Source organism: Bombus fervidus, chromosome 2 (assembly GCF_041682495.2).
Source record: "Bombus fervidus isolate BK054 chromosome 2, iyBomFerv1, whole genome shotgun sequence".
Lineage (NCBI taxonomy): Eukaryota > Metazoa > Arthropoda > Insecta > Hymenoptera > Apidae > Bombus > Bombus fervidus.
Genome location: NC_091518.1, coordinates 20,820,832 through 21,628,818, shown reverse-complemented (window position 1 = coordinate 21,628,818; position 807,987 = coordinate 20,820,832). Strand labels below are relative to the sequence as shown.

General features: G+C 36.0%; 35 protein-coding genes and 5 long non-coding RNA genes across 101 annotated transcripts; 19 read left to right on the top strand and 21 right to left on the bottom strand.

Annotated features, from left to right (window-relative positions):
* Positions 1 to 1,224: 1,224 nt before the first annotated feature.
* On the bottom strand, positions 1,225 to 211,970 carry LOC139997825 (uncharacterized). Of its 8 annotated transcripts, none has more exons than XM_072021818.1 (7): positions 173,998 to 174,352; positions 170,789 to 170,976; positions 113,965 to 114,055; positions 74,843 to 75,124; positions 12,408 to 12,520; positions 3,373 to 3,608; positions 1,225 to 2,670 (listed from the first exon to the last, which is right to left on the bottom strand). In XM_072021818.1, the coding sequence occupies exons 3-7, from the start codon at positions 114,047 to 114,049 to the stop codon at positions 2,553 to 2,555; spliced, it is 834 nt and encodes a 277-aa protein (XP_071877919.1). In that variant the 5' UTR covers positions 114,050 to 114,055; positions 170,789 to 170,976; positions 173,998 to 174,352; the 3' UTR covers positions 1,225 to 2,552. The 8 variants fall into 8 exon arrangements, with proteins under 8 accessions (XP_071877919.1, XP_071877918.1, XP_071877920.1 ...); XM_072021817.1 differs by having other exon boundaries at positions 170,789 to 170,999; positions 174,038 to 174,352; XM_072021819.1 differs by having other exon boundaries at positions 174,038 to 174,352.
* LOC139997893 (uncharacterized) lies at positions 81,008 to 84,042 on the top strand. Its single transcript, XM_072021940.1, has 4 exons — positions 81,008 to 81,879; positions 82,284 to 82,451; positions 82,520 to 82,852; positions 83,683 to 84,042. Exons 1-4 carry the CDS (start codon positions 81,008 to 81,010, stop codon positions 83,999 to 84,001), a joined length of 1,692 nt encoding a protein of 563 aa, XP_071878041.1. The 3' UTR covers positions 84,002 to 84,042.
* On the top strand, positions 198,939 to 434,483 carry LOC139997821 (dipeptidase 1). 3 transcript variants are annotated; one of them, XM_072021800.1, is made up of 8 exons: positions 198,939 to 199,451; positions 409,038 to 409,367; positions 421,945 to 422,077; positions 422,350 to 422,538; positions 423,592 to 423,794; positions 428,820 to 428,980; positions 431,893 to 432,022; positions 432,374 to 434,483. In XM_072021800.1, the coding sequence occupies exons 1-8, from the start codon at positions 199,446 to 199,448 to the stop codon at positions 432,503 to 432,505; spliced, it is 1,284 nt and encodes a 427-aa protein (XP_071877901.1). In that variant the 5' UTR covers positions 198,939 to 199,445; the 3' UTR covers positions 432,506 to 434,483. The 3 variants fall into 3 exon arrangements, with proteins under 3 accessions (XP_071877901.1, XP_071877900.1, XP_071877899.1); XM_072021799.1 differs by lacking the exon at positions 198,939 to 199,451 and adding an exon at positions 403,168 to 403,439 and having other exon boundaries at positions 423,595 to 423,794; XM_072021798.1 differs by lacking the exon at positions 198,939 to 199,451 and adding an exon at positions 403,173 to 403,439.
* LOC139997864 (uncharacterized) lies at positions 239,848 to 267,483 on the top strand. The gene is made up of 3 exons (XR_011803133.1): positions 239,848 to 240,408; positions 266,691 to 267,075; positions 267,146 to 267,483. It is a non-coding gene; the product is annotated as an uncharacterized lncRNA (long non-coding RNA).
* A 195-nt stretch (positions 434,484 to 434,678) lies between the features above and the next one.
* Positions 434,679 to 438,639, bottom strand: Ida (anaphase promoting complex subunit 5 ida). Its single transcript, XM_072021794.1, has 11 exons — positions 438,501 to 438,639; positions 438,352 to 438,401; positions 437,792 to 438,171; positions 437,555 to 437,708; positions 437,266 to 437,447; positions 437,079 to 437,192; positions 436,885 to 437,014; positions 436,502 to 436,804; positions 435,611 to 435,732; positions 435,270 to 435,537; positions 434,679 to 435,154 (listed from the first exon to the last, which is right to left on the bottom strand). Exons 1-11 carry the CDS (start codon positions 438,637 to 438,639, stop codon positions 434,786 to 434,788), a joined length of 2,211 nt encoding a protein of 736 aa, XP_071877895.1. The 3' UTR covers positions 434,679 to 434,785.
* Positions 438,640 to 438,767: 128 nt separating this feature from the next.
* On the top strand, positions 438,768 to 441,389 carry LOC139997824 (three-prime repair exonuclease 1). 4 transcript variants are annotated; one of them, XM_072021809.1, is made up of 5 exons: positions 438,913 to 439,030; positions 439,107 to 439,360; positions 439,442 to 439,726; positions 439,830 to 439,996; positions 440,065 to 441,389. In XM_072021809.1, exons 3-5 carry the CDS (start codon positions 439,519 to 439,521, stop codon positions 440,668 to 440,670), a joined length of 981 nt encoding a protein of 326 aa, XP_071877910.1. In that variant the 5' UTR covers positions 438,913 to 439,030; positions 439,107 to 439,360; positions 439,442 to 439,518; the 3' UTR covers positions 440,671 to 441,389. The 4 variants fall into 4 exon arrangements, with proteins under 4 accessions (XP_071877911.1, XP_071877910.1, XP_071877909.1 ...); XM_072021811.1 differs by lacking the exon at positions 438,913 to 439,030 and having other exon boundaries at positions 439,335 to 439,360; positions 440,065 to 440,193; positions 440,440 to 441,389; XM_072021810.1 differs by lacking the exons at positions 438,913 to 439,030; positions 439,107 to 439,360 and adding an exon at positions 438,768 to 438,887 and having other exon boundaries at positions 439,469 to 439,726.
* A 146-nt stretch (positions 441,390 to 441,535) lies between these two features.
* Cglr1 (cGAS-like receptor 1) lies at positions 441,536 to 444,901 on the bottom strand. Of its 5 annotated transcripts, none has more exons than XM_072021801.1 (11): positions 444,590 to 444,901; positions 443,827 to 443,927; positions 443,623 to 443,742; positions 443,313 to 443,483; positions 443,129 to 443,229; positions 442,747 to 443,044; positions 442,513 to 442,677; positions 442,322 to 442,447; positions 442,055 to 442,238; positions 441,757 to 441,804; positions 441,536 to 441,675 (listed from the first exon to the last, which is right to left on the bottom strand). In XM_072021801.1, the coding sequence occupies exons 3-11, from the start codon at positions 443,740 to 443,742 to the stop codon at positions 441,602 to 441,604; spliced, it is 1,287 nt and encodes a 428-aa protein (XP_071877902.1). In that variant the 5' UTR covers positions 443,827 to 443,927; positions 444,590 to 444,901; the 3' UTR covers positions 441,536 to 441,601. The 5 variants fall into 5 exon arrangements, with proteins under 5 accessions (XP_071877902.1, XP_071877904.1, XP_071877905.1 ...); XM_072021803.1 differs by lacking the exon at positions 444,590 to 444,901 and adding an exon at positions 444,046 to 444,183; XM_072021804.1 differs by lacking the exon at positions 444,590 to 444,901 and adding an exon at positions 444,031 to 444,182.
* Positions 444,902 to 445,608: 707 nt separating this feature from the next.
* Positions 445,609 to 466,068, bottom strand: LOC139997828 (FIGNL1-interacting regulator of recombination and mitosis). Its single transcript, XM_072021826.1, has 14 exons — positions 464,404 to 466,068; positions 454,994 to 455,171; positions 453,083 to 453,224; positions 452,835 to 452,981; positions 452,290 to 452,510; positions 451,673 to 451,830; positions 451,088 to 451,281; positions 450,382 to 450,527; positions 450,165 to 450,291; positions 449,926 to 450,091; positions 449,011 to 449,242; positions 447,930 to 448,257; positions 447,625 to 447,825; positions 445,609 to 446,460 (listed from the first exon to the last, which is right to left on the bottom strand). The coding sequence occupies exons 3-14, from the start codon at positions 453,170 to 453,172 to the stop codon at positions 445,840 to 445,842; spliced, it is 2,631 nt and encodes an 876-aa protein (XP_071877927.1). The 5' UTR covers positions 453,173 to 453,224; positions 454,994 to 455,171; positions 464,404 to 466,068; the 3' UTR covers positions 445,609 to 445,839.
* Positions 457,251 to 469,486, top strand: LOC139997817 (uncharacterized). Of its 4 annotated transcripts, none has more exons than XM_072021792.1 (9): positions 457,251 to 458,102; positions 458,265 to 458,483; positions 460,097 to 460,690; positions 460,841 to 461,755; positions 462,065 to 462,401; positions 466,066 to 466,393; positions 468,225 to 468,348; positions 468,426 to 468,586; positions 468,843 to 469,486. In XM_072021792.1, exons 2-9 carry the CDS (start codon positions 458,298 to 458,300, stop codon positions 468,901 to 468,903), a joined length of 2,706 nt encoding a protein of 901 aa, XP_071877893.1. In that variant the 5' UTR covers positions 457,251 to 458,102; positions 458,265 to 458,297; the 3' UTR covers positions 468,904 to 469,486. The 4 variants fall into 4 exon arrangements, with proteins under 4 accessions (XP_071877893.1, XP_071877894.1, XP_071877891.1 ...); XM_072021793.1 differs by having other exon boundaries at positions 457,253 to 458,102; positions 468,420 to 468,594; XM_072021790.1 differs by having other exon boundaries at positions 457,271 to 458,102; positions 468,420 to 468,586; positions 468,843 to 469,197.
* Positions 469,487 to 469,817: 331 nt separating this feature from the next.
* On the top strand, positions 469,818 to 474,263 carry LOC139997820 (E3 ubiquitin-protein ligase LRSAM1). 2 transcript variants are annotated; one of them, XM_072021795.1, is made up of 13 exons: positions 469,820 to 470,063; positions 470,384 to 470,626; positions 470,700 to 471,110; positions 471,190 to 471,219; positions 471,486 to 471,587; positions 471,661 to 471,769; positions 471,896 to 472,057; positions 472,136 to 472,235; positions 472,304 to 472,547; positions 472,633 to 472,758; positions 472,830 to 473,024; positions 473,100 to 473,303; positions 473,386 to 474,263. In XM_072021795.1, exons 1-13 carry the CDS (start codon positions 469,992 to 469,994, stop codon positions 473,509 to 473,511), a joined length of 2,124 nt encoding a protein of 707 aa, XP_071877896.1. In that variant the 5' UTR covers positions 469,820 to 469,991; the 3' UTR covers positions 473,512 to 474,263. The 2 variants fall into 2 exon arrangements, with proteins under 2 accessions (XP_071877898.1, XP_071877896.1); XM_072021797.1 differs by lacking the exon at positions 471,190 to 471,219 and having other exon boundaries at positions 469,818 to 470,063.
* Positions 474,264 to 474,378: 115 nt separating this feature from the next.
* Chrac-14 (DNA polymerase epsilon subunit 3 Chrac-14) lies at positions 474,379 to 475,412 on the bottom strand. Of its 2 annotated transcripts, none has more exons than XM_072021822.1 (2): positions 475,096 to 475,412; positions 474,379 to 474,908 (listed from the first exon to the last, which is right to left on the bottom strand). In XM_072021822.1, the coding sequence occupies exon 2, from the start codon at positions 474,906 to 474,908 to the stop codon at positions 474,519 to 474,521; it is 390 nt and encodes a 129-aa protein (XP_071877923.1). In that variant the 5' UTR covers positions 475,096 to 475,412; the 3' UTR covers positions 474,379 to 474,518. The 2 variants fall into 2 exon arrangements, with proteins under 2 accessions (XP_071877923.1, XP_071877922.1); XM_072021821.1 differs by having other exon boundaries at positions 474,379 to 474,930; positions 475,096 to 475,409.
* A 542-nt stretch (positions 475,413 to 475,954) lies between these two features.
* On the top strand, positions 475,955 to 478,109 carry LOC139997823 (gamma-soluble NSF attachment protein-like). The gene is made up of 8 exons (XM_072021807.1): positions 475,955 to 476,296; positions 476,474 to 476,541; positions 476,619 to 476,703; positions 476,816 to 476,833; positions 476,905 to 477,112; positions 477,186 to 477,434; positions 477,513 to 477,755; positions 477,863 to 478,109. Exons 1-8 carry the CDS (start codon positions 476,247 to 476,249, stop codon positions 478,001 to 478,003), a joined length of 1,062 nt encoding a protein of 353 aa, XP_071877908.1. The 5' UTR covers positions 475,955 to 476,246; the 3' UTR covers positions 478,004 to 478,109.
* Positions 478,110 to 479,581: 1,472 nt separating this feature from the next.
* LOC139996622 (syntaxin-6-like) lies at positions 479,582 to 486,455 on the top strand. 2 transcript variants are annotated; one of them, XM_072021128.1, is made up of 7 exons: positions 479,585 to 479,894; positions 480,930 to 481,126; positions 481,362 to 481,456; positions 482,138 to 482,197; positions 482,894 to 483,126; positions 483,218 to 483,312; positions 486,234 to 486,455. In XM_072021128.1, exons 1-7 carry the CDS (start codon positions 479,860 to 479,862, stop codon positions 486,308 to 486,310), a joined length of 792 nt encoding a protein of 263 aa, XP_071877229.1. In that variant the 5' UTR covers positions 479,585 to 479,859; the 3' UTR covers positions 486,311 to 486,455. The 2 variants fall into 2 exon arrangements, with proteins under 2 accessions (XP_071877220.1, XP_071877229.1); XM_072021119.1 differs by lacking the exon at positions 486,234 to 486,455 and having other exon boundaries at positions 479,582 to 479,894; positions 483,218 to 486,015.
* A 194-nt stretch (positions 486,456 to 486,649) lies between these two features.
* On the bottom strand, positions 486,650 to 499,972 carry Lanb2 (laminin subunit gamma-1). 2 transcript variants are annotated; one of them, XM_072020593.1, is made up of 26 exons: positions 499,815 to 499,972; positions 498,602 to 498,967; positions 497,366 to 497,624; positions 495,719 to 496,020; positions 495,327 to 495,532; positions 494,907 to 495,010; positions 493,062 to 493,250; positions 492,660 to 492,885; positions 492,310 to 492,566; positions 491,994 to 492,166; positions 491,800 to 491,932; positions 491,503 to 491,727; positions 491,235 to 491,423; positions 490,738 to 490,923; positions 490,458 to 490,660; positions 490,163 to 490,378; positions 489,811 to 490,081; positions 489,567 to 489,745; positions 489,361 to 489,491; positions 489,185 to 489,295; positions 488,859 to 489,057; positions 488,549 to 488,786; positions 488,279 to 488,454; positions 488,021 to 488,203; positions 487,819 to 487,936; positions 486,650 to 487,703 (listed from the first exon to the last, which is right to left on the bottom strand). In XM_072020593.1, the coding sequence occupies exons 2-26, from the start codon at positions 498,752 to 498,754 to the stop codon at positions 487,468 to 487,470; spliced, it is 4,863 nt and encodes a 1,620-aa protein (XP_071876694.1). In that variant the 5' UTR covers positions 498,755 to 498,967; positions 499,815 to 499,972; the 3' UTR covers positions 486,650 to 487,467. The 2 variants fall into 2 exon arrangements, with proteins under 2 accessions (XP_071876694.1, XP_071876700.1); XM_072020599.1 differs by lacking the exons at positions 494,907 to 495,010; positions 495,327 to 495,532; positions 495,719 to 496,020; ... (1 more) ...; positions 498,602 to 498,967; positions 499,815 to 499,972 and adding an exon at positions 493,428 to 494,005.
* On the top strand, positions 492,444 to 493,240 carry LOC139996724 (uncharacterized). Its single transcript, XR_011802326.1, has 2 exons — positions 492,444 to 492,584; positions 492,696 to 493,240. It is a non-coding gene; the product is annotated as an uncharacterized lncRNA (long non-coding RNA).
* A 603-nt stretch (positions 499,973 to 500,575) lies between the features above and the next one.
* On the bottom strand, positions 500,576 to 503,463 carry LOC139996646 (rhythmically expressed gene 2 protein). The gene is made up of 2 exons (XM_072021166.1): positions 502,364 to 503,463; positions 500,576 to 501,885 (listed from the first exon to the last, which is right to left on the bottom strand). The coding sequence occupies exons 1-2, from the start codon at positions 502,643 to 502,645 to the stop codon at positions 501,415 to 501,417; spliced, it is 753 nt and encodes a 250-aa protein (XP_071877267.1). The 5' UTR covers positions 502,646 to 503,463; the 3' UTR covers positions 500,576 to 501,414.
* A 1,962-nt stretch (positions 503,464 to 505,425) lies between these two features.
* LOC139996551 (SIN3-HDAC complex-associated factor) lies at positions 505,426 to 519,193 on the bottom strand. Of its 8 annotated transcripts, none has more exons than XM_072020989.1 (8): positions 519,056 to 519,148; positions 514,034 to 514,340; positions 513,821 to 513,948; positions 513,643 to 513,741; positions 513,381 to 513,534; positions 513,102 to 513,279; positions 512,835 to 513,000; positions 505,426 to 512,678 (listed from the first exon to the last, which is right to left on the bottom strand). In XM_072020989.1, exons 4-8 carry the CDS (start codon positions 513,714 to 513,716, stop codon positions 512,057 to 512,059), a joined length of 1,194 nt encoding a protein of 397 aa, XP_071877090.1. In that variant the 5' UTR covers positions 513,717 to 513,741; positions 513,821 to 513,948; positions 514,034 to 514,340; positions 519,056 to 519,148; the 3' UTR covers positions 505,426 to 512,056. The 8 variants fall into 8 exon arrangements, with proteins under 8 accessions (XP_071877090.1, XP_071877105.1, XP_071877089.1 ...); XM_072021004.1 differs by having other exon boundaries at positions 518,955 to 519,060; XM_072020988.1 differs by lacking the exon at positions 519,056 to 519,148 and having other exon boundaries at positions 514,034 to 515,850.
* Positions 519,194 to 520,317: 1,124 nt separating this feature from the next.
* Positions 520,318 to 521,909, top strand: Rab21 (RAS oncogene family member Rab21). Its single transcript, XM_072021229.1, has 4 exons — positions 520,318 to 520,628; positions 520,806 to 520,973; positions 521,038 to 521,156; positions 521,227 to 521,909. Exons 1-4 carry the CDS (start codon positions 520,479 to 520,481, stop codon positions 521,465 to 521,467), a joined length of 678 nt encoding a protein of 225 aa, XP_071877330.1. The 5' UTR covers positions 520,318 to 520,478; the 3' UTR covers positions 521,468 to 521,909.
* A 1,730-nt stretch (positions 521,910 to 523,639) lies between these two features.
* On the bottom strand, positions 523,640 to 527,125 carry Rhogap68f (Rho GTPase activating protein at 68F). The gene is made up of 10 exons (XM_072020828.1): positions 526,873 to 527,125; positions 526,104 to 526,211; positions 525,726 to 525,869; positions 525,279 to 525,459; positions 524,945 to 525,163; positions 524,768 to 524,866; positions 524,509 to 524,696; positions 524,227 to 524,427; positions 524,041 to 524,147; positions 523,640 to 523,953 (listed from the first exon to the last, which is right to left on the bottom strand). Exons 1-10 carry the CDS (start codon positions 526,919 to 526,921, stop codon positions 523,780 to 523,782), a joined length of 1,470 nt encoding a protein of 489 aa, XP_071876929.1. The 5' UTR covers positions 526,922 to 527,125; the 3' UTR covers positions 523,640 to 523,779.
* A 1,906-nt stretch (positions 527,126 to 529,031) lies between these two features.
* On the bottom strand, positions 529,032 to 637,434 carry Mical (Molecule interacting with CasL). 6 transcript variants are annotated; one of them, XM_072020512.1, is made up of 27 exons: positions 637,058 to 637,434; positions 549,347 to 549,634; positions 548,257 to 548,581; positions 547,150 to 547,508; positions 546,774 to 547,031; positions 546,352 to 546,554; positions 546,117 to 546,250; positions 545,789 to 546,036; positions 545,581 to 545,703; positions 544,769 to 544,996; positions 543,426 to 543,665; positions 542,607 to 542,748; positions 542,384 to 542,505; positions 542,111 to 542,335; positions 541,488 to 541,647; positions 541,247 to 541,410; positions 540,966 to 541,168; positions 540,708 to 540,889; positions 540,498 to 540,622; positions 533,138 to 536,686; positions 532,997 to 533,026; positions 532,177 to 532,321; positions 531,943 to 532,090; positions 531,759 to 531,868; positions 531,517 to 531,690; positions 531,274 to 531,388; positions 529,032 to 530,077 (listed from the first exon to the last, which is right to left on the bottom strand). In XM_072020512.1, exons 2-27 carry the CDS (start codon positions 549,629 to 549,631, stop codon positions 529,981 to 529,983), a joined length of 8,094 nt encoding a protein of 2,697 aa, XP_071876613.1. In that variant the 5' UTR covers positions 549,632 to 549,634; positions 637,058 to 637,434; the 3' UTR covers positions 529,032 to 529,980. The 6 variants fall into 6 exon arrangements, 5 of the variants coding, with proteins under 5 accessions (XP_071876613.1, XP_071876588.1, XP_071876598.1 ...); XM_072020487.1 differs by lacking the exon at positions 637,058 to 637,434 and adding an exon at positions 605,974 to 606,078; XM_072020497.1 differs by lacking the exon at positions 637,058 to 637,434 and adding an exon at positions 605,974 to 606,078 and having other exon boundaries at positions 542,111 to 542,314.
* A 102-nt stretch (positions 637,435 to 637,536) lies between these two features.
* LOC139996706 (STING ER exit protein) lies at positions 637,537 to 639,088 on the top strand. The gene is made up of 4 exons (XM_072021237.1): positions 637,537 to 637,885; positions 637,975 to 638,131; positions 638,297 to 638,525; positions 638,848 to 639,088. Exons 1-4 carry the CDS (start codon positions 637,765 to 637,767, stop codon positions 638,992 to 638,994), a joined length of 654 nt encoding a protein of 217 aa, XP_071877338.1. The 5' UTR covers positions 637,537 to 637,764; the 3' UTR covers positions 638,995 to 639,088.
* Positions 639,089 to 639,450: 362 nt separating this feature from the next.
* LOC139996274 (uncharacterized) lies at positions 639,451 to 650,007 on the bottom strand. Of its 6 annotated transcripts, XM_072020561.1 has the most exons (11): positions 649,517 to 649,762; positions 648,781 to 649,290; positions 648,448 to 648,672; positions 647,781 to 647,978; positions 646,946 to 647,071; positions 643,001 to 646,740; positions 642,502 to 642,917; positions 642,233 to 642,424; positions 641,613 to 642,149; positions 641,276 to 641,533; positions 639,451 to 641,151 (listed from the first exon to the last, which is right to left on the bottom strand). In XM_072020561.1, the coding sequence occupies exons 3-11, from the start codon at positions 648,639 to 648,641 to the stop codon at positions 640,078 to 640,080; spliced, it is 6,735 nt and encodes a 2,244-aa protein (XP_071876662.1). In that variant the 5' UTR covers positions 648,642 to 648,672; positions 648,781 to 649,290; positions 649,517 to 649,762; the 3' UTR covers positions 639,451 to 640,077. The 6 variants fall into 6 exon arrangements, with proteins under 6 accessions (XP_071876662.1, XP_071876632.1, XP_071876672.1 ...); XM_072020531.1 differs by lacking the exons at positions 648,781 to 649,290; positions 649,517 to 649,762 and adding an exon at positions 649,769 to 650,007; XM_072020571.1 differs by lacking the exons at positions 648,781 to 649,290; positions 649,517 to 649,762 and adding an exon at positions 649,769 to 650,007 and having other exon boundaries at positions 642,502 to 642,914.
* A 53-nt stretch (positions 650,008 to 650,060) lies between these two features.
* Positions 650,061 to 652,863, top strand: Cdk9 (Cyclin-dependent kinase 9). Of its 2 annotated transcripts, XR_011802307.1 has the most exons (8): positions 650,061 to 650,248; positions 650,325 to 650,409; positions 650,993 to 651,083; positions 651,155 to 651,321; positions 651,411 to 651,652; positions 651,729 to 651,876; positions 651,957 to 652,430; positions 652,587 to 652,863. XR_011802307.1 is itself a non-coding variant. In XM_072021042.1 (7 exons), exons 1-7 carry the CDS (start codon positions 650,142 to 650,144, stop codon positions 652,263 to 652,265), a joined length of 1,149 nt encoding a protein of 382 aa, XP_071877143.1. In that variant the 5' UTR covers positions 650,061 to 650,141; the 3' UTR covers positions 652,266 to 652,863. The 2 variants fall into 2 exon arrangements, 1 of the variants encoding a protein (XP_071877143.1); XM_072021042.1 differs by having other exon boundaries at positions 651,957 to 652,863.
* Positions 652,864 to 652,918: 55 nt separating this feature from the next.
* On the bottom strand, positions 652,919 to 686,065 carry Magu (SPARC related modular calcium binding-like protein magu). 2 transcript variants are annotated; one of them, XM_072020784.1, is made up of 10 exons: positions 685,406 to 686,065; positions 665,111 to 665,270; positions 663,439 to 663,813; positions 662,641 to 662,865; positions 657,389 to 657,469; positions 655,778 to 655,858; positions 654,255 to 654,488; positions 653,995 to 654,167; positions 653,720 to 653,885; positions 652,919 to 653,606 (listed from the first exon to the last, which is right to left on the bottom strand). In XM_072020784.1, exons 1-10 carry the CDS (start codon positions 685,490 to 685,492, stop codon positions 653,518 to 653,520), a joined length of 1,671 nt encoding a protein of 556 aa, XP_071876885.1. In that variant the 5' UTR covers positions 685,493 to 686,065; the 3' UTR covers positions 652,919 to 653,517. The 2 variants fall into 2 exon arrangements, with proteins under 2 accessions (XP_071876885.1, XP_071876890.1); XM_072020789.1 differs by having other exon boundaries at positions 657,389 to 657,439; positions 685,406 to 686,063.
* On the top strand, positions 683,338 to 685,847 carry LOC139996764 (uncharacterized). The gene is made up of 2 exons (XR_011802349.1): positions 683,338 to 684,779; positions 685,355 to 685,847. It is a non-coding gene; the product is annotated as an uncharacterized lncRNA (long non-coding RNA).
* A 5,235-nt stretch (positions 686,066 to 691,300) lies between the features above and the next one.
* Positions 691,301 to 698,170, bottom strand: LOC139996656 (uncharacterized). Of its 5 annotated transcripts, none has more exons than XM_072021183.1 (5): positions 698,090 to 698,170; positions 697,433 to 697,636; positions 695,991 to 696,121; positions 692,068 to 692,275; positions 691,301 to 691,688 (listed from the first exon to the last, which is right to left on the bottom strand). In XM_072021183.1, exons 2-5 carry the CDS (start codon positions 697,508 to 697,510, stop codon positions 691,455 to 691,457), a joined length of 651 nt encoding a protein of 216 aa, XP_071877284.1. In that variant the 5' UTR covers positions 697,511 to 697,636; positions 698,090 to 698,170; the 3' UTR covers positions 691,301 to 691,454. The 5 variants fall into 5 exon arrangements, with proteins under 5 accessions (XP_071877284.1, XP_071877291.1, XP_071877304.1 ...); XM_072021190.1 differs by having other exon boundaries at positions 697,992 to 698,123; XM_072021203.1 differs by having other exon boundaries at positions 697,433 to 697,603; positions 698,090 to 698,106.
* On the top strand, positions 694,725 to 697,066 carry LOC139996750 (uncharacterized). Its single transcript, XR_011802336.1, has 4 exons — positions 694,725 to 695,246; positions 695,279 to 695,478; positions 695,561 to 695,811; positions 695,931 to 697,066. It is a non-coding gene; the product is annotated as an uncharacterized lncRNA (long non-coding RNA).
* Positions 698,171 to 699,509: 1,339 nt separating the features above from the next.
* On the top strand, positions 699,510 to 705,584 carry Med23 (mediator complex subunit 23). Its single transcript, XM_072020610.1, has 11 exons — positions 699,510 to 699,933; positions 700,281 to 700,525; positions 700,598 to 700,730; positions 700,802 to 700,984; positions 701,070 to 701,354; positions 701,430 to 703,572; positions 703,659 to 703,898; positions 703,957 to 704,116; positions 704,182 to 704,469; positions 704,543 to 704,749; positions 704,849 to 705,584. The coding sequence occupies exons 1-11, from the start codon at positions 699,889 to 699,891 to the stop codon at positions 704,985 to 704,987; spliced, it is 4,068 nt and encodes a 1,355-aa protein (XP_071876711.1). The 5' UTR covers positions 699,510 to 699,888; the 3' UTR covers positions 704,988 to 705,584.
* On the bottom strand, positions 705,335 to 707,522 carry LOC139996680 (pyrimidodiazepine synthase). The gene is made up of 6 exons (XM_072021209.1): positions 707,200 to 707,522; positions 706,623 to 706,780; positions 706,370 to 706,534; positions 706,113 to 706,245; positions 705,925 to 706,040; positions 705,335 to 705,852 (listed from the first exon to the last, which is right to left on the bottom strand). The coding sequence occupies exons 1-6, from the start codon at positions 707,222 to 707,224 to the stop codon at positions 705,730 to 705,732; spliced, it is 720 nt and encodes a 239-aa protein (XP_071877310.1). The 5' UTR covers positions 707,225 to 707,522; the 3' UTR covers positions 705,335 to 705,729.
* Positions 707,523 to 707,733: 211 nt separating this feature from the next.
* On the bottom strand, positions 707,734 to 726,017 carry Rhogap15b (RhoGAP_ARAP and RA_ARAPs domain-containing protein RhoGAP15B). Of its 3 annotated transcripts, XM_072020623.1 has the most exons (15): positions 725,424 to 726,017; positions 723,047 to 723,246; positions 722,003 to 722,279; positions 719,925 to 720,708; positions 717,982 to 718,798; positions 715,829 to 716,309; positions 714,764 to 714,953; positions 714,125 to 714,257; positions 713,218 to 713,457; positions 712,045 to 712,257; positions 709,593 to 710,014; positions 708,969 to 709,208; positions 708,532 to 708,734; positions 708,407 to 708,448; positions 707,734 to 708,284 (listed from the first exon to the last, which is right to left on the bottom strand). In XM_072020623.1, exons 3-15 carry the CDS (start codon positions 722,092 to 722,094, stop codon positions 708,146 to 708,148), a joined length of 3,996 nt encoding a protein of 1,331 aa, XP_071876724.1. In that variant the 5' UTR covers positions 722,095 to 722,279; positions 723,047 to 723,246; positions 725,424 to 726,017; the 3' UTR covers positions 707,734 to 708,145. The 3 variants fall into 3 exon arrangements, with proteins under 3 accessions (XP_071876724.1, XP_071876733.1, XP_071876742.1); XM_072020632.1 differs by lacking the exon at positions 722,003 to 722,279 and having other exon boundaries at positions 725,424 to 726,016; XM_072020641.1 differs by lacking the exons at positions 722,003 to 722,279; positions 723,047 to 723,246 and having other exon boundaries at positions 725,424 to 726,016.
* On the top strand, positions 715,796 to 758,994 carry LOC139996607 (polyisoprenoid diphosphate/phosphate phosphohydrolase PLPP6). Of its 4 annotated transcripts, none has more exons than XM_072021106.1 (4): positions 715,796 to 715,802; positions 757,649 to 757,777; positions 757,887 to 757,986; positions 758,080 to 758,994. In XM_072021106.1, the coding sequence occupies exons 2-4, from the start codon at positions 757,667 to 757,669 to the stop codon at positions 758,472 to 758,474; spliced, it is 606 nt and encodes a 201-aa protein (XP_071877207.1). In that variant the 5' UTR covers positions 715,796 to 715,802; positions 757,649 to 757,666; the 3' UTR covers positions 758,475 to 758,994. The 4 variants fall into 4 exon arrangements, with proteins under 4 accessions (XP_071877207.1, XP_071877197.1, XP_071877177.1 ...); XM_072021096.1 differs by lacking the exon at positions 715,796 to 715,802 and adding an exon at positions 754,446 to 754,571 and having other exon boundaries at positions 757,643 to 757,777; XM_072021076.1 differs by lacking the exon at positions 715,796 to 715,802 and adding an exon at positions 755,637 to 755,681 and having other exon boundaries at positions 757,643 to 757,777.
* Positions 738,110 to 755,587, bottom strand: LOC139996524 (uncharacterized). 5 transcript variants are annotated; one of them, XM_072020884.1, is made up of 7 exons: positions 755,455 to 755,587; positions 748,221 to 748,529; positions 743,747 to 743,890; positions 742,796 to 742,956; positions 741,449 to 741,736; positions 740,510 to 740,750; positions 738,110 to 739,364 (listed from the first exon to the last, which is right to left on the bottom strand). In XM_072020884.1, exons 1-7 carry the CDS (start codon positions 755,470 to 755,472, stop codon positions 739,119 to 739,121), a joined length of 1,407 nt encoding a protein of 468 aa, XP_071876985.1. In that variant the 5' UTR covers positions 755,473 to 755,587; the 3' UTR covers positions 738,110 to 739,118. The 5 variants fall into 5 exon arrangements, with proteins under 5 accessions (XP_071876985.1, XP_071876997.1, XP_071877007.1 ...); XM_072020896.1 differs by having other exon boundaries at positions 741,455 to 741,736; XM_072020906.1 differs by lacking the exon at positions 755,455 to 755,587 and adding an exon at positions 755,070 to 755,150.
* LOC139996631 (uncharacterized) lies at positions 755,801 to 757,359 on the bottom strand. Its single transcript, XM_072021141.1, has 5 exons — positions 757,156 to 757,359; positions 756,978 to 757,102; positions 756,562 to 756,900; positions 756,210 to 756,477; positions 755,801 to 756,130 (listed from the first exon to the last, which is right to left on the bottom strand). The coding sequence occupies exons 1-5, from the start codon at positions 757,200 to 757,202 to the stop codon at positions 756,064 to 756,066; spliced, it is 846 nt and encodes a 281-aa protein (XP_071877242.1). The 5' UTR covers positions 757,203 to 757,359; the 3' UTR covers positions 755,801 to 756,063.
* Positions 758,831 to 786,344, bottom strand: LOC139996598 (alpha-tubulin N-acetyltransferase). Of its 2 annotated transcripts, none has more exons than XM_072021055.1 (8): positions 785,374 to 786,344; positions 773,890 to 774,039; positions 770,764 to 770,935; positions 764,442 to 764,583; positions 762,433 to 762,538; positions 762,095 to 762,182; positions 760,532 to 760,626; positions 758,831 to 760,143 (listed from the first exon to the last, which is right to left on the bottom strand). In XM_072021055.1, the coding sequence occupies exons 1-8, from the start codon at positions 785,475 to 785,477 to the stop codon at positions 759,861 to 759,863; spliced, it is 1,140 nt and encodes a 379-aa protein (XP_071877156.1). In that variant the 5' UTR covers positions 785,478 to 786,344; the 3' UTR covers positions 758,831 to 759,860. The 2 variants fall into 2 exon arrangements, with proteins under 2 accessions (XP_071877156.1, XP_071877165.1); XM_072021064.1 differs by lacking the exon at positions 760,532 to 760,626 and adding an exon at positions 761,682 to 761,728 and having other exon boundaries at positions 785,374 to 786,343.
* Positions 786,345 to 788,425: 2,081 nt separating this feature from the next.
* Cyp4aa1 (Probable cytochrome P450 4aa1) lies at positions 788,426 to 795,534 on the top strand. Of its 2 annotated transcripts, none has more exons than XM_072020818.1 (10): positions 788,426 to 788,544; positions 790,570 to 790,738; positions 790,895 to 791,272; positions 792,368 to 792,425; positions 792,541 to 793,076; positions 793,880 to 794,059; positions 794,140 to 794,978; positions 795,095 to 795,151; positions 795,257 to 795,331; positions 795,413 to 795,534. In XM_072020818.1, the coding sequence occupies exons 1-7, from the start codon at positions 788,530 to 788,532 to the stop codon at positions 794,322 to 794,324; spliced, it is 1,521 nt and encodes a 506-aa protein (XP_071876919.1). In that variant the 5' UTR covers positions 788,426 to 788,529; the 3' UTR covers positions 794,325 to 794,978; positions 795,095 to 795,151; positions 795,257 to 795,331; positions 795,413 to 795,534. The 2 variants fall into 2 exon arrangements, with proteins under 2 accessions (XP_071876919.1, XP_071876910.1); XM_072020809.1 differs by lacking the exon at positions 788,426 to 788,544 and adding an exon at positions 789,116 to 789,371.
* On the bottom strand, positions 792,680 to 793,839 carry LOC139996716 (uncharacterized). The gene is made up of 2 exons (XR_011802325.1): positions 793,310 to 793,839; positions 792,680 to 792,973 (listed from the first exon to the last, which is right to left on the bottom strand). It is a non-coding gene; the product is annotated as an uncharacterized lncRNA (long non-coding RNA).
* On the bottom strand, positions 795,485 to 800,198 carry Hbs1 (translation elongation factor EF-1alpha (GTPase) HBS1). 2 transcript variants are annotated; one of them, XM_072020692.1, is made up of 10 exons: positions 800,058 to 800,198; positions 799,888 to 799,953; positions 799,508 to 799,807; positions 799,395 to 799,436; positions 799,201 to 799,278; positions 797,349 to 797,901; positions 797,051 to 797,280; positions 796,786 to 796,981; positions 796,491 to 796,696; positions 795,485 to 796,416 (listed from the first exon to the last, which is right to left on the bottom strand). In XM_072020692.1, exons 1-10 carry the CDS (start codon positions 800,098 to 800,100, stop codon positions 795,962 to 795,964), a joined length of 2,169 nt encoding a protein of 722 aa, XP_071876793.1. In that variant the 5' UTR covers positions 800,101 to 800,198; the 3' UTR covers positions 795,485 to 795,961. The 2 variants fall into 2 exon arrangements, with proteins under 2 accessions (XP_071876793.1, XP_071876801.1); XM_072020700.1 differs by lacking the exon at positions 799,201 to 799,278.
* A 716-nt stretch (positions 800,199 to 800,914) lies between these two features.
* Positions 800,915 to 803,006, top strand: Cndp2 (Cytosolic non-specific dipeptidase 2). Its single transcript, XM_072020860.1, has 5 exons — positions 800,915 to 801,045; positions 801,113 to 801,563; positions 801,697 to 802,122; positions 802,210 to 802,683; positions 802,763 to 803,006. The coding sequence occupies exons 1-5, from the start codon at positions 801,005 to 801,007 to the stop codon at positions 802,805 to 802,807; spliced, it is 1,437 nt and encodes a 478-aa protein (XP_071876961.1). The 5' UTR covers positions 800,915 to 801,004; the 3' UTR covers positions 802,808 to 803,006.
* Fuca (alpha-L-fucosidase) lies at positions 802,844 to 805,532 on the bottom strand. Of its 3 annotated transcripts, none has more exons than XM_072020876.1 (7): positions 805,401 to 805,532; positions 804,620 to 804,920; positions 804,237 to 804,488; positions 803,810 to 804,172; positions 803,509 to 803,727; positions 803,208 to 803,431; positions 802,844 to 803,108 (listed from the first exon to the last, which is right to left on the bottom strand). In XM_072020876.1, the coding sequence occupies exons 2-7, from the start codon at positions 804,891 to 804,893 to the stop codon at positions 803,016 to 803,018; spliced, it is 1,425 nt and encodes a 474-aa protein (XP_071876977.1). In that variant the 5' UTR covers positions 804,894 to 804,920; positions 805,401 to 805,532; the 3' UTR covers positions 802,844 to 803,015. The 3 variants fall into 3 exon arrangements, with proteins under 3 accessions (XP_071876977.1, XP_071876975.1, XP_071876972.1); XM_072020874.1 differs by lacking the exon at positions 805,401 to 805,532 and adding an exon at positions 805,195 to 805,303; XM_072020871.1 differs by lacking the exon at positions 805,401 to 805,532 and adding an exon at positions 804,998 to 805,146.
* Positions 805,533 to 805,534: 2 nt separating this feature from the next.
* On the top strand, positions 805,535 to 807,109 carry Uch (Ubiquitin carboxyl-terminal hydrolase). Of its 2 annotated transcripts, XM_072021215.1 has the most exons (8): positions 805,535 to 805,635; positions 805,731 to 805,783; positions 805,872 to 805,883; positions 806,083 to 806,211; positions 806,286 to 806,437; positions 806,523 to 806,664; positions 806,727 to 806,802; positions 806,914 to 807,109. In XM_072021215.1, the coding sequence occupies exons 2-8, from the start codon at positions 805,748 to 805,750 to the stop codon at positions 807,069 to 807,071; spliced, it is 705 nt and encodes a 234-aa protein (XP_071877316.1). In that variant the 5' UTR covers positions 805,535 to 805,635; positions 805,731 to 805,747; the 3' UTR covers positions 807,072 to 807,109. The 2 variants fall into 2 exon arrangements, with proteins under 2 accessions (XP_071877316.1, XP_071877321.1); XM_072021220.1 differs by lacking the exon at positions 805,872 to 805,883.
* Positions 807,110 to 807,987: the final 878 nt, after the last annotated feature.

Sequence of the window (807,987 nt, the reverse complement as noted above, 5' to 3'; positions counted from 1 at the left end):
TTTTTTGTTTTTTGTTTTCCTTTTTTCACCAGCTCACTACCTCTTTCCGGAGTATTGTTGCCCTCCCCCCGAAACGGCGAAAAATCGACGGAACCACTAATTGGTTCTGTCAATCCTGTAGAGGGGACTCGCACGTTGATGGGTTGTGTCGGCTAAAAAGGAAAGGGGAGGGGCAGCAACGATGGAAGAACGTTGAAACGACGAAGCACGGGCCACGTCGACCGGAAAGATTCGTTACGGGAATACAACGTTCCGGGAGAGCAACTTTCATTACAGTTGCGTGCTTTTTTCTGATCGGTTCGTTCGTTCGTTTTACCTTTTTTTTTTCCTTTCTCTTCTGCCTTTTTTCCCTCGTTTTATCATCGGTTTTTCTGTCCTTTTCAATAAGCTCGGCTCCCGTGCTTGTTCACAATATTCGAACGCGTTTGGACGCTTCGACGCCGCGACGCGACGTCAGCCGCGAACAACAAACCGACATCCATCCCGGTACGAAACGCGAGATCCTGTTTCCACTCGCTGAAACGTGCAATCGGAGAACGATCAGCCACCGACTAAACCGCGACTTGTTTTTATCTACGGTCCTGTTCGTTCACTACACGGGATGTTTGACAGTTCAGCCATTTTGTGTATAGTAGCGACATTTCAAATTTTATTAAACCCATCATGTCAAGCTTAGAGTCTTTTTTCTGCGTATCTTGCTTATCCTTTCGTATGTTTTCTTATTCTTTGAATTTTGTTTTTTTTTTCTTTTTTTTTTTTTAGTGGAAACAGATGCTCGTGTTATGACTCTTTTACGAGAATCATAAAGAACGTAGAAGTGGATGCACAAGTTTTATTGTACGGACTGAGAGGGAACTAAAACTACGAACTATGAATTATTTTATGCGCAGTTGGTAATGTAAAAGGTTTTATAAATAGTTAAAGATATCTGGCTTCGGTCGATAGTTAGGTTTTCAGTTGATAAAATTCTATCATTCTGTAAGATAGCAAAGAAGCGAAAGAAAAGAGTATGTGAAATTGCAAACGAATTTAAAAGTACCATTGAACGAGTCATAGAACGAATAACTTTTTCTTGATTCGAATTAACAAGTGTGTAATTACGAACGCGTATGACGATTGACGACGAATTTTACGATTTACGTGTCTTTTATTTTAACCAAAACGATTAAAGTGATTTTATTTTGGCATTTGGAGAATGACGAGGGAAAAAAATATCACGGTGTATTAATAATGTAACTTGGGTTTTATTGCATACCGCTAAATGATGTCATGTACAGCGTCGTTTCCGACGTCGAAGATTTCCACTTCAACGCCCAATGAACTCGTGAAAAATAAAATCATGGAAGTTCGCGCAGAATTCCGATTTTTCGAATTCTGCTCGTCGCTTACATTAAATTGATCGCTAATAATTTTCGACCATCGATGTAGAATTTATTTCTTTATTTCTTTCGTTATTTAATTCAGATATTAATTAGAAAATAGAAGCTTACATTATTCTGTTAAATCGTCGTTAATCGACACGCCCACATTAAAGTCTTTTGATTTCTCCTCTCGACATTTTTAACATTAGCAACAAGCTTTTGGTAATGAAACCGGAAGAAAAAGAGGAAATATCTTAGGATTAGAAACCAGAAATTTTGCAAATCTATGGAATTCGAAATGCTTTTCGTATCGAACAACCGTGATTCCATCGATTGGCAAAATTTGAAAATTCCCTGACTTTCCGCCTGGTTACCAACAACGGTCGCATTTTTGTTGGAGCTTTCGTCAACGACGCAACTATAATTCTACGTCTCTATCATCGAAGAAAAAGTAGCACACAAGCTCCAGCTTATCCATTTTCCAAAAAAAGTATCCATTATCCGAACACAGGCTTCTTTGCGTTAACGACAAACGACTAATATATTATCGCTAACATCCACGTTAAAACTTACGAGTCCTTACTTCGTAATTGCTAAATTTAATAAGCAAATAGTATCATACAACGTGAACGTTAGTAGGCCACTAAAATAATCATTTTAAACCATTCTTTCGTCAGTTCTTATCCACCAGTAAAGAAAATTCTCATCGTTTCTACTTACTATAAAAATATTCTACGAACAAGTAGAACTAGTGCTTTTTACAGTAGCAGAAATAAGGCATATTTGCTGTAACGAAACCGCGATTTTCAGATAAAAATCCAAGCATAGGCTTCAGGCCATTCCACAAAAATTTGCTTCACAGAAACATCTCTGTATCCTAATCATCGTGTTCGCCATCTGTTTCTTTACGTTCGGCATCCATTTGCCCGCGATCCATCGATCCGCAAGGCGCGTTTAAAACGCTCGTCTACGTGGAATACACGCACTTACACACACACACACATGCACGCGCACACACAGAAAAAGTCACTTTTTCTATTTTGTTTCGAGGTCCCGGAGGAAAAACGAAGTCGACGAGGCAATAGCTGGCAGGATGACTCGATAGGTAAGTCGATGTATCGTGAATCGAATCCCGTGTATCGATGACTTTCAGATCCTGTTTTTCGTCAATCCTGTTGGCCGATCGATCGATCACTGCACCTCGCACACGAAGAACGTCTCGAAGCTGCACGGGCTGTCGTTCCACTTCAGCCCTTTACCATCCCTGTTCCACAGCTCCAGGCAGTGCTCCTCTTCGCCGTTCTCGTATCTGCAACGAAATGCATCGAATTTATGCTGTCCTTTTTCTGCTTTGTCTCTTATTAGGCACGTATTGAAGAAGATCTTATCAAACGGTTTCAATTAGCTTTCAGAACAATGAAAAGCGGAGTAATGCTTCTTGTTATGTCTTCCTCGGAGAGGTGAAGTCGATGCGATAGAAACTCCACTCTATCCGCCGAGTATGCTAATATCTGAACATTCTAGTATGAACCGAATATTCCATTCTGCGAACAGAACGTCTGCTAGTAACAAGTATTTTCCTCTGTTAGAAATACCATTATTCCACGTATTGCATTACATTATTACAGCATGAACAGCAATTAAAGATCACGAAGATGGCCTGTCTCGCTTTGGAAATATTATGAACAACAATTTCTATTTTATATTATTTTATTGAATTAGGTACGATCCATTTCGTTCTATTTCTATTATTACGTTCGTGCATAATTCAATAAACTAATATAAAACCAAAAACATTGTGCGTCTATCATTTCCTTATAAGACGAAAGAAACTTTTCGGACAACCTAATATATATACATAGTTTAAATATAAAGTTCTTAGATATTAAGAAAAGAATTGTAATTTCTTTGATCCTCGTTTAAACGAATGGAATTTAATATCCGAAAAATGTTTGTTCTATTATACGAATATTCTTGTGTCCTTCTTAGTTTGGATATCGCAGGCTCATACCTGAAATTATTCGGCTCGCCGACGTTCCAATTTTCGAACGTGATTGGCCTGCCGTTCGCCATCCAGAAGAAAGTGCCTTCCTCAGCCTGATCGGTACCAGAGGTCCAAAAATGCTCGTGTCCAAGGCCGAAGTCCTTAATATGTTTCTCCAGCCTGTCGTTTTCCTCCTGCGACGCTATACTCGCCAGATGCATTCCGTGATATCGACAATACTGCGACGCCCTGTACCAGTTGGCCTGTAACGAAATTAAAAAATGAAATCTACGATACAAACGGATAGAATGAAATCTCGTTGAAGCAGAATTAAACGCCACCCTCAAATTCATTACTGTTTTTCTTCCAATTTATTTTTCGCCTCTCCACTGTTCCGTCGTTGAAGTGAACGACAAAACGATGGGTTCGACTTTATTTATAAACATACAGGCAGGTTGTCGCGCTTTGTTACGCCCCGAGGTTTACTATAGGCCGTGTTCCTAACCGTCTCCCTTGGTAATACAGAGTCGCAGACAGATCGTCTTACACGACCGTCGAGATACACACAATGTAGCGATAAGCGCATAGTTGTGTCAAGCAGCGAGTTCTAGAAACATCGATTCGCCTTCGGTCCGTTATTTTATCTACGCAAAAAAGGTGGCATACGTGACCATAGGCGCGAACGGTTGCGAGGTCCGAGCGTGGTGGGGGTCGTCTCCCAGAGAAGACAAAGGACGAAATCGAAGGGCAGTCAGTGGCATATGAGAATTCAAACCGAATACATCGAGAAATATTATAAAGTTGGGTCGAATTACAGTAACAAACTAATTGTATCGTCGTTAAATCATTCGTGACGTGTTCGTTATAATCATTTGAACTACCTCTGTTATCCTAATCGAAACAGAGGAACGACTGGTTCGCGGCGTCGACTATCAGAATCCTAACGAGAATTTACGCCTCTCGCTGATGCGTTTCCTCGCGATCGCGTCTCTCCGCGAACGGTAGTAACACGCTTTATCCGAGGAATTCGCTGGTCGTTTATCAACACGAATAAAATAAAACAGAGTAGAATATTTAAAAATGTATTTCAATCGTTCGAAGAAACTAGTCTAATCGAAAGTTTTCCTTACGTACGATCAACGTTGCTCGAGAAAATAGAGTGAGAAATGAAATATATTGCGCGATCGCGTATGATAAAATATTAGGTGAATGACGAGTGTCGACTTTTAGGTGAATAACATGCGTATGCACCGATTCGAATTGTAATTAAACATTGTCATTGTGGAACAGGATTCGAGATAATTAAAAGAGACACTGGTTTGGACATTAACAATAATTGTTCGTTAAATTATGGACTGTGATATAATGGTAGTCTTTATACATTTAAACAGCAGAGACAGTTATATGCTGTATTGTATCATGACAGAATTAATGCACCGCGTTCATATAATTAGATTAATTGAAATTCTTTTAAACTTGAAATGATCATATCATATTGTGGGATAATGGCAGAATCTAATTAAGGTTGTAACAGGCCTTAAAATATTTTCCACGTTAAATCCACTATTTTACCGATTAGTACGCTACTATACAAAAGTGTTTGGACACGATCGTTCGCTTTTAGTACGATATATAATTTCATTTAAAAAATGCTCATCGAAAGACCCATAATACTTTTTACTCATCGTTAGGATTACAATGACGACAGAACGAAACTGTTGTAGGTCAATTGGTACAGAGCGTGCAAATAATTTTCGATTAAACATTGCAGTCGATACATTTTTTAAAACAAATCAATCCTTTCGAATGACGATGAAACTCGACTGATAATTCTCAACTGACTCGCTAGCAATTTATTACGACGTTTCGTGTGACTGTAAACGTTCAACGAAACAAGACTCGCTTCTCAGATCGGAAATAAAATAATCTCATCGAACGTTTCTTTGCATTCGCTAACATCCATAATGTCCGAACGTTCCACGCGAAGTGGAATTTTTTCGATTCTGGGAGTATCCTTCGCCCTGTTAGCGTAGTATACGTCGGCGTCGATATTTTTCGGCGACAAGCATGCCAAAGACACGTCGTGTCATAAATTCGCGAGCGACGCCACAGCCTGGCCGAATGCGATTTTCGTGTCGATGCGGAGGAATGTTTTGTCGAGGTTGCCGGACCGGAGAACACGTTTCACCTCCGTTACACGAAGGGAAACAGGAAAAGAGGGGAACGGAGAAACGCGAAAAATCGCGTGTAACCAGGCCGGAATGCAAATAAAGAGCGATAAATAGGAGCGCCTTTGCGATTGCTTCGACGTCGAGTCGTTCAAAATCTCTTCCTTCTCTTCCTCCGTATCTTAGTTGGATGAAACTATCATCTCGTTTCTATTTTACAGTTTACGAAATCGAATACTTTCGATATGCGATTTTGTTGCTTATTTTCATCTTCTTCCGTATAAGTTACATTTTTACTTGGTTTCGTTATCGAACGAACGATCAATGCGTATTCTTCGACTTTAGTTTTATCGAGTCTCGTCCTATTTGAAAAGTCGAGAGGATTTTATCATTGAAAATAAAATATATAAAATTATCTGTCATTTAACGGGCTGAAGATCATAGTAGCGCGAATGAAAATTTTGAAGAATTTGCATTTAGTTGTGTACTTCGATTCTTGAATCTTCCTTAGTTTCGTAATTAATTCAGTTTACGCTTTCTTCTTCGCCGCGATACCTTTTCGCGATTTGGAAAAGTATGACGAATATTTTGTACAGCAACAAACGCAGAACATTATTTCATGAAAAAGTAGCAGTGGTTCGACTTACACCACCGTGATTATCAGCCCTCCCTTCATTTTAGTGTCGTAAATTCTTCAATTTTCTTTTATCACATTTTCCCTGCTTCCTTTAAATCTCGTTTGAAACAGATTTAGTGGTATTTTTCTTTCCAGTCGACTTTTTATTACAATATATATCCTCCAATCTTTGGAATATACATATATTATCGTGAGAAAGATACGTGAACTTATTTATAAGTATTTCTTTTTCTTCTATAATCTACCTAATCCGTTATTATAGTTCGATTATAATTTATTTCATTGAAATTACAATTTTATAATCACTTTTTCTAATAAATATATCCACTTGAAAGCCTGCAGTGTTCTTTGTTTTTGAAACGAGACAAATAAATTTCTTCGCATGTTTTTCTAAGAAATAAGAATATTATAACCATAAGCGTCATTTTTAAATATAATAAATTATCATTTCAATACCACGTAATAGTAATGTAATAAATAAAATATTTATTTACTTAAAGAAGCCAGTATTTCTTTTATCCTAACGCGTTTAAACTTCCGAGCGGAAGTGTACATAAAACGGATATACAAATCTACAAAGTATCATAGTTAGCTTAAATTAATCGACAATCGACGTTCGAGTAAATGCTTTATCTTCGAGTCGTGGTGTCATTCGTAATTCGTAGCTACCTAATTCCATTCTTTCCTTAGAAACAATGGCAATGAAGATTTCGAAGAATGACAAGTGTCTTCCTAATCGTTCATACCTTAACACGCAATCGAATTTATTCAAAATTACCATTTCGTACGGATATCGATGAAAATATCGTTACTTTATGGTTGGAGAAGACAACGCAGACACTCGTTCCGTGCAGCAAATTGCCCATGGCAATCGATGAACGTGAAAAGAATTATTCGCGATCGCGTATACCGAGGCAGCGTGTTTTCTCCTTTAATTGGTCTTTTACTTTGTCCACCGCGGTTAAAAGAACGAATGCGCATTAAGTCTATTTAAATGCTCTCGATCGTGCTCCTCGCGACTCGTTTCTCCTCGTTCTCGTTCCACCTGCTACAATTGCCAAGCTATTTCTACATTTGTCGAAGCTCGTTTCGTGTTTATTTTATAATGAACTTTTTAAACGCGTACGTAAGAAGTAATGTTTTTTTTTAGACACATAAAATGTGAAGGAGAAAATAATACGATCAGACAATCATTACGAAATATTTAACAGTACCGTGAAATAATAATTACGATTTTAAATTGATCTCTAGCAGCATTTTTACGATCTTTTAAATTATTTGCCTAGTATACGTTTTATATTCAGAAGGGTATTTCAATTCGATCGAATCTTTCTAATTAACTTTTTAAAACTTGAAATATTCAAAAATGAAATATACCGCTTCTTCATATCTGAAAGAACATTATTGCATCTGATAAAAAAAAAAGGAATGAAAAATAATATTAAGAATTAAACATAACGATACGTTTGCCAATAAAATTTTAATCATATTTAATTCTATTCCAAAATTCGAATTTCATTTCACGCCAAAGCGTCAACGAAATATATATTTTTCCTTCAAACGTTTCATCGAATTTCAATTTAAAACCACTTTATATTATGCCGAAATTTGTTGAAAAATTGTCTTGCCGGATTTTCGTCGTAATTCGTCACTGGTGGGCCTTCCTGTGCGAGTTTCGGTGTACCACCGAGAGGAGAACCACCGGAGCGGCACGCTTCAACGCGAAAGTACGAGCTCAAAAAACGCGAGTGTAAAGTCGCATAAATTTCGCCAGCCGGCTCCATTACGCCTGGCAAATGACCGCGCAACAAGCATTCTCGTATTTTACGCCCGATAGGGGAAACGCAAAGAAACACGGATCCGCGACATTTGCATATTTCGTTTCCATTGAAATATCTCTAATATTACGCGTGTCCTATTCAAGTCCGGTGAAATGGCTACTTTGTGTTCCACATTTTGGAAGAAATTCACGTATTAAACATCAGTTTGTCCGCCACTGATTTGGTGATCAAAGATGACCAAGGAGAAAGTTATAAATTATTTCGTCGTAAAAATTTTTACTATTACACGAGGTACCTACTTATAATCAAAGTAGTATGGTGAAAATAATAAAATGGTAATCGGTAGAAGCATACGTAATAAAATAGTAATAATTATCTAAAAGAAAATATAAGTAAACAAATATAATGATGTATCGGTTTGATGAGGATTTATTATAAATTAATTGCAGAAAGAGGTACTTGAAACTTGTCAAAATTCTAATTATTAAGGAAATTAGAGAGACGTCGCGTTCATGAATTTCTGTAATTTGCAATCGCGTTTGGAATTTTTAATGCGAGTGGCAATAAGTTTGTAAAAAGATTCATCGTGTGATTTAACATAAAATTATTTCGAAAGTGAAATGAAAATGTCTGGAACTTATCTTTCCTTAGTGAACATTAAGTGCAGTATACGTATATTCTAGAAGTGTGTTTAAGTACATTCTTCTGAATCCTTACGTAATCGAATGTCATTATTTCTTCGATGATTTCGATAATTTGTAGACTGTAATTTTACATTCTCGTAATTTATTCCGTTTTATATTATTTTCACAATCTTCGAAATTCTTTCCAACATTTGTAAGATTCTTACAGTTTCGTAAGATTCGTACAATTTGTAAAAATACTTGTGGTTCGCCTCTATAACGTAATGTTATTTTCAAAAATTAAATAGACGAATTGCTTAAAAAATTCAGTCATAGCTAGAAAATCATACCACGAGCGTCGCGACAGGTCAAACGAATCCCAAAGCGAATTCCGATAACCACTAAAAAGCAAATACTCCACGGTGACAGGTAAAACGATAAAATAATAACCAAGACCATATTTCGACTAATGGTGTAACCAAAGATTTACTCGAGCAACAAACGAACAGACACCATCACAGCCCTCATTGTTTGCTGGCGAAACAAAAGGTGAACGGGTGCAGAAGGACGTTCGTGCCGGTTAATCCGATTACAGGGAGGATCGAGCAGCGCTCCTTTACGTCGTTGCGAAACGCCGTCATTTATCGCCGAAGAAACGCTTTACGTCACTTCCACCCACCGTTTCAGAGAGATCGTTGCAAGGCCACGGACCGGACACGCCGTCGCCATTACAAAATCTGTCTTAATAATGCGGTTCCGTTTGCACGCGAGCCAAGGAAAGTAGGTGACTCGACTTGTGGAGCAACAACGGTCAAAGAGAGAGAAAGAGAAAGAGAGAGTGAAAGAGAGAGAAAAAAGTGATAGAGAGAGTTGTTCGATCGGTCGATTCATCTGGTTGCGTGAATCTCCATTTTCGGCTGGTTAACAATTTGAAAATGCCGTGCCACTTAACCGATTGAGTGGCCTCGACTCACCACTCTGTATAATCGGCAATTATTTAAAGATTCTGGATGTTTCTGGAAATATATGTTTTTATAGAAGTAACCAATTAAATGGGATTCAAATAGAGATTCATTTCGCCTACAAAATATTGTGACGACTACTTTGGTTTGCATATTTTCTGTATTTTTGTGTATTGCGTCTACTCTAGATAGTTTTGTATTTTTAAACCCCTAAAAAGATGCAATTTAATATAAAAATGTTGTGATGGCTACTTTGGTTTGCATATTTTCTGTATTTTTGTGTATTGCGTCTACTCTAGATAGTTTTGTGTTTTTAAACCCATAAGAAGATGCAGTTTAATATAAAAATGTTGTGATGGCTACTTTGGTTTGCATATTTTCTGTATTTTTGTGTATTGCGTCTACTCTAGATAGTTTTGTATTTTTAAACCCAGAAGAAGATGCAGTTTAATATAAAAATGTTGTGATGGCTACTTTGGTTTGCATATTTTCTGTATTTTTGTGTATTGCGTCTACTCTAGATAGTTTTGTATTTTTAAACCCCTAAAAAGATGCAATTTAATATAAAAATGTTGTGACGGCTACTTTGGTTTGCATATTTTCTGTATTTTTGTGTATTGCGTCTACTCTAGATAGTTTTGTATTTTTAAACCCATAAAAAGATGCAGTCTATTTGTAGTTTGCTTTTAAAAGGATCAATCGGATTATTTTGACATGTTAGTCGACGAAAATTGTCGATCTCTCTAGACGAATATAATTATTAATAAACTCCTGACTTCTATCTTGTTTAAAATAATAGCAAACTATTTTTTGGGGATTACTTTTAAACAATTTAAGTAATAGAACGATTCATCCTTAAGTAAGCGACCAAAATACTCCAAATATCCAACAGGTATATGTATAAGTAAAGTTGATACGTTAATATTTAGAACTACCGCATACATTTTTACGTAGGATTATCCGAAGAATAAGAATTTGAAGCGCGATATATTTTGTAGCACTTTCACGAAAAAATAGAAAGTTTGCTGCAAGGAATATATATATGTAATATCAGAAAAAAGAAACTGTATTATCTGTAATGATAAATAACAATAACAATAATATGAAATTTTAATTAACGTTGTTTAAAATCGAAATGATAATTAACGAGCGCATGTACAACGGCCACAGTAAGTATCGGCGCACGATATTGTATTTTCTATAGTACTTGTTAATTAATCAACTTTAAATAAATTAAATTTCATACCACTGAATAATATTTTAGCACAGCAAACGTATCATTCTGAACGAATAAATTCGCTTTTAAGTTATAGCGATAATTTTTTCTAGCAGATATATTCGCCCATAGTTCTGCGAGTTCTTAAGCGACACTTGGACGATTTTACTTTCCAGGGAATTCGCGGTCGTCAACTGGGAGTCCTACAAGGGGTCTAGGTTAGAGGGAAAAGCGTGATAAAGTGGGTGACGGGTTTAAACTAGACACGAATACGTAATAAATGGGTTAATGGCACTTCTAGGCATCGGTCGTCGACGAGACGACGCTGTTCCTGTTTTAAGGAGATGGAACGGAGGTGAAATTGTGTGTCAAGCGGTGGGGAATGGGTCGTTGGAGATTTGAATGTGCAGTGGAATCGAGTTAAAGCGAGATCGCGTGTCTGATACTGACGTAAAGTGGCCTCGATGCGAAAATATGCGTGGGAATAGCGAATGGAAGTGTAAAATTGTTTGTAGTATAATTACAATACAGTTTAAATATTTTATACTTCAAGTTAAAGAATATTCGTGTATACTTAAGAATCGGTATTTGTCCTGCTGTTAGGACATTTTTCGAGAACTTGAAATTATCAAGATTCCATTCCAATCTTTCGCGCATACGGTGGACTTTCTCTTAAATGGTATTTGTGGAATTAAATCACTACCTGATTAAGCGAACAGCCGATTAAGTCGAATATGATACGTACAAATATCATACGTATATTATAAGTAGCTACAAAAGAAATATGTTTGTACGTATGCGTAAATATGCACTGTATAAAATAAATATATTTACGCACGTGTATTTGAAAATTTAATTCAACACTATTTAATTCAATACTCATCCGACTATTTTTCTCTACAAAGATCTTACATACTCTGAGAAAACGTTTCCTATCTTGAACATATACGTAATGTATTTATATATAGACTCATACTATTTAAAGTATCCTTTTCTATCCTCCTTTGTTTTTCTTTCAATTACACCACGATATCACCTTTCTGTTACATCGAAGTTCCTTTTACGACAAATATTCTGGTCCACCAATAAGCTTAACGTCGCATGAAACGTATCGGTGAATTTTCTCTCAAAGAAGTTAGATGTATTCGGTTAAAAGCTCAAATAAGAGGAAGCGCACTGTACCTGCAAATCACGATTTCGTAAAACGTCGGTTCTCCAAAAATAATCGAAGATTCTCAACTAACAGGTATCGATAGAATACTTCCGCATTCTAGAAATATAAACGTCCACCTGTTCCTCTTAAGGAACACCTTTTTCTCCCTCGTTTGACGAACGTGTGTCTATCAAACCGTTGTCTTCGACCAACCCGACAGAGACCTCTCTTGCGTCAACGCAATCTGCTTGACAGAGGAATCGTTACGAGTCCACGAGGACAGTGATCAACAAGATCAATTTTCCGCGTTCTTTGCCGCGTGATACAAAGCATACATATAGGGGATGGTCGCGTTCAGGTGAACAGATCGATAACAAGCCCGGTCTGGCGTTCGATGCACCGTAAAGCGCCAGTGAGACGGCAAGCGGGAAAGTTACGGGCACGGAAATAATTCGATAATGTCCGGTAGGCCGCGTCCGCCACAGCAACTAGATAAATCAAAGTGACTGGAAGCCGCGATACCTTGAAGAAGATCCCCAGGTAGTATCTTTTCTCGCCGAGCTTCAACAGCGGCATCGTCCATCTTGATGCGGCCAGGTTGCTGCTGTGCTCGTCCACGCAGTTTGGGCAGTCGTCTGTGGAAACAATGAAAATGTAAGCGTGAATCTGGTAGAAATCCCTGGCAAATTAATTGCACGCAAATCTCGACTAAAGATCAACGACACATTTTGGTTGAAATTGAATTAACAGGGAAGTATGGTTTGACAGTCTGTGTCGATTGGTTTCGTTACACACGAATTATATAATAATATTTGCAGATATTTCGTAAAAAGGCGATGTAGTGCCGAATACAAGAAATACGTAAAATGCGTTGAAACTTATGGAACAGCGTAGCTTAAGAGCGCTTTCTCTGAATGTGCTAACCGTGCTTCAGACCCTTATTCAAGGTTTTCATTCGGTTGTCTTTATTATTTCGTGCTAAGTTGCAGTTTGTACAATGAATAAGAGATAAAGTTCCTAAAGTAAGTATTTAAAGTATTAAACATCGAATTTAACAGCGTATTTAACACCGAACTTGTTAAAATAACAGATTTTATTCCTTTTTCTTTTTATAATTACCAGGAAAATATAAACGCTTTTGAATACAATTTGTGTTAACTTTTATTAGAATCGAAACATTGGGTTATTCAGAAACAACACTTTCGATTCATAAGATGATGATAGATGAACAACAATTGCTGTTTTATATTATTTTATTGAATTACGTATGAGTTCTATTTCTCTTATTGTGTTCGCGCATAATTCAATAAACTAATATAAAACAAAAAACATTGCGCGTCTATTATTTCCTTATAAAACGAAAGAAACTTTTCGGACAACCTAATACTTTGTTCCATTTTTTACATTGTATATTCGAAAACGATTCAAAAGTATTATTTGTTGCTTCTAATTGGATATCAAACGTATCAATTAAAGAGATCAAATGCATAAAATTTGACACCTTACGTTGCTCTTTTTCGATCGAAATAATCCACGCGAAGAGGCAGAAATAAACAGATATCCCTCCACCGCAACGGTATCGTTAATAATCGTGTTTGCCACTGTTTACCTCCGCTAACTGAAGGTTTCTTTCCGACGTTCCTCTTAATTCACGTAATAGATTTCTCTGTTGAATACTGGTTGCGAGAAAACGGAATTACAAGCGTTCACGGGGGGTCAGAGCGACTTGTTACGTAATGCGGAAGAGTCGATGCTCTGGTGGCTCGAGACGCGTAACGGTTCGGGGAAAAGCCGACGAGTGAAAATTCCATTATTAAAGGCACGATCGCCCACCTCTTTTGGCCGTGCTTTAACGAACCATTATATCGCGGCATAATTCTCGCCGAGGGCGAAAGTTTTAATGTTCCCGGCGATAAAACACGCCTATGGAAATAAGGAACTTAACGAGAACTTTCGGATAATATAGACTGTAAAATGAACGTGATTCCGAGTGCTCGGCTCGCCGCATAAATAATATCGCTATGAACCTTCGCGACTCAATCGAATACAGTGTTGGGAAAATAATCGGAGAAAATAGTATCATAAAATTTTGTTAGCTTTTGTTTAACGAGATACTTCTCCAGATTCTTTTTCTTACCTTTTTGCTGGTTATTGAAAGAATTTTATGTAAACTCAGGATAACGAGTTGTCTTTTTATTCTCGTCTGGCAGCATCGCGCCATTGGTAGTTAAGAAAGCTCAAGTTAGTCTCGTGTTAAGTTACTCACATTATTCGTGGCGTAAAAAAGTGACAAATAAAGTGACGGATTAGTTGAGGATTCAGGTAAAATGACACGCGAGGTAATTACTTGTTAACCGACGAAGTTTTTTTGTATTTTTCATTTTGTAACGAGACTCTCCTGCACATTAATTTAGTTATTATTAATTTAGTTGTATTAGTAACTAGTTCGTCGTGGGTAATTCAGATTGTAGCAGGACGCGTGGTACGATTATACATGTGGTGTATAAAATAAACTGAAGAAACATAATCTGGTTTAAAGATTCGTTTTCGAGAAAATCGAGTTTGAAGCTTAGAAGGTATACGCTTTTAATTGCGGGAAAGAAATTTGAATAATTCTAGATGCATAAAGAAATGTGAAATACGAAGATATAAAAATTTATAGAGTTTAATCTTAATTTATATTCTACACTTTGTGGCACAAATGTAAATTTTGCTCTAAAATTATATAACTTGATCGAGACTGTTGCAAATTTTGATAGTGATATATTTTTTCTAAGGAACAATATTTATCGTCGTTTTTTAATTCGTTTAGTATCTTACAATTTTCGAGGGATACAAAGAAATTATTTATATCAGTCCGATGTTTCTTTTGAAGGAAACTGGTCTTAAGGGCGGTCCCGTTAACAAAGGAGGCGAACTTCTTAATTAACACGAAGAAACGAAGTTAATTAGTCTAGGCAGTTGGGATAAGGTAAAAACGCCGAATGTACTTTCCATAAGATGTCTTCTTTAGAGTTTTAAATGGTGCTGTTACGGTAATAAGGGAAAATAATTATACGACGAGAAAGATTTGTTCGTTACGAAAAATAAAGAAAGATAATTCTACCGGTAAGAATTCATGTAGGACGTGCAAAGAGAGAAAGAGAGAGAGAGAAGTTACATTCTTCGTCTTACGTAATTTCGTCGACAATTTTTCGGCGGCAGATGTAATCGATCAAGGTAAATTTCTCTTCGATTCATTGCACCACCTGGTGTCGTTTTATTAACGTTTAATGTTATGTAAATAACATGGAGACGTTGTAGTTTCACTTCGTTTTCATCTTGTTCTTTATGCGCTTCGAACGAGTGCACATGACAAAGTTATTGCAACAAGCTTTTAAATAAAAGCCCATCCAGTCTTGTAAATAAGAAAGAAAAATAAAAGGGAGTGAGACCGTCATATTATACAACGAGTGGAAATAAATTCTCATATAATTATAGGAGGGACTGTTAACCATTTAAGAGTATAATTTTATTAAACTTTGAAATTTTGTAACGCTATTTACACTACGCAATATTCTTTGAGATGGCTAACCATTTCTCTGCAAATTAACTAACGATATGGTTAACTAACAATGTAGAGTATAACACTATGCTAATATAATAATATGCTATAGATAATGTAATGTATAATACTGTTATCAATAATACTATCACAAATATAAGAATTTTGATTCCTACTAGACACAACTTTTAAAAACGTCACATGAAAATTCACATCTGGACATATCTGATACCAGCAAGTCGTTAAGCATGATTACAAAAAGTACAACAAACATTATTGCAAAAAAAAAGCATTGCTATGTGACTGATCTCTTTTCCTTCCACGGAAGAACAGCGACAAAACACTCCTGTCAAGTTAACGAACGCGCTACTCAATCTAACAGTTCATTAGCAAACCCAATAAACTTCCAAAACGTTCAAATATTTCACAAACCTCCTGGAAACGATCTCCAAGCACGCAAAATCACAAAAAAAGCGCGTGTCGTGCCACAGCGTCATAAACGAAACATCCAATTTCCGTAACACGACCACGACGGTATCCATCGACCTAATGAATTCACTGTGGCGAGCGGACGTTTCCAAATTCCCAAAGAGAGGGAGGGGGGCAGATCTCCTGGTTCCGTAAGACAATTTCTCAACGAGAAGGGGGCCATGCATTTTAACAAGATCTCGGCTCGGTTCCGCCGCCGGTTGTACACGATCGAGTCACTCATTAACCTTTCAATTATCCTTTACCCAGCCAACCGCCGCGATTAATCCATCCAACAGGAACTACTTGGAAATTCCGAAATTCTCATCCTCGTCGGCGTCTCAAGGCGTCGCTCTCCGTCTACTTTAATAAGATTTAGAAACGAAAGCGTAAACGGATATTCTTTCGCCGTTTGGTGATCGTTCGTGCAATCAAAAATCGAACATCCGAACGTTCTGAGAATATTCCAAGAATGCTTTTACTTATTGGAAATTTGACGCAGTTTGAAAGACCGAATAAAACTGGCGACATGCGATTTCTCAATTACTTTTTGTGAAAAACGAAACGCATCATTTCGCATGATTTAACAAAGTGAGAAGAAAAAAGAAAGAGGAAGAGGAAGACGTTGATGGGAAATCTGTTAAAAAGAAGAAAAGGAAATAGTACGCGGTATTCATATTTTGATATATTAGGTTGTCCGAAAAGTTTCTTTCGTTTTATAAGGAAATAATAGACGTACAATGTTTTTTGTTTTATATTATTTTATTGAATTATGCACGAACGTAATAATAGAAATATAACGAAATGGATCGTACCTAATTCAATAAAATAATATAAAACAGAAATTGCTGTTCGTCTATTATCACCTTATGAAGCTGTTGAAATGGTCACCACTTCTAAAAAAATTCTGGTCTTTTAGTTTTCTCAAGCACTGAAGCCACCGACAGCATATAGATAAGACTGGGTCGAAGGCAGATCATAAACAGTAGACAGGTGACGATGGCTTCAGAGTTTTCAGTCATAGGGTAACACTGCTACCGTGCGGATCTGGACCAGCTGAATTATATTCCGATTTGTATTTACACTTCTGTATTTAAAATATATTTTCTACCTTACAATCTATCCACGCGTTCCTTTCTTCACATCTACGTCTAATAACCTCAACAGAAACGAAAGAAACTTTTCGGGCAACCTAATACACCAACATTACACTTATATTCTTTCTAATGTTCAATGGAGAACTTACTTTTGTCTATCAAATTTTTGCTAGTTGTTGAAAATAATATACAGTCAGCAGACTGCAGATGTTTACGCAATTATAAATTTTACAAACACGACCAAACAAATAGATTTTGTCTCACTTACTGAATGTTACAAAGATTGTTACGCTGCAGATATTTTAGGTATACTATAATTATCAGACCCGACAATTGCCTCCTCTTCTCTCCAGCGAGGTCTCGACTCTATGGAAGAGTGGTTCCACAAATGGCGCTTCAAAGTCAACGAAAAAAATCCACTCACATAACTTTCACGCTACGAAAACAAACTTGCCCACAGGTGACGATAAACAATATACCTATTCCAGATAAAGAATCAGTCAGATATCTGGGCATGATCCTGGACAGAAGATTGACATGCAAACAACATATCTTAGATAAAACCAAACAAGTCAAAGCAAAATTTAAGAAATTCTACTGGCTCATCGGCCGACGTTCCAACTTAAACACGCAAAGTAAAATTACACTGTACAAGGCCATATTAAAACCTGTTTGGACCTATGGAATCCAACTATGGGGAACAGCGAGTAATTCCAACATAGAAATTCTCCAACGATTCCAATCGAAAACCCTAAGATCCCTGATAGACGCACCTTGGTACGTCACCAACGAAACGATACATCACGACATCAAGACACCCACAGTCAAAGAAGAATTATCCAAATTCAGCAATAGACACAGCACAAGAGTTAACAACGACCAAAACCCTCTAATTACTCAACTACTCGACGCGTCGGAACAGATTCGCAGGCAAAAGACATTACACCTTAGACCTAAGCACTAGATTCAAATAGAATCAAACATACTATAAACACCTATTAATCGTGTCATAGTACCATGGCAGATAAATTTACTTAAAATCCTCTAACGAGAATTGATTGTAAATTAAACGCAAATATTAAAAAAAAAAAAAACTATATATGTATACTATATGCATTCTGTGTATTTCTGCACCTTTTAATTTCTCATGAATGCATAAAGATTCGCAGTTTAATAAACTAAAGCGAATTAAATTATCTTTACGCGAATGAACGTAATCTTCATTATAAAAAATAGCATTCGTTAACTTGATCTAAACACACGAGCACAAGACTAACGAGACAGCCGGTTCGAGTAATCGGGCGAGATAATGGAAGAAAATCGGCCGACGATAAGAAAGTCAACCCCTCGAAAACTTAGACGAGTGTGGTGTTCTTTGGTTCTTGCCACGAAGAAAAGGCACACAGCTACGATAGTGGACGAGCAAAAGCCCTTCTCGGTTTCGTCGACGGACTAATTAGGACGAGCGTTCTGCATATTTTAATAATCGCTTCGTTAATCGTCGCGCACCGGTCCATGACGTCCTGGAATACGTCTCGTGGCATTAATATTCAACGGATCTCTTAATAGACACCAGCCATCTCCTATTCTCCGTCCTATTCTTCTTTCGTTCTTTTTTCATCCTGGATTCGCGCGAAAACATCCCTCCGGGGACTAGTCTACTTGCGTAGAGTTCCCATAAAAATATGTAGCAAAGATGAAGTTGGTAAAGGAATGTTATTAGCGAGACAGTCTTTTTAAGCGAGGTCAGAGGTCGTGGGTCGTTAACGGTTGCATTCTAAAACGATTTCCTAGGAATTCTCGGGCGACGAATAGTTGGTCGATGTTTGACTAGTATTAACACGCTCGCTGTTGATGATATAAGATATTTTCAGATATTTTGATCAAGAATCTTTATCGTATCTTGTGCGCCAATGTTATATAATAAATAGTTTATGTATTTATGAGATATTTACATAAATGTAGCGGAATGTGCGAAATGTGTACAATATGGGAAAATGTATAGAATATTCAGAATAAGTATTATATTCAGGCGATGATAATAGGCGTTACAATATTATTTAGGTAAACTCAAATTTGAAATAGCTCGAGAGCTGAAGTAGCAGATAGCTTGGGAGAAGAATTTGTCGATTTACAAAACTCTTGCGATTAGCGAAGAATAGGGAACGAGTCAGATAATCTCGATGAAAAATTGTGAAAGTTTAGATGTCAGCAACTGAGAGAATGCTAGGAAATTTGCCATCAGTACACGCGTGAAATTCTATTTACAGCCATAGCCTCTTGTTTCACGATGAAAAGGGGTCGGACGGGAAAATAGATATTTAGTTGTTCTCGAAATTTCATTTGGGAGATTGATTGGTTTTAGAAATAGCGTTACGAGACAATTTCACATGCATTGTCTCCGCAAAGGTACAAAGAGTCCATAGTAAATCTATTTATAAGTATTTGATTAAATCGTGTATATTATACGTGTAAATATTTTTGCTATTTATCAGATCACGGTCTAGGAAAGTGAAGATCGTATAAGTGTGTGTCCGATTTTCTAAAGATTCAAATTAAAAAATTTCAAACGGTAAATTCGATAGTTTCATGCGTCATTTTTTAAATATCTGATTTTTAATTAAATTTTCTATAAGAAAATTATTTTCAGAAATTATTCTAGTGCTTTGTTGATACGATATTCGATGAAATTCCACTCTATAAAACACGTGTGTGTATCAAAGAAACAGAGAAATAGGTGGGCACGTTTTTAAGGCGTCCCAGAAAATGAATTCAGACCTTGAATACCTCGTACGGTCATTTTTGGAGAAATCGTGGTTCTGTCCACGTTTCGCGTGTCCAATACACGATTCGCCTGTTCGATACAAAGCCAAGTACGTGATATGAAACATGCTTTGCGTTCCTCGCCACTTTGTGATCTTTTCCAGTGGCGCATAATAGAACCGAAACTTCGATCGGTGAAAATATTCAATACGCGTTAGGTGAGGGAAAAGTACCATCGTGAAGTGACGTAACGGAAAAACGAGTAAAAGTGAGAGGAGCCAAGGATGACTGCGTGATAGTCCAGGAAGATCGACTTCGGGAAAAAGAAAGTTTACGAAGGAAACAAATGATCGCACTAAAAATAACTTCAGAAAATTCCTATTATGTAAATATGCTAACACGTAATAACAATGTGAATTTATTTTTCAAAGTTTTATATCCAAAATGGCTATAAATAAATCTTTATGTTGAAAAATTACAAACGTTTAAATCGAAATTCTATTTAGAAGAATAAATCATGGATGTCAGTCTCGTTAAAATTTTATTCTTATCAGAATAAAAATAACGTCAACGTTGTGTTATAAAATAGAGCAGATAAAAAATATAATAATATAACACGTATAATATATTACAATATATCGGTTACATTAATTAGGTAGTACATTACCTCGATTACGTCGATAATAAAACATATAACATATGTGATACGTGAAACATATTTCCTCGTGAATAAGATTCCGAAGAAGATTACATTTTTAAACACGGGAAATATTTACCGAGAAAACCATAAACTTAACGATATTACACAACAACCTATCTCATATTTCATATTTCCCCACGAACAAGATTCTACTTACGTATCTACGTATTTATCGAGGAAACCTTAAAATTGAGATACTACGAAGAAATATTTTTCCAAATTAATTATTTTTCCAATCAAACTGTTATCTGTTTGAAATTATCGATCTAATCCCACCATTCCAACGATTTACCTGCATCATCTACCAAGATTTTCGATTTAAATCAGATACGAGACCTAATCGATTCGAGCAAGACCTGCTTAGCTTCTCTGGTCATGTTGCGTGATAACGCGATGCTTTGAAATGACCGATATCGGCAAGTAACAAATCGCCAGATTTTCTGGCCGGTCACGTTGTTTCGTACAATACGAAATTCATAATGTGCTGAGCCAAAATCCATCGCGTGAATTTACAAATTCACGGCAGGCCATTAACGGCCTTTAAAACGGCGTTCATTTGTCGATCGGGATTAGGAGCCAAATCCACGGCAACGAAACATATTATATATACTATAATACTTATTGATCATAGATCGAACGTATCGCTTCCTAATTCGCTTCTTTCTGTACCCGAAGAATAAGAAAGGAAAAGAATTAGCTACGGACATTGAGAATTGCAGCGTAAATTCTCGTATAAACACCTCTTGGACACTCATGAATTCTTTAAGAGAATTTTAACGTTAAAAGGAACTTTAATGTGAATTGAATTTTAGTCGATTGAATTTTAATGTTAACAACTACGCGGTGAAGTGAAAGTTGCATAAATTGAGAAGTTAGAGTAGAATAATTTACATATTGATTTGCGAAGGCACAAAAAATACATTAAAATAATAGATATTTCAAAGAAGCGGAATTCCATTACGCGGAGCAAAAATATAAAAAGTTTCTATGTAGTTGGAAAATGAAAATAGTTTATCTCTATCATAGTACTTTGATACTTGGATTTCTCAAAAACTTTATAGAATAGGATTTAGGTTGAAGAAGCAATACCGTTGAAAAAATATTCAGAGAATTTGTTTAATTCCATTTCTTATCTATAAAATATCATTTTTTTATAAAATTACCTTTCATTGCAGCGTGATATAAACTTGAGAATATTTTAATATAATATACCTAATAACTGTTAGAAATATAACAAATCGGCCAGCGACGAACGAATTTATTCACTTCTCTATAAAACTGCTGTTTATAAGTATGTAATTTAATAATGTAATTTATTCAAATGCGAATCACGTCCAGACGACGGTTTATGTTAATTAGAGCGGTTGCTCGATTATCGAGCACCTGTTTGTTGTTAAACGTCAGTATCTTCGTATATAACGTGATCATTAACGTGTTAATACGCTTGAATCTCCGAATAATTGTCGTAATTAATGTGCGCGTTACAAAAGTTGGCGTGCCTCGGCATCGAAACGATCGCCGATCGTCCAGCGGATTCAACTTGCACACCAGCTATTTTGGAACGCGTCCAATCGGTCAGCCTGTAATTTTATGAGCAATAATTAACCTAATTTACCGTTGATTACAACGAAACGCCACCCTTCTCTTCCCGCAAAACCTGTGCACGATAATTGGTCGCATTAAAAATTTCGATCACGTCAATCGCCTATTAGCGAAAGGTAATTCTCAAAATAAATGTGTTCATAATAATTAATCAACAATATATGCTTCGAAGCTATTACGTAAATAGACATTTGTTTATTTTTTTCATCTCAGCCTTACAAAGTAATTAATCGACTCTGAATAATAATAATAAATCACGCTAAATCATGGAATTCAAAATTAATAAAAATAAATCAATTCCGATTAGGTGGGTCTCAGTTCTTGCAAGTATAGATATTAGGTTGTCCGAGAAGTATCTTTCTTTCGCAAACGTGTGTTTTACAACTGTGCATCTTCGTACAAACGTGAAACCAAGTCCGTGTAATGTCGCTGTGTTTATTTCAACAGAACAAAATGGATCGTACGTAATTCGACAAAATAATATGAAACAAAGAACGTTGCGTGTCTATTATTTCCTCATAAAACGAAAGAAACTTTTCGGACAACCTACTATGATGTAATTTATTTATCTAATTGATAGAAATGAAACGACACGTACAAAATGTGGGATTCCTAAGCAACGATACTTGTTGCATCTAAGTCTAAAAGATCGACAAATCAAAGGATAATTCAGTTCGTCGTCACGGGTTAATAGGTTGATAATTCACAACGATAGTACTCGCGTATTGTCAGTTTAACGAGTTTATCTAATTATAAGTGTATAATATAGATACTTAATAATAGTTGTGCCACAAGTTTTAATTAGAGTTGGGGAATCTTGTTAGAGATAGTACTCGGTGCTTGATAATAATTAAACAACCCTGCTAATGATTAAACCATGATCAGAAGCGATGATTATGAAACATAACAGTAACGAAACGAAGTGTGTAGCGAGTATAGTAAAGCGTAGTAAGTTGGTATAATTGGAAAAAAAAAAATTATTTGCAAGTATCACTTGATTATTTCATTTCTAAATTAACTCCCTTGAAATGTAAGGGTTTGAAACTTGGGTGATTTGCAGATTTCCAATTTATCGAGTTCGACAAACGCTAAGAAACTTTCAAACTGTAGAACTCTATGACTTTGTAGATTTAGAATTTCTGGAATTCGAGAAATTCTGGCAAAGTTGCGAACTTTGGAACCTTGGAGATTTGTAGACTCAAAGGTCCTTACATTCCACAAATCTTGACAAATGTTACGCGTCAAGAATTTAAAGCAAAAATATCAAGGTAAATCTTTCGATGATCGAAACACATTTTCTCGTCTCTGTTATTTGGAGTATGTTTATCGCATGAAAGAACATTGATAGAAGTTCGCTGTAATGCAACTTGTAGCTTGTTGCAGGAGCTTCGTATCGCGTAGAGTGATCGAAGACATCCCGAAACGAAACAATTCTGCCGAATTGAACCGGTGAACAAGAGAAAGCCGTAGGATCGCTTCATGGGAATGGAAAAGGCAGGTTTCCATCTGACGTTAAAAGAGCCGGAATTGAGTTACGGAATTGAGACTCGGAGAAACGTACGTAAGCTGTGCCACGTCCGTGTTCGGGTGTGTGCATGTGCATGTGCCCAATCGCAAGACTTGAAAATCAAAATCTAGTTACAATTGTTGGATCAAGTAATCGTATATATTTGTAAATTATATATATATATATATATTTATCATGACACAAAACAATTTCTGTGAATAAATTCTTCGAAGAGTTTTGTAGAAAAATTTAAATATAATATTAATTTTATATAAATCGTAAAAATAAGGAGAAACGTTCTTCCGTGTTTAAATATTATATATTAACAATTAATTCAAGCAAATGTAAGTAACTATACATATATAAAATACTTCGATTCAAATACGACACGATACGTTAAAGAACAAAAAATACTTAGGAAAATGAATCGTTCAGGTGACGAGCTAATTCATTCTCCCATTAACAGGTTAAAAATAACTCATTACTGACATACACAAAAGACAATGAAACACAGATTATTTCGAGACACGAATATAAAGACTTAACGAAGAAACTTCTTAAGAAATTAAATAGCGTTGGATTACGCGACGTTAAACGCAGGCCTCGATACACCATGATTACGTTAAAGCTAAGTCCACACTGACAGACAATTGTCCGTAAACACGTGTCGTGGCGAATCAACAGTCTGCGATGGGAAACTCGCAGAAAGACAGATGTTGATTGGCTGCGACACGTGTCCACGTACAATCGTCTGTCGGTGTGGACTTAGCTTAACTCAACCGCAAACTCAATTTTCTTTTCCGTTCCATTAACTTTCGCAGAATGCTTCGTTCTAGCTACAACATTCTCAAAAATCCAACCTAACAATGAACACGCAACGTATTTTCTTTTCCTATCTCGTTATTATAATACTCTTATAGAATTAAACGTCTTATGAATTATAAAAGGAAGTTGACTTTAATAAACATTGTATAATTGTGAATAAGAAGATTTCACCATTGAAACGCATTTATCATGATCGTACTTCTTTCATTTCCGTCGAAGGCAACGATTACGTAACAATGCAGCGAATCTGCCTCTATCTTGATGAATAGTCGCGATGAGAATGGTTCGTTCTAAACTGGTAAGGCTATTGGATATTAGAAACTTCTCAACTTTATAGCAAGGTAACTTAATTGGTAAAAGCCGAGTTCGCCACGGAGGTATTTATCCAGCTATTTATCTTAATTCTTCGCGAAGCTGGCGCGTCGGAGGTGAGCGCATCCCAGAAGACGCATGCAGTGGAAAATTGAATCTGACTAACACACCGGAAACATTCTGGCACGATAGCAGCGGGGATGCTTGAAAGGTGGCGCGGCCGTTTTAAAGGCAACTCGAAAATTCTTTCGACAAGCGGAAGATTATTCGAGAAACTCGAAAAACGAAGTTGAAAGTTTCGCCTAAGTGGGTCGGTCCTGGTCTTCCCAAAAACGTCTCTATTGGAAACCTGTCTTATATCATTTGGGGCGCTGCATAAGTTTGCCAGAGTGGCGGAAAATGGCGAGGGGATATTGAAAGAACTTGGTGCCTCGTATACAGAGTGTTGTAGTTGCAGTTTACGAAACGTTGTAGATAAAGAACAAGTTACACGACGTGGTAACGCTTTTTGAAATTTTTGTCCCCGCTATAGTCGTAACATTTTTATGTCTCGTTTTAATAAACGATAAGACGGTTACATTTAATGTTTTAACAGAATCTTCATCGAAAAATTAGAACGAAAAATCACGCATATCGGTAACAGTTAATTGCATTTTTCCTGAAACTTGTAAAATTTGTTAAATACGATAGAAAGTACGATTAGGTCGAAAATGATTCACAGAACGCGGCAGAATCGCATTTCGAATACGCTCAACAACAAATATACGTGCATTGACGTTTACTAAAAATTCGACATGTACAGGGTGTACCAAATGGTCGGGGAAATACTTTTGATACTCATCAAAACAAGCAGAAAAGTTTTAATAAACACCAAAACCATTAATAGTAGACAAAACCATTAGTTTCGAGGTTATCAGATGTTCAATATACCCCCGTTCGTTTCAACACGCAATTCGCCACGTTTTTCCATAGAATCACGCGCCCGTTTAAAGATCTTTATGTCTCGTTTTAATAAACGATAAGACAGTTACATTTAATGTTTTAACAGAATCTTCATCGAAAAATTAGAACGAAAAATCACGCATATCGGTAACAATTAATTGCATTTTTCCTGAAACTTGTAAAATTTGTTAAATACGATAGAAAGTACGATTAGGTCGAAAATGATTCACAGAACGCGGCAGAGTCGCATTTCGAATACGCTCAACAATAAATATACGTGCATTGACGTTTACTAAAAATTCGACATGTACAGGGTGTACCAAATGGTCGGGGAAATACTTTAAGAGCATATGATACTCATCAAAACAAGCAGAAAAGTTTTAATAAACACCAAAACCATTAGTAGTAGACAAAACCATTAGTCGAAAAACCATTAGTTTCGAGGTTATGAGATGTTCAATATACCCCCCGTTCGTTTCAACACGTAATTCGCCACGTTTTTCCATAGAATCACGCGCGCGTTCAAAGATTATTTCTTGGTAACAGTTTTCGATTCGTTATGTCCAGTTACCGAATTCTATAATTCAGTTACCAAAGCGATTGATCTATTACACACTGTACCTTTTAAATGTACCCGTAGATAAAAGCCCACCGGATATAGATCGGGTGAACGAGTCGGCCATGTCATAGATCTAGCACGTCCAATCCATCTTCCGAAAAACGTTAGGGTCTGTTATTCCATTCCAGGTTTATAGTAGGAAACATAACTCCAAAGCTAATGGTTTCTGAATCCATGTTTATTAAGACCATTTTGTTTGTTCCGATGAATACTACGTTCTCCTAAAATTTTTCCCGAAATTTTCGTACGTCCTGTATAAGTATAATTACTGTACGATACCCTGTATTATACCCTGTATAAACGTAACCTCTAGAATATAACACAGTCTTCAAAGATCTAAGTGAAAAATTAGTTTCGCACTCTACTCGTACTTTAAACAGATTACATACGATAAAGTGTCGTACATAATTGCTTTATCTCACTTGTCAGAGTAAATCGAGGAACGAAACGGTTGGGATAATCGAGTAGTTGCGATAAATAATCGCCACTCTTTCCGGCTTTCCTTAGTAGCTTGGATAATAGGAGCTGGACCTTCTTGTACGACTGAACTAACATCATTAGTGAAACTTTACAAGTCACGGGCTACAAATTATCTGTTAGGTTACCAACATTAATGAATACTCTTGCACAACAGTAACCAATTCGATAACAAAACAGACGAGACTTTTATGAGACGAATCACGAGTTTACGAATAACGTATGGAATTTATTCAAGGTAAAATCATCGTACATGTTTGTTACAAAAATATACGTAGAAGCAAGTCGTTACATGTATTTGGTATAAAAATATATGTTCGTATAATTGAAGATACACTCTGTCATAGTTGGGATAATAGAGGTTCAGAGAGGCTTAGAGCGAGTTCGTATATAGTTTAGCATTAAACTTGTTGGTACAAACGTGGTTCTACTGTGTATCCACGCACTTAAGAAATATCTGCAATTACCGAACTATTCGAGGCACGCGGTATTATTACGCGCAAAGGCAGTAGTTTCGATGTGTTAACAAGCGTTTATTTTTATCCTCGATCTTTTATGAACGGCAGTCAAAGACGTTGTTTTTCTTGCATTTCTTTTATGTGGCGGGCGATTGTCAGCTTGTTCCCAAAAGGAAGTTTAATTATCCTGTCTGGCGCGAAAGGTCATCGCGGTTTGACGCGTAGAGCCGCCTGCTTCGAAGGAAAGGTGACAGAGAAAGTTTCAAAACCGGTTAGCTCTACTCCTCTCGAAAAAGGATACCGTTACGCGAAAAAATAAAAGGGAATCGCTCGTGTCGACTGTGCCCGATTACTTCAAGTACTTCGAAGAATCTGCACACTCTTACGTAATCGCATCACGTCTACCTTCCTTTTTTAGTATCGCGATAAAGAAATGTTGGCGAAGAAGATGACATTGAAAGAGGTAATTCTTATATATCTTAGATGTCTTGTATATAGAATAAAATTTCAATAAACGACGTGTTCTGATGAAAGAACTCACGTACTTTAGTTGAAAAGCAGGGATTTTAATCTTACGAAATCGGGAAAGTATGGAATAACTGAAATAAAAATTATTAGAATTCATAAAATCGTGCCAATTCTTTACTCAGATTTACTTTCTTCCATTTAGCAATTCCCTATCTTTTTACGTGCCCTTACTTCGTGTCATATTTAAAAAGAAAATGGTACAATTAAATAATAAACAGAACTGAAACCGAATTAGCAACTTAACCAAATTAATTTATTTATTTAACTCTTATAATTTTTATTGACTTCTAATTCTATAATCCGAAGATTAACCGGATAATAGATTAATGTGATGTTTACCGTCTAAAAGAATTTTAAACTTTCGTTATTCTCGCTCTTTTCGTTTTAATTAAAATAAAATACTTTGTTTACGACATTTAGGTATTTCTATTCCAGCAATGGAAAGCTTGTTTACAAGCTGAGAAACAAGCTGAATATTTGGAACGGTACACTCAGTATCCGTAGAAATCAGAAGTGTTTCCTTTTCGACGTGCTCTGTCATTGTTCTCCGGATATTGCTTTACCACCGAGAACGTATTTCAGGTTATTATACTTGCAGCAACGCGTAACAACCAAACTCTGGGTTAGAACAGGGGTTCTCGTATTCGCCGTTTCGATAACTACCCTTCCTTGCAAAAGCTCGCGGCCTACGTTATTATTAACGGATAATAATGGCACAAAGTGTTAATTATATTGTTACCAAGTAATTAGTTTGCGTTTCCTCTCGAGTGTCGAGCTACTTTAGAATTTTCATTCTAGAAATTCTTTGTTACGTCAAAAAGATTATACGCTTCTGAAAATTAACTTAAAATCTACGAAAAATACCGAAATAACCATGAAATAATTTCTAATAGAACATGACAAATTTTAGATAAAGGATCCAAATCTAGATAACATTCAAATTGTACAATAAAAAAACGAGGAATTGTTATCATCATCGCTTTTGACGATCATATACAGTCAACTTTCATATATAATCGATCATTTTACATATTTTCCAGTCAAGTTACGTCACAGAACAAACTTCCACCTATTAACGAATATTAAATTGATAATGGAATGTTAGGTGGACAAAATAATGATCGCGGGAATCAGTCGTCGGTACCTACTCCAGACATTCATTACGTCAAACAAACACTTAACTATCCAGCTCACAAAGTATTAGTTCGCTTTCCAGTCAATACACGTTCGCAAAAGTCTAACTTCGCTAAAACAACTGCCACTAACTCTCGCGTTCGTCATTCCAAATCAGTTCGTACAATATGACTTTACCATGCAAAATGAAGCACCTAACTACTTTGCCAGCGCACATGTGCGCAGCCATCGTAACATCCATTTCTCCCTCGGAGCCAGCGGAACAAACACATAAAAAACCATCAAACTATATTTTTTGCTCCAACCTTTCCCGGTGGTCGCGCGTTATTTATTTTCCATTAAACCGTCCGTCCGCTTTCACCATCGAAAAAAAGAAAAAAAAAAAGAAGGAAAAAAGGAAAAGGAGAAAAAGCCGAGGGAATCGTAATTCATCAGCGAGTGCAGAGGCCAGGTAGGCAGTTTCTTTCCCTGACCGGTCGATTTATTTCCCGTAGCCGCGTAAATTCCAACGTGACCCAAGATATTATCGACGAACGGTGGCGAGCAGAAGTCACGTGTTTATCGAGAACTCGATCCGTTCGAATTGTATCTCGAATTCGATATCATTTTCACGGGTTCTCGTGGGCGTCCCCGGGGACTGGAGCGTTTCCATTCTGGCATCCAGTATTCCTCGTGCGCTCCGCCGAGCGGAATGTCGCGCCTTGCACGGTGAACGTCACGAAAAACGCGTCGCTACGTCGACGAGGAACGTTGGAAAACGAGCAGAGATAGAAAAAGGAAGAATCCCGGTGAAATACCGCGGCATCGAGCGAAATCGATTCACAGAAGTGTTGTATGGAAATTGTTACGCTGGAGATTCATTTGGAAGATTCGTATATTTCGAATGAACTCTTTAACGATCTCTTTCGACTTGACCGGTGAAATACGCACAATTTCTTACTTTTTAGCGGAATTGTTTCTTGGTTATATCATAATGCTGTATCTCGCGTTTTTAGTACGACGGAGGTGCGAAGAAAATATAATTTGTAAGTAGAATGGGACGAGAACTGTATATCAACGACGGGAAATGATAATTAGCATGCAGCGCGAAATAATCAGAATGCAACGTAGAGATATAGCATATGAATATTTTGAATATCATGTGCATAATTTGAATGATGATAAATAAATAAAATTTTTAACCAGATATTCTTACATTTTTATATTAATTAGTTGATTATTAATTTAAAAACACTGAAACGTAACAAAATCACTGAAACGCTGTGTTATAATATACGCACTACCTACATTCTAGATTGTCCTATAAAAACTTATCGAAGTTCCTGCATTTGATCTTCTACTGCACCTACTTCTCACTTAGATGAGCGATGAAGTGACATTTTCAATGTTGAAACATTATAAAACGCGAGAGGGTGATGCATCCGTAAAACAACGAAGAAAAAGAAACAAAGTGAATGGAACACACGTGGATGTCCACGTGAAAGCATTACACACGACGAACAAACGCAAAGGTAAAACAATTTGATCTTTTATCTCGCTATTTCTGCAACACTTTGTTCTTATTCCCGTTTCTTGTTTAATATTTGAGAAGGCTTCGCGAAATCACTTGAAAAGTTGTCAGAACGTGAACAAAGCTGCACGAAGACTTGTCGAAACGCAAGATATCGGACTTCGATAACCATTGCTCGTGTAAAATTTCATGGAACAGGATAATTGCCTGATTACAAGAAACGATTAAAAAATAGCTAAAGTAATTTTTTAAACGTATCCTATAGACCTACGAATATCCTAGAATAATGAAATTTGAAGAAAGAGAAAATTTAAGAAGAAACATATTCGCGTATAATGTTAATAATAAATTAATATATTAAAAATACCAAATATCGAATAATATCAAGAAGATTACCACGATGAGACTGTTAGAAATTCTTCGATAGTAGATCATTCGATACGAGCACAGACGCGTGAACTGTTATCTCCAATTTTTCAGTAGAATAAGTCGACCGTAGTAGAATAAGTAGATCGTGCAGTGCACACAGACGCTGCATTCTCAAGAATAATTCAGTGTCTTCCCCAACCAATAATTTCACTTCATATATCAAACAATTAATTCTTATATATCAAATAAAAATTCGTAGATTATATCAAATTTCTCCAATTTTTCAGTATAAGTCGACCGTAGTAGAATGAGTAAATCATAGTGGTGCACACAGACGCTGCATTCTGACGAATAATTCAATTTCCCCTCCAATCAACAATTTCACTTCGCATACTAAATAATGAATTCTTCGTATATTAATTAATTAATTCTCAGATTATAATAATTACTTGAGAACAATGGAAGAACGGAAGGAATTCTAAGCCAAAGGAATGCACATGAATCAACGCAAATGGAATTCAATAAGAAAGTTCAAAGAGTCGTATAATCAGAGATTACGATATTTCCATCGGAAATAAGCGTACACAATCATGCGCACGTGCCTCGAACTTTCCCTCGGGCATGAAATTCCAGTTGCGAAGGTTGGTTCACAACTTTTCTTCCTCCAAGCTTGCGATCATCCTGCGAAAGTGATTTATCGACATCGTGGGAGCGGCATAGATCCCCGTTACCTTCCAATCGAATATTTTAAAACCATATTTACTCGACGATTACTTATCTTCGATGTAAATCACCTATTTAAAAAACCATAATTTTTCCAACCAAGTCGAAAAGATATTTCGGATATACGTAAATAACAAAAGCATATGAAAAACGAGTAGTTTGGATGAATGATTTAGGGACACAGTCCACGAAGAATCGTCGTTCGTTTCAAATCGAAATTAAGATTTTGACAACATTTCTATGTTGGATTTGTTATAATTTATAGAGAGAGATATATTATTTTGCAGAGTGATAGAGGGAGAGAAGGCTACAGTTCGAAGAAATTAAAATATATTGTGTATAATATATATTTTAATGTACAGTGTTGTTATTTAACAAAATATATATGTTTCTTAATTTGCATTGTGTATTTATATTTGTATGTACATTAGTAAAGTATAAAGAACCTACTTTTATCGTTGCAAGCCAGCAGATGGACCATTCGTTTATAAACTATTTTTATTTGATTTTCTTATCATATTCGTATCGCAAATATTTTACTGCTATTCGTAGTTATTACTTTCCTTTATATTTCGACAAATTAGTATTACCGTAAAGTATTTTAGAAATTCTGCTATACGTTCAATAAGTCAAGTGATTATTGTATGCTTTGTAGAATATTTAATTTTGTTTCTTATGCAATATTGACTTTATAATAACGTTCGACATTTTTATTACTTCATCGTGTTGTTGAATTTGATTTGACAGGAATACCTAATTACTATTATTGAAATCAGAATACATTGTACGCAGCAGGTGTGCTCGTCAGCTTCGTTTAGCTTCGAGCTACGACTAGTATCACAAATGAGATACGACACGATACAAAATGCTTAACTGACAGGTTAATCCTCGAACAGTATCTCGTAGTAAAAAATCATCGTTTCTAACTATGGTCCATTGGTTTCAGGAGAACAAGCGTTTATAACGATGCAACAAGAAATGATATAATAAAAATATTTCAACCAAACGGAGAAGAAATTAATTGACCGAAAATTTGAATACGTCATGAAAATGGAACACGATCCTTAAAATAATTTTTTCTCAGTCGAGTATTAGCGTAAATACACGTAGCGATGAGTTTATATTTATCGTTAAAGTCTCAAGCATATAGTTACGAAAGAATGTTACTAATGCATTACATTATCGCTAAAAACCGAGCAGATTTAACGATGCAAAGCATCATGCGATTAACGCGAATTCTGGGTCAGCAAAGATGAAAGTGAGTCTTGTTTCTTCCTTTTCTACCGTAGCGTCGACTCGCGTCTCAAACTTTTACGTATTTTTAAAACTTTCGAGTTACATTTGCTAAGATTATTTGAACAAGAACGAAATTTCGTTCGATAACTTACGAAGAATAATAAATTTAGACGTACGGAATTAAATGTCTGGTAGATGCCTCGACCGAATTTTTAAGGCGTAAAGAAAGCAGTTAGTGCCGTTTAATCGAAATTGTTGGGAAGCCAAAAATATTTACTCTTTACGTACGTTCCCGCAGGATAAAATATTGATAAACTTTTGAGAGGAAGTTTAAAGCAAAGTTTGAAATTATTAGCGTGGAAAATGCAGGAGCCCGGAATTCCTATCTTCTATGCTAACGTGTATACAAGATTTGAAGAAGAAGAAAACATAAAATATTCCACGTTCGCTACATACAAATTCCATATACGTCGGTTGTTATCTTTTAGCACTTAAAATTCGTATCCGTCGAAAGTGTAAGAAGTTCTTTCTCGATACATTTATTCCAGCTATTCCACCTTCGCGTTGTGGCTCAGATCCGGATCATTAAGAAATTACTCTTCTGGAGCGTAACGCGGGCAAGGTGTTTCGCAAGAAAACATTCTACCATGTAACTGGTTAATACACGATCGCGTTAGACGATAATTAAGATGAGAATGATTAAACAGACGGAGGATCAATCCTCCATTAACGTTCCATAAGATGCAATCAATCAAGTTTACAAGTATGCAAGAAGAAAATTCAGAAGAATATAAGCGTGGTTTCTCTAATGTATATTTACTCTATACGGGTAGACAGAATTATAAAAATATTATATAGAATTATTCGAAATACTTGCGCGAGATGTCGAAGTATGAAAAATGAAAATGAAATATAACAGTGTTGAAATATAGTTGTATCGTCGATAACTTCTGAATCGCTTCTTCTCCATTAGGTTAATAGCAGCGACATAAACTATAACTGGCCCTTTCCACGTACGTTCGCTTCTGCCTTCTGAGTACCTTTTCTCTTCTTTGTGCCTCTTTTCTTTTTATTATTATTCTTCTATAGAATTATTTACGTTTCGTTAGCTTTATATTTCACGATTATAATAATCTGCGGAACATCCGTGAAAAATTTATGTAATAATAAAATGTCTAAAGCTATCGAATCTTCAAAAATTCCAATTATAAAATTTGCCATACGTTTTTATATACTACCTTGATACAGCAAATCGTTTACGCTGCGTTAATTATATATCACCATAATTATAAACATCATTTGCGAAAAATCTGTAAAAAAACCTATAACGTTAATTTAAAAATCCCAGTTACAAAATTTCTAGTTCACTTTTCTACACTTCCTAGGTACGTCCAGTTCCTTCCAAAAAAGCAACGTTCTTACTGTTTCTAATTCATCAGCTACCGAAAGAAACCATCGAAGTTTCTTCCATATCGAACCACAGTCGATTTTCGATCGGCATTAAAGCGGAACGGTGATCGCGGAAGAATTCGATCCAGTAGTGTCAACTCGCTGTTTACCGCGGTTCGGTTTGTAAATTAACCTTTTGGAGCGTGTCGGGCGTTCACCGGGACTCTAGCATGTGATCGAGCCAAAGGATAACTACAGAGGCGAAGGAAAAAGTAGTAAACGAAGGAGAAACGAAAATAAAACCGTTGAGAACATAGAGATAAAATGGAAAGAGCAAAACAGGAGAATACGGCGGTTTTACCGACGACGACAGAGGAAGGAGCGTACAGGATTTCCGCCTCGCGAGTTAAATCGTGTGCTTAAAGCGCTATGCAATGATTATCACCTGCGTAATCTCGCGTAATCCGGAAAGTTATGAAATTCGATGACGTAAAGTTACATTGGCACGAATTTCGAGCTGCGCTTATCGGCGCGTAGAGCAAAGAGACACAATTAGAAGTAATACAGTCGAAATTCGTATAAAGCCACGAGAGAATTGTTACTGCGTCTTCGTATAACGTGATTGCAAAATTGTTAAAAAGTTTCTAAAAAGTGTCGTAGATGAAAGTATACCGGGCCTTCCCTTCGAAATTCCTAGGAATATCCGTAACACTTTAATCTTATAAGCAACCCGATTATTGCAGTCCGAGATTTGCGATAGTGAGTTTGGGCTAGTCGCCCAAAGTAGCCGCGGTCATGGGATCAACGTTTTACCTAACAGAAATATAGAATTGCATAGCTCTTCTTAAAAAGAAACATATATATATATATATGTCGGGTTATCATTGGAGTTAGGGGCGTCTAACGAATCTTCACGTGCATTGGCCATCGTTCTTGTATACTATAGATGATATTTATTGATGCGAATGTGAGTATTACAGGGTGTAACAAGTAATAGCGGCGATGGATAATCGAGAAGTCGATGACAATGAGTTTAGGTTCGATAACGAATCCACGGTCAACGGGATGACGAATGTGATTCGATACAAGATTCTGGTGTTACTCAACGTACTTGTTTACTGGAGTAGTCGAACTTATCGGACTGAACCTCGGACCAAGTGGAACCTTATATACTCCACTTCGTACCTCTCTGTACCCCTCGGGTCGATCTTTGTTTTTAAGGAGAGCTATTTAATTACTCCATACCTCTGTTAGGTACACGTCCCTCCCGCGACCGTGGCTACGTTCAGCGACACGTTATGTCACTTCGAGCCCAAGTCCACTGACATAAATCTCGGGCAAACATAATTGGATTAAATCATAAACAGCTACTTCTCAGTTTTATTATTTAAGTACAGCTATAATAAACAGTCCAGACTAAAGTATCGGGGAACTTGTCAAACATTCCAAAAGAAAGGCCCCGATGTTCTTTCATCTCCGACATATATATAGCCTGTGTAAATCGAATCTTCGTTCGTTAAACCTCTTTTAATCGAAAATATCGATAGATCAAAATCTCGGTAAAGCGAAACCTCGATAACTCAGAAATTAAAAATCTTCTCTTGAGATTCGAGTTATCGTGGTTCTATTATATATCCGAATACATCCTTTATCCAGCGTCTCCGTAATAATGCAACGATCAGGAGACGAAACGCATTGCGCGCGACGATTGAATCGCAGTTTGCTACGGCCGATTCAGAGACTAACGACGTTACGCTCGAAAAGTTGACGCCGTCGTCGAGTCGTTGCTCCCGAGCATAATTCTATTGTGCGTCGAATCGAAACCGCGGAGTTCACCCGATGGTAATTCCTCCTCCTTCTTCTCCTCCTTTGCCTACCCATGCCAGTTTCCTAATACCGTCAAACTAGTGTTCTTTGCTCACAATGGCTTCATTAATCTTTTTCAGTGTCCCGCTATCGCGACCCGTGATTTATGCCCTCCTCCTGTGTGCTGGCGCGCAAACGCGTCCCTCCGAAGCTCCGAACGAGTGCACCGGAAGAGACCCTGTTTCGTAATCGTTCGAGAACCGGCGGAAGTAAACGAGCGAGAAAACGGGAAAGGAAATGGGCAGAAGAAACCGAAGCGAGTGGCTCGACTCGGCGAATCGATCGAGAACTCGATTTCGAATGCATCCGGTGGTTTCGTTTGTTCCTCGCGAGCGTGCTCCGCGACCGGAAGAAATACGTTAATTGAACCTTCCTAGGATATTTTATTCCGTTGAACGAATGTCTCGAAAATGTTAGAGCGTATGCAGCGATGTGAAAGGTTTAGTAGCGGATTTATCGAATGATTTCTTCTTATATTTAATTGTACAGTGTACTGATAAACTGATTCGTTTAATTAGTATAATATGTCGTCAAGTGACTATTATTTATTAGAATTATATTTAGTTATTATTTAATAGTTTGGTAATAAATAATGTTTATTCAACGAAATAAACGCGAAAATGCTAATTCGCGGAAAATTGCTATATAATATTGGGCAATAATTCCTAATTCTAATCTTCCTATTAGTATTAATCGTGTATGAATAATTGATTAAATTCCAATAATCTATTTAATATCTGGTTGATATAAAATTGTCTGATGTCTTGAAACTCAGAATGTGATACGTTTAAGCTTTGTATATTTAATTTGTGCAACTTTTTATGCACGTAATATCAAAAATATAAAATGCAAAAGTATAATAAGAAGATATAAAAATGCAAAATATTCAAAGAAGCTTTCTTTCTTCCATTGTTCTAATTATTCACAAAGACAGGAATTTACGCAGATAACTAGCACAGCTTGGAATACTTCGTACGTACGTTACAAAATCAAACATGTGCTACTTCTGTCAAAGTAACTGGGGCAAGTTAGTATTGCATAGAGAAAATAGGGGCCAAAACTTATCTTAGAATTCGAAGGTCATCTTAAATTGAATAGTGATAGAAGATATAAAAAATAGCGTATTATCGAAATGATTCTGAATCATCTGGCATATTCTTCCAATCGAGAGACGGAGATCGAGATCGATATCAACGACATGAAATCGCCTGGATAACCCGATAGATGTTGGAAACAAGATCGAAGGAAAGGAATTCACCTCGGGCTACGTCCACGATCCATATAGTCGTTCAATGAACATAGCTTTCAAGGTCGGTGAAGTGTTAGCGATCATGGTCAGCGAAAGGTGTCCAAAGTGATCGAATCGGGATCTCTGAAGGACTAAAATAATTTCGGGGGCAAGGTTCGATGAAATACCAGCCGAAAATAAAGCAAGGCGTTGATTATCGGAATTTATCGTGACACCCGCTGCACGAACAATCGAATAACTTTGTTTTCCTGCGAGAGGAAATTATTTATTTTGAATTATTTTACGAATATCAATATCGAACAGAGACGAAAATTTTGGAATAAAAATTTAATAAAATCACTCTCTTTAATAAATTCTGCAATTTTTCTTCCAAGGAATTTATCGCTAAAATTTCCAAAAGAGAAATTTCATTCATTCGTTTGCTAAGTAATAAATAAATTTTCAGAAAAAATCTATTCCATATTAAAATAAGTAATCGACTATTTTATCAATTGGTATTCTAAGAATCAAGATTCTATCATTGGTATTAAATTAGAAAACTCGCGATTATTGTTATTACTATTTGGAAACTGGAGCGTGAAAATCTCGCCATATGTGAAATTTACGAAATTTATCTGTTTTGTACGGGAATAACGACTAGAACGTAAGTTACGACCCAGAGAACGGGGAAAATGTGTCACGAACTACGGCAAAAGTTTAATCGGTTATCGGTAGAGTAGTGGAGCGAATTTTTCATCGAGAATGCTACAAGCAATCTTTCTGATTCAAATCAGCAGTTGTTTGGAAACAACAAACTGCCTGGTGAAATATCACGATCGATCAAGGGAAACTGATCTCGATAATAGCGGTTTCGTTACATCGATCATGACGTTGCGATGAAATGTTTCGATCATTCATGGTATTATCGCCATTCGTATTGCATAGACAGCCCGTAAATACGTTGTTCTCTCATCGTCTTATTGATTTACAAAATAACTTGACGTACATAGAGAATATCAGAAACTGTTCCTTTGAAAGAGAAATTTCTACAGGGCAGAAAAATTAACGTATAATATTATAAAAATAAATGGAATAAAATCCAATTTGCAAATTCTGTCAATAATTGTTTCTGGTTCCGAATTACGAATATAATTAAGAGTCTAAAAAACGGTATATTTAAACGATAACCGCGATAATACTTGACCATTTTCAAATTATTATCATTGCTAATTTAAAGATGTCTATTAAAATCGCACCAACTTTCTCTTTCGAGACTTTACATAAAAATCCAAATACCCAAATGTCGAGCATGTTTAACAGAGAGCATTGCAAGTCCTACAGGATATTTCCAAACCAGATGACTAAACGCTACAACGCTATTCCCCGCTTAAGAGTAAAAAGAAGTTACATAAATACGAATCTAGAAACTATACTCTTTGTCTCTATTCGAAACTCCAAACAAAAACTACAGTAATATCCATTTTCTATCCTAACTTGAGGTACTGAGAGCAAAAATGGATCAAACTACGTCTGTCCTGAGAGCAATTTTAACGCGTGCACTGTTCAAATTCAGCATTAATAACTAAATCGAACATAACACAACGAAATCACTGTAACCATTTTTGCACTGAATATTTTATGCTATTGTATTATAATAATCTACGATACCGAATTATTTAATTGGCTGAATACACAAAGATCAGTTCACGTTTGCTCTCAATGTTAGGATTCAAAAAACGCAAAACCGTAAGAAAATAGTTGAGAAAGCCTATACGAAGAATCACTTTAACTTTCTCCTTGCGAATCAAACATCAAGAAGCCAAATACTTTCGACTTTCTGCAAACGGGATACACTGTACAAAATCACTTGATAACGAGAAAACACCAGATATACACGACGGGGCACTTGCATATCACGATCGCGAAATTAGTCACGGAAATAGGTCGAGCTTATCTCCAGTCGGAGACACGTACCGTTTAGTCTCCCAGGAACAGCTTCCAAGGATCCCAGGAGCAGTGAAACAAGCAGGAACAGCCACGACATCATGTCCTCGATCTCTTCGACTCGTCGCTCCAGCTAGATCTACCCCCGTACGACCATAAGTTCCGATCCAACAGTCTTCCGGTCGCTTCTGAACAAGAGGGCCACATGTAATCGCTCGATCCCTCTGTCTGGGAGTCTCGCGATCGCGCGCGTGTTCCACACGATCGAGGATCGACGACGATGCTGCGGGTCTCGCTGCCAGAAAGTGAATGGAGAACTCGCACGTGCGTCCTGTTCTCCACCGAGTATAGCAGTTACCACGAACGGATTGTAGCGTAGAATGTCGCGGAGATCGGCGATCGGCCGAGCCGATTTTCCTTCGTTCCGCGCGTGCCGGCTTCTCGACGCTCGAAAACTCGACAGCTATTCGACGGACGCCAAGAGCTTTGCAGTCACGGAGTTACAGGATATCGATGACCGGTAGATCTCGATCTGTGCCGGGAGAAATTCGTGGATCGAAGCGATTACTGGTGAGTCATGTAGAAATAGAGGTTACTAGATGTTAGTCATGTGTTGGTATCTATAGTTTGCTGGTATTATTGTGAATAGAGCAATAATTTTCTATTGGAGATGTGGAAATTGATACTGGTCAAAAGTCTGAGGTTTATTTGCGGTTTTCGGTGAGTCGTGGAATTAGGTGTTAATAGAGCTATGCGATATAGAGGAGCACGTTGCGAAATGTGGAGAAATTGCAGAACTTTTTCCTAATTTTGTAAGGTAGGAGGGATACGGTATTGAGTAAAAGCGGTGAGTCACAGAAATAGATAGGCTAGAAGTCGATAGAGTTTGATGACGTAGGTGGGGAATTTTATTGAGAAACATGAAGAAATTGAAGAGGTCTTTTTGGAACGCAGAAATGTACAGGAGATACAATACCCTTAGGTAGGAGTCTTAGGCTATTTTTGCTTTCTATCGAGTCATAGAATTAGGTATTATTCGAATTTGATAACATTGCAGTAAATGGCAAAATTCTAAAAAAAAAAAAAATTATTATAAAATTGTGGTTACGAAGTTTCTACTGTAAATAGTCTAAGATCTTTGCCAGCACTGTATCCTTTATTACGATTATTTTAAATGTTAGAAATTGATACGAAGAATGGGATGCTGTATTTTAGCAGTTTGGATTCTAACGAAATTGTATTATATTAGCCGGTCTGCAGAAGTTAGGAATTCGAGATATCGAGTTATGCTGACTCAATGTATAGAATTCGATGAGAATCAATTGGCAAATTATGGTAATAGAAGCAGAACGGGGAAGCCCTTAAGCTCCGAAGCTTACAATTTGTCCGAAATCAATTGGCCGTCGAGGAGTATTGAACACTGATCCTCGCTATTCAATTACATTGTCGCTTCATCTCTTGACTTTTCACTCTATTGTTTCGGCCCAAAGACGCTACTGGCCAATGAATTTCGAACCATCATTAGATTAACCGGTAATCCGGCTCGAAGAATACCAAGTACTCCAACGTGTCATAAAGTAATGTTCGTGATAAAATCTAATAAATCTTTAGCTTGACTAGATCCTTCCGAAAAAATACTCAAAAATTAATTTACACAATAACTTGACTTTTTACCTTTCGATAGATCCCATAGAGATATCATTAAAGAATTCTTTAAAAAAACAGGGAACACAGGAGCCTATACTGCTACCACATAGCATTTTCCCTTAACCCTTTACGCTCTAATAGCTTCCATAGAGACATAACTGAAAAGAATCTTCAAAAACGCAAAAGCTTATAACGTTACCGTGTTCCCAATGCAAATAGCCTGTTACTCTAACCCGTTACACTCGAATAGCTGCCATAGAGAACCCGCGAAAAACTTTCTAACAAGCACAAACGCCTATAATGTTACCATGTAACATTTAATACAGCATCTTTCCTCAAAGAAACGCCTCTGATAGATAATATCTCGAATGACGTCCGAAAACTTCACCTCACCTCACAGAAAGTTAGCGTTATTTTTGCAAGAGTCATTGCAGAAGCTAGTTACAAAATTGAGTAGCGAGCGATATGAAAGCAAGTGATCGTCGCTTATGGACAATGAGAGTGGAACGACAGGATTTTCGGGTACCTGAGTCAGCAGGAGCAGGAGCAGGCACAGGAGCCGGCTGTGGTAAAGCCCGTTGGGCAAACAACGACGAACTGAACGGCAACTGGCGGCTACGTTCGCTTTTCAATCGGATTCCACGACAAACGGCCTTCACCGGTTCCCGCTGGTCTCAGATGCGAGACCACCACCACGGATTACCATAGGACTGGTCCGCGTGCCCGAGGATGGTACGTGTCGTAAAACGACGACTCGTGTTTCGGCGAGGACCCTTGAGCCTCGAGGAATTTCAAAGCAGCCACGTCCGTCGTCCAAGAAATTCGAGGACGAAAGGACCAAAGTTGTCTGCGAACAATGGCGTCCGAGCATCGTTCCATCCGTTCTCCAAATAGGCCGTTCGCGGAGACGTAAAAACGGATCGAGGTGAAAGGAGCATTTGCGTCAGCGAATATCGACGCGATAACGGAACGATCTGGATCCGAGAATAATTTCGAAATCGTTGGATCCTATTGTTTTTACGGCAATTTTTAGGGCCAGTTGGAATTTTTGGCCATCTTCCTGGCGTTTCTTCGCGAGATTGCGAATTCTTCGTGGCATTATACACGCGTTGTACAATTTGGAATCTTTCATGCGACAACTTCTTTCTTCTGGATAGAATTCAAGAAAATCCTCGCATTGCATTGCGCAATAACAGGTTTGATCGAGTCTCCAAGAAAATCTATGAATCGCAAGACGGATAGGCAGATTTGAAACGAGAAAAACATCTGTTTACCATGACATTCCAACGCACATTCCTCACATTTTACATAATAACCATCCACAATTTTTTAGAGTTGGTAAATTGGTGTTATTTTTTCACCAAGGCTATCAATATCCTCCGTAAAAAGATACCTTTCCCAAATCCAACAATTCCAAACTCCCCGGCACTTCTTCCATTCCTGAATCCCAAAATGTCACAAATCGTTCGTACGAACCTAATGCGCGATATTGCGTCTCCTCTATCACAGTTTCGGTATATTCGCCGGAAGATCCTTGGCTAACGTCTACGACGAAGTTCGGGGAAATCTACAGCTACGTGAATCCGAGTCAGTTCTCTTGGCGTTCGTTGCTACCGCGTCTCGAATTTGCTCGTTCGCGCGCAATCGCTCGAGCGCGAATGATTTCGCGGTTCGCGGAAGGATTGACGACTGATATTACAATATATTAAAGTGCCTAGAGGGTCTTCCTCTCCCTCTCTCTCTCTCTCTCTCTTTCTCTCGTTAATTCTGGCGTGTAACGACAGTGGAAATCCGTGGCGTGAGGCGTGCGTACAACTTTGGAAATTGCTCGACAAACCATCCCTGCTGTTCTCAAGTTCAACTTCGAGCCGAAGAACTTTGAACGCGGCTAAGCCGAACGAATGTTGGAGACAGGCTCTGCTGTTCCATCTCGTAATTCACCGACCAACGACTCGAAGAACCGTAGACAACGTCCGTTGATCGATTGTTCTCAGAATGGAGTTCCTTTGTTCTAGGGAGTGGTTTCAGATAGACGAAGGAGCGATTGTTTGAACCTTGGTTTATGATTTTTGGTTGGTGGATGTGTTAACCTTTGATTCGAGAGTGCTAAGTAAAGAACGGTGTATCACGAGAGAGAGAGAGAGAGAGAGAGAGAGAGAGAGAGAGAGGTATCGATTGCGAAGGTTATTCTTTATTTGGTATCTGAAATTTTGTGCTGTTATATGTAATGGATTATTACTAGAATTATCATTATTTAAACGAAGTAGTTTTCATACTTGATATTGCAAGTGCACAAAATTTTGACGATAAAGGAAAAGATATTGGCGAAAAGACGTTATGTGAAATAATCGCGTTGGAATGTGCGAGCATGAATGTAAATATCACAGCATAAAATCTCTTTAATATATTCTTAAATTTTCGTGTAATTATTAGTCTATTCGTTTCTGTTTTAATCCTATAGATTGGAATTAAAGCTGTGTTCGAGATTAATTTAATAGCAATTTAAGGCATTGTGCTATAGTTCAGAAGGCTTTAATCGACGTAAATATTTGTAATATCTTAGACATTTCATTTTTTCATATTTTCATTGTACGTATAGCGTTCGAAAAGAAGGCTATAGAAAAATCTTGTTAGAAATATTGTGATTTCGCTGTAGAATATAAATTAAGGTGTCCTTTCTCTTTTTCGAGAAACATTGAATTTTAAATGAGTATAGCGTTGTGTCACATAAAATTATATTGTACAATATGTTGGAGTGACACGAAGAAATACGAAGATCTTTAAACACAGCGAGAAGTAAAAAGACACGGAAAAATATCTTATGTGGTATGTTTTACAAGAAAAGTTATAGGTGTTAAAAGTTGGGGATTAAAATACTTTCGACGAACTATGACGATTCAAATACTTAAATATTAAAATATCGTTTACACCGTTAGGAAAGTAAGCGCTGTATATTATGACCGCAGCTTATTAAAATATTTGGCACATCTATATGCGTACATGGTCGTGCAAGTCGCCGAGCTGCGCTACGAGCTTTCCAACTTAAATTTTTTAATAAAAGCGTCTGTCTCATAAACGAAAGAAAACAAGCCTAGCTTTTTATACTCAACTCGTTATGGTACATATATGTGTAACCAACAGAAGGCCGAATATGAAACCTTCTAAAACAACGTAAAACAAGTATCAAACGGTCATAAAAAACAGACTAAAGAGCAACCGAAATTCACAGAAAGGAAAAAGCGACTAGGAAATTTCATAAAAAAAAAAAAAACAAAGAAGAATTCTTTCACCGCTACAAACATAAAACCAAATATTTCTTTAAAACCTGCTAAAAACGTTCCATTTTTATGGTTTTTCAAAGAATTCCTTTGTAGTTTAAGAACTCTTAAAAGCTAATATTTCTTCGCTTAAAACGTTTAAAATATACAAGGAGCTTTTACTCTAAATCTTGCTGCAGCTTAAGGAACTGGCAAAAAGACAAAATTTTCAGCACTTACGCTCAAAATGCTTAAAATATACGATTTTTTATACTTCAAGCATTACATCATACATTTCTGTAGAAAAAAAAAAGAAAGCAAAATTTGACCATCTCCTTGAAACTAACATCTCTTACACCAGATTAAAAACCGTGCAAAGGCTGCAACGTTCGTTTAACCATAGGAGAGTACAATGGATAAATTTCGATAAAAACCTCATGAATTTTATTCGAATACTATATTACTGTAACAGAACTATTGCGGTGTGATTATTTGCGATCGTCTTCTTACTCTTCGACATTTACCTACTTTTGAACTTTATATCATTTTCATCTAGCGTGGAATAACGATAGAACGCTTCGTTCCATCTGTTTTACCTCATTAGCTTTTACATTTAAGGAACAGGTGCTGCAACAATTCAAAAGTGAAAGCTTTTAAGGATTAAAATCCAATTCCCCCACGCTTGAAATATTTTCCTCATCCGTCGGAAGGTTTTCTTACAAGGGAAACACCCTCCGCGATTCATTTTTTCAAGATTCGCCCGCGTTATCGGTTGATCGATCTCTTTTTCCCAAGGTACGCGATAGGAATATCAGAAATGGAAGTTCGTGCACCCGAAGCGATGAACTTCTCGTTTGAAAATGGAGTGGATGTCAGGACCGGGCGGAGGGCGGGAATCCGTCGCGACGACGATATTTACAAAGGCGATCGTTTCGAATCACGTGTGCGACGACAGAACGCGGCGGGCAAATACGCAAGTATCGACAACTCTGGCGCGAATTATTCATGAGAGAGATTTCTAGCGAGATTATTCGACGACGTTCAGTGTGACGCGGCGCGATTGAGAATCCAATTCCCTGTACTTTCGATCAGGACACGATGAGGCGTCGCCGTGCCGATAAATCACCCCGCCAATAGCACAGAAACGTCGAAATAAAATACGAGAAGCCCGGCAAAACTGATGCACATTGTTCGACTTCGAAGCGCCGGATCGATTGACAATGCGCGCCTGAGCGTTGTAACGCGCGAAATTCTTGTTCCAGTATCGTTCACGCGAGCAAAAGAACTATTTGTGGGGGTGCTTTTAGCTGCAAGTGCATTGTTTCAACTGCCATGAGTGGAATAAATAACCGGTTGATTGCGATTGCTATCTTTTGTTGTGCCCGAATCGTTAAGATTTGTTGCATGACCGGTGATTGCGACGGATCAGAGAAAGCAATTGCTTGTTTTTCTTGAGAATTAAATTATACGTATACGTGACCGTCTAATATTTCTTTATTTTTTAGAGCATTCGTATCGAACGAAAACCGATACTGTTGTAGTAATAATTCTGAAAGGGCGATGAGTAATTTTTAGAAATTTTTTAAACTAAATGTTAACTATATCTTCTCGATTATTAATACTAGAAACACATCTTTTCGAACGTTTCTGCAGAAAAGACTATACGCGTTTTGTAAGAACAATTTTATCGAAATTAAATATACTCGTAGATTAATTAGTTGATAATTTGTTGAAGTATTATGCCGCGTATACGCAACATCAAGCAATTGATATGTGAGATATTTCTTGGCAATAAAATTTAGCAACTTGTCATTTACGAGTCAACAAGAATATACTTCAAATATGTTTCTACATACAAAACTACATTATGAATCAGATCTGCTTTAAAGGAACGGTAAGTTACCAGTCGTGAATTGACTATGTATTTACATTGTCCAAAGAAATTCATTCTCAGCAAAGAATTTCCACTTGTTCTACTTCCTCTTCTAATCAAATCGTTTCACAGGAATTGTTTATGACAGACTATAGCGTAGGATATCGTGATGTCGTCAGAACGGAAACTATGTACGAGATAATCGAGGAACCTGAGAAAGGCGCGACTACATTAGGCAACAAATGTTTAGCCGTTAGCAAATCGACAGACATAGACACTGACAAATGAAAGCACGTTATTGAATGTTACTGTCCAAATGGAAAAGCAAAACATCGAACATTATTTCTCGATGATCTGTCCAAGTTCTATTTTCCTTGCCGATGCTATTGTAATTACATGCACTAGATTTATATACTTGTGCAACGGCACGAGTATCGTCCCAGATGAAAAACTATACAATAAAACACTCGCAACTTCTGAGTAATCGTTCATTTTGCAAAAATGAAAATTAAACCACGTCACGAACGCAACTGCCGTTTCGTTTCGAACAAAACTTGAAATCACGAGGCAATAAATTAACTTTATTTTTCCTTCATTTCATAATCAGGATTGTTTCTCCAACTCGGTATCTCTCCAAACTTCCATTTAAGCGACTGTTTCAAATGTAAAAAGCGTAATTTTCATTGTAGTACGACTTTCTCGGTATTAATACGTCCTTCATAGATAAAGGATGGCTTACAAAGTTTTACAGAAGCGAAATTTTCACCGAGAAAGCGAAGATTCTTTATTATTCGTTCTTTATTATACCTATTATTCGAGTAAATCATCGTAAATGCAAGAAAGTATTAAGATATTGAAAGTTCGTAATAATATTTTTATGCTTTCCAGATTTTCAAGTTTAAGATTTCATGAAAACGTTTACCTTTCATTTTTATCGATGTTAAAACTTTCATCGAAGGAACAAAGATATTATTCACTATACTGTCTCTTTGATAAAGAAAACGAAAATATTGAATATTCATGAGTAGACATTAAAGATACAAAAATCCGGAGAATGCACAGAATATACTATGCAGAAATATATAAAATATCCAGTCGAGTATTCATCGTAATTTCTAGTAGGCGAAACAAATTACTATGTAACGTGGGTTTCATTTCTTCAGTTTTCTGCTTCATAAAAATATGAAATTGCATAAAAATCCGCGGTCTATTTATAACTGTATTAGATTGCAACACACGCCGTTTGTTTGTAATTAAATATTTAACGCAACTTTTCCAGTAAAATTTAAAAATTTACTAAAATTCCTACCTACTTTTCTCTTCTCACAGGAATTATATCGTATCAAGATTTCGGTGCATGTGAATGAATTTGATTGCCTGACTATCCATGACTAATTGAGAGCTCAATATTTTTTATGGCTTTCCTCGTAAATCTTCATACGTTGACGAAAACTATTAACATGACAAGCTAAAAAAAGAGGGTTCTCCTCTTTCTTCGATTTCGACATACTAATTTCTACGGCCATTATAAATTTTACGAAATAATTGCCTCCTGTAGTTTTTATAGTCATAATCGACGTCAATGCGATGTACGAATATTATTATGTGATTTATGTCGAATATAGCAATCGTGAAACGAAGCGGCTGGATTCTTTCGCAATGCCGTTTACCAGTGAACACACGTTCCAAGAATGTAGGCCTCGGTCAGACTGTCAGGATCAGGTCAGCGTAGTTTGAAAATAGATTTCAGAGGACAGATGGAAGCAGCGATGAAAAGAGAAGAATGGACCGACTTTTTTTTACAAAATATAAATTCAATTTGAAATTTTGTGTTTCTTTTTTCTTCGAGAAGAGGAAGATTCTTTGGATGCAAATTTACATTTCGACTAATTTACGTTATCGTATTATGATCTTAAGAAACTGATAGATGAAATCTTGGATTTATGAGATCGTTGTTAATCTTGGAGCAATTTATTCGAGATAAAATATCACGATTAAAACGTATCTCGCACTCGTTAAACAAATTTTAAAATATTCCTGGAACAATTAATTCGAGGAAAATTATTGGCGTATATATCATGCGTTATAATTACAAAGTTACAATGAAATATCACGACTGAAATGAATCTCGCATTTATTGCACAATTTTTAAAACGTTCCTCATTGGCAAAAAGAAAAGTACACCGCGTTGGTGGAAGATAAAATAAGTATGCGTTTGATATGCTTGAGCATGCTGAAAGAGAAAATAAAGAAGAAATCGTCTCAAACGCTTGCACCAACTTTGCCCTCTAATTTCCCTCGTTATCTCCATACGTGATAATTTAACATTTGCTAATATCACCTCCAACCACCATTTCCATCCAATTTCACCACCAACACCTCATAAATCGTCATGTAATTTACTTGCTTAAATGCCAACGTCAAATCTGTTCAACTATAACATTCTCATACTACTACCGTAATGCACGATTACATCAAAATTAATGGTTTTCATAGAGAAGTTACAATTTCATTAAATGTTAGATACAGCGATATACACGTATTAACTTTCTTGAAACTCGGATCGTGTTTTAAGGAAAATACGACAAGTTTTGCGGGTTCGAGAAAGTTATGAATTAAGATAGTAGAATAGAATGTAAGTTAGTTGCAGCAGATATTTACGCTTACTTAGAACAGAATGACGCGAAGTTCATGGATTTAATCCAGCGATTCTCGTTCTCACGTTGTATAAACAATGGCGTTATGCAGAAGTTACTGTAATAGAGAGCTGAGAGAGTCAAAGGGATACGGGTTTGATTGGTTCTTGTTATTTTTCGCATTTCACATAAACGAGTAAGACAATGTATTTAGCAACGCGTGACGGATGAGTAATAGAGAGCACTACATCCTGCGCGTTTAAGAGAAAATGGCCAGGCAGAGGAACGCGGGTCTGGCTGATTATTTCTAATGGATGCAATAAAATCGTGTAGATAGAGAATTTTTATTGACGATGAAAATGATGAAATTACGTGAGATAACCATCAGTCACAAATAGCGTTCTGACAATAAGTTTGAAAGATTTCAAAAATTCCGACGAGCAAATTCGAAAGATCTCAAAAAGCAGCGTAGTTATAACCACTTTGCCCTGTGAACAGCTCGTATAAATAAGATCGCACAAGGGAGTGGTTCTTCTGCTGCTGTACCATCGCACTACTATACTCGTCGGCGCTAGAATCCACTGTACGGGAGAGCAACCCTGTAATAGACAACATTCCAATAGCGCATTTACAGAAGGCAGAAGAAAAAAGGAAAAGATTCGCTGACCCAGATCGAAAGCTCGTCTCTCGAGTAGACTCTTATTTACTCCTCCTTAACGGTTGTGTTTATGCGCTAGACACGCGTAGACACACGCTCATACACGTGCACTGACAACGCGTGTCACGTGCAACAGCATGCGCCAAGCACGTCGCGGGGAGATACGAGCGTAGAAAATGAAAGTTAAAGATTCCACGGTGGCTCGTTTCGTAATCAGGGTCACGCTTAGAAAGGCACAGAGGCGTTCAGCCCATCGCTGTTTACAAACTCCAAAATGGTACGTGGCCAACGACAAAGAAGATGTTACTTCGGAAAAGGATCAGTTTATATCGGATAAACTTACAATTCACGGTGGAACGATATTTTACAAACATTCGAGAGTTGTGAAAGTGACGTTACAATGGATGAGTCTGTCTTCTTCTTATTGTATTATAAATCGATGGACTGCGGCGGATATTTTATTTTGATTTATGAACCAATTAATTTTTTAATGTTAGTTATTGATGGTATCGCAGGTATAGCGACACTTGGAAGATCAAAAGCATTTACGGTTGCTATAAAAGGTACTCGAGCACTGTTCTATTTCTTGCTTGTACCATTTATGTTCTAATTAATTAGGTCAATGTGATATTAAATTTCGTGTTACTCGGCAACACTTTCATGCGACTACGAAGATCGAATATTATGGAAATGTAAAATCCGACGAAAGAATGGCGCGTTCTAAATACTTTTTGTATTTTATGGTTATCGATGTGTTTGTTCTACTAGATGGATAAAATATCAAATAAAATAATTATTACATTTATTAGCAACGATAAACCGACGATGATGATTTGGTTGAATCTCGTGCTGTGTCCGATTAAGATCTTTATCAAACTCTCTCTCAAAACTCTCACTCTCGCCTGCCCGCTTTCAACTGCTAGCGAATGCATTTTCCTCGACCATTTTATTCATGCATATGCACATAGTGCCTCTGTTTTCTCTACCTGTTCTGCTCGATACAGACATTCTTGGAATATATTCAAACACGTACATCTAGATCTTGATACTTTATTGCGGAGACACTCCTCACCAAATACAAAATGATTTATAGATAACAACTATTAACAACTGTGTACCATATATTTTCTGATCATCCTGTTTGTTCGTATTTTTGGAAAAAACCAAAGAACTTTTAATATTTATTCCGCAAGTTGATTATTTTACATAGGACGTGGCTCGATCTTCGCTCAGACACTTGGTCTGCGTGTCTAATCGTAAAACACGGGTTTGTTAAAAAGCCTTTCTAAGGAGTTCATTAGTAGGTCTTAGACGAAACTCATCTTCCCTCTCTTTTCCTCTATCTTTCATTACACCTGATAGGTCTGCAGAATTGGTGAAATAGATTACGAAAATGACGAATGCGATTCTTTTTTTAAAGGAGGATATAACTTGTATGTAATAGCTTTTACATTGTAAGAGGAAACAGATAATTTGCTGGAAATTACCGTCTTACCAAATCCTGTAAGAAAGTTGCTGAGAAATTATGCCCTGTCGTCATACTTTACGAAGAAACGATATCAGATATCCGTACACGATTTACTTTATATCTCTTTACTTTCATATGTCAAATTGAAACGAGAAATTATGCATACCAATAACGAATTTCTCATATCTTGTTCGAACAGTGCCTGAAAATATTTTTCAACGTTAGAAAAACAATCAAAAAATGTAATAATCTTCCTTTCAACAAAATCGTTCCAGAAAACCTAAATTTCTGTCACGATTTTCACTTGGACCGATCTATACGTTTCGCACGAAACGTTCGAGAAGCTGTCGAATTTCTTGAATGGTTTTATCCAGCGTATCCGGAAGATCTGTTTGAGATCTTTCTACCATCGAGCGGAAACTGGCTTTCCGCGTTCCGTCGACTCGATCGGAAAATCCTCCGGCCGAGGATCCGCGGGATCACGAGCGCGCGATCTTGACAAGGACGAAGCGTCGCAGTCGAAACGGTGTATGGTACCACGCTCACCGATTCAAGGTTGTCTAACTCGATCGGCCGTGGCGAGTGACACCGTGGAAATTTCAATCGTTTCGCCGTTTAAATGTGAAATGAAAGTCGTCCGAGGGCCGACCAGTTTTCTGGTGACACGGCGGCTGTTCGCTCGAAATCGCTCTGAAAACGGGATCGAGCGGAATAATTGAAGTGTGACAAAATCGTGTCTGGCTCGAACTGTATCGAACTTGTGCAGCATTCGGTTTACGAGTGGTGCAACGGACCGAGTATGGAGAGGAGAAGGTTTCGCAGAGAAAGAGAGAGGCTCTGGTTGGATAACCAGATCGACTGTTTTGTTGCACCTTGACGTACAGTACGCTGCGAAAATATTTGTCACGCGTGTTTCATAATTTTAGGAGGATTTAAAAATTGTACGTGAATGTTTATAACGTTTCAACGTTTGTCACAGCATCTTATTATCATTTTCTAACGTATGGAACATCTGATTTTATAAATTGCTCTTCTTAAACACATTTTTATTGTGCAAGATGTTCATTAAGGGTTAACAGGTTATGTACTGAATATCTTCTTTTTATTTTTGGTAAATGATTAGCTACGATCATCTCTTTGGGAGTAACATTTTGTGTACTGTGCAAGATATGAACATCAGATGTTATATATTTAAGCTGTTAGTTTAACTCTCTACTACGTAAAATTATATCGAGCGAATAAAATGTTACTTTTTATTATAAACGTGGCTAACTTGTTATTTACATACATATCAATCATGTATCCTTAATTATTATTTTTATATACACTGTCTATTAATTGAAAGATCAATAATGGAATATATACCTCCCTTGAGAATTTTTATTACACGAAACAAATATTAATCTTATAATATCAACATCCGAATTTGTCTTTTTGAATTTTTCCATTTTTATTTGCAATTCAAAGTCGAAATGCACGGACATTTGATCGATATAGACCGTCTGTTGATTTTAGAAACCACAGGAAATTCTACCGGATTTACGTTCTATTTGAAACTGTACTATTAGTGTTGCTAAAACTTTCGGTTTAACGAAAGATTCATTTTACAACGTATTACGCACAAAGTTTCACAACGTAGAAAATAAACAATCGCAAGAATATTCATAAATATCGACCAAAATCGTATCGTGAAATTTATCGATGACCGCGTTCTTGAGTTCTCGTTTCTGGGCGGGTAAATACATCGTTATTACCGTAATGATTAATTTATTGTTTCCACTCGTTGTTTCGTAACAATAATAATTGAACGTTTTAACGATGTTCAGACGGTGAAAAGGTAGAAGTAGGGCATTTACGAAGACCGTGATGTACCGAGTTGCAATTGAACGCAACACGGTGCTTACATCATTTCTAACAATTAGCGCTTCTTCGTTAAATTCAAGCGTCTCTTAGATCTTTCGGGCGAAGACAAACGGGCCGCTTCTCGAAACAAATGAAAATACACAGAACGTAATTCACCTGGCTCAAGCACTGCCCCATTGTTCTATGCAAAAACTTGTTTAAAGAACTATTATACGTGCGCGTACAGCTGAATGGGTGTAGTGCAATAAAAAAAGAGATATCGCGTAATATTTAAACGCAAGAATTTAGATGCTAGACAACAAGTATTTTCACGGCAAATTTACGGATATCTTTTATTAAGCTAGGAATACCGAAACGCAACTTGTAACATTTGTAACAGTTCTTTTTCCTAATTTCTTTGCGATTCACGAGTCTTACGCAATTGAAAAGAAGAAGGCAAGATTCTAATTTCTTTTAATTCGCAGAATTTTAAATACTCCGTTCGTATCTAACGCTATATAATTTTTAATAATTCTTCCACGTAACGAAAGCTTTCGTTGGAAAGCATTCAATAAACGTATCGATGTTTATTAACACATTGATGTTAATCGAATGCTTTCAAAAACGTGTTCATGTCTATCGAAACGCTTTTTGAATGAAAACATATTGATGTTTATTAAATATTATCACATTTGTTTCGATTAATTTTAATCCAATTGATTTTAAAGTAACTGTTATATATCAAATATTAGCGACTCTAATTTCTTTTATTTCGGCAGACTTTGAATGTTCTATACATAATTAACGTACGTGTAATTTCTAAGAATTTTCCTATGTAAAATATATTTCTCTGCTATGTCGCATCTATGAAATATCAAATTACGTTAGAGAAATTATATAAGACAAAATGCCTATCGACCTTACTTCTCTTAGAACGTTTATCGACACAGAGTGCTGGTCTGCTCTGTCCTTTCCGAAAATTAGGGTCAATCGATTCCTAATTAAAATTATTGACGTCCCGTGTCACGGGTTCCATGTACCCGGAAGCGAAAATATCGATATTCAATTTAATAATCGATCCATTAATGAACCGTGCCTCGCTTCTTGTTATCGTCGATCAAATTTCGCAACGACGACCGGCTATTGACAGTTAATTAACCGATTCGTATCAAGAGTTTCACGATCTTTGGTAACGTAAAAGACGCGATCTTTGATAATAATCTGGAAACGTCATTTAAGTCGATCTTGGATGTCCTTTTCATTTTCACCTCAAAGACAGACGTCGATAGATAGCAACCTGATTACTGTTTTCAAATGTTAATTGCGCGTTACAAACGAATGATATATTACATCTTTCGTCAATTGAAAAGTCTTCTACGTCTGTTTGGTTCACGAAAGTATTCTTACAAACTTTTTACGTATATATTGTATAAAACATTTTGAAATTTCACTAACGTCGTTTAGAGACACGACTATCGTGATTATATTTGTAAACGTTGAAATAGATCTGAAAATGTGTATAAAAGTTACAAGATATTTATTGGAAGGATTTACTTGATAAAAGTCAACGAAGTGAAAGAATGACATCGTAAAATGTCAATGTCACTGTCGCTGCTTGCAAAACCTTGTTTATAGCTAATTACGCTATTACGCCGTAAACGCCAGAGTAACAGTCTGTTTTCATTTTTTTGCGAATATGGTTTGCTTTTGAAATGCGGTTCTTTCGAAACGTAAGCTTGTAGATGAAATTGGCAATTACACGTACGTGAACGTTTACCTTGAAATAACTTTGCTAGATAAAAGATCGTTCCACGGGTGTTCGTAATCCTATAAAGCGAATTTCGGCCATTGAATTTTCAAAATTAAGGTCAATCTTTGAACTTTCTAATTACGAGGAGTTGAACGTTTAATTCTCTGTACAAAATTATAACCGAGTACGATATTTTATTTCGTTGCAAAGTCTAAATGATCAATATCAAATTATAAACAAACCTAAAATTTACTCTAACTATTAATAAATATTACTTAAGTTTAATAAATTCTAACAACACTCCATTATACGACATTAATTCTAATTATATCATTCGTTGCATGAAATCGTTAGAAATTCTCATATACACATATACCAAAATCACCATGCTGACATAAACAAAGCCATACTCAAATCTATTCCATCAAACAGATTATCTTCGTTCTCAATTGCAAAATCAATCTTAAAATGAAGAGTAAAAGCCTTGAGAATTTATCGGTATTTACACGGTATTTACACGAAAGTTAAAGCAAGAGTGATATCGCGTGAACAGCATGGTCTACCAACTATCGAACACAGTACTAGTCACGAAGTTACTTACTTTCTCCAAAGAGGTCCGGCCTTGGCAGAGCCAACTGGATACACTTGGCGATACATTTCTCTCGATCGAACGCGTGTACATACTGCGGACCCGTAACCATTTAGTTTCAGCGAAGCTTGTCGTCTTACGTAAATGTTCGTTGCGACCTATAACGCTTTCACGATCGATCGAAAATTCCTATGGCGACTGAAAGGACCAGCACGATTTTCAGCGGCTCGTTACTCAGGGATCTCGACCCGGCGCCAATTAAGTCGAGCATAATTAATTAAAGAACGCGAAACTGCTGCCGGTATTGGCAAACTTTTTGCTGTCGCGATAATTCGATTCTGATTCCACTTGGATTTCGTCGTATCGACTTCTCGTGCGTTTCTCAAGATACGTATCCACTCCGTGTATCTGCTTTTTAGCGTGTTACTAAATTTGCATTTTTACAGCCGCACGTAACAAGCAACGTTACAAATTTTCTAATAACAATTATCTTTGTCGGTAGACGCGTTAATACTTGAAACTAGTCTCCTAACACTGGAAATACCACAGAAATCAAAATGATTGGTTCCGCACTTTTATAAACGTGCCAATCCTCGTTTACAGTTGTAAAAATGTACTACATAACGTGGAATTGTTTGTGTAAGAAAGTAATAAATCAATAAATATAGAAATATTCTATTATTAGGTATGTTTTAAATACCAGTCATTTTCACTGGTTTTGGTAGAAACAGCTTCGCGTTAACTATCGGTAGTTTTAGTGTTAATATCTATCGAGTGTAGAGAATATGATAGAAATCTACAAGTTTCGTATTACGCAATTGAATCGTTTTATTCTGACGCACATACACACACAAACGTGATACAATTTCTGTTGTAATTATGTAGCCTATGGCGGTAAATGGTGTAATAAATAGTCGATGATTTCAGACGTTGTTTAATCGTTGAAGAAAGTTTCAATAAATGTATTAGATGGTTGAGCCTTTGAATTAGGTCAATGGCGATTTAGATTCTTAGAAAGACGATTCTCGAGAGGTTTCGACAGAGTTCGACGAGAGAGTAAGGTTGTAAAAAACGTATATCGATAAAAATGGAGGAGGAACCGTGAAAGAACGTGTGAAAGGCAGTCTATGGAAATTTGGAAGTACAACGAGGAAGCACTGTTGTGGTAGCGAAGACATTTTCTATCGACTTCTTCCGACAGGACAAAATCTATCTCGAACTTTATAACTTGAACAATTCTTGCTATAGATAACTCCGAGATTCTACTACACATAATTTTCGATCCATTAAGTTCAATGTATACGAAGATTTCAACGCATGTTTGTAGCTTTGACTTCCATCTGCTCTGAAAGAAAAATTTTTTAAAACAATTTCAATACAACAACGAACCATCTTTGCAACATTTAACGAGGTGTTACGGTCTTTGTATTTTAAGTCGTTTATCATCTTCTAACGTTTCTTCGATTCTTTATATTTTTAAACTATTTCCACCGAAATTATTAGAAATTTTATAATTCCGGTATTTTTAATTTCTTACGTCTGTTCCAAAGCTGGAATTTAAATCTCTCTATTTTTAAATCCTCGAAATCACCAATTACTTGGATTCGCAAAAACCGTCAAGTCACCCTCGGATTTTCTTTCATCGAATCAACTCTGCTAAATTGACCAAGACTTTACGATCTTTTCAATTCGACTCAACTATCATCCGTCGGTGTTACTTTGATTTTTCTATATTTTTGGACTATTTCCATCGAAATTATTTAAAATTCTTCTTCCGTACTTTTGGTCCCTTGTTACCCTTCTAAGCTAGAGTTTTCATCTTTCTATTTCTGGCTTCTCAAAATAGCAATTCGTGCAGATTCGTGTCAATCTTTCTATTTTTAGTTGTTCTACACCGCAATTCGTAAAATCTAATAGAATCCCTGGAATGATGGTAGAATCCCCTTTAATCAAATCAACTTGCAAAATCTCTCTGGGATTTATCAAAGTTTCGCAAGTATATTCGCATTTTTATCCACTAAAATTTCGCTCATTCCCCAAAGCTTCATTTCCACTTCGACCCCCTGGAAGAAAGTTTGTCGACGAGCCTCAAACACAACGAACGTTTAATTAAGGGGCAGAATTCGAGACAACGAAGTAGACTCGAAGCTCTGTTCCAAGCATAATACCGACCCTTCCTTGAACGGTGACTTGCACGCGAGAAAGCCACCTCGAGAAGGAGGCTCGATCCAGGCTTGCGGACTTGGAAACGATAACGCAATAATGCCTCGTTCTCTCTGCAGCTGCTTATCAACGTCGCGCAGATACTCATAACCTTCGAGGCCTTGTAAGAGCGTCGGCTTTCCTCGAAAACCGTGTAATAGCTCGTGCCTAACGGAGATGTTGGCTGTTCTCGCGCGAACAAATAGCCAACGGAGCCTCTATTGACATCCACGATGTTTGTGAAGACAATTGTTTGAAAAACAATTACTCGCAACGCGAATATATTAACAATGTTTGCTGACAATGGTGCAATCTCACGGTGTAAAGAAAGTTCAAAGTTGTAATTTGCTATCGCGCGTGTCCGATATTTACCTGAGTTGTATTCAACGAACTTGTATTTTAAGATGTGATAAAAAATCACTGAAATATTTTTCCTTTTGTACCTAGACACGTTGTTATATAAATATTTTTCTAATAACGAAACCGTTCGAAACCTGGTGTTTCTGTAATCTGTCGCTCATGTACCAAAAGAGGTGTTTCATTTTGTTATATTTTGCTTCGCCTTTAAATATTTGTTAATGTTAGAAAAGTACGATTGGGTCAAGGATGACGAAAAAAACGCCATAAAATTAGCACATTCCCTGTTCTTGGTGTATACGATGCACCGGTGCAATTATCCGACGATAAATGATGCGTCTATTACTTTTCTGCCTGTTGACAAAATTCGTTATATAATTATCGAGATATGTATAATTTTGTGTGCTAGACTATAAGTATGTGTGTGCACGGTGTCTCGGAAAACAGACGAATGTAACTGTCCCGTTGGCAGTGTGGTATGGAAGATGACGAGACAAAGAAAGTGCCGAGACGCGTGCTAATTTATATCGACGAAGATCTTGGAAATCGTTTATCAAACAAATCTAAAACTATTTTAATATGAATTCTAAGTGTAACCTTAGCGTTCCTTTACTTTTATTTCGGCAATTAAGATCCACAATTCTCAACAATAATTAAACAAAGCAGTAGTCCATCTATATTAAGATGGTTAGTAGATATTTACAGTAAAGTTCCTTCTGATGAGAAACATGCGCTATTCAAGGGCCGGCATATTGTAGTAGCAGAAAATGGATTAAACACCGTTCTAAGCATTTAAACGTCAATTAGGTATTCGATTGCATTTTCGATTGCAAAATGACGTAATAAAACGAAAAGGAAAGAATCCTCGAGAACAGGAAGCACTGCCGTACTGTAAAGTTTGCGAGTTGCGAGGCTGATCCGAACGGTCTTATTCTACTTCGTGGCTGGGTTACGTGTTTGCTTATCTTCGCGAACGAAGGTAAAATTTTTTTAAGCGTGTCAGTTGGTTTTCGTTGGCTTTTTCACGGGGAACAGCTGGACAAACGTTGAACGTGGCAGGTTTCAGTCAGCATCGGTGAAAGCGAACGCTTTTTGCGATTTTTCAGCGATCAACTCGAGCTTGGACGTTGTTTTTTTTAGCGACGCTGATTTCACTTGCAGAGAGGCGCAGCTACGAAAGCAAACAACGACGATTGTAAATTTAATCGCGTGATTAGGCAGTTACGCGTTAATTACTGGCTCGATCGATTTCTTCGATTTGTTTAAATTAATTGCGACGCGTTATTAGCTGTAATATTCATAAATCTGAAAGACTGATAAAGCATCGCTAATGGGAATTATAGTTTGATCGTTAAAACCGAATAAATTTGTTGAATATTACAACACCAAAAGATAATAAATCATGAAGTAACTTTATTACTGGAGCAATACTCCTTTAGAATTAATATTTACACAGACTGTAGGAAAAAGTTGGAAGGAACGAATTAAAATTTCGCAAAAATGTCAAATTAGCATTAGTACTAGTAAGTATATAAAGTTGAGTAAAAAGAAGTTTGATCAAAATGATTTTCTTAAGCTTATCGTACTAGCGATAACTGACACTGTAAATAGAAATTAGGTAAATAAGACGAGTGCTATTTTTGCGAATGTTTTCGATGCATAAATAAAATAAAAATTTTTTAGAAGAAAAATATCAATAACGAAGGGTATCATGATATCACTCGATATCATTCAGAATTGCAAAATATTCGGTCAAAGTGGTAGCCAAATGGTCCCTGGACGACCGACGTCAAAATGGTAGAAGTTGAAATATATTCAGGAAAAAGAAGAAGAGACAACCGGAGGATGCCGTGTTACCCTAAACAAACTCAAGGCACGTTGCGTAACAAAATTTCCATAGTTTGGTTACACTTCAACCGGGAGAAAGGCAAGGAAGTAGCTGGGCCACGAAGGTACGTGAAAAACTTTCCGAGCTATGGAAATATCGGAAATATCTTTACACGAATAAACAGCCAAACGAAATCGGCAAAGTACGAATCTTGGCGAAAGAAAGAATCACTTTAATACGTTTCAACAAACAGATTTATCGAAAATGTTTCGTTTGCCTCTCGGTCACTGCACTTTTATATTTGAAAATGGAGCGTATACCGAAAATTGTACGCTATTTTATCTTCATATCACGAAAGTTTGCTGTTCGAGTTAACGAAACTTCGCATAACCATCGGAGCAGCGTTTAGTAAAGCGAGATAAAGAAGTTTGAAGAAAAGTAATCGAAAATTTCTTTAAATTTAATCTCTGCTGTTAGCCAAAGTTTTTATTCGGCCAACTCTGCGGAGAGGCAAAAATAGAGAACCTTGAAAGAAATAAAAAGTTCGCAACGATTGTTGCTTTACTCGGTATTGTACATTTTTCCAGTGGCAGTGAAAATTGTACGTAATTACACTTGGATATCTGGAATCTTGGATTAGAATTAAAGTGGCATACCTGTTTTACACTTGACACTCGTAATTAAACCTTTCCTATTATGCATTGAGATCACATATATTCAGATTCAGCTGTTCAAAAAAAAAGAAAAAAATTGACTTATTTTTATAAATTTAATTATCAGAAGAAATGAAATAAATAGTAATACATTCCGAGGTAAATTCTAAAGAATAATATTTCCAACGTGGTTGCTTTTTTCTATTACCCAATTTACGGAATTGATCAATGTTTCTCTAGTTGTAAACGGCTCGGCTGTCTCCTACGTTCTTCTCAAATTATTCATACACCGTTTAATATTCCGCTTAATAATTCTTCCTCTAATCTTTTTCATAATTACAGTATCTTACTTTTAAGAGACAAAAGTTAGAAAAGAGATGAAATTATATCGCTTTAACGTTTTCTAATCAACCTGCGACCGACGTATACGTAACACTTTCGTTAATTATTCGAGCAAAGGTGGAGCAGCCAATCGAGAGAGAAATCCAGCAAACGTTAAGTACACTTATGCCGAGGAGCGAGTGCTAATGCAACCAGTAGAAATCACTGCGCAACATCGTGCACCGGTGTGTTTTAGCATGAATTATCACAGCGAAACGCAGAGAGCTCGACGTCTTTGCCACGACGCCTTCGACGAAGACTGCAAACAGTCGAATTATGCTTCCTGCTGCATAGATGCGCGAGCAAAAAGCGTAATTAAGAACGGATCTGGTTCTCGTGTTCTTCGTTTTGCCGTCTGACGCTCGTAAAACCGGAGTTAACTGCGAAACGTAAATACCAGTGGCTATAAATCGCAACCCGCAACTACAATCGCCGATAGAGAAACATCGAACCTCTGGACGAAACGAGGATGCGATTCTTGTCGTTTCAACGAGACGCTCGATTCTATTTCGTGCTCTTCTGGCTGTTCGTTACCTTCAATGGGATCTTTTGTTTGGCGAAATAGCTCTCCAGTTTCCTAAAGGAGCAAGGAAGCTGTGAATTTGATAGATCGTTCGCAGATCGTTTGGTAAATCTGTACTCCGAAAGGTGTAAATTTGGTTTGTTTAAGACCAAGTTTTAGACTAATTTAATTGGCCCTTGGAAATATTTGGTTGTTAGAATTATCAGAAGATCGTTAAAATTAATTTCTACGTTTCAGATAATAGAAGATTGTTTAAATAATTGTGAGAATTATACTATTAGTCGAGCAAAATGTGTATCATTAACGTGTAATATTAGTCTGACTAAAACTTTCAGATTCTATTTCTACTATGAGTTAAAGTGTAGTTAGAACGAATATATTGTACGAATACGAAACTGAAATTATGGTACTTTGCAAGCTTGAGAGAATATGCATTAATTCGATAAGATTTGTTTCATTTTCTTCGAAACATAAAAATGCAAACTACTTCAGTTTTCAATATTCATTACCAGCACCGAATAATGTATACATATTGTATAATTAGAAGAAGTATAAAAGAAATATAAAACTAAAGATATTAAAGTATGTACTAGTAGAAGATCATTTAATTAAAACGAACTCCAGAGATAAATTAAAAAAGTTCAAATCTTTTGTAACGAGCCCAACAGAACTCCACATAAAGCGAAAGATAGCCAGAAGGGATAGCCTCGATACTTTCAAAAAGCTAGAAAATTACAAAAATGACCTCTGAAAAAGCTAACTCTTCCCAGAGTTTGTGTATGCATATGTTGATATACATGGTGTTTCTTTTATCTCAGATTGGTTAATATCTTAGTTATTTTTATCCATACAAAAAGTTATGTCAGGACAAAATTGGTTGGATCAGAACGACGAATATCGTGGTTTACGATTTTTCCTCTTAAAGGTAAATTTTTTCCAATTTTCTAGGCCATTGGCGGTTTTTTAAAAAACTCGTAAAGATATTTTGACTTTAATTTTATTGGACTTACCTGTGAAGGACAAGAAGAAGATAAAAATTGTGTCGAGAGGAAAGATCGCGAATCATCGATCGAGTTTGTTGTTCCGAACCAAGAAAAATAAAAACTGGCTGTAATTGCCATTTAAAGAAATCTTTAAAAAGGTTATTTATATCAATGCCAATATCAATAAATATGGAGGGAAATGTTATCGTAATAATTCATATAGTTTTTAGCATTTCGTGTTCTTCATTTTTTTAAATTAGACTGTAACTGCTATGAGCCAGTTGCTCTCAGCCTTGAACGTGGATAGATAAATTATTCCATCAAATAAAAAAATGGTACTTATGAGCTTTTTAAAGAAACTACGTAATCAACTTGGATCCTTTTCTAAAATATAAAATTCCTTTTGTTGTTAGTTAAATGATCTTTAAACTATTAAAATGGAAACATCGTGAAGTTATACAAAATAATACAGCAGGTGTACTAAATCAATTTTGTTATATTTTGCTAATAAATAACGTTTCGGTAATCGAAACAGCCTCGTTTGCTTCGATTCTTCGACTGTAAGATATCAAGAAATCCGAGATAAGAGGACCACCCTGTACATTTTGCCAGACAACGACTTTGTAGCGCAACGTCGTCGCTAATACGAAGTGTCGTAATTTTAATAACGGTGCCCTCGACGGGTCGCGTTAGTCCCGCGAGCCTTTGTACCTGCGACGTCAGCCGCGCTAATTTCGACAGGCAAAACTGTGTAACCCTAATTAAACCGTCAGCGTTTAAATCCTGTGATTGCGGCGAAAAGCGACAAGGCTGCGCCACACGCGCGAGAACACGATGCATCCTAGCCGGCGAAACGGCTTAATTAGCGTTTATAGCGGCCCACGGAAACTCCAATTCCCGCGAAATCATGTAAACTGATTAAAAGTTCGAAACAGCTTCAGTTGGATTTCAAGAACCGCCTCCTTCATGGGTGGACGCTCGTCGACTGGCAATGAGTAATCGAATCGTTATCCGCTTTGTAACTGCGCGCGTGATTCAAGTTTCGCGAGTTATACGAGTTCTGTACTTTCGAAAGTGATTGGTCGGAAAACTTCAAATTCTAAACGTATCAAACGTTATTTGTTTAAAACTACGAAAGAAATAATTGTAAAAAGTTGGTTACCGAGCATATAGCCTAGAGAAGAACGTGACAAATTTCGAATATATACTGCAGGTCATAAATGTTAGAATATCGTCGTATTTATCGGAGAATTCTGATAAACTTTATTTAGATTATAAGACACGCACGAGACGATATAACAGAATAATAGATTTGTAATGAAATAATTAGAAGATAGAAGCACGTAACTTACACTTGTTGAAGTGGTCACCGCTTCTAAGAAAACTTTACATCTGGTTTTTTAGTTTTCTCAAGCACCGAAGCCATCGACAGCCTATAAACGAAAGACTGCGTCGAAGGCAAACCATAAACTGTACACAGGCAACGTTGGCTTCAGAGTTTTTAGCTCAAATTATATTCCGAACTTTGTATTTACACTTTAATATTCAAAATATATATTTCCTACCTTACAATTTATCCACGCGTTCCTTTGTATTCACATACATCTGATAACCTCAACAACACTAAATAACGTTACGCGAACAAATTATAAAACTATAGATACACACGCGTACGATAAAATCAGAAATTATTATAAGAATTTCAAGTCGCGCGTTTAATTGAAAGACGAAGGTGCGAGGTGAAAGAAATTCAGCTGAAGAATTCTGGCCCTCGGAAAGTGTAATCTTCTCTCCGACGCAAGAGTCTCTTAAAACCGAGTTGAACGTGATTTTGTCCACGACAAAGTGCGCCATAGGAACATTTTCCGGTGGATGGCTTCTAAAAGTCAACAGGGTTTCGAGCGGAAGGTAAAAAGTTTTTCCAGAAAGGTTCACGAGAAGTCTAAGATCGGCCAAGGTTTCCAAAATACTTGCTACGGATCTGGAAGTTGAAAAAGGTTTCTCGAGCTCGAGCAAACGAACAAAGGGTCCGAGCTCGAGATTTAGACGGTGGAAAAAAGAGGGACGAGGAGAAAGAGAAAGGAAAAGAGGCGAAGTGAAATCCGTTGGCCGCCTGTTTACACGCTTTTGCGTGCGATATTGGGATAGAGATCTCGCGTTTGTCGTTCTTATTCGCGAACTTCCTGATGAAAGCGTCGTGTCGCGGCCACATAGATTTGCGACTTGTATTTCCAATCGAATTACATCGACTCTCGCGAAACCCATGACAGCCGATTATTTATCCAAACACGACCCAATGAAATTCGTTTACTCGCATTCCGATCGTTCGTTCGATCGGGTTTCTATTTCCTCCTACTAATCCCTGGGAGATCGTAAACATCGCGGCATCGGTTCGAATTATTTAGTGCAAACGGTGTGTCGTCAACCAACTTATAGATGAATCGATTGGAAATGTACGCGCCAAGTTTCTGTTGCGCACCGAACGTTCGCCGAATTAAAGTTTATACAAATTTATTGAATAAGCAACGATGTAGGTATTAGGTTGTCCGATAAGTTTCTTTCGTTTCATAAGGTGATAATAGATGAACGACAATTTCCGTTTTATATTATTTTATTGAATTACCTATGATCCATTTCGTTATATTTCTGTTATTATAATAGTATAATTCGATAAATTAATATAAAACAAAAAACATTGTGCGTCTATCATTTCCTTACAAAACGAAAGAAACTTTTCGGACAACCTAATACAATTAGATAGATAGGTAGGTTTTTTTTTATTGACTATTTGTTTAAATTTTACAATTTGTCCAGAAGGACATTTGGTAAAATATTATAGCTTAAAGAATAAAAATATAGCATGTGGATGGTTACCCCCAGCGGAGTTCCATCTTCCAGGTTGCCTATTGCATCTCTATTGCGAGGTCTGCGGGATGCTTCCTCTTCAGTCTTCTTTCTATTTTGGTTTTATTTGTTTCAGCAACCAGCTGGTTTGGGTGTGCTGCAAGTCTTTCTTTGTACTTTTTTGCGCATCTAGCGATTTCCTAGGTAGGTAGGTTGTAAGTATCGTAAGTTAACGAAGAATTTCTTGACGCATTAGGATACTCAGTCTTTACAGTTGCATATCTTCCTTCGTTGGAAATGTTTTCTTTTGGATAATCTTGCCGCAGCATTTAGTTGCAAGCTTATCATCTTTTTATGTTCTTCCGATCGAACGACAAATATTGAACGATTAAAACGCATAATACCAGGGAAGCAATAGTTGCGTTAACGGCAATGCATATTGAGTGTTGAATGATCAAAACGAAAGTACAAATATTAACACGTGTTGTGTAATATACTTGGTGTTACATAAGACAGAAGCGGTATAGAAGTTGATAAAAGAATAGTTTAAGGTACTCGAGAAGATCAATATTGAAAATATATTTCTTGTAAATACAAGTATACTTCGTACGTACACTTTGTACTGTGAAAATTAATAATAAATTAGAGCTAAATGTTGCTACGAATAATCAACGAGAAAAATAAATAATTTTCCTTTCCCCAAACGCATGAGAAAATCAAACGATATTCGTATGAGTAGTTTGAAAAGCAGTTTAGTATAAAGTGATCGAGTTCGCAAAGGAGTTAAGCAGATTCTAACGAAACATCACGCGCGCAAAATGTCAAACAAAATAACGCTGTTCGGCCACATAAATTTCTTCGAAGCGATAATTAAATACGCGATAGAGGGCGTTGTCGTCGGAATATTTGAAAATAAATCGAAACAGACGGTGAACGGTATACTGGAATAACAGAAAATAGCTATTATCTGGGACAGAGGAATGGTGAACGAGCATCGGAGCGCATTATGCGCGTGGATGGACAATTATTAATTCCTGCCAAATGTCGAAGAAACGACGGAACGATATGATAGGTCTAACAGCTGACAGGTGATGAACAGATATCGGCTCTATTCGAAATTTCATCGCTATTTTGCGCGATCTGACTGCTCCTGGCGTGTGCGTACGCGTCCACGGTTATACGCAATTCGACCAACCTCGCGATATTGCACCGTAGCTTCGCAAATGCCCGCCACAGTTATGGGAATATATCTTCTATGAAATTATTTACTTGGTGTATTTCGAGGAGCGCGTTCTACGCAGGGATAAATAAATAGCGGCGTATGAAACGGTAATGTAGTATAAAAATAGCGAAGAAATATTGCCAGAAACGGAATATTATACGTTTTGAAAGCAACGCGCGCGATCGGACGGTTTGGCAAAATACGCGTCGTATTCTTTCTGCTCGCGTACTCTCTGGTAAACGTAAATTTCATTTTGTTGGACGCAAAATGCCTTTGAAATTTGCGATATTAATTTTCATAATCGTGAGAGATGTAAATTAAAAATAACACTTTGATGTCATATAAAGTTTCATTAAACGTTGAGGTAGATATTTGGAGAAATATTCTCATGGATATATATTATTCGAAAAGAGAAGAAAATGAAGCGAAACAAGAAAATTAAACGGTATGAGAATAATAACATGTTATAGCAAAAGATTCGGATTATATAGTTTAGAGATTCTATTCCTAAACTATGTTCCAAAACCGTACTAATTCTATCGTATACGACACGTAAAGACTCCAATGTCGTAAATTCTGGAAATTATAACTTTACGAAATACCATATTTCTTTCGAGCTTGCGTTCTCAATCGAGTGATACGCGATCGAATGCATCGACGAAGTAGGACAATGGAAACACATTTAGTTCGTGCGTCGATCGAGATGAAGGTTCGTAACGATAACGGATAATTAGTTTCGCATTTATTTGAGCAGAATACATTTTCGATATGTTAATTTCAGGCTGCATTATGCAACATATTGTCTCACATATAATAAACAGTGAAATGTCATTTTATAAATATGCAATTTCCACGATGCTCTGGCGTATATGTAATTAATGTGACACGATAACGCAATAAATACCAGCGTTCCGTTAAATGACAGCGAATATCTTCCACGTGTTTATCAAGTTAGCTATTCTAAAGATGCTGACAACCGATTAGATTAATCGTCAAATATTAACACACAACAATTTGTTCTTAAACACGAATTTATCGATGATTCGATTAAAATTTCCTCGATGCACGAATAAACACAGCAAAATGTAATGTTTGAATGAAATATTGGCGTTTTGTTTAATCCTGTTTAATAGAGAAGCAATCGATTCATAAATATTTTTGTTAATACAGGAAATACACACGTTTCATTAACGATCATCTTTCTTATATCGAAGTTTGCCCATAATGTAAAGAATCGTAGAATTATTATTAATTTCGCCATGTAGTTATGTTTACCACACGACATTTAAATTAATTCGGAAAAGAATTAATTCGCTCGTACGAGCAAAGAACTCTTTTTAATTCGGAAAAATGCCTGCGATGTTAAGCCTCGAGTAAAAAATATCCGTATGTTCTCAAATGTTACGAAATCGTTATATGTAAAAGAGCGATTAAAATTTTAAATAAATACGATGTCGTGTACGTATCATTTTCTGTATTTCTCGTATCTTGTTTTCTAAAGGAAGAATTCCTTGTATAGCTTTCTCACTGTTCTGGGAATCGAACCAGTAACGAGTAATGATTAATATGCAAGCGTATTAAGATCGGAAATCCATAAGTACTATGCGAGGACTATCTGCACTCTTACGTGTATTTACGTACATTGTTAAAGAATAATCGACTCGAGTACGGAGGTATTTCAAAGCGTCTGTTCAACGACGAGCGTTCCTTCAAATAAAACCATCGATCGAGTTTTAATTAATTCGTACGCTGATTTCACTGTTAGACGAGTGTCTGAACTGACAATCGCGTTAGTAGCTATCCGATAGGACATTAGTAGCGTTAAATTAGAAATCTAACGATGCCAACTTTAAACAGAATGTAGTTAAAGTATCAAGTTGTCGATGCGAAACTTCGATACGATATACGAGAACCGTACACGCATAATACGATCGGTAACATCGATTACGAAAGTTTACCGAGGAGTTTGCCAAGCTTTATCGGAAAAATGTAAACTGCTAAGCACAAATTAATGTACATTAGCATTAAAAGTCGATCAACGCGAAATTCAACTACTATTAATTCGTAAAGATATTTTATCAAAATTCTGAAATTGTAAATTGTTAAAGCCACGAGCAGTAAATCCTTGGTCTAATTATTCTCTTGCCAAGAATAAGAGTTCTTTCTTTTAATTTCATCCTTCAAAATTATGAAAAGAATTTTATGAATTTGAAATACAACGTGCTTTTAGTCGAAACAGGAAGATATAAATTGAATTTATATCAGCCGAGTTGAAAGCGTAGGATCCTTCCAATCATTCCCAAAAGTAGAAGAGAAACGGTCTTTGAAAGTTCGTGCTTCTTCCGCGTGTTTCATCGCGACTTTTACCCGCTTCGCAAACACGCCTACATATCTGTTAATTTCCGAGCCGCCGCGGGCCAAAGGAAACTTTCAAGCGATGGAGAACGAAATACTGCAAACACTTTTGACACAGTTCCTTTGCACGGTGCCGAGAAACGAATTTGCAATCCGCCATGAATTTCTACCGTTCTCTTATTCTTTGCGCACAATACTATTGCCTTCGTCTGGTTAAAATTATATTTCCGCCACTTCCAACGATGAAATCAAATTTGACGTAGTAATGGAATCGGAAGGAAGACAGAATTTATTTCATATACTACGAAATTCTAATTTAATAATTACACAGAACAAACTTTAAAAAGATCAGGAGAAGTTTCGTTGAGTTATTTGATACACGATGCTTCTTCTTTTTGGCAATTCACAAACAGTAATACAAAAAAGAAAAGATGATCGATATATTCAATTTCGTCTCTAAACGAAGAAACAGTTATATTATTTAAGAAAGATAATTATCTAATGTCTGAATTAACGTAAGGAAATTAAAATATATGTTTATTTAAATTGTAGATTAAAATCAATATGTAAGTACATCGTTGTTTAAAACTCTACCTGCACCTAATGCAAAAGTTCGCAAGTTGGTGCAAACACGAAAGAGGAAGACTATGTAAAACTAAATAAAATATACAATAATATAATTTATATAATTACATTATATTATACAATCTATATAATCCTCATATATATATATTTACACGTATAAGAAACCAAACTAACAACATTTCTTTCATCGCGCACATAAAGGTACTGCTGATTTACTTTTCGTTGCTTCACTTTCATATAAAAGAATTCAACGGTTTTAACATTATACAAGTCATAGTCCTGCTAAACTCTATAAATTGGGTTGCATCGTGCACGAACCCAGCGCAAGGTAATCTTACGTCCGATCGACGAATTCGCGAATACTATCACAAAGCGTGTTTCAGGCCGTGTTACCGAACATTAACAAACACCGGTGTAATTAAACGATTTGCCATGGAACGGGCACGTTAAGCTGGAAAGAGAAATCGCTGCACGATGGTTTACGGGTGGGAAACAGGCCGCGAACATTTAATTGGATGAACGTCGAATCTAGCCCGATTGGAAGACAGGGGACAAAGGAAAGGGGAAGCGTGGACCGGTTGACGAGCAACAAATAAAACTTATCAACAAGTCGGCCCTGGCTGTCGTTGCATCGTCGATGCAATCGACGACCCGTGACCATTCGATTGGATGGCTCACTCGATTGCATATTGCATCGCACGAATATCGAAATCCCTTGCGCTCAATTAAAAGCACGACAAGGCTCTCGGCTGAAATATCGAACACACGGACTTTAAATCGTTCGGCAGGAGTTGAGGGTGAGGGGTGGCCGTAGAGAAACGTTTTCGTTAATAGAAAAATAAAACGAGAAAAAATAGAGAAAAGGTCCAATATGTCACGTTTGCATACGTGTCAATCTGTCGTAGAATTCATGTTTCCGTTCTGTTTCTGTACACCGGTCATTCGATCGAGCTTCAGCTTTTCGGTACACGAAGGAAAGCAGATTTTGTTAAAAATTTTGCTTTTGAAAGTTCTACAATCCCTATCTAGCGAATTTGGCTCGTTAAAAATTTTCGACAGTTCCCGCTATTTTAGCGAAACTGAGAGACGCGAGAGAATTTTAAAAGCAAAATTTAGAAACTTCTAATATGTTATTAATATGTAACTTAATATATATATATGTAATTAGACTGTAACCGTAATCGTACACGTGTTGATAATTAGACCGCGAATTTTCATGCAAATTCATATTTTCGAGAATATAATTTAAAAAGTAGGCCCTGGTATAACAACAGCCCTGGTTGATAGGTTTTATTTATTATAGAAAGCAGGATATTTTGGATATTTTTACGTATCATGTAAATTTTGTCTCGATTTTAAATCATCCCAACTCTGACATTCTCCATATATCTTCATTCTCCTTATTAATTTGTCAAACATCCGGAATTTTTGTTTTCAAAATAAAAACGCGAAGATCCTACGATTAGAGACGAGGAAACACGCGACTTGAACAAGCTCCATATATTTTCGATAATATTAAAACCGAACCAATTGCCCGAATATGAAATCGAGATATTTTTCCGTAAAAATTAGTTCGACGTTATAACGTGATAATGTCTGGTAAATTAATTGCTATACCCATGAATATATGCGTCGAAGGTGGTATTTAAAGGAAGAAAAAATTTAATGAAATGATCTCACAAATTATGTTTTGTTATATCGTAATCCGTTGGAAAGGCAACGATCTTCGTTTATCAACTTCGAAGAGAAATTTTTATAATATTTATACAATTTTATATTATTCGATGTAAGAATTATTATACGAAGGAATGGAGGGAGTAAAATTTCAAGTTCTGCGAGATTCAAGACACGACGCGAATTTCGACGTAAGACTTAGCACGACGTCGCAAACTTTCTCGAGAGTCTGAAATTTGAAAGACAAAGAGAAAGTTTCAATTCTCATTTTTCCATGATGAAGTGCACCGTTTGTCTCGTCAGCAACTACAAAGGAACTTTATGAAAATTGAATGCGAATTGTGGCAACCAGCGAGTACGAAATGCTGCCGGAATTAGTTGCACGAAATTTCCTACAACTACTTTGATGAAAATGGAAAATAAACTAAACGTGTAGAATTGAAAGATACAGTAAATAGTGTCGGCTCGTTAGAATGCGTAATTAAAACTCTGTAGAATTTGTTAATTCAGTTTATAAACGACGATAGAGCCGCGTTTGAAATTATACAATTTTGCTTCTAACCCGCGTAAAGTGTGAAATGGCATTTTAAACGTTTCTGCAAATTGCAATTTACCACTTGGAAATGGAATGCAAATTAAAGGGTCAGTCGATTAACTTCACGGTGTGTCACATTATAGTATTACATATAAACACGATCTGTACGTGTTCTATTATTATTATTATTATTGTTGTTATCACTGTTTACTATGATACCGTGCGTAGTCGTGTGCAATATACACTTATTACCATTCCGCTATCGCAATTAATTTACGACATAAAATTACTACTAAAAAATACGACAGACGCATCGTTGAAAACATATCTACCATTCAGAATTAATAGAACGAAAGAAAAGAATTTAATAATAAAAATACAACGGTACAATCTTCTTAGCTTCATTGTCCGTGCACGAAATAAATTTACTAAAAAATATATAATAAAAATGGCAAAAATGAAGAGATTTATTATTTACTACAATTTTTTTGATAATAAAAATCAAGAAAGAAGTGGTTACGTTCCTACATTCCTCGTTTTCGTGAATTTTGGACCATGTTCTTCGATTTCCTATATATCTGGAGAAATTCGAGAAATTCTTGAAGTAGAATTTCAATCTCAATGCAGGTCGACGCGAGGTGTGTTAGAAAATCCAAACTACTCAAGAAATACACGTTAAGGCGCGAAGAACAGGCGGTATTTGCGATGGACGAAAGCATTCTCGCACCGGGTTGAGAGATGCGAGAGATCTGAAGCGTGCAGCCAGCAAGGCAGACGTGTTCTACCGTCGAACGATTCGACACGATCAGAACGGTTCCCAACAGAGACGTGTGGCATTGTGACGTCAATGCACGCTCCTCTACACCCTTGTCATCGCATTACACACGGCAGGTGAGTAATTTCGAGACGGTGGACAGCGATGACCTCGCTTCCTTCTTGCGAAGCGTCGCCGAAATTCCGCGCTAACCGAAAGCAGGAGATTCCAGATCTTTGATTGTGGAATTTTTAGTGATAACTGGTGATCGAATATAAGAAATTTGTATACGTAGAATTCGTTGCAGACAATTAAAAGATAAGAGATAATATTTGCCTTCTATACGAAAATTCCTTTTTCTTTTTTATATCCGATAAAATACGGCGAAGCAAGCGCCAAGAACGGGAAAAATAAGATGCAGCACAAAATATATTTGATTTTTAAATAACGATTTTCACATCGTTACTTTTACAATGTCTTTCGAGGTATGAATATATCGTTAATATATGTTGAAGTGGTCACCACTTCTAAGAAAACTCTACATCTAGTCTTTTTAGTTTTCTCAAGCACCGAAGCCATCGACAGCGTATAGACAATAAACTGGGACGAAGGCAGACCATAGACAGTAGACAGGCGACGATGGCTTCGGAGCTTTCAGTCATAGGGTAACACTGTTAGCGTGCGGATCCGGATCAGCTCAAATTATATTCCTACTTGTACTTACATTTCCGTATTAAAATATATTTTCTACTTTACAATCTATCCACGCGTTGCTCTGTTCATACATCTAACAACCCCAACAATTCCAAAGTACACGGACCTCTGTTATCGGTGGACGGCAGATTTGTACATGTTTGTGAAAAATTTCAAGATGAAAAAATACGCAAGAAAGCACGTAATATACAAAAATATATGAAGCGTGCAAAGTACAGTATTTGTTGCAATACTATTTAATACGTAAAACAATTTTTTACCTACAAATGAGCTCCATTCTTTTAATCATCTGCATATGAATATGAATTTTCATAAATAATCGTCTAATTATCAACATCGAGACGCTGTTACTCTAATGTCTCAGTACGTGTACGATGAGTCTGTGAACAGCTAAACACGAAGCACCTACGATTTTAAGTAGATTTCGAATCGGTAATACCACGCTGACATAAGCACGATACAACTAGGAATAAATCGAGTCGCAGGAACGCTGGCCAAAAATCGACCAGGACTCTTTACAATCTATCCACGCGTTCCTCCGTTCATACATCTAATAACCTCAACGATATAAAAAGACTTTAAAAGTGATACATCGAAAAGATACATCACTCGCAAGAAGAACGAGACGAAAACCCACACAGTGACACTTAGAGTTAGAGCCACACAGAACAAACATTCGAACATTTTAGCACCTCGCAAAACCATACTATATGACGCGCGATAGTGATCAATCTTTTCCATTTGCAAATAGAGAAATTTCCGTTCCACTTCCAATTTGCAACATTATTTTACAAATCCAAATAGACAAGCTAACTGTATAACAGAATAATTCCATTGAGGAACAGAGCAAACGAATATAGATGACCGGCCAACGAACAATTTCAAATCGTTTGAAACGGAAACGATCAGTCAGGCCAGTGATCAGAAAGCGTTATTCGGGTGCTGATAACAGGCCTGCTCGAATATCCAGATATTAATAGTAGCAATGTCTGCGTCGTTGGATAGGTATCGCCCGTTATCTTCGATTGTCCGATTAGCCGTCGTTTTATTTGATTATCCGTGCTGCATAGCTACACACGGGTTCGCTCGATAATCCGTTCATCCTTGTATTTTACGTGTAATAACAGGAATGGCTGGCTAAATAACGGTATAACCGGATTAAACGTGGTAATTGCAGAAGAGTAATCACGTAGCCATGCACGGGCTTCAAACTTGGCGTCAATGCGTAAATGAATCCGCGATAACTTCAAGTAACGTGGCAAGCATGGCATTTATCGACACGGACTCGTAAGCAAACTATAAGCGGTGAATATGAATCTCATCGCTATTGTTTCTAAGCTGATAGACGATATGTAATCATTAGACTGTAATTATTTATCAAATTTCATATTTGAACGCAGGTAAGGAAATGGAAACCTGATAGAGATTTGCTTCGTCTACTAAGTAAAAACTATAACGAGCATTCTGTTTTGATTATTTTGTACTATATTTTTGCATGTCGTATGCGTTCTATGAATATTTAAATGCATAATGTGCATAAATGTGTGGCAATTCGTAGTCTGATAATTATAATATTTATGCGAATAAGGTAAATAACGATGTGAAATCAATTTTGCTATAACGCGACAGTTGAATTCATAAAAAATTTGGCGAAGAAAAATACTGCTGATTACGAGTAATGTTATATACATGGTAAATAAATAAAAAGAGTCAAAGACCAGTTTCTTTCGGAGTTTCTTACATTTACTGATTCGCGAATGGACCCTTAGTAATTACAAGGAACGGTTAGTAATTAGTCGCTACGAGGCTAACTTTCTGTCCGAAATTCCACATCCTCGTGCAACTTCACTTTCTTCTCATCCGAGTGCTAATGCGATTATCCCCCTTCAACTATGTGCTGCAACGTAGGAAAGTAACGTATTTTAAACCTACAGTCTTAATTCTCATTTCTAACACGTGTTCTGTAAACCGTTAGCACTACAATTATCGACTTGTATTATACTCCTAAATATACTCTATATAGTTGATTATAATTAAATTAATAATAACACAGATCAATAGATATACGTAATTAATTTTATATCCGAATAAAAATCGGCATTAATTTTACCAAAAGTCGCTGCATATTTTCAATGATCGGGCAAGCACGAAAACGTCGTTGTTTTTCAATTCATCCAACGGGAAATCCTTAAATAAATTTATCGACCTATTAAATTAAAATACTGATCGAACATCGAGATATAGTAGACGTATTCTCGTCTATAATTCCCTTTCACCGAAGACCATTACAGAAGCTTATCCGAAGATCATAAAATACTCGAGTGATAAAATACCAAGACACGAAATGATCCGAAAAATGGAATATGAGCGGGGCTCAAGGATTTACCGGCGAAGAGATCGAATCTGGTCCTGCTCCTCTCACTGTCCTCGAAACCCTCAAGGTCGTCCTCGTAATCCTCGTAATCCTCCACGCGTTCCCTCCTCTCTTTCTCGCTGACATTCCTCGGCAACGCATTGCTGGTAGTCCTTTGAGCATGTCTCATTCTGGCCTGGTTATTGCTACTGAAGAGGACAGCTGGCGGCGGCGGCGTCGACAGCTGCGACCCCTGAAGACGCCTCTGAAGATATCTGGCCAAGATCGCCTGTACCGCGTCTGTCTCCGCGCCGCCTGCAAGACAGAAATCATGTTGCTCTCGTAATCAGGCCAATTACCTTGCGTTTGTGTGTGTGTTTCTTTTTTTTTTTTATTTCGTTTTGTTTTTTTAAATTCATTTATTTCATTTTTATTCCGTTTCGTTCTCTTTCGATACATTTTTATATTGTACGCCGACGCTCTCGGTCACCAGACAGATATATACACCGAAGGCAATTCTCGCAAACGCTTCTCCTACATTCTCTGACTCGAGTCCGTTATCTCAGCATCCAAGATACGGATCTGTTAGGTTATTTCGTCGACGAGTCCACCGACTGTTCGACAAAACTCATCGTCCCTTCCTTTTCTTCCTTTTCCCTTTGTCCTTTCTTTCCTTTCTTACTGTGTCACGCCACAGTTACGCTCCTACTTCGTCGAACTTAATTTTAAAGACACTTCAAGGTGTGTCCGATACGTTCCAACGAAGTATTTTTCGTTTGAACTAAAACTCGATATATCTGTCGTAACGTGGAACGAAACTTTATGTACACCGTGTACGTAGTTCGTGTATGTAGTTTTGTATTATCCTTTCATGTTTCATGCATTCCTATCCATCCGTTATACTTGCATAGTGTCATTCTAAAAAAGTGCAATTTTACCGAACGACAAGTGACGACTTATGAAAGCAATAATATACGTTATATCATCTTTTGTTCCAATATCTACGTGTTCCTTCTTTATTTCTCTTCCTCTCTCTCTCTCTCTCTCTCTCTCTCTCTCTCTCTGCCGCTCTCTCAACTATTCCAATACGTCTCCTCTCTCTTTTTCTCTCTCGCTGTTCTTTTGCCTTAATTCCAAATATGTCGTGGAACACCGTGCATCTAAAGTTTCTCGTACATTCGTATGCATGAAACTTTTCGTACGACTCGCTAAGAGCTCCTAAGAGGGCCACGGAACCGGAGTAATACACTGCTCCGCGTCTCTGTCTTCCTTTCTTCTATTCCGGGTTTTTGACCAGCTGTGGGAAACATTCTGTGAAAATGTCGTCACTTAGGGAACGCTTTCCCCCCGTTCGTCGTTACGCTGATATCTATTTCTCTTGCTTTCTCGGTGTCTTTAATACATTTCTCCTCATCCTTTGGTATAACCCGCGTGAAAATTGTTCGTTATCGTCGTGCGACGATGGAGAATGTACAGTGGCGATGCAGGATGATCGTGACTAGTTTCGTGGCGTTAGATTTCCTTTAGTAAAGTCGTAACGGAGCAAGTATCGTGGTTTATCAATTTTCTATTTTCTTATTTCTGAATTTGTACGGTTGCAAATATCGAATTTATCGATATCGATGTTCGTCGTTGCGTGATCATCTTTCTGCTGCAGTATGGCTGTCGTTCAGCTTGAAACAATAATGCACCTTCTTGCGAATGGAAACGAATAGAAGCTTACAGAAGTCTCGATATTCACGTAAGAAGCTTACGCAAGTAACAACCATTTCTATGGTAAGGGAAGAGAACGTTGTTTGGTAGAAAATAAAGCTCTTTAAAAATATCCGTAGTTGGCTATGCTAGAGGTTTAAGGCATGGAGAAACGATGTCTGACTTAATATTTTGACAGATCCATTTGTCATTTTTAATGCAGTATTTTTAACGTTGACCTAGTGCCACCCATTGCAAAGCTAACTGTACTCGACGTAGCTTTGTTATGATAATTACACGATTTCTATTTATAGGATCTGAATAATTTATCAGATCTATCGAAGGAAAGCATAATTCCTATCGTAGGAGGTACTTCAAATCACTATTGATCAATACACATGTCAATCATGAATAATTACGAAGATATTCGCGACTTATATAAGAACACTTTGTTTAATCCCCTTTCTTACACAGCATCTCAAGATCTTCGCGTTCAAATACGAAATTACGGTACAACTTTCACCAAATTCCCCGTACAGGACATCGTCGAAATCCAGCAATTTATGATTCCATCTCGATTCCAATTGCAATCGTATATTCGATTTTTTTCGGTCAACAGAGTAACTTCATTTTCATACGAGGATAGATTATTTTGAATTACTTCGTAAGTATACGCGTTAACATTAAGTAGGGACTTGCGAATAAAAATAATTTCTTTTAGTTTCTATTCTTTCCTGCTGATCACTCTTGTAAGAGATCATTTTCAAATGTTTCGTTAATCCGTGTTTTCATAATCGACTATTACGTTATGTACGCCGTAATTCGATTCTTTCTACAAAAATATATATTACGTAGTATTCCTGGATTCTTTCTACGAGAGCGTATACTATAACTAGACCGTACGTTGTTATACATTTATGAGATATTTAAAAATGTGAAAATTTGTCAAATGTACGTCTAAAGTCAGTGAAATATCCCAAATAGAATATTCCTTGTAACATTTAATACCTGGAACAAATGTCAGCTTGGATTCCATCTCTTTGATTTTCTTCGCAAAAGTACAAATCTGCATCGGTATTTGCGTTTCAATCCTAATCTTTGATATGCCAAACAAATCTGTCTTTGAATTACATTCACAAAACTAAATTGTACGGACGTGCGTAAATTCGCGTGAACATTCGCAGTCTACTAATTGCAGGCGTCACGAACGTAGATCTTGCGAAGCCTAATAGCAGTGAGATCGACGGGCAACGGAGCATAAAATCGTTGGTCACTTTATTTATAGAGGATCACGAGGATGAACGTGACACGAAGCGGTAACTTACGACATGTTGCAGGGAGAGATTGGTCGAAACGTAGTAGCCGACTAACCGAGAATCAGGATCACGTGATTAAAGCATCGACGTTATGCCGAGTGTGTAACTGCGTTTGCTCGTAAAGGTAAATGATATGCAACGGAGCCACTCGACCTGGCAGGACACTCCATTAGAGAGTCCTCGCAACGTGGGCATGCGTTTGACGTTCAACGGCGTCCTCGAATCGTCAACGTCACGTATACGTGCCATGCGTACGAATTAAAGGGTGCACCGGATACTCGATACACCACTCGTGGATAGGAAGTGGTGAAAAACCAATGCTCGATACCGCTGGGCACCGTTTCATTCGAATAATACTCGTCGACGAGAAAGAAACGAGGACGTTTGATCGATGAACGTGATACGATGCGATCCCGATTCGCCTTTAATCCCTTGATAGATACATTATCTTTATTTGCAGGCGAAATATCGCGATTGAAACGGTTATTATGGACAGATTTCGTTCAACTTTCTCACATTTTCATGTTGAGTGGTTTAAAGAAACGTTCGATTTTTGGAAGATATAATTTTGTATGGATCTCGTCGAGTTTATTAATGGAAATAACGTCACAGGAATTTAGTTTTTGATACGATTCCGATCGATTTCGATAATATCTGGAATGTTTCTGTCGAATTATAGGCGATTCGTGGCAATTTAGGGAACTTTGTAAATTTGATATCCATAAATTATAGGGAACTTAGATCAAGTAATAATTAATTAAGAACACACGATACTCGATATCGTTGTTGCTATTTGACGCGTTGATCTAGAAATCTAAAACTTTATGCAACTAGTAAATTATTAATGACTATTGGATAATGGATCAATAGAATAGGTACCCTTTTTCTTACTATTACGATCACGTTCAATGAAATTGAGAAAATTTGTGTTAAATCGCGGAGAACTTAAACTGACGATAAAAATATCGGAAGAAATGTCAATGATTTCCAAGGAGCTGAATCAATAGTTTATTCAATTCTACTTTGTTGCTCAAAGTATCAACGTAACGTAAAATGTGTTGACATGTAATTTTACGATTTACGATACAGTAGGCTGACACGATATTTACTATACGATGTCTACTATCTAAAAATTATTAAATTGCAATTATTAAATACTAGAAGCTATTAGTTTTCAGAAACGAAATTCACAAGATACGAAACTTTAAGAGTCCGCGTTCTTCGTATCGAGTTCCGGTAACATAACGCCGTTCTCATTACGTTTCGTGGCCTCGAACTTCGTGACATTGAGTCTTTAAACATGTAGTTGACAGTTGTCGGTAATGGATCGGGTTTGTCACGATCCGATCGTATCTGCCGTAAAATCACCGTGACACGACATATTAAATTCCACGATGCCATACATATTAACATCGAGCACATTTGCAATTCTAGAGGCTGGATCGTTTAATATCTGAGGCGAAATATTGTTTGCATAAAATTGTATCTTCCAATTTATTGAACGTGTTCGAAATTCGTCTTCCTTGATGCACCGCGACCGGTTTAATTCCCACGCATTTGAATATTCGCGTTCATATTCGTCGGCGAAAAATATTTGCACCGAAAATGCATTTAGAGCGGTTCCGGGAAATTAATTCCAAACTACGCCACGGTCGAGCCATGTTTCAAATTACAAATGCTATACTTACTCCACTTTTACATTGTTCCCGACTGTGCCGCTCTCCCGGAAGTCACGCGCGCACAATGAAAGGGATGAAAAACAAAAAAAAAAAAGAAAAATACCAAACGATCAAAAAGTTGGAAACGAACAAACTTCGCGTAGGTATATCTAAACCGGAACATTGCGGGATAAAGCAAAAAACAATCGCAAATCGCTTGGTCGCAACCGCAAAATTCGGATCTTTCGGTAACCTAAATCTCTCGTGGAAAGAAAATTGCTTGAATTTCATTCGGAAAAGGATTAACGTAACAAAAAGGGAACAATCGTAAAGATGCGCGAGTGAGAACGTGCCAGGATAACATGCACAAATTCTCGTTTTCGTGATCGTGTTACCTGCGTAATTCTGCTACTATGCGAATGTCAAGTATCCTGGGATACGAGAGCTCGATATTACCACTAATCTGCGTCTGTTCGCTCGCTGTCCTCGCGTGGAACGTTTTGCTCGTCGTGTCGAGCGTCCGGAGGTTGTTATCGATCTACGAGGCGAACAAGTCGAGAAGAAGGTGGAAGGAATCGACGTCGGATCATCTGGTACCGGGAAGCGTCTCGTGGCGCGAAGGAAATCAATTATTGACCAGGTCTCCTGTCGAGAACCAGCGTAATTACGTCGATTTTGTCGCGCAAGCCCGTTCGTACGCGTGGCTACCTCGTAATTGAATTTAATTGATTGTATCGCGCCCATTGCGCTCCCGACCCACCCCCTGTTATTTTCCGATGAATTTTCGTACGCGGAATCCGTTACTTCCGCGGCCATGGTAAAAAGTAATTAAATCGCGGCCCGTCAAATCGAATAATCACGAAAAGGTTGATCGATTCGATTCAATTTCCAAGTTGACGCTGACTTTCGTTCTACGTGCAACGAATATCGCGTACGGTCGATGAGTAATCGCTTTGTCGGGCAATCCGATAGGCGTTGCTGACTTCCAGATTGTTGCATACTTGTCTTCTCGCTCGATGGTTTTTATCATACGAGAGAATACTCGCGTGTTTCTATCGGTGTATAGAAACTCGTTAGTATTCATAAGGATGGATTAGACGATCGTTGAATAATGTAAGAGAATTCTTGAATTCGTTATCGATTAATTTAAATAGTTAAATAGTTTGATAAGAACCATATGTTCGAATCTATCTATTTTGTTATTAATTTAACAGTTCGTTAATCTCTTAAAGAATAGATTCGATGATTTTTATACTGTATCATAAGTACAAACGAATACTCTTGTTCTTTCCTCTTATTATTTTGAAAGACGGTTAACTTCGATAAGAATCGACTAATTTCCTCAGAGATATGCTTTCAGCGTGCATAGGCGTGCGGAGTTCGAGCCTTGCACAGTCAAACGTCTACTCGAGATTTTTCAAGATATTCGTGCATCCTTCTGGAAGAATTTAAAAAGTCATTTGGAAAAGCGAAAGAAGCGTCGTTATGATTCCATCTCGATAGAAATCACCGGGACGAATATTAGAAACGATATGGACGTTTATTTAGATAAAAGCTCGAACGACGACGTCACCCTCGAAAGGAATTTCGATGCAGCAGCCGATAAATTAAAAAACGTAGAACCGTCGACGAGCGAGGGAAAGAATTCACAGTACGATGCAACGTTTGAAGAAAGCTGCGCAACATCCTCGTCGAAATTTATAGATTGGTCCGATGGCAAACTCACCGACTACGATACGATGAAAAACGTTGCCGTGGTTCCAGGAGTGGAAAGATATGCAGAGGACGCGTTTGCTCGTGAAAACGAGAATACGTGCCCGAACAACAACGAGGTTCGTTCGTCGTATAAATTCGAGGCGCATTTAGAAATTGGAAGGGACGGCGGACATTCGCAGCAACGTTTGGCAAATTTCGAGATGAGAAATGAAAAACCTTCGGAGACGACGGTGAGTCGTTGCCTGGCGGAGAAGTTTCTAGTTTCGATCTTGCAAGAGGACGTCGCGTTCATGAAAAATTCGCTGCAACTTGCGAACGAAAAGGTAGTTGATTTCGAGATGGATGCATCGGAAGAAACTGCTGGTGCATCGAAAGGATCCGTGGAGATGGAACAAAAAGAAAATGAAGATCCTGCAAAGGTAGCTGATACGTTCGAGGAATTTTCGTTTTGCGAGGCAACGGATAAGGATGACGATGCGCGTACGCGGAAGGACGATTATTTCGACGAACAGTTTGGAATAGACCCAAGAAACGAGGCAAATTGTACGGAAGAAAAATCTGCGTTTCATTGGAGCAAGAGTGCGATATCTCGAAGCAAAGATGGAGAGGAAGACGTTGGATCGTCTCCAAAGAAGAATTCGACGAGGAACGATAGAAGAACGGAATCTACGATTTTCTTTAGCCGATCGTAAGTCAATTAGAACGAAAATACTCGATGTGTTTTTACGATTGTACGATACTCGTTGTCGATACTCGCGACTGAAATTTCAATCGAAACGACACGATTGAAATTTTAACTACAGTTTCATCCTTTCCACGATTTCAACCGAAATTATCACGAACGCGAAATTGTCATCGCTCTGTCCTCGTATATTATTTAACGCTTTCTAATCTGTCGGATTGATTTGGATCGGGTAGTAATTCAGTAATCCCGTGTTTTCTCGAAAGGGAAAAGCAAATTGCAGAAATGTCATCGACCCGTGGCATTAAATTTCTAAAAACACTACGCTTTCGTTCCTTCCTTATACCGTATAATTACACACATCATAAAACGATGCACACGTGAAAGTTGTTGGAAAAAATACTCGACAGACGCGCCACCAGTTCCGGCAAAGAGGAGGAGGAATTGAACGTTATCGTTCGACGTATGATCGTCATGGAGTTGAAGAGGCATCGAAAGAAAGAGCAGGCGATGTTGAAGAAGTCTCATTCCGATACGGAGAACGTACTCGCAAGAAAAAGGCGCAACAACGGAAACAGGTATGTTCGATGTTTGTTCCTTTTGTTTCTTCGAATGGTTGCTCGGTAGACACGCGCAATTGTTTCAGAACAGGTCTGTTCGGCGTCAAAGGCCAAACGTTTTTCCGAGATTTGCTGGAGCTGGAGGAAAACCTGGAGAATAGTATCGACAACGCGTCAGGCAGCCAATCCGCCATAGTCGACGAAAGGATCGCGAAACGCCAAGATCACGCGGAACAAGATGGAAATCGTTCAAAGAACGACGTACAGAACGACGCGACGTTGGTCGATCGTGCACGCGACTCGATAAATTCGATGGCAACCAGCACCTGCAAGATCCACTCGAATATTCAGCTGGAAAGAAAAGTCAATGCGCCTTGCCTGAGGGACGCCGTGGCGGAACGATCGATCGGACCTAGAAAGTACGTTGTTCGACGAATTATTTAACGGCCCGTTGGAATTTGCCAACCAGCGTCACACCCAGGGAGCCTTAAATTACGCTCGGAAACGTATTCAGGCGCGAGTTTGATGTCGCGCGCGGAACATAGGGAAAACATCGTCGATTCGCGACGCTGCTTTCATTATTCAGAGACTTCTGACACGCCTGCAGACAGTCGACACTCTGACAAAATTTCTATGCTTTATGCCGGTTCTCTCGCGTTAACGCGATTCTCTTTGTCCTTTAAAAATTTCATTCCGGCCAAATCGCAGATAAAGCGACGATTATTCGATTCGCGTATTCTTCAGAATGGAAAATTCAATTTAAATTAAATTAGACGATTTTAAACTAAATTACACGGTTACAATTGGTTGCGAATGTTTCGGAAAAATTGTGTATCTAGTGGATCTGTAATTTTCTAATGTTGGAACTCGAATAAACGTCGCTTTGGTTTGTAATTAGACCGCGAATGTTTATGCACTTCTGGGAGATTTAAATTTCAACAGATTGTCGAGAGAAAAGTGTTTTCAGCGAATATTTGTATATACTTTTTTTTTTCCCAGTCGAGAGATCTTTATCAGCTTCTGCGTTTCACTTTCATTGTACGTGTAACATTTTTCTAATCGTATGAAAATTCTATCAAGCGACAAAGAATTTAGCTTGGATTTAAATGCTATAACAAATGCAATGGTATTGAAATACTTTTCGTGGGTACTATATGTGTATAAACATCTACAGTTTAATTATAATTCTCAACGTATTGTTTAACGCTTTACTCAAATCTTTTCTAAGAATACCATTTATGCTGTCTAGAATGTTGACGACCGATCAGCAGAACCAGGTGAGCAAATCAACGCAGACAGAATACGTCTACGTAATACGAGCAGTGAGAAGTTGTCCCGTTCGAAGGAGGCGACTTCCACTGCACTTGCAGCTACATCGAGTGGTATCGGGTCGCGATGCAGTTTATTCTAAAACGGCTTACGCGAGTTTGGATTTGTCGACGTACATCTTTCGAAAAGCTTCGGATAATCTCATTTACGAAAAGGGAAAAGCTAGTCGCAGTCCTAGCTATATTCCTAGCCCAGAAAGACATCGATGGAAATATGTGACGCCAAGCAAAATCAAATGAAATAATAACAACGAAATCGAAATTAATTAAAATAAGTTGACAATATATAACACCATGTAACATTTAATTTTTGCAAAATATTATATTGTATTTGTGATTCTTTTTCTCGACAATATTGCCTAGTTTATTCACGTTGTTGACAATTTTTTTGTCCATCCGATTGATTGTAATAATTCTAAAAAAATTTAGTAACATGGATCACCGATGACTACCACGACACTCAACGTGTTAACACTTTATCGACTCTCCAATATCATTTTTTCGTTCATTGCGAACGGTACGTTCCTAAAATTGGTATCAAACTGTGGAAGATTACGAAGCAACGCAGCTGACGCAACCGAGCAAGGTACCTTAGTACTAATTAACAAATTACTGCCCAAATAACGAGAAAGATTGTCGGCGACAAAAAGCCGACTAATCGGCTATGGGTCGGTAAAGTGTTAAATAGTACAATCTCCTATCTATACGCTAGTCGTTTAGTCGACCATTCGCGGAGAGACGCGATCACGAGAAAGCACGTCAACGGGAGTCCTAAATTCCTGTTACGATTAGATAATCGACACTACGAACTGATCTATCCCCTTATTTCTATTACGATAATAGGGGTGGTTTAATTGAGTTTACACTGAATTAACACGTATAAAATAATGTTTATTCCAACAACTTTGTAAAAGAGGATAGTTACGCTGGTGCGTAGGTACAAGTTAAGTAAGCGATTGATTTAAGGGTAGAGATCCGGTACAGACACGTTGACTATTCTAACCATGAAGAATAAGTAAAGTTTAGTGACGATGCTGTGTCGAAGGAAAGCTAGCGATGGGTGTGTCTAGCGCACGGGACCATCGGATTTGTTGATGACAATTTTAGTTAGGAAAGCGAGGGCAGTAGACGTTGCTTCTGATTGGATAATAAGAAGGTTGGTGAACTAGGAAGGGTCTTAGCCGCCCTCGATAGAAAGTTGATAGTGGGAAGCATCGTACGTGAGAAAAACTAACTTTCCCGTGTCTTCTCGTAGTAAACGATAAACCTTAAAAAACGCTTTAGTAAAAAGATCTTTGTTCGGTCTGAAGGTCTTTAGCTAGAAAATTCCTGAGTTTTATGGTCGCTCCTTAAGACTATCGAGGGTACGCAATAAGGATGTGTGGACATCTGAATGCCGCCTTGCTCGCGGTGAGTGGCCTGGGTTAGGTAGAGAGTCGGCCGACGTAACACTAGTGTTGGATGTTAAAATTATACTTATCGTCAATTGTACATCGTAAGAGAGATATCGCGTTGAAATATTCGTCGGTGAAACAAAATGACCAATGTCCAGAATATCCTTGACGAATATGGTATGAACGACATTCGAACTTTCATTTAATCCGAAGCTTTCCAAGCTTGGTGACAGCAAGGGTCACCTACGTTCTGAGCGGAAATCAAACGAGCCGCAACGAACACTTCCTGTTCTCCACGGATCTAAATTTACACGGTCACAGCCTGAAGTCCGTGGCACTCTAATTAGAAACTGGGCGTCGTTGTCGTTTGGCCACGCGTCGACGGGAGTCGCGACCTTTTAATTACCAACTCCATTTACTCGTGAAAGTCCAATCGATCTCACCTTCCAATACAAACCATCTCTGCGCTCTATTCGTTCGTTTTTCTTTCTTCGCAACGTACAAACATGTCAGAAACTTTTACGTCAGGATACAAAGTGTTGCTCGACTAAATCATTAAATCACTCACATGTGTATTTGTTTTCCAAGTTGCGAAGTAAGCGCCGTTGTATTTCATATAGTCTTCCGTACCAGAAGTATTTTTTCAAGGCAACGCGATCACAGAACCGAAGAGTCTCGTCGTACCTAAACTCTATAATCCTAAAATTCTAGACGATCGCACTCTCTTACACAGTTTGAAGGCTCGTTTGAAGATACGTCTAAAGTCTGTGCAAGGATTCAGGATACCTGCCATTATAATATACAGCTTATAATAATAATAATACACAGTTTATAATAAACAGCTATAAACAAATGTTCGCGTGCTGAAGCACGCGCGAGAGGCAGCAGGTCTAATTATTGACCGATCACCAAGCGCTCAGGAATTTCTCAGTCTCCAAAATTCGTAGTCAGTTCGCATGGAAAGTGGTAAGTACGATATTTAAGAACTACGACAATGCCCCTGTCTTATTCAAATACCGTCACGTGCATATGTTTATAGCTGGCATCTGGACTCGTTGAACGGACTATAGTAATTTAGTCGAATGACTCGTAACCACTTATCGCTAAGCGATTTGCCTAGTACATAGAAAGTTAGTTACATGTATAGCGTTAAGTAACACATAATATTGAGTTATAAATTTAATTTGTTAGCAGCAAATGGTAAATTACTAAATTACACACCGCTTCGCTGAATCGATGGATACATCAGTACGAGCCTTAAGTATCGACCATAAATTTTCCTGAAGTTAAATAACGTCAGACTAACGGAACTAAAACTAAAATACACCGTTGCTAGCAAACAAGAGGCGACACATAGCGTGCACGTAGTAACGGGGAACGGTTCTTTCAGAAACGACAAGCTTTTTGGGATAAACTCCGAAGACATCGAGTGAACGACAGTCGATCGAAGTTTGGTTGACAAGCTTCCGACTGTTTTCACCGCAAAAATGTGAGACGACCCGCGCAAGATTCATACCGTACGAGCAAATACGGCCAGGCTCCAGAGCAAACTTACGGTACACGCAGCCTGTCGTACGTGACGAGCGGCTTGAGTAATTGTAAACAGAAGACGCTAAAGGCAGCAAGAAAGTTGCGCGACACTTGCCTCGGGCATCTCTCAGCTATCAGTCTCTATAGTCAACTCATAAACGTCTTGGAAAAAATTGATCCAAAAATAAATTCGTCGATATCTCGTAGAAAAATCGTATTCGATTCGGTAAATTTCGAATAACCGACGGATGTCGCTCTTGTGGTTGCACGATAGTGAGTTTGTCGTCGTTTCGGACAACTAGAAAGTTATTGACGAATTAATGTGACGTAGCTCTTTGGCGGATGAACGATACCTGGAAGCTGATTATCTACGATGATTAGATTTTTAAGAAAGAAGAGTTAGGAAAGCAGTCTTGTTAAAATGAATGACGATGGCAGTTTTGAATCGCGTATATGTGCACGCCTGAGGTTATCTTGTGTAGTTAATTTTACTTGGACAAAGTACTTCATTAGTATTTTATATCTTCGATAACGCTATGACGATAATCTTTCGTTACAAAGTAAAATTTCTAAAAGACTGTAATGCGATGTAACATCGTTGTAATTTTTTTTTATTTGCGTTTATTTTACAATCAATTCTCGTTAGAGAATTTTAAGTAAATTTACCTGGCGTGGTACTGTGACACGATTAATAAGTGTTTATAGTATGTTTGATTCTATTTGAATCTAGTGCTCAGGTCTAAGGTGCAATGTCTTTTTAGCCTGCGGATCTGTTCCGACGCGTCGAGTAGTTGAGTAATTAGAGGGTTTTGGTGGTTGTTAACTCTTGTGCTGTGTCTATTACTGAATTTGGATAATTCTTCTTTGACTGTGGGTATCTCGAGGTCGTGATGTATCGTTTCGTTGGTGACGTACCAAGGTGCGTCTATTAGGGATCTTAAGGTTTTCGATTGGAATCGTCGAAGAATCGTTGCAATAAAACGAAGAATTGTAGTATCGTGGACAAAAGGCCTAAAAAATATCGGGTAAACCATAAACATTGTCGCGAGCCGAGGTGCCGACAGGCCCATCAATGTGTCGTCGGTTCTTTAGTCGAAGAGTTTCGTGGAAAAAAGGCCTAGGTGACTCTGGCCACGAGCGGTTGCGTAACACGTGCGTAGTGAGATTAAGGCAAAGGGACAAAAGGGATGCTAAGGCTGAGAGACAAATTGACAATCAGTGTCAGTGGAGAAGTCAAAGAGTGTGAATCGAGAAGTTAGAGAGTGCGAGTTGCGTTGTCGAGATAATGTTGCTAACGTTGTCAAGAGAGTATGGTCCGCGTGAGAGAAAGAGAGAGCGTTGGATCCGTTGTGATGAGAGTTGCAAATTAATTACTGAGTTGTCTAAAGTGTAGCACGTTATTGCGATTAGTTCATGTTAAATAACCATCGTTTCCTGTCTAATCAACATCTGTATCAATCCATATATTCTTTGTAAATAAACCATCATTTTATTATTAAGTAATATTTTCCGATACTACAGAATATATTTCTAAAATGGAATACGAATAATGTTGAAGCAATGGACGAACCTTTAATCGAACAATCACACGAAGGTACGGTGTAACGTTACACAATGTGTTGGTAATTCTGTTATTTAAGGTTTTGTTAAATTTACTTAATAACAGAAAAATGAACTGCACTGCAGCTTGCAGCGAAATATTATGTAATTAAGACCTTTAATTCGTTTTTGCACGGTCCAGGCTCGTTAGTCTTTTCAGCACGTAAGAAGTCGGGAAACAGCTCGCCGAATTTTTGCAGTCACGCTCGAGCTGTTGCGCAACTTCTTTTCGCTGAACGGAAGATAAACGAATGAAACGGATGACATCGCGAAACAAGCAAACACTATCTCTTTTTCGCGGAATAATTGCTCAGCAAGAAATTGGACGCGTCTCGTTTGACGCTGCTTTCGTACGAAACTTTTTATTTCACCGATAATGGCTTGGAATTCCCGTTGTGTCTACACGCTCGTTATTACGCATTTCAAGATCGGTGTCGAGCGTTTAACAACGCCAGTTGAGAGAAATTTAATATGAAAATATTCTAAGTGGAACGACGACAAGTCACTGACCACTCGAGTATTTATTAACTTTCTCCTAATTGCGAATTTCATTTTTCCAGGTATCGTCGCGTATAACGGAACTTCTAATCGACAAATGTCAAAAGTCCACAGCGTACGATTTCTTTTTCTTCGAACGAAAAATAGATGAAATAAGTCGAATCGAACGAAACAAGTATAAGTTACGAAAATGGATTTCTTCTCGTATCGCATTTTCTGCTTGTGTAGAATCGCGTTTTAAGTTATTCGAAATAACAAGAAAATATAATATGTAATATGTAATGTAATATACCATATTATAATATATAATGTAACGTGATATGTAAATAATAAAATCGATAATCGTCTCGTCAATTGCGACGTTATCAGCGACGCAAGCGGATATACGAGATATTAATTAAATATGATACGTAAACTAGAAATTCTTTTCTTATTCTTTGGTCAAGCGTACTTAGGACAATGGAATCAAGCATATTTCGTACCCACGCGCTCTTCACTGCCATTAAATCAATTTAATCCTACCGTTCAATTAGTTTCTTCATAAATCCTACTTCATATTCGCCGTTCGATGTTATCGACACTTCAAGGCCCATTTCCATAAATTACCAGTCTGAATTATGGTGTCGAACGAAAAAGGTCGCCTCATCGAACTCCGATCTCGGAGATGTAACGTTAGCCTCTAACGCAACGATCGTTCCATTAATGTCCTGCTGTGGGAAACCAGTCTCGTCTACCCATATTCAAGGTATGCGAGTACAGTGTCTGAAAAGAGTACTCGCGCAGAAATGTACACGACGTAAGTGTATGTCTGGACCTGCGCTATAAACATTATATTTAATCTAATTAATTTAACGTAACAGCTGCTTTCTATCGATAAGCTTAATTACGCGTCTATTTTAGAAAGGAGATTTCGTAAACGAGACATCGTCTAGACGATGAAGATACTATCGCCGTATTATAATTAAGTTTAATCAATATGTACGATAGCTATGGTTAACTCGATCATTCAAAATTTCAATAGTTTAATAACCAGATTTATCGTCGAATTAAGAGGAGGTGGAACGTAGAAATTGTACGCAGGGAAGTTTCAAGGCAAGCATCAGCTCGTTTCTGCTTGAACCCTGAAATCAACAGAAATAGAGGTTTCTCCTCGCTATCTTTCTTCCCTCCATTCCTTGTTTTCCTTGATTTTCCTTTCTTCCTCCCTTCTCTTTCATTCCTTTCTCAATTCCTCTTTATCTTATCTTACTTTTTCTCCCTTTCTCTCTTCCTTCTTCTCCTTCCGCACATTTTTCTCCCTTACATTTTGCTTCCGATAAAAGAAGATAAATCGTGGATAGAGAGCAAGATTTAAAAATTTTGCACAGCTTCGCAACCTAGTCTTATGCATACGAACGAAGAAACAGACTCGCTGTTCTTCCCTGTTTTAATAAAACTGCAAAGCGTGAATTTCGACTCTGCGCAGAATTTCTCTCGCGCCCTGACTAATGTCAAGGGATTAAACGGGAAATTCGCTAAAACAGACACGTTTCGAGGTGTTGGTATTTCAGCAGAACGCAATCAGCTGTAATTACAAACGTAAATTCATATACATATTATCGTCTGCGACGATCGATAGCGTTTCCAATGCGCATCATTGAGTCGATACACAATGCATCGTACTGTGTCCATGATCGGGCTATTTTCACCGCCGCGTACAGATGCAGCTGCAGTTCGAAATGCGAATTATTTGATAATAGACAAACAATGGAATCTACGATCTGCAGAATCAACCTGTCGTTTTAGCGACCCTGCCCGTCGTTTGCGTGGAAGTCTATTTCAATATGTTGTGATGACGCGTCAGCGCATATTTGAGACGATCTGACGAATGTTACTGGACGATGGGTCGGATGTCAAAAGCAACGCGCCCGTTCATCGTCGATTTTGCGTTTGTGCCTGACGGCGCTTACAGACCCGTTTCGGATCATCTAGCACCGTACGATACATTTTAGTCGCAACACTCGCAACTTATATTTGACATATTTGTTTCGGGAAAAATAATTTATGCGTTTAAATTATAGAGCTAGAAACGTGTCATCTATTTTTCTTTGGCGTTCGATGGTTAATTTGAACAATTTCAACAGGATGAATTTCTCATGATTTTTAGAAACAGAACAGGGTACTGTTTCAAGGTATCGAGTTAATTGATAAATTAAGTGGAACTTTTAGAGATACGATTAAATCTTCGATAATTTGTTTGTTAAAGGAATCGAGATTTTGGTAGCGAAATTTGTGAAATTAACGTCAAAATACCTGGATACTTAGTCGCTTTAACGTGGTACGATATAATTTAATAAAACAATGTATATATTAATCATCGTCTAAAAGGATTATAATTAATATCGCGATAATTTCGATCGCGATAATAACGCGATCGACATGTTTTAATAGGCGACGAAGAAATTTTCTAATGGGCGTGAGAACACCGAAGATTAAGTTACTCGGAAAATTGTTGTTTGATACTGTTAAACAGCTGGAAAATTACGCGCCTGAGTAACTAAAGTAAACGACGCTGTCACGAAACGCTTAATAACTGTAACTGCGTATTTCGTTGTACCGCTTCTACCATTTAACGAGTTCCTTCATTAATAGTACGATACATACATATGCATGTCGCGTTTCGCAGTGTTTCAATGCTGCTTTTTCCACCTGCGAAGTTAAAAAAGGAATCAGATCGAAACGTATCTTCTCGTTAATTCTTTTTCTCTCGAAAATAGTATTTTGTCGTCGACTGTTTTAATTAGCTCGTTCGTTACGCAATTCCACCGAGTTTCTCATGTCCGAATATCTTTTCGACTGTAGTGAAATTTTTTCTAATTATTTACAATGGGAAAGCATTTTGGTATACTTATGTATAAAAGACGCAATGAACAACAGGCCAACTTTACCGAAAAGAGATACATCTGTCGTTTGATTAATTGATAACTTCGTCGCGTATACGCAACATCGAGCACGAAAGAGTCATTATACGCTATCTGAATAAAAAATAGCTCGATCTGTCCGTTATGAACATTTTTTAGTTTAAAAACCAATGAATATTCTACGTACCAAGAGCCAACAGTTTAGAGCCATCGCGTAGTATTAAGTTGTCCGGAAAGTTTCTTTCGTTTTATAAGGAAATAATAGACGCACAATGTTTTTCGCTTTATATCAGTTTATTGAATTATGCACGAACATAATAATAGAAATAGAACGAAATGGATCGTATCTAATTCAATAAAATAATATAAAACAGAAATTGTTGCTCATCTATCGCCTTATGAAACGAAAGAAACTTTTCGGACAACCTAATACATAGAATTCAACGATTATAAACAAAAACTTACAACGTTGCTGTCACAGAAACCTCTGGCGAATAATTTCATCGACACGAAGAACATTGTTATTGCATATTTACGGTATTTATATCGAATCAGTAAGAAAATTATATTCGATATAGGCGATTCTAAACTTTTAATATATAGATATATTTTATTTTATGAGGCCAATATACGTAATCGCGAACGCTTCTCGTTAATTTGCCTGGTCGGACCAGCGAAAAAGTCTAAAATGTAGGGGATGAAAAGGGCAAGAGAAGGATAAAGAGGTAAAGGGGGACTCGTTCAAACGCAAATTATCGCCGGCTCCATTTCCATTTTACGAACAATGCACAATGAACCGCGCCGGAAATAAGAACGAGCTTTCGCCCATTCATGCGTATGTACCACCCTTCCCCGTCTTCTCCATCTTTCCCTTGCTTCCTTGCTTCTTCTTCTTCTTTTTTTTTTTTCTTTCTTCTCTCGTTTCTCCCTCACGATCAGAAGCACTTACTGGTCTACGAGGAGAATCGGGTTTCCTTGATGACAGAGAATTGTCTTGCACTTTGCGCGCACTCTTCGCCTTCAGGATGCTCCTGAGATTCTCCAGAAGCCCATTTACGAATGCATTCGAAGAATAACTCCCCTCCTACGACTCTTTTCTTGGAGAGTATTGCGTTCGCATTGTACGGTAATACCGGCCAGCAGTTTGTATTCTTGTAGCTAATATCTGCGTCTTTTGTAGGGAAGTAATGTAGCGCAGGGATATCCTGTAGTTATTTCTATTCTTTATTACGTTCAAACAAGAAAATTTATTAAGTTTGTTGTAAGAAAGTAGACGCTGTAACACCGGAGCGTTGATCGTTACGATAACAAACAGAGCGATAAAATATATTTGTATAATTAAGGTAATCTTAATTGCTAGTCGTTTTGTTCGTCGCATGGTCGTGACTCGTGAATAATATCGACGTTATGCTTCCTAACGCGACACGGTCCGATTCTCTTCGCGAGTACCAAAATCATCCGTTTACTAATAAACGTCGCTGCTAATTACTAGCAGGGACGTTTAATTATTAACGATATCAATGATAGCGAATGGCGAAAGCAGAGACTGTGTGGACAACTTGATACCTGATATTTTCAAACAGATGTAAGTTCGTTTAAGTTTTCTCAGATATACGGGGGAAACTGTATTCTTTTGGCAAGTGCAAAGGGAAGGAAAGTTATGTTTTCGAAGGTGTATAGTAGAATGAACTCTTAATTTTTCTTAATGAATTTGTTTCGTACGTATATGTATCTGCTTGCTCGAGGTACTAAATTAAGTATATAAATTTCTATTACGATTCCTTCTGCGGTAAAATATTCTATTTAATATATCGAAAATAATGCTCGAATCTAAGTGATTAATAGTTTCGTCGCTACGGATATTTATTACGGCTCTGGACAGAGAAAGCGTTCTTTAATTCCCACACACACATTATCCGTTAAGGTATTTTTTATTATCACAAATTCGTTGCACGAAAGGAAATAATTAATTTCCACGTCGCGTATCAAAAGATTCGGAACGACAGCGAAAAATTTTCGCCCGTCGACCAGCCATGAGCGATATCTTCCCAAGTCGTAAGTTCTCTTGGCAGTCGCCCGATCTGAAATTGCGCGGCTGTCTTTCCCATTCTTCGCAGAAAAGAAGATCCATCGAGAAAACACAAGCCAGACGATGGCTCCCACGATTTCTACGCACTGATAGATCAAGTCGAGAATCGTTTCATCGAGATATAATCGCGGTTAATACGTATTCTGTCAAAAATTGCGTTTCCCGTGTGTATTCGTTCGTGTATTATTCCATCGGTTCATCGTCGAACATTTTTGGCAATTTTCCGATCTTGCTTCCTTCGCAGAATCCTATCCCTTGCTTTTCCTTCGCGAACGAACAGGGCGAAGGGGATAAAAAAAGAAAAGAGAACTGGTAGAGAACTTCTTCTCGTCTTCATCCCTGCATCCGCCGTTTTTGTCCCCGATCCGTCTCCTCTCGCTCTCTTGCAAGCGTCCTCCGCTTCTTCCATTCCACGTTTCTTTCTGATTCCGTTTCCTTCCCGAATTTCGTATACAGAGTCACAAAACACGTAGAGAATATCTCTCTATGGTCGCCCGAGGCTTATTTTTCAAGTCGAACAATTTTATATCGCGCAGGAAGTGTACTAACATCGATAAAGACTTCGTGTTTTTCATTCCAACGCGAAGGAACGAAACTACGTAGATATTACGTTGAGTGATAACAGTTTCTTCAAGCATATCTCAAAAGAATACAAGTATTGATATTTTTATATAAGATCTACTTAATCAGGAGCATCTCGTTCGTCTGAATTTTCCATAAATGTATATCTTCTGTAAATAATATTCACAGTATTGTTCGAAATATACGAACAGTCGAAATTCTACTCTCTTCTTTCGTTCGGTTCGCGGATCTCAGAGAGCGAGAAACACAAAGTACGAATGATATACAGAGAAAGATTCGTCAGCTGACTCATCGACATCGGTATATTTCGTAAAGTATTTCGAGCGTAAAATGAAATTGTTCGTAAGTTGCGATATGAGCCTCGAACGATATTTTTGCGCAGAAACCTCTTTCACTGTTTCGATACCTACGACTAACCCCGTAAAAATATTCTCTACATATTTTGCGACACCCTGCATGGATAACATTCTCGTTTCTCTTACTCGATGAAATCCGACGTACGCAACTTTTTCAGTTTCCCCACAACCCGTTGTATTCGTCTCGTTCTACCTCGCGCGTTTTCTCTTTCCACCGTCAAATTTCTTCCCTTTGTTCGTTTTCCTTTTCTAGCTTCTTGGCTTCGGCCAATATAGAGAACACGCGTCCCTTCCTTCCATAATGAAATTCGACTTCCTTTCAAGCTTACCCTCTCTGTTGTCTCCTCTTCTACTTCTTCTTCCTCTTCTTCTTCTTCTATACTCGTTCGACGATACGATGGAAGACCAGGCAAATAACCCGAGCTTCGACAAAGCTTACTCGCGGAGGAACACCGTCCCAGGAGATATCGTCTCGTCCTTAGATCAACGTCGTCGAAGGAATTGTTACTGACAATAAGAAGATCACGAGAACGAGTCTCCTTCTTCTGACGAGCCGAATTCGCGAAATTTGCACGAGCTCCATCTCGCGACTCTTTACTGCGGTAGCATTACGAGCTTTGATATGTTTGGTATAAGAAGATACTTGAAAAATTGCAAAGTTCGATAACAATGAGCGTGATCGATACCGTCTTCTGAAATTTCTTTTCTTCTTCTTAGAAATCGCGATAATCAGGAAATAATTGAAACAGAATTACTTATCTGTCTGTTTCGTGCCAAATTATAAAAATGTCAAGTAAATATTGTTTATGTTTAAACATTCTTCAGGCGATACTTGAAAAATTGCAAAGTTCGATAACAATGAGCGTGATCGATATCGTCTTCTGAGATTTCTTTTCTTCTTTTTAGAAATTGCGATAATCAGGAAATAATTGAAACAGAATTACTTATCTGTCTGTTTCGTGTCAAATTATAGAAATGTCAAGTAAATATTGTTTATGTTTAAACATTCTTGAGGCGATACTTGAAAAATTGCAAAGTTCGATAACAATGAGCGTGATCGATATCGTCTTCTGAAATTCCTTTTCTTCTTTTTAGAAATCACGATAATCAGAAAATAATTGAAACAGAATTACTTATCTGTCTGTTTCGTGTCAAATTATAGAAATGTCAAGTAAATATTGTTTATGTTTAAACATTCTTCAGGCGATACTTGAAAAATTGCAAAGTTCGATAACAATGAGCGTGATCGATATCGTCTTCTGAGATTTCTTTTCTTCTTTTTAGAAATTGCGATAATCAGGAAATAATTGAAACAGAATTACTTATCTGTCTGTTTCGTGTCAAATTATAGAAATGTCAAGTAAATATTGTTTATGTTTAAACATTCTTGAGGCGATACTTGAAAAATTGCAAAGTTCGATAACAATGAGCGTGATCGATATCGTCTTCTCAAATTCCTTTTCTTCTTTTTAGAAGTTGCGATAATCAGGAAATAATTGAAACAGAATTACTTATCTGTCTGTTTCGTGTCAAATTATAGAAATGTCAAGTAAATATTGTTTATGTTTAAACATTCTTACCAGTATTTTACGACGTTAATATTCCACAGACCCAGTGTCAATTTACTTTCAAACCGTAATTAGAAATATTAAAATACTTGTAAACTATAAAATATGGTAAACGTGCGACGCGACATAATACAACACGATACATCACGAAAGAATAGAATTCGATAACTACCATTCAAGAACTAACTCAGCCTCACGCTACGCATTCTAACGAAGGAAAGACGACGTGCAATCACGTCTCCTTGGATGCTCGCGCAATCGTCTTTTGTACCGTAATTTCACTCGGAGCTCGATCATCCTCAATCAAATCTCAATCGCCGACAAAAAGATCACCGATAATTCCCATTGCCACGTTACGTATTACAACTTTAAAACGTATTAATATTCCTGAATATAAAATACGACCGAATTATAAGAGTCGTCAAACACAGAAGTAAATTTTGATATACTCTTGAAACGAAAAAATAGCGAATCGATAGATGAATCGATTAATTACTGCTATCAATCGCTCGTTACGTGCAAGCGCTTCCTCTTAATGCCGTGAAGTGTACACACTTGAATCAACGGAAGCGTCCCTCCGTTTCCGGCCGAGAAGTATCTTGCATCCTCTCGATTCCATCGATGGAGCAATTAAATTCACGCTGTAAATCATTGCTTCCAACAATCGTCCCTTTTTCGTTCCAGATCCAACGATTTTGCGTAAACACGGCAATTCCGGCGAGGTCATTCGAGCGTGAAACGCGAATCGCGTTCCCTAATTGGCAGCTTTTTTTCGTGGTAATTGGAAGCAGCGGTGAAGCATCCTCGGAAGGATCTCGAATCGAAAAAGACGCGGCCAAGGGAACTTGTACGAAAACGGCGAGAGGTAACAAAACGGAACGACTTTTTATTGCTGGAATTGGAAACGGTGGAGAGGATTCTGTCGATTTGACGGCGAGCCATTTTCCAGATTTCGATCGGACTACGAAACGGTAAACTAGCAAAGGGAAACTTTGTAACGATGTTAATACCGAAGGTTTAACGCTGGATCAAACCAGTTACCCAGATAGTTTTTATGAAGACTGGAACAGAATTATACATAGGATGTTCTAGTTCTTTTTGATCGAACTTGCACGGTTCCTACACCCGGAAAAGTATTTTTTAAGGACCTTGAAGTTTCGTTAAGAGGTGTAATAAAAATACAAAACACGAACAGAACTACGTCTTAGCCTGTAGGAAATCCGGTTCGTCGAAACTGAACAAAGTAGAATTTCAAGCGACCTTCGTAAAGTAATAAATTTTTCACTGCCATTAGTGTTACAACTACTATTACGTTAGGTATATCGATTTTCAACACATTCTCCACTTCTATAGAGTCGCTGTTACTTTTGGCCTATCTTGGCATATTAATATTTTCCACGTGAATATCGCGCAAAATCGAAATTCCATGGAATTCAAAACAACAAACAACGAAATTATTTCTCGAACGAATCGTAGTACTTGCGCTACGCTGTTCCACCAAATGACTTCTTTCATTTCATTTACAATAGTTAGAAAGGTTCTCAAGGATTTCCTTTGATCTAGCCAGAACGATAGAGCTTAACTCCTTTGTTGTCCAGATTTTCAACAATTCGACAGCGCGTTCTATTGCGAGGCAATTGGAAACGTTTTTATCAGAAATCCCCGATAAGAGGAAAAGAGGTTTTGGGTACTAGAGGATCGAATCGCCGTAGTTTCTTCGCCCCGCAGCTGAGCTCGGTCATGTAACTGGGATCATTCCCATTTAACGACCGGCCGTTTCAAGATTGCAAAATGTCGCGGACAGTTCTGCTCTTCTACCGTATTTATACGAGATTTCACACGCTATTAACCAGATCGACAAGACTGCGAAAGACCGTAGCGAAAAGACTGAGCGGAGATTCGTCCACGTGATTCGATCGAACGTTCGAAAAGCCCGCCCTTTCTCGATCGCTGACTCGATTCAATTAAACCTCTTTATTGGAACGACACGTATTTTAGAAGATAATGTATGTTGGGTCGATACGTATGGAACATCGTTTCTTTCGAAATGAAATTTTAATTGGGCGTAGTTCTTTCGAAACGTATTAAACGTCGAAGTAATTTCCGCGTGATTCAACGTACTCCTCGGGTGACTAACTGTATAGTTTTATTATTTAAAATTTATAAGAAAGGTCAAATCTATGATTAAAGAATTCTTGGAACGAAGTAATATTAGCGTTCCTTGATTTATCGCTTCTGTTAGAATAATTTATGCGTTAAGCGGTTGTCTAGGTAAAATAGACGATAAATATCAAAATTTATGTTTTCAGTGTCTTTCGTGGTTCTTATACCAATTTTAAATTTACATGGAGAAGTCACAGGGATATTCTAATTATTCTAATAATATTTTGACATTTATTTTTATAAATTTCTTTGATATTGAATATACGATACGCGAGTTATAAGGAATACCTGCTTTTTTAGTTTGATTTGATATTGTATCGTATAAAATTGAAATTTTGAAGAAGGTTTCATATACACAAAGCTAATATATCTGTAAAACCTTGTCGTGTTATCTGTAATTCTTATTTGATTGAGTAGTACTTTAATTCTCTTTATAATTCCCCGCGAACAATTGACTTTTTCTGACGGCAATATGCGAATTAACTTTTCAACTTTCTGCATTAAATTACAGCTGAACATTTTTCGTTACGGGAAATAGCTTTGTACGAACTTCAAACGCTCGATACAAAGGCGAACGTAAAACATAATTACATCAGGCACTCTGCGATGAGAATACTCGCGCAAATGGTTCTAGTCCGGTCTGACAGAATCGATTCGAAAATTAATTATTCGCAGAGTCGAACAAAGAGAGATGATTTATCATAAAGATAATATTGCCTTTCGCTTCAAATAGATTTTTATTCTCATCGCTGAAGAACATAAGCATAATCACATCTATATAGTCTTCTTCATGCAACGTACAATTATTACTGCATTATTAGCGTATCTATTCGAGCCAAAGAATATAAAATGGAAATACCAACGTAGTATGTGTATCGTCAGAAAGAAATTGCAAGCGACAAGTAAGAAGGCAAGAACAAGAGTCGGCTGTATGTGCGTTCGATGCTTTAGGCTGACGATAGAACAACTCCAAAAGGATTTAAGTGCATGGCCCTTCGTTTTCGAGAAATTAATCGAGAAATTGCATTCGTGCTGCAGTAATTCTTATGTTTTAAATGACTGCCTTTACTATTTCCGCCGATAGAATTCTACAAATATGCATATAAATAATCGAAAATTGATCAAAATAAATGATAGAAAATTAATATTAAAGCAAACATAACGATAATATTAAAAGAATTCATGAAGAAGGATGTAAGAGAAACTTATTAATTTCTCGACAATAAAGGGCTGTACACTCCAATACTCTTGGGGTTTTTTATCGTCAACCTAAAACATCGAACGCACATACAGCCAACTGATTCGAGATTTCGCATTTCTTGCCACGTGTTCGCGAGTAAAAATCTAATCTTCAAGTGCTTAAAAAGTTGGTGAAAATTGTATAAAATTCTAATTCAAAATTTTTAATATGCCAATAAATAACACTGCTTAGAAGAAATCACAAGACTACTTCGAAGTTACAAGATTACGAAGAATTTATAAAAGCATTTAAAAGTAGTCGAGATTTCTACGGATTCTAGTAGTATGGGATTTCGAAAGTCAGACAACCCTGCTGTTGCGCAAGCTTGGGATCATCGCGAAAACTTTCATCGCTACAAGATGTTAGGGCTTCGACTGCAGAGCTTCGCTTTGATCGCTTTCGGCCACGGTGTACAGGGCTCTGAATCAAAAACGTGGAATGTGATCAAGCCATCCAAGAATCTTTATGCACAGGTTCCTTAATACTAACATAGGAGCCAAAAAAAAGATAACGATCAGAGTCACTAAGGTCAGCAAATATAATAGCTTACGATTTTCAATGGTCACCGAGTCATTGTCCAACGATCTGGAACAAGTTTCAATCTCTGTCCAAAGATTCGAATCTCCTTCTTTTCTTCGATGCGAAATCTGACGTCTATCGAGTCCTCGAGCAACGACGTTCGATGTCTGGAGTTAACCAACTGGATATTTTATTATTTGTAAACTTTCAAACAAAACTGCGTCGATTCTTAAGTTGTCTCGAAGAAAATCTGTGGCGACGCAAAAACTTAAGCTGCGATATTACGTCCTTATAACTTTTTACGTAGTACATCAAACGCGATTACACGTAGCTCTAGCGATCATTTTTCTTGGACGTAAACTGTCACATTCAAGAAAGTCAGGAAATGCAACAAGAAATTTGGGAACCGCGCCGTTACGATCACTTTGCCATTTGTCTTTGCCAAACAATTCAAGGTTTTTCCGATGGTCAGCAACGGAAGGACGATCTTCATAAAGTTGTGCACGCTTGTTGACAACCGCGACAAATTCCAGTTACCATTTTTACCCCATGGCTTGTCAGTTTTCTTGCAAAGTCTCTTTCTCGAAACTGCCCAACCATGCGAGTCCAGCGCTTAATGCGACGCATAACGCGGATATACAAATCGTATTAAGCTTTAAAAACGTGACGAAGTCAAATAATTGAACGTTGTCTAAAACGATTATTCAAAGCGACATTTCGCTTAAATATACAAAATATATAATTGAAATAGAAAGAAAAGAAGCTTTTTTTCGTCCATAAGCCTGTGCTAACCATAGCTTTATAATTTTTGGCAAAGATCGACTTGTTCTAAACATATATTTTAAGTATATCGTTTACCATTTCGAGAAGGTTAAACCAGTTTGTGAATTGTGACATTCCGCTTATATTAAGTGGACTAATTTTATTAGATAAAATAATAAAATACCACCACCCTAAAAAATAATTCATTCTTCCACTTAATCCTTGCGAGTATCTCAAAATCGATCCTCTGTGACACGCGTCACTGCCCTGGAAACTGACGTTTGATGAAACGAGTCGATTGGCAAAAAGAAACGACGCTGGAAGGCGAGGGAAAATCGCGACTACGAGAATCACACGATTACTATTTCCACGAGGCGAAACTTTTCTTCAATTCTCCTAGCAATTATCTAAAGTTCCGTTGGTCGATGCTTCTCATTCTTATTCGCAGATATTTCCTAGGTTAAACTTTTCTCTGTACAATGATCGCCGGCGACCTCGTTTCGTTTATTGCTCGCATCGCAAATCGACGGGGCGGAGTTCGCGAAACTTTCATTTAAACCGCCGGCCTTTACCCCGAATACACCGCGATACGGAACGAACAATGTCCATTCTGTCTTCGAGGCGAACGATAATAAATTACGAGCTTCAGGCCGAAATCATCGTCCGTTCCGACCGAATGAATCGGTGAAATCAATTCCATTCTGTGGGCTCCGTTTCTCTACGACTCGATCGATCTATAAAGTTTATACACTAAGACATATCGCCTCTTAAAGCGCAATAGGAACTTTGTTTTAATACCAAATCCCATTCTACGATATTTAAGTAGGATCCTTTATAGTTCGTTTATTAGGTAGCGGATATTCCGCTCGCGTAAGGTTCTCCTCGTTTTGTGTAATTTTAACGAACGTTACTGGCAAATATTATTTCATCGAGATACGCTTAATTATTTGTGAATTTTTTAGTTGCGCGATTCACTAGCTAATTTTACAACGTTAAGAATCAATAATTTTCAAGAATCGCTGTTTCCATACCACGAAATATACTTTGCACAAAGGGAAATAAAGTCAGCGTAGACGAAATTCGTCTGTGGCAATCGTACGATTGAAAACAGGTCTCCTGATGAAAATCGAGGCTTCGAAACGAACATAATACGCGAAATGACTACAAAAGCGATACACCGTAATGTATTGTATAATCGAAGACCATAGAGGAGACACGATAAATCACGTTATTTCGTTGTTCATACAAGAGCAATTATAAAATCCACTACTCCGTCAAGCAATAAACTATTACTAAATTATCAAGTTGTTAGGAGGATGATACATTTACGCTGTACATGTGAATGTGTGTGTAAGCGTCAGAGGGCGTCCAGGCCTTAGTTGGGACAAAAGACGATTGACAGTCGTCTAGAAGTATCGGTTGAGAACAAGCGTGCGTGCGAGTGGCTTTGCGAGGTCTTCAGTGAATAAATTATATGTATAACTGTTGTGTGCTCAATAAAGGAATTATTTGTATTTCCGAATCCCTCGTATATCTTTACACAAGTATTTCCATAATACACGAATTTATCGTCTATCGACCAACGATTAAACGATAACATATTTTTCTACAGGTTGTTCCTCCTTTCAACTATGTTATATCAAAATATACATGCTTTCAGCTACTAAGTAACGAGTTTGACGAAATATCACGAGAATTAGAAAATCAGAAACATAGTACGTACCATATTTTTCCCGTGTAACCTTCGAATGAAACGGACAAACGAAGCACATTTCAGGACGAGTAAGTCATCGGACACCATCTCCGTGTTTTTCGCGCGACTCTAATTGCACGATCAACGTGAAAGAAGTGGAACATGACAGAGGATACGTAGCGGGAGGGGAAACCGAGATATCGCTGCGTCGCTCGGTATTTGCATACAATGCACCGCGATGCGTTGGCCAGACAATGCTGGATCGGCCCTTCTTTTTTTTTTTTTTTTTTCCTCTCGTTCGAACGAGAACAAGGCAGGTAGAGAGGACAGCGGCGTGTTCGTGGTGGCGTAACGTAAATCATATCTCTAAATAGATTCGGATCGAATGGTGGAGTCGGGACTACCATAAACAGCAGAACGGATCCAATCTGACCTGGAATCGTATCCGAATCAGTCACGGGATCGCGTGTACCGAGCTGGCCAATTTTGTAACATAATTACTCCAGTCTCTCGTCTGTATCGGTTCTTTCCGAAGGCCATTTGATTTGTGATCGCTCCTGTTCCCTGTTTCGCCTTAATCCGCGCAGCTATGATCGCGATTCCTCTTTGACTTTTACTCAAATATAAAGCGCTCAAACCTATCGTCTTAAACTTCAAACTGGAATTTATTGCTCGAATTATAGAGATACCGTAATGGTAGCATGCAAATGACTGTTCTTTATTCAGAATGAAAACCATACTGCTGAGAATAAAGCTACTTTATTATTTTAACTCTTTGCGATCAACGGTATTTTCCAACCTTCGTCCTACTACGGACCGCGCTGATTTCAGCAGTCACTGTCGCCAAAATAGAATCGTGTGATGTTTCGCTATTTCGATATTTTAACAACGAAATGATAGAATAAAATATTTATAAAATATATATTATGTTATATTAAAATCAATATTATTATTTATTTACAACGAACTTTATTAAGTTCGTTTGTTCAAGGCACGTGGGCTCAAGAAAAAAAGGAGAATTCCGGAAACAACTGTCTGCCCTCGAATACTTAATCGATATGACAGATATCGTCGAGGATCGTCTTCTTGATTTTCTACCGCGACGCATGCACGCTTTAACGTTTCATACTGTAATCGTCAGAAACTCGACAATATACATTATTATGTCTCCATGTAAGAAAAGAGGCGCCGAACCACAATAGGACCGCAAAGGTTTAAAACAATCTTCAGTTCGTTCGTATTAAAATTTTGCGACACAAACACCCTGGACAATTACTTCAGCAATTTCCCTCGGATTACGACTGAATATCGTGGAACGATTTAATCAACCGAGAATGTCCAATCTTCGATTTCCGTTGACGTTCGCGTAAATTCGATGTTTACGAGGATGGCGATAGAATCGCGGAATTTGCAGTCGGACTGGAACGTAGACGAACGGTAGGAAAAGCGATAGAAATAGAAAGTAAAAGGGACAGTCGGCGGGCGGCGGATAAATTTTATTCGAACAAAAAGCTTAATCGACGCGTGCAGGATGGCCCAATAAAATCGCAATCACGGCGCACCGTTCGTTCGCTGGGAACGCTTGGTAATCATTGCAATTGCGATTCGTTTGTTAAACGAATTTGGAAAGAGAATACGGGGGGACCAATTGTTCGCCGCTGCTCACGTTAAATACGCCAGCTAATTACCAATTAAGCGCTGTACACAAAGCTGGGTGGCGCGCGGCAGATGTTGCTGTTTCCAGGACCGATTCATTTACTCTGTATGCGCATAAATTACGGAAAAACGTAATTCGCGATGCCGCGACAGCGTGAGTCGTCTCCCGATCCTTTTGCCAGTCGATAAAAACCAGCCGAACCTGGAATCTAGTTGCGTATCCAAGGGATTTCGCTCGATCGCAAATGCTTACTCGATAATGCTCTTTTCATACTTATCTCGAGAATCGTTCGAATTTTCTGTGCCGCGTGCTCGGTGGTTCGTTATGCAAATCGCCGCGCTCGTGCAACGTTCGCGTAGAATTTCAATAAATCCGATAGCGAGAAACATCGAAATTTAAATGTTTTTTGAAATCAAATTTGAGATCCGTCGCAGCCGACCGTTAAATCCTATGGTTTTACGATAATGACTGTGAATCGCGTTCGATATAATATTTAATTAATCTTTTGCGATTAATCCCCAATACCTTGCACGCGTTAGCAATACTAAAGATACGCGAGACGATTAAGTGAAATTTATAAGCATTTAAACGTGTATAATAATTTAAAATCTAAGACTACTTGCGTGAGTTCGTATCGATACGAGTTACCAATATTGAGAAATCTTTTTTCAATGCTTTTAGCAACAGAAGTAAAATGAGGAATCGAATTAAGAAACAATCGAGACTGTAATCAAAAGTTGATGCAATTAAAGAATCAAATATTTAATCCACCTTTAATTTCAGAAGTGCTTCAGAATCAAATGCTTAAGGCTGCGAGAACAATGAAATATTTAGTACATCCCACGGGTCTGGAAAATTTTAAGACCTCGGGATATCTCAGAGGCTACGAATGTCTTTGGAATCCAACTATCTTGGACGTCTAGTGGATTCTAGATGATCTCAAGAATTTGGCCAATGTCAGGAGGCCTGGAAGATTCCGAGGATCTTTGCGATCCTGATGACCCCAGATATCTCTGGGAACAGTACGATCTTGAGGTTTGAGGGTTTCTTGGGTTTCCACGCGGTTATCGGATTTTGAGCAGTCTAGATAGAACCGAAGTTATCTACATCGGATTACACGAGCTTGCAAGCATTTATATCGTACACCATGTGTCGGAAATCTCCTACGTCGAACTACACAAATCTCGCAACTGTAGTAACAACTGCGTTACCTCGTATGATATTGAAAATAACTGAAACGTCTATCTAAACTCAGGATTATTATGTATCGTTAAAATAAACGTAAATATAAATAATTTAAGTACGTAATACAAACAAATGTAAGTAAAATAAATAGAAAAAGAACTAATATTCGTTGTTACGTATAGGTTAGACACGTGATGGACGATGAGACGTGTTGTTGATTAAAGTATAATAAGGAGACGAGTTAATTCAATTAACTATATTTACAGATATTATGAAATGTAGAATACAAAGTTAATTGCAAGCGTTGACGATACTCGTTATAAGATTGCGCGATACTGCGGCACTGATGCTAATTGTTATGCTGATTCGTTAGACAGATTTGTTATACTTATTCGCTCCATTGACTGACTGACTCGATACTGATATTCATTTGTGCGACTGACTGACTAACTGACTGACTGACTAACTGACTGACTGACTGACTGACTGACTGATTGACTGACTGACTGACTGATATTGTCGCGTGACTGACTGACTGACTGACTGACTAACTGACTGATATTGTCGCGCGACTGACTGATTGACTGACTGATTGACTGACTGATTGACTGACTGATTGACTGACTGATTGACTGACTGAATGACTGACTGATATCGTCGCACGACTGATTGACTGACTGAATGACTGACTGATATCGTCGCACGACTGATTGACTGACTGATATTGTCGCGCGACTGACTGATTGACTGACTGAATGACTGACTGATATTGTCGCACGACTGATTGACTGACTGATATCGTCGCACGACTGATTGACTGACTAATATTGTCGCGTAACTGACTGACTGACTGACTGACTAACTGACTGATATTGTCGCGTGACTGACTGACTGGCTGACAGATATTGAACCCTGTTTATTTTCGTATGATAATCATAAATAGATAAGTCAACCGAGGTATATACTTGTTAAAATATATAAATTTTACTTGATCACGCAACCTACAATGTCCAAATATTTATATTTCCCTTGCCTTCGTAATAAGTTCGTCGAGCCAAATCGATCGTGCTTCCAATCTATTCGATGTTAAAAATCTAATATAATTTTTATCAAGGGCATATAATCATATAATAAGTTAAAATAACGATAATAATTTCAAATAATATCTTCTATATCCATGTAAAATTATATTTTTACGATACCAAGAAATATATTGAAGATACCAACAGGCTGTACTCATAACGCATTTTCCCGCGAACTGCCATGAATTACCATTCATAGCTTTCTCCTTGCGCCAGGGAAACGCGATTTAAGATCGAGAAAAATTTCTCGTTGGACTTGAAAGAGAACGTAGTCAGAGATGCGTTCGCAGTGGCTCCAAGTCTCGATGGAACCCGTTTACGAAACGTTTATGGGATTTCACCAGCATGCAGAGTGACAAATACTTACGAGTTAAAACGACAGCCTAAATCTTTTTCGGGAATTGAATTTTACAAAAGTGCGTGACCCATCCACAGCTGCAACCGTAACAATTTCAAGGAAAACAAGTTTCAAGATATTTTTACGAGTCTCTTCGACTGTGAAACTCTCAGAAATTCTTTCGTTACGATTTAACGCACAGCTAACGTCACTGAACTTTCTTTTTTTTCATCGTATAAATGCACGAGCAGAAAATTTATCGGAACCAATAAATAATCTACTAAAAATAAAAAAAATATAATGTTGTTGGTTCGATGATATTTCTAATATTTACCGTTTATTGTTTGTACATAGGCGTATTATCTAAATATGGTGATACATGGAACTAAATAAAATTTGCTTCGTTAGTTCGAATTATGACTTTAATGGCGCCTATTAAAATATTTTACAGATAGTACGGGTCATCGTTTTATTATTTCTGTCAGCGGGTAATAAAATTTCATGGAGCTTATGGCAAATTACCTTAATGGCCGTAATTTCGATCATCCACGACAGAAACCATACCGCATAAAACCTTCTTTAACGTGAACGAAACCGTACGTGTTCCCCGATAGATCGCATAAAATATGCAAAGGGAAAACCGATGAAGGGACACTCGCAATTATGCTTCAATTAGTTTCAGTAGCTACACGCGTATGCATTTCATAAATGCAAAATTCCTCGATGCTCCACTTTCACGTCGTATGCAGGAAATTTGCAAATTTCTTTAATTAGGATTCCAAGCATCAAAATGACGGCGTAAAAGAGCCACAAACGCGAATATTACAAATTCATGCGCGTAATCAGAGACGCGTCTCTGATTGCTGCAAAATGTGACGCATATGTTGCGTCGTCTTAATTATTTCGAATTTCACTACTGGACTCCCATAATCAGTAATAACTCCTGGTATCATTTTTTACTTTATATTTTTGTATGTTTTGACAGACGAATTTAGAAAAATAAACAAAATGAAGTTATCAATTAAAATAAAGATAGATGTTTCTATCGAAGAAAAAGGAATAATTTAAAGCTGTTTTAGCTGTTAAGCTATAGTCTACTTTTAATCCATATCGATTCAATTTCAAACATGACAAACAAGACTTTGACCGAATTATATAAATATAAATCCATATATCGAAAATTATTTTAGAAGATCAAAGGTAACCAGATCTCGTTATCAATCCTTTTTTACGTAACGATTCCGCAAAGCGGCTGATAATGTTATTGGCCGTTCAACAAACAAAGTAACGCGACATTAAACAGTAAAAGTAATACGATTATTCCATGTCTGGCCAGGCCACAAAAGACATCGAACGCACCAGCAGGTATTTTCATTTCGATAGAAGGATTATGTGGTCGCATCGCTATGTAAATAAATAGCCCGATCCTCCGAAGGATCGTTTTTATCGGTTCGTCCGACAAAATTGTATTTCAATTGGAAACATTTTCGACTCTCGTCTATGAAATATCAATTAAGTCGACCGTTTTCATGAAACGAATCGACGATAGCTAACTGTATCTGCAACTTTTATATTTCAATCCCCATCTTATTATCCTGAATTCATTATTACACCTGAAATATAAATACATATTTTTTATTATTTCTCGAAATATTTAACACAAGGCGAGAAACCACGCATACGAATTTGTGATTATTTCTGATGTTAAAAAAAAAAAAAAAAAAAAAATGTAATTAGATCGAAAATGACGGAAAGGACGTAGTAGGGTTAAAAAGAAACAACTTTGAATCTACTTTGTTATTTCTTCCTCTGATTACCTATAATATGGCTTTGGAACAAATTCTAGAAGATTATTTAGAGAGAAAATACTTCTTTCCGGATCGAAATGAGTTTGTTCTGCTTGACTGGAAAAAAAAAAGTTGATATCGGAAAAGGAATTTCCTTGAGAAGTTTGCACTTTGATCGATACCTTCTTTGAAGAAGAAAATATGTTGCTGTATTCTGTCTGGTTCTTTGAACCTGATGATATTTTAAGATGTTGAGATTTCTTTTCTTCAGCTGATACTTTGATAATTATTTTAGAAATAATAATATACAATAATAATATGTAAATAATAATGAATAACATTTGGATTATAATTTATACAGTAATATATAACGTTAAACTTTTGAAAATTTTGCTGATAAGAGGAAAATGTTTACTTATCTGAAAATAAAGTTAATTTAGCTTAGACCGATTACTTGATCGATTAAAACCCAGGTAAGTTTCGATAATTACGATTAATATTTCATTGCCAATGATTCGATACTGCTCGGGAGTTTCTCCTTCTTTCGCTTGTTCTTAGTATTAAACTTCAAAATCTGAAACGCAAAGACTTGGAACTATAACAACGATTGACACGAAAAAGAACAATTTCTAACTTCGTATCAAATCACATAATAATGTGATATAATAATTTTCCTAATTGTCCCTTGGTGACGAACAGGCACGATAATAAAAACACAATGTAGGGAAAAGAGAAATTTTTAAATAAGAAAACAGATGAAATTTCTACACATTCGGACACAAACTAATTTGTATCATCCCTAAATAGTACGAGAATATGCAAGACACGCTGCTGCATAGTTCGCATTTACCAAATAAGCAAGGGATATGTAAGCAATAATTATTCCACAGTTCCGTAATCTCTAAAAACCAAATCCAAATTATTCCCTTCTTTCGCATCTCGAAAAATTCCCATCGAAACGATAGATTTTCACATTCCGAACAAATGTTGACCCTTTTCTAATTTAACGTTCTACCCGGCACGGATCGAAGAGGATAATCTATCGCGGTGCCTAGCGCCGACCGGCTGTCATCCCGGCTCGATATTTTAAAAGTTGAAAAACAGTGTCAAAAATAGAAGATAGGAGAGCAAAGGGAGTAAAAAGGGAGGGAAAAATAGAGACTCGCTTTGAGGGCGACGGGCTGGTTTTTCCGCTTACGTGGGCGCGCTTAATTTGCCCTTTTTACTATCCGACCGTCTTGTCCGCGGTAAAAGCCGCCATGGGAATCGGGAGTGAACTTTTCAATCTCGTGGCGGATTCTTGGCTTCCAATCTGTTCCCAATATCACCGGGTATTCGTCGAGCTTTTGAGTTCCGCCGAGTGAATTCCAAAGCTCCCTCTTCACCCCTTGATTTCGATGCGTCGAGTTTATCGAGCGGATAGAGAATCTCGTTCGTGCCACGTCCCATATGCGCCTCTCCTCCCTCTCTCTCCCTCTTTCTCCACATACGCATTCGTGTATTAGTACATACTCGTTCATAAGTATACGAAAACTTTGACTGATTTCATATCAACGATACACGAAAGTTGCTAATATATATAAATTAAATGGCAAGCTAACGATCTAAAGCGATATTTCTCGTAGAACGTTAACGTTACGTATGTATGTGTCGTATGAAACGTGAATTATTCCTTGAAGCGGTAGCTGATTATTTAAATGGTTTCTTAATTCTCGCAAATACCAATTTTTCCTCTGCACATACTGAATTTTAAAGATAAATTTCAACCTGCCATAACATTCTACGATAGCGCCGCTAAAAGATAAAAGAGTTCTCGTCGGTCTTCCTTTTCTCAATTTTCTAACTAAATGATACTTCTTCGGAGATAAACGAGCGTACGCATATACTTTTGAACCGTAGTGTACATCCGAATGTAACGTACGTTGCATCGAGGTCTTATCGCGGACTATCGACACACGAAAATTTCATAGCGAAACTTTGTTCGTCGGCCATTCGATCATACGACGGTTGTAAATTCATTTATATACCTTGGTCGAGCAGTCGAGAAAGGATAACTTTGTGGCGATGCATTGTGATTGGCAAGCATGAACGTACGTGCTATAGAGCCGCGGTGATTTTCACGAGCTTTTTTCAGAACGTTCGGTTCCAACGGATTTATAGTTATAGCATACACGATGTGGATATGGTATCTTCCCTTTTTGACTTTTTTTTTTCTTTTTTTTTTTTTTTGCTGGTTTTAATAGCGCAAGAGAATATGTTTCAGAAAAAGAAATACGATATCGGAGCTTTTCCTACAAATTTTTTCATTGCTATGATGAGCGTTAATGGTATTTTGTATGATTTTAGTTATGACATCGGATTGGTATCGTTGGATCCTAGGTAACTAGAATAATTTGACTTTAGCTGCTCGACTTCGCAGTATTTTTAATTTCAATTTATTTTAATTTCGAAGTATTCGATTCTACTTTGTATTTTATATTTTACACGATACAAATTATCGATCTCTTCTATCGCGTATAATATAGACCAGAAATTAAGATTAATCATCGACCTAAATTATTATGGTTAGCCATGAACTCGTTCCTTCTTGTCGAATAATATTAGCAAGGTACGACGTTAGAATATTCTAGAAAATATATAGGAATTTTCGAAATATTCGTGTTGTAAAATGCTCAGGTAACTAGATTCCTCAAACAATTCCCTTTCGTCTCGTGGCTAATACTTTCGCAAAATTTCAATCGTTTCTAAGATACTTGTATCTCGCGTTTCGTTAAAAAACATTTTCCCTTTCCTTAAAAAGCAATTCCCTTTCGTCTCGTGGCTAATACTTTTGAAAAATTTCAATCGTTTTTAAGATACTTGTATCTCGCGGTTCGTTAAAAAACATTTTCCCTTTCCTTAAAAAGCAATTCCCTTTCGTCTCGTGGCTAATACTTTTGCAAAATTGCACTCGTTTCTAAGATACTTGTATCTCGAGTTTCGTTAAAAAACACTTTCCCTTTCCTTAAAAAAAATTCCCTTTCGTCTCGTGGCTAATACTTTCGCAAAATTTCAATCGTTTCTAAGATACTTGTATCTCGCGTTTCGTTAAAAAACATTTTCCCTTTCCTTAAAAAACAATTCCCTTTCGTCTCGTGGCTAATACTTTTGCAAAATTGCAATCGTTTCTAAGGTACTTGCATCTCACGGTTCGTTAAAAAACATTTTCCCTTTCCTTAAAAAGCAATTCCCTTTCGTCTCGTGGCTAACACTTTTACAAAATTGCAATCGTTTCTAAGGTACTTGCATCTCGCGTTTCGTTAAAAAACATTTTCCATTTCCTTAAAAAGCAATTCCCTTTCGTCTCGTGGTTAATACTTTTGCAAAATTTCAATCGTTTCTAAAGTACTTGTATCTCGCGTTTCGTTAAAAAACATTTTCCATTTCCTTAAAAAGCAATTCCCTTTCGTCTCGTGGTTAATACTTTTGCAAAATTTCAATCGTTTCTAAAGTACTTGTATCTCGCGTTTCGTTAAAAAACATTTTCCATTTCCTTAAAAAGCAATTCCCTTTCGTCTCGTGGCTAATACTTTTGCAAAATTGCAATCGTTTTTAAGATACTTGTATCTCGAGTTTCATTAAAAAACATTTTCCCTTTCCTTAAAAAGCAATACCCTTTCGTCTCGTGGCTAATACTTTTGCAAAATTGCAATCGTTTCTAAGATACTTGCATCTCACGGTTCGTTAAAAAACACATCAGTTACATATGAACGATGAATAATTGACAGGACGAGATATAACTTTCGAAAGCCTTGCGGTACCAAATAAAAATTATAATTAGGAAACTTTATTAATACCCGGATGAACGTGGTAGGGACAAACTGATTCGCGAGAAGCGATCGCACGACGAACGAAAGATTGAGAACGGCGCTGACTAACGAGATTAAGAATTGAATTCGCCGATCCCGATCTAACCTAATTTTGCGCAACGACTCAACCGTAAGAAGCTTCCCTCGATGAGAGCACGAAAGACGACACACAGGGAATGTTGTAATTCTTATTGGCGGAAAGACACGTGGTTCTAATTAACTTCGTGTCGTCGCCAGGGATTTAATCCCGTGGAGAACCGTTTCACCGACCGAGCAGTAGAAAATGGGAAGACTCTGCATCTTTCGTAATGTCGTGGAACCGCCCATGAACAGAATCGAAGCGCTTCGAAACGAATTATTCCTCGGAAATCTTCCTTCTGTTATACATACAGTGACTATAAAAAAATATTTCTACACTTTTGTACTTATTATGACGTTTATGTATTAATTAACCGTTTAATTAAGCAACGCGATCGCGCTCTTTAGATTTTGCGTCGAAAAGTCCCAGTACGTTTGAACGCTACGAACGACCGACTGTATTTTGTATTTCATTGTTATCTTCCGAATAATTTTTATTGTACAAAACTTGAAATATTTAAAAACTAATAGTACGCATATACGATAATACAGGTATAGTGTATTTCATAAAGTAACAAATATAACGAGCGCTATTGTACCGCTTGTTTCTCTTCGCAATCGATTAAGACAAGGGATTTTTCGACCCCGCTTTTTCAATGACTCAAACGGTTAATTAGGTACAAGTATATCGCTTATCGATGTCAAACGATGCGTTATTTAGCAGTACTTTCGTACAACTAGAAAAATTGAATACTGTGAAAATAAAATATAGAAATCGATAAAAAAGAAAGGATGCGTCCAATACTTTTTATAGGCACTGTACGCGAATTTTTTCTCCGAGTTTGCTTTAAACCGTACTGCTTCGTAATCTATACTGCGTAATTTTTTATTTTTATCGTGCAGATAACCATTCAAAAAATTTGTTACGACACGATCACTAGCAGCTGATATTAACACGTCCATTGGTCATTGGATATTTATTACGTTCAATGTTATATGATAATGAATAACATTTATATAAATTTATTTATAGTATAAAAACTTAAACATATGCTTCACACGTACCGTTATCACGAAAGTCTTCTAAAAGATTTGTCACTTTCAATTTGCATTTTGTATGTACATATCGTAGAGTGTTAAACGTCTCGATAATCTTGCTCATGAATTATTTATTTTTTTATTTCATTTTCTGCACCTTTTGTATCGTGTTACCTCCGTATGATTTTATTATTTATCGCCTTGACAGCTTTTTGGACAGACAATTTGAGGACGTAAATGTGAACGTAGGCGATTTCCAACGTGTTAATTAAACGAAGTAATAAATGATATCACTCACTGATGTTCTTTTCCCTGTACTGTTGCAATGCGTCGCTGGTGAGGCAGGCGAGGACCAACCACACGACGAAGCCGCACCTTCTCATTTCGACCTGCAAGGTAACGCATGAATTAATTATAACGTGTTTGAGAACATTCGGAAACCGCAGCAGTTCTCTAACCCGTGCGATTGTCTCGCTGTTCACACGATAAAATACGTGTACGCTCGGCGAACTTTCTGAATGGCAAATGCTTACTAAAATTCTATCAGTTTGAATTATTGAAATTAACGCGATGGACTATAAGCTGAAAATATGACTAATAAATAATTTGAACCGAGTAATTTATTTCTTACCGAAAAGTATACTATTCGTAAAATTTTACAATCGTTTTATAATAATTTCTATAGCTGATCTACTTCCAACGCGCGAAGAACAAATTTTATTACTGTAAATTCATTCAGCGTGGAACGAGTGCAAAAAGTCTGGTTTAAAACTCAGCTTTCTCTTATCCCACACACGCCGCTCCTACGTTCGACTCTTTTCACGAGATTCATACCACCGAAGCGTCGGCTTCTACGTAATTTACGGATTAAATTTAACTACATATTACCCGACTCACGCTTCGACCAAAAACTTTCGAAATCACAGAATTGGAAGGTAGTAAGAGTAACACGGCTTCGATTTTAGTCCTTGGAAAGGTAAATGCGATCTGATTCGTCTATGACAGAATCGAAACAATACTCGCGAAGAAACAAATAATTGCTAAATAAAACAATTACGACGTATAACAGTTTGTCGATGAAGTATCGAGCGAGTCGATATTTGCTAGTTAACGTAATAGATTAAAATCTTGCCAAAGAAGATAAAGCTACGTGGCAGCGAACGAACGATGCAGCCAGGTTTCCCGATCATCCACGATCAATCTCTCGCAATCTGCCATAGTCTATTTCGTCATAACGTCGGTCGTGAACCTCTTTCGACAATGGAACAATGGCGAGGCACACGCGCGGCTGCCACTATCTACACCTCGACAATGTCGTGAAACTGGTAAACTCTCGACTGCGCGAACAAAAGGGTCCTACAATTTGACTTTGCACGATCAGATCGCCACGAACAGATGTTAGTATTAACAGGCTGTATACGAAATGGACGGAGATCATCGACGCCGCTGCCGTACGGTAATCGATCGCCGTAATGCTTTCACGTCACTGACAACTGTCGTGCGGTTCGAAGGGGTCCCAGTGGCAGTCTGGCCTGTCACGAATCAAAAGCGAGCCGGTACGATGAGATCCTGTCTGCCAATTGTCGGCGTCGATTGCCCGCTCATTAACGCATAGTCTGCACCCTGTCATACCTATCTGCGTCTCCTAGTCGATATCTCGTTAATAGTCAACATTGTACGTGAGTATGAGTCGTAAAACGTCAGACTGCCATCTCTGGAACCAAGTTCGATCGTTTAAACTAATTAACGAGATTCTCGGCGGACAATTACGTTGCTGGATTCATAAACCACGAGAACCTAGACTCTAGAGTCTAGACCCTTGTCAAACGGAATGGCAGAAGCGTTTACATGCGTCGGATTACAATGCTCTATTTGTCGGAGGTTCGAAAGTTTACATCGTCCGGAAAACTTTTGGACAGCTTGGAGTTTCGAGAATTTAGGCTTTCCGCGATGCTTTATTCTAATTTACTATTCAGAGGTTTTAGAAAGCGAAGAGTTCTTTTTCATCTTCTGTTCTGTTTGATTTACATTAGTGTTCAAAAGCATACATATCGTATCAACTATTCTTCACAGGTACTTTAAGAGTGAAATTGAACCGCGATCGTAATTGTACTTATCCACGAAGGACTAAATTATAACATACAAATAAGGTAGATTTATTAATCAATTACCAATTAAGGTAGATAAGATAATATTTTAATTTTTAAGATAATATTTCTTTCTTTATCGTTAAACAAAATTAGCTGAGCTACAAGTAATAAAGAAATGTCAGAAAATCACTGTGTAGTTAACCAAAATCACCTGCAACTTTAACCCAATCCACATCGTACGCTACCCAAGCAAATCTGCATAAAGGTCGAACTCCACCGATTACGCAACACCGATAACAATTTAGCACGCTGTTTCGGCCAACGTCGTTCGCTGAACGGCAACGTTTCGTGAAATCGCGGAGGCGGGCCAACGCTAGCCAGAATCTCGTTAATTTCGCGGATAAAGAGCCGTCGTTGCGCGGATGGAAGTTTCTACTTTGCGCCGCCGATCATATTCATGGGAAAAGGTCATGGCGCAAAGGTCTTGAACGTTGTATACGTGGAACTCGGCCTGGCGCCGAACAAAACATTTTCTACCATCCCGATCGCGTTTCCAAATCCTCAAAGAAATATATCTCTGCATAAATATATAGATATTTCATAGGATCACGTATCGTTCTCCCTACAACTACAGATATGCCGTAATATCTCGCTTATCCTCTCATCGACGATGCTGTAACTGTTGCGTTGTTTTATTATCTCGAACTTCATCAATCGCTTTGTGTTACAACGACGTTGTACCAAAACATGTTCGCGTATATAGAGCTTTTAATATTCTAAGTTTCGCATATTTTCATTTTTGCTAGAACTTCTATGAGACTGTTAGCAAAGTGTTGTTTTCCATACACACATACGCGTACAAGAGGTTAATTCCAGGTATTCTTGTTGAAGTGGTCACCACTTCTAAGAAAACTCTACATCTGGTTTTTTTAGTTTTCTCAAGCACCGAAGGCAGACCATAAACAGTAGACAGGCGACGATGACTTAGGGGCTTGCAGTCATAGGGTAACACTGTTAGCGTGCGGATCCGGATCAGCTCAAATTATATTCCTACTTGTACTTACATTTCCGTATTAAAATATATTTTCTATTTTACAATTTATCCACGCGTTGCTCTGTTCATACATCTAACAACCCCAACAATTCCAAAGTACACGGACCTCTGTTATCGGTGGATGGCAGATTTGTACATGTTTGTGAAAAATCTGAAGATGAGAAAATACGCAAGAAAGCACGTAATATACAAAAATATATGAAGCGTGCAAAGTACAGTATTTGTTGCAATACTATTTAATACGTAAAACAATTTTTTACCTACAAATGAGCTCCATTCTTTTAATCATCTGCATATGAATATGAATTTTCATAAATAATCGTCTAATTATCAACATCGAGACGCTGTTACTCTAATGTCTCAGTACGTGTACGATGAGTCTGTGAACAGCTAAATACGAAGCACCTACGATTTTAAGTAGATTTCGAATCGGTAATACCACGCTGACATAAGCACGATACAACTAGGAATAAATCGAGTCGCAGAGACGCTGGCCAAAAATCGACCAGGACTCGGAACCGCGGATCCTTCGGTCGCGAATCCGAGCTCGAGACAGCCGAGTCAGCAGCGCGACTTTCCATCGTCTTATGATTGAATCGTCCGACCGCTGAATTCTTCGTTCGTGATCATTCGCGATATTTACTTGCGCGGTTCCTTTGAGAATCGTCGAGTACAAACTGTTGTCCTTATCCGTTAGCTGCCCGGTCGCCAGCTATTTGTATAAATATTTTCGACAGCCCGGTCAACCATTTGCATGTAAACGTTGAACAAAAAGCATCTTTTTCTCTTTGTGTATCTACCGGTGTATCCTATACGTGTTCAAGAATTTGTTCGAATTTGGTAAAAATTGTTTCTGCTTGAATGGCTTATGGGATGTAGGATTAGGTGAGAATGGGTGCTTACGAGACCTCGTGGCATAATTTTCTCGATATGCGGGTGCCGTGGATTTCTCGGAATGGATTTCAGATGTTTCAAAAATTTGTACGTAGATATATCGCTTATGAGGATACGTCGTTTAATTTTAAAATACGTTATCGTACACAGAGATTTATCAAACGCGTGTATTATTACAGAGAATGAAATACAATCGAAAGAACGAACGATTCTAGCATATTTGGTATATTGTTCTAAATTATTCCTTCTTACTTGACACTTACCAAATTTGCGGCAAGAATCGCACGGTTAATCATCGTCTAGACGAGGAAACGAATTTTTCCCACGTATATACGCGGAAATTTATTGAAAAGTCTGTCGAAATTTACGTGACTTGATACTTTACGTTATAAAGCAAAACGCACTGGTTCAATGTACACCAACCATTCGACACGTCCAATTTATAGCAAACATTTCATTTCATTCAATCACTGTAAATGTCCCGATATTTACCGCCGTCCATGCGCGAGGATACGAGTCGTTAGTTAAAATCACCGAAAATCCTGATACAAAGAGTTCTAACGGAAACGAAAATCTCCCTATAGCTGCAGCAAATCAACCCGTCTCAAGTATCCAAGCCGCTCTATACCTTCGAGAACGAAACCATCTAAAGAAGAGACCGAATGAAACCCATAAAATAGCAGAGATAAAAAGGGATGGACAATGTCGTGCTCCATATCCGTCACGGTTCGTTCGCGCTTATTTCGCGAGCGAACGAGCCAGGGCTTTGATCCTGTCCAAAGAATGGACGACTCCGTCAGCAGTAGCCTATATTTCTCGGCGGGGCTTATCCCTTTCCTTCTACCAGACTATTCCCGGCAAATCCTCCAACGAGTAGCGTGGAAGTTTCTATTTTTCCCAAAGGGAAAACATCGCCGGTGGAAGCTACCTAGAGTTCTCACCGAAAGTAGGAGAGGATGCAGCGTGTGCCTGGCGCGAACACACGTAAACCCTCGTGGACCAAACGCGGCTCTGTGTCTCGAGACGACGACGACGAGCTGCACGCTGGAACCGGAACAGCGCCTTCGAGCATCCTTTCGTACGGTTCATCGATCGCTGAAGCGAGGCTGGCCAGGCGTGAGCCCACGCTACTTGCACGTATCTCGTTTCACGGTTAGCCGGATCTAAAATATTCCCTAGCCCTTTTCATCGGGGACGGCCTCGGCAAGTCCTCTATGGAGGACCTTGATCCGCCCGCGTGAATAAACCGGCGGCGTACCCGCGCCGTGAAGGCAAACAGGATGCATTTCGATTTCGGGGTCGATCGATACGCGGATATAGCTGTAGCCGCTCTTTCCGTCCGTAGTTCCGACTAACGTTGCATTATGAACCTTGCCCCGACGAAAGAGCGCTTAAACAGCAGGGTTGAAAGGATCCTGCAATAGGGAAAATTGATTCCGAGATAGCGGGCTCTATCTGCCGTGTACTAAGCGTAAGGAACGAAGAAAGGGGAATCGTCCGCTGCGTGCTATATAGTAACGATGACTTTATTGCAGTCGGGAGTAAAATATGGATAATTAAGTAGGAAGTTAAAAGGAGAGAAAACGATTGTATCGAAGAGGTGGAACGAGGAATAGGAAAAGAAGTTGAGGCGGTACATTGGTCGTAAAACGTGAGATTTGGCAGGCAAAGAATCTTCTTTTCTATGAATTGAATATAAGTAAAAATTGTTAAGATTATTCGATGTATGTGAATACAAAGGAACGCGTGCATAAATTGTAAGGTAGAAAAAATATATATATATTTGAATATTAAAGTGTAACTACAAAGTTTGGAATACAATACGAGCTGGTCCAGATCCGCACGCTAGCAGCGTTACCCTATGACTGAAAAATCCTGAAACCGTTGCATGTGTATCGTTTATGGTTTGCCTTCGACGCAGTCTTTTGTCTATGCGTTGTCGATGGCTTCAGTGTTTGAGAAAACTAAAGACCAGATGTGGAGTTTTTTTAGAAGTGGTGACCACTTCAACAAAAATAATACATATTATGAATAACGAGATCTTAAGCGATACGTTTTTATCTATAATCGTTACGTTTTCTGTGCAATTAAGAATAATAACTCTGAATTATCTCAAAATTCCAGATGCTGGATAACCAAACTAGAACTATGTAATTCTCTGTTGATACTTCCACCTACCCTAGACGGCGATACAGGCTAGCTTAACCTACAACCTGGATAATTCAGCCAAAACCTTCCAAGTATTTAGCGAACCCGTTACATCCTTACACCCTGTTGAATGATCTCTTCAGAAAATTCATCCTCCGCTCTCCGAATTATCCACATCTTGCTATACTCGTTTGTCTTCCTTAATCCCGAGGATTCCTCCGCTCTAAATTAAACGAGTCCAAAAATTTTACAAAAAAAAGAGAAACAATTATTCCGGATCCCGCTCACATCCTTCAACGCGCACGGTTAGCCCCGTTAAGCCAGAAATCTTGAGATTATCGAAGCGAGAACGGTCGGTGGTTTTTGCACGCGCTAGATGTACGTTCATTTCTCAAATGTCGTCGCGAGAAAGACGCAGACGTTGACCAGGGAAGAAAGACGAAGGCCGAAAAACATCCAGGGAGCATCGCAGGGGCTTCTCCGCGCTCGCGTTGAATCCGGAGGAAAAATGAGCAGGGGCCTTGGCGAGAATAGAAGGATTTGCGAGGGAATTTCTGACGGCGTTCTGGCCACATCCGACCGAGTGATAATTAGGGCTGTTCGTCACGGAACTGGCAAGGCAAGAAGGGCCAGGGCAAGGTTCCCGCAAGAAAAGCCGCTGATCGAACAAACTTCCTCGCTAAGTAGCTCTCCAGAGATTAAACCGGCGCGGCGGCTCTATTCACCAGCCTGAAATTCACTTCCCGTCGCGGCGGCAAACTTTCTCAACTCTGTTAATGATATTTGTATAAAAGCGATCGCTGTTGATCTCGGGATCGTTCCACCGGCAATATCGAATTTACGAATTCTATTCAAAAGGGGTTGAGGTTTTGTGGTAGCGATTCGTATAAATTGTTTCGCGTAACACGTTGGCCACGGCCCGGATTTCGATTTTATACGATGCTGTATGCTATAACAAAACATTTTCATACAGTATCGCGTACTATGTATCTCTACATCCCGATACTTTACATACGCGTGTGTTTTATATACGAATTGCTATGGAATACTTTTTCATAATTTTGGGAATTGTAGTTCGCGTGTGGTGTTTAAATCGGTACCGTACAGAGTCTAAAAATACGCGTGGAACGCAATGAACGCGTCGAGGAGATTCTATCTTAACGATAAATATCGTATTTTTTAATTCTATTTCATTTCTCGAATTTTTTATTCTTCTCTTTATCGTTTAACGATGTTTCTTCTCACTTTTTTTATCAATTTAAATCAATAATATTTCCTTTCTTATCTCGATAGAGAAATGCAATTGAAATTACAATATGAAAGTGGCTAATTAATCGAAACTCAAATTAAAAGTGAAATCACAGCTAACGAACGTTAGCTCTCTGTAGAATCTTTGGAACTGATATTATATTACTACAATGGAAGCTTTACTCGAGACTGTCGAAGAAGAAACATAATACTTGCATGTTATGCTAGTTGTCGATACGATTAAGCAGCAAGGTATTGTCCTCGTGTATTGTCCCCTTAACCAACGCTCAGAATTACGTTTAACTTGCTACACGCTAATGAAATTACATTAGAAAGTTTCAGTCTTTGATGGGTGCATATCCATGAACTTTGCTAATTGTGTTATATTAGCATACAAGTATTCCAGTCACGTTAGTCTCGCCTCGCTATAAACGGTTTCCAAAACATTTCAAACTGATTTCTGCCACATTAGGAAAGACTTTATTTTAATCTCGTGATCGTATCTAATTTGATATTCATTGCCTAATCGCTTAACCAATTAAGCTACCATCTAAAAAAAAAAAAAAAAATGCAATCGTTAAGAAGTAAATGAAATTATCCAACCACTGAGCAAACAATCGACCATAATAAAATATGATTCTACGAGCCAGACTTCCTGCACAAAGTTAACATTTACGCAATTACGTACGACTTAAACATCGTTCCTGCGTACGTTCGATCTTAATCGATAAATCGAGCCAGCACCCGATATATTAATTTGCATAACATTTCGAAAGATCGACGAAATTGCGAAAGAACTCGGCGATCTCGTAGCCGCGAATCCGTAGTCGCAACGAAATAGAACTCAGGGGAAATTACTTGGCTGGCGATGGAAACCTCGTGGTCGAATGAAAATCTAAGAATTTCGCGATCAACGTTCCGTCGAAAGACTCTCGTCTGCAGCGAGGTCTCGCGTCCCTACCACCACCATCTAGTGTCGTCTCGTTTCGGGGCCGAACGATGAACCGAATAATGAAAGCAATCCGGCAAGCTCCGACCTGAAATTGCCTCTGAAATTTCTGACACAGGTCTCCTCGACGATTTATTCTCTCGCTTACGCTCCTTTATAACCGTAATTCTCCTCGACAAGTCGAGGAGAGCAACCAGTCGTTAAGAGAGATCGAAGCGTGGCTTCGAACCAAACAGACGAAGAAAATGAGAAACGAGAGAAAAAAGAGGGAAAAAGGTACGGTTAATCCGACGATATTATAAGGTCGCGAATAAACAGAAATAAGTTTTCAGGGTTAGCAACGATACCAGACGTTATTAATAGCAGGTTGAGCGTCTCTCGTTTCACCTCGTCCTCTGGCAGGCTCGGGCGAGAATTAAAGAGAACGGTTGGAAGAGGCAACGAAAGGAGGCCGGAGAATAAAGCCGGAAGACGATGAAAGTTTAACTCGTCCCCCTGGCCGGAATCACCGAGATGAAGCACCTGAACGTTGCGTCGCTTCGTTTTCCGCAATACGTTTCGAGTCTTAATATTGCTTCGCCGCTCTTATTGCTATCGTCGACGGCACACCCCCGTGGCCTCTTTGTCGTCCTATTGTGGTCTGGCGTGGCGCACGCGAAAAGCAATAAAGCAAGCGACGCGGCGTTCCGCTGATAAAGGAAACGAACGCCACGCTCGCACAGCGGAGAAACGCGAAACGAATGAGAAATTCCGACCACGACACGTATTTTGTTACTTTAATCGTGTTATCGTTACGTGCGGCTATACACCGCCAGGTTTAACCAGAGCTTCGGTTCGAGATTAAGAACAAAAAGCGATTCCTGTCTCGTACCACGTGTTACTCTCGTTCTGTTCGCTAACCGTGGCGTTTTAGACTGCCGTTTAGAATGGAAACGCACGTTCCAAATAATCAAACGGTCGTCCAAATATTTTCAATGAGAATAACATCCAGGGAATATACAGGAATTGTAAAGGACTTGGTTCAGTTAGAATTTATTATTATTGTCTTTTATCCATAATTTTTTCATACTTATAATCTTACGATCGTTTCTGAGTTAGCTAGCCAAAGGATTGAGATTGCAATGTCTCTCTTGTCAGAACAACTGATAATTCTCTGGAATTCTTCTTTTCCAATTTTCAAACGAACTTGCAACTCTGCTCAATCTTGTTCCTCCGAAAGGGTTTCTTTATACGTAGTACACATAAACGCGTATTTTCTTTCTCTGACCACGTGTACTTCTAATTCCTAATCTTATTCCTTAAATCGTTCTTTGCTTTCCATCAAGGAAAATATTTACACAATTTCCGATCTCTTATTAATCGCAAGAATTCTCGCTCGCCACATTGCGTTCAAGATTTAAGAACAATACGAAAGAAAAGAAGAAAAGCGCTAAACGAATGGAAGCGTTCTCAAGTTACTTCTAAGCATACAACGCCAGGAAACTATCGTATGTACCAGTTTCTCTAAATTTCTACAACGAGTTGCGTATTCCCACTTCTTGCTACGAAAGCAACAAATTATGCTATTGTGTATCTACAAAACGCTGGCAAAAATACCTTCTCTTGATAAAAACATTTCACTTTCCTCAAGATCGTGTTGCTGCTGCTTAACCTAGATTGCTCGCCCTTAAGAGGATTCTGTTTGACATACATAGACGGTAATTATAATTCAACAGTTCCGTCGTCTACTCGCACTGTTCCCTTTTCTCACGGAAACTCAGTCGTTTCTAAACCAATTATCGCTTTATCTTGTACCGTAGTAATCAGAAAACCAGAGTGTATTTGCTATTTACGACTAACAGGATTAAACTCTCTTCTTCGAATAAAGATCCTACGAAAACGTAGCAAGTCTGCGAAGACTGATTAAACGAATACCAGAGTATCTTTGAAGCGAGCAAGTGAAGAACTAAATGAAAAGCTTTTCAAGTTGTACCTACGACAAACAGAGGACAAAGAAGCTTCGATAGAAACACGTGTACATATTTACAGGACAAGCTGGTCCCTTATTTACCAAACGACACTGCGATGAGATTGCTATACTACGGAGGGAAGTCTAGGGGGTAGGAGGATGAACGCAAAAGATCGAGTCGAACGAGGAGCCGGTATCCTTAGCTTGTCGTCCAATCATTTTCGCTCTCGGAGCTACGTCTTTCCGGGCGATATTCCTTATTTGTTCCAGATGCCCGGTAGTAGCTCCACTGAAAGAGGCCGCATCGACATGTACTTAAGACACCCATGGGGATGAAGGTATGGGATAATGGAAAGAGGGATGAAAGGCGAAAGTCAGCGAGGCGAGGCGAACGTAAAAAGAAGCAGAAACGGCTTCGACGTGGTCGAGCAACCTCGATATTTTATCCATTTTCTGTTTTCCTTCACAAATAGACCGCGAACACGGCCCGGTGTTCCCTGACGTGGTAAGATTCGAACGTGACTGGGAAAACAGGGTAACAGTGCGTGTATATAGGCGCATATCGGCGCGCTTATTTTTGTTCTCAGTCGCTGACGTTGCGGTTGAAGTCTGTTCCGTCGATAGGAAATAGGCGACGATCGTTGCTTTTCGTTCGTCGAGCGTAACTGACCGAACGAAGCTGCCTCGCGTGCTGCTACACTCACCAGGGTGAGAAAACTTGCTTTTCAATTTCTCGAGAATCACGCGAGTGACTTATCACCGCGCAACAATTCGCGTCTTTTTCTCGTCTACTTCGATGCCCGTTTCGTAGAAAATTCGAGGAAGCGTCTGCAAAGATCGTGGAGAACAATTGTGAAAAATTGCGTAGATACTTATCCCTCTGTAGAGTTTGTAATAGTTGAAATATTATGGACAATTATAGCCGTTTATGCTCCTGATTATTATTATTAATAACATTACCAATTTTGCTGAAAATGACAACGTGAGTTCGCGCTCGCCATCCATCTGCAGATGCGCTAATTACAGTAAATAGTAACTTTTCTTTTTATCCCTAGTCCATGTAAGAAAGTGCAATAAAGGTTTTTCGGCTCAGAACGGTGCGATAGATTTATCCAAAGAATAAAATAATAGCTATTGTGATCCTACTTCTAAATACAGAAATGACAACAAATCTCTTCACCTTCTTTGCTTCTTTGGCTTCTTAAAAAATTGTACGATATTCTGAGACGCTCGTTAGCACATTGCGTACGGAGCTCTGCGCGCTCAACGCGCTCCCAGGACCCGCACATTTTTGATCGGCACAGATCTACCGATGTACTGGCTATGCTGACTGATTGTTTTTACGTGCTTGGAATGTCAACGTTCGGTTGCTTTGCTAATTATTTGTCACGAGAATGCGCAAGCTTCATTACCCTGGTAACGTAACAAAAACATTTGTCTCTGGTTTGTCTTGGTAAGTCATCGATCCGGACGAAAAAACATGAAAACGAGATATCTCGTGACCTGGTCACAACGTTCGGCTTGCTAAAAACGAGATATTTCGTGACCCGTACGAAATGTGTTAACTGAGACTTTATTGTATCGTAGAATCGTTCGTGCAGGGAACCGTTTAATACCTTGCTCGATAAAAATCAAAATTCCGAGAGAAGAAATTTCAGCGTGAAATTTTATTTGCATAGGTAAATCTTGCATTTACGTGGAATATACATTAGCATCGGTACATATCATCAATAAGCGTTAATTAAGCTCATCGAACGTTCATCCATAAGTCGAATGATAGAAATTTGATTAGCTTCTCGAATTATTGTTAGCTAGTCGAATTTGGAAGAAACTTTCGTCTCCCTGAAAGACACCAGACTACCTTGATATTCGGTGTCAGAAATAGTTTAATAATCTTGCAGGTGAAGGATCGATCGTTATTCGCGAAAAGGTAGGAACAATCGGTTTTCCTGCACGAACGATATCCGAACAGCTTCGAAGTTTCGACAATCGTTTCAACGATGCCCGCATGACTTCCCGTCCAAGTTTTCATAATTGCCCCTACTACTGGCCGAACTTTAATCGAATTACGTTCAATTATTCCGCTTCTGTCAATAAGCCGAACGAATAATTACTCGTGAAAACGACGAGACGGACGGGATTCGACATTTTCCAATCGATTCCGCATATTAAATCCGAGTTTGTTGTTATCTGCCTGCCACACATTCTGTATTATTATCGTAATATTTTACGAAAGAAGACAAGCTACTGAAATAAAGCTACCGCGTTCACGGCCGTGTCGAATTAATTTGGATCGAATTTAAAATGTCGTTATGTCTCCGGCTATGCATTTCTGCTTAATATACAATAGCACCGTTAACTTCGCGTCGTATCGTAGCGGCAGCCAATTGTACGGTATGGGGGCACATGGAAAACTGTTTTGAATTTTGTAACAGGAACCATTATCTATCCTTTGATCGGAGCTAACGAGGAAATTTTAGAGTTTATTAACCGGAACTGCTGCACACTTTGATCGTGCTCTAAATACATTTTATTATAGCGTACGATCGGCTTGTATTATGGAAATAGTGGGGCGATATTAATACGATAGCATGAATTATTATTAATTATTAATTATTGACGAGAGATTGGTAAATTTACGAAACGAAAAGATGGCTGGTTGGTTTTAAGGAAAAGAATATTTTGATATATGAGAAACGATTACCATTAGTTTGTGAGATAAATGGAAGAGTAAGTTGATCGGTAACATCGATCTACTCGATTAATTCATACAGGAGGAACGTTCGTTCATTTTAATTAAGTCGATTTTGAAATAAATTGATAATATTATTACGTACGCGTGTAAACCATCTATTGATCTAGTTTTTACAAATTATGACAGAGAATAATATATCAACTAAAAAACGTTGAAGCGCCTAATTCCTCTATTTCTATTCTGCTACGTCGATCTCTAAATATAACTTGAGATAAAAACTGGTATATTTTCTTAGCCTTATTATATTTACTCGTCATGCAGTAACTTTGTTACTCGTAATTTATAATTATAATATTTAAAAATCCTTATAATATTATAATATTTATAATATTAAAAAATAAGTAAAAAATTATAATTTTTTAATTTATAATCATCGCTATATAATTGTATCAACACTTTGACTGCCACGTCGAAATCACATGTTTCGTTCAGGACGCCACGAGAGTATTTTTATTATTCAAAGCATATAATGGCAAGATAATAATAAATTGACGATGTAAGACAACATTCTTCCTCGATGGACCGTTTATCTTATTGGTGATCACGGGTGACCATCGTGGCGCCTTGGTAACAGTTGATAGCGACGTATTACAACGAGGCTTCGTTTGTTTCAACGAACCATTCGCGTTCGTTGTTTCGTCGCAAGCAAAACGTGCAGAATATATCGTTGAAACGTGTAGAAGATATTAGTAAACGGTATTTGCTCGTTGTATATATAATGGTAAGGTATGTGCGCACTTCTAACTTCAATTATATGATTATAAAGCAGCATTTACGATTATTTTCTAAGCTGTGTTTATAATAGTATTCGTAGATTACCTCTCAAAGATACTAATGCAAACACAGTGCAGAGTTAAATGCAAGACTCGTTCTCATTTTTTTTATCGATGTTCTAATAAAAATGTTTAACTGTTCAATGGGGCACTTTTCATTTCAAAGTATCTTCTATTTATCGGTTATATTCAAAATGCCCTAATTGTCAATTTTCATACAATTTTTACAACTGTAAGAAGTTCATGCGCTCCGATCACGAACGAGTGTGGCAGTAAAAGTGTTACTACCGGAAACATTCCATTCGTATTAATTATTGATTTCTAAACTCCAAGGACCTTTCGAACGATTCAACCGATATCGTTACAAGACATGTTGCAAGAGTTACCAGTGCTAATAAATCCTGCCGTAATAAGATTACAAAATAACGCAAGAAAATTACAAAACAGTAATAAAATAAACGGAATTTTAGAAATTGAAATATCATTCGACTATGCCACTTCGACGTAAAATTACAAGATTGTAAAAGAGAAGTCTATAATCTGTAACTTCTATCTAATCGATTCACTAATATTACTGGATTAATTAGTTTTGGTAGATCATTATACAAGAGAATGCAGATAAGCCGAAGGAACAGAGATAACAAAACTTCCTCGTAGCCAAATCAAAGTCCGAGGATCATTGAGGATCAACGTGCCAGGCTGCAATCGTCAAAAGAATAAAAGAGTCGAACGTGTGCAACGAAGGAGAGAGAAATCGTTAGAATCTCGGCTGACACTGTACAATTTGCCGGCAGCAAACAAACCTTTTAACATTCCCTGCGAGCGGTGAGAACGAAATTTGTAGTGTGTCGAGATTAGCATACAAAGGAAAAGTTCTCTTCGTGCATTAAAACTACCGTGGAAGGCGCGAAGCGAACGTCGCAGCGCCGCGTTTCCTCGTGCCCAATTCGGATCCATTCTGCGTGCGGACGATTTCGTTGAGATTGTGAAATTTTAATCGACGTAAACGAACGTAAAGCCAGTTCGAAAAGTAAATTAGCAAAGGCGACCGGCGAATACATAGTTGCGGCGGTAACTGGCTCGCAACAAGCAAACTACGGATGCCTTCCGTACGAGACGTGCGCGGAAACAATTATATTCCAGCGTGGTTTTCATGCGAGGCATACCTTGAAACAATTAACCGCTCTTCCACAACAAGGATTAAGTTTTCCTTTACGCGACACCAACGTAGAAATGCCCGACTCAGCCGGCGAAACTGTTTCCCATTCGTAAAAACTGCCGGCCTGCATAAACGGATTACGCGAACCGTAATTCCACTGTGAAAATGTTGCTGGATCTTATGTCGCAACGATTAAGTATTGCGTGGCGAAGTTCACGTTCATTCAAGAGTTTCTCGTAATATTTTCCCAGTTTGGGTTAATACGGGTAATTGTTTCCGACTGAATAGAAACGTGAGAATAATTTGAGCCGAGTGATTCGGATAGAAACGTTCTCGAAAAAATTTTATCGATCTTCTATTAATCTTTCTATCGCGATTCTGCGTATCCATGGTGTTTCAAATACGTATTTGGATTAATAGTTTGTTTTTATTAATTATTATTTTTGTTAAATACATAATTATATAGAAATAACACATAAGTACGATGCCACGTACTTTCTGGAGTATCGCAAGTGTGCGCGTTCTTGTAAGAATCGAAACGTTTTTAACGATTATATACCGCGATGTGATAATTCCTCGTAGAGCACGAGTGGTGTTCTCCATAGATAACGTAAGTTTTAATTTCCTTTAATATATGCGTTAGCGTTAAGCCATTAAGTCAGATTTCTTAAATTATCTGTCTGTTACGACCGTTCGCGGAGAGACGCGGTCGCGAGGAAAACGCGTCAGCGAGAGGCGTAAATTCTCGCTACGATTAGGCTAATCGACGCCGCGAAGTAGTCGTTCCCCGTGTTTCGGTTAGGATAACAGGGGTGGTTAATTGAAATTAACACTGTGTTAACAGGTTAATGTGATATATTCAACGATGGATTACAATATTATGAGCGTTACAGGTATTTGACGATGAGTATAGATTATGCGTTACAGAGATAGGACCCGATTTGACGATATGTCTCGATGCGATAGTTAGACTTTGCAAATGAATTGATTGGGGTTAGGTAGAACCGTGGTAGATTTACTGACTGTTCGGACGATGAAAACGGACTACATCTAGAGTGACGATGCTGTATCAGAGGAGAGCTAGGAAAGGGTGTGTCTAACGCATGGGATCATCGGATTCGTTAATAACAGTTTTTTGGTCAGGAAAGTGAGGGAAATAGACGTTGTTTCTATTGGCTATTACGATTGTTGGTGGACCAGGAGGGGTCTTAGCCGCCCTCGATAGAAGGTTGGTAGTGGGAAGCATCGCATGTGTGCAAATAACTAATTTTAAGTGTTTTCCGGACACAAACCAGAGATCTTAGAAATTACTTTCGTTGAAAAGATCCTTGTTTGACCTGAGAAACTTTGTTGAGATTTTTCTAAGATTTATGGTCGGTCCCTGAGATTCTTTAGAGTATGCCGTAAGGAGGTGCAGACACATGGTTGCCATGTGTGATGCAAGGCCCCGTCCAGGTAGAGAGTCGGCCGACGTAACACTGTCTATAAATTGTGCATCTTCTTTATCAGTATATTTCAAGGGATACGTGTGTGGCATATTTTGCATTCGTAATAATTGTATTACCTTGCAACATATTATAAAATTATATTACAGCAACCACACGATCTTGCATCGTACAATTCTTAATTTCACACTGAACTCGTCAAACAGCTACGTAATTATTTCCAAAAATATCTGCAAATAGGATAAAAATAGAGATACAAGCTGCAGAAATCGTAAAAAGGGAGCCAGATCGAAAGGTGGAAACCCCAGAAACCGCGACGATTCTCCACGATGCATCGAGACAGAAATTCAACGAGGGAAAAAAGCTCGGCTTCTCGAAAACGTTGGGGAACACGAGCTCGGAAAGATCCTTCGTTAGGAACGATGGCCGTACGAGTGTCGAGCTTAAAAGCCACCTGTTGATCGATGAAAATACCGATTCCGCTCTCATCCGAAGAGTTTTAGGTTCGCGGTCGAAACCGCGGGGGCAAGCGACCGGTCGAGGATAACAGGATATCAGCCGATTCCTGGAGGAACCGCAGGGCAGCCTACCAGGCATTTAATTAACCGACTGATCGATACACCTGTCCCGGGGGCTCACCTGGACCCGGATTTCTCTAGGGGCAGCTTTATGGTAAGCATAAGCAGACTGTGCGTACATTAGTCCGGGATTACAATTAACCTCGAAGCTTGTGGAATTTAATTAATTCTCATGGTTAGGAGGTAATGGAGTAGGGAAGCTTTTGCCGTCTTTGATCGATGAAACGCGTGATTGGAAATTGAACAAGAGTGGGAGAGCGGTTTTGTCGTTACGTGTTCGTAACTAGATCTCGGCTTTAAGATGTAGGAGATCCATGCGGTTAAATCCGCTGCGATTAAATCTGCTCTGAGTTATGAGGTCTCGTTGACCTCGATCCTGGAGTGCGTGGAGAGTGAAATCCGATGGAAAACGCTTTTACCGTGACACGGTTTTAGCTTGCTTTCGTTCACCTATTTCCGATGTATGGTTATAAATCGTGTTACGCTATGACGAGTTATCTGGGAATATTCGATTTAAACGCGCAGTTTGTTTATTTTATACAAATTCGTATGGAAAGTTCTAAAAACTCTTGCAACATGATTCTAACTGTCTATTATAAATTCAAGAATAGTCACTTTTCTAAGTACAGACTTTGCTTCTGTTCATTCCACGCTAGACCTTTCCGTCTTACGTCGTCCCTTTTCCACGAACTTCTATATGCAAGAATCAAATACAGAGAATAAGAATATTATAGAATATATTTATATATAAATATGTAACATGTAATATTTATTATGTAAATTAGTATATAATATATTCTAGAATATATACATAGATTCTAAAACAAAAAGTAGAAATTTTCGTTGCAAATCTTCCGTCTTTTGAGCATTTTTATGTAAAAAATAAAATTTGCTGAAACATTCGATAGCTTTGATTTAATTACACGTGGATAACGTTAGCTAAGTAAAACAACTAGTCCAGAGTTGGGATAAGATAAACCAGTGACACGGTTGTCTTTTATTCGGACATTACGCGTCACTGCCAAATTCGTAATTTGATAAAAATCATAAATATTTCATACATATTTATACCAGTTACCCAGAAACATAGAGATTTCGTTCGGGTGAAAATCATCCATAGATATTTTATGCAACGTTGTTTAACGTTCCATGGAATAATCGCAGACTGTGGAGAGAGAGAACGTTGCGGGGCATGCGAGCGTTCGTGGAACGTCAGGTTTTTTACTCAACTCGAGGGATTACTTTCTCGTTCTCATGATATCCTCTTATGCGCCGAGTGTCGCACGCTACCGCGACCTTGTTACGTCATCGAGGGACGAACGAAAGGAAACGTTGTAACGGTTAAACGACAATCTGATTGACGTAATCCGTACTAAGGAAACTCTACACCGAAGTGGCGATAAATTTTCCAACAACGAAGAACGTGCTTAGCCTGTCGAGAATATAACTCGCGTTATACATATACATCGAACGATTTACAAAGATCATATGGAAATTTCAGGTAATAGAATTTCGTTAATTGATTTTACATCGTATTTCGTTAAAAATATCGTTTCGCCAAACGTATTCCCAACCGAGCAGCTTTACCGAATTAACGAAAGTTTAAAAATAACGCAGTACGGTTGAAATAACAAAGAACATCGTAAACGGGGTTCACTCGCAGTGTAAACATCGTGCTCTAAATATTACCAAACTTTCACCTAGTAAATCCTCGATAAATAATATACAATTGGTCCTAATTCTTTGCCGGTAAATCGCCGGTCCGTGTTCATTTTCATTCAACTGAAGCTCGTTTCCAAAGAAGTTAACTTCGACAACGTGGAAATACCAAAACGGAGAAAAGGAAACGCGGAGTTTATTCCGCCAAACATCGCGTGACATCCGAATCTACTGTCCCAGTCGCTCCACCAAATCCAGCGAATACAGCCGACAAGGATCAGACACGAGCACTCCTCCTGCGAAACTTTACTCGTCCAATCCATTCGGGCAAGATACCGCGAAAACGAACAACAATCCCGAAAGAAAGACGCAGGAAGGCGAAGTTACGAACACCTCCGGATATTGATAGTGCCTTGGTCATCGATCGCCACCAGTCCACCTTTCCAGATGATAATTAATTGGTCACCAGTGGCTTGTCTTTGTCGCGACTACTCGACCAGCAGGATCAACGACCCGATTCGTCCCCGGGCTGGACCGTAGGATGGCGCGCGACCATGACAAGGGGAAATGACGACAGGAAGGAGGAATGCCGCGCGAAAGCAGCGCGGTTCGCGTCTGTTTCGTGTCTGGGTGCGAAGAGCTTCGACGCGTTTCTACTCGCCGGTTAACACGATTCCAATAACCAGCAACTCTGCGCACGTCGATCGTGGCAACGTGCTGCGTTTTGCACCTGCGTGAGAGCTTCTGACACCACGCCAGAGCCTTTCGAGATTATTACGCAGGCGTCCGCCGGGAACCCACGACCGCGGATGAATATTAATCGATGCCGGATGACTGCCCTCGCTATACAACCAGAACAACGCCAATTGTTTCGCGTACCGAGGGCCAGGAAAATTAGGAGTAGCTTTGGTTGTAGGGAAAATAGTGTCGTCATTGAAATTCAGTGACTATGATGGATAGGAGGTGTATGGAATTTGGTACGACAGTATCGTGTTTGAAATTGAGAGAAGCTGCAGGATCGCGATGAAATTTTCGTAGGATTTAAACACGATCTGTTTTTGTAGAATTAGTACCTATCCGTTAAAGAGCGCGAGTATAAGAGATACGCGCAGTCTTTCCTTTCTTTAATTACTTTTTGCTATTTAACGGAGAAGTTTCTGATAATTTTGCAGAAACATCGTTTTTAATAAGTCAAACTCTTGTGATTCTCTGTAAGATAAAGCCGATAAAGGTCAAACACGTTATTTCCATTGAGATACGTACTTATAGTTGCAACAGACGAAAATGAAGATTGTTTCTATAATAACGAGGAAATCGTTTAAGAAGAAGCAAAGCGTAACAGTCCGTGTCATAACCAACGCTACAAGCGACAACAGTAATAACAAGCAACAAAAGTACACAAAAGATAGAACTAAACCTAATACGCTACATATATAGATGACTGGATCTCTTAATTTTGAATTGGTCCTAAATTTTATTTCACAAAAAAATAGTCTATTTCGGCCTCTTGGAACCAACTGGCAGTTACTTTAAAAAAGCAACTATCCAGAATCCTTCTCAAAAGAGTGTCAAAAAAATGGCTGCAATATGGCAATAAGTGAATTATGCAAAGAGAAATTCGACGGTTACAGTAGTCTAGACCTGAATCGACTATCGCATAGACTAATGACCGAGATACACGAAGTTCGATGGCTAAAATATGAGAGATTTGGGTCCATGAATATCATTGGTGGAGATGTACCATCCAGTTCTGAGTTGATATCGATAACCGCGAGGAATGATGAACAGTGTTGGTCGAACAACGACGTTACACACGACTGTTCTCGGTATCGATGCAACGGTGCAACCTGCGCCTGCATTCAACCCGATTCCTCGATCTGCTGTTCGCCTGGGAATCAGAGGTGCAGCCTTTTACCTGGCCCAACGCCCACACCTCCCACCTTATCTTCAAAGGTTCAGTCTGTACCTTCTCCCTCCACATTTCCCCTCCCATGTCGTTATTCAAATTATTAGGTCGTCCGTAAAGCTTCTTTCGTTTTATAAGGAAATAATGGACGCACAACGTTTTTCGTTTTATATTATTTTATCGAATTACGTATGATACATTTTGTTCTATCAAGATAAATATCACAACGTTCGATAGCTTAGGTTTCATGTTTGTATATAGATGCATCGCTGTAAAAGACGTGTCTGTAAAAGAAAGGCACTTTTCGGACAACCTGATACAAAGTCCCTCGGAGCACACGAGTACCATGCTTCATTTCCATCGTCCTGTAATATGGTGTTTATAGGCAATTGAAATGAGCCGAAGGATGTAACATACCGTAGAGTATGTATAACTCGATGTCTCGAAGTTATCCTAATATGGCAAAAATGTTTCGTCCTTTAAATACCACGTACTCTAGTTCGAGTATCTTGTATATTCTGGCACATTTACATTTTTCATAGGTACATAAACACACGTCCTGTATATAAATAATTATACAAATAATAAACAAACGTCGATTCGTATTTCACCTGAAATATGCAAAGACCTACCCAAATAAACTCCATAAAAATTCATCGCTCTCTATGCGTAACTCTTCTCGCCAAACTTCTCTCCCTCTGAACAACTCAATCCTCAACAACAATCGGTACCATGTAATACGAGCGAGCTTATTAACCAATAACGTCCATCATTCCCAGCAAGGAAACGTCCAATCGATATCTACATATATATACATATATAACTCGTTTCACAGCTCTACTACTTCCAAGCCTTCCCATAGTCGAGTAACATTTCCCTAAGAGTCGCGTCAGGCGAACCTACTATCCGAACGAGCGCATTAGAGCGGAATGATTATGCGATGGGTCACGGGAAAGTTGGCCGGGTATACCGGTACTCGACCGTGAAGACGCAATGTCTAGATGATTTTCAGGAGTCGGCAAGACCAGGCGATCAGACGAGCGAACAGGTTGAACCAGAGAACGTCGATGTTCTCTGGAATGTGTTGCACGCTGCACGAGACGAAAGCGCGACAAAGACGCGGGAAGGCGGTGATGCGCGCGAGCAGGTAAAGAAACCTCGGATTTCCTTTTCAGGTGAATTCCACGAGCGTGGGCGAATAGGATAGCAGACACGGAAGGATGTTACACCTTTGGCGAAGGTGTAAGGTCACAGCTCCCCATCCCCACTCTTCCTTTTCTCCTGTACCCCTTCCTTCCTTCGTTCTCCTCTTGTCGCTTATTCCGAACGATCCACGTTCATGGTAGGGGTAAACCGCACGAGAAGGTAACAGGTTAACAACAAATCGCTGCACGTCGACCGTGTGTTACCTGACATTTTGCCTTCTTACTCGTGGGGAATCCTGTGTACACCGAACGCTCGCGTATGGGTGTGACACGCGGTACATGCGGAGGTGTATGTAGGTAATTTAGGTGGCGAGCAAGTTTGGCTTGTAAACTTTGAGAGACGAATTTGCACTACGAGCGAAATAATGGCAGAGAGCGCTTTGATGCTTAGTTGTTTGCTGTTGGCTGGGATGAAGCATTGATTTATGCGTATCTGTTTCGGCCAGTACCGTGCAAGATTTATTCGCGATGCTGCAACTAATCTCGTATTTTTCGCTTCTGTGATTATTAAAAACACGCAGCTATTTTTGGCAAAATTAATATTCATTCTTTTTTCATCGTCGCATTATTAAAATCGACGATATCACGTGTATCTACTAGATACTCGATACGTCGATATTCCACGAATATTACAGATGAATAGATATATTTACGTCTATATTGAAACTTGATAGTATTCCAGTATAGAATATTCCAATTAACCAGGTTTAGTTCCAAAAGAATATTCCAGGGATTATTAAAGGATTGTTCTTGCTTCGTATTATTTCACAAGTCACGTAAAAGATGATAATCTATAGCTGGGATACGGTGAATAAGGAGAACCTTCTGTCCTAAAATTACGAACGTGTGTCGTGATTAAAGCAGCGTGTGGTCTTGCAAGCACAGTACGACAGATTTTTACTTCCATACACGCCGCAACTAATAGCTGTCATATCATATTTAACGCTAAAATAATTTATACAGTACGATTTATCCTAAAAGTAAATAAATGACAGAACCTTTCTACGTAAATGAATCTTAGTTAAAGTATTAGGTTGTCCCAAAAATGTCTTTCGCTATCTGCACGCAGTTGCTTTATCTGGTTACGTTGGCGCAAACGTAAAACCTAATCTGTCAAATGTTGTGGTCTTTATGTTCGATCGTCTTCTAGCTGTCGTGGGACACGTTTCGTTTGCATTAAAACAATAAATATTGTGCATCTATTATTTTCTTGTAAAACGAAAGAAACTTTTAGGACAACCTAATATCGCTTAACGAGTAATACCTTCTTTTCACGATTTGTTCTGGCCGAGGTACCCAGTTCTCTGTCAAGTAACACGAAAAGATTATGTCACTTATTCGACAGTTTACAACAGAACGGTAAATACAAAAGCACCGGTACAGAGTAACAAAACCAAAAAGACAGACGAGGAAGAAGGAAAAGATGATAGACATCGAGAACACGGGGAGCTGTTAAAGCTTCTGTTTCCATCACACTCGTCGATACCCGAACGAGGACGCGTTCATTGACAGAAAATCAATAACTAGCGTAGGTATTATTTAACGAACCAACGATATTCGTCCACACGAGTGGATCGTTGCACTTGCTATTCTATAAACGTATTAAAACGCTCCATACAAATGCTTTCATATACGAGAATTTTACAATCGACGAACACGATAATAAGAAACGCAAGCAGGATAACGAAGGTGCGAACAAAGTTCTAACACGATTCTGTCAATTCTAACGATATAATTGCGTTTTATCAACCGGCCGACTCTTAGTAAAATGTCATGGAACCGAGGATCTTGGGACCCTGGAATATTCGTCAGAGTTACGATCAAACGTCGCGATTCTGAATATCGTGGGTAGCTCCACTATTTCGCCATTTATTTCTGGATTAACGAACCTGATTCGTCATTTTCGCGTGCTATAAAAATGGGACGAACGCAAATTTCCCGAAACTTCAGTTATTCGCAAACCGTGTTCGACACGAGCGCCCATTTAGGTTTAGTCACACGAGTGTACTCCATTTTTTCGACGAGTGTTACGTTCGAACTGTGAAACTACTTTTTGAATTGATACGAGAATCCTTAAACGACGAGCTGTTAACGCGGCTACGTGAGCGCAATGTAATTTCGAGGAAAATGTTAGAGGCACGTGTACGTATCTAGCGATGTGTTTTAAACAGCTTTTACGCGACTTTTGTTGGCCGTTTCCCCCGTTACGATTTCACGCGATCGATGTAAATTCTGTAACAGAATTTCTGCTTCTTCTGGATAAACATTCGCAGTGTTGCGAGATTTTTTTTTTTTTTTATATATATTTGTCAACGATCGTGTGGAATATTGGAACAGCGAATGTTAATGAAAGAATTAAAAGATGTATGCACGAGCGAAACCACGGCTAAGGTTATCATGGAACTATTACTAAGAAGTTTAGAGTGAAACGCGTTATTTAAAATAAATTACAAAATATTAGGTTGTCCGAAAAGTTTCTTTCGTTTCATAAAGTGATAATAGACGAACAACAATTTCTGTTTTATATTATTTCATTAAATTAGGTATGATCCATTTCGTTCTATTTCTATTATTATGTTCGTGCATAATTCGATAAACTAATATAAAACAAATAACATTCTGCGTCTATTATTTCCTTGTAAAACGAAAGAAACTTTTCGGGCAACCTAATACGTAAGAGAGCTGTTCTTAATGTACTCTTATATGTATAATTAAAAATTGTATGAAACTTTACGTGTAATTTTATAATGTTATTTATGGGATGATATGAAAGAATGTTGTATCCCAGTTTCGTGGAATAAGAATTACAACGTTATTACTAACTGTTTCGTTCACTCGCGAAAAGACGCGATCACGAGGAAGCACGTCAACGGGAATCGTAAATTCCCGTTACGATTAGACAATCGACACCGTGAAATGATCGATCCCCTATTTCGGTTAGGATGATAGATGTAGTTAAATTACATATGACACTGACATAACAAGTTATAAATTACAGTTTATTCCAACAACTTTGTAATGACGATATGTGGAGGCACTCGACACTAACTAGTGTCCGACAACGGCAGCGCAGTGATTAGCGCCTTGGGTTACGAACGTTCGGGACCCGGGTTTCAAATCCCGGCGTCCGATATTTCTTCCGCGGCATCAAAAATGAGAAGAAAGATGCAGCAGTACCTCGGCACAGCGACACCGGCGACCCGCAGCAGGAACCTGTCTGACTCTACACACGAGCAGTAGCAACGGACTATCACCACAACTATCCCGGCAAGCGGCTACTACAAACAAATAATACTACCTCGGATAGTTACGCTGATGCGTATGTATAAGTTAAATAGGTGACTGATCTAAGGGTGGAAACCCGGTCAAAAGGTGTTGACTGTTCGAAAGATGGAAAGTCAGTGCAGTTCGGTGACGATGCTGTGTCGGAGGAAAGCTAGCGATGGGTGTGTCTAGCGCACGGGACCACCGGATTTGTTGATGACAATTTTGGCTAGGAAAGTGAGGGCAATAGACCTTGCTTCTGATTGGATAATAAGAAGGTTGGTGGATTAGGAAGGGTCTTAGCCGCTATCGAAAGAAAGTTGCTAACGGAAGATGATCGAACGTGAGAAAAACCTACTTTCTTTCCCGTATCTTCCCGTAGTAGAAGATGCTAATGATACGACTCCATCCACTCTTAGAGGATCTAAAAACATTGCCAGATCACCAATTCAGTTTCCGAAAGCAACATTCTACGATAGAGCAAATTCATCGTATAACTCACAAAATCATCCAAGACTTAGAAGAGAAAAAACATTACACTGCGGTATTTCTAGACATTCAACAGGCATTCGACAAAGTATGGCACGAAGGACTATTGTTCAAACTAAAGAAAACCCTACCACACACCTACTATTCCATCCTAAAATCCTACATAACCAATAGATAATTTATGGTAAAACACTTAGACGCTATAACCTCAACATTTCCAATAGAAGCTAACATACCCCAAGGCAGTGTCCTCGGACCCCTGCTGTTCAACGTCTACACTGCCGATTTACCAACTTTAACAGAGATAACCACAGCGACATTTGCTGACGATACACAACCTTATTAATATAATACAATTTTGCCTCCTTTACTCTTCAGCGAGGCATCGACTCTATGGAAGAGTGGTGTTCCACAAATGGCGTTTCAAAGTCAACGAAATCAAATCTAGCCACATAACTTTCACGCTACGAAAACAAACTTGCCCACAGGTGACGATAAAAACATACCTAACCCAGATAAAGAGTCAGTCAGATATCTGGGCATGACTCTGGACAGAAGATTGACATGAAAACAACATGTCTTAGATAAAACCAAACAACTCGAAGCAAAATTTAAAGAATTCTACTGGCTCATCGGCCGACGTTCCAACTTAAACACGCAAAGTAAAATTACACTATACAAGGCCATATTAAAACCTGTTTGGACCTATGGAATCCAACTATGGGGAACAGCGAGTAATTCCAACATAGAAATTCTCCAACGATTCCGATCGAAAACCCTAAGTTCCCTGATAGATGCACCTTGGTACGTCACCAACGAAACGATACATCACGGCCTCGAGATACCCACAGTCAAAGAAGAATTATCCAAATTCGGCAATAGACACAGCACAAGAGTTGACAACCACCAAAATCCTCTAATTACTCAACTACTCGACGCGTTGGAACAGATCCGCAGGCTAAAAAGACATTACACCTTAGACCTAAGCACTAGATTCAAGTAGAATTAAACATACTATAAACACTTATTAATCGTGTCATAGTACCACGTCAGATAAATTTACTTAAAATTCTCTAACGAGAATTGATTGTAAAATAAACGCAATTAAAATAAAAAAAAAAAAATCTTCCCGTAGTAGACAATAAATGTAAGGAACACTTGAAATAAAAGATACTTGTTTGGTCTGAAGGATCTTAACTATGAAAATGCCAAGACTTATGGCGAGTCTTTGAGGCTATCGAGGGTATGCAGTAAGGATGTGTAGACATCTGGCTGCCATCTTGTCCGCGGTGTGTGGCCAGTTTTGGGTAGAGAGTCGGCCGACGTAACACTAACAGAGAGAAGTGTAGCGGCACATAAGCTAGTAATAGTGGTAACACCAACGTGCAAAAAGTGAAGAAAGATAATGGCAAATACTAATGAGGCTGCAAATAGCAAAACCATAGCCGTCAAGTAGTCGGCATGCCTCCACTGCAGCCCCCTAACATCACGGCATGGTTCGCCTTATTGGAGGCGCAATTCGAGGCAGTGGACATTACGAACGACAAAATAAAGTTCGTGATCCTCGCCAAATGTCCCGACAGTCGGCACCTACAGCAAGTCGAGGACATAATGAACAATCCCCCAGCCACTGAACGATACGAGAAACTAAAAAGTGAGCTTACTCGCATACTGACCGATTCTCTGCAGAAGGAATGATGCGATTGACGCGCAAGAGAAAATTAATTGACAGCCAGTAGAATCGCTTCTTTTTTTTTTTTTTTGCATCACATTAGACGTTTAATAATGTACGTTGAGATATAATTCGCTATTTTTTGAAGTATTACACATGTATAGTATTATTTGGCAATTTTTATGCTTGATAAATTCCTTGTACTCCGATGTAATGTGATAGGCGTTTAATTTCCTATTTTCTAATGTTTAATTAAGCTTGTAAGCGTAATCGTATGTATCGTATTAAAAGTGTAATAAGGTATCGTATTTGTAATAATTTTGTTTCTCTACAGAGTGTTATTTTCTGAAGCCAAAGGCTATTATTATAAAGGAATTATAAAGATATTATTATAAACTCTAGCATTTTAGATTTAGCTTCGTTTCCAAGAAAACAAATAGGGAATCGTCTTTGTTATTCAACTTTTTTATCAAAACCTTCACACGAGATACCGGAATTGAATGCAACAGACATAAATATCAGGCCGTTCCACTATTTAAATACAGAGCTCGGGACGTAAATATTGTGTTAAGTAACAAAAACAGATAAAAAGAAGAATTTAATTACCATCATAAAACACATGGCAATCGATCATGTATTTCAATCCGAGGAATTTTTTCAAGTCTGTTAATACCTACCGAAGCGTATATTATAAATTGAGCGAAACGTATCTTTAACCCCTTAATCTAATTAAACCTAATGAAGTAAATGATATTTAAGTAAACCAAATCTTAATTCTCTCCAAATTAAACCCGAACGTTTGGGAGCCAAAAAGGACAAACTTTGTCGATATTTATTAAACAAATTCTTTGAAAAAGCTAAATGTTAAATATATACGGAGCATTGGAAGTGTCAAAAATCGAAGATAAAATTACTTAAAGTAAAAGTTAGAAATCTCGGATAAAAAATAAGTTTCCATCTTTGTCGTCTTTTAAGAGCTTTCTTTTTTATTTCTCGTGAAATGGCAGCAATTAGTCGATGGTATGTCCTTCGTTCGATTTCACTCGATCTCAAACTACGCAAATGACAAAACCAGAACGACGAATGACCGAGGTATACATACTGCCCTAGTCCGAGATGCACTACAACGATATTCACAGCGTCGAGTGCACTAAGACACGTTGCACGCTGCACTCGCCTCAGGTGGAACGCAATCGACGTTCTACCTGTACATCTTCCACTTGCTGCTCTCCTGACATTTGGGATCGGCGGATATACCTGAATTGATGACCAACGACCGAACGATTTAAACGTTAAAAGCGTGCAGTTCATACAACAAATCGAGCATATTATATTCGAAGGAAAACCTAATGAATCTCGCGCAACTGTCGTGCACATTAAAACCGTAAATTACCAAATGTTTGATTAACGATTTAGAAATAAGGCTACGAACGGCTGTACGCCGTTACTGACGACCTTCGATTTCGAAGCAACCTTGAAACGAAATAAAAGAAAATCGTCAAAAATCAAGGTCGCTAGTACTTCACTCGGTCGTTGGAATTTTTTCTTCGTTGATTCGAACTATTAATATTAGGTTGTCCGAAAAGTTTCTTTCGTTTTGTAAGGAAATAATAGACGCACAATGTTTTTTGTTTTATATTAGTTTATCGAATTATGCACGAATATAACAATAAAAATAGAACGAAATGGATCGTACCTAATCCAATAAAATAATATAAAACAGAAATTGTTGTTCGTCTATTATCAACCTTATGAAACGAAAGAAACTTCTCGGACAATCTAATACCTTTGCCTCGATGAGAATTTCCGGCAAATCTATACGTCGATTTTGTAAATCAGCAAAATTATGGAAGGTAGTTTGAAGAGAATCGCGATTCAATCGCGAGGGTGTACTTTGATTGAAATGAAAAGAGCTTAGTTTTAAAAGAATTTTTGGTCTCGTTTTCATAGCTTGAGGTGATATGTTTGATTAAGAAATTGAAATTTAATTTTGAATATTAGCTTGATTAAAGATTGACATAAAATGGCCGTTTATAGATTACAAGCGATAGGATTTAATTAGACCGTGATAAAAAGTAATTGGAAACTCATACTGTCTCGTATTTAAACGTATGAACACGATGATATCGCTTAAATACGATTTTGTGATCTATTAGGAATGAAAATATATATTACAATTATATAAAAACAAAATGTAAAAATAAAATAGATTCCTTTCGTTAAATTTAGCTTCCCATAAAATACGAATCAGGTTTATATCTTTCGTACATCTCACCGAATAACTTCGGTCAAAAAAAAAAAAAAAAAAAATAGTTGTTAATGAATATAATTAATGAATAAGGACGGTATGTGTATATATAGGAATAATATGCAAATGAAGATCTTGATCAAGCTGAAAGCTGATGTCGTAACATAAATCATCAAGAAACTAAAATATATTCCTTCTTTCTGTTTACAAATTTTATTACCGGCCATTAACCTAGTAATTTGAATATCTGTGCGAACAAAGTCGTATGCTAATTGATACCAAAGCTACCCAATTGCAAATCCCTCCTAATTCAGCCAGCCAGATTAGGCAACGTATTTAATTTAATTCGTAAAATATTTAATTCACCTTATCCGAGAAATATTTCTATATAAATCAGAAAATCTCGGTATATCGATGCCTACTCCGAATATATATTATTATATATTTCCACATATATCCATAGAGCAATTCCTAAAGCAAAAAATCAAGCAAGCCTTCGTGTCTTTACAACGTGACACGTTTTTTTTCTCAGACATAAATTTTCATTCGTCGAAGAATATTCTTCGCTTCGATAAATCAGTGAAACGAAAATTAATTCTCGAAGAGAGAAATGGAGAAAGCAAGTACGATTTGTACAGCTGGTTTTAATTTAAAGAAGATGCTACACTCGCTCGGAGTGGTCTCGCTTAGAAGGGGACGTCATAGGTTTGAAATGGTTAAAACAAAACGACAGTTCTTTTACCAGAGCGGTAAAGATCGCAAGGAGGACTTTCGAGTGGCCGTATGCGCAGATAAATTCACGTTCCAGGTGATTCAGGTGCGCGAACAGGTGTTCAATATCAGGACAACAAGCGAGAAGGAGGATTGCGAACGTTCCTGTTACTTTTCTTCTGTCGGACCGGCGATTCCCACTCCAATCGCGATTTTCGCTTTCGTCTTTCTCCTATCGCGTTCCTCGTTCTCCTTCCGATGCAACGACGTATTCCTATTACGGTGAAAATATTTTCAAGTAACACGCCAATATATTTTGTACGAATTAATTTCAAGATTTTTCCTTTCGTTTCTTTTTCATGGAGATTTGCACTCCGTTAAAAGACTTCGTTATGAATATTACAATCAGTGATACAAAAGTTTCCTCCACTTTATAAATTACATCAAAAGAAGCGATACAGTATACATTCCATGGTATTGTGCATAAATTGTTCTGTACTGCCATCGTAATAGCGATTATGGAATATTATAACGGACAAAAGGAATCATAAATCTGGGATAAAATTCCAGAATGTATAATTTATTACGTGCCGGTGTAATTTTACTTCCAACAAAGCCATTTTCCAGGGAATACCAAGATCTTTAATTATCGTACTTATATTTAAACGGATAATCTGTGAATCGTGTTACGTAACATCTCAAAATGTACAAATAATTGGATATTTTTATAGTGAACAATCCTCGACGTACACTTTGGATAAAATTCGGCTGTTGTTTTTCCGTGTTAAAGAGAAACGGTTACTTTTAACAGGCTTAATTTCGACTAACGGTACGAAAGCGAATAAATTCTTAGCTATCTCAATAGAGAAACGAATTTCCTATGATGACAGGCAATTTCTAGTCGACGATGAAGCTAGTCAAGTTCGGCGAGCAAGACTACGTAGAAGGATCGTAACACCGCGGCTGAAGTTCATTTACCTGTCACACCTTGTCTTCGAATTTATAAGTCAAAAATTTGATAACGGTGATCTCGAGATACGAATAATCCGCGGAATTACAAAGGAACTACCTGCGAGAGTCTCGCAATCGGTTTACCCCATCAGTCTCGTTCATCAAATTCGATTTAATCTCGATCAATTACGCTTGGATGATCCTTTGAGCCTTAAACGACGTCAACCACGCTATTCGCGAGGTATCGAACAATCGACCATATCTGGTGGTCTTAATAAATTCGCTTAATAATTTCTGTTCAAACGTTTTTAGCATGCGTCAGTGATCTGTCAGAGAACGGATGTCAGTTAGAAACGGCGAGGAAGATAAAAATAGTTTTGGTACAAAAGCTACCAAAATTCATCGTGTCTCGATTTTAAGTCATTCTTTTATCCACCACCCTATACATTTTCAAATCTCCAGATGCGAAGACTGCATCTAATCGAAGAGTCTATTCTGCTACGCTTAGAATGACCAGCCGATCGAGTATAAGGTACCTATCGTGCACCTGAGATTCCAGTAAGCGTAGAACCGGTTCGAAACACAACGCAACCTAGCCGATCTCTCGCGTAACCTGATCCCCTGGTCGAATGCACCTGTTTGCTCACCTGAAGCCAGGATTTACCTTTTCCAGGGCGTCACCGGTCGGCGCTGAAAAGTCAATCAACTTGGGCAAAAGATCAATGGACATGGAGAGTGGGCAGCGACGAGTAAAGAGAATTTGAAAATGCCTGAACGCAGGTAAAACGAGTTACCTGCGTCAGCTCCTGCGTCAGCTGATCGCCTGTTCGGCTCGCGGGTCAATACCTCGATCTCTCGAGCTAACGATCTACACCTCGATCGTTTCACTTCGTAACGGGACGATCGGTAAGTCTATCGAAAGTAGGTCGCGACATTTAAGGAGAAAATGAATGGATGAACGTCGATGGATTCCTTTGACGAATCCAAGATTCAGTTCTAGACTTTTCAGTCGCTAGATGTATAAGGTACGTTTTGCTTCTACTCTAGTTAAATTTCGTCACTATGTTCCGCGAATGTGAATAAGAACGAGCGTCGTACGGTAGAACTCCGTTTACTTGAGTTTCCTTTAACAGAACAAAATTTTAGTTAATGCTTAACGATTAACTCGATTGTTCCTGCTTAAGTTCACTTGTCCGAGCGTGAGCATCTTTTATGCGATCGAAAAATAACAGTGGAAGTTTGGAAGTGGAAGAATAGTGGAACAGTTTGTCTCCCGACAAGTTTCGATATCTTAATTTCCACTATATATAAATAGCTCGAAACTCTATTAATAAGTTATAAGGCAAACGCTAAATATAAAGGAATCAATGTCAGACTTTCGGCTACTGCGATAGAAGACAAAAATGGTATGTATGATTACACCATCTAAAAGCTCTAAAAGCTTCACCAACGATATACATTGACAGTGATGAGAAATTGAATTTACGACTCCATGAAGCTCGTTTTAATTTTGCAATGGTATGTTCTGTTTTAACGAATCAATCGCGAGTATTAATTTTCCTTTGGCGTAGTTTGGGACAGTCTTGCGAGCTGCAACAACATCCCCTCGGTATTTCATTAATTTTGTTGTATTTTTTCAACAACTTGTCAACGACCTCCGTTTCTGTCTTGCTTATACTGGTTGCAGGATGTACCGGAACAATTTTTACACGGAAAGATAACCAGATATCAATCTTTTCTTTTTAATGGAAATTATTCTTGCTGGAAAGTTTTCCAATCCCTGCATTAACATTTTTCCTGCTCTAACATCAGATGTAAGATGAGTTCATTTTGACAAGTGAGAAGTTTCTGGGAGGCAAATTTGCTGCGTAGATTCGGGATCGAAGAAGCGAGAAATTTGTAAACTTAAAGTCATTTATTCCGTAGATTTCATTCGTCGGATAGAAACTTCTTACTTCCCTTCGGGGCGAACAGCCTTCTTTGTTAAGGGTTAAAACTTTCTGTTTGTACTTTTCTTTCTACCGGTTCAAGTACAAAATTGGTTTGTTCTGACGAGAAAATCCATTTCAACTTAATTTATGATACAATTGAAAAGAGATCCAACCGATAATAATCTGATAAGCCCGGGATGGCTTATGCTACAACTTTTGCTGACTATTCAACGGTAATTTTTCGATAAGATATTTCTATTAAAAGAAGCGAAGTGAATCTTCCCTGGAAACAAATTTAATATACAAACTTAGCGTAAAACGTAGGAAAATTTCACGCTACAGAGAAATTCGAGAAATTGAAGCGCGCGAATCTGTGACAAATTAATGCAGCCGTTTTAATGAAGCAAGTTTGCATTCGCGAAGGGGACGACCATTTGTCACGCGGAATCCGATGAACGGATGAAACGCTCATTAGTCGAAAGAGGATTCAATGGGGAACGAAGGACTTTTTGTGCACGACCACGTCAAACGAGATCATCGCGTAAACCAAATTTTCCACGAACAATCGCTAATTTGCTTCGTTGTTACGACGAAACCGATAATGTAACAAACGAGCAGCTAATAAAGTTTCCATCTTCGATAAGCGTTTCAGCGAGTTTCTAAGATGAAACTCCTTTATCGTTTCTCGTTTTCGCTATTTCTACGTTTACAAAAAGTTTTCAAACGAATCTCACTTTCGACGATCTTTCACGTAAAAGTACTAGAAATCTTCAAAAAATAATCCCCTTCTTCCATTATCGATGACTATCGCTTTTTCATCTTCGGTTGCACAGTTTTATGGACGTTTTATTCGCTTCGTATCGAGTAAATCATTAAACAGCAAACAAGCGATCACATATAATGCGAAATATCGAAATATCAACTCGCATTTCTTCGAATTTAATTTAATTACATCTAACGAATTATTCATTGAACTCATAATAAAATGTTAATGAATTACCAATAATAATAATAAACAGTAATCACCGTCAATATTCCTACACTGTTCTCTTCTCTAACGTACAATTTTGTCAATTACTTTTCTTGAAACAGGAAACACGAAAGTAGAGACGATCGGATGCTTCGTTTACAATCGCGCGTTTTACAATAGTAATCAGGACGAAAAATACGACAATGTCGATAAATCTCATCGAAGATCAAGTCACTTTTACCGCCTCGACGTTCATTTGCCGGAATAAAAAGCGCTAATTTCATGGCGGCTGCGAAACGCAATTACCACGATGACTTTGAAATTGAACGCTAACGAAGTCGCCGCTCATTCTGTCTCGAATTTCTGTTTCTCGGATTTTCTTCTATTCGCCGTCTCGGAATAAAATCGCGAACCACCGACTGCAATATACATATTTTGGTTGCAAACAGCGGAGCAATTTCCAGCGGATGCTCTCCGACAAATCTAACGCTCTCCGTTCCCGGAACGTTCCGTATCTCGTCGCTCGTGACCACGTTTCCCTCTGAATAAGCAATTGAAATTATATGCGAGAATTTTTCTTCTAATTAACTCGCTGTTTGGAAAACTTGCGCGGAGATAGGTCTGATTTGTATCGAACAGACTCTTGTAGACTTTTCTCCGACATAGGTATTGGGTTGGCAACTAAGCGATTGCAGATTTTGTCATTAGGTGATATTGACAAGATCCGCAATCACTTAGTTGCCAACCCAATATATCTGACCAAAATATTTTGCGAAACAAGGAAATGACCCGTGTTTCGCTTCTTTCGTCTTCTTCTAGGAAGAACCAAATTTCGGATTATTATATTATTCGAGGTAATTTCTTTAAAATACTATATAGAATATAGATATGATACTCGACATATGAATTTTGATACCTATTAGGTTGTCCGAAAAGTGTCTTTCTTTCGCAAACGTGTTTCTTACAACAGTGTACCTTCGTACAAACGTGAAACCAAGTCTGTGAAATGTCGCGGTTTATCTCAATAGAATAAAATCGATCGTACGTAATTCGACAAAATAATATAAAACAAAAAAGGTCGTGCGTCTATTATTTCCTCATAAAACGAAAGAAACTTTTCGGACAACCTAATATATACGTTCAAGATACGTACATATTTTTTTTTATTTGCGTTTATTTTACAATCAATTCTCGTTAGAGAATTTTAAGTAAATTTATCTGACGTGGAACTATAACACGATTAATAAGTGTTTATAGTACGTTTGATTCTACTTGAATCTAGTGCTTAGGTCTAAGGTGTAATGTCTTTTTAGCCTGCGGATCTGTTCCGACGCGTCGAGTAGTTGAGTAATTAAAGGGTTTTGGTGGTTGTTAACTCTTGTGCTGTGTTTATTGCTGAATTTGGATAATTCTTCTTTGACTGTGGGTGTCTTGATGTCGTGATGTATCGTCTCATTGGTGACGTACCAAGGTGCGTCTATCAGGGATCTTAGGGTTTTCGATCGGAATCGTTGAAGAATTTCTATGTTGGAATTACTCGCTGTTCCCCATAGTTGGATTCCATAGGTCCAAACAGGTTTTAATATGGCCTTGTATAGTGTAATTTTACTTTGCGTGTTTAAGTTGGAACGTCGGCCGATGAGCCAGTAGAATTTCTTAAATTTTGCTTCGAGTTGTTTGGTTTTATCTAAGATATGTTGTTTCCATGTCAATCTTCTGTCCAGAGTCATGCCCAGATATTTGACTGACTCTTTATCTGGAATAGGTATATTGTTTATCGTCACCTGTGGGCAAGTTTGTTTTCGTAGCGTGAAAGTTATGTGACTGACGTACATATGTTGCAGGGAAAATCGAAATAATAAGACATCGTTAACACACATAGGATATACGACTTTAAATAAAGAAAAACTTGGTTGAACGTAATTTGAACCTTTTCACAATGAATAAATGGTTTTTATTTTTCTACAAAATATATACAGGTACACGTACCTATATAGCCAATGAATGTTACGAATATTTGTTTAGAATAAAATTCATTGTAATCAATCTTGTCCTCGTTTTAGTAAATAAAAAGAATTTGTAATATTTCAAGAAGATATTTAACGTATCATTAAAACGAGAAATCACGTATCAACAATGAGACCTCTTACATATTCTATTCAAGCTACGTTAGAAAACTATAATTGCGTCGAAAAATAACCGTGTCCGGAATTTTGAGTGGCCGTCCGTTTATGGCACGGACAGGCCCCATTCCCTCCTTAGGAAATTCCGAATTACATGTCCTCCCCGAACTGTAAACCTAACGACTCCGAGATCAGGTAAAAATCCCCTGGAGAGGAGTAGCCGGAAGGGCACGATGGACAGACGAAACCCAACGGCTGGTAAGGAGAATCAGCAACGTAGAAGGACGATTCGTCATCAGACATCGTACCGTACGGATGGAATACTTCAACTCCCAAGATGATCTTACCCACCGCCGTGCATCACATCACACGTTACGTTTCTACAAGTTCAACACAGTGCTGGATTACTCTAACACTCGATATATTAAAAAACCTCCTCCACCTTGAGCATTAATTCATTCGATATCTACCGATGATGAGTCTTTAGTCGATAATTCGCAACAAACCGAAAGGACACGTTCGGCGGACCGTACGTTACCATAATATTTTATATCTCATCGTTGCTGTACTTTATTCTTTTTATATGAGGTGTGCTATAGTTATGGTGATAGTGATACTGCTGGTGTAGAAGCCGAGATGGGTTCTATATTGCGGGTGTAGATGTCGCTTGATGGGGTACTGCTGCATTTTCTTCTCATTTTGGAAAGAAAAGTCGCGGACTACGGTCGCCGGGATTTGAACCCGGGTCCCGAACGTTCGTAACCTAAGGCGCTAACCACTGCGCTGCCGTCGTCCGACGCTAATTGCTGTCGAGTGCCGCTATATATACATATTTTGCAATCAAAACTATCGTATATAAGCACCGCTCTACAGCGATTTAAATCCGCTAAATAACGCTAAAAAAAAATGTAATTCCAACACACATAATATTGTACGGCTATGTCGTACCGTCACGTATCGGTACTTTTACCTAAACCACCCCACAACCGAAATTCATTGTTCATTGTGAATAATATACACATGTAATACTCTTGGACAATAAACGTTCTAAAAAAAAAAAAATACTTTGTCATTTCTTTATAGTAAGTCATAATCTCGATCCTACATAACGTTTCTTGGAAATTCCGGTGATTTAAAATTCGTTGCATAAAAGAAAACCCGATAACGGTCTGTTGTATCGTAAAATAGCGGCGCGTGTACCTCGAGTAACAGCGTTTACAACACGCTATATGTATATTGTCAAACATACACGATGTTGCGTAAGCATTAATGCGATACGCATTAAATCGAAATACGGAACTCATTGCGGTCGTCAGACAGGACGGTTTAAGTAAGGCCGCTTTGTATCGCGACATGTCGGCTTCCTTGGCTTCCGCATCGTTGCGATAGCTCTTCGCTGTCTCGTAACCAGGATAGGTTTTATCGCAGCCGCGTATAGCAGAGCCGTTCTCGCCAAGAGGAGAACTTTCTCTGCCGGCCGTTTAAAAAGAATAACGCCGTGCGTAAACTTTCATTGCCGCTCGAGTTTAATAAAGTCTGCGAGCCAAACCCGGCAGCCCGTGCGTTTCAATTACTCGCGAATTACTCGAGACTCGTCCGACCAAACGGTTCTCGATACATACACAGGCAAAAACGAGGGAACCGCGTTAAACGAATTCCGGCAATTAATGGCTCGACGGTGCAAAGAAAAGAACAACCGTTGGATTTGTTCGACTGTGCGGTTCTGTCGTCTGAAATCTGAAAGAGATTGAAAAAAGAATTTATACGCAACTTTATTTTCCAAGGAAGCGCTCTTTTATCAGGTCCGCGTTTCGTTCTATTAGGTTGTCCTAAAAGTTTCTTTCGTTTTATAAGGAAATAATAGACGCATAATGCTTTTTTGTTTTATATTAGTTTATCGAATTATGCACGAACGTAATAATAGAAATAGAACGAAATGGATCGTACCTAATTCAATAAAATAATATAGAACAGAAATTGTTGTTCGTCTATTATCATCTTATGAAACTGTCGAGGTTATTAGATGTATGAACAAAGGAACGCGTGGATAAATTGTAAGATAGAAAATACATTTTAATACAGAGGCGTAAATACAAAAAGGAATACAATTTGAGCTGGTCCAGATCCGCACGCTAGTATCACGGTGGTCTCGGAATACAGCGATAGGATAATCATATTTTTCATACCATAGCCATCAAAACAATAACTAAACAGTAACAGCATACCTATGTGACCGGCATCCAGCGATAATCCTTCCACAGGAACTAAATCCTTGATATAAAAACCCTCCCAAGTCGGTACTCGACATTCTATTCTGTTCTGTTCTAACATTCTGTATCGTTACTCTGTCAGTTTATAATAAATTTTGCAATAACTATCATAATTGGAGTACGAATCTCTCATCTTACGCGCGGAACGTGAAATAATCTCGAATCGACGCGACACTAGCAGCGTTACCCTATGACTGAAAGCCCTGAAGCCTTCGTCGCCTGTCTTTTGTCTATACGCTGTCGATGGCTTCGGTGCTTGAGAAAACTAAAAGACCAGATGTAGAGTTTTCTTAGAAGCGGTGACCACTTCAACAGAAACGAAAGAAACTTTTCGGACGACCTAATAGTAGCATCAAAATGTGGTCGCCGTATGAAGGAAACCAAAGTAACGAGAGTCACCGAATAATATGAAATTTACTATACTCGGTGTTGAGTAATTAGCATATAAACGCTATAATAAGTACAACGGAGATGCTTTTTGTAGCCGCTGTATTCCTTTTCTGTTTCTGGAATGATCGTTTAATACGGAAAGTTGCGAAAAAGGCTCTCAAACTTCGGCATATGCTATTCATCGAGAGAAACAAAAATTTATTGGTTAAAATCTAAAAGACGTCTTGCGATGTTACGATCAGATATTATAGACTGTAAACCTGCGGATTATACCTGAAAAAGAAAGCTGAAAAGGTTGGAAAATGTTCGAAAATAGCGAAAGAATCGATTAGACAGACGTAAAGGTAGATATAACTGACGGTATTGGAAAGGACTCGAATTGTCTGACCAAATTACTAGACAATCAAAATTCAACGGACAAAGCGAAACGTCAATAAAATTACTTAAACACGATCAAAGTTAGTCCAATCAGGTAGAATACAGTTGGAACACCTCGATTGAACACAATCGCTTCTACTTGATTGGAATACGCAACAAATTATCGAATACGCTATTGTAGCGATAGGAAGCTTTGTCGATTATTACACTTGTTTACATATTACGACAAACCATTATCTAACACGTTCGAACAATACGAAGATTTATCAAATAACGACGAGTGAAACAAATCTTTAACGAATCGAACGAAACATGATCAAAACATCGTTAAACTGAGTCTTTTCTTCAGCAAAAATATTTATAATTACAAATTCAAAATAAATATAATAATACTGAAGATAAATCAGTTTTAATTACGCTCGTTTGTAAATAAAAATAACTTACAATTAATAGAATTCCAAAGAAGTACAACGACATGTAAACAATTAAACGCTAGAGGTAGAACAGAATTAAATATTGTCAATGACAGATCAATCTTAATTACAAATTCGTTCGTTTACAAATGCAATGCACGCTACCTGCATAAATTATTTTCAGAAGAGATAGAACGAGATGTGATAGAACGAGAAGCTCTAAATAAAAAATGTATTACGTCTAAGAGGATAATACCGCTTGTACGACTTCCTCGCTTTGCAGGTTAAAAGATGATGGTTAGGGGACGATTAAAAATAAGCAACAAAGTTCCGGAAGACTATAGTTCGCTTGCGGCGCTTTACCAGAATCTGGATATCTACGGGAATCCTATCGTGTCCACTACGGTCTAACAAACTTCTACACGTCCTTAAATGGGTTCCATCGTGATCGTTGTTGAAGTTTCACCATCGTCTCGGATGGTACAGTCCTGCTCAGATGCTTTCAAACGTATCTACGACGTTTGACGATCTTCCCTGAAATTCCATCGCAGACTTGTTCGTCACAACCAGACGACTAGCTTCTACCCGCATCCTCAGTCGATCTACTAAGTGTTACAGGATGGCAAAATTTGTTATATTAACGAGATTTGCGATATTACGCGCTGTACAGACCTGTATAGAAATCGTCTGCGGGAAATGCAATATATAATACATATGTCGGGTTGTCATTAGAGTTCGGGGCGTATAACGAATCTTCGTGCGAATTGGACATCGTTGTTGCATACTATAGATGATATTTATTGATGCGAATGTGAGTATTACAGAGTGTAACAAGTAATAGCGGCGATTGGATAATCGAGAAGTCGATGACAATGAGTTTAGGTTCGATAACGAGTCCACGGTCGATGGGATGACGAATGTGATTTGATACAAGATTCTAGTCGAACTTATCGGACTGAAGCTCAGTCCAAGAGGAACTGCCCTTATATACTCCTCTTCGTACCACTTTGTACCCCTCGGGTCGATCTTTGTTTTTAAGAAGAGCTATTTAATTACTCTATGCCTCTGTTAGGTACACGTCTCTCCCGTGACCGTGGCTACGTTCAGCGACCCGTTATGTCACTTCGAGCCTGTTGAGGTTATTAGATGTATGTGAACAAAGGAACGCGTGGATAAATTGTAAGGTAGAAAATATATTTTGATGCAGAAGTGTAAATACAAATCGGAATATAATTTGAGCTGGTCCAGATCCGCACGCTAGCAGTGTTACTGTATGACTGAAAGCCCTGAAGCCATCGTCGCCTGTGTACTGTTTATGGTCTGCCTTCGTCCTAGTCTTTTGTCTATAGGTTGTCGATGGCTTCAGTGCTTGAGAAAACTAAAAGATCAGATGTAGAGTTTTCTCAGAAGTGACGACTTCAACAGAGCCTAAGTCCACTGTCATTAGTCTCGGGCAACCATACTCAGATTCAATCATAAACAACTATTTCTCAGTTTTATTATTTAAATACAGCTATAATAAAAAGTCTGGACTAAAGTATCGGGAACCTTCCTAAACATTCCGGAAGAAAGATCCCGATGTCCTTTCATCTCCGACATATATATAGATATATATTGAATCCAGTTGAATAACATGCATTTTTACATCGAATAACATTTAATTATCGCATGTATATTTATTTATCATTTAATTATCATTTGTCGATTATTTACTCTTGTCCAGTTCGGAATTAAACGTGTTCTAGCACCTGTACTTGATCAATTTTCAAACTGCATTTTCTCGAAAACAAAGTATCGTATGAAAGAGATGTTGTTCTTATTGTTTCACGAGGAATACGATACGTGGGAGTGATATAGTACGATCGTAAAATAAGTTCACGATTCTTGACGACAGCAACGAGTAACTAGATATCGAGTATTGGTAGTCGTAAGGAGCTAGAGCTTCGTTCAAGGCCGTATAATATTAATTCAGAACCAGTCCTTCCTTTGCATTAATAATAATTAATTAATTCCTAAACATTCTAAAAGATCTAATTTTAAAATTCATCGTCGAATTGCTAACGACTGTCCGTTCCTGTATCGTCTCGAAGCATTTCCTCCCAATTCTGCGCAATAGCTGAACCAGAGGTGTAACGTTCATTTAAAATTATTCGTCACTCGACAGGCATTTAGAACACGCTCGCAATTTAGTTTATGTCTCACCTTAGACAGGTTTCAAACAGTTATTTGTAACGAACGAGTCACTTCACTGATCTTTCCTTTCTCATCGTGATTTATAGAAACGCAGTCTGCATTCCCGCCGACTGAAATCATATCTGCTCTGAATCGCATTACCGTTAACGATGCCCCGATGGTTTCTGGCTTCTTGCCCGCATGATTCGAACGCGAAACAACTCGTTTTTCCGCTGCCAATTGCCGTGCGATTAATTAAGCCGTTTCTTGTCCGAAAGTCCAAGATATCGACGATCTAAACGAGTTTCCAGCCATTACTCTGACTCTGAGCTCAACCGCGATATCCGATACCAGCGAAAGCATAATTAAACACAGCGAAAAATATTCGACAACAATTAATTTTCAGAAGAGGGAGAATGGGGAGGAAATTTTGTACAAACTTCATACGCGGCTCTATTTTTTCTTCCAGTGGAAATATGATAGAAGAGGCGTATTCGTTGAAAAATGAATCCCTGGAATCTTAATAGAAATATCAAATCAATCTAACGAATACATTAATTATCTCGAATACCACATTGACAAATTGATCGTTATGGAACTTTATGTCAATCGATCGTTGGTAATTGCATTTGAACAACATACATTTATTTCACGACAAGTAACGATCTTTCAAAGTGATTTATTATAACAGCGATACGTAATTGATACTTCCGAAAATTGATTTTTTCTCGATAAATGTATTTTCCCAGGTAAATTTCCATGATTTAAAATCGTGATTTAGTTAAGCGTTTGTTATTTATTTCCGTGAAGCGAAGCAACGAAAATTTCTACGTTATATCACCATGGAACACCGTACGACGTCTGTTTACGTTGCACACACCTTACAAACGGCGAATTCCATGCGTCGCGTAGGAAAATAAATCGTCAAGGTATTTGCTTCTTGCGTCAGCCATGCATTTTCACCGCGATCACACAAAAGGAAGTACACAAACCATTATACCTTCGACGACGGAACAATAAACCCACCTGGTTGCATTCACTGTCACATAGTGACCTTACATAATTGTTTCGTAACTTCGCGCAACCAGGTTAACGTTAAACGGCACCCTAGTTGAAATAGGATATCGTTCGGTCACGCATCGACCATTCCAATAGAATTTTACAATTCGCGTAATCGCTGTATCTGGTTCGCCGTTGTCAATTAGGAAACAAATTTACAGAAATTTTAATAAACGAAGAATAATATTCACAAGATGATCATATATATCGGCGCACTTCCAAAGCAAAGAGTTTAAATTTTGAAAAATTTCGAACATTATCTGTAAATTATTACGCAATGTTTGAACTTAACGTGATAACATAAACGCCTATAGCTTCTAAATTTGAGTCGAACGCGGGAATTAAATTTTTCGAAATTTAAATTTCGCGCTAACAAATTTAAATAATCCAGATTTTGAAATCTCGCATTACGGAAATTCAAATCTTTCGAGCTAAAAACTTTTCTGCAGAGTTAAAACTTCGAAATTCTTTCGCAATAATGTTCCGCCACTCGGAAGGAAACAACGTGCAAGAAGCAGAAAGCCAATTAGCGGGGTAAAAATTCGTTCGTGTCAAAAGGCAACGACCGCGGCCCAGAAAAATTTCAAACTATCTTTTTTTCTTTTTTTCTTTTTTTTTTTTCGTTCGTTGTCTAGCTTGCTATTCCCCTCGTTCGTCACTTTGGTGGCTCCGCTCTCGAGGTTAATTACGCGAAATGAAATTCGTTCCACGGTGTTTTCGTAAACACCCTCCAATTTGGGTTAACATTTTTGCGACGTCTCGCGTTCCGAAACAAAGCCGTTGCGACGAAATTATTCCACCGGTGTGTGAGTGGGAAGCCGGTTAACGCGATCTCTGCTTTCCATTGAAAATATACCGGGTGACCCGAATTCCCTCTACATTCCTCTTGGAATGTTCCGGTTTCTGTCGCGAGCGGAAAATCCGCGCGCTTATCTCGCGTATCGCGGATAATCGACGTTGCAAAATCGCGAAACGCCTCGAGATCGAGCGTGCAATTTTTGCTTCGCTTCGTGTGCATTTAGAACAAAAGGACACGTGCATCCGGTTGACAGGCATTAGAAAGCATTACCGTTCGAGATATCGAGACGGTTGCATCGCCCCTGTAATTAGGTCTCGAATCCACGCGTTTCCACGATATCATTGGGCGACGTAGAAAAAGATAGTCGGACGGTGAACGTTCCTCTACGCTCTAGACACGTGGTAAGCTTTGTTACGATATTTCTGTATCCGTATTGGTGAAACGCGTTGTTATAAGTAGATGGTAAAATATGTTATGGGATTACAGGACTTGCGTATCAAGAGCAATTTAATTATTTCAAACTTTAAACTTTCACGACTGTCCGATGACACATTTGCGGTTATTCGGGTTTCAAACGTGTTATCAGCGCGTTGCGCTTTGCTCCGACGTTTCGTAAGCATAGTGGATTCTAACTTATCAAAGATTTATCGAACTGGGATGTTCGCGGAACGTTGGAACAAAGCGCGACGTACTAATAATACGATCGAAACCTAGAGAATCGCAGATATGTTAATTTAATTACCGTTTATTATATCGTTTAATATTGTCGTTGACTGATTGTTCATTGGTGGTCCGCAAAAGGGAGATTGCATTTTGCTGAACGAATTTCTTTACCATTTAAATTCGTTTCATTGCTAAATAGTAGTTTGTTGAAAATTTTGCGAAAACTTTGGATATTAACGTAGTTACGCCTCTCTTTTCATCGGTTGTTCCTTTATACAAACGATGGTCGTTGAACGTACTGGGACGTTCGTTACAAAAATTTGTCCAATATTACGTTTTATCAAGTCTTTTACGATGTGATAAAACGGTGAACAGACAAATAATACATTCTTATGGTTTGGGCAATTTATTCAACAAAAGAAATGGAATTTTCGTTATAGCAGAATTCCGTTTATATGAAATTATTGGAGCATCGCACGATCGAAGTTGAGCGACTTTTCCCGCAAGCTATGATGTTTTCGTTTCTGCGATTTCATCCCTGTAAGTATGTTTAATCGACGAAACACTTAATCAAGCGCTAACTTAAATTTCCTTCAAACAAATGGCCTTTCTATGCACTGAACAAGTATATAACTAACGATCAATAATAAATAAAATGCCACAAATGTATCCTACATTTACATAGTACAATCACACGGAAAATAAGTAAAATTCCGTTCGAACAAATTCCACTGTACGCGCTAAACAAACATCAACAAACAAGTAAACACGTAATTACCTTCCAATAAAGAGAACCACTAATTTAGCCATACTACTGCAAAATTCCACAGTCTTTCATTCGATCGTTACCATGTAAACGCAACAAGGAGAACATGATCGAACGTTTCGATCAACTCATAATATCAATATATCTAAATATAAAACGTATACATATAATTTTTTTGTGATTTATGTATGCGCGATCTTCGGACGTTTCATTTATCAGAAAGACCAGTTTGTCCCAATACGTATCCACTTTAACCATAGTGTAACTATTGAGATATGTGTAATTTTGTGTACACAAGATTAGCCATGTAATAGTGACACACACACACGTATATGAGTATGAGCGTGTGAGAGTTTGTGCGCGCACAGTGTGTCGTAAACCAGATGAATGCAACTGTTCCGTTGGTAGTGTCACGTAAAATAAAAAAGGGAATCGAAGATGTAACTAAAAGATAAAAATAAAAAAAAAAGAGAATTTATTTCTTAACACTCGTTTTTCACTAGCTACAATTTACTTCCAAACTCTAGGCGCGATTTTTCAAGACCGAAGCTCTTACAACTTGACTTTCGGCGGAATCTGATTCTTTTTCTTCGTCATCCCTCGATATCCCTACTATCCACGCGTTTGTTACGCGTTCTCGAACATTCGGCGAAAGGACCGTTGGGATATCGAGGGTTCGTTAGGCACTTCGCTTCGGCGACATACATCGTCGCCGAGTGCCACCAGATCTTTATTTCCGTCATCATCCCATCGGTTCCGAAGCGCGGCCTGGTCTCTCATGTGGTTGGCATCACAGTAGCGTGGTATAGAAGACGATGAGACAAAGAGAGTGCTGCGACGCGTGCAAATGCAATCGACGAATATCTTGAAAATCACGTATTAAATAAAGCCGAAACTATTTTGATATCAATCCCAAGTGTAATCTAACTGTTCTTGTATATTTATTTCGGCGATTAAAATCCACAATTGCCAACAGTAACACGACGCAGAAATGACATAAAAAGAAGGACGAAGAGAGAAATTATCGTACACCGTTCGCGTGACAGGGATGAAGAAAATAGCGAGCGTGGCTCGACAGCGAGCATTAGAAGATATTAGCGATTGAATATATCGCCGTGGTTCGTAACGTAGGTAGGCGCAATTAAACGTGGCAATCGGCATATACGCGAAGCAATTATCGCACGGCACTCGTTGTTTCTACAATCGACGCAACGACACCTTCATCGTCCGACCGCGTCGCTGGAAATTTTTATTCTGACCACAGAGTCGGGCCGTGAATTTTTAAACGGTCCACGCCTGCACGTCGATTCGGCCGCCTCACCGTGTCCAGAATAAATTTGAATTTATTCCGACAGCTTTCGATCGGTTACGTATCGCATTGATAAAATGCCTCCGACGGGGCGGTGGGTTAAACGACTTTTAAACATCGTTGTTAATTATCGCGTTATTTATCAAATGAGCCGCGAGCTTTGGTTTCTGCTAAATATTTCGAATTTTGATACGAAACGCGAAGAAAAAGTTAATGATAATGAGAATTTAATTACCGCATGTTTATCATACGCAACGTAAAATAATACGTGTTTTAATATTCGCAGGAAAATAATATTCGGTGGTAATTATTGGATACTTTCTTGTTAAATATTACAATTTTCCTTGTTGTTTCTATACTGATGTTACGATATTGACAGATTTGGTACGAAAAACGTTCTGCTCATTTTTTAATAGCGAGTAACATTCGTGGATACTTTACGAAACATCCTGAAGGATATTACATCTGTTGAGAATTTTGGATCTTAATTGCCGAAATAATGGTATAGGAACACTAAATTTACACTTAGAATTTATATTAGAATAGTTATATATTTATTTGATAAACGATTTCAAAGATATTCATCGATACACGCTTGCACGTGTCTCACCTTCTTCCATACCAGACTGTTAACTCAACAGTTTACATTCCTTTGTTTTCGAGGCGCCGCTACTACGCGGTCAATCTAGTCTAGCACATAAAATTATACATATCTCAATAATATCGTAAGAGGAAGACGATTTGTTCACTGCTAAATAGTCGAATCGTCGATAATTTCTTACTTCGAGTTTTCCGTTTCAAATTTTGTTTCCAGAGAAATTTATTTTTGCGTTTCGCTCTTCCAGAAAACCGACGCGACGCGGTGATATAGAAAGTACGAATTAAAATCGACGATTATTCGATTAATCGACCGAGAGCCTGAATAAACATAGAAGTCGCTATGACTGTGATTACTTTTGAAAAGACTTCGACGTAACATCGTTTGGATAATCTGACCATAGTCAAGCATGAATTTTTAAGCGATCAACACGCCGACGTGGAATCGATTATCATGAAAATCGACTGGAATTTATCGTGGAACTTTGCGATTGACTTTCCCGTGCAGAAATAAAATGGTCAGTGTTTTAATTACTTTGTCCATTATATTGTTTAACATATTTGAGAAGCGTCCAGTACGGTTGCTTCTTTTTTGTTCGCGATGATTTTGCTCAAAATTTCAATTTATAACGGATCGGTGAATTTTACAGCATTTTTAAAAGGTCCTTTGAATATTCAAACGAATCCCCGTTTCCGTCCAAAAACGTTGACGAAAGTTACGTTAAACGCTCGATAAAAAATGTTCAACTCGCTCGGTGGGGCGTTTTCTTTGGCGAAAATAATCGTCAATTTTCGAGTTTTATTTTTTACCTGAAGCATTTTCACCCGAATAAATCCAGTTAAGACGGAAACTTTGTTCACCTTCGCCGAGCTGTTCCTTAAATAAAATATCAATCTCGATCTCCGTGTGACTATGAATTTCATTATTTATTATCTACACTGTCCTTTATTCGCCTATTAATTAATTTAAAATAAAGAAAAAATATATTTATCTTTTCGTTAAAATTCGATTAAACTTCAGTACCTTTCGATTAAAAGACCACTCTACTCTAAACAAATTTTATAAGCCCAGAATATTAAAAAAAAGTTATGCTGTGATTCGCAATGATAACGATATAATTACGACTTATTTACTTCCTCGCCGTAAAATTTCTCGTAGTCCTCGGAAACCCTTATTCTTCGTACTTCTTCCATCTTCCAGCGCCACTGCGATATTTCCTCTTTAACGTTTAGTCGACAAATACGACGAGCGCTTCACTGACCCTATATATTATACAAGGAAACACAGAAGTTCCGTATCGACTTAAAAGTGGAGGAAAGAGGGTTTCCGTTAGAAATGGACAGCATCTGCGTCCTCGAATAGATTGCAGAGCGGGGAAATAACGTTCTACATTTAGGAATGCCTCGAAAATTTATGCTCGAATCTCGAGAACCCTTCTGGTGTCGCTTTATTAAAGACGAGTCGCGAGAAACGATAATGGACGTGACGAAGGATAAATCAGAAGGGGCAGAGAAAAGAGTGGAAAGAGACGACGATGGCGTGGAGAAAATGACAGGATCCGCTGTGCCCGCGAAATAACGTGGAACGCGATATAATGACGGGTTCGATGACAAGCGCGAAACCGCAATGACAATTATTTCGCGACGTTTCGCGGTTTAACGCACGACCTCCACTTCCTCAGTCGTTTCGACTGCTTCCGTTTCAAACTGTTTGCTGTCGCACTTGCGGCGTCGGAAATGGGACGAGTATCGCGGTAACGAGAATTATAGTATTTGTTGCGTCAGATTGGCTGACATAAGACGCTATGCAAATAAGGATACTGAGATTACGGGAATTCCGATCCAACTTCGGCGACGTGTTCTGCGATTCGCGAGTAAAATCCTTCGCGATTCGTGATTAGCGGAACGTTAATTGGTCGGACAATTAGATATAAATCTTTCCTCGCGTGTTAACCGAGTGCTGTCTTGACTATAATTTTTTATAATCGCGGAATACGAAGTTAATAAAAATAGATCCATCTTGGCGGTTTCGGTTCTTACGAATAGCAATATGATGTACGCGATTCATTTGTAAGAGAAATAAAACGACACGTACGAAAGTGAGGAATGTTCAACTTGAGGAATTATCGTATTACGTCGAAGAGATTGACCGGCGGTTAACAGAACTTAAATACGTGGATGAAACTTTAATATCCTAATGTTTATTCGATATTTGATACAAGATTAATGAAACTTGGTGTTAGATTTATTGGTTGATAGAATCTTAAAGGAATAAGTTAACGATAACGCAGACAAGACGGATTATCGTATAAATAATTGGGAGTAATCGAACCAGCACTCGACGTTTAATCGAATCAAATATCCAATAATCGATATTTGAACAACTGGCATTCCACTCTATCGAGCAACTTATTTGAACCAATTCAGCCCTACGGATCTATCCATTGCGAACGAGATGCAATATAAATTCACACGTCAAATCGATCACCGTTCAACGAACATCGAAATCAAGTATCTGACAAGAGTAACCGCGATATTGCGAAATTAACGAAATGTTCCCAAATAATGGCGATCGATACAACCCTTCGCTTCTTTACGTTTTTACGCAGCGAATATGCCGAATCGGAGATTACGAATGTCGATACGTTGATAATTTGTAAAAAAAAACGGCGGTGCACCGGTTAGTCAGTTGCGATAAAATTTATGCAATTTTGATGAACGTACGTTCGCCGATTTTGTTTGCTTGGGAACAAATTGCAGGAAAAAATACACACAGCACGCGCGTCGGGACTTTGTAAATATTTAACAACGGGGGAAACAATCGGAATCGAGATTCAATTTATTACATCGATGCAGAGAAAAGCATGCGATGCAATATGCACAGCGACATAAATACCGGTATTTCGTTGCTAACCGAATTGCGATCTAATTTCAGAATGTTTCACTTTTACGCTAATTATTATTGCCATGCAAATGTCGCGTAAATTATATTTAAATATTATTATACACCGTTCGATCTCTATCGGTCAAGTGTTAAATCGTTTAATTACATCGGTAAGCTTTTTTCGCTCAAAGAAAATTACTCTCCACCTTTTTATCTCTGCAATATTATTACTATTATATATTATTCTCAGCTTATTAATGGATATTACAACGAGATACGTACTGTGCTATATGGTGAACCATAAGTCGTTTGCCAATTCAAATATCGAATTTATTTATCTTGTGCATAATCGAATTTCGTATTTAGTATTTTTTATTTAGCATGGTACATTTCAATTTTTTAAATAGAAATACCATTGTATTTTACGATTATTAATTTATCTTCCTATTAACTATATAATTCCTCGCTGTTCATCGATAACGTGACTTAAAGAAACAATTAATTAGCAACATTGAGCGATTTGAAAAGAAATAAAGATTTTTCGATTTGACATAACAAATTGTTTAAAAATGAAAATGCTTGTGACTTAGGCTTGACAAATATTCAACTATCCATAATGTACATTTCCACAGTTCGACTCTGTGTTATTACCGTTGAGATTATTAGATGTATGCGAATACAAAGAAACGCGTGGATAAATTGTAAGGTAGAAAATATATATTTTAAATACTGAAGTGTATACTAATACTAGTATAACTATACTAAATACTAGCAGTGTTACCCTATGACTGAAAACTTTGAAGCCAACGTTGCCTGTGTACAGTTTATGGTTTGCCTTCGATCCAGTCTTTCGTCTATACGCTGTCGATGATTTCGGTGTTTGAGAAAACTAAAAGACCAGATGTAGAGTTTTCTTAGAAGTGACGACCACTTCGACAATTACAAAATTTAAAGTTAAACTACTCGATTCGCTGGTCACTACGCTACAAAGTCGCGAGCGTTCTCTTAATTTCGTTTCGGACCTAGTCCAACGAAGTTCCGGCAGCGAAGAAAACAAAACACGAGATTCGCGACCGCAGTTAAACTACAAGTTAACTTCGTTCCCAAGCGGAGGCTGTTTAAATCTGTAGCGAAGCTACGAGCGCGAGCCAAGGCCATTAAGACGTCAGAGAACTCTAAAGTCCGTTTCGAGGTATCAAGAGATTGGGTGCAATTTGCACCCAAGGATAATCGCGATACGACGTTCAAGCCGGAAATTAACAATCGTGGCGGACTGTCGCTCGAAACTCGACCCAGAAATCTCTGATATTTATGTCCCGTTAAATATTATTCCGGAATTCGCGATAAAATGCTAGAGCTAATCGCTATAATCGTCGGACACGACGCTATGTTGATATCAATTTGAAATCAACATGATATTCGAAATGGTTTCTGCGTCGCGCAGGGAAACCTAACAGGAACTACAAATCTTAATCATAAACTAAGCGACTTAATTAATCACCATATGATTGATTACGCTACTATGATTTCACTTCCACTCCAGATTTCACTCGACGATTACTCCGCGGCTGGCAAGTATCTTGGAATTACATGGCGCATATGCTTTTCAAAACTTCCGAAAGGATAACGTCGGAAAGACTTTCTCCCCTATTTTCGCTTAGCGAAAAGCTCTTAACACGATAGCGAACACTAATGCAATTCTAGCGAGCAATTCTTGATAGAATTAGGCGTTCGATGATCGATTTCTGACAATCCAACGCTCAGCGTACCGTCCGTTCTAAGCTTTCTCTTCCACTACGTTCTTTTTTTTTCTCTCTGACTCTTCTTTTAGATTATGTTAGCTGCCATGACGTTTACTTTCCATTTTCGTACCTAAACTCACACGTACTCTGTCCTTATGGGATGAAGTTATCCCGACAGTTCGCTAACTTTTGTCTGTCTGGGAAAGTAACATATTTCATAAATTCTTGGAAACGAACCCTACCAAACGACAAGTTGCTTCTACTGTGCGTAATCGAATACAACGAATCGCAGAGGTATTTTTCGTACCCTTTTAATTATTGCACGCGAGTAATTAATATTTATATGGAGCCTCGTATAATTACTCGTTAAAATATTATTCAAAAATGTTTATCAACAGGAACATATAGTATGATAAATAATCTCGCGATTGATATATTATTTACTCAAAAATAATAATTTATCGCAATATACGTGGAAAGGTAAATAAACCGTCAGCCATTCACCGACAAACTTTAGATTCCCTGCATCCGATTTAAATAAAGTATAATCTCTAGAACGAAAATATTTTCCCTTAAAATATCGTAAAACGGAAATCCTCTGCATATTGTAAACGACGATGTTATTATCAAGATCTTATATTTCACAAAAACCTTCAAACTGCCTGAATCGATACCAAAGAAACTATCGTATAAAGCCAATTCCGAATTCTTTCTTAATTTCGCGGAACCTGTTACATCGAGGATGTGAAACGGGAAAATGTTAACCTCGGGGATAGGCTAAGCGGCGCAATTTGCACTCGGCGATAATCGCGGCGCATTTGCACGTTACCGTGTACCCGATAACGTTAACGAGGTTGTCGCAGGTTCACGCACGTCGTGCCTAAGTAAATTGGCGGGCAAACGTTCGGCAAGCCCCGGCAAACCGGCCAATTCGATTGCGGGACACGTAACGGAGAGTTCGAGGGGATGCGGAATCGATAATCGAGTCGAGCCATGGCATTTCGTTGCACCCTATTCCCGATTTTTTTCTACCTCGGACCACCCCATTCACGATTTTCACCCCTTGAATGAAAATTTAGTTCATCCGCGTAACCGATGTAAATCGCGATACTCGTCCGCTGAATGACGATCGGCAGTATTAAGTTCGGTTAATTTAAAGCTACGTTCGCTAGTGATATTTCAGATATTTTCTCTATTAAACGATTACGTACTGAATAAATTTAAATTGTTACACGACGAACCCGAAAACGATCGTTTCGCGCGATTCGTATTATTCTTCCGATCGTAATAATCATACTTTTCATCCTGTATGGAGTATAAATTAAATAAATTGATTATATCGTTGTATAGCTATTTGTGCTTTTATCGTTCGAATCGTACATCGTTATGGAAAAGTGAAAAATATAGCAAATACACGAGAATGGATTAGAAACGAGTAAGAATTTCCTTTGTTTTTGCGGGACATGAAATTGCAGTAGCCAATTTTCATACACATTCTTGTATATACACCACTTTCTATGTACATATAATAAAGTTTGTACGTACAAAGTTGAGATTTTCTCGCAACTGGCCATCAACCAGTTGCAATTAAGTTCCTACTCGCTGTCTTAAGTCGTCTTCCTTTTTTACGTAAATAGAAGGTAACGTTATATGACTGTTGCTGTTCGTACTGATCTAACCCGTTCAATATGATTTCGCGTAGGCAGAACACGCTCTATCCGCGAGGAGAGACGATATCAAGACCAGTTGGAATTCAAGTTCTTTCAGCGTGTACGTCGATCCATTTGCCAAGCGTCGCTCAAACAGGAGACAAAATATTGCCACCGAGTGAAAGTGATCAAACTAGAGGAACAGGCATCTTTGTCGGTATCAAATATTCGACTGCAAACAAACAGAAGGCGAGAACGCATGTAATTAAACGCGATAAATACCGGCAATTTGTTTGTTGTTAAAAATCGTTCAAATTAATCCGATTAAAGGGCTTGTTTCCGCTTAAACGTGGCGTCGAGCGGAAGAGCTCGAAATGGGGTAACGATGGTTCGTAAAACACAACGAACAACATAGAGCACGCGGTCGTAGAAGTTAAATTGCGATCGCACCTAGAGAAAGAGTTCGCGAAATCACATTGACCCAGTTCCTTTCTTTCTCACCCTTTTGTTCGTGGTCGAGCCGCGCATACCGGCCACGCGACTGACGTACGTACGAAACTTGGCCGTATACACACGCATAGACGCGTGCACACGTGTATATACACGGAGGATAGGAGAGGTACTATTAGCCGCACAGGTACGTAGCCGCACATTCCTGCGGTTCCAACAACATAACCGGATTACACGGCTTGCATAGGTGAATTAGCAGGCAAATGTTCGGTAAATTCGTTCATTGGCGTCTGGCCTCGTCGATTCGCGCCCCGTATCCCGCTTCCGGTTTATATTCGTCATGATTAGACCGTGAATTTTTATGCATTTACGGGAAATCTAACAGTTGGAGAAAGGAAGCTGCGCGGCATACGAGTAATATACGAAGATACATGAAGTATCCAAAGAAAATTGAAAGAAATTTCTGCCTGGGTTCTACGTTTCATTCGACTCTTATATATTCGAAGGAAAGTTTGGAAACGCGAAGCTGCGCAGAACACGCGTAACACGTGGAAATACATAAAATATTCAAATTAGAGCGAAACGCGTTTCCGCTTGGTTTCTAGGTTTTTGATGTGTCGGCAAAAATGCGAAGTAAACCGGGATCGCTCTCTAGAAAAGTACGATTGTAACTGATCGATCTATTATCACATTTTTCATTCGCTTGTTCAAACTTTTCGCCTCGGCACCCACTCGACATGCACAATTTTTTCGTACTCGTCGCTACTAAAATACGATTCATATTTTAGCGAACACGACTGAAAAATAGGGCTCGGACAAAGATTTGTTTGGATCAGGTTTTTAAATTACGAAGGGTACTTGAGAACTTTAGCGGTAAAAATGTGGATTAATTATGCTAACGCGAAGCATCTCTGTACAAGGTTTTTCTCAGTATGCGATCCACTTCTTCGGTGGAAATGAAAACGCAAATAAAAGCAGTTCGTACGTTCGAGTGTCTTTTATTACACGGACTTCTCTCGGTTATGGTTCGAGTAAATAAGTATCGGGTTAGTCCATAAGTGAATTTTGTTTGTTCGTTTTCGTGGAAAACGCGTGATTTATTAAAATCGTTTACGAAGATGAAAATGGCAAACTGTTATCAAAATGGCAAGAAATTGTACAAGATAATGTTAACTAAGTTTTAAACTCGGATAAACCTTCGCTTCGTATTTCCTTTCGTATTTTATTATGCATATTATGTAACTATAGAACGTTGTCAATTATTCGCGGATTTTGTCATTAGGTGGTAATGCCGAAATTCGCGATCACTTAGTCGCCAACCCAATAGAATAACAAGTAATATTGTAACTTTGAAACGTATAGTAAAAAGGTCTTTCGACTCTTAGTCTATGAGGAAATAAAATTCTAAATGAAATAAATACTATTAATACTTGTTGCTACGACTGACAGCTAACTTTTATCATATAGGATTTCATTCGAGCGCAAACGTATGTGCAAACACGTGCGTTCATTTGTTTCTCAGATTTATTCTTCGAGAACGGGGACACCACCCAATGAAAATTTATCGTGTCGCGTCGCTTTAGCTTGACAAAAGGAACCATCTTCTTTCTTGTTACGCGACGCACCGGTGTTGTCTCAACGTACACACGCAAGAAGCAGTATCAAGGAAGAGTAACTTTATACATTTGAAATATTCCTGCTATTACGGATACTATATGAAATCATAATTTCAACGGAAACTGCATAGCTCCCGAGAGTACCTTTACGTGATGGAAGCAATAACTTGTTCGCGAGGAAAAGCGTAAAAATTTCAATATTTCCGACAACATTTTGGAACAAGCGTTAGATTGTAAACTAGTCTTACAGGAGGAATAAGCGAAACGTGTTTGGCGAGTAACCTGTGACTAGCTAGAAATGAAATATTAAAATAAATTAACGGGCCTTATATAAGAAAGTACAACTTACTTTCTGGAATTATTCTGGTATTAATGAACCAAACGCGAAATTCAATTTCTCCTGTTATGGATAAACTGTTAAAAATGGTTCAAACGTACGAGCGAATTAAATAAAGTTCCAAAACGTAATTACGTTTGTAAATTTCCGTCAAGCTACTTCGAAACGAAACGAAACTCCACGTATTATATATCACCAGGTTTCCAGCGCCCCTTATTAATTTTCCACCTCGTACGGTTCGTATATCAAAATTATCAACTACAGTTCCACTGCCGCAGAAAGTTACTTTCCAGCGAACGGAAATAATTCTCTGCTTATTTAATTACTTGTCGGTTGTCTGCTCCACTGCTTATCGTTTTCCATTATCGAGAAAAACTTGTACTTACGATTACCTATTTGTAACTGGTCGATTTAGTCATTCGAGTAATATAAAATTCAAACTAAACGACTCTATCCGAATCGATCGTTTGGTTCCTAAAGAATATATTCCTGCCATAACGAATGAACGATAAAATTAAGATTGTACGCGAGAACGGATGCATTGGATCGTTTATTTAACGTAGAAACGTTTGTATTCACTTTCGTATATTTTTTATTAAGAAAAGCTTGTCCATAGTTTAGTACGGAAGTTAAATAAAATTAATTGTTTTCGTAATTTTTGTATTATTCAACGGTAACTTTACCTTGGACTTTGATTATTATTTTGATATCATTGTTTATATTCTATTCTTCCCATTATACTTGGTATTTCGAACGAATTATTTCTACGCGATTATTATTATCGAGAACGAATTATTATACGTAATTATATATTCCGATGTATGTTAATATGAACAGACACTGTAACGAAAGAGAAAGAATCAATTATGTATTATCTGCGACAGTTATTTCTATACAACATTAGGTACGTTAATTCAAAGAATTTATTTCGGTATCCGCGTTATGGCCTATAACCCGGAATTCGTATATAACGCGAAACGTAAAAATAAACTTGCGCGTTATAGGAGGTCCCAGTATATATTCCGTTTTAAAACTTAAATCCGCTATACGGTGACAGTAAAGCTAATACTTTTTCACGATACGAAACTGACCGGTGTAGCTCGTTCGTCGACCATCCATCATCATCGTTCCGCGGATTTTTATACATTTATAGGAAATTTAAAAATACAAAATTGTATATAACATGATAAATATATAAAATATCCAGAGTACAGCGTTGTGTATAATACATGATAGATAAAACAATTTTCTGCCGAGAGTTTATCATTTTAATAATATTCTCGAACATACAGATTTGCATAAAAGTCTAATCGCGATAACGAAACTGATAGACGATAAAGGATTCGGTGACGTCACGAAACTACCATCTCGAAAACTATAACAGCACTTGCAGTACGGTCGTGCATCAAAAGTTCCGGTTGCAAGAGCCATTAAACTTTATCATGCTGTTTGACTCACCGTTTCTTCGAGCTGGCTAAAGGAGTTCCTCCCCCCGGCGTTCTCCTCCGCTCCCTTTCTCTCTCTCTCTCTCTCTCTCTTTCTCAACCGTTTCGCTTGCACAGCATGTAACACATAAGATTGTTTTGCACCTGCGGCACTGGAAACGCCACTTAAAATTTGTCGACTTCGTGCAACACTTCTTTCAGCTGGAACACACCGAAACGACACACTGAAAACACGGAACGATTCGAAAGATTCGCTGGCAAACGCCGTTGACACGCGACTGGAAGCTTCGATCGAGGCGTACGCGATTCCAACGAGCGAACAAAGACGCTCGAGGTCATAGGATATTCGTGCGACGATTTGGAAACATTTCGACGTTTCGTGTTAGAAAGTAAGGCGTAGAAATGTTGACGTAGAAATGTTTTCGAGAACACGCGACGACTGACAACAAGCGATCTAACGCCGTGCAATCGATGATCGAAACGACCTCTAGGGGACGCGCTTGGGTTAACGCGCCGTCAAAATTCGGTTAGAACGCACGTAGCGTCGTGTTTCCTGTAATACGATACACCTATGATATCTTTTGTGTATTTTATACGAACAGTCGTTTGAAAATTCGCGAGTATGGAGTATTTTTAACGTTACGTATCGTTGTATAGTAGTATAATAATAAGCTGTACGATAACTGTACATAAAAATGTGTATTGTATCACATTTTCATGATATTTTGATGCATTGTATTTTACATCAAAAGGAATATATGAAAGATTACGTGAAACGCATATAGAAGAGAACAAATAGAATTCGAGATAATTTTCAAGATATATTTGCAGAATACAAACGAACTTGGATACGTCGGAAAAGAGTGACCGGAAGAAGCTTCGAGATTGAAATTTTCAACTATCTATCAAGTGATATAGTATATTTTCCATAAAAGAGTATGGAAGATTCACAATGGAGTAAACAAGTAGAGTTTAACGAAACTTTGAAAATAGAAAATCTACAGAATAGAAAATAATTCTTTGAAATAATACTTTGAAAAATTCAATGACCAGAAGAAGAAGCATTCTAGGATTGTGGATTCAACACGTATATATCGCGATAAAATATTATATAATTTGCGCAACAAGAAATAAGAGTAACGTAAAATTCGTAAGGTATTACGCAACCTGCGTGAAACGAAGTAAAAATACACGAATAAAATGCAATTAAACTTGAGAAAAATGCTCACTGCGTAAAAATATCCTATTTTAAGATGCTCGGATACCTCGATATCGCAAGAGAAACCTAAAATCGCACGATCGGAACGTGTTGTCCTTTGCTCCGAAAGGAATTGCCGGAGAAGATTTCCGCGAATTTAAACCGTACGCAAGAGTGGATTTGCAAACGGAGGGGAAATCCCAGTATCAAAGAGGAATCGGAGTCTCCTTCGTCCCACGAAGATTTCCGCCTCTTTCGTGCTTCTCGCGATACGTTACGTCGTGTAACATCGTGCAGCCACTCCTGTCACGAGCCGACAAAGTCCCCGATTTTTGCCGGCCCAGATCTTAAAGGTGAGCGCGAAAACTGGTAGCCAGCGACTCGATCTGGAAACGAACAACTGGCGCGAATGTTCTTGCACAACCTTTCTCGGATTTATCGAAGAAAATCGCGTCAGTTTCCCGCTCCGGAGCATGTTTTATCGTATCGTAATCCGAACGAACGATTTATTCGAAATTTTATTCTTTATACGTATCGATATAATATGCTTCGTGTACGTTTCGTTTATTACAATTACTTCGAGTATGATTTTATCGGAAATTACGTTAATTAGTTGCTAAAGAAAAAATCAACGCCGATTGCACCGGAATGAAATTCGCAACATTGTGTTGCGATACGAAGGCGTAATTAAAGACACGATTAGCAGACAAGCAAAACAACATCGATCGATTATCCAACGGTTAAACGCTGATTTAAAGGGATTTAATTACGAAGATTTCATCTGTCGCGATAAAATATTCGTTTTTCGCGATCAAACAACGTGGCCAATTTTTGCCAAGCAACATCGTTCGCCTTCCATCGAACCGCACGATGGAAATCACGGTCGAACGATTAACAACGATAACCAGCCTAATTCCTCCGCGTGGCCTGTAAACCAATCGATCATCTGCAGCCAATCAGATTTCGCGTAACTGGTGCTTGACCAAACAAATTATTTCCCCCCGATTACAGCTACGTACATCGCGCCCCCGCAACGATCATCCGGCGCGTCTAATTCAGTCGAATCGTTCGATTAAATTGCACGCAAATCGCGAACCGCGGTCGAGATTTTCAGCCCACCGTCATTTCGAACAATTTCCTTCGTGGTCGCGTTACGCTGCGATCCAACGGCCGAGTCCGTGGTGTTGATGCAGTGTCATCAGGATAGCGGGCAAAGAGTTATGCCTCGTTTAACATCCAACGAACTGACTATTAGCGGCACAATGCTCGTCATCAATTGGTCGTGACGGCCTACGTTCAGCATCGCGCGTCTTTCTCGCCGTTTAATCGCCGTTGGTTTAAAGTTGGTCGAAAGATCATCGAGAAAAGTGTCGAAGAACAGGTGGTTTACGTGCTTCGGTTTACGTTTTACAATAACGATGGGCAATTTATGGTTAAACAAAGTGTAGAACGATAGAAAATTTACGATCGCACAAAGGATGAAACAGTTGGCACGATAAGCGGATGATGTTATGCATCGAACGAAATAAATCTTTTAAGAGAGTATTCATTGAGTCTTTGTTCTCAAAGAGGAAGTAAATTTGAAATATTCCCATGATTTTCAAAGAAATGCTCCTCGTGACGCTTACATACATCGATTTCGATCTTACGTGTGTACTATGTGTTTAAACTCGTTCAAGATGCAATATCATTTTTAATTGCAAAGACAAGAACATCGTAGAACATCGTAGCATCGACGTCGATCGTACTTGAGCGTACACGCACACGCACGCGCACACACGCGCCAATAATGATATTTATTTATCCGAGAATTTGAAAAAACAATTTCTTTGAAAAAAAAGAAAGAGAAAAGAAAAACAAATCACCGCACGAAAAAGCGATCACGTCCTACCAACTATCCAATCGAGTACCACTTTTCTGACAATCACCTATCCAAACTCCTCTTCAAAAATCACAAGACGCGCTCCGCGTGAGTCGAACGATCGAAGCTGCGCTGCCGGAATTCTCTCATTACAGCTATTTACATTTCGACGCCGTTCCTCTAAATCTTCGCGTCGCACATACCACTGGCAGGATGTTTCTCGTGGCAAGATTTCCGGACTACGGTGAAACGTTGGCGGTGCGAGGCAATCGAATCGCCGTGCAGGCAAATCGAATCGGAAACACGCGGGACCGGAAGACGTCGCAGACGGCGACTCAGGCTACGATCACCGTGATTTCTCGTCTACCTTCGGGATTCCCAGTGTCATCGGCACCGTGTTTCCGTTTCGGTATCCGACAAGCGTACGTTCAACGTCACACGTGACACTGAATGACACGCGAACGAACACGGCCGATCGTTTCCTGTACAGAGCTTGGCTCCAGATGGAGGTCTACCGAGACACTGACGACTGCTCTCGCCACGAGGACATTCCCCGATTCTCAGGTGAACCGACGAGAGAGAAACCAGAAGACAGAGGGAGAAGGAGAGAAGAAAGAAAGGATCGCCGTTCCCGATCGTACCTTCCACTCTTTCTCGGACGCACCTTCTGTCCCGCACGTACGTCCGTCTCTCTTTCACTCGCGCGAGATTTTCACGATTTTCTCCTTTCTCCGTTCCGCTGTTACGGTCCCATGCCACGAACACACGTGGGAGAGGGAGAGAGCGAGAGGTTACCGTGAATGATTCCGCGGAGGCTTGGCTGCCGCTGTTGCTTCGTGCACGCGTAAAATTTGTATCGGGGAATAATTGCCGGTTTTAACGGTGACGCGATGATCTTCGCGATTGCGAAGGTTGCGCGTGCAGTTCTGGTCGTTGATTCGTTTCGTGTGGGTGACGTGTGTGCGAGAGAAAATCGTAACGCTTAAGGTCCTCTGTTTTCGATATATGGTGGCAAAGCGGACGGAAGAGTAATAAGGTAAACGAGGATTATTACGATTTCTCTTTTTATTAATCGATTGATTGTACGGTTTACTTGTCGCGTATATCTCTACGTATATCGTGGCAAATGCGCGACGAACTTCCTTCCTCGGCCATCACTTGCTGGCAAAATTTCGAATTGCCCGTTCGTGCGTTCAGACGCGTGCTATCGCACATGGTATGTACTAACTATGTGCAAAATTTGAACTAAATAGCCGACTCAAGCATGCGCTCTTCTCGCAGAATCCTAGCATTCCATTTTCCAGTGTATAATGCTAATAATGACAATCACGTTTTACGTACGTTCGTAACATCTAGCGAGGATCGTAAAGAAATTCATTGGACTGGTTTCAAAGCCACCATTGGATAGGGATTAGAAAACCAATATGATATATCCAGGTTCTCAAAATTTCATCTTACGAAAATACGTATCGCGTGTTCCGTCTTCCATCGGTGTTTCTAATTTCAAGTTTGTTCTACGACGAATCTCTCCTTGTCGGGACACCGTGATCGCACGAACAGACGATTTCACGAGGCAACCGAATCGTTGCCTTTGAAAATATTGATTTTGGCGTTGATAACGAACGAAGGCACACGTGGATGAACCAAACGACCGATCGTGAAGCGAATCAGATATACAACGCTAGCTGATTGCCATAGCATAATTTACGATTTGCGAAACAATCCTGGCAACATTCTGAATCTATCGATTGATAGATATGCGTGGAACGAACGATTCGAACAATTCTAAACATTCGACAAATATGTTGCGTTCGATGCACGTAGATTCAAACGATGTTTATCTACGTACGTTTCTTAAGGTCGCTTAAAACGCGAATTAATAAATTCCGACAAGGAGCTCGTTACACGATCGTTCGGAATTAATGGTCGTTAAGGCGGTACAAATAAGCGTGTTCGTAGAAAACACGAAGGCGACCTTTGCCGTTAATTTCGTTTGCACAATTGCGATTCGCCAAAGGGAGTAGGCTCCTTTTTCCGATGCAACAACATTCTTATTGCGAGATGACCTGAAATACCGTACCTTCGCTGGAATCCACCTCGCGTGGCATTACGTCGTACGGTTGCATTCTTAGCGGAATGCTCTTTGGAAATCGTATTCGAACGTAGATCCACGATCTAGCACGATTTTTAAAATTAGTCAAAGAATCGGAAATGTCAAGATGCAGATTGTCCGAAGTGTTTGTAATTGCTCGAATGGTGTTTCAACGTTTCACGTTTTACGCTATTGTCGTTTTCGTTTCATTTGATTTGAAATTCGAGTGTAACCGGTTAAGAACGCCTCGTCATGCGCGTACTTATACACGACTCGTTGCAACATTTTTGCGAAATTTACGATCTATGATCTACGGTATGACTACTCGCGGAGAAACTTCGCGAAAGATTATCTAGATTACTTCGGTTCTTACTATAAAACATATCTAGAAACTCGAGCACTTTCAACGGCAGAATAGCGTAGAAGGTTCGTAACTGTAAAACCAATGATTCGAATTAGGTCCTGGACTGTGTTACGTTTCTGCATTTTACGAGTCTTTTGTCTACGAACGAGTCTACGACGAATCCCAAATGCAAGACCGTATCTTAATTAACGTACATTTTAGCACAAGACTCTGAGATTGAAGTATAAAATAGCGGAATATACGCAGGAAAAAGTAATCAGAAAATCTACTGTTTCAAATTAACCATCCACGATAAAATCCTTCAAAAATATGCCTACTCGTTTTGTAGCTTATCTAAATTTCGGCTACTGTTTACCAAACTCGTTTCAATTCGCGATAAAGCTGAACATAAATTTGATTCTTAATGGAACATCGATAAGGACTCGGAACGGATATTCGGATAAAATCAACCGCGTGGTCGGAACGGTACGATCCCTAATAAAGCCAAAGAAATTTATTCGACAATTTCTGTCGTAACATAGGACCTTGATACAAAATTCAACGCGAACTTCGCCGTACAGACGATGGACTCGAACGCGCAAAAAATTGCAGTCGCTTAGATAAGCGACTCGGTTAATTAAATCGGGCACCTCCGGACCGGTTTCCCTTTCGAGAAATCAAGATCACGCTTTCTTCGCGCGGGAGCGGCTACTAACCTTGGCGTATCCGTTTCCTGGACGAAAGTTCCGACGCGGAGAGTATCGCTTCTTCGACGGCCGGATGCAGTTGCAAAGTATAAATTGCGAAGCGGCTGCGACAATTAACGAGGCAAGACAACCACGACGGTAGTTACACCGGCGAGCCTATTAACGCGACACTGTACCTTCGACCCACCTGGAGCCGTTCTCTTCGAGTCGGCGTACAATCGCCGCACCTGAGATCACCATTAACTTCGAGAATGACTATACCGGTGCTTAGGCTCCTTTTAAAAACGACATAAGTACGTAACAAAGTATCGCAAGTAGCGAAATGTAAATAAGTAAGGAGAATGCGAATAGACGCGAGAAAAATGCGTTTACGCGCTATATATAAAGTGGAGAGTTTCAGAAGTTCGCTGGTTTCCTCGTTATCGATTTTCTATGAAGCATCGTTTCTTATTTGTTAGAAACGCGTTGTCTCGTAGTTGAGAATTTTATGGAATAACAGATTGCGGATTTTCATGCCAAATCGCACTTTTTCGAACAAAATTACAGGAATATTAAAGAATACATTAAAATGGAGATTTACGTATCTCATTCCTCCAGCGTACATTGCTCTGGATATTTTGTATATTTCTACGTACTACGATGCGCGTACGCTCTATACGTTTGCCAAGCCGAGCCTGTCTATTTTATAAGGATGTTAGTGACAACTGAAAAATCAAATTCTCTATGAATTTTGTAAATAAACAAGACAAAAACAGTACCCAGAGATATTAAATCGCTTTGTTCGCTAGCACGAAATATAAAGACACGAAAGTTACATTCGACGACTAAGAAACATTAAGAAAAATAAAAAAAAATAACAATGCGGTAGAAACTACGTCGAAAACTATCTATTGACCAACGACGAATCTCTTCGATTCGATTAATCTCAAATATCTGAAACCGTGTTCTGTTCGAAGACACTCGTGCACACTCGTTTACGATGACAAAGCGAACAAATTGAGTCTGTTTATTTTATAAAGACGTTAGTGGCAATTGGAAAATCAAATTCTCTATGAATTTTGTAAATAAACAAGACAAAAACAGTACCCAGAAATATTAAATAGCTTTGTTCGCTAGCACGAAATATAAAGACACGAAAGTTACATTCGACGACTAAGAAACATTAAGAAAAATAAAAAAAAAAATAACAAGGCGGTAGAAAGTACGTCGAAAACTATCTATTGACCAACGACGAATCTCTTCGATTCGATTAATCTCAAATATCTGAAACCGTGTTCTGTTCGAAGACACTCGTGCACACTCGTTTACGATGACAAAACGAACAAACCGATCGACAAGTTTAATCCCAGCAACACGAGCAACGGGTAGGTATGCATACAATAAAATCGTAAAATCGATCGTGCATTTAACAGTAGAGATACTGGTCTAGGTATCGTGGAGTCGTCGTTTCTTGCAGAAGAAGGACGTCTCGCTTTACCGGGAAGTAATTCGAACGGCGAGGTCGCATGATTGAATTCGTAGCAGGGGTTTGGGATCGTTCGCGATTACTCTGCAGGATTCGACAGAGAGTGGTCGATCGAGTGCGAGGCATTTAAATAATTCCCTAAAGTTTTATCGGGCGATGAAGGTCGGGCGGCGAGTTGGGCTGGATGGAGAAGGATAGAGGCGGATTTAGTTCCCCTGGTCGAAGATACTCGGACGGAAAGTTGGGCAAAGCGACGATAATTGAGAATCGGGAAGGGTATTCGATGTTAACACCCTCTTCGCGAATTTACCATCGGTTCTGTCTCGAATAATAAGAGTAGCTCTGGCATTCGACTTCGGAAATCAATAAACACCGACGTGGCCGTGCGAAGCTTTTAGATTGCAGCGGACGAAGCGAAATAGCTCGAGTAGATTAAACAATCGAAAAACTGATTCGGAAACGTCCAGCTGACCAATAGAGCATGACCATCCACGTTCCGATAAATCCCTTTATCATCTCCCGTTTTTGGGCCTATTTCCATCGACGAAACGGTATCTCTCTTTCTCTCTCTATATATATATGTATACATATGTATATGTTTTTTTTTATTTTTTTTTTTTTTTTCATTCTTTGGCTTTTCCTTTCCCATTTTTTAATATTCGGTTCACGTAAAATAGATAAAATGGTCGGATGAAATTCACCGTTTTGTCGCATATTTTTACAAAACACCGCATCGCTCCCCGATAGTTTGTTGGTGTATCGATGCGTGTAACATACGCGGATAAATATATTCCGCAAAGAGAACTCTACTCTATACGTTTCATCGTTCTATTAACTGGCGTCAGGGATGATCCGACCAAAATGAGAAATATCAAAGAGCGAATTATCGGTCAATTTTTTGAGTAACGTTCTATCGTACTCGATGTGATTCGAATTTAGAATGATTAGTGAAACTTGACAGAGAGTCGATTAGCACTGATCGTAAAAATGTAGCTTTATCGATGGTATCGTTGAATAAATAAACGCGAGCCCGAGGAAAGTTCTCCGAGTAAACTAATCGTACATAATTCAACGTGATTCGTTTCAGGCGTCGTTGAATATTTAAAATCTGCGATACGTCTGAGAAGCATCGTTCCGTCTATCGCGGCTGAGAAAAATGGCACGATGCGAACGAGATTCTCCTTCTTCTGGAAATCTACGAATATTTTTGCTCGCGAGATTCGTTTAACGCGTGAAATATGTTTTTCCACCGAAGGAAAATGGCGGAGGGAGACTGTTTTTCAAGGCGCGTTCGGATTCGCCTGCCACGAAGCGGAAGAAAAAATAATGAAACCAGGTCGCACGACGTACAGAAACGGAAAGAATTTCAAAACGCGATGCGTCACACCCCGTGACACGTAATAGACGCAAAAGAAATGAAGCTGCACGCTAGAGTAACGCGAGAGTGGAGCATTCGGGCAAAAAGAATTCATAGGTTCGCGAGAAATGTCCCATTACCGTTCTTTCTCGCCTTTTCCTTTTTTTATTGTTCGTTCGCTTGGTTCTCTCAATCATTGCCTTGACTGTTCATTAACCCTTTGTGCCGCGAAACCAACGACATATGTAGGACTTTTAATTTCTTTTCCAACCCCTCACCTCTCTCTCTCTCTCTCTCGCTCTCTTTCTCTCTTCTTCGTCAATTCTTTGCCCCACACCGTTGGACACAGGCTGTCCTGTTACTTCTGCCCCCGGAAAATAACCCGGGCTTTGTGCGGCTGACGTTTCTGCAATTTTTCAGTTGCATTCTCCGACTGGACGCTAACTCCCGACGACAAATAAGGCGTCGAGAATGTAAAAATGTAGGATATCAGATGGTCAAACAGGACGGAAAAAATTGCGAGACGCGACGGAGAAGCTTTCTACAAATTGGCACGCGAACTGAGAGATTCGTTGCATGTTTTTGTCTCGCATCTGTTCTTAAATTTACTATACACAATTCTTTTCGAAGCAAATCTTCGTGTTTATATTGTTTTCGGTGCCAGTTGTTTACTCTTGCTTTTAGCCGATGAAGTATGTTTTGTCATTTCAGGAACAAGTATATCCAATAGATATAACGTAATAATAGTTGTATGTTTTCGTTAATTATTCATTCGCACGCGTATTTTACAACTGGTTATTGAAAGTAATTGAATTCGATTTAGAGGAATGGTAACGATCAAGCAAATAAAAAGAAAATTCAAGCGTTAATACGATACGATAAAGGAAGAATGAAAAATGAAATAATTTGATAATACGGAGAGTAATGACACAGCTAAACAAGAATGTGTATGTGTGTGTTGACAGTTTATTATCAATTCCATTGAGATGTTCTCGTTTCTTTGCAAATATTCCGATATCATCGTACATCGAACGCTTGATCAAGTTGAAATTTTAATAAAAATTCGATGATCGAATAAATTTTCAAAGCTAAGGTTACTCGCGAGCTGCTTGAAAACACATATTTTCGAGCAACAGCTCGTTTATGGCATCGGCGAAGGCTGCGTTTTTAAGAGGAGGAAGGAAAACATAGTTTTTAATATCGTATTCCCAAATGAAACGTTAAAGATCGAATTTTTAAAGCGATGCCAACGAGAAAAGCGTGTTCTGTCTGATACAGATACTTTTGCGCAACCAACACCACAGGCTTTTATAATGGAATAAATAAGTAACCGGAGTTTCTGTTTCCGCGTCAGACTGGCATTTTAATTTCCTCGAGAGATATTTCATCTTTCTGCTCTTCCTTCTATTTGCCACCTAACCGTTCGCCTTTCTGCGTTTCTAAGATTTTCCTGTCTTCGTGTTTTTCTCGTCACAGCACGAACTTGCCCCGCGGCGTTATTTCGAAAGAAGTACCATTTCACCTTCCCGTTTAATTACACGTAATTTCGTGCTCCAATCAAAATAAAATTAAGAAACAAAAAGAGGAAAAAAGAAAATCGGTTTCTTATACGAATTACGTAATTATAGGATAAAATTGATACGAGAATATCGAATAAAGCGGTATTGCTACACTATTTAATTCTGAGAAACCTTTTACCCGGTTTCATTATGCAAATTAAGTGCACAGCAGTCGAGCGAACGTTGCACCGCCGTCAATATTAGTTCAGTGTCGAACAACATCGTAAACCAAAGTTCTATGTTGATTGGAAACTGATACAAAACAAATTAAACGGGCTAATCTATTATCATCGTCAACAGACACTGTGTGTTCATATCGAAATCAAAACGATAGCGTATCGCTTCTCTTCTCTCGATTTTGAAAACTTCAAAATGTCGGTATTCGGAAACTGTTCGCGCTTCGCGCGATAAATCGCCAAGTGGACTTCGAATTTTTATAGGAAACTCGAAGGTGCAAATAGTGCACGCGGTGCGTGTAATACGCGATTTCTATTTAGATTTTATTTCTTTGCGTATGTTACGACCGTTCGCGGAGAGACGCGATCGCGAGAGAAACGCGATGGCGAGAGGCGTAAATTCTCGCTACGATTCTGATAATCGACGCCGCGAATCAGTCGTTCCCCTGTTTCGATTAGGATAACAGAGGTAGTTCAAGTGATTATAACGAACACGTCACGAATGATTTACCGACGATACAATTAGTTTGTTACTGTAATTCGACCCAACTGTATAATATTTCTCGATGTATTCGGTTTGAATCCTCATATGCCACTGACTGCCCTTCGATTTCGTCCTTTGTCTTCTCTGGGAGACGACCCCCACCACGCTCGTGTCTCGCAAACGTTCGCGCCTATGGTCACGTATGCCACCTTTTTTGCTTAGATAAAATAACGGACCGAAGGCGAATCGATGTTTCTAGAACTCGCTGCTTGACGACAACTACGCGTTTATCGCTACTTTGTGTATATCTCGACGGTCGTGTAAGACGATCTGTCCGCGGCATGGTAGTACCAGGCGAGACGGTTAGGGACACGGCCTATAGTAACAACATACGTTCGTGAAAATATAAAAACGTATAAAAATCCACGGTTTATCGATAAAATTTTATCGGAATTAAATTTTAAAAGCGAACGATACGCCTTAGACGTTCGAATAATGGACCAGTTAGTTGCTACGAGAGTAAATTTCGGGTGATTTCGCGTGAAACGAGTGGCAGTCGTATTTGAAACCGCAATCTTGTTGGAAGTCTGGAAAAAGGAAACTCTCTTGCCCACTGCCCTCGTTTCTTTGTCTCCGGGGTTAGGTTCGCGGAGAAATTACAGGAATCACGAGATTTCTACGGATACTCGTAAGATTCAAAAGGGAACGTCGCTTCTTCGCTATTGAAATAACTTCTCGCGAGAACGTCTCGGTGGTTACGCGACACTCGGTTCCTGAAAGTCGCGTATCCTTTCTTCCATATTGCTTCCGAATATTAAACTGGTTATGAAAAATGTCTGTACATAAATACGAAACTTTCACGATTTATTACCGTGGTATTAGTAAAACATATATCTTAACATCGCCACTATCATTCTGCGATTTCATCGATATTTAATTTCTCACTTAAGAAAAACAGATTATTCCGTCGTCTAAGATAATTATATTTAGGATGTGCTCATTTACTTATCCAAGTATCCATTTCTGTAACAGATCATTAAACACGAATTAATCTTCGGCTGATGCCACCGAGTTATAAACGATAATAGCAATTTGGAGTAAATTTAATAAGACGTCAGAATTTCCTAGTGACCCTAAAGATACCTAATTTTTTGTAATCGTTTTAGTTCGTATCTACTTGGTTGCTGAAGTTTAATTAAAATTGATCTGCTACGACGGAAAAATATTAGCTGAGGATTAAAAGTACATTATCGTATTCATTCGCTCATAGCGCGGTATCGTTCGTCTTTGTAAGCTCTTGATCCTTTGTTAAAGTAAATTTCTGACGAACGATCGAAAATTGTCGATCACGCGATAACCTATAAATAAAGTAGAAATTTCTCTATAGACGATAGATATTCGATCGTACTGCGAAATTTTACTCGTATCTCTGTAAACGTGATACGAAAAATATTTGGTGCGCGAGTGTCAGAATAAAAATCGTTGCATACCGCGGAGTGAAACGGAAATATTATTACATGTAAATTTATACCGAATTAATCGCTACACGGTCGTCCTGGTCCAGACTCCATTTTCCCTTTTCCGACACAATTCGTCCCCTATATGCATATATGCATGTTATATGAATAACGAATAATACGAAGATATTTATCACCTAGCGGTGAGATGATTCCAATGCTGCGGCATTTATTCAAGCAGGCCAATACGAGGCAGGCTAGAGGGCTGATTAATTAACGACTCCTGCGCATTCATGCTGTGACATTTCGTTATGCGAACGCGCTTTGTTACGCGGTTATTGCAGCACGCTAATTCATCTGATCAGCCATTTATTAGGTGTACATGCGGATAACGTAATTCTCGTGGGGTATAGTGACGTAAGCAAACACAGACAGCCCTTTGCTACCGTCAAAACGTCGTTTATCGGTTAGCTTAATGAGAGATTCTTCGAAGGTTTCCATATACGCGACGCGTGAATTTCGTATGCGAACGACAGTTGCTCGATAACGTGACGTTTTCGGGTAAATAGAATTTACCTGCTGACTGACGAATTTCGTCGTGTAATAATTCTGTACTACGAAGTTTCATCGGTTTGAACTTATTTTTTTTTTTAATTTTCATACGGAATACAGTGCGTACAAAACCCCTTTATCGAAATTAACTTTGTTATTAGTAAAGGAAATTGCGCGAACCAAATTGTATCTATCAGATTCTTTCGTAACGAACAAAAATAAGAGGAACAGAAGTAAAAAATTCTATTTTAGTATTTAAAATAGCAAGAAGGCGAAACCTCGATTTTTCCCTACCTTTCCTGGTAGAGTGGGGAAAACTACAAAATACCTGATCCAATTTAACAAAGATAGAATCGAAAACGATCAAGTTCTTCTGTTCTGATGTATCCAAGCTTCTTGCAAGAAGCCCGCACCATATTTTTCCTGGTAATATACGCAAATATCATTTTTCTTCGACAATTTTTATTTTTTTATAAAATAAAATGTCGCGGATTGTTATAACTTCGAAGTATGGTTGTCTTTCTTTCCGCTCTGAAAGTGGCGAGTAATTCATTTTTATATTCAAGGGATGCCGGTTTTCCCAGTCACGTAACTTTTTGTTTATAACTAGATGCGAAGACGACAATGACAGGGAAAAATTTTTCAGATACAACGTGATTAGAAGCTGTTAATAAAAATTGTCATATAACTTAGCTACCGATTATCAAAATATGGTAGTACAGCTTCAAAAGCGATCGAACACAAGATAGAAACACTTGGAAATACGATAAATTCCAAAAACTACAATAAAATGCGATAAGTCGATGATTCATTAAGACTTATGTCGTTTACAGCAAAACGCTGTCGATGCAAACTTCAATACAACAGAGAACAATTGCAAAATGATCGTAGGACTTTTTGAATTAATTGCGAAAATATTAATTATGATATAGTGTTTTACCTAAGTATACGGTTTTGCATAGGTTTCCCCTGCATGTAGTATTTTGACATCCATTTTATTTTATTAGAAAATAATTAAAAGTTATTTACATAATATATATATATATATAATTTGACAAATAAAAAAGATTTATCGATGTAAATTACCTTCAGAATGTTCTCTTTCGAAGTTAATGTCAGGCAAAGCCAAGTAAAAACTGAAGAAAGTGTTTGAAATCTCAAATTTAATTAAAACATATTAATTTGTGAAAATTAAAATTGTCCGTTCATAATTGCCAACTCATCAGTTTCTAAAAATCCGAACACGTAACAAACGCTAAAACCAAATATAAAAATGATTAATAAAAGCCACGTGAGAATTAAATAATATTTTCTTCTAAGCAACACAACGCAGAAAGGACAGAAAATAATAGAAAATCATTTTATTCGACTATCACGTGTCTCCTGTTGATCTTGTCTTTGTACGTTCTTTTAGAAAATAGTTTTATCGACACAGTTCTTGTCTCATACTTGCATAACGTTCAAGATTACTCAGTAATCTAATCAAGTCTACTCAGCTCTTAGGTCAAGCAACGACAATCACCGCGAGGATAGTAACCATTTTAGGGGAAAGTTTAAAATGCAATGTAATCCTCGAAAGACGCGTACTCGGACGAAATTGACTGTTACACCGAACGCTTAAGAGACGAGCTTGTAAAACAGTAACTACATTCGTATTTATATACGAATCTAGTGGAACCAGATTAGTTAATGGCGACTGTAAAACAGGAGATAAAATCCCGTTGTTGGAGACTCTCCTTTGAAGATTTATTTTCTACTCGAAGGTAGACTGTGTATATATATATATGTGCTTTTAACATTTCGCCATTTCGGGTAGATTTCACGGTTCTGTGATTTTCAAAAAATCGAAATTTCAAATACATACCGCGTCCCACGTATGAAAATGATGTATTTTATGTAGACAATCTTTGTTGCTGAAAATAAATTTAAAAGATACAAATGAAATACTAGAGTTCAGAATGTAAAATACATAGGTACGAACATCATCGTTTTCATATTTACATTTTATTTATAGTATCGGCATGAAATTAAATTTACGATATTTGACTAGCAAATAAATGCAACGAAAATTTGTGATTCTCGATGTAATATATAGATTTTAAAATAATTTAATTTACCAATTAATTTTATTTATCGATGCGGTAAATTTCGATTTTAATCTTTAACTCGACCACTTTATCGGACGATACAATCATCCGCAAGAAATTCTTGCAAATGGGAAAAGTATCTAAAGTTCAGTCAGCGATGCTCAATTTTCATTGTGCGAATAGATTCGATTTCGATCGATCAATAAGTTTCGTCTTCGCTCAACGACTTAATCTCCTGTCGCGTATTTCTTGGACATTGTGGTTCTGGGAAAAGCACAACCGAAAGATCCATCTCTCTATCGTGAAATTCCCCAAGTTCACCGATCAGTCTGTTAACGACCAGGTCTTATAACGTAACGACTTATCTTGCGGTTGATCTCTCTTAAAAATAATACGAATTGAGAAAATATATAAAAAATTTCGAAACCTAATTAAAGAGCTTTCTGGAAAAGGGTTTACGACAGGAAATCGTTAATTGCGCAAAGCGAGCCGGAAATTTTAATTCTACCTTTTTAACGATAGCTACGTTCGAATTGATAATTACAACGGCACCGAAGGAACTTTATTCTTTCTTACATTTATAATATAAATACAAACTTTCTCGTACAACTTTAAGTTAGAATTTCAAATACGATTCTGCCATTCGTTATTGCGTAAGTAGCTACTATCGCGTTCAATTTATACAAAAAAAAAAACACAATCTTCGTTTCAACGTAACTGTAATTAAAAAAGTAACGATTTCAAGAACATAATTACACCCTACTGTTCGTATTTCACGTTTTGATGCTTTCAGTTCGTTATACAGACATAAAGCCAACATTGAACGTTGTCTCGCGTTTTCCGCCTGGAGCGCAGTAACAAAATCTCAAAGAAAATTTCTCCCTTAGAAAACGTCGTTTCATCTTCCACGCATCTCGGTATTTCTCGATGAACTCTGACGCGATACGAGAAGCACTCGTCGAATTCGATTTCCAAACGAAACATTAAGCATCGATATTCGATCCGTAAGTTCGTCATATTCTCCGCATACGCTAAAACATTATATATATGTCGGGTTCGCATTAGGGTCAGGGGCGTGTAACGAATCTTTCTTTGGATTAGACATTGTTGTTATGCAAGAGCGAAGATATTTACTAGTACAATTATGATTATGACAGAATTTGATAAGTAACCGTGGTAATTAGATACTCGGGATGTGAATGGCAATGATCTTAGACTCGATAACGAATCCACGGTCAACGGGATGACGAATGCGATTTCTTCCACAGTCTAAGTCGAACTTAATTCACTGATCCACGACTCGGGTGTGACTCAACGTACTTGTCCACGGTACAAGTAGAACTTGTCTGACTGAATCTCAGTCCAAGTGGAACTGCCCTTATATACTCCTCTCCGTACCTCTTTGTACCCCTCGGGTCGATCTTTGTTTTTAAGAAGAGCTATTTAATTACTCTATGCCTCTGTTAGGTACACGTCTCTCCCGTGACCGTGGCTACGTTCAACGACCCTTTATGTCACTTCGAGCCCAAGCCCACTGTCATAAATCTCGGGCAAACATGATTGGATTAAATCATAAACAGCTATTTCTCAGTTTTATTATTTAAATACAGCTATAATAAAAAGTCTAGACTAAAGTATTGGGGATTTTCCCAAAAATTACAAAGGAAAAGCCCCGATGTTCTTTCATCTCCGACATATATGTCGGGTTATCGTTGGAGTTCGGGGCGTGTAACGAATCTTCGTGCGAGTTGGCCATCGTTGTTGTATACTATAGATGATATTTATTGATGCGAATGTGAGTATTGCAGGGTGTAACAAGTAATAGCGGCGATTGGATAATCGAGAAGTCAATGACAATGAGTTTAGGTTCGATAACGAGTCCACGGTCGATGGGATGACGAATGTGATTTGATACAAGATTCTAGTCGAACTTATCGGACTGAAGCTCAGTCCAAGAGGAACTGCCCTTATATACTCCTCTCCATACCTCTTTGTACCCCTCGGGTCGATCTTTGTTTTTAAGAAGAGCTATTTAATTACTCTATGCCTCTGTTAGGTACACGTCCCACCCGCGACCGTGGCTACGTTCAGCGACCCGTTATGTTACTTCGAGCCTGTTGAGGTTATTAGATGTATGTGAACAAAGGAACGCGTGGATAAATTGTAAGGTAGAAAATATATTTTGATGCAGAAGTGTAAATACAAATGGGAATATAATTTGAGCTGGTCCAGATCCGCACGCTAGCAATGTTACTCTGTGACTGAAAGCCTTGAAGCCATCGTCGCTTGTGTACTGTTTATGGTCTGCCTTCGTCCAAGTCTTTTGTCTATAGGCTGTCGATGGCTTCAGTGCTTGAGAAAACTGAAAGATCAGATGTAGAGTTTTCTCAGAAGTGGTGACGACTTCAACAGAGCCTAAGTCCACTGTCATTAGTCTCGGGCAACCATACTCAGATTCAATCATAAACAACTATTTCTCAGTTTTATTATTTAAATACAGCTATAATAAAAAGTCTGGACTAAAGTATCGGGGACCTTGCCAAACATTCCGAAAGAAAGGCTCCGATGTCTTTTCATCTCCGACATATATATATTATATATATTTTCTATATGTATAGATATATTATATATAGAAAAAGAGAGAGAGAGAGAGTCACGATACCACAAGCCGGTGTATTTGATGGATGGGGATGTTTATGGGGACCCAGGCGCACGAAATAAGAGTAATCGATGAAAATTGACGATCAGGGTAGGAGGTGAAAAGCCGTAAGAGATCTCGCCTCCTCTTCTGCACCCTCTTTCGCAGTCATCCCTTACAACATCGCTGGCTCTTCCATATCTCTGAGATTGCACGAATAAAAGGATCTCGATTCCGCGTCACGTGGCATTATCTTGGAATTCTTTTTTCTTCGAGAGAAGGAATCGTCTTCGAAGGAGAAAATCACGTGTCGCGGAACATATCGGGCTCCTGCACCGATGGTAATTGTCGTTTTGATTAAATCGGTCTCCTTCCGCCAGGAAATCGACCTTTTATTTCGAACAGTCGATAAGGTGGTTTCGATACGTATAGCTCAACAGCTGTCGTCACTTTCTTCCGACGAGTTTAAAGATATTTCTCTTTTTCTTGTTTTTTCTTGGTTCTTTTTTCGACAGGACAGTTAAAACGTAAGTGTCGCGGGAAACATAGACGATATTTGTTTTATGGGGATTTGTCGAAGTCAATTTCAATTTATAAATAAATCAGAAAGGTAGATAAGATTTAGAAGATCGTTAAAGTCTCCTTCTCTTTAAGAACGCATCTCTTTAATAATAACAATATTCTCCAATTCAAATTCATTTCCTGTAGCGTTGAAATTCTTAATGCAACTTTTCATTTCTCAACTCTCAACATCTTCAAACTCCAATTTCCGATGATCTTGTATTCTCCATGAAATTCCTAATGCTCTAACTGTTAGATAATTTATCTTAGCTTTTCAGGACTAGCACTAGATAGAACTATGATCGTAAAACGTTAACTAAATCGTCAGACAAATAAAATTAATTAATTCAATGTGCGTTTCTTCACCATCTATTTTCCACCTGAATTTGTAAAGGTGGTGAGCCTTGAAGACTCACAGCCTTCGAGTGATAAACGACGTAAACGTTGAAATTAACAGAAACGTGTTTCTTGTTTCTATTGGAAATCACTACTGACATTTACATCGTTTATCTTCACGATTTTTATTATGCGATAGACTGAGAATCATAATGGTACAAGCCTGCGGTAATTAAAGGAAGAAAGAGGAAAGAAAAGAAAGTATTCATTGGGGATACGCTAATGGGCTCATCAGTAAGACCATCTAGCAGGATAGTAGAAGCCAGGACAAAGGACGAACTTTGAATGAATTAGAAAAGTGTGTTTAAGCGTATATTTTCCTAATAGCGAATACAGAAACGTTGCTACAGGTGAAAATTTCGAGCAAGTTGGTTTACGTATATCTCAACTTCCAAACGTTTGACTAAAATCCACGTAGCTGCATAGTCGACTAAGTTGCAACTTCTTTCCTCTGCCAAGACATATTTTCGTAACTTTAATAAACAGACAAAATTCGTTGTAACGATAAATGCAAAACTTTATCTCAAGTAAAGTAACACGGAGCGCTGACTTGTACCGCCATAATTTCTAGAAAGCATATTTATCTATTCCGTTAATTACATGAAATAAAATACGTACATATCAATAAGAAAAATACATAAAACATGGAAATCTAATTAAATCGGTTTACTCTTTCGATCGAATAAACGCGATTACGATTAGCTTACGACGACACAAAATTATTTCACCTATGATCCACGATGAAATAAAAGAAAGAACAAATAAGACGTAGCTTAAAAATATCCCGCTTATACGCCAAAATAACACCAACTCCGAAATGAAATTATGTTTGCACGTGATATTTCCAGCGGCGAAGTTCTTCATACCATAAGTCCATTACAGCAAAGCCAGCACGAGAAAAAGAACGATATCCCGCAGAGTCTCTCCTCTTTTTCTGGCGATTCGAAGAGAAAACGAGTACCATTAATCGTACGGATGGAAAAAAAGGCGCGGAAGGGCAGGGGAGTTGCTCTTACCGTCCCGCAAGCGGCAAAACCTTGCCACGAAGGGACAGAATGGTACGAAATGACACCAAGATCCTGAAAAGCATCGAAAAAGTGGATAGAACAAGAGAACTGTGTGGCGCGTTGTCACGGCACCATCGAGGTCACCGCAGACAAATAGGCTTGCGTCACTTTTAAAATGTCCTTCCGGCTTGACAGACGCGAACAGAGGGTGGAATGCACGGTGCACCGCAGCCACCCTTCGAATCACGCTCGAATCTCTTCCACCTTCGCTTCCGGAGAAGCGTCTTTCTCTCGTTCCCCGGACAGATAAACGAATAGCAGAGACCAGAGTGCTTGTGAATCATCCTAATTTTCCGTCTTGTGAACCTACTCGGTCACGCATACGAGGATCACACGGAGTTGATGTAGTAGTATGTGAAATATGGCGATCCGGATGGCACCCGGAAAGTAGGAAAAATGAGCCGAGATCAATCGCGATAAAATAGAGTAATGCGCGTTTCGTTCCGTTGCTTGATAGGTGTAAAAATTGCTGCAAGAAAGAATCGGATAAAAATGTTTGTATATCGATCTGCGGGAAATTTGGCATTTCTTTTAATGAAAATTATGGATGCGGTGTATCTATGTTAGAAAACGAATGGCAATACATTTAGAAGAGTTTTAGTAAGAACGGTTCTCGCTGGTCATATTTGACAATAATCGAGATCGATTTCTACATTACGAGATGCTATGATCTCAAAATAGCAACGATACAGTTCTAACATACAATAAGAAAGTTTCGAATTCATATATTTGTTGAGAATTGTGAATCTTAATTGCCGAAATAAAAGTAAAGGAACACTAAGGTTACACTTAGAATTCATATTAAAATAGATTTAGATTTATTTAATAAACGATCTCCAGGATCTTCGTCGATATACATTTGCAAGCGTTTCAGCACTCTCTTTGTAGCACCATCTTCCATACCACACTGTCAACGAAACAGTTACATTCGTCTGTTTTTCCAAACTTGCCCACAGGCGACGATAAACAGTATACCTATTCCAGATAAAGAGTCAGTCAGATATCGGGGCATGACTCTGGACAGAAGATTGACATGGAAACAACATATCTTAGATAAAACCAAACAACTCAAAGCAAAATTTAACGACGTTCCAACTTAAACACGCAAAGTAAAATTACACTATACAGAGCCATATTAAAACCTGTTTGGACCTATGGAATCCAACTATGGGAAACAGCCAGTAATTCCAACATAGAGATTCTTCAACGATTCCAATCGAAAACCTTAAGATCCCTGATAGATGCACCTTGGTACGTCACCAACGAAACGATACATCACGACATCAAGACACCCACAGTCAAAGAAGAATTATCCAAATTCAGCAATAGACACAGCAGAAGAGTTAACAACCACCAAAACCCTCTAATTACTCAACTACTCGACGCGTCGGAACAGATTCGCAGGCTAAAAAGACATTACACCTTAGACCTAGGCACTAGATTCAAATAGAATCAAACATACTATAAACACTTATTAATCATGTCATAGTACCACGTCAGATAAATTTACTTAAAATTCTCTAACGAGAATTGATTGTAAAATAAACGCAAATAAAAAAAAAAAAATCTGTTTTTCAAGATGACGCGCACACACATAGTTCCACACTCATATTCACATACGTGTGTCACTACTACGCGACCAATCTAGTCTAGTACACAAAATTATACATATCTCAATAATACTGTTTATAATTGTATATCAGCAATATCGATTGTTGTGCTAAAGATTTATCTAGAGTGCGTGTAGTATATTGTTACAAACACCAAATGGATTTCCTGGAAAATGTAGAAGAAACTTAGTCTCCTCTGAACAAAGATATCAACCAGACAGTTCATCGTGAGATTTTATGATGTACAGATGTATGTACCGAATAATTACGTAATTTTTAAACTTTTGAATGTTCTTCTACTCGTTATATGATGTTTAGTCATTGGCATAATGTTTTAGTTATTTTCCATGATAAGAATAACAGAAAGGAAGTGGCAACGATTGATCTTTTCCATTTTCTAGATAGATGGATAAATGGGTATTCTCGAATATTCTCTGGTCCTCGATCATCGCCATCGCCGATCTGCCAAGACGGCGGATAAAGGAAAATGGAGTTTAGGAAACTATCGTCCGGATGAGATAGAGACTAAATCATGCTATCACACAAACCACAACCATTTGTCATTAAAAGAAATTCGAACAACGATCTTTGCTGCAACTTCGGACATCTCGTGATTACGCTTCGATCGTTTAATAACGAAAGAAAAGGATTTCATCGCTGTCTGCCATATTTTCATGTATTTTCGATTACTGGACGGATAACGAGGGAACAACAATGTTACTAATTTTCCATGGTTATTAGCAATCCTCCAAGAAGGTTGGACCCTTCGTCCTACGTGAATCGATGCATCACACTAACCTTAATGAAATAAAATTTCCTCGATAAAATCTCAAACGTACAGAATCCTAAATATCGAATTCGAAATCATTGTGACGTTGCGGAAATATAAGATACTGGATATGAAAATTCAAACGTAGAATTTGGAAACGGAGAGTTCGAAAGTAGAAAAACGTAATGGCACTGGACCAAAGTAGCGTGACTCAAAAATTATGAAAACTCAGATTGCATGATCGCGGAGTCGTCCAATTCAAATATGAATAACTACTATGAAGTCGTAGGACACGAACCAACGTAATACGGCGGTCATGGATCATGATCATGCTACGAACCACTCCGAGGATATTGGACCCACCGACAGAACCGCGAAGAAACTAGAACAACGACTTGAAGCGTAACGGGGTCATTATACATATGCAAGAAAAATATCAGTTCCCTGGACCACGCCTAGCAAAGCCATGGTGTAGTTGGATCTTTCCCAGCAGTACATCCGCATTACTGAAGTACTCTCGAAATTTTTGGACCGCTCATGATGCAGAAACACGCGATCGTATGAAACGGGTAATGACTACGCACAATGGGATCCTAAGATCACTGATTATTAAACCATATAGTAAAGACATAGCACTACGTACGATCGAATTCATAGACCATTGATTATTAGACCATGAATGAGATAGGAACATATGACCGCGTGAAATAAGTACGACTACATACGGTCGTTCACACGAAGTCATTCATTATTGGACCACGCGCGAAACAGAGACGTATGATCACACGGAACGCATAAAGATCCCTAAGACACTGATTATTGATATTGGACCATACGCGAAATAGAAACACACGACTATATGAACCACGTAAGACTACAGACACTAGGATTATTAGATCATCGATCAGCGGATCACACGTAAGGAGACACAAAAGATTACACGCAACAGTCCTGAGATCTATAATAGGATTCTAACTACTGATGTATGATATGATTCCGAGGTTGCTAAGGCATGTCTAGTAGCAGCAAGAAAGATAAACCACCAATCTACCGAAAGCCTAAGCTTTAAAGCCGAAGAGCTGCCAGCACCCGACCCGAAGACGTGATCCAACAACCGCGTAATCCTAATAGACTCGGTCCTGCGACACCATGATCCTGCAAGGCGTGACCTTACTATCCCATGACCCTGATAGACGTAGTCTAACGATTCTGTAATCCCGATAGGTGTGATCCAATGTCTCTGTGATTATACTGACACGAAAAGATCGAAGTGCTGCTAGCAATGAATCTAGAAACGCTGTGACTACTCTTAGACCGCAAAGTTTTACCGAGATTGCGGTGAAAAGACGTAATTCAGCGATTCTGTGAATTCGTAATACTGGATATAATTTAGTAACCACGAGGTTTGAGTAGGAACGACGTTATCACGCTAGGGTCCTTCCTACTGAGAATATAACCTAACAATCACGAGGACCCATTACGTATGATTCTATGACTCGACGATTCTACTATGAGTGGTTAGCTGATAATATGACGTAGTAACCAGGAGATGTTCCGGCTCTGGAGTTCTACTAATTGTAAGCGTGGTCCAACGACTCTCAATTTCTACCAACTATGATTCAAATAGTGCTTGATTTTCTTGGATATCAAGAAGCGTAAGAAAAGCTAAAAGGTGTAAAAGGATCATTAGAGATCACGTGTCTGATATCACTGTAGCGCCCATATTATTCCACGTTGAGCATTTGGGAAGCTATACCGACCGCAATTTAAATAATATCGATCTACTTCAGAAAATAATAGCGTGGCATATTTTATCGATAGCTTTTTATGCGGCACGTCTCAACGCAAACGAGTAACGTGCGCAACTAATAAAAAGAGATCGAGGTTAGTCGTGGCAACTGCAAAATTCCATCGTTATTTGGGTTACCGCTTCGATGTGTAAACGGCGTATCGATCGAGTATGTGTGCGCACTTTTTGAGAAGAGAGAATTGAAACGCATGCAGGGATTTCGGATTGAACGAGGCGCATAAAGAAGATATTTGAAAAAGCAAATGGCGCTTGTTGCGAGCTCGTTCCATCCAGTTAGGCGGTTATCGATTGGAACCTTGAACGTTCGATCTCCCGATTTTTTAACGTTCCCTTTCGAATGACCAGAAATAAATTTGTTTACGTATGGCTGGTTTACACATCTATTTTCTCCGTTTAATTTCTTTGCTCAATTCGTATTCACGATTTTTCACTTGATTCGAGATGTTCGTGTAAATTCACATTTTTATGAACACAACTGAAAATATTTAATATAATAACATAATTTTATTCTCTAAATATAACAACTAATACTTCATGTTGCATATTTCGTATGTTACGTTCTATATAACTTTGCACATTTTCCAGAAATACACGAACGTTCACAGTCTAATTCCAGGATATGTTATTTCAAGGTAAAATTTATTTTACTCTCCAGATATACAATTCCGTTACATTTCGGCGCATTAAAATTTTCCGTAAGTCCGTAGACGTACACTATGTACGGATTGTCGGTCATTCATAATTTTTTATTTTATTAAGTTTCACTCACGCTATCACGATATTCTAGAGTTGCAAATTCCGAAGTATGAGAAAAGACACACGATAGCTATATCACGCTATTTTATTGAAAGTTACACGTATTCCGTTAGCTAACGTTTCAACATCCACCCTCGATATGTAATTTTAGCCTGACGAACATCTTTAATTATCAACATACAAGAGATTGCTTATCAAGCAACCGAGGCTTGAACTCCTCTGGTGTCCCAAACGTCGTTCAATCACCCCAGATCCGCACTACCTCGCTGTTAAATATTAAATAGCAGCGAGATGCAGACACAATGAAAGCACGCTCATCTACCAAAGCAGTCGCGCGGAATTAGTCATTAGACGGGATAGACGCAAAATCTGAAGACAGAGATCTCCTCGTTGTCGACGTGTACTCAATTTGGTATCACCCGAGACAACGAAATTCGTGTTTCGAACGAAATTAATTAAATCTTGCAAATTGGTCCAAGAGACTTCTTCGCGTGCAATTAGGCGTGATGTAGACAAACGACGTAACGTCATTACGATTTCAGGTGGCACTCTGTAAATTGGCAGATTTATATTTCTCAAAATAAATCATAGTCGTAGTTTCGCTAGCGTGAAATCGCAGTAACGTCACATAATACGTTTGTACCGAGCCTAATATCTCCAACGAAATCATAACGAATATGAATAATATCTAATGAAATCGTCGTTCGTGATATACTGGATTGGAAACTAAGTGATTGCGGATTTTATCATTAGGTGTTATTGAACAAATCCGCGATCATTGCCAACTCAATAGATCGATGCACTGTATTATTGAAAATGTAAACTTGCTCAGTCGCATAAAGTTACCAATCGTCGTTTGTTTAATTCACAAAATTCATCGATAAATATTTGGCGTTTGAAACGTGTATCGACGAGGCTATTTTTTCGTTTTTGTGATAATTATAACATCGAAAAGAATTTTATTAATGAAGAAAAAGAAACGTTTCGGAATATATTATATCTGTTATAAAACGACGATTTTCTTTTCTTTCGAAGCAGCGTAGTATCGTATTGTTGATCGAAGTATAGAATCTCGAAAGACTATTGCACACAGCGATGGCTATTGGCGTGGTGACATACGTACATGCGTTCGATGCATCATTAGAAACGTAAACTTGGCCAATCGTACAACTTCACCAATGCGAAACTGCGACAACGTCGGATCATTTGTCTGTACCGAACTTTAAAGCTTCTTGCGGTCAATTATCGAACAATAATTGTTCTTGACTAACCACAAACTCATCGTTCGAGCTTACATTCGAGTCGAGTCGAGTCGTGATAAAAATTTTACGAATCGAAAGCAACGACGAGCAGTTAGTTGTACTCTGGTATTACGGATTAAGTTGATTCAGCGTAGATATTTAGTATCTACAAAGGAGTGACGAAACTTTTAATAGTTATTATAAATAGCGCTCTAGCGCGATTTAATACGTCAAAGGAGTCATACGTGACTGGATCCCCGGAATTATGTAATGATTCGCGGAGAACAGTGAATTTTCGTGAGGGTAGATTCACGTGAAACGCGTTTCTATGAAATTTAGAGAGAATGTTGAACGTAATACTGTAAGACGTTTAATATAGATAAACACATAACTTAATTTACTTTTACTTGTAATTAAAAAAGATTTTATATTAAATTTAATTTAAGTGTTGCCAGACGTTATCAACAGCAAAAAAAGAAAAAAGTTTAAACGAGATCGCGACGCGTAAATGACGAAGCCAAGTGTCGCTCGTAATTACGCGAGATTCACGTACAAGTCGTCCGACGTGTACGCTCGAGACTTAATAATATACAGCATAATGAGAATTTCAAGCGAACGCATCTCGCCAAAGAAGTAATAATTAACGCGCGGTTGATATAATCTTGGCATTTGAAGATCATGGTCCATTTCGTGTTAAAAGAGATTTCAAATGAAACGCGATCGTTAGATGTAATTCAAATCCTCTAACGTTTGAAACTCTACAAATATAAATGCTGAAATTTATGCGCCATTTAAACCATAAATTAATTGCTACGATTCAATTGCCAGATTATATTAAGTCTAATTCGAAGGGTAGAAATGATCGCAGCGTGAAAAATAGATGCTAAAAGTGCTACTGAAAGCGCGTTTTTATTCAAACTGAAACGCAACCGTATGCATTGATCGAAGCGGTACTTCCGCTTACTCGACTCGAGTACTTATGCAAGATGTGCCCGCTAAAACACGTTAAAGTCACGTCGCGGTTATTCGAAGCGAGTTGTTTAGCTTAATCGGCGGTTTCTCTGTACATCGGCCAACTTTCTTCTTTCCTCTGCCACCCTTTCGATCGCACCCGCGTTTAAAAGTATCCTCGTCGTTCTATTCGACCGCGAGAAAAGCTTATTGGTAATCCGCACTCGCAATGGTCAATTAGCAGGAAATCTGTGTGTTTTTCTTTTAGGCTACGTATCTCGTCGTATGCCACGCGTGTATTTTACAAAACAAACGCCATAATTGCGAGTACAAGGCGGAAAGAACGAAATCGCGAACACGAAAATAGAGACAAAGGGAAGCAGGAGACACGCGTATACCGTAAAAACTGTCGTACGTTTCATAATCTTTAGAGACGTCCTATTTTCAAACCATGTTTCAAAGCAGATGTCAAAAAAGAGAAACGCGTTTCACGACCATCAAATAATAACGTCCTTCTTCTTCTGTCTCATTTTTTTCCGCTCGCCAAAACATATCCCCTGCACAGAGGCGCATAACCAGGGACGTTTCTTAGCATTTTCAAAGCTGACGAATGCTTCGTTTCACCTGTGCCTTCCAAATCTAATTTCACAGATGGATCAAAGCGCTTTGTAAATCTTCTAAACGCGCGAGAACGTTTCTTAATTAACCGACGTCCGCGTTCTATCTGTGAAACAGCATACTCAAAGAGCCAATGCCTAGCAAAGGTTCGGGTTAATCCACACAGATGTTGGAACAGATAGAAGCGGAGACAAAGGGTGAACGGTCTGTCGGCGTAACAAAAACTCATTGTGAACGCGGCCAAGTGGCAATGGAGGTTAGAAGCGAGTGTAACGGAGGGCGCAGCAGCATTTTTCGCGGTGACACGCCGAAGAAATTCAGGGGCATCGGGAGCCTCACATGGGAGGGTTTTGGAGGCTGAGTAGGGAGCTTGCGCCTAGCCAGGCCGACTGGTTCGAGCTTGCGAGCTTGCGAGCATTCGAGCAGCAGCCAGTCGCCGGCTGCCGGGCCACGACCTCGCATCTCGTCTGGCTCCTACTACCTCTCATATCGAGAAGTCGCGAACCACGCTTCTTCCATTCTTCTCGTATTTTATCTTCCAGTGTTTCATCGTACAGCCTTAACCACACGAGTTCAAACGTCGACGCAGTTCGCCCTATCGTCGCGTATCAGTTTTTCCTTCTTTTTCCTTTCCTCGTTGCGTCCAACGTTCCAATGTGACGAACTTTCGACAAAAGTTTTTTCCAATCACGAAACAAAATATTTCGCCTAACAGTGTGAAAGTGAAACTCGCAATCTCGGACTGAGTGAAGAAGAGGGTCGTTTCGGTCCAAGTGTCGATCGGTTCACGGAAATTCTTCGTTGAGGACCAATCGTTGTTTCGGCATGGCGAATGGGTGACAAGCACGAGACTCGTGATCCGCCGCGGGTTGTAGGTGTTTTTCAGCAACGGGGGAACCATGTGAGGCTACGACCATGAGGGTGAGCATCCTTGTACCGATATTTATAAACTTTACGTTACACGGGTTAAATTTTACCTTTGAAATTTGAACTTATTCTTCGACATTAGACTATGAACGAATGGTCGCAGAATTCTTGTATCATAATTTTTGATCGAGAGTTTAAGTAACCGAATGATGCTTTCCCGAAAGTTTAAAGGTTCTTGAAACCGAAGCAAAATTTCGTACCATGATATATACATACGCGCTACCTGGACGTGTTTTCGGCTTAAACGAGATGTAAATAAATAAAAGGGAAACGATCGAGTTACACGAAAGGTGGACGGAATGTCAGCACGAATTTTCTGTATTACCGCGTTTACTCTGTACGTAACCGTTTAAGCCCACCCGTTGCGCGCGCTGATTTATCGCGCGCTGAACGAGCCACGCAGCTTTGAGCTGTAATTATTTTCACGTGACTGCTGTCAGGATTAAACTCTCGCCCCCGATAGGACGTGTTTTTGCGTTACCTCGTGTTCCTCGCGTATTAGTTTGACCATCAATTTATGTTCTATATTCTTTCCTTTTTTAACGTTGCACGAAGTCTCGGAGGTTGAAGGAGCTTCGCTGGTTTCTGGGTTATTTGGGTCCTATTTTTTAAAGTATAGTCGAATCCACAGGCGTCGAGGAGTATTTCGTACGTGTTCGAAATTATATTGTCAATCGATAGTTGCAGGATCGTTCGACCGTGTTGTATCGCGGTTTACTCGGAATTTATTTAACGCGCTTCTCTTCGAAATTAGACTGGCAACAAACGATAGCAGAATTCTTAGATCGTCTTACGATGTTTGGTTCAGAATTTGTTGAAATTTCTTAGTAAGAATTTAACTAATAGAGCGTTGTTCTCGTGAAAGTTTATACGTTCTTCTTCGAAATTGGACTGTAACTAAATAGTTGGGGAATTCTTAGGTCGCCTTACACTGTAATATTTGCACGAGGATTTATTTAGTCGAGTCATGTTCTTGAAAGTATATACGGTCTTCTTATTCTTCGTGTCACTCACGTCGCGATTTTTAATCCTAAAAGTCGTAGAATCTTGATAAGCATTTCGAAAGTAAGGAAGCTTTCGAAGGCTCGGAAATTAGTTCGTTACATCGGGATCATAAATTGAACACGTTGGACATCCTTACGCTGTATTTTCCCAAACTTCGTTAAAGGTTCTTCGTTTTCCAGACGTCGCGACCTTACGTCGGAGATTTTAAAAATAAATTTCAGAAGGCAAAAGCTACGAAACATACCGTTTCAAAGAATCATATTTCACGGAAATAGAATAGAATTATTAACACGTAATATTTATATTTGAACTACGCTTTACGCAAAACTTTATCGATAAAGATGAGTTACAGTCGCAACGATATTTAAATCGTTTATACGCAGAAGATAGTGTGGATTATAGATGAAACATAGTAAATTTGTAGTAAAGACGTATTTCATTATTACACGGTCTAATGTAAACTCTGCTAGAACGTATTCAAAACACTTTCCTGCTATAATCTCACAGTATTACTAACATTCCTTGTTTCTGCATGCACGTATAAAGTTTATTATGCATTTATCCATTTATCATAACAACGGTTTTCGGACAAGTGAACAAATAAATTTCATTATTTCAGCCATTTTCAATGTCGGTCATTTCTTGAATCTTTCTAGTTCTACTTTTTCTACGGCAACTACAATTACGTAATTTCTTTGTTTACAATTCATTAGCAAGATATTACTCGAAATTCCTAAATTTATTTCAACCGTGGGAAATATTAATCGGCGTTTTGTATAATAATCACATTGTTATTAAACATGTTATTAAACTTCGTATTCTAAATAACACACTCGTCGAATCTTGTTTCTCTATCGGTAAACTATTACATTAAAAATTAGTCTACTCGATGAAGCTCGTTTTCAAACAATTTCTTATCTTTTTCCAATCTTACCGATAATGAGCGAAGCCCTTCTAATGTGTGCTTAAATTTCCATACGAATATCTCGATCGATTTAAAAACCGTAACAATCTGAAGAGGACTATTGCCTTTTTTTCTCATCGTTTAAGACTCAGGATCCGATAACAAGTGGCTTGTCACAGTGGAAGTTTGATAAACGGTACATCAAAGATGAAACTTTAATATGAAACCTTGATCAAACACCTTCATTTTGAGATCAGAGAAAATTGCGCGTTTGCAATATATAAGATGAAAGCGATGATATTAGGGAGAATCAAATCCTCGTTGCGTATTTGCCAGGCAAACGAAATTTTGCTGGATCGATTAAACCTATCATGAGATAGCGGCCGCTTAATTGGTGTTTTCCCAAGGAAAATACAGGAATCAATTGGGGGGTATCGAGGCGCGCGAGGGAAACGGCTCTACTAATTTTCACGTAGTCACGATTTCCGAGTAGAGCCGCTCCAGGTTTATTGTCTTCGTCGAAGGGAGTCGGTGTGCGAGCGGCACGACTGGCAAATTAATCCTTGTTATCGATCAACTAGACGCGATCCGTCTGCGGCTTTGTTTCGGCTGGAAAGTCGTCTACTGGAGATGAGAAAGTGTCCGAAATCTTGCTCGTTGCGATACCGTAGCGTCCGTGGTAATTTCGCGAGTCGACGAATAATCTCGCAAAAACTTTTCTCCTTGTCAGCCTCGAGGTAACCAAGTAACTCGAAAAATTAGCGATAAGCTAGGGAAATTTAAACGAGCAATTTGTACATCTGCAGGCAAGAAGATTCCACGTGTACGTTATTATTAAGTTCTTAATGATATATTTACGAAGCTTATTCCGCAACTGTAAATATACTTACAAGTTAATATGTATTTGGAAGAATTACAGGCTCTCATTGTACAATAATATTTTAATATTAAAAGTTCTTACAACTTTGTAATTTGTAAAATTTGCTTCGCTTTATGACTGTTATAGCAGGGAATTTGTTAATATGAAAAAGCCGATGTTACTTCAAAGGGATGCATGTAATATTCATACGCCTATGAAAAATTATAGGTATAGTTGTGTATTATCATGAGCTTAACGTTAGCATATGTACGTTATCTTTTTCCTCCGAGGTGTATATTTCAGCACGTTATTTATAATCGTGCTATAAATGTTATTAAATTTGTACATTTTATTGTTATACAACATAAATTATATATATAACATTATTCGTAAGAATCGTTCATAAAAAATTAGGAGCGAGTGTCGAAGAACAAAAACAGAGAAATATTCGTCAGAAAGCAGTCGAATATCTGCCCTTTATACGTACGTTTAATTAAATGACGAATGCATTAGCATGTTTAATTATGATAAAGCAATTAGTACCATTCTATATACTATGTTCTGTACACTGACTTCTGTATATTACAATGCGTTCATATCCAACATAATCTTTCCTGTTAATTCCTTTCTGTTCTACTTATCTACCTGTTAACACTTTTTCCTATTACTTGGAGAACATATTTGCAAATAAAACTTTTCCGTTAAATGCTAGATGAAAAAACCCCTTAATTAAAATTCCTGTAAATTCCAAAACGATAAGAAAATTTCACAAAAGGCTTCACGAAAACTTCCACCATCTTCTTCGCGATATTACAATTACCTATTCACCGTGTACTAGTAAGTATAGCATAGAAAACACTTAAAGAGGCTGCAACTTATCGTTACAAAATTTCGTCGATAGACAAAACCGTGCCCCGGTGCACTGTCTTCTGTCTTGGTTCGCTAACTCGAGCCACGAGGTCGAAGTTTTCGCCAACCCTCTTCGAGACAAGTTCTTTCCCCAGTTTCGTTTACCGAGGAAACTCGCAGAGATTCGATTAACAATCATCTCGGCTCCCACTAGGCGAGCTTTTAATTGAAAGATTGCATAGTTAACGTCAGGGAATATTCTCTATCGACAATTCGGTTTACTCGAAAGTTTCCAAAAGACTCGATTAACTCCGACGATAGTTGGAAACCGAGAGATCGGTCGATCTGTGAAATCCGGATGGATTTTTCGATCGAGTATCGTCAAAGCGATGCTTCCGCTTCGGAAAATCGCGTGGCAGATAAAATAGCAGGGAGAGAGGAACAGAGGAAAAAGAAAAACGATACAACGAAGGTTGGCCGTGAACGCGAAACAGAGGCGAAAGAACGGTAACCTTGCCCTAAACACGACCAAGAAATTCCGCGATGACAGCCGTGTTATTTCTCATTTACGAAACGAGCTAAGGCTCTCCTGCAAGTCATTTCAAACAATTTTCTTGCACGCCGGTAAACTTGGTTGGCTACAGGCAAACCGTAAATATTCTCAGATACGGTTTCCGTGAAAATACAGTGAAGGGAAGCACTCGCGTTCCAGGGCAAACAATTCTCTCCCTTGTACTTCCTTTGATCTGTACGTCGATACTGGAATCTACGAATGCGACCTGGTATTCGTTTACCTTTTGACAATCCCTCTCGCTCGTTTTCAATAGCCGAGATCGCGAAATTAATTAATCGTAGCAGCCATTGTGTTTTAACATTATATCACAGGTAACAAATAACGTGAAATTGTCGTAATAATATTGTATTATATTATTATTATTATTATTAATACATCGTAATATTATTATGCCGTGTTATTAATTGTCATTGTGTGTCTTCTGAATCGTCAACTGCTACAGTGATATAATAGCTTGATAAATTATGATTATACATTGTGAGTAAAAATATTATAACTAATACATTATTAGTATTATATTTTTAATATATTTTTAATATTTGCTTCTGTATATTTTTACACGTTTAATCTCTCGATAATGCAAAGACTCAATTTAATCGAAGATTACTATATTTAACGTACGTTATTTTAAAATAGAATTGTAAGAACATTTGTAACGTCCGAGGTACTTAAAGATCCCTAGTAGTATTAGGTTGTCCGAAAAGTTTCTTTCGTTTTATAAGGAAATAATAGACGCACAATTTTATATTTTTGTTTTATATCAGTTTATTGAATTGTGTACGAATATAATAATAGACATAGAACGAAGTGGATCGTACCTAATTCGATGAAATAACGTAAAAGAGAAATTGTTGTTCGTTTGTTATCAGCTTATAAAACGAAAGAAATTTTTTGGACAACTTAATACCTAAGAGACGACGCAACTTTGCTAAACATACGTAATAGTTGGAGCATCCTTTGTCACCCATAATACGTATTTTTTTTTTTTAGATGTAAACTTTCTTACTTGAAATATCCAAAATGTTTTCAGAAGTTGTATCATTTTGTAGACAGCCTCGTACGATAATGATAATACTATCACTTTGTTAAACGAGATTAATAAGATTAATAAGACACATTTTCTTTAATAAAGGGATACAGCCACTTCGAAGATCATTATCATAACCTGCGATACCGAACGCTTCGAGATAGTAAAAAGATCAAATAAATAAGTTGAATGAAACACCCTTTATACTTTATTTTATTCCTTTCTTTATTAAGAATTTAATTAAATATTCGCACAGAGTAATTTAAAAGAGGGAGAGAGAGAGAGAGAGAGAGAGATCCGCATTATTGTCCTTGCCTTGATTATTCTTATTCCATTATGAATTCACGATACTGAATTAGAGAATTTGCGAAAGTATGACGAGAGAAATTCTTCAAGCAACGATATTTCGTTTCCATGAAACGAAAATTGCGTCCGCATTTTCCTTTGTACCGGCTTTTGTGACATTTCTATTGAACAGGACGTCTGGATTTGAATGAAAGAATTGCATCATTTTCTTTCCTTTGTACCTTGTTCCCTGTCATCAGGAAACAATTCGTCAATTATTTATACGACGTAAAATCGACTGTTCGAATTTATCGCCTTCTAGCAGAACTGGCCCATGAAATTTTAATTTCAGAATTGTTAATATGTATTCGTAGATACAGCCGTTTACGTCGATATGAAAGTAAACGTTTGTTCCACCGATGATGTACATATATCGGGACAATCTTCGTGATAATCTTCGTACTTTAATCGCTTGCCTTTAATCGATACTGCGAAGAATTATAATCGTTTCTCTTATATTGCGACGTCATCGAAACTTCGAAATACGATATTCACGAAATACGATGTATGGTAAATTAATAATTTGAAAAACGGAAAGAAATAATTCTTTCGCCAGGGAACTTTTAACGATTTGACGAAATTATTTGCGGGGGGAACAAAGCGTGAAATGTATTTTCACAGCCAAGCAGTACGGATTTATTCAGTTTCCCGGCGTCAACGTTTACGATAGTTCGTTTGCACGTCGATCGCATGCAGCACCGTTATAATAAATTTCGTCCGACGCGTCACACAAATTTCGCGTTTCCCTTCGCGACAGAACTTGATTTCCGGTTCTTGTTCAACCCTGTGTTTGCATCCGGGGCTACGAACGACGATCAATCATTGTGATAATTAATGATGCCCATTTCTAATTATCCGTGTCCTTGTTACTGTTGATCAATATTCGTGCTTTCCATTCGATCGAGCCGATTCGACGTTGTAGATGGAATACCGTTCAGGAAGCATCTTGTATCGATTGTGCTTGTGCAATAAGTGCCGACCAGTTATCGATAAGCTTCGTAACGCTTCCTTGGTTGAAGCTAAATTACTAGATCATCCGCTATGGATAGCCAGAATATTTTCCTTAGATGCATCTATTTACCTATTTTCAATGCTACGTGTCATATAGGAAAATGAAATATATTTTGAAGAAAAAGTAACGTGACGCGTACAGTTAACCCCTTTTTTTTATATTCTGTACATGAATTATGATATTTGTAATTTTGTTTGTAAAGTAGTTTGAAATGTAAAAACGAAACAAAGCAAAATATTTGCGTTAGAATGAATATTTTACTGCACGTATAATTTGTTAAATTCCTACGAGATTCTTACAAAATTTTAACGCCTATATACACGATACTTATTAGCGAAGAGATTCAAAAAAGTATTGGCGAGCATAAGGTAAAAAATACTGTAAAAAGGTAAAAATTGAAAGCAGCTTGTATGTACCGAGGGACGATGACGTCTCGTACGTGCATATTAATAGATACAACAATTGTAAATGTACCGACGATTCGCCGTGGTGCACAATATACTGAGATTCGAGCATAAAAATGTGTTTCTCACAGTATTGGAAAAATGTATATAGCGGACGAAACGATTCGATGGAAAAGGGAAATAATTCTCGCGAGACGATCGTTAGAGGTACGTTATTTTTTTCTTTTTTTTTTTTTTTTTCATTTGGAATTCGGTATGACCATGCACGAGCAAAAAAAACATCCCTAATGGTACGGGGAATCACGGAAATTTGAATTTCAAGCGCAGATACGAGGGAATACGTTAATGCGCGCGTGTTATAAATAACGCTGCGCCATAAGCATTTGCATTTTTATTGTAATAGTTGGAAAATTCGTTCGTCGTTCCGACTTGGAACTTTTCCGGCGTTCATTGATATTTAAAGCAACAGAGAATAAACGAGGTTCGAGAAACGACCGTCCTTATATACGTTTCGAAAATTTATTCGGTCTAAACCCCTCTCAAATTACGCGAACTTGTTTTTTGTAAATTCTGTTCATTTGAAACTATCGAATAAACGTAGTATACATAGGGATAAATTATTTCCCTTTCATTCAAAATACTTATTTTGGAATTTTATCGCACTTCATATTCATATTTAATGTTTTTTTTTTTTTTTATTCGCTTCTCTGATCCAAAATGATCCGCTTCTCTCATTTAAAACACAGCCCACCTCTCGGTAGAGTTCTGAATATTTCATAATATTTTCATAATATTATTTAATATATGGCATCGCTCTAAGTTTTCCAATTTAAAATCTAATATATTCAGTATATTCGCTGTTGCTTTTAATTAATTTTAAATAAATTTATGAAACTCACCTTGCCACGAATGCTCTTGGTTCGAACTTTCGAAATTGGCAGCTATTAAAAATTAAATACTAGGTCATGAATACAGAAAGCTAAAAAAATAATATCGCGTCGATAGATCGGGAACGATAATTCGTAAAAGTCGAATAATGAAAAAGTCGACGGAATTTACGAAACGATCTAATAAAAACTTCTATAATCCCTGAATCTTTTTCGATAAAAATCTACTGTATTTTTGAAATCAACGACACGGCGTTGATTTCTCCGTGATATTCGCAAGCTATGATTAAACGATTGTTTAATAATACTTTCCTGAGAGTATCGACTGCGGCGAAAATCGCGGCGGAAAATTCGTGCACTGGCCACGTTTTCATAATCCTCTTACATTTTCAGTTAACTGGGTCGATGGAAATTATACGTCGTTGTGTTTGCACCTGTTATGGCGAACGGAAAAATAAATCGAAACCCTCTGACAAACATTGACGAAACTGGTGGTAGATAAATAACAATTATCCGCTTATGGAAAGTACCAACACTCACTCTCTCTCTCTCTCTCTCTCTCTCTCTCTTACTCTCTCTTCATTTTATACGTTAAAACGCGTTGCACGATATCGAGTGTACATTGTACATACATACATATTAGCGTGAACATTGCTCGTTGTTAATAACGTTAGGGCACTTTGGTGAATAACGTTTATTCATTCAACTCATTGTTAACTAACAGCGAATATACGCGCCGAAGATTATTGTTCCCGAACAATTATTTGAAAATCTCGATGTTTATTAAAACCACTGCGATGCATTAAAAATTCTGCGACGTAATGTTTATCCGTTGTATATTAAAGAGGAGGCTCGCGAAGTAAAATCTTGGGAATTTCAAGTAAATTCTCCTACTTACTTGTAAGTAATTTATACTTATTAAGATATGTATAAGTTTGTGTACTAGATTAGGTTAGATGCGTAATAACACTACTTGTATATGAGAATCAGTGTGTGGACGCGTGTATGTGCGCGGCGTCTCGAAAACAGATGAATGTAAAATGTTCAGTCGGTTAACAGTCGGGTATGGAAGAAAGTGGTGAGACGCGTGCAGGTGTGTATCGATGAATATCATTGGAATCATTTGTAAGATAAACATGTAACTATTCTAATATAAATTCCAAGTGTAAATTTAGTGTTCATACACCATTATCTCGGCTATTAGGATCCGAAATTCTCAACAATACTGATATTATTATTCAGTGATTGGAAAATTGCAAAACTTTTTTTCTGAGTATCAATTTCTGCTAACTTCTCTGTATCTATCTTTTCATATGAATGCAGGGCATAAATGGTATTCCAAATGTACAGTTTATTTGTATCTTCGTTCAAACAATTTTCAAGGAAACAAGTTTCGTTGAATGTAAATGACGAGAAAAAGATTCAAAGGTGTTATTCGAAATAATCGTCCTTTGCCTTCGTATTACGCTCGAAAACGATATAAGTCGCCTAATTACTTCCCACGTATTGTCACCATATATGTAATTACTTCCACGAGTTATTCAAATTTCCACGAAAAATTCTACAGGTTGCATTTCTTAACTTTACCTTCAATTGCTAAGACTTCGTTATAACATCTTCGATACTTTCATTGGTTTTTCTCGAAATATTAAAAGTGTAAATACAAAACGTATGCCGACCTGATTCGGATTAGTAAAATTAATTATATTTAGATTATTTGAATCTTTGTTCCACGTTGCATCATCGAACGAACGACTCGAAGAAATTTCCAACGCGATCTTAATCAATGTCTAACTGAGCTTGATGTTCGATAATTTTAATGGAACACGCGTTGACGGGGTTATCCTATAGAAAATTCTATCGAATTATCGAGAGAAGGGTTATCCCTGGTGATCCGAAGCACGAACGATCACCTCTGACGGATTTGCATATTTAATGCAATCATGCTAATCGATGAAAAAGTTTCCGCGGAACAAGAAAGGGACGAGGTAGGTGGAACGAGGGAAGAACGAAGGGAAAAGGATTATAAGAAGGACGCGGACGGGCTTTTTCGAGGGTGGTAAGCATCCTGTAACCGGGTGGAACGTCGGAGCGCGCGAAAACTTTTCAGAATATTTGCGTTACAGCGGGGGCTTGTGCGCCGGCTGTGGCAACGAGCAATATTTAAATTCATGGCAATCAGATCCGATTGAAAAGTTCAACGTGACCCCGAACTTTGCCGTAGTTATCGTCATGGGACGTGAAAGAAATGAAGAAGAACCATAGAAACTTGTGGTTTACCGTGTATCAGCGACGCGATAAAGGTTCGATTTAAAGCATCGTACGACAAAGGATCCACTCGATTTTTCTTGAGTTGCAACGGCTTCTTGCCGCTACTCGATTACTCGGTAACCTTCTTGAATTTTGTAAAAAATTCTTGTAAAAAAGAGAATTCGTTTCCTTGTTATTTGATGATTTGTAAAGGTGAAAATGAGGGCTATTAAAAATGTATAACATATACAATATTATTTTATTCGTGAACATTCTTCTAACTCTACCATTTTCAAATTTCTGTGAATTTTTTATGGGCAAGACATTTTTTTAATAAAAGAAAAATACGTACAGAATTAATAACTTTTCCAATTTTTAACGAAATCAATGCAACTTTGCGGAACGAACATCATTGCAAATATCAGGAATCGAATTTAATAGTTGAATTTACATCAAACTATTTCGTATTTGATCGTCTATCGGTAAAGCTATTAAATGAATATTTATTTCAGCAATCGTTCGAGATACTCGTACAAGTTTCTAAACCAAATTAATGTAATAATTCATGATATTGATTGGAGCGTCTATAAACACGGTTGCACATTTTAAAATCATATTAGGGAACTGCTACATTAATATTTGTATCAATGTGATCGTCGTTCATACCGTGATAATTCCTTCCGCATTTTAAATTCACCTACGCTTTCGATGTAATCGATGTTACTCGCCCAAAAGCTAGCGAAATCGTATTACCAAGCAAAAGGTGAAATCGAATTTAAGACGAGATGATTGAAATCGGACGAGAACGATTCATCCAAGTATACTGGAATCCAATCCTCTTAATGGAAATAGATTTAAAAACTAGCATTGAAAGCAAATTTCCATACGTAGATCCAAAACATTATCCATTTACGCATTAATTCTATGAATAATATTCGCCAGAAAACTCTGGTTTGGTACGATTTATACGTTCTATATTCTAAAAAAGAATCGCTTTTAAAGTAAAACTAAAAAGAGATAGAATTTAAAGTTGTACCAAAATGATTATTCTTTCTTAAAAAAATAATTTTCTTCCTACGTTTTCCTCTTAGGAGAACGAAGCGAATCAATGTCAATATGGAAAATTTTGTATTATGTCTATATCTATATGTGTTATATCTAATAAATTAGCAAATTAATAAGTTTAAGAAGTAATCATATTTTTCTAGTATGTCAGAAAATTGTAAACCTCGAAGTTTAAAATGACACACGGTATTTTAATTTTGCCAAAATATCGCAATATCGTATTAAACAATATCCTGATATCCAAAATTTTCACCAACGAAAGGCTTAATTGCACGTGATTATACCAGCAACGAAAATATTTTTACGTTTGGTGAGCGGCGAAAGCGAATGAAGTAGAGCCTAACGTCATCGGGATGAGAATATAAGAGAGAAAATGTAATATCCACGGTGAAGTTCTAGTTTTAATTTTACGGCAGAGAAACTGGATTGAAAAATCTCGGATCCTCGATTGGAGAGCCAGATTCATGATTCTAGCGAGAAATATAACGAAGAGTAATAATGAGAAATAAAAGAGATGATCCGTCGTTGGTGCGGTTTTAGCGCTGAGAACGAAATAATAGCATGTACGAGCCGGGATATACACGTTGGCCAAATGAATAATACCCAAATCAGCAGAGCTTGAGAAGTATCAGAGAAAGCCATTATCGAATACGCTGAGTTTGTTAACAAGCACGGTGTAAGGTTCATCTTTTGTTCTCCTTTTTCGTGGAATCGATCGCGCAACACCTCGATGAAAAACGACCAGACTAATTAAAATACTCGATAAGAGGATCCCGAGTAAAATTACACTCGTTGAAGTGCACATAATTTCAATTCATCCCAAGAATCGTATGCACTTATAGATTTTATGTTAAAAATTGCCCACGAAGTATAAATAGTCAATTATTTCATAATTATTTGGTTGATCGGTACTTTCTTGAATAATAAAAGTAATACATTATTATATAGGTTAAGTTATAGGTTATCAGAGCAAATACATTTTCTTACATGGTAGTAAGAAGTACGCAATAGAGCTCCATAACCTATACTTGTCACTTGTCAATTCATTATTATCGGCTAGTAAATCATTGCACCAGATTTTCCAACTTACCACATACGCTAGCAGAGGTTTACAATTTGTCGTAAAGATATTGTATTCCTGCATAGATTCCAAAAATGAAAGGAGCTTGTCGTTGAACATTCTCTCTGATCACTCACACTCTCACAAAACAATCCAAGAACACAACATTCACCACGCGCAGTCTACGCTACGAGAAGAATAAAGTATAGTAAGTAAAATCTCCAATACGTCGATTCAGCGGAAAATTAGATAACAAAACCACGACAGAATCAATTCAAATTCACCAGGTTTGTGTCTCATTGATGCAGTCAAAGCGCGGTTACATATACTAAACTTAACCTCAGCCACAAACAACCTCAAAGTCAACTGAGAAAGTTAATTTGTCGCGTAAGCTGTATACACAGTCCGCCTGAAACATACACACATGTAACAACAAAGTAAATTTAAAACAGGCAAACAGGTACGGATTAAGCGGTAGCTATGGGGGAATACAGCCTCGGGTCTTGTTATTCAAGAGGAATACATTTTATTTTACGACTATAATGAGTAATTCGTTTATCTTCGGACAGATTAAAAAAAGAACAATTGTTTTCTAAAAGTGCATACTATAAAATTGTAAATGTAACTTATTACAAAATAAATTTGATATCATATTTACTAATATAATATAACTCATAATTGAATTATATTATAATACAAATAATATAAATTTATTTCGTTTTAACTCTCTGTCTTTTTTCTCCAAAGAATGCCTCTGTCGAGTCAACAGTCCCAGGCTTTAAAAATTTTAATTCGTTCCTGTAGCCAAAAATATTAACCGCCATTTGACTTCGCGTTAATTTATCAGAGTGAAGTTAACGCACATACAGCGCGAGAATCGAATTCGAAGCCGAATGAAATTCGAGCCAAGCCACCAGTCGAAATTCGTTCGGTCCAACGGTCAAACCGCGAGAAATTCGTTAGCAGTGAAATACGAGCGGTTTGCACGGAAAAGCGTGAGAAATACGTGCCGCCTTTTCGTAGAGTATCGAAAGAGAGTACCTGAAGCGTCTGCCAGGAAGAAACAGTAGTAGAAGTAAGTGGCGAGTTAAATAAAAGCGTGGAAAAAAGAGGTTGGTCGCTGGTGAAACGTGGTGTTTGCATAATATATGAAAATTTCGAAGACACCCTCTCAAGGAATCATAAGATCGTGAAAAAGAGTGAAGAAAGGAGACTGTAGCAGGCAGCGAGGAAAAAACGGAACGATGAGCGGGATTGGAAGGTAAGAGGAGTGTTTCACCCCGGAACAGGTTGAATGCGGGTCGAAAGAATAAAGAGGGCTGGCTCGTGAGAGAGGCGACCGGAGTTAGTGGAATTTCTGGAATCGTTGGGACGGGTCACACGGTGCTTCGTAGCCTTCAGTCAACTTGTTTCGAAAGTTGTTTCTTATTTATTCATGAATCGCGGCCGTGTAGCTGCAGCCGGAATATACGTAGCAGGGGAAAGATTTTCGTCGCGTTGCATCATTATGGAAATCCATTACAACTGTAACGTCGAATTTCACGGATTTCCGCGGTAGAATTTCACGCCAATCTAAACGCCTCGCCCCCTTACCATCGGAAAATTCAATTTCCCTCTGGAATCGTCGTGTACCAGCTCTTCGTTAGAAACGCGCTTATTTCCCTTTATTTTATTTTTTTGTTTCGCTTTTTTCTTTTTTTTTTTTTTTTTTTGGTAATGCCGATTTTATTTTATTATATTCGAACGAAGGAAAACGGTGACAAAAATGGCGGCTCGAAAGAAATCGACCGAAATTATCGATTTTCTGGTTGAAAAATCGTAACGCTCTGATCGATTAATATTGGAAAATTAAAAAATCGTTGGTTTTATAGTGAAAATTTTATTGGAATATATTTTTGGACATATCGTAATGCGTATATTATATACTTTCGGTTACGGATAAATATGTAAGACGTAATTCTGTGAAAATTCAGTAAATCTGGTAAGAAAGCATATTTCTGTTTAATGTGTGAGAGTTTAATTATTTAGTAGAGAGTGTTAGTGACACGTAATTACAGAGGATTATTTAGAATCCTCTGCGAGATAATGAAGTATTCTCTAAGTTGTTGTCTAACTCAATTAGCCTCGTTATCTCGTTTCATTTTGGGCTCAAAATTCAGAGTAATATTAAACGTGGTAATAGATGTGAAATATGTGGATATATTCGGCAGAATATTCTGTAGGAAGCTAGTCGTAATATATTATATGATAATTATCAGTTTTAATTTTGTTACTTATTATTATACGATTATAACAAAAATTAATGAAAAATTCAATAGCGATAGAATAAACTAATTATTGCTATATTACTGAAATACAACGAGTATTATACTTAACTATTAATGGATAAAAATTTCACTTAAAACGATCGATTTTTTTTTTTTTTTTTTGTTCGATGAGCGAAAACGACAAAATTTTCCGATTAACCCGAAGGAGGAAAAAAAGTAAGAAATTACTAGCGTTCGCGATTTTCTACGCTCGAGACGATCAAAGTAAAATTAATCCCGACTTGCTGTAGCTCGTGTCCCCAAAACAGAAATTCGGGTCGTCGGGAAGGGTATGCAAACGCGACGAAAAGCCAAGTCAAGACCCATCAAGATGCGCGTCACGTCGAAGGGCTTAATTTCGCGAAACGCTCGAAAAGTCGGTAAGTATGAATAATCGTGATGTCAGGGCCGTTGGTTGTCGGCCACGGCGACTTTGCGTTGGCCACGAGGAAACCCGAAACCAGGTAAACCATCCATTACGGATCATTATCGAGTCTTGATTTATAATCCCCTTCGAGCGACTAGGATCCTAGATCAGCTTTCGCTGCTTTATCACGAAACCTGTAAATCCGTCTGCTTAACGTCCTGGCGCGCGACATACAAGCGGATCCTTGGATTGTCGATAGTTTCGGTCTCAACCTCGCATTTTCCAAAGGTTTACATAGAATTACGTAACGATACGCGTTTCTACTTTCAACCTTGGATATTTAGCTTTTCGTTTAGTTCCTTTTCTACGCCGCTGCTCGTAATACGATGGTGTTCTGTATAGGTTGAGTTACGTAGTTTTAACGAGTTGCAACTGCCGACTGGTTAAAAATGGAGAAACAATAGAACAACAGAGGGAGGGTTTAACGATATAATAAACTTTATCTTTCCGCAAGTTGTACTCTTTTTTCTTTCGTTGGTACGACGATGAGCTTGCAAAGTGAAAACACCGCTCGTCGAAACTGCATATTCTTTCGAGTAAGTTGCGATACGAGCGAAAATGCAAAATGTACGAGTTTTCCAGAAGCCTAGTATTTCGTGCTGCGTTCAAAGTGCGCCGGTTTTAATATCGCTGACACGTTTCGTGGAAACGAATAAAACGGTGAATGCGTTTGTTTATTTAGATGAAAATTGTTTCTTTCAAAAGTTCATACACCGAGACTTTAGAATAAGAAAAAATTTCCTGATTTATATTCTCGGGTCCTCCGTTATACGAGATTAATAATCCTTTGCGAACAGACTATAGCGCCAGCGTGGCCGTAATCATTTGTCAACACATCAATTAATCACTTTCTGAAAATAGATTAATTTATTATGTTTCTAATGCCGCGGAATCATCCATTATAATTTATTACTCGATCGAGACACAATCATCCCCCTGGATCCGATCCTCCAAATTCTATATTTAACGAACGGACAGACCAGCTACGAAATCAATTTGTACGCGGATCAACGATGGCTCGACTGGAAACAAACTTGATATCCAATAAACAACCTCGACAATATCGTGTTAAAATTATTCAAATTTATCTGAAATTAGATAATGAACTTTTTCATTTCCCGCGACTGGATAATGATCGATAATAAAATGCATAAGCGAACATATCGTATAATTTACATTTTTGAACGATTATATTTCGCACATATCATTCAATCTCATACACACACGCACATATAAATGTAATTGCAATCCAATGATCTTTCGTTAATTTTTGAGGTTGTTTACTCTGTATTCCGAGTCCTGACGTTTTCAGATTAATCAATTTTTTTAATGTTTTGGTTATTATGATTCTTGCTGCAGATATTTCATTTAGTGACAAAAAGTTACTAAATTATACAAATTATGCATAGAAAATCAGGCCAGAAAACAGAGATTTTGTGACGATTAATATAATTTACTGTTCATGTCGGGGAACAATTTTTACGTAAAATCAACACCATACTATTGGCTGGTAGATATTTCGCAAACTTTCGGTACAAAAGCTATACTTTTCCATGATACGAGAAACACTAAAGATAATTTAGAAAATTTCTATCCTAACAACACGACAAACGACGATACATTTCAATCTGGTGCAAATTTAAAAGAAAATCGTTTAACTCGGATCGATGAATAGAATAAGAAGTTAAAGTTGGATCAATGCAATATCGAAGTTACAGTTGTTTCATCGATCATCCGATAAATTGATCCTCTTACGTTACAAAATTGAACCCGTGAAAACATTTACCTTGCTTCTGTGTAACTCGGTCGGTGCACGATGTAATAAATCGTGGATGCAATACTCGTTCTTGACAGAGGAATTTCGTCGTTCTTGGAAATTACTGCGGCGTCCAAACGAATCCGACGTTCCGTCCTATTATGAACGTTTTGACGATTCCGGTTCGTTTAACCGAGTACGTCGTCCAAAAGGAGATGTTTCTTCGAGCTTCTTATATTTAAGAATATTTATTGTAATCTCGTGCGGTCATCTGATATGAAAATTTTGTGAATATTTCGAATAATAATAGATGCCACGTTCCACAGCGTTCAGTGTTATTCAAGCAAGGAATGGAGCAATAGAAATTTTGAATTTTATTCGGTTATCTTTATAATTATTTTAATTTCATATGAAATTATTTATTAGATGAAAGTACAATACATTGTACTCGAGTTATACTGTGCTATTGTAACAACGTAAATTGTACAACAAATATCGATCATATACCAGATGAAGATCTTATTTCCTGTTATTTTCACCGCACACAGTAGAATAGAGACAAAATAGAAGGACCAGTAGGTGGATTTTACGCTCCTAAATGAGACAAAGTTAGAGGAATGCGAATATAGAATCTTATAATTTTACTAAACACAAATTCATGCGATTTGCATATTATGGAAAAGTTTCAACGGAACTCGACGATATTGCGATCAGTCAGTTCCTCTCGATCTTCCGACAAGTTACTCAAGTTCACTCTTCCGTGCGTTCTAATAAATCATAAATCCTCCGGTTACACAATAGCAACCGAATTATACAAACGATCAGTTTCAAACCCCCGTAAACACAGGAATTGTACATCGAGTTTGCATGCAGTTTGGTTTCCTCTGTAAACTATTTGCTCGAGGCGAATTCTTCACGTTGATCCTAGACTGCTTGCGCAGGTTCACGAAGGTCCTCAGGAAGCGACCTGGGCATTCCATTGTTCGACTAAGTGTCCCAAACGTTTACAGAATGTCCACGAGATGCCCTATTGTCCGTCTAACCGTCCAGGATGTCTATATGATGTTTCTCGAACGGTATTATGTTGCCCGGGGACACTGCATTACCTCTGTTTATTACGTAACTCTGAAACGCTAAGCTTCATTTAAATACATATGCATATACGCCAGTAGCCGAAGAACATCTACAATATCCGTTTCAATAGAGTCGCACAATAAACGGAGATGTAATTTATCGGCCTAACTGATACAATGGTACACGAAGGGACAAGTCGCTGATTCATTTCGAATGTGCCTGCTATCATATATTTCTGATGTTACGTATATATATATATATATATATATATATATATATATATATATATATATATATGTCGGAGTAGAATTGTTTGAGTTTTGATTATGGGCATGTAAAGAATCTTCGCCTGGATTGTTCATTGTAGTTTCACAAACAAGATAACGTTTATTAACACAAATTCAGAAGAAATAGGTTTGAACAATAACAATAGTAACTAAACGCTGATAGCAATGATCTTAGATTCGATATAGCGAATCCACGGTCCACGGGCTCACTTTTATTAAACTCAGAATAGAATTTCTACACACAAAAGTATCGCTCACAATGACGCTCTTTATATTGCTCTCTAGACGATGTGTCACTCACCAAGGAGATCTCAAGAATAACTGAGTAAAGGAAACTTTCTTTTCCTTACGGTTGCGTTGGCTTTGTTTAACGTTGGCCTGGGATACCAACAAACTGTTACCGTTGCTAGGCAGACTCGCATAACTGCGACATTGCTCTTGCCCAGGGTTTGATTGTTAATACAACGTGTGTCTCACAATATTGGTACTTTTCTGTTAGATGAAACATTCATCCCGTGACCGCGGCTACGCTCGGCGACCGGTTGTCGCCTCGAGCCCAAGCTCATTGTCTCAAGTTTCGAATGACTGTGTCTGGGTTATTTCGTGAATGATATTGAGGCTTTTCCAAGCAATTCCAACGGGTGACCCCGTTGTCCTTTCATCTCCGACATATATATATGTATTCTGGTTTATCACGAGATAGAAGCATTAAATAATTTCCTAAATAATCGTTAAAACAAGAAAGACGTAAACGAAACTCGACGTTGACGTGGAAGGAATATGAGACTGGATCTCGCAGAGTTGATCTTTCGTAGGCAAATTACCTTTTTATCTACTTTACAAATTGGATATATGTTTTTGCCTTTCTCTTGAATCAAAAGTTCAAAAGTTCTTCGTGAATTGTCACCTACTTTTTAAATGTTATATCTTTCCACGCAACAAACTGTTATGATGACTCGATATCTGTACTTTGTTCGAATATCGCGTAGTGATTTATGCGCCCTCCTTTGCATTTCTATAATAATTTAGAGACGAACGAACTTATCTAGCTACAGAATTTTTAATAGCCAATTAAATTTCAATTTCGTAATATACCAACGATGAATCCGTTCTATTCGTGTCATAAACGTGAAGAGGTATACGATTGAAAAATTAAGTTCAGTACGTTGTTCTGATGCAAATACGCACCCACTCGTAGTCTCTATACGGAGTTTGAATATGATTCACCCGTTAGAGCCTCGGATTTGCATGTTAAATCATAATTTACCATAGAAGTGATTATATGCATATTCTATTAATTATTAGTCTGCGAATGTTTACTCGCTCGTGGTATAATTTAAATATGCGAAACTGTATAACATACAGTGTCCATAATGTACAAAAAGTTTCTTTCTTTGCGATGAGAAAAATTTATCTTTAAAATTTGTCATAAAAATTGCAAAGTATCTTTATGATTATGAAATTATAATTTTACCATAAAATTAATTATATACGCGCACCAATTAGTTCGTAGACTGTAACGTATCAAGATTATATTCGTACTGTAATGCAAATGCATTTTTAGAGCAGCTTATCCTAAACAAAAGCCCAATTCTTTCTCATAATCCCACATGCTCGTTTCATAGCTGTATCGTTAACCGAAAGCTGGATCGTCCTCTGACAAAAATACCAACATTCCATGACCGCTGACATAGAATAACTTGGGTATTACATACCGGAAATCCACTCCTACATGTGTCGTTTCACGGATTTAATTCCTGCTCTTTCATTTCGCGGGAAACCCGCGCGATATGAAGTTCTTGTTCTATATTCCATTGCGAACCTTTGGCAAAAATTCCAGAAAATCTCGAGGTCTTCGTTTATTCCGCTCACCCACGAAACATTGTAAATTTATGCGTGCGTCGTTTTTTCGCTGTTCTTTACGGCACGAAAGTATTGGTTTTTCATGCTAATTTTTCTTTGATGTGTTTTCGTTTAAAGGATTTCCTGAATCGCGGCCTTTTTGTTGCTACGTGGTTAAAACTCCGTATAATTATACTGAATATCAAAGAGTAATTAAAGCGTGTACATTATAGGAAAATCTTGACGTTCTTTCATATAAATTTCGTCAACAGCTTTTAATCCAATCATGAAGAGGATTTGATGAGAGTGGACGATTTCTAGAGGATTTTAAATATTAAAATTAAACATAAACTTTGTTTATTAAATTTTTCGTAAATATCAAATATTTACTATTTCCTCGTCGAATATTTCAATTAAAATTAGGTTTTAAAAGTAAGCTACAATTTTTGTAAATATATTTATGATAGAATTCGCGATCTTTCGTGTTAATTATTCCAGCAAAACGTTGAAAAGGTTGAGATAAGACGAGTATGTTGAAGTTTGTTTCATTTGTATCATTCTGTCACGATGAAAAATGTAGTTGAACCAGCTTTTTATCGATATGCAATACGAAATATCGGATTTAAATAATATTCTCCTTTATATACTGGAAATTTCGTACATCCTGTTGAAAGTTCGAAAAATTGGGAGCAGGAGAACAGGCTGAAATAGAAAATTTAGGGCAAGTTGGTCGAAACGTGGCTCTGTTTGTCAAGATTTTGTCAGCGTTTATCCCTGCGTCGTTGGAACTCGTTTAATTAAGCAGAAATTAAGGGAATGACCTTTAAACATTCCTCACGGCGATTTGAGCTTCGTTCCATATGCATAGAGCTTCGTTGCGCTCTTGAAAAATTCATAAGAACTCCACGCGGCCAAAATTATTCTATGCTATAAATTCCGCGCGTTTTAATTTTACGACTACGGCACGTAAACGGTTTCAATTTCTTCCTTTTGTTTCCATTCATGTCGATCGTGCAAAAGATAAACAATTTCTGGAAATTGTTTATGCAAATATATCTACGTGGAAATCTAAGATTCCATAGATTTAGCTGCAGCAATTTCATTCGTGTCGATACAGTACGTATAATTACACAATTAAAAGATACGCGTTAATCGCACGATACCGCGTTCGGAAAACTTTTATTTTGTTGAGAAAATGTGAAACTGCTTGTTAAACTACCGATTATTACACAATCTACGCCGTTCACAAACTCGAAGGATCATCAAATTAATATTTGAAAAGTGAGTTTAACTTTTGATCTGAAAAATAATTGCTTTAGCGACCTTTTTAAACTTAATTCTTCGAAAGTTTAATCGTTTTGGTTATTTTAACAATTCCAAGTTCCTTTTTCTTTCATTCGACAAATCGTACGTAAACTCTCTTATCCTCTTGAAGCCAATATTACTTTTTTAATGGAAATAAGCGGGAATAGGAATAACTGATTTTTCTTTCCTCTAATAATTTCTGTAATTACCACGAAGCGTTGGTTAAACGAGCAATTCATTCTAATCTGCATCAGCAACTCAATTTCAAAAAGTCGCCAGAGATCGCATTGCTCGCGATTTCTATTATCCGTAACCCGGTTGAATTTAGATTAGTCGCTAATCAAATTCATTTCCGAAAATTTCGTTTCATCCGTGGAATAATCTGCCCGCCTACACGTTCGATTTTCCAATTCGGTTGTGATACTTGCGAATAGAGGAAACTGTAATTGCTTTTCTTCGAAAGGAAACCTTTCTGGTTTTTCAGCGTTTTATTTTACACGCTTGAACGTGACTTCATTCCCCGATGAATGATTTACTTTTAAAAACAAATCGTTAGTTTTCTACCATCGGAATTCTTTAGATTTTTTACGTCAAGTGCAAACAAAAACGTGCTTTCCGTTTTCACCGCTAAACGAATTTTAATAATTTTTTCTTTTTTCTTTAATCGATGACGAAATATAATATTTACGGTTATTGATTTCAAAGTTGTTAGCCACGCAACGAATCGCGAAACGAGACGAGAGCGTAATACGAACTATGGTGGAAATTATCGCGAGCAGAGAAAACTCAGACACCTCGATACTCCTTCGTTGGTGAATTTCAGAGGCAGAAAACGAGAGATTGAATTAATGAAATTACTTGGAGGAGAAACGGTCAAACTGCGATACCATTTCTTTGCTTCTAATTTCTTCAAAATATTCATTTCTTAATGAAACCATTAATTAATTTCGACCAACCGCTCGGAAAACTTTGATGCTTTTTTTATTGGAAAATTACTCGACTAAATTAAAGATAAGACCGCGCAAAAACTCGCAACATTTTAACCCGTGTATAGAGAGTCGTTTTGCAATTGATGGAGCAGCTCGAATAAAAATGCATCGGATCGTAAACCGTGATTACGTCCTTTCTGTTTATATTTTATATTTAAAAGAAAGGTATCCGCTTGGCAACTTAGGTAAAAATGGCTCGGTGTGTTCGTTTGATATTTCACTGTAAATTGTTATTGCCTTCGCGTAACATTAAAAGTTTCCCGTTATTCTACAATTTTATTCTATTGTTGAGATACAACGAATTTCTGAAAATAGAAATCTGTTGCGCGAGTCTGGTTTTATATCGTAGCTCGTAAAAGCAATATTATTAAATTTATTTGTAATGAAGATTATTCATTCGAATTCAAATTGGAGAACAGATTAGCCAGAAAAGAAGATTAAAAAGAGAGAAAGTGTGAGAGGAACAATATTTTGAAAAGATACTGATGAATAAAACTGTCCAATTTGATTATTATTATTCACGAGTAACGAAGAGGAATATTTCTTTTCCTTTCTTCTAAGAATGGCTGACCGATGAAATGTTCAGAATTCAGGTCGTGCAACTATTTACGAGAATTCTTGTCCACTTAACATTTATCGCGCAAAGTGTCGAAAGGACGAATATCCGGGAAAGAGATTCGCCTCGATTCTCTTAGGAATCAATTATCCGTGACATTTATTTCTAAAAACTTTCGTCCGGATCGACGCTCTCGAGCGTTCGTAAATTCCTATCGAAATTAAAATCAAAAGAAAAAATTAAAATCTGTCGTGCGCGACGGAAAGCAGCTGCCTGTAATTTCATATTTAATCGCCGCGGCTAGAAATGCAATATTCCTTTAATTGAAAACAGAGCGCGCATTGTAAAACCCGGTTTCCCGATCTTCTGTACGCCGAGGCAAAAGAGATGAAAATTCTGTCAGTCGAACAAAATCGCGTTCTCTTTTTCCATGGATGCTTGATAATCTTGTATCTCTTATTCTTAGTTATTAATCGTACTGTCGTTAATGAAGCGTACTATGATTCTCAATTAAAGATATCGAAGGCAGTTTCGATTAAATCGTTTATGCGTTTCAATCGTTACGTTTAATCGGTGAAATTGCTACGTTATTACCTTTCGTTGCTTCCATAATAATTTTAATATCTCTGAAAATATCAGTCGAAGATACATTTTATACAGCAATTTATAAATGAAAGTTACAAGTATTTTATTATTTACGCAATGAAAAATATCTGTTTCGTAGGAAGAAATATGAAATGCGCAGGATAGAGAAATATCTCTACGTTTTGATATTTTTCAAACATGTCTGTAACTCGAAAGATAAAGGTTTCACGGACGAAGGCAAAATTATTCCGGATGAAAGAAGGGGGCCGTTCGATATCGGAGTCACGTTGAATCACGATTTCTTAAGACGCGATCAACGTGGAGGGTGTGTGCAGGAAACGATAACGGCAAGGCTACGTACGATAAATCAGGAATACGAGGCGAGGCGAAAGGACGTCTCTAATTTACAGACTAACTTGTACGTGTCGTAGAGTCAGTGGCGGGGCATTATCCGACATTATTAGGGACGAGATAGTAATTACGACACTGCGTGATGCTGCTGCTACTGTGTGGTTGCTATACGACATAATTAAATTACCGATAAACCGATGGAGAAAGCATGTAGAGACGTACATAGCTTCAGCACTCTGCCGACGACGTGTCACGAAATGCATGCGAATCCACGTTGAATCCATTAGTTGAAAACCATCGACCTAAAGAGAAGGAGAAAGAGAGAGAGAGAGAGAGAGAGAGTGACAGAGTAAGAGAGAGGAAGAGAGAAAGGAATCACCAGATACTATCGTCGAGCACACGTCTATTAACGAACTGGAAATTCGCGAAATTATCACCTATAATACCTTAGGAATTCCGAGGATGTTCAGTGTGCGTGGAAACCTCGTACACCTCTCCGCCAAATGGAAGTTTATATCGGCTGTAAACGACACGACCTTCGTTTGGTCGGTACTCCAATAGGCTAACAGCCTCTAGCGTCCTCGTTTCTAAGCAAATGACGCCTGTTAAGGGTTGATTTATAGGTACATTTTAGTCAGACTACGGTCACGGTTCGATCACGGACCATTCGCCACAAATCTTGGTCGTCCCGGTAACGATATCGGATCGTTTTGGGTTTTGTCATGGCGGTTGATTCGTGTTTAGAAACTGCAATTAATAATCTTAGTTGCCGGACTAGAATAGATGGAAGAATCCGTTTGTATCTGAAATCCTATACGTATCGTAACAGCTGATAATTACAGCGAATTTGAGTTACAGGATATTCTGTATTTTTTGTCATCGTACACAATGTAGTTTATAATGGTGTTAATATGATATTTGTACTTTTGATAAAAGGTTTTTGCAATGGTTTTGAATAGCGATGATGGGAATTTGCGAAACATTTTATTTCTCAAGTATCAATTCGATAGAACACTACGCGTTTCGATAATAGAAAATTCCAGGGCACAAAATCACTCTACGACAGATTGCTTTCACTCTCAAATAACTGTTACTCTCAGTTCCATTCATGAAACTGAATTCCGATCCATGAAACTTTCCACGCAATATACACTTCGTACTCCTTTTTCCTTTATTTTATAATCCTTGTCGCTCAATTCGGATTAAATATACCCAAATTTTTCACCGGCCATACATTAATCTCAATGTACCTAAGCAATTACATATTCGATTTTTCCTTACATTTCTGGTACTGTACTATTAATCGCTCGCAGTAAACGTTTATACCAATTTCTTGTTTCTATAATTTTAAAAAAAACGTCATTCGATATCACGTAGCTCCAAAATTTTGAACTTACCGAATCTTGAGACTTTGCACCAAGTCGCAATCTTGGTGCAAGAGATAAACGTTTAGATACGACATAACTATAGAATTTAGATCTTGTTGAATCTCGAGTCTTCGAAGTCCAAACTTTCAAATCTTCTACATTTTTAAACGAAGTCGTTGAAATTCCTGCGCCATTGATATCGAAGTTCTCATACTTCAAATTCGACGAAGCAACAAATAATTGCCTGAAAATGTCAAGCGTCTGCAAAATCGTATCAGCAGAGTCTCTGGATAAATCGTAGAACCTCAGCAAAAAAAAGATTAACATTTCCTCGATATTCCAAAGCCTTTGTAAATTGGAGAAGTCTAGCGCGAAAGTTTCATCGCGTTTTCATAAATCACTCCCATGATTACGACAAAATTTCCGTAATACCAACGACATACGCGCGCAAGCTATTAATTGTAATCGTTACGAAAGTATCGCGATTTGGCCCTGTGATTTATGACAATTTATAATCCGATATCGCTGTTCAAAGTTATCGCGGAATTCAATTTTTCCGTGGCGCAATAAAATACAGCTTCATAACTCGTGCTGCGCAACGAAAATAGATTATCCGTATACACTGTGTCGCGATACACTGGAAAATTTAAAACACGGGCGCCGTGCACCTAGGGAAAACATGGCGCGTGTAATTTTGAACATTAAATGCAATTTAATTTAGTATATGTTGTAATCTTAATTTAACGAAGAACGAAAAATATTTCAATTTGAACGTTGAGTCGTGAAATCGGTTCTCAGATGATCTTGAGCTAGGGAATCAAAGAGTACGTGGAATGATGTGTTATAACTGCTATTTCGTTTTGTCGGAAGCTGAGAAATATTCATTATGCATTTAACTTGATAGTTTGTACGATAATGAAAGTATATACTGTTAAAATGTATAAACGATGAAAAAGATGTCGTAATATACGTAATCTATACAAGGTATCAAAGATTTGTTACTAATAACGGATGTCCTAAGACTTTCGAGCCGGAATGTGTATGTTGTGACACGCAGTATGATGCAACGTGAAAGAGAAGGTGCAACAAGAAATTCCATTCAAATTTAGAAGTGGACGGAATTAAAGGTCGAGAAGAAGCAAAAAAAGAGACACCGTACGCATCGTTTTAATCTGTCGATTCGTCGGTACCACAATTCTGTTATCCTGTAGCTTATGCTTGGCAAGTAAATCTAGTTTACGAAAGAAATATTTTCCAGTGATTAACCACGAGACGGTGCGTACGTCGCAATAACGACGCAAGATAATGTACTTTAGCTACTTCGATTAGCGCGTAACTGTTATCAAATAACTTGCAAGTAAAACCGAGTGACACGGGGAAAGGAACAGTAGCTCGTAATAAATAGGTTATTCTCTCCGCAAGTATTCGAGAATGGATTTTTCTCCCTTAAAATACCAAGAATCGGCGATCAAAAGCCAGCGTAAAAAGCCAGACTGTATTCTGTATAAAACATCTCCGAAATAACAAAACCGATAGAGGCGCAAGCGAGGCGCTATGAAAAGCAGAATCGCTTAAAACTCGATCATAAAAAGGAAGCTAGATAATTCCTACTCGCTGTTTGAAACTTTACGACCGGTATTTAGAACTCTCGCTGATTAAGGTAGAAAAGAGCGCGGCCACTGAAAGGCCGGAAGGAAGAGGTGGCTGTGTAACGTGAAATAACGTTAACGACAGAGGTGACTTTACGGCCATTGTAATTTTTAGAAGATATAAAACAGAGAGTAAAGGTCGCGAGAGAAAAGTCGCGGGACCAAGAGACAACGGATGGAATAGCGCCTTTATTACGTTTCGCGAATTCTAAGAACCCTCGATGTCTTCCACGCTATTCGGTCGGCCATAACACGAAAAGGCGCTTTCGCAGGGAAAATGGCGCGCGTCGCACGATGGTTACGAGGAAATATGCCGGAATATTCAAAAGTCGGGACGCGACGTTTTCCCTTCTCGTGATAGCGATAATCTTGAAATTTCTCGCGAAATTCTATGGCCCAAAGGGGACACGAGCACTGAATAAACAACGGGTCGATGTTACGCGAATGCAACCCTTGGCACGCTTATTTTTACCGAGAAAAGCCACGAGTGAAATTGGGTGGTGTATTCTAGACGATGAACGTTTTACACAAAATTCCATTCTCTCCCTCTCTCTCTCTCTCTCTCTCTCTCTCTCTCTCGCTCTCTCTACTGTGAAAATAGGTTGGAATATCGAATGACCGCAGGAGAGCTCTCGAGAAAGTCGAACGTGGTTCCCTTCGGAGAACTTTCAGAGTCGAACACGCACATGATACTCCGCGCTTGGTTTACGCGGTTTATCGAAGGAACTGACCGTTTCATAGCTGAATTATCTTTATTAAAAAGAGAGAGTATTTGCAGTTGGGTTAGGAGAGGGACGCCTTTGTTTCTGTGGATTTCGTTGGATGAATTTGTTTGAATGAACTTTGGAAACGTTTTGAGTTATAAGTATTATTTACGGTCGAGATGTGAAGAGATTTTGGAGAAGCGGAGAACTCTCACCGAGTTTGAGTGTTTCTCTTTTTTTTTTTTTTTTCCACTTTGATTACTCGCTGTAGTTGAACGAATTCAAAGCAATATTTGATATTAAATGTGTGTTTTTCTCCGTAATATTCAGTGTTCTTTGAAACATAACGATTCAAAATTTGTTTTAGATCGGTATTTATACAATATTTTGATATCACTTCCATTTTATCGCAGCTCCAAAAGATCAAAAACTATTTCTTGGCAAAAGATTGTACAAAAAGAAAATTTTACAAAAAATTGCTAAACAAAATTAGAAACAACTGTACAAGGAATTTACCGTCGACTAATAGCCGGAAATAAAAAAGTTTCTTTAATTACAGCTTTTCTAAAAGAAAGAGATACTTATACTACATACTTACAATTAGCGAATAACTTAATAAATTTGACTATTTTCCCTGAATTTCCACGCCGCTTAAATTCGCAGAATTTCAGAAATTCTGATTCCAACATTCACTTAAAAGATACCATTTAAATATTCTAGCCCCACTTGCAACCATTTCACACTTCCGCGAACTAAATTCTTCAAACCCACACGATCTATCGAACCCATTTCCAATTAAATCGCTCGCACTGCTCGATATGTTTCGTGACGATTTCGCGATTTAGGAAAAACTGGAGAGAAGTCAAATGCAGTTTGTTCATTTAATTATCACTCGTAGCCATGGACTTTTCACAAAAGCTTTTTATTCAAACCGGTTTAACGGTTGAGAGAGTTTCCACCTGAAGTTTCGGCCAGGTCTCTATGAATATACATTATACATACATGTACGTACGCGCAGGCGAAAACACAGCGCGAGGCAATGCATCGCTGAAAGCCGATGAAGTCGCGAACACGATTAAAAAGTAATTGGACGTAATTCGATTTGCGTCTCCGCGCTTGGAATTCGCTTGAGCGCGACATCGGATTAGAGGGTGCACACGCGTGAAAGCAAACCCGTGCCGATGTTTCATCAGAAATAACTGACATACAGCGAATATCATAACGAGTGCTTCAAATTCCGACCGTGGAATTTTCTTTGAAAATATGCTTATCTGAGAAATTTGATAAAATTTGGCATAACCTGAGCCGAAATAATCGTAATAGTTAATAATATTCCATCGTATACGAGGTATTAGATATATTCGGTGTATACAATATATGGTGACTATAAAAGCGTATAAATAAATGTATGTTACATTAACGAGCGAAAATATTTTGACGAATTTGAGAATTCTAGGAGAGAAGCTGATTCGCATCGATACTTTCGTTCATCGCGTCATGTTCAAAAATAACTTTAGGTATCAAATGGATAATAAATATCGCATACAGCGTAAAAATTGCTTCGCAATGGTAAAACGATATAGCAAGGCAACTTTACTCTGTATCGTTTAAACAATTATGAACGGTGCTGTTTACCTGTACGAATATTATGTTACCGGCTACATTTTTATTAAATATTATTTTACCTTATTGTCGAAATATAGCATATAAAATATAAAGTACGAATTAAATATAAACATAAACGTTGAACGCAAAAATGAAGTATATACCATATTACTTATTATTTCGTTTACAATTTCCTACGGTTTCGTTTACTTTGCAATCGTTTCCGCGGCTCGTTTCATCGTACTAACAGTTTTACGTTATAAGAGAAAATGAAAATCAATTCAATTCGTAGTTTATCAAAATATTACATTCGAAGATTATCTTTTAATAAGATTTTACTACCTGATAACTGTTCGACGTACTAAATCTCGAGGAAGAACCCCGTGATAGGATGCTGTTGAAACGTCTGACGAATATTAGAGGATAATTTACAGCAGGCATCGGTAGTTTTCAATGCCGGTGTCATCACGAGCCACGCGGAATTGCAGTCGCACAATACAAATCGTATCGCTAGACTGCACGTGTGCATCGGTGCAAGCGACGATGTGCCGCAACATTATCGCGTCGAGTCTATTGTACACTGCACGCTCGTTTGCCAGCGTCATCCTAAAAACTACCCCCGTTCGACGTTACTTGAGGAGAAACAACGTGCCGTTACCACGTAAAACGTGGTAATTTCACTTTTTACGATCCTAATAAAAAGATCTTATCTCTCTTCACGTACGTAGAGCTTAGGATTCGTGAAAACAAATAGGATTTCATAAATTTTCGCTTCGAAAGACGAATAAAGTTTTGACGCGAGTTAAGTACACGAGGAACGAGATAATTGATACAAAGCGATATTTCTGATCGATTTTAATAATTTCCTCTTTGATTAGCAAACCATGAATTGCGTATTCACGCTAATGTGCACCAACGTGCATTATTGCGACAACATTCGCTGTGCATTCTCTTGGATAGAGTCCAGTCATTGAAGATAGCGATGCTAGAAAATGGATGAGGTAGCGGTGACTCGACGCGATTAAGCGGAAACTATTGCTCAAATCGCGTTGTTTATTACTGACTAAGAAGCAAAACTCTCGGAGTAATCCTTTATACGCGCAATGCAAGTTTATTCGCAGTTCTTCCACACGATGATTTAACATCCACGTCATTTTACATTTGATCGTTCACCGATTAATTCGAAAAATATTATACGTACACAGAATCGTGAAATATTTGAACTTGTACTATATACTTATATGTATAACTATAATCTATATAACTTATACTATATCACTAAGTAAAAGGTCTTGCATCTCCGTTGAGTCTGCATCGAGACAAGATTATCATCATAAGATAAAATTACTAAGGTATCTTGAAACGTACATAGAAATTACAAGACGTATGTCGTAAATTTCATAGAAGTAAGAAAAATATTTAATATAGCATGAATAGTCGTCTCGAACATGTAATTAGTGTTAAAAGCATGGTCGCTAAGTATATCGAGGTTTATGAACGTAAGTAACTGGCGAATTGCGATAAACATCACGTACTTTTACATTTTGCAGTTTATTCCCAGCCTTGCCAATATAATCGTGATAATCGTGTCTCGTTATTGCTACCGAACTTTCCATAAAAGAGAGTTCCCATAGCGCGTGTTCGAACGCTTTTCTAGATCACCGTATCTACTCTCTTTAAGAAGTTTGTAACTTAAAAACTTTCGTAAATTCAATTTTTCAAGTTTCTTTCAAATCTGGTAACTGGGATATTGGAAACGTACAAAAAGAAGAAGATTCGACGATAGAAGCTAGAATTATTTAAATTTCCTATAAGAGAGACGTAGATCGTTTAAAGCGATACAGTTCCACTGAACAAATAAAAGAAACAATTCGTTGTTGGCTGCTGCAGATCGACGCATATCGATGCTTAGTGGAGTGTGCGTGTATAAATTCGTAGCAGCGCTAGCCGGGATATTGCAAATTCGATGGTCATTAATTTGTTCCGTAACCAGGTACCCGCGAAAACCTGCATCCGGAGACCTGATGGATGGGCAAACCTAATGGCATGGATCTAGCGCCTCGGTTAACCCGGATTATTCAAAAGCGTTTTAATCAACGGTACTCGTTAAAAATCGTTTGGATTGTTCCGGTGACCAATTAGTGGCGATTGTCAAAGTATCGACCTGCACACGAACGACCTGCCGACGTGGATTAATTCTCATTTAGACAAATATTCCTAATTTTCCGAGCGATTGAGTTTCGGCAATTTCGCTGAAACGAATTGTGCTGCAAGCGTATATTATAAAAAAAAAAAGTACGTTCAACGTTCTGGCAACGCGGTAATTTTGTAATATTTTTAATTACCACGGAGCAAGCCGTTATCGTATTTTCTATATTTCAATATTTGTCGAATCAACAGAGAGATATTACCGGTCCTATATAATTATTTTATCAAATTCTCCACCAGAAAAGAGTATCCTGAACGAGAAGTAACGTTTACACGGTGTGTTAAATAGAACAGTTAAATAATTAGGTACTTTCAGCTGGAAGCTTGAAACCTTCTTTAAAATATAATTACGCGTGTGTTAATTATTTACTGATTACAGTAATTTTTAAGTTAGAACATTTAACTCTGCTTTATGTTTTATATTTAAGCGGCAAAAATCGTTAATCGTGTAAAATATAGAATATTTTATTTTGAAGTCTGGAATTGTAATAATAAATAAATATAATATTGTAGTATCGTGGACGAATGGCCTACGAAATATCGGGTGAACCATAAACAATGTCGCGAGAAAGTCTAAGTGCTGACAGGCCCATCAATGTGTCGTCTGTCCTTCGGTCGAATAGTTCCGCGGAAAATGATTACAATCGCGGACGGTTACGGAACACGTACGTGGTGGAGCTATGAGAAAAGACAAAGGGATGCTAAGGGAGAAAGACGAATTAACAATTAGCGTGAGTTGAGAAGTCAGAGAGTGTCGTCCGCGTGAAAGGGAGCGATGGAACCATAGTGACGAGAGTTGCAAATTATTATTTAGTTGTCTTAGTTATAGCACATTATTCGCGTTAAATAACTATCGTTTCCTGTTTAACCAACACCCGTTTAATAAATAAAATCCTACAATATATAAACGAGCGAACGAAGGCAAACAACGAAATTCAAAGAAACAGCGTAAAAGTAAAAATAAATTTATTATAAAAATAAAAAAAAATATTCGCGTAACTGAACTTCTTATAGTTGGCTATATACCGCGTCATAGGAAATCGTGACGTAAATTGCATTTCCCTCGTGAATGCAACGATTCTACGAATTACGCTAATCTATGCGAAATAGAATGTTTGTGGAAATACGACTGGATTGTTACAGTTTCATAGAATGTATCGTTGACACAGATTCTCAAGAGTCTCGCGTGTTCCGACAAATTCTCGATTCGGCGGAACGGTGTACTCGCTTCATACAATTCAAATCGAGTCCTCCCAAAATTCAACGTGATTTTGGTATTTCATATGTTTCACTGGCAGCTGCGACTGAACATTTTCCTTCCGTGAAATTCTGACGTCGGCCAGAATTCTATATTACATATCCGAAACGTAAACTTGCTTTACTAGCATGTTAGTGGACTTTTACTTGGACGCAAAACAAATATGTAAAGTGTGTAGAATATTTTAATTCTCTAGTTTGTGAACTTTTAGTTTTTGATTTTTCACTAATTATACGCTTCTTAATAAAATCATCTCTTTTTGTAATGGTTGACTAGCCATGAGTTAACAGAGATAGTTGTCTTCTCGTTGCTATAAAATTTTAAAGCGCAGAGTTTCTTAATTTCAAAATACATCGTATTTGTTTAATAATTTTCGTTTCGTATTATTGAACTTGAAGGATCTTGTCGCGATCCTTAAGCTTAATCCTTTTGAATTTTAATCATAATCTAGACTGCGGTCGTCTATTAAGAAAGATCTATTAAGGAGAGGAGAATTTTGCACGTGAACTCGAAGGAGATCAATTACTACCTCGAAGCTATAAGTGGCTATCGTAATCGAAAGTTAATTTAACCGATTTCATAAAATCCCCTGTCGAGGTACGCTACAAACGACCCTTGGGAGACCATGAAAGACACTCGGATAGAAAATTCACCGAGGATATCTATGACCTGAGAGGGTGCTATCAACCGAAAGAAAATGGTTCTTCTGCTCGAGCAGCAAATCCTTGCTGCTCGCAAAGGCATTCTTTAAGATAGAATCGCGTACCTTCGCGTTTCTGAGATCTCTACCCGGGTTCACCGCGAAAAAGAAAACGTTGACCGACGACTGGATCGTGAAATATCTTATGAATTGCGACAACGAACTTAAAATCATCGAGTTTTATCGTACACGTGTTTGAATATCTCAAGGATTCGAATCGATCCTGGTCATCCGGACGACGATTAGCTTCAAGTTAGACCGTGCATGTGTATTCGTTTATGAAACGTCTAAAGATGCAAATATATGTAAAAACGAGTATAACTATAACGAATATAAGTATAACATAGAAATATCAAAAAATATAATACACGTAATTTAATGTAAATATAATACAAGGTAAAAAAACATTTGGGAAATACGATATTATTTAGTGAGAAATTTATGGATAAAGTATTCTGTTGCCAGGATGATGTTAATAGGATTCCGGATAGATGTAATATTACATGGTTAAATCTGAATTAAATCTCGTTCGTTTACACGTAACTACATTAGTTTGTATTACGTTTAAACTGGATTAATGAAAACAGATCTTCACCGACAATTAATGACCCTTATCGCATAAAATACAGAATTCAGAATGAAATCAAGCGTCCTGAAATTAAGCAACCACCTAACCTAAATCATTAAGCATAACTTAGCCCATAGTACCGGTTGAGGATGAAACTTTGCAAAATTTAATATACTTACGTTCTACCGAATTCGATACTTTCCAACTACGATATAAACTTCGATAATGACGAAAATTCAATGCACGAACGTAGTAAAGGTTTCATAAGGTCGGGCACAAGTTAACGAACTTTATACCATTCGTTTGACGTGTCCGACTTCACAGCCGGTATCAATTTCCATTTTTAAGTGACACCGTAAATTTCACCGGCTCCCACGTGAATTTCTATCGCGCAACTGATTTCAAAGTGTCCGCGTTAGTTTCCCAAGGGTGCCACAGAAAACATTCACCGTCTGAAAAGCACCGTTCGACTCGGCGAATGCATCGCGAGGCCCCGAACTTGCCCGCAATTCATCGCTCTTCGCCCTTTCCTCGGCAACGATTCATCCCTTCGATTTTACGCAGAACGAAACGAAAGTTCTTCCAGCACCTTCGTCGGAAATGGCTGTTTTTTTCATTTTGCCTCGCTCGTTTCCACGCTCGTGCAACTGTTAATTTCGCTGGAACAGGGAACACGCGCTATTTATCAAGCGGCTGCGTCCTCGCGAAACTTGTAATTTTCGTCTAGCTCGATTTATCAAACGACGTCCGCAACGTTTCCCTGCCGGGCTGAACGCGAAACAACACGGAGAAAACAAGGCGAAACTGCCCGTTCGGACACAGTTGAGTTATAGTTTCCTGGTCGAGGGATGAAAGAACGAACGGCGACTCTGGGGAACGGCCGGTATGAAAGCTTCTTTACGGACGACGTCGTCGACGCCAGACTCGATATAAGAACTCGCGCAATTCCCACGCGAGGCATTTACCTGCGTTACACGTGTACGTACACGACCCATCCCGGATCGAGTCCCGAGAGAACGCCGTATCCTGGCTCGCTACTTCGTCCTGCGAGACAAATTTTTCAACGATATCAGGCGAAGCTTTCTTAAATCGTCGGGAAATACAAATGTCGCATCGTACGTGGATATTATTTTTATTTCGCATTCTCGTTTTAATTGCGCTCTTCTGTCGTCCAAAATCGCCCTAACCCACCTATGCTTTCCCGATCATCTTCGGTCGAATTGTATCGTTGGAAAACTTCTTTAGCTGGAGCAAGGTGAGAAAAAATTGTTATTCGTAGCTGTGCGTGTTTTCTCGCTTCAGATTTATGGTACAGATATTCTTAGAACATAAAAAGTCTCGTAAAAAGGTCGGGAATCGCAGCAGTATTAAATTTAAGGACGGCATGAAAGAATCATTCTTCGTGTGTACGACTTCTTCTGTCGATACTCTTCTTGCTTGTTGATATAAAAATTTTGGGATCGTAGCTGTATCCCTAGATAAAAATTCTAGATATTGAAATAACGATGTCTTTTCGTTCTTTGGGGCACAGAATTTTAAGACAAGGAAAGATCCTAAATTACGATTACTCTGGATGGGCTATGAACACGTAACGGGCAAATTAGTACGTGTTTTTACCGTACGTCTGTTAAACGCGTGTTAGTCGTATCTGTAACAGAACGAAATCACTGGGATATGTCGCTGTGCTTCGAGTTATCCTAATACGTCAAGATAGGTTGAAAAATATTTCGCTATGTATATAGAAACTAAATAAAACTATTTTATTAAAATTATGTACATTTTGTAGTCCACTATGCACCAGAAAGTTAAGGGATAACTCGCGACGGTTTTAATATAAACGCGGGAGAAACCTTTGTATAGGAAATTCCATTTAGCCGTGCTATCGATTGTGAAATTATACGAAATGAAAACTTCGCGAGAGCAAAGATTCTTTCCGTGATAATACAGTTTCAGTTTCTTCTAACTTTTCTCAACGTTTATCTAGCAAAACCACACCCACTCGTGGAAGAAAGATTTGGTGTAGCGGAGGGAGGAAAAATATGATCAGGCTCGATCAAACTTCTTTAGTCCATTAAACAGATAAATCGTTCGCCTATAGGTTCGTCGAGTATTCCGATTCTTCGTGGATATACAAGACAGTATTTGCGTAATAGCGGAATCGTATTATAGATAGATACTCGAGACGATTTAAACGAGTCGGTGAAACGATGTTTATCCGATTTACTCAACGCAAAAACTATTTTCCTGTAATTGCAAATTTACGCAAAGAGAGTCTGCGCGTGAAACGTTTTACACTTCGTCGTTGTTCGATGTCTGATTAATTGCCTCGTTAAACGGAAACTAACACCAGAGTTATCTTACACAGTAATACACTAATTGATAATATCCTAGTAAGACGATAAGCGACAAACATATCTTTATACAAAACGACAAACTGCATCTACATTTTCACGATTTTACAGCTTACGTCGTACTCAGGTAAGCTGCGAAATTTACTTATAGAATTTTACTTGTTTTACTATCTACTATTATGCAAAAAAAAAAAAAACTCACTGTCTTTGTTAACTTCCAACTTTTGGCTTGTAAAATTTCGCTACTTAGAGAAGAAATTAGAGATAAAGCTAACTTGCACGCAGCATATACAACTTGCATACTCAACAACTCGATAAACGAAATTGCAAATATATTTGCGAGCTTGAAAACATCGACACATGAGATTTCGATGGTTCGTGATACACGACTCCAGTTTATGAGTTCAGCTATCTATTTTCTTTCAAATATCCGATCAGATTCCTGTTACATATGCATGAATATAGCTGTAACCAATACCGCGGCAGAATTGGATGAGATGTTCGTCATACATATGTAATGCATGGAATCGTGCAGGACATGCGAATGATGCTGACGCGTGTATGTCTTCTTCGCGTATCCTTAGCTTCGCTAGCTGGCAGATCGTTATGTCTGTCCTCGAGTTTTCGAGGTCGGCGCCGACCCGCTTAGCCGTGTGCTTTCCAAGAATCGATCCGAACAGTCGAGCTTCGGTTACTTTTGTCGCAATCCCGTCGAGAATCGCGATTGTTTCCGATTTTTCGGAAATTACAACGAAGACATCTCTGAGTAAAGACGTAGAATCAAGAATCAGCTATTCTAGCCAAATTGATCGGAGAACTTGTTACCGAACCCTTCTAAGATTTCAAGTTTATGAGAATCCTAAGTACGCTGGTTTTTGAATCTGATACTATTAGGTCGTCCGAAAAGTTTCTTTCGTTTCATAAGAAAATAATAGACGCACAACATTTTTCGTTGTATATTACGTATGATCCATTTTGTTCTATCAGGATAAAGATCACAACGTTCGACGGATTAGGTTTCATGTTTCTTTAAAGATGCGTCGTTGTAAAAGACGTGTCTGTAAAAGAAGGACACTTTTCGGACAACCTGATACATAGAATACATATATTTTTTATCTATTCTTCCTTCAGAAGTTCATTTTCCTTTCTTTTATCGATGAAGTCTCGAACGAAATCACCACTTTGTTAACCCTTTGACGGAGTAATAAAACAGCGAAAAATTGAGAATTCGTTTTTTTCCTTATCGTCGAGGCTATTTACGTTTTTCGCGTCAGATAGGAAAAATGCAGACTTGTAACTTTTTACAGGAAATAGCTATTAAGAATTCCATTACATATGACGACACTTGAGACGTGAAATTTATAGTACTGTGTATATCGAATAGCTTTCTCGAATTTGCACTGGTCTATACCGTAAAAGGCTAAATCTTTGACAATAATTATAAAAATATAAAAACGCTTGGACGTTCAATGGTGAATTAGATCAGTGCATTAAATATCCATTAAACGTCTTTAGCCAGAGACTGGAAATAGTATCTTCGATACTTCAGCTTCCCAACAGTCGTAAAGCAATCTTGAAGCAATTGCCGTAATAAATTCGACGACCATAAATTCGTACCGACAAACGTGTTTCTACTTTCGTTGATTGCACATTATCCTTGACAATTAAAGTGAAATATCCATGGAAATCCATTTACATTAACTTCGTGCAACTGTTGAGAAAAGCGTGGTCGGTCCGTATTTTGTTCAACTCCTATGTTACTATACCCCATCAAAATTAACATCGGTGAGCTGGAATTGGTCGAGCAGTGGATTTACGTTTCAAACTTTCCCCTACTCCAAATAAAACTTCCAGCTAAATACGTGTTCGAGTGCTGTGAACGATCGAGAGATTACCCGAAGCGAGACGGTGGAACCGACCTACGGTTCAATCTGATTTGGCTAAGCAAATCCATAGATTCTCGTCGCCCTGGGTTTACAAATTTTCATCACGGTTTCGAAGATTCGATTAAGAATTCTTCCTTATTACTTCTTTCACGATGGAAACTTTGATCGTAAACCAACTTCCCACTCGAATATTTCAATAAGTTATTGCATTGAAATCCATGCTTTATGGCAGTCCGGAGAGTGCTCCCTTGAAGAATTTGCGCTTTACATTGCTGGAATTTTCCGTATAAGTAAAAGTAGAGTTTGTCATTGGGCGATAGAACGCAAAACACGAATTTTTGTAACTAGATGGCAAGGTGTTTTACAGAGTGTACTAATTCGGTAAATTGGCTTCGATTATTAATTCACTGATTGTTTAGTAAATGAATACATTTACGAGAAATAGCAGATACTTCTTACATAATATTTTTTTACGGTCTTGTCTTGTTATTGTCTCGGATACTCAGGACTATTGCACTCATTTTCATATTTATTTTTAGTAGATGCTTTTGCCAAAGGAGTGCAGTGAAACTATAAAAATTTTAAACGATAAAAATGTATAGGTCCGTATGTTAGACCTAGTTCCGAAGATAACGTTATAATTGAAATGTCGAAATACAACGATATTACACGCATAGGCACACAAATACCTTTACACGGACACCCATACAGGCATTTGAACAGGACACTTACACAGGTCATACTCGTTACCGTATAGAGAGTGGGGTTCAAAATATTTAAGGGATCGTGGGTCACTACCTACGTCTAGTCTGAGAGTAACTGGCCAACTGTCAACAATCTCCATACGTTGTTAATTATATCACTCGCTTATATACAATTTGTTCTGTAGTTCTGTTTAATAAATATCACTGAATATTATTTTAACGTAAACATCGTGTCTTCCACAGATTATTAATCTTAACTTCAAGATTAAATTCTAACATAAAACATAATTATCGAGATTGCGTATGTAAAACTTCAAGCGAATAACGCTTATAAAAGCTGCGAGACATTCGAAAGAAAAACGTGTACGCGTACATTTATTAAATTTTACACGTGCGTTGCAACAAATCTACGTTTCACACAGAACATTGGTAAGACGAGAAGGAAATTTTGTTCGCTTTAAAATCCACCAATTTTCGACCTTTCATTAGCTGATCCTTTTAACGAGCCCATAAGTTCCCCTGGTAAGTCTTCGAAAAGCCGTAGGATCATTTTTATCCTGAGCATTAGTCGCGCACTGAACTTTAAGGAGGTGGTGTTGAAGCTGAAAAAGCTTGATCAAAGGAGGCGAAAGGAGGAGAATGCTCGTCGAACTGAGACGTCCTTTGTTTCCTTGTGAAGTGCCCTTAAGTACCCGTCGCGACACTGTCACGCGTAAAGAGCAATACGCTGCCGCCCCGCGCCGATCGGTTATACACTTAAAGCGACGTCGAGACCCGATCGAAGGAGGCAAGCTCCGACGATCCCGAAGGAAATGGCCTTTTGATCCTGTCGCGAGCAACGAGCTTCGCTCCTCGAGTAGCTGTTTAAGAGCTGACATTGTGACAGCCCCGTAGATTGTTTCCGTCTTTGTGTTTTGAGACTCTCGTTGCACAAAGAACAACCATCTCGTGGATACATATCGCAAACATAAATAAGTTGCAGTTTCAGTTCCGTGTGAAACGAGATACGGTATGCTCCACGAACGTAACGTATTAATGTATAGGAACAGAAAGTTTCTTCGTTATCGTGTTTCGATAAATTTATTCATCGCAACGATACGACGTAAGGAATCGCAAAGTGTAAAATAAATTTTGTTAAATTGTTTGCGACGCTCCATCATAATTTTCTTCGACGAATGTTTTAAACAACGATAAGACTAAAGAGCGGATTAAAGACGAAAGGACTATGAACGTAGTTCATAGGTTTTAGCCTCGTACTGAAACAACGATCAGACCACGGAAGCTTTTTTTATGTAACTCCTATCCATTTCTGCCACGTTTATTTCACGTTATTCGTTATGGTATTACCATCGTTTTCTACGAACATATTTCAATTTTAGTGTTTTAATATCCTATAATTAATGTACCTTGTGGCACGAAGAAAAATTGCAATGCCGCGTCGTTCATAAAACGTTCGATTAATCCAGGCTCAACGGTTTTTAATTTTGACGCATGCCGCGAGCTTTATCATTCTAAACGCGATCGGGTTCGAATCCCGTCAAATGATCCGTGGATAAGCCGCGTTCGACTAAGACTGACGCTGTACAGGCGAACGATTGCATCAATCTCAATTAACATTGAACATACTGCACTCGACCGCGGTAGAATTAATCAGCCGAATATGTGCATGTATGTATCTATTTAACGAGTCAGTTCGAAACAAATCGCCGCTTGGTTACAACGTGTAAATTGTTTGCTAACGAGCACGAAGAACCGCGTAATTTATAACCGGAACGATATTGGTTACACCCGAATGGCGTATACGATAGCTTAAAATTAAGTGGATTATATATGGTTCGCCCTTTAACGATGAAACAGTTTCGACAGCAAACGCGTTGTGCGAACAAATGAGTTTTAAATGTGAAAATTATTCCTCAACCGTGGAATTACATCTAAATGTCGAAGAACCAACTTTTAGACGAAAATGCGTACGAAATAAAAGCTAAACGAATATCGTGTGAAATTAAAAAGGTCGCTTGCCGCGCCTGTATAAATATTTGATAGTTGTTGGAAAATTATTTGCAAAATATTTGTAAGTACACTCGAGATACGATACGCGTTACGTACGTACTTTAAACGACGTGCGAGGAAATCGTATCGCCAATATGCGTCAGTCGTTGCTGAAGTAACTTCAAAGTGTGCAAATATATATTTGAGAGAAGCAGCTTGCACATAATGGGAAAAGAAACGAAGGTAGTAATATTTTATGGATTTATTCGCTTCGTTTGAGACGATTGAATTTCAACTTAATTGCTTAAATTAATACCGTAACACTCCTCTAGAAATATTAAATAATTATAGTTAAATAAATTGTTTCTTCCTTTTTCCAATCGACGATCTTCGATGCAAAAATATATCTTTTGAGAGGATGAAAATTGTGCACGATAGATCAAACGACAAAGTTTGCGCTTCGAACTGAGAGAACTAGTTGTCGTAACTGCTCGACGATGCCTAAAATCACGCGTTACATATTCCGAAAAACATGTACAATTAGGAGATCGAAGGATCTAATTTACTCGTACAGGAAGTTCCTAAAAAACTCTTTGGATACCTTAGTGTTCGATTAGTCATGCAAATCGTAGATAACAGTATCTTCTCGCATAAACTGAAAAAATCACAAACTTACGGTCTACCGTACTTTACGTCGGAACACCGTGAACCGCGGAAGGTCATGAACAAAAAGAGGAACGTAATTACACCGTGGCGAATACCAAGCGCGCGTTTCGCCTGAAATATTAACTTACTGTTTAGGAAAAGAAACGAATGGCCGCGCGCTGCCATGCCACGCCACTGTGGACGTAATTTAGACGGGCGTTTGTGAAAGTAAAGGTCATCAAGGGAATATGACCGTCGAGCGTAGTATCAGGCAAACTCCCTCCACGAAATTGCACCACTAAAAACGAACGTACACGCGAGCTATTCCCATCGAGATAATAATTATCCCGTACACACTTACACCTGCAACGCGTCTTATTTTATCTCGTCTTGTTACGAGACTCGCACGAGCGAGACTAGCCGTTTCTCTTTCGTTATTATTTTACTGGCGCGTCTCTCTTTCTTTCTCTCTATGCGATGATGCCACCGGTTTATAGGAAATCGATCGGATAAAGATATTCTTTTATTTTTCATATCGGTAGGATCGTTTTGTTCCTCGATACGGCACATCTTGTTGGTCGGAACTTTAATGGTCTGTGCAAAAGCGATGAGCTTTCAAATGTATTGTTACGAATAGAACAGTTGTAATTTGTTGATTATACTCCATATTGGAATTTTTGTATGACATTTTAGATTTTAATGTAGAATTCAGCAATGTTAAATAGCATTAGCATCGTTCTTCGCTTCTCTTCTCCCTTTTATCATACGTATATTCATCTTGTGTATTGGTTGATTAATTTGGGAAGAATATATGACGCTGTGTGTGTTAGAATATGATTTACATTTTGATAGGTCGACAAAGAAACGTTCTGAACAGATAAATAAAGAGAGACGTGTATAACGCGCGTCTATTAAAGCCAAGTGCCTGACCAGTTACGGCACTGTCTACTTAAATCGCGCATATTCTCCTACTCATAGAGTACGTTTAATAATTCTAAGGGAGCTTTCATTTCTTGCGGCTCTTATTTATGTATTAAATATTTATTTATTTAGACTTTTATCTGTACATGCCATTATATTTATATTCGTCTTAATTTAAAATATAATTCAATATCCTTCATCGTTCCATAATTTGATGTCCTTCGTAACTTTTATAGATAATTAGCAGGAACGTTCGCTCAGTTTTCTATCGCTCATCATCCACGTGTATTATTTCACATTCTCCTACGCTGCCATCATATTATCGGTATTATACACGTGCGTATATTTCTTATATAAGTAGGATATACAACAAAAATAACACAATATTGCAAAGAAGTAGATACAACTTGAAACGAATAAATAAACAAACAAGCGAATAATACACGGTCTCCAAAGTATTCTGTAAATTCAACGATCGCGTGTGGCTAATGATACCTCACGGAAAAATAGCTTTCGTCGAGGATCCACGAGATACAGCAACCAGCCGATGTCAGGGTATGAAAACAGCGAGAACGGTGGCGATTCAGATAAGCATTCGCGAACCGGAAGATCACCAGGGGAGTTGTATCGGGGCTGGTCACGGGGCTAAAAAGCGCCCACGCGAAATTCACGGCGCGATAAGCATCGTTACGCATCCGGCTTACGTGCAGGGTTGAAATTGTAAAATGAATTCTCGGCTGCGCGAACTTCCGATTAACCGACGTTCCGGGAATTCCCTGTTGGATCGCGAATTACATACACCGCGACCATTCTACGTGGGAATTCGTAATATTCGACGTAGACATTTTTTTTCCCTCCGCCACGCTGTTACGTCGTGCGCATATTTCTAACAGCGACGCGTCAAAAAATTCGTACTACACCGCTCTTTGTTAGCACGAGATGCGACTGAGGCTCCGTGCTGCAACTAAATATTTTAACTCCAGCGAACACATTTTCGGAGATTATTACATGCAAATACTATTAATCGGTCGGGTCGCAGAGCAAACATAGCGTCAACCTGTGTAAATTTGTTGTAACTATGCAAACGTTGCGTACATTAATCGTACAAACACGCAACGATATTAGCGTCTCCCGAGGTTCCATCGTACGAATACGCGTTTCTATCGGAAATGTTTCAACGTGAAACCACGAAAGGATCCCGAATCCCTTTGTTTTCTAGTAATTGGTAATGTTTGATTAATTTTGAATAATATAATTATTGTGGGAATTGGAACATTACAATTATTTGAACATTGGAACGTCTTGGATGGTGTAATAATTTGGATAATCTGTATTCTGTTACTCTGAGATAATTCTATTCTGGTTTGAACAATTTGGGAATCGTCAAGCGTATGAACTTTTGATTTCTATTTCTTATCTAGCCGATACGCTTGAATTAACTGTGTTGCGTTCTTCGACATATTTTTCACACGTTTGTATATCCTTTTCATTAAAAGATTCTCCAAGTTGAAGAAAGTACGAAATCATTCGTACCAAAGTCTTCCTCAAAATATTAAAAATCGTTTTGCATAGAAGTAAGATTCGATGGACCGTAATAAGATTAGGTACTAACAGCATACGCAATTTATGACTTTTTTACATTTCCTCGTTAAAAAGAGAGGAACATTTTCGTTCATATTACTCGAAACAAACTATCTTCGTTTTAGCAGAAACATCGTTTCGTTTAACAAATGATAAAATTGACACGGGATACGAGCGCGGTCTGAGAAACTGGATGAGAACGAAATGGATCATAAAAGATCTGATTCGGTTAAATAAATCGATACCTTTCATCCACACGTTTGCAATATGAATATTCGGAAAATACTGAAAATCGTGTTAAACGAATTAACGTACTAATTATTCATAAATTTTGACGAGGAAGATGAATAGACAGGAACTGTATTGTAATAGCAGGCTCGAATAGCATCAATTTCCGGGACAATTAATCGTCTTCTGTTACGATAATCGATCACGGCTCGACACAGTGCAACGATTTATCGCTGACGTTTTTCATTTCAATCTCGAGTGTCCGCATACGAGAGTAATCGGACAAGAGGACCGATTCTTCGTCGTTTCGAAACGAAAGACCGCAATCTAACACTGTCAAGCTTCTGAAATTTCAGTCACTGTTTTATGACGCGAATGAATCTTTTTACATTTTAGACAAAAATGTAAAAAAAACACGAGCTTGTGAAAAACGTTTACGATCGTAATTGATAACCTTTCCGCTACAAACAGAGTGCATACACGCTCTTCCAAATGAATTAAATATTTTCTACGAGCAAACGTAGATGCGATACTTGTTGAAATTCTTCAGCCCGGTTGTGCTACGCAGGCATTTTTTCAGAATAATCGTCGGTTTTAATTACGCGTTTATAAAAAATATCCATTTGTAGCGGCTCATGAACGTAGAAAAAGTTGAAAACTGAGAGATCCATAATGTTGTACCTTGGAACACTAACAGTGTTTTCGGTTACAAGGACTAGTTTGTTATTGCCGTTTCTTGTAATCTTCAGCTAGAGTTATATAATCAGCTAGAGAATATAAATGTACGAACGTGCTCCCTATGAGATTAGTATCCTTTCTTTGATTGCTATAGTAGCATTGAGCGAACGACGATTAAACCGGTAAAGTTTGTGTACTTGTACCTGTACTTATTTTAATACATCTTGTTGAGGTTAGATGTATGTGAATGATAAATTGTAAGGTAGAAAATATATATTTTAAATACTGAAGTGTAAATAAAAATCGGAATATAATTGAGCTGATCCAGATTCGCACGCTAGTAGCCTAGTAGCTTACCCTATGACTAAAAACCCTGAAGCCAACGTCGCCTATCTACCGTTTATGGTTTGCCTTCGATGCAGTCTTTTGTCTATACGCTGTCGATGACTTCGGTGCTTGAGAAAACTAAAAGACCAGATGTAGAGTTTTCTTAGAAATGATGACCACTTTAATACATCTGACTATTACAAATTCATCTACTCGTTACTTTATTAACACGTTCATCGTCCAGCGTAATTCGGCTGTTTCCTGCGGAACTCAAATCCGACCGCCGGTACGCAGAATGTAAATAGAGCGACAAGCAGGAATTCATCGTTTATCGCCTTCGATTCATTGTAAAGAAAAGATTATTTATTTCTGAAATGGAGAAAGCGATAAGCTTTCCAGTTAGAGTATTCCGAGGGATTTCATGGCAGATATCTCGGATCTTTCGTTTAGTCGAGAAGCATACTTGTGAGACGTATTTTTTCATCCTCATACTTGTGAGTCAGTGATTTTTTCATCCTCAAAATGTTCGGTAAACAGCGTGAAAATATATTTGAAAGTGAGGAGAGTAGCGATGACGGAGTCTATAACTATCGTTCGAAGTGCCTAAAATCACCCCAAATGTGTTTGGAATGTTTTAACGAATACCATGCGATATAGAATAACGTAATATATTATCCAGAATATAAATTAATAAAAAGTATGGTACAACGTGTTTTTAATATTATTATGTTGTATATCCTATATATAATATTTAATTAACTCGAACAAGAACGAGGCCCCCACGGAAGTATACCCGTCGCATAGATATGTGCGACATGGTGACGAACGTGTTAAATAAGCCTACACCTTAACCACCCACCTCATATTCACAAAGGTATTATCGATCAAACGTGCAAACACCGACAAATTATTGCCCAAACGCTTACCTGTTTTGAAATGTATAATAAATTGGCGATAATAAAAATACATGGCTCGATTAAAATAAGAATATATCGATATTGAAACTTTTTTTTAAACCGCACATTTCATTAGCTTTTCTACATCGTACGAAACTATTTTTATATGGAAAATATAACACGAACGTAGAATTACAAATAGTACAGTCGAGCAGTTTGTCTGGTACATGCTTTCAATTTTAAGGATACCATGATCAAAGCTTCGAAGTAAAAACATATTCCTGCGAGAAAATTAAAAGAGAATATTGGTGTTCGTAACGTTCTCATACACGTACAGCGTGTGTGATATCAATAGCTCAATTTGTGTAACGATTATTAAGAGTTACTTAAAACTTAAAAAATAAGAAATATTCGGCTGTCTACGAGTTGTATAAAGATCCTAATGAATAATTAAACCGCCTAAATGATATTCCTTTTCGAACGAAAAATGTCTCAACTGGAGAATGAATGGAAAATTTCAAAATTGAAGGATATTCCATCTTATAAACGAAACAAGATAATATATATATCTATGATCTATAGAAGAGCTCTGGTTCTTAAGTTTTCGTACGTGGATCATTGGATCTGTAAGAAATGTTAATATTAACGCAATTAAATGTTAATTTTAAGAGCTTATCTATTCGGAAAGCATGCGTAATCGGATTAAGAAAGATCGCCTGGCGTAATTACCAACGGTAGTGTAATGGTAATAAATCTCCTTAGCAGTCTTGGAATTCTAATGAATCACTCGATCGCATTAGTCGTTGCCACGACTGTAACGAAATAATTATTCCACAATATCCTGGGCTTCTACGAATCACGGCAATGCTCGCATAAATTTCCCACCTTCGATATCGGAATCGATTTTTCCTTCAGTCACGTCCATCTGACTTCGAATTGTTAGCTTAAAGCCTTGAAAATTCGCTTCCTACAGTATTAAGGTATTACGTTATCAAGACATGGAATTACAATCTTAATTATCGGTATAATGTACAGCTCGGTATTGTCTTCGTTAAAATTTTACTTTCCTTCTGACTTAATACGACGGGTATTCTTTAAACGCAACAATCGTTGCTGTAAATGAGAACGTTTCGAATTAAGATTCTATAGGCAAAATTAGTTTTTATATTCTGTAGTTTTCTTATCGGTCCAAGTTATAAAAATACAAAGGGGAAAAAATGGAAAAATTCCGAGATACCAATGTTTTCATTATATTGTACAATCAAATTATAAGAATAGAGCGCAGAAATATATAAGGATGTGTACAAATATAAAACTATATAAAATATCGAAATATATTTAGAAACAAAAGTTAGTTAGTTAAGTGAAACAAAATAAGCGATTATTCTAATAGCCATAAAAAAATATCCAAAAATTCGCTCGTCAACCGTTTGCAAATTCACATATGAAATCCAATGAAAACACAGGAATCCACGTACGAAACTAAATTCATATAAATCAGACGATCCTCTCCGTATCTTCGAACAAACTCTCATAAACGTCAAAATTCAATACACTTCGAGGTAGCCATAAAACTGACCTCCCGAAATCGTTCTCACTTATCCACCGAAATGGGCCTCATCAACCATCGCTTATTCCCAAGATAGGTTCCAAACGACCCATAACAGGTGCCCCTAAAATAAACATTCACCAACCATCCACGAGCTCCTCTTATATCGTACAAGTTTGCCAACGTGTCATCGTTCAATGCCATCCAGTGGAGTCGAAGGGCCGTTAAATAAATAATTTGCCCGAAACCTAAGGTGTTGCGACCTTCTCTCGTTGGTTCTGGCTGCGTTGCAAAATCCAGTATTTTCTCTCCTTTCTCTCTCTCTCTCTCTCTCTTTTTCTTCCGTTGTTCTTTCAACGTTTCTGCAGTCGCGGTGCGTCACCTGCATTGCCGCAGACCGGGCCAGGATTTTACGTCGCCCCGACGGCTTCCTACAGGAAGATTGTCACGGCGGCGACGACGATGAAGAAACCTTCGGCTCGTAAATACGCAAGATATGCCATAAAGTTTAACGATTGAAGTTCCAGCCTGAGGCTCGCCATTCCTCCTTCCTCCACTGTCTTCTATCTACAGTCGATGGCTTCTCCGACGGTTTCTCTGTCTTTTGATGGCGAAGGATGGAGAGAGGTAGCAGGTGTCGAAAGTGTCATAAACCCTCGGTCGAAATGACGGCGATCTTAGATATGGGTCGATAAATTCGACTCGCGAGCAGATAGTGTAGCACGCGACTAATAATCGCTTTCGAGTCAGTAAATTCGCGCCAGAATATCTCACGCGTCCCCGGATCCAATTTGTTACGCTCGAACTTGGAACTCGATGGCTCCCACGCTATTTCATCGGTTCGTTCGTAATATTCTGAACGCGATGTATTTTGGAGAGGCTGAGTCGAGGAGAGTGTATTAGTTGGTCTATTTAGAACGCTTGTGCCGAGCATAGAAAAAGGATTATTAACCTTGGTCTTATGATTTGTTTCATGATTATGTAGCTTGTTCGAGTTAACTATCATGAGTATAGGAGGCAGATACGTAATCTGGTCTGGAACATTGTTGTAATATCTGTTCTAGCATATATATATATTCAAATATTTATGTCTACGTATTTAAGGAAATGCTGTTTCAGACTTAGAAGCGAAATTAGCATTTTTTGCGGATGACACAAAAGTAATGTTAATTTAATTCGTTTAACTTTTTGCAGTAAAAAGCAATCATTCTTCGAAGGTACACTCGCAAAACAGACGAACTGTGATATTTTAACGTCCATTTTATTACGATATTTTTAGTTTATCGATAGAATCCATCGTGTTATCATTCGTTGTATAATCAATCGGTGTATTTTAATAGTTAGAAAGTAAGGGATTTTATAAAGTATCGATTGTATTGTAACAACCCAGATTTAAAATAAACAGGTTTATTTGTCCAGCATATGTTGATTCAAGGAATCTACTGGTAACAGTATTTGAAGGATTGTATTCTTCAAAATACTTTTTCAATTTCATCTTCCTGCGACGTTAAACTAAATAAAGGTGTTACCTCGCTTTTGAATAAAATAGAATCTCTGGTATCAAAAATGACCGAGCCTCACATGTGGTACATCACACGTAGAACGTAAAATCGATTTCGATACGATCTATTCTACGCTATCGTATCTGGCTAGCGATCAACTTTTTTGCACTTTTCGTATAGTACGCTCGACTTTTACGCAAATATAAACTACAATTTCGCCATGGGATTAGTGGCTCTCGCTTAGTGCGACAGTTCGTTACAATATTCTATTTTCTCCATTCTGAATCACACTTCACTTAGCTGACAGATTATTTAGGTTGAACTAATTGGGGAAGAGCTGTCATTTAATGGCGACACGTCTCAGGAGCCACCCAAACGGCAGAAATATCTTTTCCGGTATTTTCGTTACCGTTTCTATGCGGAAAATCAATGGTGACGAAAGGCGAATGAATGCTGTGCTAATTTCCATGCTAAGAGTTCTTCCGATCAAACTTGGAATTGTTTTCTCGGTGATCGCGTCACCATCGACCTTTAAGCGTCTCTCTCTTTAGTTCAAAGTTCAACTTGCTCTGAGATACTAATTATAATATCGACAGAAGAAAATATCTCCGATTTTCCGGCTGTGTGTTGGATATTTTTCATCGCTTCGATGCACAGAGGGTACCTGCTTTATTCTTATTCCGCGCGATAATGCTTCGTAGCTACGTTGCAACGAGAGTACGAACGAAATCTATAAGCTCTTCTTCTCTTCAAATTTCTCCTACTTATCGGAAGTAGAATATTTGGTTTCTTAAATTAATTCAGTGTTTTTAGATGTCTCTGGATGTCTGCAGATGTAGTGATTTCTATTTTAAATCCAAACTGTCGCCTTACGTTTTAAAGAAATTTTTAAGAAATACCATTTGCATTTATAGAACTTTGCAGGACCTAAAACCTCTTGGTTCAATACTGGATATTCTTTCTGAATTATGGGTTATCGTTTGTCGAAGGTTTTGTTTATTTTTGCAAGTGATATCTTCTCGCGTACAAATTTTATAAATGTCATAAGCGAATATTATCACGTACGTGTCCATTTACTCTTTATCGGCGAATCGCTTCGAACAGGGTTACTATTCACCGAATGGATCCCTTGGGTGACGACTTTTAAGAAACTCGACTTATAAAGAGAGAATATCCCGCCATTGATCAATGTCAGCTCTACCGAGAGAATTAATCCTTCGAGCTTGGTACGAGTGTACAAAAGCTTCAGCCACTCCGACTTTTCCCATTTTTGTCCACACTTTTCGGATAAAATATGACATCGATCGATTTCACGTCGATTCTTCGAGGAATTCGCACGTATTCAGTCTGACATTTTCAGAGTAACTTAAAGAGAATAGAACGAGTAGATTGGCATCGATACGCTGCAACGATTGCGCGACCTGACAACGTTCTCGGCATGTAAACCTTTGGTCCTTCAAAGAAGATTCTGAATAATAATTAGAAAATTACACCTTTCATAGATATGATGAAAATTTTCAAACTTGCCAAATTATTCTTAAATTGTATTATTAAAAAGAAATGTATCTCTTTATCGAGATATGTATAATTTTGCGTGCCAGACTAGATTGACCGCGTAATAGTGACACACTTATGTGAATATGAGTGTGTGGAAGTATGTGTGTGCGCGGCGTCTCGAAAAACAGACGAATGTAACTGTTTCCTTGGCAGTGTGGTAAGGAAGATGATGAGACGCGTGCAAATGGGTATCGACGAAGATCCTGGAAATCGTTTATTACATAAATCTACAACTACTTTAATATGAATTCTGAATGTAATCTAACTGTTCTTATATATTTATTTCGGCGATTAAAATCCACAATTCTCAACACCCTTTTCCTTTCTCTGCAATGAATCGCATTATTAAAAAGAAATATATCTGTTCTCCTTTTTCTGCAATGAATCTGCATCGAGCACTGTAGTCATTATCCCGAATGGTTGTAATTAAACTCACCAACGTCGACAGACTCGCTAGATGTTCGGCAATTCTAAACGCTAACTTTGTTCAAGGTAGCTTAACTTCCGTAATTAGACGCCGATGCTTTCTGCGCGCCAAACCATTACACCGATGCTGTCCCTCACTGCAGCAACTTCTCTTCTCTGTTATCAGTCGTTGTGACCATAGGCTATAAAAACCCTGAAAATAGCTGTTAATAACCATTATATAAAAGTCCTGACTGAAACAGTTACGAAACGTCATAACTGCCATAGGTGAAAAAAGGTTTTCACCGATATCGATTCCGGTTACGGTTCCACAATCTGTTACATCAATTCTAAAATGACTCTGTATTGGTACTGAAAGAGGTCTAGTAGGGATGTTGCCAAATGGCAGTGTTACGCATTTGAGGGTTTAGGATATATAAAAAAGAGTGAGTGTTATTCCTGGATTATTATTAGTATTTTATTAATTATTATTATTATAGTATTGCTTATTATTATTAGCATCGTAATGGCCCATGGCCGTAGGAAAAATCCAAACCAGGGAGTGATGCATATTATTGTGTATATTAAATATTAACGTTGTTTTGGGTTACAAGGTCTAGAAACAAGAGAACTATAAGTAGATCGTTAATACCGTTTCTTGTGATCTTCCGCTACAGTTACGCAAGAAGGTTAACTTTTTGTGGTAGCTTCGTTGCTATGAATGGTATGAACGTGCTCACTATGAGACTATTGTTCTTCTTTTGGTATTGTAGCATTGAGAGAGCGACGATCTGAATCGGCATACACTATCTCTATACTTATATTTATTTCAATATATTTTTCTATTACAAATTCATCCACTCGTTCCTTTATCAAACAAACGTACGCGTTATCCACCTCAGTATCATCGCTATGGATTATTAGTATTGTTGAAGTAATTACTTCAAGAAAAACTCTACACCTTTTCTTTTGTATATCCGTGACCTGGAGACCTCTGTTACGAAGAGAATAGAATTTAGTGAAAAAAATTGAAAACAAGGAGAGGTCCATATTATCGTGCTCTTGAATATAAATCTTCTTTTGGGTTACAAGGTCTAGAAACAAAAGAGCTACAAGCAGATTTCTATTGCTGTTTCTTGTAGCCTTCAGCTAAAGCTACAAACCAAGGTTAACTTTTTGGTAATGTCTTTTCTCATAAATATATGAACGTGCTTCCTATCATACTCCTATTGTAACGCTGAAAGAGTGAGGATCAGGATCAGCATACACTACACCTGTACTTATCTTACCTTTACTTATTTCAAATCTATTTCTATCGATCAACCTCAACAAGTATTATACGGGATTTCTTTGATATTAGAACGACCAGCCTCTAACGAGTATCTAAATGTTAAATTACATATAAATAATTATAATTAACGTCGCACAGTGAAAATCAAATATTTCTTAATGAAAGTTAACATTAACTTCGCCAATGGTATCTACATACTCGTACCAATTACATACACGTTCGCACTCACGTTCAGATGCGCATTCGTACAACTTAGAGAAAAAGAAAAAAGGAGGAAAGTGAAACCTGTCGTTTCGACGTGTTCGGTAGCTCTAGTGTAACGTCACCCAAAAGCCAGGCATCTGTAACATCAACCACATCTCAGTCCGTATCGGGGACCAGGCCGCGCTTCGGAGCCGATGGGTTGATAACGGAAATAAAGATGTGGCGGCACTCGGAGACAATGTATGTCGCCGGAGCGAGGTGCCTAATGAACCCTCGATATCCCAACGGTCCTTTTGCCAAATGTTCGAGAACGCCTAACGCGTGGATGGTGGGGATATTAAGAGATGACGAAGAAAAAGAATCAGTAAGAGCTTCAGTCTTGAGAAGTCGGGTCTGGAGTTCAGAAATGAATTGTAAACCAAGTGCTAAGAAATAAATTCTCTCTTCTTATTTCTTTATCTCCTTTTTATTTTTTTTACATGACACTAGCATTAGCATTACGGTTAAAGCGTTAACATCCTCAGCTGTCGCTACGATCGTAGATAGAAACGCGCACAAATAGCCGTTTGATAGGTTCCAGGACGAATATAAATATATTCGAAAGAATTATCACGAGACCGTGTAACGTCGAAGTATTTCCGAGATTTAAATCGGCGCGGGACAATCTGTCGGCGAAACACAGTTGCCCGAGTTGCAGCGTGAAAACAGCCGGCAGGGCGATCGTTCATTTAATTCGGGATAAATAATCGGACTACGTCGGAACTGGTTTTAACGATTCGATATAAAACAGTCGATTTTATGGCCTGGCGGGGGAACGCAAGGGAATTTTTTAGTATTTAAATAACAGAGCAGTCGGAGCAGCAAATCCGTGGCTTAAACCGACATTATTTCGGCGGACAGACGCTTGTAACGCGTTTCGTACCGAGTCTATAACACGCTCCATGTATTTTACAAAATTTTTCGCTGCCTCTGTTTCATCCGTGGACACACGACGAAAATGTCATCGATCCACGCTGCCGTAACAATTTGACGGTACCGTCCGACGTAAATTTATGGACGAAACGTGACAGCCGAACGTATATTTTACAGTCGCTGCGAAAAAACATCCATTTTCAGTGGGACAGAAGGACGTTAGCGCGATGACCACGTGTACATTAACGTTTCGAGTATCCAGATCTAGGTACCGAGTACGGGAAAACTGTGAAAATTGCGTGAACTTGAATAAACATGGTTTTTTAAGGGCTTCGCGCGGCAGGTTTGTGATACGGGCTTCTAACGCAACAGACTAACTTTACATTTTCACGAAAACATGCGTGCACGCTTTCACGTTTGTACACTGGTAAGTCAGCGGCTGTTCGTGTAATTTTATATTTATTGTTTTTCTGCATAAATACAACCGTTTCAAAAGAAAATCGTTCAGTACAATATAGCGACTCTATCGAGTAGAATCGAATATACATTACATGGAACGACAACGTAATTCGCGATCGATAATTCTATAAAAGCCTTAAAATAGAAAGCCAGAAATTTTCCTGGCTAGGACAAACGCAAAAACTTCCTTTCGAATATCCAGCTTCGTGTCGTTCGTTACCAAAATGACTAAAGAATAAATCGTTTCGCGATATTGTAACGAACAGAAATTACAACGTGCTAATACAACCGCTATAGCTATTCCTATTATTATTATTACCAAGTATCCTTTCTCAAATCAGCATTAAAATCTATATTAAATATAAAATACTCCCTTCCATTTTCAAATTCAATTCTAACGTAACGAAAAGTCCATATAATCTAATTTTAATACGATTTCAATCTCTGGGTAAAAAGAACGATAAAATCATGAGAAAAGAAAAGAACACCGTGAGATCGCGAAAAATTTCATTTATAGACCGACGGAAGCATTATGACGCTGGTTTGATAATCGAGGACGATTAATTAAACCACGCAACAATGCGAGGCTTTTTTCCCCGCGACACGAACGGCGAATGGGGCGGACGCGAGTACCACTTCCGGGGCGCGACCACTTTCAACGTCCGGTTATTCGTCCTGCAAAGTTATTAATGGCCGACACGCGGCCCCGAGTTGCTAACGGCCTTTATTCAGTCGCAATAATAACGGTCGCATGAGAAATGATACATCCGCCCTTGCGACAAGCGCGATAAGGGAAGGCATCGGTTTCCAATGTTTGTTTAAACGGAAATGCTCCTTCCCGCGCTCGTCTTTCCACCGTTCGAAATAGAATTTTTCACTGATTATCGATATCAATTTTCTATACTGTTAACACTAGAACTACCACACAAGTTAAATTGAATGGTTTTACAATTTTATTTTTAAATTTCCGCAATGATGTAATGACTTTCGCAACGCTAATTAAAAGAATAATATAACGAATTTTATTTTATTTTTTATGTATTCAAACTGAAAATAATTTTGTATCAAGGCTACTTATACCGATATCAGACAAAATGACCGATACTTGTCAAAGTGTAAAAACGTCCTGCAATGTGTTAATTCAAACCCCAATTAACCAGTTTCCTCGTTTTGTACAGCTTGCCACGCGTTTTTAAAATTTTATTATTATTTTATTTATTATTATTATTTTATTCATTCGATACGATGATATCAGTTATCAGGAAAATTCCAGATCGATCGCTAGAGCGTTAGATGCTAACAGTAGAAATGCCATACCAGCCAAAATGACTTGTTCTACGATATAATAAATGTGTCAATGCTCGTTTAGGGATCCCAGATGGATTAATAATACCAAAAATGTACTACATAACATTGAATTTCTTCTGTAAGAAAGTAATAAATCGATAAATATAAAGATATTCTATTATTACGTATATTTTAAAGACCAATCATTTTCACTGGTTTTGGTAGAAATAGCTTCGTGTTAACTATCGGTAGTTCTAGCGTTAATCCTTTCCGATCCTGTGATCCCAGATGGAATCTACTAATGGAACCTATTAATCGTTGCTATTTATAATTCATAGTTAATTGCAATCAGTCGATGCTGGAATCATTTTTAACAGCTCTTAGCCTGAGATGTTTTCTCGTAAAGAATTTTTAAATTGCTCGTCGTGTTTTTTTCTACGATTTTCGATTTCCAATTCGATACAACCGAAACTAATTGGTCAAACGGCAATTTGTTGTTCCATAAATGTCGTTCTATGTTCGTTCAATTCGTTGCACTGTTTTCGTGTTTGATCTTCATTTCGTATTTGTTACATCGTATTGTGGAAGTAGTATTTGTTTTCAAACGACTATTTGTATTTTCTATATCGATTTAAATTGTTTCGTCGAGGGGAAACGTTCAATTCTGACCATATTTTGATAGCTGAAAAATCCATTGAAATCTTATCTGCTAAAATGTCCAATAATTATTTTAGCTATTTTATTTAAACTATTTTAGCTTAACAAAAATACTATCTACCGATATTCTTGATATATTTTCGATCTTCGTACTTTTACCTCGAAAAACCACTGAGTTTGCATCTTTTAAATATAATAAATTCAATTAAACGAAGAATTTCACTTTCCCTTTCAATCTATATTTTTTCAGTATAACGATCTAAATGTGATTACGAACGTAATTTGTAATCTTTCCTATCATCAACCACCTTTACAAATGAGTTACATTGTCCAGCTTCCTTTGTCCCAATTTCTTATCCTGCCGAACAAAGAGAGAAGCATATTCCACATTGGATAAAAAGCTGAAAGGAGATCGTATAAGTGATCCTTTGAGGACGGATACACGCGATACCATTTTTTCTTCTCTCTCTCTCTTTCTTATTTTCTTATCCTCTTGCCATTTTAAATAAAATCACGAGAATAATTTTCGGTTCGTTAAATGTATAACGGGAGACGTACTTCCGCCAGAATATAAATTATTTTTAGAGAATAGAAGTCGGTCTTGACCGCGCGGCACCAGAGAAAAATGAATATTTGAACGCGGCACAAGCGTCCCAGTTTTCTGTATTCCGTTTGTTCGCTCGGCTAAAAGGAATTCCTCCGGGCTTATTGCTACCGCCCTTTCCCTTGATGCGCATAATTACGAGCAAAACAAAAAGGCTACGTGCCTCCTTTGGAAAACATCCAGTTAAGCCCCGAGATTCATGCTATTAACATCGCCGATAGCGAGAGTTTGTGTTTTCCCCTTGGAATATCCGCGCGATAGCCGTGCTGCAATTTTTCACAGGATTTCAACGAGATAGGTAGCGCGAGTCACACGCGTTTCAACGAACGTTCCCTTCCGAAAGTTTTACCATTTTTATTTCTTGATTCTTCAAAGATACATTTTTTAATTTAATTCTTGGCGTTAGAGCGTTTGATATCGAAGTCAGACCGGAAAGCCGGAGAAACGAAATGTTTTCAACGTTGAAGTTTTGCGTATTCTTGCGTCTTGGTATCGACATTCTTGCGTCTCAATTTAATTAATAATTTCGGTGAAGTTCCATGAGTTATAAAATAATTGCATTAATAAACGCTTTTTGTGCGATAATAATAATAGTTTTGCCAAAGTAACGCTAAAAAATATCCGTTTCGTGGAAAAGTAAGATCGCTCTATAACGTATATAAATACGATTTATGTCAGTTTATTAATATTATCGTAGTATCGTGGATAAATGGCCCAAGAAATATCTGGCGAATCATAAACAACATGCGGGAAGGCCTAAGTGCCGATAGGCCAAGAAGGGCCTGGCGGTTTTATCGGGGAGTCGAGTAGGGAGCAGTCGAGTAGAAGAGTCACGAGTCGAGAGTCGAGATGTGAGGAATCGAGTAGCGTGAGTTGAGAGTCGAGTTGTGAGTTGACGGTCGAGTGGTGAAAAGTCGAGTTGCGAGGAGTTGAATTACCGAGTTGTTACGAGTTGTAAACTATTAGTTGTGAGTTGTGAATTAACTATTTAGTTCTAGCACATTACCGTATTTAGTTCACGTTAAGTAACCGTCGTTTCCTGTCTAATCCACTGTAAGTAAATCTATCGATCAATAAACTTATTATATAGGATAACTAAAAAGAATTCCTATATTATCATAGCTGATAAATTATTATGCGATAGAACTCTGATTATTTTTTAAATTGTCTAAAATTTGTTACGTTCATAGTTCAAGAAGACACGTGTATTCGGTTTAATAATTATTCGCAGCATTGTCTCTCATACGAAATTGCTCGTTTATGTTCCCTTCGTACTTGGAAATATCTCGTCCCTGATGTTCCATTCCAAATGTCTATTAACCATTGTAATACAAACTCGAAGGAGTCGTATACGATGGATTAACGAGGACCATCAGCCAGCTGCGCGTATACTTCATGAAGCTATAAACACGAATCTTACCACGAAGATTAATCCGCACAACCCTGAATACCCATTATTCCAAAATTCGTAATTTCGCTATCTATTAGTTTATTACGCATTCAATACGACAATTTTCTTTTAATACTTTTATGACTCTTATCCGTAACTCGACGACTATAATTTGATACCTATCACTTAGTAACTTGTGTCACAACCTTCCGCCTTTTACCATTTTATAATAAATTCGTTATATCACCGATAGAAAGTGCGAGAATTCTTTAAATTTTCAATAATTACTCTCTTCTTAAGTTTGCTGATTTTCATCTACAATAGGAAACAACCACCTAAATACATCCATCGACATCCAAACAGATCCATCGGCAATAATTAATTCGCTAACTGCGTGATTATCCTTTTAAGCAACCGAATCTTGTCATCAACGTTCAGAATTTGTATGTTATAAAATTTTCTTCTTACGATCTAACTATTCGATAGTTAAATAAAACGAACAACTCTCAAATCTCGTACTTTAACATCTTTTTTTCTGGAAATTATATAAATGTTCCTGTTAGTGCGATGTAACTATTCAACACGGCACGAAACGATGTAGCATATGCGATACTTGATCAATTAAATGTTAAAATACCCGAATAATTAGAGATGGGAATACCTGAAGAGTAGAATATTTGAATAATCAAATAACGATATAGTTATGCAAAATTAATGCAATGCAAATTTAAAATTAAACTTGATGAAGTTCTACCAATAAAGATGAAACTCTAAAAAATTCAAGAACCTTCTCGCTTCAAATTGGCGGTTATTATGCATGCGATCGACGATGTCGTCTACAGGATAAAAGAAAATTGAGTTGAGAAGAGAACGAGACACTGTACGAGCCATAGAGTTGTACGAGTAAACCGCGGGGACAAATGTTTCGTCTCAAAAGACTATCGACAGAAGTCTCGCGGTCGCAATGGCTTCGTCAACGACTGCGATCAGAAACTTGAAAACGAGAATGTTCAATGGAACGTGATGCAGTAGCATAATATTCGAGTGCTTTCTTCGGCTTTTATTCGAACAGTGGCGACGAGAAATTTTTCAACCATGTTCTCGTATATCGTACGCGATTAAGCGACGAATAAAGGGCGCGATTCGCAGACTTTTCGTTTACCGCACGCCTATCCAGAGATTGATTACCAGGCTAAGTGTAATTAACGCTATTACGATGTTCGACTACGCGAGAAAAATCTCCGAAGCAATAACGAACGTGGTAATTTGGTCGGTAAATTACATTCGGAAGAAGAGAAGTATGTAGCGTTTGAAGAATATCGAACGATCAGTTTTAACGAATTAAAATTTCTATGTAATTCCGTGGTGTTTAATTGGTTTTTAATAAATTCATGGTCGAAGTACGTTTCTGAACTGTTTTGAATGTATTATATACTCTTTCGATTTAACTTTTAACGCTCGATCGAACACTGCAATTTTCTGGGTTCTGTGAAATTTACACAAATCTTCGTTTAGGACTCTCAAATAAACATTTTTGCATCCGATGGATTAATAAGAGGTGGAATAAAAAAAGGTGAATATGTTTCTTCGTAAATATCATCGTTAAAATCATACACCGATATATGTTTCACGTAAAGTACAGCTTTTAATTATTTTCAAATGTCTTCAAAGGTTTCACGAATTATCCTTAAGTGCAGTGTATCGAGTAATGTAATTCTTCTTCTTCTCGTATCAACGATATCAACGGTACTCTAATATTTAACGTCAAACGTACCATATCATAATTTCTGAGAAAACTAAATACGTTTACGAAACTTAGCCACGAGACACTAGATCGAGATTAAATTAAAAATCTACATAAAATTCAGCATATAAAATACTACATCGTGAAAACAGCTGGAAACTCGAGTAGCACGATACAACTCCGTATCACTTTTTCACCTGCGCAAATTCTTATTCGAGAATCACGACGTAACAGTCCATTTACCTTGACGTAAGCATCGCGTCTCTTCCCATTTCTATAGAAAATTTTCGGTCCTAGCGTATTCCGTTTGAGCTGGAAAAAACCATTTCGGGGGAACACACGCCTATCCGGTAGAATACATATAGAAGAGTGGAAGGGCTGAGTGGAAAAGGGAAGAAGAAGAAGAAGCTGATACACAGAGTTTCGCGGAGGATGGCCAAAAGAGACTGCATAATGTTTCGTAATTTCTCAGGGCCCGTTCCTTTATGAAACTCGTTTATGCACGCCGCTGAAGCCTGCTGTACGTGACGTCGCGTATGAAAATTTAACAAGCTCGCGAAAGAATGAAATTAAATAGTTAGCGAGCTTCTTTACGAGGCGTGCAAAGGTAACGGTTCGCTGAATATTTACCATACTCTTTTTTTTTTCTCCGTGTTCGGTGAGCCCTAAGATTTCAACGAGCTACAGAAGTATGCCGCTTCGGCTAATGAAAAATTCTTTACCTGCAAGTTATCACGGTTAACGCTTCGTATAAAACAGACGTCAGATGCTCGCTCGTTTAATTACGTCCCATCGGAACACACGCGTTCGTTACAGTTGATTCTAAATTGCACGACGTCCGTGGCTTTACGAGTCGCTAGTCCGAGAAACGAGAAAGGCCGTGCTATCTAAAGTATAACGAAACCGGCGTTATGTTACGTGTAGCATACGTAGGATAGCTAGCAGGTGTTAAAAAATAAGCATCCACAACTTCGGTAGCTTGCGGTAGATGTTTAGTTGGCGAAGCAAAAAGTGCTTAATCAACAGAGAGCGTAAAGTCAACCGTTTTAAAGTAAAACCTTGTGTCTACGAAAGTATTCCGACACTTCTGCAAACATGTATATACTATACGAAACATTTTGAAATTTCACTGGCATCGTAACGAGACACGACGACTATCGTTATTACATGCTGTATTGGTAAAATTTCGAACGGATCTGAAAATGTATATATAAGTTGCAAATATATTTGTCGGAAGCATAAAATATTTGAACAGCCTCTCATTCGCTATATTACGAAGTTGTAATATTTAATGAGACCATCTTTAGCGTTAATTGTATGCTTGAGATAAATATTTATACTGCATAGCAATTTACCGCCAGAGGTGTATGTTTGCATCGAGTATCTTGTAACTTCTATATACATTTTCCGATTGATTTCAAACTTTATCGACATAATCACGGTAGTCGTGTTTCGTTACAACGCTACTGAAATTTCAAGAACTTTCGTATAACGCGTACGATGTATTCATAAAAAAAAAAAAGTTCTGCGATACGCGTTGCAGTACGTTGATGAACCACTGCACTGTTGATTAGACAGAAATACACGAATGAAAGAAACCTACTCAATAGGATAAAATAACAGTTTTGTACGATCATATGAATACGAACTAAAATTAAACTCGTAACTAGACACTGAACTAGGTTTCTATATAGCTCCCATCGTGGAGTATATTGCTCTTCTAGTCGGACAATATGATCGGTTTCGCGTATCATACGTGTATGGAAACTAAACGAACTGCTGTGAATTGCATTGACAGCGTTAGATCGCTACATATTATATTCACGGACATTTTCAAATCACGAGAGTTCGAGATACGTCAATAGCCTACAGCACAGATATCTATAATTAGAATTCGTTATTTTACCGTTAACACCACAACTACCAAAATTCTCGGTTTCTCACTGGTATCCAATTTGTTGTTCTTTCGATCGCTAAAAACACGCAAGTGCTTTTTTCTCGAGACAAAAACACGATTACGTATACTTATTTGTTTTTGTCACATTGTTTAAGTGTAATTAGTCGAAAGGTCAAAAGTCGAAAGACCAGCGTCGAGTAACATGCAATAATATTTTAAAATTCTAAGGAAATCTTGTAATAATCATTATCGTTCACAGTTTATCTTAGAAAGTACGCTCCAAAGATCAAGACCATCTCCTACAAACGGAACATGTTTCTCTTGAACGAATGCGATCAGCAAAGCTGCTCTCAATCTCGAAGCTTCATCCTGTATATACGGAAATATAAACTGCAGGAAAGCTCTCGTCGTGGAATCGAGGAAGGAAACGTTTCCTCGAACGAAACAGCGACCAATCTGAACTAGAGGTCGTATGCAGAGTTTTTGACGAAGAAAGAAGCGGAGATCGATCTTGTAGGGTTCGGGTTTCCTTTTAGCAGCCATCAACGAAACCTTTGATCACTCATCGGATCCCCAGCTGGCTGTTCGAATAAAAGGGAATCGTGGGTGGTAAGAACGAGATGATCGTCTACGAACCGGGGTCTTTAATAAAACTTGTCGAACCGCTTAGTATCAAAGGCGCGATCCTTTGCACAGGCTTTGCACTAATTTCAGGTCGATATGAACGGTATAACGTCGTATAATCTCGATGGAAAACGTTTACTTGTCTTACGCGAATGCATAAATGTGGATATTGTTGAGAATTGTGGATTTTAATTGCCGAAATAAAAGTAAAGGAACACTAAGGTTACACTTAGAATTCATATTAAAATAGTTTTAGATTTATTTCATAAACGATTTCCAGGATCTTCGTCGATATACATTTGCACGTGTCTCAGCACTTTCTTTGTCTCGCCATCTTCTATACCGAACTGCCAACGGAACAGTTACATTCGTCTGTTTTTCGAGACGCCGCGCACACACAGCACTACTCGGCCAATCTAGTCCAGCACACAAAATTATACATATTTCAATAGTTACAAAAAGATATTCCTATATAGGTACGCTTATTTTCCAACAAAGTGTCTTTTAATCAGATTCCACGTTTCGTTTCTGTACTATGTACTCTCTATACAAAAATATTAAGATACTTTTACGTGTGAAAACATTTAGTCCGAAAGATATGTTTACTTTACTTTCGTAAAACGGCGTATGAAAAATAAGAAAACACACAAAACAGAACTTGTGTATTTACATGTCGGAGATGAAAGGACACCGGGTCTTTCCTTTGGAACTCTTTAGAAAATTCCCAATATTTTAATCTCTATAAGTTAACCCGATTATAATTGTACGAGATTTGCGATAATGAGCTTGGGCTCGAGGCGACAACCAGTCGTCGAACGTCGCCGCGATCACGGGATGAACGTTTTTACCTAATAGAAGTATAGAATAATTGTATAGCTCTCCTTAAAAGAATAATTGTAGCACCATTAGACAGTAAACATTCTAATGGTTTCTGCCCCGTGGCTCGCCACACACAGACCCTATTCTTCGGGCAAGATGATCGTCAGATGTCGATGCATCATTCACAGTATATGTTCAGCTAGCCTGAGGACCCTCTATAAATCTTAGGATTTAGTTAACTAAGGTCCTTCAAATGGACAAACAGTCTTTGTCCTAACAATCCGTAAATCTATCACCTACTACGGGAAGATACGGGAGATCTGCTTTCCTCACGAACGACGCTTCCCGCTAGCAACTTTCTCTCAAGGGCGGCTAGCATCCTTTTCTAACCACCGACATAGAAATTAAACAATTAACAGCAACGTCCATTTCCCTCACTTTCTGAACGAGGGTTGTCCTCGACGAATCCGATGATCTCGTGCCCTGAGACACACCCCATCATAGTTTTCCTCTGCAGCATCACCGTGACGGAGAGGTACATTCTCGTGCGATCTCGCCAGCGGATACTTCACGTTTGTAACCACGAGTCCAACTTAGACTTTGGAAGAAAACATATTCGTTATCCCGTTGACCGCGGACTCGTTATCGAACCTAAGACCATTGTCATTAGCGTCTAATCACCGCGGTTACTTGTCGATTCTGTAATACTCACACTTGCGTTAATCAACATTACCTCGTTTGTATAACAACGATGACCAATTCCAGTGAAGATTCGTTACACGCCCCTACTCTTAATCATAACGTTAATCCGACATACATATATGTATTTTCCAATCGTCACTGAATTTGACAAAACGAATATTTTAATGTACAAACTCGTTGGAATATCTCTTCCATCGAATGCCCATTCGTCCTTCGTTCAATTTCCTTCGATTGACAAATGTAAATTTGACCATTTCATTTATTAGCGAAGATACGTGTGTCCTAGTTTTTAAATTGTATCACAGACGGTGGTCCTATTACTCTATAAACCAATCAGAGCTGCATTCTTTCCTCTAGCCTACTTTCCAACCACGAACGGTACGCGGACGGTTCAGCTGCTGCCAGTCCATCGATGGCATGTTAAATTACTCACAAGTTGCGCGTGATTGCGATCACGTTCAATGTATTGTAACGTTATTATGTGGTGCCGTACAACGAGGTTCCCGAGTGTATCGAACGCGGTCACGTGGTCGCTGAACGTGCATAGAATTATCGCGAAAAATGACAACAAACTGGGTAAATTGTCAGATGGAACGAATAGGAGTTTCCGTTGAATTATGCCGAGTTTTTACTGAAACAAATACATCACGTAGCTCGCGATCGATTGGCAGATAATTCTGTGAAATATGTATATCTGTGTGTATGCGTGTGTGTTTGTGTTTGTCGATGACAAACTGTGTTACTTGTGTAACTGTTGCGATTAATTCATTCACAATTTTATAGAATACTTAGAACTCTTAAAAAAGATATAAAATCTGAGAAAATGATAGACACAGTTATTGGTTTCTCCTATGGCTGACGCGTAAGTAGAAACGGTTTGCGTATCGTCAGACATCGAGTCGTACGGTTCTTAGAGAAACTATAAATCAGAAAAAATGAATTTTGAAAGTCTGCTGTTAGAACAGCTTAATAACAGACGAAAGATAGAGGTTTACTTAAAAAGAATTTTGTGAAACGATATATGAAAATATTATTTACATTTCATCATAAATGTAGAGCGATAGAGCGATATCGTTTTACCTATCTTATCAATCTTATCTGATACAATCTCTTCGGTTCGATGATTATTGCACAATGCTAAAATAAATTATATTTCGTTTTTTATAATCGTAATGCATCGAAGATATTTCCCTTTTTGTAACGATAATAGAGGGAATGAAAAGGCAGAAGAAAAATAACGAAGAGGAAAAGATTATTTTTCTCCGACATACATATACCTACCGATGGAACGTTTACCTGCGAATTTTCAACAATTTTATTCGTGTGAATTTTTTCGACAACGAACGTAGGAAGACCGTCGCATTAACGAAAATCATATAAATAATTATTCGAAATCAACAGATTTTTGTTACATGTACAAATAATCCGACGTTTTGCGAGAAAATATTTAAATTATTATTATAAATATTTAAATTAAAACGCGGCAAGTTCTACGCATCGAAAAAGAAGCGTGTGCCGTATAATTTATTGGCTGGAATGTTTCTGCTGAAATCACGAGCATCGATTTAGTCGGGGCTCGTTCCTGGTGCGTGAACTGTTGCGAGCCTGTACATAATTGGGGTGTTAATCAGGATGTTTCTGCATACGTACGTTAAGTGCATACAGCTATGCATCTCGTCAGAATGACCAGTTCGTCGATAGGATATGCCATTGAACGCGATCCATGAATTGGACGCGAAAACGGAACGTGTACGGATTGCCGTTAAAAACGTCAACGAACCGTCAAAATTGCAACGATCATTAAAACGGTTTGCCTACTTTTACGCGTCGAACGAGAAACGGTATAAAAAAATAATATTTATTCGTTTTCGTTCCTTTTTCATCTCTGAATCCAAATAAAATTAAGCGACACTTTTGGCTCTATCGAGCCGATTCCTAATAATCTTTTGCGGTAATTTTTCTCTCCTTCTCCCTCTTTTTTTTTTTTTTTTTTTGGTTTTATTAAATATATATGTCGGAGATGAAAGGACAACGGGGTCACCCGTTGGAATTGCTTGGAAAAGCCTCAATAGCATTCACGAAATAACCCAGACACAGTCATTCGAAACTTGAGACAATGAGTTTAGGCTCGAGGCGACAACCGGTCGCCGAGCGTAGCCGCGGTCACGGGATGAACGTTTCACCTAACAGAAAAGTATCAATATTGTGAGACACACGTTGTATTAACAATCAAACCCTGGGCAAGAGCAATGTCGCAGTTATGCGAGTCTGCCTAGCAACGGTAACAGTTTGTTGGTATCCCAGGCCAACGTTAAACAAAGCCAACGCAACCGTAAGGAAAAGAAAGTTTCCATTACTCAGTTATTCTTGTGATCTCCTTGGTGAGTGACACATCGTCTAGAGAGCAATATAAAGAGCGTCATTGTGAGCGATACTTTTGAGTATAGAAATTCTATTCTGAGTTTAATAAAAGTGAGCCCGTGGACCGTGGATTCGCTATATCGAATCTAAGGTCATTGCCATCAGCGTTTAGTTACCATTGTTATTGTTCAAACTTATTTCTTCTGTATTTGTGTTAATAAACGTTATCTTGATTGTGAAACTACAATGAACAATCCAGGCGAAGATTCTTTACACGCCCATAATCAAAATTCAAACAACTCTACTCCGACATATATATATATTTTATAGGGGAGTTATAAAATAAACGTCAAACTTCATTAGGAAGATGTAAAAGGTTAGTTATGGCAAATTGTTTCTACGCAGTTCCTTAATAAAGAAATAAAGATAAAAATGTACAGGCTAAGGCATACGCAGCTGACAAGTAGAATAAGATTTCGCGCGGTCAGACAAGCTTCAAGTCACTTGCAGGTGAATTATATAAACCTTTTCACAGGCATTTAATCTTAAAACTTGTTTACAATCTTATTAATTGCAATATAAAAAATTACTCGCAATAAAATAGTATCACGATTGTTCGTCTTCTACTTTTCTATACCTATATTTACTTACCTTATCGGGGAAAAAATATTCTTACACGTTTCGTTTACTAATTATATATCTTAATGAAATCAAATGCTTTTAAACGTGAAAGATCTTTACAAAAATTACCACCAGTTTTAAATTGCCGTATCTCTCAGATACGTCACAATTCGATAAAAAGTTTGCAGGACGGCGACTTCTACAGCATTAATTTCGTATCCCCATGTTCTTTCTTATCTTGGCTCGTGAAATTAGAAACGGCAAGCTCGCTCCGTAGAATTCTCTCTAGAATTTGACGAACCTGGAAAGAAAGTCATGCGACGGCTGTAGATATCGTAAACGCGTATGGCGTATCGAATTACTCGGCAGAAACGTACTTTGGCTTTGCGTACGCGTCGACCGTACGTAACGATATTAATATTATCGAGTTATTCCAACCTCCCGTGTGTATTAAATGCGATCCATAAATATAGGATCCGTATATGGGAGTGTTAGAGGCGTGGAATTATCGTCAAAAATGTAACCAAATCGGCCGTATTATCGGTTACGCATTAAACGAGCTTGAAATATTGTAATCGCGCATCGTTCGTCGCAACTTTGCTCTTCGTATCAATTTTCCCGGAAATTGCTCGGATTATACGTAATGGAAATATGATTCGGTTAGATCGGGATCCGGTGTAATTGATATCGTCAATTATCCAGCGAGCATACCCGACTCCTGCAGAAATCTGAGCCATCCTGCGAGTTAAGAAAGTACCGGAAAAGAGAACGACGGTGTATGGGATTTTCAACGAAGAATTCGAGGACGAGAGATACGTGCGAAATTGTCTTTTTAGTTTGTGCGCTTTATCTGAGGAAATATTATTTTAAAAGGAAATATTATCGTAGGTAAAGGATCAAGGAACAGAGGAGCATGCGAGAGATAAAAGGAGTATATGAAAGATATTTTTAGAATATGCCGAAGGAAAAGGAAATTTTCTGTGTGAAGTGGTATCATATTTTTTGTTAAAACGTCGAAGAGAGTTATATCAGTATCGTAAAATGCGAAGGTAGTTTTTTAGAGACTAAGAAAAAAAAAAAAATAATTCGTTGCGTGGAAAGGTTTCGTACTTTTTTCAGGAAAGATGATCTCGGAAGAGACGAAGTATACGAATGCTAGAAAACGTGAAAGAAGTTTTCAGAGTATAGGAAGAGGAAGCGGAGAAAAACGAGAAGAAAGTAAAGTATGTAACTATCGAAAAATATGGAAGGAATTTTAAGAATATAAATAGAGCAAATACGATCGAACGAACAAGAAGGTTTCGCGTTTTTCTACCGGAAGAACGTAGCAAATAACGAATTAGTTTGTTATTTGTATAAATGTGGCTCGACAAAAGCTCGCAAATATTACGACGATGATTTATATTTATGGAATATTTCTTGCCGAAATAATTTACCAAATTTTTCGTGAAACGTGTCGTGACGCCATTGAAACGATAAGTATAAAGCATAAAGTATATATTTTCGATGATATCGATATTCCTTTGTTTCTGCTAACGTTAATGCTGATACCTTTCTCTCGCTTTCAAACGCGACGATCTTGGTTGTTTCTAGCAACGTATCGCGCGTTACAAGTCGTTAATAATATAATAGCGCGAGCGTGACGCTGCTGCGACTTGGTAGTTGCATTAAGACGAACATAGAGGCGGAGAACCGCAGACAGAAAGCTCGAAGACGTGGAAACTACTGCGAAACGTTCTAGCATTATCTCTGGCATCAACGTCGCGAGATCTATTTATCTTCCAAAAAGTACCATCTCCAAGACATTCAGGGGCGACACTGCGTCAATATTATTTTATAAAGTTACAGATTCCGTGGAAATCCTCGTCCTGGATTCGTTCCAGACACGATCTGACATCGTTCGGTAGAACCGTGGCATTTATGTTGAACCAACTTTCAAAGCAACCTCTTTATGTACAGACCCTGGCTTGTTAAACGAAAAGTAACATTTATTTTCTCACAGATTATCTTGGTGATAAGAAGACCGGTAATTTGAAATTGTACTAATTCATGAAGGTAGTTCTCAGTGTAGTTTAACAGAGATTTAATGCAAGTTAATTCTACAGAGTTTTTTCCATTGAATAATATTTGGAAATTTATTGTTGAGGGATCTTGAAGGGCCAAAAGTTGGACATTTCAACTCACTTATGTATTTATTATTTATTTATTTATTCGTTGTCGTCTCGACTAGTAGTCGTTGGCAATCATAATTACGCTTTTGCATTTAAATGGACCGAGAGATCGACTAGGAATGGAAACTTTAAATTAATAGAAAGTCACGATCTTATCATTTTTTCTTAATAGTTCAATCCTACGAGAAAAATTAAAGTATTCGCCGAAACACGTATTCTTCGTAGCAGAAGAATTCCAGCAAGTGGAATAGAAAATAATTTGTCGCGTCTGTACGAATCTATCGAACGTTGTTTCGCCTCTTCCTTCAACGATCGATATATGATATAAGAGAAAATACTTTCGGAATTATAAATAATTTTAATTACGAACAAATAGTTTCAACGAATGAAACAAAATAAATTTTCAGACGCTTTATATTAAATTAGTCGGGAAAATTTGAAAATTTAATATCTCCGAAGAGATGAAGCGTGTCGGAGCAAATTATGGGAAGGAACAGGATTAACGGTTAATCTATTAAAGCGACAGCAGGCAGGCACGCGAGTCGTTCTTCAAGATGCTGCGCTGTCGCGTACGTAAACGGTTCGAAGTTTGCACGCGACGGGAAGTTTATTGTTTATCGAATTCGGCCAAGGAAGTTTCTGGCTGAAAGTTACGAGCTCTGTTGCCCCGTTCTGCATCCTGCAGTCTTAAGACGCCAGGTTTCTCTCGTTCTCTCGTAATCTAATGCGAACGAACTTCCAAGACGCGTGTACTTCATGACGTATTAAGTACCTTAAGGTAGTTATGTGAATTTTATTGTTGAATGATACGGTGAGTGGTACTTAGTTTTCATAGTATATATACCGGAAATGGTAACAAATATAGATTTACGTTTATTTATTTGCAAATGCACGAAGCGAACGAAATAAACAATAGGCAGATTAAAATAATGAATATACAGATGAAACAATTAATATAATTGGAATTTACGACTGAATTTATACATTTGAATTTATAATCCTGAACTAAATTCGTAAAGTTATCATTCATAAAGTATTGATAAAATTCATAAAGTTAGGTAGAATGTGGTGATCGTATGTGTTACGTCGGCCGACTCTCTACCTAACCCAGGCCACTCACTGCGGGCAAGACGGCATCCAGATGCCCACACATCCTTATTGCGTACCCTCGATAGTCTTAAGGACCGACCATAAATCTCAGGAATTTTCTCGCTAAAATCCTTCACACCGAACAAAGATCTTTTTACTAAAGCGTTTTCTAAGGTTTCTTGTTTACTACGAGAAGACACGGGAAAGTTAGTTTTTCTCACGTACGATGCTTCCCACTATCAACCTTCTATCGAGGGTGGCTAAGATCCTTCCTAGTCCACCAACCTTCTTATTATCCAATCAGAAGCAATGTCTATTGCCCTCGCTTTCCTAACCAAAATTGTCATCAACAAATCCGATGGTCCCGTGCGCTAGACACACCCATCGCTAGCTTTCCTCCGACACAGCATCGTCACTAAACTTCACTTATTCTTCACGGTTAGAGTAGTCAACGTGTCTGTACCGGATCTCTACCCTTAAATCAGTCGCTTACTTAACTTGTACCTACGCACTAGCGTAACTATCCTCTTTTACAAAGTTGTTGGAATAAACATTATTTTATACGTGTTAATTCAGTGTAAACTCAATTGGACCACCCCTATTATCCTAATAGAAATAAGGGGATAGATCAGTTCGTGGTGTCGAGTATCTAATCGTAACGGGAATTTACGACTCCCGTTGATGTGCTTCCTCGCGATCGCGTCTCTCCGCGAATAGTCGATTAAACAGTATGGAAATATATATTTGTGCCGTTTCTCGATCGTATTTTAAAAGATGTGTTGAGGTTATTAGATGTGTGAACAAAGAAACGTGTGGATAGATTGTAAGGTAGAAAATATAATTTAATACAGAAGCGTAAATACAAGTAGGAATATATATGTAAGCTGGTCCAGATCCGCACGCTAGCAGTGTTACCCTATGACTAAAGGAACGCCGAAAAAAGACGTCGCACGTATGCCGCTTATCGTCTGTCGTCGACGCATTCTTTTGTCTATGCGCTATCGACGACATCGGCGCCTTGTGAAAGCCGAAGACCAGATGTAGAGTTTCCTCAGAAGTATCGATCACTTCAACAAGATGTATTAATTAGAACGAGATAAAATTTTAGTTACGTTAAATTGAAGTTAATAGCGCCAAGATTACGTACGATACGTAATATATAAATTCTGTCGTGTTTTCTTTCTTTTTATTGGAAGAAACTCATAGTAACTTATACGAACGATATAAAATAACCCTCGTTTCTATAATCAAAGCATTCAGCACACAGTGTACAGACGAATTGCATTCAATTCCATGTTGTTTCGTTTACACGTGTTTTGCCAAAACAAAGCTATTACTTATAATGTTTTATACGCGCCGTAAAAACACTGCGTTTGTTAACACATTTGTTCCATTAACAAAACCCACAGAATCTCGTTTGAAAGTTAAAATACGGCATTGATGAAAACGAACTCGGTCCACGGCACACTTTTATCCATCTTTGTCTGAAAAAACCACCGAGTTCTCTTAACGTTTTCATTGTTCTCAAGAACAATTCCATTTTACACGCGATTCCGATGCAGTGGCATTGTGGCCCCAGTAACCTAAGTTCGCATGTAAACCGAATGGAATCTCGTCGCGCTATGAACGCGTTCGCCCCGATCGACGAACGGCGAATGAAAATCGAGAGGATCAAGAGGCAATAGTTAAATTTTTCATTGAGACCGCGTCAGTAAAACTAAAAAGGAAATAAATTTTTCAAACCGCATCTTGCTCCTTTTTTACGACCGTATAACTCGGCTTCGTACATTCGCATCGATTGCGTGGGCATCACGCAATTCACGCACACCGAGTAACACTGTGGTGGAAGTGTGTGTTCAGTAGTAAAAGCCAGCGTATGATCAGACCTCGTAGAATCGAGTAGATTCTCTCTTCCCTGTCTGCTTTCATTCGTCTTTTTCAACGGTGTTCTCACAAACATTTTCATCGTGCTTGATTGTCCATGATCTTCCATCTCGTTGAAGTACGAAATACAGTACGAGATGGGAATGCGAGAAACAAAGTTTCAGAAACGCGAGAGAGTGAAACTGCGATCGCGGCGGATTAATTGTTCTCGATCACGTTAAGGAAATTAAAATAAAATCCTCGTCGACTGCGCAGGCAAGTTTCGAGTGGCGAAAGTTCTAATTGTACTTCAAAAATCTACTTCCACGCGCACTCCGGCTTTGTGAAACGGGTATTTCCCGGATAAACCGCCAGTTTCGCTTCCGATGGCTGGATTGAAACACGTTCCAGATATTTTCTTAACGTTCGTTAAATTGCGTTGACAGTACTCGTTTCTTCTGAGAAATCAAATACTATCGAATGGAATAATAGAACGTCGAATAGAATAATTCGGATGCTGAGTGATTACAATACCACCATATCACGATCAAAATCCTCGTGGGTTTGTGAACAGTTTTGCGTCTTGTTTCAAACTGCTCGCTGTTACGATCGATGAGTTTTCGTCCATACGATACGAGGATAGATAAATACTAATTTCTTAGGCACACGACATTCAGAGATTGGTCCGTGTCATTTAAAAATCGTTAAAACTTATTTACAGTTACTTAAATCGAAGTTAGTTCGAATTGAGTTCCAAGTCGTTCGAAGGTAACAAAGAAATTCGCAGTTATTTGCGGCACATTTTACGACGACTCTCAGAGAAATTCAAGAGTGCTTGGCGACGTTTACGCAATCAAGTATACGTATTCTCTTTAAAAAATATCATATCGCATATTCCACAAAGTTCACGATTAACCGTCATAATTATACGAAAGGTAGCTGTAATAACGTAACACTTTAATACGGTAATTAAATCTGTTCTTTAAAGAAAATACCGCATTGCATCGTCAATTCAACAAAACCAATATAGTATCACGATGATTATACGAAATACATGTACAATAACGTAACACGTTCATATGGTAATCGAGTCTCTTCTTTAAAGAGAGAACCACATTACATTCCCGACTCAACAAAATCAATATAACAGCACGATGATTATATAAAATACACGTATAATAACGTAACACTTTGATACGGTAATCATATCTCTCCTTTAATTAAAGAAAGAACCACGTTATATTCGCAATTCAACAAGATCGACACAATACCACGATGATTATGCGAAATACGCGTATAATAACGTGACACTCTGATACGGCAATCGACTCTTTTCTGTGCAGAAAAAAAGAAAGAGGAAGAATAAACGTTATATCCCAAATTGAACAACATCTAAATATATATTAACACGATAATTATATAAAATACTCGTATATATGATAACGTAATGGGGTAATACAGCAACTGAGTCTTTTCTTAAAAAAAAAAAAAATAAAAAATAAAAAGAAAAGAAAAGCAATTCAACGAAATCTAGATAACGACTCTGTAAATATACTAATACATGCTTATAATAACGTAACACTTTAACAGAGTAAATATCTTTGCCACGTTAATTTCGCATTTACCGAATGCGCACAGATGAAACCATCGTCAATATGGCTTTAATACAGAGAAACGTTATAGGAGTACGTTATATCCTATCACAGAGCATCCCCAAAGATAAATGTATCCCGGTGTAGACCATCAGATGCGGTGTCCATTATCGATGTTTGACCTTGTCCGCGTATCGGCTAACCCGAAGAAGATAAAGGGTGGCTATCGTGGCTACCGTAAACAGAGACGATGCGGTAAAAAACCACCCCTGTCGCCGACAGGGATTACGGCCGACACTGCGAAATGAGCAAGTGGGAAACGTCTGTAGGTAATTCAGGACTCCTTTACAGGCGTCAAAAACTCGAAACGAGGGGATATCGCCTGGGGGTCTGAACCAGATTCAACGATATCTGGTCGGTGTACATCCCAAACTCGGCTACAGAGCCGTATTCGATGCGTGTGCACAGTAGATGCGGAGCATTTCGACGTTGTTATACAAATATCTGTTGCCTAAGAGGGATTAACCGCGACAGTTGAAAGGTATACAGAATTAATATCGCACGACTCGTTCGATACTGGCACATCCAACGTTATATGAACAGAGCTATACCCCATACGCTTGTGTATTCATACTCGCTTGAATAAGAGATATTTGTGTAGTATAGTGTAGTATCGTGGACGGATTGCCTGGCAGATATCGGGTGTGTGTTGTCAGCGTTGTTCAGGAGCGTTATCAGCGTTGCCAAGGAGCGTTGTCAGCGTTGCCAAGGAGTGTTCTCAGTGTTGTCAAGGAGCGTTGTCAGCGTTGTCAACGTTGTCAAGGAGCGTTGTCAGCGTTGTCAAAGAGTGTTGTCAGCGTTGCCAAGGAGCGTTGTTAGCGTTGTCAAGGAGTGTTGTCAGCGTTGCCAAGGAGCGTTGTTAGCGTTGTCAAGGAGCGTTGTTAGCGTTGTCAAGGAGTGTTGTCAGCCTTGTTCAGGAGTGTTGTCAGCGTTGTCAAGGAGCGTTGTCAGCGTTGTACACGAGTGTTGTCAGCGTTGTCAAGAAATGTTGTCAGCGTTGTCAAGGAGCGTTGTCAACGTTGTCAAGGAGCGTTGTCAACGTTGTCAAGGAGCGTTGTCAGCGTATAAAAAGAGAACCGTTGTAACGAGAGTAGTGAGTGACGAATGGTGACTGCGTGCATATAGACTGACGGAGCATCATACTTGATTTTGTGTTGGCGTGAACGATATTGTAACAAATCATACCGTTACCAAACCTACTAGCGCTATATTATTTCCTACATTTGTATCCTCGATGTTGTTTACATCGAACGAAGTTTGTTTACGATTCGGTACTTAATGTCTTTGTTAAACCGTGTTAGATTCGTATCGTGGCGCTTACGATACACCTCTTCCAAGAAACCCGTGTGTTCTTCGATGTCTTCTCAAAGATCGTTGAGAAAGTTCGCATCGTTAGATGGTTGATCGTTGACGTGCTATTCTACTTTTTTATGATCGGATGCGCACAGTGTCCCTCCATTTGGAGGCTCGTAAACGATAGTTTGCTTTTATAGCTACATTATTCTTACAATATTATTTGCTTTTAAAGCTCTGGTAATCTTGCGGCAACAAACGTGGCTCAGTTTTCGAAACGTTCGAAATTGAGTTCGTCGCGGTAGATCCAAGCAGCCGATTGATCTTTACAAAACGCTATTACCGAAACGATTTTTTCACCTCTCCTATCTCATTCAACGGGAGACAGGCGAGACAAATAAATCTATCTACTTACCTCTTCCATCTACCTACGTAGGCATAACCAACATTCCTCGTGAGGTGTTTTCCGCGTGCAGAAGGTTACAGTTTTAATTCCTGCGGATGAAGTTTCATAATTCTAAGCTTCAACTTGTCGTGATTCGCGAGATCTTGCTAAGCTAAAACACGCTAAAAAACTCAAGGATCGCAGAGAAAACATGTATGGGAAGAAGATAAAATTAATTTTTCTCGGAAAGCTCGGGGTCAAAAGGCTCTAGGCGAGGTCGTCTAGACGTTATTACGTCGGCGTCGCTTATCCAAACATATGCTGGAACCCAAGCTGGCTCGCAACTTCCATGTTCCACTTTGTTTCTCCAGCACACGGCGTTCGACGAAAATATCGCTCGAATCTCGTCACTGGTGGGCGCGACTTTCCAGTTTCTCTTATCCAATTGTAATTTGAATATCACGTAACCGTGTGGCCCCCGATAATCAAAATATTTTCAGTGTGCTTCTAGGTAGAAAATGTAAAAAAATGAAAGAAAAAAGAGGAAAGAAATAATAAGAAGGAAAGGGAGAACGGAGCAAAAAAATACAGAGAAATTGGTTCGTCAGAGGAGCAAATATTGACAAGACTGGTAGAATTGGGTTAAGAAAATGTTTGGAGTTGAAAGAGTAATGCGCTCGACGCGTTCTTGTCCGTATCAAAAGTTTCAACGATATCCATTTTATTATTCAACGACGTTGCACGCCGAAACCCAGCTGGAAATCTTCCGCTCTCCGGTAGCACAGCGACGGATATCGACGTTTCGACGTTATTACGTCAATATTGATTATTTAAACAGGGCGAAGCACGAACTTGGCGCAAGGGGTGCGGAGAAGCGAGTAATTACATTCTCACGTACAGAGCGCAGTGAAAAGTTGCAATTTATTGGTTTCAATGCCTCGTCTTGTTACGAAAAAATTTTTCCCACCTTTCCAGACTCGTGAGAATTTTATTGAATTCGTATTGTATGCAATACGTATCGCCATAATCGGATTGTGCATTAAAATTTCGTGCATCGTATTACTCGTATATCGTTTCGTATATCGCAGGATATTGATGTGATTGCCTGCTAACGTGGAATTTCTTTAATAATTAAAAGTTATTTTGCAACGTTTAAGTGGGTGTATATGCAAGTCTTTTCGAAGGTTCAATTTTACAAATCGGTATCTTATCTTATCATCAAGCGTTAGTCGCGTTAAAAAGCTTGTACGAAATTACGTACGTTCAATGTTAAGAAGATTTATGACGAAACCGAACCTCGTTACTCCGACCTTCGATAATCAGAATATTCGCGCTATTTTCTCGCATAAATCTAAATTTGAACGAAACAATACGGAGAATACTGTAAACGAATTTAACAGTTCAGGAAGATTGACGTATTTATTCCAAATAAACATTTTACAATTCTAACGAATCGTTGCGCAAGAAACTGTAAATAATAAAACAGTTCCGTTCTAAGAATCTTCAAATTTTACAACGGGTAATTCTCATAAATGCGAAAAATTGAACATACACGCCAATCTGATATTTATACATGGATTCCACGAATCTTAGTAAATTCTCATTTGAGGAAATCGCCTTTTGTATGAAACTTTTAGTTCCGATTTCTATCTACCCCAATCTCCACACAAAAATAGATACTCGGTGTACACACGTACAAAATAGATACGCGGTAGCGAAGCAGGAATCCCATTTTACGATATCGAAACTCCAGCCTGAATTCGGTAACGTCCATCTTACCTCTAATCCGAAAGCAGCGTAAGGCTCCATAAAATCAGGATCTGATGCGCGGGAAGTACATACTTTTCCCGAAATTCCCAGGCTCTAATCTCCTGTTGCACGTCGTGGACCAGGGATCTCGGTTCGAATGGCAAAGACGAACTTCCTTTCCCTTCCGATTCCCCGAGGGAGCCGTTTCTGTTCGTTTACCACTTCCCTATCCTTCGCCTGTTCTTTCACCCACCGTCTGTAATTCATTTCCTTGGCACCGCTCATGATTCCTACCGGAGATCTGACGATGTCTCCTTCCGGCACGTTCGCCATTTTATCTAGATTTTATACTTTGTTTCCTTTCGTGGCAACGCGTTTGCTTGAAAGAAAAAGCAAAAGAACAGAAACTTCCGCACGCTGCACGTTAATCTTCCATTATCTTGTCGAGAACCAACAATCGAGCGAAGTTTCAAGATTCTGGATGAGAGGATCTTTCGTTATTTCGTTTGCAGAACGATTCAATCGCAACGTGATTTATCGTCATAGAAACAAGTGTCTGTTTCTTGAACCGCTTTGTTGGGTGCGTTGACCGCGAACGTTGTTAGCTTTCTTATTTTGTTTATACGCACGGTAGATGTCTATGTGTCCGAACACGTCGACGGACGAGCATTTCGTTTCAATTTAGATACAGTTTATATACAGTTGACCGCTCTATTATCCGAACTATGATCGAGTAGACCTTTGTAACACGCCTGTACAAACGCTTATTCTTAAGGCTGGTTCACACATGGTCGATAGTTTAGAGAAATAGCGAACGAAGCCGAATCTTCGCTGTTCTCTTTGGAGGACCACGAGGATGAAAGCGATGTTTCTCGACGAATTTAATGGTGTAAATTCGGCTTTACTTGCTACTTGACCAAACTACCGGTCGTGTACGAGACAACCTTTATAACTGTTGAAAATTGTGGATCTTTGAAGCCGAAATAACGTTATAGGAACGCTAAATTTATATTGAGGATTAATATTAAAATAATAATATATTTATTTCATGGACGATTTCTCATATATTCGTCGATACACGCTTGCACGAGTCTCAGCACTTTCTTCTATACCCGACCGTTAACCGACTGACCAGTTTACATTCCTTTGTTTTCGAGACGCTGCGCACACACACACATACTGATGTTCACATACGAGTATCTCTACTACGCATTTAACCCAATCCAGCACAGAAAATGATACATATCTCAACAATAACGATTATAGCGATGTATAGGGTCATTTATTTTTATTCAAAGTTATCTGTACGTGTAAAAGTAGACAGAGTTCGACTTGTTCTGTACTGTAGCAAGAATTGGCACACTTTTTCGCTACTTCTTATTTTTCGTTCACTTAATAGGAATTCGCGTTCAGACAAATGGATTCAATCGGTAGAAGCTCGGTTAATCGGGCAGTAACTAAAATTTCGTTAAAATAAATGGAGTTCAGATAAATGGAGTTCTACTGTACTCTCCCCTACTACAGCAGCGATTTTATTAAATCCGTTACGGTGACTCTATTAATCCAGTAAATGTACTTATACGTATGGTTACTAGTCAATGCGTACGCATATATATTCAATTCGATGAATAAACGTATTCGCAAACAATAAAGTCGAAACCTTTACTATTCAAAGTATAAATTAAATACGAAAATTTGTATATTTTGAAAGACTATGCAAATTTAGTAACGTTATGTACATGTACGTACAAATAACTTTCCTTGCGACATATCGCTTTGAACAGAAGCAGCAACAGACTTTCAAGATCCATCGCTTCCTGTTTCTACGATCGCCTTCGACGCACAACAGAAGGCATAAACTCGAGAAATATTACTGGAATAAAAATTGTAACCTATCCGACCAAAGCTTTCCCAACCCTTCAAGAAACACACCCTCGTACCATCGTCGTTCCAGAACCCCGAACGGCTATGCCAAATTGTCTTCATAAATCATTCGAACAAGCTACACGTGACGCGCTTCGCCCTTTCCCATAAGAAAATACTCGCTGATGGACGGTCGAAAGCGGTGGTAGTTAAAGTGTAACCGTAAAGCCTCGCGGTAAATGTGCAAAGGGATAGGGAAGAATAGAAAGAGTCGGTGAAAAATTAACAAAGACAAAGAGGGGGAACGATTTCGTCTTAATGGCCGTTGCAATATTCATCGGTCGAACGAGGCGCAGCCCCTTCTTCGGCCTCGTCACCAGCCACCCATCGCGATCAGACGCAGCAGCTGGATTTTTCTCGGTTCTTTGGCTGCTTCCTTGGCTGCTTCCTTGGCCAGGATACGAAGAGAGAAAGAGAGAGAGAGAAATCTCGGCGAACGTAGGAATTTCTCGCGGCTGGGATTCGAGAGGTTGGCGGGACGAGACTCGTTTTTATTCTTAGGATATTCTTTCGCCACGGGGAGACAGAAGTAATATTTCATAGTCAACGGCGTAAATAGAGGAAAGGAAGGAGATGGAAGGGATTGGGCGAGTTCTCGGTGGAGCAACGAAATTGAAGGCGGCCTATAACTCAGCCGCGACGCCTTTTACGCCGGATGCGATGCAAAGTGCTTTTAAACGCGGCCAACCCAGCCTCGCACCGGCCGCCCTTGATGAAAAATCTCGTGTCATCGATGATAGAGGTCTAGTGTTTCGCGATTGAAACCGATCCGACGCGTTGTACCAATTTCCCTTGGTAAGAGAGAAAGATCCACGGAATCGTGGAAAAGTCGAATGGATCGCGATGCGATTCGTATTATACGTCATGACGAGATACGTGTTTCTTGGGTCTTGATTTATGTGCAATACGGTTCGCGAATATTTTACTGACAACTGTTCGATTTTGCCTGTAACGTTCCACCGATTTTATCGAGGATCGAACGAAGGGCAAAGTAATAAGTCAAAATTGTGTAACGCGTTATCATCGAAAGAGACTCGAGGAAGCATGCTTTTATAGCACGTTGTCTTGTCAAAATATAATTCAGTTGCTCGAAATTAATTTGTACGTCGTCATCGGTGTTCGCGGCGGACCGAGCACCGATGATCTAAAAGTTCCCCGACATTGGAACCATCGATGATCGGTTTTAGTCAGTCGCCGAGCAAATGTCGAAAGGGCCAGATCGAAGACTTCGGTCGCCTTCGTCACATTAAAAAATGTAAATGAACGTGACTCGTTTCTTCTCTTTTTTCTTTTTTCTTTTGATGTCGTTAATCCCGTAACAAAGTTTCCATTGTAAAATTAATTAGTGTTTATATTTGAAAAAATTGTAGTGCTTATATTTGTATATGTACATGCATAACGTATGTTTGTATATGTATAACTTACATTTGTAAGAAATTTAGGAAGCACGTTATGAGTCAAATCTGATGTTTTTAATTTTTGTTGCAGGTAAGGATCGATTCATAGCGCAAAGGACTGCTCTTATTTCTTTTCCGTGCAGAGGTACGCATATCGTAAAGATAAAATTCTGCCTTTGATCAGCGTTGGTATATACTTTAACGATATTGATCGGTATTGTAAAATAATATATCCTTACTGCTTTCGCTCTTATGAACTGGTTTATCAGAGCATTACAAAATTAAACTCACTTTTCAATAATTAATCTCGATATCTATCCGCTTTCTTTCTCTGACACGGCCATTAACAAATTTAATTTATCACTGTACTACCGTTTGTTAAACCCTGTTCGTGATAATTGAAACACGTGTGTGATCAAAAGGACACGAAAGTTTAAAACAGATATCAAGGATATAAAATTGTTTACGAATATTTCACGAATTATTGCATCCACTTTAGCGATCGATAATTTTAAACACAAATTGTACATAAACGTAGTAAAATTTTCAATCTTCGAAAATTGTTCGATTTGCGTAATAAACGAAATGGTAAAAATATTTAAACGTCTACTTTTAACAACTAACTGCTAAAAGGTAGAAATCAACCGAGTTTCAGGACGATTTAAAAACTCAAACCCATCGAATTATTTATCTGTTTATTCGTAAAAACACAAAGATCAACGAAACTGACTAACAAAATTTTAACAATTTTAAAGTTAGGAAGCAGCAGGATATTCGTGCATCTGCTATCGATATCCACGTTTTAACGCTCGTAAAATAAACCGAGAATTATTTGAAAGTGACAAAGCGAGAAACAATGGTTTTTCGTCGGTGGTATCTTGTCAGCCAAACGAAACATGGGTTAAGACGAAGTTCGGCTCGTTAACGATGGCAGAATCGTAAGAACAAGTATAAAACACGGTGGAACAGGCGCGACAGACGCGTATCTACACGCTGCCGGCGTATTTCTTCCCCGTCGATTATCTTCTATCGTATTTCTTGTAGCTGGCTGTCACCGCCGCCCGTTCTGACCGTTTACGGCCGAAACAACCGTGAAAAATATTATCGGCCATTCGTTTCATCGTACCTCGTAAAAGTTGCTCAAAAAGTGTTATGAATCTCGCGCGCACGCGAGCCCACGGCAAAAAAGAAGGAAAGAAAAAATCAGATGGAAAAGTGGAAATTGCGAGATAGGGTTGCGCCGTTGGATCAGGCCAGATTGAAAATTCTTTTATTTACAGTCGACGATCGACGATCGATCCTTCGACGACAAAGATAAAACGCAAACGCGTGGATTTTGGATTTTTTAACAGGCGGATCTGTGTTTGTAAAATAGCTTTAACTCGGTACAAACGACGAAACCAATTTAATTCGTTCGATCTTTGATTGCCTGTCTTTGCGGTAAAAAGCATTTTCGTGTTTTCGTATCGAAGGCTTGCTTTTTTAAGCTTCGTTAAAAATTTATTCCATCGTTCGACGCGAATAAACGCTCATTTGTACATTTAACTCGGTGTTTGTTTTTTACACGAGCAATTTGAGGAGAGGTTTTCTGTCGTCTTTGTTTCGAATTATCTTTAAGGAGAGGTTTTCCAACGCGGAGTGAATTTTATTTATTTAGAGCAACCCGTGAGTTACGTTTATACCGTGTTTTGTTTATATCTTTCCTTTTCAAAGAGGGAAATAAAGAAGCTCATCAATCGGGGAATGGCCAGACATAGCAATTCACCGAAAGGAAATTAAATATTTAAACGATAGAAGCATGATCCCTCGTGAAAATGGAGCAAAGTGTGTTCGAAAATCATTCCACATTTTCGACTTATTTCCCAATGGTGCCATCGTTTTGAATATCCCCTATATCAGCCCCTTTCTACCTCCACGACCATCGTGAAAGCAAACAACCCTGTGTTATTTAACAGTCCCAAAAGAAATTCAGCAAAAATTCTAACCTTTCATTTTAATTAGTAATTATTCAATTTACACCATTTACATTCAATTTCGATCTCTTCTATTTACATACTTCGAAAAACCACCCTTCGATCCTTATATATAATCCATTTATTATTCCAATTGAATGTTTTATTCGCCCATTTTAATAATTTACATTTCCGCTAATGTGAATACGTTCAGGTACATAATACAATAGCGTAATAATATAAACAAGACACGTAATTATTGCCGATCTACATGATAATCGATGTAAATTTAGATAGGAAAATTCGCCTGGGTTCAAGCCGAGTGAAGATGAAATCTCCTTAAAAGTTAAAATTCAAAATTAAAAAGCAGTCTGTCGTGAAAGTAAACAACCGAACGTTACTGTACCCGTGATCAATATCTTTCCGAAAGAGACTGGCCAGAAATCCTAATTGTTTTTAATTGGCTAATTATCCAATTTACATCGTTCGTGTCCAATTTCCAGCTCTTTCGTGGAAATTTCGATAAATCAACGTCCTTCCAAAGGATATTCATGAAAAATCCCAAGCATTCCTTCTAATCAACTAATTATCCGATTTATCTTATTCACGCTCGATTTCAATCTCTCGTAGATAACTTGGAGAAATCATCTACCCCCTTCGACCCTCTGAAAGGAAAAAACGTCTCCCCTTTTAGCAGCTCGCGCTAAAAAACCGCCCTCTCCCCTTCGCTGTTCATAGCCACGAAAACTGGTGCACGCGGAGATTAAACCAGAACGGAGGCACTCTGTTTCTCGACCTTATCCCGGATAACGCGACTCCCGGCATAAATCAGCGGAACGATGACGCGTCCATTACACGGCCGCTTCAACGTTTCCCCGTCGCCAATTCATTTGGAGGCGGCCGCGTGCATACCGTACCTACGGAAGAATATCAAAATCGATACCGGCATTCAGCCAGCACAGCGGCAGGCGCGCGAATCCCGGAAGTAATGAGAAAAATGCACCAACCAAGCCTCTCTTATCCGTGCCACCCTCTCCTCCGACGAGTCTGACCTTTTCGCGAGCGCATGGTCTTCTAACGAGTTGAAAGGACATTGTTCTGCCTTGTCGTCCCGTCGAAAACGACGTCGCGGATGTACGCCTCCGTCGTTTTCCATGAGCGCGTATCTACAGGGTGTATCAGAGAGTCGGCGTCGAGCTTTAGGCGTAGGTAGTAATCGTCGAAATTAACGAAAGTCTCTACAAATATGCGTTTACATATTCTTAGTTTCGCTTTCGTAAGATGTTTTCGACCATCGAGCACGTTTAACGTAGCCTAAGAGATTTTGCCACGCGTCTGTTTCGCGGCTTATCGAATTAGTACACGGTTGCGGTGGATGCGCGTTTTGAACTCAATGTGTCAAGGCAGTGAAATGCGTAGGTTCGCAAGTGCACGCACTTGGAACGTTTTGTTCGTCGGAGCATGCGTTGAATCGTATCACCTTGTTGTTGGATCGAGTATAACGAACGCAATACGTAATAATTATACTCGTGTGGTTTAACAAGAGTAACGGCAAGAGACGCGGCTTTAGTGTCACAGCGTGCACGCATGCACGGTTGTTCCACTGCGTACTTTTCGCATTATTATTTCAACGATGGTTCTATGAAAAAACATACCGACAACGTTTCCATTAAGATCTTTCTCGAGTTCTACGTGCTCCTAAACCAGCTTTGACTTTAACTTTCCGGAGCACCCTGTATAGAATACGAAGCGGAAAATGGTTAGACAGGTCGAAGGTAGCCAAAAGGGTCGGGAAAAGGGGACGTGAGTCGCATAGAGACGAAACGAAAGACGATTGCACGCGTCATTTCGCGAGTTACATGGTAGAACAGGGTAGTTTGCCGAGCATTGTCCGATTTGCGTGGAGGTGGCGCATACGGGTCGAGCGTGACGCGTGACTGGTCTGCGGCCAACGGGAGCTTGAATCGCGACCCGAGTGCCGGATTGATTCTTCCTTTGGTGAGACTTTAAAAACACGCTTCCTGTTCGCTATCGAGCATCATTCATTTTACTGATTTGTCTCTGTTAATTGCTTTATTCTTCTTATCTTGTATCGGTTCTAGCCTACTAACGAACAGCGTTCGTAAACGTATAATCAGCGTTAAGGAGGATCTCGATCTAAATATCGTTACTTATTAACCCTGTGCACTCCTATGTAGAGTGACTCGACATCAGTTTTTGTCTCAGGAAAGCAGGATTGCATCCTGGAAATTGTTTCAAGATATATCATACACTTAAAAATACAACAGTAGTGCGAATAAAACATTTAAGTGAATTTGTTTCTTCCTTTATTTGTTTGAATTGTCTTATTTTTTAGTTAAAGTAAATTTCAAATAAAACACTTAAAAGCGTTGGCAGCTGCTAGTAACGAAATTGAAATAAAATTCCAAGTGCAAAGGTTGATATACCTGATCGATAATTGACCGTTCAATTCTCTATATCCGCGATGCTATTTTAATTTCTCTAATTTGTTAAGATCGATAAGAATTACCTCAATATCAACGTTATAAACGACAGTAGGATGATACAAGACTCGAGACTACGCTAGATAGCTATCACGTTTCACGTAATATTTCTACTAGTTGTACCGATTACCATACGAGAAAACTTCGATGGTTAACGTTTATTCGATGAATATTCCTTCTAATTCTATCAATTTATACCGTTAAGCGATACAGCTAGGCCTATAAATATCGTAGGCCGGTAGAAAATAGCGTGGAATCGTTTAAAACTAACTTGAAGAGACAGACGGAAGCAACTGAAAGATAATGAAACCGAGCGAGAAAAGAACTCTGAATATAAACATCGACCGAATAGTATCTTCGGTTGCTTTTATTACACATTCAACGCCGAACCTTTGTACCTTTTGCTATTTCCTCGCGCAACTCCTCCGATACTCGAACCTCCTAACCTTTCCCCTCGGCCTAAAAGCTTTTCCGTTTCCCTTCACGTCCGCGGAATTTTAGCTGCTGCTCTGTTATTTCGCGCGAATAAAGACCTCGAACGAGGTTAAAGGGCGAAGACAAGGACGCTGAAAGAGGGGCCGAGTAATTTTACCAGCTACTCGTCGTTTCTGTCCTTCGGATCACCGTTTCTTTCCATCTTCTTGCCTGTCTTCCACTCGCCGATATAACGTCCTCGTCTAGCAAAGACGCGAAACGAAATTTCCTTATTCGTTTCATTACCTCTTATCGCGCATTCCTAGGCGAAAATGTACTGACTGTAACCATTCTCCGGGAATGTCAATTACGAGGTTCTCCAAGGGCTGATAGCTTGCAGCGCGAAAAGTAATATCCACGACAATCTTGCCGTTCTCGCGACCATTACAGGCAACCTTCGTAGAGCGTGTCGCTTGTATCTCTGATACTCCTTGGCAGATAATAGTCGGCGACAATGAAGAAACGTGTATTAAGACATTAATAGATGTTGTAGAGAATGAAGGTTAATGGATTTCGGCGAGAATATCTTTGCAACGCTTTCATAATTTACAAGTCTTAAGCAGCGCGTGAACCAGAAAGTCCAATATTTTATCTTCTCCTTGTTTTATATCGAATTTTTAAGTTGTTGCCGTTTCTTATCGATATTCATTTATTATACCCTTCTTAATATTCGGTAGGTCTTGTAATCAACCGTTGGAAAAGCAATGAATAAATCAAACAGAATTATTGGATACGTTAAGTAATATTATTTTCACAGCTCCGAATTCCCTTTGGATGATAACAGAGGAATAAAATTGGATACGAATAACGTTCCCTTTCAAGCCCGGAAGATGCGTAATTCGGAAAGATGGAACAATTATCAACGCTATAATTTGTCTCTAGATACTCGCTGGGTTACGTTTGGATCTTTTAATAATTTATAATTTTGCGAAATATTACAAGTATACGTTCAAGAAGAGCTACGTAGACAGATCGCGCAATGTCCTCGACCTCCGAAATAAACTAGTCGCCATGCAATATACGTAGAAGTAGATCAAATGCTTCGCGCGAAGAAAATTGTTAGTCTCCTAGGAAGATTTCCCGATTTCAGATATTTCAATAAATTTGAAAATACTCCGCATTTCGTTCGCTCTGTTATTCCCCGTCCAGGAAACATGCGCCGAACAATACGATAGAATGAAAAGCGGACATCTCGTTATCGATATGACCGAACTAATCTTCTGAAAAGTCAGAAATTAAAAAGAAACAAAAGGAACGTGTGTAATCTCTCGATCCTTAAATCTCGTCGAGGATAAAACTCGCTGATATTCCATACGAAACACGAAGTGTATTCACGACAAAGACAGATTCTCTATGATCTTCTCATCAGCGTATACGACACTGTACATTGTAAAATCTGTTGCTTTCTTCTCGTATCTCTCGTATCTCTTTAAAATATCTCTGTTGCCGAAGCCACGTTCTCGACTGGACGAAATTATAACTTGCGGATAAGGGGAGAAAGTTGGAGTTGGGTTGCTATTAGGTCGAAGATTCGGTGCAAGTGGTCAAACTTGGCCAAGTTCCCCGCTGCTTGTATTTGTACGTACGTGTACGTGTGTGTATGGTTAAACGGATCGACCTGAAATTTAGGATGATCGAGTTTCGAGTTTTTAAGTGGAAAGGAAACTGCGAAGATTTACGTTCTTAGCGCGTTATCCGGATTACTTTGCCCGATAGTTTCTAAACTAAGGTTTATTGTAATTTTGGAGGTGGAGCGTTAGGTCTACCGGGTCATCGAACTTCGTGATCCACAATTGAGTTTTATAGTTGGAAAGTTTCCAATGAAATCCCATTATATGTCATTATTGCAACGTTACACAATTCTGTTGTCTGTTGTCCCATCTCAATAGCACCGTGTCTCGTGATTTTCAGATTTAAAACGTTCGTCATGATTAGACGGCGTATTTGCGATTTGTCGAGTTTCAGTTGGATTTTTATTATTATGTTTCGCGCGTAGATTTTCAGGTAGCGCATCGTACTAATAAAAGCACGATCGAAACCCGTAGAACCACAATTATATCAGTTACGTTGTTGTTCCACGGATTAAAATTTCTCAACTTTCGAACAGGAATTTTATACGTATAAAATAATAAAACATTGAATTTTCTAAATTATATTGTTGAAGTATCAAAATTTAAAAAATTCTACTGGCTCGTCGGCCGACGTTCCAACTTAAACACACAAAGTAAAATTACATTATACAAGGCCATATTAAAACCTGTTTGGACCTATGGAATCCAACTATAGGGAACAGCGAGTAATTCCAACATAGAAATCCTTCAACGATTCCAATCGAAAACCTTAAGATCCCTGATAGACACACCTTGGTACGTCACCAACGAAACGATACATCACAACCTCGAGATACCCACAGTCAAAGAAGAATTATCCAAATTCAGTAATAGACACAGCACAAGAGTTAACAACCACCAAAACCCACTAATTACTCAACTACTCGACGCGTCGGAACAGATTCGCAGGCTAAAAAGACATTACACCTTAGAACTAAGCACTAGATTCAAATAGAATGAAACATATTATAAACACCTATTAATCGTGTCATAGTACCACGTCAGATAAATTTACTTAAAATTCTCTAACGAGAATTGATTGCAAAATAAACGCAAATAAAAAAAAAATATTGTTGAAGTTATCATCACTTCTAAGAAAACTCTACATCTGGTCTTTTAGTTTTCTCAAGCACCGAAGCCATCGACAGCGTATAGACGAAAGACTGCGTCGAAAGCAAACCATAAACTGTACACAGGCAACGTTGGCTTCAGGGGATCTGGATCAGCTCAATTATATTTCGAACATTGTATTTATACTTTAGTTTTAGGATATATATTTTCTACCTTACAATTTATCCACGCGTTCACATACATCTAATAACCTCGACATATATCGTTACGATACTATCTTCGCGCGAGTAAAGATAGCATTCGGTGTCTGGTATTCGGTGCTCGTCATTATCCCACGATACTATATACCCTATTACCCGTTACTGTTGACCCCATTACTATACAATTCTATACTACTGTTAATATGGTGTCCTATAATCTGATAGGTACATCTGTAATGCACTTCGCAACTACACCTCTACTACAATAGCCATATATATTCGCTAATACCAACCTACATGAACTAAATAGTTGTAACGATCGAAGTAATAACAGAAGCTTTCTGGAATTAATGAGAACAGATAATTAGTCTTCCGCTGGTGATATTATCTTCCGAATATCTAAAAAAAAAAGTACTATTTTTCAACGTTCTAGAAATATTACTTCTCGACTTTCGCGCGAATTAAATCTACTCGCCAAGTACTATTTCTTACGCGTCTTCGCCCCATTGTGTCTCAAATTTACATGACACTCTACCTAATTATCATTTTTCTAAAAATATTTTCTCGATATTGAAAATACTATTTTTCAAACATTCAAAAATATTCCCCTTACCGAGCTTCATATGAATTAAACGCAGTTATCACAAGGTATCGACCGATTTTCCACTCTATCGCGTACTTCGCTCCATTTAATTATATAATGTAAAACTCACTTCGATAATATCCAAAAATTGCTTTTCAAATTCACTGAAATATAACTTTCCAACTTTCTGACAAAGTATCATTTCTCAGACTTCGCATAAATGAAATGCGCGTAATTATACGTATTCGTGAGGCATCAATCGTTATCTTTTCCCAACTCTATCGGGCATCAGACTTACGTGGCACTCAGTGTCAGACGCAGCCGAACGATTGCCATTAACGGGAGATTCACAATGCCGGCAGTAGCCGTCTCATGGATGATAAATGCTCAAACGTATTTAACCTCATTACTGGCAATTTGTTACCTCACGCATTGCCGTACCAGTGAACTAGCATCCAGCTTGCACGTCGACGTAGTCGACCTCGAATTTCGGCTTCTTGTTACACCGCAAAAATTCGACCACTTAACGAGCACATATGTACCCGACTGTTCGTTCGACTTCATTCGATGTTAGTTTCCTCTTAAGTTTCTTTACTTGCGGTTGTATCGTATGAAAAACGCAACATAGTCTTCCTGGTAGAGTATTATACGCTTTAATCAATTTTAGGAAAAATTTCATGTTTCAGTTTAAATTCTCTGTACGTGTGTAACCTTTTAACGTTAATATTAAATCTGTGTTCTTGTAAACGTTGATTTGTAACTGTTGTATCGTATCGGATTATGTCAGAATTGTTGTTTTGAATGTAGAATGTAGAAGTGTGTTCGTAATTAAAACAATATTGCTCGTGACAATATTAAAATATTATTTTCTTTTTTATTATTTAATTTGTACTTTACAATTTGTCCAGCTGGACACTCGGTAAATTTTTCTAGCTAAAATATTATTTGTCTTAACAATTATACCTTTGATTTCTACAAAACTTCATAAATTATATTCGTTACACCGAACAGATTCCTTTCATGTTATTTAGCTACGTTTCTTACCATGAAATATTCCTTTATTTTAATTGTCAGTAAAACAAACAGCTAATGAAAAACGTAATCGCGTCTTTTTCCTATATAATCTTCGTTTTACTTTGAAATCATTTGATATCCTTAATTCCTCGTTCCTGCAACGCTTCCGCTGGAAAAAATTCTCAGAACGCTTTCATAGATAATCGATTTTCGATAATCTTCCAATAATTTCCTATAATGAATACTTTCTAACTATGCCGGTGAATACTCGAACAGTGAAAAATAAAACTAGAAAATGGAGGAATCGGGTGCCATTGCCTGTAGCAGTTACGCGATTCCACTTTATATACATGTAAATTCAAAGTTTGATTCGAGTGAAATCGTAGAACGGAAATCGAGCGACAGCCTTGGCTTGCGACAGTTAGTTCCAGTTACGAGGCACGTTAGCGGACGAGCTACGAAGTCACCGCCGCTACACGTGCAACGCATTTAGCCACGGCTGCTCGATCCGAGATTATGATGTACAGTCTGCACCGTAATACCGGATTAAAACGTAACACGTTACCGTGAAAGCATATACGGGAATTTCGACTGCGTGCGAGCGGCTATCTTCTCTATTATAGAGCTCGGTTATTCGTCGCGTAAATAGCTGCTCTCTCATTATCGAACCGATCGATTCGAGAAAGCCAATTTTTCCAATTGTCGGTGCTCTCTCAAATTGTCGTTATTAACTGAGTTGTATTTCGAAGATTTAGCGTCGAGGTTATTGGGTGTATGAACAAAGGAACGCGTGGATAAATTGCAAAGTAGAAAATATATTTTAATACAGAAGTGTAAATACGAGTAGGAATATAATTTGAGCAGTGTTACCCTGAAGCCTTCGTCGCTTGTCTTCTGTCTATACGCTGTCGATGGCTTCAGTGCTTGAGAAAACTAAAAAGACCAGATGTAGAGTTTTCTTAGAAGGGATGATCACTTCAACATTTAGAATTTGTTTTTTTTTTGTATTTTTTTATTTTCGTTTTTGGAAAATAACGTTTGGGTGATTAGGAGAAGAATTGTTTTTCGTTGGATCGAAATTTAATTCTCGAGGAATATGCAACATTTTTGTCAAATGAATCCAACATCTTGTTGTGCCTAAAAGTACGCGGCAAAGAGGCGAGATTTTTATTAGCGAGACTCTAAGCAACATGTTGACTCTGCGTTCATATTTTGTTTATTACGTAAAATCATGAAATGCCTGGACTGGTACAACGTTATCTGACTCCATATCCGGGGAACGTTGTTTGCTTGCAACCAGCGGCAAATGTGACTGGTCTGTAGAAAGTAAAACCTTCTTACGCGAACTTAAAAACAGATTATCTGTAATGTAGCGTACGGCTTTTACGACATCTTAATCCGTTAAAGTTTTACAGATGTGTAGAGTTGAGTTTTTTCAGTGAAAAATAAACTTTGGTCCTTAACAGGTAGCCACTTTCATATTTGTAAAATGATTTTTCGAATATCGAAGATAATCTATTTTTGTTTAAGTGCGCGTAAATATTGTTTACCTTTTACATTGCAGTCACATTTATCGCTAGGTGCAAGCAAGCAACGTTCCGCTGGATATGGAGCAGATAATATCGTACCATTTCGCCATTTTATAATTTTATGCGATAAAAAAATTATGAACACGGAGTGAATTCATTTATAATTGCAAACAGATGTTTCGTTTATTCAGCATCCGATGGATTTAATACATATTTAGTGATATGAATACGTTCGAATATATTATCGTTAAATATATTTATCGAAAAAATACATTATCATTATCAACCTGGACGATCGATGAGATTTTAAATAACGAAATTTGATTAGATGCAACTCTGAAACAAACGGCCATCGAATATATTATAAAAAGAGAAATAAAAGAAACGAAAGCTATGTGTGTAATATGATAAAACATAGACACATCAGCAAACATCAACTGCACCCGTGGTAACGTGAAATTATATTGCAGCTCGTTCAAATTTCAAATCGCCTCGCATGGAAATGTTAACATATGGTTCTCTTACGTGTTCCTACGATAACAGTAGCGCGTCTCATCCTCCTGCCCCTTAATCACCAAACAGCCGGCAACATTTCACGAATGGTATTACCATAGAGAACGGGAAAACATAGACTCTCGCGGAAGCGAAGGAGTAGGATTACAAACGAGTGTACAACCTCTGCCAACGCGATCGCAATTTAACTTCGGAGCGCTGGCTCGCAAAAACATATCTAAACCAACCCGCTAAAAACGTAAAATTCTACACGACCCACATTCTGCTCTGCCATTTTCCCAAGCACACGTTCCCCCTAATCTAATTTTCCCCTCTGTCTCCCGTTCCAATCAAATATCTCGTAGCTTGCCCTGCGTCCGATTACTTCGAACCACTCTGTTCGTTCTTCGCATTTTTAAACTGGATCCCAGCCAGTAAGCCAGGAACGCGGTTTCGAAAGGTTCGTCTAGCGATATTAGTCGGCAGTCGGCAGCCTTTGACGTTACTCGCCAGCTCTTTTCATTGTTCTTTTTCTTTCTTCTTTTTTTCTTCTTTCGTTGCCTTAATTCGAAGAGAAAATCGGTAAGCGTCGATTCCATCGACTTCCGGCGTGGCTTTGTGTACCGCCATCGCGTCGTCAAAGAACCAGGAGACGTCGTTAAAGTTCGCCCATGTCGTTTTACGACGGAGCACGCTTCGCGTTCCTGTCGCCTATGAATATTTATCGGGAGATTGTCGCGGCCATTTCTGCGCGGTTCGTTCACGGTACCACGAATTCGGTATTGTTGGTCGCGGCGTGGCGGAGGAAGGGTCGACTTCGAGAATAAAAGCGACCAAGTCCTCGGGATTACGTGACATTCGGGCAAACGGAGGGTGATAATCGTTTCACGGTGAATTAAGTCCCTTGAGACTTTGAGCCTCGAATTATTTGAAGCACCCTTTCAACGATCGCTACCGTGCTCGATCGTATTTGATTTTTATTTTTTACATTCCAGACAGATTCGACGGTATCATTGATTTTATTCGTGCGCACTTTCGTTCTAGTCGGTGTGCGTGGTCTGTCGCTCTCCGTTGAAACGTGTAAATCCCTGTTGAAACATCTCGGAACAGTTTAAGAGAGAAATGAAATAACATCTTTGTTGAGAATTGTGGACCTTAATTGCCGAAATAAAAGTAAAGGAACACTAAGGTTACACTTAGAATTCATATTAAGATAGTTTGAAATTTATTTAATAAACGATTTCCATGATCTTCGTCGATATACATTTGCACGCGCCTCGGCACTCTCTTTGTTTTTCGAGACGCCGCGCAGACATATACTTCCATACACTCAAATTTACACACGCGTGTCACTACTACGCGGCCAATCTAGTCTAGCACACAAAATTATACTTATTTCAATAATCTTTTAGAAATTACGAGATAAGAAAGCGTCGTTTCGATTAAAGTTTTATACCAAGGTATCATATAGAACCTAAGAACGTCAATGTATCAACGATTTTATTAGATGAAAATAAAAATCATTTGGACGTCGTTAAAAATAGTTGCAAGCTGTTGAGCTGTTGCAATTTGTCCCATGTCGTCCACGATAATTTGAAGATTATACGAGCTGGATCAAGATCATTCAAATACTGTCATAGGCTTTTTTGGAGTCGCGTGAAGATCATTATAAGTTCTTTGGTATCGTACGAAGATCATTATTAAAGTTTTTGCCTTACAGATTATTTAAAATCGCCTAGAATCTAAGATCTCGTTTCAGCTTATGTGAAAATCTGTCAAGATCGTCCAAAAGCTGTTCGATGATATTTTCTCAAGAATTACGTGCACAGATATATCGTTAAACGATCAACTTCGAAAAATAAGGTAAAGAAAGAAGGAAATATTTATCTTAAAATAATAACTCGAACTCGTCGTCGTTAGCATGGTCCATAACCCAACACGTAAATTCATTTCCTGGCGACACAGAGGTTTTCGTGGCCGGTGCAGCGCGTCCAACGGTACAGGGTGCAGGCTAAAATCGCTGGGCGTCATCGTCGTTATTAACTTTAATCAAGTTTAGAGTTATCTGCTGTTCAACGTACGTGAATAATTCATGGTACCGCCCGTGGACATTAATTACTACTTGATAACCGTATTTCGGTTCTTAACCAGCCTGCCGATAGCCGACGTGCTTTTAAACAATTAACAGGAACCGTTGAAAACCTTAAAAAAGCTTCGCACAACGAGGATCATCGGCGTTATCGCTATTTTCGTCCGCTAGAAAATTATTCAGTTGGAAGAAACATAAAGAGATCGGTCGAAGTTGAACAAAAACATACACCACCCTTTTCGATGAGGATGATATGAAGAAATTTCCAAAGTCATGGTACTGTACTGTTAGAATTTAATCTTAAAGTTAAGATTAATAATCTGTGGAAGACACGATGTTTACGTTAAAATAATATTCAGTGATATTTATTAAGCAGAACTGCAGAACCAAATGTATATAAGCGAGTGATATGGTATAATTAACAAAGTATGCAGGTAAAGAATTTATGGATTGTTGACAATTGGCCAGTTACTCTCAGACTAGACGTAGGTAGTGACCCATGATCCCTTAAATACTTTGAACCCCACTCTCTATACAGTAACGAGTATGACCTGTGTAAGCGTCCTGTTCAAATGCCTGTGTAATATCGTTGTATTGCAACACGTACAATCGCGGAAAACAATGGATACCATGTAATTGATTAAGTAAAATAAAAATTAGACTGCGAATATTTGTACATTTATAGAAAGCTTAAGTGTAAAAGTGCAAAAGATACGTACAAATTTAGCCCGTAAGTGTGTAAAAATGTATAAAATATTCCAATTGAAACGCTCGCTGTGATATTTATTCCGTGGACCGAACTTGTATTTAGATTCAATTTATTTCGTCGCGCTATTCATCAAAATTACACGAAGTTACGCGAACGTTCCCAGTGCAGCTGTAATATTAATAAATAAACTGATTTTCGTATTACCATAATCCAGAAAACCGACGTTATTTCCCTACCAATTCGATACGTAGAAAGAAAGAACAAGACGAAAGAATTTAAAGGAAATTCTGGCGAGATTGAAAAATCGAAGCAAGATCTCTAGCAGTTGTTGGCCTTGAATTTGCCTGATGTACCGGAACAGTTCACTCGAACCGTGAAGGATCTATGTCATCAATCCTCTTGCCGCGGGTCAGATCGATACGCTGGTTTCGAGTTTGGAGTAATAGAGACAGGTTTGTCACTGTCTTGACACTTTGGCTGAATTTAATCGCCGGAACGACCACAGCTCCCTTCATTTGTTTCCTTTAATCGACACGCTTCTAGTGTGATTTTTCCTATTTTTTCGTTGTTCCTACAACATGGTGTTTGTTAATGAGTTCGTCGGAACGATGAAGTTAGTCGGATGAAATGGATCGGTTCTCTGTGAATATTCTAATCGAGGTTCTTCTACCGATAGATCACTGGTACGCTGATACGTTGGCTGTGTGCTTTCAGGACTGCAGTCAATATCGATAAGAAAAGAAAATGATGAAATTTTGTGGAAACCTTCCATAGAAATGTGGCTGAAGTATTTTTCTATATTTGAATCTTTCATAAGATTCTTCGCCTCTTTCATAGGAAAGAATCGCCCGTTTTTATTTCAAGCATTCATGTATGTAAATTTTTGCGATATAACGGAAAATAAATTTTCCGTAGAAAGTATTTTCTAGGATACGACGTAAAGTAACGAAAAATTACTTTAGATACCGTGGAAAGTTTTTACGTAAAAGCTTCGGATTGAAGGGAGAAAATTAAAGATTGAAATTTTTAATTCCTCGAAGCTCCTTTCGCGAGTTGAAAATTACATTTTCGATGTAACGCGAGATACATTTTCTGGTTATAAATAGAGAAAACTCCTTCCCTTCGATACAAAGTTGCTCGCCGTTTACCTTAATGTATCATCAACATCTCATCAGTGCCTGAAAAGACGTCTCTTTCCAACGAGATAACCTGAACTATCTTAAAAACCTTCGTTAACTTAATCTTACTTAACGTCAAAAAGATAACATTAATAACAAACATGCTACGTGCCCGAGCTGAAATTGAAAATCGACCTACGCTTCAAACTTTCGCTTGGTATTAGTAATTTCGCTAGCGATCAAACGGTATACCAACGATAATTATCGTCGCAATTATAAATGTATAGGCAACGATTTGATCGACTTTTTAATTTTCCAGGTTTAGGAATCGTTCTTTTTAACGTCGACTTCATAACGATTATCATTGGAATTAAATAGCAGTGGTACAGTCCCTGGAAGCGCACTTCTTTGTCTATCAATATTCAAGATTTTACAAAGAATAATTAATTTTTGGCAAACATGGCAAAACTTTGAACTTCTATATATCAAACTTTCAAACTTTCAAACTTACATAAATAGTGGTAAGCACGGTGATAAATCCAGCAAACGGGAGAACTGACTCATTAATCTTTGAAACTTTGCGAATTTTGTCTCTTTATCCTATTTCAAAGCTGAACGTTATAAAAATCTCTATCACTGAAATCCTAAAATTTACGTCATCCTCTAAATTAACAAGAAGACCTATATCCCTGCAAACGTTAAAACACATTACCGTACTATAGATAATCGTAAAGATTTATAAAAATTCATAAAATCCTCCGCATAAATACCGATTATACACCGATTACGTATTATCTTCAATCGTTGATCGAATTAATCTAAATTTTTAGCAACGATACGCTTCCGTTACACTTTCATCGAGTTGCTCGTATATTTCTGCTCTTTGAAAATTATTATATAAAACAATTTAATGATATTCCAAGGGGTTTAAAGCTGTCGGCGTAAGAATAAGTAGCCATCTTGAAAGAGAAAAAAAAAGAGTGAAAAGAAAGCTTTCAAGGGTTCCTACAGGATTAACACGTTAAGGTCGAGGGCATTTCTCGAAGAGGCTTTCAATTTTCAATATCTGGAGTATCGGCGATGTTTGATAGAAGACCGCGCGGAAAGCCCTTGCAGCATCCATTCTATTAGGCGGGTCGAGGTCGACCCTAATCTTCTCCACCGCGAGGTCGAACTACAAGAACTCTATATTATCGTAATGGAAGGTTGTAGACTGGCGAAGTGGGTGACGAAGGGGCGAAAAAAAGCGAGAGGCAGGCAACAGGATGTCGGTTAATGGACTTTCCACTTCACGAACCGCTCACTTGCAGCAGTTGCTGATTCAGCGGTGAAATTACGGCAGGATCCATCGCTGCAAAGGACACTCGCACGTGTCGCAATCCTTCCTCGGTTCTGATTCCTGCTTATTTACAGTCGGTCGCCTACGAGTTTGATCTTCTCCGGTTGTTTGCAAAACGCGTTCAATTACCTTTGCGTAATGCGAGCCTCGATTTTTTTTTAACGTATCGTTTTCTAATTTGATGCATTGTAAGCAGATCGTGCATACTCATGCGAGTTCAATTTTTTATAAGTGTAACGAGTGTTTTTAAATGCGACGGAAACAACGCGAAATTGTATCTTTCGTGATCTTTAATTTTTTCTCGGCCTCTTTGTTTGAAATTCTAACCTCCGACGTTTATCGAATGTTTTCTATATTTATGAAAGAAATGAAATTATGAAAAATATATCGGTTAAATTATTCGCGTACGTAATTTTAGAAAGGGAACAAAGAAATAGCCGTTTGAAAGGTATAGAGATGTTATTTTTACAACAGTGAGGAAAATCGGAAGCTTGCCAATACCAAGGAAAAAGCAAGTACATAAATGAAGAAAGATCTGTGAAAAGATGAAATACATCAAGCGAAGAACTCTCGACCAACCAGGATCGATGGTCAGGCTGATTGACAAATAGCTCTCCGTGTTCGAAATCATCGTGTCGATTCTATTCTCGTATTTCAGTCTCGTTCGTCTATTTCTCCACCCATCTTCCGATACATAAATTTTCCGTGAAAACCTAGCAATTTATTTCGTTAACAAAATAGACCACGCGAAACCAATTCTCGACAACTTCGCTGATTGCGAGAAATTATTATCTTCGTATAAAATTAACCGGCATTCTCTCGTTTGTAAAAACAACACTCATTTGTAAAGGAATAAACTTGTGAAAACGAATAGCAGGGATAGCTTTAGCAATTACAGCTTGAATATTCGTATTCCGCGCGAAATTTACATTCTTTCCCACTGCAAAGATCTCCTTTTTCACTTTTTTTTTTTTTTTCGTACTATTTCAACTCCTCGATCGAGAAACTTTCCGCGAAAAGGCTGACAAGTTAAAATGTTGAATTCGATAAATTAAATCGAAAGTTTCAATTCCACTTCTTTAATATTGGCTACCTGTGAATTCATAATTCTTGCGGTTCTTAAAAATCTTCTTTCCTTTTATATTTTTACGAAATAAATACAAATTTCATAGAGAAACTCGACTATTTCACCATAGAACACTCGATATTTTACTCTATATACATATTTACCGTAGGGCCATAGGTTTTTATATCAGGAAGTTCCACGATATCGCGGAAACATCAATCTCCTACGAATTTTTACGAACGACTGACAAAGAATTTCATCTGTGAGAAAGCAAGTTGCGTCTTTATTTGAAACGCTACTCGATATTAAATAGAAAAATTGTTTAACCGAATTTGCCAGACTATTTTTATTCGAAAACGAAATAATCGTCGTTCGATGAAAGGTATATATATCGAAACGATCTCTGCTCGATCGAACGAATACGGTCGATTAAAGCGTGCCAATAAAGTAACGATGATTTTTCTGGCCACTTCAAAGAGCGGTTTTTGCTTGGCGAAAATTGCTCGCAACCCCTCGGGGACGATTTAAAGCGAGTCGTGCCGAAAAGGGAAGTTTGTTCCGGAATTCGATTTCACTGGCTCGCCTTATTCTCCCCCTGCCTCCCTCTTTCTTCCTTCACCTTCTTTTACCACCTTCCCCTTTCATCCCGCACGGAGCGCCGTGTGTGTTATTTTCACAAACAACAAACGTGGCTTCGGCAGCGAAGATGAATGCTCGGAAAATGGAGGAACAGGAAATAGAAGGAGCCAAAAACAACGAGCAGCTAAATCTCCCGCGTGATAGCCCCGACCGATCGATTTAACGAGCTATAGCTGGCTGCGCGGACAAAATGTCTCGATCTGACCGATGACGGTTCTAATTAAAATCGTGCCACGAATCGTAAAACCATAGAATTACGATCAGATAATTTTCAGACGACGCGTGGAAAATTTATCAATGACGACAAAGATATGATAAATATTTATTTTCTTTGTTCTCTGTTTTCTCGTATTCTCAATCGGAATTTTTACTTCTCCGAAATTATTTTCATCCAGGAAGAAGATTGTTAGCCTTTGGGAAACACGGTGTTAGTAATCGTCGATACTATTTCCGGGATTCTTTCCTGAGCGGTTAGATTCGAACTTGGCTGATTGAATTCTTACACGATAGTACCAACTGACGTCGAACGAGGGTCTAAAAGGCACTTTCCTAATCCCCGAATTTCGTCGAATACTACGAGCTAGCTACCCACATTCGTGTCGATTGATTCTTTACGACGTCTTGTTATACTTACATTTGTACGGTCACTGCCTATTCTGCCACCACAGGTCTACGATACGGCCACGCTTTCTCGCCAGTGGTCGCCCCGACTACCCATTTCGATAAATACAACTTCCAATATGACCTCTCCTATCTCGATGTCTAAGCCACGATCTTGCTAGGTAACCGTATCGACGAGTGGTCCAGCAGGTGCCCGATGAAACGCTCTTCCCTTCCTTTTCCCAATCCATACACTTTCAGTCCTACGGATTAATCGATCTAGCTCATTGCATTTTACCTTTGATTTGTCCGGAACGCTTAATATAAAATTAGTCGATATTTATATTGAAATATATGTAATTTTGTGTGCTACATCGGATCAGCCGCGCAATAGTGATACACATATATGAGTGTGAGTATGTGTGGGAGTATATGTGCGTGCGCAGCGTCTCGTAAAACAGAAGAATGTCACTGTTCCGTACGCGTGGTAGAAGAAATGACGAGAAACGCGTGCGATGGGTATCTATGAACATCTTGCAGATCACATATTAAATAAATACAAAATTATTTTATTATCATCTGTACGTGTAATATAATTGTTCCTACATATTTATTTCGGCGATTACGATCCACAATTCTCGACAATTTAATATTAAAATAGTCAAGAAACGGATAACGTGTTACGTAGCGAATGTGAGAACGTACCACGATAGAGAAGTAATTTACACGTAAGTCAAATTATTACATCCATCTACTTTTCCTAATAACAACGATTACTTACTTCTCGTTGTTCTTTTACTCACACAGTTTACGAAGTAGAAGATAGATCGATGTTTGAAAAATTTTCTATATTTTCTTCGTCACGCAAAGAATTAATATCGTAACATCGAAGGCCTTCAAAAATGATGGATCCCGATTGTTTATATCGTAGAACCGGTGTTCAAATATCCGAACTTCATAGCAGCCCACGAATATCTAGGAAACTCTGCCCCGGGAAACAGTTACATAAAGTTGAATAAAACATTAAGGAGCAGTCCGGATAAAACAATTGTACAAGCTTTGCGTAAAAACTAATTAAACGGTGCATTAAGAAAGATGAGTTCCCATCTGGCCGGAGGAAGAATAATTATCCTCGGTGTTGGTCTTTTTTTCTCTTTGCCGGTGTTTTTGTTTAAAGTGAGCTTGAAGATTCAATAAGAAACGATTCCCCTGGCAAACTTTAATTGTAAATTCTTCTTCTGTAGCGTCGAGTTCGTTGAGGCTTATAAAGATCGTTTGATAAAGCAGTTCTTTCGAGAAAAAGGAAATTCGACGGAGGAGAATTTTTTATTTCTTTATTTTATGTCGCGTCAGCTTTTAAAGTTATTAGCGACCACTATTACAGAAGGAGAACTTTCTTGGTACCTTAAAGAGAGTTTTCTTTTCATGGATAAGGATTCCCGAACATTTCGATGAACCAAGCTTTTCGTATCGTCTATTAATATCGAGGAAATGTATGGATAACTTATTTTTCTTCGAAGCATTTCTTTATTACAATTTATTCATTTTTTAAATAATTTTTTAATAATTCACTTTGTGAATCTTAGACATCCGATTCTTTCTTCGTTCGTCCTTTATTTATTGAATTATACAATATACTTTAGAGCTCCTTTTTTTAAATCCTTAACGATCCTTTAATGATTTACTTTACGAATTCTTTCAAACGTACGCGTTATAATGCGATTTTCGTTTCCAATTTGGAAGTTTCAAAGCCTTTGAGAGGAAGTCTCGAATATATCTCATTGATCGAATTAATAGATTTCAAGGATATTACAAATATTCCAACTAAATTCCTAAAAGCATCGAAGTTGCAGTAAACACTCTCGAGTTACGATTCTGGTTGATATGAAACAAAACTCCGACATAAAACAAGTAAGTGAGCTTAATTATCACTTATTCTTCTTCGAAACATTTCTTTATTACAATTTATTCATTTTTTAAATAATTTTTTAATAATTCACTTTGTGAATCTTAGACATCCGATTCTTTCTTCGTTCGTCCTTTATTTATTGAATTATACAATATACTTTAGAGCTCCTTTTTTTAAATCCTTAACGATCCTTTAATGATTTACTTTACGAATTCTTTCAAACGTACGCGTTATAATGCGATTTTCGTTTCCAATTTGGAAGTTTCAAAGCCTTTGAGAGGAAGTCTCGAATATATTTCATTGATCGAATTAATAGATTTCAAGGATATTACAAATATTCCAACCAAATTCCTAAAAGCATCGAAGTTGCAGTAAACACTCTCGAGTTACGATTCTGGTTGATATGAAACAAAACTCCCACATAAAACAAGTGAGTTTAATTATCAAGCGCATCACGCGACTGTTTCATCGTCTTGAATTACATGTTAACGAATTTTCACAGAAATTTAGACAGAAGATTATAACGATACGTCGACAGTCTTTGATAGGTTAACGTCAAAAACGTCAAGAAACATCTCGTATATTGTCACTTTCGTGACGATTGAACGAACAAACAAATTTGTAGAAAATGTTCTTGTTGTTAGCATTGTTTCAAAGATTCTACAGAAACATATTCATGTTTCTATACATATAAAACAACTATTGTACTTCCGAGGGAATTATCTTAATTCTTAAAAATATGATTCACGAAAGCTATCGTGATTATAATTTCGTTATTTTTATACATACCGTGTATCAATTATCTTTGTCTCTAAAAAACGAAATGAAATCTCAAACTTCACTGATGTGACGCTATCTATTTTAATGTACGAAACTCTCCAAGTAACGCGTGGTTTCTTTATTTTTCCAATTTTTCACACGAAGCTCGCTAAATGAAGAAACATGTTCTCCCTCAATTTCTGAGAAGTAAATGCCTGGGAAATACGTTTCGTTGTCCTTCTATATGCGAGATAAGATTTGTCTGAAACATCCCGGAGATGGAAGCACTTCACATCAGGAATATACGTTGCATCAAGCGCGGATGTTTCCGCAACTATCTCGTCGATCCTCTCGCGAACATTTGGATAGAATTTCACGTGGCCTCGTTCATGCGAGGGACTTACGTAGGGCCATGGTAAACGGCGATGCAAAGTTACGTGGATGTTGCTGCTGAAGGGTGGCCGATAAACACCCAACAGCGTTTTGCGCATTCCTCCATCCCCCGTAATATCCAGGATATCCTTCTCTGTACGGAATTAGGATTAGAAATTATCAATAGTTAGAACTTAATTATTACGTATAATGATTAGGTATAATAATTTCTTTATTTATAGATGCGTGGTTTGATTAATTGTTTTATTTTTCTCTTTTCTCTCCCTACAAATTGTACCGATTAACTGCTTAAAATTCAGGAGATATTATTTACAAGAAGAAATTAATTATCGCGTTGATCTGAGATATCAAGATAATTTGATTCTGTTAGCGAATTATAATTTCGTTTCTCTGCTACGTTATAGAATTATAATTAAACTTGTAACTTAACTGTTGGGAATATCGATCTTCCATGTAATGTAATTATCTTGATATACCTTGTTAGAACCTCAAAATCTAGCGGATAGAATTATACCAATAACTTACTGTAGATAGTAGTTCTGAGTTCTAACTTTACTCTGATTTGTCGATATACATTCGTGGAATCAAAATCGAACAACCTACAATTTGAATTTAAATACATTTTGAATTTAAATGCGACCATTCTTTGGTATCGATAAGAGATTTGTCAGAAAGGACAATATAATAAGATCGTTGTTAACGTAAATAACGTTTGTTCGAGCGTTAAAGATTTTCTTCGAAACGTTAAAAATCTTGTTTATTGAAACAACAAACCGATCGGGACAGAAAAAATTAGAATACTATAGCAGAGTTAAAAATCATTAATCCGTTAACCGATTCATGTCCGAATCAAAAGATTCTACGATCGTGTACCGAATTAAAAGATCGATGAAAACAAATCAATCTCGATCAAGTTAATTTTAGTGCAAACGTAGAAATATAACGCGGTATAATAAAAAGAAAAAAATAGAATATTTTAAAAATAAAATAGATAAAGAAATGATGATTTACAGGCATTTGAGTTTGCAAGATTCGATCGATGTTTCTTTCTACGAAAACAAATGTACCTTAAGTAATATGATCTTTGAATATGAAGTAAATATCAAAATTTTCATCGATGTTTTATAGCCCCATAGTTTAACATTTCTCCAATTTTAACAAGTATACGCGTGTACGCGGATTAAAAACTAAAAACGATATTTTTTTTAAATATCCAAATACCCAAATTGCTATGAATAGCACGGTACGAAAAGAAGCTACCAAATTCAAAGGTTTTGTCGAGAGGGAGGGAAAAAATCTACCGAGTTCATCGATATCAAAAAATAAAAAGAGCTACGAAATTCAAAGATATCCGAGTCACTCGGAGCCACAAAATCGAGGTACGAAATGGAAACGTACGTGTGTAGTTACAGTACATGAAATCCTCCGGTAATCTGCCCGTCGTTAATCCGCTCCTCCGTAACTGCTCGTCGGACAGCATGTCGCGATTGAAAAGCTCCAACTCGGACAGCGCCCAGATAACCGCGACATTAACGAACGTGTGAATGTCCGTATCGATTTTCACGTCCATCAGTGTCAAGGTGACCTGCTCGTAGATCGCTCGAAGGACTACATAACTGATTGTACCTTGCAACTGATTTTCAGACAGCTGCTGCAGCGATCGAGAAGCCTGCTTCTTCGACTTCTCGAATATTTTTGTCGATTCCATCCCTCTTCGTTTCCGACACCATTCTATGTACGCGGCTTTCAAATTAAATCTACCCGCTAGGACCTTCCTACGATGTCATAACAACGATTAAAAGTCGTTGGTGATCGTATACTGGGTTGGCAATTGTTGAGGTTATTAGATGTGCGAACAGAGGAACGCGTGGATAAATTGTAAAGTAGAAAATCTATTTTAATACAGAAGTGTAAATACAAATAGGAATATAATTTGAGCTGGTCCAGATCCGCACGCTAGCAGTGAACGATGTCGAACTGTACGATGTGTGAACTGTACGATGTCGATGGCTTCGGTGCAACTAAAAAGACCAGATGTAGAGTTTTCTTAGAAGTGGTGACCACTTCAACAGCAACTAAGTGATTGCGGATTTTGTCAATACCACCTAACGACAAAATCCGCCATCACTTAGTTGCCAACCCAATATATGATCACCAACGACTTTTAATCGTTGACAATTTTTGGATTTTAGGTGCTATGGACAAAATTCGCAATCACTTAGTTGTCAACCCATAGAAAACGATAGTAGAAAATGGTACACCTGTACATCTGTCGATGTCAACGTTTTGAATAACTGTGAACCGTCTTTAATTTCCCAGGATACATATAGATACGAGATGGAAGTATCTTTTCGAATTTATATTAGGCTTTGGTTAGGCAATAGATTAAAAAAATAATTACAATTCATATGGAATTTCATATGGAAAATTTTCAGTCACGATATCGAAAAATGCAAATACGAGGCAGTGGTGCTCCGGTTGGCGATGAAACCAAAATTCGAATTCAAACGAAAATCGATGAGATGCGATCTTTATTATATAAGTTACCATTATGGTACCATTTGCTATATTGTTGTAAAATTTCCTTATCATCGGACTTACTTTCTTTAATTTCACACCTAACCCAAACTGAAAATCAAAGCGGAATGCATCCCTGAAAAGTACGATATGCAGATAGTACCAAAAATATTGTTATGTATATTTGAGAGACTAAAGGCGAACAGAGGTTATATGTTTAAGTGAAATTATTTAGAACACTGACATTGATAATATTATAGGGAGGTCGATGCGGTCGATGAAATGTACCTTTTTCTATATAATTATTAAAAGCTGTATCGTGCTAATTGTAACGAAGAATAGAATGAAAAAGTGGAAGAGTCTTGGATCGGCTCGTTCGGTAATGAATCGCACCTTGAGTTCCTGCGACGCTTAAAAAATTTATGAGTCTTGCTTTTCACTCGGAGAGAAGAAGAAAAAGGAAGAAACGTTGGAGAGGAAAGACGGCGAGCGAGAAATTTGAATAATTTATTTCCTTGGTTCTCGGTTCTTCCGAGGATATCCTCGAAATAAATTCTGGTTAATTTTGCGAATTCAAGGAACACCGTAAAATGAACCAAGAGACGCGTAATGTACATAAGTGTTTATGATCTTGGTTTTGATTAGCCGCAGTTTTTCGAAATACAGTTGTTCTAAAATAGACGCGAACAAAAAGAAATAGTTGTAAATTTAACAGTAGAACTACCAAACTTGTCAAAATGATGCATCTCGATTTTCTCTTTTTTTTTTTTTCTTTTTTCTTGCGGTTAATAAAAACGTGCAGACGTTGCTGGAAGAATTAACGTTGACTTTTATACAGATCAAAGTATCGTCATACTTATTTTACTAGTGTTACATCATTTCGTTACGATTACTTGTATGTAGTATATTTAGGTACACATTGCAGGCTAGTTATTGCAGTATTGGAATTTTACACCGAAGGAAAATGTTTCTTTAGGTTTCTTATTCAAATTACAAGGTTGGAATAATTAGGTGAAATATTATTACAAGGTTGGAACAAAGAGTACATTTTGATAGAAAATACAAACCTGACAGGTGATCGTGGTCTTCTGTTTAATCTTTCAGTGGCAGAGAGAATATCGTCGCTAGTCTTTTGGAAATATCGCGCTCGTGGTATTTGTTTGTATGGTAAATACCTAAAAATTCGAGTAGAAGATAAATAAAAAATCCTTCTCGCAGTTTATTCAAATAGAAACTGTATTTTGTAATCAACGTTTAAAAAGTATACGCGAACAAAAATAGAGAGTAAATAGGTAGAGCTGTCTGACCCATTGTCTTCCTATTCTACTACATATTATGAAACAAGAATACGTCTAATTTATTTATCGACTAGAAAACTATATATAAAAAAAAAAAAAATGATTTTGATAGTAACGATAATTCTAATAAATTTCAATAGACTTCGATAACTCATAATTGATTCTTAAACGATAAATACAAACATTAGTTATAATCGATCTTCCGATAGATTTCGACAGGTTTTAGCAAACTTAAACAAGTTCATAAGCTTGATTAACCGAGTCATGACTCGGTAACGTATGTAATTCATATTTTACAGCCATTAGTCCTATAATTTCTTTGGTTCCTCAATCCCTTCTTTCTACTCAATCTGTTATTTTTTGCGCTTTAAAGTCTACGTGTCGTCTGCCTTGTGTTTTCTTAAATTTAGAATTTCAATCTTAAACCTCGAAAAGCCGGTGCCACGACAAGACAGCGCGAATCACACGAATCGACTTCTTTCAAGTTTCACTGTACTCGAAGAGGAAAAATTTACCAAATGTCCAGCTGGACAAATTGTAAAGTACAAATTAAATAATAAAAAAAAAGTTCCACAACGAAGCAACCCCTCCTAGCATCCTCCAGATTCGATATCAGACCTCGTCGCTATTATTTCTTAGGAGTATCCCGATCCTCGGAGCAACTCGCACGAAGCTGTTAGAGTTACTCTTCTAGCAATTTCCGTCGAATCACCAGGTAGCAAAAGCGCCGGGAAACCCCGTGAAGAGGGTAAAGCCGCATCGTCTCTGCGAATGGTCAACCGGCAACGTAATTGACCGAGGTCATCGGCAGTTACGTTTGCCGCAATTTCCGTCTAGCCGTCGTCGCCTAGCTGGAAAAAGTGAGCAAACGCGTGGCAAAACGTGGCCTTCCTTTCGAGCCGTCCAACGTTAAACGGACAGAACGGAAGCCGGTATACGCTGGAGATTCTCGTTTAGAGATAACCAGACGTCTATTCGTGGCTTCCGTGGTGCACAACAGGACCGGGAAACTCGTTTCACGCGGGTAAATAACGGTTCGAATTACCGGGCTTGGAATCCTGCTAAATAACCGACGCTCTCTCACCCTTTCCGTTCGATTGTTTAGAATTTACTTTCGAGAATTAATATTGACTTTATTCCGCCACGGCTACGACGATTAGCCTCGCTTGAATCTATCGTGCAGGATTTTGTTGTCGTTCGACGTTTGCCGATTGTTGGCCGAGTCGATGGAACTAGTAAGTCGATCGATGTTCGATGAAGATTTTTATGAATATATTGCGCGCATTATGCGAAGCTTTGTAGAATTCGATTAGCTGTGATTACGCTGGTATTTGGAAGCAAATCGAGAAATACAAAATATTTGTGGAATATCGTAGAATAAAATAAAATGGAAGTTACGAGATGTTTATCGTCGACGTAGGTACATTTAATAAAATATTAAATAAAATAAGTCTCGCAAATTATCGTGGATAATTGATATAATTGACTGTTCAAGCAGTTTGGCAATTTTTGCAAAGTATGCTTAGAATAGATGTCTTGTAATTTCTATACGTAGTTTAAGATTCGTTTACAATTTTATCAACATAATCGCGATAATCGTGTCTCGTTACAATTCAAACAGAATTCCAAAATGTATGATACGTATAATATATTCGTACTCGGACAAAGTCACCATGAATATAAAAGCACCCGCTTTTGTAAGCTATTTTAGATATAGGAGATGTTTATGAGAATTCGGTGTCTTTGTAAATTCAATCGCGATGATACGGCGATCTTAGAAGCGAAAACACTTTGATATTCAGGTTCACGGAGATGCGATACGAAGACTACACAGGAAGAACGTAATAAATCACATTTCCTATCTTTCACAGAGAAGCAGTTTTAATATTCGTATTACCAAAATTGTACTTTTCAAGAGATTGTATTTTGCTAAACTGCACAGGATGGACGTTAAAAATTGAACCAATTGACTTATCGTAATTAGTCATTTTGGAGCTTCATCTAAATTTTTAGGATAAATCACTGAATATATACATTAAAAATAATGAAATCCTTAAATGACCTCTCGCAATATACAAATATATTTTACAACGCGTTTAATATTATCTTTATCACCTTCTCATTTCCAGCGAATTTCACGATCAAGAAAGAAATAAAGGCATTTAACATAGAAAAACATTTTTTTATCTCTCGCCGCTTGGAAAGACATTTTTTAATTTATCCGCTAAATTCTCCGCTCTTCTTACGCATAAAAGAACGTTTAATTAATTAAGCCGGGGATATTTCAAACGACCGCGCAAGTCCGTTTTATTTTCTTTCCTTCGAATCTCCTTTTTCCAACTCTGTTGAATAACCATTTTGATACTCTGGTTTTCAAATATACGAGCGGAGGACGATAAACCAGGCTGGGGAATTATGAATTCGACGGATGACTCGGGGATGTATTGCCACGTGGCGAGTAACACACCGCGAAGCGTGTGTATATAGCCGCGTAAAATATTACCCATCAAATGTTTGCGAACAGGTTCGCGACGTATCTCGCAATGAAACTGCTGGTTGTATCGTTATAAAGAGTGTTGGAATGTTAAAAGAGAAAAACACGTGATACGTGTTTGGAGTTTGAAACCGTTCGAAAATATTGCATTCGCCGATTAAAGGGCCGAGAAAGCAAATACTTACACGTTCACCATTGCTATTTTTGGAATTAATATTTATATTTACTTAAACAATGTATCTTCCTTATTTTTCATGCATATTTCTTCCCCCCTTGTTTTTTATTCTTTATTATCCGTTCTAAAAATATCAGAAAATATCTACGATATGTATTTTTATAAATACCGTTTGCGCTTTCTACGCTCGCTGTAGCTATAATGGTTTCATACGATTAAGAGTTTGCTTCTTCTCTAGTTTCTTTCTGTCACTCGAGTTATAACAACCGATACGTGATCGCATCTCTGTCAAGAAAAATATAAATATTACGTCTTTCAAAAACAAATTTTTCTCTTTTATCATGAGAAAATAATTTTATTCTTTCCTTGATTCCACATTTACATTCTGCATACATCGAATTCGCAATGTCTAAGCTTCACGTATTAAACTATTTACTACATGTACATATATCAAACTGTAATAGGGGGCAAAATACAAAAATGAAGAAGACAGCCAAAAACAGTAGAACCTAAAAGTCACTGACGCAAGAAATATACCTGAAAATTATTGAACATCTTTCATTCGTCAGCTGTAAAACTACAATAATAAGCAGCCATATAACAGAAACAGTTTTGTGCGACCGATACTCATAACTTTTACTTTAGCGTAGACTCGCGCTATATAAAATCACATACATCCAAATAACCATAAATACTCACAATTCGTGAGACATATACGGATCCGTGGTATCCGGAAAATCCTCTTCAACGTCACTAGCTGCATCCAAATCTTTGCACATGTGTAACCATGGGAACAGAAATTTTTCCCTTCGTTTTTTCTCCTCCTCCAATTCTTCCTCGTCGTCGACAAGCTCATCCAAGCTCTCATAATCGTCGTCGTCGTGATATTCGAAAACCTCGAAGAACTGGTCGTCCGTGATTTCCGCCGCGCGGACTGGAAGCAAAAACGAAAGTCAGTCGCGCGCACGTGAAAATCGAATACGACGTTTTGTTTTCCTCGACCGGGAAGAACACGATCGTGTTCACTTACCGAGCACCGAGCGATTTAAACAATTCAAAGCGAGTCCCTTCGAGGCGATCAGTGCCATCCAATCGAGCACAAAGAATGGTGTTTCGATTGGAAGACGCTAGAAAATTGCGTCTGCTGTCGTCGTACTTTCAAAGACAGAAGTAGCGGAGAAATTGGACTGTGTGTTAAGCTGGACGAAGCAACAAAATTTAAAAAAGCAGTTCGGTTATCGTTAATAACTGTGGATATTTCGTGAATTTATGCGAAGTTTAAAGACGCGGAAATGCACACGATATGCAAATGTATATAAAGTGTGTAAATTGAAGTGATCGTTATAATATTTAATGCGTAAAGTAAATCACTGATTTCAGAGATTTCGTAATTGTGTTTATCGAAATGTAAATTTGCGTAAAAATCCGCAGTCTATTTATTATATTTTACAACTTTCCAAATATTGTTCGACGCTTTCCATCATCATTTGCGATGGATGACTATTGTTTTGAAGATTAACTAGCAGTCGATACATAAATTTAATCGACTGGTTCGTAACGAGAGATTCGTGTATGTGTGCACTAGACATTTGTAGGTGAATGTTGGATGTCAGATAATCGAATTGGTCTCTGTTTCTGTTCGAATCGTAGGGATGCAATCATGAAAAAGGGTTTCCATCGGCGTTGCTGAAGCTGACACGCTCAGCTGGAAGACATTAATCTTAATGACTCCTAAGTTGCCTAAATCAATAGCGCTGACACTCAGCCCACGGGAATTAATTTCAAAATCCACAATGACGATTCTTGACTGCTAGAAACTGAAATTGATGACCGGTCGTCCACGTCAATCTTGATATCCGTATCTCGAAGATCAACCTCCATAATCCTCGGCAAATTCCAACCTATTTTTCACGATGCGACTTTTCAACCCAATATTATTATCTCGTAACTAAAAACCAATTTCATTCTTGTTATTCGTAATCACGATTTATTGTGTCTGTAATATTAATTTTTGCGAAACAAAAACGATACGACTGCGTAACAAATATTGAAAAAAATAAAATAAAATGAAAGTTTAATGTCGTTGAATTGCGTGAAATTTAAGGTTTTTAGATTGAAAAAAAAATATATATATATATATGTCAGAGATGAAAGAACATCGGGGCCTTTCCTTTGTAATTTTTGGGAAAATCCCCAATACTTTATTCTAGACTTTTTATTACAGCTGTATTTAAATAATAAAAATTAGAAGTAGTTGTTTATAATTTAATTCGATTATGTATGCCCGAGATTTATGGCAGTAAGCTTGGGCTCGAAGTGACGCATCTGGTCGCTGAACGTAGCCGCGGTCACGGGATGGACGTTTTTACTTAACAGAGGTATGGAGTAATTGCATAGCTCTCCTTAAAAAGATAGTTGACTCAAGGGGTACAGAGATGTAGATGGAAAGTACATAAGTTCAGTTTAACTTGGACTCTGGACAAGTAAAGAAGCGCATTTGCTATCCTGTTGACCGTGTATTCGTTACTGATCCTAAGATTATTGTCATTAGCATCTAATCGTCACGGTTAATTGTCAAACTCAGTAATAGTCATCTAATCATCTTGTGAATTTATTATTATATTCATTTACTGACCAAGTTCGTTAAACGCCCCTAACCCCAACATTTACTCGACATATATATTTTTTCGTTTGTAAATATACACTGTGAAAGAAAAATAGGAAGTAAATGATTAGTTTTAACATAACGCGATAAAAATTCTCGATCGATGGATTTATAAGCCGACGATAGTATCCATCGCAAATAATAATACTGTATTGAAGGAGGAAAAACATCTGACAATATTTATAGAGCTATTCCGATAGACGACTCATTTCAGATGCATAGCGAGTAGAGCATCTTTTTCTTCTTTTGCTCTCTGATATCTTCTCCTGATCCTCAACGATGTAGGCGTAGAGAGATTCACTGTATCATATACATATCAGCTACTCTTTATTGGCAAGCTCTACGAGATCTCTATTTAAAAGCACTGGCAAAAGTATTTCCGATGCAATCTAGTAGATCGGTCATAACTCTCACAAGGTAAAAAATTTCATTATTTTTTAGAAATAACGACCAACGATATTCGACGATTAAACTGCGGAAGAAACTAGAAATATTTCTTTCTTCAACGTTATCGACAGAAAAATTAATTAATCGAAGAGTTCAGCGAAGAAACGGTACGAATATATTTTTCCCAAAAACGAGATAAATACAGGAAACGACGTATGAGCCGTTTAAAAGCCACGACGCTAATCAACATCGTAAAACGATGATATTTAAAAATATTCCTTAAATTTATCTGTGAAGTTATTTGTACGTGTCCTTTGTGATAAATGAACTTGTGAAAGTAACGTTAATTGCATATCTGGGTGAGAAAATGAAGAAATTCACAGAAGCTGAAGCTGAAGCTGATGGTTTTAGCTTTTGAAATTTTTATGCAGTATCTATACGTACATAGAATAAAAGAAAAATGGCACAAATATTCTTTCGCGATAGTTTCGCGATAACAATGACACCTGACGTTTCAGTATTTGAGAACGTACGGAGATCTTTCTATTAAACTTAATCTCTACGGAAAATTGTTTCGCTTGTTTCCGCGTTTCTTTCAAGCTTCTCAATTACCAGAACCACCAACCACACAGCTCGAACCATTTTAGATGTTCTCTTCACTTGCCAAACAACCGCTGCCCGTATCACCGATAAAATTTTTCTCTTTCTGTCTTGAAAAAAAGTTCACACAGTCCAGCATATTCCATTCTCGAAAATGTGATTCGATTTTCAGCCACTTGCCAACGACACGAAGGTATCCGGACGGCGAATGGAAATTTTCATGCGCGGATAGCGCGCGAGAAAATAAAATCGTACGAAGGAAAAGGACTGAAAGAACGAAACGGTTTAGAAAAAGAATTGACATTGGCGAGAAATCGATACGAAACGGTTGGTCGGTAACTATCGACGGGTAGGGCGTTTATGGATCGATACGCGAATCATCGTCACCGACGAAATGCTCGAATTCAGGCCATTTAATCCTCCGACGATCGACGTGCGCGTCGACTCTCAAAAAATCGCGTCAAACATGATCGATGTTGCGTCAATGAATGACGATTGATGATCCGACGCCGTTTCTATGAAATAAACGCAGCTCTTGCTTTCTGGAATCGACGCTGCGTTAACCAAATTCCGACGACGCGTTAATTTTTCGCAACATTAGCGCCGTGTTATTCCATTTGTCATCGAATGTTACTTTTTGATGTATTTTTCATGCGTAATTATGGCGTGCGTGTGTTGAGCACAGATGGCTATGAAGATTGATGGTTTCTATATTGACTTTGCGCTTTTCTTTTGAATATTTGCTGGATATGGATATCCGAGTTTAAAGTTGGTAAATTATAGGTATGATTGTTGCTTATGTGTAAATTTGTTGCAAATATTTGCGCAATGTGTTGAAAATGTTGCTTCTTATATTTAGAGGAAAATTATTTTTTTACTTTCAAACGATACTGTAGAGAGTACTAATTCGGTGTTTTTTTGAATAAAATCGAAATTTTATTTATAGATCGTATAACATAATCAAACGTAAATAGTTTCGATCGTACTTTTAAAAAGAATATTCAAATTGAACGTAAAATCATTACCAGAATAATCTACAGGCACGAAATCCAACCACGCGTACTATTCAATTTTCATCTTTCAGGATTTGAACATTTTCCTATGGGTATTGAAATAGTAAACGATAAATAGCAAAATAAATAAATAATAACAATAATAAAATAGTAAAGTATATTCACGAAGAGGACAAAGCAAAGAAGGAATCAATGAAAGTAAATACATGGACGCGAATCGATCGAAACTTTTCAATCGCAAATGAATTCGCATTCACCGTGTACACAAATATACGATAGATAAAAATAATCCTGACACAGTAACGAAATATCTCAGCTTTCTAAATCATATTTACAGCAGCACAACACAACAAATACATATGTAAAGAATTACAAGCGATTCGGTACGAACATAGCAAATATCAATCGAAACTTTTCAATCGCGGATCAACTCAAATTTCCAATATATACGATAGATAACCTAAAATAAACAGTACTCACTCGATTCTTCGTGCAGGCTCTCGCGTAAATCCTCGCACGTCAATTCGATCTTTCTGCAGTCGTCCGTACAGGAAACCGATGGTTTTTCTTCGGCATCTTCAAGTTGAAGACTGGGCGGTCGAAAACAATCGTGTCTACATACGGTGACGGGTGACGTGTCAGGTTTGGACGTTACTTCTGGAAACGCGTCGGATTTGCTCGGTAAACGTTCTAATTTTTCGTCTTCCACAAGCTCGGAAAGTTTCTTTTGCACGAAAGGTGGGAAAAGTTCAAATTTGCTAAACCGCCACGTTTTATGGTCCGATAGCCTATCCATGCTGGGACTCCATGTAATCACAAATGTTGGCTTTTCCATGTCGCTACACTTTGCATAAATAATTTACCATAAAATACACGTTACACCGTAAAAATACTGTCACGATACCGTTTCAATTTAATTTCGGATTTTCCGTTCTTGGTTACATTGCGCACGTTACATTTCGATTTCGCGACGAAAAATAACAAAAAACTGACGATGGAATTGATCTGTAAACGAACTGCATTCTTGGTTGGTCGATAATCTCGATTCGTAGGTCTGTTATCGTCGTTGCCATTGTCGATATTACCATTGCTTGCTGTATCGAGTAGATAAACTATCGTACGACGAAGATGGAAGCTAAAAGATAAAAGCATAAAAATGGAGCTACCGTAAATGGCGAATGAATAAAAGAAGTAAGAAACAGGTAAAAGTTGCGTATAAAAGGAAATTTTTAGTTCGACTTGCAATTTAAAATTTTAACATAGAAGGTACGCCAAAAGATATGTAAAAGTGCATCTAACTTTTTATAACTTTTTTTATCCCTTTCTTCTTTATTCTTTCGAACTTCACGACGTTTTCATGAAATTTAAATAACCGAAAGTAAAAACGATTTTTGGGAAATGTAAATAAGTCGAGGTGGAACTGATTTTCGGAAAATGTTTAGCTACGTAATATTCTTCGCGAGGTCCAGCGATATTCGAGGAACTCTTAAATTCGATAACTCTTGGATCATAGAAATCCAATAGGAATGACTGTCGCTGGTAGAAAGCAATCTCGACAGCCTCGGCTTCACGGAGAAGCCAATTTCAACGACCTGGAGGTCGTACAACTCCATAGCGACGACCCTTCGGCTATGGGAATCCGCAATGATGACATTGTATTATAGATATCGATCTTAATGACGCCAAAAGTAGTGAAACCACCGATATCGACGGCTTCCAAGTGCTTGACACCGATTTCGCTAAGCTTCTAGTTGTGAAAAATCATAGCGATGATTTTCGAGCTGCTAAGAGTGACCATTCTCGATTGGCAATATCGAATTCGATGATATTCGGATCGGAAACGATCTTCGGTTCACGGGTGTTCACGGATGTACTCACGAAAGTATTGGAACGCTTATTATCTTTACATTTTATTATAGAAGTAAATCCTACGTTCGGACTGCGCCAAGAAATGTATACGCGCTTCAACGAAAAAAATAAATTCAACTTCGAAAAAGTCTATAAGACGCGCATACACTTTTTGCCCTCCTCTGTATATATTTATTTGCGCGTGTTGTATGAAACATTTTGAAATTCAACAATTTAATAAATAAACCAATTTGTAAATACATTTAGAAGTTACGAGATATTTACTGCAAAGATATATTTAATAAAAAATTGATACACAGAATGAACAGCCACGCATATGATAGATGTTAAGGACAGTCCTGTTGAATGTTGAGACTTGGCCTTGTATAACGAATAATTGATTTGTTGAAATATTCTTGGGATCTCTACGAAATATATACTCGCATCGAAATTTCTTCAATCTCTGCATACATTTTCAGACGTGTTTCAAACTTTATCGACATAATCATAATGATCGAGTTCCACAACAGCGACGATGAAATTCTAAAACGTTCGGTATAACACACACACACACGGTTTGTTCACGGAAGGTTGTTACAATTGTGGGAATACTTTTGCGAGACGTTGAGAATCAGTCAGCCCGCTGTTTACGAAAAATTATTTAAACGCAGTCGCTCCATCGCTCTCTCGTTCCATAGAAAACATCGTCATTCGTCGATCATAGTCGATACGAACGAGAACGCGACACTGACGAAACCTAACCGAAATCGAGCAGTTGCCAGAATCAGACCGAACAGAGGAATCGGTATTGCGTCGTCGGCACGGCCGATCGAAGCGAATTGTTCGATAATTAAGACACGGCGATGCGTGCGTGGAATTTCATCGATTTCACGGATTCGCACACGTGCGACCGCGTCTCGACGATCAGCGAGACACGATCGAACATCGACGTTGCCTGCAACTTGTCCTCGTGAATACTTCTTGCGTGAATACCGGATGCGGTCGAATTGTTTAACAGGACACACGAAGACCATTAATTAACGGTTGTCCTATTAGGGAGGCTGTCGGACGTGGACAATACACGCATTACTAGTCGGCGATAACGGGTAAATCGTAATTAAATGGTCCAATTAGGCACGGCGACCACTCAAAGTCTGGAACAGCGAGCCGAGCAAAACCGGCGTGTCTTCGTTCTTGTTCTTCGTCGAGGAGAATCGTTCGGAACGTGACATGGGTATGAAATTCTGCTGTTTTTGCGATTAAAGATTTTTACGGCTCGTTAACCAGATTACTCCGAATGATCGTAACTTGAAATTTCAGAGAAATTTATCTTCTCGAGGCTCTTTGGTAATTGATGTACGTATTAGGTTGTCCGAAAAGTGTCTTTCTTTCGCAATCGTGTTTTTTACAACAGTGCACCTTCGTATAAACGTGAAATCAAGTCTGTAAAATGTCGCGGTGTTTATCTCGACGGAACAAAATGAATCGTAACCGTATCGCAAACCGATTAAAGTTTCTGAAAAGCCAATGATCGCCAACAGATTTAATTAATTTATACATGGAAATATAAAAAAATCAGATTATGCTTTATATTACGTACGAGAAAAATTACATTAATATTTATTTCATACATTGGAAAAGTGAATTAATCGCAAAAAGTAGTTGAGAATCCAAATTAGAAATCTATCACAAGCTCGTAACTCGAAAAAGTCGTCGAAAATTCTTTAAAGAGACACCCTTCAGCCTTCTACCACTTTGTCACTACAAAATTAAATAGTCTTTCTGTGTCCAAACTAAAATTTCATACGACAATTAACACGCGTCTCCTCTTTTAACAGTAACTTACGATCTTTAATAACTTATTAGGTTGTCCGAAAAGTGCCTTTCTTTCGCAAACGTGTTTTTTACAACAGTGCACCTTTATACAAACGTGAGACCAAGTCTGTAAAATGTCGCGATGTTTATCTCAATAGAATAAAATGGATCGTACGTAATTCGATAAAATAATATAAAATAAAAAACGTCGTGCGTTTATTATTTCTTGATAAAACGAAAGAAACTTTTCGGACAACCTAATATTTTGTCGTAGGTTTCGGTAAGATTCGATAAGATCGAAAACAATCAGTTTATTATAAATTTTACCAAATAACGAGGATCGGAGAAATTCTGCGTCTACTTGAAAGAAACAACAGCGTGTAAATTCTGTGAATATATTTTTCACCTAAATAACATTTTCAGCCTACGTTATACGCGAGACTACGAGTATAAAGTTTCGCTAAATATTTTTTTTATTATTTAATTTGTACTTTACAATTTGTCCAGCTGGATAACTTAATTACTAAATAACATGTGGACGGCTACCCCCAACGGGATACCATCTTCGAGTTTGACTATTCTATTGCTTTAGTGAGGTCAGTGGGGTGTTTCCTTTTTGGTCTTCTTTCTATGAGAGTTTTATATAAAGCCATATTAAAACCTGTTTGGACCTATAAGATCTAACTATGGGGAACTCTAAGATCTTTAATAGATGCACCTTAGTATGTTACCAACGAAACGATACATCGTGACCTTAAGATACCAACAATTAAAGAAGAAATATCCAAATTCAGTAATAGATATGACATAAAAATTAACAACCTCCAAACCCACTAGTTACTCAATTAATTGACACGACGGATCAGATCCGCAGGCTAAAGAGACTATTACCCTCTAGATTTAAACATTATATTCAGCTAGAATCAAACATACGATAAACACTTATTATTCACGTTATAGTACCACGGCAGAATAATTTACTTATAATTCTTAATGAGAATTGATTGTAAAATTCTTCCAAATAAAAAAAAAAAAAAAATATTGAGAGTTTTGCTCGCTTCAGCAGCCAGCTGATTTGGATGTGTTGCCGTTCTTTCCTTATACTTTTCTGCGTACCTGCCGATTTCTTCTTTGTCCTTTGGTATTTTTAAGTCTTCGCGTGTATCCTCGTTTCTGACATACCATGGAGCTGTCACGTAATTTTTAAAGTGAAAGCACAAGATTCAGTATGAAATCAAGTTTATTTTTCACAGTTAGGTTTTTTGTTACAAAAAGATCGGAAGAAGAACTGTTCGGACCTGGCTCGTACCATCAAGGAAGAAAGCTCGGTGTGGGTGTGCCCTTTAGAACTCAGAACGCGGATTCGTCGTCCGCACTTTTCGGTAGAAAAGTGAGGGTAATGATCCGCGATGCCCATTGGTTAATGAATGAAGTTATTTCGACAAAGAAAACCAGATATGGGCATCCTTGTTCATGGGAAAAGTCTGTTATCTCGCCAGATACCCGCTTTCTCCGTAATAGTTAAGAGCGTGCAACAAACATGAGGACCATCTGTAAACCGAAAATGTTTATGCGAAGAGAAATGAAACTGAACAGATTCGGTTTACGGTGTCTCCTTAGGCCTGTTGCGGTTTAGTGTTAACAATGGATAGCTCTTAACGCCCAGACTATGAGGAATCTCGCAAGGACCATCGCATCTGGCGTAGCATGTGCTAAACAGAAATTTGATCCGTGACAGGGCGTTGGATATTGTTCTCAGTATCTTCGATTGTATCTAGTTTGTTTATGTGACTCATCGCTAAATATTCACAAACATACCGTAACTATCGAAAGCTTGCTTCGAAAGAGCAGCTCGTTACACGTTCCCCTTCGTACTATTTAGTTCGTAGGTCCATTTTTAGGGATCTTGTTATTTCAACGATATTTACCGCGACGCTGAGAAAAGCTTATTATCGAGATATGTATAATTTTGTATGCTAGTGTCACGGTGATCTTGGAATAATCATATTTTGCATACCAGTTCGCATACCATAGCCATCAAAATTACAATTAAGCAGTAACAACATATCCACGTGCCGGCATCCAGCGATAACCCCTCCACAGGAGCCAAAACCTTGATATAAAAATCCTCTCAAATCAGCATTCGACATTCCTATATTTTTGTTCTGTTACTGTGACATTTTGTACCGTTACTCTGCCAGTTTTATAATAAATTGTGAAACAACTATCAATTGTTATTGATTGGAGTACGAATCTCTCACCTTACGCGCGGAACGTGAAATAATCTCGAACCGACGTGACACTAGACTAGATTGGCCGTGTAGCAGTGACACACTAATGTGAATATGAGTGTGTGGAAGTATGTGCGTGCGCGGCGTCTCGCAAAACAGACGAATGTAACTGGCAGTGTGATATGGAAGATGGTGAGACAAAGAGAGTGCCGAGACGCGTGCAAATGTATATCGACGAAGATCCTGGAAATCGTTTATTAAATAAATCTAAAACTATTTTAATATGAATTCTAAGTGTAACCTTAGCGTTTCTTTGTTTTTATTTCGGCAATTAAGGTCCACAATTCTCAACACTTATAACCGTACTTTTAACGATATTAATCAAATATGATAACTTTCTTGAAAGGCGAAGAAAAATCGTGCTCGGCATTGGACTCGAGAGGGTTTTCATTCAACGTACAGATTTTATACCCGTCAACTATAAAACGTGCCAGCTAGTTCATTAGTCGACGTTACGTACAATCGTTCTTTATCGAAAAGATGCCACCGTTTGTAATTTTTGCGATTCGCAAACCGCGTTGCGAGATCGTAAATATGGTCGGGACAAAGGTACGATTAAAAACTGGCCGGTGAAGAGACAAAAAGGAGAACAAAAACGAAGCGGGGAAAAATCTAGAAAGAATTGAAAATACGCGTCACTGCTAATTGGCCTGTGTGCCGATTCGATCGACTTGTACAAAGAGAGGAAAAATCAAGACCGAGTCTGTTCGCATCGTTCGAATAGCCAAACGTTGAAGTTTGATTTATCTCATTAAGGAGAGAATCGAGCTTAATTTGCTCCATCAAAAATGGAATTAAGCTTAATCTATAGCGCACGGCCTGGAGCAAATGCAATTAATTAGCCGAAAAAACGAAAACAAATTTCAGCGAGCGTCACGAACGGCGTTCAGTTCGTTCGACGATGAACGCTTGTTTTTCGAGGATCGCGCGTCGAATCAATTGACAGAGAACTGCGAATAAACCGACAGAAATTCTGCTCGATGTTCTTTAGCGGTCTTTCACTTGCGATTCAATTTGAAAAGGAAACACGAATAATTGGACGATACGTCTAAATCGAGGAGAGAAGGATTTATATGAAATTTTTATAAAATCGAGAGCAGAAGGAAACGTCAAATAAATCAGCGAAAAAATCGGTAGATAGACCGGTGTTGATTTAGCGAATGATAATCGGGTTAGCAGCAGCCTCTGTCTGGCGCAAAAATATTTGCCAGAGATCTCAAAAAAGCTTCGACGTTTTCAATCGTGTTCACTTTTCATCCAGTCCGTTTATTTTCTTTTTGTTTTATTTCTCTTCGTTTCTATTTGGTCTCGTTGTTTTGCCATGAAATTAAAGAAAATCGAAGTTTAAACGAAACTGACAGTCGAATAGAGATTCGGCAGCGAGGGGAGACGGATGAAGCTTTGATAGCGTCAAACGGGATATCTTCCATGAACAGAGCGAGAAATATTTGCCCGAGCATTTGAAATTCTCAAGCTACCTTTTCTCGAAAGACGAGATTCCTTTGAATAACTGAAAAGCGAATAAACGGAAAATTATCCAGATACCAATTTAAATCATTCCACCGTTAATTATAAAATCTAGACTAAACGCGGCAAAACGTTCCTAAAGAAATAGAAACATAATTTATACATAAATACAATAATTAATTAGACTTATACGTACCTCGATCGTTCCTCGATACAACAATTAAAAAATTAAATACTTCGTTCCTAAAACTATGAAACTTATTCCGTACACAAACGATATACACGACGATGTGCGCGAATGAAAGGATCGATGTAACGATCGATCAAATGGAACGACTGAAAAATTAAATACATTCAAGCATGCGACCATATCAGACCCTGTAAAATATTTGTGCGTTTATGAACGAGATTTCATCGCAAAGATCGTGCCATCGAGATCGAAACACGTTCAGCAAGTTGATATTACGAAAGGTGGAAAGTTCGAGCTGGCAGAGAGGTTCTTTGGATTCTGGCGGGATTTCAAATTTTCTTACAATTTAGCGAGTTCCTCGTGCTTCTATCGACCGGCTTACGAGGCAATTTAAGTCGCCCGATGGGATTCGCGACATTTTCGGCGGATTTGCAAGCTTGTTAGCCGAGTTTCCTGCGATATAATGCGGTCCTACTAACTCGACTCGTTCCAGTTCCAAGGACGCAGCTATTCCTTTTAAAATTACGCTTGTCGATGTTGGCGTAAGTTTGGTCGCGCGCGTTCATTGGCTGGCGGAAATAGTTGCAGCGGGAACTACACTGTTCGTCGCTCAAGTTATTTCCGTGAAGTTTGCGTTTCATTTCTCGGCTTGGTTGCATTAATAAAGGAGAAGCATCCTCGGTCGGAGCTTGAACAGAATAATTATTGTGGCTCGTTGAGTTGTTAATGTCGCTATACTTGCGATAATTAAGAACGGTGGCGATGTTATTCTCCTTCGATCGTTGCAACGCGACGATTCGCTGAAGTAATTCTCTTGGAATAAAACATATTACCGTAAAAGTTGCAATATCGTTGGAGTAAGACACGTAGTTGTAGCTTTGGTACGACGAAACAATGCTCATTCAATTAGATCAAGTTTCCTCGTTCAAATCATCATCGTGTTGTTCGCCTAAAGAGTAATACTCTTAAAACAACCTCTTTATCTATAGAAGGAACTTTCTTCGACCGTGTTGAAATTATTCTTACTGCAAACGTAGGTAATTTAACAATTAACGTACAAAGAATTTCTTTCGTCGGTTAAAAATCCTTCGAATCGCTAACAATTTTCATGCACTGTGCGATGCTAGACCACTTAACTCGATGTAGGGTACTTTATATTTCGATTTCATTCGTTTCTTTCTTTCAAAATTCTCTGTAAGGAGTTACTACACTATACGTCACTAACGATTTGATTTCCTCAGGAAGGAACTGACGGAGTATCCGTGTTCCAAGTATTGAAGTTAATCGGCCGATTTCACCTGACTTTACAGTTTCTTCTGTGTGTACGAGATCGTTATTGGTTTTACGACTAAATTTCATCCGTCGGGAAATCCCGAGCTCCATTTCGTCAATAACAAAGGTCTTTGATTCGATTGGCCCGATCGATGGACCGGTGTGCAACAAGCTCGCAGTTCCTTCCACGACAAAGCAACTCTCATAGCTATACGCGCTACACGTTCGCGTATTTACGTGGCATCCTTGAAGAAAAATGTCTTTCCTTCGCGTTTACTCAAACTGCGACCGTCAGCTCTCATTTAATTATCCTTGATCGATCATCGATATATTATTGATATTAAAAGTTGGAAATTGACTTGCAGAAAGATCAATACGCAAAGTTATCTTATCTGGTAGTTACTTTTTAATTCTATTCTGAATAGTTTCGACTCGACTTTTATAGAACTCTATGGTCTCAAAGTGATACCAAGAACGTTCGACAATCCCAAGATAGAAACGGATGAGTTTGAAAGTGTTGTTAATAAACTTTTGTATAGACGTCAAAATATACAAAATGCACGAAGTAAGATACTCGTTGCAGTTATATCGTATTGCGTTCATAATGTTGAAGTGATCGATACTTCTGAGAAAACTCTACATCTGGTCTTCGGCTTTCACAAGGCGCCGATGTCGTCTATAGCGCATAGACAAAAGAATGCGTCGACGACAGACGATAAGCGGCACACGTGCGACGTTTTTTTTCGGCGTTCCTTTAGTCATAGGGTAACACTGCTAGCGTGCGGATCTGGACCAGCTTACATATATATTCCTACTTGTATTTACACTTCTATATTAAATTATATTTTCTACCTTACAATCTATCCACACGTTTCTTTGTTCACACATCTAATAACCTCAACACATAAAAACATGAATCGAGCACATTTATGAATTTATTACATGGCAGATAATCCAAGTACACGATAAGGAACCGTAGACTAAAATACAGTTTAAATACAGTCGCATCCAAGGATGGAAGAGGTAGGATCTGTTGAATATACAGTACATTTGTATTGTACGCGCAAGAGTGAGGGAACGTAGAGCAAAAACACACACAAGTATGTATCTCCTCCATAGTATGTATGCGAGCGTCGCATGATCATCTAGGACTCCACTGAGAAAAAAGAGAGAAGAGCAGTGTGAAATCTCGTGTCCTAGGCCTCAGTGTCACGTCGGAGATACGGAAAGTGGTGAAATTAACACTTTGACTGCTACGCCGAAATCGCGTGTTTCGCTGAGGACGCCACGGGAGTATTTTTATTATTCAAAGCATATAATGGCGAGATAATAATAAATTGACGATCTAAGACAACATTCTTCCCCGATGGACCGTTTATCTTGTTGGTGGTCACGGGTGACCACCGTGACGCCTTGGTAACAGTTGATAGCGACGTATTATAACGAGACTTCGTTTGTTTCAACAAACCATTCGCATTCGTTGTTTCGTCGCAAACAAAACGTGCAGAATATATCGTTGAAACGTGTAGAAGATATTAGTAAACGGTATTTGCTCGTTGTATATATAATGGTAAGGTATGTGCACACTTTTAACTTCAATTATATGATTACAAAGCAGCATTTACGATTATTTTCTAAGCTGTGTTTATAATAATGTTCGTAGATTGCCCCTCAAAGATATGGATGCAAACACAGTGCACCGTTAGATGCAAGATTTATTCTCATTTTTTTATCGATGTTCTAATAAAAATGTTAATCGTTCAATGGGGCACGTTTTACTTCAAAGTATCTTCTATTTATCGGTTATATTCAAAATCCCCTACTGTCAATTTTCATACAATTTTTACAATTGTAGAAAGTTCAAGCCCTCCGGTCACCAATGACCACCGTGGCGTCACAGGAGAAAACGTGGCCGGTCATATATAACCAACGTGGCAGTCAAAGTGTTAAGAAAACCACTGGTCGTTTCCTCGCGTCGCAGTTCGAACGTTTCACAAATAAAGTAAAAACTTGAACTTTAGATGTATTTAGTAGTAAAATTTATTGTACGAATCCAACAGAGTGACGGTTCAGAGTGTTGTAACAGAGAATGTCGAGAACTGATTTTAGGAAGATTTATATATTATTTTATCGAATTACATTTTGCTCTATCAAAATAAAGATCATAACGCTCGACAGATTAGGTTTCATGTTTGTATAAAGATGCATCGTTGTAGAAGACGTGTCTGTAAAAGAAAGACACTTTTCGGACAACCTAATACTATGGGTTTGGCTCCTATGGAGGAGATGTCGCCAGGTCCCAGACCAGAGATGGCCATGCTGTTTGTTACTATTTTCTGACACTGAAACACTCTCTAAATTGTTGTTTCGATGGTCTGCGTGATGTTCGTTAGACCCCCCTCTATCGCTAATTTATGGCTCTGTGACACGAGCAAAGTTATGCGAATATTAGAATAAAGTCCTTTGTAATACCTCTTCAAAGTCCTCTCCATAGCATTTAGCAGGATCCATCAGTGTACGGCAATAAAATTCATCGATCTCGTTCCTAGCCGAGGTTGTCCTGAATTCTGACTAGACGAGCACCTCGACTCGAAGATGGTTCCAGGCAGATGTCTTAGCTGAAGAATAACGTTAGCCGAGTCGCACAACTTCGAAGTAGCGTTAACCACGACTCGGTGGTAGCAGCAACCGAAATCCACGACACCATGGTGCCACCAGCAGAATCCCACGTCCTCGAAAACAATTCCTCTCTTGAGCGAACCTCTTGTAAATGAAACAGGATAGGAATAAATGGACCGATGGAAATTTAAAGGAGAACTCGTATCTAAAGTCGCGCAGCGATACGCGTAATTTGAACGAATTGGAATAGAGCAGAGACTATTGATTCGAACACGACAGAATGGAATAAAGATAATGGATAGGTGTTGAATTAGGAAAATTGTTTAATGATTATTTTACAGCGTTGTCATATTCTAAGAAACAAAATGAAATTCTTCAATTTTGTCGTCATTTCGATTCTCTCGTCAATTAGCTCTTGTTACAGTTTCACAATTCACGGTTACGACAAACAAGAGAACGTAGGATCGTTGATGTTTGAGAAGGTGGAGCACAGAAAGTTTCGCGTCGCAGCTACCAGCATATCTTCTTTAATCGCAGCTCGTAACATAGGGGAGAATAAACGTAGAAACAGACGAAGTATGAGCAATAGTTGGACGAGTGGAGAAAGTTCGAGCATTGACATAGAAGACACTCGTATCTTCTAACAAGTTTTTATAGTTTACTGGACTGCGAATTTTTACGCAACTTTGTGTTTTTATGAACGCGACAAAGGAAATGGGGTCTATATAAAAATACACCCATAAAACAAGACACGTTAAGTTTACGTAATTTTAACGCAAGTTTAATTACTAAGAATTACTTTCAAAGGGAAATAACTTTATTTTCAGTATTTTTTATATTTTCATTTGTATATTATACGATACACGAATATTCAAACTCGCAACACCAAACATAATACAACAAATTTAGCAGGAAAAATTTAATTTTCATCGTGTTTTACTCGATCTGATAGCTTCTTGATAACGAATCTTATTATTAACGAAGTTGCATTAACAAAGGCCAAAGTTCGCACAGCGTTCCTTTAATAATCCGTACGCGCGTGTTTATCATTTAATTAACGAGATACAAACACATCTTGTTTTACGATCTAATAAGAAGCCGTAAAGTTTGCCGGTTACCTTTGAAACAAACGCATACGGGTAACTCCAACATCGGCTTGATAAACTTTATAATTTCGCATTGTGCTTGTTAATCCGGTTCTCGCGAAGCTTTCGCGCACTATCGATCCGAGTACCTACATTGAATTTTCTTGACTTCGAGGATGAACTCGAATGACCTGGCCAATCTATCCGATAAGATTTCAGCTATTACGAGTGCACGTACGACGTGATTTTCTGTAACTTGCGTGGTCGTCGTTTATTTTTTAATCGGTGGAATTTGTGATACGTTTAAGAGCTCGTTGTTAAGACAAGATTAAGAGATTAGGAAACGAAGAGAGTGAAATGAAATTAGAAAATAATTCATGGAAACTGATATATTGAAGCTAACATTAAGATAAAAGATTTGCATAGAAAGCAGATGGTCGACAATAATTAAACCGTTTGTATACAAAGATAAGATAAATGGCACGTTCCATACTAAATGTTAAATGTAAATCTTTTATATTAAAAAAATCGTTTTGAGATTTAAATTGTAATATGTAAATAGGCGATGAAGTGATCGGTACAATAAAAGATTTAATAAATAAGGAACTTTTAATCAATCTGAAATGGTACAGAATACGATAAGTAGGAAAAGAAGGTACGCGATGCTTCCTGATAAATTAGAAAGCTAACGATACAGAGACTGTTATAATATTAAAGAGATTTGTAGCGATACCTACTTACATACATATAGCGAGCAAATTATCATAGAAACGAGAACGCGAAAATCTACCGCTCGTTAGAATAATAACGCAGTTGCTGTACATATTATTATTATTATCCTTTCGATAATACTATTTCAAACCTTTACATATTTTATTCCTTTTATACCAGCTAATCTATTAATACCAGCTTCCTAATTACAATTTCCATTATACAATCTGTTATAATCTATTATAATCTATTACTATAGCTTTTCTAATTAATCCACCAACACAACATCTGCAATATCGAATATCGAAAATTACTGTTCACGCGAGAAACGAAGAAAGCTACATAAAAAGCGATAAAAAAAAATACACGCGGACTATTAACGATGCTTGAAGTATGCGTTATCGCTTTTAATATTATCGAATACAAAACCCTCTACTTGTGTAGTGTTAAAGAGAAGGAAAAAAAAGGAGGAAAAAGGAGAAAATGGTTGCAATTTCCCATCGGACAATCGAAACGGTCTATGACGACGACGTTCATCGAAAACACGTTTCCAACTCGTCACCGCCAGTTCGTTTCGACGAAGAAGCGTCGACGACGGAACCACCGGCATTTTCATTATCGGACATCGGTCGCGAAATCGAAGCGGCGACAATTTCGAGCGCAAGCGGCGCAAAGTTTGCCGCGCGAACGGCTGCCACAAGCCCTTTCCCTGCTTCCTCTGTGGCGTGCAATTAAAAAGCCCTCCACGCAAAACACCGTCCTCGCTAAGAACTCCTTCACTGTTTTGTCCTCTATCGGCGCTCCTCTATTTTCCGCGCGGTCCCTTTGCCGCGCTTTCCCTCGCACTTCCGCTCCGCTTCCGGAAACGCGTGTTACCAGCGCGAATCCGTGCCGCGTGAATTGCCACGAAAGTGCCGTTCAAAAAGATTCCAGGGAAATTTCGATGGTACGTTTCCACGAAAATGTGAGACTTTAGATTCGTATTCGTGCAATTCTTAATTGGTAATTCTTGTTTGTTCTGGTGAAATGAAACTGTGAAGGTAATTACGGAGAAAGCAAATAATTGCCTGTTTTGAACTGGTCGCGTTGTAATTAAACATGCATACAAGCTCACGGAAGTATTCGAACACTCGTTGGAACTTATTTTGAATATACTATATTATACTGTATAATATACCTGCTATATGGAATGGAAATTTTGTATCTTGCGAAAAATATTTCAGAAGAATGGGAAAGTTGTTTAAACGATCGATCATCCGTATTTTATCCATAAACTTTATTTAATCTATGTCATTTTGTAATCATCTATAGCGTTAGTTGTATGTTTCAGACAACTAGTCATACTGTATGTCAATTTTTTATTAGGTGTTATAAAACTTATCACTTGTAAATATTATAGATTTGCAGATCGATTTCAAGCTTTATCGTTATGATTGTAACGACCGTGCTAATGAAATTTAAAAAAGTTTTGTATAAACGAAATATATATGTAAATTTGGTAGTATGTAGAATTTGGAGAAAACAAGAATTTTGTTTCAAAAAGATTTATTTATGAAGTAGTACTTTGCTTTTCCGTGTTTAGTGTTCCATTTATTTTCATATTATTAGCGCCATGGCGATGTAATTTATATAAATTACCATGAACGAGTTCGGAAAGATTGCAGGAAAATATCAGCGATATTATTTTTTACGGAAGTCTGAATTTTGCCCGAATTGAAATTTAAATAACGCAAAATTAATCATTTTTCTTGCTAAAATCTGTATTCTTGCGGTATGGCAATTGCAGATGTAATTACGCCGCCAGCTATTAAAAATAATAATAAACGAACAGTACATAAATTTTGAAGCACGATGAAAACGAATGTTGTCAGATCGTCATATACTGTTCGGTCCAATTCGAATGCTACTCGTTCGTTTCCCCATTGGCTGATAACGTTGAATAACAGAATGCTAGTATCGGTGGAATAAAATGAAATTGACTAAATTTCGACTAATTTTACACGCTTGTAAAATCATCTATTTCACGACTAGCAACAACCTAACAACTCCATTACATTACACCGAACCAGCTTTACATACCCAATCAAGCAACCTCGTTTGAAAATCACTCCGTTTGATCAATCGAGAGTCAATATTCGCTGTCGACGTTAACTTGTCGGCGAACGCAGGTTTGCCACGCACACGATGGAGAACATATCAACGAACATACATCCCAGAACGAGAACGTAGCTTAGGGCGAAGCTGCTGATCCGTTAGTGGCCAGCTTAAATGACATTCGAAGCTGAAGGCTAACTAATCCAAGTTTTGGCCTGCACACGTAGAAGCAACCTGCAAAGTGGAAACTCGAGACGAAGAGAAAGAGAGAGGAGAGAGAGAAGCTTCCTATGGCCGAAAGCAAGCGGACCAGGTCTACGAACGCCGAACAAAATTGCACCTGAGTAATTGACTGGGAGCACTTAAGGTACGAGCCGTAGTGCCCGTCGAACTCGTGAAGGTGTGACGTGGTCGATTATCGAGCGCACCTGCTACGCTTCGATCGATCTGCTTCCGACCAATCCTCCTCTTCCTCTTCCCGTCCTTGTCGTCGGGAGTTTCAAACTGCTTTAAATTTCCTACGAAAATGTTTATTGGATCACCGCGTCGAAAGTGTCGGACGATGAGTAACACTCGTCCTAGAGTTTAGATCTACTTAGTAGGGCGATGGGATTAATCGAAAGGACTCTTCCAACTACTTCGTATTTCCGAGAAAATCAATTTAGTAGCCAATTTTATCGAATATCGCGTGGGAGCAATGACATTTACGTGGAGTGATACAAGAAGGGCCGAAGAAGACACGAGTTCTGAGGATTGGAAGCACGCAAGAGCGTTTAGATCGCGTGTGTTTCACACGATCGTGTGAACGAGGAACGTACGACTGACCAGAATTTTACGTAGATCTGTTTTTATCTATTTGTACGAGGAACTTTTCTGTTAATACAAGGAAAAGTACCGCGACTTGTTAAAAGATGCAATCAGAGTTGCTCGAGTATTTAGCTGTATCGAGTTTTGCGTCGATCATAATCGCTGTATACCCACTAACATTCGTCGCCGTGTTATTTGTTATAATAAACACTTCCATATATGTATATACATGTAATCGTATATTTCAAGAGTATAAATATAGACAGGACAATTAAGAATTAGATGAGTGAACGGTAAGCAGAAGTACAAGAATGGGTGTAAAAAATGCCTTGTATTATACGCAAAAATATTTATTCAACATTACATTAAAAATATCTACGTCTGTTTACTATGATGAAATTGATAATGCGAAGAACAGCCTTGACTATTTATAACATCTCACATGGAATACACTATCTGTGACTAAAGTTCGTGATAAAATCAAAATCTCTATATGTGCTGGTAAAGATCATCGAACAAAAGTAAATTAAAACCGTTTCAAAAATATTCTCTTTAAAAGCATCTATCAGATTCTGCGTTGAAATTATTCCACCATAGACGAGATTCGTCTTAAAACCTAGATTGAATTATAATTATAAAATTAATCACAGAATGTCTTTCCGCCTGTTCTAGATTAAGGTTTTCGCTCTACGTATTCTTTTCTCTTTCCCTCGTTTCCTTTTTATTCCGTAGTTCTCTTGGCTCGACCACGATCGTATCTTTTCGCAAAATGAAATTTTTCGCCCGATGTTAATCGTCGGTCGAGCAGAGCTGATCCTCGATATCTGCCGCGAGAAGTTTCGCGCGCTTTTTTCCCCTCGACTTTTACTCGCCCAGTACGTGGCCCAATTTAACGAGAGCTTCGGCGCACGAGCGAAGCAATCCTCCCTCGACAATTTCGAGGATACGCCGTAGAACTTGCGGGTATTACGTGAATCGTTGGGAAGAAGTTGGAAAAACGTAGACGAAGTTCGCGGTTCGAAATTGCCTCGTGATTATCGGGAAATGAAAAGGTAGATATCAATTTATTTCAACCAATAGCAGCAAAATTGATTGACTTCAGGTAATATTAAATATCTGTAGCAATAGCTACAGGTTGTTTTGATGATACATAACGTAATTTTAAGAATAGTTATATATATAACTATGCATATTATTAATTTATTTCGCTTGATCATTGTTTATTATATACCTGGCTCTGTATAACTTTGTTGTGGTTTTTGAATTATGTTCAATTTCGCTCTGGTTTCGACGAATAATTTTAGGGCAAGTTTTAATATGAAATAAAAAGAAGGAGATTTTTTGTACAACCAATCGATCGTTCTTTCATCTTTTCGTCAAACTTAAGAAATTTCTTAACGACAGAAGAACGCAATTGATAAATTTATATTTACATTGTAATTTACAATATTTTTATTCCGTTGAAATCGTTGCATTTCATTTTATACCAGACAGATATTTTTACAACAATGTGAATGTTTTAAACGTTGCGTGCGTCATCGAAACGGATTGTTAAGAAGAGAGAATACGAACATTTTCGTGTTCCTTTTCTTATCGAGAAATTAATTGTATCGTTTAAACAAATACTGACAGCTATAGCGCCGCTACTGCGAAATAAAGAAGCGACGTATCTGGTTGATTTATGCGAAAACTTCAAAATTCCCGCAAGCTACTCGATGCTCGTTCGAAGCACAAATCAAATGGAATAATGGAATAGCACGAGAAGTTTACTCCGAGCCACGGATTACTTTTTCAGAACAATATTTTACGGATTAACCGACTGTAAAATAGATATTAAAACTTCTTTTAATTAACCTTTCAATTTAAACTTTCGTTCAACGTTACGAATATGAATTACATTTATTATAATTCAAGACCTTCGTTCCAACTTTTAACTTCAACATCATCAAGTTTTTGCGTTTCATTTCAAAGCAACTTGTCCACGATTTACGCTCATCCTCTTCGTCTATGAAAAATGTACGAATACTTTTAGAACCTTGGATTTAAATTTCAAGTTGATTTATCGCGTAGGTATCTTTCACGATTTTTCGCTACATGTACGACTGTGCGGAACATTTTCATTCCTACGCGTTTTCGGCGACTATACGATGCAAACTGGTCGACTGTTTCTATTTTAACATCGTTTCAACGTCTCCTACTCGCAAATTTTTGACCCTACTCCCTCTTTGATCATTTCTGTCATTCCCTTTTGACACACCGTGCATTTTTCCCGAATATTTCGCGATATTTTTGGTCGCTTACACGTCGTTAAAAAACTGCCAACGGCCAGCCGAATCGCGATTAATGTTCTAACAGTTCGAATAAACGTATGCGCATCAGTTATTTTATAAAAATACCAACGAAACGTGAATGACGAATCCAATCTACGACCAATTAAAAGAACATAAAACTTCGTCCTTCTTGTTACCGACAGCAGCAATTTTTATATTTGAAACAATATGTCGAAAAATTGATAAAAAGAGCCCGCGCATTTTCATATAATAAAATATTTTAAAGAACCGTCGGTACAGATCACGGTGTTATTACCAGAAATAAAATTTTATTACCAGAATTAAAATTTTATACGTTAATCTAGTTTTTTCAAATAAAATAATTGAAATAATTATTTCGTAAAAACGTCGGCAAAACGTGCATGACGAATCGAACTTCTGCGACTAGTTAAAACAACGTAATTTCTCTGTTCTTTTTACCGATATCGACGATTTTAATATTCGAAAGATATGTTTTAATGTTGCTTGTAAGTGTCCCTACGTATACGTACGAAATATTTTAAAGAATCGTAAATACGGTTCGCGATATTATCTGTTGAGATTATTCGATATATGTGGATACAAAGAAACGCGTGGATAAATTGTTAGGTAGAAAAAAAAATATATATATTGTGAATATTAAAGTACAATGTGTGGAATACAATGTGAGCTGGTGCAGATCCGCACGCTAGCAGTGTTACCCTAAGACTGAAAAAATCCTGAAGCCAACGTTGCGTATGTACCGCTTATGGTTTGTCTTCGACGCGATCTTTTGTCTATGCGCTGTCGATGGCTTCAGTGCTTGAGAAGTGGCGACCACTTCAACATTATCAACAAAGACAATTAAATTAAAATTAATTATCTTACTTGAACAAATACCGATAAAAATAGTTGAATCGATAACGATTTAGTTTTGAGATAGGATAATTAAAATGATAGAAATTTTAACTTGAAAACAAAACGAGGAATGAAATGTTTATAAGAATCTTGTTTCGTGCGTTTTACTATTTATGCGCGCTGGTTTGTGAAGCATCCGGTATATTTAAATTATTGAAAGCTCCAGCATCCTGAAACTCGTAAACGACGCGGCGCAGCACGCTCCTCTCTATCTCTCTCTCTCTTTCTGTAGACGCTTGTACACGTCGTCCTCGCTTATATGATTTAATTACGCGCCAGTAAATTGCTATAAATTGCTGCCCAAACAAATTGCTGTCATCCGTGAAGGAGCAACGATCATTCCGCAAGGAATCTATTCCGTTAAAATGTAATCGCTGCTCCAACGATAAAATAATCATGCCGTTCGCTTTAAGACAGCTTATTTCGGTAAAATATGTATGAGAAGATAATTTAAAAAGTATAAATTTAGGAGGATCCAGAAAATATCCAAATTATAGTCGTTGAATAAAAAATTACGTATAATTATACGTGGTACGTTAACTTTTTCACTGCCGAGTTAATTAAGAGCTACAAATATTTGTAACTTTTTTACTTACGAGAAAGACGAGAGACTGCATATTTTATATGTTACAACCGATGGAAAACTACCGGCATTAATGAAGCAGTACAGCTTGATAACTGATAATGTGTGTAATCTATACAGGCGAATTTACAGGAAAATACATAATTACATATTTCACGATAAAAATGAAACGAAACTAATAATAATTTTCTATATATTATCTAAACAAACAAACTTTATCCAAATCTGCTTACGCAGTCAAACTCGTTGTTCAAAGAACGCAAAATCTTTAAAAGCTTGAAGGTAATTTTCGCTCCTCCGCCAAAACTGTCGATAAGGAAAAATTGTCGACGAGGAGAAATGTCTGACGAGTGACACGTATCAAATCGTTGATTTGGACGGTTCTCCGTAAGTGAAACGCTCAATTATATTTCTGGAATACTTTTAACGGGCTCATCTGTCACTCGAGTTCTTCCTTTCTTTCTTTCATGTACGCGAAAATATCAAGACAGTCTCGTTAAATTATTTCTCACTGGTCAGGTCTCCGCTGGATCTTCCGTGATCGTTATTCTTTCCACTTTCCATCTCGCCCTTTTCTCTGTAGTTCTCGCCGCTCCCAAACCCGTCCTTCCTTTCTTCGTTTCTCATTTTCATTATTCTTTATAACTAACAAGCTTCCAGCTGGTCCTTTTGAATTTTGATTTCTTTTCATGTAAAATTCTCTTTCCCCGCCCACTTCTGCCCTGTTCCACCGCTTTCTCTCGGTCCATCCCATCGTCGTTCACACACGATTCCCTGCCCCGGTCTCTCCGTTGTCCTTTCAACGTCTCATCCCCGGCCCCTCGACATCCGCCTCTCGGCACAGTCTCTTTGTCTTCCTCTTTGCACGGTCGCAGCCGCGATTACGTTTGTTCGCGGTGGTCCGCGAAATTTTACCAAAGCTCCCTCTATACAGCCGTGGCCTGACCATTTTCAGGACTGCCACCCTCGAATAATACGCTGTTTCGGTGAACTCGTCGTCGTTAAATCGTTGGAGAGAAAACGTACGCAAGTACAAAAGTCAGGGGTGGAATGGTTTGGTAAACGAGTCGATGGTTGAGAGCACGCGAGACGCGGCCTATTGTAATCAAACGTGTAATCGACACTTTTATCGCTGAGATTCGTCAAACAATTATCTACTTTATTTTGTGTTTCATTACCGTCGTTATATTTTTATTGCGCGTTTGTATGTCTTTGTTGTACGAGCAGTCACGGCACGATCTTACGGTGGAATTTTTGGAAACCACGGGTTTTCACTCGAAGAGAAAACAATTATAAACGTTGGTGATTTCGCTCGATGCGAGGCGATTCGAGAAACATTTCTCGTATTACCAATGTTGCTGCAACAACGTTAATGGAGTAGAAGAAACGAATGTTCATAGCCGTTTGTTAAAACGTAAATTGGAATTAATTGAATCGTAGGAACAACTATGGTAAATGATAGATGACAATTATAATTTATTAAACAAATTTTCTTTTTCTATCTTCTTTAAGTCGATCGGCATGTTGAAGATCCTTCCGTAGAGATTCTTCGTTGTTTCCTTAGAAAACTGTATCCCCCTTTTGTCGTCTAAAGCAAAGAATTTTACCTTTTGCTTAGAAATTCTGAATATTATGCAGAATATTGTACATCAAATTTTTACGACGTGTTAACCAGGTCCTTAAACCTTTCGCTTCGAGCGCCGCTTCTAGGAGGCGTCCACGAGATGATTCCTGGTTCCGGTACACCATTTATCCGGCATCCAAATGATGCATCTACAAGTGCTATCTGTAGTCAATAATATATTTTTTCGTTATCGGTAGAACATCTTCTGTTGATTTTATTGAATTAATCGCTTCTTAAAGTTACTCATTGTAGAAACAACGTCAAAACGTTTCAATATATTTAAACATCCGAACGATCGTATACTGTTTCATGCTAAAAAATCTATTAGATCCATTGACAGTGAAACGATATTTCTCATATACGATTCTTAGAAGAATTATCGTTATTTAAGACTTAGGAAAACGTATATACAGCAACCAGGCACACTGTGCGTATTTCTGGCTCGCGTTTCCGTTCAGTGACGGTACTTCAACCGACTGGGCTGCCGAAGCGAAAGGGTTAATCACTTCTTAAGTGTTGTTTGTAGTAAAAACGATAAAAGATCCGAATGACGAAATGAGTGTAAAGATTGCAATGTTGGCTTATGTATAGATCCTTGTTTCAAAACAGAATCACATTACTAATCTTCGCATATTAATATATTAACTAATTTGCGTTTCATAATTAATTACATTAAACATTTTATCGTAAAGTCTTGTAAATATATGTAGGAATGTTGGTTCGTTCATTCGCGGAGAGACGCGATCGCGAGGAAGCACGTCAACGGGTGTCGCGAATTCCCGTTAAGATTAGACAATCGACGCCGCGAAATGATCGATACCCTATTTCGGTTCGGATAATAGAGCTAATTAAATTGAATATGACGCTAATATAACAAATTATAAGTTACAGTTTACTCCAACAACTTTGTAATGAATATAGTTACACTGGTGCGTATGTATAAGTAAAGTAGGTGACTGATCTAAAGGTGGAAATCCGGTCAAAGGTGTTGACCGTTCGAAAGATGCAAAATCAGTGCCGTTCGGTGACGATGCTGTGGCGGAGGAAAGCTGAGGATGGGTGTGTCTCGCGCACTGAACCATCGGATTTGTTGATGACAATTTTGGCTAGAAAAGTGAGTGTAATAGACGTTGCTTCTGATTGGATAATAGGAAGATGGACTAGGAAGGGTCTTAGCCGCCCTCGAGAGAAAATCGCTAACGGAAGATACTGAACGCGAGAGAAATCAACTTTCCCGTATCTTCCCGTTGTAGACAATAAACTATTCGGTGAAAGAATATTTGGTCGGTCTGAGGGACCTTAAATAGAAAATGCCTGCGATTTATGGAGGGTATTTGAGAATATCGAGGGTACGCGGTAAAGATGCGAAGACATCTGGTTCCGATCCAGACAGAGAGTCGCCCGACGTAACAAATGTTGTATAGCATAGTATCGTGAACGGATCGCCTGGGAGATATTCAGTATGTGTTGTCAAGGAGTGTTGTTAGCGTATTAAAAGAAAAGAACCATTGTAACGAGAGTAATTAGTGACGAATAGTGACTGCGCAAACATAAATTGACGGAGTATCAAACGATATTGTAACAATCATAACCGTTGCCAAACCTACTAGCACTATACTATGTAAAAGTGCCTTTTGTAAGACTTTTCATATTAAAGATGTAAATTATACTTATCATATTGGAACGTAGATTGTTTTATTCGGCTCTCAGTTGTTAAGTACTGCCCAGTAGAAAATGGGTTAAAAGTCTTAAAAACTTTCAAAGTTGAAAGTACTAGCTATATTGGTTGTAGGAAGTACCAAGCATATTATATTTCAATTTATTTATTACAGTTATGATTTGGAATAATGTAGCATCGTCCACCGATAAGGAATATCGATATTAAGAGATAAATTATAGATTACAAATTGATCAATTTCTGCAATATAAAAATCTAAAAAGTTAACGACTAGTAACTCGTAGAAGATACTCTTCGATTTGAACTCGTATAGAAGAATAGGATTGCAGAAAAGTACAAAAGTGCCTTGAATCGATATCGATCGATAATTAAAAGGATTCGATACCGAATATTTAATTCCATAGCGCCTTAGCGAATCAGATTCACGTAGACAGAACCTGGATAGCGCTTCGCGTAAGAGTGTTCTTTTTCGCGAATCGAATCATTTCGCTTCAACGTTTCCTAACTGTCGAGAATCCCTCTTAGCTTTCGAGCTAGGAAGAATCTACCCTCGGAGAAGGTAATTAGCGAGTCGACGATCGTCAGTGTAACAGAGCGAACTGTGCCAGGTCCATTTTTCTACGGGCATTCAGGAACGTGGAACGTTGAAAGACGAGCCTGAGAACTTCGCAAGAATTGCCTCGTTTGTTCCCTGTTCGAAATATACTTTTCGATTATGGCGTATCAGCAGACAAGTACAATTTCGGTTATGCTTGCGTAACATAATATAGTAATATGCTATATTACTTGAAGTACCTAAATTATAGGATTTTTTACATTATTTTTTGTTATCTCATATATTTATATAATTTAGCTTTATTTGAATTTTATTTATTTATATAATTTATAAGGAATTATAGAATTTAACTGATGGAATTTAATATTACGTAAAGATAATTTTCGACTAACGAAATGAAATATCTTATTAAATATTGAATTCGGAGTAAATAATTATTTGTTCTACTGCATTTCAAACTTTATTTTCTGAAAACAGTTTTACATACGAATAATAATACAGATAAATATGGTAAAGCGATTCTTAATATGACGACGCGATTTTCACGGAAAAAATGGTACAATTATGTTAAAGTAATTACTTCGAGAAAAACTCTTCTCTTTTGTATATCCGTGACCTGCAGACCACTGCTACAGAGAAAATAGAATTTAGCGAAAAAATTCGAAATAAGGAGAGGTCCGTATTAATGTGTCCTTGAATATAAATTTTCCTTTGGGTTACAAAGTCTAGAAATAAAAGAGCTGCAAGTAGATTTCTATCGCTGTTTCTTGTAACCTTCAGCTAGAGCTGAATAATCCAAGGTTAACTTTTCGGTAATGTCCTTTGCCATAAATATATGAACGTGCTCCCTATCATACTCCTATTGTATTGTAACACTGAAAGAGTGAGGATCTGAATCAGCATACACTATACCTGTACTTGTACTTATTTCAATATACTTTTTTATTACGAATTCATCCATTCGTTCCTCCATCGGTTAACCTCGACAAATTAAATTCACCACATTGTACTTTATTAATTATTCGACATTCGTGTGAAACGAATTATCGCTAGCAGTAAAATCACTTGCCAATCGTATAAATAATATGTATGTAAACTCCCTAGGGTTCACGTGGGATAGGAACTCTTTTTGTTTTACGGGTAGTTCTTTGTTTCGCGAACAGAGCGACCCTCTTACGTTTTACGGACAACCATTTTTGAGAGGCACGCATTTTTCCAAACGGACGGACAGAGAGTAACATTAGAGGCAGACAAGATTACAGAATAGTTATTTAAAATTTTGAAGACTGACGGAGAAAGATCGGTAGCTCAGGACGTTGAAAATCGATTCTCGATTTTCAGGTAAACATTGTACAAAACTTGTTATTTCTCGTTTATGTAATTTATTGTTATAGACGGATATCAATTGTTGTTTATTTTTGTATTTTATCTAATTACGTTCATAATAAAAAAAACTCGATTTTCAGACTTCAGAATCGATCCCTGAATTATCCCAAGATTTACGATATTACATGTATATTCTATATGTTCTGTTACGCTATACCTTCCCGTGAACTATACATGATTCTTCGATAGAACCATCTTTCCACCAAAATCTGATGAAACAGTCGTTTAATTCTTTAGGTTGACCATCTCGCTCCGCACAAACACTCGTATAGAAACAGCGTACTTTGAACAGGTACTTCGTTGGCGAACATGTCAGCAAACGAAACTTACGAGGTATTTTATACTAGAGAAACGATAGGAAAATGCATTTACGTACATATTACAGTACATATTACGTAAATATTAGCAGAAAATCAGATGGAACGGGTGCAGTTGCTAAGTTGTCGCGTGTCACTCGTATACGATACACAACACGCCCGAACAAACTTCACGCACGAACCAAACACGATGAAATCTCCTACTCCGGATGAAAATTTACGACGAAAGTTACGACTTGTACGTATCGTAGATTAAAAACAAGCGGACACGGGAACCGTAGCAAAACTATAGAATCTGCCGGATGCCAAAGAAGTTTAGGGATCGGAAGCGGAAATTGTTGGAACCCATGACTCGATTTGCCGGTCAGTATCGAGCGCGTAGCGCATTGGTTGTGGATGGTTCGCGCGCAAATAGTGCGCACGCTTGTTCGTGGATGCGGTGGCGAGCAAAACCACGATGCAGCCGGCAGACCGAACGACTTGGCCGAAGTTGCAAACTACGGATTGCATCGCCGTTGCGGTCGCCGCCACCTATACCAATTTAATTGCGAGTAACGCCCCGCGTTCACCCCCGTTTCACCGCCGGAAATTTAATAGCTGTATCGCTCGGCCGATTGCGCGCGAGAATCACTACGATGCCCTGTTTTCCCGCGGATCGCTACGAGGCTGTTCGACGCGCTTTTTAACGAGTTGATTACCCAGCTCGATAGATTTCCACGTCTTTCTTTTTTCGCTCCACCGTTCCGCTCGTTCCTTCTTCCTCCTGTCCCGCTTTAATCGCCGTTTTATCGCTTTATTTTTAATAGTCCCTTGTCGGGCACAATGTTTTTAACGCGTTTCGCCTCGAACTGGTTGGATGGAAGGGAGTTTAAAATAATTTCGATTCGTCGTAAGTGGGATTTGATACAGTTGTCCGAGCACAGGGAAAGAAATGAAACTTAAACGGAGATTCGTTTCGCCGTTTGAATATTGGAAGGTAGACACCTTTTCTCCAATGTCGTGGCAAACGATTTTTAATGTTTAATTTATGGATATTATTAGCATTACATATTTTGAAATTCCTATCGGCGTACAGATAAATCAGCGTAGTTGTAAGTATTAAAATTTTTTGAAGAAATCGATTATTGTTATGAATATTGCACGGATATTGATACAAGGTAAATGTAAAGGGATTTTTAAGAACTCAAAATTAAGAGAATTTAATTGGAAATAAATAAAAGTACGTTTGTTAATGTATCGCCTTTTTCTTGTCTGTTTCGTCTCTCTTATCTCTGTCTTATTATCAGTCTTGATTAAACAGTATAGTGAAAAATAGCTTGTTTCGTCCACCAGAGTTGTAGTTGTGTCAACTATGATAAAAACGAATTTGGTTTTTTACCGAATTAGGTATACTTTATATATGACGAAGATAGTAAAGAAATTAAAAATATAATAAACGAATAATAATTCTCTAGATATGAAAAATTGTTTTTCTAAGATATTGAAACAAGGTATCTACCCTATCTCTTCTTAAGTTTCCTTCTCGTAACAGCTAGATGAAGGTTCTTGAAAGCCTCGAAAGTAAAATTAATCAAGAATAAAGAAAATTTACTTCTTTTAAAGCATGCTTTTTAATGTTCTTCTCATAAATATTATATTTGGAGTTTCTTCACGATGGTTTCTAATATTTTGCGTTTTTTCTTCACCGATGACCATCCAATTTCTTTTGAATTATCTTTAGATCAATTGTTATACTCTGGAAATAGTATCACCGTCGTCTTCTTTTTTTTCTTTTTTTTTTTCTTTTTTTTTTTTTAGTAACAGGTTTTCGTTTCATTTCGCTATGTCCACTTTCATTTCCAACCTTTCCTCGCTCTTGTCCCGTTTACTCTTACTCCATGAGAAAGAACGTCGCCGAGGGAAAAAAAGCTAGGTCACCGTTTAAGGAATTGGTTTTCAAGCTCGTTTAAAATTCTTCTCGAGGAAGTACGGAATTAAGGGTCATGGAGTAATTTAACGAACACGTTGATCGATATAGTCACTTATTTAACGCGAAGCTCATCGTGGAAGGATAAGGATCGCCCTATATCTGCTGTCTTATACTTTCTATGCCATTTTTGATAAGATCGCATTATTCTTTAGTTTAAAAAATACCACTTCAAATTAGAAATTCAAGATTTGAAAATTAAACTTTGAAACGTTTGAGAATTGAAAAATTCACGATTTGACAAATTCAAACATTCAAACATTCAAATTTTCAAAGATTCAAAGATTCAAAGATTCAAAGATTTAAGGATTCAAATATTCAGAGATTCAAAGTTTCAAATATTCAAAGATTCAAATATTGAAATATTTTAAGGTTCAAATATTCAAAGATTCAAAAATTCAAAGATTCAAATATTCAAATGTTCAAAAATTCAAAGATTCAAAAATTCAAAGATTCAAAGATTCAAATATTCAAAATTTTAAATATTCAAATATTCAAAGATTCAAATATTCAAAGATTCAAATATTCAAATATTCAAATGTTCAAAGATTCGAATATTCAAATTTTCAAAGATTCAAATATTCAAATGTTCAAAAATTCAAAGATTCCAAAATTCAAAGATTCAAAGATTCAAAATTTTAAATATTCAAATATTCAAAGATTCAAATATTTAAAGATTCAAATATTCAAATATTCAAATGATCAAAAATTCAAAGATTCAAAAATTCAAAGATTCAAAGATTCAAAGATTCAAAGTTTCAAATATTCAAAATTTCAAAGATTCGAATATTCAAATTTTCAAAGATTCAAAGATTCAAATGTTCAAAAATTCAAAGATTCAAATATTCAAAGATTCAAATGTTCAAATATTGAAATATTTTGAGGTTCAAATATTCAAAGATTCAATGATTCAGAGAGTCATAAGTAAAAAAGGAAATTCAGAGAGTTGAAAATTGTGAAATTCGGCAATTCGGGATCGTTCTTCTTCCAAATAACCGTCGGTAACCGTACGAAATACTTCACAGTGCAGGGATCCAGATGGAACTTGCATAAATACGCAGAAACAATGTTCGGGAAATTATTCGACCGATCTCGAGCCACGGACGGCGCGCAATCTCGATTGCAGATCCTTAAGATGCAGCCCAATAGGGAGCTGTATCGCGTTCCAATGGTCCGGGTTTCGGCGTTTCTGGGTTACAGTGTCATGGCCCGGAGGATCTGGCAATTGCTAATTTTCGATTGCCCGATTCCACACCGATATACACCATCCGTGCATTCCATTATCGCGTAACAACGCGGTTCGCAAACGCTAGTTTCTGTTTGTCTCTCTGTGTACGTAACTGCTCGTTCGTATATACGTAGATGCGAATATGAACTATATACGTATTGAACGCCAAATACCGGCATAAACCCGATTTCTCTGCCGGCCAGGCTTAGCTCGCGACGTCGACAAATTGAATTATCGCAAGATCCTGTCGAAGATAAGTCGCGTTCGTTGTTGACGATGACGAATATGGAGCAGCAGTGACGTAGATCAACGATAAATCCGGCGTGCGCGCTTTATGTCAAGGGTCTGTCTCTTGTCTCGCGATTCTTCTTCATTGTGTAAGAGATTAGTTGTATGAGTGTATATAATGGTATTTATCGAGCGTATAGCAGTATTTTAACGTATCGTTTGTTAGAAAAAAGAAAAACATTGACACTTCGATAAGAAGGCGTATATTTTCGTTGGATCATCGCTTGGTCTGGATATTGATCTGCTCTGTATTAATCGAAGTGTTGTACTTTAATAGTTATAGTTTTCTATTAAAGATTATATTTTACACTGCCAGCAGGAAGGTTGCAAGCAATTATATTATATTATATTGGATATTACAGATTGTGTCGACAGTATACGACACTATAGTTTGGAAGTAGTAATCCAATTACCGTGTATGTATGCGTGTATAACTACTGATCATTTATATGGAATATCGCGGTGTTTATATGTATTTATATTTTTCTCATGCAAAGTAATTACAATTTTATTGCAATTACACGATAATTAAACAAATTGCTATTTTTTACAACTACATTCTTTGTCATTTAATTTTCAATTATCAAATTTAAAACAAACTTAATTCCTGGATCTTCAAATTTTTCAATTTCAAATTTCAATTTGTTAATTATTGATCCTAATTTATATCGTAAATTACTTATATCGTCCTTATACTTACGCTTATAATGTATATATCAACTATTTATTATTCTATTTGTCCGTGGCAAAACATTGACGTAAAATACACAAAATTGCGTCGAATAACCGATAAACCTTGTGTTAAAATACATCGCCTACCGTTTACATCATCGCTCCTGCCGACATTTTCGGCAAATCTCTCGATACGATATTTATTTATAGTTTCCACCGACCAATGTTTCTTTCCATTTTGAATTACACATTCGGCGCAACTCTTTAAATTATTAGAAATAAAATTTGTATCTCGTAGCTATACGAGCAAAACTATCGCGCGACTTAAAATTGATACGACGTATGCGCGCGTTCATGCATACAGCAGGAAAATAGAAGTGCTGATAAATTGTCTAGAAGAGAATTGGGAATGGTTGAACGTTGCTACGTGACACAGGTATCCAGAAATTTATTCAAATCTGATAAAACACCGAGCCCATAAACTTGAATCGGACCAATTACCTGATATCCGGCAGCTACGTTAGCCACCCAGTCTGAAATTAATTTACAGGCTCGACTGAATTTTGTTCTTCGATCGTATCTCGTTTACCGAAGCTAAATCATCTTTCAGAAAGGAATAACAGAACAGACACAAGAAACTTACGAGATAGGGGGAACGAAAGCGTAGCGTGCATTTTGAATTTGAATAATTTGAATTTTTTTAAATACACATATATGGACTGTTAGTTTGCGTTAAGCAAAAGTTAAATTGTTTGTCTTGAGGTTGTTACGTTCAAACATATTTAACATGGAACGAATACTTCATGGAATATGTATAACTAAAGCGATGTATATCCAAAGCCTCGATCAGATTAGTCGACTTGCTTAACTTCAGACGCACGTTTAATGGAAAGAGAATATTTAAAACGCCGTATGAACGCTTAGAGTCTCATTCAGGTTAGTTGAGTTACTCGATTTCAAGCAGATGTTTAATGAAATCTGCATATCTGAGATGTCTCGGTACGTGTGGATTATAGTGGATCGTGTAAATGACTGTTATTCCTCTAAAATCAAGAAACAGTTAAAAGAACCTCGACTCTAACTCTATTCGAAACACGAAAAAATATTTCAAATCAGAGAAAGACGACAAACATACAGTATCTGATCACATCGGTACGATAATTTGAAGCCACTTAACATTTAACGCCACAGCGAGCTATACGTTTCCACCGCGCATTTTTCAAAGTATCGAGGACTAATGTTCACTGCTTAAAAAATAATCCCAAAATTATTTAAGCGGTCAATTATATTTTGCGATAATGATTTTATTTAACGATTTCACATATTATTTATACAAAACATCAAATTAAAGGTATAAGAAAATATAGGTAAAATTAAAAACATCGAAGGCGACTAAAGATAAATAACACGACTCGAACGTGAAATTAAAAATTCACGATGCATTTTAGTATTTTTTTACGGTGTGGTATCGTTCGATTGTAACTTCATTTAGTCATAAATGATAGTGTGACTTTTTAATTAATTTTAACACCACTAGATTGGTGTATTTTATTATATACTGTACTTTATAAAAGCAGAAAAAGTGGCGCAATTAATTGGGAACAATTCCAAATAAACGATTACCGATAATAATAACCAAAAAAAAAAAAAAAAAAAGAAAAAGCGCGTTATTAAAGTGAAAAAGGCAGATCTCCCCGTTCGGTCACGCAGCGATGTTCTTCACTGAGGGGAGATATTCCTCTTCGGTTGACTAAGTGTTAATTGCACGCATCTTAAAAACGAATGACTAACCCAATAAAGACAAACATACGAAGGATAAAACATCGAGAGGATATTTCAAACGACAGGTTCACTTCGATGAACTGGCTTCAACCGGCTCGAGTCGAGGCAACTCGGTCAACCCGGACGAGGCTCGAAGCGAAACAGAGTGGCCAAAGAAGCGAGGGAAAATATCTCCATCTAACTCGATATTTAGAAATTATCGGACTGGAATTATAGAGACTGTACCAAAAGAAACATTGCGGGGTTTCGACGAAACGTTAAACCATAACGTTTAACGGCGGCCTTTACACCAATAGGTGGCGTGTACCGTTGCGAAAGTATCGAATTCGCGATAAAAGTGTGAACGCTTCAAAGGGTACTTTATTTCGCGGCGAAACTCAATAGCGACCTACATTTTATCCGTAACATTCCTTTTCCCCTCTTTTTGCTGTTTTTCTCCTTCCTTTTTTATTTTGTTTTTTTTATCCTTCTTTCCCCTCCTTCCTATCGGATAGATTTTTTATCCGCAAACGGGTGCCGGCAACTCGTAGTTGGGGGGGGGAAAAAATTCATAGATTTTTATCAACGTGACTATTGATTCGAACGATGGACGTGGAACGAACGAATGCCCGCATCGGCCGTGTCGTTTTTCTCTGACAACGAGTCCCGCGCACTGGCGGTCGATGGAAAATCAACGTGGAAAGGATCAAAGAGCTGGAACGAAGGAGCCGGACCGTGTTTGATCGTTGTTTGAATTAAAGATGACCAGCGCTACCCCCCTGCGGTTAGTTAAAGTACGCCGCACGTATCGACCGATTGGAATCTTTCGCCTTCGCCACGCGGAACCCTTCGATCCTGCTAATCAATACTCCTAGTGTGAATATATCTTTTACTGAATAGTTTACTATCGGGTCGTAAAATTGGGCTGGTGTTACTGTTGTCTCGACGTAGTACAGTGTTGTAAAACTAGACGAGTCTCAAGGTTTTTGCGCTTCGGATTCTTGGTGGGAGAATTGATAGAAATTTAAGGAAACGAGTATTTGGCTTGCAGAAAACTAGGACGTTAGATCTTTTCTTGTAATGCTACCTGAAGCTGTAGATGACAGTGCATCAATCGGTAAAGTTAGTATATTACGTGCACTATAACATTGTAGCATTTGATGACTTTCAATGTTTTCTTGTTTATACGTTTGAGCGCTCGATAGAAAGAAATTAGGGATTTAGGTTTTTCCTGATTGGAAAGCTTAGAACGATACACAGGGTACTAAATGACAACGCGACAGCGTTCTTTGCAACAATTCTTCATATTTGAATCTGTTTTCTATTATATTAGAATATCGTAAATAACGTCTGTGAATTTTTAGAGAATTGACAGGATCTTGTAAAGCTAAATATACGCAGAAGGGCAGGCTTTCGATTGATTTTAAATGAACACGATTTTAAATGACAGTGCATCAATGCTTCGATCTACTACATTAAATTATAATCCATTACAATATGTTATAATAGACGACAGCGCGTGAGTCGTTGAAGTTACTCGATGCTTTAATCTATTATATTATATTATAATCTATTACGGTGTGATAAATTTGCACGGCGCCATGAATTTTCAATGGTTTTTAAATTCGATAATAATTCATAACTTGTGAATTATATATTGCCACGCGTTTATACTTTTTCAGATACAAATTTAAGTATTACAAATGTCACGCGCTTCTAACTTTTTCCACTGTAACACACGTGTTATAAATTTTCATACGTTTGTCCGTTTTTACTCTAATTTCTTTAATTTTTATTCCGTGTAATTACGTTGCATCGAAATAAAAAGTTTATTTATTCGTACATAGTTTTTAGCTTCTATTTCGTATATCTAGTACAAAGTATTACGGTTAATAAAAATCTTTATATCGTTGTATTATAAAATCATTTCTATCGTACGAGATAAGTTTCATTCAACAGAGAAAAGAAACGAAATAAAACTAAGAAACGTCCTACATACGGCGAATATTCCAGCGTAACGTTTTACCAAATGAATATATTTTATTAATCCATTCATACTTTTCCATTAAATGTATCAACCTCCGTTTGTTTTTACACCGAATGTCGTTTCAATTGTCTTCTTCTAACTTCTTCTTGTTTAACTTCGCTACTCTTCGAGCGAGTTTATTAAATAAAAAATGACAATAGTTCTTGACCATCAAGTACGTTCTGTTCTTATTTCGCTCGATTCGATTCGAAGTTTATCTCGAACGACTTCTACGACGATCTTTTACGAATAAATAGAAAATCCTTCAAGATGGATCCACGCCAAACTCGATGTTGAATCGCTTCAATCCAAAGACCGTAGTTAGGAGACTTTACGGTACTTCTCGCCAAGTTGGACGCCGAGTTCTTCGAGATCTTCGACTTCGTAGTTATATATGTGCGAATTCTATCTGAGTGCTACTCTTCCCCCCCCCCCCTGTTTGTATCTGCGAATCGTTTCTTAAAGATATATATTTTTGCTAGCTGGATGTTCGAGACGATAAGATTTTTAATTTGTAAAAAGGAGATTCTAATTATTAGGTTGTCCGAAAAGTTTCTTTCGTTTCATAAGCGAAATGATAGATGCACGACATTTTTTATTTTATATTATTTTGTGGATTTTTATGGATACATTTTGTAGTAATAGAATAAAATGGATCGAACGTAATTCAATAAAATAATATAAAACAAAAAATATTGTGCATCTACTACTTCCTTATAAAACGAATGGAACTTTTGGGACAACCTAATCTTTAGCTAGTAGAGCGATCAAAATGATCAGGTGGTAATTTTTAATAGACATTCTATGTATGCAAATTTTGGTATTAAAATTTAATAGATTGTGATGTAAATTAAACTACGCGATAAAAATACGTAATTTTACATACGTATATGTTTTCGTCGTATATTCGCGTAAACGTCTTTAGTTTACAATGAACTCAAATTTTTGTATTATCAGTGTAACCTCAGCTTAGTATAAATATACGATATTTAGGTCATAGGACTCGTTACAGACAATTTTAAACCGACGAAGCTAACGCCAACAACATTGACTCGAATCGTCGCAAATTTTAAACATTTACATTATGGGATACTATCTTTTTAAATAAATAATACGATCATTCGTTAATACGACTGAATCATTTTTTAAAATAGATAACACATCGAATAGTTTTTTTAAATAATTAATACTATTGAGATATGTATAATTTTATGTGCTGGACTAGATTAGCAGTGAAGTAGTGACACACGTATGTGAATATGTGTGTGCGCGGCGTCTCGAAAAACAGACGAATGTAACTGTTCCGTTGGTAGTGTGGTATGGAAGATGGTGAGACAAAAAGAGTGCCGAGACGCATGCAAATGTGTATCGACGAAGATCCTGGGAATCGTTTATTACATAAATCCAAAACTATTTTAATATGAATTCTAAGTGTAACTTTAGTGTTCCTTTACTTTTATTTCGGCAATTAAGATCCACAATTCTCAGCAAATACGATCGAATAAACAATTCTAATTACGTATCATACGTAATGTTACGTCGGGCGACTCTCTGTCTGGATCGGAACCAGATGTCTTCGCATCTTTACCGCGTACCCTCGATATTCTCAAATACCCTCCATAAATCGCAGGCATTTTCTATTTAAGGTCCTTCAGACCGACCAAATATTCTTTCACCGAATAGTTTATTGTCTACAACGGGAAGATACGGGAAAGTTGATTTCTCTCGCGTTCAGTATCTTCCGTTAGCGATTTTCTCTCGAGGGCGGCTAAGACCCTTCCTAGTCCATCTTCCTATTATCCAATCAGAAGCAATGTCTATTACCCTCACTTTTCTAGCCAAAATTGTCATCAACAAATCCGATGGTTCCGTGCGCGAGACACACCCATCCTCAGCTTTCCTCCGCCACAGCATCGTCACCGAACGGCAATGATTTTGCATCTTTCGAACGATCAACACCTTTGACCGGATTTCCACCTTTAGATCAGTCACCTACTTTACTTATACATACGCACCAGTGTAACTATATTCATTACAAAGTTGTTGGAGTAAACTGTAACTTATAATTTGTTATATCAGCGTCATATTCAATTTAATTAGCTCTATTATCCTAACCGAAATAGGGTATCGATCATTTCGCGGCGTCGATTGTCTAATCTTAACGGGAATTTGCGACTCCCGTTGACGTGCTTCCTCGCGATCGCGTCTCTCCGCGAATGAACGAAACGCGTAATAAATATATAAATTGGCAAACTCGAAAAGCTTCTCGCAACATTATTTCCGCTAGTCACCGACCCAAGTACGGTGAATCAGAACGTTTGTGAAATTTCCTTAAAACGTGACGGGATGCTATCCTAAATAACACGGGCGTGCTTGAAGGCATACTGAAAACTTCATTCTCATGGAAAATATTTCGACGCACGTTTCCTGATTTAAAAGGAGGAAGAGAGAAGAAAGAAGGAAAGTAGAACAGTCTAGTCCTGCGTGTATTATTCACGAGGATATTCGATCTTCTTCTATCCCCGCAGCCGTTCGTCAGCCAGAGCCTCCAGGATGCAAACATTCTCACAGCCACGCACTAAGGGTGTACGGCGAGATTTATGAACGTGGAAGGTCCTTAAGAGAATTACCTTTGCAGGTGGCATGGTCGGGAAGTGGGCACTTCCTTTTAAAAGACCCCGATGCGAACCACGAAGAAAGATTCCTTGACAAACTCGCTAAAAAGGATTACCTTCTCTCCTCTGAAAGAGCTCTATACAAAACTGCGCCGTTAAGCCACTCGAATCGACATCCTCTCTCCTTGATAAACGATCTCTGATTCGTGTCACACACGAACATTAGCGAGATGCTTTCACAATACAATGATTAATCTCTGATTTTTGTTTGTCGTTTTTCGTACGTTTCTTCTTCATTTTATATATATTCTTTTTAGCATTATTACATTAAATTATATCTTATATTTATTTTTATATTAATTTATCGGCAATTGTCGGTAGTATTTTAATGTGAATAACGAAACTTTTAGTTGTCAGGATATTTCGCAGAATTTGCAACGTGATTTATGTATACGTGTAATGTACATAAATTATCGTTGCAAGGTGGTGTATCGAATCGTAACTGAACAAATTTTGTTAGCTCGATGTTAGAGTCCTGACAAACGCTCGACAATTTGTTAAGTAATGCGACTTTGTGGGATGTAGTTTATGGCTGGATGAAACGCGCTACGTTTCATTCCTATCAGAAATAAATTATATCTTTGAATGTTTTTAGAATCTTTAATTAATATCTCCCTAGTTAATAGCAGCATGAAACTCGTATCAAAGATAATAAATATTCAAAACGATCCATTTATCCATATACTTTTGTAGCGGCACACGAGTCAACGGAACATTTGAATTGGAAGAGATTCGTGTTATTGTGCCTTGGAATACCAACGTTGTTTTGGTTTGCTAGGTTCAAAGGTTAACAAACTCAGGACAAAACATTGTCGTCGTTATTTATAATCGTCAACCGGAGTTACATATGAACTTCTTATAATAACACCGATCGATACAAATAGACAAACGTCCTTTGTAGGACAGTCGTAGCGAGTTATACAGCCGAATACTTAAACAGTAGCATTGAGCGAGCAACGATTCGGTTGGCAGCTACGTGCCTGCGGATTTTGTCAACATGTGGTCTTCGCACATTTTTTTGTTTCGCCAACGTATTCGAAGCACCTAACTTATATTGTTTTCTTGTTGCTTAGACTTTTACCTTTAATTTAGTAAGAAAATTGTATCGATTAGTTATTTAATTCAATTTATATTTCTATGTCAATTTAAAAATGGAAATAGAAGACGACCATTTGAGACATGTTTTATTGTATTATTACCGAAAAGGCAAGAACGCTTCGGAAGCACGGAGGAAGTTATGTGCCATATACGGGCAACAAATTTTGAAAGAAAGGCAGTGTCAAAGATGGTTTAAGAAATTTAATGCTGGTAATTTTTCACTGAAAGGTGTTCAGCTACCTAGATCCCCGGTTGAAGTTGATGGCATCGTTATCAAGACCATTATCGAAAGAAATCCTCAGTGCACAGTGCATACTATTGCAGAGAAGCTCAATTTATCGTATTCATGCGTTGTAGAAAAATTAAAAGAGCTTAATTATTGCAAGAGACAGGGTTTATGGACCCATTGTGAGCTGAAGGAAGTTCATTTGACGCAACGCGTTAGCATCTGCGATTCGCTTCTGAAACGCAACGAAATTGATCCATTTCTGAAACGACTGATTATTGGTGACGAAAAGTGGATAATTTATAACAACATTGATCGGAAAAAATTGTGGATAAAGCAAGAAGAAGAAACGGCTATACTGTTAATTTGGTGGGATTATAAAGGAATTCTATACTTTGAACTTTTACCAGGAAACAAAGCGATCACTCCAGGCATGTACGTTCAACAACTCGACAAACTGAACGATGCGGTTCAAAAAAAGAGGCCAGAATTGGCAAATAGTAAGAGTATCGTTTTCCAGCATGATAATCCAAAGCTCCATGCATCTTTGGTCACTCGCCAAAAATTATTGGAACTAGGTTGGGACGTGTTGTCACATCCACCAAATAGCCCTGACCTTGCGCCTTCGAATTTCCATTTATTTCATTCCTTGCAGGACTCCTTAAATGATAATATTTGTAATGACGTTCGTGATGTAAAATCGCATTTAACTCGGTATTTTGATGACAAAACTCAGGAGTTTTATGAACATGGAATTATGACACTGTCCGAAAGATGGCAAAAGGTTATCGACAAAAAGGGACAATACCTAACTGAATAAAGTTATATTTCTAAGCGAAAATTTTGAATTTTCCTTATTATTCAAAGCGATCTTAATATAATTGACTATTACAATTTTATGACTCGTCTCCTTCGATAAAGCAACCAACGCGTTTAATAAACCACCTCATTTTGACAAAAATAGTACAAGACCCGGGAAATAAGCTCTGACAAAAGTATACATAAAATATCTACTAAAAATGGCCACCTGATCATTTACTAGTTAAATAATTAATTAATCTTGTCTCTACGAATCTACAAATGAAAAATCTCATCGGCGGGAAGATTCTTCGACTCTCAAAATACTCAGCGAATTTCCATCGCTGAAAATACCTAGCCCACTTATAGAAGCAGGATCTTCCAACAGACAGTTTTCGTTTAGCCAGGAACAAAGTCTTTGTACCCACGTTGTGCTCCGAAGTTTGCCAGCTGTCGTCTGTTCGGATCGTTCTACCTTATTTATAAGAGATCCGTGCCACTTTCGTTGCGACGAGAAAACCTCGAAGAGGAGACTGAGGACAAATCCAGTCTGATTACGAATTGAAGATGCACTAGCGACCGAGAGGAGAGGTTTACCCAAGCTCTTTCGTTCCGTCAACGGAATCACCCCTCGGGCGAATACGGTTCGCAATCGGCTGAATGGCCAACAAAAAGATCTTGAAGGGATGATCGACAGTTAGAATCGGTCTAGCTATCCTGTTTGTCTCGTATTCGATAAGTCTCTTTGAATTCTCAACAGCCTGCTGAGAAGTAAACTTGGTTAAATCGAGACGATGCGATAAAGTTGTTGATGCAAAGAATCCAAGTACGTGGTTAATCGACTTACTAACAAATATTATAAAATAATAATGTAGTGAATGTTAATAAATATAATTAATAAAATATAATATTGCAATATTGTATTATCATGAAAACTATTGGTTCGCTGGAAGATAGAAGAGCGACGCAGTTAGGAAAAATAAGTTTGAAATATGAAATTGTTGATAACTGGATCGTACGTTCGCAGTAAAAAAAACCTCATGTCTTTCGTAATTTAGGTAATAGTCTTTGGAGTCAAAGGATCGGAAATAGTATCATTAAATGATAGGATAATATTCGCGTATATTTTGTCTGTTATTAAGAAAAGGGTTGAAAGAGTAGTGGGATTATAACATCTCTCATAAATCAGTTCGCTTTCAGAGTTAATTTTTGGGTCTGAATTTTTGGGTGATGCTACAAGTTTGTCAATAAGATGTCCAGTGTTGGGTTGTAAATAGATAAAGCTACGATTGGCTTAAATAGAATTATCACGAAACGATGAAAAAAGTGTAATCTGAAGTTGCTAATCTTATAATCAACTTGCGAACTAACTTAACGAGGGTTGGTAACTTAGTTCGAAAGTTAATAATAATTTTTAACACTTCGCAAATAAGCATCTTCCTGTCTTACGTAGACCGATCTAATTATCATCTAACTACCCTTGCACGATAATTTACCAACTAATAATACGAAGCAATTAGAGAACATTACGAACGATATCACAAACTTCTGCTGTAATTTCTACGATTTTACAATTTCGTGCCGAGTAAAACAATCGGCTAACTTTTAATTCGTAAAATTCACTTCCGAAACTATACTCATTTTATCGCTGATATCCTATTTTATTATTAATATAGTACCGATAGTACGTAACTTTCGAGTCGCAAAATTTCCTTAATTGCACGCCAGAGTCCTGTTTCACTAAATTACCAGCTAACCTAATGCATCCGCCGACTGTTAGCACCACCGAGGCCAACAACCGCAACGCTTATTCCAGACTAAAGAACATAAATCCGAGAGCAAGAACGCGTGTGCTTCACCTTGAGAACGCTCTCTAACCCGAAAGGAAGACAAGGAAAGACGCAAACGTATGTTCGTCCGCCCAAGTTTCCAAGCGGAGAACCACTTCTGAAGGATTTCGCGAGAAAGGAGGCGAGCCTAGTTATCCGTTGATGGCCGTGCGGCGATTAAATATGCATGACCGACCACCAGTGGACCGAAGGAAGCGGAGAATTGTAAATCAGCAGAGGGTCGATGTGCAACTTCCTGGGAAAAGTAACTGAAAACAAATAGACCTCGAAGGTCTCTGTCTCCGTGTTGGTATCCGTAACCGGAGTATCCGTGACCAAAGTATTAGAACGTAGACTAGTCGTGTGCTCGCGCGCGCGCGCACCCCTGTTTGCATGGGAGTCGTTGCTCAGGGTTGGTAGCACCGGGAACACACCAACTGCGACACTTCCGTGAAACTTTCTAACGAACCGACGACCGAGAGTTTGCAGCGCTATCGATGTAAATCAGGGTCGACGTTATAATTTAATCCGGCGAGACGCGACGATGGCCTCGTCTATCGGTGTCGAAGCGGAAATTCCATGGCAAAGCCCCGTCGTCGTAGTCAGCTGTCCCCCGTGGACATTACGTTCGACGCGATCTCGTGCGTCGTTGACATATTAAAAATTATAATCATTAACAGAACTTCCTGTTTAATCCCGCGCCTTTTGGAATTATGTATCAAACGAGGTAAGCGCGATTGGAAATGATGGCACATAACGCGTTCACACGCCACGCGAGATTCATACGTTCTGCCTTGGAAATCAATTAGATCGAAATACGTATATTACGAACGACCGATGTCATTTTTCGCGTCATTTTTCATGCATCGTTGACAAATTAAAAATTGCAATCTTTCGCGATTTAAAATTTCGCCTTTAATCTCGTGTCTTTTGAAATTATATATTGCACGAGGTAGATGTATGGGATTCGAGTGGGTAAACGAGCGATGGCACGAAGTAATGTTAACGAGATAGGAAGTAAGGAAAGACATTGGTAGGAAATAGGAAACGATAGGATGAAAAGGAAAGATTTGAGCGATTGGGAGGAGCGAAAAATTAGTAGAGAATTGTAAGCCGAGGATTTTCTAAGCCAAGTTGATTTTTTAGCCTTGAGGCCAAGCACGAAGAATGTTATTATTATTATTGTATTAAACGAAGTAACTATAGTGGAAGAGGATGGAAAAAATATTATTTGAATATTATTTGAATGTTGTTTAAACGTTTTACACGTATGGTTTTTCTTCGAGTGCCGCAATAGATCGAAATACACTTACACGTTTAGCGTTTAATTTTTGCAATATAGTATTGCATTGTATTTGCATGCTTTTTCTCTCTTATCTAAGTCATTCACGTTGTCGATCATTTTTTAATCCATGGAATTCCGATAACTAACGTGGCAGCTAACGCGTTAATGAACAGATTTTATTAAATGGAGTTAAAAATAAATAGAATTTGCACATAAATGTTATATTACAAAAAAAAAAAAAATAAATAGATAATAAAAGCAAGCAGAACGTTATAAAAATTTTGTGAATACACGACTGGTGGACAACGAGGTGAATGAATTTTACATTTTTCAAACTTTGTTACGCTTTATTGAAAAACAGAATGAAATGGGCTATTTTATGAAAAGTCCATTTTTCATCGTTTGTTACTTTCCGACGACGTAAGCAGAAATTGAAAGATTCGAATTTAAGCAATTTATTTATTTGTTTATTTCTCCGAATGTCTTAACCCACTGGATAAAGAAAAGCTCATCGTGATACGATATAAATTCGATGTACGTTGTTTCGGTAGCTCGATATTAACGCGGTGTTCTCCTCGTAATGTTCGGTTATCGGAAGACGTAAATCGATATTTCCGGTTCTGAAAACGTTAATCGCCTCGTGCGATGGAATTTGAATCGCGATGCTTCCTGTGTCGTCGATGACTCGTTAAACGCGGCTGCGGAAGTTTGTCCACGCTTCGATGGATTTTCGAACGAAGCTTTCGCAGAAATTCTGATTGATCGAACGACCAGGTTGACCATTGTTTTTGGTGCAACGTAGTTGATAGCATTTGTAATGCAAATTTAAAGCTTGACCAATAACAAGTAATATGTTCGCCAAAATATACGCAAGAAATTTCGCTCGAAAATTGACTACGCTACATCAAAATACGCCTTTCTAACTATCAAATAACATTAAAATAGCATAATAACAAAAGTGGATTTATACTCTTCTCATATATTCCTACATATATCTCGTATCTCTTGCAAAACAGAAAGCAATTCGATCCAAATATTATAGTATTCGTGTTGCAACCACGTTTAAACGCTTCGATATTCCCTGTGTTTATTCGTGTCCACAGTTATTAACGCGTGACAATATTGTTCCAACCGTATAATATCATACGTTTTTATTTGAATCCACATTTATTAACACGCAACGTTATTGTTTCAAATGCATCGTATTATACGTTACAGAGGTGGACATTTCAAATTGATGATCGCAATAACCGTGATACGATAAGACGATATATGCGAATAATATGGGGTAGAACAATGGCCAGCTGTGTAGAGGAAAGGGAGAAAAGGAAAACGGAAAAGAAATAATATTCTAGAATCGGATATATCTCGAAATATCTTCCCTCTGATTCTGGATAGCAGGAAATTTTCTAACGGGCAGATGTTCGATCTCAGAGAGCCATCCTCGAATTCTTTCAACCCTTCCGTGCAACAAAGTCTGCGGCCAAAACCACGAAAGTACCGGAGATAAACGATTTTTACGTATTTCCGGTGAGCGATTGTTTTTCGGTTTCGCCTTTGTTCCCGGTGGGAAACGTATATGAAACGCGCGTGTGCATATTGGATAATATTGCGTTCCGTTGGTCCGACGGAACGTGAAAATTAAACTTTAGGGATAAACTGGAAACTTGGCGTTGAACGTGGGAAATGACCACATGGCAAATATTTTTATTTCATATTTTTGTTACGTACATTTTCCAATTGTGTTTGACCACTCGTCGTTGAGTTTCAATTGGTATTCATTGCGTGTACTATTGTTTAAATACTATAATAAAACAAAATGATGGAAAGACCGATAATGGATCGTAACATTTTCAATTCTCTGTTCAAATTTGTAGATAATATGATTAAAAGATTCGATGGAAAAATGATACAAGTGCGTGTTTACAAAAAAAAAAAAAAAAAAAAAAACACAGGGAAGGATACGTCTCTTTATTATCCATTTTTTCATCCGCATGAGAAGCTGTACATATTTGTTTTACTTCATATTAATACCTTTTGAATATTTGGAAATACGTAGATTTTTCTATTAAAATTTAAATTTATCTCCAGTTTTCGCAAATTAAGGATTTTATACCATTTATCTGTATCACTTTTCTCTCCTAATTAATACTCGTGTCATATAGACATTGATAATAACATAAAACAATATTAAGAAAAGTTTACGCAGAAGTCGTAGAAACGAATGAGTGTTACCACGATCTATCTTATCCTACTATGAAATACACTTACCTTTGCTAACGCATACGAGACACGTTCCTATTCTACTTGTCGCATCAGGCGCAGTTCCGTTCCAGTTGGCTGGCTAAAGGCGTGCCTTTACTCCACTAATGTAAATACAACCTCTACTTGATACACATATAGAAACGGTTTCTATTTTACTAACCCGATCAGGTACAACTTCCATCACAGTCAGTGTCAGTTAATACCTCGCAGTGTCACGTTTGTCTGACCAAGCAGGGATTCTACTACTTACACCTGTAAATTTAATTTCATACATTGGAAAGGTCTCTATCTTACAGATGTCTTCTCTTCGACGATGTTAACATCTCGACTGAAACATCGAGAAAAGGGATGCATCTTTAATATAAAATTACGATATTTTTATTTAACGCTCTTTTACTTAGATTATTCCCATTATTTAGTTACGCGTTCAGAAAAATTGTTTTCGTATATTCTTTAACAAACGCGCAACCCTCTTCATAAAATTACAATAAACAATAGAATTTCACGTATATTCACTCAGGTTTGTGAAATTTTCACAAAGTTGTCGAATTTATCCATTAGGTTGTCCGAAAAGTTTCTTTCGTTTTATAAAGAAAACAATAATGTTTTTTGTTTTATATTAGTTTATTGAACTGTGCACGAACATAATAATAGAAATATAACGAAATAGATCATACCTAATTCAATAAAATAATATAAAACAGAAATTGTTGTTCATCTATTGTCATCTTCTGAAACAAAAGAAACTTTTCGTACAATCTAATACGATCGCGATTTAGTTTCACAAACTTTTCTAAATCGTATACAGTCTATCGCTGATTTATTTACTTCTTTCGCCGTATATATGTAAACTCCCTAGAGTTCACGTGCGATAGGGGCTGTCTCTCTGTTTACGGATAGCACGACTTTCTTTGTTTCACGGACAGAACGACATTCTTTTGTTTTACGGACAACCATTTTGAGAGACACTCATTTGCCAAACGGACGGACAGAGAGCAACGTCAGAGGTAGACAAGATCACGGAATAATTATTTAAAATATTGAAGATTGACGGAGAAAGATCGGTAGCTCAGGACGTTGAAAATCGATTTCCGATTTTCAGGTAGACATTGCACACAACTTGTTATTTATTGTTTACTGTTATAGATTGATATTAATTGTATTTTATTTAAGTATTTTCACGATAAACTCGATTTTCAGGTAGACATTGCGCACAACTTGTTATTTATTGTTTACTGTTATAGATTGATATTAATTGTATTGTATTTAAGTATTTTTACAATAAATAATTTTCAGACTTCAGAATCGATCACCCGAATTATCCCGAGATTTACGACATTACATATATATCGCTCTTCGATTAGCATTAAAAAAGGGGAATAACAAAGGAGGGAAGAAAGTGTCCCTTTATTGAACGTTGAAACGAATATGATCGAAATTGTAAGCTATCAAAGGCTCGCAAAGGGGATTCATGCAAAACAATGCGAGGCTACTGGACGGCTGAACCTTGTTTAAATATTGAAATACGGCCAAGGGTCAAGAATTATTGAAGTTTTTGCAGTCATTTTATGGTCAAGGGGGAGAAAAGAAGTTTCCTTCACGGTATCTCGGACAGAGTGGCTTTCAAGATCGGCTTTGCGAACGGGACCTCGCAACCCCTTTAAAACTTCTCCACTTCGAAGATTTCGACCCTCCGCCACGCCGTCTCTATTTTCTTTCTCGACATCACCGTCACGTGTTCTTAACTTTTGCGAAACGTTTTGCCTTTCGTTCCCTCCGCGCCCAGTTTTTCGATCGACCACCGCGAAAATTTCTAATTGGAATCGTCTTAATTCGAGAAAATCCTTATTGCGTTTTCCAAACTAATAAAATTTAGGAATACTTGGAACATAGTTTCTTAATTTTCACGTGAAGTTGACAAAAAGTTAATTTCGCAGAAGGGTAAATAGACACGGCTGTAAAATTACTTGCAACCAAATAAAATTGTAATTAAGCGTGTAAACCAGTTCTTTGCATCATTTTAAATTCAATAATCGTGTCCTTTTATTCGTAACTTTCTTAAATTTAAGAATCTTGCAACGTATGAAAGAATCGTCGTTGCATATGACGAAGTATTATTTTTTAAAATATCGACGGAATTCTTATCTGTTAAAGCAACAGCGAAATTGGCGCGCAAAATCAACGAATTAAGAATAGTTCCAAACGTAGAGCACGCGTGAAGTAAAATAGAATTGCTCAAAAGTAAATTCAATGCTATTCAGCAATTAATTCAAGCGCGATATATCTCTTCTTTATTTTACAGTCTCTTTCACTCGCCCCAAGAAAGCTACGGAAATATACCTAAGACATATCCAGTCGCGTCTATCCAAGATATTTCATAGTCATGGGCTCCTCGTTCACGCGAATCTCATTGTCAGTCATTCGCAGCAAATAACCACTCGGAATTCTCGAAAATTCTCAACGTATTCCACTCTACGTACGAATGTTTCGAGAAAGCTATAGCCGTGCGTTCCAATTTCTTCTTCCTATTTCACTTAGGTATGATCATTTTCCAAGGTCTGCAGAGGAGATTCTCAGGAGAGAAGGTACAATAAAACAATCGAGAAAGAGCAATTAAAGCTGGTCGAAGAAAGGTTCGTTCCACTTCTTTCCTCCGTGAAATCATCGGTGAACTCGTAAAAGCAGAAAGAACGTGGCACTCGTTATTAGAAAATCGTCCTCCGTTAACATGGACACCCGATCTGTGAAGTCTAGCACGGCGACGGTTAATCGCCTCGTTTCTAGTCGATGCTGCCAACTCTCACCCTCTCGAATTCGCGTTTTCCATCTATTTCTTCGCCTTCTTCCTCGTTATTATCTTCGTATTCTCTTTTTCTCTTCCTTTCCTTTCCATTTTACTTTTATTCCTTTTGCTTCCCTCCCTTTTATCGATCCTCGATGTTTCTCATTATCTTCTTTACACAGCGATACTATCCGTATTTCATTCTTCTTACTCTCTTTTTCTTCCCATCGGTTCTGTGCGCCCTCTTTTTACATTGTTTCTTTGAATGCATCTCAATCTTCTTAATATGTTTCTTATCGAAACCATAATTCTCTATGCTATCCTCTGATCCTTCACTTTTGCCGCTATTTATACCAATTTGTTTTCTCTTATTCCTTAATATCTTCTCTATTTCTTGCTGTTTCCTCTTACTCTTCTTACTCTTTCCTCTTATTTCGTGAATTTATTTTACCCTGTCTTCTATACGTTCTTTTACTTCGTGCGATAGATTATTCCATGCAACGTATTCTACCATTTATTTTGCTACTATTAATTCTGTTTTAATTTCTGTTCGAATTCTTATTCGTATTATCAGGTGAATATTTCACACGATCCTTCCACCTACAAAAACCATAATTTACACGATAACATTTCTACGAAATTAAAAATTAAATCATCAATCTCCTTACATCATCCACCACACATACTCTTCTCCGTACCTCTCGGGTCAACTATATTTTTAAAGAGAGCTATACAATTACTCCATAGCTCTGTTAGGTAAAAATGTCCATCCCGTGATCGTGGCTACGTTCAGCGACCCGTTCTGTCACTTCAAGCCCAAGCCTATTGTCATAAATCTCGGGCACACATAATCGAATTAAATCGTAAACAAATACTTCTAAGTTTTATTATTAAATACCGCTATAATGAAAAGTCCAGACTAAAGTAGCGGGGGTCTTCCCAAAAATTCCAAAAGAAAGTCCCCGATGTCCGCTCATCTCCGACACGTAAATAAAGATGTAGAGTTTTTCGTGAAGTAGTTACTTCAACGTATACAAATTAAGCTGCCTATTAAATTACCAGCAAACCCACGAATCGACACTTTCCCTTCATTCGCGCCATTCTTTCCGAACTTTTTTCACTTCCTTTGCATTGCTCGGCCCGCCGTCGCTTCCACTCGCACAACCGCTTTCTCGATCCCGCGCAACTTTTATTTCCGCCTCTATTAACCCGAACACCTTTGCCCGATTCTTCCCGCCGCTGGCAGCCTCCGCGAGCCGATTGAATAATTAAGTTCCGCCGCTTAATTCGAACCAACTGCCGCGCGAATCCGACAGATCGATCGCCGCCTGTTAACCAGGCGTTTTCAAGGAACTGCCTCGCGGGAACTTGGGCTCCATTTGTTCCACGATAACGAGAAACGCTGGAAATACCGGACGTAACGAGTGGCGGAACGACCGGTTCAACAGAGAAATTTTACAGAACGCGGATTAGAAACGGTAGCCGATCGTTCCCGCGAATGGGACGATAATGGCCATCGAGCGACAGATGTTCCCCGGTTATCCGCTTTCCTTTCGCGATTGCTTTCCATGGGATACGAAAAGATCGATCAATTTGTCTTTTTAAAATATCGGAATCTGAATTTACCGAATTGCGGCGTATAAAATTCCGCACTACCGAGGTAAGTAAAACTTCAATCCCATGCAATTTGTTTAAAATATCGTACACGCTGTTGTAAGAATGTCTTAGGTTGGTTACTAAACGGAATTTTGTTGTTTTCATCGTCGAATATAAAGAAATGTATTATTAAAGACGCGAGAGTTTCATCGAGGAATTATTGGCAATTTGTTTAGAAAACGTCAATTAGTTTGAAGTAATTAATATTTTTGTTCTTCCAGTAGCGAGAATTCTCTTTGGTAAGCGCGTCAAACAATTTTTCCATCGACCTGTCCTTCCGTTTCTCCGTACCTCAAACAATGCACTTACGTTTTTCATATTCTCTCCCCTCGTAGCTCGTTTTAAACCGTTCTACGTATAACATTGAACGCTTCAGACTCTACTGGTTGAAGTATTTTCGTTTTAAATTGCGAACCGGCAAAAGCTAGAAACACGAGAAAGATATTTAAAGATTCGTTTCTATGTAACATCATGTACAAATATTAATATTAATATTGATACGAATACGAGTATCTTCTAGAAATATGATCGATCGTCATTACGAGATCGCTATCGTAGATCTTTGCGCGATTTTGCAGGGAGAACGATGAAGAGGAAGATGGAGGAATTGATTTGCGAGCGGCTCGAGAGACATTGGAAATTTTAATGATCCTCGAGTTCGAGGAGAGAATCTTGTTGAAACTTTCCTTTGTTCGCGGAGCATCTTCGTGTTAATTAATCTCTGTGCGATAATTGTACGCTTTAAGGAAGTCCCTTTTGACGGATTTTGGGGAAAGAAATAGCCACTCGCCTGCATTTCTCGATCGTTGTTATCGCTTGTCTTTGGCTGGTTCTACTTTCGAGTCTTCGTTGTTTCAATTGTCAGTGACAATGAAAGGTTAAAAATAGGGCGATGAAAGACGAGGGAAAAGAGATGAAATGGAAAAGGAGGCGAGAATGGACGAAACGCTTAGACGACAATAATATTAGAAAACAGTAAGAGAGTACAGATAAAAAGAAAAAGAAAAGACAGGAGAGGGGGAAATAGGGCAAGGTAGAAGGGGAAGATAAAAAGCCACGCCTGTCCCAGTTTTTGAAAGCTCGCGTTGTCTGCTTTCTATCGCCTTATCTTCTGCTTTCTTCTTCTCAACTTTTCTAATGTACAAGGCTCGTACATCGCGTTGCTTCTCTATCGCGCGTTTACAGCTTAAAGAAATTATGTAACCAAAACACGCATCTGTCTTTTTACACCTATATCACCTATATTACCATCTTTTAAAAGTATTTGCGATAAAAACTTGCGATTAAATTAAACTTCGGCGAGAAGAAACGTTTTTGTCCACCCTATATTTCATAACTCGAAAATCTTCTAATATCTTAACCACGTTAGAATAATCTACTTTTTTATTCTAATCAGAATTGATTTATTGTTGTAATAATAATAGCTCGTTAATGTTGTACAAGCATATAATTGTTCGTTACCTTTTTGTTTTTTGACGAGGACAAACGTCTTTCTGTGTTTTGTTTAAAACGGTAACACATTATTTTTCAATCTCCTTTTTCGAATATAACAAAGATAAAAACATGGACAAATAGGCATCTTAGAAATAAGAAACTCTGGTGTTTTTAATGTCAAATCCTCGATAAATGGACGATCTATTTGCACGATCTAAATGTTTAACCTTCGTCTCGTGACGACTATTTTAATGCAATTCGAATAGAATATTCAAGCATATTGAGAATTGTGGATCTTAACCCCTTGTCCTACACGCTATCGCGCGAGCTATAGTAAACAAGAAGTTCGGTCGCGAATTGTGAAATAATAAACAACGTTTGAGGATAAATAGTGTTTTTAAGACGTCTAGGGAGTAATCATGATCAATTGCTCAGTTAATAAAATTTATTATTTCAAAGTGGATAACGAATCACCAGTAATTTGTAAATTACCACGAGTCAGACTCGTGGGTTCCGCGATGATTAGACGCTGATGACAATGGACTTAGGTTCGATAACGAATCCGCGATCAACGGGATAACGAATATACTTTCTTCCAAAGTCTAAGTCGGACTCGCGGTTAAAAACGTGAAGTATTCGCTGGCGAGATCGCACGAGAATGTACCTCTCCGTCACGGTGATGCTGCAGAGGAAAACTATGATGGAGTGTGTCTCAGGGCACGAGATCATCGGATTCGTCGAGGACAACCCTCGTTCAAAAAGTGAGGGAAATAGACGTTGCTGTTAATTGGTTAATTTCTATGTCGGTGGTTAGAAAAGGATGCTAGTCGCCCTTGAGAGAAAGTTGCTAGCGGGAAGCGTCGTTCGTGAGGAAAGCAGATCTCCCGTATCTTCCAGTAGTAGGTGATAGATTTACGGATTGTTAGGACAAAGACTGTTTGTCCATTTGAAGGACCTTAGTTAACTAAATCCTAAGATTTATAGAGGGTCCTCAGGCTAGCTGAACATATACTGTGAATGATGCATCGACATCTGACGATCATCTTACCCGAAGAATAGGGTCTGTGTGTAGCGAGCCACGGGGCAGAAACCATTAGAATGTTTACTGTCTAGTGGCGCTACAATTATTCTTTTAAGGAGAGCTATACAATTATTCTATACTTCTATTAGGTAAAAACGTTCATCCCGTGACCGCGGCTACGTTCGGCGGCTAGTTGTCTCCTCGAGCCCAAGCTCATTACCGCAAATCTTGGACAATTATAATCGGGTTGCTTATAAGATTAAAGTGTTACGGATATTCCTAAGAATTCCGAAGGGAAGACCCGGTGTACTTTCATCTCCGACATATATTTATCAATATAAACCGTATTCATATTCGATACGAAACCAGAGGAATTCGCTTTAAATTCAGACAATATAACGAAATTAGTTATAGCGGCGAACATTTTACGCCGAAATCTATTTCAGATTGCGAATTACTCCGGTTGTTGAATATCGATGTTAGTCGGCTTTTGCTCTCATACGTTCATTTAAATAACTTCGTTATCGATTCAGAAACAGTATACAAAAGTTTTCCATAGAATTAGCTCGCCTATACATCGTCAAAAACTGGCGGAGCGCGAATTGCAGGGCGGCGCGAGTTGAATTGGTTTGGACGACCGCGTTTTCCAGCTAACAGGAATTACAAGCCCGCGTCATTAAAAATAGCTATTATCGTCGTCTGGTGCGCATTCGACCTAATGCAGCATGATATAGACGCTAGATCGCGTTCGTTCCCGTCTACCGGTCGTTTTCGTTTCATACTAGCATTAGCGCTGCTATCCCCGTGTAAGTTTTGCTAAATTGCCGTATTTTCCGGCTCGTTGTTGCGAACGGCTCGTTATCTGTTAATGCCGTCGTCGACGAAGAAGAACAACGATCGCGAAATGCGACGCTTACGTCCGCGTTCGCGAATTCCTACAGTTGAATCGTAGAAAATCAAGTTTCCAGTATCGTACGAAATGGCTGGCTTCCGAAAACGATGTGATCGCGCTTCTAACGTTCGCGTATTTATCTAGCAATTTTCGTGCAGCTCTGGCGGGCCGAATAAGTTCTTGAATTATTCATTGTAATTGCGAATGGAATATTCGCATAGAAAGAACGGTACAATTTACCATACGGTCTCTTATACTCCTATGCTCTTATACTGCAGTCAATAGTGTTTTTAGATATATAAGAATTGTGTATATTGAGATACGTATAATTTTATGTGCTGGACTAGATTAGCAGTGAAGTAGTGACACACGTATGTGAATATGTGTGTGCACAGCGTCTCGAAAAACAGATGAATGTAACTGTTCCGTTAGCGGTCTGATATAAAAGATGGTGAGACAAAGAGAGTGCCGAGACGCGTGCAAATGTATATCGACGAGAATCCTGTAAATCGTTTATTAAATAAATTTTAAACTATTTTAATATGAATTCTAAGCGTAACCTCGGTGTTCCTTTACTTTTATTTCGGCGATTAAGATCCACAATTCTCAACAGTGTATTTTAATATTTCTTATCCATAGTACGAGGGTGCTTCTTCCATATGATATCGCACTGTTTTGTTATGAACAAGTTCGTTTTAATTAACAAAATGAAATTATCATTCTCAGTATCATAGCCCCTTGTAATCTTCCATTAAGTATCAACGATACGACATCGACGAATCTCGTGATCTTCGAATAACTTTAAGCGCCGATGACACCATGACCACTCGATGTCCATCTACCGATCAATTTAATCTGTCATGCTAATTGTACGATTTTAATTCCAGTGATTTTAAACATCAACGTTGTAACTTTGAGAGTGACTATGATCTCGTCAGTTGGCGCGTATCTCAGAAAAATTGTCCTTCGTATTTCTATAGCATGCACTTTTCGTAATATTACGTCGTTGTAATTTTTCTATTCGATGATAGCAAAACTCTGTCACATAACTTGCTCTGTTACGTAACTTTGTCACCTTTTTACAACGAATCTCCAAGCCAATAACTGAACCCGGTAACCGAACGCCAACTCCCTGCTCGAGAGTTAGCAAATTCAAAATTAGTCAGACGAGAAATTGCGCATGATCGTTACTCGTGTACAATTTCGTATAATACATCGACGTGAGTCGCGTTCGTTAAAAGCGTTGTATTTAGCACGTGCGAAGCATCCAGCTCGTCGATCCTTTCATCTAGCAACTTGTTAGAGTTCTACTTTCGCCAACGAGTCTCACAATGACGATTTATTCGCGCGCAGATGAGACGCGTGCGATCACTGTTAGCAACAACGGTGAAGGTAAGCTCTTTCCTATGGAAAGTAAGCTCTTTCGAAGGAAGGAGCAGATCTGTCCAGCGTGACCGGAATTCGTAGACGGAAGAGGAGGCGCGACCTCGTTCTTGCCGCGGATGGGATATCGGTGGCCCAGACCGCGGAAAAAGCACGTAGGATACTACTTGGTGAAATATTGCTGCGAAGGCGGAATACACAATGGGCCGGCATCGTGCACACTGTGCACGAATGTTTTTCTTTCCACCCAGACACACCACCTCTCTACCCTTAACCAGCCACCTAATACGATTCGGATTCCCTCGATGCCACAGCACGTTCTTCCTGATGAGTGGCACATCGACTAGTACTTTCTCAACCTACGATAAAACTACCATCTACTCTGCAAAATAAGGTGTACGATTGTTTCAGAAATATTTTCCAGCATTTTCATTAATTGTTTATAAGTTGAAGACTGTAAGAAATTAGGTGATAAAAAGGGATTATTTTTGTTGAACTTTCGATTTTATTATCGCCCTATGATTAAGTAGGATTTTAACATTATAAACAATAATTGAAAATAGAAACTACATGTTTCATCCAAAGACCATTCTGTGGAACAATGTGTGCAATTGTTCGAGACACGTTTCCGTGAACTTTGACTAATTGTTTATAAACTGAGAATTGTAGAAAGTCAGGCGATAAAAAGGGTTTATTTTATTGATCTTCCGATTTTAATATCGCTTTATGATTAAGTAGATTTTTAATATGATGAACAATAATTGAAGGAGCAATGTGTGCAGTTGTTCGAGACATGTTTCCGTGAACATTGACTAATTGTTTATAAATTGAGGATTATAGCAAACTACGTGACAAAAAGGCATTATTCTTATTGATCTCCCGATCTCAATATCGTCTTGTGATTAAATAGGATTTTGATATGATGAACAATAATTGAAGGAACAATGTATGCAATTTCTCGAGACATGTTTCCGTGAACATTGACTAATTGTTTATAAATTGAGGATTATAGCAAACTACGTGACAAAAAGGCATTATTTTTATTGATCTTTCGATTTTAATATCGCTTTATGATTAAGTAGATTTTTAATATGATGAACAATAATTGAAGGAGCAATGTGTGCAGTTGTTCGAGACATGTTTCCGTGAACTTTGACTAATTGTTTATAAACTGAGGATTGTAGCAAACTACGTGACAAAAAGGCATTATTTTTATTGATCTTCCGATCTCAATATCGTCTTGTGATTAAATAGGATTTTGATATGATGAACAATAATTGAAGGAACAATGTATGCAATTTCTCGAGACATGTTTCCGTGAACATTGACTAATTGTTTATAAATTGAGGATTATAGCAAACTACGTGACAAAAAGGCATTATTTTTATTGATCTTTCGATTTTAATATCGCTTTATGATTAAGTAGATTTTTAATATGATGGACAATAATTGAAGGAGCAATGTGTGCAATTTCTCGAGACATGTTTCCGTGAACATTAACTAATTCTTTATAAATTGAGGATTATAGCAAACTACGTGACAAAAAGGCATTATTCTTATTGATCTTCCGATCTCAATATCGTCTTATGATTAAATAGGATTTTGATATGATAAACAATAACTGAAGGAACAATGTGTGCAGTTGTTCGAGACATGTTTCCGTGAACTTTGACTAATTGTTTATAAACTGAGAATTGTAGAAAGTCAGGCGATAAAAAGGGTTTATTTTATTGATCTTCCGATTTTAATATCGCTTTATGATTAAGTAGATTTTTAATATGATGAACAATAATTGAAGGAGCAATGTGTGCAGTTGTTCGAGACATGTTTCCGTGAACTTTGACTAATTGTTTATAAACTGAGGATTGTAGCAAACTATGTGACAAAAAGGCATTATTTTTATTGATCTTTCGACTTTAATATCGCTTTATGATTAAGTAGGTTTTTAATATGATGAACAATAATTGAAGAAACAATGTGTGCAGTTGTTCGAGACATGTTTCCGTGAACATTGACTAATTGTTTATAAACTGAGGATTGTAGCAAACTATGTGACAAAAAGGGATTATTTTTATTGATCTTCCGATCTCAATATCGCTTTATGATTAAGTAGGTTTTTAATATGATGAACAATAATTGAAGGAGCAATGTGTGCAGTTGTTCGAGACATGTTTCCGTGAACTTTAACTAATCGTTTATACACTGAGGTTTGTAGAAAATCAGGTGATAAAAAGGGATTATTTTTATTGATCTTCCAACTTGAATATCACTGTATGATTCAGTAGGATTTTAATACGATAAACAATAATTAAAAGTAGAAACAACATATTACATCCAAAGAGCATTCTACGGAACTGTGTGTGCAATTTTCTGAGACACGTTTTGATGAGTTTTGATTATTTGTTTCCAAATCATAGATCGTATAATAAAAGAAAAACATGTCAACCGACCTTCTGATTGTAAATTTTAGATATTAAATTATTTTTGGTATATCTATGTTCGTTAGATTTTATCAAATAATTTTCTAGATAACGAGAATCTTGTTATATGCTATACATAAGAAAAGAGCAGATTCATTGTTAATGAAACAACAGTTGAAAGTTTATGCGAGATTCTCGTTGGAAGCTGGAATATTCGAATAATTTACCAACGCTAAAATATTACGTGCACCGAAATATCTGGAACTGAACATAAACAGTCGGCAGGTAACGGAATTCCAATGCAAATAAAGCAAGAACTAGACTTAAGTACGAGTAGAGGTATCTCGATTGTTGCTCGAAAATGTTTGTTGTTCCAATTCATGATACAATTGAAATAACGATAATCAACGGTAAGGGAAATACAAAGGTTCGTGGTATATGACGGAAATGCAAACGAAGGAAATTGTTATAGAAGTTGATATTGTTATGTAACTTAATGCAAAACTGAAGAGGCTTACGTATACGTACGTACATTGTCCTCTTTTTATCAAATATCATAAATATTTCGTGAGAGATATTTTCGTAGGATTGCATTGTGTGGCGAACCGCTCATTGACAGATTTAACACCGGTGAACGTGATCGAATTGAACAAAATCAAGTGGAATGTTATATTTAAACTATTAAACTCGTCTGTATATTTTACTGAAAATTATTTTGTTACTCTGTTGGAAGTTTTTAACAAGGCTATTAAAAATTTAATTAGATGATACGATTAGAGTCAGACACTGACGTACAAAATAATTTATTTAACTTTTAATTATGGATCGCTCATCTCTGAAAAGAATTCGAATTTTTGGAGATGCTGCGAAGTAGCCTCGGATGTAAAAAATTAATTTAAACAAACAGATGTATATCATTAGAAAAAAGAAAGATAATTGCGTCAGATCAATTTTTATAATACAGTGAGTAAATAACGACTACTATTAATTTATTTAATCAACGTTGATCAAACAAGTTAAAATGTATATGTGGCCTAGATAAATTAAACAAACGGTAAGAATATTTGTTATTAAGAAAAAGAGATGCAATTCTGCTTCAGTGTAATTACAAAACATTGTTCTTAATAAATCTCGACATTCACTCAGATTACTTCGATCATTGGATCGCGCGTATCGTACAGGTTTTATCATAATAAAATTAAACGCTAATATTATAGAAATATCAAAATATTTAACACGGTCCGATACATCCATGAAAATCAGTTATAAATAAATAACTATGGAAATAAATAATAGGAAACGCGTACTATGAAAGACTCTATTGCCTCGTTTACGAACGTAAAGACCGCGGTTATCTAAAAAAGTTGAATCGTTTAATGGAAAGAAACGAAACGTAAAACGAAAAAAAAAAAAAAGAAACTTTCGATTCATTTCGAGCTCATTTAAATTCGACGCTCTTTTCAGCTTTCATCGAATACGATCAAGTGATCGGTGCCGAATTACGTTCCCGTTTCTGTGAAGCATTTCTGCCATAGGAATCTACTTCGGAAAGGAATCTAAAACCATCGGTTGGGATTTAATTAAATCGGTCGATGTAATGGTTTCATGTGCTTTGAAGCGATCCCAGCTACAACATCAAAGAACCAAATCAATATGTTTGCCGTTAAACGTTCATTTTACCGAAGCTATGTGTACACGTAGTTTGTACGACAATTTCCAATTCGATAATATCGTCTGTTTTTGAGTAAGCGAAACAGAGAGCGCGATGAATCCGTGGAACAATTCATGGAAAGCGATTCTCCAAGTTGCATCAGTTTGTGCAAGAAATCTCTAACCGAAAATTTAGTTAGCTTCAACAAATAATCAAGTTACGACTATGCTGTCTGCATATTGAAACAGGATGGGGAATTCAATCGAATGTTTCGACGAACTTTCGATTTTCATTGTTGTTCCACGCTTGGGAATAATTTCTGAATTATCCTCCTGCTTTTGCCTGTTTCCTGTGGAAGACGCGATAACATTAACACGCGCTACTTTCAACTTACTTTAATATATCGCGAAGTTGAAAATGTAAAACAAATGTAAAAACGTGGAAGTAATTTTCTGAGCTAATCGCTTTTAACGTATATATGCGTGAAAATATTTATACTTTTTACAAAAGACCAAGATTACGGATGTTCAAGTAAATTCATATTTGCATGAACGCAACTAAAGTCTAACGAAATTTGTTACACCTTCTAAACGTCGCGAAATTTTTATATCCAAAATGTTTGACGCTTCGTCGAAAAACGTTCAAATTTTGCAAAAGAAATTGTTACAGAAAATTACGAATTATTCGTTTTAAACATACTGCTAGTTCATTGACGAAGTTAACATTTCACTGACAAAGCTCCTATACCGTCATGATTACCACATGGAACGAAACACAGCTACAAAATTCTATTCTCCGTTTCAACCATATTTATCTACTCGTTCCACTGTTTCGTCACTTCCCTCCACAATTTCAATCTTCGTTCAACTTCGTCCAACCAAGAAAACTACCAACAAGACACGATTTCGATTTTAATATATCGCAAAGTTGAAAACAGTAACAAATGTAAAACCGTGGGAGTAATTTTCTGAGCTAATCGCTTTTAACTTTTCTAAAGTCTAACGAAATTTGTTACACCTTCTAAACGTCGCGAAATTTTTATATCCAAAATGTTTGACGCTTCGTCGAAAAACGTTCAACTTTTGCAAAAGAAATTGTTACAGAAAATTACGAATTATTCGTTTTAAACATACTGCTAGTTCATTGACGAAGTTAACATTTCACTGACAAAGCTCCTATACCGTCATGATTACCACATGGAACGAAACACAGCTACGAATTTCTATTCTCCGTTTCAACCATATTTATCTACTCGTTCCACTGTTTCGTCACTTCCCTCGACAATTTCAATCTTCGTTCAACTTCGTTTAACCAAGAAAAATACCAACAAGACAAGATTTCGTCAGCGGCACAATCAGATTTTCCGGGTCAGCAATCGTTCGCAATATCAGATACACCTTGCGGTTTATCATGACGTACGGTCAAATTACCATCAACAGATGGACATTTCCTTGCGTTAGCTTAGTTTACGATTACGATCGCCACGCTACGTTCTTAACTTGGCTCGGTGGCAAAATTTCTCGTTAGCAGTCACGGTAACGAGCTAGAAGATCCGGCCGGAGGCAGCGACTCTGCCTGGTGTTCCGTGAATCTCGGTCGTCATTTTTCGTCTAGCTCGATGTTTGCCAGAGTATCGTTGCAAAAATTACCCTGAAATTACCGTGCGTAAGTATTTCGATTTTCTAAAGTGATTAATATTCTGTGAATTTTCATGCAAATTCGCTTTTTTTTTTTTTTTTAGAATACGTTTAAAAGAAATAGAAATAGCGTAATACGCGATATATTTTAGATACGAATATTTTTACGTATCGGGCGCATTCTGCGCGATTTTGCTAAAATTTTTGTAAAAATCTAGTTGTTCGAGAAAATCGTTGTTGCACTGTGCAAATTACTATTCGTACAACAATGGCAAAGTAAGACTCTATTTACCTGAACCACTTTCTGTCGGTAGTTAACAGTTCGAATACAGTGGAATCTCGTTTATTAGAACAGATTAGGAGACGAGGCATTTCGGATAATCGAGCGATTGCGAAAATAGGTTCGTCGAATTGCTACCCTCTCCGGCTCTTCTTATTAGCAAAAATATTGGGATTTAAGTATTACGATTGGCATCGTCCAGTTTCTTCTTTCTTCTTTTTTTTTTTTTTTCATATTCCATAGAATTTTTTCGATGAAATTTATTCTGTGCAAAGAGGCAAACGATTGCGTATTTGAATATACTTATTGTAAGAACAAGCGTTTATAGGTATTGCGAAATTATGCGGGATCGTGGTTCGAATAATAGACGCTGGGCATTAACTTGTTCGCATAAACGAGGTGCGGATAAACGACGTTCTACTATAATAGTTCACTGATTCTTCCCTCGTCTAGGATTTCTCGTTCAAATAATAGGGTTTCACATTCGGATAAGTGGATTGAATTGCAGGGAATTCAGTTAAGCGGACATTAACTAAAACGTGGTTCCAATAAGTGGAGTTCAGATAAATGAAGTTTTACTGGTAATGTCGAAAAATCTAAAAGTTTTATCTCTTTATAGAGGATCGGGACAATGGTCTTGGCAGAATCGCGTAGCTTTATAATCTGTGATAATAGCGCAGTATTATCGGTATTACTAGATAGCGCATATTCGTGCATTTCAGGGAATTTTAAACGCGCAAAATTCCACGATACGTATATTAGGTTGTCGTATATGAAAAATTTCTTTCATTTTATAAGGAAATAATAGACGCACAATTTTATATTTTTCTTTTATATTAGTTTATCGAATTGTGCGCGAATATAATAATAGAAATAGAACGAAATGGATCGTACCCGATTCAATAAAATAATATAAAACAGAAATTGCTGTTCTTCGTCTATTATCAGCTTATGAAACGAAAGAAACTTCTCGGATAAGCTAATAAAAATTTGAAATATATAAAACATTGAAAGTAGAGCGTTCGTAATATTCGTTCGTAATAATTTTCCACGCGTTGTTTCGTTAATGCTAAGACTGGAATGAGCAATATTTATTAGAATCGAGATCAACCTACCTGAAAATGATTTGCCTTTGTTAATTTTGCATTCAATGGCTATAGAAATTTCTGGCTGAAACATAACTCGTCTAATATAAAAGAATTCAAGTGTTATTATATATTTCTATCGTCACATAAAGTAAGGAAAAAGGGATAAGAAAGAAAGGGGAGAGAGAACGTGCTAAGGTGAACCAGAGTGAAATAAAAAACGGAAAATGAAAAGTAGAAGAAGTATAAGACGCAGGCATAAATAGCATGACTTGTTAGAAGTGGCCAACGAAGCAAGGGAAAGAATAATAATGTGTGTGACCTAAAAAAAAAATAATAATAAAAGTTAAATACGAGGTGAAGGAAACTAAAATAAAGGAAGTAGAGCACGGTAAGAGTAAGAAAGTAAAAATGGATAAAAAGATAGGAAAAGGAAAAATATGGAAAATGTCCCGTCAAAGAAAAGAGGAAATGACGCTATTGAAACGAAAAGATAGAGAGGGACGGAGGATGAAATAAGAGAATTTTTCTCGCGCATATTGGCTGCTTGAAGAAGAGTACGATTTGAAACTCAAGAAAATTCTGTTCTTGAAGTTCCATGTTGGTAAACGCTGAAAGTGAAAGAAAACGAAACCGAGCAAATTTATTTGCCCTTAATTACCAATATTTGAGAAACATTCTAGAAAAGGTAGGAATATTTTCCCTTGCATTTACCGAACCGTTGATGAAAAATTCGCTCGTAAACAACTTCGTCCTGCGAGATAGCCGACCACGTCGAAGCGCGTATCTACGTCCATTTCTAGATGTCGAGAGTTTATATTCGTCACGGTAGAAATTTCGAAAGTTTCTCCCTTCGTGAAACTGGAAACTCGCGATCCTTTGCATCGATTACGGCGATGGAAGGTTTGGTCGTCGTCGCGAACGAAAATCGAAATTCCATGAAATTTCGTTTGCAAAACAAAAAAGTAAAAATTTTCAAACTTTCGAAAACATAAATTATCGACTCTCTGAAAATCTCCCTTTTCCGTAGAAGAGAACGAAAGGGAGAATAAGAGAACTCTTTCACCGACTGAACATTCAATTCTATCATCGTTTTTCTGGATGGCTATTCTGCGAGTTCGTCGCGGCAACTTCCGCTAATGGAATACGTTATGAAAGCTAGGCGGCAGTCTTCCCATTTATAGAATATTCTATTATCGTCTTTATTACCCGACCCGTAAATAAAAGTTTCGTACGCGACCTGCAGCCACACGTTACGCCGCGTTTGCCCTGAGAAAGAAACTTTTCCATTACGAACCGAGGAAGCAACACGGATGCTTTGAGCCACGATGAATAATTAGCTTTCGCGACCTTATCAAAATATCGAACGGTGTTGCGACCATAACTATTCCCTAACAGCTATATTCCACCTACGTGACATATATCGTGCGTGGATTAAGCTTAACTTTTTTATCTGATTTTTTTAAGTCGTAGTTTGGTATTTTAATTCCTCGAGTTTTCTCGTATATTGAATTTTAGTCGAGAGCTTTTTTAGTACAGGAAAAGACAAGAGCTAGAGGGTGTAAATTATAAATGGGACTATTTAATTGGTGTATTCGCTACGAATTTTTAAATTTTGCATATATCTGTGAAAAGAAGAAATTTTATGTGAATATTTTTTATAAATATGAAATAAAGTAAGTAAAAAATGAAGAATAAAAAGTCTTCTGATCTGATCTAGCAATCCGATCAATTTAACATTCGAATTTCGTGGAAAGGAATCTATATATCGTTTACTGCTTCGGCTTGAATCTTACTACTGAAACTTGAATTTCAAATAATAGAATTTCATTCGTCGCATTACGCGATCAAATAGCTTTTTATTTCACCATAACAACTGAACCTAATTTACCTTACAATATATTAGCTTGTCCGAAAAGTGTCTTTCTCTTATAGACCCGTCTTTTACAACGATGCATCTTTATACAAACATGAAACCTAATCTATCGAACGTTCTGATCTTTATTTCGATAGAAGAGAATAAATCATACGTAATTCCACAAAATAATATAAAACGGAAAATGTCGTGCATCCATTATTTTCTTATAAAACGAAAGAAACTTCTCGGACGACTTAATACATTATAAAAAGACAATGTAATTTTATAAAATGGATTTATACTTAATAAGACAATGAATAAACACAATATTATACATACGACAATTACGTTACTTGTACAATTACATTATTATCGATATGATAAATAATTTTTAATACAGAGGCGTATCAAATGTAAACATTCCTTTATCCGCCACTGTATTTTCAACGTAATCCTAATCGTTCAAACCCGAATATTAACGATGACAGAACCATAGAAATATCAGAATCATAACGAACGATCGATTCTCAATAGTCAAAGCTGTTTCTATCCTGACGCGATTTTGCCAGGTTCTTTCACTTCAAAATCGAATTCAACGTTCGCTGTGGAGGGTAGACTGTAAAGAAAAGAGAGGATAGAATGGGCGGACAGTAACATAGGTGGTTTGTTATTTCAGCTTTCACGTTATTCCAGCACGGAAGGGATTCCAGCGCTGTTCTCTGCCAACTTTGCGTTCAGAGTTATGTCCTCGCGGGCAAATGCTGTGCATAACTTTGGTACGAGCGGCCGGCCTAGCGAGCATCCTCCTACCGATGCCAGATAATGTTAAGTAAAATTTAAGACCGGCTATAGTTGCCTTCCGCGGAGCCGGATAATTCTTCCACAAAAACAAGTTACGCTTCGGATCGCTGTAATTCTACTTGACGTCGCGAAACCGCGAAATTTCCACACTTCCGGTTGGATTCTACGGTTTTCCTTTAACCGGAGACACAGGTAGTTTGAGCGCGACGATAGTCCGAAGTTGGTTCAATTGATAGAAACTTTGATGAAAGTAGCGAAATTATTAAGCAACCAGCTGGATATACCCGGTCTTTGCCTCGGACTTTGTCTAATCTTTTTTAATAACATGGCTGACGATTTTGTGAATTTCTATCGACTCGTTAACACTTTGACCGCTACGTTAGTTATGTATGACCGGTCACGGTTTCTCCTGTGACGCCACGGTGGTCATTGGTGACCGGAGCGCTTGAACTTTTATTAATTATTATTATTTATACAATAAATTATAATATATATAATATTATATTATACAATTATTAATCGTAAAAATTGTATGAAAATTTACAGTTGGGGGATTTCGAATATAACCGATAAATAGAGGATACTTTGAAATAAAGAGTGCCCCATTGAACGATTAAACGTTTTTATTAGAACATCGATAAAAAAATGAGAATCTTGCATCTAACGGTGCGCTGTGTTTGCATCCATATCTTTCGGGGGTAATCTACGAACATTATTATAAACACAGCTCAGAAAATAATCGTAAATGCTGCTTTGTAATCATATAATTGAAGTTAGAAGTTACTTTACCATTATATATACGACGAGCAAATACCGTTTACTAATATCTTCTACATGTTTCAACGATAAATTCTGGACGTTTTGCTTGCGACGAAACAACGAATGCGAATGGTTTGTTGAAATAAACGAAGCCTCGTTGTAATACGTCGCTATCAACTGTTACCAAGGCGCCACGGTGGTCACACGTAACCACCAATAGGATAAACGGTCCATCGAGGAAAAATGTTGTCTTACATCGTCAATTTATTATTATTTTGCCATTATATGCTTTGGATAATAAAAATATTCCCGTGGCGTCCTGAGGGAAACATGTGATTTCGGCGTGGCATTTAAAGTGTTTAACGTTCCGTAGCTCATGAAGCAACTTCGATTGCCATGCAGAGAAGTCGTGAAGCTTCTGACGTACCGCGCGCGAAAAAGGGAGACGTCGGTCGTGGCAGTGATTCTGAACAAAACACGATCACAGCGAAGAAAATCGCTGTTACGTTACGAAAATCCGTAAATTGTTTCTGGTTCATATCTTCCACTTCTACTTCCTTTTGCCATAAGTTAACGTTCCACGTACGTAAACCTTACTCGAGGAACGTTCTTTAAAATGGTGAAAACCGCGTGAAAATTCGTCCAGCGATTCTCGAGACTTGGTAACACACACAGACGTCTACTAGGAAGTTTATTTTATATTATGCATAGGTGGATATCTTTTGTATCTCTAGCGAACTAAATAATTGAACAATTAATAAGATGCTTTGATTTAATGCTTCGTTTTAGATGCTTCCTTTAAGATACGTTAAAGAATAATTTTTATTACTGTCCTGTTTCTTTACTAAATTTTTAGTAATTTCAAAGAGACTACGTTCTAATATTTGCAAGCAAATAGAAGATCGTCAATGCGGAAGAATAAAATTACACTCAAATACAATACGATAAACTTGATCTTACGAATCTCTGGCTTACTAGAATTTATGTAAACTTGTCAGTATTTTTGTAATCTCCTTGTGTGTTTTCAAAAATGTACAATTAATCCAATACACAAATCTATAGAGGCTTACTAGAATTTACGTAAACTTAGTATTTTCGTAAAAGGATCAAATTTGCTATATATCTTCAAAAATATCTTCAAATAATCTCATAAATAAATGTGTGGAACAGTTGGAAGAAAATTTTCTTCCTTTTCTTGGAATTTACATTTGAATATAAGTTCGCGATATTAGATTGCTCTGTGAAATTCAATTGCTCGTAGACTTGCAAAAATATATTTATATCCGAGCGAATTTAAATCTGTGAATAAAAAAGCGTACGTTACAGATAGGAGGAAGGAGACGAGCAATAGTTCCGTTCTAACAATTGTTACATTCATCATTGACCATCTTCGTTCATTATTACCGTTCAGGTAGCGCAAGAAACGCTTTCAAAATTGAAATGCATTATTGAAAGCACAATGAAACGTTCAATTTAAATTCTGCAGATTGATCCTCTGGTCCGCACAGGAGCGTTAATTAAGGTTTCAATATTAACCAGGACGTGCATGCATCTTTGAACGGATCACGCGAGCCTACGTTCAAAGTGTTTGCGTTTTGGGACCTGTGACGCTCTTTCATCCTTCCACTTCACTTTCCAAGACACCCTTCTGCTTTCTACCACCTGCTTTGTCACTACAAAATTAAATAGTCTTTCTGTGTCCAAACTAAAATTTCATACGACATTTAACACGCGTCTCCTCTTTTAACAGTAACTTACGATCTTTAATAACTTATTAGGCTGTCCGAAAAGTGTCTTTCTTCCGCAAACGTGTTTTTTACAACAGTACACCTTTGTACAAACGTGAAACCAAGTCTGTGAAACGTCACGGTGTTTATCTCAACGGAACAAAGTGGATCGTACCAGTATCGCAAACCGATTAAAGTTTCTGAAAAGCCAATGACCGCCAACAGATTTAATTAATTTATACATCGAAATATAAAAAAATCAGATTATACTTTATATTACGTACGAGAAAAATTACATTAATATTTATTCCATGCATTGGAAAAGTGAATTAATCGCAAAAAGTAATTGAGAATCCAAATTAGAAATCTATCACAAGCTCGTAACCCGAAAAAGTCGTCGAAAATTCTTTAAAGAGACACCCTTCTGCCTTGTACCACTTTGTCACTACAAAATTAAATAGTCTTTCTGTGTCCAAACTAAAATTTCATACGACATTTAACACGCGTCTCCTCTTTTAACAGTAACTTACGATCTTTAATAACTTATTAGGTTGTCCGAAAAGTGTCTTTCTTTCGCAAACGTGTTTTTTACAACAGTACACCTTTGTACAAACGTGAAACCAAGTCTGTGAAACGTCGCGATGTTTATCTCAACGGAACAAAGTGGATCACACGTAATTCGACAAAATAATATAAAAGGAAAAACGTTGTTCTATTATTTCCTCATAAAACGAAAGAAGCTTCTCGGACAACCTAATAAACACGAGATTATTAAAAATTTTGTATCGTAGATTTGCTTCCTTTAGTTTATTTCTTTGTTACAATATTCACGAATTTTATTCATCTTCGAATTCACATCGTACTTCGTATCGTTTTTCGTGTACGAATTAACAGACTTCAATTAGTCGATTCCATCTTACCACTGTTTCGACGCGTGAAATCGAAAGAAACGGTCTACGTTTCTCAAAATTTCTATTCTTACTTTCTTTAAAATTCCTAGCTTTCCTTTTTATTTAATCCATAAAACGGACCACGAAGAATAACCTGGAACTACAATCAGTCGTTGGAGATTCTCGTTTTTAAGTGGTACTGGTCTCAGAGAAACGGATAAGGAAGGGACTGGCAAATGAATGATAAAAGGAACGAGCCTCCGGCAAAATCTTATCAGTTTTTCCGCCTTACTGGTTAGCCAGGATACTTCTGGGCTGTACTCTACGAATTTATCGGAAATCAAATTCCCCTAGCCTGCGGCCACTCGTCCAACTTTGGTTCGCTGAATACGTACAACGAAGATGCAGTTTGCCAAGCTCCGTTTCAAACTCCTCCTAACGCACTGTCGAACGGACCGTAATCTGTGTTCCCGAGACAAAACCTATAATCGACGTTCCCAACTAGTCGAAAGGAACAAGTTCTTATCGATGAAAATATAGAACGAATAACAAATTCGTAGAAAAATAGTTTTCCACTTGTTCCTTTCGTTCGTTCATTTTTTTGGGGGTACTTTTCATGAAACCGAGTAATTACGGAAAATAGTTCGTTTGGAAGTTCTTCGAAACTTTTTGGAGGATTATCCGAGACATCGTCATTGATTTTTTTTATTATTATTATTTAATTTGTACTTTACAATTTGTCCAGCTGGGCATTTGGTAAATTTTCTAACTTAATTGCTAAATAACATTTGGACGGCTATCCCCAGCGGCTACCATCTTCAAGTTTGACTATTTTATTTCTCTAGTGAGGTCAGTGTGGTGGGGTATATTGAGATATGTGTAATTTTGTGTACTACACTGGATTAGCCGCGTAGTAGTGACACACATATATGAATATGAGTGTGTGTGTGGGAGTACGTGCGCGCGCAGCGTCTAACAGCGTAAAACAGAAGAATGCAATTGTTCCGTACGCATGGTTGAAAATAGATGGTGAGACGCGTGCAATGCGTATCTACGAATATCTTGTACATCGCGTATTAAATAAATCTGAAACTATTTTAATATCATTTCTACGTCTAACGTGAGTGTTCCTACACATTTATTTCGGCGACTAAGATCCACAATTCTCAACAGGGTAACGGTGTATTTTTGTTATTTTGTTTTACCGATGGGTGGGAAATTATTGGGGTTCAAAGCGAAAATGAATCATTTTTTATAGTTTAAAAGAAGATGATTTCGAGATGAATTATATTTATATATATAGTAATATTCTTCTACCTGTATCAACACTGTAAAAATAACGTTGAAACAACTTTTTGAAAATGACATAAGAAAGTAATTGTACGTTCGTATCCGTCAAAAAAAATTGGAACTAGTTTTAAAAGAAATTCTCCTCCACCTATTCGGTGATAAATCATTTTCAGTCTCGCACGAATCTCAATAATTCTCGTTAATTCTTCCTCGACTGTGATTAAGATATCTCGCGTGTCTTTTTAAAAATAGAATTATATTATTTATTACCAATCTATATCTTCTATATTATTTATCATTTTTAAAAGCAAACCGTTTTGCTTTTCCTTTCGTTCGCATGGAACGACATTCAATCGCACGTATGAAAAAACAGACGCAAAAGATGTCTCTGATTCGTCGTACGAATGATACGAAATCGCTGGATACCCGATCCGTGAATACAAACGGGTTAAAGTAAATGCGATCGATTAACTTTAATCCTTGGAATTTGCCGCATTTCAAATATTTAATTCCAACATTTAACGTTTGATTGGAACGAGCTGGAACAAAGAGCGATCGATAACGAAAAACAAAAGACACGAGCGGTGCTTCTCGTGCAACAGGGGTCCCTCTGTATCGAGAGGTTGAACACGTTTCCAGTACTTTTATTCGCGATATTGCATCAAAGGATCCGAATGAACGCGGAATCGTGTTTGAGAAGATACGGAAAGCAGTCACGGAATCGAGTAATTCTTGCTTGCAAGTAACCGTCCAGCCAGCCAGCACAAATATTTCCTTTCGAGTAATAATATAGTAACGTTTTCTCTTCTCTTTTTTCTTCTTTCCTATTCTTCGTTTATGTCGTCGTGTAGATCCGTCAATTCGCCGATAGCAAGAAGAAAGGAAGCTTGATCGAGAAAATTCACGATTTAACTGCAAACAGAGCTGGAATTTCAGTAGAACGAAGTTGAAGCTCTGGGTTAAACCGATTTCAAGGTTCTTTGCTTCGTCGTGCGTCGTACATTGGAAAAGTTCATTTTTTATTGGCTCCCCTTCCGTTTGCTAAATTTCCTCGACGTTTTTCCAATCTCCATTACATATAGTTTCCGTGTTATTCGATCTAATCTGCGTCACGGTATCGTGTAATCTACTTTGTTAATTAATAAAGTTATTTGATCTACGCTGTGGTTTATAGAGTTTATCGATCAATTATTAACCTAACCCTCGAGTAATAATATCGGATCATCGATGACCAGTAAACTTAGAGTGCTTAATTCTATCTTCTACACAATTCTATTTGTAAAACGAGAAACAGAAAGTAAGATTACGATTATCAATGGCTAACTATCGAACCAGACAAAACGTATTAGACTTTGTTGTTTTCGCGATTAGAAACGCGCAAGTGTTTTTCATCGAAGACAAAAACATGAAACGTGATTTTCATTTTCGTCTTATCGTTCAAGTCTGATTAAGAATACGTAACATATTTAGTGGTACGTATTAGAGGCTCGATAGAGAGAATGAGCCGTGACCCAACGATACAAATTGCAAATTAGGTAGAAAAATTTACCGAATGTTCAGCTGGACAAATTGTAAAGTAGAAATTAAATAAATGAAAAGAAGAGAAAAAAAATTGGAAGTTAAATTATACAACGATCGTTAGTCTCTCTGTTTTTCGAAATATCGCAGCTTCGTTTGAATAAATTTTACTTTTAATTAGTATTCGTCGTTTGGCCATTCTAAGTCCTACGAGAGTTCTCGAAAAGTACGAATAAATCGTAATTGAACGAGAATCTCTTCCACGGTACAGACCTCTAAACGAAATACAAAATTCAAAACTAAACGAATGATTTATCGCTCTCTCCGCTTCGATATCCAATTCTAAAGCCCCATACGCGCGTCCAGCAGAAAAGTTTCGATCGGTTGATTTACGATGAAATACGTACGCGCGTAAAGCATCGGAATCCAGCAGGCAGACCGGTTCTTCTTCTTTCAGCGAGAGAAAGGAAGAAAGAAAAAAAAAAGGACGGGGCAGGCGTCCACGAAATATTTCCAATCTCGAAGTTTCACGCGGAAAGTTGGCCGGTGTCGAGGCATCTTGCCTGTTCACCGTCACCCTCCTTGCTACTTACTACGTATGAATCTTCCTCCGACCAGTGGAATAACAAAGTTCTCGGCTCGCCTGGAAACTTTGCAACAGTTTTATCATTTTTCCCCAAACTTGCCTTGCCCCATTGTTTCTCTCTCTTTCTCTTTCTCTTTCTCGCGTTTCTTCTCCGTCCCTTTTTCTAGTCTCTTGCTCCTCTTCCGTTTCTCGTGCTCCATTTCGTTTGCTCGTTCGAAGCAGCAGAAAGAGAAGCAGGAAGAAAGGAAGGAAGGAAGGAAGGAAGAGATCGCGTGATTCAACAATGAGCAGGGGCGCCGCGGAATTGTTTCACGAGAGAAAAACAGAGACGAAATAAAAAGGTCTCGAGGGAAGCCGATGGACGGTGGCGGCGGGAAGTTCGTGCTTGCCAATGCTTTTTATTTTCCTCGCGCTACCTACAGTCGAAAATTAAACGAACGCGTTGTTTCTTTCCTTTGCCAACCTTTTTCTTCTTGCCTTTTTCCTTTCTCTTTTTGTTCTTTTTCTTTTTTTCGTTTATGTCAGTGTCGCGTTCCTTTTTTCGGGACACTCGCTGCTTTCTCTCTCTCTCTCTCGTTCTCCTGTTGTTCGCGCCCGTTGACTTTCGCCTGGCTTTTTTTCCCCTCGGTTTTGTGTTTCGGGACGCGCATCGCCTACCAACTCTCGTTACGAGACGCGCCAACATTTTTCCGCGGCAGAGAGAAACCGCGAACGACGGCTGTCCACATTGAAAACCCGCGCTGTATCGTTGGATATCGCTCCATCCGACGACGTAATTATCGTTCCAGGGAAAGTTTCATTATTTGCGAATGGATATACTTGTATTTGAGAGAAATGGACGTGGAACGCAATCACGAAATTTTTGGTACAGCGATTGGAACAGCTATTTTGAAATAAATTCTTGGAATCTACTGTCGTGATATTTTATATCGTTGGACCTTGCGAGCAGCACTTTGTCGTAGTGAAAGAAGAAAATCTCACGATGCAGAGACGTCAAAGCCTACGTGCACGCGGTGGAAGATCGAGAAGATCGGCCGAGATATTGATCAAGTACAAGAGGATCGAGAAAACGTATCCGCCAACTGAATAATCGTGCTCCTAGATAATTATGTTATTAGAAAACCGATAGTGCCTGCACGGCGCAATTGTGGTAGGTAGAAATTTCAGAAGCAAAGGAATAATCGAAAACGTAAGATCATAGAGTAGATGCTGTGGTAGGATACAGAACAATAGGATTTTCCTGGTGTTAAAAATATTTACCAAAGCAATAAGTCGCCCGATGAAACGTATATGTTCTAGAATATCAGAGACGTGAGAGAAAATTGTCCGAATATTTCGCGAATCAGAATTGCTTTTAAACGAGAAACGCATCGCTCAAAGTTTTAGGTGGACGTATCCAAAAATCTTCTAAAAATGGCTGGTTCAGACGAAAGAAGAGAAAAACAAAGGAAACGAATATATGCGTGTGAAAGTTGATCGCGGGTTACTTCGCAAGCAAATATTCGTAGAATATTCGTAGAAACGAAACGGTTGAAAATAAGGAATTGGAAGAAAGAGAAGAGACGGACGAAAGGAAGAATTAAAACGTGTTTTGTAAAATACGTGATTATCGTAAAAGTTTAAACAAATACATCGAAAAGATTATGGGATCGTTATTACCAATAATTTTATCGCATCGACCAAGCAAACAGAAGCAAAGAATGCTATAAGCTCGATAGATGACCACGTTGTTCGTACGATACTATGATACTTAGTACAATAGCACTCGAAGATCGTCAAAGCCTACCATGTTTTACAAACAGCTGCCCGTGTATCGATTTAAAAAAAAAAAAAAAAAGAAAAAGTTGCAGCTGCTGCGCACTGACTGGCAAAAATCGAAACAAGGGATCGTGTTCTCGCGTCCAGTTCGAAAAATGGTGAAACTATGAAAAAAAAAGAAGCAAAAGGCGCAAACAAAAGAGAAACAAGGGAATGATAGCACAAGCGGTTTTCTTCTATTCGTTGGCAGCGTTGTTCCTCGCGATGCTATCTCGCGAAACGAGACCCAATGCCATCGATACTTTTTTCGGATCGCACACCAGCCAGTTCTGTTTGCCTCCCTTCTGTTTGTTTCAACAGGATCACTTGGCGGGAATAGCGTGAAAAATGAACGCTTACCAACGTTTTTTTTTCTTCCCTGTTAGGGCAGAGAAATCGAGCTTTTTCGATATTTGCATCGAACTTTGATCGAATAGTTTTGGCTATTTTAATTAAACGAATAGAAAGAATTTAATTGGATTTGTCGAAACAAGAAAATAAAACGGTTGTATCGTATTTGATCTAGACGTATGCGGTGTATTTGGTAATAGTTCAAAATTGCTCTAAGAAGTTTAAAACTTGAATTTAGTAAGTGGGATATGTTTTAAATTCTGTTCGATATTCGGTTGTTGGAAGTCGTGTTAGAGGAGGAGAAATTTTCTGTCGTACGTTAGTGTCACACACTCAAGAAAACTGCTCAGTAACCAGATAGACCGAACATGCCGCATCTGTTGAAACAATTAACTAAAGAGACCCCCTCCAAAGGGACTAGATCCTCCATAGAGGGACCTTCCCAAACCAGCGCTAAAACAGTCTGTCGTAGCATCTCGAAGCTATCTGTTGTAACATTCCAAATCACGCTGTTGTAACCGTCACTCTGTTGGATTTCTGCAATAAATCTCATTTTTGCATATCAAGTTCTATTTCCCTTCACCCTATTCGTGAAAGAATCATTTCGTTGGTGCCGCGGCGCGAGGACATCACCGGCGATCCGTTAATTTTGCGATCTTTTGTGTCTCCGACGTGACATTGGATCGATTATTTGCAAGTGACAAAGTTACATAATTTTAGATACGAAATAATAAATAGAGAGACATTTAAATAACTTTTTAGTGAGTTTATATTTGTTAAAATGTATCAAAGTAGCTTCTAGAGGTGTACGTTTAATATTCGAAAAAGATTATATGGTTGTTAGAATAGTCTACGATTGATTAACAGAGTCCAAGATTGATATTCTTTGGTTAAAAAATAAATTGGTCAAAAAACATGTTGTTGACGATAAAATTGTATGAAATATTATTTAAAATAGCTTAATAAAATAAGACAGGAAATAATATTTCAGGTGAAATTAATTTTAAACCATTCCACGATGTATCACGTGCGATCATAAAAGCGTTGAAGATTATGCACTCGAAGCACTTAAAGGATTAAACGCGCTGAATGGAATGGTTAAATTATTTGAAGCGAATATCACTGTGTAAACAATCGTAGAAGTTTTCATATTTACTCTTTCAATATTTGCTGTTCAACGTAGAAATTACAAATGAGAGGAAAATCGAAATCGTTCATAAAACACGATAGACGCGCGAAAGTTTGACATTTATAAATAAAAATAATCGTACTTATAATCGCGAAGTTTGAGTATTTCACGTTTTCCAAATAACACGGTATTCTCATCCGACGAACAATGTTTGCGTATTTTATGAAAATCCAATTTCATATCAAAATATACGTTCGATATTTTTCACATCCTGTGTTAACAAAGAAGTAACAAAAAGATTGTCTTTTTTTTGGCAGTAACATATAATTTTTCCTAACAAAACACACACGATAGCGTACAATTATTTTAAATCTCCTGAAATCGCAACGTCGATACGATGATATCGCGGAAACCTCGAAAAAGAAATATTCGAAAAACACAAAATGGTTGAAACGAGAACAGCGAAAAAATAGCGGAAGAAAAATAAATTCAAGGGCGGATCGAATATGGAAATAGGGATATTTTCGGTCGAGCAATAAACGAACGAATGCCTGGTATTTCATGACAATGGCCGACAAATTCATAATGGCACAACGTTGAAATCTATCTCGGACTGAAGGTCGGATTGAATTCTCAACGAGACCTTCTAACAAAAGAGAACACGAACGAAAGAATATCGTCGAAATCCATGAATTTTTTTCCCCTTGCCGTTTTGTGAATATTCTTTGTTCATCGTCAGAACATGGAAATTTCGTTTGGATCAGAATTTGAAAAGTACGGACGCGATGATACGACAGAAATCGCTACGTTGTTCGTTGAAATCGAAGCTTGAGACCTGCATTTTTCGATGATCTCGCGGCGAGTCCATTGATCCACCGCGTATCACGATTTGTTATTTCATCTCGTCGCGGCATTTGAACGAGAATTGGGGACAAAGATCGAAAGACGCTTAATTTCTTTGTGCAACTCCGCACGGTGACGTTTAAGTAGATAACGTCGATGGTTGGAGGAACAATCTCTCCAATTTTTCGTAAGTATCATTGTTACGCCACGAGGCTTAGTATAGGCCGTAGTAATAACTAACCGTCGCTCGCGGTCCTACAGCGTCGCAGACAGACCGTCTTATCTGCCCAACGAAAAATATACAATGTGGCGGCAAGCGCATATTTGTCATCAAGCGTCGAGCTCTAGAAACGTCGATTTCGGTCCGTCGTTTCATCCACACAAAGAAGGTGGCATACGCGATCATAGGCGCGAACGGGGTGGCGTGATCCGAGCGTGGTGAGGGTCGTCTCCCCGAGAAGACAAAGAAATGATCGAAGGGCAATCAGTCTCTTTCGAAGATTCTAACTGCGTACATCCAGAGGTCTGACGAATAAAGTCGCTAAGTCTAACGAATATATCGAGATATATCGCAAAGTCGAGTCGAATTTCTGCAACACATTAACTGTATTCATCGCTAAATAATTTGTGACATTTTTATTATTATATAATTTATTGTTAAATACACAAGCTATATTAACCTGTTAACGTTAAGTGTTGAATTCATTGAACTACCTCTGTTATCTTAACCGAAACAGGGGAACGACTAATTCGCGGCGTCGATTATACGAATCGTAGTGAGAATTTACGCCTGTCGCTGACGCGTTTTCTTCGCGACCGCGTCTCTCCGCGAACGGTCGTAACAATCATTTTTCGTAAGAAATCATTTGTCCTTCCTTGCGTTTCGTCAGACATCGCGCTGACATTTAGCAAAGAACAGCGTTCTCATGTAACTTCTAACATTTTCTCGGAATATAAGTGTGATAAACAATCCATTTTTCAACGGAGTCGCAATTACGAATTGATTTCGTTGAAGAGATGAGATAAAAGGATTTTTTAATATTATTTAATTTGTACTTTACAAGTTGTCCAGCTGGACGTTTGATAAATTTCTCTAACTTAATTGCTAAATAACATGTGGATGGCTACCCCCAGCAGGATACTATCTTCGAGTTTGACTATTTTATTCCTTTGGTGAGGTAAGTGGAGTGTTTTCTTTTTAGTCTTCTTTCTATCAGAGTTTTACTCGCTTCAGCAGCCAGCTGGTTTGGATGTGTCGTCGTTCTTTCCTTGTATTTTTCTGCGTATCTGCCGATTTCTTCTTTGACCATTGGTATAAGATAAAAGGTGAGAGAAGAGGAAGAGAAAAGTACATGCAGTGTAGCAGTTTGCAGAAGAAGCTTCTTGACACGAAACAATCGAAATCACAGGCTGATTCGAACCGTCCCTTTAAATTGCTCTCTAAAGAAAAGAAATAAACTTACTATTAAAAGTTAAAATGGTACGTGTCCTCGCTCAAATTCTCCGCATTCGAAGCGTAACAAACTCTATTTCGCAAGAATCGACAAACAGGAACGAATAAGTGAACTAATTCTCGAATGGTTAGATTTTGATGTGCGAACAACTTTTGTTAATTCCTCGTCGATTTTTTAAGGAATTATTATTTACATTTATATTGCCTACTTACAGACTGTTGAGGTTATTAGATGTACAAACAAAGGAACGCGTGGATAAATTGCAAAGTAGAAAATATATTTTAATATAAAAATGTAAATTCAAGTAGGAATATAATTTGAGCTGATCCCGATCCGCACGCTAGCAGTGTTACCCTATGACTGAAAGCCCTGAAGCCATCGCCGCCTGTTTACCGTTTATAGTACTGTTTATATATTGTTTTATACTGTCGATGGCTTCAGTGCTTGAGAAAACTAAAAAGACCAGATGTAGAGTTTTCTTAGAAGCGGTGACCACTTCAATACAGACTAATGATATTACAGCACAATGAATTACATGACGACAACAATAATGATTATTTCGATCTTTGTCCACTGCGTATGGCACTGTGACGTTTCAAGACGATGTGATACTGAATTTTATTTCGTCCGATCGTATTCGATATTCGTCCATTACCCGCGTCATTTTCGCAGATTTTGGTTTCACAGTTGGTGAAGTCAATGAAATGTATGATTGATATTGATATCTGTATGATATTTTTTATACGATAATAATTCCGATAATCGGAATTTCACTCTTTGTATTCTTCATCTTTTAGATTATCATCATTATATCACACATCGGTAAAAAGGAATATTTAACAGGAAGTTGTATGTGATTGCTCGTAACAAAGTGGAAGAAAATTCAGCAAAGTTGTTTAAAGAAGATACATTAAAAATAATATGATCATTTATGATAGAAAAAAGAACACCGTGCAAGAACACGCGTACCATATAGTAAAACTAAAAGTTGCAGGAGAAGAAGATTCTAATTCTATCTGATCCCTTCAAACTTTCTCTAAGAACGTTCAATCGCATCAAAAGTACGCTCGATGGCCGATGAGTGGGCAAAAATATTCTCTCAAAAGACAAAGTCACTTACGAAAGCGCTTAGTCGCTAATTAAAAACCTGTAAAATTTCATTTTCTTTAGATGTACACGTTCATAAGAATTCTTCGTTAGGAGCCGGAGATTACGGACGAGATTAAAAATCTCCACACGCTGTTGTAAATATTCATAAGAAATTCATTCTTTCTATTCTGGTGTTTCAACCGGTGCTCCGACTTCTACTTTTGCAAATCCTAACACGAAACACGTTGTCGACGTTCTCAGAGATGGTCCCTCCGGCATCTACGTACCTCATCGTAGAAAATTTGTCCACCGGGCAAGACGGATCGTGATGTTTCGGGGACACACGTACAATCATCTTTGGACCTGGCGTCTTCGTCCTGGCTGCGCATCCGGGTCTCTGGAGAAATTTCCATGAAATACTGTGTAGACGGTCACGTAACGCGAATTGCGATCGGAGAAATTTCCAATTCGTTTCCCTTATGCGCAGGCATTTACTCTTAGATTTCCACTTACTTGCATCCACTTTATCGAGCAGCTCGGCACGTGATTTGGTAATTCGAAAATATTGCTGGAAAAGATTCAAGTCTGTAAAGAATGCAGAGTAGCATGCTATTATAAAAAACATATTATTGTTATTGATATTATTCGTATTATCGATTGTTGAAGTGGTCACCACTTCTAAGAAAACTCTACATCTTAGGTTTCTCAAACACTGAAGCCATCGACAGCGTATAAGACTGGGACGAAGGCAGACCATAAACAGTTAGACAGGCGACGATGGCTTTTTAGGGCTTTCAGTCATAGGGTAACATTGCTAGTGTCACGTCGGGGATACAAGAAATCACGAAATCGATAGATCGCGGGTAATCTCCTCGCGTCGCAGTTGGAACGTTTCACAAATTTTTTTTTTTTTTATTTGCGTTTAATTTACAATCAATTCTCGTAGAGAATTTTATGTAAATTTATCTGGCGTGGTACTGCGACACGATTAATAAGTGTTTATAGTATGTTTGATTCTACTTGAATCTAGTGCTTAGGTCTAAGGTGTAATGTCTTTTTAGCCTGCGAATCTGTTCCGATGCATCGAGTAGTTCAGTAATTAGAGGGTTTTGGTGGTTGTTAACTCTTGTGCTGTGTCTATTACTGAATTTGGATAATTCTTCTTTGACTGTGGGTGTCTTGATGTCGTGATGTATCGTCTCGTTGGTGACGTACCAAGGTGCATCTATTAGGGATCTTAAGGTTTTCGATTGGAATCGATGGAGAATTTCTATGTTGGAATTACTCGCTGTACCCCATAGTTGAATTCCATAGGTCCAAACAGGTTTTAATATGCCCTTGTATAATGTAATTTTACTTTGCGTGTTTAAGTTGGAACGTCAGCCGATGAGGTTTCACGAATAAGGTGAAGAAATTGAACTTCGTATACGATAATGGAATTTATTATGTAAATCCAACAGAGTGACGGTTCAAAGTGTTACAACAGAATAATGTGTCGAGAGCTAATTTAAAAGGGTTTTTATATCGAGGTTTTTATCCCTTTGAAGGGGTTATCGTCGGATGTGTATCAGAGGCGGCTTTTTCGTTATTGTTTCGATAGCTGTAGTATGCAGGATGCTTCTTCTACCTGATTAGTGAGCGAGTGGCCTTCTTGAGCGTGTGACACTAGCGTGCGGATCTGGACCAGCTCAAATTATATTCCTACTTGAATGTACACTTCTATATTAAAATATATTTTCTACTTTGCAATTTATCCACGCGTTCCTTTGTTCACACATCTAATAACCTCAACATCGATATTATCGATAAACGTATTATTATTGTTATTGACATGTCAATTTTATACGATCGTGATTGTCTCGACGAATTTTTCGTTAAATATTGACCAATCTTTTTAGAATTGAACGTTTCACTCAGTTAAGGTCTGGTTGTTTTCTTTGCCGATCGGCCAACTGAAAATCATAGTGATGTAATTCGACCCATTGTCAGTTTTTACAAAACAGTGTTCTCTGGGTTTTTAGAAAAAATACAATATATTTTTTAAATCACAAAAACCTATTGTATTGTACAAATAAAGTTATCAATCGATTGATAAAACCAGAGGAACGATACATTTCTGTATTAATAACTATGATTTCTATACGCGTTTTTGGATTAATTTCACAGATCGATATGCGTGATCACGCCAGCCGTGACTCCTAACAGTGCTAATTTTTTTTTCTTTTTATCATTTAATTTGTACTTTACAATCTGTCCAGATGAACATTTGCTAAATTACAGTGCTAACGAAATTTCAAAACGTTTTACTTAACGCGCGCATATAAAAGCTTTCTATACGGCGAATACTCAGATACTTCGAATGATACGAATGTAAATTCCTCGGTAATAGAAACAGTGTGATGGTTTACGATTTTGAAAACTTGCCTCGAATCCGTTGTACTTTTTCCCTTCGAAGCGGACCGACTTTCGAAACGGACGCAGAGAGCCACGCGGTAAATTACGCTTTTACTTGTGAAGTTCGACGGAACAAATGCTGGTAAAATAAGAAGGGAAAAAAGTCGGTTAAAAATAAGATCGCCCTTTAAAGATTTTTTTACGGTCGCCAGCCGTAGCAATCGTGCAATTTCGAACGTTACGAGGCTATTTCGTAACAAAGCGCTTAAGTTTCTCGTATTCTGTCTTCGCTGTTCCGCTTTCTCTGTTACGATGCTCGTTACTGTCGGTGAAACGTGCAGAAATAGGCAAAGATTACGCGTCTACGCGCAAACGACTGTTTCACTTTCTTCTCGAGTGGAACGCTGTTAAAAAGATCGTAGAATAATTCTTCTGGGTCGTTGATCGGTGACCTTGGAGAAATGAAATGAAACGAAATGGAATGGAACAGGTATTATAAGAAGGAAAAAGCTATTCTACGCTCGACCAAGCGTACCGCCCTACCTTGAGCGTTCTATGGTTATTATCTGTGCAATATGCACGTATTAATTGAACTTAATTACACTTCGTTCCTGTTTCAAAGATACTGCGATTATATTAAATTTGATTCTCCTCTTTCGTATCGGAGGTAATTAATTTTGGAAGGCAATCGAAGGTAATTGATTTTATTATAATAGCTTCCGAGAATGTTTTCATTAAAGATTTCTTATAGGTCAGATATTTGGTGATCTTAAAAGAATATTCTTGCCACAATAAATGCTACTTGATCTCTGGATAAGAGAATCTTGTTTGCGTTCGTTGTTTTTGAAGCAAACAATCGGTTGAACCGATTTCGAGGAAAGCACAGTCGGGAAAGTGATGGAAGTGGCAATTTTTACAATAAATCAAAAAAAAATAGATTAAAATTGGTGCTGCGCATAGGGAAATAAATTAAAATTCACACCGACTGCAGGGAAATAATCTATTACAAAATTGGATACCGGTAACGCAAACCGATTAAAGTTTCTGAAAAGCCAATGATCGCCAACAGATTTAATTAATTTGTACATCGAAATACAAAAAATCAGATTATACCTTATATTACGTACGAGACAAATTACATTAATATTTATTCCATACATTGAAAAAGTGGATTAATCGCAAAAAGTAATTGAGAATCCAAATTAGAAATCTATCACAAGCTCGTAACTCGAAAACATCGTCGAAAATTCTTTAAAGAGACAACGAATTCGATTAACTGTTACATCGAACCACAGACAAATTAATTAAAGCTTACGTTATATATAGATAAACGAATTACACGCGGAAAAATAATTTCAAACTCGATATTAATTCGGTCGAATAATTTCAAAAATATTCCAGAAATCATCAAGAGTTTGCAGCTACTGACAAATCCTATTGACTTTTGCCGAACCATCGAACGACAGATTACAGTCTACGCTATACACTGGCAGACAAATTAAATGCAAAAACAGCAATTTAAAATTTACACTACTATCAGGTCGATGAATCAATCACGAAAAGATAATAATCTTAAATTCGCATAAAATTAGATGTCACGGTCCTAATCACAACTTTCGAAGCAAAGTTTCGCTTGGAAAAGCATTTGGCGACAAAACCATAGCCCCATAGATCTCGATGGGGGAGCTCGTTTCGTTTGTTTTGCCCTCGTTTCACGGTCGAGGCTTTTCGTACAATCGAGGCTTTGCCTCGATCCGCAAAATTGCTTCGTCAATTATGAAACGAACAATACTCGTGGCTCGTAGAACGGTCGGATCGAAACGCTCTATAAACGTGACCGGTGACCTGTACGTTTGCCTCTGAACGAAATAAACGGGTCTGCGTTCTTGGATTTCGAGTCGGAGGAAATCGCGAGGCTAATAAAGCCGAGGCTTCGGGCGTTATTTTCGTTCGGAAGAGTCGCAATTTCCACGCGATAATTCGATGCCTGGCCGGCCGGCCGTTAAAACGTCGATTAAACGAGATAAACGTTGTTTAAACCCGATAACCGACATCGCCAAGTTTACGAGTTTCCCTGCAGCTTTCTGTCGAGCTATCGATAAAACCGCGTCAAAGTGAAAACGTATTGCCTTTCCGCCAGTTCGCAAAGCTTGCGTCGAATTTACGAAAGCGAATTCGTTTCGATGGAACCGAGGAAATTTCGATAATAGAGCATCGTTCGCTAAGTTATTTGGCGTGCTTTCGATAATTTCTGTTCGCGTTTCAGCTTTCTTTTTTTTTTTTTTAGCGCCAACTTTTCCTGCCGAGAGTTTGCCATCTGAACGCCGCAGAAAATGTTGCTATGCTATAATAGCATACATATAGCAACAAATATATATATTTTTTAATGGACCATGTTAGTACGTACTTGATGAATATTTTGCGCAGAGAATGTTGCTGAAATAGAATGAAAATTAAGATGTACTATCGCGCACTGGATACGTGTACGCAATGTGCAATAAACAGATTTTACTAAAATAAAACAAGTATTAAAATATGGCATTATACGCGCGGCGGATATATGCATTTAACGAATAATTACATAGAAAGCTTCGTTAGAATAAAACGAAGATTAAAATATGCTATTGGGCGGCGGATACGCGTGCTTAATGAATAAAATATAGAAAATTTTGCTGGAATAAAATGGAGGCTACAATATGCTATTATACGTGTTTAGTTGAGAGCGATACTCCTTTTATTCCAGAAACGTTACATTCAAATAAGGAATTTTTCACGTGTACAGAAATATAGAAAAATATACACGCCATTGGCTATTGTGTGGTTTCGTACAACGAATTTATACAAATTTGATGTATCACACGTGTAAAAGCTACTCTTTGTGGAAAGCTTTAAAACGTGTTGTTACAAGCCCATTTGCAATGATTATTTATATTAAAATGTTATCATGAAGATGACAAAGAATCGTAAATAATAATTCCAAATTTTTTAAACAATAACACAAGCTTCATACCTTTGGTTTTTGTTATAACTAAACTAATGCAGAAACTCGTAAAACAATCTGATGATCTTTCTAACAAATATTTCTAGGACACTGAAATTTATGAATTAATTTGATATTCTTCCTAACGGATGTTTCATATTGTTACGTTATGCCATACTTCATATTTTTAGCTTGTAATTAAACAGACGCAGAAATTTATGAACTAATTTGACATTCTTCCTGACAGGTGTTTCGTGTTATTACGTTACGACATACATCATATATTTATCTTACAATACAGGCCGATATAATCAAACAGACGCAGAAATTTATAAACTAATTTGATATTCCTCCTAACAAATATTTCGTATTATTACATTACGTTACGCTTCGTATTTTCACGTTATAATCAAACAAACACAGCTCCTAATTTGATATTCTTCCTAACAGGTGTTTCATGTTATTACGTTACGTCATACTTCATATTTTTATCTTGCAATACAAGCTGGTATAATCAAACAGACGCAGGAATTTATGAGCTAATTCGATATTCTTCCTAACAAATACTTTCCATTATCACGTTACATTTTTATAATTTTGATAATCAAACAAACACAACTAATTTGATATTCTTCCTAACAAATACTTCCTATTACTACGTTACATTTTTATAATTCTTATAATCAAACAAACTACTAATTTGTTATTTTTCCTAACAAATACTTCCTATTATCACGTTACATTTTTACAATTTTTATAATCAAAACAAAACTACTAATTTGAAATGCCTCCTAACAAATACTTCCTATTATCACATTACATTTTTATAATTTTGATAATGAAACAAATACAACAACTAATTTGATATTCCTCCTAACAAATACTTCCTATTACTACGTTACATTTTTATAATTCTTATAATCAAACAAACTACTAATTTGATATTCTTCCTAACAAATATTTCCTATTATTACTTTACATTTTTATAATTCTTATAATCAAACAAACTATTAATTTGATATTTTTCCTGACAAATACTTTCTATTATTACTTTACATTTTTATAATTCTTATAATCAAACAAACTACTAATTTGTTATTTTTCCTAACAAATACTTTCTATTATTACTTTACATTTTTATAATTCTTATAATCAAACAAACAACTAATTTGATATTTTTCCTAACAAGTACTTCCTGTTATCACGTTACATTTTTATAATTCTTATAATCAAACAGACTACTAATTTGATATTTTTCCTAACAAATACTTCCTATTATCACGTTACATTTTTATAATTCTTATAATCCAACAAACTACTAATTTGATATTCTTCCTAACAAATACTTCCTATTATCACGTTAAATTTTTATAATTCTTATAATCAACCGAACGCAACAATAATTTCACCTTCTTCCTGACAAATACTTCGTACGACTGCGTTATTTTGCGTTTCATATTTTTACATTCTAGTCGGACACGCAAACTAAAGAACTAGTTTGACATTACCCTTACGAAATAGAGGAATCTCGGGCAAACTATCGAGTTTCCTAATTAATGGTTAGAGGAAAACAAACACCGTTAAGACGTCTCTCGCAATTCCTTCGATTTGGAATCGCAACACCGAGATTCCTCTTCGTTCGAGCAACAAACCTTTGCATCACGCGCAAAAGCGATATAAGCAGGAAGCATCCATTCCAAAATCCACGACTTATCAAAATTCCAAAGGTACGCGACACCGCTGCCGCGTACAGGCCACGCATAAAGCATAAAAGCCCGCCACGCTGGCGAAGGAAACGGGTTAAAACAAAAATACCTCGCCTCTGTGGCTTCAGAAATATATTTCTCCGGCGTGTGCTTGTCTCCCGTTGTGCAGTCTCGAAGTAGCTGTCTCGGCCAGCAAAGTGATAAATTCGTAGAACGCATTAAATTTCGGCTTGTACGTTCGAGGTAACGATATATAAGCGATTCGAGGGAAACGATCGAAATACAGTATCGAAGAAGGAGAAGAAACAGAGGAGAAATAAATAGCGAAGAATAGAGGAGCGGAGAAAAAGAAAAGGGAAATCGTTGGCTGACTTTTCGGACCGTTGTAACTACCTCATTGTGGTTTCACGGAATCTCGTCTCGATGCCGGTCATCGATACGAACGTAGATCGATCGAGATCGTTCTTTGTTCGCAGAAACGTCCCTGACTTTCTTCGAGCATATTCGCTTAATACCACCTTTTATTACGCTCGATATTTGGATGCTGGCCAATCCTCAATGTCCATCAACGATAGAGATGGAATTTTCTTCTGGTTCCTTTGATTTCGTGCGCCTTCTCGTTTCATTCGCGTAGCAAACTGTTAGAATTTAATCTTAAAGTTAAGATTAATAATCTGTGGAAGACACGATGTTTATGTTGAAATGATATTCGGTGATGTTTATTGAACAAAACTACAGAACCAGATGTATATAAGCGAGTGATATAATTAACAACGTATGCAGATTATTGACAGTTAGCCAGTTACTCTCAGACTAGACGTAGGTAGTGACCCATGATCCCTTAAATACTTTGAACCCCACTCTCTATACAGTAACGAGTATGACCTGTGTAAGTGTCCTGTTCAAATGCCTGTGTAGGTGTCTGTGTAAGAGTATTTGTGCCTATGCGTGTAATATCGTTGTATTCCAACGCGAACTTCCAAACAGTAGACTGCGTATTTGTATGTTAATTTGTATTTCCCGTGGACGCGACGAAGAAAACAGGAACTGAGCAAATAATCGCTGTATCCGTTAATATCGTTTTAAGCAGAATCGTAAAATTAAAATTAAAATCAAACTGTAGAAAATTATTAATCACTATTAATTACTGTTGATTATTAATGATAATAGATACGATCGAATTTAATATGATTCAAGGAACGCAATTTTTCGAAGAATTAACAAGTAAGACGATTTCGTAAGATTATTACGTGTACAGATTTTCTTGCTGCGTTAGCTTTGGAAAATGAATTTCCTCGCGTCGTATATTACGAGTTCTGATTTTTGATAATTCACGTTTAATACTATTCGATCTCTTGTAATTACGAAGTCTCTTTGCTTTAGATTGTAATCAAAGTCTGTGAATCGTGGATATTGGAATCTCCGTTCTTTCAATGCTATACCTTTGAATTTTTTGATCTGCGGAGTCTCCATATGAACGAATGCTTTAACACGCGGTCAAGGAATAAAATCGTTCGACCTTTTTATCCCTGAAATTAGTCATCAAGTTACATTTTACCAAAATTAAAAAAGATATCTGAATACTTTTAGACGGTGGCATACCTGCAGAATGTTCGTTTGATAAGATCGCGTCCAATTACCACGAAAACTACGTGTTTCAGGAAAAAGTAATTTTGCTTCTTCTCCTTTGAACGTAACAAAAAGTGAACTAACTTTTTATTTCAAAAAATATCTATCAAAATGAAGCCTGATAAAAAATGTTTTCCGTAAAAGTTTCTTCCTTTTAATCGTGGAATAAAAATCTGTAAAGTAAACGTATAAAAAAAAAAGATTAATAAATAAAACCTTCGAATAATTTTCCGCTCGAAACCGCGAAACTATCCAGATAATCGGATGTGAGGTTTTCAAACGAACACCCTGTACATCGGCGAAATTAACGAATGGAGAAAGCTGCACGAAGGTCTTTTACGATCTTTTAATAAAAACGTCCGGTGGATGTAAATCGCGAGACGATTCCGTATCGATGCCAAATCGTGAAAGATTTTTCGACGTTCGACGACATGTAGTCGTCGTAGAAGCTGGCCGATATTGGAATTTTTACGAGGGGGTGTTAATCGGGAATGGAGAAGGCGGATCGAGAGGAGGATCTTGTCCCGAATGGAATTCATTTTCGAGGATTCGGCGTTACCACCTGGGGACTTTGATTAAATTTTATTTATGTTTTATGCACGCTTGCCGACCGGTTTTTCGACGTTTCTATCGGTCTTCGTTCTGCCTGAGCCGAAAGAAGGCGGAGTGATTTCCTGTTAGACAAATTTAATTCGTGAGAAAGCGATAGAATTGCTTTTATCAGCATGTTGGAAGAAAACGAGAATAAAATGATACAATCGCGAGATCTGAATTCTTAATTTATTAAATTTAAGAAGCTTCTTTTAATAACGTTAAACTTACTTTTAATAGTTTTGCCTTTTCACTCCTTAAATCGCCGATGTTTGAATTTTCTTCCTGCGTTATTAATATTCTTGATTTTTAGGATCCTTGAAAAACTATTTCCGTTAACTCTTCTGTTATGTAAAATACATGGTATTGGTAAATTATATGGTATATAAAATACAATATTTATTATAATATTATTTCATATTTATTTTATATTTATTAGAATCGATTAGATTATTTTATATATTTATTAGGATTAATTAGATCATTTAGGATTAACATTCTTGATTTTTGGGGTCCTTTAAAACCTATCTCTGTTAACTGTTCAGTTATATAAAATAATATTATAATAAATATTACAATATTATTACAATATTTATTATAATATTATTAATATTCTTGATCTTTAGAGTCTTTCAAAACCTATCTCTATTAACTGTTCAGTTATATAAAATAATATTATAATAAATATTACAGTACTATTACAATATTTATTATAATATTATTAATATTCTTGATTTTTAGGGTCCTTTAAAACCTATCTCTGTTAACTGTTCAGTTATATAAAATAATATTATAATAAATATTACAATATTTATTATAATATTATTAATATTCTTGATTTTTAGAGTTTTTCAAAACCTATCTCTGTTAACTGTTCAATTATATAAAATAATATTATAATAAGTATTACAATACTATTACAATATTTATTATAATATTATTAATATTCTTGATTTTTAGAGTTTTTCAAAACCTATCTCTGTTAACTGTTCAGTTATATAAAATAATATTGTAATAAATATTACAATACTATTACAATATTTATTATAATATTATTAATATTCTTGATTTTTAGGGTCCTTTAGAACCTATCTCTGTTAACTGTTCAATTATATAAAATAATATTATAATAAGTATTACAGTACTATTACAATATTTATTATAATATTATTAATATTCTTGATTTTTAGGGTCTTTCAAAACCTATCTCTGTTAACTGTTCAGTTATATAAAATAATATTATAATAAGTATTACAGTACTATTACAATATTTATTATAATATTATTAATATTCTTGATTTTTAGGGTCTTTCAAACCCTATCTCTGTTAACTGTTCAGTTATATAAAATAATATTATAATAAATATTGTAATATTATATATATATATATAATGCTCATTGCAATAAAAAAATTGCATCTACTGAAGAATTAAACAAAGCACAATCTAAGTTTAGGCGATTCGGTATTGGATAAAGATCTATGTTAACAGATTCACTGTCGAGAATAGAAGAGAAAATGTCTTCTCAAACAGCGAAGACAATTCGAAATTTTATATCTTACCCATATTCCCATAAGAGCGCAGGAAATTCGGAGGATCGCTCTCTCAGGCTTGCAACTTAGGAGCTAGTAGAAAAGCGTATGTTATATCAGACGCAACAATGTTACCGCAGTCTGGCGAGTAAGTAGCGCAAGTTCCCGTTTGGTCAGATACTAGATACCACTGAACGACGTTGTTCAGCACTCCAGTGTTTCTCCTTCTTTCGTGTATGGTATCTAACCGTGTTAATCCCTCTAGTGTATAAAACGACTAGTGTACTCAACGCTCTGTATTCTGTTCGGATTTTACCCTTACTATTTTTATATTCTACTATTTTATCGTTACCAGTTTACTATTGCTATCACTAGTCGACCTATATAACACTTCTTCTTCATCCAGTATCCATTCTTCGAACGATCTACGAATAATTGTACGTATAATTTATATTAATTAAATAATCCAGTGACTTCGAAGATTGATTCAGATATAGAAAAGAGATATTTTTTACTTTAATATCGTATTAATTTGATATTTTTAAAAATATGAGGAATATGTATAAAGATAATTATTTGAAGAAATATCGAATAAAATATTTGGAATTGCTGATAGATTGCCATTGTAGATATCGTTTCATATTTGTACAATAATTATAAGAATAAATATTGTACAATAATTTCATATTTTAATCTTCTTCGTTTTATTTTATTAATTTGCCATTATCCTTAGTAATTATTATATCGTTAATTCGAGCACGTGATTCTTATAATCTTGTGTTTTTCTAAATGAAATTTATGGTGAAAAAGTGTGAGATTGCGAGATAAAAAATTTCCCTCGCGCGTTATTAATTCGAAAGTTTTTAAATAACAATCCTCGGAATAAATATTATTTAATAAATTTTCTTTCTACCAATAAGATATCAGTTTTCAGTATTTTCTACGATGCAACGCAATTTTTCCTGGATTTACGTTCTCCACAATTCGGTGTAGCGAAGCTTCATCCTATCGAGAGAAGAAAGCTGAGAGCACTGTTGGAAAAATCTGTTAATGGAGGTTTACGTGTGTGTAACTATGAGACCTTCCTCTCGGTGTTCGAATTACTATTTCTCCTTTGTCGATTCCATGCGGTCTCAACTTGGGATGCATTAAAAATGGAAGTTTGTCCTCCACGTAAACGAATTCGGACAGGTGATCTTCCTTTTTAATCAAACTACTTCGATCGATCATTCTGTTGGCAAGAGGCAATTCGTCATTTCTTTGACGAATTGCCAGAGGTGACATGATCTTGTTTGACGAACAACGATGCGAAAATCAACCATATACTCTGCTCCCGCGTTTAATGTGCAAGCACGTATCGTAAATTAATTCACAATTATGTTCGAACGTGTCCTGAAATTTTTAGATCCAATCGAGTGGACAGATTTTTTTTAACCTTTTATACTTATTTTATCGAAATATATTGTAGGATCTTTATTTATTAATTTATTTAAAATGGAGTAAACAGGTGTTGGTTAAACAGGAAACGATGGTTATTTGACGTGAACTAAATGCACTAACGTACTGTAATTAAGACAATTAAATAGTTAATTTACAACTCTCGTCACCACGGTCCCAACGCTCTCTCTCGCGTGGACCACACTAGTGTCGACAACGCTAGTGTCACTTAAGATAATAAAAAAAGGGAAATGGAAGATGAAAAATAATAATAAAAAAAAAAGAGAATTTATTTCTTAACGCTTGGTTTATACTAATTACAGTTTACTTCCGAACTCCAGCCGCGACTTTTCAAGACTGAAGCTCTTACAACTTGACTTTCGGCGGAATCCCATTCTTTTTCTTTGTCATCCCTCAATATTCCCACTATCCACGCGTTTGTTAGGTGTCCGCAACCTTTGCCACGCACGTCTTTGTCACGTAAAATAAAAAAGAGAAGTCGAAGATGAAAAATAAAAGATAAAAACAAAGAAATAAAAAGAGAGAATTTATTTCTTAACACTTGATTTACACTAATTACGATTCGCTTCTGAACTTCAGCTGCGACTTTTCAAGTCTGAAGCTCTTACAACTACTTGACTTTCGGCGGAATCCCATTTTTCTTCTTTGTCACCCCTCAATATCATCCCAGCCATCTAGGCGTTTGTTAAGCGTCCGTGACCTTTGCCACGTAAAATAAAAAAGAAAAATCGAACATGAAAAATAAAAGATAAAAACAAAGAAATAAAAAGAGAGAATTTATTTCTTAACACTTGATTTACACTAATTACGATTCGCTTCTGAACTTCAGCTGCGACTTTTCAAGTCTGAAGCTCTTACAACTACTTGACTTTCGGCGGAATCCCATTTTTCTTCTTTGTCACCCCTCGATATCATCCCCACCATCTAGGCGTTTGTTAAGCGTCCGCGACCTTTGCCACGTAAAATAAAAAAGAAAAATCGAAGATGAAAAATAAAAGATAAAAACAAAGAAATAAAAAGAGAGAATTTATTTCTTAGCACTTGGTTTACACTAATTACGATTCGCTTCTGAACTTCAGCTGCGACTTTTCAAGACTGAAGTTCTTACAACTTGACTTTCGGCGGAATCCCATTCTTTTTCTTTGTCATCCCTCAATATTCCCATTATCCACGCGTTTGTTAGGTGTCCGCAACCTTTGCCACGCACGTCTTTGTCACGTAAAATAAAAAAGAGAAATCGAAGATGAAAAATAAAAGATAAAAACAAAGAAATAAAAAGAGAGAATTTATTTCTTAACACTTGATTTACACTAATTACGATTCGCTTCTGAACTTCAGCTGCGACTTTTCAAGTCTGAAGCTCTTACAACTACTTGACTTTCGGCGGAATCCCATTTTTCTTCTTTGTCACCCCTCAATATCATCCCCACCATCTAGGCGTTTGTTAGGCGTCCGCGACCTTTGCCACGTAAAATAAAAAAGAAAAATCGAAGATGAAAAATAAAAGATAAAAACAAAGAAATAAAAAGAGAGAATTTATTTCTTAACACTTGATTTACACTAATTACGATTCGCTTCTGAACTTGAGCCGCGACTTTTCAAGTCTGAAGCTCTTACAACTACTTGACTTTCGGCGGAATCCCATTCTTCTTCTTTCAGGATGTCCTGGTCAATTAAAAATATCTACGTTATCGAAAAAATAATGAAATAGAATTACAGAATTACTAACACGATGGAATTAATAATAGTCGCTGCAACTCTATTTCGCTTGATTCTGAATAGCGAATATAATATAATTAAATAATCATTGGTAATCGCGGATGATAATAATCGTCGCAATTGTATTGCTCTCGTTTCGCCGTAACAAATAAAATTAAACAAACGCGAATACTCTAAAGATAATAATCATCGTTATAATTTTATTCCTCTCGGTTCTCAATAACAAATATGATAAAATTACACAACTACTAACAAACTAATCATATCGAAACATCGTTATAATTTAATCATCCTCGTTGATAATCATTACGATTCTATTCCTCTCAATTGTCGATAACAATTGGGATAAAATTAAACCATCGCCGTTAAACTGAAATCAATAATAATCGTTACAACTGCGTTTCTCTCGATTCTAAATAATTCCATGAAAAAAAAAAACAGAATTTCCCTGTGTTCGATCGAGGACCGGACAGAGGGCAGAATAATTGGAAAGGAAAGATAAAGCGATCCCTTTTTCTCCATCGTGCATTCTGACGTGCTTTGAAAAGCTCGTACCTTGAACAGACGTTCCGCGAAAAGGAATTCGTGCCCCTTTGACGAGGATCATAAACTATTCAGCTCCTGCAGCATCGCGATGACAGTTCACCGTGTCCCTGGGAATATTTGCAACTCACAGGATGAAACAGTAAATTATTTCTGGACGAAAACATCAAAGCTTTCTCCGGTCCTCTTCAGCTACCATTGCTCACCTTCAGCTCTTTGGATATCGCGTTCCTTTTCTCTCTTTAGAGAATCCCTGGCTGAGAGTGCGCACGACATCCTCAGTTGGATTACGTTTTACATCCAGTTGGATTATATCGGCGAGGTACATTTCCGGCCGCTATTATAAAATCTCTGTATTCAAATGGAAAGTAACGATCGAAGCAATTTTATTGTCGCTCGAGATATCTTTGAACGTGACGTACGGATTCGTTCGTTGAACTGCCATAATTTAGACTCGGCATTAAATAACATCAAATCGACGCCCTCGACATCTTCTCGACATCGAAAAATCGATTACTACAAAAGAAATATTCTGTTGCGAATTATCGACTAAAGAGCAACCGGACAGATCAAACGATATCGCGTACCTTAAACGAACTAACGCTCAAGGTGGAGAAGGTTTAATACATCGAGTGTTAGAGTAATCCAGCACTGTGCTGAACTTGTATAAACGTAACGTGTGATGTGATGCACGGCGGTGGTAAGATCTTGTTAGCAGTGAAGTCTTTCACACCTATGATACGATGTCTGATGATGAATCGTCCTTCTACGTTGCTGATTCTCCTTACCAGCCGTTGGGTTTCGTCTGTCCATTGTCACGTCGGAGACACAAGAAATCACGAAATCGATAGATCGCCGGTAATCTCCTCGCGTCGCAGTTCGAACGTTTCACGAATTTTTTTTTTTTTTTTATTTGCGTTTAATTTACAATCAATTCTCGTAGAGAATTTTAAGTAAATTTATCTGGCGTGGTACTGCGACACGATTAATAAGTGTTTATAGTATATTTGATTCTATTTGAATCTAGTGCTTAGGTCTAAGGTGTAATGTCTTTCCAGCCTGCGGATCTATTCCGACGCGTCGAGTAGTTGAGTAATTAGAGGATTTTGGTGGTTGTCAACTCTTGTGCTGTGTCTATTGCTGAATTTGGATATTTCTTCTTTGATTGTGGGTATCTTAAGGTCACAATGTATAGTTTCCTTGGTAACGTACCAAGGTGCATCTATTAAGGATCTTAGAGTTTTCGATTGGAATCGATGGAGAATTTCTATGTCGGAATTACTCGCTGTTCCCCATAGTTGGATTCCATAGGTCCAAACAGGTTTTAATATGGCCTTGTATAATGTAACTTTACTTTGCGTGTTTAAGTTGGAACGTCGGCCGATGAGGTTTCACGAATAAGGTGAAGAAATTGAACTTCGTATACGATAATGGAATTTATTATATAAATCCAACAGAGTAACGGTTCAAAGTGTTACAACAGAATAATGTGTCGAGAGCTAATTTAGAAGGGTTTTTATATCGAGGTTTTTATCCCTTTGGAGGGGTTATCGTCAGGTGTGTATCAGAGGCGACTTTTTCGTTATTATTTCGATAGCTGTGGTAGACAGGATGTTTCGTCTACCTGATTAGTGAGCGGGTGGCTTTCTTGAACGTGTGACTCCATCGTGCCCTTCCGGCTGGTCCTTTCCAGGGCTTTTTACAAACCTCGGAGTCGTTAGGTTTCCAGCTCAGGGAGGACATGCGATTCGAAATTTCCTAAAGAAGGGAATGAGTCTGTCCGTGCCATAAACGGACGGCCACTCAAAATTCCGAACATATTCAAATTGAGCGTTGAAGTGATTGCCACTTCTAAGAAAACTCTACATCTGGTCTTCGGTTTTCTCAAGCGCTGAGATCATCGATAGCGCATAGACAAAGGAATGCGTCGATGATAGACCCTAAGCGGTACACGTGCGACGTTGACTTCGGCGTTCTTTTAGTCTCAGGGTAACATTGCTAGCGTGTGGATCTGGACCAGCTTACATTGTATTCTACAAATTGTATTTTATATTCACAATACATATATACTTTCAATACCTTACAGTTTAGCCACGCATTTCTTTAATTCCACATACATCGAATAATCTTAACATTGAGAAACTTTCACGATCGCAAATTTTAATCTACGACTTATCGTCGATATATGATTATTGGAAAGAAAAATACACGTTGTTAAAACATTTATCGCATGTTTCGATAAGGTAGCAGAAAGAGTTGGATAGACATTCGCGAATATCGGCGTGCACTCTGGGATTTCATTTTCGGTTTGACCGCCATAACTGCGAATTTAGCTGGTCAATCGCTTGATTGAACCATAGTCTGGATTTAGCTGAGGTTACGACCGAGAAAGATCTTCGATAACCGAATCTCAGGATCGATGAAGCTCTAATCAAGCTGATTCTCGGGTAATGGAACGGAACGGAGTTTGGCAGTAATTGGGCAGAAGTGAAATTAATTAGGACACGTTTATAGAAGCGTATTCAGGCGTATTTTTGATGATATCTGGTGCGTACTGTTAGGGTTTTCAGCGATAACGTTATTCGTTTCGTTTCTTCGGATTGTGTTTTTCATCGATAAGCATTAGATATGTATTTGAACAATTCTTTCGACAAGAAATTAATTATTATAAATTTATTAAATCGTTCATTTGCGAATTAAGTTTGTCTGTTAAATTATAAAATTTCTTTAATTATTTGTTTTAATTCATTTTGTATTAACAGACCTTTAAACGACAAATATTTCAATGTTATCAATTTAATTGAAGAAATTTAATAAACTATATCTCTGATACATCATTTTTTCACGTTCTTCGTAACAAATCGTCCAAGCCAAAATGAGAAAAGTTTATTTGCCAACGTCAGAGGAATTAAGTAAAAAACTTATTCTCAACTTGGTATTTATGGCTCGTACGATTAGCTACAGAACCGTCCCTAATGGCAGTCATAAAACCATGATCCGCCAGTAAATTATTAGAATCATATGGCCCAAGTTTGCCTGGAAGGATCCCAAAACGTAATTTCACCTCGCTACTGGAAAAGACGTCGAGGGGGTAAATTCTTCGTAACTAATGGAATTTAAATTATGTGTATGTGTCTACATAGCTATATATGTACTCGTTCATTCGGTAACTGGGAAACTTTCAGCCTCCGTAACTTCGAAAATATTCACATTTTTCACACGCGTTATATACACACATATGTAAGAAACGTGATATCAATAAGTATGTCGTTTAATCTTCTTCTTCAATTTCTACTACGTGATTTAATCAAATACCTTCGATATAAAGGTTTTTAATATCTTTAGATTTGCAAAAATTCTATATCTTTAAACCTATATTTTCATATATTGTATTTAACAGTTTTCCATGTATCTGAAATTTTCAATCTTCAAAAATTGTATTTTTTTTTTCTTCAGCCTTTGCAATATTCTTCTTAACATCATCTCCAATTATTTTTGACGTTCGGATTGTTTCAGTATTATTTATTCACTGTGAATGTTTATGCGAGTTCAGGTTTCCCTATGTACGACTAAAGAGATAGAATTTAAATAAATATTTCTTTCATTTTTAAGTACTATAATGTATATATTTATTAAGGGCAGAAAGCGTAATAGTTTTAATTGGCCACGTTTCGCTCTTTTGCTATTGTATTTGTTATTCTATTACATCGTATGTGTTCCATTTAATGATTTTCTTAAAAAATACAACTTGCAGATAGCATAGAAAAGTATACATTTGTTCTTTCAACTTCTTTAAATTTTATAAAAATTGTCAAAAATACAGTTCAACGATCAATGGAACAACGACAAATATTTGTTCAATTTTTAAATATTATAATATACATGTCGCGATGTCCTTTGAAAACGGGGCGTGTAACGAGTCTTGCTGCGAGTTGTCCATAGTTGTCTTATACCAGATGAATTTTATTTATGGCAATGTGTTACATAAGTTAACAAATGATACCGATGACTACGTGATCGTGATATCTACGACGATGAATTTAGGTTCGATAACGAATGCACGGTCAACGGGATGACGATTGCGATCAGCAACTCGATGTACGTGTTCACTGGGCTAGTCGAACTTGTCGAATTGAACCTCGTCCAAGTGGAACTGCCCTTATATACTCCTCTCCGTATTCCTCGGGTCAATCCCTGTTTTTAAGGAGAGTTATTTAATTACTTTATATCTTTGTTAGGTACACGTCCCTCCCGTGCCCGTGGCCACGTTCAGTGACCCGTTATGTCACTTCGAGCCCAAGCCCACTGTCATAAATCTCGGATAATCATAATTGTCTTGACTCGTAAACAGCTATTTCTCAGTTTTATTCTTTAAGTACGACTATAGCAAAAAGTCTGGATTAAAGTATTGGGGACGTTTCCAAACATTCCGAAAGAAAGGTTCCGGCGTCCCTTCATCTCCGACTTATAATTTTGTGTGATAAACTAGATTGGCAGCGTATAATGACACACGTATGTGAATATGAGTGTGTTGAAGAAATATGTGTGCGCGGCGTCTCGAAAAACAGACGAACGTAACTGTTCCGTTGGCAGTGTGGGGTGGAAGATGGTGAGACAAAGAGACGCGTGCAAATGTATATCGACGAAGATCCTGGAAATCGTTTATTTAATAAATCTAAAACTATTTTAATATGAATTCTAAGTGTAACCTTAATGTTCCTTTACTTTTATTTCGGCAATTAACCCAAGAAAGAAAGGCTCCGGTGTCCTTTCATCTCCGACATACATATATACATATATATATTCATTTATTTATTTATTTATTTATTTATCGACTTCACAGCCTAGAAAAAGGACTTGGCTTACATATTTCCGACTCTCACTCGTTCTCATAATTTAATTGGAGCATCCAAAGACCCACGCTTATCCAAACTGCCATCCCAAACACACGTATCTCATCTTATATCTAATACTAACGCTTAAACATATATATCTTCGTTTCTCTGTACATTATACATATACGTTACTTAATCTATACACTGCCGCATAGCTATATTTCGCTTAGTTCGATACTTATAATACTACAAACGATACAAAACACAATAAAATTTGCTTTACATTCTTACGTATTTAAGTCGCAGCCTATAAATGCACAAACATCTGTCGTTGCGAATTTTCATGCATTTACGAGAAACTTAAAGGTGAAGAAATAGAGTGCATACGATGTATTAGGTCGTCCGAAAAGTTTCTTTCGTTTTATAAGGAAATAATAGACGCACAACAGTTTTCGTTTTATATTATTTTACCGAATTACGTATGATAAAGATAAAGATCACAACGTTCGACAGATTAGTTCTCACGTTTGTATAAAGATGCGTTGTTGTATAAAACGTGTCTGTAAAAGAGAAACACTTCTCGGACAACCTAATATAAAAATGTATAACGCATCCAAAGTTACGATATTTTACAGCTGACACAAATTCCTTTTTCACAGCTTAAATTCTCAATTTCTAATCGTACTGAAAAAAACATACGAATTTCTATAGATTATTCGCGATCTATTAATCATCCGACACCAAAAGCTCCAACATTCCTCTGACCGGGAATGAATCAAACATTCAAATATTTTCCTCCGTCCACGGAATTCCACAACCTCCGAGCTAACTTACTATTATCGCAGTTGTTGGAACGTTCTTCGATAATTGCCGACTAACCACCGATAATCGAACCGGTGTTCCAGTGTGGCGGTCAGAGCGGTGTCTGGACAGCAAGCGTGATCATACTGTCAATCGGAAGCTGGGTCGGGAAAGTTGGCCCACGACCAGCCGATGGCGAGACTGCACACCTGACATCGCCCAAGGAAAGGTTGGAGACCGTGCGGCAGGTTCTTTCCGAGGTGCCTTTGATCGACGGCCACAATGATCTGCCCTGGAACATTAGAAACTTCGTTCACAACCAACTGGCCGAATTCGATTTCGACAAAGATCTACGACAGGTCGCGCCTTGGAGCAAGAGCGCCTGGAGTCAAACTGACTTGGTTAGGCTACGTCAAGGCATGGTCGGCGGTCAGGTAATTATCTTAATTACAAATAGCCCGATTATCCATCGACGGTGGTTAATAATTACGATGATGTTAATAATGGCTACGAAAGATATTTGCACACCATTGCGTCTATTATGGCGTTCGAAGAACAGACCTAATTGATTAGGTCCAAGCACGTTGAATTTTGTATCGTTTTGTAGCAGTCTCGTGTGACTATCGAAAATTTCATACTGTGAAAATGAAACGTAGAACCTGATTAAAATACGCTTAGTTGGAAAATTAAGTTCGATAATTTCGTAGCCACTGTGATATTACGTTAGGTATTTAATTTTGAGCGTTTCAGGGACCGAACTGTTCGTGTCTCTTGCCTGCTCCATTCTGCGTATATTATCTGCTTCGGTTTGGTGTATTTTTGAAACAATTTGATTAAACGAAGCGACTGTTATTGACACAATGAAAGAATCCGATTCGTAACATATCGACGCATTAACACATCGATTTAACGCGTGATTCGTGAAAGTTGATCGAAATAATTTTACGCGGCTGAAATTAAAGAGACGCGTGATAAGGATGATGTTAGTCTTTGCGGATCCGCTCAAACGTTCGTTTCTGTTCACTTCTTTCGAGTGAATTATCTGGAAAAAAAAAGATTCGAGAATTAAACTCTCGAAGCGGTAAATAAATAAATATGTAAACAAATAAATATCAACAAACATACCAATAAACGAATAGGGAAGAGAATTTAAGTTTAAAGTTCGACTCTTCTATTACCCGATCAACCAGTTCCCTTGCTCCATACTTAAAAATATCAAAGCTTAAAAATAGCAAGGTGTCTGAAGAATAAATCGGTGTTTACCATATAGTTAAACACAGGGGTTACTTCGGGTTACTCGTCTGGGACGAGTTGAATGCATCGATTAACGTCACAAAGCCTTGGAAACTCGTCACGCTCGACCATGGTGCACAAACACGCGTACACGTTGTGTACAAGCGTACAGATTTACCCAGCAACATGCTTTCAGCCACGTAACCAAGGAATTAAGGAAAATTAAAGGAGAAATATTTTCGCAGCACGTTCGCGCATATTTCTCTGTGAACTGGAAAACTTACGTGAAACGTAGGCAAAAGAAGGGAATAATAAAACAAGTCGGCCAGCCACCCCATGAAATTCGTTTAGTTGTTTATTTGGACAACTAGAAGGAACGTTGTAATTAATCAGCAGTCTCTTTGCAGGGCCGATCTGGCTCGGTGCAGAACAGTTTTTCCAAACTTCCTCCATCTCACGCGAACGATTTTGCTTGCACACAGTTTCGATAGTAGTTGAACGCTTACCATGCAAAACTTTTACGTTCATATCGTACGTGCTGTATAAAACGTTTAAAAATTTTATTAGCATTGTAACGAGACAGGTAATCGCGATTATACTGGAATATTTATAATCTGAAAATGTATATAGAAATTAGAAAAGATATTTGTTGCAAACGAATGCGTACACTTTGGTACTTGATTTATACCGACTGTATGTTAAATGTGATTAAAGTTCAGCTAAAGTAACCATTTAACGATGAATTAATAATTAAAGATTGTAGTTACTATCTTCTTATGAAACCAGAAGACTATAAATTTAAATATTTTAATTACGCTGCTTGTATTACACGTTGGAAGTCTTTCTATCGGAATAGGAGAATCTCCTTCGTTCAATTGATAATTGAGAAATGAGAAGCTTGTCGAGTAAGAAAGCGTTGCTAGAAAATTTGACGATTACACGCGCCAGTTTTATCGACTTGTCCGTATCTGTTCGAAAATGTTACCCATGTACCCTTCGTACTAGTTTTATCATTCAACGACATTTATCGTGTCTTTGCAAACATCAAATTTCCTTTGTGTACGTATCTCGCGTTGTACGAAACGAATTCTATGGAAATGAGACGTTAGACAGAAATATCTCCTGCTATCGACTAGTAAAATTACGAGAAATTGAAACTTTTATGTAACATTTGTGTACCACATATTTATGTATCGAATTCTGAAGCGGTTTAAGAGAAACGTATCGATAATGTTTAACACTAGAACTACTAGAACCAACCAAAATGGGTGGCTTTAAAAAATACGTAATAAAAGAATATTTTTATATTTATTGATTTATTACTTTCTTACAGAAGCAATTCCACGTTATGTGGTACATTTTTGGTATTGTTAATACATCTGGGACCATGATCCCTAAACGAGGATCGACACATTTATAAAATTGTAGAACCAGTGATTTTGACTTGTACGGTATTGCTAGTGTTAGCATCTAGCGATCGATCGGGAATTTAAAAAATTGTAAAAACGTGTGGCAAGTTGTAGAAAACGAGGAAACTGGTTAATTGGAATTCGATAAACAGATTGCAGGACCCTTCTACACTTTGGTAAGTTGTTAGAATTTAATCTTAAAGTTAAGATTAGTAATCTGTGGGAGACACAATGTTTATGTTTATGTCCTAAGTATCGTTCGTATCGATAGTATCGAATATTGATAATTAATGGCAAACTAATTAGAGATTAAGTATCTACTACTTCCTTCGGGTTTCTCTGAAATAACAAACAAATATATCATATAGTATATGTATCTGTAGGACGCGATATGAAATTTAATTAGAATTAATCAGAGGAACGTTTTGTATGTTTCTGCGTAGTTTGACGTTCGAACGAGTCGAGAACAACGTATTCCTTAAATGGTAATGCTCTTTGTTACATAATGAGGTTTAAAAATAAATAAACTTTATCGCGACATAAATATTGTACGACAGCTAACAAGAATAAGAAGAACGTCCGAGTCTCCTAGTTTATAATTTTGCGAACGAATTATACTCTATCATAAATAAACAAGCGTTTGCATTTACTTTAGAGCCGTGATATACAGGTATTTCTCAAGAAATTTTAAAAGAAACCGTACAATTGTCCGTTTTTATTCGTTCTTCTTTGTTAGAATTTAATCTTAAAGTTAAGATTAATAATCTGTGGAAGACACGATGTTTATGTTGAAATAATATTCGGTGATATTTATTAAACAGAACTACAGAACCAAATGTATATAAGCGAGTGATATAATTAACAACGTATGCAGATTGTTGACAGTTGGCCAGTTACTCTCAGACTAGACTTAGGTAGTGACCTATGATCCCTTAAATATTTTGAGCCCCACTCTCTATACAGTAACGAGTATGATCTATGTAAGTGTCCTGTTCAAATGCCTGTGCGAGTGTCTATTCAGGAGTATTTCAGGAGTATTTCAGGAGTGCGTGTAATATCGTTGTATTGCAACATTCTTTCGTAATTAAATTTTTGTTTTGTCGGTTTACGAAAGATGTTGAAAAATGAAGGTACTTGGTATGTTACAAATAATCGTATTCACAGAAATATGTAAAAATGTGTGTCGATATATCCTGTGTATATTTCCTTTTATTAATAGTGAAAGACGAACCAAAGAAAATTTGTGTCTTAGAGGAAACTGGATATTTGGAGAAAATATCTTTTTCTGTTATCGATGCGATCCAGCTGAAAGTTTCCTTTCTTTTTGTGTAATACAGCAATATTCTCGAGATAGCTTTTATTATACCTGGTAGTAATTACTGAAAGCGTTACTTTTTATTTTCGTACAGCTTTTAAGCTCTGAAAGGTTTTAAAGCGTAGGCAAACGAGACTGGAAAAGATTTCACGGTAATCCAATGGTAAGCAGGGTATAGAAGTTATTCTCTTCAATCGACATGGAATGTTATTTGCAACGCTGTTTCATCGTAATGGTTCCTCTGTTAGAGCGAAATTAGTCCAATGGGATTTAATGAAGTGGACATACAGATTCTGGTAAACGGTTTTGCAATTAAGTATTCCGGATGCGGTTTTTTTCATTGTTCTTTTCAGTGTTCCTCTATTCATTATGAATTTTCCGATATAGTGTACGTTAACATTTCATCGACAACTTTCCCTTTGACGTTATACGTGTCAGTAGCGTTTTATTCAATATTTTAAATATTCATTTTGCAAATTTTAATCATCCATTGAGCACAGAAAGAGTAATTATTTTAATTGGCAGAGTAATTTTACATACAGAGAAAATCTACTTTAGTTCTGAGATCAATATTTTCTAAGAAAAGGGCACATATTGTAATAAATAAATATATGGTACCAAACATATGGCACGTGGCACAATTTCTCTAAATTTTGCTTTTTTGTTATTGTATTTTTGTATTGTATTGTATTTGTATCCATCCAAGGATATTATTTAAAAAACACTACTAGCATATAAAGATATACATTTATTCTTTCAACTGTTGTAAATTACATAAAAACTGTTAAACCTCATCAACGACAAATAGAATGTTTTTATATAACTGGCAAGATTTAATGACAATTCCTCCTCTATAAGTGATTTAGTGCAGCATCCGTACGTTCCAATGTTTTTAGATATAACACATATAAATAATTCCTCCTAAATAAAAGATAACTCAAATTTAAACAAATATCAAACTGTCAAAATTTTATATCAATATTTTATATTATAATAGATTGTCCGGAAAATGTCTTTCTTTCGCAAACGTATTTTTTACAACAGTGCACGTTCGTACAAAATTGAAACCAAGTCTATAAAATGTCGCGGTGTTTATCTGAACAGAACAAAATTGACTGTAATCATAATTCGACGAAATAATATAAAACAAGAACCGTCGTGTGTCTATTATTTCCTCATAAAGCGAAAGAAACTTCTGGCACAACCTAATATATATATAAAAATCTTATATCCCTTTATTTTATATTTTATAACGTACCAATCCAACATATGCTGTCACAAAATTTATTTACGATTAGAAAACGATCAAACGACTAACGATAAACGCCGCACGATTGCAAATTTTCGTGCCACGGTGTATACGAACCACCTGTTCTCTTCAACTACGAAACGTTCCGTTTCCAATCGCAATTTCGTACGAATAAGTTGAACACGCGAAAGGTCGAACGTCCTGCTGCCTGCACCGCAAGTCACGATCGAGCTTATAAACGTGCTTCAAGCGCTTCAGATTCAACGACTGATCGATACGTTAAATCTGTTTGGTTCGCCATATCTTTGATATTCTGTCCCGATAAATCGCCTCGATACCAAAGGATTATGCTTGTTTTACGGAACCACATCCTCGGCGCAAATAATCCGATCAGAATTTTTGTTTGACGCCGGTGATCCCTGTTCAGAGGATCAGCCAACTCGAGGGGGAAAAAACGTTGAAGCTATCGCGAGATATAGGGGAGATATCGGCGATAATAAGCTACAGTTTGCCAAAAGAGGGTTGTTTTATAGGGTGGATTAAGGTCTGGGGATAAACTTCTTGTACGATTACGTATTTTACTAATCTTCTTCGCGAATCTTATTTTTCCCCATTTATGTGCGTATCGAAGATGAGAATTAACACTAGAATTACAACACCAGTGAAATTGACTGGTTTTACAATTTTATTACAATATCCCTACTTCGTGTTATATTTTCTTTCCGCAATGATGTAATGACTTTCGCAACGATAACTAAAAGAATAACATAACGAGTTTTATTTTGTTTTTATGTATTCAAACTGAAAATAACTTTGTATCAAGGCTACTTATACCAATACCAGTCAAAATAATTGGTACTTGTGTTGGAATACAACGATATTACACGCATAGGCACAAATACTCTTACACAGACACCTACACAGGCATTTGAACAGGACGCTTACACAGGTCATACTCGTTACTTTATAGAGAGTGGGGCTCAAAATATTTAAGGGATCATAGGTCACTACCTAAGTCTAGTCTGAGAGTAACTGGCCAACTGTCAACAATCTGCATACGTTGTTAATTATATCACTCGCTTATATACATTTGGTTCTGTAGTTCTGTTTAATAAATATCACCGAATATTATTTCAACATAAACATCGTGTCTTCCACAGATTATTAATCTTAACTTTAAAATTAAATTCTAACAAAGAAGAACGAATAAAACCGGACAATTGTACGGTTTCTTTTAAAATTTCTTGAAAAATACCTGTATATCACGGCTCTAAAGTAAATGCAAACGCTTGTTTATTTATGATAGAGTATAATTCGTTCGCAAAATTATAAACCAGGAGACTCGGACGTTCTTCTTATTCTTGTTAGCTGTCGTACAATATTTATGTCGCGATAAAGTTTATTTATTTTTAAACCTCATTATGTAACAAAGAGCATTACCATTTAAGAAATACGTTGTTCTCGACTCGTTCGAACGTCAAACTACGCAGAAACATACAAAACGTTCCTCTGATTAATTCTAATTAAATTTCATATCGCGTCCTACAGATACATATACTATATGATATATTTGTTTGTTATTTCAGAGAAACCCGAAGGAAGTAGTAGATACTTAATCTCTAATTAGTTTGCCATTAATTATCAATATTCGATACTATCGATACGAACGATACTTAGGAACGTCGGTGTGCATAGAAAACGCTCGCAGTTTCAGAGTACGCGGAAGATGAAAATCGGAAATCGCTTCTACCCATTTACTTCTCCATTAATTAATAACATTTGGTATCGCTCGTACAAACCCAGGAAATTATGGCCGCGCGATGTTTACGAACGACAGAGTACGTTAGCATAGAACGTTTGGAATTTCGCGCGAGATAGCGTGCAAAGGGCAGAAATCGGAAAGACGGTCGACGCAATATTCGTCGTTCGGTGAGAGCCGTTTGAAATCCGGCAAGCAACGTTTCAGCGCAGCGAGCCGGATATCCCCGGGAGCGGCAATATTAAGAAAGACAAGGCTGCCGCGAGATGACACAGAAAACGTTGCTTTCTTCGCCAAGGTAACCGTGTAACGCGACACACATAATGAAACACACGGCAACGATAGTGTGCGCTAGCTGGCGAAACAGAAAACGGCCCGATATTACGTTGCACAAACACGAGCAAGCCCGATATCATCCCTCTCTGCGGGTTGCGCCAGCGTTTTCCACCGCAAGCTCGTTACCGGTTCTCCAGGTTTTCTGACTGCTTCTTTTTACGTAGCAGCTACCTAGCCGGTTGGCTTTCTTCTTGCTCGGCTGTTTCTCGTTTTTCCTCTTCTCCTTTTGCCACGTTCGCTCTGGATATGCCATTACCGCGCCACCCAGCCGAGCATTCGTCGCAGCAACCAACGATCCTGAGAATCGTCAGCGGAATCGCGACGCGTGTCCCCACCTACGAAACCTACGATGGAATTTAGAGAACGAGATTGTACGATGTTTCGCGGTTTAGTTTTCCACTCGGTTGAAGATAGTTCGCGTTTTAGGAGACAACACGAACGACCAACTGTCGAGAATAATAACGTTAGGATAAAGCAGGTTTGCTGGAGTCTGACAAACTGCAATATTAGTATCTTTACTACAATTAGTTTATTTGCAATAAATGGATTAAATAGATATTAGATAAACGGGAAACGATGGCTATTTAACGCGAACTAATCACGATAACGTATTATAATTAAGACAACTAGATAGTTAATTTGCAACTCTCGTCACCACGGATTCAACGCTCTCTCTTACGCGGACCACATTCTCTCGACAACTGTTCTAGCAACACTATCTCCCTGACTTCTCGATTCACACTCTCTGGCTTCTCAACTCGCACTCTTTGACTTTTTAACTGACACTCTCCGACTTCTCAACTAACACTGTTAATTCGTCTTTCTCCCTTAGCATCCCTTTGTCTTTTGCTTAGCCCCACCACGCGCGTGTTCCGCAACCGCTCGTGGCCAGGCTCACGCAGGGAAACTACTCAGTTGAAGGACCGACGATACATCGTTGGGCCTGTTGGGTCTGTCAACGGGAAAGCACTTTGGCTTTCTCGCGATATTGTTTATAGTTCGCTCGATATCCTTTAAGCTTAGAAAGTGTCTTTCTTTTACAGACACGTCTTTTACGATACAAGCAATACAAATTTTAATACAAACATGAAATCTAATCTGTCGAACGTTGTAATTTTTATCTTGATAGAACAAAATGGATCATACGTAATTCGATAAAATAATATAAAACGGAAAATGTTGTGCGTCCATTATTTTCTTATAGGACGAAAGAAACTTTTCGGACGACCTAATATCTTTTAATTCAACTTTGCACACCGAGTAGTCAAAGTTGTACGTGACTATATCATTAGTCCGTAATATCAGAATAAAACTCGATTTATCTGAATTTGTCGACGGGCAAGTAATTTATGTAATTGGAGTTCGTTTAATAAGAGATCACCGATTTTCCTCGTTACCCATTATTTTTCCTTCGCATAATAGGGGCTCGCGTTCAGACAAGTGAATCGACCCGGCAAAAGTTCGGCTGATCGGACATTAACTGGAATTTCGTTCGAATAAATGGAGTCCAGATGAACGTGGTTCTACCGTAATAACGAACGAATTGAAAAGTATCGTGCACTTTAGATCTAACGAGATTAAAAAGTAGAAGTAAAGCCTAAGAATTGGAAAATACTATTGTCCATTTTAGGTCCAACCACTATGGGGAACAGCGAGTAGTTTCAACATAAAAATTCTCCAACGATTCCAATCGAAAACTCTAAGATCCCTAATAGATGCACCTTGGTACGTTACCAACGAAACGATATATCGTGACCTCAAGATACCCACAGTCAAAGAAGAAATATCCAAATTCAGCAATAGACACATCACAAGACTTGACAACCACCAAAACCCACTAATTACTCAACTACTCGACGCGTCGGAATAGATCCGCAGGCTAAAAAGACATTACACCTTAGACCTAAGCGCTAGATTCAAGTAGAATCAAACATACTATAAACACTTATTAATCGCGTCATAGTACCACGCCAGATAAATTTACTTAAAATTCTCTACGAGAATTGATTGTAAATTAAACGCAAAGAAAAAAAAAAAAATTCGTGAAACGTTTGAACTGCGACGCGAGGAGATTACCGGCGACGTATCGATTTCGTGATTTCTTGCGTCTCCTATGTGACACGGCATATGCGTCTTAGGACGTCGCGATACGCAGATGCCTCGCATAGTTGTTTTGCCACAGAGGATTAACACTGTACGACGCACATAATGTAATAAACAAACTCTGGACAAAGCAATTTCGCTGCTACGTGCAACCTACAACCTGCGACAAGTTCAAACCTTTCGGTACCCCTCTCGACCAGCATAAATAGACGACCAAGTTCTCCACGAATAATGCTATATAAAGCCATATTAAAACCTGTTTGGACCTATAGGATCTAACTATGGGGAACAGCGAGCAACTCCAACATAGAAATTCTCCAACGATTCCAATCGAAAACTCTAAGATCCTTAATAGACGCACCTTGGTATATCACCAAGGAAACGATACACCGCGACCTTAAGATACCCACGGTCAAAGAAGAAATATCCAAATTCAGTAACAGATATAATACAAGAGTTAACAACCACCAAAACGCATTAGTTATCCAATTACTTGGCACGACGGATCAGATCCGCAGACTAAAAAGACAATATCCTTTAGATTGAAGCATTAGATTCGAGTTAGTTCACCCAGAAGAAAAATATATAATAATTTAATCCTTTTTTGGTTTTTTGTATCAGTCAAGAATTACGAGGTGGATCTTTCCCGCCGATCGAAGACTGCATCCCATGAAATAGGCTTAGAAATCTGTTATAGTTTCTTTTTTTCTTTAAAAAAAATTGTCTTGTATTCGTTAAATGTATATAAAACCATACCTCAAAATTCAAGAACTTCGTATCTTCCTTTCCTTCTAAAAAAAAATCACAAAAAAACGCTGTTTTAGAACATTCTATTTCAGAACATCCTCTTAACATCGCTGAACGAATTTTTTATTTTCTTACGAGTCCATCTATGCTGATAGAAGAGTATTACGAAAATTGAATCAGAAAATAAGTTTCAACGAACGTGTAATTCATTCGTTTCCGGTTGCACTTGTTTTTCCCTAAGGAAAACAGAAGTTCGCCACAAGGAACCATAAAGGAAACCAATCTCCGCTCCCAGGCGAAGACTATATACGTAAGAGAAAACGGAAAATGAAAAAATGTTCTATGTTCTAGTACATCATCTTCCGTATATCGCGTAACCACAGCGCAACAATTTTCTTTTTTCGATGTTCCTCCTTTCAGCTTTGCATTTTCCGTCTTACAGGACAACCTCTCGTCTTCAATTTTCTGCAAATTCAATTTATTCTGTCGCGAAAAATAATTTCCTACTTTCCCGGACGAGACGAGTTTCGATTGCGAATAATCAAAATGAAAATAAAAGTAAAAATAAATAGAGGCGAAGATAAATTATCGAACTGCTTTTTAACTTCGATATGCGTGTCAAAAGTTTCGATTCGATTCGTTTAATTATTTAACGAAAGCAACAGAGTTTCACCTGCTATTTATTTATTATTTATTATTTATAATCCGAAGCTCCCGCTCGTCGATAAAAATTCATTACTCGTTGCGTTGTTCGAAAACAACGAAAATATCAAACCTGAGAGGAAATCGATATTTCGGAGAACGCGTGAAAAACGTTCTATCGCGCATTGTTCAACCTTATTATAGAAATGAATCTAAAAATTGTGAAACCAATAAAACTGCAAATAATCGATCGCTACTTTCAAAGTTTCACAGTCACTGAAATTTCAGGCTTAGGAAGTTGCGTCGTATATTATTAAAAATTCTTTGATATTCGCTAGGATTCATCGACTGGTTTCGTTACGTTCAAAGAATTCTGAAAATTAATTATAAATTTGAAATCGAATTAAATTAGAAAATAGATACGACGAGAGACAAAGGGAAATTCACATATTGGTATTTTCATTTTTATTCGAAATTGAACCTCGCCAGTTGCCATAACTATATCGTTGCAATCTTTGTGGTCCGATTAACCGCAAGTTACAACGAATTTTCATGCAGACGATTATTTATGGACGCTACGTGATACCATATTTGCGGTACGATGAATCACGAGCGTAGAACCACCCTCATAAAATTTGTCACAGTTTCGCAGGATAAAGTAATACGTAATAAATTGGAGTACAATAATGGACAACGATCTTATTAAACTGCAATAATGAACCAAAATTCGAGCAACGTTCCCCATCGATCATCAGACGTTTTAGTTGAATGTGTTGCGAACTCTGTTCACCCAACTTTCTCAGCTGACTGATATAATGGATTACGTGATAAAAGAGGCAACGTATGGAATATAGGTAATTCAAAAATTTATCAAAATATTCTCGATCTTGCGAGTTAGTCATCGAACGATATAAAAATCGATATAAAAATGTAAATCGCTTTTTAAACGACTAAATCAAGGGAGAACGAAGAAAATTAAAAAGTATATGGTATCGAGAAGCCAAAGAAACGTGATACGTTAAAATGTAAGGTATAGTGGAAAACAGTTGAATTAAAATATTTCTAAAATATTAAAATATTAATGAAATAAAAGACCTGTGGCGGAACTCGACAACAAATACCGCCACTAGACATTAACTAGAACCGGACGACTATAGTGTCGCGTAATTTTTAAGTGATTACAAAAGATTCAGTAGAAAATTGAGTTTATTTGTCACAGTTAGGTTTTTTATTACAAAAGATCACAAGAAGAACTCCGGACCTGGAGGAAAGCTCGGTGTGGGTGTGCCCTTTTGAACTCAGAACGCGGATTCGTCGTCCACACTTTTCGCTAGAAAAGCGAAGGTAATGATCCGCGATGCCCATTATAATAAATGAAGTTGTAAAGACAAAGAAAACCAGATATGGCTCGTGGGCATCCTTGTTCATGGGAAAAGTCTGTTATCTCGCCAGACACCCGCTTTCTCCGTAATAGGTAAGAGCGTGCAACAAACATAAGGATCATCCGTAAACCGAAAATGTTTATGCGAAGAGAAATGAAACTGAACAGATTCGGTTTATGGTATCTCCTTAGGCCTGTTGCGGGTCAGTGTAACAATGGGTAGGTCTTGGCGCCCAGACCAGGAGAAATCTCGCAAGGACCATCGCATCTGGTGTAACACGTGCTAAAAAAGAAATTCGATCCGTGACAATAGCGCAGTGATTAGCGCCTTTGGTTACGAACGTTCAGGACTCAGGTTCGAATCCCGGTGCCCGTAGTCCGATATTTTTCTTCTTCCACGACACAATAATTAGGAAGTAAATACAATAGACCCCCAGAAGCGACATCTATAGTCAACTTGCAACAACTATCACGGGCCTAGTCCGCCCACAGACCTTAAAATATGAAAATCGAAATACTGAGAGAGTAACAGCGAAATTGCTGAGATATTACATCCAAAAATAGGAAAATAATAGCGACATCATACATCAACGTCAGCCACTACGTGCCTTTCAAACAACGAATTACTTTGTTCTAAAAACGTGCGAAGAAACGAAATTAGAAATATCGTGTCGAAAATACGCAGTTTTGACTTTCTCAAACGAGAAAAGTTTCGTTCGTTTTTCGCATACCTACGTTCCTTGCAAAAGTGTATTTAGCCTCGATGATATTTCTCCCTCTCTTTCTCTGCTGTTCCTAATTAACCAAAGAATAATCCGGCTCGTACCTTGTTCACAGTTTTGGGCTGCTTACGTGCCGTGCGAGTCGCAGCATCTCAACGCGGTCCAGCTGACTCTGGAGCAGGTGGACCTCATTAAGAGGCTCATAGAGAAGTACTCGCAACACATGCAGTTCGCTGCATCTTCAACGGGTGAGTATCTTTCACGATTATCCGAAACAGCCAGAAATCCGAACTCTACCGCTCCCTCGCTACCCTCTGTTTCTTAAGCACACGAATCGTTAGAAAGGAAGAAAAATATAATAGGCGTGATAAGCGCGAAACTAAAGAAAAAAACGAAATAGCGAAGATAATTACGATGATTAGCAAGAAAGATTTGTCTTTACACTTGGCCTCGCATTATGTATTTTTATTTTTATTTATTTTTTATTTTATTTTTATTTTATCACTGACTTAATTTTCAGAGATTCTAGATGCTCACGAAAGAGGCAGGATAGCTTCATTGATCGGGGTGGAAGGTGGACATAGCCTAGGAAGTAGTTTAGCTGTTTTAAGAACGCTGTATCAATTGGGTGTACGGTATCTCACACTCACGCACACTTGTAACACACCGTGGGCGAAAAGTTCGTCGGTAGAAGACGAAGAGGAGGATGGTGAGTAGTATAGATAAACTGTGAATATTTAAGTAAATTCATCTTTTTAAGAACCTAATTTAAAAAAAAAAAAAGTGAGAAATGAACAGAAATTTGCTTTACCTAATAAATGTTATTACGAGTACTATAGTTGGAGCGTTTTATATACTTCTGTACTTTACACGCGTTCTCTGCCTTGAAATTTCTCATAAGTATATAACAATCTAGATACAAAAATATTTGCAATGGAACTTTATTTTGTATCGAGGTTGACTGGTAGAATATAACTTAACTGGTAAGAACACATAGAATATACAGTTAAAGGCAATATGATTTGCAAGTGATTTTAGCGATAATTCGTTTCACACGAATGTCGAATAATTAATAAAGTACAATATGGTGAATTTAATTTGTTGAGATCGACCGATAAAGGAACTAGTGGATGAATTTGTAATAGAAAAGTATATTGGAATAAGTATAAGTACAGGTATAGCGTATGCTGATTCAGATCCTCGTTCTTTCAGTGTTACAATAGAAGAAGGATGATAGGGAGCACGTGCATATATTTATGGCAAAGGGCATTACCAAAAAGTTAACTTTGGTGTGTAGCTTTGGCTGAAGGCTACAAGAAACGGCGATAGAAATCTACCTATAACACTTTTGTTTCTAGACCTTGTAACCCAAAAGAAAATTTATATTCAAGGACACGATAATATGCACCTCTTCTTATTTCGAGTTTTTTCGCTAAATTCTATTCCCTTCGTAACAGCGTATTCTCCAGGTCACGGATATACAAAAGAAAAGGTGTAGAGTTTTTCTTGAAACAATTACTTCAACGTTTTTCACACTGAAATGACAATGAAATTAAAAATATTCAACGAAACATAGTATATTATGTAATCTTTATTATACTCACTACTATATTATCGTACTATATTATGTAAGCTATAAAAAATATAGTAATAGCATAACACGATCGAAAAATGAAAAATTCCAAGTATCGTTGTGTCAGGGAGATAAATGTTTCGACTGTAAGTAGACAGAGGGACAAAGTTAAGTTCTCGTTTGTTTTAGGAGGCGGTCTAACGGCGTTCGGGAAAACAGTAGTTCAGGAAATGAATAGGCTGGGAATGCTGATAGACCTTAGTCATACAGCGAGGGCAACCATGAGGGACGCTTTAAGAGCCAGCAAAGCACCCGTCATTTTTTCTCACTCCTCGGCCTTCGCCATTTGTAATTCCTCGAGGAACGTTCCCGACGACATTTTAAGGCAGCTGGTAAGCAGAAGCCACGTTATTCGACCGTTTTCCCGTTTAATTAAATTTAATCTAAGATAAAAATTTTGTTGGAAAAGATTAATACGTCGGAATGAGTAAAAAAATTAACCTAATTATATTCGAATTATTAAAATTACCGATCCTCCCTCGAGAAGGGAAAAATATAACGGAAAGATACATTCTCAGGAGCAGAACGAAAATTAAATTCAAATTTCGTAAGGGAAAGATACGCGGGAGCTTTGGTATTAAATTTAAAGAAAAGACAGCCGACAAATAATAAAAATTCTGAAAATCTTCTAAAAGGTATCTCCAACTAAATTATCATCTTCGTTGTTGGAGAAAAAATACAGACATATGTATACAGTGCAATGAATAATTATAAACTCAAAGCTTATTTTTAGATTTGTCATAACGTTGGAAGAAACATCGACGAAATTGTCTGTATAATTTCATGTTACGATACAAAACAAAACTGACGATGCAACAAACAACAATTGTCTTCTTTCGATGTCTGAAAAATATTAAACTTTCTCTTAAAATTGTGTTTTCTACAACTACAAAAAAGATATAAAGTCAATGTCAGTCAAAGTGTAGATTTCGTTAAATATTTCGTGTATTTTCCTTTGCTTCTTGTTGTTTCTACTAATCTGTTAGGTATACTATCCACTAACTTACTTAAAGTTTCGTTTTGAATATCCACTCCCTACGGATTTCATTCTTTATTCAAGTTCAACCATATTTTCTATAGGTGACTTCTCCTGCTCGTAAACTTTTCTTCGTAGAATTCCCAGCAGGTCTCGATCGGGTTCAGATCAGGACTCACGCTGGCCATGGTAATAATTCTATTGCGAAATCCTGGAACCACGGCTTCCTAACAGCGACTCTGCGAATAGCAACATTGTCTTGTTGAAAAACTGGCTTTCTGTCTTCTATTTCATTTACGAAGGACGACAATTCTCCGTGTAACATCTCCTGATATCCTGCAGCGTTCGATTTATCCTTTACAAAAGCAATTTCGCTTATCCAGACACGATCAGCGATTTCTTGGAAATATCGAATAAAATAATGTGGTGGACGGTGTGACGCGTTGTTGCTTAAATCAATAATCAGACGAGTTAATTTAATTAACTATATTTACAGATAATTTAAAGCGTAGAATACAAAGTTAATCGCAAGCGTTGTTCGCTTCATGATATTCGTTATAAGATTGATTCGTTATGCTAGTTCGCTCGACTGACTGATTTACTGACTCGATATTTATATTCATTCGCACTACTACTGACTCGTGGAGAACTTTTTTTTTTTTTTTATTTGGTAGACTTCTTGCAAATCAATTCTCATTGATAATTATAAGTAAATTATCTTGGCGTGGTACTGTAACTTGGATTATAAGAGTTTATAGTATGATTGATTATAGTTGAATCTAATGCTTAAATCTAAAGGATATTGTCTTTTTAGTCTGCGGATCTGATCCGTCGTGCCAAGTAATTGGATAACTAATGCGTTTTGGTGGTTGTTAACTCTTGTATTATATCTGTTACTGAATTTGGATATTTCTTCTTTGACCGTGGATATCTTAAGGTCGCGGTGTATCGTTTCCTTGGTAATATACCAAGGTGCATCCATTAAGGATCTTAGAGTTTTCGATTGGAATCGTTGGAGAATTTCTATGTTGGAGTTGCTCGCTGTTCCCCATAGTTAGATCCTATAGGTCCAAACAGGTTTTAATATGGCTTTATATAGCATTATTCGTGGAGAACTTGTTCGTCTATTTATGCTGGTCGAGAGGGGTACCGAAAGGTTTGAACTTGTCGCAGGTTGTAGGTTGCACGTAGCAGCGAAATTGCTTTGTCCAGAGTTTGTTTATTACATTATGTGCGTCGTACAGTGTTAATCCTCCGTGGCAAAACAACTATACGAGGTATCTGCGTATCGCGACGTCCTAAGACGCATATGCCGTGTCACATAGGAGACGCAAGAAATCACGAAATCGATACGTCGCCGGTAATCTCCTCGCGTCGCAGTTCGGACGTTTCACGAATTTTTTTTTTTTTTATTTGCGTTTAATTTACAATCAATTCTCGTAGAGAATTTTAAGTAAATTTATCTGGCGTGGTACTGTGACGCGATTAATAAGTGTTTATAGTATGTTTGATTCTACTTGAATCTAGTGCTTAGGTCTAAGGTGTAATGTCTTTTCAGTCTGCGAATCTGTTCCGACGCGTCGAGTAGTTGAGTAATTAGAGGGTTTTGGTGGTTGTTAACTCTTGTGCTGTGTCTATTGCTGAATTTGGATATTTCTTCTTTGACTGTGGGTATCTCGAGGTCGTGATGTATCGTTTCGTTGGTGACGTACCAAGGTGCATCTATTAGGGATCTTAAGGTTTTCGATTGGAATCGATGGAGAATTTCTATGTCGGAATTACTCGCTGTTCCCCATAGTTGGATCCCATAGGTCCAAACAGGTTTTAATATGGCCTTGTATAATGTAACTTTACTTTGCGTGTTTAAGTTGGAACGTCAGCCGATGAGGTTTCACGAATAAGATGAAGAGATTGCACTTCGTATACGATAATGGAATTTATTATATAAATCCAACAGAGTAACGATTCATAGTGTTACCACAGAATAATGTGTCGTGCGCTAATTTAGGAGGGTTTTTATATCGAGGTTTTAATTCCTTTGAAGGTGTTATCGTCGGGTGTGTATCAGAGGCGGCTTTTTCGTTATTGTTTCGATAGCTGTGGTATGCAGGATGCTTCTTCTACCTGATTAATGAGCGGGTGGCCTTCTTGAGCGTGTGACAGCCGCTACAATAATATAAGAAAATATGTTCGAGTTTATAATTGTTCGTAGCGCTGTACATAGCTGCAAAATATTCTCTGCTATACGATAGCTTGTAAAACGTTTGTCAAATAAAAGTCCTGTTCGAGGATCTGTTAACGATGTACGTAGATTTGTTGCGAAATAAGTTTCGTCGAATCGAAAAGAAAAGTGACGGTTTTCGCGTTTTCTCTCGCACCAGATCGTTCTTCTTCCTCTCCAGAGGATAGACGATTATCTGTGCAGCTGGTCTCCCAGTGACACGAAACATTTACCACCGGCTATTCGTTTCTATTGTCGGGGTTTTCTGCTCCATTATAGGAAACCTCTTCGCGTTCCCTCGTTAAACGACAAATTAGTAGGGCGAGAAATTAACGGATTTATCTGTTCCCCTGTTCCTCGTTGGCTTCGTATCTTTCCACAAACCGCAATTTTCTTCCTCGAATCCCCTCGAGTGGCAGATTTTTCCTCGTCTCGTTATAATTCTACGCTGCGTTTCGTAACTGTAAAACCACCCGAAGGAACTTTTAATTCTTACGTATACATCATCAACTTGATAACTACGCCGTGTTTGACATTTTTTTTTTTTTTTTTTTCAAGACAATCTATCCTTTCCTCTCCCGTAGAGGGAAAATCGTATTCTCGTTTTTTCATAGATACACGCGGAATCAGCGTAGGAGAATGCTTCATTTTACAAAAACTGAACTCCGAATACAGCAAGATGAAATTGTAACGACAATTCTTCTAAATTTAACTGTTCCATTCCACTACGTGTTTCCAATCGGATTTCGTTGCCTCGTACTTTGTAACTCGTACCTGGAAAAGAATAGAAAATTTAATTTTGTAGTTTTTAAAACACATACCTATACGCGTTCATGAAACATAAACGTACATAGACTAATAGACACGGTATATGTTCGATATAAAATGAAATAATGAAAATAATATATAATAATAATAATAATAATGGAAATCAAGTAAAAGTTATTTTACGATAAACGAGATGAACTTTTTAAATATTCCAAAAAATTACACAGTGAACATTATTAAGCGATATTTCGACATAGAAACCTGTGTAAACGTATTGTTTTTAGCCTAACAAGGGAGTTATCTCGTTACGACGAAGCTTGAAACTGTCCGAGATCGGAAGTTCACAAGTGCTCTTCCGTTACTCGATGGTCACAAAAGGATCTTCGATTCTCTTAAAAGTCAATAATATCCTTTGCAATTTTCTGATCAAGGGGAATAAGCATTACATAGCTAAATCTGCAGAAAATATCAGAGAAGAAGAATTTACGATTTATTCGAGTCGTCGATCCTTATAAGGTTTCCGAATCGTGGAAAGAAATTTTAGAAAAGAATCCATTATAGAATCTCTTAAGTTCGACTTTGCTACATTTACTTTACGATGTTAAACAATATCGTCGATAAATTCTTTCCTCTCGAATAAAACAACGTTCGTTCGTTATCTATTCGAAAATAAGAAAGATCGTTCTTTACAATAAGATTCGTAACATTCTGGATCAACGTTTAGGTTGGTTCGCGACAGGTTTCTAGGGTACAGTACAGTTGACCAAAACACAGGAAACACAGGTACGTACGATGGAGACGAAATGCGGTTACGCGAGAACATTGCGGTAGATTTGATGGAGGAACGCGTGACGATAGTTGCGGTCAGAATCTGCGGTTAATATAAGGCACGATCAAGATTTCAGACTTCGAGCAGAATAATAGAATTTTTCGTCGATGCGAAAGCTATTTCTTATTTGTTTCAGGTGAAAGATTCCAGTCGCCAGTTCTTCAAATTTTCAAGTTTTCAATTTTCCAAGTACTCGAATCTTCGATGCCTGAAAAATTCACCGAACGCGTCAAATCTTTAGGTTTCTAAGTTTTCAAACGCTCGAATCTTCGAACATTGAAATTTGTAAACATCCAGCCACCTAAATTTGCTTAAAGTTTAAACTTTCGAACGTTCAGGTATTGAAATTTCCAAACACTCGAGTCTCCAAATTTTTTAATCTTACGAACCTTCGACACGCGATCTTTCGAACTTTTCAATTTCCAAGTTCCATTTTAAATTTTTGGATGAAGATACACGAACGTGTGGAATTAAAGCTCGGATAAGTTTTTTATAAGAAGTACGATCGAAACTTCGAGCGATTTTATCGAACGATGCGATATAAAATGGAATTTCATTTGTAGGCTGCTAACGGTGGATTAGTGATGGTGACGTTTTATAATTACTTCGTGAAATGTGGCTCTCAGGCGACCGTCTCCGACGTCGCCGAGCACATTTACTACATTAAAAACCTAATTGGCGTGGACCACATCGGTGTCGGTGGCGACTTCGATGGTATCAACAAGTAGGTACATTTTTTTCTTTAACACGTTCTATCGCGCAAATCCATATCCGTATGCACGATAGAATACACAATAGCAAATAAATAAACCTTCCGAAACTTTCCAATTTCTGCAGTTGTTACTTGGAACTTTTACGTATTAGCCTTGTTCGATGATAATAGCGTTTTCTAAAACAGTACACGTATGTTAGATATAATACACGTAGGAGTCTCAGATGGTAATAAACGAATTGTCATTAAATATACGATATATACAATTTCTGCAGTTATTACTTGGAACTTTTACGTATTAGCCTTGTTCGATGATAATAGCGTTTTCTAAAACAGTACACATATGTTAGATATAATACACGTAGGAGCCTCAGATGGTAATAAACGAATTGTCATTAAATATATGATATATACAATTTCTGCAGTTTTATTACTTGGAATTTTTACGTATTAGCCTTTTTCAATGATAATAGCGTTTCCTAAAACAGTACACGTATGTTAGATATAATACACGTAGGAGCCTCAGATGGTAATAAACGAATTGTCATTAAATATACGATATATACAATTTCTGCATTTTTATTACTTGGAACTTTTATGTATTAGCCGCGTTCGATGATAATATCGTTTCCTAAAACAGTACACGTATGTTAGATATAATACACGTAGGAGCCTCAGATGGTAATAAACGAATTGTCATTAAATATACGATGTATACAATTTCTGCAGTTATTACTTGGAACTTTTACGTATTAGCCTTGTTCGATGATAATAGCGTTTTCTAAAACAGTACACGTATGTTAGACATAATACACGTAGTAGCCTCAGATGGTAATAAACGAATAATTGTCATTAAATATACGATATATACAATTTCTGCATTTTTATTACTTGGAACTTTTACGTATTAGCCTTGTTCGATGAGAATAACGCTTCCTAAAATAATACACACATGTTAGATATAATACACGTGTAGAAGCCTCAGATGGTAATAAACGAATAATTGTCATTAAATATATGACGTATACAATATACAAAAGTCGTTTTCGTTATAAGCAACCGGTGGATCTTTGCGGATGTAAATGTACAAAAATACGCAGAATGTTCGTAACACGCAAATATACATAGAATACTCAAAGTCTAGCACCTGGCGTAGCTCAATAGGTAAAACGAGTTTCTCCTTACTTTCTGTTCCATTATTTTTACCTTTACAAAAATACGAATCTCTCGTATAAAGAGAAAACACCTCACTGATGTCATTAAAGAAATAAAATAAACAAACTCGAAGATTGTATCTCGCTGGGGGTAGCCATCCACATGTTATTTAGTAATAAAGCTAGACAAATTTACCGAATGTCCATCTAGATAAATTTTAAAGTACAAATTGAATAATAAAAAAAAAACAAAAAAAGAAAAATACGAATCTGCGCGAATATCCGTTGTTCGGTTATGAGCCATTTTTACGAATGGACACCGAAGTCGGTGCAATATCCGAATAGGAAACATCGTGAATCGTGGGTCCAATTTGATATTCCATAAGTTTAATCAAGGGAGTACGCACAGGTCTAATTAAGCTTTTCGATGCGGCGGCGTTGGTCGAAAAGATTTATAGTCACAAGGGTGCGGCGGCGTAAACCTTCCTGTGAACACATTTACCGGCTCGTGTCGGGTAATTCATCGTGTTTGTGCAAGTTATCGTAAACCGATGAACGGAGAATTAATGGCACTGTAAATCTAATTACAAGACCATAGACTTCCCTTTTTTTTTTTTTTCCTTTCGATATTCTGTTATGCGATGGATGCTTGGTGGTCCGTTACAACGGGTTATCGATCATCGAAAAAAGAAAAATAAAAAGGAAAAATACAGAGAGCAGGAGGATGGAGTTTGAGGTACACGTTGGAAAGAATTACGGGTTGTTTAACTCATTTGGATTCATGGTGGGAAAGATAAGCTGTAATTTAATGCGTTTGAATGTAAATCTTCGTGATTAATGTCTGTTATTACTGGATATAAACTGATAGAACGAACGTGGGACAACAGTGCTTGGACAAATGTTCCTTTTATTTATACACTGGCATCGATTTAGTAACTCTTGATGTTAATTAGAACGGAGATTATCCACGAGAGAAGTAGAGTCGTTTGAATAATTATCTAATGGAATAGATTGTACGTATACAAACGGGTATATCCAATGATCAAAGTTTCACTCTGAGATGGAATTGGATGTAAGTGTCCCAAGAAACACTCTTGATGTTCAACGAAAAGGGTTTATTAAACAATTAACAGTCAACGATTAACGATCAACAATTAACAATCACGCTTCTCGAATGTGTTTACTTCGCTGTTACGCTAGACCCTCCGCACTTCGTTGTTCGAAACGGAATGAATCTTTTTCTTTCTTTTTGTCGCCCCTCAATATCCCCACTATCCACGCGTTTGTTAAGCATTCGCGACCGTGTTGCCACGTATTCCTTCTTCTCGAATATTCGGCGGAGGACCGTTGGGATATTGATGGCTCATTAGACACTTCGCTTCAGCGAAATACATTGTTGCCGAATGTCGCGAAACCGTCGGAAAGTTCCGTCGTCGCGTGCCGCCACAACTCAAAGTTTATAAATTTTGTAAAACGAGCAGATGCATCTTATACGAATTCCTCGTCTCTTCGAATTATTAGAGTCCTCGTGTATCTAAAAATCCATCAGTTGATAACCGTAAAAAAATTACGATATAAAAATTGCCATTCCTCTCTATTCGTTTTCATCTCTATAATTATTGTACGTTACTTGAAATAAATTGGACATTTTGATACGCGCATTGTAAAATAGGAAAAGTCGCAAAGAACAACGCTGCAACTATCCATTTCCAGTTTGATCGTAATCAAACTCGGACACGACTTGTTACAAAGAATTGATTCTGTTGACAGGACACCCAGAGGACTGGAGGATGTCTCCAAGTATCCGGAACTGTTCGCCGAACTTCTTCGAAGTGGGAACTGGAACGTGTACGACTTGAAGAAAGTCGCCGGACTGAACCTGCTGAGAGTCCTTCAAAAGGTTGGAACGCGTTCAAATCTAAATTCGAATCTTTCTGCCAGGTTGTTACACCGCGATCCTTATACGACACGAAAATAAAAACAGTGTAGTAGTCTGTTGTTTAATTCTTTGATTCTAAAAATCGAATAAATTTTAAGCAAGACGATTCCACGTGTGTTTCAATTAACTTTCGCACGATCGATTATTAAACGAAGGATATAAACGAGATAAAGGAATTGAACGGGGAAATATTTTTTTTTTTTTTTTCGAAAACTTAGAACAAAAATAGAACTTTTTTATGAGAATGATATCTTGCGTAGACTAGCGATTTTTTTAAAAGAGAAAACTGTACGTGCGTATTATTCGTTTCAGGTGGAAAAAGTGAGGGACGACATGAGAACAGCCGGTATGACGCCTTCCGAAGAATACCTTCAGGATTCTCCCGACACAACCGGCAGTTGTGCGCTCGATATCAACTCCGTGCAAACGGTCATGGAGATTTGATCGTTCTATCGTGTCCTTCTATAGTTTCCGGATGGTGTGCAAATTACTTCTCCACGAGCACCCTGCCGTCCTATGCTCGACAAAACGAGCTGAGTCGCGTCGAAACCGGAGAAGTCCTAGCAGAACGAGCGATCCAAGAGAGAGAAAGAGAGAGAGCTTCTCACTGCTTGATTCTTGCCCGCCTACAAAATCTGTCCCTTTTTAGATGCTCAATCAGGATAACAATTGAACGAGAGAAAAAAAGAAAGAATGAAGAACCTACCTCGAACGAAATACACAGCTTCGAACGTCTAATTTGCTGGGCTGTAGGTTTCTTTTGCTTGAAAGCACAAACACGGAACATTATTATTTTTCAACGAGCCTCTCCAAAACTGTTAATTCGCCATATTTATAATTATTCGAACGATTAAGAAAATACGACGATCGTGTTTTTATCATAACATTTATTTTATTATTATTATTAACGTTAAAATAACCATTAAGCATTACGAAATTCACGTTCTAAATTACCAATGTATCTGTCAACAATAATTTAAGGCTTAAGTTTTAAGTAGAGGAAAACTGATTATAAAATTGTCTGTATTTTAAACATTTATAACAACCATATTTTGGTATCTCGTACATATATTTCAGAACAGACATGTACAAGGTAACAGTGCTATTTTTCATAGGAGTAATAGCAACGCATTGTAAAATTTATTATAAAAAGAAATACGTGTATTCTAATATGCAATCTTTGAATAAAGTGTAAACAGATTTTTCTCCACTTTATATTTTTACGATACAAAAGCTGTTAATTCGAAGAATTGTGTACATCACTGGGAGAATTTAGAATTTTCATTGTCGTTCGAAGAGTTATAGAGCGCTGTGTTCTTCAAGAAAGTAAGTTTTGTCGAAAACCAGGCTAAATCCTACAATTTGATATTGTATACGTGCGAGTATATATACATATATACCTCCGACGGATGTTTAAAAACACCACTAAATAATTTAATGAAAAAGAATTTAGTTTCAAATTGGTCAATTATAATTAAAAACATCATACATTTTAAATAATGTTTTTGATGTACTAGAAGTACCAGATTGCATGAAATTCTTGTAAAAAATGATTTTTGAAATGCCAAGCAAAACGATCAATTATACGTAAATCGGTACGCCGAAGTAAATAAAGAGAACATACTGTGACAATATAGAAATCTTCTAAACTATGTCACTCTCGTACTGTAAAAGAAAAAAATATTATGTGTGAACCCGGCTGTGTATCTTCATATGTCTTCCCCCCTTCGTTGCACCAAAAATACGTGCACTTTAGCGTTAATAATTTGAGGAATTAAAATGAGCAAACCCATATCTGAAAGAATCACGGGTTTATTTGAAAAACATTATTATAGTCGTTGAAATGAAAAAGGTTTCAGAAGGAAAACATATCTGTTTTAACAAAATGACGCTAAGAAAAAGCATATTCGCAAAGTGAATCTTGCTGTTAGTATTATAGAGAGGAGAATATCGTTATACAAAACAAAATGCTTTCAAAAAATAAGAGATACTTGGATAAGGTAAAAATTGCTCACAAGAACTATTGTCGATAGAATTCAAACGTGTGTGAGTGTTTCTCAACGTGTTATATCGGATGTAATCTATCACTTATACACATCCAAATTTTCCTCGACAAAAGCATCATCTAATATCTTCGACGACTCGCTGGAAGTTTCTGGGGTTTTGATAAAAATTCACCCCTGCGATTTTCATGTGTCACCATTCACCTATTTGTGTCCTGTGTGCACTTACTATGTGATTCATGCGAGTTGATTCTTAAAAAAAAAAATTGCTATCGGATAACAAACAGAATGAAGATAACTCGTATGGATTATACCTAACTCCTACACGAGGAGTAGGTAAGAAACTTTAGAATATCAAAAATTCCGTTGTAGCTTCGCAGCGGATTCTATAAATAAATGTTTCTATTGTATACTTGTCATTGTTCGACTATTCATTTCCCCTTATCCTTATTTTACAACATATTTCCATATCTTCAGAACATTTCACGTAAATTGTATTTTACAAAATGTAATTGTATGAATCTAATTATAAGAATTTTATTAGTATCAATACCTTAATATTTTTTTCAATTATTACCTAATACACATACCTAATAATAAATAATAATGCAGGATTTTTAGGAAAATACTGTATATTTGAATGTTTCGTTTTTTAATACAAATGAAGAAGTTTTCCAATTCTACATATTTGTTCTTGTCTTCTTTTTCTGCATTTTGGTTTTCAATATAAAGACAAATTATCTAATTTTGTAAGAAGCTGTTGATCTAGTTGGCGAAATTCAAAAGCACATTGATTTCGTTCAGTTTTAAGATCGATCTCGTGACATAGTAAAGATTCTAAACACAATGTAATTCTTAGTCTTCCATATGCTTCGACTTTTGTAAAATAATTTTTCGCCTTTGAAAGTGCTTTAATAGCTTTTAAGATTACTTCCTTTCGCATCTTGTCACATGTTGGAGCAGTAGCAACTAAACATTTCGTATATAAAACAAACGCTCTACCTTGATCGTAATATCCTCCATGCGCTAAAATTTGTGTAATTGCTTCTTCTACTAAGTTTAGTGCTAAAGTTGGCATACCCATTATTAACTGGAAAGTTAATAAAAGATAATATAATACTCATAATATCTATAATATTTATAATGTAATCAATATCCTCAATATCTTTAAATTAATGAAAAAATGTAATAATTAATCTAATTACCTGAATGTTTGCAAGATGCATTTTTATTAATGCTTTATAATAAGATAAATGATTTTTTACTGCAAGTTCTAGAGCTGTATTTAGAAGTACTAAAGAATTCACTCCTACAATCCCACTCTCTGGTGAAACAGAAGCGCACATTATTTGACTTAATAAAATCATAGTTCTTATTTTATTTTGAGGTGTTAATTGCTCTTCTTTGCCAATTCTATCGATAAATTCTAAACCTTTTGGATAATCCCCTTTTTCCAAACAAACTTCCGCTAACCTAAACATTCAAATTTTTAAAGATAGTACAGACCCTGCATAATAAAATGACATATTTTAACATATCGCCATACCTAAATTTAGATTCCAAAGGATCTAAACTTGAAATATTTGACGCTATTACTTCAGCCTCACTCCACTTTTCTTGTCTCATTAATTGCATAAACACATAAAGTTGCTCACTTAACTTCCATATCTATGAAACAAATAACATTTAAACTTCGTTATATGATTCATTCGCTTAAGTACAATATTAACCCTTTGCGGACGAGTGTCGGCAAATAGCCGTCCAGTCTTTTCACCGTTGCGGACACGTGTCAACATATAGCCGCTCGAATTTATTCACAGTTCCGGACAGTTATCTTGAAGTGGCTGGCGTACGTCTATTTTTCTAAACGATAATCTTATGCGTATTTACACATGGGTATAGTAAACTAAACAGTAGTATTATGTTTCTGATGAAAGAAAATTGTAGATCTTTAGAAATCATATTTTCCGCTTAACGTAAACTCGCGATGCAGGATGATGGTCGAGTCAGAACGAATTTCAATCTTTCAATGGCATTGCTAGATGAATCAGAAAGCTTTTTATATATTTTATATATTTTTTATAATATCTTATACACGATGTCTAAAAGTTCCAGAAAGAATATGTTCGATAGTGATAGTAGTGATGACGAACATTATTTTGAATCTGACAAGATAGAAGACGACGACAGTGCTTCAGACAGTAGAAACGAACTCTGTTCAACAATGAATCGGCTCAGACGTTTCAATATTTCTAGTAATAGTGATAATGATGATGATGAATTAAATATTGATGAAAATAATACAAGCCTCGACAATGAATAACGCAAACGTTCAACGTGTATATTTTCTCAACTGCACGCGCCAATATCTCTCGTCCACAGCGACGCTCGCTCGTCGAGCGGCTTCGTCCGCAAAGGGTCAATTTTTAAATGGTACCTTATTACACGGTTCATTAGGAAACCTCTCCTTAGCATGAGCAAGTACGGTGTCAACCAAAAAATATTCTCCAAATTCTACTAAGATATTCGCGATATTAATGACAGCCTGGCAAGTAGATGGTCCATTAAACATATGCTGTTTTTTATCTCCTGTATTATGTAAAAGTAATAACTGAGCACAGACTGAAGACATCTCAGTTTTACCATAGTATGCCCATAAAGCAGATTTTTCGGCATATGTCATTGACATTAAATCTACCATAGAATGTTGACAATTTAAGACATCGGATTTCATCAGAGTCTGCAATTAAATATTAAGAACAATTTAATCTTGCATAAGCATTAAAACACACATTGAATACAACTGAATTAAAGAAATACCTCAAACACTTGTGATGGACTTTTAGCTTCTAAAGCAGAATTATGAGCATAGGCAATAAGACCTAATCCAGTTGTGTGAGTTATTCCTAACATACTTGCCTTGCCAACTGACCTTTCTATCAATGGTCCCCTAAATTATATTACAAATATAGTGATAAATATATATCAATGCAAGTTAAGAGATTTTAACTTACTTTTGTTTGATAGTTAAATGATACATCCAAGCATGTGCTAATTGTAAACAGACATTGTCTCCAGCTTCTTGAGCCATCATGACAGCTTCTTTCAAAGCAGCTTGTGCTACTTCCCTTAAATGAGAATGAAATCACAACGTGAATTGCATACAAAATTCATAATTTTAAAATTTATATAAAAACGCACTTATGATTAAATTGAGCATGTAAAACTGCTAGATTTAGAGCTGCATATCTGAAAATGCGAGATTTATCTTCAGGTGCAGAACGGTTTTCCAAAGGTGCTAATCTATCAAAACAGTGATAAAGACTATCTATAGCTCCGCAGTATTCATTGACCCTTAAACAGTTTAAATAACTTAAATAATGCTGAAACATATTAAAGATTATGAGAAAGTAAGAAATACAAAAAGATATTCAACTGCATCTTTTAAAATATATATAAATAAAATATGTTCTTACTACAAGATACTCACAGCTTCTGCATAATAAGGACTACAACTTAAAAGTTCTCGTACAAGAACTTGTAGTTCTGCAGGAGACATCGCTTTATGTTCATCTGTTTGTATAGTATGTGCTTGTTGTGCAACAAGTAATTCAGCTTGTCTTCCACCCCAAGTTGTTTTAATTCTTTCAAAATACAAAAAAATTATAACAAAATACATATGTATAACATAACAAAATTACAGTTTATGAATATAATGAACACATACTCATTTATATATGAATCTTCTGTCTTAGAAGCTGTAGATATATCAGAACCATCAAACGTATTAATTCTTTTATCCAAGTATTTTTTCAAAGCTTCATAAAGAGCTACAACTTGATCAAAAGGTAATTTTTCAAAAAAAATTATAATTCTTCTTATATATAGTCCAAGCACAGAATTTTTATTTAGGGCAGGTAAAGAAAGAGAATGATCCAATGATGGTTTCGTAAGACGTCCAACATTATCAAATAAATCTAATAATCCTTCAACCCCTTTTCCTCTTAACATATTCAATTGCACTTCCATATGATGTGCAAACCGATGTAAAATATATTCAGGGGAATGCAATATATTCAGAAGTGTATTAAGATCCATGTCAGGGGACTAATAAAAAAGATAAAAACATTTATTATTTAATATACTCCAATAAAATTAAATATTAACTCTTTATAATAGTATACATATGAATGTGTGTGTGTGCGTGTGTGTGTTTTTTAACTTTACATTTTACTTTATTTAGTGTACAAAAAATATATTAAATAAAATCATTTTATTAATGCTTACTTGAATCAATTTCAAAGCGACTAAACAAAAATCGCGTCTTTCCACAATTGCTGGAACAAAATATTAATATTAATAGTAACATTAATAATATAGTATTACAATATTTATAATAAATTTAGATTATGATGTCTATAAAGATAATAAATTACCTTTTGTTGTTTCATTGCAATATTCTTTAATCAAAATGACAGTTGCTATTTTGTATGGTGTCAAAGTTTCTTTTTGCACTCTTTTTATATTGCCATCGATGTTCATTAAATCCGTAGACATCGTGATCAACGGTATCATAGCACGTATTTCAACTAACTATATACTTTCCATTTTAAACGAAAAGAAGATTTTATATGTATGCTAATTTATACATCTAAAATTAGCAATGGTAAATGAATTTATACTTATTGTTATCGTATACTAGGATTAGTTTGATATTATCACGGTGAGGGAGCTTTAACTCTCATATGTTTTATCCAACATCGCATCCTCTCTACATGTACATACATATATTATGTAATAAAAAAATACCTATATTACAAAAAGTACGAATTTTTTATTTTACTTCAAATATATGTAAGAAAAGTAACATATATAAACAACATAATATTATAGCTTCTACATGTAACTCATTCTTATGAACATGAAAAAATACTAAGTTCATATACACAGTAAACGCTTAAGAAAAGTACACATATGCATTTGATAAACAACATAATAATGTTGAAAATTGAACTTATTTAATAATAACAATTAATTTCCAGACAATATGATAACAGATAATAATAGACATGAGTAAATATCCTAACATTTTATATACTAATTTATAGACTAAATATATTACTATTATTATACTACTATTATTATTATATTATATTACTACTATATTACTATTATTATACTACTACACGTTATACTATTGGGATGGCAACTAAGTGATTGCGAGTTTTGTCATTACCACTTAATGACAGAATCCGTAATCACTTAGTTGGCAACCCAATACTTAGCATGGTTATGTGTATTTTAATGCATGTTGTGATTTATAAGGTTATTGCAAAAATAACATTACAAGTTAGTGAATTAATTATTAATTTTCTAGTTAATATAAATTTTATTTCCAAAATAGGAATCCAATTGCACGTCTACTTTAATTGATCTTATTAAAGCTTTTTAAAAATGATAAAAACATTTATATTTCTTGATTTGGAAACAACTGGATTAATTACGAAGAATTATATGCCAAAAATCACAGAAATGTCATTAATTGCAGTATCAAGAACTGCTATATGCGATACTACAGATATTTCACCAAGAATTTTACAGAAACTTGTTTTACCGATATATCCAGATGTACCTATTTCAAATAATATTCAAAAATTGACAGGTATCTAACATTTAATTATTTTTAGCAAACAATTTTTATTTTACCTTTAAACGAACTGCTGTATCTTTCAATTTCTATATAAATAAAACTTACATTATTATAGGCTTATCCAATGAAAATTTAAAAGAATTTCCATGTTTTAACTGTGACATATATAACTTGGTAGTGAATTTTATAAATCGATTAGCAGCACCAACTTGTTTTATAGCTTATAATGGAATTAATTATGACTATCCAATATTTTTATCAGAATTCAAAAATATTGAGAAGGTATATGTAGTATTATATTGTAATATAATTTTACAAATTCATGAATAATCTAATTTGTTTCTTTAAAGAATTTCAGTGAAAATGTTTTAAGCATTGACATGATGCACCTAGTCAAAGAATTCTTCTCCCGTAAACAAAATCCAATAAAAGAAATGGATATTGTACAACCTACTGCTAGTATTTCCAATTGTACTGACGTTAGTATTTTATTGAATGATGGTTATGATAAGATTTTATCTGATGCATTAGATTGTATTATGGATGCAACTCTTAATGATCATAACAAAAATAACACTCCAACTAAGATTAACGAAACAACAGTTCATTTGGATAGTGTATTTAACACTCCACGAACTAGTTATTGTAAAAAGATACAAAAAATCAATGAAAAGACACCTGAGAATCAAATTATAAAATTACAACACTGTGATGAAAATTTTCAGGACAGAAGAGGAAGTAATGTAAGAAGACAATTAGATTTTACAAATAGTCGGCCCATTAATTTTAAATTGGGTAGTGTTTATAAACATATTTTTGGTAATAACCCTGAAGATGCACATAGTGCAGAAGGTGATTGTCTTACTATGATTCGCTGTGCTATCAAATTAGGAAATTTCTTCGTAGAATGGACAGATTGCAATGCAGTACCTTTAACTAATTATACTAGCAAATAAAACATATTTGTTGAAAGAGTAACATTTTTTTTTTTTTTTGATAGTATTCTGTTTATGATTCCACTTAAGGAAATATATCTATTAAATGTGTACATATATTGGATTATATCAAAATCTATTTTATCTTCTGAAAATAGTTCATAATATGAATTTTAGTAAATATATTACAAATTGTGAAAGTGATAAATGTAACTGTAAATTTAGAAGTTTATTTTATAATGTGTACATAAGAATTTATAAAACGTCTAAAAATTCTTTTATAATAGTAGAATATGCATATGTATATAAATATAATAATAATAATACCTTATCATATATCACAGTTTGTTTATTACAAAGAGGTTTTTTCACACTACAGACACTGATTTCTTTAGTATATATTTTCTTAATTTAGGGATAGTTATTTTAGTTGAATATCTACGTGAAAAAATAAGTCGAATTAGATAGGATAAAATTTTTTCATATGACACTTTGTCTCTGAGAAAATCGAAATTGAAAATTTGTGAAGTATATTTTAACTTGGCTAAGTACTCACTAGGTATGAACAAACAATCAATGAAAGTTTATTATACATGCGAAAATAAGTCAAAAATGTAAAATAAACTTCTTTCATTTAAGACTTCATTTTTAAGAAAACAAAGTGTAAACATGTTTAATTACGAACTGGTCTGATAAACGCGCAGGATACATTTTCAAATTTGCTTTTTTCGAAAATGAAGCATCTTATGAAAAAATTTTACTCTACATTTTTGTCTTATTTTCGAATGTAGTTTAAACCACTGTCAATTATTTACTTTTGATCAATCCGGAATATATATATATATATATATATATACACCTAATAATAAAATTATAACAACTATACTTTAACTTAGCTAATTCCGGAATATATATATGTAATATTTTATTACAACAAATTTAGGCAATAAAATTAGAGGATTACACAATTGCCGCTATTTGTTTGGTCTGTATTATTGTTTCCCTCATCATGTGGAATTATGTTGCCTATAATACATATATAATGACGTAACTAGTACAGTGTGTAATTATTGTAATTATTGTTTTATTATGATAACTAATATTTACCATGTTTATTTATGTTATCCTTTAGTGACAACAATTCCTCCGTTTTTACTGTAATGTAAAAAATAATAGCTTTAGATTTGATACAGACTAGCAGAATGTTATCATTATGAATAATCATTACCTATTTCTCTAAACGCTATGTTTATAAATGTTTTAGCAAAGAATTTGCAAAGAAAATGTTTTACATATTCATGTGGGACAAAATCCACTTATTTGTATCGAGTTTTACACTAGGAAGTCGCATAAAACGAATACCTATTTTAATATAATTTAACACATTTTAAACAACATAACTTACGAATATATTTGGCCAATATATATTTATCCGTTGCATTCTTTTCAATATCTTTAATAATGTTTTTTAAACGTTGAGTTATGTTATACATTTCCACCTTGCCAATTCTAGATAATAAATTGTACTCCTTATTCCAATAATAGTCTAGCTTCCCTTGTTCACAAACATGTTGTAATTCTTTAAGCATCTAAAAACAGCAATAATTTATATGGAAACATGTAATACTTTATAAATTTTATGTGTATATTGATTCAATATGGTTTATATTACTTCAAAAAACAAATATGTCAAAGATATTTTATCGATGCTCATATCTATTTCTGTCAGTTTGTTTAAACATGTAGTTTCTATGTAATAGCTTGCTATACTGTTCAGGTTTTGTGTATTTCTTAATTTCTAAAAAATACAATGATGTCAGAAATATTGTAATCATACTAAGATTAAATACTTTGTTAAGCAACCTTCAGTAAACGTATAACTTGTTTTACACGACCATATCTTGCAAGGACTTCATTTTCTTGAAGACTAAAAGCAGTTCTCCAATAAAGGGATGCCAAACTAGAATCGCTATTATTACAATCAGTACGTACTGGTACTGGAATTGCAAACCATTTTTTATATCGACACTAAAAACAAAAAATGTTTATGATATAAGTGCCTTTATTTAAATAAAATACTGTGATAAATACACAAACCCTTTCAAGTTCATAAAATTTTGGAATATATCTTTGAATGACATATATATCAAAAGGTAAAGATGGTGCTAAATCAATATGTATATCCTCAGTTTTATATGGAATATTCACTATTAATGTGATTGCAGGCCCACTTTCACTTTTTCTAATGTATGCTCTATAAAAATTATTTGTTAGTAATCTGTATCTATTTTCAACAGTCTGTAGCTTATTCATAACTCTGTCTATAATTCCTTTAATCCAGAAACGAAATGTATTTGGATTCACAAAATTATTATGTATTAATTTGTTAAGTTGTCTAGAAAACAATAATATTTTACATAAAAGTGTAATAAAATTCTTCATATACTTTATACTTAATAATTATAGTTTATTTTGTAACCTTATTTCTTTATTTGTAAGATTTTTATATATATATGTATTACGTGCTTGCACATTATCTTCTATAGATATTTTTACAAAACCTGCCTGATTTGAGGAACACTAAATAGTAGAAGGAAAATATATATCAATATAAAACTAAACATAATTTAATATCCATCTTAACTAACTGAAAACATCCTTACATTTATGTAATTATAGTTGATAGGGAGCTTTAAAGTGATATTGAGATCAAATTCATTTGGTGCTTCTATTTTTGTACCTTTATAGAAGCTACCACAGAAAATAATTTCTTGGTACATTTTTTTAAACAGTGAATCCTCTGATTTCATATGATTTATCAGCATTTCAATTACCTATTTATTAAATTAAATTAGAATAATACATATGAATATAAATAGAAAATTTAAGTCATTATTACGTTTTTAAATATTTGATATAATCTCATTATGAACAATATATTTAATTATATAGTTTCTTTGCAGGAAAACGTACCGGTAGTAACTGCTCGTTAACTTTCTTTACCTCATTAATTTGTAGCGATATAAACATGCTATTTATTTTATTCACTATTTCATCACTTTGAAGATACTTCTTCATTTCCATGTTTTGCATCTGTATATACGAATAAAAATATTTTAATATTTATTTTAATAAATAAAACATTCTCAATCTATGTAAGATTATAATAAAAAAGACCTTAAAGATATATTAATGCGTTTTTCTTTTTGGAAAAAGAAACAATGGAAATATATAACGCGTTTGATTTGTAATATGTAAATCACTCCTTTTGAATATTACTGCAACAAAATCATAAATTATATAAGCTTTGGAAGAAACAGTTACATGGCATAAATCGAAAGAAATCGACATTATACGACTTAAAAAATATAATTATTATACCTGTTAGGTACACACTTAATAATAAAATACATATCACTATTGAAATATGGAGCAAATTCACGAATAGCGTTCTAAACACGTATTGTTATAAACCTAATCGTTTTGAATTCGGAACTGATGAATTCACTACGGAAGTTTAGCTTTACTTCGCAATTTATACGCTGTTATCGGCAAGCCAATGAGATTGAAAGACGATTCGAAGGATAGAGATATACACTCTTTTTTAATAAGACAATAGATATCAGTTGAAATTCACTTTTTAATAATATCGTAGTCCTTAACTGATTCGGGTGTCTAGATCACTTTGCTAATTTCAAATAGAATATCATCATATGTAAGATGATGATCATATGTAAGAAATAAACATATGCTATAATTACATGCATAATTACATATAAATATATGTTTTGTTTATTTACGTCACACGTTATAGACTTGTATACTTATTCACATCAAACTTAATGCAACAGTTACATAATATGAAAACAATTTCATAGACATTTCCGTAATATCGGAACTTGCTATTTAACCACTTATGCTAGAAAGACGTACCAGGCACGACGAGATGCTTATGTTTTAAAATCGCCAGCGACATGTATACCACGTCGATGGGCATTTGTCGCAGAAATAAAAATGACATACGCTGCATGCCGGCTAGGGAGTGCAAGGAATGCCTTGTGGTATTACATATTTCAAAATATTTTGAAATCTACCATACAGTAGTAGATTATTAATAAATAAAATGCTATTGTTGCCGTGAGTATTTATTCATATCCGTGTAAAACTCTTCATATAAGACCCTACCAACGCGTATTATATTGTAGCGCACAGCATACACAACCGTGAGTTTATTGGTAGTGCAAGTGGTTAATATATAATAAATTGTAATATACGTAAAAAATAAAGTGGACCAATAATTTCTTATAATAATTTCATATATCTGTATATACATACATTTAACCTTTTGCGGACGAGTGTTTTTGCCCAAGTCTTTTCACCGTTGCGAACACGTGTCGACATATAGCCGCCCGAATCTGTTCCGGACAGATATCTTGAAGCAGCTGGCGTACGTCTATTTTTCTAAACGATAATCTTATGCGTATTTACGCATGGGAATAGTAAACTAAACAATAGCATTATGTTTATAATGAAAGAAAATTGTAGATCTTTAGAAATCATATTTTCCGCTTAACGTAAACTCGCGATGCAGGATGATGGTCGAGTCAGAACGAATTTCAATCTTTCAATGGCATTGCCAGATGAATCAGAAAGCTTTTTATATATTTTATATATTTTTTATAATATCTTATACACGATGTCTAAAAGTTCCAGAAAGAATATGTTCGATAGTGATAGTAGTGATGACGAACATTATTTTGAATCTGACAAGATAGAAGACGACGACAGTGCTTCAGACAGTAGAAACGAACTCTGTTCAACAATGAATCGGCTCAGACGTTTCAATATTTCTAGTAATAGTGACAATGATGATGATGAATTAAATATTGATGAAAATAATACAAGCCTCGACAATGAATAACGCAAACGTTCAACTGCACGCGCCAATACCTCTCGTCCACAGCGACGATCGCTCGCTTAACATTAAATAAAATGATCTTAGGCCTAATTTTTCTACAATATAAGTATTATTAAGAAGATTTATTTAAATTGTTCTTATTCTTTGCACAATTATGAAGGATTCTTAATGAAAATAAAAGGAGTATTTATATTTATTTGTTCGATCATTTCGCGCGCTTATTCTTACGACATAAAAAATTACAAATTATACAAAATGTATTCGAATAAGACTTATTTGGATTCAGTCAGATCCAAAATTTTCATGCAAATTAACCGTAGTTTTCGCATCACGTGATTTGCGATATCATTACTTTTTTTTAAAATATCATTCAATTCGTCACATATTTCGCTTACGTGTTCATCGAGGTTATTTAAAGGCGTGTTTTCATCGAAACTTTCGATAGATTCGTTTTCCAATTTAGCGAGTTTTTGGTCCCTTTGACAATCCTCGTAATTGTTACAAACATGGTAAACATTTTGCGAATGTTTCGCCATATGTTTCAAATAATCTCGAATATTTGAAAAATCTTGAAGCTCGTAATAAATTGTGCCGGAAAGATAAGCAGGCAAAGAATCTCTCAACGACGACTTTCTTGTAACAGCGGCTGCCATTTTAGTCACAAGATCCTCGTTCGGACACATGTGAGCTACATAATCAAACGATTCGAAAGCTTCCTGTCGTACCCATGGATTTTCATCTTCCAAAAGTCTACAATTGAGCTCCGCTAATGCATTAACCGTTTTAATTCCACAGTTATCAAAGGAATCGATACTGTTTCTCAAGTAATACGATGCTATTGCCTTTACGCGTGGCGGGAAACATAACAGCGACGTTAAAACTGCTTCTAGAATCTGAAATCATTAAACACGATTATTTATAATATCGGTGAACGATAACAATTAAAGCATAGATTGTGACTTGTTATGAGGTTCACGTGATTTATCGATAAAACAAACTTTCGTAAAGTAATTTCATCGATGATACGAATTCTATCAATTACGTAATAAATGAAACATGTAAAAGTATTTGATCAGTCTGGACTACGCGAATCGCAGAAAATATAACCTTAAATTTATATAAAACGTTAAGATTTATAAAGTACGCGTAGAATAATTTTCGAAATTTGTCTACGTTGACGATTGTACAAAAAATGCTGGAAAGTTTAATCTATAGCATCTCGAACGTCTTCGCTTTTTTTTCGGATTATTTATTTTAGAGAGTGACGGAAGCCAGGCAATCGTTCCACGCGTTCGAAGTTTCACGTTTTCTTACGAGATAAATAATATTCCATCGAAAATTTTTCATTGAAAAATAAATAAAAAATAACGAGTTCAAAATAATTCATTGGAACCATAATTGCAATTAAATTAAAAATATAATTTTCTGTAGTATGTTTTGTAACGTGATATGTATTTCCTGTTTTGTTTCTCATCGTCGTCGATCATTTATTTTTTATTTATAAACAGCAGTCAAACGAGTTTAATGGCTCGGTGCACAACTTCATAGGCGGAATTCACTGTAGTGGTATTGGCCGGTACATACACCGACGCTTGCGTACTTGTCTAATAACGCATGCATATCCGTACTTCACACTATATTGTATGATGTATGAGTCACACGCTCAGAAACGGTGATAGGCTGGATAAAATATCCTATATGTCACAGCTATCGAAACAATAATCAGATAGTAACAGGATAGTCGTGTCTGATATATACCCGATCTCCAGAGAGACCAAACCTTAGTATAATAACCCTCCCAAATCAGCACTCAACACTTTTTTTTTTATAACACTCTGATCCGTTACTCTGTTGGATTCGTACAATAAATTTTACTATCATATCTAAAGTCCGAATTTTTACTTTACTTGTGAAACCTTGAGCGAAACTATGACTCGAGGAGATCACCGGTTCTTATTGGACCGGACAACGTGCATGTGTCAAGACACGGGCTGATCGTTTAAAAAATTAATTATACAGCAAAAAAAAAAAAAAAAAACGAAGAAAAATGTACATACCGAGAAGAAAGTATCGTCTTGAATTTTTTCAGGCTGCATAGCACTCAACAGTTTCGACGTAAATTCCGATAACATATCCAACTGTTTGCCTTCGAAAATTTCGATCGTGCTTGCGATCGAGTTCCATATTTGGGATAGGATATTAATGGTATTTTTCTCCTCCGTGTAGTTGAGTTTTCCGATCAGCGACACCAGGATTGTCTTTTAACGAGGAAAATGGTTATTAAAATTTTCGTAAGATCGAGATCGAAAATTGATCAAATCTTTTTATTATGTAATCTATCCTTGAACATAAGATAACATACGATACGATTCCAATTCTGTACAGTAGGCTGTCGCTGTAATTCGTTGAATGAGCGCGGTATCTCGTTTAATACGCATGCTAATCGATTCTGCAAGAACGCTTTTGTTTTCGGGGGCAAAAATCGTGCGACGGCCAGCCAGCATGGATTTTCCAGATCATCGAGCTCCGTTATAACGGTGTGCTTCGTTTCCTCCGGGAGCAAATTGTACAATCTTCCAATCAAGTTCTCCAACATAACGATCTCGAGACTGTTACTACGTCTCATTAAAACAGCATAAACGTTCAAGAGATATTTCACGTGACTGGCGCAAAGTTCTAAAGAACCAATACTGAAAAACAGGGTGTTGAAGAAACAAGCAATGTTCAGAAAATTCGTTTGCGTTTACATCGAAGAAACGATCGGTTTTAACTCGATGAAATACAATTCCTTATCATCGAATTACGACCATCCAAAATTTCTCACGTTTCTTAGTTTTCTAACAAAATTGAAAGATTTGGCCGAATCTTATACGCGACGATAACATTTATTAATTGCTAAAATGTTATACCTATTCGTTTTAATAACTTTTGTTTCACATTTACGCGAATTTTTCTCTTTATATTATACTGTATCGTACTGTTTGGTCCATGTCCTCGTTAGTTTACCACATCTTTTGAATGTTTTTCTTTTTTTCAAATCGAGTAACGTAATGATCAGAGACGAGTGATTTCAACAGATTCTAAATATTTTTCATGGCACGCAAGTCGAACAAATTTGCTTATTGTTCGCTATAACAATACGAGTGTTCTCTTCGATGAACGAATTTAGGTTTATATTGCGTAATAATCTTGATAACCGAAGACAATTTACTATTTATAACATAGTCTTGCGTAGTTAAAAGCGCGAAATTTTTGTACGTGGTCTTAATTCGACGGCTAGGGATTGTAATATCATAGAATTTTCTAAATGATTACTTTTTGATTACAAGATAAACTATATCGAAAACTAGATCGTATTTGGTATAGCGTTTTACTTCAAAAGCGAAGAACCAACGACCGAAACTTAACATCAACTGTGAAAATTTATCGATCGATTTACGAACCGGCCGATGAAGCACCAAATATCCGAACTAAGTAAAGAACTCCAAAGTTGATTGCTTAATAAATGCTTTAATAAAATCAACTCGACAGCCTGAAATCCGTCTGCAGGAATTTGACTGATCAGTCCACAAATTGGTACTATCGTGGCTTCGTATATCGAGGCGGATCTCGATCTTTCTCCAATATCGTGTACACCTGGTAATCTCACCTGACCCACGCAAATCTCCTCCTGCACTGTTTAACGGTACAAATATAAAATAATTTTCCAGATTATTAGAAATTATCAGAATTCTTTATGCGTAACGTCAGCTTTCTCTTATTCTTTAAAATCTGTTTCTCAAAGTTTATGTTATAAGATCAAGTAAGTTAATAAGATCTATTTCGTTGAAAATTCTATAATGAAAAATTTGCTTGAATTTGATAGATACCAAAGATAGGATGTTATAAGATCAGTAAGTTAATAAGATTTATTTCGTTGAAAATTCTATAACGAAAAATTTGCTCGAATTTGATAGATACCAAAGATAGGATGTTATAAGATCAAGTAAGTTAATAAGATTTATTTCGTTGAAAATTCTACAACGAAAAATTTGCTCGAATTTGATAGATACCAAAGATAGGATGTTATAAAATCAAGTAAGTTAATAAGATTTATTTCGTTGAAAATTCTATAAGGAAAAATTTGCTCGAATTTGATAGATACCAAAGATAGGATGTTATAAGATCAAGTAAGTTAATAAGATTTATTTCGTTGAAAATTCTATAAGGAAAAATTTGCTCGAATTTGATAGATACCAAAGATAGGATGTTATAAGATCAAGTAAGTTAATAAGATTTATTTCGTTGAAAATTCTATAACGAAAAATTTGCTCGAATTTGATAGATATTAAAGATAGGATTCGAAACGTAGTACTCACAGTGATTAATGTTGCTTAACGTGACATCGATGATCGATTCAGCGCCTAGTGTCCATTTGCAATGTTGCTCGTATGGCATGTAAATTAATTTTTTCATGATATTAACCGTTAACAGATGGTAGCCTAAATTATCGATATTTGCCTGATTTCTATAATCGAAGAACGCCTAAAATATTTCAGGGATATCGAATAAGATGCGATCGTTAAACTGATCTGTTAATTGGATTTTGTCGACGAACCTGTTTAAAATCGGGTGATTTGAAAACGGTATTCAAAAGTGGTTCGGATCCCTTCGAGATTTGAATGTTTATTACATTGATCAGTTTGCTATCAATTTGCGAGTTTTGTAAACACAGCGGAGAACACCTGATTGCAAAGAGCGACGTAAAAACCTTTAATCGATCGTGAGATACAAAAATCGAGAAATCAAATAAAAAAAAAAAAAAAGAAATATACCTGTGCATCTTTAGCAAAAGTTCGATCACAAACGGAAGGATTTCGTTATTTATGTGCGAAGAATAGGCTGCAAACAGTCTGTCCAAAATTTTTAACGAATGTCCAATAACTTTTATTGTTCTTTCTTCTACTCGATCGCTTGAATCCTACGTAAAGGTGATTATACAACAAACTTGGAAAAAAGCAAATGTTTGTATAGATCTATGGAGTTCAGCATTTTGTGTTTAGTTTAAACAGTCGTTTCGTATTTAGCTTGTTCCTCGAGATATTTGTTATCTGAGACAACGGAAAAAGGCGTTATTGCGAATTATCTAAGATTGTTAAAATACACAATACACAACCACAAATAGAATATCTGCTAACGAAAAAAAAAAAAAGAGAAAATTTTAAGACCACTGATCAAGTAGCAAATAATTTTATACAAATAAATATCAGATACGATCTATATTGTTAAGCAATCAACAAATGGATAGATATGATTAATATGACGTATCATGTATCTGTATAAGTTTTTAAACATAATCTAATCTCCGTTTCTCTTTCTTTTTAAATTCTTTAAGTGTTAGAAAACGAAGTTTTACAAATTTCAATAGACGTTCGGATCAAACTTTTGTTCGTTTCAACGATTTTATTATATCAACTTTGTAACGATAGAAAGTAAAATAATTTGTTCGTCTAACTGTAGAATTTTAGTCTTAAAACGTACCTGGCAAAATACGAGCATCGAGGATACATCCTTTGTGAATTGGGTAAGCTGCAAAGTGACGTTCATAACGTTTGTTCGTTTCACATGATGTTGATTCGTAATCGCCAATTTACCGAATATTTTCGACGTTTCCACGAACGTTTTCAAATCCAGTTCGCGCGAGATGGTAACGAACGATCCGATCGAATCGATTACTGTTTTTAATAGAAGACACACGAAGAATAAAAAGCATCGAGTTTAATTAGAACAATCAATTGGGAAGAATTAATAACGCTGAGATATGTACATACGTGAAATGATTAAACCGTTAAGGACCAAACGTTGAAATAACATACAACAAATACGTAAATACAACATTATTGAACGATACAAATCTGAAAATCTACAAATCTAATGATCCAAAAATCTAAAAATATGAGAACCTGGTAACTTGAAAATTTGAAAATGGAATACTTCGTTAAAGCAACGTTGGCCATTAATGGATTAAACGGAGCAACGGTATCTTCTTTCCTCTACTTGACGTACTCGATAAAGATAAAGATGGTTCGGGTTAAAGAATCGTTAAGACGTAATAGGATCGCTCACCTTTTACCAATAGTTCCGTTTCCGATTCCGTATCCGTGTCGAAGACTATTACGTTCTCTAAAGTGGCCAGGAATAGATTCAAGATCGTTTTCGCCTTGCGAAATAGATTCGTTAATTCCTGCGATACGTCCTCGAATAAAGTACCGTACAATTTTTTACTGTAAAAGTCGATACGTTTTCAAATGAAAAAATATCATTCGTATTTACCAGCTGTTATTATTTAGTCAAGAATGATATTATTAAACAATATTTGAACTATGGATATTTATGCAAATTCATATTTTCATGAATACGATTAAAGAGATGGAACGTAAGCAGAGATTTCTTTTATCTCACATATTATTCGCTCGAATATTACTAACAAGCAATAACAATAATATTAATAATAAGCATAAAAATCTATAGTTCAGCAACGTTATTTAAGTTACACTCGAAGATGGTACCCAGCTGGGGATAGCCATCCAGATGTTATGTAGCAATTAAGCCAGAAAAATTTACCGAATGTCTAACTGGACAAATTGTAAAGTACGAATTAAATAAAAAAATTTAAGTTATTGATATAACAGCATTATAAAAAAGGAAAGATAACTGAGAATGTCCCTGAACATACAACTCACCTTGCTCTACAATGTTCGAATATTAGTCGAATCGTAAGAAGCACGTTCTCCACTATGCATTTAAGACCGATGGCAGATGGTTTACAAAGTTTCGAAACGCGTTCCATAAATTTCTCCCACACACTTAGTAATTCGCGACACACGATCAATTGTCGTTTCACATCTTCCACCGTGTGTCCATCCGCGTTTTTATTTATCGTTCCGTCAATTTTCTTCAGAGCCTTCGAACAAGAACAAACTTAAAAGATGCAACGCTTGGTCGAACCAAATATCCATCGATGTTCGTATCTCTTGAGATTCTTAATTAATCCTGCCGCGTTCTTTGAACTATTCTTGCTAGAATTTACGTAACGATATTTTTAAAACGTTTCTTAAGTTTGGAGAAATCGCAAGATAATCACTATCGATACGCATAATTTTTAATTTCGATTTCATGCTAAGAATCTTCTTCTGTCATTGAAAGTGTTCGTTCTTATCGAGATACATAAATTCGTAGATTGCAACGGAATTAATATCAGTTTCTAAGGTAATATCATTCACTTTACCTCGGATAAAAGATAATAGGCGAAGGGAAGTATTTCGTCGAAGATTCTCTCGGCGAGCAAATTATCCGAACACGAGGATAAAGATTGTTGCAGAGCCTGTTGCAACAACTCCGTGTCGTATCTCTCGATCAGGTTCTCCAAAGCATCGTGATCATGGTTGCGTCAAGGATAATTAGTAGAAATAAATCGTTCTGTATCATCAGAGTGTAAATAGTAACGCGAGAATATAACATTATTCGAAAGGATATTTTTAAATTAGACGAATAATCCTCGGTACTTTTGTCATTATCCGAAAACGAATCCTCTAATAAAGCGGTGAAAGAAGTCTCGCTCGCCATTTTCTTGAAATATATAAATTCTATGTTCAATTCTGATGTTGCGTTTCGATACCTGCGTGGAAAATCATGTTTGTAATATATAAGAGCATATAATAACATTGTAAAGTACAAATTAAATAATAATAAAAAAAATTTTAATTATTGATATAACAGCATTATAAAAAAGGAAAGATAACCGAGAATGTCCCTGAACATTCACCTCACCTTGCTCTGCTCTACAATGTTCGAATATTAGTCGAATCGTAAGAAGCACGTTCTCCACTATGCGTTTAAGACCGATGGCAGATGGTTTAATAAAATAGCATAATAAAGCGCGTATAATACATATAATTTCGTTATTAACAATCGACTGAGAATAAATAATAACAATTGTTCATAGAATAATTCGAATAATCGAAATCATTCTACTTTTTATACGAAGGTAGTCACTTCCTTTTTTCTGATTAATTGCCGCTGTTAAAGCAACCGCGTCCCTTTCATTTGCCTTCGACTTGCCAAACGATTAGAAGATAACATTTCTCTGGATATACGTAAATCATGTCTTGACTGTACAAGGCAATGGTTGGCGAAATAATTTATAATTCCGTTTCTCGTGTCGCGGGCAAATCAAGCGTCCATCAATCGCGGTGAGACGGCTCGATCGTGAAACGGGGCCTCGAAAATTTCTTGGCAAGCCTCGCAAGTCGAACTTTCCAGTCCCGATCGAGCACGATAGACAGTCGTTTCTCCAGGAACCGGAACAGGGATGGACAAACTCGATTCGTAGAATCGTAAAAACCGAATCATTTTACCAAAAAAGAACCGCATAGAATGATATTTAATATGGTTCTGGTAAAATTACCATTAACTTAATTTAAATTACATAATTAATCGTAAAGCAAGTGAAATTATATTCGTCAAGGCCGACTATTGCGCTACCTTATGATAACGAGACGTTGAGAGAGAAAGTAAACTAAGCGCGAGTTCGTGGCATTAATTTATTTCAGTAAGCTGCATAAAACGACGAAGAAGTTCATTATTTGCAAATCAAATCAGGATATCACAATGTAACCAATCGTTGCATCGAATATTTCGTGCTTTTAGTCTGAATGTCTGAAATGTATCGTAATATCGATAACTGGACGGAACAATGTTGGCATTCAACGAATAGAAAGCTTGATATCTATAATGAAAAACTAAACTAAACTACAATAAGTAGATCATTATAATATACACCGTGAATTTTAAAATATTTTATACTAAAAATCTTTCACCATATGGTTGACGATGGTCTGTTCCATGGTAATTATTATACTTGTTCATTGTTCTTGTTAAATGTAAATTCACTTCTTAAAATTACGACGTCTTTCTATATTTCTTATTTTATAAACTCTCGTTCGTCTCTTTCGTCAACAATAACCACGTGAAAATTAAGCAACTATTGTACGATTATAATTAAAATAACAATTGCAGTAACTTAACTAAGAATCGGAAATAGAAACAAAGAAACGATGAGACAGATTCCGATGGACGAGTTATCCATCGGTGTTGCCCATCCCTGGCCTCAACACGTCGAAGTCGCTGATAAGAGGGGCAATTAGGGTTGCAAGCGCTAATGGCTGGGCTCTCTTAATTTTCGGCGATTCGACGTGGCCGAGTTCCACGGCGAAAGTTTCTCGTTTAAATGCTCGCCCGGTGAAGGTTCCGGTGAAGTGTGATTTCGCGAAGGGGCGAGAAAGAAAGAGACGAACGAGAGGAAAACGAATTCGAATGATCGCCGATGCCATGGTAACACCGGACAACAAGCTGTCAGATGATAGGTAAAGTTTTGATCAATAATACCTGGTGACTGCTGCTTGAAATTCGAGTTCGCCGCTCGTATGACACGTTTCAGCGAGATTGAGCCTTTCGATGGAACTCGAACACGATCGCAATAACTTTGACGAACAATATCGAGTCGCTGGCTCTCCTTCGGTAGAGGGAGACGCGTGCTCGATTTGATGCAACAATCCGAAGAAACCTAGAATATAGAATTCACATATTTCAGCAAAAAGAACTTTAACGTGAAAGCGTTTCTAGAATGAAGCGACGTTTCACACGGGCTTTAATTCATTTTTTTTATCAGAAAATAATTTCAAAAGCATCGGCGTAAGAAATAAAAGTAATGCTTCGTACGATCATTGTTATTCTTCTCTGTGAAATTCATGGTATTATTATTAGAATTCGTGGCATCGTTTAGGAGACAATTTTATAAAAATGTTTTATATTTGTTGACACTTGATGTTTCATATTGTTGATTATAAAGAGAACATGCAAAGTAGTGGTAAATTATCGCTATATCAAAAGATGGTTCAAATAGAAGGAAACGAATGGTTCCAAGGGGGACATTATTTGGTGTAAATTAATTTTTCTGCGGATAGCCGAGCAGAGATCATATGAAAACGAAGCGAATTTTTTTTATGGAATCATATATTTTTAAATACAGTAATCGATTTGCCTTGACATTGCCTACAAAAAGGTACCTGTTTATGTGGAAAGATCGTTAGTTTGGAAGATATTTTGATCTCGATATCGCAAAATGATACTAAATAGTAAGTACACTTGCCTGTAACTTTCCTGAAATTACAGCGGGCGTATTTCCTACAATGTGATAGGAGATAGATGAGAGAACGTCAATTAATATAGTTACAAATATTATTTTGTTAAATGTTCAGAGATACCTTGATTTTCAATGTGTAAAGGCATCGCTATTACCATCACTTTGCAATACTTAATGAGATTAAAACATCTTCTAAACCAATGATTTTTCGCCATAAATAGGTCAACACTTTTTTGTAGGAAATGCCAAGACGGATCGATTATTGTATTTAAAACCGTATGACTCCGTTTAGAGAAACGTACGTCAATTTCGTATGACCTCTACCCGGCCATCTACACAAAAGCTAATTACACCAAATTACGTCCTCCTCAAAGCCATTCGTTTCTTGTATGAACCATTGTTTTTTCACAGTGAATAATTTACCAGTAATTTGCATGTTATGTTTATAATCGTATATTTATTTCTAAAGCGAACTTCACGCATTAAATGCTATTTAAATGCAAGAAAACTGACAGAGTTTCGTGTGGGAAAATTTTTCCGAGTCTTAACTCTTTGACGGTGAAAGGTGAAAGAAAATAGCGAGGCTACATATGAGTGCTATACGTTTCACGTGATCAATGTCATTGTACGTGATACAATTATTAATCATCGGTTAACGAAACAACGTGAACCATTCGCACCCTAAAGAAGATTTCGCTCGCGAATTTTCTCGGAACGAATTTCTACTTTTTCTGAAAAATTCCTTCGAAACGTTTGTTACAAAGATCGATCGTATAACACAATAGGAATTTCAGCAAGTGTTCCTGAATTTTGTAGACCTTTTGAAAGTCTTCTCTACGAAGCCAGCTTCTCTACGATTATTCATTTGCCAGAAAAAATTGAAAGTATGTACTTTTTGTATCTGATACCAGGAGTGCAAAAAGCTTTGACGATAAGGAAATAATTATTTTCTAAATTGTTTATCGTCAATTAGTCGTTTTGTTACACGCCATCGAACGGTTAACGGAGAACGCGATTGTGAAATACAGGTTTCTTAATGTTCATCTTGGAAGAAACGTTGTTCGATATTTTGAGATTCGAATTATGGGAGAGGTACTTCGTAAGTAACATTGGAAGAAATATAAATCTAATCAGAGCGTTTTTATTGTTAAATTGCGTATTATTCTAAGATTATTATTATTAAACATTTGTTCATGTTCGTGTTACAAAAAATCAGCAAATGTTTACGCGATGTATATGTAATACCCAAATAATTGTTATTACTCGTATTGCACACAATATTGAACATACTATTTATATTATTAAGCAATTACAACAACAGAGTTTAAGCGCGTACAGTTACATACCTACAATTAGCTTAAATCTTAACTACAAATTGTAAAGTCGCGAGTCGTAAATAATATCGAACAATTATTATATTGCTTGATTGTAAGATATTAAATCGTATTTTTAATCGATAAAAACTTAATTAAAATGGCCACCTATTTGGTATTTTTTTATTTACGAAATACGTCGATATGTTTATTATCGTTACCATTATTCACGAGATAAGCGTTTTAGTGGGAAAAAAGATACGATGTAAAGAAAGGATATACATATATGTCGTTATATTTGACACACCACGTGTTTTCCACCTTTCAAGTAAAGTTATACAACTAAGTATTTTTAATTGAACGAAGAAGGGCAAAAACGCCACAAAGAGGCAATAAAACTTCGTTCTTCTCGAGTATTTCAAAATGAATGGGTAGGACATTTTGTCCAACGATCGACCAAAGGCAGCAAAGGTATCAATTAAACGCAAACGTCTCTAAACCTTTCCCCCCCTAAAAAAAAAACTCCTAAACTCTCAAAATCGAATATTTCTCTGAAACAAAATAAAACAAATAATTGAAAAAGCGCAACCATCGCTACCCTCGGGGTGTTGAGCGTCTCGCGTTACGCCACTGATCGCGAATCAGAGGGCAATGCATGTCGAGTTAGCGTACGTGAGCGAGTTCGACCACCCTAACATTCCTCCCTAACACAGTGTGGCTGTGATTAAAGTATAGGTGTGGTAGTGTCGGGCGTCGTTCGAATTAAACGGAGCAATACATCGTTCAACCACCCCTTCACTGGCAAGCGGGTGGAAACGGCAACGTGTTAGTGACTCTGTGGGTGTACACGGGCACCGATTGCTGGTGGTAGGCAGGTAACACGAAGGTAAATCGGTGAAATGGCAGTGGTGGTGAACGATCGTGTCAGAGGGCAATGGATGAAGTTAGTCAGTCGGCGTTTGCTCGCGCCGCCACCACGATGGAAGTTCATCCATCGCGCTTACGTTTCGATCTTTCGTATGAATCGTAAACGGGTCGAGTGAGTAGCGATTTACTAACCGATTTATTATGCTTTGAATGTATTTTTTTAAATTATCGATAACGTTGATAATATTTAATAAAGTTGCTTCGTTTGTTTATTTCTTTTTTTTTTTTTTGTTTGTTTAGTATATGGTAGAAAGCTAATGTAAAGTTATCGTAGAATGTAGTCTCAGCGGCGATTGCCAGCATCGGAATGTCAGGGTTCGAAAAACCGATCAGACCGATCAGACAATTGTCCTTGCAACCACCTGCGCCTCGTCGTCAACAAATTAGGCGACAAAGATCCGCGGAGGATGACAAATCGTTGCAAATCTGCGCGAGTCCCTTCGCACGTGGCAAGCGTGGAACGAGCGGTAAACCCGGCTCTGAGAGACCTAAGGTATCCTCGATTTCTTTGACGATATTTATTGTTATCTGTTATTTTTATATTTGATATATTATATTTATTATATTTTTTATACTGTACGACTAGTACCGTTAAATTGTACATGATCATTGGACCGTGGACTTTTATTCAAATGTATATTTTATGGATACAACTAAAGAAATATCAATACGTAGATAGAAATTTGTTTTATCTATTAGAAATTACCAAGTATACTCTACTTTGGATGTAAAAGAATACTTTGGATATAAGAGAATATTTGGATATTATAGAAATATGAATACTCACATAGAAATTTGTTTTGCCTATTAGAAATTACAAAGTATACTCTACTTTGGATGTAAAAGAATACTTTGGATATAAAAGAATACTTTGGATATAAAAGAATACTTTGGATATAAGAGAATATTTGGATATTATAGAAATATGAATACGTAGATAGAAATTTGTTTTGCCTATTAGAAATTACAAAGTATACTCTACTTTGGATGTAAAAGAATACTTTGGATATAAAAGAATACTTTGGATATAAAAGAATACTTTGGATATAAAAGAATATTTGGATACTAAAGAGATATGAATACGTAAATAGAAATTTGTTTTACCTATTAGAAATTATAAAGTACACTCTACTTTGGATGTAAAAGAATACTTTGGATATAAAAGAATACTTTGTATATAAGAGAATATTTGGATACTAAAGAAATATGAATACGTAAATAGAAATTTGTTTTATCTATTAGAAATTACAAAGTACACTCCACTTTGGATATAAAAGAATACTTTGGATATAAAAGAATACTTTGTATATAAGAGAATATTTGGATACTAAAGAAATATGAATACGTAAATAGAAATTTGTTTTATCTATTAGAAATTACAAAGTACACTCCACTTTGGATGTAAAAGAATACTTTGGATATAAAAGAATATTTGGATACTAAAGAGATATGAATTCGTAAATAGAAATTTGTTTTACCTATTAGAAATTACAAAGTACACTCCACTTTGGATGTAAAAGAATACTTTGGATATAAAAGAATATTTGGATACTAAAGAAATATGAATACGCAAATAGAAATTTGTTTTACCTATTAGAAATTACAAAGTACACTCTACTTTGGATGTAAAAGAATACTTTGGATATAAAAGAATATTTGGATACTAAAGAACTATGAATACGTAGATAGAAATTTGTTTTACCTATTAGAAATTACAAAGGATACTTTACTTTGGATATCTCTATTCTATATATTACATGCATGTGTAATTTGCATAATTTGGATATTTTTATACGTTATACAAAATTGAGCATTCTTTCGTCTTTACATTTTCCATAGGTTCATAAATATCCATAGACCCAGTGACTATATATCGAATTAGATTTGAGTCGAATTATTTAACTTTGGAGTAGACGCGATATTAATTTATACTTGAAATTCTAACAAACATCATTGATGGTCTATACGTCTTTTTAAAATACAAAGTTATAAATTAAAACGATGCATTTCGAAATTAGGTAACTCGGTTCAAACCGTTGTAGATCATCTACGACCCGATGATACTAACTGAGAATTAATTCTATGATAGTGGCCGACGAATTTCAGGTTCGCGTTGCCTGGAAGGAAAACCGCCAAAAGAATGACGAAGTACTTGGGCAAGTTGAAGTGGTGGCTCGTCAAATTCCTGGACGATCCAAATCGATCACTGGAAGGTCAAGGGGTTTCGTCGGAATCGACAAACCAACGATCCTTTATTCGAGATTAGAACTGGCCGAGAGGCTGAGGCTTGCTTGGAAAAATCGCGAGAAGAATAAAGCCAACATTAACATTTTTCTTGCCCGTGAAACTGTGGACGAAAGATGCGAGTCTGAAATGTCCAATCATTCTACGACCAGTGTCCCATCGTCTCCTGTACGAGAAAGCAACGAGGCTAAAATCGAAATACCTCTTAATGACTATAAAATGCTGGACGAGAAAGAAGAAAAAGAAGAGGAGAAACTTATTACTAATAAATTAACGAGACTTTTATCAGAGGACGACGATACGATTACTTCAAGGAAAAGCGACAGAGAATTGTCGCTTCTATCTCTACAATACTCGACTGAAACGAAGCAGGTTCTAGAAGAAAGCAAGGTTTCTATAAATATGAAGAATAAGGAACGAGAAAAGGCTGACGTAGAAAAGGAACAATTGAACGAGGTATAATTGGATATTAACGTAGATCTAGGTTCTGTAAAACTGATAGACAAAAAATATTATTCATATACTAATACGATACAAGTGGATTATCTTCTTTCAAGCAATTATTCCCTCGTTTTTTCCTCTATTGGGATTATTTTCTATTTCAAGGAAACATCGAGGGACTCGAACATCGACGATACCAATACGAAGAAAAAGTCGTCGGCAAATATCGACTGTTCGCATTATCGCGTTGCAAGTACAACGTTACCGTCGATCAAAGTCGAAAACTCGACCTTGGCAGTTACGAAAGTGTCGAAGGAGGATTTTTCATCGGCGAAGCAAAAGCGTGCGAGCTTTCACAGCGGTACCAACCGAGCCTTCCTCGACCCAATTAGATCGCCAACGGAGTTCAAATGGAATTCTATGTCGGATAAAAACGTACCACAAAAATCGTCGATCGATGATCGTACCGCTACAGAAAAAGATACTTCAGCTCGAGCGATCGTACAGAGCAAAGAGAATGTTACGAACAAAAGGGGCGCGTCGGAGGAAAACCCGATCGAGTTTCGCTGTGATTTGGCCAGCGAGAAGAGCGTAACGCAAAAGATGGCTGCAAATAATAAATTGATTCGCGTAACTGAGAAAAACGCGCGGGTTAAAGCGATGATCGAGAGCAGAGACGCTTCGGTAGACGATAAAACAATGACGATCCAGAGAACAAAGGAGGCGGATCGATTTAATTTGATTAAAAAAACTCTATCGACTAGCACCGTAACCGAGGACAAAGATAGTTCTACGATCGACAAAGCTACGTTCTCGAGAAATTCGTCGGAAGTGAGATGTAGCTCGGTGAACGAAAGGAATCCACCTTCGAGGAAGACGATGGAAAACCAGAAGATCGATCGAAAATCGAGAAGGACCAGTTCTGCGCCTCCGCAACGACGTTTCGAATCAACTTCGGCGAATAATCGCGTTCAGGTTAACATAGTGATTGATTCATCGGGGAAGAACAAGAATCAGGGCAAGCAAGATGTGGAGTGTAAAGATAACGCGATGGAAAAAATAGATATGACTTTGACGAAGGTATATTTTATTTTCTTTTCTTATATACGTAGCTTTTTCTAAGTGAAAACTTTCCATGAAACGTGACATCATTGCGATAAAAGAAAGGCAAAACGGAGGTGATAAAAATTAGAAAAACATTTTATCTTCACCATGAAAACTATTCCATTTGTGAAATTTTTGTAATATTTCTTCTATCTTGCGTGGATGCGATCGTTCAAGATACTTGATTTATTATTACGTAACTTGTTCGATGCTAGCGATCATACTAAATTGAAGAAAAGTTTCTTTCTTATATGTTTAACATAAATTACGTAATTAACACGTTAGATATCGTCAAATCGAGCGGTGAGATCGGCGCCATCGAAGAGGCGATCCAGAAGCGCGAAAAGACGCTTTTGGGGAGGAAGTAACTCGAAACACGAAGAAGATGGAAAATCACGGAATAAATCGGCTGGCCGTGTAAGGAATTCGATCGATTCCAGAACGATGGACATCGTTACAATGGTATCCCTTGTTAGCTCTGCAGACAGCGATAGCGATACCGAGAATTCACCCAGGGAAGATAAGTTGATCGACGAGCTACGCAGCAAACTACCTACTACATCAATTATTAAAACTTCGATTAATTCGGCTTTGAGTAGTACAGGAAAACCTATCAAATCAGGTAGATAGCGAACATTGAACGCTTTTTAGTTAAAAAAAAAAATTAGTTTGCTCGAAATTAATTGATCACTCGCTATGGACGATTACATAAGTTGAGTTTATCTTCTAGTTCGGAATTTTATTTCTTCGGTAGCTACTTTGCCGTAGATCACTCGTAGACTTTGTAGAAATACACACAAGCATATATGAGCCTGTCTTATATTTTAACGGGTTTTTTTTTTTTTTTAATTTTAAAATCATCTCTTTTAATTTTTAGACAGTTAGAGCTTTGTATTTTAATCTACTTACAAATGTTATCTTCCTTATGATAAACGATTTACGACAAGAGAGTATCGAGATATTTTTGATCTGAATATCATTAGCAACAAAATATCTTTGATTTCAATGTCATTTCTAGATTATGAATTTTTAATGGATTTAAATTTAAAATTGTAAAAATACATAGAATGCGCGTAGTACGTGAAAATATACAAAGTAGAGGTTTGCAATGCTTGGTATACGAAAGAAATTTCTGCTTGCAAATTCGCAATCTAGTTATCAGTAACGATATCAAAACATCTTGTAAAAAAATGAAAAAGACCACTTCTTTGTTACTTCCGTAACATTTTATATATAACTCGTATATCATATATATATATATCGTTCTATATCAGCTAATAAAAGCTGCAAAACGTAAATTTATCGATACAACGTGGCTTAACTGTTTTTCTCCAACATTTATCTAAACTTTCTGAGATCATCCACATTGTGTTAAGCACGATTAGATTAACGCATTGAGACAAGTTGCGAATGACAATATCCTCGTGCTTACGAAGGAATATCGTGCAAGAATTTAATAACACACGTGCACGTGTAAGGACGACCGTGGAATGATAATTGAACGAGTTAATTAGAAGCGACGCAAGACACGCGAGCTGCGCATGCCGCGAATTATTTCGAAATGTCCATCTTCGTTTACCGGTCCTGTCTTCAAGTACAAAGAAAAGAACACGTACGAAACGCGTTGTTAACCGTTCGTTCATTATCCGCACGAATCTCTACGAGATCTTCCGCAAACTTTTAAAGGTTCCCTCACACGGAAGATTCCCAGTCTCGTATATGGTCGAACGATACCGTTTTGAAAAGAACGTGTTGTGACAAGATTTTATTTTTTCGTTCGTAAAAAAAAATTGAAGAGCTCGTAACGATAACAACGAACGCTCATGCTTGTACATACTTTTCTACAGGAGAGAAACATACTCTTCTTGAAGCATCTTTAATATTTGTACAATACGTTTCATCGTTTTTTTTTTTTTTTTTTTTTTTTTTTTAAACAAAACGTTCATCATATTATACCACTGACACGAGTGTATCTGCAACTATATCGCAAAAAAAAAAATGATGTCTGATCAAATTATGAAATCGTGGATCTCATGTCAATGGTTACTTTCGTAGAAACGATCAATTTTCGTTCGAAGATAAATCGAACGTGTCTTCGTATCATAGATCATTTGTTAAAAAGTCAGACGAATTTGAGTAAAGAAAAGAAACGACCAATGTGTCTAAAATAATAAATTCTCTCAAAGTTAATCCACGATGAATACCATTTTGAAAAAGGTTGTCGATTATTCATCGTAACAAGTAACCTAAATCTAAGTTTCGACACTTTAAAATGAAATTCTTCGAAATTACAAAGGAATTCTATGTATAGAATTCTCCACGCTGTATTATTCACGTATAGTATCCACACATCGTATATAAAATACATATCAAACGAACGAATAATAATAACGCAACATGAAATATCAATATCCTACAGATTCATTTATGTTATATATATATAAAATATTTTTATACAAATTTCAAATTCTTAATCGTTTCACATGAAACTTAAAACTTACCTTTAACCTACTAGAAGAATACTAACGTACTTCAATTGATTCGTGAAAGTTCACTTTTACGTAAACGAAATTTACCAAACCTACGTTTGCATACCGATTGTTTGCAGCTTGCACATACATTACCCTTAATCTCTTATCACGAGAAATTCTTCTTGCAAGAAATTTAAGGTACGAGCAGAGGTTAGAAATTCCTTAGGGTACGTTTCGCTCTCGAATCGTTCTAACACTTGACTTGGTTCCTTTAATACGTATATCGTCGCTAATTAAAGGGAACTTCTATCGTGCAACGACATGAAACCCGTGAAGACAATAAGAGGATCGAACACGTTAAATCGACCAAACTTCTTCTCTATTACGCCACTGACCCTGAAGCGAAATATTCCATTGAAACTCGCCACGTAATCGGGTTTTAATAATTGCACTTCTATCGATGGCTGTTCGGTCAGGGTAAACGCCGATGCGATTTAACGATGAAGTTTCTAAGAACGATTATTCGTAAAGTATGTATACGCTTTCGAGGATCGTGAGAAGTGTCGATGAATCAAAACGTCAACAATAGAAGACCCTATCGAACCAATTAAAATGACTGGTATTATAATTTTTATTTTTAGAATTACTAAACATATGCAAATGTTTTTCATGACATTATGTTTACCTTTATCGAGACAGAAACGTAATTACCAATTACCTTTGGTTTTTTAAATTACGTATTCGTATTGGTTTAATTCCATTGGTCTATTGGGTTGGTAACTAGGTGATTGCGGATTTTGTCATTAGGTGGTATTGACAAAATCCGCGATCACTTAGTTGCCAACCCAATAATTCTATATATATATATATATATTATAATTTAATATATAATATATGATATATACATATATATATTACAAATAACGCATTTAGGTAGATAAAATCAAAATTTGGTGAGAAGAAGAAAGAGAAGTTCGAATAACATTTGGACCAGCAATAAGAGAATAGATTGAAATATACAGACGAATTTTTTTTTTTTCATCTTCTACATGTATAATATAGTTTTTTATTACGAAAAGATTGAGCAATAAAAATGTTCTAAAGTCTTCCGCAATTTTCTTCTTCCAATCGTCTTTAAGACCGGAATATATCGTCGTAGAGTTGGTAAAAGACGATTGGTAACGAAAAGGCATGAAGGAAAAAAATAGAGACAGAATACGATTCGTGGAAAAATATTGGATAGCTCATTTAGTCTCTGTAAAACCGAATCGATGACACGAGATATCGTTTGGCCCAGTTTTCGGTAAACGGCAAAGTGTTGCGAATACCCATTAAATCAGGTTACTTGGTAAACATACTTATCGTGACTATAAAATTCGGCTCGATATTACCTTGATTAAATTGAACAGACGAGAAAATCTTGGCAGTAGCCAAATAAAAACGCGATCGAACGAATTTATTCAAATGGAATCGATTAAATAAATACAATCATTACGAACATATCGTGACTATCGTCGTTCGTGAACAAATATAGTTTCGATTTATTCGAATAAAATTAGAAAACTATCTTCTGTATGCATAGGTATTTAAACATTAACGTTGCCTTGATGTTAGCTTAAACGGCTAGTTTAAATAGTATTTGAAATATTTTAAATATCTTTAGAAACAGAATAGAAATAAATAGAAACTCTTTATATAGATCTCTTTCAAAATAGCTTAAATATTATTTACATGTGTTTTTAAACTGGATTAAATCTACAAAATTTTCGTGTCATCGAGAATGAGTTCATCAACAAAATCGAAGTCGTTGCTCAGTTTCCTTTCAGAATTCCTTCGACGAGGATGCTTCTCCGAAAGAGCAACAACTGTCGTCGAGGGAGGAGAAAAAAACGACACAACCGAGGCTGGCGATCGTTAACCAACGTGGAAACGGAACGACTTCGTCGAGCGAGGAAACGATGTCCTGGAGAACGGACGTTACCGGCGGTTTAGCTCTGCCTATTCTGGCATTGATTCACGACGTCGAGGAGCCGCTCGACGTTCCGTTGACTGATCGTGAAAAGAGATGCCTGGCCGTGCCTATTGGTGATCTACACGATAAAAAACGGAAATTACTAAAAACTCGTAGCACGCCATCACGATCGTGAGTATAAAAATCAAATAGAATTTCATGATTCTTTAATAGCACCTTGGTGAAGAGCATAATACAAATCGTATAAACTGTATCATGTAAAATTAGGTCGATGGTTTTTTAAATGAAATACGTACATGCAATTTGCTAAATATCACAGATATGGCAAAATTTTTTATTAAAAAATTGCCTGGTTCGATGAAGAAAGTTTAATAAAATATCTGAATCTGTAAAAAGATATATCACAACAGGCACTTCTAAAATTTCCCTAAAATTCTTTAACCTATCTCTTTTTCATAATTATGATTTATTTTATATGTTTACTATATGTTGTATAGCTTTCATCAAGGAAAAGATTTTCAATTAATGAAGTAACGGATATTCGTCTTCGAACGTTTTCACACTCATTTTCTCATTACTAAGGAATTGGCTACATTTTAACGCGAACGAAAATAAATCGCACAGATATACTCGTTATATAAGCTTATTTTATCACACGTGCTATGCATTTAAAAAGTTTTTGCATATTATTGCATATTCAATATCATCAGCACGCTTTTGCATATCCAATATATTAGATAATGTAGCAAAAGTTTTCTAAACAAGAAACGAAGAATTTTCAATAATGTAACAAGTATTATTATTATATTATATAAGTGTGTCAAGTTTACGTACAAACAAAAAAATGATTTGTAACGACATATTTCTTTATCCAATTTTATTGTGACATGCATTCACGAAGGGGAATTTAATCGCGACATCTGAGACGATAGCAATTTTTATTCCGACAATGCTTGAACATCGCTGCACGATTCCGATCGTTTGAGAATTTATACGATATCGATGAAAGGGAGAAATGGAACGATAAGAAGCCTACCATAATCGATATAGAAAGGATAGCGAACGAGCTGTATTAATAGTTCTTATAATACGTTTCCTCTTTATTCCAGGGTAACAAAATCACGTGAACGATAGATTTTTCGATGAGTTTACTAAAGTATCCAACGGACGTACATTTCACTTTAATATCTTTTTCCTTCCTTTCTTTCACAATCCTTCCATCGGGTTGAGTAATAAGTTCGTTCGTAATAAGTTTCTCACTAGCGTATACGTATATATATTTCATAGAATATTACAAAAATCGTGTAAAGAATGTATTTCGAGCAATATATAAAAAGCGTATTCGTAAATTTATGGAAAAATAGAATAGATAAGTTACTCTTTGATTATATAGAGTAAAACAAAAAAAGGATTCGTAACTTTTAGAGTAGATAGTACTTACCAAATGATAAAAGTTCATTCTAATAAAGACGTTATAAACATCTTTGCACTTTGGTTGAAGCGAATAACTTTCTCGATTCGAAAACTGTCGTACCGTATTGAAATGACGGATCATCCGCCTTTATATAGTTACAGAATACGTTCAGGAATTTTTGAAAGAGTTCGCAATTGTCTGATACGAATGAACTAAATGTGTGCGAAAATGGAAGGAGGTTATGTAGAAAATCTTTTGTAACAAGGAAAAGAAGAAATGATACGTTAGCTTCCGAAGCGAAAAAGTTACTCGCTTCAACCGGAATAAAAATTGTTTAAAACTCTATTATTAATTAATATTTTTACCACTAATTTTTCAACCCATGTTTATTAAGACCCTATTTCATTATTTACCCTTTTTTGTTTCATCCTGTACACATTTTACACATTTTATACGAAAGTAATAACACTTAATGTTTTTCTTTAAAAGTGAATAAATTTATTATTCCTAATATAATTTCACCATTACCTAAAACGATGGGTCATGTCTGTCTAAGAGCAGCATACATTAGAATAAATTGTTTTGCAGTGGAATAGAGAGACAAACGACATCCCTAAAAATAAAAATGCACGAGTCGCCGAGGTTAATCCCACAGAAAATGGAGATTCCCGCGCGACAAATTAAAACATCCATAAATAATTCCACCGCGAATGTAAGGCAAATATTTCATTGCGTTACGTACAATGGGCTTATTTTTAATTATTAAGAAGCAATTTATAAAAGTTGCAGGTAAAATCTGCACTCGCACCACCTCCAAAGGAAACTCTTCAACATGTGCAATCTATGTCTACAGAACCACACTTTCAAACCAATAAAGAAAAAGAATGTTGGCATCTTTATAAGAAAATGTGCGACAAAGGCGTTTGCGTTTCTTTTGATACGGTTTTAAGGTTTGAATGTGAATAATTTTAAATAATCTAAATAAAATGTTCTTTTACTATAGTTTTAACATTGGAAATATAATATTATAATGATAGTTTGATGTTTTGGCATTGATTTGTGTTTGCTTAAAATATTGTACACAGATAATAACAATGATTTAATTAATTTCTGGTATCGACCTAGATTTCTTTTAAACATTGTGCATAGAATTATTATAATTAGAATAAATTAATTAAGTTTATTAAGAAAGAAATTATTTTTCAGGGGCATGCTTACACCAACAGAATATCGATTAAGACAGAAAAAAGTTTCACAAAATTTGTAACAGCATCATCGATAGCAAGATTCTTTTTTTATAAACTGTTGTAGTACTTTTGTATGAAATCACCTAACCGTTTATTATTTTTATCTAAAACATGGATCTAAGAAAAGTAGCATTGATACACGTTAAAACAAGACGATCAAAATCGTATAGCGATCTGACCTCGTAGTTGATAATATACTGTATTTTTAGAGTTTAGATACGAGTCGAATAAAGTGTAATTAAATTACATCTCGTAAATTTACGAGAGATATTCACCTATCTAATAAATAAAATGTTTGAATTGGTTCTGTTGAATTTTAGATGTATATGCATATCAACTGCCTATTTTTTTAGAGTATTTATCGACATATATAAATACACAACAATGTTTCAGGAAATAAATTAAGATGAAAAAAAGAGATTTATAAAGCGAAGTTAAAGATTACAAATATAGTAAAAAGTCACGTCACTGCTATTGATTATTATAGGAATTAAAATACATAAGAACTCACAAACTCAAAACAAAGTTGATTATTTTGTATAATATTTATAACTTGTTTCTTTGTATGAAAATGTATAGCTCAATAAAATGTATAGATAAATTGTCTTAATCATTTAAAACGAAGTTAATTCTTAGACTCTTGTATTAAATGTTTTGTACCATATTTATAATTTGTTCCTTTATATAATAATATATAAATCAATAAAGTACTTAAATTGTTGTACAGTAACATATTTTTCGTATAATCATATTTATAAACACGTAAAAAATAAAATTCGTAAATATCTGGAACTTCACTTCTAATGATAATAAAAATCGCATATTTTTCTACTATTCTGATGAAAATAAACAAATTAAAATTTAATTAATAACGACATCAATGAAAAATATATATTTTTTTAAACTAATCTTGCATATTTCTAGGGACTTAAAATATTAAGGTACGTTACTGTTTTATGCGTTTTACCACACAACTGTCAAATTGACAAAATCAGTTAGCGTTTTATAAAGTATGTACGCGAAATCACATGTGGGTGGTTGAAGGGAAACCAATAGCAGGATGACCTGCACTCGTAATGTTCATTTATTGCCATGACATATACGATTAATGATGTCTCTACCGCATGGGAGCAAGGTTAATGTCGATTACAAAGCACGACTAGAACACAAGTTATACCTGGTATGTCATAATGAATGAAGGTTAATCATTTCATATAATAAGTAACCTTGATTCTATAGCTAACTTTTGATATATACATGATAATCCCAATATAATATAATATAATATTGTTTCAAATATACTATTATTTTTCAATGACACGTACAAATAAGAAAACCACTAGAATTTAATATACTTCTTGTGTATTTAATATTGATTTAGTTATTTCATTAATGAAAAATGTTCAATTTCTTCTAATAATAAGAACAAAATATTACTAATATTTATTATTTAACTAAAATATTGCTAATTATATCACAGATGTTATTATTATTTAATAGGCTAGAGAAAACCCAGAACCAATATTCGATGTGTCTGAATGTGCTTTAAAACATGTACCCTCTGGTATTTATTCGCTGTGTAGAGTATTCAGAAAGAAGGTGCTATGGATGTATAGTAACAAGCTGACTTCACTTTCGGGTGGAGGTGCCTTAAGCGATTTATCATTACTCGTTGTATTAGATATTCGTGATAATGAATTTACTCATTTACCATCAGACATAATGTGTCTTGCTTCTCTCAAGGTATTATTATTGAAATTGAGGAAATGAAATTATTTGAGATTTCTAAATTATTTTTTAATTGTATATATTCCAGGAACTTTATTTACAAGACAACAATATTCGGAAACTGCCAAACGAAATAGTACAATTAAGTAAATTAAACATTTTGAATGTGGCAAAAAACAAATTGAAACAATTGCCAGAGGCAATGGGAAATTTAAAGCAGCTTAGCATGTTAGATATTAGTCATAATAAACTTCATAAACTCCCTAAATCTTTGGGTTATGCACAACAATTAGCAGAGTTAAATATTGATGGGTTAAACTTATTGTATCCACCTCAAGATATTTTAAATGGAGGCACAAAAGTAATTATAGCATTTCTAGCAAATGAAAGTGGCATTAAATATTCACCAGAAGAGCCTGATTCTGAAACAGATATATCAAGAAATATAAGTTTTGAAGATATGCAAGGGGTATATCAGAATAAAAATAATGATGTACAGGTATTATATAATATAGGATTATGAACTTTGATGTTGCACTTACACAGTGTGTCTTAAATGTTTTGATTTTTACTTTTAGGCTGCATTACAGAAGCTAGAAAAAATGAAGGCATGTGGATGCTTCTTTTATTTTAGTATGCTTTCAAATATATCTTGCACATTTGCTACTGTTTATTGTGAGACTTAATTTTTATTTATAAAATACTTATTATATGTTTATAAAAGTAAAAATTTATATATTTGTATTGTAATATTTCTAAACTATGCTTCATTCTGCTTATTTTTAATTCTGATTATTTTGAAACAGCTGTTTCTATGATATTTTAGTAAATAAAGAAAATAATTTGCAATTTGAAGATTTATTTTTTCTTGCAGGAGCATCGCCAAAATGCATTATTAGAAGTTGAAAAGAACATCAAGCAGCAACAAGAATATGAAATGGAGATGCAGACAATGTTAAAAAAACACAGAAAGAAGGTAACTAAAATTAGAATTACTTATTTACAATTAATGCTTTTAATATATTGCATTAAAATATCTCTATTTCTAGCTTTTGCAAGATCTTGCTTTACAGCAAACTCAGTTACAACATGAATTACAAAAAGTACAACAAGAAAGAGATTCTAACAGAGCACGCTTACTTTCTTATATTTATAATGGTATAAATAAAATATTTCTATATTATATTTATTTTATTCAAAAATAAAAAGAAATATCTCCTAATAAAATTGAAAAAAGTTTTTTTTCAAAATTACAACTGCTAACATATCAATAATTTCCTTTAGCTGAAAAAGAAGCAGATAATGTTATTAAAGAATTTCTAAGAAACAGTGAAGAAGAAAGGCAAACTCAAGCTGAATTATTAGAAAAGGAAAAACAAGAAGAAATGCAACTATTATCTTCTTGTCACAAAGAACAATTCATGTTCCGTACCAAGGATACTCTTCGTTAGTATTAAATATTTAGAACAATATATAACTCATTATATAATTATAATCTTATATTTATGTATGTGATTTTAATAGTTTCTATGGAGAAATTACTTGAAGAAGAACTTCACAGAACTAGAAAGTTAGAAGAACACAGTAAATATAGAGATTGTGCTGCACAATCTTTACTCACACTGTTAGTAACATACTGATAATATTTTACATAAAAGTAAAAATATGTTTAACATTTAATAAATATTTCAGAGAAGTAAGAAATAATGATCATTTAGCACAAATAATGCAGGATCAAGCGGATAAAAGACAAGATTTAATTGATACATTAAGACAAGATGAAGTTTTGCAAAAGGCTGCTGTTGCAGCACTATTAGAACGTAGCGATGCACGTTGTTGGAGTATCGTGCAACAAGTCAATTTGGTACAATCGCAATTAGCTGCACTTACGAACATTGAACTAGAGAAGCGAAAATTAGAAATTAACCAGCAACTTGTATGTAGTATCCATAACTATTTAATTTTTTTACATACACTTAGATTTCTATATTATGAAGATATTTTATTATTTTATTAAATAGAATGAAATAGCTGAGAAAAGAGTAGCCTTGAGTGCTATTCTAATGAACTTATTAGAACAGCAGAAAAGCAGAAGAGATCAGCTTCTGGAAACAATTAATAGCATAGAACAACAACGTTGTATTACTGTAAGTATAGATTTATATGCTATTGTCTTTCTTATTATAATTTCAATAAAATTATTATTCTATCTTTTAAGAATTCTAGAAGGCAAAGTCAATTTTGGTTAATGCAATATCAGTCTTTAATGGAAACACGTCCTCAGGGTTTATTGGAAATGTTAGAGCCAATGTTAGTGCGACATGTTGCAATAGCGGGTGCATTACATTGTTTGCCATTTCTAGCTTCTTTGCCATCATTACTTCCAGATCTTAGTGATGAACAATTGAAAGCTGTATGTGAAGTATTAATTCATTTTTACCATTCGTTATCATTCAATTCACAAGTTATAACATATTTCATATTCTAGATTGGAATACACTGTGAAAATGATCGCACTGCTATAAGACTTGCAGTTGAAAATTACTTGGCAGAATTAAAACTCAACGAATCTAGAACACCCATAATACCTTCTGCACCATCAGAAGAAGCTTGTACAAGTTCTAATTATCAAGAATACAATACTACTCAAAGCATGAATACTGCCGAATGTGTAATTTGCCTTGATTTACAAGTAAGCAAAATGTTTATTCTATTTAAAAAATCTTCGCAATAAAATTCGCAATATAATTTTTATGATTTCATTTTTCTTATAGTGTGAAGTAATTTTTCTACCATGTGGGCACCTTTGTTGCTGTTCAGGTTGTGCAAATATGATTTCGTCAAATTGTCCAATGTGTAGAAGTGTGATAGACCATAAAATTCACATTGTAAAGCCTTAAAATTTGAATATTTTTTGTAAACAATTCCATTTAGATATTATTTGTTTATTAATTTAATGGTATATCAACAAATTACTATTTAAAATTTTATATGGAAGAATGTAATAACGTATATAATACGTATTATATATAATACGTATGTAATACTTTAAATATTTCCATTTACAAAAAATAATATCTCATAAAGCTATAAAATTTATCCAATAAATTTTTTTTAATTATATATCTCTTCCAATTAGTAATTTAATTTAGTATGTTATAGTTTCAGTCTTTTGTTAAATTATGATTATTATTGAAATAGAATTTTAGGCAACAAAATTCAGTTGTGTATATGAACTCTTTAATATAATAATGATACTTTATAGAGATGAGATCATGTATAATAATTATATTTAAGATAGATTAAAATTACCTAACTTTTTTATCATTATCTACAATAAAAATAAGAAAATATTTTAAATATTTGAAAATAAAGAAATAGAATGAGTTGCATTTATTAACACTTGACTACAAACGTCAACTTTTATATAAAATCATCACTGACATATTTGTAAATACAATAGCCTTACGAGTACTGCGAAAATCACAATTTTAATCTATTATGGTGGTTAAGAGTTAATAATGCAAAAATACCAAAAATAATAAACAAGCTTTTATAAATGATAATTTATATAAAAAAAACTTTTTTATAAAATCTCATTTCTTAAGTGCAGTATCTTAAAAGCATTCATTAATAAAATATTGACATTTTACCAATGTATATATACTCTTTAAACAAATATTGTTAAGCTTAAAAATTCATGAATAAAAAACATTAAAAAAGACAATTTGTTTTGAAGAGTTTTAGAAAATTAAAGGAAATTTGAATTAAGAACTTTTTATACGAATATATTTTACCTTTTATTATAGAATAATAAATAGAAGCATTTAACATGTTTGGTAGACTTATACAATAATTTTGTAAAATATATACTTATTTTTATCATAACTTATTTGCTTAATACATATCAAAAAACCATAACTTCTCTTCCTCCATCCTCCTCTTCTATAACATCATCTTCATCCTTTTTCTGTTGTTTTTTTTTAGATGTTGCATCTTTCTTTTCTTTTTGTGCTTTACGGAAATTCTCTAATGATTCCTGTAGTGGGTCAACAAACTGCTCAAACTCAATATCATTCATTGCTTGAATAACGTCCTGACCGCTTATCGTTTTACGATTTCCTTTCTTAGCTATTATATTTGCAGATGATGTCAAATACAATATAAAAATTGAAGATGCTTTTGCCACTGCAGTTCTAGCATCTTTAGCAATTGTAACTCCTTCTGGTAATGCTTCTTTTATAATTCTTGTTACAACTGCATTTGGTAAATTAAGATCTTCAAGCCTTTCTGCCATCTGATGTTTTTATTTAATTGTTCTATATAAATATAATATTTGAGAGGGGGGCGGGGTGGTAGTACAATATTAAAAAAGATAAAAATCTTAATTGTTTATAATAAACTACGTTATGCTTTTAAGGTTATGATGCAGTATGAAAGAAAAATATTAAATGAAATGCAATAAAAATTATGAATTAAATTACCTTGTTTTAAAGATGTTATCACACTCAAGCTATCTTTTAATTAACTTATACTAAAATTATATCGGAATAAAAACACAGTTTCTTCTTATTTCCCGCCAATGTGTCAATTGCACATATATTTAAAATAAATATTGAAAATAACACATATAAGGAAAAGAAGGATAAGTTATCACAGGCATATGAAATTTTCCAACATTTGTATTATTAGATTTAAATAAATAATGTCAACAATCATACTTCTGTTCTCAAGTGGTATAAGTCAAGTTCTCAATGAGTATGTGGTGAAATAGTATATAACACAAACATCAGGTTAAGATTAAAATTCATACCGCCATCTATATAAAATAAATGGCGCGATTTCGAAATTTATAAGCACATATAGTATTATTTATTTGAATGTTACGTCAAAAGAAAAATGATCTATGCTGTGTGAGGTTTTACCAATTTTTACCAAAGATAATAGTTATTAAAATATAACAGTCGTGTATATTTTATTTTATAAATATAAAATCATATTGATAGGAAATCTTTATAAACAAATGTTTCAAATAATGATAATATTTTCGCTATAATTTTCAATTATGGTATTGATGAAGTTGGAAATGATATGAAAATGGTAAGACTCCAATAGCTCCCAAAATTTTTTCACATACAATCGTAGAATGACATATACAGTTTAGTTGCCAGACAAAATCTCTCACGAGAAATAACATGACGTCACATTACCTCCACTGGCACTCTACAGCTACTTCGCTTGTGTCACGTGATATGAATTTCGTCCAATGACAACTATTATTCGTTTCCCTACCTCCACTTGTCTACAGTATGAGTCACAACGTCACTAGTCCACTAACTATACTACTTTCACCACTACCATTAGATCTTCTCCCCTTTTTCCCTCGATCTAGTAAGTAGCAACTAACAACCCTGAAACTGACAGACTAGTCCAACAATATTTAGTTCGTATCACGGTCGTATGTCGCATGTATCGTGGTCCGTAGTCCGTGGTTTGTATAAAGCAGAGAATCTGTCGTCTGTACGGTGGTTTGACAAGAGCCATTCGGTACCAAAATTAATTCCGAAACTGACAGTTTCATCATTGCAATCACCAACTAAAACGAAAATCGAAACAAGGCACCATTCGGAGAAAAATGTCAAAAATCGAAGAAGGAAATGCTCATATACGACAAGCTGAGAAAAGGTATTGTCAATATAAAAGATACTGTCAATGCAGAATTGCAAGTAATTATGCCAACAATTAATCTGACTTTCGTCAATTTTTTTTGCATGAAATCGATAATACATACTTTTTCATAGCGTAAAAATAATTTCATTTTTATTGATCCACTTATTCAAATACGGTAAATCTATGTTATAGCTTAAAAACATCACTGTTAAAATGGAGACCTGATTTCGAAGTTGCGGCCGATGAATATACAAGTGCAGGTAAAATATATACATAGAAATCATTGACATAACAATATCACACAATTAATAATCACGTTTTCTGTTATTTATTTTAGCAACTTGCTTTAAAATAGCAAAATCTTATCAACAATGTAAAGAATGCTTAATGAAATCTGCTGATTGTTATAAAGAAAATAGATCGTATCCTTTTAAATTGATATAGTTTTTATATATATTGAGATAGAGTATGATTTTAAGTTTCTTTTATACAATTTAGAAGTAATTTTATTCCTTAACATTAATTCTACAAAAGATGGTTTCATGCTGCAAAGTAAGTTCTTTAGATCCTTAATAATATACTATGAGAAATATTATCATTTGCTATAATATATTCGATTGTAGGAGTATTGAACATGCTGTTTTAATTTGCAAAGAAATGGGAAATCTTGCAGAAGCACCAAAATTAGCACATAGTGCTTGTTCTTTGTATCAAATGCATGGGTCACCTGATGCAGGTGCAGCTGTACTTGATAAAGCAGGCAAAATGATAGAAGCTACTCAACCACAAGAAGCACTAGAATTATTTAAACGAGCTGCTAATATTGTTATGGTTAGATATAATTCACTTTTGTAATTAGTGATAATGTTATTGAAAGTCATATAATATGTACTTTTCAATGAAGGCTGAAGATAGTCCACGTCAGGCTGCAGAATACATGAGCAAAGTGGCAAGATTATTAGTAAAACTACAAATGTATGATGAAGCAGCAGATGCAATTCGGAGAGAAATTGGAATGCATCAACAGATAGATCATGCACCCTCTGTTGGTAGATTAACAGTAGCATTAGTGCTAGTACAGTTAGCTCGAGCTGATCAGGTAGCAGCTGAGAAAGCTTTCAAAGAATGGGGAAATTACTGTGAAGCTCCTGAGGTTTGAACCATTTAAAAATTTAAGACTTTGTAACTAAAAACATTGTATTTATCTTCATTTGTTCTTACTTATCATCAGGTTAATACATTAGAAATGTTATTACAAGCATACGATAATGAAGATGCAGATGCTGCAAGAGCAGCATTAAATAATCCTTTCATTAAACACATGGATGTTGAATATGCTAAACTCGCTAGAAGTATACCTCTACCACAGCAACAATATGCAATACCTCCTCCAGGAATAAGAGCAAATGCAGCAGAATCATATACATCTCCTAATGCCTCAAAATTGGTGGAAGAAACTACAACTGAAGTTCAAGTAAGCAATAAATTTGTTTATTTAATAAAGCTATATATATAATATATATTATATAATACATGTAAAAAGACCTATAAAAATTTTCTTCAATTTATATCACTTTTCAGAACATGAGTATTAAAGAATCTAAAGATACTACTACAACGTCATCTGAAGACACTATTGAGAAAGAAGAGGCACAAGCAGCACCTTCGAAAAACATAGGAAATGAAGAAGAAGATGACGAAGAATATGAAGGATTATGTTGATTATATATTATTATTATTAAGATTAACTATTTATATCTAGAAGTATAAACAAATTTTATTTTATAAAAGATATTATATTGTGTTAATTCAGATATATATATATATATATATTTAACGCCTAAAAATATTCTTTACAGGCATACTAATCATATATATATATACACACACACACACACATATACATATATATATATATATGTATATACATAAATCTTAAATCTTGTTAAATTCTTTAATGCACTTTTACTAAGCATTAATTAATGGTTAGTAAAACTTTAGTAAAAAATACTTCGAAAAATATTCTTAAAAATACTTTCAGAAATACATTGCTTACAAGAAAATTTTTCTTATTTAAAATAACAGTTACATAAAATATTTGAGATATAATTCCTTATACATGCTGCTAGTAATCCTATGACAAGAAGTAAATATGTAATATATATGCATTTATGTTGAATATAACAATGTTTAAGAATATAATCTTTAAAAAATACTGTTCTCATGTTGACATCTGCTTCATAAGTATTATATTTTTTTTGTTCTTATAGAATATATTCCGATGATTGCAGATCTTATGTCAATAAAGATGTATAAACACAAATATATTTTAATAATCTAATTTCATGTTTACGAACTGTAAAAATATATATAGAAAAATAAATTGTTACTGCGAACGCTTAAACACGTGTTGATTCCCTTGATATTGTGTACAAGTTAAAGGAAATGAGGTTATGAATAAATTGAACTCTCTATACATATATACTCACAAATTTTGTCTTCCAAAATTACGGACTATCTTTTTCTATGGCATGTCCTCAAAAAGATAAGAGATTTTAACACAATACTTTTCACTTATTCACAAAATTTTAAATACAACTTTTCACTTGTCGGTTTTGAAAGATTGCCGCGAAATGACGTATCAACTACTCAAAAACATAAATCACTAAGGATAGACAAATTAAAAGGAAGCTTACATATACGTGATTATCTAAAAGTGTTTCATATATAAATACATAGTAAAAAAATTATTTATATTATTAACTAAATAAAACGATAGTCTTTAATGTATTAAAATTTTATAGTTGGAAATTCACGCATTTTTTTTCACTTATTTCGCTAATTCAAGTTATTTTAGAAATATAGTATGTACAATTTTCTCAATTTATTTCTGTAACAAATTAAAAACTAAAATTGTACAATTTATTATGTAATTACAAACAAATTATAATAAATCTCATATTGTACTGAAACTAAAATTGAATTCAAATATAACAACAAATGTCAAGTTTATACAACACGATATTTTCGAAAAATTAGCGCGAAATAAGTCTGCGCAAGCTTCAATCTGTGGATATAGATGAGCAAATATCATCATGTAATAAAACGCTTTTAAACGAACAAGGAACATGAAACTCCTATATATTGTTACGAAACTAAATAAATAATATAATGAAACATTAAATTTTACTATTTATCATCCATATTTTATCGCTACTTCGATTATTAATCAGTCTTCTATCGAATGACTGTGAACTTCACTTTAGGAGTTTCAACACGAAATCAATATTACAGTGGCTGTTAGAGAGGCGTGTTTGCGCACGAACGTTAAAATCGAATAAATAGTCGTCTGCAGGAAGACTGAAAGCAGACGTCACAATACACGACGACGTCGTGGTATCATAACACTAGAGCGCGAGCAAGTGTCAATTTTGATTATTGTCATCGTTCATCCGAGTATCGATAGTTCTGTCAAGATCGTTTGGAATTTCCACCGATGATCGGCAAATCGCGTATACGTATTTCTGTGGGTGCCGTGAGGCGGCGAGAAAGGCCACCTCTTTAAATTAAAAGAAGGAATGACGCTGGAGAATCCGTTCTTTGTCGTCAAGGAGTAAGTAAAAAAATGATCTCCCTGTTGTATGAATTTTTAACGAATATTCTTCAAGTTTCAGAATTATCCATAAAAATGTCGATATCAATATCAGTGAAGTTTATGCAGTTGTCAAGCTTTTGAATTTTTGTTGCTCCTTTTGTGACATTGATATCGTATATATACATCAACCCTTTAAGAATAGTCGCAAACGAAATTACAAAGAAACTTTACTTTTGGTGTTTCGAAATAATTTCTAGTTGTTATAACTTTCGTTGAGAATGTTTTACGATAATCCATTTATTCTGCATCTTATCTTAATATACATATACATACGTTATAAACACCTCCCTATAATCTGAACTTTTTATATGTATTATTTTGTTCGCTGAATTTGTTCAACATTTGACTCGTTATTTTTATCGGGAATAGCGTTGAATCTTTTTTCGCAATAATTTTAGATTAAATTTATTGCATTTTATGTTTTTATAATACGCAGAAAAGTATATTAAATTTGCAACATTCTATTAAATGTATCAATAGACATTTTTTTTATTTTTTAATATTTTTATTGAGAAGTAATTGAATTATTATTATACAATGTTTTATTACTAGATATGAATTACTAGAAAGAAACTTTTATGTATATTTATTACAACTAATTAAAATTTCTCATGCATAAAATTTTACTAGTTTTTTAAGTATTAAAAACAAATTTCCTGATATTTAAAGTACTTGTTACGATTATATAACACTTGTTAAGTCAAATTGCTTATATTTATATAACATATTTATAATCAAGCATTAATTACTAACGACGTTGAAGTGAAAAAATTTATCCTTTCCTTCTCAAATATGAAATAATTTTATTCATTTTATTCCTTACAAACAATAATAGTTTATGTTGTTTATTTACATGTATTATATTATTCTATATTATGTATTCTTATATTTTAATGTACAATTTATTTATACTACTGATATAAAATTTAATTAATGTACTCGTTATAATTTTTTAATTTCTAATATAAATAATATCGCTTATTTGTTTTGTAGCGAAGTTTGCAAGGCCTTAAATAAAAACCGCGGTTTATACGGGCGCTGGACGGAATTGCAGGATGTTATTGTCACGAGCTCTACCGTGAGTGGGGGAATCCCAATCTCACGTGACGAATTGGAGTGGACTACTACCGAATTACGGAAAGCCTTACGCTCAATAGAATGGGATCTCGATGATCTAGAAGACACGATCTATATCCTTTGATATACATCTATACATTACGAAATATATGATATTAATTCTTTCAGTATTAAAATTTAATACTAAAATGGAGTACTTGAATAGATAACATGTACATTTTTTCTTAAAAATCGTCATTTATTTATTGAAATTTATATAAAATTAATTGAAAAATGTTCTTTTTAAAATTTTGAATTTTTATATCCATATGCTATATTTCCCTTAATGCACTATATGTGTGATTATACGTATTGTAGAAAAAAATCCGACAAAGTTTAAGATAGATAACAAGGAATTAACGGTTCAACGAAGTTTTATCGAACAAACGCGAGAAGAAGTTAAGGTAATACTTCATAGATAACATTCAATGTTTATATTAATTATTAGTTTAATTTAATATTTTCGGAAATGTACAGGATCCGACTGAATAACGTGTAAAAACGAGCATGATGTAACTGTTTGTGGAAAAATAAGAAAATGATATAGAATACAATTTTTTCATTCTCAGATTAGTTTTCGAGAAAATCGAGTTTCAAAATTTACTCGATATACTTGAACTTGGCTAATTACCGACTAGATATATCTGAGCGATCAATAAAATGTTATTCTAGATGCAAAAGTAAGCAAAAAATGTAAAATAAAATTGTTCCATTCAAAGTTTAGTTTTTAAGAAAATAGAGTTTGAATATGTTTAATTAAGAATCGGTCTAGTAGTACATACGTGTGATAAATTATTAAATTTATTTTTCTCGAAAATAAGACATCTTATGAAATAATGTTATTCTATATTTTCACACATGAAACGACGTCCAGTCCGGAATTAGTTCTATTTAAGTATACTTGATAAATTCTCAAACTCTATTTCCTCGAAAATTATGTCGAGAATGAAAATATTTTATTTTATACTTTTTTTCTTATTTTTCCACAAGAAATCATGTCATGCAGGCTTTTAAATATTATTCGGCCGGAATCTATATATATATATATATATATATATATCGATCATATTACTAATTTGTTGCAGACTATGAAGGATAAAATGAATTTAAGTAGGGGTCGAGATCGCGATAATACAGCTAGACAGGTTTGTCGGATTTACATACTATTTATATATATTTGATTATCTTTATAGTTTTTGTTATCTATTATCGTCTTAATTGTTTTCAATGAAAGTACCAATTATAGTTTAAAAAACATTACGAAAAATGTATGACATACATACATGTTCCTATTATGTTTTATAATTATATAACTACATAATTATAATTATGTTTATCATTGTTCAAATAAAAATAATTTATATTATCGTATTTTATATTTAGAGTTTGTAACACAACATATTAATTTCATAGATGGAATTGAAAGTAATAAGTCATTTAAATGTATTTTCTTTTATACGTTTAAATTTCGCTCGCAAATTACTATCGTATACATTGCGACACCTATATGAAGCTGTCAAATTCACCGATAATGTTGATAGTGATTATCAAATTTGCTGGTTTGTTTCTTAACGATACAACTTTTCTATTAATTTACAAATAAGATACTAGCAATCGAAATTACTGAAATAAGAAAATGGTTTATGCGGTAAATCAATATTTGATATAATGAGTATAATTCATAAGATAAGATTTTTGTACTATATTAGTATAATTTAAATGTACTTGTCAAATGATTATTAAATATCTTTACATCAATGTGTACATATTTATAGCTAATATATATGTACTATATTTTTGATTTAACAATTTGTATATTCATATTTTTTTATTTATCGCAGCCACTCTTAGATAATAGTCCTGCTCGAGTTCCTGTCAATCATGGTACAACAAAGTACAGTAAATTGGAAAATGAAATTGATAGTCCAAATAGGCAGTTTTTGGGAGACACGTTACAACAACAAAATGACATGATGAGGCAACAAGATGAACAATTAGATATGATAGGTGAAAGCATTGGAACGCTTAAAACAGTATCCAGACAAATTAATACTGAATTAGATGAACAAGCAGTGTAAGTTTCTAATCAGTACTATTTAAATTTATTGTTGTTGATAATATTACTTTTTAGTTGGTTTTTGAATATATGTTTTCAATTGTTTCAGTATGCTAGATGAATTCGGTAATGAGCTGGAGGTGACTGACTCTAAACTTGATGCAACAATGAAAAAAATGGCCAAAGTTCTTCATATGAGTAATGGTAATTATAATAATTACATTCCTGCTCCTACTACTGCAACATCTAGTGTTTCTGATCTTGCCTCTAAACCTTCTTCTCTATCATCCTTATCAAATACAATAACTAATTGTTTCTTGTGTTCTGGAGATTAAATAGATATTTTTATTATAATTTTACCATAATTATTCAGTAATATTCATAAACCACGTATTCTTTTTGCTTGAGCATTTTCTTTTGTTCAAATTTATTTACAATATTTGGCTTTGTTAATGATGCCTAATTTTTATGTGATACAAAATTAATAATTTTAAACATTTACTGAAAAATTATGGAATTGTGTAATGAATTTAATAATTCATTTTGTCTTTACAATAACATTGCATATTGTGATTATCCATGAAGAAGTCATTTCCCATTCATTCTCTTCATTAATTTAAGCTAATTTTTAGCACTATTGCACTTATTTTTAATGATTTGATTTTTCTATTAAATATATATAGAATTATACTGCTATGTGATTATTTAGAATGAGAAATTTATTGGAGAGTAGAAGTCTCACTAAATTGAAGTTACTTTTAAAGCAAAAAATTAATAAAATAAATAGCATTTATAATTCACATATTTCATATAATGAAATAACCATTTTAGTTTCTTTAGTTTTTTATTATTATATTAAGTATTAAATTGACAAATTATTTATTATTTATCAAATGATTAAAGTTTTAGTAAAACGATAATAATGAGTTAAAACATGTTATAAACATGAAATAAAAGTAAAAATTGATCCATATACTTAGTAGGATCTCCTACTTAAATTATAAAAGATCTTTCTGTTATTTTATTCATCATTTCTATTATAATAATATAAAAGGAAAAATTGAAAAATTTATATTTTAATACTCATCTTTCCATAACGTTCATGCTTTTCTTACACAATATATTCAAACATAAGATCTTATAAATGTTATGTTAACTTTTATTCTTATCATAACAAAAATAATCAAAAACAAAGATTAAATTTTTAATGTAAACAGTTGTTGAAAATCCATGTATATAAAATAATTAGTATATAAATTTATAGTTTTTAAAAAAGTTATATATATTTAAATTTAGTAAATGCTCTCTAAAAGTGTAGTATTAAAATGGACCAGTTGTAGTTTCAGAACGATAGTTAATTTTAAAACAATACAGTTCAAGTATTTATTTACATAGCACGATAGGGACTAAATGGTAATATGAAATTCAATAGCAACATCAGAAAATTAAAGAAAGTTAACATATATCAACAAAATATAGATAAATAAACAAATTGTATATAAATACCTCAGTATATAGGGATTTACAAAAGTAGTTTAGATGAGTAGAGAAATGTTAACGTATTGTCAAATATTTCAAAACATGTACCAAAGCAGGAAAAGGTAGCACAAGTAATTTGTGCCTGAGAAAATTTTAATGTCATAAATTTATAGACAAATATATATAGTATACATATATACATATATACTACTAGAAAAACATTTTCAATAAATTTGGAAACTTCTGATACTTCTACTTCCAATGTACACAACATGTGATATTAATATATTGATTAAAGCGTAGACAAAAATAGTTTAGGACCTGGTAGTGTGAAATATTCATACGATATTGTGAAAGTACCAGTCAGTTTATGTGTGTAATGAATGTAAATGAAAATATATAGTTTGAAAGAAAAGTGTTGAAGAGAAAGAAGAGAAAAATGTGAAAACAATTATTTGTACGTATGGTGATTGTTGATTGATTGTTTCTCAATGTGAATGAGATTGTTCATAAGTACTATAAAATTTAGTGACTCCAGGTAATCTGAAGTTCTCTCTCCATTTTAAGAAAGTAAAACATAATAAAATGAGTTAAAAATTAGAAACTGACATGTTTATTCATTGTTAGAAGAGTGTTGATAGTATAATGTTGTGAATTCATACGTAAAAGAGAAATTGTTTATTCTAGTTGTATTTAAAAATTAAAAGAAAAAATTATATCTTATTATTTCACATAAATGACCAATTGTGAAGACATACTGATAAATAAAATTTGAGACTTTATTTATACTGTACATGTTACTGTAAAGTACCACAAACTCCTACCCACTGAAACTATTCAAATAATAATTACAACAATATTATATATGTATAAGAACTCGTTATATATTGAATTCTGTGTTTGAGAGATAATAATGAATATATTTTTTCATTAAATTTTTGTTAAAACTAATTTTCAGCACTTTACTTTGTTTACTGCATTCAGTTTCTCTAATACTCATATAAGTAAGCAATATAAAATCTCTCAATCATGGAATATGATCTTTTTCACTTAAAACATGTTTATAAATGTGTCTTATAGGTATGTCATTTTTTCCTCATTTTTTGCTTTTATATGTTTATGCGAAAATAATTTTTATTCATGCGTTTATGCAATTTCTAAAAAGTGAATATATATAAAAATTATTATTTTGATGCTTCTGTAATTTAATAAATGTTACAATTACTGCTTGTTATGTATAAACAACTCAAACTAAAAATATAATTTTAAAAGGTATTTGAATTAGTTTATAATATTGATTCTTTGCACTTTTAAAGCATTGAATGGATATAGCAAACATCTTTCAAAATATGTAAAAGATTAAATCTTAATAACTAATTTATAGCTTAATATTTAAGTGCAGAGTATCAATGTAGAAAATCTAGTGTTGTTATAAAATGTTTGTTGAAGAATGCATGTTGAAAATAATATATAATATTTACTGTTTGAAGAAGGGCCAAATATATAAATATTAATTTTTCTTATATAGTATGCCACATATGACTTGTTTAATTTTACCGTTGTTCAATGAATGACGATAAAATCTCTTGATTCTGACCAGTTTTTTTATAAGTGACGCATGTGATGTTACTTTCCGTTTGTTTTAGATCGGAGACAATGGGTAGCCATTGGAGTGTTGACCGCTATATTGGTGTTTCTAATAATTTTATTTATAATTAAGTGAATCTCGTTTAATTTCCTAGTTTCCTTAAGAATTTATTGGTTCTTCTTCATAGCATTTAGACGAATGTGTTAAATTCTGTTTTAATAATGAATTATTGATAGCGATATTCTATGATCCATTATAATAAATATTTACAGTTATTACATTTTTGACAGGATAATTATGAATTCCCTTTCCCAATTGCAGGTAATAACTAGATTGAAATATCCAAGTATTTTATATATATTATATTGATTTCAACATTTCACAATATTTTAATCTATCTTGTAGGTTTTGATAGATGATATATTAATCTTGATATATTAATATTTGGTTAATAATTAATAACATCATATTACATACTCTCCGACGTATTGTTTATTTTGTATTCATATTAAATATGTATCAATATTTTTATAAAAATGTTATATTGTACACATATAAAATGCTGCATAATGATACATATTATAAAATACATTTCAGTTTCCGTTTTCCTGTCGATTTTAAAAATGTTCTCCCAATCTTTAATATTTCATAAATAAGTCATACAGTGTATTACATTCAATTTTGTATATTAGAAATTAAAACAATTACCTTTTTTCGGAGGAACTTTTGAAACTTTCTTAGGACTTAAAAGGAGACTAAAAAATATGGCAATTACAATAAAATGATTGTATATAGATACTATATACATGTTTGTACATACGTACAAATAAGTTGTATTACAAAAATGTTGAATAAATTGAATAATGTAAATGGCCTGGTAATGATAACGGAAAGATATGTCTACTATATGAAATCTTTGGTATGATGATCATTATTTTAATCGCTCGTATATATAAGCACATGGTATTAATTTTCAAGAAGAAATGCAAGATCACATTATAAATGATGTGTTAAATAAAATGATTTAAGTGTAAATATACAAATATCATCCTGCTTCTGTGACGATTCACTAGTATAATATTAATTTTATCATAAGTCTGTAATCAAAATATGGTTTATAATTTTTTAAGATAGTTATAATGTATAGTATACATTCTTATTTCAGAAGGATATATAACTAATTTTGCAGTTATTATTTTGAACATATTTTTATGCTTATTTTTTCCTTTAGTGCATGTAAGGCACCTCTAACGCTATGAAATAAACTTTTAGGTATAACTCTATATTGTGGTTTAGGGTTCGAGTCGTACACGATTGTTACAGATGGCAGGCAAAACTTTTCTTATATCATCAATGTTTTCAACTTCCATTCTTAGCCTACTGACCTCATCTTCATAATTCTTTACCCACTGTGTTTGCAAATTTTTTGCATCCGTTAAATTACGAATTCTTTGATCTAGACTTGCAGCTACAATTTCCTTTTCAGCTGCAGCTAAACGTTCTTCTAACGGATTCAAATCAGTATTATCTAAAATAAAGAAATTCAAATGTATAGATACTAAAATGTGTAGTTTTAAATAATGAATTTAATCTAAAAAAGGTACAGATAAATTAAAAAATTATGATACAAAACAATAACGTACCAATTTCCGGTAAATTTTCAAGTTCTTTTATTATTTCAGCTACCTCGGCTAGAGCTTTATCGAGTTGTTGCGATGCTAACGTTACATTAATCTTAGCTAGACTAACTTTATGATTTGCCTAAAAATGATTGAATAACATTGTAATTATATTATCGTATAGTATAGTTATTACAATAAATAGTATGTGCAACTAATTCCTTACTTCGGTTGTAATATTTGTATCTTGCCCACTTCGTTTCTCGTATTCCTTCATCATGGAATCTGTAATATCAACTCTTTGATGTAATTTTTCAGCTTCGTTTCCTACACGAAGTGCTTCTATTTTAGTTTTATTTGCTTCTGTTCTAATAGTGTTCGCTTTTGCACTAGCTTCCTCTGCATGCGTCTAATATAAACATATTTCGTTTTCAGCGTATAATAAATTATATTATATATGACGTATGGGATTAACTGTACTAACCTGAGCATCTTGTGCTATCTCACGCGCACTTTCGGCTTTATATTCAGAACCATTTAATATCTTTTCAGCTTGTGAAGCTTTCTCCTTGGCATCCATGATTAATGATTCAATATTTTTTATATCTTTTAAAGCATCTTGGGCTTTAACACGCTCTTTCTCTACTTCAGCATGAAATTCTAAAAATAATATTATAATTGAGAAATACATTTATTTCTGCCCCTTTAAAGAAAAAATATTATCATTAGTAAAAATACTTGATATGATATATACCACCCAATTTCTGTAATGTTTCCTGAGCTTCTTTTAAAGTCTGATCTCCTCGTTTGACAGCATCATCTACTTTTTCATTTGCTTTATCTAATTCGGCTACAAGTTCGGCAGTAGCCGCTTGCTGATCTTGTACTAACTCTATTAACTCCTCGCTCTTTCTTACCTTCTCTACCATTTCATTTATAAGATTTTCGTTTTGATCTAACAGCAATTGTGCTTCTTCTTTCAGTCGTAATCCCTGTAATGTATTTCATTGTCAATATTTAAATTATTTTCGGTAACAATAATAGTCGTCATAGTTTAAATTTACCTCATTATTTACGTCTTCAACTTGATTTCTCAATTGCTCGATGTCAACAGGTGGAAGAGCTAAGTCGAGAATCAGTAAATCTATTGCTTCTTGCGAAACTGCGGATGATTTAGTGGCTGCTATGCTGGTAAGATTTTTCACCTCGCTCATACGATGCTCTAGTAACTCTAATTTATTTTCTAATCCTCTAATATCATCACTAAATACAAAATAAATTTTTAGAAGAAATATAATACAGATAAGATGATTTTGAAAACCATTAGTATAGATATTGGTAATAATTACGTTATTACCAATATTCTAAGATAAAGTAAATAAGTACATACGTCATGTTAGAATATTTTGCTATAGTTTTTTTTGCGAGACTATAAGCTTCCATCGTTGTATTTCGCGCCTGTTCTGCCAGTGCATGAATCTTTTTCGCTTCATTAACATTTCTGTAAAGTTTGGGCAATATTGATTATGAAGAAATACTAAAGGTTTATAAAATTATATTACTTACAATTCGGCAAAGAGACGCGCGTCTTGCGCGATTGAAGTCATTTGTATATTCTGTTGACCAACTTGATCCGCACGTGATTTCGCTTTTGATAATGCAGTTGCTCCATCTGTGGCTAAATAATCTTCTGTATCCTAGCATGTTTAAAATCTGAGTTGAACATCCAATTTTATAAATTTCACATAATATCATATCAATATTATTCTTACGGTTAATTGAGCATGTATTTTATCAAGCACTTTTTCTGCTTCATCAATGTTCATTAAACCTTCCAAAGTAGTTCTATGTGCATCGAAAGCAGTCAGGTTCACAGTTTGTGCAATTTCTTCAATTTCATTCAGCTGATCACGTAATTCATCAAGTTGTTCCACCAACGTTTTATTTTCACCTAAAATATTTTGTAAATATAATTTCATTTAAAAAGGTATGAATTATTGAATAAATTATACTTACTACCAGATCCTTGTTTAGCAATTTGTAGAAGATTCTTTACTTTATTCTGAACGTTTTTCAATTCTTTTTCAAAGTCCGAATCTTTTATAACTGTCGGACTGCTGTTAATCTTTTTGAGCGTATTTTCTAATTCAGCTAAGCGTTCTCTATGACTATTCACTGCAGCTTGAACAAGATTGTAACAATCAGGACAATCGACGCATCCATTTTGTCTGTTATGTTTGTTCTCTTTACAACGATCACAACGTCTTCCTTCTACATTAGGGAAGCACTATAATACAGGATTAATTATTCTAATAAATGCATACAAATTAAACTTTCCATTGTATAGTGTAACATTTTATAAACTTACTGGACATTGTCCACTAGCATCACATTGCAGGTCTTGAGAACCGATATTATCACAATCACAAGGCTTGCAACCTTCTCTACTGAATCCATATTGATAAGAAACACATGCATCACAATGTTGTCCAGTAATACCAGGTCTACATTCACATTGACCAGTAACGGCATTGCAAGTACGATTGTAAGATCCTTCAGCATCGCAATTGCAAGGTGTACATCCCTAAAAAATATGTGATTATTTAACTTAGGCAAACTTAGTAATTATCATACATTATGAAACGATTAGTGGATTGAAATACCTCTCCACTTAGAATATGATAATATCCTTCTTCACATTTATCACAATTTCGGCCGGTTACATGTGGCTTGCAAGTACAATGACCTGTTAATTGTTCACAAGGTGCTACTCTACCATCGCTGAGTTCGACTGTGCCTGGCGGGAAACATTGGCATAGCTTACATCCATCTTCTTTACGATCAGACAATGCGTCTCCGTAATATCCTGTTAAATGTTATAAACATCGTTATTTATAATTTCAAAAAAGTACATGAAATATATAACAGTTACATTTTATTTACCTGAAAGACATTCTTCACAATGGAAACCAGCTGTATTATTTACGCATTTCAAACATTCACCAGTTTCGTGGTTACAATTTCTTACAGCGTTCAAGTCGATATTGTTGTTACAATCGCAAGGCCTGCAAGCTATACCCTTTTCAGGATTTCCGAAGTATCCATCCGAACATGTTTCACATCTAGGTCCTAAAACAAAAAATTATATAAATAATGAAACTATTTAAATAGTTGAATATCTTTAATCTTTTATCTAATCTTTAAATAGTTTCATTATTTATAAGACATTGTAGGACTACTCCATACGTTTGCCACTAGAGGTCCACTGACGCTAATGCTTTCTCGCAATCGGTTGTTCTGATTAGTTTCTGATAAATACGTTTTTCAACACGACTTCTATCCCTGTGTCTAAGGCAAGGGCCTGTTAGCTCATCTTATTAACGAATCCACTAACAAGCCCGAGACGAAACACTTTTTCCTTTAAAGAGATTAATTCTTACCTGTTCTACCCAGAGGACATTCAGAACAAATTGGATCAGGATTATTGCCAAGTAATATACAAGGCCCATTGTCAGGACACGGACATGGTTTACAATCATCAGGTGTACCCTTTAATGGGTGACCGTAATATCCACGTTTACATAATTCACAATTGCTACCAGCCGTATTATGTTCACAGATACACTGCCCTAAAATAAATCAAAAGATATAAATTCTCTAGAATAAATTTCTACATTAATCTTCGTTATAAATTCACTAAAAAAGTACCAGTTTCAGCTTCACAAATATCTGCATGATTATTGCAATTGCAAGGGACACAAAGTGCAAAAGGACCACCATTAGGCGGATCATGATGGAATCCAGGTGCACAGGATTCACAAAATTGGCCTACGTAACCATGGGGACATTGACAATGCTCCACCCAATCAGCGGTTTCACCTGCAGCTCCACGGAGTGCCGTCTCCAACTTAACATCATCTAAAAATCCTCGACCTGTAGAAAGAAAATTAAATGCATCAGTAACTTCATAAACACAATTTTATCTACGAATCTTAATTAAGATACCTTGATGCGTATAGGTGCCACGAATTTTAATAGCCGTTAAGTTCGATAAAATAGACATGAAAGCTCGAGAGGAAAGGCGAGGTTCCCAACCATAACTAGGATGTTCATGCAATTTGAAGCGATATTCATGTGGCTGAAATAATTTTTTAATAATTAATAAGCCATTGATATGATTACTTCACTATCTTACTTACTGTCACTGAAGGTAAATAATTCTTTTGTCCAAAAATTGGTTGTGTAATTTGTTCTCCATTTCCTCCCTCGAGGATTATATCACGGACAGTGGGTGCTGGACCAGCTTCCCCAATTCTTAGTGTAAATAATAAGTCTTGGTTATAAGATGCACGTTGATCCCCGAGGAATCTATCTGCATTTTTCATCAATAAACAGTATGATATTTATTTGTATAAATGAAATATAAAGCATTATTGTGCTTATATTTTCTAAAAATTTTATTCTTTATAGTTTTTATCAAAAAATGCAAAGGGTTTATTATGTATTTGTTTTTACCAGGAGCAATAAAATATGCATTGTCTCGGTCCAATGCCGTGGCATATATCGTTTGAGTAAGAGGATCGTAATGAAGTGGTATCGGGTTACCAGCCACGGTAGCTTTCCATCGTTCAGTTCCTCTCACAAACATACTCTCAATTACAACTTTAGAATACCCAGTCGCTGGTCTGCACACTGAGGAATGTCCGTAACAGAAACATGGTGTACAACCAAATTCATTATCCATTGCAAGATTGAAAAATCCCGGCTTACATCTATTTATGATAGAAACGGTATTATTACTTAGTTTTTCATCTTTATTATACACGTTATGCTGTTAAAAATATTAACGATATAAATTTACTAACACTCGACATCGCTTCCCTTCAACATTTTCTTTACAGATACAAACACCGTTAGTAGGATCACAAGTTGGTGCATTCGCAAGGGAACCGGCTGCGTTACATTCGCAAGAGGTGCAACCGTATGATCCAAAGTTATAATAATTTGCTGCGCAACGATCGCATTTGTCACCTGTTACACCAGGTTTGCACTGACATTTTCCTTCGCTGTTACATTGTAAACTTCTCGAACCTGTAAAATGGCATCGAATATTTATTCATTTCTTATTTTTAGTAAATATAAAAGGTTTGAATTATTTTAAATATTTTAATTGATTTTTTATAACTTTTTTAAAAATATATTTCAAATCAATTAATAAATAATAAAAAACTGTCAAGATCGCGATGGCGAAGAATGCAACAATTTACCAATTTCATTGCAGTTACAAGCGACGCAATAACTGTCTTCTGGACGCTGATAGAAATTCTCCCTACAATGTTCGCAATTCGCGCCATCACGATTAGCTCGACAATCCAGGCAGTGACCACCGTGACCAGAAGCCTTGTATAGTTCCTTATCGAAGAAGCATCTCTCTGAATAACCATTGCAGTTACAAGCTGAAAAATAAGGTCACGATATAGATTAAAATAAAATTTAAACAATAATGAATCGCTTGTATATGTATAATAATAAATAATGATAGATTAATATAATGATAAATAATATTATAAAAAATAATTTTGATAGTGTATTATTTGTTTTAATATGAATAATAACATTATCTAGATATTTACTGGATCCTGAATACCACGGAAGAATTCCATCCCACCGTGATGAAGTACTAATCATCACATTCACAAGTAATAAACATCCGATTAATTTCATTTTAGACGACCAGTTCATTACACAATTTATAAACAAAAAAAAAAAAACGAATAATTTTTCTTAATTATTACCACTATTCGTCAAAATTTGAAATTCATTTTGAGAATTAAAAATTGAATAAATGTTCATATATATTTTTAGTAAATGATCTACAAAAATATAAAATATATAAAAAGTTGTTTAACTTGGTACAACATAGTTGCAATAATTTATAATATATGCATGTTTAAACACTGACAAATATAAATTTTTTTAACAATAAACACTGTTTGTTTACATTGATCCTTCTATAAGAAATCGTTTACTATAATTGCTAATGACATTTAACGATGCAATAATGACGTTTTGTTAATAATAAGTAATATATTTGATTGCACTGAATAAAATCAAGACCATCTTGATTTCTTGTTTGAAAAATTCGCGTCGATACACGATCTAATCAACGCGATGTAATAAATATCTGCTTGTATCGTAATATCTTGAGCACTGAGCTCGCGATCTACAGAAAAGCTGCATTGTGTGCTCCTGTATTGCCAACAGTCCCCACTTCAGAACAAGCAATGAACGTAAAAGGTAAAGCTGGTTAGGTAATGCCAACGTGATCGTGAACGCGAACTCTCTTCGACTGCTTGGAAAGGTGATATTCGCAATACCGAAGAAATTGTTCTCCCTTGTATAAAATACATTCACATTCGATATAACAATATATGCCAATATATTAGATTTATAGCACGCTATTCTATGTCGATCCGTGTTACAAACAAATAAATAATTATCAGTGATATCGATATTAGAGCTAATACGAGATATATCTATATATCATAGAAAAATTAAAAAATTTTAACAACAATAGAAGTTCTATTTTACGTTAATTTTACGTTTTGTTGACTTTTTTCAATAAACAACTGATGCACTTAATAATAATCTTTTTTTTCTTATTATCTTCTTTTTTCGTAATAAGCAATTGCTTCTTTTATTAATGAGATGACATTGACATTGACAACATATGAATTCTTTGATTACATTCTTTTTCTAGACTTTAATAAGAGATGAAAAAAATGGGGCATAATAATAGATTTAAATAGAAACTAAATAATAATATGATTATCATTTATAACAACATATTATCACACGAGTATGTTCTAGTCACCGAATATAGTACCTGAAAACCCACCGTTTGAAGAGCAGGTTTGTCAAGGCCCACCTACACACTGACCAGGATACTGACCCTTTATAGAAGATATTCTCTTTTCATTTATACCCATGATATGCGTGTGTGGGTGTGTACGTGTGAATAGTTACACACATGTATCTTCTTACTTTCTGCTAATTCATTTCTGAACGATATTTCGCAAAATTACGTTATATAAAGCTATTAAAATACATACGTTTACATTCGTGCGCATCTTTAGTAGTGGCACGTCCCCACGGTGCATCGTTATAAAAGGGCAAACACTCGTTGCAATCTGGGCCAGCAGTGTTATGCTCGCATCTGTGAATAATTAAATTTTGTCTCTTTGAAATTTGTAGTTAAAAATCATAATATAGATATAATAGGTGGAGGAAATTAATGAAAAACCTGAGGTAGCCGCATTTGAATATTGTCTTAAAATCTTAGGTATATGAAATGACACGAAAACTATTTTATTTTCCATATATGTACGTATTTCCCAATTATTAAGCGAAAATTTACAAAATTACGAAGACGTTTTACGTGATATTTTATATCCCAGATATTATTCATATTTAATCATGTTTAATCAGTAATAGTATATTGCAAGAATATGTATCTCCATACATTATCTTACCTACATACTCTGCGAGTTTTTCCATCCACGCTGGTACTGTTTACGCATTCTCCAGCGTGGCCATTGCAAGCGCAACGTGCTCCAACGGCGACGTCAGCGATCGCATAGTAGTAGGACTTTAATACATGATCATCGCCAAAAACTTCGTCTCCAAAAGTGTTTAATCTATCCAGAGTGATCCTCAAATCCGTTGCTTGTACCCATTCCTTAAAACGAGGATAGCGTTCGTCATTTACTCATTCTAAGATATATTATTTATAAATCATTTTATTATATAGATTTATATAAATCAAAAGTGAAATCTTTATATGATCCTTATTAAGCAGAGTCACTGTTAATAAAGAAACGCGATTTTAGCGAGGAATTATGAAATGATAAAATGAAAACTGTACCTGCAATGATGGATTAGTTTCGAAGTTATATGCCGAAGGTCGACCTTCTAGAGTGGAAAATGCAACAGTACCCTTGGTCAAAGGCGATATATCGGAATAGTCGGAAGTACATAATACTCTGGTATCATCTCCCCGTACAGTTTCCTTTAAATCTGGTAAGTCATAAGTATCTCTGCAGGTTGCAGAATAGAATTGAAAAGGTTCCCATGGCGACTTTTCGTTCTTCCTCTTGTAAATACCCCAGCTTTCTGGACGCGGCGACTCGAAAAGTGCTCTAACATAGGTTATGTCGAACGTTTTGCCTATAATTATTTAAAAACACTACGTGTGAGAAAACAAGGAAAAATGTAAAAAATACACATAAATATTTATTATTATTATTATTAGTAGTACATAATATCAATATCAAATAATAAATATTTATATATATATATAATAACTGAATATTTTTTGAAAAACATGTTTTCAATTATTTGAATGATCGTTTGAACAATATCGAAATTATTAGGAAATAAAGGGATTCTACGCCATTGTAATTCTTCACTGTAAAGCCAGCGGGGTGCAAGTGGCTGATTCTTTCCTAAATGAACACATGGTACACAGACAGAGATTCTATGTCCTTCACGTGTTGAAGGAACTTCCACTATTATTCGGATTCTCGAGACACGATGTTAAAACTAGTTTACACGCGTATGGTAAAACTATTTCACGATAAGGATCGTTTCAAAATATATAACACTATCAATTTTCAATAGAGGAAAATATCAGCGTTGTAGAAGTACGAAAAGGTATCTTCCAGCGGCATGTACAATTAGCAGATGCTAAAGACGCAACGTTAGCATTTTAATTGAAACAGAAGTTTGCATATGTTATCTCTAACTTTAACAATAAATATTTGAATAATGTGTTCCCTGTTTACACAAGAAAATAACTTCAATTTCGCGTTAAATTTCGATAGCAACTTTCACAACTATTTTTAAAGAAAAGTTACAAAATATTATAACGGTATGTAACGATTGTTAAAGAGAAAAGCTTACAAAATAAAATATTAATACAAGAATGAAGGCTCGCTTACATGTATATTTCTCCATCAGTTCGTGGTTCCGAGAATTATCTCATCGCACACGCATCCTCATAGATAAGGATGTGAAATAAAAAAAAATTAAAAAGGGAGAAATAGAGAGCGACAATCATTATTGGGGACGTGTTAAAAGTTCATCGCGAATACCGATGAATGAACTGTCTTCCTCTATCTATAGTATAAGATTCATCGACATTATCTACTATAATTCCGCAACGAATGATCTCAATTAAAGCGATCCAAACCACAGCCACATTCGAATTAAACCACGATACTTGATACATCGCGGGCAAATTTTAATACATTGAAACGAACGTTTTATTATGATATCATACATAACGAAACTCGTTTATTTCGAACTCCATTTATTGGGAAAAAATTTTTTGGTTAATGCCCGTTCACACGAAATCCTGTCCATTGAATTCACTTATCTGAGCGTAAATTTCCATTATATGAACGGGAAAATCATAAATAGCGGAGAAAGCCATATATATGAACTGATAGTTTCGCAGAATTTAGATAAACAGAGCTATACTATAATTAATGTAGCATCTAGTATGTCATACCTAAATGTAGCGTGAGATTAACTTGATTTGGATATTCGATACCCTCGAACATTGTTTCCGACTGCCACCAAGTTGCATTGTCGTTATTGTCGTGATCGGTAAGGTATAAAGCCTGATGATCTCCGTACTGACATATCTCGCAAGATTTCTTTTGGACCCCAGTCTGTTTACAAAATTCTGTTGGCCGATCTTGACCACACGTGTTCGTTGCTTCCATAAGTACGTTAAATGCCGCATTCTCAAAAGGTGGTATACACCTCTATAACACAGGGCATGTAAAATCATTTGAAAATCAGTTTAAAAGAAGCGCAAATTTTTATTGAAATGTTAAAAAAATTTCTTTGTTTTATAATTTATATCTTTTTTACTGCATTGGTTTCTTATTATTATTTTCTTATCCTCGTGTTCCCAAAAATAAAATTTGGACATTTTTTTTTTTGCTGAAAAAGAAATTTCAAATTTTTTTCCTTGAAAAAGAATTTTTGAATTTCTTAATGTTCTAATTCTAAATGCTAATGTACTATAGTAGCTCGCACAAATGTTGCTAGGCCACCTACGATTCTAATATTCACATTTCCGTCGCAAGTCGTTCCTACAAAATTATATTTCCTACAGAATTCTTGCAAGGATATATTATCGAAAGAATCTGACTACGTAAATATTGAATTGTACTACGCAAATATTAAATTTTAACACCCCTAACAACAAATACAATAGAATGACGTAAAAAATAGAATGAAATATACAGAGAATTAGTATTTCAGAACTTTTTCGTTCCTTGATACTTAGAGGATCTATTTAGTTTTATCTCTCCAGCTATCACCGAAAGTTGATGTAACTTCGAACCTTTACTGTGATAACCTAATGTAGTAATATCGAAAAAAGAAACCGAAATTCTGATGACTAAGAATAAACAGCAGACTGCTCGTATTTATGTTCCTGGAGTAGTATAACTATGGAGAGTGATAAACGCTTACAAAAGAAATCTCGAAAAATTCAGATCACTATATTGTATGGAACGTATAAAAAATGTATTATAAATTAATATCGAACTATTTAAGTATATAACAATCGAATATAACGTCATTTAACGTGCATTACAAATTATTTTTGTTTTACATCAAAATTTTTCAAAATTATGTTTAACAATCATAAATTTTAATAAAAAATTTATATTCACTGTCATTTTTCTTTCACAAATATAATAAATAATATATTAACAAAAGGTGCACGAACCTGTGGCTTTCCACTGTCATCGTAGCATTTATCTTCGTCTCGATATTTTGGAAATCCACGGTATAATTCGTCTGTGGGGTCAGGTTCTGCAAATACTGCCACCAAGAGGATTGGAATTAACATTAACATCTTCTTATGTCTTCCTCTAGTCATGTTTGAACCTTTTTCGATGAGTCTTCTTTGTCGTAATTTCGATCCACTTTTATTCGGCAGAGGTAAATCCGTCAGATTCCCACTTTTTTGAATTTTTTTGAAGATTAGAGCGAGCACTGATTTTCGATCGGGCCCATCGACAAGAACACCCCCAACAATAATTTTTTATTTTTTACTGCTGAGACCGCATTCCGCGAATCGCCTCTTATCTACCTAATGTTCATTAATCTTTGTATTAGCTCACAGATTCGTTATTCATTCTCAGTATATTGAACTTGATATAAAAAAAGTTATATATAACTTTTATAAAAGTTAAAGGCTGTTGTCATATTTATAATTTATATTTTTAAATTATGAAATTTTAATAATTAAATTTTTACAATTTAAGTAACATATTCTATGTACTATATTCTATTCTATATTTATACGTTTTTCTATTAAGAATTAATCACTAAATAAAAACTTGAAAAGAATGGTGAATAAAAATCGCTCAACATAAAATTACCACGTAAAATAAAGACGTTATTAAAATTGTGTACGACAATTTTATAGACTATAATGTTATAAGTAATAAAATCGTCTAAATAATTTTTAATTCAAATTAAAATACTTGTATAATATCACACAGGTGGCGACTGTTTGAATAAAATTGAACACCACTTTTCACTTTTTTAAAAAATCTTAAAAATTAAAATATTATATTTAACGATACTTCGTTTGAAAAATCTAGAAGATAAATATGCATATATTCTCTACGAATACAAGTTTCAGATCATGAATCATGAACTGCAATTTGAGTAAACATTTGTAAAGTTATAATTTAAAAAGTTAAATTGTCGATTCATATATTTGCACAACTCTATTAAGTATAAAAGTAAAACTTTAACAAAAAAAAATTATCTGTCTTTAATAATCTTTTACTAAAGTAGCAGTAAAATTTCGATATTCACAATCGCATAAATCACAAATTTGCCGCGAAGTGTTCACTAGTACTTTGGTCAACAGAATTCACACAAGCATCGCGAATTTTGAAAACAGAGAAATGAATTCTTATTCTAACCTCTTCGACCGACGGAGAATTGGAAAACCATGAAGAAAGCCTCTCTTCATGCAACAGCTTAGTGAGAAACTGAACGGGAGTGAGTCCGTGAGTGAGGCTGTGGGAAGTCGAATGTGTCGATGCCAATGTTTGTGGTGGTAATGTGCCGCCACTCCTGGTAGAAAGTATAGGCCAAGAGAAATGAAACGACCAAATCGTTAGGGTTACATTTCGCATTTTATTATTACCAATATTGTATGCAAATATACAATAACAAATAAGGCAATAACATCTTTCTAAATTTTAATTTTTGAATAAGAAAAATTCGTTTAAGAGTTTGAAAAAAATATATTATCTTTATATATATATATATATATATATATATATATATATATATATATATATATATATATATATATAGATTTATATTAATTTAGAATGTTTGGTTAAGAATATGATTTATAAGAGATTTTTATTTTTGTTAGTTGAAATGAAAATTAGAGATTATTTGTTAGAGCTCGTGACCAGTATATCTTGCTAGAACGGAAGTGAAAAAGAGATTACTCAGGAAATGATGACTTCTTTCTACCATTATCAATATTGTACTATAATATACTTCAATTTGTTGTTTTTAATTTCTTTAAATAGGATATGTGGAAAAGTAGAGTTTTATTAAAAACATTATTATAAAAATTTGTAAATAATATTGTGTTAATGAGAATGAATGATTGAGGATAACGATGAAAAGAGACGAATACTAAATTGATAACAAATACGATGTGTATTGACAAACTGTTTTATGTATAAAAAAATTGTACAATATTTATAATTCGATGTTTATCACTTAGAAAATACTGACAATTTAGACTATTATCTTTTTACCAGGAAATGGGAAGTGATAACGCAAGTCCACCCGTGCGTTTATATAGTTGTTTAATCAGTAATCGTTTCACTATCATTAATATGATTTGATTCACAATTGATAAAAAGTTTAGTTAATTTATAAATGAATACAAGCATGTAAGTTTAATATGTTGAATGAAAGTAATAAAGAACTGTAGAAGCAATAGAAAATTATATTTGTATAAAAATATAAATTTATGATAAGATATGTTTTTTCTTCAAGATAGTCTTTTACTACATTTGCTAGTAGTGATACTAGCATATTATTAAATGTTGCTGAGTTCAGATAGTATGAAGAAGTACATAAGTTATTATAAACATTTATATATACATAAAACAAAACTATATGTATGTATGGCATTAGTTATCATCTGAATTATATTTCCGTAACTGCTATTATGATCTTACATATTCATTGAGTATAACTTAAATATACGTTATATTCATAAAAAATTACATTATATATATAAGCGTATGAGATATTCCTCGATTTTATCTTATAATTTAACAATAAACGCTGTCATATTCGTAAAATACGATATAGAAAATTCTATTCCTAACAATCAATTTTTTCAACATGAAATAAACATTAATAATATTTATCAACGCTATTATTTGTTTTGTCATAGACAAATGTGTCTTCTTTTGATGAAATAACGTCTGAATTTTTTGACGATTAAAATATTAGTTTCAAATTCATTTCGTTAAATCGCGTGCACTACATGCCCCCATCTAAAAGTGTAGAAAGGTGTACCCTCAAATCTCGAAGATTTCTAAACACGTCCTCCGCAGGGATTTCTTTTTGGTTCCCATCATTATCATGTTGAATAAGAATTGCATTCCATTTTGCGTCTTTAGCACCAATGTAGTCATTATTTACAGAATCGCCAATATGTATCGCTTGTTGGGGACTTATGTCGATACTATGTCGTTTCTTTGTTAACCTGAGCGCCTCGTCAAATATCAAAGTATCTGGTTTCTCCACGCCGAAATCGTAGGATGTTAAGACAAAAGAAAAATAAGAACGTATCCTTATATCCTCGAGTATCGCTTCCAATCTCTCATCGAAATTCGATATTACTCCCAAAATCAGTTCTTTTTTTCTAAGATAGTCCAGTAACTCGATAGTGCCTGGATACTTGTGCCAGCACATACTCGTGCCATAGCATCTTATCAAACTGTTAGCAACCTATGGGTCATAACGATAAAAAGGGTCATCGATAGTAGGTATGAGTTTGGGTTAAGTTCTTTCGGTAATCATTTTTCTCTTTCTTTTTGATAGTACTTCCTTCATCTTATAATATATATATTTTTAATAATCACGGAAATCCAAAACTAAAGTTAATAAGAATTAAAATATATTCCTCAGATATAAAATTAGTAATAAAATAAGCAGCAGATAATAAAGAAATATAAATGATTTGTATTCATTTAAAAGGTTCAATTTTTTAAAACGGTTTTTAAGTTTAATTCATCCTTAAAAGTATTAATTTCATTTATAATAAATAACACCTTTAAGCCATATCTAGATATGATTAATACTTTCGCAGAACTGTATATAAATGATCGTTTGTTAAAAATTAAATGTGAAAAAATCAAATAGAATATTTGTTTTATTTGTCTCATAGTAAAATATAAATTTCCGACATCGTGATGGTTTTTATCACCTTATCTAAAGTAGCATCCGAGATGTAATTGTGTTGGTCCTTAAAAACACTATGAACTAGTTGCCTCCACCAATTTTCCCATCCGATGCCTGTGTGTTTCCCATAAACAGGATGTTCTAGACTAAGCCTATGAAAGGTATTTTTGAAGCTTCGCGCCAATTTGCGTCGATCAAGTGACAAGCCGTGCTGAGAACCAATTTCGACGTAATCTTCCAATTTCGTCATCAGCAACGTACCAGTGACATCGAAGGTTATTAATCGCGGTCGGATGATCTTTATCATTTTAAAATTTTATCTATAAAGGGAGATACACCAAATATCTAGCACATTGCTCCTGTGACAACAGTATGCAACCAAAAAAATAAACACTTGTTTTACGTCACGAACAGTATTACCAATCTCAACTTCGCGTAACAGAACTTTTTTAACATTTCCAACGCAACCGGACGTTAACAATAAAGTCTTTCGAATTTACATATTTTTAATGTATTTAACGTATGAAAACATTGTTTTGATATTACTTCCAATGATCTGATCTTTTTATATGCATTTTGTATGTATTGCTTTATCGTTGTAATATGTTGCTTTACATTATATTATGTGATATTTAAAAATCTATTTATATTATAAGAACTTAAATTCTATGTATAATTATATAAAGAAATTGTATCATAGTAGTTTTTTGTTTGTAATATTATAATTATAAAATATTAATAAATTCTTATTCATGAAATTTATAAAAATGGTTTGACAAAAATTGTAAGTTATTTAAAAAATAAGTTGAAAATATACTCACGTATGAAATAACAATATTGTGAAGAAACTGTACAGTAGGTGCATTAGCAAAGCTCATGCACTTCGTGCAGAAACCAGAATAGGTATGACGACTATTCTCACGCCGTTTATCCCTTAGCACGTGACATATTGCTGAAGAAAACATGATACGGATAATAATTAAAAATACGCACCTATGATATATTTCTACTATAAATTTTAAATTAAAATTAAGTGAAATTAGAATAATTTTAATATATTGAAGCATAATATTCTTTTGAATCATTAGAATAGTGTATATGTGTACATGCACTTGTAGTAATCATTTTTGTATAATATTTATAGTGTTTATGCTTTAAAACACGGTCATACAAATAGGTCTAGACACTAGCTAGAAAACCCCGTCCATCTTTTAAATCGAAAAAGATCAAGATTTCCTTCGGAAAGACAGAGATGAGTAGAGTGTTTCTGTCTTTGTCTGAGATATTCATAGCATATCACGCATGCGCAGAACGAGACTTCTTGTCTTCCATGTTGATCTCTCACGACTCAATTTTTCAACGATTCCTTCTATGTTTTCGGTATATGAATGTCAAGACCTGTTTATATGACCCTGCTAAAAGATGACTTATGTATTATATTCGTCTTGAATACTTAATAACTGGAATACTTGAGTAATTGAATAATTATAATTTGTTAAAACAAAGGCAATTATGGAGATATAAATTTCGAAATACGTAATAGGTATTATACAGAAATTGGCAGATTTGTATAAACCTCGATGTTAATTCTTTAATGTTTAAATCTTTTTGTATGAATTCATATCCCCAGGATATATTTCATATTTTCTGCTTTTTTGGCCGAGTATGGAATAGAAAGATTTACATACCTGATTGTGCAAAAGAATATAAGTGTATAACAATTAATAATGGCAAAAACAATAACAGAAACAATAAAAACAAAATAAAATTCAAAGTTGTCGGAAAGAAATAGCTATATAGAAACGAAATTTCTGAACGCTACCTGATTATAGACTAAAAGAATAGATGCGAGAAGCCAGCACAAAAAGCTGCTAAAATTATCATCGTTTATTCACCAAATATACAACAGACAGCGTTAGGAAGGCAATATATATATATATTCTTAACATAAGATATCATACTTAAAGTCATAGATAGCACTGGATAAAGAAAACAAGCTGTCAGAAAACAAAATTAAACCGATATAAATTTTATCGAAAATGCATATTTTATACGATGCAATGATTCATGAAAAGATGCATGAATTTTATATATAATATTTTAATCAATATTTAACAATTGGAATAAGTACATAATACTTCTCGCGTGATTTTGTTTATCACGCAATAGATAAAAATGTTCATTTAGTATGCAATGTACACAAGCATTATTTTATAAGATGCATGTAAATATATTATATATATATATATATCAGATCGTAGATATAACGTAAAAAACTTCCATTATTTCTATGTACAGTTTTACGTATTTATGTATTATATATAGATGTGTAAAGATATATATAAATTACAAAACATTACTATTTAGTATCTCTAAGAGTAATGACAATAATATGTGCTCCTTATATTCTCTATTGGTACGTATGGAAAATTGTAAGATCTTATTGCGGTCACTTACAGTTATTTTGTATTGGGAAAAGAAATATCCGGGGGAAGTTTGGCCATTTAACGATCTTTACGCTAATAAAATCTAATTATTGCGCGCGTATAGTTTTTTAGTCGCCTTATCATATACGCATTTGTTTGGCTTTGATTCCGTGATTTAAAAACTTACTTTTTATCACTCTAATTACGTGAAAATTATGAAAATATCCCATTATTATTGCTAATTGTTTCGTATAAAAAATAAAAAATTAATGCTTTGAGAATGATGTCTTAAAACTTAAGAAGAATGGTTTAGAACTTAATTCGTAGAGCAGGGTTTCTCAAACTTTCTGATACCGTACCTAACGTCATGAATATTTACGTATGCATTTGTTCGATTAAATTTTGTTTCTGCTCCTTTGTATTTTGCTTCAAATTAGAAATTTTTGTTCTTATATTTTTCTTTTTTTTTTTTTTTTATTATTAAGTAAGACACGAATACAAAGAATTTCTACAAAAAACTATCAATATGGATTCATATATAATATTTTGAGTAAGCATTTTGCACTTTCATTCGATATTCAATTTTTGTTTCTTTCCTAGAACTCTCTTGGTCTTAAGGAAATATATTTTTCACCACAGTGATTTAATTGCACTTTTACAATTTTCATTTCTTTTTTTTTTTTTTTTTTGTAAATATGTACGATAAGGTACAGAACTTCATAATTTTTCAGTCAAATATATTTTAATTCTATAAGCTTATTCTACATAGAAACATTTCATGGAGGGTTAAAAAAGCTGCTCGATTTAATCTCTCATGATCACCGTCCAGTAAAATACTTGTGACATTCAAATGCAAAATGCTTCGATATCTTAATCTTCTACCTTTTACGAGTTCTCAATTTTCAATCACGTTTTGTGAACTTTAACTCGTTCGATCTACTTTTGAGAATCCCCGCAATAGCGAACTCTCAGTTACAATCGTTCGAACAGCTTGCTGATGCATTTTATAAAAAAACAGTTTAAATACGTCGTACTGACTAATCATCACAGCGTAACAGTAAAGACGCAAATAATAGTAGTATTAATAATAATAATAGCAGTAGTAGTAGAAGTAGTAGTAGTAGTAGTAGTAGTAGTAGTAGTAGCAGTAGTAGTAGTAGTAGTAGTAGTAGTAGTAGTAGTAGTAGTAGTAGTAGTAGTAGTAATAGTAGTAATAGTAGTAGTAGTAATAGTAGTACTAATGATAATAATAATAATAATAATAATAATAATAATAATAATAATAATAATAATAGATTCTTTTTTCGTATATCTGTATAAACCAAAAACATAAAAGTAAGAGATACATTTCTTAATATATTGCGCATCCCTTTTAAGTATGTCCTATATTTATATATATATATATATACGATTTATATTATTTATTTATCTATCAAAATTTGGTATCTCACAGACTTTTCTATATGTGTATATGTATATGTATATAATATATAATATGTAATAGAAGTACATATCATTTTTGTTTTTCTTTCATGATATTGATATAATACAAATTCATTGATTCACGATTGGTGTTGATTTGTCGAGTTTGCTTTGCTCTTTCTAACGTCATGTCGACGACACATATCGTAAAAAATAAAAAAGAAATAAAGAAAGATATACAATACGTATAAATACAATCTATATTCAAGCTATAAATTTTTCTACAAAAAAAAAAAAAAAAAAGAAAAGAAAGAAGAATCAATCAAGATAAAATATAATTATATGTGCTTCGGACTACGTTAAGAATCACCATGACAATTTCATGGTGTACAATCGTTATCATTTTACAATTTGCATGACTGATGGATTCCTTAAAAGTAAAATCGTTTTATTACAAAGTTGTACATAGCGAAAGGTGGTATACTTTGCTTTTTTTTTTTTTTTCAATCGTAATAATCGACCGTCCCATTAGTCGCGCTGTGTTTTAAAAGGAAACAAACCATGGGATAATCGACCAACGATTTAATACTTCCATGATCATTGTACAATGATTGGAATTGGACATGTTAGTCTAAAATTAATATATATATATATACATATATATATGAATATGTATACATGTATATATATATATGTATGTATGTACAAATGTTCCATACCGTATGTATATAATAATCATTGCGATAACGAGATATATTTGTTGCGGCAGTCATCGTTTCTTATTATTATCGTTAGAATTTCATTAATAATATATGCACGAATAGTACAATATATTCTCGCCTATCTCTAATAGTTGTATGTAAATAAAAGTTATCTTCTAAATACATCGATCAGTCTCACAATCGTTATATCTTTAATAAATTGATGTAAAAGTTTTTTTTCTCTGTTTCTGCTGCAGCACAATCACGATGGTCAATTCATTATCATTCATCATCATCATCATCATCATCATCATCATCATCACCATTATCACCATACAGCTAAAACGTTCTTGCGAGATCGATCTTCTTATAAAACACATACACAGGACACATAAAGTATTCAAATGATGGTATATTTACAATCGAACTAGACACAGATCCTATAATATAGTAGATATTTTGAAATTGGATCATTTATTATGTATGGAGAACATGTATATAAATTTCATTGATTTCTATTTCAAAATATGTATGTATTATCTATTCTGTAGGATCTGTATCTATTTCAATTATATATATGTATATATGTATATACATCATCGTTCGAATAATTTCGTGAGCTTGTGTACATCACAATTATATATGTTTTTCCATGCTATATCATGCTTCGAAATTGTCATTCCTTTTTAATCTGTCTGTCTCTTTCTCTCTCGATGTATGTGAATTTAAAACAAAAAGAAGTCTAATGCGATACATCAGTACTTATACATGAAACTTATTTAATTAAAAATAAAAAAAAAAAAAAATAAAAAAAGGAAAAAGAAGAAAAAGACGAATAAGAACAAGAAAAAAAAAAGAAAAAGAAATGAAAAGGAACAAACTATAGACAGGGAGAAACACCGGCTTGTAATTTATAAAAATAAAAATGCACGAAAAATACTCAAAATTTTCAGACTAAGAATCGCACCATAATTTCTTTTAGCATATGCATATAAATAGACGCAGCTATATAAATTATCGTGCTTCGATAGATTACTTAAAATTACCGAACGTAAAGAATCACTGTAAAAAAAAAGAAAAAAAAAAAAATAAAGAAAAGAAAAGAAAAAGAAAATGACCAGACAAATTTTTATGTACGGATCGTAAGATTGATTTTAGAATTTTTTTGTGTCGCCTACGATCCTCTGTTTTTCGCTTTTTTCTTTTTCTAAATAATTTCTGTTGTACAAAAGATCGATATAGAAAAGAAGCTTGCACAGTATATTCTTTCGGGAAGAATCATTCTTACGTTTCTCATCGCAAAATATTTTAATATCGGAATCTGCCAGGTCACTGTAGTAAAATACTTGCACCATTTTTTTAAATTGTTTTGTATCTCTCTCGCTCACGCGCTCTTACTCTCTCTCTCCCTCTCGCTCAATTAATCAATTAGCAGTTCTTGTTTTTCAAGGGACATTTTTGTGAAATACGATCGTGAAAAGAAGTAATGCAATTCGACAATAACGATCTGCCAAAGTCACGCAGTTCTTTCGTCAAAATCACATGTTTTTTCGAATATCATAGATCATAATAGTTTCTTCTTATTTTGTTACAGGTTTTGAGTACATTTTCCAACGTTAACGTACACGATGTATTCAAACTATGCGAATGTATATATGTGTAATAAAATCTTCATATAAAAATCAGTAATTTATGTCAATTTTCTCTCACGGTTTGATTTTTTATTCTTTATTCTTCCAAAAGCCTTTTCCCATTATGTACTTTTGCACAACAGAAGAAAATTGACATATTATAAATTTCGAGCGATGTACATTAAAGAGACTTGCGTGATGCCTTCGTTCTCTTGAAAAATAACTATGATTTGTAAGATTTATTGAAATGATAAAGAAATCAATCTCGAGAAAAATGGTCAACAATTTTTGAGTTTGTAATTATCAGAATGAATAGTTTACCAGTAGTTTTAATAGTAGACAATAATTTATAATTATTTGTAATTAAAAAAAAAAAAAAATCGCTTAGGAAGACGAATAAAATTTTTAAGTACATCATTTTCGAATTCTTGCAACATATTCACAAGACGTTCTAATAAATCTCACAAACTATACCGTTTAAAAATTTCCTCGAGATATGCTTTAAATCAAAACATATTAAATGTATTTCAATTACTATATTTCTCTGTACCAAGGGACATCAAATTCAAATTACATGATAGCAATGCATAGAAATTTCGAGTGTTTTTCCTTTCACTTAGTTTTATTTTCAAGAGACATCTGAATAATTGGAAATTAAACTTTCTAAAATTTTTAATGCAACATCACTGTGCTACGTAACATAATTGATGTTTTTCTGCAGCTATTTAAAACAGATAGAATGTAATATTATCTTTAATAGCTGCTTGTATAATATATCATATATACTCTTTGTAATGAATAAAGTTTTAATTTATCATTCACATTTTCACTAAAAAACACACAATTATTTTTATTCCTTATGTATCACGTAATTATGTTACTTTAAACAAGAGACCATTTTTGTATTCGTTACAAAATTTTCTTATGTAAGCTTATTTTATAATGTTTTCCTAATGTTTAATCAATCTGTGGGCACCATTTATAATTTCCTTCTCTTAAGATGTAAATAACTCAATAATAGATTAATATATATTATATATATGTATATATATGTAAGCTAATTGAAAATAAATAGTTCATTGAATATTGCCAGCAGATTGACCTGGAATCAAATGTTCCTCTTTGTGTCCCTCTTTTCTGGCAGTGCTACAGAAAGTTTATTCCATAAAAAGCAGAGATTAATTTGTATAAAAATATATATAAATTTATATAGAAAAAAGGAATAGCATATATTGCAAGTAAATAAACTTACAAAATAAATAAATTAAACAAGTATTTCTTATTTGTTTTAAGGAAGGATCATAGAAAGTTTATAAAGATCACTTTAAAAAATTATATGTTATAAGTTGAACGAGTATATTATAGAAATCTTAATTGTAATACGAGCTCTTTTAAGTTCTAAAATTTATTCTCACTTTTTAAAAATTCAATATATACTATTAATTACATATGATTTATTAACCTATGATCCAACCTTTATTTGTGACATATATTAATTATTATATAAATCATAACGTGTGAGTTACAACAAAAACATAATTATTAATATTCACAGTAAAGAGATCATAAAGTCTCCTAGTCCAAAGAAATGTACAATTAAAATTTGTAAAAGGACAAAGTCATCAACGTTGTCCTTATACAAATCATAGTTTCGATGTTTGATTCAATATGAAAAACTGTTATTGTTTCCTTGTTAAATAACGATTGTCAATGAGCTTAAGCCAGATGGGCAGCAAAAACGCGGCATTTAAAAATTTTAAACCAAATGCTTGTGTGAGAGAAATATTATAAAAATTGCTACTATCCCAGAAGTAGATTATTATTAAAATTTAATTGATTATAAAAAACTTTGTATCATGCATAATGTTACATAAAAACAATTGCTATGTATTGCACATGTGTAATTTTAATTCTGATTCTACAGTCAATTAATATATTCAAATAAAAATTTATATTATTCATCGGGTTATCTGTCCCAAATATAAAATAAATACATATCTTTCACACATCTTTGGTTTCATGATTATTTTAACTTGAAATGAAGAATTGCTACTTTCTTTTTGTAATATTGAGTTTACACGTTATTTTAGATGTATCTTATAAAATATGTTTCTAAAAAAATCGTAATAACTCCTGGGTTAAATATATATATATAAATAAATATATATATATATCTCGATTTGAATAATCATTGTGCGTATAAGATTATCTATTGATCAAAAAAAGGAGAAAGAAGAAAAAGAAAAAAAAAAATCGAAAACAATTGTTTCAATAATCACAGAAATCTGTTTTCAACAGGTACTTTTATGTGCTTTTGTTCGGTTATGTGCCCATCTTTGAAAACTAGGAACTAACAGTTTTCACTTACTTAGCATTACTCTTACTCATATGTCGTTACTCTGGTATTAATCAATTGTTTTTATATTAATGCTGCAGTCACCCTGAAATATTATAACAAAGTTTTGCTGGTCCAGTTTGCCAATCTGATTGCCATATTCTTATTCAATTTCTCTCTCTAATAATACTGCCTAAATATATCATCATATTGATATGATGCTATTCAACAGACTTCATTTATTTTATTATAAAGTTACTCTTCATATTATTGCTATTAGTGGGTCAGGATTCACAGTACCTGAACACATTCGTTTTTTAAGTTGAATTACTTAATTTTAACGTCATGGACCTTTATATGGATCATATCAAATGCATCTGGTACAATGTAGCTATCATGACCCTAAGTGAATTCTTTTTTAAAATTTTTGGACCCAAATGTTTGAAACGTGATTGGCATCTTGGAACTTCTACACAAATATTCACATATACAATTGCAATGATAGATAACCCAGAAAACAAAAAGCTATGGATAAGAAAACTTGTATACCATAGAGTACATTAACTAATGCTTAGGACGAAGATAGTATAAACTGCCACTTGTTGAATAATTATCTTATATCTCACATTACATTACAATGTCATCACAGTATTTTGATGTACGTAGCTAATTATTAAACTTATAAAATAATTGATAACTTTCCACATTTGCGAGTCATTTGTGGAGAGTTAGCAATTAATGCATGGCAGTTTATGAGGATTTTATATATGCTACAAACGGTATTCAGTAGAAACATTGTGCTCTTCTTCAACTATCATTCTTAAAAATCATCTAACAGACGTGGAATACAATTTAAGAATTCACGTCCATAAAGACAATATCATATATATAATTATATATTTATATATATATATTTTTTAATAACCAACGATCAAGGACATGAATCCTACGCAACCATCCCTAAGAGCACTATCTATCTACTGTACATCATAACAGTTATTCTAATTACAAGAATTCATTTTTGTCACCATTTATAACATTATAAACTCTTTGTGCTCGATATGATAAAACTTAAACAATCTTATCCAGAGCCTTTGTAACCTGGGATGGTAATAATAGCATACATAACACACAATTTTCCATCGTAGCATATATCTAACTATATAAGAAAAAAATAAATTAAAATTCTATAAGAGACTGACATTAATTAGAGACTGATTGCCTGGAGGAGGCTGCGTGCATGGCAAAATCGACAAGTGGATTACTTGGGACGGTAACGATGGAGTGTGAAGTACTACTGCTTAAAGTAACATTAGCAGAAGAAACTAAAGACAATGGCTTACAAGATAATTGATCGATTTGTTTTATAGGTACCAACTTAATTGGCACATCTGTTTTTAACCTGACAGCTTCCGATACTGGTATAGCTTTTAGTTGAACACTTTTCAATGGTTGTATTTTAACTGCTGGTTTTACAGTAGCACTTGCATTCTGAATAATTTTGGTAATTTTACTCTCACCAACTCCTTGGTTGGAAGATTCATCGTAGCCGGAATCAGATGATGAGTCACTAAACGTTTTGCTTGTTTGCTTAGAGACTGTTGCCTCTGTACCAGACTCTACGCTATGAGCAGGACTAGCAGATGCAGAACTGTGAACAGGACTGGCAGATGCAGAACTATGTACAGGACTGCAACTTAATGATTTCGCTTGCTGTTGTCGTTGTTGTCTAGCTATACAACCAATACAAGGCTTTATCAATGAAGGATCCACTATTACTTCTCCATATGGACCTTTGAATATTGTTCCACAGCAAATGATTTCCCTAAAATAATATAGCTGTATAATCTTTTATGAAGAGCTTTTTTTGAACTTAATAAATAAAAAAGTATACATATTTTAAATACCAAAGAAAAAATCTATCAAGTTCTGTTTATAAATTATTAAAAACTTTTTAACTCTTTAATAATGAAAGACTAACCTTTTGAAATATGTTAAATCAATAAAACCATTGACAGTTATATCATCCTTTGATTCTGCATCATCTTGAATATCTAATTGTTTTTCAGTTACTGGAATATCATCACTATCTATAGGACTACCAACTCGACTTGAACCTTTACTACCATCTCCATTCAAATAATCTTCTAAAAAAGAACAAAGCAAAAAATAATCGTAAAATTATAGTTTGTTAAACACCTTGTTAAACATTATAACTTTATAACATTATAACTTGTTAAACACCAACCTGTTAAATCATCACTCATTGCTGGGCTTTGTTCTCGATCTCTGTCTGCTTTCAAATACATGTGTTTCTTTTTTATGATCTTTTCAAACTTTTCTGGTATATCTTTTATTTTCTTTTTATTTTTTGATTTAAATTTTGTCAACGATTTGATACCAGGTCCTGCACGTGCATCTACAACCTGTAAAGTACAAAAAATTGATTTGTACATAATCGTATTTAATTTGTGTGAGAATAAATGTGTATAATCAACTAACGCAATTGATATTTATTAAAACTTACATGTCTCCAATTACGATTGCTTCCTGCAGGTAATTTTTTCCACCTTTTCACTAAAAGTACACATGCATTACAAATTTCTCCAGTTCTTCTTTCCTCAAGTTGAAAGCATTCCATAAAGTCATCTTCATATTTTTTACTATCTGTAAACCTTGAGCTGTAAATAAAACAAGAAAATGTTAGATTGTTATTACAATAATTTAATTTGTAAAACAATACATTATATATAAGACTGTATTTATTAAAATTATGTTATGTTGCTTACCTGCTGGATTTGGCTTTGCAAATGCAGCATCCAGTACTAGATCGATACACCTTTGGCTTATGAAAACTAAACATTTTGCACGTTATTTTCAAACTGCTTCTGAAAAAAGTTGAAACATTAAATAACATTTTTTAAATCAACATATAATCAATCAGATTAAAATCTTGTAGAATCTTACATAAAGAAAGTATATCACATGATAACAAATTCATAAAAAACCAATAAAAGTTTATCCCAACCAAATTCATTCCAATATATTTTTTCACAATTTATTATCGGTTTATGTTTATTATTGTAAGTAATTACCTACAAAGAAGAATTGCATATAGGAACATACATGTATAACATAATCGTGAACCGTACGTTTAAACGCGTCCTGAAAATAATGTACCTTTACTGAAAACAGCATGTTTCGATGATCGTGACAGTAGATCAAAATTAGCTCCGTTTCTGTCCGTACAGTATGTAAAAATCATGTAAAAAGTTCATTCGCGATAATTTGTCACGAAGAAAAAACCACTGATCGTCACCATCTTTATTATACTTGTTTACATCGATTTGTTGCCAGTCTGTAACTAACACCGCGATTTCGGCTTGACAGTGTATACGTGCAAGACGCTACGTTCTCTGACGCACGCATGCTACTAGGGGGCGTCCATAATCTCACGAATCCCCACTTTATATTATACACGATAAAACTGCAAAGAAAAACAACGTGCTAAAGGAAATCGACACTTTACAAACACTTTTTTTCTATGTAGAATCACCAAAGTCACTTGTTTCATATTATACTACACTATTGTTAATAACTATGTTAAACGTTATTGGATAAAATGTGCTGAATCAAAGGTACGATGTATTAGAACACAAATGTATATCTTCTTCCCATGAAATTATTACTTTTCATTATACTAATATCCATCATTGTTAAACTAATTATAGAATCGTTAGAGCGTGAAGATTTGTATCATTTTGAGAGAGATTAATAAAGAAAATATAATTTCATTTAACTATTATATATAATTTTATCTATTATTATAGACATTAAAACTTTTAAATTATTCTAAACAGAAATATGCTTTGCATTTATTAATAAAAAGATATAATAGTTAAGATTATCATTTTGTGACTATTCAGTCAAGATTAATCACTTTGGGAGGAAAAGAAAAGAAATAGAGAAAATTATGGTATATCGATAAAACTGGTATCTAAAAATAGGAACCGTGAAACCATAACAAAATAATGTGTAAATATGATGAACATGGAATGTCTCAAAATATTATTTTTTGTTTTCCCTACAAACTCTTGAAATGCTTCTACCTTATCATGATATTTAAGAATGTATATAAATATTGTTTCTTTTATTATTTACTGTATGTATATTGAACATGTATAATGAAAAATATCAAAATCTTCATCAACATGATTTGGTTTTCATAAATATCTCTTCTCGAATCTTTTGATTACAGAATATTTTATTGCATCTGTTCATTCACATTGTATGCCATATGGCTTTTGTCTTAATTCAATCTCAAAAGCAGGTCAGTGATGTGAGGCGCATTACAGGTAACATTCAATAAAATTTTACAATCTAGAGGAGTGTACTTTATTTCGGCAACTTTATTACGTACTTAGAAATGCGTTCACATTTCACAAACTGGCATTCATTCGACAAGTATCGTAATAAGTACTACGTGAAGGCAAACCAGTTTTCCTTCGATATGCCGAATTTGCTCTGTACGTTACCCATCCGTCCTTGTTTTTTCTCAAGGATGATATTGTTCAGGAGCGTAACAAAATGTTCAATGATTCGAACTGAGGTATCGTTGATAATGTATGCACTTTTGAATTCCATCCAATGGACGATATCCTACTATTATAATCTACAAAAATATATCCTCTTTGCATAAGCATAAAATTCTTTCTATACATGTTAAAACATGTTAAAATCATAAAATTAGAATAATTTAATTCGGAGAAATATATAAAAATTTCATAAAAATTAAGCTTAAACAATTCTGATTAAACCATTAAGCACCAAGCAATAAAATAATGTGTAAATGTGTGCATAAATGTATTATTAGAAAAAAATGTAAACAAGGTAAAATACTGTTCTGCCAAAGTACCAAAGATGTATTAGAATAATAGATATTGTAAAAGTTCGTTATAAATAGAGGACACGAAAAGAAATGTTGTAATTTAAAGAAAAAAAAGAATTATCATAATGTTATAAAATACTCCATTTTTTCAAACTTAATAAAGTTGCAAAATTTCGATAGAATATCGAGTAAATTCTTGGAATTTCTTTTCTTAATCACAATACTCACAACATATATATTCAATAATAATAATAATGTGAATCGATTAAAAAGAAATTACAAATATAAGGTTGCGTTAATATAGTCTTTAGTAGGTTAACATAATGGAGAAACTAAGATATGGAATAAAATTCAATCTAAAAACATAAAACATGACGAAGAACCCCCGTGATGTATTATCTACGATCCTGAATATGAACTTATAAATCTTTCTTAGTTTTCTTTCAATATACAACATATGTATGTATTTTTTTACTGATTCTGGGAGTGGCGCCATCGGTAGTTGAAACCTCAAAGCAAGAATGTTGCAACGTACTGTACGCAAAAAAATGTAAATGTGCTTTCGCCTCGATGCAGTCGATGATTATAGTGGGAGACGATGTAAGGGACATCAAGCAACAGGAAAGGGGAAAAAAGAGGAGGGTATAGCGATGTTGCCACGTGGTTTGTTGATCGGTTGCCTCTTCATCCCGATACGACTCGGATCTCTGACCTGGCTGCACGCATATTAAACATTACCTATATTTCATTTGTATTTGTTTACAAACCGAATGTCAAGACCGCCTCCTATCATAAAAACCAATAACAAATTCGCGACATCTATGATCGAACTATTCAACTGTATTGTGTGAGATATTTCCTGTATATAATTAACCATATTAATCAATTCTCTATTTCTTGTAGTAAAATACTTGTATGATAAAAAATAGAAAAATAAACTTTGAGTATACTAATGAGATACTTTTTCCACATTTTACATATTACATATTATATGATCATATTACGTTATCATATTAATCAATTTTCTATTTTTTTGTAGCAAAATATGATAAAAAGCAAAATAGTAGATTTTGAATATATTAATGAGATAGTTTTTGCATTTTCTATATATTGTTATTAACCATTAACTACATGTATTAATTACGGTGTATATAAATATTACATATCAGGTAGCCGTTATATGAATTATGTTTACAATTACGAATATAATTGTAATCTTGTTACAAATATGACACCAAACATTTTCGAACGGGCGAATGAATCAAAGATAAAAAGTGCACAATATCCGAATAACGTGGCCCTGACATGCTAACTCTCAGTAGTTCAACTTTCGTTCTCACTTTTACAGTTGTCTACGGTTTTAAAAATAGAGGAAGGTACCAGCCCTCGATGTAAATACATGTCACCAAATTATGTATATACGTTCTTGCAGAAATAAGCATAGATGTATTTTCTCTATACGTACAATAGCAGAAGAATGAATAAAATCGTAATCAATAATACAAATAACTGCAGTCTGAGAAACTTCGATTTCGTTGAAACGATGTTTAACGATGTCGCAAGTATTTGATCGAGATGACCTACATTATGATAAAACAGGTTCCGGTATTTTGGTCAGAATAAAAACATGGAGACATATTTCTCTACCTTAGCATTTGAAAATTATAATCAAATTGTTACTATCTTTCGATATTCGATTATTTTTGAAACATAATTTTAAACCCTTCAGCTATCAAATATTAATAATTGATTGACATTTGTAAATATTTTTAATCATAAGTGATAAAACATGCTGCATGATGTATGATAAATTGACAATATTTACGAGAGAATAATAGCTTTAAATTTGATAATTACAAAAATGTTGTATCCATATGAATAGCAGCTTTCAAAGAACAATCATTATACATAATAAATAAAAATGTAAATATGATAATGCAAATCATTCCATAAATAAATGATAAAAATCTCATTGTTATACTTATGTAAACGGTTATAATTTTGATACTAACGTAGAACGAAATTGTCCCTAATTCAACACTATCGCCGAATACTTTTACAAAATTAATTTTTCGGATTGAAAGCACCTTTTCAATATTATACAAAGATTAATATTAATATTGTAAAATAAAATAAACAAAAAAGAAGATCAAGATAGTTATGTCGATAGAGGTTTTCATAAGAAGAGAAGATACTTAGCATGCACTGGTATAACAGTGCATAAACTCAAAGACCGCGATTCCGTCTAAAAATGTCTCGACTCAATTTTTTTTTTATTTTGTCGGAGGTAAAAAGACTGATCAATTTTCAAAGCATATATAACATGAAGGATAGAGCTACGAGGATTCTTTTACAAGTATGTGAATCCCTACTGAAGTTCATTTGTGACAGATCGTGTGCCATTTTCACAAAGGCAAAAAAAGAAATCTACAGACAAACGTAGTGCACTGAACGAAGGACGTGCGCGAGCAAGAGACCGACATGGCGCGTGGCACGGTACAGTCCGCCGCCATCGTCGATTCCTTCCCTTCCCACCGTTCTAACCAACCCCGTCCTAACGAATACACAGTATGTTTATTCGAAATATTAGATAAATATGATATTCTCTTCGATCAGTCTCTCAAAAATTATTTGAACGACTCCTCTCGAGTAACGTATGCGACGATAGCAACTGACATATATCTTGAGCTTACAACAATTGGAAAAGTCAATGATATGATACCCGCCACAAGCGGGTACGCCATGACAGATGATACAGCACGCACAAACAAACAAGTCTACTTGCCAAGTGGAATACCGCGCAGGTAAAACGCGGGAATCATCGTTGGTCTGAAAGATGAATAACACGTAACAACCGGTAGATTTCCAAGAAGTTATATGAACGGTACTTTCTGCACGTTATTCACTGTCCTGTCAATGGAATGACGAGTGCCGACAACGAAAAATCCATGAAGGTACACGGTACCTACGATCTGGTGAAAGTTTCTCGTTACACTTGACATAAACCACTGAAATTTCAACGATTGTAATAACGTGTATCAAAGACGGATTAAAAGAATAAGAGATAAAGAGACGAGAATGAAAAATAAATGTCAAATGTATCGATGATGATACAGCAGCCTGGCAGATTCAGAGCCCGGAGCCGAAGACGCTGACATCTCCGAACATATTTATCATAAACGCATGAGTAATTTCGTATGACAATCCACAAACCTGCTGACAATATGTCGCGTTATCAATACGTCGTATTCTTCTCACACGTGTTCGCGAAATTCATATTAAGATGTTGAGATTAATGACAGCAGAGTACTTACCTTTTCAATACAGGTGACGGCCAGATTTGAGAGCTCCTTTGCGCAGGCTCACGGCGCTGGGTCTGTTGCATACCCTAGTCAGACAAGCGTCCATATGCACCAAATAAGAAATTGTAATTTTTACGTTGTCGTTGCTCGTTATTTACGTCTAGTTGATATATTTTTTATAAAAAAATTTGTTATATATTATATTTGATGTGTACTGATAATGTACGGAATTTAAATTTTAAACTTGTTCTTACTTGTATAAATTTGATTTCCGGTGAAGGATTTGATTTTTGTCGGAGATCAGTTCGATAAAGTACCACCAGGGTTCTAGAACAGTAAAAATTACGGTTTTTTAAGATACAAATAGAATTTAATCAATTATTTTAGTTAAATTTTAGCACAGAAGTTTATATATAAACGATAAATTTGACGATACACATAGGAAAATGTGTTTTGTCAGAATAATTTGAATAAAATTGCGGTAGCTTAGTAACAGTGATATTAGCGCCATCTTCGTAGATAACGAACATGATGAAAAAGAAATTATACGTAACATAAATCTTTTTTAATTTTATAAACCAAAGATAAACTTTATCAGCATTCAGCATGTAGAATTTTTCCTTTTTCGAGTAACGTTGAAATTATTGAATATGAATTATTTATAATTCTTCGACTTGTAAGACATTCATAGTAGAAGTCCAATAATATCAGAATAATGTTTTGAACTTCGAGACATGAAACATGAAGACTTAATAAATACTTATAATTTGCCATCTACCGGCGATACATTAGAAGCAATAATAAAAGATGCTTACATTATTTACTTGGTAAATAGTTATTTAAATGAAAATAGCTAATTATTTTTATTTTCATGTTATTCAGTAGAGATACTACTATCATTGCTACCACAAGTTCATGGCAATCCTAAATCGCTGTTATTCAAACTTTAATAAGAAGCCTATGATACGAATAAGATGCATTTCCCCCACTTTGTTTTTGTCGTCAAGGAAACCAAGACGCTTGTTATGTTGTATGAGTCCAGTGTGGATCCGCACGAGCTTCGTGCTCCTAATATGGAGAAATTAATATAGAATTTTCTATTATTTTCAAAACAGTAAAATAAGATGATTATTTATGATTGCTCTTACTTAATGGAAATATTGTAAGAATGCAGATATAGTTCATTTCATACACATGAATTGAGTATGAATTGAGAAAATATGTGACTGCGAAATGTATAGAAGGAGAAGCGTAAGCTGCCCCACTGCTTAGAGAATTAGCGTAGAGGGGGACAAAGCCGCATGAGGGGCCCCACCCGTGGATATCACATCGTTATGATCGTCAGTCGTCAATACACTCTATAAATTGTTCTATCAACGATTATTCTGCGCAATTACGACTGTCATATTGTTTTCTAAGTGTATATATTAGTTATATGCAAATTATGGCCACTCCAATTAGTAGTACTGGTAATGGTTATAATTTCAAAGTCGTGTTACTCGGCGAAGGATGTGTCGGAAAAACCTCTGTTGCATTACGATACGTTGAAAACAAATTTAACGATAGACATATCAGTACATTACAGGTAAAAAGTGGTTAATGTTCCGTATCGTTATTTCGAACTTTAATCTACATTTGGAATTTATATTTCTTTGTTTTTTTTTTGTTCATGTACAAATAATATAATAATGTAATGTTCTCATGGTTGGTAAATTATCAGTCGTGATAAATATTGAAATGTTCTGAACTTTTATACTTTCAGGCTTCTTTTTTAAATAAAAAGTTGACTGTACACGGAAAAAAAGTAAACCTGGCGATATGGGATACAGCTGGTCAAGAAAAATTTCATGCATTGGGACCAATTTATTACAGAATGTCAAATGGTGCCATTATAGTTTACGATGTTACTGATTACGATACATTTCAGAGGGTAAAGATTTAAAGAAAAATATTATTTTACTTTCTTATATCCTATATTAACGTTCATTTCACAGGTAATAAATTGGGTTACAGAGCTTAGGAAAATGTTAGGCAGTGGAATCTGTTTAGCAATTGCTGGAAATAAAATAGATCTTGAAAAGGATAGACGTGTTTGTACCGAAGAAGCAGAAGAGTAAGTTTCTTTTAATTTTTTATTTTTTCTTCTTTTTCAAATTTGTTTTAATGTAAAATTTGATTATTAGGTTTGCTAATAAAACTGGAGCTATGCACTTTCATATTTCTGCCAAACTAAGTGAAAATATTGAAGAAATGTTTTTTCAATTAACGCTGCGCATGATAGAACATGCAGATCTGATGGTACAAAAGTCTACATTAACAAGAACAAGTAGTACACGTCGCAATGTTGTTGTAGTTGAAGATGAAGCTGAAGAAACTGAACCAACTAAGAGTTCCTGTTGTAGTGGTTCTTCGCATGCATCTTAATTCCAAATACCTGTATTACAATTGGTTCTAATTTTGAACAAGTCTTATATATAAAAGTGTATGTAGATATACATGCATGTATGTATATGTACATACACATATTGATAAACCACACATATATATATCACAAAATTTTTAATATTTTATTTTTTAAGGAACAAAAAATAAAATAGATATAAACTACTAAGCCTAAGTAATTTAACTGAGTGTAAGGTAAGAAATATTGATTATATTTTGGGAGTTGATTTTTTATGTATTTCGATATTCAATTACATTGATAGAGCCTCAGTTGACTCATGAACCAAATATCTTGTTATCCACATATATCATATAGCTAGAAGATTTATTACAATTATTAGATGTATGTATTTCTGTCATATAAATGTATATATATTTAAATACTATTATGTTTTAATAAAAAGTTAATTAACATATACACGTATTTAATACGATGTTATTTCTTGGGAATGTTTTGTAATTTGTAATTCAGATTAGGTTGTAATTAGTTACAAAGTAAAGAATTTACTAATTACATGCACAGTATTTGTGAGTCTAAAGTACAATATTCTATTCTATCACAGGTACATACATGGATTATAAACATCCACAAATCGATCTATAGTAGCAATATAATCGTTAATTCGTTAAATGATTCATTTCTTCATAACAATTTTAAATAACTAAGTGTAAATATATAGATGTAAATATACGAATGGACTACTTATATTCGTAAATAAGAAAGAAATTTAAAACATTAGAAAGAATGATTAGAAAATTATACATTATATAATATACAAATTATGACATATCCTAATATTTTTATATAAATAATTATATATTTTAATACAATATATCTTCATTCTATTAATAACAAGGAATGTAATTGAATTGTGTCAGTTCTATATAGGTCTGGGTTAGTCTTTTTCCATAACAGAGAACATATTAGGCAATGAGCCCCTATTTTATCCCAGAAACCCATAATGGCAGGACTATTTAAGAAAATGTACAAAGATATATATATATATATGACAGTAGAAAGATTACTGTAAGTATTTCATCTTTCAAATGATAACAGACAGTAATGCTAAACATTATATTACATGGTACCCTGACAATGATTTTAGTCTAATTGTTAAATTACCGTAATAACGAATATTAATTTCGATCATTTGTTACTATTTTAAATTAACATAAATTCATGTAAGTTATTCTCTTGCTTTTTGAACTTGTTATAGTTTTTCTTCGTATGAAAGTTACAGACCAAGTATTACATAAACACGTTCTAATCACATCAGTAACTTAATGCTTATTTACTGAAAAATGAGAAATTTTATTGTTACTTTAAATTTAATTTAAATATGATTTTAACAATGCACCGAAAGATTCTTTATATTTATATGTATTATTAAAAGAACAATCTCATTTAATCAGACTAAAATTGTATACAGTGCTATTAATTTCTGTGTATATATATATATATATTGTATATATATTGGATATATATATATACATAATGTTAATACAAAGGATGCCATATACTATTAATAGTTACTAATTTATTACTACTTTTCGCTTTGGCTATATTAATCAACTATGTATAATAACATGTAGTTTTCATGACTTTTACGATGTTTGCCATTTTAATCCTTACGTTAATAAAATTATGCGAGCAAGGTATCCTGTACATCATCGTAATTTGCTCGTCTAGTTTTACTATATTATGCTATCTTTAAATAATCCTACATTTTATAATTTCATGATATTTTCATATATCTTTGGTATACCATTAATTTTTATATAACTTTGCACACTTTTGAATTATGTAGCAACCAGACCATTTACATTACTTTTAACGTCCCTTATGTTAATCCTGAAATTATGATACCAATTTACTAGAAAAAAAATTTTGTGCAAGCTGTATAATTAAACGCTGTTTGTGACATTAGGTATGCAAGTATTTCTCTATCTGTATATTTGAATATAAAAATATTTTAATCAACAAAGTACGAATGTTATAATTAAATATGAATATTATACACGAATTGTTACGTTCGCTTCGAATTCCAACAAGTTTGATATGACTTCGAAGATTCTAAAAGAGATTCTCGCTTTTACATTCTAAAATGAAAGTCTCAGGAACTTTTCATACTTTTCAATAAAAATCCTATAAAATTTTCTTCGAAGTTGTATTATGTAAATTTTATACAATATCAAACATGGCAGCCGAATTTATAGGATTTCTGTTCTATAACATACATAAAATATTAATTTCGTTTCAAATTAGGCCTTTAGCGTTCGATTTTATATTTTCTTTATATAATAAATATTTTATCCTGATGAGTAAATAAAAAGTCTATGAATTGATTAATGGGACCTATCGCGGAGAGTGACATTCCACGTGATGGTGGTGCTCTGACAAGATTTGGACCAAATACGACGGCGAGATTACTTGATGTCATTTTGTTTAAATCACACCTATCCATTACCTGTTATAAATATAGATATATTTTAGCATAAAATTATAGATAAGAAGGAAAATAGTAAATCACGTAATCATTAAAGTAATAGCTTACCCTTGATAAAAATTGTACGATATATTTTAAGAGTTGGTAATTATCTTCTGGAAGTTTTTCAAGTACTAATATTTTAACTCTTCTTGGACGTTCATCTTTCGATAGAGCTAAAATGAGAATATGAAAATATTTGTATTATTTTATATCCAATATCAATAAATAATAAAATTATGTATTAATATTTACCTTGAAATTGTGTTATTTCATCATATAATTCATACGTCATAAGAGGTTCATCTAATTCTCGAAGAAACGTTTTAAGAAGAACAGCTGCTATATGTGGGTCTCCTTGGAAATCAACAGGCAATCCCTGATTGCAACGATTCTGAAGTTCCTTAACTACTGCTACATTAGCAGATCTTCTAAATATTCCTTCTGTTTCTAATGCTACAAGTGTGATAATATTATTATCATAGCATTTTTAAAGAAAGATACTGAATTATACAAATTACATAATTATAAGCATACCATCTGGTGTATCAAGAAATTCAATGCATTGTCGCACTATTGGTGGTATAGGATCGCCATTATTATTTTCTTTAATAAAAATAAGGCTTGCTCCAAATTGAGTGGTACCAACTGGTGTTGTCACCGCACTCTGAGGTGGACTAGTTGGTAAATTCTTTTTGTTCTTTAACATTAGCTGTTCATTGTGTCTACAAATGAATGTAATCAATTAATATTGATATAAATCTAAAAGTTTTATAATTACAAAAGAAACACTTACTCTATTACTTGAGGAGGTATAATAAGTTGATCAAGATTAATATATTGTGCCAGTTCTTCCAAATAATTAACATACATCATTTTCCGACCAAACTTTGCACTAAAGAAATAACAATAATATCAAGATTAATATAGTAACTGAAAGAAAATATTCATTAACTGAGTAAGAAATAATTACCTAATAGCTGGTTTAAATATTTGCCATACAATTCTAATAAAATTAGTTGGATGTACTAGATATAAAGCCTTCAAATTTTTTTTATACTTTCTGTCGAAAGCTTTATATGCTTGCCATAACCAGGATAATGGTGGTTTATTTTTTGAAGTAAGACCATAGTGAAAATAAATTAAACTATAATCTTGTTCTACAAATGTGTCTAAAGTATGTGTGAGATACCTGTTAAATAAATGTATTTATGTATAAAAATAATGAAATAAATCTTAGAAAAGATATGTATATATATATATATATATATATCTTTATCTTATACTCATATATTTATGTCACAAACCTGAGAAGTTTAGCATGATTAAATGTTTCTTTCCCAACAGGAGGTAATTTACATGCAGATACTACTATTATTTTACGACCAGCACTATCATCACCAACCACTTCTACAATGCCATATCTTGATATATCAAGATAATCTTCTTCATCCGCAAGTTCACCATCCAATGCAGCAAGATCCTCTGCTACTCAGCATGAAAGAATATATTCATAATAATTTTTTATTTCTACATTAAATTTCCTTTTGGTTTCCCTTTGACTCTTTTTGCAAAATAAATACCCAAAATAATGAATGAATTGCAGATCAAGTAAAAGAGTCATTTAACCTTTGCTTTTGTGCATTTTTATACCATGCAATAATAAACTGTACAATGATCTACATAATTCACCTGCTAAGCCCCAAATGCCATGACATTTAGTGGCTACTAACAGAAGATAAAAGGTCACACACCGGATTCGATAACTGGAGCATCTACCAAAGCTTCTTCAAAGTTTTCTTCAATTGTCCCATCGCTTACTGGACTCTCCAAATAATCTATCCCAGTACCAGCACCACTGCTAATTATGTCCAATTTTTCTTCTAAAAGTTGTACAGCTATAAAATCATTACATCAATTATGTTATAAGATAATTATTTGTGTGAAACCCTATTTGAATTTAATGTAAGAATTTACAAGAGAAATATAATAATAACACAAGTAATTAACTTAAATTTCTTAAAAGAATAACTCACATAGATAATATTCTACATATTTACACTATTACATAAAATTACTTTTAACTTTCTACACTTAGTAATCTGAATTTCTTTTATATTGAAATGTCTTACCATTATTTGAAGTGGTCTGTAACTCAGTATCATCGAACTCTAAGTTGGGCTCATAATCATGATAATCTGACAAACTTGGGTATGGATCTTCGACGTCATTAGCTATTGCTATCATACAAACAGAAGTATGCGCATTATTGTCTACACCAAATATGTATCAATGAATCACAAAACACTACATCAGCCATTGTCAATTATTTATTCAATCAGTGGTTTTGTATTATAAATAGGTACTTAAAAGATGTTAAGTAATATAAAAAAAAAAAAGAAAAGAAAAAGAAACATCTTTGCAAAACAAGTATCATAATAAATTGATGACTAGTATACATCTCGCGGTTTCTCGTTATATATCAATTTTCCTCCGATCACATTACACGGTATATATGATCTCCAATAAATATTTTGATGGTTTTTCATCCATGTTTACAAACCACTACGATTGTGGAACTTAAAAGGAAACGGATTTTCTACTGATACGTTTATGTATATTTGAACGAAAGACTGGAACTATGTCAAGTTATGATCAAATCTGAAATTTTTTTAATACGCACTATCGTGTCATATACGCGAATTATTCGTCACTTATCGATGTGCTTTTCCACATAGGAGACTGAGATCCATCGTGAAATGTTTTCTCGCTAGAACGAACAGAAAAACGTCGATGCCAGATGAACTTTTTTACAATCACGATTTTCGGCGATATTGTACTTTGGTGTGACGTTTATTTGACACCTAAAGCAACGTCAACAATCGCGACGGATAAGCTCACCTGTCAAAGTTCGCGTTGGGCTTAGCGTCGGTTGATAGTCTGCTTCCATTTTCTGGCAACTGTGCGATAAAACAGTGCCTCGATTAAATTACGGGGCTTTTCACGTAGCCTGCTTTACAAACGAACAACGTTTTTCTTCTCGAACGACATTATCCCGACGTGGTATGGCAAACCAGCGTATTCACGTCACGCTTTCATTTGTTGTGTCGCTAATTGTAATTCGTAGTCACTCGTCACTCCCTTTCCCCACTGCTCGATTAACGAATATTTTCATACTTATTCCTATTGGCTAGTTGTATACTTTCGCGATATAGATACGATGCGCGCTAAAAATATGAAAATCACGTGATACGTTCAAACGTTAAATTAAGGTGGAGAATAAATAAATAAATAAGTATCTATCTTATATAGAAATATCTATGTATGTAATAAAAAAATAAATATAGATTACGTCTGGATATCAATCGATTGACTTTTTGATTCCAATATAATCTTAAAAATGATATCTATTAAATATTTTAAATAAATAAGTTAATACGTTTGAGAATTTTGAATTTGAAATATTCAAATATCTCTTTCTTATGTTATTTATATCTAGAAATTTTTTCAGGCAGTTATAATTACTTATAAATTAATTTTTAAATCACTGCTTAATAATATAACATAATAATAGTAATTAATAGAAAATTCAGTTGAATTTTTTTAAGTAATGAAGACAAATACTTATCTAAAAAAGAAAAAGAATTATATCAAGAAAGATACTTGAGAATTTATAAACAGATAAATTATTTTGTGATTATTGTAAAAAACATTTAATATTTATAAAGATTATGATAATATTAAACAATATATATATACTTCTTATATCTTTTATCTAATTCAAAGATTTTCTTAATAAAGTAGAAAATATCATTTTTTTGTTAATAGAAGTTATATTTACATATTGTGAGTACATTCTGTAATTTATTATTCTGTAATTTACTGTATAGAAAAAATGTAATTCTTGATACAAAGCTATGATGACGTAAATAAAGTAAATGATAATATGTGATTTTGTGCAATATATCATTTGAAATAAAATCAAATGTTTTTGCGATGATTTAAATTATATTTTAATAAATATGTTGCATGAATCACATTATTGTTCATTCTCCTTTATAAAAGACTAGTTTTATACACATTTATTTCTTCACAAATGTTGAACATAAATTCTCAGTTTACTATTTATATGATTTCTTTTCAATTACATACATGTTGTACAATTCCACCTTCTAGGCACCCATGATTGCTATGAACATTGTAAAACTTTCTCAAATGAGCTGAATTTCATAATTAATTAATATAAGTCTAGGCAATTAATGTATTATTATAAGACGTGCTGTAAAAAATAACCTATTTTTATTGATAAAGGTTAAAAAGCTTCAATTTTTTCATATTGAACATTTTTAACAAAGAAGTTTAGAAGAACTAATATTGAATATTAAAATATTAAATGTAAATATGCAAAGAAACAGAAAATATTGTTTATGGACTTTTAATTTAGTAATTTTTAATGTAGTTCATTAATTAAATGTATAAAGACTAAGTGATACTGAATCATATAGCATTTAGTATCTTTTTGCCTTCATGATAATCTGTTATTTGTAATAGTCTAATTTTTAAAAATGCTTACTTTCTACATCTTTATATTGTTTTCTTTAATTTTATTACCTTCTATATATTTATATGTAGTATAATATAAAGTATATATGATATATACTTTATTAATACATTTATAATGGCATTTAGGTCTCTTATAATATACAAAAATATTTTTGTATAGTATAGTAGCAACTTAAATAAAGCATTAAAAATATTGATTAACATTCATTTGCTCGTTAATTCATATGAATGGCAATAATGATTTGAATGATACTACATTCCCTACCTACATTTTGAAATTTAGTGTGTAATGATTTGTATTCAATTACTTTATATTTTTATTTATATTAGGATTATTATTATATTTTTACATTTTAAGTTACTGTTTAAATGTTTAACATTTGAGGCTGAAAAATTGGCAGCTTGTTTCGATATTTGTAACTGACATTATTATTGTACGAGTTAAATATGTATCAAGGAAACAGGCTGATTTCAACATTATTTTCTAATAGTAAATATATGTTCATTTTTCCAATTGTATTTCATATAAAACTTTACATGTTTGCGGGTTATTAAAATCCTACAATTGTTTATACATTCCATTTACCAGTCTCTTTGTAAACATAAAAATAGATTTATACATCTTATTTAATTGTATAATGTACATATCGTGTGTCTGTGTATGTTGCAATGCACATTATTGTAGTGCAAAAGGTATTTACTATATCACTTCTTGTTTAGTTACTATATCAAATCGCAAAATACAACATTTTGTGTCTGCAAATAATCAAATCTATGCATATGTATAATGATTATATTTTGATTGATTTACATGTAAAGGCAGAATTTTTTGTGTTTGCAATGATAAAATATATGTATGTATTCATAAAATTTGTTTCAAATCCATATATGTCATATTGAGTTTTCCTATACAGATTGCACATTTTTTTCTGCAAATGTGCACTAAAGTTTATGTTTTTGCTTGATCTTATGTTATCTTACCTTAAATCTTAAGCAATGAGGACTAAGAAATTCATTTATAATACAATTCCACTTGGTGTTCAGACGATTTGAAAACATATGATGTACAGTAGATAAAAAGTATACTACAAATAAATCGAATTCCTTAAAATTATATACATATGATGTGTACAGCTTAAAATAGGTGTCATAGTAAACAATCTGTAAAAATTGCAGATGAAAAATAAAATAATTGGTCCATGTTTTTGTTTTAAAAGAGGATGAATATATGAAATTTGCATATTTGCATTTTTGTGTTAAAAGACTTGCAACTGAATTAAAATTTCAACATACAAAAGAGTTAACAACAATTAAGTTTTGATCTTTGTAAGACATTTCATCCTTGTAAGATCTTTTTCTTATTTACAACATAATTAAATTACTTATTTGTTAGAATTTGTGAATGGAAATATAGAATGGAGTATATGTACAATAATGTGATTCCTATTAAACCGAATACTTAGGACCACATTTTTTTATTGGTGTTAATCTGAGGCCTTTAGCCAACATTTGAGCTTCAAGGTCACGATCTTCATCTTGATACCTAAAAGAAAAGTATGCTTCCATTAACTAAATACAATAGTCAGGATTGAAATATGCAATGATAACGTCTTTATTTCGTGCAAATGGAACATACTAATAATTAATATAAAGCAACCAAATATGTTAAAATATTTTTGTATGTCAATGGATTTATTATGCGTTATGAAATATTTGTTTAAAAATTTATGGGATGAAATTAACGGAAATTTTTTCTTAAAATATATAATATACTTCCATTCTTATACAAAAATCTATTTAATTAACAATTATTGCTTAAAAACTTTGCCTATAAGGTCTTTTAACAGTGATATGTGTTTAGAAAATAATTACCATAAACACATATAGTAACATATTTTATTTTTTTCGAAGTATCCATCAAAGGATACTTTAAAACCTAACAACAATTACATTTCTATAATTTTAACAATGCTATGTTTTTAACCCTGTACATGATCAAATATAATTTTAAATACAATTAAAATATTTTCATTCTCTCAACAGCACTACAATACAGTCAAATATACGAATACATCCCTTTATTACGATGCAAAAAAATACTTACAGTAAAAAAAAAACAAAAAAAATGTGTATATGAACAACATGCGTAACTGAATTACAATAAAAATTTAAAAATTGTAAAAGAAGAATGTAAAAAATAACTCTCCTAATCTGCTCTTCTGCATGCAATGTAAAATTACAAGTGAATGGAAAAAACTGTATACTGTGATCACTAGTTAATATAGTAGTCTTTGTAAAATAAATATATAATACTCTATAAAAAAAAAAGGTTTTAACAAAATGCACTGAGCTATAATGTGAACAATTCATAGCTTTTATATGTAATCGTACATACGATTATGTATAAAATTAATGAAATAGAAATGCTGTAAAAGAGCTTAAGAACTTTTTAATATTTGTAATATATAAATAAAAATAGAGAAATTTAAATATCATTTATGTAATTAAGGAAATTTAAAAAAGTATGAAGAGTTGAAAAGCGTTAGCGGTTCATTGTAAAAGTTAATGAATAATTCTATTAAGTTAGTCAAAAACACATACATGATTAAAATGACTATTAAAGTGAGCACAGAAGATGTATCGCTCAAATCAGGAGAAAAGAAACTAGATACGTGCGAAAAACAGGCAACTGTATGTGTAGGAAAGGAAGTTAATGTTTGGCATGTAGATTTACACCACCTTTGTCGCTCTTCTTCTAAAAGAGCAATGAGCGAGTCCCGCTTTGCAACTATTTCCAACATTTCTGTTAAAATCTCTCCTTCTTTTTTCACATCAGCGCTGGTCTTTTTATCATCTGTAAAATGTTAATATATCCTATTCCTCCTAATATTCTTTTGTAAATGTATTATAAAATATAACTTATATTACTATTATATCATTAAATCATTAATAAACATTGAAATATTGTAAGAAAATACCAACCATCGTCAGCTAAGCGTTCACGTAATTCCTGTTGCAATCTTTCATGACGATCTTCAAGTTGAACTTCTTGAGCTCGTACCAAAAGTTCCTTTTCGTATCTCCGTAATTCCGTGCGTTCTTTCATAAGATCGAACCACTCTCTGAGTAAATCCGCTTCTTCCCGATCAGAGCATTCTAAATATTATAAATACTTTTTATTTTAAGCGTCTACAATGAAATTTTTTATAGCGATAGATTTTTACCGCCTTCTCCACGAAGAGCTTTTTCAACGCTAACACCTCTGCTTTCCAATTCTCTTTGTTTAACTTCTGTTTCTTCTAGCTTTCTCTGTATCTCTTGAGCCATACGCAACCTTTGGAATATTTATAAGAGAATTATTGAAATGATTGAATTACTACAAGAGTATAAAATAGCTTTGTTACATACCTCTTTAATTGTGCTTGTCTAGCTATTCGTTTTGTAGTTTTTGTTTTGCGTGAAATGCTATTGCAAGAACCTTCTGTTACTGTAGCCTTGTGCATGCATGATGCTGACACTGCTGTTGTTTTTGTATCATCATCTGATAAACTATCATCTGTTAAACAAACAATGGATATAAAATATAAGAAATAAAGTTTTCTTATGTTCACATAGTTGTAGTACTCAATGTCTTATTCATACCTGAAACTTGTGTAGTAGGAATGGTGTAAGTAAGGGGTGGTGGTGGAATTGGCGGCGGGTTTTCATTTAGGAAATTTCTTGTGAGCATACCCTCGCACATACTTTTTGGTCTAGTGTTAGTCTTTGGCGATAAGACTTTATCAAGCTGAAAAAAGATATAATATAACATTGGTTTCTTGTTATTGCTTTGATAAATATAAAAAGAATTAGTTTAATTCTGATAATTAATGTAAACAATTTTAATATTGGAAGTAAAAATTATAATAAACTTCACTATTGGAGTACATTGAACAAGCTTTCAAAATTTCATGATATGAAAATGCAGTTACAAAATACAAATATAGATATCTGCACACTACATAATTTAGCAACTTAATTTGATAAATTAATTAATAAAGAAATAGTCTACTCTGTATATAGTAGGAATATAGTAGAGAATATAGTAACTATCAAATAAACTACCCAGCCACCTGTTTTTCAATAGTATTTTCTTAATACCTATATGTTAGATACAACTTGATTAAAGCACACTAAAAAAGAAAAACGAACATACTGAAATGGCAATTTATGTGTGTGATAAAAGTTACCATGCTTATTTATAGGGCAGATTATTACTACGAGGATTCAACAACAGTACAATATAAAACAATTCCATGTAGCTTATGCCAATCAATATGTTACCCCTTCAAAGCAGACGAGAAAATGCGGCAAACGAAAATAAAATCATAGTACCTGCACGATATACAATAGCGAATACAAATAGTGGCATAAGAAAGCTAATACTGGAAAAATTAGTATCAATGACTTATGAGTTGCTTACATCTGACCCTTCCGAATACGATTTATATAACTGAAACATTTCAGAATCCAATTAGTCAAGAGATACTGGAGAATACGTACACTCTATACAATAGAAGGAATATAGAGAGACTAGTACGAAGAAGAAATAGGATATACATACTTTGCCTTTTGTTTTTGACGTCAGACGGAACATAGATAATTTGTCTTTTTGATTGGACGGCGAAGGAGAAGATTCTTTCTTGAAGAAGAAATCTGACACTGCTTGGATGATACTCTTTCTTCTTTCTGGATCTTTCGTCTTTTGCTTCTTATCTCTTTTTACAACAGCAACAGAATTATTTGACTTTGGAAAATCAGCGTGTAACAGTTCATCCATTGATTTTGCATTGGCAGCAGATAAGCTAGTAAAATTTATTGCCTCTGTTACAGCCTTCATATTGTCTGTACTCTTGCTCGTTTGCAATTTTAATCCAGTCTTGTTTGCTCCAGAACTGTAGAGTCTCATGCGAGGTTCATGTATTTCTTCTTTAGTTTTTTTCTCTTCCATGGAAAGTTGTCTTCGTGCGACTTTCATTCTCAGCTCTTTAATTTTATCTTCTGGACTGAGACCTAGATCTTCGTCACTCTTTAATCTGGCTCTTTCCCTTGCATCTTGCCTTGCCTTCTCTGCTGTTCTCTTTGCTTCCTCGTGTTTCAATCTTGGAGGTGCGACCGGAGTTCTAAAGTTTTCTTTCTCATTACCTATTTTAGTTAATGTGGTATTTTCAGAGGATTGAATATCATTCTTATTAGTTTCTTCATTCGTAGTTTTTCCTATCTCTGTTTTCCAAGGCAATTGCTGTGACTCATAAGATGTTTCACTTTCTACAGACTTTTTAATTTCAGCAGAAGTAGTATGCAAGGGACTATTTTCAGGTGTTACTATAGATGTAGGCACGAATTTATTAATTAGTGAAACATTAGGAATGGATGGTCTTATCGGCGATAAAGTTGGAGTCGAATTGAACGACGAAGCTCTAGCAGCTCTTCTTGCTTTCTTTTCTGCAGACTTTTGCTTATGAGCTTCCACTTTATCCATTAGTAAATCTTGTATTACATTCTTTTGCTTGGATCTTTCTCTGGTAATTTCTTCCAATTTCCTGGAGGTAGCTGGTGAATTAAAGCTGTTATTTATCGTCGTTTCTTGATTCTTGATTTCTTCTGCTATCATCTCAGCGGCACGAGATTGCAGAGAGCTTTTAGAGTTCTTTCTCTTCGATTTTCTGACATCTATAGAGTCTTTGGCGTTGCTAAATTCTGCGATTCTAGATTGTAAACGTTTCACATATTCCAGATAGTCAGGATTGCTTGAATCAGCTGTTATTTTAGTTTCTTCTTCTTGCTCAGGTTCCTTTTGAGTTTGACTCGGAACTATTGAAACTTGTGGATTCACGGGACTAGCAAGAATAGTGACTACTTCACTGGTAGTGGTATCTTCAGCTGGTTCAACGATAAGCAAACTATCTTCCTCCATTGATTGAAACAATTCTTTATTTATTGCTTCCGTGATAGATTGATCTTCTTGAACGGAATTTGATTTTGTTCCTATGTTTGATTTAGTATTATTCTCGGATTTATTTATAGTACCGTTTAGCTTATTCATAACATCATCCATGGTAACTGGATTTATTTCTATCACGTTTCTGTCGTTATAAGCTTCTTCCTCTGAGCACGAATCGTTCTCTACTTCTAATTTTGCGATAGGAGCGTCGGTAATTAATTTATCTCGCGAACTTGTAAGCGTTGGTGAGCTCTTAATGTTTACGAATTCTATATATCCTCTATTCTTGAGCATAATAGTATTAGAAGCATCTTGCAAACTATCATCCAGGAGTGATTCGTTATCTGTGTCCATAAAATCTATATTTTCACCGTTAGCTAAAAGTTTCGAGGTATTATTAATAGGAACATCTATCTGTTTGTCAAGCTTCGAAAAATCCAAGTCCATATCTGTTAAATCTTCTTGTTTAGCTATCGTAATTGGAGTATGACCTGCCTTCGAAGCATCTGATAATGTAGGTTTCCGCCTTGTGGTTATAAATTCTGGATTAATATTGAACTCAACATCTCGTAGATCATCTGAGACAATGACCTCACCATCACGAGCCCATTCTGAAAATTCTGTTTCCGTAAGGGCAGCTGTGGTAATGTCATTTTCTTCAGAATCATCATGTTTATTGGAAATTGCAGAAGTTATCGATGTAGGAGTACTGCAATTGCTAATGCTTTTCTTCCCATCATCTTGCAGTTCTAACTGCTCAATCTCATTCTTTACTATCTCTAGCTCCATTGAAGTTTTATTTATGGAAGATATTGGAGCAGGAATTGCAGTATTCATCTTAGTATTCAACTCTTTGTCGCGTAAAAATGAACACTCTATGGAATCTGGTTCGAATGACTGGCCATCATCAAAGTCTTTACATTTGTTAGCTTCCTCGTCCAGCAACAGATCTCCATCTGTACTGTGAATTTGTAAACGCGGCGGAGACAAATTTACAGCAGGTGATTGTTCCTGTGGTTCATCTTCCGCTTCACCATCGCCAGAAGATAAAGAATCGCTGTCTATATCTGAATCTCCAGTACTGGCAGTCTCTTTCGTTTCTTCCTTGTTTTTACTCCAATCGACTTGGGGTACTATGATAGAGGTCTCGTGCAAGGGACTTCGTGGTCGGAAACCATTATTTTCATCTGTGGTTACAGTAAAATTGCTCTCTGTATTTTGAGAGTTTCGCGCATTTTCTAATATTTGTGAACTCTTAACTGTATGCAATTGACTAGATGCTACTTGTTCTTTCATAAGTTCTTTGTTCTCTATGTCCTTGGATTCACCACAGACAATGTTAGGTGAAGTTTTTGATTTTAATATACTAGATTCTTTTACCAAATCTGGTAAGTGGGTTTTTGATATTTCAGGCAAAATTGTTGCTTTATAAATAGGACTATCGTTGTTTAATAAGTTCTGAGGGGAACGATTGGCATTGTATGGTTTTATCGGAGATGAAGAGAATATAGCTGTAGGTGATATAGGAGAAAGTTGAGTATTATTCGATCGTAATTTGCTCGTCCCCTGTAAGAATGCTTGCATCGTTGGACTTGGTTCTGGAGCGGGATTTAAGAGCTTTTGATGCTGAGAAATAGCGTCTGTGAAATTTCTTAACTGAGTATCTACATTCGAAGCTGATCCTGACTTCATGACAGAACTACCAAAGGCTGTACCACCGAGTAAATATTTCTTTTTTAGCTCCAAAGATAATTTAGATGCAATACCTTCGGTAGAATGAGTGCGATTCAATAAATAATCTCCTTTGCGTGGATTTATTAATGGAGCTACATTCGTATTATTGAATCCTAATAAATTCAGCTTACTCTCTTTCCCAAGATGAGAAGGATTTATATTATGATCCGTTTTTAATTGCGACTTCGCCACTTCTAAGTCTTTATCTTGTTTGATATTCCCATTAATTGATGAAATAACTTTGCTTTTTACTTGAACTTTCTTAGGCTCGACATAATTTCCCCTGGTTTTGCGGACATATGAATCGTTGATCGTAATTTCTGGAATCTCATGTTGTGTGGGAGTTGCACCATCGTGTTCGAATTCAGAGTCCGTCGATATTTCTGTAGCTGAATTTTCTTCGCTCTCTTCTGATGTACCTTCATTGGAGGCAACCTGTGAGATTACACATAGATTAATAGAATAGACGAATAGAAATATTATGAACGTTAAATGTTATCAAAAAGAAAAAAAGATTTGTTTAGTGTATTAGTGAAACAATTAGTGGCAAGGAACATGATGCATTTGGTCAAATGAGTGTTTTGTAGTATTAATAATATTAAGCTTGTTAATTACTTTCATTACTAGAGTCCAATAAGAAATACTCTGGCGTCTTACAAATGTATATAAAAATATATGATGTTCCTAAGATATTAGTTACTAATACTCGCCCAATGTTTATCGTGAAACTGATCATGATAACCATATGAATTTGTCTAAAATGAGACAGTGAGATTTTTAATAAAGTATTGGCTGGTGGTAATTTCAAAATTAATACAAATTGGTAAGAGAGTTACATTGCCAGTTTTAGCATGAACACTAAATCAAACACAAACAATTAATCAACTTGAGTCACGGTTAATTTAAAATTAGTTCAATAGGTCACTCCATTCGTACATAAAGATGCTTTACCTTTTCTTCAACGGCTTTGGGTATTTTAATAAGATATACCATCAGCCAAGTATAAGTAATATCTTTTTTTCTTTACTTTATTAACATATCTCACACAATTTCCCTAAATGTAAATCATAAAATTGAAAAACATATTGAAAACATACAGTAATCGTGTTTGAAGATTTGTTCATCATATGCACTCATATATGTGGTTTAAATATTAATATATATGCTAAGACACTATACATTTATCTTTCTTTGTTCTATCATTTTTAGGAGGTATAGATTTCATAGATTCACGCTTGTCAGAGTTTATTAACGGAGGAGACTTTGTGTATTGAGAATGTTTATGTTCATCGCTAGTATTTCCTAATGTACTTATTGTTTTACTTATTTCACTATTACGATTTGCTGTTTCAGACGAATGTTTTAACTTATTAGTCCCTATATTTATCGCATTATTATGTTCATTAGTATTAATATCTGATTCAACCAATCTCTCATTAATTGTAGTGGAACTTGATTTACAGATAGAGTTACAGGTAGACTCTTCTAAAGAAGGTGGAACATTAGACTTTTGTTTCGAAGTTCTTCTTCTTATTGGAACATCAGGAGTAAATTGTGCATCGGATATGTCAAGCCTTATTGAAGAACTGAGTTCATGATGTCCATGTTTTCTATCTGGCCTTTTTGGAACTTCATCTGTTAGATTTGGTAGTATTGTATTACTATTTGAATTCATATTCTTTACACGTTTTGGTACTTCAATGTTTTGTTCAACAATCTTAACTTTAGTAACTTGCTCGTGTTCGACAGGCAAGGCTGTTAATTCAAAAGAAGATTTGGAATTTTTATATAACGTATCATTTCTATTAGTAATTTCTTTCCTTCTATTTAGAGTATTATCGCTTCTATGTACACTATCGTGCTTATTATTTCTAATATTATTAAATTGTGTCGTCGATACTATCTGTTTTACATCAGGCTTTGTATTACTAGCAGAATGAGTTGCGTCATCTATTTTCTGTTCGTGTAATTTGGTTCCTAAGATATCATAATTTAAACGTGGAACCGACATTGTTTGTTGTACATTTTTGGGACCAAACTGCTTATTTGTCTCTTTTTCATAGAATTTGATTACGAAAATATTGTTGAGTTGTGGAGTTATTTGTTCTGTACGAAGATCAGTTGTTACTTCTTTTCTTCTTTCATCCAATTTAGACATGAACGTGTTACTGTTGGATTCTAATATTGCTTGTTCTGTATTTGTTTCCTGTATTTTGTGAGAACTAGTTGCCATACATTCATGTGACGTGTTCTTTAAAATATCACTTATTAGTGGTGAGACCAATATTTTTTCTCCTGCATTGATCGCATTATTAGAAGGATTAATTATTATATTTTCATATGATTTAGCATCTAAGATGTTATTGACTTGTTGTGAAGGCAAAGGTGTTTGTTCTGAATTGATTTCATTCGCAGGATGATCAATGACGATACTCTGCTTTTCTTTAAGCACTTCAGTTTGTACACTGTTATTTAAAGTCGTATTTTTTCCATTAGAAGGTAGCTCACGTTCTTCCGCTACATTTACATTATTTGTTACGTTTGATTGTTCATTTGTGTCTTCTAAATGCAATTTCGTAGATAGAGTATCCAAATGCAATTTAGATTCAATATCTTCAGTGTCAATCGAAGACATTTCCTCGTTTTGTCGCTCTATCTCCTCAAATTCCTTAACAATAGCGTCAACATCAATTTCATTTAATTCGTCATGATTTATATTGCTATTATTTTTTGGACTTTCGGGTCTTCTATAGTTTAATTCTTCAGAAGATTCTTGCTTCGTTTTTTGGAAATATTTCATTATATCTTTCGTTTCAACTTTCGCAGATAGCTTCGGTTTAATATCTAATTCGACAACTTCAATATCAGGCGATTTTTCGTTTTGAATACACGTATTTTGATCTTTTATTTTTTGTTTTCTTACGTCCGTGAAATATTTATTAATTTTTCTTCGGGCATTTTCAGTGGATAATGGTCGAAGTTCACCCACTGACATTTTATTCCTTGCTTTCCTTTGTCTTAAATCACGTTTTAATTTATCGAATGAACTATTTCCGTCAGGTTGAACCGCCTGATTGTTAGTTTTATTGGGCACTGTTAATTTGGCACTTTCAACAGATGTTTCTTCTAACGACTTTTCATTTGTCGGAGATGGCGAAGTAATAGTCACGATAGGAATTTGTTTAGGATTCTTTATGGATAATTTTAATTTATTATCTTTTGGAATATCGTCTGTCGATTTTATGTAGTTTCGTGTACTCTCTGAATCGCAAGTTTCTGTATCTTCTGCGGTCATTTTGTCCTGACTATCGGACATTAATAATTCATCATACAATGTTTCAGTTGATTTGTACATTTCATACGAGGAGGATGGCGACGAATCTCTATTACGGTTTGGAGAAGAAGTTATTAGATCCGGTAGTCTTTCCTTGAGGCTTAAAACTTCTTCGGTGTTAGGCTGGATTGTATTATTGTAACTAGTCTGACTAAATGGAATAGCATCTGGAAGCATAATTTCTGCAAACACTGTTTGCAGTTTTATGTTTGATGTACTAATTGCTTCAGATGTTTCGGGTGTAATATCCAGGACAGGCATTACTTTATTACTTATTTCATTATGACTAGAAACTATTGTCTGGGTTAATTCGCTACTAATACTTCCTATTTTGTCCAAATTTTCGTTAACAGAAATTACTTCATTATTTAATTCATTACTATCAATATCAGTAAGCTTAGAAATAACTTTATCACTTTCATTTGACGATTCACTTTGGATCGCTTGACCGTTATCTAAATTTAAAACACAACTTTCGTCTACTAAACTTTCATATTCTGAAATGCACTCATCCACGTTATGTATATTGGAATTATTCTGTTCTACCGGATTAGAAACAATTAGAGACGAATTTAAATTTACAGTATCATTTTCCCTATTATCTGATAATGAATTACAAGAGGAATCAGGCAAACGAATTAAGCTTCCAGATGCTTTGCTTTGAGATGTGTTCTCTTCACTATCAAACTTTACATCGTTTACTATTGGTTGATCTGTGTTTCCTATTAACGTATTAATTGTCAGTGTCTTTTTATCAGGCGATTTTTCAATATCTTCTGTACCGATTATATCTTGATCAACTTCACTATTATTCACGTCTATCTCTTGGGGCGATATAAAATTATGAGTTTGTATAGGAAGTATAAGAGATTCTTGAGTTATATTATCTATAGAATCTTGAGAAATTTTCACCTCCGTTTCCGAACCGGTGTCCGTATCGGAGCTACGGGTAGGATTCTTCAGCCAAAATTCCTGTCTTCTAAGCTCTCGAGCGCGTATATCGTCTTCATCCTCCGTAGCTGTTGTACTTTCATCGTCTGAATAAAAATACAAATGAAGAAAGATAGTTATTTTCATAGCGATAAAGAGCGGAAGCAATCTAACGAAGAATCAAAGCTGTACCTTCGTTCGTGTATTCATCGCTAGAATCTTCATATTCATTGCTTCCAGTATCAGACTGTCCCATTGCAGCATGTGGATGAGAGTATCGTAGTGTCCAATTTTTGGCAAGTTCAAGAGTTCCTTCGGTTGTTAAGGGCTGATCTATTGCTTCTTCGTATACTTCGTTATCGTCATCCGAATCGCTGGTGAAACATAAATAAACCGTTTGAAAATCTGTTATCATGTTTTTTAATTATACTTATCGGTAAAATATCTCACCTCATGTCTGAAATGTCATCGCTAGAACCCATTTCTGCAGTGGAAGCACCGAAATTTCTATCCGTCCATTCGTCTTCATCCATCTGACTTTGGGGTTCTTCGGCGTCTGATATTCCTGCTAAGTTTTCAAATTCTATTCTCTCAGGTGTTTGTCCGCGATCAAGTAAATCAAGACCAACAACGCCTTCTAAAGGTATTTTTGCCTAAAAGCAATATACGTTATTTGCATTCTTAATTTAAAAAGAGAATCGTATACGATAAGGTTAAAGTTGAAATCATACCTTCTCTGGTGTCTTTAGATGTACCGGTGTGGCAGGTATGTTTTCCTTGTTCAACACTGCAATTCTCTTCTTATCTGCGCGTGCTTTTAATGCTCCTAAGAAACCGAAATGTTGTGTACAGTAGAATCGTCCTCCACTCTTGTCCCGATCAAACGTATGGTTTCCTATCATTGAAGAGTTATTATTGATAAAAATTCTCTGCCCATTGATTTTCAAAAGAGATTGAGAATAAAAATTGAACCTATTCTCAAAGAGGTAGAACAATATTCGCAACGGAAACAGCCTCGATGGAAAAACTTCCCTTCGGCACTGAGTCTCTCCATTAAATAAACTCTCTTATTGCAAAAATGACACATCTCCGAACCTCCTTGAGCGGGTAACGCTATTGTGGGCTTGGCATTCTGCAAGGAAAGTACGAGGAAACAAAGTAGTAATTATTAACTTCAAATGTTTAGTACAAAAGAATCTTAGTCAGCGCTTTTCAATCGAATTACAATGTTTTTAACAATGAGTAATTGCATATTAGGTGTTACAATTAGACAATACACGTATCAACATAAATTCCATTAGGATCACAAATATTTTAATTCGGTTAGATCAGTTAATTAACTTAGGGAGAAAAATCTCAAATGTAAAATGATGTTTTAGTGTTATGCACTATACATATATATATATCATATAAAAATATATTCCGTATATCCTGTAAGAAACAATAAATTTACAGATACATTGGTACATGTGACGATTCTATTCTCTTGGGAGCAATTATTGTGAAAAATACAAAGTACAATAGACGTCACAAAGACTCCGGATATCCTGCTGACTATATCCTCCAGTACTGAGATTTTGCAATATCGTATTTACCGATTTGTACACCTTGGGCTCCGCGTCTTGACTTTTATTCGAAAACTGTTCGGCCATAGCCGAAACTTTATTGTACCCGAGGACATTACCCTCTTTGATCTTCCTGTCAATATTCTTCAGGGTATTGTCAATATCAGCGTACTTACTATCTGTCTCCTTTTGATCCCGTCCCTTCTTCTCCATCTTGATTTGTCGAGCTAAAAACTGAATGAAGCATATACACATCTGAAAAACATTGATTATCGAGTACTGTTTAATCACTCGCATGCCAACCTGTTCTCGACTCCACTTCGGCACTCGTTCTACTTTGTCGTGTCGGACAGTACGGCCCATTTTATTCTCCTCGATTTTCTTCTCGATTTCCTTCACGTTCCAATCGGTCTTCTCGATTTTACCTTTATACATATATGATATTATAAGAAATTTTAATACGGAAAAGGAAAGTCTTATATAACGAAATAGTACAATAATAAGAAAAATATAAGATAACACAAACCAATGGCACGTAGAAGATCTCTGGGCTTCTTTTCAGCTGGTGCTGATCCTTTCAATTTGTCTTCGATGCTCTTTATTCGGCCAGAGAACTCCTCGTCTATGTTGTTTCTCTGATGACCAGCGTGAATCTTGGGTTCTCTATCCTAAAAAACAGAATGTCATGAAATAAATTTCAGTATGCGAGCTATGAAGTAGACGACCACAGAATAAGACTCGTGAAAGAACCCTCTTTAATCACAGTACAAGTATAAAAAGAAAACTAAAAGAACAAAAAAGAAAAAAAAAAATATTTGAAACTAAAAAATTTATTAATATACATATGTATGTGAAAAATAAATTAGCGTGTCATAATTTATTTCCTTTGCACTGTGTAATGTTAGTGTTACAGTTTCTTAAAGATATATAAGCACTCGCAACCGATGTTATAAACGTCCCTTCTGTTTGAAAATAGTTAGTAGTGCAATTTAGAGCCTTTACATCCTCCAATATTATCGATGCATAAATATCATGCACACCATTTAGAATTATATATTGCTATTACATAGTTAGTTTATGCACGTTTATAGCTATAATTTTTCGTTTTTTTTAAACAAAAAGTTATCGAATAATTAGTATGTAATCGTTCTCGTTTAAACGTTATTTGCATACGTTTGCACATGTTAAATGTTTATTGTTATCAATGCCATTATTGAAGAAATATATAAAAATAATATTTTCTTAAGGACTTGTTTAATCGTTTGTTAAAATCCAAAAAAAAAAGAAGTGATAAAAAAGATATAAAACAATATGCACTCCCAAAATCATTCACTTTCCAGCTTACTGGATATAATATTTTCTGCTCTAGATATTTCACTCTATCCTTGAAATCCGGCGCAGTTTGACGGTATAAGAATATCGAATAATCTTCGAACGGCTCGTCTTTCTCGCGTTTAGCGTTCGCTTGCAGCATCTGCATACTTTTGTAGAATTGCTGCGTCGCCATGTTTCGCAAATATTGTCGCCTTCTCATACGTTCGGCGCGATTTTTCTCTATATCTGCGAGTCTCTTCTGCCTTTCCTCCTTTACATCCACCGTAAAATCGTACAGTGACATTAATTTAACATATCCATATAGTTACAATGATTGTTTTCTTTATAATCAGCTTAATTTTCATTTCTCAATTATTCACACAATTTGCACAACTTATGTTACGTGGTATTCATCTATTAAGTTCGCAACGATCACAATGGTTGAATGCGATACAAAAGAGGATAAAAAGAGATCGAGGGTTCTTTAACTCGAGTTTAGCGTCGCTAACATTATTTGTTCTTTAAGAAGAAGAAGAAGAAGAAAAAAAAAAAGAAGAACGAAGATACAGGAATGTCAATGGTTGTTTCTATTTCTTGAGATCTAGATTATTTTATTATTCTCTAATTCTACGGGGCACTAGCCGTGACTATTAGGAAATAATTCTATATAATCTACTTTTTCTCAACAATCGTTTAGTAAAATAGGACAAATACAAAAGCTGACGTAGCAAATATATTATATAATATATAACATAAACATAAATATCATAGAAAATGTTTACAACATAACCGAGAGGTTTTGTAATGTCCCACTGATACTTTGGTCGACTATACGAAGCGATTAGAATGTAACGACTTCCTTCCGCACCATGGTAATGGTAACTCCAATAATTAAGAGGATTAACAACGATACGATTATCCCACGATACATAAGTGCTTGAATCTTCTGCCACCGTGACTATAGGATATAAGCATTGTAAGTTTTGTGGGTATGAATGTTAGTGTTCGATTTTTAACCCCTTATGGAATATGTTTAGGTAATAAATATTATTTAAATGAAATTAAAGAAACCATTCCATAAAGCGTTGAGTACGTGATCCAATCCTTTGCGATTAATTTTTTAAACGTTTCTTTCAAATATAATGTTTAAATATTCTCGGAATTCTCAAGTTACGAATGCAAAGGATCGATTTAGATATTAAAATAAAAAAAAAAAAGAATGCTTTTTTTATCCTTGGACGATCTGCTAACTAGAAGCTTTGAAAAACATACGATTAAAAATTTAAATAAAGAAAAATATTCTGTATTTTTTAAAGATGTTACACGTCGACGGATGATACTATACGATTTGGTGAAATAGAAAAGAAAACTTACCACTGTCGCGCCCATCTTCTCCGTGCTTCGTCTCTTTCGAGAACGTCGACTAATCGTGTCTCCCTTCTTATCCGCGGGGTTTAAATTTTCGTTATGTCGCGATCGTGAGTGTCTCGTTCTTGTCGCACTATCTTGTCTGACGATACGGTCAATTAACTGAACTTTTTGGTCAGGTGTTAATTGGCTCAATTGTTTACTATGTGCAGGCCTTTCTTCGTTTTCAGGTTCCTTTATAAAAGACGATCAAATGCAATCGTTATACAATTATACGAAAAGAAAAGTCAACAGAATCGCTACTGTGACGAAGATTAGACTAATCTATGGAAAACGATTTATGGCTTATGGTAATTTCTCGTTAACTTTACTATTATCCGAACGACAACACTCGTGATCCCTATTGAAATGACTTGGTGGTACGAATATTTTCTTCAATGATGATGCAACTATATTCTTTTGAAGTTTATTTCTTATCCAGCTTATCGTAAATCTGTCATCCACTTCTGTAACGTTTTCACTTAACGATATTTTGTTATTATTGTGGTCTAATGATTCGACGGCGGTTTGTTGTGAAAATGTCGTAGGATTGGGATATGACAATGACTCTGCTCTTCGATCGTAAACGACCAACGACTGACTATGACTTCTATGGGACGTAGGATCGGGTGTTCGTGGACGAGGATGGATCTTGCTTGTTAAAAGGTGTTGTGACGACTGTAAACATGCGGTCCTTGATATCGGACATGATACTGAATACTATAAAATACCAGTTAAAAATCTTCCGACTTCGTTCTACATCGTACGAATTTACTTACTAATTTTGGATGTTTAATGTACGGGATTTCACCGCGGAAAACTTCGTATATCTGTGTGAGATAAGAAAACATGGCGAGTTTATCGGGGACGTCGCATTGAGCCATTTCCTCTCCTGTCATTATCTAGAAAAATTCACAATCAGAATATAGAATATTGTTCTTCCTTTTATTTTTTTACATCAGCAAGTTAAACCGAAATATAGCTTACTGGAGGTATGCTCAGTTCTTTTTCTAAGATATCAAAGGCCAGCTGATTGTTTGTAACCGCATCGTCCGGATTCAAATTATGGAAGTCTATCAGATTCGGTCGATATCTGTGAATTATCGCACAAATAGCCAGACCATTCTTGAACGAGGCACCCATATCTTTTATTTGGACCGAGTCGTACAGGGCAACTTGTTTTTGCAACCAGCGAAGCAGCATGTCTGGATGCACTTGCGAATCTCCACGTAAATCTATATACCACGATCGATAACATTAATAACCTTTATAATATTTTAATGTAACTACGGTCAAAGTACATTCGCGATTCTACCTCGGCGACGTCGTTTCTTAGGAATATCGATCTCGGACTGTACAGGAGGCTGTTTGATGCTGTCAGGGTCATCTGTGTCGATTAAACCTCGCACTTGTATTGGCGTTACAGAGGATACGTTCAAATTGGGGTATCTTAAAACGAATGAAAATTTGTTATTAGTAAATAAACAGCAAATGAAATTATATTAGGCAGATAATTTTATTTTATAGCAATAATAATATAGCTATTGTACCTGGTATGAGGGTCCAGTGTATATGCAGCGTAATCCCTGTTCAAATTTTCAGGCGTGGTCTGCCCGAGTAGCCTGTAAATAGATTCGCGTTCTGCAATTACTTCTAACGGCGATACATTTGCACCCCAGCTTTTGATCGCCCAGCAGGCATCCAAGGAGCTTAAAAATCCTCTCGCACAACCGGATCCCGTTGGCCAGAATGGCTATAAAAATTATACCATGTAAATTACACCATATGTGTATACATATACGTATATATTACAGCGACAACAGAGAAGACTCGGAATAACAAAGAAGATCATTACTATCATCCAACAAGTACAGCAGCATTGTACGACAGTTGATAAAATTAATTGAAAAATGTCACTTTGATAAATCGTTAGAATTAAAGTGTAGGATAATAGAGACGTCAGGCGATATACCTCGAGCAGACTATCGCCGACGAGGATCATAAGCAGTCTATGACCCCGACGTTCCAAAATCCGGCTAGCATTCTCCGCCGCATACATAGACGTGAAATCGAACATAGCCACGTCTGGCTGACCATAATGGTTCACTGCAAATTCCATACCAATCATTTGGTATTCCGTAGAGAATTCAGCAGCTTCACGGGCGTAAAGCATCAATGCTTCGCGATCCACGTTTTCCTTCGCGAGCAACTTCGCTGTATCTGGATAGTCCTGAAATATATTCCGATCAATTAACATCACGCTTATAATTAGCCGGAATCGTTATACAGTTATAACATATAGTATATAGTATAGACAAAGGTATAATTATTTTTATACTATGACGTACCTGCAGAATTACTCCCTTGTCTATAAGGCTGTGCTTTTTGGCAGTCATAACGAAGTAATGAGTATCATCTTTATAATATACAATATTCTCTAGATCTATACCAGTCTCTTGGTACAGTTCTTTGAAAAATTTCTGGTTGAAGATGAAGGCCACTCCGCTGATTTCTTCTACCCGTGCCTCCGCTTCAGTTCGTTTGTTTATAAAATTGGCCGTTATCGCTATAGCCAATTTACCCCGAAATTCTTTCCGCTTGAAACCCTCCAACGTGTTTCTTTTGCCATCGGCGCCGATTAGCACGTCGAACTCGTATTGACAGACTGGATGATCAGCGGGGGTGGTTTTCGCTCTCCAACCGATCTCTGAAAGAATTACAAGTTTATGTTAATCAAACTATAATAATGGAGAAGAGAAGGGCGATACAAGACGGGGAGGAACGACGATAAGGAAGCACAGCAAGGAGGCAAAAGCATAAAAGTTGCCATAGTTTTACAGACAGAATATATAACGGAGTGCGATATAACAGAGCGGATAAGAGAGGAGGTAGATATATATAAGAAAAGGGAGATAGACGAGGCAAAGAGTTTGGATAGATATAAGGGAGGAGGCAATAAGGTGATAACGCCATAAGACCGATAGAATGTAAAAAGCGTGATAGGTAAACGAGATGTAAAACCGAAAGCTCGTCCATGTAATATATAAAGGCGAAAGGCACGGACTACTTAGTAATATAATAATAATATAGGAATATTTTATGGCAAACGGTTGCATAAAAGATTCGTAAGATTTCTTGCAGCGCAGAAACAAAGCTCCGATACTTCATCTCCAATGCGATTTCAAGCAGAGATTTCTTTCCTATTGTATTTATTTTGAACTTTACGTTACACGTGCTCTGTTTTGTATACTTTTTACCTTAGAATTTCTTCTACCAATTATCAACAGTTTTTGTCAAAAAAAAAGAAAAAAAAAAGAAAAAAAAAAAGGAAACGAAACCGGTAGGATAAATAGAAGCCTGAACATTTTACAGGTCGATAAACTTTCACGTGTCGAAAGGGTCGATTATTGGATGAAAAGGGGTCGATTGAGCGTTAGAAAGACTAGATTACTTACTGCCCTCTTCCTGATTCTCCGGTGGCGGTATCAAAGAATCGAAGCTGACACTTTCGTGGAACTCGACACCGAGGATCAATGCGACTTTCAGCAAGATACACTGAAGTTGGCGGATACTGATGTGATCTATAGATCCAGCGCAGAATTTTCCAAAGAATTTCTTTGCTCCTAGGCCACGAAGATCTTGAATAACAAAGGGCCAAAGGTGAAGGACGTTGTTTCTGGACATCCGGTCTCTTTTTTCCACAACGACAACCTTGGCACCTAACAGCTGGGCTTCTATCGCCGAACGAAGTCCACACGGACCTCCTCCGATGATCAAAACCTGAACAATTAAACGTCCTTTGTTATTCCAATTTCCTCAAAGTAAAACATCCAGCAAAATATCGAAAGACACTGCGCAAAGTTTTTCTTCCTCTTTTCAAACGGAGATTATCGTAATTATTTCTCTTTAAAATGGTTGAAATTTCTTTTTTAATGGCTTGAAAATTATGCTGGTTTTTAATCTCTAAATTAAGATTCTGAGAACCCGAATTTAGTCGTGTATTTCAATTCTTACAAGTATATCGTTCCTTTTGTTTCATAGTTAATTAAATCATCAGCTTTATCTTCTCTCATGATACGTTTCTATCACTTGAAAAACTATAATAGATTTCTTACGATAGTAAACGCAGAAGAGTGTTTTACATTCTTAGTAGAAATATCAGCCTAAATCAATTTAAAGTTGTACAATTTTTTAAATTTGTTTACCTCTTCTCGTGTATCAAAGTACGTTAAACAAAGTTCATTACCGAGCTATCGATAGCGTTTCGTATCACGAACGCACGTAGTAATTTGAAAAGCATCGACAAGTTGAATTATTTGGAAATTATTATTTAAATCGATCCAATAAATATACAAACATACTTGGATCGTTCGATCCTTTGTCATCTTAAATTAGCTCGATAGATATCATTTCAGGTGAACGAAGTTTCTCCAAAAAAAAAAAAATCGTCACGCCATAATATTAAAAACAGCAAGATACAACCAAAAATTAAGGAGAGAAACAGACGATTCACGAAATCGCATAAAATATTCTTGGTATACTTACTCTTGTATTCGGGCATGCTTTGCCACGATTGTAACATTTGTGATTGGCCCTCTGATCGAATTTTTTCCATAGAGCTTGCGCCTTCCACGATCGCAACTTGAGTCTCAATTTTGGATAAAATTGATTGATCGTATTTGGTCTGATTTTGAGCAATTCGCAGAGATGCCGAAAATGCCCAAGAATAGATTTCAATGTAGTGGCATTACAAAACAAATCGAACTCTTCGTTGGCTCTCGCCACCTCTGCCGAGTTCATTGTTTGCTTTCGACCCTGCTGATGCTCCATTACCTGTAACAAATCGATACTTGTTATAAATCTTTTTATGCGACCAGCGTAAGCAGAAGCGTCGTAAACACTGCAACTATTAATACAAGTTGCCTCGTGTATCAGGTAAATTAACCTTCTCGTATCTACGGATAAGATAACTCTGGCGGCGCAATGTCGTCCATAGATTCGGGAAAAATCGATCTGCAAGATAATCTCTCTTTGGCTAAATCTAAGAGACGCGTATTTAACTTTCGCTAAATATTAACATTATACATTTTAAAAATATATTTGTTTTAAATGTCAGTTTGAAAGTTATCTTTGAATAAATCTAAGGACACGTCCGAGATTACAAAGCAACTTGATAATTTCAAAATTCATTTTTCGAAATGCGTTTTCTTCTTTCGATGAACGTTATAATAAGAATTACCTTTGGATAAGTTTTATTAGTAAGGTATATCGAAATACAAAGGTATCTGCAAATTTCTGTCGCTTTGTTTGCTCAGGTCTATCGTATAATTTTCATAGACATCATAGAGACATCGTTGTGCTCGCCAAAATTTCATTCGAAGTCTCAACGACGCAGCGAAACTATCAAAGACGAGTCTTTCCCATTGAAACGTTTATTAGACTGTCCGAGAAGTTTCTCTCGTTTTATGAGGAAATAATAGACGCACAAGGTTTCTCGTTCTATATTATTTTGTCGAATTACGTACGACCGATTTTCTTCCGTCGAGACAAACCGCGACATTTCACAGACTTGCTTTCGCGTTTGTACGACGGTGGATCGTTGGGAAAAACACGTTCGAGAAAGAAAGACACTTTCCGGACAACCTAATATAAGCTTCTATTTACAGTTCTTGTCAACATTTAATATTTCTCTATTACAGTGGAAACTAACAATTATCTTGGCGTTAACTTTTCTGGCGATCCTATTGGGTTGGCAACTAAGTGACCGCGGATTTTGTCAAGACCACCTAATGACAAAATCCGCAATCACTTAGTTGCCAGCTCAATATTCGAACGAGGCAAATTCCACCCGACTAACAAAACAACATAAATTACCAATTTTTAGAATGTTGTATGACGTTACCGTGGGGAGAGAACTCGTAACACGACTACGTACCGTTTCGAACTATTCGTCCCGACGTTATTTCCACGACTTTAAAGGAACAGAGGCTAATTTAGCCAGAAAAACTGCATCCTTCGATGACTAACGCTAAGAGAAACTGATACAAAGTTAATACGCAATAATTTCGATCGAATAATTGCACACCACCAGCTACTCGCTTGCGATCGAGATTTATCGCCGATCGTTGGCGGTGGAAGGGAAAAGGAGCACGCAGAAATTCATCGAATTCGCGATATAAATTACCTGGCACGTTGCTTCGTAATTAAATTCGTACAACGATAATTTACAGATTGGCCTGGATGGTAAAACGGAACGAACGCTGATTAACGATAAACAACGTGGATATTAAATAAATTTGCGAAACGAGCGTACATGAAGTAACGATACGTAAAATTTCACGCGCAACGTTAATGTGGCACAGAGAACGTTTCTTACGATCGGTATAAATTCACCTAAATACCAGTGCATCTGTCGATCGTATTTATCCCGTTCGATAGCTCATTGCGGTTTCTTCTTCTACGTCTCGTGATCCTTTTCCGTTCCTTTTTCCCCCGACACACCACGAATTTATCCTGGAATTTTTCACCGCAGACGCGTTTTATTTTCGTATCGAATATTTCTGTCTCTCGAGCGTGGAGAAACGAAACGTCGCGTCGTTTAAAGGGAACAATGCTACACGCTGATTTCCTTCGTCCTGGGTTCAGGCGCTCGATGAAAGCGTTAAACACGCTCGACTCGTCGCACTTCCACAAATTTTGCACGTACTCACGTTGGAATCTTTTTAACTATCAGAGATATGAGAAAAGTTCTAATACATTTGTAGGAAATCGTTCGATTTCACAGAGACGATCGAATAGAGTATCTCGATTACTTGTAAACTGCTTTTCACGGACATTTCAATATCTTTCGCTATCTTCTCCAAGAATAATTTTCAATATTTCTTTTTTTTTTTTCCCGGAATAATTTACGATATTTTGTTTCTTCGATTCTCGAAGGCTAACTTGAGCGAAATTTTACTTTATTCGAATTTCGTTCGAACGTTACCGTTTGCAATAATATTATCGCGCTGTTATTTACCTGTTAATTACTGTAACCATGGGAAATAATAAATTTTCTATTTTCAGCCGACTACCCACAGAATATTAAATCGCCTTATTTATCCTCTTTATTGATTATTGCAATTTCATTCACAATAGCGCAAACGTGATTTCCTTCGACAACAACGTTCAAAGATCAACGACATCGCATTACATCTCTACACCGTCGTCGATTCGATCGCGCATCTCGATACACGTTCGGACGATGTTTACGAAGCGGAATTTTAATTTCTCCTACTTTTTATCCAATTTACAATAACGTGCAATCTGCGTCTCGCGTTCGAGTCGATACTTTTCGTAAAAACGCGTACTCGTTTTAATCGATAACGTTAGATATCGGTGGAAATATCGGCGCGATGTATGCTGTACACACGATGACCGATGACACGGTGCTTTGAATTGATTCGAGATAAAAACGATTACGTAACACGATTTTCTCGTACGTAAGGACGTAAATTGTAGATCTCGTTACATTTAGCAGGTTATCAGGAAGAGGATGGTTATTTCTAGGCTCGTTTCTAGGTACTCGCCGATAGGCTTAGCCTATGCGAGATAATAGAAAATCGATAGGAGCATGTTTGCAGTTGCACGAGGCGGACGAAAGTAGCGTCACGTGCTTTGCGAACGAACGTTATGGAATTACGAATGATTTTTGACGTATCGATCATCGAATAATCCAATTGACGTAAAAGCTGAGTTATGCGCGCCCCTGCGATATGGCTATCACTTGAAGTAAAACACGACGCGTATCTTTGCCAAGAAAACCCTATCGTATCTTTAGCCGAACAAATTACTTGTTTGTCGGTATAATAATCGTTTATTCAATTAATCAGAAGATACGTAGGTATTAATTATAAATTATAACAGTCGGTTGTTCGAACAAATACTATACTCAACATTCAAGGAATTTCGCTGTTAAATAACGAAGATGAAAGGTCTAAACTAACGAACTATTTATTTATTGATTTCGGTCAACTGTTTGAATAAATTCGTACATTATTCGTTGTTGGAAGAGTGTTATTAATAAATAAAGAAAATTGATAAAATCCGAAGTAACAAGCTATTCAATTTCTGCTATTTAATGTACGTTCATATTCCTCGCCTTTTGTTCGAAGAATTTCATAATTTCGTAATTCGCAATAGAAGAAGATGAAGCGGATAATATCATCGAATCACGGGTGACCGGAAGAGTTTACGATTCGAATTTTAGGCCGTGCAATTTCAATTTGCATCGTGTATCATATCGTACCACTGTCGCATGAAACTTGGAACACACGATGCAAGCCAGGTACGCCTCCACCTTTTTTCCTATCTTTTTCCAATTGAATAGTTCTAACCACATCCACGCGAAAGGGTAACGGATACAAAGACTAGTTTACGATCGTCCCTTTGGAAGGACAATAGGCAATATTTCTATGTAAATATGCATACTCCGAAATTAAGGGACCTTCTATAAATTTCCTAAATCATTTACAAGCCTAACTGTACAAACTTAATCTAAGGATTAGAACAACGCAGAAGCATTTCACGTAAGAAAACTCCGCTTCTAATGGTAAACATCATCGAGGTTGGTAATCGAAACAAAGAGAGAGAAAGAGAGAGAAGAGACGATGAGAGGCGAGTAGGCAGATCTAGGCGAGGTGGTCGCCCCGGACCATCCTCGAGCCACTCGAAATGTCACGAGGTGCTGGCCGACATGCCTTCTGCGTGCCTTTCGACTCGACCATACAGATCATCGGTGCTCGTCTTCCGATAAGTGCGAGCTAAATACAGCGGGATGCCGAGAATCGTGGCGATGCGCTGGCGCCCGTATCAGCCACGGACTATGGCTGAAGAGAAAGAGGTGGTGAACGAGGAACAGGAGGAGAGATATTCGGTCACGCTCCGGTATTGATTTACGAATCAATTTAGAAACGACTTCCGCGATACGAGTCCCATAATTCATGCGGATTAGTCGGCTACGCCGTACAGTTTCCAATGCACTGCTGAAGGCGCTGCAAATGGCCTACTAGCGTCAGTGTTCCTCTAACTAAACTGTTTGAAGTAGTAACTAAAAACCGAGCAATAAAGCAATTAGAAGCGCCGCTATGCGCATACTCTTTGATGTATCGCGTCATAGCGTGTTGTCTTTACGACGATCGTGTTAAACGATCCGCAAGAAAGAATTGAACGGTTTAAAAGTATAAACGACATCGTTCGGGTTAGGTATAGTATCGATCATTGACACGGAAGGTTGGGACGAAAGGAGGTTCTACCGTTCTTCCATGTTTTTATCGATTGGCCTATGTTGTATATCTATTTGAAGTTGGGTATTTGTCCGAATGTATCGAATGGGATTAAAGCCATCCGTCATCCACCGTCTAATTGACAAACGCCTCGCTATTGTTGCTAACACTAAAGCTACCACAGCGGTCGAAATGGTTGGGTCTACAATTTTATAACTCTGTCAATCCTCGTTTAGGGATTATGGTTCCAGATGGATTAATAATATCAGAAATGCACAGAGTAACACGAGAGAATTCTTTTTGTAAGAAAGTAATAAATTAACAAATATATAAATGTTCTATCAGACGTATAGTTTGATATTGTTGCTAACACTAGAGCTATCACAGCGCTCGTTTAGGGATTATGGTTTCAGATGAATTAATAATATCAGAAATACACAGAGTAACACGAGGAAATTCTTTTTGTAAGAAAGTAATAAATTAACAAATATACAAATGTTCTATAAGACGTATGGTTTGATATTGTTGCTAACACTAGAGCTACCACAGCGGTCGAAATGGTTGGGTCTACAATTTTATAATCCTGTCGATCCTCGTTTAGGGATTATGGTTCCAGATGAATTAATAATATCAAAAATACACAGAGTAACACGAGGGAATTCTTTTTGTAAGAAAGTAACAAATTAACAAATATACAAATGTTCTACCACGATGTATATTTTTAAAAGCAATCATTTTGTCTTAACTGTCGGTAGTTCTAGCGCTGATATTGTTAGTTCATACACGTTCAACATTTCGATTAGACCGACGTTAACTTGAATTATAACGATTATATATATAAATGTAAGTAGTTTAACTAAAGTTACGATTATATGATGATCTGTTATGTATGCGTTTCTGTCTTTCGACGAGTTTACGTCTACCGTTCTGGTTTAGCGTGTATGTGGTCTTGTTTACGCGTAAGTTTTACGGTTACTGTTCTGTCTTATTTTGCGCGTGCAACTGAAAGTCACCGCGAAGCTGGGAGGCAAATGGAAATAAAGAATTTAGTCATATAACGAACGTGTATCATATATGTGCTTATGTTCTCTCCTACGAAAAATAGTATACAATGTGAAATACAAGTACAAATAGAAAAATAAGATATTCCTTCAAAAGCAGCTCTAGCGGGTGTATCAAATTAATGGCATACGTATATGGCTTCAAAGAAACTTATTACGATTCGTCAGGCGGTTGTGAAGAAAAATTGATTTATTGCATCATATACCACTTTTATGCTACTGCTTCTTCCGTGTGTTACGTACATGGTATTCAAAATATCAATGTTACTGTACGATTCCTACTGCCATATACCCTCAAACACACGCACAAATCAATAAAAAGTACAATTTCCCTGCTCCAATATCCATAAAGAACACTACATACACATTTCCGAAACGTTTTTGTTGAACCAAAAAAAAAAAAAAGAAAAGAGAAACGCAATTTTACCACGCAATTTAAAACGCTCGATAGAAAGAACGCATCGGGTATATTACCTTACCTGCGCAACAAATCTAAACTACAAATACAGAAATCGAAAAGCGTAATCCTCTCACATTTCCCATCGTCTCTATCGGGTTAAAAGAAGAAAGACACCTCCGAGGATCTTTCGCGCGAAGAAGGAAAGTCTCCTGTATCTTTTCGCGGGTCAGCCGATAATTACGAGTTCGAGACGTGGAATTTTATCTCTGTAGGCGGCAGCCAGCGTTAATTTCTCCACGGTGCCGTACAATGACTCGTTATGCACGGTCACGTCCTCGCGAACGATCGTAATATCGTGTGCCGCACCGTAGTCGATACACCCGATGCTCTTCCACACGGTTCTTTGAACTTACGACCTGATAACTTGCTGCTCCTGCCGCCAATGCCTTTGCTTCGTCGTCGTCGTCCTCGTGCCACCGGGTATTCCGCATACGACAAACGGAAGCACGAGAACTTTCCCCTATGGACGTTCTGCGGAGATCAAAGCGAAGCTCTCGTCGTGATATCGACCGTCTCTAAAGCGATGCTTCGCTTCCTTTTTTTCTCTCTTCTTCTTGCTCCTTCTTTTTTCTTTTTTCGTAACGCACTTTGACGGTGGAAATAATTATTAAGGCTGTTTATTCGTGCTCGAACCTCGTTTCCTGAGGAAGGGGGAAGGAAAGGTATAATTAATGTGGAAGGTGAACGAACGTAAAGTGTACGTTCGATGAGATGTTATACTTCGTTCGAAATAAATGGCACGAATAATAGTTGTTTGGGATGCTTCTAATTGAACGAATTTTGACGAGTCGACGACGTTTGCGGAGTTTATCGAGAAGTGGATATTCTCTGGAGATTAGGATGATGGAAGATCGAGATTTGTGAGAAATTTGAACGGATAGAAATGTACGCGGTGTACATAACACGTGAAAATGTATATAATATATATAATAAAACATAAAATATATGCTTCGTGTATTTGTGGGAAATTTAAATGGACAGAAAGAATACGGAAAAATGCGTAAACTAAAGTAGTCGCTGTAATATTTCGGGAGTGAAACAAATTTCCATGTACAGCTATCTCTATGTACTTTTTTTAGTTTTCATAAAAATGGATAGATTCGTATAAACATTCGGCGGTCTATCGATGAGATTTTCAACTAACGCGTTGAAAATATAGTCGGCGTATTGAATCTTGTCGAAATATTGTTTCAACGAAACGAGTAATCGACGAAAAAATTAAACGAATGTAAATAATAATAATAATAATAAAGATATTCGCGAACCATAAACGTTGTAGATGGACGATTCTATCCGCACAATTCCGTGAACTTTCTTTGTCTTTCGAAGTTTAAAGCAAATTAAAAGTCTAAAGAGTTTATCGAGAAGCGAATGCCTTCTGAAAATTAGAAAATTAATTAGCTTGTTAACGAGAACGTTGAAAATAGTTAAGAACGTGTTGACTGAATGTTGCTTCTGGGAAAACTACGATCAGTACGAATGTAGATAAATTACAAAAATGTTCAACGAACTACAAGCGTCGAAGATTTTTATCTTACATGATTTTATCGACAATTTTATCCGAATAATTTCTTTATAATTCTGCGAATTTTTCTCATTTTCTCCGGTAAATCATCGTACGGAAGATTAGATGAAAGTACGTTCGCGAGATCAAAGTATCGGTAAGTGGTCTGCCGTGTTATTGGCTGCTCTTTATAGCAACAGCAAAGCATTTTTTTTTTAATCATCGTCGACGATGAAAATAGTCGTCGCGGCTATTTATTTTTTATCGGACGTCGCTTCCGGGAAAAGTGTAAGTAATAACACGAGGGTTGACGAACGTTTATTATAAAACTTACGTTACCTAACAAGTTCTTGAAAATCTCGATGCGAGTTAATTTTACGTCGTTTGAAGAATTAGCGCGCGGAGAAACAGCAAATTACGGAATATTCGCGTTACGATCGACGTAATCCAATTCTCGAATTTTTCCTCGACGAAACTAACGATGACGTTAGCTATTATAACTTTCTAAATTACATAAAGTCTATTAATTTAACATAATTTTTATTATACGAATTTCTTCCTTCCTTTCTTCCTTTCTCAAATAGACGAAAGAGTCGAATCGAAGGTGATCGAGGATGATCCACGCCGCGCTCTTGTAACACAACTAAACGTTAATTTATGACGACCACGCACGCGACAATATTTTACGAAAACATCTACAATTTCGCAGATAATAACACAACGTCGAATATAACGCCGTTGGCGAATTTGACAGTTCCTTGGTCCGTGCAACATGTAACTAAAAAGCAAGATGTAAATACACTTCCATCAGAGTCGCAAGAGGAAGCAGTGATAACTCAAGAAAATGTAGTTGAACCACCTTCTAATGGTTGTTCCAAGACGCACGAAAGAGAGGTACGTGATTTGAACACGATGTAACATCCTCTACATTTCCAAGTACGAGCTATCCTGTTGTTCCACGGCCAAACTTGTTCCTTAAATTCTAAATGTCGCATAAACAAAGATCGTTTGAAGTTTTATTAAAAAGTTATATATAATAGGAATACGAAATATCGCCTCCAATTTCAAGTCGATTTGTACGTGAACAGTTTAAAAAAAAGTGAGATACGAAAAGTTGGTCAGTCCAGGATCAGTTCAGCGAGACGAAGCAAGATCGAAACGAGCTTGATGGGATGATAAATCCAATTGTTTATCGCTGTTAGTTTCGTAAGGAGAGGAACGAAGAAAATATCGAAATGGAATAATTAACAGCTAATGATAATCGCAAGTTTATTGCTGTTTCCTATCCTACTTCGCATTTTTATCCTAACTGTTTAATAAATGACTTATATTTATATAATATTTTTTGTTGATTGTTAAATCCACGGATACCCTGTACTATATAACTATACGATTAAAGAAATATAAAAAAAGATGTATCCTTTGGAAAAAAAACTTTGATTTCTCCATATGGGTGGGACGATGTGGAACGCGTTAATAAGACGTTGTATCATACGTGCAAGTTTTGCCAACGGCGATGCGTTAATAGAACTAATTTGCAAGGTATCCAGTTGCAAGAGAAATTTTCGTCTTTCATTCGAATCGTGTTACATTAATACAGACGAGTAGCAACTCTAGCAACTGGGATGATGCAAAAGTAATTAACGCGTGCGCGGTTCGTTCACCGGCGATGTCTCTTTCACATCGTTAAAATCTGCTGTGCATTACACGAAGCAGAAAAGCGTTTGAGTTCATTAACGATTCCGCAGAGTTTTATTTCGAAATTGGACGTGTTTTCTAGACGCGTTTCCTTGGTTTAGCTGTTCGTTAAGAAGCCTCGTTGACCGAATGATTTTCAAGATCCGTATCTTTCCTAATGCATCTGACATAGTAACTTAAAAACGGAAATTACTCGGACGTTTCTTTTCCGGATACACCGAATCATTAAGATACGAGTCCGTGTTAGAACTCGGCTTGTGTTTCGTAAAAGGATTCTACACGCATCTCCGTTAGAATTAACGCGAGCATCTGGTCATTTTCAAGTTACATAATAATTTCGTTAGAATTTTAAATTCACGATTATCAGTTACAATCGGATTATGAATTAATCAAGAATCATTTTCGTAAAGAAATAGACCGTGACAATTTATTTAAGACACTCGGTTCTACAGCCAACTTGTATAGTAATTTCATTCGAACTGTAAGTTCAGAATTATTAGTTATATGTACATTTCATGAAATTCATGGCAAAACGTTAATTATAACTAAACAAGAATGTTTTTCATTGAAAAAAAGAAAAAAGAGAGAAAAGAAGGAGCGAAACAATTTATCAAAGAATCTGATATTCTGTTAACTTTATACAAAAATTATGGAAACTACACCATAGAAAATTGTTCACCTCGTCGCTCTAATGTGACACTATTATCGTGTTTATATTGCTATTTGAAACCAATTCGAAAACGTATGTATATAGAAGTTAGAACACATTTACTGTAAACACATATTGAATAAAAAATTAGTATACAGCATGAGTAACCTAAAGTCTTAAGCATACGAGAAACGTTAAATGTCCCCATTGGACAGCGAGGTTCATTAAAATGATGAATAATTCACTGTTCAAATATTTTGGTATAATTTTTGCCAAACGTATGTTTGTAGCTTCTATACACGCGTGAATACATTTTCGGATTGGTTCAATTTTACTGATACGTATAACGATATTCATATTCGTTGCAATGTTAATTTTTGGAATTTATTAATAATCGTCGGAATTTCAAAATTTATTTTACACAATATGATATATATATATATATATATATATATATATATATATATACGTGATACGTTCGTAAAAAGTTTCTGCAATTGTACAGTGAGCAAGCGGAAGATCAACGTCGAGGCTATTCGTGGTCAATGCGAAGAAAACGGATATAACGTGATAATCACGAACTTTGATGATCGAACACACGGTATAAATTGAGATATACGCGGTTTCACGCCGGCAGAGGAGGAATCGTTTCTCGTAGTGAGCACACGATCAGCTGTTCCGGTCATTATCGCAAATTGTCCGGGCAAACGAGCGTCATCCGACGTCCACATTATACCTACGCTCTCATACTTTTCGCTTCTTCCACCTTTGTTCTCTCGAGAGGTTCTCGTCGTTTCGAGAAACAACGAAACTCCAGCCTCTGGCCGAATTTTTAACCATTTCGTTGCAATTGTTTCGAGACAGAAACTTCTAAAATCTATATTCCACGCGAATTATATTATACATAGAAAATCGATATCGTTTTCTCTCTTCAGTTAAATCTGTGAGTTGATCGTAGACGAAAGAATGTATTGGTCTGGCAACTAAGCGATTGCGGATTTTGTCATTAGGTGGTATCGACAAGATCCGCGATCACTTAGTTGCCAGCCCAATAGTAGAAAGAAAGATAATGAAAATTTAAAGAAATGAAAGTGCAAATGATTTGAATCTAAGAGACAAAAGGTACAAAATTATCAAGTAGAAGAACGTATAAAATCGAAGAGATTCAGAAATATTATAGTAATTACGTAATCGTACAATGTATCGTATTATGATGATCGAGTAATGTAAAAGACATTGGAATCTTTAAGCATTCAAGAGCATAGCGTTAGCAATAGCGTTGGAAACGCTATTAAAAAAAAAAAAAAAAAAAAAAAAATGATGGCTAGAGCAGAGTTATCAGCGCAGCGGTATAAATTTAACGACAAGGTGGTGGCACGCTGTCCAATAAATTCGTTCCAAGGCAAATTGCGTAGGTTCTGCCAGCGAGATACCTGCCGGGAACCACTTGCAGTTTTTCAAAGATTTTATGGTTTCTATTAAAATAGTAACGTTAGATATTTTCCCTTTATACGTGCTACTAGAAAGACGTATAATAATATTGACAGCTTACACCTAACTTGTTACAAATTGCACAGAAACTGTTGAACCGAGCTTCTCAATGAAAAAAAGTACCTCAGAAGTATCTCGTCACCGATCTCTATTTTAACCCACAGCGACGTAACTATAACTACCCGTCAATAAAAATCATCATTACTCACTCAACCACGTAGATCCTCGAACCAACCTTCTCTTTTAGCAATAAATTAACAAACACCTCGGAAATATCGCATTTCCGATTTTTGTCTCAATCCGCATCAACGTATACATCGCACCTCCGCCAAATACAATTCATCGCTACATGCTTCTGACTGAATCATACGGATTTCTAGATTCTACAACCGATTCTTCTCGATAAATTAGAAAATATCGAAGAAGTATCTCGTCACCGATCTCTATTTTAACTTACATCAATGTATGCATCGTTGGATATCTGTCTATGAAGTAGATTCGCGCAGTTGTCTCAGCCAACCTTAAACGCATTTATAATATTGACAGCGTACAGTTAACTTGTTACAAATTGCACAGAAACTGTTGAACCGAGCTTCTCAATGAAAAACAGCACCTCAGAAGTATCTCGTCACCGATCTCTATTTTAACCCACAGCGACGTAACTATAACTACCCGCCAATAAAAATCATCATTACTCACTCAACCACGTAGATCCTCGAACCAACCTTCTCTTCTAACAACAAATTAACAAACACCTCGGAAATATCGCATCACCGATTTTTGTCTCAATCCGCATCAACGTATACATCGCACCTCTGCCAAATACAATTCATCGCTACATGCTTCTGACTGAACCATACGAATTTCTAGATTCTCCAACCGATTCTTCTCGATAAATTAGAAAATATCGAAGAAATATCGCGTCACCGATCTCTACCTTAACTTACGTCAACGTATACATCGTCGGATATCTGTCTATGAAGTAGATTCGCGCAGTTGTCTCAGCCAAGCTTAAACGCATTTATAATATTGACAGCGTACAGTTAACTTGTTACAAATTGCACAGAAACTGTTGAACCGAGCTTCTCAATGAAAAACAGTACCTCAGAAGTATCTCGTCACCGATCTTTATTTTAACCCACAGCGACATTAACTATCCGCCAATGAATTATTACTATTATTATTATTATTATTACTATAATGCCCATTATTACTCACTTAATCACGTAGATCCTGGAACCAACCTTCTCTTTTAACAATAAATTAACAAACACCTCGGAAATATCGCATCACCGATCTTTTTCTCGATCCGCATCAACGTATACATCGCATCTCTGCCAAATACAATTCATCGCTACATGCTTCTGACTGAATCATACGGATTTCTAGATTCTCCAACCGATTCTTCTCGATAAATTAGAAAATATCGAAGAAATATCGCGTCACCGATCTCTACCTTAATTTACGTCAACGTATGCATCGTCGGATATCTGTGTATGAAGTAGATTCGCGCAGTTATCTCAGCCAACCTTAACGCGTTTCTTCGCAATAAATTCGTATATCCGACGACTGCCACCAAAGATTTATTTGCCATCGAAGGGAACGACTATCACGTGCATCGGTATCGGCCTATTGAAAACAGCGTACAGAAATTTACCGTAAGACTCGTACCACCTGCGACGCTTGATCGGGCAAGTGACCCGAATGTTAAACGTTGAACGCGGTTTAAAGAACGAGCGCAACCGGGCAAACGGTTCACTGGGTTATCTATTAGAAGTCTAGCAACGCTATTGAGCAACGGACCACGGCTACAGTAGCAAAGTTTCGTCGTGCCACGTTTTGGTGGAACTTGGAACCAAGCCACTATCGTTCCCTTGGTTTCTTCTACGTCCAGAGATAGAGGCAGATTACTAAGAACAATCGAGCGCTCCAGATTTAAGAAACAGCGCGAACAATGCGTGGCTCGTTCACGCGATTACAGGACGATGTAGATCTTTATCGTTACATCGCCAAACGTTTTGTATTTACAAGTCTTTAAGATCGTACGGTTGAAGATGTTCCTTCGACGAATATAGGCCTCTTTAATACGATCGACGACCGAGTCGATTTTTGAATGACGACGATACTAATGCCAACGTCGTATTATACGCTTTCATGCCACTTTGAGCGAGCTATATTTATGGGGAAAATTATAACGTCTAAACGTAATAATTTTATGGTTTATGAAAGTATACTTAATTCTGGGTCGTTTTGCGTTACATCGATTAGTCTCGAGCGTCTCGCTCTATAATTTAGTAACAATGATGCTAGCAAATTGACAAATTACGAGTTGCACGTTGGGGATTTCTATTGTACAGACTTTACTGTTTCGTAATTTTGTTAAATAGGATGATCGTAATTTATAAAATTTACCTGCAATTACGTGCCTGTAGCCTGTTATACGTATAACAGAACTTTGCCACGTTTTAATGCCAAACTTATTAATACCTACTCGTAATTTATAGCTCCGTGATTCGTCAGATTCCATTAGTAAAATTAATTCAATAGCACAAGAATTTTACCACGAGGCGGACATTTTTAAAATAATTTTCGACAACAATCGATAACGCGGTGGCGAGCGAAAGACATTTTCAAGGGTAAGAGGAGCGAGAGACACCATAATCCTGCAAAATGGAGTTATAATTGACAAGATGAGTGAACAGTTATGACGTATACCCTAAAATAGATGACTTATCAAGACGGTAAAAAGGTCTACTATAAAAGATACCAATACTCGTACACACAGACGCAAGTCCCAATTCTAAACTCTTTTGTACCGTAACGAATTTCGAGCAAACAGTATACAACTTGGTCCGTCTCTGCGATCAATCAAGATAATACGTTCCATTCGTACGACCGAATCAATTTATCAAAATTTCGCGCGAATCGGAACAAGAGTCGGAATACTCTACAAGTATAACAAAAGATAAAGCTGAAAGGAGAAAAATGAGAAGAATAGAACGAAAAAAAAAAAAAAAAAAAAAAAAAAGAGAAGGTGGCTGGCGAAAGAAACGTTCGGTAGCCAGATTCGTATGGATCTTATCCATCCACGTTTTATCTTTGGGTATCTCACGTGCAGGAAAAAGGAGCGGCGTATCATTGGTAGAATACCTGTTCCCTGTGGAACAGAGTAACGGCGGCCTTTATACATAAATGATCAGAAACAAGGAGGACAAGCAGTCTATAAATACAACGAATGAGACGGTTTCAGCTTCGTGCTTCGGTAAAAAAAAGTCTGTCTGGCGAAATGGGACGACATATTTCCGTGGAAGAATTTCAACCAGCCACACTCTCGCCGTTTAAAACGCAACCAGTCCGATTTCATGCTACTTCTTGCTGGACAAATTTTTCGCGACTCGAGCAAAGTCTAAAAAATGCATCGAACACCTAGTTTGCCGTTTGCGAATTGTTTTACATTCGTTCGACCTTCTTTTAGAAAATCGTTCCTCCTCGCCTCGCCCTGTTTAAGTTCGGAATGTTAATCATAGTACGTGACATAGTACTACATTATGTTATAAATGAATTATTTACGATTTATCAGTTTCTCTTTTGTACGCGTTCTTACTACGCGCCAAATATACTTGTAAATTATTACTGTAACAAATTATTTGCGAGATCTGGCGTATCTACGTGCACGAAGAGAAACCTAATTCGTAAATCGTGTTCGAGTATGTTAAATAATTACGCTAACGTGTTTGGACATTTACCAGAGAAAAGTTTGACGCCTGTATTGTATGCGCTGCGCATTTTGAAGCTTTATCAGCACCGTAACGTGATTTAACGACACGAGTGTCGCGATTATGTTGGTAAAATTTGAAAGCAATCTGCGTATGTATATAGAAATTACACTATATCGTGACTAAGTTAGGATATAGAAGATACAGAAGATATTCATGGGAAATATATATTTAGTAAAAAAAATTAGTATACAGCATGATTAGCCATCTCAAGCGTAGCGTCGAAGTTTATTAACATTTTGACTGCCACGGTGGTCATTGGTGACCGGAGCGCTTCAACTTCTTACAATTGTAAAAATTGTATGAAAATTGACAATTAGGGCATTTTGAATATAACCGATAAATAGAAGATACTTTGAAATAAAAAGTGCCCCATTGAACGATTAACATTTTTATTAGAACATCTATAAAAAAAATGAGAACAAATCTTGCATCTAAAGGTGCACTGTGTTTGCATCCATATGTTTCAGGGGCAATCTACGAATATTATTATAAACACGGCTTAGAAAATAATCGTAAATGCTGCTTTGTAATCATATAATTGAAGTTAGAAATGCGCACATACCTTGCCGTTATATAAACAACGACCAAATACCGTATATTGATATCTTCTACACGTTTCAGCGATAAATTCTGGACGTTTTGCTTGCGACGAGACAACGAATGCGAATGGTTTGTTGAAATAAACGAAGCCTCGTTATAATACGTCGCTATCAACTGTTAGCAGGGCGCCACGATGGTCACCCGTGACCATTAATAAGATAAACGGTCCATCGGGGAAGAATGTTCTCTTAAATCGTCAATTTATTATTATTTTTCCATTGTATGCTTTGAATAATAAAAATACTGCCGTGACGTCCTCAGCGAAACGTGTGATTTCAGCGTGGCAGTCAAAGTGTTGGTATCGTCTGTTCGAATGGTCGTGTGATCTCTGCGACGTCTATACTTGTATCAAATATCCTGTAATTTCTATGTACATTTTCACATTTGTTTCAAGTTTTGCCAATATACCCATGACAGTAAAGCCTCCTGGTAATGCCAATGAAATTTCTAAATGTTTTCTATAACTCTCATTATACGTTCGTAAAAGATATCCATAAACGTTCCAGCATCATAGAGTCTACGTGTATGGTCGCTTGAATATTATTAATCTAGCGTTTCATCGAGGATAATTGCCATTTACATACGTCTATGTGGAATATGAGTGATTAATGAATTTTTTTTTTCCAGACAACCAGATCGATCGAAAATCGTGAATAGGTTCCAAGTGGTTCGGTGGAAGGAGCGAGGATGAAAGAAAACAGTTCGAACGTCTGGGAGTGTCATGGTTGGAAAGGAGGTCTGAATGAAATTCAGCGTGATCCGTGACCGGTAAACGTGACAAGAAGCTCTCGTACCTGTCGAATTCCGTTCAATGAAGCTACACTTGCGGCTGCTAAAAGTAAAAGTTTCGTATCAAATATACGGAGGACTCGTGGACGCCGCCTAAAAATCAATAACCATTTTCAGCCAGCGCACTCACTCTTCTCTCCTCCCTCTGTTCACGCTTACACGGTTTTTCTTTGACCCAGAATCCTTTGCGCGTTACACCTCTAAACACATATATGCGGAACGATGGAAAAAGTGGGTGTAGAAACGACGATAGACGCAAGAGTCTCGTGTATTGGTCGCTTTGCGGGAAAAATTCTAAAATCTAGGCGGCAGCATATTTTGGAAGACGATTTCGATCTAATTAATGGCGCTATTTTTTAATTGCTTTGACCAGTCGACGCAGAAATAACGATAAACGTAAGAGTTCTTCTCTCTTTTTTTTTGCGTGAATAATAATTTGAATTTAATTGTTACTTGACCAGCGCAGAGATTATGACAAATGTAAAATCGCGTAATTCGTCGCTTTGCGTGAGAAATTCTAAAATCTAGGCGACAGCATATTTTGGAAGACGATTTCGATCTAATTAATGGCACTATTTTTTAATTACATTGATAAGTCGACGCAGAAATAACGATAAATGAAAGAGTTCTTCTCTCTTTTTTTTGCGTGAATAATAATTTGAATTTAATTGTTACTTGACCAGCGCAGAGATTATGACAAATGTAAAATCGTGTAATTCGTCGCTTTGCGGGAAAAATTCTAAAATCTAGGCGGCAGCATATTTTGGAAGACGATTTCGATCTAATTAATGGCACTATTTTTTAATTGCTTTGACCAGTCGACGCAGAAATAACGATAAACGTAAGAGTTCTTCTCTCTTTTTTTTTGCGTGAATAATAATTTGAATTTAATTGTTACTTGACCAGCGCAGAGATTATGACAAATGTAAAATCGTGTAATTCGTTGCTTTGCGTGAGAAATTCTAAATTCTTGACGATGCAGAAAAATGGAAATATTTCGTACGATAACGTGAATTTCATTGGGCGATACTATTACTTGACTGTTATCGTTCTATTTAGAAAATGTTGGTCATATTATTTCTAGGTGGTTTTATTGTTAACGGGATTGGAGAAGTTGAAACGAACGTAGTTATCGTTGTAATAAATGAATAGAAATAAGAGATAAATATGAATAGAAAGAAGGAGATTAATTATCATCTTTCGACTGGATACTCGGATAGAATTGAAACAAATCAGCGACGTGAAGAATATTTAAGGAACGTTTTCTATCATTATCAACGTTAAGCGTGGAAAATATTTAGAGTGAATTAAGCATACAGTGCAATTAAAAGAGACACGGCCGAATAACTCTGTAAATTTCGTTCAAAAGAGAAACCAGCCTTAATCCTCCTTTAGTACGTTTCGTTGCACAGAGAAAAATAAATCTTTTTGACAAAAGCATTCGTTTCGTGTAACAAAAATTTACACGTAAGAATTTTTAATTAGAGAAAGCTAAGCAAAGTATTCGAAGACGATAATATTTCGGGTGTAAAGATACAATAAGATACGTCATATTTGTTGCTGTACATGGGGATGCAATTTTAAAATACATTGCCTTGCCAAACAGTTTACTAGAACTGTCTTTTTATTTTTGCTTGTGGAGTTCTGTATGTACAATTCTCTTAAAAAGATTATAGACATAGATTTAAAAAAATCTAGATTGATTATTATATTTTGAGTATTAGGTATGTCCTTGATATTTTTCCACAAATTCTTCATCGATCTGTTATCTACTGCTAAAAGGCTTGTATCTTTGAACCAAACAGATTGCTCCTCTTTCTAATTATATCAAAGTGTACGTAATACCGAATAACATAAAAATTAGAAAATCAGCAAAAGTTATGTTTATCATTTCGCTCTGATATCTTTATCAATGTGCAAGCAAGGAATATCTCTGTCTAACCAAAATTATTTAGCAGATTATAACAATTCGTGAGTCATCGATAATTCCGTTAATCCAACTTTAAGCTTACGATTATAAAAGTACGTCTTTTTAATCACTAAATAGTATCATAAAATCAGACTATCAACAGCATTGTATCGTATTATTAGTAATCTTGCTCCATACGAGGCAAACGCTATCTTTGCCTAATCAAAATCCTCTTTTAATCGAGCACCGTGAACTATCGATAGTTTTACGAGCATCACGAACGAGACGGGAGAAGGAATAATGGAAGTGAAAACAATAATGCAGAAGAGATGGGCAATACAAGACGACGATAAGGAAGCACAGCAAGGAGGCAAAAGCCCAAAAGTTGCCATAGTTTTAGAGACAAAATATATATAACGGAGTGCGATATAACAGAGTGGATAAGAGGGGAGGTAGATATATAAGGCAATAAGGTGATAACGCCATAAGAATGAGAAAATGTAAAAAGCGTGATAGGTAAAAAAGATGTAAAACCGAAAGCTCGTCCAAAGCCGAAAGGCACGAACCAAGTACAAATAAAAATAAATAAAAATGAACATCGCGATGGGTCCGGAATTTTCCTGATAATCGACATCATCGTATCGAACGATACACGGTAAAAATTCTAAAAACGCGTTGGAAGTTGTAGAAAACGAGGAAACTGGATAAACAGATTTTACGGTTTGACAAGTACCAGTTATTTAGACTAGTATTGGTACAAGTAGCCAGGACACAAAATTACTTTGATTTTGAATAAATACAAAAAATAATTTTCCTGATAATCGACATCATCGTATCGAATGATACACGGAAAAAGTTCTAAAAACGCGTTGGAAGTTGTAGAAAACGAGGAAACTGGATAAACAGATTTTACGGTTTGACAAGTACCAGTTATTTAGACTGGTGTCGGTACAAGTAGCCAGGACACAAAATTACATTGATTTTGAATGAATACAAAAAATAATTTTCCTGATAATCAACATCATCGTATCGAACGATACACGGTAAAAATTCTAAAAACGCGTTGGAAGTTGTAGAAAACGAGGAAACTGGATAAACAGATTGTAGGACCCTTTTACGCCTTGACAAGCATCAGTTATTTAGACTGGTGTCGGCACAAGTAGCCAGGACACAAAATTACTTTGATTTTGAATAAATACAAAAAATAAAATTCATTATATCGTTCCTTTAGTCGTCGCACCATTGCAGAAAAATATGTAGCACGAAGTAGGAATTTAAAAATAAAATCGCAAAACCAATAATTTTGACTGCTGTGCTGGTTCTAGCGTTAATCGAACTCTAAGCTTACGCGACCCAGCTGATCGCCAATTATCACAGTCAAGTTCGAACAGCTATCGGACAATCGTCTTTCAAAACGCTGGAATATCGTGGTTGGATTATCTTCTCGCTGGGAAATAACAAACGAGTGAAACAACACGTACAGTCAGCAAGAGAAGAGAAGGTGAGTGTGTCTCTATAAATACGATGGCCGAGGTGGGCGAACGAGAGATGCAATCCTGCGGAACTAGAGCGTCCAAGCTGGCCAATTTTACAGCGATCGTGGGCGTCGATGAAGAAGCTACCGGTGACACTGCACGCGTGTGCACAAGTGTCACTGTGTTACAGCGACGGACAAACCAAACGAACAGATTGAATTTTCGTTCGTTCTGTGTCCCATTGCGGGCAACTTTATTGCCGCAGGGAATGCAGCAGATTAAGGGGATGACGTAGGTCGAATGTGATCGGATACTATACATCGAGAAGACCGCTATAGATCGATGATAATTACCCTTCGATATTTGGCCAGAATTTAATACTACATTCTACGTGAAACAGATGGAAAATATTTAAACTAGAGCGACGGATGTGCAAACGACAGGTGGATCGTGGATATTTGTGGAAATTTTTAACTCGATATTTTTACGAACGCAACCGAAGAAACGGCAACTAAAGAAGGAAACTTTATTAACCGCGCATTAACTGTTTTATGCATTTTAAATGAATTTTAAATTTCAAAATGCAAAAGCGTAGAGGAAAATTCGTTTAATAGCAAAATTATACAGAATATCTAAAGTAAAGTATTTGCTGTAATAATCGATAGCTGAGACAAGTCGCTACTTAGATTCAAATTTTTTAATTACTACAACAACTATCCGCAGTCTAATTACAGAGAATACTTTCGATATTCCGTATAATTTTCTATGCTTGGCGAATTTTCTGCACGTTCGCGCCTTTCAATTTCTCACAAACGCACCAACATCCGCGTTCCAACGACGAATACTTACACAGCGTGGACAATCACAGATGTCGAAGGAGCAGATGTTTCTGAATAATGCTCGAGGTTCTCGAAGATCACGAATCCTTACACTTAACACTGGCGATTGAAGAAACTTGCACTGTCCAACAAATGTACCATTTACTTATTAAAAGACACAATTCTAAGAGTAAAGCGTGGAACACGTTAGAGCAGTCCGGTGACCGTAGGAAAACTGATTTGAAACCAAACTTTCCCATTTCCTTATATACCTTAAAAGCTACGATTTTGATAACGGTTTGACAGATTGATGATTCAGAAAAATCTTCCAAGTCAACGATTAACGGAGAAAAGTAACAAAAGAAAATTGTGACTCAAAGGGTCTTACGATTAGATTTGGATATCTATTGTTGTCACCTTTCAGGCTTTTATGTTTAACTGCCCGTATCTTTTTCAGGATTTACAATGTTGGGACAATGTTGCAACGTAGGAAATTGTGTTTCCGAAATAATAAACAACTAGAAAGAATGCGTTGTGGGATTGCCTAGGTAATTAGCGAAGGGTTAAAGAACGAGATTTAGACTCAACTCAATGAGATTTAGATTTAAGAAACAAACAGAATCGAAAGTGGCGTTGTTTCATTAAATTATTCTTCTTACCATTTCCATATTAAATAGTTTTATCATATCAAATTGTTAGAATTTAACCTTGAAGTTAAGATTAATAATCTGTGGAAGACACGATGTTTACGTTGAAATAATATTCAGTGATGTTTATTAAACACAACTACAGAACCTGATGTATATAAACGAGTGATATAATTAACAACGTATGGAATAATTGTCGATTATTGACCGGTTACTTTCAGACTAGACTTAGGTAGTGACCTATGATCCCTTAAATATTTTGTATCCCATTTTCTATACCGTAATGAGTATGACCTGTGTAAGCGTCCTGTTCAAATACCTGTGTGGGTGCCGTGTAAGGGTATTTATGCCTATGCGTGAAATATCGTTGTATTCCAACAAATACACTTTCGCAAACAGCCACAACAATAATCTGCAAATCGTTATACCCACAATTTGTGGGACATGCACTTATTATCAGAGTCATTCATGGGGATGCAGTTCGTTTTAAATTCGAGACAATGATTCGGACGATCTAATACATAAAAATCCGGAATCTACATGTAACGAAGAATTTATAAACACATAGATAAGTTCTTTTATTTATAAACATAATAGATAAGTTCTTTTCGCATCTTTAGCTTGCGAGCGTAACACGCAACTCGTGCAGAGCGTAAAGCATCTAAAAGAAACTCTCGTGTAAAATACTGTTAGAATTTAATCTTGAAGTTAAGATTAATAATCTGTGGAAGACACGATGTTTATGTTGAAATAATATTCAGTGATGTTTATTAAACACAACTACAGAACCTGGTGTATATAAACGAGTGATATAATTAGCAACGTATAGAAGAATTGTCGATTATTGACCGGTTACTTTCAGACTAGACTTAGGTAGTGACCCATGATCCCTTAAATATTTTGTATCCCATTTTCTATACCGTAATGAGTATGACCTGTGTAAGCGTCCTGTTCAAATACCTGTGTGAGTGTCCGTGTAAGAGGATTTGTGCCTATGCGTGAAATATCGTTATTCAAACACAAATTGCAAATATTTACGCATTTACGAGAATCCTAAAGACAGACGGAACGCGCCTAATCTGCAAGGATGTGCGAAACGTTAAAAGTAAAATATACATCGTAGTATTTATCGGATGAAAACATTTCTGCTCGTAAAACTCCGTTTCTTAATTTTCGTCCGTGAAAATACGAATTTCCATCCTCGTTCTAGTTATTATCGTTTTATCGGAGGTTTCTCGAATCGAAAACTCGTAATTGAATATTCCGACGATATAAAATAGACTGCCCTGGGTGTTCCGTTTTACATATCGAGAAACTGATCGATGGTAATCGGCAATTTCCGCCGATCGAAGAATCAATTCTCCGAAATCTTATTGCTTTGCGATTGAGTTTGAACGCGAAGAGCTGAGAAGGGTAGAAAATTATGATCAACGAACGTCGTAGCCAGATGACCCCCATAAACAAGAATTTTCCTCCCTGCGATGTGACCTCGTGGTAAGAGGATAAAAACGAAGACTTTCTCGATTCATGTAGATAGAAAGCGAGTAGTAAGATCTTAAGAGAATTTGTTATTTAAATCGGTCGTCGTTCTTTGTACATTCTATACGCATCCTCCGGCATTGAAAATTCTTACAGGATAAGGTGCGCGAGTAAGCATTCAACATGTACATTTGATTTGATCGCAAAACTTGGCGTCGAGGAACTGGAGAAAAAATCCATTAGAGAAGATTAGAAGAAAGAGACGGACAATGGACACGTTATATGGTACAATGATTTCCAAACTAATCTACAATTTGTCTCGCATAGGTAAATCGATAGTTTAAATACATCGAATATATTCAAGCAGATATATTAGAAACAGATTGTTCTAGATACAGATACATTTAATATGTATAACAATGTTAAAATCATTTATGAAGATGATTACAAGTAAAGGAAAGCCGCGACGAGCTCTCGGGAAACATTCTGCGATTCCTTTGACGTCACAACCCAGAGGACAACAATCCCGAAAGAGGAAAGGAAATCCGTGCGCAATATGCAATTGAATCGCTACAAAACGAAGGAAGACCATTAACGAACAAAAGCAACATCGTATCGGGCATGCGTTACCTTTTTACTATTCTTCGTTCGAATACCAGAATGCAAGAAATACATAAAAAAGTATGAAAGCATTTAAGACGAGAAGCGATTAGTTTGAGAGGCATCTTATCCAAAACTGAAAGAATAGTGCGTTACATTCTTAGAATATCGACCACCCTGTATAGTATATAATCTTGTATAATATTGTATACCATAACATATTGTATAATGTTGTCATAACGATAACACGTCATTGTGATAACGATAACATCTTGTATAATATTGTCAAAGATTCTTTAAAAATGTAAATATAAATTGTGAATGTAAAGTGAAAAATTCATACTAATTCAGAACAGGTAGGTACACAGGGATCATCGAGAGGTTCAAATATAAAATTCCTGTCGTCTTAAATTATTCAAGGCTTTGAACAAACAATTTCCCCTAACTTTGACAAATGTTTTTAAAATATAAAACTCACCGAGCAAAACAGCTACGCGAATGTTATTCGGAGATTCAGATACACGATATCTTTTTCCTCTTAAAGTCTTCGTTTTCGAACGAATAATTTCCCTTAACTCTGATAAACGTTTTTAAAACGTGAAATACAAAATCTATTCGACCAGAACACAGGTACACGATAGCGTTAAAGCGTGGACGTGCGACGATGCTTAAACGAGGTCTCTGTATTCGTCTTTGATCTTCACCGACTCGATAATAGAAACGTACCCTTTGACGTCGTTCTATCCTCTTTCTTATTCTTCTTCTGTTGCAAGGGTCGTAAATTTATAGCAATTAACGCGTATCGGCGTCGCTAGACGACCACCAGACGAGTCTCTCGCAGGTTGTGGACCTCGTGCTATTAGCAGTCGTGCAACGACATTACGAGCCACTCTGCCATGTGCAGAATAATATGCACGTCGTTGTTAAAACACGTGGGCGCATCTTCTCTCTTTTTCTGCCTTTCGGTCAATCACGGACACGTACCAGTCTCGTCTCATCGATTTTATTGGTCAAACGTGTGTTCCATGCACATGCCGATATCGTTGCACCACCGGCGGTCGTTCGTCCGTTGTTATATCGCACCGTCGTCTCAAGAGCCTTCGTTCGATTAATAAAGGTAGAAACAAAAACGGCGGAAGTAATCGTGCAGATGGAAGTTGAATTGTTTATCGAGTTTATTTTTAGTTATCGAAGTGCGTTGGGTCGATGGTACGACGTTCGATGAAAATACATCGTCGTGTGGTTGGTTGACTGGTCGATGAGCGTCGTTCACCGTGAAAGAGAAAATTTCGAGGAGCAGCAAGAGATGGTGAAACTGCGATGAATTTCGAAGCTCGTTGCCTTCTTCTTATTATTACGTTACGTTGCTATTAATCGTTTTATCCAAGGTTTTATCGTTATTAACCCTTTGCGCTCCAATGTCGAGTCTCGACTTTCATGTCCACCTTTTCTCTGAAACGTGCGAAAGAAAAGCAGGATCGCATCCTGGAAATTGTTTCGCGATATATCGTCCACTTAAAAATGCAACAATAGTGCGAATAAGACTGGTATTTAAGTGAATTTGTTTTCTTTATTTAAATTGTCTTATTTTTTAGTTAAAGTAAATTCCAAGTAAAACGCTTAATAAAAGCGTCGAAATTCAAATAAAATTCCCAGTGCAAAGGGTTAAAATTATGTACAGATATTGTTGGAACCAGATTCGAGTTTATAAGAGTCAAGGAATATTGTTCGTTCGAAGTCCAAGAATTTGAGAGAAAATAAACCTTGCGTCTGAATCTTCCAGTGATCGATACTGTTCCCTTAAAAATCTGCATAAAAGCTTGGTATATGTACCAGCGACAATTGTTTCTCCAGATCAGATCAGGTGAATTTATGTGTATTAGTAAAACATAACATCGATGGATTCGAATTAAAATTAAGGGGTGTCCATGTGGAATATTTTAAAGGTAATCATCGGAAGATAAACACGCTATTCCGCGAAAGTACATCTCGTCTCGTAGATCTCGCGAAGATATTGCAAAAATATTCACGATCTATTCATCCGTCACAATAAGCGCGATCACGACTCGCATTCTTAAGTACATAAATGAAACGTCGTGGCTGAAATATCCACTTACCACTTATCCACAAATACACCGAGCTATATTATCTTAATTTTTAAGAAACTTCCGTGCCATCAATCTTCTGAATTCTAAACATCGTAGGCGTGAAAACCGTTAAAGCGAATCATCTGAAACATTCCTAAACGCCCAAACAAATAAGAATACGTGTCTTTATTTCTGTTTCGAGAACTATATCGTCGAGTGTGTGCAACTCGCGAATTTAAGAATTGATTTTCGCCAGGCGAATGCAAGCGAAGCATCGACGCGACGTAGAAAGTGAAAAGTGAAAAAAATTCGTCGGCGTTGTAATTAGCGAGGCTCCTTAAATACCCTTGGACAATTAGCGAGTTCGTCAACGACGCCAGACAACCCTCAGACGAAATAAACACAGAGTGCTGTTCCGAGTTTATCAACTCGTGCCTCAGCCACTTGGTCGATATGTCAAAACCACTCGAAAATACACGGACACTTTTTTTTTTTTTTTTTTTGGTAGAATATAAGTGGGTTACAAGATTCAGAGTTGTTCTAGCCTTCGTTAGACCTGTTGTAAGATATTATGCTACGATAACATTTATTTTTGAAGCTTAACGCGCAATAAGAAGATATGGTTTCTATAAGAGTCGAGCCTCGTTCTTTAACACTAGAACTACCGATCGATTTAATACGAAGCCAGTCAACACGAGCGATCTTTAAAAAATACTTTCTTACAGAAGAAATTCCATGTTATGTAGTAGATTTTTGGTATTATTAATCCATCTGGAATCCCTAAACGAGAGTCGACACATTTATAAAATTGTAGAACCAATCGTTTCGATTGGTGTGGTATTTCTAGTGTTAACATCTAGCGATCGATCCGGAATTTTCTTCATAACTAATATCATCATATCGACTGATACGCGGTAAAAATTTTGAAAACGCGTGGCAAGTTGTAGAAAACGAGGAAACTGGTTAATTGGAGTTCGATAAACAGATTGCAGGACCCTCTTACATTTTGACTGGTGTTCATATAAGAAGCCTTGATACAAGATTATTTTGAGTTTGAATACATAAAAAAAACAAACTAAAACTCATTATAATATTCTCTTAGTTATCGTTGCGAAAGTCATTACATCATTGCGGAAAACAAATACAACACAAAATAGGAATTCTAAGATAAAATTGTAAAACCAGTGAATTTCACTGGTGTGGTAGTTCTAGCGTTAAGCGTCGAACGTGTTTTGTTATCCTCGTTTCGTTGACAAGCTATCAATCGGATAACGAAGGTACTTTCAAATCGATAGAGCATAGATTCGCAAGGTGTGGAATGCGTAAAATATTCAAATATCAGGGTGATTTACGTGCTCGTCAAGAGAGTTTGTCACATCGAGTAAAAGTTGGAGAAGTCCTGTAACAGGACTGATAAATTAAAATTGTATATCCAATTTTATCGATAAAGTTCTAAATAAACGATTTAAGTTTCATCTATTCTCATCATTCTGTCGATATTCGTGACATTGGACGATGAGATTTCATAAATTAAAACTCGCTGTCAATTCATATATTTTAGTACCATTAAACGATCAATACAATTTGCGTATTCCGAATACAAATCAACTGTGCCTATATACGTACGAACGACGATGTATATGATCGTATGTGTGCAATTGTGCACACAAAGGCAAGTTACACGCATTCACGGACAAAAGAAAGTACACACATGGACGCGTTGTACTTTTGTGGAACGGCTCTCCGTTAGAAAATTTTTGTTGCATTATTTATCGTATCCCGCTTTTGTTGCGTTAATTACTGTACAATTACCAGGTACGTTATATTTATTATCCGCGATGATTCATTTGCCGCAAATACGCGCTTCGTTAAAAGATTTCGATTAATATTTTGCTCGAATTAGAAAGGTAGAGCTAACAAGGATACGAGTTTGTAAAAGACAGATCGCTAGGACAGCGTGGATACCGTTAATTGGTTTACAAGGAGAACGAGATAACATCTGAAACTTTGGTTTTTGATACTCTTCTTAGCAAAGTAGATTCTTCGTGTAGATTCATTGTATACAGAACTTTTAATTGAACTAATTAAATTAAATGCCTTTTGTTTTATTCTTATATTATTATGAAATCTCCGTTATCTAAAATATTTATGTTCTCCGGTCTTAAGAGTGCGGTGAAATATCTACGATCGATGGGTATTCCTTCTTTGTCGAAGACGTGTCCGACACGTTATTGTTCATCTTGGCATAGAAAACACACGATGCACGAAACGACGTTCGATGCCAAGAGGCTAAGAACGAAAAATGATATTCCTGACAGTTGTAAAATTTCCTCTTAACAAAAGACGCATATCGTTGATTAAAACGATGTCCTGGATATCTTCGAAGACGAAGAAGATCCTCGCGATATTCTATCCATCTCAACGTGTTCTACGCAAGAACATTTATATTGTACATGGTAGAAACGAATGAATCATTCTATACGTTTATTCGTTCTTAGCTTATTAATTCACGCAGGAAAATACGTACGTGGAAAAAGCGAAATAATACCGCGATACTATTCGGACGAATTGTTTCTCGAGAAGAAAAAGCAAACTTAATACGGCAACTACCTCGTTCAGAAAAATACCTACGATAAAAGGCAAAACTGATTCAGGCAAATCGCTATTTCTAGATAAGCAAAATAGGAACTATTAATAGTAAACTATTCGACTATTTCGCTAAATTCATTCAGAAAGCGACAGAATGACAACGCATAGTACGAGACTGAGAATAAACGAATACTATTGACCGAAAGAGTCGAACGATAAAAAAGAATGATAAAATTCGAACGAGACTATCCGAAAGTTCGACAAACTACCGATAGCTGCTACTATTTTCCTACTTCATTCAGCAGATCACGTACACAATGACGATTCGGATGAATTACTATTTTTAGAGAACGATAAAATGCAAATAGCAACTACCACCGACTTGTCGCCATTTCACTAACGAGACAGCTAACGAGAGAACGTGGTTGCGAATTTTACAACCGAGCGACGTATATTCGCGTGAACGCGATTTCGTAGCCAGACACTCTGACAATGCAAAGGCATCGGCGACGATCTATTTGCCTGCGTGGAATCCTCGAGCGAATTCGAAGAGCGTTGGCGTTACACAACGTGAAAAGACGCGTCTTGACGAATGATACGCGTTGTACTCGCGCACAGGTCACTGGCTACGCGTTAAAAAAAGAAACTAAATGAAGTCTTTGGATAAATCGACGACGAACTAGGGCAAACGTGGCAGCCGGGGTCTGACCTCGTGCCATCTCCCAGGCTCGTTCAATACCGAAAGCACGAGGAGAACAGGCGTCGATGACGTTGTAAAGACTCTGTCGAAATTCTGAGGGCCATTGCAAATGCAAATTCGTTGTAACAAAACCCTCGTTACGTTCCCGAGAACTCTTCATATCAGAGTACTAACACGAGATACTTATTTCACTGACATACGATATTTTACGACATATTTATTTATTTATATCATATAGTAATTTCTCATTAAATATTTCTTGAAATTACGAAGCCAAGCGTATATCGTGCAATGTTAAACGAAGTTTGAAAGTCGTAACTGCGTTTCGTATTCGAGTAGCAGGATTATGTCAAATGCAAATTCGTTCTAGCGATAATACGTACGCTGACTACGTTCGGCGAAGTTGCTATAATAATAGAAGAGATTTCATTCACAAATGATATTTTGTCGAATACTTTACGCTATGCTTATTTATATCGTGTTATATCGTATTCGTCTTATGAGAGAAATTATTGCGAAGTGCAGTTTATATTTGAATCGGATCATATGGAACAGAATTCTTCAAATTCTGTTTAAACTTATCGTAATAATATGTTGAGCATGTTGTTTAAATTGGTATAATAACGCGGGCAATTTCATTGACGCGTGAAATTTTCTTATATCTATTTATATGTACAAGATATCAATTAATCGCCATAATTAATGGAAAATTTTAAATATATATATATATATCGAAATTTAATATATAAATTTAATTTATATAAGAATTAATAATTTAATATATATATATTTAAAATTTAAATTGAAAGAAAATACTTTATATATAATTAAATAATTAATAATAATAATAATTTATTTTAAATAAAATTATTTTATAATCTTGAGATATATATACATATTATAATATAATTTATTTATATAATATAACATAAATATATACATATTTTTAATACATGAATATATATATATATTTATATATTTATTATATATTTATTATATATTTATATATTTATATATTTATTATATATATACGTATAGAAATTTTCCAATATCGCGGCAGCAGAATGTGAAGATTGTAAGCTTGTTTTATATTTAACATTTCGTATGGATGATTTATATTTATATTTAATATTTATGTTAATACGGAAACGTTCATAAACATGTCGTTGAGAGACATCGATATAATTATCGAGCAGCCTGATCCGACATTTATGACGAATTACGTTGCAAGAACAGCGGAGAAAGTTCGATCCTTTCGGTTACCTGTTCCAACATATTATTATCATTTTTCCTAGGTCGTAGAAAACGAACGGAGTTGGAATTATTACCGTAGATCGAAATCGTCAACCGCGATGATATAATAAGCGATCGGACGAGAATACAAGGTTCGTTGGATGGCGCCGCGGCTGCCAAGAAACGAAAATAGGGTTAAAACTCAATTCGAGGGGAGAAATTCGATACGATGGATAATGTTCTTCGCGGCGGAAGAATTAATCTTCCTACGATTAACACCGATCCTCCGCGTTCACCCATCTCGGCTGAGTTCACGTTTATTTTTAACAGCGTACTATATTTTAAAACATCCTGGCAAATCTACGAACCTCTCAGCGTTCACCGATACAACGAAATATGACACGAAACAATGTACCTACCTACGTACGTACTTTGTTTTAACTCCAGTTAATTATATTCGTTGAAAATATATCGGATTCTTCGAGCATCTGATATCGACATTCGAAAGAAACGCAGTTCTCTCAACAGCTTCCTATCTCTCGTCTTCTTAGCTTTCACGAACTTCGAGCTTCGAAAAATATTCGATCTTTCGTCGCCGAGAAAGTTTGCTAAAAATTGCAGCAGACCAAGTTAAAGGGTCTGTTGCGGATATTCCGTTTGAATTTATAACTCGATAGAAGTTCGTGACAAATAATTCTCTTGCAATTTCTCTCAGCTCAATTTGATATCGACTATTGGAAGAGTTTAGAGTGTCGGGGTTTATCAAACAGGCCGATACGGAAATGTGTTTCATGTGTATTTTAGTTTTATCTTGCAACCGTCTTTTGTTTTAAGGCAAAAAATACGCTTGCCATTACCTGCTGACATATTTATTTTAACGTTTGCAAGCTTTGCAAATATACAGCGACGAAGTAGAAAGTTTTCTACGGCTTTGATATTCTTCTAAAAATAATCAACAAACTAGAAAGCACTTGATTGTTTCTCTGAATCATTGGCGATTGGAAAGATCAATATCGTTTTCGCTTATCGGGAATAAGGAGCTCGTGAAAATTGCAGTGGGATAATTGAACTTGGATCGAACGTGAACGATATCTCTGGTATTTTCCATTAACGAGATTGTTATTGTCTTGGTAACTAAGTGATTGCGGATTTTGTCATTGCCATGGAATAACAAAATCCGCAATCACTTAGTTGCCAACCCAATAGAATAAAGAAACGCGTCAGCTATGACCGCGAGAGAGGGAAATTTTCACGTCCAAGAAAGTTCTGCGAATCGAGCTGCGTCGATTAACAGGAAGAAGAGAGAAACGACGTTGACGTAGGTCACGAGGATCGGTTAGAGTGCAACTTTTGTCGCGATTAATCGTTTCCGATCTGTACGAAATTTTTGATTATCAACGTTGTTTTCTCACCAGTTTTATTTCCTACTAAAACAGAAGGATGTAAGAAAGGCGAAACCGAATGGGAAAGGAGAATAAAACAGATATGAAGAAATCGAGGGAGGAAAAGAATTCACAAACTTTCGTGTGAACAGAAAGTTTCTATACGACGAGTGTTGCAATATCGCGATTATTTCATGTACCTGGCATGTAAATCACGATTCAATCCAGTTGTTAGATTCAGTAAGTGGTACAGAACAAAACTAGCTATGATTTGTACGTCCTCTGAATGGGAACACATTCTCAGAAATTATTCTACTTGTTTCTATGTGCCTTCTTGTTCAAAGATGCGAATGTTGCCAGTTAACGCAACAAGCTAACTGGAATATTGTCGATCTTCGGGCTAATTAGCCTATCGTCGTTATTTGCCAACGCGACGATGATTTCTCCTCTCGTTACGATCTTCAACTAACTTTCTGCCCATGGTATATTTGTAATTTTATATTTATTCCTAAAATAATGTCGTCATCGTATTACTTTCTCTGAAATGAATTATTAAAAATTCGACGACTTCGCCTGTAACGAGGCACCTACTTTTCGTCGGTAAAATGAGTCACAAAGTTTCAACGAACTCGTTTCAAATTCACCGACTACTGCCTTCTTTCCACACGAAAACACGAGATAGGAGGAAGGAAACGAGTTATCGTGGTATAAATGCAAATCGGACGAACGAGGGGCCAGAGTTTTGATCGATCGAACTGCTCGATCATCGAATCACCCGATCACGCGAACCTACCCTTAATTTATGCAACCACCGATGGATTAGAAATAGAAATACTCGGTTTTATATTCGTAGGATCGAACTTCGATTTAATTCTACGTAACCAGCGCTTAAGTATCGAGACATTTGGTACGATTCGATGGAGAGATTGGCATTTTTGTGTTGTAATTTCCACGTTACGACGGAGGAACGTTTCTTTGTCTTTTGCCAAGAGACTCGGATGATCACACGTTTTGTTAAAATTCGTACTAAAACAAAAATTGCATATTTTCGTAAAATTTCACGAAATCTACAGCGGTGGACGAAAGAATGTTTATAAAATAAGAGATAGGAGAAGATACGATAATTTAATAAAATGAATTTAAACTTGATAGCAGCAACAACAATTATAATATATAACAGAGAGCAGATGATCGTTAGCGATTTTTAACATAAAAGTTACTGAAATTCATGATGTATCGATCGTAAACTTTTCTTCAACCGCCACTGTGTATAAACTTTTAGAACGCGCAGCGGAAGCGAAGTCTGTGTAAACTTCGGAATCTGAAACATCTGAACGTCGAAGGAAAAACTTAAAGCCGATTTTGTCTACGTACAATCGCTTTTCGTTCATTTCCCATTATTCTTCTTTTATTTATACGAAATAATATAAATTGTTATCTTCATCGATCTCGCTATATATCGTTCAAATGAAATAGCAAAATTGAATGGAAGTATTGAATTCGTAGAATCGTTTCTGAATTCCACACGCGAAAACGATGAAACATTAACAAACAGTGTGCGTATCTTCGCGAGATGCGTTCAAAATGATCTGCTTGCGTACGAACAAAAGATTGTACACGTTTTATCACTGATTCCAGTTGTTTACAAGAATATACCATACAAGATCCGACGCGAAGTATAGTTTGTAAATATGCGAATTCGTTAAAACACTTTGACTGCCACCTTGATTATTGTATCACCGGCCAGGTTTCTTCTGTGACGCCACTGAGGTCATTGGTGACCGGAGCGCTTCAACTTCTTTAAATTGTAATAATTACCTGCAACATCTGGCGTATCTACGTGCACGAAGAGAAACCTAATTCGTAAATCGTGTTCGAGCATGTTAAATAATTACGCCAACGTGCTTGGACATTTACCAGAGAAAAGTTTGACGCGTGTATTGTATGCGCTGCGCATTTTGAAACTTTATCAGCACCGTAACGTGATTTAACGACACGACTGTCGCGATTATGTTGGTAAAATTTGAAAGCAATCTGCGTATGTATATAGAAATTACACTATATCGTGACTAAGTTAGGATATAGAAGATACAGAAGATATTCATGGGAAATATATATTTAGTAAAAAAAATTAGTATACAGCATGATTAGCCATCTCAAGCGTAGCGTCGAAGTTTATTAACATTTTGACTGCCACGGTGGTCATTGGTGACCGGAGCGCTTCAATTTCTTACAATTGTAAAAATTGTATGAAAATTGACAGTTAGGGCATTTTGAATATAACCGATAAATAGAAGATACTTTGAAATAAAAAGTGCCCCATTGAACGATTAACATTTTTATTAGAACATCTATAAAAAAAATGAGAACAAATCTTGCATCTAAAGGTGCACTGTGTTTGCATCCATATGTTTCAGGGGCAATCTACGAATATTATTATAAACACGGCTTAGAAAATAATCGTAAATGCTGCTTTGTAATCATATAATTGAAGTTAGAAGTGCGCACATACCTTGCCGTTATATAAACAACGACCAAATACCGTATATTGATATCTTCTACACGTTTCAGCGATAAATTCTGGACGTTTTGCTTGCTACGAAACAACGAATGCGAATGGTTTGTTGAAATAAACGAAGCCTCGTTATAATACGTCGCTATCAACTGTTAGCAGGGCGCCACGATGGTCACCCGTGACCATCAATAAGATAAACGGTCCATCGGGGAAGAATGTTGTCTTAAATCGTCAATTTATTATTATTTTTCTATTATATGCTTTGAATAATAAAAATACTCCCGTGGCTTCCTGAGCGAAACATGTGATTTCGGCGGTCAAAGTGTTAATTCGACAATTTCCATCTTTCGATAGAATCGTCGCAACATAAAACACGTTATAAATTGGAAAACAGAAGGAAAAGCAGACTGTACGTTCGTACAGACTCTTTTCTCCTTCTTCCACGCGCAAAATCTATCATCGAAGAACGGTTCTCCGATACTGTGGTACACCCCATATATAATACACACATATATAATATACGTTTATAAATTTCAAGGCATTTGCAAAAAGTTGGAAGTATCGAGATACTGGAATACTCGCAGTAGCGTTTATCGACAGTCGTGCATTAAGGAATACGACGGCAGAAACGAATCTTGCGAACGTTACGCTCGGAAGAGCAACTTTTACCGATCCTTCTAGATCCGTAATCGACGATAATAAAGAGATTTACGAGAGATCGCGCTCTCGCGATAAACATCCAGATATACAATCGGCTGGTTTCGCGGTAAATTAACGATGCAGAAAGTCGAGAAGAAAGAGAGAAAATGGCGAATAAACGACACGTTATATGCAACCTTCCCTCGGACAACGATCGAGTTGGGCTTTATCCTTGAAGAAGCTCGTGGCAACCAGGAGCATCGGTGGACCTAACTCGAAGCTGGATCGGCAAGACGGAAAGTCGAAAAACTAGTTTGATAAGCAATTAACGCTGCGAGATTACCCCGTACAGTATGCTGGAATGTGGTATGTACCTGCTGTTGAACAGAAGATATTTCTCTTACCGTGGAAGCTTCGGAGAAGGGCGAGCAGCCGCGAGTCCTGATAAAACTGTCTCAAGCTGTTGGTACTTCCCTGTTTGCAGCGCGAACCGAACAGAGACAAGGGCTAATTCGAAATGAACGATAAGACTGGGATTTGGTGTGGCTGGTTCGCTCTGATTACGCGAGGAAAACACACCGGATAAGTAGGATGAGCGATAACGCTTATCACATTGCGGTTTTACGTCTCTGTTTGTCGTGGGAAAGCCGCGATCTCCGTTGTCGCGATGACGATCGATCGAATGATTCATAATCCTCTGTCTGCAATAGCTTCTCTTAATTACCATTGCTTTTACCACTTTCTTCGCTCAGAAGCATACGTGTACTTATTTGGAAAGCGGATGAATTGACCGATAAGGATGGAGAAATCTGGAAAATTTGCGATATCGTAATTGCGAATAATGAGAATGTTTGTCTGCGAGAAAAAGCAGTTCTTGTGAGCATGACGAATATGTCTTCTGCATTATTAGTGCAAACGAATATCGCGATACGCCGAAATATTCTTTTTCGTTCATTTCGATGATTCCAAGGTTTGAACGATCTCGACGACTTGAAAATTACGCAATACGTCGAATAATTGTTTGAACGTTACTACCGATCCTCCGTAGACAAATGTATCAAGGTACGCCAAGTTTCGCTCTTAAATTCCTTTCCTTGAAATGTTTTTTCAAACAGTTAGCTCAACGAGTAGCTACGTTAATATCTATTCATCGTATCTATTAATATCTGTTGATGGTACGAGTATCTGATAATAATTTTTCAATCTTTTGAAAGCCTAGAATAGTAAGACAAATTGTACATAAATGGACATAAACGTTGCAGAATTGCCGATAATCTTTCGATACTGATATTTTCAGTTCGCAGTAACAGAAGATAATGAAGAAATAACGATCGACGAATAATTTCGTAAAGTCTCGTTCGACTTGCCGATCGATATCGAAATATGAAAAGATACGGTTTAATAATCTCTGCATGAACCGATAGCAAGATTATTAGAACAATGGAAAATAACTAAAAGAATAACATTCCAAAAATAGTTTCGTGCACTTTGGTCAATCAACCGGTACGATTTGTCGCAACCTCGTACAACCGACGAATTATCGCCATCGTTCGTAGCGATGCTCGTTACTCATCGTTTCGTGCAACTCTCGGAGACAAGTATGATGAAGCGAAACAAGTTGATGTCTCGTTATAATCAGCTTTTTCACGATTTAGGATCCGTCAGAGGACGTCATCCGATCTAAAAATAACGCGAAACCATCTTGTTTCGTGTGATATCATCCCCTAGGTTCGCGGTCCACTTTGCATAAGCGATGAGTTTCAATTAACCGTTGATCTCGACGGGCGTTGTTCGTTATTCTCGACATCGACCGAGCGATTATAGTCATCGATGCGACATGATTTCAGCTACCTGTATACTTGTTCGCTAACGACTGAAACTAATCGTCGAGTTGGGTGGATTGCTGGTTGAAGCTAATAGATTTTAACGAGTCGGGATTAGGCGAAGCGTGGAAAGACTAATGTCGCAGGTACGTACCTGCGGGGCAAAGTTAGGCGATCGAGTCATCTAGATTTTCTCGGATAATGATTCATTAGCTAATAATATTCGTGAACTAGTACGAGCAGCTTGTTTTACCATCGACCGATTCGTATAATTAAAGAAATTACCATCGACGATGATAAATTGGAATTTGTGACTTGTGAAACTTTGCTAGTACACGTTGAATTGCGTAAGAAGATGTAAAGAAGTGGTACATTTTCGACTATTTTCCGCGCGATCGTTGGATTCTAAATTTACGGGTCATCGACCATCAGCCTAGCTGCACGCGAAGAGAATGATTTTGCAACCCTCGAAGACTCGTTCTGACTCTTTGTGGCGGCACTCGACAGCAAAATACCACTATTCGACATTAAGTAGCGTCGGACGACGGCAGCGTAGTGGTTAACGCCTTAAATTACGAACGTTCGGAATCCGGGTTCAAATCCCAGCGACCGGAATCCTATTTTTCTTCCGCGGCATCAAAAATGAAAAGAAAAATGTAGCAGATACCCCAGCAGCGACACCGGCGACCCGGCAGCAGGGAACCTGTATCACTCTACACACGAGCAATAACGCACTATCACCGCAACTATCCCGGCAAGCGGGATACTACGAATAATAATACCCATCTCTCTTTCCATCTTTTACGAATATGGTAAAATAACGTAAATGAATTGAAAATGAACAATCGAGGAAATATAATTATTATCTCGTTGTGCTGGAGGTTTCTTGCGTTCCTGGTATCGAACACAGAAATATTATATATCTTCGATTTCCTAATCGAAAGTACCTAAGACATATGATAATTAATTGTACGATATTTAAAATCTTTATTGTATTATGGGTTCTACTGTTTAACTCTTCTATACCGTTTATTGAGTTGGCAACTAAGTGATCGCGGATTTTGTCGATACAACCTAATGATAAAATCCGTAATCACTTAGTTGCCAACCCAACAGACGGTATATTCGACGATTCGACTTTCTCTGGGACTGCGTGGTTAAAGGGTTAAAACATCTCTGAAAGGAGATGATATAAGCCGCTAATAGCACTAATTAATTAACAAGGAAGCTAATTACACTTACATACAGTGAGTTCGTTCCACTCATATAATAAACTAGGTTAATACTCGTATAAACTATACAAAAAGACTGACACGTAGCAATTTGTAGAGGATCTTCGATAATTTATTCGATAATACGTACCGACCTACATGAGCCTCTTATTACAAGCCGGATATCTAAAATATTATACTCGAGTAGTTCGTTAACCTTTTCCAACGTCGCGTGATTGAAAAGCTACGTACAATCCTATTTTATTTATCACCGTGCTGTTCTACTTTATTTCTATATCATTGCACCAGCATCGAGTAGTCTGTCCTAATTCCTGCAGCGAATTGGAAATTTTGTGTTTATAAGCATAAACATCGTTTTACTACGTAAAATTGCTATTATATTGGGTTGGCAACCAAGTGATTGCGGATTTTGTCATTAGACGGTATTGATAAATCCGCAATCACTTAGTTGTCAACAGAATAAATAGAAGACCAGAGGATTTCCATTGTAAAAAAAGAAAAAAGAAATGATCTGTAGAATTTTACCTAATAAAACTTCACTTAATACCATCGTTACTTGTTACTTTTCATCGTCGAAGACAGGCAGCGCTTACTCTAATACTTAAATTGTTATTGTTAAATTTTATTTTATTGTTATTGTTATTGTTAAATGTTACACTTGTACGTAAATTCAATCTAAACACATAGTTGTTTTGACGTAGTTCGAACGAATCGATGTATAGCAGCTATGAACATTAAAACATTTACGTATCTTGCCGAAATTCGCGATAATTTAATTGGAATCATTAGTGAAACGATTAATTAGTCAGAATTTTGTATTCAAGTCGGATTAAAATTCGGTGCGTTCGATAGAAATTTGTAAAACCTACACGTGATAATTTATAGAGAAACAACGAATAAACAACCGTGTCCCATCTTACGATTCTTAATCTAAACCTCGTGGAAAAATACAGCAACTAGACAGCATATTCTAACGAGTACAACGAATCAAACAGCAATAATAATACCACGAATCTGACGATATGAATATTAAAATTGTTTAAAGTACTAATTGAGCGTCTCGGTGAATGAACGTAAACTGTGAATGAATGTAAATGAATATGAATATAGTTCAAGAAAATAGGTCGTAGCTATGAATATAGCACAAGGACAACGTAAACATAAGAACACCTCTTTACCACCATCCTTGTTTTTCATACGTTAAATTTCGCAAATTAAAATTGCAATAATACTTTATCGGTTAATATTGCAATTTTAATTTTTCCTGGGCGAAGTGCAGCTGAATGGAGTAGTGTGTTAAAAAGTATTTAATTCATTGAAACTTGTTTCTGAAATATTTTCTAACATTATCAAAAGCAGGACACTCTATGTATAGATTTCTTGCGGTTCAAACTTCCAAACGGGGTAATCGAACAATTCTTAAATAATTCTTGTGTGCCTTCAAATTTGAAATAATACTTTATCGGCTAATATTGTAACTTATTTTTCCTAGGCGATATGCAGCTAAATCGAGTAGTGTGTTAAAAAGAATGTATAATATATATATAAATATAAAAGAATATTTTCTAACATTATCAAAGTCAAGAAACTATATGTATAAATTTCTTGCGGTTAAAATTTCCAAACGGGGCAATTCTTAAAGAATCGAACAATTCTTAAATAATTCTTATGTGCCTTAAAAGTTGAAATAACACCTCATTGATTAATATTGCAATTTTAATTTTTTCTGGGCGAAGTAGTGCGTTAAAAAGTATTTAATCTATTTAAGCTTGTTCCTGAAATATTTTCTAACATTATCAAAAGCAGGACACTCTATGTATAGATTTCTTGCGGTTCAAACCTCCAAACGGGGTAATTCTTAAAGAATCGAACAGTTCTTAAATAATTATTATGTGCCTTGAAATTTGAAATAACACATCATTGATTAACATTGCAATTTTAATTTTTCCTCGGCGAAGTAGTGCGTTAAAAAGTATTTAATCTATTTAAGCTTGTTCCTGAAATATTTTCTAACATTATCAAAAGCAGGACACTCTATGTGTAGATTTCTTGCGGTTCAAACTTCCAAACGGGGCAATTCTTAAAGAATCGAACAATTCTTAAATAATTCTTATGTGCCTTAAAAGTTGAAATAACACCTCATTGATTAATATTGCAATTTTAATTTTTCCTCGGCGAAATAGTGCGTTAAAAAGTATTTAATCTATTTAAGCTTGTTCCTGAAATATTTTCTAACATTATCAAAAGCAAGACACTCTATGTATAGATTTCTTCCAATTCAAACCTCCAAATGGGGTAATTCTTAAAGAATCGAACAGTTCTTAAATAATTATCATGTGCCTTGAAATTTGAAATAACACATCATTGATTAACATTGCAATTTTAATTTTTCCTGGGCGAAGTGCAGCTGAATGGAGTAGTGTGTTAGAAAGTATTTAATTCATTGAAACTTGTTTCTGAAATAATTTCTAACATTATCAAAAGCAAGACACTCTATGTATAGATTTCTTGCGGTTCAAACTTCCAAACGGAGTAATCGAACAATTCTCAAATAATTCTTATATGCCTTGAAATTTGAAATAACACCTCATTGATTAATACTGCAATTTTAATTTTCCCTGAGCGAAGTGCAGCTGAATAGAGTAGTGTGTTAAAAAGTATTTAATTCACTGAAACTTGTTCCTGAAATAATTTCTAACATTATCAAAAGCAAGACACTCTATGTATAGATTTCTTGCGGTTCAAACTTCCAAACGGGGTAATCGAACAATTCTTAAATAATTCTTGTGTGCCTTCCAATTTCAAATAACACCTCATTGATTAATACTGCAATTTTAATTTTCCCTGGGCGAAGTGCAGCTGAATGGAGTAGTGCGTTAGAAAGAATGTAATTCCATTTAAACTTGTTCCTAAAATACTTTCTAACATTATCAAAAGCAAGACACTATATATATATATATTTCTTGCGGTTCAAATTTCCAAACGGGGCAATTCTTAAAGAATCGAACAATTGTCAAATAATTCTTACGTGTCTTATTGTTCGCAAGTGTGCCGATACTTGCGAACGAGGGTGTACGAGAGTCGAATCCGATGGAAACGAAATGACGTAAATCGCGAGAGGTTGCGTCGACAGGGAACAATGCGGATCGTTGTTGATCGAAACGAGTCGACTAGAATCGCGAAACCTAGTCGAGGTAGAACGATAGTCTTTCGAAAAATAATAAACCACTCGTCGATGCACCGTTAGTAAAACGTCGTAAATGTCCAAATGTAGAGGCAAGGTTTTATAGAACGATTTAGCATATAAAAGAACGCGAAACGGGGAAAAGAAAACCGGATCTCACGGACTTTGATGCGAACGGCATCGACAACAAAAAGGCCGGAATAAAGCGTCGTTTAAACGCGTGTATACGGATATGAGAGTAACGCGTTGTGTTCTCTGGTAACTGCGGATAATTGCCACGGTGAAAATTTCACGCGATCATCCGTAGGGAATGTACGAGGTTCCACGAAGGCCTAACGATGCCACCGTAATTAGAACGGGTCGTAGTAACGCAAACTATCGCGTTAAATTGCTGGTAAGACGCGCAAGGACGCGGGAAAACGAGTCGTTTAGCATACAATGATAAAAATTCCGATCGACCGCCAGGTAATTAGATAAGAATCTTTCTCCGTCTGATTGGACGATGTCGATGACGAAGCCACGTTTAACTCGGCTAACAGGCGAATTAAATAATTTAATCCGACTATCGCGCGTTAACGTACGTGGAGAAGCTAATCGTCGCTTTGACTCGAACCGAATCGAACTGGATCAAAAGTTGCTCCGTGACACAGGGTTCAAGCGTACCGAGCTAACCGAGAAATGCTTTCCATACCGAGAACTTGCCTCCACGTAGAGCAATTTCTTCTGCGGAGAAAATTCAAGCTGAAAGGATGTGATCGACGTTTCGAAGTTCTTGCGTTCGTTCAACGTCGAATGGCAAGAATCGATTCTCACATTCTGCATCGACATACGTATAGTTTGAATTAATTTATAATAATCGTTACAAATTAATTGTTTGCTTTTTCGTGTGTCAGCGTTTAACGATTTCGTCGAGAAACTCTTGCTTCGTCTATTCTCTTGATTTGCGAACACATATTCGTGAGTATTGGAAAAAATTCCATCAATGACGCACGAGTGTGTGCGTTTTCCTCGTGTACGTTCGAGAAATTCAAAATACCTTTCGACAAAAACGCGTGCTTCTAATGTTGACAGTTTTTCTTCCCGTTGTTCGTTCGCGATCTTCCTTAAAAGATCAACAGCCACGAACCACTTTGTTCGTTCCGATCTGTGCGCTATTTTTACGTTTTTATCATCGTATAATTAAAGCAGTTTAATAATAAAAAAATTCTTAAACGTCGAGAAGAATGGAAAACAGAAGGAACGTCGAAGCGAAAATTTTCGAGCGCAAGGGAAGCTTCCGTCGTAAATTAAACGCGTTTTGGTGGAACGTGGAACGTGTACAGATAAGAACAAGCGAGAATTACGTATCTTCGGTTTTATGATAGGGAAGCCAACGCGGGTTAACGCGATCCTACCAGACGCATTAGTCTAACTGCTAAGCACTGGGCGTAATAAATGTCTTAAAAACGTTTATCTAGATAGCAGAGTTCGCAGTTTGGTGAATCAGACTCGGGGTGGGTTTTCCAGATTTTGTCCCGATGAGTAATCCACCGTTTCCAAAGACCCCCTTTGCTATCCAACTAACCGTTAACGCTTGCATAAATAAAACACCAAAGTTCGAAGCAACGGCTACCGCTTTCCATCGAATAGGTGGTTAACATTCGCCAAAGATGTACAGTAAATCATTCAAATATTCGTATTCCCCTTAATCTATTAATCCTTTTTCTATGACACAAGTGCGAAGAATCCTTTCTTCAACGAGGTTTATATCGATCGAAAGCTTTGTCATTGCGATACGTATTCTCGTTGGTAAGAATTTTGATGTTCGTATCGTAAAAAATATCAACTGTTTAAAATTAAGGGACTTTCTGTCATTACCTGTGTTTATTGCACTATTCGTACAATTTCGATGTTTAACGCGATACAACGATGAAATTAGGAAGGAAAGGATCCGTAAAAATGTTATTCCTTGTAATTAATAATTGTCAGCGTGGAATATGGTAAGATGATAAAAGTAGGTTTTAAAAGTTAATGGCAAGATCGACGTTGGTAATTATATACCTGCTGTCAAATTACACGAAATTGCTGCCTTATCTTTAAGTTATTTCATTTGTAAATTACGAGTCGTATAAAGAAGCCTGTTTCATCAATTGGAACGGTAATACGCGCGTAGGGCGGATAATTTAAGCTTATATTCCGTTGATTCCATAAAAGGACAATAAATAGCGCTTTTAATCGCCAATTAAACGTTTGATAAAACTGAAACGTTGTTAACGCAAGTCGATCAGAATGCGAAACAAAATTCCAGCTCCTTTCCGTTCGTATTCGTTTCATTGGACAGTAGGAATTACCAACCGATACGCAAGATATAATATTCTGGTGACGACATGTTGCGAAGGTATCTTGGTCGCAAGATATTATTATCGTTGATTACGAAATGTTATTATGCTTCGCGTCGCTTGACAATCGTCGTTTTACGTTACCGTACGACGATAGGTAAGAAGAAAGAGGAAAAAGATAGCAAGGTAAAAAATATGCATCGCGAGTAACAAATAATAAACAAAGAAGTTAATAATAGACGGCAAAATACACGACGATATATGGAAACTTGGGTAATCAGGATTTGATCCTGGAGAATCCTGATGGTTAATCAGGATCTTTCGTTTCAAACCGATCCACGTGTATCAAACCTACCAAATTGAAACGCAGACGTTCTTTCTGCGCTAAAAAACCTACCCCCTACCTCGGAACCCCACTCAGAAACTTAATTCCAATCGCCAGTACTAATCTTTTCAATTTCAAAACCATCTGCGCACATATCAAAGCCCTCGAGTTAAAACCAAATACTCGTTCCTCTTCAAAAACCTACCCGTTTCCTCAGAATCAGAATTACCAGACCAAAGATACGCGCAAAGATTTCTTTCCAACTACCAACGATCGTTTCTATAATTTTCCAACCTACGTATATCGAAGCTTCTTCGAGTGTTCGAACCAAAACGTCCATCTTCCTGTACAAACCTACCCTCGTCTCTCGCAGAGGATCTCGCTGCCCTAGGAACGGGCCAAAAGATCGTTAATATTTTACCAATAAGCAAGGATTCGATGGATTCGAGGCGATTATATTTGTACGTTTCGTTAGACAGAAGAGAAATTCTGTCCTTGGCTGGTACGTCTCCCTAATGTTCCCTCCGCCGAATGCGAGTCGTGTTCGTGCGCTTATATGGGGTGGTGCGATTTCTGCTGCTGACGTCACTCCTTTCCCAGGACAAAGCTCCTGCCGAGACGAGGGTGCGTTTATATGTCCGAGAACATAGACAGACAAACAGAGAGAGAGACAGACGGTGCCGTTGAACGGCGCCAGGCGTCGAGACGCTTCCCAAACTCTCGCAACACAAAACGTTCGTCAGCCCCCGTATAACGCTACAACTTTGGCTTCCTTTCGCCAACAACTCCTTTCTCTATCTTCCTCCTTCCTTCCTATCCTCCCCTTCTCCTTCCGATTCTTTCTTCCTCCTTTTTCCTCCCTTCAAAACGTCTCGTATCCACCTATCCTATTTTGCCCTTTATTTTCCATCGATCCACCCCTCTCCCTTTCTTTCGCCCATTCTCCTCTTCTTTTCGTTTGTCTATCCCCGTTTCGTAATCCCCGTGGAGCCTCTGTTCATCTTCCTCATCCGACAAGCAGACTTTTTCCCTTTTTTCTTTTCGTTTCGTGCGTTTGTTTTTCGCTTGTCCTCGCGTGAACTTTCGCCGTGCGTGAGAATTCGTGAGACGTTAGCCGGCTGCGTCGCAACGCGTCGATCGAATGCGACTTTCTGTAAGAGTTGGCGCTTGTAGAGGGATGCTGGAGTTGCTACATGGGCGAATCCGAAGATTCGTAGAGTTGTTCGCTGCTTTTTCTACGCTATTCCGATGTAACGGGAGTAACGAGGCTTTGTAGTTCCTTCCAATTCAGATGTTTTTTTTTCTTTCTTTCTTTCTTTTTAAAGATAATCAGACGAAATTCGATGTTATATTTTCATCTTGGATCCCATCCTACAAGATGTTTTTGAAACTGGGATTCCGTGGATAATACGGTGAGATCGAATGTTAGAATAACATGGTGCGAAATGTATGTACACGAGGAGTTCTTATGAAACCGAAATTTAACAAATACATAGCGAGATGAAATTCGATGAATATTGCATTTTCATTTTGCACTCCATCGTACAAGATGTTTTCGAAACTGGGATTCCGTGGATAATACGGTGAGATCGAATGTTGGAATCGCATGGTGCGAAATGAACGTACACGAGGAGTTCCTGCGAAGCCGAAATTTAACAAATACATAGCGAGATGAAATTCGATGAATATTGCATTTTCATTTTGCACTCCATCGTACAAGATGTTTTCGAAACTGGGATTCCGTGGATAATACGGTGAGATCGAATGTTAGAATAACATGGTGCGAAATGTATGTACACGAGGAGTTCTTATGAAACCGAAATTTAACAAATACATAGCGAGATGAAATTCGATGAATATTGCATTTTCATTTTGCACTCCATCGTACAAGATGTTTTTGAAACTGGGATTCCGTGGATAATACGGTGAGATCGAATGTTGGAATCGCATGGTGCGAAATGAACGTACACGAGGAGTTCCTGCGAAGCCGAAATTTAACAAATACATAGCGAGATGAAATTCGATGAATATTGCATTTTCATTTTGCACTCCATCGTACAAGATGTTTTCGAAACTGGGATTCCGTGGATAATACGGTGAGATCGAATGTTGGAATCGCATGGTGCGAAATGAACGTACACGAGGAGTTCCTGCGAAGCCGAAATTTAACAAATACATAGCGAGATGAAATTCGATGAATATTGCATTTTCATTTTGCACTCCATCGTACAAGATGTTTTCGAAACTGGGATTCCGTGGATAATACGGTGAGATCGAATGTTAGAATAACATGGTGCGAAATGTATGTACACGAGGAGTTCTTATGAAACCGAAATTTAACAAATACATAAAATTCGATGGGTATTGGATTTTCATGTTGCATTAAATTATACGAGATATCGCTTGCAAACAGAATTTATAGAAATTTATGTTTCTATGGGCGTAACCGAAGGAATGTAATACAAAAAGAAGATTCTTTTTACCTACTAAATATATAACGTAAGGAATATTTTTCTTTGAACACTTTATATACATATATTTGCATACTACGTATACTTTTAGCATCTTTAAATTTCCCACGAATGCACAAAGATTCGCGGTTTACATATTCATAAATATCTCCTCGTTCATTTTAAAAACAAGTTCTTTATTACGATCCAATCTGCGATTCCTTAACCGAGAAGTTTTCTTTCAGTTTGCCAGTGAAGATCATTACGTAAATTTGTTTATAATAAAAAAAAAAAAAAACAAGAACTAACGACGAAAGTGGCTGTATATTGTAGTATAAGACGTATAACTTAAATTTGTAATAAATCAATGGCCAAATGGCACGAGCATCGACTATACTAAATACCACAGTATTTCTATCGATTAAATATTAAAAAGTAAATTTGTTACGATACCAAATTATCGCAAAGAAGAATCACTTCTTTCCTAATTGTCACGTCTCTCGATAAATATATAAAATAGCTCGGCAAGCGTTAACGATCGATAATTATACTCGCGGAAAATAGCTTAGGAGACGATTCTGTACCATCAAACAAAGCACATTATTTCGCATAAAAGAAGAAATAATGTTGGAATATAACGATATTTCACGCATAGGCACAATACCTTTACATAAACACCTACACAGGCATTTGAACAGGACACTTACACAGGTCATACTCATAGAGAGTGGGGTTCAAAATATTTAAGGGATCGTGGGTCACTATCTACGTCTGGTCTGAGACTAAAGATATACATTTGGTTCTGTAGTTCTGTTTAATAAATATCACCGAATATTATTTCAATATAAACATCGTGTCTTCCACAGGTTATTAATCTTAACTTTAAGATTAAATTCTAACAAATAATCCTACCGAATGCATACAATTTTAATATCTAGCCCGATATCCAATCAAAAATAACTTCAACGTCCACGTTACGACCAAAGTATCGTATTAAAACAGTCTCGTTCATAGTTTACAGAAAGCATCGAGTTCGATGTAAAGAAGAGTCAGCTTCGCTTATTACAGCTGCAAACTATTGATCAGAACATCCAGCTTCCACCATCTGTCGTTCCACGTAGCCGATATTAAATACTCGTATTATATATCCATACGAATCACCAGCTGCGAGATTTTCTTCCCAATAAAGAAGACATCTCGTAGATATAGACGATGGAAAATCCATCGAATTCGAGAACGTCTCGTCGAACTGGATGCAATCGTTGGGGGTTGGTTTTTATCCTAGCAACACGCGAGGGAGCCGACTGGCGTTGGCGAGCGTCGAGACGCTTTTCAGACTGTCGCGGTAAAACGTCCGCCAGCCCCTATCTAATATAACCATCCAGTCGTTCCCCAGGATTCGCTATATTTGCATGAGAACGCCATTTGCCGCGTAGGTTGTCCATCGACGAGCGTCATCCGCGTAAAAATACATTTTTCTTCGAATCTCAAACCCTTTCTTTCTTGTATTCTTTCCTTGTTTCGGGAACTCTGATCAAATCATCGAAACACTGCGAATTACTCGAAATTTTTTAAATAAATTTGAGAAAATCGTTGGATTAATTCGTCGAGGACCCGTGTCACGTTAATGAATTTTAGCTGCAGAGACGGTTAATTATCTGTTTACCACTATTTCTCCTTCCGCTTAGATCGCAGAATTTTATAGTTTTTCAAAAGTTTCGAGAAGTCGGAGTATTTATAACAATGTGACACGCCATCCTTTTTTAAATCATGCACATTTTTCCAGTCCTCCGTGTTTTATCTCGACAATAAAATACAAGTAAGCTACTTTATATACATTTTTCAACGATGTCGCAGCCGTACAATTTACGTGTTACTTCGCTGCTCGATCTTTCGCGATTCTTAACTCCAAATCCACTCGAGAGTATCACAAACGACGAACGTAGAGAATAGAAGAAGCTCGTGACGCTACTCGATTTGAATTTGATTTTACAAAGATGCTGCGTTATCGCACGATTATTATTAAACGCGATACCGTGACGGTCGATCGGGAAAATCTACGCCAACGTATCTACGAAATACGTACTTTGAAAACGTCAGGCAATTTCAACGAAAGCGTATGTGTAATTCAGCTTCGATCGGAATCTGAAAGGCAAAGAAGCTGCCTGTGTAGCGGCCGAGCTATGGACGACGTTCCGACCGATCGATTTGCGTGCTTCGAAAATGGTAATTACAAGAGGATCGTGAGCATAAACGTAAGCGTAACCATAACCCATTTACCCACTTGGAACTGGCATCGGGAAAAATTCGCGCGTAAAACCGTACTATATAAGAAGCATGGTCGAATAACAGCAATAATGTTCGCAGCTAACGCAGTCTTACGCCAGTTAAGCGGTCGTAAATAAACGATAGAAGTATTTTGCATCGCGTCAATTTGAATATAATAATGGAATCGGACAACGCGCACCTTTGAACGAGGTCGGATTACGATCGCGCGATAAAACGGCGGCGTTTATCGCTCGAAGGCTTGCAAGAACGTTGAACGACCTCGTAAAACGCGTGGTACCGGGTTTTCAACGACGAAAAACGAGGCTTTCCCGCGAGTTTCCGTCACTGGCTTTTCCATAGACTTTCTCCCGACGCTTCTTCAGACTACCTTCTTTCTCCTCGTTTTTTTTTTTCTGTCCTCGTTAGACGTACACGCGTCGCGAACACGAACGGTATAAGAGAGGGAGAGAGAGGGAGCAAGACCTCTCCCGCGTGCGTTGCACCGAGTTTTCAGGGTTTGTTGCTCCGTTAATTAGATCGTCCGCAACGAGACCACCGCAGTGGCGAGGCGTTGAACTAGTCTTAACGATTCCTGTGTACAGACGCTGGCCCGATGGAAACTTTAATTCGTCGAGTCGACGAACTCGGAGTTTCGTACGTCGCAACGTGCGCAACCCACTCGAGTGGTGGACAAGAAACGAAAAAAAAAAAAAAAAAAAAAAAAAAAGAAAAGAGGAAAAAGAAAGAAGAGAAAAATGTTGGTACGAAGGTGCGTGCCATCTGACCTTCTTTCGAATTTATGGCCATTCTTGCGTTTCAATAATTCGCCACTGCTTACCTTCGTACAAGGTGCTCGAAATGGCTATGCTTCTCGACTTGCGTTAACCGAAAGATCGCGAAATTCTTCGATACGGCGACTGCGAGCCTGCGTACGAACCGAGGATAGCAATTTCGAGCACCTTTTACGAAGGTAAGCGGTCGTTGATCATTGGGTGGCAGGAATGGGTGTAATTTTGAAACAAGGTCAGACAGACAGGACACGCGCGCGTTCCTACCAACGTTTTTCATTGTTTTTGCGTTACTCTGTTTTAGGATTAATCGATTTGTCCTCCTCGCACGAAAGAAGGATAATTACGGGCAGATAATATTAGACGAGTTCTTTCTTTACGCACCACGTTCAAGTTTAATTCGCAGCTGTGTACGCACGCGAGTTTCACATCGATTAGAAACTCGTTATCGCGGTAACGACGAAATTGACGCGATGTAAATTGTACGAAATAAAAATCGTAAGCAGTAGCTTTAATAGCCGATTTAACGAAGGTTCGGTGAACTTGAGTACGAAAGGCAAAGAAAACAGCCTAAGACAGTCTCCACGCGTTTTCTTATTTCCATTTCCGCCGCTGCGTGGAATAATTGAAATCTTCTGGCGCGATAGCGATAAATAACGATAAACGTAAGATTGAATGAAACTAGAAGATGAAAACTCGAAGGACGATATATGTACGTAAAAATCTGTAATCGCGCGAAAGATAAGGAATACAGCTGAACGACTGTTGTACAGTCTAGGAGCAAAGCAGCGACGTATATAAATTTCAATTCGTCGAGTCGATGAACCTACAGCTTCGAGTCGCATTGCCTCGTTCCGGGCAGGATTGATCGAAGGCTGGATGAAGCAGGTAAGGAGATATAGCATGATTAAGAGTACGAGAGTGGAAGGAGCAAGGCGAGTTTAGAATGCACGAGGAAAATTGCGAGTGGCGCTTAGTAGCTGGATCGATAGAGATATAAATTCCACGCGTCGAAATTGCAAATTTTATCGATTACGGACTAATCGATGGTAGTTTGTCGTTCGCTGATGATAAACTTGATGTAAAGTATAAGAAGAAGAGTTACAAAGGATCGCTGATAGCTGAATTAACGTCGATCCAACGCCAAAGCTACCGGTCTGTTTCTTAAAATTACTAAAAATTTATGGATACTCTTGGGTAGAACGAACGTTGACTTTTATCGAGATAGAAATATGAATGTATGTGCGTGCGTGTCTGTCTGTCTGTGCCTGTTTGTCTGTGTGTGTGTGTCTGTATTTGTCTGTGCCTGTGTCTGTCAGTCTCTCTCTGAGTATGTGCCTGTCTGTGTGTATACGTGTGTGCCTGTGTGTGTCTGTCTGTGCCTGTTTGTCTATGTGTGTGTCTGTATTTGTCTGTGCCTGTGTCTGTTAGTCTCTCTCTGAGTATGTGTCTGTCTGTGTGTATACATGTGTGCCTGTGTGTCTGTGTCTGTTGTGCCTGTTTGTCTGTGTGTGTGTCTGTATTTGTCTGTGTCTGTGTCTGTCAGTCTCTCTCTGAGTATGTGTCTGTCTGTGTGTATACGTGTGTGCCTGTGTGTGTCTGTGTTTGTCTGTGCCTATGTCTGTCAGTCTCTCTCTGTGTATGTGTCTGTCTGTGTGTATACGTGTGTGCGTGTGTGTGTCTGTCTGTATGTGTACGTATGTGCCTGTGTGTGTCTGTCTGTGTGTGTACGTGTGTGCTGTATGTGTCTGCTGTGTGTGTACGTGTGTGCTGTATGTGTCTGTCTGTGTGTGTACGTGTGTGCCTGTGTGTGTGTCTGCTGTGTGTGCGCGCGCGCGCGTCTATTTGTCTCTCTTTGTGTATGTGTCTATCTGTGTGCGCGTGTGTGTCTGCCTTAGTCTGTCTGTCTCTCACTGTGTATGTGTCTGTGTGTGTATCTGTGTCTGTCTGTGTGTATCCCTCTGTCTGTCAGTCTCTCTCTGTGTATGTGGCTATCTGTCTGTGCTTTTTTGCGTGTATATGAATTCTATAGAATTCAAACTATCCACCAACCGACGTTTTTACTTTGGCTTTGTTTTACCGGCAATCGATTCTCGATTTTCCAAAATTGATCGTCTGATTTACCCAAAGGGTTTACGTTATTACATATACATTTATATATTTTATTTCAAGCACGTCGTGTTAATTATAATTATTTACATCAGAACATCTAGGTACGCGCGTTAAGAAAGATCGGGTTGTTCTAGAATTTAAATGGCCGTGTAAATGAATGTCGGTTTTTAGAACATCGCACGGCGACGATGAAACGGATAAAAGCGGCGGAATGCATAGAAACAGAGATTTTCAATGGCGTGAAAAGCAACGAATAGAAACGTAAATTCGCCATGTCGATGAACTATGCTCGAGCTGTGGAAATCGTGCTATTTTCATCGGCGATTAACCGAAGGCTGGATAAAAGGAGGTAAAACGGATAGAGGATAATTGGGAGTAGCGAAGTGAAATACGCTGAACAAGCTTAAAACGCGCGAAGAAAATTACGAGTGGCGTTTAGCGGCTGAATAGATGAAATATTAAATTCCTCGCACTGATAAGATTAAAGTTCGAACTTGTAAACCTAATCGTCTTGTTATTAATCGACGATTTCTTGTTCCATGATAACGCGATTAATGCAACATACGCGTAAACTGGTTATACCGTTATGTTCTATAATTACAATTATATAAAGAGAGAAACGACGAATCACTGTTAATAGTAGCATTAACGCGGGTTTTAAGTTACCGCGTCGATGAACTCCGGGTTTGGAACTGCGTTGATTAAAAAATAATCGAAGACTCGCGCTGTGTCGCAACGATGAACGCGATTTAAAGGAAATAGAAGACGGAAGACGTGAAACGCGTGGAAATAAAAATTGTTAAATAGCATCAAAGGTAGAGAGAGAGAGAGAGAATTTTAACGATCGCTTGCAAATAGACGAGCGTACAACAGCGGATATTCTTATACGAAATTCAATTTAATTTAGTTCGCGATCGTTGCATGCTGCGCGGTATCGATGAACGTCGTGCAATGGAAAGAGAACGTAGAAGAGTAGCGTGCAACGTACGTAAATAAAAGTTCTTAATAGCACGTAAGATAGAAAAGGAAACTCGAAATTTACATGAAATTTCAATTATAGAAAAATTTACATGTCGCGCTAAATTTATCACTCCTTTAAAGTATAAAAATGTACTTTTAAAATCCATTTTATGCAAAAAGAAAATGGAAATAAAACGTAGTTACCTCGCACAGTCGGTTAAATTCACGCGTTAGCATTTTCTGCTTTACACGATCAATATTTACTATAACGAAATGAATGAAGTTTGAAATTGCATCGTGATAAAGCGAAACGTAGCTGCTTAGTTGCGATAAAGATGATATAATTTCATGGAAAGTAGCGACGTAGAAAATGCAAAACGAGCGTAGGATACGAATGACTTTTATTGAATCGATAAGAATTTAGATATCGTTGCTGGTCCACCTACGATCGTTCACGACGAAATTTTAAAGATCGTTGATACGACATAACATAAAAATCTAGGAAAGATAGGAAATGTAATCGAAATATAGGACGTTAGAAATTATTACTACGCCAACGTAGGCAGATAAAAAAAGATAACCGCTTGGACGACTGCCATCGTTTGGTAAATTTGTAAAATTGTGAAAGACTGAGTTTGTTTATTATCTTTGGCGAACCGTGATTTGACAGCGAATTTCATCGAAAACGTAGAAATTACGCGAGACGTTCGAGCTTTTACGCGAATCCAACAACATCTATACAAACAGTTCTTTCTTTAATATCAACCGAGTACTCTGGAATAATAATATTTCTATGGTTTGGTCGAATATTAATTAAAAAATAGATCGACGTTAATGATATTAACGCCCAAAAATTACGAGGCAATTGATTTCTATGGTTTGATCAAATAGTAATTAAAAAATAGATCGATGCTAATGATATTAACGCCCAAAAATTACGAAGCAAAAGATTTCTATGGTTTGATCGAATAGTAATTAAAGAATAGATCGATGCTAATGATATTAACGCCCAAAAATTACGAAGCAAAAGATTTCTATGATTTGATCGAATAGTAATTAAAAAATAGATCGACGTTAATGATATTAACGCACAAAAATTACGAAGCAAAAGATTTCTATGGTTTGATCGAATAGTAATTAAAAAATAGATCGATGCTAATGATATTAACGCCCAAAAATTACGAAGCAAAGATTTCTATGGTTTGATCCAATATTAATTAAAGAATAGACCGACGTTAATGACATTAACGCACAAAAATTACGAAGCAAAAGATTTCTATGGTTTGATCGAATAGTAATTAAAAAATAGATCGATGCTAATGATATTAACGCCCAAAAATGACAATGCAAAAGATTTCTATGGTTTGATCGAATAGTAATTAAAAAATAGATCGATGCTAATGATATTAACGCCCAAAAATTACGAAGCAAAGATTTCTATGGTTTGATCGAATATTAATTAAAAAATAGATCGACGTTAATGATATTAACGCCCAAAAATTACGAAGCAAAAGATTTCTATGGTTTGATCGAATAGTAATTAAAAAATAGATCGATGCTAATGATATTAACGCCCAAAAATTACGAAGCAAAGATTTCTATGGTTTGATCGAATATTAATTAAAAAATAGATCGAGGTTAATGATATTAACGCCCAAAAATGACAATGCAAAAGGTTTCTATGGTTTGATCGAATATTAATTAAAGAATAGACCGACGTTAATGACATTAACGCCCAAAAATTACGAAGCAAAAGATTTCTATGGTTTGATCGAATATTAATTAAAAAATAGATCGAGGTTAATGATATTAACGCCCAAAAATGACAATGCAAAAGGCTTCTATGATTTGATCGAATGTTAATTAAAGAATAGATTGACATTAATTATATTAACGCCCAAAAATTACAGAGCAAAAGATAAAAAAAGAAGGAGAGAAATAATTCGTTTCATATTTCGATAAACGAAGAAGGAAACATATATTCGTATTTAAGGTCGTTACACTTTGCAACAATTAACACGTTACAAGGTGTTTCGATGTTATCTATCATCGTATGGTAAAAAACCATTTGACGAAAGATATTATCAATCTACGAATGAAACGCTTAACCTCGACAAGCTTATCCTTCGAAAACCATCTATCTTCCTTAAACATGTTTTTCTTGTTATACAAACCTAGTATGTACCGAGTATAGAAAATTTTCGTTCTTTCACAAACATATTTGGTTCAAAAGACTGGTGCGCTGTTTGCTTTCTGGACAAAGCAAATGTTTTTCTTACGTCTTTCTGAGACACAATAACGTTACAATTAATATGCAGCTTCTACTTTTTAGTACAACTGATTATCAGGCTGTTGATATTCACGGAAATTCATATTCTTCTGAATCTAATTTCCAACTAATGAATTTGTAATTAACGAAACCGAAGTTATAGATTATAGATAGAAAATTGTTTTATTGGATTGTCCGAAAAGTGTCTTTCTTTTACAGACACGTCTTTTACAACGACGCATCTTTATACAAACATGAAACTTAATTTGTCGAACGTTGTAATTTTTATCTTGATAGAACAAAATGTATCAGATGTATAAAACGAAAAATATTGTGCATCCGTTATTTCCTTACAAAACGAAAGAAACTTTTCGGACGACCTAATAAATATCGCAAGCAGTGCTTTCGATATTTTTGTGTATATTTTCGTGCACTCTGTCTGTCGTGTTTGCGTCTCCAAATCTCCTACAAACGTAGAAAATCCCACGCTTAATCACAGTTTCAATAATACGCGAGAATAACGTTTACAAATAGTCGTTGTTATTTCTTTATGAAGTTTTACCACGCGTCAAACTTTTCAGCAAAAGCGTACATTTTTCAACTTATCAAACTTAATCTTCTTTATTATCGCGCTACGAAATTGTATCTACGTTTCTTCTTTTTTCTTTTTTTTTTTCTTTTTTTTTTACGATAAAAGATACGAACCAAGAACATGTTACGTATGATAATGATAATGATTTAGCGTTTAATAAACGATAAGGCGACACTCGATGGAATAATTAAACGCGATATTCGCACGGTCGATAGTCATCCAGATTTTTAAACACGTTCATTGAACAAATATTTTCTTATCTTCGAACGTACGCTTAACTCGAGTAAACCTTGCTCGTTTATTTTGATAGCTACGCTGTCCGTACGACAAATCTACAAACACACGCTCCGCCTTATTAAAATCTCTACGATATATCTAACTTAGCGAATATACGAATGTGCGCATACGTGTATAAACAATTGTTCTATGGAAACAAGACTTCTTCTTATTGAACGTTCTCTATCGTGAACTTTGTCGACAAATGCTATTTTTAATCTGCTCCGCGATCATTTATTTCGACGAATGATTCATATCGATAGTTGGCATTGCTGTGCATCGCTTCTTGTACGCGTAATAGAAACATTATGATGTTAAAAGACGGGATTGTTTCGAATAGAAGAATATTTGCGAGTAGATTCCTGTGTGCTTATATAACGGTACAAAGATAGGAAAATATGTACGCAGTGGACACGGAACTGAAAAGATTTCGATAAATTGTTGCATGCAGCGTGTTTGAAAAATATTCCCTGTTATTCGATTTCATTTTTCTTTTCAGAATATTTGCAAGTACGTTGCTGAGTTCCGAAACGCCACCGAAAGAACAGCGGAATATGCATGTAGCTATTGTACGAGTCTGGATCGATTTCCATAAAGGAGTTTATGTATAAAAATGCTCCATATAAAAGGAATAAAATTTCCATGCAGAATTTATATTTTTAAAGGTTACCAAACGTAGTAAGCATCGTCGAAAATCCTATCAAAAATTCCATATCTCGTCTAAAATATGCTCTACTTTTGAAATCCTCTTTGCACATTTATAAAAAAAGTTTATTAAAAAAGCCATTCGATATGACACCAAAGTGCAAACGTAGTGATCGCACGAACATGGGACGATTTTTACAAAAAAATTCTTTAACGTGTATGGTAAAGATATTGGCTTGGCAACCAGGTGATCGCGGATTTTGTGATTAGGTGGTATTGACACAATCCGCGATCATTTAATTGCCAAGCCAATATTAATTGCATCGGTTAAAAATCAAGCCATGCGAAAGCATTGAAAATTTTCTATTCTTCCAAAGAATCTATTTCTTTTTTCTAATCCATTAGTATCTCATTAGCGATTCGTCTATCGTTCTCTTTCTGCTAATAAGATTCTTTTGCGCGTTGGTTGAAAAAGACTCGAAGCTATTCAATTTCCAACGAAATCCAAATGGACGAACGAAGGGAAAAAAGACGAAAGAACGGAAAAAGAAATGAGAACCTACCCGTTTATCAACAGGTATTTCACCGCAAAGAGAAGCCTTCTCGGTCGCAAATTCTCGAGTTCGATGCTGACGACGAAACGGTTGTTGCATCAAATGGAACTACCACTCCACGCCATGCGACGTCAGAAATACGAGACCTTTCGGCTGGTAAAAATAGAACCGAAACACGTTAGTCTTCTTTCCGTCTTTTCCGGACTCTCGATGCGTTGAAGTTACATCTAAACGTAGCTCGCACCGTTCGCGCTCGAGTCAATTAAATGCGGAACATGATTCACTGGACGATCTACGAGAGATCGTGATGCAACGATCCTTTCGATATCGATCACCGTGCCTCGAGCGAATCTATATTTTCTCGTTGGAAGAATCGGCGAACGCTGGGCGTCGATTAGTTTCGAAATTTCGACCAGTTAACATTTTCGGAAGCAGACGTTACAAAATATCAGAAGTAAAATTAAGATTTCTATGAATTGAAAATTCGAATTTAAAAGGAAATTTCTATCAGCTCGTACTAGCAGTTTCTACGAATATCGATTAATTTTAAATCTCTGTCACTCGGATTATCGAAAGCGAATTGAAAGTCAAAGTAAAACTAACATTTCTTGTCGATGTAAAATAGAAATGAAAATCTCGAATCTTTTCGTTAAATCGATAGCTTCTAATATTCCTTCCAATCATTTTTATACAATTCCGTACGATCGATGGAAATACGTCTTTAAGGTATCGGATACGTTTATATTTTTTAATTCAAGAAATTCCTCTTTTGGGCATCACAGTTTTCAAATTTATACAAATACTTTCTATCGTCTTCGAACGAAGAATATGTCGATCAGTGCATCATCAGTAAATAACGACACATCGAGATTTCGTTATTTGTTTAATAAACCGGTTCTTTGCAAAATTAGCTCGCTTTTTCTTTTTTTAACAAAGAGCTCGTTCACCGATGGTACGCAGAAATTTGATCGTAAAATGAGTCACTGGACATCCCGAAAAAGCGTAGCACGAGGAAGAAGCGATTCCGCGGGATAAGATAAATCGAAAGTCTAAAACAAACGTGTTTTAAAAGAGATTTCTTATTTCCGAAAACAGGTCAACTTTGGAAGTAAATCAGGCGCGTGTACGTTTGTTTAAATGTTCCAGGTTTTCGATAATTCCCGAGAATTAAGAATTTTCGTAACGTCGATCTAGGGATCGCGAAATACTTTGTTTCTAAATAAACTTAAAAAGAAGATAGAAGATATTTCGTTAATTAATTTGTTGCGTACATCAGCTCGTCTATTCGTTTCATACGTTACGTAAAAACAATGAAATTCTAGTAATCAAAGTAATTAGTTGCCAGATGCAACGCGTGTCGATGAAGAAAATCGCATAAAAATTGCGAATGGATTTCAATGTTGAAGCGTAACTGTCATTTGCATTCGTAGAGTTCTATTCGCGATTGCTATTTCTGTCGCAACGTACACCGCTGATAAAACGTATGAAAAGTGAATTATTTTCGTAATAAAATAGAAATTACCGTTGATATGCCATTGATAAACAATCCAAGCTTATTATCGATATTTAATATCGCTGCGAAATGTTTTAATACAACGAGAGGAAATTATATTTAATTAGCGGAGAATACGAGCCGAGTAAATTAGTGACTTTCGTAACCGCGGTCGAAATTAGTAACCTCGTTCGATATTACTATTATTGCATCGTAACGTATAGACGAATTGCTGCATCACAAATTACACCGCACAAGCTTATTTCTACCTTCTTACAAGATTTCCACGGATCGCGTTACGTAATGCTTGGTCATCGTTTAAAACTCAATCTCAATCTTTGCAATTTCCTTTTCCTCTTGCAATAACATCGTACTAAGGAATTCGAACTTTTTTCATCGAAAAAGTATCCTCCGTCGAATTTGTCTGAAAATTTTCTCGATCTTCGTTTCGCACATATATTGTACACGCTCGTACATATTGTACACACTACGAATTCGGTAGTTTAGAGTTTAGACTCGTTGAGAAACTTTGTTAGGAAACATTCGACGATTGCGTTTTCGTTATTTTCATTTAGAACGTGAAGTACAATTTTTTACATCATCATCAGTCTGTTAGTCATGGTACGATATCGATAAATAGAAATTTCGTAAAAATAACAAAATAAATTCCGATCTTGGATATTATCGGATATTTTTCAAATTAAAAAGATCTAAGAATTTAATTCACATTAGGAAAATATGTACAGATATGATATTTAACATACTTTACGTACGTACGTTTACATACTTTAATCAATTCCATCAAAGGGCCATTAAAATCTACAAAATTGTATTATAGAACACAGTCGATAGATTAATATTTTTTAAGAAATATTTAGTGTAAAAAAGACCAGCTATTCTTCTCGTTCTTTCATAAAATGAGTCAAACACATATAAGCGGAAACCTATATTCTGAATATAAAATAAAAGAGCCATTAAAATCTACAAAATTATATTATAAAACAAAGTCGATAGATTAATATTTTTTAAGAAATATTTAGTGTAAAAAAGACCAGCCATTCTTCTCGTTGTTCTTTCATAAAATGAGTCAAACACATATACGCGAAACGTATATTCTGAATATAAAATAAAAGAGCTATTAAAATTTACAGAATTATATTATAGAACAAAGTCGATAGATTAATATTTTTTAAGAAATATTTAGTATAAAAAAGACCAGCCATTATACTCGTTGTTCTTTCATAAAATGAGTCAAACATATATAAGCGAAAACCTATATTCTGAATATAAAATAAAAGAGCCATTAAAATCTACAGAATTATATTATAGAACACAATCGATAGATTAATATTTTTTAAGAAATATTTAGTGTAAAAAAAATACAGCCATTCTTCTCGTTGTTCTTTCATAAAATGAGTCAAACATATATAAGCGAAACGTATATTCTGAATATAAAATAAAGGAACCATTAAAATCTACAGAATTATATTATAGAACAAAGTCGATAGATTAATATTTTTTAAGAAATATTTAGTGTAAAAAAAGACCAGCCATTCTTCTCGTTGTTCTTTCGTAAAATGAGTCAAACACATATAAGCGAAAAGTATATTCTGAATATAAACCATATTCTGAATATAAAATAAAAGAGCCATTAAAATTTACAGAATTATATTATAGAACAAAGTCGATAGATTAATATTTTTAAGAAATATTTAGTGTAAAAAAAACCATCCATTCTTCTCGTTGTTCTTTCATAAAATGAGTCAAACACATATAAGCGAAACCCTATATTCTGGATATCTTTTTTAAATATAGAAAGAACATCGTTCGCAATTACAATAATAAATCGAGTTTCCGCTTAATCTCAAACTTTCGTGCGATTGAAAAAGTTTCAGTGGAAACAACCGAAGCAATCGCGCACACATTGGCTCGCCAAGCTTCCTTCGTCCATCGATCTGTTTGCGATCATTAAATTTTCCATTCGCCCACATGATCGATTATACGATAAAAGAACGACTTGGAAGGAAAGCGTGGGTGTTACCGATTTTAAAACGTGGGTGCGAAACACATCGATCGTCGATGTTTTTAATAATACATTTGCTCGATCATCGTTTCATTTGTAATATCGCTCGGATTCGCAAGAAGAAAAATTAAAAGGCCATTTTCTCGATCGCATATATTTCTCGCTGGCAACTCGTGCATCGTTCTCACTCTCGATTGTTAGACCACTTACAATTAACGTTTTCACGGAGACTGGCACAGTAGCAAGACAAAAAGATTCCGTGACTCAAGGTAAAGATAATGCGCTCGAGACTTGGTACTCTTGGTAGTCATTAGTCATTACACGTTCTGTTGCATGTCTCGACTGTCTCGACTAACGTCCAACGATCGTCCAACAACGAATCGAACGAGTTTCCTTATGACTGTTAAATGAATCTGGGCAAACAAGGTTGCTGCGAGCTACTTTGTCCTGCTTTTGTTAAAAGCAATGTCTCAATCGAAGAATTTTGATCTGCGAAAAAGCGTAGAAATAAATTGAATTTTTATTTTTTTTTTTTATTTTTCTTTCTTCTCTTTTAACTTCTTTCTATCCTTGCATTTTTTACATCTTTTAGAATTTGCAAGCTATAGCAATCGTAACATGTTTTTAATCAAAATGTATTTCCGTTCGGGTAAAGAGTTCTTCGAACGAATATGACATCCGTCGTAGCTTATAAAATACATCGTTCATGAACATTTGATTTTATTAACGTAATTCTTATGTCGAACATCTTATGCGTCTTAACAATTTTACGATTATATTTAATCATTTATACCTTGTTTACCTGTCTTATGTAACCAACTGCAATGTTATCTTCCTTCTGTGTTTTACATGTTAATTCTAACGCACGTTCAAAGATCACAACAGAAGAACATAATCATGTTCTTATCATAAATAAACGTAAATCATTTCCTATTTATACGATTAACTCTATCCTACGTTATCAAAATCGCCTTTCGGCTCGATTTCTTTCCAAAATATTACTCGTCACGACACTTAAACGTCTGGAGACTATTCAAACGTTGCTCGTCACGATATTTGAATTTTCAGCCTATCCAAATATTCTTCGCCTTAACGATTGCCTACACCTTTAACTTTCACGAAACTTCTTCAACTTATCGGCTACTATCAAAAGGCTTATCGTTAAATATCTCCGAGTCTAACAGGTCCTTTTCATTTACAACTATCACACTGAAATATTCCCTTTTATTCGAAGGATAAAGAAATCAACAAAGGCAAGCATACGAGACTTTGCTGCTGTGACTGCGATCTTCAATTTCCAATTACGCTACTTGCGCTTCTCCTATTTAACCATAAAATGATATGCAAATTACACGAGTAATAACGACGTACTCGTTGCGTCTCTGTGCCGTCATCTTAGCGCACGTACGCGAAAAATGCCCAATAAAATAATATCAATTTAATTTTCACACGTAACAATTATCCATATGTTCCTTCGTCTCTGTGTTTCGTTTCTTTTTCCAATTACGTTTTCTATAACGTTACGCGCTCACCGTACAATATATTTATTAGCGAAACAGAAAGCGTTATCAAGATCGTCGTCACGTTAGTAAAACTTTATCGGCGATTTCTATTCGCGAAACACGATAACGCCGACAAAGGTAATCCGGATGATGGAGGAGCGCGAGAAAAATATTTTCCATCGGTTATTCTAGAAGTTACATTTTTGCTCGGCTACGTGGGAGGCGTATACCAAGAATAGAGATTAGAACGGTATTCCGATGTTCCAAGCGACGCCACTAACGCGATAATTTCTAGCATTCTCGTTTTTCAACCTGACCCACGATCTCTCGTGTTTTCTCGTTCATTTGTTGCTACGCCAGGTATAATATTAGACATTTTATTCGTACGTAGCTTGATCATCGCCTGACGCTCGAAATCTAAATTGTTATATACGTGTGTACGTGTGTGCGCGAACGTGTCCTTTGTATTTTCATTTCTGTCTTGAAACTGTAATTAACTGACATGCGTGAAATGTCTCGGATAAAAATAACGTTATGTTTTATGCATATAGTTGATGATTTCGCAACACCATCTAACAATAAGTAAATTTCTCTCGCTTTACGGACTTTTAAGTGTGTCACGACGAATAATTGATGGTATTGCGGAGAAGTGCTACGAGCGTAATTTCTTTCCAGAAACAAGCTAAATATATAGAAGAGTGGATGGGAATTTCTTGTACGTTTTTCTGCAGATTTTATGCATCGGTGTAACGATGTATTGCAACGAAGCATACAGATCTTTTCATCAAAGTCGAAGTTTAATCACATTTTTCTTGGATTAAACATTTAATCATATTACTTTCCTCTTGAGGAAATAATTTGCTAATACCGTTTACCAATATCATTTGCTACTTTAACGTATTATGATCCTGATCGATCGATCGAGCAATATTTGCACGATTTTTCTCGTACAGCTTTAAACTAGCTGCTGTTATACAAAAACAATTATTAATACGTACTGGTAAGTATATGCGTACGTACTCGTGTATACGTACGTTAATACGTAGTTGCGACTTGTAAGATTTCACTAATAATATTAACTGAATTGTGTAAGAGGGCTGAGAAATTATTCTCACGGTGTTTCGTTAAACCTCAGAAATAACAGCTCCTGAGAACAATAAGAACCACGATATTCCAGAAACAATTGGCATAATTGAGCTGCGATTAAAATTGTCCAATGGAGAAGCGCAGCGACTTAGAACTTATGTTCGCCTCGTATCGCTGAACTTTTCCATCGCGTCGCGTGAACTGAAATCATTCCACCGACAACGAGAATCAAACAAACGTTAAAATCGCGCGACGGCCAGGAAACAAACTAACTAGACGAGAAAGCAAACGAGAGTTTAAACGGAAACGGAGCTTCCTTCTGTGTAATTCCGGCAACTAGCTAGGAAAAGTTGGCGACTGCGTCGAGTCTCGTTTCGAAAAGAATAAAAAAGAAGAAAACGAAAGGAGCGCGACTGGTGATGGAAGAAGTTTGCGTCGATTTCGTCTTGGAACGACGACGTTTCGGTTTCAGCATGCAAGTACACCGAGGAAACTCGTGATCCCTGTGGCGCATGATCGTTATACCTACTTGCGGTGGAACGTTATCGTCCTGTGAGTCAACCACGCAGACGAATATCGATTATCCGCGATCGGGACTGCCGGTCACGTTTCAATGACGATACGAAAATGGAACGATCGTTCAATAAGGGCCCGTCCACCGTTCTATCGCGAGCTTTGATCGCCGTACGTTTGTCTCTTATGCGACACACGCGTCACGTGCCGTGGTGAATCGTTCGCGTGCGAATCGCGAACCAGATTGCACGAGCCAACTTAACGTGATCTATTTTTACATTCGTCGAAGATTCTTACCATTGTTAAACTCTTTGACAGTCACGATCATCATCGGTGATCTACTTTTGCCGTCAGATTTTTCAGAATGATTAACGAGACTCTGCTCTTTTGGAACTTGTCTAGCGACAAAGCCAAGCGATTCTGATGAATTTCTTTTAGGATAGCTGTTAATTACACGTATGACAAGACCCTTTTGGGATGTAAATACAGTCTTCGAAGTACATGTTGAGGTTATTAGATGTATGCGAATACAAAGAAACGCGTGGATAAATTGTAAGGTAGAAAATGTATATTTTAAAATTAAAGTGTAAATACAAAGTTCAGAATATAAAATTTTTTTTTTTTACAATCAATTCTCGTTAGAGAATTTTAAGTAAATTTATCTGACGTGGTACTATGAGATGATTAACAAGTGTTTATAGTATGTTTGATTCTATTTGAATCTAGTGCTCAGGTCTAAGGTGTAATGTCTTTGTACAGAATATAATATGAGCTGATCCAGATCCGCACGCTAGCAGTGTTACCCTATGACTGAAAGCCTTGAAGCCAACGTCGCCTATCTACTGTTTATGGTTTGCCTTTGACCCAGTCTTTTGTCTATACGCTGTCGATGGCTTGAGAAAACTAAAAGATCAGACGCGGAGTTTTCTTAGAAACGGTGACCACTTCAACAGTACCAATGTAATTTTTTTTATTTTGATTCTTTTTATCGTTCGTTCGGCAACTAGCCATATTCGAGTAAATTTTAACTCGATAAATTTTCAAACACGATTTTCTCGAAACCTAAACCTTAAATCAAAAGATTGTAATGCTTATTTCGTTCTTGTTTCCCTTGTACGTGTTATTCGGCCACGTCCTGTATACGTATGTGTGCGTATTTTAGAATCATTTTAATTGCGAAAATATAGAAAAGAATTTAGTCCTGTCGTACGTGTATTTGTCTCTACGTAATTCCACGGAATTGGTATTTTTAGGCGATAGTTTCGAGAACTACATATTGCATTTCGAAAGTTTCCTTTCAGTTAATAGAACCGGAACACCCGACGTAGATGTTGAAAACCAGGTCGAAAACTTCCATCCCAATAGCCAATTACAGAAAACTAACAACCGTGTTCTAACTTCATCCCTATGCTCTCTTTCTCTCTCTCCGTTTCAACGTTGAAGCAAAGTACATCTCTGACCACTTAATGAAAGCGTACCCTTTCATCGAATGCTATAGATCACTGTTATTAAAAGCTATCCCAATATCGAACCTTTGGCCAAACAACGTTTTCGATCTAACCACTTCATCACCGACTTCTTACGTGATTTTTCCAGTGTTTGTGAAAATGTCAGGGTATATGTTTTCATCTAAAATTTCTAGTACTTTTACTTAGGAGAACAGATTTAAAAGGAGATAAATCTTTGCAGCATCGGAGCAAATTTTGGACGCGAACACGAAATCTCGTTTCAGTACGCTCGATTTTACAAATTAGTTAGAAGATTCTCGATAAGAATTAGTAAAATTAGAATTTCCTCGATAAGATATTTCACGCGATAAGCTCCGATACGGGTGAACTGATAAAGAATAGGTGCGCGTGACTTTCAAGCGCACAAAAATTTCTATTTTTGCTTAAAACTTTTCCAGTTATCGTTCATCACGAGAGACCAATCCAAGTCCAAGGTGCAGTTAATATTTTTATTATTATTACTATTATTTTTCTTAACACGAAACACATCGGATACACGAAAGAAAATTGAAACGTGTTTTTTCTTTCTTGTATCATCTATAAAATCTTCTAGCTCCAGGTAAAACGATATTTGCAAACAAAGTAGTAGCATTCGTTTAACACGTTACATAGTCTTCGATGCAGTAATCGTTAATGTCTAATGTAATAAACGTTGATTAACGTTTCTTTAGTCCCTTCTCGCCCCTTTGCACGCTGCACCAAGCGTACGATCTTACGAATTTACCCTCCAAATCGTCCGTTTTCTTCCCCCAATACAATTTATCGCTCGCTCAGGACGCGAGATTTGTCCTCATTTTCTTTCTATCGATGTTCTAATAAAAATGTTTAATTATTCAATGGGGCACCTTTTATTTCAAAGTATCTTCTATTTATCGGTTACATTCAAAATCCCCTAACTGTCCATTTTCGTACAATTTTTACAATTGTAAGAAGTTGAAGCGCTCCGAGCACCAATGACCACCGTGGCAGTCAAAATGTTAAAACAACTTGGACTTGGCATGCGATAGAAATTCTATCAGTTAACGACGAACAAATACGACGCGTCGACGACAGCTCGAATCTACGTTTTATACGCGCGCAAAGGTTTTCGCGTTGGTTTTTCCGGCGAGTAGGCGGAATGCGTACAAGCATCGTTGCCCGTCATCGTTGTAATTATTATCGCGATGATCGCGAGAACAGCATCGGCCTCGTAACCGGTCTCGCGTGTACACACATACAGAGAGGTAACTAGCCTAAGCTACAGGCGTGGAAAAAAATAATTAGGGTCATGCCGCATAATTCCGTGGTACGCGAAACCTTCCTCCTTGCAATTCGATGCAATAAATTTATGCGCGCCGCGCGAGCTTTCCGCGCCAGCGAGCATCCGGCCAGAAATTTCGTGAACCTCGCGAAACCGGAGCTCGAAACCAGGTTTAGCAGTTCAAAGCACATCAAACGGTATTTTACGACGAAAAATCAACGGGGAAATGAGCGGATCGTGTTCGCTTCCTAATGACTCGACGTTTCAAGAGAGACATATGTAGTCCTCTGGTTGATGGGATTTTTTGCTGCATAAATTCTACGGTTGTTTCTTTTTATTTCCGCTGTGAACGTTTTATGGTTCAAGAAGCGTTTCGCAATTAGTTTCGTTTAATTCGTACTCGGTAGGATGCTTGCAAAAGCTGCATGGAATATCGATATATTAGCTTGTCCGAAAAGTTTCTTTCGTTTCATAAGCTGATAATAGACGAAGAACAACAATTTCTCTTTTATATTATTTTATCGAATTAGGTATGATCCATTTCGTTATGTTTCTATTATTACGTTCCTGCATAATTCGATAAACTAATATAAAACAAAAAACATTGTGTCTATTATTTCCTTACAAAACGAAGGAAACTTTTCGGACAATCCGATACATACGCTTCGATCCTTTGCAATCTAACAAATTGTTAATCTCAGCTAATAGGTAATGCTGTTTGAGATATAAATACAGATATATTTGTGAGAAGAATTTATTATAATCTGTGTTTCTATTTGTCGTAATTAATTGAAATCGATAATGTTGAAATAAATCGTATTTATCGTAAGCAATGATCTATCTACGTTCACGTACGATATAAAAGAAGAATTATAATATTTGAAGGGGATAAAACTGAGCAAAGTAGAGTGTCGCGTGTAGCTCGAGGTAAGCAAAATGCGGATTGGTAACTTATCCTTTTAATCTCTTGTATCCTCTTAATTTCTTCTATTTAAATCGAACATGGTTTCTCAAGATACGCGCAAAGTTAAGACGATCATACGAGTACCACTCGTGTTTTTCAAACGTTTCGGAATATTTTCTACATTTTCTATGTATCGTACAATCTCTGAAGTTAATACTCTATCGCAATTGTTTCAAATTAACGTATAATATTTGTCCATTGCATGTATAATTAATAACTTGAATTAATATAAATATTTGTGGAAGGGCAGAAAAATATTAGCAAGATTCAGATGTGGAAACGAGACGAAAGCAAGGGAATACCGGAAAGAAGAGGGAGAAAAAGGATGCAGGCTATGTAAAAGGAAAGAAGAGGACCTGAGACACGTAATTGAAGAATGCGAAATAACGGGAGGACCAAAGGACGCAGAAAAATACTAAACAAGACTGGAGAAGGACTAATGGAATCGAAAACAATAATAGAGAAGAGAAGGGCGATACAAGACGGGGAGGAACGACGATCAGGAGGCACAGCAAGGAGACAAAAGCCCAAAGGTTGCCATAGTTTTACAGAGAAAATATATAACGAAGTGCGATATAGCAGAGTGGACAAGAGGGGAGGTAGATACATAAGAAAAGAGAGATAGACAAGGAAAAGAGTTTAGATAGATATAAGGAAGGAGGCAATAAGATGATAACGCCATAAGACTGAAAAAATATAAAAAGCGTGATACGTAAACGAGATGTAGAACCGAAAACTCGTCCAAAGCCGAAAGGCAGGGACTAAGTAAAAATAAATGAAATAATATAAATATTTATTAATAACTCGATGTTATTTTACTTCGTTTTACATTTGCTGAAACTGTGACTTGAATTGTACTTCAGCTACCAGCTGATTCTAAATTTTCAATTTCCTTGTACGATTAAGAAATTATCTACTTAAGAATTACCATTATCGAGAAAGTAACGCGACAAATACCTATAATTTGCCTGTAATATCCTGCAATTTTACATGAATTCCTGTTTCATTTGTTTTACTTGTGAAGAGAATCGTAACAAGAGATAGTTTAATGCTACAGTCTGGTTGAAAGCAATTGTGTGTTCCAAGGCTACTCATGCGTAACTCCCTACCGCTCAAACTTGCTATTCTCTTACCTGTGTCTCTTATCTCAGTACATCGTATTCAATTTTTCTTATCGCTTGCTTCGAGGATAGATAATTCAGACTTCTTCATTTCCTATATGTTTAAACGCCTTTTTAACGTTAAATCAGCTTGCTCGAAACCTCGAACTAATACTTGACCATGCAAGATATTGGAAAACGTGGATTTAAAACTCTAAAGCATTTACAGAGGAAATGAGAGAGAAATGTTTAATTAACATAGAACTTAAAACTGAATGTTTCAAACATTTTCAGAGCGTATCTCTGTTAGCAACTCGTTAAATATAAATAAAGAATTAAGAAAAGACGTCGTTACCGCGATAAACGATTATCATTGATGTTGGAAGAATTACAGTCACAGCAAGCTATAAGTTTCCATTTCTTTTTACGAAAGATATTTTTCCTTCCAATTTGGACGCGTATGTACGTAAAACATTTACAAGCCGCGTCTAAATCACGAACATCGTCATCTTCGTTCGTGCATATTACGCGCACCTTCCACTTGTTATTATAATTTAACTGCGTTCTTTACGATGGACGAACAAGTGAAACTCGTTTATCAACGAGATGCAAAATTGCGCTCACCGATGAGAAACATCGATTCCGAGATCAAATTCGAATATCAGATTCTCTCTTCGAGAGATACCTTTCGCGAGTAAAATTCGAGCTGGTTAATTCCGAGCGATAATTAATTTTGGAAAAGTAGCTGAACGTCGATAATCACGCTGGGATATTAAAAAGCGCAAACTTCTACGAAATTGCTCACCTTACGAAACGAAACTCTATTCTTTCACCCAACTTTCTAATATTACTTTACAATATAAAAAGAAGCGGCCACGTCGTTTTACTTTCTAACGATACCGAATATTAGAGGGTGGAACGAGATCGTCTGCTCTTCAATGAGTTTCTTCTTTTTAATTTCACAGAAGCGGGTTATCACGCTCGTGCACGTGCACCAGAACCTTTTAGACTTTCGTTTTCACCGATTCCACCACTTTCTATCGTGTATACCCATAATTAGAAGTATTTCGATTTCAGCTGGCGAATATCGACCGAACCACCGAACCATCTTTTTCTTTCCACGGTGTAGAAAGCGTAAAAAGCTTGCAAGAAATTCGACCAGCTATAGTATAGAAACTCGCGATCGTCCTCACTGCGCATACCAGGGACAAATTCGATGCAACAATTGGATCGTGGCTTCCATTATCGTCGTTCTAGTTTCCAATGAAAATGTCTCTTTGTCTTTACTTTCTCGCAATTTTCGTCTCGCCCTAGATCATACCGAGACGTATAATGATCTGTGACCAGCTAACAAGGGATGCATCGAGTATGACACTCGCTGATTTCGATGAAATTTAGCTCGGCAATTGGCTTTTCCGTGCTTCGTAAACCTAATCGTAATTTTAACACATTACACCACAGTATGGGTGACGCTCTTCTTGTTCGAGTTAATTAAATATAGGACATTATATGTAGGATATATAACATAAAAATATTAAAAACATGTTATACCATACTTTTTATTAATTTATATTACATTATGCTATATCGCATGATATTTGTTAAAACATTCCAAACACATTTGGGGTGATTTTAGGCGCTTCGAACGATAGTCGTAGACTTCGTCATCGCTACTTTCCTCGCTTTCAAATATATTTTCACGCTGTTTACCGAACATTTTGAGGATGAAAAATCACTGACATACGTCTCACAAGTATGCTCCTCGACTAAATGAAAGATCTGAGATATCTGCAATGAGATCCCTCGGAATACTCTAGCTGGAAAGCTCATCGCTTTCTCCGTTTCAGAACTAAATAATCTTTTTTTTACAATGAATCGAAGGCGATAGACAACGAATCCCCGCTTGTCGCTCTATTTACGTTCTGCGTACCGCCGGTCGGATTTGGAACTCGCAGGAAACTTGACAAACATGTTAACTGCAGATGGCCAGCCAATTATGAGAAAAACACATTTGAAATTTGGAAAAATCACGCGGTAATTTTGTAATGACAGAACCAAATGGATCACAATTATGGTAATTCAATAAAATAACGTAAAACAAAAAATGTTGAGCATCTACTATTTCCTTACAAAAGGGAAGAAACTTTTGGAACAAACTTACTCGACATTCGCTGCTGTTACGTAGCTGTGAGTACCAAGAATTTTCAATCTTTCATTCTGGAATTTCAAAGAAAGTTTACGTATTTCTCTATAAATTTTCCTTTTCTCTTTTTTATTTGTTTTTGATGAAACAGTTTCACGAAAAGTAGCTTTTCATCGAACAACGTTCCAATCTTTTCTATTGTTTCCTGGATACTTTACAATTTATTTTGGCGAATATTTGATAAATTGTTACGTCATTTAGGATATAGCACGCTAACAACGATTGATTATATCTCAGTACTTGTACGGTATCCTGACACCGATAGCATTAAGCGAGTTTTCCAAAGTCCAAATGCGTTCTTCTTACGGTATCGTTGGTCGACTGAGGCTAAAATTACGCGTTTAATCAACACGTAGTTTAATCAACTATCGTCGTATCAATTTTCCGGCGTATCCCATGCGAGAGGGTTACCTCCTACGCGCTGACAATCAGCCAAGACAATGCGTTTGTAAACACCGAAACCCTTGCTGGGATACTATCGGTAAATGTAGGTACTGCAGCGTGAGTGAAACACGTGTGAACCTTAACACTAGAACTACCACACCAGTGAAATTAACTGGTTTTACAATTTTATTTTTAAATTCCTACTTCGTGTTATATATTTTTCCGCAATGATGTAATGACTTTCGCAACGATAACTAAAAGAATAATATAATGAATTTAATTTTGTTTATGTATTCAGGCTCAAAGTAATTTGTACCAAGGCTACTTATACCAATAGCAGTCAAAATGAATGGTCTTGTTAAAGCGTAAAAGTGTAATCCGTTTATCGAACCCCAATTAATCAACTTCCTCGTTTCGTATTAGGCGTATTTTTCGTTACTAGGATTAACGTGTAGGATGTTTTATTATGAGGATGTACAATGGAATAATATATGGTATACTGACGTGAGATGGCCGATTCTTAAAAGCTAAGCTGCAATTACAAGATTAACACTAGAACTACCACACCAGTGAAACTGACTGGTTTTACAATTTTATTTTTAAATTCCTACTTTTTTTATTTTGTTTTTTATGCATTCGAACTGAAAATAATTTTGTATCAAGGCTACTTATACCAACACCAGTCAAAATGGATGGTATTTTTCAAAGTGTAAAAGGGTCCTGCAATCTGTTTATCGAACTCCAATTAACCAGTTTCCTCGTTTTCTACAACTTGCCACACGTTTTTACAATTTTTACCGCGTATCATTCGATATGATGATATCAGTTATCGGGAGAATTCCGGATCGATCGCTAGATGCTAACACTGGCAATACCACAGGTTCTACGATTTTATAAATTTGCCAACCCTCGTTTAGGGATTATAATCCCAGATGGATTAACGATACCAAAAATGTACTGCATAACGTGGAATTGTTTCTGTAAGAAAGTAATAAATCAATAAATATACAAATATTCTATTATTACGTATTTTTCAAAGACCAGTAACTTTCACTGGTTTTGATAGAAATAGCTTTGTGTTAACTATCGGTAGTTCTAGTGTTAATTACGTGTTAATATTTCACGGAAGAGATATTAGGTCGTCCGAAAAGTTTCTTTCGTTTTGTAAGGAAATAATGGATGCACAACATTTTCCGTTTCATATTATTTTATCGAATTACGTATGATCCATTTTGTTCTATCAAAATAAAGATCGCAACGTTCGACAGATTAGGTTTCGTGTTTGTATAAAGATGCATCGTTGTAAAAGACGTGTCTGTAAGAGAAAGACACTTTCCGGACATCTTAATATTAACGGAGGAAGATGTGTTTTGTTCTACGAGAAGAATATTTCGAGGGTGAAATGTTCGTTTGTCAGAGTATGGGACACTGTGTTGAACGTGGGACAAGTTTGTTTTATTTATAACAATACGTGGTTTTTAAAGGTTCGTATAAAATGTAGTTTCGAAATCGAGCGAAACGAAGCTCGCAAGGAATAAGAATAAATTAAATAGCATTTAATCGTACGGCTAAAATACTAAATATTTTACTAATTTCGTTATTCTATCGAAAATTGATAAATAAATATCACGAGCAATTTTTTCAGATAATTGCGAAATAAATAAATAAAACACACGGCGAAGAAACTACAATATGCGTTTTCCTATCTCCTCGTTCTATTCGTTAAAAGCAAAATTTGGTTTACTTGGCGCTACCTGTTTAAGCGATAAAAACCTAAATTACACGCATAATTTTCATAATTTTTTATTCGAGAATGATATGTTTGCCGTACAGTGTACTTATAGAGCTTAATACTTGCTTAAAACACCGAGGAAAGTCATTAAAAACCACGATGCATTCTGCTCGTTCCTCTTGAAAGCAAATTTTTATTCTCATCACGTTCCGAGATGGGCCAAGAAAAAGTCAGCTTCCTCGCTTCCAGAGAGACGACGTTCTCGCAAGCGACTTTATCCAAGAATAAAACGACCGTCTCTACGGCGAACCATGCAGAACGCGTCGAGATTGAGTTTCGTTCTTTGAAAACACATCACGATAACGTATCAACCATGGTGTACCGTATACTTTTCTCGCGAAGCGCACTTGTGCCTCGCGCAAGTCGGAGAGTTAAATTCAGAAGAAGAAAAAAAAAAGAAAAAGGTAGTAAAAAGAATCTCGACGAAAGGAAGACGACCGTAAGATCTTCACTTTGCCACTCACGCAATTATTTTACTACAACACCGTATTGCATTTTTCAAAGAAATTATACGAGTGGTAATTTTATTCCACGTAAATCTTCGTTCCTAAGTTCTTATTACGAGCATATTGCATTCGTAAATTAAGAGATATAAAAAGACAGAGTAATTTTATAAAATGGATTTATATCTAACAAGACCTAAAAACCAATTACGATTAATTGATAAGAGCAATGGTGAAAAATAGTTAGCACGAAGATTATTAAACTTCAAAGTATATCAGTCCCCAAAACGAATATGTTTTAAAAAACACACGTACAACGAGTAGTGTGTATTAAGTGGTCCCAAAAGTTCCTTACATTTTTTATAGGAAAATGATAGATGCACAATGTATTGTGTTGTACTAACTAACTTAGTTGCCAACACAATACATTGTGCATTTCCCTATAACAAATACAAGAAACTTTTGGGACCACCTAATACACATCACTTGTATCTATTGTTGCGTTTATTTGCTTGTTCAAAAGATTCCTCTCATTTTAGAAGGAAATAATAGACGCGCAACATTTCTTCTTTTGTATTATTTCGTTGAACTGTGCACGATTCATTTCGTTCTTTTTACTATTGGGTTGGCAACTAAATGATTGCGGATTTTGTCATTACCTAATTACTTAATGACAAAGTCCATCCACAAACACAATACATTGTGCATCTATCATTTCCCTATAAAAAATGTAAGAAACTTTTAGGAACACTTAATACACACTACTCGTTGTACGTGTGTATTTTAAAACATTTTTGTTTTGGAGAATGATATTGTCATTACCATCTAATGACAAAGTCCGCAATCAGTTGCCAACACAATACATTGTGCATCTATCATTTCCCTATAAAAAATATAAGAAACTTTTGGGAACACTTAATACACACTACTAGTTGTACGTGTGTTTTTTAAAACATTTTTGTTTTGGGGATTGATATTGTCATTACCATCTAATGACAAAGTCCGTAATCACTTAGTTGCCAACACAATACATTGTGCATCTATCATTTCCCTATAAAAAATATAAGAAACTTTTGGGAACACTTAATACACACTACTACACACTAATACACTAATACACACTAAACATTTCTTGTATTTGTTATAGGGAAATGCACAATGTATTGCGTTGGCAACTAAGTTAGTTAGTACAACACGATACATTGTGCATCTATCATTTTTGTCATTACCACCTAATGACAAAATGCACGATCACTTAATTGCCAGGCCAATAGTAAATAGAACAAAATGGATCGTACACGGTTCAATGAAATAACACAAAAGAAGAAATTATTTATAATTTAATAATTATTTAATTTGTTAATTATTTCCTTATAAAACGAGTGGAACTTTCTGAACAACCAAATAGAATCTGTACGCTGGCATTTTACAGAAACAAACGATCCAAGCGAAACGAGCGATGTCCCTTCTCTAGAAGCGTGTGATACGCAAGTACCACGGACGTAGTACTGTGCCACGTCGTTGATTCTCGTACGGATCGATAAACTCATAAATCCCTCGGCCGAAACGCAGCGCAGCCAGCTTCAACTATGTACAGCGAAACATTGAAATGTTATGTTTCGACGAGGCAGCGCCAAGAATAGAGGAGGAAGCCACTCGAATGCGAATTCCAATCTCTGGAATCGATTTCGAAGGGATCCCCATTGAGAGATCAGGTCGGCCGAGGACAGGAATTGAAGTTGAAACTTTGAACTTTCGCAGAGAACTTCGTTTCAGCTTCTTCGTCCACGTTCTCGAGAGCCTCCAGATGAAAAGAGAATTTTTCGCAACTGCTTGGAAACCGGGTATTATCCGAGGGGAGAGACTCGCGTGTTTCGAGCTGCTTAAATATCGTTTCTTTAAAAAAGATCGTCAATATTTTGGATACACGGAACGGAGGAATTTTAGCGTGCTTCGCTGCAAGATATTTATAGTTTCGTTGATAATCTATTCGCAAGAGATTTCGAAGAGGAATAAATTTGTATCGCGATCGTGAAGTGGGAAGAAATTTATCGTCGCGTTACTCGCAATGTTTCGAGCGAACTTTCAGTCGAGTTTAACGCTGTTGCATTTTATTGAAATAACGCGTGCATCGTTTCTTCGCATCGTAGCTTGGATTTCTATGTTATTGTACGTCGAATTTCTTCGGCTGTAGCAGTATTGGCCAGACATACTTTTGGAATTCAATTCTATATAGAATACGACCAGGTATAAAAATATAAGCATGCTTCACCAAAATCTTCGAACTGGATTTTCTCGAAGACGAAGCTCTTGACGGCTCGAGTTTCGCCTTATTCGAGCAAACTTTCAGTCTAATTTAATGCTGTTGCATTTTATTGAAATAACGCGGGCATCGTTTCTTCCGGTAGCTTGGATTTCTATGTTACCGTACTTGGATCTTTTTCTTTTTGCTGCAATTAAAATCAAAGACTTTCTATAGACCTTCGTACAATCCTTGGGATCTTTGTGAGAAACTTTGAAATAGAAATTTTAGCTGGAACATTCTCCAAATCGAAGTACTTCTCAAATTTCTTCGAATCATATTCTATATAGAATTACCAAGTATAAAAATATAAGCATGTTTCACCAAGGTCTTCGCCAACTCGATTTTCTCGAAAACGAAGCTCTCCACTTTGCTATTCTTCGGTTTCGCCTCATTTTTAGACGTACAATCTCCTTTGCCTTACCTTTGCCGACTATTTTCACATATAGAATAGCATCTTGCTAATTATCTATTCTTTGAATTAATTAAATTCGAAGGGAATTAAGGAAATTTGCAATAGAATATTTTACAAGCTTCCAAATTCTCGATTTTCTCGAAAACGAAGCTCTCCACTTTGCTATTCTTCGGCTTCGCCTCATTTTTAGACGTACAATCTCCTTTGCCTTACCTTTGCCGACTATTTTCACATATAGAATAGCATCTTGCTAATTATCTATTCTTTGAATTAATTAAATTCGAAGGGAATTAAGGAAATTTGCAATAGAATATTTTACAAGCTTCCAAATTCTCAATTTTCTCGAAAACGAAGCTCTCCACTTTGCTATTCTTCGGTTTCGCCTCATTTTTAGACGTACAATCTCCTTTACCTTACCTTTGCCGACTATTTTCACATATAGAATAGCATCTTGCTAATTATTTATTCTCTGAATTAATTAAATTCGAAGGGAATTAAGGAAATTCGCTAAGTATATTTGACAAGCTTCCAAATTCTCGATTTTCTCAAAGACGAAGTCTCTGATGCAATCTTGTTACTCTTCAGTTTTGTCTTATTTCGAGACGCAGAATCTCCTCGTTTATAACGCAATTTCCAAGACACGTTGTGTACCGGTACACGCTATATAACAACGTAAATAAGCACGTTTCCTTCGTCCTACATTGGGCAATTTTTCCTCTTCACCCTTGAATCTTCTCGAAGAATCCCTCGCCTTTTCAAAGAACATCCAAGGCATTGACGATCGTTTTTCTACCTGCCGCGACATCTTTCAATCACATTTTTCCGAATAACAATACGCGATTTATCGTAGCACCGTTCGTTTCCTGTACCGGAACAGGAGCCGTGCAACGCTGCAGCCTCGAGCAGTCCATCGGTTTTACCATTTACCATTTGTCGTTTCGCTTTTGCCTCGTAAAAATTATGATTACTGTTGTATACGAAGCAAAAAACCTTGGAATCCCGCGGTGCTCGACACGTTGAGGAATTGGTCAACTTTTTTCCCAATCTCGTTATATACGGGGCGAATTTACGATCGAATATTCCGCGACTTGCATACATTGGAAAATTACGCGAGGAAAGACGCAAAAATACAAACATGCAAACTCGATTTTATTTCTAACAGTTTTAATATTTTCAACGTTTTCAAACGATTCGTTGAATCTAAAATTATTCGTATTGGAACATCTATCGTTCATCGAGTCTCTGTAAACTATCAATACGCCTTTAAATTTCGATCAGTAAGCGATACTAAGAAATAACAATAAATCTTAAACGACATAAATAAATAGAAAACGCTGTAACATGAGAGATTCTACGATTAACAACCTTTATCGTAATGATTTCATTAATTAGCATAAATCGTAAACAAAACGTGTAAATCTCGTGCGAAGAACAACGCGTTGTCGGATCGAAAACTTTCTTTTTTACCTTCTCCACGTTATTTCGTACAGACGGAATAATTTCGCTTCTGCTCATCGAGAAATGAAAACAAATTCACGCGTATTTTGAATCTTGAGAAACGCGACTTTCTCGAAAATGAAGTCCGTAACGCGGTTATCATTTTTTCCACTTCTTTTTTTTTTTTTTTTTTTTTTCATTTTCAGTCATAGTAACTTGCCCTAACGTTGCTTAAGCCGCGACTTTCCACAGGCAGGTAGCGTGTACGCGTTTTCTCGCGTTTATTTTTCAAAATGGCATAGAAGAAGCGAACGGCGATGGCACAGCTGCGAGGCGAAGCATCGTAAATACGTTTCACGGTTTGTTCGACTTAATGCTCGATTCAGCTGTAATTGCACCTACGATTGCTTCTAGTTCGATCGACGCTTTCTTCGTGTCAGAAATGGCAATTTGCCGCCGTTTACAACCAGGATATTTCATTTCCATACGACAAATAATCGTTTCAATTCACTCGCTCGGCAACTCGTCTTTCTTTTTCCTACTTTTCCTCCGTCGTTTTCTTCGGGTTACGATCCAGTCGAAGCGGCACACGACGTACGATAGCATTTGTCATGGGACGAACATTTTACGTTTGTTGGATCTCCATCTATCTAAACTCTATACACCGCAATGAAATTCCTCTTATCGTCGGATTAAACGAGTCGTCGATTAGATCCGACGTTCGACTCGATTGTTCGCTATACGTTCTTTTATTCGGTTGCCTGGAGAGTGTCTTTCTTTTGCTAAGGTGTTTTTTCCAACAGTGCACCTTCGTACAAACGTGAAACCAAGTCTGTGAATGAATCAAGGTGTTTATCTCAACGGAAGAAAATGGATCGTACGTAATTCGACGAAGTAATATAAAACGAAAAACCTTGTGCGTCTATTATTTCTTCATAAAAGGAAAGGAACTTTACGGACAACCTAAGATTCTTCTTCAACGAATTATTAACTCTTAATTATTGCCAGGGGTGAAAATTTAGCTCGTTAAAAGCGAAACAAATTCGAGACCATATTTCCAAGTTTAATTCTTCTCTCACGTCTTTTGTTTCTATATCGTTTTATTAATTAAATGAAATATAGGAACGGGCGAGAGTAAAAAATATATTACAAGCCAAAAGTCCTTTCTCTGGGTCTTTGTCAAGTCGACGAATAAATAGGATGATACGACGTTGTTTAAATTTTCCTGTAAAATCGATAAGAGCAGAGTATTTCCAACGACTCGAAAATAATCTTCCGTCGATTAAATCCACTTTACGCGATCGGGAATTTTCATTATTAAAGTGAAAGATCATAAGCAGAGAATCATAAACGACAAACTAAGCTGAAATTATGCGAATTTCGGTTATTAGAACTCCGATTATCCGAACTTTTATGCAACTTTTTCACTGCATCTTCTTCGCTACCTTTAATTTCTTATCGAAACGATTTTTTACGAAATTGATGTTCGATCAAGCGAATGCGATCGGCAGAATTTTAATTCTCTTTATAATTTAATTAGGTAAAATATTGTTGCAACAAATGGAGTCGCATCGTGCACACAGGGGCTCGCGAAAGAGTATACGAAATGAAAATAAATTATTCGACCATTCTGGATTTTTATCATTGTCCGCGAGAGAACTTACTCGTTTTATTATTTTCTTCTCGAACACGCTCATCGTTCCTGGAGGAAAGCGCATTTTCGATTGGACAGGAGATGAAATTTCTTTGATGTTCGCGAAGGATATTTTCAACGAGTCTAGTCGTCGCGAACGAATCACCGATAGAAAATGAACAATTCGATATTCAGATCGCGTCACCGATAGTTTAATGAAACTTTTCTACGTATCGTTTGCTGTTGAACTATAGCGTCCAAGTAGCGATAGAATGAGTTGTCCTGCTGGAAAATAACCACTCGCGTTACGAGCATCGTCATAATAATTTATTACTCGCGTCTTCGCAATTTCTTCCGATTTATTTCCGATTTATTTCTTCTGGGTTGGCAACTAAGTGATCGTGGATTTTGCCATTACCACCTAATGAAAAAATTAAATTTAGAAAAAAAATGTAATAAGGATAAATTTGGTGCCAGCAATAGCGGTTATACTAAATTTATAAATTGATTTGATTAATTAGTATTTATATTGATATTTATTTGGTAAATCTAATTAAATTTATGAATTTTAGGTGAAATTTAATTAACAAATATAATAAGATAGATTAATAAGCTAGAATTATGTACCCTATTATAAATAAATAATAAAATTTAATTTATAAATAAATGTTGAATCATTAGAATTAAATTATATGGTGGCTTTTCATTCTTATTAGAAAAATTTGTAATTTAATTTGATAGTCCATTACCATCTAATAAAACTGTTAAATTTAAACAAAATGTAATAAAAATAAATTTGGTGCCAGCAATAGCGTTTATACTAAATTTATAAATTAGTTTGATTAATTAGTATTGATATTGATATTTATTTTACAAATTTCATTAAATTCATGAATTTTAGGTGAAATTTAATTTAAAAATATATTAAATTTAATATTTATAAATATAGTAAGATAGACTAATAAGCTAGAATTAGATACCCTATTATAAATAAATAATAAAATTTAATTTATAAATAAATGTTGAATCATTAGAATTAAATTATATGGCGGCTTTTCATTCTTGTTAGAGAAATTTGTAATTTAATTTGATAGTCCATTAACACCTAATAAAACTGTTAAATTTAAACAAAATGTAATAAAAATAAATTTGGTGCCAGCAATAGCGTTTATACTAAATTTATAAATTAGTTTGATTAATTAGTATTGATATTGATATTTATTTTACAAATTTGATTAAATTCATGAATTTTAGGTGAAATTTAATTTCAAAATATATTAAATTTAATATTTATAAATATAATAAGATAGATTAATAAACTAGAATTAGGTACCCTATTATAAATAAATAATAAAATTTAATTTATAAATAAATGTTGAATCATTAGAATTAAATTATATGGCGACTTCTCATTCTTGTTAGAGAAATTTGTAATTTAATTTGATAGTCCATTACCATCTAATAAAACTGTTAAATTTTTAAAAAATGTAATAAAAATAAATTAATTTGATTAATTAATATTTATATTGATATTTATTTTACAAATTTGATTAAATTCATGAATTTTAGGTGAAATTTAATTTAAAAATATATTAAATTTAATATTTATAAATATAATAAAATAGATTAATAAACTAGAATTAGGTACCCTATTATAAATAAATAATAAAATTTAATTTATAAATAAATGTGAATCATTAGAATTAAATTATATGGCGACTTCTCATTCTTGTTAGAGAAATTTGTAATTTAATTTGATAGTCCACCTTTGATAGTCCATTACCATCTAATGACAAAATCCGCAATCACTTAATTGCCAACTCAGAAGAAAAATTGATCCACTGTGGAGGATGATTAGTCGTGTGAATAAATACTAGCGAAAAGAATATAACGAGTCTACTTTTGATTTTCCGATGTTCACGCTACTTGTTATCAATGAAGGACCAACAATTTCTATCGTTATAGTATTTTTTAAAACCAAATAATTTTTGTACGATAATAAACGATCGTGTATTGCATTCTAGAGTTATCTCTTGTAAAAAATCGAGAGACGTAACTTGTCTTTATCTCGTGCCGTTTTCATACCCGTTTCCATGCGATCTATCATCTCGCTCGACGTCGTCTTTTATCGTGTCACAAACGTATTCAAGATGGAAAGGAAAGATTTAAAAATGTAGAAAAAAAAGGGAAAAGAGAAAGAATCCAAAAGGCAGACTAATAAAAGGAGAAAAACATAAAACGGAAGAGAAAAAAAATCATTCGGGACGGGGACATTCGGGAATTTTGTCATTACCACCTAATGGCGAAATCTGCAATCTGTTTATAGAAACCCAATAGAAAACGAGTTTGTAGATTTTGTCTTTTTCAACATTGGGAAGATATTTATTTTCGAAAGGGACGACGAGATTTTCAGAATGTTCAGAGACGAGTATCTAATATCGTCAATGAGTCTCCTTGAAATTCCTAACTCCCCTAAATTGCAATGGAAGTATGTACGTTAATTAATGTAATTAATAATATAATTGAATAATATCATATAATTTGCCAAGGTTCTGAGATACTCTGCTGCAAAATTTCTCTCTGAATCTACGCGAGTTACAATTAGACGGCTCGATAATAAGTTAGAATTATAAGGCTAATTGAAAATCGGTGAAAATGAGACGTTCGTGTTATTTATCGACATACGTAAACTCAGAGGAAAATTAAGGAAAATGTTGTTTGTAATATCCGAGAGATACTGGGACTGCATAGTAATAATTAAAGGTTGAATGGAAAGGTTAATTCGAATATTGGGAAGAAATATGTAAATTTCGTTGTACATGAAATTTTCTATTGTTATTTTATAGCATTAGCTCGATATTGGAATTCCTTTATCGATACAGATGTAAATTTAAACAATAACGAAATGTTAAAGCTATCTTTAAAATTTAATTAAAAGATAAGACTTAAGCAATCGGATATTTTTTCTAAAAAGTGAAACTTAACGCGAAGAATATTTATGGATTTTAGCCGATCATTAAGATCAGAGTATATTAAGATACAAGATCAGGCCGAAATCATTACATGGTAAAAGTATGCGATCATCGAGCACGACCATTTAATCGGTAATTATTACTTTCACTTTTACTCGAATAAAACGATTCCATGTGCTTGAGTCCGATATCAGAAAGCTCGAAAATTTCGTCGCTTAATTCCCATTCCCATTCCCACGTGTTATTTTTCAAAAACGAAATTCACGCGAGAAATAAATCGTTTTCCCTTTGCTCGTTTCGTTCCGCAGAATGGCAAAGTTTCTAATTCCTTCGATAAAATTGAATTTCAGAAACTTGTGAAAGATTCCAAACGATAAATTTTCCATAAACTTCAACCTTTAACTTTGATGTTTCTCTTGACAGAACAGGTTTCTAAAAACAGAATTTTAATAAGCATCTTATAATCGATATTTACTTTTCCATAAATAAAAATCTTCAAAGTATCTACCATAGTATCGCGAAATTATCTGCCTTTTCTGTGATAATTTCGATAAGATTCGATCGATATAGATTCTCAAATTGTTCCAAATAATCGTACAATGATTCTTAGAAATTTGATCGTCCGGTAAAGATCACCCGATATTTCGATCGTTTTACCGAACTAAACCGAACACGTTAGTCCGACGTGCGGTTAAAACGTAACAGCATCGCTTCAAACATTTATGGTACTTGTGCTTTCCGAGGAAATTTCTTCCATTCGTGAAACTTTTATTGTACGCGATGGAACGTATAAAAGAAGCAAGAACGTGAAACAGATAAATTCTTTTGCTCGCTGAATTAATTATATCGACCTAGATAACTCCAAGTACATAAAAGTTACGAGACAAAGATATAAATATAAAAATTGTATTTGTCGTGAATATTTAATACAAACATAATGCATCAAGAATAACCGTCTTAATCGATAAACAGCTGCTAACAAACGCTTATTTAACACGACGAACAATCGATTGTTTAAATACTCGTACGATCTTTACCAAATATACGCTAAATATCTTCTCCAAATTCTACGTACATTTTCTTTCGTTTCATTCTACCGATACAATCGCGATAATCGTGTCTCGCTACGGTGTTAATGAAATTTCCACGTGTAACGTACACAGCATATTCGCAAAATGTATGTACAAGCGATGTACCGATACCAAGTACGTGTTATCCGTATGAATTTAACCCTTTGCACTTGGAATTTTATTTCAATTTCGTTACCAGCAAAGCTGCCAAATGCTTTTAAAAATTTTATTTGAAATTTACTTTAACAGAAAAATAAGACAATTCAAATAAATAAAGGAAGAAACAAATTCACCTAACATTAGAACTACCACATCAGTGAAATTAACTGGTTTTACAATTTTATTTTTAAATTTCTACTTCGTGTTATATATTTTTCCGCGATGATGTGATGACTTTCGCAACGATAACTAAAAGAATAATATAATGAATTTAATTTTGTTTATGTATTCAGGCTCAAAGTAATTTTGTACCAAGGCTACTTATACCAATAGCAGTCAAAATGAATGGTCTTGTTAAAGCGTAAAAGTGTAATCCGTTTATCGAACCTCAATTAATCAGCTACCTCGTTTCGTATTAGGCGTATTTTTCGTTACTAGGATTAACGTGTAACATGTTTCATTATGAGGATGTACAATGGAATAATATATGGTATAATGACGTGAGATGACTGATTCTTAAAAACTAAGCTGCAATTACAAGATTAACACTAGAACTACCACACCAGTGAAACTGACTGATTTTACAATTTTATTTTTAAATTCCTACTTTTTTTATTTTGTTTTTTATGCATTCGAACTGAAAATAATTTTGTATCAAGGCTACTTATACCAACACCAGTCAAAATGGATGGTATTTTTCAAAGTGTAAAAGGGTCCTGCAATCTGTTTATCGAACTCCAATTAACCAGTTTCCTCGTTTTCTACAACTTGCCACACGTTTTTACAATTTTTACCGCGTATCATTCGATATGACGATATCAGTTATCGGGAGAATTCCGGATCGATCGCTAGATGCTAACACTGGCAATACCACAGGTTCTACGATTTTATAAATTTGCCAACCCTCGTTTAGGGATCATAATCCCAGATGGATTAACAATACCAAAAATGTACTACATAACGTGGAATTGTTTCTGTAAGAAAGTAATAAATCAATAAATATACAAATATTCTATTATTACGTATATTTCAAAGACCAGTAACTTTCACTGGTTTTGGTAGAAATAGCTTCGTCTTAACCATCGATGGTTCTAGTATTGAATACCAGTCTTATTCACACTATTGTTGTATTTTGTAATTTTTAAGTGTATGGTATATCTAGAAACAATTTCCAGGATGCAATCCTCCTTTTCTAGGACATTTATCGATTTGAACATGAAAGAATGCCGAGTGGGTCTGGTAAAACTGAAGTGCAAAGGATTAAAGGAATCGTAAAAGAAAATTTTTAACGTGACAAAACGAAATCACGTGGATCGAGATAGAAGAAGAGACAGGAACGACGAGCCTGCTGCTTTCTACTATTCACGTTATAGTACCACGCCAGAATAATTTACGTATAATTCTCAATGAGAATTGATTGTAAACTATTTCCAAATAAAAAAAAAAAAAAAATTTGATTTCTACTGAATCGTAACGGAAGTTTCGTCGAATTACTCTAATCCGATAGGAACTGCAGGTTCCTCGTCTATTCCCTAAAGAGGAGCGAGTCCAAACGATATTTACGCGCGTGGACGACGAGGCTTGAATTTTGTCGACCACGCGAAAAAGGACAAAGAGAGAGGAAGAGAGAGGCTTTTTATCTACGACAAAGCGGTACGCGCGACCCACACACGATACCGCGTAAGCTACCTACGTTACACAAATATAAAAATTGTTCGCACGAACGCGACAAGCAGCGTATGCCAATTCATAGGCTGCGCACATGCTGGCTTATAAGGTCTGCTTTAACCCCGCACGTTCTTCCAATTTTCATATTTCAATCTTGTTTTTGTGTCTCGATAAACGAAAAGAACGGGAAGAATACCGAGAAACTGCTGTGGCTATAATATCTTTTGTATCTTTTTAATCTTTCCTTTCGAATAGCAAAATAAATTTTAATGCTTTAAAACAATTTTCCATGTAAGATTTTTAACGTAACGAGATATCATGCGTACCAATAACGATCCTTCTTTCGTATTTTTCTCCAACTCTGGGAATTTTTTAACGACAGAGAATACTGAAAATCCAAAAGGGTTAAGAATATCGAGAATGTTGTTATTTCTATATTCAGAGGTAGGATCACAATAGCTATTATTTTATTCTTTGAATAAATCACACCGTTCTGAGCCGACAAACCTTTATCGCGCGTTCTTACATGGACTAGGGATAAAAACAAAGGAACATCTTAAACCTATCGATTAAATCTATCGATTGTATCTAGAACTATTTTCTAGTTACTATTTAGTGTAACTAGCGCATCTACATATGAATGGCGAGCACGAACTCACGTTGTCATTTTCAACGGAGAATATTCTATTTTAAGAGCATAGAGTCAGAATTGGAACGAGAAGTAAATAATAATAATTATTAATAACATTTGCTTCGACTTGTTGCCAAACATTTGAACAAACTTGTGATATCTTTTTAACGTTAGAAAGATGGATCTTTAATATTCCATTGGATGGAGGATGACCGAAAGAAATGAGACAATTTGCTTGATCGAACGTTAGAGACGACATTTTTGTGACTCTGTGCTGTATAAACTGTATGGATCGAGGAACGAAATAAGATTTCATCTATGAATTTCTCTTCCTTTTATTTTTATTGGTGAACGTATCAAAGATTTGTAAGATTGTACAACGTAGCAGAGTACATTCATAAGTATCATAGATATTCAGATTTTTTTTTTAAGTCTACAACTGCAGGCTAGACTTAACAAATGTCTAAAATCTTTTAAAAATAAAGAAAATAGGCTTAAATCTAAGGTATCATTAAGAAATACGAGGAAATATATTTCTATTTACCTACTGAAGAATATATGTTTGCCTGTCGTGTTCCAAAAATTATTATAATATGGTCGACAGCTAATCCTCTGTACTACTCTGTTACAGTGAAACTGTTTGAAATAAAGAAAGAAAAGAAAAAAGTTATGATTTATCGCTATACGATGTAATAAAAACTTTTATAAAAAAAAAAAAGAGTATCTCAAAATGTCAGCCACAATGAAAACGGAAAATTGGGTAACGCTATATGGAAATATTAGCAAACAATTGCAATTGTACAATTGCTGTTTTACAAGATACGGCAAACAGTACGTTGCTGTGGGATGAAAGATAAAACCAAGGTTTGTTCAGTTAGGCTAGTTTAGCTAAGCAGAAGTTCTTTCACTCTGGTCGCTGTCCTTCGAAGACAGTCAATACCGATAGATCGAGTGTCTTGATCATTGTGCGCAAGACGTGTGAATGCACTTTGTATTACATGCAAAAATAAATACAGCTTCGCTCTTAACTGTATTTTCATGAAAATCAAGCATATTTCGTGCCGTTTATGTAAAATCCTTAATATCGCATTATTTGAATCGAATTATTAGCTTAGAAATGAATTCATTATAAATGAATTCTGTGGTTGACACTTTTTCCAGTTACGAATAAAGATCGTTACGTAAGATTGAATCGGATTTGACGATTATTTCTTTCCTTTAAACTATTACAAATCACTATAAATTATCTAATCAAAGCATTATGTGTTATTACGTGCCCATATTTGTGGATAAATATATATAATAATATACTACATGCATATAAGCACTATGATACATGTATAACTATATCTATAATAAAGTTATTGTAGAATAGAATATATGATTTTAAGTTGATATAACACAGTAAATATATATATAGTTAACATAAACTAATTATGACTATTTATATATAAATGTACATATATAACTTGCGTCAACTATACAGTTACGTTACATTAACTCAAAACTATATAAACGTGTTAACGTTACATTAACACACTGTATAGTTGTTGCTGAATAATTTTCTACAATCTATTCGTATGATTATTTTTAACTTTACGTCACTTTAATTCGTATTACTAACTGTAACTCGTATAACAATTACTATAAACAAAATTTTATTTCACATCTAACACGTAAAGTTATCATAGAGTATCATAAAAAATGATTAAATTGACATATCGAGATGGAGCAAGTTTTACTCACGATTTCACTGCAAAACGCGAAATTCGTCCTCGCTGTTCGATATCCGATGTTGCGAGAAAATAACGAAGGAAAAGATTCAAAACTTCCATGACAGATACATACAGAAATGATTGCCAGTAACTACGACATGGCTGACTTGTCGTCAGCTGACAGATAAGCGATTACAAGATTTCCGACGCGATTCGATATTTGTCATAATCTAAGATATCTATCCTATCGTAGCTAATTTCATTCTACAGAATCTCCTACAAGAATCTATTCTTATATCACAAAAAGATCTCAAATTGTATCATTGATAACGCATTACGTGTACTTTTAGGTTCTGCGTCGAGTGGCGTTACAAGGTAAACAAAGAAAGCGGCGTTCGATTCAGCGAAATTTACCGCTCGTACCAATTGAACATTTCGCAAATTACGAAAGTCGATTCATAAAAATTCACTGGCTCGCAAAGCATTTACATATTAATACATAATACCGTGTGTATCGCGATATCCTCTCTTCTTTCTCTCTCGTTTACATTCTCCGCTACAAGTCGGTTTAATCTTCTCTCTGTAAATTCGATTGCGAGATACAAGAAAGAAATCGAAGTCCACCAATGGGAGCCGGTACGTATACAAAGCAGCTATCTATTTCTAACAAGTTGCGAAGGGGGCGCGGTCATAAATCTCATGTAAAATGAGGGGAAAAAAGTGCAAGTACGTGCAAGCTACTGCAGGAATGCAGAGAGAAAGAGAGAAAGAGGAGAGAGAGATGATGAGAAAGAGTTGTCGTATGAGGCTTTTGTGTATACGGGCGTGTGTATATACGTACATATGTATGTATACGAAGGGCCGCTCTCTGCGTGCACCGCCAATCAAATCTAGAGTCACTGCACTTTTTTCCTTCGTAGCCTTTTCTTTCTCTGCTCTTTGTTCACATTACCGCGCGCGTACTGCTAATTGAAGATTTCGATTGCAGCTTGATCGTTCACCATATCACGCCGATTTCTCACTATGTATTCACATTATACATACTCGTTTTACTTGACGAACGTCGCGCGATTCACTGTCTACATTGGCATCTTGCGCTCGCTTTGACTGGCCTCCTTCGACTGCGCGTCGAACACCGTACTACGATCGCGACCGAATACGGAGTGTGGAGTGAAATTCTCGATCACAGGAGTGGAGGCACTGGAAAATCCTCTTAGCTCATCCTGTGTGGTACACGATTTTCGCCGTCAGGTGTCACTAGTCTCACGCATAGCACCATCTTAAGGTTTCGAACAAAATGAAGTTATAGCACAGTTACAGTTGTTTTGGTAACTAAACTGATCGTGTTGTTTTTCGAGGTCGGTGTAAATAATAAATACATTGACTGTTGCACTTAATTACCAGTGAATATAATTACGTTCTACATTCATATATTCTATCGATAATGTTGAAAGTTTCAAACTGATCCAAACATTAACAAGAGTTTAGTCAGAAATTGTCAATATCAAATGCTGAACCTATGAGTCGAACTTATAATTTCAAGTGAAAATGCCGAAAGTAGTTTCAAGAAGTATAATATGTTCCGATACAAAAGATCAAGAAGAATATAGCGAAGAAAAACCGTTACATATTTATTATTGTTTATGTGGGCAGATGACATTGATTTTAGGTTATGTTCATTTTGTTTATTAAATACATTATTCTTTATTTTGTTAAAAACCATAAGTACATAATAGATATTTTTACATATCTTTGCAGATTGTGCCATAGAAAAATTACCTTTGAGGAAAAGGGATGGTGCACGAGTTATCGATGGAAGTAAACATGCTCACAAGATGACTTGCGAGCAAGATGAAATTGTATATTTAAAACGTTCTGAAGGAATTGAAAAACAATATCGACAAAAATGTAAAAAGTATGGCATAGTTCGTTTTACTTCCAAACTATATTTTTCATTCTCTTTTTATCAAAAACTTAGGAACCATTTCGAAAATTAAAGAGTTAAATCACTGATATTTACATTATATGTTATTTTTATAAATTACGATGTTAATTTTAATATATGTATGTATCTTTACAGATGTGGTCTTTTTCTGTATTATAAATATGACCAAGCAACAAATGTTGTATTTATTGTAAAAGGTGCAGTAATCAAAAGTTCTGGTGAAGGTCCAATGACGGATATATATAATCAGGTAGCCATTGAAAAACCCAAGAAAATAATGGTAACAAAACACACGAAGAATATGGGAAAATTCAGTTCTGTTACTGTTTCTACAATTGACGAAGAAGAAGATGAAATTGAAGCAGTAAGTTACAGATTTTCTTACTATACATCTTTAGTCTTTACGTATAAATTGTTCTGCTAGAAAAAGACTATCGTTATTTGCAAAAAATTACTATTTAGGTAAAAATGTTTCTAAAGTTCACTAAATAAATTGGAAGAAATTATAAAATGCTATAAAAAATGATTATGTTAGATTCTAATATTGTGCAGAACGAAAATACGCAATGCTACGCTATAAATCTAATATTTAGGGATAAAAAATCTATTAAAAATTCTACATATAAATTTGTACTCTTCTTTCGTAAAAAGCAGTTATATTCAAAACATATATTTTATATTTGCAGAGAGAAGTTGCTGATTCATATGCTAATAATGCACGAATAATAGAAAAACAATTAGAAAGGAAAGGAATGAATAAACGAAAAGCTATGCCACCCCCTGAAGCAGACCCGAAAAGAACGAGACCACGGGGAACATTGTTAGATGTGTAAAACCTATTTATATTATTGTCATGTATATTTAGAGTTAAATATAAATATGTATAAAAAAAAGTCAGAGTAGAATGTGGGAGAGATTGTATAAAAATTTTAATGTCTTATTTTTACTATTATACTAAATTTTATAAAAAATAATGATTCAAAAAATTAAACGATTCTTTAACATTATATCGAGTTATTTATTAACATTACATAAAAGTAAATATTTAAAATATATAAATGACTAGATATAAATATTGCATAGAAATGTACATTGCAAAATAGAGATATAAATTTAATAAATAAATACAATAACTACATATAATTCATTAATAAGGATCGTTGGAGGGTAAACGGAGTTCTACTTACAATAAGAATTAGTTGGTACGATGGCAACATTAAATGGTAAGAAAGAATTACTTTACATATATACTGCAACTAGTCAAATTAGTAAATAATTCTACAAAACAATTTTGGATAATATGGCTCTTTAATGTGGAAGAAAGAAAGGTCTATCTAAATATATTGTATAACTGGCCATGATACGTCTACATTCTATGAATATGCAGTGTGTAATACTATGACATATTAATGCGTACATTGGTTGAAAATCGGGTGGGACATTTAAGCTAGCTGCATTTATGATCGAAAGTGATATTGATTACCAATATTCTCTAGTTGCGTAATATTTTAATTGAATTTGAAAGACACTGAAAATTCTCTAAAACTCATATTTCCACACTGTCAGAGATCAAGATAATTGAAAAGACGAAATATAATAATTTTTTAACTTGCATATTCCTAGTGCCATATTTCATTTTACAGTTACCTTCAACATTACAACAAAATCATAGCACTTTTCTATATACCTAATAAATGCATTTTAAATATATTTCTTTTGATAATTAATGTCAACTGCAACTTGCTTTAAATTAAAATTATATATAACTCTATTTTTTTTTTTTTTTTTACACATAATACGATTTCGCGGTTGGAGTTATCACGTTTGCGATTAAAGACGATAGTTTTATATGTATAATCATTAAACTATGGGCGCTATGTACGTATAAAAACTTACATAGCAACCAATTCATAAATTTAAGTGTTAATTTGAGAAGATTTAATATCTGCCTTCTTAAGGATCGTGGGTTCATCTTTTAAAAACGTTCCCGATCTAGAACCTACGGTTGGTTGTTTTGGAACTTCCCCATTATGGCACTTATTTTTAACTTTCTCATCAGAAGAGGTCTTTGTAGTAGTTGTCCTTTTATTAGTGACCGTAGGCTTATTTATCTTACTAGTGCCACATGATTTAGGGGAAGATCTTTTGCTAGGGCTCTCGGAGCTTTGTTGAGTCGGCACTCCTTCCTTTTTCTCTCTCATTATATTAGGATGATTAACTGTCGATTGTGTAATCGATCGCATGGTTACCGTTTTACACGATACATTATTTAATGACTTACTTGGAATATCTGGAGTTTTTGCAGCGTCTAGAAGATTTCTTCGCAGATGGTAAGCACTAATAGCAGCTGCCCGGCTTCTACTAGCTGCGGTCGAACTCTCTAATGATCTTCGTGGTCTTCTTGTCGCTGTAAGAAGATTTTTTTGCTGCATCGGTGGTGAGCTTTTCTTCGCTGTTTTATCATAAGATTGTGCTTTATTTATTGTTTTCCCTAAAGTCGGTGAAAGTTTATTTGATGTGTTTGATTTGGGCGTTGTTGTTATTTCAGTCATAAGACTATCCGTGGACATCGAAGTGTCCATTTTAGTAGCCTTCTTCTTTACAGTTGTTGGCTTGTTCTTCGATTCTGCTAAAGAATCTACAGATAAGCCTATCTCCGTATTCTTTTGTTTAAAAGACGGAGATTCTGGACGCGTAATACCGCAACTTTTACTGATCGAATCATTTTTCGTATTAGTTCTGCTGGCGTTCGACTCTGTTAAACTATCAGAAGAAAGTGCCTTTACATCTTTCTTTATAGGTAACTTTATCTTAGCTAATGGTTTTTTGTCGGTAGCCCGTTTCATTGCCGGACTAGATGTGCGAGATGAATCTGAAGATGAAATCATTATTTTTCGTCGTTGCTGTACCATGACCTTTTCTTGATGTACTGGCTGCGTAGTTTCTTTTGGGACTGATTTGTTCCGAGGTTCCAAATATCTCGATTTTACCTAAAAGTTAACGTATGAATGATTTCGGAAAACATGAAATTTTTACAATTTTCTTAATCTGTTTACAAAATTATGTTTGAAATAAATTGTTTACCGTGATAGTATTCAAGTGATAGAAAATTACCTCTAATTTGTTAGGCCATGATTTTGGCCGACTATTTGTTGTATCTGTAGTGGCTTGTTTATCATTTTGCATTTTACGTTCCAATGGATCGCTTTTTGGTTTATTAAAAACTTTCTTCGGCTGTTGTTGTTGCTGTTGTTGAGCTACTGCCATTTGTTTTAGAGTTTTATGATTATGTTCAGATATAGCCATCTTCACACGCTTCAAATCCAAGCTTCTGTTAGTAATAGTTGAGCGGCTCGATGCTGGCCTAGGTTCCTGTAAGGATAAATACATTTAAAAAAAAGAAAACTTTTTTAACAGTAAAAAGCGTTTAATTATAATTTGTATTATGTACTTTTATAAAGTTAGAGTGCCTTGACTGACGTTTTGATGTTTCGTGAGGTAAAATTACAAGACAAGCTAATTTTTGAATTCTGCGCCGAAGCTCCAAGTCCATCTTTAACCATGTAGTAGTTCTAGCGGCTCGCGCCGCATCTCTAACCAAGCATTTCTCTACTCGACTTTGAATTTTTTTCAAAAAATCAACAAACATAGGTCCCCACTTGATTTTGTCTTGAACCTCATCTTGTTGTGCTGAGGTTAACATTTTATTCAATTTTGAATAACTTTTACATGCTTGTTCAGGAGGTAAACGTTCGGCAGCTGCTAAGAAATTATCCTCAAGTCGACTGATATTCCATGTTAACTCTCGGCCAAGAGATTGGAAGTTTTCGTTTCCCAAAACTCCTGAGAAATTATCCGACAGAAACTTCACTGAAGTTTCCAGCAAGTTTGAAACCATTCTAAACACAGGTTCAGCCCAACGAACATTTGGCAAAGTTGCGAGTAGTTTATCACAATCCATCATAGTTTGAAGCACGTTATCCGTGGACTGTTATTTACGATAAATACAGAAAAGACAATTATTTAGATTTCAGAATAAATTACATGTCAAATAATCGATATAATACATACCATATGTACAATATGTTGATGATAACATTTTGCCATAAGTTCTTTCGGAAGCGTTGCAAATGCTTTACATGGCCATATCCGTACGAAATGTCTCGTAACCCAACGAAGAGATTTTCGATACACTTCGTCGAGGCCATAAGCTGCTGCCAGAGGCATACATTCTAATACTCCAACAGCACATATTTGACAAGGCTGTAGATTAATATGAACGATCAACAAACAATTGCTAGTCGGGAATTTTGTTATGAAAGCAGACCTTATGAGCTTACCTTATGAAATAGATGGCAATATTTAACTTTAAGCGTATATCCAATAATTTCTTTAAGACCTTCCAAGCATAACATATCAGCTAACGTAGCTAACTCAACAATACTTATGGAATCAGGTATGTTGCTTTCTCCGCTGTATATGTGGCACAATGCAAAATGTACCGCATCGTAAGAGTATCCTTGCAGAGAAATAACATTTCCTGCATTTTCGATCCACCCACCACTAAGGATCGCCGCAAAATATTGACATCGAGAACTCAATATACATTTGTGAGCTCTTATACGACGTCCAGCTACGTCAATCGTAACATCTGGATTGATTTCTTCTAAGAACATTCTTAATAAATCTTCTCCCAATCTATTGTACGGTCTACTTCCTGCCAAACTAGACGTTTCAGTTTCTTCTGTACTTCCTTCTAAAAATGAAGTAACAATTAATACTTCAACGGTTCGTAATCACTTTGATCGCACCTATGTTTTAATATAATAAATTACATACCAGCACCAGAACGACCCATGCTACTCTGCATACTACTCAGATCAGATTCTGATATAATTCCTTCTCCATCATACTCCCCTGTTAAGTCCTCAAGCGGAGATTTCTGTTTAGATGGAAGGGAAGTACTCATGATCGAAGTAAATTTTCTAGGAAGTGGTCTAACGGATCCGTTAGTTCTAGACATTACTAATTTACTTTCGATCCAGGAAGTTTCTGGAATACTGTTGCACATACGATAGGTACTTCTATCTTCTTTTACAGTCAACATATCCGTAGAATGAGAAACCACGGGTGTTTTATCCAAATCAGACAATCGAACGAAGTTGGAAGTTGTTGTTTTCGTACTGTGTGCTGTAGTCCTTTCATTCTTCTTTGATGTTACGTTATGATTATCATATTCTGTCTCTGGTTTCACATAATCTGAACTTTTCAATTCGCTTTCAATCTTTTTGATCGTTTCATTTAAAGACTTATGCGTTTCTGATATTTTACTACCTACAGCAGGAACTACTTGTGGTCGATTTATGTTTGGCACTTCCCCGTTCAATAGTTCTGATAATTCATAGTCATGATTATCACTATCAGGGGATGGACCACTACCGCTACTAATATCAAATGTTTCACTTTTGCGTGTTTGTCCCTCGGTACTCTCTGTACATGTTTTCTCCCAAGCCGATGTTTCCGAATATTCATCCTCGTATGTCTTAGCATCGGTAGCATTAAGATTTTCCGTGATTCTTTCTGTTTTTAATTCCGTGTACTCATGTTCTTTCACGCTAACACGAAGTTCTTCGTTGATCACTTCAACGTGAGAGTTCGGAGGTGTGTCTCTCACATCAAACTCAAAAACATCTTCTGAAGATGTGTCCATATTACTTGGACCGTTAGTACCTTCTTGAAGAAGTTTAGAATTTTTCTGGGTAACAGATTCTTGTTTTGCTGTGTCACTTAAAGAGTGACTCGAAGAACTGGGCTTTGCTCGTAACTTCTTTAAGTCTCCCCGATCTACGGACAGACTGTGTGCACGTTTGTGTTCTTTTCTAAACATTAGTTCTTTCGCAACATGCCCATTGTTGTTAACGCTTTGCGTTTTATCAACATTCCAGGAATGTCGTTTAAACGCCGGTCGTGATGAGGACAAAGTTCTTCTTCTAACCACAGGAGAATCAGATTCTATATACATGAAGACGCTCGGTTTCGCTTTTTCTCTGACACATTTCTGTTCGCTCGATGATTGATCTTCTCTCGTCGTGATACTATTTTCGCTAGAATTAGTATCATCCAACTTTGTTTCTATCTGTTTGTCAGAGAATGCGGAAAAGCTTCTCCTATGTGAAGGTGGTACAATATTTTCTCTGTTCTTTGGTGGATCGCTTAAATCAATGAACATAGAAAAAATGTTCTTCTTGTCGCCGCTTTCATTAAACTTTTCAGGTTTGACAGTAGGTTCTTCTACTTCTATTTTCTTATTTTTTGGTGCGTTACCTGTACCAGATATATCAACGTAAAATTCACAATAAGATTTACTACATCCATTCTGTTCTTTCTTATCCGTTGAATAACTTTGCTGCTGCGAAATAGGTTTGCGATCCATATCTTTCAAATTAACGAAAAATCCTAAGCTGCCATGCTTTTCGTGACCACTTGTCTTCCTTACCGGTTTCTTTATGCATTCTGAATTTGAAAAACTTTGAGACATTCCTGCATGAGAATTGTTCAATAGTTTGGATTCATTTTTGTTACAGTCACTCATATCAACCACCCATGCGGTCATAGACGAAGACATTCTCGTGGGTCTCATCTTCACCTCGGGTTCGTTCATAATAACAGAGCCACCAGAAACTATCGGTGTCGATTCTGTTTTTCGGCGCACAGTGGGGCTATCAGTAGGCTTAGAATAGTCCGAAGTGCTAACTCCACCGGAAATAATAGGCATAGTTTCGTCACACTTGGTCTTTTTTATCGTATCTGTTCTGCTATCTTTTTCTAGAATGCAACTTAATGTAACAGGTAAACTGCTACTACAATTGCTTGAATCATTATCCAATTCTGCGTGATAATCCATAACTACTTCATCACTAGCACTTTTGGTTACCGGATAAATTACGTTAGTTTTACTTTGCAAAGAATTATTATTTTCTGATGGTGTCTGATTACTTTCATATTTTCCATTGTCTCGTGGAAGATACGGTATTGTATGATACTGACTACTAGTTGGAATTTGAACATCAATTGGAAACTTATTTAATACGTTGCTTATCGGAATTGAAGGTTCGTCCGGTGGATTAAAACATGAATCGCCATCAACACGATGACCTGAATATTGAGGTATAGCATTCTGGAATACGAGATTACCTTGTCGTCGTTCGTATTCCTGTCGTAGCACTGAAAGCTTTTCGTCGTTTGAGTCCAGCTCAAACGTATTCCTTCTAATAAGCGAAGGTCGTCGTGTATCATCCGTTTTATTTGTGTTTTTATCGTTCGTTTCTTCGATTGTTTCTTTTTTAGCCACTATTATCGCATTTGCGTTATCGTTATCGTTACTTATTCGTGTTACGACGTGTCGATCGTTATTTATATTTTTATTATTGTCGGGACAAGGAGAAGGATGCGCGCTTTCACCACTGTCCGCCTCCTTAATTTCTACGGCTAAAGATTCTTTATTTGTTTCAACGTTAATTTTGTCTTCTGACGCAGAATCGGTTCTCCTTATTCTTCGCGTGTCCGTAAGTGGTTCTAGATATTCTGTAAGTTTCAACTCTTTTTCAAACTCCGCTATTCGTTCGTGTCCAGTTTGCAAATTAGTTGTCTTAAGAGGTGTGAACTTGTAATATTGTTCGTCGGCGAGATCATTAGATGTACTTGCAATATATTTAGAAGAATAAGAAACATATGGATGTGACTTTTCATTGTATTTCGTTTTTACTACATTGGAAGTTGGAACTTCTATTTCATCATTGAGGGTTGATGCATCAATAAAGTAATAATTACTTGTATTACAGGAACTTTTTTGGTCGCGTGTATCGTGTGATACTTCGTGATTTGCATTTTCTGATGGAACATTTTCAGCTTGCGAATAACTGGAATGACACATTTTCTCGTCTTCCAATTTTTCCGTAGGTTCTTCCTTCACGCAACTCTGTTCTACGTTGGTATTTAGAGAAGACGCATTACCAACATTAATAAATTCAAACGATTCGTTTTCATCACTTCCACAGTCTGACTCGTAAAATGGATCGCTAAGTACTTGGTTTTCATATTGAAAAATTTCATCAGTATTTGACTTCGCTTTTTGAGCATTATCTGTAGATGAACTGGACGAATCTAATTGTGGTTGTTCTGCATCAAAAGAACAACTTGTTGCACTATTATCATTTGAACCACATTCCATTAATCCTGATTCTACCAGATTTTTTATATGGCTGTTATAATTGTTAGTCAAATTATAGCGTTCATTTTTTGAAACTACTTTTTGATCTTTGTTGTGTACGCGTCTACTGGCGCGTATCTTATCCAAATCATCATTCCCAGAAGCATATTCTGTGACTTGTAGTTCCTCAAAATCAGTACTCGAATTTTCAGATGTAGTATTTTCGTGTGGACTTACAAAACCTGTTTCTAATCCAGAATCAGCCATATCGGATACAGTGGGACTTATATCCACAGTAGCATATTCTCTTACATTTCTTATACTTTCAATGCTTTTTGAATGACAGTCTGGTGTCGTGCAATCCACATATCTTTGACATAAAGATAAATATTTATAAATATAATTACATATATAATAAATATATAAATAAATATATATATATGCTTTTATCATTATTGAAATATAATTATTAAAAATAGTAGCTTCTATTGTATATTAAAGTAAAAAATACACACACACACATATATATATATATAACATTAAAACTTTAAAATACTATAATTATAAATTGTAACCTTTTATTGATGTCTAAAACTTTATTATCAGACGGTGCATTCACAAGATTTGAGGTATAAGTACGCAAAATATGTTCTACCAATAATCGTTCTTCTTTCGAAAAGTTTGAATTGCTGTATAAAAGCCTGAAAATGTATAAAGCAGTATTAACAAATATACAATACATATGGAAAGAGAGAAAGACATATCTAATATACATTGTTCTATCGTGTGCATTCTATGACATTTATTTCGAAAGTGAGAAATTAAGTGTTACATGCTGATTGTCATAACATATACCATTAAATAGTGTAATATATGTTTTACTGTACAGGTAGAGTAATATTTAAAGACACTAGATGTGTATAGAAATAAAAACACAAGAAAATAAAGAGAATAACTTATTGTACAAATTTTATAGCATTATTAATAATGATTATCTATAACTTTTTAAATCATTGATTAAAGGAAACTTCTATTCAACTGCAGTATTACGAGATTACATCTAGATAACAATATATATAAAACACAATTTCTTAATGACATTTTATTAAAGAAATATTTTTAATACATAATTTACACAAAATGCATGCAAATAAACATTTTGTAATTTATATAAAAGAATACATGGAACTTTGAAAATGTTAATTCAGGAAAACTTGCATTTGTTTGAGTGATAAAAAAAATATCTTAATTATTGCACATATTTAAAAATCTTAATGAATGTAATTTTCACAAATGTTCCTGAATTAAACAAGAGTCCATATTGTAGGTATAGCCTGCAATATGTAAATAATAAATATATAGTTCTCATAGATACTGCTTCTATGTAAGTGATTAGAGATATGGCAGTACCTCACAAAGCCTTCTATATGATGAAAAATTTCCACTTTATCAATGATGCAATCAATATGATTGTTAATGTATATAAAATAAGGCTTGAGAACCTTGTAAAAGTGTGGAGCTCTTGTTTTAACAATACATTGGTTTATTCGTATTATATTATGTCCATGTAATATGTTAAGATCACAATACAAAGAGTCCGTAAATATGCTACAATAAAACACTCTATTCAGTTTATGTACTTATGAGCTTATATTTTGTACACATAAATTGCTTTATACAAATACATTCTCTTTGGTTACAATTCAATAATAAATTATACAGACAGTTTTTATACAGATGCAACAAATATGATATAATAAAATAAAGCTTGCTAAAAGTAATTTCTAAATTAGAATTTTCAAATGTTCCATAATTTTGTACAATTTACTAGTTGTTCCAATACTCGATATTATACATATCAATTACACAAATTAAAGTATATAGTACAAATTAATTCACTGTAACTGCTCAATTATACCATGCAAGGGCTTTTATGAAGATATTTATATTTGTTATCTCATGTATTATATGAAAACATTAACAAATAATATTAGCATTATTTTAAATCAATTATTCGTTAAATTATTTTTTGACTTAATTAATAATCTGTGAATTAAATAGGAAACTATTCATTTACCTCAAAATATTATCTTGCAGATCATTAAGACTTTTTGCAACAATTCGGCTCTTTTCTATATGTTGATGTTTTTTAAATGTTTCACTGGAAGGAGGTTCAGGCTTGACAGAAGCATAAAGTTGATGGCAACATAGCCATTGATGTATTCTGTCTAAATTTCCACTTTGACTGTTGTTGCCCCTGCCTCCAGCCATGGGACATGTTTAATCTTTCATACTTGTTCACCTTTAATCCATTAATGTTTTATGTAAAAAAGGTCAAACAAAGAAGCAAAGTAAATATAAACATAGACATTATTTGAAGTAGAAGTTGTATGTAAGAAAAAAATATTACATTAATATATCATATTTAATATTTTTATAGATTATGCTTTCTGTGTACAAAAATTTATTGTTTCTGTGTAATTTTTGTTATGATATTTGGCATTTTTTCAAATAATAAAATTCAAAGTAAACAGGATAAAAGAAGTCTGCAAACAAAAAGGACATTAAATACTCTTCCCTTAATGTATGTATTGCTGACAAAGTACACAACAATTTCAAGGTCAATACAATGGATACTCTTTGCATAGCAATTACTAATCCTTTTACGGTATCTTCAATATTTAAATACTGGTTCTATTTCATTACATATGCTGTATATGATACTTTAAAATTTATTGCGTATTCGATAATAAATTATTATATAACTTTCTGTCGGAAATATCTTTAAAACTGTGTGTATAACATTTAGTAAAACATGTATCTCATAGTTAATTCTGTTTAACCTTAAATTTAATATGTAATCACATATGGGTTGGTGAATGAAATATTTCGCTAAATATTTGAAACGCGAACCTAGTACCTGAAATAAAATTAAAATGTGAAAGCCAAAAATAAACGTGTAATCCTAGTACAGTTCAAAAGTAGAAATCCAAACATTCAAGTGAAAAAAATTACGTTAGGAAGTGGAATGCCGCATAATCGATTAATTAATGAGAACACATATAACAATTGATAAGATAAAATAGAAAACGTGTCATTGAGAAACGATATGTTTTAAATTTTTGTAAAACATTGATCGAACACACCTTGTTAACTGTCATTTAGCTCATCTTCGTATGTACCCTAAGTACGACTTACTTTTAGATATTAAGAGTAACATACACTTGGTTAGCAAATATGTTTGTATGCAACATATGTATTTAAAGAAACTTTGAAATATATGAAAATGTTTTAAATCAAGTGTCTTTTAAACTTGAAGTATTATATCAAATATGTATTCTAGACAAGACTTTCTCAATAATTTATTGATCGTACTTTGTACATACATATGTACGTACCTCGCATTATTTCGGTTCCCGAACACCGGTCAGGATATATCATGATTACGCGATATTACGAGTCGTAATCTTCTCGCGCATTTTGTCCAACGCGTCCGCTGCGAAATTCGGCGGAGATCAACGATGCGATACTAACAAACGTTCGATTGTTTGTTGTTCAAAAGGCATAAATATGCGACGACCGTTCTTACTACGAAAGCGTGAAACTATCTGCCGCTAGTTCCGCCAGGTAGCGCGCGGATCGAGATCAATTTTTCTACTTTGATGTTAGGCATACTAATATTTTGACAAATATTTTGTGACTAATCGCGTTCTTCCTTACGATGTCATTTTGTTACCAAAGTTTAACGTGTTTACTACCTGAACATTGAAGATGAATACAAAAGAAAAAGAAAAGTACATCGAAGAATTTGATTTTCCTCATTGCGACGAATCTTCAAAATATGAAAAAGTTGCGAAAATTGGCCAGGGCACCTTCGGGTAAAATTTATAGAAAATTTTAGGTTATAATCGTATACACGTGGAAAGTGTTTATTTTTTCATGACTGTTTTGTAGGGAGGTGTTCAAAGCTAGGGATAAAAATTGTACTAAAAAGTTCGTAGCTATGAAAAAAGTGTTGATGGACAATGAAAAAGAAGGGGTATGTACATGTTCAAATATTTGATCGTTTAACGTACATCTTTCTATTTTTTTTTCCATTTCGTCTATTTACACAAGTATATTAAATATTATACGGAACAATATTCTATTATTATAGTATAAAAACAATATTTTATTATAATTTTACTTCATTTTCTATAAGGAATTTTATTAACACATTAATGACCAAGCAGTATAACTTATCATAATGTTATAAATACTTAAATTTCTTTAAATTTTATAATATTCTACAATCTACATGACAAAGAAATAGAAGAAATAATGACGAAAAAATATATTAAGTGAATCTTTGAAATTCCCTTTTATAGATATATCAAATACTAATGTTAAAAAATAAAGATTCATAGTAAAAATGGATCGAAAAAAGTTTCTAATGACACATTACATTATCCCAATATTGGTCCTTGATGGGTTAAATTAAAATATGTAGTATATACCTTAATGAAAATTAATGAAACATGTGCAAATAAACAATCTAAGAAGTCGTTTCAATTCTTTTCACATAAGTATAATAACATTAGTAATGAAACATTAATCATTCTTTTTTTTCTTTTTGTTTATAGTTTCCTATAACTGCCTTAAGAGAGATAAGGATACTACAGTTATTAAAACATGAAAATGTAGTGAATTTAATAGAAATATGTAGGACAAGAGGTAGATATTTGATATTATTGCGTAATATAGATAATATATAACTAAATAATTCTGTGAAAATTTTCTTTTAGCAACTCAATATAATCGTTATCGTTCTACGTTCTATCTTGTATTTGACTTTTGCGAACATGACTTGGCTGGATTACTGTCAAACGTGAATGTTAAATTTAGTTTAGGAGAAATTAAAAAAGTTATGCAACAGTTGTTAAATGGTCTTTATTATATTCATAGTAATAAGGTAAGCATATTTAAATTGTATAATTAGTGAAAAAAAGATTCTATATTGTAAGTAACAACTATATATTAATTTCTATATTCTTTTAATAGATTTTACATAGAGATATGAAGGCTGCAAATGTTTTAATTACCAAAAATGGTATATTGAAATTAGCTGACTTTGGTTTAGCTCGTGCATTTAGTGCAAATAAAAATGGTCAACCAAACCGTTATACAAACAGAGTTGTTACTCTTTGGTATAGACCACCTGAACTTTTGCTTGGCGATAGAAACTACGGTCCCCCTGTAGATTTATGGGGTGCAGGGTGCATTATGGCTGAAATGTGGACTAGGTTTGCATTTTTAAACGTTACTTCTACTAATATTTATTAGTCTGTCGGCATCCTTTCACGTTATTTAATTTTGTAGGTCGCCTATAATGCAGGGAAATACAGAGCAACAACAGCTCATATTAATTTCACAGTTGTGTGGTTCTATTACAACAGAAGTATGGCCTGGAGTAGAAAATTTAGAATTATTTAATAAAATGGACTTACCCAAAGGCCAAAAACGGAAGGTAATTACTACTTTCATTTTAAGTAAAATATATAACAAGTATCTATAAACAGTGCATTCAAAATGAACATTTCTGTACAGGTCAAGGACAGATTAAAACCATATTTAAAGGATCCTTATGCCTGTGACTTGTTAGATAGACTTTTAATTCTTGATCCATCTAAAAGATTCGATTCCGATTCTGCGTTGAATCATGACTTTTTCTGGACCGATCCGATGCCTTGTGATCTCAGCAAAATGTTAGCGCAACATACGCAGAGCATGTTCGAGTACCTAGCACCACCAAGACGTCCTGGTCATATACGTCATCCTCATCATCAAGTACCTGGTGGACCAGCTAAACCTAGTTCTAGTATGGCCGATAGTGGTTACCAAGATCGTGTATTCTAGGATATATTTTGTTTATATAAACGTAGACTGCTGTTTACAGTTCATGTTTTCTCATCTTTCAGAATGTTTTAATCCACATGATACTTGACTTTGAACTTCATCGATAATTATAAGATTTTAAGTTAAAATTGGGACTTTAATTTATGCAAACTATTGGAATAAGATGTAAGATTTTCTTATATTTATACACACACACATATATATGTATATATACATACTTATATATATATATTTATATATACATTTATATATACATATATACATACATATAAATTTTGTACAAATGGAAACAGTCTTCTGATTTAAGCCTTATATTTTCAGAACTGACAGCTTTCCTTCTGTTCAATTATTTATGTATTATATTTTAATCGATCCTTGATATTTATGAAGGAAAAGACGAAATTTTGTATATATTCCTTATTTTAATTTTACAAATGAGGTCCATAATTGACAAGTGGAGTAAGACTTAATTCTTTTGACATCTAAGGGATTCAAAAGTTATTATATATTGGAATCTTTTAATATCCTTATTTAAATTTCACACGAATACAATACAAAACAACAAAAAGGTAGTAATTACTGCCAGTAAATTATAGATTTACTAAAAATATTTTTTGGACTAAAAACAACTATTAATTGCTACTTTTGAAGCATATCTTGTTAAAACAAAATTTATTTCAGTGAACAATTTTTAACTTTACAATGATTTATGAATCGATAGTGTCATATAGTTCATAATTATGATGGGAATCTTAAAAGATGTACGAATTAAATTTAATTAAACCTAAATTAAACAATTGTTTGTAGTACTCATGGAACAAAGAGCGAGACATTTAACGAGTTTAATAACACATTCGGCAATTGTACATTTAATTTTACGTGTCTGCATTTATCTTTGTCATGAGAAAGCGGTACATAGCACTAACAAGAAAAAAATTTTTTTAAATATGTACACGACTGTATGCCCGTAATACTTTGTTACTTTTTATTCTTACAACTATATATATCATCATTATGCTAAACTACACTATCGAATTATCAATATCTGTGAGGTACAGAAATATGATTCATATTAAAAATAAAATGATACGAGTGGTATTTTATCACCGGATATAAAAATACAAATAAAATTTTTTTAACACAGTAATTGGCTTTCTTTCGAAAGTTCCGTCGTTACGATCCACATGTTAGATGAACGATCACTACAACATATGGATAAAATGACGAACACACATTTATATCACATATACTTCTAATCATCGTCGTTTTTAAGAAATTGATCCAACGGATTTGGGCCCATTCTCTTCGGTTTACTCGTTGATGATTTTTCCGTACTTTCGGCTGAAATAATTTTAATATTCACGAATTTAAGGGAAGAATAACTCCGATTGTTGTAAAATTATACATTCTCAAGCGAACCAAATATACGTGGTATTTGTAATGAAAATAATTACGTGTCGTAGGTCGTTGAGCATTTAGACAACTGAACCATTCTGTCATGCTGATTTTTCTATCGTTGTTGATATCACAGTATCTAGGAAGCCTTTTTCCGCATCTTTGAAGCTGCCTGTTATTCGCTACCATCGTGCGGAAACTTTTCCATTCTTTCCTCTCTAGAACCTAAGAGAAGAAACACGATAAATGGAATACCTCGTTTTATCAAATTGACCAGCGTAAGTTTATATAAATATTTAAGAATTTCATTGTCAAAAACATCTTCTATCCTTACCTTATTTTTGTTTTTATCAAGCATGACAAAATGCCAAGTTGCTATTTGCTCCTCTTTCGAAGCTTGCCACTTGGCTGTCGTTTCATCCGAATCTGTACCGGAGGCTTTCATCTTTTTGTGCATTAAATCCATTAAATCTCGTAGAAACAATTGTTTCTTTTGTTCAGGACAACCTAATGCCGAAATTAGGAATATTTGATCAGACGTATTTTTATTGCAGTAAACAAATAAAACGAGATAGAACAACGAGATTCAGTTACCTTTCATAGGTCTGCTAGGAATAGGTACTGGATTACAATTTGGGGTACGGTCTTTGGAAGATGTCCCGGGTATCGGTTTGCCAGTATCTTGGTATACGCACCAACAATAACCAGAATAACACTGCACTCGATGATACCTTCCGTCAGGTGTACATTCAGGTACATAAAATTTCTCTTGAGAATGTTGCCTTTCGTCTTCTAATACGGATCGTCTGTCCGTTAAACAATCGTTTGCTGTAAATTACATATCGGTATTTTATTAATTTAATAGTTCCTCCAAAATACATAGGTTCGTATTTCTAACAATTAAAAATAAAATAACAATGAAAACTTTACACTTATAGGAGCTATTTTGTCTTATTATTAATATTGTAGTATCATGGACAAATGGCTTAAAAAATATCATAAAACCATAAGGAATACCATAGAACAATAAACAATATTGCGAAAAAGCCTAAGTGCTGTTAAGTCAAAAGGGTCCGGAAACTTCAATGGGCCGAGCGGCCCATCAATGTGTCGTCGGTCCTTCGGTCGAATAGTTACGCGGAAAAAAAGGTCTATGTGACCATGTCCGAAGACAATTGCGGGACATGTACGTGTTAGGGCTATGAGAAAAGACAAAGGGACTCTTAAGGAGAAGGAATTTACGGACAGTCGCTACCTGGGAGTCGTTACTTGGGAGTCGTTACCTGGCAGTCGTTATCTGAAGGGTCAAGTTGCGAAGAATCGAGTGTTAGGGGAGTCGTGAGTTGGGAGTCAAGTTATGAGGCCTTCCGTTTATGGCTCGGAGAGTACCTCTCCCTTTTTTGGGAAATTCTGAATTACCTGTCCTCCTCGAGCTGTAAACCTGACGAGTCAGATGTTAGGGAAAAATCCAGGGAAAACCGACGATCGGGAAGACACGATGGACGGATGAGACTCAACGGCTGATGAGGAGTATCAACGACATACTAGGACACTCATCAACAGAGCGTCGTACCGTACGGGTGAGATACTGGAGTCTCAACAAGATCTTACAACCGTCGTGTTCAGAACATCAAATTTTGCTTGTAAAATTATAAAATTTTGTAAAAAAAAAAAAAAAAAATAAAATTTTGCAAATAAAATGCCAAATTACAGTGATACTCGACTTATTAAACCTCCTCCACCTTGAGCATTAAATTCATTCAAGGTCCGCGATATCGACCGATCGCTCTTTAGTTGATAATTCGCAACAAGCTACGAGTTGTGCATTGTGAATTGCCCATTTAGTCGTTTTAGTATTTAATTCGCGTTAAATAATCATCGTTTCCTGTTTAATCCATGGTAGATCTATCTATCAATAAAATTATCATATAGGATAGAAATCATTGGAAAGCCTAATTTCTAATATTTCTAAATAAATAAAAAATCCTATAATATGATCGTTAAGGTTGTAGAAACTATTATGCATTATTTAAGATATAATTACGATTGTTTAAATCAAGAAATTGAAAAGATCAGATCAGATACTAGGAATTTTAAAAATTTTACAAAAATCTCACCGTCACTGTCCTCTTTCGTATCGGTTGGATCATCTTTGAACGTTGGTCGAGAATGCGCTGCAGCAGGATTGCCTTTCAATACTGTGAAAAACGGAAAATATGTAGTATGTATTCTCGTCGAATCTTTATTCTTTCCACTGAATCAACAAAGTAATGGTAATAATCAGCCCATTCACCGAAATCGCGAGATTAATGTTAATTGTTATATACAAGGATAGCGTTTCTCTCTTTTTTTTCTTTTTTTTTTTCTTTAACTATAACATGTTTTTTACTTCTATATCATTGTACACTGAAAATTTTACATTTCTGTGTACAATGCGCGATAGTTTCGCACGATTTGTTAATGCAGCGGATAATTTAGAAAAAGAGACTCGTATTTACATTCGTTGATTATCACGACGTCGCACAATTGCTCTTTAGAATAATTTCGAAAAGACCGTCACCACCCAACAAACAATAAGATTCACACACAGACGCATACACGTTTTCCTTTTTACATTCTCTTTTTTTTTTTTTTTTTTTTTTATACAGCACATGCATGATATTAGAATAAATGCGAATTGTAAGTTCGGTATACGTTGGCTGCCTCTTCCCGTTCTCAAATCTTTACAAAAATTCTTTACAAAATCCTATCGATTTAGATGAATGAATGGGTGGTGACGCGCGATTTTAAGAAAATAATTACAGAAAGATTTTTTTTTTTTTTTTATTAATTAGATAGATTCGAACGTACTTATAGAATAGAATCGTTTTGAACGAGTTTATCGTTCCCTGAAACTGTACGAATAAATTGAAGTCGTTTGTCACGAAGGAAATTGATATTTTCTTCTGAAATATAAATATACATGTTTTTAGCTATATAGAGAATATTAGAAATGAAAAGAACAGTTTTTGGAGTAAGCCTGCTACGGGGATTCCTGCGCATTTTTCCACGTCTGCATATTAATACAATATCTTGCGATATTTCTCACTTTGTACATTTCTATTTATTATATATCCGTCGTTAAAAATTCTAGAAAATATCGTGAGATAGAAATATCTTTGCGATTGATGTTTTTCATTATCGCGCGCATAGTTTATAGAGCGATCAACTTGGCTGAATAGACGGACAATTATTTGGCGATATCTCGCGTAGCAAAGCGATCGTTTAAAAACTTATAAAAACAATTAGGTTACGATGTTTTTCTCTCGTAAATCTCTTTCACTCCATGTATATCATGGGCAACTTTCTCAAAGCAAAAACAACTTTTTAATCAAGTTAGCCAAGAACGTCTGTCTGTATCGTATATTCAAAATCATGTGTTCGTTATTAATTAGTACGTTAACAGAATAAAACATAGAGATAACGATAAAGAGTGAAAAGTACAACGAGTATTTCGAAACGAATGAAAGAGATACGTCGAATCGATGTATGTTCGATCAGAAAATTTCCCAAGCTTTACACGCGTATGTTCAACGAGCGCTGTGTTTGTTGTTAACGTGGTAAAAGAATTCACGAGGATCCCCGTGACAAGCGAACGGATAATGACGATAAGCGATAGATTCGAGAGAAAGAAATAACGTAGAGATGACGCGACAATGGTGTGTTTGATGTGCAGAACTAGGACTTACCTTGGTCCATGACCCGGGTCCTCTGGGCCTCAGGGACCTCGGGGCGCTCGTCTGCGGGGTTCAGCGACAAGAACAAACGTACTAAATGATAACAATGATGTCACTCAGCCGACCGGCCTTACCTATATGTACAATGTTTTTTTGTCATTCGCGCATCGCAGGTTTTGCTAGCAGAGCAGCGAGCGGTGGCGAACATCGAATAGTAGGGTTGGTCACTAAGAATTCTCAGGCAGGACTCCCTTCTTTCTCTCTCTCTCTCTCTCTCTCTCTCATTCTCTCTTTGGCACGTACCCCAAACAATTTCCAGCGTTCTTACGTGTAACAGAACTCTACATATACGAGTAGTAATTTTGTTCTTTCTAAATGGCGGAGTATCCTGTTTAGTTTGTTCACCGGTAGGTAAGTTTGTCAAAAGGATTCGGATCAACTTCATGCGCTGACTTGGTCAGTGAAGACCATGCGACGTACACGTTAAGGGGATACGCGTTCGGAGAAAATGGTTGAGACTGTTCGTTAGCGACAGAGGTATTTTCACGCAGAATATCTTTCTACTCGAGATCTTTGGAACTTTACAAATTGAAAATACGGGAACTCGAGGATCTTGGAACTGCGGAAACGCGAGAATTGCGGGACTCTGAAAGACGAAAGCGCGAACCGTCTGGAATCGTCTGAAAATTTTCTCCGAACGCGGTTCTCAAGTTTCCGCTGTCTACGCGCTTCGATCGGAGATCTTAGCTCGGGGAGTCAACAAAGTGCATGCTCGTCCGTGCATAAAGTGTTATTTCACAGTGTACTACAAGAGCTTAGACGATCGTTTTATCTTTACTCTACGTTCTCTATGAAGACATTGCGAGCAAAGTGAAGTGAATTCTACGAAGAATCGAGGCAAGTGGGAGAATCGCGGTTGCATAAAGTTGTCAATAGCCGATAACTGCAAGTTACTCGCGGGTCACGCAAGTCGATACCAGAGAATCCTAGATCGAACGTGATTACTTAACATGCAATTGACTACGATACTACGTATCAACCAATCTACTTGTTCTCCAATACTTTTATACTTTTTATGCAAACTACCTGTTTGGAAGACAGAAAGAAGCACGGGGTTAAAGCAGCGTTCTACGATAGATCGATACACGACGGTACTTCTCGAACAACGTCTACTCCTTTGTCCTCGAAATACATGAATTACCCTAACTTCTAACGTGTTCTCGATATTACGGTAAATTTGAAAACGTACGTAGATATACCGCGTGACTTGCGTATCAAACAAAAAGACGAATCTAACTCACGAGACGAATAAAAAGATACCAGAGAATAGCACCTGCTGTTTGTCTCAACTTCGGTGAGAATTACGTGTGTTGTACGAATGAAAAGGACAGATCGCATCCACATATATACGAATCTTGTACTTGTATAATTTCTACGACAGAAGAGAAAGGCTCTTAATCTAAAAGTTGAAAATAATCGATTAAAAATGGGTTGTCTCGATGAAGCTATTATCTCACGACGTTGCTTACCGTTTCCTCTTTATCGTTCGCATTGCCTCGACAAGAATGTGGATAACGTTGAGGAAATAGCGGTCACAACTAGTTGGGAGTTCTCGGATCCGGCAATAAATAAAACCGTTGCAAAGCGTGTCAGTTATAGCGCGTCGTTGGAGGATAATACCGGAAGATCGTCGTCGCGGTCGTCGTCTCGGCGTCTAAATCGTGGTATAAATTACAAACGGTGGCCGGGACAGGATGTCGCGCACGCCAAGGGCCGTCTTCTATAGTCGACCCGCTTAACATTCGTGAATCCTGCCGGAAGTTTGCCCACACTGCGACCGGCTACCGTGGAATTGAAGCAATTGACCTCGTGTACATGCGGTACTCGCGGTTAGCCTACGAGAATGACCGCCCGCGCGACGCGTCGCTTCGTAAATCCGCGCCTACGCCAACCACGATGATCGCTGTTTCAAACTATCTGCCGGGGTTATCGCGCGACTGCTCCCCAAAAAGAGGTTCCAACCGAACGTCATTGTTTGCTGGTTCACGGTGAAACGTCGAGCGTTCTATTATCCGGATTCTCTTGCACGATAATTTAAGCTTCCTCGTTAGCGAGTTGACAAATTTACCTTCAAGATTTAACGTCGAATAAGAGAATCGATCGATTTCTACAATTTGCTTGCAAACGTTTGAGCCTTTCAGGTCGAAGCTGTGTTCCAGAAGAGAATCGCTTCCTCGTGCGTTTTGCCAGCCTCGTAATTGACTTTGTCGAAGGTTTAAAGACGCACAGGCGTTGGTACATCGCGGCAAAGTATCGAGAAGTAATTTCTCTAGTTAGGATATGACTTTAACCCGAGAGCCTCGGACAACGTTGACGAACCAGACTGTAAAAGCCTCGAGATCATTCGCTCGTGAGTCTTTGCTGCAATTGCAAACTTGTTAGAAGTAAATTTTCTTATACGAGAGAATAGAGTCTGGTAATTCTGGTCGCTTGTAATTTTTCGTTAGCGAATTTACAAATCTACATTCAAGATTTAACGTCGAATAAGAGAATCGATCGATTTCTACAATTTGCTTGTAAACGTTTGACCCTTTCAGGTCGAAGCTGTGTTCCAGAAGAGAATCGCTTCCTCGTGCGTTTCGCCAGCCTCGTAATTGACTTTGTCGAAGGTTTAAAGACGCACAGACGTTGGTACATCGCGGCAAAGTATCGAGAAGTAATTTCTCTAGTTAGGATATGACTTTAACCCGAGAGCCTCGGACAACGTTGACGAACCAGACTGTAAAAGCCTCGAGATTATTCGCTCGTGAGTCTTTGCTCCAATTGCAAACTTGCTACAAGTAAATTTTCTTATACGAGAGAATCGAGTCTGGTAATTCTGGTCGCTTGTAATTTTTCGTTAGTACGTACATTACGACGTAATGGTAATTGGATCACGCAAGAGGCTTTCGGACCAATTTGTCGTACCATCGATTATTCGAATACAAATTTTCTGGATCTACTTGACACGATGAAACAAAGAGACAGAGTTCGATGAATCTAATACTAGAACTATACACCTAACGCTATCAGTACCTATGTGGATGTATATACGTACATAGACGATGAGAATTACAGTGGTATGATAAAAATGAATGACTATATACATATGTACAGGCGCGCGATACAAATTTTCGAACTCGATTCTATAGGAAACGAAGCTTCAAACGTGTCATTAGAAGCGGACTTTCCTTGTTTCTTTTCTTTTTTTTTTTTTTTTTCTTCTTACTCCTCGTGTTTCCTTCTGTCAATGAATAATGGATGAATCGAAACGTGATTGAATTAGAAAGTTTGCACTAGTTTTGCCGATCAGACTTTAATCGATCGTGCTTTTCCGGCTGAATTTTAATTTCGCAGGATATTAGACCTCTAGATTCCACGAATTTTGGAGAAGGTACCATTTTATGATTTTAATTTTAATTTGACGTATAACAGAAAGACAAAGAACGAACGAAACTTTGGAATATTTTGTTAGCGCAATGTAGTTGGCTTTACTAATAACTTTTATAAATATCAAAAAATAATCGCGGAATGTTGAAACTAGGCGAACGTAAGCAAACATTCTGGAAAATAGACAAACGTAAAACTGACAGTGTCGCAACAGAGTGCCTAAACGAAACACTACGCGTCGGTTAAAATTAATTCCATATACAATGAAGATAAAAACACAACGAAGGATGCTATATTATTCAAACATTTGCGATCGTTGTATCATCGAACGACGACGTTAAAATGCCATACGATCGGCAAATGGAAAAAAGATAGAAAAAAATGAATTTTCATTTCGAAAGGCGAACGTTTATACGTAAATGGAGGTCGTTAAAACGTCGAACAAAACGATGGAACTATGCGAAGAATGTTGTGTCGCGTTACTTCGTCACGATCGAATAAATTACGCTTCTTTTGCAAGAGATATATCGCTTTGTCCGTTTGTCGGATAAATAATAAATTGTGCGCATTTCCTACATGCTTGTAATTTAATCACCGACGATTACAGGTTCGACAAATTTGCATTTAATTGAAACTGCTACGTTCTTTTCTCTCTTCGTTTTTTTTTTCTTTTTTTTTTTTTTTAACGTGATGTTGTTACATCAACGAAAGGGAAAGGCTTAGAATTTGATGGTGATTCGTGGGTTATAACAAATACATGTACACGTTCAAAAGCGACCCAGCGAGGCAACCTCACCCAGGAAACGAGAAAAGAGGAGCACCATGCACAGTAATTGCTCGATTGCAATGCCACGCGAGTAGATTAGCGCATGTTAGGCAGCGTTAAGTACAAATGGTGATGTTAATCCCGATTTACGATCGCCATAAAAGCTGTATCCACGAATTTATTCCGTCCGCGATATCAGTTTACTGTTTTACAATGGACGAAGAATTTATTTACTACGATAACTTTCGTTATTCGTCGTGGATCACAGTGGCGTATGGTACGTTGGAATTAACATTATGGTGTTTTATTCTTGCACGAAAACGATCTTGGATCCCTTCTTACGTTCCTTCTCCGATTACATAAGAGACGCATCGGGATTTCGAATTTCATTAACGAAAGGAATTTTTACTTCGTGTACGATGTCGTATGCGAGATCTTGCAGGATGATTCAGAAAATCCGGATAACTCGTAATTCTCTCTGAAACCAACGTGGGAGGAAAGAAACGAATTTTAACATATACCTTGAACGAGATCGTTTAGACGAGATCGTTTACTAGAAAAATTTTCTACCGACCCCTTTTTATATTTGTCTATAAAAAAGAGTTACGATACTTGTGATAGTTTCTTTTTTGAATCAGCCTGTATATCAAAATGACGATCCTAGAGGAGACGATGTTTCGTGGCGCAACAGCGTGGCGCCGCTTCGCAAATATCAACGTGTTCAAAACTGATTTATGCACTCAACAACCTCGGCTCTGACCTTGAGAACTCTCGCCTACCAGGAAAGCGGTGTTAGCAAGTGTTTGCAGCTCGAATTGATGATCCCGGGTGCAACGATACCGTTCTCGATGAAGATCTCTTTGAAACCGTAATAAAAGCAACGAAATATATCGTATCCTATCGAAATATATCGAGATAGACGGACTGGTTGGGTCTAGGCAATCGTTTAAGTTCGAAGAAGGGAAGAAAAATCGTTGGTCCGTGCAAGTATGGTCCAAGAGGCCGAAAAAGGTCCTCGAGATTTTGCCTTTATGATGTGAGATGCACGTGCACCACGTGTTAAACTTACGAGTGAAGTCGTTCGCAAGGCAGGCACCCCATTCTTGCCTAGAGAGTTTCAAATCCCGATTTAGGTCGCACGTGCGGGCGAACGTGCGAGCACATTTCTTCGGCCTTACCGCCTTCTTCGCAAGCCTCCTCAATTCCTTGTACTCTGCCCTATCCAGATATCCATCCCCATTTTTGTCCAGCGTCACAAATTTCCACGACAATACTCTCTCTACATTTTTGTCGCCTGTTTAAAAAGAACGAATAAAAGTTAATAGCGAGGACATATAACGTCTCGTGTATTTCTTACATATTTCTATTTCTATCGCCTCGAATATTATCGAGCAGAGATACTTTTTTAAATTATATTTTTAGACATCTCGATTTAATTCTAGTACAAGCAACCGCGAAAAAATATACAAATATTTCAAGATCAAGCTTCCACTTATCCTCCTAATTTATATGATACATAATTCATTGGAGGAAAGAGGAAAGAAATAGATTTTACATATATTTTGAAGAATTTTACAAATCATAGGATCACTGTCGTGGTCATACGCTATATTTAACAATTAGCTTAGCGTTTCTTTTCGATTCGGATAACAGTTAGTCGTTCAAGACGCCGAAGGGAGAAGATATAGACTCTACGTGTATATATTTTTAGCAATTCCGTACCTTGCAATTTCATATTTCTTTTCAAATAAGACAACGATCAGAAACAAAAGGAATCGCTAAGATATTTTCAAAAATCTTCCTAACGACTCTCTCGTCGACCAGCTTAAAGAATACGGCGTCACGATGTTTCCTCGTGAATCCTCACCATCGGCAGAGATGTTCGTCCGCCTGTACTCGATCTTGAAGTTTTCGATCAGGTTGCCGTTGAACTTGGACTTTTCCGCTCGATCACACGTATTCCTATGCTTACTGCTATACTGCCTTCGCTGCTTCCAGTTCGGCGAGCGCCTCCTTTGGCCGCTCCTGGTGGAAGCAGTAGATCTGGGACCAGGTTTTTTCACACATCTTGGTCTTTCGTTTCTTACCGAGGTGTCGGGCAGTGGTCTGCCCTGCGGCGTCACGCACCAACAGTACCCGGTTTCCTCGTGACATTGCACCGGTGCGTAAGTGCCATCCGAACGACAGACTGGTCGTGCACCCGGCCTGGCAGTCAGTTTTGCGGAGAAGCATGCTGGTGTCTCTAGATGGACAAGTTCGATCATATCGTTCTTTGTTAGATATCGTTATTTTCGTAAATGTACGCGTATCTTTCAGCATGCACGATTGTCTCGCTAATTATATTTATCTTTCTGTACCTAGTCCGTGTATTTGCAAAAATCTGATGATAAAATCGTATTTTAGATCTTATGCTATTTTACCATCGTTAGGTTCAGCTAGAATCAAACATGCGATAATCGCTTATTATTCGTGTTATAGTACCACGCCAGAATAATTTACTTGTAATTCTCAATGAGAATTGTTTGCAAACTACTTCCAAATAAAAAAAGAAATTTACCATCAGTTTGTCATGTATTTTGTAATTCTAATATATCTGTATATATACTACGTATTTAAAAAATGTATTGCTTTTATAGTTACAACATTGATATATCGATTTATCTATTATCGATTATCGTAACTATCGAAATAATAAATAAGCAAATAATTTTATTAAGCGATAAATCGATATAAATATGTACGGTGATATAAATAAGCTGATAGAACCAATTGAAAGTGCAACGATAAATTTCTTATCAGGTATAGCGAGTTATGGCACGGAGTCCTGACGCAGGAACGACAGATAGCTAGTTCCATCCTAGCGAAAGGATCGAGATAAGGATAAGGGAAGGAGTAAGCGCTTGGAACGTTTTACGCGTAATTATGATTAAATTTAAGATCTACCCATTAGGATGAATTACATTTCTTATGAATTATTTAAAGGAAAACTCACGAAATAAGAGATTCGAAAGATAATCATTCTCTTCGTCTAGTTATTTAATTATCCTTAGAATCTCTTCGTCTAGTTATTTGATTATCCTTAGAATCTCTTCTCCCGAGTATAAGATTTTATTTATAAACATTTCTTTTTCTTTTTTTTATTTGGAAGAATTTTACAATTTTCATTGAGAATTATAAGTAAATTATTTTAGCGTGGTACTATGTCGTGTTTAATAAGTGTTTATCGTATGTTTGATTCTAGTGGAATCTAAAGGGTGTCTCTTTAGCCTGCGGATCCGATCCGTCGTGTCAACCAATTGAGTAACTAGTGGATTTCGTTAACTCTTATGTTATATCTATTACTGAATTTGGATATTTCTTCTTTAACTCTGGCTATCTTAAGGTCGCGATTTGTTAAAAGTTAACGATAAAATGAAATCGAATGGAATTTTAGTTTCTGATAATGATTATTCCTTTAACGAAGTTATTCTAATGCGACTACATGGCGAAGGTACAGTAATAATCACTAACACTATTACGAGAAGAATGCATCACCCTACCTGGACAAGGGCCAGTGTGTTTGATAAGAATAGACATGCCTTGACACTGCTTCGAGATGACCCGACACTGACTCGAATACGTAACACTGTCGCTCCCACATACCGGTGTATTTGCACCGTCACTCATTGTACATTCGGCTATCCTTTTTCTGCACTCCTCCTAAAACACACGACCCATACACGATACACAATTATGTATGTTAAACGTTCATCTTACTAGTACAATCGTATAAAACATGTAACCAGCTTTTTCTCCATTTTTTATTAGGATATCGTTTAAAAATCATTTATTTCTCCAAATTAAATCAAACAAATTTAAAGAACAAAGTGTAGGAAATAACTATGTAATATGTATATATATATATATGTAAACTCCCTAGAGTTCACGTGGAATAGGGACTCTTTTTGTTTTACGGGTAGCACGACTTTCTTTGTGTCACGGACAGAGCGACCCTCTTATGTTTTACGGACAACCATTTTTGAGAGACAGAGAGCAACATCGTAGATAGACAAGATCACAGAATAATTATTTAAAATTTTGAAGACTGACGGAGAAAGATCGGTAGCTCAGGACGTTGAAAATCGATTCTTGATTTTCAGGTAAACATTGTACAGAACTTGTTATTTCTCGTTTATGTAATTTATCGTTATTTATCGTTATAGATGGATATCAATTGTTGTTTATTTTTGTATTTTATCCAATTACTCTCACAATAAAACTCGATTTTCAGACTTCAGAATCGATCACCTGAATTATCCCAAGATTTACGATCTTACATATATATTTTTTAATTTATAACTTCATAGTACGGAACATCTGATTATTTGCTATGAATTTTTCCTATACCACGTATCAAATATCTCTTGATGACGACTTCCATTAAAAACAGCAATGTGTAAAGTTAATTTAACTTTTTTATAATTATAATACGCTTTTTCTATATCTGTATAATTAGATAATGTCGTTAGAAAATTAACTACATTATTATCTGTAAATCTGCAAGTTCCTACCGTGAGTAATGTCAGTCGACTATGATGATTAATCATTGTGAATCACTTTACAGAAGCACTTAAATGTAGTCAAGTGTTTGGCATTTTGACGACTTTAAACGGACATGGCAGAGGAAGGATGAAAATGAAAACTGATCGAACATTTCGTTGGCTGACTAATTCTTTCGTGATTTTCCTTGAATCCACCAACATCGTTTGATGTTCCAGGAAGATCGCTGACGCGTATATGTTATCTTTCGTGACCTCTTACGCGTGACTGCGAATCGCATTTCTTACAACCATAACTGGCCACAGGGATCGTTTTCCTACCTTCGAGAGGAAAATCAAATTTACCAGAGAACTTTTGTTTCGAGCTTCCGTAAATGACGTTAAACCTCCGTAACTGTCTCAATCAAATCCGTAGATATATAACTTTCAAATTACGATAAAACTCGAAGCGAACGTAAGCGTTCATAATGTAATTCTTAATTCGTATCTTTACATACGTTCTGTAATTTCTAAAATATATGATGCGTTATCTTATCGCTACAAAACTAGGAATACGAATAGTAACGCTGTACGCTATCTTGTACTAAGAACTATTTGTAAGAAGAACTAACACGTAAGAAGTATTTTATATCGATGAGAACCGTGATAAGTTTAAACGATTTACGATAACAAAAAAGGGGAAAAGAATAAAATAGATATTTTCAACGATAATCGTATAAATGGGTATCAAAGGTAACGAAGAAAATATTATAAAGCGTACGACTATAGCCGTTAAAACGAGAAAATAGTCGTAATAACAGGACGAAAAATTGGAATTAAAATACGCGCGTCGTTGTTCGAACAGGCAACATGTTCAATGATCTACATGCAAAGATAGGTGTTTAACATTTCTATAAATAAAATGTATATTCTACAGAGTACTAATGTAAGCATGTTTTCGATGAGTAGGCTGATCACTCGCCAACTGTCACACAGGCGACAGCGTAGACACGTACAGAACGTGCGATTTATTTTAATTAATTTTAAACGACACGACTCGATGCAAATATCTACACGAAAATTCCTGAATCGAAATCCTCTGTACTACAGGAATGATTCACTGGTAATAGCCTGGAACAGAGGCGTCTTTAACACGGAGGAGGCGCCTCTGTACAGTAAAGAAGGCGCCTCGAATCCATCAGAAGAGGCGCCTGGATCATTACGTCATGCATTTGCATTGCACGGAATGTAAAACCCGATTTACGATCTTGAACGTACGACCGTGTCAGTAATTACGCTCGTTGAAATGATTGAATGTATCGTCGAGAAATACGCTGCTAATTACCGTCGGTGAAATATCGTCGTCGTCGTTGCCTCGTTGTCGTTTCCTACGTGCCTTTCCTGCATAACGCTTTTATTTGAATAAACATAATCGTCCGATATGTGAAACGATGCGACTGCTGAAACGACACGATCGTATAAATCATTCTGAGTACCTTTTAATTCAATTAACTTCGACAGTTTTACGATAGTAGATATACATTCTACGACGATCGACGTAGTAAGGAAGAGAGGAGAGAAGTTAGAGATAGGCTCGAAGGAGGAAAATAATCGCTAGCGCGAGATCGCTTTGCCTGGCGATTTTGCAAATTTGATATTTCCATCTTTTATTAGAAACTCCTGTCGAACAACGAAGAATCTTAAGCTTCGACGAGCACTTATTTCTAATTGGATGGAAGAAATCTTTTGAAACCGGAAACAATTAACAAGAATAGGATGTCGTTTTCCAAACAGGGCCACTTCGTACGTTAAAATCCTTTTAATGGCAGGAAACGTCGTGCATTAGAACTTCTAATGTAGTTACCTAAGTCACTCGAGTTATAGATCCAATCGATAAATTCCCTTAAGACGTTCGTATAATCCTAAGTATCATTTGTAGATTCCATCTTTTACATAAATATTATTAAAAACACACACTTATTACGTTTTATGCTATGTACTTTAAAATATACACGAAGGATTTTCTATAGAATTTAGTCTGACGCCGTTTCCACTCTTAAGAGGCAAACCAAGAAAGCAACTTTTATACAATTTTCACGATAATTCTTAAAACCAACGACGCGTTAATTTCCAACGGAGGTGTACGTGTACGTGTGTACACGCTCCGAAAAAATACATTCGATTTAGCCTGTCTCCGCTGTGACTTCTAAGAACGACAACCAAGAAACCGAGCTTCTCACGATCTTCGAGGAATATAATTCATCGTCGATACCACGAACGTATTAAACGTTATTACTTATCGGCAGAGGTAGACATATGGTCCATTAAAAATACGTTTCCGACTGCCGTAAGAAGCTATAAAATCAAAAATCGATGTTCACGAGCGGGCGGCGTGTTCGATAAGCAAATAAAAGGTAAACGATCGAGAAGCGAGATATAACGGTGTCAAAAGGAGCCCGATCGAGGGCCGCCGGTTTGTAATAACGGAATTCCCTCGAAACGAAGACTCTCGGACCGATCCATCCAGCGGATAATCGTAACCGGAGGTGGCGCCCGATTGGTAGCACGCACCCTCGTTCCTCGAGAATGCGTTACACCGCGTGCACGCAACGCGATGCAATATATGTACGCATAATAGGCAGAGTGCAACGCGGTGTAGCGTAGAATAATCGGGGTTACGCGTTGAATGCTAACACGAACGAGGAACGTGCGCTCGACGATTGCACGCTTGGCGCCACCGTGGACGCGATTCAAGAAAACGACGCACGCGACCGTCAAATTGTGCTGTAATCACATTCGATTGCATCCAATCGTATCTCTCCCGCTCTTTCCTTCTTCTTTTTTCTTCCCTTTTTACAACGAGAGGAATTACTCGTGAGTTTTTCTTCGCTTCTAAACGACTCTATTCTTTTTTTATGCGCGTTTCTTTCGCTGTTATTAATCGTAGGAATTAAAGTTACAAGAGTCGAAGCAAGTGGCTGCAACGGAGGAAAAAAGAAAGAAGTAAATTCTGGCCTCTTGAGAATTGTGTCGTGATGAAACTTAACGTTGAACGGCGATTAACGTGTTTGTCGTCGATTGAATTTTTATTTTCTCTGCTTTACGGCATCGTGTAGCGTATCTATATTAATCTAAAAAAAAAAAAGAAAAAAAAAGTTCGTCTATTTAAGAAATTGAACGTCGTCTTTGTTATAGTACAAATAACAGACGTTGTAAGAAACGTTTTAGGACTTTTCCTTCACTTTTTTCAAATACTTGTCATTTACGAGAAATCACTGGTCTACGATACCGTGTACACCCAGTATACTCTTTAAATCCATCGCTATAGAAGATTTCTTTCACAATTGGAATTTTTCCCTTGCGTCATTCGTATTTGTTTACTATGTCGTAAAATTATGCGACCACGTGTACTCTTCCCTTTGCCGTAATTTCTTCTCCGATCTGTTCCTCTTCGATCGAATTCTATTTTCCAAAGGATGGAGTAACTTTAATTAAACTTAATCAATTAATATTTTGTTCTATGTTTCAATATAGTTTTTGTATAACGTATGTATAGATCGTTCGGACGAACTAATACATATGTATAACGGCGATGACATAACATGATTAGTAATTATCTACGCTAGTTAAGTGGCGCCGTAGTGACCTGTTGTCTCATGTACACGCGGTTCTCTTCCTTCTATATCGTCGAAACGTATATTACTGTAATATATGGCGCGATAAAGGAGAAAAAGAATCCGAGACTTCAAGAACTTATAATTCATATAAAAAAAAAGTAAATATTTAGTCGATATAGATTCCAAAATCAAAGGATTTTATTTGTGGCACATTAAATTCATGACACGCTAAATGTATTCTAAATTTGCCACGTCATTTTGAAGGCATTGGTGTACTTCTTAATGGATTAATTATTTCGTGTATGGATAGCACCAAAAGAAAAGAATAGAAGGTAAATTTCTATTCTCTTTCTACGACCATAGAGATACTTCTATCTTCCTTGTAATATAGGAAAACAAGAATGATAAACGAGTGAAACCATTCTTTGAAGAAAAGAGGAAGGAACAAGATCAATCTGCAATCCAAAATTTTCATAATACACCTGTCTCGTACTTTGAAATGGAAAGGATAACGCATCAAATATTTCTTGCAGAATAAACTTTCACTTTTCCTCGTAAAATGGTAAAAATCATTGAAATTTTAGATCAATCAAATTTTTTATCACTCTGTGTAATAGAAACGCGATGGTTTCTCAAGTGTGCTAACGGTAACAAACGCAAATGTTCGTTTGATAGGTTGCATAAGTCTTTATAAAAAGCGCATAACTTCTCCGAACAATTTTTCTGAATAGTACGCTCGCTTATGGCAAGAATAAAGACACGTTCCAAGGCACGCAAGTAAGTACGTAAACCTAATGACGGGTTCTCGAAGAAGTTGCCGCTTTTTTTTTTCTGTAGAACAGATAACGAACGAAACACAATGATTTGTCAGTGCCTTTGATTATAAGGATCGCTAAGATAGTTGCCTGAAAATGGTGATTAAAGAACGAACGTTTACGCGTAGCCACCTTACACGGAGCTCGTTATTAGCAACAGAGTTGTATTTTACGCTTTGATCTAACATCAAAGTTGCTTTTGTTTATCGACGTGGTTCTATTTTATGTCGTACATTTAGTTCAGGGCAAACTGATTTATTGAATATCATCTAGCTTTAGAATGCGACGTTTGCTTTTGATAGATATCGTATTAATAGTATCTATTTGACAAGACGATAACGATTATTAAATTGTCAAATATTTTGGCAAATTTTGTATCGACGATACTTGGTAAAACGACGACGATTATTATTAAATTGTTTTTTAATTTTGCATTTTAATATTTTCTAATTTTAGAACGTTATTTCAGCTTTTGGCAAATATCGTATCAACGGTACTTGGTAAGATAATTACTCAATTATTAAATATTATAGTATTACGTTACAGGTAGAGCGAGTATCCTGCTAGTAATATTTGTTAAGAAATTAAAAATATTTACGAACTTTCAGGAATGTCACTGTTAAATCCGATATTTAAAGAAAAGACAACGAGATAGGATATTCAGGTTTCTGGGCAAATATTTCGAGTTTTAATGGAGTTTTGCGTTTCCAAAGAAGATGAAAAATTTGAGGCAACACGATAATCAAAAACATTACCATAAAGCGAAGATGTGCGAATCGTTGAAATCCTCGCGAAGGATACACGCCAGTAAATGATCCTTTAACATTCAGACGGTGTTCCTGGCCGATTGGAAGCGATAATCGACTTCGAATATTTAAGCAATCACGAGAACCTGGACTCCTGCGTTACGTCAACAACGTGCGCAAGTATTCAGATAACTATATGCGTAAGTACTTGAATACGAATTGATAATCAACGCTATTATTGTTGTTCGAAGATGTTGATTCCTACTTTCTCCTTATCTATCGGCTGAATAGGAAATAGCTGAGACGTTGCCTGTAGAATCTTTAATACTTTTCAATTCCAAAATTTTCTTTTCATCTCGATTAATGAATTTTACACGTTATTTTCGATTGTCCAATTTGAATTTTGGTAAAAATAGTAATCTTTTACCGATCACGAGAATACTTTGTTACTACGCTCGAGAAGATGCTTAGCTATTCTCAAAAAATAAACTTTTATAACGTGTTAAGTATATTTCTATTAACAACTACCACATGTAGTATTTTTTTTTCTTTTTTCATAGCGTTTATTGACCCGGAAGATTATTATTACACGTATATATTGTTCATAATAAACAATGAATTCCGGTTGTGGGGTGGATCAGGCGAAAGGTACGACATAGCCATACAATATTATGCGTGTCGAAATTATATTTGTTTTGGCATTATAAATTATAATTTGGACTTCAGTCGCTGTAGAACGGTGCTTGTATATGATATCGTTTTTTTCTTTCTATCTCTGTCCTGAAAACCTGGTCGCAAAAACAGGACAGTTCGGTAGTCTGCTTTTGGTTTCGGTGGTTTGGTTTCGGGAGTGGGACGACATGCGGTATACAACAACGATAGATGATTTCGATCGATTTAATGAAATATAATCTTCGTAGAAGCAGCCTGTCGCAGGTAATGCAGGAAAAATGAATCAATATCCAAAAGTCTGTCTTCTTTTATCTTCACAGCTATTTATGCAAATATTACATTATCGTACCTGTGTAAACCGGTGTTTTGACGAAGGAAATGTCCTATTAGCAATTGTGATATATACACTGTTAAAATATTCAAAGTGCAAATGTTTTCAAGAAACTGGTTCTCTCCCGTAATTATGCCAATTCGCGAAATAATAACACCTACTTATAAAACTTATAAAACAATGAGATATATAGGTAGAGAGCCTTATCGTTATCTAAGTTGTGTAGAAACGAACGAGCCAATAAAAGTCAACGTTTCAAGGAACGAACGTGGAGAATCCCAGTCACGGAATCCATTAGCAGGAAAATAATGATAGAAGCGGCGTTCGCTGTTGAAATTCTACGGTAGCGATCTCGTGCAATTGCATTCTCGCGTCTAATTTGTTTATCGATAAACCAACGAACCGTTTCCGTGCGTGCCATTATCGATCGTAAAGTAGATTCGTCCACGATTTACGAGGAAATTAATTAACCGGTGAGGATCTCGCGTTTAATTGTTGCCAATAGCAGGATTTCATCGTGTGTCGCTTGTCTCGTTAACGAGCGCATTTCGAGCACGTAACATTAAAAAGATCGAGAAGGTAGGAAGAAAAAGAAACGGGGAAAATCGATAGCATAATTTGGTGCGTGCGGACGAAACGGGTTTTTCGGCGCGTAATCGCGCGAGCAAAAGCGTTTCCTTTCTGGCAGAAAATAAATCTCAACGAGAACGCTTCGAAAACTCGTGCTCCAACGATCTCATCGACGTTCAACGAAAACGATATTAAAACGATTCGCGACTTTGCTTCAAATGATAACCGTCGAGTTGTTCGTTATTTATCAGCAGACGAGATTTTATAGCGGAGATAAAGGAGGAATAAAATAAAATAAATGTAGATGCAAATATACAAAGTTCCTACGAGAGTCGATTTCTGTTGATTTTCTGATTTTCACGTTACTTAGTGAAAGCAACATTGTGAAGAGGAAGATTTTAATATGAAATGGTCGAGAGAGGGAAGCGATAAATCCACGGTGTTTAATGAGAAACAAATAATATTTGTTTAGTTATTACGTTAGTTTAAATTCACGACTATTAATCTGTATATAACCAGTGTCATTCGTATTTTTTAAATATTTCATCGGATGAAAAGACGTTAATCTTTTAGACCCTAATCTAATATAGCATAAAAGTTATTTTGTGCTATGTTTACATCGTCTTTGATGGATTAAAACTACGACTAACGAAACGATCAAAATTTCTGCTATTTGATTTTTCATTAGAATTTTCATTAGGCTTTTCGCTAGATCCACTTTCGTGTAATTTGTTTGTTAGAAACACGCGAGCCCTGTTGACGATATTAATATTTACGTTTACGTGTCGAGACACAAAACACAATTGCATATGAGTTTATTTACTTCTACCAATCTATTTGTTACTGATTTATTTATTTACATTTATTGCTTTAATTCCATTGAACTACGTAGAATATATTATTTAGCTGCGTGTCAAGGATCGGAGGTTCCACTGTCGAAACGATTCGATAAGCGAATTTTAAATTGATACGATCAATGAGCTTCAAACGTATCCAATGAGTTCATCAAACGAATTAGATATAACCAGTTTAAATTATTATGCAGAAACGTACGGTCCATATGAGATACGAGGAGCAACGCGTTAAGGGTTTCAACAATCAGTCGATTACTATAGATACCAGGCCATAGTGACATCCTGTGGCTAATTAGAATTCGCGGAAAGAGAACAGGTCATGTGTATTCAGCGCTAGACGACACGCAAATGCAAATTTCTACAAACAAGAGTCGACCAGCGTGATTACTTGTTGCACCTGTCTGTCGCTGGTCGCCTACGTTCAAGCGTATTTAAAGTTCCATACGTTTCGTGCTTGATAGCGATCACGTGGACAGCAGTGTATCGAGCTAATTCAAATCGATCCTGTTCCAGAGTAGCCGGTTTATCAGCGAAAAGCGAAAAATTCCCGTAGAACATTCATCACGCTGTGTTTGACCATTTCTATTAATATCGTTCCGCCGTGGTAATATGTATCGAATTATGTGTAGGTATATTAGGTCGTTGAGAAATTGGTCGCAGAGAAATTGTAGGATTTAGAGGCATGTTCTCATGGAATTAGTAGTTTATCAAGTAATATATGCAGCGTTTCTTTTGGTGGTCGTTGCTATGTTTGTAATTAGGAGTATTCTCTGATCTTTTTGGAAAAATAATTAACATCTTCAAACTCTTACATTTGCAACTCTTCCAAGTCACGAAACTTCAAGCTCCTGAACTTCTAAACTTTTACATCTTCGATGATTCGAACTGTCGAACACCGGAGTTCGTAAATTCGTAGATTTCAAACGTTTAATTTTTCCAATTTTCAAACTTTCAAACTTCCAATCGTCCAAACTTTCTCATTGCACTGATAATTTCTCCGTTCTAAAGACACGGTATAATATTCTTTTCAAACGAGGCAAAGTGCTCGCGAGAAGTACGAAAATGAGAGTAAATGACGAGGAACGTCGAGGAATAGTATTCGTAAAAAGAAATGGAGCTTTAAGCGTCGTTTAGAACGATGTTAAAGATATTTATGACACGTATTTATATGGACGTTGATTCGGAGAAGAAATACGCAGCTGAATTATTCCTCGTTGTTAGATGCCAAGATTTCGAGGTCACATTCATTTCCTTTTTAATATAATCGTGAATTTTTATTGACCACGAACTGTACGTCCATAATTGATATTTTCATCGAGATACTATATAATACATCGTACATTCAACGTTTATCCCATGTCAATCGAGTAACAACAAATACTTCTCAACTATGAAAAAAGACAAGAAACGACAAAAGAGTAAAACGAGTGTTTTTATATCTTTGAACGTTTTGCATCGTGTGGTTCGATGGAAAAAAAGGAATAAAATAGAACATTCCGCTGAGAAAGTCAATGACAAACTTACTAAAATAAGCTGTAAATTTAATTTATAAGAATTATACTGAAACCGCCTTACTTCATAACTGTAGAAAATTAGTAAAACATATTCTTACTGAAAAGAGAAAACTATTAAAAAATTGCCTCTAGGCTCGAATTTCTCCACAACTACGCAACCAAATCATACAACTTGTATCTGCAGCTCTCTACGAGCTCCGTATCGCTGCGTATAAGCGAAACATAGCGCACGATCCGCTAAATCACCAGGCGATTCAGTCAAATTCGATAAACGTTCTCCTTAATTGCACCTAATCCAAAAAGCAGAGCGATCGTCGAAGGCAGAAAAACGGATAAAAGTGAATAATGATTCGCGAAGAAGAAGGAGGCACCGTTTCCATCTATCGAGCGTGGAAGGATGGTTATTAATTAGGCGAACGTGAGACTCTCTTTTTGAATTCTTAGCAGACGGGAACGAGTTGCGTTTAACGGGACGAGTGTTAATTACCGACGAACGTCTCGACGACGAGGCGTCGTCGTCATTGACACGCGCGCCAATTATCGGACTACATTTTCCGCGGTAGTTACCATTAATTGTAGCTTCGTGAGCGAATGTCACGAACGATATAACGACTCGTCAAGAATCTGTCATCCTTCTTTTTCCCTCTTTAGCTTCCATAGGATTTGCTAACAATTTCGTCTGGAGAATTATTACAGGCGCCAAGGAAGTGTGTCAGAGAAAAAGGAGAAGTAGAAAAAGAAATAACAGGACCAACGATCTGCTGGAGTAGGAAGAAAAATATTCTCTGTCACGAGAGAGGATAAAAATCGTACGAAGAAATTTATACCCGTAGAAACTCGTAAGCGTGTAGTAACATCGTGGTTCAAAAGTATGCGGATTTGCTTGTCTTTAACAGGATGTAATTTAATTACTAAATTACGGATGAAGAAATATGCAATGATTCATCTGGCACTTTGTGTTATATGTACGTATAATAGCTACAAAAAGTACTTACACGTACCCTCCTTTCCCAATGAAGCGTTTTTTCTATTAAATTACACGTTTACATTTTTATTGCATCGAATTTTTCCGGACGCGCTAAAGTGCCATTAAATGATACGAAATTTAGTATATTTATATACTCCGAATATTTAAGATATTTATTAATTAATAAGTGCGTCGACACTTTCTGTGCCACCTATGTACGCAAGAATATGTTTAATTTTCTAAATTCTGAATCAAAGAAAAAAGATCTTCTACGATCCGACAGAAAAATGATTAAATTATTTCAAACAGTGACGTCTAATATCGGTACGTTACATCGATTTTTCTGCATTCACAGAAAGTTTAAAGGTGCGAAACGCACCGAACGCGCATAATACGCAAAGCTGTATAAAATATCCAAAGGTATGAAACATATGTCTGCTCAAGTTCTTCTTTTTCCATTCGGTTGCTGCGTACATAAAAATATGAATATGCATAAACACGCGCAAATGATCAATAACTTAAACGTATAGTTTGTCAACTCCAAAAACAGATAATAAGTACTTCTACTCGTTAGTTTCGTACAAATTCATACAACGTTACGACATAAATTCAGGAAAAGTGTTGGACCAGTTAGGACCAGTTAGTATGTGCGAATAAGCAGAAAGAGAAGAAAAAGGAAAAGAAGAAAAAGGGAAGTGTTCGAGTAGATTGGCGCCATGCGGCACCGAATTGCCCCCGTAGTTGACACGACGAGAAAATTGATTATAGAGTAGCGACGGCGGCGCGGCAGATCGATTTGAGTCACGATAAAACTCGATATTATAGCAACCGATCAACGATCAAGGTCCTGGGCCGGCACGCTTGATACACCGATCGTAAAATTACTATGAGTTTAATTGCTTTTCGAATAGCTCGTTACCAACTCGGTAACTGCTATTTAGATCGGATCCGATTGGAATCCGCCGCGGAAAAGGTTAACCTTATTCGCGTTCTTGCAGGAAACTCGTTAAAAATCCCATTGGTAATGATACGATATGAATGTGGATCGGGAGGAGGCGAAAAACAGCCGAGTCAACGATGAAATATCGCTTTTGTGCAGTAGCGAAATAGCTGAGTAACGACCGTTGATAGAACTGCTGTGAACGTGGCTTAAGACTTTGAGGATCGTATGCTCCGACAAGCATATAGCCTGAATTCCCGCGTATTTTTGGACCGATCGAACAGATTCAAAGATTTGATGATTTTGTGTATATTTTGCTATATTTCCCTATAGTTCCGCTCGTTTATCGATGTTTTACTCTTCTTCGATATACTTTGCTGTCCCGGTGAAGGAAGAAACATTAGAAGTAAAATTTAACTTTCCAATTTCAATTAAAGTTTGCCTCGTTAATTATACCTACTCTTTGATGGACTTTGTTTTACTATACTTTGAAGTAAAATTTCATTTTCAAGCTTGAATTTAACGTCGGTATATCATACTTATATATATATATATATTGCTATAATGTATTTAGATTACATCGAGCGATAAATTTCAAATGTTGTTATCGATTTTATTAATTTTGGATCAAACACACGATCCAAACGACATACGTCGAAAGGATACAGTTGGCTGGAAAATAATTCAAAGAACGTTTTTATTATCGAATTATGTGCATATCGTCTCCCTCTTTTCGTACCATTTTTAGAGTGCTCTTCCACAGACTATTTATTATTTCTACTTCTTTGATATAGTTTTTATCGGACACGTTCTTCGCTTATCACGATGCACTTTAACTTATGGAATCAGTGGAATAAATCAATGTCTCTTCGACGATTTTGATAAAGAATTAAATCGATCAAAATATTAGGTTGTCCCAAAGGTTTCTTCCGCTTTATCAATAAATAACAGATGCACGATATTTTGTGTTTTATCGTGTTATTCAGTTAGTACGTGATAGATGCAATTTTTTCGAAACTCGTAGGATTTGCTAGAAAAATATTTACTAATGTAGTCAACATAAATATCGCGTCCTAGGTGCATTTTTGTGTCATTCGTTGAATCGAATCTTTTACCACGAAGAGAAGTTTTCAACGAAAGGAACAAATAATAATCACACGGGGCAATAGGCGAGGAGTATGGAGAAAATGCACCTAAGAAAAATATCCGCCAGCAGAGCTCGGAAGTTTTGGAAAAATGGCATTACATCGTCCCTGAAGAGACGATAAGGAAGGTAACAGACCAGAGTCGATCCCACGTAATTCGATAAGACGACATAAAACACAAAATATCGTACACAGATTATTTATCAACAGCAATATATTTTCTCTCCTAGATGTTAAAATTGTTTTCGATGCTCGTAAATCGCTATAGTTAAGCTTCGACATTCTGCAGCTCTTCTTCCATTTCTTCTATCGAAATTTCATTGGAACTTTGCAAAACTGAATTTTTTCGTATTACGAGAAGACCAACGTTAATCGGCTTGGATAATCAGTCGGACGAGGAACGTTCGAGAGAGGCTAATAGCCGAAACGATGAGGAGTTGGCCGGCTAACGATGCAGAAGGTGAAACGATGCACAAAAGGCAGAAAGGGGAATATCTGCCAACACCTGAGCATTCGGGGGAAGCTTTGCGTGTCGCAATGCACACGAGAAGGTGCACATGTGTGTTCCTGGTACGGCGAGAGGAGAGGAGAGAAAGAGGTAAAGAGGAGAGGACCTCGTAAGATATTGGCTCTCCCCAAACAGGTTTCTTAGACACATTCTTTCGCGGCTTGATGCTCGCCATTCGTGCAACCAGCTTCTTATTAATTATTGCTCGTCTTCGGATGGATTAAGACACGAAATTCAAGACGTCTTCTTCGCGGCGCTGAAAAAATCCTATTAAGTATTGTATTTCGAACAAGACGCGATTCATCGGCTGCTTGTCGAAGACACACGCGTCCCGTCAATTTCTCTCTTTCTCGAAACGATACGCTTTCAGCTTTCGTTTCTGCTTACTCGGTGCGTCAGTAACACGTGCAAAATACTTAAAAAAATTTCGTCTAATGGCGTACGTGTGTAATTATGCGATAAAAGCGTTTATCCGTTTTCTTCTGCTTGCCATGTTCTTGTAGCCAATGTTGGTTAAAGTTCTATAGAAAATGCTACACGCGTATTAATATGTCGTAATTATAAAACCGTACAAGAACTTTCGATCTTGAAATGTTAATGTTACGAGGAACTTGAAATCGGGTCGAGCAATCGTTTATTCTTTTCTATCCCCAGAAGGAATAAATTGTAATAATAACTTATAATAAATATCTTATATCTCTTGCATCTCTAGCGATTCCGTCTTCTTTTATTTACCGTGCTTTTATAAACAATATCAATCGAAATCTTCTTAAATACTTTTTAAATACGCTTTTTAAATGCGAGAACAATTAATCGCAAAGCGAAAAATCTATTCGACTGAAGATTTTCGCATACTACTGTACCTCGGCAAACCTTTTTGCACACGTACATATTACACGTATCTATGTAACGGTTATTTGTAAAATGAACACGTCGATGGGAAGCATGCAAATCGAAATATCGTCGTGGGATTCTTTGTGCAAAGATCAAACATCTTGAAACACTTGGCGCTGAAGAGCCATAATATTTGCAATAGTCTCATCTAAGGAAATAAAGGGTACGATTTTCGATGAAAATCGAACAAGACTGGACGAGATACGATCGCCATCTAATGCGTACTTGGAAGCAAGCTGTTTCTTTTTTCCAGGTACAAGCAGAGCTAAACGTTGCACGTGTGCACCTTTGGACGAGTTCGAGCTTGGCCGTCTGGATCGGTTGGACCGTACGGATCGTTTTATCTCTTCTCGCCGGCTATGAGAAAGTTGAGATTACACGGAAATAAGGCTCGTGGTTGTCGCCTCTCGGTGAGAAGAATTCGTCTCCAGCGATTTGCATACGTTCAATGTTAACGAACGAAATTCCTGGCTAGGTACGAGCATGGGAAGAAAGAAACAACCGTGGAACGTGTTCGGTTCGTGTTATACTGACATCGTTTGTTCGCTACGTTATGGACGAAGGTACTCGAAGATGCTTATAGCTTTGAATCGTCAAATAGATTATTTTTCTTTTTTTTTTTTTAAGAAATACGATCGGTTATCGTACTGATGGATAGTAAACCGGACGCTCGCTCGAGAGTACTTTGAGGCAACTCGATGTTGCTGCGTTCGTGCGATTAACGTCATACGATGGTGGCGATGTTGTTGAAATTAATAATATTGGTAGCGTTATCGATGACGATATCGTTATATTTAATTCTAGAGAAATAATGCTTAGGATCAGTGGATATTGATACCTTGCGTTTTAAAATATTTTTACGATTCTTCTGCTATGCTACTGTATCTTTGGCAAATAGGAGAAATGAAAATCAGATTCCTTCGATATCTTGTTAAGGACTCGCGTCGCATCTTATCGAGCTGACAATAACCGAAATGATAAGTTGTAAAACTAGTTCTAATTCTAGCGTTATGTGTTTTCTACAAAAATATAAAGAACACTGTCGAAACACTGTTGTTAATAATTAATAAAGGATACGTTTCTCTTAGGTACTTTAAGTTTTAAGTATTTGATACTCATAAAAGAACACATCGTCGTCCTCCTTTACCTATCGATGCGTTATAAGTGGCAAAAATTATGTCGCAGAGAAACGTTCTGCCCTAATTACCAAAAGTATAATTTGCATTAAAATCTCCTTTATATCGAAAACTTTCCCTTACTCTGAATATCGTTTCCTTCGTCTCTACTATGTTCCATCGATCATCACGCTGATGCAACAATATCGACTCGACATTTTTTATAACGAAAATTAATTTATATTGAAAGTGCTCCTTTCTCTGAATATCGTCTCTCGGATCTACACGCGATACTACGCTATACACAACAAGCTTGTACTAAAAAAAAGACATTCTACGAGTGGGAAAAGGATGTCAGAAATTTCACGGCCAACGAGACATTAAAAGTTGAAGCGTAAAAGTTTGCGATCCCCGGCGAAAAGAATGCGAAGATCGGAAGGACGCGCGATCGAGAGATTAACGCGTGGAATTTCCGAATGAACGGCATTTTATTGCACGCGAGTGAAATTTGCGTGCCACAAATATTGCTGATCGATGATACGCGCAAGTACGTGTGTCCTTTTTTGCGAAGGTCGATCGGAAAGGCGAAATGCGCTGGAAAAAAGCAACATACGGTTTATACGTGTTTGTCTGTGTGACGGGATCGTGTAAAATCGAAACTGAGAGAGGCGAGAAAAAAGCGAAAAAAAGAAACGTTGTTCGGATGCCAAGTGTGCCCACGTATGAATTCCTTTCGATGGCAAATCTGTGCCTACGTAAGTGGTCTCGACAGGGGGGCATGAAAAGAAATTTAACAGATTCTTCGGATGCGCCTTTTTCGGCAGAGAGTCGATGCTTCTTTCGAGCTCGTTTCGCCTTTTCCATCCAACTCGCCAAGTTACATTTTCTCATCGATTTTCATTAGCTTTGGGCTGCGAGTTTTTATGCAATTTCATATTTTTATTAACGCGACGATGAAATCGAAATAGAGATCCGTTTCGTTTATTAAATACTACAACGTTCTGTTCTACGTTGCGCTTTCAAATATCCCACAAATACAGAAATATCCGCAGTCTAATTATCATTTTCCTTGATTTAAGGAAACAGATTACCCAATAGCTTTCGCTATTAAGTTGAAATTTAGATCGAATCGAAGATTAGAAAATCCATTAATCGAACTAATTTGCTAACGACGGAACTTTATCTTCCCTAACGAGAATTACTCTTCTCTTTACTTTCCTTTACTTTCTTCGTAATAATCGCCAAAACCGTTAGATGCACGATACGCTACTCGAATAGTTCAAATTAAAACGTAATACCTAAACGTACCTGAATAACTAATAAATTATCGTTAGAAATTTCTACCCTTCGCAATCGGCCAAAGCTAGAAACGATTAAATTGCAAAATGCATTGCCACGCGAAAAGAGAATATAACGGATCAGCAAATGCGAGAATCGTTTCTCGCGAAGAGGATAAGCGTTTTCCCGATATATCGAGAGACCAGCGGCCGAGGAGCAGCCGAAGGAAAACAGAGCAACAGAATCATCAAGCATAAATCTACTATCCACCGACGTAATATTCGCGATTTATTAACATCGTTAATTCGCTATGCCAGCAAAGATTTTCGGGTCAGAAAATACGTGTGCAACGCTCTTAATTCTAGAACATGTTCCTGGAAACTGTTCGTGATTTTATCGGCGTTGTCGCGAAGGAGCGTTATTTCGTCGCGTTTACGCGTTCCATTTAACCGTCCAGAGTATATAATTGAAAGCGAGTATCGTTATCCCGACGTCGAAATGAAAAATCGTGCTATCTGCAACGAAGCTTGTCCCTCGTAACTACTTCTTTACGATTTGTGCACGAAGAAAACGTGGTAGTTTACAAACAAACGGTGAAATACGAAGAAAGAACAATGTTGTTGGAGACGCACGGCTGCTTTTATCGTAATTAATTCGATAAGGAGGAAACGAACGACCGCGACATAAATAAATACAATTTTCTCTTTGGCGTCTGTCATCGTGGATCGCCCATGTGCCTCTATCGCGGAAATTGATTAGACGCCGTGGTTTCTATTCTGGGGGAATACTGGTGATATTCCGAGATATTTGGCATTGTATCAGGTCAGTTGAAACGTCCACACCTTTTCGATTCGTACGTTCGTTCGATCGTATATCCGAGACTTCACTGGTGGATTTTTCATAAAACGCAGGTGGTTGAAATGTATGTACATTTCAATGTGAAATTTAATTTACATTTCAATCTGAAATTCTATTTGCGTTTCAAGTCGAGTCTCTGGAATCTAATTCACGCTTCGAATCTGAAAATTTAATCTAGGAGAAAAGACGGTGAAAAAATCGATCGCTGATAACAATAATTGTCATTCTTTACGAGGATCGGATAAAACATCTCCTACGGAGACAATTTTCCACAGTTTTTGATATTTCGTTTTAGATATTTCTAAAGCTATTTGATACAAAGAATGTTCGATACTTGGAAACAGGTCGTAGGGACGCGAGAATATTTTAATAAAATGTTTAGATAAAACAGGAAAACTTGACGAAGTAAACGAAGTAAACGAAAGGCGGCTATAAGTAACGATAAATGTTACGTTGAAAGTTCATTATAAGAAGAAAAACTTTCCGACGAACCTAGTTGTAACTCTCAATGCCATAAATAGATTATAGGCGTTTATACGCTTAAAGCTGCAAAAATATACAGAATCAAGCATCTAGTATGCAGAAATATGTACATACAAAATATCCAGTGTGAAGTCTTCGTTATAATATCTAACGCTTGGAAGAAAATCTCTGTTTAGCTTCCGACTACTTTAGTTGTACGTTCAAAAATGTGAATTTCAACGAACATTCACGGCATAGCCATAAGACCACCTACACGAATTTTTTTTTAACCCCTTGTCTCATAGTATCGAGTCAGATTCATCAGACTGGTATGGATTATGGATCAAATAGAACGGAGTCAGACTTGTATCAAAGTTCAATTTTAACTCTGGCTTTACTTCCATATTATATGGACCGTAGATTACTGAATACAAATCGTGTATAATATTTCAACGTTTTGCCTCGGACATAGCGTTAAAGCAGTCGCTAGTTAACGCAGATGTATATAGTCGCGGAAAAGATCAGAAGGCGAGGGGTTAAGAAGAGACTCGGTTCTCACTATCGAATATTACAAAGTGTTGCAATAGCGTTGCCTTGTGCGATCGTGGGCGTAGATTAAATTAACGATGAATCATATTTTTATGAAATACGAAAATTTCACCATAACACACGGCGATCGAACACGTCACGATGCGTTGATAAGAATCGCTACTATTTCACGGAAGAATCGTTCGTTTCGACATGTTTCTTGGAAGACCGAGAAAGAGGAAAAATGAGAAAGAGAACGAGTATAATGCAATAAAATTTCGTAACGAGAAATCAAAATTATCTTTCCACCCAGTGTAAAAGCAGTAAGTTATCGGGTGCTCCATATAATTAACTTAACAACGAGCATAGCGTTGAATTTCTCGATTAATCATTAGCGCAAAGAGGGAGCGAAACAGGGACAGAGAAAGAGGCACGATATCTCGCGTATTTATAATTATATTGAAAAAAAGAAGAAAGAAAAGTTACGGATCTCTAATCGAGACTCAGATATTACCGCTATTTACCTTTCTTCTTTGCCTGGTGCAAACAAAAGACTATTTGTATCGTACGGCGGGATACTTAAAAGGCCGTGAAACGATTGTACAACGCGTACGCCAAGTGCTAATAATTTTTCTGTCACGCAACTATTATAAAAAAACGTTTCTTTCGTTAGTCGAAACCGTTCTCCTCGTTCGCGCTTATCGTACTGGCGAACCGTGTCTAATTAACCAACAACCAGCTATTGTCGCACGAATACCTTTTAACTACACAACCGACTACTAGCTATTTAACCGGCTAACGCTTCTAGTAGAGTATAGTTGCACCTGTACGCTGCACAGTGCATGGCAGATATTACCTACAGTGATTACGAGATCACGTAAGTTGGATCGCAAAGAAACGTTTGACCCGGTTGTGCCTTCTGTAATCTCTTCTTTTTCTGATAATACAAGTTATACCTGACGAGTGACAAAAGAGTCTTGTTTCCTCCTTCAAAGAGTTATGACTCTATCGATCACGGTCGATGTTACAAGACAATAGATTAAGATAACATCATTATTCGTGAAATATACATATATCAACGACATTACTATTAATATCGATCGGATGTACGTTAATAGTACTGCTATTGATAAACATTAAATATACAACATTGCTGTTAGCGATATCTTACAAACCGTGTCATAAATCATATCCCCTGATTAAACGGTTCCCTAATTTCTTCAAACATTGTATTCTAAAATATATCGGCTCTGTCGAAGATAAAATTCGTCTGTATCGTACTATGAGACATAGCTTTGTACCTCTGTTTCACAGAATCTTTGCCTTTTTCAACAAGAATTTCCAATTTTCAAGCGTTTCACGCTATTCGGTGAAAACGATCACCTTTGACTAAACTAAAACTCTACCCTATCCGTGATACGGTGCAACGTACATCAATTTTCGATTTTCTAGGGAACCTTGAAAACCTTCTCCAAATGAGACAACGTTCGATTACATACTCACCTTAGCCATAGTGATAGTGTTGGTGGCGGCATTGAGATGAACGAAGACGGACAGGAGGATGGCAGTTTGTATCATCGAGATCATCATCGTGTCCTCGGCTGGTGGTACGTCCTCGAGGGTCGAAGGACCGAAGCCACTGGGCCGACACGCACGTAACACGCACGCCACTCACACGCACTCACTGTTCCTAACACATGGCATCCTCCTTTTCATGATCCCTCTCTCTCTCTCTCTCTCTCTCTCTCTTTCTCTCTATCTCCTTTTCCTCTCGTTTGCCGTTTCTTTCTTCCTTCGAAATGCTTCCACGATTTCGGTTTTTCGTCACTTTCTTTCACGGTGATTACTTTCGTCCCTCGAACTTCCTTTCAAAGAACCGCGACGGGGGTAAGTCGCATGTGAACGAAGACCTCGACGAAAGGACGCGAATGTATGTCCAGCCGTGGCAACTGCCGCCGAGCAACTGGCACTTGCTCGCCTGCTGGAGCAGCCTGTCTCGGCCCGATGGCAGACTCCCCGTTGCAGTCCTGTGTGTTACGCTCCTCTTCGTCGCTATCGGAGAATTTCGATGGTTAAAAAAGTGACGAGGACTTCGTGCCCGAGCTTCGTTACTCGCTCGCTATTTCGAGGAATCGCAGGATCGCTCGTATCCATCGTTATACGGTTTGATTATATCGTCTGAAATTGTACTCGATTAAGTTTCCAAAAGATAAACTCCGTTAAAGAGACGTATTATTTGAAGGATTATTGCAGCGAGATTTATGAACAACAAACAAGTCTAATGCTTTTATAACGTATCGTTTACGATGTATGGTAGAGCGGTGTCGCTTTGATCGTTCAACTGTGACTTTTTCATCGCTTTCGATAAAATAATATAATTATGTAGAAAGTTTTGATAATATATGTTGAAAATCGTGCGAAAAACTTGTTGATCCAAGGATATTTGCATACAAATTTTTATCCGCCGCTCAAGTTCTTTAACAAAAATTGATCAAACGAAACGATTAAACCTCCGATGCTGAATATTCAAAAAACTCATTTATGCAACATTTATTTTTATCTCGCTTCGTTATCGCGTCATAATCGCATCAGCAGCTTTTCGTATCGGTACCTGATGTTCTTCTTGATGCTGTTGCTTCGTCTGATACAGATAACAGCAAAAATAAACTAATTTCGTATGATATCTCGTTTACAATGTTACCAAAACACCCGATGTGCGCGTATAAGAGCGACAAGAGTTGAAACTATCTATCTATCCATAGATTATCCGTTTAAAGTGAGTTTCGGTTTCTTTGGAAAAGCGATTTCCCCTGTCAGAGGAACAACGTACCGTAACACGATACATCTGACCACGTTGTACGTTCTCGTCGATACGAATAAAGCAAATTCGATGTTCATTTCGCTTTCTTCGATACATACTTCTAGGCATACGTGTAGTCCCGTGCGATCGAAGATTCATGAGCCATCGAGAATTCGAAACCGATTCAGAACTGGTTGTTTGGCCGATGGAATGTAGCTTTTAACAGCGACCGACCAGTTGGTAAAGGGGTGTGAGAGGGTGCAGGAGGATCGTACGTTTAGAAATGGACGCACACCTGTGGCCATCCAGGTTCCTCGTTAAATTTCAATCGGAGACCTGATTTATTCTTTTCGTGTCCGTAGTTCGCGCTTTCATCACCCTCCGATCGATTGTCCTCTGCAGTTCCGCAAAGAACATCTGGAATTAGAAAACAATGTTGCCGTAACCTTTCGATAGAATAATAGAACGTATTGTTCTTCTATCCTGTTTATGTCATCGGTAGATCACTGCGAATGTTTATGCAATTTTACGTCTTTATCCGCGTAACTAAAGATATAAAACCTAAATAGAAATTTATTTCATCTTGTAAATGTTACAGGAAGTACCTTAACTCTCCTTTGCATATTTTTGCATATCGTACGCATTCTCTACGCTTTTGCATTTTTTACTTTTCCAAAAATGCAGAAATATCCGATCTTATCGGATCTCTCCTCGATGCAACTCGATACGTTACAATTTTTCTTAACTGTGAGTACTTGGTATCGATTTCGATAGATTCTACAAATAAGAAAAAGATACCGGTTAATTCTTTTAATTTAAGAGGGAACGCGATAGCGAACGAAGTATAAAATCGACAATTGGTTCTGTTTGAAAATTCTAATTTCGAAATATCTATCGAACAAGTTCTCGGAGACGATTCGTTCGATAAATATTTAATGCCGCGTACCCGATGACGATTCCGTTATGGAACCAACGAATACGTGGTTTATACAGTTATCATTTGTGATTTATAACGCAGAACGACGCGCAAATACCATATTTCACTTTACGCTCGTAGACACGACATAAAGTTAGATATAAGGTAGGTCGTGAGATTAAGCTCCAAGTCAGATTTAAACCTGGCCGTACGTTTGTACGCCGGTCGTTCTATCAATAATTCCTAAGGTTGTCGCGTGCAAGCAATATCTATCTTCGAGACACCTGCTCGAGACAAGAAAACACAATGATGGTTAATCGGCCAGAACGATCGAACTCTTCGATCGAACTCGTTCCACTGGTAGGCGTAGCGAGCGAGATAATAACGCGCTATTGCTCAGCTACCTACGTATCCGTGGGTGTAATTCACTCGTAGGGTTGGCTATTAACCACCTTTAAACAACTTTACTCTAGCTGCTTCGTACTCCATTTGTCTTCCTCTTCTTGACGAATAACCGACAAGAAAAATAATCCTCGTCGTTTCGCCCTTTATTCTTAATTCTTATTAGAATCTCCTTTTAACTTCTTTCTATCGATCGTACATTGACAATTTATCTACTATGACGGTTATAACGATGTAAATACTAATTTGAAATAGAAATGATTGGAATAAATTATGATAATGAAGTAGAGTTTGTTATTAGGAAAGATCATAAATATTCATAGACAGAAGCAAGTTTAGTTTGAGACATCGGCAGAAGAAAGAAAAAAAAAAGATGCAGTTAGTCACTGAGTCCGTGGATGCATTTAAAGTAGCTGTTGGTATTTGAATGCGCTCGGTCCAGCGGAGAAAGTGGCGAGGATCGTGAGTGCAATTATACCGCCGTGTCTGAGGTAACCAGGGAGACAAAAGTCATTCTACATTTACAATCTGCTCTTCGGATATTGCTTGTCACTCGTAGTTCAAATAAATCACTCGGACTTTTTAGACACGACTGACTGTCAATTTCGAATATGAATAATCGAGGACAATAACTATAAATCTTTACGAGCCTCTCGCGCTTAATTTTCTTTAACAAATGAAAACTTCTCGATAAGATCTGTGTACTCAGATTTAAAATATGCCGTTTACAATAAGACATTTCGATTACTTTACAACGAATTCTTGTACATGTAAATTTAAGAACAATCCTAAAAATCTCAAAATCTTAATTATCATTAACATAATTCATATCGAAGAAAACGAAGAACGAAGCGTTCAACGAATGACATTAATCTTGCGCATTTGCGGGACTCTACGATCTCTGACGGGAGACGTTCGATTTAAAGCGATAGCCGGTTGTTAAAACAGTCCCAAGCGATTTCAGACGGATTTTACTTTCCTCGGTGGAATTCCAATCGGTCGCGAATTCTAAAATCGGCGAAGTGATTGCGTCCCTGCTCTTCGTGCACGAAGGGACTTAACAGGCTGCTCGTTGGCCAAGCCGCCGTCGGCTGGACAGCAACTCACTCGTCGTCCACTCCGGCACACCTGTTCACTCAGGTATGCGATCTTCCCTCTCGCTTTTTCTCCCTCCCTTTTTCCCATCTTTCTTCCTCTCCCTCTTTCTTCTCGTTACTCGTCCCTTCTCTGCCGTCTCTTTTGTCTCTTTCTTGCTCCTCATCACGACAACAGACCAACGACGGTGGTTTACCGTTGTCTCGCTGATCCTGAACCCACCAAGAGCCGGTTCATTCGCGACGTGTAAACTTCTGCTAGTATAAGTCACCCTGCAATTTTCTGCTCCGTAATTATCCTCCTCTTCATCTCCTTCGCTCTCTTTCTTTCTCTTTCTTTCCACGTACATGTGTATATATCTTCGTGTTCGATCCATCTGTAATTGATTAGCCCTACCGGATTCTTTCGGTCGCTTTCGACGAAATCGTATTTTTCTGTCGTTAGAAAATTAAAGTGGCTGCTGTAACAAGGAGGCAGCTCCATTTTCCAATAATTCGAGTAGATCAACAAAAAATCCATTAAGATGCGGATCGCTTTTGTCTCCTTATTGCTGCAAAACCTTTCTTAAATTTGATCTGAAAATCATGAAAGAATCATTACTAATATGTATCTCAAAATTCCAAGACCGCACCAGGATCGTAATTAATTATAGATATAGTTAGTTACGATCTTAGTTATGATACATCGACTTCTATTTATTCGATGATATTAGTCTGTCTCCTTGTCCGTGTATCGTCGGCTGGAAAAAAAAATGCGTCTTTCTTGTGACATTTTCCCGTTCACGGTGACTTTACGGTACCTCCAAGTTTCCATTTATTACCTCGCTGCGAGAAGCCCACGGCTGGTCCATAGTCCTGTCAGTTTCAGATTGTTTCGGACCGATCGGAACAAGTGATCGGTTCAGTCTATAAGGGGGCTCTTCCCGAGAAGGGCTCTCGACCTGATCGAGCAGAAGAACCAGACAATAGGACGCCAACATCCAACCCCCCCCCCTGCACTTGTCTTTTTCACCGTGTTACCGTCGTTTGTTATAGCGTTTCTATGCCTTGAAGAATAACGACAATAAAAAAAGTCGTTCGTCAGTTTATAATTAGACTCTGTTAGTTCTTCTTTCGTTTTTACATTTTCTCGTATCCATGACAGTGTTGAGAAAATTATTACAGTATACACTATCGCCAATAAGTATTTCCACACAGTGGTACAATCCGAAGAAGTTGATATTTCTATTACATTTCCAAAATGACGATCGAAAAACGTGTTGATTCTATGTCATCAAATACTTTGGTAAATTTAAACCAATAAAGAAATTAACATATCAGCATCGCCGTGACTTCGCATCAATTTTTGTAATAGATAACTGACACCGTATAAAACCTACATAAACTCTTAGAACGCGATTGGAAACATATTTCAATCGCTGTAACATTGTAACGTTGAACAGACGCACCTAAATCAAGTATTTCCACAGGATCGATTTTTATACGCTTTCGACAATTGCTCTTTTAATTACATTAATTAAATATTAACTATCGATTACATCGATATCTACTAATTATATATATATATATATATATATATGATTATATTTTATATATTTGCATTAATTTGAACGTGTTCTAATATGTACTTATGGACGACAGTGTATCTATTGTAATGTAAAAACATGAATATGGAAGGTAGTTTAATAGACAGGTTTTAAGGTGAAGCAGAGTGACGCTGGTTATAGCACTGTGCGTCTTCTATGCAAATGTAATTCTCCGTTGAACCTCTTCGAGTCTAATTTGCCGTAGGTATACAGAAATGAAACGAGCCGCTGCGCTGCCTGCAAGCGGTCTTGGAGCTTCAACGCATTTCAAGGACGGTGTTAGATTTTTAGAGTGTCGCGCGAACGGAGCTTGGTGCGTTAACTATCGACTTCGTTGCTTTCTTGCAACATTTCGCTCGTAGGGAGTATCACTGAATATTTGTGGAGTATCGTTTTACTGTTATAGCATAATAATACTTTTTAAATTACGGTGAATGTATTTCATCAAATATACATGATTAGAAAAGTTGAAATTATGTTACGTTGAAATATCGATTGTCCGACTAATAAATAAATTGTAAATCAACTGTTAATTATTTAAATAAAGCTTTCGCAATGTAACGTTGTAGAATGTAAGTAAAATATCAAATGCGAATCAAATAATACAGAAATACAATTTATCGTTTCAATGTATCAGACCAATCAAAATCCTACTATATTATTATATTATGTAAAATACTCTGCTTAAATACGTATTCTGCTCGGTATTCTTAGTATTCTTAAAATTAATTGACAGTAATGCCAAAATGAATTTCTAAAATTCTTCCCTCGTAGCTTCGTACAGAACTTCTTTCAACACTCTCGTTCCATCTTCGAGTTTACAGTATTTATAAGTTGGACATTGTTCAGTGGGAGCTTCCTGCATGTATTTTTGCAGCAATACTGTATTAGTCTCCTTTTCGTCTGATATACTCCAAATGTTGATGAAGTATATCGTGTACGGGCAAATGTCTTGCAACGCGGAGGAGGACCAGGCGCACACATGTACCTGAAGCAAAGGCAGACAAATGTTTCTTAACAATTTCTCCGTTCCTTTCCGGTATAGTTTGTTTCCCAAATATTTGTTTCATCGAGTTACACAACCGGCCATAAGTATTAAATGCATTTCAGTGTTTCTAGTTCCTAGTTATTCCATTACAAATCTGTTATCTCACTCGCATCATATGCGTTTTATACTGCAATTTTTAACAGATGTAATTTTCAATAAAATTTCCAAAAAAAAATCTAATTACATTCTTATACAATTTACAAAAAAAGGAAATTCCAATGAAGCTTCCAGCAAGCGTAATCCTCGATAAAATTTCCAATAAAAGTAACTAGTAGATGTCTTAATACTTCTAGCCAGCAAACCGTATATCGTTACTTACGTTGGTTTTCAGGATTTGCGCGCAAGAATTCATCGTGTTGAGAATCAAAGAACACGTTCTGGCAGTGTGTACATCTTGCAACACCTCACTTTCTTTATAGCTACTGGTATAGGCGTCGAAGTCGTCGATCAAGAGCACAGAAGGCAAAGTGGCGAAGGTGTGTAGCTGGACGAGCAGCTTCGCGAGAGCCTCATAGTTCTCCAAGTACCTAGGGTATTGATTTCTTCGTGATCGTTTTGCGTTCGATTTCATAATCGAAAGCGGATTCACTACGCGCGCGTAATGCAACCTTATTACAGAATGATCGCAGTTCGTTCAAAGCAGATGTGATCCACTTGGATTTTCTTACATTATCTTACCAAATCGTATTTACCGTACCTTCTTAACATACATAATATCGTTATTATGTTGTTGTAATAATAATTTATTACCGTGCTACTCTATTTCATTATAATTATTATCAATTTAAGCAGTGAACATCTATCAGCAGGTTTTGCGCCTTGTTTTCAGTTAATCACATGAATTCTACAACGTATTATACTATTATTATACCGTTATAATAAAAAGTAATAAAATGATGGTATTACAATTATAGTATTAAAATGATACTATTATATTACGCAATCTTAATTAAAATACTACGTTTTATGAATATATTTTTATACATGTTATTTGTGACTACTGTATGTCGTAGTATATTTAATGTATGTATATGTATAAACCACATTTTTCCTTACGCTATTCTTTTGTATTCTTTGAGCAAGAAATTATATCTAGAGAATATTATTTTAAAGCTTTTTTCTTGAAATTTAAGAGACAGTAATGCGTCCTTTTGTATCTCGTAACTTGTAACATAAATGATAGATATATATCTGGAAAGAAAATCTGAAACGTTTAACTGATTACCAAGACCACCTGAATATAATAATTTATTAAAAAAATTCGGCATCGAGAATGATTGGTAACCGCAAAATAAACAAACGGCGCAAGGATCCCGCGAGCAATATAGCTTAAGTAAATGGATGCCGTAATAAACGTAAAATAGCGTTTCGTTTATTGCCTTCGTGTAAACCTGTTCCAAAATCAATAAACTTCGTTTCCAAAAGTGAAAGCGTTATAGCATTTGTAAATCTAATATATAATCAGTCAGTTCTTCTAAATTCAATAGAATGTCTAAATCCGCGCAGTCCAACCAAGAGTGAATCAAAGTTACATAACACTACTCGAATAGATCTATAGCGAATCATATCTCTGTCCAAATTTAAATTTTATTTATAATTAAATAAACGAATCTAAATATATATTACGTTATCGGCGATTCATCATTGGTTGATACGAATTATTACACTAAAATATCGAATTTTTCTAACTCTAATGATTTTATTCTCTACCGTTAGCATAACTATATATAATGGAATATCATAACCTCATTGCATCGACTCCTAAAAACCCGTATGCAATAACAAAATCGTTGTTTGTAACTCGACATCGTATAGAATCTTGCAAATTTTTGCTCTGATTTAACGTTCTTTTTCATCTACAGATTCGTTAATTGTTTAATTACAAGTAGTAGATTTAAGAGTTTAATTTAAGTGTTAAGAAGTAGATTTAAGTGTTTCTTTTAAATTATAAGATTGTTTTACTTCTTTAAAATTATAGAATCTAAATTAATAGAAAGATTTCTAACTCCAACATCAACACAAATAGTGATATTTAAATAATAAATGTATATATATATATATATTCAATATATATATATTGAATAGGTACTTAAATATATAATTTCTTGATTCAATGAGAACGCAGTAAGCGTCGTTGCTTACTATTAATTTGATTAAATTGATTTTAAAATTTGAATAGAAGCCTGAACTAGATTAAAATTCGTATAGATATTGCTGTCGCATTTCGACCAACGTTTCTGCATTCTTAGAAACTATACTATATATAGGTATGCGTCTCGTGTATACATAAACGGTAGAACTAAGAAGCGAGATAATTAGAGAAATGAACTGGAACCTACATATGTAAAAAAAGCAAAGTAAAGTGAACAGACGCAGTTAGAGAAGAGAATTTTCCTCTTTCGCCAGAAGGCACGGTTCGACGAATCCTCAAGCGTGGACAGATAAAATCTCAACTTTGAAAAATAAACCGTAGAAGAAGGAAGCAGCTGATTTGCGACGACCCCGGTTCGACCGTTTATTTTACTCTTGCTTCTGGTGCTACGATGAATCGCGTATAAAAATTGCGGACTACGTTGTTTATCTAACCGAAAGAATAAACGTTTCGAAACTGCCTCGTTTTATCCGCGAAGGATTAGCTTCGTAAGCGTTCGCGTAGTTAAAATTGACTTGGAAAAAAATGAAAACGATATCGATCATTTTTCACACGTTTGATCTCCACCTTGTTGTTGGTATTAATTCTCCGTGTGGATACGTATATACGATTGACCGAGGTATAATTAAGAATTTTCTCTTGAATTTCTTATTTGCAATGAAGCGTCATTTTTTCGAGGAAAAATCGGCCAAGAATAGAGTTTTGGAACATAATTTACACAAATCGTTTCTGTAAAGTTGTTTCAAGTATCATTCGTTAAATAACTAATAGAACGTTAAAATCGAAGATAACTTCGAACGATTAACGATAAAGAAAGTGTAAGTTTTATGCGTATATATACGTACATACGTAAAAATAGTCCTTCTTTTTTCAATTCTTTATGAAGCGTTTAATTTATGTATTGTTACATTTATACCACGCTATATTTGCAAATTGTAACGATCGGTTCAAGCAAATTTATTCAACGATGAATCAAAGTTCTTTGTGCGGTACTATACTGCGTATTTCATTGTAGTTCGCTACATAAAGCAGCTGAGAATGAGTAACCTCTCTGGCGTGATCTATGTGCAGTTAACGCAGCCTCTTCTGAAAATACGATCGCTTCTAAACAACGCATATGTTTATGCACGTAGAATGTCAATACCTGTCGCGTGTGACGTGTAAAGTAACTAATGTTCCTTGATCTATCGCTTCCGGTACGTTGAACAAACTTCTCGAATTCGAAACCGTTCTACATATTATTATTCTATGGCGTAACGCTGCGATCCTCCACTATGATTCCATCGGTTAATATACAGTAGTTGACGAAAGTATTTGAATGCTTATAGAAATTTTTTATATTGTCTGTGTTATACGAAACATTTCGAGATTCCGTTAGCATTATCACGAGATACGAATGATTATATTGGTAAAGTTTGAAATAAATCTAAAAATACATATAGTGATTACAAAATATTTAGTGTAAATATATATTTCACAGAAGTCATAGAAGTATATTAAGCAACCAATTATTCGTTACATTAATAAGTCTTAATATTTAGTGAAAAAATCATCTTTAACATTTATTATATGCTTAAGGTGACTCTTCGTGCTGTATTCTAATTTTTTACTAAATATATATTTACAGCAGATGTCTTGTAATTTTTGTTTACATTCTCAGATTGATTTCAAATTTAACCAGTATATTCAGGACAATTACGCCTCACTACGATAAAGACGAAATGCAATTTCTAAATGTTTTATACAATACACGTAACATATACACGAAGGTTTTCTGTGATAAAAAAAAAAAAAGTCTTATAGCTACTATATGACTCAAAACGACCATGAACGAGTTTTGGAAAAACAACACGATCTTTCTTCTTAGAAGATCAAAAAGAACTAATAAATTCTTCTGCGTCTTAGAACGAAGTGAGTAATTCCGCAATATATTAACCGACATTCGAGATTCAAAATTCAAGTGAAACAAACGATTTCAAAATAAGCGATTTAGTTTAGTTAAATGGATATAAATCTGGCGCTCTTTTGAGAAACGAATCCCGAAGGCCGATGCACGTGCAGAAGCGCCGCAAGAAAAGTGTTCCGCTTACATAAATCTCATCAGCTTGAAAGCCGCGGGTGCTGGATTACTTCTATCGTGACAGGCTGCCGGCAGTCTCTCCAACGGAGTTGTTGTAATGTAAACGACGCGGCGTCCTTCTTCGGCCCAGTAAATTGCTACCTACGAAGGAAAACTCGATTCCGGAAATGTCCATACCATTTTTAACAAAACAGTTCCATAACGAGCACCGACCGTGCAATAATGTTGACTTTTAATGCTAATATTTAGAATGCTTTTGAGATTTGGAAACAACCTATCAATCTCATCATGTTTCTGTATGTTTTCATATATTGTAGGCGCTATATATTGTATACAGCACTGCCTTGCTAACTGACGGAAACCCTGCATTGCTAACTGACCATTAATATCCCCACCACTCCTTGTACGTCTTCGTGAGGTGGAGGAAATATTTCAAATGTGCTTCGATACTTAGAAAGACTTATCTCATTACGGGTCAACGTTTCGCATTTGTAATTTTTTAAAGTATGTTATCAAATTCTGTTTATTAACTTTCGGGCTACGCAAGGGAATTCCAAGGACTCGTTTAATATTTTTTTCGTCGCTATTTCCTGCATGTTGATTCTACAGTTCTATGAAATTTAAAGAAGTTGAAATATTTATAATATTATAAGAAATTATACATGTATGTTACTTTGTCTTCAATGCATTGAAACTCTTGATAGGTCTTGAGTTTTTAAAATTTTGATAAATTCTGAAATTGCTGATATATTTCAGTTTTGAAACCTTGATAGGTATTAAACATGTAAGATATTAAAGATAAATTAATAGATTTCTTTATTTTAAGATATGAAGGACGAAACAACATATCAGGAGAATAAGGAATTACCATTAAACTTTTAAGATTTTGAAATCTATCTAGATTTTTTTAAAAATTCATGACTTATAGAAATTTTAAAGGCTAAAAATCTGTGAAGGTTTAAAATTCAAGAGTTATCAAGTCTTTAAAAAATTTCAGATATCGAGTCATATTCGATGTAATCCGAATTCTTTGATACATATAAATACGTATGTAATTTCACGCCAAAGAAAAATATCTGTTCTAAACCTTGTCTTGCTAATTGGTCATATTTGATCCTTCCTTGCGACCAGTAACAAAGCACAACTGTACATCAATATCGTATCGACACGAATATTTGAGTTTGAAATACATTTTTGCAATTATACATTGTTTCATGTAAACGTTTAAACAATTACTGTTTATATTTTTTAATAACTCATTAAGTATCTCTAATCTATTTAAATTTTGATCTGTTTGGAAAAAGAAATTAAGAAATCTTATTCTATATTGTATCCAGTTCGCGTAAATTTCTCTATCACTGTGCAATCCTAATTCCACTATTTATTTCAAATTACTGAACTACGTTTGTATGTACAAAATATTATAATGTTTATATTCTTTGATTCATTTACCTCGAACATAAAAGATCGACTCAACTCTGCTGGTCCACAAAGCAACGTCGATTTCACATTAGACTTTACAGAGAACATACTTTGCTTCAATCTTCCAATTATATATGTAGGTTATATAATTATCGCAGTCGGAGATACGACTGATTTCTTTCTTTCCTTCAGTAATTAGATCTATCCCAAATATAGAAAGTATTTGTAACGAATCTTTTAACATAAAAATCTTATTAAAAAGCGTTTTTCATAGGTTGTCATAAACACTAAGAACCAAAGATTTGAACGAAACGTTCGCCGCTGTGGCGGTACACGGCAGTAAGAACTCGCGTCATCTACAATCTACTTTATCGGTTTAGTATGAAGAAAAATATATTCATGACTGCTCAATATTTTTATTTCCTTTTTCACAGATTCTTCCATAAAAATATAAAGATAATGTACGCGAGTCATATGTTACCGTGGATGCAATATAGGAATAGGAATAGAACGCTGCATAGAGGCGCTTTCTATCCTTTTCTAATGAGGCATGTGTCTAACGCCGCTTGTTGATCGGTGTTGTACTTACATATTTACTATACGAATATGCAGCGAATATGCACGAATAGGTCTCTATACAGCATTCTCTTCCTATTCCTATATCGCTTTTTCAGCTCGCTCACGCACTCTATCTTTATGTCCCTGTGGATTTTTCTTTACAACACCACGGTGTAAACCAGAGAAGAAGGAGTCTCTTTCTTTTTATATAAAAGTTTGCTTTGATTTCGTGGAGAGGCGCTGAGATCGTCCAATCAGAACGCTCTTTCTCGATAGCGAAATGAACCTTTTTGCTTCTGCTTTTAAGAAAACGTGTATGCAAGTGTATATTTTGTGTGTAAATAGTTGTTTCTACCAGATTGTTCCCGATTCCCTGGCAAATTTCAAACAAGGAATATTCGATTCCTGCGGTAAATCGCGGACGCAGGATTACGATAGAATGAATACGCATAATCTACAGAAATGGAGGCGTAAGTCCTCTGCCATATTGGACAGATTTTCTAAATATCCAAGGCCGATACAATGACACGATTCGCTTGTACCGTCGCAAACTTGTCAGGGACTCCAGGTTAAGCGAGCTGAAAACTGGAGAAATGCAGCCCACAGAACAACAGCGAAGTCAAAGTAAATCCTGAGAATTTCCGTGCTATAATCTGTATAGCGCACAATCGTACATACAGATCTAAGAACTTTCGTAGTGGGGGTAAGGCTCTTAATGCTGAGAGTTGTACTTTACTAACCATGGCGCTACTATAGAGCCTCGATTTATTTGTTAGGATTTTGCATTTAGCGCCATCCTGCTCTAAAGACAATAACTGCGTACAATAAAGCTGAAGAATATAAGGTAACCTAAACTACTTTTCATCATTTTTCACAATTTATTTAAAATAAATACATGTACAATATTTCATCTGGTACAGAAAAAAAGGTTGTTTAAATAGACATTAATTATGTGATTCATTAATAAATTCTATTATTTTTAATGAAAAAGCATAATTTCCAAATCAAATGTATTTTTAATACTTTTATAGTATGTACATACATGTATTAGACGCATCTATTAGAGGATCATAACGAAAAATAAATTTGTTTTTAATTTTTTTTTTTTTTTTTGATTCATTAAAAAGATTTTATAACTTTATACTATACTATTTAATGTTCTTCAAAATATTTTTCATATATTCCCTAACCTGATCCCTAACGCCCTATCTAATCAATGTTGTCCATTTTCCACGAAGGCACAATACATGATCATTATATATTGGATTGAAGTACATTATTATCAAATAGCTATGATTATAATAATATGCATTGTAATTATAATTATATTGTATTGTTGCAACACTTGCGTACTACGTAATGTTTAAAGTAAAGCTTCTATTTAAAAAAAAGCATCGCTTCAAACCGACTTTTATTTTTGCGCGAGATTCTTTACCAACCGAGCGTATATGCATGGATTTACCGCCATAATACAGAAGTATTGCAGGTTGCAGACACAAGATTGCGTTGTGCAACAAATCCTTCCAAATAGATCCAGTTATCTTGCGGACAGCAAGACATCGTCCGGTCATTGTGCCTTATCCCTCCATAGGAGTTTCCAGATCTGTATACAACCGTGCTGTATATTCCTAATCGTAGGTTCCTATATCTATACATACTACATACTTACTGTTAGTATAAGCTCTATGCGCGTGTGAGACAGTGCATACCACGAGTTCATATTACCGATACTGATCATACTTTTTCATTCAAATGCAAATTTAGGTTATGCAAACGTAAACAGAATATGAATTGTGTTTACAAATCAGTGTTATTGGACGTTGACTGTGAATATTGAAAAAAATAATGAAAAAACTAAATGGAACATAAATTATTATACGGTGATTTATAGATTTTATTCCATTGCGCATTAGATTTTTAACCAAAAGATGACGAGTGAAATTCAAATCACTACCATTGTTAATGATATTTTAGTAAGTATACATTATGTCTACATTAACTAATGAATCTATCTTATGTTTATCTGTTTATCTGTTTAATTACATATTATTGTTGTTTTATAATAATTTAAAAATACAGATTAAGGTTAAGATTCAATTTTTTGCAGCTATATAATTAAAATTATTTCAGATTAAATAAACATCTATTTAATATAGATATTTACACACTTGTTTCTAAATAGTTTTTTTATCGAAGATGGTATTAATGAAAATAATAGTCATATTATTTCTATATTTTTCCCTCTCAGTTTTGTTGCAATCTAAGATTATATTTTTATTTCAATAATAATTATCTTTATCACTTTATAAAACTACTATAGAAAGTGGAAGCTATAGAAGAAGCTTTTAGTTGTGTTCTGGTGCATCACCCAAATAGTGAAAGCGAGAAAATAACAACATGGCAAACAGAATTATCATCTGCTATGTCAAATTTATCCAAAGAACAGCAAGAGAATGCAGTAAGACAATTTTTATCTATGGCAGCAGCAATGACTAATCATAGGAGATTGCAATTATTATTGTCATTGCTTGAAAACTTAGTTGCGTCTAGTGTTTTGCCAGCAAGGTAGGTCAATTTGAAAATAAGGTATCATTTATCAAATATTATGTTTATCAAATAAAATATATATAATTTCAGACTTGTGTGTGAATGTATATTAAATTGTGATAAACTTCAATATCAGTTAGAAGATTTTTGGGTTGAATGTTTTGTTCTTATTCGACACATTATTGGAGGAGTTGATTACAAGGGTGTCAGAGAAATAATGAAGGTAAGAGTCAGCAAAATTAATTTCAAAGTGATACAAGTTCAGATTAATGAATGCTGATTATATGCTTATAGGGATGCAAAGAAAAAGCACAAACAATTCCATCGAGACTAGATGCATCTATTCAGCCTCAGTTGAAAGCTTTAGAAAATGTAATTGAATATATTTTTGATAGAAATGCTTGTTTGTTACCAGGATATTTTATTGTAACTGAAATTCAAAAGGCTTATCCTGATGGTAAAAATTGGCCACACTGGGTATGTTACTTTGTTCAAAGATAAAACTTATCATACTTTGTTAAATTTAATAACATCTAATATAATCTGTTTTTTTTTTTTTTAGAAATTAGCAAAATTGCTTTCAAACTTTGTTGAAAGTTTTCGTAATACTGCACAAATGGTATCTATAGTTGGACATTCAAAAATGTTACCAGTAGTGGAGCATACTGGATATGCTGATTTAATCAATCCTTGGGTACTCGATACCACAACATTAAAATTTTCATTAAAAGGAAATTTGCCTTATGATGAGGATTTACTCAAACCACAAACTGAATTACTGAGATATGTATTAGAACAACCTTATAGTAGGGATATGGTGTGTTCGATGCTTGGTTTACAAAAACAGGTGTGCTTATAATAATAAAATAATAGTAATATGGTAATATAAATATATAATAATTTTATGTTGTTTCTATTACAGCAAAAACAACGATGTATAGCTTTGGAAGAGCAATTGGTAGAACTTGTAATTCTTGCTATGGAACGTGCAGAAAATGAAACGTTACCGGCAGAAGGAACTGATGGAACTGTTGCAAATCATTATGTATGGTTGCATCTCTCATCACAGCTTATATACTTTGTACTTTTTTCGTACGCTTGTTTCCCGAGTATCGTAATGGCAATACACGATAAATTAGCAGGAAGAGACTTAAGGAAAGGGAGAGATCACTTAATGTGGGTCTTGCTGCAATTCATTTCTGGAAGTATTCAGCGAAACCCACTATCAAACTTTTTACCAGTATTAAAACTATACGACCTTCTATATCCAGAAAAGGAACCGTTACCGGTACCGGATTATACTCAAGCATTATGCACACATCAAATGGCTATCACATGTATATGGATACATTTGCTAAAAAAAGCTCAGTCAGAACATTCCAATATTCACAGACCAATACCACACACTTTGAAACTTCACCATGAATTTTTACAACATTTAGTTATGCCTAACACTTCTCTTTGTATGGGATCTGATTACCGCATTGCTTTGCTATGTAATGCATATTCTACAAACCAAGAGTATTTTGGTAGACCAATGGCAGCTTTAGTAGATACTATACTTGGTACTCAAAAAGGCCAGCAACAGCAGCCGATGCAGACGTTACAAAATAACGCAGCCCTCGCAAGTGGACCAACGACGCCATTGTCGATGTCAATTTTGGATTCATTGACCGTCCACTCTAAAATGAGCCTAATACATAGCATCGTTACTCACGTTATCAAATCGGCACAATCTAAGAGCAATATGGCATTGGCACCAGCACTGGTTGAAACTTATAGTAGATTACTAGTTTACACTGAGATTGAAAGTCTTGGCATCAAAGGTTTCATCAGCCAGTTGCTTCCAACAGTTTTCAAGTCTCATGCATGGGGAACATTATATACTCTTTTGGAAATGTTTAGTTATAGGATGCATCATATACAACCGCATTACAGAGTGCAACTTTTGTCTCATTTACATAGCCTTGCAGCTGTGCCACAAACTAATCAAACGCAACTTCATTTATGCGTGGAAAGCACTGCTCTTCGTTTAATTACTGGATTGGGATCAGCTGAAGTGCAACCACAATTATCTCGATTTTTATCAGAACCTAAAACTCTTGTGTCAGCAGAATCTGAGGAGTTGAATAGAGCTTTAGTATTAACGCTGGCACGTTCTATGCACGTTACAGGAACTGGATCAGATAGTCACAGTGGAACTTGGTGCAAGGAATTGTTGAACACAATTATGCAGAATACCCCACACTCGTGGGCTAATCACACTCTTCAATGTTTTCCACCGGTGTTGAGCGAATTTTTTCAGCAAAATAGCGTACCAAAAGAAAACAAACAACAGATTAAGAAAGCGGTGGAAGAAGAATATCGAAATTGGGCTTCTATGAGTAATGAAAATGATATAATAGCACACTTTTCTGTACCTGGTACACCACCTCTATTTTTATGCCTTTTATGGAAAATCATTTTCGAAACTGATCGAATTAGTCCGATTGCGTATAAGATCTTAGAAAGAATTGGAGCTCGAGCTTTGTCGGCGCATCTTCGAAAATTCTGTGATTATCTTGTATTTGAATTTGCTAATAGCGTGGGTGGACAACATGTAAATAAATGTGTAGATACAGTTAACGATATGATATGGAAATACAATATTGTAACTATTGATAGATTAATTCTTTGCCTGGTACTGAGGACTCACGAAGGCAGTGACGCGCAAGTATGCTTTTTTATAATTCAACTATTGTTATTAAAAGCTATTGAATTGAGAAACAGAACCCAAGAGTTTGTGAAAGAAAATTCTCCGGAGCATTGGAAACAATCGAATTGGCATGAAAAACATCTTGCATTTCATAGAAAATTCCCAGAGAAATTTGCTCCAGAAGGTATTATGGAACAAACTAGCGGAGGACCTAGTCAATATCAAAGTTTGCCTGTTTATTTTGGAAATGTATGCTTACGATTTTTGCCTGTTTTCGATATCGTTGTACATAGGTATTTGGAAATACCAGCCGTGTCGAAAAGTTTAGAAACATTGCTAGAACATTTAGGATGTTTATATAAATTCCATGGTTCGTATACACTTCTCTATTAACGATAACAATACAATCCTTATATTTGAATTAATCTCTGATTCGTTTTGTTCCATTTTTTTTAGATCGACCTGTTACGTACCTTTATAATACTTTACATTATTATGAACGTAAATTAAGAGACAGACCACCTTTGAAACGACGATTAGTGGCAGCTGTTTTAGGTTCTTTAAAAGAAATTAGGGCACCAGGATGGGCACTCTCGGAAGCTTATCAAATGTACATGACTCGATCTACTGATGATGTTGTCACATGGATGCCAGAATTAGATTATTATATCCGCTTAGTACGAAGAATTGTGGAAAGTAAGTAATTTTATTAAATAGTATTTTTTAAGTTATAATCGCCTGTCGAAATTTTCAGCAATGTCAGGCACAGCTCATTTTCCTGCTACTGATTGGAGATTTAATGAATTTCCCAATCCTGCTGCACATGCATTGTATGTTACATGCGTCGAACTTATGGCTGTCCCTGTTGCTCCAAATATAGTTGCCAATTCATTATTAGATGTAGTTGCGAAAGGGTAAGATGCAATGAGATATTATTATATACTTAGGTTCTTCAGCTTTCTAACTTCGAGTTTATTAGGTACACAGTGATACCGTCAGATGAAATTCATTTATGGATAAATTGCGTGGGTTTGTTATTGGCTGCTCTACCAGAGTGTTATTGGTCAGCCCTTCATGATCGATTAGTAGCAACTATTAGCAGTCCAGGTCTAGCTAATTGGAATTACAGTAATTTAACTCCATTTCAAATATTTAATTTCAATAACACGCATAATAGTTTATTAGAAAATAAATTCAGTTATATGCTGGCATTGGCACATTCTGTGTGGCATCATGCCGGTGTTGGACAAATAACTACTATGCCTCAGTAAGTTTAAATTTTGAATACTATATATTTTTAGTAATTATAATATAACCTACTAAAATCCAATTTTATTTAGATTTATTAAAGAGAAACTTCAACCAGTTGTAAATAGCGAAGAACAATTGATATATGCGTGTCATTTAATTGGACCTACTTTAGCAAGATTTAATGCTGAAAGGCCGAATTGTGTCGTGGAATTAACAGTTCGTCTATATGAAATGCTTGAACAAGTCGATCGAGTTCAAACTCATCTAAAATACATGGATCCAGTTTGTGATTTACTGTATGTTTTTTTTATCAACTTATTTTGATGTAACTATCTGACAAAATATTTCTATTATTTTTATTCTGAGTATATTAACCTTAATATTAACTACAATAGGTACCATATAAAGTACATGTTCGTCGGGGATATGATGAAGAACGAAGTGGAATGTATTATACGAAGACTAAGACCTGCTTTGCAAATGAGGCTACGATTTATTGCTCACATAAATATAGACGAAATTCAGTCTTCCTGAGACGTCCCTAGTACTAGCAATGCTGAAGTGAATACATGATAATATTGAATACCTCAATATTGTACATATTGTCTTTATAATAATATATTTCTTACATACACAGAGTATGAAGAATATACTGAAATTAACATTTGAATCTCAAAGTATTTCTATATTTTCTATATTTCATTTCTATATTTCTATATAATATAAATATATGCAAAAGTGCATTTTTCAGGTATAAAAACATATAAATATGTAAAATGCTGTATAAGGAATGACTTGATCTTCGTGTTATAAAGTGAAATAATACATACAAACATAAAATAGAAGTATTTCAGCAAAGTATTATAGACAACAAATTTAAGTTGCTTTGTCAAAACAGTGTATTTATGATATTTATCACATGTTTTTCACAGCATATCTGACTAAGCAGTATTGATACTTTAAACAGGTTCATAAATGTATATTGTCATAGTCGAAGGCATGAGTTACGAAGCTCAAAGTTCCATACTTATTTATGTAGTAATTGCTCCTATTTATAAACAAACACTACTCTATATATTTTGATATTAATCATGATAAATTTAATGAAATAACTACTATGATACCTTATAAGCTTGGGTATAATTATTTCCAAAACCTAAATTATTGCGCGTCAACATATACATACATGTGCATATTATATATAAAAATTAAAATACTTATTATTGCATAATTGCAAAAGTAATATAATTTCACATTATAATAATAATTGAGGGATTTAAAGTTTATCGAAATCAACATTTCCAGTTTTCAAATCTTTGACTAACTGAGCAAACTTTTCATGTGAACATTCGTTTTCTTGTACAAATGGCTGTGTCTTCATTTGTTGCATCCATTTCATCTAAAATAAATTTAGAAAGTTAATTTACATTTTAAAAAACAAGATTATTCTTTCACGTATGTTTGAACTTACTAAATGAGAGAAATTTCCATCATTGAAATTTGTAGGTTCTCCATAAATGAGAGATAGAGATTTTCGTCGTTCAACCCATGGCCACATAAGTATATCTAACATACCAGGTTCTGCTCCTAATAAAATAAAAAATGGAATCAATATTTCTCCATTTCATACTATTTGTGATCTGTAATTAATTTATAAACCTCCAAAATACACAGTTCCACGAGTTTTAAGTTCCTCTTCAAACTCTACTAATAAAGATGAAAATTCAGCGACAATTTCTTTAAGTGGCCTGCTATCATTATTATGAATGCAGTTTGAGAAAATACTAACAAGCTGAAAGGCAAATCATTGGTAAAGTAAACGACTATTTCGTTAAAATCATTTTATAAATTCTAAATAGTTATTTACTAAAGCATCGTTTACTAAGAGGAAAAATTTGTAAGGTGAACTTTCTTACCTTGGAATAGTGATCTAACAGTTCTAAGTCACGAGTTTTTGTTTTTTCATTATATAAAGAAGGCTCAGGATATTTTTCATCTAAATGATTTGCTATGACTAATGAATCAACAATTACTTTACCATCGGTATCAACAAGCGCAGGAACTTTACCCTCTGGATGAATCTAAAAATATTATTAAATATGATGGATATTAAACAAAGTTAATAATATGATTTTTACATAAGTAACAAATTATGGAATATATACGTACTTCCAAGTACCATTTTGGTTTATTCCTGATATTGATATTAACAGTATCATGTGGAATGTTTTTATAAGAAAGTATTAATCGAATTCTATGTGTAAAAGGACAAAATTTCATACCATACAAACGAACTTGTCCTTTCACTTCTGCTGGTTTCTGAGAATCTATAAGTTATATTCAATATAATTATGTACAAAATAAAATTAAATTATAATTTCATACAATTGAAACCACGAATGAGAATGTCTTAATTGTTTGTAACGATATGAAAATTGCATTCAATAAAATAATATAATGGAATGCAAATAATCACTGCCTTTAAAAAAGATTTTCAAAATATAATTACATAAATGTTTAAAAGCAGCTATTATATTTATTGATATTGAAAGTACTGTTTTATACTTTATTAATTTATAATTACTATAAAATATATATGCAATAAAACTTTTAATTGTGATATAAATCTATAAATTTAAAGGAGAAAAATATAATAATAACTATTGACATTTTAACTCATGTTTTACTAGAGAAGACGTACAAATCTAAAAAATACACGGTATGTATAATATAAGTATGTACTTACCAGCTCCAAGATGTAAACTGCTCATAATTGTTCGTATTTCGTTAGATTTGTATCTAACAATAAAATGTTTAATATACTTCGAAATGTTTGAAATGATTATCGCACTTAAATGTTAATGCGATGATTAATTTCAATAGAAATTCCAGACACGTGGTTGTTTATCAAGACATATGACATACGGAAATTTTTCTGCTTCGAACGAACGATAAAAATATTTCGAAAAGTTAGTATGGAAAGTGATTCCTCAATTTTTACTTTTCTAAACGTGCGTTATCTATGACCTGACGGCAATGTTACACACTCATTGTATATTTCTTTTTGAAAGAAAGTAGGTCAGATCTGCGCATGTTCAAAAGTCGATTGATCGAATCGAATGTTTGAATACTATTAATTACAATTATAACATAAACTATTTACAAATGATTATCTTTAACTTGAATTTAAATTTTACTCAACAGGATTTTTAATTAACAAAAAATTTTATTTTGGGGATATCTAAATAATTTAGATCGTTGTAACATAATTCTGTATAAATGGAGATTCATTTTGCTTCTTTATTTAAAAATAAAAATGATAAAATTACATGTATAATCAATTTGTTATATTACATGATTGACAATATTTGCATAAAATACAATTACGTACAAAAGTGTTTTATAAAGTCCCGTGTAAATGTACAATATATTTTAAATTATTTTAATTTAACGAACATCGATCAGAATATTTATTACCTTCGGAATGCTGTAACATATTTTTTCATTACATTTATTAATTTATTTATCATGATATAGATACATAGATCATCATCTAAAAATATTGAAGATTGTCTTTTGCATTAAGGCAAGCACAGGCACTGAATTCATGACGAAAGAACTTATATATGATACAACAATAATTGCTTTACGAAGGCACTAAGTAGCGTAGCTTAACAAAATAAGTTAATCGTTCACGGATCCATGAGATTGACCGAGGGAGGTCGAACATTTAACTGATATTCTCCAAAGACCATAGCTGCTACCCATTTATGCTGTTCCTCTTTTAACGATCCTGCTAAAGTATTTCCAAAGTACGGACTTTCTTTACACCTAAAATAACATTTTTAAAAGCTGTCTATGATATTATATTCTCCGCTATATGAAGGAAATTTCATGACTATATTTTTTTTAATTTTTTGATTCATGGAAATGACTTTTAATTTAATCGTTACCTTGTTGGCTTTTTATTCTTAGCTATGAATGTTATAGACCATCTGTAATAAGAAATATATACATACGTCTAATAATTCTGTAAAAAAGATGTTTGTTACGCATCGAAAAAGGGAAATGCATTTACCCCGTCTGTGGATTTCGCTTTGGCTCGTGACCTAAATACCAAATGATGTCTTCTACTTTCCACTCGTACAATACATTCGCGCATACTCTGTCTTTGTAACAATAAAGTTTCGCTTGACTAAATTCGAAGAGGTAGTTCTTAAAATTTTTCGATTTTGTGTCAGCAAATTTAAGTTCACCAGACGTTGTCATCGGTGGTTTCATCTGAAAATAAAAGATATTGTAGGACGAACGAATTAGCTTTTGCCATTGTTTTAAACATAACAAGAATATAATATATACAAATAAATAAATTTGGCATAATAGCGTAACAGTGAATTTAAGAAAGTTAAAATCCACGATATAATTAAAATGAATTGTCCAGTTCAATGCAGTTTATTCTCGTGTAACTCTATAACCATTATGTGGTATTCTAACTACCTATAATATTATATTTACCAGTGGTGCTATATCCTTGTATAGTCGGTCCTTCTTAAGTATGAGGACATTGTCCTTTCTATCCTCGGGGTCCCAGTATCCCCACCTTGCCACTGCCTCGAGGACACGCTCTTTATGATGCAGTGGTCTTTCCAGTGCACCAGACAATGTATATTCCTCCAGACACAATTCATGAGCTGACATGTTAGTCTTTTCCGCCAGTTCTTGACACACGTCGAACGCAGTCTTTTGTGGTCCAATCTATAGAAATAAACATACGTTACGTTTTTTGAATAAACATTCAGAATAAATTAAATATGTTTCGAAGAGCTACTGCTGTATTTTTGTTATATATCGGAATTGTTATATTAGAAAAATGATATATTTAGTTCATTTTGAAGATAATTCTCTTTTACATTTCATAAAAACACGATATACTTCTGAAAAACAAAGTATAGATATCGCACAGGCTATTTCATAATCATAGCGTATTTAAATCCTCTAAACAAAAAATATAATATTTCAAAATTCCTTTTTTATCGTTAAATCGAACAGAAGAGAAGCGAAAATCCGAACAGCAATATTTGAAATACCCTGTATGAAACGACAAGGGAAAAATTAGATATAAAAAAAGGAAATTCTCACGGTCACATTGATGCATTCCCCGTCCCTTGAGAAAATATATATCCAAATTTTCAGATCACCCGATGGTGCACCGCGTAAACCATTATTCGAACCGTGATGTTTCTCGAGAATTTCCAGAATTTTTGCCTCTTTCGCCATATCCGCAGCTGTTAGCTGATATAACTTTGGATAGAGTTTGATCAGGTCACCGATCACCCTAGTCTCGGATCTGTTCCATTCTTCCGCGCTGCTTTCGTCGGCGTGCATTAACGTCGGTCCCCAGATTGCGGAAAGATTCTCGCCGGTCATCAAATTTTTGGAACTCTGCTGACTCAAACAGTAAAGGTGAGCAAGAATTCTTCTGAGCGTCGCCGCTGGTACTGGAGTCAACGTGGACAATAATTTCCTATACGCTGAAACTTGTTCGTTATCGTTGACGGTCTCTGAAACATAGAAGTTGGAAGAACACGTTTTTAAAATTAATTCATTAACTTGAAATTTAAGTACGTTAAGAGATCAAAGAATAAGATCATTTTTATGCGACGTTACAATTTCCCGTCGTATAATTGTAACGATGGAGCATTACGATCTTTTAATTTCAGTCTTAATTTAACTAAAATTTAGTTATTGCTACGAAACATTACAGTTGTGGAACGTAATGTATTTGGACATGGATAAGTTTCAACGTAATTAAGCAATCGATTGCTGACGAATTAATCAAAGTGGACATATTTTGATACAAAGAAATAAGAGATCGATTAGTTTCTTATCGATGATTATTATCCCAATCACATCGAGCACAAGATACTATTTTAGTGCACGTTATCTTTAATAGTGACTAACAAAGATTGTACGCAATTTTTATCAGAGCAGCACATGTGTTTACTTTCACTAAGGAGCTTGAAGGCCCGTTATGAAAAGCCATGATTCATCGGCGACCTCCGCGCGATTCTCACGCGACGTTTCGCTGTACACCAGACTAAAAACAAGTTGCAGACGCGTACAGAAATTTGTGTATTTGAGTTCAACGTTCGTTCCATCGCTCTATTAAAATACATAACTCCCCTTTCAACGCGTGACACACGGGAGACAAACAGGAACCGTCAATTGTCGTTGCTATTAAAACTATTTCAAAGAGAACGTTGAACCAAAAAAAAAAAAAAAGAACGCGCAACGACGATAACTTTGTTTTGTATGACAAAGATTTTTTAAATAGACAATTAATTAACTATACTTCTTATGCATTTTCAAATACGATTCTAATTTGTCATTCTTGAAACGTTCTAAAAATTTTAATAGATATAAAGTAAATGATTATTGATTTACGATCTACTCGATATAAAAACATACATTCCTTCCTTATTTTTTGCCATTATTAAAAATTGGTGAAAATACGTAGGTACACTAAATGACACCGCGGAGCGATTAAATCTGTGTATAATGGCACCGGAAATTCAACATTATGGCTCCTGTTAAAACCAGCTAACACGTGAGAAAGTACGCGTGGATGCGAACACGAATCAACTTGACATTTTTCTTATAGTTACATATATGCAAACGACGAACGAATACAAGGGGCGATTTATCTACATGTACTGTTTTACAAGATGTTTCGTTTCCCTTCTTATTTAAATAAACACGTTTTTTTTTTTAAATAAAAAGTAACATATAGTTTTAAATATTCTTCGTACTTTGATCTTTTAATTAGGAATCTTTGATGGCAACAAAGAAATTTGTTTTGCGAAAGGTTCGGAATTCCGGGTCAGTGTACGTTACTGCTTACAGCGCAAAGCGAGAAATGCACAGAAATTAGAACAGCCGTTACAAAATGTTATTTGCTTATTGTGAAACATTGTCACTTGACGATCGACTACATATCAATTGTAACGGTCATCGCTTCGCTGGAAGACGGCTGTGCAACTTTACTGCATAGTGATATTCAAAACCGAACACGTTTGGAAATCGCTTGTCTCAGCTGCAAGAAGATGCTAGTTTCTTTTATCTTAGAACCATGTTATTACGTATGTCACGCACGTTTAACATACAAAAAGGGAACCTCCGACAATCGAGAAAGTCTCGCGTGCGAACTCTTAGTCAGCATATGTATCATTGCGCCGAATAAAATAGTTGTAGTTATAAAATAGCAAGTGTTCCTCGTTAGTGATCGGTATCCCTGGCCACCTGATGTACATAATCCTTAGTTTATATATAAATACGTATCCACATGATTCAATTTCTCTGTCCATAATAATTTATTGCATTCATACTGCAATTAGAAGAACAAAATTGATACTTTAAAGTATACGTAATTAAATAACATTTTTTATTTACGTGTTATTAATTTTTTAATCTTTTATATAATATAATTTCAACGTATTCAGGTTTCTCGATTTAATGCTGTTTCGTTGTCAAAACGTCCGGTTAAGAGAGCGAGTTCGAACATTAAAAGTCAAGGACAATAAGTGGTCCTTACCTGCGGTAAGACAGAGCCGATCGTGAATGTTAGGTGGAAACAATGGATTCGGTAAATCACGGAGAAACCTTCTGAGAACTGTGGCGACATCGTGTTCCGTATATGCGCTCCTCGTAATTTGCGTCGCCCATGCGTCGCGACGAAAGGCTTTCAATAATTTAACCACTGCACTATTGGATCCGTTTTGCCGATAAATGCCCTTCGACATGATACCTTTAACATTATTCGATATTTTCAAGTTAATTTAATACTGCATCTATTATATATATATATTATACATATACACATTATTATATATATTATATATTATACGTATGTATGAAACCTGGAAGATTAAAATAAAATAAATTCATATTTTTTCCAAATTTCATATATATCATATAAAATAAAATATATAATATAATATTATAATATAATATTATACAAGAATTATATATATACTTATTCATATACAGAGCTTGGGAGATATATGAATTTAACATATACTTTATACATCTTTTGTTTCATAAAACGAAAAGAATTATTTTACATGCTTAAGCAATTGATATAAGTTAATATACTAGTTATATAATATACTAGTAATATATTAGTTAATATACTAGCTATATAATATACTAGTAATATATTAGTTAATATACTAGCTATATAATATACTAATAATATATTAGTTAATATATTAGCTATATAATATACTAGTAATATATTAGTTAATATACTAGCTATATAATATACTAGTAATATATTAGTTAATATACTAGCTATATAATATACTGGTAATATATTAGTTAATATATTAGCTATATAATATACTAGTAATATATTAGTTAATATACTAGCTATATAATATACTAGTAATATATTAGTTAATATATTAGCTATATAATATACTAGTAATATATTAGTTAATATACTAGCTATATAATATACTAGTAATATATTAGTTAATATACTAGCTATATAATATACTGGTAATATATTAGTTAATATATTAGCTATATAATATACTAGTAATATATTAGTTAATATACTAGCTATATAATATACTAGTAATATATTAGTTAATATACTAGTATATTACTTAGAGTAACGAGCAGATTTGAAATGCTATTAAAAAATGGAACGGTAATCTTCCTCTACTTGTTGCCTATGCTACTGCACTCCACATATGCTTACCATGAGCATAAATGAAATTAATGCATTTGTCGAGAATCACAGGCACGTTATCTTGCGTGAGTTGTTGCTGCTCTAAAGCGGGGCCACAGGTAGTGGCAGCTTGATAAAGTGCGTGTCTCCATGCGGATCCTTCGTGAGTTCCTGGTGTAGCCATATGTAACGCGCCGCTACCACCTGCGTCGACGACCACCACCGGAACTGATCCTGCGCTTGCATTAGGTCCTTCCTGTTCCCGTAAAACTGTAACAGAGCGTGAAAATCATCGAAACTACTTTTTTGACCGTGATTCATAAGTAAACAATTTAGCTTATCCCAAAATGTTCTGATAAGCACTTGACAACGAGCGGCTGTACTCTGGCCATTACGAGACAAACATATAAAAATAGGCAGTAGAAAATTGTGTATGCATTCCAACAGATAAGGTTCGTTGTTATAGCTGCGTTTTTATAACTGTTTCGTTGCATTACTGGGTCGTACGTTTACTACGACGAGCTCCGTAGCAAATAAAAATTGTTTTCTCTCAAAGAATCGTATGGGCAAGTCGGTCATCGATAATTTGATTTATTATTCCTTTAAGACTTAATTCTAGAAATAACCGTGTAAATGTAAGGCAAATTGTAAAGCTAGTGTAGGATAAATTTCGAGTTCTAGATTACGCTTTATTTTTTCCTCTTTTCTAGCTTCCAAGGTAGATCGATTCTTTTATTTGTCATGACAAATTAGCAAGATGACTTGTCACGATATTGATACAGTAAATTGGAAACTTTCATACTGTTGTTGATGAAGCATTGCTTAAAATTAGAACTTGATATTTTATTTAAAAATATATAAATGTTTCAAAGTTTTTAAATATATAAATTTTTATATATTAAATAATTACATAATTTTGATAGAAAAACAAACTTACCGATACATCGTGCCTTCCGAAGGTCGAGTTCTCCAAAAGTTATGGCCGTGGTAGGATCCAGAGATTTCGTATAAATTAACGTTCGTTGATACAGGAGAACCCAAGCTGGAAACCACGTGCCTGTTACGCCTTCCTAGAATATAAATCAACTAATGTTCTTTAATGTGTAATTCACTCGATGATAATATAACAAAAGTAATATATATGTATATTTGATTCTAAAATAAAATTATCACAGTAGTATTTATTACTATTGACTACGAGACAGCCATTATTATTTTACAAATGGATGTTTGATCATTAGAAAGCGGTTTTCTCCAAAGACGATCATAATCAATACAAAATGAACGAATATACTTGTACAAATATATTACCCTCTCCATATACATAAAAAAGAAAGATGAAATAAACTCTCTAAGATATCTGCCATTAAATATCATGCTGCTCTTTTAACGTTTATTATAAATATTCGAGAATTATAAATTAAAAAAAATGCATTAGAAATTAAACCTTAGAAATCTTTTTCAATTAATACCATACCTATCTCTAGCATAGATACGTTAGTATCTACTAACAAGTTTATAAATTAAATAAAATCTCCTGGATGCAAAGTTGATTTACATTTTCCATTTTTTATACCTTCAAATAGGCCCATCCTACTCTCGTCAATTCAGCCGTGTACTTCGTGGGAAAAACCGTAGTAATAGCCTCTAGTATTCTTTGAGCCCAAATCCTTCGTTCCGTGGTACCCTTCGCGTAGAACACGTGAACGCTCGGTCTTCCCTCAACGCTAATTGCTATGCAATGTACAGTCTCTCCATCAACTATCCTGAACATTTTAAATTGCCTTTGTTATTCCTCGGTCGGTTCGCTGTTTAACCTTGCTATATGTAAATTTGTACTTCTTTCTCATATTTTCCTTTTTCGCTGAGACTTTCCTTCAACTTTTCTTCAAGTACAGATATTTTCATTGCGTATTTGACTACGGATTTTTATGCATTTATAGAAAACTTGAAAGTGCAAGATTCCACAGAGTACACATAATATGAAGAAACATATGAAATATGCAAAGTGTAGTGTTTTCTATAATATACGATAGGCGAAACAATTTTCTACCGATGCTCTATCTTTTTAACTACATTTGCAGTAATACGAATTTGCATAAAAGTCCGCAGTTTAAATATTATGCATCATACATACGTAAAATCGCGATTACAATTTCTACATAACAAATGGCCTGCGGATATTTTTGCAGATTCACGTTTCTGCTAACACAAATAAAGAAACGAAAAACATAAGCAGAGATCTGTTTCGCTTTCTGAATATTGTAACGAATAATTCTACTTTAGTATAAAATCTGTCCAATAAAAAAAAGTTAGGGAGTAACTTACTTATCTCATTTCTCTATAAATATATATCTTTCATTAAAAAATTCAGATACACGTATTCTTACGTTCTTTAAACAAACAAATTTTCTGTATCATCGAACTTCTCAGAAATGTATAAAAATCCGCAGTCTAATAATAAACAGACTTAAACCAATCTTTTTCTCATTAAATATACCTACGTATTCATATCTTTTTTTTTCAGAATTTAATGACGCTACGTCATTCGTCTACTATCTTCGTCTCGCGAATTCTTCCCTTTCATAAAGTGTTATTATTCGGAGAAGCATTCTTTTATGCAACGAAAAAGCGGACTCACTTAAAGTCCTGGAGGAGATGAATGCTGTACACTGTGTCGAGGTGAACGATCTCCTTCAGAGTAGACATGCCCTTATCCGTGTAGAACGAGAGCTTCTGGTCAGCTAAGATCGCTGCCCTTGGCACCAGGTCCTTCGCTCTTTCTATTCCTACACCGGTCCTGTAAACGATTCCGCGGTGCGTCGTCACATTTAGCAGATCGTTCACCTTTGGTCTCTCCAATTTCGTCGATTTCGTGCTGGGCACAACGCCACTGTGGTCACGACTTCTGGACAGCAATTTACTGCCGCTCTTCACGAAACTCATCACGTTCGGTCTGATCCCGTGCCCCGTGGACTCATGCCGCAATTTTTTCAATTTCTGGATCACGCCCACGCGTCTGTGCTCCTCCGTGGCCTTACCGCCCGAAGGACACGAAGATTCGTCAGCAGCCGTCGTCGTCGTCGTCGTCGTCGTTGTCGTGCTGCTCGTCGTACTCGTGACTGGTGCATGTAAAGTACGTATATATTTATTCTTCGCTGAGATATACAAAATATATTTATTATAAAAGTGTTAACGTTCGAGTCACAGATCTAACGAATTGTTTTATTATTTTCTAAATGGATATTAATACTAAATATTAATTAATACTAAATGGTAAATTATACTTATGTATAATAAGTTATTGTGTTTCACGCATAATATAGACTACATAGACTGTAGATGTTCGTGCATTTATCACATTTAAAGACATTTAAAGCTGCAAGTATTTACGGAATGTACAAAATATAATATACTGATATACAAAAATGTATAAAATATCGAAATATTCTTGAATAAGTGAAAGGTTTTATTCCTTTAATTATCGCCACAGAAGTATGAAATTGCATAAACATTCGCAGTCTATTAATAAGATACGGTATGTCACAGAAGTATTCATACTCCTAATTATTGAATTCAAATGATCAATATTCTTTAACGATATACAGATTGCAATGTTTAACAATACGAATACATAGCGTAATAATTAAACTTTTCATTGGTACGTCGTTCATTAAAAACTAATCGTCTATTGTACTATAAATGGAAGTTTAAACAAATCATCAAATTCGATAATTGCGAGGATACAAATACTATTTTATATTATTATACAGAGATAGTCAACAACTTAACAAATTTTCGATAAGTACGAGTTGAAAAATAAAAAGTTTTCTTTACCATATGCTTCATATGAAATTAAACAAGCACTTGTCTACACCTGTTTTTAAACACTGGGAATAAAGACACGGAAGTGAACAAAATTGACGATATACTCATTATCATACGATTTTATCCTCCTGACCTTCTGATATATACGTATATATACTGTATATATCGGTGTATTTTACAATACAAATATCACCATAGAATAGCTCTGTCGAGTCATTAGTACTATATATTAAATATTAAAAATCAGATCTTAAAATTACGATTGCTTCTAAGACGTAGGCTATTTATATAAAGAATTATCATAATTTTGAGTTTTACAGCGGTGTAGGACAAAGTGCTTCAAGTGCCGTCGAGTTAGAAGGGTTAAACTGTTAACACTAATTTAAGTTACTCTCAATTGACGATATAGTCTTTCTGTACTTCTATACATCACTGGAAGCTCAATTGCAGTCTAAAAATAGGATGCATGAAGTTCTAGGCAGATAATTATTATAATAATCGATCAGCCAAGGCGTTAAAACGTAGCCGACTGGTAGGATTATATAATTGTTTAAGTGTAATAAAGCATATTGGGATATTCCAATTTACCGCTGTCTTGAAATTTAATGCCACGTAGTACCCACATGTGAAACTGAGTTGAATCATCAGTTCTTCGTAGAAGAATTGACAAGTGTACACGTTTAACATTGACAGTTCTCTCCACCTACGTATTTACTTTCTCTCATACATATCGAAAGTGAAAAGTCGTCTCAATTATTGTCAACGCTACCAAACTGATTTAAACTACATTTCTGCTTTTTCTTCAATACCGGTGTTATCTTCCTCCTAAAATTTTCATATTTACATCCAATTCTTTGGATAATTCCTACCTTTCCTGCTTTTTATCTACGTCACGTACATTCCTTTTACCCTTTACAACAAATCTTAATTCAATGATCTACTTAAAGCTAGGATATAACTAACTACCTGAACTATCGCTAGTCGTAGTAGCCACGGATTTAGCTGTCACAGAAGTAGGAGAGGGTGCCTCGCTCGAGCGATTCTTCGCTGTCGATTTCCTAGGGGGAACAGCGGGCTGCTTGCGAGTCACTAGATGCGCCAATTTCGGCAATAGAGCCGGATTTTTCCCCGTAGTACTTTTATCCGGTTCTGGAAGGATCTCCGCGACCTCGTCGTACTCGTTTTTCGGCAAAGAGTCGAATCTTTTCGGTGGTTCTGGTGGCACTGACGAGATCTGCACGGCATCCTCTTCGTCCACGTCATCTTGTTCCTCGTCGTTATCGACTGCTTCCTGAAAGTCCAGAATACTGCCAGAACTGCTCGGCGAATCGTTGGTGGCCAATAAAGTCTCCAGTAACATTAAATCGTTATTTTCAAAGTTGCTATACACGTTTTCATCGGAAGTTCTCGCGAACGGGTCAAACTCGAACAATAAAGATTTACTGCTCTGTTGTCTATTTTCTGGACTGTTCGACGTTGTTTCTTTCTCTTCTTGTGCCTTTTGCGGCGACAGATTTTCATACAAAGAATTTTGAATGGATGCTTGGCTTCCATTTGACGCGTCGGACGTTCGATCGAGCAGAGGCACTTCTTTGTCCAGGATGTCCTCCTCTGCGCTGGATATCCTGTCCAGCTCGTCGAGCCCCTCGGATTTCCCAACTGGCGCGGTGTCGTAGAACGTCCAGGAATCGGATCTCGATAATCTCTTCACGTTGTCCGATTTGTCTAACGGTAGTGTCACGTTTATGTCGGAAAGGTTCAAGCTCTGATCGGAATCACTGGCCTGTTAATAAACCATGGGAAATTTTTAATTATATTTTTCTTTGTACCTTAACGTAATTGTTTTGGCGTTTTGTTAATTACATGCAAGACTGTGGACTTTCATGCAAATTTTCTATCAACGCATAAAAGTCCGCGATCTAATCCTATGATATTGTTCTGACCAGACTTCTGTTGTCTTATTATTCTTGTTCTTTGATAAGGACGATAGGATAAAGAGATAAAGTAATATTTAAATATCTGTATCGATATTTGATTCATTCGGTAAACTATAATATGGAAAATGCTAGGACAAAAACGAAACGATGGAAAGTTACATTTGCTTGATAGAAATCAAACGTTTAAACTAGCTGAAGTAATTTTAAAAATTGAACAGGCGCTAAGTGACAGACTGATGGCCACGCGCTAACAATTTCATTGATAGTGGAGGGAAGAAAGTTAACGACCTCGGATCAAAAGCGTTATTCCCTTCGGTAATGTGAAAAAAAAAAAGACTTTTCGAATGTATCGTGACAACTCGGACTCGCTCTTTTATTTATAAAAAAAAGGTCGAGAAACAAAATCCACTTTTATCCTATGTCCCTCTTTCGTTCACTTGTTTCATCGTCTATTCTTTTCGCGCGCGTATTGCTCTGAAATGTTATTACAACGCGAATATGTTCCCTCTAGATCTTCACAATGTACAGCAAGGGAAACGAAGAAAACAAAGGAAGAGAACGAAGAAGTATTTGCGAACAATCAAAACCATTATTCTTGGATGCAGTTATAAAAACAATATAAATCACGCTTCTAACCCTCCAATTCTCATAGCTGGGGCTATGACGCGATGCGAGAAATTTTCCTGATTTCTACTTCCATCGACCGAACGATTCTTATTAGAAATAAAAAATTATAGATTATAAATGTTTGGATATTTTAATGCACAGTCGAAGACGATGGAATAGTAAACAAAATCACGGATCTAGCACACGCTATTATGAATCAGCACTATCTGAAATAGATAACGTAGCGGTTAAAATGAATTAGAACTCATAAATTATTAATTAGCTTATATCGTAGAGTAAATAAAAAGTTCTATAGAAATTAAAGGGTTAAAACAATTGAAATACATTTTTAAACGGTACATTTACCTGATTGAGCGCGAAACTAAGTAGATCAAACGATTCGGGGAAGTCCCTGTCGACTTTGTCAGAGATGGTCGAGCTGATCGTGTCGTATCGACTGCTGCCTGACGTGACGGACTGCAGTTCGTCGTAGATAGACTCGTCAGGATGTGGAGGAGGATATGCAGGAGGTGGTGGACTGTGACGCGTCCCGGAAAGATCCTCCTCATTTCTGACGCTTCTCAGATTACTGTTCAAGGGACTGTAGAACGAGATGCTGCTGAAAATATCGTCAGCCGGCATCGAGACGCATCTCTCGTCCTCTACAGGATCTTTGAACTTCTTATTACCACCGGTATTATCCCTTAAAAGATCGTCCTGATTCAACGAAGTTAACCGTCTCGTTAAAAGATTCTTCACCGACTTTTCCAATCTAATACTAGCGTTCCTCGTGCTGGAAATTACCGCACGGCCCTTCATCGTCATCTTCTCCGAAATCTCGTCTTTCAGTTGTCGAGAGCTACTGCTCAGATTTCGAAAAAATTCATTGTTCGTACTCCTTGATTCCGACGTCGATTTCGAGTCGTCGCTTTTCTCCGATTGACTCGAATCGCTGTGACTGCTGAATCGAGCTGTTGGCATCGAAGGTGGCAACTTCCTCCTCGGCGCTGGTACCGGTCGCTCGGTCATCACCGATCTAGGTTTCGGTATCGGTTTCTCCTCCATCTCGTATGGATATCTTTCTGTCTCGCCGCTCGTTTTTAACCGAAGGATCCAGGAACGTAGAAGCTGCGCCACATGCTTCGGTCCCCTTATAACAGTATTTTCATATCTTTCATGCGTGTACACTTTGAAATTGATACGTTTCGGATGCTATTGTTATTGTGAAGTGCGAGCTGGTTAAATAATTTGTCATTCAAATTTTCCAATTTTCGTGAATTTCGCGAATGAAGTATTTCTCAGCATAATTGAATTTTACAAGTTTTTACGATACAGTTTATCCGACTGGATCCGAGATGATATTAATGAATTTTCGTACGATTCGTGTTAAGCGATTATGTAATAATTTTGATGAATTCGATAAGATGGGTCTCGTTTAAAGAAACGAATATAATTTATTCATTTTGATTTGAAAGATAAAGAACTCGATATTTCTTCGAAAAAGTAATTGCTACGAGAAATATAATTATCGTTTTAATAAATTTAACGAGACTAATTATGATTAAAAAGACAGAACTGAGATGTACGAGCGATTTTAAAGCTATTTAAACCGTCTTATGTTATAATTGCAATGATTATTCGGATGTCATCTCGTCAACCTGTGTCAAGGGACTTGATGGTATCGCGTTCAGTGCAACTTGAGACGTAAAAAAAGTCACATGCGTGTGGCGAGAGATAATAGAGCAGTGTCGGACAGTTGTAATTTGGTCTCTTTTTAATTTATTACTCTCCATATCTCACATTCGATTAATATTTTAATTGATCTAATACGAGGATTAGAATTTCTTATGGTACCACGTCGATGATAGTAAACTAATAATTAATTTTTAATACAGAATTAGAAAAAGAAAAGAAAAATTAATTTTGCGATTATACGTACACATGTGTAAATTATGTAATTTGAATTGTATCAAATGAATAAAAGGATGACATTAAAATTAACGAATAATAGTAAAATCGAAAGCAAAATTTACAAATTTTCAGATAATCAAAAGCGTACGGTGGTTGATCGTACTACCACAAAGCAGTGAAAGTATGCTAAACTTATCGAGCAAACAGAATTCATTTCCAATCTTGCAACATACATGCGTAAGCCTGCTGGCACCTGTTCTCACGTTGCACAATTAAAATGCAATCTCAGGTAGAAATGTTCATCCATTGAAGAAACTCTTCTCCCATACACTTGTATTAAGAAGAAATTATTTATAGTTAATAAAGGATTGTTAGTGAATAAACGAAGAATATGAAAAAGGTAGGTAAAAAAGATCGGGCAGTACGAGCGATTTGTATGCTGAATCAAAGATTGAGTACATAATTGTTCAAGGCTTTGAGATAGATTACCAAGCGAATATTTGTAAAAAGTGATATATATTAATTTATCATACGTCGCAACATCCGAAGACGATTCCTCATTTTCGAGATCCCGACGAGGCGTTGAACACTGACTCGAAGAACTATCAACATTTGCTTCGTACATTCTACCAACGATAGTTACTTAGATAATAAAGACAGCTCAGCGCGAAGCACTTCTGCACGGTTGAATCACCGCTTCCGAGTCACGTGATTAGCAATGAGCAGTTGGAATAAATCATGTTTTATAATTTCGATTCGTCTTGATTATCAGCTTCATGCATACCCCTTCTGGTGTCCGATAATTTTCACCTAATTAAATTTTACGTTAATTGTAATTCGAGTTAATCTGTAATTCCATCGTGTTTAAGCTATTTCTTAAATCATCTTTTCGTAGTAATTTTACTGTTCGTAGAAAGTATTTCATTCCGATAAAATATTTTATAAAACGTCCGAATTAGTTAATTTGAAACGTGAAACGTTTATTCATGTGTCTTGTACGTAACGTTTATTCATGTATGTAAATCTGGAAATGAAGACACATTATTAAGGAAGTAATTTGAATGATAATCGTACGTACGTTATCATACGCTAGTACTACACATATAATTGTGGATCTTAACGTATACTTCCTTTTAACAGTTTATTAACGCTTCCAAATGTTAATCCGAGTCGAACTTTCTACTTAATACCGTCGTTTATTTAATTGATATGAAACATATAGGTTAGGATGCTGCATCTTCTCCAGTATATCTACTTCGAATTGCACGTAAATGTTATCTTATAAAAATCGTTCGAAAAATTGATAAATAACAAACAAACTTAGAACAAACGATAAACCATGCGAGAGTAATACGTACAACAGCTAATAACATAAAATTTCTAATTCCCGCGAAAACGACAGTCATTGGAAACTCTGGCGCGTTTGAATCGCCGCAACTTAGTCACGTGGTCACCAAGAACAATAAAGAAAAAAAGAACAGGGAAAACTATAAATTGACACGACTGTTCTGTAGTACTGAGTCATCGCTTCGAAATCCGATAGCGAACGCATCGAGTTTCCGGTTTTTTGCACTAACCAACACGAACGTCACGTTTCCATGCTTTCTCAGTTCCGATCCATGGATCGTCGGGCTGGACCTAGATTCCCATGTTCCTCATTGTCGGACAAAGGAGAGCGGTTCGATGTTCCCTCTGCTCAGCCGTGAACGGAATGTGAATCATGGCAAAGTCGTGCCAACAGATCCATCAGAGTTTCTAAAATTAACCGATATCTCCGCTGCAAAATGATAAGTATTCGACGTTATTCCCTAAACGCCCGCAATTTCCTGCTGCCTAACATTAATAAGCAAGGTCTTTTCGCGCTAAAACTAGCAATATCAAAGTCTGTAAACTTGATTCCGTGACTTCGGCCAGTCTTGGAAAACATACGCGGTTAGTTTTCTGATACTCGCGCGTTCCACTTTCTCATTAAAGAAATTCTCATTGTTGACCTAACGGTATTATTGAATTAAGTCGGTAAGATTACGGATTTTAAATGTAAGACAAATATACTGGGCGATTCGTGCGACTGCAACAGGCAATATTTTTTTTGGTTAAAGTTAGAAAAGATGTCGGCGAAAACAGAAAAGTGAAAGAAAAGTGATTAGTTTAGGAGATATTTCAATTTTAGTTTTGTAGAGCTTATCGTATGAAAAACATAGAAAATATAAATAGAAGAATATTGCGTTACGTCTTTCCTTCTCCTTTATACATATAATAAGTTCTACAAAATTAAAGTTAAAATACCTTTTAAATTAATCAGTTTTCAACCATGCTACGCTAATACTTTCTTATATCGAACGAGGAATCGATTCGATCTATGCAACAGAAAATGTATGTTTCTATTTTAAAAAATTGCGCAACTGTAAAATACATATACATTTATTATATTTCACTTCCCATAAAAGTGTGATCGTGAATATGTAGTCCAATTTTAACCATTCTGCTTTTTCCTCCAACATTTGTTTCTAACTTCAATCACAAAAAAATGGCTTGTTTCAGTTAAGTGAATCATTCTCTTTACACAAATGTTTTTTTAATGTTTTTTGCTCGTCATTCAAGAAAGGTTAGTTGAGCTATATTTTTGATTAATAGATAATCGCGTAAGCTGTCATTGTAACATTATTTATTATGTCGGATAATTACTGAAATTAATTCAATGTTTTTATTTGATTGTGTTAATGGCACGTGTTAGTTGTTGAACGTAATTGGTCAACAGTCCGATAATTATCATTTATATTTGGAATATAATGGTTTCTTTTGTTCGAATGTTATGTCGATAAAACATGTTCGAGATAATTTGATCTTGGTAGTATTCACCGTATCATTCAAATGACACACAAAAATACATGCAAGGCAAACAGTCAATAATAAAGTCGCTCCAATTACTCCTATCAACCGAGTGGCATACTTGGCAACTGTTCCTTTGAAAGGCAAATATTTGCCAAAACGTCGATAGGCTTCTACGTTTAGTATGCGCGCATCTTTGTTACTCGCGTAACCATACCTGTTTATAGTTCGTATTAAAAGAATAATATCATTTGTGTTATTGATATGACATTCCTTACTATTGTACCGTACCTATGCATCGGTTTGTTTTTGTTGATCAATCCGTTCGGCTATTAAATCGGTCAACTTTTTCATTTTTGAGGTTATTAAAAAAATGCAGGTACTGTTTTCATTAAGATGGAAAATTTAATCGTAATCTATGTCGTCTATGTATGATACACAAATGTAGGAGATTAAGGTCGGTAAATGGTGCAATAGTCTTGATTTTAAGGATATTACGAGATATACTTTGTCCGGACCAAAGTGTGGTTTGTATTGTGTTTGAACAAAAATTAGTTATTGGTTAGTAAAATCTTTCGCTTCTCCTAGATTTACATATTTTTAAGATATATAGAAGATGAAATTAGATTGTGTTTTTACGTATTTCTAAAATTCGCTATTTTTTAATACCAAATAAAACTCAAAGCTTTTTGTTTGAGATAAAAATTTAAGATAGAAGCATAATCATATACATCTAACATTCATATATATATATATATATCTACTTATTCTCATTATATCTATCTATCTACAGTTTTTACAGTATATCTATCGCAGTGCATCATATGTCAACAAATCTAGCGTCGAGTCTCATTCTAATCAGTCTCCATATTTGCATACACAGTAAACATATCCTGATGTACCTATAATCTTTGGATCTTCACGCAGCAAGGTTACCACGATTGTGCCGAGAAAAATCTCTATTGTTGCGGAAAGTCAGTGCCTTTGAAACGTTTGTCACAGTATGTATCTTAAGCGCACCAGATTGAACTGACTTTTCTATAGCGAACCAAAGCTGCCTACTTGTTGATTCACGAGTGTCGTCGAAACGAAGGTATCGTATATAAAGAAACAAGAGGCACGTACCTTGAAACTTGTCCAAGACGGGGCCGTGAAACGATTCCTCGGCTATTCGAGTGTTTTTCGCGGATCGAAGTGCTTTAATCTTGCACATAGAACACTATTTAAAACACGAAGCTGTTTTATTGTCCAGCGGGGTCAGAGACCCACCTGGCCGTTAGTCGTTGCCACTGTCATCATCTCTCTCCTCGTTTCTTCTCTTTCCACCGTTGAAAAGGTGTATACACACGATATATACCTGCGACACGCACACTGGCACCAAATAGTTTAGAGCTACACACAAAGCACGGAACGCCGATACACTCACGCACGAGACAACGCGCGCACACACATACACGACACGGACGCGAATCTCACACTTCAGGCGATCGAGCTTCTCTCCTTTCTCTTCGCATTCTTTGACATTTTCCCTAGATTCGTTCGCGTCTTGATTTTCGACAAACGAAATTATCCGAGCAATGGTAAACGTAAAACTTCTGCTATTTACGTAGTGATAAAACTATATACGATAAGATAAAAGAAACGAAACTCGTTCACTTCCAACACGTCGCCAGTACTCGTGCGCCCGCACTAACATTCTGCTCTGAAACCTACGCGAGACACACGCTACTGCCGCGCGACGCATCCCTACTCTCGTTACTGTCCGCTTCTACGTCCCCACTATGTCGACTCACAGCTACTATTTACACGCACGTGTATACACAACGAAACGCACGAATCTGACCGCGATATTACAAATACATCCTCTATCGAACCTTAATTTTACTTACAACTCTGTTATTAACGGATATTTATCCATCTAGAAGATTGGTTTTAACGTGTTTTATGTATTTATGTTTTTAGGATATTTGATAACGTCTAGAAGAATCACTTGTTAGAGAATTTCCTTTCATTCTGCCATTATATAAGGTTCATATGTATACGACCCGAAAAGATTTCGTTATATGCAAGATGATGGGACCTCACGACGAAGTTGTTATTGAATTAGAGCATCGATAGAGAAATGTCAACGACCCTGGTGGTTTTGTACGGAAACCATAGGAAATTTGAAACGAAATTCACGAAAAATCAACGAATTTGTCGAGAAGCCACTTGCTCTCCGATTCCGATGATTTTGAAATATGTTGCAAAGCTAGACAACTTTCTCAACATCTTTCTTCGATATATATAAACCAAGGCCGGCCTTAGTTTTCAACTTATATAGAAAAATATCTCGCTGCTCGACCTTACTTTTCAAGCTGCACTGGGTTAGTAGTACATAATATTAATATATTAATACCGACAAGAAGATTCACATGGAGATAATTAGATAAAGAAAAATTAAATTAGTTAAAAAAAAATTGCACCATAACAGAATTCGCGTATCTAGAGCATTCTAGTACTTAGTTATATAACATTGAGGAAAAACGAAGATCGCGCAAAACGTTTAGGTGTTTTTTTTATAGAACTATAAGCGATGCTCCAAAATTAGATGTTATTTTTCAGATGCTCTCTTTTTAACTATCTTTAGAGTATTCGAGGAAACAACATTTTTAACAGAGCGTTTCTTCTATATCCGGTGCTTCAGACAATTTCAAATCGTGAAAGAAATGATTTCATCAACCAACTTATTCGTGTAACTCACCTGTCAGGTGGCAGATAGGTATTCAATGGCGTTGTACTTTATCTTTTGCGAAAATATTGATCTTTGTCTCCTTTAGAAAGAAAAATATCTACAAGCATCGAAAAAGAAGGATAATAATAATAGCAATAAAAAGATCAATAACAAAATTTTGTTACGAAAATTCTAAAATGTACAACAGTAAACAAATTCTTAATTCTCTAAAATTGTTATTATTATTATTATTATTGTAGATATTAAATAATATATTATTGCAGATTTATTATTATTTTATTGTTATTTTGTTAATAACTTCAATATGTTAGATAAATAGCGCATGTAACATCGAGTATTCTTGATGATGTTCCTTAAGATCGCCTTGGCCGGCGCCCCTCGTAGAAAAATCAAAAGGAATCAACTTGACTGATCATCCGAGCTACGAATGAGTCATACAATTGGCAGCATCATCTGCTTATTCGATAACTTTTATCGACCATAAAGCAATTGGGCATGGTTATGTATACCAAAGATAAAGGCCAGTTTTATTCCAAGTATCGTTCATTAGCCATAATCATTTTTACGTTCATTAACCAGTCTAAAAAATTTACAATCGAAGATATTCAGTACGATGTTTGCCATTCGTTCATCGAATCTATGTTGATTATATGTATTATAGCTAAACATTTAAATTGAACATTTCCACTTCTCGGAACGCGATACAAGATATTTCAAAGGATATATAGTTGATTATAGAATATAGCGTAACTGCTACGAAGAAGGCAATGCAATTTTTATTAAAATCTTTTTTAACCTTTTTGCTTCGAGAAACGCTTATAGCCAGCATCCACGAGATGACCTGTGGGTACGAGCGCCGCATATAGGGGGCGACCACGGGACTACTTCTAAGTTCGGCACCCCATATATTCGGCGTTCAAATGGTGCATATACAAGTGCCATCTGTAGTCAATAATATATTTTTTCGTTATCGGCAGAACATTTTCTATTGATTTTATTGACATATTGGATTAATCGCTTCTTAAAGTTACTCATTGTTGAAACAACGTCAAAACGTTTCACGCAATGTATTTCAAACATATGTTTTATATTAAAAAATCTATTAAATCCATTGACAGTGAAACGATATTTCATATACGGTTCTTAGAAGAATTATCGTTATTTAAGACTTAGAAAAACGTATGTACAGCAACCACGCACACTGTGCGTATTTCTGGCGCGCGTTACGTTCAGTGACAGTACTTCGGCGGACTGAACTGCCGAAGCGGAAGAGTTAATGCCCATAACTTCAACCCGATAAATGCTCTCAAGACGCGTACACAGCGCTCTGTATTTATAGAATCCCCCATGAAAATAATTTATATACAAAGCCTGTGTTTCATAACTTTGATATCATGTTTATCATCATTAACAGATAAAACTGAATTAATTCATATTCGTGTCTATATGTCCATATTGAGAAAAGCTTTATTCATTGACGATGTTATATTACTTGCTGTTACGTATAATCGAAACTCCTGACATTAGAGACGTTTATCAACGTCGATAACAATCTTATTAAGTTATCGAATAGTTATATTCTTTGATATTTCACAGGGATTGTCAAGTACGACGTTGGCTAATGTAATGGCTGAAAAGTTTGCGGATACTTGCTTCTTCACAGAATATAATTTAATACATCGTATAGATAATAACATGCATATAGTATAGAGAAATCTGCAATAATTTCAATTCGTTACAATTATTTTTAGTAGAATATCATCGTGAGATGAAATTCATTTTTAACAGCCAACCCGCAATAGTAAAATTGATGTTGTGAATTATCGAACGTTGTGAAGCTGTTCCTCGTCATTGGAAGAAAAAACCTCTTTGCTCTGCTTGATACGTGAAAAACTTGAAACTGAAGCAAAGAAAAACCTTGGAAAAATCTCGTGATTATGTATTTTTCTGTATATAAATACTTTATAAATAATTAATTACGATGTATTAAAAAAAGTAATTAGTGGAGTAATGCGTTAGTTGATAGAGAAGCAGCATTATGCGTTTCGAAGACGACAATTTATTTATTGAACTGTAACAGGCTACTGTTAATTTAAATGATGATACGATTTAAAACAAGTAACAAGTTACTAAGTAGACAGATGTCATGTTTCGAATCATCAATTTGTCATATGATCTATCGATGGATCAAAATTTCAGGATATACGTAACTGGTAGTAAATAAGCATCCAACGGAGCGTATTATATTTGCACAGGCTGTGAAAGGAGAATGCAAGGAATTTGCATAAAGCCGTGACGATCGAGACTCACCAGCCATCGATGACGAAGGAAAGACGAAACTCTCAAAACGTAAATATTTTAATGAAACCTTTATTAAGACTTTATCGCGCCAAAGCCAAATAGTGACTCCGGCAATACAAACAGGTAAACGTTTTGGCCCGAGAGTCCTCGAATGCGAAGCACCACCGACCGACGTTTTGTCTTTTCCTTCATTTTCGTCTAAAACGAGACGAAGATCTATCGCGATCGTTCGTCATTAAAATTACGAATAGTTCGACGCAAATACGAATCGAGAATTGGATCGATACCGCACGAGAAGCTTCGTGGTTGAAAATGCGTAATAAATCGCTGAGAAATTTTCTATAGGTCAAAGAGAAAGAAACCATTTGCTCCATTCTGAGATAATATCCGCACGAATGAAATTTCTAATGATTCTAATAATTTTTAAAGAAGAAACGAAGAAAGACAGAGTCGAATATAGATGTTAATTTCGCTGTAGTCTTTGGATCATTTTCCATTGGATTCGATCGCTTTTTCTACCGAGCAAAGGATCTCTTAAGTCGAAGGAAAATATACAGAAATCGTATTAAAGCTGTTCTTCGGATGTTAAAAGCGTTTTCGCTTCTCGAAAAGAAACAGAAACTGTGACATAAAAATTTGAAGATCGCGGCAGTTTTTATATCGTAAAAAGAACATTTACGTTTTATCGTTTCGACCCATTTCACCAAGTATATAATATTTCTATTTTACTATATTTTAATCATAAAAACACAGAAATATATAAACGTAGGTAAAAATGACTCGACTGCGAAATGGATCATCGATTTTAAGAAAGGTAGACAAACGAACTATTTCGTGCGAACTTTTTTTTTTGTATCGATATCGCCACAAAGCATCCTGCATGCGATAGAATTTACCAAAAGACAATTACACCGGATGTAGATATCAATTGACCAATTTATCTTAAATTATCTAAATAGTCATGAACGCCGGTTCGGTGTTGCACGTTGAGCGACCAATCACGGGTCAATTCCTCTACCTTAAATCACAATGGCGACGACAAGTTTATTCGTTTACTTTTCTCGTTAATTGTATCCTTAAGACTGATCGTTACGTACGTCTGGAGGCGCGAGTACGCGAGTAACGCGCGTGCACGGACTTCGAGATCCGTATACGTGCCGCGTGCATCGTTCGTCCATCGTGTCTTTCTCATTCACGCCGTTAAGTTATGCGGAAAATGTTCCCTGTGGCGAAGATCTTCGTAAACTTAATTATAGAATTATAAAGAAGACTCTCCCTAACGAAAGGGTCAACACGATCCTTACGACGTGGCTCGTGTCAATTGTCGCGGAGCGTGAAGGATTGCAAGATCTCTCGAATTAGAAAGCGCTTAAGAAACGTACAAAACCTAACCCCAATCTTGAATATCGTTACGCGCAATGTCGTTATATATTCTACGGAAAGTTGAAAATCTATAGATATTTTTCGTATGTATACCAGAGACTGGAGAAATCTTGGACGGTAAAGAAACTAGGAAAAATCCTTCGTTCAGAATCGATCACCGATTTATTACATCGTCGAAGATTTAATTAGACATCGTGACGATCAAACGCGTTCCGTTCAAATTAATTCGCGGCACGGAACACGTTAAGAAATAAGTCTACGACTCGCGTGGCTGCGTAATCCTGTCATAAAATTCCATCGAAATTTTTTAATCTTTCTGAATCTTCCAACAAAGAGCGAATAAATTAAACGTTGATTTTCATGATCGTTCGACCACAAGGAACATCATCGAACCTTCGCACGTACGTCGAGAGGCGCATCGACGGCCGCATTTCAATTGTATTAATCTAAAGTTACGAACAGTCGACGATCTTTGGGACGGTGTTAAGAATCAGCGTCGCGACGCCTCTCGAGCGAACTGCGTGTCGCGCGAAATCGTTCAAGTGTTGGCGATGCACCGAAAGGGGTTGTTGCTTCGACAGCTTCGGCGTCTCGTGTTTTCTAGCGTCTTTAGAATTCGTTTCGAAGTCGTTGTGATCGCTCATTTAAAATACGAATATTTATCTGTACATAAAATTCACAATTTTTCGTTGTCCATTTATTTAGGCCTACCGTTTTTCACATTTTCCGAATATAGGCCTGGTCACGTTTCCTCTCTAAAGCAGCATTTTTGTTCTCTTTACGCCAGGGAACATTATGGAAGCAACAGAGGCAAAAGATAAAAGGACGAAAGATAAAGTTAACGTATGATACGAACTATTGAAAAACTATGTTATCCGATACGATTGCGGAGATAAAGTTGGTTGATAATTCTTTAGCGGAGAGATATAGGAGGAATTTAGTAAAAGACAGAGAGGATCGTATCGAAATTGTTGAAAAAAAAGACTAAGGTAGCTATAAAAAGACAGAAAGTCGATATATGTAGATAGCATTGAAATTAGCAACATTGCACTGAAATTAGCAGCGTTACGTTGACCAAACGGTAGACTCGAGTCTATAGAGAAGAGAAAAAATTGTGGCTGATCTTTGACGATAGGAAATATCCACCGAGTTAGAGATTTTAAACCATACAGACCTGGATTTGTATTAAAGTAAGTAACAGTACTTTGGAATTTGAAATTTTGCATTCACGATGATCATAAATATCATCGGACTGTCGTAACGAGCGCAGTAATACGATTATGAAACACCGATGCATTTATCAAAGAACTGTATTAACAGCGGAAAAATACTCAAGAAGAATAACATGTACTTGAAATTGTTTAAGAAAAATAATAAACAATTTATATATCGCAGAGGCGTTACTACGAAACAAGTGGTTCGTCACCGACGATTGAAACGTGGAAATAGGAACGAGATAGAAAGGTTAAATCTCATACGCACGAAGTTAGCAAATGAACGGGAACGTAGCTTCGAGTATACGAGATAAAACCAGATAAAAACTATCGTATCGTCCAGGGGTGCTATACACAACGAAAGATGGTGAACTAAAGATATCACTCAAGCGATCTATGGTCTCGACTTTAGTTCGTTTGGCCGTTGTTCACCGAGATTAGTCATCCAGAGAGAACAGACTATCGTACTTTGCGGTCTATCGATTCGATAATTGACGCGAAACTGATTCGCGTGGACACGCTGATCGAGTATCTGTCGATACAACAGCAAAAGCGGTCACGTGTTTATAAACATTCTATTCGAACGAAACATCTGTTTAAACATCAAAGCGTAAAAATATCTCTTTTCCCAATAAGTTACTTTTATCTGGTTCTTCGAGTCGTCGAAGACATCGACGAATATTCCTTACGTATAATTCGTATACTCTGGAACACGAGATCGCTTACGACCGTCTACGCAAGCAGATGCACCGTGCACGCGCGTGGTTACAACGCGACTGCATCTATCAAGAGGAACGATCGATGGGATATATATATATATATTATATATTATAGGTACAACCGGAACACAGAGAGACAATTGTTAAACAACGCGATTAATCCTCAACTGACGACTTCTTGTTCCTTCGTTTTTTTTATCCATCTTACTGTTAATCGGTGAAACGTGCGAGCAATTTATTAAAAAACCGATAGATATAAGATCAGCTTAGCACACCACGTTATAATAATAATAATAATAATAAATGATATTCGTATCGAATAGTCGTACAGAAGAGAAAGATCGTCTATTGTAAAGATTGAGCATTAATTGAAAAAAAAAAAAAACGATAATAGATCGTCAGTTAAGAATCAATCAAACCGGTCCACTCTCTGTTGGTTTCCCCGAAAAGAAAAGAAGAGACGAAAGAACGTTTGACAAGGAAACGCGACAGAGAGTAGAAGGCCAAAGAGAGATGGTAAATACAGAGTGAAATAGATAGATCCGAAGAAAAAATCTTTAGGCACACCCACACACATACACATACATTTATATATAATATATATAATATATATATGCGTAGAGCGCAAGAGTCTTTTTTTTTTTTTTAATTTATATTTCGTGAAGCAAATCGTAAATCCGAACGTTAGATTTGCCGTGTGTACTATCGAACGCAAACGCAGACAAAGGTGACGCGACGATTCTTCTCTTTCTTCCTCGTGCTTCTGGTTTTTATTTTACTTCGTTCAACTTCTTCTTTTCTTATTTCGTTCGTCGTTCAAATTCGATTCGATGTTCGTCGATAATTCGTGCGAACAAGCTGTATCTAAAGGAGCGTGTATTTTTAAAGGAGCATAGTCGCTCGTTCTTTTTTCTTTTTTTTTTTTTTTCGCTCTTTTCATCGTCGCGTGATCGGTTTCTCTTCGTTTTTCCGTCGTTCATCGATAATCAAAAAATAAGTTATCCGAATACTTTGTACTTGTCCAAGCCGATCGTGATGGTAATAGACGCTGAAGCTCTTGGCACGGTATTCGATTTACGTAAAAAAAGAAATCCGATCTCGTCGATCACCTTGCTGCTGCACACGCCATACAATTCACACGGATAGACGGACTTTCTTAAAATTGCTCGCTTCTGCCGTACGATTCGCGCGTTATCAATAATTAGAATATGTAATAATTACGTCGTAATTCAATATAGCAAATATATTATCACATTTAGATTGTATTAATGTTTAAGACCTTTTTTTTTTTTATCCGGACGTCCTTCGACAAATTTAAACACCTGTCTCGTTTTTATTTGCATTTCGTATCTACGGAGATCTCCTTCGTCTTATTTACGTTTCGTCTCTGCGTTCCTTCGTGTTTTGCTTTCGTCTTCCTCTCGCTCTTCTCTCCCAAATTTCGAACATTATATTACACGTATAAATCGTAATGGTCGATGTATGTTTTTTCTCTTTTCTCGTATATCGCGATTCTACGTCGATGACAAATTTCTCGAATCATAATGGCAATATCGTTACGTAGGTGTCAATTCCTCGAAGGTATCCAGAATCGATCGATCCGATGGCTTTACATGGAAAATCGTCGATTCTCACAAGGATTGCACCGCGCTTGGAACCATCGACGACGGAATGTCCAAATTTTAATTCGAACAACGGCAACGCGTCCGCGTTGTATCGTTCGAAATTTTGTACGATAATCGATTATGCAGACTAATTCGTAAGTTATTGCCTTCTGAGTGCTCGACGACGACGATGATCGACGAAAGCTCGCGGACGATCGGTTCGTACGTAAATCTAAGAAACATTAATATAGAATATATTATCGTGTAGTTTATATAAGGTATACGTTAAGACACTTACCATCTACTGCAAAAATTCAACAGTTAAAAGATTGTAACAACTAGTTCGTATAATTCCGTACAAGACGGAGATGCTCGCTCGGTATCCCCGTTCCATTTTCGTTTATAGTTAATTATCCGACTAATTGATTAATCATCGTTCGAATCGCTCGAACGAAGGAACAACTCGAGAAGCGGGATACGCGATCGAGCAGATCCGACTGGTTCGCAGCCTCCGCTCTCTCGATTCTTTCGTATCCTCTTAAAACGCTACATTCTCGTTCCGTCGTTCGTTCTCATTTTTTGGCACGCGCTCCCTTCTTTTCCTCTTTTATCCCTTCGCTATTGGCACGACATTTACGAACAATGAGCTTGCTAGAGTTAATTAATTAGAATAAATCTCGGACGCACCTGAGATCGATCGTTCGGACGATACGATGTATAATAATAAAAAGACCTTTTTGCTATATCGTACGTATTATGCACCGCCGTATACTCAAATACAGAATGCCAATGAAACGCGTTACACGTTCGGCTCGAGGAGGCTCTACGTCCATTTCGCGAAAGGCAATCCGTTCACAAAGCGATAAAGTGACAAAGTTATTTCTCTTTTGTCTTTTCCTCTTTTTTCTTTTTCTTCTTCTTCTTCTTCTTCTTCTTCTTCTCTCGTCGTTTCGAAATGATCTACGTCCGAGACGTTTCGCATGGACCATGGGACCAAGTCGTTCTATAACGATGCTTATGCGAATAAAAGGAAAGGATCGTATCGGTTGCTCGTTCCCGCGACGTATCTTAAAAGCTATGAAAATTATTCTAAACGCGGCCTCGTAGAACGATCAACATCTAAAATGGAATAATCAATCGAGCGGTTATCAAAAATAGAATTATCATTATAAATACAATACGCAACGCACCGATATACCAACGATCAACAATCGTCGTTCCGCGATATCCGTTCCGATCGGAAGCTGCTATCGTGGCACGACCGTGTACCAAAAATACTATTATCACGCGTAGGGCAGAGCATCGCATCCGCGTGCATGCACGAAAGTTCGAAAAAAAGAGAAAAACAAAAGAAACGACGGATCTTCCTTAGCTCTATCTCTTCGGTTCCCTTTTCTCTTTCTCTCTTTCTTTTTTTTTTTTTTTTTTAATCTTTTTGTCTTTTCTTTTTTTTGTCTTTTCGTACGACCAAGGGAGCCACGTTGCACACGTGCGTCATAATTATTACGCGTAAAATCATACTACGCTTTTATAAAAGATATCGCGAACTCGCCGCGCACGCTGTTGGAATAAACGTCTCACAAATATAAAGTATCGTTTCGAATGTAATATACGTATATCAAAAAGCAAGAAAGTATTATATACTGTACACGTAACACACGTATCATAGTAGGCGGAGAAAATGTGTACAGGTCTAGGTGACGTTTATGATTCTTCTTACGATCGATCGAATTCTACGAGTATCGTTTACACTATCAAACTTATTAATTGGAACGTGTAGAAGAAAATTGGAATTTCAGCCTGCGCGTTAAACTAACCAGAGTATCGCGACTACATCGTGGAAATTAAAATTAATATTCTATCGATAGGAACGTTGTTTTACTCGAAATAAAGATCGACAAATTTAACGATGTTTCCTTGTACATGAAAATTCCAATTATAATTTGTCATATGTATAAATTATTCAAATATCTCATTATAGTCAGAGAATTGAAAGTCGTAGCTAAAAAACGACCGAAGAAATCTTTGATTTGCACGTTTAAGATAATTCCGAACTACGTAATGCGAATTCTTTATTACTAATTATTTTAAGCAACGATACAAGCAACTTTCAAAATACAACTTCGTTGGTTGGAAAAGTGGTTCGTACAAATAATTTCCTTCGAGCTTATCGACGACTTAAAATTCTGACAGTGGAAATCATCGGATGCTCGTTCCCTTTATCGATTCGATCGATCGTAATAATTTTTCTCCGCCGTAATTCAGTCGCTTCTTATTCATTCTTTTCTTATTTTGCGAAACGCAAAATATGGCCGTCTCGGACGAGAAAAAATGTAGCGTACTAATCGCAGCCATAACGTTGCGCATCGAGGAGCATAGATCCTCTTCCCGTGCCTTGTTATCTTCCCCCCCATAAAAACCGTTATCGACTAGAACGTAGTTATGATACATTAAAAATTGACACACATTTATGTTATATGTATATTGGGCTTCGCCTTATCGCCTCCCCCTTTTCTCTGCTTTTCTTTTTTTTCTTTTTTTTTTTTCTCGCAGAAAATGCACGACAGACAAATCGAATCGTTTCTTTTCGGGGACGGTCTTCGATCCTAAAGAGAGAAAAAATTTGCGATATTTTAATAATAATTTCCATAGGCGTCAAGTGAGGACAGAGTAAAACCGATGTTCTCTCTCGGGAGAACGTCGGTGAATTTGCTTATTACAGACGACAATCGTTTAATAGTTTGCATTTGGAACTACTATAGCTTTCGACTTAAGAGTTATACTTGAGACACATAAGAAGTTTGCTTGCGTATTGTAGTTTCGTTGGAAAGTCCTGCACTCTGTGCTCGATGCACACACTTGTACGATTCCTTAGCTATTTTTTTTTTTTTTTCTTTTATCTAACACGCGAGAAAAAGTTAAACAACGCTGTTGTCACATTTTTTCTTCGTTTTTTGCTTTTTTCTCTTTTTACCTAAGTTATTTAAAGCGAACGTATATTATATCATCGACCGCCAACAGAAGACTTTCGCGTCACTTATCGTTATCTATATGAAAAATTCGATAAAATTTACCACGGACTGCTCTTTCCTCGATTAACGAACACACCGTATACACGCTATTACATAGTAACGTATCGTTGCGATCTCCATTACCCCGTAAGAATAGTACCGCGTTCGAGTTATGCTAAACAGTAATAATAGCATGTGTAATAATATGTAATAATAAGGATAACAATGTATATCATTGTCGATGATACCGTCAACGATCGTGATTCGACGGCTGGACAATTATAATTATAGTTGAAGCTTAAACATGGAAGGACGCGACGGTAAAATTATCTTTGCAAAATAGCACCTTTCCTAGAGACCAGAGATTTCGTATTACGTAAATAAGTGTTATCGATACGTTTAATTAATTAAACAAATTTAATTCGATGAATTACGCGAGGACGTATAGTCCTTCGAGTACGAGGACTATAGGTGAGCAAGACGATAAGTAGCATTTCCTACTCTTTGCGAGAGAACAGTTTTAAGAAGAAGTCGGTTTCCATCCTCTTCGAAATGTTTCTATATCATAATGTTAAAATATCGTTTGTCTCGATATCTTTTATAAAACTTTACCGACTTGTTAATTCGTTTTAAAAAAACTTACATCTTTGAACCTAACCGGTCGTTTTCATTCTCAACTATGGCACATTAAATTCTTCCGTTCGACATAAATATGAAGAATCATAAAATGACACGAGAATTAGAAAATCAACAAAAGCACGCTTGCCTCACCTACGATCTTCGCATGAAATTCATCCAATTACATATAAAATTGGTTTTCGCTAAATTTACGCGTTTCTTTCTTCTTGAATTTTACCGAGGATCGTTTAATCGTTAATTAATCGTAAGACGTATCGATCTGTAATATGAGAATCTCTTGGCCATCAGGACAGCAGTCTTAATAATCGCTGATTCAAGTACATTTAAATCACGGCGTAAAGGGAAACACAGGACGAATGTCACACCGTGAAAGCATCTACTTCAGTCTTCCTCTATAATCCAGTCTACGACTCTAGCACCATTGCGCAGCTTTAGTTTCGTTCATCAACGTTCTGATCAACGAACAGACTTTGATAATTAAATCGGCTAATAATAAGATCACGTTAGAATTCAAAGACTAGATTGAATTATCGACGTTCGCATGCAATTCTCTACATAATTCCTACGTACTAAGGGCAAGGTCGATCGTGATTAGCCAGAAGTTGCACGTACTCTCCTTGGTTCCTTCTTTTTATTATTATTCGTATACTTGATATCGTAGTCTATTATTAGGATCGTAGGCGTATAATTCGTATAATCGAGCTAAAAACCGAGTTGCAATCCTTTCAAAACTACCGTTACAACTTCTGACTATTTTCACCGTCGCTAGTCTCGCTTGAAATCCATAATCTCGCGTTGCAAATATTACCGGCAATTTAAAGCTCCTTGTACGCGCGATTTCCTCTATCGTTCACTTTCACCTAAATTTAACTAAATTTCAAAAATAAATCTAAATCAATTCCACGCTTTGCCGATCGTTCAATTTCGTTAAATTATACATTCCAAGGCTATCTATTCTCCTTTTATATACTTTTAAGATAGTATCGATCCTAATAATTTTACATCTTCAAAACGATCAAACATGTCGATTTTCCAAGCAGCTCGTACAGCGATGACACACGATCTTCGTTGCCAATGTAAAATCTCCTCCGCGATTCTAAAATCTATAAGTCGCAGTATTGACAAAGTTAGGACGTGTAAAACAACGACGAACCGCTCGATCCCCGGCCACGACTTCCACCTTCCTCTTCAAGCTTCCTGCCGCCTGTTGCTTCGCTAGTTCGTGGATTCCGAGTTGGACGACGGCGAGGATTCCGGACTCTGTACCAGAGGACTGTCCCTTCCGATGACAGTGGGCGTCAACAGCATACCGCGTGGACTGAACGTGTCGCAATATAAATTCTCCTTCTTGTGCACTCGTCTAACGTGGCTACGCAGATTGTCACGGCGTGCACTTCGGTACGCGCAGTGTGGACAAAGGTGTGGTTTCTCGCCCGTGTGCATTCGTCGGTGTTGGATGAGCTGATCAAACATAGAACATCATTGTTCTCGAGTTTACAAATAGAGAATAGACGAGATAAACGAAGCCGAGTAGGCGCACGAACGATTATAGGAACAAGTAACAAGAGGGAGGACAAATTAAGATCATATTTGGTGTATTTACCGTAGGAAGTATTTGCATATATCCTTATTTTTCAATGAAGCATCGTTTCTTTTTAATCAGACTTAAAATTTCATTTTCATACTACATATTTCATAATACGTTCTGTTAATAAATCGATATACGTATATTTAAGAAAATGTCTCGTCTAATTAATTAGTATGCAAATGCTAGTAATTTTTGTAGTCAACGTATATGGAAATAATCTTTATGAAATAACGAATAATTCGAAGTATATATGTGAAATATATTCTAAAACAAGGTGATCCGTGTCAATGGATGATGATCGTGCTTTATCTTCTCATAAATGACTTATACATATTAATAAAAGTATAATGTACTCTAATTTACGAACAAATAATTAACATCGTAGAGCGATTCTCTTTGAAACTTTATACGAATATGTAAATCGTGTCGACGTATGATAAACAACTTTACGCGCGAAATTATAACGAGCTACAATTAATACAGTACATTTTTCTCGATATTAATATGTATCGAATATTACGTGTAAAAGCGTGCTGCAGCCGAGAATTACGATTCTATTATGCAACACGATCTCATCGGTTACATTTTACATCGCCGTGGCAATAATAGATCGACGTCTTGAATTCGACATCAACGTGTCTTATTCATCGAAGCTTTTCGTTACTATGATATAACTGTATATGTACGTCGGTCTTAAATGTATTCATGGATCAGTGAAAAGTCGTTGGAAAAAGTCATACGTAGAATTCGTACGATATACGTATTTACATAGAACGAAACTCTTGATTTACAGGTGAAAGTAGAGCGTATCCCGAGCGTTCTACGAAATTCAAAAGACCAGCACGCGTATCGTAGAATTTACGGTCGTCCAGGGATTATACGAGCTTTTCACTCAACCAGAATTCCAAACAATCCAAGTTCATTGATTACGCTTGTCGTTGTGTCGCCGCTTTAGAATTCTATGCGCGTCGACGTTCCCAATAACGAAGTTTTCTTTTGTGCCGAGGGAAAATATTACCTTTTTTAACTGTACCGTGCGAAAGATGCAAATGTCGCAGCAAAAGTATCGGTCGTCGCGATGCCTTCTCATGTGTCTGCTCAGATCTACTTCCGACGATCTGTCCGCGCCGCACACAGCGCAGCTCACCCTCGTTTCCGGCGCCGTGCCTTTCGCGTGTGCCCTCAAATGCCTCTGGAACGCTTTCTCGATGGTGCACGCGTACGAGCATAACGAGCACCGATACTCCTCCCTTTCATATCTGCGCATTCAAAGGTACAATAAGTCGGAACTACTTGGCTCGTCTGAAAGATAAGTTAAACGCTAACAAATTACACGGTGTCTTTTCAATAAATTTCGTTTCAATTCTATACTCGACCTTTTCATATATATATATATATGTACATACACGAAGAGCTTCAACTTTATTCTTCAACTGAATTTTTGTAAATATTAAAAATAAAATTGCACAATTCACCTTAACGATAGAGAAGCTTCGCGATACAGAGGAAACGATATTATACAGAATCATTTATATCTTGTGCCGTAGTCGAATAGACATCGACGGGTTCTATGAAACCTTCGTAATTTAATTAGATGTAGTACTTCTGTGATACAATTACACGGATACTTGTAAGAATTATGTAACGTGACAAATATTTTGCTTACAGAAATTGAGATGTATCGGGCATGAATTAAAAGTGTCACAGAGTTACGCAGAATGGATGGTTTAAATCGACGTATTGTCCGAAATAATTAGAGAATTTCTCATTTCTGAAAGTGCGTAGCGTCGACTCGTAATATCGTATTTAAACATTTAACGTGGCCAATAATATCGTCCTCTCGTATAACATCCTACAGATCCCAATTACTTTGAATCGAATTTGATTCTCTAATTACTTTGAACAATAGGAAGAACAACGAGATATAAGTAGAATAAAGGAAGCAAGCGCTAAGTACCTATACCTGACGCGTTGCAAAGCCAGAGTACGCTTCTTCCCTGTGGGCGTCATACCCTGTGCCACGTGTGCAGCTACATGAGTCTCCATCTCACATCTGCTGTTCGTGGTGAAGTCACAGCCCGAGGACGGACAACTTTTCGTTTCTCCAGTTTCCGCGCTGGGTACCGGTGGATGACAATCGACGATATGCTTTCGCAGAGCTGGCCTCGTTGGCGCGACCACGTCGCACGAACCACAGGAATAACCGCGATGCGCGTTGCTTACGTTCGGACTGCTGCCTCGAGATCTGAAAGCCCATCGTGAATTTCAATTCCTTCGAATAATAGGGTGAGTGTAAAATAATAAAGCAGTAACAAGGTAACGGGAAAGTAGACTCGATATAATTATCAGAATGCGGATTTTTACGTAGCTACGGAAATATACGGGATACAACGTAACGCGCAGAAATATATAAAATATCCAAAGTAAAATTTCTTCGTAATGATTCGAATTTGCAGAAAATATTCGCAATATTAATCGCACTATTAATTTGATATCAATAAATTATATTAAATGGCAAAGATAACGACGGTAAGAGCCAGAGCTACGCCGAGACAGAAACGGTACACGGAATAAAGTATTTGAAGATGAAATTGATAAAGTTAGCGTCGAAAGGAAATTCAAAGAAATTATTCGTTTCTTCCAAAGACTCCATAGAATTTCTAACGATCGGTGCAACTTTCTTTTTAAACTTGCACGTGAAATTCTTCGATTAAGTTTGCTATTTCAACGAGAGAAAGCAAAGAAAGGAATAAATCACGGTACAGGAAACTGGTGAAAAAAACAAGGCTGCCCCACCCGAGGAGCACTACGGAATTAAAAAGATTCTTTTTTTTTTCTTCTTTCTTTCTTTTTATTTTTTAAATTTCGTAATCGTTGTTCACGGATCGGTCGTAACTCAACGCTGGTCAATATCCTTCAAAGCTGTTGATTTACGACGCCATTTATCTTTGAATTTTTGAAATATCAGAAACGCGCTCGCATTGTTGAACAGGGAGGAAGATTCGCCCTCCGACTGGACAGATTCATTGGTCTCGTTTTATCGATTCCATGGCGTGTTAAATAAAAACCTTGCGCTCAAACATCTCTTTGCGCGTACATACCTACATATATACAATACATATATATATATATGTAATTTCGTATCCAGGTCTCTCTTGCATCGTCTTATCCGACCTGAACCGTAGCAGGGAAGAATTTAAATGCTCGACTCGCATTAGGCGAGACGAGTTAAGCGCGTTACGGTGTAAAGCGTAAGACGAGCTGGAGTTTGACAAAAGCGGCTGATAAGCAAAAGAACGCATACTTCTCGGTGTAAGACGAATGCTCGCTCTCGGAGTCGCTGTCAGACGGAATGTTGGGGATTTCTGTAGCTTCGAGAGCCGCGGTCGCTGCTGAAAGTCTTCCAAGCATGGCGGTATAAGCGCCGAGGACCCAGCCATTAAGAACCGGTGTAACCGTTCCATCCTGTTACGAAAGCAAATCTCTCCTTTACTTTTGTTCAGTCACGTAACCACTCGCTAAACGTATGTAATAACGTTGTAACGTAACAACGTAATGCTTTGGATGACGATTCGAACAACGAGAGAAGAGTGGTTGTAGGAAACACTGCGAGATATACAGGATCGAGAAGCTTTGATCTTCTCGTTGGCAAATGTTTTACGCGCGAACGAGGGTGCTGTAGCGTAGTAGCAACGATGAAAAACTAAATAATTTATCGATAACGCTAGAAGATGGTGTCACATAGACTTCCACAGAGAGAAATACAAGTATCGATAGACGTTGATTAATTATTTCTTTGCTTTTGAGCAAACGTTCAGTGTTCTCTGCGTCTACGAGCTACAGGTTTTTCCACGGACACGCTTTTCTCTTACGTACATTTCCACTGTATTAACGCGTAGGATATTAATCGGGTACCAACAGCGAATCGGTTGCATTGGATCACAAACGATCTACAAGAATTTCATTTACTCCGTTCTGAAATACTTTAACTCGTATCTTGTGTTTTATGCGTGCAACATCATCGACGATGTCGATGCTATAAAATACAGAACGCGACTAATGTACACATATACGTACACGTAAAATATCAGAGACTATGTCTGATGTAAAATATACATGTAAAGCATAAAATATATAATATAGGAAATATTGTAAATGTAAGTAACCCGACCGACGTTTAATTCGAATTTGATTAAATTAAAAAGGGTAGCTTGTAGGTAGTATTTTTTAAATACATATTTTTAATTAGACAAACCTTGTCGAAAGTCAGATAGGACATGGGATCGAGCAGCTTCGTGGATAAATTATTGTTGGCCGAACGATGCGAGCTGTTCGTACTTCCGGTGTCGCTTTCGTCCCCAGCGTCTTCGTTGTCGTCATTCTCTTTCGGTACGGTAGTCTACAGGATCAAACAGAATCTTTATGTATTTGGCGTTATTTAGAAACGAAACAACAGCCGCGTGTTTCGAGCTCAAACTTTGGCTGCACCTCTGCAAAGTTTTCTGATTTTATGCTAACGATCCGAGTAGCTTAATCAACGGCTACGGAGTAACGGGAAGTCTTAGCGTTCGGAATAACAAAATACCGAGAAGTCTTAGTACTCCTGATAACGGTAATTGCAATGTTCGCGAAAATTGGAACGTGTTTCGAAGGAAAATGAAATTACACGAGAGGATGCTTACCGAAAATACACAACGAAGGGACAAGATTTCATTTCTCAAAGGAAAAACATAGATTGTCCGAAGAGAAATTGGAATCTTTTGTTCGCGGTGTATTTCAAGTATCCGAACCGCTAATAGGTCCTCTCTGCAAATTTAATGGCAAAATTAATGGCCGACGTCGAATCTAATTTGAAGCTTTGGAACAGAATAGAGAGCAGAATTAGATTATATCGCTCTTTCCTTTGCTTACCTACGTACCTAATAATATTCCTAATTCTAAAACGTTACGAATCGTTCACCCGAAATATGTCTTAGGGTATTCTATAAACTCGCAATACGTCGAGAGGATAGAAAAATTCCATCGGATATTATATCCACACGTGAACGTACTTTTCCGCTATTTACCTGTCTATAATATTCGCAATTATACGCAACTATGGTTCCCAACCGCGCGGACGTCATACGTTGCGTGCAAATTTCAAAGAAGAAATATAAATCTTCGCCATTTACCTACCTATCTGATAACGCAAATCTTTCCTATCTATTTACCATATTGCAAATTCTATCTATTTGTGGCGGCACTCGACCACGCAACTTTCCAACGGCTTCGCGACACGAAGCGCTTGTCACGGATCGAGTTCTGCTTGCCACGTGTTACGCCAGATGCCGATGGTCCTTGCGAGGTTCCTCGCGGTCTGGCCGCCAAGACCTACACATCGTTACACTGACCCGCAACAAACCTAAGGAAATACCATAAACCGAATCTGTTTAGTTTCATCCCTATTCATATAAGTATTTTCGGTTTACGGATGGTCCTTATGTTTCTGCGCGCTCTTACCAATTACGGAGAAAGCGGGTGCCTAGCGAAATGGCAGGCTTTTCCCATGAACAAGGATGCCCATGAGCCACGTCTGATTTTCTTCGTCTTCGTAGTTTCGTTTATCAACCAAAGGGCATCGCGGATCGTTACCCTCGCTTTTCTACCGAAAAGCGTGAACGACGAATCCGCGTTCTTAGTTCAAAAGGGCACACCCACACCGAGCTTTCCTCCTTGATGGTACGAGACGGGTCTGCGACAGTTCTTGTAATCTTTTTGTACGGAAAACTTAACCGCGTTACCAATAAAGGCAGTTAAAATTACGCGACACGCTGTACCTTCGAAGCGTAAGGCCTGATGTACCATCGATATCCCTACGGTTCTTTCGCCGAATATTTGGAAGAATGCAAATGTGGCAACTAATAAACGCGTGCATATTGGGGATATCAAGGGGCAACAGAGAAAAGAATCCGTTTGGTTTCGAACAAAAGATTCATTCTGCCCCGAGCTGCGAAGTGCGAAAGGTTTAGCGTCATAGAGAAGCAAACGCGATTCGAGATACGTGATTATTAACTCTTGATTGCTGATCGTTGATAGTTAATCGTTAATCGTTAATTGCTGATCGTAAATTGTTGACTGTCAATCTTTAATAGTTTAACAAACCTTCTTTGTTGAACATCAAGAGTATTTCTCGTGGACACCTTCACCAATCAGCTCATATTATTCTGAACGTTACTTGAGATTTCAAAGCCTCGTATCTACCGTACAATCAAATTTCAACAAAATATAATCCATCGATTATCGTTAAACAAATACAGCTATGGTATAAGATACAACGATGGAATAAAAGTAAAACAACAAAATAGAAACTTCGCCGTCACCTATACCAATACCTGTTTATAGTATTGTAGCATCGTGGACGAGGAGCCTGGGGGGTGTCGGGCGAGTTATAAACAAGGGGTTGTGGAACATGTGCGTGGCGAGGCTAAGACAAAAGACACGAGGCTAAGACAGAAGACAAAGGGTTGCAGAGGGACAAAAACGAATTAACAGTCAGTGTGAGTAGAGAAGCCAGAGAGTGTGAATTGCGTTGTCGAGAGAGTATTGCCAGTGTCACACGCTCAAGAAGGCCATCCGCTCGGAAACAGTAATTAGGATAGGCTAAACATCCTGCGTGCCACAGCCATCGAAACAACGACCAAATAGTAACGGAATAGGCGTCTCTGACGTACACCACCTGACAACCCCTCCAGAGAGACTAAAACCTCGGTATAAAAACCCTTCAAAATAAGCGCTCGCCCCAGTCTCTTGCAACACTTTGAATCATTCTGTTGGAACACTTGGAACCGTCACACTGTTGGATTTGAATAATAAATTCTATTATCGTATACAAAGTTCAATTTCTTCGCCTTATTCGTGAAACGTTCGAACTGCGACGCGAAGAGATCGGTTTCGTGATTTCTTGGGTCTCCTGCGTGACACCAGCGTTGTCGAGAGAGCGTTGGGTCCGTGATGAAGAGAGTTGCAAATTAACTATCTAGTTGTCTTAATTATAATACGTTATCGTGATTAGTTTGCGTTAAACAACCATCGTTTCCTGTTTAATCGACGTCTGCTTAATCCATTTATTGTAAATAAACTAATTGTGGTATAAGATTCTACGGTATTACAAATTCCATCGTTTCGAACCTACCGAACTTTCGAAGAAATCAACTCGAAGAAATACAAATGTTAAATTATAATCCTACTCTAAGATCTTTAATAGATGCACCTTGGTATGTTACCAATCGCGATTTAAGATACCCACAGTCAAAGAAGAAATATCCAAATTGAATAACAGATATGATGCAAGAGTTAACAACCACCAAAACTCATTAGTTACCCTCATTAATTACTTGACACGACGGATCAGATCCGCAGACTAAAAAGACATTATCCTTTAGATTCAACTAGAATCAAACATACTATAAATTCTTATAATCCAAGTTACAGTACCACGCCAAAATAATTTACTTGTAATTCTCAATGAGAATTGATTTCAAAAAGTCTACTGAATAAAAAAAGAAAATTATAATCCTAAATTATACCTGATTCAACTAGAATCAAACATACTATAAACTCTTATAATCCAAGTTACAGTACCACGCCAAAATAATTTATTTGTAATTCTCAATGAGAATTGATTATAAAAAGCCTACTAAATAAAAAGAGAAAATTATAATCCTAAAGTATACCTGATTCAACTAGAATCAAAAATACTATAAACTGTTATAATCAAAGTTACAGTACCACATCAAAATAATTTACTTAATCTCAATGAGAATTGATTTTAAAAAGTCTACTAAATAAAAAAAGAAAATTATAATCCTAAATTATACCTGATTCAGCTAGAATCAAACATACTATAAACTCTTATAATCCAAGTTACAGTACCACGCCAAAATAATTTACTTATAATTCTCAATGAGAATTGATTATAAAAAGTCTATTAAATAAAAAAAGAAAATTATAATCCTAAATTATACCTGATTCAGCTAGAATCAAACATAATATAAACTGTTATAATCAAAGTTACAGTACCACGCCAAAATAATTTACTTAATCTCAATGAGAATTGATTGTAAAAAGTCTATTAAATAAAAAGAGAAAATTATAATCCTAAATTATACCTGATTCAGCTAGAATCAAACATACTATAAACTGTTATAATCCAAGTTACAGTACCACGCCAAAATAATTTACTTGTAATTCTCAATGAGAATTGATTATAAAAAGCCTACTAAATAAAAAGAGAAAATTATAATCCTAAATTATACCTGATTCAGCTAGAATCAAACATACTATAAACTCTTATAATCCAAGTTACAGTACCACGTCCAAATAATTTACTTAATCTCAATGAGAATTGATTTTAAAAAGTCTACTAAATAAAAAAAGAAAATTATAATCCTAAATTATACCTGATTCAACTAGAATCAAACATACTATAAACTCTTATAATCCAAGCTACAGTACCACGCCAAAATAATTTACTTGTAATTCTCAATGAGAATTGATTATAAAAAGCCTACTAAATAAAAAGAGAAAATTATAATCCTAAATTATACCTGATTCAGCTAGAATCAAACATACTATAAACTGTTATAATCCAAGTTACAGTACCACGTCAAAATAATTTACTTAATCTCAATGAGAATTGATTTTAAAAAGTCTATTAAATAAAAAAAGAAAATTATAATCCTAAATTATACCTGATTATCGTTTTCGTCGGCTCGATCGATGTTCCCTTCGTCGTCGTCCTGTTTCTCTTCCTTCTCCTCGTTCTCCTCCGCATCTCGTTCACCGTCCCTTTTCGTCACCAATTCCATAGGTCCGTACGGCGGCCCGGCGGAAGTCAACGGTAACGGCACCATGTCCGGTCGGTGGAGTCCGCTCAGGGCGAACGCGGCCCTCGGCAGCAACTGTGTGGCGCTTGATGGTAGAATCGGGTGCCTTCGGGCGAGACGCGGGTCACCCCAAAGTTCACCCGCGGCGTGAAAACTCCAGATCCCATATTCCATCTGCAAGCACCGATTATTAACGCGTTAATCGGTGCGATCGATTTCTCCAGGACCTTGGTATTTATCGCCACGAGACGAATAGATCCTGTGATCCTCGACCATTGTCTTCGACGTTACGTGGCGAAGGCACAGCGGACTCGCGAAAGCATTCGAACATTCGTCACAGAAATCTATTTATCGATGTATGTTATACGAATATTTTCATTGGACGACGTTGGTTCACGAAGATCGCGACTGTGATAATAAAACATCGGAAGAAATCGAGGAACGTAGGTAAAAGTCGCAAGACGATTGTTGCAAACGTACACTTGGCGAAGACGTAGCACAAAAACTGCGGTCTTAATTAAACGTGTAACTAACGCTAAAGATAGACTCGCTAATCAACGTGGCTCATCGATACGGCAAATAGAGAACTAAACTAAACATCGTGGTATTTGCGCTATTCTTGCGAAGCGTGTATTCCCAATAAATATCTTTCTATAGCGTGCTTTTATAAATATCTCTTCCGCGTGTGTTTCTAAATTTCTATGAAATTTGATTCATCGAAACGTAATCCCGATCGTCGCGTCTCGTTACCGAGCTAACGAGCTTCCAAAATCTTTTACGCGATACACGCGCAAGAAGCTTGTAAAAGTATTCCGATACTTTCGCGAACCGCTTTGTACGCCCCGTATCGCAGTGTACTTGTTAACCAGATCAACGAACACTTGGCCACGGTATCCTACTTTTGCCCCGCAACCCCTTCGGTATCGCGGTACCAAATCGAGATACAAAAGATTTGAAATAACACCACGAATCGGTTGATTCGATCGCGGTGGATAGACTATTTTGAAACTTCCGCCGATAGTTGATTAAGGGGAACTTGAAATAGACACGGATAATGGAAAAGACGATATTCATTTTTGTTTGCTTCCCACTACCTACGCTCCTGTCTATGCAACGTTCTCGCTACTCGAAATCAGAGACGGCTAAACGATAGATGACATTACCCGAAATAGAACGTTCTTTAATAAAATATAAAGTCTCGCGATGGCTGGATCGTTTAGGCATCGTTTGAGAGACTACGAGAAGCTTTTAAACAGCAGAGAATGGAGAAATTTATTTGAACTCTTCGGAACGATCGACCCTATAAATTTCTCGATGTATAAATCGCGGTGATTAGAAATCGAAAAGCAGAGGAAAGCGATGCCACAGCAAAGGGCATTTTTGAAATTTGTCTCGAAATTTTCTATCGTTTGTCTTCTCGTAACGGACTCATCGAACTCACGGACGCAAGTAATTTGTTTTCTGAGAATCGAATATTAATCGCGCGCTTACGCAGGTGAGAGATTGAGGTAGAAGATGGAGTTGATCGATTTAGCTTCCGAGAGGCTCGCGTACTAATAGGAATTTACATTGAAAGTACTCGACTGCTTACGAGTGGAACATTTTACATGTACGCGTTCTACGTACCGCGTGAAACGTTTTGAAATTTCATCTTTTCTCTAACAAGACACGACGTTACATCGTTGGCCCTCGAAGCAAATCCGGAAACCTTCGCGGAAGATATTTATTGTGAACGTATATTTAGTAACAAAAAATGTATAGTACGCATTGTGAATGCCACCTTAAAGATATACAATAAACGCGAAAGATAGTCCCGTTGAACGTCGAGATTCGTTAACGCAATGGATGGAATCGATTAATTGAAACGTAGCAAATATCCTACAGCTGCTACGTAAGATTTTAGACTCGTCTGAAACGTTATCGCGCAAGAGAAATTTGAAAAACTTTCGTGCTACGTATAGACACAGCAAACTCGTAAAAGATTTTTGGAAACGAGTTACGCGAATAATTTCGCCGGCTGATGCGCACGTTCGATCGATCCGATGTATTGCGTTGGCGACTAAGTGATTGCGGTCTTTGCCAATTCCACCTAATGACAAAATCCAGCGCGATCATAACGTAAGAAATTCGCGAAAGACAAGTACGAGAGAACCGTGGGAAGATCGAAAGCAAACGGGGAGAGAAATAGAGAGACAACGGAGGAAGATACTGATAGTCGATGGGAGCAACTCGAAGCTACGCACAATGATATCGTAATTATCGCGCGCATATTAATACGTTTGCTTTCGCGTGTCGTACCTTCGACGTGATACTTAATAAATTAACGAAGATAATATTCATCCGCGGAGGGAACGAGCTTTTGAACGGATCGGGACAAAGCGGGGTGTGGGAATTACGATAGATTTTCGTAATGAGATACGCGGAAACGCTTGCAATTTCAGAATTCGCCTGTGAAACGGGACAAGGATCAAAGTTAAAGATGAAATTGCGTTCGTCCGTGCGCAACGTGAAAATTCTGCTGAAAAAAAAATATGAAAAATTACCAAACGAAAACGGAAGATTCTGTCGGTTTGAAACCGTTGCTATACATCGCTTTCATTTCGTTTACGATTAATCGTCAAGCGGAATTGTTTATCGCGCGATGTTTAACTTACTATTTAGTCCGTCTTTAATTTTTATCTGAAAATGTTTGAAAAAAAAAAAAAAAAGAAAAGAACGACGGAGGAAAAGAGAAGAAAAAGTAAACGGAACGAACTCGAGCATAGGAGTTTCAATGGGGTAGCCTGAAGCGCGCCACTTAATTGCAGCGCATTTTGTAATGTTTAATAAATAGATCCGGCGATGGACGAGTTCAAAACTCATTATTCGCGAAAGTTGGTGCACGCGTTCGTCGCTACGCGGAAACCGTGCAGGGCAAACAGTAATCATTTTAATGACCGTTCCGGTTTAAAAATTTCCAAAACAACCGGCGGACTTCTGATTACGTCGGTCCTTCGTCTATCCCCTCTCGTCGTTCGTCCATCGAGCGAATTCGCGTAAAAATAACGCGACAAATATCTCTGTTAATAAGTCGATCGATCGGCTCCTTCCTCGCACTCGGATATACCAGCAAGACGATTTTATACGTTCGAATTAATAATTGCTCGCTGATATCGAACGTAATGAAACATGGAACGCGTAATATGGGGGTGAATGATATTTCGAAAATACGAGAAGGAAGGGAGAATTAAAGAAATAACGCGAAAATATCCTTTGGAGATGGGATTATTTGTTAAACAATTTATCGATTCGCCGTGCGCACGTCAGGCTGGTTCGACGAACGTAACGAACGTAGCGAAACGAGGAAATATATTATTTGTCGCCGTCATTTGCGGTATTCTGCGCATTATCTCATAAATCAAGTAGTAATAATGCAAACAAATATTTTATTCAGCTAACATCTATTGAATTTCCGCTTCTTTTCACGGATAATGTTTCCAGAATAATTTTCCAACCGGAATCGCGTCATACGACTGACATAAATACGAATTTCGCGACAAAAGAGGAGAAACAGCCGAATTAAAAAGTTGTATTGTCATTCGAAACGATCGTACGCGAGATTCTTGAATAGTTAACGCGATAGTATCGTAGGCTTTTCCGACGTAATTTCGTGAAACGAGCGCGTTAATTCGCAACGTAAAATGACGGCACCATGACGGTCCACGTGAAATTGATCGGATTTAAAAGCAAAGAAAATCTCGACGAATAAACTGAAAAACGTGGTAAAGAATAATAATAATAATTTCTGTTAACAAATCTTTGTCGCGGCTTAGAGTATTTAACAAAGACGCGAGACGAGTTAAGCGAATAAATTCGAGTCGAAAGCTGTGTTTCATCGGAAATATTCAAAGAATTTGTGGAAAAATATTTGGCTCGGCGAAGGAAAGCTAACGTAAAGTACGATACTGCAATCTCGAGTAACGCGACATTAAGTCATGGAAATCGGTGTAACTTCTGCGAACGGGTAGATCTACACTGTGCGTACCGACCGACTGAAATTGTGTTTCAGTTAGAAAAAGAAGTCTTCTACGATCAGCTTGCCTGATCTACGCTACCATTTACATAATAGAAAAACAAATTGAGAAGCTCGAAGATAAAACTTTGTTAAATAGCGACTAAACTCGAACAAAATCCTAGCGAGAAACATCGAGACATCGGGACGCTAAGTAAAAATCGTTAATATGAAAAATCAAAAACATCGCCATCGTTTCTAACGTTAATGTCAATTGCTAATATCGATCGTGTCATAAAAATAATACGCATCATGCAAATGTAACTTTTAGCATAACAGCGATCTTACACTAATAACAAGGAGAAACAAAAAAGAAGAGACAACATATAATAATAATAACTATAATAAAAAAAATAATAATAATAATAAGAAGAAGAAGAAGAAGAAACAATTCTCCAAACGAACGAGGAAAGACGATTTGCTGAGTCTCGGGCAAACAAGCTGATTAAACTGACAAGGAAACGAACGAAGATCCTGGAAGCTACGTGTGTATATACGAAATATCGAACATGGAGCAACGAGTAGAAAGAAAAATTTCCAAAAAATTAACCAATGAACCATAATGAAAGATTCCTTCTTACGGATGCCCGTCCGGTGGCCTACCGCGATTCAGGCCGATCGTCATTACGGTAAATCATTCCCCGGGCACGCTTCACCCCGAGCTTTTCTATTACTATGTGTACGAAGAAGCACAGCCGATCCTTGGAGGTTTACCGGTCGACCGGAAGTTACGCAGTACCGGCGGTACACGAGTGTAACGTGCACGCGGACTCTCCCTCACGAGGCACGGACGGGGTACGGAGAAATACGTCCGGATACGTGCTGCCGCAGAACGAACTCGCGAGATTCCTGACCATTGGACCGACCCTCGTGCATGCATACTTTAGCATAACGTTCTCTATACAATATCCAGAAAGAGGGACGAGGGAGGGAACGAGAGGGAAAGAGAGCGGGAGTGGGACGAAGGGAGAAGCCAAAGAGATAGAGAGAGACATACGTACAGAGCTACCCCGATCTCCCTCCCCCTGCCTCTCTTCTTCGTCGTCCTACCTCTCGTTGACCCCTTCCCATTGCCCTCGCGAATCGATTTGTTATTGTTTTTGTGTCTGCGGTCGTCGCGGCGAGCGGAGCGAGCGGGATGTATATCGGTGGGTGGCAAGCCCGGCGACCAACGCCAAGTGGGTGGGAAGGGAGGGCAGGGGCAGAGTCGGTGTGGGTGCCAGTCGCGCTCTCGCTGCTTCAAAGCGATGCTTTTCGGCCCGACAGAGAGGCGACCAGGAAGGGCGAAACGTGCGCGCGGGGGTGGCTGCTACCAGCCTGGACAGCGGGGAAAGGGAAGGTCGCGGTAAGAGAGCACTTTCGAAGCTCGAAAGAGATGGACGAATAGATACACGCAGCTGACCAGTGGTGTAGCTCGAGTACGTGCTCCGTTTTCCATTCCCTTTGGCCGACTCTTTTACCTATGGTAGTAATATACCAGGGAATACGACCATGTACCTCGAATCGTCGGATAAACAGATACGAGATACGCGAATAGTATCTCGCGTAGCTTTTCTCTTTTACGTGTACAGCTATTATCTGCTCCTTTTTTCTACATATATCGGTTACGAATGAATGTCACATCGGCTAATATCGGCTAATATCGGCTAATATCGGCTGTCTTGCCAAGACGTATCTTACGACCAATGGTAACGATTCTTTTGCAGCAAAGAGAGAAATCTCGCAGCTGGCTACGCCACTGGTTCTACCAACTGAAAAGAGTGAGAGAAAATGGGTGGGCAAGGATGGAAGCTGGCACAGTGATGAGAGAGCAGGAGGGGAGGGGGAGCAAATACGGGGAGAAGGTGGGTGGACGGAAGAAACGACAGGGCGAGAGGGAGGAACCGCGAGGGTTAAGCAGAGAGGGGGTTAATGCTGGTACTCGCGGAGCAGAGGGAGGCAGCAGGGGGAGGGAAATGGATCGGATTGCGTGGTCGGCACGAGGCTGGTTAGTATGAGTGCAACGGGATAAAAGAGAGAGCAAAAGTAAGAGGGCAAGAGATAGAGATGCGGTTAGGGATGGAAGCGCGCGTGTGTAGGTGGAAAAGAGGAGACGAGAGGAGCGCCAAGAAGGCTTACGTCGGAGCGAGAGAAGGATACGTGAGAGAGAGTGAGAAAGTTTCGAGGTAAGACTTCGAGGGATACGAGCTTGACTTGACAGGTGACAACCGATCGGACCACTGACGTCACAGATCACTCGCTCGGCCGTGTACGCTACACGCACAAACACGATTTATCGCAGCACACATACACGCACATAGGAGAGAGAGAAAACGAGAGAGCGCGCGCGCGTGCGACGTGTCGTGCATCACGCCGTGTTACTTCCGTTCCGTGCACAGAGTACGTCATACGTAAGCTTTCCACGCCGCGAGAAAAAAAGTACCGCGCGCGAGAGGGAGAGAGCGAGAGAGAGAGAGAGAGAGAGAGAGAAAAAGAAAGAGAGAGAGAGAGAGAGAGAGAAAGAAAAAAATTGGCATGGGATAGACAGAGACAGATGGGAAACTAGAAAAAAAAATAACGGTGCGATAAAGATAGGGGTGAAACGGAACGAGGGAAAAAAGAACGAGGTAAAGGGAGACGAAATTTTTCACCGGAAGTAAGTAGTAAGTATTTACGATGCTAACCGGCCGATAGCCCCGCGCGACGCCTCTATCTGGTTACCATTACACTCGGATGTATGAAATGCGCCAGCAGCATACACCATCCCCCCACAATAGCCCTATTTATGATTGGGCAAAATTGCTTTCCATGCGCAGAATAAAATCGCGCGCGGGCGAGGAAAAATCCGCGGGGGTTGGATGCACGCGAGTTACGCGACCTGCGCCGCGCTCCTTTCATCGCGATGTCCTCGAATTCTTCAACGAGGACGACTCGCCACTGTATACGAGTCCCTTCGATTGATCATTCACGCGTGAATGATCTTTGTTCTTTTGATTTTCTTTATGACATCGACTCGCAAAATTTGGGAAAAATTAAATATGGCGAGAGGTCGCGGTCATGCGTACTTACACGCGCCTCCAGCCCCATCTTCTAGCTCGCCAATCAGCGAATGTGAGCTGATTTCAAAGAAATTCCGTCTGCAGCGCTATCCTCGTTTAAGGGTGCACCGTGTATCGAGAAATTTTATAAAGATAGGTACTCTTAATTACACCGGAAAGAATTGTAGTTTTTCTTCCCGTGTTACCCCATCATCTCCTTCGTGCTTCATGCAGTTCAAATACAATCGACGTTGTAGCGTAATTATAGTGATGTTAATTGAATTATTTTTATTAATTTCCAAAGTATGGCGACATTTGCTTCAATTATCATATATATATATATACAGTAATATTCTTCAGAAAGTGAAATCATCGAGTTTCTGTAAAAAATTGATGAATATTTTTATTTTCTTTGCATATAAAAGTAATATCCAAAATTTAAATAGAATTCTGATTTAATCTATATTGTAAATATATAATCGTTACAATTAGCAACCCTTCTCTTATAAATATTAGAAGTTACAAACGTACAATATTTGTGTATAAAAATTATAACAAGCAATTCTTAAATATATTAAATATTTTTAAATGATTCAATATCGTAGCATTACGTATGATTTAGTACCTATTAATTTTGGCTCTACATTAAGGTCAAGGATGCAGATTTCAATGTAAGAGCTTGCAACTCGTAAAGTTCTTTCTCTAATCTGTAAGAACAGCGATATTACGTTAGCATTGTACTATACAAAATAATTATCAAAGAACAGAGAATTTGTTATTTTATACCTTCTTTGATGATCTTTAATATCGTTTAAAGTACGCACAAACTTCTTAATCCCCTCATTAACGCCTTGATATGATTCAATTTTTGTTCCAATTAAATCTATGATAGACTTTAAACTCTCTGAACACGATTTCAAGCCTTGTTTTGTTTCTTCCCACTCCTCGACTGTCTCAGGAAGAACTATATTATCACAACGAAGTATATCCAGAGGTTTTAGAAGATTATATAACTGCGATAGGATCTTCTCTAATATTTTATTCTCTTCTCCTCCTGTAATTATAACAAGTTTAGTTATTTAAAAACATATAGCTAATTCAGTGATACATGAAAATATGGTATTTAGGTAATATTTACTAGTGCAATTATTCACATCTAGAATTTGAGAATCAATTTCATTTTGTATCTGGGTCAAATTTATTATATCTCTTTCTCTAGTTTTTAATTTAAATAATTTCTCTTCGTTGTGATCATATTCCTTGGCTATCGTGGCCAGCTGAGATAAAAACAATTTCTCCTTTTCTTCTGTTTTCTTTTTTAAAATTATTTCTGTCATAATCCTTTGTAAATACTGGTCGTAAAGGAGTTTCAACTCCACGTCATTGCATTCTGAATCCATTATTTTTGTTCCATCTGCTATTGATTGCATAGAAAATATCGAGGTACGATCCAATGTGAATTTCTTTTTTGGGAAACCTAGATTATACGATCGGTTTAGTATTTTAACTTTGTAGAACTTTAACGTAACAAGAAGTCAAAGTAAAATTTTTTACTCTGTTGTGAAGGAAAATCAGACGGGGCCATTGTTGCCCTATGGTGTGAACTACCTGCACGAACATTTGTTATGTGATCCACTATATTCTTTTTTGCTGGTTCTGGTGTAGAAACCTTTTGTACCCTAAAAATATATAAAAGATTATTACTTGAAAAAAAATAGTGCTTTGTGTTTACCTTCTAAATCGTTTCAGTTTTGGTGTTTCCGACTGATCTTTCTGCATTTTTTATTAACGATTCAGTTAATTTAGAACTTTTAATTGATAGGACGTATGTCGCAACAGTACCGATAATCTCTTATATGCACAAAGTTTGAAGATATTTCAAGTTAAGGTTTTACGTCATATCGGAAAGTACAATAAAGTCGCCAAACTGTCAGTTTGAAATTGTTCGAATTTTTTCCAATGCTGGTGCTGCCATCTTTACATATCTAATTCCTGAAAATGCTCAGAATGAAATTCAGAAGTTCGTAGCCAAAACTTCTGTCTCAGAAATTCTGAATCTGAGTCTGTGCTTTGACGATATCAGTGACTTGTTAATAATTAGTTTAGATTGTCTTACTCTTTTTATCTATAATATACATACCATGGAAAAGGTATTTTTTTAAAAATAAGATTTCATAATATTAAATAATAAAATATATTTATTTTTTAAACGTTTTCAGCATCGTAAAAGAGAAATTCCATCAATGTTAAGTAGAATACTAGACCGTGATGTTCAGTTAACAAGAAGTGTTATAAAATGTGTAGAAAGCTTTACACCAATGAGAAAGTTAAAAATGCATTACAAAATGTTAGAGGTACGTTTTTACTTTGATACAAGATGCGAAAAATATAACAAAAGTATTGTATAAAAAATCAGATTGTTTTGTACATGAATTTCTAACTTCAATTATGTTATTTGTGTAGATATCTTGCCACGCAGTGCCCTGGATAACGTCGATACTTGCATTTATTTGGATACTTAATAATAAAAATTTGTATCAAATGCAAGTCAATTTGTTAATGGGTAAGAACGAATATCAAGATATATATATTGAATATTTAGGAAAGAAAACAATTTTCAATATCGTCATTATTGATATTATTATTATGTTTTTAGCTTTAATACTAGACATTATCATTATTGCTATATTGAAAGCATATATAAGAAGAAGAAGACCAGCAGTTAACGATGATCCTTTTTCACTAGGACCTGATAAGTATTCATTCCCATCGGGTCATGCTTCTCGGTCGGTACTTATCTTTTATTTCTTTAAATATCTATGGCCCGTGTCTGATATTTGTCTCCTATCGATATCAATATGGATCTTTGCTGTAATTCTGTCTAGACTTTTAATGAGAAGGCATTATATTCTTGATATTTCTGCAGGAATTTTTCTAGGTTATATCGAAGGAATGCTTGTAAGCATTTTATATTTAGAATCTGAAACTTGTTCCAATTTAATATATTGGATAACTGATGAGAAACTAGATGGTGCAGAATATGATATTTAAAATTGACTCACTCTTTAAATAGAATTTTAAGCAGTGCTAGAAGATTATGTCAATCATTGTTATCTTTTATAATATTTATGTTATGCGTTTGATTAATCATTTGCAACAAAGAAAGATATTGAAATATATGATATTTCTTTATATTCATTTTCAAATTAGATAAATTGATATTGAAAGTACTAAAGTGAAGGTAATTGTCAGATAGTGTGCTATTTTTGTTATAACGTCATTATTATCAAGACTGTTTATGTAAGCACTGTTAATTATTTTTATGAGATAAGATTGAAATGGTTCTTAATTATATAATGATACATGCTTTAAATTACGAATTTATGGAAAAAGTTTATACCAAATAATGCAATCATATTTATATACTTTTATTTTCTTATCACATAATATATTTTTATTGACAACAATTTCAGGTTCCACCTTGTCCTAGCAATATCGTAGATTTTTACGAATCTGATAATAGGAAATACAAAGGTTGTAGAGCATAATCAATAAATATATTTTATAATAACCGTCTTTGTTCCAATAAATGTTGAACTTGACGAGATTAAAAAGGAATAATAAAAGATTCCTTTAGAGTTTAGTATGTAATGTAAAAAAAAGGGGAATGATAAGTTTATTGTACAAATCACGTATTGCTACATTTGTAATATATGAAAAATGTCTTGTATCATTTTTATCTACGTATAAAATTACAAGCCAGCCTATATATGTATGTATATATGTAATCTACACGTTACGAACGTCAGTCGTGTACTACGATATTAATCTGGTTTCCTACGATAACTTACTAACAATTTCAATATTATCATCGTTTCAATCAATTGAAACATACCGATTAGATATTCATTTTCAGCGTAGGTATTCTGTTATATTGGTATTAGAGTTCAAATTAAAAGCGCATAAAGATTTCCAATACTTTTTTTCAATATAATGCTAAACCTAATTAGAGCTCGAAAAAGTGCGAAAAATCATCAGCATTTGGATTTTATTTTTCTGGAGATATAACTTTTATAATTTCTCCTCGTGTTTCAAGTTATTAGCCATAGTAAACTAAGTATTAAAAAGTTTCTGTGTCTTTTATTCAAAGTGCAATCCCATGATATACGTATAAATTAATAACGATAGCCAATGATAATCTGTTAATTGTTCTCATAGAAAGTAAAAACGATTGATTTTGTCAATTATAATACACGTTTTTCGCCTTGCCATATAAACTAATACATAACGTTTACCTCAATTACCACAGCTGCCCAATTTTCATCAAGCCTATTATTAATTATCTTTCCACTGATTCTTTATTATCAGAGGTAAAGCGTTCTTAATTTTGTCGCACATGCAGATGATATAATTCTAATGTTGTTCCATTGTTTTCGTTTACCATAAAGGAGAATGATAAAATTTTAAATCTAATCGAGTATGTTGATTGGAACCAGCTACTTCTTGGCTACACGAGGGTGATGGTTTCATATTTTTTTCGGTTTTCTCTGTTTCTCGTAAAATGGTAGCTAGTGGAGTTGGTTGATAGTCTGGTAAAGCAGGTGTTGGTACTGTTGACAATTCGCTCGTACGTTGCTTCTGTTCTTCTTCGGAATAAAGGCTCAACGATCGTGGTCGTTCCGGTTTCAGTTGAGTCGCAGCCGGCGTGCTCGGTTTTTCACTGAAAAAGTAACTTCCCATGAAGATGCGTGGAAACGTGTTTGGTGGTAACATGCATTCCACGATCGTAATTGCTTGTTGCGTGCAATTTTACATTATCAAAGTATAATAATTATATTAAGGCCTAAAGAATAATTATAGATTTTTTTAATAAATATGCTAAGCAAAGAAACATTATTACAATATCGATTTAAGAAAAATATAAAACACCAGAATAATTAGATTTTTATTTGAGAATAAAATATATTTTTTAAATGTTTTTTTCTTTCAAATAAATTATCATCTTACGCCTATACGATGAGATAACGAATGATAATAACTTTGTAAAGAAAATAAATCATGCATGGATCACACAATTTTTGCAAGTGACGCAAAATGAAATTACTTACTCGGAAAACAAGAGTAAAAGGAACGTGTTGCCATTGTGCAGAGGATATTGGGAATATTGAACTGGTGTTTTCATGGGAGTGGAATCGCTTAATATCTGTCAACGAAAAGGAAATAAATATAAAGTCCATGCAGCACATCCAGTGAACACATTTTAATCATATGCACAGGTGCGAGTGACCAGTTGAAAATAATCGGTACATATCACAATAAATAAATATAATGTACATACATTCATACATGCGCAAATTGATCCAACAAAAAGTTCCTGTTCAATAAATTAAACGTATCTGTGCGTTAAAAACGAAATAATAAGATGATACTTATATCTTAAATTTAAATCTTTTCCAACAACCAAACATCGATGTCTTCTTATAAAATTTTATAGAATTTTGGTATTTCAATGTTTACAATGTTTTCAGAACGCTATAAACAATATGATGACGAACATTTTAATATTTACAATATATCAGCCGATGAACGAACGAATTAATATCGACTTAATATAGAGAATTCGTGACGCAAATTCATTTTTCAGAGAAATACGCAAGTTCATTTTTCTATACCTAACAATATAATTAAATAAATATCGAAATTTTCTAACTAATGGAAGCAATATAAAATCGGATATCTACATATTTTTTGTTGCCTATCCAAGTATCGAAGCGATCTTGTTCAACCCAAAACCTCGGGGCAACATTGAAGAAATTAAGCAAGAGAAAGGTTCAGGAAATATGTATATGACGCGCGTACAAACGTGCGCTGGCAAGAGGTAGCATATACACCATTCAGTGTAAAAATAGTGGAAGCTGTTTATATCGCATATTGCCGTGTTATTCATGTTTTCCTTAACCCTTTAGCGACCAACCTTGAGTATTTAAAGTTTCAATGAACAATGTATCGCTCTATAGTAAATTCAACGTGTAATATTAATTCAGTCGATATACAACATAATTGAAAATAGTATCGTTATATCATTTAGAACGACTTATCCGTCTATTGAAAGATTAATTAAAGCTTCAACGAGTCAGATATCCAAGAGGGCTTCGCCGCTCTCCATAGGTACAAAGAAATTAAAGGCTAATTAACATTGTAAGCAGCTTTTGCGTGATCGTATAACAATCTCGATGACTATCTTTTCAGTTTACTCACCCAGTACGCTCGGCTGATGGACCAAGCACAGCAGTGTTATGGATTATCTAAAAGAAAGCGTTAATGCATTTTTAGTCATGGTTATTACCGTGCTATTAACGATGTTATCGTACAAGTGTTAAGAAATGCAGTTGGAATTTTATCGCGAAGCAATTAATAATTAGAATGTTTCGAGTGCAAAAATATTATTAATTATAGTTATTACACGATCCACATATAAATGCTATATCCAAATAACTTAATATACAATATGCGTTTAGTTTATATATGTGTTGTATATATTACATAGCTAATACAGAAACTTGGTGTGTCTACCATTCTACTTCGAGAGTAAAATGAAGCTATGGTTGGTATTTTGCTTTTATGTATCTTATTTGTCGGTGATCCTCGGTGTGCTGTGATGCCGTACTTACATTTGCCATGGAACAAGGCGGTCGTGCCGCAGCGTATCTACCAAACGAACTGCGTGAAACTGGGGAAGAATAGGTAACTCCATTTAAGCTGAAACCAAGATGAAAGTTGTTAATACGATTTTTTTGTGACGCGATAATCAAATACATATGACTTATTTGTAATATTTATGAGAATGTTTAAATCTACTATTTGATCATCATACTGTAATTGTTTAATTTAGGATAATCTACTTACTCTAAATAATATTACCATTGGGCTATGAATATATATATATATATTTAATAAATTATTTATAAAATACACACATATTTCAAACATTATAAATAAAATCTCGTACCTAGAGTTACTCTTTCCAAGATTGTTATGTACGATGCTAGAAGTACCAATGTCAATCGAGGTCTTTGCAGGTAAACTGTATCTATTCGTTCTCACATCCTGACGTTCTGCAAAATATCCAATAAACATGTGTTATTGAACAACGCTATATATTACAGAAGAAGAGAACATTACACAAAAATTGTTACCTAATAATAAAGTTCGATTACTTAATATCAATCCAATAATAAGACTAAATTCGTTTTACTGCTAAACAATCATCTTATCTATCGATCAATCTTATCGATCGTCTCGTTTAGTTTTCGCAAGTGGGCCTGTCTCGTCATAGCGTAGAAGAATTTAAAACGAGCAATTTCATATCCTACCATAAGCTATCCGATGTCAAGGAAATTGGATCGACTCGTTCATAATCAACAGAACGTCGAGTCAGCGAATTCATCGTTTAAGGACAGCTTCGAATCGATCAAGGGATTTACATAATAGGGTCATTACATAGGTTGACATTGACCGCGATTTTATACCACAGCGGGTAAGAATTACCGATTTAGGGCACTTGCGGCGAACGATCAACTACAAGGCGAAACTCGACCTTCGTACCACCATTTTCGTACCTTTAACTTGAAACCAGATCGACAATGGACTCACAGACTACCTTGTATTTTTATGGAGATACCTTGAAGACGAGACGCTCGTCAAATTTTCACATTGTCGGTAAAAAATGATATTGATATCGTAGCATATGCACCGTGAATCGAAGAGGATTAATCTTGAATTTGTTTATGAATCAAAAATGAATAATTTCATAGTTACGATATACCTTTATAGTTATTACTATATAGAAATACTTTCATAGAAGTAATTCGATAATCTCGTAGAGAAATATTTATTCCTCTATATCTGTATCTATTCTGTATAATAAATTTATAGAAACGATAATTATACATTTACTATTCTCAGACGTATTTGTTAATTAAAATTACGATAAAAAGTCGCATACAGATTTTATGAAGGTAATAAATTTCTTCTGTATAACGATCAGGTATCTCCTTCCATTTTATTAGATTAATATTTCTCTGCCATAGTTGGAAACTTCTTAGGAATATTTAGAAACTTTCTAAAAATTCAGATTGGACTGTTTCTAATCATTTTCTATCATATTTAGAAACTTTCGAAGAATTTCTTCTTAGATTTATCATTTCAACAGATGAATTTCACCGATAAGGTAACCGATCAATTAAACAGAAGCAACTGACGCGCGTTAATGATTTACCAACACGATCAGCGTTTACTCTGCGCTCTAACGAGAATTCCTAGCATCGTGGTTGTTAACGAACGAACCGACGAGTTTACTTCTTCGACGAAGTAATTAGAAACGTAACTGTTTAACGAGCGTTTACACCTCGAAACTTTGTTCTTCTGTCCCCGGATTGAAGTAAAACGCCATAAAAATAAAGAAGATTAGAGCGCGGATGTCTACGCGCTTATGGAATTTGCAGGAGCATAAACTCGTAAAATGTATGCAATCTGCAAAAAAGAATACAGATTATTTAAAGTGAAGCATTCGTTACGATGTTTGATCGATAAAATAAATTCGTGTTAAGTCCCGTTTCTTTGCCAACGTCGATAAAAATATTAAACTGCATAAACATCCGCAGCCTAGCGATCACAGGTACAGGATAGTAAGACCAAAGTGTTGCAATATTTCTGAATTCATCGGGGGGTTTCTTTTCATCGTTTCCTTCGATTCTTCTATCTTCTCTCTTCCAATTGCATGGGTAATATTTTAGACAAATTTTATAAGAGAAAGAAGAAGATTCTACGTAAGAAGTAAAATTCTACGAATAAGTCAAATAAAAATTATGTGTACGTAATAATTACGTTATCGTATTTTACACTACCCTATCGTTCTTTCTACTGATTTTTCCTAACTGAGATCGTTTCTAAATGAAACATCGGATACCATGAAATTTGAAAGATTCGAGGAAATTTAAGGAAGAAAAAGGTACGTACCGTCGTCAAAGAATCCTTGAAAAACGACAAATTTATTGTTCTGTGGAATAATCTTCGAGAGACCGTAGTATTTGTCTAGAAAGGCTAAGAACTTCTCCGAAGGTCTATCGATCGCCAATTTCACAGGCCTAATATTCTCTTCCTGAAAAGTAAAAATGGCAAGAAGCATTATTACCGTGAAAATATATAGAAAACAAATTCGAATAATTTCAAATAATTTGATATTTCATTGACCCTCTACTACATTATGATTCCTATTTTATATTCCGTCTAATCTAAACGAGTTCAGTCACCTTTCGGGTTACCTGCAACCGTAAAACCCACGCATAATGACCTTTTGTCACGCTCCTCTTTAAGGCCGTCCACTAATTTGCCACAGTAGCCTGTACGGTGTTGTTTCTTATCGGGAACAAGTCACGAAATTAGCTGTCGTAAGCGTGCGAGTATTTTCTCTTGATATCTAACGTCGGCTTTAATCTCTTTGCACGTTAAATCTAATCTAGCGTTCTCAATCTCGTGACCGAAAATTATTCCGATTAATATTTTTCGATATATTTCGTTGTATTTTCTATTCTGTACAGTACGTAAGAAATTATTCGGCATAACGAAAGAAGTGAACGAATAAAGACGAGCGCCATGAAATACAGGGAAAATTAAGAAATTACGGTATTACAAATGAAAAGATAAATAAACTATCAACTATTTTTTCAAATATCTTCCTACTTGTTTTCTTAACTCTCCCTCTTAATTGAAACAAAATTTGTTAGATATTCGAAGAAATGGTACACGCGTTTTAGTATACTTGCATGTTTTCGAATATTTACTTATATATATATATCTGACTATTTTTATATACTTAAGTACTTATAGTGTTTAATATACTTGTAGCACTTATATACTTATAGTACTTAAGTATACTTACGCGCGCTATGCATTCTTACAGTCTCTAATAATAATACAGTAAGTACCGAAGAATGCATTTAAACTGACATCGAAGGAATGTGTCGGACTATAAGGAAATAAGTGCAATTTACAAAGATGGCATGAGAATATAACGTTCGACAATGGACAGTTACACGTACAGTTAGGTTGAGAAACGGTGATTAGAGAATTGCACGCGAGCCACGATTTCGTCGGTGAACTTGGGATTCGAGCGCCGGTCGTTCCACGAGAATCCAAAGAAAATTACTATCGATTCGTGCACGGGCAAGAAACAGGTTGCAGGGACTTTGAAAGAAGGATAGGAAAAAGAGGCCACTCGTTACTCTGTTTAAGGACTGGCTTTGTGTTCGGTCGTCTTACGTTCCGCTCTGTGTGCCGTTTCAACTGCACGAAAAAATAAGAAATCCTTCATTTAGATCGCTGTAGTGTAACGGTACACGTATAGTAACACGTTGCTTCTTACGTCGACTTGGCGCTTCTCGCGTCGTTTCTCTTATTCCTAATTATCGCTCGAAACAAATTAATTTGTTGGAATTTCGTTAAATAATTTCACCATGCCGTATAACATGATCTTTCCTTGTAAATGTTCGATCGACGAGAAGATAAAATTCCTATTACACGCAGCAACGAATTTGGAATATATAATGAGATCGATGAAAGAAATACGCGTAAGAGATCGAAGTTCGTTGATATATTTGTATTTAATTCTGTGAAGATCGGAGCTTTGAAAATGCCATCGTACGCGATAATGTATCTAACAACGAACGACACAGTAACTTTCATCTGTATGAACGTCAGTGTTCATCTGTGTTAATCGATCTTTGTATAAAAACAAATAGGTATCGGATCATTCCTGCTAGAATTACGCAATTAGCAGGGACAAAGGTAAACGAGTACCAAGGGATTCTCTTTTCTTTTCATCCTTTCTTTCTTATTTCCTCCTGCTGCTTTGTCTTTTTCCTTTTATCTCTACCGTTCCTTCCTTTCCTTTCTTCTTTCCACCTTTCAGCTTTTCTTTCCTTTTTCTCTCTCTCTCTCTCTCATCCTACTCTAACCAACCTGTGAACACTTTCCCTCTCGTTCTGTCATTCCTCTGTTTTTATATATCCTTGCAACCTACGCAGGGTGAAAGATTACATAAATTTTTCAACTTCAACAAGGAAGAATCTAAATTGAAATTATAAGAAGACTTCTGAGACTACCTATATCGATCTACTATTCGTTAATTGCCACTGACTCCATGATAAATTAACTTAAACTATATATAATTAATTTAATACTTGAACCAATTCGCGATGGCATTAATAATTATCGCTATTGACTCCATTAATTAATTCTAATCCATACTTTTATACGGCAACGTAGACGAGAACTTAATTATCATCAATTACAGCTTTAATTGGATTCGTTCGTACGATCGGTATCCGTTTAGGTATCGCTGTGCGTTTAATTAATATATCGTATTATATATACGTTAAATGACTATTCGGCGAAAAAGAGCCGAAATATTTGATTTTGTTCGAAATAAGCTATCTGCCAGACTATCGCGATGGTATCGTTTCAGACGTCGGGAATGTCTGTTATCGAAGGTGGGAAGAGAACGGAAGTCTGGTAGTTGTAACTTGTAAGTATCCGAGCGTATCTTTAACCCTTTCTTTACGACGTACATAGCCGTGAGTACGACTCCTATGTACGTATTATTGTACCAGCGACTTCGCCGCGAATATTCACTGTGCGTAGAGAAAAGTAACATCGACGCTTGCAAATCGACGTTTAAAATCTTTCGGTTACAATTTATACAATTCGATTACCTTAGAATATGAAGAAACAGAGTGCAGATATTAATATAATACAGGAACGTTCGTCGTGTTCGAATTAAACGCCAAAGAATCGATTGAAACCTATGCGAATGAAGTATCGGTATTTGCCTACGGTTCAACGACTATTCTTTCTAAATAACAAAAAACAGTACAAGGCAGTACACATGCACTAAACGCAGTACGAAATCAGTATACGAATTCAAGTACAACTCATACACATTTTGCAGTACGATGATCGAAATAACAGTACAGATGGTCGTCTTACGTAATTGGTATCGAATAAATTATTACTAGACCAGACTACGGGATTTTTATGCGTCGATGGAAAATTCAAAATTCTAAAAATACGCAAATACATACAAATGTACGTGATATAAAAAGCTATATAAAGTATGCAAAACGTGATACTCGTTATGATATTTACTAGGTAAAAGTTTGTAAAATTTGCATAAGCATCCGCGGTCTAATCATTACCTGAGCGCCGATGATCGACGGTAGCAGTCATGGTTCGTTACGTGGCGACTATAATCGACGTTCGTATTCACAGGTCTCCTAACACGGATACCGACTATAGTCGGCGTTAAGAGTGGCAGAGTTAAAGAACGAACAGCTTACACGAGTTCGTGTTCTGCGTACGAAATCGCTATCCACCCACACGTAAAGGATGTGAACCGTGTTGGACGGTGTAAACGAGACGTAATTACTTCCCGAGTAAAAGCAGAAAGGCGTCCCAGCGATCTTGATCCAGACCACTTCCATGGAAATCTTACGCAAAATCGTGCTGTTGCTCGTTAAGTCGAACGTTACGAAACATCGTCGTTTCGCACATGCTCGTGGGCAAACGAAATTGAACAGAGCGAAGGGGAAACGTTAACACAAGAGAATCAGCAGCAGTGCGCGAAACGGAATTTCCTTCTCGCAACGCCAAATTAACACCTTTCGCGTTTTGCGAGAAGGAAAAGTTTAGGAACGTTGCGTTGAAGGATTCTCTCCCTTTCTTATTTTCCATTTTGACGATCTCTTTAGACGGCTACTTGCAAAGTTTAATTCGTTGCAGACGTCGTATGATTCCACGACTCTAAGACAGAAGAAGGATTTTTTTAAGTAACAACGGGATTGTTGGACGAGATTAAAAGATTACATGGTTGGATACAAATTTAAAATAAAATTGCGATAAAATTTAAAAATAAACTTGATACGGCACGGGTTAATACTTTCGTATTTTTAAAGCAGGAACAGTTTAGGACGATTACGTTAAAAAATTCTCCCCTTCTCTATTTCCATCGTTTACGATCTCTTTAGACGACCTATAACTCTGAAATGGAAGAATAATTTTGTAAACAAAATAGACACGTACGATGATTGACGCGATAAAATTTATGTAAGTCAGACGCTACGTAAATGAACATCTTGCGTGTCCCGAGAAGAGCGAACGTTTAGGATGGTTGCATTAAAACATGTAATTAGAGAAGAATGGAATTTCAGCTGTTCTTGCAACATTGATCTTCCGTTGCGTTTGCCTTGATTAACATATTCGTTGCTCGTATCTTGCATTTGAATTGGAACGTATGGGCTTTGCTTTTACGTAGATCCTGATAAACGTGATAATGTTAATTTAGATGCCGAATATCGATAAAAAACGAAGAGAATTTGGAAAGAAAAGTTGTATAACAAACTCACGTGCAACGTGAAACTTTACACATATATAAAAGGTATTGATATTGGCAAATACCTGTGATGCAACGAACGTGTTAGATATTAATACAGATTATTAATCCAGAACGCGTTAAGTAGCGAGTTTCTCTTTTTCTATTTGCAAAATTGTGCATACTCTTTGCGATTGAAATTTCGAACAAGAAAGGAGAAAGGTACGGTTCGTATGTCAACAGCAGGTTCTATAAAATGTCGTGAACCGAAGCTAATAAGCTTTAATTACGGAAAAGTACCGCGCACCGGTTGGCAATCTGGTGTTAGTCGAGTACTGTGCACAGGAACACGAGGTGAGTTCGCAAGCCAACAGCACTTGCTGTGATTCTGACAGAAGCGCAGCGACCATAACAGAGCGGAGGAAAAAATCTGGTATACCAAACACGAACGCCGATTCTTCGTTCGTTCCATTCTACTCCTTTTGCCCTAATAAATTCATTGACATTATCACAAATCCAATGTTGCATACGTTGCGAACGTTATTTTGATAATAAGTAAACAAACGAGATAGTAAAAATGCTACATAAAATCTTGAAGCTAATAATAGTTATTAAATAGATATGAATAAAGCGTGAAATTCTCTCTTTTTTATTTTCGCTATTTATTAGCGTTTCATAAATTAGCTATTTGTAATTTGAATAGCAAAAACCGAATAATTAATAGTTTTGAAATATTGCGAATAATTCTTGTTTCTCTGATGACAATGGTTCTCAACGTATACACATACACACAAAAGACTAAAAGGAGATTTGTATTAAAACTAGATTAACATATTTATGATTATCCGTATCGTTTAACACGTTCAACGACATATTCGTCACACCTAGGCTATAATTTTTACCATACACGCTGTTCAATATATTAACTCAAGGTATTTAAATTGTTTGTATCATTAATTATATCTCTGATTTGTAGATAACATAAAATATAATGAATTTCTGTTTTTAATTGATATTATTAAAATTACTATCTGACTTTTAAATTTTCATTCCATCCGAGTTTCTTGCCAGTTAAGAACATTCGTTCTAAAGTCGTTAATTCAATGTATAATTTCATAAATAATCCAAATTCCTTCTTAGAAACGCTACCTGAGCTTCAAACTTCCATTCCACGTCGGTCTCCTATCGATTGAAATCACTAATTCAACGAGCAATTCTATAAATTTATGCAAATTTCCATTCAAAGTACCAAATTGTTTTAAAAGTGCAACAGATGCGTACAACGTGCAAAAATATGCAAAATACCGTACCTGTAACGATATCTAATAGGTGAGACGAATCTCTACGTCTCAATTTTCTAGTTCCGTTTCCATAGAAATACGAATTTCACAAGTAATCCAAAGCGCCTCGAACAAATCTTTCTTTTCCTATCAACGTCGAATCTTCTCGCAGTTCCTTCGAAAATACCATACGAGCTTTATTCGTATTCCAGCGTAGTCTTCTGCCAACTAAAGCCACTAGTTTCATACGCAATTCTACAAACTGTAAACTATATTCTACAAACTACTATCTAGCGAATGAAACAAACAAATTTGCGTCTAGATCGTAGCTTCTCACTTATGTTCGTACAAATATAAATTTCATAAACAATTCAAAGCGAACGAAACTTTTCTCGTTTAATTGACGCGAAGCTTCAAGCATATCCGCCTCCGCAGCTAATAATCTCGCGGTTGATGCGACGTTAGACCTATATGTAAATAAAACAGAACTTGTTCGCTACCAATATCAGATCCCTTCGTTTTTCCTTTGAGAAAGCTACCTGAGCTTGAAATTTCCATTGCACGCGAGTCTTCCGCCAAACTAAAATCATTCATACGAAATGTCATTAATTTAACGATTACATAATCCACTTACGGAGAGCATGTGCTGGTAGAGAATATTTCCAAGACCCATGCGTTGCCGTGACTCGTGAACATAAAAGTCCAAAACGCATCTTGGCTTCAGCTGATAATGAGCGCCAGTCTCGTCGAACATGAAGAGGTTCTTCGATCCGGTCTTCAACAATCCCACCACGCTGCCCAGTCCGCTGCAAAATCGAAGGAACGTTGTACGTAATATTACTCGATGATGATTCACGGCTGCGGTCCATTCGTGGTTCGCGTTCCTAGACGTAGATAGAGCGAAACAAAACACGGGGATCAGTGACTCGAGGAAGTTCGTAACGGAGCTAAGAATTGGACCATCGTATTCGTCACTGTGCTGTTTTCGGGGAGCTGTTCCCCGGCGAAATTGCTATTTACACCTTACATCTGTTCGCTGTACGACAACTTTGCGAAGAGAAATAAGTTCGAGTTTAAAAATTACACTTTGTTTTCCAATAGACATGGTGATGTCTGTTACTATGGTGTATGTTAGACTCTTGTTTCAAATTGCGGATTATTATAAATTACAAATGAATCGTAGATCATAAGTATAATTAATAAATTAATTTTCTTAAACGGATATATTTATAGATAAGCGAATCAGAATTTATCTTTAAACTGAAATGGCAATGTTTACTACTATCAAGTACATCGGATTCTTGTTTTAGATTAAAACCGAATTCGTTTCTCCAAATATGTAGGTATTTTCATAAATGAACAGATTACAGTTTTTCCATCGATGTTGCGGTGTATCTCAGATTTTCGTCCGAAATGTTCCCTACAAATTTATAAATATAATCAATAAATTCATTTCTATAAATTAAAAGACAGACGCGTGCGAAACTAATGATAGCTAACGATATCGATGGAGAAAAGCTGTTCGAAAATTCTTGCACGCAATAATCATCAAGTGTTTCGCAACGATATAATACAACGAAACCTCACTTATCAGTCGTTACAAACTATAATTTACGATTTCAAATTTTTTTCACATCAACGTAACGAGCACAGACTTTCTCACGCTACCTGGTTTCCTCGTCTATTAACGATATCCATGATCCACCATTGTTATAACGAATCGTGTAACCCAAGCCAGGTCGATCGTATCTCGGTTAAACTGGCTTCGTCCTGAAGATGGGAATTTCAGCGTACTTTCGGTATTTTCGGTAATTAATCAACAGCGTGAAAAGTAACTTGAAAACTTCACGAGCCAGTTATTGTCTCTGCGCACACGCCACAGTACCAGCATATAGTTATCTCCGCGATTATGATAAGAAGAAACGGAATATAAAACGCTTTACGCGTACATACACCGTATGCTGTTCTTAAGTCGACGATCGTTCGCAGTTTTCGCTGTTATTCGACTACCTTCGATTTTACATAGCTTTATGCATAGGTAGTTTGTTTCGATCTGGAGTTCGAGTAAAAAATTGCATACAAAATGCTTTAAAACGTTTAGATTATACATTGTTGTAATAACGCTCAAGACATACGAAGAAACTGTTACGAAGGTGATTATTCAGACACTTTTACAATCTTTTTAAATGGAAGTTCGCATAAATCAAAGAGATTACGAAACAAAATTGATGGATTCGTAACAAGTCGAAGCCTCGGTTGACGGGACAGCTTTGGCTAATGTTGGCGAAACTTTCAAGAAATTATTCCTAAATAATGACATACGTTCTCTGAAAATTCGCCAGAATTGTATACACTCGGATTATCAAGAATCGTGAGAATTTCAAATAACAATGAGATTCAATGTAATGTCTGATAAAAGAGCATGTAATGTCACATGAGCATGTGGTAATGACACATTACCACGCTATTGATAATCGCTTAACCAGTTAATTACGTTCGACGTGTATACACGTCAATCCAAAACTTTATTTCGCTGTGGTTGACGTGTATACTCAACGTGTAAAGTAAAAAATTACCATTTACTATAAAAACTCCAAGTTTTAGCATAGAGTAATATAAATGACATTTAGCGGTATGTTTACTCTCAGTAAAATCATTATGTATTTTATAAAAAAGAAACTGTTCGATTATTTAATTATTCTCTTTGGTATATCGATCATTGTCATATGTTTTTAATAAATCGAGTTGATTATTTTCCCCAATGGAAATTATTCCCAAACTGTTTTCTGTACTTTGCTTTATTACTTTCTGGCAATTTTTCAATATTTAACGTCAATACCTTTCTTCGACAATGAATTGTTAATCTTTTACCAAATAAAAATCTAATCCTTCCCCTTCGTTTTTCTTCACTTTCTTCGCAAAAATGTATAATACAAGCAATTACTCCGCGGTCGACGTGTATACTCGTCGTTGCTTGATTTTATCTGCTCGCCTCGTGAGGGATTTTTGAAAGTAAACTCCGCAGTTAACAGGTTAACTGGTTAACAGAAGCGAAGAGTCGAATTATCCTCTATTTAAGTACGAACAATAGTTTTTGAATGACGGTATACAGCGGTTGGATTGTGCGAGGATGGGGAAGCTGGATTCCTCTAGGGGAGGAGACACCAGACGTATCGATCGGCCAACCATTTTGCACGCTACGAAACCCTTTATCCTGGTAAATACAGCTTCCTTTTCGTCCTCTGCTTCGGGTTGCGCTTTCCAAGAGGGTCTTCGTCGTTTGTCCAAGTTCTTACGAAAGCAATCAGATCGAGTAGTCTTCGAAGTAGTATTTCTTCATCCGGCAGCGATGATTGCGCTTTCCTTTTTGGAAAACTCGGGGTTTTTTAATCTACATTGACAATCTTTCGTCCTTTCGTTCAAACGTATCGTTGCGAAAAACTATTGGATTGGAAGAAATAGAGAAATTATGATCGTCCATAGATGAGCGTTTAGCGAACAAACCAAACTTCGATAGAATTGTCGATGGCAGAGGATTGAAATTCTTCGACGTAATAGTAATAGAAATTTCAAAGTGTGCGAAGACCGCAGCTTTTAGAAGTTTCGTCTTTTCTATTCGAGGGAAATACAAGTTGATATCGAGGAGTATCGAAGGAACTGTAATTTGTATACTTAACCGATGACATAAAATCGACTAAATATAAAATCGCAAAAATAATAAATAGCAGAAATAGTATTAAAGAAGGTTTAAAAAACTTACTTGTTAGCTTCATTGTCGACTAATAAATAAACAACATGGTCAGTATCTCGAAGTTTTACGGCGCTGGTTATTGACTTGTTGAGACCTTGGGCTCTGGCAGAAGCCTCGCCCATGTCGTCGAGAACTCTGCTTAACTGCCTCTGACATTCGCTGAAAAAAGAAATAATTACATCATTTTATTTATTTTTAAAAATCGATATGTACAATCACTTCCGCTTAAATCTCTTTTCCCCAAGATTTTTCCCATCAGACCGTAACAACCGTGGATTCGCACGCATTTATAATATAATAACACATAGTTAATATTTTATAATGTAACAACGTTTGAAAAAACATAACAAAAATATTAGAGAATATTCATTCTGGCAGAATCATCCAATAGAATTTCGAATAATTGATGTTTCGAACGATCTGGACTAGAACGCGCTTTTAAAAATAAATAGATACACAAAAATATGTAAAATTTCTATCAAAGTGCCGTCTCTCTAGTCGTTTTGATAAACAAAAATATTTGCATAAAAATGTACAAACTACTAACGATAAATTCGCACGTGTACGTAACGTAAAATATTTTCGAAGGGAAAAAGACAGTTTGTTGATAATTCGGCCTGGATTTCCCAATTACATATTCACTTGGACGTTGTCGTAAATTGGAAGGCGTGGTTTACAACTTAAATAGCACGAAACAACCGTTCTACTTTCTTCGCGGTTCTCTTTTCTTTCTTTATTTCGTTAGGTCTGGTCAAAGAAGTCTGTTCTTTTTCCTTTCGCTATATAATTCCATTAAATTTACCAAGAGTTACGAGTCGAACGATTTGAGGCGTATTAGAAAGTTCAAACGTAACTTAGATTTTAACTTCAACTTAAATTGTAATTTAGACATTGCCACGAACTTGGATAATATTAAATTTGATATCGAGCGCGTACGATAAATTTTCGTTCTTATCACAAATGATAAACAAACGTTGTTGTATTCGACGAGCTTCTATACGTAGAATCGCAAAATTGGTTTATTCCAAGAAATGCATTAAGTCTGGCTTGCAGGAAATTGGATCGTTGCTAAGCACCAGAGATAATACAATTTCCATCTTTCGTTCCACTTGACCTTTAGACTTGATCAAAGAAAGTAGATTATTTATCGATAAAAGACAATTTTGCAGTATACGTTGTTAAAAGATTCTTTCTTTCCTTCTTTATACAACAACGCTTATTCTATTAGCAGACAATAAATCTTATCCAAATTTTCTTGGTATCGTGAAATATAATCAACGATATAAATTGTTTTGATTAAATCAGTCAATGTGGACAATTTTTCAAAACACTTGAAAGAAATCCAATTATTCTTACGTACTTTTCCAATCACGCTCAGTTCAATTTGCTCGAATCAAATTTAAAATAGATTAATACCTGATTATTTTATTCAATTATAAATTATTATGGAAGATGGTAATCCAATTAGCTTTGCTAATTGGTAACCGCAGTTAAGCATTCGATCCGTTGTAATTGCCAATTTGATAGATCAAACGATCGAACCCTATTAACAACTTTCTTTCTTAAATTATCCGTCGAATTTTATTAGCTTTCAGTGTCTGAACGGTAAAAATATTATCTTTAAAATGTGTTTCGCTTACACGCGTGTGTCTCTTCTAATGACTAAACTAATGTAAATGTAAACTAATGTAACAAATCTCCGTGTTAAAGTGGCTCGCCACTTTTATCCGAACGATAATTCTACCCCACGCTTCACGTTCGTTAGTTTACAAATTATTTTTACGCGATTCGCGATCACGCGTATTGTTCGGTCGTTTGATCACGCGATTACAAAACACAACAAGTCCATTCAACGTGTTTTCTTTAGCCCTTTTCACGATAGCTCGTAAATCGATTACGCAATGTGATTATACGTCGTCGGTCCGAAATTAGCGTCTGAGTCAGCAAGACTTGACCGTACGGTTTGTCTTCTGGTTCCGCGCGCCTGTCCAGGAAACTGAAAACGCGTGCAACCGATGGCACGTTCCACCTGTCGATCGAAGTAAATAAAGGACACTCTAAAATGGTAACAGCATCTGTCCATGACACGGTCTTACATGTACACCTTTAACTTCTCCTCGTAACACGCTTATTATAAACCGTTTCAAGTCATCAAATTTATCGTTATACCGTATATTCACGTACCATAAGTTAATTCGTTATAAGATACGACCCAATTGCGGCACTGGCGTCGCGCCAATGTGATATTATTTTGCAATGCAAATGTACATCGATTATCCTGCCTGCGCTATGTAGAGACATTAAATACAACGGCAATGGATGATTGCGAGGATGATCGCACGTGATCGTTGGCATCAGCTGCGAGTCTACCACGCGCCTCATAAGGACAACAGAAGCAGCGACTTTGCATCAAATTAATCAAATTAAGCGTCGATGATCGATCGCGTTAACCCGTTCGAGGGGTTGCCGATACCAAACTTTTCATCTGATAATTCCTTCCTTTCTACCAGTCCTTCGATTTGTACGCTTCAACCTCTCTTTAGATTCCATTAAGAAAAACACGCTTAATGACGTAAGAAAATTAGTAGCGCGAAAGCGTAAACGATTTTGTAATTTTAACCGGTTCAGTCCCAAGCAGCGCGATCGCGCTGTTCACATTTTGTGTCGAAAAATCTCGGTACATTCGAACGCTACGGACGACTAACGGTATTTTGTATTTCATTGTCATCTCCTCAATAATTTTTATTGAACTTGAAATACTTATAAACTAATAGTACGCGTATATAATAATATAGATGTATTTTACAAAAATAACAAATACGACGAGCTTGTTTCTCTTCGCAATCGACTAAGACAAGCGCTATCGCGCTGTTCGGGATTTTTCGACCCCGTTTTTTCAAAGACCCCTGAGACTCAAACGGTTAAACATCGTCTCTTGTCTATCTTCTGCCTTTGCGTGTTGAATTCTAAAGCCTAGAAGATCGAACTATTCTCTCAAAATAATAAGCATCTTGTGAATGATTTCTTAGACCGTATTGGTCACGCGAAGGATCAAAGGATCGAGAAGACAAATTTGTACATGTTGGTATAAATATAAAAGGACTTTTTAATTTCACTATCAACGAATTGTAATAATTATAATCTGTCCTTTTGTTTATTCCTCTCCGGGCATACAAAGCCGCGATGTTGTATTTCGCAATCGTTAAAGTAAAGGTTTCTAGAACAAATATTATCGAGCGAATGTACTCGAAAAGACATTAAAATCGACACCGCGCTGATGTTTGTGCATGCATATGGAGAGACAAGAAATCCATTAAAACATTTCGTATTCCAGCTGAGCGCTAGAACTAAAATATATTTTCCCATTATCACATGGGAATCTCGCAAAGAACGCAAACAATCTCGGCTGACCATGAATACTTGTCTGGAAATCTGTTCGCGTGCTATTAAAAATCGTGTCTCGCTATGTAAAGTAGCGATGAGTAAATACAAAATTATTCTTCTCGAATTGTCTCGTAGTAAACGAATGGCAAAAACCCATTAAAATACGTCCTGACGGAAGAAACTAAATTGCGGCTATCGGAATAACGTTAAATCCGGAATGGTAATCTTGAAACACTTATCAGGAATGCTGAAATACGTAGTCGAGCGTATTAAGAATGTCGTTGAGGTTTTATCAGCAATATTTCATCGAGGCACGAGACCAGCTTGCATTAACTTTTACTCGGAATCTCGCCGAGGAACGTCATCGAGAACCAGTAAAACGTGAAGCATGCGAAGCAATTGGTTAAAAAGCAAAAAAGGAAGAAAGATATAAAGGAGAAATAGGAGTAGCTGAATCATAAAGTTTCAACGCTACTTTCACGAGAAAATAAGAGATCGTTTTCATGAATATGTATCGGATACGTGAATCATTTAATCGATAGACGCCGTGAAATCGTAGAGCACTCGTTTTCTAAAATTGTTATCGAGTGGCTAGAGAAAATTGCTTTCGACTATTAATTATCTACGGATTCCATTAACTTTAGAAAAAAGCAGCGAGGAAAGTTTCCAGTCGAGTTTTGTAAACATAGAATCAACACGAGCGTGAAGATGTTACGGATTAGAAGTTTGGTTCGAGTCTGTTGCATTTCTTCAGTCGTTTTCGCCAATTCCATTCTTCCAACGTTGAAAAATATTCCGAATTTGAGAGGAATATGAGCAAATTGTTGGTATTATCCAATGATTTCCTTGTTTCGTCTTTATTTTCTTAAAACGTTGGGAACCTTCTTCGATGCTAAAACAAGACCAAGATGGAGATATAAAAGTTCAAAGATCCTACCAAAGTAAATATTAATAAAGATTGTGCTAATAGAGAAAAACATTTGTATTCCTCTAAAATCAAAGTATTTCAAGCTTTATCTTTACCACATTTACGGGACAAAATATTTGCCAATTTTTTAGTATGTTACTTTAATCTATTTTACTATCGATATAGCTTGATCGTTAATGACATCGACCAAATATGTTTCTCAGATAAGTCTCGATAATTTCCCTCCTGAAACGTTCGGCTACGATCACAAGTGCCTATTACTTTGCTGACACAACACACTTTGCTACTTTGCTCGAACAATACAGGCGAGATTTAAATTGGCACGATAAAGTGCCGTGCGATGACGAAGTGATTGCTAACCCCATAGCCTAACTACGTGGAACGGAATTGCGTGAGATTTATAGGGAGGAAATCATCGTTTAATCCTTCGTACTTAATAATCCACACTGTATTTCATATTATACGTTATTTTTAATACGATGAATTTTATAGGAAATTTAGTTCGTCGATGAGATAAGCAGAAAATACACCTGAAATATAAATTTCTATTAAATAATAAGAACGAAAAATAATTCAAGAATATCGTAAGGGAACTTTCCTTATAGAAATAAGTTATTGCATGTGTATCATTATGTATATCCATACTCTGCAACTTTTACCTTGCGACTTACTCCGTTTTACTTTTCACGATCTACGGAACATGTATTTCATGTTATGTAGGTTAATGTTATGGGCGATCCTCGTTGGGCAAATATTACGTGTAAGCGTAAGTTCGACGAAGAATCAAGGTGATCGAGGAAGTCGATCCTGTCGTTCGTTCTCGTTCGATGAAAGGCGTGGATGTTACTTGCTTTCCTTGATGATGTGAACCTAAGATAAAACTGATCGAGAATCTTGAGACTATTTGGTTCGTAGGTAGATTTCCAAATTTCCCACAGAGTAAATCTTTGTATGTTGATCGATATAAATATTGATATTAATATTTCTACAATTTTAATTGTAATTAAATTCGTTCGTTCTCGTTCGACGAAAGGCGTGGATGTTACTTGCTTTCCTTGAGGATGTGAACCTAAGATAAAACTGATCGAGAATCTTGAGACTATTTGGTTCGTAGGTAGATTTCCAAATTTCCCACAGAGTAAATCTTTGTATGTTGATCGATATAAATATTGGTATTAATATTTCTACTACTTTAATTGTAATTAAATTCGTTCGTTCTCGTTCGGTAAAAGGCGTGGATGTTACTTGCTTTCCTTGATGATGTGAACCTAAGATAAAACTGATCGAGAATCTTGAGACTATTTGGTTCGTAGGTAGATTTCCAAATTTCCCACAGAGTAAATCTTTGTATGTTGATCGATATAAATATTGGTATTAATATTTCTACTACTTTAATTGTAATTAAATTCGTTCGTTCTCGTTCGGTAAAAGGCGTGGATGTTACTTGCTTTCCTTGAGGATGTGAACCTAAGATAAAATTGATCTCGAGAATCTTGAGACTATTTGGTTCGTAGGTAGATTTCCAAATTTCCCACAGAGTAAATCTTTGTATGTTGATCGATATAAATATTGGTATTAATATTTCTACAATTTTAATTGTAATTAAATTCGTTTGTTCTCGTTCGATAAAAGGCGTGGATGTTACTTGCTTTCCTTGATGATGTGAACCTAAGATAAAATTGATCTCGAGAATCTTGAGACTATTTGGTTCGTAGGTAGATTTCCAAATTTCCCACAGAGTAAATCTTTGTATGTTGATCGATATAAATATTGGTATTAATATTTCTACTACTTTAATTGTAATTAAATGCGTTCGTTCTCGTTCGACGAAAGGCGTGGATGTTACTTGCTTTCCTTGAGGATGTGAACCTAAGATAAAACTGATCTCGAGAATCTTGAGACTATTTGGTTCGTAGGTAGATTTCCAAATTTCCCACAGAGTAAATCTTTGTATGTTGATCGATATAAATATTGATATTAATATTTCTACAATTTTAATTGTAATTAAATTCGTTCGTTTTCGTTCGGTAAAAGGCGTGGATGTTACTTGCTTTCCTTGAGGATGTGAACCTAAGATAAAACTGATCTCGAGAATCTTGAGACTATTTGGTTCGTAGGTAGATTTCCAAATTTCCCACAGAGTAAATCTTTGTATGTTGATCGATATAAATATTGGTATTAATATTTCTACAATTTTAATTGTAATTAAATTCGTTCGTTCTCGTTCGATGAAGGACGTGGATGTTACTTGCTTTTCTTGAGGATGTGAACCTAAGATAAAACTGATCTCGAGAATCTTGAGACTATTTGGTTCGTAGGTAGATTTCCAAATTTCCCACAGAGTAAATCTTTGTAAGTTGATCGATATAAATATTGATATTAATATTTCTACAACTTTAATTGTATATATCGTAATTATTCAAAGTATTTAAAATTGATAGATATTAAATTTGGCTTTAATTAAATACCAATATTGTGCATTTAATCTTTCGATTCTTTTGATTTGAAATAAGAAAGAGATTCTTGTATCGTTGTATCTTATATCGTTGTTATGTGACAGTGACATGCGATTATAAAACAACGTTTCAAAAATACAGGAAATATCTACGCATCGCTAATGTTAGAGAAGATTTTGCAGCTTTGAGACATCGATTTCAGTAGCTCGCACGAGAGATAGAAATAATTATTAACGATACTCTAGAGACTGTATCGTCTCGCTAAATATCGTTGGCACCGTGTACACGGAAAAGCTGGCTAAAGCCAACCGAGATCGCGACGTCAACAGCTCGGATTCGAGAAACTTGGCCCAACTCATCTAGGACACGAGACAACGTAGCTAAAGATACTCAAAAATCGAAAGTCCTCCTCTACGGAAGCCTAGATATCGGGAGATGCCATTGAAGCCATTCGTAGCACGAGTGGCCAAGCCTTAGTTACCTAGAACACCTTGACCTTGGCCCGAGACATCCACTACTTTAGAAACCCTATTACAGTTATTCAGAAATTGAAGAGCTCATAAATATTTAGAAGGAGAATCTCGGCTCTAACCCTCACTGGTTCTAATCATCCACTTTAAATGAATTTAGAGGCAATCGTCATAACTTAAATAAATAATAATTATAGTCGCAAATAATCAGCCATGAAGCTACGTATAGACCTATGTAATAAGTTTTATCAGAACCAGTTAGATCTGATGGCACGAGATTGGGATTAAATTTGGATCAAACTGAGCCTATGGAGCACGACGAATGCGATCAAAGGTATCAAGATCAGAGTCAATACTCGGAACAAAAGAATTCCTGTCTTACTTAGGACTCGAGGAGTACTGATCAAATTTACTTGTTACAGTACAAAGGCTGATATCATGGAGATAACTACAACTTGGATAAATCTAGTCAGACCTGTACAAAGTATAACTGAGATATGTAGTAACTTGAGGTCTCAAGTAGTTTTAACAGGTCCCTCGAGTACTGAATGGTTTCAAATAGAATTGAATAGCACGTGCTTTAAATAGCTCTAATCGTATTTGTCGAATTCTAAAGTTCGAAAGAAGAAGTTCAGGGTTCTTGGTGCATTGAATGTGTATATATATAAATTTTTAATAAAATCCTTCGAGCTCCAAGAAATACTAATCTAACTAACCAAGTCAGATATACGGTCTAGGTATACAGATATATTAGGTATATCTCTGAATGGATTTTTTAATCTTTAAGTTGAGTTACTCTTTAAGCCTTAGTCCAAGTCTCTTAGATCCTTCGTCCAAGAAATCTCTTACATTGTACGTCCAAGTGGAAACATGTTTATCGTTCTATCTCCAAATCTCGTATATTCTACGTCCAATCGAAGATCAATTAGCATTTGTCAAAGTCAATGTCACGCGTGATATTTTTGGAAACTACAAGGTGTTCTAACATTTTAACTTCAGGCCCCATGTTCGTAATACCATCTACTCTAGCGAACTATGGCAGTAATTTTCATACGAGGAATATTAAAAAGTTAAGATCACAGTAATCACTGAACTCAGATCTTCGCGATATCACGAATGAGCGGTGATTTAGCATGCAACTAGCATTCGGAGAAAACGGCGACATGTTTTATTTCAGTGGCACTATTTTCTTATATTCCTAGAATGCACGTGATATGGCGAGCAAATAGCGTTAGGAAAATATCTTTTTATCGAGATTTCCATCACGATTGTGGAATCAGGGAACAGAGAGAATAACCATGGTGATATTTCATCATACACTTCCGTGAATGTTCCGACTCACCGTTCAAGAATGCAGACTCGCAAACAGTATTCCAGCGTAAGAAATTCAGTTCTAATGTAACGTTAAACATTCTAACAGTGTGAAAATGCGTTTCAATTAAACGTGGTAATTCAATATTTAAACGCATTCTATCAACTTTAGAATATGTATTTTGAACAACTACTTTGAAATAATACGTGCTGTCTATAGGTAAAAAACGCTTGAAAATAATTTTCATCGAAGTAATATATATAGTGGAAACAGAACTTAAAGGACCAGGTGTAATTTGTTTCCTAGCGCATTATTTTCAGCTGCTCGGCAACCCTGTTCCAAACGCCCACGATTCCAAACAATAAAACGAGTAGGGTCTCGTGGAGACAAAGCGAGTGAAACCAAAGTGTTTTCTGCGTTATACCAACTCTTTTGTGTAGATAGTTTCTTTGATGCACAGCAATCGAACCAAGCTTTGTAAATACACTTTACGTGTATTAATTTAACCCTCTATAGTGTCTGATAACTTGAAAGCTATATACGCTTATACGTTTATCTTCTTTTTCATTTCAATTTATTTGCTTAATAATTACAAAATTGTTGTATTTTAATAACCGTGCTATTATATTGGACCTAACTCTTCAGTGGCTAATAAACAAAGAAATCAACAGAATAAAAAGTAGAAATTTGATCGAAATTGGCGTTTGAATGAAAAGATAGAAAACAAAATTTTTTATTATATTCATATTGGATACTACATACGTCTTACGTCCAAACATATTCATCGGAACGTTTATCTCAGAAACCAACATCATCCGAGCTAACGACGTATACGATTCCTTTATGTACATCGTCTATAACGTGATTATCCTATAAGTTATCTCAGCTGTTCCTTATGCAACGATTTCGTGCAGCTGAAAAGAGCAAGAAATCTAGAAAATTACATGTGTCGCCTATAACGTGATTACCGTACAAGTTTTCTCAAATATTCCTTATGCAATGGTTGCGTGCAAATGAAAAGAGCGCGAAACCTAACCGGTATTCGTCGACTTATTACGTGTGCACTAGTCGACGGAATATTACATGTGTTTATTGGTGAATAAACTTTAGATTTGCAAATGTTAGATCCATCGGAAGCCAATAAAAGGCAACTGGCCGGTTTCCTCCAGCCAATGCATGGTAAATGGCTCTTCCCTGCATAAGTATACGCCAATATTATGCATTTTGGTATGATCGAAGTAAAGTAATATATAAAACGAGTGTGATTACCTTATCACTAGCGCAGTGAGTATTCTGTCACGTTGATTAGTACGAAGAGATTCATAGGATAACGTAGAAATTTTCAATGTAACTAAAACGAAAACAAAAAAAAAAAAAAGCAGGAAGAACTACAATAATAAACGATATAAATGTAATCTACGTATATATAAAAGACAAACTATGTTTGTATGTATGCATGCATGATTATCAAAGTGTTCTATAGCGTTCAACGTACCCGCATCAAATTTGGTATGAATATTCTTCGACACCATAGAAATAATACCTAAAATAATTCCTAAGACTCGTCTTACGCCCAAGCAATTTATTGTGTAGTAATAATTTAATAATTTAATAATTTTCAATGATTTTAAGAGATTTTATGGCTGTTTTCTGGATGATATTAAAATTTGTTGTTTATAATATTAACTTAAAAAAAAATAGGAAGTAAATTTAGACGAGTAAGGATTTAAAGAAAGGTATGAATATTTAAAAAAATAATTCTATGAAGATTCAGCTCATCAAAAGAGATTGAAAATCCCTAAACTCCAGAATTCAAAAGATTCACCCCTTCGAAAGCCCTAGCAACGACGGATACACGCAGCTAATATAATATAAAGTATAATTGATTGAGTTGCAACATAAATTGCTTTTGTTTTTATATTCATTAGTACACATGTAATATATTTGTAAAAACAGGACGATTTTGTATTACAACGTACAAACCAAAATATAATTATTATGTTATCATGTTTTATTATATATATTATACTTTGTATAAAAACTATATAAATATATATACAAAAATTTCATATTCATTTTGAAGACCAAGCTATATTTTAGTATGAGAATTTGTCTATAATGAAATACTATATTTACTACAATATTATTATCAAAACGTGGTAATATTTTAATTCTTATGATTCTTTTGTTTATTATTGCAAATGTTTATATTATAAATATCCGCAAATCAAATGAAATGTTTTATCACGAAATTAAAATATCCAAGATTACAAAATTATTCGAACTGAATAATTTCATAAGAATAACGAGAAAAGAATCGATTTCAAAAAAAACAACAATCGTTACGTGTATCGTGTAACAACGATTCTTAGATGGAAATATCCTCGAAGAATTCGAGCCACGCCAACGCGTGTGTTTGTTTCATTGACATTTACTTTCGCCATCGATTTAGCAGCAATATCGGCCAATGTGACAGTGTCAATGTGCTGGACGGTGTCAAATATAAGTTTATCTACATCGCACCAGGTATGGACTGATTATGTTTCAGGAAGCGATTGGGACGCGAAGAATTACTACAAATGATTATGTCCGGTGTCATCGGTGTAAAGTGAAAGTACGTGTATGTTTCATATTACGATATAACCTTGAAGATGACGACCGCGATAAATAACCTCTTACGGTGTATCGATTTTTCTCGCTGTCGCACACCTAACGCTCTCGTTCGTCAATTATTTGGAAATATTTGTCACATAACCAATGTATAATCAAATATTTGTAGCTTATTTTCTTTCGCATAACAAGCTACAGTGAAAATTTGATATTTCTTAAGATGAGATTTGACAAAATAGAAGTATATTGAGAGATACAACGATTATAAATTGTAAACAAATAGAAAGATGTAAGTCATAGAATGGTAATAATAATAATAATAGAAACACTCACTTCAGTTCACGGCGATCACCTCTGAAGTCCTCTGGAATGAGGGTATGCGTGACCTTGTTGATCTTTCTGGGCAAGAGTTTATTTACGTTGAACTTGAACTCCATCTCGACAGGTTTTTCACTGCGTTTCACTGCGATTTCCACGTCGCAAAATACGTTCAACGAACGGGTCCTTAACCTTTCGACGCTGCTGTCACTTTACCCGATCTACCACCTTCCAGTTTTTTTTCGAAACTGTCTCGAACGATTCTCCTGAATATGGCGGTCAATGGCATCCACCGAGCCAACTTCACTGCATCTTTTCCGGGGGAATTACGATATTATAACTTTGTGCTCATCAAAATTGTTCATGTTACACCAACAGCTTTTCTTGATTACCAAACTGTTCGATCGTTTGTTATGTGTCACTCTCGTTGTCACACGACGTCTCTTGTTGTCACGTGGTTCTATTCTTTATAATGACTTCTATATTTGTTTCTTAATATTTCTGTGTTCTTAATGTCGTGTGTTTGATGTTTTGTTTGTAATGAAACTTGTTTATTACGCTTCTGACAACTTGAAACTGACCAGTTTCCTTGACACGATGACGAATGCTTTACATCAGACCACAAACGTTTCCTCGAATCGATCAGTTCTACACGGACGTTAGACTTACTTCGCAATTCGTAACCAACTGATATCCATAGCTGCTCTGACGTCGCTTTTTTACTAACACGACTAATAATGAGTAAGTTGCAAGAGAAGTTAGGTGATATGCTGTTGTATCGTTGACGATGTGACAGCTAACCGCGTCGAAGAAACACATCGAAATGGCTGGATACTTTTGGATGGTTGAATAACTTCGGTGAATTATCGTACGGCTAAGATATTCGATGGTGCAATTAAAAAGAGAAATTTAATAATCACACGGCGTTTCACCTGACGAATCGGTGGAAGTCTCACAGTTTACTGGCCAGCGGTACGTTCAATTTTTTCCTGAAAGCCGCGAGTCGCGCCGAGTTGCGCACGCAGCTGAGAGCCGCGAAGCATGACGATATTTCACTGCGCATGCGTAATATTCTTCTTTTTCGTAAAAATCATCAAAAAATTGTTTACTATATTAACGTGATAATGTAATAATAATTAGTGATATATTCTTATTATAAATATATAATTAAATATGTTAGGAATGATGAGTTTCGTTTAATATATATAATCATGTACATATTAATTATACTATATTTTTAGATGATATAATCATCGTGCAAAATATGGTATTATATAATGTATCTGCTATCTTACGTTTGTACTTCCATAATTAGCTCAATGTTATCCGATCAAATTCTGTTTATTCTGATTTCATTGTTATTTTGTAACATGTTTCTCCTTATGAACACTAGATGTCGTTAAAACATCTTCATTTTATAGCTTGGAGAGATGCAGTGAAACAGGTTGCAGGCTTCAGGCGAAAAGCAATGGATCGATGAAAAGCTACTTTTTGTTTTTATGAAAATCAAATATTGAAATAAACACATATAAAATAAATTATTCATGAGAAGTACTTACAATAAAAATGCCAATGATATAATTGAAAATTTAGAAATAAAGAATTTACATTAGATATTGAATAAATTTATCCCGAAGAAAATTAATAGTCGATGAAAACCTTTAATTTGTAGTATTTAATGTTAACGCGTTATTGACCGATCACGAATAAATTCACATTTGTGCATTCATACATAGATAGTGTCACGAATAAACTTGTTTTTTTATGCACAATGTATAGTCAATTTATGCACAATAGTCAATGACACACGTCAAATTTTACAATGAAAAACCGGTCTAGTTAAAAAAAACGCTTTTATTAAAAGATAAACATGTAGATAAACGCACTTACTAATCCGTCAAGGTAATCTAAAATTTGCGCGCGCATTTATGGTGGTTCTCATGGTGGCAGCTATATTAGGAAATTATATACCTAGTCTATCCAATATGATGTCATAAAGTAAATGAATTTAGAAATCAAAATACTTAGCTCAACAACGTATGAGGGATATGGAAGCTTAAGTTGAGAAATCAAATTCCATGAAATGGAAAACTAAAATAGGTAGCAATAACATAAGAAACATAAAAATTCCTTGATGTAATTTTGAATACGATATATAATTATGAATAGAATGATCCAATATCGTAAACATAGAACAGCACCATAGAGGTAATTGTAAACGCGAAGATTAGTACGTATGTTTCCTGTTTATAACGTTACAATTATTTCATAATTTTAATTGATTACTTGTAATAATTTTAATTTGTAAGTTCTTATTTTCTATAGCAAAGACTGTCTATCGTGTAGAATAAAGTAAAATATACTAAACACAAATTGCAAGGATAATTGCAATTAGAATAATTGGCAATCGTCCAACTTAGAAATACGTACGTATGTATATCGTAAATCACAAATAATTATATTCGACATCTGATTTGTATTTGAAGAAGATCTTTAAGGTGGGAGAATTTCAAAGTAAATAAACGCGTAACAGTATTTGTAAACCATTCTATTTCAAGGTCTTCGTATGCCACCATCATCTTATATAAATTTGTTTTATAGAAACCACATGAAGCCCTACATTAAGTCCAAAAACGAAGTACTGTCTATATTAGTAGAATAAAGCAGTTTCTACTTAGGTAATTTTTATTATCGATCCATTATCGCTAATTTTATATAACAACAGAAGTTCCTTTACCTACTATTAATAGATTCAGTCACGTAATAAACGACTTATTAATTACAATGATAATACACGTCTCTATAACAATATGATAACTTATTCATCCGAAAAAGTTTTCGAGGTTCCTTCCTCTCGACTCGACCCTGACAGGAAGGATGCGCGTGAAGTATCATCTTCGGTGCTCGGTGCTCGCCTCTAAGAAGTTGAGCGAGAAAAAAAAAATGTTTTATAAAGCACGCCTGCACATATCAGCGATACGTGATTTGTTTGTGAACTGCTTGTTAATAGACCCCGTAAACACATCACACTTCGTATTCCATTACACCTATATAAACCACTACTATTCATCGGCGAGGGTTTAGTTGGCCGATTACTTTAATCTTGTAGCGAGTGTAGTATGCGAAGAGCGATTCGTTTTATTTCACGTTACAAAGGATTATGATATTCCTATGGTGGTCTTAGAGGTGAGCGAAAAATAATTTTTAAAATCATCATAAAGATGATATATATGTATGGACATGATGTGTCATTAAACTTAATGAATTAATAAATAGACAACGGATATTTGTGCAACTTAATATTTTTACAAACACTATTAAAGGAATGAAATGTAAGCAGGAATTTACTTGAATACACATAACAAATACTCTTCTGCAGATATTTTATATACTTTTGCATTTTCACATCGTCTATAACTGCATAAAAATCCACGCTCTACTTATTAATGCAGGAGTATCAGCATTGATTCAAATAAATGAACATGTATTGTAATCGTATTTATTTATAAATTTCAATCGAATCTTATATGTCATCGGTAAGAGTAAGGAGTGTTTCGACTTGAATCCATGTGCGTGTCCCTGATTCTACTGGAATTTTATATTATGTAGTAATATAATTAATAAGAATGTATCTTTTCATACGACGCGATAGCGAAGAAGTACAAAGAATCAACATGTTGATAAAACCGGTAATTTTACATAGTTAATGAGATAATGGCATAATGCATACGCAGGTAAACAGAAAATATATTTGTAGGGGTGAAATTAAAAATTTACATGACTTACAATGCAAGGTATAACGTATTCAAAATACATTATGGACTTTGAGCAAATCTTGAGTGATCCATAACTTGGTGGGAGTAGGTACTTAAATAGGATACGCAGCAGTTCCATGTTGCAGTCCCAAACACACATTTTGTCAAAAAGTATTTCACTGTATCCATAATATAAAAAATTATACATCTAAATATATTATACATCTGTACAACATGATCGTTACAGCTGAACAAATAGTAAGTGACGACAAGTATTTTGTTATCGAGTTTAGTGATTAAAATTCCGTGAAGTCCGGTTTTGCGCAAGTTAGTTGTAAGGAAACGTACGGAATACGGTTTTGTGCTGCGAATACTTACGCGTATTTTCAATTATTCATTCAGTTACTCATTCTTACTATTATCGTTATAATAAGAATGTTTTATATATATATATATATATATGCTTTATATATTTATATACATTATATATAATACGTTATATAGATTCGTACTTTCACAAATAGAAATAGGAATGCAGGACCAAAGGAAAAACGAAAAAATTCACCTGCTGAATATTATTCTACGCGCTTTTACATTTTGTACGAATCCACCTGTTGAATACTGCTTTATGTATTTTTACATTTTCCAACAATCTTGTGTATTCTTTTACCCTCGAGTTTTCTAAGTACATAAAAATCTGTAGTCTAGTTATTATTATCATAATTTATTTCTGATCGCAGTAGCTTATTCTTTGTTGTGATACATTGTTATTCGACTGGCATGTGCACGTAGACAATAACACGTTTCTATGAACCAATTAATAGAAGATCCAGCTTGAATAATCAATGAACGTAATAAAATAATTTAACAGGTGTCTGTATTAAACGGTTTCCAAATGAACATGTGCAACTCTCGTCGTTTCATAATTTTAATCCTTAAGATATGACAAATCAACGATGTACGTTGAGAAGTTTATTAATATAAAAAAGAGAAATAATATCGTAAAATGACTGAATGTCAAACTAAAAATCGCAGTCTATAATCACTGATATAATGCTTTATATTAACTAGAAAATATTTTAGCCTGTTATTGATCAGACAGTTTGGCAAAACATATTTTAGAATGGAGTAAATGCACATAGAGTTACAAGCATGTTGCAAGACGATGCCTAAGACGTTCGCTGAGAAGTTAATTTCTTTTTCGCTTTGTGACAGTCGCGAATAGATTAACTACGGTGTGAAAATATAATAGGTGTAACATTTTAAAAATAGTTGATACGTCACTTTTATTTTGAAAAGTGGCGAAAATAATGTTAAAAGAAAATATAAACTTCAATGAATTTACACTTGAATGAACCTTTAGTTTCGATTTTAAACTTGAATTTTATAAGGATTAACTTGTTACAAAAGTTAATAATAGAATACGCGTTTCTTTTTTTTTTTTCTGTTTTACCAGTGGGTACATACACCGGGTGAGGCGTGGGTATACCTCGTCATTTTGGCCAGTATTTATATTCTATACATACTGAAAAATTATATCAGATGTGTCATTCATGTTTCTCGACTAAACGGCCCGAAAACTGTACCGATTATTGGAAACGTATACTGTGCTCTTGAAAAAAATTGTAAGTCACTCGGTAAATTTAAACAAATTTTGAGAGATTAAAAAATTAACGTAGAAAATAAATTTGCTAAATAAACGATTAAAATAAATAGAGTACAAAATATGTTTATTAAGTTAATGATAAAAATATTAAATTAAATTGTTATGTAAATTTCAGTTCTTTATAGATTAGCCAATGAAAGTAGAATTTATGGACGTTTTGTTAAAGTATGGCTAACAATATTGCCATACGTGGTGATTCTGGAGCCAGATGATGTCCAAATAGTGCTCAGTAGTATGAAGCACACGCGCAAGGTATTTTTCTACAAATTGCTAGATAATTTCCTTGGGAAAGGTTTGATTACAAAGGACATGGAAACCTGGCGGGTCCATCGAAAAATTTTACAACCTGCTTTTCATCTTCATATTCTCGAGAAATTTACGAATATCTTCGCGGAGCACGCTGATAGCCTGATGAAAATGTTTCTTGAAAAGAATGACCAAGAAATCAATATTACTACTTTCATTAATGATTCCGTTTACAATATCTTGAGTGGTAAGTAAAAACGTGTTTAATGTTAAATTATAAATTGTTAAATGATGCGATGATATAAATTAATTCTTTCTCTATAAATTTCATAAATAGCTGTTTACTTGTCTCTTCCTTTCAACGTCTTTTAAAAATTGTAGATACTTTTTATAATTACAATTAATATATAAAAATATATAATACAAATATATAAAATTTATAATTATAAATATTCTATTCTTTTAATAAACATACTATTACAGGCGATATCTTCTCTTCCATTTCATATGCCATAATTATGTTCCTGATAAGGTTTACTAATAAGTATTAATTACAAGGGCTACTGCATTATTTCGCACTCAAACGAAACGTACATATTTTACATTATTCATGATCATTAATCTTTTGTGATATACATTGTTATTTGCAAATAATTATGCAGAAGCACAAAATTTGTACTTGGAAAAAATAGTACTTTGTGAGGTCGTCTATAAATTATGTCTTATTCGATTTACATAATTCCATGCAAATGCATTTTGCATGTAGATTGCAGAGTCAATAATCTCTTAGTAGAAGCATTCGTATCCTTTTGCAAAATATCGTAAATAATTTGCACAGTGTTTATTTATGACGATATATATCAAATATTCAGTAATACAGTGATTATATATGGCAAAATCCTTTAAATTAAAAAATCGCTAATGTATTATGGTTTATTATTAAAATTCAACTAGACATCTTCTTAAAATATTGCACAACATGTAAAATATTAAAACATTATCATATATATTATTATTATCTGTCCTGGTATACTTGTTGATATATTGTTGAAAAGATTTTTATTATTAATAACGTTGACATACTTTTTATTCAATATGAAAACAAAATGCAAATTTCTTTATCTGAAAAGCTGATGTCCGATGAAGTTTTCAATATCAATTGACATGTGAAATAGATTTTAAGTTAATCCAGTATCCAGAGTTAGCGAACGAGTCATAAATTCTCATTGGAAAGCTTCTTACTGCTGTACAAATATTTTTGAGCGTATATGTATTTTGAACGTTGCGTTTTATTTCTCGGAATGACCCTGTAATATTTGAAGTAATTATTAACTGTTTGCAGAAACAGTTTTGGGAATAAACCAAAAGACCAGCGAAATGGACGATCTGCCTTTCCGAAAGTAAGAATCGAAGATGCATGTTTTTATATTTTTCCAACCCTGGAACATACGATAATCTTTATTAGCAATTAGCGATAGAGACAAATAATATAGTATGTCTGAATTTTCGTTGCAGGGGACAAATTATGCTTCTATACCGAATGACGAGGCCTTGGCTATTGGTAGAATGGATCTACCGATTAACAAAGTATGGTAGAGAAGAGCAGAAACAACGAAACGAGTTATTCGATACTTGTTTTAAAATGATGAAAGAAAAGCGCGAGCTTTTACGAAATAAAAAATCTGCACCTGATGATCAGACAGAAGAGACAAGAAAAATGTCTTTGCTAGAATACATGGTGGAAATAAACGAAAAATATCCTTGCTTCTCCGATAAAGACATCGTCGAAGAATGTTGCACGTTCATGTTAGCTGGGCAGGATTCGGTTGGCACCGCGACTGCGATGACGCTCTTTCTTTTAGCCAACAATCCCGAATGGCAGGAAAAATGCATAAAAGAACTCGACCAAATTTTCGATGGAAATCCAAAATTGCCTACGATAAACGACCTGAAAGATATGAAATGTTTAGAGATGTGCATCAAAGAATCATTAAGATTATATCCTAGTGTACCCATAATAGCCAGGACACTAGGTGAAGATGTGAAAATCGGTATAACCTGAATCTTTTTTTCTTTATATAAAATTGAAGAGTTTTCTGAAATGACGATCTATAACCCTATGATACCTTCTACTTAAATAGTTCAATTATTATGAAACTTTTATTCATTTTATAAATGAGAGAAAGAAGCAAAGTTCAAACATAGCTAATATTAACAAAACTTTTTCCAGAAAGTTTCTTCAATTATTAGGCTTAATTTAAACGATACAAAGCTATCTCCTCACCGATTTCAATGTTCTTGGAATGTGTTGTTATAAATGTTAAGGTCATCACTATGAATAACTTCTTTTTCAAAAATACGTTTGGTATCATATAAGTCGCGTGAAATTATCGATGTTTTATATCCTCATGAATTTTAACGCGATCTTTTTTAATATTATCACAATAATGTATAAATAACCGAAGAAAAAGAAATAATAAAAATTCCAGTCACTAAATTCCAAATGGAAGTAGGAAAGCAGTAAATAGGGTTAAGCCATTTAAGTGGTGGCGCTCGCGTAGGAAATACGGTTATAATTTGGACATGCACTCGCATACGCAATAATTATAATATCTAACGTACAATTTTTTATAAAATATAGGAAGAGGGTACACATAAACATGTTTTAATATATAACTTGAAAATTAAGACCGGGCACGCATTGTATAAACAAAAAGTTGTTTGCAATGATGACGCAACATATTCAAATCGAAATCGATAAGGAAATACCTATATGACAGTTTCACCATTGTTAGTAATATAAAACGTCTCTATAAAATTTAAAATTACTGTATAACATCAATGCGCATTTTAGGAAAGTATGTGATACCAACGGGTTGTAGCGTGTTAATATCCCCGTACGCCACTCATCGTTTGCCGCATCATTTTCCAGACCCTGAAGCATTTAAACCTGAGCGTTTCAATGCAGAAAATTCCGAAAAGAGGCATCCTTACGCTTATATACCTTTCAGTGCTGGTCCAAGGAATTGCATCGGTATGAAACAGCTTTTTAAAAAACTGGCGTTATTATAAATTTTAATACTTTTTATTTAACTAAATCATTTATTCGTTCAGGTAATAAGTTTGCAATGCTCGAAATAAAATCCATGATTTGTGCAATTCTTAGAAGATGCAGGTTACAATCGGTCCCTGGAAAAGAGGAGGTACGACCGAAATTTAGAATGACAATCAGAGCGCAAGGAGGGCTTTGGGTAAAAGTTATTGTACGCGATCAGACGCCAAAAAGTGTTGTAATATAAGTGTAAATTATTGTTTTAATATATTTAATTGTGTAACAATCAGTATATCAGTTAAAAAGGCCTTTTTTAAATGTTGAATAATTTGATGAAATAATGTCATTAAAATCATCCTTTAATGGTACAAAAGCCTTTCTACCATAAAAGTCATTTACATTTTTATTTAAAGATTGAATATGTAAAAGAAGTAAAAGTATGAACAAATATTTAATAAGTGTTAGGTAAATAATTTTTTAAATTATGGTCTTCAATGTGAATACTATGAATCATATGTATGTATTTTATTTAGATATACGTTGAATAAAGATGAAATTTAACATATATTTTGTAAATAGGATTGGAAATTAAAAATAAAAATCATAAAAAGAGAAATCTCATTAATTAAAAATGTTTAATTAATATTGAAACATATTTAAACATATGTATATTATACATATGTGTTCTATAATATAATACTACTGAAGTTAACGCTACTTCGTTATTGGTGCTTCCGTATGACGTGGTCTTAGAACGAACTGTCAAAGTACGAAACTCGCAGTTGAAGTTATGTTTATATAAACGTGATCAAGCACTATTTTATAATTGAAATAGATATAAAAACAAATTAAACAATATCTTTTATAAAATAATCGTGAAACATGGTTTACGTATCGAATGGTAATGAAACTAACATGAGTGAAATTTCTAACATTGTATAATGAAAATTTCTTATAAATATTTATATGTAATTAAAGCGTTTGTTGTAAATACAATCATAATTAATAAATTTTCAGATGGAAGCCTCTTATGTGGTACTCCATTGCATTTAAAAGTGTTTAGATTTTTCGCAGGTATAATTTTCATGGTTATAATGTTGTAAGTAACCTATAACATTTCCTATGATTTATTAAATTGATAAAGAAGCAGATGCGTAATTGAATAAATTATTTTTATAGTTTTAAAACATTAATCAATCCTGATATGAACAAATATGGAAGCAAATATACAAGAGATTATAGACCTGGATCTGGGTAAAATTATAATTTTTAATATAACCGTAAACAAAATTTTATATTTTGGACATAATGTTAAAATCATGTTTTCATATGTAGGCCACCACGTCCACCAACTCGTAGATTAGGAAGACCTAATACAGGACATACTGTTGATGTTCCATTTGGAGGATGTAGTAGTTGTGCTAGATAAAATAAAGGCAAAACTTTACAACAGTAAAGTAATACCATTTAAAAATTTTTACTTTAATGCTATAATTATAACATGTTCAAAAATGAAATTACTTAAGAACTTGGAAATTTTTATAATGAGATAATGAGCAGACATCTTCAGAATAATTTTATTAAATGTATTAGATTATTTTTAAAAATGTTATAAATCATTATAAATATATCATACATTAAACATGCATTAAAAAAAATAAATGAACTTTCTATTGCAAATTAATTTATATATACATATATATAATTACAAATTTATAGATACAGTATTATATGAAGTCTGGTATATTTCCTGCAATATACAAATATGTAGCTATATGCATGTAGCTGCAATATGTAAATACATAGCTGCACATAGTGATATGTAAAATTAAAAGTGTGTTCATAGAATTAGGACTGCAAATACATAAATTTTTTATATTATTGTTATTTGATTTTTGTAATTAGACCAGCTGCAATAGTAGTTCCTTCTACACGTAACATAATTCTTCCCAGTTGTTTGATATCCTTATATAATTCCATACAAACTGAATTTTGTGTTGTAATCTCAATAATAGCACTTGAATTTTTTGGTAAACAGCGTGGTTTCTTTTTTATTATTTCACCAGTACTCCTATGAAGTTGCGCTACTAGTTTTGTAATAACAGCTGGTTGAACTAAAGATTGTTGGTGAATTATTACAGGAAGACCTTTCATAATAGGTATTTTCACTGCAAATACAACAACATGTGCTTGGAAACGTGTTGTTACAGGAACTGGATTTTGAGGATGACAAATAATATCTCCAATCCCAACGTTTTGTTGATCAATTCCAGATAATATTAAAGAAACTTGATCTCCAGCAAATGCGTTTGTTATAGATACTTCATCTATTTGTAAACCTAAAAATTAATGTCACAAACTTTAATTGCAGGTATCCAAATATATATAAGAAAATCATACATGATTGACATACCTTTGATCACTGCAGTTTCATTTCGCGGTAATACTAGAACTTTGTCGCTTAAAGCTACCATGCCTGTTTCTACGTGACCAGACACACAGAATCCAGATCCTGTGCCTTTAAATATATCGTTAACCGAAAATCGAAATGGTTTATCTATTTGACGTTCAGGACACTTGAAATTATTAATAACGTTGACTAATGTAGGTCCTGTATACCTGTATGATTATACAATCGCAATTAATACATTATTTTATTTCATTTTAAATATATTATATGTTTTAAATAAATATTTAAATAATTATACCAATTAGATAAAGGTTCTTTAGGCTTTGTTAATATATTTTCACCAGATAGACCACTACAAGGAACAAAAGTAACATTATCCTTGAACCCAGCTTGTTTCAAAAATACACTCATTTTGCCTACTATTTCATCAAATCTCTCCTTTGACCAGTCTACTGTATCTAATTTATTTATTACTACTGTCAACTGTGATATACCTGTAACAAAAATTAGTCATTGTTGGGAAATTGAATAATTTCTCTTTTCCACATGAAAAACTTGAATACCTAATGAACGTAATAATAGTGCATGTTCTCTAGTTTGACCTCCACTGTCAAAACCAGTTTCAAATTCTCCTCTAGTAGCATCTACTACTAACAAAGCTACATCAGCTTGAGTAGCACCAATAATCATATTAGGTATGAAATCCTTATGCCCAGGTGCATCTAATAAAGTAATACATTTTGTTTCTGTTTCAAATTTAGAATGACCAACATCCATAGTTATTCCACGTTCCCTATTAGAAGAATATACAGAAATCAATTAATACTAAAAGAGTCTACTGACTTTGTTTTCACTAATTACCTTTCTTCTCCTGTTTCATCAAGGACCCATGCATAAGCAAATGATTGTTTCCCTATTTTTTTACTTTCTTGTTGATATTTGTGAATTAATCTTGTTGGAACTTCTCCTAACTCGCATAAAAGTCGTCCTAATAAAGTACTTTTACCAGCATCTACATGACCAACCACAATTAAATGTAATTGTTCTTTGCTGTCTCCTCTTTTATCTTTATAAATCTTTGTAACATCTTTTTCTTCATTGAATTTTATTTTAGGATCCAAGTCAGGTGTCTGATGTCCTGATATTGGGGACTGGCATCGCGGGCTATTTGCGTTCGAACAAGTTGCTCTTTTTTCTTTTGAGACTATATTTTCCTTTCTTTTTACTTCTGGACTATTATAATCAGAATATGGGCTTTGAGAGCGAGGACTCTCAATACGGGAATTCAATAGATCAGTATTTTCAGTTCCGCTTATATTAAAGCCTTTTACAACAGATCGTTTCCCAGCGGGAATAATTTTCACATTGGAAGGTGTTGTAGCTTGAAATGTATATTTGGATGACAATTTTTTACCTATCATAAAATTTATTGTAGTCTATTGTTATTTTGATATCAAATATAAAATAATGTGTAAAAATTTTAATATAAACATATATTATATTAGTTCAAATATTAAAAATACATTTTAAGTTTAAAAATTCACAATTTTCGCTTTAAAACTTCGGAAACAATATTTACACGAAAATAATACTTTTCAGTAAATATATATAGTCATATAAGTAAAAGGAATCGTTTTTTAATATATCATATTGCGTCATCTTACATATATATCAATTGTAACTTTTCATATATATATATATATTCATAAAATTTATAATTCAACCTTATGTTCATTCAAATATTTAATTATGACAACATTTTTTACCACAGAAACTTTGCATCTAATTCTAAATCTGTATGTTACTACATATTTAAGTTAAGTACGAGTATAAGGAACTGAAAAATTAAATCTTTTTATTGTTTTATGATGTTCTTGTTGAGATTTAAGAATTGGCTTTTTCAATTTCCATGTTCTGCACAATGTTCTACCAAATAAAGATACGTTTTTTTTGGTATATGGAAGTTTAACATAACTAAGATAGCTTAAATTTAATTCTGTAGGTAGCATAGCATATGGAATTTCATTATTTTCATTAGAAATCTGTAAGGTTGAAATAGGAATGACGTTGCGAATATCTTCTAATACTTCCGATTTTGTATTATTACTATTACCATTTGAAACTAAAAATGAGGTTTCTTTCAAAGTAGAATTTAAATCAATGATCCAAGGATCTGGTGATGGTGTTCGAGTACCACTTACATTTAATACTGGATCATTTTGTGACTTTACACTTTGTGGGTTACTTTTAATAATAGTGTTAGGATAATCTCTTGAAAAGGCAAATGCACTAAATAAACTTTGTTCGAGTGAATCCATAGAATCATCTATCTTTCTATCATTTAGTATACTACCATCTATATCTTTTTGAGCAATAGGTAAATCTGAATGTGTATTATTTATATCACTACAATTATCTTTCTTAATTGATAATTTTGGTATAACAAAACTTGTCTTCGGTGACAAACTTTTTTCGTTAGAATTTGCATTATCAATTAAACTGCTATTTTTTTGTAAATGATGTGCTGTTAAATCAGCTAAGGTTTTGAATGCTATTGAATCCGAATTATTTTTGAAAGATGTAGAACTTGACGATGGGGAATTAACAAGATTACTAAACCCAGATAAAGAGGAAAATCTCATAGGAGAATTACTAATAGCTAAGTCTTTGAAATTTTCTAAATTATTCATGAGACATACATTCTTGTTAGTACCTTCAATATTCTCTTGTTTGTTAAATGATAATTTGGGTATAATGAATGGATTAGACTGAGGCTTAACAGATGCAGCATCTTACCTTACCAATGGATTCAAAGACAATACATGAAACAAAAAAATTATAGGTTAAGAAATAATACTATAAAGTTATTTACTAATAAAAATATTATAATGTTGATAAATGATATACCTGGATGTGGTTCTAAATTATCCTTATTAGCCATAGATGAACCTAAAATAATTAAATTACTTTAAAAAATATAAAAGGAATACTAAAAATATGCATATATATAATACACATACCAGTAGCAGTTTTTGGAGAAGATTCTTCTAATATTAAATCAAGTGCTATTTTAACATCAAAATTTGATTGAATAATTTTCTTTTTGATCTCAGACTCAGGTACTGTGTCTCCTATAACATTTTTTATAGATTCCATGCATGACATAAGCTTGCCCCATTCGATATCTGTAAGTGTTACATTTTCATCGTTGAAAGATATTGGAAGTTCCTCATTATCTTCGTTGCCTTCTATTATATCTGGTTCCGTAATAAAGGATGCAATATTTTGTTGCTTACTTCGATCAAATAAAAATTGTTCAGCTGCAATTTAAACCATGAATATTTACATTAACACTATAACATAAAATCTGATACGTTGAATACATATTTAACAGAAGTACCACTAGGAGATACACAGTAGTCATCTTCTACAGAATGTCCATAGACATCATCGTAACCTTCGTATTCTGTAAAGAATATATTACGTTAAATAAACTCTGTAAGTTTAATCAACAGTTTAACAATATTTAAATAGATAAAATTATCGTGAATTTATTTTCTTTTAGTATACCTTCTGAATAATTCATGCATCGCACATCGCGATGACGAGACATTTTATAAACTTCGTGCAAAAGATTGCAATAAAAATACGATAAAAAGATAGCCTTTCTACTTTATTATTTATAATCTTCCATGTTACACGGAATAGATTCAGCTACAGCCACGGTTTATGTGACCGTGAGGCGAGCTAAATTCCGCCATCTACATTGACAACGTTTAACAAAATAACCGAATTTTCATATATATGTTATCCGATATTATGTTAATTACGCATAGTATATTTAACACGGGGATATAATTTGACTAATGTATTATCACTAACATTATCAGTAACATATTTCACTCAAACTGACTTTTACTTTTATTTAAAAGGTATAAATAGCGTATCATGTATTAAAACCAGTCACTATATGTAAGTATATAAGCCTCATTTATACTTGCATGATTCTTTTTGCCGTTATTTCAACAGAAAATAATATTTTTTATAAAATATATATTATTATACATTAAACTAAATAATATTAAGAATATACTAGTATTATCTGGTATTACATAGAACGTATACATCATAAAATACATAGAGAATAAAAATAAAAATATATTAATATTCTTGATATCAATTTCAATCTCAGAGAAGTATAGTTATTTATTTATTCTTATTTTATTTATTTGCTTACATATATAGTTATCTAAATATTAAAATACTTCAAATATTTTGCAAATTTGACCCAAATTATTAGTATTCAGATATATAAACTTTGAATTTGAAACATAAAATATTAAAAGTAGATTGTAAACTTCTAATGGTTCCAAGCCACGCCCATGAGATAACATTCCTGGCTTCTTGTACATATTATATATACATAATTGCAGGAAACAAGTTTAGTTCTTTCATTGCTGATTGAAGCTCAATTTAATCATTTTGGGAGATATACTTTAACATAACAGACAAAAAAGATGACTTCAGAACTTCCATCTACATTAAAACATCTATTTAGGTATATATTTCTATATAAATATTTAACTTATTTTATAATATAATCTTGGTATTTATTTCATTTCTAGCTATATTGATGATCATAAAACAGAGTATATAAACGACTTAAAAGAAGCAGTAGCTATAAAATCTGTCTCAGCATGGCCAAATCACAGAAATGAAATAATTAAGATGATGAAATGGGTGGAAATGAAATTAAAAAATCTTGGAGTCACTACAGAATTGGCAGATGTAGGAAAACAGACTCTTCCAGATGGAAGTGTAATTCCTCTCCCACCTGTTTTGTTAGGAACTCTAGGGTCTGACTCTGAAAAAAAGACTGTTCTTATATATGGACATTTAGATGTTCAACCTGCATTAAAAGAAGATGGATGGGATACTGAACCATTTACTCTTGTTGAGAAAAATGACAAATTATATGGACGAGGAAGTACAGATGACAAAGGCCCTGTACTTTGTTGGATTCATGCATTGCAAGCTTATAAAGCTATTGGAACAGATATCCCTGTTAATCTCAAGGTATTTGTAATTGTAAATTTTCTGTATGTTTTCTATATGTTAATATATTTCTATATGTTGATTTATTCAATTATAAACTTTCCATATGTTATTTTGCAATTTCATTTATTACATATCTTTTGTTTAATTATAGTTTGTCTTTGAGGGTATGGAAGAAAGTGGTAGTGAAGGATTAGATGACCTTCTTTTGGCACGAAAAGATACATTTTTGCAAGGTGTTGATTATGTGTGCATATCTGATAATTACTGGCTGGGTACCAAAAAACCTTGTATTACGCATGGCTTAAGAGGTATCTGTTATTTCCAAGTGGAAGTAACTTGTGCTGTTAAAGATCTACATAGTGGTACATTTGGTGGATCTATACATGAAGGAATGGCAGATTTAATATATTTATTAAATACATTAGTTGATGTAAATGGGAAAATTTTAATAGATGGTATTTATGATAATGTAACAAAAATTGCGGAAAAGGAATTAGAATCCTATAAAACAATAGAATTCGATGTTGCTGAATTCAGGAACTCTGTTGGAACTAGTAAATTAGTTCATGAAGATAAAGTAAATATTTATAATTTAACTTACTACTGATATATTTTATACGTTATTACATATATAGTTATACATTACATTATATTATATTGTTAGATTCAATTATTGATACATCGCTGGAGACAGCCCAGTTTATCACTTCATGGAATACAGGGCGCATTTAGTGAGCCAGGTGCAAAAACTGTTATTCCAGGAAAAGTTATTGGTAAATTTTCAATTAGAATAGTACCAAATATGACTCCAGAAGATACTGTACAAAAAGTAACAGAGTATCTAAACAAAAAATGGGCTGTCAGAGGTAGTCCAAATAAATTCAATGTCAGTATGTATCATGGAGGAAAAACTTGGTATGAAAATCCTGATCATCCAAACTATGTAGCTGGTCGAAAAGCTACCAAACATGTTTATAATGTAGAGCCTGATTTATCACGCGAAGGAGGCTCAATTCCGGTTACTTTAACATTCCAAGAAGTAACAGGCAAAAACGTATTACTCTTACCAGTTGGTGCTGGTGATGATGGGGCACATTCCCAGAACGAAAAACTGGACATTCGTAACTATATGGGGGGCGTAAGTATTTTCATTGACGATGATATAATTTATTGTAACGGTTTTACTTAAACTTAAGGATATTTTATTTTTGGTTTAGACTAAATTACTTGGAGCTTATTTGTACGAGATAGCTCAACTGTAAGGTACATATATATTGAAAACATAAGTAAGGTGTGGGTTTATATTGATGTACTCAAGAATTTATTTTTTTTTTACAATACAATATACAAATAAAAATTTGGAAGGAACGGAAGTTATAAAACACTATTTTGCGACTTACATGTATCTTTTTTCTCAAGTGAATACAAAACATCTTTAATAAAATATATATTTAGATATCATTGTTTCTGTTATTCTGGTTTTATTTTTAATACCCAAGCTGGTTGTCCTTTATCAAGTTCTGCTGGTAATGATACAATCAATTTTTCATTACTTCGTTTCCACTGAAATTGAAAGTTAAAGTTATTATTTTATCCGATTATATATAGTATTGCTATTTGTGTAATATGAATTTAACATCTATTCAAAACATAGATACATACTCTAATTAATAATTTAGATCCAAGTACTGAAATTTGTGTACTAGGAGATATTTTAAGTGATCCTAAATATAATAAACCTTCATTTGGCCATTCAAGAATTATAGCATAAACTTGTTTTATGTTTTTGCTTTGTGTATACCAAACAGTATTAGATAAGGTATCATTTTGTGTTATCCAAGGTTTGGTATTGTAAATAGCTTCTCCATTTATCTTTAACCACTCACCTAATTGCATAAACTACATTTGAAATAAATTTACTAACATTATACAAATAAGTACATTCTTGCGTTAGAGAATATACCCATTCCACGTAATCTTTCTTCGAATATTGGGCTAATAATGCCATCCTTTGTTGGTCCAACATTCATTAATAAGTTTCCTCCACAACTTACAGTAATTGCTAATTCTTTGACCAATTCTGATAAAGTCAAATACTCTGATAAAACAGCATTCCTACGAAATCCCCAAGATTTTCTATCAATTGTCATGCAGTTTTCCCATTTATGTGGTAGAAGTACTCCTAAAGATTTCAAATTACAAGCAAAATAAAAAAGCAATACAAATTTCAAGCGTGTATGTTGATTATACTAAATTCAATTTACCAGGATTATAACGATCAGAACATGTGTAAAAATCACCATGATGACATGGTATATTTTGTCCCCATCTATCATTTACTACAACTGTATCTTTCACAGGACTTTCATTGTACAACCAAGCCAAAAATTCTTTTGATTTCCAATAAACATCTGGTGCTTCCCAGTCGCCATCAGACCATACAATTTCTGGCTTATATTTTTCTACTACTTCGTGTAATTCAGGAATTATCTTTTGATGAACAAAAATTTGGGTTGTAAAATTGTTATCTTTATCAGATAAATATAGAGGATTATACCATTCATACAAAGAATGGTAAAGACCAAATTTCAAATTAGTTGAATTTCTTATTGCTGTAGCCAATTCATCTAAAAAACACTAATTACAGATACAAAATAATTTAAATAGTAAAAAATTCAATTTAATAATTACCTATAAGATCTTTTTTTGGTCCCACATCTGCAGAGTTCCAACTGAACGAATATTTTGAAGGCCATAATGTATACCCCTCATGATGTTTGCTTGTTAATACAACATATTTTGCACCTGAAGCTTGAAATAATTCACTCCATTGCATTGCATTAAAAAATTCAGCAGTAAATTCATGAGCGAAGTCTTGATATGTAAAACTAGGTGGATACCTTTGTTTCATAAAGTCACGGTATTTAGTATCAATCTGTTCTTCTGAAAATGAAAGTTTGTCTTGAATTCTTTATAAATTTATATCATTTTGCAAAAAGTAAAGAATTTTGATTGAAATAAATAAATAATAATATAAATTTGGTTGTAATTAATAGTAGCAGTAATAAAAATACCTTTCCAATTATTCCAAAACCATTCAGAGCCAAAACTAGGAACACTAAAAACACCCCAGTGAATAAAGATACCAATTTTTGCATTATCATACCAAGTTGGAAGCGGACGACTATCTAAACTATCCCATGTTGGAGAGTACTGGTTTATTTCTGTTTTTATAGGCCAAAGTGTTTCATGGCTTTCTATATCTGACGTTATTAATACATATTGGTCTTTCCCCCACGTTGTATATATCATTGAAGAAATGAATAAAATGTAAATTTGTAAAATCATTGTATTGCACAGTATTTATACTATCTACTGCAAATAAATTATGGAAGGTATTTACACAAATATTCATACTTTATCACATAAAAGATTAGAGATTAAGGTGAAACCTGCTTATGGATTCTGATTTCATTTAATTTATGATAAGATTGAATAACATGAATTAATTAATTTTTTTTATTTGTCAAATTTGTTGTTTCATTATAAAATATGTTAAAGTAATTGATATAGATGTAATATATAAGCGAATTATTATGAATATAAAATCAATACTTAAAATAAGGGTGATAAATGTTCATAAAATTACCCTTTGTTATGTTTTTTAAAAATCTTATAAATATATTTTATAAAATAGAGAACAAATATTCATTTTGATATATGCTTCTGACATATGTACATAATATGTAGTCGTTGATATAAATTTCATGAAATAATCTGATTTTATTAAACCAGTAGCCATGTTGACTACTGCAGACAAATGAAAAATTTAAGAAAGTACATTGAACACTTTACTATAAGACTAATAAAGTAAGCTACGAACAAAACAACTAAATATTTTGTTATTAATTATTCTATTATAAGTTCATTTTAATATTGATCTTATTTACCGCTCAATAATGTGTCATCAAATTGTGTCAATGTCACAGGATTTCGGCAAATTCGTCTGAGTGTGATAAATTGATAACAACATTAAAATTTTGCACGTATAATACGGCAAATACGCTTTTGTGAATTTATAACATCTGTTGTAAGTAATCGTTTTCGTAAAAATTCTTCTTGAAAAGTATTTACAGCGTATTAGACGTTAGAATATGAAACTTTAAATTTGCCGATATCTTTTAGAATCAACAAAATTCATCATGTCATCTTGGATTCCGATGGAATCTAATCCAGAAGTAAGAATTTGTATTTTCATCATAATCATTAAAATGAAAAATATATATGTATAATATCTTTTTACATAATTTCATTTCTTTGTTTTAGGTTATGACAAAGGTAAATCATAAAAACTTTCCATTATTGATATTGATATTCGATCTTGTAATTATGTTATAAATAAGTCTTTCATTTTATTTGAAGATTAAAGAAAATACATCTATTTATGTATTAAATGATTTATTTATATTATTGTAAAGTAAACTTGTTAATAATTTTGTAGTTACTAAACTTTATAATTCAAAGATTTGTTTTACAGTTTTTACATAAATTAGGCGTAGCAAAAGATTGGTCTGTTGTTGATGTTTATGGTCTGGAACCTGATCTGTTGGCACTTGTACCTAAACCAGTCGTTGCTGTTATTTTGCTATATCCTTTATCCAAAAAGGTTTCAAAATAAAGATTATATTATTACATTTTATTACATAAAAATCGTAGTTCTAATAATTTTATGTGACTTAGGGTGATAATAGCTTAGAAGACAAAGAATCAGGCGCTAAAGAAGAAGATGTAGGTATTCCTAAAGATCCAGAAGTTTTTCATATGAAACAGTACATTCATAATGCTTGTGGTACAATCGCATTAATTCACAGTGTTGGTAATAATCGAGACATGTAGGTATTTCGTTAAAAGTACAGAATATTCATTTGTATTTCAACAGACATCATATGTTGTGAATTGTTCTATTTACTTTTGCAGCATAGATCTTCAGGATGGTTTCCTAAAAACCTTTTTAGATGAAGCAAAAAATCTTTCTTATATGGAATGTGGGAAGCTTCTAATGGAGTCCGATGGTATTAGTATCACTCATAAAGATGTGGCACAAGAGGGTCAAACAGAGGTATGATTTTCTTGCTTTTTGTGTACTTACAGAAATGAGTACTAATCGAAAGTATTTGGTAGGTACCAAGCGATGAAATACCAGTGTACCATCATTTTGTAGCTCTTATACACAAAAATGGAGTTCTATACGAATTAGGTGAATATTTTAATACTGCTGTATATACTTATATAATTATTTACATAGTAAATAATTGTATAATTACTAATCTATAAGAATATTATATTATTTACGTATGGGGTCTTTTAGATGGACGTAAACCTTCTCCTATTAATCATGGCACAACTAGTCCAGAAACACTGTTAGAAGATGCAGCACGTGTTTGTAAAGAATATATGGCTCGTGATCCAGAAGAAGTGTGCTTCACAGTTCTTGCTCTTGCTAATAGCGATGCAGGAGCATTGTAACTCAATAAATACGATGTAGCATATACGTTTTAAGATAACTGTTGAAATAATTTATTTTGTACATTATACGTGTACATTTGCTTTTTATACTGCATTTATTAACATTTGCTTATTACTGTATTATAATATTGATATTCGTGATACAAGTACGTAAAACATATCTATTTTATCGAATGATAAAAACATAAAAAATAATTGAAATCGCATAAAAGCGAAATTTCAATGGTTTCATATCTTTTATACTAATTTTATTATATCATTTTTTTATACTATTTTTTGACGAATAAATGTGACGCAAATATTTTCATAAATTTTGACTAATAAGATATGAATATAAATAAATAAATATATATATATATATCACTATCAATAAGTATACATCAATCTTACAGTAGTAGTTGTGTGATAGTTGTTTGTATCGTTGTTTATAAATATTCTCTCTAAGCAACTAAAAATATGTGTATCTGTACTTGCTATACTTATTAAAGATGTCTTTTCTAGAAAAAAAAAAAAAAAATGCATCTAGTATTCAATTTTATTATACAATAATTCCTACTTCTGTATCAACTATTTTTAAAATTTACGTTGCATCAAAGTAAGACATTTATAATTAATAAATTAACATTATTATAAAAAATAATTTGTACAATTTAATTATTTTTAAAAGCTTAGATTGTACGGCTTTCTACGTTGTATTATCATGTTAATGACTCATGTTTTTCAATGAAATTTTTCCAAAACCTTGATGTAGACAAATAATTACTTGTTTTTGACCTAGCAAACCATTCATATCGTGGATAAATGTTTACGATAATCAACGCGTAAACAAAGTACGTGTATTCAAAACATTTGATAATCCTTGTACAATTAAAATATTTTTGTTTTGTCTATTATCTGAGGTCGAAAAACCTGTCGG

What these genes read in the sequence shown, in the direction of transcription:
- LOC139997823 (XM_072021807.1), top strand. Translation starts at nt 476,247, where the DNA reads ATGTCAAAAATCGAAGAAGGAAATGCTCATATACGACAAGCTGAGAAA. An exon ending in CGATGAATATACAAGTGCAG is followed by an intron (nt 476,542 to 476,618) that starts GTAAAATATATA and finishes TATTTATTTTAG; the next exon opens with CAACTTGCTTTAAAATAGCA. An exon ending in GAGCTGCTAATATTGTTATG is followed by an intron (nt 477,113 to 477,185) that starts GTTAGATATAAT and finishes TTTTCAATGAAG; the next exon opens with GCTGAAGATAGTCCACGTCA.
- Cyp4aa1 (XM_072020809.1), top strand. Translation starts at nt 789,348, where the DNA reads ATGATCGTTACAGCTGAACAAATA. An exon ending in CGTTTACAATATCTTGAGTG is followed by an intron (nt 791,273 to 792,367) that starts GTAAGTAAAAAC and finishes AACTGTTTGCAG; the next exon opens with AAACAGTTTTGGGAATAAAC. An exon ending in TGGTCCAAGGAATTGCATCG is followed by an intron (nt 794,060 to 794,139) that starts GTATGAAACAGC and finishes TTATTCGTTCAG; the next exon opens with GTAATAAGTTTGCAATGCTC.
- Chrac-14 (XM_072021822.1), bottom strand. Translation starts at nt 474,908, where the DNA reads ATGGCAGAAAGGCTTGAAGATCTTAATTTACCAAATGCAGTTGTAACA.
- Ida (XM_072021794.1), bottom strand. Translation starts at nt 438,639, where the DNA reads ATGATACCGTTGATCACGATGTCTACGGATTTAATGAACATCGATGGC. An exon ending in TCGCTTTGAAATTGATTCAA is followed by an intron (nt 438,172 to 438,351) that starts GTAAGCATTAAT and finishes CTTTTTTATTAG; the next exon opens with TCCCCTGACATGGATCTTAA. An exon ending in CCTTTGGAATCTAAATTTAG is followed by an intron (nt 435,538 to 435,610) that starts GTATGGCGATAT and finishes TTGAATGTTTAG; the next exon opens with GTTAGCGGAAGTTTGTTTGG.
- Cndp2 (XM_072020860.1), top strand. Translation starts at nt 801,005, where the DNA reads ATGACTTCAGAACTTCCATCTACATTAAAACATCTATTTAG. An exon ending in AATTAGTTCATGAAGATAAA is followed by an intron (nt 802,123 to 802,209) that starts GTAAATATTTAT and finishes TTATATTGTTAG; the next exon opens with ATTCAATTATTGATACATCG. An exon ending in TTCGTAACTATATGGGGGGC is followed by an intron (nt 802,684 to 802,762) that starts GTAAGTATTTTC and finishes TTTTTGGTTTAG; the next exon opens with ACTAAATTACTTGGAGCTTA.
- LOC139996680 (XM_072021209.1), bottom strand. Translation starts at nt 707,224, where the DNA reads ATGAGCAGTTTACATCTTGGAGCTG. An exon ending in AACCAAAATGGTACTTGGAA is followed by an intron (nt 706,535 to 706,622) that starts GTACGTATATAT and finishes TAATATTTTTAG; the next exon opens with ATTCATCCAGAGGGTAAAGT. An exon ending in ATGGAAATTTCTCTCATTTA is followed by an intron (nt 705,853 to 705,924) that starts GTAAGTTCAAAC and finishes AATTTATTTTAG; the next exon opens with ATGAAATGGATGCAACAAAT.
- LOC139996274 (XM_072020531.1), bottom strand. Translation starts at nt 648,641, where the DNA reads ATGGCTGGAGGCAGGGGCAACAACAGTCAAAGTGGAAATTTAGACAGA. An exon ending in ATCAACATATTGTACATATG is followed by an intron (nt 642,150 to 642,232) that starts GTATGTATTATA and finishes CGTAAATAACAG; the next exon opens with TCCACGGATAACGTGCTTCA. An exon ending in CATGGCCTAACAAATTAGAG is followed by an intron (nt 641,152 to 641,275) that starts GTAATTTTCTAT and finishes GTTAACTTTTAG; the next exon opens with GTAAAATCGAGATATTTGGA.
- Rhogap68f (XM_072020828.1), bottom strand. Translation starts at nt 526,921, where the DNA reads ATGGAAGCAGACTATCAACCGACGCTAAGCCCAACGCGAACTTTGACA. An exon ending in AATCATGCTAAACTTCTCAG is followed by an intron (nt 525,164 to 525,278) that starts GTTTGTGACATA and finishes TTTATTTAACAG; the next exon opens with GTATCTCACACATACTTTAG. An exon ending in ATTTCTTGATACACCAGATG is followed by an intron (nt 524,428 to 524,508) that starts GTATGCTTATAA and finishes TCACACTTGTAG; the next exon opens with CATTAGAAACAGAAGGAATA.
- LOC139996622 (XM_072021119.1), top strand. Translation starts at nt 479,860, where the DNA reads ATGACGCTGGAGAATCCGTTCTTTGTCGTCAAGGA. An exon ending in CCGTTCTTTGTCGTCAAGGA is followed by an intron (nt 479,895 to 480,929) that starts GTAAGTAAAAAA and finishes TTTGTTTTGTAG; the next exon opens with CGAAGTTTGCAAGGCCTTAA. An exon ending in AAACGCGAGAAGAAGTTAAG is followed by an intron (nt 481,457 to 482,137) that starts GTAATACTTCAT and finishes AATTTGTTGCAG; the next exon opens with ACTATGAAGGATAAAATGAA.
- Mical (XM_072020487.1), bottom strand. Translation starts at nt 606,063, where the DNA reads ATGCAACAACCGTTTCGTCGTCAGCATCGAACTCGAGAATTTGCGACC. An exon ending in AGCAGAAAATATTATATCCA is followed by an intron (nt 542,749 to 543,425) that starts GTAAGCTGGAAA and finishes TCTGTTTTTTAG; the next exon opens with GATAGAGAACCCAAGATTCA. An exon ending in CGATGAATACACGAACGAAG is followed by an intron (nt 540,623 to 540,707) that starts GTACAGCTTTGA and finishes ATTTTTATTCAG; the next exon opens with ACGATGAAAGTACAACAGCT.
- Hbs1 (XM_072020692.1), bottom strand. Translation starts at nt 800,100, where the DNA reads ATGTCTCGTCATCGCGATGTGCGATGCATGAATTATTCAGAAG. An exon ending in CTACTGTGTATCTCCTAGTG is followed by an intron (nt 799,808 to 799,887) that starts GTACTTCTGTTA and finishes TTTAAATTGCAG; the next exon opens with CTGAACAATTTTTATTTGAT. An exon ending in ACTATTATTACGTTCATTAG is followed by an intron (nt 796,982 to 797,050) that starts GTATTCAAGTTT and finishes TTTTTGTTACAG; the next exon opens with GTATATCACAGTTGACAGTA.
- Cglr1 (XM_072021801.1), bottom strand. Translation starts at nt 443,742, where the DNA reads ATGCAAAACATGGAAATGAAGAAGTATCTTCAAAGTGATGAAATAGTG. An exon ending in TCAACTATAATTACATAAAT is followed by an intron (nt 443,230 to 443,312) that starts GTAAGGATGTTT and finishes TCTACTATTTAG; the next exon opens with TGTTCCTCAAATCAGGCAGG. An exon ending in AATTTTATGAACTTGAAAGG is followed by an intron (nt 442,678 to 442,746) that starts GTTTGTGTATTT and finishes TTTTGTTTTTAG; the next exon opens with TGTCGATATAAAAAATGGTT.
- LOC139997893 (XM_072021940.1), top strand. Translation starts at nt 81,008, where the DNA reads ATGGACGTTTATTTAGATAAAAGCTCGAACGACGACGTCACCCTCGAA. An exon ending in AGGCGCAACAACGGAAACAG is followed by an intron (nt 82,452 to 82,519) that starts GTATGTTCGATG and finishes CAATTGTTTCAG; the next exon opens with AACAGGTCTGTTCGGCGTCA. An exon ending in CGATCGATCGGACCTAGAAA is followed by an intron (nt 82,853 to 83,682) that starts GTACGTTGTTCG and finishes TATGCTGTCTAG; the next exon opens with AATGTTGACGACCGATCAGC.
- Lanb2 (XM_072020593.1), bottom strand. Translation starts at nt 498,754, where the DNA reads ATGACTAGAGGAAGACATAAGAAGATGTTAATGTTAATTCCAATCCTC. An exon ending in TGCATATTTTATTGCTCCTG is followed by an intron (nt 492,167 to 492,309) that starts GTAAAAACAAAT and finishes TGAAAAATGCAG; the next exon opens with ATAGATTCCTCGGGGATCAA. An exon ending in AGATAGCACAAGATGCTCAG is followed by an intron (nt 488,204 to 488,278) that starts GTTAGTACAGTT and finishes TGTTTATATTAG; the next exon opens with ACGCATGCAGAGGAAGCTAG.
- LOC139996706 (XM_072021237.1), top strand. Translation starts at nt 637,765, where the DNA reads ATGCCGAAAGTAGTTTCAAGAAGTATAATATGTTCCGATACAAAAGAT. An exon ending in GCAGATGACATTGATTTTAG is followed by an intron (nt 637,886 to 637,974) that starts GTTATGTTCATT and finishes ATATCTTTGCAG; the next exon opens with ATTGTGCCATAGAAAAATTA. An exon ending in TATCGACAAAAATGTAAAAA is followed by an intron (nt 638,132 to 638,296) that starts GTATGGCATAGT and finishes GTATCTTTACAG; the next exon opens with ATGTGGTCTTTTTCTGTATT.
- Uch (XM_072021215.1), top strand. Translation starts at nt 805,748, where the DNA reads ATGTCATCTTGGATTCCGATGGAATCTAATCCAGAA. An exon ending in TATATCCTTTATCCAAAAAG is followed by an intron (nt 806,212 to 806,285) that starts GTTTCAAAATAA and finishes TATGTGACTTAG; the next exon opens with GGTGATAATAGCTTAGAAGA. An exon ending in GTTGGTAATAATCGAGACAT is followed by an intron (nt 806,438 to 806,522) that starts GTAGGTATTTCG and finishes TTACTTTTGCAG; the next exon opens with CATAGATCTTCAGGATGGTT.
- LOC139997825 (XM_072021812.1), bottom strand. Translation starts at nt 211,818, where the DNA reads ATGTTCAACGACAAGCTCCTTTCATTTTTGGAATCTATGCAGGAATAC. An exon ending in GTACAGGGAAAAGAACATCA is followed by an intron (nt 75,125 to 113,964) that starts GTGAGTGATATC and finishes TCTGTCTTGCAG; the next exon opens with GCGGCGCGGAGACAGACGCG. An exon ending in CAGATTCGATCTCTTCGCCG is followed by an intron (nt 12,521 to 74,842) that starts GTAAATCCTTGA and finishes TTGTTTCCACAG; the next exon opens with ACGACTGCCCAAACTGCGTG.
- Rhogap15b (XM_072020623.1), bottom strand. Translation starts at nt 722,094, where the DNA reads ATGTACGAAGCAAATGTTGATAGTTCTTCGAGTCAGTGTTCAACGCCT. An exon ending in TCGTCTTCGGATGTTGCGAC is followed by an intron (nt 720,709 to 722,002) that starts GTATGATAAATT and finishes TACTGTTATAAG; the next exon opens with GGGACCGAAGCATGTGGCGC. An exon ending in TAATTTCATTTATGCTCATG is followed by an intron (nt 712,258 to 713,217) that starts GTAAGCATATGT and finishes ATAATGTTAAAG; the next exon opens with GTATCATGTCGAAGGGCATT.
- LOC139997824 (XM_072021810.1), top strand. Translation starts at nt 439,519, where the DNA reads ATGATAAAAACATTTATATTTCTTGATTTGGAAACAACTGGATTAATT. An exon ending in TAATATTCAAAAATTGACAG is followed by an intron (nt 439,727 to 439,829) that starts GTATCTAACATT and finishes ACATTATTATAG; the next exon opens with GCTTATCCAATGAAAATTTA. An exon ending in AATTCAAAAATATTGAGAAG is followed by an intron (nt 439,997 to 440,064) that starts GTATATGTAGTA and finishes GTTTCTTTAAAG; the next exon opens with AATTTCAGTGAAAATGTTTT.
- LOC139996551 (XM_072020976.1), bottom strand. Translation starts at nt 519,126, where the DNA reads ATGCAACAGACCCAGCGCCGTGAGCCTGCGCAAAGGAGCTCTCAAATC. An exon ending in TGCAAAGCCAAATCCAGCAG is followed by an intron (nt 513,535 to 513,642) that starts GTAAGCAACATA and finishes TTTTATTTACAG; the next exon opens with CTCAAGGTTTACAGATAGTA. An exon ending in AATGAGTGATGATTTAACAG is followed by an intron (nt 513,001 to 513,101) that starts GTTGGTGTTTAA and finishes GTTCTTTTTTAG; the next exon opens with AAGATTATTTGAATGGAGAT.
- LOC139996524 (XM_072020884.1), bottom strand. An exon ending in CATTCGTCTTACACCGAGAA is followed by an intron (nt 741,737 to 742,795) that starts GTATGCGTTCTT and finishes ATGGGCTTTCAG; the next exon opens with ATCTCGAGGCAGCAGTCCGA. An exon ending in TTGCAACGCGTCAGGTATAG is followed by an intron (nt 740,751 to 741,448) that starts GTACTTAGCGCT and finishes TTGAATGCGCAG; the next exon opens with ATATGAAAGGGAGGAGTATC.
- LOC139997820 (XM_072021795.1), top strand. Translation starts at nt 469,992, where the DNA reads ATGATGTCTCTACCGCATGGGAGCAAGGTTAATGTCGATTACAAAGCA. An exon ending in TAGAACACAAGTTATACCTG is followed by an intron (nt 470,064 to 470,383) that starts GTATGTCATAAT and finishes ATTATTTAATAG; the next exon opens with GCTAGAGAAAACCCAGAACC. An exon ending in AGAAGCTAGAAAAAATGAAG is followed by an intron (nt 471,220 to 471,485) that starts GCATGTGGATGC and finishes TTTTTCTTGCAG; the next exon opens with GAGCATCGCCAAAATGCATT.
- Fuca (XM_072020876.1), bottom strand. Translation starts at nt 804,893, where the DNA reads ATGATTTTACAAATTTACATTTTATTCATTTCTTCAATGATATATACA. An exon ending in ACCAAAAAAAGATCTTATAG is followed by an intron (nt 804,173 to 804,236) that starts GTAATTATTAAA and finishes AGTGTTTTTTAG; the next exon opens with ATGAATTGGCTACAGCAATA. An exon ending in TTCTGATCGTTATAATCCTG is followed by an intron (nt 803,728 to 803,809) that starts GTAAATTGAATT and finishes TGAAATCTTTAG; the next exon opens with GAGTACTTCTACCACATAAA.
- LOC139997828 (XM_072021826.1), bottom strand. Translation starts at nt 453,172, where the DNA reads ATGGCGAGCGAGACTTCTTTCACCGCTTTATTAGAGGATTCGTTTTCG. An exon ending in GTTAAGCAACATTAATCACT is followed by an intron (nt 449,243 to 449,925) that starts GTGAGTACTACG and finishes ACCGTTAAACAG; the next exon opens with TGCAGGAGGAGATTTGCGTG. An exon ending in ATTTGGTGCTTCATCGGCCG is followed by an intron (nt 448,258 to 449,010) that starts GTTCGTAAATCG and finishes CCTGTTTTTCAG; the next exon opens with TATTGGTTCTTTAGAACTTT.
- Med23 (XM_072020610.1), top strand. Translation starts at nt 699,889, where the DNA reads ATGACGAGTGAAATTCAAATCACTACCATTGTTAATGATATTTTA. An exon ending in AGTACGAAGAATTGTGGAAA is followed by an intron (nt 703,899 to 703,956) that starts GTAAGTAATTTT and finishes CGAAATTTTCAG; the next exon opens with CAATGTCAGGCACAGCTCAT. An exon ending in GATCCAGTTTGTGATTTACT is followed by an intron (nt 704,750 to 704,848) that starts GTATGTTTTTTT and finishes TAACTACAATAG; the next exon opens with GTACCATATAAAGTACATGT.
- LOC139996656 (XM_072021175.1), bottom strand. Translation starts at nt 696,349, where the DNA reads ATGCAGGGTTTCCGTCAGTTAGCAAGGCAGTGCTGTATACAATATATA. An exon ending in AAAGTCAACATTATTGCACG is followed by an intron (nt 696,122 to 696,193) that starts GTCGGTGCTCGT and finishes TTTCCTTCGTAG; the next exon opens with GTAGCAATTTACTGGGCCGA. An exon ending in CGCAAATCCTGAAAACCAAC is followed by an intron (nt 691,689 to 692,067) that starts GTAAGTAACGAT and finishes CCTTTGCTTCAG; the next exon opens with GTACATGTGTGCGCCTGGTC.
- LOC139997817 (XM_072021790.1), top strand. Translation starts at nt 458,298, where the DNA reads ATGTCAGGGTTCGAAAAACCGATCAGACCGATCAGACAATTGTCCTTG. An exon ending in AAAAGGAACAATTGAACGAG is followed by an intron (nt 460,691 to 460,840) that starts GTATAATTGGAT and finishes TTCTATTTCAAG; the next exon opens with GAAACATCGAGGGACTCGAA. An exon ending in TAGATATGACTTTGACGAAG is followed by an intron (nt 461,756 to 462,064) that starts GTATATTTTATT and finishes TTAACACGTTAG; the next exon opens with ATATCGTCAAATCGAGCGGT.
- Magu (XM_072020784.1), bottom strand. Translation starts at nt 685,492, where the DNA reads ATGATGATCTCGATGATACAAACTGCCATCCTCCTGTCCGTCTTCGTT. An exon ending in TACGAAAGAGGACAGTGACG is followed by an intron (nt 654,489 to 655,777) that starts GTGAGATTTTTG and finishes TGTAATTTACAG; the next exon opens with CAAACGATTGTTTAACGGAC. An exon ending in TCCTAGCAGACCTATGAAAG is followed by an intron (nt 654,168 to 654,254) that starts GTAACTGAATCT and finishes TTTCGGCATTAG; the next exon opens with GTTGTCCTGAACAAAAGAAA.
- LOC139997821 (XM_072021798.1), top strand. Translation starts at nt 403,389, where the DNA reads ATGACAGTTCACCGTGTCCCTGGGAATATTTGCAACTCACAGGATGAA. An exon ending in GCAACTCACAGGATGAAACA is followed by an intron (nt 403,440 to 409,037) that starts GTAAATTATTTC and finishes CCGGTGTTCCAG; the next exon opens with TGTGGCGGTCAGAGCGGTGT. An exon ending in TGCTGAGAGTCCTTCAAAAG is followed by an intron (nt 432,023 to 432,373) that starts GTTGGAACGCGT and finishes TATTCGTTTCAG; the next exon opens with GTGGAAAAAGTGAGGGACGA.
- LOC139996598 (XM_072021055.1), bottom strand. Translation starts at nt 785,477, where the DNA reads ATGGAGTTCAAGTTCAACGTAAATAAACTCTTGCCCAGAAAGATCAAC. An exon ending in TCTACCAGCACATGCTCTCC is followed by an intron (nt 764,584 to 770,763) that starts GTAAGTGGATTA and finishes TTTACTTTTCAG; the next exon opens with GAAGAGAATATTAGGCCTGT. An exon ending in CTTGGAAAGAGTAACTCTAG is followed by an intron (nt 762,183 to 762,432) that starts GTACGAGATTTT and finishes TCTTGGTTTCAG; the next exon opens with CTTAAATGGAGTTACCTATT.
- Cdk9 (XM_072021042.1), top strand. Translation starts at nt 650,142, where the DNA reads ATGAATACAAAAGAAAAAGAAAAGTACATCGAAGAATTTGATTTTCCT. An exon ending in AGAAATATGTAGGACAAGAG is followed by an intron (nt 651,084 to 651,154) that starts GTAGATATTTGA and finishes ATTTTCTTTTAG; the next exon opens with CAACTCAATATAATCGTTAT. An exon ending in ATTATATTCATAGTAATAAG is followed by an intron (nt 651,322 to 651,410) that starts GTAAGCATATTT and finishes TTCTTTTAATAG; the next exon opens with ATTTTACATAGAGATATGAA.
- LOC139996607 (XM_072021076.1), top strand. Translation starts at nt 755,652, where the DNA reads ATGCAGTTCAAATACAATCGACGTTGTAGC. An exon ending in TGCATTACAAAATGTTAGAG is followed by an intron (nt 757,778 to 757,886) that starts GTACGTTTTTAC and finishes TTATTTGTGTAG; the next exon opens with ATATCTTGCCACGCAGTGCC. An exon ending in GCAAGTCAATTTGTTAATGG is followed by an intron (nt 757,987 to 758,079) that starts GTAAGAACGAAT and finishes TTATGTTTTTAG; the next exon opens with CTTTAATACTAGACATTATC.
- LOC139996646 (XM_072021166.1), bottom strand. Translation starts at nt 502,645, where the DNA reads ATGATAAAGATCATCCGACCGCGATTAATAACCTTCGATGTCACTGGT. An exon ending in CGGATGCTACTTTAGATAAG is followed by an intron (nt 501,886 to 502,363) that starts GTGATAAAAACC and finishes TATGACCCATAG; the next exon opens with GTTGCTAACAGTTTGATAAG.
- LOC139996631 (XM_072021141.1), bottom strand. Translation starts at nt 757,202, where the DNA reads ATGCAGAAAGATCAGTCGGAAACACCAAAACTGAAACGATTTAGAAG. An exon ending in AAACTGAAACGATTTAGAAG is followed by an intron (nt 757,103 to 757,155) that starts GTAAACACAAAG and finishes ATATATTTTTAG; the next exon opens with GGTACAAAAGGTTTCTACAC. An exon ending in TGATTTTCCTTCACAACAGA is followed by an intron (nt 756,901 to 756,977) that starts GTAAAAAATTTT and finishes CGTATAATCTAG; the next exon opens with GTTTCCCAAAAAAGAAATTC.
- Rab21 (XM_072021229.1), top strand. Translation starts at nt 520,479, where the DNA reads ATGCAAATTATGGCCACTCCAATTAGTAGTACTGGTAATGGTTATAAT. An exon ending in GACATATCAGTACATTACAG is followed by an intron (nt 520,629 to 520,805) that starts GTAAAAAGTGGT and finishes TTATACTTTCAG; the next exon opens with GCTTCTTTTTTAAATAAAAA. An exon ending in ATTACGATACATTTCAGAGG is followed by an intron (nt 520,974 to 521,037) that starts GTAAAGATTTAA and finishes TTCATTTCACAG; the next exon opens with GTAATAAATTGGGTTACAGA.